The following is a 997,218-nucleotide window of genomic DNA, read 5'->3' on the forward strand; positions in this document are numbered from 1 at the left end:
GAACAAGAAAATGAAGATTATGTTAAAAAGATGAGTGTTCTTTGATGACAAGAAGATTTTTCTAATGTCTATTCTCCACTAAGATACTCATGTAAATTTTAATTTTGCCACATTATAACTTGGAATAGGTAAAATTTTAGCCACAACTTAATTTTTTTCCAAGCCAATTAATTTTTTAATCACATTTGATAAACAAGCCTACATGTTCTTCTTTGATTTTTGAACTTTTCTTAGTACATAAAACAAATTAAATCTCTAGGAGCAAATCCATAAATGTATTAACATAGAAATCATGTACACAAAGTAACACAATATAATTTTATCTTGAAATGCATTTAATATATGTTTACCCACATATTTTAAATTATTCATAGTTACATAAGTAGTCTATAATCTATTTTTTCTAGCTTTATTTTTTATGTTATTGATATATGACATTGTGTAAGTTTAAGGTGTACCACATTTTATATAAATATATATATATATAGCGATAGAGATATATAGACATATATATATCAAAGTAACTACCACAATAAGATTAATAACATCCATCATCTCACATAGTTAGAATTTTTGTGTGTGATGAGAACTTTTAAGACCCATCCTGTTGGTAACTCTCAAATATACAAGAGAATTGTAACTATAGTCACCATTCTGCACATTACATCCTGAGAAATTATTCATATTAAAACTGGAAGTCTGGGGCTTCCCTGGTGGCGCAGTGGTTGGGAGTCCGCCTGCCGATGCAGGGGACACGGGTTCGTGCCCCGGTCTGGGAGGATCCCACATGCCGCGGAGCAGCTGGGCCCGTGAGCCACGGCTGCTGAGCCTGCGCGTCTGGAGCCTGTGCTCCGCAACGGGAGAGGCCACAACAGTGAGAGGCCCGCGGACCGACAAAAAAAAAAAAAAACAAAACTGGAAGTCTGTACCTTTTGACCACCTTCAACCATTTCTCCCAACAACCCCTCACCCCCCTGGCCCTGGCAACCACCAATCTGTTCTCTGTTTCTGAGCTCAGCTTTTTTAGATTCCACATAAAGTGAGATCATACAGTATTTTTCTTCCTCTACCTGACTTATTTCACTTAGCGTAACGCCCTCAAGGTTCATCTCTCCTGTCACAAACGACAGGATTTCCTTCTTTTCTAATACTGAAAACATTTACATACATATATATATATATATGCCACATTTTCTTTATCCATTCATCTATTGACGAATACTTAGGTTGTTTCTATGTTTTGGTTATTGTAAATAATGCTGCAGTGAGCATGGGGATGCAGGCATCTCTTCCAGATAGTGATTTCATTTCCTTTGGATACATACCCAGCAAATGAATTGCTGGACCATATGGTAGTTCTACTTTTTAATTTTTTGAGGAACCTCCATAACATTTTCCATAGTGACTGTGCCAATTTACATTCCCACCAACAGTGTACAATGGATCCCCTTTTTTAACAACCTTCCCAGCACTTGTTATCTCTTGTCTTCTTATTAATATCCATTTTATCAGGTGTGGGGTTATATCTCATTGCTCTTTTGATTTGGATTTTCCTGATGATTAGTGATGTTGAGCACCCTTTCATGTACCTGTTGGCCATTTGAATATCTTCTTTGGAAAAAACTGTCTGTTCAGGGTCTTTGCCCACTTTTTAATTGGGTTATTTGTTTCTTTTTTTTTTCTTTGTTTGCTTGTTCATTTTGCTATTGAGTTTGAAGAGTCCTTTATGTATTTCAAATATTAACCCCTTATCAGATCTGCATTTTGAAAATAATTTTTTATACAGTGCTTCATAAGTTGCCTTTTCATTTTGTTGATTGTTTCTTTTGATACACAGAAGCTTTTCAATTTGATGTATGGCACTTGTTTATTTTTGCTTTCGTTGCTTGTGCTTGGGTGTCTTATCCAAGCACAAAATCATTACCAAGACCAACGTCAAGGAAATTATTCCTTATATTTTCTTCTAGGAATTTTATGGTTTCAGGTCATATGTTAAAGTATTTAATCCATTTCATATTAATTTTTTAAAGTCTTTGTTAATTTCTTTTTTTTTTTTTTTTTTTTTGCGGTACGCGGGCCTCTCGCTGTTGTGGCTTCTCCCACTGTAGATCACAGGCTCTGGACGCGCAGGCTCAGCGGCCAGGGCTCATGGTCCCAGCCGCTCCGCGGCATGTGGGATCTTCCCAGACCGGGGCACGAACCGTGTCCCCTGCATTGGCAGGCGGACTCTCAACCACTGCGCCACCAGGGAAGCCCTGTTAATTTTTTTTTTATTTTTAATTTTTATTGGAGTATATTTGCTTTACAATATTGTGTTAGTTTCTACTGTACAGCAAAGTGAATCAGCAATACGCATATATATATATCCCCTTTTTTGGATTTCCTTCACATTTAGATCACCACAGAGCACTGAGTAGAGTTCCCTGTGCTATACAGTAGGTTTTCATTAATTATCTATTTTATACATAGTATCAATAGTGTATACATGTCAATCCCAATCTCTCAATTCCTCCCACCCCACCCCTTTCCCCCTTGGCATCCGTATGTTTGTTCTCTACATCTGTGACTATATTTCTGCTTTGTAAATAAGATCTTCTATACCAATTTTTTCAGATTCCACATATACGTGTTAATATACGATATCTGTTTTTCTCTTTCTGATTTACTTCACTCTGTATGACAGTCTCTAGGTCCAACCATGTCTCTACAAATGACCCAATTTTGTTCCATTTTATGGCTGAGTAATATTCCATTGTATATATGTACCACATCTTCTTTATCCATTCCTCTGTTGATAGACATTTAGGTTGCTTCCATGACCTGGCTATTGTAAATAGTGCTGCAATGAACACTGGGGTGCATGTGTCTTTTTGAATTATGTTTTTCTCTGGGTATATGCCTAGTAGTGGGATTGCTGGGTCATATGGTAGTTCTATTTTTAGTTTTTTAAGGAATGATCTTTTATGACCCACCACCTAGAGTAATGAAAATAAAAACAAAAATAAACAAACTGGACCTAATAAAACTTAAAAGCTGTTGCACAGCAAAGAAAAGACAATCCTCAGAGTGGGAGAAAATATTTGCTAATGAAGCAACAGACATAGGATTAATCTCCAAAACATACAAATAGCTCTTGCAGCTTAATATCAAAAAAACAAACAACCGGCCTTCCCTGGTGGCGCAGTGGTTGAGAATCTGCCTGCTAATGCAGGGGACACGGGTTCGAGCCCTGGTCTGGGAGGATCCCACATGCTGCGGAGCAACTAGGCCCGTGAGCCACAACTACTGAGCCTGCGCGTCTAGAGCTTGTGCTCCGCAATGAGAGGCTGCAAGAGAGGCCTGCGCACTGCAATGAAGAGTGGTCCCCGCCTGCCACAACTAGAGAAAGCCCTCGCACAGAAACAAAGACCCAACACAGCAAAAATAAATTAATTAATAAACTCCTACCCCCAGCATCTTCTTAAAAAAAAACAAAAACAAACAACCCAATCAAAAAATGGGCAGAAGATCTAAATACACATTTCTCCAAAGAAGACATACAGCTGGCCAACAAACACATGAAAAGATGCTCAATATCACTAATCATTAGAGAAATGCAAATCAAAACTACAATGAGGTATCACCTCACATCAGTCAGAATGGCCACCATCAAAAAATCTACAAGCAATAAATGTTGGAGAGGGTGTGGAAAAAAGGGAACCCTCATATTCATTTTTGTGAGTGGTATAAGATAGGGGTCCAGTTTCATTCTTTTGCATGTGAATATCCAATTTTCCCAGTACCATTTATTTAGGAGACTATCTCTTCTCCATTGAGTATGTTTGGTTCCCAAGTTAAATATTAGTTGAACACATATGCATGGGTTTACTTCTGGGCTCTCTATTCAGTTCCATTCATCTATGTGTCTGTTTGAATGCCAATACTACACTGTTTTGATTACTATTGTTTTGTAGTATAGTTTGAAATCAGGAAATGTGATGCTTCCAGCTATGTTCTTACTCAGGATTGCCTTGGCTATTTGGTGTCTTTTGTGTTTCCATACAAGTTTTAGGGTTGTCTTTTCTAATTCTGTAAAAAATGCTATTGGGAGCTTGATAGGGATTGCATGAAATCTATATATGACTTTGGGTAGTATGGATATTTTGACAATATTAATTCTTCCTATCCATGAACACAGGATTTATTTTCATTCATGTGTCTTCAGTTTCTTTCATCAATGTCTTTTAGTCTTCAGTGTACAGATCTTTCACCTCTTTGGTTAAATTTATTCCTAAGGATTTTATTGTTTTTGATGCTATTTTAAATGAGACTGTTTTCTTCATTTCTTTTTCAGATAACTCATTGTTAGTGTACAGAAAAGCAACTGATTATATGTTGAATTTCACATTGATATTTTAGACTTTTTAAAACTAATGGTCACCACTCTATGAGAATGCACTAAATATAAGAAATAAAGGGAGAGAATTAACATTCATTGAGGTTGGCACTCTAAACATGTGCCTTCTCATCATTTCCACACCACTGTCATCCTGATTTGACATATAATGAAACATGGTGAGAAAGGTTTAAGTAGTATTATTTTTCCCATGAAGTTAGTAATTGTGGGTGCTGAAATTTGGACTCAAATCTGGCTAAAAAGCCTATTCTCTTTCTACTGCAGACCTAGAGTGTGTTAAAACATTTCTTCAAACATAAAAAAATGAACTGCTAAGTTAAAATGATAACGAAATCTTGTTATAGATATTCAATGATATGGAATTGAAAGAGTTAAAACATCCAAGAGCAAACAGGTTTCAGCTTAAAGGCTAAGTATAGTTTTGAAAAATATTCTGAAAAAAAGATCTTGGCTCAATACAAAAGGTAGGTACCCCACTCCTAAAGTGAAAAGGCTACTGGGACAAAAGGGCAGGGTTCCTTTCCCATTCTGTTTGTGTTTGCATCCCCCACGTTCCCAATCTCCATTATGTTGAACATCCAAAAGCATAAAACTGATCTAAAGTTCTGAAGAGTCTTGTGTTTGGCATTAACAACACAAGGATTCTGTAACTCCATAAACATTTACATGCAAACACATATATTTATTTTTGGAGAATCTCCTCATTTTTTTTCTACCTTCCCTCCCTGTCCTTTTAAATTAATTAATTACTTAATTTCACCTTTTATTTTCATACCCCCTCTCAGTCCCCTCTTCCTTTTCCTAGGCAACTACTCTACTAGTATTATGTATATCTTTTGACTTATGTGTTTTTGCAAAATGTATGTTGTATTTTGAGCATAAACTTGAACATATATATATATATACATATATATATATATATATATATGGTACTGTGTTATGCACATTATTCTTTTCCTTGCTGTTTTCATTAAAGACTATGTGTCTGGCTTTGTGTACAAGTAAATAACACATAATTGGCGGTTTCAAATCTCTGCATAATACTCTAAGGTTTGAAATCAGTACATCCCCCCCATAGATTGCCTTTTAACTTACTGAAAGTACAAATAATAGCACAGCGAACATCCTCACAAGGGCCCCTTTATGGTACTACTGAATAATAGTATTGAATAATATGCAGGAGTAGAATTGTTAAGTCTAGCTAGGAAATACACACATTCAGTGTTACTTGATAGTTGCCAGAGTGTGTTCCAGAATGTGATGCAGCTTGCAGGACTTGGGAATATTTGTAATGCTGTACCCCCATACATTTGGCATTATCCAGATTTCTGACTTTTTCAGGCTTAGTAAGTGGCTATTTTAACTATCACTTCCTTTATTATATTTAATATTTTGATATTTCACTTCCATAAATTTCTTCATATAACTTTTCACAGTTTGGGGGTTGCAGCCCTCTATTTTCTAATTTTAAGAATTCCATTTATGTTACAGATATTAATTCCTTGCCAGTTTTAAATGATATAGATATCTTCTTTCCATAATCTACCTATTAATTTTTTCCATGATGTTTGTGATGCACTTTATTAAATAAAAATTTGGAAATATTAAATTAACTTCTGCTTATGGCTTCAACTGCTTTTTAAGAAATTTATTGAAGTATAAAATACATACAGAAAAAGCAACAGTCTTTTCAAAAAAAGATATTGGGAAAAATGGCAGTCAATATGGAAAAATATGAACCTCATACCTTACACAAAAGTTAAAGTGAATCATTTACCTAAATGTTAAATGCAAATCTATAAAACTTCAAGGAGAATATATAGGAGAAAATCTGTGTAGCAGTCTGTTTGGTTATGAGTTTATAGATACAACACAAAAATCATAATCTATGGAAGAAAAAATTGTCTCAGTTGGACTTTATTAAAATTAAAAATGCTTGCTCAGTGTAAGACACTATTAAAAGAATCTAAAGACAAGCCACAGACTGGGAGAAATATTTTCAAACCACATATCTGAAAAAGTAATTGTATCCAAAATATACAAGGAAACTTTAAAATCAACAATAAGAAAACAACCCAATTAAAAATGGGGCAAAAGAGCTGAATAGACACTTCATCACAGAAACTGTACAAGTGACAAATACACATATGAAAAGATGCTCAACATCATTTGTCATTAGAGAAATTTAAATTAAAACAAAAATGACAGACCACTACACATCTATTACAATGGCTAAAACCCCAAAACCGACAAGATCAATTGCTGGTGAGAACTTGAAGTAATAGGAACTGTCATTCATTGTTGGTGAGAATGTAAATGGTACAGCCACTTTGGAAGACAGTTTGGCAATGCTTATACACCTAAACATAATCTTATTATATGATCTAGCTATTGTACTCCTAGGTATTAACTAATTTAAAAACATATCCACACCAAAACCTGCATGTGAATGCAGCTTTATTCATAATCACCAAGCAAGCAAGATGTCCTTCAACAGGTCAATTTATTGAAACAAACCTAGTATATCCATACAGTACACTACAATTTAACAATGAAAAGGAATTAGCTATCAATCCATGCAACATCATTAATGCATCTCAAGTTCATTTACAAAATAGAGAATTATACATTTTTCTCCATCTACCGTGCAGAATCAATCTTTCTCAACTGATTTTTTTAAATCTTTATGAATTTCCCTTTTAAGCAATCTCTTCCCATGTTACGTTTAGAAGAGATCTGAACTAGTCCATCTGACAACTGAAGTCAAGACACTGGTGCCTAGAGTGGGCAAACCAATAACCAAGTAATCAGCATTTCCCAAATTACAGTGAGTGCCCATCCAGCTGCTAATAATTATTCATATCCTTAAAAGTGTTTGGAAACTTAAGTTAGACAAATTTAAATAGGCTTCAGGTCCACATAAATTCTCAAAGTATTTTATATGCTAATGTGTCTTATGAATCATTGGTTATAGGATACATCAGCAAGTGTATGTGTGTTTCCCAAACTAATTTGATAATGGAGGTATTTTATTTCCACTAACCCCCATTAACAACTGAATTTCATCTTAACAAAGCTTACTTCTAACTGGGTGTGGACATGCATAAGCATGACAAATATTTTAAAAGTTTAAGAAATTATAAGATAATTGACCTTTATAGCCATTAGGATGTTTATGTAAAATGTTGCATTTCAGCTTTCACTCAATCTAATGACAAAAGTTTTCACTAAATCTAATATTTTTAAATAAATAGAGCTTTTTCTCTCTTTCAACCAAATGAATTATCTGGCCTACACTTAACTTGAACTCATGAAGAAATGAGATAAAGATTGAAGAACTTTCCACCAACTAGAAGAATGGAATAGACCACATTGAGAAAGAGAGTTCTTGTTACTGAATCTTTTTTCAAACAGCAGGTGATTGGTTCCCTCTAATATATATAAAGAGTATTTTTGCATTAGGTAACCCCTAAAGTACATTCAATGTCTTGGTGTCCATAGGTGACAAAAGGTCATAAAGAAATTGGATACCCAATTCCTTAGTGGGTGTCTAAGTTAGAAAATGATTGGAAGTCATTCAACCACGTGATTATTAAGTCTTTTCTCAGCTTAAATGTTTCTGCAAAATTTACTTCAGTATTTGCACTATATAGTAATGGCATAAAACTTACATAGCCATAGGCTTTAGGTTGCTTTAAATGTATTCAAATCCTAGACATAGCTGTTTTACTGTCACATAGTTGAATATCGAACATGACTAAATCATTCATTCTGAAGTTGCCAAAGTATAAGAAATGCTTAGGTCTTCATACTAGATTCAGGAGGCTTTCTATATAATCTTTGAGAAGTGCGATTAAATTTCTGAAAAGATAATTGACTATATCCATCACAGCAGCATATCTTGTTTAGATGAATCAAGCTACAGAGAGCAGTACTGTTTAAAATTATCTTGGAGTGAAAAAGCTCTTGCAATGAAACACAATGTTATCAGTCTGGAAAACTAACCTTGAATATGGGTATAGTTGTGTAAATAAATGAGTCAAAAAATGAAAAAGCACAGTTAAGGAAACAGTAGGAAAGGGAGTAACTAATGATTTATGGTAATCAGTGTAATGTAATGAATTTCAGCATTATGAATAAATGAATGAAGTTGAAAATAACAACAGAATGCTTTGGTATTCTTCCATTTATAAAATCAATTTATCTTATAAATAACATTAATTACCTAAAGCCAGACTCTTACATTAATATCCTTACAAAACTTTACCTGGAAGAGGAAGACTTACTAACATATCCATACACAGGTTTATAACAGCTGCAAGAAATAGAAAAGATGAAGTAGAATTGTAGCTGTCATTTATACAGATTTAACCATCATCATCTCTACTCTCCAGAGATGATTATGGAAATGGTTTTCTTTTTCCTTACATCTATTTAGCCTGAGTGCAGTGGCCCAAGAACTGCTAGAATATCCTGGCTTTTCTTTCTGAAGAATGTAGCATTGTGAATAAAAGAAACAAAGGCATATGGATAAAGGGGAAGTAGAGAAAACAACATAAAAGCAGCACATGTGGTTCAGATAGGAATTGAGAAGGAAAATACCACATGAAATAAGCACCTATTGTGGAGAAAGAGCAATGGACTGGGATCAGGAAAACAGCCCTGGGTAATCCCTACCTGTTAATCTCTTTAAGACTCATTTTTCACAATTTTAAAATTAGGGTGAGAGGGATTGCACAAATAATATTCAAAATATTTTACTTTTTTCAAATTCTAGACTCTGTTCTCATTATATTGGCCTTTGTGTGTGTGAGCCTGTGTGTGTTTTCTTTCTTGGTGAAATATTCCAAGAACTAAATATAATTAGGGTACTAATGGTTCTGCAACCATTTCTAGTGTTTGGAGGGGGTTTCCCCCCACATCAAGAAGTTCTCTGACACCAAGCAAGCTGGATATTCTACAAATCAACTCAGTTGTGACACTATCTACCTGGAGATGGTGTCCGATCTCACAGGTTAAGGGCTCAGTCTTGCAAGACTGCTTACTCACAAACACAATAGAGATGCCAATGCCAAATCCTGTTTGTCACCTGTGTTTCTGACCTACTGGCTATAGATTGGAGGTTATAAGGATCCTCTCCTTGGCTTGATTAATTTGTTAAAATGGCTCCCAGAACTTAGAGAAGCATTTTACTTACTAGATTACTAGTTTATTATAAAAGGTTATAATTCAGAAATAGGCAGATGGAAGAAATGCATAGGGCAAGATATAAGTAAAGGGCTTGGAGCGTCCATGCCCTCTCCTAGTGAGCCACTCTCCCAGCATCTCCACGTGTTCACCAACCTGAAAGCTCTCCAAAGCCTCTCCTTTTGGGTTTTTATGGGGGCTTCATTACATAGGGACATCTGATTAAATCATGAGCCATTGGTGATTGATTCAATCTCCAGTCCCTCTCCCCTCCCCACAAATGGGGGGGAGCTCAAAGTGCTCTCTAATCACATGGTTGATTCTCCTGGCAACCAGCCCCCATCCTTAGGTTGGGTCCAAAAGCCACCTCATTTACATAAAAGACATCTTTGTCAGTCTCATTACTTATGAAATTCCAAGGGTATAGGAGCTTTGTGCCAGAAAAGGGGACAAAGACCAAATATATATTTATTATTATAAATCACAATATTACAGGTATCCTAAATTCATTTTGGAGTCAGATAAAGTGTAAATAAATTAAAATCATTTCAAGGTCTTAAAAATCCATGCTACATCGTTCATTTCATCTGTGTTAGATAACTTCTTAGTCAATCGGTGATTTCTATACACCTGTTAAAATTTGCACACATTTTTCAACATCATTAAGCCCTTAAAACACAATACAAGAGAGACCTATTTTTCTGTGGACTCTCTCTGTAAAAGTTTTAGATATGACTCTAAGAACACAGTCTCTCATCTCTAGTTGGCTCCAGATTTATCTAGTTGAGCATTCTTCTCCCAAGGAAGGAGAAAATTCCATGGAGATAATATCTCCTTAGGCTCAACTTTAACGACCTAGTCTTTCAACCAGATAGAAAGCCAAAGAAACAGGGAGCAGTCTCAGTGCTGAATTCTCACTGGATAAACAACTGCCAACAATAATAGTCCAGTATAAGATCAGAGAACTGAATTTTTATAGTGCCTTCTATTTGATAGCACATCGCCCCCTTCCCCCATTACAGTAATTACACTCTGGTACTCTTCCCCAAATGCTGTTGCATTAGAATCATGGGATCTCCACTCATTGGTTCATTATCTTCCAAAATCCAATCAGATGAGTGGAGCCCTAATCTATATTAGCTAACTTAGCAGAAATATATGTGGGCACATGACATATCTAGACACTTATTTATTGGACTGTGTTGAGCAGACCATTGTTAACTCTGAATTATACGTGTTCAATTAAAATATGCTGATCAGCTGAAGCCCAATTAGTATACCAATACTTCTATTTCCAAAAGTAAGTAAAAACTATGAGAATAAAATCCTATATACATTGCTATCTAACTCAATTTCCTTCATTCCGACAAAAGTTAAGTATTCACAATCTAAATCTGTTAAACTTGAAATTTAAGAAATATACTATTCAACCCTTAGAGAGAAAAGATTTTAAAGCTATTCTATGTTTGGAACTACCAAGAATTTAAAAGATTAAGCCCAAAAGTGTACAACTCTTTATAATTCCATCTTACTACAGTCCTCCCCATCATTGACTTAAGGCAGGTCATTGCTGGGGTAACTGAGAAGACACACTGCAGCTCAATCTTTGCTAAAATATTCATCCTACCTCTTTGATTTCCAAATTTACTTAGATCACTGACTCCACTGTAATGATCATGAACATACTGAAATAATATAGACTCTCACTTTGGAATCTCATTTAGTAGGACAATCTCGTTGACCAAATCATTCTCTTTCCATTAGGCTTTATTATATTTAACCTTTAATAGTATTCTTTACATTCCTATTAATTAAGATTGATGCAGTTTTTTCTTCCAATACAACTTCTCACCTTCTGAACATTATTACCCAACACAGTACAGTATCCAGAGAGATCTAATACATAGTGGGTGAAAGCAGGAAATTTGAAATCAAACAACCTAACTTCTCTATTTTACCTTCCTAACTGAATTATAGCGAGAATTAAACCCATGTAAAGTGCTTAAAATACTAACATATTGTAATTGCTCAGTAAATACTATTGTTGCACTGCTCTATTATCTACAAAGAGGAATTTTTAGGATCAACTGTTTAGAGATAGCATAGTCTTCCAATAGTTCAGCTCATTTTAATAGAGTTTCATGTTGTTGCTTGACATCAAAACACTGGATGATAATAAAACATTAATTTGACTTCCATTTGATTTCCTAATTATTTCCTTATGAATGTAGTTATTGGTTCATTGTATGTCTTTTTCCACTATAATGTACGTTCCACAAAAGCAAAGACTTTTTTTTTTTTTTTTTGCGGTATGCAGGCCTCTCACTGTTGTGGCCTCTCCCATTGTGGAGCACAGGCTCCAGACGTGCAGGCTCAGCGGCCATGGATCACGGGCCCAGCCGCTCCGCGGCATGTGGGATCTTCCCGAACCAGGGCACGAACCCCTGTCCCCTGCATCGGCAGGCAGACTCTCAACCATTGCACCACCAGGGCAGCCCAGCAGAGACTTTTTGATCATTGATCTATACCCAACTTTTCTGACAGAGTTTCTGTACATACTAGATTCTTGATAAATACTTCATTAAATAACAAATAATTGTTTTCCTTAGGAAATCTGTATGTAGCATGGGTGGTCAGACCAAGAAGAAACTCAAGACACTCCTAGGTGACCAAGAGGAAACTTGGGCCCTCCTGCTTTATTCTTGCAAAAGAGTATCACAAAACAATCTGATATCATTCCAACTCAACCTGATGAAGAGATAAATAGACAAAGGTGTTTGCTAAAATTCAACCACGGTTTAATATTGGGTGGTATGATTATGAGTTAGATCTACTTATTTTTTATAATTTCTACAAGAGACAAATATTACCTTTTTCAATAAGAAAAAAATATGTACTCTAATAAGTTAAATCACAGGAAACTTATTTAATTCTCTAATACAATCTAAAATTTTAAAAAGAAAATATTGAATACCACAAAATGTGTTGTTATATTTTTGTTTGTCAATTATCTGGAACTGAGAAAATATTTCGCATCTAGGATACTCAGTACACTCAATTAGTCCAGACATCTACCACCACCAGAGACTCCAGGTAGGAAAGCATATGCCCATATGGCAACATATAATTTCCTAGTTGATGTATTTTTCCCAAAGTCACTGGTATTATTTTTTAGAGGAATTGTGGAACATCTTTTGCCAAGATTAGAATGAAAAAGAATGAAAAGAATTGAGGACAGCCTTGGAGACCTCTGGGACCACATTAAACGCACCAAAATTTGAATTACAGGGGTCCCAGAAGAGGAAGAGAAAAAAAAAGGGACTGAGAAAATATTTGAAGAGATTATAGTTGAAAACTTCCTTAACCTGGGAAAGGAAATAGTCAATCAAATCCACATATTAATCAAGCTATCAAAAATTAAATACAAAGAAAAAAATACTAAAAGCAACAAATAACATACAAGGGAATACCCATAAGGTTAACAACTGATCTTTCAGCAGAAACTCTGCAAGCCAGAAGGGACTGGCAGGATATATTTAAAGTGATGAAAGGCAAAAACCTATAACCAAGATTACTCTACCCAGCAAAGATCTCATTCAGATTCGATGAAGAAATTAAAACCTTTACTAACAAGCAAAAGCTAAGAGATTCAGCACAACCAAACCAGCTTTACAACAAATGCTAAAGGAACTTTTCTAGGCAGGAAACACAAGAGAAGGAAAAGACTTACAATAAAAACCAAAAACACTTAAGAAAGTGGTAACAGGATAATACACATCCATAACTACCTTAAATGTAAATGGATTAAATGCTCCAACTAAAAGACACAGACTGGCTGAGTGGATACACAAACAAGACCCCTATATATGCTGTCTACAAGAGACCCACTTCAGACGTAGGGACACATACAGACTGAAAGTGAGAGGATGGAAAAAGATATTCCATGCAAATGGAAATCAAAAGAAAGATGGAGTAGCAATTCTCATATTAGACAAAATAGACTAAAATAAAGACCATTACAAGAGACAAAGAAGGACACTACATAATGATCAAGGGATCAATCCAAGAAGATATAACAATTGTAAATATTTATGCACCCAACATAGGAGCACCTCAATACATAAGGCAAATGCTAACAGCCATAAAAGGGGAAATCGACAGTAACACAATAATAGTAGGGAACTTTAACACCCCACTTACGCCAATGGACAGATCATCCAAACAGAAAATAAATAAGGAAGCACAAGCTTTAAATGACACAATGGACCAGAAAAATTTAATTGATATTTATAGAACATTCCACCCAAGGATGGCAGAATACACTTCCTTCTCAAATGCACATGGAACATTCTCCAGGATAGATCACATCTTGGGTCACAAATCAAGCCTTAGAAAATTTCAGAAAATTGAAATCATATCAAGCATCTTTTCCAACCACAACAGTATGAGACTAAATATCAATTACAGGAAAAAATCTGTAAAAAATAGAAACACATGGAGGCTAAAAAACAAACTACTAAATAACCAAGAGATCACTGAAGAAATCAAAGAGGTAATCAAAAAATACCTAGAAACAAATGACAATGAAAACACAATGACCCAAAACCTATGGAACGCAGCAAAAGCAGTTCTAAGAGGGACGTTTATAGAAATACAATCCTACCTCAAGAAACAAGAAACATCTCAAATAAACAACCTAACCTTACACCTAAAGCAATTAGAGAAAGAAGAACAAAAAACCCCAAAATAAGCAGAAACAAAGAAATCATAAAGATCAGATCAAAAATAAATGACGAAGAAATGAAGGAAACAATAGCAAAGATCAATAAAACTAATAGCTGGTTCTTTGAGAAGATAAACAAAATTGATAAACCATTAGACTCATCAAGAAAAAAAGGGAGAAAAAGGAAATCAACAGATTAGAAATGAAAAAGGAGAAGTAACAACTGACACTGCAGAAATTCAAAGGATCATGAGAGAGTACTACAAGTAACTTTATGCTAATAAAATGGACAACCTGAAAGATATGGACAAATTCTTAGAAAAGCACAACCTCCTGAAACTAGACCAGGAAGAAATAGAAAATATAAACAGACCAATAACAAGCACTAAACTTGAAACTGTGATTAAAAATCTTCCAACAAACAAAAGCCCAGGACCAGATGGCTTCACTGGCAAATTCTATCAAACATTTAGAGAAGAGCTAACACCTATCCTTCTCAAACTCTTCCAAAATACAGCACAGGAAGGAACACCCCCAAACTGATTCTACAAGGTTCCCAAACTGATTCACCATCACCCTTATACCAAAACCAGACAAAGATGTCACAAAAAAAGAAAACTACAGGCCAATATCACTGATAAACATAGATGCAAAAATCCTCAACAAAATATTAGCAAACAGAATCCAACAGCACATTAAAAGGATCATACACCATGATCAAGTGTGGTTTATCCCCGGAATGCAAGGATTCTTCAATATACACAAATAAATCAATGTAATAAACCATATTAACAATTGGAAGGAGAAAAAAACATATGATCATCTCAATAGATGCAGAGAAAGCTTTTGACAAATTCAACACCCATTATGATAACAACCCTCCAGAAAGGCATAGAGGGAACTTACCTCAATATAATAAAGGCCCTATATGGCACACCCACAGCCAGTATCATTCTCAATGGTGAAAAACTGAAACCATTTCCACTAAGATCAGGAACAAGACAAGGTTGCCCACTCTCACCACTTTTATTCAACATAGCTTTGGAAGTTTTAGCCACAGCAATCAGAGATGAAAAAGCAATAAAAGGAATACAAATTAGTAAAGAAGAAGTAAAACTGCCACTGCTTGCAGATGACATGATACTATACATAGAGAATCCTAAAGAGGCTACCAGAAAACTATTAGAGCTAATCAATGAATTTGGTAAACTAGCAGGATACAAAATTAATGCACAGAAATCTCTTGCATTCCTATACACTAATGATGAAAAATCTGAAAGAGAAATTAAGGAAACGTTCCCATTTACCACTGCAATGAAAAGAATAAAATATCTAAAAACAAATCTACCTAAGGAGACAAAAACCTGTATACAGAAAACTATAAGACACTGATGAAACAAATCAAAGATGGTACAAACAGATGGAGAGATATGCCATGTTCTTGGATTGGAAGAATCAACATTTGAAAATGACTATACTACCCAAAGCAATCTACAGATTCAATGCAATCTCTATCAAATTATCAATGGCATTCCTCACAGAATTAGAACAAAAAAATTTTATAATTTGTATGGAAACACAGAAGACCCCAACAGCCAAAGCAATCTTGAGAAAGAAAAACAGAGTTGGAGGAATCAGGCTCCCCAACTTCAAACTATACTACAAAGCTACAGTAATCACGACAGTATGGTACTGGCACAAAATCAGAAATATAGATCAATAGTACAGGATAGCATGCCCAGAGGTAAACCCATGCACATATGGTCACCTAATTTACAACAAAGGAGGCAAGAATATACAATGGAGAAAAGACAGCCTCTTCAATAAGTGGTGCTGGGAAAACTGGACAGCTACATGTAAAAGAATGAAATTAGAACACTCCCTAATACCATACACAAAAATAATTTCAAAATGGATTAAAGACCTAAATGTAAGGCCAGACACTATAAAACTCTTAGAGGAAAACATTCGCAGAACACTCCATGACATAAATCACAGCAAGATCCTTTTTGACCCACCTCCTAGAGAATTGGAAATAAAAATGAAAATAAGCAAATGGGATGTAATGAAACTTAAAAGCTTTTGCACAGCAAAGGAAATCATAAACAAATGAAAAGACAACCGTCAGAATGGGAGAAAATATTTGCAAATGAAGCAACTGACAAAGGATTAATCTCTAAAATATACAAGCAGTTCATGCATCTCAATATCAAAAAAACAAACAACCCAATCCAAAAATGGGCAGAAGACCTAAATAGACATTTCTCCAAAGATATACAGATTGCCAACAAACACATGAAAGGATGCTCAACATCACTAATCATTAGAGAAATGCAAATCAAAACTACAATGAGGTATCACCTCACACTGGTCAGAATGGCCATCATCAAAAAATCTACAAACAATAAATGCTGAAGAGGGTGTGGAGAAAAGCGAACACTCTTGCACTGTTGTTGGGAATGTAAATTGTTACAGCCACTATGGAGAACAATATGGAGGCTCCTTAAAAACTAAAAACAGAACTACCATACAACCCAGCAATCCCACTACTGGGCATATACCTTGAGAAAACCATAATTCAAAAAGAGTCATGTACCACAATGTTCATTGCAGCTCTATTTACAATAGACAGTACATGCAAGCAACCTAAGTGTCTACTGACAGATGAATGGATAAAGATATGGCACATATATACAATGGAATACTACTCAGCCATAAAATGAAATGAAATTGAGTTATTTGTAATGAGGTAGATGGATCTAGAGACTGTCATACAGAGTGAAGTAAGTCAGAAAGAAAAAAACAAATACCATATGCTAACACATATATATGGAATCTAAAAAACAAATGGTTCTGAAGAACCTAGGGGCAAGACAGGAATAAAGACACAGACGTAGAGAATGGATTTGAGGACACGGGGAGAGGGAAGGGTAAGCAGGGACAAAGTGAGAGAGTGGCAAGGACACATATATACTACCAAATGTAAAATAGCTAGCTAGTGGGAAGCAGCCACATAGCCCAGGGAGATTAGCAGGGTGCTCTGTGTCCACCTAGAAGGGTGGGATAGGGAGGGTGGGAGGGAGGGAGATGCAAGAGGGAGGAAATATGGAGATATATGTCTACATACAGCTGATTCACTCTGTTATACAGCAGCAACTAACACAATATTGTAAAGCAATTATACTCCAATAAAGATGTTAAAAAATTTTTTTCTGGTGAATTTATGAATTATCTCTGAAATAAAAGAAAATCAGTACTTGTGACAGATCTACCAAAACTGACAGTTCTAAGATCTCTTTCATACATAATATCTTTCATAAACTTAGCTTCAAGAAAACACTGATTTTACCTTAAAATGCTTCTATGCTTTTTATAAATTTGTAACATAGTGACTGATTTTGGAGTAGACAAAATATCAATAATTTATGCTGTTACATTAACATAGCTTTCACCTGTACTTTAATGATCTGTAGTTTTATACTTGGAGAACTATTAACCTTCTGTAACTTTTTTTTTTTTTTTGCGGTACATGGGCCTCTCACTGCTGTGGCCTCTCCTGTTGCGGAGCACAGGCTCCGGACGCACAGGCTCAGTGGCCATGGCTCACAGAGATTTGCTCAAGGAACCAGTGTAAAACTAGAATGATATCAGACCTAACAAAGCCTTTATCAACAGAAGGGGAGACTGGTAACAAAGAGGTGGGGGCTAGGTGGTAGTCAAATAAAAGATTTTATAACTAGTGCTCAGAAAATCACAGTGGGGCAAATCTCATGACTTTTGGGTTCTACTTGCCATATGTCTCTTTAATGGAGTATAACACTAGGTTCCAACAAATGTTTGAATCATGTAATTCCTTCTCTTAGCTCTAATTCCATTAATGCATTTATTGTATAATTTAACATTCAGGGCCAATAATAACCAGGCACTCTTGTATACACTTGAAATACAGTGATGATCTAGGCACAGAACTTGATTCTCTAAAATATTCTACTGTTCATAGAATTGTTGGGAAAAGTCTGTCCCTCTACCCTTGAGTCTACTTGGTAGACATCAAACAAGGACTTAGAGGCATTCCTCTAGACAGGAAGGATATATTTCAAATCACTTGGAAAATGAATCTGAGATGCGTGTAAGCAAGAACATGAAGGAAAGTGTCAGAAATCAACCCTTCCATGAATAAATGTCTTCAATCATCCCTTCGTTTCCAGAAAGGTCCCTAGAACTCCTGAAGGCTCAAAAGAGACTGAGATTTTACTCATACTCCTTTCAGAAATAAGACATTATGAGATAATAAAAAAATTCTCCTCTCTTCCTGAAGCCTGTTCATAAAGGACCAATTCCCATGACAGTGGACAAGGGCAAAGAGGAAAGATAAGAAAGTCATCCTACATCTAAACTCAATTAAAATGTCCCAAATATTTCTGGGGAAGGTTTTAAACATGAACACACAAAACTCCTCCACATTAGAGATAGTATGCATCTTCGGTTGAAACACTATGTTAACTCTACATCATTTCCCAAAGATTCACTATATAGTAGGACGAAAATTTTTTACACCTGCAAAGATTTTATAGTAGACCAAGAGTATAATCTTGATGTGGATAAAAATTGAACTGTACCCCTAAGTGACGCAGACATAAGTAGAAGTAAGAAGTAACTGTGACTGACATGAAAATCCCTGTGTGTTTCACTTTACTCACAGGAAAAAGTAGGAGTGGTCACAACCCTGGACTTGAGCTAAGAGAGCTGGGAACTGGAGAAACGGAGGTGAATAGTTCGGATGCCCATTTCAGTCTTGGTGCAGGAGGAAAAGCAAATTATCTCCAGCCTAACTGACAGTGAGCAGGACTGAAACCATGGAGTGAGGCCGTAATCAAAGCACCAATTGTGATAGTAGCAACTTGAGAAGAAGTGGCCAGAACATACATATAACTACCTCTAGTAATATAATTCTCTAGGGCTGGGGCTGTGGAATCATTTGCTAAGTATTTATTAAAATATTCTAGTAAGGGGCACTTTGGTGACATTTTAATAGCACTTATGTAACTAATATACAAACCCTATATATTTACCTAGTGCAACATATAAATACATTTTTTATAATCCCAAGCAGTTGAGAAGCTTGGCAGCCAGTAAACTCAATTTGAGAAAGATAGTTCCTCCTAAGAGATGCTTTTAAATCATTAAAAAACATATACAACTTCATAAGTTTAGACTGCTTATCTAAATCACCTGAACATTTTGCAAGAGCATATGGTTTTCCTAAATATAAAATATTCTTCACAATATTTCTTCACTTTCTTTTACTACAGTAATGGCAAATGTGTTTTATTTTATTATATAAAAGAAAGCATATTATCTGTACCAACATCATGTAATAATTTTGAATTGACCCCTGTATTGAGCTTCTAACATGTTTTTATTCTGTGTAGTTGATAGAAATTTAACAATCACAACCCATACTTATACCCCATAGAATTTGCATAGAAAGAGTTGAGTATTTTGCAGTCTTTTTAGCTCTCAGAATCTAGATGACAAATGTTAGTTTTATAGTGAGTTGCAAATCAACTATACTTCAATTAAAAATAATAATAAATAAATAACAGTAAGCTTGGCAAATCTTATTACACTTTCTGTAGTAGAAATATCTTAAATGAAGATAAGTGGGTTTAACAGATATCACTTTTAAAATATTACAAAATGTTTAACACTATAAGAAATAGTTCCATAATCCGAAAAGAATAATCTATTCTGATTTAAGCACAAGTACATTCATTCATTCATCTGTGCATAGATTTACATGCATAGATTCATTTAACACATATTTGTTGAGCCGATAAAGTAGCAGGTATTTTACTGTGCCTTGAATTTTAAAAAAGGCAAATAATAAACAGTAATTGTTTTTCTGACCTGAATATGGAAGACAACAAAATACAGCACTCCAGATAAAATTCTGTGGGCTGTTACTTGACACTAGGTTACAGTCTCTAGAGCAAGAAAAACGTGTGTTTAAATTCTGATTCAGCCATTTCCTAACTGTGTAGTTCTGAGTAAGGTATAAACTTAAACCTTCTAAATTCTAGCTCCCTTTTCTATTAGAGAAGTTTTCTTTGCTTTAAAATAATTATAATAATGTCACTTAAGAATTGTCGGGATTAGGGCTTCCCTGGTGGCGCAGTGGTTAAGAATCCACCTGCCACGGCAGGGGACATGGGTTCGAGCCCTGGTCCAGGAAGATCCCACATGCCACGGAGCAACTCAGCCTGTGTGCCACAACTACTGAGCCTGCGCCCTAGCGCCCATGAGCTACAACTACTGAGCCTGCAAGCCACAACTACTGAAGCCTGCACGCCTAGAGCTCATGCTCTGCAACATGAGAAGCCAGCACAATGAGAAGCCTGCACGCCACAGCTAGAGAAAGCCTTCGCACAGCAACAATGACCCAACACAGCCAAAAATAAATAAAATAAAATAAAAAGTTTTAAGAATTGTCAGGATTAGATGAAATAAGACATGTAAACTACAACACTAGCCTAGGAGTTATATTTTTAATACCATACAAAATAAGAATCCAGAAGTATACTGTACAATTCAAATATAGTGATTACTCTGATCATCTATACCACCAATACCATGGAAAAAAAGTATACACATTTACTGCTATTTTGCTGTCCTCAATTCCCATACCACACACACAGAAATAAAGGATTGATAAACATTCCAAACTAAAATTAAAGTAGCAGCTAACTGAAAAATTAACCCATTTTTATGTGAAACATTAGACAAAAAAGAAAGCCCTGTTCTTATCCAAGATAGCATGAAGTATCCGTGGCTAGTGTTGGTCATTACTGATTATGGCTTTGGAATACTTTCTTCACATCACACTCCTCATATACATTGCTCTTATAACAATGGTCAAAACTTAGGTGATCCCATAATTGAAAGAAAATTTATATATGAAGTCACAAAAGATTTTCACCATCTTTTCTTATAAGAACAATATTTAAACTAGTCCCATTTATATGCCAAGTATTTTGTTTCTTTTTTAAAAAAAATTTTACCCACATAAGGTAAATATATTTATTTCTATTCCTTTACATGTGTTCACTTGTATAAGTAATTTATAGCCTTACATTGAAAATATATTATATTTGATGCCATGAAACTATTATTCTGAAAGTTGAAAATATCTATTCTTTCATAATATTTTTCAGTGAAACTTTAAAACTCTGCAAGATGGATAAAACAAAAGACCCTTAAGGGGGAGTGAAGGAGGACAAAATAAAAACAGTAGCAACAATTCTCTTTATGATGAAGAAATGCAGCAGAATGCAAACATAACTGGATACTTGTTTGGACGAACTTTTTCTCTTTGGAAATGAAATCTGAGAATACGTTAGAGGTGAATCGCCACTGTTACAGAAAATACGCATCATGCAAAGAGATAGGATATCCTAAGCACCACAAAGCATAGAATTAGATCTAGAAAATGTTGATTTTTATTAGGTTTCAAGTCACTGAAACCAAGGAATTTCATGGTAGATGACAGAGGTAGCTCACCAATCCAAGAAAATATTGTACAAACCAAGTTTCAACAACGGCTTGTTTCAGATACTCTATTCAAAAATTCATTATCACCAGGAAAGAGACTGAAGGAGCCCATGGCAGGAGTTCTCTGCTGGCTCTTACTGTTGTAACTTGGGGGTGGGTCACATTATCACAGATGTGACTGCCAGAGGCACCATGAGTGTTTATCAAAAGAAGGGGGGATTATAAAACACAAAGAAGCTATCCTAAATGACAGTTACTATAGGGCTGGCACTATCAGTTGATTAAGTTTACCGTCTTCAGACTAAGAGCAAGAAATAATGTCCATCATGTACCTCAGATCCCAAGTATGTCCAGAATGTACGCACATGAGGTTCTACACAAATACTGAAATAATGTTGTAGTTAAATATTTTGTACATGTATTAGGATATTGGTTAGGCTGCTTTAAACAGAGGTGAAATACTAGACACTTCAATTAAATATAAGTTTTACTTTCTTATGTTAGAGTACAGCAGTAAGTTGACCAGACATAGTACAGTGGTACCATCATCCTCAATATGTGACTTCTATCTCTGGGTACAAACAAGCTACTCCTTTTTATATCACCTGCCAGCCAGAAAGAAGAGAGAAAGGAATTAAGACGCTCAGGCTTATTCGTTTTAAGGAAAAGGCATGATGGCTCAAAGACTTCTGCTCATTTCTGCTGATCCAAACTTAGTCAGATGTCCACACGCAAATGCATGGGAAGCTAAAAACACAGTGTTTAATTTGGTCAACTATGTGGCCAGCTGTAACTGTTACTATGGAGAAATGTAAGAGTGGATATGGATAGACAACAAGCAATCTGTCACAAAGTTTTTAAGAAGCTGAGAAATGAAGTCAGCAAAACAAATTAGAATGAGAAATTTAACAGGGACAAAGCAAGACCAGAATTATAAAAACTTCTAATTCTCAAATACCAAAGTGGCATGAGATTTTCCAAAATCAGAGCCCCCAAGTTACGACAGAGATTTCATCTACTTACTGAAATCCAAATTACTAGAATTAACCTAAAAATGTTTCAAGTTTCTCATGACTCCAAGGAATTGTAGAAAAAGTATCTGATGTTTACCTGACTGTGATGTCTGTGGCAAAAGCAGATGAATATAAAATTACATTATACATCCAGGGTTTTTTAAGTATTTATTTTTATTGAATTTTGGTTTTAAATCACAATACTTCCTAAAGCTTATTATTATAAGATTGAATTTAAGTTTTGTTAAGAAAAAAACAAAACAACTATTGATAGTCGCGTACGTTCCTTAAGGGGAACTTAACATAATGCTTGCTACATAGTCTCTATGCCCATATATCTCCTCCCCATCTAGTGGCAGCTGCCTGAATTACATAGCATGTCCCTTGGAAAAGCAATATTTAAATCATGCAATATGCAAAAATACAACTCTTCTATGGTTATATTTATTCATTATAGAATCATATTGGACACTTCTGGAAATACAGGTACCATGTCTCATTGAATGGCAATAGATAATTTGGTTCTGGAGTTACCTATATGTGTGTTTGTATGCATTCAAATAATAGTCCATGTTAAAGAAAATATGACTAGATATTTCAGTAATATATTAGACATCAAAAATTCCACACTGGATACAGATTATTTTTAAGGTATCTCTACTATTCCACTCAGATGTGGCATTTGGGGACAATAATCAACAAAGATTATCCCCCAAAGAAAACAGGAAAACTTAATTTGTTGGCTGAGATATCCAGTCTGCATATTTATTTGATTATTTGTTGACATCATTATAAGTAAAATGTATATTCATTATATTTAATGAATATACTTGCATATATTCATTTTAATTTATGGCATTAAAATCAAATGCCACCATTATTTATTTTATTATTCAAATGGTTCCAGCTTTGATCATTAGGAGCTACTTGTGGTTGGCTCCTGTGTTCTGTCAACAAGTGCCAACTTTACTGAGCACTTCCATATTTTCTGACCAAGATATTCCAAGTTCATATTATATTGTCCTTGCCCCAGCCCTGGAATCAATTAGTTCTTAAAGAATCTGTGGTTCCTTTTATTGGGGAATGGTGTTTAAAACCAATATCTGGGTGCTAGGTGTGCTCATTGCTGCTGGGATGTCATTGCCTCTATGCCCTCTCAATAGACATAGCCAGGAAATGTATGAATATATAGTAACCCATGCACAGGCATACATCTATATTTCTTATCCATCTACCTACCTACATATCTACCTACCTACCTATCCATCTATTTATGAGAAACACATTTACTAACTAGATTGCAGCATTTATATACACTTCTTTTTGTATTTAAGCTTCTAGTCAAGATACTGTTTTTCAAAGCTAATAAGGTTATTTCTTTTCTTCCCTACCCATTTCAATGTGGCTATGTTTTTAATTTTTAATTTAGTTAGGTTTAGTTTTTAGTGTTCCTATTCTGCTTTTGTTCCCCAACATCCTGTTTGGTTCTAATTGAGGTGGGGAGAGTTATGAGACACATTACTGTGGTTCTAAGAGTCAGAGCTACACAAAATGGTATACTCAGAGAAATGTCACTTCCTCTTCACTGCTGCTCCACTCATTCTATCCCCCCTCCTTTTCCTCTTGTCCATGCAGTTGCTAATAGAAAGTACATATAGAAATTCTGATTGCATTCATTAGCCTACTACCTAGATTTTTAAAAGACCACAGATAAATTTAATATGCCTATGTTTTAGGTAATATATTCCAAGCGTAAAGTCAAACTTCTTGCTTTCTTGCTTATAACACATTATGGCCAGTTTTTGATATGTACATTTCGTGTGTATACCTATGTTATCTTTTTATTTACTACTGTATAATGGCATGATTTGTATTTCCCTTTTAATATATCTGTCTTCTTTTTAAATAATCCAAAATCTCTTCAAGATGATGGAACGTAAATAAATAAGCAAATCTAAAGTTTTCCTTACCATCACTTAGTTTTGAGAACTAGATGGAATCTTCTTTTCAGATGGGACAAAATTTGAGGAAATGTGGAAGCAAAGATAAAGGACAAAGACAACTTTATTCTGTATTCTTTGTTATGGTTTTGATGGTCTGTAATAATTTCACTCTCATTCTGTGAACATTCTGAGAACATGATATGATGAAAATCTATTTCAAATATTTTTGAAAGTAGGTATGGTTAAATAATGCATTTAAACTTACTTTAAATTTAATTAAAGTATACTTGGGAATAAACAGATTTTAACAATTTTAATATTTTTGAAGTAACATGATTCATGGTTTTAGAAGTAGTTACTAAAAATAGTGAATTATTGCTTAAAATGTTAACAAAATTTAAAATATCCTGAAATGTCCATTGCTTTGAAGAAAATTTATACTTAAGTAGTTCTTATTTATATAATACGGAATATGTTAAACATACACATATGCATATAGAGAGAAAGAGAGACCCTGTACATTTATTTCATCTCAAATTCACCACAGTGTGTGTGTTTGTGTTTTCAAAGTATCAAGTTGATCAAAACAAGATGATAACAAAAAGTATGAATCTGTTCTACTCACATAATCTAGGGCTTGGTGAAAAGAAACCTGAAGCTTTAATGTAAGTGTGTCCTAAATACTTCATAAGACATATTTATATTTTAAACTTTTTCTTGTTAATCTGAAATTCAAATTTAACTAGGTGTTCTGTATTTTATGTGATAGCCCTATCTTAGCAGGATAGGACTGGCTTACACTTAATAAGTTACTGAGAAAATAAGGTAACAATTCATGCACACTTAAGAGCATAGGATAAGAGTCAAAGGTCCTACACAAATATGGGGTTTAATCAAACTCTAATGAATATATACATGGAATTCAGTATCTTTTATTGCTGTAAGCTCATAAATATCTTAAAGTTTCAACCTGGCTTCTGGCAAAGCTTACTCTGAACCAAGAAACAGGGGTAAGCCTCCCTGAGAGTCTCCTGTTATTGCTCATATGTTCTGTAAGATTGAGTCCAAAGCCTAGGAAAAATTATGAAGGACCGTACAGAGACTGCTTTGGTTGCCTACAGAATCATTACATAATTCTAGACGTTCCTGTATTGTCATCATGGGAATCAAGTTTGGAGAAAGAAAAGTACTGTCTAGCACGATAAACACAAGGTTAAGTTGTTCTCTTAGAGAAAAGTGTTCAGGGTTTCATAGCAGGGAGTATTTCAGAATCAGAAAGCCATTGCTTCATTGGCTATCGAAACTGAAATTTGGGAAAAGAATGAACGGAATCTAGGTACACGTTCTTGAAGGAGCTTTTCTTTGATTTTTTTTCTGTTTGAAATTCCTTTTGATGATTGTTTTGGAATCACGTACAGAGAGAGAAGAAAAACAGAATTATCTACCATTTCAGAAAGGGAGAGAGCAGCTGTAGCAATGGTGTAGAGAATAGAGGCATTAGTAAAGGCAGTGGAATGGGATGATTTTCAGAGGGCAACAAAAGTTGCTGTCTTTTGTATTCATCTCTCAGTTATATTTTGCCACTAGAGCGTGTGTTACAGTAAAAATGGAAAAATATTACTAAGTGCATGCATTTGTTGCCCTAGTTTACGAAAGATCATCAGTGTTTTCAAATTGTGCATAAGTAAAAGTAAATTATTTAACTAAATTGTGCTGGGAAAGAGAGGCAAAAAAGAACATAATTATGTTTTGTTTAATGTATTCTCCTAGGTAAAGCATAGTAATTTGTTTCACTACTTGTAACACACAGGAGTAATTCTAATAGGTTTCTTCCAGATATTTATCTGTCAACCTTTAACTCATTAGTGCGAGTTATTAATATTTGATTTGGAGGCAAAAGACTTAATTTGTAATATAATTTAAACTGGATATTGGCCAATATTTATACATTTTAAAAGTATGGGTAATCCTCATTGTATGTAACAGTGCAGCACCAAAAAAATGACTGTGCAAGGTGAACTGTGCAAAGTGCTCTTACTAAAAATAGGAAACTACAATACACAATTAAATGAACTTTAAAAATGTTTGTCAAAACATTAAAAACTCTTGGGACTTCCCTGGTGGCACAGTGGCTAAGAATCCGCCTGCCAATGAGGGGGACACGGGTTCGAGCCCTGGCCCGGGAAGATCCCACACGCTGCAGAGCAGCTAAGCCCGTGTGCCACAACTGCTGAGCAACCCCCGCTCGCCACAACTAGAGAAAGCCCGCACACAGCAACTAAGACCCAATGCAGCCAAAAATAAAATAAATAAATTTATTAAATAAAACATTAGGGCTTCCCTGGTGGCGCAGTGGTTGAGAGTCCGCCTGCCGATGCAGGGGACACAGGTTCGTGCCCCGGTCCAGGAAGATCCCACATGCAGCAGAGCGGCTGGGCCCATGAGTGGCTGGGCCCATGGCCGCTGAGCCTGCGCGTCCGGAGCCTGTGCTCCGCAACGGGAGAGACCACAACAGTGGGAGGCCCGCGTACAGAAAAAAAAAAAAAAAAACACACACATTAAAAACTCTTTTGCTCTTGGCTATAAATGCGTAGGGAAATAAAAAATATAGTAAAACTAATACTTATTTTGTACACTGTAATTTAAAACATTAAAAACATTAAGAGTTTTATTTCTTTGTAAAAAACATCTCGAGTGCTTTGAATAGTGCTTTCCTTATTCTCAATATGTAACTTACAATATGGAGCAAGTATCTTTTCTATGCCTTGGAAAATTGTCATACTCTCTTCTAAGTCTTAATCAACTTCCAGCATTTTATCCTTTCCGATTACGAGGTCATGAAACATCTCCAAAGTTCCTTTAATGTGAATTTTTTTTTGCCAGAGTCACTTTCTCTGAGACATCGTCATTCTTTTCATCACAACCACTTTTCTCATTTACTTCGAGAAGTTTGCCCCACTAAGCTCCTCTGGAGTGTCTCAAGCTATTCTAGAATTCCATTTACACAAGATCCTAATTCGATTTTCAACATTACCACTTTTTGTTTCTTTGATGCATTTTCATCTTTGCTGGACAATTCCCTCTTGATTATCAATCCTTGTAAAATGTCACCTCAGTTTATGATGTAAACAAAAAGGCTATGGTTTTTCTTTCTGTGTGTGAACTGAATAACAAACACACAGTGACCAATCAATGACAGACCTTGAAGGAAGTGACACGACTGGTCACTGATCATGATGTGCACCTATCATTTACATAGAAATTTGTGGACTGAAGAGGTAGTGGCAAAGTTTTTACTTTATGTGATCATTCACAGTAAATATACTGTAGTAACTGAAATTTGAACTCTGTTTTAAGGGAAAGTTGCTGTTAGTTAACTAAATTGTAGTGAATGAAATTTGTTCATATTGAAAATGCAAAGTTAGGACTGTCTGTATTTACTGCAGCCAAAACTAGACTGGATATTAAATTTAGTTGGCAGTGAATGCTTCCCTCATTGACCAATCAGGTGACTCAGCAGAGTTAACAGCAAAAGCGTTACTTACAGAGAATTTAGCTTTTTCCATAAACCTCAAAAGAACCCCCAACACACACTAATACCCAAGGAAATACAGAATGTAAGTAAAAAGAGTATGCTTATCATGTGAACATAGTTCAAGCCTAGTGCCCTAGTGGCCCATACCATGTGGACATACATAATCCTCTCTTATACAGGAATTCTGGAGTCACCACTGCTACTTAGCCTCTACATCAGATGCTGCCATCAATGAGAGAGCCCAGTAGAGAAAAACTAACTTTATAGAGACCAGCATTCTACTAGAACTTTGAGATCATTAGTTTCTCAATAAATATTAGCCAAACAGTGCTTCTGCCTCCTCTCCACAAAACTGTTGATCTATTAGTTTGCCAGCTCATGTCCATTAATACTGTTATTATCTATAATTATTGAACTTGGCACAATATCTAATCCCATCACATCATATTACACTTTTGATCTGATAGATATCATACCCTTTCCTCCAACTCAGAATCCTTTCTTACCTGTCTAATCACTTCATGCTCTCTCACATAGGTTCTCTGTTCGAAAATATTAAGGAATTTCCCAAATTGTATGTGAATATTATGTTCACATTATATGGAGCCACAGTTTTGTGTATTTCTTCTATCTATTCATTATCTTTCCATGGAGAAAAGAATAACTTAAGAAAATGAAAAGATTATGTATATATTTATATAAATTAATTTATAAATATATAAATATATATTATATAAATATATAATATATAAACATAATATATTTTATATAAATATATATGTAATATTGTGTATATTCAGAGAATCTAGAAAGAATTTACAAAGGCGGAAAAAAGTTCTTACCCAAAACAAAAACAAGCTTTAATAGGAGAAAGATAGAAGACCTCTTTCCCAAAACTATGGATCCTTTAAATGGTTGTTTTTTTTCCTATAGAAACAAGAAAAGTTTTGTTTGTCCTGAAGCAGATACTAAAACTTTGTGCTTACGATCTACAGGAAAAGAAAGCCCTAAAAAATTTATTCTCAGTAGTCAGGAACTCATGTTAAATTTTTTTATCTGACATTACCAGAGTTCAAAGACTGTTGTAAATGTCAGCAATCAAATCTACAAAGGATATCTCTGAGGATGAGATTAGGAAGCAAAAACATTCTGAAGTTAGCTGTTAACCTCAAATTATCTTTATAAACTCCAGCAAAATATCTCGGAGATTAGAATCAAGGAAAAACGACACTAATCGATACTTACTAACAAAGGTCAGCCACAAGAAGTTACTAGACCTCTATGAATACCCAGATGGCCTGATCCTCTGCCTGTGCTGCAGTCTTCAACTAGAAGCCCTTAGGAGACACTGCCTCACTATGGGTGAGGGGCATTCACAGGCTATTGTAACATGAGTGCTGAAGATTAGCAAAGACAAGCATTAGGATATGGAGTTGGGAGAGAAACAACTAGGACATAAGAGACAAGAACCAGCAAGTTCACCAGAGCGTCACTTTCAAGCTAAGATCACAGTGAGGAGTTATATCTCAGTGTCACTGTCAGATGGGAACAAACACATTTTAGAACCAAGTGACTTAAGTGGAGTGAAAAATTCTCAGTTGATATGCAGAGCCATATATTCATGGGTTAATAAGTAAGCAAAATATTTGACCAAAGCTTGGGTATTAAGCAAAAGACTGAGCTAGTGTTAGAAGTCCCAGAGCATGTATTTTTCCACGGCAGGTCTTTTCCAAAGACCTGGGAATCATACTTTTTACCTGTCTCTCTTTTCTCTCTCAGATTAAAAGCATGCTATAGAATATGGCATATACAATAAAAGCAGGCTATGATTACCAACTGCTTTGGAAACACTCTGAACTTGGGCAGTACAATATTTGGACAATGTTTTCAAGAGTTCAGAGGCTCTTAGGTGTACAAAATCACTGTGTTTCCTAATGTTTCTGGGCCTTAGGAGTTAATAAGGCCTAAATAGTTTACTCTATTAGCCATAGGGAAATGTTCATTTCATTCAAATGATATGGTCTTCAGTCTTCCTTCACTCATCTAGTCAAAGATAAATATTGATCACCTACAATGTGGCAAGAGCTTTATTTTCTATTTATTAGGAAAACAAATATAAATAAGAAAGAGTTCTACCTTGAAGAACTCAGATTCCTGGGAATATTGAGATGGAGCGAGATGGAAGCAGAAGATTTCAAGATCAATTTGGGAATATATTCAGACATGGACTCAAGACTTATTGCCTTTCCATAAAGGTTATTGCAGTAGAAGTTGGTAAATATTCCTAGCCCCATGCGGGCAAAAACTTTTTGCAAATGATGTCAATCAGCAAGTAAGACTATTAGATATGGGGCTAACAGAAGACAGTATTCAGAATATTGTACATTGTACAAAATTGTTTGGGATATTGATCCCAATGGCAATGTATGGTGATAATATTGTGTAGTATCAAGGGTGATATCCATCATTGTATTTATATTTATTTTCATTTTTTACTTATTTATATATTGTGTACATATCTATGTAATTATATTTATATTTATAAATATTACATGTTTTTATTTGATTTATATTTCTTATAATCAAATTGTGTAATGCATGTAAGTTTTCCAATGTCATTTAGAAAGCGGTAATTTTTTGTTTTATTCTTTGGTATATTCCGAATGCTGGAACAATTCTTGCAACATAACATATGCACAATAAGTATCTGTTGACTACTGTAACATGTAACAGCAGGAGTAGGGCTCTTATAATCAGATTTTTCTTACCCGCTACCTGACAATATGGTACTGAGAGAAATGCATCTTTGAAGGGTAAAATAAGAATTACTGTCTGTGATTTGATGCCACTTATTCCGTTAGCCCATGGAAAATTATCATGGCTACAAGCAGCCAGATTGGCTACAAGCATGAAAGGAAATACATTATTTTTTAGAGACGATAAAAGTTCACAATGTCATTCTTGCTTGATGATGAAGGTTAAAAGTTGCCCATTACAAAAGTGTTTTCTGCAATGAAGGACGTGCATTAAGATTGACATGCATTAAATAACATGGAAAACATATACAGAAGTTATTCAAGCATCTATTAATCTTCTGATTAAATCAAAGATAATGGCAATGTGCACTTATTATGCCTTTACACCTCACTTATGTTTGCTAATCTCCTTTAATGGAAGACAAAGCAGGCCTTTGTTATTAGAGCCTTTGTTAGGCAACAATATTTAGCTGGAATTTTAAAACCTTGATTTAAATTTATTTTGCATAGCTATCTTCTATTATAGTAAGTGATAATGTTTTTAAAAATAATGACACAAATTTTTTTAAATACTTATTTATGTTTAAAAATGTTAATTGATCTAGTTAAAACTAAACAGTCTGGCAGGTGTTGTAAAGGTGACATGAAAAAGACTGAAATTTGGGCAACACCAATTAAACTCCAAGGAGATAAAATTGGTTTATTATTTGTCTTGAAGCATAGCGGAGAGATCAAGACTAAAGCTGGGCCTGACCTTAGGATCAAGGTCTTCTTCATGATGGTATATGAAGAACACATAGAAATTGTCCTAGAAGGAATTTGTGATTCCCCTTCCTCAATTGCTGTAGCTCACAGTCCTTGCCCAAATAACAAACTTATTATCTTCACCTTTCTTAAATTCCCTCATCTTGATTGCCTGCTCACTCTGATCTGCAAATCTGTGGCTATTTTGTCAACTGGTTTTCATTTTCATTTTCATTCACTTCTTCAATTCTGACCCTAGGATCAATACATTCTAAATTGTTACTGAACTCCAGCTTTACCATAATTTTTCTGTATCTTTATACTACCATGGATTAATTTTCTTTCAAGGTGGATACAGTTCCTGTGTTTCCAAACATATTCCATTCTTCTGTCAAACAATAATCAGTAGGGAGGCTGCAAAGAACCGAGAGCTTTATTTGAGTTCTAAAGACTTGCAATTCAGGAGACACAGACTTGTGTAAAATCAAGTGTTCCAGAGAAGAGACTGTCGGGCTTATAAAGGCAAAGCCACAAGGCTGTTCAAGAATTATGACTGGGGCTTCACTGGTGGTGCAGTGGTTGAGAGTCCGCCTGCTGATGCGGGGAACACGGCTTCGTGCCCCGGTCCGGGAGGATCCCACATGCCGCGGAGCAGCTAGGCCCGTGAGCCATGGCCGTTGAGCCTGCGCGTCCGGAGCCTGTGCTCCGCAGCGGGAGAGGCCACAACAGTGAGAGGCCCGCATATTGCAAAAAAAAAAAAAGAATTATGATTGACCCTGATGATAGGAAATATTTGTCCTTCAGGGATAGACCATTATGAGCTATTTTAAGGTAAGGGTCTCTTGACTCTACATCTATGAAGTTGCAACCCAAGGGGACAATTCCAACCTTCGTGTTTTAATATTATTCTAATCAGAAATGGATCTATCCTGACAGTAATGAAGTATGAATATCATTGGTAAAGTCACCTTTCAAAGCCATGTGCCTAGTTATTTCCCATAATAGTGTGTTCTTTTTCTATAAGAGAGCTGGCAAAATTGTATAAGCTTTAGGCCTCATAAAATGTGGTTGATTCCAGCTTCAACTGTAACAATAAGAATGATTCAGGCATACTAGAAAAATAATGAAACATTTGTAAAGAAATGATGAGTACAATTATAGCTTGGACACTGAGGATTGAAACCACCTACTCTCCCACATAGCTCAGCTCATTTTCTACAATAATATGATTGTATTATGCCATTACCCTCATTAGCATAACTTTACTATTCCAGAAGACTCTTATCCAGGCAAATACATTTATTTTTTCACGAAGGCTCATTTGTGGGCCTTCATGAAAAGGCCCACAAACTCTTCAATATAAAGCATCAACAGTTTATATCCTAAGACTCCTTGAACGTTTAGTCCCAAAAGCCTTGCTTTGCTATTTCTACCAATCCTAGAGTGTTACATCCTGATTCTTACCCAATCCTACTCAATCCCCCTCATTCCCCACACTGAAATGTCCACATTAAATCAAACTGAAACTTCTCAGTAAAACTGAATCTTACCCAACCCACTATGAGTCACAAAGTTCTCTTGACCACTTACAAAATTCTTCTTCTTTACCATAGTAAGAAATTAACTGAAATCTGTCTTATGAACAGCCTGTGTTGGTGATATTTGGGGAGCCAGTATACAATAGCTTACAAGCCCTTTTATGTATTCATATGTCTATAAAGAATCATTTTAGCCATAAACTTCTCTAAATTATGACCACACGAATGGTTTAGAGGATATAATTTGCTAATATATGAACAGATGAGTCCAACTCCATGACATTCATGATTACCTTCATTAATTTTATCACCATCCTTTGAAGATAGAAATAAGAATTTTAATGTTTAAACACTGAATCCCAATTTTCCATAATTTTACAGTTCCTTCTGGAAATGTGTGGGCTTTTGAAAAGTAACATTTAGGTTTTTGTATGGGAAACAAAGGGATCAGAGAGGATTTGGGGAATTTATTAAATGTTATTAAATGCAGGATTTCTTTTCCTTTTCATCAGATTTCAAGTAAGAGTCACCGAGTTTTAATTCCAGAGATAGGAGAAACAGAAGGTCAAGTAAAGAATGGGCTTGTCCCCATTTTCAATGTATTCAATCTAGTTCCTGAATATTTGTGATTCCCTCTCCTTATTTTCCCTATCAACTGCAACACTAGAGGAAAAACCAGAAGAGACAATGACTCAAGTCTGCAAAAAAGGGAGAAGAGACAGCACAACAATAATACAAAAATAAATTGACTATTTGAAAATATTCATTCTTCTTCATTGCCATAGAGACAAACAGAAACCTTTTACCCCTTTCCCTTCTGCATCCACAATATACTGCTTCTTTCTTTTTCCACTCTTATTGGTCTTGATATTCATTTAAACCAACTTTATTTTTGTAACAATGTGTATGGTAACAATGTAGGAAGGTGAGAAAGAAAATGAATGAAAATCAAAAAGCCACAGTCTATAAATAGGAACCTACATTCGTCTGTGATGCCTATGATAATAATAAACTTGGTAATAGTTCATATTTGTGGTATTTGCTTTTAAGATTGGACATAATATATTGACAAAGAGGTAGGAAGAAAATAAAGATAAAGGATTAATTTTGTTGGGAGAAAATGAAAGGTGTGAAGACCTCAGGGCAAGTCAAGAAATAAGTCCTGAATCTTTTAATAGCAGCTCCTTATGACTTAACCATTTCCTTTTGACTTTTCTTGAAAGGAAAAAGTAATTTTTGTTTAGAGAAGCGTTTGGTATGAAAGATTCCAAAATAAACAGAATCAGGAATAAAACAGCCTTGCATAGCAAAAAAAAAGGGGGGAAATTATAAGGAAAATAATTTTCTAGTGTTTTTCAAAAGAAATAAGTAGGTATACATTAAGTAATTATAGCTTAATATAAGTATGCTAATATCACATAGTTAAAATAGTCAGTGTGAAACATCAACTGTATGTGACATAAATGGAAAAGTTATTCTGCTAATATGTTAATATTTTTCTACAGTTTGAATTATTTTTACATTTGTTTCTACTATCTATCTTATTAGTCTGTTTGACATTGTAAGTTCTAAGAGGTCAAAATCTTTCATTTTGATTTCTTTGAATTCTCCAAGTCAGTTCAATATGCACTAGAATTTTGAAAACCTGTGACAATCACATGAGCTAAGATTTTCATTTTCAGTTTGAGATATTCATCCCATAATTTGCTCTTGTAGAGGCTGTGTCTTCCATGTATGCTTTATTCTGAGGTAGGTATTTGCAATTCCAAATTTACTTCTTTACTTCATATTGCTGCTAAAATTAAGAGCCCTTTATTAGCATAATTACCTTCCCAACATAAGAGGAAAAAGTTTTTTAGAGCAAGTTGGTTTCTTGTTGGAATGATCTATAAGAAATATTCCAAATGCTTAAAACTCTCTCCCTACACACAGAGAGCACCATTGCATGGCACTATCACACTACTCTTTACCCTACTCAGAAAAAAAAAAAAAAAACTGGTTCCCAGATAATGAAAATAACAAAATAACTCTTGTCAGATGTCTCAGCAGAAGATAAAAATCATGAACTAATTGCTTCTTTTTTTTTTTTTTTTTTTTGCAGTATGCGGGCCTGTCACTGTTGTGGCCTCTCCCGTTGCGGAGCACACGCTCCAGACGCGCAGGCTCAGGGGCCATGTCTCACGGGCCCAGCGGACCGGAGCATGAACCTGCGTCCCCTGCATCGGCAGGCGGACTCCCAACCACTGCGCCACCAGGGAAGCCCATTAATTGCTTCTTAAATACATCTGCCCTCATAGTCTGTACTTATCGCCTAGAATTGTATGTAATGTCAATTTTTTTCCCTCTTCTCAAAAGGCAGGCAACAGATGATTTCACCACTGCTCCCCTGCTTACTTGCTAACATTTAGAGGAGGAAATATAACTCATTTTGAAAGTCACTTGGGTGAAAGCTTTTCTGTTTTCAAAAAAAGTAGTAGAGTCTCCAGGACTTGAGACATGGATTTGGGTTTCAATTTATAGTTAGAGAACCATTCATTTCTTGATTCCAAAATAGAGGTCAAATTTCAGATCACAGAAAGCTGCGCAGCAATGCTAAAAGAAGAAAGAACACTATACTTCCAGTCTGCAAAAGCCAACAAAAACTGAGACTGCATATTCACTGATATGTAGCGTTATTCCTGCCGAAACAAGGTCCTTTCATTAAAAAATAACAATTCTCTTATTTGACAGATTTGGAATTGTTACTTTGCTTTTAGGAAACCCACAAAAGAGGAAAAATTAGTCCCTATGTCCTGGAGCAGAGGTGGTAAGTCAAATAAGAATAACTCTCCAGGGATCACATGTGTTTTAATTTACATAAATCAATATTATTTTACCAAAGTCTGATTTGGGGTACTTTCCTGGTGGCACAGCAGTAAAGAATCTGCCTGCCAATGCAGGGGACACGGGTTCCATTCCTCGTCCAGGAAGATCCCACAAGCTGCAGAGCAACTAAACCTGTGCGCCATAACTACTAAGCCCACGTGCCACAACTACTGAAGCCCGCATGCCCTAGAGCCCGTGTTCCACAACAAGAGAAGACTTCACAATGAGAAAGAAGCCTGTGCACCACAACGAAGAGCAGTGCCCGCTTGCCACAGCTAGAGAAAGCTCGCGTGCAGCAATGAAGACCCAACGCAGCCAAAAATAAAATAAATTGAATAGATAAATTTTTAAAAAATCAGGTATGCTTTAAAAAAAAGTCTCTAAGTTTAACATCTGGATCATTAAAAAAAATAGAAGCAAAGTCTCATTTGGAAAGGATCAACTGTAGCAGAACTCTTGCTAAATGTCAAAGGAGTCACTTAGGAGGAAAATTTTACCCTGGATTTTCCATCAAATTTCAATGCTATGCAAAGAGGGAAGAAATCCTGACATGCTGATTTGTTCAGCCACAACCCACATGAAATTAGTTCACACCATGAGAAAAGGCCCAAGTTATAAACCCGCCACTAGTGCAATAATAGAGCACCCTGGAGGAACTTCAACACTACTACCTTGGAGCAGATGGATGTTCCCAGAGGGACATGGCTATTTGAGCAGCGGACTAGATGTCAGCTTTCACTAGTTCCCACAGCTAGGTGCCTCTGTGCTATTAACAAACTGCACAACCACATGTGATAGCCTTGGGCCCAAGCAGCAGCTGTGTGCATCACCTGGGCTGATGGAATTATTCCTCTGAGTGTTTGATCTGGGCCCACTGTCTCACAGGATTGTGTTAGGTACAGAATACATGGTCCATATTTCTATACAGGCAATCTTTAAATATCATGGTAAATTTTACTTATCTCATTCTCCTTATAAAGAATTCCATTAATATAAATCTAGCTGTAAATCATCACTACAGTAATTATCTATTAGAAGTATTTTTTGAATATTTACTTATAATTTAATATTGACTCAAAAGATTAATATGAACCCCACATTAGTACTATTAGCTATTAAGGCAAAAATCAATAGGGTCTGCAACAATAGAAATATAATAAAATGGTAAATGATGTCAACCAGATATGCATACTTATAAAATTATATTGGTCTAAAATTTAATACAATAAATTGTTATATTTTCTTGTCTCAGTATCCAGGTAAGTGATCCATTCACAATGTCAGACCTCAGGAAGATAATCACCTGCCTGTGTGCCACCAACACAACGGTGTTTAGTATCAAGAAGACGATCCTAGACACGTACAATGTAGTGTCATTCAGAAGACAATTTCAACTATCTTGAATTATTTGGGTGACAAAATCCTCTTTTCTGATACATTGGAAATCAAGGGGATCTTTCTCATTTGTTTTCAGTCTCAATGTATGCTTTGGAAAGAGCTGATAGCTCCGTAAATTGATTTAGCTACATACTCCTGATTCCCATTTTGCAGCACCCAAAGGCCACTTTAATAAAACTCCCGGGAATTTAAATATTGAAGAAATACCACACTAGGCAAAATCAATAGTCAAAGAATGACTCAATATGGTGGCTGTGGCAGGAGCATGGCTGGAATGGGGAAGAGTTCAGCAATACTGACTGCGCAGCCAGCCATCTAAAGCACACTCTACCTTTCCTGTTTGGGCAGACTAGATTCTCAGATCCTGGTGGTATTCTGAACCTAATTCTCTTGCTTGTCTACTGATTCCTTGAGCTCCTTAGTATCCCTTCAATACATTTATTTTTTGCTTAATTCAGATAGAATTGGTTTCTGTTGTTCTCAATCAAGAACTGAGTGATACAGGTGCATAGAAGGTGTTCTGAGTATGTGTATCAGTGAGAGACTTTTATTCCCTGGGACATTTTTATTCACAGTGCTGCTCTAGTAACTATATAGCTTTATTTAAATAGTCTTGAATAGTCATAATAAAATTTTCAGCTTGGGAAAATTTGTTGATGGTTAATATATGGTGAAATCCTAAGAGATTTTTCCAAGGTTCTGCCTCTTCAATCTTGGAAGCCTAACTGCATTTCTATTCTGAATTCACTGATAAATAGCTACTCTAAAGTATGGTATATTTAAAATTATAACATGTTCCAGCGTATTATGCTGTATATTTTTACTCAAAAAAATTACTTTTGATTTTCACGAAGGTGATATAACTTACACAAGTATGACTGGGGCAAATAATCCATTTTCCAACCAACCACCAAATAGCACTATTTACCAATAATTTATAACACATGGCTTAAGTACAGTAATAATGCAAGTGTTTTTATAGGATAAATGTAAACTCAGATCAATATAATTATTTTGAAAGGTGTTTTATGAGAAATGGTATACAAAATTTTATACTGTATTAAAAAACTTATTAAATTGAAGTTCTACATTATCTATGTGAGTAATGTTAACTTTGAACATTATACAGAAGAAGGTAGAACATGAAGTCAAAACTTCTAGAGCATGTGTATTTTTTTGGCAGTCTAACTCCTAGATTAAAATATCTGTGGGTCATTAAGTAGAAAGGAAGGGGAGGGCAGACTTGCCTCAAAATTTTTTTTTTTAATTGGAACTGCCTTATCCTAGTACAGAGACTTGTCTGTAAAATGTGATGACAATTACTTTTTAATGATTTTGTACTGACTCATTATGAGAACAAAGATATTTAAGAATAATCATAAAGGAGTACTTGTGATATAGCTAGTGTATATTAAAGAAGTGTGAAAAGATACTTAACTGATAGTAGGAAGAAATAGTTTATGAATTTTTTAAGAGCCATGAATTTTTTAAAGAGCTAAAAATTTTGAGTTAAATGTCCCCAAACCTTCAGTAACAACTACTAGTATTCTATAAGATATTTTACTACCTTCCCCCTTTTAAAAAATATTTCAATATTATTTAATAAGGCAAATGCAACAGCGCTCTAAAAATAGCACAAATGATGATGACACATACTACATAGAAAGATAAATAAAATATACTGAATCCTCTTGTATGGCAGGCACTGTGTTAAATACTTTATGAACACTAGTTTATTTAATCAAAATAATCACAAGGGAATTGAAACAATTTCCCTCCTTTTTCGACAATTAAAAAAAAAAGGAAACTGAGACTCAGAAATAGCAAGTACTTGCCCAGGAGGGATTACACAGCTGGCAAGGTAGCAAGTACTCAGTTACATTTACATGCCTGCTTCCTCCACTTACAAAAGTTCTATATTGCAGGTGATGCCATTGTTACCATGCTGTCTAGATACTACAAGTAAGTCATTCTTATTAGCATTGTTATTAATAACAACCATCAGTGCTTCCTCATCCATATATTGATCTGGAGTAACTAGCCTTCCTCATAGATCTGGATTGAGTAATGTTCTAGCCTACTTAAGAGATTTAGTCCTGTATCTTGAGCATTTATTGAAAAGCCTGCGTCTTCTCCTCTTCTTGGAATGGGGCAGAACATTAGTCCCCAATTCTAGCTGTTAGGAATATAGCACCATATAATGGCTGTTAGTTCAAAGGATATATTGATACTACATCATGAAGACTTACACCCTAAATCCACAGAGTTTCATAGCCTAACCGGCACCCTAGCTGCACCTTTAGAAGTACCATTCTAACTTTCTATCAGGCTTTCAGATTCTGGGTGATGATAAGGTACACTGTTTGATTACTGTATCCCACTTTTACATGACCTTTGCCATATAATTGGTTCCTTGTTCTGAAGTGATGTTACACGCGATCTCATTAAGTAAATAAGACATTTTTTGAACTCTCATGTAGTGGTCTTGGCCAAGAAAGCAGGCAGGAAAAGGAAACCCTCATCAGAAATATTTATCAATTACAGTAAGGATGAAATGCTCCCTCCTTTGGGTATAAGGGGTGTATAGTAATTAACTTGCCACCATGTGGCTGACTGATCTCCTTAAGAGCTTGTACCACAGTGAGGAATCCATTCTGTCTTTGCTACTTACGATTTAAATATTCATCACTGGCAATAGCTAAACCATCCTTGGTGAGAAGAATCCCATGCAATTGGACCCATATATAGCCTTTAATTCTACGACCATGGCATGGGCTATTCTGCAAGTACTGGGTGTCCAAGGACAGGAACTGGCTGATCTGATGTATGCTGGATAAGTTATCCTATTCATCAGTTTGTTTAGTTCTTTTCCTTCAGTGAGTTCCCACTGCTGGACACTGACTTGACACACAAATGCTTATACTTTTATACTCTCTACCATAGGTTCAATCATATACTTCCTCTTAACACCTTCTTTCTTTGAATGTGTAATCATATTCATTCCAGGCCCCTTACCAACCAGTCAAGCCAATCATCACTACCCCCAGATCTGAAAACCCTTATTTCCAGTTACTTCTCCCTTTTTTGCAAAATTAATGGCCAGATATACTGTTCAAAGATCGGTCAAATGGAAGGATTTCCTCTCACTACTGTATTTCAGTACTAACTCCAATGGGCGTTGTGGTGCTGTGAAAATCCATTTTTATCTTTCAACAACTTGATATATTCAACTATCAAGGCAAGGCATTTTCCTAAAGAAACATTAGAATTTTCCCACTACTCCAAAGAAGTACAATAAATAACTTTACAGTGAAGGGCCCGGGAGAATACACAAGGTGCCCACAGGTCCCCGAGCAGCTGCAACGGCAGAGGTGCCCAGAGTACTGACACCTCCACCAGGTCGTCCACAGTCTTGTCTTTCTCCAATGTGACCCACTGGCCTTTCCAACTGCTTTACAGAATAAGCATTACACCAATATACCCATGAACCAATCTGAGTTTGTTTGTTTTCTCCTGTATCACATGGCCACAGTGAAGGTCCTATAGTGCCTATGGTGTGAATTGAGAAAGATGTATTGGTGCAATGGATGTGTGTGACATTGGTGAGGCTATTGTCACCAGCAAAGTCCATTAACAATTCCCAAGAAACAAAAACAGAATCTAAGTAATAAAATAAAGCCTGGCCTTACTTTTTTCTTTGTGCTCGGTCTAGTTTCACTTGGTCATAGGGTGTTGCATCCAGAGGCTCCCACCTAGCCTTTCAGACCAGAGTTCTAGTGTGAAACGGCTGTGCCCCAAACTTTAGCCTGGAGGACCAAGTGCAGAAGCGATGAGCACAACACTTCAATTCAAAATGGCAACAGAGTACCGTGTGCAGAAATGCTGCATTCGGCATTTTGATCTAGAGTACTGTGAACAGCACAGCTGCACCTGACCTGCAAGGACTCTGTCCCCCTCCCGTCTACAAGAACACTATAAAGCAGCCCCATGAAGGGCTTTTTGGGGAGAGTGTGTACTCTAAAGAGCAAGCTTGCAACTCTCTATTCTTTGATCAACTTTCCTTTGCTTCTGTACCAAACTTGGCCTTGTTCTATTGGCTCAAAGGACACTGGGCAGGAGGATCCTTGTTGAGCACCAACTCAGGACGGTCAGTAACAAAATTTTGGCAACCTAGATGGGATGGACTGTGGCCTTTTCACCTGCACCTATCCACTAGGCTCTGGCTCTCCCTGGTTCCAATGGGAGGGCAACGGAGGCTTTGGGAGGTTTGTGTGAGGATTCTTGACTCTAATCTTTGAGTAACACTGACAGGGTAGAATGGGGATAACCTTTGGCCAAATTCAGCAACTCCGCCCAGCAAGCTGATATCCAGGTGTGGTGTGCACACAGCGGAGCCCCCAGAGTAGTCTAGACTGTGTCCCCTTGAGGGGATTATACTGTGGCATCACTGGCTGGCCTTTCTGCAGTACCAAATACCCACGAAATTGTGGCTGAGAGGGAGCCACGGTAGTCTTGCCCACTGTCTTGCCAGTAGTGCCAGTAGTGCTGTCCTTTTGACCCCTGTTACTGTACAAGGCAGTAACAGCCACACCAGGGCTTTTTGCCCTCCTTGCTGACCTCCAGGGGTCAACAGTAGCATTCTCCATAGTCACTTTCTGTTTGGTAAAGAAAAGTAGCCAGCCCTGTGAGCCAAGAGACAAGATGTGGAAAAGGCTCAGGTAATAAGGAACAGCTGACAGAATAGAAAGAAGACAAGGATGCTAGGTCTGAGTTCAGGGGAAGGCACCTGGAGTGTTCAGGGACTCTGGAGTGCAAAAAGGTCCCAAACTAGGTACTGGATAGGTGATCTGACCTTTTTCAGTCAGCACAAGTTTCTCTGAAGTGGGCTGGGGAGTCCTGTGAACCACTTACAAGACCCAGGAACCTTATTAGCAGAAAGCACTGTGAGCTGCTGGCAAGAATAGAAAACACCCAGCCCACTGGACCCATTCTCTGCCCTCTGTTTATGAGGTAAACCTTGGGTGATTCCTTCTCAAAATCTGTCAGTTGGAATAAGATAAAGGAAATCAATTAGGAGCCAACAGAAAACCTTTGGCATTCCTAGAGCACCTCATGGAATGCCTCCGAATCTATACTACCATAGCCCCTGAGTCATTAGAAGGGAATGCAATCCTGAGGATGTATTTCATTTCCCAAAGAGTCCCCAGTATTAGGTGTAAACTTCCGAAACTGAGAATAGAACCAGATACCCCTACCTCTCACCTGGTGAAGGTTGTATACTATATGTTTAATAACTGAGATATAGAGGAGGAAAAGTCAGAAGATAAAAAGACCCAGAGGCAAGCCCACCTACTGGCTACTGCCCTCCAGTGTCAACTGGTCGGCACAGGAATCTGGACTAACTGCCCATGGAGACTCAAATTCTCCGGTGAGTGACCCACAGCCCCACTGAGGGACAGCAGCCAAGGAAATTAGGATCCAGTCAGTGCACCATATGTAAACAAGAGGGACGCTGGAAGGGAAAATGCCTTTGCTGCCCCTGAAGGGGGATGGAAATGGCAGATCCCAGCCACTAACCTTGAAGGCAGATAGTCCAAACAGATGAAGAATGACAGGGCCAGAGGGCCCCTAAGCTGACCCCTGAGGAGCCTCGGCTGACACTGGACAGGGGGAAAGCCTGTCAAATTCTTAGTCAATACCCATGCCACTTACTCAGTTCTGAACACCAGATTAAGGAAACTTGGTCACAAGAGCTAAGGGAACAGAATGGCTATCCCCTGAAAGTTCAATTCAAGTTCAGGCTATGCTTTTAGACAACCCAGTGGCTACCATAAAAACAGATCCTGTGCCAAACCCTTCCACCCTGCTACCCACAGAAACAGGACCCTTAGAGCATGATTGTATAGAAACCAGAGACACAATGTATTCACCCCAACTTAGGAAGTGAGCCTCTCCCAAATGCTGAAGAGGAATGGTTCACAGATGAGAGAAGCTTTATGAGAGGGAAAAAGTCTGGTGGGATACACAGCAACCTCCCAGATCCAGTCATAGACGCAAGAAGCCTACCCCCAGGGACTTCTGCCCCAAACGCCAAGCTGATGGCCCTCACTAGAGCCTTAGAGATCGGGACAGAGAGATCTTAAATGTTTACACAGATTTCCAGTAATGTGTATGCCATGCTATATGCACTTGGGGCTATTTGGAAGGAAAGAGGTATGCTTATTGTGGAGAATAAGCAGGTGAAGCATGGCTTAAACATACTGAAGCTCTTAGAAGCAGTACAGCTTTTTAAAAAGGTGGCAGTGAGCCACCGGAGGGCTCACCAAAGGGGGATGCAGAGGTAATAAAGGGAAACAACAAGGCAGATGCAACTGCCAAAAGAGCAGTCCTAGAACCAGTATCTTGTCAACTACGCCTCATGTATCAAAGGCCAGATCCATCCAATTATTCACAACCTACACAAAGGAAGAATTAGACAAAGTCCAAAACTGGGGCTTCAACAGAGATCTATGGGGCCGTGAGTAGCTAGTTAATGAACAAGGGCAATGCTTTCTTCAAACCGCAGCTTGTCGAGCCATCAGGGAGGCTCCTTGATCACGGAACTTACTTTGGAAGGGAAGCCTTATATAATTGGCTAGTTGGGGTCATGGTAACTTCTGGTATGAAAAGTATAATCAGTCCGTTAGTTGAGGCATGCCCCATCTGCACAATAAACTACCCCAACACCAGAACCCCCAGGTAAGGCCCATCAGACCAGAGGGACATATCCTGGAGAAGACTGACAGATTGATTTCACTATCCTGCCGAAAGTTCCAGGCAATTTCAGGTACCTCTGGGTGCTAGTAGACACATTTTCTGGGTGTACAGAAGCATTTCCCGCTAGAACCGAAAGAGCAGCTGAAGTGCCTAAGGCATTACTTAAAAAAAAATAATTCCCATGTTTGGGCTCCCGGGGTCCCTACAAAGTGATAATGGTCCAGCATTTGTGTGCTCCACATGCAGTCAGCCCCAAGAGACAAATTAAGTGCATCTGAACTCATATATGGTAGACCCATTCCCCAAGCCCGAGAAAAGGAATACCTTAACCCCCTTGAAATGAAACAACTCAAATATGCCCTCCAAGTAGGAGAAACCATGAAAGCTCTCATGGAATACGGCAACCAGGTACAGGCAGCATCCACCTACCTGGCCCTCCATCCCTTAGCCATGAGACAGGGTGACCCTAAAAACCTGGAAAAGTAGCAGTCTGCAATATCAGCTCACTGCTAAGTGGAACAGACCCCACTTGGTGATCTTAAGCACCCCTTCTGCCCTGAAGATACAGGAGATCCCTCTGTGGGCACATCACACTCAAGTGAAGAGGGCCCTTGAGCCCCAACCTCCGGAAAGACAAACCTGGGGAAATGGACCCCCTTGACTACTCATGTGAACTTCTCTCTGACCTGAAGTGTGACCAGGGATATTCAGGCCATGGCAGTGAACCTCATAATCAGGAAAAAGACCTATAGGCAAAAGACCTCCATACCTTCATTTTTAGGAAAAATTTGGCATGTGGCCATTATTCTCTTGGTAACATTTGGGGGTGTGTATCTTAAATTATCTGGTGTTCTTTGTCTCCAAAAGGTTAGACAAATGCTATTTGCTCACAGATACAAACAGTTAGGACCTGGTGACAATCAAACATCTCTAAAGGTAGCTGTGGAGAAGTTCTGCTCTACTACCCGGGGTTATGACGACGCCCAAACTCAGCAGAAAGTAGTTACAGAAGACATTCCTTCACCCCTCAGTGCCCCTCAAGAATGAGGAGTAGAACAAAAGACAGAGGAGAGATTTATCACCGGCAAAGCCTGTAAACAATTCCTGGGAAATATAGAATCTGGGTAATGAAATAAAGTCTAACCTTTTTTCCTTTGTGCACAGTCTAGTTTTACTTGCTCGTACGGTGCTGCGTGCAAAGGTTTTCACCCAGGCTTTCAGACCAGAGTTCTTCAGATAATGTGGCTGTGCCAACACCTCACACCACGAGCTGAAGCGCCGCGCGAGTCAGCTCAATTCAAGATGGAGGCGGCGGTCCGTGGGCGGAGACGCTGGTCCGTGGGCGGAGACGCTGCACGGGACTCAGTCCCGAGCGTGAGCAGCGCAGCTGCGCAGCTGCGCCCGCCCTGTGAGAACTCCACCCCCTCCCGCTGACAAGACCCCTATAAAGCAGCCCCGCCCACAGCCTGTCGGGAGAGCGTGTGCTCTAGAGCTAGAGCTCGGAACTGTACAGTCTCTGATCAGAGAATAAAGCTTTCCTTTGCTTCTGAACCAAACTCAAACTCAGTCTCCTTCTTTTGGCTCAGACAACACTGGGAAGGAGCACCCTTTTGGGGGACTGACGCAGGAGGGTAACTATCTGTTAATGTAACTTCTTGTGCACCCTGGACTCATTAATATCCTAACTTAATATACTATTCCTATCATATTGTAACCGAGCAGGACCCTATGGGCCTTTCCCAGGACAGACTCTTCCCATATCCTCTGCTTTAGCTCCTCTCTGAAGTACCTGGATAGTAGTATCTGATGTATATTTCCTGAGTTTTTCAGATGCTGAAAAAACACCAAAAACTGGAAGAAACTAACTGCCTGATGATTATGAACATGGAGCCTCCAGACCTTCTGGCACCTAAAGATTGATAATGTTAACCACCATGTTACCTCAACATCAATCAGAGAATTGGACACAAGCTGACCACATACCCTGGGATGCCCCTCCCTCACATTGCCTTTAAAAATGTTCTGCTGAGCTATACAGTAGGTCCCTATTATTTATCCATTTATATATAGTAGTGTATATATGTCAATCCCAATCTCCCAATTTATCCTTCCCCTGCTTCCCGCCTAGTAACCATAGCTTTGTTTTCTGCATCTGTGACTCTATTTCTGTATTGTAAATAAGTTCATTCACACCATTTTTTTCCCTCAGATTCCACATATAAGTGATATGATATTCGTCTTTCTTTGTCCGACTTACTTCACTCAGTATGACAATCTCTAGGTCCGTCCATGTTGCTGCTAATGGTGTTATTTCATTCTTTTTTATGGCTGAGAAATAGTCCATTTTGTATATGTACCACATCTTCTTTATCCGCTCCTCTGTTGATGGACATGTAGGTTGTTTCCATGTCTTGGCTATTGTAAATAGTGCTGCAATGAACATTGGGGTGCAGGAATCTTTTCGAATTATGGTTTTCTCCAGATATATACGCAGGAGAGGGATTGCTGGATCACATGGTAGTTCTATTTTTAGTTTCTTAAGGAACCTCCATACGGTTCTCTATAATAATCCTCCATAATATCAATTTACATTACCACCAACAGTGTAGGAGGGTTCCCTTTTCTCCACACTCTCTCCAGCATTTACTGTTCATAGATTTTTAAATTTTCTTTTCAACAACTACACTCAAAGAAAATATGTTTTTACTATCACAATTTTCTGGAAGAGACAATTATGACACAACTATTTTCCTTTTTAAAATGTATTTATTTGTTTATTAAATGGAATTAATACATGGTCTAAATTTATCTCTAGTCAAAAATAGAACAGGGTCAATGTCTGACTAATGAAACAACATCCCCTCATCAAGTGGCCAAATAATTCCACAGCTAAATTAATTCCTTTGGTTTAAGAAGGAATTAAAACAAAAATAGAAACATTGACTCTATACAGTTATTTTTACTTAGGAATGACAAGAGGCTGTATAAGACAGAATATATATTCTTATAGTAAAAGGAATAGAGTACTTGAAATTTTCCAGAAAGATGGAGACTTGAGTTTGACATGAATAAGCAATCTTCCCTCCCAATTTCCTCCATAACATAAAACAACAGTCAGAGCAGCAAAGTCAATAAAACAGGAAGGTTTTTAATAATAATAAATTATTTCAAGTGACAGAAAACTCAACATTTTAAGCCTTTAATGAAAATATCAGCATTAGCAAAACTGTGGAAGAAATAGAACTCTCATGTATTGCTGGTAGGAATGTGAATTTTATGACCATTATGAAATATTGTCAGCATCTACTGAAGCTGAATATGTGCCTATCCTTTGACCTGGTGATTACATGCCTAGGTGTGCACCCAACAGAAATGCATACATATGTTCACTGAGAAACAAGTTCCAGTATTTTCAGAGCATTACTATCAATAATAGCCTCCAACAGAAACTACCCAAATGCTATCAGCAGAAAAATGTATAAGTAAATCATGGTATATTCACACAATGAAATCCAGAATACCAATAAGAATAAACAAACTGGAACTACACGTGACCATATTAATGCCTCTCACAAACAAAATATCAAGCCAAATAATCCAGACCAAAAATTAATATATATTCCATTCATATAAAATTAAAACATGACAAAACTAATCTATACTGTTAGACTACAGGACAGTGGTTACCCTTGGATGTTACTGATTAACTAGAAGAAAGCATAAAAGGAGCTTCTGGGGTAGTGGTAATGTTCTGTTTCTTGATCTAGGTTTGAGTTGCACAAGCTTATTCAGATTGTGAAAATTCATAATTTATGATATTTCAAAAATTATTTTTTAAACTCCTTAGCAAAATAGGCATTTATTTTTTCACACAATTTAAAACTCAGACAACTTGTTTCTCAGGAAGGCAGAGTTTGCCCATTTCTCAGTTCTTTTCGCATCTGTGTTGACTTATAAGGCTATGCATGGTGTGAAAAAGACTTTCAGCCATTCCAGATATTTCCTTTCAAATATAAACATAGTGGAGAAATGAATTTCTCATTCTATGAATGCCTTGTGCCTCAGCAGACTGTTCTCAGCTCTATGATCATTGTTTGAGCCAATCAATAGAGCTACCCAGAATAGAATGTGCTAACGACTGGTTTCAGTCAAACATGCTCCCCTGAATTCTGGGTAGAGATGTGTGCCTATTTTGCCTTCTCTCTTTCTCCTCATTGATGCCTGGAACATGAATTTAATGGCTAGAAGTCCTTGAGACAATATTTTAAGATAAATGTAAAAGAAGTTAAACCAAAAGTAGGAAGAAAAATTAGTAAAGATTAATGCTGAAAATAATGAAATTTAAAAAAAGGATAAATGAAGTATAAATTTTTTTCTTTTTAAAATTACCAATATAATAAATAATTTTCTTTAAGATTGATTAGAAGATAAAAATAAAGTCAAATTTAAAATACACAAACATGTGTGTGCATGTGTGTGTAGAAGAAAGGAAACATTACCATATATATGAAAGAGGAGCTTATACAAAATGTGAAAGACTAATACATATTATTCACGAAAAAAAGTAAAATAAAGCCTAGATGATATGGATTATTTACACACCAAGTGTACAATATCAAAACTGGCCAAGAAGTAAAAAGAAATTATAAAAGGGATTAAATGTTTAAAGATAAAATCAATGTATTGTTTTACAATTGAATTTTATTGCAGAAGTTTTAACAATTAAAAAGAAAAGAAACATTCTAAATATCATTTACAGAATGGTTAGATAAACAGCTCATTTATGCTATGAAATATTATGCAACTATCAAATAAAATTATTTACATTTCTCACTATTGATGAGATCTGATTTAAATGATGTATTATGTGAGAAAAGCAGTTTGTAGTATTTTTTTTTTTTTTTTTTTTTTGCGGTACGCGGGCCTCTCACTGCTGTGGCCTCTCCCGTTGCCGAGCACAGGCTCCGGACGCGCAGGCTCACCGGCCATGGCTCACGGGCCCAGCCGCTCCGCGGCATGTGGGATCTTCCCGGACCGGGGCACGAACCTGTGTCCCCTGCATTGGCAAGCGGACTCTCAACCACTGCGCCACCAGGGAAGCCTCAGTTTGTAGTATTGTGTTAGGTAAATATTAATTTTACTTAATTTTGTTTAACATTATCAAATAGCACTATGATGCTTTAAAGCAATACTGGTTTTCATGAGACATTGAATCCAAAAGATTGACGAAAGATCTAGGCAATAAATACAGACACAAAGGAAACATACAAACATACTTAAGAGGATATCGTATTAGTTTTCTATTGCTGCACTGACAAATTACCACAAAGTTAATGACTTAAAACAATACAGATTTTTTTCTCTTATAGTTCTGGAGATCAGAAATCTAAAATCAAGGTACTGTCAGTACTATATTTATTCTAGAGCCTTCAGGGAGGATCTGTTTCTTTGCCTTTTCCAGATTCTGAAGGCCACTGGCATTCCCTGGTTTATTGCCTGTTCCTTCATCTTGAAAGTACATCACAACCACCACTGGTTCAGACACCATATCTCCTTTTTCTGTCTTTAATGCTCCTGTCTCACTCTTATAACTACCCTTGTGATTACATCAATCCACCCAGATAATCCAGAATGATCTCTGTAGCTCAAGATCTTTAATCACATTTGCAAAGTTCCTTTTGCCCTATTAGTTAATATATTCAAAGGACCCCAGTATTTCAATGTGGACATTTTTGGAGGGCCACTGCTTAGCCTACCACATCTATCAATAATTTCATTGCATTAAAACAATATTCATTGGCCTAAAATTATTAGTAAATCTAATTTTTTTCCAACTAAATTGTGGGAAAGTATATAATGTCAATATTATATGCTCAAGCTACAAATGAAGTCAGGATGTAGAGTTAGGACAATGTTTTCAGCTCTGAAAAAGAAAACAAAACCAGGTCATTCTAACAACAACATTAAAAAAACAAAAACAAAAACTAATATAGTGTACAAGTAATTCAAAAAATGAAGAGAAAAAAATAGTTCAGAATATTTTCTGATTAATTGCACATAATAAAAGTAAAAAACCTAGTAAACTGGCAAATGCAAATTAGGTGTAAAATCTCCACCCTTCATTGAAATTATGCTACAACACAGAAAGCTATTTTAATCCTGTTAATTACATCTCAGTATATTTTGATTGAATATATTATACAGCATATAACTTTAAATGTACCTAAGACTATTAATTTTAAGGAAAAGATAATCTTTACCTAATATATCAAGTGAAATTTGTAATTGTTATCATTTGTTAGAATTACATTAAAGTAAAACAAATAAATATTTAAATCACAAAATTCAAAACTATAATCAAACTGTGATAAAATCTGTGGTAAATTATGAGAGAGAAATCCTTTTATCAAACACTCGCTTTATGATTCTGCTACTGATATCTTCTATCAACAAATATAGTACATACAATCTGAGAATTCCGTTCTTGGAAAAAGGCTGGCAGTTATTCAAGTAAATGTCTTCACTTTACAAATCAGAATAATGATGCAGAAAAGAATTTGGTGATTTATTCAAGGTCAAATCACTAATTAGCGTCAGAGAACATTTCAAATTATTGTATAGAACTCATATAATGCATTTTCTTTTTGAACATATCATAAAATCCCATTGTAACATGTTGGGATTTTTATGTATCTGGGGAATTTGTTTATGGAATTGTTTTATTTTAGGTTGTTTCTTCCAGAGGTTTTGCTCTTATATAACAGTGCTTATGTCTTGAAAAATGTTACAGTGGCAAGCTTATCTAATCATTTCTTAGTTAAAAAAGTCTTATATGCTAAATAATACTCAATTTTACAATGGCTATTTATAATTTCCTTAAAAATTAATTACACATGAGAAAAATTTTAAACAACATACATTACCCCCAAATGGTTCAATGTGTAAGATGTCAATGTTAAGTTAAATATTGCATTTGCCTGGACAATCACTATGGATTTAGAAAAGTATTATCCATGAGAAAATATGTACTCCATATGTAACATTATCACAATTGTTTTGTTTATTCATTTCTTATACTTAATGAAATGTCTTATTTGGAAGTTGTTTCTCATATTCACAGATATAGAAAACAAACTTGCAGCTACCAAAAGGGAAAGAGAATGTGGGGGAGCAACAAATTAGGGGTATGGGATAAACAGATACAAACTAAAACATATAAAATACCTAAGGAACAAGGATGTACTGTATAACATAGGGAATTATACCGATTATCTTGTAATATCCTATAATGGAATATAATATGCAAAAATACTGAATCACTATGCTGTACACCTGAAACTAACATAATATTGTAAATCAACTATACTTCAATTTTGTTAAAAAAGTTTTTATAAATGTTCACTAAGGCAGAGTAAAAATGTAAAGTTTTCCAATGAAAGAAATGCTTTTGAAGTAATCCAAACTGGAAGATAATTGCTGTAAATTAAATATTCTTGTGATGGGTGCCTTTATCATTATATTAATGCACTTTTAGAGAAGGTAAAAATATATGTGTTCAATACATATAACTGAAATGTAGACTCAGTGATTAATTTTAAATTAAACAATATAAACTTGGTTATAATACTTCTGTGCAATGCAAACTATTATATATAGAATGAATAAACAACAATGTTCTACTGTATAGCACAGGGAACTATATGCAATATCCTGCAATAAACCATAATGGAAAATAATATAAAAAAGAATGTATAAAAAATACATTTGTGCAAACAAAAGCATGTGGATCCATTAAAAAATTTCAGTCCCTCATGAATACATTAGCCACCAAAATCTGTGAATATTTGAATTGATTGTATACATGTGCTAATTTTATTGGCAACGTTGTTTGATGTAGCCCAAAAAGCTTGGGACATTAAAAAGATCCTTTTGTAGAAATAAATTCCATACAAAGGAAATAACTTCTAAGAAAATAACTCAAAAAATATTTTTTAAATCAATAAAAGAATAAAAATGTTACAGTAGAAAATAGTCTCAATGCTAAAGAACAAAAGAGGAACAGAAAAAGACATGAGACATAGACAAAATGAAATGTAAAATAGTGGACATAAATTCAACTATATCACTTGTAACGTTAAATATGAATGGATTAAACAATCAAAAGACAGGTTGTCAGACTGGATAAAGAAATCCGAGTATATCCTGTTTACAAGAGAGATCCTTTAGATTTAAAGCTATGAATAGTTGAAAGAAACAGGTTATAAAAAAAGATATATTGTGCAAACAACCACCATAACAAAGCTGGAGTGGCTATACTAATATCAGATAAAATAAACTTTAAGGGAAAAGGTGTTAATAGAGATAAAAAGAGGTATTTTATAACGATAAGTGTCAATTCATAAGGAAGATATAACAATGAAAAATACACCTAATACCAGTGCCTCAAAATATATGAAGCAAGAAGCAAAAACTGACAGAATTGTAGGAACAAATAGACAGTTGGAGACTTTAATATCCCACTTTCAATAATGGCCAGAAAAATGATGCAGATGAACAATAAGAAAAGAGAATATTTGAACAACTCTATAAACCAGTTAGACCTATCAGACACCTAAAAACAACAGCAGAATTTACATTCTTCTCAAGTAAACATGGAACATTTCATATGCTAGGCCATAAAGAAAAAACCTCAATAAATTTAAAAGAATTGAAAACATATAAAGTTGTTCTTCAACCACAATGAGATAAAATTCAAAACAATAACAGAAGAAAATTGGGGAAATCAAATATGTGAAAATTAAGCAACACACTCCTAAATGACAGCTGCATCACAGAAAGAAATCAAAAGAGAAACCATAAAATGCATTGAGATGAATAGAAATTAAAACACATCAATATTTATTGAATGTGGCTAACAGACTGCTCAGAGCAATATTTATAGCTGAAACACCCATATGAAATAACTAAAAATAAAAGTGTTCTTCCTCAACTTACTGGAAAAAGAAGAGTAAACTAAACTTAAAACACATAGATGGAAGGATTAGAGCAGATATGAATGAAATAGAGTATAGAAAAACAATAGATAAAATCAATAAAACCAAAAGTTGGTTCTTTGAAGAGGTCAATAAAATTGACAAATCTTTAGCTAGACTGACCAAGGGGTGGGGGGAAGAAGATTCACATTACTAAAAACAGGAATGAAATAGAGGACATTAGTACTAATCTTAAAGAAATAAAAAGGACTATGAGGCAATCTGAACTAGTGTATGCCAACAAATTAGATAACAGAGGAAACAGGCAAATTCCTAGAAAGACCCAAATTGGACAAACTGCCTCAAGAAAAAAACAAACTACCTGAATAAACCTATAACAAGTGAAGAGATTGAATAAAAACTTCCCACAAGACAAGCCCAGTCACAAATGGCTTCACTGGTGAATGCTACCAAATTTTTAAAGAAGAATTATTAATAATCCTTTACAAACTCTTCCGATAAATAGAAGAGAGAACACTTCCCAACTGACATTATGAGACCACTATTTCTCTAAACCCTAAAGCAGACAAAGATATCACAGGAAAAAAACACTGTAAGCCAATATCTCTTATGAATATAGTGGCAAAATTCCTCAACAAATTATTTGCAAACCAAATTTAACAACATATAAAAAGAATTACACACTATGACTAGTGGGATTTATCCCAGGAATACCAAGTTAGTTTAAAATCTGGGAATCAATTGAATTTATCTACCATTTTAATAGAGGACAAAAACCACATTATCACTTCAATAGACACAGAAAAAGCATTTGGCAAAATGCAACACAGTTTCAGGATAAAAACACTGTATAGGGCTTCCCTGGTGGCGCAGTGGTTGAGAGTCCGCCTGCCGATGCAGGGGACATGGGTTCGTGCCCCGGTCTGGGAAGATCCCACATGACGCGGAGCGGCTGGGCCCGTGAGCCATGGCCGCTGAGCCTGCGCTCCGCAACGGGAGAGGCCACAACAGTGAGAGGCCCGCGTACTGCAAAGAAAAGAAAAAAAAAGAAAAAAAGAAAAAAAAAGAAAGCAGCCTCATCTGCTTCCAACTGAATGCTTACAATTGAACTGAAGCATCATCTGCTTCCAGTTGAACACACCTACAACGGCCACTCCACGGGGCTCGGGTTCCTTATAGCATGGAAGGTCATGTTCCAAGAGGCAGAATCCCAAGCGTTCCAAGGAGCCCAGGAAGAAAATGAAAGGCTTCTCAGATGTCCCAAGATGTCACTTTCACTGCCCTCTAGTGGTTCAAACAAGTTAGTACAATTAGGCTAAATTCAAGAGGATGGGGAATTAAACTCCATCTTTTGACGTGAGGAAGAGTATGAGTATTCCAGGAGGAAGGAATTGATAGCAGCCATCTTTGGACATTATGTACCCGAAGAGGTTCCACCAGTATTCTCACATGGATGAAAACTCATCTCAAGACTGCATGAGAATGCTTTAGAGGAGACACATCACAGCAAAACCTTCGTCAATAAATAATTTTGAATCTGTTTAAGTGTGTAAATTATTTAGATGTACCCCCACCCACAAGTTTCACTCTAAAGAACTCAGTAAATGTGAATTTATCCTTTGGATTTTAAAAATAAATTATTATATTCCGTTGACTTTCATTTTAAAGAACCTCAATATTGCTTTTTTCATATATATAACAGAAATGAAACAGAAATCAATTAATCATAGCTATTGTCATTGTACTTTTCTTAATTTTGCATTTTCACTATTGACTACTTATTTTCAATTGAAACAAGACTGTCAATGTGATTATTAGTGGACCTAAAACTGTCATTGAAAAAAGATATATTAAACATATATTCCATACATGCATATATTAAAAATAGATAGATGAACATCCCTTTATGCACATAAGGTTTTTATTTATCATATTCTGCTAAGTTTATCTGAATGCTTTCTCTGGTATAAAGCTGGAAATAACATGAAGTGTAATTGTGTTGTATTTCCCAGAGAGCTTTTGTTACACCAGTATTTTAAGAAAAACTCCATCATATTTTACACAGCTCCCAGCAAGCAACAATACATTCAGTCACATCAATACTGCCTTTGCCTAGTTGTCTTGAAGATCTGCTGTCCATATTAATGTGTTAATCTTCCAAACATTGAGGGAAAATCACAATATCTTATGGTTCCCATTATTTGGGTTCAGGGGTCTTATCAGTCATTACTAAGAACAGCAAGTTTCTCTACAAGAAAATGTTTTTGATAAGCAAGCCTATTAGAATTGTCCTTTAGAAGTATTGTCAGCATTCTTGCCATTTCATACACCTACAAATATTCTTACTTTTTCATGCTAATATTTTCCCTCTTATTAATTATCAACAAATTTATCTACCCTTAAAATTCAAATTAGTATTGCAATAACTATGAACTTATAGGACTATTTAGTTAATATTTTATCTTATTCTTTTATTGGTATAATATTAACAGAATGTTTTTCTACTAAAATTCAAAGCATTCCCACAAATGCCAAATGACTCACTTTAGCCATTAGGAAATTTCATTTTCCAAACCAGTTGCATGAATCCTCAGAAACAGTAACTTTTAAATTGCTTTGGATAGTCTTCTAGTGCTTCTGCTGTTGTCAGGTTACCACTTGAGGAATATTGTTCCAGTTCTTCAGCAGGATAATATCACACCTATGTACCTGTATCTCTGAACAACAGTGTATAGATTATATAACATCAGTTGCAGTATCAGGGACTCATCTAGGTCCATTTCATATTTCCTAAATCAACTCTGGTACAAAGCGATGCCTTGAATACATGTGAATCAGTTATCACCTAGAATTAGTTACTATTGTCCTACAAGGAGTTACCTAATCTGGAAGGAGATTGTGTGTGAGGCAAGGATTTCAACAGAAAACTAGCAAGATGAGGGCAGAAATTTCACTTCTGAAAAAGTTACTACAATTTGAAACAAAATTGGTTGGCAAGCCTCGTATTCAATATTCTCTATTAATCTGACACTGGGTAATTCTCTGGGATTGAGGTTCATCTGAGGTTGCATGTTTTCTGTCCTTACTAGTAGTAAGGAATAAAAGTGTGTAATTTCATAGACGTACTATTAGCAGGCCATTAACCAGACAGAAGTATGGGTGGATTTCTGGAAGACTAATAGACGTGATCAAAGTAAGCCACATGTAACTGGTGTGTTAAACATATGACTCATAGAATGTCACCTAATTGAAAACCTGTTTTGATTTCTTCGTGTCCCTTAACATTTTTTTCCAGTGGGGAAGGAAATCCTCCCCAGCCTTGGATATAAATTTGGACATATCCTATGAGTACCGTATACTGTTTTAGGCAACGGATAGTCACTTAACCTCATAATCATAGACTCTATTTAGAATACAGGATATCTATCAAAATACTAATTAAACACTAACTCAAGAGTATGATTTCTTAAAACATTTCTCTTCTCCTTCAACTCTACTTCTATGTTAGTCCTGAAGAAGTCTACCTGCTTTCATGTTCAGTGGTATAGTTGATCTCTACTGTCTTCATATTCAAGGCTTTCTACTCTAGCTGTGGTTTGGTCCACCAGGGGAGAGAAGAGATATAAAAGAATAGGAAGAATTTTACTTGAATTGGGTGGCTTCTCTGTTTCTGGTTCTGGCAGGGGTTTAACACTGACTTTCTTTTTCTTTCTCATGAGCTGCTATTAGAAAAATTTCAGATATTTTTGTCTGTGACTGAAATTTTCATTCCTTTGAACTGAGAAGGTGCATTTCTATACCTGTTGGACCCTTATGATATTCCACATTCTCTACAAACCTAGTGTTTACCTCCTGTTTTTTTTTGTTTTGTTCTTAAGTTTATTTTTTAAGAGCAGTTTTAGGTTCACAACAAAATTGAGGTACAGAGATTTCTCATATACCCCCTGCCCCCAAACACACATAGCTTCCCCCACTATCAATGTCCCTCACCAAAGTGGTACATTTTTTACAACTGATGGACTTACATTGAGAATCATTATTCTCCAAAGTCCATAGTTTACACTATGGTTCACTCTTGATGTTGTATGTTCTATGGGTTTTGATAAGTGTATAATGGTATGTATCCATCATTGTAATATCATATAGAGTATTCTCACTGCCCGAAAATCCTCTGTGTCCCATCTATTCATCCCTCCCCACCCCCAATCCCTGGCAACCACTGACCTTTTTATTGCCTCCGTAGTTTCGCCCTTTCCAGCATGTCATATAGTTGGAATCATACAGTACATAGCCTTTTCAGATTGGCTGCTTTCACTTAGTAATATGCATTTAAAGTTTATCCATGTTTTTTCATGACTTAACAGCTTATTTCTTTTTAGCACTGAATAATACTCCATTGTCTGGACGTACCACAGTTTATCCATTCATCTACTTCAGGAAATCTTGGTTGTTTCTCAGTTTTGGCAATTATGAGTGAAGCGGCTACAAACATCAGTGTGTGGGGTTTTGTGTGGATAAAGACTCAACTCCTTTGAGTAAATACCAAGGTCCATTGGCTTGTATGGTAAGAGTATGCTTAGTTTTGTAAGAAACCACCAGACTGTCTTCAAAAGTACACCATTTTGCATTCCCACCAGCACTGAATGAGAGCTCCTGTTGCTCCACATCCTCACCAGTATTTGGTGTCATTGGTATTCTGGGTTTTGGCCATTCTGATAGGTGTGTGGTAGTATTTCATTGTTGTTTTAATTTACATTTTCCTGATGACATAGCTCCTGTTTTTACTACTGAAGTTCCTCAGTATTTTACTGTCCCTATGAAACTGAATTCAAAATGACCTGATGGAGGGCTTCCCTGGTGACGCAGTGGTTGAGAGTCCGCCTGCCGATGCAGGGGACACGGGTTCGTGCCCCGATCCGGGAAGATCCCACATGCCGCGGAGCGGCTGGGCCCGTGAGCCATGGCTGCTGAGCCTGCGCGCCCAGAGCCTGTGCTCCGCAACGGGAGAGGCCACAACAGTGAGAGGCCCGTGTACCGCAAAAAAAAAAAAAAAAAAAATGACCTGATGGAATATTCATTCTCATATGTCCCACTCATTCTTTGCCCAACAAATTGAGGTTCAGGCTGCTCCCATTGCAGCATCTCTTTCTTAATTTTACAGATTAGTTAGGCTTTCTAAAGTGGCCACAAGATCTTCCAGCAAACATGCTCTTCTTACAATGTAATATTCATATACCTCCCCAAGATGTAGGGCCGTTGTTCTCTGAGGAAGCCTAGACCACATGGAGGGGTATCAAGTATAGAAGTCCTAAGTGATGGTCCCAGCCAGCATCAACTACCTGACATGTTTGGAAGCCTTGAGTCATCCACAGCCATTGGCTCTTCCAAGCTGAGGCCTCAGACGTTGTGAAACAGAGATGAGTCCTGTTCCATGCTGTGCCCTGTCTGAATTCCTGTCCCCCCTGAGTCCTGAGTAAAATAAAATGTTTGTTTTATGCCACTAAGGTACAGGCAGTAAAAAAAAAAAAAAGGTATATCAAGAGTGAATCATGCATCAGCCTCCTATGTCTTCCATATGCAGCAAATACATTTTGAGCTTTAAGTAATCTGATGGATCTTCCTCAACGTGTAGATTTTTTCACAGAAGTTTTTTCAAAATCCTTCTCCTTTAAGCCCTAATCCTTTTTCTAACAGCTGGGTCAAGGGGACATGGAGTGGATTCTTGTAGGGTTCCTTTGTAAATGCACGTAATAATCTGGCTTTGCTGTATCTTGGTATCAGGTTAGTGTCAAAACATCAATTTTAATATTTGTTACACACAGTATACAGCATCCATAGAAGTCTGGACCAGAAGTGAGAGGTATTCTTCCTGTGGGGCTCCAGAGACAGACTTTATACTATGCCCATAGAATGACCAAGGACAGCAATATATGACCCAGGACAATTTCAAGGGCCTACTTCTAAAGAAATAGAATTGAATTTCTGGAGTGGATAAGGGTTCTTAAAATGGGTTTTGTTTCTCTCAGAGTAAAGAATTAATTATTCTGATAAGAGGATGGATTGGAGTCTAAGTAGTCTGACTGCTAAAACTTGACCAAATAGAAAAAGGATTAATTGACTTGAGAAAATCAAACCAGGAGGTCCAGTTCTATATAATAATATACCAGGGATATAAAACAAATAAAAATGAGACAATATAAATAATAGAAAAAATATTTCCCAGAGACAAGTAATAATGCTATTTTTTAAAAACAGACTTTATTTTTTAGAGCAGTTTTAGGTTAACAGAAAAATTGTACAAAAAATACAGAGAGTTTCTATTTATCCCTGAGCCCTGGCATATAATTTCTCCTATTATTAAAATTTTGCATTAGTACATCAATAGATGGTACACTTATTACAGTAGATGAACAAATATTGATACATTACTATTACTATTTTCTAGAAGAAGAATAGGGGCAGAATCTAGGTACCATTTAAGAATGCACAAAATGACTTTCCCTTCTGAAAATATATAGTTCAAAATATAGAAACATAGCTTCAAAGCCTTCTTCAATAGCTCAGTTTATGGTTTGAATAGGTTTTTTTTAAAAAAACGTAAATTTGTTATATATATAATTAGGCACTAGAGCCATTTCTCATCACTAACAAGATAGCGTGAACCACCATCCAAATCAGTAGGAAGTCCTATCCATTCCACCTTCAAAATATATGGAAAATCCATTCACTTCTCCCTTCCTGTCAGCACCCTAGGACAAACCACTATTATCTCACTCCAGAATTATTGCCCAAGCCTCTTATTCTTCTCTGTGCTTATATTCTTACCTGCATTACAAAGAGCAGACAGAACACTCTTTAAAATGTAAGTATCACTGCTTCTGCCTCTTATTATTATGTATTCTATATGTTTTGGCTTCATCACTTGCAAAATGGGTACAAAAAGAGTACCTACCTCATAGGGCTGTGAATATTAGATGACCTAGCATGTATAATGCACTTAGAGTGAGACACATGATGAGCATTTTAAACATATGAACACTAGAGTGTAAGTTCTATGTAAGCACATTTTTGTCTGTTTTGTTCATCACTCTAATACTCAGTGCCCTGAAAAGATGCTCTGCGTGCAATGCATAACATAATTGTTGAATAAATGTGAGCTAGTAGCATTGGGAGACAGGTGTCATTTAAGAGAACGATTTTAAGACAAAAAGTATTTGGCATGTCAACTGAAAAAAAAATGTACAATGTGACAATTGTGAGTTAAGTTTTTTGGGGGTAAAATGAGGACTATAGCCCAGGAGACAACATTTCAGATAGCTCTGAGAGTCTGCTCCCAAGAAGTAGTGGGGAAGGTCAGTATACATGTGATTTTGGTGAAGGGGGAATACATGAAATCAAGCACATATTTTTGGCAGAAGGTTGCTGCTAGTCTCATGGAGGTTACTGTTAGTCAGGAAGAGCAGAAATCACCATGAAGAATTTTAGTGCTTTTTTAGATAAGAGGAGATGCAAGAATTAGGCTCATAAAATCTTCTCCTGAAAATATCTAACTATCTGAAGACCTGTTCTGCAAGTTTTTCCCAGAGCACAGAGTGTCTCATTCCTGATCTCCACCGTGAACTCCTTTCAGGGACTGTTGAAGGTCAGCAGCTGCAGCGACTCATAATTTAATCCTTATAGAGGTAGATGGCAAGTGCCAAAGGCAAGTGCCAATTTGTAGGTGACAGGCAAGAGTAACAAATGTGTAAATGTTGGGCCTTGAGAATGAAGAATGAGGTCATTTGGGAACTTAGTCACAGCTGGGAAGAAGACTCACTGAAAAGATTCTATGACCTAAGCTTAATTTCATAGAATTAGATAAATTTTTCATAGATAGGTACACAGATGTATGCAAACTACACATGCATATGCTTGTGTATATTTGGGTGAACATTCAGAGATACAGGAGAGGCAGCATAACAATGAAAGATACAGCTTTTGGAGCCAGACTGCTTGGGTTCACATCCCTGCTTTACCACTTACCGGATGGGTGACTATGGGCCAGTTCTGTGTTTCAGCTTTCTAACCTATAAAATAATGATAATAACAGCAACTACTTCAGAGTGTTGCTTTGAGGAGTAATTGAATTCCTATTTGTGAATAGTATTTGAAATTATAATCTGAAGTGAATATTTATACTTGGAACAGTGTCTGGCACACAGTACAATAAATACTATATAACATTTTGCTAAGAAATATAAAAATTAATACATTTTATTTTATTATATTTTAAGATTTATTTAAGAGATGATGACATTTTTATTGGATTTTCTTTTTTTTTTTTTAACTTTGGTTCTTATGCCAAGTTAAAGTTATAAAGGATATCATCAAGTGACAAATTTTAGGACAATATTAATAAAACAGTGGTAAACATTCTCCAGCTTTCCTGTGAAACCTCACATTTAAAAAAAATCTACTAAAATAAAAATGAGATCCTGACAATATTTTTACATGTAAATTTAAAAGTCAAAAACAAAACAAAACATAAAACAAAGATAAATACTAGCATCTAAATGGAAAAATCTTGCTGTTTCTTTGACAAATCTCTGGGTAGGGATATTAGTTTTGGAACCTCTACTGCTGTTATTGAGTCTTTCAGGTCGTTGTAGTTTTGTAGAACCCAGGACGGTGCAACAGACATAGTGGGCATAGCAGGGTGGTGGCAGCTCCTGAACCATTTAAAAAAGCTTAGCATCCATGATTAGGCATGTTAGGCAAGTAATTCTACTCAGAATTGAAATGATTTTTAATAAAGTTTCTACCAGAGCGACTACTTTTAATGTCTTCTGACTAACTCAGTGCAATATGCAAAAGGCACATCATATCAAGCTAGCTTTGAAGACTGTGTAAACCCATGCAGTAGTAAAGTTATTGTTCAAAGTGAGCTTCATTTTTGTTGATGAAAAACATGACTGTATGTAACAGAATTCTTAGAGTAAAAATTAGCTGTTCTTGTAGAAGGTTGTATTGTGTGTTTACATGGTTTTCAAATCCCTTTCTTATTTCCCCCCATTATCAACATGGAAGTGGAAGTATTGGAAATAAAACTATAATACGCATGCACACACACACGTACTAGATGAAGCCACACATGGCTAATTAATTTTAAATTTAATAAAATTAACAAAAAAATTCAGTTCCCCAGTCACACTAGTCACAAACACTCAAAAGCTACATGTGAATGTGGCTAGTGGTGACTGTATTGAACAGGAATTATATACAACATTTTTAGTATTGCAATAAGTTCTATAAGGCAGTATTAACATATAGCTTTGTTATAGATAAATAACATATACACTTAATATTTATTTTAAAATTGTACATATTCTCCATAAGCAAGGAACTTCCTTATTTTTTTCCATTGGATAAAAATACTCAAAAACAAGCTTGAATATTCTTCCCATTTCTTATATATTTCAAACCATGATGCAAAATGTATCAGGAGCAAGTAAATCAAGAAAAGTCTTTGACTATATATTAAAACTAATCTAAGTCAAGGTAGCATTTGTTTGTTTTTTTCCCACTAATTTAGAAAATTTTATTTTTACCTGTAAAAATAGAAAATATATTACAATCGAATTCCAAATACTGTGAGCTTCAGTATACTTCCAGTACTATGAACCAGGAATGGAATTTAACACCGAAATACTAGAGAAGTCTCACATGGACTCTGTAGTGGGGTTAAGTTCCCCAAGGAGTGAAAGACCATTTCCCCAACAACTCACAATAAGCACAACATGTATGTATTAATTATTATTCATATATAACATTTTATAAAGTTAAAATGACTCAAGTATTTAATAATCTTTAACAAACAGAAAAAGGGCAACTACATACTTTTTTACAGTTGAAAAATGTAAGTATTAGATTATTCTGTACGAAAAAAGTTAATAAAGATGGTAAATTTGACCTAAAAGATAAATATTATTAGTATTTAAACACAAATTATTTAGCACATTTTTTTGTAGAGATTTAAAAGAAACGTTCTCTGCTCTTTAGATTTTTCGAGGTCCTTGGGGAGATTGGAATGTGCTTCAAAGTTAGGCAAGGATAGGAAGAACCATATGCTGATTATCAAAGGATTGGTATAAGTGAGTTATATAGAATTTGCAATTACCAGATAATTATAAGGATATATTAAGAAATGTTTATCTTCCATGTAAACATGTTAACAGCCATGGTAAAGAAACACACTATGATTAAAATGATATAGAACCCCTGACTTAAAAGGTAAATATTAGGTATATTAAGTTTTTTGGGTTGTTAAAGCTCACTTGGAAATATAATGATATGTCAGTCAAGACCTGTTCTTTTATTTTTTAATCGTTTAATATACACCAAAAAAAAAAAAAAAAACCAAGAGAACGTCAAAAATGCAAACATGGTAGCTGATTTCAAACTAAACTGAAATATTATAGAAAACATTTTTATAAAAAGAAACTTACCCACAAAATCCAGCTTAAGAGGTAATTAAGGAATCACTTCTCTTTATCTGACACTTTTAATCTATCTCCATTTTGATTGTAGTAAAATAATGTTTTGCATTATTCATACAAAAATAATTAAAATGTTTAAGTGAGAATGGTTATTAATATGGATAATATTATTTATAAATTTAACTATTTGACATACCAAAGTATTTTTATTGCAAAACCTAGCTTTGCCTTTTCCTGAAGCAGGGCTAAAAGTGTCTTAGTACACTAAGAAATAGTGCACTATAGTGCACTAAATAAATACTAAGTTTATTTTGATAGGCTAATTTGAATACTTGAAGAGAAATTAATAGCAACAGTCCTGTGATATTATCTTATTCATTATGATGGAAATAATCATGCAGATTTCAACATATAAAGGATTGTTTTAAAGATAGTTTTACTTCTTTCATTAGTTGTTCCTTGTTTGGTAATTAGAATATATTTAATGGTATTTATTCTAATTCAATCAAAAAAAGTTGTTTTGACACAGCTGATCATTCTGGGGCATGAAAGATAAATGATAATATATCACCAGTAAAAATAAAATAAATTTAAATATATTATTAAAAATTCTCTACATAATTTAGTTAAAATAATTTTTTTTGGATACCTGATGTCACACAGACTATTAAGTATATTTCATTTAAAAATTGTAAGTTACTTGAATATAATAGAATTATTTGGCCATTTTGCATAACCTTTACTACTTTATTATACTTGATATAATAAAAGTTCATGCACTAGCTTTCAGAATCAATTCATACCAGGAGTAAGTTTAACTCAAGCCAAAATAGTAACTGTAGAGATTCATTCCTTAGAGGGTGAGGGTGTGATTCCTCTCCTCTTACATAACTGCAATTATTTGGAACTCCATTATGGGATAATATACAATGTTTGTATTGGAATAATTCATATGTCTGTGCCCTTTAATACAATATAAACTTCCGATTGTTAGGAACTAAATCCAAATAATTGTTGTACCTTCCCCATAATGCTCAGCACAAATGCACAGGAAAATCTTGCTTAGTAAATTGTTACTGAATTAGAAAAGTACTAGAGAGTATGTTTTCACTGAATTAAAATACACTCACAATGCGTATTACATATATAAGATATGTACACGATATATGTAATATATATATTTTTCCTTTTACTATAAAATACCATACAATATAAGAAGAAAATGCAATATGACAGCAGAATAAACCATGTCTTCATGTCTTATGAGGCCTCATGTTGCTTTTTTTCTGTGAGGTTTTTAAGATTCGACGTGCTAACAATACAGTATCCAGCACTGTTTTGAATATCTTCTTCCAGAAAAATATTAACTACCTTCTAATATCAAAGAAAATTTGCCAAAGTAAATAGTGTATGTGCTTCATTCGCTTAAAGCAAAGGGCCTCAAATTAACTACATATATTTGACTTTGTGGATTTTTTTTTTACTTTAGCTGTATGCATGCTAAAACATACAATCATTTAATTAATTTATATTTAACGGTGATGAAATGAAAACAATAATACTGTTTAGAGCATGTCTCTAAATTTTATATTAACAAAAAAGACTTAATGATAACTATTCTAAGTAAAAATGAATATTTTAGACCTAACCTTTTGACATACTTGTGGATCAATATTCTTTTTACTCATGTTGCTTCTATCTTGACCTTAGAGGACACAAATTATAGATTTAAGTGGATTAATTTACTCTTTTACCAAAATAAAATACTTAGGACTTTCTCAAGCCTTGAAATATGCTCAGTATTAAACATTATAATCCTTCCTTTTTTTTCTCAAAGGAATTAATTGCAGGTTAAGCTTCTCATCATTTAAAAAGCAAATAGTATTTGTGAATACTATTATTTCTGCTATAAATGAAAGCTTAGACTAGTTTTTAGTGTCATATATTCTTTATTTAATAAAAATTTAATCATTCTTACCTGAATCCAGACCACATATATCATGAAAAACAATGGTCTTAGAGAATACAGAAGAATTCTGAAAAATATAGTACTGAAAAATTAGACATGAATGCTTTTCTGAATATAGGTATGATTCAAACAGACAAGTGCAGATAAATCTACGTGAATATTACATCTGGTTCATTGAATGGCTTATAATTTTGAAACTGTCACATGTCAGCAAATATATCAACACTGCTAGAAAATCAAAAAGGGAGTACATTTCTGTTAAGTGCAGTTGCTTCTAGCTCACATAAGGTAACCATGACTATATTTTAAATAAAAAGTTACTTTTTGAAAACAAATTATTTTTACTCATATCACCATTAACTCTTCTGAGCATTAAAAAGAGCTCAACAAATATTTTAGAATGAATATGCATATACACATTACGTATGTATGTGTATATATAAATATAAAATGTATAACACAAATGGTCAGATGGTTATGGTAATTCTATTTACAATCTTGTTTTGAAATTGATAATCATGTCAAACCCACGGAATCTCACTCTAGTCAAAGATCAAGAAGATTCATTTCAATACATCTTCTTTGAGATGAGTTTTTAAAAGGCCATTATATTCTACACATGCAAAAAACAGTATCTAAAACATGAAGTATGTTTTATTTTAATATTTAGAAAAATCTTGTAATTATTTATTTTCTTAAAAACGAAAATCAGATTATGACTTTCAATTATCTGACCAGGTAAGTAATATATTATGTCATGCCTGACAATGATTTATTTAAACAAACAAAAATTGTGAATTGTAGGTGAATTTTTAGGTGGGGGTGAGGATACAAATCCAGGTTACTCAGCTCTTATTGTTACTCTGAAGTAAATACCAGTTTATTTGTACCATGATATTGTAACTTAATTTGGAAATTGTACCATAATTGGAAATATTGTATCATGATTTAGAAATAAGTGTGAATCCTAGAAATAAATCTTAGGTTTTCTTTTTTTACTCTTTCTCTTTTCCCTCTATCCTTCCATCTTTACTTCCTTCCTTCCTTCCTTCCTTCCTTCCTTCCTTCCTTCCATTCATTAGAGCCTTTTCCTTCTAGCAGCCCAATTTTAAAAGAATCTCCATGATGTTCTCTTTACAAAATAGTCTCTAAGATGCAATACGCAAGCAAAATATCAGAATTTAAGTTAAAATTTTGATAGTAAAATATTTTTACTCTAGGGTTTTTGGGGGAAACAACTTCTTTTTAGTGGTATTCCATTCAAAATTCTTGTAAGTTTAGTTAATTTAAAAACTAGAAGTTTAGAAATAGATTAACATAGTTTACATTTCTAAGTTAATAAATAGTATTATACATCCTTCAGTTTAACAGAATATAGCATATTTTTGGCATTTATAAGGAGTGTCTTCTTTGGCCAAAATTTTTCTCTTAGTGAGTTGTTAATGACATCTATAAAACTATCCACTGTAAGTGAATTTAAACATTTAAACATAAGGAATTCAAATTTAATTATAAAAAGGTCATGAAAAGATATTCTTTGACAGTAAATAAGATTATTTCGAATCAAAACATTAGTATATTGAATCATCAAACGCTTTTAAGAACTCTTATTTAAGCATAATGATTTATATTATAACGTAGTCTTTTAATTTTACAGTTTATAAATTGTAAACTGACTTTGCAAAAGCATATTGCAAATGATATTGACCAGTCAATATCTGTAAGAGTGGTAATATCAGTCGCAAAATCAGATTTTACTCCTTTAAATACTAATATATAAACTCCATACTTGGTTATCTTTTCAGAAGTGATTTGCATACATTTAAATTAGCGTGGACACGTTTAAAGAGAGGCAGTGTTTGAATTCCTAATGAAAGTGGAAGCACAGTCACCAATCGGAAACCTTCCTCAGTCTCAAAATCACTGGCATTTCACATTTCTCTTTTTGTAGCTGACTTAGACGTGCGGCATCTTTTGCTCTCCTTCTCTTTTCCTCCAACTGACTATAATGTGATAACTGAAACCACTTCTACTGTATGTGACACAAACATAGCAGCGCTGAAACGCGTCGAATGGAAGGCTGCTTTCTCCTCCAGAATTCTGTAAGCGTCGAACGCCGACCCTTTGCTCCTTCATTTACTCCTTTCCCAAATCTCGCCACTGTGCCATTTCCCTCCCTCTGCCCTATGGAAGGAAAATATCCTCTACTCTTTACAATATCGCTGTTTTCTCTTCTCGGTTCACTTTTCTCCATTGCCATAAATTTTTCTTCAAAACATTCTGATGAGTTTTGAGGAGGGCTTTTCGACCTCACTCGACTGTAATACCCTAAATCTTTTCAAGAAAGAAAACGATGATAATAATAACAGCAAAAATGTATTACAGAACCCCCACGATAGTGACACGGGTTCCTTGGCGCGCCCTTCACAAACGCGTGAAGTATAACCTGAGCGCATTCCTCCTTCCGCGTGATGAGCTTTTTCCACCTGAGAGCAGCGGAGGCATTTTTCTTGTCGACTAACCCCCTCTAGCGCCGAACTGGCAGCATCCGAGCGGCGGCTGTCAGGAGGGCAGAGCGCGAGTCTTGGCGGAGCTCAGCTGCGCTCGCAGCTCAAGCCCTGCCCTCTAGGCCCGCCTAGGCCGCGGGGCGAGAGCGTGAGGGCCAAGCGCGCTGAGACCCCACCCTGTTAGCACCTGTGTTGCCCGGCCCCTACTCCCAACCTTGGGGGGCGAGGGCCGCGTAGTCCCAGCAGGCAGCGGGCCGCCACGGCTTCCCACCGACCCGAGCGCTGGGAGGGAGTGGGCGCCGAGAGGGGGCGGCTTGAGGGTGCGCGGAGAGAGCTGTTCACTCGCAGGCACTCGGCGCCGCTGTGGATGTGGCCACGCACCGCTCAGCCCGTGGGTTCTCTGAGCGCGAGGTCCGACGCCGCCACGCTGCAGGCGGTCCGGGCCCCCGGAATCCCAGCGCCCACGGCTGCGACAATGCTCGTGACCTCCACTGCGAAGTCACGGCCGCACGGCGACGAGAAGACCTCAGTGAGCCATGGTACCAGGCACCCGTCCCTATCCAGCCTGATGTGACTCTCCTCTGCTGCTTGCTCTCTTCCTTCGCTCTCCTAGGACTAGCAGCGGAGGCGGCCGCAAAGCTGAGGCTCTCGCCCTACTGGGCAAGTTTGGGCGACCCGTGCTGAGGAGTGGTCAGGTTGGTCCGCCACCGCCAAGCTCGTCCCTGACCCGGTGCGTTTGCCCACAGCACTCGCCCCCCTCTGGCGGGAGAAATGTAGAGAAGTCGGGGGTAGCCGTGTTGGGAGCTGACTAGCCCTAAAACGCTGGACGCTGCTGCCGCGAAATGGGGAGCAAAGTGCTTGGGGGACTAAGTGCGGCCTCAGAGATGCCGGGGAAGCGGTTCTCGAGGCCGAAGCGCGGCGCAGACGCGGCCGAGCTGGAAGTGTCTGCTCTGCGGGTCGGTGCCGTCGCCACCTAGGCGAGGGGCTGAGGGCGCAGCTCGGTAGCTCGCTCGCACAGCTCGTGGCCCCGCAGAGCCTTTTCAGTCGTTCGGCTCGCGCCGCACTGGCCGGAGGAAAGTTCCCGCGGCCCCCGCCCGCTTCACAGCTGCTGTGCCCTCGTTGCTTTTGGCTCTGCAAGAGTCCACTTCTGTCCGGAGAGGCGCTCGGGCCGTCAGAGCTGCAGGAGCTACCCGCCGCACCTGGTCCTCGTCCCTCCCCCGCTTCCGGCCGTGAGGCGCCCTCCCCCGCCCCCTCGTTCCCCTCCCCCAAACTACAGCCAGAGCTAGCTCCTGCGCGCACGCTCTCCCGGGCCCAAGGGAATAGTCCTCGCGCGAGCGGGACACGGCGGTGGATGCAATTCCGCTCGCCTACAGCCGCCAGGAGCTCCCTGGCGCCTCAGGCAGCGTCCTCCTCCGAAGCAGCTGCGCCTGCCCCTGGGCAGCGTGGACCTTCGTGCCCTGCCCCCGGGGCCTCGCGCGGGGGGCGCCCCGGGACACCCTCTGTGGGCCGGGTGGAGGAGGAAGAGGAGGAGGAAGAAGACGTGGACCGGGACCCGTACCCTACGCGGAACACCTGGCTGCGCTGCTGCCACTTCTCTTTAACGGGGAGAAGAGAGCCGGGGAGAGCCATGGGGGGCAGCGAAGTCTGGGAATTTCTTTTGCAATTTGGTTTCTTCTTGCCTCTGCTGACAGCTTGGCCGGGCGACTGCAGTCACGTCTCCAACAACCAAGGTAAGGGACGGGGCGCAGAAGCGAGAGGGGGCGGGAGGAGGCGGGTGCTCTGAGGACCGGTGCATTGGTCGCCTTCTGCAGGTAACTTTGTCCCGGGGTAGGCTTCTCCGGGCTCTCTACACAAGGGGGTAGAGGGTGTCCCCTCCCCAGAGCGCCCTGTCCACATCGGCCGGGGCCGGCGACCTCACGAATTCCGGTTCCTTCTGCTTCCAAGTGTCTTTAAACGGATGCGTGAGCATCAGCAGCAGTTGGGTCCCAGCCCTGGCGGCCGCGGGCCCGCTCCCCGCTGCGCGGTCTGCGCTGGAGGTCAGGCTCTGTGGCACAGGCTTAATGGAGACTTCTGGCTCTCTGCGATCGCTCACAGCACGGTAACATGTAGGTATCTCCCACATGCCTTCAAGAAAGCAGATCGCTCTCGCTGTAGCCGCTGGCCAAATACTAGCCTTTTGCCTTCGGTAAACTAAGCCGCCCTCGCCCAGCTGCAACCCCTTTACCCCATCCAGACCGAACGTAGACTTGTTGGAAATTATTCTGAATTATTTCTAGCCCAGATGCCCAAAGGGGCCGGGGGGATAAGTGTTAGGTGTGAATTAACAAGTTGTGAATATCCTATTTATAAAGTCAGGTAAAGTGGTAAAGTGAAGATGAATAGTGTGTGAAAAGTGAAAGTGTGGTTTACTGAATGGAAAGCACTGAGAATTTTTGAACATTTTCTTGCCTTCTATCCAACAATCTTTATGAGACATATCTCATTGGATTTCTGCTATGAATATTTAAGGATCTATAAAAAACATCACCTGCATAATCTAAATCCTCCTAGACTAAGAGATGAACAACCGTAAAAGTTTTCCAGCATGTACCTGGCTTGATGCTCTCACTGGCACTGTGATGACTACCAATGTTACCTGTTATGTCACACTTTTACAAATACTTCAAATATACAACTTCAATTATAGTTACCATTCAACATATAAGGCTTCGAAATAATTTGCAGGTATATAAATGGAGGTCAGATGACATGAAAGTGTGCACTGTTTTTGCGAAGGTGAGAAGGTTGAGAGAGAAGGCAAAACAACACAGCCTTCTTCTTTGTTATCAACATGTATGACCAATTTGTTAGAATTATTCAGAATCAGTATTCAGTTGTTCTCATTTATACAACTGGTACTTTTGACATGTTTTTCTAATTCTTTCTCTTTTTTTTTTGACCTGCCAAATTGCAATCACAAATGCATATGTCAATTTGAAAATCCTACACAACCATCATGCCTGTGAGGATGTATCATATGAGTACCACCTATAGTGCCATACTCTCCTATGGCGGTGTATACCTTCAAACACATCCCTTATTTGTTTTCAAGGAATATTGGCATTAAATATCAAAGGGGTAGTTACTTAATCTACCTCTGAAAATAGAAGATTGTTAAAAATAACGTAATTATTTGACCTTTTCATTGAAAGGAGAGAGGAAATTTTTAATAATTGGAAGATCAGACATTTATGTTGTACCAAATGTGTCTAGGGCTACTAAAGAGATGTATACTTTGAAGTAAAGTTTACTAGAGATATTTTAACAGTTATTTCCTTGCAATCATTTCCCTAAAACAACATATATTTTTTCATTAAGTGCTGGTAACCATCCAAGGCCCTGAGGATACCAACATAAATAAAACACATGTTACACTCTTGACATGACTAAAGTGCCATTCTACCAAAATGTGTCAAATGTTAAAATATGACATTTCAGCTATTCATATTAAATTTAAGGACATAGAGAAGTTGTTTGTTAACATTTTGCAGTAATTTTTATCTATTTTAATGACTTTCTCATACTTTTAAAAGACATTTTAACTAAAATATTTACCAATTATATGTAATTTATGTGTGTTTTTATAAGTTAGCTTAACAGTGTTAGTATTACTCAGTTTACCCAACAATTAAATAAGATAAGTAAAGGTAGTCTCCTAAAACTCTTAATTTGAACTTGCATTAACATACTAAAAACACAGGCTATGCATTACACTTGGCTAATATAGTGCCTAAAGGCTAAGTTGGGTAAAATTTAGAGGAGTTCTTCAACAGAAGATTATAGAGAAAATATGCTCAGATTTTTTTCATCAGACACAAATGATTCCTCATAAAATGCTTTTTACAGCCTAAAGTCATAGTGATTAGAAATTATGCCTAATAATACTTTGAGATAATTTTCGAATACTGAAATCATCATGCTAATAGTTAATAAAATGTGGAACTTCAAAATGTTATTTTTATGAACACTTGGGGGATATTTTCTTATTTGTAGCTTCATAAATAGATGACATGAATCAACATATCTTACCAATTTGTAAACATTGAAAACATGAGGTATTACAGAATTATTATAGTATGTACACAATATAGAAATACTAATGTAAAATATAAATCAGATTTTACACATAATAATAAACATCAGTAATATGATGAATAGTTAATTTTAAGGATATCGTATTCATTTTCCTAGTAACTTTTCATCCTAAGAGCTAATGGAATTCATGTTTTATTTTTAAAATTTGTTATGGAGGGTAAAATTTCATTTTTATTTAATTTGCCTTCTCATTAAGGATATTCACAAGGTAAACTTTTTAATGTTATTTATCTATTTTTACCAAATCATATAAAATCTTTCATGGTTGAATGAAGGAATCACCCTCTTCCCATTTCCTAGTTTTCCATACGTAGGCATAGTAAAACTATCAAAAAAGTGAACTACCTCATTTTTAACCTGGTGCTTAAGATGGTGCTAAGAGTAACTTGAGTACAGGAAGCGTCTCTTCTCTTGTTTTTTTAACTGCTGTGAAGCTCTGCACTATAAAGACAAATCAGTTTGACTCTCTTTTCCTGTTACCCAAACCTCCTTGAATCCATCAAAAAGTAGAGTTGCTTCCTAGATCACTTCATCTGATTAAGTAAGTGAAAGCATGATTTGTACTCAGATTTCTCTTATTCCATTAGTTTTCCCTCTATTTAAAACCATAGTATTTATTTCGTGTTGGTAATTTTTATGTAAAAATAACAGATTTTACCCTCTTAATATATGTAAACTTTTATTTCCGTACTAGTAGGATACTTAGGAGGATATAAAATACAATCTTGTTTCATATGTAAGTAACCAGGTGTATCAATAACAGTGGTTAGTAGCCACCAGGGATCCATTAATTCAGAGATTACTCTGCTTTAGTCTAAGAGTTGATGCATCTCTCAGGGTGTGACTCATGTTTCCCAAAATAATCAATACTCAAATAATATATTAAATCAAAATATGGTTTGAATATGAGAGTCTAGAGAGCTCATTTTACTACCAAGATTGTGTGAATTGATCTTTCTCCTGCACCCAGGAAATTCAGTGACAAATGAAATAAACAAGGAAAACAGTAGTCTGAATCATTAGTTTCATTGAATTTATTAATTTGAATGAATTGAGTGTAAAATACACTAAGTTGTGTGTAAATACAGGTGAACACAGGTGAGCAGAAAAATATCTGCTTAATAAAATTCATAGCCCCAAATTAGTTGAACTTCCATAAGTGTTGTTCACAAACTATAAGTCTGTTGTTCTAATATTTATTGGAGGGGAGGAATTGAAATATTTTCGGAAAGGTCAAGAGTGAACTTTACTGAAAATATTTAACGTTGTGTTAAATAAGGAAAACTGAATGATTTATAAAGAATATTTCTAAAAGACCTTTCACTTATATAAAATTTATTTTCAGCAATAAACTATAGTTGTAAAGGTGCAGATTGTAATCTCATGTTTTCTTATTTACCATAAGTATAAAAACAACCTAGAATGCAATTTTATTATGCATTTACAAATTGAAATAAGCCATTGTGTAATTAGTCATTATGATTAGTGTTTAAAATAGAAATATAAAATATCATTGATATGCATTGATCACCTAAATGTTTTTTGCTCTGGGTTTGGGATAACACTGTCTAAAAATTTTTTCTTACACAAAAATTATACATTGTTCTTTAAGGATCTCTTCTTCAAACTAGGAATAACATGAATAAAGCAGTTTTAATTGAGATTTTCCCAAGGGGAAAATATATATCTAAAATTAGTGGTTAAATAACATCATTTTACATTTTTAATATTTTCAACTTTTCTAATAAGGAATTTGTATTACTTTTATGTTACAAAATTAAATATTGAGAAAAATACTAGAGTTGAAATTCCCTTCTTCACTAATCACTGCTGGTATAAATAACTTAAGTGCAAAAGGCATCATAGATTTCTTGTATTTCCTTCCACCAATCCTCTTTCCCTATGACAAGCACCATATCTCAATCTTTCTCTTTCATTCTTTTCTTTTCACACATGAGTACTTCTGACTATATATTTCATTTGTCCTAAATGGCGAGAGAACAGATCTTATTTTACAGTGTACATAGTCAACTGAACCCCCAAAGTAATAGAAGTTTCTTCATTGTGTTCTTGACTCAACATTTCTTGGGAGTATAGATATGGTGGAGATCAGTACATATAGTTAAGTAATGAAAAGGGATTGACTTTGTTCAGTGTACTTTGTCAATCATGTAATCAAACTAAATTTGTACAGAAGGATTAAATTGTTTATACAGGGCTTCCCTGGTGCCGCAGTGGTTGAGAGTCCGCCTGCCAATGCAGGGGACATGGGTTCGTGCCCCAGTCCGGGAAGATCCCACATGCCGCGGAGCGGCTGGGCCCGTGAACTATGGCCGCTGAGCCTGCGCGTCCAGAGCCTGTGCTCCGCAACGGGAGAGGCCACAACAGTGAGAGGCCCGTGTACCGGAAAAAAAAAAAAAATTGTTTATACATCCACAGTGTTATTTTAAAATAAATATTATATATATTATATCATACATATAAAAATTGTGCAACATAATTTAATATACTACATCTATAGTGTTCTGATCAACTTGCAATTTCATTAGACTGACATTAGTTCTTTAAAAAATAGAAATTATATTACCTCAACTTTTGCCTTATTTTATTGAGTACTGTGTTTTCGAGTTTAATATTTAGATGATGAAGAGAAAAAGAATAAGTAAGGCAGACTTTATAATTATGGAATTATAATTATATTATATATAATATATATTATATTATTATATTATATATAATATATATAATTATAATATAATTATATATATATAATTATATTATATATAATATATATATAATTATATTATAATTATAATTATGGAATTTATAATTCCATGCCCTCATGGAATTTATTTTCTAGTAAGGGAGACTGACAAAAAAATATTTAAGTAAATGAAACTATATGCTGTGCAGGAAAGAATACAGGCACTGAGCAAATAAAAGGAGGGACCTGCTATTTTAAATGTGATGGTTGGAAAGGCCTATCTGGGAGGTGACATGTAAGCCACATTCTCAAGGATGAGAAAGAGCTAATTGTACAGAATGGGAAGGAGTGCATTCTAGGTAAAGGGAATTGCCTGGTCAGTGACCTTGAAGGGAAATGAGCTTGACATGTTTGAAGAAGTAAGTCCAGTGTGACTGGACCTTACTGAGCAAGGAAGAGATTTAGCACAAAGTAAGGTTTGAAAGATAGTGAGGAACCAGATACCACAGAGAAGAAAACAAGCCATGGAAAGGAACTGGGTTTTAATATTATCCTAGGTAAAATGGGAAGCTACTGAGAGATTTTAACCATTTTTCATTTTAAGAGCGTTATGGCTAGTGAGCAAAGAGATGATTGGAAGATGGCAAGAGTAGAATTAGGAGTCTGTTGCAGTTACCTGGGGGGTGGGGTATGGTGGCCTGGCTAGAGTGGTGGTAGTGAGATGGGGAGAAGATGGATTTGAGATACATTTTGGAGTTAGGATTATGGGATCATCTTATCATTACAGAAAAATAAATGTAGATATTCAACATATCACTTCTTTTCCAAAGGGCTGAAAAAATTTTCCATTACTCCCCGTAAAAATGACCTTGCTTATAATTGATAATTGACAGAGTATAGGAGGGGTGGGGTGAGGCCCACTTTCCACTCTATTCAGCTCAGACTATGATTTAAAATATAATCTTAACAGTTTTACTATTTCAAACCATTGTCAAACCATTGTACATAACATTGTACACTCATATTGGATCAACAAATGAAATTTTTTAATGCATTTTTGACATGACAACTTTCCATATATAGTTGTTTTTTGTCAGAGTGGATAATGGCACACATGGGCGGAGACATCTTCACAAAGCAATATGGTAATCCAACAGAGTCTATTAAAATATAGAGCAATATTTGGAAGTTTGGCTTATGCACCAGTTTTGTTCATCTTTGTTATGATCAGATTACTGTTACTGAAAACAAAAGTGTAAGTGATACTAGATATCAAATAAGCGTGTTTCACATATTTTCTATTAGTCTTCTTTTATCTCTGCATTTTGTTTCAATGAAGAGAAACAAATACACGTTCAGAAAGCCTATAAGAGATCCAGAAAATGAGATCTTAAGATGAGGGAAGAAACTATTAGGCTCTCCACTAAACAACAGTATATTGCATGTAATTTAAAAAATTTCCCTGACCAGTTATTATTCATTACAGTGAGTTGCATTATAATAATAATTTATGAATGTAATCATTAAATAGAATCATAAAAATTCCTAACTTAGTCATATATACTTTGTATATATTTAGAAAATTCATACTCTGGAAATGCTTCATTTAAACATTTCTAAATATTCCTAAATATAAATATTCAAACGTTGTAAATCTTATATTTTACTTTAGTGCTTAGAATGTTCTGGAGAATACTATTGATATATATATATATATATTTTTTTTTTTTTTTTTTTTTTTTTTTTTTGCGGTATGCGGGCCTCTCACTGTTGTGGCCTCTCCCGTTGCGGAGCACAGGCTCCGGACGCGCAGGCTCAGCGGCCATGGCTCACGGGCCCAGCCGCTCCGCGGCATGTGGGATCTTCCCGGACCGGGGCACGAACCCGTGTCCCCTGCATCGGCAGGTGGACTCTCAACCACTGCGCCACCAGGGAAGCCCTACTATTGATATTTTATAGTGATTTCCTTTCAGTAAACATTGACTTCTTATGGGATATACAATTTTGTTTTTCAATGATAAATATTCTAGAACTGAGTGAAAACATTCGTTCTTCAAACAGATATTTATCAGAGGCCTACTATTTGATAGGCAGTGTACTTACCATATATAAGAATTCAAGGAGAACTTTCCCTCCCAGAATATATGATCCAGTGAAGGGTTTCCAGTCTCTTTCCAAGTCTGGCAGGAAAATTTTCTGTTTTCTTAAAATTAGATCCAAAATTAATTAGAAAAACTTTAAAAACACATTTGTTATATGGTAACATGTAACAAGTACTGTTGCTCAATTCTCAATATATTTATGTACCACTTATTTGAAAGTAATTTCTATTATTTCATTACAGTTTATCTCAAAGTTAAAAAAATAAGTCACTCAACAGTCACATATTAAGAATCTCCCTGTGTCAGGCATTATGCTAGGTTCTAAGTCTACAACAGTGATTATCATACAATCTCTGTTCCTTAGAAAATCAGTCTTCTCTGTTGATGTTATATATCCTTGAGTAATTGATATTTACTCTTTAATTACTTGATGATTTTTATGAGATAAAGAATTTTACAGTAAATGAGATCATGAGGGAGAGAAGGAAGGGGCTAAAGTAATACTACTAACACTTTCATGTGGTTTATTTGTAAAATTGCTTCACAAGGATCTTCTAATATTAGTTTTATGGGTGGGCATATATTCTATTTAATTACATGAAAAGTAAACATAAATATGCATTTAAAAATACAACCATGCGTAGAAAATATAAATATTTCACATCTGTAATGGCTTTCCATGGACTGACAGGTAGAGGGAGATTTTGTTTGAAGGATGTTAGACGAGCTTTTTATGGTGTGTTTATTTAAGGTGGATTTATTATTAAAAACTATGGTTAATGGTGAAGAAGCTAGTTTCTGCAGTTTCAGATAGCAGCAAGCATACCTTTTAATTAAGCTTTGGAGTGGGAACTGGGATGAAAGTATGTATTTTCAGTCCATGTACTGAAAAATAGATTCAGCTACTTTCCCAGGATACTGCTGTGTCCTCTAGCTGTTGGCCTGTTTGATGATCTGAACTTGCTGGATATAAATGAAAAATCACCCCATTCCTTCTATTTCATTTTATAACTTCAGTTGTAAAGTTGTACTTAACTTTTTGATCATAGAAGATATAACATCTCCTTAGAAACTGACTGTTCAGGAGGTAGAATTAGTTATGTATTATTCTTACAATGTTAGGTATCTGTGGATATATGGGATATTTATGTATGTAATTTATTTACTTATGTTAACTTACTAATAACATAACAGTAGGATAATTATGTATTCTTTCAGATTATTATTATAATACTCATATTGGTGGTACATGAGCCTTGCAACGAGAAACACATTCTTGTATAGAACATAGGGTATAATGTATAGAATAAGGAAAAGTACTTACACATGATTTAAGAAAATCAATATATGAAAACTTTCCTACCTTTGATGACTAGGAAATAAAAAGGTATTACATTAATATGTATTCCAAATAAGAATTATCTAAAACTAATTAAAATGATTGCCTCCAAATATGAGTTGAAATATATCTCAATATCACCTTAATTTTTACTTTTAAAGGAAGAAATTTGTTCCTTATATTGCTATGATACTTTAATATTGCTAAAAATAATTAAAATTAAACATTTAATTAGAAAATTAAACTATGTAGTGGCCAATGAATGTTATTCTAAAAATTGATATCTAAGACAACTGAAGTTTATTTTAAAATATAATACAGTAGCTAAGTAGCTATAAACATGCAAAATGAAAGAAAAATAGGGAGAGAAAAACTGAATTATGGTACTATTTTTAAAATGAACCTAATTGGTTAAGAAGTCTCTCTTGTTTTATATATATATATATATATATATATATATATATATATATATATATATATATATATAACAATATCGTGGGTTAGAGCCTTATCTCTGCAAGTATAGAAATGTCCTGATGACAGACAACGTTAGCTAAATCTCTTTAAAAAAAAAAATCCTGAAAATTTCCTTTCACTCTCCTTCTGGATTTAAAGTATACTTAGACAACATTTAAACTGTGAATGCAAGTGAAAATAATTAGTAGTTGCCATTATGTGTGACAGGAAAGAGTTGAGCAAACTAACAGCATTGCACAAAATCATAAGACTTTTGTCAGTTTCTAAAATTAAATAAAATCTATGCATTAGTCCACTTGTTAACAATTATAATGTCTGATCAACAACAACAAAAAACCCCAAGACTGCAGTAGCCACAACAATTTCATAACACTAGAACATTTAATGAGGAAACTACCCTGTTTCCTTGGCTGTTTTACATGTTCAATTTAATGAGGGAGCAGTCAGAAAGAGATCCTAACTTCTATCTGAAAAAGAAACAGAATTTCAGAAGTGCATATTGTTGGTATAACGTATTGCTTAGAATGTTTTAAAATAAGTGAAAAATAACATGCTCCAATTTTATTTTTATGATACTATATTAGAGCAAAAATTGTACCTATATTATAATAACTTACTGTCTTAAAGTGTTGTAGTATAATAACTTCATTTTATAGTTTAGAAAACTAGAGTTCACCCCAGTTATTAAAATAGCAGGTAGTTTGTTTATTTAAAATTCCATGTGTAAGAACCTTTATGATATTCACTAGTTTATGATCAAAAATTCATGCATATATATGCACTGTTTTTTTAGATTTTTCAAGAGCTCTATTACCTAGTAAAGCAAAAGTAAAATTTAAGAATTTATTTTAAAGTTTAGTATTCTAGAGTTTTAAGTACTTGTTAAAGCTAAATGAAAAATTTCCCTGAATTTATGAAGCCTTAAAATCAGATGAAATTTTTATCCTGTTTCTGCGATAAAGTTCTGAAATACTTTTCCATTGTAATATAGATATAGTTATCTTTGGGTTTTTGTTCATTTTTATTTTTATTACTTATATATAAACACTTCAGTTCTTAATCTATATGGTTTATTTGTATATATTTTCCTAGAATTCTCAAATTAGTTCAAAATTAAGTATATATTCATCCAAGTTTTAAATGAAATCTGTTGATACCTACTATGTTTTTTCACTGTGCTGGGAACAGAAAACTTAAAGATGGGTCACTTTGCCCTGGACTTCTGAGAGCTTAAGATTTAACTAATGAGGCTATTTATATGTCATTGAATAATTGACAAAGCAATATGGATTTAGCTGTTCCATAGATAAGTTCACATCTATGAACTATTGTTTACAGAGATGAAAAGGTAAAAGTACCATTTTCACTGATCTATGAATTAGTATATGGAGACATTGAGAAAAAACATTCATTCAGTATGTTGACCATGACCCTATATTGGCACTGACTTTGTGTGCCTGCTAGAAATGAAATAGGATCTGGCCCCTGACATTAAGAACAGCGTTGTAAAGTTGAAGAGATATACTTAACAGTTAAATACTAGCAATATAGCAAAGAGAAACGGAAACAATTTTAAAAATTATAAACAAAAAAGAATCTTGGGTTACATATGGGAAATAAAAATGAGTCTCACATTTATCAGGATTCATTATCATAAATATATATAAGCAATAAGAGAATTAAAACAAGTGACTCCTCTGGAAACTTCAATTTTTAAGGTACCTTGAATTAGTTATTCTGCACTTGAAGATTAAAGCTTACTCTCTGTATAGGTAAAAATAAAATCCAAGTGAATAATATCTTAGATTGAACATAGTTTTTTTTTTTTTTAACATCTTTATTGGAGTATAATTGCTTTACAGTGGGGTGTTAGTTTCTGCCTTATAACAAATTGAATCAGCTATACATATACATATATACTCATATCTCCTCCCTCTTGCATCTGCCTCCCACCCTCCCTATCCCACCCCTCTAGGTAGTCATGAATCACCCAGCTGATCTCCCTGTGCTATGCGGCTGCTTCCCACTAGCTAGCTATTTTACATTTGGTAGCGTATATATGTGCATGCCACTCTCTCACTTCGTCCCAGTTTACCCTTCCCCCTCCTCGTGTCCTCAAGTCCATTCTCAACGTCTGCGTCTTTATTCCTGTCCTGCCCCTAAGTTCTTCATAACCATTTTTTTTAATAGATTCCATATATAGAGTTTTTAAGTAAATGGCACCACTTGGCTTTTTCATTAAAAGTTTTATCATATTCTTTAAGAAATAGTGTGTTTGATGATGGTGGCTGCTTTTAAACAGCACAAAAACTATAACAACACAAAATCTTGATTTTAATGGATTGTATGTGGTTTTCTCTACTGATTATATTTAGATGATGGTAAAATTGTAAAATCTGTATGATTTACACTATATGCAATTTAAAGATTAAAAATGTTTCTCTAGTTTCTTGCCATCTCTTACCATTCTTGTTTTATTGTGATTCTCTTCCCTACCTCTATTAAATATTGGTTTTTAGAGGTGTTTCATAACTTTGAAATGGCTAGTATTCTTTAACATTTATGTTGAGAAATTAGATAAATTACTCTTTGATAGATCCTGTATTTTATATTTGAGAAATGTGCCTGTAGAAGAACATAGAAATTGCTGCCAGAATTTGGTATTTTTAAACAGAGAAAAATCAATGGCAGATTATCCATGATTAGCGGTTGACATTTAGATTTGTACATTTATAATGTCAAAAAGCACTGAAAACTGTCAATTTAGTTTCTAAATTACAATAATATTCTTATTTTCAAATCCAACATTTTATGGTTCTCATCTGTCCTTCAACATAGAGATATATTTAAAATAATAATTGAAATAATTGCAGATCTTTTGACAAGCTGGACTTTAAATAATTAATTGAAAAATTACAAATCTGCTAAAAAGCCTAATGAATTACTCATCTCTTTGTGAGCATCTAGGTTTGTTGTTGTTGCCCTGATCATTATTTCAATACCCTAGTGCAGGCGTTATTTCTAACTTATGAAAATAAATATCTTTATAAAGGTATATTATGATTGGATTAATATTTCTTCTCCTTTAATCATTACACAATACCTAGAATATGGTCATGTATTGCCATGTCATAAGAATTATTTTAATTCTGTGCTAGAGTATGTATCATAAGTCTTTTAAAGTATTTTCTCCTCCAGCAGATGATTTGCCTGGGCTGTGAGAATCTGAGTTGTTGTCAGGCTTTACTAGATTGAGGATATTTTTTGAGGTTTGATATCTTAATTGTAAAACATTATGATTTTAAGTACATCCCACCACACATATGCCACATTTATTATGGAATAGAACCCATCCTCCAAATGCACACTAGCTTGGTTGGAAGTTCTGCTTCTAATGTGGCACCAGAGTGTAGGAAGCTTAAATAGTATCTATATAACTAAGGAGAAAGCCATAAATTTTCTTTTTAATATACTTGTCTCTGATATACTTATTGTTCAGGTCCAAGATTATCCTGTTCAGTCAGTTTCTCTCAATTTCTTATAAAAATTTTGGACTTAATTCTCTTCTAATGCAAAATTAGGGAATATTTCATGCAAATGGACTATTTTAAATTTATCTTCTTTAGCTAGTCTTAAATTGGAATGATTATGATTTTCTTTTATGTGTAAGTTCTTTATATACTACTTACATATGTCATGTTAATGCCAAGTATTCCCCCAAGTTACCTTTAATTATGTTTATTACTGTTTGTATATCAAGATTGGCTTCAGCCTCCAAATTTTTCCACTTATCGTTTTTCCCCTCTAATATTTGCTTCTGATGACATGCACACATTGAACAATAGGCAGTTGGGGAATAAATGCCCATTTACCAGTCACTCTAATAGTGCTTTATATACAAACGATAAGCTACCTGACAAAAGGTCAGTTGTAACTAATGTAACTTATGCTGAAGTGGGGTTTCTTACCTTCCAATTTTAATCTAAATCCTCCCAAATTCACTTATCTAATATTCACATGAACAAGAATGGCTGATACCTACCTAGTTATAGGTAGGTAGAAGAGGGAGAGGAAAGGTAGGCTCAAGTTATAGGAACATTTACCACATGGAATGAGGATGACAAAAAAGCGTTTGCACGTGGCTCTACTGCAGGTGTGACATTATGCTGGATCCACATACATACACAATCTTCCAATATTGTGTAGCTTGGAAAAACTCCTTGAGTGGAAAAGCTAGAAAAAAGTTGAAAGGGGGTTGAGAATTTGAGTAAGAATTTAGGCTGAATATCTAGCTGAAATCAAGGAACTTTCCTTCCTCAGTGATTATTTCTCAACACTTAATCTTTTTGTAAGAGTTTATAATTTTATGGAGTGATGTCTATTAATCTTTTTCTCAGTTATTTTTTAGTTTTTTTAATGTGTAGAGACTCTTTGCACATCCTATTTAACTGTATTTTCTAGATGTGTTATGGCTTCAGGTTAATATATATCATGCCTCAGAGTGTGCTATGACAACAAACATTTCTTTTGAAGATGTAAAATGTTCTAGAAAGCAGTTAAGCAGAAAGTTGAAAAATATTCATATACTTAGATTATTAATTCCACTTTTATGAATTTAAATTCTAGGGGAATGCATGGATAAAGACAGGCCAAAATTTATATACAGGACTTTTCATTTCAGCCTTATTTATCAAACTGAAGAATTGGCATCAAAGTCAATGCCCCCAGATAGGAACATCTTCATAGAGACATAACTTCCTTTATTTGTAAAAATTTCTTCAGTGAGGGCGTGTGCATCAACAGGAGTCCCAAATCCCTCAATGTGAGATGGTGGAAAAACTTGTTTTGCTACTGAGAGAGCACATAAGAGAGATGATAGGAGAACAAGGAAGGAAGCCTTTGCAATAGGAGCAGTCTGATGGAGATTCTGGGATTTGTTTAGAGTAGCCAAGAGTATGGTTTAAAAATGATGGTGTCTGTTGTTCTATTTGAAATTGTTCGCTTGACTGCGATGTTAACCATTTCCCCTATCTTCACCTCCAACATTTTATCAAACTCTGTTATACTTCAGAAAAACAAGAATAGAAATCAGTTCTAATTTAAGTTCAAAATAAATGGATAGCATCTTTGTACTTAAAGAGGATGTTTCTCTGAAAAACTCAAAAATGTTTTGTACTCAGCAGTCTCTCCCATTAATACACCTGTAAAAATGTATCTTCAGTTGATGGAGAATTTGACATAGTAGGAAAAATGAAGAAAAAGACCGAATGCTTTTCAACTGTGTATATTAATTTAATTCTACCACTTTATCTTTTTATTCCACCTTTCCAAAGTAAGTAAGCACCATAAATTACTGCACTTATTTTACTAATGGAATTTATATGGACGTTAAGTTACTTGGCAAAGCTGATAGAGCAAATTAGTAACCACAAAGGAAAAAGAAAGCAGGCCTTAAGCCTGTTAGATCAGTGTACTTTCTAAATGAGAAGGAGAATTTCAGGCAACTCCTAGAATATTAAAAATGCAAAGGTATTGAATTTAAATATTGTTCCTCTACATTAATGTCTAGAGAAATTTCTAAAACACTTAACCTATATTACTTATAAATATTGATAATCTGTTTAAAAGAATAGAAGATTTTTTTGGAAAATTATTTATAAAGAAGGATTTCTTTTACTGGATTATACAACTTTTTAAAATTAGCATTTAATAGTTATGACTTTAAGTAATATGCCATTTTTACTCCCATTTTCTTTATATATATTATTTTTGTGGTTGTAAGGCCCATTACTGTGTGCTTTTGCTTGTATGTTTATCATTTGTTTGTTTACTAATTCGTCCAGATGTTTAAACTGCTTGTTAGGCACTGTACAAGCAGTCTTGATTAATGAGCAATAATGACAATTTAAGTATCTAATGAGAAGCTGTACAGTTTGAGTCTTCAGCCCTAGAGACTCCTCCTTTTGGACTACTTTTGATTTTCCCTCAATTCAGATCTAGCATAGCAACTATCAAGTCTTAATGTCTATAAGAACTGCTGAAGAACTTTTTCAAATGACAGATTGCTGAGCCCCACTACCAAAGAGTTGGATTTAGTGTGTTAAAGATAGTGTTTAGGACTGTTCATTTTTAATAAACACTCTGCTAAATGTAGATGCAGATGGTTTGAGAAACCCTGACTTAGGGATCCCTATCTTTATCCATTGAAGCAAATAGGGATTAAAGCTAGCTAAAATAAGCAGAAAAGAAATTTATAAGGAATTTGATATCTTATAAATAAAAATTGGATTTATAATATAAATGTTGGATTTATAAGACTTTGGATAAGATGATTCCACAGAACTGAAGAGACTCCTAGAGAACCAACTTTAGCAAAGGATAAGAATCAGGGCAGCACCTGGGATCTAGACATCAGGAATTAATCATCAGTCTCATTGGGCTGAATTGATTTCAACCCTTTTTTCCCTATAATTGTATTACTCAGCTAAAAATATCAGTTCTGCAAGAGGGAGTCTGAATGGCCTACATTGGGTCATGAGCCCCTGCATCATAGAAAGAGTAGGACGCCTTGATTGACAACCTTACCGTGACTGGACACTGTGGGGGACAAGGAATTCCTTAAAAATTCTGTCACTAAAACAAGTGGAATGGATAATGGGTGGCCAAAACCTAGCACATGTCTAATCACTGATAGTATAATATAATCATCCAAATAACTTCTTTTAGAATTTCAGCCCTTACACTAAAAACTCAATTATGAAATGAATATGACTTTTTATAATTAGAGTCTATAGTGTCTCCCAGTTCAGCCCAGAGGAGTTAGGCATCATATTACTACTACCCTCAATAGAGTATTAGCAATTTAGGAGACATATTATAATAGAATCATGAAGCCAGTCTCCCGAAAGGATAGCATATATTTGCTTTTACTCAAGTACAATTTGAAATATCCCTTGTTATGATAAAACTCTTATCCTGCAGTATAGAAGATAAGGAAACAATATAGATGGCCTGAACTAACCTTTTCTTTACAAGAAATTTGACTTTTACCAAGTGGCTTACACAAAATTTCAGTGCATTCAAAATACTGTACAATATTCTGGTCATTACTGTGTGCCTGGCTAACATGAGAAAATTTGTGACACAAAATATTGTGCCCAATATTGATCCAACTTCCGTACACAATTATTGTGCTTTTAAAAATAAACCAATTCCTAAACTATAGAAACAAAATTGATATGCCTCTAAATGTTATATTTTAAAAATATATAGTAAATGATGTTTTAAGGGGTTTGGATTTTAAGATTGCTCGTGTTTCATTTCAAAATAATTACATTTCTATGGGACATTTTCCCAGAAATAGCTGTTCAAATGCAGTATAAATTCTGAGTTTTTGAGTGGTTACTCCTTTCTAGGCACCATTCTAAGTACTTCAACGTATTCAGTTGTGTAATCTTTACAACAACCCATAAAGTTAATCATTTTTATCTCAGTTTTATAGGTAAGGAAATTAGGACACAAAATAGGTTAAGTAACTTGTCACAGTGTTAAATGGTAATAGAGTGTTATGCATTCAATTGAGTCCCCCCCAAATTCCTATGTTTAAGTCCTAATCTCAGGTACCTAAGAATATGACCTTTTTGGGAAATGAAGTTGTTGCAGATGTAATTAGTTTAGATGAGGTCCTACTGGAGTAGGGTGGGCCCCTAATCCAATATGACTGGTGTACTGATTAAAAGGGAGAAATTCGGAGATAGACATGCACACAGGGAGAAGGCTACGTGAAGATTAAAGCAGATATTGCAGTTATGGATCTACAAGCCAAGGAACACCACAGATTGCCAGCAAACAACCTTAAGCTAGGACAGAGTCATGAAACAGATTCTACCTCATGGTTCTCAGAAGGAACCACCCCTGCTGACCTCTTGATCTAAGATTTCTAGCTCTCAGAACCGTAAAACAGTAAATTTCTGTTGTTCTAACCCAGTTGTGGTACTTCGTTATGGCAGCACTATGAAACTAACATGCAGAGTAAGGATTTGGATTTACACATTATAGCTCCAAAGCGTACATTCTTAACCAACACACTGTATTGTTTCCCTGCATATAATTGAATAAATACATCATCTGTTAGGATGTAAAAGAGATCTAGACTAGGAAAGCTAATCCAGACTAAGAGAGCTAATAACATTTTTCTGGAACCTGATGTGCCTCTTTGTAAGGGCATTGAGAAAGGTACTTAAAAGTATTATTTTCCTTCAAAACTGCCAATAACAAAATAGAAACAGACTATGACTAAATATGTTTGGAAAACATCATGATCTGAGAACCATAAATTATAAATTTGTATAAATTAAGTTTATTTAAATATCAAAAAAGTGTCATCCTTAATAACTCCTGAGAGAAAGATAGAAAATCTTAAGGAAGATCTCTGCTGTACCTGTTAGATGACTGTTTACATGTATTTCAGTTCATGTAGAGCATAACTTTTGCATATACCCAGGCCTTGACTACTAGTGAATTAAACAGGAAAAAATGTAGAAAAATGATTGCTATTACACAAAGACCATAATGGAGACTGTGCATGGTCTTCTGCCCATAGATTTTTCTAATTAAAACAAACAGCCATGGAATTAGGGAAAGTCATGTATAACCTAGGTTTCTTCTGTTCAAAAATAAATGTAGTGAAAAGAAAAATGAGAAGGGAGAGCTAGAAGTAAGTAGGAAGTGTATACTTAGAAGGTATATTGATACCTTAGCTCTGAAATATTAGGGACAATAAAAGCTCAAGATGCCAGAGTTGCTCCGAATTGCCAAGAATAGAGGGGTAATAGCCTAAAAACCCTGAATTTTTTTTTCTCCTTCCAACTCTAAGAGGAGATTAAAGATGAGTTAAGGGGAGGTTTCTGCTTGGATTTAGTAGTGGTAGGAAATGGTAATCTATAAAGCAGAAATATCTTCCTGTTAAAGTTTGGTAAGATACTTGATATGTATCTCGTTATATTTGTTTAATTTTTACTCTGTTCAATGTTGCACAATCAAATAAGCCTGGGTCTGAATTCCAGTCCTATGCCTTATTAAAATTAATTTCTTAGAAAATGGCTACTGTCTTAGCCTTGTTTTAATTATCTATATAATAGCAAAAATAACACCTATTTAGTTTTATTTTGAGAATTTATAAATGGAATATACTATATATATATATACACACACACACTTGGCCACACAACAACAGTCACAATAATATAATAGTTAATATTTATCTACTGATTACTATGTTTTAAGGACTTTTGTGCATTGCTTCATTCCTTTAAACTAGGAAGTAAGTCATATTATTCCAATTTGACAACTGAATTTGACAGCTACCTCATAGAGAGTCTGAGGAGTTTCCTCAAGGTCATAAGCTAGTAAGTTATGTACAAAATTTTGGAATCAAACCTAGTTTACTATCTTTGAAATAACACAATTAACTATATTACTAGTGGCCCTTTGTCAGGGATACAAATATAAGTAAACGTAGTTCTTTATGAATTTCTTGTCTAATAGGAAGGGAAAGTCAAATGGGTGGAGACAACTTCTTGTCAGTGTGGTGATGGAAGTAGGTACAGGTTACCAATGGCTTTGAAGGAAGGAAGATGTGGTCACATGTACTTTCAGGCATCAAGAAGGACTTCATATAGGAAGAGAAGCTTGAGCTGAGTGTTAAAATACTAGTCATTATTCATTAGGTGACTAGTGATTACAAATTATTCCAGATAGATGGAATAACAGGTTCAAGGGCCTGGCAAAAAATACAATAGCATTTCGCGGGGTCCTGGTAAATAGTTACGAATAGATAGAGACTATAAGGAAGAGAGAGGCAGGAGATAAAGGATGAAAAATAGACAGGGGTCAGGACATGAAGAGCTTTGATCAGCTCTGCCTAAGTGGTTTGTACTTTATTATTAAAAGCCAGAGGTTCTTAACTCTGGTTGTCCATCAAAATCTTATGGGGGGCCTTTGAAAAAATACGCATACTCAGGTCCAACCCAAATCTATCTTTATAAATACATTTTTGTGGTGAATTTTGAACATCTTTCTTCCTACTCTTGTTAACACCCTATTAAGCATGTAGTAGGGAATAAATATTGGCTAATTGATCGGCTTTTATTAGCTGATACAGCAACTTCAGAATTATTTTTAGTTATTTTGGTGAGTGATGTGAAGGGAATTTTTTTCCATCATTGAAAAGTTACATTTTTATAAGAATGTTCTAGAATTTTAAAAAAAGATATGAAGGTAATAATGACCCAGAATATCAATGTGATATTCTGATATACTTATTATTGATTTACTGATAAATAGCCAAAAGGTGCATTTTTTTGGTGAGCAGCACATTCCCATGTTCCTCCCCTACTTGTACTGTTAGTATTAATGTAAGGCGCACTGACTGCATTTTTTTCCATGATCTTGAAATCGACAGTATAGTTTTTTCCTGTTTTAACTCCTAATACAGAACGAGTATATTACCTGTGGGTTTTGTGTGTGTGTGTGTGTGTGTGAGAGAGAGATAATGCAACATGCAGATTTAAAGTTTTTCATTAGTGCTTCAAAGGCAGAAAAGAATGAAGCTAATCTAAAAAAGTCTATCTGGGCATAAAAAAATTCAGTTTCACATATAAGGAGCTTGCGAGTCACCACTTGGTTCTAACAGTAAGCAAAAACCTGAAAAGACTGAAAAATCAACTCTTCTTTGATCCGTAAGAGAGGGGAGGACACAGGGCAAAGTGCTTGCCCCCAAGGTTGGAAAGACAGACAGGCAGATGCAGGGAGTTACAGCTTCCCAGAGCAGAGCCTCACAAACAGAAACAGCCACAGGAACCATTGCTGGGTAGAACATGTCCAGCTATCAAGAAAAAAAATTACAAGGTATACCAATTGCAAAAACCACAGTTTGAAGAGACAGAGCAAGCATCAGAACCAGACATGACAGGGGTGTTGGAATAATCAGATTGGGAATTTAAAACAACTATGATTACTATGCTAAGGGCTCTAATGGATTAATTAGACAGCATGCAAGAACAGATGGGCAACATAAGCAGAGAGATGGAAATCCTGAGAATGAAACAAAAAGAAATGCATGTATATGTATGTATGTTTATATATAAGTGAAATGAATGACAGCAGTGATACGTGGGAAAGAGGAGGAAATAAGACTATTTTGTTATTATAAGGTACACTACCTACAAAGAGGTATAGTGTTATTTGAAAATAGGCTTGCATTAGTTGTAAATGTATATTGCAAACTCAAGGGCAACCACTAAAAGAAGTGAAAAAAGAAGTATAACTGATGTGCTAATAAAGGAGAGAAAATGAAATGAAATTTCATTTAATTAAATGGAATTAAACTTCAAAAGGTAGGAAAAGAGTGAAGAGAAAGATAGGAACAAAGAGCAAGGGCAACAAATAGAAAGCAGTAATGACCGTGTTAGATATTATCCAGTTATACCAATAATCACATTTAATGTTAGTGATCTAAATGGATGAAATGAAAGACGGAGACTGATGGAGTGGACCAAAAAACAAGACGCAACTCTATGTTCTCTACAAGAAACCCACTTTATTTTTTTATTTTTATTTATTTATTTATTTATTTATTTACATCTTTATTGGAGTATAATTGCTTTACAATGGTGTGTTAGTTTCTGCTTTAAAACAAAGTGAATCAGTTATACATATGTTCCCATATCTCTTCCCTCTTGCATCTCCCTCCCTCTCACCCTCCTTATCCCACCCCTCTAGGTGGTCACAAAGCACCGAGCTGATCTCCCTGTGCTATGTGGCTGCTTCCCACTAGCTATCTGTTTTACGTTTGGTAGTGTATATATGTCCATGCCACTCTCTCACTTTGTCACAGCTTACCCTTCACCCTCCCCATATCCACAAGTCCATTCTCTAGTAGGTCTGTGTCTTTATTCCTGTCTTACCCCTAGGTTCTTAATGACATTTTTTTCTTAAATTCCATATATATGTGTTAGCATACATTGGCAGAACACTCTATGACATAAATCACAGCAAGATCCTTTTTGACCCACCTCCTAGAGAAATGGAAATAAAAACAAAAATAAACAAGTGGGACCTAATGAAACTTCAAAGCTTTTGCACAGCAAAGGAAACCATAAACAAGATGAAAAGACAACCCTCAGAATGGGAGAAAATATTTGCAAATGAAGCAACTGACAAAGGATTAATCTCCAAAATTTACAAGCAGCTCATGCAGCTCAATAACAAAAAAACCAAACAACCCAATCCAAAAATGGGCAGAAGACCTAAATAGACATTTCTCCAAAGAAGATAAACAGACTGCCAACAAACACATGAAAGAATGCGCAACATCATTAATCATTATAGAAATGCAAATCAAAACTACAATGAGATATCATCTCACACCCATCAGAATGGCCATCATCAAAAAATCTAGAAACAATTAATGCTGGAGAGGGTGTAGAGAAAAGGGAACACTCCTGCACTGCTGGTGGGAATGTGAATTGGTACAGCCACTATGGAGAACAGTATGGATGTTCCTTAAAATACTACAAATAGAACTACCGTATGACCCAGCCATCCCACTACTGGGCATATACCCTGAGAAAACCATAATTCAAAAAGAGTCATGTACCAAAATGTTCATTGCAGCTCTATTTACAATAGCCAGGAGATGGAAACAACCTAAGTGTCTATCATCGGATGAATGGATAAAGAAGATGTGGCACATATATACAATGGAATATTACTCAGCCGTAAAAGAAACGAAATTGAGCTATTTGTAATGAGGTGGATGGACCTAGAGTGTGTCATACAGAGTGAAGTAAGTCAGAAAGAGAAAGACAAATACCATATGCTAACACATATGTATGGAATTTAAGAAACCCACTTTAAATATAAAGAAACATATGGATTAAAAGTAAATGGATGAAAAAAAAGTAAATGGATGGAGAAAAATACACCATCCTAAAAATGATCAAAAGAACACATGAGAGGCTGTATTAATTTCAGACAGAACAGACTTCACAGCAAGGCAAGTTATTAAGGGTAAAGTAGGGCATTATAAAATGATAAAGGGACCGTTTCTTCAAGAAACATTACAGTCCTTAATGTGTATATGCCTAACAACAGAGCACATACTTTTTAAGGCAATGACTGATGGAACTGCCAGGAGAAATAGATGAACACACTACCATAGTTGGAGACTTCAACCCCTCTATCAGAAATGGACATATCCAGCAGGCAGAAAATCAATAAGCCCATATTGAACTCAACAAAACTATCAATCAACTGGATATAATTGACATCTATAGACTACTTTATCCAACAACAGCGGAATGCACATTCTTATCAAGCTCACATGCAACATTCACAAAGATATACCTGATTCTTGACCATAAAAAATACCTTTGCAGATTTAAAGAATAAAAATCATCATGTCAGCTTCAACCACAATTGAAATCAATAATAGAAAGATAATTGAAAAAATTAAAAATACGTGGATGTAATCAACACATTACATCCAAAATATGTGGATGTAACCAACATACTAATAATCAAGACTGAATCATGAAGGAATGGAAAATCTGAACAGACAACTTACTACTAAGGAGATTGAATCAATAATCAAAAACCCCACAGCTGGGGCTTCCCTGGTGGTGCAGTGGTTGAGAATCTGCCTGCTAATGCAGGGAACACGGGTTGGAGCCCTGGTTGAACACATGCTGCAGAGCAACTAGGCCCACGAGCCACAACTACTGAGCCTGTGCGTCTGGAGCCTGTGCTCCGCAACGAGAGGCCCACGCACCACGATGAAGAGTGGCCTCCACTTGCCACAACTAGAGAAAGCCCTCCCACAGAAACAAAGACCCAACACAGCAAAAATAAATAAATTAATTAATAAACTCCTACCCCCAACATCTTAAAAAAAAAACAAAACCCACAGCTGATAGCGTAAAGTCCAGGACCAGATGGCTTCACCAGTGAATTCTACCAAACATTTGAAGAATCATGGTACTAATCCTGCTCAAATTCTTCTAAAAAATAAGAGGAGAGAACACTTCCACACTCTTTTAATGAGGCCAGCACTACCCTGATACCAAAATCACACAAGGGCACTATAAGAAGAGAAGATTATAGGCCAATATATCTGATGAACATAGATGCAAAAATCCTCAACAAAATATTAACAAGCCAAATTCAACAGCATTAAAAGGATCATACACCATGATCAAGCAGAGATTATTCAAGGGATGTGAGGATGGTTCAACATTTGGAGATCAGTCAATGTGTAATACACATTAACAGATGAAGGATAAAAATCATATTATCTCAAGGGATACAGAAAAAGCACTTGACAAAATTCAACATCCATTCATGATGTTGAACTGGGGATAAGAGAAACTATGTCAACATAATAAAGGCCGTATATGACAAGCTCACAGCTAACATCATTCTCAATGGAGAGAAGCTGAGAGTCTTTAAGATCAGAAACAAGACGAGGATGCCCACTTTCACCACTTTTACTTAACATAGTACTGAAAGTCCTAGCTAGAGCAATTAGGCAGGAAAAAGAAATAAAAGACATTCAAATCCAAAGGAAAAAATAAAATTATCTTTATTTGTGGATAGCATGGTGTTATATATAAAAAACACTAATGAATCCACCAAAAACTGCTAGAACTAATTAATGAATTCAGTAACGTTGCAGGATACAAAATAAATATAATAAAAATCAGCTTTATTTCTATACACTAACATCAAACTTTCAGAAATAGAAATTAAGAAAACAATCTCATTTACTGTTGCATCAGAAAGAATAAAATACCTAGGAATGTATAAACCAAGGAGGTGAAAGATCTGTACACTGAACACTATAAGGCATTGATGAATGGAATTGAAGACACAAATAAATGGAAGGTTATTCTGTTCTCATGGATTTGAAGAATTAATATTGTTAAAATACCCATGCTACTCAAAGCAATCTACAGGTTCAAAGCAACCTATATCAAAATTTTTTCACAGAAATGGAAAAAAAAATCCTAAAATTTGTGTGGAATCACAAAAGACCCTTGAATAGCTAAAGCAATCTTGAGAAAGAAGACAAATCTAGAGGCATCACATTTCCTGATTTAAAATTATATTAATATAAAACCTGTAACAAAACTTCTAGGAGAAAACATAAGGGAAAAGCTCCTTGATATCAGTCTTGGCAATGACTTTTTAGGTTTGACACTAAAATCAAAGGCAACAAAAGCAAAAGCAAACAAGTGGGGCTATATAAAACGAAAAAATTTCTGCACAGTAAAGGAAACCACCACGCATATGGAAAGGCAATCTATGGAATGGGAGAAAATATTTGCAAATCATATGTCTAATAGAGGGTTAATATCCAAAATATCAATATAAAACTCATAACTCAAAAGCAAAAAAGCCCCAAGCAATCCAATTAAAAATCAGAGGAACTGAATAGACATTTTTCTGAAATGTCTGAAATGAAATGTCTGAAATGAAAAGGTATATGAAAAGGTACTCTACATCATTAATCATTAGGTTAATGTTTATCAAAGCCACAGTGAGCTATCACATCACACTTGTTAGAATGGCTATCATCGAAAAGACAAGATATGACAAATGTTGACAAAGATGTGGATAAAAGGGGAATCTCTTGTCCACTGGTGCAGCCACAGCCACTATGGAAAATGGTCTGGAAAGTCCTCAAAAAACTGAAAATAGAACTACCCATTGCTATGATCCAGCAATCCCACTTCTTTCCTTTCATCCCAAAGGGAATAAAAACAATATCAGTGAGATCTGCACTCCCTTGTTCATTTCAGCATTATTTACAATAGCCAAGATGTGGAAACCATGTAAGTGTCCATCACTGATGAATAGATAAAAAAAGATGTGGTTCATATACATAATGGAATATTATTCAGCCATGAGAAATAAGGAAATCCTGCCATTTGTGACCACATGGATGGATCTTGAGGGCATTATGCTAAGTGAAATAAGCCAGACAGAGAGACAAATACTGCATGGTATCACTTATATATGGAATCTAAGTAAAAGCCAAATTCAAACAGAGTGAAGGAAAGTGGTTTCTGGAGAGGGGAAGGTGGGGGAAGTAAGGAGAGGTTGGTGAAAGAGTACAAACTGTTAGCTATAATATGAATTAGGTCTGAGGATCTAATGTCTAACATGGTGACTATATAGTAGATAACAGTGAATTGTGTAATTGAAATTTGCTAAGAGTAGAACTTAGATATCCTCACTCAAAAGAAAAAAAAAAGATGTGAGGTTGTATATATATCAAGTCATCATGTGTACATTTTAAGTGTCTTACAGTTTGTCCATTACACCCCAATAAAGCTAGGAAAAGACCCCAAATATAAAAAGAAAAAAAAGGAAAGACATACTGAAGGTAGAGTTATTGACTGTGGAACAAATTGTGTGTTGACCTTACATAGACCTAATGACAAACTACTTTCATTCAAGTATTGTAGTTTCATATCTTTGTCTCTATATCCCCAAATATGTGCTATATTTATATATTATTTCTGAGATGTGTTTTATTCTCTGTAATATAAAAGTGGGGAGAAGTATATTTTTATTACACAAGTTTTTTCTTTCTTAGTGAAAGTCTTCTTATTCATATTTTCTATTTTAATATTAAAATGTAATAAAGTCTTAATCTACTTCCATGTGATAAGTTTTTAAAAATTGGACTTTTTTTTTTTTTTGTTACGCGGGCCTCTCACTGCTGTGGCCTCTCCCGCTGCGGAGCACAGGCTCCGCACGCCCAGGCCCAGCGGCCATGGCGCACGGGCGCCGCCGCTCCGCGGCACGTGGGATCCTCCCGGACTGGGGCACGAACCCGCGTCCCCTGCATCGGCAGGCAGACTCTCAACCACTGCGCCACCAGGGAAGCCCAAAAAATTGGACTTTTTTGATACTCTAATTATGGGAGAATGGCAATAACTATTTTGATTTCTTAATGTAATCCTGCACTTTCTTTATATTATTTATATTTGTATTGATTTAAATATTCGGGCAACTGGATATATAAAATAGGAAATCAGAGATAGGTGGAAAGCCAGATATTACTAACAAAACTCTATAATTTTGATTTGAGTAAAGTGAGATCAAAAAAATGTTAAATGACTTGTCCACAGTCACTTAGCAATTTTTGGCAAAATGAATACTAGGACCTCTAAAACACAGAGACTTCCATACAAGATATAAAATGGATTTTCATTGCTTTTCCTAACAAGTGTGATTTTCCTAACAAATGGAATAATCATCATTTCTAAACATTGGCAATGAAAATTTTACAAAAATATTGCCAAGAATTTCATGTATTAAGGGGAAATAAATGTTGATAGTGATCTTTTCTCACACTGCTTGTATAAAATCTCTTATGTTCTATATGATGGAGCTAAATTCTATATGAATAAACTCAAATAAAATCTGGAGACTATATAATTTAAAAGTTTGTGCTATGTGAGCTATGGAGCACTTGGAAGTAGCTTTAATCTCTGACTTTTTCCATAAGCAGCATAGTCATATATTCCCTCTCTCATTCCCTCAAAATCCAAAATCAGTTTTTTCAGTCATGGTTCTGGTACATGAATAACTATCAGGCAAAACCATTTAGGTAATTAATATTTAACACAAATTTTGCTAATTTATTGAAATCATGGGAAAACATAGGAGGAAGGTTAAGAAAGTAGATTGACTGACATTGGTCTTTTTGTGGCCTTGGGCAAATACTTCACTTTCTTTGAGCCACAGTTTCTTTCTTGGTGAAGTGCTGATAATCCTTGAAGTTTCTATTTTTCAGGGTTGTTGCAATAGAATGTTGTTTGTCAAAATGTTTAGAATATTGTGAAGTGCTACACAATTACATTATTTCATTACTGTTTCTCAGCAATGCTGGAACACCTTTAAACATTGTTGATCAAGTCATTTAATCATTCATTCTAGATTTACTGAACAAATAGTAACTGAATTCCAGAAACTGTGATTCATGTTGGCATTAAAAAGCCGAACCATTCTGCCTCCCTCTCAAGTCAAGAAGGAGAAAAAGAATGAAAGAGGGAAGTGAGAGAAAAGAAGGGCAGGTAAGGCAGTTGTGTCCAGGTATCACTGATTGTTCCTGTGCATAGGTTAGCCTAGCTGCAGCATATTACAATGGGCCTTGGTCTGTGCTGCCAAGATAAATGGTGTGGTCCTGGGTTATCAAATTGAAATAGAGCAAAGGGGAAAGGGAGTCTACTGTTTTGCATAGATTATACACACTTAATACTCTAACAACCCTGGGAAGTAGGTACCACTATTAATGCCCCCCCCTTTTTTATGAATGAGGAACTGAGGTACAGAGAGATTAAGTAATTTACATAAGACGACTCAGGTACGATGAGGACATAAGAAGGAAGTGGCAATGTGTGAGGCATCTATATTGGGCAACATAAGATGAGACAAAGAGGAATTCATTGATATGAAGATTAGGAAATGGTGGTGATTTTTCATATTGGCTGTTATTACCGCAAATAGAGGTGTGCCCTGGATCCTCAAGTTGTATTCTAGAAACAGATGGAAATATCTTTTATAATTAAGAAGCTCAGATTTTTTTGAGCACAGAGTGGAGAAATATTGAACTAGTAATTCAATGTGGTAAATATTCTCTGGTAGGAATATACACAGGAGTTCCTGGAGCTTGAGGAAGGGTGGTATGACTTACTCTGCATAGAGGAATCAACAAGGCTTTCCAAAGGCATTAAGATAATGCTTGTACATTCTCTGTGTGTATGTGTGGTAAAATGTGCATAACATAAAACTTATTACATTAGCTATATTTAAGTGTACCGTTGAGTGGTATTAAGTACATTCATATTGTAGTGCAACTATCACCACCATTTATTTCTAGAACTTTTCATCTTGCAGAACTGAAACTCTGTACCCATTAAAAAAGAATTCCCCATGACACCTTTCCAGCTGCTCCTAACAGCCACGTTCTACAATTTTTCTTTTTTTTCTTTTTTCAAGTTTCACCTTTTCCCCGTGCCCCAGCCTTTGGTAACCACTATTTTACTCTCTTGTTATTGAGTTCAGCTTTTTTCCCCCAAATATAAGTGAGATTATGCAATATTTGCCTTTTTCTGTGTGGTTTATTTCACTTAGCACAATGTCCTCCAAGTTCATCCATGTTGTTGTAAATTTTAAAGGCTAAAAATATTCCATTGTGTATATATATCAGCATTTTCTTTATCCATTCATCCATCAACTGACGTTTAGGCTTTTTCCATATCTTGGCCGTTGTGAATAATGCTGCAGTGAACAAGGGGGGAGAGGTATCTCTTAGAGATAGTGATTTTATTTCCTTGGGTTATGTACCCAGAAGTGTGATAGCTGGATAGTATGGTGGTTCTGTTTTTAATTTTTTGGGGGAACTTCCATGCTGTTTTCCATAGTGGCTGTACCAGTTTATATTCCCACCAACAGTGTACAAAGGTTCTGTTTTCTACAAATCCTTGCCAACACTTAACTATCTTTTGACTTTTTGGTAATTGTCATCCTAACAGTTGTGAGGTGATATTACATTGTGGTTTTGATTTGCATTTCCTGATGATTGGTGATAATGAGCATCTTTAGGCATTTGTGTCTCTTCTTTGGAAAAATATCTATTCAGGTCCTTTGCCTGTTTTTTATTGTATAATTTGATTTTTTTGTTCTTGAGTTCTAAGATTTCCTCATATGCTTTAGATATTAACCCCTATTGGATATATGATTTGCAAATGTTTTCTCCCATTCTAAAGGCGCCTTTTCATTTTTGTAGTTTCCTTTGCGTTCTAGAAACTTTTTAGTTTGACGTAGTCCCACTTGTTTATTTTTGCGTTTGTTGCTTGTGCTTTAGGTGTTATATCCAAAAAAATCATTGTCAAGACGAGTGTCAGGGAGCTTTTCCCTTATGTTTTCTTTTCTAGGAGTTTTACAGTTTCATGTCTTACATTTAAGCCTATAATCTTCAAGTTGATTTTTATGTATGTGTAAGATAGGGGTCTGATTCTATTCTTTTACATGTGGATATCCAGTGTTTTTTCAGACCATTTACTGAAGGGACTTCCCTGGCGGTCCAGTGGTTTAAGACTCCGTGATTCTACTGCAGGGGGCACAGTTCAGTCCCTGGTTGGGGAACTAAGATCCTGCATGCTGTGCTGCAGAGCCAAAAAAAAGACCATTTACTGAAGAGACTGTGCTTTATCCATTGTGTATTCATGGCACCTTTTTGGAGAATCAGTTGACTGTATACGTGTGGATGTATGTGCAATTTATTCTGTTCAGTTGATCTCTGTGTTTGTTTTTATGTGCAGAGTCTTGAATGACATTGTTTATGATAAGGGAGAGTCAATAGCAAAGGGCTTTTCCAAAAGATTGAAGAGACCATTCCAGTACAGAGAGAGCTAAAGAGTTTGGCGAGGTGGGCAGAAGGAATTGGAGATAGAGGGGAAATAGAAAAGTGAGGTGATCCTGAACCGTTTTTCAGGTAGCATGTTTCAGTAATTTTGTACCTTTTTCACTATGGTATAATGTCTTTAATACCTTTAAATAATAGCTCATTTAATCACTTTTGATGTAATATGGCAACTTTGGGTAAGGGCATTTTACTTTGTTTATTATTAAAAGTGTAATGAGGGCTTCCCTGGTGGTGCAGTGGTTGGGAGTCCGCCTGCCGATTCAGGGGACATGGGTTCGTGCCCTGGTCTGGGAAGATCCCACATGCCACGGAGCGGCTAGGCCCGTGAGCCATGGCCGCTGAGCCTGTGCTTCCGGAGCCTGTGCTCTGCAGCGGGAGAGACCACAGCAGTGAGAGGCCTGTGTACCGCAAAAAAAAAAAAAAAAAAAGTATAATGAAATTAACGTAAAATCAAATCAAAATATAAGGAAGAATTTTACCTTTCTGTTCGATTATTAATATGTACCTTAACATAATTATTTAAGTAATAATTATGATTTTTCTATAATTCAAAAGTATATTTTAGTATACCAATTAAAATACATTTATTTGATATGGCATAAAAATCTCTAATATTTTGATATTTGAAATTTATCAAATTTGCACTAAAACTCTCAGTGGTTCATTTTAATTATGTTCATATTCTAGAGCAACATGATGACATAAATAAGAGGTCAAACTGCAGTTTCAAGTACTTATCTGTAAATAACACATTTTGTGTGTTGAAAGCCTACCCAAAATAAATGAATAGTTAATTACATACAATCTTTACCAAATTTTATCTTTTTTATTTTTTTTGCGGTACGCGGGCTTCCCACTGTAGTGGCCTCTCCCATTGCAGAGCACAGGCTCCGGACGCGCAGGCTCAGCGGCCATGGCTCACGGGCCCAGCCGCTCCGCGGCATGTGGGATCTTCCCGGACCGGGGCACGAACCCGTGTCCACTGCATCGGCAGGCGGACTCTCAACCACTGCGCCACCAGGGAAACCCTATTTTTACTCTTATCTCAATTCTCAAATTAATCTCTAAGAATATACATTTCTTTGTTTTATTGTTAAGGACTCATAAAGACAACAAAATTATTGAGACTAAAACCAGTTTTTGAAATAAAAACAACATGTAATAAGCAAATTTTTTCTACTGTGTCCTCATAGCCCATGAGCCATTATTAGTGGGGTTGAGAATTGAGTAATGTTTTTAGGTTCATTCAATCTAATGAAAGGAAGAGTTTTTGTTCAGTTTAGGTGATACTAGAGGAAATACCATCTTCAGAATATAAGAAAGGCTTAGTGAGTAAATGCATACGTGCAAGTTGTGTTTTGTTTTAAAATTGACCAATTGCTTAGCTTAGTTTCATCATTATGGTGTTATGGTAGGAACATTTCATTATAATGTGTGACATTTTGGAGTTGGCCTGAAGCAACTGGAGTATTAATCTTCTAGAAAAAAACAGAAATTTCACTTCTTAGCAACATGAGTCCAATACTATATCAAGAGGGTGTTCATTGAAATTTAATCTTTTGAACAGGATGAATTCAAAATTCTCTCCTTAAGTCACTCAGTTTCACAAGTTTGGGTCTGTTTCCTAAATGTTCTCAACTACCCTATTTTTAAGGATTTTACATGGTACAGTATATTATTTAGAATTTGAAGTACAAGTAATTTGTTCATCTCAAAAATGTACTTCCTAATGCAAAATGGTTTGCTGTCCATCAGCCTATTCCCCTCTGTTCCTTATTGACTTGAGTGCCTCACACAGTTCTTGGGTTTACTGAGTACTCAACAGAGGGTTGACAAAGGAGGAGCCCAATGACTGTATCTTCAGTGTTTCTCACATCAGTAGCTTCCTTACCTGGGATTGGGGCTTTAGACAGTACTATTTATTTAACAGGTGCATTGTGGAATTCCTTTGAGCTAAAAATGTTTTAATATGTCATCAATTTCTCTGTAAGTAAGATGACTAGGATATTATTTCCCTTATAATAGAGGGTATGTGAGATAATTGCCACCATGGTCAGTAACCTACGTATTGCTGATTATTATCAGTTTGGCTCCCCTGCTTAGAAAAAAGAGGACCCTTTCCCCAGTAACTATGTGAAATCTTGATATATAGGGGCTTCCATACTTCCCTAATTTCACAATTTGCTCTTCTAAGGCACAAAGGAGCATGATCAAAATTTATAACTATGTCCCAGAGGAATAATGGGCATGAAGAATTGTTAATATTCTCCTTTATTTTCTGAGGTTTCAGCATGTTTAGTGTCTTATAAAAATAACTTTGCTAAAAGTTTGTATTTATATGAAAAACTAACCAAAGAGGGGCTCAGTAAAAGGTATCATTCTGGCCACTTCAAGATGAAAGTGTCCAATCAGTAGGGTCCCTACATTTAACTTCAAAGATGTTGTAGCCACCTGTGTAGCTCTTTTTAAATGCTTGTTTTTTTTTTTAACCTTTTTTTTTGTGTGTGTGTTACGCGGGCCTCTCGCCGTTGTGGCCTCTCCCGTTGCGGAGCACAGGCTCCGGCCGCGCAGGCCCAGCGGCCATGGCTCACGGGCCCAGCCGCTCCGCGGCATGCGGGATCCTCCCGGACCGGGGCACGAACCTGCGTCCCCTGCATCGGCAGGCGGACTCCCAACCACTGCGCCACCAGGGAAGCCCTTAAATACTTTTTAATACCATCTGATGTTCCTTTCTGTAGCCATTCTCCAACTTCAGTGGCCATAATACATTGTTTTCTTTGTTAAGAGCACCAACTGATTTATTCTGGGTAGATGGTTCTTCCTGTTCATAGGTAAATTTTTTCCTTATATTTGAGTGTATTCTTTCAGATTACATATATATATATTTTTTTCTAATCTGAAAAAATATGCCTAAAACTACTTCAAATATACTTTATCTTCCATATATAAAATCTCCCCTACCAAGTTTCCGTTGAAATTTCTTTTGCTTAAGTAGTGATTTCATTTCAGTAGTTTTTTTTCTTTCCCATATAATCAGGATTTTAGGATTATTACTGTGGCTTTGCAAATGTTTGACTCTGCTTAAGTAATTTGTTTTCACACAGTCTGATAGAGGAGCACAAAGTTCTTTTATTATTTATTGCTTTTGGAACACTGGATTTATAATCACAGACCTTACCTACGCCCTCCCCAATATAATCTTCTCAGTACTTTGCAGATACTGAAAATAAAATATATTTTTTGTGTGTTCTGAGTTATCCATTTTTATTGACATTTTGAGCCTTTACTAACTGTAGTTATATGTATTTAGTTATTCTAAATTCCTCACTTGTTCATTTTTTTTTTTTTTTTTTGCTGTACGTGGGCCTCTCACTGTTGTGGCCTCCCCCGCTGTGGAGCACAGGCTCCGGACGCGCAGGCCCAGCGGCCATGGCTCACGGGCCCAGCCGCTCCACGGCACGTGGGACCTTCCCGGACCGGGGCACGAACCCGTGTCCCCCGCATCGGCGGGCGGACTCCCAACCACTGTGCCACCAGGGAAGCCCTCTCACTTGTTCATTTTCATTTTGTTGTTCTATTCAATTATTCTTTTTAAAAAAGCAATCTTGAGGAAGAGTGTGAGGATTAAAATACACAGTTCTGGCCTTCAAGGAATTTAGAGTCTATGGAAGAACAGTTAACACAAAGAAATACATACTGTGTGGTAAAATAAAGTAAGATAATTACTGTTAGTGAAGTATGTGCAAATTTCAATATGGGATAAGAATAAGAGCATCTCCATCTTATGGGGGTAAATTATGGAAGAAATCACATTTAGGTTAAGCCATAAGTTTGACTAGGAGTCGTCTTTTGGGACCAAACAAGCAAGAGTATTCCAAGCAGAAAGGAATAGCATGAAATGTGGAGAGGTGAGAGGGCAAGGTAAGTTTAAGGATTATCAGTATATCAGAGTAATGTAGGGTGAAGATGGGGTGTTGCAGAGGGACAGGAAGATGGGACCAAGCCAGGAAGTGTCTTGCATGCAGTAGAAAGGAATTCAGAGTATACCTTGTAAGGCAACAGTTGCCATTCAGTGTTGTCTTGAAAAATTTCCCTCGAATGTTAGTGTATTTTCAGTGGGAAAGAAAAATGAGTGCCAAAAAAATAAGGAAAATACTGGGTTAAAACTAGTTAAGCAATATTTTATTTTATGTTTTCTCTGATCATTGTTACTTAATTCACATCATGAATCTAAAAGCAATATAGAGAATAAATCAACTCTGTATAATCATGTCTTCCTTTCTAGAGGCTTTCCATGAGCTTGAAATCCAAATTAAATTCATAGCACTTAGTATAATACATAGTTACATATTTAGTTTATAGTTTCTGTTTATTTTCTTTTTCACATTAGATCATAATCACCCTGAAGGCAGGTGTTATGTTTATTTTGATTTACCTTTATACTCAGAACCTGGTTGTATGGTTAGTATGAAGAAATAAGTGCACACGTGAAGCAAATATTTTGAGAGAATTTTATAGATGATAAGGAGAACCACTGAGGAATTTTGAACAGAGAATGGAGAAATCAGATTTGAAGAAAGAATAGATTCCTAAATAGTGTGCAATTGTGCATTACTTAAAATATGGCAGTTTTTGATTATATGATGAAATTAAGTCATTGAGGAAGGAAAAACTATTAAGAGAAGTTGCTCAGAAACTATTTGCATTGAGAAACCAGTGGTTTTTAATTTTTTAAACTCTTTTCATTCTTTGTCAATAAAAATAAGGACGGCAGTGTGTTTACCTTTGTAAAGAGCAACCTAAGACAGAAACAGTCTGGCCAGCTAATTGTGGACACCATGCCTAAATGTTTAGATTCTTCCCTACATCATCAGCAAATATTATTCTCTGTCCTTATTTGAAACTGTATAAAATCAACTCAGTAATTGGGATTTATTTTGCTCACACATAAGAATCTTTCTTGGAACAATACATATACTTTGAATTAAAGAGAGTCTGCAGACAGAACCAATTCTCTTTCCAAACAATAAAAATAGACCTTCCAAAATTTAGCCAGTATCAGATGGGCTGTAACTATGGAAACTATACTATGCCTTGTAAATAATATTTGAAATGCCAAAGTTGTAGTTGGCAGTACAGTACATATGTATGAAAACCTAAGTAGAAAACTTTTCATTGTTTCTTCAGCACCATTCAATGTGAAGAGCTTTGTAATGGGTAGATAAAATTCTTTATTTCATAAATAGAAATAAACATAGGGTATTTAAAAAAGTAAAACAGGGTTACTCTTTTCTCTTAATTTAGTACTTTTCAAGAAATCTGATCTTTAATTTGGTCTCTTGATATGTTTCCCTTCAGGGAAGGAGATTCCCTGGGGAGACAGATCATCAGTGAATAAATCATCCATCTCATTTATAAATTAGTCTCCTGTATGCCTGATTAGCAAGATTTAGTCTTCTAAAATATGACCACTCCTCAGAAGAATAAAAATTGAGCTTCTCAGCCATGAAAGCTGAGGATGGAATTTGGGTCTTGACGACTTCACCAAAGGAGTTTCTCAACATTTTACATTTCTTACCATAATTCGTGTCTTGGGTAAGCAATAAATTGAAACTGATTAAGGTCTTATGAAAGCCTGCATCTGCTTTCTTATTCTTAATTATACTTGGTAAACCCATGTTGGATAAAATATTCTCCATTTGCCTAAATGTTAAAATTCCATTATCATTTTTGTTGCATTTACTTTATAGCACAGGATCCTGTTGATAAACACTATGACAGTAGATCTTAATGATTTGCCTTCCATACAGGATAATGATGATAATGCCTATTTTTTTAAAAATGCTTTTTATTTTATTTTTTCTGCCAACAATAAGGCTTCCATCTGTCATTCTTTTCTATATACTGAAGCCATGCTGCTCTTGGCATGGGTCACATTTGTAAATGTTTCACTTATGAACCATTCCTCCTCCTGACTCCTCTGCAGTACAGAAATATGCCACAAAAGATCAACTGTCTTGCAGTTCCTGAGCTTCTAAATCTGGCATTGCATTTGCTCTGTCATTTCCTCAATAGTTTCCAGTAGGAAGTCGTCCTAAATAATTCTCATGACTTTATTTATCAAATAATTACGCTAAAAAGCTGTTTAATGTGTAAAAGATATGACAGCTGGTTGTCTTAATATTTTATTTGTCTTCACATTTTTACTGCCCATTTCTCTCATCATAGACTATTCTGTTCTATAGGCAATATTACTTAACAAAATCCTCAGTACAATTGAATTTAGTGATTCAGAAGGCAACACACATTCTTTAGGCAGTCAAGGATGTTGAAATTATGGTAAAAGAGTTAAAAAATTACGTTTTTATTTAAATTATTCCTTGTAGCATATCCCCAGAATGTATACTATTGTATGAACAGATTATCAAGTTTCATGACCTGACAATAAACAGTTTAGTTAGCTGACTTAGACAAGAGTCTTAAACATTGGTAATTAACTGTACCATTTTTAGAGACTAAAGAAGCTAGGGTATGGATAATATTTCTGGGGTCAGCTGGAGAGGGGGTGGATGGGGAAATCTAAGAAAAAAATAACAATTTTTTTTTCTTAGATCTCTCTAGAAGACTGTTTGAGTAGATCAATTAATAAGAGAAATTCAAAGGGCAAAGGGGAGACAACCATAATCCATAAAACAATAAGCAAACTTTTGTTTTACTTTTTTTTTTTTTTTTAACATACTATCTTGGTAGAGTGGCTAACAAGGTTAGAGTGTGTTGAGAGCCAGATACTAAAGCTTAGAGCATTATCAATACTTGGTTTAAGGCAGACCAACTCCCAGTAATCGGTAGAACAAGAATTTTGACTTGGCTAAATTTACACAAGCACACAATAGTAGAGCCACGTATAGAACCCAGGAAGTAGATAGAAGGTATAATCTAAACAGAGGGTAGTGTTTGGAGCTGATAGAAGTTGGAGTTTTAGGAATCTCTTTCAATATGTTTCTATGAGGAATTGCTTACATAGTGTGATTTTAGGTATGCCGTGAAAAAAGCTTAAGTCACTCTCACCTGAAGGGTGCTGTAATCAATTCAAATTTAACTTGAATAAATAAATAAACATTGCAGGAAGGGATAAGGGGAAATGAGTATTCATAAGCACATTGGTGTGCTATTTTTTTTAAGATGTTTTCTTACTATGACAAATGCTTTCAGTGGGGCAGCAGATAGAGCAGGATGATTTGAGCACTGTACATTGTCAGAGATGGAGATAGATGCACAGGATTTGGACTGAGAGAGAGCAGACTGAGGGCACTCTGATGAAAGCGTAGGGGCTGGGTAGAGCAAAAAGGACTCCAAAAGGTACAGAAAATGTGTTCTCACAGTCCATTCTGTGCTCAATACAACAGCCTACTCACTTTGTCCCTTAACCACATTTGAGAGAGATCATATGTGATAACCTTTGACCTTCTCCATTACAAACTAAAGCACAATAACCATTTACATTTCCTGCAGTGCTTCTTTCCCACTAATCCTGCGCTGCATTTTCAATATTTGGTTAAGAACATTTTTACTTAAGGTATGAGTTTTTGGCCCACGCTCCCTTCCATTCACTTAGTTCGTTTGTTCATTCATTCACTTATTCATTTTATTCAACAAGTATACACACATACATATGCAGACCCTTCCTTTGAGAAGGTCATATTATATTGGCAGAACTATGTTGTAAATAAATATTGATAATTGTATCTCTATTTGGCTATAATTTCATTGGACAAAAATGAGAATTGTCCTTTCAAAGTTTTTTAATATATATATTTTTCAAAATTTTGAAAATACAATTACTATTTTTACCTGAAAAATTTTAAATTTCTGATGATTAATACTTAGTTTAGAAAAATGTTTACTTCTGATAATGTTTAACTTTTTTTATCTCCCACTCTAATTAAAACACTCTGTCTCTCCTGACAAATTTAGCAGACATTTCTTATATTTGGTATTATTTTGGAGGAGAGTACCCTTCAGGTAGAGAATTATTTCCCTTCATGTTGTCTACTGGGGTGCATTTCTACAGTCTATTCATTCCTTAGCACTTCTTTAGAAACTGAGGAAGTGGTCCAATTACTAACAGTTTTGATGGTGCTGTTGATGTAATATTGGGTGTCTGCCCTTTTAGAATAGCAATTTAATTCTACACCTTCTACTAAACAGCTTCAGCCTTTCCTCTTCTGCACCTTCAGAATAAGGGCATTTTAATCTGTTTTGCTATGTACATGTTTGAATAAACTAGGGCATGTGGGTTGACACAAAAATTCTAACAGTGGGAGTGAAAAGATAACACTAGAGACTCCTTGAGGGTAGACATTGTATCTTATAAACTTTCTATACCCTGCGGTAGTTAATATAGAGTCTAAATATAACAGATACTCAATTAATGCTTGTTGAAATAATATGGAAATGTCTTCATATAAAATCAAGTAACATTTTTGTGACTCCAGTGTCCTAATGAAGGAAGTAAAAAACTATTTCTATTACGTCTATGTAAGTGTAATGGCGGGAAAAAGCAATCTAGGAAAAAATTTTTTTCTTCCATTTTCAAGGAAAACTTTTTCACTGATAATTGTTTCTTAGATCCTAGTAAAACTCATTTTTTCCTTCTCAATGCAAAGGCACTACTGTTTGTTTTTAAGGTAGGGGTTTCAATAGGTTTTTTAGACTTTTCTTCCATTATATAGAAATAGTTTTCCATTGAAATGGCCATTACATTGTAGTTAAGACTTTCAAATAAGTACTCATAATCTCTTTTACCAGAGCTATAAAAACAAAGATTTAAGCACATTTCAGACCTTGAGTTTCATTTAAAAAAAAAAAAGAAAAGAAGGAAAGTGTTCAAAGCCCATGGAAGATAAGTGAGAAATGTGAGAAAGGAATGAACTAGAAACACAAGAAGCCTCTCTTATGCTGTGTAACTGATGGGATGGATGTGCAGTGGTTTGGACTAAGTAAGGTTTATGTAATAAATGTTGTGAGTTTCTGTGAGAGATGGAAAAAAATCACAACATTTGTTAAATATATTGTAAGACTAGCAAATCTAAGACTAAAGCCAAGTAGTCTTTTCTACCTATTAAAACTGTGTAATTGAAGCAAATGGAAATAATACTTGTCCTAAACGAAGCTACTTAGTTTCTTTATAGATCAAAGTGCTGAAGATGTCAGAATGAAAGCATTATATATTGCTGTTAATTTGGAACATGCCAAATTTCCTTTCCTTTTTTTTTTTTTTTTGCCATAGAGATAACTGAACAATTTGATGAGGAAAGCATGACTTTGAGGTGACTCATTGATAAGTCTTAATGACCTTGTTCAGGAGCCCAGAGTGAACCTATCATTTAGTGACCTTGTGATGGATTAGATCCACATCTGGGTTCTCTTTGGGTCTCTGTGGTAAGCCCTCCTGTCTAACAGCAGCTTCAGAAATGATTATGAGACTGAAGCAGATAAGGCTGTGTCCAGCAGGATAACCATGTAAAGGTTCTTTTGAATAAACTAGGAAGGTGTAGAAGTGAGGATGAACATTGCTAGTTATATTTTTAATCAACTATTAACCATTCATTGTTTGGATAAGGTTTTCAGTGACAGTTCTTACTCAATGGTGTAACTTGCCTTCTAAACAGAAAACTAGCTTGAATTTTTTGCCCCTTTTCTCCATTTAAGGTGATAATTAAGGAAAGTAATTTCTGGTTATTATAGCTTATTTTTCCATCAGAACTAAAAAACAGTGATTTGTTTCAAGAAAGGACAGAGTCAGAAGTTTGAACATGCTTTCTGAAACAAGATATCATTTTCTAGTAGAGTAGAAAGCTGAAGGTTGTGAGTTCACATGGTCTAGACTGATTTTATTCTCTGATCTTGAGAAAGCTATTTAACATCTCTGTGGTCATATCACCTTATCTTTCAAGTAGGATTTCCAAACTCTCATAGGGAGTGACAGAAATAATCATGAACAACACCTATATTAAAAAAAACAAAACAGTAACAATAGAAATAAGAAAGCTATGACAAAACAAAATGCTTATAAGTATACTTAATGAACAAGTATTGATCTCAGTTTCTAGATAAAAATACTTCGTTATTTTTAAGAAGGAGTGAGTCTCCTTGGAAAATGTTGCCTTAAAAATAATGTCAAGATACAGAGGAACATACCAGGGGTAAAACTAAAAATCCTATGTTTCCTTAAAGCAGTCTGTGTTTTATTTATTTTTAGGAATTAAATATTGATTCTGGCTCTATATGAGGGTAGAGAACCATAGTATCTGGAAGTTAAAACTGACTTTTGTCAATCAAACACATGCAGTTATGTCAAAATATTACTTAATGTGGTAACCTGAATCCCATTTTAAAGTAGGATCTAAACAGGATAACATTGAAATAGACTACTGCTGTATGTAGATAGATAGATATAGATAGATACATGTTTGTTTATATATCTGTGTCTTTAATTTGAAATATTCTCTGATTATATTATGTCTGGTCATGATGTCAGAAGTATTCCCTTTATTTTACTTGTTTTTTTTGGAGCTACTGGAGGTGTGTTACAGTCAGTGGAACATGGAACTAACTATTAAAAACCTTGTGACTAAGTGACTTAGTAATTTTATCTTTCTGGGTCTTATTTGTAAAATAAAGGCGCCTAATGGAATGATTCTAAGAAGAAATGCCTTGCCTTTCTTTGTATGAAGTCTATTGGAGAAAATTCTAAACCTGCGTTTACTGCTATCTGAACTTTTAAAAATATTAATAAATCTTTGAACTCAGTTCATATACCATTAACTTGAATCTTTACAGCAAAATTATCCTAAAAGAATAACTACCTTCTTAGTGGGTTGATTGATCTCTTCCTTGTTACATTTTTCAAAATGATATATAAATAAAATCTCATCCTTTTTTTATTGTGCAGTTAGAATAAAGATGATCTTCAATTATATACTATAAAACTATATGCTAATTGTATTTAAATTAATATATCTTAAATTTACTGAAATTTAAATTCAAGAGCTGATAAATTATTCAAAGGAAAAAAATTAACATTGAGCTTTTTAATCTTAGGTACTCATTACTCTCACATTTAATCCAGTGCTATCAACCTTGTCTTTATCAGTTATCTTCTTTTAGCCACAATAAAATTTTCCTATAACTTCCAAAAGAATGAGTAAAGGGAGCACTAATAAATTAAGAGAAATTTTCAGAGAAAAATATAATATGCTAGAGATTTATTTCTAAAAGTTAATAGGAAAATTGTACATAGTTTAGCCTATTCTGTGCATTATGTTGCTTATTAAACGAAGTAAACATTTTAAAAACTTTATTTTGATACCACCAATCTACTACTTCTATTTATTTTTTGGTTTACCCAATTTCTCACTTATTATGATATCAATAAATAATTATATTTTCATGTGTACTCCCTAAATAAGTCATTGGTGTTAATCTTTCTATATTTAAAATCTTGCCATTAAATTAAAAATAAAAAAGTATTGACTTTTACTGAAGTTAATATGGACAGAGTATTCTTTTCCTTCCTAAGTTTATAGTACTTTTACACTCAAGTAGGGACTAGAAAACGCTTGTTTAAAGCCAGTAGGAGGAGCTCTCACCTTGCCGGGTCCAATGCTGTTAGTGTGCCTGAAAAACCTGAATTTGTGGGGGCTTTGCCTATGAAGCAAGTGATAAAATTTAAACATGTATCACATATAATGGTGTTAAAAATAAAAATAAATCCTCAGTTTTATTTTGATATCAATGCATCCTTCACTTGTCAGGAATGCAAATTTGAAATTTTGCTGTTAAGAATTTTTAAAAGGTATGATTGCAGTTTAATGAGGAAAGTAAAGCAATTATGTAAATCTTGTTTCTTGAAGCTACTAATAAATAAAAAAAATACTTCCTAAGGATCTATACTGTTGTAGGTATATACATATTTTCTTTTTTGTTTGTTTTGAAATGAATATATTTCAGTTTACAAATTATAAATATTAAGAACCAAGTAGCCCAATTGTATTTTAGAAAAAATAATTATATCAATGAATGAATTAATTTACCAATCTATGAAAAAGAAATCTCCATTGGTAGACTTCAATATTAGGGATTTTTGAACACTCTACTCCAGTAAACCCCTTGATTTAAATGGCATGATTTGTAGGTGGTACCAGTAAAGTTTCTGTAGAACCCATTGATGAGAAAACCAGGATATAAACTTATCTGGATTTGGAATCAGCAAAATAAATAATGATTTTTCTCTGCATCTACAAAAATAAAAAAACAAATGATAAGGTTTTATATTCAAACTTAAAAGGAAGGAAGAAAACACTTTAAAAAAAGTTTAAAGGTTTTAAATATTTTTTAAGGGATATCCTAGCATCAGTCTTTTGGTTGTAATCACTTTGTGATCTAAGGAAAATTATGTAACCTCTCTGAGCCTCAGTTTTCTCATCTGTAAATTGAGCATTTAAAAAAAGAAACAACTTACAGGACAATGTGGAGATTCCTTCAAGAGGGAAATATGTAGACCATCCTTCCTACAGTGACTGAATTGCTATCATTACTTTAACAGCCTGCTAGCAAAATAATGATGTATTCGAAAAATATAAAGTGCTAAAGGAGTAACATTAAACTTTTGAGTGCCCCAAAGTGGATACTGGTATTACATACTTCTGAATTCTTTTCAATAGTATATACCAAAAATAAAATAACATTTATTTAATAATAAGATAAGCTTAGAGTTTTGAATATTTATTATAATATCTTCAGCTTTTTTCCTCTAATATGTGAGATTATTTTTTTACACTGAGTGAACCCACACACCATCAAATATCATTTTGTGAATTTGCATGTATGTGTTTGTGTGTGTATGTGTATATGTATGTGTGTATGTATACATATATAGATATATATGTATTTGTACTTTCTTTTACTTCTAGGCTTGTTAGAATTGTATGTTAATATGGAGTAAATGAGGCTATAAAGAAAGCCTTTTTAAAAGCTCTAGTCCTTTATGTGTCCTTTCATCTCGTTATGTGATATTAGCACCATAAGTCATTAGCTAAATATATTAATACATTAAGAGTAGAAAATGGTGTAGCCTAATTTGATCATTCCTTCTTCATTTATTAACTGAAATATTTCAGTAAGAGAAATGCACTGCACCCTGGTGGTGCAGTGGTTAAGAATCCGCCTGCCAATACAGGGCACACAGGTTCGAGCCCTGGTCCGGGAAGATCCCACATGCCGTGGAGCAACTAAGCCCGTGTGCCACAACTACTGAGCCTGCGCTCTAGAGCCCATGAGCCAAAACTACTGAAGCCTGCGTGCCTAGAGCCCGTGCTCCGCAACAAGAGAAGCCACTGCAATGAGAAGCCCGCGCACCGCAATGAAGAGTAGCCCCCTCTCACCGCAACTAGAGAAAGCCCATGCACAGCAGTGAAGACCCAACGCAGCCAAAAATAAAATAAATATAAATAAATAAAGTAAAAAAAGAGAAATGTTCCTTCATTAACTATTTCCTTATTCAGAAGTATTTCATATAGAAAAAGCAAAATAAATGTTTTATTCTTTTCAGATTATTTACCAGTTTTTAAAAATAATGATTTCCTAGCGTACTGCAAAAGTTATTAGTAGGTATATTTTATCATTATGAATGCATGGATTTAAGCATGTTTGAAGTGTTTCAATCCCTTATAGTCATTAACCTTGTGTATGATCAAATTATAAATTTTTGGCCAGTGGAAGCCTTTGCCAGTTGGTTCCTGTGTCCTTTTTACATGACCCTAGTAAACATTGATATATTCCCTGATTTGATACAAGGACTATAAAGCACCACCAATGAAGTGATCTTACAAAAAATAAAAATAAGTGGAACCTAGATCTGGTCAAGCCACTAAATATATCTACCAATTTAAAGGAAATACAGGGAATGGGGGAACATGTTCAATGATATCTCACGCAAAGGAAAATCTGGAATGTGGGATAAGACCACTTTTGTGGGTCAAAATTTTTGCTAGTAAATTTGATTTCATGTAGTGAAAAGATAACTGGCTATTTAAAACAACAGTGAGATACTATTGCACACCTGTTAGAATGCCTTAAAAAATATGGACAATACCAAGTTCTGGTGAGAATGTGGAACAATTGGAAAACCAGACATTCTGCTAATGGGAAAGTAAAGCTTTACAGCCATTTTGGAAAACAGTTTTACAGTCTTGAAGAATTAGCATTCTTTATATAACCCAGCAATCACTATTTACCATGGAGAAATGAAAGCATAGGTTCACATAAAAATCTGTATATGAAAGTTCATCAGCTAGGGAATTCCATGCAATAGAATACTTTTCAGCAATAAAAAGCAACTGAGTGTTCAGTTGTATGTATAGATACACATAGCAACATAGATGAATCTCAAATGCATTATGCTGAGTGAAAGAAACCAGGCTCAAAAAGTTTCATACTGTATAATTTCATTCATTTGACATTATGGGAAAGGCAAAGCCATAGGGACAGAAGTCAGATTAATGGTTGCTCAGGGCTGGGGTGGGGAAAGGATTCATCATAAAGGATCACAAGGGAAATTCTGGTGGTGATGGAAATATTCTATAGCTTGATTGTAGTGGGGGTTACATGGAAGTAGGAGTTTGTCACAATCCGTAGAAATGTACATTTAAAAAAGGTGAATTTTATTGTAAGTAAATCATACCTCAATAAACCTGACTTTAAAAAAAGAAAATGGGGAACCCATCGATTAAAAAAAAAAACAAGACCTCACCATAATGTGTAGAAACTATTTGGATCTTGACTTTCTGTTAAAATAAGTTGAGACCATAGGAACATTAAACAATGACTGGATATTTGATGACATTAAGTAATACTATTTATAGTAGTGAATTGTTATTGTAGTTGTATTAAGAGGAGTCTTTATCTTGGATATACATACTGTAATTTTTACAGATGAAATCATATGATTACTGGAATTTGCTTCAAAGAAATCTTGCAGTGAGAGTAGGTAAACATGTATTGATGAAATAAGATTGGCTATAGGTTTGTAATTATTGAGGCAGAGTGATTAGTACAATGAGCGTTCATTGTACTGTTTTCTCCACATTTTAAATTATTTTTGAGAATTTTGCACAATAAAAATTAAAGAATTATGGCTCAGTTTTACAAATGTATGCTTAGTGAATATACTGGAAGAATATTCTGCAATGAGTATGTAGCGTTTATCCCAGAAATTTAAGCATGGTTTCATACTAAAAATCAATAAAATGTATCACAGTCAAATAAGAAAACCCACCGTGTCCTTGCTATAGACACTAAACAGCAGATGCCAAGTAACAGACTTCCAGTGACATTTTTTAAAAACTACAAAAACCCCTCCACTTTTTTAACTAGATGAAGAACTAAAACTCATGATGAAATACCAAAGGATTGTTTCTCAGAGTTCAGTCCATGATCGGCATCTGGGGGACTTGAAGGTAATAGTTAAAATTAAAATCTGCTGAAACATGGGCTCTACACATTAACCTGCTGGAAACACTTCAAAAATCCTCTCCTGTTGATCTCCATCTATCTTTCTGGCCTCCTTCTATCCTCCTATTCCCCCAAATAATCTCTACTCCTACTCCCCATTCCAGTAACTGAGAACTGATTTAGTCATAGCTCAGTTACTTTACAGAAGGTATTCTAAAATAAATTTTGTTTCTCATCACATCTGATTAAAGACCCCCTCATCCTAGCCCAGCCCAAATTGCATTTCCTTTATGAAATTGTCCCAGACCTGCCCTACCAGCCTTAGCCTAACTTAATTCCTAAGCTATTATATAGTGTTCAGTTTTAGAATTTAACAGAGTATGTCCTGATTATTTGTTTGCATGTCTTCTCAACCAGATTATGAGTTACATTTGGTCAGGGGAAAAGGTGCATGGTTTTTATTTTTGCTTTTGCCTTCTTTAGCAGTAAGTATACTAACACATACAATAATAATGTAATCTACACTTAAAAAATATAGATTTCTTCAAAATGAGTTGTTTTCATACTTTGCCAATCATATAAGGGCATTTAATAACACACAAAGAAAATATACAGGCAGGCCTGCTTTAAAAGTTTTTCTTTCTTTAATGTGGTATAAAAAAGACTATATATGAAAATGGGGGGAAAAGCAAAGGTGATTATTTCATTGTTGGTTTGCACAGTGACCCTGTACTCATGCAGGGCGAGGAAAGAGAACAAAGAAACAGGTAGATCACTCCAGATTGGTAGGTGGCAGTTTTAATAAGCAAGGGAGCTTATGCACAAGGCTTGTCTTGGGCGCCTGTCAGATGAGTAGATCTCTACACTTGACCACCAGAGGCTCAGAGACTTCAACTGGGTTCAGTCACATATACCATCCAGATGGTTTCAGTAGCACCTTATTCTCTCAGGGGTCTGTCCTCGGAACAGCTATCACTGTGGGAATGATAGGCAGAGCATAGTTCTAAGGACAGGGGAGGAGCTAAGGAACCTCCCACCTATTGCTCAGGTCCAGCTTGAGTCATCTGGTGGTCATATCCTCATGATTAACCTCTCTAACATTCATCAATTTTACAAGTCAGCTATTAAAAATGACTTTGTTAGTACTGTTACTCAGTCATCTATTTCATTTAGCATTGTTAAACACCACACTATTTTAAAATTAATTTATAACCACCTTATATATTTTATATTTACTCAATATTATTAAGTATTATATATTAAGATTTAGTACCTACAAATAATTTTAAAGTAATTCAACTTATTAAAGCTAATACGATGAATAATACTAAAGGTCGTTGACATTAATGATTTAAATAACTGGTTCATTCTTATGTCAATTGAGAAGTTCATGCAAGTTTTTTTGTTTTGTTTAATTCCAGTTGTGTTGCTTGATACAACAACTGTGCTGGGAGAGCTAGGATGGAAAACATATCCATTAAATGGGGTAAGTTTAAATATCTTTTAAAATTGTTTTTCTTGTTAGGTTTTTAGGGTCTGTTATAATAGTTAAAGAAAGAAAAACAGTGTGGTTTTGGCTGTATTAAGTATGAATTTTAGTGTATAAATTAGATTACATAGGAAAGATTAAAATGCGATTAGAATTGCTAACCAATGGGAATGATATATAAAATTCTTTGCCTTCTTCTAAATTAGTAATTGTTCTTTAATATAGTGTTTATACATAGTAGTATTAGAATAGCTATCATATAAATATTTTCTTTAGAAATAAAATTTTATATTCAAGACACTTTTTTTTTCTGTGTATATGCTTGTTAAATTTGGTAACCTCACTGAGTATTTGTGCATAAACAAACTTTAGATTATCATAGCATAAGTGTATTTTCCAGATACTAACAATTTGGTATTCATTAGAAAATATGAGTCTGCTAAAGCAGTATGTGTCTTTTGAACTTGGGAAAAAGATACATTATGATCAGGCTTTTGTTAGCTGAGTGTAGTTGCTTTTGAAAGGCTTATAAGAATGTATAATTTATTTACTAAGTACACTTTTCCAGGTACTGACATCATTTTAGCTATGGTTGTACTTGACTTTTTATATGTTTTGATATATTTTGCATCATTTTCACAGTGTATTCCTACTACTTTTTTTATTTCAAGCTAAAATAAGAAGGGTGGTTTGTGCTGCTTTTTACCTAGATTTTGTCTATTTAAGCAAATCTTCAATAATGGAGGTAGTCAGCTGTTTTCAGATATACTTTGGTTAGCTTTTCTTCCTTTTTTTAGAAATTGTATTTTTCTCATTCATCACATTCTTCCTTGATACTTTTTTACATTGCTTTTTCTGTTACATCTACAAATTTAAATCTGAAAAAAGTTGGTTGACCCAAAATTGTTTTATATTTTTAGAATCATTCCAGCAATGCTGTTTCAATTTGACTTTTATATCAGCAATTATTCAACAGTTATTCATTAAATGTGTATTTTCAACTAAAAATTCCTATGAAGAGTTTAATCTTTCTGTCTTTAACAGGTTATTTATTTATTTCTATTTGTTTGTTTATAGACTATGGCTTTATTTTTTCTGAAATTTAAATTTTATTCTTACATAGCACTCGTCAAACCATTTCTGAGAATGTATCTTTTAAACTAAGATTATGCTTTTACTTCATTATCTTATTTTCATTAAAATGAATAAACATCAGTATTCGTTGAGTGTGTTAGTTTATCACAATTACTTTCAAGAAGTGAATGAAACTTCTTTTTTGGAATACCCTTTCAAGATATATACATATCTCGTTTTCTCAGTATATGAAGTAACTTATAAGAACTTACAAATATTAAGTAGTTTATAAGCCCCACTTTTTCATTTTCTGGAAAAAGAATGACAAAAATATTAGCAGTCATACTATCACTGACCTCATGTTGTCATAGCCAAAGAATCATGTGAGGAACAGAAGGAGTTGTGCTCTGCTCTAGTGATTGTGTTTGGCTTGATCAGACTGCATTTCTTAAAGCAAACTGGTAACCAGGAGACACAAGGACTTACAGAGTTACAAATAAACTTACTGCTATTGTTCTTGTAATGATTTTGTCATAGGTGTTATGAAATGGGGAATTTTTCTACTTCTGATTTATTATAGAGAGAGGGCAGAATTGTTTGAAAAGTGATGCTTACCTCATAGTTTTCTATTTTCCGGACACTGCACTAAGAATTTTATCCTTTTTTTCACAACGGCCCTATGAGGTATGTCTTAGTTTTCTTTCCCTGTTGGAGAAACCCAGTTTTAAAGACGGTAAGGAACAAAATTTACCAAGAAGTTATAGGCCAAATAGTGAGTGATGGATTCCAATTCAAACTAAATTATTTCTGACTCTAATACCTGTATACGTATTATGGTACACTAACAGAGAGGAACATTATGAAAAGGCAATTACTTATGTGTGCTGTTTGCATAATTGATTCAGATTTTTTATCCCCTTGATAAACATACTACTAAACTGAGATACACATTTTGGGCACCAGCCAAGAATGAACAAGAGGAAAGAGAAAGAAGCAGGGAAGGAGACTACAGTAGAAAATAAATATGATAGAATAAGGTAGAAAAGGAAAAGATGGTTAAAAATTCATTGAGCATTTACCATATGCTAGGCTTTGTTCAAAGCACTTTACTCACATGAGTCCTAGAAATCAAGTATAAATTTTCCTTATTGAAAGATGTGAAAATTGAGCTTCAGGTATATTAAATAACTTCTTCATGGTCACAGAGTGAGGAAATAATGCAGCAAAATTTCTAAGCCAAACATATTTTAATCTTCACATGTATTTCACAGTAGGTGCTTTTTATTTCTTTGAAGATTCTACCATGTAAAGATAAAGGGCAATGAGCAATGCGTATAGACTACAGAGGGAACAATAACACATGGATTCAGACATTCAAAAGTAAATTGAATACTCAATTACCTTGGAATAGGCTATTTGACTTTTAGATTATCCCCCCAAATAATAATGCATATATGGCAAGTGTCAGCAGTAGGCATACTTGAAAATAGGAGCACATGGACATATTTTATAATAGATATGGATAAAGCTTCATGAATTAGATAAAACAGAGGTGAACCAAGGGAAACAATAAAATGGATAGATGACATAAGTAAATTTTAAAGAAAACATACAACTTAAATTTCTCTTTTAATGAAGAGGATAGATTACAGACAGGAATAGAGCTTTACTTAGTGCTATTTGTAGTTTAAAACAAGTGAGGAAATAATTAGTAAGGATAGAAAAACTTTGAAAACAATCTTCTAAAAATGGCAAGAATGAAAATCATCTAGACATCATAATTGATTAAATAATTTAAAATCTATAGGAACTGTAAACCAGTGTATAACATTTAAACTACCATTTATACCTGTGTATTAAAATTATAATTAAATCTATTTGAAATTGTGTACTTTTTTAAGGTTCTCAGGTTTTTTGAGCCATGCTAATTTGAATGGCCATTTTAACTAAAGTTGCGTTTTCTCAGAGACACTACTTCAGTTGTTTTTACATATATGTCATGGGTAGAAAAGACAATAGATGATATATTTGACAATCTTATGATATAAAGTATATTTGGTGCTTCTCTGAATAAAGTATTTCCTAGGAGTAACTTTCAAATCGATAAAATTTTCTTTCCATAAAGAATTGAACTAAGAGATATTTTTGAAATCATATAATGTATGATTTATATTATGAATCATATAAACTATATGCTTTAGTAAATTAATTCATAGTGGTTTTAATTTTTGTTGATTTTTTTTTTTTTTACTAAAAATACCTATTGCACCCTTAGTAACATGCTGATGTAATTACAAGAGAAGGCATTCATGATGTGCCTGTAAACAAAACCATTACTGGTTATTTGAATATAACATAAGCACCTCTGGTTAGCAAATATGGAAAATAGATGAATAGTTTTGAGCAAATGACTTTTTAGGCTTGCAAAAATTAAAAGAAAATATATTTATTTTCTTGCTTTTCAACTCATTTTTGCCAACATCAAAAATACACTTTCTTTTTTTAAAAGTCATGTCCAGAATTCAATGTAACACATTTCTCTTGTTCCATGTATTGTTTTGCAGTTTGGAAATAGGTCTACACAATCATAAGGCCAAAGAGAGTATCTTCAGGTAGTTTCGGGTAATGTTTTGTGAAAGAATAATAAAGGGAAGGATGAATTCTGCTTGAGGAAGATTGGTAGTAGGATGTGACCCATCAGCTCTTTCTTATAATCTAAGGAATCACATATGGTCTGGAAGAGAGGGTAGAAGGCACCTTTTAGGAAGAGAGAATAGCTTGAAGACAGGCACCGAATTCTTAAATGTATTCATTAAGTTTTAGGGACGTTGAGAATAATTTGTGTGGCTGAAGAGAAGGGATGTGGTGGGAAATAAGGCTACAATTATAGGCTAAGCCATACTGTAGGAGACTTAGAATTTCAGTGTCTTAATTGATTTACATAGTGTGTATCTCAGCCCCTTTAAGTAGAAGTACTTTCTGGATTTGCTTAAACAATCAAAAATTATTGAAGCTTTCTTTTGTTTAAGACAATAACATAAATCCTTGGAAATGCAAGACACCTTGGAAAATTGTTAGCAAAGGATGTTCAAAATATAGGTGTTCTTATTGATATGTTGAGAACAGAGTGAAGTTGAATAATTATATTTGTATAGAGTATGGAGCTTGGTTTTAGAAAAGAATGAATACTTCAGTGAATTTGGGAACCAGTGGTTATACTTCTTAACACTGTGCTCTCACTGTCTAATGTGAAGAATTTTATATCTACATAATTCGAAACTGTTAAGAACTTTATCCTGTAAGTGTCCCTTCTATCCTTTATCTGTCTATGTACTACACTAAGGTAATAAAATTATGATGATCTCGTGGAGTAGCTAACAGAGTGCCATGATAATCAATGAAAGAATGCTGCATCAATAAAAATTTTTGCATAGCACTATAGAAGTTATGTGAATACTGTAAAAGTGTTTTCACAAACATTAAGTTTAGGCATATGCCCTGGATTTTCTATTTGCTATTAGTAACTAATAACTGGTTAATACTAAATCTTACTCTGTGCAAAACTGAAGGACGTATTTCAGTTTTGAAAATCTCCTGGGAAGGAAGCAGCTAATCTTTAAGAATTGATGCTATTTTAATGCTAATGAGAAAAAAGAAACATGAAAGACATGGCTCAGGCAATAACTTTGTACAAAAGAAACAATTAAAAAATATATATCTCCTGAGTTTGTTCTCATAATCTGAAAATCTGTGAAAAAAATTATATAAATTTTCTTGACACATTAACTCTCATGTTTACTCCTTTTCTTTGATATTTTTATTTATTCAATTTATTTTTAGCCAACATATAACATTGTACATGAAAGAGAATACAGTAAGAGGGCTTGTAAGTTAAATGTGACATTCAAAATCCTTAATACCCATTACATATCAGTCCCTATTCAGTGCCACACAACCGTGGGGGGTTGTCATATTGGGGCATCTTGGCTCAGTATTAACTCTGACTAATAAAAAGTAATTGCTGTTAACCAGAAAAATAAAAGACTTTTCATAATATAAAAATTGGATTCCATGATTAAAAACTTATATTGTTTCCTTTGAGCTTTAGTAGTTATATTTGATACTTCTTAAAATTTAATAGCCATATGGCTTTTTTATTTAATACTGTAATTGAAAAGATAAGTGACTTATTTGGGTAGCCACATGCTGATTTTTAAAGGTACTTATACCTGAATAAAACCTGTTAGTTAAAGCATAGTATTTCATAATCATAATAAGTCCATAAAATATTATTTAATTTATTCCTAAAATTATACATACTTAATGTTGATGAAAAAACTTGATTTTTAAGCACCCTATCAACTCAACTGAAATATTTTCATCATTATTTTCTTTTATAGTAATATTTTTAGGAAGAAAATGAAAGATTTTCTTGTTCCAGATTTTTTTCCCCACTCTCCTCTGTTGGTTGCTACTGTACAGTAGATCAGATCTAGGTTGCAAAGTTGTAGCAGACACAGATATATGCACTTCAGTATTCAAAATCTAACTTCCCTTTCAGCAGTGAAGTATGCTTTAACAAAAATTTAAGAGAAAAATGAACGTTAGTAGGAAGAAAAAGTGCTATTGGATATTAAGTTGCATTTTATATTGATTATGACAGAGATTGGAAAACTTTGCATTTCTCAGATGCCAAATATTGGTTTCAAATGTATATTATATGTATTTTGTGCATGTTGTGACTTAGATGATCATTAGGGTTTGAATAATGCAAGATCATACAGGGTATATGATCTTACCTGTTAAATATAGTGAATTAGTGTTATGAAATTTACCCTGAGATAGAAAAAAGGGATACAAGTCATTCATGCCTAAATAAAAGTTATGAGTGAACCTAACAATTCAGTCATTAATGATTCTTATAATGAAAAAACTAATGATTTTTATAATAAAAGAGGCTTATATTGCAATTAAACTGTGTAGAAAGCTACTTTATTCCATACGTCAGAGCCCATTATTTCCTAATATCATTGTTCCAAAGTTGAAAAATCAAAGGTAGAATGTGTTTATGATAGAGAATGGAATACCTACTAATACTGATAGTTAATTTCTGTATTTCGTATAGTAAGAACCAATTTATCATAGTAGCTTATTTTAGTGCTGCATTTTTATTCATTTTGTAGTACATTGAAATTATCCAAAAATACATGTATGTGTTTGAATTCTGAAAATATTTATGAGGTTTAGTTATAATTTCTGTTAAAAATAGATGTGTCAGTTATTGTTTTCAAAACTGATATCTAGATAGTTTTCCTTCTGAGAAACTTCACAACATATGTGGTAATTTTCTAAATATCCATCATATTAATTCCAATCATATTGTTTCACATTTGAAAGAAATTGCTTTTCAGTTTTGAAAGTTTCTATTGTCCTATCCCCAAACTCAGAGATCCTTGCCTTAGTTATGTCCAGTCTGTTAATGAGCCCATCAGAGGCATTCTTCATTTTCCATTACATTGTTCTTGATCTCTAGCATTACTTTTTGATTCGTTCTTAGGATTTCCACCTCTTTGCATACGTGTTCTTACATGTTGTCCAAGTTATCCATTGAAGCCTTTAGCAAATTAAAAAAATCCCTGGTCTGATAATTCCAACATTCCTGACATATCTGACTCTGGTTCTGATGCTTCTTCTCTTTAAACAGTGTTTTTTGCATCTTGTAGTTTTTAATTGGAAGGTAGACATGATGTGTGGGTAAAAGGAACTGAGATAAATAGGCCTTTAGTAATACAGTGGTAAGCTGTGGGGGGAGAAAAAGTGTTTTATAGTCCTATAATTAAGTCTAAGGCTTTTGGTGAGCCTGTACCCCTGGACTGTGAACTTTACCAGGGCTTCTCAATTTCCTTTTTCCCCCTTAGGTGGATGGACAGGATGGCTAGAGGGAGTTGAAGTTAGGTATCTCCCTCCTCCTACATGGAAGCCTACAGCTGGATAGAGCTGGGTATTTTCCTTTCCTCAAGTAGGTTAGGCTCTGTCAAAACCCCAGCAGGCAGGTAGGGCTCTGGTAAAGTACTTTTTCCTTAGGGCAGGCCTTGTTAAGAAGAACCGAGTGCTCTGGCATATTTTAAAGTGGTTCTTTTACATTTACAAGTGTTATCAACATTGTATAGTATATAAGTGGCTGAAACATTTGCTTAAAGAGTTTCACAAATTATGATTGTACTTAATTTTCTCTACCTTCTGTTTTTATTCAATGAACTGTCTGAATTTTTCACTTTCTCATCACCTCAATCACCACTGGTAGCAGTTGGCTTTATTTTCAAGTCCATTTAATCTAAAAAATGAATCAAGCTTTTATGCCTTTGATTACATGACATTACTGCTGCTATTCTTTCAATAAAGGGAGACATCAGAGTTGCCCATGGTGTGCAGTTTGAGTAGTAGACCATGACACTCCCAGGAGCTTATAGAAATTTAGTTCCACATATCTTGGCTTCACAGGAGACTTAATGTAAGTTTCTAACCCCAAACATTCAAATTGTTAATGTCATGGGTCTGCAATAAAAACTGTGCTTAAGCATTTTATATATTTTTCATTTAATCCTAATAATGCCTATGTGAAGTAAGTATTATTAGCATCATTTTACAAATGAAAAAGCTGAACCTGAGAAAAGTTACATCACCTGCCCAAGTGTGTGGTGACATTTAGCTGGTACTAAAGCCAGTGTCATCTCAATCCCAAAACCAGGATTGTTAGTGACTCAGCGTAACATGGATTGATTTTCAACATTGTGATTGGTGCTATGGAGAGTGTAAAATAATCTATACATTCGCTCAAATGCAATCTTAATCTAGTTACAGAGTTATTGCAATGATCCAGATTTTGTGTCAAAAGATATGTGGTTACTGAGAAGTGCTAATAAAAGATTAATTCATCTTTGAAGACCAAAGGATATCCCAAAGCTAAGAATGGTTAATTACTAAGTACAGTTGTTTAGTTAGTGGCATAACAATATTTGGTGCATGTTTAGATTGTTTACATATTTTTTCTCTTAGAAAAGAACTAAGGAAATATTCCTCTAGTGTATTTCTTCTGAGTCTGTTCTTTCCTGTCTCATTTTTAATAAATGATTCTTTATACATGTCTGTTATTGACTGTAAGCTAATGATTCTTTATACATGTCTGTTATTGACAGTAAGCTAGAGTAGTCCAACACAAAACCCAAAACATCCTTGTCGAAATAAGTATATTAGAAATGTTATAGAAATTAGAGAACACAATTAGAGAAATGTTAGAGCTTGTCCTTCTCACACCATCTTCTAAGTAAATTGACCAAGAGGCTTGTTGAGGGATTTCCACTATGGTTAGTGCCCAGATGCCCTATTCCTTCAACCATAACTTAATGAGACAAAGGTAGACACCTGGCTGAAAGACATCCAATTAATTGGCTAATCAGCTACCTGTCTCTCTCTCACATATGATTTCCATAAATTGCTAAAGCAATCACATTCCTTTTTAGGAATTTAGGATTTCTAAGTTCAGAGCTGAATGGAAATGGCAATCAGAAACTTCTGCCGTAAAGATTCACCAAAAGATTCATGCATGGAAAAGGAGTAGAGCAGAGGGGCTCTGATTAACCAGAATCACGTGCAAATAAAAGTTCTAAGAGAACAGAAAACAAAACAAAACAAAACAGTAGTTGAAGGGCAACCAGTCAGTAATAAGAGAATGGAGAACATAGCACATGCAGAGATAAAAACATGAGAAAATGTAGAGTGGGGTAGTCCGTACTTCCAGAGCTGACCAGGTTACTGCTAAATCTCCAGGTGCAGATCTTTAATATTTTAAAAATAAATTCCGTTTGCATGAGCTACCAAATTGTAAAGGTAGATTGTAAACTTGATGATGATGACGATGATGATGATGACTACGATGACGACAGGAGAAGAAATAGGAGACGGCACTATATTGAGTTCGACCAGAAAACGTGAAAAGCCATGGAAGTTAGAATTCCTTCAGGATAATACAGGAACATGAATCATCCAGAGCTATAGGCCTTCTTTTTTTTTTTTTAACATCTTTATTGGAGTATAATTGCTTTACAATGGTATGTTAGTTTCTGCTATATAACAAAGTGAATCACTTATACGTATACATATGTTCCCATATCTCCTCCCTCTTGCATCTCCCTCCCTCCCACCCTCCCTATCCCACCCCTCTAGGTGGTCACAAAGCACCGAGCTGATCTTCCTGTGCTAGTGCTATGCGGCTGCTTCCCACTAGTTATCTATTTTACGTATGGTAGTGTATATATGTCCATGCCACTCTCTCACTTTGTCACAGCTTACCCTTCCCCCTCCCCATATTATAGGCCTTCTTTTATCAAATCTTGCATGGGTAAATGATCTCCCCTGCATGTGGGCAATCAGGGAAACAGGTGAATAAATATACATAGTTTATTAGAGCCCATAAATTTTTAAATATTTAATACCTGAGCAACTATGAGATGTGACACTTCTCTCTGCTGTATCTCAGAATATTCCTTCGTGTATAGCAAACCCTACAAGTAAGTAAGTAAGTAAATGGCTTTCTGCCTTATTTTTCACTGGTTGAAAGAACATGTATTGGATAATGATGAAATTAATTCTGTGGTAAGGAAGAGAAGTAAGAGAAAAGCAGATAACAATGAATTAGGAAATCAGAATTGAAAGTATTTACTGACATCTGTGAATATGTAATCAGCTTATATTCTCAGGGCAGCTGAAAAATAAGTATGTATGCTATTCATTTTCCAGTATCCCCACTGTTCTTTAATGTATAGTCTTGAAGGTGTCTTCTCGTAAACATATCTATTTTTAAAGATATGGGTTACTTTAAGCCATTACCCTTGATTTACATAATATAGTCTTTTCTTTATTCTATTTTTTGCACTGTTACTTATAAAACTTTAACTTTGTCTCCTACTTCCGAGAGGAGTTTCCAGTTGTCCTTTTAAAATGAACTCCCAAATTGTATATTCTAAGCTAAGATTCTGGTTTTATCAGAAAGTTCTAATTATTTTAACTATAGTCATTTCAAATATTTATAAACCATTTCATTCATAAATGAAAGAGTCTATACTCAATCCAAAGCAAGCACATACAAAGTTAAATTCTCTCATGAAACCCTAAAGGATTATTAGTGAAATACTTAACAACTAAATGAAATATAGTAGGCCAAGTATTTTTATAAATTTGTTTGTATTTTAAGTGATTGACTTACTCTTATGCCCCATAACAAGTCACCAAGTCCTGTTGATTCTACCTCCTAAAGCTCTTTTAAATCACTCTTTATCATCAGTGCATCAATCTGGCTCCTCATCATTCTTCTCCAAATTACCATGGTTGTGTTTTAAATTATCCACTTGCTTTGGGTCTTCTCTGGCCCCTTCCACCAACCTTTCCAATCCATCCTTCATCTTGCTGCCAGAACTGATCTTCTAAGGTGAGGATCTGATCCTGTCTCTACCCTACCTAACCCCTGCTTCCCTTACCTATATCATTTAACCTGTGACCCATAGCTGCCTCTCCATTTTTATCTTCAGCCACTCCATCTTCTACCTTTTACCAAAGATACTTTTGTGTTGATAATTTCTTCCATGTTAGTAACTTGCTTCCTCTTATCTCTGGATATAAGACAGTGCTGTTGAGTTTATCTGGAAAGTTCTCTTACCAACCCCCACCTTCTCTGGCTTTCTCTTACTTTTTTTTTTTTTTGTAAAAGCAAAGACGATTTTCAGTCTTTTCTGGGAAAACTTATACTGCCAAAGATTGAATTAAGAATCTTTTTGGGGGAACACCAGGAACTCAGTGCATATCACAGTGTTTATCTCACAATATTTAAATGTCTGTCTCTTACTAGATTTTTTTTTTTTTTTTGCGGTACACGGGCCTCTCACCATTGTGGCCTCTCCCGTTGCCGAGCACAGGCTCTGGACGTGCAGGCTCAGGGCCATGGCTCACGGGCCCAGCCGCTCCACGGCATGTGGGATTTTCCCGGACCAGGGCATGAACCCATGTCCCCTGCATCGGCAGGCAGACTCTCAACCACTGCGCCACCAGGGAAGCCCTCTTACTAGATTTTAAACTGTTGGAGGAATGGATTGGGTGTGTCAGTTTGAGTTAGTGACTACCATATGACAGATGTTCAGTAAAAGTTGGTTGGATAGCTAAATAGATGTACAAGTAACAAATTATTCTACATACATATTGGTTAAAGGCTGTATTTTGCAACTCTCATTGGAGCTGGAACAGTTTGTTATTAACTTTGGGCATAATCAGATGTGACAAAAATACTAAATGATTGTGAAAATCGAACCCTTTTCTTATTCAGGATTGGTTTAGAGTACGGGTAGAAAAGTGTATATGTTTACTCTCATTTTTGTATTTTAGAGAATCCATTCATTTTCTCATTATCAATTTTCTCACTAAAATTGAAGTTGAAAGGTGGGTGGAAAAGATATTTACCTACGAAATAAAAAGACTATAAAAGAGCTTATAAGCTATTTAAGCAACACCAATCAAGACATAATAGACTTTCAAAGAATTAATGACTGGTTTAGGGCAGTGGATGAACTGAATCACATCTGGGAAATATTAACCCCAGACGGTTATTAGTACTGCACCTTGTTATTAAGATGAGAATAAAAAATAGACCATGTGGATTTTTAATGGTTGATAGATGGACTGAAAATTTTAGATAATTTATACTAACCAGTCAAGCTTTCAAAAAGCATAGGTCAGCATTAAATGTTAAATAGGTTTTGTACTCTGAATTCCATGCAATTAGTATTTTGAACTAATGTACCATAGTAAGCAAAATAGGTTCTTCAAGTGGATTGACTTTATTTTAGCAAAAAAAACCTGTTGTGCTCATAAATGTGATGCTTAACTTAGTCTTCATCTCCCCCATAATTAGGTAGCAATGTATACCAAATATTTCAATGCAATTAAAAAAGTCTTTCAAATAAGAGAATGAATCTAGGATTTAAATCTAGGATTTAAAATATATAAAAAATACAGACACACACACGTATATACATAGATACACACCTATATATATGCATTCTGCAGAAATGTGTCATTTGTCTTTGAGCAGATGTTAACAAATATAATCAGAAATTCTAATGTAGCTGCATATATTAGAACATCAAAATAAAGGGGGGAGGGTGCTAACTAAAATTAAAGTGTAGCTCAGTGACTTCCTTTATGTTGGAATTTTTCCAAATGAGTTCCAGAATTCATAAATATTTTGTGAATGCGCTGATTGACAATGTGAATGATGTTATATAAATCTCCACAGCAAGTTTTGGCCTCTCAATTTATATGATTTGGTAATTTCTCCCTTTGCTCATGCAAAATGTAGTATGGATGAACTAATTTTTGTTTTCAATGGTGAACCAGCCAGTGCTGTCACTTAGTGCCAGAATGTTCTCAAGGCAAAAATAGCTTGTCCCTCAATTCATAATTTTTTTAATTCTAAGACCTTAAGACTTCAAAACCTAAAAATGAATGAAAACTATTGATTTTATAAGGTTTTATATTACTTGGGTTTTAAGAAATTAATATTGCTACAGTTACCTGTTTTGAAGTAAATATTACTACAGAATGAAAACATATATTGAAACTAATATTTGAAGTAATATTATTAAAGAAGGAAAACATCTATTGAAAGTAATGATACATAATTGAAATTTAACCCTTAACTAGGGCAATGCCTAGAAACAAAGGGCAGCTTTTAGATATTGTTTTATAATCATTGTTCAAACTGTTTTTAATATTAAAGTAATGAACTCTGCCTACATAGTTATTTAATATTTATAATGTGACAAATATCAATATTTTATTGGGAGCCATGCTAAGGATAAGACAGAGATTAATATTGAAAACAATATAGAAGGATAGTTTAACCTCAGCAATACCTTCCTGCTTTCTTCATCTCCTCCTCCTTTTTACCACCACTTATCTAATTTGGGGAGTCAGAGTAATCACTCAAAGTTGCAAAGGATTTTTCTATTCCCAGTGTTTTCCCATTCATAAATTACTTAAATAATTTGTATGACCAGTGATTCTTTATGTTTACGTGTAAGAAAATGTAATTTGTAGATAATTTCAGTAACCAACTAGTTAAAACTACAGCCCAATCAAGAATTATTATATATAATATTATATACCATATCATGATATATACTATATCATGTACTAGTTTCCTAGGGCTGCTGTGATAAATTTTCACAAACTGGTGGCTTAAAACAATAGTAGTTTATTCTCTCATAATTCTGGAGGTCAGAAGTCTGAAATCAAGGCACTGGCAGTGTCAAGCTCCCTCTGAAGACTCTAGGAAAGAGTCCTTCTTTGCATCTTCCAAACTTCTGGTGTTTGCCAGCAATCCTTACATCCTTAGCTGTATCACTCCATTACTGCCTCCATCTTTAAGTGGCTGTCTTCTCTCTGTGTGTATCTGTGTCTTCACATGGCTTCCTGAAAAGGACACCAGTCATTGGATTTAGGGTGTACCCTAATTCATTATGACCTTATCTTAACTTGATTACATCTATTTCAAATAAGGTCACTTTTACAGTTTCTAGATGGACATGAAGTTTGGGGGGTCACTATTCAACCCACTGCATGTCAGCGTATTAATTTTCATAGTGCTGTAAAAGGTATACTCATGATTTAAAATAGAGCAATATGACAGTAAAATATGTGGGCTGATTCAATATGAAGTCAATATTGTTGCTCGGTGTCTGTTTCTTTCTTCAAGGTTAACGTCTGATGTTCTGAGTACATCATCAAGTATGTACTCATCAAGGAGTAGTTGGAAAGCTAAGGAGAGTAAACCACATATGCATTAGTGAAAATATTTGATAGTTATATGCTGGTAAAATAATTGCTCTGTGTCTTCTGTCTTTTAGTATTTCATTATAAGCAGTGGTCCTGTTGTCCTGGAGGTTGCCATCTTTAGTGAAATCCAAAGAAATGATGTTAAATACAACACAGAGAATAATGGAAACAAAGGAATTTGGGAAATTTGCATATTTTTCCAATTTCAGGAAGTAATCTTATTTCACAATTTAGATATGACCTTCAACAGCCCTTATATAGATCTTGAAGTGTTTCTGAAATGATGGAAACATGTAATCATTTTCTGTTAACTCTTAGTGGTCTTACTGGTGCTTCTCTCTGTCAGGCTTTGGTCTATCCTGAACTGTGAATCAATGGCAATTAAAGTAAATTATTATCTGAGATGGTTCCTTTTGAAAATGAAGTGAGCATTATTAATAATTACTCTGGGACAATAAGTATAAACAGGGCATTAAATACTTCTGGCTATTTATAGATTTACTGATATTTTTATTGGTAGTTGGAATAATTGTATCCCTCACATGCCTCAACACAGAAAAAAGTAATAAACAGATATAGCTTCTTTCAGTCATGGTTAATGTTTCATAGTCACTGAACTAAGGAGGGGGAAGATAATTCAGTGAGTTGACTGAAAATTGGTGTTATCTGTTTTGCATAATCCCACAGACGGAAGAAATTACATATGTAATTTGGAAGAAAATGTAAAGGCTACTATCTGTTTAAGTTAAAATCTCACAGGTAACAAGTTAAATATTATTCTTGTACACATGTCCTTTTAATCCCAGGTGCTTGGATTACTGCAAATGAAATTAAATGGTATTGACTATCATCAGAGTATTATTGAAAATATTCTGAAAGGAGACTTATGTTTTCTCTACAAAAAAGCACCATTAATCTTGATGATACCTTTTTTGGGGAAAAGGATCAGAATTTTCTTTTTAGGATCCTTAATTTAAAATAATTGCAAATTCAGTTGTATAAGTTCATCTGTTGAGTCTCATTTATAACAGATGCTATGTGGAAAGATACATGTTTCAGGGCTATGTTTTTCAGTGTTCAGTTATAAGAAGAAGCAAAGGAAATCAAAATAGAGAAAGAAGGAAGAAGATAGTGAATACAGTGAACATAAGAATATAGGAAATAGAGAAGGAAAGAGAAGGGGCTTCTGATGTACAGAGAATATGGCTGTGATTGCGAACATGGAAAGTGATGTTTGGTTTTAGAAATTCATTATTATCTACAGAATTTAGCAGTATAAGAAGGTTTACACAGAGTATTTTTACCACAGGAATAGGCTCTGGCATATGCCAGTGCGATTAAGCATCCTATTCATCTCTGTCAGTCACGGCCCTTCAAAGACTGATTTGAAAGAATTACTCATTATGAGAGGGAGGACATAAGGAAACATTTGAAAGAACAAGTGATTAATGGCATCATTACAGAGTCCTGTAGCTATTATGCAAAACCTACAGTGTTGTGTGAACAAAATGAAAAACTGGAATATCCATGGATTTCCACTTTCTGAGTCTTTGATTGAAAAATGCATTAATGTAACAGGCCACAGATTGACAATAAACTTGACTGCCTGGCTAAATAGGAAGTGGTGATCAGTGTTGATTCTAACTACACATTTGTCTGCAAGTAGAAAAGAACTAATATCATTTCTGTTTGCATAAATTGTGACATTTAATGCCTAGAGGGAGCATGTTAGGAGAGGCTGGAACTTGTGGAGAATGAGGCCTGCAGTAAGACAATACAGTTTTTATCAATTCATGAGACTCCCATCAGCCAGAAGATACTGAAACTCTCTGCTATAGGCTCCTTAGGTTAACCCAAATATATTCATGGAACTTGCAACAGACTTAAATATTTGAGTATGCTAATGAGGAAACAGCACATATACTGGCTGTCAAAGGAAAAAATAGGTAGATATGTATGTACAGGCTTATGAGGATAGCCATGATGTTTATATATAGCTAAATGAAAACAGCTATTTCAGAACTACATGCATAACACAACTTTATTTTTAACCTTAAAACAATACCTACCAGGGCTTCCCTGGTGGCGCAGTGGTTGAGAGTCCACCTGCCGATGCAGGGGACACGGGTTCGTGCCCCAGTCTGGGAAGATCCCACATGCCGTGGAGCGGCTAGGCCCATGAGCCATGGCCGCTGAGCCTGCACGTCCGGAGCCTGTGCTCCACAACGGGAGAGGCCACAACAGTGAGAGGCCCGTGTACCGCAAAACAACAACAACAACAACAACAAAATACCTACCAAATTATTGGCCATATATATACATATGTATATATATATATATACACATATATATGTATGCATAATATACATACAGTCATAGAAAAATATTTGGTGAGTGACATCTAGTTGGTTATACTGTGGTAATTCAATTACTTACTGGATTCAGGATTGGATTGAGAGGACTCTGGGAAAAGATTTTTATTTTTTTTACTATGTATCATTTTATTAAGAAGTAGTTGAATTACAGATGATATTCACATTCCTTTTTCCACCTTTGTAATAAGGAAAATGCTTGGACTTCTGAAAAGGGACAGAATTATTAAAATTTTGGTTGTCATAACAGATAGAATAAAAATAAAACCACATGATTTATAACTTAAACTCACATTGAAGGAACAGCAAAAGCTTTCCGTGTCACCAAATGGATGAGAATGGTGTCTTGATCCTTAAGGGAATAAAAGTAGAGGGGGATGTGTTTCAAAATTTCTATTGACAAGGAGAAAAATGAGGATACAGGCTTCATTTTCTGGCTTAGAGTCTACAAGTATAATTATCATTTTCAAGAGTGTTAAAGTGATTACTGATCAATTTCCAACAAGTCATAGGAATAGTGGTATTATAAGGTATTTGAATATTCAATCATCTTCACTGATATGCATTAATGTGTCATTTCTGCCAAACATCTCTTAAATCTGCATGCTACATAGTACCAAGAGGAAGGTTGGAAATTGTCCTGGCAAGTACTTTTTATCTATTGTACTTACAAGTAACATACAAGGACTTAAAGACATCACTGTGGCTTACTACAGAGTGGGATGATTTTGCCAGTGTCACAAAACTTATTACTAATTTAACATATCAGAGGATTATATTGAAAGACAATGAAAAGATGGGAAAAGACCATGGAAAGGACTAGGGCAGTGGATACCTCTTGGAATTCTTTAGCATTGTGTGGGATTGCTGCATTGGGAAGGATGGGCACACTTGCTGTTAAACTGAGCAGGTATTTGTCAGAAAGTTATTTATTTATTTTTATTTATTTATAATTTTTAAATTGAAGTATAGTTGATTTACAATGCTGTGCTAATTTAGAAAGTTATTTTTAAAGCAGTGTGATCAGTCTTGTCTTGTAGGAAAACAAAAACCTTCCCTAGTTAATCCAAACAAAGGAATTAAAACAGAAATTGTTTACAAATGTGTTAGAAGGACTGGAGGAGTAAAAGGGGGAAAGTACATATATGAAAATATCAGTAACTGCAGGAAACTACTCTTACGCCTTGGACTGGAGGGGCAAAATAATTACCCAGAGCCCCATTTTGGAGGGCTGCTATGGCCACTCCTGCTCTTGAAACTACTGACTCCATTTTTCAGCAAGCCAGGAGTCCCACACCTACGAATGCTAAGAGTCTTGTGGCCCACAGTTGGCTGAAGCTCTTGGACTCCTCTCTGCCATGGCTGGAGTCCACAACTCGGTTGCTGATTCTGCATTGCCTGGAGCCAGAGCCAGTGAGGCTCTATGGCTGACGCTGCTGAACTACCCCTGCCTCAGCGGCCAGAGCCATAGTATTGATAGAATAGGGGAAAAAAATGCCCTTTCTCCTCCTGCTTCTAATCTCCCACCAGTGTCTCATTGACAGGACTTACCTGGATGTTGGGCAGCAGTGGATTATTGGAAATTGCTACCACATATACTAATTCTGTCCATTAACTCAACAAGTGTATATTGAGCATCTGCTCTGTGCCAGATATATTTTAAACACGGGGGACCTAGACATGGACAAAACAGACAAAGCTTCTGTTTTACAGAGTGCTTACATTTTAACAGAGAGAGAAAGAAAACTATTACATGTATGTTACTACAATGTAAAGTGGTGACAAGCGCCAAGATGAAATAAAGTAATGAGGAAAGAGTGACAGACTGATGGTGAAATGGTGCTGGAGTTGGGCGAGATCTCACTGATAAAGTAATATTTGAGCAAACCTTAAAGGAAAAAAAAAAGGATTATGAGCCATGTGAGTAGCAGAGAGAAGAGTGTTCTTGGGAGAGCTGTCATCTAGTGTAAAATCTTTCAAGCTTGGATGGTTGACGAGTATGAGTGAAAACATGAGAGCCAGCATGGCTAGTGCAAAGGGAGCAAGGGTGAGAGTTGTAGAAGTTCACTCCCGTTCCCCCCTGCATTAATAACAATTAACTCCTTTGACTCAGATATTCTATGGAACCCTCTTTGACAGCCTGTTCAAAAGGTACAGCAGAAATTTTTAGGTATTTGCCAGGATTCCAGCAGCGGTAATACTTCTAAATTTGATGTACAGGATGATGATATGCATGAAGCTCCTGCCAAATAAAATAACTCTTACAGAAATGAAAACAAAAATATTTTACCTGTCAAATTAACATTGTAAACAGACAATAACACTGACAAAAGAGCTTTAAAACTAATGTTCTTGTTTATGCTGATAGCACTGTATGTATTGAAAAGCAAATACATACCACAAACCATAAAACCAACAACATTCTTTCCTAGTTTTACCATTTATGAGAACCTTGCCTAGGGAGTGGAAAAAGTACAAGTGACACACGCTTGAAGATGTTAATTGCCTAGTTATTAACCATTTCTAAGAGAACAAAGAAAAATGGCTTTAGAATTCAAAGTACATTAATATTTATGATACTTCAAATAGAGTTTCACTGAATCATAGATGTTTTATGGTGACTTGCATCTATAAGAACTTCAAGGCCTTAAGATCTTTCCTGTTCTGTGAATAGTTTTATAGGAATATTTTGTTTTAAAATTCTTTGAAAACTATTTTACATGTGATATAGAATGTTCCCCCCGTGTTTGACTTTTTTTTAAATTGTAACTTTTAATGTTCAGAATTATTAGTCTGAGCATGCAGTTACTCAGTCCACGGCACTTGGCTTAATCATCCAGAATCCTGAATTCATCTAATTAAATGTGAAAATAAAGATTTAAAAATCATATGAAATATTATTATATCTCTCTGCAAAGAAAATAAACACAAAATTAAAGTTATTAATGTTATCTAAACCAAACTAGGTATTTCACAGTTCTGTGGCACTGGATTCTAGAATGATAAACGTACTTGAAATGAAATAGCTCAGTGTGTTTTGTCACTTGCAAAAAAACTTGTAGCATGTAGGAAAGACTATTAATTATGCTTATCAGGTTTTTCTTAACTATGATAGGAATCACCAAGAGTGACAATCTGTATAGATACTAGAGAAGAGAATTTGATTTTAATTTACTATCTATGGATCTTTTTAAATAGTAAATTTTTAGGCTACCTGAGTAATGAATTTTATCATAGATTACCTACAAATCATACTCTCATATTTTAAGATTTTTAAATTAGAATAACTTTGTTGTCATTCTAATCTATAAAGATTAGCAGTTCAAAACTCAAAATTAACATTTTATAAAATTACATTTTATAAGCTCTGCTGAGTACAGATCATATTGAGAAATCACTGAGAAACCCAGTGAAATACCAAAAATATTATTTTTCTTTCCTTTCTTTTACTTTTTAAAGATAACAAATTACCCAGATTAATTTACCAAGAAATTGCTACGCATAGCTGCAGGAGAGAGAGGAAGCAGGCAAGATAACTTCCAGTTCCCCTACTTTCTCTCTCTCTCTCCCTCTCTTTTTGTTTTTACTTTTATTTCTGTAGATCTTGCAGTCTCAGATTTCCGCTCTGTTCTGAGACCAGCACTGTATGTGAAGTGGCTCAAGTGTCAGCCATCTTTGGTTAAGTTTTACTTAAGTCCAGGCTTCTGTCTTTCCTGTTTCTCAGTTTCTTTACTTTGGAACCCTATTCCTCATGCTCTCACACCTGTTCCACAGTACATCAAGACCCTCTTATTTCATGTATTTACCTATTGAGTATCTTGAACACTGCCAATGAGGGAACTTGTATCATCCCAGTTGTGACATCCTGACATGCCATGTGCCCTTGTGCCCTGTCATACCCTTTTTTCAGAATATCTTTGTTTTTGCACCTTTGTCTACAATTTCCAGTTACATCATTTGTTCTTTGTCTTAATTTTCTATGTTGCTTCTTGTGGTCCATAAGACTACATAGCAGCAGCAGCAAAATCTACAGTAGTTGGCTTAGGACAACTGTTGAGTTAGGAATTAAAGAGTTTTCAAGACACCTTTTTCTCTAGAAAGTTTATAGTACAGAAAAGTAGAGCAGAATTTGGGTCACTGGAAGTAAATAGGAGAAACTAGGACATGGGGAAGGATGGAGATTATGAGAAAGGACACAAGTTCTACAAGGATAAGATTATCAGGTCTAAGTTTGCAAGACACTGAGCTTTCAGATAAATGATTCCTGGAATCCTATTGGGAGTGGTAGGCAGCAAAGGTGGAGGGAACTTGGTACTAAGGAAATGGAGATATTCATGGACAAAAGTAGGCCCCTAAGTTGGATTTATAAAAGATGACTTCCTGCCACTTGTCCTATTTTTGATAAAATGTCAAGGAAGGTGATAATAAAAGGATCTGCAAAAAAAATTTTTATAAAAGACAATTGTAAATAATGTGCATGTCTGATTTACATTATGTATCATTCATTAAAATATATTTTAGAAATACACTTTTAGAAATATGTTTAGAAAAGTTTGCTATAGATACCTTGAATGCATATATTTTAAGACTGACCAGTTAAATAATTTACTTTACTTCTTTAGTAATATTTATTGTTCACCCATTATGTTTAAGGGACTGTTATTGGTGTTATTTATTATATACCCCACTGAAAAATGTTTATTTTTATTTCTTTTGATTATCCAGATTATCTGTACATTACGATGATGGAAAAGTTGCAAATCAGATTTATTAGCTCCTGGGTCTTGCATCTATTTCTAAACTTTTATCTATTGTTGATAACAAGCAAAAACATTATTTTGATATTTTGTTCTTGTTGTTCTATAATTGCCTTGTGTTTTCTGTCTTTTATTTGCATTGATATTGCATCTTTTGTATGCATCTTTTGTTTGCATTTATACTCTTTAGTGTTTTCAGTATTTAGTAAAAGATGTCAGATTCTAGAAGAGATTCAGGGATACTTCATGTTTCTGATTTTCTGTAATTATTGATTATTTTATTACTGATTTTAAGATAGCCAGTAGTCTCTCCCTGAAGTCATATATTTGGTGTAATTTAACAAAATAATTTATAATATATGCTGAGTATATACAATCCTGGGAAAATGTCAAAGTTCAGTACCATTCAACCAAGTAGGTTAAGTTTTTTTAACTTTCTCTTCTATGAATCTATATCACATGTTATACATAATTTTACTCCAAAGGCTAGTATAGTCTTATTTATTTAACAGTTTCTATTTTTTTCCTATCAATAAGGGAATAAAACTGAATTACCACAGAATTTTTCAAAATGTTTCAGATATTTCACCAGAGATTTGCCATGCCCTATTATCAATGGGATGTGGTACAGTGAAACACTGACTTGAACGGCTATTTTTATATGATTCAATTTTATGTTGCATATTTCTCATATTTTGCTTACTTAGATAGCTTATTATTAGTTCTTATCTGAGGTCAGTAAGTATAGTAAAATTATATTTCTTCATTTTTTATATTCATATTTTAGCAGTTTTTATTTCATATTCTGAGGTAACAATATCTGTCTATTCTTAACTGAGAGTTCATGAAGTTCAGTGGAATCTGGGAGCAGCTGGGGCAGAGGGTGAGCTGGATATGAGAAAGTGTTGTAAAGAAAGATAAGTAAGTAAATATTTGAAATCTTTTTAAAGTTTTACAATGAAGAAAACACTTCTTTTCTGTGTTCTTATTGTAAACTGTTGATGACTTTGAAAGCAAAGGCTATTTGAGTTTATTTGGAGGCACTGTGACATGAAGGGATCATCTTAATCTGGTTTTAAGGGAATGGTTTTGTTGACGTTAATCTACTATGAGCCAGAAATAAAGTTTTCAGAGATTTGTAAAGTAATTGAAGCAACTGAGCAAGATAAAGAACAGGGGTCATAGGTTTCTCTTGCTTTATATTGATTCAATTAGTAAGCAATGTAGTCTAAGGTTTCAGCAGTAGATATAGAGAGGTGTAGACAGACTTTTGATGGCAGATATATTTTTCATGTTCTTTTAACTGGTTGTTTTTGTTCTGTCGTTATCTTAAAAAAGCAAAGAGTTTGGAGAGATTTTTCAGGACAGAGCTAAGTGTCATGTTAACTTCTAAAGAATTAATTTTTAAACTAATATAGTTAGTGTGGATGAGGATTATATGGGTACACCTCTCAGATAATTAAGAAAAAAAACCAATAACTTATTTTAATGTCTTAAGCTAGTCCACTAGATGTATAACCTTTGAATTAGTTTTCAAATTCAGGTGCCAGTGAAAAATTCTGGGGTAAAGAAAAATGTAATATGAATTTTGTTTCATAAATATATTTTAATACTTATTTGATTAGTTTTCATTCTTTTCTGCTATCTCCCTCTTTTTGGCATTTGGAAATGGCTAATATCCATATCTGAGATATTAAACTGTACAACATATGTATGTATGTAGTAAAAATAACAGTATATATTTGAATTTCACTTACTAAATTTATATTTTACCCCTTTCCAGACAGGATATGAGGCAACTGATCATAATACTGTACCTTCTATGTTAATTAATAATTTATAACATTGAAACTAAAGATGGAGTAACTTTAATATATTCTAAATATTACCTCTTAAGAAGCCTTCACAGTGCCTTTTATGTTAAAGGTGCATAATATATGTTTTTTATGTAAATGAATGAATGAAGTCAAACAACATGACCAATCTCAGTGAACTCTGTAACTCAACAGTTATGTAACTATTACAGTTATTACATTGTGGCCTTAAACCGCAACTTTCTTAATAGGTAACTCCCGATGGGAGTCATGAATGTTGATTCTGCTGCTGAATTTATGCTTGACCTAGAGCAACTCCTGTGTGCCTCTGGGCATTTATTTCTTCAATCATAAAATGTGGGAGTTGGTCTAGATATAATGTAAGCTTCCACCATTCCATCTGGTGTCTGTAAGTAACTCATTTGTGCTTGTACACTCCCATAAATAATTAGCTTATTAATTACTGAGGATGCCCGATCCATCTCTGGATAATTCTAAATGCCAGTAAAGTCTTTCTTATACTGAGCTAAAGTCTGTCTTCCTAAGTTTTGTATTATTTATAAATGTGCTAAGTGTGCCCTTAGTATATTCGTAGAAATTATTGATGAAAAGTGGTATACAGGACTGAACAGAGTATTATGTTATGGTTACATTTTTTAACAACAAAAACAATCTGTTAATCCACTTTTAAATTAGTACCTTTTGGGCATGGCAACTAAATTCATAGTAATCAATTAATTGTCCTTGTGATTCAACCAGCTTGTCTACATCGTGCACAGGACACCACAGAAACTTGACAGATGCCTTGCAAAGTCCTGATCCATTTTGATGACTGCATTTTCTAGGAAAGAAGGAAGCGGGAAAGTAGGAAGGGAGAGAAGGAAAAATAGAAGGGAAGAAGGAAAGAAGGAAGGAATTAATTTATATAACTAAGACTTGATATTAGAGAATCTATAGGGTTCTCTATACTCAAGAATTTCGCTTTTACAAATACCATTCTCTCTTACATCATCGATCTCCATGTGCTTAAACACTCCCCCAAATGTTCTGTAATACCTTCCATGTTTAAAACAATCTTTCTTTGACAATAGGGCATGCATGATTCACTCCGTCACCTTCTCTGTAGTCTGTAGCGTGTCCAATTTTGGGGGGGCAGGGAGGCTCATATTCTCATGATCTTTCTTCTCACAGACTTTCTCCACTGAAACTGTCCTTATCAGCCCTTAAAATCATTAACTCCATGTTGCCAGATCTTTTGTTTAATTTGAATTTTAATCATCCTCTCAGGAATATTTGACAAAATTGGTCACTGTACCTCTCCTTTAGCTTGTAAAGACTATCTTTACTTGACTTCCGGGTGTTTGTACTCCATGTGTTTTTTTTTCTACTTTCCTGGTCTTTTCTCTGTCAGTAATAACAGGTGATCCCATCTAGTTGGTGGCTTAAATGACATTAATTAAGTAGTGTTTTGAAAAATTATGTCTTTTTCTCTAATGTTCCCTCTGAACTCCAGGCTTTTGAATCTGACTCTCTATTTGCTGTCACCACTTAGATGTCTAATGGGAATTCAAAACGCTCTGTCCAAGAAGGAGTTATTGATTTTTCTCACACAGCAAAAATAAAACAAAATAAAACCCTCTTCCCGAATTTTCCTAGTGTCAGTTAATTGGAGCCATAATCTACCCAATTGCTCAGGCAACAAACATAAGAGTCAGACTTGGTGCCTCTCTACCATTTAAATATAACTTCAATGTGAACATTTCCTAACATCTTCCCCACTGCCCTCTTAGTCCCAGCCTAGCAATAGCCTTATAATTGGTCTCTCTTCTTTCTACTTCTTGCCTTATTCTCTCAACAATACCCACAGTGATCCTTTAAAATTATATCATATCACTCTTTTGCTAGAAACCTCCAATAGCATCCTTTCACTTTTAGAGCAAAATTCAAAGGACTAAATATGTGTCCTGAAAGGTTCTATGTAAACAGGGCCGGCCTACCTCTCCAGCCCCATCACCTACCGCTCCCTCTGGCCAGTACTGGCCTTCTTCCTATTCCTTGAATTTGCCTTTAAACTTGTATTTTTTCTCAGTCTTTGTTTTTAACCATTTTATTGAGATATATTTGAAACAAAATAAACTGTAAATGTTTAAGTGTACAATTTGATGTCTTATGTACACCTGTGACATCAGGACCATAGCCAATTTGCTGCGAAATATAACCCAAACTATCTAAAATAACCTTCTGAATTCATCATTCTCTATCCCCTTACACACCATTCTCTTCTCCCTAACACTTGTGTGTTTCCCCATAACACTATAAGGTACAACTCTACCTTTTTAACCTCTGTCTGCAGAGTTCCTGACTCATAGAAGGAGCACATTAATTATTGTTGACTGAAATACCATTGTTTTTCTCTTGAATGGTATCTCCTTCCCATTGCATTTATAATACTTTGTGCTTCTAAATGCCTTATGAATTGTTTTACTTTGATATATTTGCTTAAAATATGATCATGACACTTCAACATTTTTCTGAAAATCAAGCTGTCTTTAGGGGAGAAATGCTGATGGCTATTATGTTAAAATACTAGCTTTATAAACATTCAACACTCATAGAAATATTATTTATCTAGCTACAGTTTTAGAAATTTTCTGTTAAATCTAATTGAGTATATATTATAATCATAAAAATTAAAATATTATTGTCTATTATCTTGATTGTGGTGATGATTTCATTCATGGGTATATGCATATGTCCAAACTCATCAAATCTCATACATTAAAGATGTGCATTTTTTTGTGTGTATCAATTATACCTCAGTAAAGTCATTTAAAAATAACATATCAGGAATGAGTTAAATATTTACAACTCATGTTTTGTGATTATAAGTCAGAAAGCGGATGCTATTTCTGTTCATTCAAATTAAATTTTTTAATTCAAAGACACTAAAGCCCTGTCTTATTCTTTTTCTAGTTAATCTCACTTTAATGAAAACATATGGTTATATTTTTAAAATGTGGAGGGCTTTAACATCTTAAGAACACATTTTTTTAATATAAAAATTATGGATGTATGTAGTAAAATATGAAAAGTGCATAACAACTTTAAGATAACAGTTTTCTTTGAGCATACTCATGGAAGAGAGCAGAGGATATGACCTTTAGTGGAATTTGTAAAAATTTATTTTTTTGAAGCAAAAGATATGGAATTAATAAAATCAGAGTTTAACATTTGTTCAAATGTAATGCTGAGCAAATTCTTGTCTGCTTAATATTAGTTATAGCTTTGATGCCTTTTAAATATTTTTAATTTTATAAAACCAAACATTTAATAATAAGAAAATTGATCTTGCTGTTTAATTTAAATGAATCTATAACATGGTAATGATTGGCTCTGTGTATAAGTTAGATTTACTGTTAAAGCTAGCACAGTTTTTTTATTTCTTAAAGGATTTTAATATGCCAATTTTATGTATAGATTTAAATGTCTTTTTCACATTATTTCATCTAAAGTCATTTGTTTTTCTACCTTCTATTACCTTTCCCCTACTGAATATAGGACGTCTCAATTTAGATGCCTAAGAACTGGAATACAAGAAATCTAAAAAAGACAGTAGTTATCTTAAATAAATTTAAATAATTTTAGATAGGGATGGAGTATACATAAATGAAATACACTTAAAAAGAAAAACAATTAAGATTCACTTTCCAAAAGTTTCTGTTCTTTTTAAGTTCACCATCAGTGGTATCAATCTTCTCTCTCTTTTTAAGGTTTTTATTTCTGACCCCCTTCAGTCAGTCATTAAATATACATAATACAATCCTTTTATACTGTTAGAAGTTTGGTCTAAAATTTGTTTGCCTTAAAAGAGAGTCCTGTCATGTTGAAGTGCATAAAATTACTGGGATGAGCCTTCTGAGTAAGTCAGGAACCAAATGCCAGTCAATAGTGAAAACAACAGATTTTCCCTCATGAAATGTGTAGCCTAGCGGGAGATAGGGAAAAGTAAACAGGAAATTCCAATATTGTGAGTTAAAAGTGTTGGTGCAAAAAACACCAGGTGCTGTGAAATAGTAGAGGAAGCATCTACCCCAATCACAGAGGTTAGGGAAAGCTCCTTAGGAGAAGTAACATCTAATTAGAGATCTGAAGGTTGGGTAGGACTTAGTCAGGCAAGAGGTAGAAAGGCACAAGTTTTTCAGACATAATCACAAATCCTTAAGCAAGAGAGCACAGTGATTTAAAGAAAGGAAACATGGTTGAATATGCTAGCAGCATCGTTTTGAGAGAGGGAAAAGCAGTATAAAATAGAACTGGAGAAGTAGCCAAGAAGAATTTTGAATGGCCTTGTGTATGCCACATTAAAGAATGTGGATTTTATTCTAAGGGAGTGACATAGTCCAATTCACACTGTGGCTGCAGACCCTGCTCTATCTTACTATGCATTGTTGACTTTAAATTTTTTTTTTTAGGGAAGAATTCTCTAACTTCCTAAACCTGATCATACCCCACTTTCAGCACTTTGCACTTCACCTTCAGAGAACATGTTATAATTGTAACAAAATAATAAATTGTGAGATTAAATGCTCAGTTGTCTGAGTCTCCTCTTGGATCATAATCTATGAGATAGTAGAGATCAGACAGACTGGCTAATTGCTTTATCATCAACATCTGTCTCAGTGTCTTTTATATAGTAGATGCTCAATAAGTGTGTATTGAATGAATGATCTATAGAGAGCTAGTTGTCAGGAATAAGATAGTTTTCAAGATTAATAATTTAGCTAAAGATAACTAAAACTCAGTATTGATTTTAACCTTTTTTTTTTCTCATTCTTATCTCCCTCAATGTGTTTAACAAAGGATTATTGAGGTCCTCCCTGTACTAAGTATAGTGATACAGACTAAGGAATATAAGTGATTTGGTGTGAAGAATAAATATTTTAAGAATTAATGGCTACAATTCAAGCAAGGTGTAATGGAGTGGTACAATCAGCAATATTAAAAATGCAGCTAAAGATACAGATTTATTCCTCTGATTATAGAAACAATTTTATCTTTTATGAATCTCTTGTATTCCTGAAGCTACATGTCAACTTTCAAATGAATTTTTATGCCAGTAAAGAAAGAATTGTTGGAGGAGGGCTTCTTTTAGAGTATAATTACAGACTTGCGGTTAGTAATTTGTTAACAAATTATCCTAAAAGATTAGATGAATCGGAAATAGCTACCTTTTTTGCTATTCAGAAAAATCTACTTAATTTTTTCAATCAATGATGAGTGCTTCTCTATTTAGGAAAGTTTTATGTTATGCAAAAGTAAAATTTTTTTAGGTGGAAAAGTAAATATGATTTTAGATACTGTTAGTAATCATATGTTTTAAAAAGCCATTCTAGTTATGATCAGCAGCCACAAATGTTCTGATAAAAGTATCTGAATTCAAAAGGATCTAGTTAGAATTCTGGCTTCCAAACCGAATATTACATTGAAAAATTTCTGACAAAATTAATTTCAGCTCTTAAAGTTATAGTTCATGGTTTAAAAAGAATAGGAGTTCCAGAGAACCCTACTCAGTTAATTTATGCAGTGTTATGAAGAAAATACTTCATGATCTTTGGCACAACTAGATGGCGATATGGCAGAGTTTACTAGAGAAACTCCTATCAAGGGATAAAAGGTATTAGCTAGAAAGAAAAGAAAGTTGAGGAGTCTTCTTGTTTGCCTGGGAAGTATGAAGATTTATGTGTATTCTAGAGCAGAGTTACCTAGTTCAATATTTTCCCACACTCTTTCTGTTACTGAAATAGAAATTAAAAGAATGTTGAAGAAGGTCATCGAATTTTTTTGTGACATTGGGAGAAAGTTGTGAGGTAAAAAAATCAAATTTCAATTTAGGAAAATTACATATGCAAATTAGTGAAAAATGTTAGTGTTAAAGAAGAAACAAAACCTTTAGATAGGTAATTTAAATATTTTTTGTCTGTAGTGTTTAAATATTAAATATAGGTACTATGGATGGACTCTGAACATTTATAAAATTATGGCATTGGCTTTTGTTTGTATCTTTTTTGGCCGCCCCACGCGGCTTGTTGTATGGTAGTTCCCTGACCAGGGATTAAACCCTGGCCCTAGGCAGTGAGAGAGTATGGAGTCCTAACCACTGGACGGCCAGGGAATTCCCAAGGCATTGGCTTTTTAAAACTAAAAGCACTGTGAAAAAATAAGATGTGTCTTCTAAAGGAAAATAAGGGAAAAAGAAGTTAAAGTAAACCATGGCAGCTAAAAGTTAATGTAAAGAAAATGTCACATATATTCAAATACTTGTTTCTTTTTCTTATTTTAAATTATGCATTCCTTTATTCATGTGTATTCATTATTTTTATTTTAATCTTAATGAGAGGTTTATTTTTTGTAAGTGGTACATAAAGTAATTTTGGCTAATCCAATTCATCTATACCTGAAGAAAACCATTGTTTTCTGGTGGAAGCTATGGAATTACTCTATAATGCATAGAAATGGTTAAATTTAGGTTGAATGGGAAGTGATGAGGGGGAGAAGTTCCAGGAACAGGAGAAGTTCCAGTAGTAGTGTCCCTACTACTCTACCTATATTTTGAAATTTAATTCTTACAAAAATTCTGTCATTTATTGTTATTCTAATTTTATAGGTAAGGAAGATGAAGCTTGTAAACTATAAGAAAATATCTTACATAATACCAGCATTTCTCTCTCAGGGAGTCAAGATTTAAATTAAAATGTATCTCACTCCAATACATGTTCTTCCCTTTATACTGCCATAGCCCTCTCACATGATGTTAGTAATGGTAGCAATTGCTAGTAGCAATAATAATAGTGATAGCACACACTTACTGTGCTTGCTGTGTCCCCAGCACTTTACATATGTTAATTTTATTTAACTAAAAAACAACCCTATGAAATATGTACTGTTTTGTCCTAGTTTTGTAGGTGAGAAAAAGATACTGCGAAATAGGAGAAACCACCATTGTATGGGTGTATGTAGGTTTGTGGGATTCTAGAGATGCAAGTGGTGAAATACAGGCCTTCAATAAATTAAAATTTTATAGATGCTTTGTATTTCAATGTGGTTTTAGATATATGTCATGCTTTTAATAATTTACGACTTAAAATGCTGTTAATTGAGTCCTGAAAATGTTACGTAGTATTCAAGTCCTAAAGAAAGAGAAGATGGAGAATAGAACTATCCATATTTGTGGATGGGTAAAGAATGATATACACATATTTGAACTTCTTGGTTCCAGGGTTACCTAAAAGGCATAATTAAATTTACTTTTTGATTTGGAAGCTTGAGAGCAGTCTTAGGGAACCGATCTATATCAGTTGTTTGTAAACAAGTGTCTTACTGGAGATAGAGAGAAATGTTGATTTTAACCTGTGCAGAAGATAAAGAAATAAAAGCATAATTGATAAATCTCATAATAATAAATGCAGGGAGTATTTGGCATCCTCTTTTAAGCTTTTTCCTTTTTTGTATCATCGTTGCTACTTTTGGTAATATGACATAGTAGTATTGTTGGCATTACTTGATAGGTTAATAAATATCCTTCTGTGTTTACTGAAGGTCTGAGGAAACAAATAATGTATATAATAGTCTTGAAGGGGTCATAGGGAAAACAGTGAACCATAGGAAGGACAAAAGAGATAGGGCCTCCAGTATGCAATGAGTAATGAGTAGGAGAGTGAAAGCACTGTCCTCAAGTGGTGGGAAGTAAACTGGGTCTAATATGGCCGAATGCATAGAAGACTGCCCTTTTGATTAAAAGACTTATTACTTACTACCTGAAGAGACCATTATTATTATTACTGTAGGCTTCCAGAACAGAGGGTCAATAAGTTCAAAATACTGGATAATCAAGAAATACAAGAAGCCCCCAAATTGCAAAGACCCAATTTTAATAACTTAATGAAATTTACAAAATAAGAACTTAGTATGTTTTATTGATTGACTGTAGTCTAATGCTTAGTAATCTACAAAAATGTGGACGATTTAATATTTGTGAATCACTACAGTACCATTAATAGTCTTCAATTTTATAATCACAGCTAAAGAACTGTTTTTCTAACATACTCTAATTCTCCTACATATATATCTTTTCAAAGTTTTTTATGCCATAGATAGAAAAATATTTACATTGCACACATACAAATCTATATTTAGAAAATCATAAAAATGATATGTATCCTTACTGTTTCCTATTTTACTTTTTTCTATCTTCTCTCCTCCTCCCTCTTCCCTCTCCCCTTCCCCTTCCCCTTTCTCCCTCTCCCCATCTGCCCCTCTGCCCATCTCTACAGTCAAGGCCCACTAAAGTATTCTGAAGGTACAATCATGGTTGATATTTGCAGTGCGTAGAGGTTGGAGCACAAAAAATTATGATTTATGGATAGGTAATTAACACTAAATTTACAAATATGCTAGAGGTTAAAATATGTTTTGAAGGCAAAATCAACTAATGCTCCACTTTTCCAATTGGATAAAATTACATATAAATTTTTCATATTAAATTTTTATAGTCTAATGTTATTAAAACATGAAAAGGTATCCTTTTAAATCCTTAGCTTTAAGATTTCAAAAGTTGTGCTCTAATAAATTATGAGAAATTGTACTGTCAGTAATAGTTAATATATGAAGGCACTGCCTGATGGCTAGAATTTCACATTGCAGTTCTTTCAGTGATGGAAGGCAGCATGCAAGGCAACAAAAACATGAGTAGTAAATACATTAAAAATTATTTTGTTTACAGTTTTCGACTATGGGACTTGACTTTATAATGCTTTTTGAAATTGTGTTTTAATAGTATTTTAAGTAAATTATATTTGGCTTTAATCTTCTTTTAGTGAAATTAAATATATATTTCACATTTCAAACATGGGTTTGAAGTGTGTATAAAACATGGAGGAACATACCCATCTAATTTTTAAAAAACAGATGATTGAGAGATATTTATGGAATCTAGAAATAACTTAGTCCAAACATGTTGTAGTAATTCTTGTCAAAGAGATTTTATATAGGAACGGAGCATTTTATACAGGCTCCCATCAAGAAAGTTAATGTTTGAGTTTATAAAGCAAATGACAAGGGAATGCCATTTCAGTTCTACCCTATTGAAAAAAAAATGTTTCTAGATATAAAACTATAAATTGCTTATTATTGTATCACTGAGTCTATGATATGTTATGCTGTCTGTACCAGAGGAAAGTAGGAAGTTAGTTAACTATTTTGAAATCTTAAAAAATAATTGATTATTTTATAGAGTTCAGCAGAATTCTTATTATTTTATAGAGTTGTCGATTTTATGAAATAGCGCTTTCAAAATTATTTAGCATTTTCAGAGACGGTTTACCTCAATTTGTTTTACAAGTCATTATTCTAATTGTATGGACAGTTAGTAATATTTATTTGTTTTGAAAAATGTTTAGATTCCAGCTTACATATGAGGGATAACCAAAAACGAATTGTAGTGATTTGAAAGCATACTATGAATTTTTAAAATATTTATTTTATTTGGCTGCACCGGGTCTTAGCTGTGGTATGTGGGATCTTCATTGCTGCGTTCAGCATCTTCATTGAGGCATGTGGGATCTTTTAGTTGTGGCATGCGGACTCTTAGTTGCGGCATGCATGTGGGATCTAGTCTCCTGACCAGGGATGGAACCTGGGCCCCAAGCTTTGGAAGCGTGGAGTCTTAACCACTGGACCACCAGGGAAGTCCCTAATATATGAGTTTTGATTCATTATTTATTTCACGTTCTTATATACTTAATTTTCTGGTTAATAAACAAGTTTCTATGGGGGCAAAAGGGTTTCTTTTCTGTAACACTACTTAATGAATTTACTGTGTTCTTGAATTAATTTTTAAAGTAAATTAAGTAAATAAATAAGGAAATATTACTTTAATAAAATATCCATGTCACAATTTCTTAACATAAGCAGGCACATTTTATAGTTAACATAAACCAAATCTAAGTTATCCCTCATTCATTATACTATATTATTCATAAATAAGATATGGACAACAGTAGGATATAGTCATTTTTAGTAATTGTGTAATTGAAAAAAATGCCTACTCTTTGCAAGGCTTAAGGATATGTTGTATTTTTTACATTAATATCAGCAGTAAATAGCACATTAGAATAGTAGTATGCAAGCTAGGGAAAGTATGAAGAAGGATCTGAACTTCAAAATTAGAGAATCTTTTCGGGAATGACAGAAGCTCCTAGATTCAGATTTGAGAGCAAGGAGTAAATTTACACATCTATACATAAAATACATAATAAAAGAAGTTTTAGGAAGAATTCAATTAAAGTTTGTGACAGGAGAATAGATTTCACAGAAATTCATAAAAGTACATTAATATTATCTACAAAGGAATGTTGTCTCTTGCTTTAAGATGACTCATTTAGGCACTTCATTTAATTTAGCTTTAGGGAATTTTTTTTATATTTATCCCTATTTCAATAAGAGAAACTATCTTTTTTCAGTCTACTGAGGCAGGGTTTAAAATTGACTGTAGATCTAAAAGCCTATGCCTTTAGCTAAAGTAGAAATGTGTGTCCATCTCTAATAATAATTTTCTTAATATTTCTTCATTTGACAAATCACTTTGCTTCAAGCTCTTCGTGCTGATAAGTACAGTGTGGATATTTTTTCTTCATTTTCCATACTATTTTGTTCAAGTATTATCCTACTTCATAGAATAAAGGGACTGCATAAAATCATAGTACATTTCTGAGTGTAGATCTGTAATTTGTGAAGTTCTCCTTTGCCAGTTCCTCTGCCATTTGATTCAAATAATCACTAAAAAATAAATTTTTGTAGTAGCACATATAAAAGCTAAAATCATAAGGAAACAAAATCAACAGGAGAGCACATGATCTAACAGTAGGCAAAGATATATATCCTAAGCTCCAATCAAAATACTTGCATTACAAATTAAGAAACAAGGGAAAAGGCAACAGAAGTTGATTTTATCTTGTGTTCTCATCACAATAAATTGTTGGTAGAGAAAAATATTTTAAAAACTTAACAGAATATTTTGTGTTTATGTGAATTTTTGTTATCAGTGACGTGTCTTCCTACAACGAAAGATTTTTAAATTTACACTTTAAAATAAAACCAAATTGTTGGGAAAAGTGCAAAGAATTTAATGGTATAATTCTCATCTACTTATTAGATAAATTAGAAAAATCTCCTTTCATTACATTACAGTGTAGAGAATGTAGCAGAAAACATTAAACACAATGAAAACATGCCTTCATTTATTCAATTCACAATATGTTTACTGAATGCCTATGTAATGCCAAAGACCTGCTCTTCAGGAGTTTTTAAAAGTTTAGTGTTAAACTTCTCTTCGTTAACTAAGTTCTATTTACAAAAATAAACAAACGTGTAAACATATTTCCATTTAGATAAACTATCCTCGTGTTGATGTGCAGCATTTTTTTTTTTTTTTTTGCAACTTCATTATTCCAGAAACCTTTAGGGAGGACTTCCTATATAGTTTTCTTTATGATTGTGTGTATATGTGTCTATAATACATTGTATTTCAGTATGTATATAAATTTTAGGATGCCTGTATTTTTGTATGTTTTGGGGAAGTCCCCCACCCCCATTTATAAAAATAAGTCCATAAAATAGCTTCAACTTAATAAAATTTTTTGTTCTCTGCAATGAAAACTGAAATAATTAAAATATACATACATCATGGAATAAAAGTAATTTGTTCCATTTTTGAATAGTATTTGAGGTACAGGTTTATGTAGCCTTTAAGAGGAAGTTTTATTTAATACAAAATTTTATGGATTACGAAAAGGCATTTACTTCAAGCCAGCTTCTGCCCAGAATTCTTTAAGGCCATTAATTACCTGTATAAGAAAAAGAAGTTAAGTCTCATGCAGATATCCAACAATACTGTCTTTGTTTAGACTAAGTATGTTTTACTTTAAAACTAAGGATTATACATAGAACTTTATCTAGAAGAATAGTTAGGAAAATATATATAATAAAAACTCAACTGTGTTGTTTTTATATGTGAGTTTAATTTTCTTTATGATTAGCACTACAGTGAGAACATGTTACTTTCTAAAGGTGATAAATCATATGATAATTGAAAATTAGTACTTTTTTTCAGATCATATATAAGTAGAGGTACATACTAATTAACTATATAAATCACTGTATGTTTACTTTTTGTATTTATTATATTATTTTTTCAAATATATTTATTATGTTTGGTTAAATTTTTAAAAAATATCCAGAAAATAAAACATACCATATTTTTACATCATGCATTTTATGATGTTTTTCTCCTAATATATGTTGTTAAAATATTCATGATTGTCATGAATTGACAATGGCTAATCTCTCAACGCCTTTATATAGCTCTTAAATTAGAATAACTAAACAGTACTAAATAAATTAAATTTCAGAAGTGATTTTGAAATTCATTGAAAAGTCATAACTTCTAATGCACTGTGTCTATATTTGTGATAACATAGAAGCCAATTTGATGGAGCTTCTGTTGGCCAAGGTTGTGAAGATTTGTGTCATAAAGAGTAATGAGTGAAGTTGATTGAAATATATTAAGGATATTAATATCCTTCCATCTACCTTGATATGAGAGAGAGGGAGAGAGAGAGAGAAAGCATAAAAGAAAGAGCCTTATATTTTATGATAGCTATTATACCAAATCCTTACTTAGGATATTTGTAATTAAAGAAAAGAATTAAGCATTTATATTCATTTTCCAGTAGGAACTCTATTTCTGGGTAACCGGATGGCCTTAGTTCATGAGGGACAGTTTTTCATTACAGAAAAATTCCTCCTACTAAATAAAGAAGTAATAGAATTAGAAAATCACCATTTTTCAAAACCTAATGGAATAATTAATTCAGCAAAGGTTGTCAAAGGATATTAAAATCACTAGATGAAATAATTGGGGAAAAGAGTTGTTCAGGTTAAAAAAGAGAGACATAGCCAAATGCAAGATGTTGACCTTGATTGGATATATAGGTAAATTTGAAAATGGACTATATTTTTAGATAATATTAAAGAATCACTGTCAGTTTTATTAGATATGATAATGGTTATGTAGGAAACTGTCTTTATTTTTCAAAGTTATTTATAATTAAAGTGTTATGAGATTTACTTTAAAAAATTAAAATGCTAAAAATATATGATACTTGTAATTAAATTTAAGTGGTACAGCTCATCGAACTTTATATCCTCCTGTATTTTTTCCTATTTTGGGAGAAAATTTTCAAAACAAAATAGCTAAAAAACTATTACAGAATACACTTCAGTTATCCAGCCTAATTTTTGCTTTTTATTTATTTATCAAAAGCGTCTAAGAGAGAACTATTTTCCCTAGTATTTAACATTTTTCACATTACATAAACCACATGAATGATAGATAATGAAAAAATGAATGTTCAATAGGATTAATCTGCAGTATTTAGAAAGAAGTTAAATTGCCTTAGTGCATCTCCCTTCTAGTAAGGATATATTTAATTATTTTAACTCCAAGTTTCCAAAGTTGTAGACCTTTATTTTCTCTTCACCTATTAGTGCATTTCTTTAGTTAAAGATGTTTATAAAAACTTCAGTTTATTTTTTATACTTTTAGAATGCACACTTTGCCACAAACATCTAGCTTCCCCTACCTCTACTTCAATTTTCAGATTTCTCCAAATGAAATTACTCACTTTATAACAGAATTCTCTTGTAATTCTACAGTTTTATTAGCACCTGGCAAGAAGTGGGAAAATAGGAATGGTTCAGGATCAAGTTGCAGATCATTGAAAGTTGAGGCAGTTTAGGACATATGAAAGTTTTTTGGGAAAAGAGGAATTTAGTGTGAAATTATAGGGATACAGAGTAAGTGTATGACTATAAATTTTAGACTGAAATTGGAGGAAAGTTAAATATGTGAAACAGCCATCTAGCTATGGATTGAGGAGTCAGAGAAGGGAGAGAGTATAGATATTTGTTTCTATTTTGGACTACCATAAACAATACTGTGATGATCATCTTAACACAGAACAGGAAATGACCAGACAACAGTTGTCATTATTTGTAAGAAGTAGCTTTATTTCTATGGTATTTTATGATAAAAATTTTATAATAATTGATTTAAAAAGCTCTAGAGTCATGGTGAAACATTATTTTAATGTAGAAAACAAACAAGTTTAAGATTTCTTATATCAAAAATCAATTTAGCTTCCCTGGTGGCGCAGTGGTTGAGAGTCCGCCTGCCGATGCAGGGGACATGGGTTCGTGCCCCGGTCCGGGAAGATCCCACATGCCGCGGAGCAGCTGGGCCCGTGAGCCATGGCCACTGATCCTGCACGTCTGGAGCCTGTGCTCCAGAATGGGAGAGGCCACAAGAGTGAGAGGCCCGCATACTGCAAAAAAAAAAAAAAAAAAAAGAGGTTGGAAAAATCAATTTACCTACTATTATTTTTACAAATATCAGAAAATTATGGCATATTCCTTTCGCCACCTGAACACACACACACACTCACACACACACACATTAACACACAACCTTGTCTGCTAGTTTGGGTTTTCTTGAAGCAATTATAACTTCAGAATTTATGCAAGTGATATTTTCAAGGGAAGAACTTTTGCAAAATAAGGTTCTACAGCCAACAGCTTGAACTCCATAAGGATCAATAATAATTTAAAGTATTTTCCTCAGTAAGCCTTAAAAATAAATTTTATTTACATCCGCATAAGCTGCAAAATTGTAAGACTTTTGATACCAATCACTGCTAGAAGTAAGTCTTACAAAGGCAGAGGTTTTTATGTGCTTTTTTCATGACTATGACAAAAATTACTTGGGAAATAGTGAACCTGAAATTAATAATTACACTTCCATCAGCACCATATATGAATCTGCTTTACCAAAGCTAGTAAGTTTTTTTTTAAAATAGTGTGAGATAAGTAAGGTTGCTTGAAATAATGCAAATATGGATATTACATATATAACCATGGCAAATGGTTCCCATATATACAGCAAGCTCACCCTTGCTCACCAAGCAAACCCACATTTTATTCAGTTGTTTTTATGGAACTTCACATATAGCATTAATATTGGGTTTTATTGTATTAGCCAATTTAGTGGACTAAAAATATTTTGATTTGCAATACTTTGCTTGCTGGTTGGTTATTGGAATTGACCATTGGTATTGTTCTTTTTCATGAATTGTCTGATCATGCCTTTTACTAGCTCTCAGAACTTCTTCATGGCCCTCACTTTTTAGCTGTTTCCAGTGTGTGTCTTTGAACCTCAATACTTCATAAAATTTTAATGATCGTTAGCTAAATATTTCATCCTATGAGACAGATTCCATATCTTCATCCTACTCTGCCATACCAAGAAAATAAAATGCAGTATCTACAACCAGTCCTAAAAGAGGAATAGCATAATATCAACAATGATGTTTAAAAGTGTATGGACTTAAGAACACAGAGGGGGGAAGGGTAAGCTGGGATGAAGTGAGAGAGTGCCATGGACAGATATATACTATCAAATGTAAAATAGATAGCTAGTGGGAAGCAGCCACATAGCATAAGGAGATCAGCTCGGTGCTTTGTGACCACCTAGAGGGGTGGGAGGGAGATGCAAGAGGGAGGAGATATAGGGATATATGTATATGTATAGCTGATTCACTTTGTTATAAAGCAGAAACTAACACACCATTGTAAAGCAATTATAGTGCAATAAAGATGTTAAAAAATAATAAAATAAAATTTCAATGAGAAAATGGCAAAAAAAAGGTGTATTTATAAAATGTACAAGGAGAAACAGAAACCACCTCATGAATATCACTTGGTAAATTGTAATATTTATACTTTTCAAGAAGTATTTTAAGGTCATTATTATTTTTTCAATTTGGTGCCCTAGACTTTCAAATAACTCAAATTTCTGAAATTTTTCAGAGTTTAATGCTGTTGTTAATTCTGCACAAATTACTCTTCCAACAAGTTAACTGCTTTTGTAACCATTTATAAAATAATTCATATATTAGTTTTCTGAACAAACAAATGATGTCTGTAATTAAAATATCCCAAGTTCATAATATTAAAAACAAGCTATAGTTTTCTTTATATTTACCCTGCAAGGACTTTACTAAGCTTCCTGAAACTATGGGTTTCTCTATGATTAAATTTAGAAAATTTTTTGTTATCCTTTTTTCAAAAACTATTTCTGCCCCAATCTCTCTTCCCTCTCTATCTGGGACTCCAAAAACATGTATGCAAGACTACTTCATACTGTCCCTCAGGTCATTGAGCTTTTATTCTCTTTTCTTTTTTTAAAATCATTTTTTTTTTTCTGTATACTTCGGTGTGGATGATTTCTGTTAACCTGTGTTTCAGATTCAGTGATCCTTTTTCTCTGTTTTGTCCAATATGCTTTTAATCTTATCATTGGATTTTTTATTTCAGATATTGCATTGTTCAATTTCAGATTTTTTTCTTGTTGCTTTGCTTTGTTTTGTTTTGCAGTTTTTATATCTCCCGTGATTCATTATAGCCATCTTTTCTTATAGATTTTTTAATAGATTTATCATTAACTGTTTTAAACTCCTCTTTACTAAGTTCAACATCTGGTTTGTATATTTGTTTCAACTGACAGATTTTTTCTCTTGATACAGGGTCATATTTTCCTGTATCTTCTCATGTTTACTAAATTCTTATTGTATACTGGACATTATGGATGATATATATTCATCCCTCAGCATCTGGGGGGATTGGTTCCACGAGTCCCCAAGTATACCAATATCCACAGATGTTCAAGTCCCTTATATAAATGGCATAGTACAATGCATATGTATGTTTATTGAAAAAAATCCACGTATGAGTGGACCTGTGCAGTTCAAACCCATATTGTTCAAGAGTCAACTGTATTTTAGAGACTTTGGATAATGTAATTTTTCTCTAAAAGTTTTGAGTTTTCTTCTATTAGGCACTTAAATTACAGACCTTGATTTTTTTGAGACTTAGTTTTAGGCTTTGTTAGGGCTACTTCAGTCTATTATGGTTTTGTACTCAGTTGTGGAGACAGTCCCTTAGTCTGGAGACAAGGTCCTTATTCCTAAGGCATGGCTTTTGTGGTATTTTACTGGAAAGCTGGAGTGTTTATAAAACCTCTGAATTTGTTGGGACTTGAGATACAAACTTAACCTCCTTTGGGGTGGGCAGCTGTTAAAATCTCTACTAAGCTCTTTCAGGATTTCAGCTCTTTTCCTCTGGGCCGCTTATAGTCTTGCCCAGAACAAGAGCAGCTTGAGTTAGCAAAGGTTTGAGAGGTGCGTATATGCGGTTTGTGGACTCCCCTGCTCTCTGGCTCTGCACAACTGCACCTCCACCCCCAATTTCCAGCTGCTCTGAAAGCCAGAAAGTCCAACATCTGTCCTCATTGGGGTGGGGGTGGGGGTCAGTAAAACGGCACCTTTCAGCTTGAGGTCTTTCTATCCCTTTCTAGCCACCTCAGCTAGACCGAGTTGTGCCCTCAATGTAGATGAGGTGTCTAAAATGTGACACTTCACTAGTGTGATACTTTTCTTTCAAGGATCTTATTTCCTTTAGTTTCTGCCTCCCTTAAGTCTCTTCCATTTCTCTCATCCTCTGTCATTTCCATAGTTTATTCTTTTTATTAACAGAAGACAGTCTAACGTAAGCTATTTTACCTTTATCAGAAGCTGAAAATAAAACAGTCTTTTAAGAGAACTAATGCTAAAACCATAGGACTATGAAGCTTTATTTATCTTGTAAAATTTATTTTGTGACTCTGTGGGGCTATGTTTTCAAAGTGTCCTCCCTCCTCTTAGTTGCCATCCTATCATGGCTTCGTGTTACGTTCATCTTCTGCCAATATTATATGTAGACATTATTGTTTATACTTTAATTTCTTTCTGAGGGGGGGCACTTCTGAATATCTTTAATATCATGCCATACAACCAAATGAAGTTTAATCCTAGAATAGTGTTTTGCTTTATTTTTAGGTGAGAAAAGCAGTTAGTTCACTAAGAGTGCACTGGAGTCATCACTCTGGGATGGAACATTTAGAGTAGGAAAGCCCCAGGGTTCCAGGAATATTGCTGTACCCTATCAGAAGTCTCCTAATGAGCATAAGAGAGAAGATGGATTGGTGTCCTTTCATGCCCAAGGCTTAAGGACCTAGCTTTGTGTATCCCTGAAAGCATTTCACAACTAGCAAGCACTTTGATCATCTCTTACTCCTACCCATGACTAAAGTTAAGCTGTGTTCACTCAGTTAGATTTTGAAATTACTGAGAGATTCCAAGTATTTGCAGTGGCAACTCAGCAGAAAACTTTGCCATTTTTCTAACCTAAGCCTCTCCCATTGCCATGTACTATTTTTTTTTTACTGTAGGCCAATGTTATTTGAAGTATACACGGGAGAGAGATGTCTTATGACGGTTTCACCAAAAATGGGGGCATAGAGCATACCATTGTGGGTAGGTATTCCTAATTTAAAATAAGGCTTTAAAGACTGAAATATTTTTTCAATTATAGAAATAAGAAGTACAATACAAATACACAAAGTATTTAAATTTGATTTTCTCAGATTTTCCAAAATTTATTTTACCAAGGAATCCTTTTTGGTTATTGTAGTTTTCTCATTTCTACCTGCTGATGTGGAGAATTATTCAGTGTGGCACTCTTAAATTCAGCTTGGCCTCAGTCCCTCCATGTAACCCTAGCAGTTGTCTTATATTGATTCTCTGTTGCCCTCTAAGCTATCTAGACACACACTGGGAACGTTAAAACCCTTTAATAACCAGCTAATTATATTGATATTTATTTTATTGTATAATGATGTTTATAATTAACAGTGTTCATGAGCTTGCTATCATTCTCGTTTCATTTGTTTACTCGTGTACATACTTAAGGATCCAGTGTGCTTAGAGAATTTCATCTCCCTTCCTTTAAGCTACAGTTTATACTCCATCTCTTATAAGATACTGCCATAAATTGCCTGAAACAATTTGGTACTTAACATTTAAACTGTTTCTAATATCAACTAGTACACATGTGTGTCATGTCTATCTAATTATTTGTTGTAATCTTTCAGTGAGAAAAAGAATTTGCAATTTTTCTCCTGTTATAGCACCTGTGTCTTGTGAACCATATATTTAATTACTAAATCATGAAAAATGAAGTTTTCACTAATTTCACCTGTATAATATACCAAGTTTATGTGGCATAACTTTGGGAAGTTATCTCTTGGACTGTCTTTTTGTTCAGCGACAAACTTTTTCCCTGTTTCTATTTTTTTTTCTTTCCAAATCTGTTCTTTTTAGTCTTTTAAATTCTGCTTGCTTGTGCAAAGTAACAACCGATTGGCCAGAAATTTATGAAAATCAAATTAGTTTTACTGTTACTGTGTATTTTGACTTTGACATCTTCAAATTTGAAATATATGTTTAACACTGAATCTTTTATGAACTCCTGTGAACTCTTACGAGCTCTTATTTTTTAGATAAGTTGGAAGGATTTCATTTGTGTCTATGCACACTTTTAATTCAACAGGTTTTTTGATTGTTAAATATTAAATTATTTTTTTAAATGTCTGCAGTATCATGTTGATGAACAGCTTCTCCTTATAAGATTGTCATTAAACCATAGGTTTTTCCCCACAATATTGTATTGTTCATGCTACAATAAGTTACTAATAGAGTTTCGCTTTCAAATTATAAAATGTATTTTCTTGTTTTAATGATTTTTTTCCCATGGGGGAAATAAATTTGCACATACTTAAACCAAAAAGAAGACTGTAAATAGAATACTTCATTTTGACTGACTAGACTATTCTGATTTTTAATTTAAATGTCATGGGGGTCCGTATTTTTTTTAACCACTTAGTCTTTATTTATATATTTTTAAAATTTATTTATTTTATTTATTTATTTTTGGCTGTGTTGGGTCTTTGTTGCTGCACGCGGGCTTTCTCTAGTTGCGGCGAGCAGGGGCTCCTCTTTGCTGCGGTGTGTGGGCTGCTCATTGCGATGGCTTCTCTTGTTGCAGAATACGGGCTCTAGGCCCACGGGCTTCAGTAGTTGTGGCACACAGGCTCAGTAGTTGTGGCTCGCGGGCTCCAGAGCACAGGCTCAGTAGTTGTGGCACATGGGCTTAGTTGCTCCACTGCATGTGGGATATTCCCGGACCAGGGCTCGAAGCTGTGTCCCCTGCTTTGGCAGGCAGATTCTTCTTCTCATTATTATTTTTCGGTACACGGGCCTCTCACTGCTGTGGCCTCTCCCGCCGCTGAGCACAGGCCCCGGATGCGCAGGCCCAGCGGTCATGGCTCACGGGCCCAGCTGCTCAGCGGCATGTGGGATCCTCCCGGACCGGGGCACGAACCCTCCTCCCCTGCACCGGCAGGCAGACTCCCAACCACTGTGCCACCAGGGAAGCCCTGGCAGGCGGATTCTTAACCATTCCACCACCAGGGAAGCCCCCATGCGGGTCAGTATTAATTTCTGTCAGATTTTCCTTTCTTTCAACTTTAGTTTTCAAATGAAGAGTGTTTTTAGAGTTTATTCTTAAAGATTAATTTTGGTTTTACCTTATTCTGCCATTATTAAAGGAATTATGTTAACACATTAGGGTTTTCTAATCTTAGTTGTAAATTATCATTTTCATAAGTGATCATTTGATTTTTAGAAATAATTTTTTCAGCATACCTTATTAATTTTTAACTGTGGCTTTGAAATAACCAAATGCAGATTTCTAGAATAATCAAAAGACAAAGTACATCAAGCAGATAGATATTTCTACTGATTTCGTGTTTTGTTAAACAAACTACATATTGAGTAACTATAATTGTACTGTAACTGTATCATGGTCATATGATAAGTGGATATAGAAATATTTACAAAAATTAATTTATAATATGTATATTACTTTACAATGTTTTCAGGTATTAGTGAAGTTTAAAGTTATGAATTTAAGAATGGGCAATTAGGAGGGCAAATGAGATTGAAATAAGTTTTAACATATTAAGTACCATAAAATAATCACATGGTTCAAATGTCTTTTTCTAAAGGACTATCAATCCTAAATATGAAAACATGAGTTAGCAAAAAAGTCCTTCAAATATGATAGCTTTAAATATTTTTGCTCCTAGCATTATGAAAGAGTCTTCTTCATTACTTGTTTTTAATATACTAGCACTATGAAAAATGGTGATACCATTTACAGTTTATATTCACTTTCAGTCGTTATACTGGAATTCAAATAATACTGATTCTCCAATGTCTACCCAAGCTTTGTACAAGTTTAAATGATACCGTAACACTAAGAGCATTTAGATTAATGGTTACTGTTTTAGCAACCTCTCTTCTTTTAAGTAGTTTTTACTGTGTTCGTTTTCACTAAACCTGAAGACAATACTCATATTAATATTGTTAGGGATTTTAGAAAATAGCTATAACTAAATAATCAGTTTTACTAGATGTCAGATAGTCAATAATGGGGAAAAATCAAATTTAAAAATATTTTTTGCTTTAACTAATTACACTGATCATTTTTACAAATTGAAAGTGGTATTTTCCTGCCAACATACAATCTTAATTTTCTTCATTCAAGGTTAGAAGTGTAATCAGCGATATTTTCATTTTGGGTGAACACATACATAATATAACTATTATATATGTAACATATATATGTAAAACTATTCTATGTATTGCACATGGAAATAATTCTTATTTATCCCTATTAAACAATGCATTTAATATTTTCCAGACTGTGTAAGAGCATACAACACTTAAATATCTTTGAAATTCAGCTTATAAAGATAGCACATCAAAGTTAGATTGTCCAGAAGCATCATATTTCATTTTGTATAACAGATATCATTCTAAATAGTTCAGCTTTTCTTAGAAATCATTTTTACGTATGCATAGTTCTAAGGATGCTTCTGATCTGACTCACACATACGTATTTTCAAATATAACTTGATTTGAGTTACTACAATGTAAATATATTTATCTTGAGTATATTGTTAATTTTACAGAGGAAGAGTCATTAGTGAAAATGAATACGTAATGTCATACGATAGAACACCTTCACCATGCAAAGTTGCTAAAACAGTACGGAACAAACCTCCTAAGGAAAATTTGATATAGCTTTCCTATGCTTTTCCAGACCTATTTTCAACACTGCTAAAAGGGGGGACAATTCAAGAAGGCACTGAAGAGACCTCCTCACCAGACCCTGATGTTACTTCTCCTCTGGATGTACATGCTGCAGCTCCATAGGAGCCAGGTTGGAAAAGTTTCTAGGAAAACAACATGTTCATTAATAACATATTTTTTAAGTAGAAAGATTCTTTTTCTATGGGAGTTTGTCTTTTTAGACCCCGAAGTTAAGTACATTAAAAAGTCCATATGCTTATTTTGAACTGAACTTTTATTTCTTAACTGTTATTTTTTTAAAAATATCAATGACAAACATCTGGCTTCTCAAAAATATTTTTGAAGTGTAATGGTTCTAAAGCATGTAAAATAGGTAATTAGAAAACGTCATGGTTCTGTTTTATACAAACTTAACAAAATCAAGCTGTTACTAATCCATTATAATGATAGAGTATGAAGTTAAATTATTATAAAAATTGGGCTTCCCTGGTGGCGCAGTGGTTGAGAGTCCGCCTGCCGATGCAGGGGACACGGGTTCGTGCCCCGGTCCAGGAAGATCCCACATGCCGCGGAGCGGCTGGGCCAGTGAGCCATGGCCGCTGAGCCTGTGCATTCGGAGCCTGTGCTCCGCAATGGGAGAGGCCACAGCAGTGACAGGCCCGCGTACTGCAAAAAAAAAAAAAAAAAATTATAAAATTTATATCAACTTTTTCAAGTTCTGTGTATACTACATAAATGGCAGAAGGTAGTTTCTATAATTTTTAAAAATTATATTCAGGCTCAAGGAAATGTATATTATTGCTCTTGATTTTAAGTGAAAGTTTAAAAGTAATAAGTATTTATATAATGTTAATTATCTATACCTGGGAAGATGCCGGTGATACAGTTCAGTGAATTAGCAAAATGACCTTAAAGGGGCATTTTTTTCTTCCTAAGACTAGTCTTAAAACCTAAATTTCAGATTTTATATATTTTGAAAATATAATAAATTTCTACTTAGAATATTGCAGTACTTTGCAATAAAAAGAGAGGTGATAATAATTCTGTGACTAGAGATTGCACAATATAATTATGAGTGTAAATAGTGTATTTTTAAAAAATATATAGTCAAGATTTTTTAAGATATAATTGCCTAGCAATAAACAAAATATATAAACATGAAAAATGAAAAAAAAATTAACTTTGACTATAGGAACATAATGAAAGAACTAATAAATTAATTTTTAAGTAAAAGATTAAGAAAAGCAATAGGTGATATTCTTGACATTTTAAATTTTTTTAATTTTTATTTTATATTGGAGAGTATAGTTGATTTACAATGTTGTGTTAGTTTCAGGTGTACAACAAAGTGATTCAGTTATACATATACATATGTCTATTCTTTTTAAGATTCTTTTCCCATATAGGTTATTACAGAATATTGAGTAGAATACCCTGTGCTCTACAGTAGGTCCTTGTTGATTATTTTGTATATAGTAGTGTGTATATGTTAATCCCAAATTCCTAATTTATCCCTACCCCCCACCTTTCCCCTTTGGTAACCATAAGTTTGTTTTCTATGTCTGTGAGTCTGTTTCTGTTTTGTAAATAAGTCCATTTATATCATTTTTTTAGATTCCACATGTAAGTGATATCATAGGATATTTGTCTTTCTCTGTCTCACTTCATTTAGTATGACACTTTTTAGGTACATTGAAGTTGCTGCAAATTGCATTGTTTCATTCCTCTTTATGGCCGAGTTATATTCCTGTGTGTGTGTGTGTGTGTGTGTGTGTGTGTGTGTGTGTGTGTACCACATCTTCTTAATCCATTCCTCCGTTGATGGCCATTTAGGTTGCTTCCACGTCTTGGCTGCTGTAAATAGTGCTGCAGTGACCATTGGGGTGCCCTTATCTTTTTAAATTATAGTTTTCTCTGGATATATGCCCAGGAGTAGGATTGCTGGATCATATGGTAGCTCTATTTTTAGTTTTTTAAGGAACCTCCATACTGTTCTCCATAGTGGCTGTACCAATTTACATTTCCACCAACAGTCTGACATTTAAAATTCTGAAGTAGTAAGTACACAAAAAGTAGTATCTTTGCATGTGTATAAGAGCTAATGTTAAAATAGTATATATCTACATATCTACTTAAATTGTGGAACTTTTAAACTTTTGGATCTAATTGTTTATAATTCTCTCGCTAACTTTTTAATAGAAAAATCAGTGATCTATATGTGATTTATAGCCTTATCACATTTGCCTTGTATTATAATTATTATTTCAAGGGAGTTTATTTTTGTTGTTGTTATTTTTCTTTCCCTAGCATTAAGGTTTAAACTCCCTGAGAGAAGTGATTATGTCTCAATATACCATTTAGATTTCTGTCTCCTATGAGGTCTAATAAGTTTTCACACTTTAATTACTTAGAAAGTTTGTTGATAGAACCAAGTGTACAAAGTCAGGCATTTTAATAACAGTACTTGGCCAAAAAAGTACTTTATTGACTTATTTGAAAATAGACCATCAGTTCCTAACGTTCATCAGTTCCTAATGTGCCAATTCAAAAGCATTTATGAGTCCATCTGCCTGGAAAATGTAAAGCAACTTTGGAAAATGTATGCATCTACTCTCTGTTCTCAGTGACCTAAGACAGTGCTGATTGGACAGAATTATAATGGTGATCCAAATTGTACTATAAAATTCTAAGTTTTTCATATTGCATTGAGTAATAATATTCAATAAAACTGAAGTTCCAGTTATCAGACTCATTTAAACATAAAGTAAAAAATAATGTAGTATTCTTTGCTTTTTATGAGACAAATGTGGCTGTTCAAAGTTCTGTAGAATTTAGTATGCGTCAGCAAAACTGAAAAGAGACAAGGCAGCAATTTTTAAGGGGAAAATGGGCCAACGAACAGAATTCTCTAGGAGGTTGAGATAGAGAAAAACCAACTTCATTAACCTGTTAATCAGTATATAGTTTGAATTAATGTGTTAAACACATTTTTTTTTTCAATGAAAAAGAAATGGTCCTAAATAGGCCGGCTTCAGGAGTTCATAGTGACAGGTGAACATAAGCAATAATTCTACAAACATCTGCTCCCAGTGAATGAAGCAGATCTCCAAAGAAGCTGTTAAGAAAGGATTATAGTCCCTTAGAAACAGTCTGGGAACTAAGAGATAATTTAGTTCAACCCTCTCATTTTGTCCCCTAATAGAGACTGTATTTACATCTATATGTATGTGTTTATATGTGTGTGTATATATATGTATATACCCACAAACAGATATGTGTATATATATGCACACGTATGTGTACATGCATATAATCATATTAAAATTTGAAAGATGGGCTAGCAGCCTGTATTTTCCTAGAGAAGCAACTGTAAAAATTAAACTATTAAATGAAAATGAAAGAGATAAACAAAGAAACTGAATTTAAGATTTTGGAAATTATCATTGAAAGAAGAAAGAAGAGTTTTTCTGTTCCTGATTTATATTCTCTTATATTAATACTGTTATTCTAATGCATCATCAATTATATTATATATATATATCAGCATATAAATATGCTGCAATATGTTTATCTCTATTATATATTTTTCTATAAAATTCCTTGAAAAATTATGTTATCTCCTTTACCTCTCCATGAAAGAGCTGTCCGCACTCCCCATCTTCTCTTACAAAACCACTCTAGTTAGACTTTTGTCCAGCTGCTCCACTGGAGCAACTCAACTCAAGATCACCTGTAACACTTACATTATGAAATTTAGAAGTCGGTTTTCAACCTTCACCTTACTAGATTTATGAGAAACATTTATGCATTTATTACATATAATAACTACCTCTTTTTTGAAACAATTGTATCACTTGGCTTCCATAACATCACTTTATTTGTTTCTTCTATATTTTTCTGGGTTCTCCTCCAGGGATCAATAATTTGACTCTTATATTGCCAGTTACTCTTGATATGGTCTTTTTCAGTCTCAAGATTTTCAATATGTTTATGAATCCTGAATTTGTATTTCAGCCTGGACTTCTCTGCACTCAGACTTGTATATCCAGAATGGCATCTGTTCAACTTAGGTGTCTGTCAGGCATCTTATGTAACATATCCAAATCTGAACTACTTACCTATCTGCTTCTTCCACAGTCATCACCATTTAATAAAAGGGAAATTCTAGCATTCCAGTATCTCCAGACAAAAACTTGAGTTATATTTGACCTCACTTTTTCTCAAACCTTATAACTGATTTAACAGCAAATTTCTGTGGCTTTACCTTAAAACTATATTCAAAATTTGATTGCTTTTAACACCATTTTTGCAACCACTCTGGTCCGTGATACCATCATCTTTTCCCCAGATTAATATACTAGCCTCCTGAATAGATTATCTGATTCCATACTTACCATCCACCCCAATAGCCTATTTAACTTTCTAGACCTGTGCTGCGTAGTGTGGAGCCCCAGAACTGATGGGTTCCTTGAAATGAAGTAATCTTCACTCACCCTGTAATGTCTGAAGTGCACACCTGGGCAAATTGAATGAGCAGCTAACTCACTCATATATGACCAAGGCTAATAAAGTTTGTGTAAGCCAGATATTGGAGTTATGACAGACTCCTAACTTATTCTAATAAGTTACATATATTCCTCGCCTCCCAAAAAAGAAGTGTACACCTGTATGACTTTAGTCAGAACAGTTAGTACTTTAATATATAGTTTCCTCATCTATAAAATAAATAATATTATCTACTTTATAGATTTTTTTAAGGGTTAAGTAAAAAAAAATAAATGTAAACTAATTAGTGCAGCACTCACCTACCTACTAGGGAGTCTCTTATTTTCTAATTCTTGGTGTGGCTAAAACTGCTCACTCCCTAATTCAAATGCTGATGCCATGCCTGGTATGTGAAGCCTAGGACCTCTTAGACAAGAGATAGTCACTGTTGACCGTGGGCCCTGATGATACCCTGTGCACAATGTGGCTCTCTCCCTCATGAAGCTGAAATTCTGTGAAGTCAAGGGCTGTGTCTTTTTCTCAGTTTTAATATATTAGTTCATGGAAAAATGTGGTAATTGGATTAAAATTTGTATAGAAACCCAAAAGACCGCAAAAGCAATCTTGAGAAAGAAGAACAGAACTGGAGGAATCACACTCTCTGGCTTCAGACTGTACTACAAAGCTACAGTAATCAAAACAGTGTGGTAATGGCACAAAGATGGTATTGGTAATTGGATTCTTAAAATTGAAACAACTGAACATGGAAGTTGAACAGTAACAACTAATCATCATTATTCATGAGAAATTATCTTCCAGAGACACCCTTACTCCTTAATAACTAATTATTTGTCAACTCTCAAGCCTCCTGATTCTATGAAATCATTTTTGAATATTAATGTTTTAGTGTATATATCCAAGTTTACCTTTATTCACTTTTCATTACTTTATATATCTATTGTTGCTACACACATCGTAATTGCCATTCTCCATGGTTATATATTAATTTTCTACCAATATCTTTGACGTCTGGCTAGTTTTTCATTATTAAACATTAAAACATTTTGTAATGGAGTTAGTGTTTTAAGAGAGGTAGTGATGCCTAATTATAATTCTCTTATAATTTAGCCAACATTTATTTTTTTTCTTTTAATTTTTCTTAGTTATGAAAAATATTTTAGTGTTGACTTCCTGGCTGTTCTTTTTATTGAGTTAATAACTGATAGTCACTGTTTTGCCAATGACATTATGACAGTGAAAAAATTCATTTGTTTTCTTTAATTGCTTCAATGTTTCAAATCTCATTTTCAAGAAAAACATAAGTGAGAAACTGATTGAAGGAAGATTTTCTCCAGCAAGATCAATATTTGTCTTATAATCAGATAGTAGTTCCATAACATCTACTTTTTCTATCCTCATTACTTGTTTTAAGAGCCAAAAGGATGCCTAATGCATAGTTTTCTTTCTTTTTTAAATTGAAGTATAGTTGATGTACAGTATTACATAAGTTACAGTTGTACAACAATTTTGGTTGTTGATTCACAATTTTTAAAGGTTAGACTTCATTTATAGTTAGTACAAAATACTGGCTATATTCCCTCTGTTGTACAATACATCCTTGTGGCTTCTTTATTTTAAACATAATAGTTTGTACATCTTAATCTCCTATCCTTATCTTTCTCCTCCATTGTATGTACATACCACACCTTCTTTATCCATTCATCTATAGGTGGACACTTAGGTTGCTTCTATATCTTGGATCTTGTAAATAATGTTCTATGAACATTGGGATGCATATATCTTTTTTTTTTTTTTGCATATATGTTTTTGAATTAGTGTTTTTGTTTTCTTTAGATAGATACCCAGGAATGAAATTGTTGGGTCGTAAGGTAGTTCTATGTTTAGGTTTTGAGAAACCTCCATACTGTTTTCCACAGTGGCTGCACTAATTTACATTCTCACTAACACTGTAGAGGGTTCCCTTTTCTCACATCCTTGCCAGCACTTGTTATTTGTGTTCTTTTTAATGATAGCTATTCTGACATGTGTGAGGTGATATCTCACTGTGGTTTTAATTTGCATTTCTCTGATGATTAATGCTGTTGAACATCTTTTCATGTACCTATTGGACATCTGCATGTCCTCTTTGGAAAAGCCTATTCAGGTCTTCTACTCATTTTTTAATCAGGTTGTTTTTTTTTGTTTTTTGGGGTTTTTTTTTTTTTGCGATACGTGGGCCTCTCACTGTTGTGGCCTCTCCCGTTGTGGAGCACAGGCTCCGGACGCACAGGCTCAGCGGCCATGGCTCATGGGCCCAGCCGCTTCGCGGCATGTGGGATCTTCCCAGACCAGGGCACGAACCCGTGTCCCCTGCATCAGCAGGCGGACTCTCGACCACTGTGCCACCAGGGAAGCTCAGGTTGTTTGTTTTTGATGTTGAGTTGTATGAGCTGTTTATATCTTTTGTATATTAAACTCTTATCAGTCATATGATTTGTAAATATTTTCTCCCATTTAATAGGTTGTCTTTTTGTTTGTTGATGGTTTCCTTTGCTATGCAAAAGCTTTTGAAACTTAATTAGGTCACATTTGTTTATTTTTGCTTTTCTTCCTTTGCTTTAGGAGACAGATCTAAAAAATATTGCTATGATTTATGTGAAAGTATATTCTTCCTATGTTTTTCTCTAGGAGTTTTATGGTTTCTGGTCTTATGTTTAGGTCTTTAATTCATTTTGAGTTTATTTTTGTATATGGTATTACAGAATGTTCAAATTTCATTCTTTTACATGTAGCTGTCCTATTTTCCCAGGACCACTTCTTGAAGAGACTATCTTGTCTCCACTGTATATTCTTGCCTCCTTTGTTGTAGATTAGTTGACCATAAGTGTGTGGGTTTATTTCTGGGCTCTCTATTGATTTATATGTCTGTCTTTGTGCCATTACCACACTGTTTTGATTACTGTAGCTTTGTAGTACAGTCTGAAGCCAGAGAGTGTGATTCCTCCAGTTCTGTTCTTCTTTCTCAAGATTGCTTTTGCGGTCTTTTGGGTTTCTATACAAATTTTAAGATCATTTGTTCTAGTTTTATGAAAAATGCCCTTGGTATTTTGATAGGGATTGCATTGAATCTATAGATTGCCTTGGGTGGTATGGTCACTTTAACAGTATTAGTTCTTCTAATCCATGAACAAGGTATATCTTTTAACCTATGACTTGATTTAATTCTTTGTTCTGATATGCCTTATCTCATATTAGCGATGTAAGGAAACAAAGTAAGCATTTTTAAACTTGATTTTATTTTATTGAAGATAAAATTATTAGATATCAAGAGTATTTACAAAGTACTCATTACTAACTACTGAATTATTAATAACTCCTAGCAAAAAGGCACATAATTCTTTGCTGAGAGATTTCAGGTATTGAAGAGACAATATCTGACATCAAGAGGATTATGATAGAGTATATATTCTATAGGTCATCATCATTATCATAATTGTTTACATGATATCTTACTTTATAGTTTATCAAATATCTGCACTTATGGAGATATAATATCCTCATATCAACTCTGTGATGTTCTTTATTTTATAGATATAGAACTTGAGGATTACATAAGTTTAAGTAACTAATTTAAATTTACTCAAATCAAAGTGTTGAAGCCGTGGGTAAAAATCACATCTTTTGATTGAAATTTCCAGTTTATATCATACACTTTATTTACAAGGACAGAAAACAATGAGTATATTATAAATGCACTGTGTATATTATAAATGCAAACTTGGCATTATAGTCCATACAATTACAACAATTCAGAGAAAGAAGGGATCTCTATGACCTCGGATGGTTGTGAAACATAACACTGTCTCTAAGCAGGAAGAAAGATAGGAATTAAAGAGAAGGGTTACTTACTGTTTCTCAGAAACCTAGGAAACCATGGTTTACTTGGTTTGACCTTAGGGCAGGGAAGGTGGGTAGGCCTAATCCTGACAGCAGGACTCTTGGAAAACGTAATCCTTTCTCATCACCCAAGCTGGGTACTTGTCTCGTTGCTTCACGCCATACTGGGAAGAGACCATCATCATTCAGCATCTCCCAAAACACCTGTCCAGACAAGAGGATGAGCTAGCTGTGGTCTGAGCTTTCTGTTTAATAGCCTGATAAGCACCACTGAGCGTGGTGACTGTCACATAATATAGATATGTTTTCTAAACTTACTGTTACTCAATGTCAGAGTCAATATTTGGACTCAGGGTTTTCTGGATTTTTCCATAGCCTATGTTTTTTCACCATACCATGTAACTTAGGTTTACCATGCTTTATTGTATGCCAATCAAATATTTTATTTTTTTAAATGAGAAATTGTGTTTGGAAATTAAATTTAGTATTTATATTATTGAAAAATAAAGGATAAGATTTACATTTCTAATTATTAAATCACTATCTATTGAGAAATTGTATTTGGAAATTCATTTATTATTTGTATTATTGAAAATTACAAGTCAATTATCAGAACTACATTTACTTTTAATTTAAACACTCATATATGTTATCTCTTCTTTCTTCCAGTGAGGAAGCAATTTTAAAATTGCTTTAAAATTACAGAAATGTTACATACTAGCAATAAAATACTTGAATTATGCCAGAGTCCATGAAGTAAAATGTGAACATTTCTAGCTCTGCTTCCTTTCTTAGAGTTAACTGCTATTAAAACTTGATATCTATCTTTAACATTCCTTTTTTTTTTAATAAAAATCATCCAGTTCTACACATTTTAATGCAGATTTCTTTGATCACACTTGACAATATATCATGGTCAACCTTCTATATCAGCATGTGCTAATCTATCTCATGCTTGCCATTTCCTCTTTCTTTTATATGCCATATCCAAATAATGAGCAAGTCTTATCAGGTCAACCTGAAAATATATCTAGAATCATTACATTTACTGCTGCTATTCTATTCCAGGCTTTATCTCCTCTTACTTAGACTATTTCAGTAGCATTTTAACTGATATCTCTTCCTCATTGCTTTCTGCAGCCTATTATCCAGACAGCAACCAGAATGACCCACTTACAATGTAAGCCAGATCTTGTCATTTCTCCTGGCAAAACCGTCCAGTCGTTTGAAGTCTTAAAAGAGTAAAAGCCAGAATCCTCACTATAGGCTGCTTAAGTCTTAGTGATCACAGCTTATCTGAGATCTATTTCAGATCTCAGATAAGCTGTGCTTGATCTATTTCCACTTCTTTTAATGTGCTTCCCCTAGACTTCTCCTTGTTTTGTCCCCTGTTAGGTTTCAAATATCGCTTGATTATCTCCTATAAAAGAACACTCCCTCATTCACTCACCAGCTCCCTTACCTCACCTCACTTTATTTTTCTCTGTAGCACTTTTCACCACTGATATTTTGTATGTTTCTTTTAAAATTTATTTTCTTTTAAACAAGCTATCACCTAATAAATGTTCCATGAAAGCAGATAATTTGTCTTACATTTTCACTGATTTATGTCCTAAATAGAACACTGTCTGGCACATAACAGGTTCTTAATAAATATTTGTTGAATGAATTATTTGAATGATTAGTGAGCTATATTAACATCTGTAATATATTCTAAAATATAGATCAGCTATAATTTATCCATTGACCTATTGTAGATATTTCATTTGTCTCTAATTTTTCACCATTAGAAAAACTGCTCAGTAAACATTCCTGTGCTGTATTTCTGTAGACATATTTCTGAGACTACAAATACTATATCAGATGGTATACATTTTTAGATTTGATATGTGTTACAAGGTGCCCTTCAAAAAGATGGATCATATGTGTGTTTCCAATATTGAGTGTTTTTATCCATGGGCGTGCTATATCCCTTACATTTATTCAGGTTTCCATGTGTTTTAATGAGTTTTATTCACACATGTGAATAGATGATATTTATTCATACTGTTTATGGTTTTTCAATGTCTATACAGCACATTTTTAAGGTATTCAGTAACGCATAATTTCCAAAGAGGCAACAGGAGAACAGTTTAGGTATATGAAGAACTTCCACTAACTTTGTGAAAGTTAGAATTGGTTATGTTAAATACTTGCATCAGTACTCCCAGTCTTTTCTGAGCTCATTTTTGGTAAATTTCAAGATTAACGGCAAAAAGGAGTGTATGATCTAAAAAAATATTATGACAGTGCGTCTACAGAAGCAGGCAGAAATTTTTTAAATAGGGGTCAAGCTTGGTGCTTTTTATTAAATGATCTTTATTTTAACCTTCACAGACACAATTCTGTGATTTAAAAAGATATGTAATGAAAAACACTCATTTTATTATCCATGTCAGTGAATCTATTATTTCCCACCTACTCACACATTATGCTAATAACTTTTTAGATGAATGCATTTTAATTAAAAAATAGGAGTCACTTGAAAAGTATTACAAGTAAGAGCAAATACAAACTGTGGTTTGTGTGGTATAAAAAAATGCTTTGAAGAAATCAGCCGAAGAATCATTTGCTGGTAGCTCTGAGGGATAAAACTATTTAGGACAATTGCCTTTTTCTTGTTACGTGAATCAATATTCAGTAGGAAATTCAGTAGTAAATATACCCTCTGCATTCCTGCGCAAGTGTTTCAGCAGGTCAGTGTCAAAAGGTTGCTAAATGGCAAAATATTCCATTTTGTGAAAATAACATGAAAAATTTTAGAACATTGTTCAGTACATATGAATCTCTTTACAAGTGTCTTCCTAACCCATTCAAACAGAGAAGTGGCTTAGAGATTGGGAATTAGAAAAAAATTCTCCCTTTGCATTCTCCACTGTCCAGGAAGGTTATTGAGAAACTGATAAGTGTTACATAGGTGATAGTAACTAATCCTGATGAGTGAATCGGAAACTTTAAGCATATCCAGATAGCTATGACCCATTAACTGACTAGATTGTTCCTAACCCAGCATAATTCAAATGGATACAAATACTTACCCCAAAGCTGGAAAGCAACTATCAAGTTTGGTATTTTCATTCCAAATGGACTCTGTTGGTATTTTCATTCCTTCTAGTTGAATTCCATGACTATGGAATGAAAAGAAGCTATGTGAAGTAAACAGCTTAGAATTCCACAAAGAGGGGTTCCTGGAAGCTAGAAGACACATTTAACAAAGACCTGAATGAATTAGTTTGTCAGGAAAATTAAGGCATTAAAATGAAATTTAATAAAAAGGGGGGGGCGGGGGTTGTCCAGATAATACAACAAACCCAGTACAGGAGAGAAACTAGAAGTTATAGAAAATTTGAATCACAGTGATGAGAAAAATAAAAATTGAATGAAGTAAAATACTTACAGACTTAAGTATATTGAACACAGCAGGAATAATGTTCAGAGTGATTTGGAAAATAACAAGAAATCATTGAAAGGAATTTGGGTAACAGTAGCATTGGTGGGTCAAAACACGGGACCCAAAATGAAGAGAAATCTATGAAGTTGCAGAGTATGTGAAGAATATAAAAAGGAGAAAAGGTAACAACAATGTTGGATGACTAAGGACATTACCATATTGCACACAGAGTTTCTCAATTTAATTTTGAAAATTTGAACCAGATAAAGTTGTAAAATGGGGCCTCTAAATATCTGGAACTCTTCTCATATATGCAGAAGCATATGCTTTACTTACTTTTAATGAAACATTTCTATTTCACAATGTAAAGAATCTGTAATTGGGAATATATTAGAGACTTGAGAACCTTGTAACTGCAAAGAATAATAGAAGTTATTAAATTTCAATCACTTATAATTCCTGTCAATATAGCACTGAATGGAGTTGTGAAAATAATGGAATCCTTGGGAGTAAATAACCAAGTTATATTAGAATTCTCATTAGTTGAGTAAAATAAGGTGGCTGGAAAAAGTAATAATTTAGTTCTGTTAATTTTGATTTAACTTAAAGAGATCTGTAATGATGTACATGCATGGGATCTCCCCTCAGAACTGAGCTATTAGATTACAAGAAGTAGAGAAAATGTAGTAAAGCTATGCCTCTTAGCAACTAGTTCAAAATAGTAAAGCTATGCCTCTTAGCAACTAGTTGAGTAAAATAAGGTGGCTGGAAAAAGTAATAATTTAGTTCTGTTAATTTTGATTTAACTTAAAGAGATCTGTAATGATGTACATGCATGGGATCTTCCCCCAGAATTGAGCTATTAGATCACAAGAAATAGAGAAAATGTAGTAAAGCTATGCCTCTTAGCAACTAGTTCAAGAGAGTCTCTGAAATCTCAGCAGTGGGAGTTTATAGATCTGTATTCTGTTGTTTTCCAGCGTGACTCAACTGTTCATTGAATATTGGGCTCTTTCTTCATTATGCTCTATCGTGTTTCCTTTTAAGATTTTGATTTTCAGTTCTGCTGTTTTATTAGTTCTCTGACTTGGGAAGTAGATCACTTTGGAAGTGACCCAACTTCCATAAGACTTAGTCATCCTTATATGTAAAATGTAGATAATATTACCTACGTCATAAGATTTTTGTGAGTACTAAAGGTGATTTGTGTGTAAAGTCTTAACACAGTGGTTATACTCATACAGTAGATACTGTTAATAATATTGAGCAGTACTTTAATATTGGTCATGGTATTTCTTTGAATGATTAAGATTTTTGTGTACTGGCTTTTTGCCTGGAATTCTTACTGTATATATTTGTTGGAGGGAGAGATGGTTGATAATGGGACATTAACATGAAGTACTCATTTGTTATTTCTGTTGCTAAAATTCGGTCTTCATAGTCATATTGGTGAGTCTGTCTTACTTTTATTTTTAAAGGGTCACCTTTGCTCCACTATGATCACTAAATGGATCATGAAGGGGCAGGACTAAAAGCAGGGACTACTAGTTGGATGACAGTTGCAGTAGAACTAGTAATAGCTGATTGTTTGAACTAAGTTGTTGGCAACACGGATGGAGAAAAATTAGTGTGTGTTGGATATGTTTGCGAAGTAAAGCTAGTATGACCAGCTGTTGAATTATGTGTCAGATATAAGGGGAAAATAATTGAAGGATCACTCCTAGAGTATTGCCTTGACTGCTTGGTAGATTGTGGTTACATTTACTAAGATGGGTAAGATTGGCAGATGAGCAGAGGGGTGGAGGGGGAGGATCAAGAGTTCTGTTGCAACCATGTTTTGTGATGCCTGTTAGACAGCTAAGTAAATATGTCAAAAAGGCTGTTGTAGGGCTTCCCTGGTGGCGCAGTGGTTGAGAGTCCGCCTGCCGATGCAGGGGACACGGGTTCATGCCCCAGTCCGGGAAGATCCCACATGCCGCGGAGCGGCTGGGCCCGTGAGCCACGGCCGCTGAGCCTGCGCGTCTGGAGCTTGTGCTCCGCAACGGGAGAGGCCACAACAGTGAGAGGCCCGCATACCTCAAAAAAAAAAGGCTGTTGTATATAGGACTTTGGAGTTCAGTGAAGAGGTCAGAGCTCTAGATACAAATTTGGAAATTACTCATATGAGGATGATATTTAAAATCATCACACTGATTGAGATCACCTAGTGAAAGAATGTAAACTTAACAAAATAGTGGGAATAACTTGTGGTTTTAGTTACTGTCAATATCTAATTCCTTCATAAGCTCAACTTCAGCATTGCTCTTATGGTCTTTATGATCACTCTATATAATAAACTTTCAGATTTAGTTCCGAATGATAACTGGTCCTCCCACCCGCACCCTACCTACATCCCATGTTTCTTAGTTCAAATTTCTGAAAAGGAATATCTGATTGCCATATAGTTCCTAAACATTAAGTTAGGGACTTACCTCCCTTCATTAACCTAGATGACTTTCCTGTAGATTACAAACCAATATTTTCAACATATGCTCCATATTAGATATTATGCTATCCATTGTACTTGTGTTATCTCATAAAATGATTGAAGTAACCTATGATAAGAAAGGTAATTTTATTTCATTGATTATGAATTGAAGATAAAAATAAATCTTCCAGATCACATAACTTGTAAATTATGGATTTGGGATTTGAAGACAAGCCTACAGAACTCCAAAGTATAAATTTAAGAAGAAAAAGTTGTAAGAAAATATTTAAGCCCTGAACTGCTTGTCACCATGTTTACCTTTATATGAACAAACTCCATATACTGTAAGGCAGACAAAAGCCAATAAATAAACACTAGAGTGTAGGACTGAAATTTCTAACAGCATTTGAGTTTTGGAATCCCTTTTTCCCTGTGACTAGCTCTATGTCTTCCTTTTCTGAGGTACTATAGAAACCAGTAAATTCTATCTTTTTACTTAAGATTATTCAACTTGCAGATGGACTGTCTTAAATAATACAGCCATGATGTACAACAGAGAAAGGGATGGATATTATTATTTAATATATTTATGAATAAATGTTATATAATTAATAAAGATATAATTCACATACTACAAAATTCACTCATTTAAAGTGTACAATTCAATGACTTTAGTATATTCAGAGTTGTGCAACCATCATTCCAAAGGGAAACTCTGTACTCATTAGCATCCCATCCCCAGACCCCTCCCACCTCAGCATACCCCAACCTCCAGCACTAGGCAAGCATTAATCTACTTTTTACCCCTATAGATTTGCCTATTCTGGACATTTCATGTAAATGGAATAGCATATTATATGTAATGTTTTTTGACTGGCTTCTTTCACTTAGCATAACGTTGTAAAGATTTATCCATGTTTTAGCATGGATTTCTTTTTTGTTTTCATTTAGCATTTATTCCTTTTGATTGTCAAATATTATTCAATTATGTGGATATACTGCATTTTTTCCCTTCATCTGTTGGTAGATATTTAGTTTATTTTCACTTTTGGTTAGTATAATAGTACTGCTATGAACATTCATTTATAAGTTTTGGTATGGCAGTATGTTTTCTTTTCTCTTGAGTATACACCTAGGAACAGAATTGCTAGATCACATGGTAGCTCTATGTTTAACATTTTGAAAAACTGCCAAATTATTCTGTGCCACTTTACATTTGCACCAGCATTGTATAAAGGTTCCAGTTTCTCCACATTTTCACCAACATTGATTATTGTCTGTCATCTTGTTTATAGCCATATAATATATCTAGTGGGTGTGAAGCTGATTCACATTTTGTTTTTTATTTGTGTTTCCCTAATGGTTAATGATCTGAGAGCTTTTCATGTGCTTATTAGCCATTTGCCTATTTTCTTTGGAAAAATTTCTATTCTGATCCTTTGCCCAATTTTTAATTGGGTTGTCTTTTTGTTGTCTAGTTTTAAGAGTTCTTTACACTGGATACAAGTCCTTTATTAGGTATACTATTTACACATAGTTCCTCCCATTCTGTGGGTTTTTACTTTCTTTATGATATCATTTGCGCCACAGAAGTATATTTTTAATTTTGAAGTCCAACTAATCTACTTGTTTTGTAGCTTGTTCCTTCAGTTTCGTATGTAAGAAACCATTGACTAATCCAAAGTCACAAAGATTTACTCCTGTGTTTTCTTTTAAGATTTGTATAGCTTTAGCTCTTACATTTAAATCTATGAGCCATTTTGCATTAATTTTTGTGTGCAGAGGAAGGAAGTGGTCCAACTTTATTCTTTTGCATACAGGTGTATCCAGTTGTCTTGAATATTAATTTTTTTTCAGTAATAAATACATTGCTTATGAAATGGGGGAAAACTGTACTTGGGGAAATTAGGGAAGCTTTATTTAATATGTAGCATTTGAGGGTTTCCTGAAGTGTGAATAGAATTTGGATGGGTAGAGAAGTACTAGGGAAGGCAATGATAAACATAGGTGGAAAAGAGAAAGGAGCAAAATAATTATTTCATTTTGTCTATAGCATGGTTTGCAGAAACCCAAAACCTAAACATAAATCCTGAGAAAATGGTTCAAGTGAAAGAAATGTCTTTGGTAGGTGCCTTGGAGTTGCCTGCCCCTGGAGGCAAGTGAGCTGTTGTGTTTGTAAACCAGTTCTCTAGAGTTCTTTGGTTAAGGACTGCTTTGGAGTGTGTGTTAATTCCCCAGAGCTTGTGACCTCCTCTGGCATTTTGGGTACCTTCCTAGAAGGGAGTTGGCTTGCTCTTAAGTTGATGGTCTGGGGATATGAGAACTATTGTAGTGCAGATAGTGGTCTGGGATAACGGCTTCATTGTCAGCTCTGACATAAGCTTTGATGGCTCCTGGTCTTGAACCATCACAAAATCTTTGGTTTTGTGAGTTCAGCAGTACCTTCATTGGTTTCTAATCTGTCTCATTTCTGGTATCATTGTTATCTGTTAGTCAGTGCTGCAGATCCTGGTATGTCAGTGCCTCTTGGTTGCCCTTCAAGCTTGGCTACCCGTTTTTGCATTAGAACAATTACATCCACCTTCACTGTTACATTTGTGTCACCATCTGGCCTCTGCTATTCAAAAATCCCATCATTCTTATTGAAACTAGGGAAACAGTTTCATAAGCAGACCCTGATCAATAATCACTTTCCTTCTAATGAAAGGAGAATGTTTTCACTATTGGGTTACACTGAGAATTTACTATAATTGTAGCCTAGAAGCTTGAAGGAGGTGGAGAGGGAGATTTTAAAGAGGGTAGGCTTTGTCTTACCAGATATCTACTTGAGGTGAGGCCACTGCATGTCCCCCAGGCAAAGGGAGGCTGTTGTCCTTTTGCAAGGGTGAATGAGCTATTTCTACAGGCCCAAAGACTTTAGGGAAGGCTGGGAATTCAAGTTCTCAAATATCTTCATCCATGTCTCTTCTAGGTCTTAGAGGTTTCCCTATTTATCCATGCCTGACTTTATGTAAGAGATATAACAAGGCTGTAAATTCATCCTTCTCAGCAGTTTGGTTCCTACCTAGCACAGTCAGGTCCTGAGCTTGGTTTGCATCCCTAACACCTTTTGGCTGCAGGAGACTAGTATCTCTATAAATACTATTATTTTTTTAAAAAGCCTTTGATTTCACACCGCGTTGGCTGTTGGAGTTGGGTGTTGGCTGAGTTGAGTTTGTCATTTTTCTTCCTTCAATGCATTGATGGTATTTAACAGTAACCATTGTGCTTTATAATTACCTTTGCAACTGCAGTGTATCTTTCTCAAATTCTGGAGATATTACATAAACCAATGCAACCTATGAAATCGCAGTTCACCACAGGTAAGAATGTTAGTAATTGAGATACTTCAGAATGCCAGGGGGTATCACTATTCACTTATTACCAGCACTGGAATTCTTGTTGCCATTTGGCTAGTGAGTAATCCAGTTACTGGACTACTTGCTTCCTAGGATTGTTTTTTTGTACCAACTGGCTTAGTTGCAGTTCCCCTGTGATCTGATGCTGAGGTAAGAATTTGAGTGCAGATAGTTTATTTGGTAGATGCAGGAAGCATGGGTCAGGGAAGAAAAGTGATACAGAAAAAGGATGGCAGCAGTAAAGGGTGCTTTATTAAGCTAGTTAATACCATGGATAACTGGAGCTTAATCCCACTGGGACGTTCAGGGAAATGATATAAAACATGTCTCATACACTATATTCCATGAGTTATTTTTAGAGGGCTTTTCCCCTAGGGATTTTAATTCCTTAGCACTTCTGACCCGTGTGTACACAGAGACTTGCAGTTTTGAGGAATAAAATGACAGCCCTCATGCACAGAGTTGTTAAAGCATCCTGAAAGGTCCGAGGAAATGGGCAGAGTACTGACAGCATCTGCTACAAGGAAGAAGTGAAATTAAAGTGAATTAATGTCAGACCGTGGAGCACATTGAATGCCATTCAAGGAAGAATTTAAATTTGATTATCTCTCAAGCAAGGAAGTTACACTGAAGTGACATATAGTGTAAATTGGGGAACAGAGAATGAATTGGGTAGTACAGTGGAAGGGAGAATATAACAGAATCTTCCCTCTGTTCTAGCTCGGATCGGTACCCTCCCAGTCCTAATACTAAATCCACTTTTAGAAAAAGGTTCACTAGATAGGATAGCATTCTGAGTGTACTTCAGCAATATTTCGATCAAAAGAGTTTCCATTCTCAAAATAATTGGGAATTTAATAAGAATGCAGGCAAATATTCCTAAGATTAATTTTCTGTATTCCATTGTGAAGAGTTGCAGAAAATATCCCCTTCATCTTTAAGTTTAAATATCTCATTTTAGTTAAAAGCAAATTAGCTTTATTCTGGCAGAAGCAGCTGTATGTAGAGAGAAGCAACATGGTCCATGCCTGCATTCCCTAGTCTACTATGCTTGTTCAGTCACCTGCATGTGCCCTTTGAATCTCATTTTGTAATTTGTCATTTCCAGTAGCAGTTTGCCAAAGACAAGGAACAGAAATTAGACGTGTATGAAAAACACAAATAATAAAGGAGGAAATACTGAGGAGCACTTTTTGGAATAATTTGAAACCCATTCAGAAACAGAAGAGTAAAAAATAATAAGATGTTTTTATACCTTAATCACAAATCTAGTAATAGCTGCATTAATTTGTCATCTCCACATAGAACACCAACAAGCAAATTCAAATTAGGCTAACTCACCCACTCACACAAACTTTAATCCTGCAAACCCTTGGCCACTTTTAATATTTCTGGGATTTATACTCAAAAACTCTCCTTTCCAACTTTCCAGTGCTGAGGACCTTGTTACTGGGTCAACTGTAGATTGTCTTTCTTCTTTCTTTTGGAGGTATTCTCTACCAGTATTCACAGCTTATTGCAACAAATCCAGTGGAAAGACTTATGTATTGTGCAGCAGACTGCCAGACATGCTTGGGTATTTCTGTGTCCACAGTGGAGACAATTTATTTCCAGAAAACTCATCATGTGTCATGCAGTAGAGTTCTTTCTGTTGTCTCCCTTGTTAAATAAAAGTGAAGAAATGTGTTGAAACATCAAGTAGTGGAAAAAATACTATGGTTTAAACTGTGATCTCTCTTACATATGTCTATGTAAAGTGAAAAACAACATCTGTGGCAATCAGTATATACAAACCTCTAGCTGTGGGCAAAATAATATCATTATATCCCCAAGATATCACAACCCTGTTTCCAAATTTGCAAAGATTAGGAGGAATTAGACTTTTCATGTGGCTCTCTCCTGTGGTGCTCTTCCAGATCTCCAAATCCCTAGGTTGGTTTATTCCTGTATAAGACATGAGACCTATTTAGTCTTTTCACTTTCTGGAAGAGAGGTGCCTCTAGAGGCTGGAATGACCAATCATGGCTGCCTCTTATTGCTGGCTACTTATTAGTTCAATGCCACATTATCATCCTTAGTCTATGCAAGTCCTCTCTTGCTTTATTTATTTAATCCTATTTCCTATACATATTCCTCTTCTTTTACCATAGACAATGATTCTGTTGTATTTGAGGAGAAAACCTTTAATTTGTATATGGTTTTAGACAATGTAAATTGTCTTGTGAATATGTTATTTTGGTTTTCATAAACTATAGATCTCATTTTGATCCTCACTATTTTTTTTATCAGCCCTATATTTTAAAATCTGTATTTGTTGCTGGGTGTTCATTTACTCTTTTAGTACTAATTGCTGTGAATGTAGTTTTTTGCTGTTTGGTTCCATTATAGTTTACTTATCTGTAGTGATTACCTCCAACTTCCAGTTACTATAAATCATGCTACGATGAACATACTTATACTTTTCCAGTTATAGGCCTGCTGAATATTTCTCTAGGGTTTATGTATTTGTGAGTGTGTGTATAAATGTACATGTCATAATGTATATGCATACTCAATTTAACTGCCAGAAGATTGCCTTCTATAATAGCTGTAAGAGTCTACTCTCTCATCAACAATTTATAAAGCTTCTTACTTACGTCTATCTTGACAGTACTTGAAAAGATAAAGCTTTTTCATTTTTGTCAATCTTAATGAGTCTAAAATTTTATTCCAGTGCTACTTCAGTTTCTTTAAGTTTTAACGAGTTTCTGAATCTTTTCGTATACTTGTTGGTATTATCCTATATCCTTAGGTATTTTAAAATTGGGATTACTGGTTCTTTCTTTTTAATTATTTATTTGTAAGAATTCTTTATGTAGTCTAGATATTTTTCCTTCATAGCTCTTAACACTGCAAAAACCGTATCCAAATCTGTCATCTATCAATTTTGTTCGTGATCTCCTTTAGTGAACAGGAATTATTGTTTTTGATGTAATCAAATTCATCTGTTTTTTACTTTATATTTTGTACTTCAGGTTATTTTTTTTTCACATTTTTATTGGAGTATAATTGCTTTACAATGGTGTGTTAGTTTCTGCTTTATAACAGTGAATCAGCTATACATATACATATATACTCATATCTCCTCCCTCTTGCATCTGCCTCCCACCCTCCCTATCCCACCCCTCTAGGTAGTCACGAATCACCCAGCTGATATCCCTGTGCTATGCGGCTGCTTCCCACTAGCTATCTACCTTACATTTGGTAGTGTATATATCTCCATGCCTCTCTCTCGCTTTGTCACAGCTTCCCCTTCCCCTTCCCCATATCCTCAAGTCCATTCTCTAGTAGGTCTGTGTCTTTATTCCTGTCTTACCCCTAGGTTCTTCATGACATTTTTTTTTCTTAAATTCCATATATATGTGTTAGCATACGGTATTTGTCTTTCTCTTTCTGACTTACTTCACTCTGTATGACAGACTCTAGGTCTATCCACCTCATTACAAATAGCTCAATTTCATTTCTTTTTTATGGCTGAGTAATATTCCATTGCATATATGTGCCACATCTTCTTTATCCATTCATCCGATGATGGACAGTTAGGTTGTTTCCATCTCTGGGCTATTGTAAATAGAGCTGCAATGAACATTTTGGTACATGACTCTTTTTGAATTATGGTTTTCTCAGGGTATATGCCCAGTAGTGGGATGGCTGGGTCATATGGTAGTTCTATTTGTAGTTTTTTAAGGAACGTCCATACTGTTCTCCACAGTGGCTGTAACAATTTACATTCCATCCAACAGTGCCAGAGGGTTCAATTTTCTCCACACCCTCTCCAGCATTTATTGTTTCTAGATTTTTTGATGATGGCCATTCTGACTGGTGTGAGATGATATCTCATTGTAGTTTTGATTTGCATTTCTCTAATGATTAATGATGTTGAGCATTCTTTCATGTGTTTATTGGCAGTCTGTATATCTTCTTTGGAGAAATGTCTATTTAGGTCTTCTGCCCATTTATGGATTGGTTTGTTTGATTTTTTGTTATTGAGCTACATGAGCTGCTTATAAATTTTGGAGATTAATCCTTTGCCAGTTGCTTCATTTGCAAATATTTTCTCCCATTCTGAAGGTTGTATTTTGGTCTTTTTATGGTTTCCTTTGCTGTGCAAAAGCTTTGAAGTTTCATTAGGTCCCATTTGTTTATTTTTGTTTTTATTTCCATTTCTCTAGGAGGTGGGTCAAAAAGGATCTTACTGTGATTTATGTCATCGAGTGTTCTGCCTATGTTTTCCTCTAAGAGTTTGATAATTTCTGGCCTTACATTTAGGTCTTTAATCCATTTTGAGTTTATTTTTGTGTATGGTGTTAGGGAGTGATCTAATCTCATACTTTTACATGTACCTGTCCAGTTTTCCCAGCATCACTTATTGAAGAGGCTGTCCTTTCTCCACTGTACATTCCTGCCTCCTTTATATGTGCGTGGGTTTATCTCCGGGCTTTCTATCCTGTTCCATTGATCTATCTTTCTGTTTTTGTGCCAGTACCATACTGTCTTGATTACTGTAGCTTTGTAGTATAGTCTGAAGTCAGGGAGTCTGATTCCTCCAGCTCCATTTTTCGTTCTCAAGATAGCTTTGGCTATTTGGGGTCTTTTGTTTTTGCATACAAATTGTGAAATTTTTTGTTCTAGTTCTGTGAAAAATACCAGTGGTAGTTTGATAGGGATTGCATTGAATCTGTAGATTGCTTTGGGTAGTGGAGTCATTTTCACAATGTTGATTCTTCCAATCCAAGAACATGGTATATCTCTCCATCTATTTGTATCATCTTTAATTTCTTTCATCAGTGTCTTATAATTTTCTGCATACAGGTCTTTTGTCTCCTTAGGTAGGTTTATTCCTAGATATTTTATTCTTTTTGTTGCAATGGTAAATGGGAGTGTTTTCTTGAATTCACGTTCAGATTTTTCATCATTAGTGTATAGGAATGCCAGATATTTCTGGGCATTAATTTTGTATCCAGCTACTTTACCAAATTCATTGATTATCTCTAGTAGTTTTCTGGTAGCCTCTTTAGGATTCTCTATGTATAGTATCATGTCATCTGCAAACAGTGACAGCTTTACTTCTTTTCTGATTTGGATTCCTTTTATTTCCTTTTCTTCTCTGATTGCTGTGGCTAAAACTTCCAAAACTATTTTGAATAAGAGTGGTGAGAGTGGGCAACCTTGTCTTGTTCCTGATCTTAGTGGTGGAAATGGTTTCAGTTTTTCACCATTGAGGACGACGTTGTCTGTGGGTTTGTCATATATGGCCTTTATTATGTTGAGGAAAGTTCCCTCTATGCCTACTTTCTGCAGGGTTTTTATCATAAATGGGTGTTGAATTTTGTCAAAAGCTTTCTCTGCATCTATTGAGATGATCATATGGTTTTCAATCTGCAATTTGTTAGTATGGTTTATCACATTGATTTGCATATATTGAAGAATCCTTGCATTCCTGGAATAAACCCCACTGGATCATGGTGTATGATCCTTTTAATGTGCTGTTGGATTCTGTCTGCTAGTATTTTGTTGAGGATTTGTGCATCTATGTTCATCAGTGATATTGGCCTGTAGTTTTCTTTCTTTGTGATATCCTTGTCTGGTTTTGGTATCAAGGTGATGGTGGCCTCGTAGAATGAGTTTGGGAGTGTTCCTCCCTCTGCTATATTTTGGAAGAGTTTGAGAAGGATAGGTGTTAGCTCTTCTCTAAATGTTTGATAGAATTCGCCTGTGAAGCCATCTGGTCCTGGGCTTTAGGTTATTGTTTAAGAAGTCTTTCCCTAACCCTAGATCACAAAGATTTATTTACACTATATATTAACTTTATAGTTTAACCTTTCACATTTAGATCAGTTGCCTTTGAGGATCAACCTTCTTATAAGGGATCACATAGAAATACAGTTTTGTTTTTTATATAGTGATCCAGTTTTTCTATTGAATAGCCCATCTGTTGCACTTTGATTTTGTATATACTTATTACTTGATGTTTACTGCCCACGTAAACATGGTCTATCTTTAAATACTGTATTCTGTTTCATGATTCATTTGCCTCTTTTGTGCTAGTATTTAAGATTTATTACTGTGGAATTACAGTATATTGTAATATCAATAGGGGAAGTCATAATTCTAGGTTCTTTTTTTTTTAAAATGACTTAGATATTCTTAAAACGTTATCCTTTCCTATACTTTTTAGAATAAGTTTACTAAGTTTCCTAAAAATATAGAGCTGGTATATATATTAGAATTGAATGTACATTATAGATGAATGTGGGGAAAATGGACACATTTACTGTATTAAAGTTTCCCATCAGTATTATGGATTACGGTATTCCCATCCAGGAGCATCAGATGTGTTTCCGTTATTCAGAATTTCTTTTGAGACCCTTACAGGGAATCAACTGGCAAAGCCAAAACGTGGTTCACAGTGCCCAGTCCTAGCGCTTGCAAAGCAGAAGGATACCTCTGAAGCTGAGAGACAGTAGTAACTTAATAATAGCTCAAATAAGATTTAACAGTTTCTTAAAAGTTTGGCTGAATTTAAGTCCACATTTCTGCTCCCAAGTTAGTTTGAGCCATGTTGTTGTTGCTGTTGCTGTTACTTTTTTATAAGGGGCCAATTTGTTGTTTTTTTTTGTAGTAAATAAGATTGTTATATTTTTATTATCATAAGTATATAAATTTCCTAGAATTAATTAGGAAAGACTTTAGTTTTTTGTGCTTGGAAACTGTATTTTTAGTAATAATTTTATGCTTACATGTGGAGTATATATTCCATTACTTGTATAAACATAAAATTATGGATAATTATAAAACTTACAAATCATGAAGAAGAAAGTAAAATTCACTGATAATCCTTTCTTTGAGAAATAACCACTGTTATTTCAGTTTTTTAAGAGTTCTTCCTCAGCTCTATGTGTTTGTGTCTATAGTTTCTCTGTGAATATTATTATTATATAATACTGTTAACCACATGGGTTATATAATATTATATATGTAAAATTGTTAGATAATATATAATGTATGCATATATTTTTCAAAGTGGGAAATATAGTTAACTTATTGTTTTATATAGTTCAGTTTTTCCACTTAATATATTATGTATATATTTTCTAAGCCATTAAATGTTCTTTTCAAAATGAATTTTAATAACTGGATCGCATTCTATCACTTCACAATTATTATTTAAAACTTATGATAAATTCTAGAAGTGGAATTACTTTATCAGTGGCTTAAATAACTTCTTAGAATTCTCAAATATATTGCCAAGTTTTTCATGACTGGTACCCATCAGATGCTAATATTTTTTTTCTAGGAAGTCCTTTTACTCTTAACTTTTTTGGATTATTTTGTTTTCGTTGTTACCCGTATTAGCAACATGCATTTGTGTAGCAGTTGTTCTTTTGTGTGTGGGTGTATGTGTTGTAATCATTGGAATATCCTTTGTTTTGCTAAGCACTTTGATAGATTTTTGTATTTAAGATTGGAAACAGGAGATAGAGTGAACACTCTGAATAGTAAAGAGATGAATTTGATGTGTTTGCAGAAAAGTTGGAATGAGGAAAGTGGATCCACAGCTAGTATGTGGGTTGCAGTTGGATTTTGTTTATTATAAAATCTTGAAGTCTTTGTCTTTTAAAAGTGGATATTTAACAATTATTGTTTGAAAACTGACATGTATATTTTACCTTCTATCATGACGTATTTTATACCTCCTATTTATATGCTTGTTTATAATTTTTTCTTCTCTTATGGCTTTTTCCCCTGGAATTTTTTCTATATTCTACTTCACTATATTTCTCATTTCTCCGACATGTATATTCATTGATTTTTTTCTATTAACTTATACACTGTTGCATTTTACTTAAATCATTGCTCTAAATATTAACTATTTTTAGTATATGTTAGATCCTCTCAGTATATGTAAGAGATGATACTGAGTTTGAATATAAGCTTCTTAACTTTGGGAACCATATCTCTTTAAGTATATGTATCACTTAATTCCATGTCCTTTTAATTTTTAGCTACTTAGGAAATGTGCAGTGTTTTGCTTATTGGATTTATGAATTGTAAACTTGCATAGAAAACCGTAATATAACTAACACACAGAGAAACATATATTTTCAATGTATTTTGATAGTATATTCATATGAAAAGTATTTCATAATATGTATTGTTAACACTTTTCTGTTCTTCTGTCTCTTAAGAATATTGGGTTAATCAGAAGTATACAGGATATTTAACATCCATCTAATTATCTTTGTCTGTTACGAAGCACCTAAGTACAAAAGTACCTAAGTTCACTGGTCCCATATAATGTATTTTAGAGCTGAAAGATTTATGTTCCCAACATGACCTTAAAACTCCATGCAATGCATCATAAGGTTTTTCATTACTATGCTAACAACAATTTTAGGTTATTATTCTGTAGAATATAATATGTAATATCCAGGGATAGTTTTTTTCTTGAAGTTTGCAAGGTGAATGGTTGTTAAGCATTTTTATTTAGTTAGCTTCAAATATTATTTTGCTTTTTTTCCCCTAAGAAAAGATTAATGAAACTTTTTCTAAAGGTTGTTTGAAATAACAGGGTAAGTTTATTACACTGCCTGGCTTATTGCACAGTGATGATTATGTCAGATCCTATTTAAAACCATGCAGTTCTTTTAAACAGTCTTACAGCAAGAATACATTTAAACTGTACTCTAGATAATCAGTAATTTGTGAGATTACAAATGAGGTGTAGGGGAAAATTCCCAACTTAGCCATGTGACACTTCCCTCTAACTACTACTAATTTGATATTCTAAAGTAATTTTTTAATAATTGGAAATCAGTGCCACAGAGTTATTTGAAAGAATAGTACCTGTGCTTTCACAATTTTCCCACTATATATACACTTACATTCTGTGTTTAAGAATCATTAAATACAAATATGCCACACAAAATTAGTATAACCTATCATAATTTTGTGCAAGTCAGACATTTATTTATGGCACATGTAGTTTATATCTCTAAGTCAATTAATATAGACAAATCTCAGTTTGAAGCCATTGGAGAAGCTGATGATCGTTAGATATAGTTTCACATGTAGGATTCTGGTGTCAAGCAAGCTTTGACATATCAGGAACAATTCCTATGGAACTGTAGGCCTGGGTAAAGTTACAATTTTATTTGAATTGTGAAGGTCTAACATATTTTGAAAAACCATGTCAAAATACATATCTTTGTGAAGTGTTAAGCAACATTAATGGGCCAGAACATGAACTGAAACATATGTACAGAATCATCTTCTTACCTTAAAAGAATTTCTATAAATTTATCTTACACATTACATATCTGTGATTAAAAAAAGCACTCTTTTTCAGATTCCTGCATGAAGATGTGCTTCTGCCCACATTAGCTCTCCACCAAACATTTTTTTGTCATAGCTGCCATAACTTCTCTGTTAAAAAATCTGGTAAATATTGAACTGTTCTTATTTTACAGGACCTTTCAGCAGCATTTGATATGCTTAAATACTTTCTCCTTCATTAATCATTTTCTTTGCAATATGTACAGAGCATCACAGTCTTAGGGGTTTCTTCTCCCAATTTGCATTAACATGTACAGTTTGACTGTTCATTTATTTCATACCTTATGTTTGTAAGAATTACCAATCCATAATATAATATAGTTAAATATTACAACATTTAGTTAAAATAGAAAGTTAATCAGAGTTAAGGTTGTAGACTTTATTAGTAATTAGAGCAAAGATAGGTGATCTGACTGGGTCAGTAAATAGTCCTTTTCATATTAAAGTCCTCTACTAAAGAATACCTTTTAAGCAGCTTGGGTGTTATATCACTTATTCAGTTCTCTCTCTCCTGATGCAGACACATATACTTGATACCATTTTCCTCTCCCCTCTCTCCATCTTGAAAACACGCACCCACACCCCCACACACCCCACCCCCGGCTCCACACACACAGAGCACCTCTTGGTTCTCAACCTGAGTCTTTGTCCTAAGGTAAAATCTTGTGCTCTAGCATAGTGCTGGCTGAGTCATCTGATGTTTGCAGACTTCAGTTAGTTCATCTGATATTTCTGTGTTCAGCTAAGTCGTTATGAAGGCTCTAAAACAGGATGATTAGTTTAGGAGGGAGCTCAAAGTTTATATATCTCTCAATAATGTGTGATATTTAGTAACCTGATGTAGGAAACAGTAGTCTCCCATGAGTGGAAGTGTTCAGAATTGTTTTAGTTAGAATTCAAGCCTTCTATTACTCATTTCCATAGTCAGCAAATATTAAGAACCTACTGTGATCCTGGCATTGTATACCCCTGGTGCTGGGGATACAATAATGGGACAAAACAAAGTCCCTGCCCTCATAGAGATTATATTCTATTTAAATGTATTTTAGTTCAAAGCCTCCATATGGGCTAATAGAACCCTCCAGATACTTGTGGTGGTGATTTTTCTATTTTCTTTGAAGACTCAAATAAGTCAATTCCCTCCTTTAAGTCAATTTCCTCATCCATAAAACCAGGATAATATGCTTTATTATCTCTACCATATAAGAATGAAATTAAGTATGATTTGTGAGATTATTTTCACATGCTTTCTGTATTTGTGAAATCCTGTGGAAGCTAGCATGGAATTGTTGAACATAAGACAGAACAATTAAGATGAATATTTTCCATATCTTAATTGTAGAAATTCTATTCAAAGATAGTTTTTGGAGTATCTTATTTATTGGTTAAGTGAAAATCTTAACTTTTTTTACCAATTAAGGCTTACAGATATTCAGAAGATGGACTCTATTTAAGAACTTTTAATCTTCGTGAATATGTGACTATTTTTTATGGGAAGAATCATTCCTTCTTAATAGAAATTATCCTTCTTGCTATATTTTGGTCCTGTTAATAGGAGAAATGAACCAAAAGTAATAAATTTATTTATAAAACTTAGTCTTAGTTGTCTTCCAGATAGCTATGCCATTGAGTTCTTACTTTTTATTAAATATCTTTGTAGTCTAATAAAAAAGTTTTATGTTTACCCAAAGTGAAATAGAAATGTATATGCACATGATGCATTTTGCTTCTTGTTTTATTCTCTTGTTTTAGTCTGAAACTATTTATCATTTAAATGCAGAGCCTTCATTTTTCTGCTGTAAAACAGATTTATGTTATTAACTACATGCCTAGCAGCAGAATTCAGGGCACTAATTTTCTAAGTTTATGTCAGTATATTGACTCAAAGTGAATATTTAAGTGGTTCTGAGGAAAATATCACATTAGAATAAGAAGGCCTCTATAACAAGCTTTCCTTTGGTAGAGAGTATTAGATGCTTATGATTTAAAAATTAAGTCATTACAGCTTACATAATGAGATGCCTATGTACATTCAACCACTTTATTTAGATTATGCAAGACAAGAGGTAGAATGTTTGGAACAAATCAGATGTTTGTCATTTTACCAAATGAAGACTTCTTTTCATTCTCACCTCTTCTATTTTTTATCATTCTTAGAATGAAGTTGGAGATTTTCTTCCCCTGCATTGCTCCCTTTCTCATTTAAATTTAGTTTAATCTTGAGGAATAATTAGTTATAGCCACATACTACAAAACCCTTGGTAACAAGTTATACAGGGAATCTAATTAGAAATTATAGATTTCCCATGATTTTGTTGTTCTTTCTTCATTTCATTTAAATCTATCTTTAGATTATCTTTTACTTTTGGAAAAATATCTGGGTAATGATAGGCTATTTCATTATTTTATTAATTAGTCATCTACCAATGTAATACTAGCTAATTTTAAGTCATTTGTTCTTTTGGATTCTATATCTTTGCAATGATCTTTTGTAATATTCTATTTCCTTTTCATATTTCCCTTTATATATTTATATATTTATCATAACCACATTTTGAAGAAATAAGTCAAGAAAAAAAATATTTTTTTACCACATAGTTATCTCCCTTTTAGCTGATAGCTGGCATCTGTTACAAATAGAGGCAGAAATAAATTTAAGTTACTAATTTTAAAATTAGAGTGCATGTGATTTTTAAAAAGGCAGACAGAAAAAGGAAGAGAGGAAAGTGGTTCTACATACATCTAAGTAAGTACTTATTCATTTAAAAAGCACAGGTACAGGTATAAACCAAATTTATTTTTTTTTAGCTGTCTCTTTCTTCACTGTTATTAGGATGCTTCCTTCCCTAGTCTCTACTGTCAGGATATTTAATATTGGTTTTTAATGATTTTTTTTTTTCCTTAAACCAGATCAGCCCTGCAGCTGTTCAGGGTCCTAATGGATCTAGGGTGTGATTTTTTTTCCCCTCCCTTTTCTGTCTGTAGATAAAGAGGTAAGCATTTTAGTATGAAGTTAATTTCTCTCTTCCTTTGTTGAAATTTTCTTGAGCTATGGCCTTTGAGTAAGTTATCACTGGTATTTAAAAATGTAATTATTTTTCCAACAGCCCTTTCTATGCTGAGAAATAGACTATCTGCTTTTATTTTAAAATTTTAAAGTTAATTTTTTAAATAAACATTTGTATTCCTTTTGAATTCTAAAAATTTTCAGAGGGAAGAAGGTATAAATTTGAGAGATTCACATTAGAATTTTGGATGTTTAGGTCAGTTTAAACATCCTAAACATGTTTAAGTCAAATTCAAATTATCTGAATATTCTTGCCTAGGAAGGCTATTTGATTGCCTTATTTTGTTCTCTGAGAAAAGAACGCAGTCTGACTCCACAGTGACTGCCCTTTGCTTTAGGAATGAATTTCCTTATTCTAACTTTCTATGTCCAAAAGGAATACACCTTTTAGTCTACTTTATTTAGCTTGCTATACAAAGAAAAACTCACTCTGTGTAGATGGGGATGGGTTTTTAGAGAACCCTCAGGCATGAATGGATTAAGTACTGTTCATAGCTTTTTACATTTCCTATCACTTCTAATAAAGATTCATTTTAAATGGAACTGCCCAAGAGATTTATCAGTGGAGAAATAGTCTTAGGTGATGTACAACACTAAGCTGTATGTGCAGACTTCTGGCAACTTCAGCCATATACCAAGTTTTTTCCAGGGGGTTAAAGTCCTGCCTCTAATTAAGACAAGCACATGTATAACTTACTCTCCAGTTTGAATTGTGTACATACACCTAGTAATTATAGAAGTTGGATGATGAAATAATCAAACCTGTCATTATGTCTGCTGTTAAGTTGGTCAATTCTGTCAGCTATTTGCTTTTTTTTTTAACATCTTTATTGGAGTATAATTGCTTTACAATGATGTGTTAGTTTCTGCTTTATAACAAAGCAAATCAGCTATACATATACATATATCCCCATATATCCTCCCTCTTGCTTCTCCCTCCACGCCTCCCTATCCCACCCCTCTAGGTGGTTACGAAGCACCGAGCTGATCTCCCTGTACTATGCAGCTGCTTCCCACTAGCTATCTATTTTACATTTGGTAGTGTATTTATGTCCATGCCACTCTCTCACTTCGTCCCAGCTTACCCTTCCCCCTCCCCGTGTCCTCAAGTCCATTGCCTACATCTGCGTCTCTATTCCTGTCCTGCCCATGGATTCATCAGAACCATTTCTTTTTTTAAATTCCATATGTATGTATTAGCATACGGTATTTGTTTTTCTCTTTCTGACTTACTTGACTGTGTATGACAGTCTCTAGGTCCATCCATTTCAATACAAATAACTCAATATTGTTTCTTTTTATGGCTGAGTAATATTGCATTGTATATATGTGCCACATCTTCTTTATCCATTCATCTGTTGACGGACACTTAGGTTGCTTCCATGTCTTGGCTATTGTACATAGAGCTGCAGTGAACATTGTGGTACATGACTTTTTTTGAATTATGGTTTTCTCAGGGTATAGGCCCAGTAGTGGGACTGTAGGGTCTTATGGAAGTACAATTTTTAGCTTTTTGAGGAACATCCATACTGTTCTCCACAGTGGCTGTAACAATTTACATTCCCACCAACAGTGCAAGAGTGTTCCCTTTTCTCCACACCCTCTCCAGCATTTATTGTTTGCAGATTTTTTGAGGATGGCCATTCTGACAGGTGTGAGGTGATACCTCATTGTAGTTTTGATTTGCATTTCTCTAATGATTAATGATGTTGAGCATCCTTTCATGTGTTTGTTGGCAATCTGTATATCTTCTTTGGAGAAATGTCTGTTTAGGTCTTCTGGCCATTCTTGGATTGGGTTGTTTGTATTTTTTGATATTGAGCTGCATGAGCTGCTTGTAAATTTTGGAGGTTAATTCTTTGTCAGTTGCGTCATTTGCAGATATTTTCTTCCATTCTGAGGGTTGTCTTTTCGTCTTGTTTATGGTTTCCTTTGTGATGTAAAAGCATTTAAGTTTCATTAGGTCCCATTTGTTTATTTTTGTTTTTATTTCCCTTTCTCTAGGAGGTGGGTCAAAAAAGATCTTGCTGTGATTTATGTCATCTAGTGTTCTGCGAATGTTTTCCTCTAAGAGTTTGATAGTGTCTGGCCTTACATTTAGGTCTTTAATCCATTTTGAGTTTATTTTGTGTATGGTGTATGTGATGTTTTGTTAAACATCACAAATGGTGTTTAATCCATTTTGCGTTTATTTTGTGTATGTGTATTTTTGTGTATGAGTGTTCTGATTTTATTCTTTTACATGTAGCTGTCCAGTTTTTCCAGCACCACTTACTGAAGAGGCTGCCATTTCTCCATTGTATATCCTTGTCTCGTTTATCAAAGATAAGGTGACCATATGTGTGTGTGTTTATCTCTGAGCTTTTTATCCTGTTCCATTGATCTATATTTCTGTTTTTGTGCCAGTACCATACTGTCTTGATTACTGTAGCTTTATAGTATAGTCTGAAGTCAGGGAGTCTGATTCCTCCAGCTCCGTTTTTCTTTCTCAAGATTGCTGTGGCTATTCGGGGTCTTTTGTGTTTCCATACAAATTGTGAAATTTTTTGTTCTGATATTGTGAAAAATGCCAGTGGTAGTTTGATAGGGATTGCATTGAATCTGTAGATTGCTTTGGGTAGTATAGTCTTTTACACAATGTTCATTCTTCCAATCCAAGAACATGGTATATCTCTCCCTCTGTTTGTATCATTTTTAATTTCTTTCATCAGTGTCTTATAGTTTTCTGCTTTCAGGTTTTTTATCTCTTTAGGTAGGTTTATTCCTAGTTATTTTATTCTTTTTGTTGCAGTGGTAAATGGGAGTGTTTCCTCAATTTCTCTTTTAGGTTTTGCATCATTAGTGTATAGGAATGCAAGAGATTTCTGTGCATTAATTTTGTATCCTGCCACTTTACCAAATTCGTTGATTAGCTATAGTAGTTTTCTGGTAGCTTCTTTAGGATTCTCTATGTATAGTATCATGTCATCTGCAAACAATGACAGCTCTACTTATTCTTTCCAATTTGGATTCCTTTTATTTCTTTTTCTTCTTTGATTGGTGTGGCTAACACTTACAAAACTATGTTGAATAATACTGGTGAGAGTGGGCAACCATGTCTTGTTCCTCATCTTAGTGGAAATGGTTTCAGTTTTTCACCATTGAGAATGATGTTGGCTGTGGGTTTGTCATATATGACCTTTATTATGTTGAGGTAAGTTCCCTCTATGCCTACTTTCTGGGGGGTTTTCGTCACAAATGGGTGTTGAATTTTAATAAAAGCTTTTTCTGCATCTACTGAGATGATCATGTGGTTTTTCTCCTTCAGTCTGTTAATATGATTTATCACATTGATTTGCATATATTGAAGAATCCTTGCATCTCTGGGATAAACCCCACTTGATCATTATGTATGATACTTTTAATGTGTTAGATTCTCTTTGCTAGTGTTCTGTTGAGGATTTTTGCATCTATATTCATCAATGATATTGGCCCGTAGTTTTTTTGTGGCATCTTTGTCTGGTTTTCGTATCAGGGTGATGGTGGCCTCATAGAACGAGTTTGGAAGTGTTCCTCCCTCTGCTATATTTTGGAAGAGTTTGAGAAGGATAGGTTTTAGCTCTTCTCTAAGTGCTTGATAGAATTCGCCTATGAAGCCATCTGGTCCTGGGCTTTTGTTTGTTGGAAGATTTCTAATCACAGTTTCAATTTCAGTGCTTGTGATTGGTCTCTTTATATTTTCTATTTCTTCGTGGTTCAGTCTCAGAAGGTTGTGCTTTTCTAAAAATTTGTCCATTTCTTTCAGTTGTCCATTTTGTTGGCACATAGTTGCTTGTAGTAATCTGTCATGATCCTTTGTATTTCTGCAGTGTCAGTTGTTACTTCTCCTTTTTCATTTCTAATTCTGTTGATCTGAGTCTTTTCCCTTTTTTTCTTGATGGGTCTGGCTAATGGTTTATCAATTTTGTTTATATTATCAAAGAACCAGCTTCTAGTTTTAACGATCTTTGCCATCATTTCTTTTTCATTTCTTTCTGATCTGATCTTTATGATTTCTTTCCTTCTTCCAACTGTGGGATTTTTTTTTTTCTTCTTTCTCTGCTTGATTTAGGTGTAAGGTTAGGTTGTTTATATGAGATGTTTCTTGTTTCTCGAGGTAGGATTGTATTGCTATAAACTTCCCTCTTAGAACTGCTTTTGCTGCATCCCATAGGTTTTGGGTTGTCGTGTTTTCCTGGTCATTTGTTTCTAGGTATTTTTTGATCTCCTGTTTGATTTCTTCCATGATCTCTTGGTTATTCAGTAGTGTATTGTTTAGCCTCCATGTGTTTGTATGTATTTTTTACAGATTTTTTCCTGTAATTGATATCTAGTCTCATAGCGTTGTAATCGGAAAAGATACTTGATACGATTTCAGTTGTCTTAAGTTTACCAAGGCTTGATTTGTGAGCTAAGATATGATCTATCCTGGAGAATGTCCCATGAGCCCTTGAGAGGAAAGTGCAATCTGCTGTTTTTGGATGGAATGTCCTATTAATATCAATTAAGTCCATCTTGTTTAGTGTGTCATTTAAAGCTTGTGTTTCCTTATTTATTTTCATTTTGGATGATCTGTCCATTGGTGTAAGTGGGGTGTTAAAGTCCCCCACTTACTGTGTTACTGTCGATTTCCCCTTTTATGGCTATTAGTATTTGCCTTATATATTGAGGTGCTCCTATGGTGGGTGCATAAGTATTTACAATTGTTATATCTTCTTCTTGGATTAATCCCTTTATCATTGTGTAGTGTCTTCCTTTGTCTCTTGTAATAGTCTTTATTTTGAAGTCTATTTTGTCTGATGTGAGAATTGTTACTTTAGCTTTCTTTTGATTTCCATTTGCATGGAATATGTTTTTCCATCTCCTCACTTTCAGTCTGTATGTGTCCCTAAGTCTGAAGTGGGTCTCTTGTAGACAGCATATATACAGGTCTTGTTTTTGTATCGTTTCAGCCAGTCTTTGTCTTTTGGTTGGAGCATTTAATCCTTTTACATTTAAGGTAGCTGTCGAAAAGTATGTTCCTATTACCATTTTCTTAATTGTTTTGTGTTTGTTATTGTAAGTCTTTTCCTTCTCTTGTGTTTCCTGCCTAGAGAAGTTCCTTTAGCATTTGTTGCAGAGCTGGTTTGATGGTGCTGAATTCTCTTAGCTTTTGCTAGTCTGTAAAGGTTTTAATTTCTCCATCGAATTTGAATGAGATCCTTGCTGGGTAGAGTAATCTTGGTTGTAGGTTTTTCCTTTCATCACTTTAAATATGTCTTGCCACTCCGTTCTGGCTTGCCAAGTTTCGTCTGAAAAATCAGCTGTTAACCTTATGGGGATTCCCTTGTATGTTAATTGTTGCTTTTCCCTTGCTGCTTTTAATATTTTTTCTTGGTATTTAATTTCTGATAGTTTGATTAACATGTGTTCTGGCGTGTTTCTCCTTGGATTTATCCTTTATGGAAGTCTTTGTGCTTCCTGGACTTGATTTACTATTTCCTTACCCATATTAGGGAAGTTTTCAACTATAATCTCTTCAAATATTTTCTCAGTCCCTTTTTTTTCCTCTTATTCTTCTGGGACCCCTATAATTGGAATGTTGTTGCGTTTAATGTTGTCCAGGAGGTCTCTGAGATTTTCCTAAATTCTTTTGATTCTTTTTTCTTTATTCTGCTCTTTGGTAGTCATTTCCACTATTTTATCTTCCAGGTCACTTATCCGTTCTTCTGCCTCAGTTATTCTGCTATTGATTCCTTCTAGAGAATTTTTAATTTTATTTATTGTCTTGTTCGTCATTTTTTGTTTGCTCTTTTGTTCTTCTAGGTCCTTGTTAAATGTTTCTTTTTCTTGTATTTTCTCCATTCTATTTCCAAGATTTTGGATCATCTTTACTATCATTACTCTGAATTCTTTTTCAGGTAGACTGCCTATTTCCTCTTCATTTGATTGGTCTGGTGGGTTTTTACCTTGCTCAGTCATCTCCTTCATTTGCTGTGTATTTCTCTGTCTTCTCATTTTGCTTATCTTACTGTGTTTGGTGTCTCCTTTTCACAGGCTACAGGTTCGTAGTTCCTGTTGTTTTTGGTGTCTGCCCCCAGTGGCTAAGGTTGGTTCAGTGGGCTGTGTAGGCTTCCTGGTGCAGGGGACCAGTGCTTGTGTTCTGGTGGATGAGTCTGGATCTTGTCTTTCTGGTGTGCAGGACCACGTCTGGCGGTGTGTTTTGGGGTGTCTGTGGACTCCCAAATTTGCTCCCAAATCCACCATCTCAATTTTTGGATGATTCGTTGTCTATTCAGGTGTTCCACAGATGCAGGGTACATCTAGTTGACTGTAGAGATTTTATCCGCTGCTCCTGAGTCTGCTGGGAGAAGTTTCCCTTTCTCTTCTTTGTTCTCCCAGCTCCTGGGGTTCAGCTTGGGATTTGCCCGTGCCCCTGAGTGTAGGTCACCTCAGGGTGTCTTTTGGGGAGTCTGAGGTCTACTGCGAGCATTCAGTAGAGTTCTGTAGGAGTTGTTCCACATGTGGACGTGGTTTTGATGTATTTGTGGGGAAGAAGGTGATCTCCACGTCTTACTCCTCCGCCATCTTGAAGTCGCCCCTCCAGCTATTTGCTTTTACAAAATAGGAACTAAACTCAAAATATTCCAACTCTTTCATCTCATTATTGTTTATTATAATTTTTTATATTTTCATATGACTTAAAATACCAATATATAAAACAATTCACTGTTGTATAGTATAGAAAAAACTCAGTAAAACAAAACTTACATACATGTGTTGAAAGGTAAACAGAGGCATATTAAAATTTCTAAGAATTTATTTGAGCTAATGAAGCCACATTCTTTCTTGGATGAGTCTCATATCCAGTCACACCTCAGATTGGGACTTGAACCCATGATCCCTGACTTAGGAGGGGACTCAAACCCACGTCTTTTAAGTGAAACTGCTCACCTGGTATCAGGACTCACTGAAACTCAGGTTCTTTTGTCTCGTCACAGAAAGATTTCAGGGTGAGGCAAAATGATAGGCAAAGAGTGAGTTTATTAGCATAGGAAGCTTGTGAGAGATACACGTGGGCAGGCAAGGGAGTGCAGCCCTGAGAGCAAAGAGGGCTACATTTTTATAATCAAAGAAAAAGTGGGCGGCGGGGGGGAAGACCACCTTCTTCATCATTCTTGGGTAGATGTCAAGGCTTACATCATTAGTTCCTCCTTTGACCCTATGTGGTTTAGCTGGGACTGTCATGGCGCTATTGAAATCATATGTATTTTAGCAGAAAGGTGATAACATATACTAAAAAATGGTTATTCATCTCAGGTTTTGGTATAATGTCCCCTTTCATCTAGTTTCTTTCCACTTTCCCCTATATTCCGTCTTGGCTACATGCAGAAATGCTCTTCTTCAAGGACCATTAACTCCCTGGCTTCATGTAACAATAATATTCAGACCCCATAACTATTGTCTTGTGTTTTAACTATCAGGACTTGTGGCTTGAATGTGCCTGGAACTTGAATGCACCTGGTCTTCCTTCAAGATAGAGTAGGTTATTGGATTCTTTTCTTGAGTGGTCATCAGCTTACAACAGTTTCCCAAACTCCCTTAAAATTTCCTTTCTGTCTTTAATTCCCTATTGGGATTTTTAAACTAATTATTCTACTCTATCCCTATCACTAACATTGATTTGAATCAGGCAGCATCAAACCAAAAGTGGTTAGGGTCACTCTGCCAACAGGAGCTAGGGGAAAGGTGGTTTTTATACAGCAGGCATAGAAGCAAAGCATGGAAATTATTTTATTGGCTATAGCTTAAGTGGGTACCTCATTTAAGTGGGAAAGTCTAGATGGCTATTTGTGATTGGTTGTTCTTAGGTTTTTATTTCCTAACCTTGGAGCATTTATAGGAATTTATTATAGCTTAGGTTTGGGTTTGCTTACACAAGCTGCCAAGGCATTAGAGCCACCTCAGTCTAATAGCCTCCTTGTTTAATTACTTTAGTACATGCTTCTGCAGGGTAGAATATCTTGTGAACTGTATCTGCTTTTATGGCTGGTTAAGTAGAACAGAGAACTTCTTCTATCTATTAGTTATTTTATGAGTCTGTTTCTTTGCATCAAGGAGAGGATTACATGTGATGAATAGAAAAGCTCTGTCTTTTGGAGTGTCTTGCTCAATGAAAGCTTTTGATTAAGCAAGAATCAGTTGTCTTCCAAAGGGTTGGCAGGAAGAATGTGTCATGAACCATATAGCTGTTTGTTCTAAGAATGTACATGTTGGATAATGGTATGGTAAAGTTACTGTGGCCACAGGAGGAAACAAGAATTACACTTGGAAAGGAGAAGTCTATTATACACACAGGATCCAGGAAGGAGGTCATCAAGGCCATGCAGGGCCACAGGGGAAGCAATCGGTTTTGGTCACGTGACAGAAGACAGGAATGAGGGGAAAGTCTAAGCCAGAGCCTTTATTGGGGTTTCTGTGGGAAATGCAAGGCAGGGCCCAGTAAACAGCTTAGGATTGGCTAGTTTGAATAATTCCTTCAGGCTTTGGGCTATAGGGTTGGTCTCTAGTTACCTGGTACCTGCCCCTGGGTTTAAGACAGAAGAAATACTAGCTTGGTGTGTGAGAGTTAGGTAAGGAAGTAGTTGGGCCTATAGACTCCGGTTTGGTTGGTTTGCCTATGAAAGATATGCTCTAGTCCCAGAGCCTTTTGGTATCTCTAAGAATTAGCTAGCCCTGGGAAAGACAATCTCCCCTAGGCCAACAAGTCACCAGTAAAACATCATGAAATACAGAAAATGAAGTTTAGAAGGCCTGGTTCTAATCCTTGGCCCATGCAATTCCTGGGTATTGAATTCCTTATCAGTAATGTGAAAATGAAAATATCTGTCTCACTTTATTGGACTGATGAGGACCAAGTAAGTTAACATTTGTGAAAAAGCTTTGATGGTATAAATTCAGTATACAAATAGTTGCCCTCAGGAATCATTATATCCAAGGTGCTCTTGAAGTTTACAAAAGAAAGAACCCTTTGGTGTACAACTGATACTTGTTTAACCAAACCATGTACATCTAAATATTTCACAACTGGAGAATAATTATGTGTTTGGTTTTTGTTTTAAATAGGGGCGAAAACTTTTACCCACTAAATATATGTAGTACAGGACTGTGCTGCCAAAAATTATATGCATATAGATTAGTGTTACACATTATTTTTTCTATACACTCTTCTCCCTCTGCCTTATTGAATCTTGTAATTCTTTAAGGTTAAAGTCCAGTCTCTCCATCTTGGCCAAACCTGCCAAACCACCCTCATTCACTAGTGTTGCTATCCTTTGGACACTTACTCTATTTACTATATATACTGTTTATTTGTTTCTTATATTCAGTTCTGTGCTGTCAATTATGTTTTCATAATTTATTACCTTAAAATATTATAATAAGTCCAGTAAGAGCAAGCAATTCTTGTATCTAATTTCTTCATTCCTTGTATGGAATTTAATATATACTGTAAACTCACTAAATATTGTTTTTTGCTTATTAACACATGATCTGTAGGATCAATGGAGAACTTTAGGAGGCAAAAGAGTTTTGAGGCAAATGTTTACATTAACTACCCAATAATGAAGCAGAACATAAAAGTTTTTTATAATATTTAACTCTCTTTGATATTAAAGAGTAATTATAGTACCTTACACCCCAAATCGGATTTTTTAACCTTTTTTTAAATTGAAGTATAGTTAATTTACAGTGTTTTACAGCAAAGTGATTCTTATACATATGGTTATATATGTATATATATATATTCTTTTTCAGATTCTTTTCCATTGTAGGTTATTATAAGATATTGAATATAGTTCCCTGTGCTGTACAGTATGTCATTGTTGTTTATATATTTTATATATAGTAGTGTGTATCTGTTAATCCCAGACTCCTAATTTATCCCTCCCCTGCCCAACTTTCCCCTTTGGTAACCATAAGTTTGTTTTCTATGTCTGTGAGTCTGTTTCTGTTTTGTAAATAAGTTCATTTGTATCATTTTTTTTTAGATGCCACAAATAATTGGTATCATATGATATTTGTCTTTCTCTGTTTGACTTACTTCACTTATTATGATAATCTCTGGGTCCGTCTATGTTGCTGCAGATGGCATTATTTCATTCTTTTTTATAGCTGAGCAGTATTCCAGTATATATATGTGACACAACTTCTTGATCCATTCCTCTGTCAATGGATATTTAGGTTGCTTCCATGTCTTGGCTATTGTAAACAGCAGACATAGCTTCCATGTCTGCTATGAACATTGGGGTGCATGTATCTTTTCCAACTAGAGTTTTCTCTGATATGCCTAGGAGTGGAATTGTAGGATCATTTGATAACTCTATTTTTAGTCTTTTAAGAAACCTCGATACTGTCCTCCATAGTGGCTGCACAAATTTACATTCCCACCAACAGTGTAGGAGGGTTCCTTTTTCTCCACACCCTCTCCAGCATTTATTATTTGTAGACTTTTTAATGATGACCATACTGACCGAAGTGAGGTGATACCTCATTGTAGTTTTGATTTGCATTTCTCTAATAATTAGCGATATTGTGCATCTTTTCAGGTACCTGTTGGCCATCTGTATGTATTCTTTGGAGAAATGTCTGTTTGGTCTTCTGCCCATTTTTTGATTGGATTGTTTAATTTTTTGATATTAAGCTGTTTGTATATTTTGGAAATTGAGCCGTTGTCAGTAGCATTGTTTGCAGATATTTTCTCCCAGTCTGTAAGTAGTCTTTTTGTTTTGTTCATGGTTTCCTTTGCTATGCAAAGGCTTTAAGTTTAATTAGGTCCTATTTGGTATTTTGGTTTTTATTTTCATCACTCTAGGAGATGGATCCAAAAAAATATTTCTGCAATTTATGTCAAAGAGTGTTCTGACTATGTTTTCCTCTAGGAGTTTTATAGTATCCATTCTTTCATTTATGTCTTTAATCCATTTTGAGTTTATTTTTGTATGTGGTGTTAAAGAATCTCTAATTTCATTCTTTTACATGTAGCTGTCCAGTTTTCCCAGCACCACTTATTGAAGAGACTGTCTTTTTTCCATTGTATATTCTTGCCTCCTTTATCACAGATTAATTGATCATAAGTGTCTGGGTTTATTTCTGGGCTTTTTATCCTGTTCCATTGATTTATATTTCTGTTTTTGTGTCAGTACCATGCTGTTTTAATTACTGTAGCTTTTAGTCTAAAGTCAGGGAGCATGACTCTTCCAACTTCGTTCTTCTTTCTCAAGATTGTTTTGGCTATTTGGGGTCTATTTTGTTTCCATACAAATTTAAACATTTTTGTTCTAGTTCTGTGAAAAATGCCATTGGTAATGTGATAGGGATTATATTGAATCTGTAGATTGCCTGGGGTAGTATGGTCATTTTAACAATATTGATTCTTCTAATCCAAGAACATGGTATATCTTTCCATCTGTTTCTGTTGTCTTCAATTTCTTTCATCAGTGTTTTATAGTTTTCAGAGTACCGGTCTTTTGCCTCCTTAGATAGGTTTATTCCTAGGTATTTTATTCTGTTTGATGTGATGGTAAATGGGATTGTTTCATTAATTTCTCTTTCTGATATTTTATTGTTAGTGTATAGAAATACAACAGATTTCTGTGTATTAATTTTGTATCCTGCAACTTAACTGAATTCATTGATTAGCTCTAGTAGTTTTCTGGTAGTGTCTTTAGGATTTTCTATGTATAGAATCATGTCACCTGCAAATATTGACAGTTTTACTTCTTTTCCCATTTGGATTCCTTTTATTTCTTTTTCTTCTCTGATTGCTGTGGCTTGGACTTCCAAAACTACGTTGAATAAAAGTGGTGAGAGTGGGAATCTTTGTCTTCTTCCTGATCTTAGAGGAAATGCTTTCAACTTTTCACCATTGAGTATGATATTAGCTGTGGGTTTGACATGTATGGCCTTCATTATGAAGAAATAGCTTCCCTCTATGCCCACTTTCTGAAGAGCTTTTACCAAAAATGGATGTTGAATTTTATCAAAAGCTTTTTCTGCATCTATAGATGATCATACATTTTTAAATATTTATTTATTTGGCTGCACTGGGTCTTAGTTGTGGCATGTGGGATCTTCCTTGCCATGTGCAAGATCTTCGTTGTGGTGTGCAGGATCTTCAGTTGCAGCATGCAGGATTTTTTTTTAAGTTGTGTCATGTGGGATCTTAAGTTGTGTCATGTGAACTCTTGGTTGTGGCATGTGGGATCTAGTTCCTTGACCAGGGATCAAACCTGGCCCCCCTGCATCGGGAGCCTGGAGTTGTAGCCACTGGACCACCAGCGAAGTCCCAAGATGGTCATATGGTTTTTATCCTTCAATTTGTTAATGTAGTGTATCACATTGATTGATTTGTGGATATTAAAAAATCCTTGCATCCTGGGATAAATCTCACTTAATCATGTTATATGATCCTTTTAATGTATTGTTCGATTTGGTATGCTAGTATTTTGTTGAAGATTTTTGCATCTGTGTTCATCAGTGGTATTGGCCTGTAATTTTCTTTTTTTGTGATATCTTTGTCTGGTTTTGGTGTTGGGGTGATGGTGGCCTCATAGAATGAGTTCAGAAGTATTCCTTCCTCTGCAGTTTTTTGGAATAGTTTCAGAAGGATAGGTGTTAACTCTTATCTAAATGTTTGGTAAAAATTCACCTGTGAAGCCACCTGGTCCTGGACTTTTGTTTATTGGGAGTTTTAAAATTACCTATTCAATTTCAGTATTGGTAATTAGTCTGTTCATATTTTCTATTACTTCCTGGTTTGGTCTTGGGAGATTGTACCTTTCTTTAGACTTGGGAATGGAAGACGTTACACTATTCCTAGAGCTTTAGATGGCCGTCCCCATTCATTTCTCTAGCTACAACCTTCTTTGTGAAGCAATGACCTTGAGCAATAGGTAATATGCTACTTAGATCCTATGCTTTCCTTCTGTACCACACGGTAGGTAAGACCCCTGAATTCCCTGCTCAGATGGCTTCAAATCTCCTTTCAAGAACTTTAAGGCTTCTTGTTGGGGGTCCATCCTCCAAAGGGTGAACTGTGCTACTGGTATGCTCAACCTAGGTTGAATAGAGGACCAGAGTTGGCATCTTTTTGTAGCAGAGGAGGGACACAGCTGGGACATGAAGACTGGGATGCTCATATATGTGCTTGTGTGAAGTCCTTCATGGTATGGGATTTACCTAGCATCAGGGAAGAAATAGAAATGGGGTTGACTAAGGTTAGGAGTTGGCTCTGGATGGACTACCACATGCTGGCGTGAAATTCTGAGAAGTCCAAATATTTTAAATTTGAACCTGGCCTTCTAGTATCTTTCTAAAGTAGGCAAATGGAACATACTTAGAGTTTAATCTTCTTTGAAGAATGATTTATCATTTAAAAATACTTAGACATTTGGTATGTGAGCTCTATACTTCCATTCTTTCCTTGGACCCCACATTTTTAGAGGCTCTATTTATTTTAATACTTGGAAATTGTAACTAAATGTTATGTAACTGTATAAATACAAATATAACTTGGTGTAAATGCAGTGTTTTCAAAGGATACATTATGATTTAAATATGATAGCATATCTATATCTACTAATGACAATATATTTTTAGTAAATTTCCTAGCCTTTTAGATCTTATAGCAATCTTGAATTTATTTATACTCTTATTTTAGTGAATCATATTCAAATTTAAAAATCTAATTTAAATTACTTTCAGTATTCTTGGATAAGATTAAATTTAGCAGTTGATACCTTTTGGCTATTTTGGTATCTGAATCTCATTCTGATTTCTTTCTTTCCTTTTTTTTTGATTATGAGAGAAGAAACACTATTGTTTCTCAAACATCATTAATTTAACATAGAAAATAATTTACCATTTTGTTAAACATCCTTATGTAGTGCTTTGAAAAGAACCAAATTTCTCATTATTTGCAGATATTTTGTTATTTCCTTATCTCTTGGTTCAGATTAGTCCTGATTCAGTGTATGCGTGTCATATTCTTCTCATTCCTGATCTTTCTTTCCATCTAAACATTTTTTCCAAACCCAACATATTTTTAAATAAAGATATGTAATGATTTCAGAACTTTTTTTTCTGTCACAGATGTAATTTTTCACTTTTATTTAATCTCATATTTTAGGAGAATTGATTGTTTGATGAGAGTTGTTAATACTTTTTATTAATATGAAAAGATATAGTCTGAAGATGTTAAAATGTAATTATTCAAACAGAATTTATTGACAGTATATCTCTATACTCCTATATGGGAGAGTAGAGGGTGCAGTGTAGACAGTAGTAATTACATGCATTCCCTGAGGAATAAAATCAATTCTGATTAGAAATTTATCTGAAATAAGAATAATCACTGGATAAGTATCTTAGAGGCTCTCCAATGGGAAAAATGCTTAGAATTTTGGACACTTATTTTGACAGTTCTCAGATTTTATTAGTTGTATCTTGTCTTACTATTTATATTCTGAATGGTTAGCTTACCATTTTAAATGAGCTCTGATAGTTCTGGTTGCCTTTAAATTTACGTGTAAGAGTCATATAAGACCTATAATATTGTTAGTATGAAAGGTATTTAGATGGGTAATTTTATGTGCCTCTGTGAGATTTTTGAATCACCCCTGATAAACAGTGGGTGTGTTTTGTAAAATTGTATCCACAGTTCTAAAGGAACTCATTGTTTCTTCTGGAAAATACCTTCTGAATTTCAAGCAAGCAACTTACAAATGAAATTTTAGATACAGAATTTTAGATACAGAATTTAGATACAGAATTTTTAAGTTTGTTTGATGGATAATATAAATTGTTTATTTGTGGAAAGTTAAAGTAGATAATTGAAAGTATTAGTGTTTCAACAATCCAATAGACTGAGGAAAGAAACCATTCTGTTAGAAACTATATTAATTGAAATTCCACCAGTCTCGATTAATTAACTCTCTACAGTCAAATAAAATAAGAAACTGCAAACTGGATGAGTTAAATAAGCTTATTATAAATCACTGAAGTGTGGTATCAAGAAATAGAACACATTCACTATAGAAAACAGTTTATCATTTCTACTGTATTTTAATAGAAATGAGAAATTATGATGACCAGTTATGTTTTTCCAAAAGACTGTAAAGTTACCAGAATGTGTTTTTGTTTATTGAAAATTATTATAACTTTTATTATACAAATAAAATATACTTACAATCTAAATTTGTAATATAGAAGTATGCAGTGTTAGATGTATAAATAATGCCAATGCCAATTAATTTCAATGTACTCAAACATTTTTACTAAAATTAAAAGAAAGGTAAGTTTTTTCTATTCATATAGGTGGCAGAATGCTTGTATGTAAACATGCAGAAGTGAAGAAAATCCAATGATCTAGCTCAGAGTAAAAGCCAAAGTGTTTCCAATGCTTACAAAGGCTTTTTTGCACCTTCTTTGCCTCTCTGTTTAGTGCCCGTTCAAGCTGTTCCTAAAACATACCTATACCCTCCTGCCTCAGGGATTGGTACTTACTCTTTCCTCTTCACTGCCTCACCTCTAAGATGTTACTTAAATGTCACAACCTCAGTAAGACCTTCTCTGGTCATACTATTTAAAATTTCAACCCTCTTCCCCATCTCCCTGCCTTATTTTTTCCCATTGTACTTTCTACCGTATTTTTCAGTTGACTCATTTACAGTTTTTATTGCGACTCCTCACTTTAAGTAAGATCCACGAAGGCAGGGAGTTTTTGTTCAGCTAGTGCACTGCTGTATTCCTAGTGTCCAGAATAGTGCCTGATAAATATTTCTTGAATAAATCTAAAGCCTTCTCTATGTCTATTTTCTATCAAAATAGACATGTAAATATTTAATTGAATACTGATGAGTATACCTCAATTTGTGGCAAATTGGATATGAAGACAAATGGGTAACTAGAGTACATTTGTCATTGGTCTAGTTATTTGATCACATAATAGATGCTATTATAGGTTGTTTATAGAGTACTAGAAACCATTTAAAGTTCTTTACATATATTAACTAATTTATGCCTCACAACAATCCTATGAAACAGGTACTCTTATCAGCTCCATTTTATAGTTGAGGAAACTAGAGATTAAATAAAGTGTTCCTTGATGTTGCAACTAACATGTAAGAAGGTAAGATTCATACCAGGACAGCTGGTATGTTCAGAACCTATTGTCTTAATGAAAGCCTCCTGGTTAAAATCCTGCACCATTGTTGCTTTGCTTTGCTTTATTTGTATACTTTTTATTCATTTTTCTTTCAGTAAAACAGAAAATTTTTGAAGTAATCATATATGTTCGTGGTTTCATAATCATTTATTTTATTTTTGCTTTTTGCAGTGGGATGCCATCACTGAAATGGATGAACATAATAGGCCCATTCACACATACCAGGTATGTAATGTGATGGAACCAAACCAAAACAACTGGCTTCGTACAAACTGGATCTCCCGTGATGCAGCTCAGAAAATTTATGTGGAAATGAAGTTCACACTGAGGGATTGTAACAGCATCCCATGGGTCTTGGGGACTTGCAAAGAAACATTTAATCTATATTATGTGGAATCAGATGAGTCCCATGGAATTAAATTCAAGCCAAGCCAGTATACAAAGATTGACACAATTGCTGCTGATGAAAGTTTTACCCAGATGGATTTGGGTGATCGCATCCTCAAACTCAACACTGAAATTCGTGAGGTGGGGCCTGTAGAAAGGAAAGGATTTTATCTGGCTTTTCAAGACATTGGGGCATGCATTGCCCTAGTTTCGGTCCGTGTTTTCTACAAAAAGTGCCCCTTTACTGTTCGTAATCTGGCCATGTTTCCAGACACTATCCCAAGAGTTGATTCTTCCTCCTTGGTTGAAGTAAGGGGCTCTTGTGTGAAGAGTGCAGAAGAGCGTGACACTCCTAAACTGTATTGTGGAGCTGATGGAGATTGGCTGGTTCCTCTTGGAAGGTGTATCTGCAGTACAGGATATGAAGAAATTGAAGGTTCTTGCCACGGTAAGAAAGAAATATTTAAATAATTATTCATGCATTCAAATGATGGTTTTTTAAAGGTAAATTGGCTGTATATTTATTTTCAAATAATACATTTTCGAATACTATTCCTGGAAGAATTAATTGTGGAAGAAATTAACTCATATTAACTATAAGATAATTTCTGATTTTTTTTCCTCCTGGGAATGGTGTATGAAAATGTAAAATAAATTATATACCATGACAAGTGTTCTTGCATATTGCCTTCAGTAGAATAGTTGCTGTATGAATTGCTATATTTACCTGATTTTTATAAAGGAAAGCAACATCAGTAGCAGCAACAAAAAGCAAAAGGGATCAAAGCAGGCATTTGCTTAACTTTTATGTTTTGGTGGTCTATAGAGAATATGACATTTAAAGACAGTTTGAAAACAATTCTTTCTTTCATGTTGAATTGTAATAATTGAATAGTACCTAGGTAAGCTGAAATTATATTTAAATAAATGAGGAATTCATATGTTTGCATATGAATCATACATATGTTTAAAAATATATAGGATAGTTTATAGGAATGTTATGTGTTTGGTGATTGAGTACTGAGTATATCAGAAATTAATTTATCCTTTGCTACTATTAAATACAATTTCCTACCATATAACACATTAGCTTTTTTTGTTTAAATAGCAATACTTGTGCAAGATCGAATTGTTAGGAAGTATGAACACAGTGCAATGCTGATTAAGTTTAAAACCATACCTTTCATGTAGTTATGATATGAAATATCTGTAATTTTCAAGATAAAACAATTTTTTATTTGAATCATTTTATGAAGGCTTATTAATCTAATAAATATATACACTTAAAAATTTTTGCATATCCCCTGATAAAGATAATTTATATCAATTATGTTTGGATTTAGGACTCATAATCAAAATACAAATAAAGAAATAAAATTAATGCTTGGTAAATAGTAACATAGTAGAGATCTTTTCCTCTCAATGGTAAATTATTTATAATTATTTTTCTATAGCACCATACTGAATTTACTTACTTTTTTGGTGATGTTTGGTGGTATGTTGCCACCCATTAAAAGGGATGAAAGTAAATGAGAAAAAAACATGTTTGCTTCTATATAAGGGTCAGTGGTAATATATGTGAATTTTTAAATGTTTTAACTATTTATGAAACGCTTGGGTTCTTGAATGCTGAAAAAGTTCACTAAAGCCACCGGTGATGATTATGCTTGGTCATTTGAAAGTACTGTTTGTGTGAAAAGTCTGTAGTATATTTATTTAAAGTGTGAGCCAACTTTCCGTCACTATTTAATCATTAAAATATATTTCATTGAAATTTATATAGATTTAATTCAAAATTTTTATTCACCTGTAACAAGGATTTAGAATGAAACAAAATAAGTTATCAATATAAATGATCCTTTGAAGGGGCACTATAGAATATTTTACATTGGAAAATGCAACATGAATAATTTTTCAGTGAGATTAAGAAGACAATAATAGCCAAGGATAAAACATATGACATATACTAACCATGTAGTTTTACCATATTTTATATTAGGTGGATGCTGGATATTGGTAAAAATAATAAAGCTTTAAAATTATTTAAACAATAATTATCTAAGGATTTATGTGATTATTATTAAATATATTTTATGGCATTGATCACAGAATTAGAGGTAGTGACAATCATTGATGACTGGATGTTTTTTGCTTAATATGTCTGCTCTGTGAAATTTCATTCTTGTTTGCATGCCTGAAAATTCCTTCAGTTGTTGGCAAAGATGACTTTGGATATATGATAATTATCAGCTTATCTAGAGCTACTGCTAGACTCGTTCATTTTTATGGCTTGTTATCTTTATTATAATTTATTTGACTGCAGAAATGAGAGAGTGGGTACAGTACAAATGTTCATCATCTTCTTCTAGCAGATGGCAGAAATTGGAAGATTATACTTGGATTCTAAATCCATGGCTTACTAACTTCCTTATCCAAAAATAAATTAGTGGTTATAATCAATTAATGGTAAAGTATATGGAAAACTATTACATGCAAACACATGTGCCTGGTTCCAATTGAATACAATGAATTGCTATTTACAAACAGAAAGGAAGTGGATGTGGAGACCTCATTTTTAGAGAAAGGTATCTTACACTATCACTAGTTTCCATTTTAAAGTATTTATTTAAGTGTGTTCTTGATTCTTCATATTGCCCTTTTCTATCCTCTGATAATAATTTTTTATCATGGATTCTGTTACAGTCTGTCAACAATTTATCTCACAACCAAATCTCAGAATTACCTATAACCTACATGAAAAATTAATTGAAATTTATGTGAATAAAGAATAACTCAGGCAATAATGTGACCATATGTTTATATATATAATGAGAAAAGAAAAAACAATGTATATCATTTTCTTTTCTTCTGGCTTATTCTATTAGAGCTTTTATTTTAGCTATTTTTTTGAGTACCTACTATCTGTTAATCATTTTGATAGGTAGTAGAGATAAATATAAATAGAGGCATATGTTTCAATGATCTATTGCTATTGAGGTAAAATAACCCAAAATTTAATAACTTAAAGCCATAATAATTTATGATTTCTTAGGGCTCAGATGGGTAATTCTTCTGCTTATTGTAGAATAAACAGAGGTCACTCATGTAGCTGAATTCAGCTGCGAGATTAACAGGGGTTGGAATGTCTAAGATGACCTCTTATATTCCAGAGCCTCTCTCTACATGGCCTTACATCATTAAAGAATTTGACACAAGCTTTTTTACAGTATAGTGGCTGGCCGAAGAGGGAGTTTTTCACATGGCCAGGTATAAAGTGAGTATGCGAGGGGACTGCAAAAGGGGCTGAATGCCTGTAAGTATGTTTATAGGGAGCTGCCAGTGTAACATTATACCACAGTCTTCTCTCTTAATTCTTGTGACTAATGTCCCTCCTTCATGCACAAAAGCCCACATCCTCCCAAAGATCTATTCCATTATGGCATTGTGTTGCAGTCCAGAAGAGCTTCAGTGAAATCTCTTCTGGATATGAATAAAGCTTCATAGCTAAAGCTCTCCTTCATCTGTAGAATTAAAAACTAAACGAGATGTTATCGTTCCTCATACACACAACACACATGGGACAGGATTAGGAAAATTGTAAAAGATTCTCACATTCCTGAAGGCAGGGAACATAGCAATCACTGGTCCATTGTGATTCTGAAATCCAGCAAAGGTCATCAGAGTCCCTAATTATAGAGGCAAGGACTGTTCTTTGCTTGGAGCCCAGTTCTGCAACCTGGGATTAGTTCTCTGTGGCTCTTTGTCTTCATTACTCTTGACTTTGCCCTCTGAGTTATCCTCCTTAGTTATAAGAATTTCCATGTGGCCAGTTGCTAGTTTCACCATCTTTCAGGAAAACTTCGTAATTTGATCCACAACATTATGAAGTACTTTTTGTGTCTTCCAAGTTATCACAGGTAGTATTTCTCACCAATTGTTGGTTGACCTTTCATTATCTCCAATAATAATTAATTTACTGCTCTTCCATCCTCCAGTCACAGCCTTCTTGCCACCCTTCCAGACTCCACAGTTTTTTCATTACTAAAGCAAATGCCACATGTTTTAGCTTTTTGTTAAAACAGTATCCTTTATCCTGTATAAGTTATTTGCTTACAATCTGGAAATATGGACTGGGTTCAGTTGGCTGGTTCTTCTGCTGATTTTATCTGGGTCACTCAATGCCACTGCAGTTATTTGGAGGTTTAACAAGGCTGGACATTTAACATGGCTTCACTCACATGTCTGATACTTCATCTGAGATGTTTGAGGCCCTAAAGTCACTTATTGTGTAAATCCTGATAGCAATTTTAATACATTTCATTTTAGGAAATTATTCTATTTTTTCTTTCTCTTCCATTAGAACTAGTTAGTCATTCTGCCATTCAAGGGACTTCACAATTTGGCCTTGTCTTATTATTTTCTGACTTTGGCAAATTCTGTCTCCTGTTTTGTTTTTCTTACTTTTGAATAATCCATGTATTTTTCATGTTTCTTGCTCTTTTTTTTCATGTTTTATCTAGCTGCTTGGTGTCCCTTTCTTCTTCCTTTTCTGTGGTAGAGTTTTATTCATCCTTCAGGGTCTAGCACAAATATATATATCACATATATATAGCACGTATATCTGTATCTTCACAAAGTTAATGTCTCTGTCATCTGTGCTATAATATGTTCTAATTATTTATGTGCCTATTTTACCAGGGCTGTCAGATAAAAGAGATATATTTAAAAATCATTCGTGTAATGAAGGGTAAGGAATTTATTGATGTGAATGATAAGTAGTACCAGGTTCTACTGAATGATAAGTAGTACCAGGTTCTACTGAATAGTTAGAGGTATACTGACAGAATGCTCTGTGTCTTCATATTTCTGTGAAATAGTTCTTCAGGGAGGGTTGTGGTATTTTAGATCTGGAAAGCCTTTGAAAATATTTTTGTCCCTCATTTTATGAATCAGGATTCTAAGTTATAGAGAACAGAATTTTATTCCCTGCGGCCACTTGGTAACTAATACTAGATTTATAACTAAAGCCTAGATAATTCTCAGACTGGTCTTTGTGTGTCTTTCCTCCCTCCATGTCTCCTTCTCTCCTCCCCTTCTTCACTTCCTCCCTTCCTTTCTCTTTCTCTTTCATTTCCTTATTCCAAGCATCCATGCCCTCACCTTGATGCTTTAACTTTTCCTGCCTGCCAAACAGTACAGAGGAGCCCTTAGTTACTCATCATTAATTAGTCCCTTTTTTCTCTGTGTTTATTTTGTGGAATCTGATATGGGCACTGTTAGAACAGTATCTACACATCCATTCTGAGATTCAGGCTACCGAGAATGATGGAAAAATATAGATTTATCTGGGACTTTGCTGTTAGACATGATAAATAGGAAAAATTATAGTGAGGTTTTAGGAATACTCATAATTTACTTGAGTACATTTGAGAACTCTTGGCCTGCTATATAACAAAAGTACAATAAGCTGGTTTAAAATAGAATAAATCTATATCTACCCATACTATCATATATAATGAATTGTGTATATTTATTTGCATTTAAATAACTTATTATCATGCTTTATCCTAAAAGTTATAATACTAAATGTTTCAACTTGTGATTCCTTTCTCTGTAATGTTAAGGTGTATCTAGATCCAAATTCTAGAAGCACAAAAAAGAGAGGCAATTTTATTCTTATTATTTTCGATCAGGTTTAAATAGACATAAACATTATATTAAGCAGGTATGCTAAAATTTAAAACCAAAGACAGTAATTTGGGTAACTCTACATTATAGGCAGTATTTTATACTTGCTCCAATATCTTATTTTTCATAACTTTTTATTTTATTTCATAGGTTCATAATTAAAACTGCCATACTTAGTCATATTGATGTTACAGATTTAATTTTTTTAATTGTCTTAATTTATTCCACTAAGGGCTTGAATATAAAATAGCACAGATTCATAAAACATTAATTTACATCAAATAGTGTTTCACTTCATATAACTAAGAATATCTTAACACTGTGGAAGAAAATTGGAATCAATTAACATGGAAAATTGAATAATTTTTGTTGAGTTGTGAGTTCCGAAGTGACATGAATCCCTAATAAACTCCTGTTGGATATTAATTTAGAATAAATCTCATTTAGGTAGTAACACTTGTACTTAGAGATATTAGTTAGGGTTTGGTATTTCAGACCTGCTATGAATATATATGTATATTTATTGCAAAGGTATCTTCTTTAAGCCTTTAAGTATCACATGATATAATTTAACAAAATAACATCTGGCTATGAAAGTGAAGTTGTAAAACGTAAAGAATATTTTATAACTTTTTCTCTTCCTAGAAACATGTTTTTATTTTCCCTCTAGTGCTGCTTAAAAATTCTGGAGGAAAGGATGGTGGCAGTTCTTGGACCATTGCATTATTGTTCATAGAGGTGAATGGGATATGCAGGGCCTTTGGTGACATAGCTATCGATTTGATCTCCTGAAGAGTGTTGTTATTAAGGCTTCATGACTCTGTCCTCTGTTGCAATTCAGAAGCATTTATGCTCTGTGTTTATGATCTTCTGTCTAATCATGTTATCAGAGATGATTGTGGAAGCAGAGAGCATAAAGAAATTTTGAAACACCAGGATTTGCTGGCATTAAATAAGGGGGCTTAAGGGTATGATGAAAAGCTGAAAGGTGAGATTGGGATCAGAAAAAGGGGCAGACTTATTGGCCCAAATAGTATTTTCACTTTCTAAAGGTTATCACAATGTAAATATAAACTCTTAGAATATAACCTTCAATTCCAAATAAAGCTGCTTTATTGTATAAAGCAATTCCAGATTTTCATCTGGCTTGAGAGGAATATGAAATCAAGAGGCTTGAAGGAGTCTAAAAATAGAAGGTATTATTTCCAAACAAAACATAATAAAGTTAAATAAGTATATTGTACTTTGTTCTTTGTCACAATTTTTAAAATAGGTTAAAACATAAACTGTCATGAAATGATCATTCTTAATAAATTATTTTGACCAGATTTTAACTTCAATTATAGTTCTCTTTTACTGTTGGCCAACTTGAAAGCTATAAATCATATTTCTATAGGAGCTATGCTTAATTTAAAAAATCCTTTCTTAACACATATATCTCTAAGAGGGGATAAAATTATATAGTATCTCTGTTTTCTTTCCAACATGACACACCATGTCACTCCCTGAAATTACTACCTTTCTTGTGAACATTGTCTAGAGTTTTAGTTTGGCTTTTTAAAGAAACAAAATCAATAGTTTCATAAAGTCAGTACTTAGATACACCAAGATATATTAACAGATTTTATACTTGATTTTTTTTCTATCATTATATCCTTTCTTCTGGGTTCATTATTCCATTTGCTGAAGTATATCCTTTGGTAGATCTTTTGGCAAGGTTCTATAATTTTAAGCCCTTTATTTAATGGATATCTAAAAATATTTTGTCCTCCCTTTTCAATGATTGTTTATTTGGGTATAGAATACTAAGTGACTATTACTTTTCCTCAACACTCTGAAAATATTATTCCCCTGTCCATAAGAATCTGTTGTTGCCAGTGACATTCTGACAGTCTTAACTGTCATTATTTGGGAGATTACCTATAGGTTCCATATTTTTGGTCTTCAGTTACATTATTATGTAACTGCTATGGATTATTTTTTCCTGCTTCACTTCTCATTTTGTGTTTTAACCTGAAAAAGTGTGTGTTCGTGTGTTACTTTATTCTGTTTTGTATTTCTAGAATACCTATGAGATATTTGTTGAAGACTTTCAATATTATCCTCTTTGTCTCCGATATGTTTTTTTTTCTTTAATTTTCAATCTCAACTAATTTCCGGGTAATGAATTTTCACTTTGGCTACAGCTAGTTAAGAGATTACTTCATCCATTGAGGTTTTCCTTTTTCATTCTCACTTGTTATTGTTTTATTTCTGCCTACTTTGTTTCATAATTTATTTTTCTTTTTTATGGATACTATTTTATTCTTTATGCATTTTAAAGTCACATTCAAATAAGTTTTGAAAGAAATTGAGTCTAAATATTTCTAAGCATTAGTGTCAGCATGTACTTTGGAGTTGTAACTTGTGTGCTAACTTGTTTTCTATGTCTTTTTTTTTTTTAATTTAGAGAGTTTATATTTGAACTAATCTTCTTCCCTTAGGCCTTATAAATAGAAACCTGTAGAGCCCTAAGAAATTTACCAAATAATTCATGTTAGTATTACTGGTTGACAGGAGTTCCACTCCATGCATTCAGGGATCTAGGACTTCTTGCATTTAGTGGGCCAGCCATCTCCTAGGGCCTTGTAGTTATCTGTGTGTCCAGTTCAGAGGTTGTAAAAAGGGATTGGAGAAGGCGCATGTGTTTCTTAACCAACTCAGATCTGAAGAGCCACATTAATTCCTCTCAAATACAACACTGGGAACTGGTTATGTGACCACACCTAACTGCAAATAGGGGTGGGCTGTTGTTAAATGTTATCCCTGGCTCAATAGTCACTTTCCAGCAACAATTCTTTATCATGGAAGAGGAAGCCCAATTTTTGTAGATACTTGGTTATCTCTGCAGTAGTCTGCCACTTCATCCACAAAGTGTACGTAATCATCCTCATGTATCTGTCAATACAAATTTTTCTCCATCAGGTTCAGATACGTTCTCTTGTCAGCTGGTGACCTACACGTTAAATGACAAGCCATTTACCCTAACACAAAATATACAATGGTTGAAATAAGTAGAAAACTGCCATTAAGAAAGGAGAATAATAGGAACTAGTAGTGCTCCATAGCAGTGATGGGCAGGCATTGTGAAGAACCTCAACAGCAGTTGAGTTGATGCTCTTAGCCGTCGTTCTCAATGGCCCTTGGCTATGCTATCTGTGAGCTTCTTATTATCCTGACAGTTTTTGAATTAGTTATTGGTGGCTGAACGGCTTTCATACCTGTTTCATGCTCATCTGTTTTGGGGACTCCAGAGTCATTTCATAGTTACAGGGTCTTTTAGACCAGACGCATGATTTGTTGGCAATAAGGTTTCCTTAAAGTCATAGTAGCCTTTTAATCTATTTGTCAATTCCACGTCTCAGAAACTACACACAAAATCCACACCTGAAGTTTTTTCTTTGTGTATACACACACACACGCGCACACACACACACACACACACACACATCCTTCAATTAGGGTAATATTTAGAAGCTGAGAAGACAAAATTCCAAATTCTAGAGCTTTAACATATAGAAGTTCATTTTTAATTTACATTACAGTCCAGGGTGTTCCTGGCTGTTGAGGGCTTTCCTTCATACAGAAAATAGGAGAATTATATATTTTCTGTCTATAGCTCCATTATCTCGTATGGCCTTGTAGTCATCTGTATCCAGTGAGAGAAAGAAGGAAAGCATATAAGGTACACATCTTCTTCTTAGAAGCCTTGGCATAGAAATGACATATACATTTTACTCAAGTTGACACACTTGTAAAAATTATATAATCAGTAGAGTAAAAGCTTCTTTGTGTAAGCTTTAATATTAAGCTACATCCAGTATAAATAATCAGGATTTTTTTGATCAACAGACAAGCATTAGGCTATATATTAATGTTCCATCAAACCAGATATAAACTGAACTAATTATGCTAAATTAAACATTAGAATATAAGTTATTTCTATAAATTTAAACCTTATTCTCTGTCCATAGAAATAAATAGGATTCAACTATTTGAAGAGGGCGTGATTATTTCCATGAATTATCCATAATAGCAACAAAGAACATTCAGAATAAACTTTCAAGTGGGATATTATGTAGTACATTAAAGATATAATGGCAGAATTTTACCAGAGGAAAAAAATATCTCACTTTTCATTTTATAGAAATAGAGTATAACAAAATATTGTATTTAATAAATCTGTATATAATTCAGGTTAAATTTTATTCTAAGCATCATAACAACTATATATAGTAAAATTATATCATGCGTGTTAAAATCTGAGGATAATTTTGTTATACATTTTTTCATTATATGTTCAGAGCTAGCATTAGAACTACAAGGTACGGTTGACTTTGTATCCTCCATATGAAAAAAAATGTAATAATTTTCATTTTTAGAGTATTTACATATCTCAGCTCTAGGGAAGTATATTTCAAAGGACAACATAGTTCTAAGGAGAATAGGCATCAAAGGAATAAAACTTGATACGGAACAAGGAGTGGGTGCGACAGGGTTGAAAAAAGTGTATCTGATATAAATAGACTTAAAATGTTTACTTTGATTTAACATATCTTGTTATCCTTTGTGAGAAAAGCATTTTTTATTTTATTTATAGTAACAGTTATGATTACCTGGGAAGTGATGATAAACTCGAATACACATTGTGATGATATGGGGGGGGACATTCTTAATATTTTTGAGTCCTTTGAAATAATGACTTATAATGAGAATTAAATAAATTACTGGTGTCCTCAATTATGCATGTGGCCTTTTAAAGAAATAGTTCTCCTTTTTTGTACTTGAATTTTTTTCCCTTTTGGCATATAATACTATACAATGGAAAATTTTAGTATTGCAAATATTTCTCTATCATTTTTCTGTATAACCAGTTCCTATTTTCAATCTGAGCTTAGGCCAAACTATCTGCTTTTAGGATAAGTTATAATAAATAAAGAATATAGGTATTACTGAAAATGGTAGTCTCCATTTTACAGGGAACTATAGAGTGGTGATAAATTTAAAGGGATGGAGATTTCCAGTTGCCAGTTGCTCTATACAAGGACTATCACCATATAAAGAGGCAAGCAGTACCAAAATTGATGGGAACTTTGGGAGCATAAAAACAAGCTCTGCTTTATCTTCAGCAGTGGACAAGGAAAAAGCATGATTTATTCCCATTATTTGACAGTATCAAAGGCGACTGCTATAGAAAGCCATGAAAACCTCTTGAAAGATGCAAACCCTGTTCCTTTGGACAGAGATAAACAAATATTGTCTTGGATAGAATTCTTTAAATAGGATCAGTTTATTTTTTGTTTTTTTCTTAAGACGCCTTATATCCTCATTTCTTTGTTTTGTTTCTATTCTTGTTTTGAAGTTAACTAATACTATTCAGGATGGTTTACTTTTCACCCTACCATGGTAAAAAGTTATATTATTTATCTCTATATTAATTAAATATTTAAAATAAATTAACTGGAAATTTTTTAACTGGTAAAACTTTGAAATGGCTATACATATGGATTATGTGAGAGCTTTTCTAAAGATTCTCTATTAATTTACTAATTGCATTATGACCAATAGCATACTCTTCTTAAAGCCTAATTGTATGTGGGTATTATAGATTGCTAAATGTGAACTAATTTTCCATGCATATGAAATATGATGCTTAATTATGTAAAAAAATTAAAAAATAATTATCCTATACAATAAATAGGATACATTAATTAGGTAAATATTTTTATTCACAATGCTTGCCAAATTTTTTCAAAAGTTCTCTGACATCTAGTGAGGTGACCACAAAATTTCTCTACATACTTATTGATGAAATGTTATAATATTATATTGCCTTAGATGACCCATCTTTGACTCAGTAAAGTTATCTGTTCCTGATGCATTATTACTTTAATGCTGAATTATATATTTTTTCTTACATTTGTTAAAAATTGGCAAGAGGATATTCTATCTAATGCAATGAATTACAAATTTGTTTTGAGTGATGTAAGGAAGAGTAGAATAATTTGATGTACACACTGTGGTCTTAGATGAGAAGTTTAAATATTTGTAAGATATAAATTTTAATTTAGAATTATAAACAAATCACACTCAAAATTGTTACTGTTTTGCCACTTTGAACTCAGCAGAAATGATTAGAAATGTTATATGAAATAATAAGTGGAATGACATATAGATTATTTGAAAAGGATGCTAAAGGAGAGCAAGAGCCCTGTCAGACATTAAAATATATTCAAGAGAAGATATTTAAAATGTGTAGTATTATTTCCCAAAGAGAAATATTTATCAGTGGTACCGAGTAGACAGGGAAAAAATAGACTACATTACATGAAATAGTTTAATCTATGGTAAAGTAGAGATAACTAATTAATAGGGAAAATAGATGGATTATTTAATATCACGGTTCTTACTTTATAGGGATTGAGATTGGGGAGGGGAGAGCAACAGTGATGTGGGTATAGGGCCAACACTGCCATCTTTTACCAAGTCCCAGAGGAGTTACCTTCACCATTGAATCCATCTTTCTTTAAAATGTGTGCAATTCGCCTCTAATTGTACCTTAGTTTAAGGATCTATTTGGGGGCAAGAAAAGTCCCACAGAAAATTTCTTTTACAATAAAATGAAGCCTAAGGCAAAGTTTTAACAAAAAGATGTTGGTTTGTAGGATGCGAATTAGGATTTTCATGGAACTTTACAACTGTGATTAAACAGTAATTTTTGAAGACTAGGAGAAAAGGTGAAAGAGAAACATGAAAATAAGAAGACATCATCTAGGTATTAAATATGGATTTGGGTCAATCAAAGGAAAAATCACAGGTTGTTTTTGATATTGTTAAAGAAAAAAATCCTTGTGACACGTGTTAAAGAACCAAGTTTTTCAAGAGTGGCGACCAAGTCTGTGGAGCCACCCTAGGAGCTGGCGCTGTCATATCCCCTCCTCTTCCACTTCCTGTTGCAAGCAATAAAGTCTGTTCATACCACAGTAAAAAAACAAACTGTAAGGCAAACTTTATTCAGGGGCACTGCTGCAATGGAGTGTTATAGTAGTGGAGAGAAATTGAGCTTAACTCTGAATACAACAAGAAATGTGGGAATTTATAGCCATGGAGTATGGTGTGGGTCAATGGATGGAAAATTACTAAGAGGGAAACATCAGGGGTAAAGCTTGGGGCGGTTCTGGCTCAACCATCCTGACAGGATTCTTTCTAATGGTGGACCAGGGTGACCAGATACCACCTGGAGGATGATGGGAGATGAGGAATTGATCAGGTATTTAGGGTGGGGGATTTTCTCTAAACCAGTTTAGCAAGATTCTTGCTAAAACTGGACTCTGCAGGAACACAGACAAAAGTCCATGGTCAGAATTGAACAGAGGGCTCAGAAGAGCCTGACTAAAAGTTTGGTCAAGGAGAGACTCTTTGTCAGTATCACGTAACACTCTGTAGGTGGAGTTGGCAAACTATACCCTGCTTGCCGTTCTAGCCCCTTTTGGTAAATAGTTTTTTAGAGTACAGCCAAGTCCATTCATTTACATATTGTCTATCACTGTTTTCAAGCTACAGTTGCAGAGTTGAGTAGTTGCTTCAGAAACCCTATGGCCCGTAAACCTAACGTATTTGCTTTACATATAGTGTTTGTAGACTTATTTTATATAGGCAAATTAATGTATATCTGGGAAATATAAATAAAATTATCAAACTTGTTCTTTTAAGCCTGTTATTAGTGTGTTACATTTTTACAACTAAAGAGAACAAAACTTCTGGTGGAAATGTTTTCCTCACAAGTTAGCTATCTTTTTATTCAGTCATTTGTTAAAGCATCTGTGCTAAGAAATATAATTTCAGAAATACTCAATAGAGGATTTCATATTGATCTGTTTTGGGAAAAAGAGTTTGATTTTTATTAAAATGCAGACATATCTGCGAGAAAAGGCTTTATTTGTAAAAAGTGTAGGGTATATGTGTGTATTTTTATTAGAAGCATATTCGTTCAGCATTGGCCGTTTTGCTGATGAGACCTTTTCAGACTCTTTGTTAGTTCTCTCACTCTGAAGCATCTTGACTATTTGCCACGCTAGACACTGAAAATTTATTTGTTAAAAATTGGTGAGTTAAGGGCTTCCCTGGTGGTGCAGTGGTTGAGAGTCTGCCTGCCGATGCAGGGGACATGGGTTCATGCCCCGGTCCGGGAAGATCCCACATGCCGTGGAGCGGCTGGGCCTGTGAGCCATGGCCGCTGAGCTTGCGCGTCCGGAGCCTGTGCTCCGCAATGGGAGAGGCCACAACAGTGAGAGGCCCGTGTACCAAAAAAAAAAAAATTGGTGAGTTAATATTCTTGTGGAAAATGATACATAGGAGCAAATGATAAGTAAATTCAGATTGTCATTTACTTAGAACTTACAAGGAAACAGATTTTATGTGAACCATGATACTCAGTTTCCAGTAGGTTCTCATTTTTTTCTTCCTACTTTCAGATTATATTGCACTTTCAGCAATGGCAGATATGTTTTTATTAATGTATACCATAGGCTTAAGAAACATTTATTGCATACCTATTACATCCTGAATTACAACTGAATTGTTATGAATTACTATGGTCCCTGTCACACAATACACACAGAACTTGCCACACTCTTTTGTTTAAATAATTGTGCTGTTGATTTTGTGAGGGGGTGTACATTTACATAGAGCCCACAATTTCATATACTCTGCTCAGTATGTTATAGAACATATTTAGAATGAGCATTTTAAAAAGATTCTCCAAGTTGTTGATAATCTTGAACAAGTGTCTTTTTATAAAGATTTTTCTAAAAAAAAGCAATATATTATACCTGTTTAAGGTATAAATAAGAACCTTTATTTTCAGCTAAAATAACAGTTTCACATTGTAAAGCATGTATTGTGTAATGTTCTATGTATGCATAGGAATTTTGGGGGATATATTATCTTCCATAGCCCGCTTGCAAATTTATTATTGCTGTATTTTGTCATTCATTTATTTTTCTATTTGTCTTTCTTGCTCCCCCCCCACCATCTCTCTTATTTAGGCCCTTTGAAAAAATCAACTTAAGCTGCATGGTAAATATTTTATCATTATTTTAATTTATATTTGAGGTTTCTTAGACTGTGTACTACCTGATTAAGCTTTCCTGCAGAATTGTGACTATATGATGTTATTTTTATTCTTGTCTTTTCATATATATAGATATTCAAGTCATTCATTGCACTTAATCACAAATAAAGATTTGGAAAAATCATTTGATATTTAATCTTAAAATTTACTTTCAGCATTTCATTGCAAGCATTATCATCTCCTTCCTAAGGAATGTCAATCTGGCTCACGCTATTCACTGTTTGAATAGAATGAATAGAGCAAAGTGAATAGAGTGAATAGAGCTCTTCAAATAGAAGAGCTCCCTCCTTCCTCCCTCCCTCCCTCCCTCCCTCCCTTCCTTCCTTCCTTCCTCCCTCCCTCCCTCCCTCTGTTCCTTCCTTCCTTCTTTCCTTCCTTCCTTCCTTCCTTCCTCCCTTCCTTTCTTCCTCCCTTCCTTCCTCCCTCCCTTCCTCCCTCCCTTCCTTCCTCCCTTCCTTCCTCCCTCCCTCCGTTCCTTCCTTCCTTTCTTCCTTCCTTCCTTCCTTCCTTCCTTCCTTCCTTTCTTCCTCCCTTCCTTCCTTCCTTCTTCCCTTCCTCCCTCCCTCCCTCCCTCCCTTTTCCCTCCTTTTATTAATATCCTGGAATATATAAATACACACAAACTTAATTAGGGGAAATGGAGAAATAATTAATACATCTCTTATGTTAAGATTCTTTTAGAATTTGAAAAAGAGTAGATACATGTATATGTATAACTGAATCACTTTGCTGTACATCTGAGACTAACACAACATTGTTAATCAACTATATTCCAATATAAAATAAAAATTTAAAAACAGATTCTTTTTTCTGTGTATACCAGGCATCCTTAAGAAGAGACTATGATCTTTGAACCATAGATATTAGCAATGCTTATACAATTTAATGGTCTGACTGCCAAGTGGAAAAAATATCATGCAACTCGTATGCCTACTAATGAAACATTGGAGAGAGTCTAGCATTGCATGTGAAATGTATCTTTAAATGAATATTACTTCAAAGGGACGGTCAAAGTATCTAAGAATTCCTAAAGGAGATAGCAGTGCTTTTTTGAGAGAATTTCCCTCAGTGCAGTAACAATGAATGTCTATTCATTTACTGTCTGGTGTCCACAGAGTAGTACTATTTCATGAGAAATGTCTTAATTTTGCTCTGACAGCTTGATGGCCAGCATTTCAAAGTTCATCTTATATATATTCATAAGAAGGATGAAAGTGTTAATTCTAATTAAAATGATGCTCAGTTCATTAGTAGGTCTAGTGAAGCCTCCAATATAAGTAAATTAAACTGAAGATTATTGACAAGAGTTTTATTATTGGCAAAAAAAAGCAATTACCAAATCATTGACTTTTGTTGGTCAACATTTTCACTCCCTTTCATAGAATTATGAATTAAAGTTAGGAGTTAAAAAAGAAAGCAACATTATACATCAAAAGTATTGTAGAAGAAAGGCTTACTAGTTGGTCAAACCTCGTATTGTAAGAAAAGCAAAAGCAAAGTATGTTAAACTGAAAAAATTAGTGCGATGGTAAAAACATAAAATTATTTTTTCTTGCTGTCTCACCGAACAGGGCCTAGAACCAGCAATTTTCATCCAAAGCCATCTCTCTGAATAGCAGTATTTTTTAAAGGAATCTGTTCTTTAAATTTTTTCCCTTAAACTATTAAATATATTATTTTTCAGATCTCTTTTGTTTAGATCATTTGAAGTGATTTTTCTCTTTTTGGGCCTTCCATTCTTTTTAGTTGCATAAAAATAAATAATATATTGCCATCAAGAATGACCTGAGTTTTCACAGAGATAAACTAATAGAGATTATCTCCTAGTTAATATTCCAATTTCAGAAAAGTAAACTGGATTTAAAAAGTTCTAACAGAGAAAGTTATTTATATTTTAAAAGATTTGTTTGCTTTAAAATAAAATGTGTAAAATTTAGTTAAAAATCAAGAGATAAATATAAAACATATTATAGCAGCTTTATGAAGTATGACATATAAAACCTACACTTTAAAGTGTACAGTTTGCTAAATATTGATGTATATATGGCTATGAAAACATCAGCATAATCAAGATAATGAACCTATCCATCATCCCCCAGTATTTCCTCATGCACCTATATCATTTCTCTCTCCCTGTCCTTCCTGCAGCCAATCACTAAGGCTCTATACATTAGTCTCTATGCTTTAGTTCACATATTCTAGAATTGTATATCTCAGTGATTATATAGTGTACATTTTTCTGCCTGGCCTCTTTAATTTCAGCATAATTATTTTGACATTCATTCATGTACTTGCATGTATCAATATTTTATTATTTTTTTTGGCCAAGTACTAGAACATTGTTTAGATATACTGTAAGTTGTTTATCCATTCATTTATTGATAGACATTTTGATCTCCTGTTCTCATCCCTAAGTATTTCATATTTTGATACTATTTTAAATATTGTTTTGTTAATTTTTATTTCCAGCTGTTGTAGAAATACAAATAATTTTTGTATATGGCTCTTGTATCTTGTAGCCTTCCTAAATTCACTCACTCATTCTAGACTGTTTTCATATATTCCATAGAAATTTTTAGTTCATATTTTCATTTCATCCATGAATGAAGAAACTTTTCTTCCTTTCCAAACTGGATTTTTTTGTTGTTGTTATTTCCTTGTTTCACAGATCCTCCAGTACAGTGGTGAATAGAAATAGTAAAAACAGACATTCTTGCCTTGTTCCTGATCTTAGAATGAAAGCATTCAAAATTTCACCATTAAATATCATGCTAGTTACATTCCTGGGATAAACCACCCCTTTTTCATGATTTAATGTTCTTTATAAATATGATTGTATTTCATATTTATAAAAAACTTAATAGTTTTTCCATCTTTGTACATGAGAGCTATTGACCTGTAATTCTCTTTACTTGTAATATCTCTTTCTGGTTTCGGTATCAAAGTAGTACTGACCTCATAAGATGTGTTCGGTAGTAATTCCTACTTTTCAATATTTTAGAAATTTTTATTCAGAATTGGTATTATTTCTTTTTTAAGTGTTTGATAGAATTCATTAGTAAAGCAGTCTGTGCCTGGACATTGAGTTTTCCTAACATGTATGTGCTGATCACCACTCAGCTAAGTACTCAAAGAGCCTTTTGCAGATCTCAGAGTATTCTGTTTTTTCATCAGTCTCCTCTACAGTAATATGTATATATGTATGTATGTATTACATTATACATAAACATTACATATTTATTACATTTTTATTTTTCCTAATAAGTGTGTCTATCATAATTAGTTATTCACTTGTTTTAACCTGCATAATTAGAGAAGGGTGAGTACAGGTGTGACATTTGAATATGGGTTTGGCAAACTGAATTATTGGCCCCAGTTCTTCACCTTTCCTTGTATTCATTCTCTTTCCCTTGTAACTTTTCAGTTCTTCCCAGTAAAGGACAAGTATTTTTTCTGACTCCTGACTTTGGCCTCAACTATATGACGTAATTTGGCCAGTAGGATAAGAACCTAAGTTATTTGCAAGTTTGGAGCGTACCTCTCAAGAGACTTGGCTTGGTTTTTGTTTGTTCTGTTATACCTCTGTCAACATCATGGAAGAGCTTTACTAGTACTTGCTGGAGCAGACTGAGCCCAGACTATAAAGAGCAGCCAAGTGTAGCTAGATCCACAGACAGAAGCTGAGTAGCCCTGCCAAATCCAGGCTAGGTCAGGTGACCCCAGCAAACCCCCAGAATAAATACCAGGTGATTAAAAATATACGAAGAGCTGAACCCACTTAGAATAACAAAATATGAATAATGCATACAAAAAGTTAACAGATGTGGTCTTTATCTCAAAATGATAAGATAACATATCATGTAACCCTGGCCAAGCTAGAAAAAAATATGTTTTCTAGGGCAGTTCAGTTTACAAAAAACGTGAAATGGGCCTGCACAATACCTAAGTCCATTGGAACATGGGTAAGGGGTCAAGAAAGTGTGGCATGGAGAGACAAAGCTATAACCATCAGTACTAACAAGGATAGAAGGTTAGGGATTATATTATTATGATCATCCTGTAGGGGTCATAAAGTAAGAAATGCATATTCTATTATCTAGGCTCAGGGTGTAAAAGCTTGGAGCAGTACACAAGAAGAGATTAACACTGGTCCAATACAATAACTTCTTCTAGGCATGTGGTTAAGAAGTTACTTGCTGAAGGGGATCTGATGAGAGTATTAAGACCCACCTTTAGGTTTTTTGGTTTTTTTTTTTTCAATTTATGTAATTTGAATAATCTCCATTCAAGTTTGTGCTTAGATCATGTCAACAAAGCTTTTGCTTCATTTCAATGAATCATAAATTATATATTAAGAAAAAAAAAAAACCCTTCAGTCTAGATTTCTAACCTTGTGATCCCTGACTATTAGACTGAAGAGACTTGCAGCCAGAGCGGGGAAAGCCAGATAATTGACATTTTTTCTCGTAATTCATCAGCAAGTTCTATAGGCCTACTTTCAAAATTTATCCCAAATCTGTTCCTTCCTCTTGATCACTATTAACTTCATAGGTCAAATCCGGACTGCAATAGCCATGTTTGAACTCCAACAATCCATTCTTCTGGGAGTGGTTGGTCTTGTCTTTTATCTTCCATTGGCTTCATGTTATCTTTAAAATAAAATTCCCAACTCATGATCATGGCCCAGTAGCCCTCCCCTGCCCTCTTGGTCTAGCTCTTGCCTGTCTCTGCAACTTCATCTCCTACATTTTCCACACTTCATGTGATGGTATTCCTGCTTACATCCCTAAGTTTTTAGAGTTCTACAAGCTTCTTCCTTCTTTAAGGCCTTTGCATTAGTTGTTTATTGACATAAATATCTCCCTTTACGTATTAGGCTTCTAAGGCTGCCATAACAAAATATTGCAGACTTGGTGGCTTACAGAACAGGAATTTGTTTTCTCACAGTTCTAGAGGATGAAAGTCCAAAATCATGGTGCCAGTAGTGTTCTTTTCTCATGAGGGCTCTCTTCCTGGCTGCAGATGGCTACATTCTTGCTGTGTTCTCAGATGGCCCTTCCTCTGTACATGTACGCTACTGGTGTCTCTTCCTCTTCTTATAAGGACACCATGCCCTTATGATCTCATTTAATCTCCATAACCTTCTTTAAGGCCCTAACTTCAACAGTCACATTGGGGGTTAAGGCTTTGTGCTATGAATTTGGGGGGGACATAATTCAGTCTATAACACCTTCTTTCCCTTCCCTACCACTTAGATCATCACATGGCTGATGACTTTTTGTTATTCAGGTCTTATTTGCAATATCACTTCTTTAGAGAGTTCTTCCTTGACTATGGTTTATCCCTAGTGTAATGGAATTTGATGAAACCAGGGACATTCTGACTCTGTTCACTCGTCTCCAAGATTATTATACCCAGAATTGTGCTTGGCACTTACGAGGCATTGAAAAAACATCTGTCGAATGAATTCATTCTTCCAGTGCTCTGGCTTGGAAGGCATAGGTTATTTCTGGATGTGCCACACACTTTAACAGTGCATTTTTTGTGCCATTTCTTAGTGATGTACACCTAAACTACATGATCCATACTGATATCCAGAAAGATAGAACACAATGATGTTACTCTGATATACCACTGAATGGAGTAACTGGTTTATAGAAGAGTTACAACCTATTGTTATTTAAATAAGATATTGTTTTAGTTTTTTTGAATGATCCCCCCCGCTATTATGAAACTTCTCCCCTTTTTTCTCACTTGGGGCCTTTTCTTTGACTCTTTCTTGGACAGATGCCATAACTTTTCAGACACTTGGATTATTATTTTATTCTATTATTCATTTTAAAATGTCAGTCTCAAATTCCACTCAAAGCTTTCCTACATGTTACCATCTGTGCTGACAGATTTTATGCTTCGAGAGTACTGGGGTATGGTTAGGCTTCCAGATACCTCTTTTCTCTCCCACTTCCAGATGCCAGCTCCATCTGTGATGTGGCAACAGTGGACAGATTTCTTCTTACAGGACTCAATGAGATTGTAGTCTTCCTTTTGTTGATTGTTGCTGCTTCTAAGGCTGACACTCACTACAGATGTCCCCTGTGTATCTAGCCTCCCAGTGCCCATGCTTCTCCTGTGTGGTATATGTGTTCTTTCCTCTGAGAGTTATGTATTTGGTGTCCCATTTCTTGGATTACTGAAGAGGCAGATCAAGATTCAGCTTCATTTCTTTCATCTCTTTATTCTGCATTAAAAGCCAAAAAAAAAAAAGACTCCTTCTTAAGTGACTTTTCCTTGTGGTAACTTGATGAGTGCTTAAGCCGAGGAACCTTATTCATATATATCACCCAAGGAAAGACCATATCCTTGCTTCATCAAAGAATAGGAGGACAGCTTACTAGTGCTTCTTATGTCAGCACCTCTCTCTCTTGATTTGGTCATTATTTTCACACCTGGGCAGCATTAAACTATTTATGGATCCAAAGGCTCACCAACAGTTTAGAAGAGAGATTAGATCTCATTTGATAAATTTGAGGGAACGTTTTAGGCAAGCTTAAATTTATGAGGGATTCTTTTGACTGCCTTACTTCACATTACCCCCAAAGACCATTCTCTCTCATCACTCATTATTGCTGTGAGGACTGGGGGCATTGAAACTGGTGAATCCTGATAAACCATTCCTTGAGTTCACAACAGTTAAAGTTTGTGAATTAGGAGTACAGATTCCTAGCAGTGATTAAATTCAGCTTGGGCCTCGCTTGAAATTTGTGGCTGTGGGAAAATTCCCATTTAACATTCAGTTACAGTAGCATTTTACTGCATAATACGCTTTACAGTGTATATCTTACATAAAATGGGGGTTTTGTGTAAAAAAGTTTTCTACTTTTTCTCATTTTCTATTTTACGTGCAGTTACTCATTTATGCTCTCAAGTTTTGTAAGATTAAGTTATACACAATATTTTATTTTTCCAACTTTAAAAAATTAATTTACATATTAAACATTTAAATATTTTAATTTACACTATGATTTTGGTTTGTCTTTACATCTGTTTTTTTCAAATTTGAATTTATTTCCCGAGGGATTCCTAATGACCGGAATCCTGCTTAGATTTCAAGGACTTTATTATTTTATTATTTACCTCCGTTTTCATAATCTGCCTTCTAAAATCTATTTTTCATGTTCTGATTTTACTACTATATATTAACTTTGTAAGACATTAGATATAAGCAAATATGACTAAAAGCTATTGTCAGGGAAAATATATTTTTCAGTTTTGTATTATGTAAACATTAGAAGTAAATTCTTTGGTTTTTTTAAAATACCATTTTACAGTGTGTCTTTTAAAATTATTTTCTATTTATATTCATTTAGATAAAAATCCTCAGATACATAAATATCCCATTTTCTCTCTAAGGAACTACAAAATTCAATTATTCATAAAGACAAATATCAGCCTGAGTGAAGAATTATCTGTAAGATTAGCAGAATGAATCTATTGCAACATACCCTGGAACTGATTTTTTTATGCATTTTAATGGAGGCAATTTTTTACATTTAAGTATATTACATAGGAAAGTAAAATGTCAAAGCTTATCCCTCTCAGAGTTCAGAGTCTCTCCTCTCTCTTTCTCTCTCTCTCTTTTACTTGGAGAAATTCTCTTATGAGAATATCTGGTGGTCAGTTCATTTCTCATTCTTTTAGAACAGATATTTGCATATCAAAGTCCTGAAACAAATAAACATACTCTATGATGGTCCCATCTGCTGTTCTCATCCTACTGAGACCTAGTGTAGGGAAAAGACGGTAGATTGGAGAAGACCCTAATTTTTCAACTATACACCAGTTTCTTTCAAATGGAAAAATACACATTTTCCATACGTTTAATATCTACTTATTTGAAACTGTTAGAGCCAAAATAAAGTATTGATCCCTGTGGTGGGAAAGGGTGGTAAGGTGGTGTGATTAGCAGGTCTCTACTGTAGCTTGTTATGATTTCATATAAAAAACATTGTCATTTTTTTTTTTACATCTTTATTGGAGTGTAATTGCTTTACAGTGGTGTGTTACTTTCTGCTTTATAACAAAGTGAATCAGTTATACATATACATATGTTACCATATCTCTTCCCTCTTGCGTCTCTCTCCCTCCCACCCTCCCTATCCCACCCCTCTAGGTGGTCACAAACCACCAAGCAAATCTCCCTGTGCTATGTGGCTGCTTCCCACTAGCTATCTGTTTTATGTTTGGTAGTGTATATATGTCCATGTCACTCTCTCACTTTGTCACAGCTTGCCCTTCCCCCTCCCCATATCCTCAAGTCCATTCTCTAGTAGGTCTGTGTCTTTATTCCTGTCTTACCCCTAGGTTCTTCATGACATTTTTTTTTCTTAAATTCCATATATATGTGTTAGCATACATTGGCAGAACACTCTGTGAGATAATCACAGCAAGATCCTTTTTGACCCACCTCCTAGAGAAATGGGAATAAAAACAAAAATAAACAAATGGAACCTAATGAAACTTCAAAGCTTTTGCACAGCAAAGGAAACCATAAACAAGACAAAAAGACAACCCTCAGAATGGGAGAAAATATTTGCAAATGACGCAACTGACAAAGAATTAACCTCCAAAATTTACAAGCAGCTCATGCAGCTCAATAACAAAAAAACAAACAACCCAATCCAAAAATGGGCAGAAGACCTAAATAGACGTTTCTCCAAATAAGATATACAGACTGCCAACAAACACATGAAAGAATGCTCAACATCATTAATCATTAGAGAAATGCAAATCAAAACTACAATGAGATATCATCTCACACCAGTCAGAATGGCCATCATCAAAAAATTTAGAAACAATAAATGCTGGAGAGGGTGTGGAGAAAAGGGAACACTCTTGCACTGCTGGTGGGAATGTGAATTGGTACAGCCACTATGGAGAACAGTATGGAGGTTCCTTAAAAAACTACAAATAGAACTACCATATGACCCAGCCATCCCACTACTGGGCATATACCCTGAGAAAACCATAATTCAAAAAGAGTCATGTACCAAAATGTTCATTGCAGCTCTATTTACAATAGCCCGGAGATGGAAACAACATTGTCATTTTTATGACTATAAACAGTAAGCATTATGAGTAAATCAGTTTTAAGCTTTAAAATTGCATACATATCCTGACATATTTTATTTCTAATTGATCTGAAAGAAATTCTAAAAATAAATATTTTATATTCTCAAACATGAAGAATTTGAACCACACGTGGAATGAACACAGGAATGTTTATTGTTTATTTTTTTTCTTTGAGGATCTAAAAATTAGAATCTAAAACATCTAAGAAAATCTAGTTGAAATTTTCAAAATCACGAAATTGTTTACATGTTTCATTGAAATTTCACCTTCTATGAGCCCAGTGTTACATTCAAAGATACCACATTGAATAAGACACAGTCTCTGCCAACAAAGAGTTAACTTTTGCAAGCTGCTCACTAATGGCTTCCTCTCTTTTCCTCCTATTTTAGTGTTAAATTATTTTAAGTGACTCCATTCTAATGTGTTTCATTTGAAAAATTATCTTTAGAAAACACCAAAACCCAAAAAACAACCACTCTTCAACGACAAGCGTTCTGGTTTCTGAAATCACTGCAAGATGGAATTTTTTTTGTATAACAGAAATTCTTTGTAAGGAGTTGGTTATGATATAATTGGCAATGCTGCCTCCATAGGTATAATTTTAAGAGGTGGCAGTGTGGTTTAGTGATGAGGTATGTGAGCTCTAGAGTTCCAGACTGGCTGAGTTCCAAGCTCAATTCTGCTACTCACAAGAGTAAGCTGTTCAGTCATTGCAAAACGGGAGAAAGCAGTACCTGTGTCATGAAGTTTTTGAGTATTAAGTGAGATAACGTACAGAGAGGATTTAGTGTAGCATCTCTGACCTTATAAACCTTTTGCCATGTTAGCTGTTATTATTATGCAAAATTTCAAAAAAAACTAATAAAAAATATAAAATCCTACTAGGGAGGAAGGAGAGAGAGTGTGATATTAAGTAAGTTGGTTGGGAGAGAGAGTTGATAAAAAAACAAGCTTCTGACATTAGTGGTTTGAAACTGGGCAGAGAAACTTTATATCTGCTTCTTACAAGTGAAGGTGTTGACGCTGCCTGAAGAATAGTGGTCTCAGTAGAAATTCAGCTATTTTTAGTCTGTTAAGAATTAGCATGAATAAACATTAACAGGTTAATGAAACTTCTGTCTGAAAATAAGTGAATCCAGTTGCTTGTTTAATGTACCAAAACCCAACCTCCTAATGCTTTATAATAGTCTCAGTTCCTCTCACCACTATGAAGAAATAGCTTCTGTCCCAGAGGTATACTGTCTTTAAAGAAAGTCTATTTTTATTAACATCGCTTTGTGGCCATAACTACTATTATGTGGTTAGGGTAAAATATCTTGCTGATGACCCATTTCTGTTTCTAATAATTCTTAATCAGGAATGATATGCAGGGCTTCCCTGGTGGCGCAGTGGTTGAGAGTCCGCCTGCCAATGCAGGGAACATGGGTTCGTGGCCCGGTCCGGGAAGATCCCACATGCCGCGGAGCGGCTGGGCCCGTGAGCCGTGACCACTGAGGCTGCGCGTCTGGAGCCTGTGCTCGGCAACGGGAGAGGCCACAACAGTGAGAGGCCCGCGAACCGCAAAAAAAAAAAAAAAAAGAATGATATGCAATCCAGACACACATTTCTTTCCTTCGTACTTACTCCTGATTCCCATATTCTGGTTCCAAAGTGGAACTGGGTGTCTAGAATTCCCTTTAAAACTGTCAGTGACCAAATTTTCTTAGTTACTATCTAGCATTTTAAACATGTGCAGCATCATTACACAGTTTTGATTTGTTAGTTGGGTATTCCAAAAATGGGAAGTAAAAAAATAATTTAGAGAGTACATACAGGGTAGGATTAACCATTCTTTATTGGTCCATCGAGGAATGACTGGAGGAACTGGTTTATTTTGTATGGAGATTAAAAAACTGAAGACTGATTTAGTAACTAGTGGTATATAGGGGAGAACTAAATTGTAGTTTTTATTCCATGGGTGAATTTGTAGAACTTATTTAACCACTTTAAACAACAGTTTCCTAGTTTGCAAGATGAAGATAATACTTATTCTCCCTTATGACTGTTGGGAGGATTAAATGAGACAATATAGATTAATTGTTGAATATAGTATCTGGTAGTAATAGGAGCTCAATAAAAAAAGTCTTTTCCTTTATAGGTGGTGTGGTTACCATGAATATCAAAGTAGGAAATTATAGTTGTGATTACCTAAAACATTCAGAAGAATTATCTGAGCTACAGTGGTTAGCAGTGGAGTATTCTTTCTCTCTCCCTCTCTCCTCTCTCTTTAAGGAAAAAAATGAAAAATTAATTTTTTTTTCAGGAATGACTACCGTGCTCTTCACAATTAAATGTAATTTCTGAAAGAGCTTTAAAAGTGATGATGATTTTCCAGTTTACCAGAAGTGGAAAATCATTTTTAATGTGTTATTAATAATGTTATTTTAAGGCACTCTATCCGTAGAAACTAGTCTGTTTGGCAACCCAAGTAAACACCTTTTTGATGTCTTGTCATAATCCAGTTAGACCCATAGAACAAAGGTTATAATCCTACTACTTCCACCTTTTAAATTTTGGAATTGTGGGGTGTGTGTGAGTGTAATTTATTAAAAAAAGTAAAAAGTATGATGTGGCCAATTCACATCTTAAGAGCTAGAGAATACTGATGAACTGCAGTTACTAGGTTACACCTATTATAAAAGTTATGCAGAGTAAAAGCAGGGACTGAGAAACTTTGAAGAAAAGTTGAGGGGTTCTTAGGAATGTGGCAGTACTTCAAGTCAGGAACATGGAAGATCCTGAGCAAGGAGTTGTGTGAGGAGGCTGTTGATGACTCACTGTTTTCAGAAAGGGTGGTATGAATTGGTTTAGGAGATCACAATTTACTCTTTTTACTATGTGCACTGTTTTATTAAGTTGCATATTTAATTTAAGTAGTTAAAGTGTTCTGTGTGTGCACGGATGTTAATCAGATCATTCTGCATTGAAGAAAATGTGTAGATAATTATATGGACAAAATTTAATCTAGGAAAAATTGAAATACTTAATTTTAATGGTGTAGGTGAAAGGTAGTCAGTCTATCACCACAAATAAGCAATGAAGTAAAATCCTGAATCTATCATCACATATATCATGGATCTTTAAGAAAATTCCAGAAGCAATATTTAAAACAAATTATTTAAAGATCACTAGTAAGAAAACAAATAAAAACACTCCAGTTTTAACCATAAAAAGTAGCAGCCATATGATGGTGCTTGACTGGATAGAGTATCATAATGCTGACCATATTTTACAGAAAACTGAATATTTTCTTAACCCAGTAACTAGAGTAAATAATGGTATGGAATGCCAATTCAGATACTCCCCCAAACAAACAAACAAACAACCCTTAATTCCTGAAATGTAAGACAAATGAAAAACCCAAGTTCATTACTATGGAAATGGCATTAGAAACAAGCCCCAAATCAGAGCTGCATAGTTCTAAAAATGCAAAAATATGCTATCATGCCTAGTCACCCCCCCAAATTATAATACGTGCTTTCTGAAGTAATGAAAAACTTTTTTTTTTTTGTGGTACGCCGGCCTCTCACTGCTGTGGCCTCTCCCGTTGTGGAACACAGGCTCCGGACACGCAGGCTCAGTGGTCATGGCTCATGAGCCCAGCCGCTCCACGGCATGTGGGATCTTCCCGGACCGGGGTACGAACCCGTGTCCCCTGCATCGGCAGGCGGGCTCTCAACCACTGCGCCACCAGGGGAGCCATGAAGTAATGAAAATCTTGATGATAAAATATGTGTCTTGTGGTTTTATAAATCAAATAACATTTTCTAAGAATTATTATGAACTGAAACCAAAGACAAACAAAGAAAACTCTGACTTTGAATTTAAAGGGGTTCACCTTAGTTATTGTCTACTTCATTTTTAACATTATTGACCATAATTCTGTCCCTCTGTATCATGCACTAAGATTGTATTCTAAGCCTATGTTCTAATCCTTCTACGTTGCTACTTTAAAAACAAAACACTTTCTTGACAAGTTTCAATTTGAGCATTCTTTTCTCAACTGACACAATTTGCTCCTGTTGTTAAAAATGAAAGTATAATTCATTCTGAATTATAATTTCATGTTTGTATGAAAAAAATCATCTGATCTAGTGATGAGTTTTTTACTTCCTGACCTCTAATGAGATGTTAATATGAACAGATATAGCAAACTAAACTCTACTTTTGTTTCTTGGGGAGAGTTTTACAGTCTTTGTAATTATCAGTGCCATGACTGTACATTTACCACAACCTCAATATTTTCATCTTTTTTAGACTTAATATATAAAACTATTTGTTGTCCATGAAAACACCATTTAGTATAATGTGATGGTTCATACAGTTTTCTAAATAAAAGATTCAGATTCTTTTAGAATTTCTTTTAGTTTCTGCATTGGTAAATGTTTTCTTTTAAAGGCATTATTCCTTGCTGGAAGTTACCTCCAGCAGTGAATTGTTGTTTTAAAACATCTAGAATTCAGTTGTGTCTGAGCAGATGGCTTTCCCTTTACCTGATTGCTTAAAATCTTCCAGGTTTAGCTTTTATTGTTAGTAGATTACCTACACCAGTTATTTTCAAAGTAACATAAGCAGGCTACTAAAAATAATGTGTGCGCGCATGCCCCTCCCCTACCCTGAGCACTGATTTTAGGTTTCAAATTGAATCGTTTATGGCAATATATAAAACAGATGCAGAAGTCCTCTTGTACTTCACTTTGAACTTTTCTGGGACCTCAGAACAACTTAGGCTTTTCAAAATGCAGTTTGAAAAATTCCTTGACCACTGTTATATTGTGTGAGTGTTAAAAATTATTTTGAAAGAGATAAAATTGTAGCCATAGTTCCACATACTATTATATCTCCAGAATATAATGCCAGACTCCTCAGGATAATTTAAGAATAAATGTAAATCCTATTCATTATTTTTAACACCATGTTCCTTGTTTTGCTCTCAGTTAAGATTTAGAGTTTCTGCAAAATCCTTTTAGATACAAGCGAAATTCTTTGAGAAACAAGTGAAATAATTCTTTATATAGGATATTGCTATAGGTCAAAAGCGCTCCAATTTTCCCCCAAAGAAGATCACAGCACCAGCAATTTTCACTGTTATTTTGGCTTATCCCTCCTAGGTTGCTTTTCCCCTGCCTTTCTCCTCTCTTCTTTTTTCTTACGCTAGAGAGAGCGCCTTACCTTTTCAGCAATTCAAGTCCCTCAGCAGGATGCTCTGCAGATAAAATTTCTCTTTTGTATAGAATGAACAGTGAGAAGTAAACTCTAGTGGTACATAAGTTTTATAGCCACTAGGACTTTTTGCCTGTTGCTCTTTTATCATTCTTTTCTTTCTTAATATCTCCCCAAGCATATTTTGAACCAGTGATATGCCTCTTCTAGTATCATGTTACTTTTCCTTGATTCTTTGTTATTTAATATTTGATTCATGTATTTAGAAATCTGTGATAACAGCCCTTAAGATTCCATTTAAAAAAAGGAATGGATATATTTAAAGAAATGAATTGTGCCTTAATGATAAAAATATTTTTTATGTATAGTTCTATTGTTGGGAATTTAACCTTGAAAATTACAGGATTTTTGTAGCATATTCCATATTTCAAAATGATTTTCTTTATATTCTCAACTTTCTATCTGTAAAGTTGGATATTTCTTCATTTGTTGTCAGATTTTGCCTTTTAGAGTTACATCTGTTTTTCTCTTCTTCAGTCCCTTGCTATGTATCTGAATTTTTCATTTGTTGTGACAAGATATATGATAGTGCTTTGATTTAACCCTTACTGTATTTCAATATTTAGGATGACTTCAAAAGTACAGTGTGGATTATGTCATTAATTGTTTTATCACTTTCCAAGATATTTTTGTTCTATTTTTCTCTCATAAGACTTTTGTCCTAGAAATGGAGTCATTTTGTTATATTTAGAATTAGATATATTAATTCATTTTGCTAGTGGCATTGATTAGTAACACAAAATCTAGTGTCAGACTGACTTGGGTTCAAGTCCAAATATGCTAATTCCCAGCTTATGACTTTGAGCAAGACAAAAAATTTTGTAGTTTATTTTTTCATCTATAGGAACAACAATAGTATCTATCCTGTTGGGCTATAGAGAGTATTAAATATGAAAATACCTTCAAAGATTTTAGCATAATTGTAGTCATGTTGTAAACATCAAATGGACGCTACCTAGTTTTATCTCCATTATTAATATGATGCTTTTCTTTATGATGAGCAGAACAAAATCACTATTAAAAACTGAATCATGAATGTTTTTACATTTTAATATTTCTTGTGATTTCCTTACCTAACTTAAAAAGATATCATTGGCAACCGAGTAATGTTTCTGTCCCACAGCTTGGAGGTTCTTCAATTCTTTATGATTCCCTTTGCATGTACAAAGCAGGATTCAATGGATAAAAGACTTGGTTTTAGAGTGAAAGTCCTGGGTTCCATTTTGGGCAGTACCCTGTGCTTGAGTTTTCTCTTGAACTAATCATATAAAGTTTTACATTTAATTTCATCATTATCAAACAGGACTAATAATCATATCAGATGATTGTTTAAAATAAAAAGTGTCTGTAATGGCACTCTAGATGTCCTCCCTGACCATATCCTGTTTACTGAGCAAGTGCACCCATTCCTTAGCTGCTGAGTGGTGGCTGCCAATGGCTCATAGCTGTTCCCTTCTCCAAGAATTGTGCTTGGCTGGGAGCTGCATGTCCAAGGAAGCTATGTCCCCTACTACGCCCTGGAGAAACCCATAGTCATCAATGAATTGACATGGGGTTTCAAAAGGCTAGACCCTTTCCTTTAAAGTAAGAAAAACTCTGGTGTAATTCATGTTCTATAGTTCCTTGTGGAATTCAGCTAAAGCTAGACTGTAACTGAGACCACATCCTTGCATTGCTCCTTTTCCTGTCCTGTCTTGATTCTTTCACTTCCCTTAGAAGCCTGTCTTAGGCTTTGTTTCTTGAAAACAGTTTTAACCAAATGTATTTGAAATGCTTTACCATAATGTCATGGTAAACAGTTTTTTGTGATATAATATAATAGATCATCATGAGATTTTTAAGCATACCTTGTAAGGGAGGAAAACTTTTCCGTCTCCTCTTCTAGGTTCTTTTGGCTGGTCTGTTAATTAAATTGACATAAGAGATTAATAGGAGAAAAAAAATTTAATTACTTATGTCCAGGAGCCCCATAAAAATATGTGACCCAAAGGCAAGTCAGCAGTTGAGGCTTACATGCCATCCTGAGCTAAGGAATGAGACAGGGCCTTGGGCCTCAAAGGGGAAGAAGGTAATTCATAGGATAATAAGAAGAGCAGATGTTTGGTAGTTAGATATTTGCCCTGCTATACAGATAAGTCATTCAGATAAAAAAGTTATCTCTGTTAATAGCTCTCTTTCTGGGCCAGACCCCCTATCTAAATTCTTTTAGATAGTTAAGAAAGAGGTAAAAGGTTTTTCTTGAGTCTGCTGGGTCTTAGTTGACCTCAGCTCAAAATAATTCAGTGCCAAAGTGGCACATTTGTGGATGGGATATTTTGCTCCCCTTCAACCTCTAATACTGAGATTTCAATACACAAAACATTTAACTTTGTTCATAAACAATTAAAACTACAATAGAGTTAAAAATTGTATTTAAGCAAACTAAATAGTAGATAGCTTAACCAAATGTGTTAAAGCATCTACTATGTACCTGAACTATGCTGGTTACTAAGAAAAAGAATGATAAGACAGATAGTTCCTACCCTCAAGGATCTTATATTTCCATGGGGGAGTTACACATATATACATACTTACATAAAAATCACAATGACTTGAAAATTTCTATGAAGTATAAAGACATGAAATAGAGAATAACTAGGGGTCTAAACTTGGGAATAGTTAGGAAAGACTTCTTTGAACATGTGCCAGTTTGCCTGAAATCTGAAGAATATGAAGGGGCTGCTAGCAAAGTATATCAGTGGAGAGAATATCATCACGTGCAAAGACCTTTAGGCAAGATATATTTGACTTTTCCAGGAGAATACTGATGTCAGAAGTACAGTGAGTAATTGTGTGAGTGAAAGAGAAAGTTGAAAGCATAAGACAGGGTGAGATCACATAGGATTTATATAGCATGCTAGGAAGTTTGGATTTTGTTCTGAGTATGATGGGAAATCACTGAAGGATTGTAAATGGTGGAGGGTGGGCGTGGGGGTGGGGAGTGATATGATTTGATGAAAGGATAGTGGATTATAAGAGACAAGAAAGGAAGCAGGGAAACCAGTTAGACTGGAGGAGAGATCATACTGGATAGGACAAGGGTAGTGGCAGTAAAGAAAAGAGGAGATATTTCTGAGATAGTATTTGCAGATGATTCAATTTAGTAGTCAGGGAGTGGAATGTAGAGTTTGCAGTTGTATTGAATATTAGGTAAGTGGAGAAAATGGGAGAAATCAAGTATATGATGCCAGAAGGCGGTGAAAAAAACTGGTTTTAGGAGAAAAGAGGTTAATGGTGGGCACGTTAAATGTGAGACTGTACTAAAGCAATAAAATGGAGATACAGAATTGTATGTAACAGTCTATACACACTGGAAGTTTTTACCTAATAGTCAACAACATAGAGATAGTCTTTAAATTTGGGAATTGATGTGCTCCATTAGGGAGAGAGTATAGAGAAAGAGAAGATGGTTTAGCTGACAATTAGAAGGATTTAGGAGGAAAACTGGAAAGGTAGAGTTAGTGAAGAAAGAAAACAGTAAGGCATGGTCACACTGAAGTGTATGAAGGGAAAAAATTTCAAGCATGTTTATATTGAGCACTGAAAAGGTCAATTAAAGTGAAATTTGGGGATAAATGGTCCATTGGAATTTGCAACTTACAGGATTCAATCAGATGAGCTTAAAATAAAATTTAGGGAGTGGTAGAGACACAACCATGTTGTAATAGATTGAAAAATGGAAGATGAGGAAGTAAAGATAATATCAATAGAAAAATTATGGAAAAGAAGAGAAATAATTAGTTGGAATGGATTATGAGTCATGGAAACATTTATTTTTAAAATAGGAGATAGAATATTATGAGTGTATGCATTTTTGTTTGACTTCAAAAATTTCTCAATTTTGAGCATTTTACTTTTAGATTTTAGTTTCAAATATCCTGAAGAAATAAGATGGTTTTTAAATGCATGTCTACATAAACTTTACATGTAGCAGATAGTAAAGAGTTAAGAGAAAAAGTGGCAGCTGTTTGCTACATGTTTATAGCTTTAGATCCTGGCTGTTTTGTTGCAGCCAGGGGACATTTTGAAGTAAGCAGTTAGGCAGTCTTTGTGATATAATTGGATACTGAGCAAATTACAGCCTCAGAGAGAGCCCTTGTAACCTTTACACTACCAAGTTCAATAAAACTGCAGAAGACAATGAAGAGACAACATGACTCAGAAAAGAGAAAGAGAACAACTCAAAACTTGATCTATCAGCCTGTTGTTTGAGATATACTATCGACTCCAATGGAAAGAATGGTAGTTAAAATGAGAACCACATCTGATAATTATAATAATAATGGTGATGATGCTATTTATCAATATTACAAATATATACACTTGTCGGCACTGAATTCTTGATGTCCTCTTGGAAATAAAAAACTTAGGCATTCTCAACTCTTATTGTCTTTATTTTTAATAATTTTCAGATGCTATCCATTTGGATCTCAAGTCTCAAAAAGTATGGGGAGATACTAATTAAAATATACTCATCATACAAATGAGCTAATATCATACAATGGGAATTTTGATAAGGACTTTGAATCAATATCCTAAATACAAATCATATTTCATAACATAAAACAATTTTATTATGTCTGAGATTTTATATCAAAATAAGTTGTTAAAGTAAGAAAAAAACAAAAGATAATAGCTCTTGATTAAGGTGTACAAGCCATTTTCAACTTACCATGGCCTTTGCTTTTAAGGATAGACAAGCTTCTTATGAATTCTTCATGTTATGGGAATTTGAACTCTTTGGAGTGTTTTCTGTATTATTATTTCAACTCTCTTTCTCTGATCAATCCCAGCTGATTTTAACACAGTTATAACGATCCAAGGATTCTCATTCTCCCTGGAGATGATTCCTGAAATAAAATAATTTAATTCTTTAACTATGTCAAATCCTTCAGAGATCATTTATTTTATAATCTGTAACACCAGAGAAGTGATGCAGTTGTTTATGAAGGAGTGGGGAAATTAAATTAACCATTTGTTCTCTGAGTCTTACCTATATTTTATGTATGCCCATGGATTCAAAATTTTACATATCATTGGTAAATATATTGTACCCATGATGTTTAGAATTTAATGCTGACACTTTTGAAAGGAATATCACACCAAAGGATCTGTATATGCAAGAATTCTAATAGCCTTTATTCAGAGAACTTTCTCATTCCCCCCCATTACTTTCTGTTTCTATTTTTGTTTATAAAAGCTTGAAATGAATTAGCCTACTGTCTTGAGTTTCTTTTCTTTTCTCTGTGCCAAGAATTCTTAGGCAAAAGCATCCAAATAGATGATCCCACCACTACTAGGCTGACTTTCTCATTGGTCCTTTGCAGTCCTACAATATTACATCCATACCTCATTTAGAGCATTTATCCCATATTTTTGTATTATAATTGCCACGTGACCATTATTTAACTCCTTGAAATCAGAGACCCTCCCTGGATCTTGCCAGTCCTTGTCCCTCTGATTTAATGCCTGGGGTTGCAAATGGAGCTGAGAAGTTTGAGTGTATTCGATATTACTCCTGGAGCACTGGCTGCTCCTTTGTAATGGTATATGTGTAATGGTGTAAAGTAAATTATATCATTTGGGAGAATTTTGCCCTGTTTGTAACCCAGATATAAATCTCCTAGGAGAGGGTGCCCTTTCCTAGGACTGCCTGTTCTCACACCTACACATTTTTTATCTGACTCTCCATGTTTCAGAACTTTCTGTTGGATTGGAACACCAGTGCTAGGTGTTTGCTTCCCCATAGATCCATCCTTGGTTCCAGCCAATAGATAACTCCCCAGTTTTTGAAGCAGGCAAGGTTACTCAGCAGGAGGGACTGTGGACATTTTGAATCTCAGAGTAGGCTTTGAGTGTAAAAGCAAACACTTGTCCACATCCAAATACGAGCAGTAAGATCAGATGTACTGCCCTGTGTACAATAAGATCAAACTAAAATCTTGACAACTCCCATACTGCTCATATTCTCTATAGCAGGCAGCATAGGGCCTGATACGATGACCTGGCCTGGCAGTGTAGCTCCCTGCCAGCTTGATCTCAGCGGGTGAGCTCTCAGAGCAGACAGTAGGTAGCAAAAAGGTAGCTGTAATAGCAGAGTGGCAAAGTGAAACAGCTCCCTGCTGCAGCCACTGACTCACATGAATACTGCTTTGATCTTGCTTCATCCTTTTTTGTTTAATCTTGTAACATTTTTTTTTTAGGTAAAGCAGGCTAGATTTTTGTTCTTTGTTTTTGAAATTCTTAAATATGTGGAATTGACCCAAGAGTCTTACCTTTTGGAAATCATGAGCCAAAGGCAAACTAGCTTAGACCTCAGTCTTATGTTAGGAGAAGAGGAAGGTGTAATAGCTCAGCAGCAGCTCCACAGACAAGCCAACTCTCTCTTGGCAGGAACAGCCAGTCAGCTGTGAATACCCAAACCAGAGCTGCCTGCTCCTCCCCTTTTGGAACTATGTTTAGCCACATATCCCAGAAGGATACCCTAATCCTCTGGGCAGAAATAAATAGGCACTTGTAAAATGTAAGTGGGTCACTCTCTGTATCAGGAACCATGGAAGACCTTTCCAAGAAAAGAGGCATTTTCTGTGCTGATATTCTTCAGCAGATACTAAGAGGCACTAACTGATTTTGTACCAAACTGCAGGGACTACAGGCATAATCCCCCTTTTCAAAGCAGACTCTTCATCTGGATCATTTCACTTCCACCCTCACACCTTTATTTGTGACTTTTTCACTTGACTCCTCAATGTCGATTGCTCTTTCCAATGTCCAGTTAAGATAAAACATCTAAAATTTAACAAGTATAAAACCCAATATATTTATTACAAGGATCGTATAGATGTTTCTAAGTCTCTTTAATATCCTGGCACACAAAGAAAATATATTTTCTGTTCAGCAAAGTGGGGTCAATATGCCTGTATGTTGCTAGAGGTGATTGACCCCAAGGGCTGCCCCAGGCCCTGCCAAAAGCCTTGATGGCTGCAGGGATCTGTATCCATGCTGGTTGGAATTCCCTGATCCATACACAACACTCAGTTCCTTAGTATGACATTCATGCTTTTTCACAGACTATTTCCCCACATAAGCTCTTCCTACTTCCTACCCTTCCTTCCTTCCTACCCAAGGCTTCCTACCCTCCAGCCACATTAGTCTCTGTATATTCATTATAGTTTTAAGCTCCATATATTGTAGATACTGTTTTCCACATGTGGAATACCTGCCCAGTCTTTCTTCATTTGGCAAAGTCCTACTTATCCTTTAGGATTCAGCCAAATATCTATAACCTATCTTATGCAGAAAGATTTAGGTATTTCTTCTTCTGTGTTTCATTAGCATTTTGCTCATGCCACAATCTTAAAATGTTTCACATTGAATATAATTATTTCTTTATTAATCAACCACTCTGAGCAAGAAGATGGAATTTACTTTCAGTTAATCAACTTCTATATGCCATGTGTGGTGCTTTGTGCTTTTACATACCTGATTGAATTTAATAGTCTAAATTCTGTAAGGCTGGTTGTCTCAAACGTTTTTTACATGAGAAAACAGATATTTTTGAATCATTGTACAGTTTTCCTAAGGTGAAATATCTGGTAAGTGACAAATAATGGACTTCTTTGGATGTGCTCAGACTTCACTGGCAATGGCAACTTCTTTCTAACTAGTAAAGTTCTCTAAATCTCAACCTAACATTAAGGTGCCTATTAAAATGCTTAATGAATAAAAGAAGGAAGGAGAGAAAGAACAAAGGGAGGAGGGGAGAAAGGAATGAAAGAAAGAAAGAAAAAATGGATCAATAAACCAGGTAAACTACAAAATTCCAAACAAAAATCTCTGGGCTTGTGTGTGACACAAGGACTTAATTGGCTTTTGACTTTCAGATAATTGTTGGACTATACCTTAGAGTTTAGGGATACAGAAAATATAATGAAAAGATGGAGTAAACTACAAAAAGTTTGGTGACCCCAGCTTTTTTCTTTTTTAAATTAAAGTGAATGTATTAAGCTAAATACTAAGAACTTTGTCTAACTAAAAAAAAATTAGTAAGTCTTCAGACATTCTTAAGAAAATAACTTTTCTCATGCAGATAAACTTATAGAAAAATCCTTTATTGTGAAGAATTTTATCCAATTTGAATATGTTGAAGTTTAAATATGTAGTTATGGCCATATTTCAATGTCTAATATTGTATGAATGGCATTTAATGTATTTCATGGCTAAATTTGGATGCACATATTTTAGTAAATTATGCTATTTAATTTAATGTGATATCTAACATGATGTCTAAAACATCATGTAGTGAATGTAGTTTAAAAAATGTAGATTCTCTTTCTCAAATGTACCATTTTTTAAGCAAATGTCTGATACTGATATTTCATACCCTGTAGAATTCAATCAAGATTGTTTCCCTGGCAGATGGCTACACGCAAAGCTAATTACAATATGATTAAGAAGGGTTGGAATGTCACAAAATGATAAATTACCATAAATAGGATAGAGCAAAAATCACACCGTCAATATTTATTGGACACTTTTTATGAAGGGTGTGAAGCACTAATCTGCTTTATCCATTTCATTTTTCTTTGCCTTCCTTGATTTTCCTTCTTCTTAATCAAAATCAAAGTCAAAAATACTCAAAATAACATTATCATAAATAACACAGAAAAATATAGGTAAATATAGTTTGAAATTCTAAATCCCCAATTTTCTGATTAAAAAGAAATACATAAATTTTTTAGAAATTTTATGAATAGAGAATAGTAAGAAAACATTACCCATAGTCCCATTATACAAAGATGATATGCTTTGTCCTTGTGTTTTTTATAGTTGAATAAATATACATTATTGTGAAACTCTAGGTGAGGGACTTGACAAGATACCCACTGTCATTATTTTGTTCAGAATTTTGCTAGATGCCCTCCTTCTAAGGATAGAAAACATTTAAGAATGGAAAGGAAGATATAAGATTGCTATTCAGAGATAGCATTATCTGTATAGAAAATCCAAGGTAAAAGAGCAATAATCTATATAAATCAATGAGAGCTCAACAGTTTCACAGTTTCACTGAACAGTTTCAATTTACAAAAGCCAGTAGTTTCTATCTACCAACAAGAAGCATTAGAAATTATAATTGAAAGAGTCAATTTAGAAAAATCATCAAAAACTATAGGGATCCTAGGAAAAGATAAAACAAGCCCTGCAAAATCTTTAGAAAATAATTATAAAACATTAGTAAAGGTCAAAAAATGAAACCTACGTAGATAAATATACTGTATTCATTGATGAGAGCCTTCACTACTCAAAATATATAAATGTATATCATTAATGTTGACAAACTAATATACCATTTGTCTGAATGAGTAATTCAGTTCAAAGTATTTAAAGTTCATCTTGCTTGATCCTGTTTAAGAAATCCATATGTATCCTACCATTATAGATACTCTACATATTATTTTAAGTGTTTTGACATATTTGATTTTCTTATTAAGTTTCTGTCAACCTGGATTTGTATTTGTGTATGGTATGATGATAGGATACATATGAATTTCTTAAATAAGACCCATCAAGATAAACTATAAGGAAAAATATTGAACATGCTGATTTAATCAGTATCTGAGGTTCTCTAAGAATATAAGAAACCATTAAAAATGGAAAATACTATCCACATTCTGATTGAAGGGATTTGTAGCTCATATCATATGAGACGTGCAACTTTGTATTAGAGATGGGAAAACTTTGTGCGGGTTATTTAAAAAATTAAATCTGCAGTGCAATGTGCTTGAATCTAACTAATATACAATATGTAAAATGGTAGGATGGCTTATTAAATAATTGGTTTACGTAACTTCAGTTGGAAGGAAAGAAGCAGGGATCATTGGAAATATAAGTTCACTGAAAACAAGGCTTATCAAGGTAATTTAATTTTCCTTCTTAAAGAGTTGCTGGAGAAATGCTATAGTTGGTGTCAATTTCAGCAAGACATTGGCAGTCATTCCCAATAGCCTTACAGACAAATGAAGAAATAATCAAGCTCCAGGACTGTTGAAAAATTGATCAATGTCTACTTTAATGGAATTCTTTAATGTTTATCACACAGCTCTACTGTGTGATAGAGATATCATGTTTTAGCTTGATCAGTATAGTTGATAAAGAGATAAAGTGTGTTTTTGTGAAAATGAAAAAGAATACAGGGACTTCCCTGGTGGTCCAGCAGTTAAGTCTCCACACTCCCAATGCAGGGGGGCTGGGTTTGATCCCTGGTCGGGGAACTAGATCCCGCATGCATGCCGCAACTAAGACCCGGCGCAGCCAAATAAATAAATAAATATGCAAATATGGAACACATAAGTAATTCAATAAAACAAACATAATGACTGCCTAAGATGAGGCTTTATTTTGACACTCTAGGTAAAGAGTTTATAAATTAATAGGAAAGCTTCAACAAGCAGATTTAGTTGTGCTGTGGGCAAATCTAAATTATTTTTGGCTGAAAGAATAGAACACTTAGAATGTAGTAATTGAGTAGTGACTTGAGGGAAAGGTAGGGTTTCATAAGCAGGGACTGGAGTGAGAGGTGTTGCAGGTGAAGGAAACTACATGTGAGCAAAGGCATAGAGGTGAAAAATTGAGAGACATATTCACAAGTGGCTTGAATATATCATCCAGGGGTCAAAGTAAAAGAATCTTGAATGTCACATTATGTAGTTGTGCCTTTATTTGTTGAACAATGGCATTAAAGTTAGTTGAATGTAAAGATTATTCTTTCAGTAGAATTTGGGATGTATTAGATTAGTGGGAGACTTCATGAGGAAGACAGTAGTTCCAGTAAAATGTGATGTGATTCTGAGCTGTGACATCGGTAATGGATGAGATTGATGGGAGAAAAACTGTAGGGGTCAAATCAGTAGAACTCAAACATGTATATACTGTACACAGGGCATCCATTCATTTGATAAATATTTATTGATTGGTAGGTACTGAAGATAAAACAGTGAATAAACTCAGGCAAAAATCTGTGCTCTCAAAGAGCTTGTTTCTAGTGGGGAGACACAGCTAATGAACAAAAAACACTAATAATGTATAATAAGTTAGGAAATAAATGTTATCGAGAGACACAAAGCAGTGAAGAGGGAATAGGAAGTGGGGGGGTTATTTTTATATAAAGTCGTCAGAAAAGGTGTGAAGGTGATATTTGAGTGAGGACGTGAAAGAGGTGAGGGAGGCAGCCCTAAAGGTATATGAGGGACAATTTTTCCTGGTAGAAGGAATGGCAAGAACAAATACCCTGAGGCAGATGCAGGTTGGAAGAACATCAGGGCCAGTGGGACTGGGAGGATTGAATGATGGGAGACAAGGTCAGGGAGGTGCTGGAGAGCTACCTCCGGTCTAAGGCCAGTATAAGGGCTTTGGTTTTTACTCAGTGGGAGATAGGATCCATTGGACAGCTTTCATCAGAGAAATGTCAGGATTTGATTTGTGTGTTAACAAGATCGCTGTGGCTACTGTGTCGAAAATAGGTTGAAGGTAACAGATTAGAAGCAGGGAGACTAGCTAGGAGGTTATTAGAATAAGCACCTGGGAGCAGTGAATCGTTATCCTAGCAATTTAAGTTGGAGAAAGCATGGCTGTTAATGCTCTGTTAACAGAGCAATTAGGAAGAATACCAGATTTGTGGTAAAATAATGCACTTGTTGGGTCAGGTCGAATTTTAAGTGCAGGTAGTGCTTTCGAGTAGATTTATTAATCTAGATTTATAAGTCATTTGCACGCAGAGCTTATTAACCAGTATAGAACTTATTTGGATAACGTGCCTAGTGGAAAAAATCATTGGCATTAGGGGTAAATAAGGACAGCTATCTTAAAGTCATTTGAAAAGTGTCAGCAGACAAATCAGATATTTTCCTCTGCTAATTGACAAGTGATCTAGGACACTGAACTAGGTCAGGTTTGAGTCCAGAATCACTGAGAGGTTTGGTTAAAAACCCTTCAAGTAAGTGTTAAATCCACGTGAGACTAGGAAGAGAGAGACTTGGATACAAAAGCAAATATCATGTGGGAAAGATTCTGATTAGCCAGAAGATTTGATGCAGAAGTTGAGAAGCAGACATGCCAGAAGTAATTCACCTATAAATGAGTAAATATATTGAGTAACTTTTTATTTGCTCTTGGGTTATATGTGACTCTGGCTAGGTTGTGTGTCAGAAGGTTAAAAGGCACAGCCAGTAGTAAGCCTCGGGGTAAGTGTAAAAGCCCAAATAATATGGGTTGTTGTGAAATTTCAGTTGCATACCAGAAAGGATATGTTTCCCAAAAAATGGAGTGTGTTGCTTTGAGAAGCATTAAAAATTACCATTAAGCTGAAATGGAGGGCCCCACGTCAGAGATATTATTTTTAAGTGGAAATTCAGGCAGGGGTAAAGAAATAATGTTAAGGACCTCTATATTAATCTCCAATTCTGTGGCGTCTCCCATTGCGGAGCACAGGCTCCGGATGCGCAGGCTCAGCAGCCATGGCTTACGGGCCTAGCCGCTCCGCGGCATGTGGGATCTTCCCCAACCGGGGCACGAACCCGTGTCCCCTGCATCGGCAGGTGGGCTCTCAACCACTGCGCCACTAGGGAAGCCCAGCTGCTGCTTTTTATGATTCTTTATTTATTTGTCTAATTATAACTTCTCACAGCCTTAAACAGGAGAAACTAAAAGATTACTGTTCATTTGTTGGGTCCTACCCATACAGAGAACATAACCCTGAAGGCATCAGCATTCTATCTCTCAGCCTGACTTCTTAGGAATAAAGTAGACTTAAAAATGTGATCCTCAGCATAACCTTGGAATTCACTCAGTAAATTTATGTACTAATATAAAACTTGAATTTACTTAGCTATGGTATGAAGAATCCCTTTGAATGAGGCTTCTATTGATTGAAAATATAGATCTTGCCAGAAAGAATAAGTTTATCCTGGAAACATATCCTGTGATACTATTTCAGACAGGCTTGTCAGGACCCTCAGAGAAATGTGGAAATTGAGAATGGCAATAACCTACTGGAAGCAATCTGTGAAACAATTAATAAGCTATGTAGCACTCATTTGTTTATCACTAAATAGCCTGAATAATTTTATTTCTGTTGACAGTGTATCTTAAAAATGGCCACTGGGACATGTAGAATTTGGAAAGTGTCACTAGAGAGCTGCCTTTTTTTCTCTAATCAATTTTTGAACATAGAAATATTTGTTAAATCTTCTCTTTAAAGAACTATAGTATGTACGTTGATGTGTGGCCCAGGATTTCCGGTGCTTAAGGCCTGGCCCTTTCCCACCAGGAATTGCTATTTTGTAGAAGAGATAAAAATGTACATAACAGTTATAATTCAAGGTGCTATGTGCTTTGTGTCATCTGAGTGACATACAAGTTATAAGAAGTCTGATATGCCTGTCACCTACATCAGAATAACCTAGAATACTTTTTTTAAAAAAAAAATCCGTTGGCCCTATCCAACTTAAAGCCATAAAACCAAAAACTCTGGGGTGATACTTAAGAATTTATATTTTTAAAGCTCATTGGATATTAGATATGGCACCTCAAAGTTACTGGTAAATGCTATAGTAATTCCTGAAGGGAGATCACTTCCAGTAATTCTCAGTCCAGTCAAGTTCACTAATAGAGTTAAAGATTCCCAAGCCTGGCTTCCATGGAAAGTTTTACTGTTACTTGGGCCTCACCCCCCAGAGATTCTGATATTATTCGAGATTGTTGTCTGGCTATGGGGTTATACATAGCCAGACATAGCAGATGATATATTCCAAAAGTTATAGTTCGGTTATAAGGCCATTCATGATTTCACGTAGCTTATACTCTATACATTAGTCACAGTGAACTACCTGCACACTCCAAAAGGATGATGGTCAAAGTAGTAGTGATGGTTAACATTTATTTTGTTATCATTATATGCCAAGTATTAATTTGTTTAATTCTCATGAAAACTCTATGAGGTAAAATGTTGTTATTATTCCCATTTTACAGATGAGAAACAAAGCTAAAGTGACTTGCCTAAGGCCACGCAGCTGGTAAATGGCACAACTGGGTTTTAAACCCAACCAGTCTGGCTCTAGAGAGCACACTTAATATTATGTTACCCACATACACATTTTACTCTCCTTACCCCTCTCTTACCTCATTAAGCTATGTCATATATATTTACATTGCCTTGAAATATCTTCTTCTGATCTCTTGTATGATAAAATTTTACCACTTGCAGTTTACAGCTCAGATGTCACCTCCTACAGGATGTTTTCTTTACTTCCCTACCCTGAGAACTGATATTCTTATTTTAGCAATTGTCAAAAAGTCTTTATATATATATATATATATATTTTTTTTTTTTTTTTTGGTCTGTCCACATTAGTGTGTGACTCCTTGAAGGAAAAGAGTGTGCTATATACGTTTCTGTAGTTGCCTTATCTATGTCTGGAATATAATAACTATCAATACTTGTTGACTGAATGATTAAATGGAGGAATGCATCACTGAATGTATGTGAAAGCAAAAGTGTATTTTGGTCTCATAAGTAAATTAATTGAATTGATAAAGAGGCAAAGCCAAAAATTCATCAGAAGCCATTATAAAGCTACTTGAATTCCTAACTGTGGAATTTGGATTTCATTTGAGGATAGTGGGGGATTCTTGAAGATTTTAAATAAGGAAGTCACATGATACATATTATTTCCACCAAGAAGACTTAGTTATAAACCCAGGAGGACCACCTGGGAAATCCTGTAAATAAGTCTTAACATCTCAAATCATCCTGGATACAATTTTATCCCTATCTAAGGAGGTCTACCTCCATCTAACCAAAGGCACACTGCGACTTGTGTTGGAGGATGAAAGTGAGGAAAATGTGAGGAATGAAGGAATGGTGCTAAGCCTATATCCAAGAGGTATGATAAGGCCACAAAGTGTAAAAGGACTTGCAAGTACAGCAGTCAGGAACGTAGGGCACATGTTGCAAGAGAAATAAGAGTAATTCAGAACAGAAGACAGGAAAATCGTCCATGAAAAAGGTCTACTTTCTTAAAAATTTTTTAAATTGAAACATAGTTTATATACAATATTATGTTAATTTCAGGTGTACCAGGTAATGATTCGATTTGACGTTTACATACATCATGAAGTGATCATCACGATAAGTCTAGTAGCCATCTGTGCTTATATAAAGTTATTAAAATATTATTGACCGTATGCCTCATGCAGTGTATTACATCCCCATGACTTATTTTATAACTGGAAGTTTGTACCTCTTGACCCTCTTCACCTATTTCACCCAACTTCTCCTCCCTCCTGGCAAACAGCTGTTTGTTGTTTGTACCTGTGAGTCTGTTTTCATTTCATTTTGTTTGTGTGTTTGGTTTTTTAGAGTCCACATAGAAGTGAGATCATGCAATACTTGTCTTTGTCTGACTTATTCCACTTAGCATAACATACTCTAGATCCATCCATGTTGTCACAAATGGCACAATTTCTTTTTTTATGGCTGAGTAATATTCCATTGTGTATATATACTATATCGTTTTTTATCCATTTGTCTAATGAAGGACATTTAGGTTGCTTTCATGTCTTGACTATTATAAATAATGCTGCAGTGAACATAGGGGTGCATATATCTTTTCAAATTAGTGTTCTCATTTTCTTCAGGTAAATATCCAGAAGTGAAATTGCTGGATCATCCAAAATGGATTAAAAACTTAAATGTAAGCCCTTACACCATAACTTCTAGAAGAAAGCATAGGCAGTATGCTCTTTGACATTGGTCTTAGCAATACATTTTTGGATCTGTCTCCTTAAGCAAGGGGAACAAAAGCAAAAATAAACAAATGGGACTACATTAAACTTAAAAGCTTTTGCACAATGAAGGAAACCAGCGACAAAACAGAAAAGCAACCTACTGAATGGGAGAAGGTATTTATAAATCCAATAGGAGGTTAATACCTAGACTATATAAAGAACTCATACAACTTAATATCAAAAAATCAAACCACCCAATTAAAAACTGGACAGAGGACCTGAATAGAAATTTTTCCAAAGAAGATGTATAGATGGCCAACAGACACATGCAAAGATGCTCAACACTGCTAACCAGCAGGGGAATGCAAATCAAAACCATGGTGAGATTACCACCTCACACCTGTAAGAATGGCTGTCATTAAAAAAACAACAAATAACAAATGTTGGTGAAGATGTGGAGGAAAGGGAACCCTTGTGCACTGTTGGTGGGATGGAAATTGGTGCAGCCACTATGGAAAACAATGGATTTTCCACAATGGAAAAACTATGGATTTCCTCAAGAAATCAAAAGTAGAAAAAGGTCTACTTTTAGCTGAAGTTGGGTGAATGGTAAGGGGGAAATCCTGGAGATTTAAGGAACATGGAATTACTGGTAGCAGTGAAAGGAGTGTTTTCTGAAGGTGAACCTGGCAGCAGTGTACAGGATAGTGTAGAACAAAGGTTGGCAATCTGGAGAGCTAAGAATGCTTTTTACATTTTTAAATGGTCGAAAGAAATTTTTAAAGAACATTTAATGACATGTGAACATTATACAAAATTCAGATTTAAATAACCATAAATAGTTATATTGGGATACAACCATGATCATTCGTTTAAGTATTGTTTATGGCCCTTTCAATTGCATTACAATGGCAGGGATGAGAGTTGCAGTAGAGACACAGATGGCCCACAAAGCATAAATATTATCTGGCCCTTTGGTTTGGTAAAACTGGAAAAGTTAAAAGCAGAGATTAACTAGGAGCCCTTCCTAGGGTGGGAGCTTTACAATAAGGTATTAACAGTAGCCTCTGAATAAAATAATAAAGATTTTATCATGCATCCTTCTTAAGTTGAATCTGTTGAAAGTAATGTCATCTCAGGGCATAAATGGCAAGTGGTGCAGAGCACAAGAGAAGAGTTAAGAGTGGAGAGTTAGGATAAGGGCAGGGGTTCTGTATAGAGTAGTCTTGTGGGTAATCTGATCTGAAGGAGCACTAGGAAGGCAGATTTGAACAGAGTAGTGGGACCAGGAAGTAGTGAATGCTTTGGAATGGGCACATGTGCTAGTACTAAGGTAGAAACAGTATGTGAGCCAGAATTGGACTTAAAGGAGATGACAGGAAGTAGTTTCTTGACCAGAGTAGGCACCTAATAAATGATTACTAAAGTGACTAAACTGGAACTGATCAGGCAGTAAAGCAATGTTGAAATCCAGGGAGACCATGGAGAGTAAGCAACCAAGAACCCAGAAAGGCTGTGTGAAAGTGGACACATTCCAAGAAGCCTGGGTTCAGGGGACTAGTAGCAGTCAGCCTTAATACTGGGCTACTACTTCCTAAGCAACTTGCATTTGCAAGACACTCAGTGCGTTTTCACATGTTATGTAGACCCCTTACATTAATCTGGTGATGTAAGTTGGACAGACATTATGCCTTCCATTTTACATTTATTATAATGGAGAATTATGAGTATCTCTCCACAGGCAGATTTACTATGTAGCTACCAAAGTTTAAGTTTCAGGGTCTCTCATTTTCATGGGTCCCTTCCCAGGCCCTGGTGACTTTATTTATTTATTTATTTTGTGGTACACGGGCCTCTCATTGCTGTGTTCTCTCCCGTTGCGGAGCACAGGCTCCGGACGCGCAGGCTCAGCGGCCATGGCTCACGGGCCCAGCCGCTCCGCGGCACGTGGGATCTTCCCGGACCAGGGCACGAACCCGTGTCCCCTACATCAGCAGGCGGACTCTGAATCACTGCGCCACCAGGGAAGCCCCCTGGTGACTTTACCTTAAAGGAAACCTCAAATTATGTAATTTTTCAGGACCAAAAAAATCTTGATCTGCCTTTGTGTTTACCTAACCTAGATGGTTGTGGTTGGAACTTCAAATTCACTGTTCTTTCCACTGTACCTTGCTCTGTGTGTGTGTGTGTGTGTGTGTATGTCCATGTGTGTTTGTATTTAAAGTTTCCAGCTTTCACTGTAACTGAGTAGTTATTGTGGGTACGTTTTTTCTTTCTTTTCATAAATGTTTCCAAGGATAATGAGATTTTACCTCCTCCTCTCATTGCCCTCTCTACCATTTTTCATTTTTGATATTTTTTTTTATTTCCCTCTTTGGGAAATAATGAGGATGATTCTGATTAGCTGTGTTTTTTGAAAAGCTGAATCTAAATTGCATATCCTTACATGATTCTAAGTAGTTGAATGGGAACTGGGCTGACACATTTAATCTACTTTCCTCCTACAAACTCTTGCAGACTAACTCTTATAAAGCACCAAATCAGAGATACACTGTAGAGCAACCTTCATCAGAATGGCTTGACTACTTATTAAAAATGCAAGTTCCTGTGTCTTAGCCAAATCCTACTGAACCTGAACCTCTGAGGATGTTGACTGGAGATATACATTTTTAACAAACTTCCCAAGTGATTCTTACTCACATTAAAATTTGAGAACATGGGCTTATATATAACCTACCTTATTTAAGTCCTAGGAGTGTTGCAAATGTATTATGATGTAGTTGCTAAGAATAAAAGGATATTCTTCATCCATAGAGGGAACTTGGGAAATCTTAGCTTAAAAACCTCTACTAATTAAGATTCATAAGGAGAAATGGTTAGTTTATAGAAAGACTTTTCCCTGGGTCATGAATTTTTAGAAAGGTTTATAATCTTTCTGGAATTAGTTTTATCTGGAAATACACAATGGTTTGCCAACTGACACTAAAATGAACAGCTGAGTGCTTGAGTGTGGTAAGAGACATTAAGAAAGCAGAATGAGTTGTTAGATAAAATGTAATGTTGCGGAAAAATTGTCCTCCAGGCGTCTATTTCCTTATAAAATACTTGAAAATGATTTCTTCTAGTAACAAATCATTTATGAACTTTTTCAAAATTATAATTATGTTAAATAGCACTATGATCTTTTTCCTTTAGTGCTTCTTTGATTTCTCTTTTTAAATAAAAATAATATATTTCCTAAGGGATGACAATACTGAAAAGTATAGTACTTAAAAATACAGCGAGGGTTAAGAATGGAGCAATCCTAGAAAAGACAATTTTGCATTTTAACTTGGGAAAGTTTTGATATGACATAATTAAATATGGTATTTTAATTTGCAAATTAATTTTCTGTGCAACTTAAAATATATACTTATAATATGATATTCCTAGTGTTATTAACACTTTCTTATACAAAATACATTTAATACAACTATAACCAGATGCCACCCTTCCAATACCTCAATTATTTAGAGAAAATTCAGATCAGTACTTCACACAAATATTCAGAGATGTTATTCATCTCATGATAGTTGATATGATCACTGGAATAGACAATGCAGCATCCCAGAACTACCTTAAATCCATTTTAGCTGTTGTATAATCCAGTATGCCTGGAATAGCCACAATTAACACCTGTTATCCCAGCCCACTTATTAGTAGTGCCCCTTTCACTCTGAGTTAACTTGCTTTAGATAACAAATTATATGCTGACCCTAAATTTGACATTCTTATATACTGGTAGGTAAAAGCTCCTTCTCCCATTTAAACGTTCTCACAAATCCTTTCTTTCATCACTATCCCATGATAGATCATAGAAGCACTGCCACAAGAGGTGAGATACATGGGTCTTCTAGTTTGACCTTCTCCCTCAATTTGGAGATGTTTGTGCTCATAAGTCTCATTACTTCTTGTTGGTTTTTGGCCTCTTGTGTTGCATAGCACCTTCTCAGAAGTGGCAAAATGTCTAGGTAGATCTGTGCTACTCCTATTTTGGTAAAAGGAGAATTGCTTGGACCTGGACCCAGACTTCACACAAGCAAGCCCTGTACCAGTGGTGCAGATGAATATAAAAAGAATGGAAGTATTTTAGCACATTGGTTGAAAACTTAGCCTGTGGAGTTAAACAGACCTGGGCTTGCAACCTAGTATCTTCATTTACTTGCTGTGTAATCTTGGCCAACTCACCCAAACTCTCTAACCTTCAGTTTCTCTGTAAAATGGGAACATTAAAAGTCCTTCTTACAGCCATTGGAGTGCCCTGGGACTCCCTCAGCCCCCACCCACCCCAGCTCTAGCTGTCTTTCCAAGGTGGATCTGGCATGGAGCTCCTCAAAACTCCCCACCAAGCTTATGCCCACTCCAGCTCCATCTGGCCTGCCAAAGCCTCCTGGCACACACAGTCTTCAGAGGGGATGCTCCTACACAAGACCACACCTTTAAGACTAGGAGAGGGACCTGTTTTGCCTAATTCATAGAAACAAACACAGAAAACCAAAACAAAATGAGGATACAGAGGAATATGTTCCCCAAAAAGAATATATAAAATCCCAGATTAAAAATCCGAATGGAACTGAAATATGTAATTCACCTGATAAAGAATTCCAAGAAATGGTTATAAAAATGCTCCTCGAACTCAGGAAAAGAATGGAGGAACACAGTGAGAAATTCAGCAAAGAGATAAAAAATACAAGAAAGACCCAATCAGAGCTGAATAATAAAATACACGAAACAAAAAATACACTAGAGGGAATCAACAGCAGATTGGATGTTACAGAAGAATGGGTCAGCAATCTGGAAGACAGAATAGTGTAAATCATGCAACAGAACAGGAAAGAGAAAAAAATAATTTAAAAAATGAAGATATTTTTAGGGACCTTTGGGACAAGTGTACTAATGTTTACATTGTAGGTGTCCCAGAAGAAGGAAAGAGAGAGAAAGGGGCAGAAAACTTATTTGAAGAAATAGTGGCTGAACGTTTCTTAACCTGGCGAAGGACAGAGATATCCAGATCCAGGAAGCACAGAGAGTCTCAAGGTGAACCCAAAGAGGTCAACAACAACACATATAATTAAAATAGCAAAAGTTAAAGACAAACAGAATTTTAAAGGCAACAAGAAAAAAATAACTAGTCACATACGAGGAAACCCCCATAATGTTATTAGCTGATTTTTCAGCAGAAACTTTGCAGGCAAGAAGGGAGTAGAATGAAATATTTAAAGTGATGAAAGGGAAAAACTTACAACCAAGAAAACTTTACCCAGCAAGGTTGTCATTCAGAATTGAAGGACAGATAAATAGTTTCCCAGATAAGTAAAAACTAAAGGAGTTGATCACCACTGAACTGGTCTTACAAGAAATATTAAAAGATCTTCTTTAAGAGGAAAAGAAAAGCCCACTGCTGGTAATAAGAAAATATATGAAAGAAAAAAGTCTCACTGTTAAAGCCGAATATATATAGTAAAGGCAGTAAATCAGCTAGTTTAAAAGCTAGTAAGAAGGGTAATAGACAAAAGTAGAAAAATTAACTATAGTTACAATAAGTAGTTAAGGGATACACAGAATAAAAATATGTAGAATATGATGTCAAAAACAGAAAACATGGAGGTGGGGAGTAAAAAGATAGTGCTGTTAAACTGTATTCGAACTTAAGTGACTATCAGCTTAAAATAAACTGCTGTATATATAGGGTGATATATATGAACCTCATGGTAACCACAAACAGAAACCTACAATAGATACACAAAAAATAAAGAGAAAGGAACCCAAGCATAACACTAAGGGAAATCATCAAACCACAATGGAAGAGACTAAGAAGAAAGGAACAGAGAAATACTGTAAAGAAACAAACAAAAAAATCCCCACCAAAACCAAAAAAACCCCAAAACAAACAATTAACAATGTGACAATAAGTACATACCTATCAATAATCACTTTAAATGTAATTGGATGAAATGCTCCAATTGTAAGACATATGGGAGCTGAATGGATAAAAACAAGACCTATCTATATGCTGCCTCCAAGAGACTTCAGATCTGAAGATATACCCTTCAGGGATAGAAAAAAGATATTCCATGCAAATGTAAAGAAAAAGAAAGCTGGGGTAGCAATACTCATATCAGACAAAATTGACTTTAAAACTAAGTCTGTTACAAAAGACAAGAAGGAACGTTACATAATGATAAAGGAGTTAAGCCAAGAAAAGGATAAAACATTCATATATTTGTTGCACCTAACATAGGAGAACCTAGATATTTAAAGCATATAACACCAGACATAAAGGGAGAAGTTAATGGTAGTATGATAATAGTAGGGGACTTTAATACCCCACTTACATCAATGGATAAATTATCCAGACAGAAACTCATAAGGAAATATTGGAAGAGTTAGAATAATTCCTGTTGGAATAAGGAAATATTGGCCTTAAATGACACTTGGACTTAATATCCTTAAACAGGATATTCCATCCAGAAACTGCAGAACACATCCTTTTCAAGTGCACATGGAACATTCTCCTGGACAAGACCACATGTCATGCCTCAAAACAAGTCTCAAAAAATTTAAGAAGACTGAAGAAGTATAAGGCATCTTTTGCAACCACAGTGATATGAAACTATACATCAGTTACAAGAAGAAAACTGGAAGAAACACAAATATGTGGAGATTAAACAACATGCTGCTAAACCATCAGTGAGTCTACAAAGAAATCAAAGAAGAGATAAACATACCTGAAGACAAATGAAAATTGAAATATAATTTTCCAAAATCTATGGATACAACAAAAGCAGTTCTAAGAGGGAAGTTCATAGTGACATAGGCCTACCTCAAGAGAAATCTCAAATAAACAATTAAACCTTACACCAAAAGGAACTAGAGAAAACCACAAAGTCCAAAGTTGGTAGAAGGGAGGAAAAAACAAAGATCTGAGAGGAAATAGAGATTTAAAAAAAAAAAAAAAGAAAGAAAAGATCAATGAAAACTAAGAGCTGGTTCTTTGAAAAAATAAACAAAATTGATAAACCTTTAGACAGACGCATTAAGAAATAAATAGAAAGGGCCCAAATAAGTAAAATCAGAAATGAAAGAGAAGTTACAACCAACACCACAGAACTACAAAGGATCATAAGTGATTACTACAAACAATTATATGCCAACAAATTGGACAACCTAGAAGAAATGGATCAATTCCTAAAAACATACAGTCTTCCAAAACTGAATCAGGAAAAAACAAAAAATCTGAACAGACCTATGACTAGTAATGAAATTGAATTAGTAATCCAAAAACTCTCAACAAAGAAAAGTCTAGAATCAGACGGTTTCACAGGTGAATTTTAGAAAAAAAAAAAGAAAAAAGAAGATGAAGGAATGCTTCCAAACTCATTTATCAAGGCCAGCATCATCCTGATAACAAAACCAGATAAAGACACCACCAAAAAAGGAGAAAATTATAAGCCAGTATCACTGAGGAACATAGATGGAAAAATCTGTAACAAAATATTAGCAAACCAAATTCAATAATACATTAAAAGAATCATACACCACGATCAAGTGTGATTTATTCTAGGGCACAAGGATGGTTCAATATTCACAAATCAATCAACATAATACACCATATTAAAATTGAAGGATAAAAATTTTCTGAGTATCTCAATATATGCAGAAAGAGCTTTTGGCAGACTTCTACACCCATTTATGGTAAAAACTCTCAACAAAGTGTGTATAGAGGGAACATACATCAACATAATAAAGTCCATATATTACAAACCCACCCACTCACCACTAACACAATACTCAATGGTGAAAAGCTAAAAGCTTTTTCCTAAGATTAGGAATAAGACAAGGCTGCCCACTCTCTGCATTTTTATTCAACATAGTACTGAAAGTCCTAGCCACAACAGTCAGACAAGAAAAAAAAATAAAAGGCAGTAAAATTGGAAGGGAGAACTGTGACTACTTGCAGATACTACATATAGAAAACCCTAAAGACTCCACCAAAAAACTAAGAAGTAATAAATGAATTCAGTAAATTTTCAGGATAGAAAATTAACATGCCGAAATCTGTTGCATTTCTGTACACTAATAACAGACTATCAGAAAGAGAAATTAAGAAAACAATCCCATTTACAATTGCATCAAAAAGAATAAAATACCTAGGAATAAAGTTAACCAAAGAGGTGAAAGAACTGTACTCAGAACTATAAGACTCTGATGAAAGAAACTGAAGATGACACAAATAACTGCAAAGATGTACTGTGCTAATGGATTGGAAGAATTGATATTGTTAAAAATGTCCATACTGCTGAAAGAAGTCTATAGAGTCTGTGCAATCCCTATCAAAATACCCATTACATTTTTCCCAGAACTGGAGTAAATAATCTTAAAATTCGTTTGGAATGTCAAAAGACCCCAAATAGCCAAAACTATCTTGAGAGAAAGGAACAAAACTGATTTCAGAGTATACTACAAAGCTCTAGTAATCATAACAATATGTTACTGGCGCAAAAACAGACACATTAGATCAGTGGAACAGAACAGAGAGTCCAGAAATAAACCCTTTCTTATATGATCAATAGATCTATGACAAAAGAGGCAAAAATACACAACGGGGAAGGACATCATTTATTGATGTTGAGAAAACTGACATCTGCATGCAAAAGAATGAAACTAGACCACTTTCTTACATATTGTACAAAAATAAACTCAAAATGGATTAAAGACTTAAGTTAAGACCTGAAACCATAAAACTCCTAGAATAAAACATAGGCAATAAGGGCTTTGACATTGGTCTTAGCAGTATTTTTTTTTTTGGTCTGTCTCCTCAGGCAAGGGCAACAAAAGGAAAAGTAAACAAATGGGATTACATCAAACTAAAAAGCTTTTGTACAGTGAAGGAAACCATCAAAAAAATGAAAAGGTTATGTACTGAATGGGAGAAGATAGTTGCCAGTGATATGTTAGATAAGGGGTTGATGTCCAAAATTTATTAAAAACTCATACAACTCAATATCAAAAAACAAACAATTTGATTAATAAATTGGCAGAGGAACTGAATAGACATTTTTCCAAAGAAGGTATACAGATGGCTAACAGGTACATGAAAAGATGCTCCACATCACTAATTATCAGGGTAATGCACATCAAAATCAGAATATTACCTCACACCTGTCAGAATGGCTATTGTCAAAAAATAAATACCAAATACATAAATAAGAAATAACAAGCTCTGGCAAGGATGTGGAGAAAAGGCAACCCTTGTTCACTGTTGGTAGGAATGTAAATTGGTACATTCACTATGGAAAGCAGTATGGAAATTCTTCCAAAAATTAAAAATAGAACTACCATGTGGTCTAGCATTTCCACTTCTGGGTGTTTATCTAAAGAAAAAGAAACCACTCATTCAAAAAGATAGATGCACCCCAGTATTCATTGCAGCTATTTACAGTGGCCAATATATGGAAGCAACCCAAATGTTCATCTATACATGAAAGGATAAAGGAGATGTCGTATATATACACAATGGAATATTACTCAGCCATAATAAATGAATGAAATCTTGTCATTTGTGACAACATGGATGGACTTAGTGGGTATTATGAAATAGTGAAATAAGTTAGAGAAAGACAAATACTGTATGATTTCATTTATATGTGGAATCTAAAAACAAAACAAATGAACAAACAAAACAAAATTATAGATACAGAGAACAAACTGGTGGTCACCATAGGGTAGGAGGATGTGAAGATAGGTGAAATAGGTGAGGAGGTAGAGGTACAAACTTCCAGTTATAAAATAAATAAGTCATAGGGATTTAACATACAGTGAAGGGAATATAATCAATAATATTGTGGTGACAGATGGTAACTAGACTTGTGGTGATTGTTTCATAATGTATAAAAATATCAAATCACTATATAGTGTACCTGGAACTAATGTAATATTAAGTCAATTATACTTCAATAAAAATTCTTAATAAAAATGTTTAATAATATTTTTAAGTTTCTTCCTTCCTTTCCTTATAGGTCTGCTGTGAGGTATGATTGAGTGAAGACATTTATCACAGTGCATTACACATAGTACCTATTATTTTGGCTGCTTCTATCTCCATGACTGCCACCCATACTCTTGCTTCTTCTAGATAAATTATACACTTATAATAGGAATATGTGAGGAAATATTCTAAGGACAAAAGGGATATATGTTATCACTATCCCTATTTGTTGCCTTGTTCAATGATCAGAAACAACAGGAAGTCACCTAACCTATTCATGCATTCAATCAACAAATGCAAACAGGTATGAACTAGAAACAGTAAAAAGGAAAAGAATAGTGGCTTAAGGGTGATTTTACTTTAAACACCCTACCTTTCAACTGGATGCCCAGAATACTTCAGTTACAATTATTTCTAACTATCCTCCCACCTTTTTCTTTCCCCATATATATCAGTATTTAAAATAGAACACTTTGATAACTATATCCTATATCTTCCTGCCTAATGGAGGAGGTGTTGGGGTAGTCTCTTGTATCAGTTACATATTGCTGACCTCACCTGAGCTCGCTCCTGTAGCTGCAAAGAGCAGGCAGGTCACCTGTGGGCTGTGCTCAGCTGAGGGGACTGGGATGGCTCCCTTCTTCATCTACCTGTGACCTTTCTCAAGAAGGCTTTATATGGCAATGACAGTGTTCCAAGAGGGCCAGCCCCAATGTGAAAGGACATTTTAAGCTTCTGCTTGGGTCACGTTTGATGGTGTCACATTGTTAAAAGCAAATCACATGACCAAGTCCAGAGTCATTGTGTGAGGAAAATATAGAAGGTGAAAATATCAGGAGGGTTAATGCATTGAGAATCATTAATATAAGCAGCTATCTCAGCTATCACATAGTAATTTTTTTTGGTAGAAGAGAAATACCCCTAATATGTGTGTAAGAGCAGGATTTTTTTTTTTTTTTTTTTTTTTTTTGCGGTATGCGGGCCTCTCACTGTTGTGGCCTCTCCCGTTGCGGAGCACAGGCTCCGGACGCGCAGGCTCAGCGGCCATGGCTCACGGGCCCAGCCGCTCCGTGGCATGTGGGATCTTCCCGGACCAGGGCACGAACCCGTGTTCCCTGCATCAGCAGGCGGACTCTCAACCACTGTGCCACCAGGGAAGCCCAGAGCAGGATATATTTGACTACTGTTTATTGCTGAGCTAGGCATTAATTGTCTCTTCTAACTCAGGCATGAAAGAACTTCTTGTCTTATTTCTTAGTAGAATGGAAGGGTAAATTGAGCACTTTTGTAATGCAGCCTTAATTTAGACCCTAATCCTTTATCATTGGTTAGTGCCAATGTTTCTATCTCTGTAGAAAAAGCAAGGTGAATTATCTGGTTTTATTCTGTTCTTGTGCTTATAATTTGTTGTACTCTCATGTTTTCCTAAATAATGATATTGACTTTTTTATGGATTTCCTATTTTAATTTAAACAATATTCTTACCACATTTTTAGTTGTAAGAAAATTAGGAAAATTTATAGCATTAAAATGCATTGCAGCACAAAAATTGGTTTTAACCAATTTTGCAGCACAAAAATTGATTTTAACTATCATTCTAAAATTCAATAATCTGTATTTGTTCTTAAAAACATTACCATAAATGTCTACAAAGGTAGGTAAGTTTATGAACAGTATAGTATGTGAATATAAACTCACATATGGTTTTTACTTGGAACATAAAGTATCTAGTATAATGTGCTTGAGTAGGAAAATTTTACCAAGTCCTTTTATCATTGTTTTTTGTTTTTTTATAAACTTATTTATTTATTTTTGGCTGCATCAGGTGTTCGTTGCTGCACACAGCCTTTCTCTAGTTGTGGTGAGCAGGGGCTACTCTTTGTTGTGGTGCCGGCTTATTTTGGTGGCTTCTCTTGTTGCGGAGCACAGACTCTAGGTGCATGGGCTTCAGTAGTTGTGGCATGCGGGCTCGGTAGTTGTGGCTCGCGGGCTCTAGAGTGCAGGCTCAGTAGTTGTGGCTCACAGGCTTAGCTGTTCCACGGCATGTGGGATCTTCCCGGACCAGGGCTCGAACCCGTGTGGATTCTTAACCACTGTGCCACCAGGGAAGCCCTTTATCATTGTTTTTAATATAAGTATTCAAATGAACAAGGAGTCATTAAATCCTTAATTAAATCAATAGCTTAATTTTTCTTATATGGTGGAGCAAACAAATATAGTGAATTTCTTCTTAATCATTTTTAGCCTGCAGCTGGACTCAAAAAATCATTTAAAGATCTGTGAATCAATTCTACTGATGTAAGGAGTGAACTAATAGAGGTAGCTTGAGCAAGTCTTCTTAGTGACTTAACATCAGTAAGATTATTTTTATATTTTCATATTTGAAATGATTTCTCAAAACCACTAAAGCCTGAGAGTAGTGCTGGAGAGAAAAATGTCTTTCTGATCTTAACTGAAAACTAACCTCAAGAGCTTGAGTTTTTCATTCTATGACTGGCGAGGGGCAATTATCTCTGCTTGAGCAGTGGAGTCTTTAGATCAAACACTTAGTATAGGAGATAAAGGAAGCAGACAAGCCTTGAGTAAAATATACAAAAGTGAAGCTAGTGGAGAATAAGTAAGCCATTGTTTTCATGGCTGTAGGAGAAAAGAGAGGGGCCCCAGAAGAGAAGCAAGCAAATAAACACCCCTATGTATCTGATTTTCAGAGTCATTGAACCTGATATCTGAGAATCAAAATTTTCCTCTCAAATGGCTTTTCTTTATAATAATAGCTACGCAAAATAAAACCAGCTGTCTTGGAGGAAAACACATTTCTTTCTCTTGCATTCCAAATAGTTTCATTTGAAAGCAAACCTCAGACACCTGAGGGCAATCCTGCTTCTTGGGGAAGATAATCATTTTAGGATTTGATAAGTGTAACACACATTGCAGTTGCTGTAAGATGTTTCACTAGTGTAGGGTTTTATCTTTTCAGTCATTAAAATTAATAAATCATTTCAGATATATTCTCATCAAGGGTGTTGTTATTTGGGAACACAGGAGGGTCTCACTTTTCACCTAAATACATTTTTGAAAACTATGAAGTAAATTAGGTCATCAGAAATCAACTCATATTTTCACTCTAACAGTTGATTGTTGAAAGTTTTATTCCTGATCAGTAATTTAGCACCAGGTTCATTACAGATGTAACTAAAAATAATTAATAGAATAATTGGGTTGTAACTAATAACTATTCATAATTATTAAAATTCATTTCTTAAGACGATAAAATAGACAAACATGTTGAACATACCCATAGTAAAATAAGAGCTAATATTTATTGACTACTTTTTGTGTTCAAAATGTTAAATCCAATACTTTCATATATTATCTGATCCTCTATTAAATGTTATTCTCTTATTATAGATGAGAAAACTGAGGTTAAATAGCCAGTATGGAATCAAAAGTAATACCTAAAACAATTATCTTAAGCACCTTATTATACTCTGTGGCGTATAATTTGGGGAAACTAATGTATTACAGAGTATACATACAGAACATAAGGTAATTTCATCAGATGAGCATACATTTTATAACAAGAGCTTATGTTTGATTAACAACAATTGTGCTGGCCTTCTAGAATTAAGTAAAGCTATTTTGTGAATGATTTGGAGGACCAAGATATCAGGTGAAAAAAGTCCAGGGAATTTCTTCTTTTGTTCACAAATTTTCTCTTAACAAAGGATTACACATTCAAAATGATTAATTAATTAACATGCTGGATTATTGAAGAAAGTCAGTTAACACTCAACTCAAGAACCTTGCTAGTAGACCCAAGAACAGAAACCCTGGAGTAGAGAAGCAGATAATGGTGGCTTGGGTGGGTTAAAGATTCCAATAGAATGAAGACTGCAGAATCTTGGTAATAGACTTTAGAAAATTAAGTGAAGAAGAAGTAGCTAAAGGTTTTCTTCTAGAACCCAAATACCAAGAAATGGGGTGACAGGAGTTGGATGTGGAATGTGGATTCCAGAACAGTTGGAGGTAGACCTGGGGGTGGACAAAAATTGGATGTGAAGCAGGAATTGGACACGATGGAAACCATGTCCTTTTCAGCAATACTACTAAAATCAAAATATAGTTGAAAAAGAGATTCAGAATGGGGAAAAGGAACAACACTGAACTGGAGAGCTAGATGAAGTTGACACTGCCACAATACATGGTCATATCCAAGGATGCAAAAAACAGAATCTGTGCTTTGGGCCCAGAGGCTCTTTCCTTTTATTCTTTCACTCGAAGAAACCCCGCATGCTCAACAGTCTGAGAAAGGAGCCATCCTTTTGTTTCTGGATGCTGATTGAGTTGGAAAGCACACCCAAAGAAAAATATATGATCAGTTTAAAATGGAAATAACTCTAACACTATATGTTTGTGGTAAGTGGAGATGGGGAAAGTACAGGGAGATGAGAAGGTAAAAAGAAATAAGACTGGAATTTAGATAGCCCATCCCTGGAAGTCAGTTAAATAATACTCCCCGGGAAGGAGCCAAGGTTAGACAGGAAGTAAGAAGGAAAAAAGTAATCATTCATTTAACAACATTTTTAATGCCTACGATATTGCTATGTACTGTGCTGGGTGCTGGAAATACAGACATGGAAAGGTACATTATAAACTCAAGAGGCTCTTGATCTAGTTGAGGAGGTAGAGAAGTATAGCAGAAATTACATGGAGGTGCAGTAAGAACCACAAAGAGGTAGTCATAGGATGAATGGGTAAAGAAAGGAAGGATACTATTTCAGGCTTAGTCCTTGGGGAATGGAGAGGAGAAAGGAGGTGAAGATTCCTGGAGAATGTATTCTTGGTTGTGTCTTGAAGGTTGAATGGGAATTACACAGATATATAATAGAGGATGAGTATTCCAGGAGGACAGAGTGATACGTAAAACATTTTGTAGTTGTGATGTAGCCTAGTATGTTTAGGAATTGGAAATACGGCACTGATGGATGTATCAGTCAGGGTCCGGTCCAATCAGGAGAGAGAAATCACATAGTAAATTGGACAGGAAAAATTTGATATGAAGAATTATTAACTATAACAGGATTTGAATAACTAGGGATTGTCTAGTAAGAAGTAAAGAGAACTGTAAATAACAAAGTAATATTTGATGTAAGGAGTAACCACCACTTCTAGAGATGAAACCACCACTTTAGACTGTCAAGTCGTCTAAAGTCCTCGATTTATTAGAATCATATGTGGCATAATATGAATATCAGATTTTACCATACTTGAGTCAAATGTGTAAATAAAATGAGCAGTGATTAAAGGTGTGCTCCTGTCAAATTTTCAGAGAAATTCACCTTTACCCAGCAATCCTAGACAGATTCTTTTCTTGCACATTGCTCTCAAAGAGCTAGCTTCCTTTCCTTCATAGTATTTATCTTAATTTGTAATTATATATTAATGCTCAGTATTTGATTAAGCCTGTATTCCCCACTAAACCGTAAGCTTCAAGAGAACAGAGACTGTTTTGGTTCTCTTGAGTACCTTGTACAGTAGCCAGTGCATAGTATGACATCAACAATCAGTTTCTTGAATGAATAGCTGAACAAATCATTTTAGATTTTGCCAGGATGGTCTTGATAGCCCAGAAAAGTTTCTGTCTATTCTTCTCAGTGCCATTCAGAGATAATAGTATCTTCATTAATCTCATTTAAGTGTGGATTGCTTCTTCTAATACCAACAAGTGATGCTGGTCAAGGTTTTTAAATTTATTGTATTTTTTTAAAATTTAAAATAAAATGTATAATTTTAAATTATTATATTGATATGTATTTAAAATACATATCAAGCGATTTTATTTCCCCTTCTCCTTCTCAGAGTTGCTATAATCTCTACTCTCAGGGAAGCTTCAGAACTGCACAGCTCCCCATCCTTCACATTTGTTTCACCATGATTGCTGCTTCAGTATTCCTCCTTTAATTAATGACTGTTCTTTCCCTAGAAAGCAAATAAATAAAAGGAGAAAAGACTTGATTAAATTCTCATTTTTTTTTCATGGTTGTTTAGCACTCTAACCTATTCAAAATGTACATACTCACAATTTAGGTAAAGTGTATTTGAGTCTGAAAAATTTACTGCCAGTCAAAAATACATATCTGGTATGAAAATTAATACCTTGAGCTGTGACTGTCAAAATTCTTTGAACTAATGGGCCTTTACAGGGAGCGCATTATTCAGAATAGTTTAAAATATGCAAACAATGCACAAGGAGATTCATAAAGCTGTAAATTATTCTAAGCCTGAACAAATTTTTTCTGATCTTTAAAGAGATTTAGCTATTAATTTTTAAATGTTGAACATAGTTGACATTTCAAATTGAATTGTTACTGAAATAATCACATCAAATCTTGTGGTTAAATGTTTAAAGTAGAATCCATGAAATATGAATGTTACTAAATCAAGGCAAAGGGACTTTCTTCTGAATACATGATTTTTATTTAGATAAAATGTTAGATGTATTTTGTTTAGAAATAAAATAATCTCTTAAGAGTGAGATGCATTTACTCTTCAAAGAAAATTTGGTTGTGTGGAACTGAAGGGGTTTATGCAGTGTTTACTGTGTGTCCACTGTTTGTGAGGATGTAAGTTTAAAAGCTATCAAACTCAGTTTCTGATGTCAAGACAATTAGACTCTGATGGCTAATATGGGGAAAAAACACTATTTCAAAGCAGTGTTACATACCAGTACTATTTCTCAAGGCCAAATTTCTTGAGGTGTGGTATGTCTATCCATATTGTCTATTAATTGAGTTTATATGGCACATGGGTGAATATTTTATAATTGTGTTCCATTTTTAATTTTGTGTGCCTGCCTTCCACTCTACTCAGAGAATATGATACTAGTTTGTTTTTTTGGTAACTACATAAAGTTTACTTTTTAAATAAATCTAAGTTTGTTAAAGCAACTTGCCTTTTTTAAAAAAAATCATATATAGATACTAATACATATGGAACACAGGTATTCATAACCATAAAATGCTTCTCTAGGACTGATATTTGAGAAATAACCCTAAAATCTCTTATAATAGATGTTCAATAAAAATTCATTGAATAAATGAGTAAATGAATGTGTCTTTTTAGAACTTTATTGTTCTAATAAATAGAATCAGGGAGGGAGTACAGAGAGTGTATGCATTTCTCTAGTTAATTCTTTGTAATTTGTTTTTAATCAGGAGTGTTTCTTTATCTACCATGGTCAAAATGCCTCATTTTCCAGGAACTTCTATGCCATTTGTTCTATTGATGGGATCTCCTTATAGAACCTACACAGAAGAAAGACTTGAGAAAACATGACATTTATCAACACAATGTAATCCCAAAAGTGCAAAGTTCTATAATGAAAAATAGATGTAGGGATTGCTCAACATATGAATTAAATGTACTTTTTAATATATTTTAATATCAAAAATTCATTTATACTGTTGACTTCAGTTATAAAACAGACTACTTGTCTCGGGATTTCTAGGTTTTAGAAATCTCAGGGAACAGAGGATTTCATAAAGTATTTCCAGAGTCCTACAGAAGGCATACTAGTGTTCCAAATGGGATGAGTTTCTGTTGATAAGACACAAGAGAAGGAGATGTGTTTATCTTATCAAAACAGAAGTCTGTGGCTGTTACCTTCCCCTACATTTTGCAGTAAGCTGCCTCATCAGGGCCTTCTTAGCACATCAAATATCCAGTCAGCTATTTAGAGACTGTAGAGATTTCAGGATATAGACTAATTAAAGTATGTGTTTTCATTTTTTGTTTAAATGAAACTAATTCAGAAATCAAGTTTTTACATGTCTGAGCTCCAAATGTTTCCCAAAGTATATCCAAATCAGTGCAGGAGCAGGCAGGACTCATCCAGGGATAATCATCACCAGATAATACAGACTGATTCAAAAGGGCAGACAGAATAAGGAGCAGAGACCTAGTTTAGCAATTTAATAGGCCAAGAGGGAAAGTTTGCTTTTATTTTTTTGTACCAGGATATCTCAGAATGGTACTTAGCACTATACAGTTTTCCAACTAAAAACATTTTCCTCTTCATAGTACATCTTCCATTTTGGAATTCTTTTCCTTTTCTCCTCAGTTACTTTCAGTAAACAATGATAAATTTCAAAAGTGTTCATTGTTTAGTTTATGCTGACTACCAGTATCCATCTTACTTAAACATCTAAATAGCATACTTTACATCATACATTTACATCATATAGTCCCTTGAATATTAGATTTGTTCAAATATTTATTCAGTGTTTCTCACGTACTAGGTAATATTGTGTTCCATCAGAAATACAAATATGAATAAGACACAGTTCATGGTCTAAGGAGCTTCAGATTCAGGAGGGGGAAACTAATGGTTTCCATCTTATACATTTTAATTTCAAAATGACAGATACAAAGCTTATAATTAATAAATGAAGAGCTGGACAGTTGGATCTGATGCTAAAAAGAGAAGTCTGTAAACAAAGCATAAAGTTTGAAGTCAGTAAGATCTAAGTAATTGAAGAAATGATTAAGACTGAAATTGCCCAGGAAATATATATAGAAAAGAAGCAATTGTGGGAGAGAAAAGAGAGCCAAAGAAAGAATATAAGAGAACACAACCAAGTGGCATAAGCAAATCAAGAAGGGAGAGTATGTCGTAGGACACTATCCAGGCAGAGATTTTCAAGAAGCGGGAGGACTGACATTCTCAATTGTTGCTGAGTGATAAAGTACACTGAGGACAGAGAATAAGCCATTGGCAATTTAGGCCAATTAATCTTTGAGAGAACCATTTCTATAGGAAGGGGAATGGGTTGTGGGAGTCAAGATAGCTGATTTCTGAAATGTGTCAAGAAGGTTAAGTGGCACTAGCTCAACAAGGAGTCACGGATAAAGAAAACTTGTTTAATGGTAGGAAAATTATACTCAAGTATTTTTTTGGGGGGGAGGGGGATGGGAATGGGCAAAAGCCAAAGGAAAAAGAGAAATTTAAAACCCTAAAAGAAGAGGATAGAACAAGACACAGGATAGCTTTGGAACAGGATCCAGAGTATAAGCAGAGGTGTTCAATGTGAAAGGAAGTTTAAGCACCTCTTCCTCTGAGACAGGAGGAAGCTTTGAAGGTATGATGTTTTGCATAACTATAGAGGTAAAGGGAGGCAAACTAAAGGAGGTCTGTGACATGCCAGGGAGTAGGACGATGATGATAGAGGCTTACAGAAAGGAGCTAATGGTTTGGAATCCAGCTGTAAAATAGAGTAGTCAGCTAGCTAAAGGTGAATAGAAATGCCTTTATGAGAAACACCTTTACCAGAAGGGCTTGGATATATGCATTCCCACTATTAATAGTTTTCATGTAAAAAGAAATAGTACTCGTCTAAAAATAAAGAAATAAGTTTTCAGGCATATATATATGTGTGTATATCTATATACATACATTATTTATACATGCATATGTGTATATATATGTATGCACACACACATAAATGTACATGTATATATAATGTGTGTGTGTGTGTATGTGTGTGTATAAGAGAGAGAGAGATGGTCTTTACTGAAACTCTAAGGCAGGTATTTCCATGGAATTATTTCAATGTCATTAAAAGTCAGAAAAAGTGAGAGCTTTTCTAAAGTTAGGAGAAATTCTAGAAAGTTTGCCACCTTGCTTAGGAAAGGAGTTCTAACTGTTCATTAGGAAATAATCCACCTAAGGATTTCCCCAAATAGTATCTATTTGGTAGTCTAATGGTGCAGCATATAACAACTGTAAACGTGTTAAAGTGTTTCTGGCAAAGTAAACATCTATTTTGAATTAAATATATTACAATATAGTTTTAAAATATGCTTTTTAAATTGCTCATTCTTAGAGTTTGAATATTTTCCAATAAAATAGTTGCTAATAGGATGTGCTTTATGATTATTAAATATTAAAATTGAACATGTGATTAAATAATAGGAAAAATAGAAAAGAAAATGTATACTAATAATGTATTTTCTATATGTAATAATAATAACAGTGTTTCTAATGAGTATGGCCTTCTGTTTCTCCAGCATCCCTAGCTCTTTTACTCTGTGTCGTCTTGCTCATCCTCTTACTGGGATGCCCTGCCATGGATGTGGCTTGACTGACTCTCATTATTGCCTCAAAGCACACGTCAGGAAAACCTTCCTTGGCTATATGATCTAAAAGCGCTTCCCTCCCACCTCACTACTCAGATTACTCTATCGGATCTTTTGATTTCCTTCAGAACTGAGGTTATCTTTATTGTCCATTTGCTTGTCGGTTTATTGTGTATATCTCTTGATTACTGTATAATTCTATGAGGGCACCTACTGAGTGCCTGGAACATAGTCATCACTAAAGAAAATATTGCTTAAAAATGAATGAGCAAAGTTAAACAACATATGTATTCTGTATTTTATAATTGGCAATGTGTTTGGCTAAACGCATTTGTAGCACACATTTCCCTAAAACAAGGCTGCTACGTCAGGGAATAGGACTTGGAGTTGAGGGAATTGGAGATGGAAGGCTATGGGGGGCCATCAATAGCACTCCTGTTCTGAACCAGAGGAGGTCAACCTGACCTCTTGATACACTGGTTTGTCTACATCAGTTGTGAGGCACATGAAAAGCAATGTAGTACTACTAATAAATTATTAAGCTCTATGATAATAATTTTCTTATAAAATACTGTAGACCTAACAACATCATCTCTGTAATGTCACTCAAGCGTATTCCTATGTGGAAGAATAAAAGGCATTACAAATAATTGGTATAATATCATTGACTATTTACCAGGAAATGTTAATATGGTGATGAGTTTGAATTACTGTAGTGTTTTTACCCTAAAATAATTGTTTTGGCATTTTGAAAATAATTTGTAAATATCCATGGGTATTTTTGTGCATGCTACGAACTGCTTGCCTGTGTGCCAAAGTAGAAAATAGTTTGGGAGCTACTACTCAAAGTTAATTTTGTAGGAAAACAGGTGTTCTGGGTAGGCTGAATAACCTAAGCTGCAATTTCATTGAGGGGAGAGAAGGCGATCAGTATGTCTTTGTGTTCACAGTGCCTGATACACACGGACTATGAGTTCAAAGTTGTCTGTCAAATAATATAATTAATAAAATAGATAAACGGTATGATTTAACCGGCATAACAAGTCCCTGTGACATGTTGGCTACTAATTGATAGAACTAACTTTGATAATCTAGAACTTTAAAGGGTAATTGTGGTGATTATTTTCCCCAAAGTACCCCATCATTAATTTGGACAACTCCTGGTATGAAAATGGGATCAGATCCGCTGTTTATCAGTGATTCCAACAAGGTGGGGAGACTTTCCTGAGTAGATATTGTGGTTTATAACAACCTGCACCATTCTTTCCACACTTCATATACACACCACTATTCCTTCTTCAGCTTGCTCCTTTTTTACACCCTACCATTCTTTACTCCTTTGATGAAAATAATTGAAGTGTAAGCAATGTTATTTATAAGAGTTTGTCTTTTCCCTCCAGCGTTTAGGAACTTTTATGGGTTGAATTGTGTCCCCTGTAAAGATGGTAAAGTACTAACCCCCAGTACCTGTGAATGTGATCTTATTTGGAAATAGTGTCTTTGCACATAATCAAGTCAAGATGAGGTCATTAGGGTGGCCCAAATGCAATATGACTGGTATCTTTATAAAAAAGGGATTTGGACACAGAGACAGACACACATTGAGGGAAGATGATGTGAAGATACAAGGATAATACCATTTATAAGACAAGGAACTGGGAGGGAAGCATGGAACAGATTTTCCCTCATAGCCCTTAGAAGGAACCAACCCTGCAGACACCTTAATTTTGGACTTCCAGTCTACTGAAGTGTGAGACAATACATTTTTGTTTTTTAAACTACCCAGTTTATGATACTTTGTAATGGCAGCCTGAGGAAATTAATAAAGGGACAGAAAGTAATTGAGAATCATGGATTAGATGATAGTAACTGATTGGTATAACTTAAAAATACTCAGTTAATTATTAGGGCTTTAAATAGAAAATTATATATTAATTAAAGTAATTTACAAATACTTCAGTTTTATATAAATTACTGTAGACAGTGTTGAAAAGAATTTCAGGAAATATAATTTGCTCACTATCAGTTGCAACTTGTTGCTGGAGTGTCAATTCTTATCAAAGACTACTTAATCTGGGCTTCCCTGGTGGTGCAGTGGTTGGGAGTCCGCCTGCCGATGCAGGGGACACGGGTTCGTGCCCCGGTCCAGATGCCGCGGAGTGGCTGGGCCTGTGAGCCATGGCCGCTGAGCCTGCGTGTCCGGAGCCTGTGCTCCATAACGGGAGAGGGCCCAACAGCGAGAGGCCCACGTACCACAAAAAAAAAAAATAAGACTACTTAATCTAACCTTAGATTTTTTCCCATTGGGCATGGTACCAGTCGGCACTTAAATTAATCATGAATTTTTTTCTCAGGTTCAGGAGCCTACTGTGATGTGTGTTTTGCTCACAGCATGTGGGTCTTCTACTCCAGGCTTCAGATTAACTTTGACATCAGAAGCTCTGTTACTGCTTGCAGCATAGTGAGCAAAGTGCCCTCTTCTTTTTATCCTATTTTCTGTTATCATTTTTTTATGAGGAGAGGCTGCTTTCTCTTTTATATATGGTGCTCCACACCACATATGATTCAAAATAAGAAATTATAGATGTATACTGTTACATCTGCTGTATGAGATTGCCCTTTCCCCCAATCAGAACAGGGAATCCTTCGTAGCCAAATTGTACACCTTTCATCAAACTCATTCATTCACTCTATTCTGTTTCATTTTGATCAATGCCATATGAAGTGAAGAGAATTTCTATATTAAAGCAGTGCTATATAACCTCTCTTCTAATCTTACTCCTTCAAATATTGCCTGTTCTTTCTCTTTTTTTGGTCTGAACATTTAAAATAACTGTTAAGCAAAAGAGGTTTAAAGAAAGTAATACACAATTATTTCCCCAAACCAAGGCTAACCCAAACATCTCTTCCACTCAATCTGGAATTTCTAACTGTTAGATTTATATCTTCTCTTGAAGGCAAGTTCTACTTGAGGGAGACCCAAGAAGAGGTGATATCAGGCAGGAGCAAAATTAATTTACCAGCTTTATTATTCAGTTTGGTTGACTCACTTTGTTATTAGATTGTTATTAGATTGGCAACCGGGATTAAATCTAGTCTAAGACAAGTGCTATGACCTGAATGTATGTGTCTCCTCAAAGTTCATATGCTGAAGTCCTAATCCCCAGTGTGAGAGCATTTGGGGGTGAGGCCTTTGGAATGTAATTAGGTATAGAGGGCAGAGCCCTCATGAATGGGATTGGTGCCCTTATAAGAAGAGGTGGGAGAGAGATGATGTCTCTCTCCACTTTGTAAGGCTACAGCAGAAAGGTGGCTGTTCGTAAACCAGAAAGAGGGCCCTCACCAATAACCCCAACCATGCTGGTACCTTGATCTCAGACTTTCCGCCTCCAAAACTACGAGAAATAAGTGTTGTTGTTTAAGCTACCCAGTCTATGTTATTCTGTTATAGCAGCCCAAAATGACTAAGACAGCAAGGGAACCAGACAGTATCCTCTTCTTATTTCTGAAAAGAAGCTTCAGATTTTGCTTTAAGAACATTTACACAACTTATCTTATTGTGTTAGAAAGGTGATACTTTATTTTGCACAGGGGAAGCTGTATCAATTTCTGTTAATATCTTGGCAATCAGTTAACATTTTAAAAGCAGTTGTAAAAAGGTTAGTAATGTGCCCTCTTTATAAAACAAAACCCAAACAATTCAGAAGGGTTTGTTATAAAACAGAAAGTTTTTCTCCCATCTTCATATGACCGTAAATCTCTCTCACAGAGATAAAAATTGCTAAGATTTTCTTGAATATTTTTTGGAAAATAGTCTATGCACATATAAATTTGTAAATGAGAGATTATTGCTATTTATAATCCACTTATGGATAAGCATGCTTGCCTCCCTTTGTTAGAAGTATAAATTATTATTTTAAAACAAAATATATACCAAATTCAGAAAGAAAAATCAGTATCTACCTATTGGATTAATTTACATTTATTTCAATCCTAGCAAAATTGTATATTTTTCAAAATGTTTATTGGCCATTTATACTTTTTCTTTTATGAATTACCTATTCATGCCCTTTATTCATCTGCCTATTACTGATTAAAGTTTTTATTGATATTTCAAAGATATATGCTTTTTTATGCAAATTGAGCATATTATAAATACATACATTTAAACTTGGATCCCTTTCCATGTATGTACATCATATACCATGTTGCATTTTATGAAGTTACTATCATTTATTTTGCCAGCCTCCCTCTTGATGGGCATTTAGATTGTTTCCTTTTTTTTCCTATGGCAAATAAAAAACAACACATGTTGCATTTGTGTACTTGATTACATGTATATAATATTAATAAAATTGTAATTGGCATGTCAATGGGCACATGTATTTCAGATATTGATAGATATTTCCAGTTTGCTCTTTAAAAATGTGACAGCAATTTACAATCTTAAGAACAGTGTAGGAGAGTGTTTGTTCTCTCATACCTTAAGCAACACTTAAATACTAGGAAATACTTTAATTTCGGGTAATTTGTTAATTTAAAATAATGGTTTAATTATCAGTGTTTGCACTTTTTAAAGTACAAGTAAGAATGATATTAAGGGTTTTTTTGTTATTTTTTTGTTGTTAATTTCAAGGAAACAAAGAACCTCTAGCTCTTCATTTGAATAACGAATCCAGTAGAGTCACAGGATTTATTTTAATTTTATGCAAAAAAGGAGAAAATCCCCAAACTTTCATTTCTTTTATACACTTTTAAGGAAACAGAGGTAGGTATGATTACTGGTATCAACAGAAATGGAAAACAATAAAGCAGATTTGCAAACTTTCAGAAATTATTCTTTGCATTTCACAGCTCATAGCATCATTCTCTGAACTCTGCTTATCTGAAAAGTCTCCTCAGTTCAAACAAAGCTTACAAATACTCTTTAGTAATTGGTAACAGAACAGGGTTATACATTCTCATGCAGGTTCCCATAGTGAATTAGAGAGTATAGTTGATACTTTTGAGAAAGTTCTCAATATACCATGTTATCAGAAAGTGTTTTATGATGTAGAGTAGTGTCTACTTTTCTGCAGCTGACGGGGGGTGGGGAAAGGAACTTTATTTCTTAATTTTTTGGTATTTATTTCTCCACCAATTAGGACAGCCTGCAGCTTCAGGGCAAAGCATAGGAATTGCATTAGTTAGTATAGAGAGGGGGAAATGAAAGCAATTCTCAGAGGCTTAAATTATACAGAATCAAAAGGGCAAAAGAGAATTAATAGATGGAGTATGACACGTGACGTTTTACATCTAGGTTTGTTTTTGTTTGCCAGTTGGAATTTTTTGTTCATTAAAAAATAAAGATAATATTTATATTGATATGCATGTTAGGAAAACTGAGTAATTAGATATCACATGTTCCAAATAATTTTTTCTAATTTTCCATTTAAACTTTGGCTTTTGTTCATCATGGTTTTTGTTTTTTTTTTTGTGGTACTCGGGCCTCTCACTGTTGTGGCCTTTCCCATTGCGGAGCACAGGTTTCGGACGTGCGGGCTCAGTGGCCATGGCTCACAGGCCCAGCCGCTCCGCGGCATGTGGGATCCTCCCGGACTGGGGTATGAACCTGTGTCCCCTGCATTGGCAGGCAGACTCTCAACCACTGCGCCACCAGGGAAACCCCATCATGTTTTAACTTACTGCAATAATTTAAACTTCTATGGAGCTTTGAAGTATCGTGCTACACTTTTAAAGGCAATAGTGATATGCTTAGCTTTAGAAAATCTATGGCACTTTAACATTTTCATTCTTGACTGAATGAAAACGATTTTTCAGTTTAATATTTTATTACTGTGAAAAACATACTTTACATGAGACCATGTATAATGGATAGCAAATTGTATTTCTCCCCTTTTATTACAGTTGGTAAATTAATTAATTTACCAGTGCTCATTATATGCCATATTTTAAAGATAATACCATCTTCAGTGTGTATCCATGTTAACATTGCAATTAATGAAATAATGTAATCTTCTAAACTCTGTGGTACTGGAAGTGATAACTTTGCACCTCAAGCTGCTACAGCTCAGTGTGTGTGTGTGTGTGTGTGTGTGTCTGGAGAGTGGAGGGAAATCAGTGGCAGGATATGGAAGTCATTTCATTTAGTGGTGTGTTCTTTGTAATTAGTCTGTTTTTCAAACAAAACTGACCTCAGAAGTAGTTTTCCTCATCTAAAGTCAGAGAACTCTCCAAAATTGCCTCTGTCACTGTTTATACAAAAGGCATCATGAAGAGAATATTTAAAGAGAGTGTATAATGAACTTAAACTCAAGATTGTATAAAATATGGAATAGTAATAAGAATGGAAATTACTAAGTCTGGAGACCTTCAAGATGGTGGAAGAGTAAGACGTGGAGATCACCTTCCTCCCCACAAATTCATCAAAAATACATCTACATGTGGAACAACTCGTACAGAACACCTACTGAACGCTGGCAGAAGACCTCAGACTTCCCAAAAGGCAAGAAACTCCCCAAGTACCTGGGTAGCGCAAAAGAAAAAAGAATAAACAGAGACAAAAGGATAGGGACGGGACCTGCACCAGTGGGAGGGAGCTGTGAAGGAGGAAAGGTTTCCACATACTAGGAGGCCCCCTTCGCGGGCAGAGACTGCAGGTGGCGGAGGGGGAAAGCTTCGGAGCCGTGGGGGAGAGCACAGCAACAGGGGTGTGGAGGGCAAAGCGGAGAGATTCCCGTAGAGAGGATCAGTGCCGACCAGCACTCACCAGGCCGAGAGGCTTGTCTGCTCCCCTGCCGGGGTGGGCGGGTCTGGGAGTTGAGGCGCCGGCTTTGGTCGGAGCGCCGGGAGAAAACTGGTACTGGCGGCGTGAACACAGCCTGCAGGGGGTTAGTGCACCACGGCTAGCCGGGAGGGAGTCCGGGGAAAAGTCTGGACCTGCCGAAGAGGCAAGAGACTTTTCTTCCCTCTTTGTTTCCTGGTGCGCGAGGAGAGGGGATTAAGAGCGCTGCTTAAAGGAGCTCCAGAGACGGGCGCGAGCTGCGGCTATCAGCGTGGACCCCAGAGACGGGCATGGGACACTAAGGCTGCTGCTGCCACCAGCAAGAAGCCTGTGTGCGAGCACAGGTCACTATCCCCACCTCCCCTCCCAGGAGCCTGTGCAACCCGCCACTGCCAGGGTCCCGTGATCCAGGGACAACTTCCCTGGGAGAACACATGGCACACCTCAGGCTGGTGCAACATCACGCTGGCCTCTGCCGCCGCAGGCTCACCCCGCATCCAGACCCCTCACCCCCCCCCCCCGGCCTGAGTGAGCCAGAGCCCCCTAATAAGCTGCTCCTTTAACCCCGTCCTGTCTGAGCTAAGAGCAGATGCCCTCAGGTGACCTACACACAGAGGCAGGGCCAAATCCAAAGCTAAACCCCAGGAGCTGTGTGAACAAAGAAGAGAAAGGGAAATCTCTCCCAGCAGCCTCAGGAGCAGCAGATTAAATCTCCACAATCAACTTCATGTACCCTCCATCTGTGGAATACCTGAATAGACAACGAATCATCCCAAATTGAGGAGGTGGCCTTTGAGAGCAACTGTAGACTTGGGGTTTGCTTTCTGCATCTAATTTGTTTCTGGTTTTATGTTTATCTTAGTATTGAGTTTATTATCATTGGTAGATTTGTTTATTGATTTCATTACTCTCTTCCTTTTTTTTTAATATATAGATATGTATATATTTTTCCTTTTCCTCTTTTTGTGAGTGTATATGTGTATGCCTCTTTGTGTGATTTTGTCTCTATAGCTCTGCTTTTACCATTTATCCTAGGGTTCTGCCTGTTATTTTCTTTTTCTAGTATAGTTTTTAGTGCTTGTTACCATTGGTGGATTTGTTTTTTGGTTTGGTTGCTTTCTTCTTTTTTCTTTGTTTTTATTACTTTTTGATTTTTAAATTTTTAATAAATTAAAAAAAATATTTTATTACAGTAACTTTATTTTATTTTATTCTTTGTTCGTTCTTTCCTTCCTTCCTTCCTTCCTTCCTTTCTTTCTTCTCCCTTTTCTTCTGATCCGTGTGGCTAACAGGGTTTTGGTGCTCCAGCCACATGTCAGGCCTGTGTCTCTGACCTGGGAGAGCTGAGTTCAGACATTGGTCCATCAGAGACCTCCCGGCTCCAAGTAATATCAAACAGCAAAAACTCTCCCAGAGATCTCCATCCCAACACTAAGACCCAGCTCCACTCAACAGCCAGGAATCTACAGTGCTGGAAACCCTATGCCAAACAACTAGCAAGACAGGAACATAACTCCACCCTTAGCAGAGAGGCTGCCTAAAATCATAATAAGTCCACAGACACCCCAAAACACACCACCAGACGTGGTCCTGCCCACCAGAAAGACAAGATCCCGCTTCATCCACCAGAACACAAGCACTGATCCCCTCCACCAGGAAGCCTACACAGCCCACTGAACCAACCTTAGCCACTGGGGGCAGACACCAAAAACAACAGGAACTACAAACCTGCAGCCTGTGAAAAGGAGACCCCAAACACAGTAATTAAGGAAAACGGGAAGGCAGAGAAATATGCAGCAGATGAAGGAGCAAGGTAAAAACCCACCAGACCAAACACATAAAGAGGAAATATGCAGTCTACCTGAAAAAGAATTCGGAGTAATGGTAGTAAAGATGATCCAAAATCTTGGAAATAGAATGGAGAAGATACAAGAAATATTTAATAAGGACCTAGAAGAGGTAAATAGCAAACAAACAATGATGAACAACACAATAAATGAACTTAAAAATTCCCTAGAAGGAAAATAGCAGAATAACTGAGGTAGAAGAACGGATAAGTGACCTGAAAGATAAAATAGTGGAAATAAGTACTGCACAGCAGAATAAATAAAAAATAATGAAAAGAATTGAGGACAGTCTCAGAGAATTCTGGGACAACATTAAATGCACAACATTCGAATTATAGGGGTCCCAGAAGAAGAAGAAAGGAACTGAGAAAATATTTGAAGAAATTACAGTTAAAAACTTCCCTAACATGGGAAAGGAAATAGTCAATCAAGTCCAGGAAGCACAGAGATCCCATACAGGATAAATAAAAGGAGAAACATGCCAAGACACATATTAAACAAACTATCAAAAATTAAAAACAAAGAAAAATATTAAAAGCAGCAAGGGAAAAACAAATAACATACAAGGGAATTCTTGTATGTTAATAGCTGATCTTTCAGCAGAAGCTCTGCAAGCAAGAAGGGAGTGCAAGGACATATTTAAAGTGATGAAAGGGAAAAGACTACAACCAAGATTATGCTACCCAGCCAGAATCTCATTCAGATTCGACAGAGAAATTAAAACTTTTACAGACAGGAAAAAGCTCAGAGTATTCAGCACCACCAAACCAGCTTTACAACAAATGCTAAAGAAACTTCTCTAGGCAGGAAACAGAAGAGAAGGAAAAGACCTACAAAAACAAACCCAAACCAATTAAGAAAATGGTGATAGGGGCATATATATCGATAATTACCTTAAATGTAAATGAATGGATAAATGCTCCAACCAAAAGACATAGACTGGCTGAATGGATACAAAAACAAGACCCGTATATATGCTGTCTACAAGAGACCCACTTCAGACTTAGGGACACATACAGACTGAAAGTGAGGGGATGGAAATTGATATTCCATGCAAATGGAAATCAAAAGAAAGCTGGAATAGCAATTCTCATATCAGACAAAATAAACTTTAAAATAAACACTATTACAAGAGACAGTGAGGACACTACATAATGATCAAGGGATCAATCCAAGAAGAATATATAACAATTGTAAATATTTATGCACCCAACATAGGAGCACCTCAGTACATAAGGCAAATGGTAACAGCTATAAAAGGGGAAATCGACAGTAACACAATCATAGTAGGGGACTTTAACACCGCACTTTCACCAATGGACAGATCATCCAAAATGAAAATAAATAAGGAAACACAAGCTTTAAATGACACATTAAATAAGATGGACTTAATTGATATTTATAGGACATTCTATCCAAAAAAACCAGAATACACTTTCTTCTCAAGTGCTCATGGGCCATTCTCCAGGATAGATTATATCTTGGTCACAAATCAAGCCTTGGTAAATTTAAGAAAATTGAAATCATATCAAATATCTTTTCTGATCACAATGCTATGAGACTATGTATCAATTACAGGAAAAAATCTTTAAAAAAGACAAGCACATGAAGGCTAAACAATACAGTACTAAATAATCAAGAGATCACTGAAGAAATCAAAGAGGAAATTAAAAAATACCTAGGAACAAATGACAGTGAAAACACGATGACCCAAAAGCTATGGGATGCATCAAAAGCAGTTCTAAGAGGGAAATTTATAGCAATACAATCCTACCTCAAGAAACAAGAAACATCTCAAATAAACAACCTAACCTTACAGCTAAAGCAATTAGAAAAAGAAGGAAAAAAACCCCCAAAATTAGCAGAAGGAAGGAAATCATAAAGATCAGATCAGAAATAAATGAAAAAGAAATGAAGTAAACAATAGCAAAGATCAATAAAAGTAAAAGCTGGTTCTTGGAGAAGATAAACAAAATTGATAAACAATTAGCCAGACTCATCAAGAAAAAAACGGAGAAGACTCAGATCAATAGAATTAGAAGTGAAAAAGGAGAAGTAACAACTGACGCTGCAGAAATACAAAGGATCATGAGAGATTACTACAAGCAACTATATGCCAATTAGAAGGACAACCTGGAAGATATGGACAAATTATTAGAAAAGCACAACCTTCTGAGACTGATCCAGGAAGAAATAAAAAATATAAACAGACCAATCACAAGCATTGAAATTGGGATTGTGATTAAAAATCTTGCAATAATGGCTTCCCTGGTGGCACAGTGGTTGAGAGTCCGCCTGCCAATGCAGGGGACACGGGTTCGTGCCCTCACCCGGGAAGATCCCACATGCCGCGGAGCGGCTGGGCCTGTGAGCCATGGCCGCTGGGCCTGCGCATCCGGAGCCTGTGCTCCGAAACGGAGAGGCCACAGCGGTGAGAGGCCCGCGTACCGCAAAAAAAAAGAAAAAAAAAATCTTCCAATAAGCAAAAGCCCAGGACCAGATAGCTTCACAGGCGAATTCTATCAAACATTTAGAGAATAGCTAACACCTATCCTTCTCAAACTCTTCCAAAATATAGCAGAGGGAGGAACACTCCCAAACTCATTGTACAAGGCCACAATCACCCTCATACCAAAACCAGAGAAAGATGTCACAAAGAAAGAAGACTACAGGCCAATATCACTGATGATCATAGATGCAAAAATCCTCAACAAAATACTAGCAAACAGAATCCAACAGCACATTAAAAGGACCATAGGGCTTCCCTGGTGGCACAGTGGTTGAGAATCTGCCTGCTAATGCAGGAGACACAGGTTCGCGCCCTGGTCTGGGAGGATCCCACATGCCGCGGAGCAACTAGGCCCATGAGCCACAACTACTGAGCCTGCGCATCTGGAGCCTGTGCTCCGCAACAAAAGAGGCCACGATAGTGAGAGACCCGTGCACCATGATGAAGAGTGGCCCCCACTTGCCACAACTAGAGAAAGCCCTTGCACAGAAATGAAGACCCAACACAGCAAAAATAAATAAATTAATTAATAAACTTCTACCTCCAACATCAAAAACAAAACAAAAAAACAAAACAAAAAAGGATCATATACCATGATCAAGTGGGATTTATACCAGGAATGCAAGGATTCTTCAATATATGCAAATCAATCAATGTGATACACCATATTAACAAATTAAAGGAGAAAAACCATATGATCATCTCAGTAGATGCAGAAAAAGCTTTCAACAAAATTCGACACCCATTTATGAAAAAATACCTCCAGAAAGTAGGCAAAGAGGGAACTTACCTCAACATAATAAAGGCCATTAATGACAAACCCACAGCTAACATCGTTCTCAATGGTGAAAAACTGAAACCATTTCCTCTAAAATCATGAACAAGACAACGTTGTCCACTCTCACCACTATTATTAAACATAGTTTTGGAAGTTTTAGCCACAGAAATCAGAGAAGAAAAGGAAATAAAAGGAATCCAAATCAGAAAAGAAGAAGTAAAACTGTCACTGTTTGCAGATGACATGATAATATACATAGAGAATCCTAAAGATGCTACCAGCAAACTACTAGAACTAATCAATGAATTTGGTAAAGTAGCAGGATACAAAATTAGTGCACAGAAATCTCTTTCACTCCTATGCACTAAAGATGAAAAATCTAAAAGAGAAATTAAGGAAACACTCCCATTTACCACTGCAAAAAAAGAATAAAATACATAGGAATAAACCTACCTAAGGAGACAAAAGACCTGTATGCAGAAAACTATAAGGCAAAGAAAGAAATTAAGGATGATACAAACAGATGGACAGACATACCATGTTCTTGGATTGGAAGAATCAACATTGTGAAAATGACTGTACTACGCAAAGTAGTCTACAAATTCAAGGCAATCCCTATCATACTACCAATGGCATTTTTCACAGAACTAGAACAAAAATTTCACAGTTTATATGGAAACACAAAAGACCCCGAATAACAAAAGCAATCGTCGGAAAGAAAAATGGAACTAGAGGAATCAGGCTCCAGGAATTCAGACTATACTACAAAGCTACAGTAATCAAGACAATATGGTACTGGCACAAAAACAGAAATATAGATCAATGGAACAGGATAGAAAGCCCAGAGATAAACCCACACACCTATGGTCACCTCATTTTTGATAAATGATGCAAGAATATACAATAGAGAAAAGACAGCCTCTTCAATAAGTGGTGCTGGGAAAACTGGACAGCTACATATCAAAGAATGAAATTAGAACACTTCCTAACACCATACACAAAAATAAACTCCAAATGGATTAAAGACCTAAGTGTAAGGTCAGACACTGTAAAACTCTTAGAGGAAAACATAGGCAGGACCCTCTATGACATAAATCACAGCAAGATCCTTTTTCACCCACCTCCTAGAGAAATGGAAATAAAAACAAAAATAAACATATGGGACCTAATGAAACTTAAAAGCTTTTTCACAGCAAAGGAAACCATAAAGAAGACGAGGGTTGCTGTGAAAAAGCCTTTTCATTCTTTTATATGTAGCTGTCTAGTTTTCCCAGCACCACTTACTGAAGAGGCTGAAGATGAAAAGATACCGCTCAGAATGAGAAAAAATATTTGTAAATGAAGCAAGTGACAAAGGATTAATCTCCAAAATTTATAAGCAGCTCAAAAAGCTCAATATCGGAAAAACAAACAACCCAATCCAAAAATGGGCAGACGACCTAAATAGACATTTCTCCAAAGATATACAGTATGCCAACAAACACATGAAAGGATGCTCAACATCACTAATCATTAGAGAAATGCAAATCCAAACTACAGTGAGTTATCACCTGACACCAGTTAGAATGGCCATCATCAAAAAATCTACAAACAATAAATGCTGGACAGGGTGTGGAGAAAAGGGAACCTTCTTGCACTGTTGGTGGGAATGTAAATTGTTACAGCCACTAGGGAGAACAGTATGCAGGTTCCTTAAAAAACTGAATATAGAACTACCATACAGCCCCGCAATCCTACTACTGGGCATATACCCTGAGAAAACCATAATTCAAAGAGTCATGTACCACAATGTTCCTTGCTGCTTTATTTACGATAGCCAGGACATGGATTCAACCTAAGTGTCCATCGACAGGTGAATGGATAAAGAAGATGTGGCACATATATTCAATGGAATATTAGCCATAAAAAGAAACAAAATTGAATTATTTGTAGTGAGGTGGGTGGACCTAGAATCTGTCATTCAGAGTGAAGTAACTAAGAAAGAGAAAAACAAATACCATAGGCTAACACATATATATGGGATCTTAAAAAAAAAAAGTGGTTCTGAAGAATCTAGGGGCAGAACAGCAATAAAGATGCAGACGTAGAGAATGGACTTGAGGACACAAGAATGGGGAAGGGTAAGCTGGGGCAAAGTGAGAGAGTGGCATGGATATATATACACTACCAAATGTAAAATAGATAACTAGTGGGAAACAGCCACATAGCACAGGGAGATTAGCTCGGTGGTTTGTGAACACCTAGAGGGGTGGGAAATGGAAAGTGGGAAGGAGATGCAAGAGGGAGGAGATATGGGGATATATGTATGTTTATAGCTTATTCACTTTGTTATAAAGCAGAAACTAACACACCATTGTAAAGCAATTATACTCCAATAAAGGTGTTAAAAAAAGGGAAAAGTAAATAACAAAGTGGATTTAAATAATACTTTTTGCATCAAATGAAAAAAGAAATAGAAATCACTAGGTCTATAGAATACAGGTGATGACTTCTTGGTATTTCACAAATTGAACACAAAAAAGTAGCTGACACTGAGAAATGAGCATTCTCCTAAACTGTTAATTTAAGAGATATAGTATGCTTATATATAAAGTATACATGTGTATATATTTATTAATTTGTGCATTTGTGACAAAAATGAATAGGCCTATACACTATATAGTTTCATAGTTACGTTTATACTATAAGGTGAGAAACAGTTGCAAAAATAATTACATACTCTTTTTTAAAGACTGAAGGAGATTTGCTATAGTTTTGTACCTACTATTTTTATTAAAAGTGAAGGTGTTTTGCTGTAGTTTTGTTTTGTTTTCCTCAGTAAAATGTCAGTATCATATATAATACTAATAAAGAAAAAAATTTTTGTCAAATTAATACTAGAGAGAAGACATAAGAAGCAGAATTCAGAATTCTCTTGGTCTAATCAGCACTTTAACAGAGATATTAATGTAGGATGAGTGAGTCTATTAAATAAGGCACAAACTGATAAAAAATTTAAAATATCCCCCAAAATAATAAGAAAAATTTAAAACAAATTATAACTTTAAAGATGAAGGGGTAAATATTTTAAAATATAAAGAGCTTTTTTTAACTGAAGTATAGTTGATTTACAGTATTGTGTTAGTTTCAGGTATAGAGCAAAGTGATTCAGTTATATGTATATATATTTTTGTTTTCAGATTATTTTCCATTATAGGTTATTACAAGGTACTGACTATAGCTCCCTGTGTTATACAGTAAATCTTTGTTGCTTATCTATTTTATGTATAGTAGTTTGTATCTGTTAATCCCATACTCCCAATTTTTTTTTTAGCATCTTTCTTGGAGTATCATTGCTTTACAATGGTGTTAGTTTCTGCTTTATAACAAAGTGAATCAGCTATACATATACATATATCCCCATATCTCTTCCCTCTTGCATCTCCCTCCCTCCCACCCTCCCTATTCCACCCCTCTAGGTGGTCACAAAGCACCGAGCTGAGCTCCCTGTGCTATGTAGCTGCTTCCCACTAGCTATCGGTTTTACATTTGGCAGTGTATATATGTCCATGCCACTCTCTCACTTTGTCCCAGCTTACCCTTCCCCCTCCCTGTGTCCTCATACTCCTAATTTATTATTCCCCCACTTACTCCCTTTCCCCTTTGGTTACCATAAGTTTGTTTTCTATGTCTCTGAGTCTGTTTCTATTTTGTATATAGAGTCATGTGTATTATTTTTTACATTCCATACATAGGTGATATCATATAATATGTCTTTCTCTGCCTGACTTACCTTACTTAGTATGGTATACTCTAGGTCCATCAATGTTGCTGCAAATGGCAGTATTTCATTCTTTTTTATGTCTGGGTAATATTCCATTGTGTGTCTACATGTGTGCATGTGTGTGTATATGCCACATATTCTTAAACCAATTATCTGTTGATGGGCACTTGTTTCCATGTCTTGGCTATTGTAAATAGCGCTGCAATGAACATTGGAATGCATGTATCTTTTTGACATAGAGTTTTCATCTTTTCTGGTTATATGCCCAGGAGTGGGATTGCTGGATCATACGGTAGCTCTGTTCTTAGTTTCTTAAGGAATCTCCATACTGTTTTCCATAGTGGTTGTACCAATTAATATGCCCAACAGTAATGTAGGAGGGTTCTCTTTTCTCCACACCTTCTCCAGCATTTGTTATTTGTAGGCTTTTTGATGATAGCTATTCTGACCAGTGTGAGGTGATACTTCATTGTGGTTTTGATTTGCATTTCTCTAATTAGCGAAGTTGAGCATCTTTTCATGTGCCTATCAGCCATCTGTATGTCTTCTTTGGAGAAGTGTCTTTTTAGGTCTACTGCCCAATTTTTGATTGGGGTATTTGTTTTTTGATACTGAGTTGTATAAGCTGTTTGTATATTTTGGATCATAACCCCTTGCTGGTTACATTCTTTGCAAATATTGTCTCTCATTCCATAGGTTGTCTTTTTGTTTTGTTGATGGTTTCCTTTGCTGTGCACAAGCTGTTAAGTTTGATTAGGTTCCATTTGTTTATTTTTGCTTTTAATTTTTTTGTCTTGGGAGACTGATCTAAGAAAATATTGCTATGATTTATGTCAGAGAATGTTTGGCCTATGTTCTCTTCTACAAGTTTTATGGTGTCATGTCTTGTATTTAGGTCTTTGAACCATTTCTAGTTTATTTTTGTATATGGTGTGAAGGAGAGTTCTAATTTCACTGATTTACATGCAGCTGTCCAGCTTCCCCAACACCACTTGCTAAAGAGACTGTCTTTTCTCCATTGTATATTCTTGCCTCCTTTGTCAAAGATTGAATTGATGGTAGGTGTGTGGAAATGTAAAGAGCTTTTAAAAATTATTTTAAAAACAGTACAGTCCCAATCAAAAATCAAAGGACAAAAACAGGCAGTTCAAACAAATATATGAAAAAGCTAATATGTATAATAAAAATGTTCAAACTTACTGTTATTAAATATAAACTAATACTCAGTGAGATAAGTGTTTCTTCCTGTCAAATGAATGCATATTCTTTAAAAGTTTATACTTTTTTTCCTGTCCAGAGTAGATTGAAATGACACACTTATACACTTTCGATGTGAATATACAGTAAAATAATCATTTCAGTACAGGATAGTCATGTCCTTTGCCAGTATAGCAAGAGACCTTCATATACTTTGACAATGTGATTTCGCTTCTAAAGATACTTGAACACATGGAGATTAGAACTTATGTTTACTCTAATATTACTTAAAAAGAAAAAATCCAAATATCCAAATAAAATCAATTGTTTATCAATATAATGGCAATGAAATATTCATGCATCCATTAAGTTGTATTTTTAAATTAATGATAGGAGATAATGCTGACCACATCTTGATGAAAGAAAATTTTAGGGAACAAATTTATATATCAACCTAGAACAATATTTAAACATCTGCATCAAAAGTTCCAAAACAAAATTTATCAAATTATTAGGTGTTTATCTTTGTGTATTGGGTTGTATGTGATTTATTTGACATTACACATTATTTCCAATTTTCAAAAATGAGCGCATATTACTTTTAATATTTGAAAAATACAAATATACTATTATAAAACATTTATGAATTAGATATGGAATTTATACATGTAGAATGCAGAAAATGTGCAAAATAGCCTGTTATTTATTTCATTTAATCCTTAAGTCAATTATGTATTTTATATAACATTTGTTTTCATAAGTATCTACTATGAGGATAAAAATATTCACTAAATGTAAATCACTTTTTACCATTTTTAAACTGTTTTCAGCATCAGCTGTGTTCAATTTTTTCCCTTGCTTTATCAATGTCCTATGTTGTTAGGATATTGGCCATGGATACCATTTTTTTTAACTTGCATTTAGAGAACCTGTATTTAGTTTCAGTGCAAATAATTATTGCTTTGTAGTATAAAATTCTACTATTTATGCTGTAGATTTTGTTCCAGATCTGCTAATTGCCTATAGCACATGTAAAGTAAAAATGCTCATGAAAACTTACTCTTATCTTTGGCCTGGGACACCATCAGCATAGTTTTTTGTTCTTTAATATTCTGTCAAAGCTGCCACTACATACCATTAAATTTATTCAGTATTGACTGACAACTTGTTTTCACACGTTTTTAAATGTAATGTATTAAAGTTCATAGACTCCTATAACTGTATGTTGAGAGCAGTCTGGTAAAATTTAACGGCCTTCAGTATTTCTTATAGCTTCACATTTCTTCTTGTGTTAAAAATATTTAAATTAGAGAGTGCTTTGGCTTTATGATATATAATAAAATATATTCTAATCCCCAAGTTTGTCCATTCTAATTTAATATTTCATTCTATAATTCAGATCTATCACATAAGAGCAAACCATTTTAACCTCAGCTAATTCATTTGTCATAAGAATTAAAAATTATTTTGTGCTTAACCTCCTTCAGATTATTTCAACAAATGTGTTTTATGAAGATAGATGCTGCCTCAAAGCCACTTTCCTTACCATTACCATACATTTTTGGAAACGTTTTTAAAACTTCCATTTCCTTATCTCTACCTGGCCATTTCCAATTTATATCTTAATCATGAGTGTTTTATAGAATCAAGCTTTAGTGACAGTGATCTCACAGCTAATTTCAGTATCCCCTCCCTTTGTTTTTAAAAATGAAGAGTATTAACTTTTAATAAATATTAGCCAGTTGTTAATTTTGACTCTGTTTGGAGGTATCTCTTTTCCATGTCACATGCTTATTATGTTCATCATTTTCACTGTTTCTACAAAACTTCTGGTATACGGCATAACAAGATTTGTCATGAGCTTCTTACCTTTTTATTTTTACCTACCACTTTTCTCTGTAGTGCTTTTATCAAGCTGTTATGTTCATAATTAACAGGTCTTTTTTCTATTCCTAAACTTGTTCCTTCAATTAATATCTATACTTCTTATACTTAGTACTACCCACAAATGAATGTTTACTACCACTGTATACCTTTCTTTCAAATACATATTTCCACTTTTAGAAATTTATTCAATAGGCATATTCACACAGATTTGCAAACTTAAATACACAAAGATAATCACTGAAACATTATTTGTAATATTAAATAATGAAAAAATCTAAGTATTCCCCAATAGAAAAATGAGTAAATTAGATTATTGTATATACATACCGTGAATTCTATTTAGCCAGTGAAAAGAATAAGGTAAGTCTGAGGTTGAAAGCTGTCTGTGATATGGGGCAAAGTGAAAAAAACAACTAATATAACTATATGAATCCATTTTAGTTTAAAATAGAAATTGTGCGTGTTATGTGTTTGCAAGTGGTTATTAATGCATATAAAGCATCTGATAGATGTAGGTCAGCCTGTTAAAATGCTCCTTCAAGGGTTTAGGTAGAAACAATGCTTTTTATTTCTTAAAGCTTTATACACACACACATACACAGAAGAGACCCTATTATATTTATAGTACTGAGAAAAAAATTAAACAATTCATTTTAGTAAACTCACTCTCTTTTTCTGTCAATTTTATTTATAATGTTCCTATATGGAAACAATTTTATTATAGTTTTCATCCCTTGCAAAACACCAATTGTTAAAGATATTTGCAACATTCATGACAAAAATTGCAGATAGAGGCCAATATCCTTGACTTTTCCTACTCTATCTTTCCCTGTAAAGTGCTTATACATCACACACACGTGTGTGCCCCTGCGTGCGCTCACACATGTACATTTAGAGAATTCTACTACCCTGTAATAACACAAACTCCTCCAGCTTTTCTTCATTATTATACTAGAAATGTTATTCTGTATTCTCTGCCTTTTGCATGATGCACAAAGTCCTTTTCTTACTGAGTCTAATCCAACTACAGGCATGACTTTAAATTCATGCAGGCAGCCTATGTTCTTTGCAGCCACCCTTCTTGCTGTCTGGAATTCCTCTCAATTTCTGTTTGAATATATTTATGTAATTGCTGTATTATAGATAATGTTGATTATAGGATTTTTTAAAAATTAGTTTATACGAAGCTCTAGGACATGGACTTTGTGACATAGAAGACAATAACCCTTTAGTGTCTGACAGAGTTTTGTGTGCTCTGTGACCTCAGGATAAATATGTGAAATGTGAAAATAATTTATACATCACACTTCCTTGCCTATCATTATTTTAAAACTTTATTTATCTAAATATTACAAAGATCACTTATAAATCGAAAGATAATTTTTAAGAAAGATCTTAGACTTCATTAGCAAAATAATACATTTCATGGTTTGAATAATACCATAGAAATAGTTTCAGCACTTCAAATTCTATGAATAATACCAGTTGAGCATTAAAATATTTTAAAACCACAACATGTATGATTACTTCAAAATATTCCACTTCGAAATGACTTCCAGTAACAATTTATAAATGGTTCCTATACTTAGCTTAATATGATCAAGTAAGTAAAAATTTTATAAAGAAATACTTCTTTCACCAAAAAGCAATTTATATGAGTTGTATGTATGGTCAGAATATGGAAGCTTCATTCTGTTTTTAAACATCATGCCACGAACTCAACCTTAGGAACTGTATGTCCTCTACTTGCCAACGCTCCCTTTTGCTCTCATAAAATCATAGTTTGAGTGATGGAGTTAAAGAACTTTGACAAACTGAGTCAAAATTTATATCAAACGTGAAGTAATGCTGCTATAAACATAAGTGACATAGCACATGGTCGGCGTGTTCATGTACAGTGATTCTTTGATAAAATGGCTGGACATGGTCTTAAGCAAGTCGCTTTGGGGGTACTGAAGAGTATCTAGTTCTCGGTGATATATGCTTTATATGAGTCAGACATCAAAGCAGTTTGTTTATGGCCTAATATAATACATTTCACAGGTTCACATTTCATTTATAGACCATAAAGAATGTTATCAAAAATAATTTACTATACAAAGACAGATAAAATACAGTTATAGTATGAGTGAAATGTTACTGTATAATTGGGTTTGTTATTTCCGTTTAATTTACACTTTACTATTTATTATAGGCCTCAGAAACAAAATCGAGCTTTTATTCAACTTTTATTTTTACTTCTTAAAATACTTTTCATCTTTTTTTTAGTTTGACTATATTTCTTTCATACCAATAAAATAAATCAAGAAGTCCTCTCTTTGAAATTGATGAGATAAAATTTAAAATTCCCATTTGAGAGCTATTTATTTATATAATGACAACATAACTTAAAATTATTTTAATATTCTCTGGAAATTATCAGGTTAATACAAAATCAGTATGTAATTACAGTCTTAAAGTCTTGAGCTATAATGTCTTCTTCATGCTGAAATTTAAAAATTTTGTGTGTAACAAAGGCCTCATCTCCTTTAGTATTTGTATTCAACTATAATTTAGATACAGGCATATCTCACTTTATTGCACTTGGCTTTGCTGTGCTTCACAGATAGTGCGTTTTTTTATGAATTGAAAGTTTGTAGCAACCCTATATCGAACAAGTCTATCCATCCCATTTTTCCAACAGAATTTGCTCACTCCATGTCTCTGTTGCATGTTGATAATTCTCAGAATATTTCAAACTTTTTCATTATTACATTTGTTATAGTGATCTGTGATTAGCAATCTTTGGTGTTACTATTGCAAAAACATTACAGCTCATCGAAGGCTCAGATTTTATGGTTAGCATTTTTGCAATAAACTGTGTTTTAATTAAGGTATATATATTGTTTTGTTAAACATAATGCTATTGCAAACTTAATAGAGTACAATGTAGTGTAAACACAACTTTTATATGCACTGGGAAACCAGAGTATATGTGTGACTTGCTTTACTGCTGTGCTTTGGAACCAAACCTGGAATATCTCTGATATGCCTGTATCTGCCAAGCAGTCATTTCTTAGTTTACTTGTATTGTACTTACTAAAAAACAATTTTGAAATTTACTGATTCTTTTAAAATATCAAATTTTAAAGCAACACAAATATTAAATATTTTATATGTAGTTTAGTGTTTAATGTACTAGTTTTACAATATTAAAGTTATTATTGTCCTACTCTCTACAGTGATACACTTAGAAAATGGGAAGTGTATTAAGTTACAAGGCTTACCAGGAAATATAAATATATATACTTACAGGAGGACAGACAGACAGACACATATTGGCAATTATTTTTTAACATTCATTGGTTATATTTTATTATTTAATATTTCAAACATCTTAAAGATATAAATATCTACTTAAATAATAATGATTCAATAAATTTATACCAGAGAGAAAAATCAAAAGATTTTGTACATGAAGAATTTCTTATTCTGTGATGAATAAATTTTAATAAATTACTAATTTTAATATCTAAAAATATAGTAATCTATAATTTATGGCATTTTAAAAAGTCTCAATTTTAGCCTATCATCAAATTGCATATTATCAAAATTATTTTAAGAGCAATTAAATATTTTGGGATTATTACTGTAGAAATAGGACTCAAAGCTTTTGGGATCCCTGCAGAACATGCTGAATATAGTTCAGTAGGAAAACAGACTTATGTTTCATGATGTGGGCACATCACAAAGAAGCCTTGCCTTCTGTCCAGGCACCACCCTTTGCTAGAGAAAAGTTTAATGACTGTTTTTGGGAATGCCTAACCTACGGGAAGAAAAAGACCCAGATGTTTAAAAGAGCAGGAATTTTTCTGGCTCTAGGTGAGGTCGGTTCTTGGAAATTGAGAAGTACAGTAGCAGCCTCTGTGCATGGAATATCCTCCATTCTCCCACACTGCAGCGAGCACTGGAGCTGCTTGGTGGAGATATTTCTCATAGAGGTGTATTTCTGAAGACTGAACCTCAAGTACAGTAGCTTGGGAATAACAACAAGGGCACATCGCCTATATTTAGCATGAGGAACGGACTTGATGATCAGACCCAGAAGACTTGGATGAGAATATCAGTTGAACTGAAAACTCATCTCTTTTCCCAAGATTTCTGTACTGTGTAAAAAGCCAGAGATACTTTATGACCTAAACAGAGGGAAAAGGACCTGCCATCTAGGCCCTTTTTAATTGATTTAGAAAATGGAAGATAAAAGGTATAAGTTAATTTTCACCTAACGTGGAGCAAATGATACTCATTGCAAGGATTTGCATGTTAAAGTGGAACATGTTAACTGCATTCTCAGGTATTGCTTCATCTCAGACAATAAGTAGTAGTGAATACCGCTCACCAATGTTCATTCCCTTCATGGAAGGGGAGTTTTAACTGGCAAGGTGTTAAGGACTCTGCTGATGAAGTCTCTTTACTATTCAATGCAATCATTATCAGCACAGGTTTTATTTATTGAGTGCTGACAGTCCAGAGCAATTTAAAAATATTTGTGCTCTTATTTCCCATGAAAACATTTTTCAGTTGAGGAAATATTCAGAGACTATAAATCACATGCTAAGGTCACAGCATTGGTAAGTGGAAGGCCCAGGATTTATGTTTTATGTTTTAAGTTTATGTTATTCTAAAGTCCATACTGGAATTTCAGTCATTATAACTTGCTGGACAATTGATTTTGGCAAATACCAAGAATTATCTGTGTGAAAAGGTCACTCGGCCTTCCCTGGGACTCACTCCATCTCCGTTAGGTACCATGAGCTGTACTATCTTCCACCTCTGTCAGGTCTCTGGGGAAACATGCTTGAACTTCTGCTATGTGGCTAATATGTGCTCTCAGTGCTTCATTTCTGTCAGTATTTTTTCTTGCATTTACCTATCTGATGACACACATTTCCTGGAACATGCTTTGTTTTTTATGTTTTTATTCCCTCTGCCCCTACTTCGCTTCCAATTTCTTCTGTTCTTAGTCTTCTGAATTGTTTCCCAGCTTAGATCTCAGTGCCTGCCTTGGAAGGGACTGCGTTTGACCCATCCCTTTTTGCTTTGATTGTCAGCCCCTAACATCTTCTCCCAGTATCTGTGTCCCTGGATTCCCCCAAATGCTAAACACCAGCTCAATCCACCAAAACGTGGTGTGTTTAACATTCCATATGGAAAAGATCCTAGATAAAAGCAACCTCTAGATGTGACACTCCAGACACTAAGGAAGTTTGGGAAAAGGAATTCTGATGGTGTAGCACAGTCTTTCTAAAGGCACATTCAATGTGTTTTATAACCAATAAGACATTGAATAGATACTGGACAAGAGCAAAATCCTTGGCACCTTCTTTTATGCCAAGGTTACTTGCCAGATCTTGGAGAGGATCGGATAAAGGAAATCAGGTTAGAGACTAGTGTGGCAGAGTAACTACTCAAGAAGTTTGGATACCATGTATTTACCAATTGGTAGAGAAGTATTTCATACTTTGGCAACCTGTAGGGTTGTACCAGTGAGTGCTGGCTGAATATAAGCTCTGACTCTTACATGTCTGAAAAAGAAACAATAGAGTCACAGATATAGAAAACAGTCTATGGTTATCAGGGGGAAAGGTAGGGGAGGGATAAATTGGGAGATTGCGATTGACATATACACACTACTATATATAAAATAGATAACTAATAAGGACCAGCTGTATAGCTCAGGGAACTTGATACTCTGTAATGACCTATATGGGGAAAGAATCTAAAAAGAGTGAATACATACATATGTATAACTGATTCACTTTGCTGTACAGCAGAAAGTAATACAACACTGTAAATCAACTATACTCCAAATAAATAAATATCAAACCTCTTAACGAGATGCTGAATATTACATGATCTTTTCACAGTCCACTTTTCTAACTATTGATGACATACTTTTTACAAATTAAAATAGTATCTGAGTCAGTGGTCTATGTGCTTATTTTTCTCTGATAATTTTTTTTTTTTTTTGCGGTACACGGGCCTCTCACTGTTGTGGCCTCTCCCGTTGCGGAGCACAGGCTCCGGATGCGCAGGCTCAGCGGCCATGGCTCACGGGCCCAGCCACTCCGCAGCGTGTGGGATCTTCCCGGACTGGGGCACGAACCCGCGTCCCCTGCATCGGCAGGCGGACTCTCAACCACTGCGCCACCAGGGAAGCCCTCTCTGATAATTTTTATCCACTGATGCTTCTACTGGTGGAATGTGAGCAATCTGAAACTCATGCAAAATAGGTTTCCCCTTGATATTCTCCACAAAATGGAGAGAATTACAGGGTCTTGGAAGTCTGTCATTTTTTCTTTCTGTATAAATAGAGCTCCCTAAACAAAGGGCGCTCCCTAAACAATTTGAAATTGAACTCTCTAGACCTATTCTATGAATCTGAGTATCAGTAGCTTGAACCCTATGATATGTAAATAGTATTAAAATCTGTCATTATTTACAGGCTGCACAGCAGGGCCCGCTTCCACCTTAGGAATCTCTGGAAGTGGAAAAATGACTTTTTCAGAGCTTTTGGAAACCCATCAAGCTATAACCACTTAGAAAGCTGAGCAGTTCATAAGTTTTATGACATATCTAACTTCAAAAATTGATATAAAACTGATGCAATGCAGATTTAATTGAAAACACACAGGAAGATTATTTTCACCACTTCCTGAGTAAGGAACAGAGCATTATAAATTATATTGATATCTTGTGTGTGTGTTTCATTGCTGAGTAGAACACTGCAATTGATAGTTTAAGTACTAATTATTTTAATGTGATTATATTTAATTATTATAATTGCTATTCATATCTTATGTCCTAATAGAGAGACATCAAGGGGCTTTTGCACAAAATTATTATATTCTTCTCATGCTAGAAAACAGAATGGGGAATTTATCTTAGTTTAGTTGAAATAAGCTATTTGCTACTTCATTTATTTCAAAATGAAATGTTACTAATTCTTTTTTTTGACCAGAATATTTTATAACAAATGCTGTGAAACCCTTTGAAATTAAAAAAATAGAAATAGTGTGGATTCTTTTTATGTGAATTATGACTTTGAACATTGTTTACTTGTAGATCACACTATAAATTCATTTTTTTTCTCCTGTCGGGCATTACTCTATAGAGAAAGGGGTGGTTAGACATTGTGATTTTTTCTTTTTACTCTCAGTTTATAATGTGTGGCAATATATTCAGCTCAGTAAGTGTGTAAATTACAACACAAATAAGATTTGAAAATTCAAAAAATGAAAGGGAAAAGGTAACTATGAAACAAATTGTAATTTATTGCCTCATATGATGCAAGTTTAATTTGTTTACATTTTGTAAGGGAAACACGTATTTACCATATTCTCTTTGATATGGTACATATAAAGCTGAAATATTGTGTTTCAGCTTGGTTAATGGAGTCATTACCTCAATTTTAAACATTCTGCACCTGAAATTGGGATTCATGATGGACTCATTGGCTAAATAAAATTACAGCAAGTAAAAACAATTTCTAGAAACTTAAAGACTTGTGATTTATTTTTTATATTTCTTTGTTACATAGTATGGGGAATAGAACTCAGGGAAGTTATAAAGATTATACTTTTAGAACCAAGAAAAATCTAAAATTATATGTTGTAGAGAATAAGAGAGCTCTAGGTTTATAACACCTGGCTATAGCCATTAAGAGTTATAACAATCTCTAACATTCATCGTGTACTTAGCAGGTACAGCCTATTTGCCAAAAACTTTGTGTATTATTATATTTAATCTTTACAACAGCCCTGTAATTAAAATATTACTCATCCCCCCCCCCCATTTTATTGGGACAGTGGCATAAACAACACTGTCCCAAAAAAATTGACTTGTATGGTTTCCTATCCTGACCAACTTTCAGACAATAGAGTGATTTACAAAATAGTTTTTCCCTAGATGTTCCCCACAAAATGTGGAACATAGTCTCAGAGCTCTTTGTCATTTTCCACTCTGTATGTTGTTTCCAAAAGGAGCTACCCAAACTAACTGAAACCAACATTATTAAGATCTATTCTACTATGGATCAGAGTATCAGTAACCTTAAAAACAGACCAAAAATCATCAATGGAAATCTGTGTGCATTGGGTCATGATTTTTAGGAAAGGCCCAGTCAGAGCTAATGTTGCTCTAAAAGTCTAAGCAAGTTAGATTATGCAGAGCAAGAATACAACTATTTGTGTTCTGTTGCATAGGAAGTCCATACAGAGGTTTAAAAGCATTCATAGTATCTGTATCCAAGAGAAAAAAAAAAGAATCTAGAAGTCAACATTTATTGACTTTATGACCTTGGGAAATATACTCACTCTCTCTAAACTTCAATTTTTCATTCTATAAGATTAGGCCTAATATTTTTGTTAAATAATTATTGTGAAGATTATGGAAAAAATTGGCCATAGTCTGCTTAGTGTGGACAGACTACATACTCATTGAATGTTAGCTACTTATTATTACATAAATATTTCAATAGTATGGGCTATATATTATTGTTTCTGTTAAGATGGCTTTCAGTATGGTTGTCTTAACATCACTTGTGGTACTTTAAAAAAAGAAATGTGAACCTTTGAAAAAGAAGTGCTCAGGTTCCATCTCTGTAGCTTCTTAGTTATGTGGTGTTATGGGTTGAGAATGATAAAGAATATTCTCAATTAACAAGGTTTTTTAAAAAAAAAACAACAAAAAAAAAGGTTTTTTCTTTTTAATGTATTATTTGGTTAACAAGGTTTTTTTTTAAAATTTAACATATAGTCACCACCACATGTAACTAAATAATAAATAGATGTTTTCCCCTGGAAAGGCATAGCTTTGATTTTATAAATTCTTACCACATTTATTTTTTCTTTAATTTAACAATGTGTGTGTAAACTCTTACCTTATTCTGTGCTGGTCATATGCTAAGTAATGTGAATATCACTGCTGTAATGGGAGTAATGACAGCAGATAAAGTTATAGAGAAAATATTAATATTCAAATGGAGATCACAGTTTAAGCTTCATCAGTATATGGATAGCACTCCCTGACTTCCAAATGCACAACTTCTATAAATCGTCTTGGAGGACAAAGCTTAGATCTAAGCAAAAATGATGTGTTTGAGACTCTCCTTGAATACAGATTTTGCGGCCTGTTTTTTATTTTTTTCACTGAATTTAGTAGACAAAAATATATCTACAAAGCTTTCTGAGTCAGTTACTCAGCATGGTGATGATGATGATGATTGTCATCACCACTATCACCATTATTACTTTGATGAGTTACAAACATTATCTTCTCAGGAGATATAAAAAGTTGGTTACCAATGTTATTGGTACTCTATACAATTTAAAGTGTGACTCATTGATGGAAGAAACCATATTGTAATATTGAGCAGTTCTACTCAGACCTGTCTAGGAACATCAGGAGGACATATAAGGGCAGACACGGGTCTTAGAATCAGACACACTTAGGTTCATTTCCTGTTTCACTACTTACTGGCTATATTAGAGTTATACTATGGCAAAAAATAAATAAATAAATAATCCCCAAATGTCTGTGGCTTAACGCTATGGAAACGTAATGCAGCTGTCCTCCACAAAATGATTCAGGGACCTGGGCCCCTGCCATCTCATGGCTCCACCCTCCTTATAAGACCTCACTGTCTTCCTCATGTAGTTGATGACAGGGTAAGAGATATTAAATATCTTGACCTAGAAGTGACACAGTCATCTTTATTCATTGACAAGAATTAGCCAACAGATCTACCTACATAAAAAAGGGAGGCTGAGAAATATAATCCCTGCTTGTATAACTACTTCCCAACTGCAACTCTGATTTAGAAAAAGGGGGTACCAAACATTTTTGGTGGCTCTCTAGCCATGTTACCAAACTACCTATATGACTTTAGAAAATAAATTTCTATAATTCTGATTCCTGACTGAAAAAAAAGGGAATAATACTCCTGAAATACAGGTAATGAAGAGTAAATGAGATAATGTACATAATGCATTTGACATATATTCAAACAAAATATTACAGGCATGCTGTAATCATCATCATCACGTGTTCTGTACTTCATGTATGTAAGATGATCACCTACTCCTACTTCTCTTTAGTAGTGTGATGTAATATTTCTGTCCCATTTATCATGAATGGTGATTAAATCTCATAAAATTACAAATTATTTGCTTACGCCCTTATTTTATGAGTGTTCTTTCCTACAGGGGTATAGATATCAAATGCTTCATTTTTATAGTTACGGGCTCTGTCAAGGAAATTTCTGAGATTGAAATGGCTCTTTTTGGTCAGTAACTATGCAGCTTCAGACAGGGCATGTTATGAGCAAAGGAGTTCCCTCTGGTCTTGCCTATGTCATGGCCAGATCACCTTCCATACTGCTGATTCTGCATTAGAAAACCTATGCCAGTCAGAATATAGAGACTTCTGTGTGTAAACTGATTTGGCCTTTCAGTAATGTTTCTTTCATTCTGTATTCTAAAACAGATGCTTACTGTTAAGGATGTGCACTGTTGATAATGTTGCATTTATCTTCATATTTGTAAATTACATAACATTTTTTGTTGTTGTTTTCTAAAATGCTAGAGCAAATCATCAGATAGTTTTGGTTATGAGAACACTAGCAATAAGTATTTCCAGAATAATACAGAAGAGAATCAGTGACTTGGAGTTGAATATTCTGATCATGATATCAAAAGTAAACAGGAGCTTTTAATCACTTTCCGTTCTCATTATAGTTCCTGTAATAACAACTATTTTCTGTTTTTTAAACGGAAGAACAATCAAGCAACAATTTAATGTCAATTGTCCCAGCCTCTTAAAGATTGCATTGTCACATTAGTTTAACTTCAAATCAAAGTTTAGAAATATTAGTGCTAGGTAGCAATTTATCTTGAGTTATTAACATTTCTCAGTTATTAAAATCTGGTTACTTCTTTCATATTTCAATGATTGAAATATAAACAACAAATAGAGGAAAATGTCAAGTGTATCTCATTCTGATTACTAGTATAATTGTAAAGTTCTTTTAGTCTTGCTACATAAACTATTATTTTAGCCTTCACTTTTAAAAAGTCTTCAACATTTTCATGGGGAAGATTTGCAGGAAAAAAAATGTTTGGGATGAAAGAAAAGTGGAAAGCTAAGGTGTGAAAGATTAAGGATAAAGAGTGTAGCCCTCATTAAATAAATGTGAAATAATGTAAAGGGTAAAGGACTTTAGGTAAATGAACCTGATTTCTAGGTCTGACTCCAACCAGCCAGGTGTGAGATCTTCAGTAAAAAAATCTGTAATTAGGGAATCTCAGTTTTCTTATCTTTGAAATGGGGACAAAAATGATTCTCATCCCCTATGATTAGTACATGATTTAAAAATTGAATAGGTAAGAGAAAGGACTGCTATTAAAATAAATAAAGACCCAGAAAAATAGCATTCTCTTTTTAATCAAAAATATTATACAATGGAATATTACTCAGCCATAAAAAGGAACGAAACTGGGTCATTTGTAGGGGCATGGATGGACCTAGAGACTGTCATACAGAGTGAAGTAAGTCAGAAAGAGAAAAACAAGCATCGTATATTAATGCGTATATGTGGGATCTGAAAATATTGGTGTAGACGATCTTATTTACAAAGCAGAAATAGAGACACAGACGTAGAGAACAAACATATGGATACCAAGGGGGGAAGGGGTGTGGGATGAATTGGGAGATTGGGACTGACATATATACACTATTGATACTATGTATAAAATACATAACTAATGAGAACCTACTGTATAGCACAGGGAACTCTACTCAATGCTCTGTGGTGACCTAAATGGGAAGGAAATCCAAAAAAGATGGGATATATGTATATGTATAGCTGATTCACTTTGCTTTACAGTATAAACTAACCCAATATTGTAAAGCAACTTATACTCCAATTTTAAAAAAGTATTTTTTTCCTTAACAAAAGTAGAGCTTATAATGGGAAAAAAATTCCTGTTTTCTATAGTTGTGGTCCCCCCACCTTCTTTATAAAATTATGTGACACGGGCTGATAGTGTTTGCCATTATTCCATCTCCCTTTAGACCAATGAAATCCCTGATTTTTAGCTAGGCTTGTGACTATTTAAAATAACTAATGCTTTTCCTTGCCTCCTTTTCAGCTCTGTGTGGCCTTATGACTAAGTTCTGGCCAACAGAATGTGAGGAGAAGTGATAGGTGTAACTTCTGGGATACATCCTTAGAGCACTAGTCTTCAAACTTTAGCTTGTATTAGCATCACTTAAAGGGCTTGTTAAAAAACAGCTGGGCGCCATCCCAGAGTTACAGATTCAGTAAGTCTGGAGAGGGGCTTGAAAATGTGCATTTCTAACAGGTTTCTAGGTGACACTGATCTGCTAGTCTGAGGGCTACACTTTGAGAACCTCTGCCTTGTTTTCCTTTTATCTTTAATACTCAGAATGTGAATGTGATGGCTGGTGCTGATTCTGGAGCCATAAACTTGAGGGTCCTATCCTAGGAACACAGGTAAGAAAGTTGGAAGCCTGCCTGCAGGACACTGTAGACCTACTATATCAGCTATGAACTGTCTACATCTATATTTTTCTGTGAGAGAGAAATAAGCTTTTAAATTATGCAAGTCCTATTAATTGTATTTTCTATAAAATTCAGCCAAACCTAATTCTTAGTAATAAAATGTATTGGATATAATTAGAGCATCACTGTCCCAATTTTCCTACTCCTAGTTTCTGACAGCGCCCTGTAGTAGTCTTTCACCCAAACCTGTGTACATCACAGAGTTTTAAGCCTAACACCTGATCAAAAACTGAGAACTGAGCAACTTATATGAAATTCGTTATTTAGGATTAAGACATTTTTGAGCTGGAGGAATGGATTTTGCCTTAATTCCTGTTATTTCTTTTTTATGTGATTTTATATGTATCTGACTATATGGAGGAAATATGTTTGTAAAATGTGTGTTTGTATGTGTATGTTTAACCTAAGGAGATATAAACATATCCTATACTTGAGTACTGAGTTTTTATAGCAAAGCTATATTTAGAGTAGTTTTAAAAGCATGTTATTGTATACATACATTTTAAATCTATGAGCATTTTATAGCAGTACTTAAACATGTTCAAGGATAAGGATTGATAATGAGATTTACTGACTTCATAAGTGTTGAGAGTGCTTGGCCTTCGTCCTCATGCTTTATGATCTTTCTAAACTACTGAATATAGCTCAAAAGGAGAATATAACCTGCCATGGGTTATGCTGACCAAGGCATTTAAATTCTCAGTGAGACATGTAAGAATAGTCAGTATATTCAGGTATTTTTATTGAAAGCTAAAATCATTGGTAAACTCTGGCCTTTTTAATACAATTTTTGAGTTTTTTAAGGTTTGAATAATCAGGAATGGTTTTAATGATAAAAGACTTGAAAATTGAAAGCCGAAAGTTAGTTCTTAATTTAAAAGGGCTATAGGATAAGCTTTGGCTTTCGTATTCAAATTTAGAACTATATTGAAAAAAAAAAACAAATCAAATAAAGCCTTTATCATCCATTAAACAACTTTTTAAATCATAGGTAGCTCAAGGTTAAATTCCCCTATCTCCTAACATTTTCCTTCATTATAGGTCCCTGCGAATATGTTTGGTCATAAATAATCATTTAAATGAAAATTCAAATTCCAGTAGAAAAAATCCAATTTTCAGACATTTCACTAATGTTTCTCATTAAAGCAGTTATATTTTCATATTATGAGAGCAAAGAGAAAATACACTTTAAGAAACTACAAGAATTTTTTTAAATATAAGTATTGAAAATTACAAACATGTTACATAGAAGATATTAGGGGATTTACAAAGATAGCATACAAATAAATCAGTAATAAAAGAGAAATAAAGACAGTAAAGGAAAAATATAAAGAAAAGTACAAGCTTTTCAAAAATGGTATAAAGAACAGTTTAAATGACTGAGCCATCAAGATTGACATCATTGCTATATTTTATTTCCCGGTAGTCAAAGGGAACAAAATAATAACCAGTTGCATAATTATTATTACCTTTTTCTGAAGGAAGGAGATGTACCAGCTATTAAACAAAACAAAACAAAAGGGTTTCCCTGGTGGCGCAGTGGTTGAGAGTCCGCCTGCCGATGCAGGGGACACGGGTTTGTGCCCCGGTCAGGGAAGATCCCACATGCTGTGGAGTGGCTGGGCCCGTGAGCCATGGCCGTTGAGCCTGTGCGTCCGGAGCCTGTGCTCCGCAGCGGGAGAGGCCACAGCAGTGAGAAGCCCACATACCACAAAAAAAAAAAAAAAAAAAAAAAAAACCTTTGAATTAAAAGCATTGAATTTGAAAAACAGAAAAAAAAATATTGTGGATGTTAAAATGTTACTTGTAGCTGAATGACCATCTCAGTGAATATAAGATCACATTGGTTCCTTTTTTATAATGAAATTATCATGTGATACTTTTAATATATTACTTTATGTAATAGTTATTTGATTAAAATTTGTATCTTCACTGCCAGATTAGAAGATCCTGAGTACCAAAATATCCTGTATTTTGTGTCACAAATGTCATATGTCAAACCGCTGTCTATAATAATTAAAATAAATGTTTTTTAGTAATTAATGAATTATCAAAGTTTATGGTAAGAAATTCTGCCCAGTATTTTAATCACATAGCAGATAAATCAGAAGAATGAATGCAGCTGTATATCTAAAAAGAAAATTCAAAGTAGGAAGTGGTTATTAAATAACATTTGTGGATATGAATAATGATGCAGATATGAGTAATACCATTAAAAATGTCACAATTCCCTTTCTGTCAAATCAAAATTTTGCAATAACAGTGTAAAATAAATCTTAAGTTTAGGAATTTGAATTTAGATAACTCAAGCTATGAAATTAGGGGAGAATAATAATGCCACTAATATATATTATTTACAATATATTCAGCAATTTTCTAAGTTCTTCATATATAGAAACTAACATACTTCTCACAGAAACCTTTTAAGATGGCATAATTACTGTCCTCATTTTGTAGTTACGGCTACTGAAGAACTACCAAGTGGTAGAGCCAAGGATTGAATCAAATCTGATTCCTGGGTACATGCTCTAATCAGGCCTTATTCAATACCTCTCAAACATCTGAACAATTCACTTTATTTTTTATATTTAATATTACAAGTTATTTGAATTTTATTCAATGTCTAGGACCTGTGGGAGTTAACTTTTGATTTGTAGGATTACTTTAATTTTCTTGCTTTTTTACATTACCTTTCTTAAGCATTAGATCTGGGTAGGCATTGCAATTTATGGGAGAAAAAAAAAAAAAGAACCCAGGCCGGGTATGGAAAGATAAATTAAAATAGAGGGGTCTGAGTAGATTTTAAATGTGAATCAGTTGATGTCATATGGTTATGGTCTATTATGTGAAATGTCTGCCTAAGTTATTATGAAAAAGTAGTTGGGCCTCTAACACTGTTTCTAGGACCCTTATCATAAAGAAATCAGTAAAGTGGGAAAAGATAATACTTTTTGTTATGAATCTACAAAAGAAAAAGGGTATATGGAACACCATAGTTTATAACTGTACAATCTACTATATCTATCAGGAAAATAGAGATATAATTGTTACGTTGTTCTGTCCACCATTGACGAATGTGTTTACTGCTGTTTGATGATTCCTAACAAATTGGTGTCTTCTGCTGTCAGCATTACTATCAGAGTGCAGTTCTATTATATTCTCATTAACATAATCATAAAATTAACATTAAGAAAACAGTTTCAGTGAGAATTTATGAGATTCTGTGCAATTAACCATGTAACAATATGGACAGAAATTTTGCAGAAGGCTGTATAAGAATAAAAATTAAAAGTAAAATATTTGTAGAAGTAGTCAGTGACCTGAAACTTTAGACTGTTGATTGCCGGCTTGTTGATATGTTAATGTAAAGTAATTATTACAGTGAATTGAAGCTGAAAGTAAACATGTATATTCATTAATTTAGTTTAAACTTCCTTATTGTTAGTCACAGTTGGGATATCTATTTTCAGCAGACTGATCCAAACTTTCCCATCATGCTTTGCCAACCATAAAATGTAAATATTCTTTCCTGTCAGCTTTCTAATTTCTAACTAGGAAATGCTTTTTAGATCATTTAAAATCATAAGCACTTGTTTGTCTTTAAAATAAGAATAGATTTTTTGTCAGAAATCTGTTTAATATTGCATATAATTTGTGTTTTGGTATTACAAATATGTTCACAATTTTTTTTGCTGTCAGCATGTTCATTTGTTAAAGCATTACAGATTTCTTAGTAAGTATCTCTTACTAATTAGATAGTGTATTGTGCCAGAGACAGTAGTATGTGTTCATCAGATCTCCCTTTTGATAACTCTTTGTCACCCATCTGGATGAAATTTGCCAGCATACCTTGTGGCTGGATAGGGTTATGTGACTTAGTTCTGGCCACTAAGAATGTAGATTAAAGTGATACATGTCTCTTCCGCCAATTAAATGGCCTTCCGTATCTGCCAAACCCTCTCCCATCTTTCTTCTCACATCCTAATGATGAAAATCCAGTGGAAAACTTCAATGCTTCTAGGGTATGGAGAAGCATAAAATGGAGGTATCCTAGATCCTAGAATGACCATATATGTAACTCAGTCTCTCTACTGACTACATTCAACTATAAAGTGAGTGATAATAAAATGAGTGAGTTAATAAACCTGTATTAAGCAAATGAAATTTGGGAGTGCTTTGCTGCAGCTGTTGGTCTAATATATCTGAGATTAGCAACATATTGGAAGTTGGAGAAAATTAAGAACAAAGGAGTCTATGCATATATTTTTAGGTGGCAAGTTAAAATTCACTATAGGATGGCATAGTTTATGGTGACACTATCATATTGGTTAAAGCAACTGTACTATGAATACAGTAAGAACTGGCAAAACAAGAGGCCAATAAACAGAAACTGTTATCACTTCAAATTCAGTATTGTATCTCTAGTTATAATAGAATAAAAGATGCAAACAGTCATCTAGTGATCAAAGCACATAGTAGATAGATAGATTATATATATATATATATATATATATATATATAATCAGTAGCACAGAGGAGCTTAACGTTTGCTAAGCAATTTTGATGAACACAGGCAACAGAAAAGAGATCAGTATTTTATGGATATAATAGATTTCTTTCTGATTATCTCCCCAAAATACCAAAGATAAGCAATAATGGTAACAGTTATTCTTCTCTCTGGAACCCTATTATATACATTGCCTTATTTAATGCCCACAACTGATTTTAGTGACGGAAAACAAAACCAGAGAGGCTAGTTAACTTGCTCAGATTACATAGCTCTTGTGTGATAAGACTGAGACTTACCCCCAGGCTCCACCTATTCTAGATACAGCAAATTTTTCATTGTGCTGTGAGACACAGAGCAGTTAGTAAGAAGGAACCAAGGAAGATCAAAGGGACGTGTTTTAAATATTTTCAAGAAATCGTGAGTTTTTATTCTTAACATTCTCAAAATGATATGCCAAGTATCACTTATTATTTTCCACTTTTCTATTTGTATTGAAATATCTATACATTTTAGATATTATTATTTGTAATTCTCTCTCCTTATTCTATAATTTTATCACATTCAAAATATAACTGCTACTAAGAAAACAGCTTCTTCCAGGTAAAATACCCAGGTAACTGCACATGTTTGCCTGTCTTTTGTCCCCTTTGAAGTCTTTCAGCAGATTCATTTTGCTAAAACAGTACATAAATTTTCTATTCAAAACTTTACACGTGCATGTGAATTTATTATATGAAAAGGGCAGCATTTCATAAGGTAAGGAAAAGGTGAATTTTTCAGTGAATTGTTAGAGACTACTAGGTAACCACCTAAAAATAAAGTTCTATTTGCATATCACACCTTACATTAGAGAGAATTCCAGATGGAATAAATAGTAAAATAAAAGTAAATTATAAAAAATTAAATCACGAAATAAATAGAAGATATAAAGGGAAAAGTTTGTTTTTCAGAAATCTCAGATTGTGGAAAGCTTTCTGACATTGATGTAATAACCAGAAGCTATAAAACAGAAGATAAATTTGATGACATGCAAAATCCATAAGTCTAAAACAAAGCAAAAGCAAGCAAAAAACTGGGAAAATGTCTGAATCTCATTTCAGAAACAGAAAACCAATTTTCCAAATACACACAGTTTCTGTAAATCAATAAGGAAAGCATTGGAAATCCAATTGAAAAATAGGCAGAAAATATGAACAGATAACATAGGAAATGAAATACAATTGCCTATTAAAGACAGACAAAATTGTTCACAATGGGGTAAATATATGCATAAAATATATATTAAATTATAATTTTTATTATTTTGTTAGAAAAAAAAATGTTTGTTAGCACACTGGGTTTACAGGAATGCAAAGAAACTGGTACCATCCCACATTGTTAGAGGGGGCAAAAGGGGTATAGCTTTAGTGAGGGCCATTTGGCAATATATTTTGAAATAAGAAGTAAATTTTTTTATATAAAGCAATTCCACTCCCAGGAAATTATTCCTTATATTTACTCATGCAAATATGAACTAACACATGCACAAGGTTATTAATTACAACATTGTTTATAACACCAAAATATTGCAAAATAAGGCTATATCTTCATCTTTGGGAATTAGTGCATCCATACAATAAATAAAACACGACTATAAAAATGAGAAAGATTATGTGCCCTAATATGTAACAATTTCTAATATATATTATATACAGAAATGTAAGAAACATAATAGTACGTAGACTTCTAAAATTTCTGTTGAAAATGAGTTAAAAGAATTTCCATGTAATATACTTTTATAACCATAAAAAATATCCATAAGGATTGGTTGGCCCATGGAAGAAGAATTGAGTGGCAAACAAGCATGGATGAGATTTCACTACAGATTCTTTAATTCCTTTTGAATTTTAAATCATATGAATTTATTTCTTATTCAAAAAATAAATTAAGAAACAGTTTGGTATTGATAGTTTGTCCAAATAGGGTTACCAAGTGACCTAGCAGCTTCCCTCCTGGGTATCTACCCCAAGAGAAATTAAAACATATATCCACACACAAACTTGTATACAAATGTTTATAGCAACATAATCTGTAATAGCCAAAGAGCTGAAATGCACATCAACTGACGAATGGATAAACACAATGTGGTATGTCCATACTATGGCATATTATTCAGTAAAAAAAGAATGAAGAACTGATATATGCAAAAACATTATGAACCTCAAAATTAATATGCTTAGTGAAAGAAGCCCATCATAAAAGACCCATTTATACTAAATGTCCAGAATAGTTGAATCTATAGACACAGAAAGTAGATTAGTGTTTGTTTAGGGCTGGAAGGAGAGGGAAATAGGGAGTAATTGTTAGTGGATATGAAATTTCTTTTTGGATGATGATGATGTTCTAGAATTGGGTTGTAGTGATCGTTCCACAACTTTGTAAATATACTAAAAACCATTAAATATTGAATTACACAGGTAATTGGGTGAACTATAATGGTGTGTAAATTATATGTCAATAAAGCTGTTAAAAATAAATTTATAACTTCCACATTGTTTACAGGATAAAGTCATTTACTCATTCAAACAGTATTTTAGGGCCTCTAAGCGCTGTGTTAATCACTTAGAATACAGAATAACTGAGACATAGTATCTGTCCTGAAAGGAAAAGAAGGAGGAAAACATAATAAAAAGCTACATGAAAAGTTCTATAATAAAGGAACATACACAATACTTGAAAGCAGAGAGTTAGCAAAACTTCCTGGGGAATCTGGGGAAGGCTTCATAAAAGGAGATAACATTTTAACTTTCCTTAAAGCATTCGGAGAATTTTTCCAGGTGTTGAGCAACAGTGTGTGAATTCAAGGTAAGGTCATAAAGAAAAAAAAGAGTAGCTTTGTGGGACTGCAGTGCAAGCAGGCGGCTAGGGAGAGGGATGGTGGATAAGGCCACAGTGGTCAATGGAAGCCAGATTGCGAAGGGCCTTGTGTACTTTGCTGAGGAATTAAAGCTTCATTTTGTTTGAAATAAGAAGTCATGGGTAGTTTTAAGAAGGAATTAAATGTTTGTTTTAGAAATCTTTTTGTGATAGTATGAATAATAGATTGGAAAGAGGTGAGATTAAAGGAATGGAGACCATAGAAGAAGATAATGCGTTATGCCCTGAGGAGAAAGGATGAGGGTCTGATCATGATAATGCAAAAGGGATGCACAGTTAGATTTGGACATTTCAGTGGAAGAAGACTTGATACTCACCAAAGTTGTGATGGAAAAGGAAGAGTATTTCAGTTTGACAAGATGAATAAGGGTGGGGTTACAAAAGAAAATAGGTATAGAAAATTTACTATCCTAGTATCTTCAAATCTACCAAATGCCTTGCTCATCCTAGGTACTCAAAGGTTGAATGAATGGATGGATGAATAAACTAGTCTCATACCATACTATTTTTCAGGCTTCTGTATATATTAATACCATATGTTTATATATGTGAATATTGACAATTAAGTGACATTTTTATTGACATGTATTTTATATTGGGGGAAAATTTGCCTGAAGATCTAAGAAATATTGCAAATAAAATAGTAATGAGAATAGCTGCTTGCACAGTTTCATCTGACCTCAAAATATTTTTTGAGCCAGGGTCCCTGCTTCCATTCCTATTCCCTTCTATAATCAATTCATCTTGGATGACACTGTCTGTTTATATGTTATATACTACTTTCCTCATTGGACTCCTTTGATCAAGAAAGACTGTGTGTTGCTTTCCTGTTGCCTACTGAATCAGATCTATACTTCCCTACTTTTACTAAAAGGCCTTCCATAAGCTGAGCCTATTTTCTTTCTCCAGCTCCTGTGAGGATAATTCTTTATGATTGGCTGAACCTCATGTCTGTTCCCTATATAAATTGTTCTAACCCATGTTTGTATGTTTTCAGTTATGCTGTTTCTGTTTTGGAATGCATCTCCATTCTTATTCAGAGTCCCTTTCATGCCCATTGTCTTTCATGAGGATTTCCTTGATTCTGACAGACTAGGAAGGCTGAATCTGTAAAGAGTAAATGAAGTATATACTACATTATTTATCATTTAATGAGTATTATCTTTTGGTATTCCTCATTGTTTTTCTCTATTTTATTTCCTCAAATAGACTATAAGTCTTTCAGCCTAGGGATCTCATTTTAGTTGCTTAGCAGGTCATTCCTTTTAAAGTGAAATTATGTGTTGTATATTTTATATTTTAAACATTTTTATTTTAAAGCTTATATTCTAGGGTTTTCAAATGAAACTACATGATACTTTTCTAAGCACCAGACTATTATTGTACATAAGAGACCTAAGTTTCCTTCACTAAGTTTGGCCTCATTCAAAACATAGCAGGATACCTTTTCTTGACTCTGAAACCTTTGTAATTCTAACTGGTACTTCCCATTTCATGTGGTGCAAACCTAGGTAAATTGCATGCTAGGTAAGAGCTGCCATGGTATAGGAAGTAGCATAGGAAGTAGGAAGTAGCAGGAAAGGAGTGTTAGTGGAAACGTAGTGTAGCGCTCAGTAGGAAAAGGAACACATGAAAACAATATGCTGGTTATTATCAATAGTTAAAACCAACTGGATAGCAAGTGTTCCCATTAAAAACAATCAGTGGATGCCAAAATAGCATAATCAGCATGAACCAATGATATTTGCAAATTTTGTTCATACTAACTCTGGTATAGGATTGGACAGGGAATGATGCTGAAGGGGCTTCAGGAAATGGTACAAACTTTATTTCATGTATAGACCCTTATGCCTGTTTCTTCAAAATATGACTACATTGCCAAGAAAGAAAGACAGTACAGGAAAAGGACACAATGGGTGGCTCAAAATACATGTGTAATGCTCCATTATATGATCTTATAGACTCATGAGATCTAAGAGCTAAAGGGAGTATTGTTCAATAAGCCTACCCTCCCATCCCATATACCTCTGACAAAAGCCACCATTTTAGAGGCTATAGGCAGAGAATTTACCATCTTATAAGGTAGCCTATTTCATTTCTGACTAGTTTTGTTCTATAAGCTGTATTCCCCAAGCTATCCCAAGAATGAGTGGATAAGGCAAACATTAACAACTAGTGAGTTTCCGGTGCTGTTTTCACCCTCTTTGGGACCTCAGTGTCTCCAAATACCCCTAATTATTTGTGGAAATTTCCAAGGGTTAACATGAATGTGTCCTGAGGACTGTTTTTTGTTTCTGCAATATTGCAGTCAACATTCTCCTTCCTTGCTGTGGCTTCCAGTGTTGATGTCGAAGGCTCTGGCAGATATCAAATGTGGAAGCAATTCCAGTGGCAATTGTAACATTTCTGGGAATGAGCATAGGGCAACCAGAGTGACAGATGACAGCCCATACTCATAACCACATCTTTATTCTATTGTACTTGGTACATTAGTTACAAAGAAGTAACTATTAATTTATTGTCAACTTTTCCTATTAGAGTATAAGATGATTGAGAGCAAAATCTAGAATTTATTTGATTTAGATCACAAATATTTATTAAATAAATGAGCAACTCTAAGCTTCTGTCCTCAACCAAAATTATGCAATATTCACTTTTCTTTGGGTGAGTGTTTCCCCCCACCGCCCCAAGGGAAACCTGCTTGGTCAAACATATAAATAGACCATTTGTCTAGCTCTTTATAGACATGTGTGGCTGAAATTTAGGGTGAAGTCTGTTTTGGCTTAAGGTAGAATCTGAGATAGATTTATAAAGTAAGTTTTGTGTAAAACAAAACTATCTCCCATGGGCCTACTTCATCCCAGTGGAGCTTAACAGAATAAAACTTCTAATCTTGCAGGGAAGGGAGAGCAGTGTTAGGGCCTCAAATATACAGCTTCATGAACATTTTAAAGTTAAATTTTAAAGAGACTTGGAAAAATTGCTGTCAATAACTCCACTATTTGCAGTGAAAAAGTGAAGATGCTAAAAACTTCTACTTTTTCAGATTTTATAAAATACAGAGGTTTTTTGTGTGAGTTCAGAAGAAGCAAGGAGCAAAACTGCGAGAAGCAGCGACCTTGGAGAAGGGGATGTGAAGAAGATGTGTAGCATCATTTACTCATTAACTGCAGAATATTTATTGAGCAAGGTCAAGGCACTGTGACAGATGCTGACAGCAGTAAACTGGATGGATAAATGCTCCTGACCTTATGAAGTTTATGTGGGCTAGTAGAGGACAGACAAAAAGTTTTAATTATTCAAATCATTAATGATAGTTGTGATAACTACAGAAGTAATCATATACTAACCTAACAATTTCAACCAAAGTAATCATTGGCACTGTAAGGGCTGGAGTGTAAGGTAGGCATCATGTCAAGAAACATATTTTAGATCAACAGAAAATGAAATTCTAGGAGCAATTAAGGAGTATTGAAATATATCTTTATTACATTTCTTACTTTTTGGAGATATGAAAGGGTAAACTAGCTTTTTATTTTAATCTTTAATTAATGGACTACTTAACATATTCACTGTATTTTAAGTTAACACCATTCAGTGGAAAAGATGAAATTATCATCATGCGTAGGGATTAAAGTGACTAAAATATTTGCAGGTGGGGTTGGGTGATGGTCACAGATTACTTAGACATGGTCATGGTAGTATCTCCATGATGGTAATTTGCTACTTACACAACTCTTCTCAGAGAAAATTCAGGTAACTTCCCATAGTCTCACAGCTAAATGGCAGTCAGAAATCAAACTCAACTCCATTTGACTATTACATCTGATTCACTTTATTTTCAAAAAGTATTTTCCATGTTAAACCACACTGTTACATGTTTCATTTATTATTATAATTGTTGTTGATTTGATTTAAGAACTCCGAAATGTTACATACCAATGTAAGCCCTTCATTTTACAGAAGAGGAAACTGGAATTCAGAGAGATACTATGACTTGTTCAGAATCTTACTAAGATTAGACCAGAATTGTCATAAGTTACAGGAAGCACTGCAAAATATATGATTGTTATGTATATTTATATTGAAACAATAATTTGCATACTAGTAAGAAGGCAGTATTTTTCCTGTAAATTTTATTATTGGAGATCTTTAGTAAAGCGTTTAGGGAGAGCTTTACATATAAAGTGATAGCCGCTGGTGAGCTTCTAACTCTTAGTGAAAACTTCTCCAAACTCAGCCAGGGATTAAAGGCTCTGAGTTATACACCTAGAGGTTTTCATCATGAACAGCCTTAGAGGGTATGTTCAGCAACAACAATAATCCATTTACAACTGTAGAATTTTCATGTGAAAAAATTTAATTTTTCTTCATGAATTTCTTCTTTGCATGTCATAAGAAATATCATTTGAATTGAGTTTTTAAGATCTATTATTGTGGTGTTCGTTTGTTGTGAGTGAATTTGTTTTTAAATTGTATTTGACATGTACCTAGTTAAGTACTTGTTTTCAGCTTTTAACATAATAAGCAACATGTGCTATCACAGCTTCAATTTTCCTGCCAAGTAGAGAGTGACAGCTGTGTGGCAATATGTAATGCATATTTTCATCGACAAATAAATTGGAAGGAAGGAAAAATAGCTTCTGGGTGGGCAGGTCACCATCATTTAAATGAATCGTTAAAATTATATTTTTCCCTAGAAACAAAAATGTAACAGCTTTTCTGGTTAGATGCACACTGGAAGGCCTTATTTATATTATTGTAACATACTTTCTCTCAATTTACAACTTTCCCAAGATCCTTTGGATTTTTTTCTCATTTTTGTTACTCTTCTCCATTCAAGCAGTATGCACTTATTTCTTAGTAAAGCTCCGTGATATTTGTGTAAATGTATCCCTGAAGGACAGAATTGCTCAGTACACAGCCTTGTGAGACCTTACTCTTCCACAGTCATCTGATTGGCAAGCAAGGGAATTGAAGCTGTAAGTAGACTGCCACTTAAGGAAGGTTCTTATGGTCACCGTGATTGAGCAAAGGTTACAGTACCAGGCTGGGGAGTTTAAATATGCTGTATTTTAACTCAAAGTAAAATATGAAATATCATTTATTTATTACTTATTGCTATTTTTTAACTTTATATTTTATCATAAATTGTAATACATTTACGTATCTCCAAGAAGGCTGAAATCATGTTTCAGTATTGCTGCCTGAAACTTAAAATTCCCTCACCGTATTTCATTTTTTAGTGTGTGGTTTGTAAAGATGTGGTATTCATTTGATGATTTGCATGAATAGCAAACAAAGAAAACATTTTAATTTCTATCTTTTCTGACTCTTAATTTGCTTGTGTGTAAGTAATATTTTGGTATTTTATGTTCTGGCATGTCTTTATTTTGAAACTTCCAAAAGGTTAGCCTGGGACAGGACAACTATTCATGAGTTCTTTGATACTCTGAGTAAAACTTTGGACTTGGATGATGTCATTTGCAATTAAAAGAGCATTAGAAAAATAAGTCTGTTATCTCTGGTGATCTTTTCTACAATATGTAGGCCTATCAGATTAATTACATTGGGACAAAAATGACATTTAGGGACATTAGAAAGGGGAAGAAAAGCTAAGTGCCATTTCTCCAGAGTTTATTTAGGATTTGAAAATTGTGTTGGTCCAAAGATGATAATAGTTTCTGTTGTCCTCTAAGTGTATGAAGAAGTTAACTTTTTATGTGACGCTTAATCAGCATACTCTAACTTTCTGGCTGAAACAATACACCATGAGGGAGCTTCTTCTAGACTCCTCTGATGCTTTAATATACATTTCATAACTTTTTTTGCCCAAGCAATATTTCATAGGTCTTTGTTCAGAGGATTCAGATATGGAACTGTACCTCTTTTATATGGGCTTCTTAATGCAGGCCCCTTTCAGTTTTTTCCCTTCTCTTGAAGTTTGTACTGTAGAGTTAACACCAGTATGTGCTCCCAATTGCCATAATCAATAACTGACAGCCTTCATGTTTCTTTCATGATTTACATGAGAATCATTGTTCTTCTCTCTACGCAGTCATGTTAGTGAACCTCGGAGGTCAACACCTTGATTTTTCTAGCTTACTGTTCTTATGCTTGTAACGTATGTGACTTGTTTTTAGTTACTCACTGCAAAAACAGTTATTAGTTGGAGTCTCCACTGTGTGTCAGGCCCTAATTTTGGCTACGCCTGCTTCCCTCAGGCTCAGCAGTGTCCTATAGATAAGGATTGTCCAGAATGGATATATTTCTAAGTTAGTGTACTCTGAAAATTACCTGTATAACCATTGTTTTGATTTCTATTTATCCTATCTTAGGTCAGATTTCCTGTAAAAAAGATCCTGAAGCAGTATTTGCATTCAGGAAATTTACTGGGGAGTCCTCTAGGGAACTAGAGGGAATTGTGATGGGCAGATGGAGAAGTTGAATTGAGATGTAGTTGCAGACGAGGACTGCCTCAACCTCACAGGTTGCTCTGAAGCTAAAATGGCTATTCAGAGGTTTCTTTAATGGAGGCAAGGAGATTCCTTGGCCCCCTCATTTACAAGTCATCTGTGTAAGCTGTAGGCCCCACCTTGTGTGAGCAGCTTCCCCTTTGGTGGAGGGCAAGTTCCAAGGAGGTACTCGGCTGTGTTCTACCAGCAGCCAACATGCTTTGCAGCTGACATAATGGAGGCCTCGGTCCACAGAAGGGGATCTGAGTGACATACTATAGTACCTACAGAAAACATCTTCCTTAGCTTTTTTCCTTTTTCCACCCAGCAGTAATACCTGTTAATGTCTCTCTCACATTCATTCATTCATATTCATTCCCTCCCTCCCCTCTTCCCTCTTTCCCTCCTTCCCTGTCCTCTCTCTCTCTCCCTGAATCCTCCTACCCTCCCTAACCCACACAGCATTTCATCTGTATCTCTGTTGTGACATTTACTGCATATTGTCTTTTTTTTTTCTAGTGTGTATGAGTTAGATTCATAACCATGACGTGTGGGTACTTTAAAGGTAGAGGCTATTCTAATTGTATTTCTTACTGTCAGGTACACAGAGTTAAATCTTTTTGAAGCATATCTAGTGGAAAAAAATGTCCCATAGACTTCTTCATAATTCACCTACAAAGAAAAGTAAAACAAAGATAATATTTTACGCATATCTAGAATCATGAGAGATATGATGAGAGATTTTAATAACTTTTTATTTCATTTCTAGATTAAGTCTAGGCATTCTCTGTCCTAGACTACTACAGAAATATTACTGGTTTTGCTTGGATGTCTTGGGACATACGGCCTGTTCCTGATTACCATGAAGAGGTGATTACTACCTCTAACATAACATCTGCTGCTATTGTGCTATTGATTCAAAACTTAGAAGTAAAAATTGAATGTAGCAAAAGCAGTATTACCACAGAGGAGCTCCCTGATGAGCAAGGCCCCTTATACCTCCAATCAGACGCTCTATAAACCTGAACCACATTTAGGAGAGCTTGCCGCACCAACCACTTTTTATAATGATTAAGCTTAGTTTACATCAAAAGGAATCTGAAAATTTTGATACAGATCTTCCAGTAATATCAAGTGACTGTTTTATAAATCGGTATGGGGGCAAGTCCTTATATTAAAAAATTTTTGATTTCACCAGCAAATATGACTGAGTTATATGTTAGAACTACTGGATTAATTTCAAATGTCTCTTCTCCTTTTTACACCACAACAAAATCTTACCACATATAAGAGCACCTGCTTAGATCATTATCAGTGCTCCTTTATTATTTTACAATTTCAGAATTTTACTTTGATGATTCTAGATTTGATATCATTTAATTGTCAAATTGTTTCTTCTCTCAGTAAATATAAGTAAATGATAATCACTAGCCCACTATATCTTCCCATTTAAGATATATTTCATATTCTTATAACTGTATACCTTGTAATTTCCTTCATTGATTAAGATCATATAGAAGGAAAAAATATTTTTTAGCTGTGATTCCACTCATTCATTCAAAAACCATTTTGGAGCTCGTTTTGTATACATAGGGGATTCAAAGACAAATAAGATGCGTTATTTTCTCTCAGAATCCTCACAAGTGTGGTGGAAGATATATATAAGCTTATCTGACAATTGGATAAATGCTCTCTGGTACTGTGAACAGTGCTATTGGGAGCACTGGAAACAGAACAAATTCTTGACAGAAGATTTATTGAAAAATAAAGTGAATGAAGGAGGTCATAATTGAGCTGATCCTTGAAAGATAAACCTCACTTCTGATCGGCATCACCAGTGTGTGTGAAAAAATACTTCCGATATAGTTGGAAAATAGGCTATATGATGGATAGTAGAACATGACAGTACTGAAATTAAAGTCAGTTATTAAAGGGCTTTAAAATAAATTTACCTTGTATTTAATGGAGAGCTACTTAAAGATTTGTTTGTTTTGTTTTGTGTTGTTTTGAGAAAGGGAATGATATATCTTTATTTCAGAAAGGAAGTTTGGGTTGTATATTTAGAACAGAATATTAGCGAAAGCCTAAACAGGATGCAATTTAAATAATCCAGGAATGACATTGCTGAACTATGAATGAAGGCAAAGAAAACTAACAGCTATATTTTGCTAGGCAGATAAAGAAAATGTAGGAAAGGAGAAGTGGAGAATTACTAGAGTTTCTATCTTGAATGACTGGGTGAATGGTGATAGAGTAATTAATATAAGTTATTGGGGAGAAGGAACTGAAGTGGCAGGAAATATTAATTCACTTTTAAAATAGTGTCACTTTCCATGTGACATTAGCACAACCAGATCTGTTTGTTCTACAGGAATTTGGGAATTTGCATCTGTAACTCAGCATCATTGTATATGCAGTGACTGAAATCATTGGAATGAATGATAATGCTGAGAGAAGGTGGGGAGGTGAGGGAAGGATGAAAAGAGAGAGAATGAGAATAAAGAGAAAAAAGAGTTGAGGACTCATATCATATTATTTGTGGGCACATGTCCCTTTATATAGTTGCAATCATTGTATACACTCATTTAACGTTATACCCTACATACTTTCTCATTTTGTTATTTAATGAAAGGCCTTTTAGGATGCTGGAGTTAACTATATTTTAGAGGCACCACCCTTATATTTTATCTAAACATATCGAATAATTGCATATAAAAGGCACTTTTGAACAGCATCACCCGTTACGTAATTCCCTAAAAAAAGAATCCAGTACCAAATGGTTTAGTTTCAAAAGACGATTGGTTATATAAAGAGTTTTTGAGTTTAGGCCCAAAGGCAAACAGACGATGAGTCAGCACTGGAACTTTTCTTCTTTATTTCCTTTCATACCTATGAAGATGTTCTTCTGCAGCAAGTGCATATAGAAAGAAAGGGAAAAAAAACTAGGAGGCTAATTATTCGCATGTATCCAATTTTAAAATGCTAGCTAATTTTAAATGTTTTACTTTAGATTAGAGGATCATGCTTTTTAAATCAAGGTTGCAAGCTTGGCTATGTTCATTTGTAATCAACTGCACATTACACGTGTAAATCTCACAAGATGTCTTATGCTGGAAATTAATGTTTTTACAAGGAGAAACCAAGTGTTAGATAAATGGTACAGCATAATTATTTTATTCTTAAAAAAGACAGAAAATATATTCTCTATCTTTGGTAGTTACTTCATATACCAAGAAGTATGTATTATTTAATGTTATGTTCATCTCCTTTAGTGTTTGGCAAAATGTTAGAACACGGTGAATGTTTAAAATTTAGGATGCTAAGAGTTCAAATTCATTAATTTGAATAAAATCATTAAATGATTATACTGGATTAAGATTTAATTTGAAGTTACTGATACAGAGCAATTATATATACAAAGGATTATTTCAAAGTCTTCTGGTTCTTTCAAACCTATATCAGAGTACCTGACAGCTTCTGATTCAGAATGCTGTAAAGCTTCAGTGTGCATATTACTAAGACATGCACTGGAATATCGTTGTCCTCTTTTCTCATACTTAAGCTTTCTGGTTCACTTCTTGAACCCCATCAATCATAAGTATTCTAGAATCAGAGATTCTTTCAGTTGAAAATTCCTTAAAAACTGCCTAGTCCAATCAACTGCCTAATGTGTACAGAACACTTGACAAATGCTCATTCAGCCTGTGCTAAACCTCCCAGAGACTGGTGATTCCCTATCCTTTGAAGCATCTCAGTACAAAGATTTTGTCTAACATATATCTTCCCTTGCCTAGTCTTAACACAGTAGTGCCTTTTCTGTTTTGGGGGGGAAGGGGAAAGTAGCTTTCAGTTTCCTCACCACATTCATTTTAGTTCGAATATCTGGATCCATTTCTATGACGTAAAACCTATATGTTTTAGAATCACACAGCCATGGCTTAAAATACTATTTCCTAACTTTAGTACCTATGATCTTGGGAAGATTGCTTAACTTTTCTAACATTCTATTTTGTCATCTGTAAAGTGTGATAGCAATAAATTTTCATAGAGGTTGTTGTGCGAATTAAATTAAAAAATGTCTAAAATATTCCCACACAATACCCCAGTAGTTTAATACATTTCCATTTCCTTATCTGACCTCTTATAGTTACTGGGAGATCAATACTATCACCTCAAGTAGTCTAGGTACTACTGATTAATACAAAAATTGCATTAGCTTTTGGAAGTGTTACTGTGCTATTTACTCACAAGGAACTGGCAAGGAAAATTTTAAGTAATTTTTGTATAAGAGCTGCTAGCCTTCATATAACCCTCACATATATACCTTTTTTCCCTTTTTCACATTTCAATGATATTAATGCTTCATGTTAGAATCTGCCTGTGGCTCCAACTTGTTAAGCAATCTTTTAAAATTTTATTCAGTTACCCAATGTGTTGGCTAGGTTCCCAAATTTGTCTTTTGTGAATTTGATCATTTTCTTTCTGAATCAGTGATAAAACACTGAAACTAGGAGAGGAGCAGACTCAAGCCAGGCTGCTAGGGAACTGTACACTGATCCACTACTCTGCACCTCTCGTTCTTGCACCCACTTCCAATCCATCTTAGCTTACCAGCATCCAATGCATTTTCTCTAGCTGCATGTTGCCTACAAAGTTATCATGAGGGAAAAGTAGCAAATGCCTTGCTAAAATACATAGAATGATTATACCTGTTCATTCCTCTGGGCAAATGTCAGCAGGGCCATTAACTAGTGGGCTAGTGGTAGGTGGCAGTCTCCAAGGAGACCAGGAACAGACACAAGAGCAAGCTGTGCCCAGACCAGAGTTTGTATGAGATATCAAAAGTCAAAGCCACAGAAACAATGTACCAACTGCAAGAGCAGGGCTAAAATCCAGAGTAAAATCCAGTAGCTGCAAAGAAATGAAATGGAATGGGAGAAGATTGGGAGAGAAAAACAGGAGGGTTCTGAGTGATCATTGCGAATGGAGAAGAGGAAATGTTTTTGCTTTGCCTATGCAAGTGGAGTTGTCTGAACTTGTGAAAAGAGAAGAAAAATGAACATATTTACAGTTTCCCATATTTTTGTATTATTTTAGTTATTAACTCTACTTTTGAGGGGAGAGTATTTAATCTGTCAAATGGTTTTTGGTAGGCTATATTGGTTCTTTGTTTGCCACCCTTTCTCTGAAGAAGCTCTTACCCATTCCATTTGTAGTATGTAATTTCATTCAGGTTAAACATAAAACCATTTTAATAAATGAATCCTTTTCTCTCTTTTGAAGTCTGAGGCCCATTTATGCACTTTCAGTGTTGCAGCCTGTTGTCCCAATGTCACTGTTTCCCAAAGGTCATTGGTAAAATCATCGACTCACATGCAAGTGTCCTTGTAACACTGGGATATATTTAGTCTGGGTAAGAAAACTTGAACTAAATTAGAATAGTTAGATATGTGCTTAAGATCCCTTACCTTTTGAAGTTCAAATTATTTTTTGTCAATATATCTGATACTGCTTTTTGGTTCAAAAATTATTCTTTCTATTGATAAGCAAAATATGAATTTAGATATTTAGATTCTTTTGCATTTTATAAAAGTGCTTGTGTGAAGTAGACATCTTGTTTTTAATAGCTTATAATTTGTATATTTTTACAATAAATCATAACATAGTTCCTAGTTTTTTTCCTAGTTTGTTTTCCTAGTAATTCTTCTTAGAAACTGGGTACAGATGAGTTTTACAAACTTGATGTGCAAATGTTACATGTTTCTGTAAAAAGTTCTGTAAAACTGTGTGGATATTGCTTGTACTGTTCAGTCACTCAACTTTGCATGATTAAGAAAGTGCAGAAGCATAAAATACAGTAACTGCCCAAGTAATTGAGAAAGACAAAATGATAATGAGCTAAAATCTGCCAAGCAACTGCTAACATGAGGAATGAGTTTAAAAAGTGAAATATATTACTTATAAACCATGGTCATGTTTTACTAAACAAGTATTATTTGTTGCCATGTTTATCTTAGGAAATAATTCCTAGGTCTTAAGTCTTCTCACTGTAACTTAACCTTAAACTAACCTAAAAAATTCAAATGTGTTTAAAAGAATGCTATTTCCTAGATCACTGCATGTCTCTATGGTATGGTGAGATATACAGATATAATCATTAGTTATAAATTATATTAATTTTAGTTATAAATTATATAAAATTATAATAATTTTATAACTGTTAATGATTTTCAAAAACCAGAGTTTTCAGCATTCATAGTATATTAAAAAGTAAACATATCATATTATACTGGACCCAAATAATTTTATAGTGTAAATAAAAATAAATGCTAGCTTCTAAATAATATTTAGTATATAAAAGAATTAATCTAAATTGGGGTGATAAATACTTTCTAAAAAATGTTTATTAGTTTAGAAATTTTTAAATGACAAAATAGATTCATAAATATTATGTCCTTCCATGATCACATAACTATTGAGAGAAAAGGAAGTTAAACCAAAGTCCATATTCTTTTTAATAAACCACTTCAAATAGAAGATATACCCATTTCCTTCCTACCACTTTAAAGAGTGAGGCCTGATGATATCACTCAACCTCACAATACCCTAAGGAAGTAGTTTCCAGTTATTTTCAGATATTAACACCTTAGAGAATCTGATAAAAAGCTGTGTACCTTTTCTCTAAGAAAAATTCACAAATGCACATTCAAGAGCTGGTTTTAAGTAGTGGCCTGCTGAGCAGTTATCCAAGGTGCTAATCTAAGAGTAGCACTAAAATGCCACTAGAAACATGTTGAGATGAAGATTGATTTACAAAATTCTTCTTAGGGATTATCTTGTATGTAACTGGAAGGATTATTTTTGTAAGAAGAGGTGAACTTAAAGATTTGGGCCGCCTCTAGCCCACATGGCGCTTAGGTGCACATTTCTGCTTCTAGCTGGATGCAGTTGGACATGTTGGACAGCTTCAGGAATCCAAATACAAACTGATTGTCCACCTCCACTTGTCCTCCTGTCTGGAAGGCCTTGTGACAATATCATAGAGACCTTGCTCAAAGGCAGAGGCTCAGGTAGCAATAGAATGCTCTATAAATGCCTTCTCAAGACGTTGGATCCAGTTAACAGCAAGATTCCCTTTTGCTGAAAGGATTACGCTAGGGTAGGGCTTCAATCCAGAACAGAAGATAAAGGTTAACTGTTGCAGCCAGTGCCCATTTCTTTATTTTCCCTAAAGCAGAGTAATCTGTTCCAGCTCTAAAATAATGTCCAGTAGATAGGCTGATGAGTTATTAAAGGACAGAAATTCATCAGCCTATCTGCTTTTCAAACTCTCTGGATGCTTAGGTATATTGGTCTGGCCCATACATACATTAAATATTTTCTACACATTTTTGGGGGAGTTTATAACCACTTGACGCTTGTAGATGTTGTATATTTCTTTGTTAACTATTTATTTAATGAGGACATATTTTGTGCCACGAACTAAACCTGCTTACAGATATGTCATCAATAACAAGTGGGATAATTAGCATATTTGATAATACTAGACTTAGGTTATATAATCTAGAAATTACTATAAAATTTACATGAGCCATGATATCTCATTGGAAAAAAAACAAGTAGGAACTTCACTTTGATCCTCTTTCATGTGAACTATCCTCAAATGTTTCTCTGTTCCACCAAGTTCTGTCCTTGCTGAAGGGATCAGCTTGAATTTCATGTGACTCTACAGTTAACAGTATCATCTCTCTGACACATAGTCATAAAATAAAATGTCTATATCCTTCAATTGAATTTACACCTATTTTTTTAAAAAATCAGATTGTTTAAATGGATTTCAGAATTACTTGCTGTTATACATCATGTTGGTTTGGTAAGCAAGGAAATCTATTGATTTTATGTGTTCCAATTTTCTGCTGAGTGGTTAGTCCTTTTATCAAACAAAATGTATTTCAATGGGAAGAAAACAGTACAGATATCTTTAGGCCAACAAAATTCAGCCTGGCATCAGATTCTCCTGGCATCAGAGAAATTGAATGATTCATTATTAGCTTGTATATAATATATCATTGCTGGATACCTAGCAACGATAAAAAGGTGAAAGATTATTGTAAGAGATTGTATCATTCAGATAGAGGATATGTGTTTTTGTCACCAACAGCCTTAAAAGCCATTTATTAGCAGTATTAATTGCATGAAATTCTTTACATACAAGCCTCTGAAAGTGGAAAGTTTATAATAAAATCATATGGTTTAAATAAAAATATGAATATATATGTATAAAGTATATATATGTAATATATTGATAAAGGAAATGCTGCTGTGTGTAAAAATAAAAGGGATGATAATGTTATTTAATGTTTGTAGTACTTGAAAAATATAATACTATCTTATTTACATGTCTGTGTATGTAAGCCATTGTTCTTTGTATATATGTAGATTTTTCCCAGAACATTTTTCTTTTGTCGGATTTAGAAATAACTGTAACCTATTCTGCTTTTAAGTTTGATATCAAATAGAATGCTCATGTATGTGATTATCATTTCATTACTTATCCAAGGGCAAATGAAAATCACAAATTACATACAAATTCACAATATTTTTGGTAGTTTAAAAATGTAAAATAATAGCATAAATAGCTGGTACCATCAGTTGTGCTAATACTTGGATTGCACTGGAAGTATTCTTCTCTTTAAAAGTTCTGTAATGCACTTAAAAAATTCACGTGTGCCGCCATAATATATTTCCATGGCTAATAATCCATGTTTATGATACTGTGATTTCTCGTCTTCTTTTTTCTCCTTGTATAATAGTATTCCAAAAAAGGAGTTCAGTCTGCTTTAAGCGGCATTCAGGTTTTGGCTATGTAATGTTCAGGCCTATTGCCATCAACACCTCTTCTTCCCTTAAATTTAGCAACACATGAAGTATAGGCTAAGACAATAAAATACCCCTTGAAAAATTAAAATTAGAAGCGTAGTCATTGAAATGTTAATCCAGATGGGGCTGGGACAGCCATTTTCAAGCATGTGCATAATGGTAAAGTCAGTATAGAATGCAGTCTTCAAAGAGAATCAGAAGGATGGGTTGAACATGCAGAGAAAAGGTCAATAGACCTTGTGGCTGAGAGCAGTAGTGTACTGAAGTCAGCTTGTTCCATTTCATAGGAACCTTTTGCTAAATTTAGGGGAATTTTTACAGACTGGTTGACTTCAGCTGGTAGTTTGAAATCTATGGTGGTGCATTTAGCACAATGGAACGTGGCAAACAATCCAAATCAGACCCTTCCTGTCCCTGAGAGCTGGTGGTTATATGTTTAGCTGCCTACACTGCCAGAGAGACAGAAAGAGAGATAGGAGTGTAGTTCTCTAGATCACTGACACATTGCCAATTCCAGCTCTAAATCCTGGCTTTATTTCTGTGAAATGCTTTCATAGCCTTCTAATAAACCTCACATTTATATTATGCTACTTTACTTATTCCCACCAAAAAACAAAACAAAAACAAAACTACGCACGTCTCGCCCAAGATAGCCTTAAAAAAAGGAGCATCCCAAATAATTAACTAATTGCCACAATTCCAGTCAATGCCAGTAGAAGATAAGGAAACTGAGGATGGTAATTTATCATATTCATGTGAAATGTCTTACATGTACACATGTTTTAGTCTCTGTGCTTCTTTATTGACCATATAATTCAGATTCAGTCCCAACATGGAATGACAACTATGTTGGCACCATGGTGAGACATTTTGTCATATGTATTTCAGTGTTAGTCTGATCATCACCAAGAGGAAATTTAGAGAGGAAGGAATAAAGAGAATAAATATAGTATCTTAAAAAATATTTGAATATTTTATTAAAGACTCTGTGTTTCTTTAATACAGAGCTGTGGCTGATTTCTACCATCACAGGCATAAGGAGAAGTTGGAATTGATTTGTAGGAGAATTAGCCTGATTAAAAAAGAAAAATAAGAAGGCCGCTCACCTGGATTGTCTTTATGGTAATTTTTCCTAGCCTTGCTTTGACTTTCCTCTAATATCTTTTAAAGTAAGGTTAATAATTACCTTGTCAAAAATTACCTTAAAAAGACTAATTCTTGGACATTATTTTGAGGGGAGGTCACCACTCTCCCTTCTCCCTGTTCCATCCTACCCCAGCCGAGCAGCTGGATAGAGATAAAGTGAAAAATTCAGTGATCGTGAGACAATTCTACTGATCTTAGCAAGACATGTACAAAAATATGTGCTTAATTCTAGGAGTTACTAAAGCTCAGTAACCACTGCAGGTCCTGCTTCAGGCTATCTTTATTGACCTCAGAAATTTTAAGATTAGGTATCAAATGCCGGCAGGGGCATGAACAGTTTCAGATCTATCTTTTGAACTGCTGGAAGCATCTTTATTAAAACTCAGTGACTGACCTACTTTTTTAAGGCTTTACAAATCTTAATTGGGAGGAGCTTGACTCCCCCAGCCCCCCACCAAAGTGCCCAATAAAGGATTTTACTTCATTAGAAGAAGTCCAGCTGTATTGCTTAGAGAAATGTAGGATGTCATAAAGGACTCTTGGAAAAGGACATGCCTTTGGGCTATCAGATTTAAAGATAGAAGAAACCAGTGTCCTGTTTGTTTTGTGTTTATTTAGAAAATGCCACGAGAAGACACCACTATTCTTCCCTTCGGACTTAAAGTCTAATGATGTTGTAGAGCAAGTGTTAACCTTTAGCTAAGAAAATATTTAGTTTGAATATATATTGAAACATGTTTCTATTGACTGCTTTCACATACTGCATAAAGTATAGAACATGAAAGGATTCCTAGAGAAGCTGACTCAATTCAATAAGACTTTTTTTTTTCAGTTATACTCATATGAAATTGAAATGCTCTACTACCATATAAATAAGTAGAAATATTTCTAGAATATTTAAGACCACATCTGTTATCATTATATATATTTTGGGTACTTTTTCCCATTAATGCAAGAATATGGGCAGATATTCATTGGAAGGCAACATGGAGCTACATAATTTGTCTTCAGATTTGTGCATAAGAATTTAACTTACCAGATTATTCTTTTCTTCTTTCAAGAGAAATAGAAAAATGACCGTAAAGCCCTTATAATTATATGGCTAAATAAATAAATGATTAAAGTGAAATAGATGTTTTCATGCAGTATTACTTAAATACATAAGTGGTTAAGTTTTAATTATTAATGGAATCACAGGCTGCTGATCAAGTAGCCCGGGAGATACCCCCCCCACCTCTTTCACTGAATTTCAAACCCAGTTATAAATGCCTTCAGATTGTTTTAGAGTATTCATTTCAGTTGTAATAAGGACATAAGTAAAGGCCATTGATGTAGTTCATCTTTGTAGAAGACTGAGAAACTGCTTCAGTCAGAGTCACGCATCCTACTGTGCTTTGGTTTAGTGAATGGATTACAAAATGAGACTTATTCAAGATCAAAAGGCAAGCAGGCTTGCATCCTAAGGCTATGATTATATCACAAAAGCCTATCTTGGTGCAGGTATGGGATTTCCTACTACTTTAGAAGACAACTTTTTTTAGCCAGCACTGCTGGTCTCTTAAACTTTTGAAAAGGCACTGCAGTTTCTTTCCTTGACCCAGGCTTGAGATATTTTGATTTAGGCCTGGTGGCCACATTAACAAGTTATTACCCCCACCTGATTCTAGTGGCCAGGGGATTGTAGTTCTGTTGTCTCTGAATCCACGACACAGCACTGGCAGTTTGGAGCACAGCCCAGGAATTCTAACTCCAGGTGTGAGGCTTCAGTTGGCATTCCCTGAGTGCAGACGAAAACAGTAATTTTCCTCCTTTTCTGAACAGCTGTTTCAGTCTGAAAACAAGCAAAATAAAAATATAAGATGCGTCCAAGATTGCTTTATTTTGGGCATTTAGCACAAATGACAGTACAGCTCTACAAAACTACCACCAAATAATTATGTAAAGAGGCAGAGTAAGAGATAATTTATTACTGCATCACTGCTAAACAGCTTTCTCCTGGGAATTTAGATATTGTTAAAGAAAAAAATTATTCATAACACTTATTAAAGATGATGTCAGACTTTGTTTAAGGAGGACTATCATGATAGGTATACTGACAGTTACTACGATGGGGTTTTATAGTAGGAGAGAGAAATCAGGCTCAACTCCAAATACAACAAAGAAAACGGGGAAATTTATAGCCCAGGAGCAGGGTGAGCAGTTCAGTGGATGGAAATTATAAAGAGGTGGATACATCAGGCAGGAAGCTAGCTAAACTGACCTAATAGGATTCTTGTGAAGGCAGGTCAAGGTGATCAGATGTCACCTGGGGGATGGTGGAGGATAAGGCACACAATCAGATATCGAAGATGATTGGATATTGCGGGATTCTTGTTGAACTGACTTAGCAGGATTCTGGCTAAAACTGGACAATGCAGAGATGACAAAGGAAGCCAAAAAGGCCTCATTGAGAAGAGAGTTCAGAGAAGCCTGAGTAGAGTTTGGTGACGCGGAGAGTCTTTGCAAATAGGCCACACCAAAAGGTGGCAGATTACTTTCCATTACACTCAACTAACTGGTACTAGGTTTTTACACATGTTACATCTGTTTTGCTTTGTAAGCTGTACTCAGGAACAGTGGACATTCAGAGCCCTCACTTGTGTCAAAAAAGTATTTGTAGTGATTCAGGATAATCAAATTAACTCCACGAGAACTGAAACTAGTTTATAAATTCAGTTCTGCTAATGTTTCAGTAATCAATATTAGTTTATTGAAAATCACTTCAATAAGAGGATAGAGAAGAGGATGGGCCAATGGGAGGAAACACAGGAAAAAGCAACAAAATGTTTAGATCTAATTGGAAAACAAAGAATAAAACAACTAAAAGAATAGTAAGCATAAAATAATAATGAGGTAAAGTACCATTCTATAATGATCTTGATGAAAGGGATATTACATTCTATAAGTTAATCTGCTTCTATGCCACTGTTTGTTGGGTTACACTCCTTGATAATTAGCTTGTTGGATGTATCAACAGATACAGCCTAAACCCCAAACAATGAAAAATGTGTATTTTTATTTAGATATTTTCACATTTTCCTTTCTTCTCCTACCAGAATTTATGTCCCCATTGGAATCACCTAGGTATAATCATTCACAAATCACTTCCTGAGTGTCTATTGTGTGGTACAGTGGTAAATTATGTGTTGCGTGCAGTAAAACTGTAATGGAACTTCAAGGTCTGTCCTTGATCAAACTAAATATTATTTGGTGTCTGTTGAACTGGAATTTACTAGTGAAATCATTTCTCTTTTTCTTGGATGGTGGTAGTTGTGGTAGTGGTGGTGGTGATACACAGAAACTGTCACTGATTTCCTGAACAAACCTCTGTTAGTTTCCCCTCTCCGGTTATACATATGTCTGCAGTATTCTGTGTACCCTTCGTACATTCTCTTAACATCTTGAGTTTTTTTCTCTTTTCCTTCCTTTGTTCTCCAGTTACCATCTGTCAAACGGATCCACTATCCTTCTACATATGAGAAGTTATATCCAATTTGCTTTCATTGTAAATTGGTTCGGCCATAATTCACATATAATTTTCATAGAATCCCATTAACTCTTTTGTTAACATCTATGCCCTTTTTGATTATACAGGTATTTCTAATTGACTCAAATTTTCTGACTCTATCTTGAAAGCCATTTTTGTCATCTTTCTATATCAGTTAAAATATACTCATTACCTTAAACAGACTTTACAATATGATCTACAGAATTTCCACTCATACACACTCTAATTTATCAGTTTCTTTTTGTATTGCTGTATCATTTCAATTTGACAAAATCTTTATTCTCATGTTAATATACATATGTATCTGACATTAGGGGATATTAAGAAGTATAGATATTAATAATGCTATGACTGTGTAAAGCTTCTAATAAAAGTATGTCTGTTCTAGACAATGTGTATGTTCCTAGATCTAACTGTTAAAATTGAGAAGTATTTCATTTATTTTCCCTGTAATTTTCCCTGGTTACAGCCAAACGATCTTTTTCCTAGTGAGAAGGGCTAAATTTTTCTCTGAGAGGAAATGTTGCTGCAGAAGTTTATTGTTACTACGATTATTTTACTGTATCCAATCCTATGCCACTTAATTTACACAAAGTGATCTTTAATCATTCAGTAGTTAATTCTTCCATCATTTCATGGGGAAAAATCAATAGTGCAGTTGATTTATACCTGTGAAAACCCTGCTACTGCAATGGCAGATTAAAGTTACCATAGCAGAGGAGAAAAAGATCTAGTATTTAGACAAGTAGTAGTATGTAAATTAATTCCTTAGTGTGTGCTTTGCTTATTTTTAGACATGTATAAAGTAAAATATACAGAAGTCTATAGTATATAAATGTAATAATAGTATGTTTGCAGATTTTTAAATATAAATGAAAATAGTAATATACACATAGGTTTATATAGAAATGGATGGATAGATGAATTAGAGAAGAAAGGTAGATAATACACACTTGTCAGTATCCCCAAAGAACTGTATAAGAAATAGTAATTGATCAAGCATGCTTAGAATATTTCTTAGTCATAATAATGATTAAATTGAACTACAGCAATATTAAATATAAAATAGCAGTGATACTAAATTTTTGATGCCAGATTCCATAATAATATGATAATCAAATGAAGATGAAAAATTGGGAAAATATCTGTGCATTTTCATTATATATATATTTTTTGGACAATATTTATTACAGAAACTTGGTCCCTTCCTTCTATCAAGAGAGAACAATTATGTACACATAACCTTATTTGCAAATGGAAAGCTAAAAATGACCCGACCAGATGCTTGGTGCATTATGTAAGAAACTGCTAGGATAGTGGCAGCAAACAGGTAATGAATCAGAAAAGTTCTCACTTGTCAAAGCATGTGGAGTAATGAACACTGTCCTCTTATTGAGCTGTTATTGCTAAAAATAATAAGCAAGAAAGATGCTATCTTGGTCAAAGTGTGTGGCTGTTTATATATTAGTATACAGGCTGTGTGTCAGCAAATAAGCCTCTGGAGGCAAACAACATCTGATTGTTTCAATCATAATCTAAGTGACCTAACATGTTAAAACTAAACTGGTATGTCTTCCACCAAAGATTTTAAAAAAAAGGACTATGCAAAATTAAAGTGTATAAAACCCCTAAGATATGTGACAGTAAAACAATGTAATATTACCCATGTGTGGTAAATTTGTGAATGCTATTGTAGCATTCGAAGAAGCTAGCCCTCAAATTATTAGTTTGATAATGAAAGCAAATATATATAAATACATTTTAATTAGGTATAGGTTTCACTGCATAATCAGAGCCTTTGTGTTACAGAGCAGGTATCCACTTTGAAATAAATGCATTTATTTATTTATTTGAAATAAATGCACTTTGAAATAAATGCATTTATTTATTAATTCATAAAACAAATAATTGATGAGCACTTGCTACAACTCAGGGACTGTTTCCGGGTCTTGAGATACACATACAGTACTTTCCAAGAGAGGTGCTTAAGATTTATTAAAGTGCCGTATATCAAATGCTATGTTTAAAGTTCTTTTCATATTTTGATTATATGATTTTGGGGAAATCCCAAATTATGGGCGGTGGAAAACTTAAATGATTCTCTCAACCTATTATTTTTCTTAATATCTTACTCTAACCCTGTATTAAAAAACCATGATTTGGCAAGGTAGATCGTTCTTTTCATGATGATAGTTAAGGAGTTACTAATAAGAAAATATACCAGTTTTCTTGCACAGAACTATTTTTCACCTGCTTATTTCCCGGCCTAAAATGCCATAATGAAGGTATATCCTCCAAAATCACACACACCTTGTAGGACTTAACACATTCATCTGTTGTAAGTTTTATTCTACAATCCCTAAAATGTTGGTTTATCAGATTACTCTTAGCCGGGTGAGAATACACAGCTAAGCAAAGGGGCAATTACAGAATTTGGAACATCACCTGGAGGGCGTGGGCCTGAGCAGAACAGAGACATGAAGAGGAGTAAATGGGTACCCAAAGTAAATTTACCAAGAGTAATTAATGTATGCTTTCTCCCAAGGCTAAGCTTGCTGCTAAATTCAATAGATATAAATAAATAAAACAGAGAAAATATTTTTTACCCTTGAGGGCAAAAATATTACTATTTGGCCACTCGAGGCAACAGTTTTTCCTCTTGTTTTAGCATTGTAGCATTATAAAATGGCATACACATGTATGCGATTTTAAAATAGAATATTAAATGATGAGTCCATAAGTAGCAATGGAATAGTGAAGAGAAGGTAACTCATGTTCTTAAAGGCTTCCAGTGATTGGTATAGGTTGAGATTTATCTTAAAAGATAGTAGACATAGATTGTAAAGGCAGGACATTGAGTGGGAGTGAACAGCCACCTTACTGTGACTGAAATAGAGAGGTGGATAAAGTAGGAAAGTGATTTAAGTTGGGCCTAGAATACTGGATTAAGACATGTATATTTGTAGCAGTCAACTTTTGACAAGCAAAGTTTCTCAGATCTTAAGTGTCAAGTTTCTTTCAGATATTTAAAGCATTTTCAAACTGAATGGGAAAATAGGCATAAGGTAGTTTTGACTAGATTTTTCAACTGTTATTTGTTCATATCCATTTTGTCTTCTGTTTTACTAGAAAATATTAATTTATCAGAAGCCTTATTAAATATTTATTAGAAAGAATATATAATGGGTAAAACATTCAGAATGACTCTGAAGACTATAAATACTTACATTCAAGTGTTAAGGGGTAGAGTTAAGATTATTAGGAAATATCCCTATGTCAAATGCTAAGTTGCAAACATAAAATCATGATGTATTTTGTAAAATATGTCTGAATGTACAGACCAGGAAATCAGAAATTATATTGTTGATGATTTTTATTCTTGGACTGGCTTAATAGTGTTTCCTTTGTGAACTTGTATTAAAATTTTAATATTAATAATTGATATTTTAACAGTATAAAAGTGATGACGTGCCATATGAATACCTGTACCACCTAGGAGGTTAAGGAGGTCAAAAGTGTCTTCTCTAATAATGAGTTTAATTTGTTCCCAAGAGGGAATTCTAAATTTTATCCTTTTAAACATATCAACATAACCCAAGCTGTACAGTAGATTAATGATACTGAGTATGTTATATAAAATTCTATTAGCAGCTCAGAGGGTGATTTTAGAAAACCAGCCATATATTTGACCTGAAGAAAATCGCTTTTGCCTTTGTTTGTTTTCATGAAATTAAAAAAAAATGTAAATATAACACAATGCAGAAGATGACTACAGCCAGATTTCAGTTAAAAACAAATGAAGAGTGATTTAATGTAAGGTTTATATTTCATATGCATTATAGTTATCCAAGGATTTCCCACTGGTTAAGGCGATTCAGCATAAGCAAATAGCAGCTCTTTCAGTACACTATTTCTGAAGCTGTTTCTTTGATATTTTTTCAAACAGAATTGTTATTTGAAGCATTAATGAGGAAGATAGATCAGTGGTTCCTAACTCTAGATAAATTTTAGAATCATACAGGGAACCTTTAAAAAATACTGATATCTATGTCCAACACCAAAGAGATTCTGAGGTAAGTGATTTTGTGAGTGTCTTGGGCACTAATATATTTGCAAATCTACCCAGGTGATTCGTGAGTAGTGACAGGATTTTGAACAGTTGAGAGAAATCACATATCATCTATTCTGAAATACGAGACGGTATTTCCAAAACCTTAATACTGGATTTTATTTCAAAGCAATTAACCAATAAAATTATCTATTATTAAAATGCTTCCTATTAATAATACTTTCATGCATGTATTTTATGATTAAAAACGAAAGAATCATAAATATATCTCAAGTGAGGCAAAAATCACTGCATTATAAAAATGTATTAATATAATGAAAAAGTAAAATAAAATTTTATATTTACTGATTTTTCCATATATTTAATTAAATTAAAAAAATCAAGAAGTAGACTACAACCAGAATAAATGAAGAAAGAAACTTCAAATAATAGTACTGAAAAATAAGAGATTGGTTCAAGATGGTGGAGTAGAAGGAAGTGCACTGACTCCCTCTTGCGAGACCACCTGAATCACAACTAATTGCTGAACAATCATCGACAGGAAGACGCAGGAACTCACAAAAAAAGACACCCCACATGCAAAGACAAAGGAAAAGCCACAATGAGATGGTAGGAGGGGCGCAATCACAAAAAAATCAAATCCCATAACTGCTGGGTGGGTGACTCACAAACTGGAGAACAATTATACCACAGAAGTCCACCCACTGGAGTGAAGGTTCTGAGCCCCACATCAGGCTTCCTAACCTGCGGTTCCGGCAATGGGAGGAGGAATCCCTAGAGAATCAGACTTTGAAGGCTAGCGGAATTTGATTGCAGGACTTCAACAGGACTGGGGGAAACACAGACTCCACTCTTGGAGGGCACAAACAAAGTAGTGTGTACATCAGGACCCAGGGGGAGGAGCAGTGACCCCATAGGAGACTGAACCACACCTACCTGCTAGTGTTGGAGGGTCTCCTGCAGAGGCGGGGGGGTGGGGGTGGCTGTGGCTCACCGTGAGGACAAGGACACTGGCAGCAAAAGTTCTGGGAAGTACTCCTTGACATGAGCCCTCCCGGAGTCCACCATTAGCCCCAACAAAGAGCCTGTAGGCTCCAGTGCTGGGTTGCCTCAGGCCAAACAACCAACAGGCCAAACAACTCAACCCCACCCATTAGCAGACAGGCAGATTAAAGATTTACTGAGCTCTGCTCACCAGAGCAAAAACCAGCTCTACCCACTGCCAGTTCCTCCCATCAGGAAACTTGCACAAGCCTCTTAGATAGCCTCATCCACCAGAGGACAGACAGCAGAAGCAAGAAGAACTACAATCCTGCAGCCAGCGGAACAAAAACCACATTCACGGAAGGATAGATAAAATTAAAAGGCAGAGGACTATGTACCACATGAAGGAACAAGATAAAGCCCTAGAAAAAACGACTAAATGAAGTGGAGATAGGCAACCTTCCAGAAAAAGAATTCAGAATAATGATAGTGAAGATGATCCAGGACCTTGGAAAAAGAATGGAGGCAAAGATCGAGAAGATGCAAGAAATGTTTAACAAAGACCTAGAAGAATTAAAGAACAAGCAAACAGAGATGAACAATACAATAACTGAAATGAAAAATACACTAGAAGAGAGGCAGAAGAACAGATAAGTGACCTGGAAGACAGAATGGTGGAAATCACTGCCGCAGAAGAGAATAAGGAAAAAAGAATGAAAAGAAATGAAGAGAGCCTAAGAGACCTATGGGACAACATTAAATGCAACAACATTCACGTTATAGGGGTCCCAGAAGGAGAAGAGAGAGAGAAAGGATCCGAGAAAATATTTGAAGAAGTTATAGTTGAAAACTTCCCTAACATGGGAAAGGAAATAGCCACCCAAGTCTAGGAAATGCAGAGTCCCATACAGGAGAAACCCAGGGAGAAACACGCCAAGACACATAGTAATCAAATTGACAGAAATTAAAGACAATGAGAAATTATTAAAAGCAACAAGGGAAGAATGACAACATAGGAGGGAACTCCCATAAGGTTAACAGCTGATTTCTCAGCAGAAACTCTACAAGCCAGATGGGAGTGGCATGATATATTTAAAGTGATGAAAGGGAAGAACCTACAACCAAGATTATTCTGCCCGGCAAGGATCTTTCAGATTTGACAGAGAAATGAGAAGCTTTACAGACAAGCAAAAGCTAAGAGAATTCAGCACCACCAGTCCAGCTCTACAAGAAATGCTAAAGGAACTTCTCTAACTAGGAAACACAAGAGAAGAAAAGGACCTACAAAAACAAACCCATAACAATTAAGAAAATGGTAATAGGAACAAACATATCGATAATTACCTTAAATGTGAATGGACTAGATGCTCCAACCAAAAGACACAGGCTTGCTGAGTGGATACAAAAACAAGACCCATATATATGCTGTCTACAAGAGACCCACTTCAGACCTAGGGACACACACAGACTGAAAGTGAGGAGATGGGAAAAAGATATTCTATGCAGATGGAAATCAAAAGAAAGCTGGAGTAGCAATACTCATATCAGATAAAATAGACTTTAAAATAAAGAATGTTACAAGATACAAGGAAGGACACTACATAATGATCAAGGGATCAATCCAGGAAGAAGATATAGCAATTATAAATATATATGCACCCAACATAGGAACAACTCAATACATAAGACAAAAGCTAACAGCTATAAAAGAGGAAATCAACACTAACGCAATAATAGTGGGGGACTTTAACACCACACTCACACCAATGGGCAGATCATCCAGACAGAAAATTAATAATGAAACACAAGCTTTAAATGATACAATAGACCAGGTAGATTTAATTGATATTTATAGGACAGTCCATTGGAAAACAGCCGATTACAGTTTCTTCTCAAGTGCACACTGAACATTCTCCAGGATAGATCACATCTTGGGTCACAAATCTAGCCTAAGTAAATTTATGAAAATTGAAATCATATCAAGCATCTTTTCCGACAACAGCGCTGTGAGATTAGAAATAAATTACAGGGGAAAAAAACGTAAATAACACAAACACATGGAGGCTAAACACTACGTTACTAAATAACCAAGAGATCACTGAAGAAATCAAAGAAGAACTAAAAAAATATCTAGAGAAAAGTGACAATGAAAACATGATGATCCAAAACCTGTGGGATGCAGCAAAAGCAGTTCTAAGAGGGAAGTTTATAGCTATACAAGCATACCTCAAGAAACAAGAAACATCTGAAATAAAAAATCTAACTTACACCTAAAGAAACTAGAGAAAGAAGAACAAACAAAGCCCAAATTAGTAGAAGGAAAGAAATCCTAAAGATCAGAGCAGAGATAAATCAAAACAAAGAAAACAATAGCAAACATCAATAAAACTAAAAGCTGGTTCTTTGAGAAGATAAACAAAATTGGTAAACCATTAGCCAGACTCCTCAAGAAAAAGAGGGAGAGGATTCAATAAAATTAGAATTAAGAAAGAAGTTAAAAAGGACACAGCAGAAATACAAAGCATCATGAGAGACTACTACAAGCAACTCTATGCCAATAAAATAGACAACCGGGAAGAAATGGAAAAATTCTTAGAAAGCTATAACCTTCCAAGACTGAGCCAGGAAGAAATAGAAAATATGAACAGAACAATCACACGTGATGAAATTGAAAGTGTGATTAAAAATCTTCCAACAAACAAAAGTCCAGGACCAGATGGCTTCACAGGTTAGTTCTATCAAACATTTAAAGAGCTAACACACATCCTTCTCAAACTCTTCCAAAAAATTGCAGTTGAGGGAGCACTCCCAAACTGATTCTACAAGGCCACCATCACCCTGATAGCAGAACTACAAAAAAAGAAAATTACAGACCAATATCACTGATGAGTATAGATGCAAAATTCCTCAACAAAATACTAGCAAACAGAATCCAACAACACGTTAAAAAGATCATACACCATGATCAAGTAAGATTTATCCCAGGGATGCAAGGATACACAGATCAATGTGATACACCATATTAACAAATTGAAGAATAAAAACCATATGATCATCTCAGTAGATGCAGAAAAGCTTTTAACAAAATTCAACACCCATTTATGATAAAAACTCTCCAGAAAGTGGCCATAGAGGGAATCTACCTCAACATAGTAAAGGCCATATATGACAAACCAACAGCCAACATCATTTTCAATGGTGAAAAACTGAAAGCATTTCCTGTAAGGTCAGGAACAAGACAAGGATGTCCACTCTTGCCACTATTTTTCAACATAGTTTTGGAAGTCCGAGCCATGGCAATCAGAGAAGAAAAAGAAATAAAAGGAATGCAAATTGGAAAAGAAGAAGTAAAGATGTCACTGTTTGCAGATGACATGGTAGTACACATAAATAGTCCTAAAGATGCCACCAGAAAATTACTAGAGCTAATCGATGAATTTGGTAAAGTTGCAGGTTACAGAATTAATGCACAGAAATCTCTTTCATTGCTATACACTAACAACAAAAGATCAGAAAGAGAAATTAATGAATCAATCCCATTCACCATTGCAAAGAGTAAAATACCTAGGAATAAACCTACCTAACGAGGTAAAAGACATGTACTCAGAGAACTATAAGACACTGATGAAAAGAATCAAAAATGACACAAACAGATGGAGAGATATACCATATTCTTGGCTTGGAAGAATCAGTATTGTGAAAATGACTATACTACCCAAAGCCATCTACAGATTCAATGCAATTCCTATCAAATTACCAATGGTACTTTTTACAGAACTAGAACAAAAAATCTTAAAATTTATCCGGAGACACAAAAGACCCGAATAGCCAAAGCAATCTTGAGGGAAAAAAACAGCTGGAGGAATCAGACTCCCTGACTTCAGCCTATACTACAAAGCTACAGTAATCAAGACAATATGGTGCTGGCACAAAAACAGAAATATAGATCAATGGAGCTGGATAGAAAGCCCAGAGATAAACCCATACCACCTATGGTCAACTAATCTGTGATAAAGGAGGCAGGAATATACAGTGGAGAAAAGACAGCCTCTTCAATAAGTGGTGCTGGGAAAACTGGACAGCTACCTGTAAAAGAATGAAATAGAATACTTCCTAACACCATACACAAAAATAAACTAAAAATGGATTAGAGACCTAAATGTAAGACCAGACACTATAAACCTCTTAGAGCAAAACATCGGAAGAACACCTTTGACATAAATCACAGCAAGATCCTTTTGTGACCCACCTCCTAGAGTAATGGAAATAAAAACAAAAATAAACAAATGGAACCTAATGAAATTTAAAAGCTTTTGCACAGCAAGGGAAATTAAACAAAACGGAAAGACAATCCTCAGAATGGGAGAAAAATATTTGCCAATGAATCAATGGACAAAGGATTAATCTCCAAAATATATAAACAGCTCATGCAGCTCAATATTAAAAAAAAACAACCTAATCAAAAAATGGGCAGAAGATCTAAATTGATATTTCTCCAAAGAAGACATACAGATGGCCAAGAAGCACATGAAAAGCTGCTCAACATCACTAATTATTAGAGAAATGCAAATCAAAACTACAATGAGGTATCACCTCACACCAGTGAGAATGGGCATCATCAGAAAATCTACAAACAGCAAATTCTGGAGAGGGTGTGGAAAAAAGGGAACGCTCTTGCACTGTTGGTGGGAATGTAAATTGATACAGCTGCTATCGGGAACAGTATGGAGGTTCCCTAAAAATCCAAAAATAGAATTACCATATGACCCATATATGTAGAATATAGAAAAATGGTACAGATGAACCAGTTTGCAGGGCAGAAATTGAGACACAGATGTAGAGAACAAACGTATGGACACCAAGGGGGGAAGCGGGGGTAGTGGTGGGATGAATTGGGAGATATGGCTTGACATATATACATTAATATATATAAAATAGACAACTAATAACCTGCTGTATAAAAAAATAAAATAAAATTCAAATAAAAAAATAGTACTGAATAAATAATAATGGCTCATTTATTTGAATTTAGAAATACATACCTTATAGAGTTTTCAATATAACTGAGCATATGAATGAAAATTTTAAATATTTGGGTTTATTATTTTATAAAATACCAATTTTATAATGTTTAACCGAACATTTAAGAAAAAAAATTGGGAATGATGTTACTGACTTTTCACAGAACTTATCATTATAGCATTGTGTTTGAGATAGAAATATGTATGTCAGTCTTTATAGCTTTAGATTTATGTTTCCAAAATACAAATGACTAATTCATTTTAGTCTCATGTGGGTTAAGTTTAGTTTTTCCAAAAATGCATTTTTAAACTGTATACAAAAAAAAAAGAAATGGGAAAAAATAAATTTTGACTTTGTTTTTTGTAATTTGTAAGAAATTGGGTGTAAAACAAGTACCTCTGTTATTTTCCTAAAATAAGGAGAGAGTGCAAGGTAATACCCAGATGACAGTTAAAAACTTGAAAAGACACATATTTGAGTTTTTGGCCTATGCCTAGCACCCAAGAGGGTTTAACATGGTAGCATGACGCTGACTTTTAAAGGACACCTGTATTCAAAACTTGTTTTTTTTAGTAATGAGCTGCATGAAGTTGAGACAAATCAATTTATACAAACCTGTAAATTTCAGACCCAGTTGAGCTTTCTAATCCTAGAGCCCCAAACCTTATTGATTATACCCCAACACCCAACCCCTGTCTTTTCTCTTCGAACCATCTCCATCTGAAAATTTGAAAAATGTTTCTATTTCAAAACTTTTTGCTGACACACAAATAAGTTAGGTTGTTGAAAGTCGACGCTAATTACTAAAAATATGTTGGAGAAAGCCCACCCCAACTTTAATTTTTTTCATTAATTCTTAAAATCTTTACGCTTATTCATTTTAAGGGTCTGTCAGAACCATGTCTATCAAACTTTAAAGTGCATTCAATTTAACAAGGAGTCTTGTTAAAAATGCAGATTCTAATTGTGTGTCTCAACTGCAACCTGAGAGCTGCTAGCAAGCCCCCGATTGATGCCAGTGTTCTTGATTCTTGTATGTTATCTTGAGTAGCAAGATGTAAAAGGACTCACACTTGGCTGTATGGATAAGTGGACAATTTGAGGGAATTTTTGGACAAACTTCAACTGGATCCTGGATTAAATACAAAAATAAGTTTGATTGCATTTCTGGGTTTGCTGCAAAGTAAAAGAAACCTTGAAACATACACATACCCCAGCAAGCTGAAACTGCAGCAGGAAGCTGTGAATGGTGAGCATAAAAGAGGGTTGCCCTGAGGTCAAAGCTGATACCAGTGCTGTATCATGTAGGCAAGCCTAGTTTTCTTTGGGGCCTTAGATTCCTATTTCTTATAGTTTTTCTGACCTCTGGTTGTTTATTCTACCTTCTGTAGAGTTGGCTTTCACTTGCCAAGAACAGAGGCTAGGAGACCTCTTGAATTCAAATCTTGACCTAACCTTTGTACTTGGACAACTTATTCTCCCTTTATTTCAGTTTATGCAACTGGAAAATGGAGATAGTAATTGACCCTACAAAGTTGAAGTTGTTTTGAGGGTTAAGTGAAGTAATACATGCCCAGAACAGTGCCTGGAATATAAGTGCTTGGTATTGTTTTCTATAAGTCATCATGTAATATTTCAATGCCTTTAATACGTAGAAATTTAGCAAAATCTTTATAAAGCTATACTGGGACTTATTGCTAAAAAAGGAATTAAATAATTTGCCACGGGGCTTCCCTGGTGGCACAGTGGTTGAGAGTCCGCCTGCTGATGCAGGGGACACGGGTTCGTGCCCTGATCCGGGAAGATCCCACATGCCGCGGAGCAGCTGGGCCCGTGAGCCATGGCCACTGAGCCTGCGTGTCCGGAGCCTGTGCTCCGCACGGGAGAGGCCACAACAGTGAGAGGCCCGTGTACAGCAAAAAATATATATATATATAATAATTTTCCAAGTGCCAGTAGTAGAAATTGGTCTAAAACCTTGTTTTACTTACTATCTTTATTTTTCCATCTACATCTTTACGAGTAATAAAAAAGCTACCTGCATTCTTATGCTTTAACACTTATCAGTAATTAAATAATAACTTCCTAAAAACATATGAAATAGTTACAAAATAAATTTTAAAATACTGAGTAAAGTAGTTTATAGATTGCACTATAAACCATAGTATCTTATGGTGATATAACAGAAGGTGGAGGTTTTCATTGTTTTGCTCCAATTCTGATATACCTCCTGGAGAACGTACTAAGACCACTTACTCATACAGCCACCTCAAAAGCCTGCCCAATATTAGATAGCAGTTATTCTTTGAACAGTGCAAATTTACCAAAAAATAGTATGATCCAGAAGTATTATAATATTATAATATTGTTGTTCTCCATGGTTAAGTCGATTATTTACTTTGTGTGATGCTAGAGTATCCTTTACTGGTATCCCCACCAGCAATAAGTGTTAGAGAACTTCCCATTTTTGTCAGAAGGGTGGGTATAGGTAGTCTTATTTTTGCTTTAATTTAAATTTCTCTTACCAACGAGTTTAAGTTATCTTCTCCTTTTTGAAATTGTTTTTCCTTTATATTTTTAATGAATATACTTTACACATTTAAAATTATTTATAAAAAATAAAAAATATATTAAAAAAAAGACTAGGTAAAGGGCTTCCCTGGTGGCGCAGTGGTTGAGAGTCCGCCTGCCGATGCAGGGGACACGGATTCGTGCCCCGGTCCAGGAGGATACCACATGCCGCGGAGCGGCTGGGCCTGTGAGCCATGGCCGCTGAGCCTGCGCGTCCAGAGCCTGTGCTCCGCAACGGAAGAGGCCACAGCAGTGAGAGGCCCCCGTATCGCAAAAAAAAAAAAAAAAATTATTTATATGCCAAAGCTTTAAAATTGTATAGATAGATGAGGTTTATAAAAAAAGAAACTAGTCGCTATGCACACCCATCTCCTTTCTTATCCCACTAACCAGAGGCAACAGTTTTCTCTTTTTTAGTTATTATTTACAGGTTTTTATCTGCATATATCTAAATAAAATGCATATATTTCAATCTCAATTTTAGATTTTATCTATTATGGTAAGTTAACATTTTTAGCTAACTTTCTTTTTCTTCTGAAATGTTACTAAATCCATATTCAATATTTTGTTGTTATGATTCTGTAAATATTGTTCACTGCTGGGCCATATAATATACAAGGACATAAAATTTTCTTTTCTTCTACACCATTTTTTGTCCTGGAATTAATAATCTCCACAGATCTTTAGTGTGCACAGTTTTCTTTAGACATAAAAGTAAGTTTACCTATATATCTTATATTCTATAGTTTAATAAAATTTTTCATACAGTTAAATAGCTCATATATTGTTTCTCTTCCTTTTTCCCCTGTAAACTTTTCTTCAGCAGGTCCCATTTTGTATTTGCTTTTTTTAAAATGTCTGCTGCCCAGTTGTTGTCCTAAGTCTTCCTCTTGCTCATTTTTGAAGTTCTTTGCCTTGTTCATCTGCTGAATTCCCTGTTTTTAGACCTTATGTTTTAATTTTCCCATGTTAATGCTCTTCTGCTTTTATGGACTACATCTTCTCAAAGCTTCTTGAACTCTTGAGGAAACGGGTAAAAACCATAAATGTTTAGAGTCTTTGCATATAGTGTCTGTGTATACACAGAATTCTGAATTGACTAGGGAATTAAAAAAATATTCTTTTAACTTCATATTAAGCTTATTTTTCCTTAAATTTTATTTTACTTTGAAAATGTATTATTGTATATGATAAATAAAATCAAACAATACACATTATAATGAAATGTGACTTCCACTCTAAATTTTTAATACTTGAGGAAACAATCTATTTTTTTTTGCATCTGTTTTCTCCCACTAAATATATCTTTGAGATCTTTATCAGTATATAAAATATAACCCTCATTTAACTATATCTTTATACTAGGCCATTGTGTAGAAGCTCTCACATAAAATTATCACAGTCAGTACTTTCTAGATATTCTGTATTTACGGATTTGATTTTCTACTTGTTCCAAATGGGTTTTAGTATTTGGCTTTTTAAACAGGAATATTTTCATTATTCAAAATGTTATTTAGACTTTTTGGTTGACTTTTTTTCCTTGCATATGGGTTTTTCTTATCTATTTTTATTTCTCTTGATTTTCCTAATTTTAATTTTAAGATAGCTTATTTAGATTTAGGAAATGACAACGGTAAAGAAAACATTTTAATGCACTGTACTAGTGTCCTGTGTTGTTGTTATACTACCACTTGATATTTTTTAAAAGGGAAATTTTTAAAAAATCATTTGTAATTGAAAGAATTTGGCAATTTCCAATCAGTCTTGGAACTCTACTATATAGGTGTTTTGTGTCAAACCACACTTATTTAAGGGTTCGTTTTTGTTTTTTTTGTTTTTGTTTTTTGGGTGGGGGGAGGTTCTCGGGCCTTTCACTGTTGTGGCCTCTCCCGTTGCGGAGCACAGGCTCCGGACGCACAGGCTCAGCGGCCATGGCTCACAGGCCCAGCCGCTCCGCGGCATGTGGGATCTTCCCGGACCGGGGCACCGACCCGTGTCCCCTGCATCGGCAGGCGGACTCTCAACCACTGTGCCACCAGGGAAGCCCCAAGGGTTCGTTTTTTAAATGTGAGGAATGTTTTTTGTTAGCTGAAATAAATCCTGAAAAGTGATTTTGTATTTTTACAAAGCAGTGTTTTGGGAGCAAACTGTAGTTTAAAAGAAAATAGCAAAATGAATCATTTGAAGAGTTGAGCACTTTCCAACAATTCCAGGAATGTGTTGGTTGTAAAATTCTTACCTGCTTATACCAAGTGGAAGGATTTCCAGTACGCTTTGGTGAATTTTTAAGCACTGTGATCTACCTTTAATGGAACCTTTTTCACTTTGGTTATTTGAAACATTGCTGTGGAGTACATAGTAGAACATAGTGTTAAAATGGTGAAGTCTCAAAAATTACCTAGTATTAGTTTTTTCCACAAATGTATACTTCACTTCGTAAAAGTTTTTAAATTGATTCATTTTCATATATTAGCAAATTTGTACCAAAACTTTTATTTTAAAATATGTTTAATAGATCCTTTGATTACTCCTCTTATTCATTATAAAATAATCTATATTAACTCACCTATCTGTAGCTTTGGCACCATTGACCTTTCTCTGCTTTTTGAAACTCTGTCCTTGAATATTAAACCTCCATCCTGGTTTCTGTGGTAAAGTTTTCTTGGTTTTACTCTACTTTTGCTTGCCGTTCTTTCTCCATATCCTTTGCTGGCTAGTCTATCTCCACACATGCATTAAATGTAGGTGCTTCCTGAGAGTTCCACAACAGCCTTCTTTTCTCATTCTGTATGCTGCTGGATATCATCTACTTTTATTATTTCCAGTACTATCTATATGGTAATTTCTCCCAAAATGTGTTCTCAGCCCATCTCTCTCCTTAGCTCCATTTCCAATAATCACCAGCCTATTGGGCATCTCTATGTAATGTCCTCAAACTCAGGCGTCTTAAACCCAGTCTGTTCAAAACTGAAATATTCTCACATCTGCCTACCCCCTCACTCTTTGCCTCTAATATTCCCTGTGGCAGGTAACTCACACCAGTCGGTACCTTATCAACTAAGTAGAAATACAGTGATAATCTCCTCTCCTTTTATTCTCTTATTTTCCATATTCCATTGTATGCATGTCCTGTAGATTCTCTCTTTAAAAACTCTTCTCCATTTCTAGTTCATAACCTCATTATTTTGTCTTTTTTTTTTAAAGACTCGCTTTTCTATTGAAAAGTTGATTTATAATGTTGTATCAATTTCTGCTGTACAGCAAAGGGATTCAGTTATACATATATATACAATCTTTTTCATATTCTTTTTTGTTATAGTTTATCACAGGATATTGAATATAGTTTCCTATGCTATATAGTAGGACCTTGGTGTTTATCCATCCTATATATACAATACTTTGCATCTACTAAGCCCAAACTCCCAATCCATCCCTCCCACCCCCACCCCACAACTGGAAACCAGCAGTCTGTTCTCTATGTCTGTGAGCCTGTTTCTGTTTCGTAGATAAGTTCATTTGTATCATATTTTACATTCCACATATAAATGATATCATATGGTATTTTTCTTTCTCTGTCTGACTTACTTCACTTAGTATGATAATCTCTAGTTTCATCCATGTTGCTGCAAGTGGCATTATTTCATATTTTTTATGGCTAATATTCCATTGTATATATGTACCACATCTTCTTTATCCATTCATCTGTAATGGACATTTAGGTTGTTTCCATGTCTTGGCTATTGTGAATAGTGCTGCTAGAACATAGGGGTGCACGGATCTTTTTTTTTTTTTTGAATTGTATTTATTTTTTATACAGCAGGTTCTTATTAGTTATCTATTTTATACACATCAGTGTATACATGTTAATCCCAATCTGCCAATTCATCACACCACCACCACCACCCCCTGCCACTTTCCCCCCTTGGTGCCCATACATTTGTTCTCTGCATCTGTGTCTCTTATTTCTGCCCGGCAGACCCGTTCATCTCTACCATTTTTCTAGGTTCAACTTTTATGTGTTAATATATATTTGTTTTTCTCTTTCTGACTTACTTCACTCTGTATGACAGTCTCTAGATCCATCCACATCTCTAAAAATAACCCAATTTTGTTCCTTTTCATGTCTGAGTAATATTCCATTGTATATATGAACCACATCTTCTTTATCCACTCGGCTGTCGATGAGCATTTAGGTTGCTTCCATGTCCAGGCTATTGTAAATAGTGCTGCAATGAACATTGGGGTGCATGTGTCTTTTTAAATTATGGTTTGCTCTGGGTATATGCCCAGTAGTGGGATTGCTGGGTCATATGGTAATTCTATTTTTAGCTTTTTAAGGAACCTCCATACTGTTCTCCATAGTGGCTGTATCAATTTACATTCCCACCAACAGTGCAAGAGGGTTCCCTTTACTCCACACCCTCTCCAGCATTTGTTGTTTGTGATTTTCTGATGATGCCCATTCTAAATGGTGTGAGGTGATATCTCATTGTAGTTTTGATTTGCATTTCTCTAATAATTAGTGATGTTGAGCAGCTTTTCATGTGCCTCTAGGCCATCTGTATGTCTTGTTTAGAGAAATGTCTATTTAGGTCTTCTGCCCATATTTTGATTGGGTTGTTTGTTTTTTTTAATATTGAGCTGCATAAGCTGTTTATATATTTTGGAGATTAATCCTTTGTCCTTTGGTTCATTTGCAAATATTTTCTCCTATTCTGAGGGTTGTCTTTTTGTCTTCTTTGTAGTTTCCTTTGCTTTGCAAAAGCTTTTAAGTTTCATTAAGTTCCATTTGTTTGTTTTTATTTCTATTAGTCTAGGAGGTGGACCAAAAAAGATCTTGCTGTGATTTATGTCAAAGAGTGTTCTTCCAATGTTTTCCTCTAAGAGTTTTATAGTGTCCAGCCTTACATTAGGTCTCTAATCCATTTTGAGTTTATTTTTGTGTATGATGTTAGGGAATGTTCTAATTTCATTCTTTTACATGTAGCTGTCCAGTTTTCCAATCACCACTTATTGAAAAGACTGTCTTTTCTCCATTGTATATCCTTGCCTCCTTTGTCATAGATTAGTTGACCATAGTTGCATGGGTTTATCTTTGGGCTTTCTATCCTGTTCCATTGATCTATATTTCTGTTTTTGTGCCAGTACCATATTGTCTTGATTACTGTAGCTTTGTAATATAGTCTGAAGTCAGGGAGTCTGATTTCTCCAGCTCGTTTTTTTCCCTCAAGACTGCTTAGGCTATTCGGGTCTTTTGTGTCTCCATACAGATTTTAAGATTTTTTGTTCTAGTTCTATTAAAAAGTGCCATTGGTATTTTGATAGGGACTGCACTGAATTTGTAGATTGCCTTGGGTAGTATAGTCATTTTCACAATATTGATTCTTCCAATCCAAGAAAATGGTATATCCCTCCATCTGTATCATCTTTAATTTCTTTCATCAGTGTCTTATTGTTTTCTGCATAAAAGTCTTTTGTCTCCCTAGGTAGGTTTACTCCTGGGTATTTTATTTTTGTTTCAATGGTAAATGGGAGTGTTTTGTTAATTTCTCTTTCAGATTTTTCATCATTAGTGTATAGGAATGCAAGAGATTTCTGTGCATTAATTTTGTATCCTGCAACTTTATGAAATTCATTGATTAGGTCTTGTACTTTTCTGGTTGCATCTTTCGCATTCTCTATGTGTAGTATCATGTCATCTGCAAACAGTGACAGTTTTACTTCTTTTCCAGTTTGTATTCCTTTTCTTTTTCTTCTCTGATTTCCGTGGCTAGGACTTCCAAAACTATGTTGAATAATAGGGGCGAGAGTGGACATGCTTGTCTTGTTCCTGATCTTAGAGGAAATGGTTTCAATTTTTCACCACTGAGAATGATGTTTGCTGTGGGTTTGTCGTATATGGCCTTTATTATGTAGAGGTAGGCTCCCTCTATGCCCACTCTCTGGAGGGTATTTATCATAAATGGGTGTTGAATTTTGTCAAAAGCTTTTTCTGCATCTATTGAGATGATCATATGGTTTTTATTCTTCAATTTGTTAATATGGTGTATCACACTGATTGATTCGCCTATATTGAAGAATCCTTGCAGCCCTGGGATAAATCCCACTTGGTCGTGGTGTATGATCCTTTTAATGTGTTGTTGGATTGTGTTTGCTAGTATTTTGTTGAGGATTTTTGCATCTATATTCATCAGTGATATTGGTCTGTAATTTTCTTTTTTTGTAGTATCTCTGTCTGGTTTTGGTATCAGGGTGATGGTGGCCTCATACAATGAGTTTGGGAAGGTTCCTGCCTCTGCACTTTTTTGGAAGAGTTTGAGAAGAATGTCTGTTAGCTCTTCTCAAAATGTTTGATAGAATTCACTTGTGAAGCCATCTGGTCCTGGACTTTTGTTTGTTGGAAGATTTTTAATCACATTTTCAATTTCATTACTTGTGATTGGTCTGCTCATATTTTCTGTTTCTTCCTGATTCACTCTTGGAATGTTATAGCTTTCTAAGAATTTGTCCATTTCTTCCAGGTTGTCTACTTTATTGGCATAGAGTTGATTGTAGTTGTCTCAGGATGCTTTGTATTTCTGTGGTGTCTGTTGTAACTTCTCCTTTTTCATTTCTAATTTTATTGATTTGAGTCCTTTCCCTCTTTTTTTTTGATGAGTCTGGCTAAAGGTTTATCAATTTTGTTTATCTTCTCAAAGAACCAGCTTTTAGTTTTATTGATGTTTGCTATTGTTTTCTTTGTTCTATGTCATTTATCTCTGCTCTGATCTTCATGATTTCTTTCCTTCTACTAATTTGGGTTTTGTTTGTTCTTTCTCTAGTTTCTTTAGGTGTGAGGTTAGATTGTTTATTTCATATTTTTCTTGTTTCTTAAGGTAAGCTTGTCTTGCTGTATACTTCCCTCTTAGAACTGCTTTTGCTGCATCCCATAGGTTTTGGATCATCGTGTTTTCATTGTCATTTGTCTCTAGGTATTTTTTGATTTCCTCTTTGATTTCTTCAGTGATCTCTTGGTTATTTAGTAATGTATTGTTTAGCCACCCTGTGTTTGTGTTTTTTACGTTGTTTTCCCTGTAATTGATTTCTAATCTCATAGTGTTGTGGTCAGAAAAGATGCTTGACATGATTTCAATTTTCGTAAATTTACTGAGGCTGGATTTGTGACCCAAGATGTCATCTATTCTGGAGAATGTTCCATGTGCACTTGAGAAGAAACTGTAATCGGCTGTTTTCCAATGGACTGTCCTATAAATATCAGTTAAATCTCTCTGGTCTATTGTGTCATTTAAAGCTTGTATTTCCTTGTTAATTTTCTGTCTGGATGATCTGTCCATTGGTGTAAGTGAGGTGTTAAATTCCCCCACTATTATTGTGTTACTGTTGATTTCTCTTTTATAACTGTTAGCAGTTTCCTTATGTATTGGGGTGCTCCTATGCTGGGTGCATATATATTTATAATCATTATATCTTCTTCTTGGATTGATCCCTTGATCATTATGTAGTGTCCTTCCTTGTCTCTTGTAGCATTCTTTATTTTAAAGTCTGTTTTATCTGATATGAGTATTGCTACTCCAGCTTTATTTTGATTTCCATTTGCATGGAATATCTTTTTCCATCCCTTACTTTCAGTCTGTATGTGTCCCTAAGTCAGAATTGGGTCTCTTATAGACAGCATATATATGGGTCTTGTTTTTGTATTCATTCAGTGAGCCTATCTCTTTTGGTCGGAGCATTTAATCCATTCACATTTAAGGTAAGTATCGATATGCATATTCGTACTATTTTCTTAATTGTTATGGGTTTGTTTCTGTGGGTCCTTTTCTTCTCTTCCCACTTAGAGAAGTTCCTTTAGCATTTGCTGTAGAGCTGGTTTGGTGGTACTGAATTCTGTTAGCTTTTGCTTGTCTATAAAAATTCTGATTTCCCCATCGAATCTGAATGAGATCCTTGCCGGGTAGAGTAACCTTGGTTGTAGGTTCTTCCCTTTCATCACTTTAAATATATCATGCCACTCCCTTCTGGCTTGTAGAGTTTCTGCTGATAAATCAGCTGTTAACCTTATGGTAATTCCCTTGTATGTTATTTGTTGTTTTTCCCTTGTTGCTTTCAATAATTTTTCTTTGTCTTTAATTTTTGTCAATTTGATTACTGTGTGTCTAAGCATGTTTCTCCTTGGGTTTATCCTGCCTAGGACTCTCTGCACTTCCTGGACTTGGGTGGCTATATCCTTTCCCATGTTAGGGAAGTTTTCAACTATAATCTCTTCAAATATTTTCTCAGGTTCTTTCTGTCTCTCTTCTCCTTCTGGGACCCCTATACTGTGAATGTTGTTGCGTTGAATGTTGTCCCAGAGGTCTCTTAGGCTGTCTTCATTTCTTTTCATTCTTTTTTCTTTATTCTGTTCCGTGGCAGTGAATTTCACCATTCTGTCTTCCAGGTCACTTATCCATTCTTCTGCCTCGGTTATTCTGCTATTGATTCCTTCTAGTGTATTTTTCATTTCAGTTATTATATTGTTCATCTCTGTTTCTTTGTTCTGTAATTCTTCTAGGTGTTTGCTCTTTAATTCTTCTAGGTCTTTTTTAAACATTTCTTGCATCTTCTCTATCTTTGCCTCCATTCTTTTTCCAAGGTCCTGGATCATCTTCACTATCATTATTCTGAATTATTCTTCTGGAAGGTTGCCTATCTCCATTTCATTTAGTTGTTTTTCTGGGGTTTTATCTTGTTCCTTCATCTGGTACATAGCCCTCTACCTTTTCATCTTGTCTATCTTTCTGTGAGTGTGGTTTTTGTTCCACAAGCTGCAGGATTGTAGTTCTTCTTGCTTCTGCTGTCTGCCCTCTGGTGGATGAGGCTATCTAAGAGGCTTGTGCAAGTTTCCTGGTGGGAGGGACCAGTGGTGGGTAGAGCTGGGTGTTGCTCTGGTGGGCAGAGCTCAGTAAAACTTTAATCCCGCTTGTCTGCTGATGGGTGGGGCTGAGTTCCCTCCCTTGGTTGTTTGGCCTGAGGCAACCTGACACTGGAGCCTACCTGCCTCTTTTATGAGGCTAATGGCAGACTTTGAGAGGGCTCATACGAAGGAGTACTTCCCAGAACTTCTGCTGCCAGTGTCCTTGTCCTCACGGTGAGCCACAGCCACCCCCTGCCTCTGCAGGAGACCCTCCAACACTAGCAGGTAGGTCTGGTTCAATCTTCTATGGGGTCACTGCTCCTTCCCCTGGGTCCTGATGTGCACACCACTTTGTGTGTGCCCTCCAAGAGTGGAGTCTGTGTTTCCCCCCAGTCCTGTTGAAGTCCTGCAATCAAATCCCACTCGCCTTCACAGTCTGATTCTCTAGGAATTCCTCCTTCTATTGCCGGACCCCCAGGTTGGGAAGCCTGACGTGGGGCTGAGAACCTTCACTCCAGTGGGTGGACTTCTGTGGTATAAGTGTTCTCCAGTTTGTGAGTCACCCACCCAGCAGTTATGGGATTTGATTTTATTGTGATTGCATCCTTCTACCATCTCATTGTGGCTTCTCCTTTGTCTTTGCATGTGGGGTATCTTTTTTTTTAAGTTTCAGTGTCTTCCTGTCGATGATTCTTCAGCAGTTAGTTGTGATTCTGGTGCTCTCACAAGAGGGAGTGAGCGCACGTCTTTCTACTCCGCCATCTTGAACCAATCTCTGTCTTGATTATACTAACAGGTTTCTGTTTAATTATTTCCTCCTTCTAGTTCTTTCTCCCTCCAGTTCACTCTCCACACTGCTGCCAGAATATTCTTTCTAAAATGCAAAGAAGTTTTAAAAGGAAATGAAAAACATTTGCAATATGTTGAGTGATATAGGTTGCTCTTTTATTATAAGTAATTCAATATATTTAAAAATGCAAATCTCGTTTGTCATGCTCTTACTTAAAATAAATAGGGAAAATAATCCTCTCTTAACTTCTGATCCTCATTTCAATAAAATCCAAAAGACATTTTCAAAGCATGCTGGCATCATAGGCTCCAGACACACAAAAGCATTTGCTTCCTTTGTCTACATCTCCTTTTGCCCACTTCTTCCCCTGGTGAAACTCAGCTCGTTCTATAAAACTTACCTTGGATGTTACCTCTTCTGCCTGAGCAGATATATTTCACATCTCTTTCTAATAGAGTGAAGTGCAGGTATTATCTATAAAGCTAACAAGATGTATTTGAACACATTCAGTTATTTTACAGTCATGTATATCTGGCTCTGTGGGCATTATGGTCTTTGAAATTAACTTCCACCCAGTCCACCACACTTTCTCTGATAATTTTATATTTACTTGAACTTTTCCTTTTCTTGACTGTGTCCTTTGTGGTTAAAGAAATTGCATCTTTCATTTCTGTGTTCCCTCTGCAGTGCACAATATCAGGCACAAAGTAAGCATTCAATAAATGTTTATCAATTTAATGAGTAAATCTCATACTTATTATTTTTCTTGCTATAAAGCACTTCAACTAGTAGAGAAAATTTTACCAAATCTTTCTGGTCAGCATCCTCCTTTTTAATATTGAAACAAATTCACTTATTTATTTATTTAGTAGTTATACATGGGCAAAACTATGCAAACATGGATCAAATCGATAGGCTTAAGAGCAATTATGCAAGCCCAGATTGGGGACATTCTACTGGATATCTGACCAGCATTCCCTAAGTCTGTGAAGGACGTGGAAATTGAGGAAAAGAGAAACTGTCACAGACCAGGGTGACATAACAATCAAATGCAATGTGACACCCAAGATTGGAAAAGAAACTGGAAAACTTGTAGAATCCAAATGAAGTCTGGGATTTAGTTAATAGTAATGTGCTAATATCAGGTTATTAGTTTTGACAAATATACTTTGGTAATATAAAATGTTAACAGTGTGGAAACTGGGTGAGGAGTACATGAGAACTAAGGCTCTGTACTGTTTTTGCAATTTTTCTGCAAATCTAAAATTATCTCAAAATAAAAAGTTCATTTTCAAAAATGCAATTATGACTTAAGAAATGACTTAATTGTTAACATAATACAATATACAGATTTTCTAAATACTATGTGCACTCAGAGAACTCTTGTAATAAAAGCATACTTTGAATTTTAAAAACAATCTTTTTCAAAAATTCAGTGGAAACTTATAATTGTTAAAAATGTAAAATTTCTTTTATTATATACTATATGCTATTAGATTGATGTTAAATTGAGGTGCTCTAACTGCTTTTATGCTTATACACGATAGTGTTAATGATCTGTTTCATATCAAAATTTGAAGGCATTGTTTTTTACATGTTTTTATCGGAATTTTTGTGTAAAACTCTGACCTTGAAATCAATGGAAATTTATACTGACTTTTGTCTACCTGAATAGTATGAATCATTTTCAATTTTTATATTTTTAAAACTCCTCACAGCAAAATATGTTTAAGTAGTTGGTCTTTTCATCTATTACAAAAGTGAAACATTCCCTTTTCTGATATCAGGGGACATATTTGAGGGGTGGGCAGTCATACATTTGTTTTTCCTTTTTATTAATGTTTTCCTGGAGGGCAAATGTCAATGTAGCCACTTTCATTTATTTTTACCCCTCTTGCTGAATTCCTGTAGGGAAGTTCTGCATATGGGTTTCTTTTATGGTTCTTTTCATTTTTATTTCCTGCTGTGACTTTGACAGTCAGACTGGCAGTGGGAGACAGAAATAAAAGAAGAAGAGTTAAAGAAATGTTATAGTCTCATGCTGTGAATTTAGAAGATGACAGGGGTTTTTGTCTTGCTTCCTCTGGCCCATGACTAAAAGAAGAACTGTCACCAGGTTACAGGGCTAAGGGGAAGTAATGAGAACATATTTTCTCATGCAGGCTACCTAGAGGACTTTGATGCACATGGCCCTCCCAAGTCAATCTGAAACTCTAAGGCTAAAAATTGCTGTGGCTAGATTCAAAACCACATTACTAGGAAAGAGGCTTGACCATCCTCTCTGTACAGGTTACACACAGTAGGTATATAATAAGCATTTATTAATGATAATGGTGTGTAAATTTGCTTTTCACACCATTGTACCAGCAAGAGTCTATAATTGGTCAGTTTGTCTGTTTCTAGTGTAGCTAATGTATTCTTTAAAAAAAAGAATGAAATCAGTGTGGTGAATTTGACCTTCCCATTTTCCACCTTTGTTGGAGACAAAGGTGTCTCCAACTCATTTGGTAGGCAGCTGGGATTACATTTCCACTAATGAGGATCTTTAGGGCTATGCTAATAACATTTCTAATTGGGAAGCTCAAGAATTGCCTATGAAAAGACTTCAAAATATGAAATTCCTTAAGTTTACAATAAATTTGAAGAAATATGTAAGAGAAAACTACTTAGAATAGAAATGAGGAAGAATTAGCTTCGAATGATTACAAAATGGTCAAATTTGTTATCATTTTTAAATACATACTTATTTTTAGGTAAGATACACCTCATTTTTTGAGCATTTGGTCCATAAGAATAATATGTATTTAAGATTAATATGCTTTGTTTTCAACTGAAATATAGTCAATCTTGTTGATTTTTTTAAAAAATGCATTTGGAAAACAGATTCTAGAAGTCCATGAAATTACATACACACGTTCATGTATATATAATTAAATGTATATTATTAAAAATAAAATGGAATGTTGTCCTTTACATATTGAAATACGCAAACCAAAAATTTGAAATTAGAAAAATATAAAGTTTTTTCCACAAAAAGATGAAATATTGTCTCCTGAATATAATTTTTTTAGAATTGGGACTTATGCAAAGTGAGAACACAGCCCACACAAGACCACCCTTACTTCTGATAACAGTTGCAAGTTTGGAGATTCCCAAAACCACTGTCAGGTTCAAACATTCACTGAAAGGATTCACAGAACCCAAAGCTGCTATATTTATGGTCACAATTTATTATAGCTAAAGGATACAGATTAAAAATCAGACGAGAAGAAGAGCATAGTAGAGATCAAGAGAGTTCTAATCGTAGTGCTTCCACTTGTCCTCTCCCTGTGCAGTCAAAATATTACCTCCCCACCCCGACTGCTGACAGTAGAGACAGAGTTTTCCCAACCGAGGATTGACTCACCCACGTTGCAGTGTTCAGAGTTTTAACTGGGACTCTATCACATAGGCATGATTGATTTCCCATGTGACTGATCTCAATCTCCACCCCCTCCAGATGTCAACTGATACCAGGTGACCCAAAGGCCACCCTAAATTAAATTGTTGGCACGACTCAGAACCCACCCCCCCGCCCAGACCAAGTAAAGATAATCCTGTCAAGTATGACGTTACAAGGGTTTAGAGATTACCTCTCAGAAATTGAGGGTAAAGGCCAGATCTCATTTTGGGGTAAGGTTTAATTCTTTACCACAGGACCTAGTAAGTGTGTGGCCCTGTTGCTTCTGCCTTGCTTTTTAAAAGCCATTGCTATATTCACAGCTCAGAACAAAGTGTATTGACTGTGATATTTTAGTTTATCTGCATAATTGATTGATCATTCTTCTTAATACATAAATGTTTTAAATTCTAATTCATGGAGTTTATTTATATACTACTACTGGGTTTTGTCAAGATGGTAGAAACTGTCCTTAGGTTTTGAATAGCCTTACTGAGTTCTGCGAATTTATCTTCCATCTTCAAGAAAAGTGCAGAAGTGTTAAATTCTGACTGATAATTTATTCTTGTAAGAAGTCAACATTTCCCTCCTATGATGAACATTGGTATAGAAGCAATAAAGTAATTATCTTTTCTACTAGTTTGAGAAAAAAATAACAAAAAAATTCTCTTGCCCTTGTTAAAAATTTGATCTTCAGGCTAAATAAAAATCATAGAAACTTTCATGAATACGGTGATTATGTGAATGGAATTTTCACTGCCACCTCCTAATTCAGGTCTTCACTATTGGGAGACAATTCTCTATGGGTCTTTCATGTTTCTGCACATCTTGTAAGCTACCTTTGTTTTAGACTATCTTTTCAAGGATGCTTATAGTTAACAGCCTTAGATGAAAGAGATAGTGTCTGTCTCTGGAACAAAGAACAGGTTGATTTACTGTCCAGTATAATAAATTTAATGTCTCTCTCTGGGACAAAGTTTTGGTTACCTTACTGCCTTATACAAGGGTTCAGTTTCCTCTCCAGTAATGTAGCCCACTGAGTATGAATGTGTCACCTGTCTCTGTGGGAATTGAGGCTTGAGGAACCAACACAAATGCTGATATCTGGTAACCTTTTTACCTGTGAGTAATAAAGTCCTTTGTCTCTGATCCAGGAGTCTCTTGTCCTCTGCCAGCATCCATGAAACTGTGGCAGCCTAATATGTAAGCTTGCAACTAGGATAAATCTCAGCCCCTTCATAGTTGTTGACACTCACTTCCTCTTCCCTCATGCATAAAATGTGTTTCCTTTTACTTTCTCCCCCTTTAATTTCTAACCCCTTTAATTATCATAATCTAACACTGTCTGATCATTCTTTCTAATGTCCACTCTTGACCCAAATGTCATGGCTACCCATTTCTTATTATTAAAGTACAAACTTTAATTAATTCACTAAATCATTCATTTATCAAAAATTTTAAAGCATTTACTACCTACTTTTTAGGCACCTAAGGTAAATAATAGACAAGAGAATCATACAACTGGTCCTCATAAGCCCAAGGACAAGTGCAGTGCTTTAAATTGGAATGCTTCGGTATTGGCTTAATGTACCTTCCTTGTCTTATTTTACACTATTCTCTTCAAAGAATCTATGCATTAGGAACCAAGATTGAGTCCCACAATAGGTCCTATTATTTTCTAACCCTATGCTTTTGTTCATCCCAATACCTAAAATACTGTGCTTCTGATCTCCACCTATTAAGAACCAGTCTGTGCTCTACAATCTTTTTTAATAACAATTTCTTTATAAATGTTTCCCTTTTAAGTCCACTTAGAAGTGATCTTTTCATTTGTCTCCTTTCATGTGACACTCCTTTATACTGTACTCATTAAATCCATTCCTTTATCTTATACCAGATGATGGCTACTTGAGGAAATATGAAATATATTACATGTCTTTTATGTCTTATAGTGCCTCATGCTTAGTAGGTATTCAGTAAAATTGAAATGACTAAGAAGCTAAATACAGATGTGAGAAACACCCAAAGCCTCGCAAGCCAAGTCAAACATTTTCTTTAACTGTCATCATCTGCCAGTCAAATGCATTTGATAGATTCATTTTCTTCCATCAGACCTGGCCATAGGAGTACCAGCACACACAAGCATAGGACTGCTTGTTTGAATTTAGCACTGTCTATTGGCCTTATTTTTTTTTTAACTTTTTATTTTATCTCAGAGTATAGGTGATTAACAATGTTGTGTTAGTTTCAGGTGTACAGCCAAATGATTCAGTTATACACATACATGTATCTGTTGTTTTTCAAATTATTTTCCCATTCAGCTTGTTACATGTTATTGAGCAGAGTTCCCTGTGCAGACATGGAAGCAACCTAAATGGCCTTATTTTTAATAACTGAATAAATATTGTAATTAGATTATGTGCCTTACTGAGAAGTTTCAAAGTTCCTGACAAGTAATAAAGACCTGAAACGTAAATTTAGACAGTCATTGCATGAAAGATGTCATGCTAAAAATGAAACAATCAAATTATTTCCATTTTAATCAATATAATAAACATAGCTCGTTGGCATCATTATTAAAATTACTATAATTTATATTAATAGTCTATAATTAACATTAATGCATTATTATATTACATCAATTATTAATCTATATTAAGTTCATATAATATAATTATAAAATACTTTTATATGATCGAATCTTTTAGTTTTTTTTTTTTTTTTTTTTTTCGGTACGTGGGCCTCTCACTGTTGTGGCCTCTTCCGTTGCAGAGCACAGGCTCCGGACACACAGGCTCAGCGGCCATGGCTCATGGGCCCAGCCGCTCCACGGCATGTGGAATCTTCCTGGACCAGGGCACAAACCCGTGTCCCCTGCATCGGCAGGTGGACTCTCAACCACTGTGCCACGAGGGAAGCCCTCTTTTAGTATTTTTATTATTAATAAATAAAATTTATTTAGTCCTTGCTATGTTAAACATTATGTTAAATGCTTTGCATACATTAACTCCAATAGGTAGAGTCTATTATTATTTCTATATGTAATGAAGGAAGAGAAATTAAAATCTAGAAATACTAAGTAACTTGCCTGGGTATATAAGTAACCTTGAAGATTATATGGCCATAATGGTTGAGAAACAAGGTATGAAGAATCAAGTTTTATTTGGGGATTATACTCCTTTACAAGGGTTGTGTTTCACTAAGTGTAATCCTTGACAAGAGAAGCAGAGTTGTACTAACGGATTGTTTACAGTGATTTCTCCCAATAGTTTTACAACTAGGGAAGAAAAATAATAAGAGTTTATATTAGCAGGTGAAGATAAAATTCAATACTGTAATAGCTCCATCTCTTTATCATTTTTAATAACTTGAATTAGGTGAAATAATTGATTACAGTAAAGCCGTTTCCCCATATCATAAGCTAGTATTAATTAATTCATTCTTGAAGAACAATATATATAAAATATTTTGTATGAGTAGTTTTGAGTACTTGAACAGAAAGTCAAAAATATTACAGGACTAGCATTAAAATGCATAGAGAAGCAAAATTGAAATTTTGTTGCTATCTCTGATTTTGACTTTAAAAAGACTAGGTATGGGGCTTCCCTTGTGGTGCAGTGGTTGAGAGTCTGCCTGCCAATGCAGGGGACGCGGGGTTGGTGCCCCGGTCCGGGAAGATCCCACATGCCGCAGAGCAGCTGGGCCCGTGAGCCATGGCCGCTGAGCCTGCGTGTCCGGAGCCTGTGCTCTGCAACAGGAGAGGCCACAACAGTGAGAGGCCTGCGTACCGCAAAAAGAAAAAAAAAAAGAAAAAGACTATGTATGTTAACCAATATGTAAAATTAGACTTTTCATATTGCCTTGATTAGTGATTCAGCATTTACTCAATACTTGTTATCCTTTACTTTTGTTTGGCCTCACAACTAATGGTTTCTTAAAGTTAACAGGAGAATGGTTTTAATGATTAGTTTTTTTCTACCTGTATAATTACTTCATTGCCCATTTCTGTCCCTCTACAATAAGAGGGCAATAAGAAGGGAAGCTGACTCAATACCTTTTTCTCTTCAAAGTGAGACGAGGGAAGGGCATACTAGGATTCAGATCCAAAAACCATGCTTGGGCAGCATTATCTTCAATGTCTCCTATGAATTCTCTTCCATTATGACTTCACCTGCTTTGTATTTCATGATGCTACCAAGATGTTTAGAGACAGTACTAGTAATAACACTAATTATCACGTATTGATCATTCTAAGAAAAATAGGCGCAGGTTAACAGAGAGGCATCTCTGTCATTTACCTAGTTAAAAAAAATTTTTTTTAAACTAATGAGCTCTAGAATACAAAGAGAAAGATTGAGTTTAGTTAATATATTGTATAGATACAACCCTGCCAATTTGATAGCTCTCTTTAAAACCATTGTGTACACTTTTCTCCACAAAGAGTGAATGCATGTAATTTCTGATAAGATCAGAATCCACATGTAGCTTTCATGTATCGTAGTGTTTCCTCAAAGTGCTTGACAGGAATTAAATGACTGATCAGAAATATAATTCTGGACAATCACATTATGATTGCATGAATAGTTAACCACAAAAATAAAATAATCCATTTTTTCCATTTCACTCAGTGCAATGAAATTACTCCTTGTCATCATTCAACCTTGTATTTTCAAAATGGCTATTGTTAATATAAAAGCAAAGTGGTGCCTTTGAAAAGTTTTGTGAACACAACATGAATCACTTTCAAAAAGGCTATAAAATGAACATTTTAAATAAGTAACCTAGATATGACCCAACTTTCAAGCGTAATTGGTACTTGATGAGTATTTGTTGAATACAAATCTTAGTAATAAAGTTCAAAGGGGAAAAAATAGTTACCTAAAGAACATTTTTCCTTAAAATTCCTGGGAAGAATTGATATCTAATAAAATGCTAGTAATATTTATTTATACCTAAACTTTGATTAATTGTGCCATGTAGAATTTCATCAGATTGTATGGACTCTTCCAACAATGAGAACAACTCCAGTCCTGAAAGCCATGCTGCATATGATTAGAATTAAACTTCTCCTTCTGGCCACATCAGAAATTCCAATATGGTCATTTCTGGTGAACACTGACAGTCTCTAAAAATGTTTGCAAACTTAACCTAGTGAATTTTGATATGATGTCTCAGAAAGTTATGTAGTTGATTTTTCTTCTAATAGAACTTATAAAATTAACTTATACACAGAATGAAAAATTATATAAAACCATGATTTAAACTTATTTACTTCAGTTAGCAAACACATAATAAGACTGAAATGTAATTGGAATATTTTGTTGTGAAAATATTAAAAGCATAATGGCTGTATTCTCCTACAGATATTTTATTTCTTTGTTTTTAGAACAATATACATTTCGAACAGGGAATATTTTTCAGTTTAGGTTATTTCATTAAATTGATCAAGCTGTAGTTAAAGTGAAACATACCAATATATCATAAAAAATTATTCAGGCTTTGATGGAAACTATCAGAACAGTGTTACATCTAAATTATCACATATTGGGAAAATAGGTTCAATCTTTTTCCCTATACAATAATAAATGAAGTTTTTATTTTCATTTTCTTTTTCTAGGTATATTTTGTACCCTTATTTCTTGTAAAATAAACCGATAACATTTACAGCAATACATTGCCTGTTACTATGCACCCACGTGATCAAATTTTATGAATGTTTAACTCACTCTACCTTTTGCTATTGTTGAGAGGCTGGTTATACCTTCAAGAACAATCTGTTGGGTGCCATGTAAATCAGCAGTTCAAGAGATGAAGTCCTGATATCACGTGCAATGAAAGATGCCACAGGATCAGGCAATTGAACTAAAATATACTTAATTTATTCACATTATTATACCCCATTTGAATATGTAAATTGATGGCAATACAAGGAAACCAATCTCATTCTGTCTATGATGTAAGTGAAATAGGTATTAGGTTGTACTGCATTGTTCTACACATTTTCTTCGGAATTTCAACACTTTGAGGCTTTACTATTATGGTTAGCTTTTTATAATAACTGAGTGAAAATTAGAAGGTTAAATTTTTTCTTATCTTAAAAATAAGTAAACATTAAGTAAAGATTCCTTAAAAATGTCAAGAAAGGCAGTATTGAGAAAGAAACGTCCAACTCTAATGTTGCTCTGCACTTAAAATACTGTCAGGTTCTCTTTTTTTGTTATAATGCAAGACCTTAAACCAGAACCTAAAAGACCTGGGTGGGGCTCTGATCCTCTGCAGTATGCTGTACAGAATCTTCCAGAAGTCATTTGGTTTCTCTGAGACCCATTTTACTCATTGAAAAGGGTGCATAATAATGCCATTCCCAAATACCTGAATAATTATATTAAATAAACTTTATAACAAATATGAGAATTGCTGAATACAAAAATACTGTAATACTGTGTATTAGTTTTCTCTTGCTGCCATAACAAAATTATCAGCTTAAAACAACACAAATATTTTATTCCCTAGTCTTTTTACATCAGAAGTCCAGGTTGATTCAGCTGGTTTCTCTGCTCTTCATTTCATTAGGCTGAAACCAGTGTGTTGACTGGCTTGGGTCTTATTGGGAAGCTCTGGGAAGAACTGTAATGATTCAGTGCTCATTCAGGTTGTAGGCAGAATCTAGTTCCTGTGGTTGTAGGACTGAGGTCCCATTAACCTGCCTGCTGTCAGGTGGGAACTCCCCTTAGTTCATAGAGGACTCTCAGGTCCTTGCGTACAGGTTCCCACATCTCAGACCCAGCAACAGCATGTCAAATCCTCCTTATGCTTGGAAGATTACTGACTGCCCCTTTTTGCCACCATTCTCTTGCACCTTTTCCATTTCCATCTCTCTTATGCTTCCATTCAGGAAAATTCTCTACTTTTAAGAGCTCGTGTGATTATATTAGGCCCATCCAAATGAATGGATAATCCAGGACAATCTCCTTATTTTAAGGTCTGTAGACTTAAGTATACCTGCAAAGTCCCTATACCATGTAAGGTAACATACTGACAGGTTTCAAGAATTAGGGCATTAACATCTTTGGGATGCCATTATTCTGCCTAACACATGCTGTAATACAAATGTGAAGTTATTTTATTAGTTCTGTGGATGGAAATAGGAGAATGAGCTTGGAAATTTAAATAATATTCATCAGAGTCAAGGGAGTATTAATGTTAAGACAGGAGTGACATCTTTTAATTGGACATGAATTTGATAAAAAAATCAGATCAGACTGGAAGGAAAGGGGACTTGTGGGGTAAATGGCCACTGCTAAAGCAGATTCCATATAGAAGATTAATTCTTAACACTTTAGATATAAATAAATAGACTTAACAAAAACTCCCCCAAAATATAATTTAACAAAACTAATGTTAATTAAGCAAATGGATATGAACATATCATGTATTGCCTACTATTATTTACTTTGATTAACAGAGCTAATGATTCCAATTTAGAACAACCTTGATTAATGTAAAGTCGAGAATGTTGGAACTGAGTATCCAAGGTATAATGAAATGAAAATGTTAATAAAATTTAGTTATTAACCAATGTATGTCATAGCTAAAACTACACGTATACATTTGTATGCAGGCAAATTTGCATATATACAGATAAATTTGCTTCCATATAGTTTTAGTTACTCTGGCATTAACATAAATGCTTTATTCTTCATATTCTAAGTTTTGATAGGGAAAAGATCATCTGCACATCTTACAATTTAAGAACATTGCTTGTTTTACTCTTACCCATTTTTAAATGTCAATTTAGTACTTTTTTATTTGAGTAAGGAGTTAAGCAGGTCCACTTCCATGTTGCTATTTCATGTTTTAAAATATAGTCCTAGGCAGGAATAAAGATGTAGATGTAGTGAATGGACTTGAGGACACGGGGAGGGGGAAGGATAAGATGGGATGAAGTGAGAGAGTGGCATGGACATATATACACTACCAAATGTAAAATAGATAGCTGGTGGGAAGCAGCCACATAGCACAAGGAGATCAGCTCAGTGCTTTGTGACCACCTAGAGGGGTGGGATAGGGAGGGTGGGAGGGAGACGCAAGAGGGAGGAGATATGTGGATATATGTATATGTATAGCTGATTTACTTTGTTATAAAGCAGAAATTAACACACCATTGTAAAGCAATTATACTCCAATAAAGATGTTTAAAAAAATTTTAAATAAATAAATAAATTAATTAATTAAATAAAATACAGTCCTAGGGACTTCCCTGGTGGTGCAGTGGTTAAGAATCCACCTGCCAATGCAGGGTACATGGTTTCAAGCCCTGGTCCGGGAAGATCCCACATGCCGCGGAGCAACTGAGCCCGTGTGCCACAACTACTGAGCCCGTGTGCCACAACTACTGAAACCTGTGTGCCTAGAGCCTGTGCTCTGCAACAAGAGAAGTCACCACAATGAGAAGCCCACGCACTGCAATGAAGAGTAGCCCCCGCTCACCACAACTAGAGAAAGCCTGCATGCAGCAATTACAACCTAACACAGCCAAAAATAAATAAATTAATTAATTACAAAAATACAGCCCTATTCTCACATACATTTGAAATGTACCTTCTTTTGTTAAAGGTGAAGAGCTTACGTTAAATGAACAAATTAGTAAGAAAATTCCTAACTGTGCTTAATATTTAGCACAGCAACCTTGAGAGTTATCACTATTCTTGTTTAAGAAGAGCAGTTTCCTATTGAGGAAAAGTAGAACTTATTTTTGAAGTATAAAAAGTTATATCTCTGTTGCAATGGATCTGAACGTCTCAGCATTCATGATGTAACCTTATAATTTATAGAGAAAAGATTAAGTTTTAGAGTGTTCATTAAAGCTTATTCAGTCAGTGTAACTTTATATTTTCACAAACATATCACCATGAAGATAAGAAATTTTGTCTTATTATCACAGTGAACATTAGTCTTTATAGAATAACATACATTCTTACTAAAGTTTCCAAATGTTGGGAAATTATAAATTTTATTGCTTGCAGATAATGTCTATTTTAAGCACTATGGGTATAAAGTGAATTTCCAGAGGTTGTTTCTGTGACTGTTGCTTTCTTTTGGTATAGTTTCTTTAAAGTGTCCATGTACACTTCAAATAACATTTCTTTTGAGAAATATACATAAATGTTCAGTTATGCTTTTCAATTCCTGAGTTTCCTAAATTCATGCTTAATATACCTTCTGTGTTAGGGTTCTCCAGAGAAACAGAACCAGTAGGATGTATGTGTGTGTTTATGTATGTGTGTATGTGTGTATGTGTGTGTGTGTGTGTGTGTGTGTGTGTGTGTGTGTGTGTGTGTATGGAGAAAGAGACAGAGGAAAAACAGAAACAGAGATACAGAGAGATTTATTATAAGGGAAAGGCTCATGTGCTTATGGGTCTGGGAAGTCCCAAGATCTGCGGTTGGTGAGATAGAGACACAGGACAGCCAATGGTATGGTGTCTTAGTTCAAAGGCCTGAGAACCAAGAGTGCCAGTGGTATAAATTACAGTCCAAATACCACCAGGCTCAAGACCCAAGAAGAGCCAGTGTTTCAGCCTGAGTCTGAGACTAGAAAAGACCAGTGCCCCAGTTGAAGCAGCCAGGGAAGGGGAGTTCCCTGTTCGTCAGCCTTTTTGTTCTATTCACATCTTCAATAAATTGGATGAGGCCTACTCATATTAGAAAAGGCAATCTGCTGTATTCATTTTATTGATTCAAATCTTAACTCATCCAGAAACACCCTCACAAGCACACCAAGAATAATATTTGGCCAGATGACTTGGCACCTCATAACGCAGGCAGGTTGAAACATAAAATTAACTATCACAAGTGCACCTCTTTTGAAGCTGGCACCTACACGCATTTCCTTAAACTATACTTAATCTCTGAATACTCAATAAAACCCCTTCCCCAGAAGAGGAGATAAAGTGTCATCTTCCTTGGTAGAGGCAGTTCTAGTGGCTTATTATGGTGGCTTCTCAGCATAATATCCTTTGCTCCACAGCTCAGAGAACAATTGCGGGGATTCTGCCAGTTGCTGAATATATCTGTTCCAATTATGCATTCCAGAACTGGGGAGATAACCACAGGATGTGTATGGGTGCCCACTGAGCCCACGGTGAGATGGACCTGAGCTAAAACTTCATCGATCTCCTGACCTCCATAAGACCCTACTCTGATGTATGAACCACAGTGACATTTTGGTTCTCCTGGAATTAATGTCAGATTATATCCACTGTCCAGTAGATTCCCAATGGTCTGATTATTTCCATTCCCCCACTGCACATTTATCCTAATAAAAGCCAGTAGATCCCTTTGAGAAACTCTGGGAGAAAGAGTAATAATGTAAATTGTTGGCAGTGTACCTGGGTTCTTCCTCAGTGGACCCTGGCTGCCCCTTCATTCTAGGACTTCTGGGTTGTAAACTGGCTCATGTCTAGGAATTGATTGAGGGGCCTCTTTTTATGGTTCAGGCTAGACTCTTGTTCTTTTGACCTAGAACTTTTCTGCTTATGCAGATCAAATAAGAATTTAGTGGGCTTCCTATCTGTTTCCCTACTATAAACACCATAATCAAACTAGCCAACACCATAGGCCTGTGGGAATCACACTGTTCTAATTACTGCTTTGACGGTGCTGTTCATTATGGTAACTACTCCCACCTTGCCTTGGCATTTGAGTGCGGTTCCTTGGCCCCTGCCACGGCAAGATCCAGTTACTTCCATTGCATTTGTATTTCCTAATTCGGTGACTGCAGTATCCACTGTACGGCTTGTCTGTAGAGCAGAGGGATCACAGAACGTTTCAAAGGATGTTGGGGCTCTCCCCCCCACAAATTTATTTCTTGTGGTCATGATGAAAGGTGTGTTTCTAGACCCTCCCAGTGTGGGTGAGTAGGTCTTAAATGTATTCACTCTAACATTCCAATCGCCTATTTCTAAATTTATCGTGTTTCTGTTAAAAGTTTTTTAGCCTAGTATGTCTCATTTTCAAGACAACCTTGACCTGACACTGATATATAACATGTCAAGTCAAATGTCTCTTTTGACCAAACATCACTGAAATCCCCCCATACAGTTGTTTTTATATTAGTAAGCTAGTAAATATGCTTGCACTAGTTAAAGTATTTACCATTCAATCTGAATTTTGCTGCTTAGCACATTAATGAGAATAACGTAACTTTATATACTTCTTTTTAAGCATTAAAATGTGTCTATTAAATACTTTGTCTAGCATTCTTTTGGTCCTACGAGCATCTGAGGCATCTTCTTATATGGTAGAGCCCATTTCCATATGGACGTTGAAAATGCCTGGCTATTGCTTTTCAAGGCTCCCTTTCGGCTAGGGCATGGCATGATGTAGGTTCTGAAAATAATATTCACCAGTCGGAACTATTCTTTTTGCTGATAAGTTGTGGCAACTATGGCAACTGTATCTGATTTCCAGAGAGAGCAGAAGCAGCAGTTCTATTGGCAGATTCCACTGTCTCAGCTGGTGGTTAACACTAAGGCATCTAGTGTCCAGATCTAGTTGGAAAGTTGGAAGAGAGTGCCATGGTTTTGGATGTAACTCTGAATCCAGTTCTCTAGCTCTCCCAAAGATTCTCTGAGTTACCCAATATTCTTTCAATAAATTACTGTTCTGTCTATATCAACCACATTCTGTCACACTGTTGACCAGGGTCATTCTACACACATTAATAGAAATTATGTAAGAAATCTATATAAATATTATCATTGTTGATCATTATTTTGGATGGTTTTCTTTTTTATATGTTTTGTGCAGACTGTTAGATTTCTGTAAGTTTAAACTACTTTTCTTGTGTTGCTTATTTTTTTCTACTCTGTACTTTTTAAGTGGTATTGTTTCCTTTATATTACAAAACAATTACAGGCTTGGTTTAAATATTGTTTAAAATTAAGAATTGGAAATACTGTTTGGTGTTATCTGAGGATATATTGTATTCATATGACGTTTATGGTTCCCGGCAGTCAAATGCTATTTTGGGAGACAGCCTTTTCCTCATGATTAAGTAATTAACTCTACCTCTACTTTCCTCTCACAACCAATTAGTTGTCAGATTCTATTGGCTCTGCTTTCATGATGCCATTCACCTATCTTTATTCCTGCTACCACCATCATCCTATTCAAGGGTCCTGTTAACTCTTTCTGGAACTTTTATTTAATGAATCTTCCTTTCTTTAATCACTTCTGCCTCCAATTCCCTCTGAGGCCAGTTTAATCTTTCAAGAGCAGAACTCTTAGCTATAATCTTTCTCACCACTGCCGGCTCAGTTGAATGTGAAATCCACAGCTTAACATGTAGGATTCTCCACATTACGGCCTCAGCCCACCTCCTCAAACATATTTGTTAACTGCTGTCCTACGTGTACAGAGTTAGGGTAAAACTGGCCATTTTATTGTTAAACAGTGTCTTTATTTTTGTATTTTCATCTCTTTGCTTGTGCTGTTATTACTGGCTGTCCTTTTCTTAATCCTGACCCATAATGTCTTCCTTGGAGATACCATCCATACACCAAGATCGCCTCAAATGTCTCCTGACTCCCCAACAACATAGAGATTCCTCTGAAATCTTGCAGGAGTTTTCCTAAATTCTACTTCAGGGATTTATAGTGTATTACATTTTCAACATCAGATTATATTTTAATAAATTCTCCCCAATTACATACCCTCTGCAGGGTATACATATTGCTTTAAACTTACAGGGTATTTAATAAGCATTTCTTAAATTTTATTCATTCATATAGGTGTTTGGTGAGTTACAGCTTTCATAACGATAACAGGCAATGGAAATCAGAGCAAATAAATTTACAGTGTCTGGCTGGCTTTAAGGAGGAATGGAAAATGTCTGAGGCTGATAATGAGGAGTGTGTGGACTGAAGTATAAAAGACTAAAAGAGATTGTTATTGCCTGGGATCATTATGACTCTACCAGTTAAGTTTTCTGCAGGAGGGAACGAAGCTTTCACTAGCATCAATGAGCACCATTGTATGAAACAAATTAGCTAGAAAGTAGTAGGTAAAAGAACTTCATATCAGAAGTTGAAATGGTATTATCTTTTGGTGATTAATGATTTCTTTGAAAGTGTATTTTTAACTATTCAATACAAATTGCAGTGTCTGTCTATACAAAGCAAGCTTGCAAGGCAGTCTGACAAATACACTTGGTTTCGATTTAAAAGACAAGCACGTGACTAGATTTCTGCACGCCTATGAAAATATGAGGAATTATCTCTTCTATTTAGATTAGGCTTGTCTTCTACAGGACCTCTGTGTTTCTTTAATATTGAATTTGGGTGATTGTTTTGTTATAGAAAGCAATTACTCTCCCAAAGGAAGTTCTTAATTTAATGGAACAAGCATTTAGTAATACCATCTGTTGTTATTATGTGCAAATATATAAGTGCTGCTATGAAGGACACTAGATGTGGCTCTTAGTCTTGAACAATTACACTCTAAACTATTAGTTTTACTTTTAAAAAACCTTTATAATTAAAAAGAAATATGATAATAATTAACAAAACATCTATCCTTTCACTCTTTGTAGTTAGAGTAGAAAAGCATGTACTTTTTTTCCTTTTTTTTGTTATTAGTCATATAGTGATTTAATTATCTTTTTCCTTTTCATCAAAGAGTCAAACTGGTGGATATTGGTTTCTGTGGGTGGACAAACTCTGCCTGTCTTCTTTTATATCCTGAGTACATTATCACGTTAGTTTTGGCAAGTCAAATTAGAATACAAATTAAAAGTGTTTTCTCATAATCTAAAAATCCATATTTGTTCACATTTGGCAGATATTTTAGAATCATTGTTTTTAAAGAATAACTGGAAGAATATTGAATTAGAACACAGTGTTAGGGCTGCCATGCACAGTTGTTCAGGCTGCAGGCTGCATAATTCCATGGGCTCCATAATACCTTTGTAATTTTGACATAACAAATGGCCTCTAAATCAGAGCAGATTATCATAAAAAGTTGTTTTTTCTTGTTCATGTTATGTGACCACTGCTGATCAGCTGCTCTTCTGCTGCATGTCATCTTCATGCAGGTCCTAGGCTGAAGATACATCTTCTATTATGAATTTCTAGTTATAATGAAAGGGAAGAAAGCATAGTGAAGCACACCCAGGCTCTAAGACTTCCACCCAGAAATAGTATAGGAATTTTGGCTTATATTTTTTTGGACAAAGTAATTTAAATGACCACAGGTCACCAAGCCATAGATGTATAATCTTGTCACAAGATAAGGCAGGGAATTTTGGAGAATAGTAATATAATCTACCAGAGGCACCATTCATATGAATGAATAATGAAGCCTCTATGAATTCTGTTTCACTTAGACTCTGAATTTTTATGTTTGGATTCTCCCTATACATTCATTTTAGCTAAATTTCTTTAAAAATTTGCTATGCTTTGAGATATGGATATTCAGATTTAAAAATTTTATTTAAAAATAATATTTATCCAAATTAACTAGAGAATTGACTTAGACATATCATTAATTTTGAAGTTCAAAACCCTGAATATTAATAATGAAGCTAGCCAGCTAACTCTCTCTGCTTTAAGTTACAAGGTGTCATAAATGACTACTTTTGTTCTTTTTTATGTTATTAGACTTTAAAGAATAGTGTTCATTAAGATGCTTTTCCTGAACAGCCTAATTTATACAAGTCATTTTAGTATATAATCTGTTTAAAATCAACAGTATTATTCATTAATAATTAATTCTAATGGATAGTAAGTTTCAAAATCTATCATATATTGAGGCCAGAAGGCTCCTTAAGAAAGACATAGCTCATAACTTTCATTATTAGTTCCATAGCATCAATTTCAATGCAGTGAAGCTTTAATTACTTATTTCATTACTACACAAATTAAGATTTTAGACTTTTTCTCTCTCCTTGATTTCAGAAATAGCAATATTTAAATAATAGTTGGAGGTTATAATAGAATTCCGTTTTGGATGGACTTAGTCATGAAAATCCAATTTAGATTTTATTTTTAAAGTCAAGTCTATTAATGCCATCTTTTTCACATGATGACATTGTCCTTAAAATAATCAGTTCTATTTGTAGTGTTGCTACGGAATTTGAAATATCAATTGATATAAAGCTACCATGGGATATATATTATATTATTTTTATTATGACCCAAAATACTGTGTTTGTAAATCCTGACACCTACCTTTTCATTTTCTTTTTTAATATATTTTATATATATATTTTTTTATAAATTTATTTATTTATTTATTTTTGGCTGCATTGGGTCTTCATTGCTGCATGCAGGCTTTCTTTTTAGTTGCGGTGAGCAGGGGCTACTCTTCATTGCGGTGCACAGGCTTCTCATTTTGGTGGCTTCTTTTGTTACAGAGCATGGGCTCTAGGTGCCCGGGCTTCAGTAGTTGTGGTGTGTGGGCTTCAGTAGTTGTGGCTGGTGGGCTCTAGAGTGCAGGCTCAGTAGTTGTGGAGCTCAGCCTTGGTTGCTCCTTGGCATGTGGGATCTTCCCAGATCAGGGCTCAAACCCGTGTCCGCTGCACTGGTAGGCAGATTCTCAACCACTGTGCCACCAGGGAAGCCCTACCTTTTCATTTTTAATCAAAGATTTTAACTTCACTGTTCTTTATTCTAAAGCACTCCTTTTCTCTAGTGTACATGGGGTGACATCTTACATTGGTGTCAGCATATTATATATAGCAGCATTTATGTGCCAAATAGGATACTGCTTTACACTCTCTAAAAATGTCCTACATTCAGGTTTTCCTCCAGCATTGAAACAGGTTGTTATTTCTTCATTTGAGCTCCAGATAAAGTTGTTTGCTGATGTTTAGTGGCCAACATGGGGTGAAATATGCACACCTTCAAGCGCTCAAATCACATTCAGGGTGGAATTACATTTTCTAAGGCTAGATGTATGAGAGATACGTGGTAGCTTAGCTAATAAGACACACGGATGCAATAGCAGGTTCTCTTCTATTTCATGTTCAAACTAGAATACTCATTCATTTAGTGCATTGGCTAGTAGAATCACCTTCGATGTTTACATAATCTGCCTTCTCTTCTTTCCTCACTTTCTCTTCCTACCTCTCTTCCCCTCCCCACCTAGTTTAAATATCATTAGTATCTTGTATGTATAATGTGATTCCGTTGTATACATCTTTAGACGGTTATTATGGCCTCTCTGAGAGACTCATTCTCTGACACATCTTCCCATTTCATTTTCAGGTGTATAGGATCAGTGTCCAATTAATATAAGTGCACAGATACATATTAGACACTAGCGCTTCATAAAATGCAACCATTTAATTCTCTTAATCTCAATTAATCTCTAATTAATTCTCTTATCTTCATGCTTTCCCTCATTTAACCTCACCTTAGACCTTTAATTTGAATAAGTGAATTGACTTTCCCCTACTAAAAGTAAAGTTTGTAGAGATTTTAACTCTGTGTGTATTTACCTAAAGTGTAGAGTGTAGACATGAATGGGGAGGCTGTAAAAGACCCAAGGTTGAAGAAAAATGAAGGCAGGCGTTCCTTGTCAGCACTTGCTGAATACCCTCAGCAAAGTCAAAATAAGTGAGAGAGCCTATGTGGGATGGAGCTGGGGAGGGGAACAGTTTTATTGCTGAAGGCAGTGAGCAAGTGAAAGTAGTTATTAATGCAACTTCTTTTGTACTCACAGTTGAATCGAGAAAGTCAAATTATGTAGGCCGAGGGGCCACTCTTATAAAGCTTCTTTAACACCTCAGGTGTAATCGGCACAAATAAGCCCTAAGTGAAGCTATAATCATAAAGTTGCTAACATAAAAGTTTGTGCTGAAAAGAGAGTAGGAGAAATTGGACCAGGTCTGAAAGCAGGTGAGAGAAATAAATTCCAAGCAATGACACCTAGGCACTCTGCATATTGCTGATTCGAGGGCCTGAGAGCCCTTTTTTTTTTCTTGAGAATAGTGCAAAAAGTATTAATAAGCTCACTATTAGGTATAGAAACTAACCAGGAAAGAATTCTGTCTTAGGTAGAGGAAAAGATACTAGAACACAGGAAGTTAGTTCCAGCTGCAGGTTTATAAGAGATAGAAGGCATTGATTTCACGCGGTATGGAGACAAAAAAAAATGTTAAATGTTTTAACATTTGAAAAACATCTGTTGCATGAATAAATGCATGAATGTCAAAAAATTAAGTGCAGACATTCATTCCAAAGCCATAGAGGTAAATTATCTACTATCCGAGGAATGAAAGATGAGAGAAGTAGGTAAAGCTTGATTGTTTTTCAATCATGGAAGCAATACCTAGGAAGATTAATGTGTAGGAGAGTGATTATCAGTGCGTAGAATCTGGGAGAGAAAAAGGTGGCCAGGAATCCAGGCAGCCATGTTTGTAAGAAGTAAGAGATAATGAAGGTAGAAAAAACAGGAATGGAAAGGAAGACAGACATGAAGAAGATATTATAACAATAGAGCCAATAGGTCTTTGAACTGGTTTGATATGATGTGTGGGTGAATTTAGAACCATAGCTAACTCCAAGATCCAAGCATTAGTGACAGTGAGAATGGTAGCTCTGTTATTATAACTATGGCAAACTAGAGAAGGAACAGATTTAGCTAGACAGGCACGTAGTTAATGAGGAAGGAAAAATGATCAGTTCAGTTTGGGACATAATGAGTTTAAATATCCATCAAGTAAGATGGCTAGAAGATAATTTGTAACAGGGCCGTGTAATCTGAAAGGCCAAAACCATGGAAATTACCAAGAAGCAACTCTGGAGGAAAAAGAATGTAGGACACGGACATGAGAAAACCTTGGTGGGTAGTACAGATTAAAATTAAGGAGTGTTTATAGAAGAACAAGACAGCTGTACTATTATACAAATCAAAGCAGAAAATCAAGAAGGAAGCACATTTCAACATTGCCTAATGCGATGCAGAATTGAGAAAGGCAACAGGTGACTTGTTCACTGGCAACCTGAAATGGTAGGAGTGGAGTCAGGTTGTAATGGACTAAGGGGGAGGTGGGTGCTGGCGTGAACACAACATGTATAAATTGCTGGTTTTAAAGTTTTCTGTGAGACAGTGGTTTGACCGAGTGTGTAGTGAGCTAAATGGGATATAAGGTACAAGAAATGTGAAATATGCAGGAGTAGGAACTACATCTTAGCTATTTTGTATATCCTGGGGAGCTTTGCACAGTTCTTGGCACAGGGAAGTCTCTTAATAATTGTTGAATTAATGAATAAATGAGCAAGAAAACCAGCTGGAAAGCTATTTACTTTCTCGTCCAGAATCCTGAAACCCGTGTCCTTGCAACTGTTTCAGGAACGGATAGCTTAAGCAGATCTAATTGCACTGTGATTCTTACTCATTCTAAACTCCCTGACTAGTACTTATATATGGAGGAAACATGAATTGCTGAGACACAACTTTAAGCAAATAAAAATCAGTCATATCGTTAAACACAATGCCGAATAGTTTTCTTCCAAACTATTGGACTGAATTAGATTCATTTTTAAGTATTGCTTCTTAGCCATGAATATGAATCTCTGTAGATTTGTATACATCTGCTTTGATCATAGCATTCCAAAAGTGTAATGTCCTAAAATAAAGGAATTGCTCTAAAACTTAAAGATGTACTTACTGTTGTACTATCTATCAATAGCTCAACTGGCTTCCTTTGAATAATAGCATGATCAATCCACTGCCCTATTGCTCAAATGACTGGTTACATAGTACAACCAAACTGTTGTAGTTTCAGGGAGTCAAGAACATTTACATTTGTACTGAGCAAATAGCATGCTATTCATGGCTTTGAGCTTGGGTAACTGATTATCTGAAAAGTGATTCATGATCAGCAACAACATAATTATTTCATAAGCCTACAGATTTCCATAAGATATGATTTTTGAGTCTAACTTGCTAGATTTTGTCATTTTCTGTTACTTCTCATGCCATATACTGTATAAATATATTGAGCTTGTTTTGAAATATCTTAGAAGTTTTTACTAGACCTAGACTTAAATTTTGAGAAGTTAAATAACTTGCTAGTTGTAATAAATAAATGTAAAATGCAGTAAACTACTTTTGAAATGTATTAAAACTTAAATGTCAAAAGTGACATGCTAGCAAATTCTAGAAATATGATTTATATTAAAGATTTTAAAATATTATCTTCAAGGTATTTAAACAAACATTAGCATATTAGTTTGGTCAGGCGGCCATAACAAAGTGCCACAGACTGGGTGGTTTATACAACAGAAATTTATCTAATCACAGTTCTGGAGGCTAGAAGTCTGAGATCAAGGTGTATGCAGGTTTGGTTTCTTCTGTGACCTCTCTCCTTGGCTTGCAGATGGCTCTCTCCTCCGTGTGTCCTCACTTGGCCTTTTCTCTGTGCAGCCCTGGTGTCTCTGTATGTCTTAATCTCCCTTTATAAAGACATCAATTAGATGGATTAGGGCCTACCTCATTTTAAATTAATCATTTCTTTAAAGGTCCTATTTCCAAATATAGTTACATTCTGAGATACTGGGGGTTAGGGCTTCAAAACATGAATTTGGGGGGGAAACAGTTCAGTCCATAACAATGAGCTAAAGTATTGGTAGATTTTTCTGTTCATCTAGAAAATTTCCTAAGTTTCAGACAAATGTGGAAAAATATGAAATATATATCTAGTAAATCCATTGTGGACAGCAAACAAAGAGCCCAGTGCATTGTAGTGATTGAAGGATTAGACTTGTAATCAGATCATTTGGATTCTAGTACCCCAATATACCAGGATATCAGAGTGGACTGATTTTTGGAAAAACAAATTGAACTACTATTGTGTCAGGAAACAGAACATTGGCTATAGTCTCAATTCTGCAAGTATTCCCAGCAAGTTTCCTCTTATATTTATCATTATGAAATGATCAGTCTACTTCTTATTCAGGTAAATATAGTCTATAATTCAAACAGAAGTGAAAATAAAAGTTTATTATTCTAAATTTGTAGGTTTGTAATTATTAACCATCCTGCCAAATTCACATATAATGCATTTAAATGAAAACATGTAATATGTGTATCTTTTATAAGCCTTTTACTTTCCTTTGTGTTGGAGGCATTCCTAGTATGCAAAATAAGTCATGCAAGTACCACGTACAATAATTGCTGTTTTAAAATTCTATCTATAAATTTGAAGTTATCTAAAATAGTCTATTAGAATATGTGGGAAACTTATTTTGAAGTACCAGTAGTAGACACACAGTGTTTGATGGGAATGGGAAAATTGGATTTTTGGCATGGACGTCAAATCTGTTTAAGCTAACTAAAGCTTTCTCTCTTGAGTGTCACCTCTATTTGGATGGCTCCAATGCACAGTGGCCACCACAGAGGCTTGACTGTGCTTTTGACCCTGACCTCTGAACATAGTGATTCATTAAAGATCAGGTACAGCTGGGCCAATTAGAACACATCTCTAAACTGAAACTTGGAGTGGATAAATGTGACAACCAAGAGTTGTGGAAGATAAGTCATGCTGGTGGCTGTAACCCAGAGAAAAGGCCCACACACCTCTGCCTTAAAAGTTCCCAGGGTGTGCCCTGGCTCCCACACTTCTGGAGGCTGGATAAGATGTCCCAGTGGTTTTGTAAAAAATTGCACATCACGTTTATTCCTTTCATTTTGCTAGTTTGGCTTAGATTGCCGACAACTAAAATAACATGTGTCTATATATGTGTTATATATATGTGTATATATGCATATATATGTGTATATATGTGTTATTTATATATAACATGTTATATATAAATAACACATATGTTATTTTATATATATATTTCTAATATATTCTCATAAAGCAACAATTTTAAATTGTCCTGAGGCAAGTAATTGTTTCCCACTGAAATTCCCTCAGAATATTGACTTTCTTCCCCAAATGTATCATTATAATTTTACATTATAAAGTTGCTTATCTAAAGAGGAACATTACTGGAAATAAATTTAAGAAATACACAGGATTGTCAATCATGCATTGACAGTTTTTATAAATGGGTTATTACTAATTGGCTATTCAGAAGCTATACATTTTTTTATTGTTAGCTTATCATGATTTCTCTACTGAGACATAAGGAGCACTTTGCCATTATGGAGAATTAATGAAGTTGAGCTAAAAGCACCTTAATCTTGTCAGAAACATCAAGAAACCAGTCTAGTTTCAACTAACCCTGATGATTTTGTGCAGAAGAAAGTAGCTTCAGGAAGTCTTTTCCAGAAGAAAGTACTTTTTTGAAAGTTGGCATTTTCTTCACTGATGTTTTCAAAAAATGTGACTTCCACATAAAAGACAGGACTGTAGATATAATTCATTCTCTTTTAAATAAATAGGCATGAATTATGTGAATGATAAACATAAGGCTACAGCCTTTGATTTGCTGAAAAGTGAGTGGCTGCCTGGGACCCTATAGCCAGAGGAAATAAAGATGAAAATTTATAATAAAAATGTTTAAACATGGCTAATTTTCCCCTTTGTTTCTTATGAGGGAAGTATATATATATTTTAAACCTATTTTATGTTTTTCATTTGGGGTTTACATTATTTTCAATGTTATTTGAAAATGCTTATTTTTAAGGCTCAACAGAAAGTGATAGTGTTCATCTCATTTAATTGGTTAGCTTAATTTTATTTAGTAGCACTTTGCACTCAAAATTCATAAAGCGTTTTCACATATATACCTCTTTAAATTTCACATGTGACCAGAGTAGTATGTTATCCCCATTTTCAGATGAGAAGGTATAACCAAGCAAAGTCAATGTTTCCAAAAACCATTGCTCTCTCTGACTCAGGTTTAAATAAAAATTAAATCCAATTCCATAAACCTGACCAAGGAGGTGAAAGATTTATATGCTGGGAACTATAACACATTGATAAAGGAAACTGAAGATAATTCAAAGAAATGGAAATATATTCATTGCTTTTGGATTGGAAGAATTAACATTGTTAAAATGTCAATCTACAGCTTTAATGTGATCCCTATCAAATTATCCATGACATTTTTCATAGAACTAGAACAAATAAACCTAAAATTTATATGGAACCATAAAAGACCAAGAATTGCCAAAGCAATCCTAAGGAAAAAGAACAATACTGGAGGCATAACCCTGCCAGACATCAGACAATCTACAAAGCTACAGTAATCAAAACAGCATGGTATTGGCACAAAAACAGACATATGGATCAATGGAACAGATTGGAGAGCCAGGAAATAAACCCACACACCTATGGTCAATTAATCTTCAACAAAGAAGGCAAGAATATACAATGGAGAAAAGACAGTCTGTTCAGCAAGTGGTGTTGGGAAAGCTGGACAGCTGCATGTAAATCAGTGAAATTAGAACACACCCTCACACCATACACAAAGATAAATTCAAAATGGCTTAAAGACTTAAATTTAAGACATGGTACCATAAAACTCCTAGAAGAGAACATAGGCAAAAATTCTCTGACATAAATCATAGCAATGTTTTCTTAGGTCAATTATTATGTATATTCTTTCTGATTCTTTTCCATTGTAGGTTATTACAAGGTATTCAGTATAGTTCCCTGTGAAATACAGTAGGTCCTTGTTGTTTACCTACTTTCTATATAGTAGTGTGTATATGTTAATCCCAAACTCCTAAAAAAAAATGAAATAATGCCATTTGCAGTAGCATGGATGGACCTAGAGATTATCATATTAAGTGTAGTAAAGTCAGACAAAGACAAATCATATGATACCACTTATGTGTGGAATCTAAAATATGACACAAATGAACTCATTTACGAAACAGAAATAGACTCACAGACATAGAGAACAAACTTATGGTTACCTAAGGGGAAAGGGGGTGGGGGAGGGATAAATTAGGCGTTCGGGATTAGCAGATACAAACTACTATATGTAGAATGGATAAACAACAAGGTCCTACTGTATAGCACAGGGAACTATATTCAATATCTTGTAATAATTTATAATGGGAAGGAATATGAAAAAAATATATATCTATAACTGAATCACTTTGCTGTATACCAGAAACTAACACAACATTGTTTTCAACTGTACTTCAATAAAGTTAAATAAATAAATAAATCCAATTCCATAACTTGGAAAAATATTGATTATCACAAGAAATCAATTAAACACAAATTAAAACAATGATATACAACTTTGATAAATTATTAAGTAATATGAAAATATTAATACTCAAGGATAGTAAGCAGCAAGAAAATCATTCCTTTCATATAAAACTATTAGAATCGGTAACACCATTCTGCTAACAATTTAGCAATATTTTGAAAAGCAATGTAATTGCTTACTATTACTCAATAGTCCCATTAGGAATTTATCCTGAGAAAATAATCCTGAATCAACATTAGCTGTTGTCCAACAAAATTATTTATTTTTGTTAAAACTGTAAGACAATACAATATAGCTAGTTAATTACTATACATCATATATTTAAAAAGCTATGCAATTATTAAAACGATTATGTAGAAACCTACTTAAGAACCTGGAAAGATGTTCATATTTTATTAAATGAAAATAATGATTTTTAATAGAGTGTGTATATATGTATATACACACATACCCATATGTATAGTATGTGTGTATATACATATGTGTATATATATACATGTATATGTATAAACGCACACATATATTCACGAATAAAATTGTATATCCATAGAAAAAACATTTCAGGAATATATATCATATACTAGCAGATGTTTTCTCTAGTCTGACTGAGGACAGTTTTTTGCTTATCTATACATTTTCTGCAGTGAACATGAATCTCCTTTGTATTACAACCATAAAATTTACTTTAATTATTTCACTTATCTATAAATATAGTTATTTTTATTTACTATTTCCTTTGCTGTGAAGAGTGATGAGTTAATGGCTGTAGAGCATTTCTGAATATGTAGAACAGGAATAAAAGTCAACATCAGTAATTAGTATGACTTCTACAATTCGAGCATTGTAATAGATTAGACAGAAATGAGATTACACTAAATTATGCTATTTTCCAGCTGTATTTCATATGCTGACTGTATTTTATGAGTTAGAATAGTCTCATAACCATAAGTCAGCATGTTTTAGATACTCATTTTGAGGCTAAAGTCAGGGAATATCACAAAAGTTAATAATATTCTTTAAAAATTCGTGTAAAAATATGTAAGTTATTCTAGATAGGATTTTATTTTGTCAATATCTTTTATCTTCTTTAATTAAATTTAAAGTAATGGCCTCACTTTATAGTATTAAAGATGTTAGTCATTATTGACAGTTTTTATTGTGTATATGGTGTATGTGTGTGTGTGTGTGCGCACACATGGACTTATGTGTTTGCCTGGCCATAACTTCAGGTAAGATTCTGTCATGTCAGTATTGCAAATTTGTTCAGACTCCAAACCTTCCTTTTTCATTAAATTAACCAATCAATGTCCAAGGTGATCAATAGATACTATAGCAGCTGACATGCTTTCAGCAGCAGTTTAGTAACAGGATTTTCTCACTTCCATGTTCCAGTTTAAATTGAATCAACTGTTTTTCTCAAAATGATATAATGGCCTCACTGTTTGAAGATTTTTAAAAGTATCATTAGAGAAATAATATGTTATGTAGGTCAATAGTTTTATAGATAGAATTATAAAAATATATACCTGAAGTAATTTTCTGTGTCATTATTTTAGAATATAGAAATATGCCTTTGCCATGGTATTTTATTTTACAAACCACCCCTAATATTTTTTTAATATCCTGAGATTAAGAGTATCATTCTTAAGGGAGAAAAAAAAAAGAAGAAATTATCACGGTTTATTTTAAAGCAAGCAATGGCAATTAATACCATGTGGTATGTTTTCAAAATTATGGGACTGTCTTTGCTTCTTAGGTTCTATACCCTGGAAATAACTTCCCAGTCTACTGTTTCCATGGCCCATGGTTTCACCCTCTGGGAGGGTTTTCCTTTTCCAAGATGTTCCTTAGCCACCCAAAAGCAGGTGTTTAAAAATATGCCTTCCTCAGGAGCTAAGCAGACCTCTCAGCCTGTTTCCTATCTATGTAATTTTGGGTCCAATGGTTGTCTTTAAGTTTTTAACTCTTTTGATCCAGACTAATAGCTTTCATGTACAGCTCACAACTTTCAAAAACTTCGTTGTCTTTTTAATCCCTTAACTCTAATCTGCTCCATGTGCTAACTCATAAATCTTGTTGAGATAATGCCTTTCTCTCAACTTAATTACCAGTATCTAGACCTTATCAGGCTTTTCTTTTCTTTTTAAATCAGGGAGAGCCATGCCTTTATTATGTAAATCCAACTAAAAAGATTTACTAGCTGCCAAATTAATCAATTCAAAAATTTTAATAAAGCTTGTGGTAGCCTAGCTAGCCCTTGAGTTAGTATATCAGCCTTTGCCCTCAAAACATTTCTCCGTGAGTGGAGATGAGAAACAGTCGATTCCTTTAATCCTACAAGACCTCAACCTTGAGGATATCTGTATTCACTTTCATTTCTCTTTGCAAAAAAGCCGTTTGTGTGTGTGTGTGTGTGTGTGTGTGTGTGTGTGTGTGCATGAGCTCATCTCTTCTTGTAACTTTGTCGAATATAGCCAATAGCATTCGACACAGTAATAACATTCAATTTCCCAGTCTTTTTGTCTTAAACCACAAGCTGTTTTGGTGTGTTATCAATTTACCCAGTGTTTCACCACTGTATAATATGGATTGCCATCTTTCTGGCTCAACAACTATTCTCTAACCTGGCCTAGGAGATAATATCATATATTTTAGGGTTTTCTTGTTGTTGTTTTTTATGGCAATGCTGTATTTTCATAGCCAATTTATGTAATAAGTCTTCTACCTCAACTAGATTTTATTGTGATAACAAATGACCCAAAATCTCAGTGGTGGCTTAAAACAACATAGTTTTACCTCTTGTTTACATTATATGTTAGCTGTGGAACTTAGTCTTGTGCTTCTTCTTCATTCTGTAACATAACTTGAAGGTTCAGCCCTTTTCTAAGATTGTTGTTGTGAGGCAGGGGGAAAAGAGAAATTGTAGAATGAGGTGACAGCTCTTGAAACTTCTTCTTAGAAATGGCGTATGTTTTCTGTCCTCAGTATATTGGCAAGACACAGGATCAAGACTAATGTCAATGGGTAGATAGGGTGGGGAGGTACAATCCTCTTATAGTCCTCTTATGGGCAGTAAATGATTAGAAATAATCGCACAATCATCTACACTCTCCCCAGATATCAAGAGAATGCAAATTAAGAGAGAGATACCATTTTGCACACATCTGATTGGAAAAAAATCCAGAATGTTGATTATGCCAAGTATGTTTGAAGACATAGGAAAATAGGAACTGTCATTCACTGCTGTTGAAACTGTAAATTGATTTAATCACTTTAGAGAAAAATTTGGTAACATCTAGTAAAGCTGAAGAATATATAATCTATGATCCAGAAATTCCACATTTTTCCAGAAAAATTTTCCTAGATGTGTACCTGATATAGCATGTGCAAAGAGGTTTATCATGGCATTATTTTTAAAAACAAATCGTTTTAAGCAACTTAACATAGAAATAAAGCAATAGAGAACCAGCAGTATAGAAACCAGCAATATTGAAATGGATAAACTATAGTATTTTCATATAATGGAATGCAAAACATCACTTGCAATGAATAAACTACATTTGCATAAATCAGCATGGATAATTCTTAAGAACACTATTGTGGGGAAGAAAACAAACTTCATGGTGAAGTTACCTGCTACCATGACGTTATTACAATTCTATTTTGCTGAGTATGATGCTGGAAAGTGTTCTGCAGGATGTCTATAAAGTCTGGAGACATGTAAATATAATACCATCAAGGACAGCTTCTATCTGTAAAAAATAAATAATATTATCTATGTTTTCAGACTTTATGGACACTGTGGTATGAGATGTGCCAACAGATATGACTGAAGATCATCAGTATCACAAAGTTCTTTTTAAATACTTGTTTTAAATTGTTTAAGAACTACACCTTAGGAAACAAAAACATGCTTTCAGAATGCAGAATCAAGCAGATCCTAGGAAATTTAGGTCAGGTCGAGTGTTGTTGCCTAAAATAATATTATTGTTACTTATGTAGGACAGCGGAGCAGTGAGATTGAAAACAATCCTACTGTAGTTTTTTTTTTTTTTTTTTGGGGGGTACGCGGGCCTCTCACTGCTGTGGCCTCTCCCGTTGCGGAGCACAGGTTCCGGACGCACAGGCTCAGCGGCCATGGCTCACGGGCCCAGCCGCTCTGCGGCATGTGGGATCTTCCCAGACCAGGGCACGAACCCGTGTCCCCTGTATCAGCAGGCGGACTCTCAACAATTGTGCCACCAGGGAAGCCCCTACTGTAGTTTTTTAAGTCATTTTCTCCAAACAAAATTATAATGCTTTTTTAATGCTTTGAGCATTTCCATGTCATGATTTAGGCCAGAAATGGGTAAGGTGAGGTAGAATAGAATTCTATCTCTTTAGAAGGATGAATGTAGCCTCAGAAATGTTCTGTATCTCTCTCCCTACTTTTCATCACAGGTCCTTAACTTTTAGCCTATATATCCTCTCCAATTTGGAGATTGGAAGTTATTATAGTTCCAACCAAGAGAAGCTCCAAACTATCATAGGTCCATTTTTCTCCATTTCAAATTTTAGGCCATTGTGTGGTCTCTACGTAGTTCAGAAACTTTAGCTTCTATCAAATAAACCATTTTTACTCTTACAGTACAAAAACTCTTCAATATTTTAAAGATACTAGTGAATTTGCTGAAAATTTCATGTGCTATTCTGAGAGTTCAGGGTTTCACATTCTAGCAGAGCTTCCTTCACTGTTGGTGACAGTGTATGTGCAATGGATGAGGACCTGATTACACCTGAATAGATGTACGAGAATCCCTCGTAAGTTGACCCAAGAGCTACCTAGAAGCTGATACTTGGGAGAGGTAATGGGCATGGTCAGTAGATACTGCCTATGAGGGTTTGAGTAATTTGAATATCCCTAGAGTCTAAGTGAGGACAAAATACAATTCTGAAAGGAACAGTATACAACAGCCAAATCTATACTTGTAGCAGATGCTATATTGTCCCAGTCTTTTCTCTTTTACCACTTTAGAATCCACTGACCCCTTGAGGCTAGATTTTACTTTGTGGGGAATTAATGTGCCCAGGAGCAGGCCTCAATGAATGACTGATGAGAATTGGTATATTAATACCCCAACTTTCCCCACTCTCCTTAGGTGGGATAATTTTGAGGTGTGTGTGCTATTCTGGCCTTCATGGTTTCCCCAGCTGGATTAAACTCCAGTCACCCAGGTTGGTGTCTGGCTTAAAACATCTTTATGTGCTGCCTTCACCTCTTATTTCATTTTTCCCATATTACATCAGACCTCCTTCCCTTTCCAAATAAACAATTTTTACTGAATTCTTGTTTCAGAGTCAGTATCTCAAGGAACCCACATTAAGATACTATCGTTGCCTTCTTTATTCTTTATTCAGCTTTCTAAAACAGTTTTAAAGGATTTGATTGCAGTCCAAAGGGAAACAAAGGAACTCTTCAGCTAAAAGACACCATTAAGGTATCCTAGTTTCTGAAAACATTGCTGAAGCTGTAGGGAATCATACCAAAAGAAAGATCTGTCTGTGACTGTTTAAATTCCACTGGTGCTATCATTTATATCTGACATACCTTTGATTCTGGATTCAGCTTAGCTGCTAGCTCTCATCTGCTTGCTATCCCAACTTCCAGCTTCTGAATTCTACCCCAATAACTACTGAACTCCCTAGCCCTGGCTCCGCTTTTGCCAAGTCTGCACAGGATATGACATAAATAGCACTCTGGATTGCTCAGCAGCAATGTAAGAAGACCTAAGGGGATAGGGTTAAACTAGTAAGCACTTTGCTGTGGCCCATTTAATTCTTGAGATATTCATTTGGCTGAAGGAACCAAAACCAAAGTTTACATAAGGATAAAAAGCAAAGTTAATAGAATGGAGATTTTTTTTTACCATTATTTATTTTCTTTGCCCCATGAAATTCTTGAAATAGCAAAGCTATTTATGATGAAAAAATCATTAAAGCAAGTACTTAACATTGAAAGTGACAGTATCTGAACATGTTTTATAGGAGTGAAATCAAAATTAGGGAAACAAGATAGTTTTCACTGGCTTGAAAGTTGGTATTTATATATATATATGTAATTTTATCCCACTTGAATGGTGACTGTGATTCAGAAGGTTCAGGCATTTATTCAGCCTGCTCTCACTGCTGCTTTCTCTCCAGCTGGTCAGGCAAGTCTACTGCTCTTGCTTCCTGAAGGTGTTTGCTTAATTACAGTTGAGCAGAGTTCACTGGCCAAGCAGAACACCCACAGTCTTTGAGGTACCGGGATTGTTGGTACAGGCAGATATGAGACAAGGAGAAAGTTAGAGAAGAGAGTTCTCCCAGCTCCTTTCACCTTAGCCTGTGACAAGCATCTTGTCTGAAAAGAATAGTGCAGTAATGAATTTGATTTTTTTTGATTATTGTTAAATCCCTGAGCCATGACTGAAGGCTATGGCTGCTTTTGCATAGAGTGGGACATGAGTGGGGGTGGTGAAACTAAGCAAGGCAGTTATCTAGATGCTGTCGTTCTTACTTGCATTCGTAAATGTAGAGATGGGTTTATGGGGAGCACACATCTCATGTCATGGCACTTGTCAGCCTGGCTGTACATTAGAAGAGCCTTGGGAACATTGGGGAGACACCCCGTCTACCACCACCACCAGGATTCTGATTTAATTGGCCTGGGGTGTGACCAGGGCATCAGTCGTTTTCAGAGTTCCTTAGGTGATTTTAATCTGCCTCTGTGGTTGAGAACTACCTGTGAGAGGATTGGATTCAGAGCAAGACAATCCGAGTTCTAATCCTGGCTTTGCCACCTTTGTCAGACTTAACGTCTGTGGAATTATATGACTTCTTCAAACAACTAATGTTTAATTTCAGATATTGATACATATTTTAAAATGTAAGAATATAAATATGAACCTGATCATTGTCTCTGACCTCAATGAATTCATTAGCTAGTGCAAGGGGCTGGAGATGACCACAAGTTAACTTTAATAAAGAGCTTTATTGATATAAACACAAATCATGGAGAACAATGGCAGCAAGCATTTGCCTTTTTTTTTTACAATCTTTATTGGAGTATAATTACTTTACAATGGTGTGTTAGTTTCTGCTTTATAACAAAGTGAATCAGCTATACACATACATATATCCCCATATCTCCTCCCTCTTGCATCTCCCTCCCACCCTCCCTGTCCCACCCCTCTAGGTGGTCACAAAGCACCAAGCTGATCTCCCTGTGCTATGTGTAGAAAAATCTCAGTCTCATTAAGAAACTATGATATGAGCTCAACCTCAAATAAGGGTATTCTAGGCTAAGGAGCAGCATTTACAAAGACTCTGGAGAATACAGAGTATGTTTGGGGGAAAAAAAGTAGTTTAGGGTGGCTGTGTTGATTGACAGTAGGTAAGAAATTATGAAGCCTTCCCAGGACCAGACTGTGAAGGATCTCAATACCAGGTGCTCACTCAAGTATAAGAGGAATTCCTTAATAGAAATTTGATAGCAATGTCAAAAAACATTGTGTTTTACATTTTGAGAAATATGTCCCAGTTGCCCTCTAAGCTCCTACCTGAGTCCGTGCTACAGAGAGGTTTTAATTGGCAAAACCAGGAATCAAACTCTGTAAGCAGAATCCATGAGGTCTTAACCATAGCACCATATTGCCTCAGGCTTCTCATGTATATTTTAATGAGATAAATCCTCTCTACCTTATAAACTATCTGTGATTGATTGACTGAAATGGGTCATGTATGATGTTTCACCACATGCCTGGTACATATTATATGCTCAGTAGGTTATAAATTTCTGTCCTATGGTGCTTTCAATCTGGCAGCCTCTATACCTGTGTGTCCTCTAGCAGTGCAAACATGCACACTCAGCATTTTTACCTGTACTGCCTAGTTACACACTGACTGTCTCAATTACCCAGGTCATTAGTATATTTTTTCAGTCCTCTCATCCAATTTAATTCAGTAGCTATTTACTGAAAGCGTATCAGTGCTCAGCAGACCATGTAGGAGGCCCTGTGTTAGGTGTAAGAGGATACAAAGATGAACATGGCATACTCTTTGCACTTCAGGAGCCTGTGATCCAAAGGTTGAAATAGGTATATTCATAAATATCGAATACAAGGCTAGTGTGGACATAGCTTTGATTGCATGCCAGAGGCAGAGAAAGGGCAGACGTGAAAATCTGACAGTTCTGTGCAGTTTATTTTTAATTAGGCTGAAGTATAGTGGCTGGTTTAAGTTGGAAACATTTTGAAAAAGGCCTAAGGTACTTTGGTTCAGAAATTACACATGAATTATAATCAAATTGCATCTTAGGAAGTAGAGAAAACCTCTAATTTCTGATTGCTCAGTTTGTGGATTTTAGCTAGTTTTCAATCACCAAGCAAACAAAAGCTAATTTATCAGTTGGACAATTGTACTGCATTTCAACTTGAGTGTATCTAAGATATCAAGATGTATTTTATGGAATTTGGTAAATGAAAATTTCGTTTCCTCCAATAAATTATCAAGCAGTAACCCTTGTCAGTTTTTCTAAAGTCTCTTAAATCACTGAAGTAGTTTACTCAATAAACACATCTATAAATCTGACAACACTGAAAAATTGTCTTGGGGTATCTTTTTCTTAGCATTGGTCTTGTTTATTTCTTCAGTATTAAATATTTTATTAAATATTTAGATTCTTTTTCATAGTTACAGTCAATATAGGAAAATTGAAAGTTACCTGAAGCCTAAAATCTATTAATACTTTTTACAAAAGTCAAATCCTTAATTGGGATACTCTTATCCTCTCTAAAATTTATGTAAGTTACCGGATTTACATTAGCTTATCCTCTAGAGAAAATAAAATGTACAACCAGTGGGGCATGATTTATTATTAAAGAAAAGTAAACATGTTAAAAATATTATTATTTAATTAGGTAATATACTTGAAAGGAAAACCCCCAGCAAGCGAATATTAAGTTCTCTTTAGTAAATTAATAACCTTTTTTTCCTAAAGGAACAGATTTATCTTCTCTATATAACACTAGGATATTGTAATTAAACTGCTTGCATCCTTCATCATACTGCACTGCCTCAGTGTTCTCATCTGTAAGGCAATAATACATATTGAGTAGAGTTAAATCTGGCTTCCAATCTTAATTAAGAAAGTGCTGTTATAAGCAGCAACACATAGCTCTTACATTTCCCAATAACTGATACCCAGTGAAGACATAAATTCCTCACTGCCTGAATTAATGCTGGCACATAGGCACATAAGGACCAGAATCTTCATCACTAGCCCATAATTTTTGATTGCTCATTGTTGCCAAGGTACTCTAACTAGGCATTCTAATGCATACACACATAACCAAACATGCTGACGTTGTTGCTTTTACATCTGAGGGTTCCACATGAGCAAAAGATAAAGCTTCAAGGAGATGACAGAGTAATAGAGAAAATCGCATTTTATGAAGTAAGGAAAATAACTGAAAGGCTAGAGACATAAATGAATGTTTCCCCTCAGATAGAACTGTTATATTCTCTTTATGCTAGAAACTCCTTTATAATATTCAAAAAATAGTCTCTCTTTCTATGAACAAAGATCATGTTTGGTATAGAACTAAGAACTGTTGAAATTGGGAAAACTCTGAAGAAGTTTGAGGTCCAAGCTCTAGTAGGGGCATCTTGAGGGTATATTGGAGAATGAATATTAAGGAACATATCTTCTATAGTGAATAGTGATAACAATTTACTGATAATTGAGCTGAAAGATAGTTGAACATATATTGACCATAAGAGTCATAGTCCCTCATTCAACAAATACTTGAGTAAACTCTTATTGCCGAGTTCTATTCTTGGCGCAAGCGATTAAGTCATAAATAAGAATGTTGTTTCCTACTCTCAATAATAGCAATAAAAATTAAACTAATAAATGAGCAAAATAAATTCAAATTGTAGTAATATTATGAAGAAAATAAGAACATGTGGTAAGAGAGAGACTGGTTAGAGGATCAGGCCTAAAGCACAAATATCTTTGGCGCATTCCAGAAGAAGCAACAAGGCCAGTATGACTGGAAAAAAATGAGGGTGGAGAGAGGGACTGAAAAGGGTAGGAGGGGCCAGATCTTACACAACCACCCTTTAGGCTCTGTAAGGAATTTGATTTTATTAAAAATATAATTCTAGCAATTAGAGAGGTTAAGCAGTAAAGATACTTTAGAGGCTCTGCTTTTAAATGCTGACCTAGCTTTTTAAAGATCACTCTGATCAAAACTATGTTGTAAGGTGGTGTGTGCAAAAGTTGAGTCATTGGAGTAACTCAAGCAAAAGATGATGGTGATGTGGACTTGGGTATTAGCAGTGGAGAGGGACATATTTAACATCTATTTTGGAGTTGGAGCCATAGGAATAAAGTGATTTGCCTGCTGGAGGCAAAGTTAGGAGACCTCATAAGACATTTGACATTTATACAGATCGTTTGTAAGACTGGAGAAGTTGCCACGAAACAAAGTATGGTACCCAAGTTTGAACAAAATGATAGTGTCCCTGCTCCAGGATACTACAGGTGGCTCTGATTATGAGACTTCAAGGAGAAGGAAAGAGATTAAAGTCCAGAAAAAGCTAGTGAAATGTTTAAGGGGTAGAGATCTAAGGAATGATTGTGTTGTGGAGGAAAAATGGCAAACTAGGGATTTGGAAGGCTTGAATTCTAAGTCCAGCTCTCTTACTACCCCAGTGTGTAATTCTGAGGAATGAGCTTTATCTTTCTAAAGTTCTGTCTCCCTCTTTGTAAAAGAGGAGTGCTGTTTAAAAATGTACTATTTTGTACTAAGATACCCTGGAGAACAAAGGGAGCTAAAGGTTTTTCCACACCACATGTCATCTATGAGGAGATTTTACTTCTGCAGAGCACAGCTGCCCATCCCAGGCTTCTTCTGCTTGGGCTCCCATGGCTTCCTGCATACTGGACAGGATGACTGTATGGCATAGATTGTGATCCAGGGATTTTCTTTTTTTCTGTACAAATTTGTTTTAACAAAAAACTCTTTGGGCTTCCCTGGGGGCACAGTGGTTGAGAGTCCGCCTGCCGATGCAGGGGACACGGGTTCGTGCCCCGGTCCAGGAGGATCCTACATGCCACGGAGCGGCTGGGCCCGTGAGCCATGGCTGCTGAGCCTGTGCGTCCGGAGCCTGTGCTCCGCAACGGGAGAAGCCACAACAGTGAGAGGCCCGCGTACCGCAAAAAAAAAAAAAAAAAAAAAAATTGAATTACAGAAAAAAAAAAAAAGGATCATCTCTGTAATCACTAACACCTTAAACATTTCATAATCTCTCCTAGTGTTTGGCTTTGGAAAAATGATTTGAGAGAGGCATGATAAAAGTGTATACAACTGTGTGTTATAAATTTTTTTCACTAAATGACAGAATATTTTAAACCTTGAAAAGAGTCTAAAATGTTGAAAAGAGTAAATTTTATCCATATGAAAAGTAATACAGTTTTATTTAAGAAATAGTGAAATTATGAAATATTTGCCTAAGTATTAGATAGCTATAATTCTCCAAATAGTACAATTTCTTAGGTTTTAGGCTTCAAAAATATAAAGATACATCACTTAGTTAGATAATATCATGTTTTTTTTTCCCCAAGAAAAATTGACTTTATTTATTTTGGATAATATCATATTTAAGGGAATCATTACATAGCACCTACCATGGGCCAGATACTAAGTGCTTTAGAAATAGTAACTCAATTAATTCTCAAGATTCCTCTACAAGCTAAGTGCTGTTTTTCCAACTATTTCATAGATGAGAAATTGAGATACAGAGAAATTAAGTAACTTTTCTGAGGTCACAAAGTTAATAAGTGGATGGATCAAGATTTGAATCCAGGGTATCTGACACTAGGATCTCTGCCCATAAATGCTGCATTATATCCTAGCATGGTAAAGGAAGACCTTTATTCTTTCTTTAAGAATTTAACATAGAGAAATAACTCCTGGATTCCTATGATAAAGTATTCTCCATCATGATGAGAAAAAGAAAAGACACTCAAATCCCATAGGAAGGAACTGTGAAGAAATAAAAACCATTTATAAAGCAAAGACTTTTTGTGCACTCAGCAGAGTTGATTGAATGAACTGAATAAACAATCTTATGTTTGTTGAGGTAATCCAGTCTGGAATACGATTCAAGAGGATTCACTTGCAAGAGGAAGGTTTTCCCTACTGATCTTTAAGATGAACTGATTGGAAGATATGATCTTCCTACAGGATAGGAAGAGAAAGGGAGAAATGTTTGGTGGATATGTTAAAGATCTATCTAACAGGCTTAGATTTTTCTTAAAAGTACACATAAAAATTGGGCAGTTACATATAATATAATTGTTATACATCTTGCACTTACATCAATCAATGAATAATGTTACAACAAAATTAAATTCACTTGTCTCAAGCAACAACTTTTATTCCACTGAGTTAGAAAATGTGTAGAGTTCTTTCTCCTTTTTTTTCTTTAATGTTGTTTCATTTGTTTCGCTTTATTATGAGGGAACATAAAAGTTAAAAAATACTGAGTATAAATAGTTGGATACAGTCAGACATTGCAAAACTTAAACATGTTTGTTAAATTCTCAAGTGCTTTTGATATGTAAGAATATATTTTATTAAGTGTAATTATAGTATTGTACTATGCAGTTTTAATTCTGTTTGTTGGAAAATGGCAATTCATTTATGATATACATGACTGGGATATTTGGTTTAACCGCTACAGCTGATTTCCTGACTATTTTGGGAATAGGAGTTTCTTTCTTGGGCATTGTAAATTTTTGTGGAATGACTGACCTTAAAACTTACGGATCTAGTCTTTATCCATTGCTTATAATGAGGTAGGAAACAACTAAACACATTATATAAATTATATTGCACATCATCCCAATAGTTAGGTCTGTTCTCATCTCCGTTTTACAGATGAGTAAATTCAGACTTACAATGGTTAAATAACTTACCTAAGGCAATATATTTCAAGCAATAGGATTTGAATATAAGATTTCTATGGCAAAAGCCCCAAATTTTATCCACAATGATAGTCAACATCATTAAGTGTATTAAATATATTTAATAAATATGTTTAAATTGTACTTAATCTCTACGTTGTTCTTTGTCCACACTGTTTTGTTTTTTTTTTTTTTTTTTTGCGGTATGCAGGCCTCTCACTGTTGTGGCCTCTCCCGCCGCGGAGCACAGGCTCCAGATGCGCAGGCTCAGCGGCCATGGCTCATGGGCCCAGCCGCTCCGCGGCATGTGGGATCCTCCCGGACCGGGGCACGAACCCGCGTCCCCTGCATCGGCAGGCGGACTCTCAACCACTGCGCCACCAGGGAAGCCCCAGACTATTTTTAAAATCATTTCTCTTCACAATGTCACGCTTTCCTCTTTTCACTGCTACCACCCATGTTTAGTAGTTAAATATTTCTTAGTCTCCCACCTGGTCCTCTCACTTCCTGTCTCACATTGCTTTAATACATTTGGTGCACTGTCAGAAGACTCCAGTTTAAATAAACTTGTGTTCCTTTGTTCAAATACTTCTGTGTCCTTTAGTGTTAATATAAACTTCTTTAAACTGTCATGTAAGACTTTTGATAACCATTCCCCATTAACTACTTTATATCTCTCTTCTTTCCACTGTCAATTCTTCATTTTATCCAATTTGGCTTCCTCTCCATATTTAGGAACTTGTGATACTCATTTTCATTTCCAGATCTTTTTTCTTTCATTCTTCATCTTAGTCTACCTTTCCATAGAAAAAGTCCTTAATGCCACATCTCTAGGCCAGTTTTAGCTACTCCACCTGACATGAATGTGTTTCCTCTTGAAACTCGAGGCATTTATTATCTGTACCATTCATGATGTATTTAATCACATAGTGTCTAATATTATCATATAACTTGAAGTGTATACTCATAACCTCTTCAGAGACTGGGTTTTATACAACCTGTACTCCTGACTTTTCTGTTATATGCTGAGTGAGTAGTAACTGTAGTCAGTTATACACTTACCAGAGTTGCTCCACTTGAGAATAATCAAAGGTGATTGTACTTGAAAATTCAGTATCAGCTAAATGATTTTTGCAATAGCACTGTTATTTTTATATTAATTCTCCTGTTTGTAAAGGTGCAATAAAGGAAAATTATATATACATTCAAATTAAAATGTTCAGTCAAACATGGAAGCTGAATATCGCAGGCTTCAAAATAAAAGCACGTATTAAAATTTAGGATTAATTTTCTAAATAGTGCTAAATATGCTATTTCTTTGAAAACAGATATAATAAAGTATTATGTTAATATCAGGTATCTTTTGCAAGTGTTCCTGCCGCTTTAAAGAAGCTGTATCAGTATACTTATAATTTAGTAATATTAACTGAATATTAAAATTTTGGTTTTATAAGTCAAAGAATATCAAAGGCCACTGATTTAATCAGTTGTTTATTTAACAAATATTTATTGAGCACCTAATATGTACTAAGCACTGTATTAGAGGATGAGAATTTTAACAGATATATTTTCTTCTCACAAGTACTCACACATTTTTGAATTGGTCATAGAATCATCAAACCACTGCAAAACAATCAAATACCTGCTATAATGGAGGCATGTGCAATATGCACTTGGAAAAGAGAGGAGAGACAAATTGGTGTATGTTGATAATGCAATCAACAATAGCTCCTTTGACCTTAGTATCTAGAGAATGTCCCAGTTTAAGAAAATCTGATATGCAAATGTATAAAGTAGATTAATTAGAGTTTGGAGTTGCATAAAGGAAGGTCTGCTAAGAATTGCTGCACTGTGTTTAAAATATTTATACATACATATACAGAAGATTTACACAAAAAGATTTATACAAATCTACTGCACAAAATTTTGTAGATACACAGCTTCTGATTACTGGGATTTATAGCTCTGTAATAGAAAATTGCCTGTGTGGTTCCTGGTTTTCCGATAGAAACACTTATTACGGGTTCATGAAATGCTATAACTGGTTTTACAGAGGAACTCCTGCTTGTCATGAAAATTGAATTATCCAGGCACCAGTTTACAGATGATCTGCCTGGGTATAAATAGTCATTGGGAAATTCAGGCTCTGGCCAACAGCATTAATATATGGAATGGTTCTATATGTGTGGAACTAGATATGAGCCAAATCAAGAGGCCATATTCTGATCAGACACATCACATCTGTAAAACCTGCACGTCCTAGTTTCTGCTGATCACACAGCCATATAGAGCTGTTGCAAGCATTGCATTGGACGTTATGAATCTTGATTGTCTGCTGTTGCTGCATACAACATTTCACCCTTGAATGTGCCGTTGTGATCCATAAGCATCTGTCATATCCAAACCATGCTGGATCAATGTACTCCACTTGTACTAGACAGAAGATGTACTCCACTTGTACTCCACTTGTACTAGACAGAAGATGCTGTTTCATTGTAATTCAATTCAGTATGTACAGAACATTTCAATGAAATGTAAACCAAGGTTTTGGTAAGTTATTTTAAAATAGTAATAGAAAGGTGATAAATAAACCACTGTTTAGTACCTCATTGGTTGTTATTCAACATACAAACATGGAAATAGAGGCAGAGATCAAGATCACAGAGTGGGAAGAACCTGAGCTCACCTCCCCCCACAAATATCAAAACTACAACTATATATAGAGCAACTATTACGAAACCAGGTTCGTTTTGACCAGTGCACAGCAAGCCAAAATGCTGGGACAATGAAGTTTGCCCCCGAAAGAGTGTTTGTTCGCAAGGCAGCCAAGTGAGGAGATGGGAAAACTGGTCTCAAATCCACCTTCCTGAAGGGAAGGGGCTCAAGGTATATGGGATAAAGAATAAAGAAGGAACTTCCCTGGTGGTCCAGTGGTTGGGACTTTGCCTTCCAGTACCGGGGGTGTGGGTTCGATCCCTGGTCAGGAGCTAAGATCCCACATGCCTCGCGACCAAAAAACCAAAACACCTAAACATAGACAGAAGCAATATTGTAACAAATTCAATAAAGACTTAAAAAAAAAAAAGTCCACATTAAGAAAAAATCTTAAAAAAAAAAAGAAGAAAGAAGCTAGGAGGTTTGAGGCATGGGAAATGTGGGGAAAGGTGTTTGAAAAAAAGTGTGATAATCACTGTTCTGTGCAGGCATAGCTAAGCCACAGGCCTCTGCATATTCAAAAGAATACTCGTGCATGCCCAGTTGAAAGGTTGGTGGTCCTACCCAGTCTTAACCAGCTCAGGCTGAACTAGACACAGAGGACTCCAAGTTCCTGGAAGACAACTTAGGCAAACATCTTATAGTTTATGCTGTGTCACTTGGAGGATTTGCACATCTTTTGTAGTAACAATTAAAATGCTTGATTACTGAAGTGGGTTACAGGTGAAATGAATTTAACTAATGATTACCGATGGTTTTATGACTCTCACTAAGAATAACCTGAAGATTAGCAGAACAGCTCTTCTACAACCAAGGCTGTAAAGAAAAAAAAAAAACAAAAAACACGGAGTCTAGTAGAAGGAACTGGGAAGCCATCTAGTGGAGGCCTGCACCCCTAGTGGGTGACCGAGAAGAGGAGGGGGATATCACAGGTTCAGGGATCCATCCTCCCTAGGGGGCAAGAGTTTTGAGCCACACATTAGGGGCCCCAGCCCTGGGGTTCAAGTCCCCTTAGCTGGTTTGAAAACCAATGGGGCTTACTGGAGGGCAGTAAGAAACCAAGACTCTGCTCTTGAAGAGCACATGCACAGGCTTCGTTGCTCCCAGTCCCAGTACAGAGGCAGCAAATTGAGAACTACCCGGTGCTCTGGCCAGCCTGCAAAGACCACCCCAGCATGCCCCCCCAGCTCTTTATCCAGCCCCTTCTGCCAAAGCATTGCTCCCACCTAAGGCAAAGACTGCCATTGCCCATATATATGCACACACCACAGAAGGAGCTGAGCTAGTTCAGAAGTGTAGCCTCAGGCACTGACCACATCCCCAACCAAGGTGGAGACTGCTGTCACCTAGGGGAGAAGCCCAACTTCTTCAGGGCTCCTGCTCCAGCCCCTCAGCCCTGCTGCCCCACCCCTGATAGGGCAACCACCACCACTGAGCCTAGGAGAATCCCAGTCTAGCACTAGTCCCAGCTTTAGCCACTCTGACTCCAGCCCTTCTCAACATGGCAGTGGCTGCCAGTGCACTCTGGGAGAAAATTCAGCCTGTGCTCACTTCAGATGCAGCTCTTCTATCAAAGCCACTGGGCACACACAGACAGAGAAATATTTTTCAAACGAAAGAAGATAAAACACCAGGAAAAAGCCCTAATGGAAGAGAGATAAATAATTTACCTGATAAACAGTTCGAAATAATAATAATGAAAATGCTAACTGAACTCAGGAAAAGACTAGATGAACAGACTAAGACATTCAACAAAGAACTAGAAAATATAAAAAAGAACCAGTCAGGGCTAAAGAATACAGTAAGTGAAATGAAAAATATACTAGAAGGAATTAACAGCATATTGGGTGATACAGAAGGCATAAGTGATCTGGAAGATAGAATAGTAGAAATCACTCAATCAGAACAGCAAAAAGAAAAAAAAATTAATGAGGATAGCTTAAGGGGCCTCTGGGACAACATCAGGCTTACTAACATTCACATTGTAGGGGTCCCAGAAGGAGAATAGTGAGAGAAAAAGGTAGAAAATGTATTTGATAAAAACATGGCTGAACACTTCCCTAACTTGAAGAAGGAAACAGATATCCAGGTACAGGAAGTACAGAGAGTCCCAAATAAGATGAATTCAAAGAGACCCACAGCAAAACATATCATAATTAAAATGGAAAAGTTAAACATAAAGATATACTTTATCTGACAGAGTAGACTTTAAAACAAACTCTGTAATAAAAGACAAAAAAAAGCACTATATAATGATAAAGGGGTCAATATGATAAAAGGATATAATATTCTAAACATATATGTACCTAATATATGAGCACCTAAATATAGAAAGCAAATATTAACAGACATAGAGGGAGAAATTGACAGTAATACAATAATAGTAGGGAACTTTAACACCCCACTTATGTCAATGGATAGATCATACAGAGAATCAGTAAGGAAATAGTGACCTTAAGTGACACATTAGGTTAGTAGATACCTACAGGACATTCCATCCAAAAATAGCAGAGTAAACATTCTTTTCCAGTGAATATGGAACATTTTCCAGGATAGATCACATGCTAGGTGACAAAACAATTCTCAACAAATTTAAGAGTATAGAAAATATATCAAGCATCTTTTCAGGCCACAAAGGTATGAAACTAGAAATCAATTACAAGTAGAAAAAACAGAAACATGTAGAGACTAAACAATTTGCTACTAAAAGAACAGTGGGTCAACAAAAAAATCAAAGAGGAAATCAGAAGATACCTTGAGACAAATAAAAATAAAATGCAACTTTCCAAAATCTATGGAATGCAGCAAAAGCAGTTCTAAGAAGGAAGTTTATAGTGATACAGGCCTACCTCAAAAAATAAGAAAAAGCTCAAATGAAAAACATAAATTACTATCTAAAGGAATTAGAAAAAGAACAAACAAAGCCCAAATTCAGCAAAAGGAAGGAAATAATAAAGGTTAGAGTGGAAATTATTTTTTGAGTGGAAATAAATAAAATAGAGACAAAAAAAACCCACCACAGTAGAGAAGATCAATGAAACCAAAAACTGTTTGTTTTAAAATATAAATACAATTGATAAACCTTTATCCAGGATCATGAAGGAAAAAAAGAGATAGGAAGTTAGAAATGAATCAGGAGGAATTACCACCAATATTGCAGAAATACAATTATAAAAGAGTATTACAAACAGTTATACACCAAAAAATTGGACAACCTAGAGGAAATGGATAAATTCCTAGAAACATACAGTCTTCCAAGACTGAATCAGAAAAAAATACAAATTTGAACAGATTGATTACTAGTATTGCAAGTGAATCAGTAATCAAAAAACTCCCTACAAACAAATTCCAGGACCTCATGAGTTCACAGGGGAGTTCTACAAAATATTTAAAGAACAGTTAATACCTATCCTTGTCAAGGTATTCCAAATATTGAAGTCATTTCACAAGGCCACCACTACCCTGATACCAAAACCAGACAAATACACGTCAAAAACAGAAAATTACAGGCCACTATCCTTGATGAACACAGATGCAAAAATCCTCAATAAAATATTAGCAAACTGAATTCAACAACACATAAAAAGAATTATACACCATGATGAAGTGGGATTTATCGCAGAGGTGCAAGCATAGTTCCATATACACAAATCAGCATGATATGCCACATTAACAGAATGAAGAGTAAAAATCACATGATCATCTCAATAGATGCAGAAAAATCATTTAATAAAATTCAGTATCCATTCATGGTAAAAATCCTCAACAAAGATGGTATAGAGGTAACATATCTGAACATCATAAAGGCCATTTATGAAAAACCTACAGCTAACATCATACCAAACAGTGAAAAGCTGAAAGATTTTCCTCCAAGATCACAAACAAGACAAGGATGCCCACTCTCACCATTTCTATTGAACATAGTGTTTGAAATTTTAGCAAGAGCAATCAGAAAGAGAGAGAGAAAGAGAGAGATAGAGGAAGGAAGGAAGGAAGGAAGGAAGGAAGGAAGGAAGAAAGGAAAGAAAGAAAGAAAGAAAGAAAGAAAGAAAGAAAGAAAGAGAAAGAAAGAAAGAAGAAATAAAAGGTATCCAAATTAGAAGGGAAGAGTAAAATTGTCACTATTTGTGGATGACATGATACCATATATAGAAAACTCTAAAGACTCCACCAAAACACTATTAGAACTAATTAGTGAATTCTGTAAAGTTGCAGCATACAAAATTAATATACAGAAGTCTGTTGCATTTCTACATACTAAAAATGAACTATTCAAAAGAGAAATCAAGAAAACAATCCCATTTACAACTCATCAAAAAGAATAAAATACCTAGGAATAAATTTAACCAAGGAGGTGAAAGACCTTTATTCTGAAAACTAGAAGACATTGATGAAGAAAACTGAAGACAACACAAGTAAATGTAAAGTTATGCCATGTTCGTGGATTGGAAAAATTAATATTCTTAAAATATCCATATCACCTAAAGCAATCTAGAGATTTAATGTAATTCTTATCAAAATACCCGTGACATTTTTCAGACCACTAGAACAAAGAATGCTAAGGTTTGTACAGAACTGCAAAGGACTCCAAATAGCCAAAGCAGTCTGGAGAAAAAAAGAACAAAACTGGAGGTATTACCCACCCAGATTTCAGACTGTCTGACAAAGCTACAGTAGTCAAAACAACATGGTACTAACAGAGAAACAGACCCATAGCTCAACGGAACAGAATAGAGAGCCCAGAAATAAACCCATGCACCTATAGTCATTTAATCTATGACAATGGAGGCAAGTATATACAATGGGGGAAAAGACAGTCTTTTCAATAAGTGATGTTGGGAAAACTGAATAGCTACATGTATAAGAATGAAATTAGAACATTTTCTCACACCATATACAAAATTAAACTCAAAATGGATTAAAGACCTGAATGTGATACTGAAGCCATAAAACTCCTAAAAGAAAACACATGCAGTATGCTCTTTGGCATTGGTCTAAGCAACATTTTTTTTTTCTTGGATCTGTCTTCTTAGGCAAAAGAAACAGAAGCAAAAATAAACAAATGGGACCTAATCAAACTAGGAAGCTTTTTCTTTTTCCTTTGTCATCTTTACTGGAGTATAATTGCTTTACAATGGTGTTTTAGTTTCTGCTTTATAACAAAGTGAATCAGCTATACATATACATACGTTCCAATATCTCTTCCCTCTTGCATCTTGCTCCCTCCCACTCTCCCTATCCCACCCCTCTAGGTGATTACAAAGCACCGAGCTGATCCCCCTGTGCTATGCGGCTGCTTCCCACTAGCTATCTATTTTACATATGGTAGTGTATATATGTCCATGCCACTCTCTCACTTTGCCCCAGCTTACCCTTCACCCTCCTTATGTCCTCAAGTCCATTCTCTAGTAGCTCTGCATCTTTATTCCCGTCTTGACGCTAGGTTCTTCATGACGTTTTTTTTTTTTTTTTTTTTTTTAGATTCCATATATATGTGTTACTTCACTCTGTATGACAGACTCTAGGTCCATCCACCTCACTACAAATAACTCAATTTCGTTTCCTTTTATGGCTGAGTAATATTACATTGTATACATGTGCCACATCTTCTTTATCCATTCATCTGTCGTTGGACACATAGGTTGCTTCTATGTCCTGGCTATTGTAAGTAGAGCTGCAATGAACATTGTGGTACATGACTCTTTTTGAATTATGGTTTTCTCAGGGTATATGCCCAGTAGTGGGATTGCTGGGTCATATGGTAGTTCTATTTTTAGTTTTGTAAGGAACATCCATACTGTTCGCCATAGTGGCTGTATCAATTTACATTCCCACCAACAGTGCAAGAGGCCTCGCTTTTCTCCACACCCTGTCCAACATTTATTGTTTGTAGATTTTTGATGATGGCCATTCTGATTGGTGTGAGATGATATCTCATTGTAGTTTTGATTTGCATTTCTCTAATGATTAATGATGTTGAACATTCTTTCATGTGTTGGCAATCTGTATATCTTCTTTGGAGAAATGTCTATTTAGGTCTTCTGCCCATTTTTGGATTGGGCTATTTGGTTTTTTGATATTGTGCTGCATGAGCTGCTTGTAAATTTTGGAGAATAATCCTTTGTCAGTTGCTTCATTTGCAAGTATTTTCTCCCATTCTGAGGGTTGTCTTTTCATCTTTTTTATGGTATCCTTTGCTGTGCTAAAGGTTTTAAGTTTCAGTCGGTCCCATTTGTTTATTTTTGTTTTTATTTCCATTTCTCTAGGAAGTGGGTCAAAAAGGATCTTGCTGTGATTTATGTCATAGAGTGTTCTGCCTATGTTTTCCTCTAAGAGTTTTATAGTGTCTGGCCTTACATTTAGGTCTTTAATCCATTTTGAGTTTATTTTTTTATATGGTGTTAGGGAGTGTTCTAATTTCATTCTTTTATGTGTAGCTGTCCAGTTTTCCCAACACCACTTATTGAAGAAGCTGTCTTTTCTCCATTGTATATTCTTGCCTCCTTTATCAAAGATAAGTTGACCATAGGTGCGTGGGTTTATCTCTGGGCTTTCTATCCTGTTCCATTGATCTATCTTTCTGTTTTTGTGCCAGTACCATACCATCTTGATTATTGTAGCTTTGTAGTATGGTCTGAAATCAGGGAGCCTGATTTCTCCAACTCCATTTTTCTTTCTCAAGATTGCTTTGGCTATTTGGGGTCTTCTGTGTTTCCATACAAATTGTGAAATTTTTGTTCTAGTTCTGTGAAAAATGCCAGTAGTAGTTTGATAGGGATTGCATTGAATCTGTGGATTGCTTTGTGTAGTAGTATAATCATTTTCACAATGTTGATTCTTCCAATCCAAGAACATGGTATATCTCTCCATCTATTTGTATCATCTTTAATTTCTTTCATCAGTGTCTTATAGTTTTCTGCACACAGGTCTTTTGTCTCCTTAGGTAGGTTTATTCCTAGGTATTTTATTCTTTTTGTTGCAATGGTAAATGGGAGTGTTTTCTTAATTTCACTTTCAGATTTTTCATCATTAGTGTATAGGAATGCAAGAGATTTCTGTGCATTGATTTTGTATCCTGCTACTTTACCAAATTCACTGATTAGCTCTAGTAGCTTTCTGGTAACATCTTTAGGATTCTCTATGTATAGTATCTTGTCATCAGCAAAGGGTAGGATTGTATTGCTATAAACTTCCCTCTTGGAACTGCTTTTGCTGCAACCCATAGGTTTTGGGTCATTGTGTTTTCATTGTCATTTGTTTCTAGGTATTTTTTGATTTTCTCTTTGATTTCTTCAGTGATCTCTTGGTTATTAAGTAATGTATTGTTTAGCCTCCATGTGTTTGTATTTTTTACAGATCTTTTCCTGTAATTGATATCTATTCTCAAAGCGTTGTGGTCAGAAAAGATACTTGATACAACTTTTCTTAAATTTTCTTAAATTTACCAAGTCTTGATTTGTGACCCAAGATATGATCTATCCTGGAGAATGTTCCATGAGCAGTTGAGAAGAAACTGTATTCTATTGTTTTTGGGTGGAATGTCCTCTAAATATCAACTAAATCCATCTTGTTTAATGTATCATTTAAAGCTTGTGTTTCCTTATTTATTTTCATTTTGGATGATCTGTCCATTGGTGAAAGTGGGGTGTTAAAGTCCCCTACTATGATTGTGTTACTGTTGATTTCCCCTGTTATGGCTGTTAGCATTTGCCTTATGTATTGAGGTGCTCCTATGTTGGGTGCATAAATATTTACAAGTGTTACATCTTCTTCTTGGATTAATCCCTTGATCATTATGTAGTGTCCTTCTTTGTCTCTTATAATAGTCTTTGTTTTAAAGTCTATTTTGTCTGTTATGAGAATTGCTACTCGAGCTTTCTTTTCATTTCCATTTGCGTAGAATATCTTTTTCCATTCCCTCACTTTCAGTCTGTATGTGTCCCTAGGTCTGAAGTGGGTCTCTTGTAGACAGCATACATATGGGTCTTGTTTTTGTATCCATTCAGCTAGTCTATGTCTTTTGATTGGAGCATTTATTCCATTTACATTTATGGTAATTATTAATATGTATGTTCCTATTACCATTTTCTTAATTGTTTCGGGTTTGTTTTTGTAGCTCTTTTCCTTCTCTTGTGTTTCCTGCCTAGAGAAGTTCCTTTAGCACTTGTTTTAAAGCTGGTTTGGTGGTGCTGAATTCTCTTAGCTTTTGCTTGTCTGTAAAGGTTTATTATTTCTCTGCCAAACCTTAATGAGATCCTTGCTGGGTAGAGTAATCTTGGTTGTAGGTTTTTCCCTTTCATCACTTTAAATATGTCCTGCTACTCTGTTCTGGCTTGCAGAGTTTCTGCTGAAAGATCAGCTGTTAACCTTATGGGGATTCCCTTGTATGTTATTTGTTGTCTTTCCCTCAGTGCTTTTAATATTTTTTCTTTGTATTTAATTTTTGATAGTTTGATTAATATGTGTCTTGGCGTGTTTATCCTTGGATTTATCCTGTATGGGACTCTCTGTGCTTCCTGGACTTGATTAACTATTTCCTTTCCCATATTAGGGAAGTTTTCAACTATAATCTCTTCAAATATTTTCTCAGTCCCTTTCTTTTTTCTCTTCTTCCTCTGGAACCCCTATAATTTGAATGTTGGTGTGTTTAATGTTGTCCCAGAGGTCTCTGAGACTGTCCTCAATTCTTTTCATTCTTTTTTCTTTATTCTGCTCTGCAGTAGTTATTTCCACTATTTTATCTTCCAGGTCACTTATCCATTCTTCTGCCTCAATTACTCTGCTATTCAAACTAAGAAGCTTTTGTAAAATGAAGGAAACCATCAACAAAGTAAAAAGACAACATACTGAATGAGAGAAGATATTTGCAAATATGTCTGTTAAGGGGTTAATATACAAAATATATACAAAATGCGTACTACTAAAAAACCCAGTTGAAAAATAGGCAGAGGACCTAAATAGACATTTTTCCAAAGAAGGCATACAGACGGCCAACAGGCACATGAAGAGATGCTCAACATCATTAATCATTAGGGAAATGCAAATCAAATCACAATGAGATATCAACTTACACCTGTGAGAATAGCTATTGTCTAAAAGACAAGAAATAACAAGTGTTGGCAAGGGTATGGAGTACATTGTTTGTGGAAATGTAAATTGGCATAGACACTATGGAATTCCTCAAAAATTAAAAATAGTACTACCATATGGTCCAGCAATTCTAGTCCTTGGTATATATCTGAAGAAAATATAAACATTAATTTGAAATGATATATGTACCCCAGTATTCATAGCAACATTATTTATGATTGCCAAGATATGGAAGCAACCTAAGTGCCCATCCATAGGTGAGTGGATAAAGAAGATGTGGTCGATATATATTGGAATATTACTCAGCCATTAAAAAGAATGAAATTTTGCCATTTGCAACAACATGTATGGACCTTGAAAGTATTATGCTTAGTGAAAGAAGTCAGAGATTGAAAGACAAATATTGTATGTTTTCACTTATATGTGGAATCTAAAAAATAAAACCAATAAATGAATATAACAAAACAGAAACACACTCACAGATACAGAGAACAAACTAGTGGTTACCAGTTGGGGGAGGAAAGGGAGAACAGGAAAAGTAAGGGAAGGGGATTAAGAGGTACAAAATTCTAGGTATAAAATAAATAAAATACAATGATGTAATGTACAGTACAGTCAATATGGCCAATATTTAACTTTATGCGGAGTATAATCTATAAAAATATCTAATCACTGTGTTGTAAACCTGAAACTAATATGTTTTAAGTGAACTATACTTTGATTAAAAATTTTACAGGGCTTCCCTGGTGGCACAGTGGTTGAGAGTCCGCCTGCCGATGCAGGGGACACGGGTTCGTGCCCCGGTCCGGGAAGATCCCACATGCCGTGGAGCGGCTAGGCCTGTGAATACATGACAGCAGGACATTCACAATTGTCAGATTAAAGAATGGATTGTAAGTTTGTTGCTAAGCCAGCAGAAGATATGGTTGTCAGACTTTACTGAGGTGTCAGAGTATATGAGACTTCGAGCAGTGATGAGTGAGTTTGGTCAAAATGTTGAAATCATGCACACAAGCCATTTTATGATGAGTCTATTCTTCAATTCTACATTGGAAGATAAAATGTCTTGCTTACTTTTTCTATAAAATGAGGGGATATATATACATAAAGCATTTTTTATGAAGTAAGTGTTGTGGAATACATTTTTATTTCTAATGGTCTGAATAAAATTATATTTATTTTGCTTCTTACATAAAAGAAGAGTTTCTAAGAGAACAAGAAACTATCAGTTAAAGCTATCTCTGTCAATTAAATCCCACAAAAGAGTATTTTTTCATTACAACAGTTATTTATAATCCAAATACCATCACCAGTTTTCCTTTAAAAGTTGTGGTTCAATCCTTCACTGCTCTAGATAACAAAGTAGGCATGCTGTTCCAAATACTATGGGTACCTAACTTACTCTATGGTGAGAACTCAGATTATGGATAGGAATGGAGCTAAGCCTTAATTTTTGGCTCTTCTACCATATGACCTTCAGCAAGTGTTCCAGGTTCTCAGATCTACATAAGAAAGTGCCCCCCAAACTTGGGGGCAGCTTCACTAGGGCCTGGAGAATCTATATCCCAGGTAGCTCACTTACCTGGCTGACAGGGTGGTGATGGCTGTCAGCTGGGAGCTCAGCCACAGCCATGCACCAAAGGCCTAAGTTCTCCACCTGGGCCTCTTCATGGCTGCTTGACCTTCCCCTTGGCCTGGTGACTAGCTTCTAAAAGTAACCATTCCAAAGGAACTCACTGTAATTACAAACACACCCAGATTAAGAGGAGGGGATGTAAACCTGAGCTCTCTATGGGAAAGAGTATCTATGAGACATAGTCAGAAGCCACTGTAGGGTGGGAAATACTGTTGGAGCCATTTTTGGAAAACACAATCTGTCATAGAAACTTACTTTATATCGCTTAACTTCAGTTTCCTCATCTTCATGATAATATGCTAGGCACGCTTCTGATCACTTTACATGAATTAATTAATTAAATCCTCACAACAAGCTCTCAGTTAGGTGCCCCATTTTACAGATGAGAAAAATGATGCACAGAAAAATAAGTTGACTGAAGTGAAGGGTTAGTAAAATACAGAAGCAGAACTCAAAGCCATGTAATCTAGTTCCAAAGGCCATATCCTTTGTAGCTAATTTTTGTAAGAATAACTAAAAAACTGTAGAGAAAGTGCTTTGCACAACATCTGACTCATTCCGAATGCTCAATGATTATAAATGGTTTTGCTGTAGGTGTTATTACTAATACATAGTACAGTGAATCAAGGGGTGTTTTCTCTTTGGCAATGGTTTTACTTATTCGGAAAAGTAAATTTACTCTGATAAGGAATATGCAAAAAAGGAATAATGAAAGACAAAGTTGGAAACTGTCATTACTGGATGTCTAGAAAAAATAGTGAAATAGGAATAAGAATCTCTGATGAGGGCCTCAAAAGTTAAATAGCATCTCATTTCAAAATACCTGAAAATATGATAGATTCAACAAGCACACTTTTTAAAAGGACTGTTAAATAGGAAGGAAGTAGTATTAATGCAGGCTTAAGTTTGGTTGACTAAAATATACCTAGGAGCACCAAAGTTAATAAAAATAGCATTAGGAAATGAATGATAGAACAGTTAAAAAGTGATCTGTATTTTTAGAAAAAAATATGGTAGCTTTTTATGTTGTGCCATTATTATTACCAGATTGTATTCAAACTGGTAATAAAAATGAAAAAGGTGTCTAATCCTAAAAACTGCTAATATAAACCTTTGGTCTCCATACCCTATCTTAACCTCAGAATAAAAACACTGACCTTACTCTCACACTAGAGACACCTTTAGAATTTTAATTTTGCATGTCATCAGCCTCAGACTCCTAAAGTATTTCTGACATTATATTCCAAGTAATGCTCCGTTGTTGACACTTGTCCATCTCTCAAATAAAAGCACTTTTTGAAAATTATCTTTAACATATAAATCATGAGTCTGTGAATGAGAAAAAATGGTGGAAGGTAAAACTAAGATCTAATAGATCCACTTTATGCTTGTTAATGGCAACTTACCTGGGTTTGCCAGTATATATCCCTGTTTATAAGTTTTTGTGTCACATAGTAAGAAAACAAACAAACAAAAAACAGTATATATCTTCTAGGTTGGTGTCCTCTCTTACCTAACCAAAAATTTAAAACTGTTTGTCTGAGACCTGGGTGGTAGTCTTTTGGTTCAGTTATCAAAGTCTTTGATATGTTAAATAGAATCAGTTCCAAGGATATGCAGTTTGGGAGCAAGCCCAGGAGTTTATAAACAAGTGTGTGGAATTGCTTTCCTGAGCTCCTGTCTCTCCATGGTCTTCCCAGTACTTTCCGAATCTCTATGACTCCTCTTTAAGGTCCTTTGTGTAGACAGACAGCTGGGGCTTTATTTGTTCCACTCTGCTGTGCACTTCTGCAACTGGATCTACATCCAGGACCAAGTGAGAGGAGGACAGAGAGAAAAAGAAATGCAGTGGGACTCTACCCTCTCAGAACCACAGCTTCAGAGAAGGAAGAGGAAGTTTTTTCTTTCTTGAGAGTTTTGGCTCCTGTGGGCTCCCATTACTGACCACCACCACCAGTCTACCGCATGATTACTTGAGGGTTGGGCATGAGAGAACAGGAGAAAAAAAAAAAAGAGAGAGAGAGAGAGAGAAAGAAACAAACAAACAAAGAGGGAAGGGATTTTCACATTCTCTCCTGAGCATTAGGAATTCCATTTCCCACTTCCAGAGCTAAAGTGAGCTAGAGCTCTGACTGTGACCTGGTGGCCATTTCCAGGTTTCCAGTCCACTCAGTCCAGGCTCCAGACCAAAGCACTGGGGAAAAGAGGAAAGAGGGAGGGAGGGAAGGACAGCAAATTCATTGCCAGCTAGGTAGTACTACAAATTTTGGTATTTTCCAGTATGCCTGCTTCTACTTACTTTTCAGAGTCCTCAGATAGGGGGTATTGTGCCCAGATTTAACAGATGAACAGGTGAAAGAAGATGTGGTATTCCATACTTTTCGGAGTCCTTTCCTCTGATTCTTTAGGGTGAAAGTCATGTAACCTACAGTATATTTTTGTAGGTAGGTCTGATTTTTTTTTTTAATTTGCTTATTCAAGAGAAAGTCTACTTTAACATTTCTCTGGTGGAAGTAAGAAATTAGAATTCATAACAGGACACTTTTATATACATTACCTTCATGAGGACTTCATAGTAGCTCCCCTGCAAGGAAAATTAGGTTGAATATTTTGAAGCACAATCCACAGTTTATTATTAATAAACTTGCATTTGGCCTTGAGATTTTCCTTTGGTAAGTTATTAATAGGTTATTCTCAAAAAATATTTATACTTATTTACCCTTAAGTTTTAGGGTTTTTTCCTTTTTATTTTTCGATTCTCCAATCTTCTCTGCCTTCTCTACTTACATGACAGCACATTTTAATTTCTATAATTGTAGAACAATATCTAGGGAAATAGTAATGATACTGCCTATCCCAGTTTATTAAATTTCCTGAGTTCTAATGTTTTGAGAAATGATGCACATCACATATTTTACTGATAAGTCATTCAGGTTTATCTAAACTTACAGACTATTGAGCATCTATGAGGGAAAAGCAGTCAATTATATTAATATCAGTTCCTGTCAGACAACACACAGTTCAGTATTTCATCAGCTGATGAGAACTGCACAGCATGATATACCAACTGGGATTTATCATGGTCCTTTGTCTTAAAGTTCTCTGATAATAAAGATAAACCTAAAAAAAACATTGCTAGCAGTATATAGCCTAACAATTCAATTTTTAAAATAAAGTATGTGTAGAACAGGTCACACATTTCTTGATTTAGTTTTAGCAGACATAAATCTGTGTGTGTGTGTGTGTGTGTGTGTGTGTGTGTGTGTGTGTATAAAAATACTTTCCAACTGTATTCCAGTCAATACCCAGAGACTTTAATTTTCTGAGGACAATGAAATTACAAACATTGATGGGGAAATTATATGGCAAGATATGTACTTCATTAATATTTGTGGTATTTCAATAACTATACTCATGTATGTGCCTTTAATACATGCTTTTCTATAAAAACTACTTTGTACTTTTTAATGTATAACCCATCTTTTATCATTATTTTAGGCAATCACTTAAAGTTCCTCAAATCATAAATGTATTTTTTGAAATAGAAAACTGTGTTTTAACTTAGATTATTTATTATGTAATTTGATGAAAATATTTGTATATTTTACATTTTATAGATCCCCACTACCAAATTACATTGTATTTGTTTTTCTTTTTATTTAATTTTATTTATTTATTATTTTTGGCTACATTGTGTCTTCGTTCCTGCATGCGCGCATCTTCTAGTTGTGGCAAGCGGGAGCTACTCTTCGTTGTGGTGCGCAGGCTTCTCATTGCAGTGGCTTCTTTTGTTGCAGAGCACAGGCTCTAGGCATGCGGGCTTCAGTAGTTGTGGCTTGCGGGCTCTAGAGCGCAGGCTTAGTAGTTGGGGTGCACGGGCTTAGTTGCTCCACGGCATGTGGGATCTTCCCAGACCAGGGCTCAAACCTGTGTCCCCTGCATTGGCAGGCAGATTCTTAACCACTGCCCCACCAGAGAAGCCCTGTATTTATTTTTCTAGCATTCTTGCTACTTTTATCATAAGTACATGACACCAGAAAATTTAAAAATCATTTCATATATATCATAAATAATTTGTTTGTAATTTTCTTATTCTCAATTAAATATACTCCCTCCAATTATATGATTAGAAATTTAGTAAAGTCTAAAATTCTTTAAACATAGTTGATTGAACATATAGATTTAACTCCATTTCTTCAGGAAACTTCATCAAAATGAGTAAGAGAATATAGAAGGTTTACACTAACAAGGGCAAAGTAAGGGAGAAGAAAATACATCACGTGAGAAAGGTCAACATGTCAACAAAATTGCAGAAAATGAAAAAATCAAATGAAGAAGTGGCAGCTCACTTAGCAATGGAACTTGGTATGACTGCCTGGAGGAAGAGAAGCTACTTTCACTTTGTACTGTTCTGTTGGGTAAATGCCAAGGAATGGAATTGTCAGAAGATATGTGTATGTTCCTCTATAGTAGATACTGCCAAATAGTCCCCCAAAGTGGTAGCATCACTTTCAACTAAAATGTAGAATCACTGTAGATCTTCTTTATCCATTCATCTGTTGATGCACACAGATTTTTTCCGTATCTTGGCTATTGAGAATAATGCTGTAATGGACATGGGAGTTCAGATAACTTTTTCATATCCTGTTTTTATTTCCTTTATTTCCTAATACCCAGAAACAGATTGCTGGGTCACATGGTAGCTCTATTTTTAATTTTCCGAGGAACATCCATACAGTTTTCCATATTGGCTGCACCAACTTGCATTCCCACCAGCAGTACACAAGGGTTCCCTTTTCTTTACATCCTTGCCATAATGTATCTCTTGTCTTCTTGATAACTGCCATTCTAACCCTCGTGAGGTGATATATCCTTGTGGTTTTCATTTACATTTCCCTGATGACTAGTGATATTGAGCATTCATGTTGGACATTTGTATGTCTTCTTTAAAGAAATGTCTGTTCAGTTCCTCTATTTTTTATTTAACTGTATGTTTTATATTGTTGTTGCTGTTGTTGTTATTGAGTTGTGTGAGTTCTTTATATATTTTATATTTATCAGATATATCAGATATATGGTTTGCAAATATTTTGCCCCATTCTATAGGTTGCCTTTTCATTATTTTTATTGTTTTTTGGCTGTGCTGAAGTTCTTTAGTTTGATGTAGTCCCACTGTTTATTTTTGCTTTCGTTGCTGGTGCTTTTGCTGTCATATTCTAAAAAAATCATTGCCAAGACCTATATCAAGTAGCTTTTCCACTATGTTTTCTTCTAGAAGTTTTACAGTTTCAGGTTTTATGTTTAAGTTTCTAATTCATTTTGAGTTAATTTTTTTTTTTGCGGTACGCGGGCCTCTCACTGTTGTGGCTTCTCCCGTTGCGGAGCACAGGCTCCTGATGCGCAGGCTCAGCAGCCATGGCTCACGGGCCCAGCCGCTCCATGGCATGTGGGATCTTCCTGGACCGGGGCACGAACCCGTGTTCCCTGTATCGGCAGGCGGACTCTCAACCACTGCGCCACCAGGGAAGCCCTTGAGTTAATTTTTGTGAGTGGTGTCTGGTCAAGTCCAAGTTCACTTTTCTGTATGTTGTTATACATCATTTATTGAAGAGACTATCCTTTTGCCATTGAGTATTTTTAGCTCCCTTGACCTATATATTTGATTGTTTATGTAGGAGTTTATTTTGGAGCCCTCTATTCTGTTCTAGTGGCCTATGTGTGTATTTTTATGCTGGTACCATACTGTTTCCATTCATATAACTTTGTACTATAGTTTGAAATCAGGAAGTGTGATGCCTCTAGCATTGTTATTCTTTCTCAGAATTGCTTTGACTATTGGGGTCTTTTGTAATTCCATAAATTTTAGGATTGTTTTTTATATTTCTATGAAAAATGCCATTGGAATTTTGATAGGGAGTGCATTGAATCTTTAGTTGCTTTCGCATAGTGTGGACATTTTAACAATATTAATTCTTCCAATCCATGAACATGGGGTATCTTTCCATTGTTTTGTATTCTCTTCAATTTCTTTATCAAAATATTGTAGTTTTCTTTGTACAGGTCTTTCACTTCCTTGATTAAATTTATGCCTAAGTATTTTACTGTTTTTTATGCTATTATGAATGTGACTTTTATGCACGTCATTAGAAAATTGATGCAAAAATATATATAACAAAAATGACAAATACAAAATTAATATTGCTAATAAATAGCACTTATATTGGGTTGGCCAAAAAGGCCATTCAGGTTTTTCTGTAAGATGTTATGGAAGAACCTGAATGAACTTTTTGGCCAACCCAATAAATTAATAGAAGATAAGCAACCAATAGAAAAGGATATAAAAGGCAATTCATAGAAAAGTATAAACAAATGACCAATAAAAATATGAAAAAAAATGTGGAGCATTAGTGGCAGTTAGGAAACTTCAATTAAAGTAATAATATTTAACTCCACATATTGTCAAAAGGTAAAAGAGTGACTAACATTAATTATAGGGATTAGCAGGGTGAAAGATTAGGGTGCTCACTTACATTATTGTGCATTTTAGAAATGTTTAGGAATGTAACATGGAAATATGTGTTAAAACAAATAATAAACATACCCTGGCCCAGAGTGCCTACTCTTGGGAACTGAAATATAAGTATCATCATGGGGATGTTTACTGCAGCATAGTTTATAAAGTATTTCTTCCAACTGGGAGATTGCTGACACATATACTACAAATATATCACAGTGACTTAACTACAACCATTGACCTGGAGAGATTTCCATGTTATAATTGATAATTGATGAAAACAATCTAAAGTTTATTGATATTATCTCAATATTGAAAAATCAATAACACTAAATCCTTCTGTTCATAAATATGTAAACATATATCTACACAGCAGTGTGTCGACATTTTAGGAAAATGATATTTGAAGAGGAAAGAAGGAAGAAAAGATGGTAATAAGCCAGATTTCTAAATGACATTTTAAAGTAAATGTTCATACAAAAAGAACATGCATGTTATGATCTCATATATATACATATATATATATATATAGTCATGAATGTTTTGAATATAGAAATATAGAGAAATTGAGAGGTACTAAAATGAAGGTTTAATCTGAAAGTCGATATCTGAATAGCTCCTTCTAAAAGAAAACTTTAGAAACCACTGAATCAGATAATATTTTAGTTTCCATGTGCAGTATTGATATATTGGGAAACATTCTTATTTTTGGTGGTTCGTTTTTTGGAAATGAAGTTCACATAGCCTATAAACAGAGAAATAAGGAAGTGGTAGAGAAAGAAGGGATGAATAAGAAAGTAATTTAAAAGTTCTCAAGATGTAGGGACCGATATCCCATTTTTAACAAATATAAACAAAACCTAAAAGTACTAACTAAAAGATATATAGCATGCTCATTCTATTTACAGAATTATAGTGATCTCATATTAGACATTAGTGAATTAATCACTTATTTATTCACTCATTCAACTTTTCAGGCATTTATAAAAACTTAAATATATACTCAAAATATGCTAAAGCATTGTAGATATAAGAATGGTAAGGCCCGTGTCTGGCTTGTGGCAGTTACAAGAAGTTGAGGTGATAACATGATCAAGTAGTTGTATAATATGATTCAGGCTAAAAACAGAAGTGCATGCTGTATACCATTAATGTGTGCTATATAAGAAGAATGTTACTGCCTACAACAGTGGTTTTCTAACATTTTAACAGCATCATCATTAATGTTTAAATGAAATTGTAGACTAAACCCTAATATTAAAATAAGGTAGTAATTTAAGAATCCAAATATATTTTATAAATTCAAAATTTTAAAGTTTTCAAGGGCAATTTTGAGTTAACATGCATTTGAAATCAGGGATAGACTTGAGAGTTGCTGCAACAATATACAATTTGTATTTGTAGTTTTGCAGTAGGCAAAAAAAAAATTCACATGGATAGTAATTTTAATTGGAAAGATTTTGTTTCAATTGGAATATTAAAATAATCATTCTTGAGTTGTAGTTGAATCAGTTTCAAGATTTGTACTACCTGCTTCCATCCCTTACTTAGAGTAATGCAACAAGCCAAAAAAAAATCTATAAATTTGTAGTGAGATGAATTATGCCATGATCAGAACATGCACTGAGTAGACACGCATTATCTTCTGCAGGAATTTAATTAGCAGAGTACTCACATGCTGTCCAATTCAATAAAACAAATAAGTACCAAGCACCGACTTTATGACAAGCACTGTGCCAAACTGTCCTTGTGGCACTTATAGCCATTAAACAAATAACTGTCAAGGGATTACTAACATGGAAAAGGCACAGGTGCTTAGAGAAACTAGTCTAGGGAGTCAGGTAGAGCTTTCTTTTTTTTTTTTTTTTTTTTTTTTTGCGGTACGCGGTCCTCTCACTGTTGTGGTCTTTCCCGTTGCGGAGCACAGGCTCCGGACGCGCAGGCTCAGCGGCCATGGCTCATGGGCCCAGCCGCTCCGCAACATGTGGGATCCTCCCGGACCGGGGCACGAACCCGCGTCCCCTGCATCGGCAGGCGGACTCCCAACCACTGCACCACCAGGGAAGCCCAGGTAGAGCTTTCTAAAAGAAGTGAGACTTGAAAGATGACTAGGAGTCAGCAAGATGAGTGGGTCGTAGGGTGGGGATAGAGAGAAGAGATTGTTCAACAGAGGAAAAGGCTCAAAGCAGAACAAAGAGCAGAGTAAACTCAGAAATTAATGGAGTCTCTCAGCAATTCATTCATTCATTCATTCATTTACCAAATACTCATTAAGGGCCAAGTAATGCCGGATACTGTTCTAGGCCCTGGAAACACTTCAGTAAACAAAACAGACCAAAAAAAAAAAAATCTCTACCCTCATAGAGCATACATTTTAAGGGGAAATGGCTTAAAAAATTAAACATATCGAGTGTCAGATGTTAAGTTCTTTGAAGACAGGAATAAGAATGGAGAGTAATATGGATTACTCGGGTAGGATGTAGCAGGAGTTGCAATATAAAAAGGGGAATCGGGGAAGGCTTTATTAATATGGTAATGTTTGAATAAAGACCTGATGTAAGGGAGGGAGAAAACCATACAGACAGCTGGATAAGAGCAAGTACTAAAGGCCCAATGGCAGGAGAATGCTTTGGATGCCCAAGATTCTGAAGGAGGCCAGTGTGGCTGGAGCAGACTGCTTGATACAAAAAAAGAGGTAGAAGATGCAAAGCAGGGTCACAGGGAATGGATGGGGAGCAAAATCATGCAATGCGTGGTAGGCAATTAATAGGGCAGTTGGCTTTACTCTAGGAGAGTGGAAAGCCATTGGAAGGCCCAGAGCCCAGTGATAAAATGATCTGATGTATTTTCTAAGATCACTGCCTGCTGAGTTGAGAATAGACAGTAGAAGGGCAAAGTCTTAACAGAGGGAGTTTGAGAGGGAAGCAGCTTTATCTGATGTGGTTGGAACTGTAGGCAGGGTGAAGCCATGGGTGAACTGTAGGCAAGCCATGGGTAAACTTGTAATCCAAGGTAAATATTTTAAACTTTAATGTAAAGATGATGGGAAGTCATCAAAGATTTTTATACAAGGAGATGTAATGAACAGATTTCTGTGTTCAAAACTGCACTATCCAATACAGTAGCCACTAGCCAGCCACATGAGGTTATTGCATGCTTGAAATGTGGCTAGTTTTAACTGGAATGTGCTCTAAATATAAAATATGTATCAGATTTCAAATACTTTTTTTCCTTCCTGAATATATAAGCAGAAGCCTTACTCATAGATTCATTATTGTTAAATTAAGATTCTTGTTTATTTTTACACAGAACATTTTGTGAAAATGTGTTGAGTTAAAATACATAGCTTGTTAAAATATTTTTTAACATAATATTTGTCACTGGAAAATTACACTTCTTTTATTTTGTATAACAGTTTTAACTTAGAAAGTGGCCAGCAGTCATTTCTTTGAGACTAGAAACAATTAAACCCCCCACCATTCAGGACCCCGGATGTGTAGCTTATAGTAGGATCCTTTTTTGTAGGACTTCCATTCCTATGAAAATGTTCAGTGAAAATGACAACATGGATTTAAGTGAATAGAAAATGAGGTTCAGTGAAACATTTGATAGCATAACTTTAGTCACTTACATTTCATTTTCATTATGTTTTGTGAAAATTTAGTCATTAGCCTACAGTTTTCATGATTTTTGTCATATGTGCATAACAAATATACCTTATTTACTTGATATTTTGTCTACCCACTTCTAAGATTAAATTTTTAAATGAATTTATTTCAATATAATAAATAGAAAATTGTTTGCCACAGAAAAATAAAAAATAATCTTGATAAAAATGAAGCAGTGTTATCAAACTATAGCTATGTCCTATTTAATGCCATCTCCCAGAGCTACACAATTGTCTCCCTTAATGTGGGCATTCCCATACATTGGTAAGCACTGTTATTTTGCATATTTTTGTTTCAAGTATGCCTTTTAAAAGTAGCAACCTAAGCTAAAATATGAGGTCCCCATTGGGTAACTTATTTTGAATTACTAATTTCATTCATTAATATTAGCATGTATTGACTTTTCTGTGTATGTGTGAACTGAACTCTGACATCCAAAGTGTGTATAAGTTAAAATATGTTGTACACATACAAATAAAATAAGCAATAATAAAAAATATTGTTTTTCTTATGTTCGCAGCTTGCAGACCAGGATTCTATAAAGCATTTGCTGGCAACACAAAGTGTTCTAAATGTCCTCCACACAGTTTAACCTACATGGAAGCAACTTCTGTCTGTCAGTGTGAAAAGGGTTACTTTCGAGCTGAACAAGACCCACCTTCCATGGCATGTACCAGTAAGTCTGTCCATTTTTCATTTGAAAATCCTGTTTCCAACCCTTTTGGTCTTTTTATTCTAAATTAAAACAACAAAAAAAGTGACTATGCAAAATCCTATGCCATCTAGGCTATTTGTCTTTGATAATAGTCAAGGAAAAAGCTTCTCTGTCTTTCTTAGCATAATTGCTTTTCAGCTGCTTGCAAAGAATGTACTTATTCCTCAAAAATCACATTGATCACTGACATGCATATACCAACCTTGATTTGGAGGCCCTGCAAATTTTTCCTAGGCATAATCTGTCCTTAGGAGGTTAAAGCAGTTTAAGGCTTTTTGAGGCTCTATAAGCAAAACTTCTGTTTTTTGTTTCAACCCTTGAACTTTTGAAGGCACATCAGTTTAGGACCATCAAGTTTGCTGTGTGTGGGAGCTTCAGTATGGAACTTTGAAAGTCATTGTGCTATCGTTATATAGAAAAGTTCGAGTTTTCCTTGACATTTGTCTTTAAAGGAAGATATTTTTGACTTTGTCCACATTTCACCTCTCACTTTCTAATTTTGGGGTTGGAACCAATAGAATATTAAATCTAAATGGGAAGGTCATTTTAATGCATGCACCAAGAATTTTTAATTATTTGTATTCTCCTATTATTAAAGTATCATAAATTATCTGTACACTATAAAAATTAAAGTGAATATATTAATGCATTGCTAAGGTATGCAAAAGTAAAGTGTCACCTCTTAGTTATAAAAGTCTTGTTAAATACATCAATAAGATACAGTGAAAATTTGCCTTCTTGTTGATGATTTGGTGCCAAAATGTTGCTTATCTTATGTAATTCCATACTGGCAAAAATGGATAGAAAATTATGTAATGCCACATATTCCTTAGAGACAGTGGAGGTGTTCCATTTATTTTAACTGATGCAGTTTATAGATTTGTATACACTACTACAGACTTATAAAATGTAAAATATTTTATAGAATACATTTAATAAAAATACAACACATTCATTAGTAGATGTAATTTTTGCTTTCTGACTCTTAAGTGCTGAGTGACTACTTTCTTCAAAAAATTGTAGTCTGAGAAATTGCTACCTGGATATTATTTTTTTCTAGTAATGTATTCTAAGTTTATAAGTAGGAAAAGCAAAATTCTAAATATAATTTCTCACCTAATTGTGGAAATAGTTTTGAACAGGAAAAGATTTCTATTACTATTTATATGTAATCCTTTTTGCACAATTGCTGTATATTATTATATTATATTTTGGACAACATGCTCCAGCTTAGGTAGATGGTAGTGTTTCCAATGGCTACAGTTGTGCCAGGCAAGAATCCCTGAAAACCTACATCAGAAACTAAATGGACTTCCGAGGAGAGTGATAGAGAAGAATCTGCTCTTTTTATTTTCTTAGAAGGCCATAAATAGACGATTGACAAAATGAAGGAATAAATTGTTTCCCATCAATATAACTCTTCAATGAGGTGACAGAGTAGGTAGTTGGGGAGGTTTAGTTCTTTGGAGTGAGAAACTATTAAGGAAATAAATATGGGATATAATAAGGTCTATGAACCTCAGTCATTGTTGAATCTGATATATGTACTTATTAGCTTAACATTTTATGTTTCTCGGATTTTCTCTCTTTAAAAAAAACTTTTTTATGCTTGGTATTGTAAGTTATGTTTGCAGTTATGCTAGCCTGCTTTAACTGTGCCAAGTGGAAGCAGAGAGGTTTAATTCTGGTCATCGCTGAGCAGAGCTTTAGACAGGGAACAGCATGCTGTATTGCCATAGAGATTAAAAGAGAGAACTCCAAAGGAAGGTGAAAACTTTTGTCAGATCTCCCCTCATCCAGCCACAGGAAAATCCCCTCTCAAGGCTTCTCTCTGCTACTTCCTTGAGGACTTCTTTTCCTTGTTTTAGCAAAAACTTAGCATGGTGTGCTAGTAAGTTCACCATCTTTTAGAGTCAAATTATCTGAGTGTAAACCTTGGCTTTGGTACTTACTAGCTATGTAACCTTGGGCAAATTATTTAACCCTTTAACCTCTGTTGCACCATTCTTAGTGTTAATAACAGTACCTACCTCATTCTGTTGTTATTTATAATGATTAAATAAGTTAGTATTTGAAAAGTGCTAAGAAGAATACCTGGCACATAGCAGCTGCTATATAATTGGTTGATACAGAAAGCTCTTCTCTCACAATTCATTTTGAAATAATATTTGATAAGTTAGTATTCAAGCTGTTAAATACTTTATGTTGATAGTATTATGCTGGGCTCACAGCTTCCATCATCTACATTCCTACAAATTGAAAGAAATAACGTACTGAATTTGTAAGACCTTTTCACAAAATATATTAAGTCCTCTACCTCTATGCATATCTAAGTAAAGTTTTTTGAATTATACTCTGACTAGATGAGAGACCCTAGCAATTATTATAATATATGCAGAAAAAGCAAGGACCATAAACTCCAAAGCATCATACTTCCTAAAAATTGGAAGATTAGATTGTTAGGGAAGAAAAACCAGGAAAATGGCAAGCCAAGAGGTCATTGAACAGTTAGAGTTAAGAGGACCAAGGTAACTTCACCAAGATACAGAACTTTTGAGGCCAAGGATCAAATAAGCAGTCAACCTTTCTGTTTTTCATTAACCATAAACAATAGCCAAATTCTAATAGATTTTTAATAGATGGAAGTTCCCTTAACTTCTAGATCATGTGTCTCTGAATAAGCCATTATTTTTCACCTATATTCCAATAATATATTATCTAAAGGTCAGAATTTGTGTCAGGTAGACAGTCACATCACTTTCTGCTGTTTTTGACTTAGCATTTGAAGCTATGCTTTCAGAGAATCTTCCAGGCATTTAAAAGGAAGCTTTTTTTTTAAACTTGGTATCAGGGGCAGGGAGATTTTGAATGTTTGGGTTTAAAAGAAAATGGAGGACCAAAATATTGAAAATGACTAACTAAGACATTTGGCTAGTAAATGGCCTAGTAGGGAAAGAGCTCCTAGATAGGTATTGTATGTAATCATACAAGTGATTTGATTCTAGGACCTCAAGACATCTTTCCCTGCTCCTTAGCACTGTCATCAAAACAACAGCAACCCTTAAGTTTCTGGTACAACAAAGCATGTGACTTCACCATTAACAGTTTTATAATTTCTTTGCATTTTCACTGTAGAGATAGGTGTTTTTTTAAATTTCATAATCTTGAGACATATAATATACATGATATAATCACATAAATATTTTCATTAAGATTTTATTTTTAGAGCAGTTTTAGGTTAAGAACAAAATTAAGAGAAAGTATAGAAATTTCCCATATACCTCCCTCCTCCCAACCCAGACATGCATAGCCTTCCCATTATCAACATCCTCCACCAGAATTGTACATTATATTTGATGAACCTGTATTAACACATCATAGTCACCCAAAGTCTATAGTTTACACTAGGGTTCACTATTGGTGTTGTACATTCTTTGGGTTTGGACAAATGTGTCATGACATGTATCAATCATAGTAGTATCATACACAGGATTTTCAGTGTCCTAAAATCCTCTGGGCCTATATTCATCCTTTCCTCCTACCAACTCATGGCAACCACTTATTTTTGTGCTGTATCCATATATATATATATGTTATATAATTTGAATCATATAGTAGAAGATTTCAGATTGGCTTCTTTCCCTTAGTAATATGCAGTTAGGATTCTTCCATGTCTTTTCAAGGCTGGATAGCTCATCTATTTTTAGTGCTGAATAATATTTCATTGTCTGGATATACCACAGTTTGTTTATCCATTTACCTATTAAGGGACAGCTTGATTATTTTCCAGTTTCAGCAATTATGAATAAACTGCTATAAATATGCCTGTGCAGGTTTTTGGGTGGACATAAGTTTTCAACTCCTTTGAGTAAATACCTAGCAGTGTGATTGCTGAATCATATGGTAAGAATATGTTTAATTCTGTAAGAAACCACCAAACCGTACTATTCTGCATTCCTACAGTGAATGAGAGTTCCTGTTGCTACACATCCTCGTCAGCATTTAATGTTATCAGTGTTCTGGATTTTGGTTGTTTCTAATAGGTGTGTAGTGGTACATCATTGTTGTTTCAATTTGCATTTTCTTGATGGCACGATGCGGGGCATCTTTTCATATGCTTTTCATATGCTTATTTTCCATCAGTATATCTTCTTTGATGAGGTGTACACATAAAGATTTTTAGTGGTTTCAAATGGCTACAGTTTAAAAAAAAGATGTCTCATAATCAAAGCTAATCCCTCAAATATTGGCTGTGGAGGGGTGATCAAATCCTTCCATCTATTGGGCTGGGCTATTATTGTTAACTTCCTCTTTTGATTTTTTGTTTCCACTATTCCTTCCTCACCACCTATAAGTGTACTCAAACTTCTATCATTAAATAATGTTCCCAGTCCAATAGTTTTTCTCCCAAAACAAGTACCTTGAAAAAGCAGTCTTCATCGGCTATGGCTACTTCTTCACACACTTTTAATTTACTTTTTACTCTACTACATTCAGATTTTTGCTCTTCACTCTCCTGCAATCATGTTTTTCTTTGTGTGAACTGTGTGAGAAAATAAACTGTTTAAGAAAAATTCACCAATGATCTTATTTGCCATATTGTGTTAGAAACATTTTTGTCTTGTTATTCATGACATTTAACTCTGTTGATCTCTTCCTTTTTCTTGAAACTATTTGTTCTCTTTTATTCTGAGACTTTGCAATCTCCCCTTTACCCACTTAATTTTCTGAACATCGTGTTTGTTACCATGGATAATTTCTCTTCTTTTGCTCAACTGTTAAATACTAATTTTTCTCATGCTTCTTTCTTAGCTTTCTTGTCTCATCACATGTTCTTAATCTCATGGCTTCAACTAGCACCTGTAAATAGATGATGCCTATATTTTTATCCATATCCCAATCTCCTCTCTTAAGGTCCAAATTCACCTAGCCAACTCATTACGGGATCTGACAACCTGTGTGTCCCACAGAAACCTGCCCACATCTCAAATCTTGTATCATACCATACTCTCCTTGGTTACTAAACTCATGAACTTCCATGATGCTGTACTTGTTCTCATCCTTAATGCCAGCAGTTTCCTCTACTTGAAGTGCTCTCCCTTTAGGTCCTCTTATGGTTGTTTTCTTTTTGGCAGTCAGGCTCAAATGTCAATTCTTAGGACAGGCATTTCCTGATCACCTGTTCAAAAATAGAATCCCTCCCAGTTACTCTTTTTTGTATCATATATTTTATTTTTTATGCATTATGTCACTCTTTGAAAAGATCTGATTTATTTTTACACTCACTTCCTTGTTTATTGTCATTCTACCCATAGTAGATTACAAGGGGATCATGAATGTTCTTTCTTTACTGTGTCTCCAGCACTAATAATAGTACCTGGCAGATACTAGGCACAAAGTAAATATCTGCTCATCCATCCCAGCTTGTTTCCTTATCCTGGTGAATCCTCATCTACCCATGCATCCAAGCAAGAAAGCTTAGAATCATTACCCCTGTCCCTACCCTTGACGTGTCCAAGTAGTCACAAGACTTGTCAGTTTTACTTCTTAGTATTCCTTCTGTCCATTCCTTCATATCAACTCCTGGTCCTTTCCTTTTTTCTTAAGGCCCTCAACTCTTTCTTGGGCTAATTTAATAATATTTTGGCAAGTCTCCTTCATTTAGTCTTCCATCCCTCCAAATATTCCAAACTATTAGAAAATATTATTTTTAAACGAAAACAAAACCTTGATCATATTACCACTTCCTCTGCATAACATCTTTCAAAGCCCAACACCTATTTGCCAAAATTGTAAGAGTCAATCCAAGAACATCCAAAGTCCAGCCCTGGCCTCTTTCTCCATCTCTAATTTTAACTATATTAGGATCTCTCAAACAGTCCTAATATCCAGTTATACCAGCAACATACTTGTAAGTTTGGATTGTCTTGATTTTTAAAACATTGTTTTAAAAATCAAAAATGAATGTTTTTTAAAACATTCATTGTGCTTCTCTTACATGAACTGCAAAGTATATTAAAGAAATTAAGAATAAGAAATTTAAAATGAAATGCTGAAGTGTTTTCTCTATTATCTTAATCTACTTCATAAACTCTTAATTTTATTTCTCAGGTGACTCATTAATGTATGTTCTGTGCTTTAAAGGATGAGCCGTGGAGGACACTCCACAATATCATCTCTTGGTCAATTAGGGCTGCCTCTGAGAGCAGTTCAGAGCACAGGAGACCCTGCTGCCTGCCAAGAAGTCTGTTATCAAAATAACTGTCTAAGGCTTTTCTAGGCCAGAAGGGAAAAATGCTCACTAAGGTTGAAGAAACAAAGGACTATAGGAGTTACTAAGAAAGTACTTGTCAAGCAAGAAAGGCAGAGAGCATGAAAGGACTGAGAGAAATGAAGTGAGGGTCTAATATACGGATGCATAAAAAGTTAGACAAATGTAATTCCACACTCATCGCATTTTCACTTTGATGTTTCTCGTGTTTAAATCAATAGGAGGATTTTTTTTTAGTTACTGAACAGGTGCTGGAAGATTAACACATTCAACGAACATTTGTGCTGCCTACTTAGAAAAGTTCAAAACATAAAATGCAAATCATATATATGGGTAATTCCTTTGCACATCATTAAGGATTTCACTTTTCTTGGTCATCTAAATATGTAGTCAAGTACCTTGAGTAAAACGGTTTCTTCCAATTTCATTCTTAATACATAGGCAAATACCATGTCTTTTTATCTTTATATTTGGTATACAGTGACAGTGGTTGGAATGAAAGTGTAAAAGTTGAATTTATTTTTGCTCTAAGGTTAACATTGTAAAACATGGCTTCTTTATTTCTGGAATGATTGGCCATTTAAGAAAGTCATTATTCTCTCACTCTTACTTTGAATAGAACCAATATTGTGTTGAGATGCATCAGGAAAGGTGTTCTTCCCCATTTCATCTGCTACTCAGGTCCTCCACTCTGGGTGGGTATAGGATGCTCCTATACAGATACCCCTGCTCTACTTGCTATCTTTTCTTTTTTTGCCCCATCGCTTTCGTTTCGCTTTCGCTTTCTCTTTCTCTTTCTCTTCCTCTCTTTCTCTCTATCTCTCTCCCCTAAGCTTCTTGTGCATAGAAAAAAAACATTCTGGTTCCTTGCTTTTCTGTCTCACAACTGAAAAAACAAAAGCGCAGCTGATTGCTTAGGTGACTGATTGTAAACACAAGGTAGCAGCCACAATTTTACAGAAGCCAGAATGGGAGATATTGCATAAATGGATTTATTACCTTTAACAGGCTGTGTTATACTCTAGACTTGTTCTCATTATAGAAAATAACTCTAAATATTTACTTTATGTATGGCAGTGGTATATTTTTAAAATTAAAATGATCCTTATATTATAGGATAGATACCTGTATGTAATGAATCCCTTCCCTAATACAGATCACTGATGTAAGATGTCACTCGAGCTTCATGGAGTTTCCTAAACATAAATACTTTAATTTTTATTTCAGGCAAGGTTCTTTTACCAAATTACCTGGGAGAGGTTCCTCCATAGGAAGCGATATTAAGTGGTTATTCTGCTGATGCTGAAGAATTGATTTACCACTTGCTACCAGGGCAAATCTGTTCTTGGCATCTACAGTTGGAACTCAGAGAGAATTGTCCCATTTAATATCATCTACTTGTACACAACAGACCACTTACCATGACTAATCCATAATTGGAAAAAGAACATTTATAATTATCCCTACAGTGCTATGCCTTTTGAGAAAGATTTATTAATTGGCTTTAATCTATTCATTTATTGCTTTGCTTTTCCCTCCCAAAATATGACAGTGCTTAGTCTCATCATATTTCTCTTATTTCTAATGAGTATTTAATTAAAAATAACTGACTCAGACACAGAAAGGGCTGTATGTAGGTGTGCAAGATTTTTTTCTTCGTGATATTTAGCAAAATTGGATGATTTTTTACTCAAAACGCCCAAGCGCAGGCTGCTCATGATTTCATTTGTGTTTTAGTGTGCTTTTATTATGAATGTGGTTTTGCCGTTTAACTCTTGACCTACAAAATTATAGCATATTTCTGTAGTTTTTAGAATTAGTTATTCTATGGGTTTATATTGAAGATTTTTTCTGCATCGATGAAAATAGTTGATAACTGTTTTTTTTGAATTTTCCCAAGGTAAAATTATGTCCACGCTCTATGGCATAGAAATTTGGAGCCACAAATGCTTATTTTTCAAGTTTTGAGTGTCTATGGAACTGTATTTTGAGAAGCTTTTATTCCTTCCCAATGAGATATGGGTGGCTGTCCATTTTGCTATGGGTTTTTATTAGTTAATACCAGTTTTCATAATATAAACATCCCCTTCCACTTCTTACATGATTTTCAAGTCACATGGTTCTCTCTTGAATCAATAACACTGGATTCTTGCAAACATTATAACCTTGAACTCTCTGCTCTCCAATATTTTTCAAAATTTGCACTATGTGACAAATAATTCTTGTAGGGTTGCACAAAACTATGCATTCTATTCATCTTAGTTAAAGCACATGCCACCTTTGGATCAAGCTAGACCAGAATAGACCTGTATACAAGAATACATATATTTCACTGCAATATGTACATTTGGTAAGCACCAGTCACCTTTTCTATAAAACGGGGATATAATTAACTACCTTACAGGTTTATTGTGATAATTGAATGAAATAAATCATGTGAAATATTAACTACACTCCTTAGAACAAAAAGTGCTAAAAAATTTTGGTTATATATTTTTGAATACATGCCTACAATGTATAAAAGTAGTCAGCTCTGCCTGAGGACAATGGGAAGGTGTCACAAAGGAGGTAAACACCTAAATCAGAACATGAAGGATGAGTAGGAATTTTCCACAGAGCAAAAAAAAGTAAGGGAACAGTATGTGCAAAGGCATTGAGATGCAGCAAAAGGGAGAAAGAGGGTAAGGGATGGGCCTAGTTATAAAGACAAATGTAGATGAGGTTGAGAGATTTAGATTTTATTCTGGAAGTGAATGGTATTTAGTCTATTAGATTTCTTTTTTTATTTTTGTTTCCTTTAACTATGAGTCTTAGAAATGAGGGAAAATGTAGCAAGAATTATCTAAGTCTTCATTCACGGTATTATGAAAACACTAATGGACAAGTCTTAATTTTAGACATCAATTTAGTTACTGAAGTAAGTACAATAATATTGAAAAAAATGAGAATATGTAGAATTCAGAGGATTTGAAGTGCACATGTTTCTGTATCTTCAGCAGTATTTATCTTGAAGGTTTAATTGTCAGTTACTCTTCCGTAAATATTTTTAAATGCTTTAAGGTAACATTATTAAAAGAAATCTGTTGTAGGAAGGCAATAAATTGCTCTCTAATTTGTGTGTTTTGAAAATTTGCATTTGACAGTACTCTCTAAGCAAAGCACTATAAAACATTTTCCTATTTATAGGATGAATACATTGTGACAGAAAATGTGATAGAAAAAAAAAATCTAAACATAAAAAGACCTAGGTATCATCCTACCACTAATACATTTCATGACCTTGACATAATTACAAAACTTTCCTGGGCCTCATTTCTTTATCTGAATAAATTGATTTAGTTCCTTCCCTGTGGTGAGCTTGAAGCCCCAGTTTTGTGATTATTCATCATCCATTTCCAAATATACAAACATTTTATGAACAAAACATTGATAGAGCACATAGTGGTTTAGATACGAATACAAAATTTTGTTTACAGGGCTCCTATTGAATACCTTTTTCAAAGATTATATAGGAAGGATATTAGATTAATAAATAATATAGATAAAGTTAGATAAAGATAGATAAAGTTAAAATTGATAGTGATAGTGCAGAGAATGAAATGACTTTTAGAGTTTTAAATTATGTCTATATGCAGATCTGACAACTGATATTTTTAGTACATTATTAAAGTTTGGAGATGTACTTTTTCATTTATTCATGTAATTTACTCCTTTGCAAAACATTTGCCTAAACATCTCTAGATGATTTTATATATATATATTCTGATGTTCTCTTTGACATAGGTAAACATAGAAATATTTTTCTCTCATTTGTAAACTCAGATGTAAATAATATGCTTTTTCTTAGGAAACTGTACTATAAAGTCTTGGTAGTCATTAAGTTAACAAACACATTTTTAAAAAATATTTATTTATTTGGCTGTGCTGAATCTTAGTTGTGGCTTGTGGGATCTAGTTCCCTGACCAGGGGTCAAACCCGGGCCCACTGCTTTGGGAGCGTGGAGTCTTAGCCACACGACCACCAGGGAAGTCCCCAACAAACACACTTAAATTATTGCCAGGTAGTAAGTTAAGAACTGGAAAATATAGTTTAATAAAGTTTAATAGGCAATAGCCTTTAATGATTTTCAGTTATTTGGATCAAATTTTCATCGTTCTTAAGGTTAAAAAATGCATCTGTAAGCCACAATTAGCTATAGAGTTAATGGGTGAATGAATAGTCACTCTTCAGTTAATATGAAAAAGACCCCTGTTTATTTATGAGTTAATATATTTCTGTAATTATAAGCATAAAATATGAAATCTACAGCAAAGTATGTAGTAACTGAAATGTGACCCCTAAGTTTGCTCTCCTTCAGTGTCAACCTTTATTTAAAGGGTGTTCTGCAGAATGCTAGTATTCCTTCATATGCTTCTTAGAAAATAACATTCCATGAATAAACGTTTGGGAAATGTTGGAGTCAACAAAGTGAAGCAAATTGTGTTTCTTTTGTTTCAGCGTCAATCTGCCAGAGGAATCTTAATTTGAGCACTGAACTCATTTTTTTTGTGGTATCTCATGGGACTAGAGATATTATGTATGATGTATTTTGGGAAATATAGTTCTGTTTAAAACATTTTCCATAAAGAAAAAATTTAAATTAAATTTAAAAAATTGGGGCTTCCCTGGTGGCGCAGTGGTTGGGAGTCCGCCTGCCGATGCAGGGGACATGGGTTCGTGCCCCGGTCCGGGAAGATCCCGCATGCCGTGGAGTGGCTGGGCCCATGAGCCATGGCCGCTGAGCCTGCGTGTCCGGAGCCTGTGCTCCGCAACGGGAGAGGCCACAACAGTGAGAGGCCCGCATACCAAAAGAAAAATAAAATAAAATAAAAAAAATTGTAGCTCACCTGGCCTCTGCTACTCTGAGAGGAAGATGGGGACTGCATGGCCAGATGCTCTTCTGGGGAGGGACAGGACCTCACTGCCACAAGCTTCTCATAAGTCTACTATTAGAGCACTATTTCTTTATTCTTTAAATGTGTAAAGGGGAAATCTAAATTGAAGCCAAAAAAAAAAGAAGTTTGAAAGTGTGTTTTTTTAATAGAAATAAAATTGTAGTTTTTATTTAAGTTTATTACATGATGGGCTAGAAAAACAGCTAGCTGCAAATTAGGATAATTGTCCTTTTCTTATGAGGTTGGTTTGGAGGGGGTAGTGTGGAGATAGCTTTTTTCTATGTGAAGTACGTGTTTCCTTTAAAGAAAAAAAAATCAACATAAGAAAATCTCTGAGAGTTTTCAGTACAGATGTCTCCAAAAGAGTTATTGCTGCCAAGATTTTTTTTCCTTGGGTGTCACATAATCTTTGTATAATTTATAAATGATAACAAAGCAGTCAGGCCACATTCATAAAAGCTTAGTGACACATAATTTAGTTGAATCTGAGGATTAGAATTAATTGTCTCTCTTTGTTCTAAGTTCTAAATCTTAGTAAATGATTCATGCATGTCATTACAGCTTAATATTTGCATGAAATCACAGTTTAGCTAGCATAATTTAACAGCAATTAAAAAGCTATTTAATTGTCATGCTAATTGGTCTGAGAGCCCTTGAGGAAGAAGGGTGTCTGCCGTTTTTATTTAAGTATCTCTAGGCGGACAGTCATATACTTGCAGACACCCATAACATAATTGATAACATTCTTCCTGTTCTTGGAAATGTAAGTGAATAATAATTCATGTTTTTCCATTATAAATAAGAGAAAAGAACAACAATATGAATATGTCATTCTGTAGGAAGACATTATTATGATAATGATAATGAATCTTTATCTCCTAGCCATGAGTCTAGGTTGGAGGTAAAGAACTATGCCTATCCCTGTGCTCTAGTTTTTAATCCCTTCCATATTTTCCTTTCTGAAGGTAGACGTTTCTTAACTCTCTGGAACATGAAATGTACATATAGGTGTCTGAGTCCTACCCATTAGGTTGCTGATATCAGGATCCAGCAAAATGAAAAAGGAAAATGTAACACTTCTTAATATCTCAAAGCCAATACACAATCATATAGATTTAGGAGTGATGTTATGCTGCTCTAACAGTATATAACAGATCTTGCTACTGAGTCCTCTGTACTCATTTAGACCATTCCCCACACTGCAGCCAGAATGCTGTTTTTGAAACACATCACTTCTGTAGATAGAATCTGTTAGTTTCTTCCTGTTAAGTATAGAAACATATTCAGACTCATTCCAATGAGCCAGCAGTCTGGCATTATCCAACCCCTTCCTGTTCCTTAAAACTCACTTCTTGCTTCCTCCTTCCGCATTCTAGCCACAGTGATCTTCTGACAGTTCCATGACTATTTTAAAATCTTTTTTGACTAAAGAGCCACACATCTTCTACCTCTAATATTCTTCCCACCCCTCTGAACATCTTCCACATCACCTATATTAGGCCTTCTCAGAATGTTTCTCAGGTTATTTCAGCTCCTTTCCTTTTGATTTCTGTAACTGCACTTACTATAATTTGAATTTTATTCTTCTGTTTGTGTGTGTGTATTTGTGTTTATCTAGCCATTCAGCTAAAATGTTAATAACAAGAAAGCAGAAATAACTTTTATCACATTCATGCTGTAAGCCCAAGATCTAGCAGAATATCTGGCACACATAGTAGTCACTAAAAATATATATATTTAATGAATGAATGACCATATCTTGAAATCCAAAAGAAGCTTCTATCAAAAATTTAATTTCTTTCTATGGAGAGAATGTCACAGAGAATTCTTTCCCTCCTTCTAAGCAAATTTTCTTGATAGCAGCAATTTAAAGAACTGTTTAGATTTCTTAAAACTAAGCTTTTTAAAATGTGGCAGGAATGTTAATTAGTTATTTATACAATAAATTATTTTTCAAAATATCTGTCATAAGCACAGTCTCTTACAGAAAGGATTCTATGGTATTTCACAACATAGTACATAGCACAGTGCCAGGCACCGAGTAGACCTTCAGTTAATATTTGTTCAGTGAATGATATGAAACTGAGGTTTGAAGGACTCGGATAAGTGTAAAAGATTATTGACACAATTTTAAGAAAAGGCTGGAATAGTTAAAGGATATAAATACTCTATGCAGTGTGATCCGTATGGAAAAATAATGAGAAAAAAGAGAGCAGATGCTCGTCCACCATCCATGAGAAACATGGTTTGTGCACTCTTGATGACAAATAAGAGGATTGTGTGGGTCTCTTTATAAGCTTCTAAGGACACACTTACATATGTTTAGTAAAGTTAATCTAAATAAAAGTCTAGGTACCTTTTCTTATGTATACCCGCTTTTATCCCTTCCGTATAGTGCTTTTGTCCCATGAAATTGGCAGGACCTAGTAAAAGCCTTTATGCTGCCTCCAGTTTCCCTTCCTCTTCCCCTTCTTCCAAACTGTCTGTCCACCCTGAGTTTATGGCCATTTATTCTCAGCGTGTGAGAAAAAGATTCTTAGAGAGATTGTCCAGAAAAATGAATGCGAGTTTTACTTATACATCAAGCATAGTTTGAGGACTGAAAGACTGAACACAGCATGTTTTATATATGCATGTTACTATTTTTTCAAAATTTTAAAATGATGATGTAATTATTAAGATGTATTTAAAACCATCACATAATTTAAAATAATGTTTTGTTATATATTTTCAGTCAACAAATTTAAAAAGTATAATTACTATCTTTTGGAGATCTGTGGCTTTTGATATTAAATATTGAAATTCATATACCAAAAGTTAAGATATAGACCATCTTCACCCCTAAGACTCCACTCTTACTAGACTAACTCAGATATTTTTAACCATATTTCTTTATGGTTTCCATCAGAAGAAAGAGCTCAAACTAATATAAAAGACAAGCAAGTGTTTATTGATGACATTTTCAAGTTAGCACCATAATTCATTGTCCTACACATGTACATTTGTTTTTTTAATTGCTTTCTCTAGGGCCACCTTCAGCTCCTAGGAATGTGGTTTTTAACATCAATGAAACGGCCCTTATTTTGGAATGGAGCCCACCAAGTGACACAGGAGGGAGAAAAGATCTCACATACAGTGTAATCTGTAAGAAATGTGGCTTAGACACCAGCCAGTGTGAGGACTGTGGTGGAGGACTCCGCTTCATCCCAAGACATACTGGCCTGATCAACAATTCCGTGATAGTACTTGACTTTGTGCCTCACGTGAATTACACCTTTGAAATAGAAGCCATGAATGGAGTTTCTGAGTTGAGTTTTTCTCCCAAGCCATTCACAGCTATTACAGTGACCACGAATCAAGATGGTAAGTTCCACTGTTGTTCTCTCAAAACTTATCTATAATTCCCTTTTGATGCTTAATATCCCTGGTGGACCTATATTCACTGAGGTGCAATTGTACACTCTATACATTACAGGGGTGATTTTCTGGTTGTTGTTCTTATTGTTTCCCAAGGTGCAGAAAGATATTTTTGATATTACTTCTTAGTAGTAATGGTCAATTAGATATAAAGCTTCTCTTTAATATCTATGCATTTATGTTTTTGATATAATCCTTTACTAACATATCTTAAGAGCAAGTCCATATTACTTACCAACAAACATCAGACATAAATAAGATGTTGCTACATGAATTGAAATTCAGTTGCCGTACTTATGCAGCCATCTCTTTTCCATGTCAGATAAGCAAATAGTAAGAATTTATGCTAATTATAATTCATATCTATATTGTAAAAACAATGCAGCCAGCAAGCCTAACCATAATCCACTCCTAAAAGAAACAGCAAAAAATATCCAGAAATGTGTCTAAATGCTGCTGTTTAGGTGCAGTTTTGTGTAAAAAATAGTTAAACTGTCTTTTTTAAAAACTCCAGTTGCCTTCAGCTAAATAGTCCCTTTTAACACTACAGGTTTTTACTGCAATGTAGTTAGGCATGAATAGGCCTATGATTTTTTTAAATATATATTCTCTTTAATTCCCCCCATAATGTAATTTATCACAAAGCATGATACAGGAAAAGCTTCAAAGATTTTAAAAACTCCCTTTGAGAAGCATTCATAAATTATGTTGATACAGAAGTGATTGTCTTATAGAAGAAAGTATTGTTTTATATGTTTTATACTATTCTTTTACACTATATTCGTTTGCTAGGTCTGCTATAACAAATGCCACAGACTACGTGGTGTAAACAACAGAAATTTAATTTCTTATTGTTCTAGAGACCAGAAGTCCAAGATTAAGGTATCAGCAGAGTTGATTTCATTCTAAATCCTTTCTCCTTGGATTGTAGATATCCATTTTTCCCTGTGTCTTCATATGTTCTTTCCTATGTGCATGTCTCTGTCATAATCTCTTCTTGTAAGGATACTATCATGACAGATTAAATCCCACCCATATGACCTCATTTTACCTTAATTTCATCTTTAAGGGACCTATCTCCAAATCCAGTCACATGCTAAATTCAACATATGGATTTTAGGGGATGCAGTTCGGCCCATATCATGCATTAAGGCAGCTATGGTGATATTTAAAGTAGAAATATATATAAGATGTTGGAATACTATTCAGCAATAAAAAGGAACAAACTAGTGATACACACAACTTGGATAAACTTTAAGGGCACTATGCTGAGTGAAAAAAACCAATCTCAAAAGGATACATACTGTATAATTCACTTACATAACATTCTTGAAATAACATAATTGTAGAGATGGAGAATAGATTCTTGGTGGACAAGGGTTAGGGCTTAGGGAGAGAGGGATTGGCTATGAAGGGGTAGCAGGAGGGAGCCTTGCAGTAATAATATAGTTATGTATTTTGATTATGGTGGTAGTTACATGAAGTTAGATATGTGATAAATTGCAAAGAGCTACACGCACGACATGCATGCATGCACACACACATGAGCTCTATGGATTTTCTCAATGTCAGTTTTGATGTTGCACTTTAGTTATTGCAAGTAGTTAGCATTGGGGGAGGCTGGGTAAAGGGTGTATGGGACCTTACCATACATTTTTTTGACAAATATCTGTGAATCTATAATTATTGCAAAATAAAAAGTGAAAAAAACACTGCTAAACCTATAAAGTATACAGGAAGAAAACTTAAATATTCTACTAAAAACATATTTGAAGTGGATGTGACTATTTTATTCAAAATAATATATATAAGTTCACTTTGCTGATAATCTTCAGAAATGCATCTAATAAATAAAGCAAAGCCAAATAATACTGTAGAATCACCATTTTTATATTTACTATATAATATTCCTCTTCATCTAGCAAACTGCTCCACGTCATAGAATTTGCTTTATGATGGTTCAAAATGTAATTCTTGTTTTCTCTTTTTTTTCTTCTTTCCCATAGTGTCAACAAAATCTTGTCAGATGTGTCTTCAGCATAAAACAGATAGGGTCTTCTGTTTCTCTCTGCATTAGCAGATTATTTCTAAGACTTTTTTCTGCCACTTGATTAAAAAAACTATAATCCAGTACAACTGTTCTAACTATAGGGTATAAATAATTAAGTTTGGGAATAAAAACAATATATCACTTTAAATAAAATATATATGTAAATATGTTTACATAATTTCATACATTATACACATAGCAGTCTTTCAGGATTAGAAGAGAGTTCATTTAGGCTATTTTTCTAATTTAGCAGAAGGGCAGGATACGAACTATTTCCCACTTTGAAAATGAGAGAATTTATTAAAAGTGTATTGTTATAAGGACAGAAATTATACAAAGCATGAAACAAGGTACAGTATCCATATATTGAGGCTATGCATTCTGGTAGGGGACAGTATTATTAAATAATCCTCCCCAGTAAATTTATTTTTGAGAAGAATATTGAGAAACAATTATTGTTCATTTAATTCAACTTTGTTTTAGTTGTAAATTATAATGAAAATCAAAATATATTTAAATTTTGTTTGAAAAGTACATCAAGGTCCTAAACTGAGCTAAAATATTGCCACATATATGCTTTATAAAATATTATGACCAGTCTTACACGTATAAGCCACTTATCTCCATGTCATAATTTTGAGAGGCACCAAGAAGGTCTTCTCTTCTTGTGTCTGAAATTCTGATGTTAGAAAATCATACTTTTAAAAATGCAGATATTCCAGTCAAGGGTAACATTATGAAATAATTCAATCTGTGCATGTATCCATTACTCTCTTCATATCAGAAGGGGTCAGATCCTAGTGTTGGGTAAAAGGAGCTTATAGAAACTGGAGTGTCCCAGAACCAGACTTGAGCTGTCATCATTGTGTGCCAGCTTTAATAAGATAACAGTGTTACTGTTGCAGATAGAGGGAGGGATTTGCCATCATTCTACTTGGGTATCTTTGGAAATTCTCTTTGAAGTGACTCAAGAGGCACTGTCCAAAGTTACAGGGTAACACATTACAATTTTGTTGGACTGAGGGGACCACAGTAAATTATTTGTCTCATTATCTGTAGGTTACATATCATTGTTTTCACACTAAAATAGAAAAGTGATATGAGCTATTAATAAGCCTTTAATTTATTCAACACATGTATAGTGGTGAGCGAGCTTTTGTGAATTTTACACCCTGGTGGGGAGGCAGATAACAAATAATTTGACAAATACATAATTAGTACTGTGATAAGTCCCACCAAGGAGAAGCTCAGGGTGCTCTGAGAGCATGTATTATTCAGGTCTAGAGAATAAGGGCTGGTTTTCCTGAGGAAGCAGTATTAAATTAAGTTCTGTTCTGAGAGATGAGTAGAATATGAGTAGGCCACGTGAAGCCAGGAGAAGGGAAAGAATGCTGAGTAGAAGGAACCAAGCAAAGGTTGAGCAACTGAGGGATTAGGCCCTGATGACTAATGGACCCAAGAACATCTAACAAGTTGATACATTGCAGAGGTACAACAGGATTTGGGGAAGGACCTGAAGATTTAACTAACATTTGGAGAAATGAGTTGGTGTCTACAAAATAGCCAAGACAAGTTAGGGGAACAACCATTTAGCAGAAGATGCTGATATATCATCAGGGCCAGAGGTAGGGAAAAAGAAAATCAGCAGAATAATAATATTGTACATGAGGCAACCTCGTACAAATAGGAAATAAAATAATAGAGACTGAAAAATATAGACAGTTGCATTAATTATGATTTTACTATTCTGTGCACAGCGTGGAACGTGAGGGTAAAGAGGAAGTTTGCGTCAAATTACCTTTTCTTTCATGTAGTTGATTATATGTATATGTCTTTTCTCATACTTAAGAAATATTAAGGAAACCCCATTAAACACCTTGACTTAATTGTTTGCTGTCTGCTTACAATTACAGAAATGTAAAAAAAAAAAAAAAAGAAATTTCCAAATCACTTAGACCCACTTAGCTGTAGTTAGGAAAAACATTCCTTGATTATCCTGATTCTAGTTGGATAAATAAGATTATAGATTTAAGACTGACTCTCATAATTAGAAATCTTTGCAATAAACCTTAATTAACTGACTTCTGCAATCCCTAAAAGCTTTTTTGCAACCTTCTATTTTGATAGTTTATTTAAATGGTCTTTAAAGGTGGTTCATTTAGAGAACAAAACAAGAAAGCAACACCTAGAAAACATTTGATTTTAATCCTCAGTGCATGATAGAAAAACTAAGCTGTGTAGTTTAGTAAAAGGAATTATTTAGGTCATAGACAGGAAAGGAAAATGTTAATCATGGATAGCCTGAAACAAATTGTGTTTGTAGATATCCTGACATGTGCAAAAACCTTTAGGGGCCATGTTCAAAGTGAAAGACATGCTAAGTTACAAACCAATTCTGCTGATATTTACTAAAGGGTCTTTAAAGCAATTATTGTCAGAAGCAGTTTGTACAGTCCTTCAGCTTCCTAAAATATATATTCAACACTCCTGTCTCTGCCAATGGGTGACTATTCTGTATAGGTCTTGCTTTAGGCTTACATTTTGATTGCAGATTTCATATATTTGCTCAGGTAGCAATAATTAATTGAACTAACATTGAAAATAGATTTAAATCAACAAAAGCCTCCATATATTTATAAACTTGAGATGTCTATTTGATTTACAGTTCACTGCATTCTGAAAATACAGTCTATTTCAAATAGCAACCTTTTGCACGTTGCTAGAGTAGGTAATTAGGGACATTATAAACATTCATTCATCTTTATATCTGTATTTTAATTTATTTTATGTCTGGATATTCCTCATAATCCTCACCGTGTTTTGAAAATTCTTGACAGTGTTTTGAAAATTCTTGACAGTGGATATTCTTTTTTCTAAAATCTGTGCAAGTCTACTCAAAGTATAAAAGTTTTAAATGCTTACTAAAAATATACTGAATATAAGCCAGTGGCATGATAAGTTAAAGAAAAAAAGCAATAACCGTAATTGAAGCTAAGAGTGATGCTATACTATTTGTATTTTACATATTTCTTAAACATAAGAAAATTATATATTCAAAAGCCACAGACACTTTATATTGAAGGATAAAATTTTCCTATCTTCTAGGAAAAGTGTTTTTCTTCTGAAAAGTGCACTGAATATTTTATGTAGGGAAGATAATTGAAATGTCAGTCTAGTTAATCACAACTAAATAACTTTATGGTCCAGCCAAATATTAAATTATGATAGAGTCTGGATGATTGTAAACTTTGTGTTTGGTCCTGGGAAACATCAAATTACTCCCAAGTTTAGTGTCTTTTTGTGGCATGCAACTTTTGAGTAAACGAATGGTATAGAAAAGGCTCTTGACCTTAGCAATGAGTTTCCTGAAGTTGGTAAATGGCTCAGCTCTTAGTCAAGAAGTGTAGAAATTGAACTGTTCCCAATCACTTGTGTACAATAACACACATGGTTCTCTCTCACCGGATCATAATCATATTTTTAATAGTTGCTTTTCTGACCAATGTGAAAGTTTCTTGAGAACAAGGATGTTGTGTTATTTGACTGAACATATCCTCAACCTACATTGACTATAACCTAATAAATCTCTGTTAACTGCATTAACAGATATTGGAGATGGTTTCAGTTAATCTTTCATTCATTAATTTATTTCATTCATTCAAAAATATTTATTGAATGTTTACTATCTGACAGAAACTGTTCAGTGTGCTAGAGATATAGCAATAAAGAAGTACAAACCGTTAATAGTGTCCCTCCGTTCAGGACATTATATTTTAGTGTCAAGAAGTGATATGTCCCGTGAAGAAAAACTAAACACAGTAAGAGGTTTGGAAGTGGTGGGGAAGGGGCATTTTGCATAGGAAAACCAAAAACACCTCTTTTGATATAATACCTGAGCGGATCATGAATTGAAGAGAAAACCCTGTGAATATATAAAAGAGTATTCCAGGCAGTGGGAATTAAAAGGGCAAAGCCTTAAATTTAACCAGGAATTTGTCTAGAAATTAACTGGGAAGTATTATTGCACATGTAATCTTTAGCATGTACTAAATTTCATGCTCCCTAAGTCCTGTGGTGCTGTTCTTATAGAATTTTTAATAAAAGATTTTAATCAACACTAAACCATCCTTTAATAGCAATCAAGGGGTTTTTTTGGTGATTGTACATTGCTAGAAAAATATGTTTAATCCTAAACTTGATTTTAAGCAGTTGGCTTTTAGAGTCATCAGCTGTTTCTCTGAGAAATTCTCATTTGTACATTTTTCAGGAAAGGTGACAAAGTGTTTTCTTTAGCATAAAGTAATAAGATCTTATTGCTATTTTGATGCCTCCACTACCACATTAACAATTTTAATGGCATTTCTCCATATAACTTGAAAAATTAGTAATAGAGATTGTTTAGTAAAATATTTTAAATCCTATAAAAATAAATCTGGTTAGCAGTGAAGATAAATGCATATGATCACATTTTGCATAATCTATGACTGTCATGATGTAAGGTTCTACTTTATGGTTGAGAACTGACTAGCACATTGATTGCTCATTTTCAATGCAATTCTTTGTTTTGAAAATGGGTGCCAATTTAATTTCCTTAACTAAACTCTGCCTGCATAACTTGACTGATTTGGATAACTGGATTATTGGATTCAAATGTGGTTGCTCTTAAAAACTAGGTTTTCATTTTGGGGGGATGTTTTCTAAAAGTCCCTTTTACTTCAAAGTAAATATTAATAAAGATTTTTTTTGAATAATGTGAGAATAAAACAAAGATTTTCAAGGTTGATAGATTATTCTAATTATTATTTAAAATGTGAAATGTCTTAATAAATAGTTTGTAAAGATTGAAAACTAATTGCTGACCTTTTAATCAGACTGAAATTCCATATAGCATCTTTAGATTAAGTAGCTTTTTTTCCTTCCATGTATTCCTCAGCACTTTTCTATTTGGTTTGGATTCTAAAACAGTTCCAGCTACATAATTTGTGGTACCCAGTGAAAAATGAAACTGCAGGACCCTTTGTTCAAAAAACAGAAAAAAAAGGGCCGTTAAAGGTACTAACATATAGAGGCTTTTCCTTCTGCAATTTCTGTCTCTCAACTTGTCATGGTGCTTTTTTAATTGCCATTTAATGTCCTTCTAAGTAAAGTAAAAGTAAATTTCAAATTATTAGCATAAACTTTACCATTCCTCTTTAATTGCTCACTGCTACTTTTAAATGTAAATATAAGAGCATTTAACTCATTTGTGAAATCATCGAAATCACAGTTCTTTTCCTAGAGTCCTGCACCACTCCCTATCCCCAGTACCCAAGGGTATCTCAAGCAGACCAGAGCAGACAAATGTAAGACAGACTCAAAAAGTTTGGAAAGAGGAAGAGAGGGTGTCCCCAGGCACTGATCCAGTCGAGAGGCCCTCCCTCTGCACAGGGATACTTGTAGGGTGATTGAGGAAACCTCCAGGTTCCCAGGGCTTCCAAACCCACAGTGGAAGGGAAAACCCTAAGGGTCTTTGAATCTCCTTCCCAGAAACTATTGGTTACCTGCATGGAGTGGATGAGAAGCTTGCCCCCACTAAAATATGGCCTCTGCAGAACAGAGACAGCCAACACACACATACACACACACACACACACACACACACACACACTCACTCACTCACTCACTCACTCACTCACTCCTCTACACTCCACTCTCCAGTGCTAGAGAGCCCTACCTAGACCCTTCTGTGCATATGCCCAGATCCCCACTAGAGACTGGAGACAACCCAGAAATGTGGTCCTCCCTCCTCAGAAGTTAACAGTCACTTAACCCAGGTGGAGAATGGCAGCAATCCGTGGGCAGTGCAGGGATTGGAAGACTGCTTGGCAGAGAGCAGGGGGGAAGACAGGGAAAACACATCCCCAGGAATGTGGGGAGGGTGGGTGGCCAGAAGCTGGACCTTGCCTAGAGCCGGGGCTTCAAGCTCCCAATGCACACTCCATTGTCCCATCAGACTTCACTTACAAAACATGAGTTAAAGATAATATTATTAAGAATTTCAAGATGGGGCTTCCCTGGTGGCGCAGTGGTTGAGAGTCCGCCTGCCGATGCAGGGGACACGGGTTCGTGCCCCGGTCCGGGAAGATCCCACATGCCGCGGAGCGGCTGGGCCCATGAGCCATGGCTGCTGGGCCTGCGCGTCCGAAGCCTGTTTTCTGCAACGGGGGAGGCGCCTCCACAGCAGTGTACCCGTGTACCGCAAAAAAAAAAAAAAAAAAAAAAGAATTTCAAGATGGCATTAGATGATCATTAAACCCTAAACAGGTTCAGGGAGCCATGCAACTGCGGTAGGCACACACTCTTGAAATCGGTCCTGAAAACGTTTTACAAAATAGTGATGTCGTTGTTTTTCCCATTTACCTCTATGTGTTAGTCAGCAAACAACTATAGTCAGTAACTATGATGTGCAAAGTACTGTGCTGTATGCCATGTAGTGAAAAATAGATGCATGTTTGAGTGTTTGAGACATGGTGTCTACTACAGAGCAGTCAACAGTCTTTCATTCTTTAAGATTCTTTAGAACTTAGCTAAAGAAAGACTAATTAAACGTACAATATCTGATTCAATACGCATTTGCAAGAAATGAGTGCCTGAAATATTACTTAGTACACAAGTCCTTAGAATATGTATAAAGTAATAAATGATTAAATAGTGATATGGCAGGTGGTGAATGTTGACATTTCACTTTTCTGTTTTTATGAAAGAGAGACTAGTTGTTTGGCCACGTATTTATTCTGTTATACAGTGAGCAAAGCTTTTAGTAATAAAAGATTAAAAACAAAAATAATGAAAGGTAGTTTCATAATTTGCCTAATGCTCTTCTAATTATTTTGCAATTTTAATAGACCTAAGGGTAGATTTCATAGCTATTGATACCTTTGTTCTCTGCTCTATATTGTTGTATTGAGTCATTTCCAAGGTGTACCCTGAGATAAAAGTGTTTTTTTCCTCAAAATAATTATGACATGACTCATTGAATTATTTGTATTCATCCTTTCAAATTGTTATCCAGCTTACATATTTCTTAAGTAATCTCTCATTAAAGCAAATAAATAGTATTCCAAGGGTGATAAATATATCTATAATATGTGAATAGAAATGTACTTTTCATTCCATTTTGTTTTGTCTTTAAAAAGCTTATTTTACTCATTTGCTGAATCACTAAATCTCTAAGATATGATTACCTTTTACTTTATAATGCCTGTGTGAATTGATGTCCTCTGTTTTTGACATCCTATTTCAAGGCTGTTTTATATAAATAGTGAATGATTGACTACTTTCTATGAGTTTTAGATTATATATATTTTTAAAAATTTTTATTTGTCTATTTATTTATTTTGGCTGCTTTGGGTCTTCGTTGCTGTGTGCGGGCTTTCTCTAGTTGTGTTGAACGGGGGCTACTCTTCAGTTGTGGTGCGCGGGCTTCTCATTGAGGTGGCTTCTCTTGTTGCAGAGCACGAGCTCTAGGCGCATGGGCTTTAGTTGTTGTGTCACGCAGGCTCAGTAGTTGTGGCTCGCGGGCTCTAGAGCACAGGCTCAGTAGTTGTGGCACATGGACTTATTTGCTCCGTGGCATTGGGATCTTCCCGGACCAGGGCTCGACCCATATCCCCTGCATTGGTAGGAAGATTCTTAACCACTGTGCCACCAGGGAAGTCCTTAGATTATATTTTGATAAGTTTTTTTTTGATAGTTATGTCCTATCTCATAATTTTAGGTTTTTAAATGTTTTTATTACTTTTTGTAAAGATAAATGTTGTTTAGTTGTAGATATGAATTGCACATTTAGATTTCTAGAAATTGAGAATAGGTTCCTCATTCTATTTTTATGAGAATAAATATTTCATGTGCTGACAGTTTTGAATATTTAAAATGTTCAACTGCTGTCTTTATTTAGCTGTTTTATCCAAAATGTGAGATACTTGTATTAAGAGCAGAACAATTAAACTCTATTTGAAGTTCTACTTAATTATATATTTAAATTTAAAGATAACTGACATGGAAAATTATGTCCTAAAAAAAACTGTTTTCCAACATCTGAATTTTATTAACCTAACTGCTGCCAGTTCATATTAGTTTTATACTTATAAGGTGACAATTTTCATATGCCTTAAAGGACCTCAAGAGAATGTAGACTTCAGCTACAAGTCATCAGGCAAGATGTTCTTATAAATGTTATAAGTAACATTATATAGATAAATATATTTTATATTATAAATAAATGTTATTTTATCCCATTTCAAAGATCTCTAAGAAAGAGCTCCAATTCTCTTGTATATTTTAACCGACTCTTTTAGGGTGGTCTTCCATGTATCTTGTCTAAAATCTTCCTTCTGCCTATTAGCCTATTTAAGAAGAAAATACAAAAAATAAATTGCACTTCAAGAGCTAGAAGTTCTTTCTCTGAATCATCACTCTTTGTAGATGGGAAGACCATCAGTAGAACATTCTATTAAGATTACTTCTACTTATTTATTTGTTAGAAATAATTTTTTTTAATTTTAATATAATGTAATTTTTATTCTAATTTTCTCAATAAAAGAAAGAATCCATAATGTTAGGCGAAATGCAAAAAGTAACCTAATTGCAATTAATTCTGATAGACCTTTTTTTATGATACAGCCTTGATATATCCACTTTCTTTACACCTGAAGAATTAGATAAAGTTTTTATGACCTTTTAAGTCCAAACTCCTCATTATTGTACTATAATCTAGAACTAACTATCTTTCTCTAAGCTTTTCTCTACAAATGTCCCAATTCTTTTCATTTCTCTTATTAATTTGAATTTTATTTTCTACTTCCATAAATTTTTCTTTTCTCCCTTGTGGTAGCTCACAGTCTCAGAAGAGGGAATGAAGTCCCATACTTGCCTTCATGTGACTTTTAAATCCATTGTAGCTTGTCGTGGTATCAGAGGTATCAGAGGTACTATAAGCAGAGTATGGGAGGAGTTACCCTTTGTTTGATGTAAATTTGGCCAACAGGGACTTGATTTTGTAGGGAAAACTATTATTTTATTCTTTATTAAAGTACAGTTGATGTGCAATGTTATATAAGTTACAGTTATACAATATAGTGATTCACAGTTTTCAAAGGTTATTATGTTCTGTTTATAGTTGTGATAAAATTTGGCTGTATTCCTTGTGCTGTATAATATACCCTTGTAGCTTATTTTATACATAATAGTTTGTACCTCTTAATCCCGTACCCCTATATTGCTCTTCCCCACTTCTGTCTCCCAACTGGTAACTACTAATTTGTTCTCTATATCTGTAAGTCTGTTTCTCTTTGTTATATTCATTAATTTGTTGTATTTTTTAGATTCTACATATAAGTGTTATCATACGGTATTTGCCTTTCTCTGTCTGACTTATTTCACCTACCATAATATCCTCCATGTCCATCCATGTTGTTGCAAATGGCAAAATTTCATTCTTTTTATGACTGAGTAGTATTCCGTTGTATATATATATATATATATATATATATATATACCACACCTTCTTTATCCATTCATCTGTTGATGGACACTTAGGTTGCTTCCATATCTTGGCAATTGTAAATAACACTGCTATGAACATTGGGATGCATGTATCTTTTCAAATTAGTGTTTTTGTTTCTTTCTTACTCAGAATTGGAATTGCTGGGTCATATGGTAGTTCTATTTTTAGTTTTTTGGGAAACCTCCATATTGTTTTCCACAGTGGGTGCACCAATTTACATTCCCACCAACAGTGTACAAAGATTCCCTTTTCTCCACATCCTTGCCAATATTTGTTATTTGTGTTCTTTTTGATGAGAGTGATTCTGACAGGTGTGAGGTGATATCTCATTGTGGTTTTGATTCTCATTTCCCTGATGATTAGTGATGTTGATCATCTTTTTATTTGCCCATTGGCCACCTGCATGTACTCTTTAGAAAAATGTCTGTTCAGGTCTTCTGCCCATTTTTTATCTTTTTTTTTATGTTGAGTTGGGTGAGCTGTTTATGTATTTTGGATATTAACCCATAACTCTAATTTTAGGGTCAAAAGATGCTAAAATCAATTTTGCTTAATTTTTTGATAACTTAGAAGAGTATATATGTTTGGGATTTATAACAACCAAGCAAAAACTCAGATTATACATTGTCTAAACTTAACACATAAACATGGCAAACAGATGGTATTGCTGAACTGGATTTTGCATAAAAATCACTTTCTTTATTTTTATATTTTCATATTTCAAGAACTAATTGCTTTCCTTGTGATTCCATTTTTTTCACTGAAATTTTGCTTAATTTTCTTTGTAAAAGTTTTCTTAGGAAATATGGCATCAGGTTTCCATAATATTATCTATAAAAGTTCACTGCATTGTGCTTGTATATTGAAAATATCATCTATTGCTAGGACAGTGAAGGTGTTACATAATTGCAAAATGTAGTGCTGCTTCATTTGTACATGGTTCTTTAAAATATGAGTTCTCATTTGAGTACATCCCTTAAAACATGAAAAGTATATTTAATCAAAATCAATGAATGAATAATTAGCTTACATTTCAGGAACAAATTTGTATTTCTAAGGAGAAGATAGAAACAGTTTCTGATTAAAGGAACAGAAGAGGTAGCCTTGAAAAAAGTTCTTAATATGTGGAGAGATTTAATATAGGATAAAGAACACATATAAAATCAATGGGAAAAGTATACATCACTGAATAAAATGTATTGAGGGAAACTTATTATTTAAAACATTTCAAGTTAATTCTTAACTAAGAAAATACCTGAAAGAAATCCCAAGTTATTAAACAGTTAAATGTTAAACATAACATCTTAAGAAAAAGTAAATATAGGTAAATATATGACTAAATAGAGGAGCATATAAAAAATAAATTACAAAGCAAAGGACAGATGAGTTTAATAGAAATTTCACATATCAAAGTCATTATAAATAAAATGAAAATAAGCAGTAAGCTGGGTAAAATACTTGTGAAGAATAGACTATGGTAAAATGGGCAAAGGATGAGCAGTCAATTCTTAGAAGAGATACAGTTGCCTAATATGCATTAAAAAAGAACTTCATTCTTGCTAAAGTTCAAATAAATGAAAATTAAAATGATAGGTAATTTTCTTCTAATCAAATTGGACATGTTTTTGTTTTTTGTGAGGTTTTCTTTGGTAAATGGTAATGCTTATGTATTCTTAGAGTGTGATTTGGTCAGAACTCCCATGTCACTACAGGAAAACTACAAAATTATATGGCAATGTGTTTCCAGTGCCTTAAAATTACTATATCCTTTAAACCCACTACTCTATTTTAATATCTAGGAAAGATGACATATAGAAAAACTATATGTGCATTATATATAATAAGGAAATGTATAAATATCCTAAGTGATGAGAAATAGTGAGTAAAATGTATTATGTCTGTAAGATGGAATGTTAAGTTTAATGAATGAGAATAATGTTGACAGTACTGTAAGGACTGCAGGATTGGAAACTATATACATCATCACCCAACTATGTAAACAACTGATGTACACATATAGTCATAAGAAAATGAATAGCAAAATTTTCTAATGTTGGCACTGTTTCTCTCTGTGTGGTGGGTTTATGATTGATTAGTTCTCTAAAGTGACTTGTAAGGTCCTTCATGATCTGGCTCTGATTATCTTATTATAGCTCCTTATATTTACCCGGTCTCCGTACTTACCATGCTCTGCATTTCAATTGCATGCCCATTCTTTCTGTTGGTTTGTCATAAATGTTCATATCCCCAAGGCCTAACATGACACATTTCACATGAAACTATACATTAAATATTTACTAATTAAATTAGTGAATTAAGAGGATGGGTATGTAAACACACACGCACACACACACACACACACACACACATTTCTACCTTACATAAAGTGAACCTTTTAAAGCTTTAATACCCTGATACTTTTGCCCCTTAGTCATAAAGTGCTCAGTTAGGACATCAACAGTAAGCATTCTATTCATAGGCTTATCATTCTGGAACAGACCTACAGAAGGCATAGTGTTCAGTTGTGTAAACCTAAGCAAGAATGCCCTGAAAATATACAGGAGAGATTATTGTCTATTTGGTTTTCCATAAAACCAAATTTCATATCCTTTGTACATAGTTTAGCCTGCTATTTACCATCTGCATTCTCATGAATTTGTAGCTCATAATATCATTTTTTTATTCTCTTGAAATGTCCAGTAGTTTAGTCATATAGAGAGACAGGAAACAGCTGGTCAGAATCTGATCAGCTCTGAGTTCTAGTCCCTAAACTGCTACTATCCAGCAGTGTAAATTCAGGTAAGTTATTTAATCTTTCTGGACCTCAGATTCTTCATCTGCAAAATAAGTATATTGCACTAGATAACATGATGAGCACTCTAATATTCAGTAATTGCATTGAATAACATGATGAACATTCTATGTGCACAGTCTTTTAATATTTAAAATCAGTGTTCTATATAATTCCAAAGACTTGACATAATAAAAATAAGAAAATAACACAGTTTATGAATTTGACACCTCCAGTAAAAAGAAACCTCCTCCCTAAAAATCTCGTTGTAACTTTCCATGTATACGGCTCTTGCTGTAGGTCTCGTTCTGTAATATTTTACAGTATTATTGGAAGTTTGCCATGGTGACTTCAAGTTGTACAGTTGTTTTTAGAGGTAAAGAAGAAGTATCTCAGTAATATTTCATCCCATGTGCAAGATCATATTACTTTAGTCTCAGAGAGAAGAAATAAAAATCTGTTATTTGGAAAATAAAAATATGTATTGCGTTAGAAACTTGACTGTGTAAATAGATAAAATTTTCATGGTTTAAGCATAAAAATAAAAATGTCGTCCCCTCCTCTCCTTTCTTTCCTTTTTTTCCCCCACACTCTGGTCTCTGTCATTTTCAACTTCTTTTTTGTTTGTTTGTTTTTCTGGTTTACCACTTGCTTTGATCATATATTTCTCAAGACTGCATCTAAGTCATTCTTCAAACTGATTTGCATGTGTTCTTTATTCTGTCACTTAATTCCATGATATGATAAATTCCAAATATAATTTAGTCTTTCAGCAGTAGAATTTAAGCTCCATGAGGGCTGAACTTTTCCACTGTATTTTATTAGTCAGGTCACTCTACCCCTGGAGCATTGAAGAGTACTAGGTATAAAGCTCAGTAAATTCTTGTTTAATAAATGAACAAGCAAACATTTATTAAGCCATAATGCATGATCAGTACTATGGCTCCTCATATAGTATTGATAAGAAAGGAAGAAGTTATTGTGGCTTTCTCAAATGCCTTACTTACTCTAATTGAGGAGACAAGGTTAGCAGCCTGAAAAAGGCTAGCAAAAAATAAAAAGAAGCATATTTTTAAGTTAAGTGTTTAAGTTATAAGAATGAGATTGTGAATGCTTTATTCAGAGGAGGAAGGCTTAACTGAGCCGGAATACTTCCTGGAGGAGCTTTACCCTAAAAGGAAGAAGATCATTTGGATTTGCCATGTAAGAAGTGTTGAGCCTTGAGATTGTGAAGCCATGCAGGAGGAACAAATTTTCACAATTTGTTTCTGGCAGGGTTGTAGAAAAGCCTAATTCTTCAAGTGTATATCTGAAGAAGTTTTCAATAAATCAAGATTTACACCACAGTCAGTCTTTAATAAGAAAGTTATAGAATCATGCTCATTCAATTTAGGAGGCATTTTGCACACACTATTATGGAGTAGGTCTTAGTAGCTGTGTTATAATCTGCTTCCTCAAACATGAGCAGTGCTGGATAAAAAGAGTAGAATATCAAAGATGAGATTTGCCAGAAGGAGAAGCTTACTTCTGGGGGGTTGTTCTTTTAAGGAAGCAAGCGTAGCAAAAAATAGTTTCCATCTGGGAGGAAATTTACATGGCACTGTTACAAGGTGCAGGTTTGATAGTGATTTATAAACAGCGATTAGAGTGGGATACTTGTCTTCCCACAGCAACATCTCTGAGTACTAAGCACTTTTTGGTCAAACCCCTAGGATTTAACTGCAGGGTGTTCAGTTATAAAACCGTTTTTCATCGATCTGAGCTGTTGAGTTCTTAACTGTAGCTTATTTTCACTTTGATTTTGAAATCCAAAAATGCCAGTCACAGCATTTAGGAACTAAAATCATTGGCACAGGAATTTAAATGAAGAGTGATAAATCAAGGCTGCCAGTGGCTACTGCCTCAGCCAGGGGCAAACACCACAACCACAGGTTTTAATAGCCTTGCATGCCTAGTTTCAAATTGAGTGTGACAGATTAAGCAGGAAGTTAATTACTATCTTGAAACAAATAGTCTGATGTTGATTGGAAAGGGCATCATAAAGATGTGTTTTATGGTGACAGAATACCCATAGGAAACATTAGAAAATAGAGATGTACAAATAATGATTAGTTCAGGTAAAAAAAAAGGGGGGGGAAGCGGGTGAGGGTTATTATGCATCTGGTTAAATGCGTGCAGGTATATGAAAAGGAGACTTCCTCTGAGAATAGCTTTGCTAGTCTAAAAACAGGAAGTGAATTCACGGATGCATCAGAATCTTGGTACCTACATGGTGGATGAGGTAGTAGGTGGCCCAGGTACCTATATCTCTTCCACTGCAGACCAGTTATTATAATGCCTGTCAACTCTTCTCATGGCAGAAGCGCTAAAATGAACAACTGCACCTAGAGTGAATATGACCTTAAAAACCCAAAGATACTATAAATCACAAAATTCTTAACTAGTCCTTCATTTATTTTTCTGTACCTTCACTCCATAGCCCTTACTGTCTTTAGATATTTATTAGACAGCAGCTTCTTGTTTAAGTCATTTCCTACTTAATGATTTTTAATACTGTTTGAGGAAAGGTTTCAAGAAAGAATCTGTTCTTTGACGTTCAGATGGGTCTTAGGAAAGATATAGTTCAACTTACATTTAGTGAGATAAAGTTAAAAATCACTTACTGTGTCAGACACTGTCCTTAGCATTTATATTAAATCATAATAAAAACCAGCCCAGTAAGTTATCATTATAGACATTTTCCAGTTGAGGAAACTGACATAAAAAGAGACTAAGTAAAATGTCAGCTTCACCCAGTTAAGACATAGACAAACCAGAGTTTGTAGTCAGCTATTGTGGGTCCAGAAGTGTGTGCTCTTAACCATTAGGATACATTGCCTTTTGAAACCTGGGCCTGGAGAGAGCAGCAGTAGTTACAAAAATAATTATCAGTTGTAACTTTTTCACATCAGTCATTTCACTTCTCTACCTGTTGCAAGTCAGAAACATATCTTCCTCAGAAAATAAAGATTAAATACAAAGATTAAGGTAGCTTTTTATCAGGCTCTGTAGGACATATGATGAGCTACCACAGTAAATGTATAACCTCCAGGAGGCTTTTGATCTGTCCTTGGAGCACATGAACTTTGCTAGCCTCTCACCACAATGTCTTGCCTAAATGAGAGTCAATAAATCACAGGATACCTAAATTCTATCCTTAAATAGAAAATGTTCTTAGATCTTTCAAAATGTTTGTTCTTAATCCTGAAACAAGTATTTTTGCTGTTCATTAATATCCATGTTTATAATAGGGCACATTTAATAAATTTTAGAGAAAAAACAAAATTAAATGATATATTTAATAAAGGAAGAGTTCAAATGCATTTATTCTCTGGTACACTTCTTCAGATATATGTATTTTGTCAATTCCAAAAGAAACATATGTGATAAAACTCCAGCCACTCCACCCAGCCATCGTGGTCTCTTTTGATGTTGCCCAAACACCCCAGGCACATTCCTGCCTCATGGCCTCTGTCCTTTTTGTTACCTCCTTCAGGTCTTTGCTCCAGTGGCATTTGGTCACAGAAACTTTGTATGGCCACTTTAGTTAAAATTATAATTTTTCACATCTACCATTCCTGACTACATTCTCTGCCTTCTTTTTTTTTCATGACACTTATCACCATATTCCATTTTACTCAAATGTTTATTTTCTGTCTCCCACCAACTTTAATATGAACTTCATGTAAGCAAGGACCTCTGTCATGTTTATTTGCTATATTTATTTGCTATATTCCCTGTGCCTAAAATAGAACCTGGTTCATACTAGGCACCCAGGACATGTTTATTGAATACTGAAACACAAAATGGAAGAATAATTGAATAAGTGAATTTTTTTTAAGTTACAATTTCATAATAATTCAGTAACCATTTTCTAATTAGATAGTCTAAATAAATATGTGAGTTAGTATTGATATAAAATTCCATTGCAAAACTAGCTAATATTTACAGTTCAAATATCTGTTATTTTCATATTTTCACTGTAGTCAATTATTAAAATATTCTGTGTAATCAGCATTTTGTTTTAAAAGGCGATCTTAATTGCTAAGCAGAATCAATTTATATTTATTAATGGCCATACCTATATCATGAGCATGGCTTAAACATATGTTCCTGGAGAATTATAAAACATGTCAAAATTGTTTGAAAGAACAACTGTTTAAAGGTGTTGACACAGCAAGTGTAAATGGTTCCTGCTTTGTAGTTAGAAATAAATCAAATTCATTACTGTATCCTCAGGGCCTAATACAGTGCCTAGCACCTAGGAGTATTCATAAACATTTTGAAAAAAGGAATGCACTTTTAAATTTTATTTATTCCAATTTTTAAAATTTTTTTTATTGAAGTATAATTGATTTACAGTGTTGTGTTAGTTTCAGGTGTACAGCACAGTGATTCAGTTTTATATATATATATATATATATATATATGTATGTGTATATATATACACATACATATATAGACTTTTTCAGAGTCTTTTTGCTTACAGGTTATTACAAAATAATGAGTATGGTTCCCTGTGCTATACAGTAGGCAGCAGGTCTTTGTTGGTTATCTGTTTCATATAAAGTAGTGTATATATGTTAATCCCAACACCCTAATTTATCCTTTCCCCCCTTTCCCCTTTGGTAACCATAAGTTTTATATGTCTGTGAGTTTCTTTCTGTTTTGTAAATAAGTTAATTTGTATCTGATTTTTTTAAGATTCCTATATATAAGCAGTATCATATGATATTTGTCTTTGGCTAACTTCACTTAGTATGATGATCTCTAGGTCCATCTTTGTTGCTGCAAATGGCATTATTTCATTCCTTTTTATGGCTGAGTGATATTCCATTTTATATTTATACCACGTCTTCTTTATCCATTCATCTATCAGTCGACCTTTAGGTTGCTTCCATGTCTTTGCTATTGTAAATAATGCTACAGTGAAAATCGGGATGCATGTATCTTTTCAAATTAGAGTTTTCTCTGGATATACACTCAGGAGTGAGATTGCAGGATCATACAGTAATTCTATTTTTAGTTTTTAAAGGAACCTTCATACTGTTTTTCATAGTGTCTGTACCAATTTAAATTCCCCCTAATGGTGTAGAAGGGTTCCTTTTTCTCCACAGCATCTCCAGCATTTATTATTTGTAGACTTTTTGATGATGGCCATTCTGACTGGAGTGAGGTGATATCTCATTGTAGTTTTGATTTGCATTTCTCTAATAATTAGCAGTGTTGAGCATTTTCTCATGTGCCTATTGGCCATCTGTAGTCTTATTTGGAAAAATGTCTATTTAGATCTTCTGCCCATTTTTTATTGAGTTGTTTGTTTGTTTTTGATAGAGTTGTATGTGCTGTTTGTATATTTTGGAAATTAAGCCCTTGTCAGTCATATCATTTGCAAATATTTTCTCCCATTCTGTAGGTTGTGTTTTCATTTTGTTTATGGTTTTCTTTGCTGTGCAAAAACCTTTAAGTTTAATTAGGTCCCATTTGTTTATTTTTGTTTTTATTTTCATTACTCTAGGTGATGGATCCAAAAAAATGTTTCTGTGATTTATGTCAAAAAGTGTTCTGCCTATGTTTTCCTCTAGGAGTTTTATAGTATCTTGTCTTACATTTAGGTCTTTTATCCATTTTGAGTTTATTTTTGTATATGATATTAGAGAATTTTCTAATTTCTTTCTTTTCCATGTAGCTGTCCAGTTTTTCCAGCACCACTTATTGAAGTGATGGTCTTTTCTCCATTACATATTCTTTTCTCCTTTGTTGTAGATTAATTAACCATATGTGTGTGGGTTTATTTCTGGGCTATCTATCCTGTTCCATATGACCATCTCAATAGATGCAGAAAACGCTTATGACAAAATTCAACACCTATTTATGATAAAAACTCTTCAGAAAGTGGACATAGAGGGAACAGAACATAATAAAGGCCATATATGACAGACCCACAGCTAACATCATACTTAATGGTGAAAAGCTAAAAGGTTTTCCTCTAAGATCAGGAACAAGACAAGTATGCCCACTCTCATCACTTTTATTCAACATAGTTTTGGAAGTCCTAGCCACAGCAATCAGAGAAGAAAAAGAAATAAAAGGAGTCCAAATTGGAAAAGTAGAAGTAAAACTGTCATTGTTTGCAGATGACAGGATACTATACATAGAAAATCCTAAAGATGCTACCAGAAAACTACTAGAGCTCATCAGTGAATTCAGTAAAGTTGCAGGATACAAAGTTAATACACAGAAATATGTTATATTTCTATACACTAACAACAAAAGATCATAAAGTGAAATTAAGGAAACAATCCCATTTACCATCACATCAAAAATGAATAAAATACCTAGGAGTAAACCTACCTAAGGAGGCAAAAGACCTGTACTCTGAAAGCTATAAGATGCTGATGAAAGAAGTTGAAAACAACACAAACAGATGGAAAGATATACAGTAAGTCCCCTACATACAAACCTTCAGGTTATGAACTTTCAAAGATGTGAATGTGCGTTCACAGGTCCAATCACGTAAATTAGTTCATGTATCGTACATTGTCACCTGCGTGCATCCTCTACAAGTGGTTGTGCTTTTGTGTACTTTACTGTACAGTACTGTTGCTGTGCGACAGGAGGAGCTTCCTAATGAAGACCTGATTGGAGGCCCAGAGGCCCAGAGAAAGGATGAAGATTGGAGGCCCAGAGGCCCAGAGAAAGGATGAAGAGAGACAAGAGGAAGAAGAAGTAACTGAAAAACCAGAGATTCACAATGCAGAAAATGGCAAGGGGATTTTCTTTATTTGAAGAGGCACTGTTAGTTTTTGAGGCACAGAAGGCAAATATAGAAGGTACACAAAGGTTGCAGCAGCTGTTCAGAATGCAATCCAGTGCTACCATGTCATCTATGGCAAGAAAAAAAGAGCTACTACCCAGACATCACTGAATTGTTTTTTCGAGAGGGTAGATAGAATTGAATCTAGCAAGGAACCAGAACCTGTGCCATCAATGTCAGGCATGAGTGGAATTGCAGCTTGCCCTCCGTCTCGTATTGCTGATGATCATTCAGCTCCACCATCTCCCACCTCCTCTCCCTCCTCCAGTCAGTAACTCTTCTTGCCTGTTCACTCAGTGCCAGCCCCTGTATGCCAGCTGTTGTACTGTACTACTGTACTTTTCAAGGTACTGTACTGTAAGATTGAAAAGATTTACTTTATTTTTTGTGTCTGTTTTTTATGTATTATTTGTGTGTAAAGTATTAAAAACGTATTACAGTACAGTACTATGTAGCCAATTGTGTTAGTTGGGTACCTAGGTTAACTTTGTTGGACTTACAAACAAATTGGACTTATAAAGTGCTCTCAAAATGGAACTCGTTCATATGCAGGGGACTTACTGTACCATGTTGTTGGATTGGAAGAATTAACATTGTTAAAATGACTATAATACCCAAGGCAGTCTACAGATTAAGTGCAATCCCTGTCAAATTACCAATGTCATTTTTCACAGAACTAGAACAAAAAAAATTTTCAATTTGTATGGAAATACAAAAAACCCCAAATAGCCAAAGCAATCTTGAAAAAGAAAAATGGATCTGGAGGAATCAGGCTCCCTAACTTCAGACTATACTACAAAGCTACAGTAATCAAAACAGTATGGTACTGGCACAGAAACAGAACATGGAACATGATAGAAAACCAAGGGATGTACTTTTAAGTTAAATTTTTGTGATGCTTTACTAAATGCCTTCTTAAAGAGGATATGTATACCTAGGCAAATAAGGTTTGCAATACAACACATTCACAGTAGACCACTTTTCTTCATTTATAATAACTTACTAAAATATATAAAGATATAAAACATTGCTATACTTAAGAAATAATTTAAATAAAGAATTCAAGCATTTAAATTTTTTTGCTAATATGTTTGTAAAAATGTAGAATAAAAAATATCTTTAAGTTATAGAATTTTTCATGATATATCAAAGCTATTTTCTGTATAATTCCATCTTTTGATATAATACTGTCAAACAAAATTTAAAGAAGAAAAATTATAAGATCAGGTATGTGTTCCTAGAGAGGAGAGTATAATGTGGTAGATGGACATGAGACTGAGGGTCTTCAGCTCCTAGTTCTCATTCTGATTCTGGCCAGAAATTTGGATGAAATTAGACCATTACTGTAGTTTTCTGTACTGTACCAAAGCTTTCTCATGACATAAACAGCATAGTTTCTAATATTTATTCCAAATAAAAAATGTGAAGTTCCTATGTAGGTAGATTCCAGATCTGCTCATGTATCCCCCTATAATCTAACTTTTTTCTATAAACAGCCAGACAGTAAATGTCATAAAGTATATGGCTGTGTGGGCCATATATTCTCTGCCAGACAACTAAACTCTGCCCTTGCAACAGGAAAGCAACCCTGGATAATACATAAATGAAAGAGCATGGCTGTGTGCTAATAAAACTTTATTTACAAAAACAGGTATTTGGGCTGGATTTGGCCCACAGGCCATAGTTTACCAATCCTGCCCTAGATTATAAAGCTTTATGTTCTTAGGTAAAGTTAATTGGATGCTTTTGATTAATATGCCCATACTTGAAATCTGAAGAAAGGAAAAGGAAAGCTTCTCTGAAGACAGGTGTTTCTTTCACTTAGAAATCATCATTTTGAAGTAAATAGTTGGAAATTAATTTTTTAAAATATTACAGGGACATGAAGAAGAGTATTTAAGGCTTTTAGTTTTCATAAAATAGTGTGAGGCATTGTTAATCTTAACTAGTGAGAAAATGAACAATTTTTATGTAAATGCATATACATAGTTGGATTACAGAAATTTTATTATTACCTAAAATTCTCTCAACTAATACGAGGAATGGTCAGATTTTATAGTTCTCCAGTTCCTCCAATTCCAGACTCCATTTGAGGATGAGTAATACAAAACTTAGTTAAATTTAATGAGATAAGTAAAATACTAGTATTCCAAGTTAATAGGAATTATTTCCATGTGAGTATCATTTACAGAGATTCCATGTTTAAAAAAAATAAATCTAGACTTTTATAGAGATTTCACTACCACCAACAAATACAACTTATTCCAGCTGTTTAGCTTTCCCTTTATTTGATTTTTGCTTAAAAACTTTGTAAATCCAGTTCAAAAGCAGTTGGCAAAGCCTGAGTAGATTGGTGCAATAAGAGAGGACTATAAAATTGGACTGATTTGAGCCATCAGGATAAAAAGATTGACACTTATATAACATTTTTCTTAACCTTGTCTTGATTTACTGCACAAATCCCTGGAAAATGAGTAACAATGAGCTGAAAGTATGGTACAGATATAGCACAAAGAAAAGAAAGAATTTAAAATTTGATATTTGGTTTGTAGTTTTTTAAAGATGGGCCTGTACATAAGTATTTACCAGAGATTTCCATGAGATGATTTGCATATAGATAAAGTTATTTATGTATAAGGTCAGTTTATACTCCATTTTCCACTAGAAATAAATAGGAATAAAGAGGTCTTGTCATGAAATAGAAACAGAGGCAGAACTATTGAGATCTGTAGTTAGTGTTTTGTAACCACAGTAATTTGTTATTTTAATGTTGAAATATGAGTTTAATCTACTTATTAAGTGAAAATTAGTTGACTACATTTTTTGTTGTTACATTTATTTGCTTATTCAAATTGTGAGTATGCGTTCCTATACCTGTGAACATTCCATTGACTGAAAAGGCAACTAAATAACAAACCATTCCACAAGTCAGTTTAAATAAATGTAGTATACTCTCTCTCTTTTTCGTCTTCTTATTATTTTTTTCTGTGGGGTCTCTATTGGTAGAAAGTCACTTAATGTTTTTTTCTGAATACAGATGATCAGTCCTTTGCAGGCTGAGACACTTTCTTGTACCTACTAAAATAGAGAACAATAATCCAGTTTAGATCCGCTTTTACAATGCCTGTCAGAGTTTAGCCGCTATTAGAATAATAGTTTAAGATCAATAGAAAGGATGGAAGGAAATAACACAAAAATATTATTCACCACATCTTTCCTGAGATACAGTATGTATAATGTCATAGACCTTCAAATAAATATTGATTGACGGACTAAATGAGTGAATGAAAAAATGGAAAAAAAAACCCTTGTATTTATGTTTGCTATCTATTTTCATTTAATATTTTAAATTTGAAGTTACTTACTTTGCCTCAGGAAGTTTTATTTTCGTTTTCCTCTCTTGACCCAAATGGAAGAAGATTAACATATTTAAGTTTAAAAATCACTAAACATATGATCACAGTGAAGTAGGGTTAAATTGGGGGAATTTTAGGCCCAAGAAAAAGTTGTATAAATCTTCTTTACTCTTTTAACTAGGACAAATATTCAATAGATGTCTTTGTTTTCTGAGCAATAGAGAGGTTCCCAGGGAATTATGTTTGGAAATGGAGAGAATAAAGATGAGTAAATAATTCTACCAGTTAGGAATGTATTTGGCTAAAAGTAATAGAAAATCTGATTGAGTTCCTGGGACAAAAAAGAGTTTATTTTTTTCTCATGTAACAAGAATGGAGGTAAAGTTTTGCTGGAGGCAGTTGAACTATTCAGTGATAATTCATCACTTTTGGCTCTTTCTGTATGTATGCTCTATCATGCAAAGGATCTTGGCTTCTTACTTTCTGATTGCTGTGATACTGGCTGCACATCCAGGCATCATAACTTTTTAAGACATAGAAAAGGATGTACAACAAAATAGCGATAATAACCCTGTATGTTCCTTTTCATTGGCAAAGAAAAAGCTTTTAGCAAACTATAACCAGCAAATTTTTGTTTAGATTTCGTTAGTCAGAACTTGGGGTCATAGCTATCTCTAACTGCAAGGCAGGCTGGAAAATCAAGTTTGGTGCATTTCCATCCCTACAGAAGAAAACAACAGCAAGGAACATACTTGAAATGGGCATTGAGTAGGTTAACCTACAGTATCTGTCAGAATAATCTTCAGCAAGTTTGTTAATTGAACTATATAATAGATTCAGAGAAAATTAACCAATATGAATATTTAAATGAATTATAAACATCATTTAGATCATAAATGCTATTTCTTGGTTTGGAGAAAGCAACTGGGAAGCTAAATACTAAAAGTTTAGGAGTGGTTATTTTGGGGGTGCAAAACGAGAGCTTTTTTGTTGTTGTTGCTATTTGTATTTTAAAAATAGTTTACAACAAGATATTTAGTTAAAAGAAAGAACAGATTTTCTAGGAAAATGATAATAGAGAAGTTAGTAAGTTCTTTATACCTTAATGTTCACTAAGTAAATAGTTCTACTTTATAAAGTATTGGAGATTTATTAAATAATTAGTGTGTGATTAGTACTTCATATCATCAAATCATACAGGTAGGAAAAGAATATGGTATGGTGGCCTACCTCAAAGATAATACTCTGCTTAGGGAGATCTTCACATTTCTTTTATCTGCAATACACAGTTGAGTTAAATCCATATATTACTGGGCCTGGTGATAGGAAGACTTTTTCAAATTCACAAAAGACAAGAAATTTAAATTTGTTTTTAGATAGAAATCCAGGAATATACTTCTCTATCACATTGGGCAATCATCCTTACTTTTGTTGTACTTTAGCCTTGTGGCTAATCATTACCTCTTCATAATCTTTTTCTAAACTAGGGTCCATGGGATTAAAAGGACTCTCTGTTTCTCTGTTTCCTCTCCCTCTCTCTTCTCTCTCTCTCTCTCTCTCTCTCTCTCTCTCTCTCTCTCGCTTACACACACACACAGGTGTGTGTGTGTGTGTGTGTGTGTGTGTGTGTGTGAGTGAAACCATTAAGTAACTTTGAGGAACACATAGGCAAGTTCTGTCGGATCTAGAGGTAGTAAAGTTATACTAATCCAGAAAGCAATAGAAAAATTTCAAAAGCACAGATCAGATGTTGCTTGCACACACACACACACACACACACACACACACACACACACACACAAATATTTAAATTATCAATATATCTAAAATAACATAAACAGATTTAAAAGGTAGAATTTTTTATAACAAACATGAAAATGGTTGAATTTTTCTTAATCTATAAATATAAATAAATCAATATGAAAAGCACTAAAATTAATGGTCCAGAACATAAACAATTTTAGAAAGAGGAAATAAAAGTTACTTAAAGTTATTAAGACAATAGCTTTCATTAGTAAGTAAAGAAATGCAAAAATTATAAATGGGAATTTTTACCTATGAAATAGTAATGATGAAAAATACATAATATTTGATACTGGTGAGGGTATTATAAGATAAAATTCTCATATACTGTTGGTGGGAGTTTAGATATGTTTAAAAGTTTAAAAAGCACGTGAGAAATATTTACTGGGACACTTTAAATGTTTGCATCCTTTGACCCAGTAAATTTACTACTAGTAAAAAAAATCACAAAGAAGTAGAAACATAAACTTAAAAAAATAAATATTTAACAAAAGAAGGCGGGTTTAATAAATTATGAACTATTTTTAAATAAATTGTTATGTACTCTAGGGGAGGAAAAATTTTCCCTTCTTCCTTTCTAGGATCTTTGGCTGGTCTAATAATTAATTAACATAAGACAGATTAACAGAAAAAAAAATTTAATTTGTATATATGGGAGTTCCATGAAAATATGAGACTCAAAGAAGTGACAAAAACAGGAAGCTTTTATTCCTTTTAGACAAAGAAACAAATTTGTGACGAATGACAAAACAAAGGGGTTTGGGCTTGGGGTAGTAAATTGGTGAAGAAGTAACAAGGTTTGTTTACACAACTTTCTAGGCCCTAAATCCCCTATCTCTGGTGATAAAGATGCTTTCTGCCCTCCTAGTACAGGGAGGGTACCTTCCATGTGGGAGACTAATCTTCTGCTTTCAGGAGGGGTCAAGGAGGGTCAGAATGTCCTTCTTGCACAAGTACCTTCAATTCAAGAAAATCAATATGCCAAAGTGGCATATTTTGGGGTGGCATATAAGTTTACCAAGGGTAGAAGCAATGTATTTTGAATCACTGAATCCTTCACACATCCTGTTGAATGTATGAAACAAAGTATGCATGAAAAAAGATGGCAGATATTTATTCATATGGTTCAAATAACAGAGCAAACTAAACAAAGGTTGTTAATTCATAAATTTAGCTGTCAACAAATTTATTATGATAATATAATTTTGAATTTTATTAATTCTATAATTGTCTTATTAATTAAAATACTTGGCTATTAACGTTTTTAGATCTTTAAATTCATTGCTAATTTCACAATCCAGTATTACATGGGCATAGAATATATTGTACTTCATGAATCCACATTTGAGTTTGGGTTGCCTAGTCATTGTCAATAGGAGTATAATTTTCAGAAAAAGCCAAAAATAATGATAGAATTTAAAAGTATCAATATTTAGATTCACTTTATAATTAAACAAAGCAAAACTACTCTAAAAAATAATTTGAAAAGTAATGAAAATATTTTGCAAAAAGCTTTATTCCTATCGTCTCTTCTATAAATGCTACTGACTCTGTTTCTACTTTTCTAGTTCTACAGTGTAAAAGAGGGGCCCAAGAGTATGTTGATAAAGAATCTCCTTCAGGGGATTACTTTCATCATTTTTTCCCCTGCAGGTTAAGAAATCTTTTTATCCTCCCAAGACCTCTTTCTGTGCTTAAAGCATATAAACAGTCTTACCAAAAATTAATGATACACGTAATCTTGCCTTGCTATAGGGGATGTTACTGCAATTGTGATTTTTCATGCTAGAAGAGAATATACTTCCTCTTATTAAGTAAGTCATATTTGCCTTAGACAACGCAATTCTCTAAGCAACTTCATTCTGCCTTTATGACAGATATACATTCACAGCTTCATAGTATAACTGAATTAGATCACGTTACTACAGCCAAAACAAGGTGGAAATGATGCAAGACTTACTGCTTAGTTCAGTTTTCCTAACCATTTAAACTCAGTAGCAGGGTTGCCAAGTTTAGAGAGTCTTCACAATACTCTCCAGTACAGTACCTATGAAGAATGTCTCCAGTGCAAGCTCAAAATGTTTTTTTCTGCTTCTTTTTTTAACTTCTTCACTCATAGACAAGTGTACATTATTATGAACATATACAGTAAATACTGCACAACAGAGAACATATAGGTCATGCCCTGAATTCCCAGAGTCAAGAAGTAGTCTATGGCTAATGGTTTAATTTGCCCAAACCTTATGGGTACCTAAATACAGGGACCCTTGAGGATTCAAAAGATATATATATAGCCCTTCCTAATTGTATCTCATATTTGGAAATCCAGGCACTCATTAACCCTCTCACCTCTGGCAGAGAGTAAGAGCCAGATAATGGGTGGTCAAGGACTTAAGTTAAGCAGTATAATTTACATCCAAACTGGGACATTTCTGAAATGAAAGAGGAAGATATTTATAATCATGCCAGTACACCGAGCATTAGCCTGGGTTGTCCCAGGCAAACCTAGATATAAACAGTTTGATATATTGGTAGAATGAATGAGCTTCTGGATTGACACATTTCCGAATGTACAACCTTACTCACCAAAACTATGACTTCTCTCCTGAGTTTATTCAAGTAAATAGATATTAATGCATACTTAATATTTTACTGCCTTTTTGTGTGTGTCTTCTGTCTTTAAATTCCTTTAAGGTTTTTAAAGATAAAATAGTCCATCAGCGTTTCTCTTGTAATTTATACAATATTTAAGTTTTTATACAATTAAAATTAAGCCAATTAATTAATGTCATATACACTTTCAGTTTTTCATAAGTAATAGAAAATCAGTGGCCACTTCTTAAAGGATGTTCATTAAGCATTAATTTTATTCCCTCTCTTATTTTGTTTTTTCATAAGTTTCAAAGTAAATACAGTGAAAATTAACATCAGAGTTTAGACCCAATGACTGCTAGTTTCCTTTATCCTATTAAGTATTATAAGTCTATTTGTATGAAAGAATAACTATACTTTGAATTTAGAACTAGTAATTTTATGCTGTAAGGTTAGACATAAAGTTGTGTCCAAGACAAAAGGTGACTCTTTAAATTGATAATTAATGTATACAGGCAGTTCTTTATTTTTACAAAAAGGATGCCTGAAAATAGGTTTTAAAGTTTATAAATTTAACAGTGCCTTATAAGTTAATAAAAGGATTCCCCAAGAGCTGCATATATTATAAAATGTTGAACTGCTTTTCTACAGACATGGTTTTCTTGAACCCAGACAAATCCAAACAGGTGGGTGAAAAATCTTTACAGGCTACAAGAAGAAGACAGGAGATAGTCACTAGTCAGTCCCAAGAACCCACTTTTCAGTGGCCAACACTGGCCAAATGAGTAGTTAGGAAGCTCCAATACTAATCTTCAAACAGAGGGCTCCAGGACTTGCTAAGCTCATGAGGTAGGGGTGGAGAGAGGTCTATATTCTTTCTACCACCAGAAGGGCCTCCACATGATTTTCAGAGTATTCTCACTCACCAGACTATCAGCAACAAGGGACTTGACCACTGTCTAAAAATGCTGAATGAGACTGGCAGTTGGTGAATGAAGAGAATTAATTGGAGGAATGGGCACCCACCCGAGGTCTCGCAATCATAGATTTCCCAGGGCCTGTCTGCCACAGACTCCTGATGGGGGAAAATGTGGGTCAGGATGGAGAGTTGGGAAAAGCAGCAGAGAAGCTTTAGCTTGTGTGGTGTCAAGGGTTTTGTGTTTTACTAGGCATTTTCAACAGCCACTAACTTATACAAACAGGCCTAAAAATACTCCTCTCCTCTACCTTGGCGACCAGCCAGTCTTTGGTCCTAGCAGTAACCATGGGAATTAGGAATTAAATACCAGGTAATCAGAGAAGGACAAATCTGGTTCAACCATGCTTTGTTTCCAATGCTAATTAGGTGTCCTAGGAAATGGAAAACATGAGTTACTTCCAAGTTAAATTTGTTTCATTCTAACCCTAGAAAAGGTTACAATCACTAATTAGAAACAGTTTGGGAACAGAAATATTAAGGTGAGCACTGTTTGTTAGTTTGTTGTTCATTCTGCATGAACATATTACCAATAAGACATTTTTCTTCCTTGATAGGGAAATTTGAATTATTTTAAAGTGGTTGAATTTTAAATAATGATCTGTGTTACAGCTATATAACTTCTCAGTAGATCTTTTTCAGACATTTTAGAATGTCTCCTAAATAAAGTCACAAAATGAGAACACACATCACAAAGTAAAAAAAGGGCCAGAACATCTATCCTGGTTTTGTTGTTACCTTCAGTATATTCTAAAAAATTTCTGGTAGGAGAAATATTGTTACTTTTAATCTACTGATATTATTTATGACTTATTTACAGCATTCATACTGTGAATGATAGAAAAAAATATACTTTTTAAATTTATCTTACTAAAACTCCCCTACTAAAGGTATGCTATTTTATAAAAAGAAAATGTCACCCTAACATGTGTGGCTAAGAAAAAGAAAAAATGAGCCATCATAAGCATCTTTTGAGTGCTGTCAGATTGCTCAAGTGAGGAGAATGGGGAAACCTATAAAGCAAAGCAGGTCAGAGCAGGGGAAGTGCAAATTAAAATCAAGTCAGGCTTAAGTGAAATGAAAGAGCACTTTACAAGAAAGTCCAAATCTAGTTACACAATACATCACAGGCAGGAAGGCAAGCAAAGAATCAATGAAAACTGGTTATGATCAAGGTGGATTCAAGGATGGAAGAAGATAGCAAAGAGTAAATGTTTGACGTTGATTTTACTGAAGACATGAGTGACATTTTCACTCTCAAATTTTCTTTAGAAGGAGAAAGGTCAGAGATATTAGATCAAACACTATCCAATTCGTAGGTGGTGCTAATCCTATTATAGAGTAGAAATAACCATGAATAAATTATATGCTACCAAGCATTTTAAAATAATTGAAAGATGAAATTATGAAAGTATTGGTCTAAATATTGGGAAAGTAGCCAGACTGCTGCATTTCCCTGTATGTAAAATAAAGGCTGATACTAGTGTTCCCCTTGAAGGATTGTTGTGAAGGTTAAATGCAATAACATAAATAAACTTCTCAGAACAGTTCCTGGAATGTTGTAAGTGCTCAAACAGCATTATTATTTTTGTTATTTATCAAACCAAATGAATCCTATAAGATTAGCAAGCAAACAAGGGTTGAAAAACAATAAACACAGTAAGGCTCACTGATACCTGGATCACAGCCTTTACTCTGCTATCTGTATGATCATTCTCAAGGCACTTCATTTTTCTGGGCTTTTATTCTTTATAAAATCAAGAGATTGAACTAGATTATCTCTATAGTCTCTTCTAGCACATCTATGATTTTTAGGACTTTATGTATCAATAATCTTAGCATCTTTGTAGAGTTGAGGTCTGTCATATATATGTTCTTAAATTATTTTAATATTTATGTTTTCTTTATGTATCTCTTCATAAGATTGTGAATTTCATACTTTGTACATACATTAGGGCAAGTTTCAATACCAAAACATTTTCTAGAATTCACTCTCAAAGGTGAAGTCTTGAATTAGATTTCTCTTGCCCTTTGATATGTACCCACGAGCATGTTAAACATGTCCTACAAAACAAGCAATTTGACTCCATTTCCTCATCTCACACAATAAACTTAACAGTTGATAAGTACAGATTTGGCAGTTACTTCTCTGCATACTAGAGAAATTTTGTCTTTTATCAGTATATCTTTATCTACATAATTCAGTCACTTGGCAATTTTTGCACTATTTTAAAATTAAGTAAACCTTTTTATCAGGGTTGTTTGTAAACAAAATAAATAGACTTTGATTAAGCTATGTAGGGATCTAACAGAAATTAAGAAAAATTGAGCTAGGAATCTAGGGAAGGATATCAATTAAGGCAGTGTAGGATATAGAAAACTAGGTATTCTTCAGAGCATTATTGTTCAGATGACTCAGCTCCAACTTCTTTTTTCTTCATCAGTACTATCAGCGTTCAAATAAACAAAATAAAGACTCTGATATTCCTAGAATGTGCCCCAATTTGGCAGAAGAGAGAAAGGCAAACGGCCTCAAGAATATCATATATGGTGACAGAAAAAGGTCTGAGGAAAAATGAGATGGGCAAGAGAAGTTTAGTGTTATCAGATGACACTTGGGAGGTGTTTTAAAAAAAGAAGACGAGTTTTGTTTTCAGTTTGTAAAGTTATGATCTAAATTGTAATTATTAATTCTCAAAATGTGTGTGTGTGTGTGTGTGCGCGCGTGTTTTTTTTTGCGGTACACGGGCCTCTCACTGTTGTGGCCTCTCCCGTTGCGGAGCACAGGCTCCGGATGCGCAGGCTCAGCGGCCATGGCTCAGGGGCCCAGCCGCTCCGCGGCATGTGGGATCTTCCCGGACCAGGGCACGAACCCGTGTCCCCTGCATCGGCAGGCGAACTCTCAACCACTGCGCTACCAGGGAAGCCCTAGGGAAATTTTTGACTGTATCTGTCAAAAACTTTTCTGACCTGTGGGATACTGCCATCTGGTGAGCCAGTGTTGGTAATCATTGATCTGACCACATAGTTGAAATTTAAAACACAACCACTATTCATCTTTTAAAGATAAACTTCAGAGACATCAGTGATGGTTAAATATCTCTACTTTGTTAAATATTAATTAGTTACACAAATGCATGTATATAATAAGCATAAGACATTGGGTATGTAGGATGTTTTGTTCAAGATGTTCATGGTTTTTGTTTTTTGTCATTATTTATGGCAGCAATATGATAAATGTAATTCTTTAGTGTTCATTATATACTTGTAAAATATCTATCTCATTTATAAGATCAGGTAAAGTAGAAAATTAGATGTGGTTAGATTTCTACAATCAGCATACTTTGATATGATAGTTCCAAAAATTTAAATCAAATACTAGGGATACCCTTTAAGAAACACTTCACAAGTACAACACATTAACATAACATTGAGTCATGAGATAGGTTGTAACCTTGTTTTTTAAATAGAAATCTTATTAACAAATTTTAAAATTTAAGAAAATTATTAAGAAAATCTGCAAGAGTATGAGATAAGCTTGTCCAAATAAAAATAGCAAATTCTTTCTCATAGGTCAACAAATTACTTACTTAGGTGACCCTGTTTTATTCACCTTCTGATATTTGACCATTAAACAACGTATTTCAATTCTTATATATTCTAAAAATATTCCAAAATCATATTCATATATATAAAATATATACATATATATGGACTAAAATATATTCCAAACATATATATGTATTAAAATTTGGACAAAAGACTTGAAACATTCATTCTTCCTACTTAATATTTGTGGTTACTCTTTAATCAGCGCTAGTATTAAAACTACTCCTTTTCCTTTCTACTAAGGATGATTTTTTACTTCTGATATCAATTTTTTAAGTGAATGTTTTGTCTAGCTCTGGATTTAGAAATGAAAATTTTATTTTCCTTATTGTAACTGTAAAATAAAGGACTGTGAAAGCAACAGTTCACATAATACTAATGTGAAGGCACCAAGAGAATGTAGCAAATAGTAATAAAGTTTGCTTTCCATGTTCATATCTCTAGATGGATTTGCTATAAGATAGCGCTATACTTAGCATGACAATAGCATCTTTTTTTTTCCACATGGATCAAACTTACCATTAATTCAAATATTTATTTATTTGGTTGTGCCAGGTCTTAGCTGCAGCAGGTGGGCTCCTTAGTTGCGGCATGTGAACTCTTAGTTGCAGCATGCATGGGCGATCTAGTTCCCTGACCAGGGATTGAACCCAGGCCCCCAGCATTGGGAGCACAAAGTCTTATCTGCTGCGCCACCGGGGAAGTCCCAAATAGCATCTTGACGTATTTATATTTCAACATTCTTTCATTGTTCTTGACATCTTAATAAATGACTTGAGTAATTATTTTAAAGGAGTTTTAAAGACAACTATATTCTATTTTTATTCCTTTCCTAAATCCCTTGATAGATTTTGTATCAAACATAATACCAGATTAGCCTTATCTGATTGTTCAGAGTTTTACCAAAGCATTTTATTTCCATTCCTGTCATTGTCCCCTGAATTTGCCCTAGTAATGGGAATTTCAAACCTAGAGATGGGTTTTGATCAAGTTTTATGACTAATTTCTCTAAGGCATGACAAGGTTAAGACTCCCACAAATCAATCTTAGTGTGGCTATGACTGCACTTTTTCATGAGCACAGGGAAGTGTTAGATAACAGCTATGTCTATGCCAAAGGAATCACAGCATTTTGTTTCACTCTTAGTTGCTTGTTTCTAGGATATGGGAAGAACTTAGTAAATAATTAATTGTGGTATGAAGGCTACTACCTCACTTGACAATTCCCTTTAAAAATGAGCTATACTCTTGAGTCCTTCTTTAGATAGTTTTCTTAACCTTGACACACCTCTAAATTGTCTATAATGTTCTAAGAATGCCTGATTTAATCCTGGTTACCAAATATATAGAACAGAATCAAATTTTCTGTTAATCATAGATAAAGATTAGTTAATATTTATTATTTAGTAATAAATGTAACCATTATTCACTATAATCCACACATTTATATTGAAATATTTTTGATTTGCTTCTAAACCATTCTACTCTTCACCAAAACTCAATAAATACAAATATAATCATTAAATTTTTTTTCTGAATGTCAGGAATGAAAAAGAATCATTCATGTACTCCTCATAAACATATAGAATCTGATTAGGAATTTGAAATTTAAATTCTAACTTTATTTCAGGCTTCCTGATTAACTTGGGAAAATCACTCACTGCATTTTTTTTTTCTACTCAGTTTTCTGATTTTAAAGAAGTTATATTCATTTATTTAACATGCATTTGTTGAAAGACTGTCAGTTGATAATCTTAATAATTTTTCTCAATCCTTGAGGAATAGAATGTTTCCTGGAACAAAATTTTACAGACTTTAGTTTTATTATTATTATTAACACAAAAACTTATTGTATAGACTACCAAACTTAAGTTTATCTTGATTTCCTCTTAACTATCCTTTGGCTAGATAGTTTTCCACTGCTGATTGGAGTGTGTGTGTGTGTGTGTGTGTGTGTGTGTGTGTGTGTGTGTGTGTTTTAGACCCCATAGTCTTCCTATTCAAGGAGTATATGGCCATGTGCAAGCGTATCCTTTTATTATTTATGTAAGCTATCCCTTTCAAAACTCATGAAAGAACGAAAAGAAAACCTATTTAGGTTGGAGTCATATGCCCCAAGGATTGAAATGCATTGCTTTGCCTAGAACCAGCACAGAAGGGAAATAAATGAAGGGGACATTGTTTACTTTTGAGTTAGAAGGATCATTTCATATTACAATGGTTCCTAAGAAGCCTGAAGCAGTCATTTGAGAAGAGTAGACGAGTGTTTTTCCTGTTGTTTATATTTATCTGAAAGGAAGTTTTAAGAGCACGGAGCGTCTTTTAGTCATTAAGCACTAGAGACATTATAAGGAGATCAGAGGAGACAAAGCCCATCACGTAGAATATATTTGTATGATTTGATAATTTTGTTACAAAACTACATATATGATATATATTCCTTCTACTTGAAAGGGAAATTTATCTGGGAGAATTTTTTCTCTTCTTAATAAATTGCCAAATCACATATAGTTTCCTTGAAACCCAGAATAGCAATTATCATTTGACTTTTCTAAGGTTATAGCTAAGTTGGAAAAGAAGTCTTTTATTCAACATATTTCATGAGGAACACACGGCCTTCAGAGAATAGCATGTTTGAACTGAACCTAGTCAATAACAGATCTCATACCCTTGGTTAATTTATTAGCCACCTGTTTCATTTTTACAGTATAATCGAAAAGTTAGGATTCCATCACTACATATGCAACATTTTGCACTCTGAATGCTTTCAAATCAGATAAAACCTCAAGAGTTGATATTGAGGATAACATTCATAACTTTCAAGATCAGATATGAATTCACTCTTTAATATTTTCCTTTATTATTATCTTTATTGTAATAGCCTTTTATTATAAAAATCTCAAATGGAGAAAAATCACATCAAGAATTCTTCAGATCTTAGATTGGCTTAACACTAATACAAAAACAGATACTGCAGTGCTTGAAGCTTAATTGTATCTGTCTGGATTAAAAACCACTATGAATTCCGATAATAATGAAGACAAAAAGCGTGTGTGTTATCGTGGATAAAGACAGTAACTCTGTACATTACTGTTGACTTTCATGTGAGACAGTGCTCACACCCACTCAATCACTCAAACAAAGTGTCCCCACCATGATGATGATTGCTTTCACTTTCCCCCTACAAAACATGAACACACCTCTGCACACACATGGTGGGCAATGGATCAACCCTGGTAAATCATGGACATGTTTGTGAGAATACGTCAAGTGGTAGAAATGTGACTAGTTTATGGTACCTTATTTTCCAGTTCTGAATATCAGGAGACTTCTAGCTCCATCCCAGAGACAGAAGTGTTTTATGAGGTACACTCTGCAGTAAATTTGGATAAGCTTGGTCTACCCGAGGAACAGGGTTCAGGGCAAGATGGCACTTGTGACGCCTGGAACTGGTTTAGAATTGAGAGCTACGTGATAATAGACTTGAAGCACAACCTTGTACTCTTAAGGCATGACAAAAGAAAAACAAAAACAAAGGAGCAGTGCCATCTCTGCAAATCTTTCCTGGCTTTTAGAATTTGCCTCAGTGATATTCTTAATGAGATTCCATCCTGTGAGAGCCCTGAACTGATGTGTTCCCTTTCATCAAGGCCACTGAAAACACAGGATCACAGAGCATGTGACCCCCAGCCATTCAAAATCAATGTCTGTGAGTTAAACTATTCTGCCCAGACTGAGATTCTAGTTTCCAGCTTCTGTGAATCCAAATAACAGTCCTAGGAACAACTTGCAGTCCTGGAATGACCACTTGTGTATCTTCTCCCACTACTTTTAGATAATCTGATCTTGGTAGGTATTTTAAAAAAAGAGAAATGAAAAATGCTAGCTAGAAAGCAAGTTTTATCTTTAAGTATTTTCTATTTTCCCTAATAATTCTACAATCAGAAGATTCAGCATGCTGACTAAACAGACTTACTTATTACCTTTTCGATTATTGATTATTTAATATTAATCAATTTTTTCAATTTAACAAACACATAGCACTCCCTGTGCATCAGACAATGTGAAAGTTGCTTTACAAATATAAACTCATTTATTTCTCACAACAGTACTATGAAATACTTGTTTTTTCCCCCATATTTAGGTAAGAGAACTGAGGCAGAAAAAGAATAAATACATGGTCCATCATGGTGAAATGGCTTCTCAGTGTTGGAACCAGGTTTCTAACACAGAGAGTCTGCCTCCGGAGTCTCTACTATTAGCCATTTTGATCTGCTGTTCTTATCAGTTTGCTCACATCTTTCTCCCTATTAATCTTGACATGATCAATCAGTATTTATTAAATAAATGAAAGCTTTGATATGCATATCTTTGTTTAGATGACCTAATAGTGTGCCTTAAGACACTGGCAAAATATTTGTTCTGCATATTGATTAATGTTTCACTTAAAATTATGCTGTGAATGTGATATTTTCCTGGTAATACTTATAGACCACTGACCTATATATTGAGCAACATGACTTCTTGTTTTAACCATGTTTGAATCATGGCACCTAGCAAAGAAAGGAGATAGGAATTATAACAAATGCATGTCGTAGAAATAAATAGCTAGTAACTTACATATGCACAGTATACTTTTACTACCAAATTTACTTCAGTTTGCCAGTTAAGTCATTTTAAAAAGAGAATTGTTGCCACTTTTCCTCCTTTCAAGTTCATATTGAAAACTGATGTGTTTGACCAGCTCAACATCTGCCAAGGTGATGAGTATGTTTCCTTTTCCTATAGTATTTTGGAATAAGAGCAGTTGATAATTTGGGGCTATTTTTGTCAGTGACATGTACAATTTAATGATTCTCTTTGCAAAAAGACAATTTAATATGATACTATACTTTTATTATTTAATTTTGTAGTATTCTGCAAAACCTGTCAGAAAATAGAAAAAATGAACAGCTCTTGTCATAATGCAATATTAAAAATAAAAAGAAACATTTGTTCCTAAGCTGCTATTTTTTCCACAGAGATTTTCACAAGCATTGATATTTTCACACAGAGGTTTGCTTAAGTAATGATATTTTTAACCACAGGCAATTCTTTTTAGTCATTGTCAAAACTGACAGCTAACTTTAAGTGGAGTATATTGTCTTTGTATAGGAAAGCATCATATCTTATACCGTATGACATTAATTATAGCTACCAACATTTAAAAATAAAATATCAAAAATGACATCACATTGCTTACCTCCACAATATTTCTGGTTGTCAGACAGTTTGATCTTTGCCTGGAAAATTAAAGACTTAGCACATCCTATTGCCTTATACTTTTTTTAGAAAATATGTCATCTTTCTCATTTAAGAGAAGAAAATATTTTCTTATAATATTTTAGAATTTTTTATACCAATGGAAATACTGAGTTTATTTTAGCCTAAGCCATATTATGGACTCAAACAAAGTAAGCATTCACCCAACATTTTGCCTAAGTCTTTTTATTAGCTGTATGACCAATATTGTATAGTCAGCTTTTCCATGAAATAATAACATAAGGCAGAATGTTACACTTTTTATGTGATAAAAAACTTAATATTTACGTGAATGGGATATTCACTCAAATAATAAAATCAAGAGATGAAGAAAGAGAAAAAGAGACAGAAAAAATGAACATCTGTTAATGAAATTACTTGCAAAACATTAAAGAAGATTCTTTTATAGTGCTAAAAGATGTTAAACTCTTTAAGGAAGTAGAATTATTTCATATTGGAACATTCATCAAAAAATAATTTAAAAGCTTCTAGTGTGTCCATGGGAGGACACATGTAACAGCTGTCTCTGAGAATGACATGAAGACTAGCAGAACAGATTTTCTACAACTAAGGATATAAAGCAAAGGCTACATCAAGACAGGTAGGAGGGACAGAGAGGCAGTCTAGTCAGAACCCACACCCCTGGGGTGGCAACCCACGAACAAGACAGATATCACAACTGTGGAGGTCCCCCCAGAGGAACGAGGGGTCTAAGCCTTGAATCAGGCTTCCCAGCCTAGGGGACTTGCACTGGGAAGCCAAGCTCCCATAAAGTCTGGCTTTGAAAACCAGCAAGATTTATGTCCAGAAGAACCAGAGAGCTGTTGGAAACTTAAGACTCTACTCTTCAAAGGTTTATGTACAAACTCACTCATTCCAAATCCCAGTGCAGACGCAGCAGATTGAAAAACATCTGGGTCATATGAGAGGGAGATCATAAGTATTTTAGGGCATATGCTGGAGGGGCAGGTATTTGGTGGAACTTTCTCCAGGGACTGAAGCGCTGGCAGGTGCCTTTTTTTTTTTTAACTCAACCTTCCACCTAGCTGGCCCAGTACTGGTAGGCACCATTTCAGTCGCTCCTCAACAACCTAGCTACCACCATGCTCCCTAACCCAGTATTCCCCTAGAACCTGCCACACCCCACCCTGCAGACTACCCCAGCTGGCACCACTGCCCCCAAAAGGGTATCTCACTCTGAGGGGCCAGCCCTGCACACTAGCACATGCACAGCAGTTGTGGCTTGCAGCAGTCACAGCGCAAATACAACAGGAGGGGCCATGCAGCACACACAGGGCATACCTCTGGAGCACCTGGCTCTGGTGACCATGGCAGGTTGGCCACGGGGCCCCACAGGACACCTTCTACATAAGGCCACTCTGTCAAGACTGGGAGAGGTAGCTGATACATCTAGTACATAGAAATAAACACAGAGAGTTAGGCAAAATGAGGAGACAAAAGATTGCCTTCCAAATGCAAAAACAAGACAGAACTTCAAAAGAGAACTAAAAGAAACATAGATAAGCCATTTACCAGAGAAAGTTAAAAAAATAGTCATAAAGATGCTTACTAAACTCAGAAGAATGGATAACCTCAGTGAGAACTTCAGCAAAGAGATAGAGAATATAAAAATGAACCAGTCAGACTGAAGAATACAACTGAAATGAAAGATAAACTAGAGGGAATCAACAGCAGATTAGAGGATCAGAATAACAGACCCCTGATCTGGAAGACAGGGTAGTGGAATTTGCCCAATTGGAACAGCAAAAAGTAAAAAGGAAGATAGTTTAATAGACCTCTGGAACAACATCAAAGATACTAACATTCACATTAAAGGGGTCACAGAAGGAGAATAGAGAGAGAAAGAGACAGAAACCCTATTTGAAGAAATAGTGGCTAAAAACTTCCCTAACCTGGCAAAGGAAACAGAAATCCAAGTCCAGGAAGCACAGAGAGTCACAAACAAGATAAACCCAAAGAAACCCATACCAATACATGTTATAACTAAAATGTCAAAAGTTAAAGATAAAAAGAGGTTCTTAAAAGCAGAAAGAGAAAAACAACTAGTTACATACAAGAGAACCCCTATATCAGCTGATTTGTCAGCAGGAACTTTACATACTATATGGGACTGGCCCAGGCACAATATATTGAGAGTGCTGAAAGGAAAAAAAAATAATTACAACCAAGACTATGCTACCCAGCAAGCTTATTCAGAATTGAAGGAGAGATAAAGAGTTTCCCAGACAAGCAAAAGCTAAAGGAGTTCATCACCACTAAACCAGCCTTACAAGTAATGTTAAAGGGACTTACCTAAGTGGAAAAGAAAAGGCCAAAACTAGAAATAAGAAAATTATGAAAGAAAAAAATCACACTGATAAAGGCAAACATATAGTAGAGGTAGTGGGACCAAACAGTTTTAAAGCTAGTATAAGGATTAAAAGGCAAAAGTAGTAAAATCATCTGTATCTAAAACAATTAGTTAAGTGATACACAAAATAAAAAGATCTAAAATATGACATCAAAAGCATACAACATCAGAGGGGAGTGGAGTAAAAATATAGTGTTTTTAGAATGCACTTAAATTTAAATGACCAACTTAAAATAGACTGATATAGACATAGTACCGTAGAACCTCATGGTAACCACAAACCAAAAATCTACAACAGATACACAAAAAATAAAGAAAAAGTATTACAAACATAACACTAAAGAAAATCATCAAATCGCAAGGAAATATTACAAGAGAAGAAGAAAGGAATAGAGAAGAGCTACAAAAACAACCAGAAGACAATTAACAAAATGGCGATAAGTACATAACTATCAATAATTACTTTAAGTGGAAATAGGCTAAATGCTACAATCAAAAGACATAGGGTGGCTGAATGGATTAAAAACAAAAACAAACACAAGATCCATATATACACTGCCTTACAAGGGACTCACTTCAGAGCTAAAGACACCACATACTGAAAGTGATGGGATGGAAGAAGGTATTCCATGCAAATGGAAACAAAAAGACAACTGGAGGAGCAGTATTTACATCTGACAAAATAGACTTTAAAACAAAGACTGTAACAAGAGACAAAGAAGAGCATTACATAATAATAAAAGGATTCATCCAACAAGAGGGTATAACACTTACAAGTATCTATGCACCCAACTTAGGAGCACTAAATACATAAAGCAAATATTAACAGACATAAAGGGAGAAAGTGACAGTAATACAATAATAGTAGGGAACTTTAACACTCCACTTACATCAGTGGATAAATCATCCAGACAGAAAATCAACAGAGAAACATTGGCCTTAAGTGACACATTAGCACAGACAGACTTACTAAGCATGTACAGAAATTCTACCCCCAAACAGCAGAATACACATTCTTTTCAAGTGCACATGAAACATTTTCCATGGTAGATTACATGTTAAGCCACAAAAGAAGTCGCAATAAATTTAAGACTGAAATTCTATCAAGCATTTTTTTCTAACCACAGTGGTATGAAACTAGAAATCAATTACAAGAAGAAAACTGAAATAAACACAAACAAGTGGAGACTAAACAGTGTGCTTCTAAACAACCAATGGGTCAATATAGAAATCGAAGAGGACACAAAATTAAAATCCACAAAAAAAAGATTGATAAATTTGACTACGTAGAAATTTAAATTATCTGCCTGGCAAAATCTACCACAAGCAAAGTTTAAAGACAAAGATGAACTGATATATAGATGATATAGATATAGATATAAAGAAACATATAGATAGTGATATATATGACATAATAAAAAGGCTAAAAAGTACCTAAAATCTGAAAATATTTTAAGAATCAGTAAGGAAAATAAACAGGCCTTCATGCAACTGATGGCACTGTGACTTGGTGCAACTTCATAGATGGAGGGCAATTAGATACTGTCTAAATACACACACACCATATACACACACATACATGCCTTATATACCTGTGACTTAGCAGTTCCACTTCTAGAAATTTATTCTAGAGATATATTCACACACTTGAAATACAGGATTACTAGATGGTGGGCTCACCCTGAAATTTGTTTTACACCAATCGCTCAAGAACTCCCGTGGGATCATGGCCAGTTAATCTCAGTAGTGAAGAGCTTGCTAACAGGTCCTGTACTGGCTTCCTTCTCTTCCCTCTGTCACTTCCCCATGCTCTGCCTGGTGCCTCCACACTTCCTTCCAGAAACTACATGCTTGAGAGTCCTTGTCTGCTTGTGTGCTTCTTAGGGGACCAGCCTAAAATACTGGATGACTGGGAAACAAGCAAGCGGAAAACTTTGCACAGTATGCTCTCATTTTCTTTAATTTTGAATCATAAGAATGTTCTAATAAAAATTAACTGAAAATATTGGACACTAGGAATTGAATGAGCTGCAGCTCTAGACCACTTAATATCATGTACTCTAGGAACTAGTCTCTGACTAGAGTTTGGGTGGCCCCTCCCCCCAAAGTTTGGCCTACCAATTACATAAAAAGTCTTTTTAAAACTTTGTTTTTTCAACAAATGCATCATCTCACCTACAGTTGTCACAATCTAATTCTCCTAGAGAAGCCTTATCCTCAAGTTTTGGGGTCAATTTGGCTGCTACCTCATTCACTTCCCTCACTATGTTTTATAAATAAAATCTTAATGACAGTTGCCAGATCTATCACATCACACTGGGCTATGAAATATTATTTATGAAATGATTCTAGGGGCAGAGCTCATCCAGTTAACTCTCTCCCAGTGTATTCCTAACTGCACATTTTATTTTGCAAACATCTAATTATATCCAGGTATTTTAAGACTTATGGCTTCAGTACATCCTTTGTTTGCTGTCAGTTTGGATGATATTTTCCTTGGCCCTGCACACTCTTCTAGAGATTGAGGCCAGTTTAAACTCTAGGATTTTCACAGGTCTCAGCCCGTGAAATTCCATACAGTGGAGATGGAGTCAGAAGGCCTCTACTGAGATTTTAACATCACCACCTGTAAGTGACCTGCAGAAAACCATTGTGCACCCCTGTAAGCTGCAGATAACTGATGTGCCTTAGAGGGTTGTGGTACAGATTAATTATGATGAGGATGATGCTGAGAATGGGTTATTGGGATATTTTTATCATATGAGCTATATATGTTAGATCTCTATTGGGATAGATTATGCAAATTTTCCCATACTTAGCTGTTATGCAAGGTCTGACACATGTTGTAGCTTATATTTGGTCATGCCAGGAAATTCTAGTTCATTTTTACAATTCCCTGCTTTTTATTTTTGATTTTATAGGTGATATGTGCTCTTACAGTCACATTTATGTTACTTTTTCTGTCACTAAAAATGAATATCCATACCTTCAAGATTTCTTTCCCCTCTGAAAGTATATTCTCTGTGTCCTTCGGGTGAAAAAAATTATGCACATTCTTGGTGTTTGAATTTTAAATCTGTGAAAACAGTGTTTAAAAGTACCAAAAATTGGGCCCAGGAGAATTTTTGTTTTGTTGTTTTTTAACATCCCATGCTTTCTAGACCAGTCCAATGCCTTTTTTTTTTGCTACTATGGCATAAGTGATATGATATAACTTATTTCTGAAAAGCACCAAGTAAATAGATCTGCATATTGTCATTGGGCTATTTGAATCCACCTCCTCTGGGGTCCTACCATGTGCTTTGGAGCCAGAACATTAAGACTGGTATGAAACATATAGGATTTTTGGTTTAGGAAAACTTTTTTGTATAATTGTGAAATTCTCAAAGCTCTGAAAACCCACTCTGTTCCTGATATCACAATCTTAGTCCTCTTCCAAATGAAATGAATCCTGTCTTAATTTAACTACACTTTACCAGCAGTACAACCAATGTCATAAATTTATTTGTACTAAGTGTTGATATAAAGACACTCATCACATTAACTTCCTGGGATTTATTATATCTGCAAAACATAATAACAAAATGTATATAAATAGTCCTTTAAAAAATTTCTCTAACAGGACAGATATATTGCCCTCGACTTTGACTGCCTGACGTGTTTACTCGTACATTTCTCTTAGGTTCATTTGCCATTGTCTATTAGTGGATAGTCTTATCCTGGTGGTATCAGCCCTTCTTTCTCCATAGGAAAAATGTTTATTTCCCTCAAATAAAAACCAACACAGCCTAGGTTTTTCCCACAGGAGGTGTTATGGACTGAACTATGTCCTCCCAAAACTCATAGGTTAAAACCCTAACCCCCGATAAGACTTTATTTGAAGATAAAACCTTTAAGGAGGTAATTAAATTATGTCATAATGGGGGATCCTAATCCAGTAGGATGGTGCCTTTATTAGAAAAAGAAGAGACATCAAGCATGGATATGCACAGAGAAAAGACCATGTGAGTTCACAGTAAGAAGGTGGCTATCTGAATGCCAAGGAGAGAGACATCAAAAGAAGCTAACCCTGTCAGCACCTTAACCTTGGACTTCTGGCCTCCAAACTGTGAGAATGTTTCTTGTTTAAGCCACCAGTCTGTGGTATTTTGTTATGGTAGCCCCAGCTGATCAAATAGGAATTTATATACATATTTTCCAAATTTGTGGTAAATCCCAAAGTCTCAATTTTTAACCAGATTAGCTGTAAGTCCCCAGGACATGCATATATTTGGCACAGTATTTCAGAACAAAATATGCAGAAAATGCAAACCTAACATTTTTAAAGCATTATTATTTCAATTCTGTATCACATATTTTCTTTGTAAATATCTATTGACTAAATTGACATTAGTGGCAATTATAAATGTTTAAAACATTCTCAATAATATTTTAATTAAATATGGAACTAAATATTTGAAGTATGTTTAAAATTTACGCATTTAGTTGTCTCTTACTTTGGAAGACAAAATATATCAGGTTTTTAAGAAAATTCTCACATAGAGCAATTCCACCATTTTTTACAGCATTCATTGAAACCAACCTGTAGTGAAAACCATATGTGTAGATATGAAGATTTACATGTTGATTATTTCCCCACTTCCAATTAGGAGAAATAATAGTAATCCTATGATAAAATATGATACCATTATAATTTATTTGTTCATTTATGTATTCAACTAACATTAATTCAATGCTTACTCTATATGATAAGAATCATGGGGTTCAGCAGAAAATAAGCAAAATCTCTGTAATCAAGGAGCTTATATTTTACTAAGAAAGGCAGAAAATGAATTAATTATTTCAATGAAATCAGTTAATTCATTAATAATAAATAAATGCAGAAAAGTTCATTTTTTCTGGACTGAAATTATAGACTAACTACCCTCATAAAGTTCCTGATGCTGTAATCTAAACAGCACCAGACTCCACGATCTGAGTACTAATCTTGGGTTTACCATTACTAGTGGCGGTTCTGCAGTTCAATTAACTTTATAAGCCCTAAATGAAAATTCTAATACTTCCCTGGCTTGCCTCAAAGAGTGGCTGTCAGGAGTGAGTGAAATAAAATAAGACAGTTCTTTGAAAACTTGTAAGCAGCTACAGTGTGTACTTCTGTAGAGTGAGAGTAACTAAAAACTGATCTCTCTCTGGCTCTTTCAGGGAATTCTACAAATTATTCTAATCTGTGTCTCAGCCCATCTCTTTTTATCAAGCTCCAAACTCAAATGTTCAACTAGACAGGTTAATCTGTATTTTTCATAGACAAAATAACCTCAGCGTATCCAAAATATGACTCACTACTCAGGTTTCTCTTGCACCAACCTTTTTTCTCTCTTGTACCCCTTTTCTTTGTTGCTTTCAGCACTATACATCAGAATTAGAAACCTGAAATCTGTCTTTAACTCCTTGTATTTATTCTTGCAACCAACAACCTATCAGTCGACACCTCTTGATAATTTTGAAGTTAGTGTTCTTCAAATATGTTCCTGCCTGTCTCTTTCTAAGGCTGTTCATTACCTTAGTTAGTTCTCATCAGTATGATTTTAATAATCAACTATTATCATCCCTTTCTCCATTCTTGTTCTCCTCAAACTTATCCCTACCAAAACTGCCAAAGTGAAATTCTAGACCTGGAACTATGTTCTTTAAGATCTTTCAGTAGAAACCCACCACCTATAAAAGAAAGGTTGGGGTATTTGGCATAGTAAGTGTGGTATAACAAAATCTATTACCTTTCTACCTCTCTAGTCAAATCCTACTGTTTTTCCATCCCTTATACTTTACAAACGAGTAATGCACAGTAAATTTCAAGTTACTTCAAACTCTATTCTGTTGTTATTCACATATCTATTCTTTTTGCCCAGAATACCTTTCACCATCTTATCACTTTATTAACTCTTACCTTTCAAAACCCAACTCAAGCTTCACTTCTGGGATATCTTCATTGATCCACATGGAAAAATAAAATAAACACTCCCTCTCTGCACTCTGCTATATTATATATAAACCTCTGCTATGGAACTTATGTTATTTTATAATTCTTAGCTTGAATGTCTAACTCATTTACTACAATATCAATGATTTATAGATAGCAATTATGCATTTTTTGAGCTCTAAAACCTAGCCTAAAACATGGCTCATCATGTACACTCAGTGAATGATTCTTAATGATTCTTAATCTAAAAATCACAATAGTTTGACTACTGCAGACCCATGAGGTCAGAGAGAACTTTCAGTGAAACAGAAATTAACTCTGTGATTTACTTACATCAGTATGCAAGACCATATCTCTCATTTATCCTTTGGATGTTTTGTTTGTTATTTTGTATGGGGAAATTGAAAACAAAACTGCTAAGTAATAACAAAGGTCATATGGTCCCTGAATGACTGATTTGTACCTGATTTTAATTTTATTGTGTATATAAATTTTGGACATTAACTTCAGAAAGTATGAAGGAAGCTAGGTAAAAAAATTGAGTTAGTTATAAAATAGTGTTATAAAAATACTTCTAATATTATTTATTATTATAATAGTTCACAGTTGAACTATTTTGTGTGATATAGACAGTTAAAATAGCACTTAAATATTTTATTTTCACCTAACACTTATAATTTATTATAATTAAATAATAATTTAATTGGACAATTAAGCATTGGGCAATTTAGTAATATTGCTTACTTGTCCATAAAATTTGGGTCAAGGCAATATTTATTAGTTCCCCAATCTACAATATTGCACAATGATTTTTTCAAAGATTCAAATGTATTAATAGTCATTAAAATAATACAATAACTTCAAAGACTAAATACAAAGTATTTAGTAATAAGTATTAAGTGTTTATATCTAAAGAAGAAAGAACAAAGCTCTCATGAAAATTGCTTATTATACTTAGAAAGTATTTTTTATGACAGAATTCAAATATCTAAGCTATCTATACACTGAAAACAAGTACTAAATTAATTTAAAGATTGCTATTTTGTTGGAAATATATTCAAGTACTTCATATGTATTCAGTTATCTTTTTTGTTTCTTTATTTCCAGAACCACACCACTAATTAGATGATACATTTTAGTATAATTTCAATAGTAATTTTTATAAGTACTCAGAAAAAGGTATAATCAACATTTGACAGAATGAAACCCTTAGGGTAAATTCTAGTAAAATTTATGAGCAAATAAAATGCTTCTAGTAATCACCTCTGTAAATTAAAAATAATATAAGAAAATTAAAAGATGAGCATTTTTAAAAAGTCTTTGTCTTAACTGTTTATAGTAACCACCATGTCATTTGAACTACCATATAACTTCACATTACCCTTTTGAAAACCATGATTTATTCCAAAACGCCATTAATAAATCTTCAGAAAACAAACAAGAAAAATTAATTTTTCTGGTCAAAAGCCTTCAGTGGCTCTTTCTTTTAGGAGAAAACCAAACTTCTTAATCCCTACTCCACTCCCTTGTGAAGACTATAAAAATCTGTCCCTCCTTACCTTTTCAATACTATATCCTATTCCTTAGAAGTGTTTGTGTTGCAGATGTCAGAAAACCCAACTCAAAGAAGTTTATTCAGTACTGTAAAGAGAATATTTTCTCACAGTGGGTTTGCTAGCAACCAATGAGTATCGTGAAAGCTGTTCATAAACACGGATAGCTTGAAAAGGAAAAGCCTTTTCAGTCTGGAAAAAGCAAGCCACAACTGACCACCTGATCTCAAATGTGGTAAAATTTATAATGGAACAATTGAAAAATTTGAGAAGGAAGATGCTGAGAAGAAAATGAGCTTCATGAAATATACCTGAGTCTTGGATAATGTGAAGGCTCAATGTGAGCGTGGTTGATTTCTTCCTATGGAAACTTGAGAGTAGCATGAACAATCTGGTAATCAGTGTTGCCAAAAAAATTGATACTCAATTAAAAATAGGAGTGTGATCACACTGCCTTGGTTGTTACTACTATTAGTAAATTTGAAGTCAGTATTTCAAAGAAAAGGCAGAGTGTTGACATGCTCTTCCAGCTTAAATTTAGTAAGTTCTCAACAAATACTAGTCCTCAGCAGATGTATTTTTTATGTATTCTCTCCCAACTAGATAACTTTATATCTTTTTGGTCCTCCAAATTGTCCATGAAGCGTTTTAAACATAAAAAACGTCCCGTAAATATTTATTGATTCTTTGTTTCTCCTTGAAATAGGCAAAGTAGTGACTCTGTGAATCTCTCTCTAAGATTCATGTGTAGAACCCCATGACCATTACAAATATCTTTTTTCCATGTGTAGCTAACATGATATTTTTCATGTAAAGTGTCATTTTCTCCCCCCCACCTCTCTCTCTCACCCACCCACCCACCCACACACATACACACACACACACACAGTATGTGTCTGACTAAACTTGAATGTCTGGAGCATCTGTAGTTTGCTTGTATTGACTTTTTTCTCTTGATTATGAGTCACTTTTTCCTGCTTTCCTTGTCTTATTTTTAATTGTATGCAAAACATTATGTTTCAAATTTATTATTATTGAATAGACTACTTCTTTTCTCTGTCTAGCAGCCACTATGAGGGACTAACTCATTGTTCTTTTTAATAGTTAAACTAGATATGGACTATGTTGTGTTTTTAGTCAACTTCAGCCCATCTACGATTTCATAAGTTTTGAAGTGGGATCTAGTGCTCCCTCAACAGGACTTTGGCATCTGAGGACTGCAAGACTAGGAAACCTCACTTTGTTTTCCAGTTCTGTTCTCAGCTTCTTACATTGCCACTTACTCAGCGAAAAGTTCCATGAGAAAACTGACAAGTAAAAACGTCTAGCTTAGTTTACAGGCTCTCCCAAATTCTAGTATAAGCCATGCCAGGTCATATGTGCTATTAAAAATTTGCCCATTTACTCCATTGGAAAACAAAGTTTCTCCATTGTTGAGAAACATTTCTGTCTCAGTGGCAAGTTTGTTTCTCCACCAACTATGCAAACTAGCTAAGTTACCCTGGGAATGGAAGTAGCCACTGGTTACTACTCACCTTGAAAGAGCTTGTTTTCTTTTAGAAATTACTTTATTTTGCATGTCTTTATGCAATGCCAAACTTCAGTGACCTTAAATACACATATTAAAAAATATTATTTCATCTTGTGTTTTCTCATCGTTACAGTGAGAGTGATGGTCTTCTATGACTTTCTATGTGTAACTCATAGTGGAAGATCTATAATGTGCTTTCAAAAACATAATTTGATATGGTCAGAGTAGCATTGTTTCTCTTTATTTTCAAAACATTTTATACTACATGAATGCTTGTTTTCCAAGTTATTATTTACATTGTGATTTCAAGTTCTTCTATTTCAGTACCTACAATAACCAATTCTACATTTCAGTTTAATGTAATGCCTTGCTAACCATTCTCCTCTCCTGATGATTGGTATAGTTTATTTCAGAATTTTCCACATACAAATGGAAATAAAGGAGTATCTAAAACTTTATGGACCCAAAGTTGCATGAATGTCTGTCTCTTTACACTTTTAATATTCATCTTTATGATACTCCAAATATATTGTATATTATGTACAGTGGAGGCTGCCAATTTAATGCACATTTGTGTATGATAATACTCCTTTTAGATATCCATCAATTTGTTTCCTCTAATGCTTAGTCACTTAAACAGCAAAAGAACAAAAAAAATGTAGGTATTGATCTCGTTCCATAGTATTGTTTCTACTTTTATCTAACCAGGAATGTGCATAGAATTTGGGGAATGTTGGAATTCAGTAATTCAGAAGAACAGTTAAATAGTGGATCTTGACTCACTACAAACTATGGTAAGAATTGCAACTAATGACTTACGTTTTCAAACAGTAGATCTTTATTTCATGCTAAGATGTACTGCTTGATTCAGTATACAAAAGCTAAATAGCTGAGACCACCCAGCTGAAAATATACAATGGAAACCTTCACGTTGAATCACAAGCTCAAATATGAGGCAAAGATAACTTATTTTTTAAAAAGTAAGAGAACAATAAATTCTAAAGTATTTGTAGAAAGTTAGAGGGAAGAAAGAAATTGAGCAGAAGAAAGAAAGTAGACATTAAGTAGTTGCCAAAAGTGGGAGGGAAAACAGAAGTTAACTTAGAAGTTGGTCAAAGCTAGGTGATGAAAAGTTGATGTGACAAGTTTGGGGAACCCTAAATCAAACATACTTGCATGCACTGGTGACCAATATCACATACACAAAAAATATTCTTTAAGTCTTTTATCACTAGCTGCATCTTTATAAGGGCTGTTTCACTGTTTGCTCATAGAAAATTATCCCATATATCCAAAGCATCCTGTAATGACTAAAATAATTACTTCGAAAATCAGAGTACTTGTGACTTCCGGTTGCATACCTACCATAGTAGAAACAGGTAAACCAGTATGGATCAAACTGATTGTGTTTTTCCAAGAAGGAAAGAGTCCTCTCTGTAGGAGACTGCACATACACAGGATTAACTACAATTCTAATGATCTTTTGTAGATGTTGTGAATCAAACCTGTAGTTTCAGATTTTTTAAAAAATAACGTCGCCATCTAAGCGGTTGACACCAAGATATTACATACTATTTCCCCTCCACTTCATTTTCTGCAGATCATCAAAATAGGGGTTTCATGATACAAAGTTTGTATAAACAAAATAAGTAACAGAAAAAATGCACAACTATATGCCTATTGAATTTATTAATTTCCTGTCAAACAGTCATGGCATTATAACATAAAGACAACTATATACTTAAATTTCTTGTCCCTCCCAAGTGAGATGACATATATCTTGACTGACCTCTGTAAAAGAATTTTAAGCAATAAGCATGGTCCACTCTGTCCAAAAACTTGTCTGTGAAGGGAAAGAGTAATAGACAAAGGGAAGAAATAGAATCAAAGAAGGTGCAATATAGGAGATGTATAGCTTAGACATCATATAGTGAACTTTATTTGTCTGTAATATTTCTTGTTTGTAATTTATTTATTTATTTTTGGCTGTGTTGGGTCTTCGTTGCTGCGCACGGCCTTTCTCTAGTTGCAGCGAGCGGGGGCTACTACTCTTCATTGCGGTGCGCAGGCTTCTCATTGCGGTGGCTTCTCTTGTTGCTGAGCACAGGCTCTAGGTGCGCCACCTTCAGTAGTTGTGGCACGTGGGCTCAGTAGTTGTGGCGTGCAGGCTCAGTAGTTGTGGTGCATGGGCTTAGTTACTGCGCGGCCTGTGGGATCTTCCCGGCCCAGGGCTTGAACCCGTGTGCCCTGCATTGGAAGGTGGATTCTTAACCACTGTGCCACCAGGGAAGTCCTGTAATAGTTCTTAAAAGTGCCTTTGGAAACCAGGGGAAGAGGATAACATTAGCCAAGTTTTATTATTGGTTTAGAGATATATGCATAGAGGGATTTAAAGCATAAAAAGCTTTAGCAGATATATGTCATTTAATCTTTTAACAACTCTATGAGCTGTTTGTTTTTCCCATTTCACAGATTAAAAAACTGAGGTTCACACTGAAAAGTGCTTAAGCTAGTTTTGAAACCAAACATTCCTGTTTCACACCCTCTGTTCTTGCCACCATCATTTGTATCTTTCTGTAGGACTGTATAAAATTTCAAAGCAAACTACAATTATAATTCTGTTCTATGAAGCTGAATTTCATTAAATTCAGACCTATTAGAACTGGCTCTACATTAAGAATGCTTATAGAAATTTTCTTGCTTAAATATATAGCTAATTGGTTGTATATAATTAATGATTTTCAAACATCTTAGAATTTTAGTTATTGAGTCATATTCCATAGTTGCTTTAAAATGATTCAATCTTACAATGATTGACTAAATTCCATTGAATACATTTCCCTCCAGATATGGAAAAATATCTTCCTAGCTAGCTACCTGTTTTACATAAACCAAAATAGACAGATGAAAAATTACCTAATAATTGGGTCTAAATCATTATAGGTTTGCTGAATTTAAAAAATCAATATTGAAAACTGGCAGTTGTTCTAATAAAAAAGAAGTCTTAAAATAAAAGCACCCTATGATTAGATGCACTCGTATGCATTTCATTGTTCCCCCACCCCAAGGAACACCAATCAAAACAGAATAAATAATAGTGTTCTAGCCAGAAAGAAAAAACTCACAAGTAAGGTATCTTTCCAGAGATTTCTGCATTTCCTAAAGTGTCATGTGTCATATATCCTGATAGTCCCCTTAAGAGCGTAGTATTATAATCCATACCCTGATGCTATAAAATATATTTTGTCATTCAGATTCCAATATCATACTGGAATAGACTAGTGAATTTATCTATTTATCTTTAGATTCATACTTCTTTACCCATATAAGAATTATTCACATTTTTTTCAGCTAAATGCCAATTGTACTATGCAATCAAATTTTTTCTAGTTTTATTTCACAGTCAAGAATTGGAGAAAAATAGAAATGGGAATTTCACAAATGTTTTAGGAGGTTTTAAGTAAGGCTTTAATTTAATTAAAAATGTTTATAATCAAAACAAACAAATTCTTCATGGATGCCAAAAGACAAGAATAGCCCAGATGCTGTTGTTATTTAGCTGTGTGATCCTGGAAAATTGGAGTAAACTTTCCAGTCCTCAGTTGTCTTATCTGTAAAATGAAAGAGATATACTAGATAAACTCTAAAAAAGACTTTTTCACCTCTAGATACTATTTGCCTCATTAATATATTTCTAATTAATTCAATATAATACAAAATTATAACACCTAAAACAACAATGCATATATATGTTGTAAATAGTGCTTAGGGTTGCCCTCTTAGGACAGACCGAGGAAAGAAAAGGAAATGGGAGGGGAGGGGAAGGCAAGGGAAAGGAAGGGAAAAGATGACCAAAGAAAGGCTACTCTGGTACTGTCACCCTCATTATGTTTTTCTGAAAGGTTAATTTACCTCCCAAAAAAGACTAACAAAATCCTTGATGCCACTTATAGAATTCCTGGAGATGACCAGGTGTACTGCATTCTCCACTCACCTGATTCTTCTATAAGTTCAATTATAAGGAAATACTAGAGAACTATAAGCCAATTCTGTTTTGCCCACATGTGTAGCCCAACCACATATATGTTTTAATGTAATACAAAAGAATGTACTTGCTTTTAATTTCATGACACAAGCCATTTGAATACTCATTAAAATTATAGTTTTCATGATAATATAGTACTAGAATTCACAGTTTAAAATCTTTTTCCATTTACATTTCTTAGATACACTCCTTGGATTGAACTGATACTAGATTACTGTACAAACTCATAACTTTGGGCTCCTTTTTTATACTCATCATTGTACATGAAGGGTTTTTTAAAATAATTTATACCCCCATGAAACAAAATTCTGTAATAATTCTAGCTATTCCTAGTGCACAATGTCTGACATTCATCCCCAAACTCCATCAGGACAAATGGAAGCAGGTGGTGGTTGTGGAAGATGAGATAATCAGGCACAGAAACCAGCACGCCTGTGATGATTCATAGAGCTCCGTGGAGATGGGCCTTCCCAGTGCAAGAGGAGGAGAGGAATGACAGGATAAGGAGGCAAAATGGAATCCCCTGGAGCAATACACATAGGCGCTGGAAAAGAGCTGTTGGTTTTCACCCAAGTAGAAAGGGGATCAGGAGATCACATCTGGTTTGTCAGTGAGGAGACTTAAATGCAAGGTGTGTAGAAAGTGGTTCCGAAAATTATCTGCTCTTGTATGCAGAGGACCCAAGAGTTAGCGTTCTAGATCTCAGTATATAGATACATAATTGAGAGTTTAGAATCATCAGGAACCAAGGTCTGCTTTGGGGAAATACATAATCTTGTTAGGATCTCTTATAATCGCTATTTTGCTGATTCAATTGATATTTTTTAGTTCCTGTCTTACTTCATCGTACTGCACAATATAACAAATCATGTTGCAACCTGATAGGAATGATATGGAAAACAGAGTCTGGATTTCTCACATACTGCTTAACTCCCTGAGTTTTCTCAGTATTTCTTAAATGGATTGATGACCAGTGTCAAGAGGTATCCATGGTATTATATAAATATCACAATCAATAGATGGCTTTAGTTAAAGTTATTCAGCAAGACTGAACTCCTATAAAAATTTGATAAAATTTCACTGTTTTAATAAATTGATTTCTTTCAAGTAGACAAAATATTGAGTCCTTCTATTTATATAAGTTCTTTGTGGCAGTTATTTATGTTTAAAAAATGAACAGTTTTACAATAATAGAATTTGTTTTTCTGGAATAAGAAATAGGAAAAGGAACTGATTTAAGTAAGTTATATGACTTCAAACTTGATGAAACTAAATGATCAAAAGTTGATGTTAGTTTATTCCTTTATATTCATAGTTCTTAACAGAGAAATTATTTTATAATATCAGTTGTAGTTTTATCATTATAGAGTCTTCTTCATGTATAATTTATCCAACTTATTGCTTCAATTTAAAACCATTCATCTAGTTGCATTCTCTGTGAAAAAGGAGAATGACTCACTTCACAATAAAACTTCAGTCAAAAGGCAATTTTACATTTAAATAAAATTTTATTTTTATATTATAAAAAATTTTAAATAATGTCTAATATCATTATTTATTCATTTCAGTGTTCTGGACCCTTTCAGCATTTTCACAACACTTTCATTCATTCTGATGTGGAATCAAAAAATGTACATACTGGTTCACTTTTTTAAAACAGAAAAACAGTTTATTTTATATGTATGCAGGCTATACTGTTTTTCTTTATATTATTTAAAGTATTTTTATGTTCAGCCTAAAGACAAACTACATTTTATTAGGTAAAATTAATGAGACATTTAAAACTTTTAAACAGCAGATAGAAAGTGTGATGCCACTAGTTATGTCATGATTTTAGGGATTGTTCAGATATTTGAACAAGCAGTAATTATTTGAAAACTTCTGATAACTATGGAGCATCTATCCATTTTCACAAAATCTCATTTTAAAAACTTGGTCGAAAATCAAGAATAGAAGATCTGCTTAGTCCCCCCCAGCCCCCATGACCCCTTTCCCTTTCTACTTCTTTTTCTCTACCGTCAACATTTTGTTTCAGAATTGGCATGGGTTTACAGTCTTAACCACACACTCTCAGGAAATAAAATCTTCTTATTTCAGACCAGAGAATACAAATATTTAGCATAATACAATTAAATTTCGTTAGTAAACTAAATCTCCTCATTAACTTAGAACGGGGCATGTTTAATGATTTCGATACTCCATGACATCCTGCTGTGATATAAACAGATGTATTTTAAGTAATAAAGAAGAGTTATACTTTCCTTTCTCTGTCATAAAACCCTAACTTAGTTTTTACAAAATAGAAAGGAAATCATGAAGAAATATAATGTGGCATCTGAAATATACTAAATTACTAATCTGCTGCTGCCCAATCTATTTAGTATTCCCTGATGCGGAGTGAAGGCTTGAATCTTTTCCTTAAGAGAGACAGTGAGCAAAATGGTGGCTGGCGAGAAATGTTATCACCCCCGCCACTTTCTCTTTCAAAAACTCAGAGAGGGAAAAGGTCTTCTCACCCAAAACCTATATTCCTTTTCAACTGCTTAGACCTCCCAAGTACATATGTTTGTGGGAAATTTAGAAGAGGATCCAGCACAGTCTATGATTTTGCATACATGTAGTGAAGAATTGGGAAAGAGAGAGAGAAATGACACTCCTTTGGACCCAAGGGTTGCTTCTCTTTTTCTAGACTTCAGAAACGAAACATAATTCTGACTCTGAAGGGGCAGCTTATTTACCACATCATTCTGTGCTCTCAGGGGGAAAAAGTATGAATTTAATTATGTCCTTGTCAAGAGGTAATTCCATCTCAAAAATTAATTTTCGGTGCTTTGGAGTTATTGCACATTAAAAATACTGTCACACAAAAAACATGGGTGGCTGTCACAAACATTTTGAAACTATTGACCTTACATAGCTTCATCTGCACAACTATTGATTTTTTATGTCTTTATTTTGACATTTCTTATGATTTCATCTAACATTCATCACTGTGGAAATGTCAGGTTTAAGGGTGTGCTTTTATTGTTTGGGTAGAGCAATCTTAGAAGTGGTTTACTACCTATCTGTTAGAAGCAGTAGGGTGGATTCATCAATGTTGAAATGATTCAGCATGAAGTTACCACACTTATTTTTCCAGAGGTTTCCATATTGCTCTTTTTTCCCTCCTGAGAAGTGAATTGGGTTGTCATTTTGGATATTAGATGTCAACAATTCCTTAACTGGGCTTTAAAACACTAAACCCATGAGTATTCTTAATTTGAGGACTTCTTAAGTATGAATGATACAATTGTTAGTACAGTTTCTATTTGTTGGGAAGATGGTAGGGGCACTAATACATTTCCAAATACCAGTTATTCAGGACACAGCCAGAAATCAGTATTTTAGTTCAATTTTATCATATAAATGTTTTGTCTTATCCAGATTTTCAAACTAGATTCTTCATGTTGTCTTCCCCCTAACCCTATGGGAGATAAATGACTGTTTAAAGACCCTGAATGGCACCTGTGACCAAAATATCATCTGAAAATATGTGTCTCTCTTTTGCTTGGCTAGCTTTTTTAAAATGACATTTGCAGTGTGTTAAAAAATAAACCGAGGACTTCAACTGAACAGTAAATAATTTATGTGTAAATAGGCTGACTTTTATTAGTATAAAAACTGGAAGAAGAGTCAAGTTACTTGTGTTACTATAGACTAGTTTCAAATCAGCCAATAGCATGTAAAAATCATATTTCCAGGCAGAACCAGCTACATAATTTGCAAGGCTCAGTGCATAATGAAAATGTGGAGCCCTTTGTTCAAAATTATTAAGAATTTCAGCAACAGCAAATATTAAACTAAGTGCAAGGCCCTTCTAAGTGTTGGACCCTGGGTTACTGAATAGATTGCATGCCCATGAAGCCAGCTCTGTTTCTAGGCCCTATTCATGAAAATTTAACTTTCTAATTCCATTTTTTAATGAAGAGAAACTTGACCTCCTTACACGATAGCTTTCTTTTCTAAAGAGAGCAACCTTGAACTGAGATAATCCATTTTCAGATTCAATAAAATACCATTAGCTAACTAAAATTTTAAAAATGATTTATTGCTAAAGTATGCAAAATATTATTTTGCTTGATTATTTGTTTTTTCAAGGTCTCTGAATTAGCAATTTTTAAAAATTTTTATTACTAGCTAAAGTAAAAGCAAAATAAAAATAAAAGTAAATTCCACTTGATCATTCTTATGACGACATTTCCTATGTATGGATGGCAAATCCAGAAGCTTCAAGTATCTCTCCATCTGTCAGCAGATTTGCAGAGAAAAGTACTGTTAATAAAAATGGCAGTACACACAAGGTGACCTTTAGAAGTTACCCACTATTCTTAATATGACATTGCTTTTCCCAGCAAATAAGAAACTATTATCTGGGTTTCATGTTCTCAACCAATTGCTATCAAAGCAGTAATAATTGATTTAAAAGGAAAGAAAGTATTATAACATGACTGTATCTCATTTATTAATGAAATATTTTTCCATTGGCCAAAAAAATTACCAGAAGAGGTATTATGCTATAAAAATACAGAGGGAGATTTGTTCCATATTATGATTCTTAAATTCTAAGTATTTGCAATGATTTAAAACTAAATCACTGTACTAAAATACAATTTTAGGGACTTCCCTGGTGGCACAGTGGTTAAGAATCCGCCTGCCAATGCAGGGGACACGGGTTCGGGCTCTGGTCCGGGAAGCTCCCACATGCCGCATCTAAGCCCATGCGCCACAACTACTGAACCTGTGCTCTAGAGCCCGCGAGCCACAGCTACTGAGCCCACAAGCCACAACTACTGAGCCCACATGCCTAGAGCCTGTGCTCTGCAATAAGAGAAGCCACCGCAATGAGAAGCCCGGGCACCGCAACGAAGAGTAGCCCCAGCTCACCAAAACTAGAGAAAGCCTGCGTGCAACAACGAAGACCCAACACAGCCAAAGATAAATAAGTATATAAATAAGTAAAAACAAAATGCAATTTTAGTGGAATGTGAGTGTTTTTTTTCTTTTTAGTGGCATGTGAGTTATTTTCCTTTTAATTGAATGGAAAAACTAAGATGTTTTCGAGTCTTTCATGTTTTAATTGTATTTGATTCTGTAAAGAACAGTTCTCCCAATGAGAGCTGGCCTACATAATGACATTGTTCAGTGTATTATTTAACTACTCAGATTTTTCCTTTAATCCCAGCATTTACTTTCTTTTACATATTCAAAGCAGATGCTCTTATGCTAGCATGTGTATTAATGTTAATTGAAGTTATTCAGGTGGATGACAAAGAAATTAGACCCCCTCGGGGTATCATCTTCCCTTGTAGTTTTAAAAAAAAAAGGTTCAAGAACTGCGTATATAAATTTGAACAAAATACTCTACTCCACATGCCACTATAGATTTCCTGTAGTGCATTTGATCATGCAACTGAGAATGCCTCTGACAAGATATATGCCTTATAAAAAGAGTTCAAATGATGTAATGGGTTTATAAAAAGAAATTCTACATAAATTCTGAAATGTAATTTTGACTATAAAATTATAAGGAAAATATTAATTTTGTTGGGAAATATTTTATTCTGACAAAAGAAGGATATACAAGGTAGGAGAAAGGTATATGCATATATGAAAGAAAAAATATATAGGTAAAAACACTTATTAATTAACATATGTGAGTTAAGTTTGGAATAAAGTATATATACTTGAGAATGAGAGATGGAGGAATATTGGGAGGAAAAAACTCACTAGTTTAGTTGTGTGTCAAATCGTCATATTTATATAAATCAGTACCCAGATGTGTTTGTAAATCATGGGACTCTCAAAAAAACACTATATGGAATTTGTGAAGTATTTAAAATCTTTTGTACTCTGTGGAAGAGAAAGCTGTGGAAATCTCTCTTCCAAAGCAGGTATTTAATTCCATATTCAAATCCACACATAAAAAGTCTTTAAGAAGAGATAAAATTGACAAAATTGCAAAAATTACGAAATGTAATTGGTATCTGATAAAATTGCAAAATGTAAATGGCATCTGTTGACTTTCAGCAGAATAAAAGTGAAAAGAAAATATTTCTCCCAATAGTACCACAGGGAGAAAGAAATATAGTTTCAAAGCACAGGAGAAATTACAGATTGCAGTATTTTAGTAGAAATATAAAAAGCTGAAATAAAACTGAGAAACAGTGTAGCAACCTAAAATTCTTAAAATTATCAGATTAAGAAGGATACTGATGGAAATGTACATCTGAATCCACTTCTTATTTGCTTAGTCTATGAACTGAAAGAGTTTTTTAGATTTAAAAAGAAAATGCAGGTTCTGTTGGTTGACTGATAGCAAGCAGAAAGCTTCAGGAGTTCCTAAGATTTTTTAATCCAGTTTCACTGAATACCTCCACCCTTATTTTCCAGTCTGTCCCCTCAGACCTTTCCCTTTTTTCTTTTACTGCTTCCTCCCTCTGTGCTCATGTAGACTGCCATTTCTCCCATCTTCACAGATTCTGACTCACAGATATCTTGAGGGACTGCTCATATGCCACCCCCATTTCCAAGACTTTCCTGAACCCCCCAGATCAAAGGGATAGCCCTTCCTCTGAACATCCTTAGTCTTTTTTAAAACTTAGGAACATATTTTATTCTTTCTTGTAACTTGTTTCTTTATGCATGTTTCTCCCACCCCACCCCCGGTAGCACTTTCTAAGTTTCTAATCTGAACCACCCCATTCTAAATAGTATTAAGCATGATTAACCATGTTGCGCTAGAAGTACACTGGCTGGGTGTAATTCCAGGCTTCTGTACTCATTACTGTGTGATTTGGGGGAAGTCACTTAACAATTCTCTGGCTTCTTCACTTATAAAGTAGGCATAATCATAGAGAGAGCCTGTGAGGAATAAACAGGTTAATTTATTATATTTTTCTGCTAGTGCTGTCATAACAAAGTATCACAGGTTGGGTGGCTTTATTAAGAGTCATGGATTCTGAGAATCCAAGGAGAAAGTGTCTGCAGGTTTGGTTTTGTCTGATGCCTCTTCTTGGCTTGCAGAGGCTGCCTTCTCACTGTATCTTCACATGGTTTTCCTCTGTGGTCGAACATCCTTGGTGTATCTCAGTGTGTCCAAATTTCCTCTTCTTACAAGGACACCAGTCAAACTGGATTAGGACCCACCCTAAAGGCCTCATTTCAACATATTCACCTCTTTAAAGGCCCTATTTCAAATACAGTCAATTCTGAGGTACTAGGGCTTAGGGCTTCACCATATAAACCAAGGTGCAGGGGGTAAATTTCATCCATGAAGAGCACATAAAACAGTACCTGATACATAATACTTAGTGAGTTCCTGTGGGGGTGATGCTGTTTCTCTCATCAGCTTTATTCCTTTGGCTTCTGATCATTTTGGGTATTTCTGTCTTATTCTGCCAATGAATACGTGCTTTTCCTTATAATCTAAAGATAATTTCAAATTTGGATTCCTGTGGCCAACCTCCCTATGCCTATTTAGCTTAAAAACAATTTTGTCTGTTACTCTATAAATATTTCATTATTCTATCATATTTAACTGAAATTTTAAGCTTCCAGGAATCTCGTTTTCTCAACTCTGCATATTAAAAATTTTGTTGTTTTAAATTGCAAAGCATTTTCCATTACCACAGAATAACTCAAGAGATAGGAATAACTGAAATATAAGAGATTCAAGCAGTTTGATAGAAGTATGTATAAAATATCATATATATTACATGTGCATTATACTGTATGAGGAAGACTATTACTGGTCTGAGCTAATGGTAAAATACTGGAAGTTATTTTACCCAAGAGTCACTAGATTCAGAATAATTTGTCACTCTTAGAGAATTCCAGATGGCACAAAAAAATCAATTCATAGACATATTGTGATCTAGAAATATTCACATGGAATTTCCTTCAATTATAAATGTCCAGTGACTGAGTTGTATTTAATTTACAGGCAGGGAAAGGCAGTTGCTGCTAGTAGCTTTCTGCAGAATTGTATACAATATTTAGAGTACTCCAGCTTTGAAACTATAAATCAACCACCTTTTTTTCTTATTTTCAGCATATCACATTAAACAATATAAATCTTACATTTTTACTCTGAATAAATGGTTCTAGCTAGCTTAGTAGTGATCAAGAAAGGGGAAAAAAGAATTAATCAGGAAAATAATCTGACCAAAATTTGAAAATTACCACATCTGCAGAGATGTAACTGCCCACAGTCCTTTTCTGAGGAAAAGTGAATTAAGGGTACTCCCTTAGAAATCACTTAGAACTTAAGAAGCTTAAACTTTTATAACTTAAGGCAGAAATGTGAGCTCTTTACAGAAGTTTCAGTTTTCTAGTCTTCAGTCAAGCAAACGGTGTTGGTAGATATTGGAAGCACACATCATGAAACAGCAAAAACCTCTTCCACAGCAAAGGACAAAATAATTTTAGATAAAGTCTTGAACTGCTGTAATTGTAGAGGAAAGCACTGGAAATCTGATGAGATTTCTAAAAAATATGATTTGCCTCATTGCAGATCCTCTGAAATTAAATGAGAAGTGTCTTTTATTTGCATTAAAACTGCCTACCCAATCCACTGATGCTTCTTAGCACAGTGTTGTGTATCAAAGCTTTATGAATTCAGATAAAACTCATATCAATATCTCCTCTATTACAGAGTAGCTTCCCAGTGCCAAGCAGAGAGGTCAATCTTCCAAATACTGAGAATGACACTCTTGCCATCAGGCTATCAGACATTATTTTTATGCAGAAGGTTGAACCTAGAAAAGCTTCTTATTGTCACTTTTAAATTCAGCTAAATTTTAAATGAACCAGGAAAGTTCATGCTAAAAGTAATAAACAGTAAGTTATATTATAAAATATAAAAATACTTTGTGATGCAACCAACCATCCTATATTTTATATTTACTAACTGTAAGTTTGTATATAAGTATAATTCTTCTATATCTTCCTAAAAAATAATTCAGCAATTGCCTTCTTTGAAATGCATTTCCAGGTTAACTTTGCACATATTCACATAAGTAAATATTCTGCTTTTAATAATAAGATGTTTTTCTTTTGTGAACATGAAGTGAAAATGAAAACATATGTGAACCACTTTACAGTTTACATGCAGTATGCCTTAGTGTAAACAGAGAAGAAAATAAGTGATGCCTATGAGGATTTCCAAGTTTACTTTGTTAATATTCATTTATTAGTCCATTTAATAATAACATTAAACTCATTACATGTTAACATAAATAATATTTTTATTAAAACAAAGCTATATTTTCCAAAACAAAAAAATGTTTACTGAGAAGTACAGTCTTGATATATATTTTTAATTGATGTTTTTATTGAAATGATTGTAGATTCACATGCAATTATAAGGAATAATACAGAGAGATTCTTGTATACTCCTTACATACTTTATCCATTTTCCTACTCAATGGGAACATTTCGCAAAACTAAAGTTTAGTATCATAACCGGGATATTGACATTAATGTAATCCAACAATTTTATTAAGCTTCTTCACTTTTACTTATCCTCATTAGGAGTGTGTGTGTGTGTGTGTGTGTGTGTGTGTGTGTGTGTGTGTGTTTATATATGTGTGTTCTATAAAATCTTATCATCTGTGTAGGTTTGTGTACCAAGATACTGAACAATACTAATGCCACGAGAATCCCTTGTGTTGTCCTTTTATAATCACACTCACCTCTCTCCATCCCTTTTCCTCTGGCATATTACACTTTCTTCCATTTCTAAAATTTTGTCATTTAAAAAATATTATTTAAAGGGAACTATACAGTAGGTAACCTTTTGAGACTGGCTTTTTTCACTCAGCATAATTCTCCCTGGAGATTCATCCAAGTCGAATGAATACTATATTCCTTTTAACTGCTGAGTAATATTTCATGGTATGTATGTATCTCAGTTTATTTGAACATTCATCTGTAGAAAAATATCTTGGCTGATTCCATTTTTAATTATTAAACATAAAACTACAATGTGTATTCATGTATAGGTTTTATGTGAACATAAGTTTTCATTTCTCTGGGATAAATGCCCAGAGTGAGATTGCTGGGCCCTACAGTAATTGCATGTTTAGGTTTAGAAACTGCCAAACTGATTTCCAGAGTGCCTATATCATTTTGCATTCCTACAGGCAAAATATGAGTGGCCCAGTTTCTCTGCATTCTTGCATTTGATGTCATCATAATTTTTTATTTTTGCTTTTACATTAGGTGTCTAGCTATATATCATTGAGGTTTTAATTTGCATTCCCCTAATGGCTAATGGTATTGAACATCATTTCATGTGCCTGTTTACCATCTGTATATCCTTTTTGGTGAAGTGTCTTTTCATGTCCTTTTCACATTTTTTAATTTAATTATTTGGTTTTTTGCTGATGAGTTTTGAGAGTTCTTTATATATTCTAAATACTACTCCTTTGTCAGATATGTAATTTGCAAATATGTATCTTCTTCCAGTTTGTAGCTGGACTTTTCAATCCTCAGGACGTGGGCTTTCACAGAAAGTGTTCAATTTTGTTGAGGTCTAATTTATCAATTTTCCTTTTCTGGATCATGCTTTGGTGTCAAGCCTAAGAATTCATTTCTGAGTCCTAGATCCTAAATATTTTCTCCCATGCTTTTCTCTAAAAACTCATGTTTTTTACACTTAAGCAAATTTGCATGTACATTGTTTCTAACTCACTTTGAGTTGGGGCTTTTGTTGAGGTCCATTTTTAGGGGGGTGCCTATGGGTGTCCACTTGTTTCAGTGTCAGTTGTTGAAAGACTATATATACTTCCTCCTTTGAATTACTTTTGAACCTTTGTTGAAAATCACTTGAGCCCATTTGGATGAGTCTGATTTCTGAATTCTCTATTCTGTTTCATTGATTTAAACGTCTACATTTCCTTTAGTGCCACCACTGTCTTTAGTACTATCGCTACAGAGTAAGCCTTATATCAGGTAGAATATTTCTCACTCTTTATTCTTCTTTATCAAGACTGTTTTAGATATTGTAGGGTCTGTATCTTTGAATTTTCAAATAAGCTTGTCTATGTCTACAAAGAAGTTTGCTGAGATTTTTCTAGAGATTGCATTAATCCTATAGACCAATTTGGGAAGAATTGACATCTTTACCATGTTGAGTCTTCCAGTCCATGAACAGGGTATATTTCTCCATTTATTTAGGTCTTCTTTAATTTATTTCTTTTTTTTCAACATTCTATAATTTTCAACATATGGATCTTATACATGTATTGTTTTTGTTTTGTTTGGGGGGTTGTTTTTTGTTGTTTTTGGTGGTTCTTTTTGCCACACTATGTGGCATGCAGGATCTTAGGTCCCTGACCAGGGATCGATCCCATGCCTTCTGCAATAGAAGCATGGAGTCTTAACCACTGGACCGTCAGGGAAGTCCCCTTATACATGTATTGTTAAGTGTATATTTAAGCATTTCATTTTATTTGGAGCAATTGTAAATATTATTGAGTTTTTAAATTCTGTTTCCACATATTCATTGTTAATATAAGATATGCAGTTGATTTTTTTATATCTGTAACTGTATTTCCCTCTTTTTTAAAATAAATTTATTTATTTATTTTTGACTGTGTTAGGTCTTCGTCGCTGCACGCGGACTTCCTCTAGTTGTGGCTAGCAGGGGCTACTCTTCGTTGCAGTGCCCAGGCTTCTCATTGCAGTGGCTTCTCTTGTTGCAGAGCACAGGCTCTAGGTGCGTGGGCTTCAGTAGTTGCAGCACGCAGGCTCAGTAGTTATGGTTCGCAGGCTCTAGAGCACAGGCTCAGGAGTTGTGGCACACGGGCTCAGTTGCTCCGCGGCATGTGGGATCCTCCTGGACCAGGGATCGAACCTGTGTCCCCTACATTGGCAGGTGGATTCTTAACCACTGTGCTACCAGGGAAGTCCAAGATATGCAGTTGATTTTTGTGTGTTGATTTTGTATGCTGCAGTCTTGAACTTAGTTATTAGTTATAGAAGAGGTTTTATTTTATATTCCTTAAGTTTTTTTATGGAGATCATCATGTCATCTGCAACTAGAGTTAATTGTATTTCTTCCTTTCCATTCTGAATGCCTTTTATCTCTTTTTGTTGCCTTATTGCAGTGGCTAGAATTTCTAGTACAATATTGAATAAGAGTGGGGAGAGTAGACATCCTTCCTTTGTTTATGATCTTATGGGGGCGAGAAGCATTAAGTTTTTTACCATTAAGTATGATGTTATCTGTATGTTTTCATAGATGCTCTTTATTAAGTTCGGGTAATTCCCCTTTATTCCTATCTTGCTGAATATTTTTATTGTGAATGGGTATTGGGTTTTGTCCAATGCTTTTTCCGTGTCGACTGATCATATGATTTTAATTCTTTAACTTGTTGATGTAGTGGATTGCATTGATTGATTTTCAAATGTTGAACCAGTCTTCTATACATGAATAACTCCCACTTGGTCATGGTGTATGATTCTTTTAACACATTGCTGAATTCATTTTGCTAATACTATACTGAGGAATTTTGCATTTAAGTTCATAAGAGATTGGTTTTATTTTTGTTTTTGTCTGGTTTTAGCCTCATAAAATGAGTTGGGAAGTGTTTCCTCCTCTTCTGGAAGAAGAGATTTTCTGAAATCTCTGTGTAAAATTGTCAATTATTTAGTTTTTGGTGGAATTCCCCAGTGAAGTTGTCTGGGCCTGGACAATTCTTTTAGGGAAATTTAAAATTATTAATTCAACACTTGTAATGGTTAAAGGGCCTTCAGATTGTCTATTTCATCTAGGTTGAGTTTTCTTCACTAAACTAATAATCTGTGATTGTCATGACTTGGATAACGTATCCACTTCTAGACCATTCACTTAATCAAGGGAATGGAGTAGTATGATGGGCAGTTCTGTCAAAATCACATGGAGTGTGGAAGAAGCTAGAGGGTACTATGATAGGAGGAGTGGGAGCAGGTATACTGGGCAGGTACAAATGAAAGATAGTTCTCTAAGGTCCAGGCATGCTTCATGACTGCACCCCTGTGAGGTCCAGCACTTAGATTATCAAAGATTGCATTAGCCTGATGTTACTCTGACCCCTTAGGCCTCCATCTCTTCTTCACTCCTTCCTATTCTCTTCTTTGAAGTCCTTTTAACCTCATCCTGGTAAGAAGAGAATTAATAGTATCTGAGCATCCCCCTATCATGTAATATTTCACAATGGCAATAAATTGAAGTATTTAACAACACAGGCTTTGGGGTCAGGTTAATCTGAGTTTATATCCTGACTCTGCCACTTACTTTCTTGATGACCTCAGACAAGTTCCCTCATATCTCTGCAAAACAGAGATGTAAATACCTACCTGAGGATAATTGTTAGGATTAAAAGATATAAGAAGGGCTTTTCACAGGGCCTAGGACAAATCAAACCTGAATTGCTATGGGCCCAAGCCACAAAACAATAGAAGAAACAACACATATTGCAGAGGCAAATAACAGTTCACAACTAGCTCCTGGACACCCCGTAGCTCATGACCCTGCCACAAAAGAAACAGCCAACATCCTGAACTGAGTGATAAGGGCTATGAGGTGGACAGGGCCTTTCACTGATGCCAGAGAAGTGTATACAACAGAATGGAGCTCTGGTAGCTTAGCTTCCCTTGAGCTGCTTAAGAGCCAAACCTCTAAGAAAAGTCAGTAGCTGGACTAGAACCAGCTGGCTTGTCACAGGGCCTGGGGTCTGGGTGAAAATAACCTAAATCTTTTCTTCCAGTTAAATTTTAAAATAGATAAAAAATTTATGAGGTGGATATTTATAGTCTGTTAAGGACAAGTGCTACACAAGATAAGACTCTTATTCCATACAAGGGAGCATGAAGGATTTAGATTAAGTATTGAGGAGTTTTCCAGTGGTAAAAACTGTTATTCAGGGAGTTCCTGGCCAAATGCTTCTGTGTATAGGTAGATGGTTCCCATGGCTCTTGTACTGCCACACCCATCCATAGTTGGATTCATCACTGTCACCGTCAGTGGAGCTCTGTCAGTTGAGACTTGAACAGGTAGGAATCCAACTAAGTGACAAGCTGGGTGGGTGGAGAGAGGCAGGTTTGATTTATGTAAGAGTTTAGTGCAGTCATCAAGGACCCAGATCCTTTCTCTCCAACTGATATCCTCAGCCTGTTCGCTTTTGCCCTCAGGCAAAAACTCCCGAACTCAAGATAACTGCAGAAGATCCAGTCATCACATTTTCACACAGCTGTGTCCAAGGCCTGGAAAGAGAGAGTGGGTGTTTCCCTTATGTCTTAGTCTGCTGGGGCTGCCATAACAAAATGCCATAGGCCAGGTACCTTAAACAATAGACAGTATTTTCTCACAATTCTGGAGGCTAGGAGTCCATGATTAAGGTCCCAGCAAATTTGGTTTCTGGTGAGACCTCTCCTCATTTGTAGTCAGCCACATTCTCACTGCCCTGTCACATGGCCTTTGCCCTGGGTTGGTATGGAGAGAAAGCTCTGGTGTCTCTTCCTCTTCTTAAAAGGACACCAGCCATATTGGATTAAGGCCACACCCTTACTCACCTTTACTACCTCCTTATAGGCTCTATCTTCAAGTACAGTCCAACTGGGATCGGGCTTCAAATTATGAATTTTGGGGCAATGTAGTTCAGTCCATAATACCTTCTTACTCATGTCCCTTTTAAAGCATGAGAAAAATCTTTCCCAGAAGCCCTAAATTGACTTCTCCTCAATTAAGTCATTCACTGGCAAGGGGAATAAAATTACCGTTAGTGTTTACCCGACTGAGAGTGGTCCCAGCCTGAACACCCAAGGAGTGAGTGAAATCTGTGGGCACAGTGACCATCATAAAAACAGCTTGGAACTTTAGGAGGTTCTGTGCATTTAAAATTAGCAGGAAACAGGGTCTTTAAAAAACAGTTTAGAAGAGCTGGCTCAACAGCTGGAGACTTGTCATGCTCTGCTGGTGTGCTTGCAGACAAAAATATTAATATTTCCTCCCTCACTACCTGATTTTAATATGTATTAAATTTAATATATATTTATTTGTAACATTAAATTAAATATATCTATTTTTCAATTTCTTTGACTTACCTTGACGTTATAACAATTAAAATTAATTTTAAAAGATATATATTCTTGGGCTTCCCTGGTGGTGCAGTGGTTGAGAGTCTGCCTGCCGATGCAGGGGACATGGGTTCGTGCCCCGGTCCAGGAAGATCCCACATGCTGCGGAGCGGCTGAGCCCGTGAGCCATGGCCGCTGAGCCTGCGCGTCCGGAGCCTGTGCTCCGCAAAGGGAGAGGCCACAACAGTGAGAGTCCTGCGTACCGCAAAAAAAAAAAAAAAGATATATATTCTCTTTCCCGAGATCAGATTTGTGGTTACCAAAGTCAGGGAGTGGGAGGAGGGGTGATAGCATGAAGGCAGTCAAAAGCTACAAACTTCCAGTTGTAAGATAGATAAGTATGATAGATGTTTACTAAATTTATTGTGATAATCACTTCTTGATGTATGCAAGTCAAATCATATGCTGTACATGTTAAACTTATACAGTGCTGTCTGTAAATATCTCAATAACACTGGGAGAAAAAGAAAAACATACATTTTTCTTTCCCAAAGTGTCTTCCTATGTTTCATGCCTCATATATTTATATTAATTCAGTAAAACCAACTTCCTCAGATACATTACTGGGAAAAAATTCACTAACAGATTTCCATTTGAGGAGAGAGTGAGACAGTAGGCAATTGTGAAGAATGAAGCATCGTAGGACAAAAAATGTAGACATACATAGAGAACACATGTTGGAGCTGAAGACATCAAAAATGGTCCAAGTTTTGGAAGCTTGAGAGAGGAACAGCGAGATATAGAGAGGAGCAGCAGGTTATACAGAGAAATTAGAAAAGAAAAAATGGCTACAAAGGTAACTATTGCTCTTTCAAAAGAAATTGCCTGCAATAATCTTAGGCAAAGAGCAGAGAAGTCTCCTTTCTTCCTTCTACTTCCTAATGCATATAATCCTGTGTTCACAGAATCCGAACTCAGAACAAATATAGTTTACATATGTTTTTTCTTTAATAAATCTTACATCTGACCCTCACTTTTTAAAAATTGAGGTATAATTTTCATACAGTAAAATTAATTCTTTTTAATTTTATAGTTTTTATGAGTCTTGACAAATGTATGTTGTTGTATCATCACTACTCCAGTTAAGATACGGAACACTGTATGAATTTACACAAGTTCCCTCATGCTCCTTGCTGTCAGCCTCCTAACCAACCCGTCTTGACGACCAATATTCTGATTTTTGTCTCCGTGGTTTTGCCTTTTCCAGAATGTCATGCAAATAGACAGATAGTGTATAGCCTCTTAAGTCTGGCTGTAATGCCTTTGCAATTCATCCAGGTTGTTGCATGTATCAGAAGTTTGTTTCTTTTTATGGCTGAGTAATATTCTATTGAATGAATTTCCTACGATTTGTTTATTCATTCACCATTTAATTAAAATTTGGTATTTTCCCCCAATATTGGTCAATTTTGGATAACATTATTCATAATATGAACAGTGAAACTTTCAAATACAGTGCTTGTCCATAAGTTCTCAATTCATTTGGGTAAATACCTAGAAGTGAAGTTGCTGGATCATATGGTAAGTGATGTCCTATGAGCATTGTGACAGCAAATCATAATCTTTCTCAAGACTATCTTGAAGAAACCCTCACATTTTATTAATTAAATCTGACACCTTATTATAATATATTCTACCCATTCTCCCTTTTTTATTATAAAAATCCATATCACATTATAGATAGCTATTAAGGTTTCTAATATTTTTCTTTTCTTTTTTATCAGGGAGGATGAGTCTTCAATCCTGTTTTTGTTTTTTTACCTTGCATAATCCACTTTACCCAATCAGTTGTAATCTCTTTAATGCCCCTGTATTCTTTGCTTCAAAGTCTGCAACCAGGGATAGTTAGGGAGTTTGGGATTGACATGTACACAATGCTATATTTAAAATGGATAACCAACAAGGACCTACTGTATAGCACAGGGAACTCTGCTCAATATTGTGTAACAACCTAATTGGGAAAAGAATTTGAAGAAGAATCGATACATGTATATGTATAACTGAATCACTTTGTTGTATAACTGAAACTAACACAACATTGTTAATCAACTATACTCCAATATAAAATGAAAAGTTAAAAAGAATTATCCCTCTAGTAATTACAGGGATGATATGGTGGTCCCAGATTGTCAAGGATCCAGGCTCCTTTTCTAATCACTCTCCCATCCTCGTAACTCCCATCTGAAGGCCCAAAATTGCTGTTTCAGCTCCTACCATCACATCCCCCTTCCATTAATTAGTAAGAGAAAAAGGAAGAAAAGTCCACAGGGCATATGCCTTTGTTTTGCAAGCATGACCCAATTTGCATTCATCAGATCTGTTCACGTTTCTTAGGCCAAAACCTAGTCACACAGCTATATATACAGCTTCAAAGGAAGCTGGAAAATGTAGTCTTTAGCTAGGACACAAAATGTCTATCTTATATTTTTATTACTATTGAAAAATAGAAGAACAGTAAAGGGATAACCAGTGATCTCTGCAATGTATCATCCAGATGTACAAACAAAATACTTAGAAATCATCTTTAAAACTTCTCTTTCTCTTCCTTGGAGACTGAAGCCATCACAAAATCTTGTAGGTTTTACCACCTAAACTTTACTTGTCTTTTCAGCTTCAACACCCATTCTAGTCCAATCTTCCAATGACTCCTGCCTGGACCCATAAAATATCCTCATAATTTATTTCCCTGAACATAGCACTTTGGCCTCTCTATAATCAGTTCTCTATTTTTTTAGGGAGGATTATCTTTTAAAAATTTGGATATGATCATTATCAGTTGATACTAAGTTTTTTTTGATAGGATAAGATGTATAGGGTACATTTTCACCTTCCCCTAGGGTAAAAACTGTGTTTGTTTTGTTCATTATTACATTTCCAGTGCCTATCATGAAATAAATATAGCCCCCAAAAATTACTGAATGAATTTAATAAATAAAATTATCCAATGAATAACCTAATTTTACTTTGGGTACAGGGAAGAACAATGTATTCACACAATAATTCTGGGAAGAGTGGGTAATACAGTATGTGAAAGTGACTCAAAGTTACCAATGGAAATGAATATGAGGTTGCCTCTACGAAGTTCTCATTCCAGAAACAAATATTTGGTTAAGTGAGTCAAGTTTATGGACTAGAGTAAATTCTTAGAGAAAGTACAGTTATTAGTCATTGCCTTTCACAAACTTCAGTGGTATGGCAACTTCCTTGATAAAAGTTTACATGCTTTCTTGCACTATTTGATCAATTGAAAAGACTCTGTTTGTAAACTTCAGTATTTCTGAAATGAATTTGTGGCAAGTATACTTTTCACATTTAAGAATTGAATTACAAATTGAATCTTTTTGAGAGCCATATGTCAAGACATGATATCTTTGATTAAAGAAGAGTCAAGTTACAAACATCTACAGTTAATCACTCTATGGTCTTATCTGATTTTCTAAAAATTTACAGTACCAACAGAACTACTATCCTTTGTTTAATGCACTGATAAACTTTTTAAACTTAATTTTTGAACAATCATAATTTTGTGTTTGTATATGAAAGAAAACTTTTATATACATTCTTTTCTATGCTAAGAATAGAAAGTAAAATACTATGAAAATGACAATGTAGAATAGGATAGTATATGATTCCTTATAAAGAATACCATAAGCCAAATATTATTTCTAAAATTCTACACTTATCCTTGAAAAATAGAAATCTGATAATAAAGATTACCCTGATATTGTATTGCAAATTCATTTGACTGTGTTATCCATATACTGACTTTAGTCTAAGTATTTGATTTTATGATTATTTTGGGTCTAACTTCAAAGTTTAAGACTGAGTGAATGTGCATGCATATTAAAACTTGGCAGAAGTAAATATTAGATCTTTCTAAATTTAATCTTATTTTCTTCCAAGTTATTTAAAAACAGGCTTAATTCCTCATGTGAAGAATAGTGGATTGTTTTTTTTTTTGATTATGTAGTAACTTTTTCAGGTCACTTGAGAATCATTACTATATTTGAAAAGGTAATTTATCATTTTCATACTCAAAAAGCATTTATTAAGCAACTAATTGAGCATAATTTGGCTAGGTGAGCCCAAAGGTAGTTACATAAATAAAAATTATGAAATTAATAAATACAGGAAACTAAGAGTTAGATAAAAAATTAAATATATTAATATCAGGAAAGTATTTTACCATGATTGATCAAAGATATATCCATTAAGTTTATCAGAAGTTAAGTAACAGAGCCAGAGATTCTGGAAGCATACAGAATTGGGATGGGAATTAGATAGTAATCATAGGTGGTTTTTTTCTTTGATGGAACAGTATTTATAGAAGTGATGGAGTGGACCTGGCCTTCCTTTTCAGCTTTAGTTACAATGGTAATATAATTTTACCAAGTGGACAATTATCAGAAATAATTAAAATACCTTACCAAATGAGTTAAACATCTCAGTGGGCTTTTTTTTTTCTTTTGGTACTTTCCTAACTATAGTACTTTTATACTGCCTATAAAATTAGTTTATATACCTAACATTTATTTTTTACTTCTCTGAATACTGAAGCATATTTCCCATCACCGTTTCATGTAGCCTTAAAATTGATGTTGGTATAAGTTTCCATGCATTATTAAAAATCTCCTTTCAATTTATTTTATATCAAAATTCCATTTTACTCATATAAAAGTTTTTAATAAAAGTGAGGAATATTACCTGCAGACTTATCTTTGATCAGGATTTCAGTTTTTGAAAGCATCAAAGGTCTGTTATATGAAATGAAAAGAATCAAAGTTCAGGACCATGACAAAGTTTTTGAGTAAAGTTAACTTCAATTTTGTGAGTAATGCTTTGACAAGTATAATCACCAGATACACATATTTTTCTCTTCAAGCTAATCTACAATCCCTCATACATGCCATTGTCAGCATCATCAGCCAGTAGTTACGGAGGCAGACATGTAGAGCATTGTGCAAAACAATAGCAAGTCACAGTGATATATAATATCTTACACAAGGTATTTACCATTTTATATATGCATTTCCCTTGAGGTTTCAGAGTTTTATAAAAATAAAGGAATGAGTCATGAAGAGAAAGCATAAAAATTGTGGCAGACACAATTGCTTGCCTACCACAAAGCATCCTTTTTTTTTCTTACCATTATAAACACAATTTTATTCAGGCAGTAATGTTCCTGTCCCCAAGGGAAGATACATTTTTGCCTAAACTAGTGCTTTCAATGAAACTTTTGAAACAGAAAGTTCTGACTGAGCATGACTATTTGCCATTAGCATGTTTAATAATCTTGGCCCCCACAATTCAAGTTCAGCTTTATGTCCCAGGCACAGTGACTATTAAAAAAAAAAAAATAGTGCTCTCAAAGGTTTCCAAATACCCGCTACGGAGTAGTATCAATCCTAGTCGAGAAACAGTCGTCTAAATTAATCATAGTAATCCTGTCCTCCTTCGCCAGTTCGCTTCCTGTCTCCTCCTGTCACCTCTTCGCCTAAGAGGAGCCATACGACCGACCTAGTTCTCACTGATGTTATGTCAAGGTAATTTTAATGGATTACCTCTGGGAAATTTTTTACCGCCTGATAAAAGATGTAGCATTAGGAAAAAACCTTTGCCTTGTCCCTTCTACCCTTCCAGCTCTGGATACTATTGAGAGAGGATGGGATATCTGGAACATTAAACCAGCGGTCTTATTATTCTGAAGCAAAAAGCCTGACCATAAAAAACCTTCACACTGAGAATGGTGAAGCAGAAGGATAAAATTCCTAAGCCCTTGAAGACGTTGTTTAATTGATGAAACATACTAGGAAGATATGTAACAGGTTTTATTACTTAAGGCTTAATTAGCCAAGTCATCCATTATTGCAGATTAACACCATGGAAAACAATTTAAAAGACCTTCCCAACACATTTTTTACATTGAATCTTTTCTTTCTTAATTCATGTTTAGATTGTTTTACAAATATAGTGACCCTAAGAAAAGTATTGTAGAAAGCCTGCAATAAAAGGGAAGTAAATTAAAACTATTTATTTTAATGTTTTACGAAAATAATATTTTTGTATACAGTGGGTACACCTTAAAGGACACCTTGGAGGACATTTCAGCATATATCCAGTCTAACTCCCATCATTTGCTTCATTTTTTATTATAACAACCTCTTCAAATGGTACACCTTCAGCCTGAACAATTCCATGATGTAGAACTTAATAACCTCCAAGGCATCCCATTCCATTTTTGGACAGCTGTCATCATTTGAAAATGTGCCTCAGTCCATTCCAAATATGGCTCCCTATTGTTTCCCCTACATTAGTTCTGTGCTCAGAGCCCTATAGAAGAAAATCTAATCTCTCCTTTCTTGCTAACAGGTTCTAATTAGGCAAGGTTAACAATAAGAAGACAATGGTAACCTGTGGGGTAAAACTGAAATATGAGATGTCAGAGAATTCCAACCTGGCATACATAGGCCTTGCTAAATGGTCTTGTACATCTCCTGCTAAGCCTATTTGGCCTTCAACGCACCATCCATTCATTGCCCTTTTATTATCACTAAACCTGCTATCCTCAAGCTCTAAAAATGAACAACACACTGCATATGTTCAGAACTATTTTACTAGGGACCAAAAAAGTGGCAGAAGTCCATCCTTCTGTTCATGCCAAAGTGCAGTTTGTCGATTGAAAGATGTTAGTTGATGAAGTGGGAATGGGCTGGAAAAACTCATTTGGCATGCCAACATAGCTTTTATACAGTTATTTCAAATTTGTATACTACTGACTTTTCACATTTTTAAAACATTGACTAAATCTATAATCAAAAAAATCCCAAATCCTGAGCAATATCCATGTGATTTTCAACTAAAAGGGATTCTATTGTTTTTGTTATGCTTTCTTTTGTTTCTAACAGTAGAATATTATTAGACATTCCAGAGAGATATATTATAACTCTTGTCAATTTTGGGGAAAAAATATGTCTTAAGTTTTATCACGTTTAAATTTTTGGAAAGATGTACATTGAGGAAAATTACTAATAAAAACAAATCTATTAAAACAATTACTTCCACTCCTGAAATGACTCAGTTTTCAATGACAAATAGAGGCAACTTACTCTGATGAGATTAAAATTAACAATAGAGTGGATCTTTAACTTGGAATAATTAAAGTAGGCTCTTCTAGGCTTAGAAAATAATCATTAGAAGATTATTATATATGATAAAAGCTGTCTTTGTTTTTCCTTAAAAGAACATTAACCTGTAAGTAGTAGAAGGAAACTTTTTTTGTTCACAATGCCTGCAAGTTGGGATGTGGGGAGGTGTGGAAGATGGGAGTAAATATTAACCATTACCAATATAATGTAACTATTATCTCTTATATTGGTTTATCATTACAATTAAAAACAGATCACCACATATGAAAGAAATATTTGAGAATAAACATGACCCTCAGTATGATGAGAAGAAATCTCATAAAGAAATATACAGATCTAGAATTCTATGCTAGACCTAATCAAGACAATAATCAGGAGAAGTTCATTGGTCAGATACAGAGCAGGTCAGTTTAATTGCTCTAAATTTTCTACTACACTACAAGTTTGTGCAAATAGTGTCTGTTTTATTCAGTACTTCACACGTATACCAGAATCATTATTTAACCTAAAAAACTCTGTGTCTACTGAATGAAATGAATGAATGAATGAATAAGAAAAAATGTGCATTGATAATGTGGATTTTAAGTTAGCAGTAAGAAGTTCTGCCTCTATATAATAGCTAGAAGCAGCTTCTACTTGACCAATTGTTCTACAGATAACAACTATAAACTCTGGATAAAATATTAAAAAAAAAAAAAAAGACTACTTGAAAGTCTCTGGAAATCTCCCAAAAGGAGCCACATATTTGCGAGGGTTGACACCTGGAGGAAGAGAACAGCACTGGACAAGTTGCCATTTTTACAGTTTTTCCTTGCGATCAGTCCCCAGTGTGTGCCATAATAGGTGCCTAAATTGGGGGAGAAAATCCTGTGTTACTAGTATAGAGAACCAGAAGACAGAGTTTGGAGCAACCACAACAACTGGAAAATGAAGGGTGAGAAACGCCAGAAAGGAGAGAGCCACAGAAGAGGGGAGCCCTAAATTATATGTGTAAACTCTACCCTAATCTCTGGCTAATTCTGGAACTGTATATATGTGGGACATATTCTAACAGCCATGCTAAGGCAAAAAGAACTATTCTGTGATTTCAAATGATGCCCACCAAAAAAGAGAGTTTGCAGTTCAAATTAGGTCAAGTTATCTACTTCAAAAAATAATAATAATTGGTACGTTCAAAGAAACAAAACAGAATACAGAGCCTTACAGTGTATTATTCACAATGCCTGGGTTGCAATCCAAAGTTACCTGACATACAAAGAAATGGGAAAATGTAGGGACTTCCCTGGTGATCCAGTGGTTAAGAATCTGCCTTCCAATGCAGGGCATGTGGGATCAATCCCTGGTCAGGGAACTAAGATCCCACACACCACAAGGAAACTAAGCCTGCGTGCTCTAGAGCCCATGCGCCACAACTAGAGAGCCCGCACTCTGTAACTACTGAGCCTGCGCACTCTAGAGCCCATGCGTCACAAATAGAGAGAAGCCTGCTCACCACAACGAAGAGCCCACGCACCGCTAAGAAAGGTCCTGCATGCCGCAACGTAGATCCCACGTGCCACAACTAAGACCCAACGCAGCCAACTAAATAAACAAATAAATATTTTTAAAAATTTCCTTTACAAAAAATGAAATAGGAAAATGTAGCTCAAACAAGAAAAAATATGACTAATGGAGACATTCTAAAATGACCCAGATTTTGAAATTAACAGATAAGCATTTTAATGCTATTATTATAACTATGTTCAAGAAAATAAAAAGAACCCAATAGAAATTATAGGACAGAAAAATAAAATATATGAATTTGGAAATTCACTGGATGGATTTAACAGAAGATTGGAAAAGACAGAAGAGTTAGTGAACTTGAAAATAGATCAATAGATATTGTTCCAATCTGAAGAACAGAAAAAATATATATAAATTTTTAAAAGGACAGGTGCCTCAGAACCCATGGGGTGATATAAAAAGTATATTTGAATCTTGGGAGAAGAGAAAGATAATAGGACAGAAATAAATTGAAAAAATAAAGTCAAAAAATCCACCAAATTAGGCAAAAAACAAATTTACAGATTCAATATTATCAACAAACTCCTAGCAGAATAAATACAAAGAAATCCAATCCTTGACACATTATAGTCAAACTATTTCCAAAAAAGTAGAAAATCTTGGAACCACTGGAGAAAATACGTTGGGCTGTAAATCAAGTGTTAATACATTTAGGTGGATTGAAATAATGTAGCAGATACTCTCTGACTAAAGTGGAACTAAATTAAAAATCAATAGCAATGAGATACTCAGAAAAAAGTAATTATATGGAAATCATACAACACTCTTCAAGTAATCCAAAGAAGAAATATCAAGGGAATTGCAAAATATTTGGAAATGAATACAGGCATACCTTGGAGATATTGCAGGTTTGTTTTCAGATGATCACAACAAAATGAATATCACAATAAAGTGAGTCACATGAATTTTTTGGTTTTCCAGAGCAAATAAAAGTTATTTATACTATACTGTAGTATATTGTGTGCAGTAGCATAATGTCTAAAAAAAATGTACATGTCTTGATTAAAAAACACTTTATTGCTAAAAAATGTTAACTATCACAAGACTCTTCATCAAGTCATAATCTTTTTGCTGGTGGAGGGTCTTGCCTTGATGTTGATGGCTGCTGAGTGATTAGGGTAAGTGGTTGCTGAAGGTTGAGGTAGCTGTGGTAATTTATTAAAATAAGACAAAGATGAATTTTGCTACATCAATTGACTTTTCATTTCATGAGCAATTTCTCTAGAATATGCAATGCTGTTTGATAGCATTTTACCCACAGTAAAACTTCTTTCAGAATTGGAGTCAATCCTCTCAAATCCTGCCATGGCTTTAAGAAGTAATTTTATATAATATTCTAAAGCCTTTGTTCTCATTCAACAATCCTTACAACATCTTCACCAGGAGTAGATTCTATCTCAAGAAATCACTTTCTTTGCTCATCCATAAGAAGCAACTCCTCATCCATTGAAGTTTTACCATGAGATAACAGCAGTTTGGTCTCATCTTCAGGATCCACTTCTAATTCTAGTTCTCTTGCTATTTCCACCACATCTGCAGCTACTCCTTCCACTGAAGTCTTGGACCCCCCAATGTCATCCATGAGGGTTGAAATCAACTTCTTCCAAACTCCTATTAATGTTTGATATTTTTACCTCTTCTCATGAATCGATAATGTTCTTAATGGCATCTAGATAGTAAATTCTCTTCAGAAGGTTTTCAATTTACTTTGGCCATATCCATCAGAGTAATCACTATCTATGGAGCTATAGGCTTACGAAATATATTTCTTAAATAAAAAGACTTAAAAATTGAAATTATTCCTTGATCCATGGGCTGCAGAATAGATGTTGCGTCAGCATGAAAACAACATTAATCTTGTTGTACGTCTCTATCAGAGCTCCTAGGTGAACAGATGTATTGTCAGTGAGCAGTAATGTTTTGAAAGGAACCTTTTTTTTCTGGGCGGTAGGTCTCAACAGTGGGCATAAAATATTCAGTAAATCATGTTATAAACAGATGTGCTGTCATCCAGCCTTTGTTGTTCCATTTATATATCACAGACAGAGTAGATTTAGCATAATCCTTAAGGGCGCTAGGATTTTTAGAATGGTGAATGGGTATTAGCTTCAACTTAAAAGTCACCAGCTGCATTAGCCCCTAATAAGAGAGTCAGCCTGTCCTTTGAAGTTTTGAATCCAGGCACTGACTTCTCCTGTCTAGTTATGAAAGTCCTAGATGGCATCTTCTTCCGATATAAGGCTTGTCTACATTGAAAGTACTTTGTCTGGTGTGGCTAGCTTCATTAATTATCTTAGCTTGATTTTCTGGATAACTTGCTGTAGTTTCTACAATAGCGCTTACTGCTTCACCTTGCACTTTTATGATTTAGAGATAGCTTCTTTCCTTAAACCTCATGAACCAACCTCTTCTGGCTTCAAGCATTTCTTCAGCAGCTTCTTCACCTTTCTCAGCCTTTATAGAATTGAAGAGAGTTAGGGCCTTGCTCTTGATTAGGCTTTGGCTTAAGAGAATGTTGTGGCTAGTTTGATCTTCTATCCAGATCACTAAAACTTTCTCCATATCAGCAATAAGTCTGTTTCGCTTATCATTCGTGTGTTCACTGGAGTGGCCGTTCTAATTCCCTTCAAGAAGTTTTTCTTCCATTTGCAACTTAGCTAACTGCTTGGGGCAAGGGGCCTAGCTTTCAGCTTATCTTTGATTTTGACTTGGCTTCCTCATTAAGCTTAGTCATTTCTAGCTTTTGATTTGAAATGAGAGATGTGACCCTTCGTTTCACTTGAACACTTAGAGGGCATTGTAGGGTCCTTAACTGTCCTAATTCCTGTAGTGTTGTGTCTCAGAGAATAGGGAGACCTGAGGAGAGGGAGAGAGATGGGGAAACAGCCAGTCAGTGGAGCAGTCAGAACACACACAACATTTATTAAGTTTGCTGTGTTATATGGGCACAGTTTGTGACACCCCAAAACAATTACAATAGCAACATGAAAGATCACTGATTGCAGATCACCATCATAAATACAATGATAATTTAAAAGTTTGAAACATTGGGAGAATTACCAAATGTGCCACTGACACACAAAGTGAGCAAAAGATTTTTCAAAAATGGCACCAACAGACTTGCTCAACACAAGTCAACACAAGGGTGGACACAGACCTTCAGTTTGTGAAAAATACAATATCTGAGAAGTGCAATAAAGTGAAGCACAATAAAACAAGGTGTGCTTGTAATTGAAACACATCAAACCAAAATTTGTGAGATACAACTAAATGGCTTAGAGGGAAATGTGGAGTTTTTAATTGGTTATAGTATAAAAGAAGAAATGTCCAAATCAATCACTTAAAGTTAAGAAGCTAGAAAAAGATGATCAAAATAAAACCAATGCAAGTACAAAGAAGGAACCATAAAGTTAAGAGCAGAAATCAGTGAAATAGGGCTTCCCTGGTGGCGCAGTGGTTGGGAGTCCGCCTGCCGATGCAGGGGACGCGGGTTCGTGCCCCGGTCCAGGAGGATCCCACATGCTGCGGAGCGGCTGGGCCCGTGAGCCATGGCCACTGAGCCTGCGCGTCTGGAGCCTGTGCTCCGCGACGGGAGAGGCCACAACAGTGAAAGGCCCGCGTACCGCAAAAAAAAAAAAAAAAAAAAAAAAAGAAATCAGTGAAATAGAAAGTAGGCACACAATACAGAATATTCACAGAGCCAAAACTAGTTCTTTGAAAAAATCAACAAAGTTGATACACCACTCACAAGACAGAGAATAAGAGAGAGAGATGAGAGAGAGAAAACACAAATTAACAACATCATGAATGAAAGAGGTATTATCACTACGGATCTAATAAAAAGATAATAACAAGGGAGTAATATGAGCAACTTTACACCAACTACCTTCAACAATTTAGCTGAAATGGAGCAATATGTGAAAAATTAGGCAGTTAACAGGGGACTAGGTATGCAAATATCAAAGAATGAGGGTAAAACAGATGTTCAGATGCCCAGGTACGGAAAACACAGAAAAGAGAAAAAAGAAAAAAAAAAAAACCTCAGCAACTAAATTGAGAGCATGAGAAAAAGCTAAAATGTTATTAGCTATTTTCTGTATTGGAGAGAACTAATTTTTAATTCTTGCTGGTAGAATCCACAGGTATAAACAGAAGAAAGGGAGCTGCCTTGAGGAAAACTCTCTTGGAAAGTAAAGAGTTCCTGTTACCCTCAAGTATGTGACCATCCTTTAGTTAAATAGGAATTTTGATTATATGGTCAGAGCTGATTTGACTGAAACCCCATTGAGTTAAAGATGAAAAACTGTAGGAAATAAAACTTTCTCCAAAAAAAACCAGAATAACTATTAAGAAGCTATGTAAATAGTACTTCACTACATATAAGGACCAGTTCTACAAAATTCTGCATTTATTTCTGGGTATGTGATCTTTTATTTTCTGTAATTCTTTTCTTTAATCTTTATTTTTTTATTGAAGTATAGGTGATTTACAATGTTGTGTTAGTTTCAGGTGTACAGCAAAGTGACTCAGTTACACATACATATATAGCTAATCTTTTTGCAGATTATTTTCCCATATAGGTTATTACAGAATACTAAGTAGAGTTCCCTGTACTATACAGTAGGTATTTGTTGGTTATCTATTTTGTATATAGTGATGTGTATATGTTAATCCCAAACTCCTGATTTATCCTTCCCCCCTTCCCCTTTGGTAACCATAAATGTGTTTTCTATGTCTGTGGGTCTATTTCTGTTTTGTATATAAGTTCATTTGTATCATTTTGTTGGATTCCAGATAGAAATGATATTTGTCTTTCTCTGTCTGCCTTACTTCACTTAGTATGATAATCTCTAGGTCTATCCATGTTGCTGCAAATGGCATTACTTCATTCTTTTTTATGGCTGAGTAATATTTCACTGTGTATATATACCATATCTTCTTTATCCATTTATCTGTTGATGGATACTTAGTTTGATTCCACATTTTAGCTATTGTAAATAGTGCCACAGTGAACATTGGGGTGCATGTATCTTTTTAGTTTATGGTTTTCTCCTGATATATGCTCAGGAGGGGGATTGCGGGATCATATGGTAGCTCTCTTTTTAATTTTGTAAGGAACCTTCACACTGTTTTCCATAGTGGCTTCACCATTTTACATTCCCACCAACAGTATAGGAGGGTTCCTTTTTCTCCATACCTTCTCCAACATTTATTTGTAGACTTTTTTGATGATGGCTATTCTGACTGGTGTGAGGTGATACTTCACTGTAGTTTTGATTTGCATTTCTCTAATAATTAGTGATGGTGAGCATCTTTTCAAGTGCCTTTTGGCCAATGGTGTGTCTTCTTTGGAGAAATGTCTATTTAGATCTGCCCATTTTTTGATTGGGTTGTTTGTTTGTTTTTGCATTGAGCTGTATGAGCTGTTTGTATATTTTGGAGATTAATCCCTTGTCGGTCGCATCATTTGCAAATATTTCCTCCCTTTGTAATTCTTTTATTAGTTTTCTAGGCTACATAACAAATTACCACAAATTTAGCAGCTTAAAACAATACCTATTTATTTTGTCAGCGTTTCTGTGGGTCAGGAGTCCAGGCACGGCTTAGCTATGTCCTCTGTTTAGTGTCTCACAAGGTTGAAGTCAAGGTGTTGGCTGAGCTGTGTTCCTTTTCTAGGAAGATTATGACATCATGAATTTTGCTCTGCATTACTTAACTGAATTAGTTAACTGCATTAACTCAAACTGCACTTGAGAAAATATAATTTATTTACAAGGTAATATATGTAACTCTAAATGAGGTCGGAGGAATCAGCTACACAGGGCAAAATCTCAGATAGTATAATTTATAGTGTAAGGAGAGAAGTGATTAAGTAAGCAAAGAATAACAATTAAGTAAGCAAAGAATAACAATTTACTTGTCAATAACAATTTAACAATTTACTTGTCAATAACAATTAAGTAAGCAAAGAATAACAATTTACTTGTCAATCTTTAGTATCTCACCTTACACATGCTCTGACTACTTAGCTAGTGACCCCACTAAAACGCTTCCATGTATGCTTATGTTGGCCCTATTAGCTCAGTGAAGCTCACTAAGGAAAGTGTCTCTGTAGGAGACATTACTCAGCTCCCTTCCATCAATAAGATGTGCCCTTTTGAGTTGTTTTCTCGATAGCGTAATTGTGATGCACGATGTTGAGTCTTCTGTCCAATAGGGAGCAAGGATTGCTTTGTTGTTATACATCTAGTAGGAGCCTCATTGTTTTTCTCTGTGAATAGCACAAAAATTTCATAGGTGCATCATTTTTGGCACAAACTAGGCAGCTTGCCTTATTAATGTGCACACCTAGAGTTGCTGTAACTATCAGTAAGAAACTGTGTTAAATAAATGACTTTGGTTTTTCACCTGCTAGGCTCTAATAGCATCCCCAAAGTAATATTGGTCTAACAGCTTGAGTCTTTTGCAAAAGTGATCAAGTGATCAATTCTTTTGAACACTAAGGGGTAAACTTCAGCTCTGTGCAGAATGCCAGGTGCAAGAGCAGTTGCCGTGAATAGCAGCAGAAATTTAATATGAGTCATGCAATTTAGCATGGGTACCTACTAACAAAATTTTTTAAGTCATTGTACCAGATCTGAAAGAAATGAGGAAGTGAGCCTAACAGAAATTAGGCAGTTGATCTAAAAATATGTTTTTATTCATTCAGAAAATATTTCTTAAACATCTAATATTTGCCAGGCTGTGCTAGGTACTGAAGATAAAGCAATAAATAAGGTTGATGTGGTCATTGCTTGCATCAAAAGTACATTTTGGTAAAGGAGTGAGATAAATACAGACAAAAATCATCATTTAATTACAATTTGATGGGAACTGTGATACAATAGAATATTTCAATGTGCATGAGAGCAAATAAGTTGGAGATTTAGATGTGTCTCATTTTCACAGAAATTAATGCTTCTGAATAACTTAAACCATTGAGTTTGATAAAGATTTATGTATATAATGTTATTATTCAGTATTGTCAATCAGTATATTTTTGAGCACACCCACATGTATTTTTAAAAGAATTCCTTTAGGGCTTCCCTGGTGGCGCAGTGGTTGAGAGTCCGCCTGCCGATGCAGTGGACACGGGTTCGTGCCCCAATCCGGGAAGATCCCACATGCCGTGGAGTGGCTGGGCCCGTGAGCCATGGCCCCTAGGCCTGCGCGTCCGGAGCCTGTGCTCCACAATGGGAGAGGCCACAACAGTGAGAAGCCCGCGTACCACAAAAAAATAAATAAATAAAAAAAAGAATTCCTTTAAACCTATATCTATGATAAAATCACAATATGTTATACCTCAAAAGTCTTTGTTATTACAAATAAAACCCTTCACATTTAATGTTTATAACTCAGAAAATGAGAAAGCTAAATTTTTATAGCACTTAATTATCATTTTACATTTATTATTTATTTAAATATTTTTAAGCCAAATAGTAATTTAGGAATGTGATTTGTATATCATGTTTATGGGCTAATAAGCCAATATTTCATTTTTACCATTTCTGATTTTTAAAAAAATTTTGTAACCTTATTGTGTTCATTTATTTAAAGGAGTTTTATCTGGGCATTTGAAAAATATGGGTATACCTTGTTTCATGATATTTTATGAAAAATACAGCAACAAGAACCCTATGGGTTAATTGAATCCACAGTCAAGCATTCACACGTTAATTAACTTGAAAAAAAAGTCTATTGAAGTATGCAAACCACCAAGTCAAGGTGTCAATTTCATTTTAATTTTAATCAGATCATCCAATCTGTGAAGGTACTTATGGTCCTAGTTCCTAAAGTAGAAGGATGTGTGGAAGTTCATTAAGATTGCTGTAAAGCTTCCAGAAAAAGAACAAAACCTGTGTTTGAAATGGAAGTAATTTAATTACTTACTTACAGAATTCAAGAAGAATTCACTGTGGTTATACTTTGTAGATTTTTTTTGTGTGAGTATAATTTATTTAGTCTAGGAAGTAATTTGGAGATGTTGAGTCTAAGGTTAACAGTTCTCTACAGACAATAGCAGTTCTTAAACTGGTTCTGGGTACTTTAGTAGAAGATATCAAAAGCCATAAATACCCCATATTGCCCCTGAAATATATATCAGAAAAGTCTCAGGTAAAACAAAGACAAAAATAAATTATTTCTGTAGGTTATTCAAGCTTATATTTTTTTCTAAAATTATAACAATCTTTTAAGCACCAAATTGAAATGTGAGTTTGTGGAACAATCATTGGCCTGGGAATCAGGATACCAGGGTTTGTATTTCATTATAAAATAATGGAGTAGGTTAAAAATTAACCTCAAGACTCTTCTAGCGTGATGTTCTGCAGTCCACAGTGAGCATACAAACTTGTTTTTTTCTTTTTTGATCCTTATTCATTTTACTCATTTTTAAAAGCCCTGAATTAGCAATGAAAAACAGTATGACAGTTTTCTAAAATTAAAAATAGAATTACCATGTGATCCAGCAATTCCACTTCTAGATATATACCCAAAAGAATTGAAAGCGGGGACACTAACATGTTTGTATACCCATGTTCTCAGCAGCATTATTCACAGAAGCCAAAAGGTAGAAACAACAGAAGTGTTCATCAGCGAATGAAGAGATAAACAAAATGTGGTCTATATATACAATAGAATAGTATTCAGCCTTGCAACAGAAAGAAATTCTGATACATGCCACATCATGGATGAATCTTGAGGACATTATGCTAAATGAAATAAGCTATGACAAGAAAGCAAATACTGCGTGATTCTACTTACATGAGGTACCTAGAGTATTCAAATTCAAAGAGATAAAAAGTAGAATGGTGGTTTCCAGGAGCTGGAAAAGGGGAGAATGGGGAAGTAACTCTTTAATTGGCACATATTTTCAGCTTGAGTAGATGAAAAGAAGATGAAAGAAGATGGATGGTGATAATGGTGGCACAGCAGCATGAATGTACTTAATGTCACTGAACTGTACATTTTTAAATGGTTAAAATAGTAGATTTTATGTTACGTTCATTTTACTACAATTTTTAAAAAGTCCTGAATTGATGGAAAATTTTTGAGAAAAATTATGAGGACAATTATGAAAAATTCTAATATCCAGCATTATTCTTTGGGGAGATTGTATTTTAGTATGATAGACCCTGTTAGTGTTACCTGAACCAATTTTTTTGGAATCTAGTCTTCTTCCTCTCACAGTTGGCCTAAACAGTAGTTTTCTCCCACTCTGTTTTAAGTATTTCAGGAGGCATCAAGAAGACATCCACATTTGAGATGTAGGAAAGAATAAGATGCGGGACTATTTTTCACGTGATAGAGTTCCTTAGATTTATGCCACAACCAGCAAAATTTCAAAGAAAGAAGCCAATCTTCATGATTAGGATCATGTTTTAAAGAAAATGCAAAACAGTTACAAATAAAAAAAATTTATTTCTGTGCAACTCTGGAGCCTTGAATAAATAAGAATATTGATTTACACCAGCAATTGGTAATTATTTGCCCTTAGCAGAATCAAAAGGCACTAATTCCTTTTTAAAAATGCCTTTTTAAATAATATATAATTTATTTTGGAATTTGCTGTTTAATTTTGAAAGTAAGTGGGCCTGATTTTCTGGAAAATCACTTCAAAAAATTAATGAAGCACAAATTGAAGACTTGAGTTTGGGATGTCCATCTTAAACAATCATGAGCAACCTTCCCACTCCAAGAAAATACCTTCTCTCAGGTCAGGTTGATATTGGCTGGTATAGAAGGAGAAGTTAACATGTTTAGATTTCAAAGAGTTCTACTGAATACAAAGAAAAAGAGAAAGTTATATGTTAACAAAACAAGATCTTATCAATATCTCAAAAACTAGAGCTACTTTACCAAGACCTTAATGTGTAGAATGTATTCATGGAAAATATATTTAAAATGTAGATATATTCATTTTATAGCAATTTGAAAGACAAATGATTATTTCTTACATTTTGTGTTAAAAATCATAAAATAAGATGTCAGTATTTTATGTCATCAGATATTTATTGAGCACATTATTTACCAAGAAATTAGCTTATTCTAGGCATGCAAATCTGCATAAGCTAGACACTGTCTTAGACACCATCAAAGGACATAAGCTGTTAAGAAGTGTGATATCTTCAGGACACCACAAGATTCTGTAGGAACAGACAGAAGGGAAAACTAATCCAGTCTAGTGATGTCCACAAATTTTTCCAGAAGAGTTAAATCTAAGCATAAACCTTACAAAAATGATTAAGGTTTGACTGTAAAAACTAATAAAAGGTAGGGAGGTGGGTGGTTAAAGGTATTAAGGAATAGAAAAGCGGTATCTGCCTTAAAATCCATAATCTAATTTGTATATGTATAACCAAAGCTTGTTTAATATTTATTTAGAACTGCTAAAATATGATATTGACTTTACTTAGAGACATTTTAAAGAATTTTAAAGATATTCCTTTATTTGGACTAAAGAAATATTCCAAAGCAGTTGACAGCTCAGCAGTAGGTGAGCCTCAGGTTCTATAATGTTCTATTTTATTCTAAACACTACCCTGTCACATTTTGAATATTATGATAGAAAAAAATTATAGAGACATTTTAATAGATTATATTTTTCACTCCTCTATTTCCAATAGTGGACAGTAGCTCCCTCCTATATTCCTGTGGTTTTCCTATAAAGAATCCACGGCTGAATTTAAATAGAAGGTTGTTTGGGGGTTGTTTGGTTTGGTTGTGGTTGTGGTTTTTTGTTTTTCCCCTGTAAGCTCTGTTCTGTTTTAATCATTCTCAGATAAGGAGGTTTATTTTGTTTTGCTCTTCTACAACTACGTTCTGTAAAATAAAAAAGAATCCCACTCTGTGGGGAGTAAGATTCATTCACTCAATGGCATAAAACTCTCAATTGCTACAATCTGGATTCAAAACCCACCGTCAGCATTTCTCTCTCACAATATTATGAAAGATACTGAAACTTCAGCAGGCTCTCTCTAAATCAGCCTGAGAAAATTCAGTATGGGATTGTTGTTTTGGCTTATCTTGAAACGCCACATTGATCTAAGGCCTTTCTAACTATAGAAACTCCACATTGTGATGTATTGATCCCTTGTATTTCCATCTAAATCTAGATATTTCCATTTTCCTGGTCTTTCTATATTCTAGGCAGTTTATTCTCTTGTATATTAATAAGAACAATATACTAGGTATAGCACTTTTATTAATTCGTTAATTAATTCAACAAATATTTATTCAACACCTACTGTGTACCAGGCAGCATTTGCTGGTCTGTCATCAGTGCACTAAATACATCCAGTAGGCAACAGTTTAAAATTTTCCAGTGATGGGATATTTAAAGTGGTAGAGCACTCTATTAAAATTAAGCATTGGATTGGATCATTTAGATAACTAATGGAGAAGGTCCTATGTTCATATGTACATGTGTGGAAGTGCTGTTTCTGAACAAGTTTATTGTTAATAGAACAATCTAAGGCTGAAATTAATAACACACCAGCATAGAATATGCCACTACTTTTTTCTCACTACCCTGTAAAAACAAAGAGTGGGGATAAGTAATAACCAGACATGAGAGTAAGCAAATCCAACAAAAAGTATATGTTTGGAAAAAGTAAACAAATTAATAAACTGTGATTATATAATTATGTAGAATATAAAAACTATTTTATTGTAAGTCAGAAAACTTGGGTCATGTACTACCTCTCATCGTTGTTTAAAAACTATGGCCTTGAATTCTATGAGTTCATTGAACTTCACTTCTGTCACTGTAAAATAAAAATAATAAGAGCTGGCATTTACTAAGCACTTCACTGAGTCCTCACAACACCCTAGGAGGAGATATCATTACTATTCCCTTTCTGAAGATGAAGAATGATGGTATGTAAATTAGAAACTTGGCCAAGGTAACACAGTCAATGAGTGGAGACTGAGATTTGAACCCAGGAAGTCTTGCTAGTCTAGAACCCATGGCTATGAACCTGTGAGTGCTTTAATAAGGCCACACATGAAGTAATAAAAATGAAAGAGCTTTATAATCTATTGTGCTAAAAACACTAACCTATGATAATATTATTATTAAAGTGTGAATGATTAACACATTGCCTGTTTTGTGTGTGTGTGTGTGAACTCATCTTTAAAGTAAACAGAGAGTAAGTTAACCTCTCAGATCAGCTAAAACAGGTCACATGCTCAGACTTGATCTTCTAAGACACTGTATGGGACAGCAGTGAGGAAAGTAAGGTCCCAGCATTTACTTCCCTGGCTCCCTTCCTGCAATGTTATTTCTGGCCTGCTGTGTCCCTGAAGAGTGGGTCACTGCTCCTTTCCAGGCAACTTCTCTTTCTGACTTTCCTTTGGTTTTCTGCTTAACTGCCTAATCCATCCCATTAGACCCAAAGACAGTAACAGTTGCTTTTTGGTTTGGGCCTTTCGTTTGTTTCTAGTTCCCCATTATCCCTGTAGTTCCCCTACACTCTTCTCACACCTTTGTAAGCAGTCCCTTTTATCAAAGCTTCCAAAATTATCCCAGTTTGAGTGTACCATCTGTTTCCTGTTGGTAACATAATTGGTATGGTATACTGGCTATTAGGAGGCATTTGGAGGACCTTTCAGATAACACTGGCAGGTTAATACAACTACTAAGTAAAACATCTATGTTAAATAAGAACAGCAATAAAAATATTCCAGTGAAAAATCTATCTCCGCTTTAGATATAGTCTTAAAATAATTAGTACATTTAAAATGCACAAGACCAAAAACAAAAAGCAATGTAGCATGCCTGTGCATAACCAGAGCCTGACTGTGATTTTTTTTTTCTAATGTACTTTCTTATGTAACATAGAATTACTTTCACACTTCTTAAATAATTCATATATACCTTTGCAAGTTCAATGTGCTGACTTCAAAGCTCAAAATTTACATATTCTTTGTTTGACAACATTGCCATATGTTGGTAAACACTGAACTCATCTGGAACATTTTAAGCCTTTTCCTAATAATATTGGAATAATGTTGGAAAGAATCAAATCAGAAACTGCCTATTTTTCTGAGACAAATGTCAGTTAATCACAGCCTGAAGGCACATTTTAATTTCTGTCTATTGTCCTCGTATATTTTATTAGTAGTAAAAGGAAAACATACTAGTATACATTGACAGATTAAAATGAAAGACTATATCATATCTGCTTCTATTAAAATACAGTGTATGGATAGTTTTGAAACATTTACACATATATATGTATACATACACATATATAAATCAAAATAAGTCAACAATACTTCAACATGTATAAATTTACTTAATTGGAAAATATAAATGCCTATGTAAAGATAAGTAGCATTTTTATTTTCATGAACGATATTTCATAGCTAATAGATTTTCTTTTTTACCTTATATACTAGTCAAAGGTAATAATTATTGAATTTATATTTGCTACATTTTTATTTGTTGAAGAATTCAGCCTGTTTCAGTGGTAGTATGTTTTCAGAATGAATGAAATGAATTATAAAAGAAAAACTTTTTTAAGTTTTCCAAATTCCAACTTCATTTGTCTGTTAACGTCTTTAAAAATCTCTAGAGAGGCATACAAGTAAGCATGCATTCACTCATTCTTTGAACATAGAGGTATTAGGTGCTTATTATTTGCCAGGCACAACCCAGGCACTTGGGATAATTATCATTATATTTGGGTGGGGAAAACATACAATAAATGAGTAAATAAATGAATAAACATTTACTCATTGTGATTACTACTGTAAGGGAAAAACATGTAAGGTTTTTCTCTAAGGTTGCTATGAAAGATAAGTTGACCTATTTTGGATACAGAGGTCAAAGAAGGTCTCTTTAAAGAATTGACACTTAAACTGTTATCTGAAGAATCAGAATAAGCCAGCATGTGAACAGTGTTCTAGAAACAAGAAAAAAGCAGATGGCTCTGAGCTGAGAAAAGAATTGTCCATGTTTTGACAGAGGACGTTTGTAGCTGGACTATAGTGAATGAGAGAGCAAAGCCTCATGATAGAATGATGGAATTTTGGCTTCCTAGGAGTCAGAGCATGCAGGTGAGAAGTTTGGATTATATTTTAAGTTATTTTTGTAAGACATTGAAAGTTTTCAAACCGGAGGTGGCATTACCTGAATTACCTCTTCAAAAGAGTGTCTGGCTGCAGTGTGGGGAAGGGATTGATGAGGTCAAGAGTGAAAGGAAAGAAATAAAAAAACTTTTTCATTAGATCAGCCGAGAAATAAAGGTGGTTTGGACTGGTTTGGTGCCAATGGAAATGGAGAAAAGTGAATAGAGTCAAGGTATATTTTTAAAGTAAAGCTGGCAGGATTTGCTGATGATTGTTTGGTGGATATGGGGGATCAAGGAAAAGGAGGAATCATGGTTGACTTCCAAGTTTCTGTCTTTAGCACCTAGGTAAATGGTGGTTCCAATTACTGATATGGGCAAGACTAGGGACCATCAGATAATGACCAACCTGGCTTAGGTGGCTGGCGTCAGCTTTTTGCCTTAAATTCAATATGATCTTCATTTTATTTTAGAAGATGTTGGGGGTAGGAGTTTATTAATTTATTTATTTTTGCTGTGTTGGGCCTTCATTTCTGTGTGAGGGCTTTCTCTAGTTGTGGCAAGCGGGGGCCACTCTTCATCGCGGAGCGTGGGCCTCTCACTATCGCGGCCTCTTGTTGCGGAGCACAGGCTCCAGACGCCCAGGCTCAACAGCTGTGGCTCACGGGCCCAGTTGCTCCACGGCATGTGGGATTCTCCCAGACCAGGGCTCGAACCTGCGTTCCCTGCATTAGCAGGCAGATTCCCAACCACTGTGCCACCAGTGAAGCCCCTATGAATTTCATTTTGATTTCCATTCCTTGCTCCTTAGACCTCCTTGTTTTATGCGACCTATGAGTCCTACTGATTGACACGGTAATACATTTCATAGCCAGAATTTAATTTCTGTCTTTAAAATGTTTATATACTAATAATCAATATATGCCTTTCCTATGTTTTGCTGGTTGTAAATAATATCTAGAGTGACAGCCCTAGTTATTTACCATATTTTGCAGTATGCTACTTTTATTTTCAGACTGCTAATATACAACAACAAGCTACCAGGTGATAAAAAACCAAATTTATCAATATTCTATTCTCTCCATAAGGACAGTAGCTTTATGAAAGCAGGGACCATATATACCATTTTAGTCCCTACAGTGCCTAACAATAAAAAACAAATAACTGTTGATTTGAAATTGACAGCAAAGCATTAGAGTGTTCCCTTCACACTCCACCACCCCCTATTTTCAGTCATATGGCATTTGCCGCTGCTGTGGTAGCAAACTCAGCCAAATTGAGACTTGGCACCTATAATATACTACTTGTGATGACAGATGCACGAATAGAGACTTGGTGCTTCCATTTATGAAGAAGATGATCTGATTCTGCCAAGGAATACTTTCCAACTCAAAACTCTCAATGTTTCTAAAAATTAGCACAGGAAGAAATATTAATAATAGTCTTCATTCATTAATTCATTTATTCATTCATCTAACATATGAGAATGCTGACTGGGCTTCCCTGGTGGTGCAGTGATTGGGAGTACGCCTGCCGATGCAGGGGACACGGGTTCGTGCCCCGGTCCGGGAAGATCCCACATGCCGCGGAGCGGCTGGGCCCGTGAGCCATGGCCACTGAGCCTGCGCATCTGGAGCCTGTGCTCCGCAACGGGAGAGGCCATAACAGTGAGAGGCCCGCGTACCGCAAAAAAAAAAAAAAAAAAAAAAGACACACACACAAAAAAGAATGCTGACTATGTGCCAGTCTTAGGAATATAAATGTGAATAAGAGAAAATTCCCGACCCCAAACAGTTCATAGTATAACAAGGAAAATGTATAGTCCCGACATACTTGTCTGCTACTTTTTTTTCTGCCACTCTATAGTGCTGCTATATTATGCCTGTATTCAGCAAGTTAGATGTACTTAGTCATTTGCATACCATGTAAAGCCAAAGTATATAACAAATGAACTTCAGGGTTTTTGGGAGGCAATATTTGTTAAAAACTAACAGATATCATGGTAATAGTTTAAATGCTATGGAATCTAAAGGAAAGGAGGAAATGTATGTGGCTATTACATATTAAAGGGTCTTTTATTTTATGATATTTAACACGACAGTTTGCACAACTCTATACAGTATGACGAATGAACATTTTCTAATTTACTCTCTGCTAAGCATTGTGCTTTGTGTATTAAAAATGTTATCTGATTTACGTTTTTGAAGCAATACTGTAAGGATGAAGTTATAATCACCATTTTTCGGAGAGAATCTGAAGTTCAGAGAGTTTGAATAAGTTGTGCAAGATCATGTAGCTAATGAGAGATGGAACTGAGATGTAAGGCAGTCATGCCTGGATGTGGAATGTAAGGCAATCATCTGATTTATTTCCATTGTTGGATGCTAGAGAATTATAATTCCTTCTATTTCTGGGATCATGAATAAGGGTGGGAGATGAAAAGTCTGGTCCCATCCATAGCTGAATTTTACTGTAGCTAAATATGTTTAATCCATGCAGGAAGATCCAAAATTATCTGAAGGATTCATGGGTCCTAAAGCCTTTTCATTATAAATATCAAATTCAGCATAGCATTTTAGCTAATTTGTTTTATGTGAAAGGTACATTAAGTTCAAACTTTATGTCAATTTTAAATTAGATTCTTAAAAATAAACATATAGACAAAGATGTAGGGAAAGTGAAACTTTCATGCATTGTTAAGGAGCCAGTCAATTGGTATAATCTCTTTGGAGAGTAGGATGGTATGAAGATGTGTATATACTTCATACAAATGCAATTCTACTTTTATATTCACACTTTAAAGAGATTTTCACATGTGCTCAAGGAGATGTGGGCAGAGATGTTCAGTGCCGCATTGGTTTCAATAGCAATAATTTAAAAAGGACCTATAATTTTATCAATATAGGAATAAGTAAATAACTTTCAGTATAGTAATACAATGAAAAATTATACAGCAGTAAAAGTGAATGAACCAGATGTACATGTGTTGGCATAAATTTAGAAATTTAGAAAATGAAACATTGAATTAAAGACATAATACACGTAAAATAATTCATTTTAAGTAAACTGTAAAAGCACTCCAAGCAAGATTATATCACCTTATACTACATTTCATACTATACTATATTATATATAGTACAATATATAGTATTATTACATATGACAATAGTATATTATATTATGCATTTTAAGTTTATATATATGCTTATAGTAAACATAGAAGGACATTACAGAAAAAGATACATACCAGTAACCAGGCTAATGGTTACTTTTGGGGTAAAACACAAGAGAATTTGCTTAAGGAGATTATAAAAGAGACTCTTATTTATCTGGAAAGTTGTTTTGTTTTGTTTTTAATTACACAAAAACATATGGAAACCAAATCGTTCAAATTTCCTGTTTTTTAAAACTAGGTGGTGACATATGTTTATTCATTGTACTGTTTTTCTTTTCTCTTTGCATGTATGAAATTTCATGATCAACAGTAGGCTTGCACTTGAAATTATCTTCTTAAGAGCATTTTTGTGATTTACATTATTAAAGAGGTTTTTTTAAAGTAATTTGTACTTATGAAATGTAATTTTGGAATGAATAGTATATTTCCAATCCCTCTTTGAAATGTACATTTTTATTTTAAATGGCTATAACAAAATTAAGAACAAATATTTTGGATGAGATATAGTTTTTCATCCTTTTTGCAATTTAAAAAATGCACCACGTCTCTGATCTCACATTTCAGCCTTGTGATGACAGCTTGGTCATAAAATATCAATCACAACAATAGGCTGTGGGAATAAGCTGATAATATTCCTCTTTTCCAATGAGTCAAGTAGTTGAAAAATTTGTAAGTTCCCAGCTACTGTGGTCACATCCATTTCTTTGTTAATAAGGAAAGTAAGTCATTTTAAAAGATAAGGTAAAATTAGAATATTATTTCACAAGTCATTTACTCTTGAAGTCAGAAAATTGATCCAAGAATGGCTTGTTATTTGAATTCATCAGCCACAAAGTCAGTAACTACCCAGCCTTTTAGGAAGTAGTATCTGTAAAAAGAAATAGTGCTTTTGAATTATTATAATGCGATTTGAAAGTTAGAGATGATCATTTTTAAAAGAAAATGCCATTTGATTCTGAACTTATCTTTTATTACCATCTTGCTTTATATCACTAAGGCTTCATATATGGTAGTCAATTTAAAAAGCCATTACAACTATCTCATTTTATACCCTCATGTAACGCAAACTTTTTCTTCTCTACAAGAATGTCTTTTGCCTGTTTTTATAAAAATAAATCAGCTGGTTTTGCTGTGTAATATTATTGAAAAATGATTTATATGAACCATTTGTTGGATATACAGTTCTTTGAAAAATTGTTTGTTTGTTTTTTTTGAAGGTGTTATTTCACTGTTAGATCCATGGCTTTTGTTTTACACTAGAGGTAAAACTTTTCAAGGCTTTCTCAGAGACTGAAATATGTTCTCTGATTTTATTTTCCTTTACTTAGGGAAGTAATAGCTATTTGAACTCCTGTTTCTGTCAATACTTTCTATATTCTAGGTGCATTATATATCTTAAAGGACTAAAGTAAAGGTTAAGACAAGTTCCAAACCTCATATACTTCTTCACTCCTGTTTCCAAATTAATCCCTCCTTCCAGCTTCCCACTTTCACAAGTGCTTTCACAATTCTCCCAGTTGCCCAGACTCAAAACCTTTCCTCTCCTGCCCTTTTGCATCTTTCACCTTTAACATCCTCATTCTTACCTACCAATCAGGAATCAGTTTCCACAGGAACCATCCTGTTTTGGTACCTCTCATTACCACTCTTTCCCAGGCCCCCATTGCCTCAAGCCTGGGTTATTGCAACAGTCTTCTGAATGTTCTCCTTGATGCCATCTCTTTTCATCTTGACAATCCACCCACATCACTACTTTTTTTTTCTCCAATTTACACTATTGAGTTTAAATATTTACTCTCTTCTCTAATGGTATTTATGACTTCTTATTTTTTGGCTTTGGAGGCTTTGCATAGTCTTGGTTAATATTTCTTATTAGACCTAATGTTTTTATAAAACAAATATTTATTGAGCACCTACGATGTGTTAAACTCATGCAGGCACTGGGCACACAACAGCAAACAAGGCAAAAATGGTTCTTACTGTACCTCTTTAGTCTCTCCACAAAGTAATGGGTATCTCTCATTTCCCAACAAAACCTTATACTTTCTACATACTCTGATCATCCTGTTACATAGGCCTTTATTTTTCTCCTTGCATAATAAAAGGGAGGGTATTTTTGAAATAAGTTGTCTTAATCATTAAGCTACCCCCTCCCACTTCTGTTGTTTCTGATTTAAGATTGGTCTCTTTAGCATCACTGAGAAAATACTAGGGAGAATTCAGTGAATTCCATAATTATTAGCATATTAAACTTTGTAGCTAAATGGTAACTTCAGCACATTTTATTCCCATAAAATTCTGGATCAGGGTGAGAAGGAGGGAGGGGCTAAGGTGGAAAAAGCTATTGAGTAAAATTTACTGAATATACATTTTCTTCTGTCTCTTATTTATTTAAGCCACAAAGCAAATTAATCCGTTTTTCATAACTATAACTATGAAGAATTAAGGGCATAGCTTGTGAAAAAAGGATGATCAGTGCATATCCTAGATAATACATCTCTGCTTAATTTCCTGAGAAAATATAAGTATCATGTTAATAAATATTGTTTTTAAATATTTGAACCCTTTAAATATTTGAACCCTTACTACAGATATAAAATTAATGCTTGAAAAAAATCAGTAATGCAATATTACTCTATTACTCAGCAGCTGAAAGGAACAAACTACTAATATTGGGTTGGCCAAAAAGTTCATTCAGGTTTTCCATAAGAGGTTATGGAAAAACGCAAACAAACTTTTTGGCCAACCCAATACATGCACCAACATGGATTAATCCCAATTTCTTTTTCTAAAAGAAGAAAAAAACATACAAAAAAGATTGCATACTGTATGATTCATTCATATAAAAACATAGAAAATGCAACCTAACCTAACCTTGAGAGAAGGTGGATCAGTAGTTGTCTGGGACAGTTGTGGGAAAGCAAGGGATTGCAAATGGTGCAAAAGGAATCTTTTGCTGTTAATAAAAATATCTGGTATCTTGCTGGTTTATGGGTGTATACATATGTCAAAACTTGTCAAATTGTACAATGTAAATGTATACAATTAATTATGTATGAGGCATACAATAGTGAGGGGAAAACTTTAGATTTTAATATTTCACTGTTATAATAATAGAGATACCAAGACAAATACAATCCATATTTTTCCCCCAAAGGTACTAATTTTAGTAAAACTTAGGCATGGAATTACTTTAGAAAGATAAACTGACCTACGTGTGGAAGTGTTCAGAATGAAATAAGCAGGCTCCTAGTTGGATCATCTGGCTAGTAGAACTGGTTGATCACGTGTTGCAATTTCTCTTTAAAATGTCTATAAAACAGATATAAAAACATAGTGAAAAAAGAATATTTCCAGGTGTGAAGTCAATTAGGACTAACAGCATGTTTTCAGAATCTGAAAGGATTCTCTAAATTTCTAAGGCAGAAAGAACTAGGCTGAATATGCTTACCATTGGTTTACTTTTCTGAAAGTGAAGAGAGTTTTCAGCCTTTCTTTGATTCATTTTGACAATCTGTCTTTTAATTGGAGCATTTAGATCATAGGCATTCAAAGCGATTATTGATATATTTGGATTATTATCTACCACATTCGTCACTGTTTTCTATTTTTTGCTTTTGTTCTTATTTTTTCTTCCATTCTTTTTCTGCCTTTCATCATTTTTAATTAAGGATTTTATGATTCTATTTTCTTTTCTTGCTTATCATATTGCTTATACTTTTCTTTTAATGTTTTTTTAGTGGCTACCCTAGAGTTTGCAATAGGCATTTATAGCTAATCCAAATCTACCTTCAGATAACACTGTTGGACTCCACAAGTAGTCTGAGTACTTTATAATAACAAAATAATCCTAATTCCTCCCTCCCATCCCTTGTATCATTGTTGTCATTCATTTCACTTATATATAAGCATATTTAAGCACATATATGATACATATAAGCATATATATACATAAGATGTATACATGAGCATATGTAAGCATACATAATTGAATACATTGTTACTATTGTTATTTTGAAGAAACTTTTGTGTTAGATAATTAAGAATAAAAAAAAGTTTTAATTTTACTTCATTTATTCCTTCTTCAGTGTTCTTCCTTTTTTATGTAGATCTGAGTTTCTGACCTATATTATTTTCTTCTCTCTAAAGAACTTCTTTTAACATCCTGCAAGGCAGGTCAACTGGCAAGAAATTTCCTCAATTTTTCTTTGTCTGAAAAAGTCATTGTTTCTCCTTCACTTTTTTTTTTCTTTTGCGGTATGCGGGCCTCTCACTGTTGTGGCCTCTCCTGTTGCAGAGCACAGCCTCCAGACGCACAGGCCCAGTGGCCATGGCTCACGGGCCTAGCTGCTCCGCAGCATGTGGGATCCTCCCAGACCAGGGCACGAACCTGCGTCCCTGCATCGGCAGGCGGCTCTCAACCACTGCGCCACCAGGGAAGCCCTCTCCTTCACTTTTGAGGGACAATTTTGCAGGGTAGAGAATTCTAGGTTGGTGGGTTTTTTTCTCTAAACACTTTAAATATTTTACTCTACTCTCTTTTTTCTTGCATGGCTTCTGAGGAGAAATCAGATGTAATTTTTGTCTTTGTTCTTCTATAGGTGAGGTGTTTTACTTTCCTCTGGCTTCCTTCAGGACGTTTTCTTTACCTTTTTCTTCTGTAGTTTGAAAGTGGTATGTCTAAGTGTAGTTTTTTTTGACATTTACCTTCATTTCTTCCTAGATCTGTGGTTTGGTGTCTGACATTAGTTTGGGCGAATTCTCAGTCATTATTGTTTCAGATATTTCTTCTGCTTCTTCTATTTCTTCTCCTTTTGGTATTCTTCTTATACATATGCTGCACTTTTTGTAGTTTTCACACAGTCCTTGAGTATTGTTTTATCCAGGCTTTGCTGTCTTTGCTTTTCGGTTTTTAAGGTTTCTATTGGTATATCCTCTAGCTCAGAGATTTTTTCCTCAGCTGTGTCCAGTCTACCACTGAGCTCAATAAAGGCATTCTTTATTTCTGTTAGCAGTGTTTTCTCTTTCTAGCATTACTATTTATTTTATTATTTTATTTTATTTTATTTTTGGCTGCATTGGGTCTTTGTTGCTGTGCGTGACTTTCTCTTGTTGTGGTCAGCAGGGGTTATTCTTCATTGAGGTACACAGGTTTCTCATTGCCATGGCTTCTCTTGTTGTGGAGCATAGGCTCTAGGGTGTGCGGGCTTCAGTAGCTGTGGCACATGGGCTTCAGTAGTTGTGGCTCGCAAGTTCTAGAGCTCAGGCTCAGTAGTTGTGGAGCACAGGCTTGGTTGCTCTGCAGAATGTGGGATCTTCCCAGACCAGGGATCAAACCCATGTCCCCTGCATTGGCAGGCAGATTCTTAACCAGTGTGCCACCAGGGAAGCCCTCTAGCATTACTTTTGATTCTTTCCATCTCTCTGCTTATTTTGCCCATCTGTTCTTGCATGCTGTCTACTTTATCCTTTAAAGCCCTTATCATATTATTCATAGTTGTTTAAAATTCCTGGTCTGATAATTTTAACATCTCTCTACTGTCTAGTTCTGATGCTTGTTCTGTCTGTTCAAATTGTGGTTTTTGCCTTTCGCCATGCCATGTAATTTTTCTTAATAGGTGTACATGAAGTATTAGGTAAAAGGAACTGCTATTAATAGGCCTTTAGTAATGTACTGATGAGGTGAGGAAGAGGGGAAGCATGCCATAGTCCTATGATTAGGTCTCAGTCTTTTCGTGAGGCTGTGCCTCTGGATTGTGAACTTCAGCGTTTTTTTTTTCTCCCTACTTAGGTGGAACAGGATGACTAGAGTGGGCTGGGTTGAGTATTTCTTTTCCCTAAGTCAGTTAGGCTCTGAATATATCAGCAGGTTAGGCTCTGGTTAACTAGTTGCCCTTGAGGGTAGATCTTATTAAGAACAGAGTGTTGTAGCATATTTCAAAATGGTTCCTTTTATCCTACTGCTGCCTGAAGCATGAGGGAGCTTTTCTCCAAGTTTTAGAGTAAGAACCTGGAGGTAAAATTCACAAAGTATGGGAGTTCTTCTATTACTGGAAGCCCTGGAGTTTTTAACTCTCCAGAGTTGTCCATATTGAGCCTCCAGCAATTTTTCAATTATAGTTCAGGTTTTCCTACCACAACACTGGTTTCCACAGCAGTTTCTGTTCTTGAGTCTCTGCTCCAGTAAGCCAGGACTCCCTGTATTTGCCTGTCTGTCCCTCTAATTTGGGAGCAATGGTTTGCCCTCTGACTTCATCTCTTTTACGAATCCAAGAAGCGTTGTTGATTTTTCAGTCTGTTCAGATTAACTTCTTTTGGGGATGGAGTGGTGACTTCCATGCTCCTTACAGGTGGAACCAGGCCCACTGTCTATTTTGCTTCAGAAATGCAAGATCTGAACTGGAACATTGGCAAATCATTTCTGCCTGGTGGGTGCTCCTGTTTTTGAGTCAATGAGACTTCTTGCAAGCACTATTACTTTCTACAGTCATTCAGGGATTTATACTCATCAGAAAAACAGGAAGTAAGGAAAATGATGCCAAGAAAGGATGAATTATGCTGGTAGCAGTTTGGGGAAGATAAGAAGAGTATAAGTAAAAATTTATGATGCAGATTTCATATTATCAGGGTACCAGACACTCAGGTAATGAGGATAGGAGAATATTTAGTAGAATTACATTTGATAAAAATCATCTAGAATCTGAAAATCCAGGCACATCCACCTGTTGTCCAGCTCTGAGTCTAAGCAGATGACACAGGGACCCACATGGATAAAAGTGTGACAAAGACAGTTTTCCTGTCCTGTGTATTGCCAAAGTTCACTGGAGAGATTTTTTGTTTGAAAAACAATTAACAACAAAACCCAAAGCCATCATGTGACCAATTAAAAATATTTCAGAACCAAGGAAAAAAACATAATATAGATGATTAGGAGGAAGTTAAGACCTCTGAAAATCTTTTTACTTTAGAAAGGAGAAACAGAAAAATGTTTATGATTTTCAAAAGTATGGGCTTTGATCTCATGGGGGAAAAAAGCATAAGGTAAAAAAAAAGTTGGATGTGAAATGAGAATGTAGATGTACTAATTAAAGACATCAGAAAAACAATTATGTGATGAAGAATAATAAAACTTTATGTGATAGGAAATGGAGAAATGACAAACTAAATGAATAATGTTGCATACACATCTTAAAAGCTGATTCAGCATTTTTAGGAATAGAAAAATTATTAAAGCAGTGAGACAGAAGTCCATGGGAGGATAGAGAGCAACTCTACCACACAGGGGCACCTTAGGAAGTATCCAGAAGTCACTGAAGACAGACCTATAATAGTTGTCACAAAATTTAAAACCTGATCTACAGAATGAAAAGATCTCATTTATATTGCCTAGAAACAACCTGGAGACATGTTTTGGTTATCTATACCTTCTTTTTCTTTAACACAAGGATTTTTAAATATATATCTTGCAGGTTTTGTGATAGTAAAAATAATTATTGACAAAAAGTTTATCAGACCTATCATCAGAATAAATGCTAGAAGGTGCTTCCTACGAATGGAGTTCTTTACCCTCTATAGTCATTGACCACTTTGAGAAATACATATGCACATATTCTCACATGCCTAAAATTGTGCTCACAAGCGAAGGAGATTCACAGTCTGCTGGCAGCACACCCAGGGAACTTCTCAGCCTTCAAAATGCGCTAAGTGTTCAGGGGGAAATATTGTGACACGAACTTCTTTACCCAGACAAGTTGCATTTCGTATGTGAAAGAAATGAAAGGTCTGAGCTATTCAACAGTTATCCTTATACTCTTATAGGAAAAAAGTATTTACTGACATATTTCAACCATGAAGTGAATCAAATATAAAAACTCACATGGACTAGTCACAGAGTATTTAAAAAGGGGAATCTGTCTATGAATTTATAATAAAAATATAATTCCGATTTATTTACATAGAAAATATCTATCTCAGTAATATTATAATAGTGAACATTTTTAAATTTCCTTTTTAAATGTACAGTCTGAAATCTCACATCTCCTGATGTTAAAGCAACAGCTGCATCAATAACAGAAAAACTGAGGCAGAAGAACGAATAAGTGACCTGTAAGACAAAATGGTGGAAATAACTGCCGAGGAGCAAAATAAAAAAAAAAAAAAAAGAAAAGAATTGAAGACAATCTCAGAGACCTCTGGAACAACAATAAATGCACCAACATTCTAATTATAGTGTTCCCAGAAGAAGAAGAAAAAAAGAAAGGGTCTGAGAAAATATTTGAAGAAATTATAGTGGAAAACTTCCCTAACATGGGAAAGGAAATAGTCAGCCAACTCCAGGAAGCACAGAGAGTCCCATACAGGATAAAACCTAGGAAAACACACCAAGACACATTCTAATCAAACTAAAACAAAAATAAAGTTCAAAGAAAAAATATTAAAAGCAGCAAGGGAAAAACAAAAAATAACACACAAAGGAATCCCCATAAGGTTATTAGCTGGTTTTTCAGTGGACACTCTGGAGGCCAGAAGAGAGTGTCAGGATATACTTAAAGGGATGAAAGAGAAAAACCTACAACCAAGATTACTCTACCCAGCAAGGATCTCATTCAGATTCAATGGAGAAGTCAAAAGCTTTTCAGACAAGCAAAAGCTAAGAGAATTCAGCATCACCAAACCAGCTTTACAACAAATGTTAAAGAAATTTCTTTAAGTGGGAAACATAAGAGAAGAAAAATACCCACAAAAACAAACCCAAAACAATTAAGAAAATGGTAATAGGAACATACATATTGATAATAACCATGAATGTAAATGGATTACATGCCCCAACCAAAAGACACTGGCTGAATGGATACAAAAACAACACCCATATATATGCTGTCTATAAGAGGCCCACTTCAGACCCAGGGACACATACATACTGAAAGTGAAGGGATGGAAAAAAAGATATCCCGTGCAAATGGAAATCAAAGAAAGCTGGCGTACCAATACTCATATCAGATAAAATAGACTTTAAAATAAAGACTGTTACAAAAGATAAGGAGGGATACTACATAATGATCAAAGGATCAATCCAAGAAGAAGATAAAACAATTATAAATGTTTATGTACCCAACATAGGAGTACCTCAATACATAAGGCAAATGCAAACAACCATGAAAGGAGCAATCAACAGTAACACGATAATCATAGGGGACTTTAAGACCCCACTTACACCAATGGACAGATCATCCAAAATGAAAATAAAGAAAGAAACACAAGCTTTAAACGACACAATAGACCAGATAGATCGAATTGATATTTATAGAACATTCCACCCAAAAGTGGCAGAATACACTTTCTTCTCAACTGCACGTGGAACACTCTCCAGGATAGATCACATCTTGGGTCACATATCAAGCTTCAGAAAATTTAAGAAAACTGAAATCGTATCAAGTATCTTTTCTGACCATGACGCTATGAGACTGGAAATCAGTTACAGGAAAAAAACTGTAAAAACCAGAAATAAATGGAGGCTAAACAGTGCACTACTGAATAACCAAGAGATCACTGAAGAAATCAAAGAAGAAATTAAAAATACATAGAGGGCTTCCCTGGTGGCACAGTGGTTGGGAGTCCGCCTGCTGATGCAGGGGACACGGGTTCATGCCCCGGTCCGGGAGGATCCCACATGCCGTGGAGCGGCTGGGTCCGTGAACCATGGCCGCTGAGGCTGTGCGTCCAGAGCCTGTGCTCCACGACGGGAGAGGCCACAACAGTGAGAGGCCCACGTACAGCAAAAAAAAAAAAAAAAAAAAAATACATAGAAACAAATGACAATAGAAACACAATGACCCAAAACCTATTGGACACAGCAAAAGCAGTTCTAATATGGAAGTTTATAGCAATACAATCTCATCTCAAGAAACAAGAAAAATCTCAAATAAACAATCTAACCCTACACTTAAAAACAGCTAGAGAAAGAAGAAGAAAGAAAACCCAAAGTCAGTAGAAGGAAAGAAATCATAAAGATCAGAGCAGAAATAAATTAAATAGAGATGAAGAAACAATAGGAAAGATCGATAAAACTAAAAGCTGGTTCTTTGAAAAGATAAACAAAATTGATAAACTCTCAGCCAGACTGATCAAGAAAAAAAGGAGAGAACACAAATCAATAAAATTACAAATGAAAAAGGAGAAATCACAACTGAAACTGCAGAAGTACAAAGGATTATAAGAGACTACTACAAACAACTATATGCCAATGAAATGGACAACCATGAAGAAATGGACAAATTCTTGGAAAGATACCATTTTCCAAGACTGAACCAGGAATAATTAGAAAATATAAACAGACCTATCACAAGTAATGAAATTGAAAACATAATTAAAAATCTTCCAACAAACAACAGTCCAGGACCAAATGGCTTCAGAGGCGAATTCTATCAAACATTTGGAAAAGAGCTAACACCTATCCTTTTCAAACTCTCCCCAAAAATTTCAGAGGGAGAAACACTCCCAAATTCATTCTACAAAGCCACCATCACCCTGATAACAAACCCAGGCAAAGATGTCACAAAGAAAGAAAACTACAGGCCAATATCACCGATGAACATAGATGCAAAAATCCTGAACAAAATACTAGCAAACAGAATCCAACAGCACATTAAAAGGATCATAAACCATGATCAAGTGGGGTTTATTCCAGGAATGCAAGGATTCTTCAATATATGCAAATAAATCAATGTGATACACCACATTAACAAATTAAGGAATAAAAACCGTATGATCATCTCAGTAGGTGCAGAAAAAGCTTTTGGCAAAATACAACACCAATTTATGATAAAAACTCTCCAGAAAATGGGCATAGACAAAACCTACCTCAACATAATAAAGGCCATATATGACAAACCCACAGCAAGCATCATACTCAATGTTGAAAAACTGAAAGCATTTCCACTAAGATCAGGAACAAGACAAGGATGTCCACTTTTGCCACTCTTATTAAACATAGTTTTGGAAGTCCTAGCCACAGCAATTAAAAAAGAAAAAGAAATAAAAGGAATACAAATTGGAAAATAAGTAAAACTGTCACTGTTTGCTGATGACATGATACTATACATAGAAAATCCTAAAGATGCCACCAGAAAACTACTAGAACTAATCAATGAATTTGTTAAGGTTGCAGGATACAAAATGCACAGAAGTCTCTGGCATTTCTATACACCAGCCACAAAAATTCAGAAAGAGAAATTAAGGAAACACTTCCATTTACCATTGCAACAAAAAGAATAAAATACCTAGGAACAAACCTGCCTAAAGAGGCGAAAACCCTTTACTTAGAAAACTATAAAACACTGATGAAAGAAATCAAAGATGGCATAAACAGATGGAGAAATATACCATGTTCTTGGAATGGAAGAATCAGTATTGTGAATATGACTATACGACCCAAAGCAATCTACAGATTCAGTGCAATCCCTATCAAACTACCAATGGCATTCTTCACAGAATTAGAACAAAAAAAAATTTACAATTCATATGGAAACACAAAAGACCTTGAATAGCCAAAGCAATCTTGAGAAAGCAAAACGGAGTTGGAGGAATCAGGCTCCCTGACTTCAAACTATACAACAGAGCTGGAGTAATCAAGACAGTATGGTACTGGCACAAAAACAGAAATATAGATCATTGGTACAAGATAGAATGCCCAGAGATAAACCCACAAACCAATGGGCACCTAATTTATGGCAAAGGAGGCAAGAACATACAATGGAGAAAAGACAGCCTCTTCAATAAGTGGTGCTGGGAAAACTGGACAACTACATGTAAAAGAATGAAATTAGAACACTCCCTAACACCATACACAAGAATAAACTCAAAATGGATTAAAGACCTAAATGTAAGGCCAGACACTATCAAACTTTTAGAGGAAAACATAGAGAGAACACTCTATGACATAAATCACAGCAAGATCCTTTTTGACCCACCTCCTAGAGTAATGGAAATAAAAACAAAAATAAACAAATGTGACCTAATGAAACTTCAAAGCTTTTGCACAGCAAAGGAAACCATAAACAAGACAAAAAGACACCCCTCAGAATGGGAGAAAATATTTACAAATGAAGCAACTGACAAAGGATTAATCTCCAAAATTTACAAGCAGCTCATGCAGCTCAATATCCAAAGAACAAGCAACACAATCCAATAATGGGCAGAAGACCTAAATAGATATTTCTCCAAAGCAGATATACAGATTGCCAACAAACGCATGAAAGGATGCTCAACATCATTAATCATTAGAGTAACGCAAATCAAAACTACACTGAGGTATCACCTCACACCAGTCAGAGTGGCCATCATCAAAAAATCTACAAACAATAAATGCTGGAGAGAGTGTGGAGAAAAGGGAACCCTCCTCCACTGTTGGTAGGAATGTAAATTGGTACAGCCTCTATGGAGAACAGTATGGAGGGTCCTTAAAAATCTAAAAATAGAACTACCATACGACCCAGCAATCTCACTACTGCACATATACCCTGAGAAAACCATAATTCAAAAGGAGACATGTACCACAATGTTCACTGCAGCACTATTTACAATAGCCAGGACATGGAACCAACCTAAATCTCCATCAACAGATGAATGAATAAAGAAGATGTGGCACATATATACAATGGAATATTACTCAGCCATAATAAGAAATGAAATTGAGTTATTTGTAGTGGGGTGGATGGACCTAGAGTCTGTCATACAGAGTGAAGTAAGTCAGAAAGAAAAAAACAAATACCATATGCTAACATATGTATATGGAATCTAAAAATATAAAAAAATGGTACTGGTGAACCTAGCTGCAGGGCAGGAATAAAGAGATACACATAGAAAATTGACTTGAGGACATGGTGCGGGAGGATGAAGCGGGGGCAAAGTGAGAGTAGCATCAACATACATACACTACCGAATGTAACATAATTGGCTGGTGGGAAGCAGCAGCATAGCACAGGGAGTTCAGCCCGGTGTTTTGCAATGACCTATATGGGTGGGATGGGGAGGATGGGAGGGAGGCTCAAGAGGGAGGGGATATCGGGACATGTGTATGCATATGGCTGGTTCGCTTTGTTGTACAACAGAAACTAACAAGGTATTGTGAAGTAATTATACTCCAGTAATGATCTATTTAAAAAGAAAAAAAGAAAAGATTTAATACAGGGATTTTTTTTTTTTTTTTTTTTTTTGGCTGTGTTGGGTCTTCGTTGCTGCGCGCGGGCTTTCCCTAATTGCGGCAAGCAGGAGCTACTCTCCTTTGCGGTTCACAGCCTTCTTATTGTGGTGGCTTCTCTTGTTGCAGAGCGTGGGCTCTAGGCATGAGGGCTTCAGTAGTTGTGGCACACAGACTCAGTAGTTGTGGCTCGTGAACTCTAGAGTGCAGGCTCAGTAGTTGTGGCTCATGGGCTTAGTTGCTCCACAGCATGTGGGATCTTCCCAGACTAGGGCTCAAACCCACGTCCCCTGAATTGCCTGGTGGATTCCTAACCACTGCACCACCAGGGAAGTCCCAGTATGGGGAATTAGAAACATAGTTATATCCTAAAAGAGAATAAAGGTGAAAAAGGAAGGATGCTGAGGTATCCCAGAGAGTAAAAACTGCAGAAAGAAGTTACAACCTCTCAATTAGGAGGACAAAAGGCAAAAGGTGGTGTTTCCAGAACATTGGAGTTCAGAGGAGGAATGACCACATATCTGATGCTCATATCTCCGAGGAGAGCTGTCAGATAATCGGCACTGGTCCTCACCTGGTGAGATTAAGAAAATTTTTGAATTGTCCAGAATATTGCTCATTTATTTTCTGAAATGTCAATTCTGCCTCAAATGCCAGTTAAAATCATGTACTGCTCCTTATTTACTTCTACCTGCTTTCTATGTCAATTTCATTTTCATCTAAATTTGTTTCTGTTTGATACTCTCTTATTTTAAAGGTCTTGAAAATATTTTAAAATTTAAAAATTTTTTTCTGTTCCCTTCTTTAAATAACTTTCAAATACAATTTTTCATCTGCTTCATAACTTACTGCTATCTCAAAAATTACTATCTACCATGTGTTAGTTTTATTTTAGCATAGTGTTATTTCATTCATGATTATAAAGGCAACTTCCTCTTCATATATATGCTTTTTCTCTTCAATCTAGTCATTTGTCCTTTCAAGACTGTGGCATTTTCTTCCAGACTTTATTATTAATTTTAGACAACGTAGGCTTTAATATGACATAGTGAAACAGAACAGGACCCTATGGTCCTTCCACCAATCCCCCCAATTGCCCCATGTCCTCAGCCTGCCTTTTGTCTGTGGAAGAACTTTAACCAAACAGTAAATTTAATCAGAGAAGTGAGAAAATGCAGACATAAAGGAAAACAGTCAGATGAGACCAAATAATAATAGTTCAGTCATTAAGCAAAGTCAAGGACCTTGCCCAAGTTCCTCCTCAAGGGCTGTAGATAATATTCTGAGCCATATCCTGTGAGCTGTTTTATAGATACTAAAACCCCCACCAGGTGGAAGAAGTTAACTACACGATGACCAGCCTGTAGCCATGACATACGCCGCCACAATTCCCAGAACTGGCCTCAAAGAAGTGGGAACAAACTGACCCTGGAACTAAAGACTAACAGTATTTAAAACAATCAAGATAATGCTGATCTCAGCACTGCATGACTAATTTCAAGATGACTGTCAGAGCCTACTGTGCTGTTTCTTTATGTACTCTCTCCCTGTGTCTATAAAAGCTCTTGCCCACTGATTGTCAGTGGGCCTTTGGACAGGAGTCTGCCCTCTCCCTCCCCCCTGTTGCTGGCCACCAAAATAAACCATGCTTTCCTTTCCACCAACCTTGCCTCTTTATTGGCTTTTGAGTGGTGAGCAGTGGGACCCTCACTTCCGGTAACAGTTTATTTCGTGTCCAACATGGGGCTGCGCTCTTCCGACATCTGGCTCCCCAGTGTTTTCCAGAGCCAACAGCCACAGCAATGCGCCAAGATGGTTGCAATGAGCCAGCTGCTCATGGCTAGCTGGCCTCAAGAGGGGGATTTAGGGGGACGTTCCTTGCAGCTGACAAAACCATTTGTTTTGGGGATCCTCCCTGTTTCTCCCCTGCTTGGCACTGGCTGCCAACTTAAGCTTTTCCTTGGTGGAACAGAAACATGCATCTGGACAAGCTGACGAGCTCCAAGACCGAGTAAGTCCACCCGTGCGCATCCGGGCAAACTTCTCTTTTGAGCACAAAGTGCTATTTGGACATTTTGCCGTTGGTTCTGATGTGTGTCTGACATCGAGTGCCGTTTGTGAGCACGAAGTGCTATTGGGCATTTTTGCCAATTGTTTCTGACATGTGTCTGATGTCAAGGACCCTTTGTGTTGGGGAAATGTTTGTTTGGGACTTGTATAGGTCTTCCTCTTGGCAGATTTGTGACAGGTCTGTCTTCTGGTGTATGAATGTATATTCCATTTGTGTGATTGGTATCTTTGTTGTCTTTTGTAAAAATGAAAATTCAGGTTCAATTCATTATAAATATTATAGCTATAAAAAAAGAAAAGGAAAGATGTTTTTTAAGCAATGTATGGCAACAGTATTCTTCAGACTCCAGAGGAGATTAGTTAAGATGAAACTCTTTTAAAACTCCCAAACTGGTTCTTTTTGCATATGCAGTTAGAGAAAGCTAGCTTGATAAAATACTGTTTTCAGAATTCTGACCCTGAGAGAACAAAAATATGCCTAGGAGAAAGCTTGAAGTTAAGTCTTATCAGGTCCTTAAAATACAAACACAGCCCACTTTGCCTGAGACTTCAGCTTTGGGTTAATTAGTAGAACTTCAAAAGATGTTTGGGTTCATTAAACATACATCTTCTACCACATTAAACAGAAATTGTGCTATGAAAAAAAAATGTATGTTTTCAGAGGTTATGGAATATGTTCTTAAGTTTGCCAATCAGAAAATGCTGGTATAACAGTTCAATTACTTGTTTCTTGGTTTTGTTAGGATCGTTTTTTGTTTTTTGTGGGTTTTTTTGCGGTACGCAGGCCTCTCACTGTTGTGGCCTCTCCTGTTGCGGAGCACAGGCTCCGGACGCGCAGGCTCAGTGGCCATGGCTCACGGGCCCAGCCGCTCCACGGCATGTGGGATCTTCCCGGACTGGGTCACGAACCCGTGTCCCCTACATTGGCAGGTGGACTCTCAACCACTGCGCCACCAGGGAAGCCCTAGGATCTTTTGAAGGTTAAAATTGTAATATGTAATTAAAGCTACTAAAATGTTAGGGAAAACATTTCAGTGTATAAAGCAAGTATGATATGTGTTGCCACTGAAGAAGGTGTAAAGACCAGAAATATATTTGCTGAGGAAAAAAAGAAAAATAATTTTGTCCTAGAACTGTTTGCTTATGTTAGGGAAAATAAGGGATGAATTAATGTGGATCCAGAAAGTGATAAAAGGTTTATGAAAAAGGAACTTTGAGAAAAAAAATAAATTTGTATGTTGTCAGGATTAAGATTAGATTGATTTAATTAGGTAAATGATCTTTGTTATTAATAGTAACCTGATACAAGACTGGAATTTGCTTTTCTTTCTCCCCATTAAGAGAACAGAATTTTCCTGGAGTATTGAGCTGCTTTAGATAACGGACTTTTAAGTTTCTTTCTCTAACTAACTTTGAGTATTCCTACGGGCCCCTAGGCATCTTAGAAAAAATATTAGAGTAACTAGAATTATTTTGTATGTTAAATTATATGAAAAATGTTTGATGACTTTCGGATCATACTGCTAAACAGGGTAAGAAATTTTAAAAATTCTAATGGAAAGCTGTTGTTTTGCTTCAAACCATATTTTTGACCTCATTGTTCAGGATGGAAAAAATTGTCTAATAAAGTTATCACAGAGTATAAATATTTATTATGTGTATCACTGCTGGCTTTAAGTATACTGCTAAAAGCACATGTACAATGCTTATGTGACAATTGGGTGTGAGTGATAAAATATATAGCCCATAAAATGTTTCCCCGTCAGCATAGCTCTGTACTTGTTTTTTATGTCTGATTAGTTTTCACCCAACGTGGATAACTAGGCCAATATATAAACAAAAATTAGGCCTAGCACCGAGAGACATGAATGGACCCAGAGCAAGCAACTGAGCCACTCTGGCAATGCTGGAAAAAATGTTGATTATAAGTGCTTTCTATGAAAAGATTTACTATTAAAAGGGGAAAATGATGGAAGAAATTTTCACATATTGAGGTATGGGGAAGTCATTCTGGCTTATACATGATTTAATTTGAACATTAACCAAAACAGCAGGTTTGTGGCCTATTAAACATACATTGTACATCTGCTTTAACCATTAAGGAAAAAAAAAACCACATTCAGAGAATAATACAAAGATAAATTTTGATTATAATCCTCATAATATGTCTACTAATTTTCAAATGTTTGTCCAGGTACTATGACAAAGTAATCAAAGAGAGAGGTAATGTTTTCATAATGTAAAATACTGATGCTAAGCTTGGGATTTAAGATTGTTTCCAACTCTGTGTCCATTCACAAAATTAGGCAGGACTCCATCCCACTTTGTCAGGAAGTAACCAGAGTGGCTGTCACCCCATTCCCTCAAAGAGTTGGGGAAAATTGGAACAGAAGTAGAACTAAAACCGAGTTCCTTTGCCACGTTTATGATTAACCCCTCAATCTAAAACTTTATTCCCTTTCTTGTTTTGTACCTGTCCCTCCTCAAGGTTGAGGAGTATCAAAGAAAAGGGGGAATTGAAACAAAGCAGGACTCTATGGTCCTCCCCACTGCCTCCATGTCCTCAGCCTGCCTTTTGTCTGTGGAAGAACTTTAGCCAAACAATAAGTTTAATTAGAGAAGTGAGAAAATGCAGAAACAAAGGAAAACAGTCGAATGAGACCAAATAATAATAGTTCAGTCATTAAGCAAAATTAAGGATATTTAGTTCTTCCTCAAGGGCTATAGGTAATATTCTGAGCCATATCTTTTGAGCTGTCTTATAGATACTAAAACCCCCACCAGGTGGAAGAAGTTAACTACATGATGACCAGCCTGTAATCATGACATAAGCTGCCACAATTCTGAGAACTGGCCTCAAAGAAATGGGAACAAACCTGACCCTGGAACTAAAGACTAACTGTATTTAAAACAATCAAGATGATGCTGATCGGAGCACTGCATGACTAATTTCAAGGTGACTGTCAGAGCCTACTGTGCTGTTTCTACATGTAGCCCCCTCCCTCTGTCTATAAAAGCTCTTGTCCACTGATTGTCAGTGGGGGGAGTCGACCTTTGGACAGGAGTTCCCCACCCGCCCCAGGTTGCTGGCCTCTAAAATCAAGCAAGCCTTCCTTTCCATCAACCTTGCCTCTTTATCAGATTTTGAGCAGAGAGCGGCCAGACTCCACTTTCAGTAACAATAGGAGTTCTATTGATTTTCAGCACTTTCCAGTCCTTCTGTAATACAAATATTTTAGTTAGCTTATACTTGCCAAATCAAAGTAAATGATAAACCAAAACAAATTTTTCTAATGAAAATATACCTGAAAGCAAATGAGGTAATTGAAATACATAAGATTAAAAAACTCAAAATACAGTTTTTATACAAAGCTTTGGAAAAGATTAGTTAGCATAATAATGAGAATAATAGCCTATTTATTTTTTATTGATGCCTATTATATCCAAAATACTGAGCTAGTCACTTTTTACAGATTACCTCCTTAAACTTCCCATAGCAACCCTATTAGGTAGATGCTACTTCCTAGTTTATAGATGAGAAAATGAGGTCCAGAGAAAATAAGTGAATTGCCAAGAGTTAAGCTACTTAGCCAGAATTCAAAGTCAAGGACATCTAGCTCCAGATTTGACTTTTTAAAATCCTACATTACTCATAGAGAATGGACTTGAGGACACGGGGTGGGAGGGGAAAGCTGGGGCGAAGTGAGAGTAACATCAACGTATGTACACTACCGAATGTAAAATAGTTAGCTAGCGGGAAACAGCAGCAAAGCACAGAGAGATCAGCTCGGTGCTTTAAGATGACCTAGAGGAGTGGGATAGAGAGGATGGGAGGGAGGCAAAAGAGGGAGGGGATATGGGGACATATGTATGCCTATGGCTGATTCACTTTGTTGTGCAACAGAAACTAACACAGTACTGTGAAGCAATTATACTCCAATAAAGATCTATTAAAAAAAAATCCTACAGTATACATGCTTATTTAGTAGGCCACAGCATATTTATGGAAAAATCAAGTTAAAGAGACAAACATTCTACTTTCACTCAATTCCTGTGTCTTCTTCATGAGAGCAAATGAGAATACTATCAGGTTTAGAGGTTTGGCTGATGTGTGTATTATATGCAAATACAACATTTTGTGAAGACTTAAAAATGTTGGAAGTACTCTGGAACATCAAATAACCATGGCTAACTAAATTAAAGGAATTTTAGTAGGTTGTGAGCTGTGGTTATTTTTTGATTGATCCCTTCACCATTTGGGGCCCAAAAGACTGCTTAGCACTTAGCCTAAACTTTGGAAGCATTTATAGAGATATTCTGTTCTCATTCAGATAAGGAGAATTAAGTCACTTGATGTTTTATTGTGATTGTTTCCAGTAGACTCTCAGCTTTATATTAGAACAAAAATAATATGCATTTATAAATAAAAGAAAGCAGTATTTTATTTTATGTGATGTAAATGTCTATAATGTTAACTATTTAGAATTATTTGTTTTAGATTAGTGTATGGATGATGAGCATGTTTTAAATGAAAGTCTGATAAGCATATTAGCAAAAGTTTTAAATTACAGTAACTGATTTTGTCATCCTCAGTAAATGCCAGGAAACATAGCTTTTACAGCAAGTTCATGGAAATGTTCAGATAAAATATTTATGAATTCTCCACTAAAAGAAAAGTCTCTTATGGTTTTGTTTGACAGAGGATGACCTTTGCTTCAATAAGTTCCCATCTTTGCTATAACTTAGTGTTTAGATGCCCTGCTTAGATGAATAAAACATAATATTTTGTTCTTTGTGTTTTCTAGTATATGTGATAATTAATAGAAAGGAAGACTTTGAAGCTTTAAAATGAAGTAAATGGGTAAAAAAAAAGGCATTAAGAAATCTTTGAAGATCAATTTCTCAGCAGGAAATTTGTCAAAGCAATTAGGATCTACCCTGACTTGGTCAAACACAGTAGTGCTCAGTTGATGTGCTCTTTCACGTAACTAAAGCATTTTTAACTTTAGTGATCTGTGCTAGTCATACAGTCAGTCACCTGATGGTTCATACAGAGATGAGTAAACGACTCAGTTATGTAAAAAAGAACTTTATGAGAATAAAACCAAACATACTACAGTTTTTAATATGAAAACTAAACAAACAGGAAAACATGAATTGGATAACTTTCAACTGGATGTACTATAGATTCAATGTAGATTCAATTTTAATATTTGTGCTTCTCTTCTTGCTTTAATTCTTATATTTCTTTAGAAGGAAGACAGTATTACTTTCTACTGAGGTATAATCAGAAAACAGTAGCAGTTGAGGTAAACAAGAAGTCCCCTACTCATGTCCTGAAGATCTGAAAGTTTGCTAAAACAACCATCTATTCCACCACCCCCTTTTAGCAAATAAGGTGTCATCTGGTCCAAAAGAAAGTAGCACATTAATTTTTGTGGTCATAGGACACCATTGATGCATTTAATCAATGATTTATTTAATGGCCTGACCCACAGGTAGGAATTTATTCTATGGTATTGAAAGATTACTTAGGACTTCAATATATAGATAGGTAGGGAATAAAGTATGGACTCATTAATATTTTTATAATGATCTCTCTTTGTAAAGACATGTGAAAATTTGATTTTAATAGAGACACTGACATCACATGTCCCCAGACAAGGAGTAATTGTGCCCCTGTTGTGGGAGTTATATCTATTTTCTTCCAAAACTCTCTGACATATACTGGACACATCCAGAGACATTGGAAGAAGGGCACTACTCATATTTGGTTAAAATATACTTGCAAAATTAAAACAAGTAAAGTGCCAAGTTCATATTATTGAAATTGTTCATTGAAAACGCATGCCCTGAAAATCAGATTCTAGCATATTGGCATGTTTTTAACTAATCAAGTGCCAGTGGGTTACATGAGATTTATATATGTTCACTGGCGTGCAAATAACAGGACCTGGAGAATTCCAAGAAAGTATATACATTTGAATAAATGTTTGAATTTCCTGGACTTATCTTCTAGATCAGCAGTCCCCAAAATATTTCTGCAGAGGATTAATCCTGTGACATGCTTTTCAAAAAGTGTTCCCTTGGTCAGTTGAGTTAGGAAATGTGCATGCTATATGACCTTCTTCACTGCTTACAGCAGAATAACACATTAAAAGCTTTGATAAGTCCTTCAATAAGAAAACTTATTTGGCCTTTTTTCCCCCATCTAGTGTTCCCAAAAATGTACTTAAGTACAAAATTCTTTTCCTGTGCAACATTTATTAAAATCCTAAACATATAATCTTCTGGAAAATTATTCCCAACCTAGCATTTACCAAAGATATTCAAATTTAATAAATATCCTCTGGGAAATATTTGCCAGAATTCTTTCATACATGAAGAAACAAATTGTTTTCTGCACGGCTTTTTAGCATGTGGGATATGAAAGGTTTTCCTGGATTTGTGATATTGACTATTGCAAAATCTTCTATAACATTTTTATTAGTGAAATGCCTTTTTTATGACAATAACAATGTTCAGTGTTGTCTTTTGTTCATGACAATAACAGTAGCCGATAATTTTGAGTGCTTGCAATGTGTCAGGAATTAATTTTAAGTGCTTTAAATGAAACAATATACTTAATCTTCACAATAACCCTCAGTGGTGGATATTATTATTTCCATTTTTTGGAAGAAAAAACTGAGGAAACAGAGAGGTTAAGTAAATTGATTACAGTCACATGACCAGTGAGTAGCAGAGCTGGAATTCAAAACCAAGCACCCTGGCACCAAAGCCCAAGTGCTTAATCATAGCACTATACCGCCACTTATCATGAGAGCCTGTTCTGGGACTCTCATGATCCTCCCTCCATCTCCACTCATTTGTAGCTTTAGGCTCCCAGTGGCTACTAGGATATCTCAGTGAAGAGGAAACCTAGTCTTGCTTCAGAAGCTTAAGATACTTGACAGTCTTTCTGACACTTATATGCCAGGAACATGGCCATAGTCAGTACAAACTCTTGAGCCGGAGTCAACAGAATAAAGTTTCCAAAGTTTAGGCTAACATTGTTTCCAAAAGTAGTGTTCTAGCATTCTGATATTTTATGAACATAGTGCCAGTAAAAGTTTTTCATTTTACATAGTATGAAATAAGAGAAATATAATACCATTGCCTCTTTTTTGGATATTTACAGTAACTTTGTTTAATCTAGCATTTTCCAAACTTATTTGAAGATATATCTCCTTCATGGTACACACCTATCAACATCTCGAAGACCAAAGTTAGAACCACCCTAAGTTTGATAAATAGTGAGTAATGACCAGTGATGTGCTGATGTTTAAAAACTGGATCTCCAAGGCAAAAAGGAAAGAAAGTTTTTTTAAAAGACTGATTTACAGAGTTTGAATGTTGTAGTGAAAAGATAGGCACAATAGGTTCTGAAAAGCTGACAAAGGCTGGCTGCAGCACACCATATATTTCTCAATCTCCTCAAAATCTAGCATTACCTCTTATATCATCATTAAGAATTGGCATCTCTTTATGTGGAGGCCATTATACAAGCGATCAAGAGGGATTTTCAAGGATTGTATTCAAGGCTCTTATATGATTATCTTTACTTTGTGTGGACACTTGACATAAGTGCTTAAAAAGTCACATCTGGACTAAGTCACTACCAATATGGTTGTGATGCCATAGACTTTCTTCCAAAAATCCTACATTAGATGCATATCAAGATTGCCTATTTACTAATAATTCTAGCTCTAGCTGTTTAAATGTATTCCTATCACAAAAAGCCATTATACAAAAGTCTATAATAAAAGACAGTACACACCAAAGTGGAAAAAAACCCAAAAGGACTAACCATAAGGAAAGAAAAGAGGAAACAAATTTAGACCAGGTTTATTTCAAAGATCCACTATCTACAAATATTTGCTCCCTAAACTGTTGTGCCCTAATGGAGTTCCCTCTAATTCCTTACAAATATCACTTTATCTAAACTTCTCTTATACATTATCATAAAATGGCACATTGATATGTATAAGCAGTTCAGTCAGGCTCTCTCATGAAGACGTCTAAGACGACAGTACCATCCACAGTTATTCTACTAGCATTGAAGCCATTCCCATTGCATTGAAACTGTCAGGGTAGAAAACAATTTTCTCTACCCTCTTTTGTTATTGTTTGGGAACCTACAAATTAAATTGACAAAAGACAGATTATCAACAGAAAAGACAGATTTTTATTTATGTGCATACATAGGAGTTCACAGGAAAACATGACTCAAGGAGATGGTTAGAACTGGGGACTTATAACACATCTTGACAGGGGAAGGGGAGGGGAATAAGAGTACTTATGGGAAAACAAATGTCTTTTAGAAAAGATAAATGGGCCCTTAGAAAAATAGATGGCAGATACAATAGTTTTGTGACAACGTCTGTTTAGGTGATTTCTTGTCCTGGTGCTAACTTCTCCCTTCTGGTGATAGGAGTCCGTCCTCCCTGGTTGCAAAACTCCTGAGGAGGGGATTTATGACAGTTGAATTCTTTTGGGAGGCTCAGCTTTTAAACAGATAAGTAGAGTTTAGAAGTTTTAAAAAAAAAACTTTATAGTGTACATTATGGATCCCTTCAAAACTCAAATGGAGGACTTCCCTGGTGGCACAGTGGTTGAGTCCGCCTGCTGATGCAGGGGACACGGGTTCGATCCCTGGTCTGAGAAGATCCCGCATGCCGCGGAGCAACTAAGCCCATTCACCACAACTACTGAGCCTGCACTCTAGAGCCCACGAGCCACAACTACTGAAGCCTGCGTGCCTAGAGCCCACGCTTTGCAACAAGAGAAGCCACTGCAATGAGAAGCCCAGGAACCGCAACGAAGCCCACTAGCCACAACTAGAGAAAGCCTGCTTGCAGCAACAAAGACACGACACAGCCAAAAAAAACAAAACAACACAGAAAACAGAAAACCTCAAATGGACAATGATATATATACAGTGTAGAAGGCAGTAGAACAACCCAAATGTGGGAAGATAGTGACTGAGGTTAGGGAAGTCATCTGAGCAAATTATTGTCAGGTTTTTCTGAAGCACAGCTGCAGGCAAGGAAACATCATTGTGGGTATCTGGGAAAAAAAAACGTCCTGCAAGCAGAGGTCATTTCTTAGTGAATTTATGACGTGGGCTAATTTTTAGCTTGATAGACCACTTCTCTTTGAACAGAGATTTGGCTTCCTTAAGAACGAGGCAGAATTATGCAACTAAAGGCTGCAGATTCAAATCAAAGACAAATTAATATGTATGTAGTAAAAAAAAGAAAACTCTGCCCATTAATTCAAATTGATCTCTTAAGTCAAAGTCAGAAAACCATGATAAGAATTACAATAAATGACATAATTCTAAAATTATTAAGGACGGAAGTACATATATTCAGGGTGACACTCAAAATACTTACAGCATAGGCATTATCCAGATTAAAGAGTGCTGGCTGTAAACCATTGATATGGCCATGATAGCATGTACCCACTAAAATGCCATCATTACATTGTCAGATAGATTTCCTTGTTTACCTATCACTTTGCAGACACTAACCTAATGTAATTTGAATATTCAGAAATGGTGTTGCTAAATTCCAATTTTAGTTTTTAAAATTAATATTAAATTTTATGTATTTTTCGTGTATACTGTACAATTAATTATAAGTTAATGTTAAGAAAACAAATACTACTTGGTTGCATAAACTCACCTTACAAATGTATAGGCTAAAAAAATTGTTTTATTCACATACTTTTTCCCCTAGAAACAGAATTTAGAAAAAAACCCCACAATTATTTAGCACATCATGTTGCATTTTAAATGAAATACAAAAATGTGGCTAAGATTCGCATTATTCATAGTGAATAATAATACTTAGATCATTTTTAGTTTGGAAAATCTTTGTAATCCTATTAACTTTTGCAATAAATATGGAGCAATGCCATTTGGCCTGTTAACAAAGTAGTCACAAAAATCACTGGGGAAAAGTGTAACATATGCACTAAATACCTTTGAAGCTATTTAGAGAACATGAAATAGAAATTATGAGCTAGCAGCCAATGTGAGAAAACACTAGGTTTTTTTCTGCGTGCAGTCATGATTTGTAAACAACAATTACTAACTAGAGAAAATGAGAGCAAAACACAGGGCTCAGCCAGGTGTTATTTTATATAAGTTATTTATTCTGCTATTTGATCAGTGATAAGAACAAAATCACCCATATCCTCAGGAATACATGAATGTTTCAAGGCAGCTGTGGGAGCACCTGGCTACTTGTCCTATGCAAAGACTACCTCTATCAAGGAAGAATCAAGATTTATTCCTCTTGGCTTGAACCAGAAACCATCCCAATAAATCTGTTGCATTGCATTATTTCTTTAATGAGAGAACAAAAGCAGTTTTACGTCCTATTTCTGGTGAATTGGCGGGAATACACTTGCATCCTCTTGAATCTGTGTGACAGGATCCTTCAACATTCCCTCGAGTGGCCAACAGCATGAGTGCTTTCTCCCTTTGTATATTTTCTATAAATGCACACACACACATACTATTGGTAAGGAAGAAATTTTCTTCTCCCTCCTAGGTTCTTCTGGCTGATCTAAGAATTAAATTGACCTGAGACAAATTGACAAGAGAAAATCAAACAAAAGTTTAATAACATGTATATATGAGAGAAACCCAGGAAAACTGAGTAACTCACCAAAAAATTGTTGAAACCTTTGCTTTAAATACCACTGTCAGCTAAATACAAAAGAGTATGCTGGGGTAGTGATTTGGGACTTCGAAAGGGAGAAAGGCAATTCACATGGAAATGGAAAAGCATATGTTTGCTGGGCCATGCAGAGACAATGGGACACAAAGTGAATTCTGACAGGGCTGACAAGGTTGTCCTACCACATCTAGCCCATATTCTTTACAGACATCTCTGGTGATATCTCTTATTCAGGGAATAGGCCTTTTACCTAAATTCTTTAGATAGTTAAGGGAGACATAAAAAGGAAGGCTTCCTGAGTCTTCTGTTTCTTAAAAATAATCAGGCTATTTCACTAAGTATGATACCGTCTAGGTCTATCCATGTTGCTGCAAATAACAGAATTTCATTCATTTTTATGGCTAAGTAATAATTGTGTGTGTGTGTGTGTGTGTGTGCGCGCGTGTGTGTATCACATGTTCTTTATCCATTCATCTGTTGATGGACACTTGGGTTACTTTCATATCTTGGGGTTACTTCCTTTATTGTAAATAATGCTACTATAAACATTGAGGCACATGTATCTTTTCGACTTAGTGTTTTAGATTTTTTTGGTTATATACCCAGGAGTGGAATTGCTGGATCATATGGTAGTTCTATTTTCAGTTTTTTGAGGAACCTCCACACTGTTTTCCACAGGGGCTGCACCAATTTACCTTCCCCCCAACAGAGTATAGGAGTTCCCTTTTTTCCAGATCCTCGCCAACATTTGTTATTTGTGTTCTTTTTAATGTTAGCCATTCTGACAGGTGTGAGGTGATATCTCATTGTGGTTTTGATTTGCATTTCTCTAATAATTAGCGATGTTGAGCATATTTTCATGTGCCTCTTACCTATCCGTATGTCTTCTTTGGAAAAATGTCTATTCTGGTCTACTGCCCATTCTTTAATCAGATTGTTTGTTTTTCTGATATTGAGCTGTATGAGCTGTTTATATATTTTAGATATTAACCCTTTATCAATGGTATCATTTGCAAATATTTTCTCCCATTTAGTAGGTTGTCTTTTCATTTTGTCAATGATTTCCTTTGCTTTGTAAAAGATTTTAAGTTAAATTATGTTCTGTTTAGTTTTGCTTTTATTTCTTTTGCCTTAAGACACAGATCCAAAAAAACCATTGCTACGATTTATGTAAAAGAGTGTTCTGCCTATGTTCTTTTCTGGGATTTTTATGGTTTCAGGTCTTACATTTAGGGCCTCAGTCTATTATGAGTTTATTTTTGTATATGGTGTGAGGAAATGTTCTCATCTCATTCTTTTACTTGTAGCTGTCCAGCTTTCCCAGCACCACTCTTTTTTCTTCATTGTATATTCTTGCCTCCTTTGTCATAGATTAATTGACCATAGACACATGGGTTTATTTCTGAGCTCTCTAGTGAGATAAATCAGACAAAGACAAATACTCTTTGTTATCACTTATATGTAGAATCTAAAAAAATTAAAAACACAAATGAATGAATGCATATAACTGTTGACTGAAAAAAAAAAAAGTACATCCTAAAAGTTGAGAGCTATGTTTTATTTGGCAGATACCCTTAAGACTTCAAGCCCAGGAGACAGCATCTCAAATAGCGCTGAGAGACTGCTCGGAAGAGGAAGGGGAGAAACCAGGATATGTAGGAGTTTTTGCAACTAAATCAGGTAGTCAGAACATCAAAAGACTACTGTTAATAAGAAGAAAACCAGATTTCTCAAGTTAAGGAATTGCTTTTCTATGTATGGGAAGATGTAAGAGTCTGAGCCCACTGAAATTATTCCTTTGATATGCACCTCAGCTATCTGGAGCTAGTATTCTGAGCTTCCTCAGCCTCTCTGTCAGGGTGGCTGCACGTGGCTGACAGCTAGAAGGGCTTGGCAGTGGGCAGCCCATTTGTCTCCATCCTGAGTTCCCTCAGGGCTCGCCTTCCAGGCAACTGTAATGTAATGGCTTGATGGCTGCAACATAGTTTGTTTACTGATATGGCAGGCAATATTTTAGTCCTGATAACAAAACAGAAACTGACTCACAGATATAGAGAACAAACTAATGGTTACCAGTGGGGAGAAAGAGTGGGATGAACGACAACATAAGCATATGGGGTTAAGAGATAAAAAGTACTGTGTATAAAATAAATAGGCAGAAGGATATATTGTACAGCAGAGGGAAATACAGACATTATTTTGTAATAACATTAAATAGAGTATAATCTGTAAAAATATCGAAACTAATATATTAGTGTATCCAGGTCTTCTGCCCATTCTTTAATCAGGTTGCTTGTTTTTAAATCAACTATACTTCAGTTAAAAAATTAATAACCAACCTAAATTAATGCTCATGCCAAAGAGACACATTAGGTGGTGGCAAATTTTGCTTCCCTACAACAAATATGTACGTATATAAAATTGTGAAGATAACTTTCACTTCCAAAAAGTAAGAGAAAAAAACCCAAAGCACAGCTTTTTAAACATTGTACAGCTAGATTACATAAAAAACATATAGAATCTTAGCGTTACAACCTATAAAATTATGGAATCCAGCAGACTTTTACTGATCAAGAGATGTTAAATTGTGGCGAGGGAAAGTGAGAGTTCAGCTTAGGGGGTGGAACAGGTATCAGGATGATGAAAATGGGTTTGGAATTAGTGAAAGGACAGTTGATATTGGAAGCACTCAAAATCGATAATCAAATAACTCAGAATATTTTGGGTTTTGCTTTTATTTCTCAGTCCAAATACATTTTCAATTGAGACAGTTCAATAATGGAAAACATTGAAAAGAAACTAACCCAAGATGGATTTTAATATTATACAATCAAATTATGGTATAATGTCCATTTTCATCATCACCATATGTTCAAACTCTTATCACTTTGCAATAATCTTTCCTTATTTTCTGGTAATATTATTATTATATGTTATTATTTTCTTACATTAATTCTACTCTCATAAAATGATGATTATATACATGGAATATGTAAATTAATTAGATAGTGTTCACATGGTACCTTAAAGGATTTATGGAACAGAACCTCAGAGGGCAGGACAATTGTCTGAAGCCTTGAAACAAGATTTAAACAAGTTCTGAATAAAAGAGATACTCACATGCAAGGTACCTAATGTGTTTGTGTGGCACTGTACTAGGTCCTATGGGAGCTTCAGATCTTGAAATGTGACACAGTTCCTAAAGTACAGTCGGTAAATGCTGGACTCAGTCTGGAGTCTGCTCCTTATCTCTTATGTAATTGTGAGTAAGTTATTTCCAGTCTGATCCTATTTCCTCAACTTTAAAATGAGAATAGTGTACTTACAGAGTTACAGTGTATTTCAGGTGATTTAATATATGTGAAAGAGCATAAGAAGTTGAAAAGTGAACTACAGTATATTATTATTTATTCTGTAAAGAGGAATAGAATAGCAAGAGCTTAAGATAAAGGCAGTCAATGCTAGATGTCATGTGGAATAGACAATAAATGTTTTAGGAGTTCAGACATCAAAATCAATTCCATTTGAAGTGATCAAAGAAGTCTTAAGCTAGTCTGTGTTTCTATCTTAAGGGAAAAAAGGTAATTGCTGTATTTTACCTTATAATATGAATAGAAGTCCTTATATGTGAATCTGTCTTCTAAAATTCCCAAGGTTATCCATGGGCTGTTTCACAGCCCTAAAATGTGAGTGAAATTTTCTGGTCTGTTTATGCACCTTAGGGGTCCAACAGCATAGAAAAAGGTCTTTATTTTTCCTTCTTGAGACATCTCATAAACAAATCCATAACAGTTATGAGACTAATTTTCATAAAACTTCTTCATTTAAAAAACTTTTGAAGCCAGTCATCTTTCAGCTAGCTTTCTCTGCAATTTTGTATCCTCCTTTAAATTCAAGGATGACGGAAATACAGGGTAACTAAAATTTGATGACACCTCCATAAGTCACATGTATCACTTCATAGTCATAGCTTATAAACATATTAATATTTAGATTCAACTCTTTGAAATTTATTAAAATTTTTAATTATATTTTTGAAAACAATCTTTAGAATAATGAGCTAAGGCTAAAATTAGTTAGGCTCTTTGAAATAAAATCATATTCCTTTTAAATCAGTTTTAAAAATTATGAATAATGTAATAATTTGTTAATATAATTTAAAAATCAGTAACTATCAGACAATTATTAGATTTATGTCTGTTTTGCTCTTTTAACGTCTAGTTTTCCTAGGCCAGCATGGTAATTGTAAACAGCTATTAGTAGTTTAATGCTATTATAGTTTTTATATATACATATATATGTGTATATATATACACACACACATATATATATATATATATATATATATATATTTGTTTTGTTTTTTTAGAGAACCCACAGTTCAGTTTTTTTCAGAGCAAAGAAAAGAGAAACTTTTGATCACACTAGAAACTCAGCCAGAAGTTTGGAATCTGTACTGAAACAACAGGTTCAATGAGGACAATATCCTGCAAATACAGTTGATTTGCTGTTGCATCTATCTACTGTTTGTCTAATATTAACAACTGTAAACAGAGTAGTGCAAATAGTATTTGGAAAAAACCTTTCACTGTTACAGTGTCAGGCACAACATTCCACTTCTTTTCTTACCATTGGTTTTCTTTGCCTACCTGGGCTTCCTCTCCTTCAGTAAGGTCAATTTTGATATTGAAAGTCTTGAGAATCTCCTCATGAGTTTTCCCCCTTGATCATATTGGCAACAGTCTTGCATGTGATATCAAGCAAACCTTTGATGTTTAGATAGTTTGCAGCCAGAGTAATTTCAAAAAGTGTTCCTTGGAAAACTTTCAGGAATCCTTCTTCCCAGTCAGGGATATTATCCCTTTCTTTTTCTTTGTTCTCATCATCCTCAGGAGAAGGGTCATCCTCGTGGTGGGTGCACCACTGAATGACCTTTTTGTGTGTGTGTGTGGGGTACGCGGGCCTCTCACTGTTGTGGCCTCTCCCGTTGCAGAGCACAGGCTCCGGCCGCGCAGGCTCAGCGGCCATGGCTCACGGGCCCAGCCGCTCTGCGGCATGTGGGATCTGCCCGGACCAGGGCATGAACCCGTGTCCCCTGCATCGGCAGGCGGACTCTCAACCACTGCGCCACCAGGGAAGCCCTGAATGACCTTTTTTAATGCTACTGAATTAAGATTTGGAGAGGAACTGGTCATCATCTCCTTCATGATCCATTCCAAATCTTCCAAAATGGTCTTGATAGATACACAATTTAGTTATAAAATAGATACACAATTTAGTTATACAGTTTGGGGGCATTTGCTATTTTTAAAATGTTTTGAATCATGGCATGCATGCCATTTTGCATATTGTTTTGTCACTTTAAATATTATACTTATTTCCCCATGCCTGTATGTCTACATCATTTTTTGAACAGCTTGATTGAAATCTACTGTATGGATTTCTTTTAAGAGTCTGAATTTTTTTTAAGTACAGCAATAAAATTTGTATGTAAAACTTTATTCATTACATTATTTTAGAATTTATATTTTTGCAGGCTTTATCACTTAGCTGCTTCCTTTGCACAATATGTGTTAAAATGATTTTAGTCGTTTACTTATAGATGACTTTCCTGGTCATTTTAATATAATTTTTTCTCTTTTTTGATAATATTTAAGTTGGTTCATTTTTTCCTATACCTGAAACATGATTCAGAATTTTTGATGAAGCAACTGAGGCCCAGAAGTTACAAACCATTTTCAAATATAACTAAGATATTATATTTTAAATCTATTTATATAATTTTTATATATAATTTATATAATTTTACAGTTCAAATAATAGTACTTTTACCTAGAAGAATTACTAAAAACCAGTATTTTTTATTTTAATATAATATTATGAATAGGGAGATTGTGTGAAGTTAAGATGAAAAGGGACAAATTATTGATTTTTCTCTAGGGCCATGCCAACTTTCTGAGATTTTGGTGGATAGTATATGTTAAATTCCTAGAATATACTGGCACAACATATATCACCGTTTTACTGAAACTTGACAGGTAATAATAAGGTCAACAGAATCTCAGACTGGTCTAATCTGAGGACATTTTTCCCCCTTACATGTCAAAGAAACTGCATTTTATAGCATGGATCCAGGAAAGATCCATTCCTTCCCTTTTCCAGCTTCTGCATTCCTTGGTTCACAGCCTTCTCTTATGCAGATGTCTCCTCCTACCTCCCTTTTATGAGTATACTTGTGATTATATTGGGCCTACCTGGATAATCCAGGATAATCTCATCTCAAAACCCTTAATTTAATCAAAACTGCAAAGTCCCTTTACCAGAGAAGAACATTCACATGTTCTGGGGATTACAATGTGGAAATATTTGGAGGCCATAATTCATCCTATCACAGGTGTCATATGGTTGAACATATCACAGTGTTATACTCAGGTCTAGAAAAGAGACAGAAACTAGAAAGAAAGCACCAATTCTGCTGTATGTAAGTATCACATGTATATCTCAAACACATAATCAGGTTTTAACCACACAGGGAAAGTAGATAACAGTATATATTACCATTAAACTCTGATTACAGGAAAAAACACATCATGAGCAGATATCATTAGAATATATTATGCTATTTAAAGCACAGTATATTTAATAAACATTTCCAAAACAAGATATAGATCAGAAATATTTGGAAGCATGTTATCAGGTTTCAAAAAATGTCAATTCACATGATAAATATCACATTTACAACATTTCACAAGTAAAATTACTGTACTGAGTATAGTGTGTTTCTCTTCTGTGCATACACAGAAGAAACACTATTACATGTTCTTGCTCTGCAGTTATACCCATTGGTTCATTAGCAAAGAAAAGGGGAAAATCATATCATCTTAAAAGTCTGCTCTGAGTTGTACTTTCTGGTCTATATTATTTATTTATTATATAATTGTTCTTAATTCACATTTCATCATGTTGATTATAATTCCTTTAAATCACACATACACATCTTTCTAGAAAGAAGCACAGGGAAGAAAAGAAAGGCGAGGATAAAGCAAAGAGACACAGGAAAGCACTAAGGAATGACATGAAGAAAGGATAAAGGAAGGAAGAGGGATAGGAAGAAGAGAGAGAAGAAAAAAAGAAGAAAGGTTGATAGATAAGCAAAGTGGAAGAGTTAATTCTATTTATACTAAAGGTCAGCACTAGGACTAGGTGGAAGTTATTGGAAGAAAACAATGACTCCATATGAGAACTTTTTATCAGTTAAAGATTTTCGAAAGAGAATGGGCAAGCAACCTCCCCAAGTAGGGGAAGGAAGATACAGGGCCTTCAGCCATGTGAGGAGGATACAGCAGGTGCCAGAGAGACAGACATTCAAGATGGCGGAGGAGTAAGACATAGATATCACCTTCCTCCCCACAAATACGTCAGAAATACATCTACATGTGGAACAACTCCTACAGAACACCTACTGAACATTGCCAGAAGACCTTAGACTTCCCAAGATTTTCTTTTTTTCCTTTTTCTCTTTTTGTGAGTGTGTATGTTATGTTTCTTTGTGTGATTTTGTCTGTATAGCTTTGTTTTTGCCATTTGTCCCAGGGATCTGTCTGGCCGTTTCTTTTTCTTGTCTTTTTTTGTAGTATAGTTTTTAGCGTTTGTTATCATTGGTGGATTTGTTTTTTGCTTTGGCTGCTCTCTTCTTTGTTTTTCTTTCCTTTTCTTATTACTTTTTAATTTTTAATAACTTTTATTTTAATAACTTTATTTTATTTTATTTATTTCTTTTTTTCTCCTTTTCTTTTGAGCCATGTGGCTAACAGGGTCTTCATGCTCCAGCTGGGTGTCACGCCTGTGACTCTAAGGTGGTAGAGCCAAGTTCAGGACATTGGTCCACCAGAGACCTCCCAGCTCCACGTAATATCAAATGGCAAAAGCTCTCCCAGAGATCTCGATCTCAATGCTAAGACCCAGCTCCACTCAAATGATCAGCAAGCTACAGTGCAGGACACCCTATGCCAAACAACTAGCAAGACAGGTGCACAACCCCACCCATGAGCAGAGAGGCAACACCATTGGACATGGTCCTGCCCAACAGAAAGACAAGATCCAGCCTCATCCACCAGAACACAGGCACCAGTCCCCTCCACCAGGAAACCTATACAACCCACAGAACCAACCTTAGCCAGTGGGGGTAGACACCAAAAACAATGGAAACTGTGAACCTGTGAAAAGGAGACACCAAACACAGTAAGTGAAGCAAAATGAGAAGACAGAGAAACACAGAGCAGGTGAAGGAGCAAGGTAAAAACCCACCAGACCAAACAAATGAAGAGGAAATAGGCAGACTACCTGAAAAAGAATTCAGAGAAATGATAGTAAAGATGATCCCAAATCTTGGAAATAGAATGGAGAAAATACGAGAAACGTTTAACAAGGACCTAGAAGACCTAAAGAGCAAACAAACAATGATTAACAACACAATAAATGAAATTTAAATTTCTCTAGAAGGAATCATTAGCAGAATAACTGAGCCAGAAGAAAGTATAAGTGACCTGGAAGATAAAATAGTGGAAATAACTACCACAGAGCAGAATAAATAAAAAAGAAGGAAAAGGCTTGAGGACAGTCTCAGAGACATCTGGGGCGATATTAAACGCACCAATGTTCAAATTATAGGGGTCCCAGAAGAAGAAGAGAAAAAGAAAGGGACTGAGAAAATATTTGAAGAGATTATAGTTGAAAACTTCTCTAATATGGGAAAGGAAATAGTTATTCAAGTCCAGGAAGCACAGAGGAGCCACATACAGGATAAATCCAAAGAGAAACACGCCAAGACACATATTAATCAAACTATCAAAAATTAAATACAAAGAAAATATATTAAAAGCAGCAAGGGAAAAACAACAAATAACACAAAAAGGAATCCCCATAAGGTTATCAGCTGATTTTTAAGTGGACACTCTGCAGGCCAGAAGGGAGTGGCAGGATATACTTAAAGTGATGAAAGGGAAAAACCTACAACCAAGATTACTCTACCCAGCAAGGATCTCATTAAGGTTTGATGGAGAATTTAAACCTTTAAAGACAAGCAAAGGTAAGAGAATTCAGCACCAACAAACCAGCTTTACAACAAATGCTAAAGGAACTTCTCTAGGCAGGAAACACAAGAGGAGCAAAAGACCTACAGTAACAAACCCAGAATAATTAAGAGAATGGTAATAGGAACATACATATCAATAACTACCTTAAATGTAAATGGATTTAATGCTCCAAACAAAAGACATAGACTGACTGAATACATACAAAAAAACAAGGCCCATATATATGCTGTCTACAAGAGACCCACTTCAGACCTAGGGACACATACAGACTGAAAGTGAGGGGATGGAAAAAGATATTCCATGCAAATGGAAATCAAAAGAAAGCTGGAGTAGCAATTCTTATATCAGACAACATAGACTTTAAAATAAAGACTATTACAAGAGACAAAGAAGGACACTACATAATGATACAGGGATCGAGAAGATATAACAATTGTAAATATTTATGCACCCAACATAGGAGCACCTCAATACATAAGACAAACACTAACAGCCATAAAAGGGGAAATCGACAGTAACACAATCATAGTAGGGGATTTCAACACCCCACTTTCACCAATGGACAGATCATCCAAAATGAAAATAAATAACGGAACACAAGATTTAAATGATACATTAAACAAGATGGACTTAATATTTATAGTACATTCCATCCAAAAACAACAGAATACACTTTCTTCTCAAGTGCTCATGGAACATTCTCCACGATAGATCATATCTTGGGTCACAAATCAAGCCTTGGTAAATTTAAGAAAATTGAAATTGTTTCAAGTATCTTTTCTGACCACTATGAGACTAGATATCAATTACAGGAAAAAAACTGTAAAAAATACAACCACGTGGAGTTAAACAATACACTACTAAATAACCAAGAGATCACTGAAGAAATCAAAGAGGAAATTAAAAAACACCTAGAAACAAATGACAATAGAAACACGATGACCCAAAACCTATGGGATACAGCAAAAGCAGTTCTAAGAGGGAAGTTTACACCAATAGAATCCTACATCAAGAAACAGTGAAGAACTCAAATAAAAAACCTAACCTTACACCTAAAGCAATTAGAAAAAGAAGAACAAAAATCCCCAAAGTTAGCAGAAGGAAAGATATCATAAGTATCATATCAGAAATAAATGAAAAGGAAATGAAGGAAACAATAGCAAAGATCAATAAAACTAAAAGCTCGTTCTCTGAGAAGATAAACAAATTCATAAACCATTAGCCAGACTCATCAAGAAAAAAAGGGAGAAGATTCAGATCAACAGAATTAGAAATGAAAAAGGAGAAGTGACAACTGACACTGCAGAAATACAAAGGATCATGAGAGATTACTACAAGCAACTATATGCCAATAAAATGGACAACCTGGAAGAAATGGACAAATTCTTAGAAATGCACAAGCTTCCGAGACTGAACCAGGAAGAAATAGAAAATATAAACAGAACAATAACAAGCACTGAAATTGAGACTGTGATTAAAAATCTTCCAGCGAACAAAATCCCAGGACCAGATGGATTCACAGGCGAATTCTATCAAACATTTAGAGAAGAGCTAACTCCTATCCTTCTCAAAGTCTTCCAAAATATAACAGAGGGAGGAACACTCCCAAACTCGTTCTACGAGGCCACCATCACTCTTGATACCAAAACCAGGCAAAGATGTCACAAAGAAAGAAAACGACAGGCCAATATCACTGATGAATATAGATGCAAAAATCCTCAGCAAAATACTAGCAAACAGAATCCAACAGCACACTAAAAGGACCATACACCATGATCAAGTGGGGTTTATTCCAGGAATGCAAGGATTCTTCAATATATGCAAATCAATCAATGTGACATACCATATTAACAAATTGAAGGAGAAAAACCATACGATCATTTCAATAGATGCAGAAAAAGCTTTCAACAAAATTCAGCACCGATTTATGGTAAAAACCCTGCAGAAAGTAGGCATAGAGGGAACTTACCTCAACATGATGAAGGCCATACATGACAAATCCACAGCCAACATCATTCTCAATGGTGAAATACTGAAACCACTTCCTCTAAGATCAGGAACAAGACAAGGCTGTCCACTCTCACCACTATTATTCAACATAGTTTTGGAAGTTTTAGCCACAACAATCACAGAAGAAAAAGTAATAAAAGAAATCCAAATCAGAAAAGAAGAAGTAAAGCTGTCACTGTTTGCAGATGACGTGATACTATACATAGAGAATCCTAAATATGCTACCGGAAAACTACTAGAGCTAATCAATGAATTTGGTAAAGTAGCAGGATACAAAATTAATGCACAGAAATCTCTGGCATTCCTATACAGTAATGGTGAAAAATCTGATAGAGAAATTAAGGAAACACTTCCATTTACCACTGCAACAAAAAGAATAAAATAACTAGGAATAAACCTACCTAAGGAGGCAAAAGACCTGTATGCAGAAAACTATAAGACACTGATGAAAGAAATTAAAGATGATAAAACAGATGGAGAGATATACCATGTTCTTGGATTGGAAGTGTCAACACTGTGAACATGACTATATTACCCAAAGCAATCTACAGATTCAATGCAATCACTATCTAACTACCCCTGGCATTTTTCACAGAACTAGAACAAAAAATTTCACAATTAGTATGAAAACACAAAAGACCCCAAATAGCCAAAGCAATCTTGAGAAAGAAAAATGGAGTTGGAGGAATCAGGCTCCCTGATTTCAGACTATACTACAGAGCTACAGTAATCAAGACAGTATGGTACTGGCACAAAAACAGAAATGTAGATCATTTGAACAGGATAGAAAGTCCAGAGATAAACCCACACACACATGGTCACCTTATTTTTGATAAAGGACGCAAGAATATACAATGGAGAAAGGACAGCCTCTTCAATAAGTGGTGCTGGGAAAACTGGACAGCTACATGTAAAAGAATGAAATTAGAACACTCCCTAACACGATACACAAAAATAAACTCAAAATGGATTAAAGACCTAAATGTAAGGCCAGACACTATCAAACTCTTAGAGGAAAACATAGGCAGAACACTCTATGACATAAATCACAGCAAGATCCTTTTTGACCCACCTCCTAGAGAAATAGAAATAAAAACAAAAGTAAACAAATGGGACCTAATGAAACTTAATTGCTTTTGCACAGCAAAGGATACCATAAACAAGATGAAAAGACAACCCTCAGAATGGGAGAAAATATTTGCAAATGAAGCAACTGACAAAGGATTAATCTCCAAAATTTACAACCAACTCATGCAGCTCAATATCAAAGAAACAAGCAACCCAATCCAAAAATGGGCAGAAGACCTAAATAGACATTTCTCCAAAGAAGATATACAGATTGCCAACAAACACATGAAAGGATGCTCAACATCACTGATCATTAGAGTAATGCAAATCAAAACTACAGTGAGGTATCACCTCACACCAGCCACAATGGCCTTTATTAAAAATCTACAAACAATAAATGCTGGAGAGGGTGTGGAGAAAAGGGAACCCACCTGTGCTGTTGGTGGGAATGTAAATTGATACAGCCACTATGGAGAACAGTATGGAGTTTCCTTAAAAAACTAAAAATAGAACTGCCATATGACCGAGCAATCATATTGCTGGGCATATACCCTGAGAAAACCATAATTCAAAAAGAGTCATGTACCACAATGTTCATTGCAGCTCTGTTTACAATAGCCAGGACATGGAAGCAGCCTCAGTGTCCATCAACAAATGAATGGATAAAGAAGATGTGGCACACATACACAGTGGAATATTACTCAGCAATAGAAAGAAACGAAATTGAGTTATTTGTAGAGCAGTGGATGGACCTAGAGTCTGGCATACAGAGTGAAGTAAGCCAGAAAGAGAAATACTATATGCTAACACATATATATGGAATCTAAAAAATAAAAATAAAAAGTAGTTCTGAAGAACCTAGGGGCAGGATAGGAATAAAGACGAAAGACGCAGGCGTAGAGAATGGACTTGAGGACACAGGGAGGGGGAAGGGTAAGTTGGGACGAAGTGAGAGAGTGGCATGGACATATATACACTACCAAATGTAAAATAGATAGCTGTTGGAAGCAGCCGCATAGAACAGGGAGATCAGCTTTGTGCTCTGTGACCATCTAGAGGGGTGGGTTAGGGAGGGTGGAAGGGAGTTTCAAGAGGGAGGATATATGGAGATATATGTATATGTATAGCTGATTCACTTTGTTATAAAGTAGAAACTAACACACCATTGTAAAGCAATTATACTCCAATAAAGATGTTAACAAAAAAATAGAATGGATAGCTTTGTGAAGAAGTATACACTTTAGTGCAACTGCTGAATTAAGAAGTGGATACCCAGCTATCAGCGGTGCATTGAAGGGTTTTCTGCATTGCTGAAAAGAAATGTATTAAATAGCTTGTAAGGTCTGTTCTAATATTACGATCCTGTTACTTAACATTCACTATTAAGATTTTCATTGTCACAAACACATGTGCATAAGAGTGTGCACTCGCTCGCTCTCTCTCTCCCCTTCCCCCAATTTCTCTGTTTCTCATCTAAACACACACACATTCATGCACACAGGCTATCCCGATTTATAAACCTTCATATGCCCACTTTGCTTAGTAGATGACTGAGAATTAGCAACATTTGATAGATCTTTAGGAAAACACATCATCTCATGACCCATGGCATAAGTCTTGATTACGTGCTCAAAATAAGACATATTTGTGATAATTCACAGTGTGATTTTGAACTGTAGTTTTAGTGTTTGATATTTTAAATTTTCAAGAAATAACCTTGACATTTTTTGAGTTAATGTCAAAATTGGCCTTCACATCTTGTCATTAAACAATTGCTCACTTCTCTGAACCTCAGTGTCCTCATCTTTAAAGTGGAGACAGTCTCCTTCCCATAGATTTATGAGAATGAAATAAGATAACATACATGGTATAAAGTAAACGTTTAATAAAAATTGATTAACTCTTAATTAGGAGCAAAATAATTAACTAACTAGAACAATTCACTGTTTCTTCAGATATCTCCACGTAAGCATAAGAAAACAAAGCTTTTCTGAGTGTGAATAAGATCTCTTTTGCTAACTAAGTCCACTTCGTACTTTTATTTTCAATTTTTGTTACACAGTTTTTGGTAGACTATTTGAGATTCAGAAAATGTAATCAAAAAGGTTTGTGTTAAAAGCATTTTCAAGAATATGGTAATCTGTTCAACAATCATTTATGCTGAAGGTCAAAGCTAAGATTTTTGAAAGTTTAAGAAAGGATGTATATCAGAAATACAGTTCTGCTGAAGGCTATACTGAACACATAATTCTTACTCAGGAAACATTGCTTGAGTCTTCAGGTCTTTCAGTTAGCCTCTGATCTGACAAACTCCAGAAGATATTATTTCCCTGACTATTTCTCTCCTTCTCTGACTTTTTAGAATCAGAAGTAAAGATCAATTAGTTGCCCTTTTGTGTCCTAAAATCAGTTTTTCTCATGTGGAGGAATAAACATATTTTCTGCTTTATATCAGTTGGCACTACAGTGTTTTCACAATATGCCAAATTCAGATGCTATGTAAACTTGAATTATTAAGACAAATTCATTAAATATATTCAAAACAAATGCTTTAGGTTTCATGCATTGAAACCTTATTTTAAAATGAAATTCTGTATAGTGTTGTTCTTCTCTGAAAATATAAAATGCAGCATTTGGGTTTTATTGACCTATTAATTGTTTCCCACATCCTCTGCTTTCAAACTCATTAAGTGTTTAAAATGCATGCTTAGTGTATATTGATACAGCTTTTTTCAAAAGCAATATGGTAATAATAGTATGACACAAAATCCAAATTATATAAAGCAATTTTCTCTATAAAATAATTTAACAAAATCAAAATTTATGCATAAAATTTGTGCATAAAACGTCAGAACTCTAACAGGACAATATTGGAAACTTCAACATCCAACATTAGAGGAGTGACTTGATAAAGTATCAGCATAATTGAATATTTTAGCCATTGAAGTAAAAATTATAGAAACTATATTAAAGTATGGAATAGGGATAAGAATATATGGTTTAAAATAGAATTATCTAGAATTAAGTATATTTAACAACTATGTAAAACGTGGATGTTTACATATGAAAGGAATGTGCAAAAGTGAAGAAATTGTAGGATTTTCATAGATCTTAGACCCTGAAGTCCATGTGTAAGTGAAGAATCTATGTAGTTAGGGAATAGATTCTGTATTTCTCTTTTATAAAAGTATAGAAGAGGATTCATATAATTTAGGTGATGTGTCTGTACAATTAATTTACCATTGGAGAAATGGAAATAGAAAAGATAGTACCTAGATTTTAACCAGTACATTCTAAAATGCTACTGGCCTAATTGAATTTCTTATAAGTTTTGCAAGGATTATATCATTTGACCTTGAGTGCTAAATAATTATGAGACAAAAAGTAATACACTGGTAATATTGCTTTGTGATATTGTACATTAAACTGAAAAATAAGCTATAAGATTGTATACATGAAAAGGACATTTTCAAAAGTTGTAAGAAACTGATATACTTTAATCAACTTCTAATTTGTTTTATTCACTTTAAAGTTATAATTTTTCCATAAAGCACCATTTAATACATTATTATACTATAATTCAAGAACATTAATGCATTTTTCAACAGGGATAAATTTATTAATGGTAATTTATTAGCAGTGAATATGACTCAATTTAAATAGTGAATTATCAGGACACTTTCTTATTTATCATATTACCCATTTCTATTTTAGCTTATGGCACAAACTTCTGTTTCTTATAAATTTCTATAATTATCACTCATTTTAAGAATATATCTTAACCCAGCAATAGTGCTGTCACTGAACAGCTGGAAAGAGTTTTAAATATGCTTTCTAAAGTACTTAATTCCTTAGGAGAACCAAACTTGTCATTCTCACAAATTTAAGAAAATACTGAATAGTTTATCCTTAAGATACAAAGGCAACATTGGGAAGTAAATTACCACATTTAATACTTTAGTCTTTCTTATAAATTTAAAGAATTTTCATCTTGATCATAGAGAATCAATTTTTTCAAATCCTATTTTCAACTGCAATTGGTACATTTGACTGGATTTCTGAAAATGAACTGGAAAGATATCATGAGTTCATAATGAAACTTCTAATTCGAGTTTACTGGTATAGGGTTTTTACTTACCTTCATTGGGCTGGCATCTGTATCTCCTTTCTTCCCATAGGAAAAAAATCCTAGTTCTCAATAACACCAACAAAATTACTCATTTGATTTATCCCTCAATACACACACACACACACACACACACACACACACACACACATTCAGAATTACAATACCAGTAGTACCACTAACAATATCATTACTAAAAACACTTCAATAATTTTTGCAGTTTTTTTAGTACTTAAAATATGTTCTATTGGTATGTAAGTTAAGTTATTGTGTTTTAATGTCATTTTAAGTAGTTCCTCTTGAAGGCTATACTTTCAACTCAATACACAGGTTTCTTTCTACTGATTTTTTGAGATTGCTCTTTTAAACGTTAATTTGTTTTTTAATTATTTAAAATATTTACAGGGTTCCAAAGTAACTCTTCAGGGGAAGATATATTCAGAGATGTTTTGCTTCTCACCCTGTAGTGTCCATCCTTTTGCCTCCCACCCTCTAAGGGTAACCATTATTATTCGTTTTTATTCTAGGTTTATCCTTACATTGTTTTTTATACATTTTTCTCCATCTCACTTTCTTCACTTAAAAATATATCCTGAAATAACTCCATTCTAGTATTTATATATGGTCTCAATTCCTTTTTACAATTTCATAATTCTCCGGTGGATGTAGTATAGTTTTTTCAATCAGTCCCTTATTGATGGGCATTTAAATTGTTTCCAGTCTTTACAAATAAATCTCAGTGAGTAGTCTTATAAATATGTCACTTTGTATTTCTGCAGTGTTTCTTTAAGATAGAGTCCCAAAAACCAAAGCATAAATGAATATATAATTTGCCTTAAATTTCCCTTTATAAGGATTGTGCCATTTTGCCTTTACACCAACAATGTATTAAAGTGCTTTTCCCCGTAGCCTAGCCCAGAGCCTGGTGTCAAATTTTTGGATTTTTTACCAATCTAATAGATGAGAAATGGTATCTCAGTATATTTAATTTGTATTTTTAAGAGTGAGTTTTAACTTCTATGTAAAAAACTCCTTTTATAAGTAATTAGAATATTTAAAAATGAGAAGTATTTTGTTAGATAAAAGAACCTGCAGTATATACATTCTAGGTAAATTTTGAAGTTTAACACAAGATTACTTTAGGTTAGGATTAGATTGTTAAAACAATGTTATATAGAAAAAGAAGATAGACATGATTGTGAAAATGAACTTCAGAAATTAAATATTTCGGTTTTATTCAAATGTCATAGAAACCATGCAAAAGAAATAATCCTCACATTGATAAGCAAAAATTTACTGTAGTTAAGAAGTTTGTGATATAAACTTCTATAAAGTACTTTATAAAGTACCAAGTCTTGAAGGAAAGTCTATAGATGATCTTGTAATTGCAGAAAATTTTCTATAGCAGACTTAGATTTGATTAAATATAGAAGTCAAGTCTATTGTACTTCAAGTTGTAGCCCCAAACCAAAGCCAGTTTAAGAAAAATTGTTGTCCTCTAACAAAACCAGAGATGATGAGTTCTGGTCCTTATTCGTGGACTATCTGAGTCTTTCCTATGTTCCTTAATAATGTTTCTAAATATATTTTAATATTTTATTTGGATTGAATAAAGGAGATCCTATCATATTACTCTGACATCAATAACTAATGTCCTCTTCAACAAGAATTGTGTTTTCCTTAGAAGACAAAATATTAAAGAAAGGATTATGGAGAATGATTCCTGCCAATTAATTCTCAGTTATTTTCTTTCCTTTCAGCACCTTCCCTGATAGGTATGGTAAGGAAGGACTGGGCATCCCAAAATAGCATTGCCATATCATGGCAAGCACCTGCTTTTTCCAATGGACCCATACTGGACTACGAGATCAAGTACTATGAGAAAGTAGGTCTTATTTGGAGCTTCCTAAAAATCTACATATACATATATATGCATATATGTATATACTAAACATGTTGTTATACAATATTATTTTACTTTAAAAGCTATTCTTTTTCGGCCTAACTTCATACCTACTATGTCTTTGAATACTCTCCAATATACTATTGTGCTTATAATTTCTTAATTAATTTGTCTTGTTTTATGTCAGATTAAAGTAGAAGACACAAGATGTTCATCTCTACCTTCACTTACTCTAGGGAGTTTTCCAATAGAGAGTTGTAACTCCTTCAACTTACAGTTTAATTGACATAACATTGTTTCTAAAACTCACTTGGGAAGAAATAGTAAAATGGAATTACCATAATCTAAAGCAATTTCGTGTAGGCCATATCCTTTGCTAATGAGTTTAAAGTTACAGTCTGATAAAATTTGGAAAGTATGATTTAAGGTTTAAATGGAAATAGCTGATGAATTAAAATTTTTCTTTACATTCAGGTCAGCTGATTTATTTTATAAGTTAGCAAGATAAATATGGTTAATAAATCAACTTTTAACGTTAATTTCCATTTCTGTCATTTAAAATTGTTCTCAGTTACTATATTTTCCCAAATTATATACTTACTCAGTTTTATGGTATTCATATACATTCTTTCTTTATGCTTTTCCCTCCATCCCTCACTATTATGATATTATCCTATAGATATTATAGCAGAACATATAGTCAATTCTGATAATATGTCCCATTGGACTGATACTACCCTGGAATATTGATAAAGTGAGCATTACATTTAAAAAATTATAATGTAAAAACTATATATAATTCCCAGTGGTATAGTAAAATAAGAAAGAACTTGTGTTTCTGTAACTTACAAGAAGCAAAGGAACATCACAAATAAATTTAGGTTTCCTATGGAGAAACATAGAGCAAGAACAGAAATAGAAGTCTTTATTTTTCTATTCTGCTGCTTCTGAGCAAATGTAATTTTGAAAAGGGGAGAAGTAACTCAGTTGCATGGCTGTATCTAGTAATTTCAGAATTATGTAGTCAATGAAAACTATCATTATTATTAACTGACATGGATAAATCCGTAGTCTAAGAAAGGAGGAATTGACTCAGTTTAATTGGCTTATAGATTCTGCACATTGGTCTAGCCAGCATGTGCTCAGAAATCCTGTTGGGCTGTTCTTTCAAATGTTACAACCCGTAGCATCCTGTCACAAAAATATACGTATTTTCCATTCACTCGTTTATATATATCTTCATGTACTCAAAAATTCAGAGTGTTTAAAAAGCAATGCACACATATTTTTAAGCAACTTTTCAGAATAAAAATATTTCTCTGTGTTTTATAAAGGTTATATTTCATATGCAGAAAATCACTCTTATTCTATTGTCATTTTTACTTCATATGTTTGAAGATGAAAATAACTTGCAATATTTCCAATTAAAGAAAAACTACACCAATTCCATAAAAAGAGAACCACATTAATCCAGTCAAAACTTTATAAATTAATAATATTCTGAAAGATAGTCATTGACATAATATCCATGTTTGAATGATAAAATAAATAATGTTACAAAGGAGTTTATTTTGTAAGAAAATGGCAGTGATCCAGTGCTAATGGATTAAACATGGAGTTGGAAGCAAAGGATTCCTAATTCATGTACTGACTCTGACTCTCATTATGCTTGTGGTCAGGAAAAAGTCTATTAATCTCCCTATGTCTTAGACTTCACATTTATAAAATGGAAATAAAGATATCAACTCTTCTAGTGGGTTGTAAAGATTAATTTTGAACAGACCTGAAGATGAAGAGTGTATGAAGTCAGTATTAAATATCATTTAAGAAAGCATTAGAGAAATATTTGGCATATTATATAGTACAATATAGAATCAGAGCACAATAGCATGGGAATTATGTACAAACTAAATAAAAATTATGATATCTTCATACATAAATACATAATGTGTAAGCAATCAATCAAGATGTTAGAATATCAAACCTCTCAGAGAAAGCATAAAATGACTGACAACATTAAAACTTTTCCCAACTATGACTTCAGATTCTTGCTGTACTTTTTATATATCTATCTATATCTATAATGCAGTTTCTCCTCCCAAGAATTATTTTTATAAAGCTTATAACTAGGGAAACCTACAATAGAACTCTTAGTTAAAAGTGCTAATTTCTTTATTAGGAATCTAAATATAGTTCAGTAGGAAAAGCAAAATACAAAGCAGTACATGTACAAATGCTCCTATTTTGGGAACACAAATATTCCCCCATCTATGTATATTTTTGTGTGGTTATATTAACATACAGAATATGGAATGGAAATATGCTGTTTTAGGTGTTACCTATTGGGTTAGAATGCGATGAGGGGTGGAAGTACATAGATGGAGGTAAGAGAGAGAGCAAGGTAGCAAATATAGATAATATGGATGGATGGATGGATGGATGGATGGATGGATAGATCCTAAATAGCTTTGGTAGCTGTCCTAGATCAAGTTGCCCAAAGGCAGACCCTGAGATGGGAATTCGTGTGTAAGTGATTGATGAAGAACCCTCCCAGGAGAACTGGTAAGACAATGGGGAGGCAGGACTATGAAGGAAGATGCAAATCAAACTCAGAGTGAGCAGGGGAGCTCTGGAGTCTAAATTACGTCTCAGAGTTCATCGTATGGAGACAAAGAAGCTGAGCTTCCATACTCAGTCTCCAGTCAGTCATTGACCACAGGCCTGAATGGACATATACATGTGGTATTCAGGAAAAAGTCATAGGCACATCTGGTTCTCCACTGTGGCTCCAGTTGCCCAAGTTTAGTTGTCTAAAGTAGATGGTAGGTACAAGCCTTTAAATGCAAAACACATAGAAGCTAGGGGGTGGGAGCAGGAACAGGTAAAGGTGATCCAAGTAGATCTCATGGCACACCAACTAATAACTAAGGCGCCTCAATGCTCAGAGAGCTAGGAGAGAATTTTACTCCTTGGCTCATTATGATATCCACAGTCTCCTCAGTCTTTAATATTGGTGCCTCAGTCTTTAATTTATGGCATTTAAACTTTACATTTCCTTTCAATCAAAGATATAGTATATTACTAAACTTAATTAATACACAAATGATCAATATTCCTCCATTCTCTGAGGAATCCATGCTGTTTTATTAAGTTATTGTATTAGGATCATTATTCTGTAAATCAGGAGAGAAGTTAAGCTGCTTAGAATGTGAAGTGTCTACAAATATCTGAGGTCAAACACATATTGTTGTTACCAGTGACCTTTGCTTAGAAAAAGGCATTGGCGTAGATGTTCAAAAATTTGAGTTTGGCTCAGACCTTAACTTTCTTAGGCATGTTTTCTCATCTGTAAAATAAGGGTCCAGAAAGATAATCTCTTCCATTTTTAGCTGTTTCCAAATGCTGCTATGTTTGTGTTTGTACAGTTATATAGATATGTTATACTATCTTTCAAAGAATTTATGTATACTAAAATTAAATACATACACACATTTTAAAAAATACATCACAGGGAATAATCTTCACATCATAATTATATATAAAAATTAAAACCCTGCTATGATTGTCTTTTGTTTCTATGTGTGTGTGTGTGTGTGTGTGTGAGAGAGAGAGAGATGAGAGGGCTATGAAGAAGAAAATATATTGCTTGTGGGTTATAATTAATTAGATACTCTCTATTCAGTTAATTATACTCCCCCAATTCTTGGTTACTTTTCTCTTTTCATACTCAAAAAGTGTTTTATTTTTTTAAACTCACATGAATATAGTTTGAATATGAAAAGTCACTTAATATAATGAAGAAAGTCACGTATGTTACCAAAAAAGTTTATATTTTGTATTTACTTACTAACAATGCTTTTCTTCAAAGTAGAGCCTCCTCATAATGAGGGAACTGTTAAAAACCATGAAGACAATTTAGGTGATACACACTTTATATAACACTTCATGAAGTGGATGGTCTCCTTTCAAGGAAGTGCCAAGTGGGCCGGAAGGCAGGGAGCTTTTATAGCACAAGGAATAAAGAACAAGGGAGAGAAAAAGATAAAATATCTGATTGGCTGGAGCCACACAGTCAACCTTGTTTAGGGTGAGAATGAACAAGGAAAGAAGTATAGAGCCCAGAGCTGGCTTGGCATTTGGGGACTGGGTAACTGGATATACTGCGTGTTTTTTTTTTTAATTGAAGTATAGTTGATTTACAATGTTGTGTTAATTCTGCTGTACAGCAAAGTGACTCAGTTATACATATATATACAATCTTTTTTGTATTGTTTTCTGTTATGGTTTATCCCAGGACATTTAATATAGTTCCCTATGCTTTACAGTAGGACCTTGTTGTCCATCCGTTCTATGTGTAGTAGTTTGCATCTACTAACCCCAAACTCCCAGTCCATCCCTCCCCCACCAGCCCCCCTTGGCAACCACAAATCTGTTCTCTATGTCTGTAAGTCTGTTTCTGCTTCATAGATAGCAGAAATATGACATTTGTGTCATATTTTAGATTCCATATGTAAGTGACATCATATGGTATTTGTCTTTCTCTTTCTGACTTACTTCACTTAGTATGATAATCTCTAGTTGCATCCATGTTGCTACAAATGGCATTATTTCATTCTTTTTATGGCTAAGTAATATTCCATTGTATATATGTACCACATCTTCTTTATCCATTCATCTGTCAATGGACATTTAGGTTGTTTCCATGTTTTGGCTATTGTGAATAGTGCTGCTATGAACATAGGGGTGCATGTATCTTTTTGGATTATAGTTTTCTCTGGATATATGCCCAGGAGTGGGATTGCTGGATCACATGGTAATTTTTAGTTTTCTGAGGAGCCTCCATACTGATTTCCATAGTGGCTGCACCAACTTCCATTGCCACCAACAGTGTAGGAGGGTTCCGGTTTTCCACACCCTTTCCAGCATTTGTTATTTGTAGATTTTTTAATGATGGCCATTCTGACTGGTGTGAGGTGGTGCCTCATTGTAGTTTTGATTTGCATTTCTCTAATAATTAGTGATGTTGAGCAGCTTTTCATGTGCTTCTTGGCCATCTGTGGATATACTGAGTTTTTGATCCCAGAGCTTTTACAGAGACACAAAATTATCAAAGTTTTGGTTTGCTGACTTGGCACTCCAGATGAGAGCGGTTCCATCTTGGGCTTAGAAAGTTATTTCAATAAGTCAATAAGACATCATCTGTCCCCAACCCCTCAGTCTCCACCTTCGACATGTTGCAGACCCTCTTGCAGTCACTAAATATCAAAACTCTCATTGAACATCAAATACAGCATTCCCTTAGCTCTGCTCCTACCTCCTTTCTTTACCCTTTGTTTTCACATTTTTAATTTTTCTTCTCCTTTGTTTCTCTGCCCGTAGCACTTTTCTTTCTCTTGCTTCTTTGTTCTTTTATTATATTTATCAAAGACAGTCTTGATTAGAGTCATTTATGTGTGTATCTGACTCCTTCACTAGTTTAGAAGGCCCTGAATAAAGGAGATCATTTCTTGTTTGTCTTTGTCACCCAACCTTGAGTCAGTGCCTAACACCACTGTTTGCTTTCAGTCAAATTCTAAAGAAAGTAATAAAATCCTTTCTTTGTTCAGAACTCATTCAGAGGAAATTGAAACAACTTACCAACCACTGTGAGATTACCCCTAACAATTAAGAAAAAAAGAAAGAAAGCTCCGAGAACTTCCTGTTTCTACCTGTTCATAAGAAGGACACACACTGATATCCATCAGCTGAGACAATGCTCTGTTAATAAATAGAATGTAAGCACACGAGGGCAGGGATTTCTTTTGTCCACGTTCATATCCTTAGCACTCAGAAAGGCACATAGCTCATAATTCATAGGCAACGATAGTTGGCCAATTATGTGCCAGATACTTTTAAAAGTGTTTTTTATGTATTAAGCAATTCAATTCCAATAACAATGCTTTGTAATAAGTACTATTACCCTTCCCATTTTACAGATGAAGAAACTAAGGTACAAGAAACCTAAGTAACTTCACCAAAATAACCCAGGCAATAAGTGGTTGTTAACACCTACTTGCATCACAATTGGATGTCTCAGAAAAGTCAGTGCTTTCTGCTGATGCTGATTTTCTAGGTTCCCTTCATTACTCTCTGCTGCCCATTTTGCATCTATAAAATGGCAGCAATAAAATATACCTACCTCACCAGGGTGTTGTACAGCTCCATTGATTACCAACTGGTAGCTCATTTTTCAGACATGAATCCTCCATAATAGTTCATTATTCTTACATCCAATATTTAAAGACCTATGAATGGTAAAGTCTTTTCCTTACAATTCTCTCATTAATTTTTTTTTTTACCAGTCAGCAGTTTTTAGATTTTGATTAAGAAATTTCATCATAAGAAAGGAAACATTTCTTATATACAGATGGTCAATAATTATAAAATTCTGAATTTGTTTAACTTGCCATTGTTTCACTTACTCTACCAATTATAGAATTGAGTATCTATGAGGTTTATATAAAAGATGTAATTTCATGTCATGAAAACACTGTATTGTTTTTAAAAAAAAAGGTGAAGAGATTTGTGGGAAGCTTTTCATTATGGGAAATAATTTCATTGCTCAGGGATGATTTAAAGTAGTCTCTTTCGATAGGAGGTTGAATCATTGGTATCTTTTGTAAAAGTCTCATACTTCTCAACAACAAACTTTGCACAATAAGTCTCTTTCTTCCTTCTCTCCCCTCTTATTCTACTTTCTCAGGGTAGTTTTTCCCCCAAGATAACAATTCAATAAATACTACTTTTTTCCTAAAATATATAAGCAGTAAATCTGCATCTTTTTTTGATTAAAAATATATGAAGCAACTATTGTAGAAATAATCAACTGGAAAAGAAAAGAATCCTTCTCTCCTTCCGTATAAAATTGTCAATATACATTTCTTATTTTCTTCTGTTGTATTTCCTTCACTTAGGTGTTTGCCCAAAAGTGGAAGAGAATTTTCTGTTTGCTTCCACGAATGCTACTCTTACCTCTATCCACTGTTTAGGTACAGAAACATATCTCATTTATTCTCTGCATCCTCCTTCCACAATGACCATCTAAGGTGTACATTTTGTAACATAAATGTAAACTTGCATGTAAATGGAAACATGGTTTTCATATAGGAACTAAGAAAAGTGTGGTTGAGGAAAGGGCCTATGGATTTCCTGGATCACAGGAGGAACTTGTTGAAATGCAGGTTCTGATTCAGTTGACCGGAGGTGGCTTAAAGGAGGTGGGATGAGGGTTTACATTTGAAACAGCTCACAGGGAAGGCTAGCACTGCCTCTCCCAGGACCACGCTTGAAGCTCTAAGTCTCTAGAGGCACCACTTCTCCATTACCTCACTTTAAAGGTATGGATAGAGGGAGAATAACCACAACCCTCTAAACATACATGTGAACTTAAATATTGAACCATCTTTATAACTGGCTAGAATCTCTGTAGATGTTACATGTCTTGTGTGATATTTGAACCTAAAATATTAATCCAAAGCAAAATGCAGTAAATAAGGGACCAAGTCAGTTTCAGATACAATTGAGTTGTTTCTAATGGAATCAGCAAATTCCTGAGCTGCTAAATAAAAGTTTTGTGTTCTCTTTTTTCCTTTCTTTTCATAATTCTTATTTGTTGCCATGTCCACCACAGAGAAATTGGATATGAGCATTTGGTACTAATTAAAACAACATTACCTGATAAAAAATGGATGGCAAGGGAATTTACTGATACAAACACTCATTACAGAGATTTCATTGCCAATTTCCATGTTGTGTAGCAAACACCACCCTATGTAGAAGCCTGTCTGGTTTAGTGAGCCCAGGGAGTCCCCAAAGTGCCTGGAGCAGAGATTTTCGTGGTTGCAAACCTGGGACTGGTGCCAGCACTGCATCAACAGCAGCATCTGTATGATTTGAATGTATCTGAATAGAAAGAAATTGAAAGACATTTGCACTACACATCTAGTATAAGGTTTGCATGCATATGAAAATTACAAATGTCTACTGACTCCTCTAGCTTTAAATTGTCCTCTGTTTCATAAGAGTCATACTACCTTTTGTCTGATTTGAAAAATGGATTTGTTTAAAATTACAGAAGCTAGATTTAGTATGTCAAAGATGTGATACATCCAAAAGAGGAAAAAGCAAAATTGGTAGAACTAAGTAAATATACTTCATTTAAAACTTTAGAATATATCTAAATTTATAGACTGAAATGGAGGTTATAAGCATAATGAGTATCAAAGTTTATGTTTTGGTTTTCAAGAATAAAACAATACCCACTTCACTGTGCTCAAAGGGCCTGGATTCTTTTGGTGGTATGTACTCACCAGAAGTGCAATCTTAGTGCTGATGTTGTAATACTAGCTAAGGCTGCTCATTAATCACACTTCTGCTGACTTGCTATATTTCAGTCAGCTCTAAATTTCATAACATTTTAATTCAATTTCACATCCTGAAGTCATAATCAGTTGCTTTGATATTCCTGGTCAGACTTTTCTTAAATTGCTTCATCATCACTTTAATGAATTCCATGTCTTCATCTCTTTTTTGATGAGGTTAGGGTAAACTAGATTATTTTCCGATTCTGAAATTCCATGACTGCATAAGCTTATTATTATTTTATTGTGTCTGGCTTTGCTATGCAAGCTGATAAGAAATTATCAAGTAAGAGTAATGAAGGAATGAGAGATTTGATATTTCCAATGAAAATATGAGATATTGAAAAATTACAGGAAAGTATATAAAAATCTTAAGGGTGAAAGAGTAATTCAGTTTCTTCAACAATCTAGAAATCTATATATTTACAACCAAGTTTTGCATTTCTAAGAAAAGATAAAAATATAAGTCTATTTTAAAAAAGATTAATTACTACTCCTATAAATTTCTACCTCCTCTTAAAAATTATTGTTTGGAGGGAAGAAATAATGCAATGGAACATACAGCTTGGAGTAGAGGTTATAGAACCCACAATACCAAATTCTAAGAGGATCACAAATGTCCCTTTAAGTAGGGGCAGATGGTGGGACAGAATACTAGAAACTACTCTAGGAAAGTGTCTAGGTTAGTGCCCACCAGAATCAGGATAGCCTTGGAGTATGCAAAATTAGCATTTTTCCATTATAGTTTCATTCCTTCAGAAAAAATTTTCCTGGGAAGTAACAAGGACACAAATTCAAACTTCCTTTAAATTTCTGATCTAGTTTGGTGAAAATCAGGCAAACAAAAATCCCATAGACAGGCACCAATTATTTGAGTGTGATATTGCCGTGAATTCAGACTGCATTCAGCCTTCAAAGAACTGCTCTTCCATTAATGTAAAATGTAAATATAATGTTATTACTTCAGAAAGCCAACTGTACAAGTCAGATATCTAACTTTCTATCCTAAAATGATGAAAGGGTAAATAATACTGTATAATGCCTGTAGGCAAATCTTGAAGCTAAGAATTGCAACTCTAGATTATGTTATCTAACCCTTAGCAAGTTTCCCCTGATCACTGGCCTTGTTAAAGTGTTAACTGAGTCATACTCCCTTGGGAGAAATGTAAGTTTTGCTCTTTCAAGTGCAGTTAAAAATACAACCATATTTTTGCCTATTCCTTAAACAATTACAATTTGGGGCTACAAGTACAAATATAATTACCAATTCATAAATTTACTTTATTCTCTTCTGATACTGTACTACTACTTGTTTCATCTTGCACTTAATGAGGAAATCTATAAACTGAACAAAGATGCATTCATTTCTTCTGAGGATTTTAAAGCCTGTAATTGTATGATAAATCATGTGAAGTTATCTTGCGAGATTTCCTATAGAATACAAGGTGGCTGTTTACAGAGTGCATTGTTTAGCCCCATTTTCCTTCAGGGATTTATTAGCAAATGCTAATAGAGGAAATAAATATGGACCATACAGAGGGTAAGGTAGAGCTAGCAACTTTTCTTAGTAGTCAGTCAGGAATTTGGTGGGGTTTCCTCCTTGAATAGTTCACTCCAATAAATACTTCTGTGAAAGGTGTGTATGTGTTTTTAAACTGCATTTTAAAGCATGGTTTTTATTAGACCCCATAGATTTCAAAATACTGCAGTATTATAAAGAAAATCCAACTTTTTATTTAAGAAATATGTAAGCTTCTGTGTGCCTCTGCTGCCTGACTTGATTTGCAGATTTTTTTTTTTATTGCTGGAGGGAATGTCTAACATCCAAGATTGTAGTGTGTCCAGTATTGGGAAACCTGTTCTTCTGGAGCTAGAGAACCCTTATTTATTGCAAGGCCAAGATTTGATTTTGTTGGATGAATTAGGAAAACAAAAATGAGTTAGAAGCTAAAATATTTGCACATTTCTAGTCCTTAAAACTACTTTCCCAATCTTGAATGAAGGTAGAGAAAAACATTTTGGTGTTAATACTTAACTTGGATTATGAAAAAACAAAAATAATGTTAACAAATAGTAGTTTACTGAGTGCACTCTACTTATATTAATTCATTTTAAGACAAGTTAATTAGCTGCTAGCTAACTGAGAGACACCTACCTACTTCATGATTACCACTTAGATTTCAACCTCCAGCTGGCAACTTAATAAGAAACTGTGATAAAAATATATTTAGATATTGATAGAATGTTAAAAGTGACTGGACTGTTGCTTATTTCATTTTTCTCCTGTCGCTTTTTTAACTTTTGGTGGCTTTTTAGTCAATTCACATTGATATTTGTGAAACAAAATATTTTATACAATAATAAATATTCTATCTAGTCATAGTGGATTTGGACAGACCTGGGTTAGAATTCAGGCTTTGAAACCAGTTAGCTTTGTGACCATAGGCAACAAGTTTTATTTCCTTAAGACTTAACTTCTTCATCTGTTAGGAGAGAAATGATAACAACCACATAAGCTATTATGAGGAATAGATTAAATGAGACTTTTAAATGTAAGTCATTCATTTGCTCCTGGGAAAGGGTAAGCATCCAATACATAGACCCTACTAAAACTGGTATTAGTTTCAGTGTCATTACCAGTTTTAATTTTAATATGGTTCTAGTAGGCACAGTAGATCCTTTAAATTTTTGTCACCCAAACAGAATACCATCTTACCCAAAGTGCAAGCATGACCATCAAAAGGATTGTTCTATTTTATAGGTCATATGGTAATTCGTAAAACAGGGGTAAAGACATTAACGAATGTGTGAACTAGGGCACAGAACCAGTTCCTACATTTAAAAATTACCATCCACATCAATATTAATCAATTGATACCATCCCATAATATTATTTTATTGTCAGTTAAGAAGTTTTAGTATAAGCATGTGATAACATTCTAATTTGGAAATTACAAAAATTGATATCTTAAATTATGAATTTACATAGTTTATGAACTGTAAAACATTTGACATTAAATAAGATACAGAAAATTTTTTTCTTCGAAATTAGACATAACTCTAGAGTAGTATGGCCATAAACATGGAAAATAGTTTCATTCCTATTGTACTTTCCAAGTACACGTTAGATATATTGATGACAATACAGGCCATATTTTGCTTTGATACAAGATTCTCACTCTTCTAAGTTTTTTATATATGAGAATAATTCATGAAGCATGGTGTTCTATTTATTTTGGCAGATTTTATTATTTCATTACTCTCTAGGTAAGGTAAATTACTCTAATGGGTCCACCTTTTCATGTCTTACCTCATGGTTTCATTTCTTCTGTGTCTTTCTGTATACTCTTTAAAGGCCAAAGTAGGTTATGCAGAAGATACACAGCAGCCAAACATTCTCTTTCTCTCATGTACCATCTTTGCAATAGCAACCTTTTCTCTCTAATTATTTTATTTATTTATTTATTTTTGCTGCACTGGGTCCTCGTTGCCGTGCGCAGGCCATCTCTAGTTGCAGCGAGTGGGGGCCCCTCTTCGCCGTGGTGCGTGGGCCTCTCACTGCGGTGCCCTCTCCCGCTGCGGAGCACAGGCTCCAGGCGCACGGGCTCAGCAGTTGTGGCACGCGGGCTCAGCAGCTGTGGCGCATGGGCCCAGCTGCTCCACGGCATGTGGGATCCTCCAGGACCAGGCCTCGAACCCGTGCCCCCTGCATTGACAGGCGGACTCTCAACCACCACACCACCAGGGAAACCTTTCTCTCTAATTATCAATCATTCATGAAAATAAAGATATACCGAAAAGTTGGCAATGTTGTGGTAAATAAGTAAAGATTTCACAAACAAAGAGATTTCCAAACTGAGAGCGTCAGAACCCTCTTAGAAGTATAGAAGTTAAAAATATGAATGATTATTAGGGCAAATTTAATCTAACTCTCTGATATTTATTAAGAAGCTAGACCCAGAAGAATTGTGGCTTGTGTGATATTGAACATACAGGTGTCCTGAATGCAAGGCCAGTCCTATTCTAATATTCTGTATTGTCTCAGAAAGCACCACCATTTGAAAGCTACTTCCCTTATAGGAAAAGATACTGAACATTAACCTCATGTACAGATCAAATGTATTAATTTTCTATTGCTACGTAACAAATTACCCCAAAACTGAGCAGTTTTAAGCAATGAGTATGTATTATCTCACAAAATGTCTGAGAATCAGGAATCCAGGAGTGGATTCCTTAGCTGGGAATCCACTTAGCTGGGTAGTTCTGGCTCTGGGTCTCCCATGGGGTTGCAGACAAGCTGTCATGGGCTGCAGTCAGCTGAAAGCTTAAAGAGGCAGGGCAACTTTTTTTCCAGCTCATTCATGTGACTTGGGCAGAAAGCTTCAGCTACTGTTCACAGGGACCTGATCACATCTAAAAGAGAGTGCACATTTAACACCAAAGAGGCAGTGTCTTTTATAATCTAATCTTAGCAATTACTATCACTTCTGTCATATTTTATTGGACACACAGTTCAACCCTAGGAGGGGATTGCATAATGGTATAAATATTGGGTTGGCCGAAAAGTTCCTTCACTTTTTCCTGTAACATCTTATGGAAAAACCTGAACGAACTTTTTGGCCAACCCAATACTAGGTGTGGGGATCATCAGGGTCAGTTTTGGAAGCTGGCCACCATATCAGGCTTCTTGGAAGAATCTATGATATTTCAATTTGCCTTCAACAAAATAATTATCTCTGAGAAAATGCAATGTACCTATTCTGAAACGCCAATAATTTTTAAAACATACTCTAGATAGTTCAGTGATATGGCCATTCCATTTTTTAGAATTTCCCCAGAAGATTAGCCTATTCCGTCCAAAGTTCAACATATAAAGCTTAACTTCATACACATATGAAGTTAACACATACACATATGATCTCTTTTTTTTCCAAATAACTCAGTCATGTCATTTAAAAGCCCTTGTAGTTGTTTTTCTGTCTCTAAAATTAAAGTAACATAAACAACATAACTACATTTCCAAGTAAGCAATCCCATGCATACTCCTTTTGATGAAGATTAAACAGAAAAATTTATACAGAACTTTGGCCTTGTATTCAGCTATAACTAAGAATTCATGTTGTTTTGACTCTTGCATGACCTTAACAATTTTTGATAGTTAAAGTAGACCAGGTCTCACCAGAACACAATTCCCTGGTTTACAAAAGGATTAAGCCACCCTTGGAAACAACAGAAGTCTCCTCTCCCTTTATAACCACTCTAATACAGTAAAGATACATAGGAAAGTAGTTAATATTGTGTAAATAATTAAAATTTTAATTTATGAAAGAGATTTCTAAACTTGATTAGATGAACGAACGTAGTGCTTCCCAGGTCATTAAAAAATTAAATATTTGAACTTTTTCCCAAATCAATATTAGTTAAAGTATAAAACACAAGTTAAGTGCATATTTATATAAGGAGCCATGGAAATATTTAATAAGCTAACTCTTAAGTATAGAAAAAAAACCAAAAGAGTTTCATGAATCTGTTTGTGTTTGTGTGTGTGTGTATAAATGGAAAATTAAATCAAGAAAGATCATTTCCCAAGAAGTTTGTGTCTGGATTTGTGTTATCTAATATACTCAAATAAATATCTCAATAAAGGCATGCCTAAAAATAGAGGCGTTTCACTGCTTCAACCAGTCCTCTAAACTCTACTCATCTTTTCTAATTGTTACTCAGTACATCTCTTTTTTTTTTTTTTTTTTTTTCCGGTACGCGGGCCTCTCACTCTTGTGGCCTCTCCCGTTGCGGAGCACAGGCTCCGGACGCGCAGGCCCAGTGGCCATGGCTCACGGGCGCAGCCGCTCCATGGCATGTGGGATCCTCCCAGACCCCACAAAACCATGTCCCCTGCATCAGCAGGCGGACTCTCAACCACTGCGCCACCAGGGAAGCCCAGTACATCTCTTTAAAAACAAATTTCTTTGAAAACAATGCCACACTTTCTTTCTTTTTTTTTTAAACACCTTTATTGGAGTATAATTGCTTTACAATGGTGTGTTAATTTCTGCTTTATAACAAAGTGAATCAGTTATACATATACATATGTTCGCATATCTCTTCCCTCTCTTGTCTCCCTCCCTCTCACCCTCCCTATCCCACCCCTCTAGGTGGTCACAAAGCACCGGGCTGATCTCCCTGTGCTATGCGGCTGCTTCCCACTAGCTATCTATTTTACGTTTGGTATGTCCATGCCACTCTCTCACCTTGTCACAGCTTACCATTCCCCCTCCCCATATCCTCAAGTCCATTCTCTAGTAGGTCTGTGTCTTTATTCCCTTCTTAACCCTAGGTTCTTCATGACCTTTTTTTTTTTTTTTCTCTTACATTACATATATATGTGTTAGCATACGGTATTTGTTTTTCTCTTTCTGACTTACTTCACTCTGTAAAATGAAGTAAGATGGACGCTAGGTCCATCCACCTCACTACAAATAACTCAATTTCGTTTCTTTTTATGGCTGAGTAATATTACATTGTATATATGTGCCACTTCTTCTTTATCCATTCATCCGTTGATGGACATTTAGGTTGATTCCATCTCCTGGCTATTGTAAATAGAGCTGCAATGAATATTTTGGTACATGACTCTTTGAGTTATGGTTTTCTCAGGGTATATGCCCAGTAGTGGGATTGCTGGGTCGTATGGTAGTTCTATTTGTAGTTTTCTAAGGAACTTCCATACTGTTCTCCATAGTGGCTGTATCAATTTACATTCCCACCAGCAGTGCAAGAGTGCTCCCTTTTCTCCATACCCTCTCCAGCATTAATTGTTTCTAGATTTTTTGATGATGGCCATTCTGACCAGTGTGAAATGATATGTCATTGTAGTTTTGATTTGCATTTCTCTAATGATTAATGATGTAGAGCATTCTTTCATGTGTTTGTTGGCAATCCGTATATCTTCTTTGGAGAACTGTCTGTTTAGGTCTTCTGCCCATTTTTGGATTGGGTTGTTTGTTTTTTTGTTATTGAGCTGCATGAGCTGTTTGTAAATTTTGGAGATTAATCCTTTGTCAGTTGCTTCATTTGCAAATATTTTCTCCAATTCTGAGGGTTCTCTTTTCACCTTGCTTCCTTTGCTGTGCAAAAGCTTTGAAGTTTCATTAGGTCCCATTTGTTTATTTTTGTTTTTATTTCCATTTCTATAGTAGGTGGGTCAAAAAGAATCTTGCTGTGATTTATGTCATAGAGTGTTCTACCTGTTTTCCTCTAAGAGTTTGATAGTTTCTGGCCTTACATTTAGGTCTTTAATCCATTTTGAGCTTATTGCTGTGTATGATGTTAGGGAATGTTCTAATCTCATACTTTTACATATACCTGTCCAGTTTTCCCAGCACCACTTATTGAAGAGGCTGTCTTTTCTCCACTGTATATTCTTTCCTCCTTTATCAAAGATAAGGTGACCATATGTGTGTGGGTTTATCTCTGGGCTTTCTATCCTGTTCCATTGATCTATATTTCTGTTTTTGTGCCACTACCATACTGTCTTGATGACTGTAGCTTTGTAGTATAGTCTGAAGTCAGGGAGGCTGATTTCTCCAGCTCCATTTTTCGTTCTCAAGATTGCTTTAGCTATTCGGGGTCTTCTGTTTTTCCATACAAATTGTGAAATTTTTTAGTTCTAGTTCTGTGAAAAATGCCAGTGGTAGTTAGATAGGGATTCCATTGAATCTGTAGATTGCTTTGGGTAGTAGAGTCTATTTCACAATGTTGATTCTTCCAATCCAAGAACATGGTATATCTCTCCATCTGTTTGTACCATCTTTAATTTCCTTCATCAGTGTCTTATAATTTCTGCATACAGGTCTTTTGTCTCCTTAGGTATGTTTATTCCTAGATATTTTATTGTTTGTTGCAATGGTAAATGCGAGTGTTTTCTTAATTTCACTTTCAGGTTTTTCATCATTAGTGTATAGGAATGCCAGAGATTGCTGTGCATTAATTTTGTATCCTGCTACTTTAACACATTCATTGATTAGCTCTAGTAGTTTTCTGGTAGCATCTTTAGGATTCTCTATGTATAATATCATGTCATCTGCAAGCAGTGACGCTTTACTTCTTCTTTTCCGATTTGGATTCCTTTTATTTCTTTTTCTTCTCTGATTGCTGTGGCTAAAACTTCCAAAACTATGTTGAATAATAGTGAGGAGAATGGGCAACCTTGTCTTGTTCCTGATCTTAGTGGAAAGGCTTTCAGTTTTTCACCATTGAGGACAATGTTGGCTGTGGGTTTGTCATATATGGCCTTTATTATGTTGAGGAAAGTTCCCTCTATGCCTACTTTCTGCAGGGTTTTTATCATAAATGGGTGTTGAATTTTGTCAAAAGCTTTCTCTGCATCTATTGAGATAGATGTTAATATGGTGTATCACGTTGATTGATTTGAGTATATTGAAGAATCCTTGCATTCCTGGAATGAACCCCACTTGATTATGGTATATGATCCGTTTAATGTGCTGTTGGATTCTGTTTGCTAGTATTTTGTTGAGGATTTTTGCATCTATGTTCATCAGTGATATTGGCCTGTAGTTTTCTTTCTTTGTGACATCTTTGTCTGGTTTTGGTATCAGGGTGATGGTGGCCTCGTAGAGTGAGTTTGGGAGTTTCCCTCCTTCTGCTATATTTTGGAGGAGTTTGAGAAGGTTAGGTGTTAGCTCTTCTCTAAACGTTTCATAGAATTTGCCTGTGAAGCCATTTGGTCCTGGGCTTTTGTTTGTTGGAAGATTTTCAACCGCAGTTTCAATTTTAGTGCTTGTGACTGGTCTATTCATATTTTCTATTTCTTCCTGCTTCAGTCTTGGCAGGTTGTGCATTTCTAAGAATTTGTCCATTTCTTCCAGGTTGTCCATTTTATTGGCATAGAGTTGCCATGATCCTTTGTATTTCTCCAGTGTCAGTTGTAATTTCTCCTTTTTCATTTCTAATTCTTTTGATTTGAATCTTCTCCCTTTTTTTCTTGATGAGTCTGGCTAATGGTTTATCAATTTTGTTTATCTTCTCAAAGAACCAGCTTTTAGTTTTATTGATCTTTGCTATCATTTCCTTCATTTCTATTTCATTTATTTCTGATCTGATCTTTATGATTTCTTTCCTTCTGCTAGCTTTGGGGTTTTTTAGTTCTTCTTTCTCTAATTGCTTTAGGTGCAAGGTTAGGTTGTTTATTCGAGATGTTTCCTGTTTCTTAAGGTAGCATTGTATTGCTATAAACTTCCCTCTTAGAACTGCTTTTGCTACATCCCATAGGTTTTGGGTCATCGTGTCTCCATTGTCATTTGTTTCTAGCTATATTTTTATTTCCTCTTTGATTTCTTCAGTGATCACTTCGTTATTAAGTAGTGTATTGTTTAGCCTCCATGTGTTTGTATGTTTTACAGATCTTTTCATGTAATTGATATCTAGTCTCATAGCATTGTGGTCGGAAAAGATACTTGATACAATTTCAATTTTCTTAAATTTACCAAGGCTTGATTTGTGACCCAAGATATGATCTGTCCTGGAGAATGTTCCATGAGCACTTGAGAAAAAATTGTATTCTTTTGTTTATGGATGGAATGTCCTATAAATATCAATTAAGTCCATCTTGTTTAATGTATCATTTAAAGCTTGTGTTTCCTTATTTATTTTCATTTTGGCTGATCTGTCCATGGGTGAAAGTGGGGTGTTAAAGTCCCCTGCTATGATTGTGTTACTGTCGATTTCCCCTTTTATGGCTGTTAGTATTTGCCTTATGTATTGAGGTGCTCCTATGTTGGGTACATAAATATTTACAATTGTTATATCTTCTTCTTGGATTGATCCCTTGATCATTATGTAGTGTCCTTCTTTGTCCTTTGTAATAGTCTTTATTTTAAAGTCTATTTTGTCTGATATGAGAATTGCTACTCCAGCTTTCTTTTGGTTTCCATTTGCATGGAATATCTTTTTCCATCTGCTTACTTTCAGTCTGTATGTGTCCCAAGGTCTGAAGTGGGTCTCTTGTAGACAGCATATATATGGGTCATGTTTTTGTATCCTTTCAGCCAGTCTGTGTCTTTTGGTGGGAGCATTTAATCCATTTACATTTAAGGTAATTATCGATATGTATGATCCTATTCCCATTTTCTTAATTGTTTCGGGTTTCTTATTGTAGGCCTTTTCTTTCTCTTGTGTTTCTTGCCTAGAGAAGTTCTTTTAGCATGTGTTGTAAAGCTGGTTTGGTGGTGCTGAACTCTCTGAGCTTTTGCTTGTCTGTAAGTGTTTTAATTTCTCCATCAAATCTGAATGAGATCCTTGCTGGGTAGAGTAATCTTGGTTGTAGGTTTTTCTCCTTCATCACTTTACACATGTCCTGCCACTCCCTTCTGGCTTGCAGAGCTTCTGCTGAAAGATCAGCTGTTAACCTTATGGGGGTTCCCTTGTGTGTTATTCATTGTTTTTCCCTTGCTGCTTTTAATATGTTTTCTTTGTATATATATATATATATTTTTGTGTGTGTGTGGTACACAGGCCTCTCACTGCTGTGGCCTCCCCCGTTGCAGAGCACAGGCTCCGGATGTGCAGGCTCAGCGGACATGGCTCATGGGCCCAGCCGCTCCGCGGCATGTGGGATCTTCCCAGACCGGGGCACGAACCCGTGTCCCCTGTATCGGCAGGCAGACTCTCAACCACTGCGCCACCAGGGAAGCCCCTGTATTTAATTTTTGACAGTTTGATTAATATGTGTCTTGGCGTGTTTCTCCTTGGATTTATCCTGTGTGGGACTCCTTGTGCTTCCTGGACTTGACTAACTATTTCATTTCCCATATTAGGGAAGTTTTCAACTATAATCTCTTCAAATATTTTCTCAGTCCCTTTTCTTTTCTTCTCCTCCTCTGTGACCCCTATAATTTGAATGTTGGTGCATTTAATGTTGTCCCAGAGGTCTCTGAGACTGTCCTCAGTTCTTTTCATTCTTTTTTCTTTATTCTGCTCTGCAGTAGTTATTTCCACTATTTTATCTTCCAGGTCACTTATCCGTTCTTCTGCCTCAGTTATTCTGCTATTGATCCCTTCTAGAGTATTTTTAATTTCATTTATTGTGTTGTTCATCATTGCTTATTCATCTTTAGTTCTTCTAGGTCCTTGTTAAATGTTTCTTGCATTTTGTTTATTCTATTTCCAAGATTTTGGATCATCTTTACTATCACTATTCTGAATTCTTTTTCAGGTAGACTGCCTATTTCCTCTTCATTTGTTAGGTCTGGTGGGTTTTTACCTTGCTCCTTCATCTGCTGTGTGTTTTTCTGTCTTCTCATTTTCCTTATCTTCCTGTGTTTGGGGTCTCCTTTTTGCAGGCTGCAAGTTTGTAGTTCCCGATTTTTTTGGTGTCTGTTCCCAGTGGCTAAGTTTGGTTCAGTGGGTTGTGTAGGCTTCCAGGTGGAGGGGACTAGTGCCTGTGTTCTGGTGGATGAGGCTGCATCTTGTCTTTCTGGTGGGCAGGTCCACGTCTTGTGGTGTGTTTTGGGGTGTCTGTGGCCTTATTATGATTTTAGGCAGCCTCTCTCCTAATGGGTGGGGTTGTGTTCCTGTCTTGCTAGTTGTTTGGCATAGGGTGTCCAGCACTGTAGCTTGCTGATCGTTGAGTGAAGCTGGGTCTTGGTGTTGAGATGGAGATCTCTGGGAGATTTTAGCGGTCTGATATTACGTGGAGCTGTGAGGTCTCTTGTGTACCAGTGTCCTGAACCTGGCTCTCCCACCTCAGAGGCACAGCCCTGATGCCTGGCTGGAGCACCAAGAGCCTTTTATCCACATGGCTCAGAATAAAAGGGAGAAAAAGTAGAAAAAGAAAGAAAGAAAGAAAGAAAGAGAAAGAAAGAAAGAAAGAAAGAAAGAAAGAAAGAAAGAAAGAAAGAAAGAAAGAAGAAAGAAAGAAAGAAGGAAAGAAAGGAAGGAAGGGAGGGAGGGAGGGAGGGAGAAAGAAAGAGCATAAAATAAAATAAAGTAAGGTAAAATAAAATAAAGTTAAAATAAAAAATAATTAAGAAAAAAAAATTTTTTAAGTAAAAAACAAAACAAAAAACTGACGGACAGAGCCCTAGGACAAATGGTGAAAGCAAAGCTATACAGGCAAAATCTTACACAGAAGCATACACATACACTGTCAGAAAAAGAGAAAAAGGGGAAAAAGTAATATATCTTGCTCTCAAAGTCCACCTCCTCAATTTGGGATGACTCGTTGTCTATTCAGGTATTCCACAGATGCAGAGTACATCAAGTTGATTGTGGAGATTTAATCCGCTGCTCCTGAAGCTACTGGGAGAAATTTCCTTTTCTCTTCTTTGTTCTCACAGCTCCCGGGGGCTCAGCTTTGGATCTGGACCCGCCTCTGCGTGTAGGTTGCCTGAGGGCGTCTGTTCTTTGCTCAGACAGGACGGGTTTAAAGGAGCAGCTGATTCGGGGGCTCTGGCTCACTCAGGCCGGGGGGAGGGAGGGGTACGGATGCGGGGCGATCCTGTGGCAGCAGAGGCTGGCGTGACGTTGCACCAGCCTGAGGTGCACCGTACGTTCTCCCGGGGAAGTTGTCCCTGGATCACGGGACCCTGGCAGTGGCGTCTGCACAGGCTCTGGTGAGTGGAGGTGTGGAGAGTGACCTGTGCTCGCACACAGGCTTCTTGGTGGCGGCAGCAGCAGCCTTAGCGTCTCATACGCGTCTCTGGGGTCCGCGCTTTCTGCTCGTGCCCGTCTCTGGAGCTCCTTTAAGCAGCGCTCTTAATCCCCTCTCCTCGCGCACCAGGAAACAAAGAGGGAAGAAAAAGTCTCTTGCCTCTTCGGCAGGTTCAGACTTTTCCCCGGACTCCCTTCCGGCTAGCCGTGGTGCACTAGCCCCTTCAGGCTGTGTTCACGCCGCCAGCCCCAGTCCTCTCCCTGGGATCCGACCGAAACCCAAGCCTCAGCTCCCAGCCCCTGCCCGTCCCCGCGGGTGAGCAGACAAGCCTCTCAGGCTGGTGAGTGCCGGTCGGCACCCATCCTCTGGGCGGGAATCTCTCCGCTTTGCCTTCCGCATCCCTGTTGCTGTGCTCTCCTCTGCGGCTCCGAAGCTTCCCCCTCCGCCACCCGCAGTCTCCGCCCGCGAAGGGGCTTCCTAGTATGTGGAAATCTTTCCTCCTTCACAGCTCCCTCCCACTGGTGCAGGTACCATCCCTATTCTTTTGTCTCTGTTTTTTCTTTTGCCCTACCCAGGTACGTGGGGAGTTTCTTGCCTCTTGGGAGTCTGAGGTCTTCTGCCAGCGTTCAGCAGGTGTTCTATAGAAGCAGTTCCACATGTAGATGTATTTCTGATGAATATGTGGGGAGGAAGGTGATCACCACGTCTTACTCTTCCGCCATCTTTCTCAACTCCCACACTTTCTTAATTTAGAAACTTAACATCCTCAAGAAATGCATCAGACCTTTAAAATTTAGAAAAAAAAATATTACTACAAAAGTGCTCTGGGAGTTAAACTATTATAGCAAAACTCTTTTGGCTTATTCCCACATAGTAAGCGATGTGTAGTAAGCTGCTACATATCCTGGCTGTGCTATTATTATCCTGATTCCCCAAGGGATATCTTAAGTGTCTTAGATTCTTAAATGAGGGGGAAAAAACCTAAGTCTGTATGCTACTTCAAATAAGTAGAAATAATTATGAGGCTTCTCTGACCAGACATAATTGTTGCCTTGGAGAATAAAGCAAGGCCCCTTGCAACGGCCATTAGTAATGACACTGATATAATTACTATTTGAAAAAAAAAATGTATCTGCCCAGAAAAATCAATTATAAACCACCAAATGTTCCTTGTACTCTTCAGAGAGGTTCTGTGCTTACTGTCTCTCATGGCCTCTCCATTAAGAGACTAGCTGGCTATACTCCTGATGGTTTTCTTCAGTTATTTAGAAAGGATTTTTTTTTTTTTTACATCTTTATTGGAGTATAATTGCTTTACAATGATGTGTTAGTTTCTGCTGTATAACAAAGTGAATCAGCTATATATATACATATGTTCCCATATCTCTTCCCTCTTGTGTCTCCCTCCCTCCCACCCTCTGAATCCCACCCCTCCAGGCGGTCACAAAGCACTGAGCTGATTTCCCTGTGCTATGCGGCTGCTTCCCACTAGCTATCTACCTTACGTTTGGTAATGTATATATGTCCATGCCTCTCTCGTGTTTGGATTTCTAAGCTTTTGTATTTCATATTAAAATGGCCTGCAGAGAATTTCCTCATTATCTTTCTTTCAGAACAGAAGGGTCACTCTGGGGAAAACAGAGTAATCCAGGTGGCTTTGCTCTAAAAACGTAACTTAGAAGCCTCTCCAGTTAGCACTGTTTGGCATGCAAATGTTGAATCTCATAAAATGAAGCAAACTATGTATGATGATGTTGCTGTCACTGAAAAATTATGGGAAAAAATAGTTAAAATAGTCATTAGGAGTAGTTATCTGTAATCTAAGGCAAGACGAAGCTGATTTGAGCATCTGCATTCATCAACTTTTTTGTTTTTAAACTTATCACATTCTGCTTCTCTTAATATTAGTGCATGTGTCCAATTATAATCATCCAATATTAATTAGTCTTCAGATGTGAGTGGTGTTTTGTAATTCTATCTTATCTTTTCCTTTGATACCTTGAAGCTCATAAAATTTTCTAGACGAAAATACACCTGAAGGCAAAATTGAAATGAAGACAAACTGTATAAAATGGTATAAAATATCCCAAACATGATACATGTTGAGGTTAGGATATGAATTTGTGAAAGGGTCAAAACAAACTTAAACTGGTCCTATGCAATGGTTACCAACTTGATCATGTGTATATCCTTAGATTAAAAAATTCTCCTGGGTTTTTAACAAAGTCTGTAGACAGGAAGTATTTGTCTTCGTTTTATTAGAGGAACTTATTAAGGAAGTAGTCTTCGAATTGAATGAAATCTAGGTCTTATAGGAAATTCATTTAAGGATTTATTTGGAGCAGACCACAAAATGGACATTACAAACACATTCATGTGCAATCTCTGATTTCTATCCCTTTATTAAATTAGATGATCAGTAAGAAGTGTCTACAATACATTATCTAAGCCCCTTGAAAAAAAATTCTCCAGTCAGTTGAAATTCAATAATATGCCTGTATTCTGCCTTCAAAAACATCAGTTGAAGTTATTATCTACTGATTTATTCGATAGTCTTTATTTTCAAAAGCACTTGCATTCTCCTACTTGAGTATTGTTTGAGGAAAAATCTGATTTTCTAATTTTAGTATTATATAGTTTATTGTCAAAAATAAAATATATTTCTCAGTTTTACTTAATTACCAGACATTCTGAACCCAGTTTTTGGTCTAGTACTGTAATCTGCGGAAGACAGAAATCTAAAATACCTACTCCTTTTTATTCTTACAGATGGACACTTTACCTTGTACTAATATTTTGTTTTAATACAGGAAAAAGTGAAGAACAAAGACAGGAAAGGAAAGAAGGAACTAAAATATATTAAGTACGCATTATGTACCACGTCCTGAGCTACACGTTTTTGCTACCTATCTAATAGCAAATCCAGAATTCTTTACTTTACACTATGGTGTCTCCTGAAAATTAAATCCAAGACTCTTTTACAATCTAAAGTTACATTAGAATTTAGCATTAAATGAAACTCTGTAAGAAAAATCTGTTATGGATACAACTTTAAGCAATTATAGAGATAAAACATTTTCATTTTTGATTTAGGGATTAGCCCAGGATGGGGAGATATTTAATATTAATGGTTGTGGCAAAATAGGAAGAGAGGAGCACTCCAAGCAAGGGACACACTTGTGTGAAAACCCAGGACAGAAAGGGAGTTCAAGAAAGTTCGCAAGTTCAAGGAAGGGACAGTTTACCGTGGCTTGAATATAGTAAGTGAGGAAGAGGAGATGAGGCTGAAACAGTGTGCAGAAGAAACCCAAGGACACCCTTCCTTTCTCCTTCCTTGCCACCCTTCCTTTCTTCCATCTTTCCCTCCTTCTTTCTTTTCTTCCCTCTTCTTTCCTTGCCTGATTCAATGAATATCTATTGAATGTCAACATGTATGATGTTTAGCACTACAGATTCATGTTAAGGATGATTAAAATTTTAAGTAGTACTTTATTATATTTGTTTAAATATGCTTAAGATATAATTAACTCTCACTAAAAATTTTTTGCCTTTTGTGATTATTGAATATCTTCATGGCTTTCATTAATACCATTTTAACTTTCAGTGACTTTTACCCAGTTCAATCCTTAAGAAATAAGTCAATTTTATAACTCTCATTCACTTATTTTTCTTTTTAAATGCTCAAATCAAGACAGGTGTTTATAAATGTCTTTCTTTAAAATGTTTACAATCATAATAACAGTACATTTGATTCATAAATTTAATTTCCCAAAATACTTAGTTTGGAATGCATCCAGAATAAAATATTACATTATTTCAGGAAATGTGTGCTATGATCAAATGTATATTTAAAACAAGTATATAAACAAGTATAGTTCCCATATGTCTTTCATTGCAATTTTATTTTATTTTAAACATATATGTGAATTGCTACGTGAAGAAGATTTTGCAGGGACAACAGGAATTGCAAGTTACTGCAGACCTTTCTGTGACCATGCTTACCTCCCCATGCTCGGTTGTGAGTCCTCTTGAGATCATATCTGATGCATCTTTGCATCTCCAGCAACTAGTACTCTGCTGGACATAGTGTAATAATTCAATAAAATTGAGAAATAGATGATTGGATGAATGAATGATTTGTCACTCCTAAACTTGTACTTTATTTTCTCCTATGTTTATCTTAATTGAAAAAACAGTGCTGTGTCACATAGTCTTGGTAGAAATTGGTTTACTGGGTTTTAGAATGATGCCAGAGTAGGCATTCTGAAAGGTTCTTTCTTTGCAAAATAAGTAGGTATGGGTAAGGCATACTGTTGATGGTAATTTTGGTCTCACAAAAACTAAAATAAAATTTCAAGGACTCCCCTTTCCTATCAAAAAAAAAAAAAAAAGAGAGAATGGAGGAGAAACACAGATGTCATTCTGGTACAGTGGAGTTTCTCTGAGAGTAGATCTCTCAGTGCTCTGAAAGCATCGTTGTCAGGGTCAGAGTATTGGACCACCAGCTAAAAAGGGGAACTGATCCTGGGTCTCCGATCTTCAGCCAAGTAGCTCAAAGAAAATTGAAGTGGTACCATCTTAGCAGCAGCCTCTGGTTACTTGCAGATGTACAAATAAATTCTTTCTAGAGAAAATCTTTCGAAATTTAGGACCCAAAGACACTACAGACTGTGATCGGGCAATAAGATCACAATCAAAGAACACGAAGCACAGGAAAAAGCAAGGCATGAATGAATCAGCAGAAACAATCAGAAACAAATTTAGAATTCCAAGGACTACATATGTTAAAGAATCATACATAGAACAGCTATATATGGAATGATAAAAAAAAGTAACAAATGCAATCATGAAAGTTAGAAAGGGACAAGAAGAATAGGCAGATTGGGGAAAAATGGGACTTCTAAAATGAAAAAATACCATTATTTTAAGAAAAAACTCAACCAATGGATTAAAAAATCATATCGTATATTATGTATCTTTATACATATGATAATAAGAGAGGCAAGTAAAAGGAAAATATAAAAGAGGAATAAAAAGATGTGGGGGCTTTGCTGGTGGCGCAGTGGTTGAGAGTCCGCCTGCCGATGCAGGGGACACGGGTTCGTGCCCCGGTCCGGGAAGATCCCACATGCCGCGGAGCGCCTAGGCCCGTGAGCCATGGCCGCTGAGCCTGCACGTCCGGACCCTGTTGCTCCGCAACGGGAGAGGCCACAACAGTGAGAGGCCCGCATACTGCAAAAGAAAAACAAAAACAAAAACAAAAGATGTGGAACATAGAATAATAAAATCTAACATATACTGAGCTGGATTTTAAGAAAGCACAAACAGAAAGAATGGAGAGCATGTAATACATGAATAATGGCTGTAAATTTCCTAGAACCAATGAATCCACGAAGTACATCATATCCAAAATAGGAAAAATAAGAACTCATGTTTCTAGACATGTAGAATGCATGAATTCTACAGTAGAATTGCAGAATATAAAAAATATAGAGAAAGGGCACGATTTTGAAATTAGTTAGACATATAAAAGAGACCATTGACAAAGGAACAACAATTAGAATTAAAGCAGACTTCTTAGCACAAGAGAAAACAGAAAATTTAAGAATACTGCTCTCAAAGTTATGATAGAAAACATTTATCAACTCCAAATCATCTAGGAACAGAGGTAAAATAAAGACATTTTAGAGATAAACAAAAAGAGTTCATCACCAAAAGACCTACCACAGAGGAAATCCTACAGGATGGACTTCAGTTAGAAGAAAAATGATTCCAAAAGGATAGTATAAGAAGCAAGAAGTGAATAAATTAAATAATAAACATATACATAAATCTGAACAAACATTACCTACATAAAATAATAATATTTCAAGAAGAGAACTCAAATACTGGGTAAAAATAGCATTCATGAGTCAAAGAAGGAATCATAAAGGAAATTGAAGTACATCTAATTGAAAAATAATAAAAATATTACATAGCAGAAAGCACGCCATGCTGTGTAAGCAGTTCATAAATGGAAATGTATAACAACTTCTCTTATTATAAAATAATAAATTTCAAAAATGAATGAGCTAAGCATCCTACTTACAAATTTAGCAAAAGAAAAAGCCCGGGGAAAGTAGAAGGAAATAAATAATTACAAGAGCAGAAATAGGAAAATAGAAAACAAAGATACAATAGAGATCAACAAAACCAGAAGTTGAACTGATGAATTGATTATATAAACTTTAGAAAGACTGATCAAAATAAAAGAAACAAGAAACTAATAATAAGAATAATAATGGTGGTAGAATAACAAATATTGTAGGGATTGAAAAGATAGTGAGTTTACCAAGATCAACTCTATACAAATAAATGAAACCTTGCAATAACGTCATAAAAATATTATTTACTAAATTTGACTGAAGAAGACATAGATAACTTGAATAGTTATTTAAATAGTTGTTTATTAAATTTTAAACAGTGTATAAAAATTGTTCAAAAATTAAGAGCTTCTGGCTTAGATGGGGTTTTTTTCTTTCTTTTAATTTTTACTTTATATTGTAGTACAGTTGATTAACAATGTTGTGTTAGTTTCAGGTGTACAGCAAAGTGATTCAGTTATACATATACGTGTATCTATTCTTTTTCAAATTCTTTTCCCATTTAGGTTATTACAGAATATTGAGCAGAATTCCCTGTGCTATACAGTAGGTTCTTGTTATCTGTTTTAAATATAGCAGTGTATACATGTCAAACCTGGTTTTAGAAGTCACTTTACCAACTTTCAAGGAACACATCATTCCAAAAATATGCAAACACTTCTTGAGAACAGAAAATAAAGAGAGAATTCTCTGAAATGTATTCTCTATGAACAGAATAACTTCCTAACTAAAATAGGACAGCAGAAATAAGAACTACGGGCAAATATCACTCAGAAACGTAGATAGAAAATTCTAAACTAAATATTAGCCAAATAATCCAGCAGATTATTAAAAAAAGAAAAAAATGAGTAAATTAGTTTTATTTCAGGAATGCACTGGGTTTTAACAATAAATAATTTGTAAATGCAATTTACCATGTTAGTAAATTAAAGGAGAAAGCTTTCTGCAGATGCAGAAAAGGCATTTGATACTAACACCTATTCTTGAGTATAATTCTTAGAAAACTAGGAACATAAGATAACTTCCTTAAGGTAATTAAAATTAAGCAAATATTCTTCTTAGTGGGGGAAATATTAAACTAAATGTCCTATAAATGGGAATTACATAAAAATGTCTATTAACATTGCTTCTATTAAATATTGTGGGACCTAACCATTTCAATTAAATTAAAAATTTAAAAATAAAATAAAATCATACAGATTGTAAAAAGAAAACTCACATTATTCCAGATGATATGAAATTCTCACCAAATTTACATACAAGTTGTTTAACTAATAAGATTGTAGCAAGGTGCCTGGCTATAAAACTTCAATTGCATTTCTGCACACCAGCAGCAAACAATTTTTATAGAAAGTACATTACAATAACAACATAATCTGTAGAATATTGGGGGATAAATCTAAAATATTTTTCAATATAGGCAAAACAATTTTAAAACTTGATAGATTTAAAAATGCTCAAATAAATGGAGAGTTCACATTCATGGATAAGAGAGACTACTTTTCCGCCAAATGATATGTAGACTCCATGCAATTCTAATAAAAATTCTAGCATGTCTTTTTGTAGAAATTGTCAAAACTGATTCTAAAATTGGTATAGCAAAGAAGAAAAAGGGAGGGCATGAATGAGCATGACATTTTTGGTGAAACTAAGCCAGGGTTACATGCCTTGACAGATATAAAAAAAGCACTCTAAAGTATAGTTATTAGGCTAAGTGATACTGCTGCAGAATGAGAAAACGACCAACGTATCATAACGGAGAACCTTAGAAACAGACCTACACATATATGAACCTGTAACGTGACAGAAGTGACGTTGCAGATCATTAGGAAAAGTATGTCTTGTTCATGAAATTGTGCCGGGCAATCTATATTAGAAGGAAAAAAGAAGGAAAAAGGAACTGGATCCCTACCTCAAACCATTTATAAAAATTAAGTCCAAATGTTCTAAGGATGTAAATGTGATGGGAAAAACTTTTTACATTTTAGAAGAAAAATATGGAATAATATCTTTATTACCTTCGGTAAGGAAAATATTTCATAAATGAAATGAAAGACCTTACAATAAAAGAAAACTTACTAACTTTGATTACTTTCATTTTAAGAATTCTTTCTTTCCAAAGACCCTATTAAGATTGCGAAAAGACAAGCCACAAACTGGGAGAATACAGCTGCCATGTTTACAACTTGCAAAGGATTATTATACAAAATACATGAAGAAATCCTAGAGAACGATAAAAAGAACAACCCAATAGAAAAATCAACCTGTATAAGAAAAGATGCTCCACTTCATTAGTAATAAGGAAAATGTGAATTAAGACCACAATGTGATAACGTTTTACACATAATAGATTGGCAAAAATTAAGAAATCTGAGATTTCTAAGAACTGGAGATGACGCAGAGCAATATGAACTTTTACATTTCTAGAATCAGTGTAAGCTGATAAATCATTTTGGAAAGTAATTTTATCAATTTCTACATTTTTATATTCAATGACCCAGCAATTTTACTCCTAAAAATCTTATATATGTGGTCAAGAAAATGTCCTGCAATGTTTAAGGAAAAATTGTTCAAAAAAATATCCAAACTTTCATCTTTAGAAAAAGATGTAAATAAATTGTATGTTGAAATAAGTCAATATATTAGTGAAAATGAATGAACATTATGTACAAATGTACATGAACATAATATATAAGTGAATATTATGAAAAAATGTAATGCCACAGTATGATAAACCTTAGAAACATAATGCAGTCCCAGAAGAGTCCATATAGTATAATAATATTTGTAGAAAGCTCAAAGACATACAAAACTAAACAATATATTATTTATGCACTCATACAGATGTGATAACACATTCTTTAAGCAAGGATATGACCAACACAAGGATAGTAAATACCTCTGTGAAAGAGGTAGGGGCTTGAATAGGAAGAAAGAGCTAAATCTGAGCTAATGGTACCATTGAGACAGAAAACAGTTCATATTATATTGCTCATGGTATCTCAGAATTTATATTAATACAGATTATCTTAAACTAATGTTTCTCAAAGTATGTACTGTAGAGCTAGTCTTAATAGATGGAATTTTTTTAAATCACCATAGGGTTGCATGGTCAAATCAATTTGGAAAATGTAGCATATATTTTCCATCTCTGGAGTTTAACAAAACACATGGGCATAATTAAATGCTTGGGGGAAACCTGCAGCAAAGTAACCTACTTAATTTTATTTAACCTAGTGCTTTCTAAATTTATATGACCCGGGTGGCAGCCATGAGAGTGCATTACTTAGATCTCCCTTCAAGAGAGAACCTGCTGAAAGGAAGGTCTCCAGCTGCTGTGGGATCTACCATTCCTCCTGAGCTCCTAGTAGTAGAGCCAGGCCTTTCTTGATGAATGCAGAGCTTGTTTGGGGCTCCCATATACCTGGCCAAGAGACTTTCAGAATTGCACTGCCATCCGAGGCATTTTCAACCCAATTATATTTCTTCATCTCTCTTTTCACAGGAATCAGACTTTCACTGTGGTCTGAAAGCTCTCCTTGTCTAACTTGATCCCTTTCCTTGCACAGATTTTACCTGCACAGTTATTTTGCTCCATAAATATCTTCACTTTCAACAACATTTTGGAATCTGCTCCCCAGAAGACTCAAACTTACACAATCATAAAACTTTTTTTTTCTTTAACCATAACAACACATATTCCTTGGAAATAACGTTCCATGGAAAACTCTTTGGGAAGTGCTGTTTTAAGCCAAACTCCTGCTGCCAAGTGAGGAATTATTTTAGCTCACTCATACTTTTATAGTAGGAGAACATTATTTTTAAATGATGTCTATATCTTTTTTCCTCTTTATCCTTTGTTCTTTACTTTCAGAATGAGGGGTGTGGAAAAATAATCCTCAGTGCCAGTATAAATCAATCCAACATTTTTATTAAGTAACTCTGCCATTCTGATGTGTAGTTTTGTTTATTTCACTGAAGCATGAATTTGAGGCAAGAGCTCTAAGGAAGAAAAAAATTAAATATGTTTTGTTCTATTTCTATTAATTTTTAAATACTGCATAGTTTCTTTTCTTTGTTTTTTGTTTTTTTTTGCTGTACACGGGCCTCTCACTGTTGTAGCCTCTCCCGCTGCGGAGCACAGGCTCCGGACGCACAGGCCCAGTGGCCATGGCTCACGGGCCCAGCCGCTCCGCGGCATGTGGGATCCTCCCTGACCAGGGCACGAACCCGCATCCCCTGCACCAGCAGGCGGACTCTCAACCACTGCGCCACCAGGGAAGCCCCTACATAGTTTTATATCTAAATCAAATTAAATAATTCATTATAAAATTCTTATTTAAAAGATGAAAAAAAGTAGATATAGTTTATTGGGCATCATAAAATATTCTGTGCCTCAAATAATCTGTACCCAGAAACATTTTTGACAGCCTCATTCCTTTTAAATTAAAAGAAAATTTTAAATGATTTAATGAGTGAGGCAACTATAGGAAAAAATAATTACAATAAATTAATAAAACCAAAGTCTGTCTGACTTTGAAACAGATACCTAGAGGTGTCCTCATGGGAGTCAAATCACAAATAATTTTTCCAAGGTGAGCAACTGAAATGTCAACAATTTATAAAATATCTTAGGACATCACTCATTCATTCATTAAAATAGCATTACCAAATTCTTAGATGGCAGGTACCTGTGCTAGGTATTGTAGATTTGTGTTAGAATAAGCCTCAAATTCAAAAAATAAAATAATTTAGAATTCATTTTCAAATACTTATCATGAATAGAACATATTTGGTTTCAAAATTATGATTTGATTTTTATTCAGAGTAATTAAATAATTTTTTTGGATGGGCGTATTCAAATCAAGACTAAATTCATTACTTTAATGAGATAAAGTTTAGATGAACCTCTCTTCCTAAAGCATTCACATTGGCTACTTTTGAAAATGCATTTATCTTAATGATTTCAAAATGTCCTTCCTCAGTACTCTTATAAGGGAGGCTGAGTTAACAGCCTAGTATTATGTACTCCTTACTGAGCTGTTAATAGCTTTACTGTCTTTCAAAGAATACACCTGCTGCTCATAAAAACATTTGTGTTGCTGCAGAATTTGGCTGTGTTTTAATATCATATATTTGCAGTGACCTTGTAGAATCCACACTGATCTAATATTTTTAGGGGAAAATAAGTAAAAATAGACATCTTCCCATTTACTTGAGTATATCATTGGAAAATTAGAAAATTTCATTATTACGAATTCTAATATTTGAAAAGTTGTTTTCCTTTAATGTTTCTAAGTTTCATGGTAAACACTATTTGAGTTTGTTTAGGTGTTTATTCTTGAAATTTTGTCTCAATTTATATATGTTGAAAAAGACAGGTTTATGTTCCTATATGTGTATATATTTTAATTAGAAACTAATGACTTGAATACTATGAGGTGTCAACATTTCCACAGAATGATTGAAAAAGGAAGAATATTAGAATTAATTTAGATACTCCTTAAACCTTCAGTAATAGAAAATCTAAGTCTTTAATTAGAAAATATAAAGCTTTAGCAGAGGAAGTATTCTGCAGTTCTTTATGGTTGAATGCAGTGTAAATTAATTGTTTTGGGCTGCTTCAGTTAGCAAAGGCAAATTGCTCCCAGAACCTATATTTCATCCTTCTGTATCACACAAGGACATTTAAAGAAGGCAATCAATGCAATCATTATTCCCATATGTCCCTTGATTCTTGTGATTTCATGGGGTAAATCACAGCAGGTAGATGGACAAAATCTTTCTAATTTAGTTATGCCCGAATGTGTTTAGCTATTACAACTGCTGCTATCAACAACCCCTTGGTAATTTTCTTCCTATTTAGTGAATTGTGCATCATAACATTTTTACCTTAATATATTTAACAGCTACATATTTTTAAAAGACCACCATATAGTCCTTCTGAAGACTTAGTTCACTGGTTGGTTGGCACAGTGGCTAAGGTTTTTTATTGCTATTCATCTGTAACATGACAAGTAGGTGGCGGTAGCTGACAGATGTATAGTGCCTCTTAGCTCCTGAAACATGTCACATTAAGGATTATTACAAATCACTATTTTTAATTCATTGTACCAGTGAGAGCTACATTAGCAAGTAGTCAACTGGTCATGCTCACAGATGCAAGTACTAACTTGAGGCCCAAGTAGTGAACTCTAAACGTGGATCTGTCATCTGAAGAAATTTCTAGACATTGGTGTTATTCTCACCCATAGATCTCAACTGCACCCCTAATCACATAAAACATCAGACTCTGGGCATTCAGCTGATTTTTCCTACTAACTTTATTGACATGGAATTAAAAGATGAAAGTTTCTGTAGTTCTGAGTGATTAATTTACTAAATAACGAATGCAATTCCCATCTACTAACTCAGAATATAATTCATTATTAAAATATTACGTCTTACCCTAAGTGACAGATTTTTCCACCAGCTACATAGACATCTATTTAATAATACCAATAACAACAATAACAATTCTATCTCGTATATGAAGAGAACGTTCTAGTTTACAATATGCTTTAATATGCATTCTCATTTGATGCAACACAACAATATTGTGAGGTGGATGGAGCTGAGGTTTTTATGTTTATTTTTCATCTGAATGTGCTCTGGCTCAGTAATATTATGACATGCTTACATTCATCTCTCTGTGAGTCAGAGAAAGACAGCACTGTATCTCTAAATTCCAACTCAGTACTTTAATTATTAGTAAGGTCATCAGTTTACCAGTAAATATAGAATATCCTGTTGAAATTATAACAGAATTAGTAATCTCAGAATAAAGCCTTGAGAAGCTCTTAGTTTTTTTGATCTGTAACATAGATATCCTCCTAAACTCACTATGATAGAAAAATTGAAATGAAAGTTCAAATAAAGGAAATTGGTTTGGCTCACTCTTTCTAGTTTGCCTTCATAGATGAGTTTAGATACTTAATTTTTGTGACAAAAGAAATAACAGTTTTATTCTTCCTAATGAGCCTCTTGCCTTATTACCTTGTAAAAAGAGGAGGTGATTTGATGAGTACTCAAAATCCCATGAAATAGCAACAAAATACAAGCTCTTTACACCTTTGTTAGACTAAGTATTGTGAACGTCAGTCTCATACTATGATTAGGACTATGAATTATTTGTAATATATAGAATCTAGATTATCTTTACCTCTGTGTTTGTCAATATATTAATAAAAAGGGAATATAAACTCTAACATAATATATAAAGTTCTTAATGATATGTGGCTGTAGTACAATACTTAATATTGGAAGCTACATAGTATAATAAATAACAGCACAGAATCCAGAGCTAGACTCCCTGGATTCAGATCCCAGCTCTATCACTAATTTATTGAGTAACCTTGGACAACTTACTTGATCTTTCTGTATCTCAGTCTTGTCATTTGTAAGACCTACTTCACAGAGAAGCTTTGAGGATTTTCTGGGTATTGGGAGTGCTTATAGAGCCTGCAAAATAATACTATGAAAGTGTTAACATTAAAAAAAATTTAACTATATTATGTTCTGTTTATACTTTCAATTGATTTGTTTTGACTAATTTAACCTGTTGTTGCAGACCTAAAATTTATCTGACTCTTCCAAAGAATCAGATAATTGGAATGTTTAAGTTGATTGAGTTTCATGTGTTAAGACAGAATCTTCAAAATACCATCACCCAATCTAGTGACAAAAAATAGAATCAATCCATATTAGAGGTCTATGAAATGCAAGTTAATGGTCAATCTGCTTGTTCCAGTTACCTGTTACTGCACAACTACCCCCAAAAGGTAGTGGCTTAAAAATAACAACTAATAAGTATTACATCTCATGAATCTCTGGGTCAGGTAATTTGAACAGGACACATCAGGAGCAGCTCATCTCTGCTCCACAATTTCTGGGACCTCAGTTGGGATGATAGAAAATAGGCTAGGGGCTGGAACACCTGAGGAATGGCCATGCTTAGGAGCTCGTCATCATCCCCTCTCCCTCTCCCTCCCTCTCTTCTCTCCCACCTCACCTCCTCTCTCTTCAGGGCTCCTCCAAGTGGCTACCTTGGTCTTCTACATAGCTTAACAGTCTCAGGCTAGCCATACAATTCAGAGCTCCAAGCAAAAAGTGGAAATTGCCGGTTTTCTTAGAGACTGGGCAATTAATTGACAGTGTCTCACTTCTACACTACTTTATTGGTCAAATCAGTTACAGGCTAGACCAGATTCAAGGGGTGGGGGGCAAAGATCTGACTTTTCAATGAGAGGGGTGTAAAAGAATTTGCCACCATCTTTAATCTGCTGTAGTACTTGATTTTAGACCTACATAATATTATATTACCTGCTTTGTTTCTAGTCTGTACTGATTTTAAAAATAAGTATATTTTAGTACTAAGCCAAAGCAAATTTATTAATTTTGAATGTATATGAAATTCTAAAAATTTAAAACTATTTCAATAATTGTATCTGGAGATATTGTAGGGTAAAAAAATAGTTAATTTAGAAAAGTACAGCAAAAAAAAGAAAAGAAAACTTCCAGGAAGAAGTTTTTCAGTTCTTTGAATCTGGACTGTACATTGGGTTGTGCCAATGTGGTCATTTCAAATAAAATAGAATTATACAGATCAGATTACCCAAACTTGAAAATAAGAAGATTTCTGCATGTGTAAGGAAAAAGCATCCATTACTAGCGCCACTACCCCCCACCAAGAACAAACTGCATGAGTACTTAAAATGGGCAACATTTGTGACTACCAGCAAAGAACTTCTTCACTGTGGTCCAGATTATATTTTATTTTACCCTAAATTTAACTTATTACTTCATCATAATTTTCTTTTTCTAATTTGATTTCAAAACTAGTTTATACATGGAGTAAATAAATAATATACATCCATTGTTTGATAATGATGCAGATTAAAATAATATTTCTGGAAAATGAGTTTGCTTTGCCTTGAATTCCTTTTCTTGCTTTTAACACTGTCTGTAGTCATCTACACACTTATAAGTTCCTTTGACTTTAAACAGCAGCATTGAAACTAGAAGAACCATGTGTGTGTGTGTGTGATCTGTGGGAAGCTGTCAATTACTGCAATGTTTATTAATATTATATTACTTATTTTCTGTCAGTGATGAGATATTACTCAGTTTCCAGTCACAGTATCTTGATAAACCTATTTATTGTATTTTATTATAAATCTTGAGGCATTCATTTGATGCACATTTTAATATTACTAGTCCTCTGAGGACATTTAAAGGCAATGACTACCTTAGATCATTAACTGAAAATACTGAGTTATTTAGAGTATAATGGGATGCTTTTCAAGTCAAGATGATATCACTTACAAAGAAGGTTTAAAATCTCTCTTTTGAGGAGGTGGGACTGCATTCCTTGAAACATAACTTATGCTTTGTAGCTTTGTACATCAATCTTTTTTTTTAAACATCTTTATTGGAGTATAATTGCTTTACAATGGTGTGTTAGTTTCTGCTTTATAACAAAGTGAATCAGTTATACATATACATATGTCCCCATATCTCTTCCCTCTTGCGTCTCCCTCCCCACCACCCTCCCTATCCCACCCCTCTAGGTGGTCACAAAGCACTGAGCTGATCTCCCTGTGCTATGCGGCTGCTTCCCACTAGCTATCTATTTTACGTTTGGTAGTGTATGTATATCTATGCCACTCTCTCACTTTATCCCATGTTACCCTTCCCCCTCCTCATATCCTCAAGTCCATTCACTAGTAGGTCTGTGTCTTTATTCCCGTCTTGCCCCTAGGTACATCAATCTTAATAGATATCTTTGTTTCAATTTTGAACAAAACAAATATATCTGTCATCAGATCACAATTAAGACCCATCAACAAATATAACAAAAAAATTAAAGTTTCACCATGGCAACAACATACATTTAAATGGGAAAGATAAAAATGAAAAATAAATCTTCAGAAAGTGTTTTCTTCCTATTCTAAATGAGACTAAGGCATTCTCATGCTTGTACATTTAAATGAATTTCTGCCCCTTTTCAATGCAAGAAGCAGCTCTTGTATCACCATATTTTGCGGCTAATTTGGACAAATGTAAGCCTTTAATGATACTCAGAGAAGATAACTGTTTTTCCATGGACACTTCTATAAAGCGGTTTGTTTTTTTTTTTTCATATTCTAAGGCAATTTCACTCTAGTGAAATTCTGCCTTCTTTATTATTCTTATCTATAAATCTTACCTTCCTTATTATTCACTTTAATTCCGTCAGAATATCTAGCAATGAAGAAACAGTTTTGGAGGCCAGTCACCTACATTTACTGTCTAGTTATTTCATTTTCAAAGACTTGTTCTCTACTATTCTTCATATTTCTTACCTATCATATAATTCAATTAGTACTATTGTGAAAAAAATTAACTGCTCTATATTTTTCTTTTCTAAAAAACATGTTATACCTCCCAGCTTTATTATTTTTTTAATCCACATTCCACAATTAAGGAAGAATTAATCAAAGTACCATGCATGTGTTACCTTTCTAGTTTTATGCCACTCCATTCAGCCATGTTCTTCCAATGGTTTAACTTTGAAAACATTCAGTTTGACATTTGGAATACCATGTATATTTGAAGAAGTCAATATATGTGTAATAATGTTTCCAAAGATGTTTAGTGTGGTTTTTTTCCTCTCAGTGGCATTTATTGATAACTTACCCTAATTTTATGATAAAAGTTGTTTTTTAGCCTTTTATACAGCTATTTTAGTACTTGACCTAAATTACTGACATCAGCAGTAATTTGTAAACTTTTCAAAAAAATGTCTAAACTAAGTGTAATCCTCAAATATTCTTATAGTGATTATAATTTTTTTTCATTTCTCCCTTTTTAGATAAATAATTTTATTCATCCTCAGTACTTCAGTAAATATGAATTTTAAAAATGTTTTGTTCTACATATGTTCCCTCCTTTTTCTATCTGTATGTTATTATTCTTATCACGAAATTTACACATGGTTTTAAAATTCTTATAAATTACCCAAAACCTTAAAAATGAATGATAAATTTAAAGTTGTTGTTTGTCTATGACATACTTTTAAGAAAATCATTAAGGAATTTTGGGATGGAGACACTTTCTTCAGAGACAGGTATCAACCTTTAAACATTGAATTTCTATTTGAACACCATTATAATATTTATAGAGTAATAGAGCATGGAGGAAAAATCTATATCCCATCTGCAATAAGGTAGGTTACACAAAGACAGATGGGAAAGTTAAAACTGAATAAATATTAAAATATATATGTATTAAAAGATATTCAGCACAAATCTTAGGTTTTTCAAGCATATTGTTTTGCAAAGTATTTTTTGACAAGTAGAATCTTGGCTGTTCTCCACAATGTTCTGAAGAAAACAAGCCAGCTATAATGACATAATATTATTGCATTTTGATTATGGAAGTACCATAAGCCAGCAAAACAATTTTTCTCATCTCTCATTTGAATTATCATTCATTTATGCACACTAATTTTAAATTGCTATAACAATATGTATAATTTAAAAGCTAAACATATAGAGCAATTAATTCATTAATATATTTGTTCAGTATACTTGGCTAATGTATCATGATGTATCATGTATCATTGTAATTATGAGAGGTTACAATATGCTTGAAACACTGCATTAAGCCGTGAGAATATAGAGGTTAACAGGCAAGCAAAACACTTATAAAATTTTTAGAAAGACCTCTCACAGCATCTGCAGAATTACCTCAAGGCATAGGTCTATCATTGCCCTAAATTAAATGCACCACCTATTGATAATAACTCCTAAAAGAAAGAAATAATGCTAAACACATTTGTTGGAGCCTGTAAAAGGGTTTTACGTGTTATTTGGCTTTTTATCTTACAAGCCTGACCCTTTGAGATTGTATAATCTTCGCAGTTTTCATAGACAAACTGACTACCACTAGGACTCCATTGGTCTCATTCTAGCACCAGTATTTTGTAAAGGTCACACTGGAATAATCTAGCCATTTTCCCTAAAAGTAAATTTAACCACAATTTCAAGCAGTTAATTATCTACATGTAACTTATCTGTTCTCTGAAAATCAATTATGAATGCTTAATTCTAGAGCAATATACTGCTCCCATCAGGTATACTTTGCTGCCATCTCCTACTATTGCTCAACATTTAATGTTCAAGGAGTACATTTAATTTCATTTTAGGTGAAACAAGATACACATTGGAAGGAATATAAGAAAAAAAGTCATGAATGCATTTAAAAGTGATTTAGGGTTATCTCCTGTTTTGGATTACTGGGGATAATCAAAAGTTGATTATAGTAAATTATAGCTGTGGTATACTAAATGATACTTCTCCAAAAGTGCAGTCAAAAAGTAATTGTGTACTTAGAATATCTACTTCTACATTTTTCTTACTTATGCTTAATATGTAATTTTGTCATAGCAGTAGCCAATTTTTACTTTAAAAAAAATTCAGAACACCTTACCCACTAACTTAGAACACCCTACCAACCAGCTTGTTAACCCCTTCTCTCCCCCAATTAGAAACTCCCTCTTGTGTACTTAAATGATTGTGAGAAAAGAAGGTAACTCTTTTGGCTACCAGCAACAAAACCCAACTCTGATGATTATTTAAGGATGTCAAAATGTAGAATCCAAGGCAGAGCAGAATGTTCTAGACTCAGGAAGGCAACAGTCAGAAAAGCTGAGGTTATTCAACGTAATTCTCTTTCTGTATTTTTCATGATGGATTCAGTGTCATTGGATAAGAAATCCATAATTATTTTCACTTGCTTTTATCTCCAGGGCAATCAGCTTTGTTGGGCACCAGCCCCCTTTTCTCCTGATTGTGGGGCTAATTTAGATCTGGTCACAGGAGAATCAGTGTGAGCTGGAAGCCATCCCAATTTGTGCTCCTACATTGGAGCAGGAGTTTTAGTAGTTCAGTTCCCAATGATATGTGACCAGAGCTGCACCAGGTGTTAAATGATGGCTAGGTATTCCTTTGTGAATATCAATCAGTAGATATGTATTAAACACTAACTATGCATCCAGCATTCCTTTGCTTTTTTGTTTTGTTTTGTTTTTTGAAGCAACTATATATCACATTTTTGAGGAAATTGCTGACTACTTAGGGATATATATTGATACGCATTGAAATAACAAGGAAGGAGTCAGGTAGTATAAACAAGGAAGGAGTCAGGTAGTATAAAATTATTCCTTCATTCTTTGAATCATTCCTTGAAAATCATGCAACAAAATTTAAAAATTTTTTAAAAACCCCCCCATCTCACCCTGATATCTATTTATTTGAAAATTTAGAATATTATCTTAAATAACACATATTAAAGGGTAAAAGACTTAAATTATAAACTATTCTAAAATGAAAGACATTGAGATACATATATATCCAAACCTTAAAAAGATGAGGAAGAAGGAATGAATAAGTGTAAAATCAAAAATTAATGAAACTGAATCAAGAAAAGTATATTTGATTTAAAAAATCAAAATCCAGTGGTTTTGAAGACTGATAAACAAGCTTGACTAGAAGGAGGAAAATGTTATTTATGGAAGAGATTTTCAATAATAGGACAAGCCTAATTGTACATTTACATCAATAAATGTACTATATAAATGTAATGGATAATTTTCTGTTGATTACCAAAACTGAATAAGAAGAATATCTGAATATAGAATGAAATAATTTTAAAAGATGGTCAAATATCTGTCCCTGAAATGGTCTTTCAATTAAGGTTTCAATGAACGATATAATTACCATGTTATATCAATTATTGCAGAACATTAAAAAATGAAAATTTTCATAATACATTCTCTTAAATATAGCTTAACCCAAATAGTATAACCAGATATTGATAATAAAAAAGGCTAAAATCAAGAAAACTCTAGGCCAAGATCACTTATAAAGAGAGGTATAAAAATTCTATTTGAAATATTATCAAACTGAATCCAAAATTGCAATAAAAATTTTAGAACTATATTATAACCAAGTATTAACAAGCAAGGTTTATCTTAGGAATGCAAAGATAGTTCTTCACAAGTATATACTACATTAAGGTGAACAACATAGAATCACCTTGGCAAATACAGATAAATTGTTTTATAACATTCAAAATCCATTTCACATTTTAAAAACAAAATACAAACAAAATTACAGTGTAAGAAAAAGGAAGAAAAGTTCTCACCTAGATATCTACTAAAAACCTAAATCAGACATGATTATATTTAACAGTTCCACATTAACAGCTAATCCATTCAAGAACAAAGAAAAATAAGATTCCTACTTTTACTGCTACTATGTAGTATTCTACAAAAGATCTTTGAATTACAGTTACGAAAACAAGGGATTTTCTTTTTTATACAGCAAACTGTTATAGATTTACTCATACAGGTCTTGCATATTTCTTGTCATATACTTAAGCATTATAAGGTTTCTGTTGCTATGGTATGTGGAATATTTTAAAATATAATTTTACTGGTCATTGCTAGTGTATAGGAAAGCAACTGATAATTGTATGTTGGCTAACTAACTGATTTATTAGTTCTAAATCTTTTCAGTTAATCCTCTATGAATTTCTAGGTAGACAGTCATAATTAATAGAGAGAAAATGATGGTTTATTATAGCTCAATCATTAGGAGAGACATTTTCCACATATTAAAAAAAATTATTGTTTTTAAATTTCAGTAAGATAATTAGGAAGAACCTGTGTACCTTATGGTTTGCCTGGAGTAGAATAAAAAGATATCTCTTTATCTAAAGATGTCTCTTTAGATATCTTTTTAGATAAGATATCTCTCTCTCTAAAAAGCTTTAAAAAAGGTATAGATTAACACTTCTTTGGGATGAATCAAAGCAACTGATACAAGAATGAAAATAGATGACTTTTTAGGACTATAAGCTCTTATATAAGTATGCCTATTTTATGGACATGCTATAACTTCAGTTCCTGGGCTCACACAGCTCATTCTGATGCTCTATTTTGCCAGTCCTACAACCGGAGTGCACTAGGAGTTCATGACTCTCTCAGAGATTGACTCATTCTAATTAAATTCAAAAGCAAACTGAGGAACAAAGCACAATGCCCATATATTGATCTTAGGGAAGCCTGTCCTTTCCGGGAACAAATATATTTATTTCGACTTCTATAGCACTTGGGAATTCACATTAGTAATCAGGAGATTGCAGCATCAAAGTAAAAATATGAAAAATCTTAAGGAATCTTTCAGCCAGGTTATGATAAGTACCTGCGCCCAGGTAGGGCTCATTATTATAATGACCTATAAAATAAAATACACCAAATTCATTGTCTCTCTTCTTTGGAAAGCAATTGTTAAACTCTGGCAGGATCTAGTACACAAGCTTTCCTTTTCCTAGGGTCATGTGAAATAACTTCCTTTCATTCAAGTAAAGTATTTTCAGGTTTGCTAATACCATTGTTTAGTCAACAGGATTCTTTGATAACCTTTCAAACTTTATGTTTCTAGGCTGTGCAATTCTTGCTTTATCAGGGAAAATATCTTTCTGCAGGTAATGAATCATGTTCTAAATGTGGTTTTAATTTGTTTAGTTTTGAGAGATTATTATGCAGACATCTCAACAGTCTTCTCTCATGAATTGTTTGATGAATGTGTGTTTGTGTGTGTGTGTGTTTGTATGTGTGACAGAGAGGCAGGGTAAGAAAGACAGACACAAAAATGGAAAGAGAAAAGAGACCAAAAAATGACTTAGATGACCCCTAGCAGAGCTATTAATATCCACTTTTTTCTTTTCTTAGGACTCTATAGCTTCAATCTCCTAGCCAGTATAACAGGAGCATTACCATTGGCTTAATTAGGACATTGCTAATTAAAAAATAACGATTGTGGTAGTAGAGTGCTAATTTTTAATAGCACTTTTACCTATTCCTGATGACTTAAACTTGGCATGACTTACTTGAAAGGATAAAGGAAAATCCAACAATGCTTTTAGTCTGTCCTCTTAGTACTGTTCTGTGAATAAAGCCATGTAGAGTACCATCATGCATAAAAAATTCTAGAAGAATCTCCTGGACCCTATCAAAAAAATTCTATTCTGAAGCCCCAAACACGAATATTTTATGTTCCTTGGAAGATTGGGTGAATTATAAGCCCCTTGGAATTTCCTGGAATCTGTCTATATGACATAATATCAAAATAGAAAAAAAATAAAGGCAGAATGATTGAATGTGTTGACCTTAGTAGAAAATAATTTTATCTTTGAAATTTTCAATGTTGAAAATTGTTTCTACCACTGAGGAACTATTTATATAAAAGTATTCTAATGCCATCAAATCATTACTATCTGGTTCACAGTCTGTCTTAAATTTGAAGTTATTTCTAGTGATCAGATAATCAAGAACATAAAGTGTGAAAAAAAAAACCTTGGCTCAAAGTCTAATTTATAAGCATTTTTGCCCTGCACATATCTGCCTAAATTGGATAGTGAAAAAGCACAACTTTAACAGAAGCCATTGACTAGTTATGTGACGTGCTTTGGTAAGTTACTTATTCTTTCTGCACCAATTTCATCATATGCTAAGTGAGACTAAAAATATTACCAGTTCTTATTGCTTCACAAGATTATTATGAGTACTACATAAAGAATGTGTGTGAAAACACCTTGCAAATTGTAAGGCACTGCATAAAGCATGGTTGTTATCTTATGATTGCTGATATATATTTAGATCTATATATCTGTACAAAAAAACTCTACAACATAATTTTTAATCACATATGTAATCCAATTAGTTTAACATTTTTAAAAAATACAACAATGTGGTAACATCTTGGAGAAAACCCCCTAGACCCAAAGACTTTAAGAGAAAGCAAACCAGCCAGAAGATAACCACTTTGTGGGCCTATTGCATCTACTTCCATAAGTGGGATGGTAAACTCAAGAGATTAAGATGAGGCATGATGAGAATCAATCACAGAAGAAGAGAGTGGACTCGTATTTCTAACATACAAAAATTATAGAATATAATTGCTTACGTAGAACTTTGGTGATTATGTAAGCCAGATCTACTATAGAGCCCTAAAACCATACCCATAGAGAGCATTCAGTGAATGTTGGTGCAATGAATGAATTTTCTGTATGAGCAAATCAAAGTCTTGAAGGTGATTTACCAAGGTACATAATAGAAGCAGAACCAAAATCGAGCCAAGACAGGAGAATTCTAATCCAGAATTCTTTACATGCTGCCTTCTGTTGATAACAGACCATGTTACCTCTGGTTGCAGAAAGATGCAGCTATAGTGACTGGACACCTGAACCTATTTCTTTTAACTAAGTTAGTTTTCAGGTTGAATGCTAAGAGGGTCCAGACTCTAGTAAGAACATCCCTGTTAGTGACCATGAAGAGTTGACATCTATAGAGATAAAACATAGAGTCAGTATTTTAAGGAAACGAAAGGTTCAATGTAACAATAAGATTAGACTCCCAGGAAAACCTAGTTCCTCAGCAGCTGGGACGGGGCAATTCCTGAGACTAAGCTGCAGACTCTGCCCTTGAGAAGAGAACCTTAAATAAAAGTCTACATCTCTAGAGAGTAATACATGCATATTGTTTGACAGTGAATGCTCTGTGTTCACACTATAGTTCTGAACTATGTTTTCAGTATATGTGAATACAAATATATAAAATAGAAATTGTGTATATGTTTATTTTAGGAAATGATATACATAACCGTACATTAAAGTGCATTGCTACTAAATGATTTGTCCCATGATTGATATTATTATTTATGCTTATCCAAGGGGAAGTAGTGCAAAAACTGTTTCACGTTCAGCCAATGAGCTAATGCTTCTCAGTACAGAAGACTGCCAGTGCTCTCCTATCCACAGTCCAGTGTACTTTGCAACCCATGGGGTTATGCCTTTGGAGCTTCACTTTATGCCATTTATTTACTTCCTGACAACCTGTTTTGACCCTTAAAAGTGTGAAATAATAATCCTGGATCTGCCACAAAGACTAAAAGAAATAGTGTGTTTATGGAAATTAGTAAATACTCAGAACTGGTTGATAATATATCATGAAAACTTATGAAGTACAGTAGTGCAGTACTTAGAGTGAAATTTGTAGACTTAAATTGTATTTGAAAAGGTGTACTAACAATTAGTGAGTTAAGCATGAAATGTAAAAAGTTAGAAGACAATATAATTAACACAAAAAAAGAAGAAAGAAAATAATTTATAGTAAGAGCAGATATTAAATGAAATAGAAAACAAAGAAACAATAGAGAGATAAAGCCAAAAGTTGGTTCAAGCCTCTGGAAAGCTTGATCAAGAAAAAAAAGAAAGTACTAAAATGAATAATATTAAGAATGAGAAGATTTTATTATGGATTTAGCAAGGGTAAAAAACTTATAAGATAGTTTTATGAACAATGGAATGTATTACCTAGGAAAGTTGAAGACATAGGTATTATACAAATAGCAATTCCATATGGTACAAACTCTAGAAAAACTCTCACACATACCCTATTCAAGCATGTTCAGAATTGAGCCCCCATGGATGAATAAAGAGATCTCGATGGCTCTGCAGCAAAACACTGTCTCTATCTGGTGACAGCTACTTTGAATTGGAGTTGATGTATCAGGAGAAAGGCAATTAGCCAAAGTTCTGGGACAGTAAGTGCCCTATGCTTTTCATGGGTAAGTGCTAACTTAGTTTCCCAAGAGCTTGGAAACACCAGGAGGAGAGGGGGCTGATATGCACTGGAAGGAGGAATTCGCATGACTGTTCTCTGAGCTCTCTTTCTTGGCATGCTCCGAGGAGGCAAGATGTGAGGCAAGGCAGCTACCCCCACACTGCTGTGTTGTAGGCTGAGGAACCATGTAAGCATACTTCCTACTTAATGATTTTTATTTCAGGGATATAGCTACAGATACACTTCTGTATAACAGCAGACATGCTAAAAGCTATTTGCAAAAGGAGTCCTTTGCTCCCTGTAACTTTACTGAGTAATAAATTACTATTTAGCTATGTTTTTGTGAAGCAGCAAAGACATAATGTGTAATTATTATGGTGCCATTCTAAGTAAATTTTTCAATCTGTATCTCCTCTCTTTAAGGATAAGACTAAATTCTTTTTTTCAGGATTTTAAAATTCTCTCAATCATAATTTCATACTGTGCAATGCTACTCAGAATACCCCATAACTCTAATGTTGCAGAAAATTCTGTGAGAGGTGGAATATTCTCCTCTTCTATGTAAGAATGAACAATCCAAAAGTTTTTACAAATTTCTACCAGAAACAGTATTATCTCTTCCAATAGAACACAAACTTTCTTTCTCCACAATATGGGTGTTAAGCCCCCTAATTATAAAGGCCTTCATCTTAGAAAGCTTCTTCTTTAAGCCCTTAGCAGATAATTACTGCCACCAATGATTTTATAGAATTTATTTTCTTGGATTTTATAACAGGCAGATATTTATTTACTTTCTAATCTGGAAATGACCTGGGGATAAATATAAGTTACAATTTATCTGTTTTGTCTTTTTTATTTAAAATGTTGCTATTGTTTACTCATTTTTCTTTGTACTTTGTGTTTAATAAACAGTTGTATTTGGGGTATAGATGACAAATTCAATTCCTCAGCTAGACAGAGAATAACCATGTAGCATATAAAGTTCTGACAAACAAGGCCATAAAGTTTTAATATGATCTTTAAGGATTTTTTTCCTCAAAAGTAGCTTAAGGAAAATGATTTTCATAGTTCTAAATCTTATAGCATCACCAGACAATAAATGCAGTTTGATACATTCTGCATGTATGTAGGTTACTTCGTTTGCCTGGAAGGTCTCCTGAACAACAGATATTTTCAGGCAAAGGCTAAATGAAATCTTGATGGGAATATTATAGATCGAATTTAAGCATCAAGTGAGTGACTTAATTAATGATCTTGAAAGTTACTTCCATCTCTGAGAATCTCTATCTTTAGATATTTTATAATGAGAATAGTGGAGAATTAACTCAAGGGCCTGGTAGCCTAATTTGACCTATGAATTTAGAAGAGTTGTTCATACAAAAATTATTTTTTCAGATACCGTACTAGAACACCATTATAAAGTTATTGAACAATAACACTATACAAAAACAGTATTGACTTTAATGTGTTCCCACTACCAGCATATTGTGGACAGTCTCTTAAAGGCACAAGTAAATTGTTCTGAGGTGGTGGACAAGACACCCCACTTAAAAGACCCTGAATGACGAGGGCATTCAGTCAGTTGTGGTTCCTGTTAGTGAGAAGAGGTAGTTTGGCAGTTAACCACGGGTGACTGGGAACCAAGCCTCCAGTCCTGCTGATTTCTGAGGTGTGCTGTCTTTCATACTGTGCTGTGTCTTTGATGCTCCCTCACAGGCAGACCGTTTTAAAATCTACCTCACAGGGAGGGGGAAGAGTAAGCTGGGAAGAAGTAAGAGAGCGGCATGGACATATATACGCTACCAAATGTAAAATAGATAGCTAGTGGGAAGCAGCCGCATAGCACAGGGAGATCAGCTCGGTGCTTTGTGACCATCTAGAGGGGTGGGATAGGGAGGGTGGGCGGGAGACGCAAGAGGGAGGAAATATGGGGATATATGTATATGTACAGCTGATTCACTTTGTCATAAAGCAGAAACTAACACACCATTGTAAAGCAATTATACTCCAATAAAGATGTTAAAAAACAAATAAATAAAAAATAAAAACAACAAACCGGACAAAGGCTTCATGGTGCGACACAAGCCCAGGGTCTTCTGGCTGCATTAAATGAGGGCAAGAAGTCAACACAGTTGAAACATATACTCCCAGAGGGTTCTTCGAAAATAAGAAGTATGTACTGTTTTTTTTTTTTTTTGTATTTAAGAAAAAATTTATTGGAGTGTAGTTGATTTACAATGTGTGTTACTTTCAGGTGTTCAGCAAAGTGATTCAGTTATACATATATTCATTCTTTTCTAGGTTTTTTTTCTCATAAAAGTTATCACAGAATATTGAGTAGAGTTCCCTGTGCTATATAGTAGGTCCTTGTTAGTTATCTATCATATATAGTAGTGCATGTATGTTAATCCCAAACTCCTGATTTATCCCTCTCCCCCGCCCCACCTTTTCCCTTTGGTAACCATAAATTTGTTTTTGATTAAAAAAAATTTACCTCACAATCAGTATGTATCTCGTACATCTTTACAAAGTAAACTGTGGTATTTTGCAGAGGAGTCAACTCTCTCTCAAAGGAAAATTTTCATCGTTTTATGTCTTAAGTTGCTTCAACTTCAGTGTTACTACTGGGGAATCACTGAGTTTCAGAACAATGCAGTTGATTCAGGATAAAAGATCGCAAACTTTAAAAAAACAATTAATTTATTTTTCCTTTCACCCACAGGTCTACCCACGGATAGCGCCGGCATTTTGGCACTACCTGCGGGTAGAAGTGAGTAGCGGGTACTTGAACTCTCCCACCCTTGCTCCTTGCTTGCTGCTGGCCCGGTCTGATCTGATGTGCCCATTTTATTCAAGATGCACCTGTCGTTCTGTGTAAACATGCTCTCCACGCCACCACCATTCCTTAGAGTCGGGTCAGAAATCCAAATCACCAAAAATAAAAGATCATCATCTTTCTTAAAAAGTTTCCAAATCAAGACCATATCATATGCATTATAATTGGTGAAAAACGAAGCACTAAATTATGGAAAACCATGCTTGCACCAGTTCTTAATCAGTATTTTTGAGAGAGCAGAATTCCTCAGCTTGACTTTACAGTGTGTCAAGGTAAAGGAAAATAACCCTGCTTCACTCCCCTTCTCTTCTCTTCTGTCTCCAGGACCATGAGCAGCAGCTCTCCTATTCCTCCACGAGGTCCAAGGCCCCCAGTGCCATCATCACAGGTCTCAAGCCAGCCACCAAGTACATTTTTCATATCCGAGTGAGGACTGCAACAGGGTACAGTGGATACAGTCAGAAGTTTGAGTTTGAAACAGGAGATGAAAGTAAGTTTCACACAAAGATATAAAATAAGATGTTAATTTAGTGTGGTTCCAATGTGACCTGATAGTTGAAAATCTGATGTCCCAAATTTTGAATAGTCTCATCATGCAGGATTCTGTTCATGTAAATACTCATACAGTCGTTTCAGTTAATGCTTTGGTGCTATCGGTAAATATTTTCATCACTCAGGCCACAACACAGAGAGTCTCACTGGGTGGTGTTAGCCTAATTGTCCGCCAGTCTTGGCATCATAATGTGATACTAATGAATACTTGGAAGAGAGTAAAGCCATGAGCAAATGATTTTAGCAGTTAGTTCAAAATTATGCAGCTTTGGCTTGTTATATTAGATCAATAAAAACAGTGGTCAGGAGACAAACTCCCCTGAAATGCACATTATAAGTTTAAATATTAGATGCATGGGCTTGATTAGAAACTCAAATTAATTTCATAGCGTCAACATATTGAAAACTAAAATGGGAGAAGAGGGGAGTGAGGCATTCCGAAGTCATGTAACATAGCATTAAATGTCATGTTCATTCTAAACCCAGTTCTACCATTGAATTATTTTTTCAATTTTAGAAATCCATCACATTGCTATCTTTGTAAGGATGATATAGGTGGCTTTTGCTATCTACTTTGATGGAAAAATATCTAAATACCTAATTATAATAAAATTCTGGGGCTTCCCTGGTGGCGCAGTGGTTGAGAGTCCGCCTGCCGATGCAAGGGACACGGGTTCGTGCCCCGGTCCGGGAAGATCCCACATGCTGCTCGCTAAGCCTGCGCGTCCGGAGCCTGTGCTCCGCAATGGGAGAGGCCACAATGGTGAGAGGCCCGCATACCGCAAAAAAAAAAAAAAAAAAAAAAAAATTCTGTTCCCATCACTGTTAAAATACCTGTATTTGCATAAGAATTCAAGAATAGCAACTTTATTTTAAAAAGTATTTATGAATAATAATAATAATGTCTAGCATTTATTGAGCCTATTCTCATAGGTGCCAAAAATGATGTGCAGTATTTTACATGTGTTGTCTCTTTTAAACGTTTCAACATCCAATGAGACCAGTATTATTTTCCTAATTTTACTTATGAGAAGTCAGAAGCCTAGGGAAATTGAGCAACTTGTCAGATTCATGCAGCTGGTAAGAAAGCTAATCTAAAATTTGAAACTAAGGGCTATCTTCTTCCAAGGCCAGTACTCTACCATCCTGCCAAGTCCTTCCATTGGAATTATAAAATGCTAATTGTAAGACCACTGATTAAGCCACAATTCACCCAGTTTACCACTCCCTGAAAGTGAAGCTATGTGAGTTTCTAACTATATGACAGAAGGAGTGTTCTGTTGTTGTTTTTAGGTTAATGAACAACATTGATCCATAAGAACTTTTTCGTTACAACTACATCTAACTAAAAAGTGGAAAAGCACTGACATATTTAATTAAGAAGGAATACAGCTTAAGGAGGGAAAGTGAACAAAGGAATAAAAAGAATACTTATAACTTGGATGTTTAATATCTGTGATAGTCATTTGTAATCCCACTGAAGACTATTGACTTTTCAAGCTAGAGATGAAATTATTGGGAGTGTAGTTATCACAAAACTCCATAATCAAAAGCAATATAAAATATTCAAAAAAATGTCCCTGCTATGTCCTATTGACTGATTTCTTCCCTGCCCACATGTCAAGACTTAATCTAGTGCAAAGCCAAGGACACAATTCAAGGAAAGTTTGGTCCAGGGAAGAGTCACATCATTGTCTTGTCCAGGGTGTGTTTATTGTGTCTTATTTCACAGATGAAGAAATTCACCTAACTTTTCAAAAGTATGACATTTTTGAGTATTATATCATCAAGTCAGAAATGTACTCTCAAACTCATAGGTCTAAATCTAGATAATTCATTTATGTTTGTCTGGGACTTTTAGACAAAGCAATCTAGTCTAATAAGAAAACAAAAGTTCTGATCTAAATATTGTATTTGGTTTTAACTCTAAATTTCAACTTATTGTACTTTCAGGACTAAAATTCTTTCAGATGTTATGTAAAAGATAAGTACCTTAAAACTCCTTAGCAGAAAGGTCCCATACTTACAATGACCCAGTATAATATTGATTCATTCAATGAAAAATATATAGGACAGTTAATATGTGCCATACTCTGCGTGAGTCTCTGGGGATAAAAAAGTAATAAGACCTGCAACCTCTGCCTTTGCATAATTTATAGTCTAGATTTGTGGGAGGAAAATGAAAGTTTCAATTAAAAAATACAAGGTTGAATGACATGTACTACCAGACAGATATGCAAAGAGTGCTATGAGAGCATAGAGAAGCTGCCCTAATTCAGCATGAATAGATCATGAAGGTCTGGAGGATGAGACGCAGTGGCTCATTCTTTAAAGAAGGGTGATAAAGGAATAGCAAAAGCGCTGAGACCTGAAACAGCATGAAAAATTTAAAGAAGAGCCAACTATTTGGTGTGACTACAGTGAGGAGACATGAAAAATTAAATGGTGGGAGCTAAATGCAGAGAATTATATACAGGGGCCAAGAACAAGACGAAGTTGCTCTTTGGGCCATGTTAAGCTTATTGCGCTTTATGAAGATATTGAAGATTCATGGGAGGATTTTAATTAGGAGTAATATGACCAGTAACATGTGCAAGACTGTCTGCTGAGCAGTTTACACAAATTATCTTTTTAATTCTTCTAAGATTATAACTCTTTTTAGAAACTTAAGTAGCTTTACCAAAATCTGATAACCAATGAGTGGAGGTGCAGAATTAGAACCCTAGAAGCACCTGACAGCAGCAGCAGACAGCAAAAACCATATTCTGAATTACTGATTTATAAATGTCATGAAAGTGACTTTTATAATACTGTTGAAGAGACAACAGCGTTTGAGAAGAGTTTGAAAAATATGTTTGTGTAAACCTGGAGTTTGGGTGCATAGAGTGGCTCCCAAGTCAATTTACAGCCTGAGGAAAAATTATTTAAAGGATCATTTTTCATCTGGTTAACTTTAAATTGCATTTTCAAAGCATGCTGTTTATATCCAGGAGAGAATTTCAATGAATAATGTCATAGTAAGATATGCGTAGGTTTACTATAAATTCAGGAATATGATGATATGAATCCAAACTGACAGCATCAGTCTTTTTCTCTACATACCCTCTTAGCGCATCTTTAAATTTTTATAGCTTTTGTTTTTCAAGTACTGTCTGAATTATTGTAATGTCAACTTTCTTATTAAGGTCTCTCTTGTGTATTATTTAATTAACTGACTTTATGCATAGAGATGGGGTGTGAAGTGGGAAGGTGAAATTAGGTACTGTCTCATTTGATGGTCTAGTTCAAATTTTTTTAAAACAAGCAAAACAAAGTAGTTTATAATGTCATTCCCTTTAGCCATACCTATTTTACTTTGTTCAACTTTTAGTTTGCTAACAACCAATGAGAGGATAATATAAAATACGAAACAATTCTTTTTCAAAATTATACTGTTCTTAACTGATTACTTGTACTCTACAAACATAGTGGCTTCATTTATTTTTTAACATCTTTACTAGAGTATAATTGCTTTACAATGTTGTGTTACTTGCTGCTGTTTAACAAAGTGAATCAGCTATATATACGCATATATCCCCATATCCCCTCCCTCTTGCGCAGCCCTCCCACCCTCCCTATCCCACCCCTCTAGGTGGTCACAAAGCACTGAGCTGATCTCCCTGTGCTATGCAGCTGCTTCCCACTAGCTATCTGCCTTACGTTTGGTAGTGTATATATGTCAGTGCTACTCTCTCACTTCGTCCCAGCTTACCCTCCCCCGTCCCCCGTCCTCAAGTCCATTCTCTAGTAGGTCTGCGTCTTTATTCCTGTCCTGCCCCTGGGTTCATCAGAACCATTTTTGTTTAGATTCCACGTATATGTGTTAGCACACAGTATTTGTTTTTCTCTTTCTGACTTACTTCACTCTGTAAAATGAAGTAAGATGGACGCTAGGTCCATCCACCTCACTACAAATAACTCAATTTCGTTTCTTTTTATGGTTGAGTTATTACTCCATTGTATATATGTGCCACATCTTCTTTATCCATTCATCTGTCAATGGACATTTAGGTTGGTTCCATGTCCCGGCTATTGTAAATAGAGCTGCAGTGAACATTATGGTACATGATTCTTTTTGAATTATGGTTTTCTGAGGGTATATGCCCAGTAGTGGGATTGCTGGGTCATATGGTAGTGCTATTTTTAGTTTTTTAAGGAACCTCCATACTGTTCTCCATAGTGGCTGTATCAGTTTACATTCTCACCAACAGTGCAAGAGGTTTCCCTTTTCCACAACCTCTCCAGCATATTGTTTGTAGATTTTTTGATGATGGCCATTCTGACCAGTGTGAGGTGATACCTCATTGTGGTTTTGATTTGCATTTCTCTAATGATTAGTGATGTTGAGCATCCTTTCATGTGTTTGTTGGCAGTCTGTATGTCTTCTTTGGAGAACTGTCTATTTAGTTCTTCCGCCCATTTTTGGATTGGGTTGTTTGTTTTGTTTTTTGATATTGAGCTGCATGAGCTGCTTGTATATTTTGGAGATTAATCCTTTGTCAGTTGCTTCATTTGCAAATATTTTCTCTCGTTCTGAGGAGCCATCACCATGACTCCTCTTGCTCTGTTTTTAGACCAGAGGTTGGATTTTTTTCCAGAGTCAGAATATGCTAGTGGAAACTGGCCAGCAAGTTTAAAGAGTACTATGACTGTTAGCACTATAAAAAGAGCCTACTTAAACTATAGCTATTGGGATCGTCTTTTCCTAAGTCTATAGAACAACCTCATTCCCTATGTTATATAGGAAGAGAGAGAGAGAACAAGGGAGAGAGAATTGACTGATAGATCTCTAGATAAGTAGGTAGAAAGTCACTCATATATAGTCACAAAACACTTTCTTTTTGTGTTTCAATACGGACATTTCATATGTCTGCTAATCTCTCTTAGGACTAATAGTGTATAGCTAAATATTATGTTCACTAACAGCATTTATTGAACTGCTATTGTGTACAGGCCTTTTTATTAGGTACTGTAATTGATACCCCCATCTTTTTGGAATAGAGTTAACAAAATCACAATAAACTACAGAATCAGTAGTAAGAAAGTAAGAATATATAAATATTCCATGTGGATCTTCTCGAAAGATAGGTGAACAATATATAGGTGTTAGAAGCTCTCAAATATAAGAATTTTCTCAAAATTAATATAAAATCCATATTATGCCCCAAAGTATCAAACACACCCACACGCACACACACACACTGGCGTGCGCGCACACATACACACTGTCAAGTACAGGCCTTTTTGGCTTATATGAATGAAACAACAGAAAATTTTATCTGCCTCATATTTGTTTTTATTTCTGAGCTTATTTTCTAGAGAAAATGTCCTTCTTTTCAACGAAGAAAAAGATGAGAATTAAAATTGAAAAGTTATCTACATAACCAATAATGTTATCCATATCCCTACAAATTGCTTGAAAAACCATATTTGATTCAATTTTAACAATCATCTGTTAAAATTACATGTACATTGTTCAAAATAAATAATTTAATGATAAAGCAGTCAAACATTTGTTTTTATTTAAAACACAACCAAGATTTATCTAATATTCAAATGTAATTTACAGAAACAAAAAATACTTTTATGCATTCATTTTTTTAAACCAAAATAAAATATATCCTGCTAGATTGCAGTCAACTTAAACATTTTACTTATATACTGTACAACAGTTTGTGAAGCTATCAAAAGGTAGGAGAATCCATAGCTTAAAGCCAATTTTTAAAAGAAAACTGGAATTTTACATGTAATTTATCTCTTCCATTGCCTAAATGGTTATCCAAATGGTCCAGTAGAGTTAATACACAGCCAACATATAAGCAATGCATTCCTTTTCCCTGAAAAGATTAATTACACCTTAAATTTTAATAATATGTAAATTTAGGTTTTTACCTGTAAGCTATATGAAGCACTTCTGTAGCACCAAAGCCACATCTGTCAACATTTTAAAATATACCATTATTTACCAAAAGTAGTAATGATGGACTAGATTTATATCACTTAAACAACTACATAAAAGTCATTATGATTAACTAACCAAAGTATAAATTACTGAATCATGGCAAGTGTTTCAAATTAGAATCTTATGCCACATCTTACACATTTATACAAAAAGTGTTATGTTGATACAAATGAATAAATTTAATCACTTAGTTATTTTAAAAACACCCATAAAATTTAGCTATTTTTAGTATGGTTTCATATTTAAGCAGTTTGATTAGTTTTAACAATTTATGTATGGAAATGATCCTGAAAATTAAGGTGCAAGATCGTGTCTCTACTTTCTTCTTCCTTAGTCTATTTTTCATGCCCTCATTTGACTAATTTTTCTATACTCAACTTTCTATACTTAAAAACTCCAAATCATTGGGTATTTTCTACTGAATAAAATGTGAGTTTCTCAACAAATATTCAAGTCTTCCTCCAATCTAATCCAAATTGACATCGTTTCTGTTCTATTTTCCTCTAGTTAACATATACCCTGGGAAAATGTATAAATGCTCATGCATGAAATTTTCTGAATCTTCATCCTATCTAAGTTGTGTCTGTGACTTCCAGCTGGCATATTCAGAAACCTATCACATTACAAATACTCAGTCCGGCTCACATGCTACACCTCCTGAAGTGTTTTTGATCAATCCAGTGAGAAGTAATCACTCTTTCTTCAGACTTTCTGTAATATTTTATTGTGTGAGGGCTTACTTCTTTACTAAGTTGCTAGCACTTTGAGGTCAAGAACTGTCACCTGTGTATCTTTGTATCTCATAAAATGTCTTATACGTAGTTTCCAATACACATTTAATTAAATAAATGAAGAATGTGTAATTTCAAAATATGGAAGAATAGCATATTGCCTACCAGTCGAAAAAGAAAGAATCAAATTATTTTATTTGCCACAGGTAAGCAATATTGCTTGCTATATTTTGGGTAACAAGCTGTAACTGATTTGAGTCATGTAAAAACATGATATATGCAATTTTAATTACAAATTAATTGTTAATTCTAAAATTTGGGGGTATTTGAGGTAGAGTAAAATGACTTCTTTGTTGTTAAATAGATATCCCTCCTTACACACCTTTTTAAAAAAAATCTCTATATGTTTGATCCAGTCTATTGGTTGAAACCCAATCTGTACTGCTTTAATTACCAAGGATGAAATTAGCTACATCATTATTAACAGCAGCCAGAAATTTGAGGATGATTATTAATGATGAAGCAGAAAGAGGGCCAGCTGACCCTGGTGGAGTAATAAAAAAGTTAATTAATCAAGAAGGAGGCAGATTTCATATTTATGAGTCTACCCAGAGGAGGATGAATTCCAGTATATAAGACTTTAATTTGAAATAATCTTCAATCAATAGCACACTTTCAATGTTGGCAGCCATAGCTGTCTAAAAAGAAACATCAGTAAGAAAGAAAAATTTTCTAGCAGTTAGGTTGTCTGAATATAAATTGGCCTACCTTATGATACAATGAAGACCTCTTGTAAGACTTTTTGCTGAAGCTAGCTGGATGCTTATTCAGCATGTCATAAAGGAAATCCCTGCTTTGGTTAGGAGGTTGTGATAGAAGTTTAATGTAACTTCTAACATTGATATTTTATAAAAACAGATAATATTTAGTGAGTTCTAATTATGCTTCAAGCACTATTTAATTCTTTATGGCTACTAATATACTTACAACCTTTGAAGGGGGTGCTATTATCATGCCTATTTTATGGATTAGAAAACAAACACAAAGACGTTTATTAACTTACCAGGTCCTCACAGCTAGTAAGTGTTAAAATGAGGGTATTATGGCATTAGACTCTTTTCATGCTTGGAACCAGGACTGAGTTCCCTTTCTACCCGTTCAGTGTTTTCACTTTTCTTATTCAGGTTGGTCATTACTTCTAATTTTCTACATGATTATTTCTTATTCTTACCTCCAATACTCCACTCTTCCTTAACTAATTATATTCCTCCTTAGAATAAAATGTGTTTGATTTTCAGAAAACTATAATTATTTACAAATCATCATGCATCAAGTTCAGAGGGTTATTTGTGTTTTAATGTAGATTTATGGATTAATGCACACATGGTACACCTAGTATGCCATTCTAAAGGGGCAAAATAATGCAGTTAGTCTGATTACCTTAAATGTGCTGGGACTTGATGAAAAGTAACTATTTGCATAGAAAATGGAAGTCTCCTTTTAAGAAGCCTGCATTGACAAAAATATTTTGCTTCGGTTTTGCACGGATCCAAAAAAGATTTTAAATGATATGGACCGGGCTTATGTACCATAGGACAGATTGAAGGCCTTAATATGAAAAATATGAAAGACTATAACTTTGCTAAATGGGCTGGAAAGAAAATCATTCACTGTTAACAGGTACTTAGAAGTTGTAAAATGTGTATATCAATGTGCAGTGTTACAATTTGGATCATATTTAAAAGGGAACTAACAAACAGCAATGGATCTATTTCTTAAAACAGAATATAGTTTTATTTTAAGCCAATAACCTGCAGCAACATACAGAAAAATAGGATTTCTTTGGGATATAAGCCATCATCCCTTGACTAGAATTTTTTTTTGAGATCAGGAGCCATTTCTTATTCATTTTTTACTTCATGTATTGCTATGCATGTGCCTGACAAATAGAAAAAAAACAAACAAAGATAAATAATATATGCTCTCTGTCTTCAAGAAGCTCACCACTAACCTCACTAGAGGCTCTTGTAACAGAGTTCCTTATTTGTGTCACTCCCAAAGTCTAATTTTAATTTGACTTGATTTGAGATGAGATGGATTGTTTCTATCAGCTATCATATAAATTGCCTGAATTTTTCTGTCGAGCTATTTGACTTTTCAACCTTGAATTCTTTAACAGAGCAAAAAACGTTCTTAAGACATTTAAATTGCTCCAAATTTAGTGAAAAATATATTCTCTATGTAATACTTGAAGATTTAGAGCCACTCTTTAGACTACACAAATCAGCTGTATTGACTTCTATTGTAAAGTGGCTTTTTAATGTCATATTTTAGTTAGAAAAGCATAAAGGGCAAAGCAAAGATAAACCTAATCTCTTAATATAACCATATGGAACCTATCTGGAACTGCTTGTATGTTTCTTAATTATGGTTGACCTCTCACCCTCATCTGTTGCATGATCATTTACTATTCTCAGGACAGCGTTGGGAGTATTGTGATGTTCAGTCGTTGCTTCTAGAATGCGTTAGGGTAGTTCCAGCTAGCTGTAGGGTGATGCCCAGTGGCAATACATAGATGTGGTTCATACAGGCAGGGTAGAAACACATGATGCTGGGATGAAAGTGTCCTTTAGAAGCCATGGACTGCAAGGATGACACAGCACAGGGCCTTGGTTCCTTTCATAGCTTTATTTCCTATTTCCCGATTGAATTCTATCCACCTGGTAGTCCCTCGTTTCCAGAGCTGAAAAAATTTGAGAGTTGAATGAAAGAGTTGTCAAAACGTCCAAGTCAGGTGAAAAGTACTTTATGGAAAGTACATAAATACTAAATACTATCTGCCGATGTCAAAACATAAAGATATAACGTAGTTTGAATTGTACTTACCACGGTACCAGTACGCAGTAAAAATAATTTTAAATTATCTAACGTAACATCTTTTAAATGTGTATTAACCCAATGCAAGGCATCTATCTGCTTTTGCCTTTATCTCACTGTGAAGTCCCAATACTGAATGGACAGATGTTTATAAAATAAACCCAGCCGGCTCTACCAAGGCCTGTGTGAAGAATCAAGAAGCAGCTTAAGTATTTGCGTTACACTTTACTTTTTCAAGGGAAACAGTAGTTCAGTGAATTTAAATTGAGTAATAAGAATTCTTGGCAAAATAATAGTAGGAACCATTTAAAAGACTTAGCTGTGTGTGCACAAACCTGAGCAAGACATGCGTGAGCGCATTACCGACTATGCAACAGGCAAAGAAGCAGAGAGCGGCCGCCATGCTGCCAGCTATAAAACAGCTGATTTACCACAAACTGAATCCATATTCTCTTAAGCTTTTGGAAAACAGAGCATCCTTTAAAAAATGCTCTTGCACTATAGGTATTTTTTTAATTAAATAGTTCTATATGCTGTATACAAAACAGAAGAGCAGACTAAATGATTTTTTTCAACAATCAGTTTCAGCATTTCTGTAAACAATAAACATTGCAGTATGACTTAATGAAGTTAGCATACATATGTATATTTATATATACATATATGTGTATACCTATACATTATACATATACTTATATTCATATATTATATATGAATATATAATATACATATATTATGCATTTTTACACACTTCCTATTCTCATTCTGAGATGAAGGAATGAAATTGGCAGTGTTTTCAATAGTGTTGCATAAGCTGTTATCCTTGGAAGTAAATGGGTTTATTTCTAAATCTGATACAAAGTTTGTTCCAAATTTGACATGATGAGAAAGAAAGTGAAGGGCACTTGAAAGGAAGCAGCAAGAGCTAAAGAAGGCAGAAGAATGTTCAGCTGTTCGATTTATTTCCTCACTCCTTCACTCAATCAAAAAATATTAATGAGGGCCAGATATAAAGGCAGGCACTGGGGACTCAAAGATGAAAAGAATAAACTTGTTCTTGACTTTCACAAAAGTTAGTTGAGAAGTTCAGATAATTACACAAGATTACAATACAGGGTTACATGCGATGCCTCGAGGGGCACAAGGAGAAAAATCCAAACAAACGTGTCAAGGAAAGCTTCCAAAAATAAATAACGTCTTGAAGGAGACTTTAAAGTTAAATAAAACCTGGCTGTGAAAATGATGGGGATGGAGGGTGGGATAAGAGGGTTGGGGAGTCTCTCGTGTGTGCAGGTAGAGATGAAAGAGTATGGAACTTTCTAATAACTGAAAGAATTTCAATATGCCTAGGACTGTGGTTCTCAAAATGTGAACCCTGCACCAGAAGCCTCCAGCAACCCCTGAGAACATGTTAGAAATGCAAATTTTCAGACCCCACCTCAGACTTCCTGAATCAGAAACTCTGGGGTCTAGGGCTGGGACCCAGCATTCTGTTTTTACAAGAACTCCAAATATTTCTGATGCACACTCTAATTAGAGAGCCAGCAGCTTCATCAGAGGGTACAAGGATAGGAGTAAGGAATGATGGGGGTGATAATCTTGGTACAGGAAATACAGGCTAAGGGGCTGGATTCATAGGCAGGGGCCATACCATGCCATCCCTTACCTTGCTACTGAAGCTAAAACCTTCCTGAGTTTTTATTTTTCTTCCAGTTATTTGTAGTTTTGGAGACAGGCAAGGCAGTCAGAGCAAGCTTTCCATAATGGACTTTCCTGGAACCATTGCTAACACATCTAATTATTTCCTCACCTTCATTTTATCCACACTAAAAATAAATCCTTCCAAATATCTTTTTCATTGTCACACCTATAGCTGTCATAACTTCCAAATTCCCCAGAGACTATTTTAGCCTTAAGAATTCACCTACAGAAGGCGCTGGAACGCTGGGAATTATCAATTTAAATTCTAACACATGCTTGCTCTCTGCCAGCGTGTAAGCCTGCATATTTCTCCTTGACAGTTCATATTTGGTCTCTGGACTTTCAAGACACAGTGAATTATGACCTGCTCACCAGAGCCTCTTGAGAAAACTGGAGCTGAGCCACCCCATGCCAAACCTTCAGCGAAAATTGGTCAGTCCTGGATATTGAAAAAGTCGTGGAAATTAAGTTGTCTGGGAAACTTCATGAATCTAGATATCATAGAGGTAAAGGTGATATGTTAGCAAAGCAAAGTTAGACGCCAAGACTAATGTGCCACACAAATGTGTCACTGACTCGTCCCAGGCTAGGTTACTTGGTTGTTTGTTCTAATTGGTAAAGGAAAATGATACATTCAGGTAGGCAACATAGGACTTGGTATCTTGCCTTATGAGGATTTCTCCACTCCAGACCAGTCTGGATCAGCGTCTAAGCTCTGCTACTCCCTAGGTATTAGTACCTAAGGAGGGCAATTTAGTCTGTTTAAGCTTTAGTTTTCTCATCAGGAAACTAGAAATGTATTCATTTGTTTGTACACTGATTCATTCAGCAAATATCTGTGAGAACCCATTCTGTATTCTTTACTAAGTACTATTCTACGTGCTAGGGATACAACAGAAACAGACCGAGATCCCTGCTGTTCCACAGCTTACATTCTAGAGAGGAGAGAGACAATAAACAGGCAATAAGTAAGATATTTAGAATGTCAGGTGATGCAGAGCTAAGGTGTGTTGCCTCAATCTCCCCTTCAGGACCCAGGCATGTATCCCTTCAGTTCATGGGAACGCTGCTTGCTGAAGACTCACAGCTGAATTCCTTTCCCAACATTGCCTCTGTCCAAAAGAGGTTGAATGCCCCAGAGACATCTCCTCTCCCCAGGGGCAGTCAGAATTCAAGACGGATCAATGAGAGGCACAAAGATTAGTCCCATCACTTCAATTCAGGACAACTGTGAAGGGCCAAGTCGGCTCCAGAACTCCCTGAGGTCGGCTGAGGTGTTTGTAGCCACCACATCGCAGTTCAGCTACTCCATTTTCCCATTTCTGCTTCCCTCACTGCCCCATGTGTCCGTACTGAGGTCACTCTTCAGTAAACCTATAGCATGCAGAGCCCCACTGCAGAGTCTGCATCCCAGGAAACTCCATCTAAGACGGATGATGAGAAGTGCTCTGAAGGAAAGTAAAGCTGAGGGGAGGTTAGGGAGTGCCTCCCTCCTCCTGTGGTCGTGAAATGTTAACTCTCACTATAATCCTAATTTGGGGGACTCCCCTGGTGGCTCAGTGGTTAAGAATCCACCTGCCAGTGCAGGGGACATGGGTTCGATCCCTGGTCCGGGAAGATCCCACATGCTGCAGAGCAAATAAATCCCGTGCGCCACAACTGCTGAGCCCGTGAGCCACCACTACTGAAGCCCGCATGCCTAGAGCCTGCTCTCTGCAACAGGAGAAGCCACCGCAATGAGAAGCCCGCGCACCGCAACGAAGAGTAACCCCCGTTCGCCGCAACTAGAGAGAGCTTGTGAACAGCAACGAAGACCCAACGTAGCCAGAAATAAATAAAATTTATAATCCTTCATAGAGAAGGGCCTTGCCCTTGGTCTTGAAGAAGAGGAAAGATATAAAGAACAAGCATAAAGGAAAGCATAAAGAACAAGGAAATTTTTTATGATAGCAACTGATTCGAGCAATTCAATTTGGCAGATATTTCACAAATAGACAACTAAAGAAGCAGTAAAGAAGGATTTTGGTTAAACGCTTAAGCTTTTCCCCACACTCACTGCTGAGGGCCCAGGTTCAAACCCTGGTCAGGGAACTAAAGTTCCACAAGCCACGGGGCACGGCCAAAATTTTTTAAAATTTTTTTAATTAATCAATTTTTTTAAAAAGAGCTCAAGCTTTGTATTGAACCCTGGACTTAGATCTTTATCACTTTCTATATATCAGACCTTGGGCAAGTCAGTTAACCTCCCTGTGCCTCAGTTTCTACATCTGGAAAATGGAGAAAATACCACCTACTTTCTAGTGTTGTTCTGAGTATGCAGTGACTCAGTGTGTGTACTTAGCAGACTATCTAGCACTCATGTGGTTAGAGCTCAGTAAGTATTGGTTATTAATACTGATTTTATTGGTATTAATTTTCAACTCTAACATTCCATTCTAGCAAATTCAAAACTGTATTTAAAAAACAAAACAAGGACTTCCCTGGTGGTCCAGTGGTTAAGACGCCACACTTCCACTGCAGGGGGAGCATGGGTTCGATCCCTGGTCAGGGAAGTTCCATGTGCCACACAGTGCAGCCAAAAAGAAAAAAGAACATTCATTCATTCAAAAAATGAAACAAAACATTATTCTTTATTATCTTCTTGCATGTAGACATTTTACAATGGCAATCAAGTCATTCTCTGATTTCTCCCTCTGACATTTATTTTTCATGCCCATTAGCTAACCCTTGAGACTAGTTGGCTAGTCTTAGTGTTAGCTTTTGTTTAATTTTTATAGGTGACATATAAGCATGAGTGAGATTCCCCAAGATGAGCTGACTTTCCAGGGGTTACGCACTGAAGAACTGGATTCAGCCAAGGAAGCTCCACACTTGAACTTGTGAGATACCGGATCTCAGCCAGCATAGGAGGCAAGTCAGGGAGCCTCCATCAGTTCCATTCCAACAACATTATCTTGTGGACCGAGAACCACTGTCTCTCCTGTTCCAATGGTAATCAAATTATTTATGGGTTGGGCCACCTTTCTTTTAAATACTTAAATTACAAAAAGTCTTAATGCCAACAGACAGTATAGCATAATGGTTAGGTCAAACTCTAGAACTAGACTATCTGTAATTAAATCTGGTTCTGCCACTTCTCTCTGCATAACCATGGACAGGTTACTTAACCTCTCTGTGCCATAGTTTCTCCAATTATAAACTGAAGCTAATAATACTACTGTCTCATATGATTGTTTTGAAGATGAAATAGGTTGATACATGTGAAGTGTTTAGAACTGTGGATTACATACATAAGCACTTTAAAAGTGTTAGTTATTATAATAATTACTACCCTTCCTCTGAGGGGGACTCCTTCACTGAGTCCAATATGAATTTTTGAATGAGCCTGTGCTGTGAATCAGCTGCCACTCATCTCCAAAAAAAAAAAAAAAAAAAAAAAGAAAGAAAAAAAATTATAAGGAAGAAAAATAATGTAATTCTGGCAAGAAACCTCGCTTAGGTTACCCTCTGTGGAATCCTCTTCAGTTTTCAAATAGAAATGACATGATTTATGTACCCATAGCCAACTACCCCAGTATAAACTTTTAAAATTAAATAAATAACTGAACAACCGATTTCCTTGCAAAAGAATAAGCAACCCACAGAAAATCACATTTATCTTTATATTGAAAACTATATTTTGACTCAGAATAGGTATTAGTTATGCTATTACTTCTATAAGTAATAAGCATAGAATATCCTATTTGAGGAAGGATTTTACTTTTTCAAATTATGGAATAGATGCAGGTTTGAGAATTTTTGAACTTTTATAAAATCACATTTTTACTTGCATAATGACTGGAAAGAGGGATACTCCATTCTTTTCCAAATAAACCTGTGTTGCCTGGCAGACAGAGCACCAAGTGGAAACATACCAAGGAGGCTTAGGGTTATATAATTGCCCTTAGCACATTCTTTCTTCTGTCATTTTCTGTACTGCAACTCAAAATGCCTTTTGAATCCTTCTAAATTGTTGACAGCTAATTTCTGTCCATTAGAAACCCACTTCTCACTGTTTGTATTTATCTGTCTTAGGAGCTGCATCTTTTTATAACTAGCTAGATGTATTTTTGTCATTTTCCCTCTCTCTTCTCGCTTAACTGTCCACTGTGCTGATAGATTTCAAATTGTATTAAACGTAAACATGCAGTTAAGATACCCAGTTAACACTCATGGTGATTTTTTTTTAAGTTATGTACCTTTACAATTGCTATTTACTTGAATTCAGCAATAGTTTTTTGGATTATAAAAATATATCATTCATGATTAGACTCTACCCTACCCTTGAGATTATTAATAGAAGCAGGCAATATAAATTTAACAAGTTTTTATTTAAAAAACAAACTTCACGTGAAACTGTCTCTGTCACCATTTTCCCCAGTGTTCTTACTGCTTAAGATAAATACTTTAGTATTTACAGAAAATGAAAGCCACAAGTGAGTAAATAGGAAGTTGATAGGGTAATACTATCTTTGCATTGATCTGTGACATCCAGAGACCTCTAAGTCCTTAGAACTTGCATACATAAGGAGAGAAGGGGCATCTTACTTAGTCCATGACTGGGAAGATATTTGAGGGAGTCTCATATGCAACCTTAGCTTCAGACTTCCAATAGCTTATACTGTGGAAATTGGGGGATTAGGACAGGTGAAGAATGCCAGAACTCAGTATGTAAAACAAAAGCAATGAGAAGAATACTTTCTGTCAATCTTCAGAAGAGAAGCGATGTAGAAAAACTCACTTGGGCTTCCCTGGTGGTGCAGTGGTTAAGAATCCGCCTGCCAACGCCGGGGACATGGGTTCGAGCCCTGGTCCGGGAAGATCCCACATGCTGCAGAACAGCTAAGCCTGTATGCCGCAACTACTGAAGCCTGTGCGCCTGAAGTCCGTGCTCTGCAACAAGAGAAGCCACCGCAATGAGAAACCCGCGCACCACAACGAAGAGTAGCCCCCGCTTGCCGCAACTAGAGAAATCCTGAGTGCAGCAACGAAGACCCAACGCAGCCAAAAATAAATGCATAAATAATAAATAAAAGAACTAAAAACATTTTTTTTAAAAGACTTACATTTAAAAAAAAAAAGAAAGAGCTTCCCTGGTGGCGCAGTGGTTGAGAGTCCGCCTGCCGATGCAGGGGACACGGGTTCGTGCCCCGGTCTGGGAAGATCCCACGTGCAGTGGAGCGGCTGGGCCCATGAGCCATGACCGCTGAGCCTGCGCGTCCAGAGCCCGTGCTCCGCAACGGGAGAGGCCACAACACTGAGAGGCCCGCGTACCGGAAAAAAAAAAAAAAAAAGAAAAACTCACTTGAGTTTTTATATGAGCACCTCCATTGCCGGGGGGAAAAAGTACTTAACACATGAATCAGTCAATCTAGTAAGTATATGGAATTTAGAAATTCTTCTCATGTGTTTTAAAGGGGATAGAAGTGACCTCTGTTACACCTTTTGTTAATCATCTAGAATTACTCAATCAAGAATATTGTTTAACAGAACACACCCAAGCATATATATAACTAATCTAAATCATTAGTATCAATTATTAGAGTTAAGAGAGAATTATAGTTATAGTCACATTTCATGTTTTAGGGAGAAAACTGAATGCTTGCTGAATGCTTTTCCCACATATATGCTAACGTATCTAAATTGCCCTTAATTTTTATGGGGATGCTTTCTCAGAAAGCTTGATTAACTAAACAGAGAATTGTTGATTCTTTCACTTGCAGTTCTCTTCTCCCTAAAAACATTCCAGGCAGTTTAAGACACATGTAAAAAATGTTTCATAACTTAGAACTAGAAGTAGAAAATTAGATCCATAAAAACAAGAAGGAACAAAGTCTTGTTTTGATAATTATTACTAGAGATGCATGTGTGCACCATCTCTGCCTCTGAGATTTCTGGCAACAGCCAGAGAATAGAGAAGTGATCACGCTCTTATAATATGAAGCACAAATGCTATAGGAAATATGTATGGAGGGCATTGAGGATAATGGCCTCAAGCAGAGCTTTTTCACCAAATGAAGAAGTTTGTTTCATGTGGTATTTTCTGACCACAACCTTTGACAGAAGACCTGACGGAGGTAAAGTGTCACTGATTGAAGGTGGTTTTTCCATGGTGGTATACCATGAGCTAAGTTAAGGAAACAGAGATACCAGAATATCCCAGAGAGGACTACAGTGGAAACATGGGGAGTAAACCTAGGCTTCAAAAAGGACTGAAACAAGAAATCGGAAGACTCTTGAAATGAAAGCAGCCAGTCTTTTTCTTGTTCTACACAGCCACTCATCTCTGTTTCTCTCTCGAAAGACTATTTTTCCCTGAATCTGTGTTCATTTAGGAAAGGATATCTATCTGCCCCATGACTTGCAAACTCACATTTCTGCTTCATTTCAATCATGGATCAAAATTGCTAAACACTGTGAATCCTAATCCCAAATTCCTGGAAGAGAGACTGTGAGTGGCCCAGTTTGAGTCAGATCTCCATCCCTAATCCAATCCCTGTCTGGGAGCCAGAGACAGAGAGAACAGTCTTCCAAAGCCCTACCCTGGGGTAGAGGCAGTTTTCAGAGACAGGGCTGAACAGATATCCTAAGAGATGCTTACTAAGAATTTTAAGGTTAGTCTTTAATGAGTGCTTAGAATGTGAATTCTCTATTTTTGTATTGAGGGATGGTGCAAGTGCCTTAAAAATAAGATGAAGAAGATGCAGAAATCTTTCTGCTATTAAAGCCAAGATGCCCAACCAATATTTTTGCTCATGCAAAAATAAAATCTCCCCACATTTGCACTGAAACGGGCTGCAGGCAAAGCAAAGATTGTCCTTTGGAAGCAGATTTGGATCTGCTCCCACAATTAAACGTACTCTCAGTCGAAAGCCTGGAGTTCCACACCACAGGATACTGTGGAAAAAAAAGATTATTCTGGCCTGGAAATTTTTCAAAGCAAGTGTTCCAAGTCATCAAAAAGAAGCCCAAGGAGGACTGCTCCCATGGAAAAAGTTATATATTCAGCTGCACAGTTCTGCAGCATGCTTTCCAGGATAAGCCATAGAAGAAGTATGTTGTACAAAATGGAACAGGTTGTCTAGTTTGTAGAGTTTTGATCAACTGCCTTTTGTCTGCCAAAGAAAATGATTTTAGTTTTGATAAAGTTGATGATTATACAATTCTTTCTGAAGCAGTAGAATGGCTGAATTGTTTGTATCCAGAAATCAGTTCTAGTTGTTGAAAATGAAACCCATATCATCAACATATAGGAAGAGGTTTATCTTTCTGTCTACCAAGATGGCACATATGCAGTTTGTCTACAATCGGTATCAAATTGTGAAGATATTGGTTTAAAAGGTGAATAGATAAAACACAATGCCTGTTTATATTACATGAAATTGTGAATGGGTATGTCAGGAATATTTTCCCCGTTAGTTCACCATTCTTTTAGAGTGGCGTTTACTCTCATTTTTTTGGAATCATAATACTAAACCTCAGTTTTAAGTTAACTTGATCCTCTAGACAATGAATTAAAAATTTAGTGGAAGATATATATGCAAAGCAAACAGCCTTATTTTCTTGAAAATAATAACATTAAATAGTAGAGTAATACTGTGCCCAAAACCCTCTTGCTTCTAATACAAAATATTTAACTTGGAGACCTCACTCATCGTTTAAGGGAAAGCAATTAACATAAATAATTGAGGGACTCTGAGAAAATTGAATCGAGCCATAGTTTTGTAGGACTATAGGTTGGCCCTTTTTAAAATAGGGTTGATTCTCCTTGAACCTTTCCAGAACCAATTATAGTGATTGGTTAAAGGTTGAGGTAAATAGTTTGGTGTTATTCAGAACAAGCTTCAAACAGTTTCAAACAATGATCCAAAAACTTGCCCTACAACTTATTTGCTTTCAGGGGATGATCAAATGAGTTCTGGCTTAAGGGGTAACAGGTCCCTGTTAGATGTCTGGGATCTAAATTACTTGGGACACCGTGCTTGGGTCCATAAAACAGAGAAATTACACTCCCACCCCAACATTGCTGGTTTCTGTGCTTTCACAAATACTTCTACTGAAGCCATATAAGGGACAACTGTAGCCTCAAATCTGCTTTATCATTAACTGAGAAAATTAACTAAAGGTCTTCCACAGGAATTTGTTTAGCTCCAGATTTGGTAGTAATGAGTTTATAATTAGATGGGTTTAAATTGGGCAGATTCTTCCACAATCTGATTTTAACATGCTGTCACGCTAAACTTGCCAGAAATGTCAGTTCATTTGTTTTTATTTTGGGTTTGTTTGTTTTTACATCCATGCAATTTTTATTAAATCAGTGCATGAGATCCACTAAATATACGCTAGACAGGACTGATTTCCCCCTGAATCTGTCTATTAAAGGAAAAAAAAAAGGAATCTCTTCAGGCAGAGCATTTGATATTCTTTGTATAACAAAGGTCAGTAACCACCCCCCATCCCATTTCACCTTATCCTTCCTATCCTATCCATCTCATTGTGGGGACAAACATACTCAGGAGGCTGTGTTCAACATTAAACTTTTTTAAAAAAAAATAGTAAATGGAGATAGAAAACATCCAGCTCAAGCAACATAATAAACAATGAGAAATTATTAGTACCTAGTTTGGAAATATAAAGACCCACTTACCCTCCCATCCCCTCATATTAGGATATGCATGTGGAAAAATACAACCAAATTCTTTCCCCTTTGGTTCATTATATTAAATAGGACTATCAGTTTCAAGTAACAAAACCCCAACTGGCTTAATAAAAAGTGGGACTTTATTGCTTTCTGTAACCAAAGTCAAGGAGTAGCATGAGATTCAGGCCAAATCCAGGCTCTCCAACTATGTTCTCAATACTTTCTTGGTCTCAGTTCTGCTTTCTTCTCTGTTGGATTTATCTTCAGGCAAGTCCTTCCCATATATATACATGAGTTTATATCTCCAGTAAAAATGGCAATTCTGATGAAACTCACATCTCCATCAACTCTACCTCTGAACCTGAGTATGAATGGTAGCCTGAGAAAAACATAAGCGTGATGTCCATTTAAATTGTCATGATCCATCCCTTTTCTCTCTCTCTCCAACCTCCTATTCAGCCTCTTGATCTGTGTCTCAGACATCACAAAGTACACAGAAACAGCAACTCAAGATGGTGAGCTATTTTGTGTCTCCGTATATATGAGGTCATTTCTTCAAACTAGAATGTCCCAATATCTACTCATCACCTTGGTGACTTGCAAATTTATTCTAATCATTCTAGGTTTAGCTTAGGAATCACCTCCTTTATAAACCTTCCTTCACTTCCTCCCATCAAGGTTATTACTCTCCTACTCTTCCCTCATTACCTTCACATGTACCTCCATTTTAGCAACAATTTTATTATATTACAATTAAGGCTTACATCTGTAACCCCTTTGCTAAAGAGAAACTACTATGAAAACAGGAAAATATGCTTTAGTTTTCTTTGTCTCCCCAATCCTTATATCATAGTGTTTAGCACATTCTAAATGATTAATATTTTTGTTGGGGTTTTTTTTGGAATTGTAAATAGTTTTATTTGTATAAACTAATACTTGATATATTTAATTAAAATTTAAAAATTAAAGTTGTTTCAGGTTTATTTAAATGTTTTATTAAATATTTAAAGTATATTTTAATTTTTTTACTTTTTTTACATCTTTATTGGAGTATAATTGCTTTACTATGGTGTGTTAGTTTCTGCTTTATAACAAAGTGAATCAGTTATACATATACATGTGTTCCCATACTCTTCCCTCTTGCATCTCCCTCCCTCCCACCCTCCCTATTCCATCCCTCCAGGCGGTCACAAAGCACTGAGCTGATCTCCCTGTGCTATGTGGCTGCTTCCCACTAGCTATCTACCTTACGTTTGGTAGTGTATATATGTCCATGCCTCTCTCTTGCTTTGTCACAGCTCACCCTTCCCGCTCCCCATATCCTCAAGTCCATTCTCTAGTAGGTCTGTGTCTTTATTCCTGTCTTGCCCCTAGGTTCTTCATGACCTTTTTTTTTTTTCTTAGATTCCATATATATGTGTTAGCATACGGTATTTGTCTTTCTCTTTCTGACTTACTTCACTCTGTATGACAGACTCTAGGTCTATCCACCTCATTACAAATAGCTCAATTTCATTTCTTTTTATGGCTGAGTAATATTCCATTGTATATATGTGCCACATTTTGTTGTTTTTGAATGAATAATGTGTCAGTGAAGAGGATTTCCTCAAGAAAATCTGTACAACTTTTTCTAAGGAATCAATCTGTTTCTTATCAGGATTTTTTCTTTAAATATTTTTATGAAAAACAGATCCTAAATAAATCCTTTATTTTTTAAGCCTATGAAATTTGTGATCTCTATACATTTAATTACAAACCTACTTAACCTCAAACCACACTAACCTTTATATTAAAAGCTATAACCTCAAGTGCATATATATGCCTACCAATATGTAAATATCTACTATTATTATTAGGATACTTGCTGAATAGTGTTTGAAATTGAACATAATAGGTTCCAGATCAGTATTCCAGAGAATCTGTGAAATTTGTAAGGAAATTCTGTTGTACACTGGATCTTTAAAGAAAATGATGAAATATGTACTTTGGCAACATGAGTATTTCAATTGCAAAAAAAAAAAATGTTATCAAAGATCTATCTCAACTGCCAGTAACTATATGAAATATAGATAATTACAAATTAAACTCGTGACATTTAGAATGTTAACAGTAGTTCCAGGTGTTTAAATGCCTCAATCTCTTTTCTTTCTTCTTTGATATTTGTCACATGAAGCCTACCTGTAGCAAGGCATGTTGACCATTTATTAATGCAGACAAAAATCTCTTTAAAAAAAGAAAAAGACAAGTGTTTCATCTTGCTGCATTACCTGCCTCTGCTTCTGCCTCTCCATCAGGTTGTACCACATTCACATTTTCCAATTATCCCTGTGTCATTTGGCATTTTTATCTGACAAGTAAATTAAGGTCATCAAGAAGAGTGAATCTTGAAGTCTTCTGTGTCCCAATGTAGCCACAGTTTGAAGTACTGAACTGAATTGTTTCTGGAGAAATGACAGAGCAGTGGAGGAAAGCACGCATGTGAAATAATTTTCTGAAAAAGTGTAATCCCAGCTAAGGGTCTTTACTTCAACAGAAATGATTCATGAGGTTTGTTTCCATCCAGCTGAGAAGAGAATTCAGTAACTGGCTTCCTAGAGTGTATCAGAGAGTTTCTTGCTATTTTCTCTCTCTCTATCTCACTATCTCTCTCTCCCTCTCTCTCGTATACCAGTCTTAGGGGTATTTTTCCTTTTGGTAGATGGCGCCAAATGTTGAATGAATATAAAAGGAACATCTTAGTACAATCTCAGGCAATACCTCTTCCTCTAAATAGCTACTTCATTCAAACCCTAGGCTGGGATATTTGAATAAAGAAGTTTATTCACACTATTTTCTATTAATTTATCTTTGAACATATTAAATGCCAAAATACAAAAGTGTAGGGGAATTTTTTGTGTCACTAGAACATTTTTAAGCATTAATATTACCAAACAAATCATACATGAAAACTTTTTATAGTCAGCGATGTTTAATCCTTACATCTAGAATGTGTTCTTTATCTCTTCTTCATGAAAATATGCATTTATTAATCCCTATACTGTGTAAGGCACTCTGCTAATCCCATGTGATACAGAAAGGAGAATGATATTATTTCTGCCCTCAAGAAGCTTATGACGTAGTTGAAATGGGCCAAAAAATGGAAATCTTCAGAAATTGAATCATTTTTGATAGTTGAAGTTTTCAGACAGAGGTTTGGTCTTTAAAGTATATTTTTATAATTTTTAAATATTTTGAATATTTTAATGCATCCACAAACTCCTGTCCTTTTATATAAAATATCTTGAACATATCTCAGCATTTTTTAATGGACCTTGAATGATCGTGTTAATGTATTGAGTTCTAACATAGTGAGTCCTTTGGTGCTCCTTGAATTTTATAGGGCTATTTGATCCTCAACTCCTGCCTCCAGAGTAGTATATATTTTGGAATTTTATGTCAGATTTTCAGTTTTCCCAGTTGTTCTTTCAGTCAGCCTAGCAGTGTGCACTTCCATTCAATTCCCTCTCTTCAGGTATCTGCTTTGTGAACTTGGAAATCAATAAACATGTCTGAAGTAAGAGTGTGAGGCACTGAAGCTGCTTTATGAGTAAACTCTGCGTTCATTAGTATGTGAACATCTGTCAGATGTTTCTTCAGAGGCTCTTTACGTCTGTCTTGTTTGCCACTGCTCCACCGCATTCCATATAATTGAACTTGCCATCTAGCTGAATTCAAATACATGTGATAAGATGAGTATCTGAACTAAGAAAATAGCTGTGGGGATAGGAGGGAATGGGAATGAATTAAGAAATACTTTAAAATATAGGAATGACAGGATTGATGATCTGCCTGCATTATGTGAGGGCTGAGTCCAAAGTTTCAGTCTTGGACATCTCTAAGAATGGTATACTTACTGCGATGGGAGGATTTTACTCTCTAGGCAATAGAAAAGTCTGAGGTTTTTTTGTTTTTTGTGTTTTTTTAAATTTTAAAATCATTTTATTTGCTGAGTATTTTTAAGTATTATTTTGAAGTATAATTATCTGGCCACATAATGTGGGTTGGATTAGGAAGAGACACTGTGGAAAGGCAGTCTAATAGAAAATTATAAAAGTAGCTTAATCACGTGAGGCTGAAGCCTTAGAGGCAGTACCAGTGGTAATAAAAACAAAATAACACAAGACATAATAATAATTTGACTTTGGACCTGGAGTTATAGGGAAAGGTAAAATCAAAGATGACCTCATGCTTCAAGTCCAGGTGGCCAAGAGAATAACACCATCTACAAAATCACAAGATTATCTTCATCTAGGAGAACTATTTGTTCAGTTTTCATTGCTATCTCACACTCCTATGTCTACATGACCATACAGTGGTGAGATTTTACAGACTCATTGTCTCCATTGTATATTGCTACGTCTTTATATATATATGCCTCATTGCATAAGGTTAAACCAATCCTGACTGCAATGTATACCCTGAGAGGGGAATTTTTTTCCTGAAAAAAATAATGCTAAGGATTTCCTGAATCGATCGTCAACAAACCTTAAGGTTAATTTAATGGGTGCTCTCCATACATTACTTTGTTGAGATTTCTGCTGTGTTTAAAAAAATCATTTGGTAAAGTGTTGAGATAATAGTATTTGAAATTTTGACATTTCATCTAAAATTGGGAGTCATAAATAAAACATGTGAATATGAAACAAATTTATTTCACTGGGCAACATTTTGAGAAATGCTTTATTCAAAAAAATCATGTAAATGTTGTCTTCCGTAACTTTAAAAAGATGTTAAAACAGAAAAGAGTTAACTTTAAAAAGCTATTGCATAGAAAATGACACAGAATACAAATAACAGATTTTACTTTGAAATGTAAATATAAACTAGAATAATCTTGATTACAGTGAGACAAAATCATATGCCTCCATAGAAGAAAATTCTTTGGTTAAAAATAGCCAAATTGCTTTTCCCTCATACTTTCCTTAAGACATGAAATCAATTTTTTTTAAGTATTTGGATTCCAAGTAAAGAGCTTCACTTTTTTCTCTTTAAATAGCAATATCTAAAGCAAACCTCACTTAATAATGTCATCCTGACTTATGCCAGGCATTGGGTAGGTACTAAGTCCTTGCTCAGTAAGAAATTTGCAACTCTTTTGGGGTAATTTCTTCCTCTTAAGGAAGTATGCTTCTTTCCAAACCATAGAATGAAATATATCATTTTAATATACTTATCTTTTTCTAAGACTACAACCTCATTCCATTAAGCAAAGGAACATTCCCAATCACCTAGTCACAATTGAATTTTATTTCTTACCATAGATTATTGTGTTTCTTATTGTGTTACCTCTGAAGGACAGGTTTGCTCTGTATACACATTTCTCCTACAAAACTAATTAGAAATAAGCAAGCTTCTTCTCAGGATTGAAAACATGAATAGGTGGTACTATAGAAAAGTTTTCACAACACAGGAATTTGTAGCTATACTTATTTTTATGGAATCCACTTGGTAGATGATTTTATGGTTTATTTGTCGAAGTGTCTGTTTACATTAATCAAGTCTTTGAGACCTCTAAACAAGGAACAACTCCTCACTGTCTCCCTCCTCCTATTCCTTTTCCTTCCCCTCCTCCTCCTTCTTCCAACACATCATATTTCCAAACTCCCACTCTGCTGACTCACCGTCAAAGGCTGTTTATTCTCTTCCAGAGCACCTTACAGTTTCTCTTTTGTAACAGTTCGTAGACTCGTAATTATTTGCTCATTGTTTATCTTCCCCACTGGACGGTAAATCCAGGAGGACAGTCTTTATTGTTTACCACTGTATCCCTAGAGTCCGTCTCAGTGCCTGCCATGTAATAGGTGCTCAATAAACATTTATTGAATGAACTAATAAATTCTTAACCTTGGATTCACATTTATAAACTTAATCTACTCAACCTGATCAAATGTAGAAGTCTGTTCTTTCTAGTAGTCCCTGCCTTCCAGGAAGCATTATCTTCAATAATACAGAATAATTAGAGTCCTCTGATTAAAATAGTGTTGGATAGACTTACTTCATATACATAACGTTACTACCTTCAAGGTAAATCTCTACATATCAAGTGGAAGGCAAGAATATGGATTACCCTAGGTTAATCTGACCTGTTTTATACGGGAATCATCCAATGCACACAATCATTCAAACCATTCACACAAACAAATATTTATTGAGCTTCTACCATGTATCAAACTCTGTAGGTCAAATACTGTATTAGTTTCCTAGGGTTACCATAACAAATTACCACACATAGTGGCTTAAAACACCAAATTCGTTCTCTCACAGTTATGGAAGCCAGAAGCAGAAGCATACTCTCCCCTAAGACTCTAGGAGAGAAGCCTTCCTTGCCTCTCCCACTGTCTGGTGGCTCCAGGCATTCCTTGGCTTGTGGCTGCATAACTCTAGTCTTTGTCTCTGGCCTTCTCCTCTTTATTTTCTCTTCTCCTGTCTCTTATAAGGACACTTTTCATGGATTTGGGCCCACCCAGTTGATCCAGGATGATTGAGGTCCTCAGTTACACCTACAAATTCCTTTTGGGGGAGGGGGAGGAGGAAAGGGTGTCTTCATTCAACATATTATAGATACTATAGTGAATAAAGTCCCTGCAATAGAATTTGCAATCTAATAGAAAGATTACCAGAAAAAGGTAATTTCAATAAAACATGATAGAAATTTATGGATAAAAGTAGTACAAGGGTCTATGGGAACATATATCTAGGGACCTAACAAAATCTAAACAACCAGAAAATGATGTGATGTTCATGTAGGAGGATTGATTAGGAATTGACCATGAAAGTCCAGCGCATTGAAGGAACTGGCAGAAATTTAGCACGGTTAGAGAATGATGAGAGATGAATCTGGAGATATATGCTAGAGCCATTTGTAGAGAGCCTTGTTAACAAAGTTAAGGGCTTTGGACTTTATCCTGAGATAAAGTCAGAGACCTGTGTTTGGCTACATTAATACAATAGAAAGGCAGAAATTATCCCTATCCAGACCAAGAGCTGAAGCACAGGTCCTATGAATTCCTCTTATTTCCATATGGCAAATCTTGTTCTTCCCAGTATTTGATTGCAGCCTTAGTGAATAACACAATATCATAGTCAAATTGCTCTGAAGGATTGTGTTAAGAGTATTTAATTCAACATTCTCATATTTACAGACATAAAACCAAGGTCAAGCAAGGCTATGGTGGTTCTAGAACACACAGAAGAGCCCCAAGCCAGTTGTTCTGTTAGTGTAAATGGTGGTGCAAAATAGTGGCAATAGTATGAACTTGGAGATTGATAAATCAGGGTTGGGTGGCCAGCTTTCTTGTGTACAAGTCGTGTGACCTTAGGCAAGTAATATAACCACTTAAACTAGGAATAATAATAGTACCTACCTATTAAGATGTTGTGCAGATAAATTTGATAATGAATTTGAAGCACTAAGCATACTGCTAGAGGATAGTTTACTATTGAGTACATATAGCTATTGTTGATGATGATGATGAGATTCATAATGTTTTCATAATCAACCCAGCCCCATCATCCAGAGAACTTTACTATCAGTATAATAGTACATCACATTATATACTCTTATTTTCAAATGACTTATTTTCAAATATATATATATACATATATATATATATATATATATATATATAATATTCTCCACAGAGGAGTGTTTAGAATTCCTAATACAGATGTTTAAGAAACAATTATGCAGAAATATACATTTTTCAAAGTGTCACATCTTAATACTGTTATCCTATTAAAGTTTTAATTGAAGCAAAGTTCATAAATATGTAATCACAAGGGTGAAAAAGAAGATATATTAGTAGTACTGGCATTTTACTGAGCAATTATTTAAATTAAACAACACAATTTTCTATAATGAGGTAATCTGATTTTCCAAAGACACCCAATTACATAATCATCTCCACCATCTGAACTTTGAATACATGGTGTCAATAAATCACTTGCTACCTGGCTTCCATGAAGATACATGCTCTAGGTTTAAAACTCTTGAACTATATATTTTACAAATACACCAGTTGGTAAGTAAATAATGTTTTCTTTTTAAATGCTACCTCCTTTATCTTCAAAAAGTTAATGTTTTCTATAACATCTACTCCTTACAATTTGTTATTCAATAATTTTCAATGAGAAAATGTGACATTTTAAAGCACACATTAATTCCCATGGTATCAGTGTTATTTTGAAGATTAGGAAATCCAGTGAGGACCTAATAAAATGCCTTCAGTACGTTATTTATTGGATAAGATTCAACTATTTAACTCGTCTCTACCCAGATTGTGTGCTACAACTCAACACTGAAATAGATTGCCTGAAAATATCTTGATTAAATCATAGTGACCGGGATTCCCTGGTGGCGCAGTGGGTGAGAGTCCGCCTGCCGATGCAGGGGACACGGGTTCGTGCCCCGGTCCGGGAAGATCCCACATGCCGAGGAGCGGCTGGGCCCGTGAGCCATGGCCGCTGAGCCTGCGCGTCCGGAGCCTGCACTCCGCGAAGGGAGAGGCCTCAACAGTGAGAGGCCCGCGTACCGCAAAAAAAAAAAAAAGAAAAAAAATCATAGTGACTAAGGTCTAATTCCAAGGTTTAGTAAATTTCTTACTAAAACCTGAACATAAATGACTTTTGTTTTTATTTACATTTAGATTTCTTAAAAAGCCTCCTAAATGCTTAACTGGTTTCTTACTGACTCAACAATAGCATTTAAGGTTTAGATATTCTCTAGTAGATATGTCATTTTTATGAGAAAGTTATTACTCTGGCTATGATTTGCACATAGTTTACCCCGTACTTGATTCCCAGAAAAAGATCTACTTCTACGGAAAGTACCCAGGTTTAATAAATTTAAATTATTATGGTAGAGAATTAAGCAGTTTGCTTTTCAGTTATATTCTTTCTTTGATTCAGTTCGCTGCTTTCAACTGATTAATCATTTTTTATAGTAATCTAAATAAAAATCAAGCTTTATTTAAGTTAAGGGATATTGGAGGCACTGATTGATTTAATGTTTTAGAATATTGATAATTAACTGAATTATTATTGCAAGTTATAGCATAGGAAGGAGAACTGAAACTAATATGTAAAGCCTGAATTCTGGTGATAGTCATGTGTGAGCTGGATCAAGTTCTTTAACTTCACTGAGCTTCAGTTTCCTTACTTCTGTTATTAAGCAATTACCCATATGCCGTCCAATAAAATTGTATCTCATTAAAACTTCAGTAATACAGAGAAGGAAAAGTGCTAATGAATTAATTGAACTAAGATATTTTAAAAGATTCCTGGAAGGTTAGTGAAACATGCAGCCCTTGCAGTTTTGATACAGTTTTGTAAATGAGAGAAATAATATGCTGTTATCATACATAATCTATACTTTTCCTGAAACAAGGAAGCTTTTAAATGTCATTTTTTTAATGACTGCTAGTCAAACATCTAAGCAACTACTATGTATACCCTTGTGCTCTAGAGGTGGGAATTCATAACTTTGATGTTTGAATTAAGTTCTTTGAAATATAAAGAAGTTTGTTCTTAAATTGTGCAATAATAGCCTTTTCACTTTGTGAAAACAGACATCAAAACAGTCTGTAAAGCCTGGCCTGTTGGTGGATGGTCAGGCCACTCAAGATGGCTCTCCTCTTACTCTCTGTCCACCCACTGCTAGACCAGCCCATGCTTCACCTACACCCTACTCACATGACTATACAATCCTCTGCCTACATGCTTGCCACCTGTACCAGCTGCTGGTTTCCCTGGTAACTGATGAGCCAACCTGAAGTCAATTCCCCCTATAAATGGTAGCACCACCCCCACCTCTATAGTGAAGGCTGCTACTGTGTCCTGCCTGCTCTCTGCTGTCCACGATGGGGTGTCGCTCCAGGACTTACAGACTTGTAAGAATCCCTAGCCAATAAACCATCGCTGTCTCTGTCACTGTCTTCTGGCTCTTTCTTTTGTCTCTCAGCTGGGCATTTACAAGGTTTGCAGGCCTGCAGGGTGTAGCCCAACAGTTGGCAAAAGTGTTCAAGTAAATAGCTTAGCAATTATATAAACAAAATCCTTTAGTGCGTCTGCTGATTTAATTTTGCAAAACCTACTTAATCTTAAAATGAGGGGTACCAGGAATCCATCTGCTTTCTTGGTATTTATGCAAAAAAGAAGAAAGGGTTATGTGGTAGGTTATGACCTCAGTCTTCAGCCCTCATTTGGGGTTTGCATCTTGTGTGCCAAATAAAGCTCAAATGTGGTGGGATATTTTGGTATGCATTACCATATTTTCAAGCATATACTAAGTTGTAAAACAATTTGGTAGTGAAACGTCACCCAGAGATATGCTAATATCGTACCTGTGTTTCAGCTTCTGACATGGCGGCGGAACAGGGGCAGATTCTCGTGATAGCCACCGCGGCCGTGGGAGGATTCACTCTCCTTGTCATTCTTACTTTGTTCTTCTTAATCACTGGAAGGTAACTGAATTATACCAGAGTATTTCCAAGATTTGTGAATAGCCATTCTTCTTATACACTGTGTGTTCAGGGGCTTTTAAACTTAGCAAAGTATACATGTGAGAAAAAGGGGTCAAGGCAGATTCCACTCTGACAGTGAACTCTATGTGGCAATAGAACCACCATGGCAAGTTCTCTGTGTCAACAGTTCCCTGAATATGGAAGCTTTGAAAACAATGAGTGATAAAATCCTACTTAATAAGTTACGTCTGGGTTTTTCCTTTACTGCAATCAAATTATACCATTAAAGGGATTTTGCTTGGAAAAAAAAATAATTCAACAGAGAAACTGAACAATATATATAAAGTGCTTTATAAACTTAATATTATAGAAATGTTTTATTCTATCCATTAAATATTGAAAGGATCTATATTAGAACTATATTAATGGTTGTATAAATCAAGTTATTTTTCCGCCTAAGAGTAATATGGATGAAAATTTAAAATAACAATAAATTTAATGTAGCAAAAGACTTGAATCCCAACTAGCTGGTCAAAGTGCTTCATCCATCTAAACCTTAGATTTCTATTTTTACACAGTTTGCTATCACAAAGCATTAAAATGCTTTATTGATTTTTAAACATATTAGATTGTTTCCATGAGCCAGTTACTGACAATGCAGAGATGTGAATGAAGATAGTGTGTATGAAATTATTTAAAAGAATAAGTGTCATTTCTTATTGAGCCCTTGATATTTGGCCCAGACTTTTGTCAGAAATTGTGAAGTCTTCAGATCATATTTTCACTCCTACAAGGGGAAATTATTCCATCTAGATTATCAATAGTGGCACAAAATACCTTGAGAGTTTTCCTGGTACAGCAAAATATCAGTGTCATGATTTAAAACTGTAATAATAATGCCAGTGAAACAATACACATCCTTACTGACTCCAGCTAAAGTACACCAGCTCTACTGGGAAACCCTGATTATTTGATGATGCCCAGAAATTACCTTCAGAGCCAGTAGTTCAGCAACTACGAACACCCTTTGTTTTATTCATTTTTAAAACTCTTACATACCAATATTTTGTTAAAGTCATTACAGAATTATAGAGGATATGCATATATGAAAAAATATCTGAAATTTTGACAGCAGACTAGAAGTATATATCAATAAATTGACAATTACTTAGACACTTATCAAGTGTGGGTCCCTGAGGAAATGTAACTGCTACCTGTTAAGAGTGTATCAGATTTAGTTATAACAAATCCACTTTATAGGATTTATCAAGGAACAAAGAAACACGAGGATATTCTAGTGTGGTTAAGTTGAAATGGTGACTGCCTTATGAAATTAATTGTAAAAGGGGCACATTTACCCCTATGTTCACTTAAAATTTTCAGGTGTATTAATAGACATAGCATGACTCTTGCAATTAATAGTGTCTCAGAGTTCATTTTAATAGCAGTGTCATATTTATTGTCAATTTTAAAGAATGCCTCTAAGTTCATAATGGAAATTGATTCAAATTCTATTTTATTTAATAGTGATTCAACATGTAGCAAAATTGGTTCTGATTTTTAAGTTATATTTTATGTATTTGTAGAACATGAGCTAAGGCCTTATTTCCTCACAGAGTATTTCAGCAAACAGTGATTTAAATAGCACATACACATGTAGAAAAACATTTCATTAAAATATCAGAAAATACTGCCTTTACACATAAATATGACAAAAGAAGGCTTCACAGTCATTGTAGACTAAATAAAATTGGCCTAATAAACCTGAGATTTGGGCTCAACTGTTATGTTTATTTGGGATTCCTGAAGCAGAATTTGAATACCATTTTTAAAAAGATTTAATAATAAGCAAAAAACTTGAAAGTTGAAAATAATTTAGTACAATTTCCATGTTTGCCAATTTATATGACATCAGAAACTGCCTTAACATTCTACATACTGGAAGAAAACAAGTTCAATTACATAAGAGAAAACAATTCATTCTGGAGCATCTTTTAAGCACTATGCTAGGGAAGCATTCACTGGAAATTATTCTATGAAAATTGTAAGACGTATCTGAATAAATATGCAATTTGTCGTAGGATCTGTGACCAAATTCACACTGAAAGATTGGGTTGTGCACCACAGATGTGTTCTGTTTAACCATTTGGAATTAGCAACTTGATGAGCTGTCAGATAACATGGATGTTGCCGAATTTTTCATGTTGAAGAAGTCATAGGAGATAAGCACCTGCCCGTTCTTCAGAGCGTGATTCTTCCAAGAAAGCACAGAACATGCCTCCACCACATTTCCAATATTAAAAAAAAAAATGCGGTTTAGCACTGAAACTGGAAGACAGTTGTCTAAATTTCTGAGATTCTGAATCAAAAACAATTTTTCCATTGTGACTTTTAATGCATTTCATCGACTCTAGCTATTAGAGACCATGTAAGGAAAGACATGATGGTTATTGCTTGTTATTAAATATTTTCTAAGCTTCCTATCATTTGGATCAATCAATCCACTTGAGAGTATTTTATTCCTATCTGGGGCTAATTTTGATGTATTAAAAAAATCTTCTATGGAGTATTTTCATATGTTATAAATATGTTCTTAAAAGTGGTCTTTATAACTTTTGCCTATGGGTGATAAGTATTTTAATTAATATTGGTTCTTATCCTGCATAATTACTAAAATAAGATTCTGTTTACCTTTTTTAAAGATGTCAATGGTATATAAAGGCCAAAATGAAGTCAGAAGAGAAGAGAAGAAAGGACTTACAGAATGGGCATTGTAAGTAGTTCAGTGACTGTATTCCATGATTTTCTACTGTTCCAGCACTTCAAGAGTTCATTTTAAACTTGTATCCATGAATTGTGAAAGCCAAAGAAATTCAGTTCCAACCTTTCAGCATTAAGACTTTTCATCTGGTTTCTAGGTTTGCTGGTGGAAATTGCACCTGCTTCTCATTAAATGATAATACCTTTTTCCTAATTCTGCTTGCTGGAAAACACAACAGACTGAATATGCTAAAAATACAAGATGACTGATTATATCTAGTTATTTACCATTCACAATGGCTCCAAAACATTAGTTGGTTTTATTTAGTGGAGCATTAGCCATAGAAATATTAAGGAATTCTTATTCCCTCTTACAGGGACTGTCATTTAACATATAACAAATCAATTTACAATTCATTAACACTAAAAAAGAAAATCAGCTCTTTAACTCTTAGAATATGTATGAAATCCTTGAGCTGACTACAAGGTTATATTCATTTGAAGGATCTCTTCCCAAGCAAGCTATAATTACCACTATAGTTGGTTTGATAATTGCCACCATCTCCTCCCCAACACCCACCTTCACCTCCACCTCCAAATTGCAAACTACTTTGTCAAGACAGATTCTCTGGCATGAGACGCTGAATTAACAAGAAAGGGATGTTCTCTAATTAACCACAGTATAGAGATAATATGTGAGGCAAGTTGTTTAACTATTTAAACTCATCTTCTATTTCAAATTGAGCTCAAGTTATAAGGGACTTTTCGATCTATATTACCCTCCAGCTAACGGAAAGGATTTAAGTGAGGAAATTATAAGCTAGAGGGATGCTTTAGGGCTATTTTTAAGGCTCATGTGCTTTCTCAGAGAGAGGTCTGAGGACAAGCTGCATTAGAATGTTTCACCCTTACTCACCAAAGTTCAGACTCAGAAGGTCCAGGGTAGGGCTAAGGCATAAGCATTTTCAGGAAGCTCTCCTAGGTGGTTCTTTTCACAAAGAGTTTGAGGCTCACTGCCCTGGCAGAGAAGGGAGAGCCGAGACAGCTGATACCAGGCAAAGGATGAGCTGAAAGTAATGTAGAGAGAGGCAGAAACCTGGATCTAGACACTTGGACCAATGACTTAAGCTGAGCAACTCTAAGATTCACTGCAGTGAATTCAGTACTGAACTGCAAAAGAAAAAGATGCTCCTGAGGTATTTATTACCTGTTTTCCAACTAGCAGTTTAGCATAAACTAAACCAGATGGGCCCATCAAGAAGCAATGAAAATAACCTGAGGCAGCCAGGTACAATAGAAGAAAGATAACAAACAGATGTTTAAGAAGACACGAATAAGTAGTAACCAGATATTCAAAATTGAAACTAAGTTTGGGTTTTTTTTTTCCTATACTACATATATTGTAAAAAAAAAAAAAAAAAGTGATACTAACTAATCAGTTTATTCTGTAGAATGTATATCACTTTAAATTATTGAATGGTTAAATGTTAAAACCATGTATGAGTTAATAAATGGCATCTGTTACCTGTGCATGAAGTAATGTTATCAATATGATACTACTAATCATCTCATAGTAGCCTTTGAGCTTCTAGCATTCAATCTGAAATCACAACTCCTACTGTTACAAAAATATCCTGAAGAATATGAACTAGAGGTACAAATGATCTGTTCTTGTTTCCTCCAATCTAAAGTAAAATTCTTGAGTTTGAGAAGTCAAGAAAAGCATAGCATTTCAGAATCAGTCAAATCTATCGAGAAATATGATTTTCTGCAGCTCTTTTGGGAAGTACTAATCTTCTCAAATCCAGTACTAGAAGACAGGAGGCAAAAAGTAATGAAAGAAGACAACAGGCATAGAAGAACTCATGAAGCAAATTATTGCTAATAATGGGCATTTCATCACCTCCTCTAAACTCATTTTATTGCCTTTTGTTTGTTTGCTTTTGAGATATTCTTGCAAGAGCATGTTTCTAAGGAGACCTAGGCAATGCTTAATTCAGGGTGTTGTATGGTTTTCAAAATCTAAGAAGCAGCAAAACCAGATATAATTTACTCTGCCACAAATTTAGCATTGATCTTTTAATCCTTACTAATTCATATTCAGTAAAGGTTTGCTGTGTGTTTATTGCCTATAAAACTACACCTAAGGTATTTGGAAAGGTGCAAAGATGTATAAGAAATGATCTCCTGTCCTCCAGGAGCTAGCAACCTGATGTGGAAAACAGAAACCAGTGAGCAAAACAGAGGAATATCCACAGGCAGTCTGTGACTACTTTACATACTGAAGAAGTTGCAAATTAATATGCAACCAGACATCCAATTTTCTAGCCACCCCTATTCATCTTCCTACCTGCCTGTGGGCTGTGAGCACCCACCAGGGAAAGAGGAGCAGCTACAGCTGGTCAGCGACCAGATTTGGACATTTGATTCTTATCCTCCCCTCCAGGGTAGACAATGGGTCCTTTCCAGGACAATGTGCAATTTGGCCATGGAAGCAAATACAAGAATGCAGGACAGGGCCGTTTCCACAGTGTAGTGGTCCTCCCTGTCACTGTGCCATGGAGTCTGTGCTTTACTGCCTAAGAGTTTCTGGAAGGGGAGAGACCACAGGAGTAGGACATGAGTTCAGGAAAACCTAGTGCCTTAGTGTACAAAGGTCCAAGAGGGACTCTAAGGGGCTTGTTTTTTTTTTTTTTGGAGGGGGAGAAGGTTTATGCTTTGTTTCCCCCATGTCCTGAGCTAGATCAAATGTAAAATATATGGGTACTAGTGGCTAAGTGAGCTGATTAAACGTTTTACAGAAATATAATAAAAATGTGTCTTATGGAACTTGTCAGCTCACTCTCTCTGAAACCAGGTCATTTTACATCGAGAATTAGGTAAATAAAATTTTGAGTCCAAGTATTCAAAGCTTTAATGGGGTGGCAAGTGGGTGGGGGGGAGACAAAAATAGAAAAGAGAATTGAATTTAAGTAACAAGAATGCTTACATCATAAAAACAAACAACCCGATTAATAAATGGGCAGAGGAGCTAAATAGACATTTTTCTAAAGAAGGCATACAGATGGGCAATAGACACATGAAAAGATGCTCAACATCACTAATCATCAAGGAAATGAAAATCAAACCCACAATGAGGTATCACCTCACACATGTCAGAATGGTTATTATCAAAGAGACAACAAAGAACAAGTGTTGGCAAGGACGTGGAGAAGAGGAAACCCTCATGCACTGTTGGCAGGAATGTAAATTGGTACAGCCACTTTGAAAAACAGTATGGAGGTTCCTCAAAAAAGTAAAAGTAGAACTACTATGCAATCCAACAATTCCAATTCTGGATATTTTCCTGAAGAAAACAAAAACACATATATGTATGCATATGGCTGATTCACTTTGTTGTACAGCAGAAACTAACACAACATTGTAAAGCAATTATCCGATAGAAAGAGGTACAAACTTCCAGTTATTAAATAAGTCATGGATATGTAATGTAAAGTACAGGGAACATAGTCAATAAAATTTTAAAAGCTTTGTATGGTGGCAGGTGGTAACTAGACTTATCGTGGTGATCATTTTGTAATGTATAAAAATACCGAATCACTATGTTGTACACCTGAAACTAACATAATATTGTGAGTCATTTATAGTTCAGTTAAAAAAAAGAATGACTACTTTAGTACGTCACTCCTCATTTCAAATATTCACAAGATGTTTGATTACTAGAATACCCTTGAACTAATTCAGTCTTTTATTTTGTTGCAGTACACTTCCCAGGAATTAAAACTTACATAGATCCAGATACATATGAAGACCCATCCCTAGCAGTCCATGAATTTGCAAAGGAGATCGATCCCTCAAGAATACGCATTGAGAGAGTCATTGGGGCAGGTAAACATAAAGTCTACGCTTTTGAAGTTACGATTCCTTAATGGTTTTGTAACTGGTTTATCAACATACAATTTTAAATCTTAGCAGTTTTAGTCACTGAAAAATTTTTTAAAATGAGAAGTAAAATTATTTTGTATATATGATGTTATTGTTTTAAAAAGTATTGCAAGTGCCCAAATTCAGTTTCCAAACAATGAGAAAATCCATGAAAGTTATTTTTAACATCCTGTAGTCATCCTTTCAGTATTGAGACAAATTACAATGAAACTAGAGTTATTTAGGAATTTATTCTGGAAATGCAACTTCAGGAGTTTGTCATAGGTTATTACAGATTTACTTAAAACCCAACGTCTACAGACATACACTATAATTAGTATTCACAGTGATGACCTTGAGGTCCTGCAAGATCCAGCAGTGTTCTGAGACTCACTGAGTATAAAATTAGGTTCAATACAGTTTTATATCATTTTAATGCAAACTAATAATTTCCGTATGTAGAATATTCAAATACTCAGAACACTATATTATTCAATTATTCTGGATAAATACAAATTTATTATGAACCAGACCCCAAGAATTTCTTCTGTACATTACTTAGGGCACAGGCCAAGCCAATATAACAAAGAGACCCCAGAATATAAATGTGTTCCTCTTGCAAGTCCTTGACCCAAGGTGAGTAATCCATGCTGGCAGAGGAGCTCTCATGCAAAAGGTCTTGAAAGGACCCAAGTTCCTTCTACTCTTTGCTCTGCCCTCCCCTAGCATGTTGTCCTCTGAATGGTCAAAGCTGGTCACCAGCACATCTACCTTTTGGTCTATGAGAAGGAAGAGGAAAGAGTTTGGGCTCTTTGCCTTTGCCTTTAGGACAATTAGCTTTGTCTTTAAGGCAATAACCTGAAATTGCAAACATGTCTATTCACATCTCAATGGTCCAAATGCAATCACGTGGATACACTTAAATGCAAGAGAGTTTGGAAATATAATTTCTGACTGGGCAGCCATGCATGCAGGTAAAAAGGGGAGGGGAATGTGCTACTAAATAGAGAAGGAAGGCTGAATCCTGAAGGGGGGTGTTGTCCTCCTCTAGATGCTGGATATCTGTGTAATCCTTTAGAGAGAGCAGAACATACCATTCCAGTTGGGTATCATGTCTTTGCAAACACCAGAAGGCTTTCTTCCTTTCAAAACTCTTCTTCACCAGAAAGACTGGCTACATAATTTACAGGGACCAGTGCAAAATGAAAATGTGGAGTTCCTTGTTAAAAAGACTATTAAGAATTTCAAGACACTGACAACAGAGCATTAAACAGCAGAGCACTTCTAAACTCAAGGTGCTGGGTGACTACACCCAAGAAGCTGACTATTTCACAGAGAGCTAGCACTACACTGAGAATTCCAGGAAATTTGGAGAGAGCCCTTCCTTACGTCATTTAACTCCTCATGCACCATGGATCATCCCGTCTCCTCCATGGCCTATTTTCCCTCTGAAAGCTGACACAAGGGTCCTATACACTTAAATCTTGATGCTCACAGCCAAAGAGGTTGTCTTATCAGAAAGATTAAGAACCTGGAATGGAACCAGATTCTCTCTTCTCTTCTGATGAACATAAAGCACGTCAATAGGCATTAAAGGCATAATTGAAAAGAGTGATTGCATTATATCAATTAGTTTGGGGGTTCTTTTTCTTAAGACAGCAGAGGAATAGAAAAGAGAGGAGATTGAGTAATTCCATTGCACCCTATATTTGGCTTTCTTCCTCTGGCCCCTGAGAAAACAATGATATGACCTTTCATACTGCATTGTTCCATACTCATGTAGGTACAGGAGAAGTATTTCTTGTTGTAGAGTTTTGTGCATATTTTAAACACCAATGTCTGAAATCTGTTGAGAGAGAAAAATCAAGTGTCTGAGGTGTGCAAAGTGTCAACTGAAAAAAAAACAAAACTACACAATTTAAAAACTGCGAGTTGAGTTCATTCATTGTCTTACTGAGGTCTATTCCCTGGGAGACAGCCTCTCAGATAGCTCTGAGAAACTGTTCCAAAGAGGTAAAGGGGGATATGTACAACCAAGCGCACATCTCACAACTCAGTAGAAGGTTGCAGCTAGTCATAGTCATGAGGAGGAACAGATATCTTAGTTAATGGTTTTAGTGCTTTTCTAAGTATGGGAAGATACAAGAATCCAGGTTCATAAAAATTTTCTCCAGAAAATATCTAACTAGCTGAAGACTTGTTCTGCCAGTTTTCCCAGAACACAGAGTGCCTTCATTCCTGATTTCTGCCCTGAACTCCTTTCAGGGTGTATTAAAGGTCAGTGGCTGCAGTGGCTAATAACTCAGTCCTTATAGAGCTGGATGGCTAGTGCTAGTGACATTCTTTAGTTAGCAAGACAAATTCAGTTTATCTTTAGTGTTTGGGTTTTTTTAACCAAAATATAATTTTATCCTGAAAAAAAGTATGACAGATATTGCCAAAGCAAACCATAACTATTAAAGAGACTATTTTAATATCACGGCCTCCCTACTCTGTCTAAACTCTAGTATGTCATAATGGGATTCATTTTTTTTGGCAAAGACAGAAGATGTATAGGTGTATAGGATTAACATCAGTGTCCCTTTTATAATTATTCGTTTTTGACTATTTCAGCTTTCAAACAATATGCTAAGTGATCATTTACTATCTTCAGAAAAATCATAAAAATAAAAATGCTTTATGAGAAAAAGCTATTGTAATATAACTTCCCTCTTTGTGCCCCTGGCCTGTACTACTCTGTTGTTACTTAACCCCATTAGGTCATGTTCCTAAAGCTCAGCAGCAGTGTGAAAAAAACATTGTTCAGTCAAACGAAGGAATTAATAGAGTTTTCTAACATCCATGACATTGTAAGGGAGGAAAAACTTTCCGCTACCCTTCTAGGGTCTTTTGGCTGGTCTGTTAATTAAATTGGCGTAAGACATTAACAGGAGGAAAAAATCTTATTATGTACTACAGGAGCCCCAAAAAGACAATGAGAGGCTCTCACTGACAGGCAGGCAACTGAAGCTTATATGCCATTTTGAGCTGAGAAGAAGCGGGTGGGGTTTGGTGTTTCAGAAGGAAGGAAGACAAGTCATAGGAGGATAGGAAGAGCAAATGTTTGGTAAACAAATGTTTGCCAAGCCTTACAGAGACAATGGGGCACAGACGAATTTGATCTCAAGGCCCTGCCCCCTGCCCCCTGCAAGCTTAGGCACCTAGCTCTTAGTCTTTGTAATTATCTTTGATGTTAGCTCTCTTCCTGGACCAGACCCTCTATCTAAGTGGTTTTAGGCAGTTAAGAGGGTGGTATAAAGCTCTCCTTGCATCTGTTGGGCCTCGATTATCTACATTTCAAAATACTCCTCGTGCCAAAGTGGCACCTTCTGGGGCAGCCCACCCTGAACCTCATCAACATAATTGCACAACTGTTTACTTGCCCAACTTTTTACTGTCAATACTTTCCTCTGGTTACATCATATTCTTTACTTTTTCCCCACCCATTTGATTGTTTCTTCTCAAATTCCGTTTCTTTATCATCTGTGTGCATTAGATATTCCTGTTCCCCTTGGAAGTGTAAATTAAAGGACTTAAAATGTGGATGCTGTACAGAGGGGGAGTGTTGTGGGGAAGATGGGAAAGAGAGGCAAGATATCAAGTCTTGATAATTGTCAGATGAAAGATATCAGGTCCCATTAAGGCACTGAGAGTAGGGATAGAGAAGGATGCTTAGATTCACAATTCATTGCTGAGGAAAAATCTGCAAGGCCTCCATGTTTTTTGGCAAAGAAATAGTCAAGAATGCTTTCCAGGTTTCCAGTTGGGAGAAATATAATATAATCATTATTTCTTAAATGTGTTATTAAAAAATGAACCCCAAAATAGTCACATTAAAAGAAAGAAAAGAGCATGGAAAATGATATCACACCTAACCTATGACATTTCTTAACATGTCCATTGAAAAATGTTTATTAGATGACTAATATCTACTTATAAAAAGGCACTGAGCTAATTAGATTTTTCATATTAAGTCACTATGCTTATCAAAGACCTATGTATTCAACCTGTCTTCCACAACCTTTGTCCTGGGATTTTCAACTTTATAACCATCCAAATATTACGTGACAAATCCTTGGAAAATTTAATTTATCCAATATCTAGGCTGTATGTATATTCTTAAATTATATATGCTATCTTTCAGTGTAAATTTTACTATTTTTTAAAATGTGTTTTCTAGGACTTTTTTCTTTTGTATATCGCTATTATGTTTAATAGTGGCAGTTTATCTTTCTTAGTTCATCAATACAGGCCAAAATTTCCATGAAAATGCACATTTCCCTTTAAATGAAGTGAGTAGCTCTGTTGCATAAGAGACAATAAAGATCATCTATCTCCTTTGACTTTTTGCATGATAAAATGAAATAGTGTGGCCAGAGGAAAACAGAAACAGTAAAACAGAAATTCCCAGGCTAAGAGAGCCAAGTCAGATTAGGGTAGAATCATTATTTTACACATACTTTGAGAGATAATGAGAAAACTAGTAAACTAAATTTTAATCATGGGCTGAAAAACGTCATTGGAAGGCTATTTCTTTTTCAGGGTAGTACTGAACCTAAACCATTCTATGAAAAACTTGCAGAGTATCTAAAATTTTGAAACATTATTCCACTGAAAAAAATCGTTCTTATGTCTCTTAAGCCCATAGGGCACCCTTCTTATATTTGACCTTCCCTTTTTCCCTAGTCTCAACGGAAATGCATAATATCTCCCCATCATTCATATTTCTGTCCCTTTATCTATACAAAACTCATTACCACCTCCACTATCAGCCTTGTCTTCTCCTGGCTTACTGTCACCATTATTTTTTCTCTTCCTTGAAAAGTCAGGAACTTTTAGCTGTTGGTTTCTCAGCAATCATCTGCAGGTAAAAGAAAGTCAAAAGGACAACAAAAAGGATATAAAAAGTGAATGTCAAATCAGTGATTTATTCAGCCTAATATTTGATCCCTTATTGCCTTTCCTGTTTGAGGTCATAGTTGCACATGATAATGTGCAAAGCAAAATGCTTGCTTTATGTACCTTTCTTAATTCCTCTGCCATCCCTCAGCCAACCTCTTCTCTGTAGTTTAGAATCTATTAATTTTAGTTATCTTAAACTTTCTCATCCCCTTTATTATTTTTGTTCCTCTTCTACAGCTATAGTATAATTTTTTGCAACATGACAATGAGAAACGTAGGCAGTATTCCAGATGCGGTTGCACAATTTACTTTTACAAAGAGTAACTTGAATTTATGGCTCATTTCCTCTATCTTTAGATGAGATGATCTTATCAGATACAAATTTTGTCCTTGTCTTTCAACTTAAAGGATTTATGGTAGAGGTCAGATTCATTTTCTTTTCTAGGAAACTCCTTTGTCCAACCAATAGACTGAAAGTAGGATCAACAACAGATTCTGGCAAGATCTTTGTGCTTTTTACTCAAGAATTCCATAGCTTTCTAAATCAAATGATGTAATGAAAGATGGGCTTTACCCTGTCGACAAAAAATTAAATCAGTCAATCTAACAAAGAAATGGAAAATTTTATTCGAGCCAAATTTGAGGATTTTAACCTGGGAAGAGCATCTCAGAAAGCTCTGAGAACTGTTCCACCTGATAGAAGTCAAAGCACAGTTATATAAGTTTTCTGAGACAGATGGCTGTAGATCAAATTACTTATTATTGAGAAATTTACATAATCCAGATCTAAGCATCATCATGGTGGGTCATGTGACCCCTTACAAGATCAAGAAGTAATGTTATCTTTTAAGGAGCTGTCTTGATGCTAGGTGAATGTTGCTGTTTATGGTTGAGCAGGTATTTCTGCCCATAAGGGAGGTCTGGACGATAATGCAGATACACAATGCACGGTGGTGGGAGAAAGGAGGCCAGAAGGCAGAGAAGAATTTTTGTCTAAATTTTTCTTGTTTTGCCATAAAATATGAATTTTATTTCACAGTCCATTCTCCCTGGACATTATGATATGAATTAAAAACACAGAGACTGAAGGCACACCAATGCAGACTTGAATCACAGCTTTGCTACTAATTCACTCAGTGACCTTCTGCAATTTACTGATCTTTTGGAAATTTGCTTTATCTATAAAATAGATTCATAATAATAATAGTTATTTTGCAGGATTCATGTAAGAGTTAGAGATGACACATATTGAGGACCTGTCATGCTATAGACACTCAGTAAAAAGGTGGGAACGACTATTAGGTTAAAAAGAGATACAGCTTTTATATTCAGTTAATATGGATAGAAGAATGACACTCTGTGCCCAACTCTCAACATATTTTATGGTGTAAGATATTAAAATATTGCATATTGATGAAAAATTCAAAAGCTAATGGCTTAGGTAACTGGAATGATACCTATGATTTTCAGTTCGTTGAAAATTAGTAATTAAAAATGAAGTTTCACTTTTGTCAGTACAGTAAGAACTATGACCATCTCAACAAATGCTTTTCTTTTTTCTTTTTGTTTTTAATTAAAGAAACTCAAAACTTAATTTTTCCTACATCTTGTGAGATTATAATTATCATATATGTGTTTATTTTTTATTTAAACAAGCCATACAATGAAATGAGTTTAACAAAAGAAATTTATTTCAATATCTTAATGTAAAATCATTGTAAATAAGTCATCAATTTATTCCTGGCACATCTAAGAACTTAGGTTAATTTATCAATTTTAATAGACTTTAACTTTATTTTACTTACATTTCAACACTACCTCTTATTTTGGGGGGCCATTTAGTGTACATTTGCTATCTCACATATACATTTCTCAATCTTACAAGTTGCCTCATCATAGTAGTTGTTTGAGAAATACTTGTTAAATAAATAAACAAATGAATAAATAAATGAATGACTGAAAGGATATAGAATTAGTTCCAAATAATTATTGTAAATGACTATGTCTATCTGGTTATCAACAAAAATCCTAATATGGAATTTAAAGTACAACACAATATAATATAAAATCGAATGCATATTATATACAAAGTATATAAAAATGAGACAAAAGACCAAATTTATAGAGGACAGTTGTGAATTATAGTAGTTGAAATTATATTAATAATTTACTTGATGAATTAGACCAAAATTATAGAACTTATTATATGCCTTTGCATTCACATAGTGAAATACAAAATCTTACAGAAAAGATTACACTGAGATTTTATTTTGTACTGCATTTTTATAACAGATGAGGTAATTATGAAAAATTTTTATAACTTACAAGGGACTGATTAATTTTCAAACTTTTTTCCCCTTTGGCTTTTTCTTCTAATTTGTATATTGTTAAAATATTTGATGAAGGAAACTTGGCACCTATTTTCAAAAAAGTACTCCAAGGAGATAGGGGAAGACTGGATACATCTTATATACAAAGAAAAAATTAAAATAATGATACATTCTCTTAAGGCTAAGAGCCAAAATAGAAAAAAGAAGACCCACACATCAACAGCAACAGTTTTTATCCCTTATCATAGTATATTAGTTATCTCTTGCTACATGACAAACTGCCCTAAAACTTAAAGCAAGAACATTTACTATCTCAGTTTCTATGGGTCAGGAATTCAGTCATGGCTTAGCTTCTGCAAGGTTGTTCATAAGGTTGCAATCAAGGTGTCAGCTAGGGCTGTGGTCTCATCTGAAGGCTCAAATAGTCAAGGATACACTTCGAACCTTATTTATATGGCTTCTATCAAGGTACAGTTTGAGAGTTGTTGCAATGAAAGCCTTAATTCCTCATTGCCAGTTGGCTGGAGAACACTCTCAGATTCCTGCCATGTGGACCTCTCCAACATGGTAGCTTAGTTCATTAAACCCAGAAAGAGAGTCTGCTAGCAAGATAGAAATCACAATCTACTGTAACCTAATCATGGAAGTGACATCACATCACTTTGCCTTATTGCATTGGCTATAAATATGATACTAGGTCTAGGCCACAGTGGGAATCGCACAAGGGCATGAGTACCAGGATGCAGGGATCATTGCAGGCCATCTTTGAAGTCCACCTATCTCATATAGTAAACTTCCAAACTTGAAGTTCATTTGGAGTTTTAAGTTTAATACGAATGTATTAAAGATGGCAGACTCATTAAAAATACATTTGGGGGATAAGTTCATATAAAAATTGGATACAGTTGTAAATTTCTCTCTTGTAAAGAAGTAAAAGGTTGTTTATGTTCTACAGTTATTTAATAGTGCCACACACTCAATAATGCTGCCTGAGAGACCATGTGCATTCTTACATTGGTGAACAGAAAGATGTGAATTATATGATTATATGATTTGCTTATGCCACACTGTAGTTCTTCTAGCATAAGGTAATTAGTTGATTGTTCCCATAGTGATACTTGTGTTCTCAGTCTAATTGTCTGTGTATTTAACTAAAGGCTTTTGTCTTTGTAGCCTGTCCAGGTTATTTATTGCTATGTTACAACCCATCCTCAAACTAAATGGCTTCAAATAATAATTGTTTCATTTATTCATGATTCTATGGGTGAACAGTCTGGGCTGGGCTCAGGTGGAGCTGGGGGTTTTGTCTTTTGGTCTCACGTGAGGTCACTCCCATAATGGTGGCTCAGCTGAACATGTTGTTGTCAGGTGGTTTGTCTAGGGGGTTCTAAGCAGGGATGATTCATCTCTGTTCCATATGGCTTCACCTCCACCCACAGGCTAGACATCTCAAGGTAGTGTTTCAAGCAGATGAGAAAAAGAGTTGTAAGACCTCTTTAGACCTTGGCTCTGAATTCCTACAACCTAATTCTGACACTATATCTTGGTCAAAGTGAGTCACAAGGCCAGCCCAAACGTAACAAAGTGAAGAAACAGATTCTACCTCTTGATGAGAAGAGCAACAAAGTCACATTGTGAAGGGGCATGCATACAGAGTTGGGAGGAATTTGTAGTCATGTTTTACAATCCACCATATAGCTGATGGTTTAAAAAATATCATTATTTTTCAAGCCTAGTTTGAATAACATATTACGAGTTTATTTACTATTTTGTCTCCAAGACCATTTTTGCTTTGCACTCCTAATGAATGATATTCATGTTTTCCTTATTTAGCAACTATGAGTAGGTGCTATGAGGTTTACTAAAATGAATAAAAAAGGAACTCAGGCTCAAGAGGGAAGCTAAGGAAAGTCTAGTATATAAGGTAGAAAGGACAAATATAAAGAAGCAGCATCTTAAGTGAGCAAAAGATACATATAAATCACTACTGAAATTCAAAGAATCTGGAGATAACTGCAAACTAGTCAATCAGATCGCATAAGGGAGATGGCATTTGAAAGAGAAGGAATGCCAAAATGAAGAAAATGCAGTTTAGACAGGGGGAGAGAGAAGTGATAGAATAAGAGGCGTGGAGATTGTGAAGAGCAATTCTGGGCAATTTCAAGAGATTTTAGAGTTGGGTGACACTTGCTCTTTATTATACCTAATTTCTCTTCAAAGCCTAGGATTTTCCTTTTTCTTGAAGCAAATACAACTCTAGTCCTGCTTCTTAGCTATTAGTAATGGTTAGTGCCTTTTCAGTTTTAGTTTTTAATGACTTAGAATGTATAAAATGATTAAAGAAAAGAGGAATGTTTTTTGCTTTTATCGGGCAACTAATAAAAAGAAAATGACTTTCTATTTCATAATTGTTGTGAGAAGCAGATGAGGTAAAGTAGAGTCTAATTAACCATCCACCCTTTATCAGAACACTGCCAGTGAAAATGTTCCTACCTCACCAGGAAGACTATTCCCTTCCTTAGGAGCAGTTCCAATAAATCGAGAATCTTTGTGAGTAACAGTATGCTTCCTTATAGCCCTGTATATAATCTTAAAACACTACACACTGGTGCTGGTTCTGCAAAATTGAACTTATACAAAGTAAACCTAAGCCTTCTTCCGCACTACTCCATGACCCTTCAAATATTTGAAGACAACATGTGAACCTCATAAATCTTTCCTTTCTTGCCTAAATTGTCTAAACCTTTCAAACATTTCCATCTGACATGCTTTCTGGATACTTCATCATTCTGATAACCTTCCTCTGGAGAACTAGAGTTTTTCTCTAAATCTTTTCAGAATTGAGCTCAATATTCCAAATATTTTCTAATCAATGCAGAAACCAGGGTAGCACCATTCCTTCTAGGCCTCAATTAATGCAGCCTGAGTTTGCATTTGCTTTTTGAAGAGTTGCCACACACTGATGGCATAGGGACAGTTTACTACCAGCTTATCCCCAGTGATCTTTCTCAAATGAGTTGCTTTTAAGCCAGGCCTATTTCTGTACTTGTTCAATTGACTTTATGATGCTGGGCTATATTTTATTTATATGGCCACAGTGTATATCTATATAAACCATATATATTGTCTATCTATCCAAACTTACATGTTTTCTCATAGTCCCACTTTATAAATATTCCTATTAAATTTCATCAGGTTTACACAGGTGAATTTTCCTAAACTATCCAGGTCGTTCTCCATCTCAATTAGATTAGGCAGTACAATTATCGTCCTTTCCAGTGTCATTCCTGAGTTTTTCTGCCTTACAATTTAGCTGTGTGTCTTTATAATAACTAAGCTCAGAGCTCCCTGTGCTGCAGTTATTTAGTACACTTTCTAATTTTTTTCTCTTTTAGGATAATTGTGTTTGCATTGTTGGAATTCTTTATTTTATAGATACCTATCCCTCACTCTTTATAGAATCTCTGAACATGAATTTGTACTCAATCTGTAGACAATTTTTTAAACTGCCACCCTGAAGTTTAACATCTACAATTATGGACAAGGCTTTTTTCCTAGGCTGTTAGGTATCTTAAAATTAAAATCAGTTTCTCCCAAGTTCACACTTCAAAGGGCTTTATTCAGAACTAAATCAAAGTAACAGTTCCTGATAACTGTTTGAAAGATGGAAACAGCAGCAAGGCAGGAATTTATGATCATTTTTAGCCCCTTATTTATTGCTTTCATGGTGGAATAAATAAACACAGGATAGGAAGGTGTGTTATGTAAGGATTGTTTAGAACTTGAAGCATATGGGCTTTCCATGTAGTCTAATGAAGTTCTTTATTTAAATGGAAACCTCTGATACTCTCTTCCTGCCAGAATCTATCATGTTTTCCTCCTTTGCTTCATCCTATCAGGAAAGGTAGTCTCTCTTTGATATTAATAATAAGCAAGAGTTACTAAAGTTTATAAGCTTGAGACAGGTTTTACTTGTCATCTCTTTCACTCCTCACAATGCTAAAAATCACAAGAATTACATATGCCCATTTTGCAAACAAGGAAATTAAGACTTAGAGAGATTAAATTATTTGGTCAAAATGAACCAGCTTATACATAATAAAGCCATATTCAGCCACAGAGTACTCTGGTTTCAAGCTCATGCTCTTATTAACCACTACTTTATTACAGATAACTTTTTTTTTTTACCATCTTTATTGGAGTATAGTTGCTTTACAATGGTGTGTTAGTTTCTGCTTTATAACAAAGTAAATCAGCTATACATATACATATATCACCATATCTCCTCCCTCTTGCATCTCCCTCCCACCCTCCTTATCCCACCTCTCTAGGTGGTCACAAAGCACCCAGATGATCTCCCTGTGCTATGCAGCTGCTTCCCACTAGCCATCAGTTTTACATTTGGTAGTGTATATATGTCCATGCCAGCTCTCACTTGGTCCCAGCTTACCCTTCCCCCTCCCCCTGTCCTCAAGTCCATTCTCTACATCTGTGTCTTTATTCCTGTCCTGCCCCTAGGTTCTTCAGAACCTTTTTTTTTTCTTTTTCTTAGACTCCATATAATGTGTTAGTATACGGCATTTGTTTTTCTTTTTCTGACTTACTTCACTCTGTATGACAGATTCTATGTCCATCCACCTCACTACAAATAACTCAATTTTGTTTCTTTTTATGGCTGAGTAGTATTCCATTGAATATATGACCCACATCTTTATCCATTCACCTGTCAATGGACATGTAGGTTGCTTCCATGTCCTGGCTATTGTATATAGAGCTGCAGTGAACATTGTGGTTCATGACTCTTCAAATTACGGTTTTCTTAGAGTATATGCCCACTAGCAGGATTGCTGGGTCATATGGTAGTTCTATTTTTAGTTTTTTAAGGAACCTCCATACTGTTCTCCATACTGGCTGTATAAATTTACATTCCCACCAACAGTGCAAGAGGGTTCCGTTTTCTCCACACCCTCTCCAGCATTTACTGTTTGTAGATTTTTTGAAGATGGCCATTCTGACTGGTGTGAGGTGATACCTCATTGTAGTTTTGATTTGCATTTCTCTAATGATTAGTGATGTTGAGCATCCTTTCATGTATTTGTTGGCAATCTGTATATCTTCTTTGGAGAAATGTCTATTTAGGTCTTCTTCCCATTTTGGGATTGGGTTGTTTGTTTTTTGATATTGAGCTGCATGAGCTGCTTGTAAATTTTGGAGTTTAATCCTTTAATCCTTTGTCAGTTGCTTCATTTGCAAATGTTTTCTCCCATTCTGAGGGTTGTCTTTTTGTCTTGTTTATGGTTTCCTTTGCTGTGCAAAGCTTTTAAATTTCATTAGGTCCTTTTTGTTTATTTTTGTTTTTATTTACATTTCTCTAGGAGGTGGGTCAAAAAGGATCTTGCTGTGATTTATGTCATGGAGTGTTCTGCGAATATTTTCCTCTAAGAGTTTGATAGTTTCTGGCCTTACATTTAGGTCTATAATCCATTTTGAGTTTATTTTTGTGTATTGTGTTAGGGAGTGTTCTAATTTCATTTCTTTACATGTAGCTGTCCAGTTTTCCCAGCACCTCTTATTGAAGGGGCTGTCTTTTCTCCATTGTATATTCTTGCCTCCTTTATCAAAAATAAGGTGACCGGGCTTCCCTGGTGGCGCAGTAGTTGAGAGTCTGCCTGCCGATGCAGGGGACACGGATTCGTGCCCCAGTCTGGGAAGATCCCACATGCCGTGGAGCGGCTGGGCCCGTGAGTCATGGCCGCTGAGCCTGCGCGTCCAGAACCTGTGCTCCACAACAGGAGAGCCCACAAAAGTGAGAGGCCCGCGTACCACAAAAAAAAGAAAAAAAAGAAAAAGTAAGGTGACCATAGGTGCATGGATTTATCTCTGGGCTTTCTATCCTGTTCCACTGATCTATATTTCTGTTTTTGTGCCAGAACCATACTGTCTTGATTACTGTAGCTTTGTAGTATAGTCTGAGGTCCGGGAGCCTGATACCTCCAGCTCCGTTTTCTTTCTCAAGATTGCTTTGGCTATTTGGGGTCTTTTGTGTTTCCATACAAATTGTGAAATTTTTCTTCTAGTTCTGTGAAAAATGCCAATGGTAGTTTAATAGGGATTGCATTGAATCTGTAGATTGCTTTGGGTAGTAGAGTCATTTTAACAACGTTGATTCTTCCAATCCAAGAACATGGTATATCTCTCCATCTGTTTGTATCATCTTTAATTTCTTTCATCAGCATCTTATAGTTTTCTGCATACAGGTCTTTTGTCTCCTTAGGTAGGTTTATTCCTAGATATTTTATTCTTTTTGTTGCAATGGTAAATGGGAGTGTTTCTTGATTTCTCTTTCAGATTTTTTTTTTTTTTTTTTTTTTTGGCGGTACACGGGCCTCTCACTGTTGTGGCCTCTCCCGTTGCGGAGCACAGGCTCCAGACGCGCAGCCTCAGCAGCCATGGCTCACGGGCCCAGCCGCTCCGCGGCATGTGGGATCTTCCCAGACCGGGGCACGAACCCGCGTCCCCTGCATCGGCAGGCGGACTCTCAACCACTGCGCCACCAGGGAAGCCCTCTCTTTCAGATTTTTCATCATTAGTGTATAGGAATGCCAGAGATTTCTGTGCATTAACTTTGTATCCTGCTAGTCTACCAAATTCATTGATTAGCTCTAGTAGTTTTCTGGTAGCATCTTTAGGATTCTCTTTGTATACTATCATGTTATCTGCAAACAGTGACAGCTTTACTCCTTCTTTTCTGATTTAGATTCCTTTTATTTCTTTTTCTTCTCCGAATCCTGTGGCTAAAAGTTCCAAAACTATGTTGAATAAGAGTGGTGAGAGTGGGCAACCTTGTTTTGTTCCTGGTCTTAGTGGAAATGGTTTCAGTTTTTCCCCATTGAGAACGATGTTGGCTGTTCATTTGTCATATATGGCCTTTATTATGTTGAGGTAAGTTCCTTCTATGCCTACTTTCTGGAGGGTTTTTATCATAAATTGGTGCTGAATTTTGTCAAAAGCTTTCTCTGCATCTATTGAGATGATCATATGGGTTTTCTCCTTCAATTTGTTAATATGGTTTATCACAATGATTGATTTGCGTATATTAAAGAATCCTTGCATTCTTGGGATAAACCCCACTTGATCATGGTGTATAATCCTTTTAATGTGCTGTTGGTTTCTGTTTGCTAGTATTTTGTTGAGGATTTTTGGATCTATGTTCATCAGTGATATTGGCCTGTAGTTTTCTTTCTTTGTGACATTTTTGTCTGGTTTTTGAATCAGGGTGCTGGTGGCCTTGTAGAATGAGTTTGGGAGTGTTCCTCCCTCTGCTTATTTTGGAAGAGTTTGAGAAGGATAGGTGTTAGCTCTTCTCTAAATGTTTGATAGAATTCGCCTGTGAATCCATCTGTTCCTTGGCTTTTGTTTGTTGGAAGATTTTTAATCACAGTCTCAATTTCGTTGCTTGTGATTGTTCTATTTATGTTTTCTATTTCTTCCTGGTTCAGTCTCAAAAGGTTGTGCTTTTCTAAGAACTTGTCCATTTCTTCCAGGTTGTACATTTTATTGGCATAGAGTTGCTTGTAGTAATCTCTCATTATCCTTTGTATTTCTCCAGTGTCAGTTGTTACTTCTTCTTTTTCATTTCTAATGCTATTGATTTGAGTCTTCTCCCTTTTATTCTTGATGAGTCTGCCTAATGGTTTATCAATTTTGTTTATCTTCTCAAAGAACCAGCTTTTAGTTTTATTGATCTTTGCTATCGTTTCCTTCATTTCTTTTTCATTTATTTCTGATTTGATCTTTATGATTTCTTTCCTTTTACTAACTTAAGGTTTTGTTTCTTCTTTCTCTGATTGCTTTAGGTGTAAGGTTAGGTTGTTGAGATGTTTCTTGTTTTTTAAGGTAGGATTGTATTTCTATAAACTACCCTCTTAGAACTGCTTTTCCTACATCCTATAGGTTTTGGGTCATTGTGTTTCCATTGTCATTTGTTTCTAGATATTTTTTTATTTCCTCTTTGATTTCTTCAGTGATCTCTTGGTTATTAAGTAGTGTATTGTTTAGCCTCCTTGTGTTTGTATTTTTTACAGATTTTTTCCTGTAATTGATATCTAGTCTCATAGCATTGTGGTCAGAAAAGATACTTGATATGATTTCAATTTCCTTATATTTACCAAAGCTTGATTTGTGACCCAAGATATGATCTATCCTGGAGAATGTTCCATGAGCACTTGAGGAGAAAGTGTATTGTGTTGTTTTTGGATGGAATGTCCTATAAATGTCAATTAAGTCCATCTTGTTTAATGTATCATTTAAAGCTTGTATTTCTTTATTTATTTTCATTTTGGATGATCTGTTCATTGGTGAAAGTGGGGTGTTAAAGTCCCCTACTATGATTGTGTTACTGTCAATTTCCCCTTTTATGGCTATTAGTATTTGCCTTATGTATTGAGGTGCTCCTATGTTGGGTGCATAAATATTTACAATTGTTATATCTTCTTCTTGGATTGATCCCTTGATCATTATGTAGTGTCCTTCTTTGTCTCTTATAATAGTCTTTGTTTTAAAGTCTGTGTTGTCTGATATGAGAATTGCTACTCCAGCTTTCTTTTGATTTCCATTTGCATGGAATATCTTTTTCCATCCCATCACTTTCAGTCTGTATGTGTCCCTAAGTGTGAAGTGGATCTCTTGTAAGCAGCATATATATGGGTCTTGTTTTTGTATCCATTTAGCCAATCTGTGTCCTTTGGTTGGAGCATTTAATCCATTTACATTTAAGGTAGTTATCGATGTGTATGTTCTTATTACCATTTTCTGAATTGTTTTGGATTTGTTATTGTAGGTCTTTTCCTTCTCTTGTGTTTCCTGCCTAGAGAAATTCCTTTAGCATTTGTTGTAAAGCTTGTTTTGTGGTGCTGAAAATCTTAGCTTTTGCTTCTCTGTAAAGCTTTTAATTTCTCCATCGAATATGAATGAGATCCTTGCTTGGTAGAGTAATCTTGTTTGTAGGTTTTTCCCTTTCATCACTTTAAATATGCCCTGCCACTCCCTTCTCGGTTGTAGAGTTTCTGCTGAGAGATCAGCTGTTAATCTTATGGGGATTCCCTTGTGTGTTATTCGTTGTTTTTCCCTTGCTGCTTTTAAAATTTTTTCTTTGTATTTAATTTTTGATATTTTGATTAGTATGTGTCTTGGTGTTTCTCCTTGGATTTATCCTGTATGGGACTCTCTGCACTTCCTGGACTTGATTGACTATTTCCTTTACCATATTAGGGAAATTTTCAACTATAATCTCTTCAAATATTTTCTCAGTCCTTTTCTTTTTCTCTTCTTCTTCTGGACACCTATAATTCAAGTGTTGGTGCATTTAATGTTGTCCCAGAGGTCTCTAAGACCGTCCTCAATTCTTTTCATTCTTTTCTCTTTATTCTGCTCTGCAGTAGTTATTTCCACTATTTTATCTTCCAGGTCACTTATCTGTGCTTCTGCCTCAGTTATTCTGCTACTGTTTCCTTCTAGAGAATTTTTAATTTCATGTATTGTGTTGTTCATCATTGTTGGTTTGCTTTTTACTTCTTCTAGGTCCTTGTTAAACATTTCTTGTATTTTCTCTATTCTATTTCCAAGATTTTGGATCATCTTTACTATCATTACTCTGAATTCTTTTTCAGGTAGACTGCCTATTTCCTCTTCATTTGTTTGGTCTGGTGGGTTTTTATCTTGCTCCTTCATCTGCTGTGTGTTTTTATCTTGCTCCTTCATCTGCTGTGTGTTTCTGTGTCATCTCATTTTGCTTAACTTTCTGTCTTTTGGGTCTCCTTTTTGCAGGCTGCAGTTTCGTGGTTCCCATTGTTTTTGGTGTCTGTCCCTGGTGGCTAATGTTGGTTCAGTGGGTTGTGTAGGCTTCCAGGTGGAGGGGACTAGTGCCTGTGTTCTGGTGGATGAGGCTGGATCTTGTCTTTCTGGTGGGCAGGACCACATCTGGTGGTATGTTTTGTGGTGTCCGTGATCTTATTATGATTTTAGGCAACCTATCTGCCAGTGGATGAGGTTGTGTTCCTGTCATGCTAGTGTTTTTCCATAGGGTGTCCAGCATTGTATCTTGCTGGTCATTGAGTGGAGCTGGGTCTTAGCATTGAGATGGAGATCTCTGGGAGAGCTTTCACCATTTGTTATTATGTGCATCTGGGAGATCTCTGGTGGACCACTATCCTGAACTCAGCTCTCCCACATCAGAGGCACAGCCCTGACTCCTGGCTGGAGCACCAAGACCCTGTCAGCCACATGACATCAGTCTTTCAAAGTTCCACTCCAGTGCTCCATTGTCCACAACCTCTCAAAAAGGATTCTTTCCTTGATGGTTAAATTCTCTGGCCCTTCTCTTTATTCTCTCCTGTATCTTGAGCTCCAGGTGTGGTCCTCAGGCAAGTTCCTTCATCTCTCCATGGCTCTGTTTTATCTTTTGGCGGACTGACTGGGACTCTGGCGTGCTGCCCACTGGCCATGCCCTCAACCCCTGCCGCCGCCACAGAGAACAGACAGCGCCACAGATAACTTTTTATGTTTGTGAACCTACACTTCCTCCATAAGGATATCTTCTTCCAGCACTTGTGCAATTGCTATTTCTTAAACTATCCTTCTTTACCACAATCTTTATTTGTCTTAGGTGAATTTGGCCGTTTCTTCCTTCCATTCCAGCCATCTGTCGATCTTTTATCAACAGTCATTTCCCAGCTCCATGATGTGAGAACTGCATCCTAGTTGCTGGAAGATTGCTGTGATCTGTAGTGGTAGATTGGGTTGTCACTACTACCACTAACTAACTCTGTGTACATTGATCCACAAAAAAACCAAGCGCCTTAGCAGGACCAGCATTGATGTGGATATTGACTATTATCATGAGGTCATTCTTTAAGGTGAGATTACACATTTCCCTCATTTGAAGCATGATTCTCATTTCTTATATGCTACATCAACCTTTCAGCAAACCCTGTCAGCTCTGTCTTCAAAATGTATCACAGATTTTAGCCATTTTTTAACACTTCACAGCTCTATCCCTGGCCCAACCCACCAACATCTCTCCTGGCCTCCTTTCTCCCACCTTTTTCCTTCTGTAGTATGTTCTCCACCCATAGCACTGGAAGATCCCTTGGGATGTAAAGCAGATTGTTTCAGTCTGCTCAAAACCCTCTAATCACTTCTTGACTCATGGTAAAAGCTGGTTCACCTATCCAGCTCCTTCTTTAACTTCATCTCCTATAACCTCTCCCTTGCTCACTGCTCTTTGGAACCAATTTCTTCCTTCCTCTTCTTCAAACATGTCTTATGGACTCCCATCTCAAGACCTTTGTACTTGATGCCCCATCGAGTTACACCATTGCTCCTCCCTCACATCCTTCAACCCCGGGGCAATGTTACTTTATTAGAAAAACCTCTAAGGACATTTATTTTTTGTGTGTTTTTTTAATTGAAGTATAGTTGACTTACAATGTGTTAATTTCTGCTGTACAGCAAAGTGACTCAGTTATACGTATATATACATGCTTTTTCATATTCTTTTCCATTATGATTTATCACTGGATATTGAATATAGTTCCCATGTGCTATACAGTAGGACCTTGTTGTTCATCCATTCTATATATACCAGTTTGCATCTGCTAATCCCAAACTCCCAATCCATCCCTCTCCCAACACCCTCCCCCTTGGCAACCACCAGTCTATTCTCTATGTCTCTGATTGTGTTTCATAGATAGTTTCATTTGTGTCATATTTTAGATTCCACATGTAAGTGATATCATATGGTGTTTGTCTTTTCTGTCTGACTTATTTTACTTAGTATGATAATCTCTAGGTCTATCCATGTTGATTTAAATAGCATTATTTTGTTCCTTTTTATGGCTGAGTAATATTCCATTGTATATATGTACCACATATTCTTTATCCATTCATCTGTCGATGGACATTTAGGTTGTTTCCACGTCTTGGCTATTATGAATAGTGCTGCTATGAACATAGGGATGCATGTATCTTTCTGAATTATAGTTTTGTCTGGATATATGCCCAGGAATGGGATTGCTGGATCCTATGGTAATTCTATTTTTAGTTTTCTGAGAAAACTCCATGCTGTTTTCCATAGTGGGTGCACCAACTTACATTCCCACCAACAGTGTAGGAGGGTTCCCTTTTCTCCACACCCTCTCTAGCATTTGTTATTTGTAGACTTTTTAATCATGGCCATTCTGACCAATGTGAGGTAGTACCTCATTGTAGTTTTGATTTGCATTTCTCTAATAATTAGCAATTTTGAGCATCTTTTCATGTGCCTATTGGCTGGCCATCTGTATTTCTTCTTCAGAGAAATGTCTCTTTAGGTCTTCTGCCCATTTTTTGAGTGGGTTGTTTTGTTTTTCTGTTGTTGAGTTGTCTGAGCTGTTTCTGAGTTTTGGAAATTAAGCCCTAGTCAGTTGCATCTTTTGCAAATATTTTCTCCCATTCCATAAGTTGTCTTTTCATTCTCTTTATGGTTTCCTTTGCTGTGCAAAAGCTTTTAAGTTTAAGTAGGTCCCATTTGTTTATTTTTGTTTTTATTTCTGTTGCTTTGGGAGGTGACCTAAGAAAACATTGGTATGATTTATGTCAGAGAATGTTTTGCCTATGTTTTCTTCTAGGATTTTTATGGTGTCATGTCTTATGTTTAAGTCTTTAAGCCATTTTGAGTTTATTTGTGTGTGGTGAGAGGGCATGTTCTAACTTCATTGATTTACATGTGACTGTCCAAATTTCCCAACACCACTTGCTGAAGAGGCTGTCTTTTTCCCATTGTATATTCCTGCCTCCTTTGTTGAAGATTAATTGACCATAGGTGTGTGGGTTTACTTTTGGGCTCTCTATCCAGTTCCATTGATCCATAGGTGTGTTTTGGGGTCAATACCATGCTGTTTTGATTACTGTAGTTTTGTAGTATTGTCTGAAGTCTGGAATGATTATGCCTCTTGCTTTGTTCTTTTTCTTCAGGATTGCTCTCATAATTCTGGGTCTTTTATGGCTCCATATGAATTTTAGGATTATTTGTTCTAGTTCTGTGAAAAACTTCATGCATAATTTGGTAGAGATCGTGTTAAATCTGTAGATTGCTTTCGGTAGTATGGCCATTTTAACAGTATTCTTCTAATCCAAGAACATGGGATATCTTTCCATTTCTCTGAATCATCTTCAATTTCCTGTATTAATTTTTTTTATTAATGCTTTATAGTTCTCAGTGTATGTCTTTCACCACCTTGTTGAGGTTTATTCCCAAGTTTTTTACTTTTTTGTGTTGCAATTTTAAAAGGTATTGTTTTTTTACATTCCCTTTCTGATATTTCATTGTTGGTGTAAAGAAATGCAACTGATTTCTGTATGTAAATCTTGTATCCTGCTACTTTGCTGAATTCGTTCATCAGTTCTAGTAGTTATAGTGTGGAGTCTATAGGGTTTTCTATATAGTATCATGTCATCTGCATATAATGGCAATTTTACCTCTTCCCTTCCAATTTGGATACCTTTTATTTCTTTTTCTTACCTGATTGCTGTGGCTAAGACTTCCAATACTATGTTGAATAGAAGAGGTGAGAGTGGGCATCCTTTTCTTTTCCCAGATTTTAGTGGGAAGACTTTCAACTTTTCCCCATTGAGTACTGTATTGGCTGTGGGTTTGTCATAAATAGTTTTTATTATTTTGAGATATGTTCCCTCTATACCCACTTTGGTAAGAGTTTTTATCATGAATGGATGTTGAGCCTCTAAGGACATTTATAGAGTAGCAACATTCCTCCCACACTCCCTTTCCCCCTTACTCTGCCTTTTCTTTGCAGCAGTTGTTACCAACTGACATATATTTGTTCTATTTTGTTTTTTCCATTGTCTGTCTTCCTCTTTGTCTCTCCCACTCACTTCTGTGTCCTCAGCCATGTGGAAGGTGCTACATAAACTTTAATGAATGGATATATTGAATAGAATTTACAATATACAAAAATGATGAAAGCATTTATTCATACATTAAATGAATTTTATCCTCAAAAGGGTCATAGCCGGGTATAGTATTGGAGTGAGGGGGCCAAGATAGTAATTCACCTTATACATGCCAGGATTGAGTGTTGCGATGGAGATATGATAAGGGACCATCAGCCTCTCAGAGAAAATGCAGACAAGTTAAACTGAGGAATCAAAGAAGACCAACACAAGAGATGACTTCATCCTAAAGAGACTGGAGAGCAACTAAAGAATGTTAGAAGAATTACACAACCTTGCAGTTAAAATGATTATGCTGATGTCTTGTGGAAGGAGGATTTCAATAAGCAGTGATTGGCAGCAGAGAAACCAGTAAGAATGCAGGGATTCAGCAAGACACATAGGACAAGTCTCAGTTTCTGTTTTAATTTTCAAAACCAAAGTGGCTTGCACATATCTAAAAAGTTAAAGAAAATAGAAGGGCTTATAATGAAAAGCACAAGCATTCCGTTCTTCCTCTTGACTCTCCATCTAACTCCAGGTCCTATTCATCTATGGCAATACTTTTTAACTCACTCTGGTTTGTAAGTCCCATGATTACTTCCATATCTATTTTTACTTTAGACATTGTCTGTTGACTTCCTTTTATCATAAAGATTTAGCTTCCTTAGACACCCACCTCTCCTCTCAATGTAGTTGTTAACCTCTGTAACTGATGTTCCTTTTTTAACTTTAAATATTAAAGTCTTGTATATTATTCCAACGTATATACATGCTATTTTTTATACTTATGGTAGTTTCTTACCTATAATCAAAGTGGAAATGTAAAAACAACTTATTTTCAAATTACTATGTGGTGTTTATAAAATGTTTTGGCCTTTTCTGCTAAGATTTCTAATACAGGAGCTCCTGGTACTCAGATGTCATTTTTGTCACGCTGAAAACAGAAAGATTTAGCCACTTTTAACCTGACTACTGAATTGTGTAGGTCCTTTTTAATGATGCCACCTTCTCCAGAGTAGGTTTGTTCTTCTATGTCCTATTGGTAATGCATGAATTCATGGCTGAGCCTCTCCAGAGCAGGCTTCAGCAAACTATGGCCCACGGGCCAAATTGCCTGTTTTATTGGGACACAGCCCTGCACGTCTGTTTAGTCATTGTCTATAGCTGCCCTCATGCTACAACTGCAGAATTAAGTAATATTAAGTAGTTGCAATACAGTCAGAATTTTCCACAAGTCTAAAATATTTATTATCTGGTCCTTGAAAAAAAAAACCAAAAAACCTGCTCTACACTGTTCTAAGACTAGAGCAACATCCAGTATATCCAGACTCTGACACATGAGCACCTGCATTCCTAAATCCTATTCTCCTGCTTCCATTTGGATTGATACGTGGGGCTCATCCTTTATCCTGGTCATGTAAGTTAAGCCACTATTTCCTCTATCACAGGATCTTCCTCTTTATCTATCATCATCATTTTGCTGAAACAAACCTTCCATTTGCTTCCTAACTGAGGGTGGAAAGTTTGCAGATGAGTTATATTTTCTTTTAGATCTGAAAATGTCTTTTCAATAAATGCAATAAGTAATTTGGGCATAGAATTGTAAGTTAAAAATATTTTTCCCTCTGGAGGCTCTGAATGAGACATTTTGGGCACTTAAGGACCTGTTTTATTGGAGATACTCAAATGCCAATATGTGGTTTGTAGTTTCCCTGGGAATTTTTTTTTCTAGGAAAGAATCTTCTGATATTTTATAGGAATTAGTGGTCAGTTCTTCCCTTTAAAATTTTCGGAATATACCCTTGCCCTGTTTGGGGCCCACTTCTCACTCCTGCCCTTTGCCATAATGGGTGTACCTGAGCCAGGAGTCCATCTGTGGTTCCACCATGTGAATTTCTCTCCTCTCAACGAAAACAATATTTTCTCTTCTTTTTTGTACCCTACTACACATATCAATACTCCCCAATCACTTTCCATGTTTAAAAATTTGCTAAACTCTCATCCACTGAAGTCCCATTTCTGGTCCTTTATCCTAAAGGATTACACCTAGTGATTTTCTTTTCTATTATTACAGGGGCATCAGACTGGGAAGGGAGATAGGTCCATGTTTATGCTACCATCTTTAAACAATTGCCAGACCTACTATGTTTTCAGTGCTCTACAAAATGAGATAATCCCTGGAGATACCTCAAAAATAAATGTATTCTTCTAATATATATTGATCTTTGACTCTCTCCCTTATTTTAACCCAAAGTCCTTTTCATGTTATTTTTCACAACATGATATAAGACTATTAGAATTGTTTCCTATTTATCTTCCTAAATAAACTTTAAATTTCTAACATTAAAAATCAATTAAAAATCCATATGATTCAAAATATTTTGTTAAAGAGCATGTTGGGCTTACTTTTGATTAAGTAAAACATAAAAGCAAATGATGGATCCATAAATAGACTGATCTGTTTTTATCTAAAGATAGCAGCTAGTGTGTGGAAATACCAGTTTTATAATACCTCAAATAAAAATTTCCCTGTATATGCAGACTAAATGCAATATATTTTACTCAAGTTGTGGATATTTTTTCTGTTGTTATTTAGCAGCATCCATGACAAGTGACATGCAGCTTTTGTTTATTCCATTAACATAAACATGAAATATTCTTGTTCATGCTTTTCTGTGCAGTGAAATTCAAAGGAATCATCTGGCCTTCCATTATTTAAAAAAGAAAAAAGGAAAAGAAACAATGACAAAAAATTATTTAGCATCTTTCTCTGCTCTGCTTGCAGTCTTATATGCCTGGTCAAAATGTTTTTTAAAGTTTCTGAAAATTCTACTGCTCATTAATCTCAATTTCAATGAGTCATATGATATATATTCACATTATTATAAATGCATTTTTCTTTACTTCTGTCTTCCATTAGCCTATTGAGGTTTTTTAATTTACATTTTTAATTTGATTGTAAAATGCAGTGTGATAAAACTTAGAAAGTACTTGAAACATGATAATATTGCGGTTGTCAACCATTTCTTGAGCTTTTAATCTAATAAATAAGACTAGATGTTGTTTATGTGATTTTAACAGATATTCTTGCAGAGCTCAAGTAGCAGATTTCAACCCATTATTTTTCCTTTCAAACATGATAACTAGTGCCATCTAATCTGGGATGGCTACTGCTATTCATGGCTGATTTGGGGACACTGGAATTAATATATAGTCTTAAATTTGGAGTTGCAAGTACCATAACAAAAGTGTAGATTTTGAATGGATTAAAAATCTAAGAATCTGCTTAAGAAATGCATTCCTAGAATGCTAGGTTGATAAGAATTTTCAACGTATATATTCCATATACTGTTTATATCCTTAAAAAAAAAAAACCCAGAATTTTCTTGCTGGATGAAAGGAGTAATCCACCCCAGCAATGAGAGTGGTACTAGTAGACATTATGGAGAAGAGTGTTTATCTCCACTGAGATTCCAAAATGTATGGTTTTCCTCTGGACATCCCTGAATTAATTAGTTCTAATACTATCAGTGGTTTATTTAAACAAGCTTGAAGGTCCTACTATTTGTTAAATTTCCACAATTTGTTAGTACAGTAATGTACATTTTAAATGAATTAATTTATATAAAGAGCTTAAAATAATGCTTAGTACCTACTTGGCTATTATTATTCTTTTCATGTAATAGGAGGCAATGAGTTAAAGTATATTAAGAAATACTTTTTCAATGGCCATGCTCAAGCTCAAAGGGTTGCCTATTCTAACACTTTGTGAACAATATTTTCATAATTTCTAAGGTGACATTCAGTATTAGGGATAACAGTCCTGGAATTTAGTTTCTTAAATCTTTCAGCAAGGAGGTATATAAAAACATTCCAAAAATGGAAAGCAAAAATTGACAGTAGAAGTATAATCAAAAATTGATAAATCTGCCAGTATGGTAGGAATTTCTGATACATTTTCTTTAATAATTGCTAGATCAAGTAGAAAATAATCAGTGAGGCTAGAGGGAGTGAGGAATATAATTAACAGATTCTAGCTTATGGATATATAGATAGAATGATAAACCTAAATTTGCCAAATCACATTCCCTTTATTTATTTTTATTCTTTTAAGTTATTACAAAATATTGGCTATTTCCCTGTATTGTAATATATATCCTTGTAGCCTATCTTACACCTAATACTTTGTACCTCCCACTCCCCCACCCCTGTGTGGCCCTCCCTCCTTTCTTGCCCCACTGGTAACCACTAGTTCTTTATATCTGTGAATCTGCTTCTTTTTTGTTATATTCACTAGCTTGCTGTACTTCTTAGATTCCACATATAAGTGATATCATACAGTATTTGTCTTTCTCTTTCTGACTTATTTCACTCAGCATAATGCCCTCCAAGTCCATCCATTTATATATATATTTATATATATATATATTTATATATATATATATATATATATCACATCTTCTTTATCTATTCATCTGTTGATAGACACAGCAGGTTGCTTCCATATCTTGGCAAATGTAAAAATAATGCTGCTATTAACATTGGGATGCATGTATCTTTTCCAGTTAGTGGTTATTTTGTTTTTTGTTTCTTTTTCAGATATATACCCAGGAGTAGAGTTGCTGGGTCAAATGGTAGTTCTATTTTTAGTTTTTTGAGGATGCTCCATACTGCTTTCCATAGTGGCTGCACCAGTTTACATTCCCACCAACAGTGTACAATGGCTCCCCTTTCTCCATGTCCTTGCCAACATTTGTTATTTGTATTCTTTGTGATGATAGCCATTCTGACAAGTGTGAGGTGATATCTCATTGTGGTTTTGACTTGCATTTCCCTAATGATTAGCGATGTTGAGTATCTTTTCATGTGCCTTTTGCCTATCTGTATGTCTTCTTTGGAAAAGTGTCTATTCAGGAGTTCTGCCCATTTTTAATCAGGTTGTTTTTTTGATGTTGAGTCATATGAGCTCTTTGTATATATTGGATAGTAATCTCTTATCGGTGATATCATTTGCAAGAATTTTCTCCCATTAAGTAGGTTGTCTTCTTGTTTGGTTGATGGTTTCCTTTGCTGTGCCAAAGCTTTTAATTTTAATTAGGTCCCATTTGTTTATGTTTGCTTTTATTCCCTTTACTTTAGGAGATGGAGTCAAAAAATATTGCTGCCATTTATGTCAAAGAGTATTCTGCCTATGTTTTCCTCTAGGAGTTTTATAGTGTCCAGTCTTACATTTAGGCCTTTATTCCATTGTGAGTCTATTTTTGTATATGGTGTTAGAGAATGTTCTAATTTCATCCTTTTACATGTAGCTGCCCAGTTTTCCCAGAACCACAAAGTTCCCAGACTGTCTCTTCTCCATTGTGTATTCTTGCCTCCTTTGTCTAGATTAGGTGACCATAAGTGTGTGGGTTTATTTCTGGGTTCTCTATCCTGTTCCATTGATCTATGTGTCTGTTTTGGTACCAATATCAAACTGTTTTGACTACTGTAGCTTTGTAGTACAGTCTGAAGGCAGGGAGCCTGATTCCTCCAGCTCTGCTCTCCTTTCTCAAGATTGTTTTGGCTATTTGGGGGTCTTTTGCACTTCCATACAAATTTTAAGATTATTTGTTCTAGTTTTGTGAAAAATGCTATTGGTGTTTTGATAGGGATTGCACTGAATGTAGATTGCCTTGGTCATTTTAACAACATTGATTCTTCCAGTTGAAGGACTCAGTATATCTTTCCATTAGTGTGACACTTGCAATTTCTTTCGTTAGTGTCTTACGTTTTCCTAGTATAGGTCTTTTGTCTTCTTAGGTAGGTTTATTCTTAGGTATTATATTCTTTTTGATGCGATTGTTATGTTAATGGGATTGTTTCCTTAATTTCTCTTTCTGATAGTTTGTTGTTAGTGTATAGAAATGCAGCAGATTTCATTATACTAATTTTGTGTCCTGCAACTTTACCAAATTCATTGATGAGCTCTAGTAGTTTTCTGGTGGCATCTTTAGAATTTTCTGTGTATAGTATCATGTCATCTGTAAATAGGCAAATCACATTCTCTTAAAATACAAAAATATTAATGAAAACTGACCATGTACTAGGCCATAAAGCAATTTGCAACAAATCAGATTTTTATAGAATACATTTCTAACCAAAGTACAATTAGCTTAGAAATAAATAGAAAGGTAACATAAAAAATTAGACAGTTTAAAACATAGTTTTAAATAACTTGTGTGTTATTTTTAATGTAATTAAATAACATTTAAATAACTCATGGCTTATTTTAATATAAATGAGAAAATCTCTAGAGCTAAATAAAATGAAAAAAACACATTTTAAAACTCATGTGGTACAATAAATGCCGTACTTTAGAGGTAAATACATATATAGCCTTAAAATGCTTATTTTAGAAATGAAGAGCTACTAAAAGTTAATGAGCTAAGCATCCAACTTAACAATTTAGAAAAAGAGAAATAAAATAATCACAAAGAAACTGGAAGGTAAATAGTAAAGAAAAGATTAAAAACAGTAAATAGAAAACATAATAGAGAAAAAATAAAAAATTATTTTCTTAAAAATGTTAATAAAATTATAAAACTCTGATAAAAAAGATCAAGAAAAATATAAGGTATAAGTAAACAATGTTACAGATGACAAAGGAAAAGATATAGCTACTAATAAATAAATATTTAAAAATCAGTAGTAAAATATAAACAGTATGTGGCAATAAATTTAAAAACTGGATAACGAAGACAAGTTTCTAGAAGATTGTATATTACAAAACCTCAGGAGGAACAAGATTCTATATTGTCCTATATCCACTCCATAAACTGTATCAGTATTTAACAGTTTTTTCCCCACAAAGGAAATTTAGGATCTAAATTTTGAGGGTTGGAGTGGGGTGCAAATTTTACCAAACATGTAATTCCAAAACACATATACAGAAATGCTTTCAAAGAATATTAAAGTTTTATTCCCCAGACAAATCTGTGGGCTGAAAAAAGTTTGTTTGATTTGTATTTTGGTATTAATGAAATATAATGGTAGGCAGTTTTCTTAGGTTGGATATATCACTGAACAAAAATTATTTCCTCACTTCTTTGGGGTTTGTTTCAATAATAATATTCTAAGTGCTTATTTGTTCAGTTAGCATAAAGGAGTGAAATTATAACAAATTATAAATGGCAAAAATGTTGCTCTATAATGTTTATAATAATGACTCATATGACACTTGATGGTAAAAACTGTCTTTTAAATAATAAAAAAGCTGATTGCAAAGCTCTTTAAAGAGAAATTTGTTAAGATAAGTTATGTTATATGTAATAGCATGGAAACTGCATATACTATAAGAGTTAATCAATAAAGGATCTTAATTATATACAGAAAAATAGTATATAGTATTAGTGCACATTTAAGAAAAATAATATAAACTTTATGCTTAGGAAATAGAGTAGAAGTATATACACCAAAATGAGATTGTATTTCAGTTATTTGGCCTATGGGTGATAGCTTCTTTCCTTTCAAGTTTTTGCTCTAGCAAATGTTCTCATTTTAATTTCGCTGAATTTAGGTAGCATCCTACAATTGGAAGCACTCATAGTTTAATTTGCAACAGTATTTCCTTCCTAGAAACACATATAATAATGGTATATATTGCAATCTAGGACTCAGTGAAAACATCTTCTGAATAAATAAAATAATGAAGCATAAGCTTTTCAGAAGATGAACTATGATGAATGTCTTCTGAAGGACAAAACTGACTGAATAAAAGTTTGCCTAAAAATCATGTTCACATTAGTGAAAATAGCGCTTTAACATGAAAACAAACTTTTTAATGTTCATTTTATTAGAACATGCGCCTGTTACTATCCCTTGAGAATAAATAATCACATTAAAATGTCTACAATTCTGAATCATGGTTTAATTTACAGAGTCATTACTGATTATGCATATTTTCTTTAAGATAAAATGAACTAATATAGGTTTATTATAAACCTTTGGTATATTAAAGCTATTCAAAGTCTTTATTGCAATTAAAGAATTGTGTAGGGCTTCCCTGGTGGCGCAGTGGTTGAGAGTCCGCCTGCCAGTGCAGGGGACACGGCTTCGTGCCCCCGTCCGGGAAGATCCCATATGCCGTGGAGCGGCTGGGCCCGTGAGCCATGGCCGCTCAGCCCGCGCGTCCGGAGCCTGTGCTCCGCAACGGGAGAGGCCCCAACAGTGAGAGGCCCGCGTATGGCAAAAAAAAAAAAAAAAAAAAAAAAAAAAAATTGTGTAATATCACTTTTAATAGTAACTCAGGACACTCACTGGCCTTTTTAATCAAAATAATCATCTCTGTATTTTTGGAAAGCTGATTTTTCTCCCATTTTTGAAAACATTTTGACCACTACAGCTGACAGTCTACTAGCTTCTCTTAGTCATGCTTGACTAAACACAAGTCCTCTGCTGTGAATACTGATTATGTTTACTGCCTGACTGAATTCCAAAATGTCTTATTTGTGCTAGTGCAGGAAATCATACATGCTGGGGGAAATGATACTGTCTCACGCTTGCCCACTCAAGTAACACTTGAAAACTTTTAATGTGTACTTTCACATAGAGGATTCAATACTGATGAAGGTGTCTGTCATGAGGATGTCAGTCCAATAATGCAGTCAGGAAACATTAGACCCATGCTGTTCATGATAATAGACACTGGGGATTAAAATGAAGACAAAATCCCTGTGCTCAAAATTTTCACAGTGTAATGGAGAAATGAATGAATGGAAACTTACAGCTAATGAGAGAAGTGTTGTTAATAGAAAAATATAAAAGGGGGGCATTGGAGAGTAATAAAGGATCATGCTTAAATGGAGGATATTATCCAGCCTAAAATGGAAACTAATATTTGAGAACTAACTCTTAGCTAAAAGCCATCCATGTATTATTATAAGTTAATGGCTTAATAAAACACAAATTAATTATTTTACAGTTCTGGGAGTCAGAAGTCCAAAATCAGTCTCATTGGGTTAAACTCAGGGAGCTGACGGTGCTGATTCACTCTGGGCACATCGGGGAAGAATCTGTTTCCTTGACTTTTCCAGCTTCTAAAGGTCTCCTGCCTTCCTTGGTTCAAGTTCCCTTCTCCATCTTCAAAGCCACCAGCATAACATCTTCAAATCTCTCTCTGACTTCTCTTACCTCTGTTTCCATCATCCCATCTCCTTCTCTGACTCTCCCTCCTGCCTCCCTTTTATAAGAACTTTTATGATTACATTGGACCCAACTGGATTGTCCAGGATAATCACATCTCAATCCCTTTTGCTGTATAAGGTAACACAGTCACAGATTCTGTGGATTAGAATGTGAACGTCTTTGGAGCTACTAAATGAATTAAGGGATAAAGACAGAAAAGCAGGTTTTAAGAGAGATTATGGTTGAATTGTATCCCCCCAACCCTGAAAATTTATGTTAAATCCCTATCCCCAATGTGAATGTATGGGGAAATAGGGCTTCTAGGTTTTACTTAAAGTTAAATGAGATCATAAGCGTGGGATCCTAACATGATAGGATTGGTGACTTTATAGGAAGAGGAAGAGGGAGAGATCTCTTCCTTCTCCATGGCCTCACCAAGGAAAGGACATGAGGGCACAGTGAGAAGGTGGCCGTCTCCAAGCCAAGAAGAGAGCTCTCAACAGGAAACCAATCATCTGGCACCTTGATTTTAGATTCCCAAACCTTCAGAACTGTGAGAAAATAAATTTCTGTTGTTTAAGCCACCCAGTCTGTGGTATTTTTTAATAATAGTGCAAGCCAGCTACAATAGGAGATAATGATAGGATTGCCCTTAGAAGGCGTCTAGGTAGTTATGCAAGTCTGGAGTTCAAGAGAGAAGTCTGAGCTGCAAGCGTAGATTTGGAACTTAACAACGTAAAGGCAGTAGCTGGTGGTAGTGAAAGATATTACCCTGAGATAGTGTGTGTACTGAAAAGGGACTATAGCTGAGAAAAGAACTATATATTTCTAGTAACGCTTCTATCCAATGCAGAGTGCTCAGCAGCCTGGTTATGGGAGGAGAGACTGGCAGGTGTTTGAACCGGTCCTAGGTTTCATTTGCAGAGAATGGGTGGCCGCAAGGCTAGTGAAAATATGTAGTAACAGTAGGAGCTGCCAGAGGCAGTGCTAGGTACCTTTACTTCTTATAATTCTGCAAATCAGATAGTCACGTTTTATAGATAAGGAAACGGAGACTCAAAGGCACTGAGTAACTTTCTCTGGGTCACAGAGATTTTTGGAAATTAGATTTTATTTCTAAAATGGTCCTTCTGATGGCAGCATAGAGAGTAAATTTTTAAAAAGCATCAAGCAGAGTTTTGAAATGCAAATATTTTTTAGTCTAAAGAGCTCTTTCAATCTGCCTTGAGGGAAGAAAGCAGGTGGTATGAGAGGCCTGTGGTAGAGGCTGATACTGGATTAAAAAAGTGTTCTAGGAGTAGAGGTAACAGTGAGTTTGAAAAGTCAAAATAATATGAATAAGAGTATTCAATAAGTGAGTAATACACTGGACTTTATGATGTCAGAGATAGAGAAAACTTTAATCTTCTTGAGGACAGAGTTATAATTGGGAGTTTGTTTTAGCAGAAAAGAATAAAAACTTGCTCAGAAAGAAAAAGAGGCTGTCTGATGTTTGGAATGTGGAGTGGGGAAAAATGGATAATGCGTTACTGACCTCATTCACTAAAGAAATCCTTACCCCCTTGTTTGATAAGGAAGTCATTCTCCTGTGTTAAAGAAATCCTGCTTCCTGGCTTAGGCTTTAAGAACCCAGCAGTGAAGGATACTTAGAGTGACATATTTAACATACTCTCTATGGTATCAGTATAATTTTAAAAGACTCAGTGGTTACATGGAATTTTTCTTAGACTGAAAAGCTTTGTAAAAATTTACACATTTATCTCTCAAGAAAATAGGTGGTAAGTATTTAAACTATCCACAATGATACTAAAGCAGGAAAAAGTAATATGACTTCCTTTAATGCCACAAAACAAATTAGTGGTGATGCCAGAAATAGAAGCCCTAACTTGTAAACCTGTCCTCTTCCATGTCTTAGTCGACTCTTCCTATTGACAAGCCTTGTTAAACACGAGAAGTCTTGCATTGTGTTGAACCTTTCTGTGAAGTTGAATCAGAAACATTCAAATATCATTTCAACTGGTGTGAGATTATGTTTTCAAAAAGATATTGTTCTCTTTCATATGTGGGAGGTGTGCTGTGTTCTCTTTCATATGTGGAAGAAACCAGACAGAATTAGTCATAAGGATTCTGGTATTTCATCCCTGAATGACAGACAGTGAATGCAATGGGGTGTGTGACCCTTCTGATAATAATAATGGAATTTACCTTAAGACCTCAAGAGACTAATAAATCCCTCTAGAACTGAATTAAAAATCTGTTATATGATTTTCCTCTATGCCTCTTCTTTTTTAACTCCTTATATGACACTTTATTTTTTTCACTCCTTATATGACACTTTAAACTATTCTTCCTGTTGCCTTTATACTCAGAAATGAAACTGGATTGTTTGTAGTTAATTTTTTTTAACTTAATACAGAAGGTATTGAGGTTAACTGTATACAATGAAAGAAGAGCAAAAATTGGAAAATTTTTACTCTCTCTAAGATATCCCAACTTTGAGTCTAGAGTTGTGTTTTCCCCACATTCATGCAGCAAATATTAAAGAAGTGCTTATTATGTACTAAGCACTGAGAGTACAATAGGAAATAGAGACAGTTAATCCCTGTGCCATCATGACTTAGATTACAGTTGACTGGATGGAATTAAGGGGAAGTGTTGAAATGGAGGGATAGTTACTAAATGAGTAAACTAATTAAAAATGAATTTCAAAGATAATTTCACATAGTTAAAAGTGCTATACAGTAAATATGTTATACTAATGCTCTCAAGCCAAAGACCCCAGGAACACACTATAGTTGAAAAAGCTGGATTTGTTGCTCATTTCAGCAAGGGAAAACACACACCATGGGGAACTGTAGTGTGTGTCAGTAAGAAGGTGTTAGAAAGAACCTATTATAGCACTTGGGCTTTGGTTGGGTGATGTGGCAGGGAGTCCAAGAAAGCAGGAGTTTGCTCTGGATTAAATGCTGTCAGAAAGCAATGGCAAATCTGCAATTGAATATCTGTTCTCATGGCCTCCTACTGGGTGCCTCCATCACCCTGTGATGGCCAAATACACAATGCCTTACACTGAACAGGTGAGATTAACAGGTACTTATTCATTCCATATACTTACAGCCTGGGCGGGGGGGAGGAGGGATACCATATGCCACACAGGGCCACCTGGGCTACACTTGGGAACCCAGTGGACAACCGGGGGCTGTGGGAGACAGGCTTTGTAGTGTCAAGAGGGTAGGGTACCCCCGATACCCTCAGCAGGATGTGACTGGCTTGCTTGAATCATTCCCCAGGCTGGCAGGAGAACCTGTCACTCAGGGATGAGGAGGAACTGCATCTTATCCGTTTGATAAGGCGGGTTGTTTGGCCTTATCTGTGGGAGCAGAGTGAGGAGAAGAACCCGTGGTAAAGCCATTTGAGGCCCTCCCTGTTCCCCCGTCAAACAGCACATAATATTGGTCCTTAGTTTTAGGACTTCTACCATAGTATCTCAGGGAGTCTTATCCACAGCGAAGGGAGACTAGAACAAGAATAAGGTTTTAATTGGTAGAGAAGTAGCAGTCACTCATTTTAGCCAAGAGAGGAGATGTTTAGTATTTTGGGCACTGTGACCTTGCCTTTTTTCTGTGCTTCGGCAAAATTATGCAGTAGCCTTGCTCCGTCTCATTTTATTGTGTCTCAGAGTAACCTGGTTGAGGTTGAGGTTGGTATAATGTCTGATAGGAGAATAACATAGCCTAGCTCTGAGAGCGAGGCCGGCTTCTGATTGTAGAGCTGCTATTTTTTTCTGTCTCATTTGGAGGGACCTGATGTTGGTGGGGGACTAAATGAGATGGGTTCATCAGAGTAAGTTTCTGAAGAGGGGAAAGCTTGGCATTTGCTGCTTATATGAAGCCATCACGTAGAGAAGAACTGAGCAGGGTGGAGACAAGGGAGGAAGGGGAACAACTTGTAGAGAATGTTCCCGTCAGAGGGAAACAGCAAGTGTGATGAAAGAAGCATGTCATTACACCTGAGAGGTATGTTTTATTTTATTTATTTATTTTTTAACATCTTTATTGGAGTATAATTGCTTTACAATGGTGTGTTAGTTTCTGCTTTATAACAAAGTGAATCAGCTATACATATACATATATCCCCATATCCCCTCCCTCTTGTGTCTCCCTCCCACACTCCCTATCCCACCCCTCTAGGTGGTCGCAAAGCACAGAGCTGATCTCCCTGTGCTATGCGGCTGCTTCCCACTAGCTATCTATTTTACATTTGGTAGTGTATATCTGTCCGTGTCGCTCTCTCACTTCGTCCCAGCTTACCCTTCCCCCTCAAAAATAATGGTTCTGAAGAACCTAGGGGCAGGGCAGGAATAAGACGCAAACGTAGAGAATGGACTTGAGGACACGGGGAGAGGTATGTTTTAAAAAACCGTCAGGAGCATGGCTTTCTGCTTCAGTGACCCTCAAGGGGTTGGAGGTAAGGGAGTACCAGAATCTCAGAACAGGGGGAGCAAACTTTCAGAAAGCCTCCAGGGGATGTTGATATGATAATCCTCCAAGACAGATTGTCCCTTGTTGCCTCTACCCTCCTCCACAGTTTTAGTTAAACGATATAGGCTTTATGTGGAAAATCCAATTCTAATTGATAATTTAATATAACCCTATATACCATACAACAAAATTGCTTGTTCAGAAAGGTTTTAACACCATCCAGGGAGAGAGATGGGATTGTTAGCAAGTGCGTGGGCTGTCAGTGGCAGAAGATCAATTATCCTAGATATATTTTTCTTGACTCTCTTGAAACTAGATAGACTGTAGTGATTTTTCCAGACCATCTAATATACAACCTATTTAAGCGAGGTCTCCATTTTATAGTGAAGGATTCCTAATATATGGTTTTATCATTCCATCTACCTGTGCATATCCAGTTAATGTGTTTGAACACTATACAGTAGTGAGTTTGAAGACATCATTGTTACTAACTGGGAATTTAGCATATTAACACAAGTATTAACAATGATAAATATCTCAGACCGCAGAGAATAGTGATTATAAACATGGACTCTGGAGCCAGATTGCCTAGATTCAAATTACAGCTCTACCACTTTGTAATTACGTTACCATGGACAAGTTACTTAGCTCATATGCCTCAGTTTCCTCATCTGTAATGTGAAGATAATAACAGTACCCACCTCAAAGGTTTGTTGTCAAGATTAAAATATTTTTTAGGTTTTTAGACCTGGCTCATGATAAGCACTATATAAGTGCTAGCTTTGTAATAATGATGGTGACACTGTGTTGGTAAAGGGAAGAAAAAGTATTTAACACCATATTCCTATAGTTGATGAGTTAATGATGGACTAAACAGTATATATAAAATTTCACATTTTATTAAGGAATAAATTCTCTTACCTATGATTACATACAGGGCCTCCACTCTTGCTACAAGGGCGATCATATAATGGATCAGTCTTTGGCAATATTTTAAAATATGCTTTAATTTAAAATATTTTTTCCTTTCTGGCTGATTTGTCTGATTCATCCAGGCTTACCACAGATAAGAGTTTTAATATATTCTATGACTGAATTTTTTACACTATGCCTAAAGAATGCACTAGGAGTCTCAGATCTTTAATTGAGGCAGCCATATTTAGTGTCACTGAAATAAGTGTGATAACAGCTTGATCATGCAAAGCTTGACATGAAGAAAATACCTGCCTGGTGTTAATAAGATTACATGAATTTCACACAACAGAAGACCAAAGTAAATTGCCACTCTGCCTGTCTTGATAAAATACCAACAGAGTTTGCGATTCATTTCACTATATTCAAAAGTTTATTTGAATTACTACGAAATGTTAACAGAAAATCACTTGCAATCTGGGCTCATGGCAGGTGAGAGGTTTTAAAATATTGCTGAATCTTTATATGTACTAACAGATTTATTAAGGCAAAATAAAAGAAGAAACAATATTTGTTTTGTTCTAGATATTCATTAAAGCAAACCAGAGTGATCTGAAAAGGAATTTCAAGTATCTTAGTAGACCTGGATATATCGGACATTAATTTAAACACATACATATACCTTTACTCTCAAGGTTCACAGCCTCAATAGAAAAATGTTGAAAATTTCTATCATTTGCCAATTTTTTATGTCTAAGAGAAAATCTTTAAAAAATTAAAAACATTACAAACAAAACTGGAAAACTGGGGCTTCCCTGGTGGTGCAGTGGTTGGGAGTCCGCCTGCCAATGCAAGGGACACGGGTTCGTGCCCCGGTCCGGGAAGATCCCACATGCCGTGGAGCGACTGGGCCCGTGAGCCATGGCCGCTGAGCCTGCGCGTCTGGAGCCTGTGCTCCACAATGGGAGAGGCCACAACAGTGAGAGGCCCGCGTATCGCAAAACAAACAAACAAACAAAACTGGAAAACTATGGCTTCTTTCTCCTGTGAACATAAGAACATTTAACTTCCAATAAGTTGAAAGCATCATTAAGTTAAAAAAAAAAAACTATTCTTGTTTTGATGTCAAATTATGTAAGATTTCTAAAACCCCCATATCACATACACTGAACTTAGGGACCACATTCTAGTCAGCATTTTTTGTTTGCTTGTTTGTTTATTTTTTTAACTATATATATACATATATATATATATATGTATGTATGTATATATAAAACTTGCTAGACTGCTTTTTATTTCTTTTTTTTTTTAAACTCACCACCTTTCCTAAACATCCTATAACACCAAGAGTTCCTTATAAGAATCAGAGTTTCACTATAGTTATGTAGGCAACACAGGAAAATACATTGTGGAAATCAATCAATCACAGTTTAAAAATTAATGAATTCATTCAAAAACATTCACTGAGTGCCATGCCCACTGTGTGTCAGCACTGTATTAAGTGCTGGGGATACAAAGACACATAGGGCAAGGACTTTGTCCCCAATAAGCTTTCATACTGGAAGGAGAAAGATGGATGTTGATGGGAAAACGTATATGAGAGCCTTCTAGCATCTATGCAGCAGGGTAACAAGGTGAGGGAGGGGGGTGATGAAGTAGAAAATGGGTGGTAGGTTAGAAAAGATTTGTAATGGAAGAGGCACCAACTTGTTCCTTTTGAATTTGTGTTCCTCTTAAATGACAGAAAAAGGTAGTGAAAGAATCAGAACTATCTGGTGTTGGAAATAAATTAGTACTGTACTCCTAAAACTCATTCACAGTTACTTTCAAAAGATTGTCACAGTATAGTAAGTCTTTGTTTTGGGCTAAGTCTTTCTAATAGACAAAGCTAATTTGCTTCAGGAAACATTTGCCATGGTGAGACATAAACTTGATTGCATCTCTTTCCAAAGGCAAGCCACCAAGGGAAGAGGCCACCCTCGAGTTAAGTCATTTTACTACCTATAATGACATATTACTGGGGTGTTTATAATTTGCCTGCATTAAAAATGTTTGGAAAAGGGCCCCAGCTGAGGTGGATTTATCATGAATTCAATGAAGCTTAGGCTTCAGGGCTCCTCACTTGCAGAGGTCCCTTCCAAGGTCTTGAGAGGGGTCCTAGCGATTTTTGTATTTATAACTTTGCATGTTTTTATTAGATAGGATTTCCCAAAGTAGATGAGGTTCAGGCCCCACAAAACCTTGATTCATCACCGGGTTTCAGGTAATTATAAGTCAGTAGGTTTCTTGAATGAAGCCTCTGTGTTACTGACAAACATCAGATGAAGTAATTAGCAGTGTGGTAGTCTATTTTAAATCTGAAATCTACCTCAAAGATGAGCCAAGAGCTTATTAATTAATAAAGTACCACTTTTTGAATGGTGGTAGTAATCACATCTCTTTCAGATAAAATCAGGAATGAAATATATTATGGAAAACCAGCAGTGGTTGATAATCCTAAATGCTAAGTATACTTTTTTTTCTGACTTTAAAGTGTTTCTCCTTCATTCACCTATGCAGGTCCAGACTGATGGCTTATTTTTAAAAATTCTTTTAGTCACTTCATTGGTTCTAACAATACAAGCTCCATGATTTTAGAAACTGAAGGACTCTACAATGTATAAAGGCTATATAACTTAACCAAACAGAGCACATTCACATGCTGGCTTCTCTGTGGTACATCCATATTGTAACAAGAACATAAGCACTAGGAGAGAATAAGAGGAAAATCAAAGCCTTATCCCTATTGAATTATTTACCCCATTGTTGAGAATATCAATGAGGGAGGTGTGGCCACACTATGAAGGCAAATTGAGCTGCGGTCACAGAGCTGCCCTAATGCTCCCCCAGTCAACTAGCATTGGTTTCCTTTAGATAGCTATGTACACACAAAAACTTACATACTTCAGGGTGTTGTCATCACTTTTTGCTATGTACTAGAATCCTGGCAGCTTCTCAGATTTAGAAAGGCATAAACCCTAAAAACAAACATAACATGAGTCTGCCCTTTGCCGTGATTTAGAGTGGCTGTTTTATTTGTAATAGTTCAAAATTTTGGGATTGTCATACCTGGCAACTACTATACTTTTCTTCTGCCAACTGCATCTTATTCTTCCCACTTGTAGTATTTTCTCCCATTCTACATGTTTTTTCACTTTCTTGATAGTGTCCTTTGAAGCACAAATTTTAATTTTGATAAAATCCCATTCATCTATTTTTCTTTTGGTTGTTTGTGCTTCTGGTATCATATCTATGAAACTGTTGTCTAATGCAAGGTCATAAAGATTTACTCCTGTGTTTTCTTCTAAGAGTTTTATAGCGTTACTTCTTACATTTGGATATTTGTACCATTTGGAATTAATTTTCATATATGGTGTGAAGTGTAGGAGTCCAGCTTCATTATTTTGTGTGTGGATGTACAGTTGTCCCAGCATCATTTGAAAAGACTGTTTTTTCCACATTGAATAGTTTTGGCACCCTTGTTGAAAATCAATCGACCATACATATGAGGGTTTATTTCTATACTGTCAATTCTGTTCCATTGATTTACATGTCTGTTCTTATTCCAGTACCACACTGTGATTGCAGTAGCTTTGAACTGAGTTTTGAAACCAGGATGTGTGAGTCCTCCCGCTTTGTTCTTTACCAACATGGTTTTGGTTATTCTGTTTCCTTGATTGCCATATGAATTTTAGAATTAGCTTGGCAATCTCTGGAAAGAAGACAGCTGGGATTTTCATAGGAATTGCAATGGAACCATAAGTCGATTTGGGAAGTAGTGACATTTTAATAAGATTATCTTCCAGTCCATGAATCCAGCATGTCTTTATATTTATTTAGATCTTCTTCAATTTCTTTCAACAGTTTTATACTTTTCAGTGTAAATCTTGCACTTACTTGGTTAAATTTTTCCCTAAGTATTTATTTATTTTGATGCTGTTACACATGGAATTGTTTTCTTAATTTCATTTTTGGATTACTCACTGCTGGTGTGTAGAAATAATATTGATCTTATATCCTACAACCTTGCTGAACTCATTTATTAATGCTAACAGTTATTTTCCTAGATTTCCAGGAATATGTCTTGTGCTCTTCCAGTTTCCCAGGAATACATGGGAACATTTCAAAGTCTTTGTGGACATCTCATTCCTCAGCTTTTCTTTTTAAACTTTTCAGTTGGGCTGTTTTTTGCCCCCAACTGTTATCCATTGCCTCATGCAACTGCCATGTTAAAATATTTGCCTGAAAATGTTTTCCAGAAATGACCCGTGAGGAAAAGTTTTTCTTACTAGACAGCTCTCAGTCAGGTCAAAGGCAAGCCTTTCAAGTGAGGTCTTCCAGGGGACCACCAGACATGTAAAACAATGACATTTCTTTGGGAAAGAGGCTTTGAAGGCCCTCCCAGTCCATGCTGCTCCTTCTGGTACCAGGGATGTGGGCTGTTTTTCAAGGCTACCACTGGCATGGAGAGCAAAGATGACGAGTTAAAGCAAAACAGATCTCATTGTTCTTACAGAAATTAATTTGTTTTGCTTGAATAAATTGCTCCCCAATTTGCTACAAGCATGTTAGTTAAATTTTTTTTTAACATCTTTATTGGGGTATAGTTGCTTTACAATGGTGTGTCAGTTTCTGCTTTATAACAAAGTGAATCAGTTATACATATACATATGTTCCCATATCTCTTCCCTCTTGCATCTCCCTCCCTCCCACCCTCCCTATTCCATCCCTCCAAGCGGTCACAAAGCACCGAGCTGATCTCCCTGTGCTATGTGGCTGCTTCCCACTAGCTATCTACCTTACGTTTGGTAGTGTATATATGTCCAGGCCTCTCTCTCGCTTTGTCACAGGTCACCCTTCCCTCTCCCCATATCCTCAAGTCTGTTCTCTAGTAGGTCTGTGTCTTTATTCCTGTCTTATCCCTAGGTTCTTCGTGCCATTTTTTTCCCTTAAATTCCATATATATGTGTTAGCATTCAGCATTTGTCTTTCTCTTTCTGACTTACTTCACTCTGTATGACAGACTCTAGGTCTATCCACCTCATTACAAATAGCTCAATTTCGTTTCTTTTTATGGCTGAGTAATATTCCATTGTATATATGTGCCACATCTTCTTTATCCATTCATCCGATGATGGGCACTTAGGTTGTTTCCATCTCTGGGCTATTGTAAATAGAGCTGCAATGAACATTTTGGTACATGACTCTTTTTGAATTATGGTTTTCTCAGGGTATATGCCCAGTAGTGGGATGGCTGGGTCATATGGTAGTTCTATTTGGAGTTTTTTAAGGAACCTCCATACTGTTCTCCATAGTGCCTGTACCAATTCACATTCCCACCAGCAGTGCAAGAGGGTTCCCTTTTCTCCACACCCTCTCCAGCATTTATTGTTTCTAGATTTTTTGATGTTGGCCATTCTGACCGGTGTGAGATGATATCTCATTGGAGTTTTGATTTGCATTTCTCTAATGATTAATGATGTTGAGCATTCTTTCATGTGTTTGGTATATCTTCTTTGGAGAAATGTCTATTTAGGTCTTCTGCCCATTTTTGGATTGTGTTGTTTATTTTTTTAACATTGAGCTGCATGAGCTGCTTGTAAATTTTGGAAATTAATCCTTTGTCAGTTGCTTCATTTGCAAATATTTTCTCCCATTCTGACGGTTGTCTTTTGGTCTTGTTTATGGTTTCCTTTGCTGTGCAAAAGCTTTGAAGTTTCATTAGGTCCCATTTGTTTATTTTTGTTTTTATTTCCATTTCTCTAGGAGGTGGGTCAAAAAGGATCTTGCTGTGATTTCTGTCATAGAGTGTTCTGCCTATGTTTTCCTCTAAGAGTTTGATAGTTTCTGGCCTTACATTTAGGTCTTTAATCCATTTTGCGCTTATTTCTGTGTATGGTGTTAGGGAGTGACCTAATCTCATACTTTTACATGTAGCTGTCCAGTTTTCCCAGCACCACTTATTGAAGAGGCTGTTCTTTCTCCACTGTACATTCCTGCCTCCTTTATCAAAGATAAGGTGACCATATGTGCGTGGGTTTATCTCTGGGCTTTCTATCCTGTTCCATTGATCTTTCTGTTTTTGTGCCAGTAACATACTGTCTTGATTACTGTAGCTTTGTAGTATAGTCTGAAGTCAGGGAGCCTGATTCCTCCAGCTCCGTTTTTTGTTCTCAAGATTGCTTTGGCTATTTGGGGTCTTTTGTGTTTCCATACAAATTGTGAAATTTTTTGTTCTAGTTCTGTGAAAAATGCCAGTGGTAGTTTGACAGGGATTGCATTGAATCTGTAGATTGCTTTGGGTAGTAGAGTCATTTTCACAATGTTGATCCTTCCAATCCAAGAACATGGTATATCTCTCCATCTATTTGTATCATCTTTAATTTCTTTCATCAGTGTCTTATAATTTTCTGCATAGGTCTTTCGTCTCCTTAGGTAGGTTTATTCCTAGATATTTCATTCTTTTTGTTGCACTGGTAAATGGGAGTGTTTTCTTGATTTCACTTTCAGATTTTTCATCATTAGTGTATAGGAATGTGAGAGATATCTGTGCATTAATTTTGTATCCTGCAACTTTACCAAATTCATTGATTAGCTCTAGTAGTTTCCTGGTAGCATCTTTAGGATTCTCCATGTATAGTATCATGTCATCTGCAAACAGTAACAACTTTACTTCTTCTTTTCCGATTTGGATTCCTTTTATTTACTTTTCATCTCTTATTGCTGTGGCTAAAACTTCCAAAACTATGTTGAATAAGAGTGGTGAGAGTGGGTGACCTTGTCTTTTTCCTGATCTTAGTGGAAAGGCTTTCATTTTTTCACCATTGAGGATGATGTTAGCTGTGGGTTTGTCATATATGGCCTTGATTATGTTGAGGAAAGTTCCCTCTATGCCTACTTTCTGGAGGGTTTTTATCATAAATGGGTGTTGAATTTTGTCAAAAGCTTTCTCTGCATCTGTTGAGATGATCATATGGTTTTTCTCCTTCAATTTGTTAATATGGTATATCACATTGATTGATTTGCGTATATTGAAGAATCCTTGCATTCCTGGAATAAACGCCACTTGATCATGGTGTAGGATCCTTTTAATGCGCTGTTGGATTCTGTTTGCTAGTATTTTGTTGAGGATTTTTGCATCTATGTTCATCAGTGATATTGGCCTGTAGTTTTCTTTCTTTGTGACATCCTTGTCTGGTTTTGGTATCAGGGTGATGGTGGCCTCGTAGAATGAATTTGGGAGTGTTCCTCCCTCTGCCATATTTTGGAAGAGTTTGAGAAGGATAGGTGTTAACTCTTCTCTAAATGTTTGATAGAATTCGCCTGTGAAGCCATCTGGTCCTGGGCTTTTGTTTGTTGGAAGATTTTTAATCACAGTTTCAATTTCAGTGCTTGTGATTGGTGTGTTCATATTTTCTATTTCTTCCTGATTCAGTCCTGGCAGGTTGTGCATTTCTAAGAATTTGTCCATTTCTTTCAGGTTGTCCATTTTATTGGCATAGAGTTGCCTGTAGTAATCTCTCATGATCTTTTGTATTTCTGCAGTGTCAGTTGTTACTTCTCCTTTTTCATTTCTAATTCTATTGATTTGAGTCTTCTCCCTTTTTTCTTTATGAGTTTGGCTAATGGTTTGTCAATTTTGTTTATCCTTTCAAAGAACCAGCTTTTAGTTTTATTGATCTTTGCCATCATTTCCTTCATTTCTTTTTCATTTATTTCTGATCTGTTCTTTATGATTTCTTTCTTTCTGCTAACTTTGGGGTTTTTTTGTTCTTCTTTTCTAGTTGCTTTAGGTGCAAGGTTAGGTTGTTTATTTGAGATGTTTCCTGTTTCTAAAGGAGGGCTTGTATTGCTAGAAACTTCCCTCTTAGAACTGCTTTTGCTGCATCCCATAGGTTTTGGGTCGTTTTGTCTCCATTGTCATTTGTTTCTAGGTATTTTTTGATTTCCTATTTGATTTCTTCAGTGATCACTTCGTTATTAAGTAGTGTATTGTTTAGCCTCCGTGTGTTTGTATTTTTTACAGATCTTTTCCTGTAATTGATATCTTGTCTCATAGCATTGTTGTTGGAATAGATACTTGATACAATTTCAATTTTCTTAAATTTAGCAAGGCTTGATTTGTGACCCAAGATATGATCTATCCTGGAGAATGTTCCATGAGCACTTGAGAAAAATGTGTATTCTGTTGTTTTTGGATGGAATGTCCTATAAATATCAATTAAGTCCATCTTGTTTAATGTATCATTTAAAGCTTGTGTTTCCTTATTTATTTCATTTTGGATGATCTGTCCATTGGTGAAAGTGTGGTGTTACCGTCCCCTACTATGAATGTGTTACTGTTGATTTCCCCTTTTATGGCTGTTAGTATTTGCCTTATGTATTGAGGTGCTCCTATGTTGGGTGCATAAATATTTACAATTGTTATATCTTCTTTTTGGATCGATCCCTTGATCATTATGTAGTGTCCTTCTTTGTCTCTTCTAATAGTCTTTATTTTAAAGTCTATTTTGTCTGATATGGGAATTGCTACTCCAGCTTTCTTTTGGTTTCCATTTGCATGGAATATCTTTTTCCATCCCCTTACTTTTGGTCTGTATGTGTCTCTAGGTCTGAAGTGGGTCTCTTGTAGACAGCAAATATATACATCTTGTTTTCGTATCCATTCAGCCAATCTGTGTCTTTTGGTGGGCATTTAGTCCATTTACATTTAAGGTAATTATCGATATGTGTGTTTCTATTCCCATTTTCTAAATTGTTTTGGGTTTGTTATTGTAGGTCTTTTCCTTCTCTTTTGTTACTTGCCTAGAGAAGTTCCTTTAGCATTTGTTGTAAAACTGGTTCGGTGGTGCTGAACTCTCTCAGCTTTTGCTTGTCTGTAAAGGTTTTAATTTCTCCATCAAATCTGAATGAGATTCTTGCTGGGTAGAGTAATCTTGGTTGCAGGTTTTTCTCCTTCACCACTTTAAATATGTCCTGCCACTCCCTTCTGGCTTATAGAGTTTCTGCTGAAAGATCAGCTGTTAACCTTATGGGGATTCCCTTGTGTTTTATTTGTTGTTTTCCATTGCTGCTTTTAATATGCTTTCTTTGTATTTAATTTTTGACAGTTTGACTAATATGTGTCTTGGCATATTTTTCCTTGGATTTATCCTGTATGGGACTCTCTGTACTTCCTGGACTTGATTAACTATTTTCTTTCCTATATTAGGGAAGTTTTCAACTATAATATCGTCAAATATTTTCTCAGTCCCTTTCTTTTTCTCTTCTTCTGGAACCCCTATAATTCGAATGTTGGTGCATTTAATGTTGTCCCAGAGGTCTCTGAGACTGTCCTCAGTTCTTTTCATTCTTTTTTCTTTATTCTGCTCTGCAGTAGTTATTTCCACTATTTTATCTTCCAGGTCACTTATCCGTTCTTCTGCCTCAGTTATTCTATTGATCCCATCTAGAGAATTTTTAATTTCATTTATTGTGTTGTTCATCTCTGTTTGTTTGCTCTTTAGTTCTTCTAGGTCATTGTTAAACGTTTCTTGCATTTTGTCTATTCTATTTCCAACATTTTGGATCATCTTTACTATCATTATTCTGAATTCTTTTTCAGGTAGACTGCCTATTTCCTCTTCACTTGTTAGGTCTGGTGGGTTTTTATCTTGCTCCTTCATCTGCGGTGTGTTTTTCTATCTTCTCATTTTGCTTATCTTACTGTGTTTGGAGTCCTCTTTTGCAGGCTGCAGGTTTGTAGTTCCTGTTGTTTTTGGTGTCTGTCCCCAGTGGCTAAGGTTGGTTCAGTGGGTTGTGTAGGCTTCCTGGTGGAGGGGACTAGTGCCTGTGTTGTGGTGGATGAGGCTGGATCTTGTCTCTCTGGTTGGCAGGTCCACGTCTGGTGGTGTGTTTTGGGGTGTCTGTGGACTTATTATGATTTTAGGCAGCCTCTCTGCTAATGGGTGGCTTGTATTCCTGTTTTGCTAGTTGTTTGGCATAGGGTGTCCAGCACTGTAGCTTGCTGGCTGTTGAGTGAAGCTGGGTGGTGGCGTTGAGATGGAGATCTCTGGGAGATTTTCACTGTTTGATATTATGTGGAGCTGGGAGGTCTCTTGTGGACCAGTGTCCTGAAGTTGGCTCTCCCACCTCAGAGACAGAGCCCTGACTCCTCGCCGGAGCACCAAGAGCCTTTCATCCACACGGCTCAGAATAAAAGGGAGAAAAAGTAGAGAGAAAGAATTAGTAGAAGTAGGAAGAAAGAAAATAAGAAAGAAAGGAAGGAAGGAACAAAGAAAGAAAGAGGAAAAGAAGGAAAGAAGGGAAGAAAGAAAGGAGGGGGGGAGTGAGGGAGCGATGGTAGGAGGAAGGAAGGAAGGAGGGAAGGAAGGAAAAAAGAAAGAAAGAAAGAAGATAAAGTAAAATAATATAAAATATAATAAAGTTATTAAATCAAAAAATAACTAAGAAAAAAAATTTTTTAAAAAAAGGACAGATAGAACCTTAGGACAAATGGTGGAAGCAAAGCTATACAGACAAAAATCTCATACAGAAGCATACACATACACACTCACAAAAAGATGAAAAGGGGAAAAAATCATAAAACTTGCTCTCAAAGTCCACCTTCTCAATTTAGGATGATTCGTCGTCTATTCATGTATTCCACAGATGCAGGGTACATCAAGTTGATTGTGGAGCTTTAATCCGCTGCTTCTGAGGCTGCTGGGAGAGAGTTCCCTTTCTCTTCTTTGCTCTCACAGCTCCCAGGGCCTCAGCTTTGGATTTGGCTCCGCCTGGGCGTGTAGGTCGCCGGAGGGCGTCTGTTCTTTGCTCAGACAGGACGGGGTTGAAGGAGCCGCTGATTCGGAGGCTGTGGCTCACTCAGGCCGGCGGGAGGGAGGGGCACGGAGTGTGGGGTGAGCCTGCGGTGGCAGAGGCCGGCGTGACATTGCACCAGCCTGAGGTGCGCCGCGCGTTCTCCTGGGGAAGTTGTCCCTGGATCCCGGGACCCTGGCAGTGGTGGGCTTCACAGGCTCCCGGGAGGGGAGATGTGGATAGTGACCTGTGCTTGCACACAGGCTTCTTTGTGGCGGCAGCAGCAGCCTTAGCTTCTCCTGCCCATCTCTGGGGTCCACGCTTTTAGCCGCGGCTCCTGTCCGTCTCTGGAGCTCCTTTAAGCGGTGCTCTTAATCCCCTCTCCTCATGCACCAGGAAACAAAGAGGGAAGAAAAAGTCTCTTGCCTCTTCGGCAGCTCCAGACCTTTTCCCGGACTCCCTCCCGGCTAGCCATGGTGGACTAACCCCTTCAGGCTGTGTGCATGCTGCCAGTCCTCTCCCTGTGACCCGACGGAAGCCCGAGCCTCAGCTCCCAGCTCCCGCCCACCCCGGAGGGTGAGCAGACAAGCCTCTCGGGCTGGTGAGTGCCGGTCAGCAGCGATCCTCTGTGTGGGAATCTCCCCGCTTTGCCCTCCGCACCCCTGTTGCTGCGCTCTCCGCGGCCCCGAAGCTCCCCTACTCCGCCACCCGCAGTCTCCGTCCACGAAGGGGCTTCCTAGTGTGTGGAAACCTTTCCTCCTTCACAGCTCCCTCCCACTGGTGCAGGTCCTGTCCCTATTCTTTTGTCTCTGTTTTTTCTTTTTTTCTTTTGCCCTACCCAGGTACGTGGGGAGTTTCTTGCCTTTTGGGAGGTCTGAGGTCTTCTGCCAGCATTCAGTAGGTGTTCTGTAGGAGTTGTTCCGCGTGTAGATGTATTTCTGGTGTATCTGTGGGGAGGAAGGTGATCTCCGCATCTTACTCTTCCGCCGTCTTCCCCTCGTCCTGCTTTTTATTTCTAATGGACATGTTTACACATAATTTAGGAAGCAAAGTTTTGGCTTATTTCCTTTCTAGTTTTTTTTCATTTAGAAAAACATCTTAACATCTATACCGAAATATAATTAATATTCATGAATAGTCAATATTTAGTTGACTGTAATGAATTGGTTCAAAGAAAATATGGATAATCTGTGATGCTGCAAAAATTTAATTTGATCCTCTACACTTAAACTTACATAGCATCGAGCTACTGGCCAGAACTGCTAGCTAATAAACCAACTGAAGATATTTTAATTTTTATTTCTTTCGCCTTTCCAAAGATTTATATAACTTAAAGCACATAAATAGTACTTTACAGTTTGTAAGCACTTTTATATGCATTATCACTTTTGATCTTCCCAGTATCCTTATGGGGAAGGAACATTATAGAATTACAAAAGGTTTCATTATTATATTCACTTATAGATGAATAAATTGGGGATCAAGCATCATACTTTTAAGTAAATGCAGGGAATTGACCATAGAAAAATTAAATATGAAATCTCAAGCTTTATTGAATTTACTGCATTGCACTGAGAAGTCTCTGATCGTCCTTCCCTCAATAACCCCTCTAGTCAACCTTGTCTCCTTACTGCCCTACGTCCATGTCATTCTCTTTACTGTTTCTGACCATTGAAACTTTGTCTTCACTTCCCTCACTCCATATACTCTTGTCTGGAATGTTGCTAGTTTTCTTGAATATCTGAATCCTAACCATCATTCAAGGTCCAGCAAAAGTTTCCACCTCCTCCAGGAAGTCTTGCAGCTCCCATTGTTCTTACTTAAATAATACAACATTTGCATGGATTGGTTCTTAGGTTCCTAAGTGTTTCAATGTTTCATCTAAATTCTCCTTCTAGACTATAAGCTACAAAGAACAAAGACCAGCTCTTATACTTCTTTGAAATCCACAGCACTCTAGCACTGGATATATATGTAGTAAATTCATGATAAATATTTGGCTGTTTTTTAATCTATCCATTGGAACCATTGCTGAACTGTAGATAATCTTACTGTATTTGTATTCAAACCATGTGACATGTAATTTAACCTGTGTGAACTCAACTATAATAAGTAATTATAGCTAATTATAATTAACTATAATTATAGTGTGGTCTTTTCAATATGTTCATATACCAGTTGACCCTAGCATTGATTTCTAATGGCAGTGAAGCCCAGACATATGCCTATGCAATCAAATCAACTACATATGCCTGATGGATTCCCTGAAAAGAGCAGGAATTTGGCCCATATATCAGTATTGAGAACAGGAACAGGAAATGTTATGGAGTGATTGCTTTTCTATAGAATTGCATTAGCATCACCCATGTTGCCTGTCATAATTTCTCAGCAGATCAGGGATATCTATCAATGGAAGTTCCTGTGGTACAGTATATGAAAATGCATTTCATTATTCATTACAAATGATGCTGATCAGACATATTGTCATTACAAGTTTAATTTTTAAGGAAGAGATCTCTGTGTAAAAATGGCACACTTGAGAGTCATCATCTTAAAAAACAAAAAGATGGTACTTTGTGACAATTCAATTTTTCTGGAATATAAGTATTCTGTTTAAACAACTAACTACTTTTGTTCATATTTTAAGGTGAATTTGGAGAAGTCTGTAGTGGGCGTTTGAAAACACCAGGGAAAAGAGAGATCCCAGTTGCCATCAAAACTTTGAAAGGTGGCCACATGGATCGGCAAAGAAGAGATTTTTTAAGAGAAGCAAGTATCATGGGTCAGTTTGACCACCCAAATATCATTCGATTAGAAGGTGTTGTCACAAAAAGTAAGTACTGATTTTCTTCTTTTATATATCTGTCTCAATTCCTTAAATAAAAAAAAAAAAGCTTAATAGCAATATCACAGCCATTTAGGGGATAACTTAGTTCAGATATCATCTTCAGATATTGTCCCTTGGAGTCTTGATATTAGTCTATGACATTATCAGAGTTTGCATTGGTCACCAAACAGCTTTGAAATGTTTTTTTATTACCTGTAAATCATTTGCTAATTTAACTTGAAATAATAAATCAAGGTAAAGGGTTATATATTTTTTCCTAATTTCTGTAAGCAATTCACTTCTTCTGAACCTGCCTAAATTTCAATATTAATAGGAGAAACAGTTAAAATATTTGGGGTCATTAAGGTAAAATAGTTCTGTTTGTAAATAAATGTCATATACAAATATAGAATGCTTTATCTAAAGAAAACTTTTAAATAAAAAGTTCTTTATGGAACCTACCTACGCAAATGCCATTACAGCTGTATTATTTCAATTTATATAAAATGAAGAAAAGCATTACAATTTCTGAAATAAAAATCCAGTTTTTACAGAAATAGTGGGATCAAAACCATTCCTTTGGGAAAGAAGTTCCTCAGAAATCCAAAACTAATCATATCATCTAAGAAATAGATTACAATATATTCACTTTTATTTGAATAATGATAAGGCATAACTTAATATTTCTCCTTATTTTATTCACTAATGAGTTATAACATAAAACTCAATATAGTACGGCATTATAAACTCATAAAAATAACCTCTTTGAGAGGCATTTTTCTTTTGTAAAACTGAAATTTCTTTTAAAACCATTTAGATGAAATTGAAATTTCATGTTATATTTGGAAGAAGGAAAGTGTAAAAGCTTACCAAAAACATTTAACTGACTCTGTGTCTGAAACTCCAAAGTCCTTCTCACAATGCATTGGCCAACATGCTATCCAAGGAGAGCAGAAAATTACTGATAGCCATGATAGTTTGGAGGACGCAAAAGTTTGCTTTTGATTTCAGCTGTTGCCATGGGCTGTTACTTTAGTGACCTTAGTAGAACCTTGCAGTATTCATGCCCTTGTGTTGTTCTCTCCCACATTGATTGTGGACTTGTCCATGTGACTAGCCTTGGCCTGTGGGACATTAACAAGTGTGATACAAGTTGAAGCATCTTACATATTTGTACACTGGACCTTATCCTCTTGGAACACTCTGTCATGTAACTTAGTCTCCAATGTTGAGCAAAGCCAGTACATATGGTGAGGCCACACACAGAACTGCAAAGAGGAGAACTGAGGCATTCTAGTCAACAACAGCTCTACAAGAGCTCCCAGCAGATAGTCAGCACTGAGTGCCAACTTTGAAAAGAACCATCTCAGACATTACAGCCCCTACTTCTACTGCCAGATGGCTGCAGCTGCAGATGCTATTTTGTGGAGCAAAGTATCCACCCAGCTCAGTCCAATCAACCCGTAAAATCATGAGAGATAATAAAATGGTTGTTGTTTTAAGCCGCTCCGTTTTGGATAGTTTATTACACAGCAGTAGATAACGAAACAGATGGACATCAGTTAGAATTCCACTCCTACCACTGAAGTCTTGTGAAGTTTTAGGTAGATGATTTAACATCTCTATTGTTTACTTCCACACTGTAAAATGGGGCCAAAATAAGTCCTACCCAATAGGAATGCTGTAAGGTTTAATTTTATAAATGTATAAAGCATTTAGCATAGCATGTGACTCATAGTAAGCCGCATTAAATGGTAGCTGTTATTGGTACTATAGTTTACCATTTCATTCTCATGGCAACTCTTATGCATATTTGCTGAACCTTCAGTATTCACTGAAGGATATTGAATATCAAACGGGTGAATTAACCCACATAAGGACCTCTAACCCATAGTAAGTGGTGTGACTGATGTTCAAACTGAGGTCTGTCTGTTTGACAGACCCATGGGATTTTTTGTTTCTTTGCTTTTTATTTTGCTGTATCACAGTGAATAATTCAGAGTTTTACACTTTGCCTTATCTGAATTAAATAGCATTAAATAAATGACAATCTGAATAAAATAACACAATATTTTTTTTAAAATAAGGAAAATATTTAAATGAGTGGAATGAACTACCTCTTATGTAAAATTTGGAGAGATCCAGATATGCCACAATACCTAGCAAAAATACTAATCTAAAAGAGAGAGAGGAAACAACATATTAATTATTTCTTTTATATTTTCTGGCTTCCTTGTCATTAATTTAGCATGAACATTTCAAGTTATTCCTTCTGTTTTATATCTCTCTGGAACAAAAAAGATAATTTTAAAGTTGGATTATGAACCTTTGCAAAGCATTTAAAATAATTTAAGTATGCTGTTGAAGTCCTCGTATGAGTATTTATGCATGAAATATCTGGAAATAAATATCTAACAATAAATTCAGATCAGATATTTATTTTCTACCTTTGATAAATCACATTCTGTGAATTATTCATGTATCCCTATGTGTTTTATTATCTATCTATATAATATTATATGTAATTTGGCCCTATGAAGTAGTAGGAATTATTCTAAATCAACTGAAGAGGTTTAATAAGATAATCTATGGCACTTGTCTGCCAGTTTGAAATACTCAGTTTATTTCACAAAGACATTCAAACAACTAACACAGTGATTGCTTTACATCTCTAACAATCTTGTGTAAAATTGGGACCAGTGACCCTTACGTAGCCCAATTTGTATGATTCCTAGGTGAAGTTCCTTATTCCATTTTAAGAAAAAGAAAAAGAACGAGAGAAAAGATAAGAAAAGAAAAGAAAGGCTAATTGAGAAAGGATAGATTCAATATGCTTTTGAGTGGCAATAATCATTGTAGTTTTAACTTGTAAGTATGAGCCCCATATAAGGGTGTTGTGGTGATGCTGAGGTGGGTGGTGGAGATGGGGAAAGGAATAATTCCCGCAAAGACAAGTGGGCGTATTTATACTGTTATCTTCTTGCAAATGCTATGGGATTTTTTAAGAGAAAGGCAATAAATAAATGAATGCCTCATTCCCGTAAATACACAGTAATTGTTCCAAGATTACCCTTAAGTGGCTAAGCGATAGCTAGCAAATAATGCTCCCTAAGGACTATCATATTGCATAAAAGATAATACTGACAAAGATAAAGATGCAGTATAGGTTTATACAGTCATGTTAGTAGATTATCCTGGGGTTCTGAGAAATAAATGCACTGACTCTCAGTTGCAAGTAATGCAAAATTATAGATCAAAATCTTCATCAGATTCTTTAATAAATTCTTAATATGCATAATTTTTATCTTACCTATAGGTTTTATTGCCAAGAGATACATATGATAAAGTTCTTGGAAACACTTTTGCTCTTTCATACTTGTGCATATAACTACTTTTATTATTAACTTCAAAGTTAAATGATTAAAAGCTGTATTATATAGAAAGTGTGTCAGATAAAAGTTGAACCTATCTGTTTGACACACATCACAATTTCATTAACCTATTAAGAAGCAACTGATATAGAAAGAGATTAATCCAGCTAAACCATTTGCTTAGCACATACATTTTCTCCAAGAAGCAAATAGAAGCCATCAGTTAGAGAACAGACTTGTAGCTATTAGTACCATGGATAGTAGCAGTTTGTAACAGGTGATGTATACACAAGTGTCATTAACTACATATCCAAAAGAGAAAGTGCTACCTTCTATAAAAAGATAAGAATTGTGGTTAAATGATAAACACAATGCAGTAAGCACACTCTAGAAGATGGGGCCCTACAGTTTGAATTCATGATGATATGGAAGAACCAAAAGGAGAAAGAATGAAGTGCCTATCTCCCAGCTTAGGTAACCACTAAATGTAGGTATACTAACTACATCTCAAATAAATCATAAATCCAGTGAGGAATAATAGAAGTCAATCAGGATATCAAACAAATTCCCAAACATAAATTTATTTTATCATGGGACATTGCTAAGGACTCTAGAACAGCATAGAATCTATAACACAAAGTACTGGGCCTGCACAAACCATCTTTAAATATTCCAAAATATTGAGGGTTCCTTCCAAATAATTTTGATGGGTCCACATGGACTCTAAGTCAGAGAGTAGATTCAGGCCAGTCAAATAGACAATAAATACACAAGAACTGTTTCTCCAGTCCCAGAATTGCATTTTACTTGTCAAGTAATACATTCTCCAAGATTTCGACTATTACAGTTGCACCAATATGATAGCTGCCTCTCCACCTGCTTGTATATTCTGCTACTTGACACAGGGTCTTGTGCAAGTTATTCAGTGTCTTTAAGCCTCAATATTTTCCTCTGCACAAAAGATTGAAAAGTTCAGATTGTACTACAAAACAAGAAAGGTCACATCTAACCCTAACATGTTTGTATTTCATTCCTGTGCCAAAAGAAAGAGTCATGAGATGTTGGTAAGGAAAGTTTGTGCCAGTAATAACTTACCACCCCACCTCCAACTTTATTATAATGTCAGGTTCGTATTGGTGATCAGGAAGAAACAAAAAGTGCCTTTAATAAAGTGTTTATCTTACAGTCTATAAAGTAGAAAAGTATAGGTAAAATTTTGCTGTAAGCAAAATCAAGGTTTGGATATTTGGAATATATGTTGAAGGGAGTAAAACATTCTGTGAAACTGATTCTCATGAAAGAAATTAGACTTCTTTGTGAAATTCAGCTACTCAACTAGCTGAGGTAGGTTAAGAGTTTTGTTTTACTTTGTTTTGTTTTCCTAGAAACATTTACTGAGCACCACCAAGGTGTCAGACACTACTGCTTATTAAAACCTAGAGATAGAGAAAAAAAGGTCTCAGTGCTCTTGAGAAGCTCATTGGTTGGCTCCAGTCTACTGGGAGCAACAAACAAGTAGGCCAGTATTTCCCAATATGGTGCGGCATGGGCTATTTTGGATACAATTATTCATTAACTTATTCATTATTTTATTCAGAGAATATTTATTGGGTGCCAACTCTTCTAATCACTGGTAATAGAGTAGTGAAAAAGACAGAGCTTTTACCTGCTGGAGGAAACAAAAAGGAATCTAAATATATCAATATAATTCTAGATAAAGAGAACAAACCTGAGTGAAGTGAAGGAGCAAGCCATGCTAGGGTTTGGCAGGGTAGTATTCCAGGCAGAGGAAACAGTAAGTTCTAAACCCTTGTGCTAAGAAAGAATGTGGCATGTTGGGGGAGCATCGAAAACAGCTGGAGCTAAGTTATAACAGTGTGAATTATATATTGAAAGAAAAAACTAGAGGCAGGTAAAACAGTAAGGAGGCTAGTATAGTAATCCAAGTGAAAAATGATGAGAAAGATAAAGAGAAGAAATAGATTCAAGAGCTGTTTCCAAGGTTAAATTAGGAGACTCGAATGACTGATTATATATGGGGATTGAGGGAATGGGGATGGTTTTGGATGACTTCCAAGCTTCTGGTTTACATAAGCAGGGAGATGGAAAGGAAATTATGGAGAAATAATAGATTTGGAGGGTTAACAATGAATTCTGATTTGGATGTGATAAGTTGGAAGTGTCTTGGACATTTAAAGACTTCCAGGAAGCCTCTGAAGCCTGGGTAGGATTCTGGTGTGCGGGTGCAAATGATGGGTGGTGATCAGTAGTTGAAGCCATCGGGAGGATGAAATTACCCAGACGGTTGAGGAGAACTAGCCCTAACAGGCTGACTTAAAAAGAAAACCTTATGAAAGAGACAGACAGAACAACCTGGAAGAAGGAGGACAGATCTCTAAGCATGAAAGATGGGTCATTAGCATAAAATGAGCTGGTAAGCCAAATAAAATAAGGATTGAGAAGCATCTATTGGATGGCGAAACTAGGAGGACACAGCCCACTGTGAGAATCAAGGCCAAGATTGCAGTGGACTTTAGAGTGAGTGAGGCATGTGTGCACTGCAGTCAGACTGATAGCTTAAAAAATGCAAATTAGGGCTTCCCTGGTGGCGCAGTGGTTGAGAGTCCGCCTGCTGATGCAGGGGACACGGGTTCGTGCCCCGGTCCGGGAAGATCCTACATGCCACGGAGCGACTGGGCCCGTGAGCCATGGCCGCTGAGCCTGCGCGTCCGGAGCCTGTGCTCCACAACGGGAGAGGCCACAACAGTGAGAGGCCCGCGTAACGCTAAAAAAAAAAAAAAGCAGATTAGATTGTGTTCGTTTCTTACTTAGATTCCAAATGCTTAGCATTCTTTAAATCATTTATTCATTTAAGTAATATTTATTATGTGCCTAACTACTATGCTTCAGCACTTTTCTAAGCATTAGGTGTTTGGCAATGGATAAGAAAGTCAAAACGCCTGCCCTCCTGGGTCAGGTCCCTGGGTCTTCTTTCTCTGGTTTCATTCTCCACCATCCCTCTTAAATCCTAGATTGCTTTCATACTAAATGACAAAATCATCTCAAAACTTATTCTCATTTTCCCATGTATTCTTTCTTTTCTAAATCCCTGAGGCACTGGAAGAAAATGTACCAAACTGACCCTAAATGGGTACAAAGATAACTATGGTATGCAAAGATTGTTGGTAGCTAGAAGACCCAGCTGCCTTTGGAGTTACCTGCCTTCCTTTTTTCAATCATGTACAAGGCTAGATCATTTGCTGAGGTGATAGGTAGAGGGCCTGAGGTGTTGGTGAATATTTGAACTGGCTCTTGAGAAAAGTGTGAAAGAAAACTGATTAGGAAAGGTTAGAAAGATTGTGGGTATTACTAAGAACACAAGAGAACCTGGAGATCAGGACAGAAGCTGCTGCCCCAAAGAGCACTGTTGATAAATGAGGAAAAGAGTTGATAGCATGAAAGTAGGAAGAGATGCAACCAGAGGGAAAAGGAAAGATGAGAGGCAACAAAAAGAGAAGAAATAGAGATTTTTCTCTCTTCTCCTACCATCTTTAATATTTACTATTTACTGTTTACGGAAATTAGTGATGAATTATTCTTATGCAGTTTCTGGAGTCTAACGGAGTCTCAGGAGATCTACTGCAAAGTATTTGCCACTTGGAATTATAATGTATACATATGGATAAATAGAAAATGAACCAGTGTGACTCTGAGAAACAGTAACAAAATGACATAGTCTGGTGGCCCTGTGTATCACACTGTTCAAGCAGCACTAGGGCTACTCAGATCACCAGCTTATTTTCTTTCTGCCAGAGTGTACTTCTCTCTTTACAAGAGAGAATAAACTTCCCCTGTATTCAGAAGGAATTTATTCTTGTCTCTTCAGTGTTTAAGTATCTGAGTTTTCTCAAGGTCATTCACTCTAATCACCTCCCTAGATCTACTTCTAACTTACTGTCTCCTTCCTGTGGTTCTCTCTCTTTCCTAAGCCAGCCTGCTAATTATTGGGTAGACTATAATAAGAAGTATCAGTTTAAAAATTCTAGTAACAGGTTGCTCAGTCTGAATATAACACTGTAAGAACTAGGAGAGAAAAGAGAATATAAAAACAACTTTATGCATACATAATATTGCCTTTTAATACATCTAAATAAAATTGAATAGAGCCTTCTAGAGGGTGAAATCTTACTCATTTCAAAAGTGAAAATTCTTTCCAAATCATTTGGAAAGAATGATGCAATTTGTTCTGGTAAAGAGTTTGATGGCTCCAAATTTGAGAAGGGCTATAGATAAATCCATGTTATAGACATTAATATGCATCCATAAACTCAGGAGAATGAATACCATCCTTCCAGGCTGCAAGGTAAAGTAACCAGTCATTACTTAGGAACTTTTTCACCAAGTTCCTAATGGTCTTATGTATTGATAGGAGTGAATAAAGACCAGTAGGAATCTTAATCACTGAAAATGATTATTGGCCCCTTAAAATGATTATTGGCTCCTTGTGTATGTGATTTCCGATTTAAAAAATTATTGGCCCCTTGTATATGTGATTTCTGATTTAAAAAATTATCTCAAAGTAATGAATGGAAATCTATCAGTGTCCTTACTTAATCCCTTGATGAATATCTTAATGCTTGTTTTGTTGTTGTGGGAATATATTACTATAACTTTCCTTAAATTTTTACCTTGATATAATTTCAGACTTACAAGAAAAGTTATTCAAATAATATAGTTCCAAGATAACTCTCACTGTTTCCCCTGATATATTTTACATAAGCATAGGACTATTATCAGTGCCAAGAAACAAACATCTGTACAGTACTATTTACTTAACTACAGACTTTTATTCAGATTTTATCAGCTTTTCCACTAGTGTCCTTTCTCTCTTCTAGGACTCATCCAGGATCCCACATTGCATTACTTAGTGCATCTCCTTAGTCCAGTCTGCGTTTAGTCTGTGCAATTCTTCAGTCTTCCCTTGTCTTTCATGACCTTGACAGTTTTCAAAACTACTAGTCAGTGATTTGTAAAATGTCCATTAGTTTGGGTGTGTCCGTTGTTTTTTCATGATTCAATTTGTGGTTATGAATTTTTGGCAGGAACATCACAAAAGTTGCATACCCCCTTTATGCATTATATCCGAGGGTACATCATGTCCACGTGCATTATTCCTGGGGATGTTAACAGGGGTCACTTGGTTAAGGTGGTGTCTCCTAGAAAGTTACTGAAAAATTACTTTTCCCCTCTTGTAGTTAATGTATATTTGGGAGGAGATTAGACTATGTAAATATCCTGTTTTTCCTCAGACCTTTTCCCATTAATTTTATCATCCATAGCAGATCTTGCCTGCAGCAATTACTACTGTCATATTTTAATGGTGATTTTTCTATTTGTCTCTTTCCTTCTATATTTATTAATCAAAACATTTCTTTAAGGAAGAACTGCGTTTCAGAATGTTCTGTAAATGGAATTACACAATAAGTAGCCTTTCAGACCTGGCTTCTTTCTCTTAGCAGAATGCACTTGAGATTCATGCCTCTTTGTTGTTGCTGAGCAGTACTCCTCTGTATGATGTACCATCATCCTCTGTATGTACCATACATGTACCATGTACCATGGTATGTACCATACCATGTATGGTACATGTATACATGTATACATGTACATGCATACATATATGTATACATATACATACATATGTGTGTACATACATATATGTACATATATGTATATGTACATGTACATATGGTACATGTATACATGTACCATGTATGTACCATACATCCTCTGTATGATGTACCATCAGTTCTGCATTCAGCGGTTGAAGGACATCTGGGTTGTTTCCAGTTCGGATGATGATTTATAAAACTGATATGAACATTCATGTGTAAGTCTCTGTGTAAACACATATTTCTATTTATCTTGGAGAAATACCTAGGTGTGGAGTGACTAGATCCAATGGTAAATATATGTTTAATTTTCTAAGAAACTGCCAGACTGTTTTCCAAACTGGATGTTCCATTTTACATTTCCACTAGTAATTAATGAGAGTTTCAGTTACTCTGCATCATCAGCAATGCTTGATACTGTCATTTTTTTTTAATTAGCCATTTTAGTGTGTCTATATTGGTATCTTACTGTCATTTTAATTTGCATTTCCTATGTCTGTTGATTTTGATCATCTTTCCATATGTGTACTCGCTATCCATATATCTTTTTTGGTGAAGTGTGTCTTCAGATTTTTACCCATTTTCTTTCATTGGGTTGTTTTTTCTTAATGTTGAGTTCTAAAAGTTTTTTTTTTTAATATTTTCTGGATACAGTTCTTTGTCAGAAATGTGATTTGTAGATATTTTTCCAGTTTGCAGCTTGTTTTTCTATTCCATGAAGAGTGTCTTTAGCAGACTAAGTGTTTTTAATTTTGATAAAGTCTAATTTTTTTTACTTTTTTCTTTTATGGATTGTGCTTCTCTGTGTGGTATCAAGAAACTCTTTACCTAGTCCAAAATCACAAAGACTCTCTTCTACTCACCTCTAGAAGTTTTACATATAGGTCTGTGATCCCTTTTGAATTAATTTTTGCATAAACTGTGAAGAATGGGACAAGGTTCTTTTTTTTTTCTTTCTTTCTTTGCATATGGAAAATTTCACCACCATTTGTTGAATTCTTTTTTTTTTTTTTTTTTTTTTAGGTACAAGCCTGTTTTTCCTCATTTTTAACTTTCTTTCCTTGCTTAGAATCCTTCAATGGCTTTCCTTCACCCACAGGACAAAATTCATGCCACTGTATATAGAAATTCAAGGTTCTAAAGATTGGACTTCACTCACAGCATATCTTTAGCCTTATTTCCTGTCTTCTCTACCTCAGTTTATATTCTATTAACAGTAAATCACTATGTGATTCATATTTCAAATGAAATATTCAAATGAATAGTTCAGTGAATCAGTGACTGATCATATTTGATCATACTTGGCCCTCTTCTTGGAAATTCCTCTTTCCCACAGCCCCATCGCCCTTAACCAGCAAACTCTACTTATGAGGGATGACTCAGCTTATATGAAACATCTTTTCTTAATCTTTATACTGGTAGATATCTACATTGCACTTAACATGTTGTGCTATAATTATCATTTATATGTATGACCCAAAAAGTCTACTGTTTCTTAACTCTTACCCTATAATATTAGGACCTCTGCACCCTTTTGCAAGGACCGTGAGTTTTTTTCTGGGAGAGCAATGCAGCATCTGCACTGTCTTTTATACCTGTTAGGGCTCCCTCTTACCTTCACATTTCCTGCCCACAGCCCTTGTAGAGGCTCCAGCAGCCCAGCCACTGCCCATTAGTAGGGAAAAACTATCCTGCCATTCATTTGGTTTCTGATGACCCTTAATTTCCTGTTAATTAAGGGTTAAACTCAGTGTACTTGCCACCCCATATTCTCCATTTAATCTTTTTTTTTTTTTTTAATAAATTTGTTTACTTATTTTTGGCTGCATTGGGTCTTTGTTGCTGTGCGCGGGTTTTCTCTAGTTGCTGCAAGCGGGGCTACTCTTTGTTGCGGCGGGCAGGTTTCTCATTGCAGTGGCTTCTCTTGTGGAGCACGGGCTCTAGGCACACGGGCTTCAGTAGTTGTGGCACGCGGGCTCTAGAGCACAGACTCAGTAGTTGTGGCGCACAGGCTTAGTTGCTCCGCAGCATGTGGGATCTTCCCGGACCAGAGCTCGAACCCACGTCCCCTGTACTGGCAGGCGGATTCTCAACCACTGTGCCACCAGGGAAGTCCCTCTCCATTTAATCTTAATTTTCTATTCTAGCTTCATCTTACTCGCCCCTCAAGCTCCCTCCTCCCAAATCTCCGATACGTACCCCCCCCCCCGATGCATATTTTATATTACTTGCTTTTGGATAGAGGGGGAAATCCTATGTTATATTGGAATGGGGATTTGGGGAGGCCATGATATCTTGAGGATAGTCTTTATTTTATTTATTGTGGTGCCTAGCATGGTGCTGAGCATACAGTAAACACTAAGTTCATATGAATGAAGGAAAATTGTAAGACAGAAGGAAAAGGAAGGAAAGGATAGGGGTAGAATAAAAAGAAAGAGGGAAGAAAGTAAAGGAAAGAAGGAACCTAATTTTTCAAGGACTTCAAGCCCAATTTTAAATTTGAACACTCTCTAATGTCTGTTACATTTATGTGAAATTGGCAGCTTTTCTCATAATTGTGCTTCTCTGTACTTTTGCAATTTCTCCTTCCTCTGAACAGCAATCATATTTTACCTGTTTTTCTCCCATGAAATTTTAACTATATATGTTACATTATAATGTTTTAGGAACATATCTTTTTCTACTGTACCAGAATCAACTTCAGAGTAGGACCACATTACCTAGTCTATATCTTATATGTTATAACACTCAATCTCAACTTCGGAATGGGTGAAGAAATATGATAGTGTGTTTCCTCAGGCTGAGAAATAAAAGTAGGCACAACTTAGACACTCATGATTGAGATGCAGCAACAGAATGATGTGAATTTATTGACCTTTCTATTAGGTTACATCAATCACTGTGAGTGAATTTATTCATTTCCCACTCCTCACAAATGTCAGCCAAAGACATCAGTGATTTTCTTTTTCTCCTTTTCATTCAGATGCAATGGCTATTTCAGGATTCTTGGGCCTGAAAATAATGCATTGACCTTTCCCCTAAACATTAATGGCATGATTCTCTTGAAATAAGCTCAGTTTTCATTTTGGCAAAGCCATATATGGGACATGCTATTGTAGTTGGTACAGCAATCCATAAATACAGAAAGCTATGGCACCTCTGTGACTTTGTCCCTATTTCATATACCTAATCACTGAAGTATTCCATTACACTGGAACGAAAGTATACAAAAATGCCTTCCATTAGCTGGAGTTTCTGTGATTTAATGATTTCTTTAATATAGATAATATCTCATTGCAAGAAATTCCAGGATATTGCCTAGGGAACACAGGTCTGGATAGGAAGTATAAGGCTGCTGGAGAAACTCAAGCAAAAGGAAGGGTGGCTTAAAAAGAGGAAGATGCAAGGGTGAGCCTTAGCAGGATTTCTTAGTTTGTTCCAAGAAATAGAGAAACTAGTTATTTCCCTAAAAGAAGATTTATAATTAATATAAGTATTTCTTACATGTTAGCTAAATAAATTTACTAAAACAAAAACAAAAGCCTCCCTTATGTCAACTCTAACGTTCCAAATTTTTCTGCCTCAGTGAAACAATGTTTCTAGGTCATACCTAGAAACAGTGTTTCTAGGTGATGGATAACAGACTCAGAAAGTATTTCACACCAAGTAACTCCAAGTAAAAAAAAACTGGAAGACTACATTTATCAAATAATGAAAGTTTTAATCATACAACTTGTAAAGCTTAAAATTACTGTTTTTAATAAGATGGGCCAAATGAAACAGTTGCTAAAACTAAAATAATGCTACCAGTTCTCTGAAATATTTCCCAGATTTTAGCTACAAGGGAAATTCTTAATTGCTAAGGAGGCCCACCCTTCAGTCTAATTACAGGAACCTATTCTTCTTATTAATTAAGATATTGAGAACTGGCTAGGAAAGCAGAAAGAAAAAATCATTGGTAGAGAAACTGGTATGGATGGAGCAAATCCCTTTTGAAGTCAAATTTTAATCCCTTCAACCTACCCAATAAAGACTTCAAAGTAATAATCATTAAGATGCTCACTGATTTCAGGAGAAGAACATAGTGAGAATTTCAACAAAGAGTTCTAAAATATAAAGAAAAACTGAACAAAGCTAAAGAATAAAATAACTGAAATTTTAAAATATGCTAGAAGAAATAAACAGTAGTTTAAATGATACAGAGAAATGGATCAGCAATGTGAAAGACAGATTAGTGGAAATCATCCAAGCTGAACAGGGAAAAAAAAAATTTTAAGCAAGGATAGTTTAAGAGGCCCCTGAGACAACTTCAAGAATACTAACATCTGCATTATAGGGGTCCCAGAAGGAGAAGAAAGAGAGAAAGGAGCAAAGAAATTATTTGCAGAAATAATAGCTGAAAACATCCCTAACCTGGGGAAGGAAACAGACATCCAAGTCCAGGAAGCACAAAGAGGCTCAAACAAGATGAATCTAAAGAGGTCCACACCAAGACACATTATCATTAAAGTGGCATATAAAGAGAGAATCTTAAAAGCAGCAAGAGAACAGATACTAGTTACTTACAAGGGAAGTCCCATGAGACTATCAACTGACTTACCAGCAGAAACTTTGCAGGTAAGCAGGGAGTGGTACGATGTATTAAAGTGATGAAAGCAAAAACCTACAACCAAGAAGATTCTGCCTGGCCAGGCTCTTGTTCAGATTTGAAGGAGAGATAAAGAGTTTAACAGAAAAGCAAAAGCTAAAAGTGTTTAGCACCACTAAACCAGCTTTACAAGAAATGTTAAAGTGACTTCTCTAAATGGAAAAGAGAAGACCACAGCAAGAAATATGAAAATTACAAAAGGAAAAAACTCATTGGTAAAGGAAAATATACAGTAGATCATCCACTTATAAAGCCAGTAGGAATGTTAAAAGACAAAAGTGGGAAAACAGTGTCTATCCACAATAGACAATAAACGATACACAAAACAAAAAGATGTAGAACATGATGTCAAAAACATTAAACATAGAGGAGGGTGTAAAAATATAGGGCGGTCAGAATGCATTGAACCTTAAGAGATCGTCACTTAAAATAATCACATATGTATATAAGTTGTTATATATGAAACTCAAAGTAACCACAAACCAAAAACCTATAATAGATACACACACACAAAAAGAAATGAACGCAAACATAACACTAAAGATAACAACCCGCAAACAGGAGAATAATTACAATTGCAGAGGTTCTCCCCAAGAAACATGGTATCTGAGCCCAAAATCAGGCTCCCTTGCCTGGGGGACCTGCTCCAGAAAGAGGATCCCCCAGAACACTTGGCTGTGAAGGCTTTGAAGGCCAGTGGGGTTTAGTTTCAGGAGATTCAGAGAGCTGTGGAAATAGAGGCTCCACTCTTAAAGGGAGCACCAAAATGTCACATGCTCCAGGACCCAGGGCAGAAGCAGTAATTTGAAAAGAGTCTGGGTTAGATCCACCTGCTGATCTTAGAAAGTCTTCCATGGGACACGATCCTGCCCACCAGAGAGCTCAGGACCTGGCACCACACACCACTTCACAGATGCTAGGCCCAGGACCCCCAGGGCCCTGAAGCCAGAGACCCTGGGATACAGGTCCACCTGCCAGCTGGCAGACACCAGCCCCAGGACAACTGTAGCCCTGCAGCCTGCCATTGCAAGACCAATTCCACCCATCAGCAGGCCAACATGAACTTTGGGACACCCCAAACCCCAAAGCCAGCTGTGTCAAGAACAGGTCCCACCCACCAGCAGTCCAACAGCAGCTCTGGGATCCCTGGGCCCTGTGGCCAGACCCCAGGATTCCACTTTTCCCACCAGTGGGCCAGTACTAGCCCCAGGCCCCCCAGTGTCCCATAACAAGCTGCCTCATGGCCCAGCCCCACTACTCTCCCAAGACTGAACCAAGAAGAAATAGAAAATATGAACAGACCAACTGCCAGTAGTGAAATTGAATCAGTAATTTAAAAAAAAAACTCCTAACAAACATAAGTCTAGGACCAGATGGCTTCACAGGTGAATTCTAACAAATATTTAGAGATGAGTTAACACCAATCTTTCTCAAACTATTCCAAAATTCCAAACTTTGCAGGGAAACGAATGCTTCCAAACTCATTCTATGAGGCCAGTACCATCCTGATACCCAAACCAGACAAAAGATACCACAAAAAAAAATTACAGGCTAATATCACTGATGAAAATACATGCGAAAATCCTCAACAAAATATTTGCAAACCAAATCCAACAATAAACCAAAAGGACCATGATCAAGTGGGACTCAACCCAGGGATGCAGGATTTTTCAATATCTGCAAATCAATCTTAGTGATATACCACATTAACAACCTGAAGAATAAAAACCATATGATCATCTCAATAGATGCAGGAAAAGCTTTTGAAAAAATTCAACATCCATTTATGATAAAAACTTTCTAGGAAATGGGTATAGAGGGAACATACCTCAACACAATAAAGGTCATATATGATAAACCCACAGCTAACATCATACACAAAGGTGAAAAGCTGAAAGCATTTCCTCTAAGATCAGGAACAAGACAAGGACGCCCATTCTTGACATTTTATTCAACATAGTATTAGAAGTCCTAGCCACAATAATCAGACAAGTAAAAGAAATGAATGGAAACCAAATTGGGAAGGAAGAAGTAAAACTGTCACTGTTTGCAGATGATGTGATACTATGCATAGAAAATCCTAAAGAGGCCACAAAAAACCTACTGGAGCTCATCAATGAATTCAGTAAAGTTGCAGGATACAAAATTAATATACAGAAATCTGTTGCACTTTATACACTAACAATGAACTACTAAAAAGATTAATTAAGGAAACAATCCCATTTACAATCACATTAAAAAGAATAAAATGCCTAGTGATAAACCTACCTAAGGAGGTAAAAGACATGTACTCACAAAACTATAAGACACTGATGAAAGAAATTGAAGTTGACACAGATGGAAAGATATACTGTGTTCTTCGATTGGAAGAATTAATATTGCTAAAATACCCACACTACCCAAGGAAATCTTTAGATTTAATCCAATCCCTAGAACAAATCATTTTAAAATTTGTATGGAAACACAGAAAACCCCAAATAGCCAAAACAATCTAGAGAAAGAAGAACAGAACTGGAAGTATCATACTTCTCACTTCAGACTATACTACAAAGCTACAGTAATCAAAACAGTATTGTACTGGTACAAAAACAGACACATAGATCCATAGAACAGAATTGAGAGCTCAGAAATAAACCAACACACTTATGGTCAATTGATCTACAACAAAGGAGGCAAAATATACAATGGAGAAAAGATAGTCTCTTCAATAAGTGGTGCTGGGAAAACTGGACAGCTACATGTAAAAGAATGAAATTAGAACTTCTCACACCATCTACAAAAATAGACTCAAAATGGATTAAAAACCTTAGGTAAGGTAAGACCTGAAACCATAAAACTCGAAAAAAAAGAACACTCTTTGACGTAACTCATTGCAATATTTTTTAGATCTGTCTCCTAAGGCAAAGGAAACAAAAGTAATAATAAACAAATGGGACATAATTAAATTTAAAAGCTTTTGTACAGCAAGGGAAACCATCAGCAAAACAAAAAGACCACCTACTTAATGATAGAAACCATTTGCAAATGATATGACCAATAAGGGGTTAATATCCAAAATATATAAACATCTCATACAACTCAGTGTCAAAAAAACCAAACCAGTTAAACAATAAACAGAAGACCTGAATAGACATGGAAGACATTCAGATAGTCAACAGGCACGTGAAAAGATGCTCAACATTGTTAATCATCAGAGAAATGCAAATCAAAACCACAATGAGATATCACCTCATACCTGTCAGAATGGCTATCACCAAAAAAATAAATAAATAACAAATGTTGGCAAAAATGTGGAGAAAAGGGAACCCTTGTACACTGTTGGTGGGAATGTAAATTGGTGCAGCCACTGTGAAAAACGGTATGGATGTTCCTTAAAATAGTAAAAGTAAAACTACCATATGATGTAGCAATTCCATTCCTGGGTATATATACAAAGAAAAGAAAAACACTAAGTGGAAAAGATACATGCAACCCAATGTTCATAGCAGCATTATTTACAATAACCAAGATAAGAAAACAACCTAAGTGTCCATCAACAGATGAATGGATAAAGAAGATGTGTTGTATTTATATAGTGGAATACTACTCAGTTATAAAAAAAAAGAATGAAATGTTGCCATTTACAACAACATGGATGGACCTGGAGGCTATTATGCTTAGTGAATTAAGTCAGACAGAGAAAGACAAATACTGTATGTTATCACTTATATGTGGAATCTAAAAAATAAAACAAACTAGTGAATATAACAGAAAAGAAACAGACTCACAGATATAGAAAACAAACTAGTGGTTACAATGGGGAAAGGCAAGAGTGGAAAGTCAAGATAGGGATAGGGGATTAAAAGGTACCAACTACTATGTTTAAAATAAATAAACTACAAGGATATATTATACAGCACAGAGAATATAGCCAATGTTTAATAGTAACTATAAATGGAGTATAATCTATAAAAATTACTATGTTGTACACCTGAAACTAATGTAATATGGTTAATTAACTATACCTCAATAAAAAGGTAATTATTTTTTAAATAAATTTTTTAAAAAGAATAAAATATCTAGGAAAAATTTGAGGTATAAGATGTATTCTTGAAACTTTCCGACATTGGTAAAAAAATTGAAAGTGTGACAAAAACACATGGAAAGCTGTGTCATGCTCATGGATTGGAAGAATTAATATTGTTAAAATACCCATGCTACCCAAGGCAATCTACAGATTTAATGCAATCTCTATCAAAATACCAGCAGCATTTTTCACAGTACTAGAACAAAAAATTCTAAAATTTATATGGAATCACAAAGGACCCCAAATAACAAAAGCAATCCTGAGAAAGAACAACAAAGCTGGAGGTGTCATGCTCCCTGATTCCAAACTATACTGCAAAGCTATAATAATCAAAGCAGTATGATACTGGTACAAAAACAGACACATAGATCAAAGGAACAGAATAGAGAGCCCAGAAATAAACCCACACTTACATGGTCAATTAATATATGACAGAAAGGTGAGAATACACAGTGGAGAAAAGACAGCCTCTTTTATCAATGATGTTGGGAAAAACTAGACATCTGCATGCAAAAGAATCAAATTGGACTACTTTCACACACCATATATCAAAAAAACCCCTCAAAACGGTGGATGACTTAAATGTGTCCATTGATGAATGGATAAAGAAGTTGTGATGTGTATATACAATTTAATATTATTCAGACTTTAAAAAAATGAAATCTTGCCACTTGCAACAACATGGATGGATCTAGAAGGCATTATGCTAAGTTAAATAAGTCATACAGAGAAAGACAAATACCATATGATTTCACTTATATGTGGAATCTAAAAAGAAAACAAAATTAAATAGGACTCACAATTGCAGAGAAAAAATGGATGGTTGCTTCAGGGAAGGAATGGGTGGTAGGAGCAAATAGGTGAAGGAGATACTAACCAGTTAAAGAGGTACTAACCAGCTAAATAATAAGTCACAGAGGGATAATATACAGCATAAGGAATATGGTCAATAATATTGTAAAAGCTTTATATGGGACAGATTGTTACTAGAATTTTCGTGGTGATCATTTCATAATACTGTATGTGCAAGTGTCAAAATGCTATGTAGTGCACCTGAAACTAACATAACATTGTATGTCAACTGTATTTCAATTTAAAAAACTTAAAAAAATTACTCAGAAACATTATGAGAAAAGTCACACTGGAATTTAGAATCTTGGCAAATCAATTTTGGAAAGACAAAATAAACCTACTTCAAACTTTAACCTCAATGGGTAATATTAGAGGCAGGTATTGCAGTAAATACTATTTTTGTAGTTTCTAAATTTTGTCCCCAAAGCACTTCTTCAATGATGCAGAAATAATAAAACAATGATTATCTAGTTATAAATACTTTATATTCTGATTTTTAAAAACTGTAACTTCTTTTTGTTCTTTCAGTGTCTCACAACCTTTTTGCTTTCCAGAATTGAATCTTCTCCTACAAAGCATTGCTCTCAACAGTCAAGTTAGCTACACTTCAGTGAACACATTGGAGAACCTGTTAATGTCACTTTGTGACTCTCTGACCCCAAATTAAAGAAATCTTCCCTAGACTAAGGCAACTTCTTCATAACTGCTCTTCCTGCTGTCACTCTTGCTCTCACCACAACCCATTCTTCAGCCAGAGTGATCTTTGTAAAAGAAAATTTGCAGATTGCACTCGGGGGAAAAAAATCTAAAGTCTTCCTTTGGCCTGCAAGGCCTTTAATGATCTGAACACTGCTTACTTCTAAGACGTTGTCTTCTGCCTCTTTCTCCTTCTAATCCACTGTGCTCCAGATCAGCTGTGTGCTTTAAACATACCAATCTCACTGCTGCTCAGATCTCCATATGTTTCCATTTACTGCCACCACCTTCCCAAATATCCTCACAAGGCTGGCTTCTGAAAACCTGAAAACCGTACCTAAATCTAAGGTAACCATCCTCTTCACCCTTAGGCAGTCTTTATCCTGTATCTTTGTTCTGTTTTCCTCCCTTGCATATATAATTCTGTGAAATCATGTAGGCTTTGTTCCTGTGTGTTCAGAATATTCTGCATCAAGGAAAGTTCTAGCATATATGAAAGTAAGCACTCAACAGAGAGTTGCTTTATAAATGAATGAACCATTTTAAGCAACAATATCGTTAAAACAATACCATACTAGCATTTCTGGAATTTCCAGTTTTACTTATGCCTTTATTTTGGCACATTACCAAATACAGATTATTTAGACCAAATAAATTATTCAGTTTAAATTTTAAAATAAAATGTAGACCAGAGCAGAACTATGTGTGTTTCTGTAAAATATTTTTATAATACATCAAATTGGGTGTTAGTAGGATACTTTTTATAATTATTTATAAGCTAGACATGTAATTACTCTAAATACCCTAAAATTTGGATTATGTAGTGAATAATGGAATTATCAAACACTGCATATGTTGAGAATTATATAGAGAAGTCTTTCCAGTTTAGATAGATTAGCTTGTTTGCAAATTAGTTAATAAAACGAACCTTAAAGAAAAGCTTAAAGCAGGACATTTTTTTAAAGTAAGTTAATTTTACATAGCATGTTTGTTGGAAAGCAAGGTGAATTTTTTAAATTAAATATATTCCCAAAATAACAAATGTTTCATTAACTTGTCAGTTCAATAAAATTATTTTCTAAGCCAAGTTTATTTTTTGGGAGAGAACACACCAAAAATATAATAGTGTTTATCTTTGGATTATAGCTTTGGAATAATTTTGTTTGTTTTTACCTTTCTATTTTTGCACATTGTGTTTTCTACAATAAACAAATATTGTGTTGGTATTTTGTTTCTAAGCAATGATGAAAAATGTCCTTATACTAAATTGAACAACCTTGTGAAATTGCCACTTTTGTAGGTCAAAAATTTTTGAATGTAGGAAATTTCATATGGTTCTACGTATGAAGAACCATTTCTAATAAACTCAGTTTGCAAGTGAGTTGGCCAACTTACAAATGGAATGTTACGTGATGCACAATATTTTTTTTTATAACTGAACCCTTCAAACAATTGAGGAAAACATCTTGCCAAATAAAAGAGCAAACTAATCAGTCACATAAACCCAACTCATACTAATTCAAGGAAAACAAAAGTAACTTATTGGGTCACATAACTGAGAAGTCCAACAGTAATCCAGGGACAGCTAGATCCAGGGCTTGAATGACAGTGAAATCACAAACAAACAAATAAAAAACAGCCTCTACTTTTCTCTATAGGCTCTCCTTGGCTTCCCTTAGGCAGATTCTTTCCACTTGTCCCTGCAGATCTAGTGACTAAGTAGTTCCTAGTTGGGCCACATGCCCACCTTTGGTGTAATCATTGTGTCCAGGTAGATAGGACGCTCTGGCCAGACTGTGTCACATATCATCCCGTCTGGAAGGAAAGACTGACAAGAATAGTTTGGAATTAGCAAGGGGCATTTCCCTAAAGGTAAAACAACAAAGAAGTGATTGGTGTCTGTCATATGGGTTTAAAAATATCTCTAGGAAAGTAATTTGTTCGGTTTTGATAGTTAGAAGCATAACACTTTCTATGTTTGTATGCGTAATCAATAGATAACAATAATATACACTATCAGACTTGCAGGGTGAATCATGAAATAACAGAATGTGAAGAAAGTCAGATATTTTAGGAAAACAAATACATTGTTAACAGCAACAACTTTTAGTGTAACCATGATTGAGATGTTCATTATAGTTTGTTTTCTTTCAATATCTGCTTAATGAAAGAAGGTAATAAATGGACTTTAAAAAATTTATAGTTGAATGAAATCAAAAAAACAGTGAAAATAAATTATAACCCTGCCATTTAAAAACTTATTGTTAAATACATAATGTGATTATTCTTCTGCTATCCTGTCCCAACCCCTAGAGTTAACCCCTATTAATAATCCAGAGATAGGCTTCCTAAATTTTCTATAAATTTATATAAATGTATCTCTATCTATACCTCCCTATATATTGTTTAATGAACAGAACTGGAACCATGCTATGCAGTTTTTTTAAATTTAGCAATTATCAATATATTATTTAGGATTATGTTTGACTTTGAGTAGCTGAATGACTAGAATCATTGTGGTTTAAAATAAGGTAGAAATTAGTTTCTTCCCCACATAATGGTTCCATGATCATTAGGTGGTCAGGTTCCTTCTATCTCATTGTTCCACTCCCCTCAATGGGATTTCAGCCTCATAGACCAAGATGTTGCTCTATTTCTACCTATCCTGTCCACCCTCTAGCCAGCAGGAGAGAGAACACTGCTTACTGGTCACATTGAGAACACTTCATGAAAGTCGTGCTGAGGACAGCTGCAAGGGAGTCTGGGAAATGTAGTCCTTACTTTGGTGATCATGTTATCTATGTTACTCATGCCTTTTTATTTTCTGATGTTTTGACATATGGGCCTAGTTGATTCTGGAAAGACTGATCCTTTCAGGGCTAACCACTTCCTTGTGATAGTGAAGGACTCACCCGCAAGTGGACCTTTCATATGCAAACCAACCAATTTAAAGGCCACACTCCGCACTTCCTCCTTTATTGAGCAATCACATCCCAAGCTATTATTCTCCATCCTAATCACCCCAGGGCCAAGTATCAGTCAACTAGGAGCTGCCCCTATACCCCAAAGCCTGCAAAATTATTTAAAGTAGCCAATTGTAAGTTTCCTTAGCTGCTTACACTGCCTCACCCAGTCCTTCCTGCCAAAATCTGCCGAAGGTTCTAGCCCACATTTTCCCCTCCCTCCTTCTTCCTCCTGACCAACCCTAGTGCTCTCCCATGTGGCCCTTTGTGGTATGCTATGCCTCCTGTTTCTAGAGATCTTTGAAGTATAAAAAGTCTACCTTCATGACTGTCATTTCTGGTCTGTGTGTCTTACCATACCTGATCAAAACAAATCCTGGGTACATTTTAAAACATATCCAGATAACGGTGATGATTGCACACCACTTTGTGAATATACTAAAATCACAGAATTTAAAACCATTTAAAAGGGTGAATTTTATAGTATGTGAATTATATCTCAATTTTAAAAGTTTAATAAAATAATAAAACAGTGGGTTCTGTTACAGTAGAAAAATGGAATAATGAATACGGGGCGGGGAGTGATAGCCATGCTACAACAATATCATATTGTTGCACATAAAAGTATCTCTCATTTTTATGTCTGTCCTATATTAGTATATTATATTTTACTCAACCTTTCACTTGACAGTAAAAGTTTAGATTGCTTCCCCTTTTTTCTTGTTATAAACTATACTATAATTTACATCCAGATCATGCTTTTATTATCATAGGATACATTCTTAGACATATAATTCTTAAATCAAATGATATGTGATATTCTTTTAAAACAGATACCGCAAACTACTTTCCAAAATATTGTACCAATTTGGGAATCCTCTTAAAGGATTGAGTGCCCACTGATTTTTATTTAGCACTACCTGTTATTCATCTTTTTAATTTTTACCTATCTGCTTGGTTGTAAAAAACACCTCATTACCTCATTGGGTTATTAGCATTATTTTTATGTTTAATTAGCCTTTTTCAATTCTTTCTCACGCAATTGCCTATTCATGACCCTCACTATTTATTAACCTAGGGTATATAACTGATTATTAACCAGGGACATTAATATTAACCTGCTCTCTGGAAATGTATAAGATCCTCTCCTCATCTTATATGATCCTATATATGTCTAAGAATGTGTCTTCTTTACATTAATTCTGACTAGTTGTCAATGTCTCCTTGAGGAAAACTCATTTTTCTCCATTCCAGGGTACTTTTTTTCAGTTATTTCTTGGAAACTGATTCTGCTCATTTTTTTTTCTTTTGCTGGAACTCACATAATATGCACACTAGATATCCTGAATCAATTCACCTTTATATTTTATATCTTCACTTGAGATTTTCCATTTTCATGTGATTTTAATATAGGTCTTCCATATTTTTAAAGATGAGCATTGAATTTTTAGTATTGTCCTTTGCTTTTTAAATTTCCATGATGCAGTTTTCTTTTTCTTTCACAATATCTTGTTATCACCTTAAGAATTCTCAGTACACATTTTTAATTACTCTTCCATTTCATCAACTATATCTGCCTTAGAGAGGAGGCATCTTTTGTGGTGGTTCAGCTTGATCTTCTTTTTTTTTTTTTTTTTTTTTTACTGTACGCGGGCCTCTCACTGTTGTGGCCTCTCCTGTTGCGGAGCACAGGCTCCGGTCACGCAGGCTCAGCGGCCATGGCTCACGGGCCTTGCCGCTCCGCGGCATGTGGGATCTTCCCGGACCGGGGCACGAACCCGTGTCCCCTGCATCGGCAGGTGGACTCTCAACCACTGCGCCACCAGGGAAGCCCTGATCTCCTTTTTAAACTCTACTTAACTGTTCTTCACTGATTCATGTCAGAGGATTGGTTACCTCAGCACAGGTACAAGAAAAATAGTAGTAGATTTGGCAACCAATCAGTATTAATCAGATTTCCTTTTCCAGTGTCAAGCTTATCTACTAAAGCATAAAAGGGGATGGAGGAAGAGAAGTCACTTGATTCTTAGCCTTCTGCAGCTGGGATGGGAGGTCCTTTTCCAGCTGATTGAAGACATATTCATCTCAAGCAGGAATGGCAGTTTTTTCCCATAACCACAGGCAGCTAGCTGTGGCAGAACTTCCCCTCTTATGATAAGAACATCCACTCAGCTACTGGACTCCCAAAGACAGTTTCAGGATTGGCAGACATCACCTCAGGTTCTGCAAGTGGCGTGAGCGTTTTACCAGGCCACTGACTACCTTCTGTTTAGTCAGTGAGTAAATCTTAGACTTACTGATTTTCCCCTCACATTTCCTTGTTTCCTGTCTCTCCCAATGCCATGACTGTTCTGTCTCGTGTCCTCTTTCTCCCCTTTCCTGTGCTTTCTGCTACACTTCTCCCTCCTACATATGTAAGTATATATTTGCAAGCATATACATGTATAAGGCAATATTAATGTATCTTGTAAAAGAAAAGTAGAGGTAAGATAATACTTTAAAAGACTTTGATAAAATATGTCTAAGCCTTTCATCTGAAATGCTTTTTTTAGGAAGTAGTGCAACTTTTCAATATTTGTGGGCAGTATACACGTAGTATTTCATACATGTTAAATAAAAAGAAGTATCACAATCAACTTTGTCTCTGGACTTACAAGGAGTATCCCAGATGTTAGAATATGAATGTTTTTTGTTAGATTTCATCAACATAGAGATTTAAATGCACAAAGATCTCTGAGGCTAATGTCAAACCTGAAAAAACTGTAGGCAGTTTTTATACCCTTTAAGACCAATTGCTGCATAATCAGAGGTCATAAGAGGATGAAAGTTTATGTGTGTTCCAAGTAAATGTCTAGCATATACAGCACCTCAGAGGCAGAAAAAACTTGAAAAATACCATTCCCAATGTCATAAAAGAGAGTAAGTGAAAGATAGAGGTGACTCTCATCAGCAGAGAGATGATATCCATGATGGCCAATCCACATGCCAAAAGAGAAGTTGTTTACAGAGAGGAATAAAGTCCAGAATTGAGCCTAAGGAGTCCCCGGCCAAAATTCATTTTTAAAAAAGACAATTTTGGGGCTTCCCTGGTGGCGCAGTGGTTGAGAGTCCGCCTGCCGATGCAGGGGACACAGGTTCGTGCCCCGGTCTGGGAAGATCCCACATGCCGCGGAGCAGCTGGGCCCGTGAGCCATGGCCGCTGAGCCTGCGCGTCCAGAGCCCGTGCTCCGCAACGGGAGAGGCCACAGCAGTGAGAGGCCCGCGTACCGCAAAAAAAAAGAGACAATTTTGTTTCAGAAGCACATAAAGTAATCAACTGAATAAATATCAAAAGGAATCTGAGCAGTCAAAATCAGCTCCTTGAAGCCTTCTACATTAAGAAGTTGCCATGATTTACAAAGCACACTATAAATATTTAAGGAAAATGAACTGAAAGAAAAAAATCAAATTGTGTATTTGAAGTAATATTAATAGTTTTATTGCTATAGATGAACATTATAATCTATAAAAACAGCTTTTGAAGAGAGAAGAATCTGTGTTGAAATAACTATGTGTATGATTTACAAATCCTGAAAGAAAGTTTTAAATTCCCTCTAAATAATTCTACCTTTGACAAGTCATAATCAATAAGCTCTGATGTTAACTAAATAATAGAATGTACCCTGAATATTAGAATATTCATATTAGATATTGTACCCTAAATTAGATAATGTACCCTGAATACTAGATATTAACATAATAAAATATCAGAACTTACAAATTATGAATACAAATATTATTCCACATATTTATTAAGATTTAAAATTTTTCAAGTTCTTGCCACTAGAAGACCTCATAAAGAAAGGAAGGGTCTTTATAGAATTTACCAAGTAAACAGTGGAAGGGAGTCTCAGTACTAAACTATCTAGCCAAACCTCTTTAATTTAGTGAGAAACTTGAGACTCTAAAGAATTATTCTACTAAAGATCATATACTTAATTATTGCTAAAGCTAGGATTATATAAATAGCATTGATGTGAAATCTGATTTTGGACAATTATGACTTGAAGTCAATTTTATATATTGATTATCCAGGTTTATTTATAAAATGTATTTGTCGGGGCATTTTGGTGAGAAGTTATAAAAATCATATTGTCTTAATCCAAAAAGAATTTATTGACTCTTGTAACTAGAAAGCCAGCATTATTTAGCTGCAGGTATGGCTGGATCTAGAATTTTTTTTAAGTTGCTTTTAGTCTCTTGGCTATGCTTTATTCTATAATGGCCTCACTCTGCTCATGTGGCAGTCGCTGTATCTAGAGGTTAAGTCCCAACTGTTGTTACTTCAATTCCAATGAATAATAGTCTTTATTCCTTAATAGTTGTAACAAAGTCCTGGAATTGAGCTTCATTGGCGTGACATGCCATAGGCTCACTGCTGGAGCCCAACAGGGATGGAAGCATAGATTTAATCCCCACCACTACCAAATAGAAACCACACAAAATGAGAGAAGGGAAAAGGTTTTTAAGGAAAATCAATGTGCTCTTCCAAGACCAAAGGAAAATGAGTTGTAGATAAGCAAAAGCAGGAGATGTCCACCACTTTCAATTGGGTTCATTTTTCATTATTAAGATGACATCACATCTGACACACTTAATATCATGATGTTATAGAAAGAGCAATGGGAATGGAGGCAGGGCAATCTAACTGTATAAGATCTAATTGAATAAGTTGACAAACCTTTCGAGTCTACTTTCTTCATGTGTAAATTGTTTTAAAAGTGCATTCATCTTTGCAATTCTATGATTGATTTGATGAGGATAAAAGAACTTGGTAAATAAAGGCTCATAAGCCAGGAATAAAAAATAGGCCTGCTGTATTACTCAACTTCAGAGGACATCATTCATGTAGAATACAATAGAAGAAATCCAGCAATGTTATCTATAAAATGTGGCTAATAATGCCTTCTTTACAGAGTGCTATGACGATTTAATATAGTAATACGTGAAAGGGTCCAGTGTTAGCCACTATTATGGAATGAATGGTGTCCCCCCAAAAGATATGTTGATGTCCTCCCTGCCAGTACTTCAGAATGTGACCTTATTTGGAAATACAGTGGCTGCAGATGTTATTAGTTAAGATGAGGTCATACTGGAATAGGGTGAGCCCTTAACCTAATATGACTGGTGTCCTTATAAGTAGAGGAGAGAGAGACACACAGAGAAGAATGCCATGTGAAGACACAGAGACACGTAGGAAAGAAGACAACCATATGAAGATGGAAACAGTGATTGGAGTGGCTATTTACAAGCCAAGGTACGCTAAGGATTGCAGGCTGTCTCCAGAAGCTAAGAGAGTCCCGGAACCAGATTATTGCTTAGAGCTCTTAGGAGGAATCAGCACTGCCAACACCCTGATTTTAGGCTTCCAGACTCTAGAACTGTGAGAGAATATATTTCTGTTGTTTTAAGCCACCCAGTTTATATTTTGTCACAGCAATGCTAGGAAAGTAATAAAGCCACGTTGGAGTCAGTCATGGTTAAATTTGAAAGCATTTTAATATTTTCTAAATATGGAACTACTCGTATATTTTAAGTCTACTGACATTTTGAAAATAAGAATATTAAACAACCACTGGATTTGTTTTTAATTTTTATTGGAGTATAGTTGCTTTACAATGTTGTGTTAGTTTCTACTGTACAGCAAAGTGAATCAGCTATACATATATCCCCTCTTTTTTGGATTTCCTTTCCATTTTTGTCACCACAGAGCACTGAGTAGAGTTCCCGGTGCTATACAGTAGGTTCTCACTAGTTTTCTATTTTATACATAGTATCAATAGTGTATATATGTCAATCCCGATCTCCCAGTTCATGCCACCCCCTCTTTCCCCCTTGGTATCCATACATTCGTTCTCTACGTCTGTGTCTCTATTTCTGCTTTGTAAATAAGACTGCCTATACCAAATTTTTCAGATTCCACATATATGCATTAATATATGATATTTGTTTTTCTCTTTCTGACTTACTTCACTCTGTATGACAGTCTCTAGGTCCATTCACGTCTCTGCAAATGACCCAATTTCATTCCTTTTTATGGCTGAGTAATATTCCATTTTATATATGTGCCACATCTTCTTTATCCATTCCTCTGTTGATAGACATTTAGGTTGTTTCCATGTCCTGGCTATTGTAAATAGTGCTGAAATGAATATTAAGGTGCATGTGTCTTTTTGAATTATGGTTTTCTCTGGGTATATGCCCAATAGTGGGATTGCTGGGTCATATGGTAGTTGTATATTTAGCTTTTTAAGGAACCTCCATACTGTTCTCCATAGCAGTTGTATCAACTTACATTCCCACCAGCAGTGCAAGAGGATTACCTTTTCTCCACACCCTCTCCAGCACTTATTGATGTAGATTTTTTGATGATGAATGTTCACACCATCCTGATGGGTGTGAGATGGTATCTCATTGTCGCTTTGATTTGCATTTCTCTAATAATTAGTAATGTTGAGCAGTTTTTCATGTGTTTGTTGGCAATCTGTATATCTTCTTTGGAGAAAGGTCTGTTTAGGTCTTCTGCCCATTTTTGGATTGGGTTGGGTTGTTTTTTATATTGAGCTGTATGAGCTGTTTATATATTTTGGAGATTAATCCTTTGTCAGTTGCTTCATTTGCAAATATGTTCTCTCATTCTGAGGGTTGTCTTTTTGTCTTGTTTATGGTTTCCTTTGCTGTGCAAAAGCTTTGAAGTTTCATTAAGTCCCATTTGTTTATTTTTGTTTTTATTTCCATTTCTCTAGGAGGTGGGTCAAAAAGGATCTTGCTGTGATTTATGTCATGGAGCATTCTGCCTATGTTTTCCTCTAAGAGTTTTATAGTATCTAGCCTTACATTTACGTCTTTTAATCCATTTTGAGTTTATTTTTGTGTATCGTGTTAGGGAGTGTTCTAATTTCATTCTTTTACATGTAGCTGTCCAGTTTTCCCAGCACCACTTACTGAAGAGGCTTGTCTTTGCTCCATTGTATATTCTGGCCTCCTTTGTCATAGATTAGGTGACCATAGGTGCACGGGTTTATCTCTGGGCTTTCTATCCTGTTCTTTTGATCTATCTTTCTGTTTTTGTGCCAGTACCATACTGTCTTGATTACTGTAGCTTTGTAGTATAGTCTGAAGTCAGGGAGCCTGATTTCTCCAGCTCTGTTTTTATTTGTTTGTTTGTGTTTTCTGTTTGTTTTGTTTCTTCCTCAAGATTGTTTTTGCTATTCAAGGTCGCTTGTGTTTCCATGCAAATTGTAAAATTTTTTGTTCTAGCTCTGTGAAAAATGCCGTTGGTAATTTGATAGGGATTACATTGAATCTGTAGATTGCTTTGGGTAGTACAGTCATTTTCACAACATTGTGTAAATGACTATACTACCTAAACAACCATGCATTTGTATTGGTCATCTCATATATCTTTATAACACTTGCCACTTTTGCCTATTCTGTTCTAGAAAGGCTTTCTTACTTTACTTAACACCCTTCTCTCCCAACTCTCCAGTTATTCCTCTGACTAGCTGTTTTCTTTGTCATGTCCTCCCCTTCCTCTGCCCTTCAATGTTGGTAGAGTCCAATATTCAGCCATCAACCCTCTTCTCTTTTTACTGTGGCCATCGATGACCATTCATGGATTACCAAATTCATAGTTATAGCCAACATCACTCTCTTGAGTTCCAAATATGCAATAGATGGCTGCTGTTATATATCTAGATATCAAATGCACAGCTCAAATGGAGTGTGTCCAAAAGAGAAGTCACAATCTTTTTCCCAAATATACTTCTCCCCAAGCATAAACTCCAGAGTTATCACAGATTGTCCCTTTCCTTTACTCTTCACATCTAATCCAGAACCAAGCCATTTTATGTCTAACTTCTTCACTCTCATATCAATGCCCTGCCTTTCATCTCCATTACTAACTTGGTTAAATCTCTCATTATTTCTCTCCTGAATTATAGAGAATCACATAAGTTTTATCTCTGCCTCAATTTTTGCTATACTCCAATTCATCCTACCCACTGCTGTAGGAATAATCTTTATAAAATGAAAAATAGATAAAACTACTCCGCTGCTTAAAAATCTTCAAGTTTGATGGAGATTGATGGAGAGAGTCCAAGTTCTTTGGCAGAGTATTCAAGGCCTCATTGATCTGGCACTTGCCTCCTTTCTAGGATGAGTTTTGCTGATTGCTGTGCATACTTCAGCTCTGTTCAAGCACTTAAGGTCTCTAGAGCAGCTCCTTATGCCTGGAATGTTCCTCTCCTCTTTCTCACTGGCAAATACTTTTCCTTCTTAGGTTCAAATCAAGACTTCCCTCCACCACATAGTATTATGACTTCCCTTTTTCTGCTACTCAGATTTATTTTATTATTTAAAATTTTTATTCCTCTTATTCAAATATCTAGCATAGCACCTAAACCACAGTTTTGCCCTTATTATTTTGTACACATTTGTCTCCCCAAGTACCACATAAAGACAGGGGTTCTCCACGATGTATCTCAATATATGGCACATAATAAGTGCTCAGTGAGTGTCTGCTATATTAATGAACAAAAATGAAAAAATAAAGGGACTTTAAGAGGATGAACAAATGTAAGAGTAAATATTGAATGAGCCCTCTAGACCCCCAGTGAAGTATTTCACATGAGAGTAAGTAAGTTCTTGACTCTGTATACATTGACAGTAGTTAAAAGCACAGACTTTCAAGTCAAGTTGCTTGAATTCCCTGATTGGCCGCTTATTTAGATGACTTTGGGCAAATTTCTTCATTTCCATGCAGAGAGATTGGAATGTAATAGTTCTTTATTCATTGTGTTGTTAGGAAGATTAGCTGAATATATATTTATATTATTAAGACTGTATTATGAAGATGAAATGAGAATATAGTAAATGTTATACACATTGTTAAAAATGCTTTTAAAGACATAAGGTTAGAGGCAAGATTTTTGTTTTAATTGGAAAGAATGTTCTTTCTGTCTGCATATATTGAAAAACTCTGAACTTAAATTATTATAAACAATCTTTCTGTAGTTCCTAGTACTTTCTAAAATACACATAAAATATATACCTGTTTATTGAAAATAACAAAGTTCTTTCTTTCCTGCTTGAGCAAATGCTTGCTATGATCATATTTTACTCCCTAATGGCTTTTCTCTATTCTGGGATGCAGGACCAGAGAGGGATCATGTAAGTTACCATGGCTTTTGTTGAATCAAACCCTGTTGAATTCCACATAAAAAATAATAATAATAAAAATTAATTAATTAATTATATATATGTGTGTGTATATATACACATATATATATATATATATATATTCCTTTAATGTGCAGAATCCACTGGCACTTTCACTGGGCCATACTATTAATTTTTATTTCACCCCAGCTACCACCAACAATTTTATTGTTTAAATACATAATAAGGGCTTCCCTGGTGGTGCAGTGGTTGAGAGTCCGCCTGCCGATGCAGGGGACACGGGTTCGTGCCCCGGTCCGGGAAGATCCCACATGCCGTGGAGCGGCGGGACCCGTGAGCCATGGCCACTGAGCCTGCACGTCCAGAGCCTGTGCTCTGCAACGGGAGAGGCCACAACAGTGAGAGGCCCGCATACAGCAAAAATAAAAAATAATAAGTAGAATTTTAAAAATTAAAATAAATCCAAAATTTACAAGCAGCTCATGCAGCTCAATATCAAGAAGACAAACCACCCAATCCAAAAATGGGCAGAGCACCTAAATAGACATTTCTCCAAAGAAGATATACAGATTGCCAACAAACACATGAAAGGGTGCTCAACATCATTAATCATTAGAGAAATGCAAATCAAAACTACAATGAGATATCATCTCACACCGGTCAGAATGGCCATCATCAAAAAATATACAAACAATAAATGCTGGAGAGGGTGTAGAGAAAAGGGAACCCTCTTGCACTGTTGGTGGGAATATAAATTGATACAGCCACTATGGAGAACAGTAGAGGTTCCTTACAAAACTAAAAATAGAACTACCATATGACCCAGCCATCCCACTACTGGGCATATACCCTGAGAAAACCATAATTCAAAAAGAGTCATGTACCACAGTGTTCATTGCAGCTCTGTTTACAATAGCCAGGACATGGAAGCAACCTAAGTGTCCATCAACAGATGAATGGATAAAGAAGATGTGGCACATATATACAATGAAATATTACTCAGCCATAAAAAGAAATGAAACTGAGTTATTTGCAGTGAGGTGGATGGACCTAGAGTCTGTCATACAGAGTGAAGTAAGTCAGAAAGAGAAAAACAAATACCGTATGCTAATAACACATATATATGGAATCTAAGCAAAAAGAAAAGGTCTTGAACCTAGAGGCAAGACGGGAATAAAGACACAGACCTACTAGAGAATGGACTTGAGGATATGGGGAGGGGGAAGGGTCAGCTGAGACAAAGTGAGAGAGTGACATGGACATATATACACTACCAAATGTAAAATAGATAGCTAATGGGAAGCAGCCGCATAGCACAGGGAGATCAGCTTGGTGCTTTGTGACCACCTAGAGGGGTGGGATAGGGAGGGTGGGAGGGAGGGAGATGCAAGAGGGAGGAGATATGGGGAAATATGTATATGTATAACTGATTCACTTTGTTATAAAGCAGAAACTAACACACCATTGTAAAGTAATTATACTCCAATAAAGATGTTAAAATAAATAAATAAAATCCGTGATACAAATATAAATATAAGGGATTCGTAGAAGTGAGTGGTCAGGAAAACTTTATGGAGAAAAAGATCTGTTGGGAGTTAAAGGATACCTGGGATTTGAAAAGGCAAGGAGACAGTATGGAAGGCATTCCAGGTGGGAGAAGCAGTGTGAGCAAAGGTACAAGAGCAAGAACATTCCTGTATTTTGAAGAGAGCATCTCAATCTGCCTTAAGCATTAGGTTTAGATGGGGAGGAGTTAGAATATAAATTGGAAAGGTGTGTTAGGCCGTACTATGGAAAGCCTTAAATGCTAAACCATGATATTTTAACTCTACCCAAAATATAATAGAAAGTTTTGAAGAATGGAGAGATGACAGTTCTTCCTGAAGAGGATGTTGTGCATAATTGCTAGGATAAACTAGAGGTCAAATTCAGGCCAGATTTCAAGGAAATAATCTTCTACCAATTTAGAAGCCAGAATGTAGCAGCAGAGAAGTTATCCTCAGATTCTATTAAGAGCTAAAGGGTCAACCAGAGAAAGGTCATACTAAAAGAGTTCACCTATAGAGTCATGGAAAAAGAGTTTGAAACTGAAAGCCTAAATTCAGGGGTAGACTCTGGGATGAACAGAATTGACACACGGTGGGCAGAGCCCTGGTCAGATTATGTTATCATATATAAACATATCACATATGTCACAGTAGGAAGCTGTCATTTGGGGCAGCAGTCTCACTTGTTAGAAACTTTCGCTTCCAGGGTGGCTGGGAAACTCAGTAAACCCTAACAGGGAAAGAGTAGAAGCAAAGGGACCAATTAGCAGCCTGTTGCAATAGTCAAAATCAAGGGTAGTAAGGGCCAGAGGTAAGGTGGCAGAAATGGGATTACAGGGGTAGACACAAAGAAGATTCAAGAGAAAAACACTACTTTTTAAAAGTTCTAAAGTTTCTCCAAAATTTAAGTGTCAGTTGATAGATTCTGAAGCAGACTTGCAAGCTAATTTCTTGTACTTTTAGAAAAATCAGTCTCTCAGTGACCTGGCTACTGAATTATCATCTCAAATGCCATATTTTCTTAATATTTCATTATGTAACCTTCAAAGGACAAAAATTACATGTAAGTCATAAATCTTATTTCCCTAAGACCAAAAGAAAGTCTGCCTTGAAATTTGTAATAAAACTCTTTCCTCTATTTCACACTATACAACAGACACACGTTAGACCCCAATTTTTCTGTTACTCCGACTCACCACGAATTTGCTGTTAAATAGCTTTTAATTGATATCGAACATTAAGAACCTACAAAGAAGTGAATTCTCAGTTCACAAAAGACTGATTGCCAAACCCTGCAGCATTTATAAACATCAAGGTCAATGTGAAATGTAGGTCAGTGAAACTTGCAAAGTTGCTCTGGACTCATAACCACCATTGCAATGTATAGCACAGTTGCAGCTTTTAAGTATACCTCTGCTACCACTTTCTGTCATAAAACCATGAGGTTCTTTTGATCCAGGTTTGCTTTTTTCCTTCAGTTAGCATTTTATGCATATATGCAAGCTATCCTTTTAATCTTGGCAATTTATCTAAAGTAGAAGCTTTCTTGGCAATTTATCTAAAGTAGAAGCTTTCTTGGACCAAAATCTATATAGTTCTGATTAATGCCTGTGTCACTTTAAACAGTAATCCCTTAGTTGTTCCCTTTTCCTCTTTTCTGTCTTTGTTTTATACTGATACTTCAATGTGCTTATTGGGTTATAAGGTACTCATAATAATATAAGACCATAGCCACGTAATGGAGTATAATCATAGTAAATGATATCCCACATTGTTCTTGGCTTTCTAATTCCCAGGTATTAAGGCTTAGGAATGTATAAATGTATGAGATAATTTTTATTTTAGGATTCCTCTGTGTTGTTGTATAGCTAGTTCAGGAAAGACCAACTTTGCTGGTGTGATTTCCTTCTCATTTGCCTCTTGTATACCTATTATGTACCAGATACTATGCTATGCATTTTTCCTATGTAGTTTTATTAATCCTCACAAATACTACAGAGCTAATTATAATTATTAGTTCCCCATTTCATGAATAAGGAGTTTAATTCAGAGATGTTAAGTAACTTGTTCAATATCACACAGCTTGTAGGTAGCATATTCAAGATGTGAATCTATGTCTGTCTAACTTTAAAGCTCATACTCTTTAATTATGTTAGGCTAAATTTTCTACTTTCTTCCCACATATTCTTAACAATATCCCCTATCTGTATAACACTGCTGAGTTAAGTATAAGGTAAGGAAACAGTCAAGTTTCTTAGTAAAGAATAATACCAAGCTCTTACCACAGATTTTTACTAACTGTGTCTCTGTTAAATAACTGTGCCTCCCAATGACTTGATTTGGAAATTGTTGGACTATTTAAAGTGTAGAGAGTGCTGGTGGAGCTTCTTAATCTTCTTATATGTGTACAAAGAATTCAGTATGAATCACCAGGGTCAAAACCAGCAAGAGACACTTAAAAGAATAAATATAAAGCAGTGTGCTTTTAGATAATATTAAGTAGAGGAAGTCTTTAATGCAGGTCAACTGGAAAACACCACTGGATTTTAGTTGGCCACAAGCTCAATAATAGATAGCAGTGGGGCATGGCTATCACAAAAAAGCTAACTACATTTTAGGTTCCATTGATATAAGAAAAGGACCATATTTAAAGAATGAAAGAGCCCTTTTATAGTCTACATCTGGTATACTGTGATCAGTTCCAGACGACACATTTTAAAGTTAACATTGACAAAGTAATATTTTTTCCAACAGTAGGGTAACCAGGATGGTAAGATTTTAAAATAAGTGTATGATAGATCAAAATATGTTTATCCTACAGTCAAAAATGTAGGAAGAAATGGAAGGGAAAATAATAGGTCTCTCCAGATATCATTTATGTTGTCACATGTAACTTTAAGACCAGTGGATGGAAGTTTTATGAAGACAAATTTTATATTGATTTTATATTAGTTAGGAAAGCCCAACAATGAAACAGACTGACACATAGCATAGTCACAAAGATGCAAATAGAATAGCAAAAAAAATGTCCAGGATGTCCAGGCTCTTCTCAATTCTAAGATCCCTTACCTGAATGATAGCCCTGGCATTTTTCTTTCATTTTATTTATTAACCTATCATGTCATGTGGACCAAGCCACTTTTCACCCTCTTTTTATTTAAGCAACGTAGAAGAAGGTATTCATTTAATTACTTTAAGAACTGTGGGTTCCTCTCAGAGCAATCTAAGATTTCATTATCTAATAGAGGGATGGTTTTAACAATCTAATCCTAAAAGTTGAATTTATAGAATCAGTCAATCAACAAGCCTATGTTAAGCAGGTAATGAGATACTAATGCAGAAAGGCTCAGTCTGTACTCCTAAGGAGTATGTAAGTCTAGTAGAAGTGACAGAGAAGTTGAGGATTAATACTTGAATACAGTAATATGTGATAGATGAGTGAATGAGGTTGAGGGTAAGCACACTGGATCTATCTAAAGAAGAACGAGAATAAAAGAAAGTTTCCTAGCGGAAGTAACACTTAAGCAGAGTCTTGAGGAATGACTAGAGTTAATTTGGTTAGACAGGTGAGGAAAGCATTTATTATTAGCAGAAAAAGCACGTATGAAGAACTGTGAAACAAACCTACAAGTGTTTTCTTATTGTGAGAGCAGAAGGTGTATTAAACCAATGTTGGTAGATGTGGCCAGAGAGATCGACAAGTTGAAAGTAACAGAGAGAAAAATTGCGATATTTGTTAAACAAAGGGTTAATATGGAAATTGTATGATGAATTGCTACAAATCATTATTTAAGACCCCATTATATAAATGGGGCAAAAATATGAACAATTCGCATAAAAACAAATATGATCAATAAAAATGAGAAAATATATTCCATTTCATGAGTATCCAGTAATATCCAAATTAAAACCAAAATTAAATCATTTTACCTATTTAATTAGCAAAAATTGAGGATATTAATAATATTAGTGCTAGGGAGGAGATGGGAAAATAAGAATGTACTTGTCATTCACTATTGATAGGAGTATAGATTGACATAGATTTCTGGTGGACTATTTGAAAGTATCTTATTTTAAAATGAACATATTGTTCAACTCCAGAACTCCACAACTATGTAACTATTCTAGATGTCCACACAATAACCTAAATACTCACTGGGAAGAAAATGGTTAGATAAATTATTGCATATTTGCTCTAGTGAATATTATGAGGCAGTTAAAAAGATGGCGGTAGATCAATATCACGAGGGGTCTCGAAAACAGGGAATCAAGTTTAAACATAAAAACATCAAGTTAAGAGGCAGATATGTTGCATAATCTCATTTGGTTAAAAAATGCACAAAATGAAACTGTTGATTTTCCTATCTATGTATGTTAACATACATCACATACAAAAACATCTGAGAAGGCCCATATCAAAATGATAGCAGCAGGGGCTGGGATTAGATGAATAATAAAAAGGGAATTTTCATTGTTCTAAGTTATTTAAATTTTAATAAGAATATATTTGTGCATTACAGTGTAATTTAAATTATAAGCATTATTCTTAAATCTGTGGGGAGCCCTTAAAAGGCTTTAAGCAGGGAAATCACATAAACACATTCGGATCTTAGTAATATCCTTCTGCCAGCTGAATATAAAGGGGATTGGTGAGAAGTTAAACTGGAGTTAGGGAAGCCAATGAAAAAGTGATGGCAGTAATCCAGAGTATCAAATAATGCTGGACTTAATTAAGATTGTGCAATTTCAGTGATGATGGAAAGAAAGAGATGACCAAGAAAGATATTTACTACATAGATTTCATAGGACACCACCCCTTAGAATAGGAAGGTGATTGTGAGACAGGAGTCTAAATGACCCTCAAGTTTCCAACTTAGAAATTAGCTGAATGGTCAAGTCCATTCACTGAGTTAAGGAATCCAAAGGGGTGTGTGTGTTAGGGGATGGATTATAGGAATTGTGATTCTTAGATCCTTGCTATCTTGAGGAATTGGGGGTTTTGAATAGGTTGGCTATCTGAAAGATTTTTTCTATCAAATCTTTTTTTCCAAGAGCAAAGTACCTATCCTCTATAGAAGGGGTCAATGGCAAATGGGTTCCATCTAAATATCCTAGATTTCTATGAAGTTTCGAGAAATTTCTAGATTTCACACAAAGTTTGTCAGTGGATTTTTCCCTTTAGTAATCCAGGGAACAGCTACATCTATGTGTGGTAGGGATGGCATCATTGTGGGAGAAAGTATATCAATCTCATCCTCTAAAGAGTTGTACCCCTCCCGCCTTCCCCCCATCCACTCACCAACCAGCCTGAGCAGCTAACATTCAGGTGGAAGCCCAAGCTTTGAGCAATGTCTTCTGTCAGAATAGTCTAAGTGCACGCTGACTTATAAGTCTTGACAAATTTGGATTCTTTGAGTCAGAAATACTTTTTGCCCTCAAGGTGATCCCAATGGAACTTAAGTGGAAGAAGAATTCAATTCGAGAAGACTACTTGTTTTCCTAAATTCAAAGCGTACCATCTTTATTTAATCTATATACTTTGTTTTATTGTTGAAAATGAAAATAAAAATGCGTTCGTGTATAAAACTGACATTAAAATTAGATTAGAAATGACCCATGGGATGTTTCCATTTATCAATCAGAATTCATCAAAAGTAAAAGGTTTATATCTAAATAATGGTAGAAAGTATATGATAAGAGTCATTCAGTCATGCATTAGTTTTTACTATGTAGAATAATACTCTAGAATAGCCAGAATGATAATTATGAAGGTTGTTTCAAATTCAAAGTGTGAGATGAAGTCATCGCAGGATATTGATGCAGTTAATTCAGGGACCAAGCATGTTAAAGGAGGACAAATTAAACTATCAGTTTATGGTTAGATTCTGTTGGGAGTGACAGAAAATCCCATATAGCAGTGGATCAAAAGAATAAAAACTATTTCTCCACACATGAGCAACATCCAGAGGTAGGCAATCGATAGCTGGAAGGATGCCTTCATGATTCTCAAAGACTCAGCACCTTCCTTGAGTGGCTATCCTCAGCACACAGTCCAGGATGGTTGCTTAGCTCAGTGCTTCAAGAAGGAGGAAAGGGTAGCCACGGTCATATTTCCTCCATTTAAGGGCACTTCCTCTTACACTCATTGGTCAGAACTTAGTCATATAGCCCCATCTGGATGCCTAAGGAAGCTGAAAAAATAGTTATTCTGGCCAGCAAGTACCAGCTAAAAATCAGGGGTTCTGAAACGAGGAAGAAGGAAATAGACATTGAGCCACCGTCAGTTTCTGCCATCAGGAGGTCAGATCATGACTAGAGATGCAGGACATTCCTCAGTCACCAAATATGAACTGAAGTTGTTCCTTTTGTGGGATAACCAGCATGTGCTGGAAGCATGTTAGTCTTTTTCTTTTTCTTTTTATTTATTTATTTATGTATGTATGTATGGCTGCTTTGGGTCTTCCTTGCTGTTCGCGGGCTTTCTCTAGTTGAGGTGAGCGGGGGCTACTCTTCATTGCAGAGCGCGGGCTTCTCATTGCAGTGGCTTCTCTTGTTGCGGAGCATGGGCTCTAGGCGCTTGGGCTTCAGTAATTGTGGCTTGCAGGCTCAGTAGTTGTGGCATGCGGGCTCAGTAGTTGTGGCACGTGGGCTCTAGAGCGCAGGCTCAGTAGTTGTGGTGCACGGGCTTAGTTGCTCCACGGCATGTGGGATCTTCCGGACCAGGGCTCGAACCCATGTCCCCTGCATTGGCAGGCGGTTTCTTAACCACTGCACCACCAGGGAAGTCCCAGCATGTTAATCTTTAAAAGTTGTTTTGGGTGGGGTATTGTTACAGAGTCAAGATTATTCTCAAGTTTTTTCATAAGATACATATTTTAAATCAAAGAAAAAGTATCTCAGGAAAATAAAATTTGTTTCATTGAAGACTGAATGTTTGAAAAAGTCTTATACATTTGTTGATTGTGTGAGATTGTGCTAAAAATTTGGTGAATCAATACTTTATAAACAGAGACACATAAACATAAAACTTCATCTTTATGCAACCGTTTTTCTTTGATCTATATATGTCATTTACCCCAAAACCTATCTCCTCTTCATTGTTTATTTCGTCACAAGCCTATTCCACTATTCAGTATTTATCTTTGCCAGCACATCTTTTCTACAATTTGCTAGATTACAGTTAAATCTATACTTAAATACAAACTTTCTGGGACTCACTCCAAACTCAGAGGTTGTGATTACAGTTAAGAAATGATATTGTCACTTGCTTTTTCCTTCCCTGAAAATACTTTATCTCCTTGGGTCACTGCCATTCAGTGCTGTGAAAATGTAATTTGAAAAGCAAGTTTAAATGGGGCTTTCTAATTAAGCTGCATTCATTTTTACTTTCCCAACCCTGTACCCACGTTACCCTGGAGTTAACATTCAATGTGAGATCTATATGCCTTTGAGTATGAATGGGTAACTCTCAATGATTGAGTTTGAGCCAACTGCTCATTCATCTGAAGTGAATTAAGGCTTCTAGGGCACCAGGGTACCATTTAGCAAATTACCTCATCCAGCACACTAAATTTGCCTCACATGGGTGAACAGCTTTCTTCCAGGGAGCAGTTTCATCACCCCAGTTCTCCACTGGCCCAACTTTATTGGTGCTAAAGGGTGATTCATATGACACAACATTTACCCACAGCCTCAGACAATAAGACTGTATAATGATGTTCTCCATTTAAGAGCACAGGTGCCAGTATTTAAAGGGTAAATGAGAGAGCTGTTTTCTTTGGATTTTTTTATAAATCAAATGTAAACGAAAGTGCATCATTATTCTCTAAACTCTGAAACTGTAAAATTTGGTGATAAATTCACCACTGTATAATAAAATGACTTGGCCCCTTAAAAGTATCAATAAACAAGCATCTTTTTCTTTCAGTACTAAGGCAACAACATGTACACAAAATGAGCCTATTTAAATAGCAATAAAATTGAATGTAATACTTTGAAAGCAGGAAGTTTTTCTCATTTGCCAATAAAAACGTTCTCTTAATTTTAACTCAGTCCTGTTCTTCTCTTAGGTATTAACTCCAGACACTTATTGGTTCCTTTCTGGAAAACTAACATCAAGAGCATAAAATATATTTTGTGGTACCATAATTTGTTAAATGATGCTTGATAGTGGCTGGGTGCCCAAAGAGCCCATGCAGAAATAAAATGCACTCAAACTGCTTCCAAATGTTTTCCTGTCCACATATATCATGTCAGAAGCTGCAGTTTCTCTCACACTGTCACTGTATCCAAGAAGCTATAGTCATTCAGCACCACTAGCAGAACATTTTCACAAACTACCCAAATTTACATCCAAACCAATATTTAGAAGGTAATGAAAAGCATGTATGTTAAGTGAACCAGTAATCTATGATACAAGAGTCTGAAATTGTCTTGGAACTAGCTCTGAAGAACAAATGAATGGGAGCGTTTTCAACAGTGAACAACGCCTGCCAGCCTTCTTTCTCTCACTTTTTCTCTGTATGAAATCCCTGAATCTCCTTCAGTAATTCTCACAGAACAAGATGTACTTGGATCCTCATTTTGAATTCAGTCTAATGGCCCGCCAAGGATAACCTAATGGTAAACAGTCGTGAAAGTGGTAGCACAGTGAGGGGCTGGAATATTGTCAGTGGAGACGTTATTTCAGGCAGTCTCAACATGCCCAGTTCATGTGGCTTAAGAGTAATAAAATCAGGCTTCTTTAAGTCTGTTTCCATGTTCTCCCTTTTTATCAGGAATGAGTGTTATCTCAGATTGGACCTGAAAGTTAAATTAATATAGGCCTCAAAGGCATCAAGCTTAAAGAAAGGAATAGCCTCAATAAAAATTAAAAGATACATTAAACTGGATAATGCCTGACTCTTTTCAAGCTCATTTCACATTTAGGTTCTCCTTTGAAAATAGAGCCCAACACAGGTGTTAGTTTGCTTCAGGCCGTAGTTGAAGTTGCTGGCTTGTTTCTAAGAGAGTTGGGCCCCCAGAGAACATCATCTCTAGCACTGTGCCTCACCTTTCTCTTGGGCTTGAACAGTTCAGATTGCTCTCCCCTCAAAAGCTTCTCTCCTTGCCCCTTCAATCATAAATGAGAGGGCACATAGGCAAGACTGAAAGAAATGAATGAGAGGATATGTGTGGAGACCCCCATATCTGGCTGTTAGTGTCATTCACTGTCCGTCTGTCTGTCTGTTAATAAAGAATATAGGAGCTAGTGAGAGTGGCTTTACACGTCACAACATTTTTTTTTTTTTTTTTTTTTTTTTTGCGGTACTCGGGCCTCTCACTGCTGTGGCCTCTCCTGTTGTGGAGCACAGGCTCCGGACGCGCAGGCTCAGCGGCCATGGCTCACGGGGCTAGCCGCTCCGCGGCGTGTGGGATCTTCCCGGACCGGGGCACGAACCCATGTCCCCTGCAACGGCAGGCGGACTCTCAACCACTGCGCCACCAGGGAAGCCCCACAACATTTTTATGACTCTAATGATATTTTGACTCACCTGCTAAACCCATTGCAACTTACAAGTTGTTATCAAAGCCAACAATAACATTGTCATGAATAAGGAAGATGAAGATATGCTTTGTAGTTGCGGTTTTTAAAAGTTATCGTCACAAGTGACCCCTAAATGCAAATAGCATGCCAAGTTCTGTTGGAAGTATAAAAATGAGAAGCTCTTCATGGAATTTATTATAAGATATGTCATCAACAGGAAGAATTATACTGCAAGGAAAAAAACGTGATAGTGTTATATGTGAGAGAAGGAAAATAGCCAAGAAAGGTGGGTAGGGAGGTCCTCCTTGACTGTCTGTTTTGTGCTAGGCATTTTATAAGCACTCCCTTGTACAACTGTCTTCATAACTGACTATTTCCACATGTTACCTAAATGGGAACTGAGCCTCAGGAAGTGGAAGTGACTTCATGGTCATCCAGCAAGCTACAGCACATAAGGTTTGACCTTGGATCCCTCTGACTCCAGCACTTGTGCCCTGTGGTTGACAATGATTCCTGCAGTGACAAAATGAAAAGTCTCTTAAAAGAGGTGGCACTTAGGCAGGGCATTTAGAATGGATCAGACCACAAGGCAGCATTCGCACTTTGTGCTGGGAGTAAGCAACACATTAAAGGAACAATGAATATTCTAGTATGTTTGAACTAAGAAGTAAAGATTTTGAAGCCACTCCTATGTATTGGGTTTGTGCTCAGCAGTAAGGAGATTTTGAGATTTTGAAGCTGAAAAGTGACATGATCTGAACTGGAACTACTCGGGGAGGATTCCTCCTAAGTGTTTCCACCATGCGTGGTCGCAGGGAATGACGTGGAGAGAAATCCCACATGCTTACCTCAAGCAAAAAGTAGCTTCCTGGAAAAGTGGATGTGTCTTTGCCACCACCATTGCCATTATGGTGCCACCCCAGGCATACATTTACGGTATCAGAATTGATGTAAAATCATTAGGGACTTGATTAGTTTTGTTCTCTGTTGGCTGCTCTCAATTATTTTCAAGACCAATCGCGTTCCCTGATTATTTCAAGACCAATCCAATTTTCAAAATGGTAATTAGTAAACCAAATTATCCTGCCATCTACTCCACACCATATAGATACCAAATGAGTATGATTCTGACCTGAAAAAGCCAACAAAACTTTGAAAGGAATTTAAATATCTTAACCTTAATTGAGAAATGCCTGGTAGGTACTAACACATTTTTTGTAGATAACACTGCCAAGGGTGTTATCATCAATATCTGGCAGTGAAACTAAATTCATATTTTGTACAGAATAGAGCAACAATGTGATGTACCTGACAGCAGGATACATGCTAGCAACGAGTGGCCAGTCTGGTCTGTAGGCAGCCTTGGAAAATTACAAAAAGGCAAATGCAGCCTGCCTCATGACCTCTTTATCAGGTGTGCTAAAGGTGCAACCCTCCCTTTAGTAATGTGACAGATATACCCATAGTTCATAAATATTAAATCACAGCACACGTTAGCTGTGAGCTAAATAGATCTAGCTTTCATACAAAGGCTTCTTAGCAGCTCCTTAGCTGACTCCTTGGCACCTGAAGTGTAAAAGCATTTTTAAAGAACAGATAGTTTAAAAGTCTGACCCAAGAAAGAAAAGGCTGGGTCGGCATCTGCCAGCCAAGGCCCTCAGTCAGGAGGACACACTTTTCAATTTCAGTTTATTGCATCACCACTTCTTAGGAAAAAGAATTCTAGAATTTTAATCTGTCCCTGGTTCCTAAACATTGGCTCTGCGTAAGCATTTAAAGTAGAAGGTTATAAATGTCATTGAGCTTGAATAATTATATACAGTTTTGATTATATTTATATTATTAGAGTATACATGGTTTAAAAATCTCTGACATCAAGAAAATTCAGTCTATTATTTATCCAGATAAAGTCAAGCTTTGAACTCTTCATCTAAGATGGTTTTAATTCAACTCAATAACTATTACATTGAGCTCCTACCATGCACAAGTTCTGGGATTGGTTATACAGGAGGGAATAAGATGTGCATGACTCATCCCTGTTCTGAAGGAATCACAACCTGGTGGGGAAGACAAACATGTCAGCCAGAAGTCACCAGCTGGCAGCCCACAGGCTGAAGTCAGCTAAGAGGTGTGTTTTATTTGATATCTACAAGGTTCTTTAAAACATTTGAATTCATTGTCCTTAGCCAGAACTTTTACCCTTCAGCTGGACTCAGTGCCTTTGTCACCAACCTGATATATATTGTACTTGACAGGTCCCAAAAGGCATTGGAGTTTGGTATCATAAAATTGTAAACAAATAAATACTGTCCTTATGATAGCATTTTACCTCTCTTATAGTACCAACGTTAATAGGGGCACTGCAGGAGGAGTAGCAAGTTCTCACCAGGTTCAGTAGGCATGTTTTCACAGAAGCCAGAGGGCCTTCCAGGAGGAAGAAATATCATGGAGGCCTGGAGACATGAAATCATAGGTCAAGTTTAGGGAATTAAAGAGAAGAAATATTTGTCCCTCATTTATTAAACACTTACTGTCAGCCATTAATAGGCACTTCCTAGATGATCCACAATAAACCAATGTAAGCGTTTATTATTAGCTCCATTTTTCAAATGAACAAACTAAGTATCAGAGAAGGTAAATAACTTAACCAAGATTAATCATATGGTGAATGATTGAGTCAGAGTTCTGCTTGCCCTCAAGCCTAGGCATTTTCACTAGTAAACCTGATGGATGTACTGGCAGATTGCAAATTTAGTCAGGATACTTTTTTGATAATTAAAATTCCAGGTGCTACTGAACATAAACATAGGTAAGACTGCTGGACAGAACCCATATTTGGGGAAAATATAGGCTTCATTTAATGTAGCAGTAGAATAAAAATTAAGTAAACAGACTTTTAAGCTTAAAGGACATTTAGGGAAGTTCTACTCCAAGTTAATTTTACAGGTTAGGAAACTAGGTATTTTTTAAATATTTTTTTTAAAGTTAAAGAACTTCTGTATTAAATATTAATTAAAATGTATTTTTCAATAAGTGTTCTTAATCAGCTTCAAAATATTTTAATTCTCCTTGTTAATGCTATAGTTTTAAAAATAATTTACAATAACAGTTTTATCACACATATCTTACAAGTTTAAAGATAACTCAGGAAAATCTGAAAATTTCTTTTTAAAAGCACTGAAGATGAACTCATAAAAATCTAGCCATGAAACTGCCCTTTTTGCTCCAGTAATTTTATTATGACCTATTGAACAACAGGATGAGAAATCTATAAAATTCATATTGCAGTGACCTGAAGGATTAAAAAAGAAGCCAAAACAAAGCAGTAATGATTGCATGATCTTTTAATTGTATTTGGTGCCGAAGAATCTACATGGAGATTAGCTGTGCTAAAAGGAAAATACTAATTTCATTGTAGGCATATTTCCATTTATAAGAATTTAGGAAATGGGCAAAATTTTGTAATTGCATCTTTGGCTTAGCTTAGTTAGAATCATTTCCTGAAAATAATAGTGTCATATCAAAAAATATTTTATTTCCACTTTTTGTACTAGAAATGTGTCATAGTGCCAGGTAAAAAAAAGGTGCTTCAATACATATTTACTGGATAAATGAATAAGTCCATAAATGGATAAAAGGATAAATGAATGAGTCATTCATAAACAGAGTGATTCTCTCTCACATTCTAAGCCTAATTAAAAATCAGCTCTTGGCTAGTCATTAGAAAGTTGCCACTGGCCTGGGAAGCAAGTAAGCAAGCAGAGTGTTTCCTTAGATCCTAGCAAGATATTTGCCTAAGGAGCAATTTGTCACTTTTCATTCATCATTGAAGTATCCACTTATTCAGCTTGCACTCTGTGCATCTTCTGATCTACTTAGAAGAGACCAAGTTGGGTTCCCAGCTGGCCCATCTCAAGCTTTACAATAAAGCAGGAATCTTTTCTGTACCAAATTAGGCAGAGCAGCTTACTTTTTTGTAGACTGCATGCTTACATAAAGAGACCAAAAATAAAGTTCTCAGTGGAGTGAAAGAGTCATTCTTCCAATTCCTTACATGAAAATAGCTCTTCTTACGGTTGCTGGTCCTCTTCACTGGTGATGTAACTGTTAGAGTCTGAGTCTTCATCCACCATCACAGAAAATTAGGAAGCATGTGTTCAAACAAAACTAATGAGCTTATGGTTTTCTTTTACTTCTCTCAGAGAAAGAATGTGTAATGCTATAAATTATTGTAACAGAAGAAGAAAGAGGCACATACATGAGATACACAAGGAGTGGAGGGAAACACAAACAATCTGACAAAGAAGGGACAGCTGAAATTAGACAGATGATAGATAGATAGATAGATAGATAGATAGATAGATAGATAGATAGATAGATAGATAGATAGATGGATAGACAGGCAGGAAGGCAGGAAGGCAGACAGACAGACAGATAGGGAAAGAGGTAGAGAATCTCTGAAGGTTCAGAAGTGAGCATTTCTCAGGAAACACAGCCCTTCAACATAGCATTTGGTTTAACAGACTGTTACCACTGAACTTTGAAATTATTCATACTGTAGCTCAGAGATACCATCGTTAACCAAAACCACACAGTTATGAAGAGGCTGCTATGTGTCAGTTACAGAACTCTATACTGGATACTTACGGGTGAAGAAAGGATCTCTACTCTGAATGTATACATACTCAATTCTTAGCTCTCCAAATTTTTGGTCTTGTCCCTAACAGTAAACATTTTTGAGCCCAAAATCTCTACTATATGAATACTAATTTATGTCATATATCTCTACTATTTTACTGTATTTATTGTAGTTTTATATTTATTATAAACCACTCACAAAATATATTTAAAGGAATGAAATTAAAGTATTTTGAGATAATATTCATTTATATATTAATAACACAGACTTTATCAATTTAGGTCTGATTGTAAGTTCAGTTTATTTCAATACTTGCTTTCAAATAATAATCACAGCACACATAGGCACAATATACATAAAATGCTACATATTAGGGCCAGGTTTGTTATGTTATGTGTAAATCCCTGTTTTTAGTATTGTTCCCAGTGACTATTTGTGATCTACTGTTTTTAGATCAGATTAAATCATCCTTGCATTTCATATTGTGCTTGAAAAAGAACTCATTTTAGGAGTTGAAGACAGAGTTTCCATACTCTATATTTATTTAATCTACTCACATATGTGTACATGTTTTTTTGTTTTTGCGGTACACGGGCCTCTCACTGCTGTGGCCTCTCCCGTTGCGGAGCACAGGCTCCGGACGCGCGGGCTCAGCGGCCATGGCTCACGGGCCCAGCCGCTCCACGGCATGTGGGATCTTCCCGGACCGGGGCACGAACCCATGTCCCCTGCATCGGCAGGCGGACTCTCAGCCACTGCGCCACCAGGGAAGCCCTGCATACATGTATTTTAAGTTTCCAATTCTAAATTGTTTGTCTGTCTTGAATTAAGACTATGCATTCTTTGTCTATACGTAGATCAAATGGTTATCTGCAAAAATACAGCCTAATGGAAACAATTTAAAGGAGTCAAATCTCAAAAGTTCATGTTATAGGGATACTGCCCTTATTAAACTTTCCGGCATCAAAATTAAATTATTGATATGTAATCTTTGAAAAAAGGATTTGTTCTATTGGGGATATGTGTATGTATGTGGGGGAGGGGTAGTTCTTCATTAGAAAATTTAATTAATCTTTATTTCTGTTTCCCATCTAAAGAGGTTTCTTTTTTAAAAACATTAGGGCTAATAGTATTGTCTTATATTTATGATAATTTACTCACATTTAAACCTCACAAACAGCCCCATTATGTAGGGTCAGTTATTTTCATTTCACAGAGGAGAAAGTTGAGGCACAAAGAGTTTAAGGTCATAGTTTGTTATCTTTTACACAGATTCTTAATGATATCTAATTTCTAATATAAAGTTATTTCAGAGAGATTGCTGCAATATCAAATGAAAAATGGGATTGTTTTTCATTGAGTTTGTGCTAAATATATTTTATTATAATTCTTTGAAAACTGCTAACTCTACAGGCAAGATTATTCTCAGATGATCTGAGTGATCAGTCCTCCATTAATTAATGTCAGAATACAGGCTACACCAACCTCTTCACACTGTTTCTTTACCTCATTATATGACCTATTCATTAGCAACCATTGTTTTAGGATTCTTTATTCTCGGACAGTGTTTTTCAATGGGTGCTACCAGCATTTTGAGAGAGAATTCCCATTTGTGCAGGCAGGATACCACCTACTGCAATGCCTTCAGCATGCATCCTGACCCCCACCCACTAAACACCAGTGATGTCTTCCCACAGTCATAATGTGCAAGGCTCCCTAAATGCATTGAGAACCACTGAGTTAATGAAAGACATAAATCACCAACCCCTGCAGCCAGTGACTTATGTTAATCTTACCTTATATCAGTAGTTAATAGTGTCTTTTATCCATCTGATATCCATAAGTGTTTGAAATTATATTAGAGTAGGGTTACCAGGTTTAGCAAGTAAAAATACAGAACACCTAGTGATCTGGTAACTCTATATTACAGACAGTATAATGCTAATGTCACATGTTGGTCTCTCTTTAACCCGCAACTCAAGATCACTAACAAATTGGAAACTCAAGAATTTGAGATTTAGAAAAGCATGTATGAAGTGACACATTTTACATTTCAAACTTGTAATGGCTAGAGCAATACTCTCATCACATAAAAATCTAATTTGTATTAACAAATACTTAGGCTATTGAAAGTAACTAAAATCAAAATACTCGTGGAAATTTATATTTCTCCTGGTATAGATAGTAGACGTTTATTATTAAGCTACAATGTAATTGATTAATAAATTCCACCATTACTTTAAAAAAACCCAGTCAGATGGGGTCAGCAACTTAAGAAATAGAACAAATCAGACTAAAATTATTTCATATCAAATTCCAAAAGGTTTGTGAACTTAATTTCTTGCAAATTAAGAGATAAGGGAATTATAACACAGAATAACTTCAGTTTTCCTGATTGAACTGTGAAAATGTAGAGCTGTAGTGTTTCCTGCAATCTCTATCGACATGGCTGACCTTAAGAAAACTGATAAGGCATTATTATCACACAATGTGATATCTCAATGGAATATATATTCGTGCACACCACCTTTTCTCTTTGTTTCAGATATAAAAAATGACAGTTACTTAAGGAAGAGATGCCACAATAAATGAAAGACCTTTTAACCCACAGTAAAGAAACATAACAAAGCCATTATGAATGATGCAGCAAGTTTAGGAAAATGAAAGCTGCTATTAAAGATGACAGGCCGTCACAACAACAAAAGTAGTAATCAGTGTAATTGTAGCAATAAAATAATATTTGTATTTAGTTTCTTTCAAGGAGTTAAAATAATGGACATCTTTTCTAAGTTAACAGTTTTGAATAATGTTGGCAAAAATAGCAAAAACTCAGATAAAAAGCTCTAAATGTGAAGTAGATGAACATTATCCAAAGTCACTGTTCTACATGCTTTTGTTTTCCTTCAGATTTCCTTTAAGATAATTACATTTATGTCTCTTTTACTTTCCTCTTCATGACGATGATATTCTTTTTCTTTATGATCTAGTGTTCTTGAACCAGGCTTCTGATTACTTGACTTCAATAAATCCACAGCTAAAATTGGATCATTTTTGTTTTTCACAGCATGTAATAAAATCTGAATTTCTTATAATTATTTTCCCTGTTGTAAAATCCCCATTTCTTTTGTAACTTTAAATAAGAATGCTTTATAAATATATAATTATCTCCACGTGGTATTCAGTGAAGCTCCTTACATTAATGAGTGTTTTCGCAGATGATGATGAAACATTGCAGTGCGGGAAATGCCTTGTGTGGGCAACACCGCACACAGGCTTATGTTAACTTTATGCTCAGTGATAAATATCCCATGTAGTAACAAAAGAGTAATTAATTTCACTGTTCATGGAAAGTTACCTCAGAGCACTTTCTGGCTTACATTTGGCATTTTTGCCACACCTCTGAATGTTTAAGGGACCCCAGCTCTGCTGGGCCATTTTACTAAAGCCCCATAAAATACACAACAAAACCAGTTTATGCACAGTATAAGACACTCTTTCTATGCTTTCTTTAATCCAGTGCACAATATATAGGCCTCACCCATGAAAACACTCATTGTAACTTTGCTCTTTCATAAAAACATCTCTAAAGATCTAATAAATGCTGCTTTTTCTTTAGCAACAACTTTCTCCATAGAAGCAAGATATAGACAGTATGGTATACCACATCCCTTTAGTCCTGGTCAAAGTTCAAAGAAAAATCAAATCTTAACTTATTTTAGGTGCAAAATTTGTGTCAAAGAACAGAGCAAAGTCTTTTCAAAAATACAGGACTTGCTAAATTTGAACTGGGTCTCTACATATGAAAACTGCTGTGCCTGATGGGGGTTTCAGAGGTCTCGAATGAGACGCATTTCTTACAACTATCAGTGTAACTTGCTTTTAGGGTATTACTGTGATTTAAACTTAGATATACTATATCAATTACCAGTGCTGCCCATGCACTAATATTGCATGTATATTACATTTTCTTCTGAATGATTTTAGTAGCTTTCAGGTCACTGAGACACCGAAATGTAATGCCGCTATTCCAAAGTGCTAAGTTTCTAACTCGTATTCAGGGGATCTCAATCTCCCATATAGGAAATGACTCATTTATTTTTAATCTAGAGTGGAAAGACTTTGTACTGGGAGTCCACCAGCCATGTGATATCACTTCCCCGACTCAGTTTGCTGGTCTCAAAAAAACCAGATTTTTTTGACTGGATGATCTCTAAAGTCCTTTTCAGCTCTGATATTCTTTTATTCTGTGATTCATTATATTATTTTATGGATAAGCATCCAAGTAGTTTACTTTTTTTTTTTTTTTTTGCTTCTCTCTCAATAGCCTTCTTAAAAATGAAAAAGCATGTGGTTCTACCTTTGCAAACTCTCATGTCTTGTCCCTAATAGAAAAGTGAAGCAAATTAAGAAATGTGTATGTTGTTTTTCTTACCACTGTTTCAAAAACATGTGAAATTACTGTGTGGCATAGAAGCTTTCCTCATTTTAAGCTCTCTTACTGATAACACCTAAAGTAAATCACTGCTTCTTCTAGTGCAGCACAAATCCCAGATCCTATTGTGGCTATTTTCTGGGTATCTTTAGCTCATGTAGAGATGAATTCTGTATATATTCTGTCAAATGTAGATTTAGAAATTTCATCTTAGCATTCTGATGCTTCTAAACCCTCTTTAATTGTAACTAGTTAAGAGTAACTTTCTTTTCAAAAAACTAGGTTTATTTATTAAATTTGTGAATAAAAATGCATTCCATTCCTTTTAATTTCATAGCTTCCTTGTAAGGTTTGATTTCTTTGTTGATTATAGGTTTGTTCCAATTAAATGATCAACAACTTTTCCACAAAGAATACTTTTTGATTAATGTCAATTTTTATCTCTTAAAAGGATCCTTCCCGGCCATTGGGGTGGAAACGTTTTGCCCCAGCTTCCTGAGGGCGGGGTTTTTAAATAGCCTCCAGGCCCCGCATCCAGTGCCAGGGAGAGGATCTTTGCCCCCCAGGATTCCTGCTGGTAGGTATTTCAGGTGAATTTTTCTGCCACCATATACAGCAGTAGGACTGTGCTTACAATTGACAGAACAATACAGAAATGAATATTTCTAAAATATATTGTTGAAGAGAAATGCAAGTGACTTTTTAAAATGCAGGAACCACATTTGTGATACCTAATGCTCTGAAAATAATATAAAGGAAGTAGAAGAAGGATCTGTAAACTGAGCACCCAATCAGCATAGTGCTGCCTCTTCTAGGAAAGTTTTGTCATAAATAAAAACTAGAGACCAGGTCCCAAATTTGTAACTCAAGAATAAAACAGGGATGAATTTAAGCCACTTTACCACTTGGAACTGGCTAGAAAACAGAATTTAAAACTGAGTGTTACTAACTGAAAAAGTAATTTTATATCTGAGTAAGTTTACAGAGATTTAAAGTTCCATTTCACTAAAGAAAAATTATTTGAGAAAAGACCAGAAAGTAGCAAATTTGGAAGAAATTTTTGAGAAAGAAAATTAACATGCAGTTTTCCCTAAAAATATCAATCTGACCAAAGCCATATTTTATCAATGAGGAAAAACACAATAAAGGATATTGAGCATTTTAAAATGAAATTGCAAAGTTTAGTAAATCACTTTGTATATTATTCTTGGTATTATTATAATCATAAATTATTTTACTCTTGTCATTTTGTAAATATCCAGCTGTCTTCCTCCCTGGTACCTGAGGCATGCAAATCCAGTTTATATTTTATATGTGTTTAGCAAGATGGAATTAGGATATTGATTCTTGGAGTTTTTATCATAATTCTTGTGTTTCTTATCACAGTTAATATTTATGCTACAAATTGTGGTAATGACACCAATATTTTCAGGAGGGCTGGCCCAGACAGCAGAATAATGGAAACATTTGAAAAACTAAGGAATACAATGGAAACAAAATCCCATCATGCACATTTCTTGTTTTTCTTAGAAAAATTATTCCATCAAAGCCTAAAATTATTACACTGACATTTTTTCTTTTGCCTTTCAGTTACCCTTGCTTACTTAGTTATAACATACAAAAAGTAACAACCATAAATATGCTTTAGTGTCATTTGGTTTTATCGTTGGATAATTACTAAAGTGGTTGCAGACTTTGTAGCCGGCAATGCCACTGATAAGTAGGAACCAAAATTATATGATATAAAAACTAGCAATTTTAATTCTAATGAGTGTTATGCCACCTTTTTTCTCCCTAGGAGAAAAAAAATGGTATCAGTTGCACACGAATTTTATTGTTGGTGGTAGTAGTGATGGTCGTGTTGCAAAAAAATGGAAATAAAAATCTATATAAACTGAGCTCTCAGAGTTAACTGCAAATATAAAAATACAGCATTCATGTCTATTAATATTTCAGTGACTGGAATTGAAGAGATGAACAGACGATTTGTAGTTTAATGACAAACTTAACTCTTAACGACAAATCTTGGTAGATTTAGGTATATTTGGCAGAAATGACATTACAAATCAGTAGTGACTTGAATTATTCAACATCACTGGTAAAAATGACAGCCCTTGTCATTTAGCCACTGAGCCTGATAGAAGTAAGATGGTGTTTCTATAACACAGACACAAAACAACTTTCCCGAGAGGGATCTAAAAGAACATCTAGCGCCCTCTTCTTCTAGGCTTTAAGCCAGATTTGCCTCCAACCTTCATGGGAAAGAAAACCCAGTTCAGTTTCCATGACTTAAATACAAATCAGGTGTAAAGCAATTGCTTCATAAAAAATGTATAGATCTAAACTTGTTCCCTCAAACTGAAATTAACTCAACTCACTTTTTCTGGCTTATATCACTTTGATAAGTGATCCCTGTACACTTTCTCTGGTACTTTTCAGTAATCACTGCTATGATTTCTAAGGTGATTTTTATCCTCTTCCATTCAACTATAGCTTATTTCCCAAGAATTCTCTTTATATTTTGTATGAAGAGGAATGAAGCAATGATATGAAAAGTTTTTATTATTTCATATTAAAAAAAAAAAGAACCCTAAAGTATTTCTTTGCCACCTAATAGCTGAGTGACTCTTCAGGGTTAGGACATCAATTTGAGAGCAGAAAGCACTTCCTTCCTTGACCTGTATCATGATACCTTAAAAAGCTGGCCAAAGGTTGATGTCTACTGGGCAGAAATTAATTTGCTTTCTACCAATTGTTTATATGTTACAGTACTTTTAGGATCTCATAAGACATTTGCTATGTCATTCAAGGAATCACAAAATCTGTTCTAATGATGGTGCTAATTTAGTTCCCAGTTACTTCCTTAATCAAATTTAAATGAGATACATGATTATGTCTTATATAAAATAGTTTCTTTGCATTCATGTCACACTGTGCTATCAAGGAGCAATATTTTTGCAGTATGTATTTTTACACTAACTGCAATAATAAGAGAATCACTGAATCATGGGAACCAGAAAGCAGACAAGCCTGAAATCAGTATTTATGTAATGGTTGTCAATTATTTATATGACCTTTTACATTTCTAGAAAGGTCATAGTAAAGGGTTATTATTCTTAGTTTCAAATAGAGAAAAATACCAGGAAGTAATTGGCTGAAAGTTGAATAGCAAGTATATTCATATATTTATTGCAATGCTTTTCAAATAGTAGTCATCCAATGTAGGAAAATCTCGGGAGAGAGAAGGCAGGAAGAGTGGGGAGGGGAGCTGAGAGAAGCAAAGAGGATGGAGAAAGAAAGGAGAAATTAGAAAGACATAAGTGAAATTATATTTTTTGAATCAAACTCTTCTCCATTGTATTCTTCCCTATTAAATTCTACCTCCTTGAAAAGAATTAATGTCCCTCTTGGAAATATGTTATCAGGTATATACCCTAAAATAAGCTTGCTCTCTTTGCTCCATCTAGTTATTTCTTTGATTTATTTCTATAATCAAAGAGTATTTGAAAGTGGGTAGAACATTTTATATACCATAGAGTATTGATTATACATAGGGTCATAGACTGATGACTTATCTTATGACACCTTTGCCTTTACACATTTAGTGGCTTATATGCTTACCATAAACAAAGAAAATCAGAGTAATAAAGGCACTGAGAAACAATTATGCACTGATAATGATGGTGTAATAATATATGGAAGTTGCACTGGTCCAGTCTTCCCTGTTACTTCACAGCAATAACTATCTGACATCATGTGATATCTTACATTTACATAAGATCCAAACATTACAATGTGTCTTGAAAACTAGACTTATTTATAAAATATAAAGGCATATTCATTATACTCAGAAAGTAACATCTTAGGATGAGTATGATTAGATCAAAAATTCTACCTTACATTTTTCTAGCAGTTTTCTGTCAGTTGTGGAAGACTTCATAATATTTTTCATTACTGAAGTAATTCATATGTATAGATTAGATTCTAGGCCAAACTCAGATATATGCCTTAAACTAAGAAGCTTTTTCAGTTATAAGCAAAGCCTACAAAGGAGAAAACATAGGAAACCGGCAGCATGTGGGATATAGAAATAGATAAATTCTAAAAATAAAAATCAGTGTTGAAGGTCTTCCTAATACTTCCTTTGTGGTTAGTCTTGGAAGCTCTTTAATTGTTGAGGGGATGTTCTTCTGAAGCACCATCTTGGTTTGTCTACCTATGCTTTAAATATCATGCTATATATAAAACACCTCTTTTGACATTTTTACCTGAGCTGCTCTCTGTTGCATGCCATGTGTTAGGTTCAAGGTAAATGGCAAAGATGGCGTAAATAGCTCTCTTCACCTTCTTGCTTTGTCAATTTTGTGAGACTTCCTCACTGCTTATTTTGAATCAGTTTAAAAATAAATGTGAACACATGGGGACTCAAAAATCAGATTTGCAATTACTAGGTATATGATTATTTAATAGTCATGTTTAATATTGTTTATTTATTTTTACCTTAGCAAAGAGATTTGAATGAGCCTTATACTCAAATAGGCAGACTTTTTCATATCCTCACTACTGTCCCCCTGACTAGTAATGTTAAGATATGAATTCACAATCCAGTTTTCTATAAACCAGTAACAGATCCAACTAGGCCATTTCTATAGCAAAGGAGTTACAGTGCTAAGCCAATATTAAAATGTCTTCAAAGTCTATTAACAATGATTATCAGTATTTTCCTTTCCATATTTCATGTGAAATCCTATCTGATATGGAGTCTGGGCAAATATTGCATGAACTATTATCCAGTCAAAAAATTTTTTTATTGAGAAGGCATATAGTTTAGATATTAGAAATAAGCCAGGAAAAATAAATAAGGTTGAAGCTGCAGAGAATCTAGGATCTAGTGAGCATAATATTATCATATCTTGATGCATATAGAGGACTGCAGAAAAGCAATAATGCAAATACATTAGATAGCTAGTGGGAAGCGGCCGCATAGCACAGGGAGATCAGCTTGGTGCTTTGTGACCGCCTGGAGGGGTGGGATAGGGAGGGTGGGAGGGAGGGAGACGCAAGAGGGAAGAGATATGGGAACATATGTATATGTATAGCTGGTTCACTTTGTTATAAAGCAGAAACTAACACACCGTTGTAAAGCAATTATACTCCAATAAAGATGTAAAAAAATAAATAAGTAAAAAGACTGGATGGCAGACTTTGAAGGAATATACAATGAGTTAAGGAAAACTCACATGAACTCAGTTTGCCAAGGGAAATCAACAGTGGAAAAGTATATACCTTTTAAATACAATCAAACTGCAGTTCAGAAAAATCAAAGTAAACCATTTCATTTCTTTGTATGTTCAGGCATCCTAAAAGAAAAGTCAGTAACTTTGTTTTCAATCTACAATTGGGCGTTTCAAAATTAATCACTTTTGACAGCATTTCTGCTTGCTAAAGTTCTCCTGAGGATAATTATTCTTTTTAGATTTTTCTGTAGTATATATGGCAATTTGCTTTATTTTATCTTTAACAAATACTGTTGTAATAAATATACATAAAAGATAAGATTTTGGTTTACTTTTTAAGTAAGAGGTCTTCAGGGAAAAAAAAAGACTCTTCTTTGATTGAAGGGTGTATATTTTATATATTTCTGCAGCTGAAATTGTTGCCAATTACCCTGAATAAGATGTGTGTAAATGAGTGTTTTTGTGTGTACCTGCTTAAACCAAAAGCTAATTATAATAAGAATAGGATAAACTGGATTAAATGTGCGAAGTAAGGTCCTGAATAAATGATTCAAAATGTAAGCTGTGGTGAAAAGAGAAACCTTCATCTCAATTCTTAACTCCTGGTTTCTTTATTCCTTGCCATTTGTGTGATTTCAAGCCCCAGTAAGCCCTACCCGATACTCATCTGCACAGTTGTGTCTCCTGGAGAACTCTTCTTGAAAGTTTGTTCAGCTGCAGACTTCAGAAGGAAATCCTGTAAACTGCAACTATTTGAAAACTAGGGTAGGGACTCTGAAGCAGGGTCAGACAGGAACACAAGATTATTCTATTTCAGGCCTGTGGAAAGACATAGAGAAGAGACGGTCACTGATAAAATGACAAAGGGAACATACCCAGCCAACAGAAGCACAAGGAAGGTGACATGAGTGACTGTATTTCTAGTTATACACCCATAAACAACCCCCTTCAAGTATTTGCAACACTATTGTTGCTATGTTAAAGTTACTTAAAAACCCTTTGGGGCATATATTGGTAGATTCCAAAACCAGTGCAAGAAGGGCTAGCCGGATAACATTAAGATTGTGTTCAGTCTGCTTCCTCTGTTGCTTAAAAGTCAGTGAATTCCAAAGAGCATGCGTGTCATCTTTTGGTTCTTCGGCTTACTTGAGGAGAAATACACAAGAGGTTAGAAAAGAATTAAAACCTAAATTTAAGACAACTTGAAGATACCATTTGGAAAAAGAAAAGTCAGGATGGGAACACATACAAAATGAAGGTGTAATTTGAACCTTCAAGTATCATTCAGTTTATAAAAACTTTAATCAGTTGCAGGGTCTATGAGTTTAAGGGCTCCTATGGACCGACGGTCATGATGTTGTGGTACAGGTCATAGACTCAGATTCCTTACGGATTATACTTTGTTTCTTGGCCAAAAATAACATAGACTCTCCTTTCCAAGAAAATGGACATATGATCATATAAATAAATGTTTGCATACAATTTCAGGAGATCTCTGGACACCCTGAAGTCCATCAATGAAGAATTTCAAATTATTAAAAACTCAGTGTTCTATATATAAAGTTATGTTTTAAGACATCGTGAACAGCAGCATCTTTATGTAAGACTGATAGTGCATTTAAAAGAAAAAAGGAAACAAAGCAGCAGGATGCATTTGATATCAAGCTCCCGAACATTTACAGAGAATTTCTATTTGTTTCCTACCAGAAAGACATGAAAAATCTTAAAAGAGCCTTTAAGTAATCTCCAGATTCTTTTTACTAGTTCTTTTTACTTTCCTATTTTCAGATTCCATAAATAGTTTTAGCCTTTGACTTTCGCTCTTCTTTCTTATTAGCATAAATGTTTCTTATATCTAAAGATCATTTCAGTAAGTTTGAATCTTAAAAATCCAGGCTTTATATATATGACAATTTAAATTCTCAGTTGAGAACATATATCTACCCGCTAGGGACGTTCATGTTTTATTATTACAAATTATACCATCTATTTTCGTCCTATTCAAAGAAACTATCAACACTTTCAAAAGATTCATCCGGGAGCCATTGTCTTCTCCCAAAGAAAAATTCAGAGAAACTTTACACAGCTTGCTAAAGCTTAGTCTCCATGTGAGTCAGTATTTAATCTTTGTGTTGGTTGGAAGTGTTGTGTTGGTGTGTTTTCACCTTACTGGAAAACATGATAAGAAACTGAGCTGCTTAAATGCCTCTTGCTCTTTCATAGGGCAGCATGCTTGCCCTTCTGGGCTGCTGGGCCACTTAAGAACGTAAGAAAGGTGGGGAAAGACCATACCTGTTGTAAAACACATCTCATCTCAGCATTCATTCTTTTGCATTGTAAGACAAAGCACAGTGGAAGTTGCCCTGTGGCACAATGTTAACTTTTCATAGTTCTATTCACAGAGGTCTTACAGAAAGTGTATTTAGCAAAATTGAACATTAACAAAAAAGTTAAATCCTTTGTAAGAATTGCAGAAAAGATTCAAAAATAAGTAGTAACTTTCCTGGGGGGCAGGGAAAAGAAGTTGGTAGTTTAATTTACATCATATGTATGATTCATTTAACAATGTTTTCTCCATTATAATTAAAATCTCACCATAAATAACCTATGCAGTTAGGATTAAATATATCTTGTCCAGAGGTTTGTTTGATTTTTAAATCTTCTGTTGGTTTTCTTTTGATTAGTGAATAATACAAAAGACCAAAAGGCTGAATATTTGATCATTTATATAATCACAACACACTTTTGAAGCCAGAAGTAAAGCACAACATTTGAAACACTACTGGAAAATATGACACTTTCTTCCCAAAGCTTCAGGACTCTTTCTGAAAACATTCCTTTGTATAGGAAACTTAAGATCATTATCATAAACTGATGTTTAAGCGATGGGGAAAGCAAAATCTAAAGGCTATTCCAGCAAGTTTCCTTAGCACACATTTCCTGTTTATATAGATTATCATAAGGCTTTATGGAGCTTTAAAATCCTAGAACTTCTCAAGGACAAAACAACTTTGGCAGCAACACAATGCCCAGTCCGTAATGGCTTTCCCAGATGTGTTTCTAAGATGAGGCACAGAGATTTGGGATAATGCTTCATGTACTCTAAATTACTAATGGAGACCCAAGTATTATCTGGGGATATGACAAGATGGACAAGCGTTCAGACTCTGGAGCCAGATTGCCTGGCTTCGAGCCCTGGTTCTGCCAATTGCCCAGTGTGTATCCTTGGACAAGTTCCTTAAACTCGCAGTACATCCGTAATCTTATCTGTTAAATTGAACTAGTGACTATACTCACCACAGGGGTTGGTGTGAGGATTAAATGAGTTAACGCATGTAAAGCCCTTAGAACAATGTCTGGCACACTGAGAAACTTATTTTTTAAGTCAGTTATTATTATATATGTGCTGATTTAGATGTAGTATCTATTTTTTAATTACCCACACAAAAATTTTTCACAGAAACCAAGAACAAAAGCGGCATAAAATTATTTATTTGACATGCAGTTTAATGTGGTTTTGAAAAACTTAGCACATATTTCCTGTTTCATGTTTATGTTTTGAACATTTCAGAGTATTTCAAGTCATGAGAATTCTCTGATATGTTCATTATTCATTGCTACCTAGTGGTAATTAAACTATAGATTATTGTATAATCAATTATTTCTTTCATAATAACTGGAAATCTAAATGTCATAAATCAACTAATTTCAGTGCATGTGCTTTTAATTTGAGCATTATCACATATTACTTTTATACATGTGGATGTAATAAAAAAATCAAGAAAGCCATTCTTAAAAACTCATATGTTATTAAAATTTTGCAATATGGTTAGTGTCTTATGTTGAAAACCACAGTCTAACATCAGGCATCTTTGGCAGTAACTTTCATTGCCAACAAGACACTTGTAGTTAAAGAGAAATCTTTTTGCCCATATGTAATTTCCAGTAGAAAAAGTGCAGTACTGAATATTACTGAAGTTAATTGATACAGACGGTATGCCACTGCTTTCTGGAACTGTCAGGAAAATTATGTTTCATTTCTTTAGCCTCACATCTTAGATTTACTCTAAAACAAATCTAGAAGTGCCACTGTTTTCATAAATGCAAATCAACCCTCCTAATTTCTGCTCAGCTGTTTTATCACAGAATAAAATAATTTATTCTTCAGCATTAATCCAAGGTTATTTGGCTCACTTCTGAATTTAAGAAGCAAAATAAAGAAATTAAGAGAAAGCATGGAACCAAATTAACAATAATTATTATATAGATTTAGGGGTTTCAAATAGTTCTAAGGGTAAAATCAATTCCAGAGTAATCTAAGGTATATTGGTAGAGGTCCAAATTTGTAAATAGAGTACAGAAGACACAAGATGACTTTTTAGATAGGAATAAGAATCTACTTCCTACAGAAGCTATTTCTAAGAAACTCTATATTGTAGTATGGTATTTAAAGTAAGAAAATACCCGTTTTGATTATTTTACTCTAGGAGAAACCATCTTGTTCTTTAAAGCGACTTCAAACCTGTCGATTTCAGGTGTAAAGAATTTAAGTGGACCTTTGAGACAGTCAGGAAAATTCCTAAATATATTGATCTTAGTCATTTTCAGTAATGAACCTTCTTCACTCTGAAAAACAATTCTTAGCTTAGGATTCAACATCTAGTCAGTAAGGTAAGATATAATACTCACATTTACTCATTCGTTCTTTAAGCTGTTATTGGGTGGTTTGATGTTTATAGTATCAGGTACTATTCTCTGTGTTGTAAACTCATTATCTCATTTAATCCCACACCTCACTCAATGGAGAAGGTGGATTAACCTCCTCCACAGTGACTTATTCTATCTCATGAGATGGAGGAGGTATTATTATTATGTAAAAATATACAAATATACAAATGAGGAATGTATATAGTGTACAAATGAGGAGACTGAAGCAGTGAGGTAAGTGAGTTATGAAAGGTCACTTGCCCCAAGTGGAAGAGTCTTCAATAGCATGCGACCTGACTCTAATCCCACATCTTCTAACTGCACTGTGCTGAGCACACAAGGTGTAAGATAGTAAACCGTACCAATTTGCCTGGGACACAAGGATTTCAGTGATAAAACTGGGAATTAACTGTATCATATAAAACATGTAAATAGCAGTTATTTTTACTTTGCCATAAGATATAAAAGAATCTTTATGTCAATGCCAAAGTACAATAAAATATGGAAATGATCCATTTTTATAAAACTATTTTTTCTACATAGTGAACAATTGTAATACGAAGGGGGAAGCAGATAACTACTCCCAAAAGGGAAAGAAAGTGAAGGTACACCAACATTTTTGAGCGGCAACTATTGCCAGACTCTGTGTCAATTATACGTTTTTTCATCTACTCCTTTGAAAAATCACATATAGTATGTAATATTATCCTCATTTTATAGATGCAGAAACTGAAAGAGCTAAAATAACTTGCCCAAGATCATGCAGGTAGCATAGCTAGAATTGGAATTGTTTTTTTCCTCAAAACCATATATTTTATACTACAAGTAATTTAGGATTAAAGTCTATTGATTTGCCATTCTGTTATTTCAGTAACTCTGCTCTAGGGCTAGAATTATCCTTAGAAAACATCTTTATTTGTGTGTTCCTTCTGGCATTCCAGTCAAAAAAAATTAAGTTGAGTACCTCCTCTGTGCCTCACTCTGTGCTATATGTAGCTAGTGAACTTACAGAGAAGAATTAAGCACCAGTCCTGACCTCAGCAGCATTTTAGAGTAGAAGGCAGACACCTTTGTAGTTAGTATCAATGCCATACCTAATAAGTGTTATACAATTGTTTAAGATGTAAATGGAAGAAAAAGTAAACCATCAAAGTCATCCTAAAACAAAAAGTGATTCACGGGAAAGTTGACCGTGGAGATGGTATTTAAGTTCTTTATTTTATTTGTAAGTATATGATTTTACCAAATGAAGAGAGTGAGAAGGCAGTCTTCCAAAGAGAAGAGGAAGGTCCAAGTAAAGTCGTACTTAGGGAATTCTGAGTCCCCTAGAGAATTTGAAAAACAGGAGGTGGGGAACTGGGGCTGTAAAAGATGACATGGAAACAAAGGTAGAGGAAAGATTGTGAAGGAATGTAATTGCCAAGTAGTTTAGACCTTAATCCTGAAGAAAACAATACAATATGTAAAGCAGTCTTTAAAGGAGGGATGAGACATTAGTCCTTTATAGTAATTGTTTACTTATTTCTATTCCCCTTTCCACTATACACTCCATGAGAGCAGGATCTTGTATTGATTGAGGATGTTTCTTCAGAAACCAGAAGAGTACTTGATGCATAGTAGGCATTTAAATATGTATATCTGCTGTATCACTGAATGTTTAAAATAATGATTATACAAGCATTAGCAGGTACAACCAGTAAATGATTATTGTAATACGTCAAGAGAAAACAAAGGGAGAATGTGGACAGTGATAATAGGTTTTGTATAGAATCAGCACCACTTAACAACTTATGGACTAATAAGGGTTTGATTAAGTGGGAAATCCAATATTACAATAGGGTTTCATACCTGGGTAATTAGATGGATGGTGGTGTCTTAACCAAAACAGAAATAGAGGAGGAAAAGAAGTTTCAAGGGAAATCTTTTTAAGTTTGTATTTGAATTCACTGAGAATAAGATTCATTTGGGACATGATCTGATAATCATCAGGCAACAGTGTTAAGAGGAAAACAATCCTCCAATTTTACTTCTTGTGAATAAAAATAATTATTTAATATATAAATTTGTTCAAATTTGTGTCATCCATATCTCTTGAATGCCTTAGAGGGATAAGAAAACTATTTCATTTATTATGAAATCCATTTGAGATTATAATTATAATTCACTATCAGTACAGCAGAAACAGGGAGTAGAAATAAATTAAATAACTGGCTCAAAAAGTCCTGAATTACAACTTGGGAGGAAGAAAATACAGGCAACCTGTCAATTCAAATTATTGCCATAAATTTCATTACCTATTAGACAAAATATAGACGTGTTATAACATTAAATAAACTAGATTGATTTAAATCTGTGATAGAGTTTGGGGGTTGTTGAGATTTGTTTGGGTTCTTGATATTACTGACTACACATTAGAAATTGCCAAACTGATACAAAACACTACATCCAGCACAAACTCATTACTTACGTGAAAATGTTGAATCTGTAATCTCCTTTCAGAGTCTTCTCTGAGGCCAAAAAAAGGTGGGCACTGTATCACTCACAAAATATTTTCCCCAGAATTTCCCTGGAACATTTAAAGAATACCTCTCTTTTGTTTCCTTTAACAACAACACAAGAATAGCTTTATCATTATCTGTTTTCTCAATACCTATATCAAAATCATCGTAAGTATTGAGAAGATGCAAATTTGAAAAAGATTCATTTGTTAATAGTCTATAAAAGTCTCAGTTAAAGAAAATTATTGTTCTCTATAACAGGAAAAGATGATATGGCATTTTGTGATTCATTGTATTCAGAATATAAGTGATTTCTTATCGAATCTTGATTCTAATGCAGTTTAAAATATCCATAACAATATCTGGGCTATTCATGAAGGAAAACCAAAGAACTTCACTTTTCGTGTGACTTGTAAAAGTATTTCTGAAGATCTCTTCAACTGATGAGGCTTCTAAGAAAGATCTGGGGATTTTGAGACTTGACTAACATTTAAGAATCCGGGAGCTTGTCCATTGACTCCAGTACAATGCAAAGACTAGGCTAATCCTGTGACGTGAGGCACTTAGGGTAACTGGCTAAAACTGTAAAAATGGAAATAAGCTGAAATATTTTGAAAATATAAAAAAAAGAGAATCACAACCAAATGTATTTTCTAAGAGCAAAAGTATAATATATAATTTTTACATATTTAAAAATAACACAGAAAAAGCACTGTTACCAATGGACTTCTCACACCTAACCACATATTTGAAGAATATCACCCTAACTTTCATAATTTTCCTCATGCCTATCTACTTTCTTGATTATAAAATGTAATCATGGACTGTAAGCTTGTAATCTTCACAGTGTATCTAACTTCCCTGTAGAAAACAACTAGGAAGCAAATTACAGGTTAGATACCAGCGATATTCCAAAAAAAAAAACTCCTTAGTTTAATAACACTTGCTTTCAAATGATGCTACTGAACAAAATACAAAAGACTCAGAGCTCAGGTGTGAAACTTTTAATTTACAAGAAACCGGGGGAGTCTTCCTTTGACTCTTTACTATCTTTAATGAGAAGATGAAACTTGTCACTGATGAATTTTAAGATTGTATAAAGTATCTCCCAAAGAGGTACAGATAGCACTAATTTCAAAGTACTTTGTATTCACATAGATTAGAATCTTGCTGAAGTACTTCAGTGTTACTCTGTTAGGAATTGTGAAACTGATGAGAAAAATCAACTTGTTTCTATGAAGCACCTACTCTGCTCAGCTCTATAGGAGATGACCTTGAGAAACCCAGTGAATGGGGATACAAAGCATCTGCGGGAAGATGAGGGAAAAAAACAGCCTAATACAAAACCAGGCACACATTTCATAATGCAGACAGTAGATGTGATGGGAGTGCAACCATAGGAAATGGCTGTGGGAGACTTTCATGGAGGAGGTGCAGTGTATAAATTCTAGGGAGATGTGAGTGTGATTAGGGAAAGAAGCAAGTTGCGAGATAATCCTGGCAGGGGAATACCAAAAGGAAAGGCAGAAGGAGATAGGATTGAGTAAGTATAGGTGATACTGACAGTTGATGAAGCAGTAGATGATAAGGTTAGTTAGAAGAGAAGAGGTCCATCACTGGAGAGGATTGCCTAACAGCATGGGCCGCACAGTTCTGATCTATAAATCATGTCTGAGAGGCACCTTTGGCATAAAGGTTAAGAGCTTAAACTCTGAGACAGACTGCTTGATAGCCACTTAGTAGCCATTTGATTTGGGGCAAGTAATTTAATTTACTGTGCCTCAATTTCTCTACCTGTGTAACAGGGATAATAATAGTATTCCTAGGGAATGTCAGAGTTTTTTTTTTAATATATTTTTATTTATTTTAAAATATATTTTTAGAAAACTAGATATGTTTCTCTGACATCAATGGTCAAGATAGATTGAAAAGGTGTGATTATGAAAGAACCTGGGCAGTCATCGTAATAACCCAAATTTTCCCCTTAACATCCATAATCCATTATCATTCAGACTGGAATAGTGGACTCATAATTTTTAGTTTTCCCTACCTTGCTAACCAAGCATTTGCATCAAGCTCCTGTCTGCAAGCTCTCTGAAACCCATGGCCAAATAAAAGATTTCATGACAAACTTTCAGATTTAAAACCCGGATCTTCTAGATCCCTGCCTACAGTAGTGCTGACAGTTCCTTTGACCTCAATATTTTCTGATATAGTTTTTTTTTTATCTGTATTTGGGTGAAATTAATGACTTTTAGGAACATTATAGAAATCTGCCAAAATGGAAAACTTCTTTGGGTTCTAATTCTATGCATGATAAATTGGGAACTTTATTGCTACATTTAACCTTTACCACATCTTTCTTTAAAATACAGATTCAAATGTAAAATCTAGCATTTGCAGACATTGTACTAATTTGTTCCAGTCACCCTTTGTAACCCTCAAGGCTTTGGGTTCATAAAAGGGACATGAATTACAATATGAGATCTAATATTTCCGTCACTGGTACACATAATTTCTTTCCGGATCTTCTTTGTGCTCATGAGGAAAAACTCTGTGCACAATGCAGATTGAATTGCTAAAAATTCCAATGAGAAGCGAGAAATATAGAAGTAAAAAGTAAATATGTCATACATGTTTATTTCAGGTAAATATCATTTTCCCTCCCTAAAATGACTTTATCTTTTAAACTCGGGCAATTGAGCAGAACAAATAGATTCTTTTCTTTGAAACAAATCAGTTACTTATGTCAAATATTCTATCTAATAGAGGTGTATTGGGAACTGTAACAATTGCAAATAGATATGATAAAAAAGAAATAAATGATGTTCAGTTTCTGATTTTAGCTTCTGCACTAGACTATGAAATCAGAAGTTACTTATTTTTCATGTACTGCCATCATTGTTCTGTTGATCTAATCTATGTCCAATAAAGAGATGATCAAGAACTACTACAGGTCCCACCAACTTTGTAGCATTCATCAATCTACTGACGTTTTTCTACTTAAAAGCCCTTAAAAGTAGACTATGACTGATGGTTTATAATTTCTTAAAGAGAATTCATGAATTTCTCCTTTCTGCTTTGCCTTAGGAATATTTCAGAAATGCCCAGTCTAATGTAATTCAGCCATAATAACTGCATCCCTGGAGGAGACGTACCACATCTGCCAAAGCAGCTATAGTAACTGCTTAAACCCTGACTTTAGCTTGTTGATTGCCTTTTAAGGAAAAGCTCAGGACAAAAAGAACATAATCTGAACAAGTGATTGCAGGGCTTTAGAAAAGGAAGTGCTTAATTACTTAGTAATTCATATTGTAATTCATGTTCTTTTTATGAACTCAAAGGAAATAATGCTATAAAGAAACGGAGAAATGTGTATGTTTAATGTGTTTATAGAAGCGTGTTGGAAAATGAAGTTCCTATTAATAAAATACAAATAATTTAGCTGCCACAGCTGGAAATCTCTAACTGCAGCACATATTTCTGTAATTGCTGTAATTCTTATGTGTTCTCTTGCTCTCTTTGCAGGCAGACCAGTAATGATTGTGGTGGAATATATGGAGAATGGATCGCTAGACTCCTTTTTACGGGTGAGGTGTTCTTTTCTGATGGCATTTAAATAAGCTGTTCTGAGTTCTATATTTAAAACATTTATCATAAATTAATTTTTGCATAATGTTATTCATGGATTTTTCCATGAAGAATAGCAGGATTTTCTCTAGGGTGTGTTTCTCTCATACTGTGATACATTAGAGTGTTACTAAGAGGATGGGGGGAATATATACACATGAGAATATAATTGATTTCTCCTATAAATTCACTTGCCTTATTAATATATACATATTTTCAAATGATGTTATAAAGAAAGAGATTAAATGAAATTCAGTAGCTTCACATAGCCTGTGTGAAGCAACTGAGTTTCATTTTGCTTTATCACATTTAACTACTTAGTAGGATATTTTATGCATTATCTATAATGCTGCACCCTTTAAATTGATGTATATTTACCAATAATGACTCAAGTTCATATCAGAAAATGGATTTTATCAGCTTTGTCCTTCTTAAGTTTGTTGGCTGACTATTTAGAAAACAAAAAGAGAAAGAATGAAACTCTGGCTGAGATTTGTTTTAGAACAAAAATTTTTAAAGCACTCTTTTTAAGTGACTTATCCTTGAAAGTATGGTATATACAAGAATCATTTGTTTTATATAGTGGTACAGAATAACACAGCTGAGAAGTTACCATGAAGTTATAATTCAAATGTGTTTATAATATTTTTAACATTTAAAAAGCCAATGTATGCTACAAAAATATTCATTGATATTGGAAAAAACAGAAATATTAGAAAAGTCACTAGAGTATTTTGCATCCCCAGCAGAGGTCACATATGTGCATGTCACTGTATTCCTTAATATATATTTACCTACAGAGACATAGCCAATTTTCTTACCTATAAAATGACTGGACTTTTGCTATTTGAAATGTGTTATATGTTTTTCTTCATTTTTTATGGGAATAAACAATCTCAAGCATTCTTTCTTCACTTCATTTTTTGCTCAGTGTTATTTGGACAAGTTCTGTGTGCATCTTACCTCTCTCCCTTGATCTCATTTTCGTTTATTTTTCTTGGTCCCATGCCCTCTTCTTCCAACTGCTCTCAATATTAGCAGTGATAATATATTTATACTGTGACTGGACTTGATGTCCAGATTCAATGCCAGAAGCTGAATTCAGCAAAATTGTCGAGTTATTATCAAGCAGTACTCTTCACAGAATGCATACCCTCAACCAAGTATGCTCTTTAAGGCAAAATGAAATTCATAGGTGTTTAGGGATGTGAACTATTTGTTCTTTTCTGTAGCCATTCTCAGAATGTTATTTTATAGCTTGTATCCATTTCTCCTGTAAATGTGCTAAATTACTTTAGGATAAATTTTTAGGACCACCTATAGTACTTGAAATGCATATATACTTATGCCCTTCCATTATGTTTATCCAGAAACTAATTTTTATCAGATACATATCAAAATGACTTATTATCTAATGGCGCTTCAGATAGGATTTTTTAATCTACTATATCCTAGAGCTGAATATAATGGCAAATAATGTAACAGACACTCATTTAAATTGCTGCTGAAAAATGGGTCAAATGACTGCCGCGAGCAAATTAGGAGAGAAATGTTAGCTTCAGATATACTTTTTATCCTGCTGAATCATCAATCAATTAAAACATGTTATAAAGAAAAGATAATATAAGTAAAATATTTACTTAAAAACATCCTACTACATGTTTATAAGTGGTATGTTTCATGATCTAAGATTTAAAAACTAATATTTTTCAGCTCTTATGCACCACGTAGGTTAGACACAATACAATCTGGGAAAGAATAAATGTTCAAATAATCGTGGCTACCACTACTAATACTATGAGAATCTTAACATATATTATCTCAGTTCGTCTTGGCTCTGCCACTTACTGGCTGTGTGACCTTGAACAAGTGACTAACTTCTCTGTGCCTCTGTTTATTCATCTATAAAGTGGGAATATTAACTGTATCCACCTCATACAATTGTTATAAGGATTGAGTTGATTATTATAAAGCATATAGAATAATGGCTGACACATTGTAAAGGGTGGAGTGAGGATTGAAACTCAAGTCTCTGAATGCAAAAGCCATGTTCTCATACACTTTGAATTCTTTTTATTAAATTACTTATGACTTCTTATAAGTCCACTACCATCTTCCCATGGGGTCTTGGGTCCCCTCCTCACATAGAATTTCTATTAAAATAAAAATCATATGAATGGGATAAAAAAACATAGGGCCAATACTCCCTTTTTACTCTTCTATAGGATTCTTACTTTCTTTGTAATCATATCTCTTATATCCCAGAAGCTCAAAGTGCTTTATAAACTTTAGGTCAATAGCAGATATTCAACTCCCCACGGCAAGCAGAAATAAAATATATAAATATATATATCCCACAAATTCTGAAAAGCGAAGTCATTTTTCAAACTACTGCTTCAGAATTTGATAATCGCAGCTTCTGTTAGCACAGAGAGGAGGAAGTGGCTAAGTGCACGGCACAGTAGGGGAGCCATCCATGGCTCATTAATAGCGTTCTGTGCTTACTGGAGCTGGAAAAGATTTCCCTTGGTCTCCCACACCACTTGAAAATCACTTCAATTCACTGTTCTATATGACAGAGTGGTAGCAAACAACGTACAAGATTACAATCTAGTGCCAGCAGCAGTGGCTGGCTGGCTGTGATATTGCACCAAATTCATAAATCTATTGTTTGGATCCTTGCGGACATTCCTCCAGATATATATTAGCAGGGAGAGTGTGGCGTGGTTAAGTAAGTATGTGTGTGTGTAAGTGTGTATGTGTGTGTATATGTGCACGTACGTGTGGAAAAAGGGAGTGGGTAGGTACATAAGTATGTATGTGTTTTAAGTTTTAAAATAAAATGCAACCTGACTTAGCAAGCGGAGCATCAGCCTAACTGCACAGAAGATATGACCTCACTGATATACAGGTTTTCCTAACTTTTCCAAGGAAATACACTAGTGTGAATGAATGCAGTCTTGACCATTATCCCTGTACAGTCTCTCTCCATCTATACATATGGATTTCATAAACACTTTTTGTGGCGGCACTTACCTGGCAACTGCTTATCCCTAAATCTTTGGGCCTCCATTTTTATAACAATATTAACTAGCAATCCAAATAAAAATAGTTATAAATTACTTTAAAAATTCGAGATATCATGTGTCAAGCACAAACAATTTATTCCTGTATTTTATAACATTTGTTGAATGTGGATTTGTTTATTATATCACAAAACTCAGTTATACAAAAATACACCACCACTGGTTTCAGTTCAAGAGGGTATATTGTGTTCAGCATCCTGCTCCCATCTCAAAACCTTTTTTTTTTTTTTTTTTTTTTTGCGGTACGTGGGCCTCTCACTGTTGTGGCCTCTCCCGTTGCGGAGCACGGGCTCCGGACGCGCAGGCTCAGCGGCCATGGCTCACGGGCCTAGCCGCTCCGCGGCATGTGGGATCTTCCCGGACCGGGGCACGAACCCGTGTCCCCTGCATCAGCAGGCGGACTCCCAACCACTGCGCCACCAGGGAAGCCCTCTAAACCTTTGACATAAGAGAAAAAGATATACATACATTACTTATAAAGCACAATCACATAAGCAAGTGAGAAAGTGTCATCCAGAAATAATAACAAGAAAAACATTGGAGAAATTAATAAAGACAAAAAGCAAACAGAATCAGATTGTGTAAGGAAACTGCCAACAGAATCAGATTGAGTAAGGAAACCATAGCCAAAAACACACTCAGGAAAGGATGTTTGAGAGCAAGAGGAATATGTGGAAGGTAGTGCTACCAACTGAAATAAAGATACAGAGGAGGAAAAGGATGGGCTAGTCATTGGAAGAAGATGATGAGTTTAATTTGGGTCTTGTTACCTTTGAGATGCCTATGGAACATGTGGTGAAAGTGTCCAGACAAAATTAGAAAGATATATCTGAAACACAACAGGAAAATCTTGACTAAAGTTAAAGATTTGGGAGTCAGTAGAATAAAAGTGGTTATTAAACCCAAACCATGATATTTTCCAGGAAGAAATGTTAGACAAAGGAAAGGAGTTGAACAAGGTTGGAACTCTGTGGCATACCAACCTGAGGAAGCAGCACGGATGGCATCTCCATCCATGAGAGGTGAAAAGACAAGCAAGGGGGGAGAGGAGGCCATGGCATCCCAAACCTAAGAGAACAGAGCCTTTCAGGCAGGAGCAAACAAGCAGTTGTATTAAATGCAGCAGAGAAATTCTGGAAGACAGAGACTATGACATCTATATGATATCTATGACTAAGGCAGAGACTAGACATCTATGGCATTTGACACTTTCTTAAGTGGCCCTCCAAGATCTCAACAAGAGCAGTTTTAATGGGTTGGGCCCAGGCAGAAGCCAGACTGTAGAGGGCAAAATGAGACTAAAATATAAATAGAATTGGCAGGTGGAGACCAATTTTTAGGGGAAAAGTGGGTGAGATGGCAAGGCAAGAGATAAATCAGATGCTAGTAGACCAAAAGAAAAATCAAGGGCATTTTTTAAGATAGAAAATAATTTAGACAATTTATACACTGAGGGCTAGGAAATCAAAGAAAATACTGTTAAACTGGTAAGGCAAAATATCTCAGGAGATGGGAAGGTACAAAATCAAGGACCCTGGTGAAGGATTAACTTTGAGTAGCAGAAGCCTCCACATTTTCCAAGACTTGAAGGAGCTGTGTGTTGTGGATCTAGAGGGATTTATGAGGAACATGCATTAAATTTAAGAAAATGATACCTCATGCTATTGTATTTCTATGCAAAGTAGGAAGAAAGTTTATGTGGGAGTTTGAGGACAAATCTTCATTGAAGGTCAATGCTTAGAGTAATTGCTGAAGTTGAAAAGATAAATTGCTGATGAGAAAAAAAAACAGCAAAAAAAACAGGACCATCAGAATCAGGTTCTACTCCAAGAACACAGAGTTTTCAGGACCCCTGCAAGGGTAACCAGCTAAAAATCTTTACCAAGGCTTTTAATGATATGCAATGTAAGTGGCCAGGGAGAGGATCTTCTGGACTGCTGGCCCAATGATTTGTATTTGTTACAGGCACTCTTCCTCCACTCCTGCCAGTCCCCATCTTTGGTCCTAGAGAAAACAAAATGATTAACTAGTTCTGCTGACTTCCAGGTGATGCTAGAGAACGTGAGTGTTTTGGCAGTGGTGTGCATACTTCTGTGATTTCCTAGAGGAACAACTGACCGCTCCCCTCCCCTCCGCAATGTAAGTCTGGAGATAAAAGAGGCTATTGTTTGTAGAACAGGTACAATAGAACAAGAGTACTACAAGGGAATTGGGATGGTAGTTCAAGTAAGCAACCAGTGAAGCCAGGTTAGACAAAGGAGGCAATAAAGAGGCCGAAATAAAGAGGCCATTAGGCCGTTATGGACTGGAAGTCTTTATTAGGTAGAAGAGCAAGTATAGCTGTGTATGAAGGTGGGAGAGCTAAGGAAAAGAACATGGCCAGAAAGTGAGATATGGGCAGTGGTTTGTTAGAGCGAGATCATACCAGCTTGTAAGAGATGATGATTAAATAGTCAGAAATTTGGGGAGCTGGTTGTTAAATAGGTAGTCGCTTGAAATTGGCCACGATGGGAGTATTTACACCACAGAAATTGGCAAATGCTACACATCAGAACTTGTTTGCTTTATTTTTCTTCAGAGAGTCAGTTTACCAACACCTTAGATTGACATTTAAGATTTCTGAAGTGAGGTAATTTCGGGGATGACAATTTCCATGTGTGGTCTAGGAGTCAGTAGCTAAAGTAAAAACAAAGATGAGTATCTTTAACTAACTAATGTAGCTAACATTTTTGTGTGCTCTCTCTGAGTCAGGCATTATTCCAATCCCATGCCTTAAGTATGGTAAGCACTAGGTAAGCACCTAATGCCTACAACCACATTGTGAGGTAGGTGTTACTATTATCCCCTCTTTACCAATGAGGAAACTGATGCAAAGCAAATTAGGTAACTGGCCCAGTGTTAAACGGCTGATAAATCATTCATCATTCATTTATTTTTTGCACAAATATGTGTTGACCAACTATAGTAGGCCAGGCACTATTCTGGAGCTTGGAATACAGAAGCAATCAAAATAGAAATTAAAAATCTGGTGGGAAGAGAAGTAAAGAATTCAACAAAATATGTGGTACATCAGATAGTAGAGAAGAATAAAACGGGAGAAGTAGAAGTGGAAGTGAGATTGGGTTTCGAGGTTGAGTAGACAGGGAAGGTCTCACTGAAAAGTGGCATGTGAGTAAAGATGGGAAGCAGGTGAGGGAACAAACCAAGTGGGTACGAGGGGGAAAAGAATCCAGAGAGTAAAAACAGAAAGTGCCAGGGCCCTGAGGTGGGAGCATTTTACACCTGTAGAACAACAAAGTAAGTCTTTATGCTCAATGACTATATGCTTGTTTTTCCTAGGTCAGTGCTAAGTCATGCCTATTATCTCTTCATAATTATTAATAATGACCCTTTTACTCTGCAGTAGGGATGATAAAATATAGCAGTCACCCTATCATTATGGCTAGAACGGAGTATGCATGGGGAAGGACATTAGGAGCTGAAGTCAGAGAGTGGATGGAGGCAGAAAGGGGATCAAATCTTAGAGGGAAATGGTCCTCAACCTTGGCTGCACATTATAATCGTTCAATTTAGAGAGCTTTTAACAATCCCAGGTTCCAGACTGCACCCCAGATGAATTAAAGCAGAATTTCTTGGGCTGGGACATATGCATCAATATTTATTAAAAGTTCCCTCATTTGAGTCCAATATGCATCCAGGCTGGAAAACCACTGAGATAGGATCTTGTAGGCCACTGAAATGACTTTGAATTTTCTCTGGGTAAGACAGAAAGCCATTGTAGGGTTTGGAGGAGAGGCACAACATAATCTGGTTATGTTTTAAAAGGATTGCTCTGGTTGTTGTATTGAGAGGAGGCTATAGTGAGGTACAGATGGATGCAGGGAAATCAGGAGGCTTTTGCAATAATCCAGGTAAGGAGATGATGGTGGCTTAGATTAGGATAGTTGCAGTTGAGCTGATGGAAAATGGTAGATTCTGTGATGTATTTTGAACATAGAGCCAATGGGATTTGCTGGGGGTTTGGATAAAACATTTAAGCAAAAGAGAATATTCAAGGATGCCTGGCATCCACAAAACAAGGTCAAGAATAGGCAATAACTACTTCCTATAGTCATTGTGACTTTATTGTAGTGAATAGCTAATAGACCTAAAACTTCTAGATAATGTCTGGCACATATTAGGTCTCCATAATGTTATCTATTATTATTATAATATATTTCAGAAGATGTCACTAAGAGGTTTTTTTTCCGTACGCGAGCCTCTCACTGTTGTGGCCTCTCCTGTTGTGGAGCACAGGCTCCGGACGCGCAGGCTCAGCAGCCATGGATCACGGGCCTAGCTGCTCCGCCGCAGCATGTGGGATCCTCCCGGACCGTGGCACAAACCCGTGTCCCCTGCATCGGCAGGCGGACTCTCAACCACTGCGCCACCAGGGAAGCCCTAAGAGTTTTTTGTTTTTTTTTCAGATTTCTACATGAATCCTTTATTTTTTAAATTTTTTTTAACATCTTTATTGGGGTATAATTGCTTTACAATGGTGTGTTAGTTTCTGCTTTTTAACAAAGTGAATCAGTTATACATATGTTCCCATATATCTTCCCTCTTGCGTCTCCCTCCCTCCCACCCTCCCTATTCCACCCCTCCAGGCGGTCACAAAGCACCGAGCTGATATCCCTGTGCCATGCGGCTGCTTCCCACTAGCTATCTACCTTACGTTTGTGTGTATACGTCCATGACTCTTTCTCGCCCTGTCACAGCTCACCCTTCCCCCTCCCCATATCCTCAAGTCCGTTCTCCAGTAGGTCTGTGTCTTTATTCCTGTCTTACCCCTAGGTTCTTCATGACACATTTTTTTTCTTCTTAAATTCCATATATATGTGTTTCCATACGGTATTTATCTTTTTCTTTCTGACTTACTTCACTCTGTACGACAGACTCTAGGTCTATTCACCTCATTACAAATAGCTCAATTTCGTTTCTTTTTATGGTTGAGTAATATTTCATTGTATATATGTGCCACATCTTCTTTATCCATTCATCCTATGATGGGCACTTAGGTTGTTTCCATCTCCGGGCTATTGTAAATAGAGCTGCAATGAATATTTTGGTACATGACTCTTTTTGAATTATGGTTTTCTCAGGGTATATGCCCAGTAGTGGGATTGCTGGGTCATATGGTACTTCTATTTGTAGTTTTTTAAGGAACCTCCATACTGTTCTCCATAGTGGCTGTACCAATTCACATTCCCACCAGCAGTGCAAGAGTGTTCCCTTTTCTCCACACCCTCTCCAGCATTTATTGTTTCTAGATGTTTTGATGATAGCCATTCTGACTGGTGTGAGATGATATCTCATTGTAGTTTTGATTTGCATTTCTCTTTGGAGAAATGTATATTTAGGTCTTCTGCCCATTTTTGGATTGGGTTGTTTGTTTTTTTGTTATTGAGCTGCATGTGCTGCTTGTAAATTTTGGAAATTAATCCTTTGTCAGTTGCTTCATTTGCAAATATTTTCTCCCATTCTGACGGTTGTCTTTTGGTCTTGTTTATGGTTTCCTTTGCTGTGCAAAAGCTTTGAAGTTTCATTAGGTCCCATTTGTTTATTTTTGTTTTTATTTCCATTACTCTATGAGGTGGGTCAGAAAGGATCTTGCTGTGATTTATGTCATAGAGTGTTCTGCCTATGTTTTCCTCTAAGAGTTTGATAGTTTCTGGGCTTACATTTCGGTCTTTAATCCATTTTGAGCTTATTTTTCTGTATGGTGTTAGGGAGTGATCTAATCTCATACTTTTACATGTATCTATCCAGTTTTCCCAGCACCACTTATTGAAGAGGCTGTGCTTTTTCCACTGTACATTCCTGCCACCTTTATCAAAGATAAGGTGTCCACATGTGCGTGGGTTTATCTCTGAGCTTTCTATCCTGTTCCATTGATCTATCTTTCTGTTTTTGTGCCAGTACCATACTGTCTTGATTACTGTAGCTTTGTAGTATAGTCTGAAGTCAGGGAGCCAGATTCCCCCAGCTCCTTTTTTCGTTCTCAAGATTGCTTTGGCTATTCGGGGTCTTGTGTGTTTCCATACAAATTGCGAAATTTTTTGTTCTAGTTCTGTGAAAAATGCCAGTGGTAGTTTGATAGGGATTGCATTGAATTTGCAGGTTGCTTTGGGTAGTAGAGTCATTTTCACAATGTTGATTCTTCCAATCCAAGAACATGGTATATCTCTCCATCTATTTGTATCATCTTTAATTTCTTTCATCAGTGTCTTATAATTTTCTGCATACAGGTCTTTTGTCTCCTTAGGTAGGTTTATTCCTAGATATTTTATTCTTTTTGTTGCAATGGTAAATGGAAGTGTTTTCTTGATTTCAATTTCAGATTTTTCATCATTAGTATATAGGAATGCCAGAGATTTCTGTGCATTAATTTTGTAACCTGCTACTTTACAAAATGCATTGATTAGCTCTAGTAGTTTTCTGGTAGCATCTTTAGGATTCTCTATGTAGAGTATCATGTCATCTGCAAACAGTGACAGCTTTACTTCTTCTTTTCCAATTTGGATTCCTTTTATTTCCTTTTCTTCTCTGATTGCTGTGGCTAAAACTTCCAAAACTATGTTGAATAACAGTGGTGAGAGTGGGCAACCTTGTCTTGTTCCTGACCTTAGTGGAAATGCTTTCAGTTTTTCACCATTGAGGATGATGTTGGCTGTGGGCTTGTCATATATGGCCTTTATTATGTTGAGGAAAGTTCCCTCTATGCCTACTTTCTGCAGGGTTTTTATCATAAATGGGTGTTGAATTTTGTCAAAAGCTTTCTCTGCATCTGTTGAGATGATCATATGGTTTTTCTCCTTCAATTCGTTAATATGGTTTATCACATTGATAGATTTGCATATATTGAAGAATCCTTGCATTCCTGGAGTAAATCCCACTTGATCATGGTGTATGATCCTTTTAATGTGCTGTTGGATTCTGTTTGCTAGTATTTTGTTGAGGATTTTTGCATCTATGTTCATCAGTGATATTGGCCTTTCGTTTTCTTTCTTTGTGACATCCTTGTCTGGTTTTGGTATCAAGGTGATGGTGGCCTCGTAGAAGGAATTTGGGAGTGTTCCTCCCTCTGCTATATTTTGGAAGAGTTTGAGAAGGATAGGTGTTAGCTCTTCTCTAAATGTTTGATAGAATTCGCCTGTGAAGCCATCTGGTCCTGGGCTTTTGTTTGTTGGAATATTTTTAATCACAGTTTCAATTTCAGTGCTTATGATTGGTCTGTTCATATTTTCTATTTCTTCCTGATTTAGTCTTGGCAGGTTGTGCCTTTCTAAGAATTTGTCCATTTCTTCCAGGTTGTCCATTTTATTGGCATAGAGTTGCTTGTAGTAATCTCTCATGATCTTTTGTATTTCTGCAGTGTCAGTTGTTACTTCTCCTTTTTCATTTCTAATTCTATTGATTTGAGTCTTCTCCCTTTTTTTCTTGATGAGTCTGGCTAGTGGTTTATCTATTTTGTTTATCTTCTCAAAGAACCAGCTTTTAGTTTTATTGATCTTTGCTATTGTTTCCCTCTTTTCTTTTTCATTTATTTCTGATCTGATTTTTATGATTTCTTTCCTTCTGCTAGCTTTGGGGTTTTTTTGTTCTTCTTTCTCTAATTGCTTGAGGTGCAAGGTTAGGTTGTTTATTCGAGATGTTTCCTGCTTCTTAAGGTGGGCTTGTATTGCTATAAACTTCCCCCTTAGAACTGCTTTTGCTGCATCCCATAGGTTTTGGGTCGTTATGTCTCCATTGTCATTTTTTTCTAGGTATTTTTTTATTTTTTCTTTGATTTCTTCAGTGATCACTTCATTATTAAGTAGTGTATTGTTTAGCCTCCATGTGTTTGTATTTTTTGCAGATCTTTTCCTGTAATTGATATCTTGTTTCATAGCGTTGTGGTCGGAAAAGATACTTGATACAATTTTAATTTTCTTAAATTTACCAAGGCTTGATTTGTGACCCAAGATATGATCTATCCTGGAGAATGTTCCATGAGCACTGAGAAAAATGTGTATTCTGTTGTTTTTGGATGGAATGTCCTATAAATATCAATTAAGTCCATCTTGTTTAATGTATCATTTAAAGCTTGTGTTTCCTTATTTATTTTCAATTTGGATGATCTGTCCATGGGTGAAAGTGGGGTGTTAAAGTCCCCTACTATGAATGTGTTACTGTTGATTTCCCCTTTTATGGCTGTTAGTATTTGCCTTATGTACTGAGGTGCTCCTATGTTGGGTGCATAAATATTTACAATTGTTATATCTTCTTCTTGGATCGATCCCTTGATCATTATGTAGTGTCCTTCATTGTCTCTTCTAATAGTCCTTATTTTAAAGTCTATTTTGTCTGATATGAGAATTGCTACTCCAGCTTTCTTTTGGTTTCCATTTGCATGGAATATCTTTTTCCATCCCCTTACTTTCAGTCTGTATGTGTCTCTATGTCTGAAGTGGGTCTCTTGTAGACAGCATATATAAGGGTCTTGTTTTTGTATCCATTCAGCCAATCTGTGTCTTTTGGTGAGAGCATTTAGTCCATTTACATTTAAGGTAATTATCAATATGTATGTTCCTATTCCCATTTTCTAAATTGTTTTGGGTTCATTATTATAGGTCTTTTCCTTCTCTTGTCTTTCTTGTCTAGAGAAGTTCCTTTAACATTTGTTGTAAAGCTGGTTTGGTGGTGCTGAACTCTCTCAGCTTTTGCTTGTCTGTAAAGGTTTTAATTTCTCCATCAAATCTGAATGAGATCCTTGCTGGGTAGAGTAGTCTTGGTTGCAGGTTTTTCTCCTTCATCACTTTCAGTATGTCCTGCCACTCCCTCCTGTCTTGTAGGGCTTCTGCTGAGAGATCAGCTGTTAATCTTATGGTGATTCCCTTTTGTGTTACTTGTTGTTTTTCCCTTGTTGCTTTTAATATGTTCTCTTTGTATTTAATTTTTTGACAGTTTGATTAATATGTGTCTTGGCTTGTTTCTCCTTGGATTTATCCTGTGTGGGACTCTCTGTGCTTCCTGGACTTGATTAACTATTTCCTTTCCCATATTAGGGAAGTTTTCAACTATAATCTCTTCAAATATTTTCTCAGTCCCTTTCTTTTTCTCTTCTTCTTCTGGAACCCCTATAGTTCGAATGTTGGTGCGTTTAATGTTGTCCCAGAGGTCTCTGAGACTGTCCTCAGTTCTTTTCATTCTTTTTTCTTTATTCTGCTCTGCAGTAGTTATTTCCACTATTTTATCTTCCAGGTCACTTATCCGTTCTTCTGCCTCAGTTATTCTGCTATTGATCCCATCTAGAGTACTTTCAATTTCATTTATTGTGTTGTTCATCATTGCTTGTTTCATCTTTATTTCTTCTAGGTCCTTGTTAACTCTTTCTTGCATTTTGTCCATTCTATTTCCAATATTTCGGATCATCCTTACTATCATTATTCTGAATTCTTTTTCAGGTAGACTGCCTACTTCCTCTTCATTTGTTAGGTCTGGTGCATTTTTATCTTGCTCCTTTATCTGCTGTGTGTTTTTCTGTCTTCTCATTTTGCTTATCTTACTGTGTTTGGGGTCTCCCTTTTGCAGGCTGCAGGTTCGTAGTTCCCGCTGTTTTTGATGTCTGTCTCCAGTGGCTAAGGTTGGTTCAGTGGGTTGTGTAGGCTTCCTGGTGGAGGGGACTAGTTCCTGTGTTGTGGTGGATGAGGCTGGATCTTCTCTCTCTAGTGGACAGGTTCGTGTCTGGTGGTGTGTTTTGGGGTGTCTGTGGCCTTATTATGATTTTAGGCAGCCTCTCTGCTATTGGGTGGGGTTGTGTTCCTGTTTTGCTAGTTGTTTGGCATAGGTTGTCCAGCACTGTAGGTTGCTGGTCATTGAGTGAAGCTGGGTGCTGGTGTTAAGATGGAGGTCTCTGGGAGATTTTCGCCATTTGATATTATGTGGAGCTGGGAGGTCTCTTGTGGACCAGTGTCCTGAAGTTGGCTCTCCTACCTCAGAGGCAGAGCCCTGACTCCTGGCTGGAGCACCTAGAGGCTTTCATCCACACCGCTCAGAATAAAAGGGAGAAAAAGTAGAGAGAATTAGTAGAATTATGAAGAAAGAAAGAAAGAAAGGAGGGAAGGAAGGAAGGAAGAAAGAAAGAAAGAAAGAAGCAAAGAAGGAAAGAAGGCAAGAAGGAAAGAAAGGAGGGAGGGAGGGAGGAAGGAAGGAAGGAGGGAAAGAAGGAAAAAAGACAGAAAGAAAGAAGATACAGTAAAATAAAATAAAGTATAATAAAGTTATTGAATTAAAAAATACTTATTTAGAAAAAAAAAGGGGACGGATAGAACCTTAGGACAAATGTTGGAAGCAAAGCTATACAGACAAAGTCTTACACAGAAGCATACACATACACCCTCACAAAAAGAGGTAAAGGGGAAAAAAATCATAAATCTCGCTCTCAGAGACCACCTCCTCAATTTGGGATGATTCGTTGTCTAAAGGAAGGAGGGAGGGAGGGAAGGAAGGAAGGAAGGAAGGAAGGAAGGAAGGAAGGAAGGAAGGAAGAAAGGAAGGAAAAGTATAATAAAATTATTAAAATTAATTATTAAGAAAAAGAATTTAAAATAAAAAACCATGGACGGATAGAACCCTAGGACAAATGGTGGAAGCAAAACTATACAGACAAGATCTCACACAGAAGCATACACATACACACTCACAAAAAGAGGGAAAGGGGAAGAAATAATAAATCTTGCTCTCCAAGTCCACCTCCTCAATTTGGGATGACTCGTCTATTCATGTATTCCACAGATGCAGGGTACATCAAGTTGATTGTGGAGCTTTAATCCACTGTTTCTGAGGCTTTTGGGAGGTCTGAGGTCTTCTGCCAGCCTTCAGTAGGTGTTCTGTAGGAGTTGTTCCACGTGTAGATGTATTTCTGGTGTATCTTTGAGATGCAAATGTCCTATCAGGTCTCAGGAACTCTTCTCTCTGCCATCTTTTTAAACTTTGTGCTTAGTCCAGTCTCACTTGCTCACAGGGTCCTCGGTGCAGAGGCCTTGCACCAGGCACTTCACACCAGAGTTAGTAGTGTGAGACGGCTGTGCGGTCACCTCAGCTCCGGCTGCGAGCAGAGACGCTGCAGGGGAAGCTCCACTAAGAGTTTTAAAATTGTTTTTCTGTTACTTCTTGGTCTGTTTCTTCTAGTGGCTAAAAATATTCTTAATTTTCACCATTAAAAAATATCTGGATATACCTCACAAATATGAGTATTTAAATAATACATATAAGTGCATTTCAGAAGCAATGTGTGTCATTTGAAGATTTTCCTTGAACAAATGCAAAGCAAATATTAATTTAAAAAATTAAAGGGATCTTTTAAATATTTATGTACTCAAATTATAAATCTAGTAAAGATGGCATTTTACCTTATGCTAGTTATATATTAATAATGAGAGCTGAGTTTTATTAGCACACTTTTCTTGTAAATTGTGTTTTGTGGAGTTATGTTTGGGCTGGGGTGTAAGAGCACAATTAATCCACATCACATGCATTTTATATTAAACAGTGGGAAAAAAGTGAATTACATTTATCCACCAGTATCTGTTTTTAAACCATAAAAGTCACAGTTGAATTACATCCCTTTAATTACATGTTTTTCAGAAGAAAATATGTGAAACTTCATGTCGATGAATGTTATTACTATCACGCCTGTGCCGGCTTAATGCCAAAGATTATTCTAAAAATAATGTGACAATAAACATCCAAATATATGAAAGCATAGTGTACTTGGGACAAAGCATATGAATGGCTGAACTTATTATGCTTAAATTAGGAGTTAGAGCATCAATTTACAATAGCCTTTAAACATTTTAGTACTGTAAATGTGTGTTGTGTCATTTGTAGCACCTGGTACCATGAAATTGTATTTTCTAATATTCCTATTCATTCTAGTTTTTCATACAAGGTTTTACATTGAAATTTTTTAATTGGCATGTAATTTATAACTATAGTGATATGTAGAGAAGTTCCATGCATTTTCCTGAAATCCTCTGTAGTCATTCCTAACCCCTCATTTGAACCATACAGGAGATTTTAGATTTACAAAACCAGATTTAGATTTAGATTTAGATTTAGATTTAGGTTTTAGGTTTAGACTCAAAACCTGTGGTTCTCAACCATGGCTGGAAATCAGTTGCCATCCTACCGAGATTTTACCAAATACACATGCATACCCAAGCAGATATATTTTGCGAAAACTTTCCCAGTAATTCCGATGCACTGTAATGATGCTTCATCAGGATCTTGGCACTCTGTGACACCCTGCCCTAGATGCCAAACAAAAAAAGTTTAAATTTTCTTGACTTTATTTAAGTGCAACACACAGTAGCTATTGTAGTTTATCTTTATATAAACCTAAGCAAAAAAAAAAAAAAAATCAAACTCAGTAGAAAGCTTTGTAAGTTAAAGCTATATTATATATTCATATTCATTTTAAGGTCTTAAAATATAATTCGAAATCCAATTTCCATGTTTCACAAATCCATATTCACTTTTCTTCCCAGATTTTTTAGGTGTATTAGAAATGACATTTTTAGTGTCCTAATGATTGAAAGATCTGATTCCACTCCTGGTGACCTCACCCTTCTATAAATAAAAATATAACTCTGCCTAGCTTAAGTCCAAATCCATGATTCTACAAAAGAATAAAGCCTTGAAGGATTTAATAAATATTCTATGGGAAATTATAATAAGATTTTCAATTGGGGAGGCCACAAGAACCAAGACTTGAGTAAAAAGGAGATACTGACTCTTATTTGTTCAGTGGTTATTTTAAAACCAGAATGATCGAATGATCTGGTCTTTTCAAATCTATATATAACCTTAGCTGTTTCTTTTTCTAATTCAGGAACATTTTTAAAAGTCATAGTATGGTCAACTCTCTGATTTAGAAACATATAAAAACTGAATTTTAACTTTAAGCTTAAGTTGTAGAAGTAATCCTCCAGGGACTGTTTTCTGCAAAGTCACTTACAAATCAATGGTTGAGAACTCAGAATGCATTTTCCCATAAATATTTCTTTTAGAGCTTCTGCTTAAGTCCCTAGGCAGAGCCATAAAAGCCTCTTTAACACAGACTACAGCTAAAGGATGTAACTTTCAATATGGAAGGGGGCCTGTAGTTTCCTTCAAAAACAGAAAGTGTGTTTTCCTCCCCCTCTACATGCCTTGTCTTGGGCAAAAAAATTTTAAATGCCATTTTTCTGTGGCATCCACACCTTTCTTCATGTCCTCTTCCCAGGTCCTCAGATATTCAACTTTTATTGTTTTTAATTCCATGTGGTAACACACCTTCCCTAGGTTTCTCCTCTCATCCCCAGGGTAGGCCTTTTTCCACTACACAGAATCACCTGTAACCTGGACCTTCACCCCACCCTAATCTAAGCTGCCATTCTCTCATTGCCACAGATCTCAGCTGGATATAAAGTTAGACTAATTCATACTAATATGTGATTCACAAATACTATTTTAATTCCCCTGGATAAGTTTGCATTTTTTACATGAACTCGTGAATCCAAATTTTTTTTCATTTTACTTTATTCTGGTAATTATACTTGACATGAGATCTACTCTCTTGACAAATTTTTAAGTGTACAATATAGTATTGTTCACTATAGGTACAGTGTTGTACAGCAGCTCTCTAGAGCTTATTCATCTTGCTTAACTAAAACTTTATGCTCATTGATGAGTAACTCCCCGTATTCCCCCGCACCGCCCCCAGCCCCTGGCAACCACCATTCCACCCTTTTATCTCTATTCTCACATCCTATTCTGATTCAATTTTTTGGTGTTTAATTCACCCCTACAACATATTATTTCTTGTCTAATATGCTTTGCTTTTATGGTTCCCTCTTCCAGGAATGCCCTTCTAGTCTTTTGTCACCTGAGTTTTTCGTGATAAACATCATATCTTCTGGAGGTCCTTGCTGAAACCCCAAGTTCATTCTTTCAGCAAAGGTCATGTCTTTGTATTGAATACTATACTTTATTCTGTCTTTGAAGGATTTTAAGCAAATGATTGGCAGGGTGATATTTGTATTTTCAAAACATTGAATATATTTGTTAAAAAAAAAAAAAAACATTGTGAGACTTCCTTGGTGGTCCAGTGGTAAAGAATCCACCTTCCAATGCAGGGGACACAGGTTTGATCCCTGGTCAGGGAACTAAGATCCCACATGCCGTGGAGCAACTGAGACCACGTGCCACAACTACTGAGCTTATGCGCCTCAACTAGAGAGCCTGTGTGCCGCAAACTACAGAGCCCACACGCTGTGGAGCCCACGCACCACAGCTACAGAGCCCATGCACCCTGTAGCCTGTGTGCCACAACTAGAGAAGAGAAAACCCACACGCCACAACTAGAGAGAAGCCCGCGCGCTGCAACGACGAGACCACGAGCCGAAACTAAGACCTGACGCAGCCAAAAATAAATTAAATAAATAAATCCTTAAAAATAAAAACGTTGTTAGACAATAATGTGATGACTTCAGGACAACATAGCACATTTGCATTAAGTACAGACTAAGTACTTGAGCTCACCCTAGGATGAATGGACACTGAGAGGCTTAAAGTGTCCATGGGGCACAACCCACAAAGTAGGGTTTTAAAAACCATCGTCCAGAGCTTTCATTACTGTGGAGACAATGTGACACGCCAGTGACTGCTCAGATCTGGAACATGTGCCTCAGGGCCTGAGAGGAGGTTGTGTGGAGCTCTGTCAGAAGTAGCAGATTTTTTTTTTTTTTCTCCTTTGCGGTACGCGGGCCTCCCACTGCTGTGGCCTCTCCCGTCGCAGAGCACAGGCTCCGGACGTGCAGGCCCAGCGGCCATGGCTCACGGGGCCAGCTGCTCCGCGGCACGCGGGATCCCCCCAGACCGGGGCACAAACCCGCGTCCCCTGCATCGGCAGGCGGACTCCCAACCACTGCACCACCAGGGAAGCCAATAGCAGATGTTATTATGTGTACCTTTCAGAAACCACCTTCCAATCAGGCTCACACTCTCTGTCACTTAGAGGTTAACCTCCATGTTTCTTAACAGTCGGTCTGAGAACGCAAAGAAAAAGAAGAATGAAGACAAACTGAATTCCAGCTACTAAGCTCTGAGATGCAGTGTGTAAATATGCCACATTCGCTCTCTTCTATTTGAATCTGCCTTCCTGGGGAAAAAAAAAAAATGTCATTAAAAAATTCATAGTTTCTTTTTGATTAATCTCTAGAAGTCAGCCCAAAGATATTAAATCTCAGCACTCTCACATTTTTCTCCTCCCCTCATAAACAATTCAATTCAACTTGAATTAATATTTATTGAGTGCTGACACAAGGCATGGCAGTATAGTGGATGCTGTGACAGAACGGCTACATAAAAGGAAGAAAACCAGTGTCCTACCTTAAAAAAAAAAAACAAAAAAACATGTGTTTTTATACAAGGCAATAGGAATAATGTAGTAATAGCAACCAGTGCACTATAAGATAGTATCAAAGGTTATTTAATTCAGTCACTATTTATTAACCATCCACCATATTCAAGAAAACCAATATATCCTAAACTACACTTGAGGAGGCTTATGTTAACAAGGGCTAGAAAAAGGCGTATAGAATTTGTTTGAAGGAGAGAGTTGCATCACTTGTAGAGAAACAGATTTTTGCCATACCTCATGAATGAGCGGGGTTATTCCTTTCAGCCAGTCATGGATAAATAGATCCTCATTTGTTGGTTTATCTAGATTGTTCTCTGTTTATTTTGGTTTAATGGTCTAAGAGCTCTTTCATACCTTGCTTTATTAAGCTAAATTATGCTGCCTAAACTAGCCCAGACTGGGTCATTATGGCACACTTGGGACCAACAATTTTCCAGCTAACTCCAATTAGTAATACAAGCTCTAGAATTAGACTACCTGGATTCAAGTCCTGACTTCACTATCTACTAGGTTATTAAATCTGTTTCTTCTTAAGTTTGACCATCTATAAGATGGAGACAGTATCTACCCTTATATCAGAGTTGTTTCAAGGATTAAATGAGATAATACCTCTAATGAGCTTATAACTTCATTTGGTGTATAGTGTTTAAGGAATGTTAGATATTTTTTCCCTATAAGACTGTGACAACAATTGAGGTTTATGAGTTCCCAAAAGAATATACAACTATTTTGGGAGATTCTCTTTAATCAAGCACACATTTTATAAACAGCAGATAGATAGATAGATAGATAAATTGTCACAGGTTGGGTTCCCTGTGAAGAAGAATCTTAAAAGAATATTTGCATGAAGGAACTTTATTGGGGAGAACTCTCAGGGTCAACTCTCTTATTCCTGTGGTTTCCAGAAATTTGGAAGCTGATAGTTCTTAGCTGAGCCCCTTTCTGGAAAATGGTTTTGTCTAGAGAAAGCTATCTCACCCAAAGCCATGACACCTTTACAGTGGTAGCCTGCATCCAATAATTAATTGATGTGGGAATATAAGGGCCCAGACCCTTCTCCTCAATTTAGACCAACTCTGAAGAGTTACTCCAGATCCACAACATTCCTTGGGATATTCCAAGGCCTTTGTTGTGAATGCACTACTATTCTTTAACTTCTGTTGCTGCCCAATCCTGTTTTCTCCTATGCCCCACAGATGTGCATCCTGAGAATGTGTGATCAAGGATCAACTTTTAACAAAATCAATGAGTTTTACTGCTTCACCAAGTACATTCTTATATAAAACTATTTTTGTTCTTGTTGTTCATGTAGCAGAGAAGAATAGGAGAATACTAGTATAGGTTAATTTGGTGCTATTACCTTAATTTGTGTTAAGACTCCTGAACTTTTACCCACCAGAGTTTTGTACCACTAGTGAAAATATCAACAAAGTGAGAAAAAGGCAGATGCATGTCTTAGTTCTCTTATAAAAAATAGTTTTGACCTTCTGGACCCCTGAAAAGGTTTTGGCCATGTGAATTAGAAGTAAGTATACTACATTGTATAGACCCATCATAGAAAATGGAGAAAGTAGTTTATACTCTTTTCAAACACCAAAGTCTCATTTTTTCATGGTGCCATGTGTCGTTATTAGAACCATGATTGCTATGTTGCTGATATGAAAGCAGTTAATTCATATCTCTTCAAATGTTGGTGATAAGGATAGTTAAAATAATTTTAAAATAACTTGCATAAAACAGAAAAAGAGGGAGCACTCCCAAACTCATTCTGTAAGGCCAGCATTACCCTAATAACAAAGCCATCCAAGGACACTACAGGAGGTAAAACAAAAAACAACATTGTAAAAAGGAATTATACCTCACAACCAAGTGGGATTTACCTCAGTATGCAAGACTGGTTTAACTTTCCAAAATCAGTTGTTACCCATCATATCAAATGGCTAAAAAAGAAAAATCACATGATCAGAACAATAGGTGAAGAAAAAGCATTTGACACAATCCAGTGCCAACTCATGATAAAAACTCTCAGTAAAGTAGGAATAGAGAAGAATGTCCTAAACTTGATAAAGACTATGTAACAAAAAACTTACAGCTAACTTCATACTAATGGTGAAAAACTTAAAGCTGTCCCACTAAGATCAGGAACAAGCAAGGATGTACACTCTCATTACTTCTTTTCAGTATCGTACTGGAAGTACTACCTAATGCAGTAAGACAAGAAGTTGGGATGGGGGGGCAGTTGGAATATAGTCTTTATTTGCAGATGACATGTCATCTATGTAGAAAATCTGAAAGAATTGACCAAAAAGCCTAGACTAATAAGCAATTATAACAAGGTTGTAGGATACAAGGTTAATATACAAAAGCCATTTGCTTTCTTACATACCTGTAATAAGCAAGTGGAATTTGAGATTAAAAACAATACCATTTACATTAGCACCCCACGAATGAAATACTTAGGTGTAAATCTAACAAAGTATGTCTAAGATCTAAATGAGGAAAACTACAAAACTGTTATGAAATCAAAGAAGAACTAAATAAATGGAGAAATGTTCCATGTTCGTGGATAGGAAGACTCAATATTATTAAGATGTAGTTCTTCCCAAGTTGATCTACAATTTCAATAAAATCCCAATCAAAATCCCAGTAAGTTGGGGCTTCCCTGGTGGCGCAGTGGTTGAGAGTCTGCCTGCCGATGCAGGGGACATGGGTTCGTGCCCCGGTCCGGGAGGATCCCACGTGCCACGGAGCGGCTGGGCCCGTGAGCCATAGCCGCTGAGCCTGCGCATCCGGAGCCTGTGCTCCGCAACGGGAGAGGCCACAACAGTGAGAGGCCCGCGTACCGCAAAAAAAAAAAAAAAAAAAAAAAATCCCAGTAAGTTATTTTATGATATTAACCAACTGATTCTAAAGTTTAGAGACAGAAGACCCAGAATGGCTAACACAGTACTGATGAAGATCAAAGTTGGGGACTGACACAACTTCAAGACTTATTATAAAGCTATAGTAATCAAGACAGTGTGGTACAGGTGAAAGAATAGACAGATGGATCAATAGAACAGAATAGAGAGGCTACGATGAACATAGTCAACTGGTCTTTGACATAGGAGCAAAAGTAATACCATGGAGAAAAAATAGTCTTTTCAACAAATGGCACTGGAACAGCTGGACATCCACATGCAAAAAAAAAAAAAAAAAAAGAATCTAGACGCAGAACCTTACACCCTTCACAAAAATTAACTCAAAATAAATCACAAATCTAAATGTGAATCACAAAATCATTAAACTCCTAGAAGATAACATAGGAGAAAACCTAGACAACGTTGGATATGGCAATGACTTTTTAGATACAACACCAAAGACACAATGCAAGAAAGGAATAATTGAGATAAGCTGGACTTCATTAAAACTTCAAACTTCTATTCTGTAAAAGACAATGTCAAGAGAATGAGGAGCCACAGACTGGGGAAACTATTTTCAAAAGACACATCTGATAAAAGACTGTTATCCAAAATATGGAAAAACTATTAAATCAACAACCCAATTAAAAAATGGGTCAAACTGCTAGGTATAAAATAAATAAGTTACAAGGGTATAATGTACAGCACAGGAAACATAGTCAATATTTATAACAACTTTGTAATCTATAAAAATACTGAATTACTACATTGTATACATGAAACTAATATAATATTTTAAATCAACCATACTTCAGTTTTTTTAAAAGCAAGCTGAAAGGAAATAAAAGACAATAGAAAGAAAAAGAAAAGGCCAAACACCTTAACAGAAACCTCACAATAGAAGATATACAGTTAGCAAATAAGGACGTGAAGATTCTCTATCAGGGAGATGAAAATTAAAATGAGATACCACTTTGCTCTTATCAGAATGGCCAAAATCAGTAACACTGACAACACCAAATGTTGGTGAAGATGTGGAACAACAGGAACTCTCCTTCATTGCTGGTGTGAATGCAAAATGGTACAGCCACGTTGGAAGACAGGCAGTTTCTTACAAAAACTAAGCATACTCTTTCCATACGATCCAGCTATTGCCCTCCTTGGTATTTAGCCAAAGGAATCAAAAACTTATGTCCACATAAAAGCCTGCAGCTATATAAACTGCTATAAACAGTCTATAAACAGAAATGTTTACAGCAGCTTTATTTATAATTGCCAAAACTTTGAAGCAACCAAGATGTCCTTCAGTAAGTATATGGGTAAATAAACTGTACATAAAGACAATGGAATATTACTCTCAAGCCATGAAAAGACATGGAGGAATCTTAAATGCATACAACTAAGTGAAAGAAGCCAATCTGAAAAGGCTGCATACTGCTTCCAACCATATGACATTCTGGAAAAGACAAAACTATGAGACCATGAAAAAATAAGTGGTTGCCAGGGGAGGGGGGTGGCAGGTGTGATAAACAGGTGGAACACAGAGGCTTTTTAGAGCAGTGAAAGTACTATGTTATTGATATACGATACTATACATAAACAGTATGTGATAATGTGATGGTGAGTACATGTTATAATACATTTGTCCAAACCCAAAAATGTACAACACCAAGAATGAATCCTAATGTTCAAACCATGGACTTCAGGCGATTATGATTTGTCATTGCAGATTCACCAGTTGTTACAAATGTACCATTCCAGTGAAGGATGTTGATAATCGTGTGGGGAGGCTATGCATGTGGTGGGGGGCAGAAGGTATATGGGAAATCTCTGTACCTTCCTCTTAATTTTGCTTTGAACCTAAAAGTGTTCCAAAAAATAGTCTTTTTTTTTTTTAAAGAAATAACTTGGTGCTTTGTGCCACCCTCAGAACAAGATAGGAAGTTAAATTTCAACCTGGTGTTAAGTAACTATTTCTCTTTATAATGTAAGAGTTTCTGTTGCCAACTGATTTTTCAGGAAAGTGAGTGGAGAATTTTCTGATTAATATTAAAATGACAAAAACTACATATGATTATAAGTTTTTATTAAATAATGACTATTATTAAAATAAATGATGGGCTGTGCTATGTGTTTTGTATGTGATTCTCACTACAATTCTGAGTTAGATTATACTATTCTCATTGTAGAGATAAGGAAACTGAGGTACTCTTTAGTGTTCAGATCATCCATTAACATTTCCTACTATACAGAAATTCTGCCTTGACAAGAACTGTTGATACCAGATAACTTCACTTACTAATACGTAAAAGAACCATCTCTTTAAAATTAGTGTAATCCTTTCTAGTCCAAAAGAATTTATGCTTTCAAAGGCTTTGAGATTCCTAATAGAGGAGAGGTAGGTAGGGTACGTGACAGAAGAGGCAGATTTCATCTGATTGTGCACTGTCTAAGAAGATGGATGGGAAACATAAAGAGCTAATAACACCAAAGATTTTCTTTGCTAGGTTATCTTTTATACATTAATTATACAGAAGAGCCTGCTTAAATGGATACTCTTGCTGTAGAATGTTTCTTTTAAGAGAGTGTTCTTTTCCTTACTCTGCACTTGAGTTGGGAGATATTATCAGAGAGCTATCGGGGACGTATGTTGATAAAGTAAGATGAAGTTTATTCCGTTTGCAATATAAGTTTATTTATTTAACTGACTGATGAATCATCATTGTACAGGAGACCATGTCACTGTGATAGGGTCAAATCGTCACTGTGTTTAAGCTACTCTATAGTTTTAAATCATATATCCATGAAATCTGCTTTAACTTTGCAAATTTTGAGATACTCTTATGTATGCCTCTATCACACTGTATAAGGTAATATAGTCCTCTAGTCTCTTAATAGATATTAGTTTTTAATATCATTCATAAATAAATGTTACCTGATGTGTGAAACCGACTTGAGAATCTCGTGTTTCTCAATAACCCCATTAATGACAACAATCTACAAATAACTAAGTAGAACAATATGCATTATTTTTCAAACTTAAATTATTTTTATATTCATTTTGTCTACATTTGTACTGTTGTACTATTTGTATCTGGTCTTGTTGGTGCACACATCTTGTATGAATGACAACTGGATTATTTTTACTTTTTAAAAAAATATTATTTTTATTTAGAAAACAAATTTGTGGTTACCAGTGGGGAGAGTGTAGGGGCGAGGGACAAATTAAGGGCATGGGATTAATATATACAGATTAGTATTTATAAAATAGATAAGGATATACTGTATACCCATCATCTTGCAATAACCTATACTGGAATATAAATTGCAAAAAATACTAAATCACTATGCTCTACACCTGAAGCTAACACAATATTGTAAATCAATTATACTTCAGTTAAAAATATTTTTTTAAATCAAGGTGAAAGGCATAAATAGTCAAGGGATTAATTACGACATACCAGTGCTGTGCTTGGCTTGTTATTCATATTTCTTTTAATTTTCCCGCTGGGAACTATAATAAAATAGTCCTGTTTTCAGTCAATTGCCAACTCCTTTCTTTATATTTGCTCTATATTGTTTTCCCTGGATATCCACGGGGGATTGGTTCCAAGACATGCCTCAGATACAAAAACATGCAGATGCTCAAGTTCCATAGCCAGCCCTGTGTATCCGTGGATTCTGCATCCTCGGATACAACCAACCCAGGACTGCAAACATAGTACTGTACACTATCTGCCAGCTGGTGGAACCCACAGATGAGGAAGGCCAACTGTGTATTTATTGAAAAAACTCCAGGTATAAGTGGACCTTCACAGTTCAAACCCATGTTGTTTCAGAGTCAACTGTATAAGGAAAGATTGGGAAAATCTAGTTATTTTCTGTTTGCATGTGGGTTTTTTTTTTCCATTCTCCTGCAACTTTCCTAAACTCGTTTATGCAATCAGTTTTTCTTTTTCGTTGATCATTTTTCACCATATTTCCAGCAATCACACAGCTTTCATCACATCCTAGGTTTTACTGCCTTGGGAGCTCACTACTACGGAAAGTGAGTTCTTTTTTCTTGGAAGTCTTTGCTACTATCTTACTCGATTTTAGTTCCCTTTTGTTACTTAAAGTTTTTGAAATCATTTTTTCTGGAAGTTAATTTGGTTGATTCTCTTCTCTCCTTTCTTTTCCCTCCTTCATCACTTCAAGCTAGATTTTACTTTCCTTTAAATCTCCAACAAATTTTTATCTTTTGTTATGAACACAGTCAATGATCAGCATACTTGATACTTACATTCATTGGATCCAGTAAAATAAATTCAAGAATTTCATTTAATACACCACACACACCTACACAAACAGGCACACATGCATGCATGCGTGCACACGCACTACAATAAAATAAATCAATGTAAATAACTGTGATTCTCTTTCAGAAACATGATGGCCACTTCACAGTCATCCAGTTGGTTGGTATGCTCCGAGGCATTGCATCAGGAATGAAGTACCTTTCTGATATGGGTTATGTTCACCGAGATCTAGCAGCTAGGAATATATTGGTCAACAGCAACTTAGTATGCAAAGTTTCTGATTTTGGTCTCTCCCGAGTGCTGGAAGACGATCCAGAAGCTGCTTATACAACAACTGTAAGTTTATACATCCTTTTCCAATATAGTTTGTTTACTTTTATTATTTTTAATGTTATTAGAGTAATTCTGGTTTTGTTTTCTAATTTTCTGCTCTCACTTGTCGTTTTCCCAATTTAACATCATTATCTAATTGAGAAGTATTTGTTTTATCTGAGTGCCTGGTTTAAAAAAGAATTGACACTTAATTGTTTCCTTTCTTCCACTCTGTGGGGACTTTAACATCATGCTTGAGATCCACGTCATTACTGCCCTCACAAAAAATCTGCCTTTGCCTGAGTATTTTTGATGTTTCAATAGTTATCTCCTTTAAATGGAGTTCTGTACAGGCCAGTGGTGCAATCAATTAAGTCAGTGATGGTAAAGAACCAGTGGTTAGGAAATGAAAATTTTTTTTCTCATAGCAAATGTTATGCAACGTCTGATCATACTTAAAAATGAACAATGTAGGTTTCTCTGGAGATATATAAATACACTCTCAACCTTCTTTTGAATGGGACTTGGGGGAAATGTGAGCAGGAGTAGAAGGCTAAAACTTGAGACCCAAACTATGATCTGTCAATAATACAATCTCAACTTAACTCATGAACCAATTCATTCCACTGATCTCTTTGGTTATTGTTTCAAGGAGTTAAGTCTCAGGCTGTCAAAAAGCTAATAATTTGTAAAATTATACTAGTCTGTTATTTTTTAAACAGAACCCTCACCATTGACTCATTTCAGCTTCAATGAAAAATGAGTCAGTAAAACTATTCAAGATGTTTTTATTCTCTTCTCCTATTCTGACATTACACATTATTTTAAAAGAGGCAAATCTTTTATTTAGTTATCTTTTATTTCATTTTCTATGAGATTTTTTTTGAAACCTCACTGTATTTAACTGCTCTAGAATGGGTACAAGTTTAGTATTATGAATAAAACATGTTATACCCTTACTATGTCTGCTTTGTAAAAATCCTCTACATGAATGTATTGATGATATTTTCACTAATTTCTCCAACAATGAAATAGTTCTAAGGAGAATAAATTAATCTGAGTCTGATATATAAGGTAGAAGTATCTACTGATCTTCTAATTTGATCAAAAAGCTTCATAAAAATAAAATTCTATCAAGTCTGAAAATAAATTGTTCATTTTAGAAAAAGCAGTATTTTCAAATCCATTTTCTAACTGGAAAATGTCATAATTATTTTCTTTTCAAGGCTTTTATTTTCTTCTCTTTTATTTTTGTAAATGTATAACTTAAAGCGACTTTTCAAGTTATGGAACAATGCGTGTAAGATTTTTCTACTATGCATATTATTTACAACCTTAGAGAACAGTATTTAGAATTATTATAAAAATATTATAAAACAAAATGTTCAGTAAAATTGCAACAAGTATGATCTACTAAAAGGATAAAATAAGATAGGAAATAATGAACAATATATTTAGGAGTAGTTACTAGATTCTTTGGCTGTATGTCTATATAGATACACTTGAAATTCATATTAAATAATATTTTAACTGCTTTTTAAAATGAGAAGTTCGTAACTAAATTTAAGATACTAATAAAATTGACAGGGTAACTCAAATCCTGAAGTATGTATAAATTTTGTTGTCAGATTTGACATCCAGATTCCAGACATATTCTTCTCTCTTATATGATTGTAAGGACTAAGAGGTCTAGAACAGTGCTGTCTTAGTTTAAATCTGACTACAGAATTAAACATCAAATTAGGTCACCATATACTAACACTCTGAAAAGTGCTTCTTGAAAGTTATAGATTATGTCTTTGTTTTTTGAATTTTAGAATTCTATTTATTTTTTTATACAGCAGGTTCTTATTAGTTATCCATTTTATACATATTAGTGTATGTATGTCAATCCCAATCTCCCAATTCATCAAGATTATGTCTTGATTAAGAAATAAGTCTCTGAATTTGAGGTACCAAGTAAATGGTAAATAATGTAACCAAGTACTTTTTTAAAAAAAGTCTCAGACATACCTAACTGCTCGGAGGATCATGGGGTACAAAATATCATATACTGATTAATTGACTTTATAATGAACATGGACATTCAAATCTCAAAATAGCAGACCTCTTGCCTTTGAAGAGCTTGCCTTTTGACAGGGTAGACAGACTCATGCTTCCTTACTATTCAGTGCATTATATCATGTGGCAAAAGTCTGTAAAAGAAATGTGGAAGTACCAAAAAGCAGAGGTCTGGAGAAAGCATCACAAAGAAGATAAGTTGAACAAATATTAAAAGATTTCATTTGGCAGACAGTTGGGGGGGAGATCCAGATAGAGGAAACAGAAAGAGAAAAAGACACAGCAATTTGGGGAAGTGAATGGGAATGTTTACACAAATGTGGACAGTTTGGAATGGGGGCGAGAAGCAGTGGAGGGGCCAGGTTTCTTAGGAATAATTGTGATGGTAGTTGGGTGGCGCATCAGGAAATTTGAAGGTTTTTCAATAGTAATTAAGAGACAGACATTGATTGATTTAAGTAAAGGAATAATAAAATACATACATGTTTTAGAAAATATTATTGAAACAGTGTGAAGGAAAGCTTGAAGGACAGGAGAACTGGTAACAGGAAGACCAGTTAGGGCATTATTGCTATCGACCAAAAAGGTCATATGGCTTTAATTAGGGCAATAGTGGTTGGAATAAAGAGGGAGGAAAATTGAAAATTGTTATGAATGTATAATTTACAAGACTCAATAACTAACTAGATATGAATTATAAGGAAGAAGGACTGAAAGATGACACTAGTATTTCTGGATTGAAAAACTAGTTGAATGGTGATGTTTTATTAATCAAGACAGAGAATCCCTATTAAAGATAACTTGGCTAACTTACAAAGCAGAATTATAACAAAAGGTCACAGGTACTCTGTCTCAAAGTCATCAAGATAATGCCAGATTGAGCGGTGTCATTCTGTTCAAATTTTGTGTAAAAATTTTAGGACTTTATATAACTGTACTTTTTGTATTTCCTGTTAAAAGGAATGAGACAGAAAACTACTGCCTAGTGAAGATATACCTCAGTTCAAGCAAGCCCTGTAAAATAAAATAAGAAGAATGGTCATTTATATGAAAAATAAGAAGAATGGTCATTTATATGAAATTGATTCTTTGCTTTATAAAAATGTTAAAATGAAAATAAATAGCAAGCTCTCTTGATACATTTTTTAAAGTAGGATTTCATTTTTAAAAGTTTTATCTGTATACAACTTTCCTGGAACATACCTTTTACCTTAAAAGATTTTGACTCTTTCTCTTGCTGTATAATTGCTATTTCCTTATTTTTTTAATAAATGTTTTTATCTGTATCGCAAAGGATTTGGAGGTAGGGAGGCTTGTGAAGGGTTTTAAAAACAGGAAGACATCATAGATAAAGGTGGGGTTTTTTTTGTATACTTCAAGAAAGTAGTCATTGAAACTACCCTTTCCGAATCAATACAGGGACAAAATAAATAAATAAACATTTTCCATTATGATGACCTTGCCAATATAGAAAGCACATATCACAGCAAAGAGCTGTAAGAACTGGTTAAAAGACAGGCTGGAAAGATGGGGTGACCACTGTGACCCCAGTACTGCCTATCATGCTGAACTGGTCAGCCTGTGGTAGGTGGAGCCATTGGAGCCAGACTGACCAGACCAGAAAGAGATGAGACAAGAGAAATTACTCTGCCAACAATTACTGAGACTTTAGCCCCCTAGTTAGAAGACCTATCCATGGAATGTATGAGAATGTATTGTCTACACTATAAAATACACTAAAGTAAATAAAAGGCTGGGATTTACAACTGATAATAAGCAGAAATTCTAGTATTTCTTCCTGCAGCTTAAGAGTGTTTTTTGCATGTCCTGCATCAAGTCTAAGACTATTCCTTCAACATGTATTCAATACAGTTTATTATGGAGCTACCATATTTAAGGCCCTATCCCTTGGAGGGCCAATTACTAAAACTAAAGGGATTCTTGAGAAGAGATAAAAGGCTGCACAGAGAGAGGACCAAGACTAACTGAACAAGTAACGCATAATAAAACCAACAGGTGTTCAGATACCAAGAGTGGGCAATGCAGCTTGAAAGGCAACTACAGGAGTAGCAGATTCTCCTGGTAAGCTCTGTACTAAAATACATCAAGCCTTTGCAAAGGGACATCAAGAACTGGTGAAGGCATGAAAGCCAAGAAATGTGGGCTAAAGATAGAAGGGGAAAAAATGCACAAAAATAGGATCTAGACAAGGACTGAGAGGCCTTGCTTTTACATGCCAATTCTATAAAGAGGCTACCAGGCACTTCATGAGGAGAGGTTGGTGAATGATTATGAACCACACCTAATGATACATATACAATTAGTGATATGTAGCTAACAATCTGCACAAAATTTACTGAGTTGGATTGTTCTCATTTGATTACATGGTCTCATATCTGGTTATAATTTAAGTGCTAAGAAATCTCTTCCTTTACTGAATCTAACACACATTCACATGGACAATTGTTTTATATCCAGTTCTGGAGGAGGGACTCTCTCTCATTTGAATATTGCTAAGCAACAAGTCTTAAACTTACATTGAAAATATTAAGCCTCTTTGCTCTCAAGTATGGAAATGAGGTCCTATTTACCTAAAAAGAACATTAAAAGATATATTATGGCTCACACTTGTCTGTTTTAAGAGATAAGTTTTATTTAAGATATGGTACAATGGCAGCTACTGCTCAGAGGTTATTTTAACTATAATGAGTAGCTCCATTTCTTATAGTTTAAAGATCGAAACAAAATGGAAGAATCATTTTATCACAATATCTGTAAAAATTCTAAAATTCCTTGATACTGATTTTCAATTGTGTTCACTTGTGTTATGAAGACAAAGTTTGCTTTTTATTTTGATAGTGATATTTCCATACAAGTACTTTCCTAGTTGAAGTACAGTCTCATTATTGACAACACATAATCCGTATAATCACAGTTCTGTTAACATCTTTATTCTATTTACTTTGCATTCATAAGACCTCTCCAAGCTCCAACTCTTAACCTCCCCTCTTCTACGTAAGATGTGAGAAGAGTCGATCTAAGAAGACATGCACCTTCCTCCTTTACCCTTAACTCAAGTGTTTCTAAGTTGGCGTGACTTTTTTTTTGGCTGCATCAGGTCTTAGTTGCGGCAGGCGTTGAGGCATGCAGGATCTCTCATTGCAGCGTGCGGGCTTCTCTCTAGTTGTAGCATGTGGGTTTTCTCTTCTCTAGTTGTGGCACGAGGGATCCAGAGCCCGTGGGCTCTGTAGTTTGTGGCATGTGGGCTCTAGTTGAGGCACGTGAGCTCAGTAGTTGTGGTGTGTGGGCTTAGTTGCCCCACGGCATGTGGGATCTTAGTTCCCTGACCAGGTGTTGAACCCGCGTCCCCTGTATTGTAAGGCACATTCTTTACCACCAGACCACCGGGGAAGTCCCTGGCTTGACTTTTTGATGTGAATTTTTAAATCTTGAGACATGTCCAGCTTTAAGAGTAAATATTTTTAATGAAAATGAGATAAAAAGTATTTTAGATCATTCACTATTCTGCCTCTAAGAACTTTAATTTAACATGAATAGTTGAGATTTGCTTGGAGAACATGCTTAACCTGCTAATAAAACCTACTCAGAATTTTCACTCACTTCTGTCTCTTAACTAAAAGAGTTACTTTAAAATGTTATGCAATAAAATATTTTTAAATGCTTTCATTTAAAATCATATGGTATCCAATGCACTAAATAAAAGGACTTGTACTGAGAGATGTTTCTGATATTTCTGGATTTTGAAAAATAAAACTTTATCCTTTGAGATCCTACCCCAAGATTCTCTGTCCATCAAGTCATTGATGACAGAGGTGACACTGTGCTGAGATACACCATGTGGTAAAGTGCATCTTACACTAAGTCTATGGAGGTGAACCAGGGCCAACCAGAAAAATGACTTGTACTTCAATTGTTCCTTAAGATTTAACCAAGCAAAAAAATGAAGTGATATGACACCTTCGGGCACAAAGGCACTCTTGGGTAGAGGACCGTGAAACCTACTGGCCCCCATGAAGCTACATATCATTAACATAAATAGAAATAAGGACAGGTTTCTGTACAGAATTTGATGAAAAATTCAAGAAAAGGAAATGAGAGTTTCCTCTAGGCAAATGTAATTCAGCAGCCTGAATATAAAGAAAAAAAGTGAGAAAAATAGCTATGTTATCAGAAAGCTATAATGTGAAGATTTAAATAACTTCTTTTTCAATAAAAAGGTGGTGAACAAATAAACCTTGGAAGAATGAAAAACAATAAAATCCTGGCTTGATAAACTGAATTCATCACTAAGAAAGGAGCTATGCCATTTGGGAAAAACAACAAAATGACTCTTCCCAAAAACAGTTCTCACCTGACAGGTATTATGATAGTAGTCAGTCAAAATCAGTCAAATATACAGACTATTATAATTAGCTGAAGAGGAAGAAATCGATGTGCCAATATTAGGTTTCCTAAATTCAAAGGGAAAAAAGTGCCCTTGAACCAGCAAGTGTTTGTTTGATGGACTAATTCATGAGCAGAAAATCTGACAGTTTTTATAAATCCTTGTCAATATAAACTTTTTGTAAAGGATATTCTAATGATCTAATGTATAAAAACTATATGCTCAGGAATTAGTGTGTCCACACTTTGAGCCCAAGTGCCAGAAAGCAAATCCACAGCAATGCAGATGAAAGGGCAACAAAGCTTTATACTAAACCAGAGAGAACATGTTCTGAGTGCAAAGCAAGAATATTCAATAACTGTTCAAGAGATAAATACCATACATACCAGCTTGGATCACAGGCTGAGAGACCCAAAAGCTTCATGGTAATTTTCGGGGACAGTGCTATCAGAGGGCACAGACCTCTTTGAAATGTACTACTTAGGTGAACTGACAATGGCAGGTCTTGAGCATAAGATGGAAATGGGAATCAACAGTATCAGATAATATCCAAAGAATGATTTCCTGGAAAGGTCTCATCTCTGAAGCTTAGGAAACAAGGGTTTGTGATCATTACAGAGCTCTTGGTAGTAAAACACAGGAAACAGGTTTGAAGATTATCATACACAGAGTAGAAAAGGACTGTGCAAAGCAGATTGCTCTATCAGAAACCTTGAAGCTAGAGAGAAGACCATCCTGTTCAGTCATACATACCATTAAGAAGCCAAGCCATGCTCTGGGAAAACCCCCATCTGTCATCTGTGCAAAGCATGTACAAAAGCAAATCCTTTGTAGATGTAAGTCTTGTGTCTTTCCAATATACATTTTAAAGAAAGGACCCTAAGGCCTTAGACCTGGGAAGACATTACTGAAGACAAGAGACCACTAAGAAACTTTCTGTTCAGTGCTCAAGGCTTGGGGTGACTTACGAGTAGTTTTTTTTTTTTTTTCCTAAAGTAATGAATCCCTTTAGATTTTTATAAAACCCTAGAGAGCAGGTTATTTATCTTTTACATTTTTTAACGCTTTCAGCACCTAGATTAATATACTACTTAGTGGCTGCTTAATTGATTGCTGATAATTACACAAATAAGAAAATGGTAGAAAGAAAGTGATTGAAACTATAAGAACATTGTTTTCAGTAAAATTATATTAATTTTTTTCTCTGATGTCACTGTTAATCACAAGCCAGCAAATGAATAAGCCTAAGACAATCCTTAATGTATCATAAGGAGATGAAATAATTACAGTAGAAAGCAGCAAATGTTACAAACATTGAAGCAATTATGACAATGGGTCAGGATATTCACAAACGGGATAATTCTATTTTGAAGTCTCCGAAAACATTCTACCAATGTTTTGGTCGATGCCTATAGCATGGATAAGACCCAAGACAAATTGTTCATAAAAATCACATAATATATAATATTTTAATACCTACAAACATCTGAATATATCCAATCCTTCTAGTGTAAGTGCTAATCAATGAGGAATAATCAAAGACCAGTCACAGTTCTCAAGATATTTGGCGTACACCTTGATGTAACCAAGAACCACAGGAAATACCAAGTGCTGCTTGTTTTTGCAACATCCAACGCTGTGTAATTCAGAGGTTCTCTCCCTGCTCCCAGTGATTTTAGAATAAACCCAGACTAAATTGATTTCCTGGGGAAGATCAATCAGCGGATGTTTAGCAAGCAGAAGGTACAGTGTTCATTGGCCCATCTTGCTTGTGCAGAGAAAAGAAAAAACAAGGCCATGTACACAAAGCTGCTGACCTTAGCCCTGGAGTTTCAAAGGTACCATCTGAAGAAAGAAGTCATTACTAATGCTTAATTTCTAGTTTTATCTCTGATGTGGAAAAAATGCTTTTTTTTTCCTCTGACAATAAAAAACTGGAAAGGAAAACATTATAAATACAGGATAAATCACATGAAAGCTCTATGAAGACTTACTTATTCCCAGTGTAAAGAGCTTCACATCAATGGTAAATAAATTGAAAAAGGTTATCAGTTATTTATGCTGTTTGTGGCAGACCCTGTTAGTTGGCTACCCAGCCTCTCTTGTCGTCTCTTCCTTGCTAATAAAATCTTTATTTGGCTGTTTATGATGAACTCAGGTCCAAGAAATAAATCATGATTTATACATAAGCCAGTTATACTTATACCATTCTCCATTGACACTTAAATTTTACTCTTTGACAGGTCACTTAAACGTAAAGGAAAGTGAGATTGGCAACTGTGGGGAAAATTTTGGGGTTGAAGTCTATTATAAATAGGCTTGATGTAACCAAGAGCCACATCTTGGTTACATCAAGATGTAACCAAGAACCACATCTTGGCTACATCAAGATGTAACCAAGAACCACATCTTGGTTACATCAAGATGTAACCAAGCTCTCTTTCTTGAGAGAGCTTTGTAGAATTGGCCCCTTCTTTTCTTTATTGCCTTGATTATAGTTTTGGAAGGACATAGGCTTGGGGCTGTGATAGCCATCCTTCAGTCATGAGGCAACAAGCCTAAGGAGACAAACCCAGTGCTAAAGATGGCCAAGTAGGAGAGCAAAAGAACCTGGTTCTCTGATGAAATTGTTAAGCACCTATGTCAACACAGAATCCACTTACTCCAGTTATTTTTTTATAATTTAGTTAAATATTTTATTTGCTTAAGCTACTGAGAATTGGGCCTTCTATGACTTGTATCTGAAGACATTCTGATACAGTAATCAACACCTAAGAAAACCTCCAGATTAATAGGTAATGTAAATAGGAAAATGAAAACATGAGTTTAAGTAAAATATCACCTCAGTCATACAAACTGACTAAATTATCTAAGCAGACTATAAATATACGGTTAGTTTGAGGATTAAATAATCATAATTTATTCATTTAACATGTATATCTTAATATTATTGGGTGCTAAATTGGAGATTAAAGTACTTAAGGTCTGGGGAGAAGACAGGCATTAAATAATCATGTGTAATTACAGTCTGAGATTTTATACAACATGTGTGTTGAGTGCCTATTGTGTGCCAGATACTGTTCTGAGGACTGGAGATATTCCAATGAATAAGCTTTTCTTTTGGAGCTTACAGCCTTGAGTATGGTGGGAATAATAATAAACAAAATTTAAAAAGAGAGAAAGAGGAATTTCAGTCTTAGATAGTGAGAGATGCTGGATATATAATAAAAACATAAAAAATAAAATTGAGTAGCTACTTTGGAAGCATGGATAGAAAATACGTCTTTAATGAGGTGTCATTTGAAATGAGACCTGAAAATTGTAAAGGTACCAGCCAAGAAAAGATCTGAAGCCAGATGTTCTGAGGTGAAGGAAAACAAATATAGATCCTAAACCTTAGGGAACAAGCTTGGCATATTTTAGAAGTAGGAATAAGGCCAAGATGGTTGACACACTGAGAGATCAGGGAAAGTGGTAGGAAACTAGGACTGAGAGGCCAGATTCTGTATAAACTCAAAGGTCATGGAAAGGAGTAGACTAACTATGAAATGAATCCATTGGAAAACTTTAAGCAGTTGAGGACATAACAGAATTTGTGTTTTTTAAGAGCTCACTCTGCCTGATATGTTGGGAATGAATTGTAGAGGGCAAAAGAGAGAACAAAAGATTCATTTGCCGCATCCTAGACAAGAAATGATGGTAGCTTTGTGTAAGCTGGTAATAGAAAACATAAAGAATGGTGAAGATACTTGAGATATCTTGTGTCAATAGCTCTGCCAACATATGTGAGTATGTATTTATATATTTATATATTTTTTAACAAGTAAGGAAATTGAGGCCCAAAGAAATTAAGTGATGTGCTCAAGTCACACGGCTATTACGTTAGGAACAATGTCAATTAACTATTGCTATAATGACATTGTTAAAGGAAAGTATCTGTTCCACAACTGAATCTTCCTCCTTCTCCAGTACTTCCCAATGTAAATTCTTTCCTGTCCTATGCAAACTTCCTTCTGTTTCTCACCTCTGAGACCCATGCGGAAGATAATGGATAGCAGTAGTTGAAAGTCTTTGAAGATTGAGAAATAAGGAGAATGATCTCTTAGTCTTTGGTGGTATATATTACAAATACACACATATCTCAAAATGTTTCTTGTTCTTTTGTTTATTGAACTTTTTAAAGTATTCTGCAATGAATATTTTACTTCATGCTAAGAGAAAGAAAACAACATATGTTATAGAAATAGAGAAATACCTCCTGGCAGAGTTCCAAGATAGCTTTCTGATCAGTATATTTAAAAATTTTTCTCCCTGGTATTAGTTGGTGAATAAACAACATGTTTGTTTGATTGTTTTCATGTGACTTTTCTAATCAAAAAGATGGAGGTCATTTCACTGGGTAACATTTATTTTTAAATGAAAGATGAAGAGATTAAGGAAATGAACATTACCATTACTGATATTTTTAAATGGAATTCTGGGCAATATTCCATGAAACCTCAGATTCTTCCACAGTTTCAAATTCAATACCTATCCCTCATTGTCACCCTAGGGCCTACCATTAAGCCCCACAATCGTCAGCTTTTCCAAGCCTATAAACAATCATTAGGAGATCAAAAGCTAGAGAAAGTGCTATCGAATTCTGAAGTATACTTTTAAAAGATACAAAATTGAATTTCAAACATTCAAAAATTTATCAGCATCCTTGTTAAGAAATAAATACTTTTTCCCCATTTTCTGTTTTCTCACCTGGCTGTCCCTTTGTTGGTTTATGCTAGCTACATCAATCAGGTTTTCATACAGCAAACATTTACAGCCATGGTTCACTACAGGCCACTGAAAAGGAGACCGCAAATAACTTTCTTAAACTTTCCCTTGGACCTCTCCCTCTGCAAGGAACAGTTCTGAATGCATTCATGATCCATAAATACTAGCATATATTCAGATCATGACCTATTCTAATTAGCATAAACACACAGAGTTTCACTATACCTAGTTCTGCTTCTTTAAACTTGCAGTAAGAACGGAGTGTTATCATATGAAGCATGCACATTATTCAGTTGTTTAACCATGCTCTTAATCAGTGTATAATATGTGTCATAAATAGGCAGCTGCTAAATGAATTATACATAAAGATAATGTTTATTGAATAATTTAGGTCCTAACACATTCTGATCCTTAATTCTGGTTTTTTTATAGAAACTGAATCATTACCTTGTTCTTTTTAGTGGTAAAAAATTTTGTTTTTCATATATACTATAAAAGTAAAATCTCTTTAAGGGAAGACAACTTCTTTTTAAATTTTTGGCTGCGTTGGGTCTCCGTTGCTGCATGTGGGCCCTCTCTAGTTGCGGCGAGCAGGGGCTACTCTTTGTTGCGGTGCACGGGCTTCTCATTGCGGTGTCTTCTCTTGTGGAGCACAGGCTCTAGGTGCCCTGGCTCAGTAGTTGTGACGCACGGGCCTAGTTGCTCCATGGCATGTGGGATCCTCCCTGACCAGGGCTCAAACCCGTGTCCCTGGCATTGGCAGGCAGACTCACAACCACTGAGCCACCAGGGAAGCCCCAACATTTTAAATTTAAGTGTTTATAACATATATTTTTTTGAGGGCTCAGAGATTTTTTTTAATTAATTAATTAATTTATTTTTGGCTGTGTTGGGTCTTCGTTACTGCGCGGGGGCTTTCTCTAGTTGCGGTGAGCGGGGGCTACTCTTCGTTGCGGTGCGCGGGCTTCTCATTGCGGTGGCTTCTCTTGTTGCGGAGCACGGGCTCTAGGCAAGCGGGCTTCAGTAGTTGTGGCATGCAGGCTCAGTAGTTGTGGTGCACGGGCTTAGTTGCTCCACAGCATGTAAATTCGATAGAACCAAGTTGTATTATTCGTAGAAAGTAATAACTAACAAAGGCAAGGGGTAATATTCTTTTTTTTTTTTTTTTTTTGCGTTACACGGGCCTCTCACTGTAGTGGCCTCTCCCATTGCGGAGCACAGACTCTGGACGCGCAGGCACAGCGGCCATGGCTCACGGGCCCAGCCGCTCCGCGGCATGTGGGATCTTCCCAGACCGGGGCACGAACCCGTGTCCCCTGCATCGGCAGGCAGACTCTCAACCACTGCACCACCAGGGAAGCCCCGAGACCTTATTCTTTGAATATATATTCCATGTAGCCCAAATTTTGTTTTCAGTTTCTCTTAGAAGATAGTTTTCAGTGTAAAACATGCTTAATAATAAAGAGTGAAATTGTTAGTCCTGATGTTAATTTTTTATTCTGTTGTTACCTTTGTTTTGATGGCCTCACTAGTCGCCACTTTGCTATACCTTCATGCAGTTTCTTCTCTTTATCTGTGATGGTCATTTTTCTCCAATATTGACTGATGTGGAAATGTATGCCCCTCTCTGGGCACTTATGGAAGGCCTGTAAAATTTTATGAAAATACTTTAAACAATGATATAACTATAACCTGTGGCCAAAACATGAATAACTCTCCTCAGCAAGGTCATGTAGTTGCCCCAGGTGCTGAATTTTATCTCAGAGTCTTAAAACAATTATGTGTATTTCAGATTATGCCATTGAATGTTTAATATCTCTAAAGTTGATGGGGTTTCAGGGTACTTGGACATGATTAGATTTTGCTTGAACTCCAGTATGTCTTTTTTTTTTAACGTCTTTATTGGAGTATAATTGCTTTACAATGGTGTGTTAATTTCTGCTTTATAACAAAGTGAGTCAGTTATACATATACATATGTTCCCATATCTCTTCCCTCTTGCGTCTCCCTCCCTCCCACCCTCCCTATCCCTCCCTCTAGGTGGTCACAAAGCACCAAGTGGATCTCCCTGTGCTATGCGGCTTATGGGAAATAGTAGAAACTGCTGGAGTTGCAGTTTCTAGAGTTTTAACGTAGAATATATCTTCTGGTTTTAAAGTGAAATTCATTCTACACAGTCAACATTAGAAAATACAGTCGTCTTAGGAACAGTTTATAAAAAGTACACATACTAGGGAAAAAAAGACATAAAAGCATGACAAAACAAAACAAAATAATACTTGCATGTAATCATCATAAAATGATGCTGCCAAAGGGTCATGATACACTTGTACACATATGCCCCCTTGTGGTGAATGAATAGGACACAGGACATTTGAAAAGGTTTCTGGAAATCAAGGAAGAGTGACTTTGTTTTTCTTAGTTTAGTATTGTCTGAGATAGAAGATGTACATTTTAATAAGCCCCGATTTACAAGGATTTTACTTTTGTGTTGTTTACTAAAGCTTAGTAACTCTGAACTATCTACCCATAAGAAGGGAGGAAGGATCAGAGAAAACTGACTTCTAATATTTAACTGAGAAGTTACCCACATTCATATTGAGATTCCAATACTGGACTTTAAAATGATTTAGTCAGTGTTTTTATCTATAAAATTTAAGGTATAAGTGGAAAAATAATCCCAGTGAAAAGATCAAATGAAAAGTCAGAAAAAGGAATTGTTAAAGTAAGTGAAAGCAGCATGTTTAAAATAAATCGGGTGGAAGACAAAGAAGTAGAGAGAAACTTAGTAGAAAGGAAAATAAAACATGCAGACTTTTCATTGGCATTTTTAAATGCCAATGCTAAGTTTTCTTGCATATAAATGAAACTCATAGTTTTGAGAACGTTTAAGAGACCTTGAAGATGTCTCGAAGGGCAAGAAGGAAACCATGATTCTTAGAAGATTTAAGGCAATGAGATTTGAGCACAGTAGCTTATATATAATTGATACATATAAGGGGGAAAAGGGTAGATAAATGAAACTAGCAACCTGATAAACCATAGTTAATGAAGACAGGGTTAAACCAGAAAAGAATATTGAAATATATACTACTCCAGTGGATTTTCTGTAGTATCAGGAAAATTACCTGAAATAATAATAGCAACTCAGGCACTGTTTTGAAAAATAAATGCTACCTATTTTATGGATATGTTTTCCCAAATTTATTTTGGATATGAGTGTGGTAATTATATAAAATAATTTTGAATAAAACAATTCTAAATTATTTTCCTGCATTACCACAGATTATATACAGGCTATATAATCACAGCATTTTGACCACGTTTGTTCAGGTAAGAATTTCCCCCATCCTACCAACACTATTGCAAATTTAATCAAGTGTTAGAAATAGCCCAGAAAAATATAAGCCGACTTAGCGCCTAGTAAGATCATGTGGAAAGCTATTTGTAAATGGTTATTTTCCTCATCCTGAAACAAGAGAATATAAGGAAGTCTCAAGAAAAAAGCAGAACATTTTCTCTGATATCGTGAATTCTATTTCTGGCTAAATATACTTTTTAAATTCCTACTCTTTTTTTTTTCCCCACTTTTTTTTTTTTTTTTTTTTTTTTTTGGCCGCACAGTGAGGCACGTGGAATCTTTGTTCCCCGACTAGGGATCAAACACCCTGAGGTGGAAGCACAGAGTCTTAACCACTGGACCACCAGGGAAGTCCCCTTAATTCCTACTTGAAAACTTATAAAACATGGACAGAAAGAGGGTTATAATAACAATCTTAAGATATAATATTCATTATACTTCCTTTGGTATTTTGCACTGTTCTCTTGATTTTTTTTTTTTTTTTTTTTTTTGCGGTACGCGGGCCTCTCACTGTTGTGGCCTCTCCCACTGTGGAGCACAGGCTCCGGACGCACAGGCTCAGCGGCCATGGCTCATGGGCCCAGCCACTCTGCGGCATGTGGGATCCTCCCAGACCGGGGCACAAACCCGTGTCCCTTGCATCGGCAGGCAGACTCTCAACCACTGCGCCACCAGGGAAGCCCTGTTCTCTTGATTTTTTAAAAAATTTTTATTTATTTATTATTTATGGCTATGTTGGCTCTTCGTTTCTGTGCGAGGGCTTTCTCTAGTTATGGCAAGCAGGGTCCACTCTTCATCGCGGTGCGCGGGGCTCTCACTATCGCGGCCTCTCTTGTTGTGGAGCACAGGCTCCAGACGCGCAGGCTCAGTAGTTGTGGCTCACAGGCCTAGTTGCTCCGCGGCATGTGGGATCTTCCCAGATCAGGGCTCGAACCCATGTCCCCTGCATTGGCAGGCAGATTCTCAACCACTGCGCCACCAGGGAAGCCCCTCTTGATTTTTTTAAAATATCACTATATATTCATTTTTACTGGTTTTCTACTTTGAATTTTTGAGGTTAATCTGGGTCACATTTCTAATAAAACTTTTGTAAAACTCCTCATGTCCCTCTGCTGTCTAAATTGTAATCATCTTGCCATTCACATTGGCAGGAAGTGCAGTACAGATGAGTCTGAACTTTGTGATTTGAAAGGTATTGTGACCAGACTGTAAAGTCCCTTGTCCTTCACTGTGTGTAACTTGAATATAACTTGCCTAGAACAATTGCCTAGAATATAGAAGAGAGGATAAGGGATGTATGTCACAATTTTCAAGAAATAAACAAACAAGAGTAAGGAAAACAAAAATGAAATATGAATGTGGCACAATGTGACAGAAATATGCCCCATTAAAACAGCATTTTGTAAGGTGTACTTCTTGCCTGATTTTGTCTGTACTGGCCCAGAATCTTAGCTGTCATAGTCACAGAGACTCTGCCAGTAAAGATATCAATAAATGACAATATCTGGAGAGTATTCTTCAGTTCTGGATTTGTGGGGATGACAAAAGGATTACTTAAAATACCCTGAACCTATGTTATAAAAATAAAACAAAATACATTTTACCAGATATTACATTAACCATAGGTCTACTCAACATACAAGAAAATAACATTCTAATATTAAATTCCAATTTCTTCTTAGGAAAAATTCATAAAAAGTATTTATGACAATAGTCTATTTTGGTCTAATCTGAATTCTTTTTCCAGTTTTCAATGACTCCTTTCTATATCTTGTCATTTCTATCAATACACTTGCTCATATTTCACTTCAGGTGCAGCCTTTTTCACTGCATTTCTAAGATGAGTTACTTCCAATAATAAAGTGGAAAATACTAGTTCCCTATCATCTTTGTAAATCCAGAAATAACATCTCTTTGTGTAGTGCCATAGCACTGCCAGTCTTTCTGAGTCCTCATACTATGCACTGCATTGTTTCATATAAATGTGAAATATTGATAAAGGTTTTTTTGGTACAACATTATCAAAAGAAGTTCAGAGCAAAAAGAATTGTAAAGACTGAGCTCCCTAATGTCGGTCACCTTACACGGAGGTGTCTCAAGCCCCCATGTTCATCTTAAGAAAGATATTAACATAGTTCAAGAGCTCCTCCACTGGCTTCAAACACTAAAGAAACTTTATAGAACACTGGAGCTTATGATGGATGAGGAACTATTACTGAGACATTTTATAGTTTATAAAATTTTGATTTTCAAGCTGCAAATTCTAGTTTTTAAGTATATAATCAGGTTCTCAGACATCCAAACTAAAATGCCTATTAGACATTTTCTCAGCCTAACTTTGCTAGTCAATTTGGGCTGCCATAACAAAATACTATACAGTGGGTGGCTTAAACAATAGGAATTTATTTCCCCCAGTTCTGAAGGCTGAAAGTCCAACATCAAGTTTCTGGCTTATTCAGTTCCCCAGTGAGAGCTCTCTTTCTGGCTTGCAGAGAACCACCGTCTCACTGTGTCCTTACATTATGAAAAGACAGAGAGCTCTTTGCTTCCTTTCAGGACACTAATCCCATCATGGGGGCCCCACCCTTATGACCTCATCCAAACCTAGTAACCTCCCTAAGCCCCCACTTCTGAATACCATCACATGGGAGGGGTGGTTTAGAGCTTCAATATATGATTTTTGGAGGGACACAAACATTCAGTTTATCACACTAATCAAGTCCTAAAGAGCTGAAAACTGGGAGATGTGTTAAATTTTCCCCTGAAAAATCAGTTTGTTTTTTCTGCGGTGGTTGTTGTATGTTAGTTGTTTATCCTTAAACCAGGCCATTAAAGGGGAAATTTTAATACTTAAGTAAAAGAATCCTAAAATTAAAATTGTAACGAGGTTTACCTTCATTTACGGGGCCCTCCTTAAGCAATTCTACCCCATCACATCTTTCACAATTTCTCTTTTGGGTTTAAACAAATGTGCTCAAGTTGGAGATTTACACAGTTGGATTTCCTCTCCTGGATGTCCTTGTAGTTTCTATATACATAGTTCATGAGCTGCATGGACAAATCAGCACTGCTCCGACTGCTCCTTGGCAAATTTGTGAAAAGTAACTTGCTCTTTGGGTGGAAAACTATACTTATTCCCCTTAGTGTATATCAAGATGTCAAAAGCATTATGTATATATGATTCAGGCTGCCATCCTGTTCCTCAGGTCTTCCTTTTAAGTCCTGGAGACCAACAAGAACTCAAATAGGAAACAGAGATCTCTTTAGTATCTCAAAATTTAAGAGCTAAGGGAGTGGGAAGAGGAGGGAGATGAGGAAGAAAGAAAAGATTCAAGCCTCTTTTGCATTGGGCTTAGGCAATCAACCTGTCCCCTTTTGCAAATATCTCCTGATTCCCACTTAAAAGAAAAAAAAATTAAAAAAAATTAAATATTAATTAAACAGGGAAGAAAAAAAGTAAAGGTGAAACATGTTTTAAAACATTAAGTAAAATAACCAAGGATTAAGCAAGGTATGAACTGGAAGTTTAAAGGATTTGAAAGTGCCCTGAGAAATGGAAGATTCTTCTTTCATGAGGGTATCTCAGGAGGCCAGGACACAGGCCCTGCCCCCAATCTCAGCAAGGAGCCCTCACCTTCAGCATCCAGACCTAAGGCATCAAAACAAGTTACCCTCTGTGAAAAGGAGTTCTAGCTCATTTCCCAGCTCACTTCATCTCTGACAGTCCTGAATAAACAGTCTTCCCTTCCACCCCTGCTTCCTTCTCATAGAGCAGGACTTTATGGGAGACTTATTTCTTAAATTGAAAAATAAAGAAAATCTTTAGAGAATGCTTAAAGATACCTATTTTTTATGGTACTCTTAGCATGTACTCTTAAAAATTAGAATAAATATTCACTTGAATTAAATATCCACCAAGATTAAGTATGGTGTATCCATGTTATGGGGCAGGTAGCAGACATTGACAGGGTGCTTCCTATATTTCTTATTTCCCTTTACTATTGTTAAGTACACAGGCTCCTAATATGCATTTGTTACCGAACTGAACTTGGGTCCATTCACCTGTATACAATAAAGCCGATATACTGATACCAGGTGGTAGTGAAGCAAAATGCAGTGTTTATTGCAGGTGCCAAACAAGGAGTGCAGGCAGCTAATGCTCAAAAACACCCAGACCCTCTGACGGCTTTTAGAGAAAGGTTTTCAAAGACAGGGTGAGGGAGAGTATTGTGGGGTGCGTGATCAGCTCCTGGACATTCTTCTGATTGGTTGGTGATAAGGTAATCAGGAGTCAATATCTTCAACCTTTTGGGACCAACCCTTCTGGGGTCTTTGTGCTTGTGGTCAGCATGGAGTTAACTTCTTCCACCTGGTGGTGGTTTCAGCAAAAAAGCTCAAAGGATATGGCTCAGAGTATTATCTGTAGTCCTTGAGGAGGGGCTAAAAGTCCTTAACTTTGTTTAATGGCTAAACCATTATTATTTTGTCTTGCTTGACAGTTTTCCTTTGTTTCTGCATTTTCTCACTTCTCTGATTAAATGTATTCTTTGGAACTCAGGGAAGGCCTGGGAGGCTAAAGTTTTTCTACAAACAAGAGGCAGGCAGAGGACATGGGGGCAGTCTGGCCCAGGAAGGCTCCATAGGGTCCTGCTCAGTTACATATATACTCCAACAGTGAGCACCTGGGGCTTTATCAGAAGACTGCCCTAGAGACTGCTGGCATCTACTTTGCCTGCAAGCAAAAAGGCCTGGGAAGCAACTTGGGATTTACATCCCACCAGGGACAGCCTTGGACCAATAACTGGCACTGGCAGAGGCCGAGGTATAAAGACTCCAGCACTCGTCTCTAACCTGGATAACTCTGTAGGAGGAATATAAAAAGAAATGCATGAAAATGATAAACAGCAAGTTCAGAATAGGAGACATAGGGTATGGTAGTCAGGGCAATAAATGAGATCTGGAAGAGGAACCCCTGGGGCTTCATCTGTATCAGAAATACCATATTTTTAAAGCCAAGTGGTGGATATATGAGTGATCATTGTATTAGTTTTTATGTGACATTTTACATGTCTGAAATGTTTTATAATATTGTTAAAGAATTTTTGGAAAGATTGACAAGGTAATGCTCCATGCTTTTCATTAATATTAAGATATATATTGTCATATTAAAAATGTTAAAAAGATCCAGCGTCCTCACATTTGTCCTTCAAAGAGGGTGCATCTACCCAAATTTAGAGCTAAAAGAGAAGTCCTTAAAAACAAAATTCTATAACCACCTAATCTTCAACTTCTCTTACTGACTCCACTTTTTCTATTCTTGAAATAGAAAAGTGTGCTCATCAACACACTTTTCCCCATGGTTTTCCCTCACTTATCTTCCCAACACTGACCTCATGGTCACCTATTTCAAGAATGCACATTCATGCTTTGAATCATCTATCCCCTTCATCTTCAGCCTCATCAAAATTCAGCCCTGGGTAATATATGTTTTCCTTTTTGCTTACTTCTGTTTCAAGGCTCCTGACATTTACCATTTAAGTGACAAAACTCTGCCAGTGGACTTCTCTGTAAGTTTTTCTATGAGAACAGCTGTTTTTAGGCACTTTGAGGATAGAGGTTGTGTCTCCATTGTAATTTCTATCCCTGTATTAGTTAGCTAGGGCTGCCATAACAAAGTACCTCAAACTGGGTGGCTTGAATAACATAATTTATTGTTTCACAGTTCTGGAAGCTGGAAGTCTGAGATCAGGGACTCTATAGGGTTGGTTCCTTCTGAGGGCTGAGAGAGAATCTGTTTCATGCCTCTCTCCTGGCTTCTGGTGATTTTCTGGCAGTCTTCGATGTTCCTTGGCCTATAGAAGAATTATCCCTATCTCTGCCTTCATGTTTATGTGGCATTCTCCTTGTGTGCGTGTCTCTGTGTCCAAATTTCCTCTTTTTTATATGGACACCAGCTGTACTGAATTAGGGGTTCACCTTAGTCCTGTATGACCTCATCTTAACTAAGTACATCTGCAACAACCCTATTTCCATGTAAGTTCATATTCTGAAGTACTGGGGTTAAAACTGCATAGGAATTTTGGGGAGACACAATTCAACTCATAAAAATCCCCTATGTCTGAGATCAGAGGCAATGAGTTGTTGTCTTTCCTTGAACTAAAAACAGCCCCCTGTAGAAACGGCTTTAGTTTGTTACTCAATAAATATTCCTTGAATTCAACTGAAAAGAGTTGAAGACACTGTCAATTTCGGTTTCGACTTGAGCCCTTTACTTCAGTCAGTGTCCTGTTGTCATATGCAGTACTCCAAGTAGTTTGTCTTTTAAGTATTCTCTTACCTACCTCTTTCCATTAAACTGGAGAGCATTATTTTCCACACAATGTAGCCTTGGAACACCACTATATTAGTTTCCCTAATGAGTTCTTCTTACAAATGCCGGGTTTATTTTGGCTTGCATATGAAGTTTGATTGCATGCATTCATAATTGAGTTTCCATTTTGATTTATTAAGCAGAACCATCATATCTCAAAATGATAATTAGCTGGCAAGTTGTGGCAAACATATACAAAGTTATAGATATCTTTTACTTTCTGTCTGCATGTTAATATTGTCTAATAAATCATATAACTGTAAAAGTGGCAGAATACCTAGACTAAATCTTTTACTTTTATTGAAATTGTGACATTTTAGAATAACATTCTTAAATATTCACAATGTTTATGGCTTAATTAATCTGCTTCTCCAAAATTTGACTCTTTAATATTTTGAAATGACTTCATAGATATTTTTACCATTCAACATGGAAGACTCTTGGGTTACATGTTCTGAATTTAATTTATACAGTATTGCCTCTGGAAGGATGTTGCTATAGATACATAGATATAGATACAACATTTCCATTTTCCCATTTACAGTTTCACTGATACTGTAGTAGAAAAAACAAATTATCATTCAACACATTTGAATATATTCATATCTGAGTGCCTATACAAAAATAAATGTGAAAGGTATTAACTGATATAACTTCTTTTCTAGGCAGATATGCTGAAAGCATCTGATGACTTCAAAATATTTAAGCAAGGAAAATTAAGGAACACACAACTAGAGCTTTCTGATTAGCTTTTAATTCTTTTTTTTTAACCAGAAATTACTTGGAGATTGGGGGGATTGAGACAGTCAATTTTTTAAAGTATCTTTTGTAGAGAATAGCCTAGGCAAGATCTTAAATAACATGAAGATCATGGCTCATTGGAGAGCACAGGGGTCCAATGTCTGAAAGGTCAAAATTCTATTCCCAGTTTCTCCTATTTGCTCTTTTATGGAGCAAATTAGAGAAGTGAATGATCCAGTAGAAGTTTTATGCCTTTGGAAGCTACTTCTATTCAAGCCTCTGTTGATCCTTTCATATTTTGGGGGAACAGAAAGAACAGAACAATGAATATACTTGCCTTACAGAGAACACAAAAACTGTAAGATGCTTTATCAACTTTTTCCCACAAGAGAAAGATCACTAAGAGCAGATTCACCAAACTTCTCTCCCAAGGAAGTTATTTGTTTTTTCCACATTTGTGTTGAGAACTGGTCTATGTCAGTTGGGTCATAAAGTCTTTTTAGTGGATAGCCGTACCAACCAAAACACTTGAGGTGACTGAGATTGAGTGACCACCCCCTCAAACTTGCTTCAAGTTAAAATTAGAGCAAATCAGGACAATTCTGCCTCATATATTGATATTTATCATACAAACATTTATTAACAAACAGGAACAAGGCATTTGTACAATTTGTTCTGTGAGATAATGAAGTCCCAATTCTCCATTCTTATAGGGGATCCCTAAATATCTTTCCTGAAAAAATATCATTTGAGGAAGCCTAAGCAACATCCAGAGAGCCAGGAGTGTATAGCCTTACAGGCCACGCAATCAGACATCTTCAGATTAACTGTCCCAACCACTTAGGGATTATTGAGGGATTAGAATCCATCCCTTAAGTGACAGGCTAGCTATAGGCCTCTCTGCATTCCTATACTCTATTATGCAAGAGGAGAAAGTTATCTCCAAAATATTTTAGCTAATCCACATATCTTGAATGCCACTAATCTCACCAATGAGGATCCACTTCTAAACCCATTATGCTGGCTAACAATTCACCAATTTAACCAATGGAATTCCTTTTCTGCTGCTGATCATTCTAATTATTAAAGCTTCTGAATGTCCATCAACAGAGAAATGGATAAAGAAGATGTGGTACATAAGTACAATGAGATATTACTCAGCCATAAAACGGAATGAAATTGGGTCATTTGTAGAGATGCAGATGGACCTAGAGACTGTCATAAAGAGTGAAATGAGTCAGAAAGAGATATACAAATACCGTGTATTAACGCATATATGTGGAATCTAAAATATATGGTATAGATGATCTTATTTGCAAAGCAGAAATAGAGACAGACACAGAGAACAAACGTATGGATACAAAGGGAAGGGCGGGTGGGTTGAATTGGGAGATGGGAATTGACATATATACATTATGGGTACTATGTATAAAATAGGTAACTAATGAGAACCTACTGTATAGCACAGGGAACTCTACTCAGTGCTCTGCAGTAACCTAAATGGGAAGGAAATACAAAAAAGGAGGGGCTATATATACATGCAGTTGATTCATTTTGCTGTACAGTAGAAACTAACACAACATTGTAAAGCAACTGTACGCCAATAAAAAAATAATAAAGCTTCTGATGTTGATCCCATATAAATAGCTAAATCACTTGTATCAATCCCTCCTGGAGTCTGGGCTTCCTTTTAGAATGCTAGTGAGCCATCACTGAACTGTAAGATCCCAATAACTGGTCATCACATCGAAAGTGTAATGTAGGAGGAGCTTCAAGATGGCGAAAGAGTAAGACGCAGAGATCACCTTCCTTCCCACAAATACATCAGAAATACATCTACACGTGGAACATCTCGTACAGAACACCTACTGAACGCTGACAGAAGACCTCAGACCTCCCAAAAGGCAAGAAACTCCCCACGTACCTGGGTAGGGCCAAAGAAAAAAGAAAAAACAGAGACAAAAGAACAAGGATGGGACCTGCACCACTGGGAGGGAGCTGTGGAGGAGGAAAGGTTTCCACACACTAGGAAGCCCCTTCACTGGCTGAGATGGCGGGTGGTGGAGGGGGGAAGCTTCAGAGCCATGGAGGAGAGCGCAGCAACAGGGGTGCAGAAGGCAAAGCGGAGAGATTCCTGCACAGAGGATTGGTGCCGACAGGCACTCACCAGCCCAACAGACTTGTCTGCTCACCCGCCGGGGCGGGTGGGGGCTGGAAGCTGAGGCTCGGGCTTTGGAGGTTGGATCTCAGGGAGAGGACTGGGGTTGGCTGCGTGAACACAGCCTGAAGGGGGCTAGTGCACCACAGCTAGCCCGGAGGGAGTCCAGGAAAAAGTCTGGACCTGCCGAAGAGGCAAGAGACTTTTTCTTGCCTCTTTGTTTCCTGGTGCGTGAGGAGAGGGGATTGAAAGCGCGGCTTAAAGGGGCTCCAGGGGTGGGCGTGAGCCGCAGCTATCAGCATGGACCCGAGAGACAGGCATGGGATGCTAAGGCTGCTGCTGCCGCCACCAAGAAGCCTGTGTGCCAGCACAGGTCACTATCCACACCTCCCCTCCCCGGAGCCTGTGCAGCCTGCCACTGCCAGGGTCCCGGGATCCAGGGACAACTTCCCCGGGAGAACGCACGGTACGCCTCAGGCTGGAGCAACGCCACGCCGGCCTCTACCTCTGCAGGCTCGCCCCGCATCCGCACCCCTCCCTCCCCCTGGCCTGAGTGAGCCAGAGCCCCCGAATCAAAGGCTCCTTTAACCCCGTCCTGTCTGAGCGAAGAACAGATGCCCTCCGCCAACCTACACACAGAGGCGGGGGGACAAATCCAAAGCTGAGCCCCAGGAGCTGTGTGAACAAAGAAGAGACAGGGAAATTTCTCCCAGTAGCCTCAGGAGCAGCGGATTAAATCTCCACAATCAACTTGATGTACCCTGCATCTGTGGAATACATGAATAGACAACGAATCATCCCAAATTGAGGAGGTGGACTTTGGAGCAACAACATATGTATTTTTTTCCCCTTTTGCTCTTTTTGTGAGTGTGTATGTGTATGATTCTGTGTGTGATTTTGTCTGTAAAACTTTGCTTTTACCATTTGTGCTAGGGTTCTGTCTGTCCGTTTTTGGTTTTTATCACTTAAAAAAGTTTTTTTCTTAATAATTATTTTTTATTTTAAAAACTTTATTTTATTTTATCTTCTTCTTTCTTTTTTCTTTTTATCTCCTTTTTATTCTGAGCTGTGTGGAGGAAAGGCTCTTGGTACTCCAGCCAGGAGTCAGTCCTGTGCCTCTGAGGTGGGAGAGCCAAGTTCAGGACACTGGTCCACAAGAGACATCCCAGCTCCACATAATATCAAATGGCAAAAATCTCCCAGAGACCTCAATGCCAAGAACCAGCTCCACTCAATGACCAGCAAGTTACAGTGCAGGATACCCTATGCCAAACAACTAGCAAGACAGGAACACAACCCCACCCATTAGCAGAGAGACTACCTAAAATCATAATAAGGCCACAGACACCCCCAAACTCACCACCAGACATGGACCTACCCACCAGAAAGATAAGATCCAGCCTCATCCACCAGAACACAGGCACTGGTCCCCTCCACCAGGAAGCCTACACAACCCACTGAACCAACCTTAGCCACTGGGAACACACACCAAAAACAATGGAAACTATGAACATGCAGCCTGTGAAAAGAAGACCCCGAGCACAGTAAGTTAAGCAAAATGAAAAGAAAGAGAAACACACAGCAGATGAGGGAGAAAGGCAAAAACCAACCAGACCTAACAAATGAAGAGGAAATAGGCAGTCTACCTGAAAAAGAATTCAGAATAATGATAGTAAACGTGATCCAAAATCTTGGAAATAGAATGGAGAAAATACAAGAAACGTTTAACAAGGACCTAGAAGAAGTGAAGAGAAAACAAACAGAGATGAACAACACAATAAATGAAATTAAAAATTCTCTAGAAGGGATCAGTAGCAGAATAACTGAATCAGAAGAATGGATAAGTGACCTGGAAGATAAAATAGTGGCAATAACTACTGCAGAGCAGAATAAAGAAAAAAGAATGAAAACAATTGAGGACAGTCTCAGAGACCTCTGGGACAACATTAAACACACCAACATTTGAATTATAGGGGTCCCAGAAGAAGAAGAGAAAAAGAAAGGGACTGAGAAGGTATTTGAAGAGATTATAGTTGAAAACTTCCCTAATATGGGAAAGGAAATAGTTAATCAAGTCCAGGAAGCACAGAGAGTCCCATACAGGGTAAATCCAAGGAGAAACATGCAAAGACACATATTAATCAAACTATCAGAAATTAATTACAAAGAACAAATATTAAAAGCAGCAAGGGAAAAACAACAAATAACACATATGGGAATCCCCATAATGTTAACAGCTGATCTTTCAGCAGAAATTCTGCAAGCCAGAAAGGAGTGGCAGGACATATTTAAAGTGATGAAAGAGAAAAACCGACAACCAAGATTACTCTACCCAGCAAGGATCTCATTCAGATTTGACAGAAAAATTAAAAGCTTTACAGACAAGCAAAAGGTAAGAGAATTCAGCACCACCAAATCAGCTTTACAAGAAATGCTAAAGGAACTTCTCTAGGCTGGAAACGCAAGAGAAGTAAAGGACCTACAATAAGAAACCCAGAACAATTAACAAAATGGGAAAAGGAACTTACATATCGATAATTACCTTAAATGTAATTGGATTAAGTGCTCCAACCAAAAGACATAGACTAGCTAAATGGATACAAAAACAAGACCCATATATATTCTGTCTACAAGAGACCCACTTCAGACCTAGGGACACATACAGACTGAAAGTGAGGGGATGGAAAAAGATATTCCATGCAAATGGAAATCAAGAGAAAGCTGCTGGAGTAGCAATTCTCATATCAGGCAAAATAGACTTTAAAGCAAAGACTATTACAAGAGACAAAGAAGGACACTACATAATGATCAACGGATCAATCCAAAAGAAGATATAACAATTGTAAATATTTATGCACCCAACACAGGAGCACCTCAATACATAAGGCAAATACTAACAGCCATAAAAGGGGAAATCAACAGTAACATAATCATAGTAAGGGACTTTAACACACCACTTTCACCAATGGACAGATCATCCAAAATGAAAATAAATAAGGAAACACAAGCTTTAAATGATACATTAAACAAGATGGACTTAATTGATATTTATAGGACATTCCATCCAAAAACAACAGAATACACATTTTTCTCAAGTGCTCATGGAATATTCTCCAGGATACATCATACCTTGGGTCACAAATCAACTCTTGGTAAATTTAAGAAAATTGAAATTGTATCAAGTATCTTTTCCGACCACAATGCTATGACTAGATATCAATGACAGGAAAAAATCTGTAAGAAATACAAACACATGGAGGCTAAACAACACACTACTTAATAACCAAGAGATCACTGAAGAAATCAAAGGGGAAATGAAAAAATACCTAGAGACAAATGACAATGAAAACACAGTGACACCAAACATGTGGGATGCAGCAAAGGCAGTTCTAAGAGGGAGGTTTATAGCTATACAAGCCTAGCTTGAGAAACAAGGAACATCTCAAATAAACAACGTAACCTTACACCTAAAGCAATTAGAGAAAGAAGAACAAAATACCACAAAGTTAGCAGAAGGAAAGAAATCATAAAGATCAGATCAGAAATAAATGAAAAAGAAATGAAGGAAACGATAGCAAAGATCAATGAAATTAAAAGCTGGTTCTTTGAGAAGGTAAACAAAAGTGATAACCCATTAGCCAGAATTATCAAGAAAAAAAGGGAGAAGACTCAAATCAATAGAATTAGAAATTAAAAAGGAGAAGTAACAACTGACATTACAGAAATACAAAGGATCATGAGAGATTACTACAAGCAACTCTATGCCAATAAAATGGACAACCTGGAAGAAATGGACAAATTCTTAGAAATGCACAACCTTCTGAGACTGAACCAGGAAGAAATAGAGAATATGAACAGAACAATCACAAGCACTGAAATTGAAACTGTGATTAAAAATCTTCCAACAGGGCTTCCCTGGTGGCGCAGTGGTTGAGAGTCCGTCTGCCGATACAGGGGACACGGGTTCGTGCTCTGGTCCGGGAAGATCCCACATGCCGCAGAGCGGCTGGGCCCGTGAGCCATGGCCACTGTGCCTGTGCGTCCAGACCCTGTGCTCGCAACGGGAGAGGCCACAACAGTGAGAGGCCCACGTACCGCAAAAAAAAAATAATAATAATCTTCCAACAAACAAAAGCCCAGGACCAGAGGGCTTCACAGGTGAATTCTATCAAACATTTAGAGAAGAGCTAACTCCTATCCTTCTCAAACTCTTCCAAAATATAGCAGAGGGAGGAACACTCCCAAACTCATTCTATGAGGCCACCATCACTCTGATACCAAAACCAGATAAAGATGTCATAAAGAAAGAAAACGACAGGCCAATATCACTGATGAACATAGATGCAAATATCCTCAACAAAATAGTAGCAAACAGAATCCAACAGCACATTAAAAGGATCATACATTATGATCAAGTGGGGTCTATCCCAGGAATGCAAGGATTCTTCAATATGCACAAATCAGTCAACATGATACACCATATTAACAAACTGAAGGAAAAAACCATATGATCATCTCAATAGAGATGATAGAGATGATAAAATAGAGATGTTAAAAACCCTGCAGAAAGTAGGCATAGAGGGAACTTTCCTCAACATAATAAAGGCTATATATGACAAACCCGTAGCCACCATCATCCTCAGTGGTGAAAAACTGAAAGCATTTCCACTAAGATCAGGAACAAGACAAGGTTGCCCACTCTCACCACTGTTATTCAACATAGTTTTGGAAGTTTTAGCCGTAGCAATCAGAGAAGAAAAGGAAATAAAAGGAATCCAAATCGGAAAAGAAGAAGTAAAGCTGTCACTGCAGATGACATGATACTATACATAGAGAATCCTAAAGATGCTACCAGAAAACTACTAGAGCTAATCAATGCATTTGGTAAAGTAGCAGGTTACAAAATTTATGCACAGAAATCTCTGGCATTCCTATATACTAATGATGAAAAATCTGAAAGTGAAATCAAGAAAACACTCCCATTTACCATTGCAACAAAAAGCATAAAATATCTAGGAATAAACCTACCTAGGGAGACAAAAGACCTGTATGCAGAAAATTATAAGACACTGATGAAAGAAATTAAAGATGATACAAATAGATGGAGAGATATACCATGTTCTTGGATTGGAAGAATCAACATTGTGAAAATGACTCTACTACCCAAAGCAATCTACAAATTCAATGCAATCCCTATCAAACTACCACTGGCATTTTTCACAGAACTAGAACAAAAAATTTCACAATTTGTATGGCAACGCAAATGACCCCGAATAGCCAAAGCAATCTTGAGAAAGAAAAACGGAGCTGGAGGAATCAGGCTCCCTAACCTCAGACTATTCTACAAAGCTACAGTAATCAAGACAGTATGGTACTGGCACAAAAAAAGAAATATAGATCAATGGAACAGGATAGAAAGCCCAGATATAAACTCATGCACATATGGTCACCTTATCTTTGATAAAGGAGGTAAGAATATACAGTGGAGAAAAGACAGCCTCTTCAATAAGTGGTGCTGGGAAAACTGGACAGCTACATGTAAAAGAATGAAATGAGAACACTCTCTAACACCATACTCAAAAATAAACTCAAAATGGATTAAAGACCTAAATTTAAATCCAGACACCATCAAACTCTTAGAGGAAAACATAGGCAGAACACTGTATGACATAAATCACAGCAAGATCCTTTTTGACCCACCTCCTAGAGAAATGGAAATAAAAACAGAAATAAACAAATGGGATCTAATGAAACTTCAAAGCTTTTGCACAGCAAAGAAAACCATAAACAAGATGAAAAGAGAACCCTCAGAATGGGAGAAAATATTTGCAAATGAAGCAATTGACAAAGGATTAATCTCCAAAACATATAAGCAACTCATGCAGCTCAATATCAAAAAAACAAACAACCCAATCAAAAAATGGGCAGAAGATCGAAATAGACATTTCTCCAAAGAAGATATACAGACTGCCAACAAACACATGAAAGAATGCTCAACATCATTAATCATTAGAGAAATGCAAGTCAAAACTACAATGAGATATCATCTCACACCGGTCAGAATGGCCATCATCAAAAAATGTACAAACAATAAATGGTGGAGGGGGTGTGGAGAAAAGGGAACCCTCTTGCACTGTTAGTGGGAATGTATGTTGATAAGCCACTATGGAGAGCAGTATGGAGGTTCATTAAAAAACTAAAAATAGAGCTACCATATGACCCAGCCATCCCACTACTGGGCATATACCCTGAGAAAACCATAATTCAAAAAGAGTCATGTACCAAAATGTTCATTGCAGCTCTATTTACAATAGCCAGGAGATGGAAGCAATCTAAGTGTCCATCAACAGATGAATGGATAAAGAAGAAGCGGTACATATATACTATTACTCAGCCATAAAAAGGAACAAAACTGAGTTATTTGTAGTGAGGTGGATGGACCTAGAGACTGTCATACAGAGTGAAGTAGTCAGAAATAGAAAAACAAATACTGTATGCTAACACATATATATGGAATCTAAAAAAAAAAAAAAAGAAAATGGTCAGAAGAACCTTGGGGCCAGATGGGAGTAAAGATGTAGACCTACTAGAGAGTAGACTTGAGGATACGGGGCGGGGGAAGGGGAAGCTGGGACAAAGTGAGTGAGTGGCATGGATATATATACACTACCAAATGTAAAATAGCTAGTGGGAAGCAGCTGCATAGCACAGAGAGATCAGCTCGGTGCTTTGTTACCACCTAGAGGGGTGGGATAGGGAGGGTGGGAGGGAGGGAGATGCAAGAGGGAAGAGATATGGGGACATATGTATATGTATAACTGATTCACTTTGTTATAAAGCAGAAACTGACACACCATTGTAAAGCAATTATACTCTAATAAAGATGTTAAAACATTTTTTTAAATTTTTAAAAATAAAGTGTAATATATACTAAGTAATTTACAGACATCATAGCATTATAGCAAATCTCTAAGATACTAAGATCTTTTATGGTGCCATTGTTCTATTATCTGCCTTCCTCTTATTTTTTCTTTTTCTTTATGCCTATGCTCTCCTTTATGCTAATAGGCATTCTCTTTTGTCTTCTTCTCTTCAGTTTGTCGGTCAGTATGTCTCTGATTTCTTATGTTGGGCTTCCTAGGAAATAAGCTTTTCCTGTTACTACCTACATTGATAATTTCTCCAAAAGAGGTCTCTAGACCACCTGCTTCAGAATCATGTGGGATAAACTGTTAAAAATGCATATTCCCAAGGAGCACCTCTGAGCTTTCTTTAGAAATCTGCAGTTTTAACAGACACACCTTCTTCATGGTTTTTATACACACTAATGTTTAAAAACACATTCTATTTCACATGTTCCAGTCAAGTAGTAAGATTCGTATCAAACATAAACTGTCTGCAGGTGGTTTTTATTTGGTATTTTTACTTGGTTCATCTACTTTTCAGCACATTGTGGAACCTTCATAAATATTCAATAACTGTAAGGCAAACTCTCAATTATTCAGGTGTGAATTAACTAGCTGATGGATTATCCAAGCTCTCAGCTTCTTCTGCCTTCTTCTTAATGTGTTGTGGCTATTTCTGTGGGAACAAATCACTCATCTGTTGCAACTTGTTAGCAAGTTTGATAAAAGGCTGAGTTTCTAGGCATATTGAAATGAAGTTGGGGATTTACTGTGTAATAAATATCCTACCCAGAAGGAGTACCCCTTCTGCAGACAATGAAGAGCTAGCTATAATATCTACCAGTCAAACAAGGGCAGAAAACACTGGCCTGACCCATTTGTTGGGAAATAAAATTCTTCATAATTGCTGTCACAAGTTATAATACATATTCCTAAATATCCACGCAAAACACCATAAATACAGCTAGAATATCAGGTAATTAAACAGAGGGTAAAAATTGCTTCCCACAAGGGTTTCAAAATGCCATTGATAGTATCCTTAGACAAAATAGGGAAGAAGTTAAACAAAAAGGGACAAAGAAAATCCTTTCTTCTCAGTTACATCCACACAAATACAGTAGAAAACAGAATATTTGGCCATCTGTAATAAGATTTATCTCCTTCACCACTTTTTCCATCTCTTACGCATAGTTCTTTCCATATATGTGATCTGTGTATGAGAACTATGTGTTGGAAAGTGTGGGTTTATGAGACCATATTCAGTTGGATTATGCAAGTGGCAAAGTCCTTGATGGAAGTCAAATATAGTATGCTTAATTCACACACTGCCTTATTATTCTTTAATATCGAGTCTCCTTGCTGTAATCTTGGTATTGTTTGCATGGAAGATAGTGCTTTAGATAGACTCAGGCCAACACGATTTAATGCTTTTTTTAAGTGCTCTATATAAGCAGGAACTGTTAAGAAACTGCTGCAGGAGTCTTGGGGTAAAAGATGAAATCCTAGCATAGATTTTCAATATCAAAAAGAAAAAAAAGTAGGAATAGAAGCTATGATTTTGATAATTCTCTTTCCAAAATGTTTAACCTCGTTCCCTATGCACACTGCAAAGCTGTTTAGATTCTCATTTCAGTCAGAATACCTTTGACTGCCCCAGTGTGGCTGCTGAAAACTTGATTTAGGATATACCGTGCACTAGTGGATTATGCAGTCCATCATTGTTCCTGAAAGGATGAGCACTTTGTGATTTCCAGATGAAAAATGGAAAAGGTTCAAAGAATCTACTTAAATCCCAATTAAACTTAGATCCAAAATTGTACTGTTCGTTTCCTAGCCAAAGGGATTAAATTATATAACAAGTCTTTTTCAATTCCAATTTCAAGTTCTGGTTCTTACCTATTAAATCACCCAAAGTCCTTTTACGGGTCTACCAAATAATACTACAACTTCCAACTCTAAAGAATGCTACTTTCTGCTGCATACTTCTTGCCTTTATAATGATAATCCCATGCTTTTCTCCCTGTATCTCCTCTCTGAATAGTGACAGCTATGACCAGTCCTTTTTCCAAACTATTCTTATTTCTGCAAATTAGGTGAGTGTTTTGGCTTTCAAGACCAGTGCTTCATTTACTATAATTCCTTTTACATGTTGAGAGGAGTAGGGGGGTAGTTATTGGAAGTTTAGGAAGAAAAGAAGACTTGCACGGTCACTGAAAATAGTGAAGGTCCCATGGAGGCAAAATAGACAAATGCATCGAGGAGAGTGGAAGTATACTGCTGCATCCCTAGCCTACGATATTTTTGGTTTTAAAAGAAAGACAGAAAAAAAGGAAGGAGAAAGAAGGAAATTTTAAAAAGTGGGAGGAAGGAGGAAGGGAGAAGGGGAAGGAGCCCTTTATAGGAAGGAGGGATGGAAGGAGGAGGGAAAATATACCTTTGAACGTGTCAAAGTGAGTGCTCCTTAGATCCTGCTAAGATTGATTTTGTTACCATTTTGTATAAGCGACTTCTCTCAGGGTCATGTGAGAGCAGAAACTTATTCCTTACTCTGAAAAACTAAACTATATACTTTTCCTTAAAATTGATTTTGCTGAAATGGATTTTTCATATTGAAACCTCAGCTTTGATTCACTTGCATTCCAAAGTGAAAATGATCTGGGTAGTGAGAAGGAAATGGAAACTTCACCAGGTAAAACTTCCGCATACCTCATAGCAGAAGTGTGCAGAACTGAGTCTCTGTAAATCAAATGCCTGTACGCCTGACCGTTTAAAAAAAAACAGTCCCTAAGGACACTGGCGATTAAAAGGACCCTGTGGAGAATTCTCTTTTTAAATGAAGAAACTTCTTTAAAGATTGATTATCCTCACACTACTTCCTTATCACTAGTTTGTGTTTCTTTTCTTTAAAGTCAGAGTTGCAAGCATTTGGTTTGTAAAAACTCATTTCTGAGATATTACTTCAATAACCTCAATGTGAAAAGAAGCTGAAGTGTAGAAGGGAAACATAGAGACAGGAAGAGGCAGAAAGAGAAGGAAGAAGAAGAGACCCAGGAAGGACAGTGACGTGAATATTCCAACAAATTCCAGACATAGCAGGAGAGGAGAGGAGATAAAACCATTGCTTTGAATCAATAATATCCCCATCCACTTTTCACTGATGGAAGATGAGCTGAATTAGTAGTTATTGAAACATGAGCCTCCTCTGTGTTTCTCTGGCAGTTCTGGGATGTCTTGCCAGCAGCCTAACCTAATCTGGCAGAAAACAGGTTAGGATCAGGTTGAGACTATTAATCCCACTCTAGGTCACATGTAAGGATGGGTGTACCACAATTTGAGGACCTCAAAACAAGCTTTCACAAGAAAAGGCCCCCAAATCAGGATAACCCTTATTCCACAGGCCTCTGTAGACTGGGCCATTGACCAAGTCCATCCTCTTAAGAATCTATTTGCTCTGGATTTGATGTACTTCTGAGCATATGGAGGAGCAAAGGCCTCATGCCCCAGCCTGGTAGTCCAGGGCCATCTCAACCAACTTTTGCCTGACATATGTCTGACTGCTCTAACAAAAACTGCATCTTGCTTCCCGCAATAATTTTTAATTATAACTCTACTATAACAAGAATATATTTTACCCTTGATTTAAATAATATAACTTATGTAGTAGTAAGGGGTAAAAGCTTTTCCAAAAGTCTTTAAATATTCCAAAGAAAAGAGTGGTATTTTGTAAGAAAGAGCTATACTTAAAATGATGTGAATGCAAAAAAACAAAGAAATCGAAAAGCTAAGCATAGCACTCTACCGAAGGAAAAACAAAAAAACCAAAAAATCCTAGATGATTAGGTAGTGATTCATTGACCAAGAAATATGTCTAAGTGAGTGGTAATGGAAGCATATTAACAGCACCGTGTTCCTTTTCTAAGTATCTGAAACTGTATTCCAACCAAGTGCACATGTTGTCTCAATTCTACTCCCCACCTAAGGATTTTAATAAGGCTACATTGATCCACACCAGCTCGCTTACTAATGCTTTATAACACTCAGGCAAGAACGGTTGCAATGTACCTCTTCTCAGCAATTCCTTTTTATCCACTTGAGCATGCAGTTTTTAAGAATATTTGGGTACTACTGGCTATACAAAATCATTTTCCTTTTAGGCAATAAAATAATTTACCTAATCATTTTATTAATTAATAAGCCCATATTCTGCCTTTTCAACCTAAAAAAGTTGAAACCAAATTTTCTCTAGACACGACCACCAGCTTCTGCTGGTTTCTGCTAGTGTTGTAGCCCTGTGACTTAGAGGAATCAGGAAAATTTAATTACTGAGTTTGAATTAAGTCCTTGAAAAGTATAGTACAATGGCTTCTGCTTATTGCAACCACTTTAGGAAATGGTTATTTGAGTCTAATAACTGACTGATTCAATTAAAAGGAGACAGGAAAACCATTTGCTGAAGCAGGCACTCTGTTTTTTACTCACTGCTGACATCTAAAGCACATCTCTTAAACCACAACCTTGTAAGCCGTGGTTCTCCGTCTTTTCCCATCCTACTTTATTGGAAGACTATGGCGCAAACCCATTTTTTTTACTCACTTCACCAAGAATCCTCAGCTAGGAGGTGTGGTGTGCTTCGGAATTCGGGGTGAGATTACATGAGCAATAAAACCTTGCAAGATTCTAATATATCAAGATACACAGCCATATGGGGATTCTTGCTCCCATTCAGATGAAAATCACATCTCTGGGGTCTGTGCTTTGCGGGAGACAAACTATTGAATAAGAAATAACAATACACTGTTATTCATTTAATTCACAACAAGAAGAGCAGAAAGCAGTCAGAGACCTGCTTCAATTCTGGTTTTATGGTTATACAAAACCCGCAGACCTTGGATGGGAAGTTTAAAGAGTAACAAAGACCCAGTGGAAAGTGACAACCCAAAGAATCTACATAGCATAACTCTTGTTTTGGACCCTAGAAGACCAAAATGTAACTTTATTAGCATAACTTTGGAATTCACTTTATGATACAAGGGGGTAATAACCTTATCTGAAACACGTGTTCTCTATAATCTCAAAATATGTATCTATATACCTTATAAGAACAAAACCTAATTTATTACATCAGATCTTTTAATTGAACTTCAGGAATGCTTACATGGTTAAATTAAATCTTCAATCAGAAGTAGATTATTGTTGTAATGGATGTCAGCCTGTAGTCTTTTAACTTAAAAGGCAAAAGAATGGCTGACTTATCTATATTCTAAAATGTATGCAGGAGTAAAAAGAAAAACTGTAAATGATTAAAAGTGATCCAATTCTGGGTGTATTCTTAAGGTAGAGCCAACAACATTCCTGTTGCACTGGATATGAGAAAAAAAAATTTAAAGGCAAAAAGGAAAATTCCAAGGCTTCCTAGTCTACCTAAAAGGGAAGAATACATGGAAGAGCAGTTAGAGAGCAAAAATAATTGCTTGATTTTAGATATGTTAAGTTTTATGTGCCAATTATACATCCAAGGGAAGATGTTGAGTGGAAAGGTGTATATAAGGCTAGAGTTGAAGGAAGAGATCCAGGCTGGGGATATACATTTGGGAGTCACTGGCATAGCAGTGATATTTAGAGCCATGAGACTGGATGAAATTGCCAAGAAATAAGAGGAGTCCTGGGGCACTCTGAGCTGAGAGGTGGAGAACAGGATGAGGAGATTAGTGAGAAGGAATAATCATCAAGGCAGAAGAAAAGTGAAGAATGGGTGGTGTCCAGGGATAAAAGTGAATAAAAAGTATTTCAAGGAGAAAGGAGTTATCAAGGAAGAGGACTGAGAACTGACAATTTGATTTAGCAAAAAGGAGGTCATTAGTGTCTTTGAAAGAGTAGTTTCAGCAAAGCAATGGAGGTAAAGGTTTGATTGAAATGGATTTAAAGGAAAATGAGGGGAGAAGCATTGAAGCCAGGAAGTACAGATAACTTTTGAGGAGTTCTGCTATACAGGGAAAGAGACATGGGGCACCAGCTGGAAGGAGAAATTAGGTCAGTAGAACTTTTCTAAGGTCATAATATGCTATGACCTTTCTCTCAAGAGAAAAAGAGCAGTGCAGATTTCCTGAAATTATGTCCTTGAGAATAGAATATAATGCACAAGAGGAATGATTGGCTTTAGATGGGAGTAAGAACTGTTCATCTCAAGTACTAGAAAGAAAACAGAGTACATGAGTCCAGATGTGGTCATGCCAGTTTGTTGAAATTCTCTTCAGGATAACTATTTTCTCAATCATGTTAGAAATATAATCAGTTAAAATTGAGGATGAGGTAGGAAGTGTTAAGAAGAAAGGATTTGATATGGAATACTCATCAGGAGAGTAGGAAAGTTACCTAGGGTTTTGCCATCCTAAGTGGCAACCACTAAGCATATGTATCTATTGAACACTGAAATGTGACTTGTGTAATTGAGAAACTGAATTTTTTATTGTACTTAATTTTCATTAATTTTGATTTAAAAATTGATGCTCATTCCATTCTTTTGAAAAACTCAGAATGTTTGGAAAAGCTTGAGTATGTAATTCTATGGTTTCAATCATAAATTTTATAGAATTTAATACAGATCAAATAAATTGAGAAGTGCTCTCTGTGTAAGATACACACCAGATTTCATAGAATGAAAAAAAAGTGAACTATCTCATTAATATTTTATATTCATTATGTTGAAATAATACTTAACTATATTGGATTATATAAAATATATTTATTTTAATTTAACCTTTTTACTCTATTTTTAATGTGCCTGCTAGAAAATTTTAAATTACATATATGGCTCACATTATATTTCTGTTGGAAAATGTGGGCCAAGGAAAACGGAATATGCTTCACTCCTGTTATGGAGGTAAAGAATCCCAGGAAGGTGATTCAGTTCTCCCTTTACTAGCACTTGATCTAAAAGCTTAGCATTTAAAGTGAGAGAAGTAAAATCTTCCATATCATTGTGTTTTGTCTGTTTCTCCCAGGACTCTAATAGTTTTGCTTTATATATTTTGATGTTGGCTATTTGATATACAAAATTTTATAACTGTTATTTTCATTCTTTTTAATATGACTAGTACAAACCCTGATTTCACTTCTGTTTTGATTGATGTGGGATAGTTTTATACATTCTTTTATAATTAATCTTAGTGAGTCATTTTATTTCGGATATATGTCTTGCAAACAGCACATAGTTAGGTGAGTGTGTACACACATGTATGCATGAGACTCAATCTGAGTCTCTATCTTTTAATATATAATTTAACACATCTTCATTTATTACAGTAACTGATATGCTTATTGTTACTTCTGTCATCTTAGTTTTTCAAACTATCTTTTATTTTCCTAGGTTTGCTACATTAATCAAAATAACTCTGCTTATTTATGATTCATTAGTGAGTTAGTTGTCTACTAGTAGTTACCTTAAATTGCTTTTAACACATATTTTGTATCCCTACCCTATCAACTCTCAGAAGGGAATTTGCCTAGCTTTTACTTCTCCTGCACCACCACTTCTAAGATTTTAGCAATTAATCTGTAATCTGTTTAACCTCTTTCTTCATTTCAGTGGGAATTTAGAATGTGGAGGGCTTAGTCACACACAGTCAGGTAGTTTCCATGAACTACAAGATAATCACGGAATTCTGTGTGTAGTAGTATACAAAGTGTATTAGTTCCCCAAAAGTGCCTAAACCAATAAATCACTACTTCTAATATGCAAAATGCGTTCTGTGGTACTAGTGGGCATGATAAACAAGGTTGCAGGAAGCTGTTTAAAAGTAACTTTAAGTATCCCATGCCTGATTCATGTACTATAATATGGGACATGCTTAATGAAAGAATCATTAACTGGAATATAATTAGATGTTTAATTCAGTCCCTAGTCAATCATTTGTTTTTAAATATACCTAAGAGTAAATAACCTCAGCTATTCTGGTTTTTACCTTGATCTTGTCTTGAACGTGAGTAGAGGGGCATCTGTGACATGTACAAAGAGGTACCAGACCCCTCAATATGCCAAAGCATCTTTCTTTGAGAAATGCTTTCCTGGGATACCCCAAAGATGGCCCCTTTTTAAGTTATTTTGAGTTTGTATTTCTGTGTTGTCGAGGGACACCAACTTATAAAAGGTTCTTAGAAGGCTCAACATTAAGACATGTATTTAACCCTTTGTGATCCAAAGTATTTGACCATACAATTTTTTGTTTGCCTTTCACTGGCAATTCATTTCCAATGGAACCTATTTTGGGAAATGTTGCTGCATGATGTCCTGTCGTGAAATAGTTAGAGGAGTCAATTTCACTTCTCTAGAGTTACACTTGATTACAGAGCTCCCAAACTACTTCTTATATTTTTGATGTCTTTTAGGGTTTTAATGAAATACCTGTCAGCTTTGACTTTCAGCTCCCCTTCCTCCCTCCCTGCTCAAATCTGCAAACAACTCAAATATAAACTCAATGGTGGGAAGGAACCAAGAGGTTGCAGCCACAGGCGCATGTACTCAGACTCACCTCTATTCTCTGATATCTAAGGATTCAGTAACATGTCAGGCTGATAATATTCACTCCCTTATCCCTTACTGGGCTTTCTCTGAGAGAGTTGCCTTATGGAAGCAGACTTCTGGTGGGCCAGGCCCATGGTGTACCATGTAGACATACCCAGCCACGGCTTGTGTTCTCTGGGATCTCTCAACAAGTGTGCATGTATGTGTCTCTAGTTAGACTCTCAGTTCCTTGAAGGAAGCATCTGAGGACATGTTTACTTTTATATCTCTACTCTTTGCAATATAGGTACTTGAGTGTTGCTGAATGAACAAGTCACAAAACAAATGTGAAAAGTGAAAAAATAGTTGGGTTCTCCAACTTCTCAATTATTTCAGAGGTAAGCATTTGAACAAAAATGCCAGGGCATGAGCTTATATCGTCATGGTTTGTCTACATATCAGTTTCCAAATATTTGGCATACTGAGGTGTTTTAAATAAAGGGAGCCAAGAAGGAATGAAAAGTCTTTGTATTTTTACTTTTACAGTGAAAATCTATTAAGTATTTTTTTGTAACTGCTCTACCATACACATGCATAGGAAAAATATACAGAATCAGCATCAGGATTAACAAAAGGCAAAGGTAAGTAGGTAAAGACAAAAATGATAAGACGTTAGGTTCATGGATCAATATGAAAAAACAAATAGCCAAATAGGAAAACATGAGAAAAGAAAGAGCAATTCACCAAACATGAAATACAAATGGCAGTGAACATATAAAAAGCTGTTCAACCTCACTAGTAATCAGAAAAATGCAAACTAAAACAATAAGATTGTATTTTCAACCATCAGACTGGCAGAAATTAAAAAGATTTATAATAGCCAAAGCTGGCAGTGATAAGTAAAAATGAGCACTTTCATACACTGCTGGTGGGAGTATAAATTGATAAGACTGTTTTGAAGAGCATTTGGCAGTATCACAAAATTTCAATTGTAACTTTTAGCCAACTAGAGCTCTTCCACAGAAATACTTTCACATGAGAACCAACTTATGCACAGGATATTGATAGCAACATTATTCATAATAAAGAAAAATTGAATGCAAATTGTGTCCTCCAATACAGTAATTTTAAATTAATAATTATACATTCATACAATAAAATATTATACAGATATTAAAAATAATGAAGCAGACTTTCATGGACTGACTTGGAAAACTCTGTAAAACATAGTGTCAAAGGAAAAAATTAAAAGCATATTGGAAATTTAAATTTTGAGCATAATATTTTTATATATACATGTGTATGTTTATTCACTTAATAAATCTGTCACTTGCACAAGCTCTTTAAGCTACTCAAATGTCTGATGCACTGATATGTTTTGAATTAAATACTACATTACAAATAAAGATGAAAAATATGCTAAAACAGGGTTGGTATAATACTCACCAAGCTTAACAGTTGTTCCTGACTAGGAGAGGGCTGAAGAGGATGTAATATGTTTTATTCTGTATAGTTCTGTATAGTTTGAATTCTTTGTAACAAAAATGTATGACACATGTAATTTTTAAAATATATTTGGTCTCTGGTAACCATAACGTTTGTTATAGCCATCATATAAAGCCTGCCCAGCTTAACACTTACATGCCAAGCAGTTGAAAGTTTAGAATTACTGATTACAGAGATGCAAGCAGCATCACACACTGACTCTTAGGTACTAACGCACATTGTTCCTTAATGATGGGCAACCGGGACAACCGGTCTAATTCAATAAATCAAGTCTATTCCTTCCCTTCTTACATAAACTACTCAGCTCACCTGGTAGGCTACGAGGCAGTTAGTCAGTCCTTCTATACAACTTTGATCTATCAGTTGAAGGTTAAGTGATGAAAACCATCACAGCTTTGAAAGGTTGAAGGAATAGAGATGATGGTGAAATGTCTCAACTCTGATCCCTCTATAGATCACTTTTCAGAGTACCATGGGAAGCTAAAAGTAAGATGTCTTAAGGAAAGTAAATAATCCCCAGGGATTAATAAGGTTATCTAAAAGTGTTAGTATTTACAACCCACCTGAAGCATGCACTTTCTTTAGTTGACCCTTCTCTTTATTGACATAAAGAACGGACAATGTCTATCTATATCGCCATACAATTTTACAATGCTGAGCAAGTAACGTCTCAATTTCCTCTGTAGACAATGACTCCTCACTGCTCATCTTGAAAATCCTTTTGCAGGAGTAATGATCTCCCTCTTAAATTGTGGTTGAATCACTTGTGCTCAATAGAGGGTGCATTTAGTTCGAGCAATACATTTTCCAGCAGCATGAAGACTAACACGGAAGCCCACTGTGCACAGTGCTCATGTCACATGGCTATTTTTCCAGTGAAGAATGCTGATAAACTATCTAAGAGCTCATTTTCCTCTTGATTTGTCATCTATATACCCTATGGACAGCTTGGCTGTCACTACTCAGTTGTTCAAAACAAAATACATTCTCTCATATTGGACGGTAAGAATTTATAAACACAGAGATGTCCCACCTAGTTACAGCTCAAATGGAACAAATGTCAACAGCTGGCTGTCATCTGACTACATCTTAATAACAGCAAAATCTTCCCTTCCATTTTGAATGCATTACTATAAATTTTATAGAAACTTTCTATAGTGCTTCCAGTTATTTTTATCCTGTATCTACATTTTTCAGTCAGAAACCATTAGAAAAATCTGTTTCCCCTTTAAGAAAAAAAGAGGTCTTAGAATACTTTCGAATTATAAATTTTAATTAACCTAAATTCTCCTAATGTCAGTTAACTCAGTCTTTATTGACACCATGCTCTTGTGAACATGTACAATTTTATTTGCATTAAGGTGATTTTTTTTTTTTTTTTTTTTTTTTGCCGTACGCGGGCCTCTCGCTGTTGTGGCCTCTCCTGTTGCGGAGCACAGGCTCCAGACGCGCAGGTTCTGCGGCCATGGCTCACGGGCTCAGCTGCTCCGCGGCATGTGGGATTTTCCCCGACCGGGGCACGAACCCGTGTCCCCTGCATTGGCAGGTGGACTCTCAAACACTGCGCCACCAGGGAAGCCCTAAGGTGATATTTTAGTTCCTGACCATTGTATAAAAAAAGAGCCCTTTTCTGCAGTTGTCTGCCTTATATCACTACACTTTCTCTGATGTATGCAGCAACATTCATTTAATAAATATAGCTCTTGGTAATAACTGTTAATTGGGAAAAATTATAGAAAATAAACAGCATAATAACCCCCAATACATTAGTGCAGATGTAGTAACTATAAAAGGATAATGAAATCACCCTCTGAGGATTCAGTTGCTTTTCACATGTGAACCAGAATTAAAGTAATAAAAAACGAAACTTTACAATTTTACAGAGAGGAGAGTAGCTGGCAACAATTTGTCACAGTTTAATATGAAGCTTTCTAGCTTATTAAAAATTTTCTTTTTGAGTTCTGAATTCCCTGAAGCATTGTCAGTCCAGGAGCAAGTTAGCCCAAGGGTTGATTAATTTAGCTGCTCACCAGCCCCACAAAAAGCCTTACGTATTTCTTTCTATATTACTGCTTTGCCCCTCTATGGTCAGCATAGCTTTCTTTCTGGTTGCAAGATAGCTGCTACAGTTCTAGTCATCCCATCCAGACTTCGTTACAGAGGAAGACGAGAAGTTGTTCACTAAGCATTCCCAGAAGCACCTTAGCTGACTTCTGCTAGTATTACATTGGCCAATGCCTCTTCCTAAATCAACCACAGGCAAAGAGAATAGGATTACCACCAGTGGTTCTGTGAATATGATTATGTGGAATAGGGTGAGTAACCCAACACAATCCTAGTTCTGCTCAGAAAAAAAAGAAATAGTTTAGTGAGTGTTTATTGGATAGACATTAAAGAGTATTTGCTACTCCCTGGATTTACTGCATCTTTATATACATGTCCACCTCTCCATGAAAACGTACGCTGCCTGCGAGTGGGTGCTACTTTATATGTGCATTTGTATGTTCAAAGCATGTTAAATGTTCAGTAAATAACTCTCAATGAATGGTTGAATGAATGAATATAAGAACAAGTATTTAATGCATAAGAATACAAGAAAATTTACTGGGACGTTAACAAAGCTTAAGTTTTAGAGGCTTCATGTAAGAATCTAAGAAAAGCTATAGAAACATGTTCTTAGGATCATCTATTATAAAATCTGCAAAAGTAAGATATTTGGTGCTTCCCTGGTGGCACAGTGGTTGAGAGTCCACCTGCCGATGCAGGGGACACGGGTTCGTGCCCCCGTCCGGGAAGATCCCACATGCCGCAGAGCGGCTGGGCCCGTGAGCCATGGCCACTGACCCTGCACGTCTGGAGCCTGTGCTCCGCAGTGGGAGAGGCCACAACAGTGAGGGGCCCGCGTACCGCAAAAAAAAAAAGTAAGAGATTTGAACAGCAACTGGTTCAAATCACTGACTCCACTGTGACAGACTTTCCTCCATCACATTTCTCCCAGTGCTGGAGTGACCACAAGCATTTTGGGAATTCAGTTATCAGAAAGTTGAGCTGGGGATACATTTATTTTTAGTTCAGTGGGATATATTCATGCATTTCTAAGTCATTTCCATGTATAGTAATGTTACTGCTATCCACCTGGTATAGGAATGGTTTCCAGAAGTACCTCTCCACCCACCATGCTGAATCATTGCAAGATGATACAGAGGTGCAGGGCCAGAAACGTTAATATGATAGAACATTCCTTACAGGACCCAGCCCTGAAAGAATGTTAGCAGTAAACGAGGAACAAGGATTGAAAGGGAGGGAGGCAGAAACTGGTCTGTTTAAATTTTTTTCAATCAGATATATAAAATTATAAGTAAAGGATCCAGTTTTTATCAAGGTCCAATCAGAACAGAGTATCTCTCCTGTCAAAAATATATTTGATAATGCAGTGCATACAATTTTAAAAAGCATCATAACTTTTCTCACTTTTAATGGGTACTGCATGAAACAGAATTGATCAGAATCCCTGTTTGTAAGAAACAAATCTGTGGTAGTACTGAAAACAGCAAGTTTGCCTATAACAGCTAATATATTAAACTTGATAGGTTTTCTCAAATTTAGCAACCATTGTAGAAATTTACACAATATCACCTATAAAACGTTATGAAGTGGAAAGAAATTTTTCTAAACTAATAATAAAACCAAATTTTGACCAACCATGATAAGGGAAAGATTGACCTTTTGTATTCTCTTTATAGAAAATTGTTATAAAACTGTTGTCAAGTGAAGAGGTGAACAAAGTTATGTAGCCACAAATGAAGCCAATGGGTATGCCATTCCAATGTAGCAATAGCCTAAAATAAGAATAGTAGCTAATTCTTACTGAATGCTTTCTAAGGGATGTTGCATGTGTTTACTTCTTTAAGTGTATTTACAACAACTCAGTGAAGTTACCGTATAGTCAGTATAGGCTATGTTATATAGCAGTAGCATATAATCCCCCAAATCTCAGCGGCTTAGTACAGTAAAGGTTTATTTCTTGCTCACTGTCTATATCCTGTAGCTAGAAATTGTGCTTTATATGGTTGTCACATAAAAACTTAGTTATGACAGTGCTTCTACCATCTGGAATATCTCCAGTCACTGTAACAAGGAGAAAGGGAATGACAAATAACACATTGCCTCTTAAAAGCTTTGACTGGAAGTGACAACCATCATTTCTACTTACATTTTGTTGACCAAAGCAAGTCACATGGCCACACCTAAATTCAAAGAGGTTAGGCAAAAACAATCTCTCCTAGAATGAGAAGAACAAATATTTGTAAATAGCTAATAATAATTTCTACAGGTACTATTATCACTAGTTGACATATAGGAAAACTGAAGCATAGAAAAAATTAACTAGCCAAAGATTATACAAATAATAAAAGATAAGACTAAGCTTCAAATGCAGGCTTCAGAATCCACAAGCTTAACTTCTACCTTAACTTCTACTTCTGCTATGCTTCCTCCTCCTTTGATGTACATTCTTTGGTAAATCCCTAAGTCCTGGAAAGGAATGGCATTACCCCAAGCATTATATTCTTACTAACAATTATGACAAGTAATACGATTAAGATCCACACATTTTCTAGTTTATTGAGCGGCATAGTTTACACTCTCAATCATTATATTCTTTCAAAAAACATTTCTAAAACACATTCAGAAGTTATAAATGAATATAGTTATTTATATAGTTATTCACTTATTATTCAATACTAATTTATGAATAACTCTATAAGTAATTATATTTATAATAGTTATTCATTTATGATGTGTTATCACGTCAGTTTCATGGAGAAAAATAAGAGGAGGAAATACCTCGAACACCGGAGGAAAGAATTATCTGGCAATTAAAGGGCCATCTATGGGACATTTAACAGCTGTAATGACTCATTGCCAATGATCAGTAGCCTGCCTTTCCTCCCTCTCCTCCCCTCCTCCCTCCCTCCCTCCTGCCCTCTCTTCCTTCCTTCCTTCTTTCCCCCCTTCTTCCCCCTCCTTCCTCTTTTCTTCCTTCCCTCCTCCCTCCCTCCCTTTTTCCCTTCCTTCTTCCCCCTCCTTCCTCTTTTCTTCCTTCCCTCCTCCCTCCCTCCCTTTTTCCCTTCCTTCTTCCCTCCCCACCTCCCTTCCTTCCTCCCTTCCTCCCTCCCTTCCTTCCTTCCTTCCTTCTTCTTTTCTTCCTTCCCTCCCTCCCTCTTCCTATACTTCCTTCCACCTTCTCTTTTGCAGAAATGTATTGCATTTTATATGGCAGTTCTTAGGAATTGGAGAGAGAAACAGGAATAAGATCTACCCCCAGTCCCCATGGCAATCACAGCCGTAAATGAGATGCATAAATGCAATGTAAGATTCAATGAGACAAACTGAAAGTCTCAGAAATTCAAACTCTACACATATGCCTGATTTTATAGGTACAGAACCAGGCTATAATTTGCCAGGATATGTTTATTACAGCTCTCATCCTGTGAATTTATTAACATCCTCTCTAATGCATAAGACCTTTTAGTTTCATTCACTGAAGTGTTTATAGCTGACATGCACTATCTTTCCTGGATTTTATGCCCACGTTTGTTTACACTGACACATGTTGCTATAGCTTTTGTCTAGATAAGATTTCAAGTGTTTTCACCCAGAATTATAGTAAAGAGATGCATTTATAATCAGAATTATAGTAAAGAGATGCATTTATAACCATCAGGGAATACTGGGTCTTGGATTCTGTGTTCTTTGACATCTGTTAGTAAATATCTTACTACCTTCACTGGCTCTAGAGTATTCATTGTTTACCTGTGGCACAGCAAAAAATATCTCCCATATTTTGTGGGGGGAAATTCTGTGTCTGACTGTCATGGTTCCGAGAGTTGTTTACAGCCATCTGGCAGAAATTCTTACTTGTACTTCACCTGCCATGATTTGTGTGTCAGGCTTTTTGTCTCTTATGGTGCATGAAGAGGACAAATGAAAGTCCTTTCCCCTGCAATATCTCTCCTGCTCATAAAAGTTACTTTTCCAAACTTTAATTACTGGCATGATATCCTGTTCCCATTCTTACTGTCAGCAGTCTTATTTTGCTTTCTTTTCTAGTTAGATCTTCTTCAAGAGCTTTATGTATTTTAGTCTGCCATAGTTCCTTCGCTGTAAAGAACAAAGATAGCTTTTGTGCTATGCTACAGCTGGCTAGTGTCTTATCTCAATCTGTGTCTTCAGTTTTTTGTATAGAAGTACAGGTGGTTGTATATTTGTTAAAATATCATTGAACATGGTGGCTATAATATATTCAAAACTGCTAACATTCAAACTGGAAGCAAATATTTTGTTTCCTTTTTAGTTGTCAGAGATTGTAATATAATGACATGTAGTAAGCATATTCCCTATTTCAGACTGAGACTGAGGAAGGATCCCAAATTAAGTTATTTTTGTACTGCATTTTCCTTACAATTTTGTTGAAACCATTAACATTTTGGTATTATAGAAAGTTTGGGAAAACAAAACAAATAAAAAAGGAAGAGCTATTTCTGTAGAAATGCTGCATAATAAGCACACCCCTCCCCCCCAAAAAAATCTCTGGCTTACAACCAGCCTTTATTTCTTACTCATGAGTCTACAGGTCAGCTGTAGCAGCTCTGCTTAAAATGCCAGTTAAGTTCAGGTTTGTCTCACCTTTCTCATTCTGGGACCCATGGAGCAGCAGTTACGTATAGCATGCCCTCTCATGGTGTAGGGCAGTAGTGCCAAAGTGACAGCCAATCAATCCAAGCACATTAAAGCCCCGGTTTGATATGACGTATTTTACCTCGCATTCCATTGGCCAAGCGAGTCTCATGCAAGCTCTGTCAATGAGGCAGGGCTGTATCCTTCACTCACAGTGAACAATGGCCAGTGCAGAGAGGAAAGGAAGACTTGTGACCAAGTAATACAATCTATCATAAGTCTGCGTTATGACTCTCTGTCTTCCTCGTATGGAATATGGTTAATTGCCTGGGGAAATTTCTAATCATATATGTCAGTGTACTTAAGAAAAACCGTCTTGACTTCTTGGGGTAGACTTCTTCTGTTATTTGATATGTAGTTCTCTACTTCTACTTGTCTTTCATGCCTTCAGTTTAGGTCAAAGAATGATATATGTTTCTACCATAATGTATTAGAATTCATATAAAACCACCTAGTAATACGGTTCTTTCTCAAATGAGATTATCACTTTTTTTTTTAAGTAACATGGTGGATAGTTCTACCCACTTCTTTTCTAAATAAGATTATAACTTTTTAAAAACTAACTTGAGCTTTGGCCCACTTCTAAATATAAGAATGAAATAATTATTTCATTAAAACAATAAAACTCCTTTTATCCACAATAGAGCCATACCCTCTTTCCCAAATGAAGATTTTTTAATATTTTTGTATATTTAAATTTGTCATTATTCATTGAGTAAGCCAAAAATATAGATTATACCAATGTTTTAAATGCTCAGTATAGTTTTACCTTTATTTCCTCAAAGTTCTCCTTCCCTGTGAAACTTGACATGCCTTATAATTGATATAATATTTCATAACTTGAAATAATCAAAATATTGAAAAATCTTTGGTTTAGTTTATACACATTAAACTTTAACAACAAATAGGTTCAGTTTTGCCAAGTAATACCATCTGCAGGTAATGGGGACTTATGAAGTCACATGAAAGTTCACAGAATAAAATGTAAACTTTGATGTTTGTATTAGAGATTGGCCAAATGGTTTGTGTTCACTCAAACATCCATGATGTTCGGCTGTTTACAAGTCCCAGGAAATGTGGCACAGCCAACAATCTGTCCTTCCAGTGTCAAAGTAAGATGTATGTTCAATTCCATTAAAATTGACGATGGGCTGAAAAACATGCTGTTTGATTTTGGCTAGATGTGCAAAAATTAATTTTCTTCTGGAATCTAGTATTAGTTTGTTTGTTTTGTTTTTGTTTTTTGTATGCCGGCTTTGAGAGATGGCACCTATGAGGGAGGTGAACAGGGTCTCTATAGCTATGACTCCAGGCTAAGGTGAAACCTCTTTAGCCCCTCCTGACAGCCTGCTCTGGGCTGCAGTTGAGCAGCTGGAAACACGGAGCCTAGTTCCAGGGGCTGAGGGAGTCAGTCTTCATATTGCTGTGTTCTATTTTCAACAAGTTTATTGAGATACAATTTATAGTCCACAGAGCTTATTTAAAGTGTACAATTCAATGATTTTTCATTTACTTTCAGAGTTGTACAACTATCACCATAATCTAATTTTAGAACATTTTCACCATCCCCAAAAGAAACCCCCCTATTCATTAGCAGTCACACCCCATCCTGTTCTTACTTCTCCACAGCCCTAGGCAACCACAAATCTACTTTCTATCGTTATATATTTGCCAATTCTGGACATTTCATACAACACGTGGTCTTTTGTGACTGGCTTCTTTCACTAAGCATAATGCTTTCAAATTTCATCTATGTTGTAGCATGAATCAGTACTGCATTCCTTTCTATTGCCAAGTAATATTCCGTAGCATGGAATACTGTGTTTTGTTTATCCATTCATCAGTGATGGATGTTTGAGTCGTTTCCACTTTTTGACTATTAAAGATAATGCTGCTATGAACTTTTGTGTACAAGTTTTTGTGCACACATATATTTTCAATTCTCTCAGGTATAGATATCTACCTAGAAGTGAAATTGCTCTGTCATGGTAGACTTGGACATTGTAACTCTATGTTTAACTTTTTGAAGAGCTGCCAAATTGTTTTCCAAAGTGGATGCACCATTTTACGATTCCACCAGCAATGAATGAGGGTTCTAATTTAAATACATCCTTGCTAACATTGTTCTTGTCGGTCTTTTTAATTATAGCCATTCTAGTAGGTGTAAAGTGGTACCACACTATGACTTTGATTTATATTTCCCTAATTACTAATGATGTTGAGCATCTTTTCATGTTCTTATTAGCTATTCATATATTTTCTTTGAAACAACATCTGCTCCTTTTCCCATTTTAAAAATCAAGGTGTTTTTTTTTTTGTTATGTTATAACCATTCCTTATGTATTCTGGATATAAGTCCCTTGTCAGATATAGGATTTGTAAATATTATCTTACATTCTATTGGTTGTCTTCTCACTTCCTTGATGACGTCATTTGAAACACAAAAAGTTTAATTATTATGAAGTCAGATTTATTTTTTCTTTTATTTCAAATTTCATCTTTTATGCTTTTGGTGTTATGTTTACAAAATCATTGCCTAACCCAAGGTCACAAAGATTTACTACTGTGTTTTTGTCTAAGATCTTTATAGTTTTGACTCATATTTAGATCTGCAATCCACTTTGAGTTAGTTTTTGTTTGTGATGTAAGGTAGGTGTCTAACTTCACTCAGTTGTCCCATACCATTTGTTGAAAGACTATTCCCTCCCATTGAATTGTCTTGACCCCTTTGTCTAAGATCAACTGGCCATAAATATTTACTTATGACCATTTATTTTTGGACCCTCAATCCTATTCCACTGACCTGTATGTCTGTTCACACTGTCTAGGTTTTTATAGCTTTGTAGTAAGTTTTAAAATTCAGCAGTGTGAGTCCACTAACTTAGTTCTTCTTTTCAAGATTGTTTTGGCTCTTGTGGGTCCCTTGCAACTCAGCCTGATTCTTAAAGTCAAAACGGAAAGCTCTTTTTAGCCCATTTTCTTTTTTGTTTGTTTGCCTTTTGCCTGAATCACACATAGAAAGCCTAGTAAATTATCTCATTAAATGAATGGCATGGGTGTGATTGAGGGAAGAGTTGTTGAATATAAATATACATATACATATGTTTACATACTAAAATATCTCTAAGCTTTAGATATTATCATAAAATTCTTGCTTAAGGAAAAGTATGTATTTGAATTTCGTACTCTAATAACCCTAACACCCAATTCGTGTGGCAGTTTATTTATCTCCTTGCACTAAAATATTAACTGAAGCAGTAGTTGTAAATTAACATCCATGTGAACATAATTAGGTTTGGAAGGGCACAAGCCACATGATGTCAAGAGTTTACAGAAAAGAGCAAATCCCACTTCTACCCACTACTGTTATTCTTACTTTGAACTTTTAACTATGCAAACTTGTTTTGTGAAGAAACATGATTATTTCCTTAAAACCAGAGAAAAGCGGTCATATAAATAATATATAGGGGACTTCCCTGGTGGCACAGTGGTTAAGAATCCACCTGCCAATGCAGGGGACGTGGGTTTGAGCCCTGGTTCGGGAAGATCCCACATGCTGCAGAGCAACTAAGCCCGTGTGCCACAACTACCTAGCCTGCGCTCTAGAGCCCGTGAGCCACAACTACTGAGCCTGCGTGGCACAACTACCGAAGCCCTCACACTCTAGGGCCCATGCTCTGCGACAAGAGAAGCCACCACAATGAGAAGCCTGTGCATCACAACGAAGAGTAGCCCCCATTCGCCACAACTAGAGAAAACCCTCACACAGCAAAGAAGACCCAAGGCAGCCAAAATAATAATAATAATAATAACAATAATAATAACACTACACACAACTGGGGAAATGGCTGCTGGTTTCATGTTTTGCCCAACAACCACGGTCTTTCTTTGGATCTGAGTTTGTTTATTTATTTATTTTTTCCCTTCTTTTATTTTTTTTTAATAGGTCTTTATTGGAGTATAACTGCTTCACAATACTGCACTAGCCTCTGTCACACAGCAAAGTGAATCAGCCGCATGCACACATATATCCCCATATCCCCTCCCTCTTGAGACTCCCTCCCACCCTCCCTATCCCACCCCTCTAGGTGGTCACAAAGCACCGAGCTGATCTCCCTGTGCTATGCAGCTGCTTCCCACTAGCTATTTTACATTTGGTAGTGTATATATGTCGATGCTACTCTCACTTCGCCCCGCTTCCCCCTCCCACTCTCCGTGTCCTCAAGTCCATTCTCTATGTCTACATCTTTATTCCTGCGCTGCCACTAGGTTCATCAGTACCTTTTTTTTTTTTTTTTAGATTCCATATATATGTGTAGCATGCGGTATTTGTTTTTCTTTTTCTAACTTACTTCACTCTGTACGACAGACTCCAAGTCCATCCACCTCACTACAAATAACTCAATTTTATTTCTTTTTATGACTGAGTAATATCCCATTGTATAAATGTGCCACATCTTCTTTATCCATTCATCTGTCGATGGACACTTAGGTTGCTTCCATGTCCTGGCTATTGTAAATAGTGCTGCAATGAACATTGTGGTACATGAGTCTTTTTGAGTTATGGTTTTCTCAGGGTATGTGCCCAGTAGTGGGATTGCTGGGTCATATGGTAGTCCTATTTTTAAGGAACCTCTGTACTGTTCTCCATAGTGGTTATATCAATTTACATTCCCACCAACAGTGCAGGAGAGTTCCCTTTTCACCACACCCTTTCCAGCATCTATTGTTTCTAGATTTTTTGATAATGGCCATTCTGACTGGTATGAGGTGATAGTTCATTGTAGTTTTGATTTGCATTTCTCTAATAATTAGTGATGTTGAGCATCCTTTCATGTGCCTCTTGGCCATCTGTATGTCTTCTTTGGTGAAATCTCTATTTAGGTCTTCTGCCCATTTTTTAATTGGATTATTTTTTTGATATTGAGCTGCATGAGCTGTTTATATATTTTGGAGATTAATCCTTTGTTGTTTCCTTTGCAAATATTTTCTCCCATTCTGAGCGTTGTCTTTTCATCTTGTTTATGGTTTCCTTTGCTGTGCAAAGGCTTTTAAGTTTAATTAGGTCCCATTTATTTTTTATTTTATTTTCATTTCTAGGAGGTGGGTCAAAAAAGATCTTGCTGTGGTTTATGTCAAAGAGTTTTTTCCCTATGTTTTCCTCTAAGAGTTTGATAGTGTCTGGTCTTACATCCATTTTGAGTTTATTTTTGTGTATGGTGATAGGTGGCGTTCTGTATCTGAGTTTATTTAGGTAGCAAAAGTATTATGGAGAGGCTTTCATAATAGCCCTAAAATTTTAATAGCCTCACGTCTCCGTTCCCAAAGTTAAAGCATTTATACTGTAAAACTTGGAATCCATTGTCAACACCTTCTTTATTACATGGGACTTTCTTTTTTATTTAGATTGTGTCCTACTGCCAAGTTTGTTATTTTCATCTGTCTTTCCTCTTTTTCATAATAGTTACGCAGAAGTTTTCTAGCTGAATATAATTCACTGTCTTATTCCTTAGGTAAGTCTTTTTCAATGGTAAATTATTAAGAAGTACTTCTGGCGTATGTAGTAAACCTTTGGCAGATAATCAGTATTTGATCAGACTTTTTAAGGAAGATGCTTTGAGGGCATTTCAAAAACAAGATTTTGTTGTTATTTTTTCTGACTCAGGCCTTTTTATGGTAGAGTTGCCAGAAACGCCATAAATCTCAAAATGGCCATTCTTGTCCTAAACCGATTGACCCTTCAGTTCTACATCCTCAGCTAGCTCAGGCTTTCTACTGGACCTCACTGCCATTCTCTGAATAATTTATGTGATTTACAATGCCTTGTAAAAAGCACTGAAACCTCTCTGGGTGTGACTTGTTTGCTTTTGAAAGTGACATCTTTTCATAGTAGTGGAAAGTTGCTGAAAAACTTTTCTGAAACATTATGTTTTTCCATTCATGCTCAGGTGACTATGGCTCACTTATCAGTGACCTCAATTTTCTGCCCTGTTGTTTTTCATATTAAAAAATACAGGTGGGCAGTCTCTTCACAAAGTCACACATTAAATAGCACTACCCAATAGATCATTATTCTGTGTGCACTCTGCCATTTCCAGTGATTACCTGACTTTTGGAAATAAGGAGAACATTAAGAGCATCTACTGAGATATTAAAAGCTGTAATATTATTGTTTTTTAGGGTCAGCTGGAATGTTTACTTTGTAGCTATGATGGTGACTCAGTGAGTGACATGTATGGTTGGTAAGTGGCCATTGTCAAGGCTTCACGATGGCCTGATAATAATAAAGAAGGTAAATGAGGAAAATACCATCTGGTTCAGTGAGATAGCCATTTGTAAAGAAGTTTGAGCACATATGAAGTGCTCTTCCCTACATAGAACATAAGGAGATGCAGCAGACCTGCCCGTGTGAGTGGCTTACCATTTAAATTTGATGTCCAGGGAAAATACTGAAAAGCATTAACCAAAAAAGAGAGGCACATAAATTGTTGGCAGGGAAATTCAGATGTCTGGAGCAGTAGCACCAATACATGTTTAAATTAAAATCTTTTCTTATCAAAAACCTGGAATAAATAAAACAAAATCATTCCTAGTCTTCTTCTGAGGAACAATTGTTTTTACTATTTGGAAAATGTAATCAAGATGATTACAAGGATGTAATTATCAGCAAAAGCAATTGCTTCAAGAACATAAGAAACTTGTGTGTTTAAGTGTTGAACAAGGATTTTGTATAGAACAAGAAATGATGTGCATATGATTATGTATGCTTGTTTAAGACCATTGTTTTCTGAAATTCACGTCTTAGAACAAGTATTTAGACAAATTGAAAACACAAAGTAAGGTAATGTTTGCAAAATATCTGTCACAGTGTCCATTAAGCACTTAGTAAGTGTTATCTATTCTCATCATCATAACTACTATTAATACCATCATTATTATTATTTCTTCTAACAAATAGTTACAGTTGTGCTCAGTCAAGTAGTTATTGATTTACATGAAGGTCTTCATCAAAGGTAACAGAAGTAAAAACATCTTACTACTCAACATATTATACCCATCTTTGTACCCTGTTTTAGTAATTCAGTTGTAAATGGTTCACAATTAACTTTGATTATTTTATAGCAAGCACAGAAATAGTTATCAAAAAACCTAGTTTCTAGGGCTCCCCTGGTGGCACAGTGGTTGAGAGTCCGCCTGCCGATGCAGGGGACACGGGTTCGTGCCCCAGTCCAGGAAGATCCCACATGCCGCGGAGCGGCTGGGCCTGTGAGCCATGGCCGCTGAGCCTGCGCGTCCAGAGCCTGTGCTCCGCAACAGGAGAGGCCACAACAGTGAGAGGCCCGTGTACCGCAAAAAAAAGAACAAATAAAAGAAAAAACCTAGTTTCTAGTCCTACTCTACCACTCACTATTGTGTGACCTAGAATGAGTCTTATTTTCTCTAGGCCACAGTTAAAATCGAGGATATTTATGAGTACCTTTCTTATCTAATATTCTAAGGGGTAGAATTGCAGGAAAAGTTTTATAATATATTGCATTCACTTTAATCTGTCCTTGGAAATCACCTCACTTCTGCCCCAAGCAAGTTCCACATCTAGTTTAAAAGTGTCATTTCACTGAGTGGTACTGCGGGCTGCAGAAACTACCATTGCAGTGTGTAATGGATATCAAACATTCACTAAGGATAAAAACTTGCCTTAACCTGCTTGAAACCAAAAACTGAACTTTTAGAAACTATTCTATAACAGAGAGATAGATACCCATTGTCTTTAAACTATCTTTTACTATTTGCAGTACCTTTGACCTTTGTGTGAATTTTATAGCAAACCAAGTCAAACTTTTTTCAACTGTTTATCCCTGAGCGGTACCATCTGATATGAATAGTATTCCATCAAAATGCGTTTTTTTTCCTGAGGAAATCTTGCTATAATACTCATCAGAATGACAGCCAGTGTATTATACATTACAGTAAAACATCCCCAGAGCAAAGGTACATGTGATGATGAATTATGCTAATATCTTATTGTTGTTATGTTATCAGCACTCAGATAGTGATTTAGTGAGATACATCATCAGTGAGAGATTATCTGATTTCATATTACTCAAAAAATGACACCATCATGGAAAACTTCAAGCAGATTCATTTGATTAATAGGGTTGGTGATATTCTAGTGCCAGAAGTCATGTATAGTGGTATATTAAAATGTCCTTTGAAACTGAAAACAAGTTAAAGAAAGATAAGTCCATGAGGTGAGGTTATAAAAGCACTGTCAATTTAAATACTATTACTGTAGACAGAGTGGAGAGTTAAGTATAAACCAGAAGTCATCCTTTGTCCTTTCTTCAAACATTTGACAAAGATTTTGTTCTACTTAATTATCTTCAAGAAACCTTGAGAACTTCTTATAAGAAGATGTCTGTCATAAGACTACTGGTTATTGGGCTTCCCTGGTGGCGCAGTGGTTGAGAGTCCACCTGCCGATGCAGGGGACACGGGTTCGTGCCCCGGTCCGGGAAGATCCCACATGCCGCGGAGTGGCTGGGCCTGTGAGCCATGGCAGCTGAGCCTGCGCGTCCAGAGCCTGTGCTCCGCAACAGGAGAGGCCACAACAGTGAGATGCCCGCGTACTGCACAAAAAAAAAAAAAAAAAAAAGACTACTGGTTATCCAATATATCTGCAGTATACAGATGACACTTTGTGATGATATATGCATTATGCCCCAAGCCACTGAACCAATCAGACATATCACAAAACTTGTTGAGTAACAACTAATTTATTCAGGATATAAGCTGATCACTTCTGTTCCAGGATCTTCCTTTGCACAGGATCTTGCACACATTAGGCACTCAAAAGATACCTACTAAACTGAATTAATGATTCTCTTATAACTTTCTATTTTATTTTCCAAACAACAAAATAATGTCTGATGCCAAACTGTGAGATTAAAAGAGCCAGGCCCCATGGATTGCAAATAGAAAAAACATTTTTCTTGGCACTGCTCCTTCTATCCTGATCATAAAAGCTGGAATTTCTTCCCCACAGCTGTCTGTATAAGATCTCTGACCCGAAGATGGTTTTTTGGGGACCCTAGTCTGCCATCTTCTTGCTCTGCCAGCTTTCTGAATAAGGTCGTTATTCCTTGCCTCAACACCTCGTCTCCCAATTTATTGGCCTGTTGTGTAGTGAGCAGAGCAAGCAGAGCGAGCTTGGACTCAGTAACAAAATTGGCTTAACCCACCAGGAGCCTTGCTGCTCGTGGCTAGCCGGCCCTGGTCAGGGAATATTGGGGCAAGGTCCTAGCAGCTTCTGGGACCATTTGTCCTGAGGATCTTTCCTTCAAAACTCGCTGAAACAGCACTGGTTACCCCAGCGTTTGGCAGATGAAGCAAGGAACTGACAAACTTCTATGAGTTGACAGGCTCGATTTTGGAGGTGAAGTAACACTGGCAAATCTGTGCCCTGATGAATGAGAGCTGTGAAAAAAGATCAACCTACAACCAAGAAACACAAGAAGCCATGTGGATGAAACGCTCTTGGTGCTCCAGCCAGGAGTCAGTGCTGGGCCTCTGAGGTGGCAGAGCCAACTTCAGGACACTGGTCCACAAGAGACCTCCCAGCTCCACATAATATCAAAGAGCGAAAATCTCCCAGAGATCTCCATCTCAACACCAGCACCAAGCTTCACTCAACGACCAGCAACCTACAGTGCTGAACACCCTATGCCAAACAACTAGCAAGACAGGAACACAACCCCACCCATTAGCAGAGAGGCTGCCTAAAATCATAATAAGGCCACAGACACCCCAAAACACACCACAAGACATGGACCTGCCCACCAGAAAGAGAAGATCCGGCCTCATCCACCAGAACACAGGCACTAGTCCCCTCCACCAGGAAGCCTACACAAGCCACTGAACTAACCTCAGCCACTGGGGACAGACACCAAAAACAACGGGAACTACGAACCTGCAGCCTGCTAAAGGAGACCCCAAACACGGTAAGATAAGCAAAATGAGAAGACAGAAAAACACACAGCAGATGAAGGAGCAAGATGAAAACCCACCAGACCTAACAAGTGAAGAGGAAATAGGCAGTCTACCTGAAAAAGAATTCGGAATAATGATAGTAAAGGTGATCCAAAATCTTGGAAATAGAATAGACAAAATGCAAGAAACATTTAACAAGGACCTAGAAGAAATAAAGAGGAAACACGCAATGATGAACAACACAATAAATGAAATTAAAAATACTCTAGAAGGGACCAACAGCAGAATAACTGAGTCAGAAGAGCAGATAAGTGACCTGGAAGATAAAATAGTGGAAATAACTACTGCAGAGCAGAATAAAGAAAAAAGAATGAAAAGAGCCGAAGACAGTCTCAGAGACCTCTGGGACAACCTTAAACAAACCAACATTCGAATTATACTGGTCCCAGAAGAAGAAGAGAAAAAGAAAGGGACTGAGAAAATATTTCAAGAGATTACAGTTGAAGACTTCCCTAATACGGGAAATGAAATAGTTAATCATGTCCAAGAAGCACAGAGAGTCCCATACAAGATAAATCCAAGGAGAAACACACCAAGACACATATTAATCAAACCGTCAAAAATTAAATACAAAGAAAGCATATTAAAAGCAGCAAGGGAAAAACAACAAATAACACACAAGGGAATCCCCATAAGGTTAACAGCTGATCTTTCAGCAGAAACTCTGCAAGCCAGAAGGGACTGACAGGACATATTTAAAGTGATGAAGGAGAAAAACCTACAACCAAGTTTGCTCTACTCAGCAAGGATCTAATTCAGATTTGATGGAGAAATTAAAACCTTTACAGACAAGCAAAAGCTGAGAGAGTTCAGCACCACCAAACCAGCTTTACAACACATGCTAAAGGATCTTGTCTAGGCAAGAAACACAAAAGAAGGAAAAGACCTACGATAACAAACCCAAAACAATTAAGAAAATGGGAATAGGAACATATATATCGATAATTACCTAAATGTAAATGGACTGAATGCTCCAACCAAAAGACACAGACTGGCTGAATGGATACAAAAACAAGACCCATATATATGCTGTCTACAAGAGACCCACTTCAGACATAGAGACACATAAGACTGAAAGTAAGGGGATGGAAAAAGATATTCCATGCAAATGGAAACCAAAAGAAAGCTGGAGTAGCAATTCTCATATCAGACAAAATAGACTTTAAAATAAAGACTATTAGAACAGACAAAGGAGGACACAACATAATGATCAAGGGATCCATCCAAGAAGAAGATATAACAATTGTAAATAATTATGCACCCAACATAGGAGCACCTCAATACATAAGGCAAATACTAACAGCCATAAAAGGGGAAATCGACAGTAATACAGTCATAGTAGGGGACTTTAACACCCCACTTTCACCCATGGACAAATCATCCAAAATGAAAATAAATAAGGAAACACAAGCTTTAAATGATACATTAAACAAGATGGACTTAATTGATATTTATAGGACACTCCATCCAAAAACAAAAAAATACACATTTCTCTCAAGTGCTCATGGAACATTCTCCAGGGTAGATCATATCTTGGGTCACAAATCAAGCCTTGGTAAATTTAAGAAAATTGAAATTATATCAAGTATCTTTTCTGACCACAATGCTATGAGACTAGATATCAATTACAGGAAAATATTTGTAAAAAATACAAACACATGGAGGCTAAGCAATACACTACTTAATAACGAAGTGATCACTGAAGAAATCAAAGAGGAAATCAAAAAATACCTAGAAACAAATGGCAATGGAGACACAATGACCCAAAACCTATGGGATACAGCAAAAGCAGTGCTAAGAGGGAAGTTTATAGCAATACAATGCTACCGTAAGAAACAGGAAACATCTCGAATAAACAACCTAACATTGCCCGTAAAGCAACTAGAGAAAGAAGAACAAAAAAAGCCAAAGTTAGCAGAATGAAAGAAATCATAAAGATCAGATCAGAAATAAATGAAAAAGAAATGAAGGAAATGATACCAAAGATCAATAAAACTAAAAGCTGGTTCTTTGAGAAGATAAACAAAATTGACAAACCATTAGCCAGACTCAAGAAGAAAAAAGGGAGAAGACTCAAATCAATAGAATTAGAAATGAAAAAGGAGAAGTAATAACTGACACTGCAGAAATACAAAAGATCGTGAGAGATTACTACAAGCAACTCTATGCCAATAAAATGGACAAGCTGGAAGAAATGGACAGATTTTAGAAATGCACAACCTACCAAGACTGAATCAGGAAGAAATAGAAAATATGAACAGACCAATCACAAGCACTGAAATTGAAACTGTGATTAAAAATCTTCCAACAAACAAAAGCCCAGGACCAGATGGCTTCATAGGCGAATTCTATCAAACATTTAGAGAAGAGCTAACAGCTATCCTTCTCAAACTCTTCCAAAATATAGCAGAGGGAGGAACACTCCCAAACTCATTCTATGAGGCCACCATCACCCTGATACCAAAACCAGACAAGGATGTCACAAAGAAAGAAAACGACAGGCCAATATCACTGATGAACTTAGATGCAAAAATCCTCAACAAAATACTAGCAAACAGAATCCAACAACACATTAAAAGGATCATACACCATGATCAGGTGGGGTTTATTCCAGGAATGCAAGGATTCTTCAATATATGCAAATCAATCAATGTGATACACCATATTAAAATTTGAAGGAGAAAAACCATATGATCATCTCAATAGATGCAGAGAAAGCTTTCAACAAAATTCAACACCCATTTATGATAAAAACCCTCCAGAACGTAGGCATAGAGGGAACTTTCCTCAACATAATAAAGGCCATATATGACAAACCCACAGCCAACATCATCCTCAATTGTGAAAAGCTGAAAGCATTTCCACTAAGATCAGGAACAAGACAAGGTTGCCCACTCTCACCACTCTTATTCAACATAGTTTTGGAAGTTTTAGCCACAGCAATCAGAGACGAAAAGGAAATAAGAGGAATCCAAATCGGAAAAGAAGAAGTAAAGCTGTCACTCTTTGCAGATGACATGATACTATACATAGAGAATCCTAATGATGCTACCAGAAAACTACTAGAGCTAATCAATGAACTTGGTAAAGTAGCAGGATACAAGATTAATGCACAGAAATCTCTGGCATTCCTATACACTAATGATGAAAAATCTGAAAGTGAAATCAAGAAAACACTCCCATTTACCATAGCAACAAAAAGAATAAAATATCTAGGAATAAACCTACCTAAGGAGACAAAAGACCTGTATGCAGAAAACTCTAAGACACTGATGAAAGAAATTAAAGATGATACAAATAGATGGAGAGATATACCATGTTCTTGGATTGGAAGAATCAACATTGTGAAAATGACTCTACTACCCAAAGCAATGTACAGATTCAATGCAATCCCTATCAAACTACCACTGGCATTTTTCACAGAACTAGAACGAAAAATTTCACAATTTGTATGGAAACACACAAGACCCCGAATAGCCAAAGCAATCTTGAGAACGAACAACAGAGCTGGAGGAATCAGGTTCCCTGACTTTAGACTATACTACAAAGCTACAGTAATCAAGACAGTATGGTACTGGCACAAAAACAGAAATATAGATCAATGGAACAGGATAGAAAGCCCAGAGATAAACCCATGCACATATGGTCACCTTATCTTTGATAAAGGATGCAGGAATGTACAATGGAGAAAGGACAGCCTCTTCAATAAGAGGTACTGGGAAAACCGGACAGGTACATGTAAAAGTATGAGATTAGAACACTCCCTAACACCATACACAAAAATAAGCTCAAAATGGATAAAAGACCTAAATGTAAGGCCAGAAATTATCAAACTCTTAGAGGAAAACATAGGCAGAACACTCTATGACATAAATCACAGCAAGATCCTTTCTGACCCACCTCCTAGAGAAATGGAAATAAAAATAAACAAATGGGACCTAATGAAACTTCAAAGCTTTTGCACAGCAAAGGAAACCATAAAGAAGACCAATAGACCACCCTCAGAATGGGAGAAAATATTTGCAAATGAAGCAACTGACAAAGGATTAATTTCCAAAATTTACAAGAAGCTCATGCAGCTCAATAACAAAAAAACAAACAACCCAACCCAAAAATGGGCAGAAGACCTAAATAGACATTTCTCCAAAGAAGATAATCAGACTGCCAACAAACACGTGAAAGAATGCTAAACAACATTAATCATTAGGGAAATGCAAATCAAAACTACAATGAGATATCATCTCACACCAGTCAGAATGGTCATCATCAAAAAATCTAGAAACAATAAATGCTGGAGAGGGTATGGAGAAAAGGGAACACTCTTGTGCTGCTGGTGGGAATGTGAATTGGTACAGCCACTATGGAGAACAGTATGCAGGTTCCTTAAAAAACTACAAATAGAACTACCATATGACCCAGCAATCCCACTACTGGGCATATACCCTGAGAAAACCATAATTCAAAAAGAATCATGTACCAAAATGTGCATTGCAGCTCTATTTACAATAGCCAGGAGATGGAAACAACCTAAGTGTCCATCATCGGATGAATGGATAAAGAAGATGTGGCACATATATGCAATGGAATATTACTCAGCCATAAAAGAAACGAAATTGAGTTATTTGTAGTGAGGTGGATGGACCTAGAGTCTGTCATACTGAGTGAAGTAAGTCAGAAAGAGAAAGGCAAATACCATATGCTAACACATATATATGGAATCTGAGGAAAAAAGAATGTCATGAAGAACCTAGGGGTGAGACAGGAATAAAGGCACAGACTTACTAGAGAATGGACTTGAGGATAAGGGTAGGGGGAAGGGTAAGCTGTGACAAAGTGAGAGAGTGGCATGGACATATATACACTACCAAACGTGAAATAGGTAGCTAGTGGGAAGCAGCCACATAGCACAGGGAGATCAGCTCGGTGCTTTGTGACCGCCTGGAGGGGTGTGATAGGGAGGGTGGGATGGAAGGAGACGCAAGAGGGAAGAGATATGGGAACATACGTATAGGTATAACTGATTCACTTTGTTATAAAACAGAAACTAACACACCATTGCAAAGCAATTATACTCCAATAAAGATGTAAAAAAAAAAAAAAGATCTCTGACCCATTCATAGTCAGAGGGGTTATGGGAAGAAGGCTAGGTAAGCTGAAGGATAGATCTCACTTAATTGGTACTCTCTTGATCTGGCATTGATGATTTGAGCTTCCTGGGTAATTAAATCTAACTGTGTCATTACTTTCATAGCTTCTTTGGGGACCCCTCCCAATCACTACACATATCTTTCCTGAAGATTTACTAACAAAGTCTGTGCCTTTTAGAGCTCATGATCATTTTGTTAGTCTGTTTTCCAGCTGTTCACCTCTTTGATGACATCTTACACTTTTGGGCAACGTGCCTTTGAAAAAAAAAACCCAAGCAGGCCCCATCCCACAAGGCCCATGTCTGATTCAAAGATAGAGTCCTTTGCCCTGCAGTTAGTGAAAACACAGCTTATTACAATTACAATAACTAACTTTTACGGAGTGCATTGTTTACATGTATTAACTTATTCAACTTTCTCAAGAAGAGAAGGAATGATTATCCTCGTTTTTACACATGAAAAAATGGAGCCATAGAGGTATTAATTCAACCAAAGTTACAAGATCTGGAGATGAGAGAGCCAAGACTCAAGCCTTGGTGGTCTGAGCTCTACTGTGTATGCTCCTAATTACAGCACTAAATTGTAGGTTTTATATTCACGCTAAATACTAAATTCATTTTTTTTTTTTTTTTTTTTGTGGTACACGGGCCTCTCACTGCTGTGGCCTCTCCTGTTGTGGAGCACAGGCTCCAGACACACAGGCCCAGCGACTATGGCTCACAGGCCCAGCCGCTCCGTGGCATGTGAGATCCTCCCGGACCGGGGCACGAACCCGCGTCCCCTGCATCAGCAGGCGGACTCTCAACCACTGCGCCACCAGGGAAGCCCCCTAAATTCATTTTTAAAACTACATACCAGTGTTCTCTCCTTAGAACAGGTACCAACCAGCCAGTGTCTCACCTGTAAGCTTTTCCAGGTATGGATCAAAACAAGTGCCTTGTATTCCACCAACCTCCAATGGCAAATAAAAATTCTCCCAGTGTTCCTATCAAGTCCCTCACTAGATTTGACATAAGGGGGTGCCTCACACTCCAACTACATTCTCCAAAAATAGTTATTTCCATCCAAGCCTCTTCAGTGATCTGGGTACTGGGCAACAGGTGCCAAAACCAGTGATTTTGTTCCTTTGTTTTTGAATCTCTCTTATAAAGCCTTGTTGTAATGTAGGAGAGGTATGCAACGTAGGACACTTGCTGTGTATTATTTTTTTCTCCTTGGCCTTTTTGGGCCTTGGCTATAATTGAGATAGAAAGAGCCCTACTTTAATATCCTTTTACAAAAATAAGGGCCATTTTCTGTAACCTGAAAGATAAGGATATGAGAGTATATTGCTTCTAGGAACGAGTGGGTATGTCTCTTCGTCAGTAGTAAAAACCTTAAAAGATGAATGTGTTCCAGACCTCAAGAAATGTTTCAGGGTCATGAAGGGAGTTTTTACTTCAGCTGATTTATGTGTGCAATTTCAATAGGGCCGCCTGTTGTAGAGTGCTTCCAGGGATCCACTGGTTAGATCATGATGAAGCTGGTATCAACCTGTCAGTGTGCAATTTGGCTTGGAGGTGTGTTATCAATTTCCAAAGCATCTAATATACTCGACTGAACGGACAGGATGTGGGGCACTCTGCATCCCAGCAATCATTGTGTCAATCTGTCACACACGTTGCTAGATTGCTGCCAGTCTTCTTCTGCAAAGTGCTTCCATTTAAAACTTCCCAAGAACACCCCCAAGATAGGTTGAACGAGTATTCTGACCCTTTATACACCGCAGCTGTCCTTAGTTTTATTGGCATGTTAAATGAATTATCGTTAAATTATGTTTATTTCATTTAAATTTAAACATGTTAAATTATTAATGAATTTTTAAGAAAAAAGCAAAGCATTAAAAATAGCCAGTGTGTATGTTTCTTTTATTCATTTACTTACTAATAAAGAAATGGTCATTGTCTTAAGAAGAAAAGAAGTTAGTGACAAGCAAGCTGCTTCACAATCTAATTCTTGACGTGAAGGTTTTTTGTGAAACTGTTTTGCCACCTACAAATTCTTCTTCCTTGTGGGAAATTTACCTCTACTTGTCTTTTGCCTCTAAAAGTTGAAGGAGGACACTTTAGTGCTTAAAAAGGTGAAATGATGTTTCAGGATAATGCAATAAAGTTAATATGTAAAGCTCTTTACATTTATAGAATATTTTATTCATAATACTTTATTGAATGTTGACAAAAGGAAAGCAGAATTATGTAATGGAAATATCACTGGTTTGAAGGCAGAGGCCTGCATCCGAGTCTTAGATCTGGCACGTTTGCTGGCCACGTTGCCCTGGATAGTTTTCCTGCCTGTCTTTTCTGATCTTCATTTTCTTTGACTGAAAATGGTGACAACTGTTTTTATTAGCAGTAAGTAAACTGAGTATAGGATCTGGGCCTTATTTATCTTTGTGTCCACAGGTTCCAGCCCAGTGTCTGGCGATAAATGCTTCATGATGAGTAAATAAACCCATGAGGAATTATTATCTTCCATTTACAGATGAGCAGAGCGATTCCCCAAAAGTTTCAGTGACCTAGTGTTACACAGCCAGTGAGGAAAATGCCATGAGAAAAGCATTTCTTATGGTTGTGAGAACAGGATCAAATTCTGGGAGTTCTGACACATGTGGAGTTCTCTTCATAGCACTAGAAGAGAATACCCAGGTGTATATAGACAGTAGATTTCAGAAGCATATACTTCAGGGTGTTCCACTGGAGAGCTAGTTTATTCCCCCTCACCCTCTGCAGATACTTACAATTAGCAACAAATATTGATACTGTGATGCCTTCCCTCTTGGTGGAGATAAAGAATACATAACAGATATAGCACTTGTTTCCCCTTTCGAAATGACAGACATTTTTCTTATGAGTGTATCCTGCACAGTGTTTAGTGTAGAGACTAAATATGAGAAGAAATAATACTAATAATTACTCTTACATGAGCTAAGCACTGTTGCAGCATTTTAGATGCATTCTCTTCTTTAATCTACAAAACGTCTCTATAAGTTACTGTCATTATCTTCTCTTTACAGCTGAGAAAATTGAGGTATGGAGAGGTAAGGAAATTTGCCAAAGGGCACACAGCTCCTAAGTAGCAGAGGGAGGATTCAGATCTAAGCAGTACAACCTGAGAGCCCGAGCTCTTAACCTCTACACTTTACTGTCCTGGATAGTAAATAGAGAAGTGTAGGACACACAAAAATGATCCTGATATGCAGTTCCCAAATGCAACTCAGAAATTGAAACTTAGCAAGAACACAAGGCCTGGAAGAAAATACTATGCCTCACAGAAAAACCAAGGAATGTCTAGAACACATGAAAATCCCTTTTGCAGCTATTTCTCTTATGCCACAATTTACTATAACACACGTTCAGGTAAGCATTTAACTAAATATCAATATATTTTGTCTGAACTTGCATTTGACTAGAACAAATACCCTCAATTTTCAAGGGATGGCAGAAATATTAATTCTGTGGCAACTGTCGTAGCCCAGGTTCCCAAGAATACAGAGCCTCAGAAAAGAATTTAAAATGATGAGGCTTGGGCTTCCCTGGTGGCGCAGTGGTTGAGAGTCCGCCTGTCGATGCAGAGGACACGGGTTCGTGCCCCGGTCCGGGAGGATCCCACATGCCGCGGAGCGGCTGGGCCCGTGAGCCATGCGCGTCCGGAGCCTGTGCTCCGCAACGGGAGAGGCCACAACAGTGAGAGGCCTGCAAAAAAAAAAAAAAAAAAAATGATGAGGCTTTATTTGGGAGTTACCAACCAGAGCATCTAGACAGAGGGAGAACAGAGGTGAGACAAGGAGAATGTGGAGAGATGCCACAACAGACCTCTGTGCTTGCTGCTTCTTCACACGGACCATGAAAAAAAAGCGATTGAGAGACGTGTCCACCAGCCATGCAAAGCTTCTCCAGATGGGTTGCATGGAGAAACCATGCTTGAAATCATTCATGGCAAGAAGGAAGAAGGAGGAATTTCTCTGTCCAACTCCTTCCTGACTGCTGTTTCCGTTGGCCAGTGTTCACCGTATTCTGAGTTAATTCCCCCGTGTTTCCAAGTTGAGAGAACTGGCACCTTCAATGACCACATGAAATGTCAGGTTTCACATTCTTCAGTGTGGTGTATCATTCAAGTCCAGAGTGGTGGAAGTCACAAATTCTGAGCCTATCACTGATGGAACTGAATGCGCGGAGATGGACTTGGCATTCCCAAGGCAAGGGCCCGGTCAGCCCTCAGGGGTGGCATCAATGGTCCACGAGGCAGATGAGACTGACAGAAGCTGATACATTCCCTAATATTTATGAAACTTTTAGGAAAGCAGCTTCTTCAACTCAGCTGAACAGAATATCAAAAGTCAAGGCCACTAAGAAAGAACCTTCAACATTAACATATGACAACATCTAAGTGTGGGGTATAGAGGAAAAAGAAATGCAAACATACACACACACAATACATGTATACAAGATATGCATACAAATATGTATATTATATATATAATTTTCTTCAATATCACAAAGTATTTAGTACTGCATATTATAATCCAACCACAACAAATGGATTTTTAGAAAAACGATTCTGAAAAGATGTGGGTTTTCAGAGCCAGTATTCCATTGGTGGTAGACCATGGCAGGCCAGGCCTCACACAGCAGGGAGAAGAGTGCAAAAGGCATTAGGAAGGAAAAGAACGTTAGGAAACCTCGCACAGGCCACATCACAGGCCAAAGGCCAGGAGGCAGGTGGGTTGTGTCATAGGGTAAAGTAAAGGGTTTCCCTGTTGGTGAGCAGAGCATAGTATCCAGAGCATCTGGCAGTGGGTTATGAAAGGTAGTCCAGGAAGACAAGCAACCTGTGCTAGTCACAGCTAATGGATTTTAGGGTCAAGAAGTCCTTGTATGGGGGTAGTAGTGGCCCCAGAGCTTAAGAAAGAGCCTGTATGCTAGTGATGGCTGAGTATTCCTTCTTGGGGAGATCAGAGGGTATGAGGGCAGAGAATCAGATTAAAGGGCCAGACAAGTCATTCAGTTACTAATTTTCCTGAATTAGAGTACACTGACAGCTAGTGATTTTTTTTAGCAAAAATTTATTGAGCACTTATTATATCTGATATTTAATATATATTTCAGACTAGCAACAAATACAAAAATTCTATAATTTATTGTGTATTTTGATAGTCTAACATGGTTCTCACAATCATAGACCATCTGCATATATAATTTCATTTTAAATAGTAAAATTTAATATTACCATTTGTATTTGTCCGATAATGATTACCTACCTTCTTGACTGTTGTACAGTATAATTTATACTTATTTGACATTCACATTTACGTGTAGTCCCTTCCTCCTTCTTTTCCATCCCCCATCAAGTGTAATGCAGTCAACTCCTTAAATGATAAGTGGTAGAAATATTCTATAGAGATACCTAGCCATTTCCCCAAATATATAAATTGAGTGTCAAGTTGAAAATAATGTAAAGTATCTACATTCCTAGTTCAGTGTTCTCAGAAGTAGCCCATCCTGACAGCTGGCAAGAGTATCCTGCTCTGACAGTCTGACCGTTACACTCCAATCAAATATAAAAACAGATCTGAATCTTTTTCACCCAGTTGTACTGTCAAGGATAGTATAACTTGACTGTCATATAGAGCTCCTTAAATCAGCCTGCCAAGAAAATATGATTGTAGTACAGATTTTAGCATTCAGAAATATACACTCCCCTTTCACTTACACAGATTTTGAGGGTCAAATCTATGCATTTTTATGAGACATTTTATTATCTTTCAACCTTTGTGAAGATCAGTGTATTAGAATAGAGAAAACTTTTTCTCCTTTACTGCTGAAGTGATTTGGTACAAGGGAAACACTAATGAGGACTTTTTTATTACTTACTGAAATTTTCCATTGGACAAAATGAGAAAGTTTTATTTTAAAAAAAGATGGATGCAATATTTAAATTCCATAATACTTTTGGAAACTAAGCATCTGTTCAAAATAGATGAATATTTAGAAAAGGGATAAAAGTGTGGAGTTTTGAATTTTCTTAGAAACATGATGCTTCCAAGAAGAGTCGCAGCATGTTTCAGCAAAAATTTAAACCCTAAGAGCCCTGACTTATAAATCTAAGCGAAGAGAGAAACTTTTAGAAGTAGATTTTTTTCCATTTATTTTAAATGTAATATAGTTCTTATTATAATTCCTAAAAATGATGAGTTTATAGCATTTTTCTGTGACATAATGGGTACAGCAACCTAATCACTCTTTCTCTTATTATTGTCATTCCAATGGTTATACTTTTAGACGCTGGCATGCAAGTCATCCTGGCTTTGACTCCCATGGGTTGATTAAATCACATTATGTTTTTTAACCAGTTAGATCATAAACTCCATCACTTAACACAGTGAATGACTAAAACCTCTAGGACTTTCTCTTCAAATTAAAAAGTCCTAAATGAATATATCCAAGTTTAATACAGTTAAGCTCTCATCCCCATTTTATCATCATCAACGTGAGCACCCGCTGTACTAAATGTAAGATGGCTCTTTTTCCTTGAATTATAAAAGTTAATCTTTCCTTTTTAAGAGATACTTAGGAGAGGGAGGGTGGAATCATTTTAGGGCTCATGAAAGTGAAAGATTGACAGCACTGGCTGAAGTCAGACAGAAAGCAGTCAGCCCTGGGGAAGCCTTGCTGACAGCGACGCTAGCGCACTACAATGCTGGCATGAAACTTCCTCTAGATTCCAGGAAGAAGCCATTGGGGAAGGGCCTGTCAATAATGTAAAACTGGGCCAAATCGTTCTGGTTGTGGACTGTTAGCAAAATCCTACCCAAGACTAATTGGAGATGATCAAGCTCATGTTTCAAATGAAAAAATATGAGCATAGCCATCCTCAAATGAAAGGAGCTTTCCTGCAAATTAAGATGTTATTTTTTAAATAGTATTTTGGGTTTAACATCTCAGGTATTTTTCTACAAGTAGATTTTTTCTTCCTGAACTATCATAGCTGTGCTTTAAGTTCAGTTTTGTTTACCAGAAAGATATGAAAACAAGTTTAATGCTGTGAAAGATGTTTACTTAGAGCAATAATATGACAAGCAGTACTGAATATCTAGCAACTTGCACATCACATAAAGCTTTCCAACCAACACTGGCTTTAAAATCACCAGTGAACTAAAAGACAAAACAAAACATAAAATTAAAGCCAAGGGGGCTTCCCTGGTGGCGCAGTGGTTGAGAGTCCGCCTGCCGATGCAGGGGACACGGGTTCGTGCCCCGGTCTGGGAAGATCCCACATGCCGCGGAGTGGCTGGGCCCGTGAGCCATGGCCACTGAGCCTGCGCGTCCGGAGCCTGTGTTCCGCAACGGGAGAGGCCACAACAGTGAGAGGACCCCATACCGCAAAAAAAATAAAAAATTAAAACCAAGGGTATAGATGAAAGCCACCATGTCAAAAATACAATCAAATAAATCATCTTCTTTTGTGTTTCAATGATGGATGAAGCTTATGGTAACCATAACCACAGTTTTTGATGCCTTGAGTTGCTTCAGAAACTTGACCTTCAGTTTATTTCTCTGGAGTATAACATTGAGCCCATGTGAAGTCTTTTCCCCTGAGCAAATTTGTTGTCAGAAGGGGAAAAACAACTAAAAATTGATCCTATAGAATTTCATAAATGACAACACTGAAAAACAACCTTTCTGAGTGAATTTTCTTTCTTCTACCTAGTATACACATATATGTGAGAAAAAAAATCCAAAAAGTTGGACATTTGTCCTTCTTCCCTTCAGATAAACTGCTTAAACTATGAATTTAATATAGACTAAAGCACACAAAAATCACTATGGATTAAATAGGGAAAAGCTAGAATGTTTTTAAACATAGCATTATTAATTTTAAATATAATAAGAAATCTTCCTAGTCTAATTAGTAGGTCCTTAGAGGATTTTCCCTAATAAATAAATTTAAAGTGTGTATAAATGATGCTTCAGGATGGTCCTTGAGAATTTTACAAAATTAGTTTTTTAATATTCTTCCCTCAACTTTGTTTACGTATAATTTATATGGACTCTCCATTTGGATATGTTAAGACGAGTAAATGTCATCCTAGTATTCTCTGGAACATGGCAAATAACTAATCAGAAATTGAAATAGATATCTTTAATGTATAAAAATTTGGTGCTGTATGTGACTATTATAGGATTATTGAGTAATGCTACTAACTTCCTAGAGATGGCAAGATGTTCCTGTTTCTGCTCTTGCCTCTATCTGTCCCCTATTCCCCATCCACAGTGCAGCCAAAGTGATCTAAAAATAACAAAACAAAACCCCTATTTTGATCACCCCATTGCTTGAAGTCTTTCAATGGCTCTCCATTGCCAAAAGAAAAGGTTCAGATCCTTTAAATGCCTTAAGAATCCTTCATGATCTTTAAGCCCTTCGTGATCACTGCCTTGCTGACTTCTCTAGCCTCTATCTCTCCCCACTCCCTCATCTCACACTCTACTCTCCAATTGCACTCGAATTCTCTCAGTACCTATAAATCTGTTATACTCTCTCTTGTGTACCTGCTCTTTTCCCTGCCTGGACCAGTCTTTCCTCCCCCCATCCCTGATCTCCTTTCTTTTATTCATCTAACTCCAATCTTCTATAAGGTCCAAGCCTAGACATCATTTTTTCTTGAAAGCCTTCCCTGACTCTCCCCTATCATGGCATCTGTCATATTTCATAACATCCTTTAATACGTGTCACCCACTAGATGATAAGCACTGTCATGATCTTATGCTATATCTCCAACTCCTTTAATATTAATAGAGTATCTATTATGCTCAGACTCATCTCTAAGCTCTGAAAAAATAGCAAAGAATCAAGTGAAGTCAAAGTTCAAATTGTATTCTGAACACACAACAAATATTTGTTGGCAAGAACAGTAAAAGAAAACAGGACAGTAGAGAACAAAAGAAGAAACAAGAATGAAGTCGAGAAGAGTGTACAGAGTGAAATAAGAAAGAACGAGGATACATCCAAGGTAAAATGGAAAGGGCTCATAAAAGTTCAAGTTGATCTCTTAAAAGGCCCCACCCACAACTAGATAGGCTCTCGTTCATTTAAAACTTTGCCTTTGTGATATTATTTGAAGGTGGTAGAGATGGTTCCTTGCTTCATTCTACCTGTAGCAAGTACATCCTTATTGTCACGTTATGCCATTCAGCGTTCCAGCGATGTCCTCCAGACCCATCTGCTGTCCACAAGGAACAAGGCTTCAGAACCCAAATGATATATTTAAGCCTGAGCAAAACAAGCTGGAAGCTTATTCTAAAAGCATTGATTTTCCAAAATTTATTCACTGGGAAAATCTGCTGTAAGACAGTGAATATGTTATGCAAGTAAAATTAGACCTTTCAACCTGCTTGGTATGATGCATGGTTGCACACACTTATTGCAGGTGATTCTGCCAAAATTAAAAGTAATTTCATTTTTTTATTAGACATTTAGTGCAAAAGGTCAAAAGTGACGTTTAGGATCCCTGTCATCTCTTATACTTAAAAAAATTTTTTTGACTTTATTTACAGCATCTTTTTACCATGTGATGCAGATCTTTAAGCCACAACAAAATTAGGGTGAAAATAAATAAACAAATCAAACCAAATTGTGTATAATTTTGCATACAGAAACCATGACAGATGCATCCTAATTGTAAAATCCTGTTTACTAGGAACACATTTCAGGTTGTGGTGCCATTATGAAGCCCCATCGCCTACCGTTTTAAATGTCTAACCAAGCCTTCAGTGACATGGCTATTGTTGTTTCCAACTTCACGGCCACTGGCTTCCTCCTTGGACTCTAATGGACAGCAGTTTTAGACAACTTGCAATTCCTGGAACATATTATGCTGTTCCACCCCTCTGTGCTTGGAACTCACTGTTCTCTCTGAAAGGAGGCCCTGGCCTCTTTGTCTCACTCATCAAACTCCTACTTTTCTTTTAACTCTGTCGAAAACATTACCTTTATTAGGACGCTTTTCTGCTTCTCCCCATAGCCATCCCAAACAGCTGACCCTCCATTCTTGCTGCCAGATGCATCTTGTACAGACTTCTGTCAGAGCCCCTACCCTCTGTGCTGCCATTATTTGTTTACGTCGGTGTCTTTCCTACTGTAACATGATCTCCCTGAGGGCAGAGAGGATGTCTTTGTGATCTCAAGCCCTGGCACGTGAGATGTGTTTTGAAAAAATATTTGATCATGTCACCTTCAGCACCTCTCTGGGCAATGCCCTTTATCAACTGAAAATTTCGAGTGGGAAATTTCCTTTATTTTCCTTATCATTAACCAAGTTCGTAATGATGACTAAGAAGGAACGAAGAAGGGAACTTTGAATTCCACTTACACGGTATGGTTCCGAGACTGTGCTTTTCATTTTACCTGATTTGCCTAATTCATCCCTTCCAGTCATCCCCTCGGCAAATAATTATTAAATTCCTACTATAATCAAAGCACCATGCTAAATACTATAAAGTAGATTACAAAGAAGAATAAAGGCCCCTCCAAGATTTTTATAACCTTTCTGGGAAGACAGTACATTCACAATTTAAAAAGCCAGAGAGTACATAGAAGGTATATGTTGGTAAATGCCAAATGAAGCAAGAAGACACTGGGGGTTATAGGCAGGCAGAAGAGAAGTAATCACTTCAGTCATGGACAAAATAGCACCGGAGGAAAAACTGACAAGACAGCATTCCACGCTGGAACAATGGAATGAAAAAAGGTTTCTATAAATTGGCTCTACTAAGAACCTGAAGATATAAGAAACCTGTTCTCCATATTTTAATCATTTTATCCCAACTTTAAAACTTATTGGGAATACTAGCATTTTAATTATTCTCTCAGCCAAAGTCTACCTTTAAAATAGAATTTATTTGCATTAAACCTTGTTTTGGTATTTCCAGTTCCAGGTACTTCCAGATTTTCCTCAAGTTCTTACCTACCTTTGGATGTGAGCCCCTCAGCCTTGTCCTTCCCACCGAGCAAAGCTCTCTCAGTCTTTCAGAAGACTGTGCCCTCTCCTCTGTTGAGTGTTCGTCAGTCTGAGTAGCTGGTCCCAAACAGATTGCCCCTAAAGATGTCATTATGTCATCTTGCCTCGCCTCTTCAGGTTACGCTCAGAACTAGCCTTTCTGAAAATGGGTAATTTGAGGTCACGGTTCCTCTCTGAACTGATATAGCACAACACTGCATGCAACAGCTACAAGAGAAGACCTGCTTCTCAGATATGTTCAGTCGGAGCACTGTGGATCTGTCAAGAAGAGTCTGATTTAATGTATAAAGTGCCTGTGGGCGTAACAGTGACACAGGGAGCAACTGAGCTCGGCACTAACCCTTTCTGCTACGTTTCCTCAGGCAGAAGTGGAGGTGGTCCCTTCTGTTTTAACTCACTGGGGTATTACGTGTTTTGACAAATCATAGAGTATTAAACGTCACATGAACTGCAAGATCACACAGTCCAACCCCTCAATTTACAGAGAATCTGCAACTTGCCCAAGATCACACGACAAATTACAGTAAAAAGGGAGATTAGAAGCCAGGGGTTTTGCTTCACAGTCACTTTCTCCCTCCACATTGTACACTTTCGCTCCAAAGCAGGCACCCCTGGGCTTATGAGAATCACCACTGTGTATGCCCCGGAGTCCTAAACACTTTGTCCATCCTTTCTGAATATTTTTTTTCAAACAGGGTTTCCAAATAATACTAGTATAAATACAGACATACCTCATTTTATGCAATCTTTTTTCCTAAAGACAGGATCTGAATTTTTTCCCCAAATAAAGAGCACCCAACTATAGATGGAGATGGATGGTATAAGTATTAATCAGTGCTTATTATTATTCTCACAGGACAACTGATAAGAAAGCAAAGTATTTGCTCTTTAGTGGTACACATCAGTTTGAGGCTATTCAGATAAAAATGCTTTTAAACACTCAAGTGTTATACGCATAAAGAATTATATTATCGTTTGATATATTATATTAGTGTTTAATGTATTAAATGTCTCAATATTAATGGCCCCAAATAATTAATCCTTTATTCCCCTTTATGATTTATATGGGACATTTTTAGAAAACTATTACTTCTATGCTAATTTCCATAGGTCTTTGCCATAAAAACTATAGATGAAAACTTTAAGAAAACTTCATTAAAGTACACTGGGGAAGAAGTAGGGGGGTAGCTAGGCTTCTGAAGAACTGGATTAAAATGAAAAGAGAGAGAGAGAGAGGAGAGAGGAGTGACATAAGGAAGAGTGCTACTGTCCAGAGAAGAGTAGGAGTGTTTTTTAACTCTGTTAGTATCAGCTATCCTCGTGGGACCTTACCATACAGTATATTTGTAAAATCATAATGAATGATACATTGTTTTTTTTTAATTGCCTTTCCTGTCAGTGGTTACCTACACTCAGATACAATGACAATTCTCATAATAATGTATATGATTAATTCTCACACAATAGTAACATTGTGTCCTACTTCATCTACCTTATAAAATGGAGAAGAAAATCTAATTTAACAGATATCCCCCAGAATAGTGTTATTCACTTAATGATGTAGCATCTATAGTCTCATTGAAAGAGGGTACTGAGAAATAGAGGGCAGAGAATTATTTTAAGGAGCAATTTAAGAGAAAGCAGGTAAAGGATTCTAATTCTTGAGGCTTTGAACAGCACGATAAGCACCACTGCATTAAAGGAACAAAAAAAAATTAGCATTCACTGAGCTGTTTATACATTTAGACAGTGAATAAAATGGACTGCAGTTTTAGGTAGATGGTGTGAGGCAAGAAAAATGAGAAAGTCTTTCCATAGTTAAGAATTTTTTTTAGAGAGTGGAAAACGAAGCTGACGAGGAGTTAGCTACTCATGTTTATTTGAAGTCATTTCTCACCTGCCCTATTCCTTATGAAAAACACGGTGTAAGTAAATTTCAGAAGTAGATAACTGTTTCATAATCAGAACAGGGAGATTGGGTTAAAGTTAGAGTAGGGCCGGGGGAACCGCAATGCCTGCAGGAGCCAGGAGGACACTGGAAATAGGTCAAGTGTGTCTGATGAAAGACTTGGTGACATAGTAGAGTGGCGTGGTGGTGCTCTGGAGAGCCCATGGCCTGTCTAAAGGCATTTAGATTCACTTGAAAAAAGACTTAGCCATGAAATACCTAACTGCAGGCCTATTTCAGCTAAGGTCAAACAGTTTGTGAGTTCTGGATTCATAAAATCCAAGACCCTGAGACCTCAGTGAATACCCACACAGGAACAAGAAACAACTGTTCAGAAGTCTTTGTTTTACGTACAAATGTTAAAAGGGTGTATTTCATATGTTTGTGGCCTAAAACAATGCTAGTTACCATAGATTTCTACAGTACTGGTTATCCTATAAAAATTGGTTATTTTTAACCAATGACTTAACATTTTAAAAATACTATGCCAAAAAGAGTCTTTTGCTTATAGCAAAAGTATCTCAGTCTAACACCTATGAATCCCATGATACTGATGCAAAGTCTTGTGTGTATCTACATGTGCATTTTTGAGGGAAAAGGTTTGTACCTTTTTGTACCTACAAAGAGAAGAGAAACACCCAGGAAAAGGAAAGAAATCCAGAGAGAATCATTATCAGGCAGGTCCATCTGTAGGCAGAAATCTGGGTGCCATAGATAATGTTCAGCCATGGATAATGTTCTTTGATGACAGAATTCTACCTATGAAAGAATAAGAGGAATGAGGTATGTCTTCAGTCTTGGAAGGTCACTGGTGGGGCAATAGCAGGAACGTAGACATGGGACCAAACTCACTGGACCAAGATACACAGATTTCCTCAAACTGCACAAGACAGGGTCTAAATTATAGGAACCGAGTCAGAGCCTGTCCCTCAGCAGAATTGATGCCTCTGGTTTGAGAAGATCACCCCTGAGCCTGGACACTGCAGGGGGTGGCTCAGTGACTCGAGATGAGTGAACTGGGACACTGGTCTGGGCTGGAAGCCAAGCAGGTCCAAAAATAAGACAAATTTAAATACATGAATTAAGGAGACAAATAATATTTGCTGAGTGCCTACCATGTTTTGACAGCTAAGAGATGCTTCATTTGTACTATCTCATTTAATTCCCTTAATAAATTATACCTAGAAGCCAAAATATGAGACGCTTTCTTCTTTACAAAAGAATTCATTGCATCATGGTCCTCAGTATTTCTTCAAGGAAGGACAGATATTATCCCCATATTTCAGAAGAGCATAAAACTTCACAAAGTACCAAAGTTGCCCTACATCAGCAAATTTCAGTGAAGGAGGAGAGTACATGCCCCTCTGAGAGGGGGTGGGGATGTCATTTTAAAAGATTTGCACCAGATAATATTTGTGCATTATAATATTTTAATTTGTTGATTTGGGAATACAAACAACAAAGAGATGCTCAGAGACGGGTTTATTTCTCAAGATCAGTAATTCTCAAGAGAAAGAAGAATATCCCCTTAATGAGAGTTGTTTGTATAACTACTCTGTTGTGAGATCTTTCTGTGATTTGCTATGGCTTCCCAGGACACCGTAACAAATTGAGGCAGAATACCCCAAAATGCTGATACCCCCACTAGCAATCCCAGGCCACTCTGCCACAGATAATCCCACTGACAAGAAAGGATAATGTAAAGCGATCTTTCAGGAAACACATTAATGCCCCTTTCACTAAGTTTCCTCATAATGAGTTTTCCAAATAACTAATGGTTACTCATTAACAGTATTTTAACCTATTAAGAGTTAAAAAAAAAAAAAGAGAAAAAGGCAATATATTGGTTCCATCCCATACCTTCCTAAAAGGTATTATCCATGCTGTTGCCTTCTTAAACACAAGTGGTTATTTTAACTCTTCCTTACCACTCAAGATGATCACTGTGACCATTGACCTGGGATATATAAGAGTGTCCTTGTCTCCTTTGCTATCTGTCATCAGGCTATCTGTTCACTCAGTTTAGGTACCAACTCATATGGCCTATCTCCTTACAATATAATCTGAGCTGAGACACTGTAGGCAAATATTAAAACTCATTACAGTTTACTATTTTATGATCATTGAATCAAGTCCCCTCATTCTGCATATCTCAAATAAAAGACTCAGAGTTAAGACTTGCCCATGGTCACTCAATGGATTATGGTAGAGCTGCATCTCACTTAGAATTTAAAGCTCATAAGGAAAAACATTATTTAGTCAAAATTGCCGTTAGAAATTCCTTAAACTAATCTTTAAGCATGGTATATATGTTTTCTGTACTATAATTTTTATACTCATTGGAGTTTGGGTACTACAGCAATAGATGGAGAAAATAAAAGGAAAGTCTGTTGGCAAATTGGTGTCTATTCAAAACATTTGCCTTCAAGATAACCATCAAATCCATTGACTGAGAAATGAGATTTTTATTGTGTTCTTCTTTCTCAATGGAATTGTTCCATTTGGTTTTAGTATTAAGCCTCTGTAACCTTACTATATTTCAATTGATTGTTCCCTCTGCTGAAGATTAGAGGATTAAGTTCTAAAGCTCAGATGTGAGTTAAACACAACTATAATACAACTCCATGAGGGGTATAGAGTTTACAGGCACACAGGGCTCCTGGTTTCCCCTTTAGCACTTTTTCTGCTACAATCTCCCTACCTAGTTATTAGAAATCAAGCTCTGGATATGACTTGAAAAACAGAAAAAAGGTTTGCTAACAAACTTCTCAGTAGTGATATCCAGTTTGCTTACTTCCTGTTTCTCCTTTGTTCCCTAAGTGATTAAGCTTGCTGCATAAGGGAGGTATTAGTAACTGAGAAGACTTTTGAGTTACATTCAGCCATTTTGATTAGTATCTTTGGTAACTTCTTTTTTCTCACAAACATATGGCAAAGCAACATGTAATGTTACAATGATTGTGATTTCAAATTTAAAGTACTATTTGTTCATTCCTGAAACCTGAAACAAACATCTGGTGGTTAACGCTTTGAGAAAAGAAAAAGTACCTTAGTGCATTACCTCTGTCAAGATTCAAGATCATGGGCAAAAATAAGTAGATGAGATAAAGCCACAGGAGTTTGTTGGTCCATTCAATTAAAAAAAAAATTTTTTTTTAAAGAACTAAACTAGGAGTTTCCTCTAAAGTAGGAAAGACAGTACAGACCATACAGTAATCTTAAGTACATCTTCCTTTCTGTCTCATCTTGCACTTAGATATAAACTATATCTAGTATAGATCCTCCCATTAGAAAAAAGATTTGAATGCTTTCTTATCTCCATCCCATATATGCTCAGAATTATTGCAGTTTGTGCATACTGTCAGGTTCATGTTACCATGCGTTTTTGTTAATGAGAATAGTATCTCCTACATTAAAACTTCTGTGCCAATTTTTCATACTTAATATTTTAAGATTTATTCTAACTCACACTTTCCATTACAATATGACACTTGGGGAAAAAATCTGAAATAAAGATGTACCGTCCTTTTTGCATTGTTGCTCAACTTAGGGAAAAAATGTTGATTTTTTTAATGGGGGTAGTGTATTAGTCTGTTAGGGATGTCATAACAAAATACCATAGACTGTGTGGCTCAAATAATAAAAATTTATTTTTCACAGTTATGGAGTCTGGACATCCAAATTCAGGGTATCAGCAGTTTGGGCTTCTCCTGAGACTTCTCTGTTTGGCTTGCAGGTGGTCACCTTCTTGCTGTGTCCTCACACGGCCTTTTCCCTGTGCTGCACACCTCTGGTGTCTCTTCACTTTCTAAGAAAGACACCAGTCATATTGGATTAGGGCCCACCCTCGTGACCTCATTTAATTTTATTACCTCTTCAAAGGCCCTAGCTCCAGATTGCAGTCACATGGAAGGTTAGTGCTTCAACATATGAATTCTGGGGGGAACACAATTCAGTCCATAACATGTAGCAATGCTTATTAATCAAACATTCTGTAATATCTTCCCCTTGAGGAAAAAAGTAAAATCTTAGGAAGGAAAGTGATAAAGTTATCATTTATATGGGATACCTAGTTATAGGAAATATAAATTTATATGTGACTCATTTATATGAGATGTCATTTATAAGTGAATGCACATAAAATAACCCTTAACTCCGTTCTTTTGCCTGTCTCAGTAGAACTCACAAAGATTTATTTAACAAAGGAACAGCCCAGCAGACTAGCAAGTCACACTTCCACATACTGTTTGCCAGAAGAGACCAAGAAATATCCAGATTCAGAAATGCTCGGTGAGACTGCTGCTCTTGCATCTGCTCTGAGGTCACATTTACAGATTTGGTATTTATTCTCTGGAAGTGTGGCTTCCACATTTGAAAGAAGCCTGAGCCTGACTTAAGTGGCTTCAGAAAGCAGGGCCACAAGCCCGAGGAGCTTCAGCCACAACACACACTAAAACAAAGGCTGCTGCGGTGCGAGTGCACGAACACAAGTCGGAATAGCCTTGTCCCTCCTGCGGCATAGACCACCTAGTTTTTTCAGAACACTGTGTTCTGTTGGATCATTTACCATGTTCCCATTTCTGAATTTTTTTAATGCCCTGGGTTAAGGGTTGCCAAAAGTAGTAAATAAAAATATAGGATGCCCAGTTAAATTTGAATTGCAGGTAAACAATGAATATCTTTTTAGTATGAATATGTCTCGTGCAATATTTGGGATGTACTTATACCAAAAAATAATTCCTGTATGCGACATACTAATACACAAAAAAATGTATTTGTTATATATCTGAAATTCAAATTTAACTGTGGGTCCTATATTTTATCTGGCAACTCTACTTCGGGTTTAAGAATGAATCCTCCCCTTCCCGGACTCACCACCCTCCTAAACTTCCATCACTAACTTTGCAAATTTAACTTCCTGCTCTTAATTTGGTGCTGCCCCAAAAGGTGAAAACCCCAGGTTTCAGTCTCCCTTCTGTTATACTACTGTCATACACGGTTATAGATACTCTGTGTTAAAACATGAAAGTTTGTTTGGCCCAACTTTTCCCCCCATGCTGAAATATTTGCATCTTTATATCAATGTTCCACAATACTACTATGATAACATTAGTTGACACAATGTGCTTAACAGTGTGGGGAAGAGTCTCTAAATCTCTAAACCTTGGGCTCAGTCAGCTCACCTGTAAAAAGAGGGGACTGAATTCAAGGTATTTTCCCCCAAGGTTCCTTTTAAGAATTCCTTGCCACAAGTCTTTAAAGTGAGGTTCTGTTAATGTTCTCATTTGCCTTGTGAAACCGAATTATTCCTATTTCGGGTGAATCTCTTTTCCCTTCAAGTAAGTGGCGTTTAGATTACTAAATAAGTAGTGTTTCGGTTACTCGATTAACGGCTTCCTCTTTAAAGATGTTCGCCCTAAATTCCTCAAGGGCCAGAGAATGCACCCTTTATTTCCCTCTACCCCACTCACCCTAACACCAGACTTTGAGCACAGCGGGTGATCAGATGATTGTGGTCCTGAAAGTAATGATAATGATGAAACAATTCCATCGTGGTGGGTTTTCTGACTGTCGAAAATCATTTGCTGGGAACAGAAGCCCTCTCCGCGCGGTAGGAGACCGCCGTCTGGGAGCCGCTCGTTGTACTCTTCCGCCATCTAGTGGCGCCAGGGTTGCTCTCCTTCGCTCAACTTGCTGTTCAGAACTGCAGATTTCAAAAATTGTAAATCAAATGCGTAAATAGTTTTATTCTTGTCATTACAGTAAGAAGGGACTTATAGAGTGTTTTGAGAGATAAAATGTAATGTGTTGATAAAAAATAAGTATAACGCAATAGCAGACTTTAGTACCTGAACAGTATAGACTAAATTCATGCAATTTAGTCTCTTTAATATGTTCAAATGTTAACTTGACCATAGAACAAGAATATAGACTAAAGAGTTCTAAGGAAGATAGCTTTTTCAGGGACTTTTGTATAATGTTCAAGGATTTTTAAATTTCAAAGAAACGTAATCGTAGCAGATGAAAAAGAGCGAAAGGGAAAGGAAATAAAGTTCTGATAAACGTTAAATTGTTTAGAGAAAAGTCTCAATTCTGTATTTAACCATTTGACTTCAATTAAGTTAGAACTTATTATCATTATTTATACATGCAATACAATGTTTAATGAATGTTGAATGATATTTAGCTTTAATGTCCTATAATCTGGAACATTCTTCAAATGGCATGATAGTGAATTTAATTGTGTGATTCTAAAGTGAAAATAAATTTCTCTAATGAATGAAATAAAATATTTCTGAAGTGTGACTTCTTTCCCATTAAAGCTGTTTTCACTGAATAACTATTATAGAAAATATATTTCTGACATTTTAACATTATTCTGGTTTCTTTTTATTTAAAATGCCAGTGTAGTGTTTAGGTCTTTCTAATAAAATATATTTAATTGCAATGCCACTTCAATCTTTAATACACTTGTGACCCAACTGAAAAAGTCTCCAATTTGTTTTCCAGGGTGGGAAAATACCCATAAGGTGGACAGCCCCAGAAGCTATTGCCTACAGAAAATTCTCCTCGGCAAGTGATGCATGGAGCTATGGCATTGTCATGTGGGAGGTCATGTCCTATGGAGAGAGACCTTACTGGGAAATGTCTAACCAAGACGTAAGTGCCACCCATAGTTAAACTGCCATTTTATGAATGCAGACATATTAGCACTGATGGGGAAATATGCCTTTTGCCCTCACTCAAATTAGCCCTTATCTTCCTGAGAGTTGTCAGGGTCTGTGGCAGCCTTTCACTCTGAGCTGTATTTGGTGTCATAAGGGCCAGCTGATGGACTTTGTCACGTAAGTACCTGATCTGTGTCTTACATCTGATACTTCCACGTTTATCACTCTAAGGTAGTGTGACTGTGCTTATGCAATAGCCTTAGCCTAAAACAAAAAACAGTGAATAATGTTTACTTTTCATTTCTTCCTTAGAGCAATTTAATGTACCACTGTAAAGGGCAAACTAATTTAGACTAGATATCCCTTAGTAGAAAAAGATTGAATGCTTTCAGGCAATGGATTATCAATATGAGTCATGTCGTATGGTTCTTTTGAGATACATGACCCTCTTTGCAATCTGTTTTGTTTCCGTTTTATCTGTAAAAACTACCTTGGTGGCTAATACTATAGAACAGGATAGTTAACACACATTTGACCTCTATGGACTGTCCAAGGTAGTAGAGACGGTAGTCAAAATATGCTAGGGTCCTGACAATGCAAGTAAACGTGCTGTCAGAGCTGCAAATATATTTTAATATCCCACTCCCTCATCCCAGAATTGAGACTTCGTCTACTCGTTTGCTTCCTCCAAGTATCGAATGGTTTCTGAGACAATGGCAATGGGAAGTCAGCTCTACTGGGATTCTGAATGTTCATAAGGGGAAACAAAGACTATATGGCTATAGAAAAATCCCTAAACACAGTCAACTCCTGTCACATCTCTTCTCTGTTTTCCATTCAATTGCTTGAGCCTCCCCTCCACACCTCACACTCATTACTTTACCCCCGCCTCAAGTTATCCAAGTATCTTAAGGGTTTGTTCAGTGACAGAGAAGATCTATCCCTTTTGAATGCCAGACACAGAGAAGACTGGGTTTTGGTTAGCTCACCATGGCTATTGTTTCTCCCTGCCTTGGAGTGTTACTTTAGAAGCTGAGTCCTGCTCAGTCCTGTGGGTGCCTACTGACTCTGCAGAGAATACCAGGTCCAGAAACCTACATGGCAGCAGGTTCAAGGTCATAAAACACTGCTCAATCTTGCTCTTTAAAGCACATCATCAAAACACAAAGCCAGGTGGCTCGGTCCTGCAGAACATTTGCCCTTAAGTACAGAGTATGCCATAATCAGCAGCCTTTCCTCCACTCCCAACACTTAGACTTTTTGGATCCAGACCATTTGCCTAGAGTTTACTGTCTTTCAGGGAATTTTATTTGAAGGAGCTCGTTGCTCTTTCCTGTCTCTGGACCTTGTCTGGGGCAACTTGTGACCACCTCTCCAGCTCTTCTTAAAATTGAATCCCAGAAGCAGAAATTCGTCCCTTCTCTCCCAGAAAGAACTCATCTTTCTTTCACCAGTTATCCAAGGTAATAGAAGCCCTGGATTCAGTCACCATAGTTCCTGCTCCACTCTTAACCCAAGATAATGCTTGCCTGCCTGTCCTAATTTGACCTGACTAAAATAGGCCATTCAAGCAAATCTCTAGAATAAAAAGTCCTCCTCCAGATGAGTTAAAGTCTTCACTGCACAGAAGAGCCCTCAGGTCAAATACCCTCCTTAACTGGTACTCCATTAATCCTTGTCTTAACCTGTTTCCTGACAGACGTAAAATAAAAAATTGCCTAACTCAGAGGACTCCAAACTTTACTAATAATACATCCTTGCCAGTAAAAAGTTCTTGAGCATTCACAACTGACACATGTATACTTATTTGCACATTGTATACAAGTACTACCTACTAATATATTCATTTTTCATTAAAAAATATTCATTGGGTGCCTTCTCTGTTTCAGGAAGCGGAGATACAACAGAAAACAAGTGTTACACCTGGAAGGGACCATAAAGATTATCTAGTCCAACCCGAGTTGAACTTGGTTATGAAACTGAGGCTTAGAGAAGTGACATGATTTCCCTAGAACCACATAGTAAGTGATTTGACAGTGATATTAGAAGACAATTCTAATAACCTTTTAGAAGATGTTATGGGCAAGGAGAAGAGAAGAGGGGAGAACTACCTCTTTCATGGTGGTTTAGTTCACAGTCTATGGACCAGTGATTTCTTGCCCTCATTGAGTTTATATTCTAGCAAGAGGGAAACAGACTTTAAGTAAATCAGTAAAATATATAATATGTAACCTGGTAATCACTGCTTTGGGGGAAAAAAGCAAGAAAGGAGGATAAGAAATGCTAGGGGGTTGATTTTAAATATATTATATATATTGCCAAATACATTTGTAACAGTCATTTCATTATGGCCATAAAAGTCACAGTCATTCTTAGTAGACATGCATAAATAGTCTTTCTTACAATAGGATGAGACAAATAAACATAAAGAGAAGTTCTATTATTTTTCCTGCCTCCTGGATTATCATCTTGCCGCCTGGGGTACATTGTACCACCAATTTGGTAACCACGGCCATGGTTATGTAGACTATAATTCAACAATGAAAGTGCCTCAGTTTCATGACCAATAAATACAATGAAAGGACTAGGTTAAGTGATTTTTAATATCCCTTTTAACAGTAACATGCTATGGTTTTATAATCTCTGGAGAAATAGTTTTATCATACTTGTCTCAGCAAAGGAATGATTCAGATTGTTCTTTTCTCAAGTTTAGGAATCTCTGTGGAGATACAAGAAATCCGATAGGACTTCCACAGAGCAGAGCATGTACAAGTGAAGATACCAGACTTCAAGACAGATTTTCTAGGAGAGCAGCCTCTGAGAGAAAAAGCCCAAATGTGTAGTTTCCAACACAGACCCCCATGTAAATTGTTCTTAACTGTTGCCTAGAGTAGTCCAAACCCTGTTGTCAACTCCTCCCTTCATGGATCGTGCCCAACAGTTCACCCAGCCATTCTGGCCATGTGTGTTGATGATCTGTGTCCAAGATGACCATTTACAGAGCCATTCTGTCTATTAAACCTCATTTGGCCACAAAGACTATATCTGGAATCAGAAGAAGTTGCTGCAGCCAGGAATAGACCCCTGGACATTAAGCCCATCCTCATTCATTCAGGGTTGCCATTGCCCACAGCACAAGGCTGAATGCTTCCTCCGCCCAGAGCTTGGTTGTTCTTCAAGGACCAGGTAAGGACTAAGCTGGTTATTTTCATGGTCTTTGAGTGGCTACCAAAGAATATGCAAGCAAGAATCTGAAAAGAGGAGAACAAAAAGTTCTGGGGAAAATAAATAAAAAGCCAAACCCTCTAGGTCCTCAGATCAATACAAGAGGAGAGGAAAGTCCTAAGAGCTAAAATCTTTTACGTATCTTGTGAATATTTTTTGCTGCTGCAGTAGAGTTGAAATTCTGTTTAGCTTAACATATTGGAAGTCAGCGTATCTGTGACACATCCTGAAACCAGAATTTCTGTTTAGAAGCAGAAATAGCTTAATCAAAACTTTCCAAGCTGCTCTCTCCAAATATGAGTTATTTCCTGTTTGTCCTGCATTTCTCATGTTTGATCAGAGTTCAGTCTTGTGTTTGACTTTATGCAACCAAGGTGTATTTTAAATAGGGAAAGTCATTTTTAGACAGTAAAAATTCAACTATGCTCTGTTTTAATATTTTATATTTTTATTACATTTTGGTGAGTTTAATTTATGGGCTTAGTTAAATATGGAATGTTAACATGCTTTAGGATTTTAAATGAGTTTAGGAAATTTTTAGATAGTTTTCATGAAATAGTCCCTCCATTCTGCAGACTGTGGCATATTTCATTGCAATGAACAATTCTGAGTTTGCATAATCTATTTTCGTGAATAATATAATGATTTTCCCAAAGGTCAGTGGTAATGTACATTAGGACTGTACATAAGGAAATGAGAAAACACAGAGTACCCAGGACTAGTCCATAAAAGACATACCAAACATAACAGTAGGTGCCATCTGCTTAGCCTTTCAGCCGTTACTGTTTGAACACATGCCAGTCACTGGGCGTGTGGATGGGGATGGAGAACTAGAAAATCCAGCCCCCCGCTGCCAAGGAGCCCTCTGTGTATGTAGGTGAGGAGATGAAGTTCTGGCATTTCTAAGTCTTGCCCCTGCCCCCAAGTAGAATGTACACTCCTCAAGGGTAGACCTCAGGCCTTCTTTTCCTTTTTAATATAAACGACGTTGTGTGAATGCAACATCGCTACTTTTTAGCATATGCCAAAAAAGCATGCATACTCTATTATTCAAAGTACTTTTGATTCTCAATGACAGAAACTCAATGTGAACTCACTTAAGTAAAAATAATTTTTTTCATTCATGAGACTAAGAAGGAGTTGAGCAGTGCTATATCTCGGGGATCGGCAGGATTTTTAGTGCTTCCCAAGCACTAGGTCCATTGACCTCATTTTCTCCTGTTGCAAAGGTCTTCTTCTTTGCTTTATTCTTCTTTATGCTCCAGGGTTCAGCATTCCAGCTTAGCCACCTCAGCAGAATGAAACCTTCTCTCTGTGAAAATTCATACACCAATCCCAGAGAAGACTGGTTGGCTGTGTTAGGGCTCTACCCAACTCTGAACCAAAACCATGCCAGGGAATGGACACTATGATCGGCCCAGCAAGGTTTAGGTACCAGCATGTGCATTCGGAGGTGGGTGGAGCACTGTGATTGGCAATTTCCCCATAATCACATGGAGTGAGGAAGGAGGTCCCCAAAGGAAAGCAGTTGTGCTGCCAGAGATATACTATAGTATTCTTTTCTGTGCATTGTTTTTAAGAGCAGTTTTATTTATTGCAGTATCAAATGGCACCAAAATATTAACGCTGTGCATCATTATATTCTAGTGCAGCAGCAGGTGTAGTGGAAAGATCATGAGAGCTTTAGAGCAGGGTTTCACAACCTCAGAACTATTGTTGGGCCAAATAATCCTTTGTTGTGGTGTGCGGGCAGGGGTGCTGTCCTGTGCATCTTTCACACCAATCCCGGCCTCTACCCACTAGGTGCGAGTAGCACCCTCCCAGTCAAGACAACCGAAACTGCCCCCAAACATTGCCCAGTCAGAGATGGGGTATAAAAATCACTCCCAGTTAGAAGCCACTGCTTTAGAGCTAGAAAGATCGGGGTTGAAATCTCAGCTCTGCAGTTCACTGGCCATGTAATCTTAGGCAAGTGGTTACAGCTTTCTGAGATACTGTCTATAATGGGGTTCAAATTACTCAACTGCAGGATTTGAAAAAGTGAAAGATAATATATATAAAGCACCTGGTACATAGAAGGTATTTAATTAATCAATGGTAATCATCATAGCTTGCAATTTCTGGATTTATTATGAGCCAAGTATTTTAGGATATTGGCTCATTTAATCCTCAAAATAATTCTTTAAGATAGATACTCTTTTTACTCCCATTTGTAGATACGAGGCTTTCTAGAAAGTTTGAACAACTTACCCAAGGTTACTAGATGGTTAACGATAGAACTGAAGTTGAAGCCCCCTACTTACTCCTAAGGGCGTGCTTTTACCCTCTGAGCTGTACCATAGAAGTCCAATTTTCAAAGGAGTCTCCATGCCACGCAAGCTCTACGTAATGAGATCAAAGCATCTTTAATTAGGTATGCCACTGTGTCACAAGAGAAGTGTTTTCATTGTTTCCTGTAAGCAAAAGAATGTGGATTGACTCACTGTTGTTTGGAACTATAAATCTTTTCTGCAGTATTTTTTTGTCTTGATGTTAAAAATGTATAAAATGTACTATATTTATTATATTTATTAAAAATATTTAAGGCAGTAGCTTAAAATAAAATTCTAATCATCAGTATATTTAGCCTATTACCAGAAACATGTCACAGGCACATTGAAGGTGCATAGTTCCTTGCTGTTTTCTAGCATTTTTTTCTTTCTTTTTAAGGTATTGCAGGATAATGTTCTATGTTATTTTCATCCACGTTCAAAATAATTGTTGTTTACTACATAGTAGGAGTACACTGTAATGCTAGGAGCTACACTGGCTCCAAAGAGGACACCAAGGGCACTGCAGTTCTTACAACACTTACACTGTGTAATGTGCTTAACCGAAGAAAATGCAAGCAAAACATGAACAGCAGGCAACATTAAATAATCAAATCCCCACAGAGCTAATATGTAGGGAAAAAACTAGCACCACATAAATGAGAGGCAACTTAGCTCAAACTAATGATCTGAATGCAAGACTGGAGACTTGGATTTTGTTTGTTTTGTTTTTTTCCGTGACATGCTGCTGTTTTAGAAAAAAAAGAAAGAATGAATGAATGAAAAAGAAAGGAAGGGAGGGAGGAAGGAAGGAAGGGAGGGAGGGAGGGAGGGAGGGAGGAAGGGAGGGAAGGAAGGATTCACCTTGAAGTAATTTGAAGCCCAAATGCCTTCTAGGTATGGTATCATTTAGGTATAAGCTACTCAGCTAGTTCAGTTTCCCAAAAAGAGAACCACTATGAGAGAACTTCTCATTTGAGGTTTAGTAGAAAACATAATACTGCCTCAGTGTTTTGGGGTTTTTTTTCTCCTTACTTTTCAAAAGCTTTTATATGATAGTGAGTTTTGCTTTAGATTGCTTTCTGAAACTTACCTGAAGAAAAAAATTAGAGTTCAGCTTTAGGATACTTTTTTATATAGATGATGTGGTTAGAAATAACCTTTTGACCTTACCTGAATTGATCCCTCTTTTCAAAATTTGAGAAGGAAGAAAATAACCTTTTACCATATTTTGTATTTGTCTTCATAATTTTATAACCTTTCTCAATTATAGGTCAGTATTTCAGCCAAGAATGGTGGATGTGTAGAATCCACTTACCTCAAATGCAGTATCATTTTATGACTTAGAGAGTCCAGTCATTTCCAATTTTTGTCACTGATTAGGTTTTCCAAACTCTACTTTATTATGTAATGGTCCTTTTATAATGATCTGTGTAAGATACAGTAAATTGCTAAAGGCCCATTCCCATTATTTCAACCTTCCATATTACAGAGGGAATTTTTGCACTTGTTTGATTATGTTTCTACCAAAGCAATTTTCAAAATGACCTTCTTTTTCTCAGTTTTTCAATAATTCCTACTATTGGTACACAGGCAAGGGCAACATTTTAATTAAATACATACTAATTACACTAACATGATGCATGTCTGTTACAGAGGCAAGAGTAATAGGGGATATTATGAGATTCAATCAATCACCATTGTAAGTAATTCAGATAGTAAGGTTTCAAGTAGAGGAAACCAATAACCAGTATACTACTAACACAGTATAATTTTCAAGGGAAATATTTTTTTCTAAATAACCACAAAGCTAGAAGATATATACATACCAGCAACATTCTCATAAAAAATTAATTATACCTTCAATTTCTAGTTGGAAGAAATTTACAGTCTACTGCTCTTATAATTTTTATAATTATTTTTTTCTCTTTAAAGCATATTTACAAAGAGGGCTTTTTTTTTTTTTTTGCCAATTAGGACAAATACCTTGTTTTTATTATGTTCATCTTTAAAATGTAGAAAATGCCAGATTGTTACAGTAAAGGAAGTTCTTGTAAGATGCTAGATTCTATATCTTTTTTATAAACATTTATTTTCTATTGAAAAGTAGTTGAATTACAATGTTGTGTTAATTACTGCTATACAGCAAAGTGACTCAGTTATACATATATATACATTCTTTTCCTTTATGATTTATCCCAGGATATTGAATATAGTTCCCTGTGCTATACAGTAGGACCTTGTTGTTATCCATTCTGTATATACCATCTGCTAATCCCAAACTCCCAATCCAACCCTCTCCCAGCTCCCTCCCTCTTGGCAACCACCAGTCTATTCCCTATGTCCCTGATTCTGTTTCTGTTTCATAGATAGGTTCATTTGTGTCATTTTTTAGATTCCACATATAAATGATATCATATGGTGTTTGTCTTTCTTTTTCTGACTTACTTAGAATAATAATCTCTAATTCCATACATGTTGCTGTAAATGGCATTATTTTGTTCTTTTTTGTGGCTGAGTAGTAATCCATTGTATATATGTACCACATCTTCTTTATCCATTCATCTGTCAATGAACATTTAGGTTGGTTCCATGTCTTGGCTATTGTGAATAGTGCTGCTATGAACATAGGGGTGCATGTATCTTTTTGAATTATATTTTTGTCTGGATATATGCCCAGGAATGGGATTGTGGATCATATGGTAATTCAATTTTTACTTTTCTGAGGAACCTCCATACGGCTTTCCACAGTGGCTGCACCAACTTACATTCCCACCAACACTGTAAGAGGGTTCCCTTTTCTCCACACCCTCTCCAGCATTTGTTATTTGTAGACTTTTTAATGATGGCCATTCTGACTGGCATGAGGTGATACCTCACTGCAGTTTTGATTTGCATTTCTCTAATGATTACCGACGTTGAGCATCCTTTCTTGTGCCTATTGGCCATCTGTATTTCTTCTTTGGAGAAATGTCTCTAAGAGGATATTTTAAAATCCCCTTTTCCTTTGTACTCATAAACTGTTTTTCTATAGCTTTCCAATATTTTTAGTGGGCCCAGGAAATATGTTATTAAAATTGCCTATTATCTTTCTAAAATGGAAATGATGCATGAATGAAGAAATATCTGGTTTTTTCCTAGAGAGTGCTTGGTAAAATGGGCCTGAGTTTTAAGAACATTGTCTTCTTAAAGAAACAATTATTTCATAAAAGTAGATTTGAAATGTGTGTTTATATTTCCAAAAAGTATACTTTGTTGAGGGGAACTGGCATAGTAGTGAACATCATGGTTCCCCATAAGAACAAAAAATTTTACAATTTGTATGGAAACACAAAAGACCCCAAATAGCCAAAGCAACTTTAAGAAAGAAAAATGGAGATAGAAGAATCAGGTGCCCTGACTTCAGACTATACTACAAAGCTACAGTAATCAAGACAGTATGATACTAGCACAAAAACAGAAATATAGATCAATGGAATAGGATAGAAAGCCCAGAGATAAACCCACGCACCTATGGTCACCTAATCTATGACAACGGAGGCAAGAATATACGATGGAGAAAAGACAGCCTCTTCAATAAGTGGTGCCTGGAAAACTGGACAGCTACATGTAAAAGAATGAAAGTAGAACACTCCCTAACATCATACACAAAAATAAACTCGGGAGACTTCTGGGAAGATGGCAGAAGAGTAAGATGCAGAGATCACCTACCTCCCCACAGATACACCAGAAATACATCTACGCATGGAACAACTCCTACGGAGCACCTACTGAACGCTGGCAGAAGACCTCAGACCTCCCAAAAGGCAAGGAACCCCCCACGACCCTGGTTAGGGCAAAAGAAAAAAATAAACAGAGACAAAAGGATAGGGACGGGTCCTGCACCAGCGGGAGGGAGCTGTGAAGGAGGAAAAGTGTCCACACACTAGGAGCCCCTTCGCGGGTGGAGACTGCGGGTGGCGGAGTGGGGGAGCTTCGGCGCCGCGGAGGAGAGCACAGCAACAGGGGTGCGGAGGGCAAAGCGGAGAGATTCCAGCTCAGAGTATCGGGGCGGACCGGCACTCACCAGCCGAGGGGCTTGTCTGCTCGCCCGCCGAGGCGGATGGGGCTGGGAGCTGAGGCTCCGGCTTCAGTCGGAGCGCCGGGAGAGGACTGGGGTTGGCGCATGAACACAGCCTGCAGGGCGTTAGCGAACCGCGGCAGGCCAGGAGGGAGTCCGGGGAAAAGTCTGGACCTGCCGAAGAGGCAAGAGACTTTTTCTTCCCTCTGTTTCCTGGTGCGCGAGGAGAGGGGATTAAGAGCGCTGCTAAAGGGAGCTCCAGAGAAGGGCGCGAGCCGCGGCTAAAAGTGCGGACCCCAGAGACAGACATGAGACGCTAAGGCCGCTGCTGCCGCCACCAAGAAACCTGTGTGCGAGCACAGGTCACTATCCACACCCCCCTTCCAGGGAGCCTGTGCAGCCCGCCACTGCCAGGGTCCCAGGATCCAGGGACAACTTCCCCGGGAGAACGCACGGCGCGCCTCAGGCTGGCAACATCACGTTGGCCTCTGCCGCCGCAGGCCCGCCCCGCACTCCGTGACCCTCCCTACCCCCGGCCTGAGTGAGCCACAGCCTCTGAATCAGCGGCTCTTTCAACCCCGTCCTGTCTGAGCAAAGAACAGACGCCCTCCGGCGACCTACACGCCCAGGCGGAGCCAAATCCAAAGCTGAGGCCCTGGGAGCTGTGAGAGCAAAGAAGAGAAAGGGAAATCTCTCCCAGCAGCCTCAGAAGCAGCGGATTAAAGCTCCGCAATCAACTTGATGTACCCTGCATCTGTGGAATACGTGAATAAACAATGAATCATCCCAAATTAAGGAGCCGTGTGGATGAAAGGCTCTTGATGCTGCAGCCAAGAGTTAGTGCTGTGCCTCTGAGGTGGGAGAGCCAACTTCAGGACACTGGTCCACAAGAGGCCTCCCAGCTGCACGTAATATCAAATGGCGGAAAACTCCCAGAGATCTCCATCTCAACGCCAGCACCCAGCTTCACTCAATGACCAGCAAGCTACAGTGCTGGACATCCTATGCCAAACAACTAGCAAGATAGGAACACAACCCTACCCATTAGCAGAGAGGCTGCCTAAAATCATAAGGCCACAGACACCCCAAAACACATGACCAGACGTGAACCTGCCCACCAGAAAGACAAGATCCAGCCTCATCCACCAGAACACAGGCACTAGTACCCTCCACCAGGAAGCCTACACAACCCACTGAACCAACCTTAGCCACTGGGGACAGACACAAAAAACAACAGGAACTACGAACCTTCAGCCTGCAAAAAGGAGACCCCAAACACAGTAAGATAAGCAAAATGAAAAGACAGAAAAACACACAGCAGATGAAGGAGCAAGACAAAAACCCACCAGACCTAACAAATGAAGAGGAAATAAGCAGTCTACCTGAAAAAGAATTCAGAATAATGATAGTAATGATGATCCAAAATCTTGGAAATAGAATAGACAAAATGCAAGAAACAGTTAACAAGGACCTAGAAGAACTAAAGATGAAACAAACAACGATGAACAACACAATAAATGAAATGAAAAATACTCTAGATGGGATCAATAGCAGAATAACTGAGGCAGAAGAACGGATAAGTGACCTGGAAGATAAAATAGTGGAAATAACTACTGCAGAGCAGAATAAAGAAAAAAGAATGAAAAGAACTGAGGACAGTCTCAGAGACCTTTGGGACAACATTAAACGCACCAACATTCGAATTATAGGGTATCCAGAAGAAGAATAGAAAAAGAAAGGGACTGAAAATATTTGAAGAGATTATAGTTGAAAACTTCCCTAATATGGGAAAGGAAATAGTTAATCCAGTCCAGGAAGCACAGAGAGTCCCATACAGGATAAATCCAAGGAGAAATACGCCAAGACACATATTAATCAAACTGTCAAAAATTAAATACAAAGAAAGCATATTAAAAGCAACAATGGAAAAACAACAAATAACACACAAGGGAATCCCCATAAGGTTAACAGCTGATCTTTCAGCAGAAACTCTGCAAGCCAGAAGGGAGTGGCAGGACATATTGAAAGTGTTGAAGGAGAAAAACCTGCAACCAAGATTACTATACGCAGCAAGGATCTCATTCAGATTTGATGGAGAAATTAAAACCTTTACAGACAAGCAAAAGCTGAGAGAGTTCAGCACCACCAAACCAGCTCTACAACAACTGCTAAAGGAACTTCTCTAGGCAAGAAACACAAAAGAAGGAAAAGACCTACAATAACGAACCCAAAACAATTAAGAAAATGGGAATGGGAACATACATATCGATAATCACCTTAAATGTAAATGCACTAAATGAACCCACCAAAAGACACAGACTGCCTGAATGGATACAAAAACAAGACCCATATATACGCTGTCTACAAGAGACCCACTTCAGACCTAGAGACACATACAGACTGAAAGTAAGGGGATGTAAAAAGGTATTTCATGCAAGTGGAAACCAAAAGAAAGCTGGAGTAGCAATTCTCATATCAGACAAAATAGACTTTAAAATAAAGACTATTAGAAGAGATAAAGAAGGACACTACATAATGATCAAGGGATCGATCCAAGAAGAAGATATAACAATTGTAAATATTTATGCACCCAACATAGGAGCACCTCAATACATAAGGCAAATACTAACAGCCATAAAAGGGGAAATCGACAGTAACACATTCATAGTAGGGGATTTAACACCCCACTTTCACCCATGGACAGATCATCCAAAATGAAAATAAATAAGGAAACACAAGCTTTAAATGATACATTAAACAAGATGGACTTAATTGATATTTATAGGACATTCCATCCAAAAACAACAGAATACACATTTTTCTCAAGTGCTCATGGAACATTCTCCAGGATAGATCATATCTTGGGTCACAAATCAAGCCTTGGTAAATTTAAGAAAATTGAAATTGTATCAAGTATCTTTTCTGACCACAATGCTATGAGACTAGATATCAATTACAGGAAAAGATCTGTAAAAAATACAAACACATGGAGGCTAAACAATACACTACTTAATAACAAAGTGATCACTGAAGAAATCAAAAAGGAAATCAAAAAATACCTAGAAACAAATGACAATGGAGACACGATGACTCAAAATCTATGGGATGCAGCAAAAGCAGTTCTAAGAGGGAAGTTTATAGCAATACAATGCTACCTTAAGAAACAGGAAACATCTTGAATAAACAACCTAACCTTGCACCTCAAGCAATTAGAGAAAGAAGAACAAAAAAACCCCAAAGTTAGCAGAAGGAAAGAAATCATAAAAATCAGATCAGAAATAAATGAAAAAGAAATGAAGGAAACGATAGCAAAGATCAATAAAACTAAAAGCTGGTTCTTTGAAAGGATAAACAAAATTGATAAACCATTAGCCAGACTCATCAAGAAAAAAAGGGAGAAGACTCAAACCAATAGAATTAGAAATGAAAAAGGAGAAGTAACAACTGACACTGCAGAAATACAAAAGATCATGAGAGATTACTACAAGCAACTCTATGCCAATAAAATGGACAACCTGGAAGAAATGGACAAATTCTTAGAAATGCACAACCTGCCAAGACTGAATCAGGAAGAAATAGAAAATATGAACAGACCAATCACAAGCACTGAAATTGAAACTGCGATTAAAAATCTTCCAACAAGCAAAACCCAGGACCAGATGGCTTCACAGGCAAATTCTATCAAACATTTAGAGAAGAGCTATCACCTATCCTCAAACTCGTCCAAAATATAGCAGAGGGAGGAACACTCCCCAACTCATTCTACGAGGCCACCATCACCCTGATACCAAAACCAGACAAGGATGTCACAAAGAAAGAAAACGAAAGGCCAATATCACTGATGAACATAGATGCAAAAATCCTCAACAAAATACTAGCAAAGAAAATCCAACAACACATTAAAAGGATCATACACCATGATCAAGTGGGGTTTATTAAAGGAATGCAAGGATTCTTCAATATACACAAATCAATCAACGTGATACATCATATTAACATATTGAAGGAGAAAAACCATATGATCATCTCAATAGATGCAGAGAAAACTTTTGACAAAATTCAACACCGATTTATGATAAAAACCCTGCAGAAAGTAGGCATAGAGGGAACTTTCCTCAACATAATAAAGGCCATATATGACAAACCCACAGCCAACATTGTCCTGAATGGTGAAAAACTGAAAGCATTTCCACTAAGATCAGGAACAAGACAAGGTTGCCCACTTTCACCACTCTTATTCAACATAGTTTTGGAAGTTTTAGCTACAGCAATCAGAGAAGAAAAGGAAATAAGAGGAATCCAAATTGGAAAAGAAGAAGTAAAGCTGTCACTCTTTGCAGATGACATGATACTATTCATAGAGTATCCTAAAGATGCTACCAGAAAACTACTAGAGGTAATCAATGAATTTGGTAAAGTAGCAGGATACAAAATTAATGCACAGAAATCTCTGGCATTCCTATACACTAAGGATGAAAAATCTGAAAGTGAAATCAAGAAAACACTCCCATTTACCATTGCAACAAAAAGAATAAAATATCTAGGAATAAACCTACCTAAGGAGACAAAAGACCTGTATGCAGAAAATTATAAGACACTGATGAAAGAAATTAAAGATGATACAAATAGATGGAGAGATATACCATGTTCTTGGATTGGAAGAATCAACATTGTGAAAATGACTCTACTACCCAAAGCAATGTACAGATTCAATGCAATCCCTATCAAACTACCACTGGCATTTTTCACAGAACTAGAACAAAAAAATTCACAATTTGTATGGAAACACAAAAGACCCCAAATTGCCAAAGCAGTCTTGAGTAAGAAAAACGGAGCTGGAGGAATCAGGCTTCCTGACTTCAGACTATACTACAAAGCTACAGTAATCAAGACAGTATGGTACTGGCACAAAAACAGAAAGATAGATCAATGGAACAGGATAGAAAGCCCAGAGATAAACCCACACACATATGGTCACCTTATCTTTGATAAAGGAGGCAGGAATGTACAGTGGAGAAAGGACAGCCTCTTCAATAAGTGGTGCTGGGAAAACTGGACAGGTACATGTAAAAGTATGAGATTAGAACACTCCCTAACACCATACACAAAAATAAGCTCAAAATGGATTAAAGACCTAAATGTAAGGCCAGAAACTATCAAACCCTTAGAGGAAAACATAGGACACTCTATGACATAAATCACAGCAAGGTCCTTTTTGACCCACCTCCTAGAGAAATGGAAATAAAAACAAAAATAAACAAATGGGACCTAATGAAACTTAAAAGCTTTTGCGCAGCAAAGGAAACCATAAACAAGACCAAAAGACAACCCTCAGAATGGGAGAAAATATTTGCAAATGAAGCAACTGACAAAGGATTAATTTCCAAAATTTATAAGCAGCTCATGCAGCTGAATAACAAAAAAACAAACAACCCAATCCAAAAATGGGCAGAAGACCTAAATAGACATTTCTCCAAAGAAGATATACAGACTGCCAACAAACACATGAAAGAATGCTCAACATCACTAATCATTAGAGAAATGCAAATCAAAAGTACAATGAGATATCATCTCACACCAGTCAGAATGGCCATCATCAAAAAATCTAAAAACAATAAATGCTGGAGAGGGTGTGGAGAAAATTGAACCCTCTTACACTGTTGGTGGGAATGTAAATTGATAAAGCCACTGTGGAGAACAGTATGGAGGTTCCTTAAAATCTACAAATAGAACTACCATATGACCCAGCAATCTCACTACTGGGCATATACCCTGAGAAAACCATAATTCAAAAAGAGTCATGTACCAAAATGTTCATTGCAGCTCTATTTACAATAGCCCAGAGATGGAAACAACCTAAGTGTCCATCATCGGATGAATGGATAAAGAAGATGTGGCACATATATACAATGGAATATTACTCAGCCATAAAAAGAAATGAAATTGATCTATTTGTAATGAGGTGGATAGACCTAGAGTCTGTCATACAGAGTGAAGTAAGTCAGAAAGAGAGAGACAAATACCATATGCTAACACATATATATGGAATTTAAGAAAAAAAAATGTCATGAAAAACCTAGGGGTGAAACAGGAATAAAGACACAGACTTACTAGAGAATGGACTTGAGGCTATGGGAAGGGGGAAGGGTAAACTGTGACAAAGCGAGAGAGAGGCATGGACATATATACACTACCAAACGTAAGGTAGATAGCCAGTGAGAAGCAGCCGCATAGCACAGGGAGATCAGCTCGGTGCTTTGTGACCGCCTGGAGGCGTGGGATAGGGAGGGTGGGATGGAGGGAGATGCAAGCGGGAAGAGATATGGGAACATATGTATATATATAACTGATTCATTTTGTTGTGAAGCTGAAACTAACATACCATTGTAAAGCAATTATACTCCAAAAAAAATTTTTAAAAACAGAAAAAAAATAAATAAATAAACTTAAAATGGATTAAAGACCTAAATGCAAGACCAGACACTGTAAAACTCTTAGAGGAATACTTAGGAATAATGCTCTTTGACAGAAACCACAGCAAGATCTTTTTTGACCCACCTCCTAGAGTAATGGAAATAAAAACAAAATAAACAAATGGGACCTAATTAAACTTAAAGCTTTTGCATAGCAAAGGAAATCATAACAAGATGAAAAGACAACCCTCAGAATGGAAGAAAATATTTTCAAATGAAGCAGCTGACAAGGGATTAATCTACAAAATATACAAACAGCTCATGCAGCTCAATATCAAAAAAACAAACAACCCAAGCAAAAAGTGGGCAGAAAACCTAAATAGACATTTTCCCAAAGAAGACATGCAGATGGCCAAGAGGCACATGAAAAGATGCTCAACATCACTATTAGAGAAATGCAGATCAAAGTTACAAGGAGGTATCACCTCGTGCCAGTCAGAATGGCCATCATCAAAAAATCTACAAACAATGTAAATGCTGGAGTGGGTGTGGAGAAAAGGGAACTCTCTTGTACTATTGGTGGGAATATAGATTGATACAGCCACTATGGAGAACAGTATGGAGGTTCCTTAAAAAACTAAAAATAGAGCTACCATATGACCCAGAATGTACCCTGAGAAAACCATAATTCAAAAAGACACACGCACCACAATATTCATTGCAGCACGATTTACAAAAGCCAGGTCATGGAAACAACCTAAATGTCCTTCAACAGATGAATGGATAAAGAAGATATGTGGTACACATATACAATGGAATATTACTCAGCCATAAAAAGGAATGAAATTGGGTCATTTGTAGAGATATGGATGGACCTAGAGTCTGTCATACAGAGTGAAGTAAGTCAGAAGAGAAAAACAAATATCGTATATTAACGCATATATGTGGAATCTAGAAAAATGGTACAGATGGACCTATTTGCAGGGCAGAAATAGAGACACAGATATAGAGAATGGACATGTGGACATAGGAGAATGGGGAGAGGGGCTGGGATGAATTGGTAATTGGGATTGACATATATACACTACCATGTGTAAAATAGATAGCTAGTGGGAACCTGCTGTATAGCACAGGAAGCTCAGCTCCATGCTCTTTGGTGACCTAGATGGGTGGGATGGGGGGTTGGGAAGGAGGTCCAAGAGGGAGGGGATATATATATATATACATATAGCTGACTCACTTTGTTGTACATCAGAAACTAACACAGTATTGTAAAGCAACTCTACCCCAATTAAAAAACCAAAACATAAACATCATGGTTCCCCAAATCTTCCTAGTCTTAGTTTGCTGGGATATAATATGTCCCTATCTGGATTTTTGTCTTTCTGCACCAGGAGCCCTGTGGGAAACAGTCCTTTCAAAGGAAGCCAAATCTAGATCTGGATGCTACAGAACTTGGAGATCAAGAGATGTTACCAGAGGTCCTGCAGATTAAGCCTTCAGTTTCACTGACTCTAGAAACATAGCTTTTTGAGCTGAAAAGTACAATCACAAGTACTGAATCTAGTTTCCTTTTCTTAATGAGGAGACAGAGACTTGCCTAAGAGCAGAGCTTGTTTAGGACAGTGATGCAGTTCAGGTGACTCCTTCACTAATGCTCTTTCCACTACTTAAAAACTGAAGCATAGTTGCTTAGAAGGTGTTAATTATCTCAGTCTCAAGAAGTGTGACTTTTGGGAATTCCTTGGTGGTCCAGTGTTTAGGACTCAGCACTTTCACTGCTGAGGGCCCGGGTTCAATCCCTGGCTGGGAAACTAAGATCCCACAAGCCATGTGATGTGGCCAAAAAAAAAAAGGTGTGACTTTCAACTGTTAGGGCTAAAGATTTTCCAAACCATAAATCATATCATCAGCAACCTTTTAACCTATGAATCCTACACTTCATATTTTCCCCCATTTTGTCCACTCATTCAACAATCTGAAAGGTGGTAACCCACTAAGGGCAAGCACTCTCCATTTTTATAGATCCTTGACATTCTATTTCAACTTCCAAAAAATGAGGTTAGAGAACTGTCTTAAGTGTAAGGTTTTAAGAAATTCTTCATCTTAAAGTTTGAAGGGAAACGTAGGTTTCCATGCCCTTATGATTTAAATTATAAATTAGCTTCGGAAAAATTGTTTTCTTTCTGTATCTTATTCTTTCATCACTCTGTCCCCCTCTTTTTCTAATGTACACTGAATTTCATTTGGATTTTGATTGTTTTTCACTGAATTATAAATTCTGTATGTTGAAAAATATTGACTAAGAAAATAGGTATAATATTATAAATGTTATTGACTTATAACTACTTCTTTCCTTTCTTTTTTTCTTTTGCCTATGCAGACACAATCATTATATTGCATATCAGGAAAATACATTACCAGTGTTTTCAGTATTACTGTTTTATAAACCTAAATGTCCTAATATCTATAAGTAATCATTATCACAAAAAGTAAGGATATACTGGAACTCTTTGCTTCACCATCCCCCTTCAACCTGAAATTAAGGTCAATGAATTGAATTTATCAACAAAGCCATCATGAATATTTAGAGGGAAGATAGAAGTAAAACCATTTCACAGTCCATTTACTAGTGTACATTTCAACCCTTGCTAAAATTTTGAGACAGTTTCTTTTAAAATAACTTTTTAAATAAGTAAATTCAATGTGCTTCTCTTTAGGAGTTTCTAGCAGTGTTATAATAATGTGATTCCCTGCACAGCCCAAGCAGTCTTTGTTCAATAGTATTGTTCAGGGATATCTCAGTGTCTTCATATTGACTGTCTACTCCTTGTTTGCCTAGTTTAATAAAAGGTGCACATTGCCTGCTTTGATTCAGAAACTGTCAACACAATTGGAAAACTCATCAGATTCAGCAAGAGCAGAACAGTCTGCTACATGTCCCAACTGAGCCTTGTGTAGATTCTAGGCTGCTAAAAATTGCAGTGTCATTGACAAGGAACCAGTATGATCTATTTAGAATAACCAGCCAGGTTTTAGATGGTAATTTCTGACAGAATCTAATTTCTTCTACCTCTGCCTAGAAGTTATCACTGCAGTCATTTTCATATTTTTTCACTTTGTTTTAATTTTCTTCTTACATTTTAAAAGAAAGGTATAACCTTGTATAACTCTTCTCCAAAGGATGACAGCCTACAGCTATCATAAAACCATACTGCTAACAAAATTCTCTCTAGTTAATTATCACCCCTTCATATCCTAAAACAATAAACCTCATTTAGTCTTTTAGACAAAACACCCCATATGCTCCTGGCTCCCTGTCAGTCCTTGACTAGGGAATCAGAAATACCTATAAAACAAAACTTCCCACAAAAGACATGTTAATGAAGATAAAGGTTAATATAAAGCTTTCATAGGTCACATATATGACAATTGGAGCTCACTCTTTGACTTGACAAGGCATTGTTTTAGATGCTGGGAACATATGGAAAAAAGAAACAGTTCCTGCTCTTGAACTCGGCTTGCCCAGCTGAGAGACTGCAAGTGTTTTGTAGTGGCCAAAGCAAAGGGGAAACAGGATGCAGCCAAAGGTGAGGACTGAGAGCCAGGGTCATGGTGAGCCACTGCAGAATTTCAGGAACATGATCACAGTTTCACATCAGCAGGATTGCTTTGGGTGCACTACGGGAGATGATTGAGGGAGGAAAAGGAGAAACAAAAAGACTAGTTAGGCGGTTGTTGCAGTGATCAAAATGAAAAATAAATCATTTGAAGAGAGGATTAAAACTGGAGCAGATTTAAAATATATGAAGGTGGTGGAATCAACGTGTCTTAAGTTAATTTTGAGCACCCGGAAAGGCAAAGGCCCAGATGACTCCCTGATCTCTGACGTAAATCACTGGAAGAAGAATGGTACCCTTTTCAGAGGACAGAAATGCCAAAGCAGGGGCTTTCCTGGTGGCACAGTGGTTAAGAATCCACCTGCCAATGCAGGGGACACGGGTTTGAGCCCTGGTCCGGGAAGATCCCACATGCTGCAGAGCAACTAAGCCCGTGCGCCACAACTACTGAGCCTGTGCTCTACAGCCCGAGAGCCACAACTGCTGAGCCCACGTGCCACAACAACTGAAGCTCTCACACCGCAACTACTGAAGCCAGCATGCATACAGCCCGTGCTCCGCAACAAGAGAAGCCACTGCAATGAGAAGCCCGCGTACCACAACGAAGAGTAGGCCCTGCTTGCCGCAGCTAGAGAAAGCCCGCACGCAGCAACGAAGACCCAACACAGCCAAAAACAAAGTTAATTGATTAATTAATTAATTTAATTAATGCCAAAGCAGGAACAGGGTTAGTTTTGAACAAAAACAATCATGGCACCTATATGACAACTTTATGAAGTGTTATGTCCCATAGACAATAGATGGAGAAATCTGGAGAGAAAGCTGAGCTGGAGCTTCAAGCATAAAAGTCATGAGCAAGTAGGTGAGAGGGAAAGCATGGAGTGTGTAAATGTGTAAGAGAGGCTCAAGAGCTAATTCTGGGAGAATGAGTCAGGTATGTGGCTCAAGACTCAGGACAGATTTTTCTCTACCACTATCATGATTCAGAGGCTACCACGGTGATAATTAGTCCATTCTGCAGGGCATTATTAGCTATGTGATATTGACCCAATCTGTTCATTAGTTTGCGCTTCAGTTTTCTTACCTACAAAATATGTAGAACCACACTCACATAGGTATCTTGAGATCTAAATAAGGTACGCTGTGTTAAAATACCTAGCCCGGAAACTGACATATAATAAGCTCTCAAAGTTTTATATGTTACTTGAATCCGAAGCCAGAAAGAGCACAGAAAATTTAACTCATGGTCACTCCAGCCCCAAAATTGCTTCTCCTCCTTTGTCTTCTATCTTTACTAGTTGACCAAGCCAAAAACCTAGAAGTCATTCTTCTCTTCTCCCTCTACTTCCATACCCAATTTCACCCTAATCCCGCATTCCTGTCGGATCAGTCTATTTCTTGTACCCCACGTCCACTGCTTTCACTAAGACCATCTGACCTCTCTCCTGGATCACTGCAAGCCTCCTTCAGGCTTCCCATGCCCTCCGATGCACTTTTCACATTGCAGCCAGAGTGAGCTTCCAAAAGATAAATCTAATGTCATTTACTTGCTAAAACCCTTTGCATAAAGTCTGTATTTATAGCATGTAAAATCATTCATGATCTCAAGAAATATAGTTTTTACTTAACCTTTGAGCCTCAAATCTCACCATTCCTCTCTTTGAAGACTCTATTCTTGCTGCAAAAATCTACTTTCATTCCCTGATCAGGTCATATCTCCTCTCTTGGACCCATCTAGTCTAGTCGACCCTGCTACCCTCTACATTCAGTTCACCTCCTCTGAGAGGCCTCCCCAAGGCTGGGTTAGGTACTCCTCTGAAAAGCTTCCATAACTCCCTGTTCTACGTGGCACTTACCATATTCAGACTCCTTCGTCACCTTTGCTAGATTATACATTTCCTAAAGACAGAAATATTTCTTACTCATTATGTTATCCCTTATACACGGTATGCTCAATAGTATATTTTAAGTGATTAATATAGATCTGTTTGGATAAATAAATTAAAAATCCATTAGAAAGATGTTGTATCTTTTAACCATCTTCGTGAATCATATTGCTTAAATCTCTTCTCTAGCTACCTTCAAAACCAGAATTTTTACGTGTTTGATCTTCAACAAATTAAACCTCTCTGTGTTTAAATTCCTTGTCTGTAAAACGAGGATAACAATAGTACCTACCTCATAGTATTACTGTAAGGATTAAAAGAGTTGATGCATGTAAATCATTTAGAAATGGCACCTGGAAGTTTCCAAGAGCTTTCAGTAATTGTTAGCTGTTATTATTATTGTCACTGTTGTTACTGTTGTTATTAATATTTTCCTATAAGGTGGGAACTTCAGGTTTGACATCTGTCATGAACCAGGGCTCAGGACATATTTCACAAAGTCACAAGTTAAAGAACAGAGGAAGCTTTAAAGCCAGAGGTCAGCAAGAAGCAATGTCATGAGTCCCTGAACCTCCCACTCTCCCCACAGAAAGGCATTCTGGGACCAGACACGTTGCTGAACACATTATGGATAAAGGTTCCAGGTGAAGGACCACACTTTCTTGTCACTCTGTCTCCTTACAGGCCAATCATGAGAGCAACTTTGTCAAAAGAGAGTAAACAGCCTGCTTGACACCAAGCAGGCTGGATGTGAGTGTCAGCTGTTTACAGGAGTTGTCTGGAAAAGTCAGCTCCCCAGCAGCTAAGGACGTTTGGGTCAATGGGAAATAGTAAACCTTCTGGACAGGAGTAAGAAACCACCAGTCTTTACAGGAAGCTGACGTTGGGTCCAGTGCCCTCTGTCTTAGACAAGAGCAAGGCCCCATCTCACCTGGCTGTTGTCTAGCCAAACCAGGGAGAAATTATATCATTTTGAACAATACTACTTGATGCCCCAGTTTTTTATTAATATTTCCTTCTGAGTTACTCCAAATGCTGTCATGCTTCTGCTTTGAATCCATCTTGGGTAGCTTGAGACTCCAGGTTTTCTAAGAGTCTATTCTCTATCCAGACAAATCCCAAAATTTCTTCTAATAGCTTTTGTTTTTGTCAATAACATTTATTAATGTATCAGGCACCATACTAAGGGATGAGAATACAAAATATAGGGACATAATTCCTTCTTTTATGTATGTTTAACCTGAGAGGAAGCAGATCAAATATTATAATACAATGTAACAGATGCAATAATAGAAATGTGTGCAGGACTCAGATGCACTCAGAAATTACTCTGTTGAGCCAGAGATTTCATTTTGCAAACTATGAAGTAAATATGTTTTTGATTTACCCAGAATATAAAGCTTAGGATCCAAGTAAAAACATTGAAGCCCAATTAGCAGATGTATAACAATAGACAAAATGGTAATCATCACTCCTAAAATTACATCAGTTGATATAAAATTGGAGAGGAAGATGTTATCATGAGAACTGAAAAGCATTCCTGGGGAATGGCCAGAGGAAAAGTTTGGAAGCTAAAAGAAACAAAGTTCAAATTTCAGCTCTGCCACCTATGCTGTGTGCATTTAGGCAAGTTTCCTAACATATCTGAGTCTAAATTTTCTCATTTAAAAATAGGTATAATAATAACTACCATATTGAGTTATTTTAAGCAGTAAATGAAGAAAGCTATGCAAAGCATCTAGCACATGATGCTCAATAAAGGCAGCTAATTTTTTTCTCAGACTATAACTTCACTTGTCATCCATTTTATTCTATGCACTTACAATTAGGTAACTGTGAAATCGACTAGAGAGCTCTCCTGGGGTGGGATTTTCAAGTCTTTCTATAATGGAGTTCTATCCTATTTTTCTTAGTTACTTTTCAAAACTATCCACAGTAGTTTTGATGCATTATAAGCATTTTTATGCACATCCTGTTTTATTAAAATGTGTTGCAAAATGTCTTAAAATTCAAGCCTAATTGGTAGCAAAAGTAGTCAGAAAACAGATAAGAAAAAATCCTATTCAATAACGGAATATAAAATGAACAGAAAAAAAGCTAGTATCCTGACAGGTTGAAGTGTTTTGGTCACAAAGACACAGATGGGATTATGAGACATTCCCTATTACTAAAAAAGCTAAAGCTTAGCAGTTAAGAGGTTCCTGAAGGCATATTTTTGCTTCTTTTTACAGACTGCCTCTAGCATAAATTATAGATATTTTAGAGTCATGTCAAATAGTGTCAATTAAAAAAGAAATTAAAAGGAGATGTGTTTTTTTTTATTATTATAGAAAATGAAAGTGTATAGATGGTGGTACAATAAAGAGAGCACTGATAACAATATTTACACTTACATTTTTGTATTTCTGTTGTTGGCACAGGGAAGAGGTAAGCTTGAATTGTGCCTGTCTTTAAATATTCGTCTGTCCCTCAATTTTCCCACATCAAAAATGGGGGAAATATCAACGGAAAAGCTTGGGTCCTAGCCCACCAGACACCTCCATTTTGAGGGGCAGGGGGAAGATGCCTACACAGGACCATAAGATGCACCTTTTAAAAGACTTTCATTTTTCCTCACAAGGTGGCATTTTAGAGAGGGGGAGCTGTGGATTTCAGAGAGCCTGCCCTGCTTTAGGCAAATCCTGAGCAACAATCCTTTTAAAACCCTCCCAGAGAACCACCTAGTCTATAAAAATGTGGTTCCAGTTCAGTGCCTTCTCTATGCAAAGTTTTTCTTTTTAACTGTTTTGTTAAATTTTAACAATTGGGGAATTTTGAAAACTTCTTTACACACTTCCTTGCCTTCTTAAAATAAAAGCAGACAAATGTTAAAAAAAAAAAAAAAAGAAGGGGGTAAATAAACCCTTTCCTTTGTCTTTCTCCCAGAGACAATGTAAGAATAGTCATGTGAATACCTTTGAACACTTTATTAAAAAATAAGCTACATAAATTCCAGGTCAACTTTATTGCACTGTTAGGAAATTCCCAGTGGGTAGTATATTAAACAGAGAAATAGATAAATATCTTACCTTATATGTGATTTCCTAAGTACAATAAAAATAATAATAATACAGTTATGGCTTATCTTATACAGCCAAAGTTAACTTTGGCTTCTTATCCTGTCCCTAAAGCTACACTGTCCTATAGAGTAGCCACTTGCCACATGTGGCTATTTAAAATTTAATGTCAATTAATTAAACTAAAACTAAAAATTCAGTTCCTCAGTCTTACTAGCCACATTTCAAATGCTCAATAGCCACATGTGACTACTTGCCACCATGTTGGACAGAGAGAACATTTCCCTCATCATGGAAAGTTCTATTGGAGAGTACTGGCCCAGAGGATACTCAGGCTGAATGTCCTGTTGCTCTGTGGCCTTAAGCTGGGCACTGATAGCATTTCAAATATTAAATGACCTTGGAAGTTCTGAAAGGACTTCATAATCACATCAGTGTCAGACTAAGGGAAAGACAGAAGTAAGTGAAGAAGAATTAAAGAGGCAGGGACTTCCCTGGTGGCACAGTGGTTAAGACTCTGTACTCCCGATGCAGGGGGCCTGGGTTCGATCCCTGGTCAGGGAACTAGATCCCACATGCATGTCACAACTAAGAGTTCGCATACCACAACTAAGGAGCCCACGTGCCACAACTAAGGAGCCCGCCTGCTGCAACTAAGACCCAGTGCAACCAAATAAATGAAATAAAGAATTAACTAGACAGTAAAGAAGAAAGAAGGAAGGATGGCTACAAAAAGGATACTCACTGACATTATTATAAAGGGATAAAAAATGAATCAGGAATTCAGTGCTTCTGCAGAAGTACAGTTTTACTTAAAACATTTGTCACATGTGGTTTGTATTAAATGCATCAATCTTAGACTAAATTTCTGATGTCCTAATTAGGTTTTGAGGCATTCCAGCTAAATCACACAAAAACTATTTCTGGACATTGGGATGAAATTTAACCTCCCATATGTATACCACAAATTTTAAAAATATATTTTTCCTCTCAAGGGGGGTCAGCAGATGCTACGAAGATACTTGCAATTCTTGTTCACAACTTTCGTATTTATCCTCGTCTGGACCACATGTACTCACAAGTAGTTTTCATGCTTACCAATGTTTTGGCTTCCACTTCCTCTATAAAAGGAATTATAACTTAGCATATGTATTACCTGTACCCAAAAGTAAGAGAATAACCTGTGTATGTTTGCATTTAGGTCATTCTGTCCATTGAAGAAGGTTACAGACTTCCGGCTCCCATGGGCTGTCCAGCATCTCTACACCAGCTGATGCTCCATTGCTGGCAGAAGGAGAGAAATCACAGACCAAAATTTACTGACATTGTCAGCTTCCTTGACAAGCTGATCCGCAATCCCAGTGCCCTTCACACCCTGGTAGAGGACATCCTTGTGTAAGATGCATAATGTTGATTTTTCCCCTTGACAATCATAATTTCTTTCAGGCTGTAGACAAGACTAACAGGTAAAGAGGAGAAAGTTTGCCTTGATAACTGTCTAGTTGTCTACCTTTTAGAATATTCTGTATAAACCATATTTTATTTATCAGCTGAAAAAGCAGTTTATTAACATTTAAAAAAATGATTTTTTTCCACAAGAAAACAAGTTCCCCTTTCCTTTTGTCCATATCTAATCTTTCTGAATCACTTTTTAAATATTTTTTCCTGTGTGGGTCTATGGTATTTCTAATTCCTTTCTTGACTTACTGATTTTCTTCTTACCTTTATAAGAAGAAAATCTTATGTGTGTGCGTGTGTGTGTATGTGTGCAACCCCTTTAATTTTCTTGTCCATTCTATATTCTATTCCTCTCTTTGAAATGGCAAGACAGGGGCAATTTGTGAATCAGCCAGGAGCAAGGATGTCTCCTGCTGATATGATCACACCCAGCTGTTGTTGCCTTCCATTGCTAAAACCAGAGAAAGACGGATGACAAGACAAGAAAATGAAAGCACTCATCCACCATTTTATAAAAGTCAGTAGCGTTGAGAGATCTACCCACTTCTCTCTGAAAAGCAATTATAAGAGGGAGAGTAGAAGAAAAAAAAAAACACTGCCATCTATGTCTGAACATATAACATTTAAAATATTGTTAAGTTGAAAATAGATTTCTTTAGGCCAAATTGGACTTAAAAATAACCGAAGCGTTTTCAAAGCTTACTTTCCTGACTCAGGGGATGGCCAATAGGATATACAGATGTTCAACTTTAGGTCACAAGTTCAAGTCAGTGCAGGTTTTAGTGACAATAAAGCCAAAGGCTCTTCAAGAACTACTTGAAACAGACCTCAGTTCATAGCAGAGCATAGAAGAGTTCACCTCTAAATCACTAATTGGCAGCCTCAGTAAAGTGAAGCCAAGCATGAAATAGCTAGAGATTAAACTATTATTCTAGCCCCTCTTCCCTAAAGCAGTCCAGCACAGGAGGCTGTAATGGTGAGAGTGGGCGTGGGGGCCATTTTGAATTTTATCGTAAAAGCAGTGGGCAGCCATTGAAGGATTTTAAGCAAGAGAATGGCATGAGCACATTTGCATTTCTGAAAGATCACTCTAGGGCTGATTTAAACTAAAAGTGTAAAGCAAGGGGCAAGATGGGAAACAGAGAGAGTTATATGTTTTCAACAATCCAAGCTAGGAAAGGTCAGGGCCTGACTTATGAAATGAGAATAAGTTTGGAGTCAGGAGATAAGAAAATGGATTTATTACTAGATAAGGAAAACGAATGTGTCTTGGGCATTGAGTGAACAAGGAAGGAGGAGAAAAGAATCAAGATATTTGTCAGGTTACTTTCTTAGACAAGTTGGTTGATGGTATTACCACTGAGAGAGAGGGAGAAGGACAAGTTTTTGGAATAGGAATGAGACCATTTCATGCATATTGAGTGGAAGATTCCTGTGGGACATCTAAGTGAAGATATCCAGCGGGCACTTATATTTATATAGGTTGAACTCAGTTAAAAATATCTGGGCTAAAGATGTAGATTTGGAGATCATCAGCATATTGATTGTACCTGAAGCTTTAAGCATAGTTAAGATAACCCATGGAGAATATAAAGAATAAAAAGAAATAGGAAAAGAATGTAAACCTTTGGAACACCAAGATTTAAGAAATGAATTGAAGAAGTGTACCCAAAGGAGACTGAGAAAGGAGAGCCAGACAGATAATCAGGAAAACAGGGAAAGCACAGTGTCCTAGAAGCCAAAAAAAGGAGACAGTTCCAAGGAGTTTAATGTCCAAGGCTTTATGAAGCTCCCTTAAGATAAAAATGAAGTATGTCCATTGGATTTAGCAACTATGTGTTTAGGTTTCATGGGCGGCCTTTGCAAGAGCATTTTCACTAGCATCACGTAAGACAAACTCAGTGGGGGAGGAGTGAATGTGAGGTCAGAGAGAGGTGCTATACAAAGTACCAAGTCCAGTACTGTTTTCTCAAAAAATCTGTATCTGAAAAGAAAGAGAAGTGGTTAGAGAAAATGTTTCTTGTGTTTTGTTTTTATATGTTTTATTGAAGAGATAAGCATGCTTTAATAATGAAGAGAAAGAACTACTAGAAAGGGATCATGGAGTGAGTCTGAAATCATTTAATCTGGCCTCTTGTGGTTTAGGGTCAACGGACTCCACAGCCAGTGCCCGTCAACAGAGCTCTCTGACTGTTCTATGACTGTAGACGCAGGCAGGTAAGAGCCTTCTTTCTGAAGAAAAGCAGATAAAACAATTTCTTCCCTGCTTTTTCAAGATAATGAATCTTCCTCGTATTTGGAAAATAATGATAAAGAATTTAAGATGAGAAAATATCAAAAAGTCCAAATGAACCAGAGGTAAAGTCAGTATGAGGTCTGGTGACTGAGGGCCAGAAGTTATGCTTTAACTGGGTGGGCAATAATCCAGTGGACAGGCCAGAGAAAGGCAGGTTCCGCGATGGTGCTTCCACACGTGGGCCAGGAGTTGGGCTTTATATAAAGTTGGCAGTTTGATTCAATTCTAAAGTCTGATCTCTGGGACTTCCCTGGCGGTCCAGTGGTTAAAGACTTCGCCTTCCAATGCAGGGGGTGTGGGTTTTATCCCTGGTTGGGGAGCTAAGATCCCACATGCCTCGTGGCCAAAAATCCAAAACATAAAACAGAAGCAATATTGTAACAAATTCAGTAAAGACCTTAAAAATGGTCCACATTAAAAAAAAAATCTTAAAAAAAAAAAAGTCTAATCTCTGGGGGACCAAATGGAAGTTTTTGTGACTGATTTGCTATCCTTGTTTCTGACAAAGATATATGTGCTATCCTTAATATACTTTTGTTTGGGAAACAAAAAGAACCAGAGTTCTAAGGGTATTGTGCCTGAACCTTTATCAGTATTCTTGTTTTCAAAGCAGCCTGAGTGGGTTTCCCTTGTCCACCCCCTCACCCCCCATGCCACCCACCTACCCTGATCCCAGAGCACTGAGACCGTTTAGGGAGAAGAGATGTGGTAGATTTAAGGATGGCAATGTGAGCTACAGAATGCCTGGTTTGTTTTATGCTTACAAAACTGTGACATTGCCACTCCAGCCCCCAAATTCCAAAACCCAGTCACTTGTCCCAGAGTGATGTTGGACTAAGGAAACATGATGGGGTATAGAATTGCAGTCTTTCCTCCCATGTATCTCTCAAGCAGGTAAAGGAGTCTAAGAGTATAATTCACAGCAGCTCTTATTAAACTCTCCTGTACGCTCCTTTTCTCTAATATCCCCAAACTCCCAAAGTTCTCTCACACTCCTATACTGACATAACTCTCTCACCCACTAGGTCCCCATGGTTTTTATTCCACTCTAATTGCTTTTTTTCTCAAGAATTCACCTGAGAAGGTTTTATCCATTCTCTTGACAGAGTAGTAAGAGGGCAAGAAATTAAGGTGACAAAGAGGGGAGAGGAAAGCTGAGAAACCCACAGCTTCATCATTTTATACCAGCATATTGGAAATTTCATAGACCTTATATCTGTAATTTTTCTTTCAAAGGACAGAATACCCAGTAGAAAAAAAATTGTTGGTCAGAGAAGGCTTTTATTATTTAGAACAACCACTCCAAATAATGCTGACATTCTTGTGCCTGACACACTCCCATGGGAGTATTCAGAGCTCTGTGAAGTCCCCAACCTTCTTGCTTTCTCTGCTACTCAAGAGAGCATATGGATATATAAGTGAATGTAATGATATAAGTACAACCTTAAATCCAATTGATTGTAAAAAAATAATTTGAGAAAGTACCTTAGTAATATAGGCAGTCATCCTTTCATGCATGAATTTCAAACTACCTTCATTTTCATTTACAGTACAATGATGCCTTATAACCCCCTTTCAAAGAAATATCTGTAGCTGTCACAGCCCCTGGAAAAAGGGCCCAGCTTGAGACCAAGGCTACATGGAGGACGACATCAGGAGCGTTGCCTGGCCACACCCTTTGAAACACCTCTTCTCCCTTTCCCTGACCCTCAGGATCAACCCAGAGGCAAGCATATTGCCATGGAATCCTGGGGCCGGTAGTTTAATAGCATGAAGTAGATTGATGACTATATGGCTGTCCCTTCACCCAGCCCTACCTTCCCCACCCTACCTACATCGTCCTATACACTCACCCTCCAGCCTCTTAACCCCCACCCCTGTTTCTTCCATACACCATAGCCTACTGAGTGCACTAGGCTGAAATCAGCTGGACAGTGCCTTTTGGACAGCGCTGCAGTGTAATAGGAGAATAACTCTTTCTCCCAATCCTGCTCCAGGTGCCCAGCATGTCACTGATAAGAATTTTATAGATTATGGGCTCCTCGACAACATCAGCTAAAAGTAGCATTCAGAAACAGGCAACAATTGACCAGATGGACCAGTCCATGACAGAAATCATATTCCACCCAGGGCAAGGCACATAGGAATATTCTCACTACCTGCTAGGCCATAATTAAGGATCTTATAATATTTTAGCTCTTAGGAACTGGAATCACCACTTTCCTTAGTACGTATAAATCAACTGTTGAACTTTTCAAGCACTTGGCTTCTGGTAATATGTGAATCATGAAGGTAAGGAAAAGCTCAAACCAGTATCATCTGCTTTGGAGAACTGCAAGTAAACATTATAAGACTAAATGGTACTACCTCCCTCCATCCAATTAATAAAGCACCTGCAATGCTGTCTCCTGAGGGCAATAACTTTCAACAGTTTGTTAGAAATGTTTCTATTCATTTTGAAAACATGTTGCTAAGTGCTGCCTAGGCTGTCTGTAATCATCACTTACTAAATTGTTTATCTCTATAAACGAAGTCATGGACAACTTGTTCTGTTTAATTTTTGTAACTAACAGTTTTAATGGTTTTTTTTCCTGACAGAGAAATAACTGGCTGGCCAAAACTAGTGTTGTAATCGAGTGATAAGCAAAGCTTTGCGGAAGGAAGACAGAATATTAAGTATTAATCAGGAAGTGTGAAACTTCTACCCGTTAGAAAATCTAAATTCTATTCACATGAACTGTCGCCACAATATAATACTACTAATGTTAATACCAGTACTAATATTGATACAAGTTCTATTAATCATTATCAACAATAACTATTACTGCTATTTGTTGAGAGCCTACTATGTGCCAGTTATTGTACTAGGCACTTTTATCTGTCATGCCATGTAATCCTCACTGTTATTATCTCCATCCCTCATGTAAGGAAACAGAGACTCAAAGAGGCTAAATTTCCCAGGGGTACACAGCAAGTAATTACTAGATCAGGAATTTGAATGAGGTCCACCAACTGCAAAGTCCTTGTTCTTTCCACTACACAGTATACAATCACCGCACTGTTTATGATTATAGGAAAAGAGGATAACGTTTTTACATCTCCAGATAGATTTTCTCTGGACTTATCAGACTTCATCCATGGAGTATATTAAAATTCCAAAAAGAATTTGTAGCAGAGCACAGCCTGTTATTTTATGTTCTGCTAAGCAAACACAAGGATGTAGAAAATGAGTATGCCCTCATTCATGGGAATAAGCAAACACATAATCTGTATATTCCCCCAACTTTCTCCTACAATGCTTGGCCACTTGAAGAACATTACTTGAAAAAAGAAAGTAGTAACTACAACAAAATAAAGAAATGAGGAAACTATGGCAGCAACATAGTTTCACATTTACGTCCTCAAGCATTTTTGTAGTTTGAATTTCTCCAGTGTTGGCAAATGTATGCTTTGCTTCTTTTCCTTGTTATGGCCGACATTACTAACCATCACAGCACTCCTTCTCACTGAGCCCACATGCTGCCTCTGTATCTTTTTAAGACCACATTTTGATAACTACTGGCAATGAATTGTAGTTGGCGTGTGATATGAAATCTATTTCTGTCCCTGTATTATTTACCCACATAAAATAGGCTTTCCTGAGGTTCAGTGATCTGTTACTCTGACTATAGTGACCATGTGCTAAGAACTCTGCTCAGAATGTAGGAAATACTTAAACAGTATTATTCCTACCCTGTATCTATCCTTCCTAATGTTTTAACACATCTATAATTTTTAAATTTGCTTTGAATATCACTCCTTCATACTTTTCACCAATTATCAGGCTTATTATGAGAATTAAATAATCATGTCAATAGAAAACCTGAAGACTTACTGAAAATAAGAGGCTGACAAAAAATAACTCACGCTCCCAATTTAGCACTGAGGAGCGTCAGATTGTTTGGAACAAAGAGATATTGCCGGGCTCCCCTGGTGGCGCAGTGGTTGAGAGTCCGCCTGCCGATGCAGGGGACACGGGTTCGTGCCCCGGTCCGGGAAGATCCCACATGCGCGGCTCGGCCCATGAGCCATGGCCGCTGAGCCTGCGCGTCCGGAGCCTGTGTTCCTCAATGGGAGAGGCCACAACAGTGAGAGACCCGCGTACGGGGGGGGAAAAAAAAAAAAAAGAGAGATTGCCCACAAGCATGAAATAGTCACAAGATTTATGGCATGGTTCTATGCCCTTAGAATTTTAGAACATCTTGTGCAAAATTTCACTTTAAAATTTTAAAGGATTATCAAAATTGTTTCATTAACTTGTGTTCAGTTTGACGATTAGGCCTAATTATAGGGAAGGCAATGTTTTATTTTTTAATATGATTAGATAAATTCTTCCTTCAAAGGTTAGGTAGGTAGTTTGTGTAGTAAATAGTGTGAAGTGTAGTCCCTTAGTCATGAGATGAGAAACTCATGTAAAAACAGTGATATTGAATAAGATAAATGTTGCTGTTGTGGTTCTAGGTCCCTTAACCCTGTGCTGCCTCACTCACCTGTAACTGCCTCTTCCTCCACTCTGAAACCTATCAAGATAGATAAGCAAACATTTTTGCAATGTGAGGAATAAACTAAATAAACAGCATATTCATTAATAGGCTGACAGTTACAGCAATAAGCTCTTATTCTTCCATTTAATGAGTTAAATGAAAGTAGATTATTCATCATGAATCAACCATTATGTCATGGACCAAACTTTTCTGTAGAGAGTATTCAAATCTAAATTATCACTTATTTAATGAATTCCTTTAATACTTTCAGCATTGTGCTAAGGCCTACAGAAAATAGAAAGATATATGAGATATGATTCCTGCCATCAGGGAGTTTTAACTTACTCTTTAAAAACAAAATTCTTCTGTCTTATGGATTTTTCCCAAGGAAGTAATTCAACTGAAGCATAAAGATACATGTTCTACGATTATATAATCATCTGTAATAAATTTAATAAGGTTGCTAGCAATTTAAGAGTCTGACTTAGGGAATTAACAAATTATTAAGCATCAACCTACAGAATACTATACACTCACTTGAATATTAGTTATGAAGACCACTGACATATAGGAAATATTCCTCAGTATGTGAAATAAAGGCAATACAGAATAGAATGGACCCTATCTGTACAGTTCTGCTAACCATATATAAATGTAAGAGCTAGGAAAAAGTTACGTTAAAGTGGTAAGGGGAGAAAAGCCTTTAAGCGTGTGATAGTTTCATATTAAAACAAGATCCATATGGTAATTCTATTTTTAGTTTTTTAAGGAACCTCCATACTGTTCTCCATAGTGGCTGTATCAATTTACATTCCCACCAACAGTACAAGAGTGTTCCCTTTTCCCCACACCCTCTCCAGCATTTATTGTTTCTAGATTTTTTGATGATGGCCATTCTGACCAGTGTGAGATGGTATCTCATTGTAGTTTTGATTTGCATTTCTCTAATGATTAATGATGTTGAGCATCCTTTTATGTGTTTGTTGGCAATCTGTATATCTTCTTTGGAGAAATGTCTATGTAGGTCTTCTGCCCATTTTTGGATTGGGTTGTTTGTTTTTTTGTTATTCAGCTGCATGAACTGCTTGTAAATTTTGGAGATTAATCCTTTGTCAGTTGCTTCATTTGCAAATATTTTCTCCCATTCTGAGGGTTGTCTTTTGGTCTTGTTGATGGTTTCCTTTGCTGTGCAAAAGCTTTGAAGTTTCATTAGGTCCCATTTGTTTATTTTTGTTTTTATTTCCATTTCTCTAGGAGGTGGGTCAAAAAGGATCTTGCTGTGATTTATGTCATAGAGTGTTCTGCCTATGTTTTCCTCTAAGAGTTTGATAGTTTCTGGCCTTACATTTAGGTCTTTAATCCATTTTGAGTTTATTTTTGTTTATGGTGTTAGGGAGTGTTCTAATTTCATACTTTTACATGTACCTGTCCAGTTTTCCCAGCACCACTTATTGAAGAGGCTGTCTTTTCTCCACTGTATATTCTTGCCTCCTTTGAGAATGGACTTGAGGATATGGGGAGGGGGAAGGGTAAGCTGTGACAAAGTGAGAGAGTGGCATGGACATATTACACTACCAAACGTAAAATAGATAGCTAGTGGGAAGCAGCCACATAGCACAGGGAGATCAGCTTGGTGCTTTGTGACCACCTAGAGGGGTGGGATAGGGAGGGTGGGAGGGAGGGAGGCGCAAGAGGGAAGAGATATGGGAACATATGTATATGTATAACTGATTCACTTTGTTATAAAGCAGAAACTAACACACCACTGTAAAGCAATTATACTCCAATAAAGATGTTTAAAAAAAAGATCCAAAAATAAATAAATAAATAAATAAAAATTAAAAAAATAAAATTAAACAAGATCCTACCTTGGAATACTGTTTCTCAAAGTATAACTTTTCTTGAATCATTTTTAATAGGTCTCTTACTTTTATATTTACATGATGATTATAAAATATGGAAAACTTTTGAGGATAAAAACCTTCCTGCTTTTTAATGGCAGTTTTAATACCTACTGGTAACCTAAGATCTTTCTAAATTAAAATACTAATACTATTGTGAACTCAAAGGGCTCATTAGAATCAAGACTTCTTGGCTCTATCAGTGCTATTCATTTTCACATATTTAGATATATTGAGAGTATATGTTTATTGCACCTTAAACTATACTATTACCTATTCTAGCTATACTGCAGCCCTTTTTCTAATCTTAATTGACCATAATTTATACCTGGAAGAATTTCCTAATTCTACCGCCTCCTCATTTTTCTGAGGAAGGTAGTAGACCTTTGACCTTCTGTTCTACAATATGTACTTTTTTTCTGTGAGGTTTTGCTGTAAAGACATTTCTCAGGTGGGAAGCTCCCACTAGTCACCAAATAGCAGAAATTTCTACATGCTCAGCAAATAGCAGACTGAATTTATCATTGCACATGGTTGATAAGAAAGGGTGCCTATTGTTTATTAGGTAATATTCCAGAGAATTCATGTGAGGGTGATGGCACCCAACCCTCAAAGCCAGAAAATAGCAGCATTTTTCAACTTCATTATAAGGTGAAAGAAAAGTTATTGCACAGTGGCTGTGAACAATGAGGGAACGCTGACCTTCCTAAATCAACCGTCAGTGCGGTCGCATAAAGGCCAAAGTGTAACTAGGTTACTAAAGATGTATGGAGAGAAAGAGAATTATGGTATTGAAACATTCTAGGAGCAAATAGTGGATGCTTTTCAACAGAGAAATAGGCCATTTAAGTCATTTAGTATACAGAATGTCCTTCCATGACCTTTCTATACTAAGGACATAAAATTAGCAAATTACATTTTCACTCACCAATTATATGAATTGTGAAATCTCAAGAGTTATTCTAGCATTATCTCAGGAGAGAGAAGTGGAAGTCATTTGACTATGTCTGTGCATCAAGAATGGCATAGGAGTATGAAGGGAAAGTCACCTAAACACATCCTTTTAGTTTGGTTCAGTTTCAACAGATTTCTCAGACAAGTAATTAAAAGACATGAGAGCCACAGTGTTTTGAAATAGGACATTCAGCTTCCTAACGTATATTGTTTTATTTCTGTTAATAAGCAATAAGGATACCCTGGGCATTTTGATATTTAAACTTGGTCAGTGAACTTACTACAGCACTATTTCCTGAAGTATGTTCTGTAGGAAACTGGTCAGATAATTTAGGAAAATAGTGCAGAAGCTATTTTGAATCCTCTTATGTATTCACACGGCACATTAGGATAGTGAAGCCTCTAACAAACGCCACAATTAAAAACCCTGTTTAACTCTGTTTGCCATGGAGAACTTTGTTTTTATTGATATATGAACTTTTATTTATTTGATAATTCTTATTAATATAAACAACTCTAGGAAACTAAGAAATATAGCAACCGTTAAAGTGTTTATTTGTAGATGCCATGATAGCTTTTCAACCTTTAACATAACTAAACTTTGTTTAGGGTCAAATCATGAATCATTCTGATATTAATTAGAATGAAATAGCCCATAATCAAATAGCATTGCAGTTTTTAGTACAGGAAAATAAAATGTGGCTTTACAGCCTCCAAAATAGGAAATATGGTAACAGAATTGAGTAGTGGTAAAAAGAACACAAGTCACTGTGAAGAGTAACCAGACTCCATATGGACTACAGTATAATCACAAGATACATGCATTTAGTTTATGCAAATGTCAATTATATAGAAAGAGCAATAATCCCTGGATTTCCCTGTCATCCTTCTTCACCCCCCTGTCCACCTTCAACTAGAATTCAGTTTAGAAAAGTAGAAGTCAATGTAGAATCAAAGAAAAACCAAAGAAATGAATTTTAGGTCTTTAGTAGGGACTTTGTCCTAGATAATTCCAAGGGGCATCTTTCAGGGTCTTCAGGAGTCATACAGTGTACAACTTGTATCCCCATGTATTATGTGCATCTCTGGCTTTTGTGCTCCTAAAGACCCGAGTCCTGGTGATATACCTATATGTATCTATATCTATGTATTCACACATTCACTAACCTTTTCAAAATAATACCCTTATATTATTTTTATATTAAAACTACAAAAATATCTCTAACTGGAATGCCCTTGTGCATCAGATCTTAGGAACAGAAATACAAATTTCTGTATCCCTTACTTTAAGATCCATCAATGACAGATTCCTTTTTCTTGTTAACCCAAGCTTGCATTGATTTTGCTTTTTTGTGCTTTATTAATATCTGTGCTTTGGGCTGTATTACCCTATACTTGGATGTATGTAAATCTTATTCATGCAGTTGAGCTCTATGACAGCAGAAATTACTTTTTAATAAATAATAAATTCTTGTTGAATGTTTGAGGACAAATAAATGGAGACTTGATCAATGAATTCACCACAAAAAAAAGAAGGGCTTATCATAGCAAATGTGAAAAAGGGGACTTCCCTGGTGGCACAGTGGTTAAGAATCTGCCTGCCAATGCAGGGGACATGGGTTCGATACCTGGTCCAGGAAGATCCCACATGCTGCAAAGCAACTAAGCCTGTGCGCCACGACTACTGAGCCTGCGCTCTAGAGCTCACTTGCTGCAATTACTGAAGCCCGCCCACCTAAAGCCTGTGCTTCTCAACAAGAGAAGCCACCACAATGAGAAGCCCACGCACTGCAACGAAGAGTAGCCCCCGCTCGCCACAACTAGAGAAAGCCTGCGCGCAGCAATGAAGACCCAACGGAGCCAAAAATAAATAGAATTCTTTTAAAAAAATGTGAAAAAGCCAAAGGGCATAGATTCAGTGGCAGGTCAGAAAGCGTATGAGTGAATAGCCTGTGGCTAGTTACTTTCTTTGGGGGTATTCCTCAAATTTGAAAACAGAATTTCATGCAAGAGAAAAAAATAAACAGAAGTTAGCAAGATGTGGGTTTTCTCAAGATACATCAAGTATAAGACCTAGTAGTGGCAAAAAGCAGGAAAAGACAAAAGAAACTGACAAGTGAAACTGACCAGGTATAAGTGGCTGATTTGAATATGATGGAAAAATTTTAAATCTCTAGTGTTCTATGGAGGATGAAAACATTTGATGTAAGAATACTGTAAAATGTAAAAATAAAGTTGGGTATTTTTTGCTTTATCTGGCTTTTAAATGGTCTCCATGCTTGTTTGTTTGTTTTTTCCTTGTAGAATGCCAGACTCTCCTGGTGAAGTTCCCGAATATCCTTTATTTGTGACAGTCGGTGACTGGCTAGATTCTATAAAGATGGGGCAATATAAGAATAACTTCATGGCAGCAGGGTTTACAACTTTTGACCTCATTTCAAGAATGAGCATTGAGTAAGTGGTGCTATGTTTATTACTATATTTAGATGCTCCACTCAGGAGATTATAAATTCAAATACTATATCAAGAACACCATGGTTAAACTACCTTCCCTAATACTAGGATGGTGTTTCCACATCTTTCCTCACCATTTCTGTCGATCATTCTAGTGAAAGTTGGACATTGCACTTTTAACTATTTTCCTTTGAAAGAATATATTTAATTCAAAAAACTATTTAAAATTTTAAATGCTTTCTAAAATGCATATTACTCTTGTTCACATCATAGACTTTACATCAACATAGTTTTACCTTTGCAAATTAGTTTTGACTCATGTATACTAAATCAATTCCTATTACTTTCATCAAATGTAATAATTGTAATAATACAATATTATGTTATCTCAGAGCTTTTTCTCTATGTTATAATGGTCCAGCATTTTTCCACTTTCTCAAATGCTATCCTTTCACGGGTGCAGTGAAAATGCTCAACATGTGCTTAAAAGAAAGATACTAAAACTAGCAGGTGAAGCCATATTAAATTGCCATTGTTGTAAAATAGTAATGGTAATTTCATACTGTTCAACATAATACAATGGCATTTTTTCAGATTATTGAAAGACCATGACAATTAAAATGGAGTCCACATTATACTTTCTATCCTACATGCTATTTTGCTAATACTGTTGAAAATTTATATAATTACATAAAACCCTTGGGCTTATGAACTATCTGAACATTACATCGATACCTGAATTCTTTGTACCCTTAAATCTGAGGTTGACCTGACGCCTTCTCTGGCACCAGGGTAAAGAAAAAAGTAACGAACTCCTGTTTTTCATTTATATCTCTGCTTAAACTCTCATTTTACCAGGTAAACAATTTTTGGCAAATCTGACATGGGGCACATTTACCATATCTAAATGTTCATTTCCTCTCTGTCATACTTACCAGATCTAAACGTTTATATTCTCTCTCTCTCTCTCTCAATCTCTCACAGTGATATTAGAAGAATTGGAGTCATACTCATTGGACACCAGAGACGAATAGTCAGCAGTATACAGACTTTACGTTTACACATGATGCACATACAGGAGAAGGGATTTCATGTATGAAAGTACTACAAGCACCTGTGTTTTGTGCCTCAGCATTTCTAAAATGAAAGATATCCTCTCTACTACCCTCTCTTCTGATTCTCCAAACATCACTTCACAAACTGCAGTCTCCTGTCAGACTACGGGCACACACCCTTTGTTTATGCTTCCAACCTGGACTTAAAAATCACTCATCATAGCTCCTCTCTGAATAACCTGCAAGTAAAACCCTGGCCCACTGCAGATTATCATTACACAATGGTAAATAACTCAGCATGGATGCGTAACTTTGTATAATTGTATTTCAGAAGTGTTCAAGGACTTAACCCAAAGGAATTTGGGGATAATGATGTATTTAGAGTTTGATGGTAGATTAAAAAGAAAGAGTTGACCTTGCTTTCATGTTTTGTGATCGAGTAGCTTCCAAACTGACATGAATATTTATTTTTTAGATAATTATATTCAACTCTGTGGGTCATATCGTTAACTCTATCCTACAATACTTTACCTGCCGAAGCCTGACGTTGTTAGAATTATTTGCAGAAAAGACCAATGATTTCATGTAGTGAATTCTTGTCAAGTGTGACTGGGGTGAGAAGGAAGTTATCAGGGAGGGTGAGGGAGAAACATACTGTGCTTTTAAAACTTCTTAAGTCTTGGTTTGTCATTTTTTAAAATTAACTTTATAGTGTCCTACATATTTCGTAGTAGGTGTCAGTTTAGAGGCAGGCTTTCCCCTCTAATTTTTTACTAACTATAGTATATTTCTCTACTGTGTTATGAAGATCACCCCTGGAAAGACCAAGAGTGAGTCCATTGCTCTAAAGGCTATAAATAGAGTGAAGCATGGAATAATCCATGACTGTTTCCTTGGTTCATCTTCACAAGTTTGCAAGAGTAATTATCAAAGCATTAAGAAAATTCTTCTCAGCAGAATTGCTTTGAATAAAAGATCTACGATTATAGCCTTAGATTAAATGTAACAAGATTTTAATTTAAACAGAATTTTATGATAGTTACATGGTGGCCCAAGAAAATAAACACATCGAACTGTCTAATATTGGTACATTTTGCAAGTTGAAGAATTTTTATGTTTTGTTTGTAAAAATAAGTTACACGAACATGCTGAGCTGTTTTCCAAACCTTCCAAGAGACAAGTATGCCGCTGCGTACACCAAAGAGGGTATAAACGGATCTAGCACATGAGCATATATGAATTGTGTGTAACCTGAGTCCTTGATACAGTAACATAAAAATGTAAACACAGCTAAGGTGTGTTGTTGCCATAAACTTCTGGAGGCTGCAAAAACAGGCAAATATACTTTTCATTGAGTTAAGCTGAGTCAGCTTATCAAAACAGTAATGTCGTATGAACAAATTCAATTATAAAATCAGCTGTTCCCTGTGAAACTAAAAAAATAACTGCTGTGCTAGGTGGAAGAGTAGTGAGAATGTCTTAAGAGAAAAAAAAGAGCAGGTTGTCTGAAGATGCTGATTTCATATAAAAATGAAGTTTTATTTGATCTCGCAGATAAAGGTACCCTACCCACATCCTCAAATTCCTACCTAAATTACATTTTTTGGTGATAGTAGTTTTCTTGCTATAAAAGGAGTCTTGATTTTTTTTTCCTATTTTAAGATTTTTTGATTGTCCCATTAGACTAGACCCTTCCACATATTTTCTTTTGTTGATTTATCTTCTGATTTTTGCCTCCCACAGCTAAAATTTTCTCATTTCAAAAGAAACAGAGAGAGCTAGAAGGAAGAGTCTTTAAAGTATTCCTTAAAGTACAATAAAAAAGAAAAAAGTGGGAAATCCATCACTTTTTAAGTAAGTGTGTCAGAAATAGCTAGCAACATTTTCCAGCCATTACCTGCATGGTCATGCATCACTCACAGACTGTCTGCAGTTTGCTTGTTACATTTACACAAATCTGGATGCATTTAGAGGAAATATAAAATTTCCATATTTACCTATCTTCAAATATATATTAAATAAGAACAGATGTAAAGCAGATTAAATTTATTAATCATATATATTTATTTTTATAATACAACAAAAAACATATTTAGAAAATAAGGAATAGAATAATTATGGTCTTCCATAGGACTCTGTCAGCAACATCTGTATACTTTGATGAAATAAATTCTATAAAGTATTTAAACTTCTATGGGATGGGCATTCAGTGCTTGCAAGATTTAAATTCTCTGTTAAGAATTTTTTTCTTCAAAAATCCAATGATCCTATTCTATATCTGGTTAATTCATAGTTTTTTTTCCTTCCCAAACATCTTTCTGTAGTATTATAAAACTGCCTTTTCACTTTGTCTCTTACCCCCAATCCTCTTTAAAATTTACATTTATATTACATTTATATTTTTTGCAACTGTAAGCATGATAATCTTTAGTGTAAATTTGAACCTCATCATGGTCAGAGCAAGGTATGCAAGATTAAACAGAAACATTAACAAATAAGTATATCTATTTCTTTACTGCCTACCAATCACGATTTGAAAATTTTACATGAAATAGTTTGAGATTTACTAGTGCACATATTCAGTAATTAAAGCTGTTTAATATTCATAACATAGAACGTAATGATAGAAAGAAAATGAGTAACTTCCATAAATCACAAGCCTCCAAAAATAATCTTTAATAACTAAAATATGCATATATAGTCATGTACCTGCTTTATTTTAAATTTCCTCGTCTATACTACTGAGGGGCTTTTTAGATTTTGAAAATCAGACAGCTGAAGGAACCATTTTTTAAAATTTTCTACGTGGTCAGTTTCCAGCCTATAGTCAACTCATTATCTCATAGTATATATAAGACATAACTGGGAAAAAATGTAAAAACAATGTACAATCAAGAAGAGAGATTAGGTATGTAAATCATTACTCTAAAAAAGCCATCAGAAGTTGCAAAGCTCTTGGTTTAACAAAAATCAAGAATTACAGCACTTTTGCACTGAGTTATAACTTGATAAATAAGTTATGCATGCCATAATCAAGAAGGATTTCTTATTTCACTCTGTATTACTCTTTAAAATCTATCCAACTAAATACCTGAAAAAAAAAATTTTCCAGCCACAGCTTTAAGGCCCAACTCAGCCCATGCATGGAAAACAAATCCAAATTTAATCCTTGAAAAGCAGTCTTTATAGGAGGTCTTCGGAAGATGTGGTGAAGAATGAATTACATTACCTATCTCCCAACCACAATTTTCTTAAAAAGCCATTTTTATGTCTTTCCCTACCAAATTTCTACTCTGTAAAGCAGTCAGTTAAATCTCTTATCTCAAAATGTTCACCAATACTAGGTATTTTGGGTCCTACCACATAAATGGGAGCATTTACACATACAGAGGGTATGAATTCTGGCTTTTCATTAACTGGAAATTAAGTGCTTTGGAAAGTAATTTCAAAATGGATGAAGATGATCCTTTCCTACTGCTTTAGCTAGGGAAATGTGTTATTAATTTAAAAGAAATAAATATTTTATGAATCAAAAACTGTTATCAACTCACAGTTGTCGTACATGTCTTTATATAACAAAGAGATTAGAAGAAGATATAATCACTTCTTTTAGTATCATCAACTTAACTTTTCCAAGTTCAAATTCCATTAAGTATCAAAGACTCATGTTAACTTTCGATCCAAAAATATTTTAGTGCTTTTTATATGAAGACTCCAAAAGGTAGAGGAGCACACTGTGTCAAATTGATGGTATTCTTCCATTAGAGCACTGGGCACTGAAGTCATCCAGCTTTTGGTTTTTATGATCAACATTTTCAACAGATTTTCAATTTTTTATAATAATGTTCAATAAAGGTAGTGTAAACTTTAGTTCATTTTAACAAATATCTATAAGGTGTCTCCTACATGCATAAAATTTTATAGCAAAGATGAGTTTGACTGTAGTGTCCTTACGTTCAAGTAACTCTTAAGCTTAAAACTTAGAGGTTAGAGCCTATTTGCTATGTTTGCTGTGATTGCCATGTCACTAAGGGTTAGTTCTTTCCACAGAACAAAAATACATTGAATAAATAAAACCTTGTCCAGTGTGAAATAAAACCTTGTAAAAAAAAAAAAAAAAACCTTGTCCTATGGAAAGAAATATGTTGGACCTCAAATTTTCCATAGAACACTCCACACTTCCTCTGGCAGAACGGAGCACACGTGCTGGATTCTCTAAGAGAATCTCTCTTATTCACAGCTGATCGTCCTCAGGAGTCACATACTTCTATTGTCCAGTGGCATACTTTTCAGTTCAGGTGTAGGCTCACTACCTCAAAGGTACTTCCAGTTAGAAAACATCAGCCATTTTTCAAAAACGATTCTGGGGTAATCTCTTGCCCAAGCCAATTCACTGGCCTTAGTAAATGTAATAATGAGTATACAGCTGAAATGGTTGCATAAAATTCTTTCAAACATGATATATTTAACAAAGGAAAGAGATGACTACTCATGACCAGAGCACATTTATTACTAGATGAAATAAAGGAAAAGAAAAATCTTATATTCCAGAAGAATAAATACCCCATCTTTCTCTTACTATTCCCTTAAAAAGATAAGTATTAGACAAGGGTTTCAAAGATTTATGAGGATAAAATGTATTTTTTTTTGTTATAAGAGGATGTGACGTGATATACGTGTCTCCTGGGGGAAAAAGATCCAGAAGAAGATCCAAGTTATCAAAACGTAATTTTAACTAATCCTCTTTCATCTGACTAATAATTATATCCAATTTCAAATTAATGATGGATTTAAATAAAATGTTTAAAAAAGCATATTTACATCTTAATTGGAAGACTTAGGTTCTTTGCTCTTAATTCAAAAGAAGTTAACAAAAACCTGGTTGGCATTGGCTTTTTTGGGATATTAGAATAGATTTAAAAGTCTATTTTAGCTTATCAGTATTGATTCAAAATTATTGTATTTAAAAGTGATACAAAAAAATTAAAAGTAAACTTTTCAATTACTATGGATAGCAAAGCACTACTAAAAAATTAACTTCATCTTTTGGAAAAGAATCTGGCAAATACAAAGTGTTGTATTTCTCTTAATGCTACCAAGTCACCTCCATTTTATTACACTTTTGCACTTATCCATTGAACGCAAAGTTTCTTGCTAAACAAAATAAAGAAGGTTCTTACTTGAATTTCCACACTAGTTTATCAGAATACCAAATCTCTATATTCTTAAGGGAATTTTTTATTTATTTCATTTAAAGTGGAAGATCTCAAAGAAGAATTCCACTACCTTTTAAACCTAATTCATCTTAAGAATATAAAAAGCGACGAAAGATCTCTTTTAAATGTAATGATATAAAGATGTGGTATCTACTTTCGATTAGGAAATAAAGTACAGATTAACAACACAATTTCCTGGGAGTTGTAGAAAAGTACCAGAATTAGTGAAAATCTCCTCTCAAGTAAAGCTCTGTTCTCATCCATATTCCTCCATTATTTGTAACCTCTGGTTAATCTTTAATTTGTCATGATAAACTTACTGTTGGTTAAGATAATGTTATCAACTCAAACTGTAAATCAGAACAACTGAGATGTGACTTTAAGGTGTTCAACAAAATAATAAAAGGACAACCCTACCTCAGGATTCTAATTTAGTTAGCATCAGAGTCTCCATTTCATTAGAGAGAGATTGAAGGGAGAACTGTCTTTATTCCAAAATAATATATTATTTTAAAGAAAACTCCAAGGACAGGAGAACCTTCATTTTTCATATATCTAAATCAAATTTTATATTTAGTTAGGCATTATTAACTTTGAAGATAAATGTCCTTGTTTTCATTGGTTAAATATGAGCTTTCATGGCAAGCAATATTGATGTGAACATTACTATACAGGCTTTTCTATGTTTATAGATCATCATCCTTAGAACAGTCTTAATTTGCCTTTGTTCTTGAAAGACCAAATATCATTTAACTTTTTGAAATCCTGATAGATGGAGTGAACAGTGCTAAATCATAAAGATGAATAAACAATACACTTTCAAGATTTTTACCTAATTTAAAATGTCCTCTTCTATTGCTTTTATAATAAATTAAAAGTCTCTCTTCCACATTTAGTAATTTGTAGAATGATATCTATGCATTTAGATAGAAATTGTTTTTCTAAAATTTTCACGTAAACACATCTTCACTCAGAGAGAAGCCAGAATATAATTAATTATATTAGTTCATTTTTCAAAGTAGTAACTATGCTCTTTTTAGAATTATTTACCCAGTATTATCATTTTTTAAGTTGTAATGAAGTTTTTACTTAACTGTGCATGTTTTATTTATTGCCACATAGTAATGCTTAAATAAATCTGCTTAAAATTGTTGTCTTTAGAAGCTCTATGACAAAATTAATGACCACTCATTTGATAACAGACTTGTAACTGAACAAGCTATTTTACGTTGATGTGATTGATGTGAGCATTGTTAAAACCAATTTGTTTGAAAATCCATTGGTATTTTATCTAGAGCTATTATTGCAATATCTTCAAGAGTATCTTTAAAATAATAGTGACAATATAATAATAATATTCGTGGACAATATAAAAATAAACAGTGACTGAGGCTTTTTAAAATTTCTGCGCTGGGCTTCCCTGGTGGCGCAGTGGTTGAGAGTCCGCCTGCCGATGCAGGGGACGCGGGTTCATGTCCCAGTCCGGGAAGATCCCACATGCCGCGGAGCGGCTGGGCCTGTGGGCCATGGCTGCTGAGCCTGTGCATCCAGAGCCTGTGCTCTGCAACGGGAGAGGCCACAACAGTGAGAGGCCCACATACCGCAAAAAAAAAAAAAAAAAAAATTAAAATTTCTGCGCTGCTTGGAAAATAAGGTTTAACTTGCATAAATGTTTGTCATGGAGGTTTTTAATTTGCTTTAATGGATGTTGTTCTCCCTATGCCATATGTATGTATTTAAAGAAAATTGTATTAATATATTTATACAATGCAAAAATCTCATTTTCTTCTTACAGATATGGAGTTTTGATATAATTTTAGGTGTTTTAGGCCTCCAAGAGAAAAAAATCAAAATGTGAGATGGGAGCATTTTTGTTTTTGGTGGGGCACAATACCTGAGCGTTCCTAACAAACATGAATATGGGTAACACTGGACTTTAAAGATTACTATATGTGCTTTATTTATGATACATTATTAATAATTTTGTTAATCATACTTCATCGTTAGATTGTGTCATTGGAAATTTGAATAACTTTGCACATTTTTCACAAACTATACTTAGGTTTAATTTTGTATGCAGTATAAACTTTGACAGCTTAATTTTGACTTTTGATGGAATAATTGTTAATTAACAAGTCTATGTTTCCTAAAATGTTAGTTATATCTTCTAAAATAACCTTATTTTTTAAAAAATCACAGGCAGAGCATGAATGCAGAACATGAAAATGGACCAAGTTCCATTAAAACTGAGGAAAAGGCAAAAAGGTAATATAAAGAGGAGTTTGTGTTAAAACTATTAATTACCTCATTAAAAATAACAAAAAATTAATAGAAAACTGTCTGAAAATTATGTCATGTTACTCTTACTGGTAATTTTGAAGCTAAAATGCATTTTGAGGATGAGAATCTCTAATATAAATAAGTCCACTAATATTTGTTAAAATATGTATTGCTATATAAAATTAGAAAGAAATCTTACCAAAATATCAAAAATTTAAATTTATTTTTTAAAAGTATATTAACAGACTGAATGATCACAATTATTAACATTTCCATACTAATAGTTCTTTTGATTTCTAAGACATATATAATTAAGAATTTGCCTCCCAAAAATTGATTAGACTGTCAAAGCACTTTATACATATCACTCCTATTAATAAAAAGTTTTTCCTTCTGCTTTATTAAATGTAAAAACAGTATATATAAGATGCAGGTAAAAATAATTGAGTTGAAAGGGTAGTCTTTTTGAATCAAGTTATGCTTTTATACAGATACATAAATTTTACACATAGTCTAAAAAATACAGGACCTACATATTAGTTGTACATTATATCTTATGATCTCTAAATGCTTATATTCTTTCAAGGAGATTGCCTTCTCTTTTCAGTTGTTTTAAGTATTAGAAAAAAAAAGGACTGCTTTATATATTTCCATTCAGTCTCTCTAATATTGCTTGTAACCTTCCAATTCTCAGAGAAGTTGCAGCTAAAATCCATAACATAGTGGTTAGAAATTATTATTTTTGAAGCTACTGCTCTTATCTAATACCAGTCATATATTCCATAAAGTCTTCTGGAAAGAGCAAAATCTTTTACTTTCTCATGAATGGAAATACAAAAAGAAAGTCTTCCATTAGACTTTGTATATTCAAAGTACTGTAGTGAACATATATTTTTATAGTTACTTTTCCACTGTTTATTCAATTTTTAAATTTCACCAAATGGGATACTTCAAACAAAGGTAAAAAGCTATTCCATTTTTGCATCAATTGCTTATTTTCTATGGAGTATCCAAAAATTCCTTTCAGGAAGCAAAATATTCCCTTTCCCACCTCACAACTTTGATCACTCTACCATTAAATGAAATAGTTAGGTGTCTGTATTTTAATACAAAGAATAGCAACAACAAAAAAATTATGATTTGTCCAGTTAAAGCTATTTACACTATGGGGAACAGATATAATAAACAAACAAACACAATTAAATCAAGTGTGTTTGCTAGTCCAAAACTGTATAATTCCTAATTTTAAAAATAGTATATATACATATATACTGATTTACTTTAAATGTATATTTATCCATAAATCCATTCATTCATTAACTAATACTTACTAAACATTATCTTGTACAAGTGTCTTATTCTCAACACAGAGGACACAAAGCGACCAAGACAAGCAAAAGCCCCTGTCTCATGGAATTGACCTTCTAGTGGTAAAGACACATAATGAAGAAGTACTGATAAGTGCTATGCTGAAAATTAAATTAATATTGTTACATAGCATGACTGTGGCTTCTTTATATTAAGTGGTAAAGGAAGTCTTTTCTGAGGATGTGATATTTAAGCCGATGTATGAACAGCATGAAGGAACCAGTCATGAGAAAATCTGGGGGAATTCCAGGCAGAAGGAATAGTTTAATGTGTGAGACTTTAGAGTGTTTGAGGGTAGAGAGAACAGTGTGCTTGGTACACAGTTGATGAGCCAAAGAGAGGCAAAAATGAGATGAGGGTCAAAGAACATTTATGAGGCTGCTACAGTAGTTTAAGCAAAAAAGAAAAAACAAGGTGGCTTTTGTTAGAGAAGAAGTAGTGAAGATGGAGAGAAGTGGATGGATGTCGGGTATGTTTGAAGACAGGGCTTGCTAATGGATTGGCCCTGAGGGATGAAGAGAGAAAAATTGAAGATAAATTCTACATATGAAAAATAAGAAATGTAGTCAGTGGTGGTGCAGGAGAAGCAGGTTTGGAGGGAAAAAAATCAGGAGTTTGGTTTTAGCCATGTAATGCCTGAGATACCTGTTAGATATTCAAATGGAGATATTGAGCAGACAGTTGTATATAAGAGTTCCAAGGAGCGATCAGGGCTAGACATCAAGATTTAGAAGGCATCAATATATATATGGTATTTAATGTTTTTAAATCACCTGGGAAAAGCCTGTAAGATAGAGAAGTAGGGCTTGATTGAGATCCAAGGCATGTCAATGTAGAAGTTAGGTGGAGAATTAGAAACCAGCAGAGGACCCTGAGGAGTGTAAGGTAACGTAGAGAACAAAAAAACCAATTGGCCATCTGGATTAAATGCTTTAAGAAGCCAAGTTTAAAGTAAAGAAATGGCCGTTGGGCTTGGCAACATGGAAGTTACTGACGATTTTGACAAGGGCAGTCTCTATGAAGTAGGGAAGTCAAAGCCTGATTGAAGTGGATTGAGAAGATACTTTAGAAAAGAAGGTGGAGTCAGTATCTACACACAACTCTTTCAAGAAGTTTTACCGTAAGAAAGCAAGAGGAACAGGGCAGTAGCTGAGTAGTTGGAAGTAGATATGGGGTCAAGAAAGGTGTGTGTGTGTGTGTGTGTGTGTGTGTGTTTAGAGAAAGGATGCTAGGGAATATTTATATATGAATGAGAATGATCTGGTAGAAAGGGGAAAACTGATTATGCAAGAGAGAATTTAATTAGAAAAGGCTTTGAGAAGTAGAAGGGTTAGGATTCATAGCTTAAGTTGGAAGGTTAGTTTTTGACAGGAGGAGACAGAACTACAATGGGAGGGAAGGCAGAGTGTGTAATATGCAGATAGGTTGGTAGATTTATGGTAGAAATGTAAGGATGTTACTGTGTGAGTAGTCTTACTTTACCAAGAGGAAATAAAAGTCAGTATAAGGAGTGGGAAGCAGGTATAGGCTGGAGAGATGTGTAAGTAGTTGGAAAGGGGGAACACACACACACACACACACACACACACACACATAAACATATATATGTACATATATAAACATAGTCAATGGGGATTTGTATGTCATACACCACAGGAAAAAGACCTATTGTATAAAATATATTAAAGCCATTTTACTAAATATTTTTGAGACATCTTATTTGGAAGACCTGAAACTGAATTCTGAGCTTTTCCAAGGATGCTGATAACAGAGTCCCCTTTCCATAATGTAGAGATTAAGTGAGGACTTCTCAATGCCATAGATACTTCCCATGTTTTGTTATTTTTGTCTACTACAGTGTAAAAGACAGAAACATCTTGTAGCCATTCTAATTCAAAGCTTATGAAAATTAGTTAATGCTTAAAGATGTGTATGATATATTCAAGCTGTCAATTTTCTCAAAACACTATTTTGAGATGGTTTAAGCCCACATCTGAAATTAAAATAAATAACTAAATAAAGGTAATCAGGCTCTAATCGTTTGGTAAAACAATATTTTGTTTTGTTTTCATATAAAAACATCTGTCGTTTAGGAGAAACACAAGGGCGATATATTTTTTTTTTCATTGTGCCCTGTCTATCCTATAGGAAGGATGTGACTTTTTCATTGTGCTTGGAGCTTTATTTCTGGATAGGCTGTATGTAATTCGGTGTGTTGGAATTTATACGTGCATATTTGTTCTTTGGATTTGATGTAAAATTAGACTGTGAATAATGGAATAAGATTGCTCTCCATTTTTTTCTGTTTTAGCATAGCCAAAAATATAAAGATATATGTGTACATATAAATATGCATTTGATTAAACTCAATATTTAAATGGCCATATCAAGTATTAAATGGTAGATTTGACAGTTGCAGTGTATTCAGAATAAAAAAGTTATAAAAATCTTTGTAGCACAAATCCTAAAAAGTTTATTTAAATACTAAATAGTACATTTATATTAAATGCCTAGATAACAACTGTCTAGGTTGAGACATTTAGTCCCTCAGAGAGTAACATTTGACTAATGATAAACTGCAGCTGAAAACGTTTTTTCTTCCTATGATTTTTAAAATGTATCTCTTTGTAACCTGTCATAAAGTTATTTATCATTAATTATGGATTTAGCACTGTACCCATCTACTCTTGCAAAAAGGGGAAAAGATCTGTTTGTGAGAAGGAAGTGCAGCACTGCATTATTTTTTCTCTTTAGTATTACATCACTATTTAGAACTTCAATATATGCCTTTCACTCAGGTTCCTTACACAGCCTATGTTCTTTTTTCTGGTTGTATCACAATATGGTAGAAAGATAAACACAGTAAGAGGGTGTTTACAACAGAACTGCAATCCTACCTATTATCTACTTCACTATGACAATGAAGTAGTCCAGACTTACTTGAAGGTGGTATTGTTTTCATCTTATAAAATCTACTGTAATATTATGATGTTCCATGTATATTTTCACATGCTGGCATGCTTACAAGTTATAGTGTTATAGAATGCTCAGCTCTCAATGAGGGATTGTTTGCGGTGAATTGCATTACATATGTCATCTATCTATTTGCTGAAAGAATATGGTGTTTAGCAAAACTACCTGCTGAGCAACATAAGATTTTTGTACAAAGTACAAGTTACTAATTATTGTATTTTATTTTTCTATGATTTCCTAAGAGGCATTATCAGGGTCTTACAGATGGAGTAAGCCTGTTTATTAAAATATCTATTAGCAAATAAAAGTTACAGTGCTGGTGGTTGAATTTGTGACTTTTTTGTATTGTTGTGTTGATCATATTTAATATAATTTATCTTTTACTCTATTAAATCTAGATGCTCTTTACATATATTAGTAATTTTGGAGACAAAATCATAGCTGTAATTTTTCACAATAATAGCATTAAGGTCAAGACATAAATTCACATAAGTCACTGTAAATAATTAGTACATATTTTTATAGTGATTTTATATCAGCAAAATATTTTGTGAGATTCAAGTGAATTAAATTGTTCATTGCATAGGTAATACTGTATACAAATTGCAGATGACTGAAAGATACACATAATGTACAACTGTTCAAACAGCTTTAGACTATCAATATTTATTCCAAAAACATCCAGTAAATTACCGATCATGGATTTTCTATATTTTTTAAAAGTTGCTGGTAAGAAAAGATATTAAAAGTATCCTGAATTAATCAGAATAGCACTGTACTCACCATATCTCACTCCTCTCTCTTTTATAATTCTTACCACAGTTCCAAAAGCCAGTATGAAATTTAAACTGGTAATAAAGTACTTGAAACTTTCTTTCCTTATACAGGTATCTTAAGAAGCCTTCATACAATTAAGAACCATTTTTAAAGCTTCTTATTCTCATAATAAGGAGACCCAAACTAACTTCTTAAATCAAGTGAAACCAATTTTTATGCTGAGCCTTGAGTGTATTGTTGAGAGCTGTTTCGGTTGGCAAAGCACCAAAACAGCAGATTCAACCATATGAAGTATTCACTTTTTTAAAGGTTGTTAGTTTCAAAACTGACATTTTCTAGATTATTGAGTAGATTGTGGGTTTCATGACCACTATTTCATCTCTAATAATAAGAAGCCAACATATCAACTACACTTATCTATTTACTTAGCTAAATTTTTGTAAGAGAATTATGTACCTTAAGATAACTATTCACTTAGCAAATTTTTAAAAAAGAATTATGTTATCTGCTTAAATTGACTGAAAAGTTGGATATCCAATCTCTCCATTTCATTTCCAGTGTTCACCGAATGTTTTGTACGAAGCAAAAACAGAACTCAACCTAGGGGCAGAAAATATCAACTCCAAACAGGAAAAATTGTCTGTACACTAAAGTTTCCTGAAACATAAGATTTCTACTTAGCTCTAAGGAAAAAAAAAAAAGTCAAAATCCGGCTGTAAGTACTTTTATCAAAGTGAGTCACAATACCCAGACACACAGAAAAGTAATTAATACCTCACTGTAAATTCAGTGTCAGAAGTTAAAGGACCACATCTAAAAATCTTACCTATATAATAAAAATTGCAGGACAAAGGAAGATAGGAAATTGTTTATTGAACACCTACTATGTGCCAAACATACACATACCTCTGTTACCTACTTATTCCTCAAAACCACCAGATGAGATATTTAGTGTCTTTTTGAAGGTGAGGAAGCTGAACAATAGAGCAGCGTTAACTGGCCTAAGGCTACACAATAAGGCGGAATACATTTCCATACTTCATTTTTTCAAGGACATTGGTAAGTAAGTTCTTTTGGATACGCAACTATAGGTTTTTTTTGTTTTTGCGTTTTGTTAGTTTTCATCTTTCAACAAGAGTCACTAGCCCAGAACATTTTTTTTCCATTGTAAAAATAACAGAACCGCATTTGAAAAATAAAATAAAATGCATCCCATGATCATGCAAATACAATCTTTCCCCCATTATTACTTTTATATAATTCCTTCTAGTCTCTTTTTTCACCCTGCTAATCCACTTAATAGGCCGAAATTGATAAGCCAAAGAACAGGTAGGGTAGTAAATATAACACTAGGTAGCTGGAGGGGGTAAAGAATCTCATACTCCTGGCTAACAAAGGAGATAAGTCATTTACTATTACTATAATACCCCAGAGCAATTTAAGAGGGTGGCTAACTTTAAGCATTGGGACTACAGATTCCTGACCACCTGCCGATCTGATTCTGGGGACTGTACTCTAATCGCAGGGGATTATGCCTCGTGGAAATCTCTTCAGGAGATCAGACACCTCAGAAACCAGGTTCAGGCAGACTTCCTTTGCCGAATAATGCCTGTGAGTTTATCTCCTCTCCTTGCCCGCACGAACGGTTTTGCTTCTCCAGGACTCCGGGGTCTCAGGCCTAACATCCTGTTAAAGGGTGGATGCGATGGGCAACCAGGCAATTCTGGCGTACTTCTCGCCCTAGAGCTCATAGTCGGGTCCCGCAGTTGTCGCCACAGCGCTGCGCCCATGCTCGACGTCGACGCAGACTCCTCAGCGCTCTGGGCGCCACAAAGCGCGCCGCTCCCTCTGAGCTGACTTTCCCGAGAGGGCGGAGAGACCGTGCGGCGAGAAAGGCCCGAAGCCAACGCGGACGCCGAACACTTCCCAGCAGGCTGTGCGCAAGCCTACAACTCCCATTATGCTCCACCGGGGAACAGCGCGGCTCCTCGCTGGGAGGCGGCAGTTCACCCCTTCAACCTCGCTTACACTTCTTCAATACTCCTCGCTATGCCTCTGGCATTTGGGGGAGCTCTTCAATCCCTTAACGGGAGCACGGCGGCTGACGCGCTGAGACCTGAGGAGGCGTGGCTCCGCACCGGAAAAACCTCCGGTTGCCCGGGGAACGCCACGCACCACGGCGCCTGACCCGCCACTGATGCTTGGGCTGAGCCAGAGGCTACCCCTTCACCCAACTTGCGGAGGCGGCTTTGCTCAGGCCCAGGAATCCTTCCTGTGGAGGCCTAGAGAGGAAGGCTGAGGGACGCCCGCACCATATTCCCATTGCAGAGAGGGATACGAGCGAGTGCGTCCATTCCTGTTCTTCAGCAGCTCCCGGGTCCGCAGGACTAATCTCAAAGACCAGGTATCTCCCCAACCCCAATTTTTGTATCCAGCGCCACCCCGCAGTCCCCTCTGCCACCAATTTAGAATTGCTCTTCCTCATGTTTTTCACTGCGTGTGGTGGTTTCTAATGTGTGAGAACTAGAAAAGAAGAAGTGGGCTATGGACCCCAGAAAACTCATGGAACTGCTTTGGGTGAATTTTTGTTTGATTGGATGGTTTTAACACTACCCGATTTGAGCCTCTTTGTTTGCTGTGTGGGAAGTATAATTGAAATTTCATCATCAAAAACTGAAAGCTGAATAAAAATATTTATTGGGGGTAGTGAGAGTGTGCTATAATTCACTCTAGAAACATTTTTAAAGTTACAAAGTACCATTCATGGTGTTTTCTTTGCTCGACCACTCTCTCTGTGTAGCCTACCTTACAAGCTCGTAACTATAGGTAACATCCTAATTCTTCAGGACTTTTCTGGCAACAAGTTAAAAAAAAAACTTTAGAAAGCAGATTCTGGGACTTCCCTGGTGGTCCAGTGGTTAAGACTCCTCGCTTCCACTGCAGGGGGCCCGGTTCAATCCCTTGCTGGGGAACTAAGATTCCCTCGTGACGCCTGGAGGGGCCAAAAAAAAGAAAGAAAGAAAAGAAAAGAAAGCCGTTCCTCAGATAACATCCAAGAGAATTTGATTGGCTGGTTTGCAGAGAGAGGAAAACAGTAAAATAAGAAACTGGAAAGGTAGATTGGAGCCAGATTGTGAACAACTTTAAAAGCTATGCCTGGAAGTTTAGACTTTATTCTAAAATCCTGAAGTTCTCAATAGTGACTGTACATCAGAAACACTGTGTAGCTTTTTAAAATATAGATGCCCTGATTCCATCTTCAGAAATACTAATCCAGCTAGCTGATTACAGTGTGCAGCCAGGGTCGAGAATCATGGCTATAGGAGTAGGTTGCTACAGAAAACTTTCACTGTATCTCCTCCTGTGCACTTAGGACATGGTTAATGAATGTCCAGTGACTTAAGTTATCTTGTTTCCTTATTTCATGAGAGCAAAAAGTAAATTTATAAAGATGTATAATTACTAAGAAATAGAAGCATATGTAAGGCTCTATGATAGTTGTTTATAAAGCAACTTCAATAAATGTAATTATATCTTAGAACAACTGACATTTTATTATTTTTTTTACATCTTTATTGGAGTATAATTGCTTTACAGTGTTGTTAGCTTCTGCTTTATAACAAAGTGAATCAGTTATGCATATACATATGTTCCCATCTCTCTTCCCTCTTACGTCTCCCTCCCTCCCACCCTCCCTATCCCACCCCTCTAGGGCTGATCTCCCTGTGCTATGCGGCTGCTTCCCACTAGCTATCTATTTTACGTTTGGTAGTGTATAATATGTCCATGCCACTTCTCTTTTAAATTGCATATCCCACAGTATTTCAGTAACAAGCATCAGGTGTTTGATAATCCATGAAAAAGGGGACAGAAAATCACAATCCGATGTTCTATGAAAAAACGAATATTCACGTATCAAGCTTTTGACAATCAATGCTTTATTGTAGATGCCCAGAGGGGGATGATATGAGAAGTGGTCATATTTTTTAAAATCTATTCAAAATCGTATGGGAATTGGAAAACAAGATATAAACCTATATCAATATGCTTAGTACAATTAATAACAAAGTGAGTAATAGCAAATTTACCTTGAATTAAAATGGTCTGTGTGAATTGTTTCATGATATCCGAAGGCTAACTTAAAGTAGATTCTACAGATGTCTATCCCTAAGCTGAGATTTAAAGGAATGGGTTGAGTGAGATTTGAATCTCCAACACAAGGAGAGAAGTCGATTCAAGCGGCACAAATGGAGTACCTGAAGTCAAACCCATCCCTTGGGTAAGACAACTGTGGCCCCATGTTTGGGTGGGGCGCTTTACCTTCTCTTTTCTGCACATCATTGGAATTCAGTTTTGAAATTTCTGTCCATAATGATCTCTGAAGGGGCCTAAGCAAAACGAATGATGCAGCCACCTTTCAGATGCAGTTGTCTTGGAAGCTTCTTATTTTTTAAGTTGCTGAATCCTCATCCTTCAAGGTATGGTCTTGCCTTTTTGGTGTGGAATAAAAAATACTGAAGGATCTGTAAGATGACAAGCTTCTGGAACCTTAGATGGAGATGAGAATAAATCAATTAAATGAAACTGATATTTAGAGGGTTTTTTGTTTTGTTTTGTTTTTTAAGAGAACTTTGAAAATGGTGATTTGGAGAGTAATAGGAAATGTTTGGAATACAGGTGTATTGTAGTTACTGCTGTAGCAGTCCCTGCAGCAGTTGAGGGCTGGCAAAAGTGGTATCTCTCTTCTCCCACCACATAATAATGTTTTGGAAGGTGGGGGTGGTGATGGACCCAAAGGAAGAACCTTTGGAAAGTTTCATTTGGAGACCTGAAGTCTAAATCTAACAGTACCTTAGAAGGGTATGAATAGCCATAAAGTTATCACATAGCAACGCATCATCAGCAGTTTTATCTGACTTCAAAATGCTTGTGTTTGGATTACTGATGGAGTTTTTTTGAAAGTTTGCATTGGAAGGATTTTTTTTTTCCAAAGAAAGAATTGATAAACAAATGAACACTTCAGGGACAAGTTAACAAAGAAACTTTTATGGTATTTGAGAAAATGAGATGAAAATGTAAGATTGGTATTTACATTCATATTCTTTACTTGTACACTAGTTAAAATTCTTTTAAAATGATACTTAACAGGATAGTTCATGTAAATTATAGTTTCAAAGAAACAGGTATTTATTAAGGTTCAAATTTTGTGTGTGTTTTATACACAACCTTCTTCCCAAATGGATTTGTGGTGACTTACAAAGATATACGTAAGGACTAAGGAAAAATTAAGATAAATATATCAGTTAGAATTTTTTGTTTCTTTTGATAGAAGACATAACCTAAACTGGATATAATCAAGCAAAGAAACAAAAATGGTGAATTCAATGTTTATTACTTTGTATTATTGCAAACTACAAGGGGGCTGGCTTTAGAAAAAGATTTGACCAGTGGCTCAAATGATGTAGCCAAAATCTCAGTTATTCTCTGTTATTCTGGTCTGCCTTCTACTTTCTAAGCTTCAGCATCAGGCTCACATGAACGCCATTGCCCATCATTGTTCCAGATTTCCAGAAAAGGCTGCAAATATTCTCAAGTATCACAAATGGCAGACTCCACATGATTCTGAGTTTAGCCACATTTTCTTCTTAAGTATTATATGTTACGATGAGAAATGTCCAGTTACTTCAAGGGCATTATTCTGTGTTGCCAGGGGTTATTATCCGCCAATCTGCATTTCAGTTAAGACTCCTTTCTGGTAATCAGCTTAAACTCTGTTTACTAAATGCAAAGCTACATTGACATGGTTTTCACAATATCACTGTGTCTTTAAATTCTGAAATTTGGGATACATATGCTCATATTTTCTATTCTTAAGGTGCCTGTGGGTAATATATCTTTTTTTTTTTTTTCCCCTGACTTGCAGCTGGTTTGTAAATATTTGACTCACATTATGGGATTGCTAGACAGACTTTCAGGCTTGCTTGGCCTGAGGAAGAAGGAGGTTCATGTTTTGTGCCTTGGGCTGGATAATAGTGGCAAAACAACAATCATTAATAAACTTAAACCTTCAAACGTAAGTATATTTATTAGATACTTTGTGTATTTTCTTTTTTTTAAAGGACTGTTTTTATTTTTTATAATCCATTATTTTTTTTTATTGGAGTAAATTTGCTTTACAATGTTGTGTTAGTTTCTGCTGTACAATGAAGTGAATCAGCTATATGTATACCTATATCCCTCCCTCTTGAACCTCCCTCTCCTGCTTCTCCCACCATCTAGGTCATCACAGAGAACCAAGCTGAGCTCCCTGTGCTATACAGCAGGTTCCCACTAGCTATCTATTTTACACGTGGAAGTGTATTTATGTCAAACCTAATCTCCCAAGTCGTCCCACCCTCCCTTTCCCCCCATATCCACATGTCCATTCTCTACGTCTGCGTCTCTATTCTTGCCCTACAAATAGGTTCATCTATACCATTTTTCGAGATTCCACATATATGCATTAATACACAATATTTGTTTTTCTCTTTTTGGCTTACTTCACTCCGTATGACAGACTCTCGGTCCATCCAATTTTGTTCCTTTTTATGGCTGAGTAATATTCCATTCAATATATGTACCACATCTTCTTTATCCATTCATCTCTCATTGGACACCTAGATTGTTTCCTTGTCCTGGCTCTTGTAAATAGTGCTGCAGTAATATTGGGGTGCATGTGTCCTTTTGAATTATGGTTTTCTCTGGGTATATGCCCAGTAGTGTGATTGCTGGGTCATATGGTAGTTCTATTTTCAGTTTTTTAAGGAACCTCCATACTGTTCTCCATAGTGGCTGTATCAATTAACATTTCCACCCACAGTGCAAGAGGGTTCCCTTTTCTCCACACCTTCTCCAGCATTTATTGTGTGTAGATTTTTTGATGATGTTCATTCTGACTGGTGTGAGGTGATACCTCATTGTAGTATTGATTTACGTTTCTCTAGTAATTAGTGATGTTGAGCATATTTTCATGTGCCTCTTGGCCATCTGTATGTCTTCTTTCGTGAAGTATCCATTTAGGTCTTCCACCCATTTTTAATTGGGTTGTTGGTTTTTTTGATATTGAGCTGCATGAGCTGTTTATATATTTTAGAGATTAATCCTTTGTCCATTGTTTCCTTTGCAAATATTTTCTCCCATTCTGAGGGTTGTCTTACCATCTTGTTTATGGTTTCCTTTGCTGTGCATAAGCTTTTAAGTTTAATTAGGTCCCATTTGTTTATTTTTGTTTTTATTTTCATTACTCTAGGAGGTGGGTCAAAAAAGATCCTGCCGTGGTTTCTGTTAAAGAGTGTGTTTCCTGTGTTTTCCTCTGAGAGTTTTATAGTATCTGGTCTTACATTTAGGTCTTTAATCCATTTGGAGTTTATTTTTGTGTATAGTGTTAGGGAATGTTCTAATTTCATTCTTTTACATGTAGCTGTCCAGTTTTCCCAGCACCACTTATTGAAGAGGCTGTCTTTTCTTCATTGTATGTTCTTGCCTCCCTTGTCATAGTTTAGGTGACCATAGGTGCGTGGGTTTATCTCTGGGCTTTCTATCCTATACCATTGATCTATATTTCTGTTTCTGTGCCAGTACCATACTGTCTTGATTACTGTAGCTTTGTAGTATGGTTTGAAGTTGGGTAGCCTGATACCTCCAGCTCCATTTTTGTTTCTCAAGATTGCTTTGGCTATTCAGGGTCTTTTGCGTTTCCATATGAATTGTAAAATTTTTGTTCTATTTCTGTGAAGAATGCCATTGGTAGTTTGATAGGGATTGCATTGAATCCGTAGATTGCTTTGGGTAGTATAGTCATTTTTGCAATAATGATTCTTCCAATCCAAGAACATGGTATATTTCTCCATCTGTTTATGTCATCTTTGACTTCTGTCATCAATGTTTTATAGTTTTCTCAGTACAAGTCTTTTGCCTCCTTAGGTAGTAGGTTTATTCCTAGGTATTTTATTCTTTTTGTTGCAGTGGTAAGTGGGATTGTTTCCTTGATTTCTCTTTCTGATTTTTTGTTGTTGGTGTATAGGAATGCGAGAGATTTCTGTGCATTAATTTTGTATCCTGCAACCTTACCAAATTCATTGATTAGTTCTAGTAGTTTTCTGGTGGCATCTTTAGGATTTTCTATGTATACTATCATGTCATCTGCAAACAGTGACAGTTTTACTTCTTCTTTTCCAATTTGTGTTCGTTTTATTTCTTTTTCTTCTCTGATTGCCGTGGCTAGAAATTCCAAAACTATGTTGAGTAAGAGTGGCGAGAGTGGCCATCCTTGTCATATTCCCGGTCTTAGTGGAAATGCTTTCAGTTTTTCACCATTGAGAATGATGTTTGCTGTGGGTTTCTCCTATATGGCCTTTATTACGTTGAGGTAGGTTCCCTCTGTGCCCATTTTCTGGAGGGTTTTTATCATAAATGGGTGTTGAATTTTGTCAAAAGCTTTTTCTGCATCTATTGAGATGATCATATGGTCTTTATTCCTTAATTTGTTAATATGGTGTATCACATTGATTGATTTGCATATATTGAAGAATCCTTGCATTCCTGGGATAAATCGCACTTGATCATTATGTATGATCCTTTTAATGTGTTGTTGGATTCTGTTTGCTACTATTTTGTTGAGGATTTTTGCATCTATGTTCATTAGCGATACTGGTCTGTTTTATTTTTTTTGTGATATCTTTGTCTGGTTTTGGTATCAGGGTGATGGTGGCTTTGCAGAACAAATTTGGGAGTGTTCCTCCCTCTGCAATTTTTTGGAAGATTTTGAGAAGGATTGGTGTTAGCTCTTCTCTAAATGTCTGATAGAATTTGCCTGTGAAGCCATCTGGTCCTGGGCTTTTGTTTGTTGGAAGATTTTTAATTACAGTTTCAATTTCATTACTTGTGATAGGTCTGTTTATATTTTCTAATTCTTCCTGGTTCACTCTTGGAAAATTGTACCTTTCCAAGAATTTGTCCATTTCTTCATGCTTGTCCATTTTATTGGCATATAGTTGTTTGTAGTAGTCTCTTATAATCCTTTGTGTTTCTGCGGTGTCAGAAGTGATTTCTCCTTTTTCATTTCTAATTTTACTGATTTGCGTCCTCTTTTTTTCTTGATGAGTCTGGCTAAATGTTTATCAATTTTGTTTATCTTCTCGAAGAACCAACTTTTAGTTTTATTTATCTTTGTTATTGTTTTCTTCATTTCTATTTCATTTATTTCTGCTCTGATCTTTATGATTTCTTTCCTTCTACTGACTTTGGGTTTTCTTTGTTCTTCTTTCTCTAGTTGCTTTACGTGTAAGGTTAGATTGTTTGAGACTTTTGTTTCTTGAGGTGAGATTGAATTGCTATAAACTTCCCTCTTAGAACTTCTTTTGCTGCATCCCATAGATTTTGGGTTACGGTGTTTTTGTTGTCATTTGTTTCTATTTTTTTTTAAATTTCTTCTTGATTTCTTCAGTGATCTCTTGATTATTTAGTAGTGTACTGTTTAGCCTCCATGTATTTGTATTTTTTGCAGTTTTTTTCCTGTAATTGATTTCCAGCCACATAGCATTGTGGTCAGAAAAGATGCTTGATACGATTTCAGTCTTCTTAAATTTACTGAGGCTTGATTTGTGACCCAAGATGTGAACTATCCTGGAGAATGTTCCATGTGCACTTGAGAAGAAAGTGTATTCTGCCACTTTCAGATGGAATGTCCTATAAATATCAATTAAATCTATCTGGTCTATTGTGTCATTTAAAGCTTGTGTTTCCTTATTTATCTTCTGTTTGGGTGACCTGTCCACTGGTGTAAGTGGGGTGTTAAAGTCCCATACTATTATTGTGTTACCGTCGATTTCCCCTTTTATGGTTGTTAGCATTTGCCTTATGTATTGAGGTGCTCCTATGTTGGGTGTATAAATATTTATAATTGTTATATCTTCTTCTTGGATTGATCCCTTTATCATTATGTAGTGTCCCTCCTTATCTCTTGCAACAGTCTTTATTTAAAAGTCTATTTTATCTGATACGAGTATTACTACTCCAGCTTTCTTTTGATTTCCATTTACATGGAATATCTTTTTCCATCCCTTCACTTTCAGTCTGTATGTGTCCCTAGGTCTGAAATGGGTCTCTTGTAGACAGCATGTTTATGGTCTACTTTGGTATCCATTCAACCAGTCTGTGTCTTTTAGTTGGAGCATTTAATCCATTTACATTCAAGGTTATTATCGATATCTGTGTTCCTACTACCATTTTCTTAATTACTTTGGGTTTGTTTTTGTGGGTGTTTTTCTTCTCTTGTGTTTCCCGCCTAGAGAAGTTCCTTTAGCGTTTGCTGTAAAGCTGGTTTGGTGGTGCTGAATTCTGTTAGCTTTTGCCATTGAATCTGAATGAAATCCTTGCTGGGTAGAGTAATCTTGGTTGTAGGTTTTTCTCTTTCATCCCTTTAAGTATATCCTGCCACTCCCTTCTGGCCTGCAGAGTTTCTGCTGAAATATTAGCTGATAACCTTTTGGGGATTCCTTTGTATGTTATTTTTTGCTTTTCCCTTGCTGCTTTTAATATTTTTTCTTTGAATTTAGTTTTTGTTGGTTTGACTAATATGTGTCTTGGTGTGTTTCTCCTAGGGTTTATCCCGTATGGCACTCACTGTGCTTCCTGGACTTGGGTGACTATTTCCTTCCCCATGTTAGGGTAGTTTTCCACTGTAATCTCTTCAAATATTTTCTCAGACCCTTTCTTTTTCTCTTCTTCTTCTGAGACCCCTATAATTTGAACGTTGGTGCATTTAGTGTTGTCCCAGAGGTCTCTAAGATTGTCTTCAATTCTTTTCTTTCTTTCTTCCTTATTCTGTTCCTTGGCAGTTATTTCCACCATTCTGTCTTCCAGCTCACTTATTTGTTCTTCTGCCTCAGTTATTCTGTTATTGATTCCTTCTAGTGTGTTTTTCATTTCAGTTATTGTGCTGTTCATCTCTGTTTCTTTGTTCTTTAGTTCTTCTAAATCTTTGTTAAACATTTCTGTATTTTCTCAATCTGTGTCTCCATTCTGTTTCTGAGATTCTGAATCATCTTTACTGTCATTACTCTGAATTATTTTTAGGTAGGTTGCCTATTTCCTCTTCATTTATTTGGGCTTGTAGATTTTTTACCTTGCTCCTTCATCTGAAACATATATTTTTGTCTTCTTTTTTTTTTTTTTTTTGATGGGTGGGATTATGTTCCTGTTTTATTGGTTGTTTGGCCTGAGGCTTCCAGCACTGGAGTTTGTAGGCTGTTGGGTGGAGCTGGGTCTTGGTGCCGAGATGAGGACCTCTGGGAGACCTCACTCCAATGAATATTCCCTGGGGTCTGAGGTTCTCTGTTAGTCCAGTGATTCGGACTCAGAGCTCCCACTGCAGGAACTCTGGCCTGACCCCCATCTTGTGAACCAAGATCCCGCAAGATGTGTGGGGCAGCAAAAAAAAAAAAAAAAAAAGAAATGGAGCAGAACGATAACAAAGAGTAAAAAATAAAATTAGGTTAGAAAACTAACAGATTTGTTAGAAAGAATAAAAATATAGTTGAAACAACAACGGAAGGTAAAACAGAGCCACAATAGTAAGGAGAAAAAGAAAAAAAAATCCGGAAAAAGCCTTGGCTGTGGGGGGTAGGGAGTAGGCAGGGGCGGGTTTCAGGTGGGGGCGGGGCCTATGCTTAGGACCAACAGAGCAGGAAAAGGCCCTGGAGGTGCTGGGTGGGTGGGGCGGTGAGTCTTAGGCTCAATGCAGCAGGAGGAGCCTCAGCAGGAGGGGCCCAGGCAGTGCCTCTGGCCTTGGAGGGTGGAGGACCTGGTCCAGGACCCCAGCAGGATCACTGGGCCCAAGTGGGCAGGGGAAGTGCTAAGCATATTCCCCCCAATCCTCTGATCCTGGAAGGACCCTCCCCATTGGCCTCTCTTCTTTTCCCCTCTCCCTCCCTCTTATGCCCCTGGGACCCACACAGCCAGAGGAGATCCCGGAAGGCAGAGGACCAGACCTGGAAGCCCAGCAGGCTTCCCGGGGCCAAGTGGGCGGGGGAAACGCCCACAGTGCCTTCCGTGATCCCCTGGCCCCAGATGGTCTGCCTCTCCTCCTCTTCCCCCTTCCTCCCTCCATCCCATTCTCCTAGGACCCACAAGGCTGGAGGGGGCCCTGGAGATCAGAGCACCAGGCCTGGGAGCCCAGCAGGCTTCCCGGGGCCCAAGTGGGTTGTGGGGAAATGCCAGCTGCACCTCCCCTGATCCTCCGGCCCCAGAGGGCCCCTCCCTCCCGCCTCTCCTCTTCTCCCCTTGCCTCCCTCCTATGCCGCTAGGACCCACGCTGCCCGGAGGGGGCCTTGGAGCCCAGCAAGCTTTTTGCGGCCAAGTGGCCAGGGCAAAGACCTGTCGCACTTCCCTGATCCTCCAGTCTGGAAGGGCTCCTCCCACCCACCTCTCCTCTTCTTCCCCTCACCTCCCTCCTATGGCTCTAGGACCAACGGGGCCTTGGAGGGTGGAGGACCCTGCTGAGGAGCCCTGAGGGCTTCCCAGGGCCCGACTGGGCAAGGGAGATGCTAGGTGTGCTCTCCCTGATCCTCTCAGCCCCCCCCCCCCACCGAAGCTCCCTCCAGGCATGGGAACCCCTCCCCTCTCCCACCCACCCCTCAGGTGCACCAGTCCTGTCTGGCCTTCACTTCTCCTCCCCCCTCAATCCCCCCTCATGCTACCCAGTTGCTTGGGGGTTCCTCCCATCTCCTAGGGCGTTGAGGTCCCCCACCAGTGTCCAGCAGGCACCCTAGTTGTGGAGAAACGCGAACTCCTCGTCCTCTCCTGCCACCATCTTGACTCCACCCCCTGTGTTTTCTGCTAAAGAAAGATAAGGCAGGATTATTTTGTTTGCCATTATAACTTCATTATCATGTTATGAAATCTTGTCAAATTCGTGGTACCTTAAATTAATAAGTATCAGCCAGCCATAATTTGCAGTGTATTTTATGCAGGTAGGTAGGTAAATCTTTATTATTTAAACTGAAGTATTTTCCAAATGTCTTTGCTTCTTAGATGATCTTCACAAATTTGTGGAATTTACTTTCAGGTAGCATTGCCTTCTTTTTGGCTCTCTCTTTACAAGAAGAGCAAAGCAAAGGGAAAGGTGAATCATTTTTATAGGTTCTAGGATAATTAGACAGTTTCCCAGGAGTGTGGTATGCATATCAGTAGTAGCAAGCAAGATGACTGAGTCATTTAAGTAGTAAGTACTTGAACATATTATTTTAATAACTGAAATATATATAAAGCTAGCACATCTACCACATAATGCATGAGTTACAGTTAGGTTCTGCTACATATAAAGAAAACCCACATAACAGTGGACTAAATAAGATACTTATTTTTCTGTCATCTAAGTAAGTCCAGAAGAGGTATTCCAAGGCTGGTGTGGCAGCTGCATGGTCCAGGCATCTTCCATCTTTCTGCTTTGATATCCTTAGTGCCTGGTTTTCTTCAAGATCCTCAGGATCTCCACATGGCCACCTTAGTTAACTATCTTATCTATATTCTAAATCACAGGGATGAGAAAAGAACAGGGCAAAAGAATAAGCCTTCTTGCTAAATAAGCCCTCTTTAAAGAGCTTACCTAGAAGCCCCAACTAATGACTCTTTTACCTCATTGGCTGAGGCTGGATTTTTTTTTTTTAGGCAGGACATATTGCTGCTTCCATTAGTAATAGGGGTCCTGTAAGTATGAAAGAAGAGGAGAGTGGATATTGGGTAGACAGCTAACATTTACAGTTGTAAGTACTTTTATCTAGGTAAAAACCATTAGTCAATCAATGAAAAATGCTGAGTAAGAATTAATATAGACTGCATACAGACAGAGCAAAAATTAGGAAGCTGGTACTCTTAATGACTGAATGGCTGGAGAGTGGGAAGCGTTGCTCCTAAATATGGTAATTGAAGGTGGACTTCCGTGCCTCCAAACAGTGCTTCAGGTTGAGCAGAATGAGAAGCCTTACTGCCTTTTTTTTTTTTCTTTCTCCCAATGGCTTCAGTTATACTTCTGTTTAGTTCGAGATTGCTTTGGAATTACAAAAATGCCATTATTTCTTTTCTTCTGGTCATCATTCCCTTCTTCTATGTGAGTGAGTTTGCCATGTGAAAACAACTAACTGCTGGTGTATTTTCAGGTGGGAGTTTGTTTGAGGCAGCCGTGATAAGAAGTTGAAAATGGATTTGCAAAGCAATTTAGGTGTTTTAAGGGGCTCCCCAGCCAAGCTGGAAATCAGCTGAGATATACATGCTGAAGTCAGGCAGAGATAAAAACTAGCAGTTTTATTGAAAAAGGTGATTGCGGAGGGCAAGGTTTAGGTCTGGCCAGAGGACTTGCTAACACTCTAAGTTATGATTCGTGTCCCAAAATTCAAGCTTTCCTACCCAGAGAAAGATCCTGCTCATCTAGGTTTACTGCATGCTTAAGAACAGGTGAGAATGCATGGTTTCAAGAAGCATGTGGCTCTCAAAGAGACAGAGACAAAGAGAGAGGCAGAACCAAGGATGTCGGTTTCCATTTCATAAACTGAGAAGTCAAAGAAGTCTCTTTTTTTTATCCCCTATGAAGAGGAATAAATTTGGAGAGGGGAGACAGAGTAACTAGAATTATTATTTTAATGGATTTCTCTCTATATAGAAGCAGAGCAAAAGAGATTCTTCCCCAATAAGGAAAAGAACAGGTCAAAACGTCCATATACATTGGAGTCTGTCTCCTGACCTAGGTGATTATGAGAGATTTCTTTAACAGTCCTTGAGAGGAAGATATAGCATCCTACCCAATTGAATGGGGTCTGAATTGAATTTAGAGAATGATGGATGTACGGTAAAAACAGAACCACGTGCAGCTGTGCTTGGGTCCATAATTAGTTCCATGGATCAGCTATCAGCAGATCAACCTGGGCTAATAGTTAAACTTAGTGGCTGGTGACCTGCACTTCTGCAGGTAAGGCTGTGAGCAAGATTATAAGGAAATTCTTTAGGTAGGGTCCTTTAGGTCCTATCCTATAGGAGATATTTCCATTTTTCTCCACGTGAAGGAATATCCTCAAAAGTAATTTTTTTGTAAAAGTAGTCTCAAATAAGTACAAAATGATTGAAACCAGAGCCACAGTTAATAGCCCCAAAGTGGACCAGCCCCCCCAGTGCCTACTATACTCAACTTGGCAGAAATGTCATTCAAAGAACAAAACAGAAATTACATTATCTTTTTCCATCATCCCCAACAGTATAGTGATCTTCTGTCCCAAGACATGGTTATTACCGTAGGGATAATCTTTGATATGGGTGGGAACAGCTTTCTTCTCTAAACATTATTGGTCATTTGTTTGGGGTAGAAGGGGAAGGAGGCAGCATGAGCTCAGTCTATCATCTTGAAATATTCTAATATCCCAATTTCAGACTAGTCCTGTGAAAGTTCTACTAACCCTGCCTAACACACCACATTAGTCAGGGAGAGTCCTCAGGAAAACCTAGACTTGCAGCCAATAAGGAAGACTTTTTAATTAATCTTGCTTTGCTTTCCAACATACCTATCTCTTGCTACCTCTGATGAATTATGGAACTAGCCTAGACTATCTCCAGGGCTATTATTAAGGAGATAGCCTAATTTCTGACACCACTTCCTGAGCCTTAATCTTTAGCAACTATCCTGTCTCCTGAGAACAATTGACCCCTACATCCTGAGAGCAGAGTAAGTTGCTTTACTTTAAAAAAATTTAAAAAACAACTTGGTGACAGAAGCCAAGAGGACACTTGAAATGGGACTTCTTAAAAACCCCAAAACCTCTGTCATTCAGGCACAGATATAACACTTGCTTCCTCCCTACCTTTGAACTCAAGAAAAGTGTCTTGTGAGCTTACATCCACTATGAGAAATTCATTATTTTTTTTCTACATCTTTATTAGAGTATAATTGCTTTACAATGGTGTGCTAGTTTCTGTTTTATAACAAAGTGAATCAGTTATACATATACATATGTTCCCATCTCTCTTCCCTCTTGCGTCTCCCTCACTCCCACCCTCCCTATCCCACCCCTCTAGGTGGTCACAAAGCACCGAGCTGGTCTCCCTGTTCTATGCGGCTGCTTCCAACTAGCTATCTATTTTATGTTTGGTAGTGTATATATGTCCATGCCACTATCTCGCTTTGTCACAGCTTACCCTTCCCCCTCCCCATATCCTCAAATTCATTCTCTAGTAGGTCTGTGTCTTTATTCCTGTCTTACCCCTAGGTTCTTCATGACTTTTTTTTTCTTAAATTCCATATATATATGTTTCCATACGGTATTTGTCTTTCTCTTTCTGACTTACTTCACTCTGTATGACAGACTCTAGGTCCATCCACCTTATTACAAATAGCTCAATTTTGTTTCTTTTTATGGCTGAGTAATATTCCATTGTATATATGTGCCACATCTTCTTTATCCATTCATCTGTCGATGGACACTTAGGTTGTTTCCATCTCCGGGCTATTGTAAATAGAACTGCAATGAACATTTTGGTACATGACTCTTTTTGAATTATGGTTTTCTCAGGGTATATGCCCAGTAGTGGGATTGCTGGGTCATATGGTAGTGCTATTTTTAGTTTTTTAAGGAACCTCCATACTGTTCTCCATAGTGGCTGTATCAATTCACATTCGCACCAGCAGTGCAAGAGTGTTCCCTTCTCTTCACACCCTCTCTAGCATTTATTGTTTCTAGGTTTTTGGATGATGGCCATTCTGACTGGTATGAGATGATATCTCATTGTAGTTTTGATTTGCATTTCTCTAATGATTAATGATGTTTAGCATTCTTTCATGTGTTTGTTGGCAGTCTGTATATCTTCTTTGGAGAACTGTCATATAGGTCTTCTGCCCATTTTTGGATTGGGTTGTTTGTTTTTTTGTTAAGAGCTGCTTGTAAATTTTGGACATTAGTCCTTTGTCAGTTGCTTCATTTGCAAATATTTTCTCCTATTCTGAGGGTTGTCTTTTGGTCTTGTTTATGGTTTCCTTTGCTGTGCAAAAGCTTTGAAGTTTCATTAGGTCCCATTTGTTTTTTTTTTGTTTTTATTTCCATTTCTCTAGAGGTGGGTCAAAAAGGATCTAGCTGTGATTTATGTCATAGAGTATTCTGCCTATGTTTTCCTCTAAGAGTTTGATAGTTTCTGGCCTTACATTTAGGTCTTTAATCCATATTGAGTTTATTTTTGTGTATGGTGTTAGGAAGTGTTCTAATCTCATACTTTTACATGTACCTGTCCAGTTTTCCCAGCACCACTTATTGAAGAGGCTATCCTTTCTCCACTGTACATTCCTGCCTCCTTTATTCCTGCCTCCTTTACCATATGTGCGTGGGTTTATCTCTGGGCTTTCTATCTTGTTCCATTGATCTATCTTTCTGTTTTTGTGCCAGTACCATACTGTTTTGATTACTGTGGCTTTGTAGAATAGTCTGAAGTCAGGGAGCCTGATTCTTCCAGCTCCGTTTTTTGTTCTCAAGATTGCTTTGGCTATTTGGGGTCTTGTGTGTTTCCATACAAATTGTGAAATTTTTTGTTCTAGTTCTGTGAAAAATGCCAGTGGTAGTTTGATATGGATTGCATTGAATCTGTAGATTGCTTTGGGTAGTAGAGTCATTTTCACAATGTTGATTCTTCCAATCCAAGAACATGGTATATCTTTCCATCTATTTGTATCATCTTTAATTTCTTTTATCGGTGTCTTATAATTTTCTGTATACAGGTGTTTTGTCTCCTTAGCTAGGTTTATTCCTAGATATTTCATTCTTTTTGTTGCAGTGGTAAATGGGAGTGTTTTCTTGATTTCACTTTCATATTTTACATCATTCGTTTATAGGAATGCCAGAGATTTCTGTGCATTAATTTTGTATCCTGCTACTTTACCAAATTCATTGATTAGCTCTAGTATTTTTCTGGTAGCATCTTTAGGATTCTCTATGTATAGTATCATGTCATCTGCAAACAGTGACAGCTTTACTTCTTCTTTTCTGATTTGGATTCCTTTTATTTCCTTTTCTTCTCTGATTGCTGTGGCTAAAACTTCCAAAACTATGTTGAATAATTGTGGTGAGAGTGGGCACCTTGTCTTGTTCCTGATCTTAGTGGAAATGGTTTCAGTTTTTCACCATTGAGGATGATGTTGGCTGTGGGTTTGTCATATATGGCCTTTATTATGTTGAGGTAAGTTCCCTCTATGCCTACTTTCTGCAGGGTTTTTATCATAAATGGGTGTTGAATTTTGTTGAAAGCTTTTTCTGCATCTATTGAGATGATCATATGGTTTTTATTCTTCAATTTGTTAATATGGTGTATCACGTTGATTGATTTGCGTATATTGAAGAATCCTTGCATTCCTGGAATCAACCCTACTTGGTCATGGTGTATGATCCTTTTAATGTGCTGTTGGATTCTCTTTGCTAGTATTTTGTTGAGGATTTTTGCATCCATGTCATCAGTGATACTGGCCTGTAGTTTTCTTACTTTACGACATTTTTGTCTGGTTTTTGAATCAGGGTGATGGTGGCCTCGTAGAATGAGTTGGGGAGTGTTCCTCCCTCTGCTATATTTTGGAAGAGTTTGAGAAGGATAGCTGTTAGCTCTTCTCTAAATGTTTGATAGAATTCGCCTGTGAAGCCATCTGGTCCTGGGCTTTTTTTTGTTGGAAGATTTTTAATCAGAGTTTCAATTTCAGTGCTTGTGATTGTTCTGTTCATATTTTCTATTTCTTCCTGATTCAGTCTTGGTAGGTTGTGCATTTCTAAGAATTTATCCTATTCTTCCAGGTTGTCCATTTTATTGGCATAGACTTGCTTGTAGTAATCTCTCATGATCTTTTGTATTTCTGCAGTGGCAGTTGTTACTTCTCCTTTTTCATTTCTAATTCTATTGATTTGCGTCTTCTCCCTTTTTTTCTTGACGAGTCTGGCTAATGGTTTATCAATTTTGTTTATCCTTTCAAAGAACCAGCTTTTCGTTTTATTGATCTTTGCTATCATTTCCTTCATTTCTTTTTCATTTATTTCTGATCTGATCTTTATGATTTCCTTCCTTTTGCTAACTTTGGGGTTTTTTTGTTCTTCTTTCTCTAATTGCTTTAGGTGCAAGGTTAGGTTGTTTATTCGAGATGTTTCCTGTTTCTTGAGGTTGGATTGTATTGCTATAAACTTCCCTCTTAGAACTGCTTTTGCTGCATCCCATAGGTTTTGAGTCATCGTGTCTCCATTGTCGTTTGTTTCTACGTATTTTTTTATTTCCTCTTTAGTTTCTTCAGTGATCACTTCGTTATTAAGTAGTGTATTGTTTAGCCTCCATGTGTTTGTGTTTTTTACAGATCTTTTCCTGTAATTGATATCTAGTCTCATAGCGTTGTGATCAGAAAAGACACTTGATATGATTTCAGTTTTCTTAAATTTACCAAGGCTTGATTTGTGACCCAAGATATGATCTATCCTGGAGAATGTTCCACGAGCACTTGAGAAAAATGTGTATTCTGTTGTTTTTGGATGGAATGCCCTATAAATATCAATTAAGTCCTTCTTGTTTGATGTATCATTTAAAGCTTGTGTGTCCTTATTTATTTTCATTTTGGGTGATCTGTCCATTGGTGAAAGTGGGGTGTTAAAGTCCCCTACTATGAATGTGTTACTGTTGATTTCCCCTTTTCTGGCTGTTAGTATTTGCCTTATGTATTGAGGTGCTCCTATGTTGGGTGCATAAATATTTACAATTGTTAATCTTCTTCTTGGATCGATCCCTTGATCATTATGTAGTGTCCTTCTTTGTCTCTTCTAATAGTCTTTATTTTAAAGTCTATTTTGTCTGATATGTGAATTGCTACTCCAGCTTTCTTTTGGTTTCCATTTGCATGGAATATCTTTTTCCATCCCCTAACTTTCAGTCTGTATGTGTCTCTAGGTCTGAAGTGGGTCTCTTGTAGACAGCGTATATATGGGTCTTGTTTTTGTATCCATTCAGGCAGTCTGTGTCTTTTGGTGGGAGCATTTAATCCATTTACATTTAAGGTAATTATCGATATGTATGTTCCTGTTCCCAATTTCTTAATTGTTTTGGGTTTGTTATTGTAGGTCTTTTCCTTGTCTTGTGTTTCTTGCCTAGAGGAGTTCCTTTAGCATTTGTTGCAAAGCTGGTTTGGTGGTGCTGAACTCTCTCAGCTTTTGCTTGTCTGTAAAGGTTTTAATTTCTCCATCAAATCTGAATGAGATCCTTGCTGGGTAGAGTAATCTTGGTTGTCGGTTTTTCTCTTTCATCACTTTCAGTATGTCCTGCCAGTCCCTTCTAGCTTGCAGAGTTTCTGCTGAAAGATCGGCTGTTAACCTTATGGTGATTCCCTTGTGTGTTATTTGTTGTTTTTCCCTTGCTGCTTTTAATATGTTTTCTTTGTATTTAATTTTTGACAGTTTGACTAATATGTGTGTTGGTGTGTTTTTCCTTGGATTTATCCTGTATGGGACTCTCTGTGCTTCCTGGACTTGATTAACTATTTTCTTTCCAATATTAGGGAAGTTTTCAACTATAATCTCTTCAAATATTTTCTCAGTCCCTTTCTTTTTCTCTTCTTCTTCTGGATCCCCTATAATTCGAATGTTGGTGTGTTTAATGTTGTCCCAGAGGTCTCTGAGACTGTCCTCAGTTCTTTTCATTCTTTTTTCTTTATTCTGCTCTGCAGTAGTTATTTCCACTATTTTATCTTCCAGGTCACTTATCCGTTCTTCTGCCTCAGTTATTCTGCTATTGATCCCATCTAGAGTATTTTTAATTCATTTATTGTGTTGTTTATCGTTGCTTGTTTCATCTTTAGTTCTTCTAGGTCCTTGTTAACTGTTTCTTGCATTTTTTCTGTTCTATTTCCAAGATTTTGTATCATCTTTACTATCATTATTCTGAATTCTTTTCAGGTAGACTGCCTATTTCCTCTTCATTGTTAGGTCTGGTGGGTTTTTATCTTGCTCCTTCATCTGCTGTGTGTTTTTCTGTCTTCTCATTTTGCTTATCTTACTGTGTTTGGGGTCTCCTTTTTGCATGCTGTAGGTTCGTTGTTCCCGTTGTTTAGGTGTCTGTCCCCAGTGTCTAAAGTTGTCTCAGTGGGTTGTGTAGGCTTCCTGGTGGAGGGTACTAGTGCCTGTGTTCTGGTGGATGAGGCTGGATCTTGTCTTTCTGGTGGGCAGGTCCACATCTGGTGGTGTGTTTTGGGGTGCCTGTGGACTTATTATGGTTTTAGGCAGCCTCTCTGCTAATTGTTGGGGGTTGTGTTCCTCTCTTGCTAGTTGTTTCGCATAGGGTGTCCGGCACTGTAGCTTGCTGGTCGTTGAGTGAAGCTGGGTGTTGGTGTTGACATGGAGATCTCTGGGAGATTTTCGCTGTTTGATATTATGTGCAGCTGGGAGGTCTCTTGTGGACCAGTGTCCTGAACTTGGCTCTGCCACCTCAGAGGCCCAGCACTGACTCCTGGCTGCAGCACCAAGAGCCTTTCATCCACACGGCTCAGAATAAAAGGGAGAAAAAGAAAGAAAGAAAGCGAGAAAACGAGAAAGAGAGAGAGAAAGAAAGAAAAAGAAAGCGAGAAAGCGAGATAGAGAGAGAGAAAGAAAGAAAGAAAGAAAAAGAAAGAAAAGGAGGGAGGGAGGGAAGGAAGGAAGGAGGGAAGGAAGAAAGAAAGAAAAGAAAGAAAGAGGAAAGATGATAAAGTAACATAAAATAAAATAAAGTTATTAAAATAGAAAATAATTATTAAGAAAAATTTTTTAAAAAAAACGGATGGATAGAACCCTAGGACAAATGGTGACAGCAAAGCTGTACAGACAAAATCTCTCACAGAAGCATACACATACACACTCACAAAAAGAGGAAAAGGGGAAAAAATAGTAAATCTTGCTCTCAAAGTCCACCTCCTCAATTTGGGATGATTCGTTGTCTATTCATGTATTGCACAGATGCAGGGTACATCAAGTTTACTGTGGAGCTTTAATCCGCTGCTTCTGAGGCTGCTGGGAGAGATTTCCCCTTTTCTTCTTTGTTCTCACAGCTCCTGGGGCTCAGGTTTGGATTTGGCCCCGCCTCTGAGTGTAGGTCGCCGGAGGGCATCTGTTCTTCGTCCAGACAGGACGGGGTTAAAGGAGCAGCTGCTTCGGGGGCTCTGGCTCACTCAGGCCAGAGGGAGGGAGGGGTGCAGATGCGGGGCAAGCCTGCGGCGGCAGAGGCCGGCGGGACGTTGCACCAGCCTGAGGCGTGCCGTGCGTTCTCCAGGGGAAGTTGTCCCTGAATCCCGGGAACCTGGCAGTGGCGGGCTGCACAGGCTCCCCGGAAGGGAGGTGTGGATAGTGACCTGTGCTCGCACACAGGCTTCTTGGTGGCGGCAGCAGCAGCCTTAGCGTCTCATGCCCGTCTCTGGGGTCCGTGCCATTAGCCGCGGCTCGTGCCCGTCTTTGGAGCTCCTTTAAGCAGCGCTCTTAATCCCCTCTCCTTGCGCACCAGGAAACAAAGAGGGAAGAAAAAGTCTCTTGCCTCTTCGGCAGGTCCAGACTTTTTCCCGGACTCCCTCCCGGCTAGCCGTGGTGCACTAACCCCCTGCAGGCAGTGTTCACGTAGCCAACCCCAGTCCTCTCCCTGTGCTCGACCGAAGCCCGAGCCTCAGCTCCCAGCCCCGCCCACCCCGGCACATGAGCAGACAAGCCTCTCGGGCTGGTGAGTGCTGGTTGGCACCAATCCTCTGTGTGGGAATCTCTCCGCTTTGCCCTCCGCACCCCTGTTGCTGCGCTTTCCTCTGCGGCTCCGAAGCTTTCCCCCTCCGCCACCCGCAGTCTCCGCCTGCGAAGGGGCTTCCTAGTGTGTGGAAACTTTTATTCCTTCACCACTCCCTCCCACTGGTGCAGGTCCCGTTCCTGTCCTTTGGTCTCTGTTTATTCTTTTTTCTTTTGCCCTACCCAGGTACGTGGGGAGTTTCTTGCCTTTTGGGAGGTCTGAGGTCTTCTGCCAGCGTTCAGTAGGTGTTCTGTAGGAGTTGTTCCACGTGTAGATGTATTTCTGGTGTATCTGTGGGGAGGAAGGTGATCTCCACGTCTTACTCTTCCGCCATCTTCCCTGAACCCCCCAGAAATTCATTATTTTTAATGAATTAAGGTGAATAATAGAAATCTACAATGCTCTATTAGAAAATGTCTTGCAGAAGAAATCGCAAATCTCATTTTATAGTATCGTATTTTGGGGGGATAAAATCAGTTTCTAGATAACAAGATACTTCCTGAACCCAAACTAGTTTTTAATATTAAGCTGTCCTAATGTTCATTTATTGTTAATATACTGAGGTTGCTGATCTAGGTTTTCTAAACTGATGAATAGAGAGAGAGGAGGTACATTTTAACTTGATAACTTTCCAAGAACCTGATCTTAGCTGTCATTTTCTTGAGATGTGCTCTGTAAACACCTTTCTTCTACAATTCCCACTTTTGCCCCACTCCCCAATATAAATGCTCTCATTCTATCACATCATCCAGTTTTATATTCTTAACATTTAAAACAATCTGAAATTACCTTGCATATACAGTTGTTGTTTATTAAATTTTTCCTCATTGTAAAATTAAATTCTGTAAGAGTATAGATCTTGTATTGTTCAATACTGAATCCCAGACACCTAGAATATTGCTTAGTAGTGAAATGTATTTTTGGACAAATGGACTGATGGGTGATTTTTTTAATTTTTATCTTTGGGCAGGGAGTAATGGTCGATAGCACCGAGGATATCATTTTTAGCAGTCTTAATAAAACTAACCAAATAGGGTCTCTCTTAGAAATCTTGTTCTACTCTTATTGATGTTGGTCTATTCCTGGGCTGTCTCAGATAGCCTAGTCCACTTAGGTACTAATTCCTGTGCCCTTTGCTTACTTGTAAGCATTCCCTGTCCAATTTAGAGAATTACCAAATGTATTTGTTCCTGGATAGAGCAGAGGAAAGTTAATCGGTGGAGACTATTTCGGAATTGTTTAGAGGAAAATCTGGAAGTACCAGCCCACATATCTTGTCCTATCCTGATTAATTTGTGGAGTTTCTTCTTTCTAATTATCTTCCAATAGAACTTTAGAAGTGAGGGGAAGAAAAGAAAGTTGATTAATTTTATCCTATTAAAACAGCAAGTTAAAGGGTAGCTTGTCTGGAAACAGAAGGAGTTTGTGAAGAAACTGGGTGATTGTGAAGAGGCTAGGCCAATTTCTAATTACAGCTCACTGAAGACAAAGCTACTCATTTGAGGTATATTTTCTGAGATTTCTTTAAACTTTTAACCTTTTTTATTATTATGTTTTTCCTAATAATAATAGCTGATGATTTTATCACATGATTGGCACATGAAAATCCATAAAATTGAAACAGTGTTGCATTTTGGGACAACAAAAATTAGGAAACTCTTTATTCCAAAGTTTGTTGTGCAATGAAAGACCCCTAAGGTATGAGGCAGGAATCTGAGTAGCAGGAAATAAAATCTGTCTAACATAAACAAAAAGAGAGATATTTTTGGAAGAATACTAGGCAGCTCACAGGATAAAAGGAAAAGCTGAATAAACAAATCTCAAAGCCAAAACCAGGGCAGCTCTGGGAGGTCTTTTCACTAGCACATTACTATTAAGGTGACGAAGCTACAGTGACTTTTCACCTTCTGTCTTTTGATTTGAATTTTAAATTTTCAGGAGTAGACTACCAAAGTGAACATAATGATGTGGAGCAACAATTTCCCCTCTGCTTCTCCTGTTTTTACATAAAAGCAACAAGATGAACTGAAAGGAAATTTTTTTAAGTTACACTTTGGGCAGTATGGAGAAAATTGGGGAATGAAACTGAAATCAGTGAGAGTGTAATTCTAATAATAGCAAACATTTATTGAGCGTTTACTATGGACCAGACACTATGTTGAGTATTTTGCATCCATTAACTTATTGAATTCTCATGATAACACTATGAGTTAAGGATAGTAATAATATATTTTACATTTGGGAAAATTAAGGCTTAGAGCAGCGGTCCCCAACCTTTTTGGCACCAGGGACCAGTTTCATGGAAGACAGTTTTTCCACAGGGGGGTTGCAGGGGGGTTGGGGGGATGGTTCAGGCGGTAATGCGAGCGATGGGGAGTGATGGGGAGCGGCATATGAAGCTTTGCTGGCTCACCCACCACTCACCTCCTGCTGTGCAGCCCGGATCCTAACAGGCCGCGGACCGCTACCGGTCCAAGGCCTGGGATTGGGGACCCCTGGCTTAGAGAAGTGAAGTAACTTGTTTAGGTAGTATATTAGCAATTAGGAGTAATCAGGAGGCTGTCGTAGTAATTTGAAGCAAGAAACGATAACGGCTGAGCTAAGTTAGTGAGATAGAACCAATAAAGCTTAGAGAACGGTTGTATAGGGAATGTAAAAAGGGGAGGAGTTGGGGGCTTCCCTGGTGGCGCAGTGGTTGGGAGTCCGCCTGCCGATGCGGCGGTTGCGGGTTCGTGCCCCGGTTCGGGAGGATACCGCGTGCCACGGAGTGGCTGGGCCAGTGAGCCATGACCGCTGAGCCTGCGCGTCTAGAGCCTGTGCTCCGCAGCGGGGGAGGCCGCGGCAGTGAGAGGCCCGTGAACCGCAAAAAAAAAAAAAGGGGGGGGCGGCGAGGAGTTGAGAATAAATCCTAGGCATCTGGGTCAGAAAGTGAATGGATTTTTATTCAAAAGGAGAAAGTTTTGATGATAGAAGTATTATGATGCATTTGATGAGCTAACTTGTCCATTTAAGACCTTTTACTTGCCTGTGGGATGTGTCAGCAGGTCTCCCACTATACTCTTGCCCCCTTGCAATCTCTTTTCCACACAGTTCCCACCATGGCCTTCAAGGCCCTACCTATCTTACTTGGTTACATACAGCTCTTTCCCTCACTAAATATACTTTAGACATACAGGCCTTCTACTTTTTCTGAGTGGTGGTGAGTTCCTCCCCGCCTTGAGGTCATGCCCTGGCTAATTCCTTTGACTGGAATGTTCTTTGCCAATATCTTGTCATAGCTTTTCCCCTTCTTAACATTCACTCCTGGGTGAGATGTTCCCTCATCAGAGAGGCTCTTCTATACTAACCCTCCTCTGCCCCATTGCCTCCCACCCTCAATCACCTTTCATAGCACTGAGCACTGCTCAAAATTGTGTTCACTTGTAACTCAGTTGTTTATTGCTGTTTACCTCCTCCAGATTATAAATTCCATGAGAGCAGGGACCATGTATATTCACCATCTACACATGAGCACAGTCCTCTGTAGCATATATAAACTCAATAAGTATGAAAGATTAGAAAGTCCTATATGTGAGCTGAAGGAGACTTATGAAACCACTTTAAGTCCGTGGTAACTTGCAGCAAGCCACAAAATGTGAATGTGAAGACACACATGCAGATTTATAATTAGTAAACCTTAAACTTTATAAAGAATTCACATGCAGTGATCTCATTGCAAAATTTATAATTTTGTTTAATCCTGTCATCTCCTTAGTGGCAGATTTTAGAACTGGAAAATCTGGGTGCTTTTTTTTTTAACCTGAGGAAAAATTCATCTTTGGTCATTGCAATTTTCTAAACTTTGTCTTCTCTCTTAAAGGCTCAATCTCAAGATATAGTTCCAACGATAGGATTCAGCATAGAGAAATTCAAATCGGCCAGGTAATTCTTCTTATTAAACTTGTGATTAAGAAGTTGTGGGTGAAAAGTGATATTAGATCTACATAGTTATTCCTCCTACTCTTAGAAAAAAGTAAGTTGCTATTTCAGAAGCCTATAGGTATTAAAATACTTGTACCACTACCTCTGGATTATTCTAAAGAATTTAGAGTTTAGATAAACTCTGACAACCTCACTAGCAAAGGAAATATCTTTTTTATATGTTACTAATTGTAAAATCATATTTATATTCAAAAAAATTCATTCTATGGCACTTGTACTTGAAAGCTGGCCCAAGTTGAATATTGTATATTAAGGGTGGTTTCTTTGATTGAAAGCAATTTAAAATTTTAAGTAAAAGTTAGACTTTTACTACCTTATAATGTAATCATGTTTTTTCATTTTGTTTGTTTTGTTTTATAGTTTGTCTTTTACAGTGTTTGACATGTCAGGTCAAGGAAGATACAGAAATCTCTGGGAACACTATTATAAGTAAGTATGTTTGTGAATGTTGGTAAACTAGATGGTTATATTTTAATAACCAGTAATGATTAGAAATCCAAATGATTACATGGGCTAGATTGCAATGTTTATTCTTTATATAATTTAAGTATACTTCCTAATTTTAAAAAAAAGTATAATCATACTTCACATTATTTCTCAAATGCTTCAGGTTCTTCCTGACCTTGCATATGTTGTTCTGTCTGTTTTTAATGTCCTATTCTACCCTACTTCTCTGCAACTTAAGGTTAATATATTTGTTCTTTAAGGACTAGCTCAAAAGTCACCTCCTCTATGAAGGATTCCACTGTTTTGCCCAGTTATTCTGTCCTCCATGTTGACATGGTACTTCGTCCATTCATATCTCTTGAATCGTACTTATTACATCTTAAACTCATGTACCATAGCTGCCTCCCTAGTGGGATTATGAACTCCTCAAGGCCAGGGATTTTTTTTTTATTCAGTATTTCTTCAAGACCAAGTATGATTCTGGCCAGATAGATCAGTAAATACTTACTGTATAAATTTAGTTAAAATAACAGCACTAATAGTTGATCCATGTGTTCTACAAGCAATTCTAAACAAGATATTTTTAGCATGTGCAAATCAAGTGCTCACCAATTTCTTCAGATTAATAGCTGTCAAGTTGCTAGGATCCAAGTGTGTTATACCTTCTCAAGATTTGCATGCGATGTTAAAATAGATTCATTAAACTTGTAATATTGCTAGGACTTCCTTATTTAAGATGAGTGTAACTCACTTTTGGAGTCTGAAATTTATAAACAGTATCTCTTCACTAAATGCACTTTTGTTCTTCTGAACTCTTGTCTTGAAATGGTGTGTGATGACTGCCAGATCAGATTTTAATTTTCATTGGCTAATTCTTTCATGCTAATGTGGGGACAAATGTTGTATTCCTTGGGTAGGAACCAAAGGAGATTTATTCCAGATATTCTTTAAATATTGAGGGCCTATTTAAATCATATAGAGCCAGAGGACCTCTGAGGTAGAAAGAGAAGAATGCTTCAGATTTGAGGGCCAGTTTGGAAAAGGAGGGGTGGAATGTTTGTGGTATCCTACAATAAATTCTCTGGGGGAAATGTGAGGTGTTTTTGTTTTTAAGGAAAACTCAGTTTTCAGTATAGGATTTTTTTATTCTTCTTCCAATTAGTAGGTAAACAATTCTTTTTTCTAAAAAAAAAATGTATTTACTTTAGTTACTTTAAAAAAATGTAACATTTAATTACGGAAAACAATACTGCATAAAAAATAGTACTTTAAAAAGGAAGCTATTTTTCTGACTTTAACTTCTTTTTCTTCAAAATCTTTTTGGAAGAAGTTAATGAATTCAGGAGTATTATAGGTACATTGTAGGTGGAATGCCGAATATGGTTACTGTTGAGAGGTCTACAGTAATAGTAAATTTATTTCCTCTATCTCTATACTTTTCTAATTGTGAAAGAACAAGTGCATTTTAATCTACTAGACTGAAAGAGGTTAAAAAGATTAATTAAGTCTACTGTTGGCAAAATAAGCCACTCTTGTAGTGAGAATGTAACATCTTTCTTAGGATAATTTATCAATATCTGTTAAAATGAAAAATGTTCATGCCCTGCAGCCATAATTTTTGCTTTCAGAAAAGTACAGTATGACTAGGACTACTGGGCAAAGATACACAGAGAAGAATGTGTGTTGAGAATTATTTATAATGACATTTTTTCATATCAATTATATGAAGAAAAAAATTATTCTTAATAAAAGTATGTGCTTAATATATATGGAGAGAGAAGAAAATTCTTAGTGGAATATACCGTACCATTAATAGCATTTGTTTTGGGAATAAGATTATAAAGGAAGTTTAGTTTGTCATTTGTATGACTCTGTAATGTTAATTATTGTATAATTTTTGCATATTACTCTTAGAATATAAAAAAAGTAATAAAGCATAAAATATAAAGAGTGCATATTTGGAAAGGAGTTAATATTTGGAAAATATAGAAAAGCATATTTAAACATTGTTTCCTGTAAATCTCACTAATAAATTTACCATTGTTAATCTTTTGGGTATGTTTCTTCTATTTTGAAATATATAATATACACTTTACATAATTGAGAAAGTAGCCTTCTAAAGTATGTACCGTGTACTATATAGTTTTTCAGTTAACATTTTATGATAAGGGTGAATCAGGAAAAACATAGAAAGGATGTAACTCTCATGGCAGCCTAATATTTTTTCATATTCCTGTGCCCAAATTTGCTTAATCATTTCTCTATTTTTGGACATAAAGACTGTTTTCAGTTTTTGAAGATTATAAGCAGTTCTTCAGTTAACATATTACTGTATAAATCTCTGTCATACTTCATGTTTCCTTAGTATAAATTCCAGAAATGAAATTACTGGCTCAAAGTGAACATTTTTAAAGCTCTTGATAGGTATTTCCAATTATATCAGTTTCCATATCCACTAGTAATATGTGACTGTGATAGTCTGCATTCATTTTTTAAATGATAGGAGAAAATGGTATTAAAAATTTGTTTTATTTTTATATGCATGTGGTTACTAATGGCATTGAACTTTAAAATCTTAATTTATGATTACACTGAGTCACAAAACATATATAAATGTCCAATAAATATATGAAAATATATTGAACTTAACGAGCAATTAACAAAATACAAAGTAAAATAATATGCTGTTAGGATGGTAAAAAATTGAAAAGAATGATAAGAGCCATGCTGGCAAGGGAGTGGGAAAAGTGCTGGTAGTAGTATAAATTGATATAACATTTCCAGAGGATAATTTATCAATGTTTATCTAAAACTTTAAATTTTGTATGTATTTCTGGAAATTTTATTCCTAAGAACAGATCTTAAAGTATCAAGAAATTTTTAAAATGTATTTAGGAGCATGTTTATCCCAAAGTTTTTCATAGTAATGAAAATTGGAAGTAACCTATGAAGTGCAAAAATAGAAGTTTGGTACAATATTTAATGACACGTCCATTATACTTTATAATCATTAAAAGAGAGATGCGAAGGAAATCAGTGATTTTTGAAGTGCCACTGTGATCTATAAGTGAATCCTTACACAATTTCAGTGGCTGGTTATCAGCTTAAAAGTCAAATAGAATAAAATAAAAGCTCTTTGTAAGTATTGTCTCAGGAGACTATTTCAAATATATTTACATATACTTATGTGTCTAACTGCATCTTAATGTAAAATGTATTTCTCACTATGGTTATGGTAAAAAATATTTGAGAAACACTGGTGTACAGCTTTAATGTTTCATATAAAAGTAGTTCAAACTATACTGCAAAAAAAGATCAGGGAAATGTACATATATTTCAGAAAGGCAGTATAAAACAGCAGGATTCCATTTAAATACAGATGTAGATATTCATATATGAATATACACAAAGGAAAGGTTGAAAATGATTTACATGAAAATATTAATGTTTGTATCTGTGTAATAGGATTATGGTTTTACTTGTTATTTTTTAAAATTATGAAATGCCACTAAATTTACCATATTATGATCCAAATGAAAAGAAATTATTTTACATGAAATATGACTAACATGGTCAATATATTAATTACTCATATAAACTAATAAGAAGTGGCACCAAAGCCTGTAATGTATAAATGGACATAGGACATGAAGACATAATACACAGGTTAGGAATTGCAAATGGATAGTAAACATAGAAAAATGTTCAAGTTTATCTTTAATATTTCTCATTCTTTATATTATACAGAGAAGGACAAGCCATTATTTTTGTCATTGATAGTAGTGATAAATTAAGAATGGTTGTGGCTAAAGAAGAACTTGATACTCTTCTGAATCATCCAGGTACATGTGTGTGTCTTTCAGTCTGTGATGTCTGTGCTTTGGGGTTTGTTTATGTATGATGTTTTGTTCTTTGGTGTAAGCAAAACGTGTTGTTTACGCTGTGTGATGTTTTATTTAAAATTTTTGAATTTTAAAACATATTAATTATGCAGAATTAACAATATCTTTACTTGCAGTACCATATATTTTTTAAATTTCAAAGCTTTTTGCAATGTTTTTATTTCCCTGAAAATGAAAATGCCCTTTTTTTCTGATTATATAAGTAATGTGTCAATAGCAAAATGTGTGAATGGACAAAGAATAAGGAAGAAAGTAAAAATCGATGTTTCAACACATTAAAAATTTTTTGGTTACCATCTTTTTACGTGTGTGTGTGTGTGTGTGTGTGTGTGTGTGTGTGAGTGTGATCACAGCATTTCTTAGATATTTATTGTGGGAATTCTTTTAAAACAGATCTTTTCTGTTTTTAAACTACTCCCAGCCCTCTTTGAAGATATCAGTATTAACAATTTGGTACTTTTACTTTCATACCTTTATCTATATTTCATATCATATATACATACACAAACATATACAGGTACCAAAGATACATATAGTCGCCCTTGGTACCTATGGGAGATTGGTTCTAGGATTCCCCAAGGATACCAAAAACTGTGGTTGCTCATGTCCCTTATATAAAATGGTGTAGTATTTGCATAGAATCTATGCGCATCCTCCCACATACTTTAAATAATCTCTAGATTGCTTATAATACCTAAGAAAATATAAATACTATGTAAATAATGCCAGTGCATGGTAAATTCAAGTTTTGCTTTTGGGAACTTTCTGTAATTTTTTCCTGGCGTATTTTCCATTCACAGTTGGTCGAATTTGTGGGTGTGGAGTCCACAGATACAGAGGGCAAACTGTACAGGGTTGGGCGCTATGAGAACTGTCATCGTTATTTACTAGACGGGATCATTTTCTGTACACTCTTCTGCATCTTCCTCTTCTCAAATAACACTGCATGATGGAAATCCTTTCAAGTCAAATTGCATATATATAATTATTCTTTTTAATGATGCCTAATATGCCATACTGTGAATGTACCATAGTTTATTCAGTCATTCACCTGTTGCTAGATATTCTTTTTTTTCCCACAGTAAGTTTTCCAGTAGTATTGTGAAATTCTGCATTTTTAGCCTTACTCATGGAAAAACATTTTAAGTGGGCTTTGTACCTGTGGTTTTAGAAAAGGACTTCTAACAATTCTTGCTGCTTAACCATAATATCTTTGGTATTTTTATTGGACAACCTCAAGTTTATGCAAGTATTTGGGGGGGAAATTATCCAGCCTGTACCCTTTATGTGACTTTTTCACTTTTAAAAACTTAGTCTTTTATCTGGGTTGAGAAAAGGCACTTGATTCTACATTCCCTTTTTTGTTAATATTTCCACTTTCTCCCCCAAAAGTGTTTTGATGTTGACCAAAAAATGAAATAGTTCCTACAAAATCTGCTTTAAATACCGTGGGAACCTTGGTTTCCTCAACTGAAGCCTTGTCCATGTATCTTTATGTACTTACTGATGCATTTATTTTACCGTTAGATTCCCAAAGGAGGGATTTCTCAGCTGAAACGTATATGAAGGTTTTTTTAAAATTGAAGTATAAGTTGTAATACAGTGAAATGCTCAGATCTTAAGTATATAGTTCTGTAATTTTGACAAATGCATACACTCATGTAACTACATTCCCAATCAAGAAACAGAACATTTTCATCACCTCAAAAAGTTCCTTCATGCCCCTTTCCAATCAACACCCCACACCTGGAAACAGAGGAACTACTAATCTGATTTTGATCCCCAGAATTTTGCCTATTCTACAATTTCATATAAATGAGGGGAAAGGGACATACATTTTTGTGCCTAGGTTTTTTCATTCAGCATAATGTTTTGGGGAGTCACCCATGTTGTTGTATCACTTGTTTACTCCTTTTGCTTGCTTTGTAATATTCTATTATATGAATATACCACAGTTTGCTTATCCAGTCTCTTGTTGATTAATATCTGGGCTGTTTCTAGTTCAGGGCAATTATGAATAAAGCTGGTGTGAACATATTTTTGAGATATAATTCACATATAATATTATATCAGTTTCAGTTATTCAGCATAATGATTTGATATTTGTATATACAGTTAGCCCCTTGAACAACTGGGGTTTGAACTGCACAGGTTCGCTTATATGCAGATTTTTTTCAAATAATGCTACAGTAGTACTACATGATTCGAAGTTGATTGAATCCACGAATGTGGAACGGCAGATACAGAGGGTCGGCAACGAAATTATTCACAGATTTTTGACTGTGCAGGGTTCGGAGCCCCACCTCCACATTGTGCCAGGGTCAACTGTATTATGAAATGATCACTATAATAAGTCTAGTTAACATCTTTTTTTTTTTTTTTTACAACACATAGAGTTTTTTTCATAGGATGAGAACTTTTAAGATCTGTTCTTAGCAACTTTCAAATACACAGTACAGTATTACTAACTGTAGTCACCATGCTATACATTACATCTCATGAATTATTTGATGACTGGAAGTTTGTGTTTTTTGGCCCCTTTCACCCATCTCAAGCTCCCTCCACCCCAGCCGCCTCTGACAACAGCCAGTTTCTTCTCTGCATCTATCGGTTTGTTGTGTTTTGTTTTCTTCAGATTCCACATGTAAGTGAGATCATATGATATTTGTCTTTCTCTGACTTATTTCACTTAGCATAATGCGTTCCATTTTGTCATTTCCTATCTTGCAATGGCCCCCCCCGATTTTGTATTAGGGCTGTAGAGACCTCATAAAATGACTTGAAGAGTATTTACTCCTCCTCTATTTTTTTATCTTTTGGATTTGTGTAGAATTGATATTATTTCTTACTTAAACATTAAAATAGAATCTACCAATGAAGCCATCTGGGTCAGGATTTTGTGTGTATGTTGGGGGCATGAATTATAAATTCAGTTTCTTTAAATGATGTAAGGCTATTAAAGTTCTGTATTTCTTCTTGGGTCACTTTTGGTAATTTGTGACTGAATTTGTTAATTTGTTAATTTATCTAAGTTGTGAAATTTATTGGCATAAAATTGTTTGTAACATCCTCTCATTATCATTTTAATGTCTGTAAGACCTGTATGATATACATATCTTCTTTCATTTCTAATATTGACAATTTATGTTTCCTCCCGTTTTTCTTGCTCCATCTTTTAAAGAGTTTATGGTTTTATTAATTTTCCAAGAACCAGCTTTAGGTTTTGGTACTTTCCTCTGTGGTGTGTCTTTTTTAAACTTCATTAATTTCTGCTCTTTTTTTATTAAGAACTTTCGTTTTTATTATGAACTTTCTGTATTTAAATTGAATCTTTTTCAGATGTAAGTGGAAATTGTTGATTTTACACCTTTCTTTTCTAATAAAGCATTTTACACCTTTGTCTTATAATAAAAGCATTTAAAGCAATACATATTTTCTGAGTATTTAGCTATATCTCACAAATTTTGATATATTTCTTTTCTTTATTATTTGGCTCAAAGTATTTTCCAGGCTTAACCTTGTAAATTCTTCTTTGATGCTTGGATTATTTAGTAGTGTATTATTATTTAATTTCCCAAATATTTGGGAATTTTCTAGGTATATTTTTGTGATTGATTTCTGATTTAATTCCATGTGATCAAAGAACCTATTCTGCATGATTTTTATTCTTAGAAATATATGGCCTAACATATACGATTGAGTGTGGTGAATGTTCCATCTGCAATTACGTAGAATGTATATCTTGCTGTTCTTGGCTGAAGAGTTCTATAAATGTCAGTTGATAGTGTTATTCACTTCTTCCACATCCTTTCTTTATTGAGGTATAGTTGATGTGTTAATACAATATCATATAAGTTTCAGGTGTACAGCATAGTGATTCACAATATTTTAAAGTTATGTTCCATTTATAGTTAATATAAAATATTGGCTGTATTCCCTGTTTTGTACAATATATTCTTGTAGCTCATTTATTTTATACATAGTGGCTTGAACCTCTTAATCTCCTATCCCTACCTTGCTCCTCCACCCTTCCCTCTCCTGAGTGGTGACCACTAGTTTGTGCCCTACATCTGTGAGTCTGTTCCTTTTATGTTATATTCACTAGCTTGTCGTATTTTTTAGATTCCACATATAAGTGATATCATACAGTATTTGCCTTTCTCTGTCTGACTTATTTCACTCAGCGTAATACCCTTCAAGTCCATCCATGTTGCAAATGGTGATATTTAATTCTTTTTCATGGCTGAGTAGTATGCCATTGTATATACGTACCACATCTTCTTTATCCCTTCATCTGCTGATGGACACATAGGTTGCTTTCATATCTTGACAACTATGAACACTAGGGTGCATATATCATTTCGAATTAGTGTTTGGGTTTTTTTTTGATAAATACCTAAGAGTGGAATTGCTGACTCATATGACAGTTCTATTTTTAGTTTTCTGAAAAACCTCCATACTGTTTTCCATAGTGGCTGCACCAATTTACATTCCAACCGGCAGTGTACAAGGGTTTCCTTTCCTCTACAACCACACCAACATTTGTTATTTGTGTTCTTTTTGATGACAGCCATTCTGACAGGTGTGAGGTGATATCTCATTGCAGTTTTAATTTGCATTTCTCAGATGATTAATGATGTTGAGCATCTTTTCATGTACCTGTTGGTGAGCTGTATATCTTCTTTGGAAAAATGTCTGTTCAATCTTCTGACCATTTTTTAATTGGGTTGTTTGTTATATTGATGTTGAGTTGTATGAGCTGTTCATATAGTTTGGATATTAACCCCTATTGGTCATATCATTTGCAAATAAGTTCTGCCATTCAGTAGGTTGTCTTTTCATTTTTGTCACTGGTTTCCTTTGTTGTGCAAAAGCTCTTAACTTTAATTAGGTCCCACTTGTTTAGTTTTGCTTTTAGTTCCTTTGATTTAGGAGGCAGATCCAAAAAAATATTGCTACAATTTATGTCAAAGAGTGTTCTGCCTGTTTTCTCTTCTAAGAGTTTTATGATTTCAGGTAGGCTTTAATCAATTTTGAGTTTATTTTTAGATATAGTGTTAGAGAATGTTCTAATTTCATTCTTTTACATGTAGCTGTCCAGTTTTCCCAGAACCACTTATTGAACAGACTGTCTTTTCTCCGTTGTATATTCTTGCCTCCTGTGTTTTAGATTAAATGACCATAAGTGCATGTGTTTATTTCTGGGCACTCTGTCCTAATGTGGTGTATCACAAGGATCAGTGGATCCTTCCACTGATCCATGTGTCTGTTTTTTTGCCAGTACTATACTGTTCTGATTATTGTAGCTTTGCAGTATAGTCTGAAATCAGGGATCATGACTCCTCCAGTTCTGTTCTTCTTTCCCAAGATTGTTTTGACTATTCAGGGTCTTCTGTGTTTCCATACAAATTTTTAAATTATTTGTTCTAGTTCTGTGAAAAATGCCATTGGTATTTGACAGGGATTGCACTGAACCTGTATTTTGTCTTGGGTAGTATGGTCACTTTAACAATATTAATTCTTGCAATCCATGAATACAGTGTATCTTTTCACCTGTTTATGTTATCTTCAGTTTCTTTCATCAGTGTGTTATAGTTTTCTGAGTATAGGTCTTTTACCTCCTTAGGTAGGTTTATTCATAGATACTTTATTCTTTTTGATGCAATTGTAAATGGAATTGTTTCCTTATTTTCTCTTTCTGATAGTTCATTGTTAGTGTATAGAAATGCAACAGATTTCTTTATATTAATTTTGTATCCTGAAAATTTACTGAATTCACTGATGAGCTCTAGTAGTTTTGGGGGTGCATCTTTGGGATTTTCTATGTATAGGATCATGCCATCTGCAAATAGATCCTTGTGATAGTTTTACTTCTTCCTTTCCAATTTGAATTCCTTTTATTTCTTTTTCTTGTCTGACTACTGTTGCTAGGACTTCCAAAACTGTTTTGTATGAAATTGGTGAGAGTGGGCATCCTTGTCTTGTTCTTGATCTTAGAGGAAATGCTGTCAGCTTTTCACCATTGAGTATGATGTTAGCTGTGGACTTGTCATATGTGGCCTTTATTATGTTGAGGTATGTTCCCTCTGTACCCACCCTCTAGAGAGTTTTATAATCATTAATGAATACTGAATTTATTTCAAAGCCTTTTCTGTATCTATTGAGATGATCATATGGTTTTTATTCTTGAACTTGTTAATGTGGTGTATCACAATGATTGATTTGTTGGTATTGAAAAATCCTTTCATCCCTGGGTTGAATCCCACTTGATCATGATTCTTTTGATGTATTGTTGCATTAGTTTGCTAACATTTTGTTGAGGACTTTTGCATGTATGTTCATCAGTGATATTGGCCTGTAATTTTGTGTGTGTGTGTGTGTGTGCATGCGTGTGTGTGATATCTTTGTCTGGTTTTGGTATTAGGGTGGTGCTAACCTCATAGAATGAGTTTGGAAGCATTCCTTCCTCTGCACATTTTGGAATAGTTTGAGAAAGATTGGTGTTAATTCATCTCTAAATATTTGATAAAGTTCACCTGTGAAGCCACCTGGTCCTAGATTTATATTTGTTAGGATTTTTTTTTTTTTTTTTACTACTGACTCAATTTTATTACTGGTAATTGGTCTGTTTATATTTTCTATTTCTTCTTGGCTCAGTCTTGGGAGACTGTACATTTCTAGAAATTTGTCCAGTTTTTCCAGGTTATCCATTTTATTGGCATATAGTTGCTCATGGTAGTCTCTTATGATCCTTTGTATTTCTATGGTGTTGGTTTTAACTTCTCCTTTTTCATTTCTTATTTTATTGATTTGGGCCCTCTTCAGTTTTTTCTTAATGTGTCTGGCTAAAGGTGAATCAATTTTGTTTATCTTTCAAAGAACTAACTTTTAGTTTCATTGATCTTTTCTGTTGCCTTTTTAGTCTCTATTTCATTTATGTCTGCTCTGATCTTTACTATTTCCTTCCTTCTGCTAACTTTCAGCTTTGTTCTTCTTTTTCTAATTCTTTTAGGTGGTAGGTTAGGTTGTTTATTTGAGATTTTTCTTGTTTCCTGAGGTAAGCTTGTATCAATATAAACTTACCTGTTAGAACTGCTTTTGTTGTGTCACGTAGATTTTGGATCCTTGTGTTTTCATTTGTCTCCAGGTATTTTTTGATTTCCTCTTTGATTCCTTCAGTGATCCATCAGTTGGGTGGTAGCATATTGTTTAGCCTCCATGTGTTTCTGTTTTTTGCAATTTTTTTTTCTTGTAGTGATTTCTAGTCTTATAACATTGTAGTTGGAAAATATGCTAGATATGATTTAAGTTTTCATAAATTTACTGAGGCCTAACATGTGATTTATCCTGGAGAATGTTTCTTGTGTACTTGAAAAGAATGTGTATTCTCCTGCTTTTGGGTGGAATGTCGTGTATATATCTATTAAGTCCATTGATCTAATGTGTCTTTTAAGACTAGTGTTTCCGTATTGACTTTCTTTCTGAATGATCTGTCCATTGATGGAAGGGGCACTTAAAGACCCCTACTATTATTGTGTTACTGTCAATTTCTATATTTACATCTGTCAATATTTGCTTTATGTATTTAACTGCTTCTATGTCGGGTGCATACATATTTACAATTGTTATATCTCCTTGGATTGATTCCTTGATCATTATGTAATGTCCTTCTTTGTCTCTTATAACAGTCTTCATTTTGAAGTCTATTTTGTCTGATATAAATATTGCTTTCCTTGCTTTGTTTTGATTTCCATTTTTGTATGGAATACCTTTTTCCATTCCCTCACTTTCAGCCTGTGTGTGCCTTTAGATCTGAAGTAAGTCTCTTGTAGGCAGCATATGTACAGGTCTTTTTTTTGTATCCATTCAGCCATTCTATGTCTTTTGAGTGGAGCACTTAAGTCATTTGCATTTAAAGTAATTATTGATAATATATGTTCTTATTGACATTTTATTCATTGTTTTATGTTATTTTCATATCTCTTTTTTGTTCCTTTCTTCTTTTGTTCTCTTGTGATTTGATGACTCTCTTAATGTTATATTTAGACTCCTTTTCTTTTTTGGGGTGTATATCTATTATAGATTTTTGGTTTGTGGTTATCATGAGATATATATGTATGTATGTATATGCATATATGTATATTTGTTTTAAGTTGCTGATATCTTACTTTCAAATGCATTTTAACAAGCCTGCATTTGTACTCTCCTCCCCTTATGATCACTGTTGTTGATATCATATTTTGCATCTAATTGTTTTGTGTATCCCTTAACTGCTTATTGAGGATATAGATGATTTTACTACTTTTGTCTTTTAACCTTCTACTACCTTTGTGCATAGATGGTTTCTTATCTTTGCTATACGTTTGCCTTTACTGATGAGCTTTTTCCGTTCATGCTTTTCATCTTTCTCATTGTGTCTTTTTCTTGTTCACTTAGGGAAGTTCCTTTAATATTTCTTGTAAAGCTGTTTTGGTGGTGCTGAACTCTTTTAGCTTTTGCTTGTTTGTGAAACTTTTGATTTCTCCATCAGATCTGAATGAGAACTTTACAGGGTGGAATATTCTTGGTTGTAGGTCTTTCACCTTATCACTTTAAATATATCCTGCCACTCCTTTCTAGCCTTCAGAGTTTCTGCTGAAAAGTCAGCTGATAGCCCTATGGGACTTCTGCTGTATGTTACTCATTGCTTGTCTCTTGCTGCTTTTAATATTCTCTCTTTATCTTTAATTTTTGCCATTTTAATTACAATGTCTTGGTGTGCTCCTCTTTGAGTTAGTCATGTATGGAACTTTGTATTTCCTAGACTTGGATGTCTGTTTCCTTTCCCAGGTTAGGGAAGTTTTTCAGCTATTAGGCCTTCAAATATGTTCTCAGGCCTTTTCTCTATCTCTTCTTTTTCTGGTACCCTCATAATACAAATGTTAGTGTGCTTGATGTTGTCACAGAGGTCTCTTAAACTGTTCTCATGTTTTTTCATTCTGTTTTCTTTTTTCTGTTTCACATTAGTGGTTTCCACTACTCTATCTTCCAGGTCGCTGATCTGTTCCTCTGTATCATTTAGTCTACCGTTGATTCCTTCTAGTGTATTTTTCATTTCAGTTATTGTATTCTTCATCTCTGGTTGTTCTTTATATTTTGTAACTCTTCGTTAAAAACTTCTAATTTCTCTCTCTGTGCATCCATTCTTCTTCTGAGTTCTTTGATCATCTTTCTGATCACTACCCTAAGCTCCTTCTCAAGCAGACTTCCTTGCTCCACTTCAGTTAGTTCTTCTTTTGGAGTTTTATTTTGTTCTTTTGTTTGGAACATGTTGTTCTGTCACTTCATTTTCCCTAACTTTCTGTTTTTATTTTTGTGTATCTGATAGGTTGGTTATATTCACCAACCTTGAAGAAGTGGCCTTTTGTAAGAGATGTCTTATGTCTCAACAGTACACTCCTCTCTTGTCACCAGAGCTATATGCTTCAGGGGTTCCCCCTCTATGAGGCTGTATGGGTCCTTCTGTTGTGTCGGGCCAACTGTGTGGGTAGTTTCGTAGGCCTGGTTGGCTCCTGGTTCATTGGTTGCCAGGTCCTGCTTTGTGTGGAGGCTGATGGCCACTTGTTGGCAGGATCAGCTCTCGAGGTAGCTGACTGCATAAACTCAAGAGGCCCTAGGGCTACAGCTGTTTACTGGTGGGCAGAGTCAGGGTCCAGGAGATCCTGGGGCTGTTGCCTGCCCACTGGTGGCTGAAGCCACATTCTGGAGCTAGTGCTGGCCTACTGGCAGGCAGAACCAAGTCCTGGGTTCTGGTTGCAGGGCCAGGGGTCCCATAGCAGGTGTTGAATCGCTGGTGGGTGGGGCCGGTTCCTGACACAGTTGGGTGTGGGGCCCAGGGTGTCTTGAAGATTGTGTTTACCCACTAGTGGGCAGGGCTGGGGCCCAGCCAGTCCCAGAGCAGGGTCTGGGCAGGGCAAGGCTGAGATAAGCTAGAGAAGGATTCCAAAATGAGCTTACTGGCACCAGTGTCCACGTGGTACAACAAGTTCCCCAAAATGGCTGCCTCCGGTGTCTTTGTCCCCAGGGTGAGCTTTACCTCTCCAAGATCAGCAAGTAGGTCTGACCCAGGTTCCTATCAAATTACTGCTTCTGCCCAGAGTCCTGAAGCCCATGAGAGTTTGTGTGCACCCTTTAAGAGTGAAGTCTCTATTTCTCCCAGTTCTCTGGGTCTTCCAAAAGTGAGCCCTGCTGGCCTCCAAAGACAAATGCTCTGGGGATTCATCTTCCCAGTGCAGGACCCCTGGGCTCAGGTGCCTAGCATGGGGCTCAGATCTGTCCCTCCTTTGGGAGAACCTCTGCAGTTATAATTATTCACTCATTTGTGGCCTACCCAGGGGTATGGGATTCGATTATATCTCTACTCCACCCCTCCTACCCATCGTATTGTGATTCCTTCTTTATGTAATTAGTTGTAGAATATCCTTTCTGATATATTCTGGTCTTTTTCATTGATGGCTATTATGCAACCAGTTGTGATTTTGGTGTGCCCATGAGAGGAAGTGAACTCCATTTTGCACCTGAGAGAGTAGAGAATAAACTGCCTGGGGACAGTCCGGGAAATGAAGGCTCTGTGCTGCGGTTTAAGATAATCATCTGGGACAAGCAGCAGCACAGCCAGGCATCAGATGTCGGGGGTGTGGACAGGGAGCCTTTTCCTCCCACAGATGCCACCCAAAGTTGCTTCCTCATTCAGTCCTGTGGAAAACAATCACACATCTCCCACAATCTTACTGATTTTTTTTTTGTCTACTTGTCTATCAGTTTCTAAAAGAGGGGTGTTGAAGTGTCCACTATGATTGTGAATTTATTTGATTTCCCTTTAATACTCTCAAATTTTGCTTTATGTATTTGGAAGCTTGTCTCTTAGATACAAACTTAAAATTGTTTTGTTTTCTTGATTGATTCACCTTTTTATAATTTTTAAATGCCTTTCTTTTTCTTTGCTAATACCCTTTGTATATTGAATACTACTTTGTCTAATATTGGTGTAGCCATGCCAGCTCTCTTACACCTAAGCATACGCACAATATGTTTTGCAAGCCTTTTACTTTCAACTTGTTTGTGTCCTTATGTTCAAAGTGTGCTTCTTGTAAACTTCATATCTTACTTCATATCTTACTTTTTTATCTACTCTGAAATTCTCTGCTCCAGGATAAATTCTAGCTGGACTAAATATTTAAATATAAAAATTACACTATTACAGCAGTGGAAGAAACTATGGGAGAATTTTTAAATTAGAAATTTACATATCCTTTGACCCAGCAACTCCACTTCTCAAATTTATCCTATAGATATTCTGGCCCCTGTACAAATTTTTGTATGTACAAGTTTATTCATTATAACATTGCTTATAGTTGTAAATATTGGCAACAATACAAATATATCTCAGTTGGGTACTAGATACATAAATTATGGTACGTAGTACTGAAAGGCAGGACATTCACAACTGTTAAAATAATGATGAAACTGCTCTCTGTATGTACTGATATGGGATAATCTCCAAGCTATGAAATTAAGTGAAAAGCAAAAGGTGTAAAATAATGAGAATAGTCTGCTGTAAGAATAATATATAATAATTGTTTTCAAATATGTAAAATATTCATAAAAAGATGCCAGGATGCCAAGAAACAGATGATGATATGGGTTGCCTCTTGTAGCGAGGACAGGTGTATGGACTAGGACAAAGGTGGGAGGGAGGAGATTCTTTTGCTGCATACAATTTTGTCTCTTCTGAATTTTGAACTATTTAAATGTATTATGTATTCAAAAGTTAAAAAAAATGCTCCCAAAATTGTAACAAGGTAAAAACATCTTGTTAAAGTATCTAGGTTACTTATAATGCTGCAACTAAAATATAAAACCAAGATCCATTTTATACTCCTACTTCTGTTTGAAGTTGACCTCTCTTTTTGTTGACAGTAAAAATGAAACCCAAAATGTTTGACCCTTTTCTGGGTGCTGTTCAGTAACTGTTTAATGAGCCCCCCACTCCCACCTCATCCATCTTTAGTTTACAGTTCCAACCAGAGGGCAGATAATCTTAAGAAGAGGTATTTTTAAAATTCTCCTGTCACTCAAACACATGCTTCACAGTATATGTCTTTAAATGTTTATGTATGTGTGATATGGGAAGAAGTGATTGGAAAACAATTTCATTGGATTACAGTTTTAAGGATTTGGGAGAAAATAACCCAAAAAGCAGGAAATGTGATGATAGCTTTATTTTCTCTTTTAGATATTAAGCACCGCCGAATACCAATTTTATTCTTTGCGAACAAAATGGATCTTAGAGATGCAGTGACATCTGTAAAAGTGTCTCAATTGCTGTGTTTAGAGAACATCAAAGATAAACCATGGCATATTTGGTAAAGTTTTATATTTACTTTTCATTTTATCATTCTGAAAAAAATCTCCAAACTGTAAGGGTTTTTTCCAAGCTCACTTTATAAGTGGTAGTATGTAAGGTAAAGATTTTGCTTTATAGAATCGTGGCTTGCAGGTATTCATTAATATATTACTGTTAAAACCTTTTCAAATCTTTTCAGGGATAGACAAATAAAAACAACTCTTTAAAAGAACAACTTAAACAACCCACTTACTCACCCAAGTTCAGCCACACTGATATCCTTCTGCACATTGAATCAGCCAACCACAGTCCCACCTCAGGGTGCTTGTACTTGTTACTCCCATTGTTGGAATCATTCTTTAAAATAATTTTCCTGCTTGTTATTGCACTTCCTTCAGGAAAGAGACCTCTCTTAATAACTCTGAAACATCACTATACCTTACCCCCATCTCTTGTTTTTTCCTTACTTTGCTTTAATTTTGTATTTCCGTATGACCCCTTCTTCTTTTATTTTTTGTTTTATAGTCTGTGTTCCTACACTAGTGCATTAGTACCATGAGAGCTGGGATTTCATTGATTTTGTTTACTCTGTAACCCCCAGAATAGTAATGGTACCTGCTACTTAGTAGATAACACAATAAGTATTTGTTGATATGAATAAATAGAAATGCAAAAATTAATATTATTTGGACATACTAATAAGGTTGAACTCTTAAATAATTAGTGTCTGAAATTATTATACGTTGTTTATTTGGAAAGCAGTTTCTTACTAATATATTTAACTCCAGTGTGCCTTTCTACCAAAATATTCCAACAAGGATAACCAGAAGTTATATATTAGTATTTTAAAGCCTACCACTACCTTATGTTAAATTAACCTTCCTTCTAACCACCTGCTTACCTCTCCATGCTGGAAGATATCCTTCTCTTGCCACTTTTCCCCTTTTTATAAGAAGATATCTATAGAGCAAGGCTGAACACAAAACAAGGAAGTGGTAGAGCTCAGAGAAGAACTTTAAGAGCTAACCTTGGTGCTGAAAAGAGAAGAGCTTGAGAAAGCCCTTGAAACGTTTCTGTACCCAAGGCTTCATATCTCAAGTAAAACCCTCCTTACTTTGGAAATCAGAGGAAAAGTCAGTGTTTACTAAATGATTCTTGAGTTGGAATTTGAGGTTTTGTGGTATTTGGTTGGTGAAGAAAGGAGGGACTTGGGGTAGAGAAATATCTTGAGATAGAACCTTTGTATTTTTGTATATCATACTTAAATTGATAACATCTGAAGTAGAATAATTTTTAATTTTTGCATTAAGTGTTGTGATTGCTTTGATAGAAAGTACAACATTCAAAACATAGGTCTAATTAGTAAAAGATGCAGTCCTCTTAATTTCGAAGTAGAAATTAATTTTACAAATGGAAAAATCTCTTTCTACTTAAAATAATTAGTAATTGAATTTTAACAGATTTATTGTGACACCTGAATATTTTTTAGTGAGAGAAAAAAGTAATACCTGATGCTAAAAGGATATGGACTTATAACATATTGCCAGTTTCTATATTACACAACTTATAGAAGAATACCAAGTTTTTCTTTTGAATTTATCTAAAATTTTGACTTCTCCTTAATTCAAACTGGACATCTCACTAAGTTCCAATTAGTGTTTCACTTGTTAAGTTTGTTTTTATCTTTTGCAATGTTTTTAAAGCATGTATGAAATTAAAAATATATTTATCCATTAATTTTAGAGAAAGAAAGTAGCACTCAGTGATGCAGAGATAAAATATTGCATCTCTCTTGTCTTAGGTACAAGTAAATTTGGTCAGTAAAGAAGAGCTCATAGAGAAATATAGTCTGGAAAATTAAAGGAAAAATTTTTTGGTTTATTTTTGACCAGTGTACTAAACATATAGTCAACTCTGATTTTCAGGTCTGATTGTGTTATTGTTCTTCCAGTGTGTTCTTTGACTAAGTCCCTGGTGTGATATATGTACGTATTTGCTTTTTTACTATCTTGTGAGGGAGACAGATAATAAAACAGGTAAATAGATGTATAAAATGTCAGTTGGGAGGATGAAAAAAAATGAAGTAGAATAGTAAGAGAAAGAATAATGAATGTGGTCCCTCTCTGAGATCTAATTGAAGTTAGAGAACAGTTCACACAAAGGTTTAGAGGAATAACTTTCCAGATAGAGAGGCCAGCAAGTGAAAAGGCTCTTGGATGAGAATGTGCCCAGTGTTTTCTAGGAACAGCAAGAAGTCCATGCTGGCTGGAACAGAGATCTAGGGGGAAATTGTAGATGAGGCCACTGAGAAATAACCAGGGGCCATGTCACATAGGGCCTTGTAGGAAATGATAAAGACTTTGGCTTTTATTCCAAGTACAAGTCTTACGATTTATTTGAAAGGAAAGGTAGAATTTAAACATTTGGGAATTATTAGGAAAAGATGCAGGGTTTTTAGTAGGGTAGTGACACCTCCACCAACGGGGAAGGATTTCTTCATGGTACTGTACTCTTGTTTGGGACTAGAAGTTTGTGATAAAATCAATACATTGATCTTACTTGATATAAGTATTTCAGTTACTGATGTTTTGCCATTAATATAGGTAATCCATAGTTTGCTTTGAATAATTGTGTATCTTATGCTGTTTGTTTCTGTCTTCCTATTTTAAAATAATTTTATGATAAGTCATATTCTTAGTCTAACAAGTAATTCCTTGGAAGTAATTTCTGTTTTGATTAGAATCCAATTAACAGCTTTAAGGTAATTGAGTACATTTTAAAATCATGCTTCAGCACACTAAAAGGAACCCTAATCATTCAGAAAATCTAATTACATATACTAATTGTTATTATACGATTATATTTTGAAAGGAAATAACTATATCAGTAACATGTTATGAGAAGCTATTAGTAGGTGTCTTTGAAAAGGATTGTTTGATACCCTTAAAATCTTCTGCATTTTATTATTTTAGTTTATATAAGTTTTTATTATTTATAAAATAATGTCACAGTAAGGATTTAGGTTTAATCTCAAGAATGGAAAGACAATGAAAAGGCCCTGTGTTCAGTGTTTTATATCCATATCTCAAATATTTAATTCTTACAATAATCAGCTGAGGCCAATGGTGATATTCCCCCAGTTTACAGAGGCAGAAACTGAAGGCAGAAGAGTTAAACAACCTATCCAGGTTTTTGAAGCCAATAATTAAAAAACTATGGTTGATATCTCCTGGAATTTTTTTATTCTACTAGTTTACCAAAGTTACAATTACAGGTTTATGCCTTTTAGATATCAAACTTCATGTCAAATAAAGTCACTCCATCCTATGGCTAAATTACAACCGAAGTATAGCATTTCTAATAAATAAATGCTGTTGAATCATTGGGGCTGGTAGGGTGGTGTATTCTATAACGCTTTTCTGATACTGGGACAATAACTCAAAGTGTATGTTTCATTAATGCCAGTCTGAGCAATATTCCTAGAATAGTAACTTTTTAGTGATACACTTTTCCAAATGTCCATATAAATTATGAATAATTTTCTCATGTCTTGCTCCTGAACACTTAGACTTTTATATCCTATATATATTCAGTTTCAGTGCTTAGCCAGTTTTGCTCAGATATGTTAGTAGAATATATTAATTTGCTATATGGCAAAATTGTAAGTATTTATTCTTGTAGTTTTATGATGTAATGAAATGGATTTTTTTTACGGATTTTATTGCAGTGCTAGTGATGCCATAAAAGGAGAAGGATTGCAAGAAGGTGTAGACTGGCTTCAAGGTACATCACAAAATACTGTGCATCTTCAGCCTTTATTTCCCTTCCATTCACGTTTTCTTTCCTTCTTTACATTTTATTTTTATTATATCACTGCCTTTCTTCCTCTTGTTTCCATTTATTTCTGCGATCAGAAAAAACAATACAGTAAGTATCCAATACTTTGCTCCATTTACTTCAATTACATTTTTGTAAAGGATTTATTTAAATAAAGTGCTTACATCAACATGCATGACATCTCTAGAAAATAATTTTAATTTATGGCAACAAATTTCTGTCAGATCTAGTAATAGAAGCACATTTGAAGTTTGGGACAAATTTTAGACCTTACTGTCAATAACTAAAAATAAATCTTCATGGCATGTATCGTTCAAGAATCATGCTATACACCATATGTAGCTCCATTTATTCATGGCGTGTTTTTACAACTTTTAATACTCATATTTAGTATTATATATGTTGGTATTCTATTAATGTTTTGTAATCACAGTTCTATTTGTTATTCATCACAATAGCTATCATAAATTAAGATATATCATTTTTCCTAAGGTTACATTGTCTACTAGACACAGGAATGGATTGAAGCACAGTGACCCACAGAGAGCAACAAAATATGAATGTGAATGAAACCAAGTTCTATAGGTCCTTCTTATTACAGGACCCTTGAAGATCAGGCCAAAAAATTTCCATTTTTGAGCAAGACAGTTGAGGATGATTTCTATTAGAATCTCCCTGCCCTGAACAAGGGTGAAATAACAAGAGATTATAAATTCTAGCCGTAGTCTTGTGTCTATAAATTTAATTTCTTCTACACAACCCTCTCAATTCCAGTTATTTGTGGGGGTTTTTCTCTTCTGTATGTCATAGTGGATCTAAGAGTAGCCTGCTTGTTCATACATAAAGAGACATAGTATTTCTTTGGTTCAAAGTACTAAATGTACTTCTGATAAATATTTCTATGTGTTATTAGTAAAATGTGGTGTTTTAGGTAACTGCACAGACCATTGTATTTTTTTCTCTTTCGTGTTGTCATCATGACATTTACCATTAAACTGCAAAGAACCTTCTAGTTATATTTTACAATTAAGTGAAACTTAACTGAGAACCTCTAGTAGTTCTCAGAAGAGCTAGTGGGATTTTTCTGTGAACACACCAACTTCATTTCCTAGACTGTGCAAAGAAGTGGTCAAAGTGACCACTCTGGGACTGATTCCCACATAAAACAGATAGGTTACAGAGGAACATTATAGAGAAGACACTAGAAGCATATTTTCAGCCTTTACTTCTTATTTAACAAGTGCTTATTATTGTTCACAGTGGAGATATAGCATGGATGGAAACACCACAATTGCTCATAATATAGTAATTCAAAGCACAGTAACTTACTGAAAATAGGTTGATGGTCATCTGAATTTTAAATTGTAGATCTCTTTTTTTTTTTTGTGGGGGGGGTAGTTTGTCTGTAACAATGAGGCCACTAGGTGTCAGTAACGATCCAACATCACAGTGCCACTTGCCAACTCTGGTCTTACCTAATTTTTGTGTCTTTGACTTTTCTGATCCATTATCTTTGCATCTTACCTCCCAAGTCTTTGTAAGAAGGATACTTTATAGGAAAAATTTTTGTGCCCTTGTGTTACCATATTATTTTATGTAACCTTTACAACAATTTTCTGCAAAGTAAGTAGTAGTATCCCCATTTTATGTGGGCAGCGTGGAATAGTAGTAAAAAGCACTTGGGCTTTCAAGTCTAGCAGATTTATTCCACTACTTATTAATTACTAACTAATGTCTCTAATTATCTTATAAAAATAATTTTCTTCATCTGTAAAATTAAAAAATAAAATTTCAAAAATTGCCATACAGATTAAATGAAATACTGCATGTGTTAAAGTGCCTACCATAAGAAAGCACTCAAAAAATGTTAAATTTACCCTTTTACCTAACTTCTCCATTTAGTAGAGGAGGAAACTTAGTATGTAGATTTAAAAGTATATCAGTTTGGTTTTGAGTAGAAGATCCTTTATTCATAATATCTATGTAACAGTAAATAGTTTACATTTTTGATGCTCCTAACTGTCTCTCTGGATTTGAAAAGAGGGGAAAACCTATACTGCAAAATAGGTAGCAATAAATATAGGAGACTAGTCTGTACCTATAGCTGTTAACTTATGAGCCAAAAGTTTTTCTGTAAATCTGTGAAGGATGTTCTGAACTTATATCTCTTCATTTTCCTTGCAAAATTCTGAAATTTCCTAGCATGATAAACCAGAAAGCCTGTGGTTCATTTTGGATGAATTTAATCTTATTATTTTAAGTTTATGGTTGAAAAATTGTGGGTAAAACATTAAATGACACATTTTGTGCCATGATTCCATTCTCTTTTGGAAGGATTCTCAATAATTACCTATGCACTACAGCCAAAGACAAGAACCCATGAGTAGACTATGAAATATTTTTTAAAACCACCAGAGAATATACAGAAACCATTGCAGAGGTAAAGAGAGATATTTATAAAATGAAATCCTCTCATGTGACTAATGAAACTTATTCATTGTATCACTTTATCTGTATGTGAAAAGTTAATAATGCTTCCAGGTTTTAATATAAGAATTTTATAAACTATGCATATGAGTATTCCAATGAAAGACCGAGGATTGAACACACACTTAGTTTCATCCCCTCTTCAGATCTCACTGACAGTAAAGAGACTTTTGTTTAAAGCCATTTAACCCAAAAAAATGGGAGCGACAAAAATGGCGACCAGATTTTGGAAGCCAAATATCTGATGAATGTTGAATAACTTAACAGACCTGAGAAAGCGGAATTCTAAGCTAGCACTGGAGAAAGCTGGAAAGCATCCTAATTTACACTGCAGATCCCCTCAAAGGCTTAGAAATTGATGGAAATTGGAAATAAGGATGAAGTGAGACAGAAAGGAGAAGACAGTTATACATCCTTGCCCCAAAAGAAGATTGAAGTTTCATTCTTTGCAGAGAGTCAAATAATATCCCTGGACTGGAGAACACCAAGCACAACTGTATGTTGGCATGCTGACCTGAAAATGAGGAGTAACTGAAAGTTTCATACTGAACGTTATAACCATCTTCTGCCTTCTCCTATTTCTCCTAGAAGACACTGGCAATAGGTAGGAGACAGCAAGTCAACTTTGAGGAGTCAGACCAGACTAAGAGAAAAGACCTAAAGGTATTAACATCAGAAATTCTCAAGGAAACGGCTTAGCTAGATACACTAGACTGAAGATCACTTTTGACAAGCCTCACACATGTAACAAAATTCCAATCAGCTTTATAGTGTTCACTCATACATATGAGAAGATAGCAAAAGATCACCAAGTATTTGAAGATCAAAACATTAGAATTATGGAACATAAACAAAAAAAGCAGATTAGAAGAAGACTATTTAGGGAGAACATTTCAAAAAACTATTAGAGTAGCTTCAAAGAGATAAGAGAGAATGTATTACTTTCATGAATATGACAAGAATACTACTTGAAAAATAACAAAAAAAATGAGTTCTTGGAAAATAATAATAGAATAGTAGAAATGGAAAACTCAATAAAAAGAAGATAAAAAAGAGACAATCTCTCAGAAGGTGCGAAAAAGACAAAGAATGGAAAGAAAAGATAAAGTAAGGAGTCATTTTAGGAGGCTCAATAACCTAATAAGAAGTTCTAAAAGAGAGAACAGAGAAAAAAGAGGGGAGAAAGTCATCAAATAAATCATCAAACAGTATTTTCCAGAACTAAATGATGAGTTTTTAGTTGCAAGACCCCTTGAGAGCCCAATGCAGTGGATGAAAATATTCCCACACCAAGGTGCATCATTATTAAAATCGACACTGTAAGACAGAGGAAGATTCTACAAGTTTCCTGAGAAGAAAATAAGAGGTTTCATCTAGAGGATAAGGAAACAAAGTAGCAACAGACTTCTCACCAGCAACACTTGGAAGCAATGCCTGGAAGAATCTAAGGAGAAAATAATATTCTCTGGCAGTATCAGTGTATTATAGCTGTATGATTAAGACATCTTCAGCCATGTAAAGTCTGAAGAGTTCACTTTCTATACCATTTACTAAGGTAGCCACTGAGGTGTACTGATCAAAAACAAAAGAATAAACCAACAAGAAAAAAAAATAAGGGAAATAGGAAAATCTGCACAAGAGAGTTGGGAAGGAATCCCTAGGATGATAGTGGAGATCCTAGAGTGATAATGAAAGATCTCATATGAAAATAACTGGCAAACATGGAGAACAACTGGTTCAGATTAAATAGTTTTACACAAGACTAAGGGAGAGTTCTTTAAGAAAGTGAAATTGATTGACTGTGTATTATGCTTCATAATAGTAAAGGTTGAAACAGTGTGAGAGTAGTGGGATTGAATTAATGTTAAGTACATTTTTAAAAAAAAGCTAAAGCAGGGTTGGGGATGAAGAACAATTAATAAATAACTGCAGGGAAAACAAAATGTAGTAGAAGAAAGGAAAAGTAACTGGGGTATATCACTCATTTCAGCTGTGAATAGCATTCATATAGTCATTCTATTGATGACTACATCACTGTGTTAGGAAAATGGGAGTATTGGTCACATGATGAGCGTGGCAGAAGAACAGTGTACAAGTGTGTGAGAACCGAAGCCCCTTATTACATTGAAGGAACTGATATTTCAAGAAGTAATAATAAAAGCATATTATTTAGAGATACACAGGTAATCACCTAAAAGGGAGTTGAAAGTAGTTGCCTGTGAAAGGAGAAAGAGGGGATGAGGCAAGGAACTGCTTTTTTTAGTACAAGCCTTGTAGAACTAGTTGATTTTAATTAGGTGCATGTACAATGACAAAAATACAAACTATAGTGTGAATTGTGCTTTTAAAAAGAAAAAAGCGTACACATAGGTTTCTACCATGTTCTTATGGATATGTCTTGGATTACTTTAGAGAATGGGTTTTGCCCTGTAGAGACTGATAATTTTTTATTTGGTTTTTATTATCAGATCAGATCCAGGCTGTGAAGACATGAAAAGATAGTATTCGGAAACCTCAACAATTTTCAATTCAAGGCATATATATTAAGGCAAACTGAATACTTTAAATTTTTTGAAAGTTTTTACATCTAAGAATACTTGATAATCTTCTGCTTGCATTTATGGACTCTGAATGAGGTTTTTAAGAACATAAGACTTCAGGTATGCTAATCTGGCCATTAATTATATAAAAAGTAAATGTTTCCTGAAGGGCTCCCTCCCCAGAATTATCAACTTCTTGAAAGGTCTACATTTGATTGTAATTAGAATGTGTAAAGTCAGAGTTATCTCAGTATCTCATCTTGATTTATGATATCTTTAATGCATTTTATTTTTTTAATTGTCTTCTAAAAACTTAGCTTATGATATGACTTTGTAGTATGATTATGCTTGTGAAAAAGAACTTTTAAATATTTATAAGGGACCATGGGTAATTAATATATATTAAAGTTTTGCTATATGTCACCATCAATAAAACCTAAAATGTAATATACAAACTAGTGTGCTTTATATGCTGAAAAGAATAATGCTGTGTTAATATGGTGTTTGGTGTTTTACTGTCAAACATTTGTAAATTACCTGAGACCAAGTTAAGCTGAATTTATTTATTCAGTGAATAAAACACTGAATAAATAAATGAAACATCTCTGTACCTATACTAGTTTGGCATTGTCCTAGGCAATGGTGATACAAGGTAAACAAAACATATTCCTTATCCTCAGAGAACTTAAAATTTAATGAGGGAGAATTTGAGAATCTTTTCATACAGAGTATCTAATTTTATTTCATTGGCTGACTGAAAATATTGCATTTTAAGATTAAGAGGTATAAAAATGAATTAATGTGATTCTTCATAATTATTACAACTGACTTATTCTTTCTTCCTTTAAGATGTCTCCAGTTTACTGCAGTACTTTGTTAAATAGACTGTGACTCACCAACTGTGTTTTTCCTGGGCATAAACTGCTACAAAAATGTTTTTTAGAATTTTAAACATATCTCTGCCATCTACTGTATGCAAATTGTGTTACTTCTCACAACTTAGAGACTGCTTATAATTGTAAACTCTAAATAGAAGCTTTCATTTTTAATGAATCACTGGGAAACAGTGGATAGAGCAATGGTGTAAATCCTGAAAAATATTACATATAAAGAAAAACTGTAATATATAATGTATAACATCATAAATATCCTTAGGTGTGAAAATGATAAAAACAGAAGACAAAAAGTAAGTGAGTAATAAAGATGTATTATGATAACTACAGTAGTGGTATGTTTCACAGAGATTTGAATAAAATATTTTTAAAACTTCAGTAAAAGTTCTATAATTCAGTTTCTCTTAGTCCAGAAATCCCAGTGCTTTCGAATTTGGCACATTGAAAGTCATCCAGAATATTCCAGTGATCCAGCATTTTAGCTAGCTTGCCAGCCTCTCATAAATTGTTTTGATGAAGATACAAAGTAAGTCTCATTAATCTAGAGGTGCCTCAAATATAAAAAAGACATGAAGATGAAAACACTGTAATTCAACAAAAAAAACCCTAATATGCTATAACTATTTTAGGAGGTTGGAGAAAGGGGTGTTTTAAGAGAATTCAAATCCTCATCTACCGTAAGGTAACAATAAGAATAATAAAAGCTATCACTATATTTTGAGCAAGATATTATTACATGTATGGGATTTTGCATCATATAATCCTCATAATAGCCTTATGTAGTAGATTCTAGTGTTTGTTTTATAGACAAGGAAACTGAGGCCTAAAAAAGGTTGTTTATGGTCACAGAGCTAGTAAATGGTGGTGCTGGGATTCAGAACCAAACAGTCTGTTTAAAATGGATGATTCAAGAGCTAAGAGTATTACTGATTTTAGAAATATAGAGATATCTGCCATAAGAATAGCTAAAAGGATGGGAAAAATCTCTCACTGGGGTGGGAGACCAGGATTGGGGTGCTGGAGGTCAGGGACAAGGGACTACTGTTTTTTTCTTTTTGCTTGTTTTAAGTCTATTAACACTTCAAACTTTAAACTCTGGACAAGAATGACTATGATAAGAATAATTCTTGAAATTATGTTGATTTGTTGATTCTAAATTAGTATTCCACAAACTACAGTAATTTACACCTATGCAAATATGTAGAAGAGAGTACTAAATGCTTCCTTTGTTTTCATGATCTCCAGATCTAGTTTATAGTCTATAAACATCCATTCATACTCTACATTTTCATGTAAAGATTATGTAGAAGCAAGTTGGGCTACAGTGGTCACAGCATGCCATGTGTGCATACACTGAGGTTATTGCATTTGTATTTAACATATTATGCAATTAAAATTTATTTCATTAAAGCTCAAGCAAGTGTTTTTTTATGTTTAGACATCACTGTGTTAACAAAGTTTAATTCATTAAGCTCCACATTTCAATGTGACACCTCATAAAATGTTCAAAAGTTAGCCTATTGTATGTTTTGCATTTAAATATTTATAATGTGGCCCTATTCAGCCTGTGCCTTATAAATCACAAAAGAGCTGAGTTGTATATATTTTTCATTTATAGGTCGTCTGCTAAAAATTATGAATTGCCTTCTGATTACTTATTTTTTCCCACCATATTGTGATTTCCATAAATATATGTAGTTACTCTAGAGAAAACTTAAGGCAAATACATCCTGCATATAGCTCTGGTACATTAAAATACTGTAGCATTTTAACTGATTTGCTTTCTGATTTTTCCTTCTTGCTTCTTAGTTAAAAAATAAATAAAACCAATATTAAATGCTCACTTAAATGGATGTTAAAATAGGTTTGTTCATTTCTGTGACTGGAAGGAAATACTTTGAGAAATGGTTATTGTGTTTAATTAAATGTTTCAAGTAACTTATTTATTACATTTTTATTGTGAATCTTTCTCATTAAGGATGTTCCTTCTGGGGTTTACAAGGAACTGCCTCAGGACCATTACTGATTCTTCCCTCTGATCATTCGATTTTAATGCCACACTTGGCAGCTTCATGAACATATAGTATTAAGCTTTTCTTTGGTGATTTAGAATAAACCAAAAAGGACAAATTTAATTCTTCACCAAATTTCAAGTCACCAAGTAATGCTAGAAGTCATAGAGGAATAGGAGGTACTTTGAAAATAAAATTTGGTTAGAAATATAGTAGAAATAATAAACATTTTTGTGGTTTTTACTATGTGCCAGGTACTTTCTAAGCATTTTATATATGTATATTACTTCATTTAATAACATAATATGTATAAAATGGATAACTAATAAGAACCTGCTGTATAAAAAAATAAATAAAATTCAAAAAAAATCATCATAACAATTCTATGAGGTAGGTGCTTATTATCTCTATTATGTAGGTCACGGGTCAGCAAACTACTAATCTGTCTTTGTATGGCCCTTGAGCTAATAATGGTTTTACATTTTTAAAGCGTTATTTTAAAAAAAAAAAAGGCAACAGATACAGTATGTGGCCCACAGAGCATGAAATTATTTACTGTCTGGGGCTTTACATAAAATCTTTGCCGACCCCTATCATAGATGATGAAAGTGAGGCAAAGGAGGTTAAGTAACTTGCCTATGGTCCCATTGCAAATAAACAGAAGACCCCAGATTTTGAGTCTAGACTATCTGGCTCCAGAATTTGTGTTCTTAACCTCTACAAGGTTTCTTGAAAAACTAAAGAGCATTCTAAAATGGAATAGAACAATTTGAAATTACTTCTTTCTTAAATAATTATATTAAAGATGAAAAATTAGATGCGAATAGCTGTAATAGCTGTAATGCTATTAAAAGTAATGCTCATTGAAATCCTTTTTTCCACCCCAGTTATATTGATGTCTTGGCCCTCTGATGTCTTTTTCCTTCCTTTTCTTTAAATGGGTGGCAACAGATGGGGTTGATTCTGAAACATTAGACATGTTAATGTTTCAAAGTTTAATCACACACAGATTATCCCCAAGCGTCTGGCGTGGTCTTCCAGATTTCTCAGTGACTTTTACCAGTATTTTGAGTTAACTGATAAGTAGTGTTGACAGTCTTGAAACGTGGTAAAATGTAGGCACATTAATAATCCAATTTGTGGATATGCATTTTAAGTTGTGACCCCAAGTAACAACTATAGCTAAAAATATTTTCTTAATTGCAAATATTTTATGGCTTTGCCTCAATGTTCTAAATTTTTGCCATTTGACTATTGGAATAGCATATATCCATAAAGGCCTAGGCCCAGAAATCAGTGTGTGTGTGTGTGTGTGTGTGTGTGTGTGTGTCTGTGTGTCTGTGTGTCTCATTGTCTTTTGGAAAACTTTATAAACTCTTCCAATTATTTAATGAAATGTTATAATGTTACAGTAAAATATTACTGAGATAGGTTTACATTTCCTTTAATTGAGAGTAATCATTAATGTTGGAGTTAAAGCCAATTTCACATTAAGCTCTATTTTCTTAGGCTCAGTGTGTGCATGTGTGTGTATATCAGAATGTACCACCCTAAGGTCATAGGAAGCTCTCACTTCACTCATTTTAGTGATCACTAACTATTTCCCCAGGGCTTTCTTGGGAAGGTTTATAGATAAATCTTACAGATACGTTATTCTTTCTGTGTTGTAGGGTTTTTTATTTTGTTTGTTTTTGTGATGCTCTTAAATGATACGTCAGTTCTTGCCATTTCTGGAAACTTTATTATCTACTTGATAGAGTTTTTACTGCATTTTTTAGATGCTGGATTATTAGTGTATTAAGTACTGTCCACTAATTCCATGAGCTTAATTTATAGATTCACAAAATATCACTTATTCCTTTTTACATTGTAAAACCCCCATACTGTGACTAATTTTATTTCATTTATACATAGCAGGACAAAATTTCTTAAGAAAAAATGAAATGATTTCCAAGACCCTGTATCAACATGGTATCTTGTTAATGTTAAAATCTGTTTTTCTAATTTGAAATATGTCTAACACAGAACTATTTTTTAAATATTAATGCTATGTTTGCTGATTAAAAAGTGTGTTGGTCTCTATAAAGGCAAGAGGCAGTATTTTTCTACTAATTAGACCTTCAGATGTAACAAGCAGATATATCAATACTTATCTCAGAACTTGTCTATGTGGGAAATGGGTATAAACTTAAGAAATAGACTATAGTTCTTTCTTAAAGAGATCAGGACAATTCTGAGGCTTCGCCTCCATATCAGGAGGTCTTAGTCTTTTATAGGAATAGGAATAGGGCTTGCCCTACTGTAGAAAAGGATTCGAGCAGCAACTTTGTCTAGGAAGCCTACAATTGTATTTCCTTTTAATATAAGAGAATTACTAGTGCCACAAAGAAGACTTTATTTACATTTAAAGATTATACAGTACTCTGTATTGAACTTAATACATCCTTATTTTTATTAGATTTATTTAAATATCTGTCTTATGTATCCTACCTTCCAGAAGGAGACTGAGGAAGAGTATCTACATCCTAAGGTTACTTCATAATAAAATGAAGAACCGTAATGCTAAATGTCTTATTCTAAGGAAACTTAGAGGTTATTCACTTAACTCATGGTTAGTTTTTATTTTTTTCATCCTTTTTACTTTAGCCTTATTTCAAATTATTCTTCAAAAGGCATAAGTTAATACTGATATATATGCATTTATTAAGACAATCCTTTAATCAACTACAATCAGAAAAAAATTTCATAGTGTAACTTAAGTGTAAACTCTCTAATTATAAAGGAGGTACCCAAATCCTTACCTTCTCTTCCTTCTTACAGAAAATAGTATGGAGTGGGAGGGTTCAGTGGTGCCCTGGATAAAACTCAGATCTGGGCTAACTCACAGAAAAATCATGATTTCAGATTATTCCAAGTCGTTGTAGCTATCACTGAGTAGATGGCTCTCTAAAATTGATAGCACATTTGCTTATTCCAGTAAACCCAGGTCACAGCCTGGAAGCCAGAATGTGAACACATTAGGGATTGACATGGCTCTGCATAATAATGTTAATCACTTCACAGACTATATTATATTTAGAAAAATTGTTTCCCTCAAAATTATTCTAGAATTTGACTCAGTACTTATTTTAGAGACGTGTGCATAACCTTGATTTGCAAGGGCAATAATTGTGTCTTGAATGTTTGAGTCTTTACCATAATCCTTTATTGAGGAAGCTGATGCATTTCATCTTCCTTTTTTACACATCCTAGTCACTCTTGTTTTGAATATCCACTCACCACCTAAGGTCCTTTTCTCTGCTGGTTCCTGTCTTAAGTGTTTTCTAAGCAAGTATATCAGTTCCTAGGGTTCCCTATGGAAAGTCTTAACATATTCTATTTAATTGAACCATATGACATTGCCATTTTGTAGGCCCAAAGCAGCTGAATGATAGCACTTTCATATTGTTCAGTTAAGGTCACCTGGAAACTTATGAACAGCTTAATTTTTCAGTAAGTGTCAAAGAAATCAATACCTAAGCAGCCACAACCTAGCCTGGCCCAAAAAAGACCTATGGTTTTTTTGGCCACAATACTTGGTAAGTTCCATGCCTCAAACCAAGCCAGTAATCTGAGGGGTTTCTTAATTTTTAAGGTATATATCATTTCAGACGCACTTTATGAGCCATTTCAGATTCTCTCAGACTCACCATCTCTTGTTTCAGCTGCCACTGCTTTTAGGCTCCAGCCAACTATATGTAGGTGCAGAGCACCCTATTTTTGTTCCCATGCCCCTACCCCTACCATTCCAAAACGCACATAACCCAGCAGGGGAACCATTGACAAGTGGAAGACAAGAACTAGTGAATAAATTCTCCCCTCTTTCTATTGTTCCCATCAATCATGGACAGTCTAGAGACTCACCATATATAGCTTCCGGGATGATTACTGTGACTCTAACAATTAGTCACACTCAGCAGCAGCCAGCTCAGAAACACCTCACATTGCCACTCTCCTAACCTGCTTCATTCTCCTTTCCCATGACTTTACTTCCTAATAATACAGAATCTCTCTGCCTCAACAATACTTTCTGAGGAACCCAGGCTATATCCAACAATATTCTCAAATTTGCATCAGAGTCACCTGTGGTAGAATACATGCTGAAGTTTGAGAAGTATTCCCCTAGGACTTTTCTTTCTTCATTTTTATATTTTAAATGTTTTTAATATTTATTTTATATTGGAGTAGAGTTGATTAACAATGTTTTGTTAGTTTCAGGTGTACAGCAAAGTGATCCAGTTATACAAACATCTATTCTTTTTCAAATTCTTTTCCGATTCAGGTTATTACAGAATATTGAGCAGAGTTTCCTGTGCTATACAGTAGGTCCTTGTTGGTTATCTGTTTTAAATATAGCAGTGTGTACATGTCAATACCAAACTCCCAATCTGTCCCTTTCCCCCCCTGGATAACCATATGTTCATTTTCTAAGTCTGTGAGTCTGTTTCTGTTTTGTAAATAAGTTCATTTGTATCACTTTTTTTTTTTTAGATTCTACATATAAGTGATATCATATATTTGTCTTTCTCTGACTTACTTCACTTAGTATGTTCATATCCAGGTCCATCCATGTTGCTGCAAAGGACATTATATCATTCTTTTTAATTGCTAATATTCCATTGTGTGTGTGTATGTGTATATATATATATATATATATATATATATATATATATATATATATACACACACACCACAACTTTCTTTATCCATTCATCTGTCGATGGACATTTAGGTTGCTTCCATGTCTTGGCTATTGTAAATAGCACTTCAGTGAACAGGGGTGCATGTATACTTTCGAACCATGTTTTTCTC

At 35.6% G+C, this 997,218-nt stretch overlaps 2 protein-coding genes across 5 annotated transcripts; both read left to right on the plus strand.

Moving 5' to 3' along the window:
• Positions 1-69,700: 69,700 nt before the first annotated feature.
• EPHA6 (EPH receptor A6) lies at positions 69,701-924,770 on the plus strand (the record flags this gene model as incomplete). 4 transcript variants are annotated; one of them, XM_082840129.1, is made up of 20 exons in its annotated part: positions 69,701-70,079; positions 116,540-116,604; positions 208,221-208,884; positions 418,599-418,754; positions 433,027-433,362; positions 572,978-573,102; positions 621,764-621,811; positions 622,202-622,367; positions 652,810-652,918; positions 655,621-655,691; positions 659,441-659,566; positions 708,901-709,086; positions 761,163-761,292; positions 776,686-776,743; positions 802,678-802,887; positions 885,081-885,230; positions 911,009-911,202; positions 913,411-913,482; positions 923,244-923,393; positions 924,378-924,770. In XM_082840129.1, the coding sequence occupies 20 exons, from the start codon at positions 69,701-69,703 to the stop codon at positions 924,490-924,492; spliced, it is 3,510 nt and encodes a 1,169-aa protein (XP_082696255.1). In that variant the 3' UTR covers positions 924,493-924,770. The 4 variants fall into 4 exon arrangements, with proteins under 4 accessions (XP_082696255.1, XP_082696257.1, XP_082696256.1 ...); XM_082840131.1 differs by lacking the exon at positions 913,411-913,482; XM_082840130.1 differs by lacking the exon at positions 621,764-621,811.
• A 14,289-nt stretch (positions 924,771-939,059) lies between these two features.
• ARL6 (ARF like GTPase 6) lies at positions 939,060-989,959 on the plus strand. Its single transcript, XM_082839795.1, has 8 exons — positions 939,060-939,466; positions 942,986-943,135; positions 963,743-963,804; positions 964,225-964,293; positions 968,059-968,153; positions 980,488-980,617; positions 984,326-984,381; positions 989,391-989,959. The coding sequence occupies exons 2-8, from the start codon at positions 943,013-943,015 to the stop codon at positions 989,414-989,416; spliced, it is 561 nt and encodes a 186-aa protein (XP_082695921.1). The 5' UTR covers positions 939,060-939,466; positions 942,986-943,012; the 3' UTR covers positions 989,417-989,959.
• Positions 989,960-997,218: the final 7,259 nt, after the last annotated feature.

This window comes from Leucopleurus acutus (assembly GCF_964270905.1).
Source record: "Leucopleurus acutus genome assembly, chromosome: 5".
Taxonomy (NCBI): Eukaryota; Metazoa; Chordata; class Mammalia; order Artiodactyla; family Delphinidae; genus Leucopleurus; species Leucopleurus acutus.

Bases quoted from the DNA above. Each gene is read 5' to 3' on its own strand.
- ARL6 (XM_082839795.1), top strand. From the start codon at position 943,013: ATGGGATTGCTAGACAGACTTTCAGGCTTGCTTGGCCTGAGGAAGAAG. The intron at 964,294-968,058 runs GTAAGTATGTTT...TATATTATACAG, and splicing joins CTCTGGGAACACTATTATAA to AGAAGGACAAGCCATTATTT. The intron at 968,154-980,487 runs GTACATGTGTGT...TTTCTCTTTTAG, and splicing joins TACTCTTCTGAATCATCCAG to ATATTAAGCACCGCCGAATA.